The sequence below is a fragment of the Cnephaeus nilssonii genome (assembly GCF_951640355.1).
Source record: "Cnephaeus nilssonii genome assembly, chromosome: 10".
Classification (NCBI taxonomy): domain Eukaryota; kingdom Metazoa; phylum Chordata; class Mammalia; order Chiroptera; family Vespertilionidae; genus Cnephaeus; species Cnephaeus nilssonii.
The window spans coordinates 16,311,450-17,464,882 of record NC_137081.1 but is presented as its reverse complement, the minus strand read 5'-3'; the positions used below and the strand labels follow the sequence as shown (position 1 = coordinate 17,464,882).

Sequence of the window (1,153,433 nt, the reverse complement as noted above, 5' to 3'; positions counted from 1 at the left end):
TTACCTCCAGGAGCCCTATCAGGTTCTCAAGGTGAAGATGAGAGAAAAATCGTCCCATGATTTGGGCAGGGGAAAGGAAAAGTAGCAAAACTGAAGTATGGCAGAACTCTCTGTCCTAAATAGGCTTGCCCTTAAGAAAAACTTTTTTTTTTTTTTTAACCAGAGCCTAGTCGAATGGGATATTTCAGAGCCTAACCAACTTGACAGAAAGGAAATATCCAACTCCAGCCCCTCTAATCATCCTGTCCCACCTAAAGCAGTGTGTGTGTGTGTGTGTGTGTGTGTGTGTGTGTGTGTGTGTAAATGAAAAGTATTTTTGAAGGTCATAGTCCAGGGGCTCAGGTTTACTAAAAGACCGAGACCTAATTATAGAACTAAAGAATGCTTCCTTCCCCAACGCCCACCCTACCCAGATCATGGCTTGTTTATCACAGTTCCTTTACCCGGTGCATTGTGTCTAGCTTTCAATGAAAAATTACAAGGCATATTAAAAGGTAAAAATAATAGTTTAAAGTGACAGAGCATGCACTAGAACCAGACTCAGATATGGTAGGGATGTTGTAATGATCAGACTGAGAATTGAAAATAACTGTGATTATTAATATGCTACAGGCTTTAAAGGAAAAAGCAGACAACATGCAAGAACACATGGGTAATGTAAGCAGAGAGACAGAAATTCTAAGAAAAAATAAGAAAGAACTGTAGAAATGCTGTAACAGAAATAAAGACTGCCTTTGATGGGCTCATTAGTAGACTGACACAGCTGAGAGAAGAATCAGGGCGCTTAAGGGTATGTCAATAGAAATTCCAGAGCTAAAAAGCAAAGAAAATAGAGGCTGAAAAAAATAACAGAATATATAGGAACTGTGGGACAACTACGAAAGGGTTAACATAGGCATAATGGGAATAATAGAGAAGAAAGAGCAGAAGAAACAAACAAAAAATTTGAACCAATAATGACTGATATTTTTCCCAAATTCATTTCAGAAACTAAGCATAGATCCAGGAAATTCAGAGAACATCAAGCAGGATAAATGTAAAAAACAAAATTTCATGTAGGCATATCATATTTAAACTATAGATAAAGAAAAAGAATCTTGCAAAAAGCCAGAGGAAATACCTTTCCTATAGAAGAGCAAGGATAAGAATTACATCACATTTTTCAGAAATCATACAAATAAAAAGAGAGTAAGTGAACTATATAAAGTGTCGAGAGCAAAAATAAACACTTTTAGACTTCTGTACCCTATAAAATTATCCTTCAAAATGAACGAGACATACATTTTCAGGCAAACAAAAATTGAAGGAATTTGTTGCCAGTAGATTTACTTTGCAATAAATGTTAAAGCTTTTCAGAGAAGAAGAAAATGACATGTCAGAATCTCAATCAGTGTAAGGGGAAAAAAGAGCATTAGAGAAGGAATTAGTTAAAGCAAAATGAAAACTTTTATTCATAATTGACATCACTGCAGATCTTGTGTACATCAAAATAATAAGAATAATTAACAATATGAACAACCCTATTGTTCACATATTTATTAATCTAGATGAAATGAACCAATTCCTTGAAAGACACAATACTGGCAAAACTCATACAAGAACACACAATCTGAACAGGCATATAATTATTTAAGAAATTGAATAAATAATGAATAACTTTTCCAAACAGAAAGCATCAGTACCAGATGGGTTCATTGGTGAATTCTACCAAACATTTATGGGAGAAATGATTACAAATTCTCTCCAGTTTCTTCCAAAAGTTAGATCCAGAGGGAATACTTCCATACTCATTCCATGAGGCCAGCATTACCCTAATCCCAAAACCAAAGACTTTACAAGAAAAGAACCCAGTATCTTTCAAGAATATAGATGTTATAATTTTGAAGAATGTTAGTAAGTCAAATCTAAAGATGTATAAAAAAGTATGCACTGTGACCAAATAGGGTTTATTTCAAATATGCAAAGCTGGTTCAACATCCAAAAAACAAATTAATGTAATCCATCACACCAACAAGCTACAGAAGAAAATTCACATGCTCATACCAACCCCCAATTATGATAAAAACAGCCACCAGAAATTAGGGAACATCCTCAACTTAATTAAAAAACATACACAAAAACCTGCAGTTAACATCTTGCTTAATGGTGAAACGATAAGCTTTCTCACTAAGATTAGGTGGAAGGAAAGGATGTCCCTTATCACCACTCCTTTTCAACATTATACTGGAAGACTTAGAGAATGCAATAAGACAAGAAAAGGAACACTATACTTGTTAGCAGATGACATGACTGACTGTCTATGTAGAAAGTCTGAAAGAATTAGTAAAAATATTCCTGGCAGCAATAAGTGATTACATCAAGGACGTCTGATACAAGGTAAATATACAAATATGAATTGTTTTTCTATATACCAGGAATAAACAACTTGAATTAAAAAATAAAACCACACTGCCATTTACATTAGCACCCCCCAAAATGAAATGAGTATAAATCTAAAAAATATGTACAATATCTAAATAAAGATATAAAATCTTGATGAAAAAAAAAATCAAAGAACTAGATAAATGAGGAGATATTTTATGTACACAAGTAGATTCAAAATGGTCAAGATGTCAATTCTCCTGAACTCGATCTGCAGATTCAGTGCAATCCCAATGAAAATCCCAGCAAGCTATTTGTGGATATTCACAAACTCATTCTAAAATTTTTCTGGGGGCAAAAATCCCAGAATATACAATCTAATATTGAAGAAGAACAAAAATTGGAGGACTGACAGTATCCAACTTCAGGCAACAAATGGTACTAGATTAAATGGCCATCCACATGAAAACAAATGAATCCAAACAGACTTTACACCCTTCACAAATATTCACTCAAACTGGATCAGGTACCTACATGTAAAATGCAAAACTAAAAAACCCCGAGAAAATAAAACAGGAGAAAAATCTAGATGATGTTGGGTTTGGGTAACTTTTTAGATACAACACAACAGGCACAATTACTGAATGAAACAACTGATAAGTGGGACTTCATTAAAATAAAAAACTACACAGCTATAGAAAAGAAGGAATTCTTACCTTTTGCAACAGCATGAATGTAAGTGAAATAAGCCAGACAGAGAAAGACAAATACCGTATGATCTCACTTATATGTGAAATCTAATGAACAAAATAGAAACACAGGCATAGATACACAGAACAGACTGACAGAGGTCAGAGGGAAGGGAGATGTGGGTAACCGGATGGAAGAAGGTGAAGAGATTGGCCAAAGAACGTATATGCATAGCCCATGGATAAAGACAACAGTGTGGTGATGACAGGGGCTGGGTGGAGATGGGTAAAAGGGGGTAAAATAGGAGATATATGTAATAGTGTCAACAATAAAAAATTTCTTTCTTAAACCCCAAACTTCTGCTCTGTAAAAAGATGCTGTCAAGAAAATGAGAATACAAGCCACAGACTGGGAGAAAATATTTCTGAGAGACATATCAGAAAAATTACTCAACAGTAAGTAAACAAACAACTAATTAAAAATGGCCAAAAGTTCTGAACAGACATCTCACCAAGATATATAGATGGCAAACATGAATATGAAAAGATGCTCAGTATCCTATGTCATTAGGGAATTGTGGATTGGAACGACAATGAGATACCACCACATACTTATCAGAATGGTGAAAATCCAACACACCGACTACACCAAATTCTGCAAGATGTGCAGCAACAGAGAACTCTCACACATTGCTGTTGGGAACGACAAATTGTCATTTTGGAAGGCAGTCTGGCAGTATCTTATAACACTAAACATACTCTTATCATACAATCTAATAATCATAAAAAACTTATATCCACACAAAAACCTGCACATGAATGTTTAAAACAGCTTTATTCATAATTTCCAAAACTTGGAAGCAACTAAGATGTTTCTCAGGTAAATGGACAAACAGTGGTACACCCAGCAATGGAATACTATTCACTACTAAAAGGAAATGAGCTATTAACCCATGAAAAGACATTGGAGAACATGAAATGCGTATTACTAAGTGAAAAAAAAAAAGCCAACCTGAAAAAGTTACTTACTGTATGATTCCAACTATATAACATTCTAGAAATGACAATATTATGGAGACAGATATGAATAGGCGGTTGCCAGGGATTGGACAGGGGTTGGATGAGAAGCAGAGAGAAATTTTATGGCAGTGAAACAATTCTGTATGACATTACAATATTGGATACATATCATACATATAACCCACAGAATGTACAACAGCAAGACTGAAACTTAAACCTAAAAAATGGACTTTGGGTGATGATTATGCACAATGTAGTTTAACGGAAAATAACACATGTACTGTCTAGGTGTGGGATGTTGACTGGGAAGTACATGGAAACACACTACTTTTCTCTCCATTTTGCTGTGAACCTAAAATTGCATTAAAAAAAGATTTCTGTTCCTAACAGAAAAAAAGAATCGCTCATTAGTGAATAGAATCCTTTTTTTAAGAATGCATGTTCTGGAAGCACACACAGTTTTAATGAAAGAATCTTCAAGACAGCTTACGGTGGAAACTTTGAGGATTCTGTTCTATAAATGTATGTTAACACTAATGGTGATACTGTACTCAATAGAAATGTTTTGGTCATTTTTAAGGATCAAAATTGTATTTTGTTGGTTGTTTTTTTTAGGAAGAATATCTATGGAAAGAATACTTACTATTCAAAGACATATTCAGTTAAGATGTTTGTGTGTGTGTATGTGTGTGTGCGTTCATTTGGACTGCACTTCTGCACAGATGCTAAGATGAGAAAGTGTGGTGGTCTAGTTCTTGCCCCCTCTGGAGGCTCTGACAATTGAAAAAAAAAGAAAAAAGAACGTGTGAGAATGTCTCCTGGTGAGAGTGAGAAGCCTAAGGAAACCTCACCATGGCAGGGATGCTGAAGACTAGGCCTGGGTGAGAGACGCCCGGCAGTCTGTGCAGCCCACTGGCTGCGCTGGGAAGGAGCCTAGTGCTCGGTCTGGCTCTCCAGGCCTGGCCCCTGGACGTGCCTTCGCCGCTGTCTGCGCGGCCTGCTGAGGTGCTGGGGAGGGTAAGGAGGGGACCCCCTGCTCTGGGGCTGGATGGAGACCCTGCGGATGGGGCCCAGATGGTGCTCCAGGCCCATCCTCGAGTGGGTTTCGAAAGTGTATTCCACTTGGAGCGTTGAAAGGCTGTTGTAGAGCTGCCGGGGCTGGAGAGAATGGTGGGAGGGCGCGAAGGTGCTCTGGCCATAGGAAGGGAACAGAGGTCGCGGCTGGGCAATGGCCGAAGGGCGTCGCGGGGTGCGCACGAAGGAGGACCTGGATGAGGCCTGTTGGCCTGCCTCCCCTCTGCTCTCCCGGGGCTGCCTCGCTCCCGCCGGGCCCGCATTCCCGCCGCCGCCGCCGCCGGGCCCGTCCCTGAGCCAGCGGCCCACGGGGCAGCGGCGCGGCAGGTCCACGGCCCAGGCGTCGGCCACGTGCGCCAGCAGCAGCTGCGAGAGGTGGCGGTGCGCGCGCTGGTCCCAGTGCACGCCGTCCCGCTGCCGGTGCTGCCCCGCGTGGCGGAAGTGGAAGTGGAGGTCGAGCACGTCGAAGCCGTGCCTGCCGGCCTCCACGGAGCTGTAGAAGTTGGCCTCCATCACGTCCAGCCGCAGGTGGGCACCGCGGAGCTGCTGCTCCGGCAGCAGGAAGCCGCCCGACACCACCTCGGCCACCGGCATGGCCGTGTTCCACACCAGGAGGCAGGACGCGGGCAGCACCTGGCCCAGGAGCCCGAACAGGCTCTCCAGGTCCTCGCGGTAGCCTCTCCGGAAGTCGGGGCCGTACCTCGAGAGGTCCCACAGGCAGGAGTTGATGACGACCACGTCCGGGGCGTGCGGGCCCTCGCGCAGCTCTTCCAGGACCCCCACGGCGTAGGGCGAGAACACGCGGGTGAGGAAGTAGAAGCGCAGCAGGTGGTGGGCCGAGCGGTACTGGCGCACCTCGCGGTAGTGGGTGCCATTGTGCATGCGGCCCCAGCGGCCGCCCTCCAGCAAGACGTCCCCCTCGAAAGTCAGCTCACCCTTGGCCTTCAGCTGGCTGGTGGACAGCAGGCAGTCCTTCTGCAGCAGGACCACCAGGTCCTTGTACACCGCCCTCTGCACCGAGTCCCCCATGACCACCACGAACTTGTTGTGCAGCAGCTGCCGGACTTCGCAGGAGCGCAGGTGGGCCATGTGGCGGCGGGGCGGGTGGCCGGGCTCCGGCCTTTGTTCCGAGGTAGGGCGGGAGCGCCTTGGAAAGAGGGCCTCGGGCGGGGGTGGGGGTGGGGGGTGGTTGGGGAGTCCTGCCTGGTGTTGGGGGGAGGGAGGAGCCTGCAGGGTCCCTCAGCCAAAGCGGATTTTGGCCCGTAGGTGCGTGACCTCTGAACCGCAGAGGCCCTTGGTGCCGGGCTAAGCTCCACCTGGCGGAGTGGAGGCGCAGGGCCCCGGCGGGAGCCTGGCCCTCTGGACCCAGTGAGCTCTTGTTCAAAGCATATTCAAAGCATCGGCGCGCATGTGCATTCATCCAAGCAGCCCAGGCTTGGACGGCTACTAGTTTATACTTAGTTTATTCAGAGCATCCGCGCGCATGTGCATTCATCCAAGCAGCTCAGGCTTGGAGGGCTACTAGTTTATACTTAGTTTATTCAGAGCATCCGCGCGCATGTGCATTCATCCAAGCAGCTCAGGCTTGGAGGGCTACTAGTTTATACTTAGTGTATACTTCTGGGCGCATCCAGTCTACCGCCCACTTTTGTTTTGTCGCTGTCTCATCTGGGATGTCTCTTTGTCTGGCTTTTGCCTTCTGTATGTGTTCCCACTGTTACTGAAGAATTGCTTCATTCTTTTCACGGCTATCTTGGTTCTCCTGAGCCACCTCCTGTACTTGTGGCATTGGGGGCATGACCCTACTGGGAGAGAGATGCGTTCTTCCCAAGGGAGAAGGCCACACTGGGGACTGATCGATAGCCAGGATTCCAGGCTGTGATTGCTAAAGGACTGTGCAAATACTACGTGATTTAACTCTGTGTTTGTTTGCTTTTTTTCGTGGATTCTCATCCACTTGTAAGAAGTAATAGAGAGATTCCCATACGCCGTTTATACACTTTCCCCCATGGATAACATCATGGAAAACTATGATACAATGTCACAACCAGGGTGCAATATGCATGCCCTTCCCTCACTGCATCACTCCTTCCTGCCCTATTCCCCTATGTCTGGTGACTGCTAGGCTGTTCCCCATTTCAGAATTCTGCTATTTGGGGAATTCTATATAAACGGAATTATACATTATGTACAATTGGGGGATTGACTTTTCTCTCTCAACATCATTCTTTGGAGATTCACCCAGGTTCTCTGGGGATTCATCCAGCATGTCCACTTTATAAACCCTAACTACCTTTTGTCTGCATTAGGAACCGAGTTTCCCAGGGGCACAAATGTGTCAATATTCTCTTCCCTTGTTATTTGCTGAGCACTATTCTATGACATGGACGTACCACAGTCAGTTTAACCATTCGCCCTTTAAAATGTCTTTGTTGGGGTTGTCTCCAGTTTTTGCCTGTTACAGATTTCGTAGCTATGAACATTTCAGTACAGGTTTTGGTGAGAACCTGCAGGTTTTCATTTCTCTGGGATAAGCCTAGAACTGTGATTGCTGGGTTGTATAATGGTTGAAAATGCAGTGCTTTAAGAAATGCCTGGACTGTTTTCCAGGGAGGCTCATTTTATATTCCCACCATCAATGGCCAGTTTACTTCTGTGGGATATAGATATGAATAATCTGGGTATTCATTTCTGGTTACATAAAGCCTTGTCTCCTTCTTCCTTGGATATGGGTATAGCTTCAAGCTGTATCAAGCAGGCCTCCTTCATCTTTAGGCATGGATGTGAGCTTCTAGTCTGTGCCACCTCAGCCTCTTCATCTGTGATTGGGGATGTGGGCTTCCGCCTCCTGCTGAATAAACCCTGATCTCCCTCTCTGTATCCTTGGTCTGAGATGCAAACTTCCTGCACCAATTTTTAATCTCTTTTAAACAATCTCCTTTTAAAGTGCTCATATGATAGTTATATTTATGTCATGAAGATTTTCATATGAAATAACTTATTTTAGAGCCACAGTAATTATTTTTAGTTATGAATATAAATCCACAAAATCATAAAATTCATAAAATATCATGCATAAGTATTATCAAGAACTGTGCTTGTCTATATGTCAATGGAAAATTCATATTCTTTCAACTTTGCTTGCTTTCTGTACACTTTAAAAATGTTTTTACTGATTTCAGAGAGAGGCAGGGAGAGGGACAGAGATAGAAACATCAATGATAAGAGAGAATCAGCGACTGGCTGCCTCCTGCATGCCCCCCATTGGGGATTGAGCCTGTAACCCGGATATGTACCCTGATCTGGAATTGAACTGTGACCTGCTGGCACCTGAGGTGGTGGTACATATTGATGTTTGAAACTTGCCTTTCCATGTTTCCTGTGTCTTACAGATGTAGCTCATTCCTTTGAATGGCTGAATAGTATTTCATTGAATGGATGTATTACAATATATTTAAATAATATCCTAACAATACTAGTTTTGGTGATAATGAGGGGAAAAGGAAATTAGGCAATAAGGTTGAAAAGGGCATAACATGGAATCGAAGTCTTGAGTCAGGCCAGGTTAATGAATTATCTCCAATCAAAACTCCAGCCTTTACTTCCAGCCTCTATCTAATTTCATTCTGGAACTTTCTTTTCCACTGTGATTCTTTAATTATGCTGACATTTTTATATAATCTAGTCTCTTATTTTTTTTAAATCCTCACCAGATGATATTTTCCCATTGATTCTTAGAGAGAGTGGAAGAGAGAGAGAAAGACAGAAAGACATACCATTGTGAGAGAAACACATTGATTAGTTGCCTCTTGCATCTGCCCGGACCAGGGCAACCAAGGTATGTGCTCTTGACTGGAATCAAACCTGGGACCCTTTGGTCTGCAGGCCGATGCTCTATTCACTGAGCAAAACTGGCTAGGCTAGTCTTTCTTTTTCTAATTGTTAATTCTGAGCACGGGGAACCTTTGACTATCCCTTGGAAAACCAGAATTCTTCTCCTTTCTACGGAGGACATTTGAGACCATAGTTTCCTGCTATGATTTCTCTAATAATCAGACCCTGTTTACTTTTTCTCTTCTAGTATTTTTTTAAACTGTCATTAGAATCTTTCTGTTGTTTTCCAGTACTGCCAGTTTTCATTTAAAATAATAATTTCTTATAATTTCAGTGTTATGAGGAGCAAGAGAAAAGTAGAGAATAGTGTTTGTTCTGCTATCTGAATGCCATCAATTTAATTACGATATTGTGGAAATAAGTATGTGATCTTGTGCAATTAATTTTACCTTTCTAAGATTGTTTCTGTAAGACAGTGTTGGCAGCATGGGTAGCAGGAAAAGTAAATGATCTCTGAAGTAATTTTCACCTCATTACTATGTATGACTCTGTGAATCTATGATTAGAAAGTTAAAACAACTTATTAGCACATTATATTAACAGAAAAAATTTTCTTATCCTGGTCATCTTTTCAACACTCCAGTCCTCCACATATTTCCTTGTGCTTCAGCTGCATAAAAATATTACTTAAGCCCTGGCTGAGTTGCTCAATTGTTGGAGCATCATCCCGTACACAAAAGTTGCAGGTTTGATTCCCAGTCAGGTCACATATCTAGGTTGCAGGTTCAATCCTGGTTGAGGCAAATAAGGAAGGCAACTGATCAATATTTCTCTCTTACATGGATGTTTCTCTCTCTTTCTCAAGTCAATGAAATCATATCTTTGGGTGAGGATAAAAAAATTAGTTAAGAAAAGAAAGGATGAAATGAAAGAAGGAAGGAAGGAAGGAAGAAAGGAAGGAAGGAAGGAAGGAAGGCTGGTTATATTGTTTGTGTGAGTTTAATTTGGGTCTGTAGTCCAATTGTTTTGTCCTCTGTCATAAATAAAAATTTCCAATAAAGATCAAGAATTTTTATTTATTCATTAAATAAAGATAATGGCATAGATAAAAGGGAGATAAAAAAATCTTTCTTGAAATGGGCAAGAGGCATAGGTAAATAAGTGTTTGTGTTTCCTCCTGAAAGAAATAGTCTGTGATTAGAAAGACAAGTTTGAGCCCAAATATGATAAAGTATTAGTTGGTGGGGAAAGAGAATCATACTATATACACGACGTATGAAGATATCCACATCATGGCTCTAAATGAAATTACAAGGATTAGACACATTCTGTTTTTAAATTCCACTATGAAAGATTCACTACTAAGTTCTTCTGGTTTTAAAATTTAAGGTTATTCTCGGTTTAGGAGTTAAAGAGTAAACCAGATGAAGAGTCATTAACATAAAGAAGAAAAATGATAACAGCCTTAAAAAGAGTCCAGTATTGAAGGCTTAGAGAAGTTTAGTGTGATCAGGAGATGAGCACATGGTAGGAGAGGCCTTTCCTAACCTCATATCCCTATCTCCTTTCCCTTCCTGCATCACCTAAGCTCCTTTCCCTGTTTTTGCTTCACAACACTTACCACTACTGCCTGGCATTTTATACATTGTTTGTTTATCATTTACCTATCTCATCAGGATTTAAGCTCCACGAGGAAATGGCTTGTTTCTATTTGTTGCTGTATCCTCAGTTCTTAGAACCATGTTGGGTATGTGGCTGGTATTCGAGAAATCCTTACTGAATGAAAGAAACAATGAACAATGGAAGGTCAGCAGTGGAAGTGATCTTAAAAAACGACTTTCAATAGCCATCTAATGCCGGAATTGCCTAAATCACATGTCTGCTGAAGAGTCATCTAGACTGTGTCACTGTGTCATTCATGTTGAGTTATGGGACCCTCTGCTCTCCAAGGCAGTCCATTTTGTCCTCAGAAAATTGGACCATTAAAAACAGCTGGCAGACTTTCTTGTAAATGATCCTGTTTTAATTTTTGAGCAAGTAAAAGACAATGATAATAATTCCTCCATATGGCAGTCTTTAGTATATTTGGATACATTTTGGATACTATTACTCTCCTGAATAATAGTCTCTTATTATGGGCTCACAATCTCTTCAATTATTACCACTAAGAAATAATTTCTGTTCTGTGCCAGTACATGGCTCTGTCTTCAGATAGGCCTAGCAAGCATTTCTGTATGTGGTCATAATGCATTCCTGTGGAAAAGTAACTACCTTCTATTCTAAAAGGCAGTGTGACCTTTTGCTTCTAGAGTCCTGTCTGGGTGCATTCTTAACTCTGCAAATTCTGGGGAAGGCACTAAGAAGATAAGAGTTGCCCCAGTCCCATCACATATAACTTTGATCCCGTCTATGTCCTTTGCTCTTTTGTTTGCTGAAGGAGCAGTGATCTCAAAACTATCAAATTCAAATGGTCGTTTTCATCAGTGTTAAAGCCAGATTACCTTCTGTCATTGGTCCTACTTTTAAGTCCCTTTTCCTATCGTAGATACTCTTCTCAGAGTCCATCCCAAGTCATCTATGACATTCAAACTAAACCCAGTTCTAGGTGTGGTTTGATCCACACAATCCCAGGTTTGGATTATCACCTCCTTTGTTCGGTTAATGCTGCCTAAACCCTAATCTGCTTTTCTGGAGGATCCACCACACTCATGATTCACATTGACTTACCTTCCATTCAACTGCCTGAGTCATTCGTATTGTGTTTCCCGTCCCCAACCTGTGCCACTGGCTTTCTGAACTTGAGAGCAAATCCCAGGATTTACTGCTATTAGACTTACTTGATTGCTCCACTGGCCAAGATCTTTTTTATCCCATTGCAACAGCCTGTCAAGACCTTTCTTTGGATTCTAATTCTTTCATCCTGGTTAGTCACTGTCCCACTCAGCAATCTGTAAACCGTGCTTTGACAGTACCCCTTCAAACCTACACGTCAGTAGTAGTCAAAATGCTGAACTGGATAGGCCTGAGGGAAGGAACTGGGATACACAAACACCTGCAGGCGTACCGCCATCTAGTTTTCAGTAGACTTTGGATATAGTAGTTTAACCTATTATTGATCCACATAGTTATTTTTGCTTCTAGGCCATTTTTCTCCATATTGTCCAAAAGGAGTTCCTGAGACATTGTTTCAAACACCTTCCTGAAGCCCTTATAGATCAGCCTTACCGTGTGTCCCAGATTGAAGAGCAGAGTACTTCACAGAGGTAGGCAGGATTGTCTCCCTGCCTCTCCTCATTCGCTCTCCACCCTCCTCTGTGCCCCTAGATGCTGTCCTCCATGCTCTGTATTAACCGGATTCCATTGTCCTGCGTGGTCAGGATTTGTAGAAGTGCAGGAGAAGAATGAGATTAAGGTCTGTATTTCCCCAGATCCTTCTCTTCACAGCCACAGATAATCAATGGCTTACTTATAAGTGTCTCTGTTCTTTTACCAAAGGCCTCAATGTCTCTCCCATGGACTTTTCTTCAGCTGAAGACATACAGCTCCCTCCAGGTACTTGTACATGAAACCTGAGGGTCAAGGATGGCTGCAATGGCCTTGCAGGTTGTGTAGTCATATCCAGCTCTAGGCTTGACTTAACACTCGGCTGTCCCTGTCTTGAAATTTCTAATAACTTTGGAATAAAGGGTTTTGCATTTTCATTTTCTCTTTAGCCCCTTAGTCCTTTGTTGGGTGCTATTAGATTGAACCTTTGCTGTTGCTCGCTATCCCTGTGGGTTTCCTTTAAGCCTGCTCCCATGCTCTTGTGAGGAGACTCTTTTCTACACATTCTTCAGTGGCCCTCTGGTTGTGTATGCCATCTTTTCAATGCCAGAACCCTAACTAATACAGAAAGAAATGAGAACAGTCTAATTTCTTTCTGTGAGCTTTTATTGGCTCCTAGTGATAATTGCTTTTTAAGGGTTTCCAAACCTATTTCTTTATATAAAAGATTAGATGCCCGGTGCACGAAATTCATGCACAGGGTGTGTGTCCCTCAGCCAAAGCCTGCACCCTCTCCAATCTGGGACCCCTCAAGAGATGTCCAGTAGGGATCGGGCCTAAACGGGCAGTTGGACATCCCTCTCACAATCCAGGACTGCTGGCTCCCAATTGCTTGCCTGCCTGCCTTCCTGATTGCCCCTAACCACTTCTGCCTGCCAGCCTGATCACCCCCTATCCATGCCCCTGACAGCCTGATTGATGCCTAACTGCTCCCCTGCCAGTCCGATTGCCCCTAACTGCCCTCCCCTGCTGGCCTGGTCACCCCTAACTGCCCTCCCCTGCCGGCCTGGTTGCCCCCAACTGCCATCCCCTGCAGGCCTGGTCCCCCACAACTGCCCTCCTCTGCCGACCCAGTCACCCCTAACTGCCCTCCCCTGCCAGCCTCATTTATCCTAACTGCTCTCCCCTGCTGGTCTGGTCCCCCCCCCTCCAACTGCCCTCCCCTGCAGGCCTGGGTCCCCCCAAACTGCCCTCCCCTGCAGGCCTGATCCCCCCAACTGCCCTCCCCTGCAGGCTTGGTCACCCCTAACTGCCCTGTCCTGCAAGCCTGATCCCCCCCCCCCCCCAACTGCCCTCCCCTGCAGGCTTGATCACCCCTAACTGCCCTGTCCTGCAGGCCTGGTCCCCCCCAACTGCCCTCCCCTGCAGGCTTGGTCCCCCCCAACTGCTCTCCCCTGAAGGCCTGGGTCCCCCCCAACTGCCCTTCCCTGCAGGCTTGATCGCCCCCAACTGCCCTCCCTTGCAGGCCTGGACCCTCCTAACTGCCCTCCCCTGCTGGCCATCTTGTGGTAGTCATCTTGTGTCTACATGGGGGCAGCCATCTTTGACCACATGGGGCAGCCATCTTGTGTGTTGGAGTGACAGTCAATTGGCATATTACTCTCTTATTAGATAGGATAGAGGCATGGTGCACGGGTGGGGGCCGGCTGGTTTGCCCTAAAGGGTGTCCCGAATAAGGGTAGGGGTTCCCTTGGGGTGTGGGGCGGCCTGGGCGAGGGGCCTGTGGTGTTTTGCAGGCCGGCCACGCCCCCAGGCAACCCAAGCGTAGGCTGGAAGCAGGTATCTGGGATTTATTTATCTTCTATAATTGAAACTTTGTAGCCTTGAGCAGAGGCCAGGGCAGGCCAGGGCAGGCGGGAAGCTTGGCTTCCTCCATTGCCGGGGGCAACCCAAGCCTCCTGCTTGCTCCAGCTCCGTGGCCGCCGCCATCTTGGTTGGGTTAATTTGCATACTCGCTCCTGATTGGCTGGTGGACGTGGCTTGTGGGTGTAGCAGAGATACGGTCAATTTGCATGTTTCTCTTTTATTAGATAGGATTCCATAATCTTAACTGAAATAAATGTGACTCTTCCTTGTCTCTACTTTAAGTTGGTTGGTATTTGCCTTTCTCCAGTTTTATTTCCTTTATTGTTCTCCATAGCCCTTTAGAGGTCACTGTCGATATTTGGTTTAATGATCTCATTTGCAAGTTCCTTATAGACCTTTAAAGATGATTCAAGCCCAGGAGATGTGGCTTAGTTGTTGAGCATCGACCTATGAACCAGGAGGTCATGGTTCAATTCCTGATCAGGGCACATGCCTGGGTTGGGGCTTGATTCCCAATAGGAGGCGTGCAAAGGCAGCCAATCAATGATTCTCTCTCATCAATGTTTCCTTCTCTCTCTCTCTCTTCCTCTCTGAAATCAATAAAAACATATTTTTAAAAACAAAGATGATTCAAGGTCTGAAGCTTACCTGTCCTTCCCCAGGTAGAGTTCCGATTAATTGCCTCTTATGTTTTGTCTTTTTCAATCCACAGAAAGGTTTGCTTTCTCTTTAGTCATCAGTGAAAGTATTAAATGGCCTCAAACAGAGAACATCCCCTTCCTTGCCTTCTACTTGCTCTGATCAAGGCTTAAAAGACTTTTAATTTTTTAAATGTATTTTTTGGTAAACTGCAGTTTATTTGGTGCCATAGATTTCCTGAAACCACCTATCAATTCTGTGTCACTCTCTGATAGGAATTCTTGCCTATGTTTCTTTTATTTCTTCCTTTGAACATGTTGAGAGGACACATATATTAACATGCAAATTCTGAGATGTGGCCAGCCCCCACTTGCCTCTAGCTCTATGCAGGAAGAATTCTTTATTATTCTTACACCTTTAAGGTTTGGGCTTTTAACATTTTGATTTGGGTCCTTTGAACAGAGAAAGACCAGATTGATTTTCAACAGAAACAGACTTAGAAAAAGAGTGGTTATAGGCATTCCTGTTTGGATTTAAAAAGTGAATTTTAGGTAAGAGTTTTAGAGAAGGATCCAGAAAGATGGTAGGTGTTATGGAAATAACTGCCATGAATGTAGGTAAGGATTAAAGAGAAGATATATGTCATTTTCATATATTGTCTCTTAAGAGACTTCTATAAAGCCCTGAATCACTTTGCCTTGCTTTCTTGGAGGTGGCTGTGTTGCATACAGCATTATGCTCAGACCAACCGTGAGAAGGGCCAGGTATGTTTGGGTTTATATATGTGTATGTCCCTTAAAAATCTGATCTCTGTAACCACATTGATTTCTGTAGACTATATGGTCCTTTTCTTCCTCTGTGGCTTCATTTGCAATTGCACAGCTAGAATTACATTTATGTGAACTCCTGGAGTCATCTCAGTATCTCCTGGAATTGACTCAGTATTTCCTGGCATAAAAACCAAGCCTACCTTTTTTTCTCCTAAGTAAATATTTAATTTATTTTTGAGTTGATATTAAAAAAATTATTTACTCCCTCTGCTGTTTCACCAAAAGTCCACATTTAGTTTTTTGTTTTAAATAATGGATATGCTCATGTCATAAAATAGTAATTGACTCTCTTCACTTTCAAATGAAGGAATGCTATCTTGCAGTGGCATTTACCGATCCCAGACTTAATTAGATGACCTGCTATTTTTTATTGTTAGCTTTTTATTGTTGTGCAATTTTACAGTGTCTCATGATGAAAACTTTTTAAATTCAAACAAAAATTATACATCTGTGGCTATCTGAACCTCAGTTTTCTCATTTGAACAATGGAGATTTTTACAACTGCTCAGTGCTTCAAAGATTGTTGTAGTGATCAGGATATAAAAGTAGTAAGAAAATAGCCCAGCCAGCATGGCTCAGTGGTTTAACGTCAACCTATGAACCAGGAGGTCATGGTTTGATTCCAGGTCAGGGCACACGCCCAGTTGCGGGTTCCATCTCGTGTAGAGCATGCAGGAGGCAGCTAATCAAGAATTCTCTCTCATCACTGATGTTCCTAACTCTCTCTTCCTTTCCCTTCCTCTCTGAAATCAAGAAAAAAAATATATTTTTAAAATGAAGTAAGAATATAAAGCTTTACTTAGATGCAAAGCAATACAAAGATAGTGATAGGTATAGAATAGATGCTACTTCATATTAATGTAGAAGAGGAAAAATGGTGTAGTATTATCCTTGCCACTCTAAGTATTTTCACTATATTTATATGGATTTCAGCAAATTTTAGCTTAAGGTAAGTACTGTCATTTTTGTCTACCAGCTCAGCTTTAATTTCGAATTTAATTCATTCTGAATAGAAAACTACAGCAGTGATCAAAGGCATAATTATAACATATTTATAGCCTATTATTATTATAACATTCTGAGGTAAAGGGCAAAAATTTCACCCAGTGAACTTGTTCTTCCTGTTACTGACACAAGATTGAGACATTTAAATGCTAAGACATAGATCCCTGAGGCAGAACATAAAATATTTATAATGAAGGGAGTATGGACCAATAAATTTCTGTTATGAATGTTTTTAGCTGGAAGAAATAATAAATAACCTTCTACAGACAATATTTCAGTTTGCATTTATTGTACCTCATCTCATCATATTTTCAGGAAACAATAATGATTGCATAGTAGGACATTAAATTACTCTTATGTTTAATGAACAAGTAAACTGTTAAGCTTTGATTAAGATATGAGCCTCACTAATTAGACTGAGATGCAGTTTACTTGGAAAGTCATAGTTTGTGATAGTGCCAATAAAGACATTGTAATTTATATAATTTCTATTAAAGAAAGAATAATTTCAGATATAGGTGATCTTGAAAAAAAAAAAAAAGGAATACCAAACTCTTAGGCTTGGGGAGAGAGGAAAGGAACAGAATTTAAGGAGGTGAATTATATACTTGGGATGTCTTATCTGTAGTCCATTTAAATTATTTTAAAGATTGGTACGGGAAATGGAAATTAAGTTTTATCAGATTATGCATATAGAATTGCTAGGACATATTATGGTACTTGGGAAATAATGCAGGATTGTGTGTCAGAAGATTGAAATTAGAGGTCTGACTTTGTAGCTTACTAGCTGTGTGACTCTGGGCAAGTCATTTATCTTCTCTGGTTCTTCTGTTTCTTTATCTGTGAAGTAAAAATAAAAAGACATATCAGGCATGGTTGTTGTAGAGATGACAAGAGAGAGCTTAGGTGTTTCATCCTGGGTTCTCAAGAAAGCAAGTCTTTTGTTGGCATATGTGATCCTGGGAGCAGAAGGAGTAAGGGACATGGAATCCAGGCTAAGAAAGAGAGAAAGTCAACATCAACATGCCAGAGGTCCATTGTTATAAGTGCCTACCTTTCATATCACAAAATATAGCCTTATCATTAAATGTGATTCAGGACTATCTGTCTAGGGGAAGAAAGAAATAAGAATTTATTCATCACTCTCCTTCCCCCATTGGTCACTCCTGGGCTCTCCCAAAATCAACATGTTGAAGGACTAATCCCAATATTGCTGAACATCACACTGTATTTGGAGATAGGGCTTTAAAGTGTGATTAAGTTAAGACGAGGCCTTTGGGGTGAGCCCTAATTCAATCTGACTGTGCCCTTATACGAAGAGGAAATTCAGACAGACAGAGAGACACCAGGGGTGCGTGTACACAGAGGAAAGACCATGTGAGGCCACAGCAAGAAGAAACTATTTGCAAGCCCAGGAGAGTGGCCTCAGAAGAAAACAAATCCGAGGTCACCTTGAGCTTGACACCTCTAGCGTCTAGAACTGTGAATATACATGTATATTGTTTAAGCTACCCAGGCTATGGTAATTTGTTATGGCTGCCACAGGAAGCTAGCACAGGGTGTTAACTCCCCCACACTGTGGGCCATACATGTGTGAGTGGAGAGTAGGTTCCCTTCCTGTCCTCGGCTCGAAGTGTCAGCAGAGAAACTCTGAGTGGGAAGTAAGACATGGGTTTCTGGGGCAGAGGGCTGTCCAGTGGCACCTATGGGGTGCTGACCAGAGTCCTCACAGGTTAGGTGGTCATTTGGGTGCCTGGAATGGGATAGATGACCCAGGGAACCCAAGGAGACGCACAGGCGTTACTGATCTTGTATGCAAAAGCATTTTAAAGGTTTTCATCAATAATAATCAAGGATAAAACTACTTATTGCTACTTCATGTACTTATGTTGGGTTCATTAGGAATATATATGGTTTATGAGCTCACAATTGTGATATTTTGTTTTAAAACATATTTATGTAGAGCTCTTCTGAGACCAAAGGAAAATAACAATTTTCCTCCAAAAAGCAAGCAAATATTAGTCGTTTAAAAAAAAGTGAACAAGCTGTATACTTGAAAAGATAAAGCATTCAATTCTGGCATTGCTTTCACTGATTTTGTATATGTGCCCGCTTCCCCTGAAATCCATAGCATCAGAATTTAGCCTTCAAGTTCCATGGACCATGGTCTATTGCAAAGAATCCTGAATTGGACATACTAGGGAGATGAGTGATTTTCTTGGTCACACAAGGCGTGCATATGGTTATAAGTTGGGTTACATGAGACCACGAAAGCTTTCTGTTATATTTGTGGAGATGTCGGGAAATATCTCCATATTTCAGGGGTGGTTAAAGGGTTTGCGGATTGGTGAAGTGAGGAATGAAAGGAAATGTGGTTTCTGTGGGTGAAGAAATGGAGTCAGGAGTCCTGAGTGCTCTGACACAGACATGTGTGGAGGGGCCTGAAACATGCTCGTGCAGAAACCAGCAATTGAGAACCTATCACTTTAGCCCATGAACATGGGCAGTGGGGTGGTGAAAACCTAGAAGGGGGGATACTCAGGGGCTGGGAGGAGGGGATGGAAGGAAGAAGAAATGGGAGCTATCTGTAATACTATCAACAACAAAATATTTTTAAAACGTATAGCTTTAATAAAAATATTTTAAGAGACAACAAAAAAGAAAGAAAAAATAAGAAAATGTATCAGTTTTGAATTTTCCATGCCAAAAAATTGGACACCAGACACATTCATGTGTACATTCTGGTCTCAGAAGAAAACAGGTTGAAATCCATCCTCAAAGATAGTATTTAGTAGAAGTCAAACTGGTGTTCATAGCAAAGACTGTCAAAATGTTGCTTACGGAGGAGCCTGATAAATGTGGGTAAGATGAAATGTGAACTCTCAAATTGTAGGCTTTGCATAAGTCATCATTTAATAACTACCTTATTTACCTAATAGCTACCTTATTTACCTAATAGCTGAGAAGGGAAAAACGAGGAGACAGATGCGTTTGCTCACCCACTGCTCAGCTTTGTGTTCGTGTCTGGCTGAATGCCATTTCCAGGTGTTTGGTGTTGAGCCAAATCCTAAAGTTAGACATTTGGTACAGCCCTTGTTGAGACACAGAGGTGATGTAGACAAGCTGGCTCAGTCCTTGGCCCTTGACACTGCTATTAGGGCCTCTGTAAGGGCTGTCAAATTTACCCACCAATTTAAAGGGCAATGAAATAAATAAGGAAGAAATGTCATCAGAAAAAAGATAAACTACTAGACCTAGATGTTAAATCAAGGTCTCCCTCTAACTGTATTGATTACTGACAAATTTTAAGTTCTTAAAAGAACTTAAAACCATGGAATTTGAGGGGTGCTTCTATCCCTTTTAGGGTTTGGTTCAAATCTAATTCTGCATGTGCTCATAGATATAGGACATTGTAAAGATAAAATCTGGACAAGCAAAACCAGAATTTGAGACAGCAAGATTTTTTAAAGTGGGAATATGCCTTTGCAAGCCACACTCTGTGGCAGATGATCAAAGTGGTCCTGCACAATTTGAGCTTGCTATAGCCACAAAGTCTAACCTATTCTCGTGCTCTCTCCTCTATGAGACAGGCCATCATATAGATTTAGACAGAATTAAAAAAAAATAAGTGTATGACTGTATGTGAACGTATCACATTATAGAATCCAATCCTCAATTTTGCAGATTCAGAAACTCTATTTTTTTTTTTTTTGGTAGTCAAGAGGGTACTGCAGAGTGATGCTATAAACGAATTCCACAATAGAATGATATCTAATATATGTTATAATGAATTGTGATTAGTTTGTCACTTACATTGACGCGTCTGCTTGATTCATATCTGCATATAGGATAAAGCGATTTTAACAAGTGCTTATCATCTGGATGGGTATACCTCATTGCTTCGATTATTTGTGCCAGGTGTTGGGGCGGGGAGGAGTAAGAAAGGTGAAGAGATTTGTTGGATAAATGTAAAGAAAAGTAATAATATTTCAAAAGTAAAGGGTCAGAGGATTTCTAATCATGGTTAATGAATCCTTCAGTTTTGTTTTTAGGAAGTGGATAGTAAGACGCCTTTTAGTCAGAGAAGTGAGGCCTCTGGCTGGTGTCTCTCTACCATTACAGAGACCCCAGGTCAGCCCTGACTTGGGTTTTTATGCTCCACCTATCAAAAGGCTGTTTAGGGCTCAGCAGGATCCGTTGGGTGAGTAGGAATGGTCAGAGCAGAGGTTGATTTGGTGTAGTTAACTTGCCTTAAATCTAAACCTGGGCACAGCCCTCTTATTCTCTCCCATCCCCAAAGCTTAAGAAATGCCCAAGTCCGTGGTTGAGGTGAAGATGGAGGGTAGAAGAATCGATGTGTGTATTATTTTGATCTCCGCACCACAACTCGTGGCCCTCTGCTTTAAGATCTGAAAAGGAAAGTTGAAACTAGAATAAGGCTGAGAGATTATTTTGTGTTTCAGGCTTAAAATGGAACCAAAGTTGACCCTTTCCCAGGCTGGAGGTATCTGAGAAGCAGGAATTAGCAATCCTGCAGATTTCCCCAGAAGCAAGAACTTAAAGCAAAGGGAGATGGTCAGCCTTGAGGGATGATTTACCTCAGCCCCTGGAGGCATATAAAATGCCTCTGACCCAGGATACCCTTAAAATGAACAGAATCCCTGTCCTCATATTTATTTCTCAAGCTCAATACAGTAATTTTTAACTTTCTTGATCACCATCTTACTTTTCTACAACCATACCTTCGTTTCTCTCCACACACTCTCCCTCTTCTCCAGCTTTGTTAAAATAATTGGTTAACTCCAGGTAAGCCCTTTCTTTTGATTTTTAGCATGAGCATTGTTGGATCTTTTATCATTGAACAGGGCATCCACAAATGTTTGCAATCATCATTAAACATGTGTTGGTCACATCCTATATAATAAAAGGGTAATATGCAAATTGACCAAATGGCAGAATTACCGGTCACTATGATGTGCACTAACCACAAGGGGGCAGACACTCAATGCAGGAGCTTCCCCATGGTGGTCAGTGCGCTCCCACAGGGGGAGCGCCGCTCAGCCACAAGCCAGGCTGACCACTGGCAAGCGCAGCGGCGGTGGCTGGAGCTTCTCCCACCTCCACGGCAGCGCTAAGCCATCAGTCGGACATCCCCCAGGGCTCCCGGACTGCTAAAGAGCACAGACCTGGCTGAGAGACCCCCCTCCCCAGTGCACGGATGTCGTGCACTGGGCCTCTAGTTTTCAAATAATTGGTTCAATGTGTTTTTCTTCAACCACTAGACACATTTTCAGCTGAAGTATTTTGAAACTCAAAGCAATGGGTTCAAGTGTTAATCTGAAAGTAAAAAACCATACAAACAAGGGAACAAAACTAATATACTACTTTCTCTGTGTTTCCAGACATTTTGGATATTCAAGTGTATATCCAGTGTACTTTTTAGATTAAAAATTAAAACCACTGCTTGAAACTTCGAGGTATTGCACCTCAAAATATTTTAAGCAATTTTTTTTAAAAAAGCAAATAAATGTTTGCCTATATTTCCCAACTTTTCAGATACTGTGTGTTATGGTCCTTTAAGACAAACATGCAGGGTCACAGTGCCTGACGCCTCCATACAGAACAGGCCTACTAGTGTTCACTGTCACTGAAGACTGACCACTGACTGATTCATTACTAAAACTTTGTCTCTTTTCTTTTTTCCATGTCTCTTAATCTGATTTTAAAAAAAGGGATTTTGGTGTTCCATTCCCAGCATAAATAATGAATGCTCACAAAGTATCCCAAATGTTCTGCCCTTGCCCTTGTACAGTTGGGGCCAGAACAATGGCAACAACCAAGCAGCAGGAATTGTCGACTGGAGGTTTGAACTCTGGAAGCAAAGCCGTGGTGTCTCAATTAGCAGAGCTGTCAGGCTCTGTGCCATTCACGTTTATAATAAACTAGAGGCCCGCTGCACGAAATTCGTGCATGGGGGCGGGGGTCCCTCAGCCCGGCCTGCACCCTCTCCAATTTGGGACCCTTCAGGGGATGTCTGACTCCCGGTTTAGGCCTGCAGGGATTGGGCCTAAACCGGCAGTCGGACATACCTCTCACAATCCAGGACTGCTGCCCCTAACCGCTCACCTGCCTGCCTGATCGCCCCTAACCACTCTGCCTGCCTTCCTGATGTCCTTAACTGCTTCCCTGCTGGCCTGATTGCCCCTTACTGCTCTCCCCTGCCAGCCTGATCGCCCCTAACCACCTCTGCCTCAGCTCCCGCCACTGTGGCTTTGTCCGAAAGACATCCGGAGAGACGTCTGGTCTAATTAGCATATTACCCTTTTATTAGTATAGATAAATAATAATAATGCCACAAATCAAATATATGTCTCAAAAAGTAAGAATATAGCCAGTGTTAGTCAAAATATCTTCGTGGTGCAGAGAAAGCCTTATAAAGACTGAAGAAGTAATAAGAATGGGGAACAGGTAGTATGTAGAGTTGACTCTCCCTCCACAAGTGTTTTCACACCTCTGCAGAATCCATGCTTGTAGCTGCTCTCCAGTGTGTTATTAACTTTTAACCAGGGTCTGGTGAGGTCTGCAAGCCTTGAGGGCACGCCCTGGAGCTTTGGTGACTTGAGCAGGTCCAACATGTGGTTGAAAGGAATGGCAGTCCCTGTCTGGGAATCATTGTCTGATAGTGTCCAGAAACTGGCGGGCTGCTTCTGTTTGAAATATCCTCTCTAAATATTCTTGGACCAGTGATGCTTACCTCCTGAAACCCGAATCCAGGGTCTGACAAGTCCCAACATAGCATAGCTCCTGATACCTACAAAGTCTGTACTCAGTCTCACCTATTGATTCCCTGAACTTGGTGCCTGAGGCAGAGAGGGAGCTAATTAAAAGAAAATGGGGCTTTGAAAAGCTCGGAGAATGTCTCTTGAGATGCTGCCACTAACCTGGGGAATTTGAATCACTGCCCAGCACAGCAGCTAACAGCAAATCTCTCCCCATGCTGCTGAACTAGGAGTGAGATGCCTTTAAAATGGGAAAAGAAAAATCATTAATTTCCCTGATCCCATCTTAATTTTCCCCTGAGATTTTGAATGAAGGAAAAATATTGATGGCAACAGTGTGGTGATTGCAGGTGGGGGTGGAGGGGTTGGGGGTGGGGTGGGAAAGAAGGGGTGGAGGTGGAACAGGGTATAGGGGCTATAAGTAGTGATGGGGAAAAACAAAATAAGGAAAAATAATGGAAAAAACACTATTGAAGGCACACATTTTTTTTTTTGTAGTATGTGTGCATGTCTATATGTGCGTGTGTTTGGGATAATTATAGTTTGTATCTCCAGAGTGTTTATAGATATCAATTAGTTTTTAAAATTCTCTTTGTGCAGTAGGAGCAACTTGTTCCAATTTATAGATAGGAAAAATGAGACAGAGAGAAGTTAGGTAATCTTTCTTAAGTAATCGGAGTCGGCCAGAAAGACAGTTGGATGAGATTACAGCCAGAGTTGCTGACACTCAAATACATGTGGAAACCACTCGACCACATCGTTATCTTTCTTTTCTGAATCGACTGTAACAAAACAGCACGTACATGCTTACAAAGTCCCGGCCTGTTCTGTTTTGAAGCAGTTTCTAGGCAGAAAAAAACACAAATACATCACAAAATTGTCATTAAGTACTGACCATGATGGCCTACCCCTCATTTTTTTAAACACATCATGACCACTGAAAGGTGAGGAAAAGATGTAAAATAATATCAAGACCCTACTATTGCATGGTTGCATTTATAGCCACGTTCAGATTGTATCACTTCCAAAAGCTGCAAAGGCATGTTGCCAGGATGGCTCCTTCTTTCCAGGCAAGGGCAGCTCATGAGAATTCGACCACAAGGCTATCATTAGATTCAAGCAATAGACTGGGACTCACTGTCCCAAAATCCTAAACCTGCTTCCCACTTCAGATGGTTTGCTAGTAACCCGTGGGTATTCATCTTGAATAAAATGACAGGTAAATAAAATGGGAAGATTTGTTCTTTAAACGACAAAGACAATAAACTGTCTTTAACCTTTGGCCCTTTCCGATGACCGATAATGATTCACATACAAGACTCAAAACTCTAAGCCCAGGGTACATATTTAGCAGCATAGGTTTAACCAGTAAAAGTTGAAAAGCACTAATCAATCCGGGTTCAGACTTTCATATTCTCATTTTCTCCAGAGATGGAGATGCGAGAAGCATAAACTGTTACTCTTCCATCTAGATACACCAGAAAACCAGAATCAACTGGAGAAAATGGGACGTTCACAAGAGATATTCCAGTTACCTATGTCTGTATACAAACCACTCCCATTTTAGTGGCTTTATTAAAACAAACTGATTTATTATTTCTTAAAATTCTGTGGGTTGGCCAGGCGATTCCTCTGTTGCTTCGCCTTGAGTCACTCAAGTGACTGCGTTCTGCCAGGGGGGTGGCTGGAAGGTCACTGCAGGTCAGTGGGCTGGCTGTCCGCTGGGTCACCGCAGGTCTCCATGTGACTTCTGTTTCTTCAGCAGGTGAGACTGGCTTTCCTACCTGAAAGGTTCAGGGCAGTCTTCTAAGAGGTCAAAGGCAGGAGCCTCAAGACCTCTTAAGGTCTAGACACCTGAACTCACACATCACTTCTGGCACATTCTATCGAAGAAAGTCACAAGGCCAGCCCATATTCTAAGGAGTAGAAAAACACACTCCACCTGCAGATGGGAGAAGCAGCCAAGTCACATTACAAAGATGGATGCCTGCCGGGATGGGAGGAATTTGAGGCCATTAACCATCTACCACATAACATGTACAAGGGAAATGAGATGAAAGGAAGATTATTTATCCTGTAACATTTTCTGGGAAGACAGAGATCATAGAGAAAGGAATCACAGTTGAGCCCAGTACAGTAGACACTTTAGATAACTTATAAATAGGGCAAGTTTTTGATCTTTGAGGTTTGGGCGGGGGGCGGGGGGTGCTGATAGAACTAATCCTCATAGTATATATACTGGACACCAAACTCCTGGGATTCTTCAAACTTGTACTCAGAAAACACAATTTCTAGCAAACACCACATTCTCTGTTTAAAAAAACACAAAACAAAGCATTGAGAAATGGGTTGCCTTCTGAAGCATGCCAATCCTACCACATTTTCAATGCCCGTTTCTCTGGAATATTCAATGGAATACAAGAGGTAATGGCTAATTAGGATAATGAGCTGACAAGATGCTACCATCCACGCCCCAAATGATGTGACTCACCAGGACTCTCCCGCCTCCACAGCAGCACTAAGGACCTCTCAGGGTTCCGGGACTGCTAGAGGGTGCAGGCTGGGCTGAGGGACCTCCCCCCCAGCCCCCTCCTGCAGTGCACGAATGTCGTGCACCAGGCTTCTAGTATTTATTAACAATATGGGGGGCATTTCTATCAGTCACAATTATTCCACCTTTTGTTTATTTGACTCCAAAGAGTTTTGTTTTTTTATCCATAAGAAAGACAAAAAGCAATTGAAAAGCTTACGTGGCAAAGAGAATTGCTGAGTTTTTATATGTCATTGTTCTGGCAATTTAAACCAGTGGGTTTACCTTTTAGAAGACAAGTCCCTCATACTCATAGCCTTTAATATACACACAAATGGCACAAATGATATAATGTAGAGACTGTAAACACAGAAATAAGCTGTTGTATGAATTTGGCCATCTTATAAATAAAACCACTTAAGAGTTCCACCTAGAAATTCCAAGTAGGTGCAGTTACCTTCATAGAGTTGTTCTTTTAGAGCTACAACTTGTCTCCATGCTTTTGGGAGAGAACAATTCTGTGCTAATTGAGGTTTTAGTGTTCTATGCAGTTTGTATTTAAAGAATGGTCAAGAAAAATTCAGTAAGATCTATAAATTTTTAAGAGATCTTATTGTTGAATTCCAGTTCTTGCACTAATATCTGTAGAGAATTTCAAAATGAGCCCCCCGTTTGAGAGATTCCATTCAATCTCTATATCAATTTCTTTTTCTAAATCCTGGATTTATGTAACCCAAAACATTACTGAAAGGAATGAAAAATGGGGGTGAAACAAGGAATACAGTGCGATGTAATGGCTCTGTCAGGAAAAACGGAGGTCTGCTTCTGCAGAGAGCTCCTGTGCACAGTTAGGCACATTATCTGAGGAGGAGAGGGGTGGTGCTGGTGGACTTGGTGCTGGATAATATGGACAGTTGGAAAAGGTAGTGCTTTTTCCAGACCAAACCTCAGGGGTGGGCCTTAGAGAATCGTTGTTTAACGTTTCTTTATGGGGCATGCAGGCTCTGGCAAAGTAAAATGAGAATTTAGAAGTTCCTGATGCTTTCTCATGTTTCCCAGACTTCCCTTTTTCCAGCAACCCCCCCCCCCCACAACTATGTACATGGTAGACTAAATAGCAATATTATGGCTCTCCAGTATGTGAATCCTAGGAAGCGTCTCAGCTAATGAGACAAGGTTGCACTGCTATTAGGAAGCAAAGTTGCTATTTGAACCCAGGCAGCTAGATCCCAAGCCCCTTGCTATTAATAAGTACAGATGCACATCAAACTATTAATGACTGCCAACAGCAGTATTTAGTAATAAATATAAGGAAGTACACACATCAGCAGTTGTAATCAACCTTCCTTCCTTCCTTCCTTCCTTCCTTCCTTCCTTCCTTCCTTCCTTCCTTCCTTCCTTCCTTCCTTCCTTCCTTCCTTCCTTCCTTCCTCCCTCCCTCCCTCCCTCCCTCCCTCCCTCCCTCCCTCCCTCCCTCCCTCCCTCCCTCCTTCCCTCCCCCCTCCCTTCCTTCCTCCCGTTCTTCCTTCCTTTCTTCCTGTTAACATTTGTAGAATCTAATTTTTCAGAGTAAAAAACAGTTAGCTATAATACGGGATGAAAGCGCCTCTGTGGTGATGCTTACTTCTTTCTTTAGATGTTGTGCACTTGAGAACAAATGTCCTGCTTTCCTTATGACTTCTCCACCAATTCTCATCCATAGTTGGTTGAGGGCTGCTCCTGCGTGTGATAATATTCGGCCCTGCCCCAAACACTGACCACACATACTGACATGCATGACATACACATATTACTTTCTCATATAAATGAGCAAATAACCAAGCAGTCACAGGCACCTGCGAACAGAGCTGTCGGCACATGCAGAAATGGTGAGTGCTGCCGGACATGGAAGGAGAACCGACGACTGCTGCAAGCATCAGCTGTCCGTAGGCGCGTGGGGTGAGATGAGACAGAAAATGGATACCTTAATAATTACACCAAAGGCCATTCTAAACCATGGAAACTGACTACATTTAAAAAATAATTTTTTCTCTTCCTGTTTCTGGAGTCAAGCATAATTTATGCATGGCAAAGGAAAGACAGAAACTCTTTTAATATAACCAGAGATAATAAAACTGCTAAGCAATGTGAAAACACTGATGATCTTGCAGATGCCACTCAAGGAGAGCTCACCACTGAGGAGAGCCAACCCTTCTTGTATCTATTCTCCATCCCCACCTAGCAGGAAAGTCAACAAAACTGATGGTCAACTTGCACAAGAAGAAGTAGGACCCTGAGAATGAGCTAGAGAAGGCATAAAAAAATACTCGTTAAAGGGAAAGAGGACCTAAATTTCAGAAGAGCTAAAAGTTCTGAGGCTGGCCATGAGGAAGGTGGGAAGGTTAGCAGAATAATGTGGACGTGTGGCTCCCAAATTTCTACACCGCCCTCATAGACTCTCTAATGTTTACCAGTAACTACAACTTGAGCCTGAAGTAAATGATAGTTTCATACAGGCATCCAGATTCCTTTTGTGTTCTTGACCCAGAAAAATAAGAACATTTGGGAACATTAACTGAACCCCTCCCCCCACAAACACATTTCATTTCACATCAGGGAAGAAGTGCTAAGTTTATCAAGGGATTTTAACAGGGAACGTGAAGAGATTTGCATTTTTGGAAGATGTCTCCTGCTGCCAAGCCATGTGAACCTGTATTAAAACAAAGGCTAGAGAAAGGGGAACCCATCAGAAGGATGTTGCTGTATCAAGCAAGGAAGTACAATTGTTTGATTTAGGATGGTGGCATGAGGATGAAAGAAGGAAGAGGTTTGAGATATATTTAGGAGGTGGTAACTTGATGATTGATTTAACTTAGAGTATGAACAAATAGGAAATAAAGACTCCTTTGGCAACTGGCTAGATAGTGGTACTGTTTTTGAAATATAGTGATATGGAGGAAGAGAAAGGGGTTTGAAGATAGATGCATATAAAGAGTTCAGTTTTGAGTGCATTGAGTTTAGAAGACGTTCAAATAGAGATAGATATCCATTAAGAGTTGGGTATAAATCTGGAGCTCAAGGTGGTCTGAGTCTGGCTGGAGATAGAGTTTCGGTAGGAATGTAATATAGACAATGCTTAGAGCTATGTGACAGGACGAGATTGATCAGAGGGAGGATATATAGAGAGAAGCATAGCAGAGTTAAGTAGGAGGTTACTAGGGATTAGGTCATGAAATGAGCAGCCAAGGTTTAGATGTGTAGTCTGTGTAAACATTGTTGACACCCATAATGATGAAAGTGCTGATGATGTGAAGAAGACTGTACCAGCCCTGGCCGGTATGGCTCAGTTGGTTGGAGCGTTGTCCTATGCACTGAGGGTCCTGTGAGCTATTCCAGGTTAGGGCACATACCCAGGTTGTAAGTTTGATCCCCAGTCTGGGTGTATATGGAAGGTAATTGATCACTGTTTCTCTCACACATAGAGGTTCCTCTCCCTTCCTCTTCCTCTAAAATAAATAGGCCAATCTGCAAAGCTAACCAGTATTTAAAACATAGTTCCTATGGGGGAAAAAGGATTCTGGACTTTTATACAAAGGATTCTGGACTTTTATACAAACTGAAAATTGCCATTAGTGAGTGGTGGAGTCTAATTTCTAGATCTTTCTGAACATTCCTGGGGGAAAAAATAGCTCATTTTATTCAATGTGTTTTGGAATGAGAAAAATAATCATAGATAAGGATGAAGCTTATTATTGATGTAATTTTTTAATAGGCAGTGTTCCAAGTGTTTTTCAGATGTCACAGCTGTCTGGAAGATACTCCACAAAGAATATTGCCAACATTATTTTTTTATTATTTTTAGTAAATATTCAGTAGAGGCTAAATCAATGGCCCATTAAAAACACTTCCAGAATTGGGTCTGAGTCATCTTGGTTTTTCTTCTCTAATCCATTTGTTTTCTAGGCAGAGTGATTGAGTGGTTTCTTGATTGAGTGATTTCCAACCTTGACTCAAACCAGCTATCACATGCTACACCTGTAGTGTGATTCTATCAACCGGAGTGAGCAAAGTGGGGGCAGCTCTATAGATGGGAAACCTTCAAAGATCATCATCATCAAAAGGCTCTGGTTGAATCTGCAACATCCATGGCACTGTGCTGTGTTAGTACCTTGAGGTTTTGGAAAGGCTGCTGATGCTTCAGAATAAGTAATGAATAAATATCCCTGGGGGTGGAGAGGGTGGGTGGGGGGAAGAACTTATGCTACAGAATGCAGAGTCTGAAGTTTTCACCATTTGTTTTTACTGAAATTTTTATTATTTTCTTACAAGTATACTGCACATTTCATTGTATAAAAGTATTCTGCATATACTTTGATTATTAGAATCATCCTGTAAGCAAAAGGCTAAATCACCACCCCTATTTTTAAAAATAAAGAAGCTGAGATTTAGAGGTAGTAAAGGACTTGAACAAAGTTACAGACCTCATAAATAATGGAGAAGGGGCTTGATCCCAGCTACATCTTTTGATTCCAAGTTCAGCGTTCTTTCAACTATGCCACACTGCACAGTTGTCAGCCAGGTATGAGAAAATGCAGTGAAGATTACCATGTTCTGAAATTTTAACTAGATATGCCCTTCTCTCTTCCTCCATGTCACTGTGGTGCAGTGTTCAGTTAACTGGTCATTAATTTCAAATGATCATTATCATAACAGTGATATCAATTCATTGTATTTAGCTTTCTAAAGGTAACTCATAGGGTCATTTTATATTTTGCCCTCTGCTAGTTTTATAATTAGATAAAATTTACCTCTTGATAGAAGGATATCATAAAATTTCCTCTCTGCAGTCTCTCACATTCCTAAAATTTTATGATGCAGTTTTAATAAATGGACTGTGTATTTTGCTGTAGCAGTTTTAATGCAAATAAAGATATATTCTTACCATTTGCAACAGCATGGATGGACCTGGAGAGTATTATGCTAAGGGAAATAAGCCAGTCACAAAAAGACAAGTATCACATGATCTTACAATGAACATAATAAACTGGTGAACAAAATTGATCCAGAGACATAGAACCATGGTACAGACTGATGAATTTTAGAGGGAAGGTAGGAGTTGAGGGTTTGGGCGGGTGGAGAGAATAACCAGGGAACTTATATGCATATATGCATAGCCCTTGGACACAGACAATAGTGTGGCAAAGACTTGGGTGGGGGAACAGTCAATGGGAAAAAGGAACAACAAAAAAAGGGGACATCTGTAGTACTTTCAACAATAAAGATAAAAATAAATAAAATTGCTTCAAAATTTAAAAAAAATAAACATTTTACATATCTAAATTGGTATTGACATTTGCAATACGTTATACAAGTATTACCTAATTCCACGATTTTCAACCTTTTTCATCTCATGGCACACATAAACTAATTACTAAAATTCTGCAGCACACCAAAATATATATATTTTTCTAATCTGACAAAAAATAAATATAATTTTGATTCATTCATACTGGAGGGCTGTTGTTGTGTTAGCTGTTGTCATTTTTTTTTATTTGACCATCTAAAGGAAAAGAGGTTAGTGCCCCTGACTAAATAGTCAGGTATTGCATGTTCTTGTGGCACACCGGTTGAAAAGCACTCATCTAATTTAATGCTTTTAACAATCTTTGGGGTAAGGGCTTTTGTCTTTTGCAGATGATAATAAAATATCTACTACCTGAGGTTTACCCAGCTAACAAATGCACTAGGTTTGACCAGTCTTGTCTTATTTTCAATCTGTGCTCATTGCCCCATGCTCTACTGTTGCACTTTTGTATTCATAAGAAAAAAGTGAAGTCTAGGAAACTGGTGTCATGGAAGTGGAGAAGTGACACTTAATGATGCATATCCGAATTTGGTGTCAGGCTTTAGTGTCTTCCAACTTCAGGGGGGAAATGCGGGCTTCTGAGTGCACCTGTCTTTAAGTGGGGATCATATGTGACCCCCATAAGATTGTTATAAAAATTAAATCAAATAACAGAGGTTTCCTGTGGTATGAATTTACTGAAGTTTAATAATAACTAACTGGCTCTGGAAGGCTTTTATACAGACACCATAAAGAATAATCGTTTTAGCCCTAGCTGGTTTGGCTCAGTGGATAGAGCATCGGCCTGCGGACTGAAGGGTCCCAAGTTCAATTCCAGTTAAGGGCACATGCTGGGTTGCAGGCTTGATCTCTAGTGTGGGGCATGCAGAAGACAGCCGATCAATGATTATCTCTCACCATTGATGTTTTATCTCCCTCTCCCTTCCTCTCTGAACGCAATAAAAATACATTTTAAAAGACAATAATTGTCCAACAGTTCCTTATGTGTACATGTCAGCACTGACATTACAGTTCTGGATGGTGGACAAATGGTGGTAATGCAGGTCCGACTCTCTCTGGTTTGGTCCTGGGCAACCTCAAAAAGAACTGTTGGCCCAGAAAGAAACTCACTACAGACTGATTCATTTGCCTGTCACCATAACCATTATTGCTTGTCTCATTTTCGGTTCTTATAAGTGTATTTCTAATAGCACATGATCTCACTCATCTAGGGGAAATAATGAACAACATAGACTGATGAACAAGAACAGACCCAGAAACAAGGAGGCATGGATCAGACTGTCGGGCCTCAGAGGGAGGGTAGGAAAGGGTGGGGGTAAAGGGGAGAGATCAACCAAAGGACTTGTGTGCAAGCATATGAGCCTAACCAGCGGTTAAGGACAACAGGGAGGTGGGGGCATGTGTGGGGAGGGGTGTGGGATGGGAATGGGGGGATGAGGACAAATATGTGATACCTTAATCAATAAAGAAATTTAAAAACAAAAACAAAAACAAAACAAAACAAAACAAAAAAGACAATAATTGTTTTAGCCTGGCCAGTGTGGCTCAGTGGTTGAGTATTGACCTATGAACCAGGAGGTCACAATTGGATTCCCAGTCGGGGCACATGCCAAGGTTTCTGCTCATCCCCTGTAGGAGGTGTGCAGGAGGCAGCCAATCACTGATTCTCTCTCATCATTGATGTTTCTATCTCTCTCTCCCTCTCCCTTCCTCTCTGAATCAATTTTTAAAATTAAAAAAAAAGAATAATGGTTTCATGCATTCTCTTAATTGTCCTATAGGATAAATATTCTAATAATGTACAAATAAGGTGTTGGTAAATTGTGGTAACAGTGCCTACATTAGAGTGCTGTGGTTAAAATTAAATGAGTTTGTTCATGTAAAAAATTTAGGAAACTTTGGCATATAGTCTATGTTCAGTAAACATTAGCTATTATTTCTGATATTTAAAAAATGAACTCAAATAATACATATACAGATCTGACATGTAGTATGACTTCAGTAAGTCAGCTTTTCTTAGCCTTTATTTCTTCACCATGTCACTTAGAATACTTTTTGTTTAAAGAAACAGAAAGCTCAATAAAGTGTATCTAAGTAAACAAATGATCTCATATGACACGAAGACTGAAGGTAGGCAATTCTGGGGCTGAGCAGCATTCCACTGACCCAGGTTCCTCCCTCTTTTTTTATTATTGATTAAGGTGTTACATATGTGTCCTTTTCCCCCCATCGTCCCCCACCTCCCCAATCATGGCCTCACCCTCACCCCCTGGTGTCTGTGTCCATTGGTTATGCTTATATGCATGCATACAAGTTCTTTGGTTGATCTCTCTCCCTTACCCCTACCCTCCCCTACCTTCCCTCTGAGGTTTGAGCACCTGATAGATGCTTCTCTGTCTCTGGATCTGTTTTTGTTCATCAGTTTATGTTATTCATTATAATCCACAAATGAGTGAGATCATGTGAAATTTATCTTTCTCTGACTGACTTTGCTTAGCATAATGCTCTCCAGCTCCATCCATACTGGTGCAAATGGTAGGAGTTCCTTCCTTTTTACGGCAGCGTAGTATTTTATTGTGGAGATATACCATAGTTTTTTAATGCACTCATCTGCTGTTGGGCACTTAGGCTGTTTCCAAATCTTAGCTATGGTAAATTGTGCTGCTATGAACATAGGGGTGCATATAGCTTTCTGATTGGTGTTTCTAATTTCTTGGGATATATTCCTAGAAGTGGGATCACTGGGTCGAATGGAAGTTCCACTTTTAGTTTTTTGAGGAAACTCCATACTGTTCTCCACAATGGCTGTACCAGTCTGCATTCTTACCAGCAGTGCACGAGGGTTTCTTTTTCTCCGCATCCTCGCCAGCACTTGTCCTTTGTTGATTTGTTGATGATAGCCATTCTGACAGGTGTGAGATGGTACCTCATTGTCGTTCTGATTTGCATCTCTCGGATGATTAGTGACTTTGAGCATGTTTTCATATGTCTTTTGGCCTTCCTTAAGTCTTCTTTTGAAAAGTATCTATTTAGGTCCGTTGCCCATTTTTTGATTGGGTTGTTTATCTTCCTTTTGTTAAGTTGTATGAGTTCCCTGTAAATGCTGGAGGTCAAACTCTTATTGGAGATCCCTCCCTCTTCTTGCCTAGCAGTCCTGTTTTCTGCTTTCATGGTCACTAGACGTGTCCACATCCCGGGCGTTCTGTGGAAGCACAGCCATGTCAAGTAGAAAAAGTTGAAACCCTTCTTCTAAGGCTTCTTCTTTTCTAGAAGACCAGGAGAAGATGAGAATTTTGACATATCCCTTTTGAAGACACATCACTTTCCAGGGCATAGAATTTCCATAACTAGCTATGAGTAAATAAAATTCCCCTTCCTGGGGTGGGAAAGGGCTGAGCCTCCCTTGATACATGGTCACTTGCCACTTGTGCAGAATTAGGGTTATATTTACCAGGAAGAAGGCTGTGCGACAGGCAGTACAAAGCGTATACACCACACCTGAGAAGAAAGTGGAGCATGAGGTGTAAGTCCCATTTTAGAGAGAAGATCAAGGATTCTTGGAGATTAATCAAGGTGGGAACGTGGAATGGGAGAACGATTTGTGTGAATAGGGACTCAAGTTAAGGGCTTGAACCCAAGGATAAAGCCAGAATCCAGGAATTAAGAGCTATAAGAAAGTCAGAAAGTAGCAGAAATCAACAAGGGTGACTTGAGTCTCACATGCTAGCCTAGGGCTTATGGACTTTTCTTTGAACAAAGAATTAGTCCCGGAATCTAGGTGGTAGCTGAACACATCAGGTGGCTTAAAAATGCACCCGGCACTCTGCTTTTTCAACTATGTCTTTAATCTGTTTTCTTCTACCGGCTCCAGCCATTTAGGCAACGAGGCAATGAATATGCCCCTTTCTCCAACCTTAAAAAACAGTTGTTCTTGCCCTTGTTTTACTAGAATTTTTCTCTCTGACTGCCCCCTGTCATTTTCCTGATTGCCCTCAGTCCCATTTTCATCTGAAGTCCAGATCCTCTCTGTTCATTCATCCGCACAGCGCACCTGTCTGCCAAGGTAAAACGGACGGTCCTGTCCTCGCACGTCAGTCCAGCATCTGTCATTTTGTATTGAGTGCTGACTTAAATCAATGGAAACTCATCAGAGTTCTGCGGTAGTGGGGTGATGTAACATGCAGGAGGAGTATGCCAAAAGGCTTCTCTTCACTTAAAAAAAAAATAAAATAAGCAATGATTGTTGGCTGTCAACCTGGTATATTCTGGCACCAAACCAAACCAAGCCTGGGGCCTTTCGAGGATTTCAAGGCTGTGGAAATTGTCTTAATTATAATATGCTGTGCTTTTATAGATATGTTTTTCATACGTTTCTTACCTACAACCTCACAGTTAGCCCTTGTATGGTATGTAGTTCATGAAGAGTCAACATAGGGCCAAGGAGGAAATAAGGCAATCCAACCCACTTGGCAGCAGCAGTGCTGACAAGGATGAGGACAGAAATCTGCATTCTTCACTCTAACTGTGGTGCAGAACTGGATCAACGATTTCTTTTCTCTTATTCTTCTTATCTGCCAATTTCAGAGCCCACCGATAGGTGAGACAATAGACATATGATTTGGCAGATGACAGAAGTTAACATTTTCTTGTATGACAAATTACTTGGGGAAAAAAAGGTAGCCAAAGATTTTTGTTATAGAGTAAATAATTACTATTTAGTTAACAAATTATAACTGATTTCTGAAAGAGCAGAAATTATATACAGAGACGCTCACATATTTTTTGTGGGGGAACTATCAACATAAGGTAATGTGCTATATATTTGGGTACATTTCTTGGCAAGTTATGCCTTCTTTCCTTTAGGCTGCAGAACAACTCTGGCCTTCTCTCTTTCTAACACTCCATTCCCCAAACCAATTCCATCCCCAAGTCTCCTGTCACTTTACTGCTGAGTCACCAGGGAGGTGAGGAAGGCCAGGCCAGAGTATGAAGACTAACCCCGCAGGATCTGAGGGCAAGAGTGGCATCACTTCCCTCAATCATAGGACCTGGCCCTGTATGTAACATATGCCAAGAAATTGTGACTTTTCATTTAATTTTATAATAATAATAATGGCATTCAAAGATGTCTTTGCACGTTGTTTTCTACTCTTTGTGTCTGTTTTTCTTTACCATTTTCCCACCTTTTATTCATTTTTTATATTTTTGTTTAGCAAAAAACTATTTTCTCTTCTCGGATGCTATAGTGTGCCAGTCTAATAGGCAATCATAGAGCCCATTATAATAGGCATTTAGTAAATATTTGTTGAGTAAATGAACAAATAGACATGTGACTAAAGGAGAGATAGCTTAAAATGATGAGCTTTATGAACAGAACTATATAAATGATATAACAAAATAAAATTTAAGAAAATTTAAAATGAAGGTTCTGAAGAAGAGATTAATTTGGTACACATAGTTACTACTTACATAACATTTTATCTTTGCTAGAGATATTTACTAATAAACTAATGATCCTTTTTAATCCATGCAAATTAATACTGCCCAGCAGCTCAATGTAAGAGTAAATTATAGAAGAGTTGAAGATATTGGACAATGAATCTAGAAAACAAGTTAAGGTGTTTGACCCAATAGTGTATGAAATTATGTTAACAGTATCTCATACAAAGAATAACTCACAGTCTAATTTTTATCTTCTTTCAAACCTAAATACATCTTCTCAGTAGTATTAACTGCCTATCGATTTTGAAAGGTGATATGGAGTTACAAAATACATGTGATGAGTTGGAATGAATTAGACTCCAGCTATATATCACTCGTTTGAGATGTGAGAGAAATTCATAAATCATAGAAGTGCCTTGAAATGCAGGTTTTACAAAAAAGATGGGAGCATTTTTTTTCTTTGTTAAATAGGCTTAGGAGACGCTTATGAAATTTAATTCTACTACCCCAAGGACAACATTAGCCTTTGCTAACCCATCCTGTTCTTTTTTGAGGGGATACGCATTTATTATTAAGAACATTTTAAGAGTTTGATATTCACAACTTACTGAAGTTTTGCAACATTTAATTTTAGTGATATTAACTTGATTGTTAGAAGAGAGAAGTAGAACTTGGCTATTAATTATAAAAGGATATAGAGAAAGTAATACTTGAAATAGCAGAATATCAGCCTGAAGAGTAGATATTGAAAAACTCCAAAAGAGATCTATTAATATGGTTAGGATACAAATCCTGCCACTTATTAGCTGTGTGATTCTGGGCAAGATGCTTAACTATTTTTTGTCTCAGTTTCCCCACCTGCAAGTGAAGAATGGTAATAATGGAACCCTGTCAGGGGTATATTGAGAATTCTATATATAAAATCGGTGTCTGGTACTTCTCATGGATGGTTGAGACAGATATTATTACTAGATCACTTTTCATATCACAGACATATTATCTTGACATGTTTAATTACTTTTGGAAATACGCTATGAATCTCAATCTGAAAAATACTTCAGTAGCTTTACCATTTGGTCCTTTTGTTCATTTGTAAAAATTTTGTTTACTAGACCACTTTTTCTCAGGTGCCACGGTGTGCCAGACATCATAATCAAAGTCAAAGTAAGATCTAGGCCCTACCCAGCTTAGGGAGCTGACAGATTAATGACAGCAGTAGAACATGGAAATTCATGATTACTGTGCAACACGAAACTAGAATGAACAAAATGTGGTGGGAACACATTCAGCTACTTCAAAGAAATTCAATAAATAACTTCACAGTGAAGGCCCCGATGAGAACTGTGAGGGACCACAGGTTCCCAGGCAGCTGCAATATTTGACGCGCCCAAGAGCACCGACACCTCCAAAAGCTTTCCTGTCGTTTTGTCTTTTCCAATGTGATCTGCTAATTTCCAAGCTGCTTTAGAAAACAGTTCCATCTGGTAAAGCTCAGGTGGTGTGTGAAGCCAAAGAGTACAACTCAAGAAGAGATCCAAGCCAAGGATTCCTGGCGATGCCTCTCTTCTTCCAATGGCCTAGCAAACACTGACGTGCAGCTTCAGGCTTCAAGTTCTTCAGCAGTGCCCCCTCCTTGCCCATGTGTCAAGTTTCTGCACCCACCATGCAGGGAAGAGCTTGGGAAAGCTCTTTGAGTAGCAGTACTTTGCAATGGGATCCCTATGGGTCTGCTAGCCATCTCTCTAAGGCACTGGGGATAGACCAATGAATGAAATAAATTCCTTGTCTCACTGGGCTAATATTCCATTGAGGTGGGAGATGGTAAATACATAAGCAAATAAATAATGTAAAATAATGTCAATAATGAGGTCCACGTATGTGCTATGAAGGAAAGTAAAGCAGCATTAAAAGGCAGAGAATGCCTAGAGTTGCTGTTTTAGAAAGGGCAGTCAGTGAAGACCTTTGGAAGAAGGTGATATTTGAGTAGGGACTTGGGGAAGTGGAGTGGAGAAGGAAGGCTTGCAAAAGCCAGAAGGAAGAGACGTACTGACAGTTAATGGTAGATAAAAATGCCCCAGGCCGTTGTAAATGAAAATGGCAACGAGGGCAATATGGTCTCATTCGAGTGATTTGAAATAAGAGCGGTTTGAAATGACTTGGGGGGGAGGTAGATGGTACAGTCATAATAGGATTTGCAAGAGAATTTAGGGTATGGGAACTGTATAACCCAGTTTTCATTTCAGTGGCTGTGTGGAGAAAAGTCTCTATGGAGAATCAAATGGAAGCCAAAGGCAGGGAGACCTTCTGGTTCCTTTCCCCCCTGATCTGGAAGATCTGAGACTTTGAAAGATGGTGCTTGGCCGGCTCTTACCTCTATTTCCTGGACACCTCCCTGTCTATAGAGATTTCTCATGTCATCTCCTTGGGCATTTCACACCTCAGTTGTAACCTATTTGTTAGTGTAGTAACAGGCACTTGCACAGACTTCACTATAAATCAGAACCTTTTTTTTTAAAATACCTGTCTCACCTTAAAACTATTTTAATTATTGTTTAAGACTTTGGCTCTCCTATGTCAAATGAAACATGATATCAAAAGTATAATCTACATCTAAGCTGTTAGACACAGAATTTACTGTCCTTTGATGTGAAAGTTCAGTTTGTTGAAAATAATGAACAGCAAAACACATCACTCTAAAACGTTGTCAATATTGTTAACTAATCTATATATATAAAAGTGTAAGCCAGTGGTTCTCAACCTTTCTAATGCCACGACCCTTTAATACAGTTCCTCATGTTGTGGTGACCCCCAACCATAAAATTATTTTCGTTGCTACTTCATAACTGTAATTTTGCTACTGTTATGAATCGTAATGTAAATATCTGTGTTTTCCGATGGTCTTAGGCGACCCTGCTAGCGGTTTTCAACCTGTGGGTCGCGACCCACAGGTTGAGAACCGCTAGCAGGGTCGCCTAAGCGGCTGAACGACTGAAAAACCGGTCGACAAGTCGCTATGATGCCCGCTAAGCACCAAGGGGCAGATGCTCAACTCAGGAGCTGCCCCCTGGTATTCAGTGCACTCCCACAACCAACCTCCCTTGGCTGGCCAACCTCCCATGGCCCCTCCCCCTGCCAGCCAACCTCCCTGGGCCCCTCCCCCTGGCCATCCTCCCATAGCCCCAATCAGCCCGATCGCTGGCCAGGCTGAGGGACTCCACCCGTGCACGAATTTGTGTACCGGGCCTCTAGTATTATATACTCTGCAGTATTTTTCTTCCTCTAGTTTGTTATGTTTATTTTAATCAACAGATATCATTGAACCCATGAGGCACTGTGCTAGTTACTGGACCTGCATGTTACCTGGTGTTGTCACCTGTGGTCAGTGTGATAGCATTTTAAGAAATAGAATTGGGTTAAACATGAATGTTTCCTGAGGTTTAGGTTAAAATTTTTTTTTTCTAAGTTATATATACAGTTGACTCTGAACAATGGATTTGAACTTCTTGGGCCCATGCAGCAGGTTTTTTTCAATAAATACCTGTACTGTTTTTCATCGTGGTTGGGAGTCTGTGGGTGTGGAGGGCTGACTGTGTGCATTGATCCATGTCATTTTATATGGGGAACTTGAAGTTTTGATATCTGTGGGGGTCCTAGAACCAAACCCTACAGACATGGAAGGGCAACTGTAGTTAAGTTTTGGGGTAATCAAAGTTATACATGTATTTTCAACTCTGTGGGAGTTGGCATCCCAACCCCTGCATTGTTCAAGTGTTAAAGGTATATCTCATGTATGCATATATGTGCCTGTATATAAATTTTATGTGTAACATATGTGTGTACATCATGTAATAAAATAGTTACTGTTTCCTTACCTATCTCTTTTTGGTAAGTATTTCCCTAATATATGATTTAAATCCCTCAGTAACCCTGCAATATGTAGGTATTATTCACCTTTTAAAGCAGGCGTCCTCAAACTACGGCCCGCGGGCCACATACGGGTGTTTTTGCCGTTTTGTTTTTTTACTTCAAAATAAGATATGTGCAGTGTGCATAGGAATTTGTTCATAGTTTTTTAAACTATAGTCCGGCCCTCCAATGGTCTGAGGGACAGTGAACTGGCCCCCTGTTTAAAAAGTTTGAGAACCCCTGTTTTAAAGGTTAGGAAACTGTGGCGCTAACTTGCTCAAGATCAAGAGATGAAAAAGTCAAAGAACCAGGACTCAAGACCAGGTCAATGGGAATCTAAAGCCCACACCAATTACTCCAAACAGCCCTAGTATTAACAAAATAGGAAATGCATGTGGGGCCAATAAATTCACTTCTAAGAAAAGCATAACCAGATTTATACATCTTTGCCATCAAAATCACATTTCTGTTAAATCATTTAGCATTTCTCTAGGGATGCCCAGTAAAGAGAGAGTATTTCATTTTAAATGAACACGTGGAGATTTATGTCATTGCCTGCGTTTTTTTGATACTGAGCAACACTGATCTCCATTTTCTTTGTTAGTCTGTTCCTTCCCTATAAATAAAAGATTGCAAAAAGCTGTTATACCACATTCAAGGAAACAGTCCTCAGGCTTTTACAAGCCTTTGTAAAACTGTAGTGATCTTGGTGAAAAACGGCCTGGCTGGTAATATAGTGAACAGATGAGCTCACCCCTGGTATGCAAAGCTGCCGAATTAGCTGGTTAAACAGGCTGCTGAGATAATTACATTGTCTGTTTTGTGACACATTACACCGGTGCACTTGGGATTAACCTGTTCTCTTGTGTCTACTTCTGATCAGTTTTTGAGACAGCCTTTTATCTGATGAAGGAGCACAGACATCAAAAGAGAAAGGGGACGTGGGTGAAAAGAAAGGGCTCACCTAAAGCTGAAGAGTTAAATTTTGTGTTTAAATTACTAAACATGTATACCTTATTTCCATAACTTTAGTTGCTCTCCAGAGACCTCTTCTGGAAATGATTGGTATAGATTTTGCTTTCCAATTCATTGCGTTTTACTGTAGCTACTATAACATAAACTCTGTAACTAATTAAAATTGACATATCAATGTCATGTCATACACATAACACATTAATTATAAAGCTGTTCTCAGTACAGAAAAATTTGCATTGTAAAGGTTTAGAAGGGCACCCTAATGCTAGAAATACACTGTGATAGTCAATCAGCACATATTAAAACAATCAGTTGGCTTTGAAATTAAATGTGCCATGTTATAAAAACAATAGCAACAACACAAAATTATCCCTAAAGATTTTTTATGAGCCTTTAGTTCCATATCATTATCCTGAAGAGGAAAAATTATTTAGACCTTCTGATTATGTGGGAATGTAGTGCACATAGATTTCATCATCGGTGATAATTTAGATAGAGAATAATTAAGAGAGTAAATAGAAAAGCCTACCCATTAATAGCCCCTGGCTACTCAAATTCCATTCAACCAACTATTGAGCCTCTGGCTAAAGGGAGATGCAATTTAAAGCAGGTGTAATAGATTTTAACAACTAATATTAGTTTGTCACAATGTACCAACTAAGAAATCAGTTAAATGGGGCAAGAAATTTCCCTTAATGTAAATGAATATCAAATTTAATTCCTGCAGTCCATTTTTTTTTCTTTCTAAAATACCTGTGCTTGACTGGATAGGCCAGCATTCAAGCAAGGTGAAGAGATTAACCAAAGAACACATATGCATAGTCCATGGACATAGACTATAGAGTGGTCAAGTCCGGGGTTGGGAGGGTGCTGGGGGCTGGGTAGAGGGGGGCAAAGGCAGAAAGTAGGGGGCATCTGTAGTAGTGTCAAAAATAAAAAAAATGCAGTATACATATTTATATAGTTATATAGTTATACTAGAGGCCCAGTGCATGGATTCATGCACAGGTGGGGTCCTTTGGCCTGGCCTGCACCCTCTCACAATCCGGCACCCCTGGGGGATGTTGAACTGCCAGTTTCTGCCTGATCCCTATAGGCCAGGCCAAGGGACCCCACCACTGCAAGAATCAATGCACCGGGCCTCTAATCTATACTAATAAAAGGGTAATATGCAAATTGGTCAGGATGCCCTCACAGTAATGACCGAACAGCAGGCTGCGTGGGATTACAAGACCAGCAGGAGGGTTAGGGAGGGATGACCAAACGACTGAACAGCTGCGTGGGGCGACCAGGCTGGCAGCGGGGGGACAGTGAGGGGTGACCAAACAACCGAACAGCAGGCTGCGTGGGGCAACCAGGCCAGCAAGGGGGGCAATGAAGGGCAACCGAACGACCGAACAGCAGGCTGTGTGGGGCGACCTGGCCGGCAGGGGGAGGCAGTTGGGGGTGACCGGGCTGGTGGGGGGGGCAGTAGGGGTGACCAGGCTGGCAGAGGGGGGCAGTGAGGGGCAACCAGGCCAGCGGGGGGGAATTGGGGGTGACCAGGCCCACAGTGGGGGAAGTGAGGGGCGACCAGGCCAGCAGTGGGGGCAGTTGGGGGTGACCAGGCCAGCAGGGGGGGCAGTTGGGGGTGACCAGGCCAGCAAGGGGTGCAGTTGGGGGTGACCAGGCCTGCAGTGGGGGGGGCAGTAAGGGGTGACCAAATGACCGAACAGCAGGCTGCATGGGGCAATCAGGGTGGCGGGGGGCAGTGAGGGGTGACCAGGCCAGCAGGGGGAGAAGTGAGGGGTGACCAGGCCAGTGGGGGGGGCAGTTGGGGGTGACCGGGCCGGCGGGGGGGGGGGGAGTGAGGGGTGACCAAACGACTGAACAGCAGGCTGTGTGGGGCGACCAGCAGGCTACGTGGGGCGACCAGGCTGGCGGGGGGTCAGTGAGGGGCGGCCAGGCCGGCAGGGGGGCAATTGGGGGTGACCAGGCCAGTGGGGGGGCAATTAGGCGTGACCAGGTGGGGGCGACCAGACTGGCAGGGGGAACAGTTGGGGTTGACCAGGCTAGCAGGAGGGGCAGTTAGAGGTGATTAGGCTATCAGGCAGAGGCGATTGGGAGTTATCAGGCTGGCAGGGGGGGCAGTTAGGGGCGATCAAGCATGCAGGCAGGTCGCCCTGGGATTGGGCCTAAACTGGGAGTTGGACATCCCTCGAGGGGTCCCGGATTGGAGAGGGTGCAGGCTGGGCTGAGGAGACCCCCCTCCGGTGCCTGAATTTCATGCACCGGGCCTCTAGTATGTATATAAGACCTTTGGTTAATCTCTTCCCGCCCTCCCCCCTTCCCTCTGAGATTCATCAGTCTGTTCCATGTTTCCATGCCTGTGCATAGAGCATCTGCCCCCTCAGTGTGCGTCATAGCTACCAGTCGAACGGTCGAACGGTCGAACGGTCCCTTAGGTTTTAAATATATAGATTTCCACCCTATAAATGTGTCCACATACAAAGGCTCTGCTAACTTTAATTGCATACCTCTGTAGAAATATTAGAGCACATATTGACATGGGACCTTATTTAAAAGTAATGTGTTTTCCTGGTGAATTTTAAAAACATTCTCTGCAAGGGAAATGGAGCTGATGTTCACCATGTTTACCTGAGTCAGTTCTATTGTTTCTAGATCTGTCTAACTTTATCTTCATTACTTAAAAATAGACAAAAGTGAGAAAATAAGACAATTTTGTGTTTTTATTATCTTAGCTAATACACAGGATTCTTGAAATGTGTGTGCCTTTATGAGTTGAGTCATAATGTTTCTTACTACTCATCATTATACTAAATTTTGTGATAAAACAAAAACTAGTGACTGAGATAATCTTATGTGATAAACTTATTTTCCAGTCAATTCAGGAAAAGGTGACTTTTTTTTCTTGTATGTTTTCAAAAATATTTTGACTGCACAGCCATGAATTAATACCATAGCCTAATTAGAACTTTTCCCTTGGACTTATTAAATGGCAGGCACAAGACCAAATTAAATTAAATATTTTCCCTTTTCCCCCAATTGTTTTTTATTTCATTAGTTTCTGTGTTTATGCCTAATTATTAGTGTACTATAGCATAAATGCCTATTTTCTATTAATCCAGTGGGTCTGAGTACAAGTGATAGTTTTATGAAGCATTTCCTATGGGCTGAAGAATTTACATATAAAATCTCCTTCACTCCTTTTAATGATGCAGTGACAGTGATTATTAAACTCATTTTACTAAGAGAAATTAAATAACTTGCTGAAATCAGGATGGCTCAAGAATGATCTATAACTGGATTCAAAAACCAGATTTCTTTTTATTCTAAAGCCCAATTTGAGTCCTTTTGTACACTACTTCTGAAAAAAATGTACATTAAATGTGCTATATACAGACGGATTTCATATTTTGGAAGTTCGATATGTTTCGCATGTTAAGTCAAAAAGAGAAGAGACTTGTTCAGAGCAGTGTGGTCAGGACTGGAACCTAGTTTCCAGTCCCTGAGACCCAGGACCTTTCCACGTTAGTGGTGGTGGTTGTGCTGATACCACAGATTCAAAGGCCTCTAGGAACTAGGTACAATTTCTACAACCCCAAAAGCATACTTAGCAGTGTCTGGAGAGATCCTGTGGTGAGTGACTTGGTAATACAATTAGCTTGAGTTTGAATCTGAAGGTGCCACTTAAGTACATGTGTGAACAAGCAAGGCGTACAATATCCGTGGAATTCTATTTTCTCATCTGAAAGCCAGGATAATAGTACATATCTTAGGGAGTAGCTGCAATGATTAAATGTCACACTAAAGTACCTGGTACATGGAAAGTGCAAGATAGGTTCCCATCACATCCTTCTCTGAGAGTAAATTTTAGGAAAACGGTGGGTATGTGATGCAGTTAGACACAAAACAAGGGAAGAATACTGCAACACTGCACTTGATACAGTGTAACCCTAAACTGCAGGGAAAATCCTGCCAATACGGCATGGAGTTTTGAGGAAATGTTCAGGGAGAAAATAGGGCTTGAGATGAACCTTGAAAGACGGGAGAGGAATTTGTCTAATTTGAAAGTAAGGAGTCATTTTTTCAAGGAGGGCAGCACTAACTCAATTGCTTGGGTGCAAAGAAGTCCGAACCAGTTATAGAAATGTCATCCCAATGAGAAGCTTTAATGAGATTTCTGCACCCCAGCAGATGACCCATTTATTTAAATACCACACCGTGTTCAATGCTACAGGATTCCTTGATGACATGACAATGTACTCCATTTCTGGCAATCGGGTGTCATTTAATCAGACTAGGCATTGAGGACACTTTACTTGCAGTCAGCATATTGTCCCTTGAGTTAGCCTTCACCACTGTGCCCAAGACTGGCTGCTGGTCCTTGGCCTTCTTTGAGAGAAGCATGCTTCTCTGCTCTCACTACCCAAGCTCTGAGGCCACTTTTGCAAGCACATTAGTTCATCCTGTTTGCTCTGCCAGCCCTTTAATCTCTGCAGAGTCAGCATTACTTTCATTCTAACTTATCAGTAGTTAATATGATTAAATTTGTTCGCAAAGTCCTTTGTGAGTCATGAGCAGTAAAAGTGGAACGAATAGGAGCATCTGTCATTTATGTTACAATCTGGGCACTTTCAGAAGCTCTAGGTAAGAGTATATGTAGCTGTGGCCTCTTTAGAAGCAAATATGTGAATAACTTGACATTCACACACTCTTGGATTCAACATTGTGTTTCTAGAACGTTAAACTACAGATATACTTAAAGAAGTGTCCACAGAAAAAAAACTGGAAACAAGCTACGCATCAATTAAAATGGGAATGGGTGAGTTGGTTGAGATATATTTACACAATAAACTATTATGTAGCTATTAAAAATGAGTTGGATGTGTAAGTGTATAAAGGAAAGACTGCTAAAATATATTATTAAGGAAGGAAGAAAAGTTCAGAGCAGCATATACTCATTCAGATAATCAGTTGATCCAGCACCTTTTATTGAAATGGCATTCTGTTCCCAGATGCTCAGTTTTTTCATAAATCAAGGTTGAACATACCAATATATGTGACTATTTCCAGATTCACTGTTCTGTTCCATTCATCTAGTTGTCTTTCTTTGTGCCAATGCATTGTCTTAAATAGTTTTAGAATAAGTCTTGGTATATAGTATCAATTTCTCTCTACTTCTTCAAGATTACCTTCGATATTCTTGGCTCTTTGTATTTCCATAAAAATTTTATGACCAGTTGATTTCAGTCTCACACAGAAAACTTACTCATTTTAAAATTTGGACTGCATTGAATCTATGCATAAACTGTGGGGAATTGACACCTTAACAATATTGAGTCTTTGTTATTATGACCATGGTATATCCTTTCATTTATTTTGGTCTTTTAAAATTTCTATCAATAGAGGTTTTTGGTTTTCTCAGAATAAGTTGTATACAGATTTCATTAGATTTATCCCTAGGCATTTTAAGTTTTGGATGTAATTATAAATGGTATTATTTTAATGTAGTCTGATTAACCAGTCATAACCAATTTGTGGAGAATTTTTTTTATCATTAAAAGACATAATTAAAAAGAGACAAGATAAGCCACACAGTGCTTACATATAAGAATAAAATTAAATATATTACAAGATCCTATAGAATAACAAAATTATAGACAGAATAATTTTTAAATAGGCAAAATATATGAACAGATAATTCCCAAGAGGATATCCTAAGGTCCAATAAACATATAAAATAGTCATTAGGGACAAGAACATAAAATCACAGTGATAGCCCTAGCCAGTTTTGTTCAGTGGATAGAGAGTCGGCCTGCTGACAGAAGGGTCCCAGGTTCGATTCCGGTCAAGGGCACAAGCCCCGGTTGTGGACTTGATCCCCAGAAGGGGGTGTGCAAGAGGCAGCCAATCAATGATTCTCTCTCATCATTGATGTTTCTGTTGCTCTCTTCCTCTCCCTTCCTCTCTGAAATAAATAAAAATATATTTTTTAAAAAAATCACAATAATATATATACCTCTATGTACCCACCAAAATGGGCTAAATTTAAAAAAAAATTTTTTAAATTAATACTGTCAGGGAAAATGTAGGGCAACTGGAATTCTCAGTCACAGCTAAGGTTTGTAAGCATTAGGAATCACTGGAGATATCTTCCTTGGGAAAAGGTAGTACTTTTATCATATTTTTTCTTGTCCCTGGAGGATAATTTTTAGTCTTTGAGTAGAAAATGTGACTAAATGTAGAAAATAAACTCCAATTAATTAGCGCCATTTCAAGGGACCAGAAAAAAAGTGGTTTTTTTTCTTCTTTGTAAAATAATTTCTGCAGTTTTTGTAGTAGTATTGTATTCTCATGTGTCTTACATATTAAGATTATTAGATTTAAAATTTTACATTATGGTATTTAATAGAATCATATTTTCATACTTATAATTTTAGTTTTCAAGTGGCACATAAATTTCTGAATGGCTACAGATATGGCTTCATTACATTTTTTTTAAGGATGGAAGGTCATGGGAATATAATCTATTGCCTGTGCCTGGATTCCATCTTCCTTTTCTTTTGGATTGCTCCTACTCATCCTTCAGAACTCAGATGAAAACTTAACTCTTAAGGGAGATCTCCTGATACACCAGACAAGGCTAAGTTCCGTTTTGTATAGTTCCTTGGCACCCTGTACTTTTGCCATAAAAATAACTCATTCATTTAACAATGAATGAATGATCTTAATGATGTACTCTTTCTAAATAGCATCTAAATTATCTGAAGTTTCATTTACTTTATTTATATATAATAGTACATATATACACACACACACATATGTGTGTGTGTGTGTGTATATATGTACTATTATATATAAATAAAGTAAATGAAACTTCACACATACATACACACATACACACTAGTACCCAGTGCATGAAATTTGTGCGGGGGGCGGGGGGTGGCGTGTCCCTCTGCACCCTCTTCAATCTAGGACCCCTGTGGGATCGGGCCTAAACTGGCAGTTGGACATCCCTCTTGCAATCCGGGACCTCTGGCTCCTAACTGCTCACCTGCCTGATCGCTCCTAACCACTCTGCCTGCCAGCCTGCTCACCCCCAACTGCCTCCCTGCCGGCCTGCTCGCTCCCAACTGCACCCCTGCTGGCCTGATTGCCCCCAACTGCACCCCCCCTGCTGGCCTACTCATCCCCAACTGCCCTCCCCACTGGCCTGCTCACCCCCAACTGCCCTCCCCTGCTGGCCTGATCTCCCCTAACTGCCTCTGCCTCGGCCCCGCCACCATTGCTTTGTCCGGAAGGACGTCTGGAAGGTCTCCCAGTTAGCATATTACCCTTTTATTAGTATAGATATATATGGTCACTCAAATCGTGGTTCATTGATGGTCCTATTGAGCTAGGTTCTTCAAATGAAGTTATATGAAATGAAAAAATGTGCATGTAAATATACATTGAACATGAAGAGATATAATAATTTAAATTGCTCGGTCACAACCTCACAGAAATACTTAGACATCATTGTCTTTAGCAAAAACAGAACCCTTTACCCTTCTTACTTTTTTAAAAATGCTGTTTCTCAGGTTCAACATCAAAAGCAACCATCAGTTCACAGAGTTTAAACTGCAAACTCTCACTTGCTTTTGTAGTACTTGTTAAACCTGAAAGACACCATTAATTGCCCGAGATGCATGTAAACAACTATACATTAGTGGGTGATGTTACAACAGTTTAACTGGGCAATGTTCCAAAATATACAGACTTTGCATGTACATTTCCACAGTATAAAAGTACTTTTCTATTCATCGGGGTAATTAGGAGATTGTTCAAAGAACTAGACAAATTATGAGAATTCATTAGAGTACAATACCATAAGGCTATGAATAGAAAGTTTGGTTTACCGTGAAAGCTTGGATCACAGACCTAGTAAAAATTGGCAACACATTGACTTGTGGATGGTGAGGAGGACATAATTATAGACTAAAAACATTTGAAGATTCTCATGCCCGTGAAGAGGAAAAATACTCATGTTTATCCTTTCCTTCTTGTCTTTGGCCTTTTCATTTAGTCTTACAGATATTTAGCGATGATGTTTAAACCTTTGCTCTTCACTTCAGCTGCATATTACCAGTTGTATATCTTATAATTAATGTTTCAAAAATAATGTTATTTAATCCCCTAAAAACTTTCCTTTCACCCTGATTTGCCTGTTTAGTCCCATAGTGCTTTAATCTACTGAGCTTTGGCTGCTTCTATTGCTGACATAGTGCACACAGTAGGAACCCACACAACTCAAGAGTTAGAGTTGACTTTTATTCTCCCTTGTCATCCATGTCCAATCAGTCCTTACATTTTGCCCACTTTTTCTTTATGTTGTTTTTAATTTGTTCCAAGGTCCTTCGATTCTTTGCCCAAGCCAGTGTTTTAGTTCAGGTCACTAGATATCCTATAACCCACTTCAACATCTTCATTCATTCCCTTCTTCAAGTCACATTGCTCACTTAATCGTTACTTGGACATTCTTCATCCCTTGAGGAACAAACATGGGGATCTTAATATAGGAGGCATTCAATAAGTATTTGTAAGTTCAGTGATATAAAATTTTATAGGATATTCAGTAACAAAAGACTGAGGTGAGCAAAATGACTTCCTCTGAGGAAAAGACATTATAAAAATTATGTGTTCGTGTGTTTCTGTGTACACATACATTCTGTCTTATGGAAGTGAATCCCTTGAAAGGGATTTCCTTGTGCTAGCTCCAACAATAAAACACTGAAATACCTAAACAGTAGACTTATTGACATTTTGCCAATTGTGAGGGAGGAACAAAGCTAAGTAATTGTAAGCTTTATGTGTGACAAAAGCATGTGTTAATCTATAACAGTGCTGTTCAATAGAACTTTCCACAGTGATGAAAATGTCCGTACTATAGGCACTAGTTAGCTGTGGTTCCTGAGCACTTGATACATGGCCAGTGCAACGGAGAAACTGGTTTTTTAATTTAATATAATTTCCATTTAAATAGCTACATGTGCCTAAAGGCTGTCATATTGGACAGCAAATATTTATGGTCAGAAGCTTTCCCAAGGATTATGGGTATTCGTTAAGCTTTACTTATGGTTTTTGTTACAATTACCTACAAGTACAGGTGGTTTTGCTTTCAGATAGCAACATACAGAGACCTTCTTCATCTCAGTAACAAGTTCAGCCTAACTCTACATTGTATACTTCCTATATCTATACTATATAACCTCATTTCTCTTGTTCATACATTCTAAAAATTTGTAGTGAACATATATATATGACAGGCACTATTCTTGGTAATAGAAGTATACAAACTTGATATTTTTGTTATTTTGTATTTTCACTATTTATCAATTTATTCATCATTTATAAATTCATTATTTTATTAATGTTTTTGTAATTATTATATTATCCATTGTTTATTTATTATCTTTTCTGCTAGACAAAAACCCCAAGTGAGCAGTCATTTGTTTGTATTTTGCTCTGTCCACACCAGAATGGAAGAATCTTATAGAGATAGGTAAATGCTGGGGTCTCCCCTGTATTCCTAAACCTGGTTGAAGTCTATAGCTGCTTCCTATTTTTTGTCCATCCATGTAATACATTTTGCTTTAGGATTTACATCTATTGGAAAATTATATTCAATTGATGTGTATCACATCATACCAGAAATAAATCAGCACATGGCCTTTTTAAACTCTAATTATTCCTTGACAAAATCAAGAATGAGCCTTATATTTTGGAATTTAAAATAAAAATTGCTTTAACTTTCAAATTATTAAAAGTTCAAGGCATTACCTTTGCTAGCTGCAGTAATAAAGATCACCATGTGGTTACACCTGATCACAGGTGTCGACACATGCATCAGAATTTATTTCATGGAAATGTCTGTCTTGGTATTAGTACATGATGAGCATACCATTTCTGGATAATTGGTAAGTCCTATGATAGACAGTAATGGAGGAGGAAAAGGTGTTTTCTAAACCAAGACAACAGAAAAGGAGCAGAGGGGCATTTCCTTGACTCAACATGGTCAGGTTAGCATTGATGGAAAGTAGCCATTTCAAATGAGATTTAAAAAGAGATCGGCTGCTGAGAATACTACATACAACTAGTTCTCTGTCATCTGGCAGATCTCTTAAACTCTCAGGGTCCCTAACACCTCATTTGTGAATTAAGCATGTTTGTATTGGTTAATATACATTTGGCAGCAATAAGCAGAAAAGTCTGACTCATATGATTTAAACAACATGAAGAATTTATTATCTACCATAACAAGAAGTTAGTGGTTTGTAGACATCATCAGGAGCAGGTGTGAGTGTGTGTTTGTGTAGTTTTCCTTTCCCTACTATTCTTAGGATGTTTGCTAGTTCTTAGCAGCCTTCATAGCCATAAAATGGCATCAATATAACCTGACCTCCTATCATGACACAGTAATAGCAGTGCAATGTGTATAGTTCTTTCCCATATAATTCTCTTATTATTGTTGTTGTTGTTGTTGTTGTTGTTGTTGTTGTTGTTAATCCTCAACGGACGAGATTTTTCCATTGATTTTTACAGAGAGTGGTAGAGACAGAGAAAAACATGGACTTATGACACACGTCAATCGGTTGCTTCCCGCATACACCCCAATCAGGCCTGGGGATTTCACCTGCAACCCAGGTACATGCCCTTGACCAGAATCAAACCTGAGACCCTTCAATCCATGAGCTGATGCTCTATCCACCTAGCCAAACCGGTTAGGGCTAATTCTCATTATTTTTGAGGAAGCATTTTTCAAAATACCCTAGCAGAGTTCTCCTACCTCATAGGATAAAATTTTATCACATGAGCATGTTGAGACCAGTCACTGGCTGGGGGAATCAGTACAGATGATTGCCTTCTAATAATTAGAATTTATTGTTTGGAAGTGGGTCTGAGGCTCACCTCCTTTGAAGTCATTGCTGGAGTTTGGAAGTTGGCTACCTGGGGAGAAAAGGAGAGAAGATTTGAAGGCAATGGCTGTTGATAGACAGCTAGTAGTGTCTCCTGACATACTGTACTATGCCAGGGCCCTTTCAACTTTCCCCTTTTGTGATTCAGTTCTCCCACTTGGCATTCTTGTGAAGTTCTCAACGGTGGACCAGGGCATTTTTATATATGCATCCTTAGTGCTTTGCATTACCGTTAGAAAATCAGCAACTATCATTTGAATTAATAAAAAGTAATAATTCCTTAAATCACTATCACTGTATCTTGTCTTTTTCATTGGGGGTGGGGGTGGTTGTTGATTTTTAAGAATTATCCTGAGGTGTGGCCTTACCTGGTGCAGCCACCTACTCTTCTCTTATATACTAATATTAGGATGATGAATTTATTTTATTTATATATTTCATTTGAATAAAACATGTTGAACTTTTAAGCAATGAAAACTACCTTCCCTGTGAGTGCATTTTGTTGACCATGCCTTGGATTTATCTTCCGCTGGATGTGGTGAGCAAGCCTTGACAAATATAGAGCAAGTATGCACAGCAGTTGTGAGAGTCAATTTGGTTTGGGTGTCTACCAATGTTATCCATCGTCTGATATAGTACTTAGATCAGTGTGGTTAAGCACAGAGATATTATAGTGCAGAAGGGATTAACAAACTCCCTCTCTGTTTTGCACGTAGAAAGCATTGAATGTACTCAAGAACAGCAGTAACTGATTTATAACTCTGGAAGTTAGGGAAAGTCAGTTCTTTAAGGCATTAACTTTTATTTATGTAAGAAGCCTTTTTATTAGCAGCATCAGCTCCCAGGCATAACTAGAATAATTGAGGTTTCTAGTTTGTCTGTTAATTGACAAACTAATGAAAGCTTTAAAGAATGGCATGCAAAGTGCAAAACTTTTAATTATATGAAACTTTAAACTTATTTATATCTACTTAAAAATGATAATGGCCGGACAATGTGATATTAGAAAATGTCCTACAGGAAATTAACAAGACTGTTTGCTTTGCCGGTATGTTTTTTAGAGCCTTGCACATAGGATTCTGCATCAGAATGCCAGAGTCCCTGTTCCAAAGACCATTTCTTGTACATTAAGAAACCTTGGGAAGTTATTAAATGGCTCTATAATTCAGCTTACCTATTTTTAAAGTAGACACTTCTGACAAATTAATCAGTATTAGATTAAAGTTATTGTGATAATAACTACAGAAGTAATTTAGGAAAAAATGTTTCTGTTGTTTCATACTTTTCCAATGCAATATATTTTGAATGGCATCATAAAAATAATAAAAATCCCAGCTTATCTCAAATGTCCATGCATGTGTGATTGCTGTAATTAAATAGGTTCTCCTTCTGAAACCAGTAGAAATATATCTGAGGCACACTATATAGAATATTTAAGACTAGTATCTTCTTGGCCAATGGGGGAGAGTCCTCAGCACTCCCTTACTGCCGTCTGTGGTAACATCTTTACTTGGATTAGATTGAATTTCCTCACAGTGTAGTGGCAGTTTTAAGAAAGAACATTCTCAAAACACACACACACACACACACACACACACACACACACACACAAAACAAACAAAACAAACAAACAAAAAAAAAACCAAGGTAGACATGTATGGCATTTTTATGGCCTCACCTTGGAAATCATAAAGATTTCAGTGCACTCTGGTTTCAACGTACTCTTGTTGGTCGAGGTGCTTACAAATGTCAGCCACGGTTCCAAAGGAGGGGCTTAGACCTCACCACCACATGTCATGTTATACGAAGAGCGTGTGAGGTGACAGGACAGTGGCCGTCTTTGGAAAGCACAGTCTGTTGTCTTAGCATCTACGCACAACATAGCTTTTGTCAAATGGCATTTTACTTTTGTTTAAGCACATTTAAAAAGTGTTTCTAAAGCCTTTACTTAGAATTGTAAAAGAAATAGATACTCATTAAGGTAACTTGAATAAATAAGCAAAAGTAATAAAGTAGAACTAAGTGCCATGATTTATGTGACATTTCTCAACTTCTGAGTTTTTGTCTTGCTGCTTATTTTAGGAAACGCCACTACATACATTTTTCCTCATAAATGGAAAAAATATATAATAAATATCTGAAGATATCTGTGAAAAAATATATAGATATCATTTAAGTAGCAGCTTTAAAGTTCTAAGAAAAAACTTCAAAAAAGATTCTGTACCATTTATAGTTACGGTGCTTTCCTATTGCATTATTTTTCACAATGCTCAAATAATGAGGTTGAAATAGTATTTTTCAAAACAGCTTTTAGTTGTAGTTAGTTCAGAATTGGTTTAATTTGGCCTCATCTTAATTTATATAATATATATTTCTATAAGCTTTAAAATCATTGTATAGAAAAATAGCTCTCAATCATAGTCGATGTATACTTTCATTCATGACTGGATTATTGGCAGTAATATATGTATCTCTTCTTGGATATTCAAGAAAAACAATATTAATATTTGTTTATGTTTATCAAATCTCAGAGTGGTTTTCAAATAATAATATTGAGAGTAGGTATAAATAAAAGCACCTGATTTCTATATAACTAATCATTCCTGTAGACACAAGTGACTGCTACTTGGGAAAACGACTACTGGGTCCAAGGAATAATTAAGTACTAATTTTGAAGCATACTATACCTTAACCCAAAAAGATGGAAATATATTCTGAAACCTCCAAGGATAAAAATATTAGAATATAAAGAAGGTACTTTATACTGTTACTAGAGGCCCGGTGCATGAAATTCGTGCATGGGGGGTGGGTGTCCCTCAGCCCAGCCCCTGCACCCTCTCCAATCTGGGACCCCTCCCTCGCGGGATGTCCAACTGGCCTAAACCGATCAGGCCTAAACTGGCAGTCAGACATCCCTCTCACAATCTGGGACTGCTGGCCCCTAACTGCTTCTGCCTGCCAGCCTAATCGCCCCCTAACCGCTCCCTTGCTGGCCTGATTGACACCTAACTGCTTCCCTGCCAGGCCAATCACCCCCAACTGCCCTTCCCTGTTGGCCTGATCACCCCCAGCTGCCCTCCCCTGCCGGCCTGATCACCCACACCTGCCCTCCCCTGCCAGCCATCTTTGTGGTGGCCATCTTGTGATGACATTGGGTGGCCATCTTGTGACCATCTTGTGATGATGTGGGGGTGGCCATCTTGTGATGATGTGAGGGTGTCGTGCAAGGGCACGAGGGCCATGTAGGCTTTTATTAGTATAGATAGTCACTCTAATGGGATCCACACCAAAATTCATACTCAACGTAGGACATGCTATCCTAATATATAAAAAGCCAGAGGCCATCACGACCAAAACAACCGGATAGATGACCGAACAGCAGCCTGCGTGGGGTGACAAGGCCTGATGGGGGATTAGTGAGGAAAGACCAAATGACTGAACAGCAGGCTGCATCAGGTGACCAGACCGGCGGGGGGGGGGCGGGGCAGTTGGGGGCAACCAGGCCCCAGCGGAGGGGGGGTAGTTGGAGGGCGACCAAGCCGGCAGGGGGGGGAGTTGGGGGCGAACAGGCTGGCAGGGGGGGCAGTTAGGGGTGACCAGGTCGGCAGGGGGGGCAGTTAAGGGTAACCAGGCCAGCAGAGGGGGGCAGTTGGGGGTGACCAGACTGGTGAGGGGGGGCAGTTAGGGGTGACCAGGCCGGTGGGGGGGGGCAGTTAGGGGCAACTAGGCTGGCAGGGGGCAGCAGTTGGGGGTGACCAGGCTGGCAGGGGGGGCAGTGATCAGCCAGCAGGTAGGTGAGCAGTTAGGAGCCTGTGGTCCTGAATTGTGAGAGGGATGTCCGAGGGGTCCCGGATTGGAGAGAGTGCAGGCTGGGCTGAGGGGACACCCTCCCCCCCATGCACAAATTTCATGCACTGGGCCTCTAGTGATAATATAAAAGTCTGCTTTAATCTACCAAATTACATTCCTAGAAACAAGTTATAGAACATAGTGTCTGAAGGTTCTTTGGGAGGTACCTGCACATGCACGCGCACACACTCACACACACACTGATGGAAGCTCCAGATGAGGCACCATAAGATTGGGTTCTCACTATAGTGAGACTTGAGCAGGTCCTTTAACTTCTTTGGATTTTAGTTTCTCAACTGTAATATGAGGAAGTGGACTAGGATCATCTTAACTTTCTAATAGAATTTGTTATCATGGTCTGATTTGTAGTTTAATGGGCAAGCTGAAAACTGCCAACCGAGTTCATGAGTTCATTAGGAAATGTTAATTGTATATGCATAGGAAAAGGCGATTAAACCTTTGATCCACATTCCTCTGTAGCTTTTCTCAGAGGTTCCTACCTGAGAAGTGGTTTATGTAATCTTTTGATCATTTCACCCAATTAGCTATTTATGTGGCACTTAATACTAGTGCCTAGTTTCCTGACAAGGAAAGAAAACAAAATCATATAACTTACATTTAAAAAATATAGGCAGGAAAATTCTAAAGAGACACTTACTGGCAAATAACTTTTGAATTCTTTGCTATGGTGTGCATGCCAACTGCAAACTCACTTCTACAGCAGCAGAACTTGACTCATATTTAGTGGAAAAGTCAAGTATCTTATAACTTCTATCATGTGAGCCTAGGCAAAGTTCTCCAGTTCCCTTGGAAGAACAGATGTTACACATTTTAAATTCTGTGCCTGACTTTAGAGGAAGGGAAAGGAAACAAGTGTAGGATAAGCCTATTTACTTGTAAATATATATATATTTATATATGTTTATATATATAAATATATATATATTTATATATACATATATATTTATATATATACTAAGGCCCAGTGCATGATTAAATCATGCACGTGTAGGGTCCCCTAGGCCTAACCTGCCATCCAGGCCATATCCACTGCCCCCCAAAGCCTAGCACGCTCCGCGGACACTGCTAGCAGCCTGCTCCCTGCTTTTGATGGCTGGAGGTCCGCTGGTGCTGGAGCAGACACACAGCTCCCCGCTTTCGATTGTGGGGGAGCTGGCTGTCTGTCCACTGGTGCCCCAGGCCTTTCAAAAGCCTCCAGCGCGGCGGAGGCTTTCGAAAGGCCTGGTGCCGGAGTGGACAGACAGCCAGCTCCCCCGCTTTCGCTCCCCGCTTTTGATGGTCCGCAGCAGGACGTGGGCTCGCTGCCCCAGAGGCCCCTTCTGTGCCGCAGCACAGCCATGGCGCAGACGCTGAGCTCGCATCGCCACTGGCAACGCGGGCTCAGCGTCCCACCGGCCCAATCGGCCACCCTGGCCACCCCGAGTCCCGCCCCCTGCGCCTCCCGCTGGCCCAATCGTGGGCGTAACGGAGTGATGGTAATTTACATATTACCCTTTTATTATGTAGGATAAATATATATATAAATATACACACACACACATACACACACACATATAAATATATATGTGTGTGTGTATGTGTGTGTATATATATGCACATACATATATGCATATATATTTTTATAAGGATATTTCATCCATTCTTCTTTATGGAACAAGTTGTATCTGGGTTTTAACTTGTAGCACAAAAATGGATGAGGGATATTTTCAAAAGAGTAAATATTTTAGATATATAAATGTCTCTAAATTTTAAAATGACTTATGTATACCAAGTATATTAAGCTTTTAGCTGCTTAGCATTTATCTTGCAATTTTGTAATGAAAATGATTATAGTTAACTTGTGGTAGGTATCTTAAGCTGCTCAGTGTAGGGTTGAAAGTTTGGGGAGAGAAACTTATAAAAGAATGGCTTAGTAACTTAAATTTAATGAAAAATTCCCAGAAATATATTATCAGCTTCCTGACACTAAACTTTGCCTGAAACCAAAAGAGCCTCTTTCTACAGGCACACTAGACGAGACATCGAGACATCGTTGATTTATTGCCTTCCACCCTGTAACTGCTTATGCAACCAGCATCACTGAGACAAATATAAAACTACCCATGTAATTGTATTGCTGTAAAGAATTTAGCTAATTGTTTGTAGCATTTTCCATAGCCTACAGCGAGAGGATCGAGTACTGTACTGAAGAAGTGTTGCAAGGTACCGAGCCATGACTAATTTATTACCTCTAGAAATGCCTTAACACTTAATAAGGTGTTAATTGCATTCAGGTGACACAACTGTAGTTGGAAAGATAATTTGGTGCACCTTATCTGCACTGAGGGAACTGCAGAAAGCATTCGGGTTACACTGACTGGGAAGGGCAATTTTTTGCAGCTCTTCGGGGCTTATAATGGACAGTTAGCAGGCTAACTAGTAAACTCATTTCTCCTATCACCATTAATGAAAAGCATTTCAATTAATAAGAGGAAATGGGAGTTTTGTTTCTTAATGTTTTGACTTGCTCTCTTTTAAAAAGATATCAATGCGACTATCAGGAATATAAACTGTTTATTTAAATGCTTATTATCCCCATCAGCAATAAGTCATTTAGTTTTACTCTGTGCCTACCCTAAATGACACCAACATAATGAGACAGAAAGTGAAAAAAAAAATAGTGAATCATCCACACATCCGCTGGTTTCTGAAAATGGGGCTCTAAGGGCTGTCTGGGGTTCATGTTTGTAGCAGAGAGAACTGAGCACACGGCCATCAGATTTCTGACTTGGCGTGGAATCTGCTGTCCCACCTCAGCTCGATTTGTCACAGGTGTACAGAGACATAGCGTGCTGCAACTTTCTTCGCGGTGCAATTTCAAATGTTTACACACACCCTCTTTTTCAAAATCACCAGTGATTTTCACGGGCTGTAGGTTCATATGTTCTAAACCCAAAAAAAGTAAATACGAAATATGAAATGTTTGCGACCCAGAAAATCACTGCAGCTTTTTAGATCCAGGCTTGCTTATCAGTTGGTTTTCAACAGCTTAGTCTCTGGAACAGAATGTGGAGTTGATATTTTCATTTTCATCCGCTTTATTTTGGTAGTGCATAGACACGGTACTGGCATAAGAGTTGCCACGTGAGCCCTAGCCCTAGCCGGTTTGGTTCAGTGGATAGAGCATCAGCCTTCACACTGAAGGGTCCTGGGTTCGATTCCAGTCAGGCTTGATCTCTGGCTCTGGTCAGGGTACGTGCAGGAGGCAACCAATCCATGTGTCTCTTACATCGCTGTTTCTCTCTCTCTGTCTCTCCCCCTCCCTTCCACTCTCTCTAAAATTCAATGGAAAAATATCCTTCGGTGAGGATTAACAACAACAACAAAAAAGAGTTGCCACGTAGTAATAATAGCTGACATTGATTAAGCACTAAATCTGGCCTGGACAGTTTGAGCTTTATGTGGATTATTTTAATTCTCAGACAAACTCTGTGAGGCTGGTAGTAGTTTTAATCTTCCTTTTCCAGATGAGGAAACCAGAGCACAATATAGTACAACCAATGTCACACACCTGATAATAAGTGGTGCTTAGACAAGAGCGAGTCCAGCTTAGATCAACCCCACTCCATGCCTCAGCATCAAATATCTGATAACATGAATGAGTGACACTCGAATGAACATTATTTTATTCCAGAGCCTATGTCTATGTGATAGATTTTCTTTTTGTGGTATCAGTTTCACTTATTTGATATTTTTGGTCCACTTAAATTATAGAATTGCATTTGCCAAGACTGCAGGGGCCTCACAGAATCCTCACGTGTGCAAATACCGATGGCATGCTTAATAGCACAGTCACACCTGCCTGTTCAAAGACCATGAAGACTGACCTTCCTTAACCTTTTGCACTCGTATGTCGAGTGTGACTCGACACGGTTAGCATCGGTAGCAGCTTGAGAAAAAAGCAATTGAGTGCAAAGGGTTAAAGCTTACTTTTAAGTGACAGCTAACTCAAGTAATTGGTACTGAAAGGAATTTTAGACACAGTGTAATTTGCAACATTGACGTGAAAACATGACTCATTTAGCTTTGACTTTACTCATTTAGTTGATGCTGAGTTACCTGCTTGTGAGTCATTCACGTGGTGTTCATCAAATATTATTCAAGTAACTAGAGGCCCGATGCACGAAGATTTGTGCAAGAATGGGCCTTCCTTCCCCTGGCTGCTGGCACTGCCTTCACTCCGGCCTGGAGCCGCCTTTCTGCCTTTGCTCCGCCCAGAGCCAACCTTCCGCCTTCCCACACTGCCCAGAGGCCTGGAGCGGCCGGGGTGGTGTGGAATGCCTGCGTCCCACCCCCGGCTGCTTGGCCTCTGTGTATGCAAATTAACCTGCCATCTTTGTTGGGTTAATTTGCATAGTCACTCCTGATTGGCTGCAAAGATACAGTCATTGGGCATTGCGAAGATACAGTCAATTTGCATCTTTCTCTTTTATTAGTGTAGATGGACTTAGAAGGGGCATGTAATACTCATTAGATTGAGAAAGGACAGTTAATTGGGACCTGGAATCCTATCTAATAAAAGAGTAATATGCAAATTGACCATACCTCTGCTACATCCACAAGCCACGCCCACCAGCCAATCAGGAGCGAGTATGCAAATTAACCCAACCAAGATGGCTGAGGCCACGGAGAGAGCAGGAGGGATTGGGTTTCCCCAGCAATTGAGGAAGCCAAGCTTTCCGCACACCCTGGCCGGCCCAGGCCTCCACTCAAGGCTACAAAGTTTCGATTATAGAAGATAAATAAATCCCAACAAAAATGGTGGCAGTCACAGAGCTGGAGAGAGCAGGCCAGGGTTGAGTTGACCCCGGTGATGGAGGAAGCCAAGCTTCCGCAGCCCTGGCCTGCCTTGGCCTCCACTTAAGGCTACAAAGTTTCAATTTTAGAAGATAAATAAATACCAACAAAAATGGCTGTGGCCACGGAGCAAGCAGGAGGCTTGGCTCCACTCAAGGCTACAAAGTTTCAATTATAGAAGATAAATACATCCCAGATACCAGGGCCTCTGCTTGGGTCGCCAGGGAGTGTGGCCGGCTTGCAAACCACCACAGGCCCTTCGCCCAGGCCGCTCCACGCCCCAAGGGAACCCCCGCCCTGATCCAGGACACCCTTTAGGGCAAACCAGCCGGCCCCCACCTGTGCACTAGGCCTCTATCCTATCTAATCAAAGAATAATATGCAAATTGACCATCACTCCAACACACAAGATGGCTGCCCCATGTGGTCAAAGATGACTGCCCCCATGTGGACACAAGATGGCCACCACAAGATGGCCAGCAGGGGAGGGCAGTTGGGAGGGACCAGGCCTACAAGGGAGGACGGTTGGGGGCGATCAAGCCTGCAGGGGAGGGCAGTTAGGGGTGACCAGGCCGGGAGAGGAGGGAAGTTGGAGGCGACCAGGCCTGCAAGGAAGGGCAGTTGGGGGGGACCCAGGCCTGCAGGGGAGGGCAGTTGGGGGGGGACCCAGGCCTGCAGGGGAGAGCAGTTGGAGGGTACCAGGCCTGCAGGGGAGGGCAGTTAGGGGTGACCAGGCCTGCAGGGGAGGGCAGTTGTTGGGGACCCATGTCTGCAGGGGAGAGCAGTTGGGGGGGACCAGGCCTGCAGGGGAGGTCAGTTGTGGGGGACCCAGGCCTGCAGGGGAGAGCAGTTTGGGGGGACCAGGCCTGCAGGGGAGGGCAGTTAGGGGTGACCAGGCCTGCAGGGGAGGGCAGTTAGGGGTGACCAGGCCTGCAGGGGAGGGCAGTTAGGGGTGACCAGGCCTGCAGGGGAGGGCATTAGGGGCAAACAGGCTGGCAGGGGAGCAGTTAGACATCAATCAGGCTGGCAGGGGAGTAGTTAGGGGGTGATCAGGCTGGCAGGCAGATGCAGTTAGGAGCAATCAGGAAGGCAGGCAGGCAAGCAGTTGGGATCCAGCAGTCCTGGATTGTGAGAGGGATGTCTGACTGCAGTTGGACATCTCTGGAGGGGTCCCATATTGGAGAGGGTGCAGGCTGGGCTGAGGGACACCTCCCCCCCCCCCAATTTCGTGCACCGAGCCTCTACTATGATTATAACAATAAGAAATGGAGAAAATGAATTGAAAGGAAATTTGAAAGAAGCTTCACTGGATATCTCATGTCCACCACGTGAATGCCACTTTGTTTACAATGGGTCTAGATTTGGATTCTCTGCTTGGAGGTTCCAAAAACGAATAATTGTACCAGTTGAGCCAGGTGTAATATAGTTCAGAGAAACTGGCAACCAAACACACACGAACACACACACACAGGTATACACAAGCCACAGCACTTTTCCTTCCCTAGGGTACAAAACATACTGGTGGGCACAGGTCAGTTTCAGACTATACCTTAACCCAGTGCCCTATGATTCTTCTGCTAAGTCCCGATATTTACATCACTCCTTTACCTGGGGAATTTTCTCCAAATGCCTATCCTTGATCCCTGCAATTTGCCTACTGTTACCTGCCCCAGATCTGTCACTCACCTTTTATCTCAGTGGCAGTATGACCCATTTAGAAATTAACATTAAACACTCATATCTATGTAGCAGGGTGAACCCATTTAGAAATTAACTTGAGTGTATATTGTTTGTTTTCCCTGCTGCAGGGAGAAGACCTCCAATCTGTTTCTGAGATGGGACTGTGTATTATGAAGGAATTAAATTATCCAACATGAGAAGCTAAGCAGAATTTTTTAGGCCTAGGACCTGAGTCCTTTTTGTCCCTAAGGAAGATGTCTAGGCCCTTTCGATTCTCTGAAGTCTAAGATCTTGAGATTCTGATAGGTAGCTAAAGCTATTACCACGGAAAGGGAAGAGGTAGACAAAAAGGAAAGTAGTCTGCCCATGGGATGGAAACACGAACTTGGAAGAGAGATAATTGTCTCAGGTTCCACTAGGGCAGAGGTCTGGACCTACGCTGGATGAGTGCTGGACCGGAGATGAGAAAGGCTGTACATGGGAGTAAAAGAACAGGGTGCCTTGAGCTGTAGTCTGGGGAGCATGGGCATCGAAGCGTGTGGCTAAGCCTGGCCCAAGAGCGTAGAGATGCGGGATAACAGTCTTCTCTTGAAGGACCAGGCTTGCCTGGCACAGCTTTTCTTGGTCTCAGAATGGCAGCTCTGGGCAGATAGTGGAACACTGGCATCCACCCCTGCCCCATGGGGCAGAAGGTGCAATGGCATAGCTGGCAGCTGCAGACTGAGTGATGCCAGGCAACCCACCTTCTTGAAAGTGGAAGTACCAGACTACCTTTTAGCACTGCCTTGGTCACAGGGTCCTTAAAGGATCCAGTGGTAGAGATACGAACTTTAAGGTCTCAAGCTGGTACCGATTAAATGCGAAAGACACGTGGCACTGTTTGCCTTCTGACAATATCAGGCAGCTCTCCAGGCCCCCACAGCAATAGTGGAGTTGGCAAACAGACATGGTGAAGATGTTAGTTGTGGCGAGGTTACAATGCACTGGGTTATGCCACACACCAGACACATCCAACTCTTAGTCTCAACTCACCCAGGGTCCCTGATGAAATGTTCATGATATTCTGCAGTAGATGGCATTATTTCCATTTGTTTTGATGCCTGCCTGGTGTGTCAAGTCTATGTGGAAATAATTATCAGAGGGCCGACTAATTGGAGGAGAAGTTTTGATTATCTAAATGGCTTGTATAATAAAGTCATGATAGATTAATGCATTCCTCTCTATTGTCAGGGGATGTCTGCCAAGATATTTAAAACAAACATTCACTCTCAGTGCACCGTCATCCATCAATAGTATTAGAAAATTTTGGCAAATTCTCATTCTTTAACACTCATGCTTCTTTTTTTAAAAAAAATTGAATTTATTGGAGCGACATTGGTTAATATAACCATACAAGTGTACAGGTTTCAAGTGTACAGCTCGGTAACACATCATCAGCATACTGCATGGTGCGCTCAACACTCAAAGGCAAGTCTCCTTCCATCACCTTTATCCCCCTTTTGCCCTCTTCCACCTCCCCCCACCCCCTTTCCCCTCTGCCATTCACCATAGTGTTGTCTGTGTCTATGTGTTTTTTTAATGTTTCTTTATTCTATCAGCCTTCTGTGAAAATAGCACAGCAATTGACTCAGATATTTAGGAAACTAAAGATTTTTGAGAATTACCTTGAACTTCATAACCAAATGTCGGGCACAGTCTAGTGTGAGCAAAATATTTACATTCTATTCAATTAGGCAGAGTAAAATGTAGAAAGGCTTCTAAGTTTTATGTTAATTTCTGCTACTTCACATTTCATTTGGGGGGCTTTCAAGAAACTTCCACTAAATTAGTTCTCTTTATCCTGTCAAAAGTTATTTAGAAGGCTCATGCCTAAATGGCTCCATATATGGTCCAGCAATTAACAGGGGTATAGGAATCAGGAAAGGAGGCTGGTTTCTTAGAGTAGGTAATTGATTCATATATATATACTAGTAGCCCGTTTGCACGAAGATTCGTGCAATAGACCTTCATTCACCTGGCTGCCTACACCAGTTTTCTGCCGGCACCAGGGACCCAGGCCTTGGCTGTGGCCACCGCCTTCTGCCTTCTTTCAGGGTCGGGGCTTGGCCCCGGGCGGTGGCCTTGGGCTCAGCAGCACCCAACTTCCTTGCTAAGGATCGCAGGAGCCGACCCCCAGTGGTTTCCTGCGATCCGTGCAGGCTGCCCACTGGTGCCCAAGGCCGGGAAAGCCTCCGCCCCAGGCTTTCCTGGCCTTGGGCTCACTGCACCCAGCGTCCCTGCTACCGATCACGGGAGCCGACCCCCAGTGGTTTCCTGCAATCGGTGCAGGCTCCCCGCTTGTGCCCAAGGCCCGGAAAGCCTCGGCCCCTGGGACCCCCAGGAGGGGCGGGAGGGGCCGGGACACGCCCACCAGGTGGCCGATCGCCTCCGGGACCCCGGGGAGCGGCGGCATGGGCCCGGCCACGCCCCCCTGGGGTGCCGATCGCGCCAGGCACCCCCGGGAGCGGCGGCATGGGTCCGGCCACGCCCCCCCGGGGTGCCGATGGGCCCGGCCACGCCCCCCCGGGGTGCCGATCATCCCAGGAACCCCGGGGAGCAGCGGCATGGGTCCGGCCACACCCCCCCCGGGGTGCCGATCGCCCCAGGCACCCCGGGGAGCGGCGGCATGGGCCCGGCCACGCCCCCCCTAGGGTGCCGATGGGCCCGGCCACGCCCCCCCGGGGTGCCGATCGCCCCAGGCACCCCCGGGAGCGGCGGCATGGGCCCGGCCACGCCCCCCGGGGTGCCGATGGGCCTGGCCACGCCCCCCCGGGGTGCCGATGGGCCCAGGCACCCCGGGAGCGGCGGCATGGGTCTGGCCACGCCCCCCCGGGGTGCCGATGGGCCCAGGCACCCCCGGGAGCGGCGGAATGGGCCCGGCCACGCCCCCCCGAGGTGCTGATCGCCCCAGGCACCCCCGGGAGCGGCGGCATGGGCCCGGCCACGCCCCCCCGGGGTGCCGATGGGCCCAGGCACCCCCGGGAGCGGCGGCATGGGCCCGACCACGCCCCCCCCGGGGTGCCGATGGCCCCAGGCACCCCCTGGAGCGGCGGCATGGGTCCGGCCACGCCCCCCCCAGGGTGCTGATGGGCCCGGCCACGCCCCCCCGGGGTGCCGATGGCCCCAGACACCCCCGGGAGCAGCGGCATGGGCCCGGCCACTGGGCACCGCCATCTTGATCTTCTCAAGGGCGGATATGCCACCCGTAGTCCCGCCCCCAGCCTCCTGCCGGCCCAATCGTGGGCATAGCGGAGGTGCGGTCAATTTGCATGTTTCTCTATTATAAGGTAAGATATATATATATATATATATATATATATATATATATATATATATATATATATATTGATTTCAGAGCAGAAGGGAAAGGGAGAGAGAGATAGAAACATCAATGATGAGAGAGAATCATGGATTGGCTGACTCCTGCATGCCCCACACTGGGATCTAGCCCGCATCCCAGGCATGTGCCCTGACCGGGAATCAAATTGTGATCTCCTGGTTCATAGGTCTTTGCTCAACCACTGAACCACTCTGGGGTAGGGCTAAATTTAGATATATTGAGATTGAGATTCTGGTGGGACAGCAGGTAGAATTATCTAATGGGAATCAAGAAATGTTAAGGTAAGTACCTGCGTATTTTGGGGACATTCAAGCAAGACGTTGAAGACTGTAAAGTACAAGACAGCTGAGGAAGGGAGTCAAAGAGAATGATGGGAAGGCAAGGGGCAGAGCATTTTAAGAGGCGTCTTGGGGGCAGGGAGGGGGCGCTCCCGGAGCATTGATTTCTTCTCCCCCTGGGCCTCTTCCCTAACTCAGCAGCCACATTTCTGCAAGTACAGCAGCACCAGGAAAATGAAACTTGACAACCTTCACATAAAACAGTTACTGCTTCTGGTAAATCAGTCCGGCCCATGTAATGGTTTCCTGCCCAGGAGGAGCAATATTCCCAGTTAGAGAACAATTCAGAAGCCTGCCAGGGCAACACGGCCTCCTCATGTTCACACAATTCTGGCTCCATATGACAAAATCCATGACCAAAATCATTTCAGTCTATAAAGTCACCTTATCTCACCCAAACGATCACAGCAGGTCCTACAGAGGATGGAGAAGAAAGTAAAGAGTAGGTTCTATTCTGGGAGAATCCATCAATGCAGCTTTTATTTTATAAAACTATGATATGCTTTTGATAGCACCTTTTGGTAGAACTAAGTTAAAATTCATAGTCAAATTATTAAATTATGCCCCGCCCACTCCCACACACAGATATGAGTTTATCAGCCAGTCTCTGGAATAAATGTCACCAAAGGACCTATCTGTCAATTAAACAGGACTTCCAAAGGATCCCCTATCATGAAATCTCAGGAGAAGTTACTAGTGTTACCGTTTTCCTCAACAAGTTTTTAAAAGATACCCTCTTTGTGGCATCCTTTATGGTTGATAGGGCACATAACTATTTCATGACCTAAATTAAAACCTCAGGGCCCCATGCCAGGATTACTGTGCCGCCAGGTGTTAATATGATAAATATTTGTGTGCCCTTCTTGTTGAAATCATAACCCCATTGTGGTGTATTGGGAGGTGGGGCCTGTGGGGGGGGGGTGAATAGGTCATGATAGTGGATTAATGCCCTTATAAGAGAGACCCCAGAGACCTCTGTCCTTTGTCTGCCATGTGAAGATGTAGCCATCTGTATACCAGGCAGCAGGCCCCCAGTGGACCCTGAGTCTGCCAGTGGCTCAATCCCAGACTCTCCAGCCTTTAGAACTGTGACAAATAAATGTCTGTTGTGTACACCACCAGCATATGGTAATTTGTTGTAGGAGCCCGAACCGACGGAGACACCAACCTTACCAAGACTTCTGATTTAGGGGTTTTTATTTTTTTATTTTTTAGGTACTGTAGCCCAAGTCCCAGGGACGAGTTAAGGGAAGGCACCTGAAGCTCATGCATCCCTTCCTGAGCTATAATGAAAGACTTTGTTTTCCTGGCTCCCTCTACACCGATCATTTCTTCACGTTCTTTCAGATATATCACTTGCTCTGCATTATCTCAAATACATCCATATCCTTTGCTTATCATGGGCATGTCTGCAGTTCTCTCAATCAGATTAATCAGGAGTAACAGATTGAAGAATCTCATTTAGAATAGTCCTTATAATTTCTAGCTAGGTACCAAATATTAGTAAATAAGTCAGTAAAGGTTAGATTAAAATGAATAAAAACAAGCTAATGAGACATAAGCTCAACTTATTTGCATTCAGATGATATATTTTATGGCAATAGTTGCCCTGAAATGTGTTCTCGTTACTTTAAATATAAATATGAGATGGTGTAAGAGTAGGTACTGTATGATTAGAGAGTCAAGCATATGGAGTTATTAACACATTAAGCACTCCTCCGTGTGTGTGTGTGTGTGTGTGTGTGTGTGTGTGTGACACAACTATGAAGCTAACAAAAAGTCAAGATTGCTGTGACTATCATTCATTCGACGTGTAGAAGTAAAAGTGATTACAGAAAGGAAAAATATTATGAGCTACAAGGAAATAAAACGGATTTTGAAAAGGAAAGGAAAGGAAGATTAATTTCTGTAAGTATAGTGTTTGATTTGCATATATGCCAGTTAGGAGTTTTTGTAATTAAGGACCTACCCATACTTTCCTATCTATCTGTAATTCAGGATTTCTTGGCACCTGCCAAATTACTGCATGTTATGCTAACTTAAAACAAAATAACTGATAACTAGGCTTAAATGTAAGTCCAAATTTTGTTATCTGTTAAGAACATCATTAAAAGCTAATATTTTCAGACTTCTGCATTGAACTCTAAGATTCACCCCGAGGTGCTTCCTCAAAATAAATTCTGGCAGATCCGTTCAATATGTGTCTCTCTTGACACTTCCTAATCCATATGACTCTAGGACATGACACCAAGCGTAGACAAGGATGTAAAACCTGTATTTAGGGTCCATATCTAGGACAGACTCATTATTTGGCATTAAAAGCTCTAAGAGAACAGCAACACTAACAAATTACCTATAACTAAGATCCCAGCTTATAATGAAGTATATTTTATAATCTCCACCCTCCCCCCCCCTGCCCCCCACCTTCCCATTCTAAAGAAAAACCACACAGGATTTGTTTTTAATACAAAATGCCTATGCTTGTTTTAAAACCACCTTTTCAGTGTGCAAATAGCCCAGCATTTAGACCTAACTACACCTTACCAGCGACCGGGGAAGTACCTTCCACTTGGAACTTCATCCTTTCTGCATACTCAAGCACCTACTGATGCACAGACAAAGGAAGTGTTTTCTTGATTTAAACAGTAACACATCAGAAGAATTGAAACTACTTTCAAAACGACTTCACTTGGGAAGGTGCTTTGCCCCAAAGGAGTTTTAAGAAAGCCTCAGAGACCAAATGCAGAGAACTTGAGCTACTTGAAAATTTTCTTTGACCTTTTAAAGAGCTCACATTTTCCTTTATCGGCTTTTGCTTGTTAATCATCTAGTTATTTCTGTTACTTTTTTTGATGTCTGATATGTTCACATGGACACTGTATTTATTTAAAAGGAAATTTTGTAAGACTTTTGGTATTGAAAATTGAAACACCCTTATTAATAGAACAATCTATAATTTGTTTCATCATGAAATTGAGATAGTTGCTAAATAAAAAAAGAATTTTTCCTACTTGTTAAAAATAATAAGATATTAGACTCTATACTTACATACATGGGGCTTATTTTACAATTTACTTATTTTACTCTTGAAATGTTCTTTTTACTCTAGCAGAAGTACTTGGCACTGCCAAAACCCAGGAGATATGGGACTTGTAAAGGCTACACATCTCATTGGAAGACAGGGGTTATGCGAACATTGTCTCTCAGGATTGGTATATATCTCTACTCACAATTCAGCTTTTTCTTTCAATAATTATTGTCACATTATTTTCTCTTTTAACTGTAGTAGCAGTGGTAATTCATTTCTCTCAAGAGAATAATTTCTAGAATAAAAAAGGTAAATAGATTCCAAGATGCTAAGAACATTTTAGTTTTATACATTTGTTTGATTCTTGTGCCATTATCGTGCATGAAGTTGAAGAAAGTCTAATACTTTCCCTTTTTTCTTTTACGTTGAGAAAATGTGGGGAATTTTCCTGTCTGACTTAAGGAGGAATCCAGGTAGGTGAGTGTCTCTCTGGTGAGGGCGGTTGGAATTTGTATGGGTCTCAAGCCTCTGAGAATCCACACACTGCCCCAGGCCCTCCTCCTTCACCACAGCTTCCTCCAGGCTCCGTTGTGTCCAGCCCTAGGAAAGAGGATGCCTGCCTTTCTGGCCTTCAGAGGAGCCTTGAATCGTTTGCTTAATCCTTTTCTTATGCACATGACATGCTGTCTGATGGAAACCATTGATGGATGTCTTTTTTATCTATCTATGTTATACTAGAAGCCCGATGCACGAAATATCGTGCAAGGGGATCGGCCATGGTGGCCTGGTTGCTCGTGGCCCTGCCCACTGGTCGTTCTGGAAGGTCGTTTTCCTGTCTGGTCTAATTAGCATATTAGCTCTTTATTATATAGGATAGTTTGACAGAAGCATAAGCACGATTTGATGCTTCAATCTGTCTTAATCATTAAAAAACCTTACCTTTATTATACTTTAAGCAAGTAATGTCCACTCTTTCTTCCAAAGTGTATTCCAATTTGTTCCAAAATAGAATTCTGAATACTTCCTTATCCCAGCCTTCTTCTAAAAGTTGAGAAACATCAATAAACAAAATGGACAGAAAGATATAAAAAGTCAGTGAGTAACAAAAGCCAGAGAAACATTATTGAACACAAACCCCACAAATATATGTATGTATTATATAATCTATTTTGAATCTATCTATTAAATAAGAGTAAGGTGTCATCTCTTTTCTAAGGTAAACATAAGTGTAAGTTCTGATTTTTCTCTCTCTCATTAAAGGGGGTGACCTTGCACATCCTTTGGCCAACTACATCTACTTTGGAGGCCCCTTTAAGTGACTTACAGAGACCTAATGGTCTTGATGGTTGACACTGTCTTGTCTTGAAGTGTGTATGATGCTTTGCGTCCGTCTTTCCACCACTGTCTAACTTTCCCTGTTTCAAAACTGACACTGCCTTTTGGGTCTCTCACTAGATCCTTGTTCCCTCCTGAGGAACTTGCTCTGGGAAGCAGGTCAGAAGTGGTTGAGTGGTTCTGAGCTCTTGAAATAAGGAAACCTTTCCAGCTCAGGTTACTAGTTGGTAACTCTGGTTTATCAGATCAACAGGTAATTTTTTGAGGGAGGGGATTTGTGATTCAGTTCCCACTTCCAGCTTCTCTCTGTCCAATATAATAGTTACCATGAGTCCAATTATTACATTTTATAAAAATAACTTCAATATACAGTGACTATACAAAGAAAACTTAGTGAAAAGGAATACCATTCTTATACACCATGCATATTTCAAAGTGAAATAGGAAATAGATGCATGAAACAAATGAGGATCAAGTTGTTCATTGACAGTCATTTTATGGATCATCATTTAAGTGCAAGCCACTATATAGAAGAATTTTGTGGTCCACAGAGAACTCAGCCAGAATCCCTGGCTTTTCAAGGAACTCTTTTATCCAAGGCTGATCTGTTGGATTTAGTCTGCTCTCTCAAAATAGCAACATTTGTGATTTTCAAACATTGCTTTGGCTACACTCTTTGCTCATTCGGTGACTCTTAAGAGGTGATAACTGCTTTTATTTGTTTATTTTTAATTCATGGTCTATAAATACACCCGGCAACATGACTCACCAACCACTAGACATCCCACACAAAGAGACCGGATTGTTTGGGCCCACAAAAATCTGGTTTTGAAGGGGAGCTGTCTGGTTTCACAGCCTCATCTCCCTTCTGTTTTCACTGGAGTCTTTCAAGGACGCCTCTGAGCGGCTTTGAACAATGCAGCGAGGCCCGAGGTTTTGTGCAGAACTCAGGGTGAGGGGAAAATAGAAAAAGAAAACTTCCCCTAGAGTAAATTGGCAGAGGGACGTCTCTAAAGGTTATGCACCACCCACACATTCCTTTCAATTGATCAAAGACTCAGAAGAGGTCATGGCAGGAGATAAGAAAAGGGGGAGCCTGGAGGAATTTCTTTTTTAAGTCTCTGTATCACAAGTCGTGCTGAATAAGGGACAACTCGGGATTCTCGTTACTCCTTTGGAAGATTTCTAGATGGAAGGGAGCAGACCTTAAATTGAGTTGGTGAACTGTTATCTGGAAAATGAACAATACACCTATCTCCTGTCTCCTTCTGAATTCGCCACCGTTTTCATCCATTCAATCCTTGAATAATTCTTTTCATTATTTTTTTAGGTTTAGTTTTCATGGTCCTCTTTGCTTCCTGGTTTCAGCACAATGCATTTAACTTGTTATCTTAGTATTTCTTGCCCATCCCAAAGCAGGAAGTACTCAACATTTATAACAAATCTGTTTGGGCATGATTTTCTTACCCATTGGTAGCTTCGAAATTCAAATCTAGTCTTTGGATTTGGCCTTGGTTTTGCATAGTATATTGTATCATTTTTTTATTGCTTGGTTCTGGACCTCCACTCATTGTGATCAGTTAGAGTGAAATGCTCCCTCATCTAGGTTTTTAAAGTAATATATACCACCATTACACGTTTATTTGTAATGTAAATTTTACCTCCTGGCTTCTCCCTGACACTGCACTCTCCTCTGTGTGTTTTCTACATCTTTGCATCCCTGCCTCCCAGCAAACTGTCTGATAGGTAATGGATACTCAATAAATATTTGTTGAAAGAATTAATAGATTTTTTTTTGAAACTTGCAAAGCCCCAGGCATAAACCTGTGGTTTTTCTTGACACTCTCTACCAGGTGCAAGTGGCTACAGGCCAGAATTTTTTTTGTGCTGTTGTTTAATCCTTCTTTGCCATTTGGTGCCCTGCCTTCCTTCCCAGCTTCCCTGTTGCCTTGGTCCATACACAAACAGAAGGGTTCTATCACAATACAGAAGGAAAGATATGAGAAAGCCCATAGAAGTTTCTTTAGCTTTTCAACTCAAGGAAATTTTACATCAGGTTTGTACTTGTTTCTGATAAATAGCTCTTTGGTTACATAATCCATATGGTAGCTTGTTCATCTGGAGTGCTGTATTGTCTGAGTGATATTCCAAGCAAGGAACTCTCTGCTCTTGCTCTCAAGTACCAGGCCTGCTCTGCCCTCCTGGCTGCTGCGTCCCTACCTCCATGTACCTTATTTGACATTAACCCAGTGCCCTTTCTTGCCCTTTAGTTCCCAGGTATACCCTTGGTTTTGAAAGATGATTTACAATGCTGACTTGTGGCCTGAATAAGCTCCCGTGGAGGTCAGAAGCTTACTTTCCAGAGCATGGCTGGCCAGAGGCCACCTAGCTGCTGTGAGCAATCCGACCTACCTGGAAGCTCATGAGGGCTTGGGCATGATCTCTTAATGTCTTCTTTCAACACAGCCTTCACTGGATTGACCGAGCCCTCAGTTGTTTTTAAATCCTCAGCTTAGAATTCAATTTGGAATAATATAAAATATCATCTTTTCCAAAATACATTAACGTAGATTTTTAAAATATCTCTTGCTTATTTGTCAAACATATTTTTTTCTCAATTGTTTGCAAAGACAATGGTTGTAACATCACTTCTGTGCCCCAAATTCATATTCTGCCCCTTTGAATGAAATCCTGAATTTTACAGTTCAGTGACTGTACCCAAAGGAAATGCTGTGTATGTGAAAATATTTCTATTGTGTCTTTGAGAATTACTGAGACAGCATTTTGTAACAAAAATATGTTGTGGTGTTTTGTGTGTGTGCATGCATGTGTGTGTGTGAAACAAAAATATTTCACAACCCATTTTGTACTAAATATGTACATTTTTAAAATTTATTTCACAAGTGCAGAAATACAAAGTGTACTTCTTAGAAAAGTATGTAGATTTAAAGAAAAGGAACATATATGGAGTAATCCAGTACAGGGTTAACTATACTAGTAAATACTTTTGGGAGTAAATTTATTGTTTTTTTGCTCCGAAGAAACTCCTGCTCAGTCCTGATCATGTGGTTCTGATGGTGGCTGACGATCAGAGTCACCTCTGCCCCAGCCCCAGGAAGAGCTGTGGTTCTGTTGGTCCCAAACAGGGTGTACCATGGCGATTGGTCCAGTCACAAGTATGTGGCCCATACTGAGTTGCCCAGGGTCCTTCCTGGTATTTTCTAACCAGATTTAGAGGTGAAGGCTTCTTACCTCCTCTGGTTATAAGCTTGTAGGCAGTAAGCTCTGAGCTGCCCACACATGTCCCACACAGACCAGGCTGAGAGACTGGGGCTGACACAGGGAGCCAGCATGCACATGGGAGAGAGGATCCAGAGGGTGCTGTCTTGTCCCCAGTTGTGTCTGTGGTTTCATAAGATAAGCCTGTGTTCACTTTTCTCTTTCTTCTCCTGAAATTTCTGGGTGTTTGTTTTTGTTTGTTTGTTTGTGTTAGTAGTATTATTTTCCTTTTCTTTTGTGCATTTCCTAAAATTTCTACTCTTGCTTGACATCTCTTAATTTAGAATAATGCAGGAAAGGCTTTTAAACGTTTTTTTCCCCTAAGGGAAACACTTGTCTGAGAAAGGAATACATGTTGACTGAAATTAAAATTTAGAAAAAATATACCGTATTTTCCGGCATATAAGATGACTGGACATATAGAAGATTTTCCTGGGTTAAAAAGTCGTCTTATGCGCCGGAAAATACGGTATTTCGTTCTTAATGATACTAAAATATAAGCTCTATCTTCAAAGAAATTGTTGGTGTTTTGTTTTTAAGATCAAGGCCTTGTGTTAGACTGAGGTGTAAGTTGGTTTTTAAAACACCAAGGCCTTTAGATACAAAAGTTTATTTCCATCAGAAAGATTCTATTTCTGTTCTGAAGAGACCTGGTTCATATAAAAACATTATCCTGCTTAGTCTTCAGAGAGCTTTGGGATAACACCCATTTTACATTTACCTTACACATGCCTTTCTCTTACAAGGGTAGTTTCCAAATATCACCTCTGTCTTTGTAGACATCACAACCACTAATCTATATGGGTGCTGATGAAATCCCAGAAACAAACAATTAGCGTGTAGTCTGTGGGTTTGATGACTTGCTGAACTTTTTATGATATTTCAGGTTCAAGCTACCCCTAGACACACTCTATACACCTTTCCAGGGTGACTTGGTTGTTATAGACAGCAGCTGTCTACTAAGTCTGAATTTCTAGATTATGTTTCTTTCGTGTTTGAGGCTGGATTGTCCATGTTTACTCACAAGCCGACGTAACTGTTTCTGACCTCATTACTCAGCTAAGCAGGTGTGGAGGATGGATGCCTTTGGCATTGTCCATTAGTCAGCCACACTTCTGTGCACAGAACTCCCAGTGACTGCCTACAAAATCCCGAGTGTTTCCCAACTGTCCTTTGTATTGTAAGTGTAGCTATTTCAAAATAGGATGCAATGAAAATTGCAGTCTGGTTGGGGACATTCTACTTTATCTGACTGAAGGACAGTGGCCTGGTAGCCAGGGCAGCAAGCTCCGTTCCTGGATAAATTTTTGTGAGCAAGCAGGTGTTTGGGTTTGAGATGGCTCTCATTCATCCAGATGACAGTCAGTTCCATATGTAGTACCATTCTTGGTAAACTTGAGAGCCCCTGGTTTGTGGGCTCTTCTGATTGGATGTGAGCCTTTCTCAATTCCTGCTGGAAGAGAGACTTCCTTTTTCTGACTCTGAGTGTCATCCACAAGTATTTGGGGCCCACAAGACACCTGAGACAGCATGCACGCTGGACTGTGCTGAGCTGCAGTGAGTCTGGCCATTGGAGGCAGAAAGGACTTTACATCATCACGGCAGAAACATCTGACGACCCAACCGACTCCTGAACAAATGTCCAAATGTGTGGTCATGGCCACCGTCTGATGGTTCCCTTTGTTTAGGATGCAGGTTCGCTCTTTGCTTTTCCAGTCCAGTGAAATGAGTTAATAGGGAGCTCTGAGACAACCCTTTATTTGCCCTCACAGGGATAAGATCAGCAGGATGTTGTATTTTCAGATTAACCACCTGGAAAGGTTTGCTCTTCTGTCCAGCTCAGGTTCTTCTCTAAGATTCTGACCTTTCCCCAGCAGACTTTGCTCCAGGGAGTTCCTGGACCTGCTTGTAGAGGGATGACGCTCAGCACAGATACTCTCAGGAATCTGCAGAACAGCTGCACCTACCTATGAGAGCTGCCCCCTGGCGGGGATCTGCATGCTGGGGTCAGCAGCATTTAGTAAACATTCGGGAAACTGCATTGCTACTTGGCAGGACTTCTCAATTGGAAACAGTATGCATGTGCTCTGACATGCTTTGAAATGTTGTATTAGTTAGTATTGGATATTTTACCTCAGTGGACATTGCAAACTTTAAGCAGCATGCAAATGTTTACCATCTCAATGGGAACACTTTTTCATTTGAGAAGCACTGACTCCAGCCAGTGGTACCCATGATAGTCTCCATTTGTCTTCCTCATCGTGGACCTTAACAAACCCCGCTGTATTAACTGAACACGTAGATGGTAGCTTTATTAAGTTCATACCCACTTGACATTATTGTATACTTACCAAACCCTAGGAGGTACAATTTTGCTGCATTTTATAAATGAGGAGACTGGGAAAAAGAGAGCCCAAGTAGTATTGTGGAAAAATGAATCCAGGTGATCTGACTCCAGACCTGGGCATGTGGATACTGCACTACATTAAGCAAGTCACCTTCCAGAATAAATTTTAAAATAGGCATATTAGAGATTGGCTGTTATCAGAGACCCTCTAACCCCCCCCCCCCCCCCCCGAAAGGCCATAAGATAGTTCTCATATTCTAAGAACTCATCTCACTCGACAATATGTAGTTATAGACAAAGTGTACAAAACAGAATGGCATTTTACAGGCTCTGAGGATGAGAGAAGTGATCCCAAGGTTTTGTTCCTGAAATGGTACGGTTTTGACAGGTGCAGGTGAAGAGAGGGTATTCAAGGCAGAGGGGTTGCAAGAGTGAAGATGCGAGCATTTGGAAATGAATGGGGTGTTCAAGAGGGTTAAGTAGCAGAGACAGGAAATGATAGTGGGAGGGTGAGGTTGCTTGGGGCAGGTTTGTAGGACTGTTATGGTGGGGAGTTGGATTAGCATGAATAGGGAAGGAACAAAAACTCTTAAATTAGATTTGTTTTATAGGAAGATAGATATCCTGACACTCTGGGGGATAGATTGAGAAAAGAAAGATTAGTGGAAGTGAGACCAATTAAGAGGTCATTTCGATTGTCTAAATCAGAGGGAATAAAGACTGGAATCAGTGGATAGTAATGTGCCTTTTGTTTGGAGAAGTTAGTTTTTGGTGAAAGAAGCCAAGATTATATTTCATCATTAATAAATTGCTATCAAATGATAATAAAAAAACTTGGTTTCAATTTTGAGATTGAATTGAATAATCAGGTCAAAGACAGGGGACATTGTCACACAGTTGCTTTCTGTGCTCTAAATATGGTCAGTAGGTAAATGCTTCTGGCAAAGCTGCATGCTCGTGACTGCCTTTGTATAAGCCATCGTTTATGTAGATGTTCATAAGTGATTTTTCTTCTGTCCACGGCCCTGGCCACCTACACTAGCACTGGAACCGGTTCTGTAGACATGCCTGACAGGGTTTCCTCAAGTCTGTTAGCTGGGGAGGTAAAAATCGTAAAAGATGAAGCAGTTTGCCTTTTCTTAATACAGGTGGATCTCTTCCCCCAACAGTTGGCTTTTCCAGTTAGATAGATATTTAATGTGTGTTCAAAGGAGATTGGCAGTATTAGTTCCCTGCTAGCGGCTAGGATGTGGGTCCTTTCCAGTGACTTAATGTCATTTTAACCCTGACTTGGTAGATTCTACTGAAAACATTTTTGGCACAAATGGTGGCTGTGATGGTATGTTAGTGGCGGGTGGTATTTTTCAGGGGGCATTTAATTTAATTTTTTACACTTTAAAGAGTCAAAATTATAATTTGGACAGATAGTGAAATGACTGTGACGAAGTCCTGTGGGGATTTCAGTTGTATAACTAAAGGGAGAATAACTAATAATTGGTTATGTCGACAAAGGCAAAGCAAGGGAGGAATCCAGGGAGCGCTCTTGTTCTTGCCAGTGCCCTAGTGTGTTCTTCCTGCTGTGGTGGGGAAAGGAGCTCTGTAAAGTACATGAGATGTGTTTATTGGCAGTATGATTTTTGTGTCTCCTTTAAAAATTTACTATCTATTATATCTAAACTTTTATTTCCTGAATATGAGACTTACCCCCTTTTAAAAGCCAACTTCCAACTAGCTTAGCTCTTGACTTCTCTTTCCCAGTTTTCCTCAGTTGCCATGTTTCCCCGTTTCCCCTTGTTGTTTGTTTCTCTTTCTGGAAAAATAAAACAAACAAGAAAAAAAACCTGATTCTATATCTAGCAGCTGTCCCCCCCCCCCCATTAATTCCAGTCCTATATATGTGCAGACACTGGCTGATAAAGTGCCAGGATGCCTTAGAGGAAGAGATTTTTCTAAGTTTCTGAAAAGCTTTTCTATAATTTATAAATTATTCTAAATCTCTGTGCTTCTTGTTGCTTTCTGGGCAATTCAGTGAAAAGTCAGCTTTACCATCTATAGCTAAACATACCCTAATGATTTTATATTTGCCATCTAGGAATAGCACCCCATTCCCAATCTCACTCACTGTTAATGATGCTTCCTCTCTGCTTTTTCCTGTATCCTTCCTTATGTGGGCCTTTTCAGAAGCAATCCTTCCCTTCTGTTTCTCATTGCAGCAATCGCCTAATACTTTGTTATGCATCACTGTCAACACAGTTTTCCCAAGGTATTCGGTCTATGGGAGATGAAACAGTCCAGAGATAGCACTTATTGGAGTAGGCACAGCGTTATTGATGCCTTTGGTTTAAGAACCTCTTCCAAGCAAGGCTGTCTCCTGATACACTCTTCAGAGAAGAGCAGTGAGCTCACGTTCAAGTACACTGTCCATGCACACTCATCAGCACGCCCTGTGTGCTCCTCCATGCCCACCCCACTCCCATGCCCACGCCAAGGTCCTCTTCCCCCCTTCTGGCCTCCCTTCTCCCTTTCTTCTTCCTCCCCCTCCTCCTCCTATTCCTCCTCTTTTTCTTTTTCTTCTCTCCCTCCCTCTCACCTCCTTCCCATTCTTGACCCTTGGCTTTTAAGCCTTCTTAATGCCAGAGTGAAGTGGAATTCAAATAATCCTTCAGGGCTAACACACTGTTTATATCAAACAGACAAGGACATAACTTAAATGGAAGTCTGCCCCCAGGTTCTTGATTCATCTGGATAATTGTGACACTAAGTCAGTATAATTAAAATCCATCTCTGAGCCCCCATGCTTACCATCACAGAGATGGGTAGATAATAAAGATTTGCTGATTGAATGAATAAAGGAGTGAATGAATGAATGAGTTTGTTGGAAATGAGCCCAGCCCCACCATTTGTTCACATTCCATTTTTTCAATTCCACAGGAAAATGCGTGTCAGAAGTAGACAGTGGATCGAGGGCGTGTCCAGCACTCCTCCATTTGTTTTGTGTTGTTGTTTTTACTTTATTGATTAAGTATTGATTAAGGTATTACATATGTGTCCTTATCGCCCCATTCCCCCCACCCCCACTCATGCCCTCAACCCCCCTGTTGTCTGTGTCCATTGGTTAGGCTTATATGCATGCATACAAGTCCTCATTTGTTTTTGTTTTGATTTTTTGAGTGCACAATGGGGCACAATGTAAACATAAAGGAATCCTGGCTTTTTAATGACCTTGGCTTTTGGTTGCCTGGACAGTGTTATTTTCCTCTGCCTTTAAAAGAAGCCCCGTTGGGTATACAAAGAAGAAATAATCGGGTCTTGTTTTAAGACTTTTAATATCATTCAAATCATTGTAAATTGAAAATATGACAGCAGTTGATGGCAACGAGGAGAGAAATGGTCAACTAGGAAGGGTGGAAGAAGAGGTAAATGTGTGTTCAACTGTTTTCTGGTTTTTTCTCTTTGACCGGCTGATTCTGGTGCGGAGGGCAGGACTCCTGCAACACGGATGACTGTGTGAATTCCCACAGTGGGACAGGGCTTTGTGCTCTGCAAAGCATGTTCGCACACATTTCTCTTTGATTCTTGTAATAACACCATGAGCCTTATCTCCTGCCACTCTCCCCTTCAATGTAACCACAGCAGTTTCTTGCTGTTTTTGGACCATGTCAAGCTCCTCCTTGCCTTGGGGCTTTTGCACATGTTATCCCCTTGTCTTGGAATGTTCTCTCCACCCCCTGCCTTCCCACCCTCTTTGCTTAAATATTATTCCCTAAGGAGATGTTCTCCCAGGTTAAGTTACATCTCCCTGTTGGTTGTTTTTGTTTTCAATGTGTACTCCTTACTTTTTCTTCATGGCAGTTTTTATAAATTTAGTTACATATTGTTTGTATGTTTGGACGCTCGTCTTCCTCTCTAAATTAATGGTAAGTTGCCTGAAAATAGTGACTGTATCCAGCATAGTTAGTGCTCAGCAAACATTGAATAAGTTCTAGTAAAGCAAGCGTTTGACTCCCTGCTTTACCAGTTGGGAAAATGAGACTCATATTGGTTACTTGGTTTGCCCACCCCTTGTCATAGGCAGGATAAGTAGTGGAAATGGAAGTGGAAGCCAGGAATTCTTTTTATAAGTTAATAGCAGGGCACTTTTTAAAAAAAAAACACAACAAAAACAAAAAACGTAAGTCCCTATTACTTCCATGAAATAGTGATTTGGGCCAATATCTAGGGTGAGTGAGCAGGTGGAAATGATCATAAATATTGGAGAAGACCAGCTTGTGGCTGTTTTCGCATTTTCCTATAGGTCTCACTGAGAGATAGATGTCTTTCCACAGACATATTTCAGTTGGCATGATTTCAGTCCCAAAACACCAACCCAAAGAAATTCTGAGTGCTGTTCACTTAGTGTGAAGAAGACAGTCCGGGAATGTTTTTTTAAAAAAAATAAGATTTGGGCTTCCAGAGCTTAGTTGGGCCAAATTTTCAAGGATCCGAAAGGAAGGGTAGCTTGAGTAACACCTGGAGTATCCAACCTGTATTTCTAGATCTATTTTTGTTTGTATACCTGGAATTACTTCAAAATACCAAGTCATAATGTTTTTTGCAATTTCCCAATCCTGATTGGTGGGTTTGTATTTTACTCATTAGTGGTTGCTAAGGGGGTGCATTTTTTCCTAAGTGTGGGCATTCTCCACGGCAGCTCTCAACAAATGCCCTCCAGCTGAAAGTGTATGTGTCTGGCATTGAAATCGCTGGCATTCAGGCTGACTCAGAGCCCTGTGTTTATGGGTAGATCACCTCATCTCTCAAACTGCCCTTAACGACTCACATTCCTGAGAGATGGAGTGAGCCATCTGAGTCAACAGAGCCCCAGCTATTTCAGAACATTAGGGTGGCCCTTTGATGAGTTTCATAAGTTTTTTATTAAATTTAATAACATAATCCTAACATTTATTTAATTTTTAGCCAGAAGATCTAAACCCACCCCCACCCCCCTTTTAACTTTAGGTGCTTTTAGTCTTCTGATATTTATTTGTTTTTAATATGAACCTGAGACTATTTACCCAGATAGCTGCAGCCTTGAATTTTCAAGGGATTGTACATTTTAATTGTGTTTGTGGGGCTAATTATTTTGAGGGTTTGAGGGGGTTTATCTTTTAAATTCAGGACCACCAATTTAAAATTTATTATTACAAGAGATGTTATCAATTTTGATATTCTAGAATTTTCAGATAATTTAGAACTACTAAGGCTTGAGATGAAACTTAAATAAAAGGTAAGCTTTGCAAGGAAAAGAGGAGGTAAGAGAAAATTCCAGGCTGTTGTCATTCGGCCTCAGACATAGGGATGGTTTGACTTGTTCAGGAGCCCAGGAGGAGTTAACCTGGCCTGCAGCAAAGCTAAGATCAATTTAATAGGCAAAGTGGTGGCCAGATTGCAGAAGGACTTTTGTATCAGTGTTATACATTTAAAATATATATATTGGACTATAATATACATAATTATGTTTTACTTTTATGAATTGAGTTTTGCTATTATAATTTGTTTATATATCTCTCACATAAGTTTTTATTCTTCCTTGGATGACAAGTACCTAAAGGCCCCTGTGCCCCATGGAAATGGAGGGAGAGGACAGTCGATGAAGGAGAAATGGGGGTATTTTGCAAAATCTTCAAGCATCACAAGCTCATATAATGAAGGCTTTGTGAATTTCCTACAATAAGTTCTGGCATGATACTTTTATGCTGTAGAAGTGCCCACTCTCAGCAAGGGTAGGTCAGTGGCCTAGGCCTCATTTCTGACCAGAGCCAAAGGGAACCAAGGAAGGTGGCTGGGTCTTTGGACAGTGGGTGCTACACAGTTGGTACCCTCTAATTCAAACCCAGGGACTTTCCACAAATTGGTGCCTCTTTGTCTTTGTGATTCTAGAAACAAATATATTGGCTGTACTGAGTTGGAACTCAGTACATATTTATAGAATGGATAACTAAATGAAGACTTGGTTTGGTAGCACTTCAAATCCACTTTGAATGTCCCTAATCAGCTTTCTTTCCTCTTTGCTTTAGCAATTTTTATTGACCGTTTTCATCCTTTTGAGTCACAGTACTTTGCCATTTAGATGCCCATTCATTTCCCCCTTCACTGAAGAGGTGGGGTTATTTATGGGGAGGCATTTTGACACCTAGAGCATTATTTTTCCTTTTTCTTCACTCATGTCCATGAACTCTTCTGGTGCTCTCACCTCATTCTCTGAGACCTTCCTCCATCTGTCAGTCAATCCATTACAGTCTGTTTTTCCTATACTTTGAAATTCCCAACAATCTTAAATTTAATTTTTCATCCCTAAGGAATATATATATATTCAATTATGCAATTAAAATTGTGATCAATTATATGACCAACTCCCCTCTGCCTACTTTCATGATATTATGGCAGAAAATAGCAGGAGGAGCTTACTTTAGATTGAGTAGTCAGAGACACCTTTTCAGAAGAGATGACCCTTAGCTAAGATCTTCCAAAAGAAGAGTCAATCATCCTGAGAGAGGAAAATGGAAGAAACAGATGGATTAAAGGTGCTGAGGTAGGGAAGAAGCTCAGAGAAGAAAACTGTGGGTGCAGCATAGATTGGGGAGAAGCGAGTGGCAGAAGAGTTAGAAGGTAACCCAATAAGCATTTTGTCAAAGAGGTAAGTTCAGAGTGGAAGGTAAAAGCCATATCGTGCTGGTATTGTAAGGCAAGGTGAAGAGTTTGGATTTTGTTCTATGTCCAAAGCAAGGTCAGGATCCATTTTATGTTGTAAGAAAATTAGTTACTGCATTGTGGAGAGGAGGTAGATGAAGGAGGGCAAGACCAGAAGCAGAAAGACTGCTCTGGAGACCATTGCAGAAAGTCAGGTGAGAGATCCAGTGGTTCTCAACCTTTCTAATGCCGCGACCCTTTAATACAGTTCCTCATGTTGTGGTGACCCCCAACCATAAAATTATTTTCGTTGCTACTTCATAACTGTAATTTTGCTACTGTTATGAATCGTAATGTAAATATCTGTGTTTTCCGATGATCTTAGGTGACCCTGCTAGTGGTTCTCAACCTGTGGATCGCGACCCACAGGTTGAGAACCACTGCTGTAGAGCCTAAGACCATCAGAAAACACATATTTACATTACGATTCATTAACAGTAGCAAAATTACAGTTATGAAGTAGCAACGAAAATAATTTTATGGTTGGGGGTCACCACAACATGAAGAACTGTACTAAAGGGTCGCGGCATTAGAAAGGTTGAGAACCACTGGTCTAGGCTAAGGTGCAGTTGACTACAAGTGAACACATTTGTGGGATAGTTTACATCTGCAATCTCATGAAGCAAAATTCTAAGGAGGACATGCTGGAATTACCTTGTAGGTGATCAAAGCTTGGGCTATAGCACCATTAAGCTGTGGCACCAGACACAACGTGAAAGATAAAGAAGAAAAATAGAGACTGTTAGAAAAATGTACGAAAGAAGCATTTGAGGGTGTAGGTGTAAATGTTGCTTGGTCTGCTGGCTCTGATTCTTCTGGCTCCTCTAAGTGATGTGAAGTCATTGAAACTGCTGCCTCTGAGAGTTGTAGAAAAATGGAATGACATTTAGGGTTACCCCATTTTATTCACAGATGACCTGTGTCAAAACACTTGCTGCCCTTCCCCTGAGGTATTCCAGCAAGCCTGCTTTCTTTAGAACTCTCCAGGGAAGAGTTTTCTATGGAATTGTACACCTCCCAAGTTGGGGAATCTGACAGGCTCTTCCAGAAACTCCCTCCTTACACTCCCGTGCCCTCTGAGAGCATTCTTTTATTCTTATAGGTCCCATTCCCTAAGACCCTACAATGATTCTCTTGGAGGCTCCCACCGCACTTGGCCTCCAGTCATGATCACTGCATTTTGAAGAAGGCTAATAACTCCCACATAGACATCACTCCTCAGTTCCCCTCTTCATTCCTCCTTATGTGTTACTGGTGGGATTGTGGAGGGCAGGGCATACTGATTGTAGTAGGACTGATTCTTAATTTTCATTAAGGCTCCAGTGGAAATGTTTTGGGTACAACAGCCCACTAGTGACTGCTCTCTTTAGAATGTTGGGTATATAGAACCTATTGTTTGTTTATTTTTAATATATTGGAGTGACATTGATTAATAAAAGTATACAGGTTTCAGGTATACAATTCTACAATACGTCATCTGTGTATTGTATTGTGTGTTTACCACCCCGAGTCAAGTCTCTTCCCATCACCTTTTATCCCCCCTTTAACTTCTTCTACCTCCCTCTACCTCTCCTTCCCTCTGGCAGTCACCATACTGTTGTCTGTGTCCATGAGTCTTTCTTTGTTTTTCTTTGTTTAATCCCTTCACCCCTTGTTGGTTATTTGCCAATTCCTGAGCAACAGGAAAATTCCCACCCAACCTCCTCTTAGATTTGTTATGTTTATTTGGTTTCATGATTACCAAAGCTAACATCATGAACTGGACAATAGTTCAAAACTCTCTGGCTATGTTTGTTGTCTTTTGGCTTTCTTGGAGTTTAAAGTTGGACTATTCCTGGGGCTAATATGTTTTATGTGTTTGCTCAGATCCGTCTCCTGGCCATGAGTGATTCTTGGATGGTTCTCTGTTATTTTCTCTTTACCCGTGGATTTCTGATCACTCTAGGATTTCCTATATAGATCTGTCACTTTTAGGTGGTTCTGGGTACCATCACAATTCTATGGAGATATTTCCAGGCAGTGCCTACCTGTTTCGGGAGCAGATACAGTTGTCAACTTCTTTCACTTGTCCCTGCCAAGTCCCTTTGAGATTGCGATGCACAGTTGGAAGAAGATGTAGAGGGCAGAATTAGAGAAGCAGGAAAAAGTGTAGGGGAGAAAGTGACAGGAAATTCACCAGGAATGGGACTTCGGAAAAGATGTTGGAGTTTAAATTGTGAAAGGACCCCAAAACAACTCTGGGGTACAGCAGATTTGAAGAGAAGAAAAATACTGGTTTGGTGAAACTGTGCTGTGGGTTATGTGTTAGCTTCACAGGGATGGCTTTTGAGTGACAGAAATAAAAGCTGTAACACTTCTATAATTACTTTTTGTTGTTGATCTGCAAATCTTGGAACTTGAGTTTGTCCGAGGCTGTGCTCTATCAGCCTCTAATTTTACCATGGTTGTACAAAAGAAGCATAACCCGATAATTTCAAAATGTCTGCTGTTTCCTTATATAAAAAGAGAAGAGGTCTGAATTCAGTGAAAGCAAAAGAAAACCAGCCCAAGAGGAGACCAAAAGCACCCTGACAATCTTTGCAGATTTGGAAGTAGAGTGAAGAGAGCCTGGTTTTCCCACAGAATCGGAGATGGGTGGTCATGCGTTCCATTTAACCCTTTGCACTCGCTTGCTTTTTTCTCGATTCCTTTATTCTACTCGGGATTTAATTTTTTAAATACCCTAGATTTTACAAAGTGCAGCAGTAGAATAAAAAACTGGAGTTTCTTTTCATACAAACTTATTTATTTGGATATTTTTATATTTCAAATTATTGATACATTCAAAGAATAATTTTAATCTCGACATCCGAGTGCAAAAGGTTAATATTGAAGAAAAAGGTAATCCTAGGTGATGGGAGATCCGAGGGACATCCAGGTAGTAGGAACAAGAGGTTCTCAAATCGATGACTTTAATTCAAAGACTAGTCCTTGGCTTTTGATGCTGAAAAACTATGTAGTTAGTTCTAATTAGCCATGTGCAAATATGGATATTTTCTGGCAACCCTCAAAGTACTTTTGCATTGTATAATAATCTGCCATTTTTCAGCACAGTTTAGAAAAAGCAGCAATCTGGGTCTGTGGGCAGAGTTGATGGCCATAAGTAGAAAAAAAATCTGTGTTATTAGGTGGGTATTTCGTGTTTTTTTTTTTTTTTTAAATATGTTTTAGTTGATTTTTAGGGAGAGGGAGAAAAAGATAGAAACATCGGTGATGAGAGAGAATACTTGACCTGCTGCCTTCTGCACGCCCCCCACTGGGGATTGAGCTCACAACCCAGGTATATCCCCTGACCGGGAATCGAACCATTGACCTCTTGGTTCATGGGTGGACGCTCAACCACATAGCCACACCAGCTGGATGGGATTTTGACTTTTATTAAAATTTAGAGTATACAGACATTTCCTCAGGGAGCTGGGCTTGGGTGGTGGCAGAGCATTTTGCCGTCTGGGCTGAGGTCCTACTAGGTCTTGTATAGTCGTTGTGAGACTTAAGAAGTTTCTTGTACCTCAACATTGTCACCCCAAAACTCTAGGAGTTACTTTATATTATTATCACAACTACCTTTAATGCATATGGCACCTGGCCCTAACATCTTGATTTCTAATACAATCTCTTGCACAAGTCAGAGTAAGTGGCAGTCCTGCAACTCTGTAACCACCACTGTAAGGGAGTGACAGTGAGTTAACTTGTGTTATGAGGCTTAACAAGAATTGGGCTCCATCAATTGGTATAGGGCTCCTAATAGTTTGAAACATAGTTATTCTCTTCTGTTCTTACACGTGTCTTCACACAAATTTATAAATAATATAGTACATATACATCCATGTACATATGCATATATATATTTATGCTTTAAAAAGGTAAGGAATATTAATCCAAAATACAAATACATGGATATATATTTATATCTGTAAATATGTATAGGAAGAACACCATAAGCTACCTGTATGCATGGGCACAACCATATCTTACTAAGTTATCACATTAACTTCATTATTGTTTGCTCTTTGGGGAAAATATAATAGCAAATAACAACTATGAATGGGGCAACTTTTTGAGTTATAAGGCTGTTTGTATTTTACAATGACATTGAGGATTAATTTCCCTTATGATCACCTCTTTCTATTTTGCTCAGGTAGAAAAACATAATAAATTAGATTGTATTTAAAGACCTTGATATCAAGTCAACTGAAAATCAATGTATCCTGAGAGAAAGTAATAAATTTGTGAAACAAATTTAGAAAGCACGAGATTTTGTTTCCTCTGCTCAATCTGGAGACCTTAAAGGGATTCACTTGGTCTCTTGACTAATAAGTGTAGTGGGCCAATTTGTGTCTTTGTAGCACTCATCTCACTCAATACTTTTTCTTATCAGATTATGCTACCCTCTTATTGGAACTCAGACCCTATTGTCCCTTCTAGTGTATGTTGCCCTTAAAGAGGTAAAGGGTGTTCCTTTGAAGACTATGCCCATGACAAACGTTTATTGTCAAGGAACTAATGTGGACCTGTTTAAGCTGTACGTGTATCACATAAGATTTACTAAAGAAAGAACTATACAGGATAGGGAACTTCAGTAATGCCATCACTTTGCCAGGATTTTGTGTTGGAATTGAGTGGAGTGAGAATACCTTTTAGGGTAGAATATATAAATTGGAAGAAACCCCAAAGAGCAGGTAGGCAAGGAAGTGGAAATAAGGTGGACCAATGTGCTGTGTGCCTGACTTGTTAGCAGGTATTTACTATATCTGAAAATATATACATAAAAGAGATACTAAGAATTAGAATTTATCATCATGTACCCCAAGGTAGGAGGGCAGAACAATTTTCTGATCATATTTGGAATGCTAATAATGAAAGATAAATAGTTTCACTTTTGATTGTTGGGGTAGAACTCGGAGCCATTTGGATTAAAACCCCACTTTGCTTTATATACAAAGGTGGGCAAAAGTAGGTTAAAATAATAATAATACATAATTAATAAATAGTAATACAAGAATAAATGTTCCTGTACTGACAACTATAAACCTACTTTTGCTGACCCCTGTATTTGCCACAATGAAGAAACATACAGTAGCTTCCCATAATAGAACTTCATAGGTTAGGTGTCAGATCTGTAGAATTCAACTTTTCTCCCAAATTATTTGAATTTTTAAGTGTCTTAAGGGATCTTTTACTTAAAATATCTTTAAGTTCTTATCTTTATCCAGCCTGATTTTTTACCTATGAATTCTTTGATTCTCATCTCTATTAATTGCCAGCTACTGGTAACCAGGCTTCACTTAGACTATCCATCAGGAGGTGTGACACCAGGACACTTGGGAAAACCTGGGGAACTTACCTCCTTTGCTGGACAGAAAGAGGGACGATGTGACAGAAGCCAGTCAAACTTCACAGCTGGAAGGAAGCATCCAGATCTGACCCCCCAGTTAACAAATGAGCAAACTCAATAAAAATAGGCACACAGATAACAAAATGGTTAGACCAATATTTAGAATTATAAAAGCAACACGATTATAGTTACTGAAAAGAAACACATCTAAGCACATTTTTATGGGGGCATCTAAAAAAGTGTCATGCTTGTATGGTGGGCAGACTCAGTCAAGTTCAGATGCCTGAGTTCCAGTCCACTGGCTGTGTGATCTTGTGATGCTCTCTCTGCCTCCAAACCTCATGTTCTTCATCAAGAAAACCAATGTGGACTTCGTATCCTCATCTTAAACATCTAAAAATCAGTGGTTTTATATTCATTTATTCTTTCATTCACTTCTTCCGCAAATATTTGTTGGATATTATGATGTATGAGTGTTTACTGTGTTTCACGGGAAAGAAAAAAATTAAGCAAAACCCTTGCCTTTAAGGACTGTATGGTGTAATCCTATATAATAAAGAGGTAATATGCAAATTGACCATCACTCCAACACACAAGATGGCTGCCACAAGATGGCCGGCAGGGGAGGGCAGTTGTGGGTGATCAGGCAAGCAGGGGAGGGCAGTTGGGAGGAACCAGGCCTGCAGGGGAGGACAGTTTGGGGGACCCAGGCCTGCATGGGAGGGCAGTTGGGGGAAACCAGGCCTGCAGGGGAGGGCGGTTGGGGGGGACCAGGCCAGCAGGGGAGGGCAGTTGGGGGTGACCAGGCCAGCAGGTGATGACAGTTAGGGGTGACCAGGCTGGCAGGGGACGCAATTAGGAGCAATCAGGCTGGCAGGGGAGTGGTTAGGGGATGATCAGGCAGGCAGGCAGGCAAGCGGTTGGGAGCCAGCAGTCCTGGATTGTGAGAGGGATGTCCAACTGCCCATTTAGGCCCAATACCAGTGGGACATCCCTCGAGGGGTCCCATATTGGAGAGGGTGCAGGCTGGGCTGAGGGACACCCCCTTCCCCATGCACAAATTTCATGCACCGGGCCTCTAGTGTAATATATAAATTATTCAGTATTAACATTTGAATTCTATGTGCTTAGTAAATGAAAAGTCCTAAGAAATGTACAAAGAGTTTATAGAAAAAAGGGATTCTTTCTCACAGGCAGACAGAACTTCAAGCAGCTTCATGACGGCACATTTTTTTTTTAAACATTGAAGGATGGATAATATATCATCAGGTAGAAATGACCTGGGTAGGTAAAAGTCAGGAAAGCACCCCATGCAAAGGGAGAAGATCAAGGTTTAAAGATGCAAGGGTGGAGAGAAAAATATAGGTTATGTTCCTAGAACTACAGGAAGTCAAATAGACTTAGTTGGAAATGGTGGCAGATAACCCTGGAAGAATAGATTGGAGTTGTGACACACATGATTTCTGACTTCAGAAGAACTCAAAAGCAAGAATCCCTTGAGCTAGCTGGATACTGAGGATATAGAGATGAGTAAAATATGGTGTTTGCACCCAGGAATTTGGACTTCATTCAGTGGGCAATGGGAGAGCCCTAAGAGTTAGTGAACAGGAGGAATCAACATGGCTGATTATGAGTTTAAGGAAGATGACTTTGGCAGCACCACATGGAAGAGATGAAGACACAAGAAACTGAAGTCAGGAACTACTGGATGGGAGAAATGCTGATACACAAAAGAGAGAGAGCACTGAACCTGGGTTTACTTGGTTGCAGTGAGATTGAACTTCTTGACTGGTAGTCCTTGGGAATCTGATGAAAGCTATAGACATCCCTCAGAAAGGATGTTCATACATGGGTATGCAATTTTGCATGCAATTTCAGTAGGTTTACAGAGATCATAAGTCCATTTGTGGACATCAAGTTAAGAAATCCTGATCTAGAAAGAGATTGTGGCGGTTGAGTCTATAGAATGTGTGTCATGGGGTAGGGAGTTTAAAGTAGCTCTAGGTTATAAGCCTGGATGTTTGGGAGAACTGCAGAAATATGGGTGTCTGCAAGATGAGCTTAATGAGGATGTTTGTGATCATCTCTTGCTCTGAACTTTCCACCCCATGTCTGGGAGCTTTTCCATGATTAGGCTCCTGCCTGCTTCCACTCTTCTGAACCAATATCAATAGGAGACTGGATTAATTTCAGTGAGTAGAGAATAGCTGCTCTAGACTTAATACACTTGAACATATACAGACATATTACTTGTGACATAGGACTCAGGAATCTGCATATTGACTTTTTATCATATTCATACAAGTTCTTGCATATTTTAATAGTTGGAAATTAATTTCTTCCATTGGCATTCCAAACATGATTAATGTATTCAGTATTCATGTGGCTCTGGTATAAAATTATATGAAAATTCCAGTACAATTTCAGTAATTAATGTCTGCCAATTATAAAGGGTTATAATTATAGCACTTACCGGGACTTATGTAGTATATAAAAATATACAAATAATCAGAGAAAGTAATTTCCTATACCCAATTCTTCTAATAATGAAAAAACTAATTACCAGTTAATCATAATGTGAAGAATATTAATAAGCGGTCAAAACAGGAAAATAAACTTTTTTTTTCAGATTTTAAGTTGAAACATTTGTTTATTTATTTTGTTTGTTTTGTGGTAAGAACACTTGACATGAGATCTACCCTGAGAAGAGTACTTTGTTGTCAGATAAAAAGAAATATGAAGGCATTTAGGAGACTAAGAATGAAATGATTTATATTATCAATTCAAAATATAAGCTATGTACTCTTACAGAATTTTTTATGTGATAGACACTGGGTGAACTTTGTAATTCTAAATCATAAATCATAAAAAATTTAGCATTGGAAAAGCCTTCCCTGGAAATCAGCTAATCCAACAACATTTTCCCTTTGCAAATAAAGAACTGAAACACACAATTTTTTTTCAGTGTTTGGTGACTTTCTGGAAGAACAGGTACCCTGATTTTGGAAGGAACCCTTTATTTCACTTGTAAGTCAAATTCTGTGATCCTCACAAATGGCACTCTTGTGAAGAAATCAAGTGGCCAAGGGTGTTGGATGGTTCTTTAGTCTCTCAAACAAGAGCTCTCAGTGAGGCAAAGTGAGTATTTTCCATGTGAATTAACCTTTCTCACTGTAATGAATAACAAATTAGGAGATTGGATTCCATAATTTAAACACATAACTAGAATCTTCTTAATGAAGTACATAGCTGCACTATATGTACCTTGCTAGGGAGACAGTCAAAATACTCCAAAGTAATTTTATAAATACTGCCAACTTCTTTCTGTCTATAGGGTTTCTCCAGATAATAGGAAGGAGGGCATCTACTGTTGCTATACCAAAGAAAGTAACCTCAACCCAAAAATCAAAACATGTCTGACTGAAGAGTCAGATAGAATGGCAAACTTAAAAACTGATGGACCCTGGTCATTTTATTGCTATTAAAAAGATAGATATTATACATGTTTTTACAAATAAGAAATTATGTAATCACAGATACATAAAATGCCACAAAGGATAAGTTTAGGGTGGAAGGTGGTCTGGTAATTGGTTTTTGCCATTAAACAAAGAATCTAGACAGGGCAGCTATGGCATTCATTACCTCTGTGGTGTCTTTTCTGTCCCTAGGATATTTGTCTTAGCCTTCCTGATTTGGCTTATAAAAAAGAATAGTAGTATTTATAGCTAGAAGGGACTCAGGAGGTAGCTTTTACTGCGAGTGTTCTGAGTTCAACCCCATTAGAATTAGCTGCAGTTTCCCCCACCCCAGATCTGTACAGTCAGAAACTATGAGGTGGGGTCACCAACATGTGCCTTAACAAGCCCTGCAGGTGATTCTAAAGCAAGCTAAAATTTGAGAACCACTGATTCTAGACAACCCACCCAATTGACCTAAAAGGAATCAAGGCCGAGGTAGTAATTGGCTGTTCACTTTAAACATGGGTTAATATTATGAGCAACAAAATAAATCAAAGCGGTCCTTTTAGAACACTAATCCTTGATTTATTTAAAACTTGAAGTAATTTTCTGTTTCCCTTATACTTGTAGATTTAACAGTGGTGGTAAGGAAGAAATGCATTTTTTAAAGTTTATTTTAAGATGTTTGCACATTCTGAAAGATCTTTGAAAACTGTGTTCAAGACTGTTTGCAAAATGAAGCTACCTTTAATATGCCTCGAATGCTTTGCATTCACTAGAAGAAAGACTCCATTTAAATCTACAGGATTATTTCTAGCTTTCATCGCATGGCAGAATAAATCACATAGCTTGTTATTAGAAATTAGACTACGAAATGTTCCATATTATTCAAGTTTTGAATAAGAAGTATACTTTGTCAACTATTTTGTGACTGCCAATTTTAGACAGTCATAAAATATAGCTGGAAAAAGAACTCATTCAGTGTGTAAGGCATTGTCTTTGCCCAAAACAGAGGTCGCGATTAAAACAGGGCCTGGTCACCTGCATAGTGAGAGATGAAGCTCTCGTCAAGCACATCGCTGCTGCTCAAGTTGGTGCTTCTACAGCCCCTCCCTCCCCCGTGTAAATACAATTGGCACCTAACCTGCAATCAGCATTGCCAGAGAAGGAGCAGAGGACCATGGAGCGCATCTGCAAATTCTCTGCTTCGTGTACCTGGTTTCTTGTAATACTCTCAAATTTCTGAGTGTCAATGAGAAAGAGGTTCCAGGGGAGAGATGGCCCAGCGTTGAGGCCCATATCCTGTCATTGATTTCTGTACAACACTCTCATCGACTTCAATGGGAGTTCCGCACTTGGATCAATGTCAGGATATGGGCCTTTACATTTAGATGTGAAAGTGTTTTAATAGTGGTTGGCAAACTAGTGATGAATTAGGGTGCAAGACGCACAGAATTGGCTGGAAACTTTTAGACCCATAAGCTACCCTTCGCCATTAGAAGAGTTATTAAAACACACACACACACACACACACACACACACACACACACGGTGTGGGGAATCTGTGTATGTTGTTTTGGGTCCCTACAGGTAACAGTCCACTAATTAAATTACTTGAGTTTATTCTAGGTTCTTTATAAACAGTGTGGAAAGTAAGTCCTTCAGTGACCAGGCCATTTGAGTTAAATTGTCATCTGGACCAACGTGTACCTAAAGCACGTGCTTTCCCCTCTTGACTGGAGGCTCATGGTAAGATTTACCTTCAGGACCTGACAGTTCACATTAGCGTATTCCTAATCATTTAATTAGATACACTGATTCTCCCTCTCTTTGGATCTACATCTATTCAGGCAAATAAGAAACTGAAAAATGAATTCTCACTTCCATTTATGGTAATCCCTTCTACTTAGGGAAATTTTTTTTTAGCATTATATAGAGTATGTATGTACATACAAGGTGGGCCAGAGGTAGGCTCACAGTTGTGAGTAGGTGAAACACAGAGTTTATTCTTGTATCATCATTTTCACATTATTGTATTATTTTCCATATGAACAACTGTGTACCCTGTATGGTACAATATTAGATACATGTAAGTTTCTTATTCATTTCTAGACAGATGAATACGTGCTCACAATCACCGTCTAAGTGAAAATGTTGATTAAAATTTTCAAGCCTTCTTTCTTGTAGGCCAAATACTTAGTGTCAGGTGTACCTTCCTTCACCTGCCTCACTTGCTGATAATTTTGTCTTTGTGATCCCCTCCCTCTTTTCTGTGAGTTATGTTACTATGTGTGTTTAAAATGAAATTTAACTGAAGTGAAGTCCTAGGTTCCCACCAGGAGCACGCCCAGAGCATCCTGTGATAGTAACAGGAAAGCACCTGACAGTGGGGACCAAACATGGATTCTCCCCTGGATTCGATGATTTCATTAAGCCACTGTGCTCCAGGCTTCAGTGTGAAGACGGTTGGTTGTCGATGTTTTCATTTCCTTCAGTCTAAATGAATATCCAGTTATAAACACTTCTTTTCCCCTTTTGACCTTCATTATAATTTTCTATTGCATGAACATCCATTTGAGAGAGGGGCAGAAACGGAAGGGTTTTTATTTCACTTGAGTCACAGTAGTCATTCCCATCATGCTCTCCTTCACAGAGCAGTGTGCAGCTTAAGTTATTGCCAAAGTTACACCAGTCAGCTCTTCAAATCTCCTCTGCATTCTGATGCGTAACTACATGGTTATTTCTAGTACAGGTAGTTATATTTAAAATAAATTTAACGAGTGAAGACTTTTCTAGGAAGGAATGATATATGACTTTAATTCTGTGTCTTAGAGGGAAAGGACCGGCACTTAGGCTTCCATCTTTCTTTTAAATCTCACACTAAACACTTCAGATTCTTACTGCCGGGATTATAGAGATTGGTTACTGGAAGAGGACATATGTGGGCAGAGAGGAGGAAGGAGCCTGTGCCAGGAAAAAGCAGGAAAGAGAACATTTTTGTTAATGGAATGGCTGATGAACTCATAATGACAACACTAACTAAATGTGTGTACAGAACGGAGAAAAAATGCCAGTGTCATTTGAGACATATAAAATGTGGGCATTGTCAGATGAATGCCTCCTTTCTCTCTATATAAATGAATATTTGACTAGTTACTATCAATCTTTATAAAAATTGATTTGATTTTAAAGTAAGACTTTCTGCATAACTCTTTGCACAGATATTGATAGATAGATTCTGACATAAACCTCTTCTGTAGTTTGATATAGCCAGCCTCCTACCCAGCACTATTCGCACACCTCAAATAAAAAACTAATGAGGCATTTGGAATAGGGAAAAGCATGATAAATCCAGTAATTGTCAAGACACCAACTTTAGGCAATCAAGGGCCAAATATCATTCTAGGAAAATGGGAAGTAGTTACCAGAGAGTAAAAAGGCAAATATTATTTAGCTTTTATTTTCAAATCTTTCTTACTCAGTATCTCCACTTTCTTTTTCAATGATTGCATCATATGTATAATTTTACCCATACGTTAAACAGTTATTACATTTATCAATTTGAATAGCTATTGAGAAAACAATTTGTAATGTGTTTGGTACTCTTTCATCAAGAAAAGAATAGACTCAAGTAAAATACTGCTGTGTTATTGCTTTTAAAAATGTAAGCTTCAGAATAAATTAGACCTGTAAGGATTTTTTAAACTTTCCAAAAATGCCAGGAGTACCATATATTTTATATATATTAATATATAATAACATATATAACATATATAACATATATATATATATGCATATAACACATTATATATACTATATATCTATACATATATAGATATAGATATAGATATATCACATTAGTAGCAGCACAGATCTGAACTGAAAGTTCGCTAACTTAAAGCCTAAATAACTCTGTTGAAAACATATAAAAGTGAATCTTGAAGGTATCTTTTCTCAAAGTTACACAGATTGTGCTTTTAAGTTCGCTAACATGAAAAGTATTTTACCAGCCTTCTTTGTAAAGCTCTTTCTCTGCATCAAAAAAAAAAAAAAAATCTAAATCTGTGTTTAAGTGCCGTGCACATTGTAGACACACAGTAATGTGTTGTTGAATAAATGTTGATCCACTAGTTATCCAGAAAAGTTAGTTGTTGCTTAAGAGCTGAGTTAGTGGTTATTATTTATGCAATTTGTGCAATTTTAGTTTGTGCTTTCTTGGCTACATACATGGAAAGATTAAGCTTTCCTTTTTTTTCTTGCCCCCCCCCCCCTTTTTTTTTTTTTTTTGGTTTAGCTGAGCAGGTTGTAAAGCTTCCTTCAGGGTCAATGCAAACTCAAGCCAGTGTCATTTCAAGTTGATAATCCAGAGAGCTTAACTCCACAAAGAAGAAACAAAACAAAATACAGCGTGTGTTTGTGTGTGTGTGTGTGTGTGTGTGTGTGTGTGGTGGGAAAGAGACAAAATGCACTGAATTCTTTAATTCTGAAGCTGAGCAGCAGCTCATAATACAGCTTGGTGGATTTATGCCCTTTGCTCCTAACCTCAAAGATACTATGCTCATTCAGACCAAGTTTCCAGGTCCCATTAGTGTGGGCCTATAGCAGTGGGTGGGATGTGCGAAGTCGAGCCCCGCCCAGCAGTTTCTCTGATGCACAGCTGTGTCTGGAAGCACAGCTGTGTTTCCTGTGAGCAATCCAGCGCTTTACTGTGCAGCTGCCCAGGCTGCTGGCTGTGGCGATCAGCGTGAGCCTGGCCCGAGTCAGGGTTCCGTGGTGAATGGGAGGCTCTTGTCACCTCCATGTGCTGAACACACACAGCTGTGTGCTGTGGCATTTGAAGGAAAAAACTCAGGCCTAGGTTTCTTAGGATAGTTTAGCTACTTTCACTATGAATCTCAAAATTGTAACTTTATTAAATAGCCTGCAGATTGTTAGCCAATTTCCATATGAATAGCTACATAAACAACATGTCTGTGGTTCTCCTTGTATTTGAGGACTGGAGAACTCCCCTTTTATTCCTTATTTCAAACAAAGTACCAGCTCCTCTGTCTTTAAAATTGGATCATATACTTCATGTGCTATACTAAGTCAGGATTTACCCCCTTGAATTATCTTCTAAATACTGATTTATTCTTAGAGGTTAACAGTTTCTATTCCTATTTTATTGTTTTATATGTTAGCTAAGCCCTTTCCCACATTAGCTATGGAGAGCACTACTATATGCTCAGTATCATGACAAAAAAAATTACTTTACTTCAAAGACACCCAAGATACAAGCTTGAAACCTATTACTGCACTTGATTTGGGCCCCGGATTAATGACCGGGATGAGAAATACAGAAGAACCACCACTGTATGTTCAAACTTGAAAAGGGATTCAGGAAGAGAATAGTTCAGGGAAGGGCAAAAGTAGGCTTAGAGTTGTGAGTAGGAGAAACAGAATTTAGTATTGATTTATTATTTGTTAATCGTATTATTTTCCATACAAACAACTGTACACCTACTTTTGCCCAACCCTGTATTTTAAACATTAGCTTAGTTTTAGGGAGAAAAAAGAAAACAATATGAAAGTGTTCTAGTAAGTGAACGGGACTTGCTGAGCAGTGACAAAGGTGGGGAAGAAATCTGACATATGCAGTCGACAGAGCTGGGCTCTGTGAGGCAGAGGGTGCGGGGTGAGGAGTCGGAGGCTCAGATGGGATACATAGGGAAGAGGTAGGTTAGAGAGAGCTTTAAACGCCATCATATTTGCTGCTGTGAAAATTGGAAAATGTGAAGGGTTTTTAACATTTAAACCAAAATCCTTCCCAAGTTAGGAAGGCTAAGTAAAGGGTTAATGAAGTCTCAGTTAATATTGAATAAGATCTTTTTGATGAATCAAATATCAGAGAGTCCTAAACAGAAATCCAATTGTGAATTTAATTAGTATATCTGTCAGGGTTCTAGCAAGAACCAAATACATTCAGTAGAGGCTGATGAAGAAATGTTTTAATGAAGGTACTATTTATAGGAATGCAACCAGATTTAAAAGATCTAGTGGGGGGGGGGGCGGGTTTAAGGCACATTTGGACTAATAACAAAAGGCAGCTGTTACTTCTGTAAGCCCAGATCAGGGGGCATAAACAACAGTTCCTGAGTCCAATTGAGAATTGGGATTATGAAAGAAGAGCTGCTAAACAGAATCGGCAGGGGAAGTAACCAAGCCAGATCTGAGTGAAAACAGGACAGGGGTGAGAGGGCTACCTGCTTCAGTCTTTCTCCTCCTGTATTCTGACCTATTACAACCCTCATTGGCCAAACCCAGCCAGAAGCCAGAGGGCAAGGGAGAGCATGGGATGCATTCTGTAGAGGTCAGCCTCCAAGGGCACAGAGCCGGGCTGAGATGGACAGAGAGTGGACCCCAGGCAGATGGAGGAGAATCAGCACACAGTGTTTTAAGATATATATTTTTAACTTTATTTCCCAAAACATTCAACAGGGCCTAGAGTGGCAGTTCTCAAATGTCTTGGTCTCAGGAACATTCTTCACTGTTTAAAAACTACAGAAGTCCTCAAAACCTTTGTATAAATTTATGAGGAATATGTAGATTTTTGTAGTTTAATGTAGATTAGGTCTACCCATATACACTATATTAGAAATTAAAACCGAGAGCTGTTTAAAGGATGAGAATACACACATTCGTGAGCTATTAGAGTGATGACATTGTCATTTTTCACATGGCTTCTGGAAAATTCTGTCGCAGTACATTCTCTGTCACAGTACATTTGTGACAGAGAAGGAAAAGGGCAAACCATGTCTTAACATTGTTATGAAAATAACTTTCACCTCTTGGACCCCTAAAAGTCTTAGGGACTCCACGGGCCCCTGGGTCATACTTCGAAAACTGCAGATCATCTTTGAGGAATGTGAACGTTTTACTCTCTTGCACTAATTCCCAATCCCGAGCCCTGAGATAACATGTGCAGGCCCCATGTCACTCAGCAGGTTCCGTCTTGGGATTATAATATTGTCACCACCTTAATTGTGTAGTGTCAGCAGTTAAATTCCTTCTACCACGGCTCTTACATATTTTTAAACTACTGGGCAAAAATTAATATAGAAGCGAATGTATTTTCTTATTCAAACATCAGGAGGTTGGACCCCACATAGGTTTATTTCTTCTGTCTATTTCTTAGCTTAATTATGTAAAATATAGAGACATAAAAATAGAATCACTTTCCTTGCTACTTGAACACGTTGCCCTTATTAAAAAAAGAATACCAGTATCAGAAATCCAAGTTTCCAAGCTATTGTAGTTTGGGAGGTTACATTTGGCTTCCCAGTCAGGCTCACCAATGGCTCCTAGTTGGTAAAGCTCACATGACCCAGCAAGATAAAGCTAATACTGAGATGTGGGAATGCAGACTGCCTGCTGGCATTGACCGTGGCCACTGGCCTAGACATATGAAGATTCTGGGAGACAACAAGCCTTCTGAGCTACTGATAGGTGTTGAATAGAGGTCCCTGAGTGGATAGGCTCCATGGGGATATTGGTGAGATTGTGAATTGGGGAGAAGGTCCACAGGAAAGGATGGAGAGAGAGGCTCTTCTTCTGGATGAGTTCAGCCATCTTGTTGAGAAGGTGCAGGTGGGATGAAGAGAAGACTTAGGAAATATCTCCCAATGAAAATCTTAGAGCGGTTCAGCTGAAATGCTGGGAAGCCATAGCAGTGCGTGAACATGCACATGGTCACCACCAAACAAAGCTGCCACACAGGATTTGTGTTAAAATCCTTCGCTGCCCACCTCTCTTCTTCCATAGCCCTAGTCCAAACATGGAACAAGAAAATTCTCGTGAGAAACATGCTGAGGTGTTCATCGTGATCATCACAATAGCTACTGTTGGTGGGGTCGTTGCGGTTGCCAAGTTCTGAGCAAGGTGTTTTATGTGAATTATCTCACCTACATGAATTCTCGGAACAGCTACATGAGGTAGGTTCTATTATTTCCTCCATTTTGCATATGGGGAAATTGAAACAGAGAGTTCAAGTAAATTACCCAATGTCATGCAGCCAGTAAGAGGGGGTGCTAAAGATTTAGTATTACCCAAGCAGAAGGGGTCGCGTTTTCAAAGACTAAGTAAGGAAGGTAAAAGAATAATTCTCTAAAAGTGGGATTTTAAGCACTTTATCCCCCTTGGATAGGACAAAGGTGAATTTTGGGGCAGTGAAGGAAAAGAGCTTCTTCTGGTCACTTCAAATCACCACGCCTCTGAGGACCTATGGTTTGCACTTACTATTAGGAAGCGATTATCTGGGGACACAGGTAAAGGGGGATTTTCTTAACACATTTTGTAAATATGTTTTAAAACTGCAAGTGCAAAAGCCTTTGCTGCACTGGGATTCAGAGAGAATCCAGAACAATAAAGTCAAAGTGGTAACTGGTCTCTCAGAATAGGTTACTGAGTAGGTTTGAAATTTTATTTGCTGAGAACTGTCCTGATTTCATTGTACTTTTGTTTGTAAAATGCATAGCTTGTGTGCCAGCAAGCACTGCCTGAGAAAAAGATAAAACATGGCTCTTTGAAGTGTAAGTCCTTATAACACATAACACTATGACCACAGAATAAAGAGGATTAAATAGCACAACACACTTGGAACCCACACAATAGAGCAACACATGGTATGCTTTCGCCACCTTGTGGAATAATATATACTTGCACTTCTTTTAGGAACCTGAAGCAATTTTTCACATATTTAAATTGTATTTCAAAGAATGGAATGAAAGCAATATAATTTTAAACTACTAGATGCCTACTATCTATTTCCTTAGTTATTATATTATAACTGAGGAATATTTATGATATCCCAAAGCAATATTCAATATTACACAGTATACTTATATATCTTATTCTATTGTGGTGATTTAAATGCTGTTATTTTAAAACTAATAATAAGTTATTTTTCCTGCCCTATTCTTCACTTACACGTACAAACATAAATTATTTCATGCATTACGGTATATTTCACATTCAGTGAATAATGCGTATTGTGATCAGTATCCAGGGTTCCACTTAGTTTTCCATTTTAATATTAATATGCATTTTAAAAATTAATATGTACTTGTATTAGGATTATGTATACCATTTACAATAGAAAATTGTAAAAAGAAAACAAAATGTCAACTGATTGAGGGAACTTTAACTTTAAAATAGCCCAAACCACAGTTACCTGTTAATTTTGTTTCATTTTGGTCAGACTAAAAATCCATAGAATTTGGATTTTTCTGAATTTGAAACATTCATTTTATTTAACCCTAAAGGGATAAAATCAGATTATACTATATCCTAAGTTAAGTGAAGAAAATAACTCTTCTTTTTAAATTTTTTTTGTGTTTTTGTGAGCTATAATGCCTCTATAAACAGTGACTGCTGATGAGTCTGAAAGCCATTATATATTACAATTAGGTATTTTTTTTAAATAGGCATTAGACTTTGGAGATGAAAATGAGGTGATAAAATGTCATTTACTTATAATTAAAGTGCCCCTATTTAAATGACAATAGAGACTTCCTCTTCTATAAGCAGATCACAGGAGGAAAATTTTTAATAAGATGGTACTCTCCTATGTGGTTTGGTTAATAAATAAGCTACAACCTGTTCTGTTTTCTTGTTTGTTTGTTTGTTTGTTTGTTTTTATGATTGTTAGAGTCATAGTCAATCTTTAATTTCAGGGTATGTTAATCCTAATCCTTCTTCCCAATGTCTAGGTAAGGTTCCCTCAGCAAAGCTCAACAACTATTTTAATATTCATCTAAATATAATTAAAGGAACTGTAAAAATATTGAAATGATGCATATAAGGTAAAACTGGTGGGAGTGTGGCATAATTTGCTGTTTTGAATCTCAAATAATTTAAACCATCAGAAGTAACATGGCATTAAAGAAAGAGCAGTTTGGGAATAAACATTCCTGGGTTTGAATGCTAGATCCAACACTTACTAGCTAAGTGATATTTGGCAAAATATTCAGTCTCTTCGAACCTTGGATTTCTCATAAGTAATAGCAATAAAAACACAACAGGATTGCTGAGAGGGAAGAGTGGAATAGCACATACAAAAAGAAGAGGAAGCAAGGAACATATATTAAGCATTTAATTTTCCCTTTCAACAGAATAAAAGGCATTGACAGACGAGGCTGTATAGGCTACGAGCTTGAACTCAAGGCAACCTTTGGATTAAAGCAGAAGTGCAAGTTAATTTATACTCAGACTTAATGGAGTTAGGTAGTAGACTTCAGAGACATTCAATAAATGTAACAAATGCTTTATCTCATTTCTGTTCCTTTCATTTTACAGTACAGATGTAGCAATATATTCTTGCTGGAATCCCTAAATGTTGTTGCTGAACTCTGATTCTTAAGCTAGAAAGCTAGGAGTCTTTCTCGATTCCACACTCTTCTTCATGCTTCAATAGAATCCATCAGCAAATGTGGTCAGTTATATCTCCAAAGCATTTCTTAAACTTAGCTTCTAGTACTTTCAGCTCCACTGGTGTTCCCTGTTCAGGCTAGCATCTTTTCATTCTTTATAGCAATTCCTCAGCAAGGCCTTCTTGATTCCCCTCACCCCCATCTCCCAAATTTAAAATAGTCTTGCCCTGGCCAGGTGCTCAGTTGGTTGGAGCATCGTCATGTACACCAAAAGGTTGCGGGATCAATCCTCATTTAGTGCACATACCTAGGTTGTGGGTTTGATCCCCTGTCCAGGTGTAAACCGATTGAAGCACCAGGTTGAACCAGAAGGCAACCGATTGAAGTTTCTCTCTCACATCCATATTTCTCTCTCCCTCCCTTCCTCTCTCTAAGAAATCAATAAGCACATCCTTGGGTAAGGATTAAAATAAAAGGAAAGAGCATCAATTATGTGCCAGGAACTATTCTAGGTATGGGATAAATCAATTACTATAACAGACAAATTATCTCTAATTTCAAAGCCTACAATCTAGTACAGAAAATAAAATAATTAGATTGTATACTATAATAGAAAGTGGCACGTACTAGGCAAACAAATAAAGCAAGGTATGAAATGGAAAGTCGGGGAGTAAAAACTACAATTTTACGTAATATGGTAAGAAAAATTCTCCCTGAGATGATAACATTGTAACCATGCAGAAACTCCACTTCTTTAACCCTTTCTCCTTTCTGTTCGTCTGCTCCCTCCCTTAGTCTTAAGCCCTTAGGACATCAGATTCTCCTCAGTATCAAAGCCCCAGGTCTGTTGACCACAGAAACAGAGTTTCCATCAAGCTGAAGATAGCATCTTGACTTCACTTGTGTTTCAGCCCCAGGCCCATGACAACTGAAGGACCCCACAGGCCACGTTCTCACAAAACCAGACAGAACAATGCCATGGCTGACATCAGACCCAATGCAATGAACAACTACTAGCTACCTGGCCCCATCCAGTCAGGAGAGCTTATGACCCCAGCTGCTTCAGTCCCCCCTGCGTATCCCGTGCTGTGGAAGCCATTGGGGAGCCAGGTCTTTTAGACTTAGCTTACCTGTGACTCCGGGCTTGGTGCCATTTCCTCAACTAAAACACCTCTACTTTCTTTGCTGTAAACTCCTGTTTGTCTTTGATTGGTCTGTGATGTGCACGGGTGAAGGGACCCCTTCAGTCCGGTAACAACATCTGTGTACCTCTTAAAGGAAACTTCAAGGCAGCACAGGGGTGAGCTATGGAACTAACAGGGAGAACAGTAAATGCGAATGCTCTTGGCATCCCTATGTTCCTAGGGGAAGATGTTTATGTAGAGAAGGAGCTGCTGGCTGGCCATTTCATCAGAAGGTTACTACACTTGAGCAGGTCCTTCCAGAAACAATTACAGGTAAAGTGCTTGGCTAGAGGCCATCAAATAATAATAAAAGAAATTGCATGATCTTGAGAGAGATTACTTCAGGTAATTGTAGGTATAGTGATGAATTACCCCTCCCTACTTCAAAACTATTTCTGTCTATAGGATGGGAATGGATACCTGGAGTCAATGTACATTCCCCCAGGCTTGGGCTAGAGAGAAGCTGGAATTCCCCTGTCCTTTGCTCTTCGTTTTCTAGATCCCACTCCCTGAACTCATCCTTATTTGATTGGGTTAAATCATGACTGGCAATGTGTTTATCTCAGTCAGACTCTTGTTTCTGTAGGTACAAGCTGGTCATGATTTATTTGCAAAGAGACTAGTCTTTTTACTGAATTGTTTTCTAATGTAAAAATCTCAAAAACAATGTCTGTGGTAGGCAGTATCCTATATAATAAAAGCCTAATATGCTATGTGTCCAGTTGTCCAGTTGGCTGTTCAACCAAAGCATAATATGCTAATGATATTCTAAGGCCACTCAACCGCTCGCTATGATGTGCACTGACCACCAGGGGGCAGATGCTCCAACCGGTAGGTTAGCTTGCTGCTGGAGTCCAGCCGATCAGGACTGAGTGAGATGGGCTGGACATGCCCTGGAGCTCTCTAGCACTCCCTCCTCAGCTGACAAACCTCCTGCGTCCCTCCCCAGCCCCGATCATGCACTGGTGGGGTCCCTCAGCCTGGTCTGCACCCTCTCACAATCCAGGACCCCTTGGGTGATGTTGAAGAGCCAGTTTTGGCCCGACTGCAGAAAGACCGGTCGCTATGATGCTCACTGACCACCAAGGAAAAGATGCTCAATGCAGGAGCTGCCCCTTGGTGATCAGTGCGCTCCCACAGGGGGAGTGCCGCTCAGCCAGAAGCAGGGCTCATGGCTGGTGAGCACAACAACAGTGGTAGGAGCCTCTCCTGCCTCTGCAGCAGTGAGTGCTAAGGATGTCCAACTGACGGCTTAGGGCTCCCGGACTGCGAGAGGGCGCAGGCCAGGCTGAGGGACACACCCCCCCCCCTCGAGTGCACGAATTTCATGCACTGGGCCTCTAGTTCTAATATAAGGTCAGAAAACATGGGGTCTGGAAAGAAAAAAAAGTCTAACATTGTAGCTGAGGATGCTGCTGATGGATGTTATGATAACTCAAAGAAACCACCTTTCTTTTACCGTGTAGGTTTTGAGTAGATATGGAGACAGTCCTAACTTTGCATTCAGGATCAGAAACGTTAGCACTTCTCACAATGTCCAGTATCATCCGTCACTAATTCTGGGCATGTTCATCTACAGGCTGCCTTGGTTCCTCTTCCTTTTTCCTCAGCTTCCCAAGCTACCACTCCTGACATTCCCTCTCACTGAAGACTGCACTGATTTGAGTTCATTGGTGCACACCGTTTTAGCTGTCATTTACCTCAAGTCCTCCTAAAAGCGATAGCCACAAGCCCCCCTTTCTTTTTGGAACTCCAGCCCTATATTTCCGATAAGTTGCATGTGGTATATTTTCACCGGCTTCTTGTTTTCAGGTACTTATACCCCAGGTGGTCCCACCAGATTTATCATTTCACTTTTGATCTCTCCTGCCCTCTTCATTTCCCTTTTAAGATACAATTTCAAGCCTAGAAAACATGAAAAGTATGGGGATCCTCCTCCTCCTCCCCTCCTACACATTCAGCAGTCATTTATTTATTCAACAAATATTGAACACCAGTTGTTTTTCAGGGACTTGGATAGGCTCTGCGGGTAACATTGAGCAAAATCGCCTGCTTCCTGTCCTCATAGAGTGTATCCTCTATTCTTGTTCTGGCCGGTGGAAATCGTGTTATTTCATGGGATCTCAAGGAAGGCGTTCTAGGGGCTCACCTATGGGAGGTTGTGGTGTGGTAAGGCTTATTTGTAGCACATTAAAGCACTGCCCCTGGGTTTCCAATGTCCCATCTCTGTTCGTTCTGCCATGGAAAAATTCCGATCTTGCCTTCATCAAGCCTAGAAATAGGGCCAGTGTCAGAGATTCTGTGCCCCTCCAGGACCAGTCCAGTCCAGCCTTTCTACCCTTCTGGGTAGCTTAGTCGGTGTTCCCAGCTGGGCTTCAGCTGGTGCTGTGTCAGGCCTGCACTTGGAGCCCACACGGTGTCCTGAGCTGCAGGCAGCGCTAAGACTACATGGCTGCTACAGAGCGAAGGGGGCGAACCCAAGGGGCCAGCATGTGTTGCTGGAAGAGACAGACTTCTTTGTTGAACTATCTCTAGGAGTCCTTTCAACTTCTCAAGCTTTCTGAGGCTTCCTAACCACTTCATTTCCTTTTCGTAGGCAGAAAGACAGGCCTCTATGGTCACTGCTTTGGCTCTTACTATGCATGTGCTTACCTCCCCTGTTATTGTTCTATCCCCTCCCCCAGTGATCTGCAGGAAGCAGACCAGTGGTTGCGTGGGGAGTGGTTGAAGCTATAAGTTCAGGCCTATGCTCCCTAGTTGATTATGCTTAACAATGTCCGATTTCCTTTGCTCCCTTCCTTTATTAATATCTAGCTACCTAACATTGCTGCTAAGCTCTTTTTATTCTATATAAAGCTATCATTACATCCTCTCCTGTCCATCTTCATAGTCATTGCTGTGGTTTGGGTCTCAGCATTTCCTGCCTTGATAGCGAAGGACCACAAAATTGGTTTCTGTGCCTCCACTGTTTTCCCCTCCAATCGGTGGGCCTGGCAGAGTCCTTTCTCTTGAACACACAGGAGGCTGCATCACTGCTTTGTCCTCACTTCCATACCTTTGTTGGATCTCCTGTGCTGGCAGAATCAGGTGTATAATCCGTAGGAAGACATTGTTCCCCTGATTTAGTGTCCATTTGCATCTCCTTCTTCTTTCCTCCTCTTGACCTGCCTTAAGGTCCAGGTACACGGAGCTTTTCTCCATACTCTGGTCACATGGCTTTCATACTTCCGTTTGGAAAACTATCTGTGCTTTTCAGTATTTGGTGAGCACTGTTTAGAAGACATTTAGTAACCAACTTGAGTATCACTCCTTTGAAATCTCCCCTGGTTTCCCATGCTTCCCTGGGGCTTCATGTTTTGCTTTATTGGGCTCATGACTTTTCCTTCTTATAATATCTACATCCATGATATGTTTATGATCTCCAATTTTAGTTTCTTATAATGAAGCAACAGGTAACATTTTGAAATATTTTAATTGCAGAATCCTTACAGATTTCTGGTTTATTTCTAAGTCTTTTCCCTTTGGACTCTGTCTTCCAGCAGGCAATCTTTGAATCTTTTCAAAGCAGTTAAATTAGTCATTTCTCCCCTAAATACAATGATGTTTAGTTTATTCACAGAGTTGTACAACCATTACCACAGTCAATTTAGATCATATTTATTACTCCAAAAAGAATCCCTATACCCACTAGCAGTCAGTCTTCTTTTGCACCCAAACCCCTAGCCCTAGGCAACAGGCAGTTTACTTTCCGCCTCTATGGATTTGCCTAGACTGGATATTTCCTGTAATAGATTCATACATCATGTCTGTGGCCTTTGTGTTTGGCTTTCCCACTTAGCGTAATATTTTCAAGGCATCCATAGTATAACATGCATCTATATTTATGCATTTTTATGACTGAATAATATTCCATTGTATGGATATACCATATTTTGTTCATTCATTAGTAATGGATTTTTTAAATTGTTTCTACTTCTGACTATCTACACTAATAAAAGAGAAACATGCAAATTAACCATCACTCTGCTACACCCACAAGCCACGTCCACCAGCCAATCAGGAGCGAGTATGCAAATTAACCCAACCAAGATGGTGGCTGGCCACGGAGCTGGAGCAAGCAGGAGGCTTGGGTTGCCCTGGCGATGGAAGAAGCCAAGCTTCCCACCCACCCTGGCCGGCCCTGGCCTCCGCTCAAGGCTACAAAGTTTTAATTATAGAAGATAAATAAATCCTAGATACTTGCTTCCAGCCAGCCCTGGCCTCCACTCAAGGAGGCGCTGAAAAAAATAAAAATAAATAAAAAGAGGGGCTGGGACCTTGGGTTGCCAGGGTGTGATCAGGCCAGGATGGGATGGCAGGGGCTGTTGAGGGTAAGCAGACCAGCAGGGGGGCCAGTTGGGGGTGAGCAGGACAGCAGTGGGGCAGTTTGGAGTTAGCAGGCCAACAGGGGGTTAGTTGGGGGTGAGCAGGCCAGTGGGGAGGGAAGGTAGGGGCAAGCAGGCCAGCAGTGGGGGCAGTTGGGATGAGCAGGCTGGCACGGGGGACAGTTGGGGGTGACCTGGCTGGCAGAGGGGGGGTCATTTGGGGGCGAGCAGGCCGGTGGCAGGGGGCAGTTGGGGGCGAGCAGGCTGGCAGGTAGAGTGGTTAGGGGCAGTCAGGCAGGCAGGCAGGCAGGTGAGTGGCTAGAGCCAGCAGTCCCAGATTGTAAGAGGGATGTCCGACTGACAGTTTAGGCCTGATCCCTATAAACCAGCAGTAGGACATCCTTCAAGCGGTCTCAGATTGGAGAGGGTGCAGGCCAGGCTGAGGAACACCCCCCCCCCACCCAGTGCACGAATTTCGTGCACCGGGCCACTAGTTATGGATAATGTTCTGTGAATATTTTGTAATTAATTTAATTTTTATAGAAGTAACTATCTTTTTGCACTATTATTTGCATAGCAGGTAAGTGTATTCATGGATTCTGGAGTTAAGATTGTTTGCATTTAAATCTGCACCTTACTAGCTGTGTGCCTGGAAAAGTTTTCTACCTTCTTTGGGTCTCAGTTTTCTGTAGGGGGATAATAAGAGTGTCTGTTTTCTCAAGTAATCATATGGAGGTACAGCAGCTATTGACAAACACTATAAAGTTAATAAATAAAAGTTTAAAACTCTTTAATAGAATTTAAATATTTATTTTCGTGTGTGTGTGTTTGGTTGTTGTTATCATTGGCAAGACATATTTAAAGACTTCCCAGTTTCATATAGGTATTTAACTTAGAATATACTTCTTAAGAAGAATTATTTCTGTATCTCTGACCCTTAGCAAAAGAGAATACGATCTGCATGTCAGCATATCACATGATCTCACTTATATGTGAAATCTAATGAACAAAATAAACTGCAGAACAAAATAGGGCCAGAATAATGGAAGCATGGAACAGACTAACAAATCTCAGAGGGAAGCGGGTGTAGTGGTGGGAATAGATTAACCAAAGAATTTATATGCATACTAGAGGCCCGGTGCACAAAATTCGTGCATGGGGGGTGTCCCTCAGCCCAGCCTGCACCCTCTCCAATCTGGGACCCCTAGAGAGATGTCCAACTGCCCATTTAGGCCCGATCCCACTGGGATCATAATCCAAGACTGCTGGCTCCCAACTGCTCACCTGCCTGCCTTCCTGATTGCCCCTAACTGCTTCTGCCTGCCAGCCTGATCACCCCCTAACCACTCCACGGCCAGCCTGATTGATGCCTAATTGCTCCCCTGCCAGCCTGTTTGCCCCTAACTGCCCTCCCCTGCAGGCCTGGTCCCCCCCCCCCAACTGCTCTCCCCTGCAGGACTGGTCCCTCCCAAACTGCCCTCCCCTCCTGGCCATTTTGTGGTGGCCATCTTGTGTCCACATGGGGGCAGGATCTTTGACCACATGGGGGCAGCCATATTGTGTATTGGAGTGATGTTTAATTTGCATATTACTCTTTTATTAGATAGGATAGAGGCCTGGTGCATGGGTGGGGGCCAGCTGGTTTGCCCTGAAGGGTATCCCGGATCAGGGTGGGGGTTCCCTTGGGGTGTGGGGCGGCCTGGGTGAGGGGGCTGTAGTGGTTTGCAGGCCGGCCACGCCCCCTGGTGACCCAAGTGGAGGCCATGGTATGTGGGGTTTATTTTCCTTCTACAATTGAAACTTTTTAACCTGGAGTGGAGCGAAGACTTCTGCTTGCTCTGTGATGGCAGCCATTTCTGTTGGGATTTATGTATCTTCTATAATTGAAACTTTGTAGCCTTACACGGAGGCCTGGGTCAGCCAGGGTGTGTGGAAAGTTTGGCTTCCTCCATTGCTGGGGAAACCCTAGCCTCCTGCTCTTTCCAGCTCTGTGGCTGCTGCCATTTCAGTTTGGATTTATGTATCTTCTGTCATTGAAACTTTGTAGCCTTGAATGGAGGCCTAAGCCAGCAAGGGCAGGCAGAAAGCTTGGCTTCCTCCATTGCCAGGTAAACCCAAGCCTCCCTCCTGTTCTCTGTGGCCATAGCCATCTTGGTTGGGTTTATTTGCATATTTGCTCCTTATTGGCTGGTGGGCATGGCTGGTGGGTATAGCGTAGTGATGGTTAATTTGCATATTACTCTTTTATTAGATAGGATATACAAAGGCTATGGGCACAGACAATAGTGTGGTGAAGGCCTGGGGTGGAGCAGGATCCAGATAGAGGGGGTAAAAAGTGGGGGGGGGGGACATCTGTTAAGAATCTCAACAATAAAAATAAATTAAAACAAAAGAATAGAAACTTTGTACTAGGGATACAATGGTTAATTTAATTCAGAAAGTTTACAGCTAGTTTTCTTATTGTCCTATTTCAAAAGGATTCTGTGGTTTATGAATGAATATATACAAGACTTTTTTAGTGATTTCAGTTTACAATAAGATGAACATTTGATGGAAAATGTGTGATTTTCTGAAGCATAACTCACACACTTTATTTCCAACTGGCAGGTATAAATTATTGTAACAAAAAGCAATAATTTTCTAGGTCTTACATAAAATTGAAGTATCTAAACTTGTCTCTCCTTGGAGTGCAAGAAAATCTATTCACTGTAATGAAAATAGTGCTACTATCTCCTCTCCCAGCTTCATTCTTTGAGCTTTGACATTTGAATTCACAAGTTAGCTGTTATTTTTAACAGTTGTTGAAAATATACTATTTCAATGCCAACAACTCAGAAGTAATTCCCTTTTCCTAGCAATTCACTAGTGGCATTCAGTCACGTGGTTTTGCCTTCCCACTGACCTAACATGATTTGAAAATGTAGTATATTTGGAGGAAAAAGAATGTCACAATTTTTTATGGGTTGGGTCACTAAGTTTTTCAATCTAGACTATGTGTGAGTGTGAGTGTATATATGTGTGTGTGTGGACATAGGTATTTTAATTAAGGAAGGTGATTTGTTGTTCAGTATCAAAGGAAAAAGGTGTAAAAGTGAAAAGCCTTCACTGTGATCTTGCTGAGAATTCAGGTGTCAATTATTGCACATGGCAGAAGTTCATAAAAATATAGATGGTATAGAACAAAGTAAGTCAAGCAAAAAATTGAATTAAATTAAGCACCAGTGGCAGCACATTGGATTGACAAGAGGGTTTGCCTATGGTTTAATAAAGTGCTTTCCAGGTTTCTGTGACCTCCTGGATGTACTTGTGCAATGACTGCAGACAGGCATGGGTGTGAGACAGTCTTTCTTATTTGCATTAATGCCGGAGAATCTTAGAAGTTAATTAGATGGAAATGTTAGAAAAGACCCAAGGTTATTCTCATGTGTTTATGAGAATACTTATGTACAAGGTTATTTATTTAGCATAGGATTATATTGTAACAATCACAAAAGAAGAATACGGATACTCAGGCTTCCATTAGTCTTTCCTTTTATTTGTATTACACCATAGTTTCCATGATTGCAACACCCTCCCCCATAGTTTTAATTTACGTGTGTGTGTCTTTCAATTGGAAGAAATTTGGAGTTCATATTTTTTTCTCTCTGAGTTTGCACAGGATAGATGAAACTTTGGATAATGAGGATTAAAAATGAACAACTCTAATTGTCCTTAAGGAATTTCCCAACTCATGGATGTGTGAATATGTCTGATGTTTGGGTAGTTTCATTCTACTCCTATTTTACTTAAATTTAGGAACCTGCTGTGTTTTGTCAAAGTTCAATATCTAGTGATATATTCATTTGGTTTTGCTTTGTAATTTTCTGATGAAATAAATCACTATTATAGATTTCCTAATAGTGAAATATTCCTACACCCCCAGGAAAACCTCACTTAGTCATAATACATGATTGCATTAATATACCACTGGATCCAAAACACAGTTGGAGTAGCAATTCAGTATTTTTCACTAGTGCCCATGAGTGAAATCAATCTACTAGTACAGCTTCTCTTTTTCTGGTAGTTTCAAATTAAATATAGGTCTTAAGGTTTGCACAGTTAACTGTGGAGATACTTTCAAAATGTTTCTGTGTTGTAGAATATTTTCACAATCATCTGTTTCTTGAAAGATAGGCGGCAATTAAATTCATCTAGATCCAGCATCTATTTTTAATGCTAAATGAAATATTTTTAGGCTCTAATATCTTCTGAGGAACCCCAAACTGCCACTGAAATACCTATGTACACTCTTTAGTTTGGCAAAAATTGACCCCAACTTTGAAATATTTGAGATTTCTTACTAAACAGAGAACAATTTGCCTCTTTTTTCTTTTTGTTAACTTGAATATTTCCATGAGTTGCACTCGTCAGTCCCCAAGAGGAACCAGACTGATCCGAAGAGGAACTCTGGCAGCTGTACACCAGGAGAAGAGGGAAAGAATGTGCACAGGAGCACTGTTGGAAACAGCAAAAACTGGAAATAACCCAAACACCCGTCAGTGGGTAATGAATAAATAGATAGTGGTACTTTTTTTATATCAAAGTGAAAATGAATGAATACACAGCACCTTTGAGCGTCAATCTTAGTAACATCAGGCTCAGTTCTAAAGCAACCAGAATATTCCTTTTGTCAAAAGTTCACAAGACAAATAAAACTAAACAATTCTTAGGCATATCTACTTATGTACCAAATCTATAAATAAAATTTTTAAAAAACCAATTCAGAATGGCAACTATCTCTGTGCAAGAGAAGTGAAAGGAAAGGATGGAGAAGTAGCACATATTAGTAAGTAACTAATTGGTAATAGTCTAGGTCTTGGGTTAGGTCATGAGCAAATCAGTGTTCATTTTATTAGAAACAACAAATAGAGTAATAAATTAAATGAGAAACCCATGCCTGGCAATGATGTTTTTATGAAACAAGGGTGATGATTAATCCAATCTAGTGCTGTACACCCTAGATGTTAACATATATGTGCTTCTGTGTGTGTGAGTACCTGTGTATATGTGTGTATTTCTTATAATAGTTCTACCCCTATGTAAGCCTCTTAGTTTTGTTTTTTCTCTTTCCAGTGATGGTGTCTCCTTAAAATCTCTTTGCTTGTATTTTCAGTCATATAATTATGTCTTCTGAAATAATTTTGTTTCTCTCCAATTTTCATAATTCTCCATTACCACACCCCTTGTTTCTGATTCATGCGAGAGCATTGACTGTCTTGAGCAACTGAACTCAGTCTTTAGAGATCCCATGATAAAAACCAATTCTTTTAGGACACACTTCAGAATCAATTTTTCAGCTACTTCATTAAAGAATTTTTTTTCTAAAATCACATTTACCAAATTTCTACTCTTTATTTAGTGTATGTTGACTAGTACAGTTTAAAACAAGTGAGAAAGCACATTTTCTCTTCAGAACTCATGATATTTAGACCCAATTTTTTTCATTTTCACATGGTCCATTTGAGTTTTATTGGCATTTTGTATTTGTTACCTAAGAACATGAAGGTGTTTCCTTGTAGAAGGAGTGAAGTAGCAAAAAAAAAACAAACTAATTTGTGAATTTCCAAGGTAAATTTTTATTCCAGAAAAAAAAAGAAAGTAAATGGGGGAAAATGTACAATAAATGACATATACATCTTAAAATTACAGGTTACTAAAATCTCTCTTGAATAATAAGAACAAGAATAAAAGTATTTAAAGAAGACTTTTAATTTTTAAGAATGATCAAGCACACACACATGCATGCACACACACACACACACGCTTTGTGCCCAGGTGTCCTTTTTCTGGGTGCAGGTGTGGCTGAAGTGATATGTCAACAGCACTAGCTCTCATTACTGTGTAACTAAATGAACAATCTTTTCGGGACTCCATCTGTTATTGGCAGGGCCTTTCTTTCCCTGAAGGAACATTTGTCTGACATGATTAACCCTGTGTTTGAGCACTGTTTGCCACTGTGATCTAAGGGCCAGCGTAGTTCCCTAGAAGTTCACCATTCTGTCATTTCTGACCTGGCTACGCTACACACATCCACTTACCTGGCACTTTTATGAACTTTGTCTTCGTGTTTATCTTTTTCTTAGACTATAAATACTTCAAAGGCAGTGGCCATGTTAGCTTCATCCTTGTATCCTCTATCAGGCTTGACGCGATATCTTATTGTCTCTGGAACTAATTTTAGGATAGCAAGGACATTGATTTCACCATTACAAAGTGAAGGAGGGCTTTCATTGCTGATGGGCGTTCCCCATTACACTACTGTACTGAATGTTAGTTAACCTCAAACCTGACTGCAAAAACTTACTTCCTCTATTTAGTCGTCATGGATCCTGCCCCACTGCCTTCGGCTCTTATTCCTTGGCCTGTGGTTGCCCTGATTTTTTTCAACCACAGTCCATTTGACCGGCTGTTTATCTTTCTCAGCCCAGGCTAGCTCGGGTGGCCAAGCCTGAGCTGAAACCCTCTGGCACCATTACTGTGGCGTTCTCAGTCTTCGCTTCTTGTCAGGGCTTTCCAGGCTGAGAGCAGATTTCGTCTGACTCAGCCCCTGAGTCAAGTGCCCTGAAAGTGCTGGCTGCCACTAAGTCAATATCCTTGCCCAACTCTGCTTAGTAAATGGTGTTCTCAGTGCTCCGACTTTCCTTCCGTCCCTAACCCCGACTCACATTGGTTTTCGTGAAGCTTTCTGGCAGTTGCTTCTGTCGCCAGCACCTAACATAATGCTATATGTGTAGAAGGCGTTCATTTCATTTTAGAGGCAAGAGTAAATGCTTATAGTAACAGTGTGGAGAGTGTGAGGGAAACCTTCGACTCCAACCACCAAGCTCCAGATAATTTGAGTCATTCATCTGTGTTTGCAGTCCCCACAGGTTTGCAAGGCAGTTAACTGGAATTCAGCTGACTTGAGACAGTTTTCTCCTTCCAAACTCATTTATTTGGGTGGAGTTCTAAGCTGAGTGCTGCATTAATTGCATTCAACAGTAGCTTAATCTTCGAGTAAATAAAATTTTCAGAAGAGTATTTATTTTAGAAGAGTAGTATTTTCTTGACATGTTTTCCTTCTTGATTTATCATTTTCTTGGGCATATTCTTTTTCCCTCTAGCTGATCTATTGCTTCTTTGAAGGTCAAGTTATCCACTGAGACCCCTTTGAGTTTAAGGAATATTTTCACCTCGGTTAGGTATCTCTTAATGCACTGCGGGAACAATTACTTTCAATTGCTTTAGTTTTCTCTACCTAAAACTCATTTTCTGTCTTTACATAAAGAGCAGTTGTTCTTCATTTGTATTGGAGAAGTTGTTCATGTGAAGGGAGACAACACCTAATTTGATTTTGAAATATGTCCTTAGGAAATATGTCCATTGATTTATTGAGAACCAATGCTAATCACACATTGTAGTTATAAAGATGTTTGTTAACCTTTCCCATTTCAAGGAAATTATAACCTAGGGGCAATGACTTAACCAAATATTTATAATATAAACTGTATCAAAGACTTAATTTTTTTCTAGAATATATTTCTTTTATTTTCATATTATTTCTCTTGGATATAATGCAGCCCTTTAAAAAAAACATTTGCCTTGTCAGTTCATAGAGGAATGTTATGTGGAAATTAATTCACAGCAATGACATATTCTAAATTCAGTTACTATTAATGATGTGCCCCTACATTTAGTTTTTAATTTCCTATCATAGACTACACTGTTTTTCAGAATTATCAATCATTAATATATTTTAAAATTTATAGTAAGCTACATAATGCCTATATAGGGTGAGGTAAAAGTAAGTTTACAGTTGTTTGTATGGAAAATAATACAATAATTAATAAATAATAATACGAGAATACTCACAACTGCAAACCTACTTTTGCTCCACTCTGTATATTTTCTCACACATGTTAACCTAGAAGGAAAAACTTGGGGTTTGAAAATCAGCTCTTTAGACTCAAAATCAGTTTTTTCCACCTCAGCATGAATGCTTTGCAATGCCATATTATGACCTAAAGTAGTGATCCTTGATAGTTTTTGGTAATGTCTGCTTTGCTAGTGTGCTGTTAGTTATGGGCTCTTTCCTTAGTAAAAATGCATATGTGAACATAAACTTGAAAGTTGCTATGCAATTTCAGGTGTGCTTTTGGACACTCTGAAACCCATACATGAACTCTCAGAAGTTCTGCTCTAAATTTGTGTGATTGGAATCTGGAGAACCCTGTATGGACATCACTGAATTAGAAAGCCAACTGGGTATTATTTGAATCACAATTCTCCCACATTAATGCCAAAGAAATGATACTAAGGGGTCAGAGATGGGATCAACTGGGAATTTATAAAACAGGAAAAAAAGAAAAGGTATAGTCAAAAGCCACACTAGAGATATTTGTAAAGAGGTGTGACATGTGATAGATTCTAGATATGACAAAGAAAGAAAAGAAGAGATTGTTTTTAAGAAGATTTTCAAAGCAGTCTTTATTCTTTCAGTAATTCAGTATTCAGTGTAGAAATTAGTAATATAGTATTGAACATAGTGAAAAGAGGTTTTTAGATCATAAAAGGGCATATAAACCTTTCTGAATCAATGAATCATTGACATGTTTCAGGAAAGAGAGATAAAATTATCAAAACAGTAATAAAATTTGACTTTTATCAAAGCTTCCTTTGGTTTAACATTTAATATTTATTTGAAGAATTATTGGATTTATCTAAGAAATAAATGCCATAAATTCAGAACTAATTCCACTACTATTTCTATCGATAGTAAGGATCTCATCATTACATATCCAAATTTCAAATATTAATCAGAGAAGTAGACCACAATTACCAGTAACTTTTAAAACATCATTTATAAATAATAACTTCCATTGCTATATATCTTCTGCATCAACCATATTTTTTTCACTAGGATGGCAAAATTCTCATGTTTTATACTGCTATTAAATTTGATTACTTTTAGTCTTGAAGCTTAAAGTGAATCGGTAGTGTGAAAATTTGCAGAAATTTCTAATGTTCCTGATTTTAACCAAAGTATATGCAGATCTTCCATATAGAAATGACATTTAAGCCAACTTTTACGGGTTTTCATGAAAACATGTTTAGTATTCCATGAGGAAGAATTTGAGCTTGATCATATTTGCAGTTGTCCTGGAAAGATAACAATCTAACTTTATGAATGAGGGAGTTACTTGGACATTTAAACTAGTTTTAGGATGATAGGACTTCTGTTGGAATACGATCACTGTTTTGAAAAGAGACACAAAAGAAATAACATAGGCTGAGAAGGGAGATGGATACATATCAAAGTAGAAAAGGAGATATGTGAAAATGAGGTCAGAGCATGAAAGGCAGGGGAGGAGAGAGGGAAAGAAGGAAAACAACCAATAAAATAAATAAGGAAAGGCAGGGTGGCATTAATAAGTTAAAGAGTTTCACTGTACCATCTCTGTGTAGGAAAGGTTGAGCATAGGAGCAGGGAAGAAAGTTACCATGGAAACAGTAGGGCACCTTGACTGAACAAACAGCAGTGTCCTATTGTGTTGTTGTAACTATGTTGTTGTTATTGTTGTTATTATCAGGAGTATCAGGTGGACTATCAATCTAGAATCACATCAGAAGCATTTATGGGTATCTGAATAATGAGTTTGAAGGTAACCCTCAGATAGCGCTGAAGAGATAGAATTTGCATCCATTCATTAGAGGAGTAGCATGTCCCTTTTCATATCACTTGAATTCAATAATGTCATGGAATCAGAACATAGTCCATTTCGGATATAGTGGCATGTAATACATGTTAGAATACATCATTACCTTCTGTTGCATTATCTACTATATTCCAGAAATGTTATGTGCATATATTACTCAACGCTTGCAACACCTATTTATGATATTATCATCATTCCCATTTTGTAAAGGAAACAAACAAATAAACGAGAATTTAGAGGAAAAGTAAATTATCAAGTTATCCCTGGTGACACAGAAAGTTAGAGACAGGCAAGGAATTCAAATACAGACCTGCTGGCTCTAAAGTTGTGAGCATTATGTTTTGGTAGGATACCTGTGAAAACTCTGTAACTTCATCCAGTTATTGAGCTCATTGGTATATTTCTTTCTCAAAATCTAAAACCTCACCTCTTTCCACCACTCTTTGTCCCACCAGGTTCCTATGTAGACAGCAAAAATCCAAGTTGAAACTGAGCTGTTGTCTATGGTAACCAACTATCAATGAAACTGGCTTCAGTTCAGATGTCAAATCACCCCAGAAAGAGCCTGCAGAGACTTTGGAGTTATTCATGATAACCACAAATTGAAAGTGGTGAGAAAACTGGTGCTATTTTCTTATCATTCTTTAGGAAGTAATTATGCTATCTCTTCATTACCAGGTTTTTGTTTTTCTTAAATTCTTACTATGAAAGTTTGTTCCACAAGCTTCAACATTATTTCCCAGTCTGTTTTGCAACATTCCAATACGCCTCCAATTATTTCAAGTACTACAATGGCATTCTTAATTTCCAAACAAAAGTAAATGAGATTAAACTTTGTTTTAACTTTTTATTGTGAAATATTTCAAAGTTATTTATTAGCAATAGAAGAGCAATGAACCTTTATGTACCCATTGATCCAGGTTCAATAGTTATCAAGAAATATCTTATTTAACTTATGTCCTCTCACTCCTCCCTCATGCCCACCACAGGAGTATTTTAGAGTAAATTTCAGATATCATATCATATCATCCTGACTAAACTTCATTTTAAGTTAGAATGTCATATACATAAATGGACAGAGAAAGAAGACAAAGGGAACACAGAAATGATAGAAAACAAAACCCAGCAAAATGCAATGAAAACTCATTTTTATTTTACTCCAAGGAATCAGAAGCCTTATCTCTTTTATTTGTCTTATACAGAAATTAACATTTAATATTTTTGATGGTGATGATTTTCCTAAAATGTGTAGCAAATAATTTCTGAGTGGGCATTACACACTGAGGGAGCTATGATAGATTATAGTAATCCCCAGATGGGTAGGGAATGGGGAATCACCAATGACTTTGTAATATCAAGCACTATTGTGTTTTTAAATTACTGGTCATCAAAGTGGACCTTTTCTATAGTGTACTGAGGGAGATGTTCTTAAGAGAACTCTTTCACATGCTATCACACTAATAAAAGAAGAAAAACATGCTAATTGACTGTACCTTCATGACGCCCACCAGCCAATCAGGAGTGAGTATGCAAATTAACCCAACAAAGATGGCAGGTTAATTTGCATATGCAGGCGCCGAGCGGCCGGGGGCGCTCCGGGCCTCTGGGCAGCATGGGAAGGTGGAAAGGTGGCTCCGGGCCCGAGCGAAAAGGCGGCTCTGGCCAGAGCAAAGGCAGTGCCAGCAGCCAGGGAAAGGAAGGCCCATTCTTGCACGAATCTTCGTGCATTGGGCCTCTAGTATATTATATTCAAGATAATCTCTGTGGTAGCCAAATGATTCCCACATGGAAACTGCTTTATTGAGACTTATAAAAGGAAGTATTTTGGATTTATATATTTTTGTATTTTTCATCAATAATAATCAATAATAGAACTGTACCTTCATTATGGTTTTAAATATCAAGTTTTGTTTTTAATATGCATTTTAATGATAAAAACATCCTATCTAAATTATAGTTTTACTTTTATTTTGTTGAGTGTGTCGAAATATTCAAAAGTGTTTCTGTTCTTAGTCTTGTAATTGGCATTGAAAATTCATATAATTTGGTTAGTAATTTATCATATCTAAAAGTCAAATCATGGAAGAAAATATTCAATATATTCATTTAAGTGTTATAAATTCATTTTAATCTCAATCTAAAATATCATTGTGAAATATCAGCAAATTTCTGTCTCATTAGCACCCAGCATTAATTGCAATGTTGTGATCTAATTTGAACCAACAGCTGTCAGTTCTTAAAAATCCAACAGCAAAATTAAACCGTACATTGGTTTACATATATAAATACTCCTTTTTGCATTTTACAGGAAAATTTGCATACCTTAAATTCAAATCACAATAATTATAATGGATTTGGTTTTAAAATATGTAATTGGTATTTTATTAAATATTTTTATTTTAGAATTTAAAGAAAATGTCCAGTTCTAGAAGTAACATACTCTAAAATGAAAGCTTGTGTGCATCTTGTAGCATTTCTATTTTAAAAGGATAATTTTATAAATCAGATATGCACAGCTAATTTGTGTAAAGGTAAATTTAGTAAGGATATACAGTAGCTCCTTGGATCTGTACCTTTAGTTCTCATAAGAATTAACTGGAGGGTTTTGTAAAACACAGATTGCTCAGCCCCACCCACAGCTTCTAACTCAGCAGGTCCAAGGAAAGCCTCAGTATTTTCAGTTTTAACATGTTTCCAGGTGAAAATACTGAGGCTTTCCAGGGGCCACACTTTGAGAATCAGTGCAGTAGATTAATCTGTTCCAAGAATGGGGGGTTTAAAGTTGTAATGATTATAGAAAGGTCTTTTATAAATTGGGTAGTGCCTAGAGAAAGACATAAAGAAGATAAGAATTGCCACTAATTCTAGTGCTTAGTCACATCTCTTCTCAAATCTCCCCAAACCCCTCAGCTCTCCTCACCCTTAGCAGATGACAGTGCTTTAAGTTTCCCTGAATCAATGAAAGAAATCAGAAGAACCGAATCCTCCTGCTACCCTGGTTGTCAGCTGGCTCACCCTTGGCCTATATAATAAAGAGATGATATGCAAATTGACCCTCACACCCTCACAAGATGACTGCCTACGACCAGACCTGCAGGGGGGTTAGTGAGGGACGACCAAATGACTGAACAGCAGGCTGTATGGGGCGACCAGGTCAGTGGGGGGGGAGGGAGTTGGGGGTGACCAGGCCGGCAGAGAGGGGTCAGTTAGGGGCGACCAGGCAGGCAAGCAGGTGAGCGATTAGGAGCCAGCAGTCCAGGATTTTGAGAGGGATGTCCTACTTCCGGTTTAGGCCTGATCCTAGGGATCAGACAGTCAGACATCCCCCTAGGGGTCCTGGATTGGAGAGGGTGCAGGCTGGGCTAAGGGTACCAACCCTGTACATGAATTTTGTGCACCAGGCGTCTAGTATTCACATAAGTTTCATCTTGATACAATGATTACACTCGCCCTGTGCCAATCTGTAGCTACCCCCTCTACTTCTGTACTGCATCTCACACCCACCCTTAAGAATTTGCTCCCACTCATTTCTTTCCCTCTCCTGGTTTGCTTCTGATCTTACTTGTATCTCCTTCATAGTCTGCTTTGCTGAATTCACCTTCTTTTATCAACCTTAAATATCAGACTGATTCCTGGATCCTTATAAAGTACTAGAGGCCCAGTGCACGAATTCGTGCACCAGTGGGGTCCCTCGGCCTGGCCTGTGGGATCAGGCCGAAACCAGCTCTCCAACATCCCCCAAGGGGTCCTGGATTGCGAAAGGGCACAGTGCACGATCAGAGCCAGCGAGGGACGCGGGAGTTTGGACAGCCGGGGAGGAACCATGGGAGGGCTCCAGGGTGTGTCCGGCACATCTCACTCAGTCCCAATGGCCAGACCCCAGCAACAAGCTAACCTACTGGTCAGAGCGTCTGCCCCCTGGAAATCAGTGCACATCATAGCAAGCGGTTGAGCGGCCTTAGCATACCATCAGCATATTACGCTTTGATTGGTTGAATGGATGAAAGGACACTTAGCATATTAAGCTTTTATTATATAGGATGTATCAGCACAGTTCATCTGGGAGAGAAAGGGAGAAGCATGTATTCTTTGGATCCCATCCCCATTGGTCAAGGGCTGTGAGGCATCAACTCCTAGGCACTCCAGGATGTAAGTGCATGCGTGAGGGGTGGGGTCCTCAGGGGTCCCACAGTGTGGTGTCAGAGAAAGACCTGGATGCACAGGAATCGAGAGGCTCTCATCTGAGCCTGATGTGAGGTGTAGTCAGATTGCACCTGTGTTACAGACCTGGTCTCTGCAGCAGTGGCTGGAATAAGAGTGAAGCTAAGAGAGAAGGAGAGAAAGGGAGAGAGAGAATGATGGGAAGTGGAGGTGCACAAAAGGTAATGTTAATCGGTGGATACCTGAGTGCCTAGTGTATGATTTTCTGTTATTTTTATACATTGTTTTTTTTTCCATAATAAAATATATTTTATAAAAACATAATGCTAGGTTTACTTTTGTAAAAAGAAAAGGCTGTATTCATGCTAGCTGGCTGCTTCATGGCTCTGGAGGTGCAGACACCTTTTATAAAAGGTGAGAGATCATCATTGCAATTGTGTATACAGGTTATTGGTGCCTTGATTCCTTTGTCTTTGTGTTTGTTTCAGTGTTCTCTTTAAAGGTCAGGATACGTTTTCACTATTTTACTAACTGATAGTTGCAAGAGAGGGTGAGAGTCACAGCTGGGGATCTGCTTCCTTTTTCCAAGGGGCTATCTTATACCTCTCTGTTACACAGTCTGTCTTCTGCACTCACATGTTTAGTTAAGTCCCATCCATTATGTGCAGACCACTACCTCAATTTTCAGAAAAGCATCTTATCTCAGCATTACTTTATTTGGGTTGGGGAGGGTGTGTGTGACTAGAGGCATCACTGTCATTCCAATGTAGTTAATGTATATATCTCACCCAACTCGAGAATGTTTACATAAATCTTTATGTCCACAATCGATATTAAAGATAGAAAATGCCTATGTAATTTTTATTCATTAGTTTTAGACTCAGTCCCCTGCCTGCTAAGAAAAATTAGAAGTCAAATTTATCTTTCAAAACCTGATTTGAGAAGAGGCTTAGAATAAGCAAGAAGGAAAAGGAGCGAGATAATGAACTAACACTGTTGGGGCTCAATAATCACAGAAAGAAAAAAAGAAAATTTTTTTCTAGATAATATAAAGCAAATAATGATCTTTTAGTTGGGAGAACGGGTTCCACCTATCAGGATTTTAACAAGCAAGTAATCCACCTAGAACAATTATTTGTATTGAGAATTCAGATAAAGAGAATATTTTACAGTTTGGTTCAGTGTTGAAAGGAATTTACACCCAGGAAATCAATCAAAGTATATAAAATGCTGATTTTAATACCTAGCAGCATCAGGGATTTTTTTTTTCTTACTCACCAACACTGGTCTCTGGGGACAAAAAACAATGATCATGGTTGTCTTTCTTTGGATAAAGCAGTTACTTTTGGTTTTATTTAATTTGTTTGCTTATTTCTCCTGAGAGCTCTACTGGGCACTCAGGAGAAAGACTTTATCGCTATGTTTACTCAGCATTTAGGCTGAGTTTCCAACCTTCTCAAGGCCTTTGCTTAGCTTTCTGGCACAGCTATCTCATTCTCTTCCAGCTCTCTAGGCAATACTCCAAGTTCACTTCAACCACACCAGGATTTCTAATCTGTTGCCCAATCAAACCACTTCCCAGCACCTATCCTGTCATCCTACCCTCATTCATTGCCCCATATTTTATGACCAGTAATTGCAATCACCCTCAGCTTCCTTGTTGCTCTCTCCTGGAATTCTCTCCAGACCAAGCCCCAACCCTGACTAACACCATCTTTCTGCCTCTTCTCCACCTGCACCTGTTGTGGCTCGATGTGACAGGAGAAGAACCCATGGCTACACTGAGTGGTCATAGTTTAGAATGATCACAGATATGAGGCTGTCCCTCAGGGTGGCCCAGCAAACTTTCTGGTTCTCCCAGGTCATTCAGTCCCCAACACAGGGATTTTCACACCTTCTTCTTGATCCTCAAACTTCCAACATTCCCTCTCTCCTGCTCACTCTCAGCTGATCCTGTTGCTTTTTTCCTCTGATAAAATACAGCAATGAAAAAAGAATCTTCCGCCCCTGGAGCCGGGTGAGCCCTGGGCCCCGGGTCGGGGCGAGGCCGCGGGCCCCTGGAGCCGGGTGAGCCCTGGGCCCCGTGTCCGGGCGAGGCCGCGGGCCCCTGGAGCCGGGTGAGCCCTGGGCCCCGGGTCCGGGCGAGGCCGCGGGCCCCTGGAGCCGGGTGAGCCCTGGGCCCCGGGTCCGGGCGAGGCCGCGGGCCCCTGGAGCCGGGTGAGCCCTGGGCCCCGGGTCCGGGCGAGGCCGCGGGCCCCTGGAGCCGGGTGAGCCCTGGGCCCCGGGTCCGGGCGAGGCCGCGGGCCCCTGGAGCCGGGTGAGCCCTGGGCCCCGGGTCCGGGCGAGGCCGCGGGCCCCTGGAGCCGGGTGAGCCCTGGGCCCCGGGTCCGGGCGAGGCCGCGGGCCCCTGGAGCCGGGTGAGCCCTGGGCCCCGGGTCCGGGCGAGGCCGCGGGCCCCTGGATCCGGGTGAAGCAGTGCCCCTGGGTCCGGGCGAGGCCGTGGGCCCCTGGATCCGGGTGAAGCAGTGCCCCTGGGTCCAGCCGAGACCAAACCAGAGGGAGTCGGACCTGCATTACCACCATTTGTCCACCATCCAGAGCTGAGGGGTCAGTGCCGACATGTACTCATAGGGAACCGGTGGACATTGATATTGGGTCTCAAAAGAACTGTTGGTCCAGAAAGAAACTCACTACAGACTGATTCATTTGCCTGTCAGCATAACTATTTTTGCTCGTCGCACATCCAATTCTTATAAGTATATCTATAGTGACACATGATTTCGCTCATCTAGGGGAAATGATGAACAACATAGACTGATGAACAAGAACAGAACCAGAAACAAGGAGGCATCGATCGGACTATCGGGCCTCAGAGGGAGGATAGGGGAGGGTGGGGGGAGGGGGGAGAGATCAACCAAAGGTCTTGTGTGCATGCATATGAGCCTAACCAATGCTTAAGTTCAACAGAGGGTTGGGGCATCCAAGGGGAGGGGGGTGGGATGGGAATGGGGGGATGAGGACAAATATGTGACACCTTAATCAATAAAGAAATTAAAAAAAAAAAAAAAAAAAAAAAAAAAGAATCTTCCTCATATTCCCACTTCCATATCCATCGCACCACCTACACCAGGTCCTTTACATTCAGCTTCCTCTTGTGAGGAGATCTTCCTCAGCAACCGCGTGGGGAAGTCCACCTTCACCCCATCCCTCGATCTCCTGGCTTTATTTTTCTTCATAGTGCTTATCATCAAAGCCGGCGGGTTGTATATTTAGAATGCAGACTCCACGAAGGCATACACTTAGTCTATTTTATTTAGTAGTTTCTGAAATGCACAGGTGTTGGACAATGTTTATTAAATAAAGAAATGAAATGCTCTACTAACTCCTTGGAATATCTACCCTGATTTGATTATTACTGATCCAGGGAGAAGGGTGTAGTGTGAGAATTAGGAAGTTCTCTTTTACAACATGAGTCAGAACTTTGCTGATCCAAGATGTTCCTTCTTAATGAGTTTATTTTCCCCTCACAGGCCATTTGAAATTCACTTCATTCCCACCCCTGCCACAATATTCTGATATGATGGTTGATAGAGTATCTCCTGTTATGTAAGTGCTTCACTCCATACATGCATGCATAATTTCACGATTGCTCAACAAGCTTGACAGCATTTTTGGTGTTGATCTTGTCTTTGATGATTACATAAAGGAAGCACATTATTTAAATGTTAACATAATAAAGGGAACACCCTTGTGTTAAAAGTCATTTCAGGGTAATGATGACTTATGCCTTGTTCATGAGTGAAGTTGGATGAATGTGAACAAAGGGGACTTACATTCATTTTGCTTATAAAGTGGTGTTTCTGAGAATTGAACAAAATATTCCAAGGAGAAAATGAAATATTTCTGCCCAAGGTTATAGCCCTAAAGAGGTGTCTCATTCTTAATACAGCAAAGAGAACAGAAGATAAAATCATTCATGCCACACAGCATTCCAACAGTGTTCTTTTCCCAACTCACTTATTGTCTTTCTTTTCTTCATATATCAATGTGGGGACAAAATTTAGTGCTAACAAAGTCATGGAGCACAGGATGAATGACTTAATCCAGTCAAGTATTCAAGGTCTTGAAAATGACCCTGGGGTATGAAAGCAGAATCTCATCAAACATCTAGGTAGTATATCAAATACTCAAAAGTCAAATGGCAGCCAGATTCCACTATAGGTTACTAAGATATCAAAGGAATATGCATCTCCAAGAAAATGCCCAAGATGGCTCTGATTTCATGTTACTGGTGTATATACATGTGTATATCAATGTATATCTTAATATGCTATATATGTAATTAAAACTCATTTGCACAGGAAAAAAACAAATACAGGGTAGGACAGTTGTTAGTATGGAAAACACAGAATTTATTCTTGTATTATTATTAATTACTAGAGGCCTGGTGCATGAAATTCATGCACGGGTAGGGTCCCTAGGCCTGGCTGGCAATCAGGGCCGATCAGGGCCTTCCTTCCCTCGGCTGCCGACTGCCAGCCGGGGACTTCCTTTGTTCCGCGTCGCCCCCTGGTGGTCAGCGCACATCATAGTCAGCAGTCAAACTCCTGGTCGGTCCAACTCCGGAGGGGATAATTTGCATATTAGCCTTTTATTATATAGGATTGTATTATTTTTCATAGGAACAACTGTAAACCTACTTTTGCTCCATCCTGTATGTAAATGTTAAAATACTATTTAAAAAAAAAAGTATTACAGTGTTTTGGGTTATGTTTTCTTCAGAAAAAAATTAAGAGCTAAGCTTTAGAAGTTTAAACACTTTTGGAAGTGGTGTTATTTTTCTTTCAAGAGAGCTGGGATTGGTATCTTCCAGCGGAGCTCTGCGGCTGAGGTCAGTCATACTGGCTTCCAGCCCCTCCTCTGGCAAAAATGGCTAGAGGTTGGGTAAATTAGTTAATCCCTCCCAGCCCTTTTTCTCATTTATAAAATGAGTGTATGGCATCAGAGAGACACAGATATTTGACAATCTTGGTTTCATTTACAAAATCAGTGGTTAATGAAAGGAATACATAGGTTGTGTGAGATTGAAGAAGTAGCCATGACCCATGTTGGAGGCCCACAGCCATGGCCGCCCGAGAGCCTATCTCAGGCTTTCCATCTGACATGGAGAACTGCTTGGCAGGAGAGGAATGTGGTGCTCCTGCTGGAAGTGATGGAACATCTGCCCTAGTTAATCACTTTTCCTTCCTTTCAGCATGAGTCAGGGTGAAACTGGTTTCCAGCCAACCCACGAAGTGGCCACACTTTTATGCCTTGGCCGATCCTAGTCTGGGCATGTACACAATGGGTTTAGACACTTTTCTCATATATCTTAAACTGCATGAACATTTTTCTAACAATCTCTATTAAAATCCATTCTCTGTTTCCACTGCACCTGCTCAAGGCTACCCTGACTAGCAACATGACACTCGTATGTATTGGTCTTTTACAAATTGTCAGTTGTGCGATTCCTACTTGGCATGCCAAAAATGAGTTATAGATGTGTAAGATATTGATGGCTTCAGGCCTCAAAGCAGTAGGACAAGGCCTAGGCTGGCCAGAGTCTTTGAACCAAGTGACCCTTGGCCACGTGTAGCCTCTTTCATTTACCCAAGAATGCCAACCAAAATGATCTTTTGTCCATGTGTTCTATGATGTGAAAAGGGTTGGAAACACTGGACTACATTGGTTAATGTATTTTTCCATATCTTGCTTTGAATGCCCACTGTGGGAACCAGGGAATCTGTCCTGAATATATAGAGATCGGAATCTCTATATATAAAAGCCTAAGTGACCGGAACGACCAAACAACCGGCCAACCAGCTGACTGGCCGGTCGCTATGATGCACACTGACCACCAGGGTACAGACGCTCAGTGCAGGAGCCGCCCCCTGGTGATCAGAGTGCTCCCGCAGCCAACCTCCCATGGTCCTTCCCCTGGGCCGGCTGGGTGGTCAGTGTGCTCCCACACCCAACCTCCCGCAGCCAGCCAACCTCCTGCAGTCCCTCCCCCTGGCCAGCTGGCCCCAATCAGCTCTGATCGCCAGCCAGGCCGAGGGACCCCACCCCTGCACAAATCCGTGTACTGGCCCTCTAGTGTATATATAAAACTCGTACTTCAATGGTCTTTAAGTGATATGTCATTTCTAAAATTCTATCATGTATTGCCATTACTTCAAAATAGCTAATTTGGAGCAAAGTAATTACATCAAAAGAGACAATACAGATGAATGAGTGTGGAAACTACAAAATACTGAGGCCCTAACAAAATATTGGAGTTCTTACTATAGCTAACTGTAAATTTTTATCTCTTGAGGACACATTTCTGTTTCTGCTCTTCTTTCATTGGCTATCTTTTAAGCTATGTTTCTTCACATTGCTTTCATTAGGGTTTTAAGTAAAAATATTATTTTTATAGGAAGGACAATATGTGATTTTTAACAAAAACAATCATAAATTTATTCATATATAGGAAAGCTCAAAACTGAACCACAGTTTCATAATACCAATATAATTAAGTATGGCAAATTGATTAAACATCACAAAATACTTCTTAAGGCAATAACAAATAAGTGAATGGGATTATAAGCTAAATGACAAATTGATCCTTAACATTTTCATACACAAAACAAAACAAGACACTGTCATACAGTTATATCTTTAAAGCCTCTGTTTGGCTAGCTATTCTTAGCACTATATGATTTTTCCTAAGAGAGAGTCTGTTTATAGATATGATGCTTGGCAATCATAGCAGACACACAAGAATAATAAAATTAGGCAACAGATTGCAAAGCCTTATATGAAAAGGTGGCAGCTCTATGTGAACACATACTATTCCTGATTAAAAGAGCACACATGTTTATATTTTATACACATCCGTCAAACAATATTAAAAGCAATCCTATCTAATAAAAGAGTAATATGCAGATTGACCATCACTCCAACACACAAGATGGCTGCCCCCATGTGGTCAAAGATCCTGCTCCCATGTGGGCACAAGATGGCCGCCGGCAGGGGAGGACAGTTGGGAGGGACCAGGCCTGCAAGGAAGGGTAGTTGTGGGCGATCAAGCCTGCAGGGGACGGCAGTTAGGGGTGACCAGGCTGGCAGAGGAGGGAAGTTGGGGGCAAACAGGCTGGTAGGGGAGCAGTTAGACATCAATCAGACTGGCAGGGGAGTGGTTAGCGGGTGATCAGGCTGGCAGGCAGAAGCGGTTAGGGGAAATCAGGAAGACAGGCAGGCGAGCAGTTGGCAGCCAGCAGTCCTGGGTTGTGAGAGGATGCAGGCTGGGCTGAGGGACACCCCTCCCGCGCATGAATTTCGTACCGGGCCTCTAGTTTAATATAATTTTGACAAAATAACACTTTTTAACAATCAAATGTAGACTGCATGTGCATTCCATTTAAATATAATGGTAGCACAGCTAGCGTTGCTCAATGGTTGAGTGTCGACCCATGCACCAAGAGGTCGCCAGTTAGATTCCTGACCAGAGCACATGCCAGGTGGTGGGCTCAATCCCCAGTGGGGTGCATGCAGGAGGCAGCCTCTTGGTGTTGTTCTCTCATCAATGTTTCTATCTCATCAATGTTTCTATCTCTCTATTCCTCTGCCTATCTCTCTAAAAAAAATCAATAAAAACATATTAAATAAAAAGTGGTATTATAATTCTGAGCATGGACTTGTTTTTTTTTTAATTTTTAAAATTTACATTTTTATATTTTTCCTTTTTATTGAATTTATTGGAGTGATACTGGAACAAAATTATACAGGTTTCAGGTGCACAATTCCACACACATCATCTGTACACTGTAATGTGTGTTCACCATCCCTAGTCAAGTTTCCACCCATCCTTCGACACTTACACACACACCCCGCCCCCATTATCCTCCTCTACTGCCTCCCTTCTCCCTGGCAATCACCACACTGTTATCCAAGTCCATGAGTTTGTTCTCCTTTTTTTTTCTTTTTTGCTCAATCCTTCCAACCCCCACCCCACCTCAACCCTCCCCTGACACCTGTGAGCCTACTCTCTATGATCAGAGACAGAAAACAGCCTTCATCACTATCTATTTTTGAGAATGTTATTGCTAAACATAGTATAATCGAATATTTACCTCCCAGAACTGTTATTAAAAGAGGCCTATTTTGTTGATGGTTTCCTTTGCTGTCAACAAAATGGACCTCTATTAATGGCAGTTCTGGGAGGTAAATACGCTACTATACTATGTTTAGCAACCTCATTCTCAAAAATAGATAGTGATGAAGGACGTTTTCACTCTCTGACTATGACTTGCTATGAGATTGCACACATAGTTCGATCCTCTGCTGAGTGGCAGTTATTTTGGATATAGGCATCACCTGCTGGGTGTCATGAAGTCTGGATGCAATGGACAATAACACTGAATGGTAGACTGCCCATTTCTTTAAGAGTGAAATATTTTCATGTGTAACTTGTCTACCGAAGCCTCCAATCAATTTTCCGAAAGGTAAATAAGGCAAAGTAAATTGTCTATGTGTAACACCCATCATGTTGGAAAGTAAAATAATTGAATTATCACATATTGATTACCAATAAATATATTGGTTCCCATACAAATGTTCATATGTGTGGGGACCTAGTATGTATTCCCTTTGTTGACACCTGGTTTTCAGAAGGTCTACATAGGATTTTGATGGTCTAACAATTGTACTTGGAAGGTAATTCAAGATCCTTCCCACAAATTGTTTCATCAGATATGTAGTGAGTTTTTGGCATGTACACTTTTTCTTTATAAACATTAGCCACATATATTATTTTGATAAATATGTACATTTGGGTACTACAAACAAAAAATAATTTATACAAATAAAGGAGAACAGGAAGATATACTGGAGGATGTGCCCATATCCTCATGCAGTTTTCACAGGTTCCAGCAATTTGTCATTAATTTCCCCTTTCTCAGACAGGAAACTTGAGGTTCAGAGAGCTTAAGTGACTTATAAAAGGTCCCCATAAATGCAAAAGATGCCATAAGTATTTTTATTGAATTTTACTGAAGTTCATTTATTTAGCCATTGTTTGTTATTTTCAAGAATCTAGAGCCCAGCTAAATTACTTCTATTCATAATCTTCTTTCTCCAAAGTCTCTCCTAGCATTTCATTTCTTGTGAATACTGAATAAATAAATACTTGCTAGCTACTATGTGTTCAATCCCTCTGATTCCTTTCAATTCCAAAGAAGAAAAGGGGGGAACACTGGTTTGCCCAGATTAGGAGAAAGAATGGTATCTTTGCCTTCCAAAGTATTGTCTTTCCCTTATCCAAATTACATCTAGTGCATTTAAATCTCTGTAATTTCCATGTATTTCCATTCAGTTTTCTCTCTTTCAAAAGTGTCCATGGTAATGTTTTACATTCTCAACAATATCTTGTACCCCATCTACCTTACTTTTGTTTTATTATCACAAATAATATCACCTCATATTGTGGCAAATTAAGTTTTGTTGTTGCTTTTTCACTTATTTTCTTTGAGAGCAATTCAATAATTTCCATCAAAATAGTCACTTGAAAGGTCATTCCAGTCCCCATGATCTATCTGAACAAAAGGCAGTATTCCTTTACCATTCATTCTATTTTCAGAGAGGCAGTTCCCTAGGTTTGTGTTGCATATCATGATTACATAGTGGAAGGTTAACGTAAGCCTTTCAGTTTGTACTGCTTTTTACCAGAAAACAGGGGAAAATTGTCTTAGATTAGCAATATTATTGAAGACTTTAATTTCATTTCTCTTTTTAAAGACCCGAAACCAGTAAGTGGTTGATAAGTGTTTATTAGAATAGTGTACCTGCATTCTCCAGAAATTCAAGAATTCAATGGCTGGGACATTCTTGGAGGTATTTTTAATATACTAATTTATGGGGCAGTGCAATTTTTCTCTTTGCTAAATGTTTTGGACTTTTTACTTTTCAGATGGCTCTTAAATCTAACCCTATCCTTTCTTAGAGAAGAGTGCTTTTACTGACTCATATTGCACTTCTCATTGTCAAACTTTCAGTAAGAACTGACAGTTTGTTTTTATGTTTAGAAATAATTTCAGTTTAGACATTACATTCCCTCAGGAAACTTTACCAGTGCTTTTATACAAATTTCTAAATGTTCATTATAATTTTTCCCTTTATATTTACTCAAGAAAATGATCATTTGATTCCTTGGATTATGTTCTTTGATTTTTGGTTTTGTGCATGCATCTGATTGTCCTTTCAGTATTAAATATTATCAATGAATATATTAGTTCTGTGGTCTGATGGCCAGAAGAAGTTACTTAGAGTCATTTTCCTTAGGAGTTCTGTGCATAAATCATCTTTACTCTTTTGAATGGAAAATTTCATTAAAATTAATAGGTTTAATTTAAAGAAAATTCTTTAAATTGGTTAGTTAAGAATTATGAGTCACAATGAATCAATGCATATCGACTCTGTATTAATATAATTTCCCCTTTGGCTTTGACCTTTACTTTACTTTATTCAATTGAACAAGTATTTTTGAGTGCTTACATTGTGCTATAGTGTGTAGGAGATAAAAGGTGAAACATAAATTTTGCTTTCTGGGGACTCTTTGCTTACATGGTGATTTTATATATATATATATATATATATATATATATATATATATATATATATATTTATGAAAGTGAAATAATTATACTCTTTTTAAGTGTATGATCTTTCCTTCCAACTTAGTAGTTGTATTAGTTAAATTATTACTAGATGTTATAACAAATAGATGCAGAAATCCCAGTGACTCAACAAAATAAATACTTCTTTCTTACAGACTTCAGTTAGCATAAGGAGGGGGTGGCATTTAGAATTTTGATCTATACATCACTCAGGGTTCCAGGTTTCCTCAGCATGTGGATTTCAAGGTCCATGATTCTTGTATACAAGTAGAAGATGGGGGTAAAAAACATATAATATGGGTGTTCTTATGGCCCAGACCCAGGAGGGGTATACATCACACTAGGTTCTGTTGTCAATGTCATTGGTTGAATCATGACCCCCCAAATCCACATGGTGAATTTTTACCCTCAGTACCTCAGAATGTGACATATTTTGGAAATAGGTTATTGTAGATGTAATCAGTTAAATTGAGGTCATATTGAAGTAGGGTGGGCTTCTAATCCAACATGACTGGTGTTCTTTTAAAAAGGGAATGTTTGGAGACAGACTTGCAAATAGGGGAATGCCATACCAACATGAATTTAAAGGGGTTAGATATCAGAGTGATGCCTCTGCACGTCCAAGGATTCTAAAGATTGCCACAGCCAGCAGAAGCTAGCAAGGAGGCATGGACCGGATTCTCCCTCACAGCCCTCAGAAGAAACCGATCCTGCCAACCTTGATCTCAGGCTTCCAGCCTCTAGAACTGTGAGGTAATGAATTGCTGTTGGTTAAGCTCCCCAGTGGGAGCCGGAACCATCACCGTTCCATGACCACTTCTAAAAGCAAGGAACCTGGAACCTGCAATCTGTTTACCCAGGCGGAAGGGAAGCAAGTTTGGTAAACAACTGAATGGTCATTGCCACAGTGTTCCCTCCTGGCCACCTCATACCCATTTCACCCTTCCTCCCACATACAGAACCCACTCATACCCTCTTCAAGAGAGAGAACAGTAAGTCCCTGACAATCACTGCAGTGGGGCCTCTCAACAATGCAATATTCTTCATTAAGTCTGGGTGAGGCTCTTCATAGGTGAGGACTATCCTATATAATAAAAAGCTGACAAGCAAATCGACCGAATGGCAGAACGACCGGTTGCTATGATGCACATTGACCATCAGGGGGCAGACGCTCAACACAGGAGCTGCCCCCTGGTGGTCAGTGCGCTCCCACAGGGGGAGCACCACTCAGCCAGAAGCCGGGCTCATGGCTGGTGAGCACAGCAGCGATGGCGGGAGCCTCTCCCGCCTCTGCGGCAGCGCTAAGGACCCCTCAGGGGATGTCCACCTGCCTGCTTAGGCCCGCTCTGTGAGAGGGCACAGGCCAGTGCACCGGGCCTCTAGTCAACTATAAAAGTATCACCTTCCTCACCTTTCTGCCCTCTCCCACCAAAAGTAGTCAGGAGTCAGAAATCATATCAGCTATTTTAAAATATAATTTGATGCAAAGTATTAATAACTAGGCTTTGAAGCACTCAGACGTCGAAATAAGGACTCTCAGTGGCTCCCAGAGCAGCTCCCACCACCCACCAGGATCAAAGGAGTAAAGGGATAGGTGTGAATTGTCACATTGAGACTCTTGGAGGAGAGGCTCTGAATTCAAAGCAGAGATGCCTTCAGCTGCTGCTGGTGGAGGGGACCTGGGGTCTGGGGCTCCAATCTCTAAGAGAGGAACATTGCTCAGCTGGCCTTGGTGCCTCTGGGAGCTGCACTGAAGCTGGTTCTGTGAGGTTGGAAAACCTGCAAAGTGGACTCAACTGCTGCTGCTCGAATGGACTGTCGCTTCCCATGTGAAAATGTGAGGCTGAAGCAGCACAGGCAGAAACATGAAGCACACATGAACTATGGCCAGACCCAGGAGGGGTATACATGGCGTGTCATTTTTCTTTTCCAGCCTGTAGCTTAACAGGGAACCAGCTGGCAAAGCAAAAATGTGGTTTTCAGAGTCTCAGGACATCACCAAACAGATATAGGCGGGTGAATTAGAAGCCCATAGACAATACATCCACCCTCAGTTTTCAATGGCAGAGCTGACACAGGATAACTGCAGTAAATCTCCCATTAGAAAGGAGAAGAATGCAAGATACACAGCAGTCACTGGTACCTAACCAATGTGATTATTCAGTCTCAGCTGGGCAAGCTACATGAAGACTGCACCATAGCAGTGAGAGGAATTCCTGAATTGGACCCCTATTCTACAACGTAGGGGGAACTTGATGCCATTTATGTTGGTGATCCCCAAGATCACCACCAGCTAAGGTGATTTACTAGGACAGATGGGACTCAGGATACAGTCATACCTGGCCATAATTTATTACAGTGAAAGGATGCAAAGCAAAATCAGCAGTAAATGAGTTATGAGACGAGCAGATTTAATCCGTTACCTTTCCTCAGCCAACCTGTCCATTCTGGAGATGAGAAAGGATGGGGAGGGAAGAAGATACTGTATTTTATTATTTTAAAATTAACTATACTGTGCCATTTCTACGCCTCCTTCCATGGCCAAGTGTAGCATAAATTGGGGGAAAGAAGAGTTAAATACTCTTTCTGTATGTCTTTTTTACAGTGATCTTCTCCATGTATTTTTAACTCTTCATGATAAATTTATCAGTCTCTTTTATGTGTACACTTAACTGGCTTAACTATGAGGTTCAAGTTTTATTGGGTAATTTTCTATTACTAGTAGGCATAACATTGACTGGTTGAGTTATAAAATGAAAACTTGAAAGGGGGGGTTTTCAGTGGATTTCTACAAGGACTATTTTCATAGGGAATTGCAGGCTAAAAGCCTGGTCCATTTACATCCCTTCCTCCCTGTCTCTACATGCTCTCTGCACTACACTACATTCAGTCACTCATGAAAGTCCTGTAGATATGATCTTCACAATAATACACTCCTTAATCACCAAATGGTTGCTGACTGGTATACTCCCCTAGGTGCTTGGGATACATCCACGAACAAAGCTCAGACCTCTGCTCTCCTAGAACAAATATTCCAGCAAAGAGAGACAATAAATAATGAACATAATTATACTTCATGTTAGCAAGTGGGAAGTTCCATGAAGAATGACTGAGTAGTCCTAGCCAGTTTGGCTCAGTGGATAGAGTGTGGGCCTGCAGACGAAAGGGTCCTGGGTTCGATTCCAGTCAAGGGCATGCACCTCAGTTGCAGGCTATTCCCTGACGTGGGCACTGGTTGGGGCATGTGCAGGAGGCAACCAATCCAGATGTTTCTCTCACATTGATGTTGCTCTCTGTCTTTCCCTCTTTTTCCACTCTCTCTAAAAATCAACGGAAAAATATCCTCTGCTGAGGATTGACAAAAAATAAAAATAAAATGACAAAGTAGCCTGGCTGGTGTGTCTCAGTGGTTGAGCATGGACCCCTGAACCAAGAGGTCATGGTTCAATTCCCAATCAGGGCACTTGCCTGGGTTATGGGCTTGATCTATAGTAGTGGGTGTGCAGGAGGCAGCAGATCAATGACTCTCTCTCATCATTAATATTTCTAACACTCTCTCCCTCTCCCTTCCTCTTTCTGAACACTCTCTCCCTCTCCCTTCCTCTCTCTGAAATCAGTAAAAAGCATCTTTTTTAAAAAGAGTAATAACACAGTAGGTGAGGGAGGATTTCCTGAGGTATTTGAGTGGCCACAGGAGGGCTTAACTAGATGGTGGCATTTGCACACAGATGTGAAGGAGGCAAGGGTGTTGTTAGCCATTTGCTGAAAGTGCATTCAAGTCACATGGACTAGCCTGTAATGGTCCAAAGGCGAGACTATACTTGTCCCATTCAAAGGACAGAAAGAATGGCTAAAGCACGGAAGGGTGGATAAAGTGGAGAGAAGTAACAAGTGAGGTCAGAGAGATAACAAGGAATTCAAGCAATACGATTACATAGGGGCTTGGAGGTCATTTAAAGGATAAAGTGCAGTGCAGAATCATTGAATGGTTTTGAGCAAGGAATGATATGATCTGAATTATGTGTTTTAAAGAAAAATTGGCTGTCATATTGGGAATAGAATGTGGAGGAGTAAAGGTAAAATAAAATACTTGGGAAGCTACTGTGGTAATACCAGCAAAAACACTGAGGGCTTAGGCTCAGGCTAAAGCATTGGAGGTACAGGAAATGGCTGGATTCTGAATATGTTTCAAAGGTATATCTGACAGAATTTACAGATAGGATGGATGTGCAACTTGAGAGCTAAGGATGACTGTAAGGATTTTGCCTGAGCAACTGAATGAATGTGATTTCCATCCCCTGAGATGGGGAGACTGTAGACGGAAGAGGTCTGAAAACCAACTTTTGATGAAAGTTAAATATTGTGATTCTTTCATGTAAATGAAAAATATATATATACCTGTTACTAGAAAGACTGGAAAAAATGAGATTAAATTGTTTTTAAGTTTTCTCACAACACTTCAGTCAGCAACCGAATCTGCAGAAGCATGATTTCACCAAGAGAGAAGAGTTACTTTTGGTCAGCTAATCTAGAAGAAGAGTGACAGTAATCTAATTTTAATTGACACAATGGTCCCATTTGCTTTGCTTATATGACAGAACTATTTTAGGGGCAAAATAAACAATCTTGCAATGAGGTTCCTAGAGGTTGGGAACTTTTGTCCAGTTCAAAAGAAAAATATGTTTGTGCTGCCATTAGCAAAAGTTGTTCTCACAAATGAGTCAAATTGGATTATTTGCTGATTTTGATTTAGTTAAGTTTTTATTTATTTACTAAGGATTACTTGTAGTAAAGGTAAGCATCATTAGGTTTATGGATCACTTGTTATTCTAATTTATGTAAAATGATTTATATAAGATTTTCATATATTAGTGTATGTACCAGTGAATATATTCTAATAATAGTAACTGCAGCCAGCATTTGTTGACAGCTTACTGTGTTCTAGTAACTATTCTAAATGTTTTACTTTTATTTATTTTTATTTTATTTTTTCCATCACCATTTATTCCCTTCATACCCTCTTCTACTTCCACACTCCCTTCTACCCCCTATATGTTTTACTTTTTTAAAAAAATTGATTTCAGAGAGTAAGGGAGAGGGAGAGAGAGATAGAAACATCAATGATGAGAGAGAACCCTTGATTGGCTGCCTCCTGCACGCCCCTTACTGGGGATCTAGCACTTAACCTGGGCATGTGCCCTTGTCCAGAATAGAACCCAGGACCCTTCAGTCCACAGGCTGGTGCTCCATTCACTGAGCCAAAGGAGCTAGGGCCTAAATATTTTACTTTTAATCATGACTCCAGATACATGAGATGGTTGCTAATAATATTCAGGACTCAATGTATGAAGAGCTCAAGTAACTTACCTAAGGTTGCACACTAACTGGTGGGACCAGAGTACTAATTTAGGTAACTCAACTCTAGAGCTTACCATCATATGCCTATAATATTATTTAATTACATTTTTTAAAAGTCTCCAACTCAATATTCATATTTTCTCATAAGATTAAGTCTAAAGAGATAGATTGATAATTTGATGTTTATGTTTTAAACTTTTCATTAATAATAGGGCAAAAAGGTTTTTTAGCCTATCAATCATCTCAAAGTCTCTAACATCCATTTAATTATTTATATGGAAATACATATTACTATACTTTCTTGCTGTCTTATTTTAATTACTTGGCCAAATTAATAGTTTTTATGTATTTTTTGAAAAACAAAATTGTTATTCCTTGATTGTCATATCAGAATGAAAATCTCAGCAGTTAATTAATAGAGCTTTTGTGGTAACAAATATGAGAATGAAAGAAACCAGCTGGGGAAACTACTACCATCTTCATTCAGCCATCATAATGAAATTATAACTTTAATGAGCCTTAAAATTATCCATTTGGCTGTAAAGGAAATAAACCATACCTCATTTGATATTCCTTTATGGCTGATGAACTCAGTATTATGTAGGCAAGAAAGAGTATACCATATGTCTTTGGTATGTAGACCAATGCATGTATCTTTTAAGGAGAATTTCAATCGATTTTTTTACTGTTCAAAAATAGACATAAAACTGAAAAGAGAACCTTTTCTAATATGTGGCTTTTTAAAAATCTTTTGGTGATACTTCTGATCTTCAGTGACACACAGAACACACACAAATACATAAAATGAATGAAAACCAGTCAAGTCAAAAACACAATTTCTGTAGGTCTTTTTCAAAGAAATAGAAAAAAATTTAGCTTTAAAGGGAAAATTTTACTTTAAAAATAATCTGTGTTTCAGAATTAATTCATAAACTATAATGCTTCATCTTATTCTATTGGCTCTCTGTTTGACTTAGGGCAAATCAAAAAATCTTTGTGCTTTAGCTTCCCGAATTGCAAATGAAAGTATTGGATTCCGTGATCTCTAAGATCCTTGCTACTTTGGGATTGATCTATAAAAAAATCTTTATTTATTTATTTATTTATTTAGTTAGTTAGTTAGTTAGTTAGTTTCTACTGGCCCAATTTTATGTGGTGTAGTATAACTGTTACTGGAGAAATTGGGATGTCCTCTCCCCACTGAGTGCTGGGGAGGTGGGGGTCCTTAAAATATCTCGAGAAAAACAGAATCATGTTTCTTATCCTCCATAGAATCCACTGCTCTTTTAATTTTTTTAAAGGATTTGAGTTTTATGCATGGAAGCAATATTTTTTATCTTTTAAACAAATTGATCATAGAAAACATCAAGGGATTTTGGGATCATGGCCAAGAAATTTGATTTTAAGAGATTCTGTGTCTACTAAAACAACAACAAAACTTAAAACAGCTTAAGGTACCTGAGAAAACAGAACCAAGTAGTTGCCTATATTCATCTTTACAAAACACACACAAATACATCCATTGGCAGAACATATAAAAGTCTTCAGCATTATCATATATTTAATTTTAAAAATAAGTATTGGCTTTGTTCTGTCAGGAAAATTTTATAATTTCCTGCTTTGGCTGAGAATCTACATGACCTTGTACCACCCATGTGCTGAGGAACGCCCTAACATTGTTAACATTGATCATTTTTTTCTGCAGTGTTTCATCAGCTTTCCTCCAAGGCTTTATCTTCCTTGTGGGTAGAGTTAGTACAAGCTACTGTACCTGAAAATCAATATTTAGCTTGTTATGTATAGCAATTAATAAATGATTTTCTGTAACAACCTCTAGTTCCTATGTCATTAATTAAAAAAGGTTAGATATTCTATTTGTTCTTCAATATGACATAATCTACCATGAGTTCATAAAAGCAGAAAAGAAGAAAAAATTTCATTTGATGGATGAGAAAAACAGGATAGATTTAATGATCACTTAAAAATGATCCCTGGTAAAAACTGTTTCAACACAGTTTATATGAAATAACATACATATGAGGAAATACAACAAATATCTTGTTAACATTATCCTGTCAGGCACTGTCTAAGAGTTAAGGATATTGGACATTTTATCTCATTTCTCTTTTTAAAAAATTCTTTATTGTTGAAAGCATTACATATGTCCTCTTTTTTCTCCCATTGACCCCCTTATAGCCCACTCCCACTCCTTGCCCAGGCCTTCACCACACTATTGTCCGTGTCCATGGGTTATGCATATATGCATACAAGTTCTTTGGTTGATCTCTTCCCACCCACCCACCCACCCACACTGGCCAGCAGGGAAAATTATAGGTAAATTATCAGATAAGTATTGATCTTCTCTCTTTATGTTTCCTGCCTCTCTTGGGTGTCCTCACTCCAGGACACCTAGTGTTTAATCCACCTTTTCCTTATCATAGGCCCATTTGGCAACATAATTCAACTAGATTTCCTTTGAAGTCCTGGATGCATCTCTTTAACATAAATTTAAAGCTATTATACATTAAGCAACCTGAAAGTCATGCAATTCTAGCATGAAGTTAAGATCAGGGAAGGGTGCATTAATGGGAAGCAACATGAGAAATTTGCCTGCCGATTACTACAAACTGGGTCTTCAGTAAGTGGCTTCATTATTTACTGTAAAATACGCACTTTTCAGCATGTCAGACACATTTCTTAGATAGAAAATATACTCTTTAATGGCAGGAATGGTGCATGTTTTTCCATTGTCTATGCTATTATGCACTGAGGAAAGTAAACTCTCAATAAATATTTTAATTGTATATTCATTAATTGATGCATATTTATAATATGTTAAAATTAATTTCAAAAGTCTTAAAGACATTAATTTTTGGAATATGGTTTCTTGAACTTTTATCTTAATTGCTGAGGATATTGAGTTGAATATTTTCATTATTTTCATTAAACAGCTATTTATTAAGTAGCTGCTTTATTGCAGGCGTGTGCTGGGAATTATAGATACAGTGAGTTATCAGTGTACAAGAAAGACCTGGTTCCTGGTCTCATGGAATATATCCACATTTAAAAAAATTATTATAAGGCAGCACTAAAGAGGAACCCCCTCCAATAATCACATTATTTTAATGCTTAAATTTTAGTATCTTTGACATTTACTCTCTCTTTTTTAAATCTTTGTATATCTAAATCAGTATGTACATAAGATTTAAAATTACTTTGCCTTTCTCAACCTATTAATGTTACTTTACAATAGAGATTTAATACCCTATTTGTACAGCATGGCGAGACATCAGGGCTACATGACATTATAAATTCTGTTTTAATACTTGCGGTCCTTTTTCTGAACATGTAGTATAGTGTATTTTTAAAAAATATATGTTTGTTGCTTTCAGAGAGGAAGGGAGAGGGAGCGAGAGCTAGAAATATCTGATTGGCTGCCTCCTGCACGCCCCACACTGGTGATCGAGCCCGCAATTCAGGCATGTGCCCTGACCAGGAATCGAACCATGACCTCCTGGTTCATAGGTAGATGCTCAAACACTGAGCCATGCTGGATGGGCTAGGAGCATTTTTTATTGTTGAGAAACCAGTTTTTATTGGGGAAGGGCATATAGTGAGCCAACAGTCACATTTTACATTGTGTTAGTATTTTCTTTTCCACAGTGATCCTTTTGGATAGAAAGAACGACTTGTGCTTGTTGATGTAACTCTATCTTTTTCTCTTCTTCTAAATATAATCTGCTGTCCCTCCTTCAAAGACCTAGGGTCCCAAAATATAAATGAAATAATGTACAAGAAAGTATTTTTAAACTGTGAGATGCTGTGGGTTTGCTGGCTATTACTCATTTCAAATGAAGCCTTCGGTAAGTGTGGACTAAGTATGAAAGATTGTGAAACACATGCATTGTGCAATCACATTTTTTGTCAAATATTCATATATCAGAGAGGGAGAGGGTAAAGGAGAGGGAGAGAGGGATGAAGGAAGGGAGAGAGGGAGGGAATGTAAGGCCAAGAGAAAGCAATGATGTAACAGTTATTACCCTAGGTGGTTGAATTAAAAAATAATTTTATTTTCTTCTTTTTATTTCTCTGTGTTTTCTAATGTTTTAAACCAAAACGATATCTAAAAAGAATAGAATTCAACTTCCAGACATTTCTGGCCTTGCAGTCTCTGCAGACTCAAGTAGTTACACCTGTCCAGATAGGTGGACACCAGCATTATGTTATTTCAGTACAGGTAGTAATATCCTGTGCTAAAAAAAAAAAGCCATTAGAATAATATTGTATGTTTATCTCTCTATCAGTATTTTAAAATGCAAAAGCTCTGGATAAGTGTAATTTGCTACAGATACCTTTCAATGGATCCTATTTTCATATCATATTTTTAGCAATGTAAAAAATATTGATTGGAAATTTATGTGAAATGAGACACCTAAGTGCTTCTAGTTATTAATTAGCTATGGCCTTGGGAAAAAAAACACCACAAAAGTCTCTGCATTACTTTCTTCCTCATATGTGTAAATCAATAAGATTCTCTGAAGCTCTGAAAGTTAGTAATTCTACAATTGACCCCAAGTTGTTTAAGGTGTGATTCTGATTTTTGCTCCATTTTCTATGAGCCATCTATTTCTGGGTGTCCACATCTGAAGCCTCCAGACAAGGTTCCTTGGGGTGGTTGGGAATGGGGGGAGACACAGAGAAGAGGAAATGAAATTACATTGCTGGGGTACTCCTTGCAGGGTACTCCACATCTACTTCACAATGACCTGAGAAGCAGCATTTTCCCATCGGAAGGAAGACATCGGAGACTCAGGAATTAGAAAGTTACAAAGTTAGTATGACTAACCAAGAGCTGAGTTGGGAATGGAACCCTGGTATGCCTCTTTCTACGTCCCTGGCCTTTCTATCACACCCAGATACCTCTTAGAAAGAAATCATAGCATCAAAGGTTGGGGCAGGAAACAGCTTCCTAACTAATGTTCTTTCCTTGCTGCTTGGCTATGTCTCGGTTCTGAAATGGCAGCCTGCAGCCCAGCTGGCGTGGCTCAGTGGTTGAGCATCGACCTATGAACCAGGAGGTCATGGTTCGATTCCTGGTCAGGGCATCTGGGTTATGGGCTGAATCCCAGGTGTGGGACATGCAGGAGGCAGCCGATCAATGATTCTCCTCATTGATGTTTGTATCTCTCTCTACCCCTCCTTTTTTCTCTGAAATCAGTAAAATTCTATTTTAAAAAATAATAATAAAATAGCAGCCTGCAGTCCTACAGTTTCTGTGGATGCTTTGATAGCTGACTATATTGCCAGTAATTTTCAAAATACTGGTGCTTTGTCTTTCAGGTCCTTCAGATCTCCCAGGTAAATGCAAGTATGGTGTCCAAAGACTGATGTGCAAAAACTAGAACCTAAGAGGTTAAGGATAAGTGCCTGGACACTTCTAGGAGAAAAGGCTGCTGGAGTTGGGAACTGGGGTTTTTATTGACCAGGAACATAAAAGATTTCTTTCTTGAGAACTTTTTTCTTTATGTTTCTCTAACCCTACAAGTTCAACAAGTATGAACTTGACAAGGCAAAGCTGACAGCTTAATAATGGCTCAGCATTTATATTGCTCTACAACCTGTGGATTTAGATGTTTGTTTTGTTTTGTTTCATTGCAAGCAACAGTGACTGACCGTGTCTACTGTAAGGGGAATGAAATTTGTTGTAAGGCAAGTGTGTGAGTGTGTGTCAGGATTGTGGTGGTATTGGGATGGAAGACTCATGGACTCAGCCAGAAGATTGGAGGGCAAGGCTTGGGGACACCCAGGAATCACAGGGGCTCTAGAGTGATTGGCCATAAGAAGTCCCTTAGCAGGAACAGTCTGGCCAGCATTAGCATAGCGCCCACACTGGTCCTAAAGAAATACCTCCACCTGTTCTCAGATCCTTGTACCTCTCACTCAAGACTCAAAGTCCCTGAGTGTACAATCGATCGAACCTAAATCAGCAGACAGAAAGTTGATTTCCTTAGGGTTTTTTATTTGTTTAGTGTGTGTGTGTGTGTGTGTGTTTGTGTGTGTGTGTGTGTGAGAGAGAGAGAGACCATACCTTCATGATTAGGCCCAATGAGGGATTCTAAAAAGGATCCTGGACAGATAAAAGAAAATTACATAGGGTTCTTTATAGATAGTTCCATAAGATAAATTAAAAACAGACTTATTCTGAAGAAATGATGTTAGTTTTGTTTTCTTTTGTTTGTATAAATATTAGCAAAACCTATATACGTATTGTAGAAATTTTCCTATTTCTTAGTGGTATAACTTCTTAATCCCTCTCTCATTTTTCTGTTGAATTTAAATTTTCTTATTTTATTTGCCTTCTACAAAAAAGACTTTTAGAGTATGTCAGAGAACTTTAGAGCTGTGTCTTTTTCCAGACTGTGCAGATACAAATCCCTAGTGCTTTATTTTGAAATGACCTGAATTACGTAAAGTGGACACAGATCTGCATACAGGTAGATGTAATTAGGTAGATGCAATTGGGACTTCAAAATGACCAGATTTTACTTTGCTTCAGTGGAACAGTGACATCTAGTGCCTGAAAAATTATGTCACTGGATCAAAAGGAAGATAGGGATAGACTTTTCGATGGTTTGAAGATGAATTAAAGATCATTTATTGGTTGCCTTCAGAGATTGGTCCCATATGCTGCCGCCTCCTCATTCCCATGGTACACATTAGTGATCTCCCTCTTAGCTGTTCTTATTTCTGGACTCACCACATGACAATGTATTACTCCTCAATTTACAGATTTTAAGAAATGCCTACATTTTCCTAACACTCTTATTTCCCCCAAAACATGCTCAGTTTTGTCAGGCTTGATTTCTTCACTTTCAAAAAACAAATTGGGTTATTTCTACTTTCACAACTTGGTTTATATTCCCTTTGCCTGAAAGGTTCTTTTTACTGTCTTTTGTCAAATTTATTTGCCTTTCAAGTTTTTATTTTCTGACATATCTTTCGTTTCCCTTGTCTTACTAAACCACTTCTTATCTACATTTCTATAGCATTTAGATTCTCCATTACTTCCTGGTTTTTGGTTATGATCTGTCTTGAATTGATTGCTTTTGTCTCTTATATGATAGTTTGGTCACATCCCTTAGGATTGTAAATTTCTTAAGTTCAGGGAATTTCTATACTTCTAAACAATCTTTTCAAATTGTTTGAGCATGTTTTTGAAATTTTGGTTTTATTTAACTTGGATAGTTTATTTTGGTAAATTTTGAAATTTTTAAAATTTTGATCTTAATATTTTGTAGATTCATTGTAATTTCGATTTATGTATTACAATAAAGAGAGTATTCCATGAAGCAAAAAAAAGCCATATAATTTTGATGTTTACTGAAAATATCATTTAGAAAGATATATTTTAAAATTTACTTAATGTTTCATCTGATATTTATATAAGTGCATCGAATATTCACACAAAATATTAAATTATAGCGCTAGCCAGTTTGGATCAGTGGATAGAGCGATGGCCTGCAGACTGAAGGGTCCCAGGTTTGATTCTGGTCAAGGGCACATGCCTGGGTTGAGGGCTCGATCCCCAGTAGGGGGTATGCAGGAGGCAGCTGAATTGATGATTCTCTCTCATCATTGATGTTTCTATCTCTCTTTCCCTCTCCCTTCCTCTCTGAAATCAATAAAAATATATTTAAAAATTAAATTATAAATTGATTGCCCATGAAAGATACAACTGGAAGAAATTATTGAAGATAATGAATTCAGTGTTTTAAATTTATAGGTAAGGACAAACAGGCCTAGATTAATTGCATTATATATACACATATATGTAAATATTATATCAGATATACATGTACTGAGAGTATATTAAAGGAAAATAAGTAAGGCTACTAAAACACTGTATGGAAAACAAAATACATTTTTCACTCATGAGATAATGAAATACTTTATATATAATTTATATATAATTTACTGATTAAAATTATAGTTCTTATGTGATCTTGATAATCACATGGTAAATAATTTTATTCCAAATATATACATTTATTTTTTAATACATACTTCTTAAAGTCATATGTATCTGCCACTGTGTTAGGTGCTGGGGTAAACGGTGAATGTCACTTGGTTTCCTAGCATTGAGAGTTGTTTTTTTTTAATCTTTATTATTCAGATTATTACAGATGTTCCTATTCCCCTCCCCCCATAGTTCCCCTTCACCCGGTTCCCACCCTACCCCATGCCCTCATCCCCCCTCACTGTCATCATCCATAAGTGTAAGATTTTTGTCCAATCTCTTCCTGCACCCCCACACCCTCTTCCCCCCGAGAATTGTCAGTCTGCTCCCTTTCAATGCCCCTGATTCTATTACATTCACCAGTTTATTCTGTTCATCAGATTTTTTATTCATTTGATTTTTAGATTCACTTATTGATAGATATGTATTTGTTGTCACTTTGTTGTTCATAATTTTTTATCTTTACCTTTTTCTTCTTCTCCCTCTTCTTAAAGAATACCCTTCAGCATTCATATAATACTGATTTGGTGGTGATGAACTCCTTTAGCTTTTTCTTGTCTGTGAAGCTCTTTATCTGACCTTCAATTCTAATAGCTTTGCTGGGTAGAGTAATCTTGGTTTTAGGTTCTTGCTATTCATCACTTTGAATATTTCTTGCCACTCCCTTCTGGCCTGCATAGTTTCTGTTGAGAAATCAGCTGACAGTCCTATGGGTGCTCCCTTGTAGGTAACTAACTGTTTTTCTCTTGCTGCTTTTAAGATTCTCTCTTTGTCTTTTGCCCTTGGCATTTTAATTATGATGTGTCTTGGTGTGGTCCTTTTGGGATTCCTCTTGTTTGGGGTTCTCTGCACTTCCTGGACTTGTAAGTCTGTTTCTTTCACCAGGTGGGGGAAGTTTTCTGTCATTATTTCTTCAAATATGTTTTTTATATCTTTCTCTCTCTCTTCTTCTGGCACCCCCAGAATTTGGATGTTGGTGTGCTTGAAGTTGTCCCAGAGGCTCCTTACACTATCTTCGTATTTTTGGATTATTTTTCTTTTTGCTCTTCCGGTTGGGTGTTTTTTGCTTCCTTGTATTTCAAATCTTTGACTTGATTCTTGGGATCCTCTAGTCTACTGTTGAATCTCTGTATATTATTCTTTATTTCAGTCAGTGTATGCTTAATTTCTGACTGGTCCTTTTCCATTTTATTTTTTATTTTTGCATTCTCACTTAGTTCCTTGAAGGTTTCACTAAGTTCCTCGGAGGTTTTTAGAAGATTCTTGAGTAACCTTATAACTGTGGTTTTGAACTCTATATCCAGTCGTTTGCTTTCCTCCATTTCTTTCATTTGTGACATGTTTGTTTTTTTTTTGTTTCTGCATTTTGGCTGCTTCCCTGTGTTGATAGAGTGGCCTTGTGTGGTAGGTGTCCTACAGGGCCCAGTGGCTCAGCCTCCCCAATCACCTGAGGTGGACACTCTTGGTATACCACTTTGTGGGCTGTGTGCACAGTCTTATTGTAGTTAAGCCTTGATTGCTGTTGGTATCACTGGGAGGAATTGACCTCCAGGCTAATTGGCTGTGAGGACCAGCTGTGTCTACAGTGGAAGGACTGCTGTGCAGGAGACACCCTTATGGGACAGGGCTTGCTTCAGTGGGGCTTTGATGCTCACTAAGTCTGCCCCTTGAGTGTGTCGCTTATGGATGTGAAGAGTTGTAATCTGGTATGGTCTCACACTGACCACTGGGTACACTGGCTCTTGGATCTCCAAGGAGGTGCAAAGTTAGCCACTGCCTGAGGCCACCCAGCAGGAGCTACAGAGAGATTTGCAGATTCCTCCTCTTTGTATGGGGTTTGGAAGTGCCCAGATGAGGCCTAGCTGTGAAGCAAGGCAGGCTGCTGCTGCCAGGCCTTGGGCCTTCTTTTGGAAGCTTTGGGGCTCTTTGACACAGCTGCAGTTTGTCAGGTTTTAAGCAGAGAAAGGACAGGCCATTCACATGCAAAAGCCGCTGCGCACAGCTTGGGTGGGGTTGTAAATTGGATGGGGCTGGGTCTCAGGGAATCATCAGGGCAGAGCAAACAGCAATGGCTGCCAGTCAGCCCTGCACCAGAGAGGTCCCCACATCTCCGCGTCCGGTGCCCCTGCACAGGAACAATGATCGCTGCGAGCACCTGTGAGAGAAAGCTGCCCTTGCGTTCCAACCCAATGCCAGACAGTCCAGTTTCTCCCCTTATGAGTCTGGGTCTCCAGAGTCTCGCCCAGAACTGGAGTTCAGAACAATCGGGGGCTTGTATCTCCCTCCTGATTGAAAAAAACAACAGCGCACCTGGTTGCCAGCCTGTGATGTGTGCACCTCCGCACCTCCACACCTCCTACCAGTCTCAGTGCACATTTTTCTTTTCTTCTAGTTGTAGAACTTCCACTCAGCCAGCTTTCCCACAGTTCTGGATAATAGTGGTTTTGTCTTTTAGTTGTATTTTTGATGTGGTTATGAGAGGCAGCAAGTACAGGTGTTTACCTATGCTACCATCTTTGTTCCCTTGAGAGGTTTCTTAAATTTTTTTTTCCATTTGGTCTAGTATATGAAACTGAAGCTGAAGATTAAGACATGAGCCCCAAATCATACACTAATAGGCAGAGTTACAGCAGTAGAACAGAAATCTTCAGTCTCAGAGTTCAGAATTAGATCCACATTGTATTGCTACCTTTGAAATTATTATGGGAATGAGTTATATAATGACAATACACATAAACTTAAAAAGAACAGCTCTTATTCATCAGAAAATGATTTGACTAATTTGCTGAAACAGAATAGCCACAAAAAGTAACTTAGCTTTATCACTTCTAAATTTAAACTAGTGGCCAGGCTGGTGTGGCTCAGTGGTTGAGGGTTGACCCAGAACCAGGATGTCATGGTTGGATTCCCAGTCAGGATACATGCCCAGACTGCAGGCTTTATCGCCAGTGTGGGGCATGCAGAAGGCAGCTAATCAATGATTCTCTCTCATCATTGATGTTTCTATCTCTTTCTCCGTCTCCTTTCCTCTCTGAAATCAATAAAACTATATTTTAAATTTAAACTAGTATATCAATGTTTATTGGGAAATAAGTTATTGTTTTTCCCAAGAAATGGAACTTGTATTTTAGTCAACACTCTTTCTGGTTGTTAAGTAGAAAAGTTTGTGCTTTATGGGGTAATTCTTTTATTCCTCTGTGCCCATATTACCATTATTACTATTACCATTACTACCCCATATTACCATTTCTCCCTGAGATTATTTGTCTTGTAAACCAAGCAGTTGTTTTGGTATCAGCTAATATTGTTTTTACTTAATTATTTCCTTTCATTCCTCCTTGTAAATACTATACTCTTTTTTTTTGTTTTAATACAAAACATTTTAGGCTCTGAAATTTGCTGGAAGTTTACTTTTTAAAAATATATATTTTATTGATTTTTTTTTGTACAGAGAGGAAGGGAGAGGGAAAGAGAGTTAGAAACATCTATGAGAGAGAAACATCGATCAGCTGCTTCCTGCACACCAACCAGGAATGTGCCTGCAACCAAGGTACATGCCCTTGACCAGAATCGAACCTGGGACCCTCCAGTCCGCAGGCCGATGCTCTATCCACTGAGCCAAACCAATCTGTGCAATATAATACTCTTTTTTAAAATATATATTTTTATTGATTTCAGAAAAGAAGTGAGAAGGAAAGACAGAAACATCGATGAGAGAAAATCATTGATTGGCTGCCTCCTGCATACCCCACACTGGGGATCAAGCCTGCAACCTGGGCATGTGTTCTAACTGGAAATCAAACCATGACCTCCTGGTTCATAAGTCAACACTTAACCATTGAGCAACACTGGCTGGGCTATTATCTATAATAATAAAAGCATAATATGCTAATTAGACCTGGACAGCCAAATACCTTCTGGACGTCATTCCAGACATCCTTCTGGATGAAGCCGCAGTGGTGGGGGCCGAGATAGAGGCTGTAGGGGCTATAAGGCAGGCAGACAGAGGGGTTAGGGGCGATCAGGCAGGCAGGCAGAGGAGTTAGGGGTGATCAGTCAGGCAGGCAGGTGAGCGGTTAGGACCCAGTGTTCCCAGATTGTGAGAGGGATATCCGGCAGTTGGACATTCCCCGAGAGGTCCTGGATTACAAGAGAGTGCCAGCTGGGCCGAGGGACACCCCCCATGCACGAATTTCATGCACCGGGCCTCTAGTCTATATATATAAAAGCCTAAGCGACCATTCGACCGTTTGACCATTTGACCAGTAGCTATGACACACAATGACCACCAGGGGGCAGACACTCAACACACAGTCATGAAAACATGGAACAGACTGATGAATCTCAGAGGGAAGGGCAGAAGAGGGAGGGAGGGAAGAGATTAAACCAAGATCTTATATGCATACTAAAGGCCAGGTGCATGGATCTGTGCACTGGTGGGGATCCTTGGCCTGGCCTGTGCCCTCTCACAATCTGGGACCCCTCGGAGGATGTCAGAGAGTTGATTTTGCCTGATCCTCGCAGGCTAGACTGAGGGACCCCATCAGTGCACGAATCCGTGCACCAGGCCTCTAGTACTCCTTATAATGTGCCACACTGTACCACTCAATGTTTTGTGCTCTGTGTACTTGAAGATACTTAACACATTTCCCATTTTTCTATTGAGAAAAGCAGAGCATGGATGCTGGGAAATAATAGGAAATTACAACATCATGAAGCAGAGAAAAAATTTGCAAAAGTACAGATTCAAAATGAAACTACCTTCTGTAAGGTAATAATTGCAACACATTTGGATCCCTAAATTTTCTTGTACTGTAAATGTTTAAAGCTGCTACTTACTTAAAAGAGATATGATTTCAGAGTTCAAAGGTCCAGTAACTTAAATGAAAAATGAATGGGCTATGCAATCAAAATTCTTTGCTGTAATTAACATTGGTTGATGTTTTTTCTAGACCACTTATTACTGTTAGATTAGAATTGTATAATGTGCATTTTTGAAGACACAACAGCAAATTTAACTAGCAAGTAAATGAAGAAAATTCCTGATTTAGCATAAAACAATCTGTGAAATTGATGTGGCAAGTTAGGAGATAAGATGCAGTCCAGATATTAGTGCCACATTGAGCCAAGTTTCATAAAGGATGCACTGATTTCTTTTAACCAGGAGTGGCTAAGCAACTGAACCTGCTGGTTGTTTTGTTAGTTGGTTCCTGTCCAAGCAACTCTACAATTATGTGAAAGCAAAAGTTGTTTTTTGTTTGTTTTGGCAAGTGTCTTAACTTTCACATGGAAATCAACATGAGTAAAATCTCTGGGTGGAAAGGAAAACCAGTTAATTACCTCACCAACTTTTAGCTACCTCTTGTAGCCATTTTATCCTCTTGACTCAGTCCAATTGACTTTTTGGAACTCAATTCTTTGGCTAAAGTACTAATTGTAACATGTAAAATCTGTCCTTAAATTTTTTTTAGAGTTGTCTTCTTTATGCTATAGTAAAAAAAAAATCGTGTCACTCCTGTGTCTGGCAAGGTACTAGGTTCTCTTGGAAGGAAAGAACACCAGATAGATGCAGATGAAATTAAATGAAAAAGCAAGGATTTCCCTATCCCAAACCAAACCTACTGAGATGCAAGTCCTCACTGATTTGGGGAGGGGGGCCCTTGTTTGCATAGCATACAACCCTGAAGCTTTCTTCTTGGGCTCCAAGTACCAGAGGGAGGAGGAAGTTAGATGCTTCACATTTATAGGGTAATAAAAGGCATTCTGTGTGAGATTCTAGTTTTTTGTCCCACCTACACCCATATTTCTGAATAAAGTCACCTTTATCCAAATACTGTGGTGGGGTAAAGGGGTTACTTAGAATATTAGAAATTACGTTTAATATAACAGATATTTATTAAGTGGTGATTATAAAAATACATTCTACTTGGTTCTATGAAATCAACAAAATGAAAAAAAAGCTCACACTTTAGAGCAGTAGCCATATTTTATCTATAGTATATTTTAGTGTGTGTGTGTGTGTATACATACATATATATACATATACATACATATATATATATATATATATATATATATATATACATACATATACATATTTAAGAGAGAGAGGATATGTGAATATTTTTCTTTACTATATCAGGGCTAAAAGTTAGCTATAAACTAGCAGTTATTAGGGCAGAGAAGAGAAAGTAATTCTGACCAAGGGGTTATTCTACCAAGTTATTGTTCCACCAAAAGGTTGGTGAAAAACCTCTCTTCTCTGAAATTATATCTCTGCTACTGTGTAAACATTTGTCACTATATAACTTGAAGTCATACTTTTTGATGGAGCAGTTCTGAAGAGGGAGGTGAGTAGGATAGTTAAGGAAAGTCTGTGGGGAGATGCTCTATTTGTTTTAAAAAAAAGTGGTATTGTTTTTAAATAGTTGGATGCTTACTGTAATACCTACTATGTGCCCAGGGATATTTTAGTTATATGGCTAGCTTACTTCATGTGAAATTGCATTAGGTTAGAAAGAGTTAGCATAGCAGAGGTAGCATGCTATGTACTCTGCCTGTATTTCTACATTATAACTACCATGCCTATCCTTTTTGTCCATTGCCCCTTCTGTCACCATGGACCACATTCTTGTTGGTCTATTCCAACAGCCTCCTGGTGGATTTTTTTTCTTTCATTTGAGCCTTCCAATTCAATCCATATGCTGCTGCTAAACTCTGCTTTCTTAAGCATAGCTTAAGTCATTTCATTTGTGTCTCCATAACAGTTCTTCAATTGCCCCTATTTCCTGCTCCAGTAAGGATGAAATCTTAAGTGCTACAAAGCTTTGCATGTTGAGATCCCAAATCCCAGGTTGCTTCTTTTAATGGTATTTCCAAATATGCCTCTGCTGTGTTTGAAGGTGGCACATTGCTGGTCAGAGTGCCGAGTTTAGTATGTGACTCACATTTATTTTTAAAAGCAAATTTTCTGTACTTAAAATAATTTGCCATGTCATTTTGAGAACTTAATGTGTAGAAAGTTATATTTAGTTCTAAGTTACAAAAAGGTACCAGGATAGCTTTTTGACCTATCAAAGAAAATTACTTATAAAATTCAATTCCTGCCATCTAACACAGTGTTTCTAGAAATGAAATATGAGCCCATAAATAATAAAACAGCATTTTTCATCAACATAAAAAATCTGCATTTATAATGCTAAATTTAATTTTTACTCTTATTATTGTTAATTATTATTTTTCAATAAATCTGAAATATGACACTTTGGGGATAAAGCAAAGAAGGTCAGACATATTTTGAGTCTATGAGTGCACAAATCAATATTTATTCATTATAATATCTAAATTAGAAGGGATACACGTAAATGAGAATTGAACCCTATACAGGCAGCTCAGGAAAACAAGTAAGAGAAAGATGAAATTTGTTACAAAGGTATCATGAAAGAACAAAAGTACAAATAGAAGTTTTCTACAAACAACTTGCACAAATGATGGAGTGAGTAAGTAGCATCACCAAGGCCATTATCACCAGCGGTTATTAACTGTAGAAGTAAAACTGTACCGAAGGTGATTTCCGCTTCCAAAGTCTTGCAGCCTAATCAGAGTGAACTTATACATAAATAACACAGAAATAATTATTTCTAAGCCCAAGCAAATGATTCTGTAATTTCCCCCCCTAAACTATATATTGCCCCAACCTAAACCATATTTTTCATCTAATAGCAATATGAATATATAAAATGATTTTTTTCTGAAGCCCTGGTTTCCTGAATATTGGTGGCCAATTGAGATTAAATTCTTTCATCTCTCTTAAAAAAATTAGCTTATCTTAAATTTCAGAAAATCAGTTTATTTTTCAAAAGAAGAAATTACAGCCCAAAATACACATACTAAACTGGTTGGATCACAAGACAGGAAATGCAATGTTTTATACATCTGAATTCTTGAGAATTAGCTGAGCTCAGTTTTTCTGAGCAGTTGCCCTACTCTTGACAGAAACTAAGAGAGCAGGAGAGCTATTTGAGATAATTACATAGTACATTCAACTCTAACTCATCACTATTTGTGATGCTATCGTTAAGGAGTTTCTTTCATTTTTCAGGTTCGGTTCTCATTTTGGGGATGGTAATTCAGTTATAAAAATTTTCTCCTAGACTGGAACTTTTGTATACGAAGTCTTTGTCAGAATAAAAACACTATGAGATTTTCATAAATATCACTAAACTTACATTATTAAAAATTATTTATATCACAGTAAAATCATATTTTAGAACATATTTATATGTGAGTTGTAGTTTCATGTTTCTTGTTTCCTTGTTGTTACTTGTATGTATTAATGTGTTCACCTGCTTTTTAAAAAAAAATCAGGCTTTTGATTGTACCATTGAGACTACACTGTAAAATAAATTTTAATATCAAAACATTGACACCTATTTGCAAAGAGGTAAGTATCAAACTATAACATAAGTATAGCATATATAATTCAGTGCAAAGTATATAATCGAATATGTTTTAAAACATGTGTGCATACGCCCTACCTGATTTGGCTCAGTGAATAGAGCATTGGCCTGCAGACTGAGGAGTCCCAGGTTCGATTCCAGCCAAGGGCACATGCCTGGGTTGTGGGCTCAGATCCCCAGTAGGGGATGTGCTCAATGATTCTCTCTCATCATTGATGTATCTCTCTCTCTTTCCCTCTCCCTTCCTCTCTTAAAACAATAAAGAAATATATTTAAAAAAAATAAAGTAAAACACGTGTGCACAAAGATTATCCCTTGCCGCGTCATTGTTATTATCTATATCTGAGAAACTAAAGCATATTTAGCTCAGTATTTGAACTACTCAAGCATTTGTGGCCTACATACTAGTATTTTCACAGAAATATTTAAAAGAAGCATTGTTAGGCCAATATCTATATTAAATGTAAGAAGAGTTTAAGAGAAGAAAAATATGTAAACTGTGCATCTAAAGTATTATTTGGTCTCAGTTGCATTTAATATGTAATTGTGGGTTATATGTTCTGTTTTCTGTCATGAGATGGTCTATGTTTCTACAGGAGCCAAATTCCTCTAAGGACTTTTATGAACGTAGGGTTGGATTGGCTTCCCCTATATTTTAAGCATGACCTATGGAATCCAATAGAGAACCTGACTAACCAATGTCAATCAAGCAATTATAAAACAGACAAAAAATATGGCTGCTCTGTTAATTTATTTGCTAAAATAGAATGGCAAAGGCATCCTACATTTTAAGATTTGCAGCAGTTTACAGTTTTTATAAGTAACAAATAGCCAGGATTTCGTATAATAATTCTGAGTATAATAATTGATAAAACAATATGAATGCAATTAACTTTATAGCTCATCTGATGAATACATTCTTGGCATGGGTTCTGCCCCTTCTCACAGTTTCGTGCCAACCTCTATTCCCCAGTTACCCATGTAGACTAGGCCAATGATTGCAATGCAATTAGACTGATGAGGATCAAGAGAATTACAAAAAAGCTCTACTGATAACTACTTACTTGGTTTTATTTAAATAAGAATAAATAAAGCGATTGCATATCAAATACAATTTTTTCACTTCCAGAATTTCTCAACTAATATGAAAAAAGAAGTAGGTGAAAACGATAAGTACTTCATTTAAAAATGACATCTAATTTTCAAAACATATTTTCTTGCTGTGGAATTGAATGTGTTGAATTTCCCATTGTTGGATGACAGAATACTTATTTATAAAACCAGAGTCACAAAATAAGAGCCAAGATAAAATATGGTCAATTATTTTACTTTCATACTTCAAAGCATTGAGTACAATGTATTCAATGAATAATCTAATCTGCAAAAGAGATCTATTTGAAGAAGCAATAAAATACAAGAAATAAAAAGAATTCTTGAGCTCTATATTTTTTATAAATTATATCATGTTATAGCATACCATCTTACTCCCCCAAGAGAGAAGACCACCTTCTATATTAAGTGGTCATTTGTCAAAGGGACATAAAGATGACAAAATTGAGCTAATCACTGGTCAGATAAATGCTCTCTGTTTCTTTGCAAAGCACAAACACAGAGTTGGAAAGAAAAAATGAACTATTTTTATTGCACATGTATGATGTGATATATGCTACTTTAAAAGCCTTTTTTGAATAGTAATTCATTATCCTCAGCTGGAGGTGAGCCAGCTGGTAGGTGTTAGAGATGGGCTGTGACCCTAGATAGTTGGCACCGGACTCTGGACTCTTAATCCCCACACTATGCTCCCTCTGTGGAATATTAGCCTAAAATGGAATTCAGTGACTTCTAAAGTTAGCAGCAATGTTTATAAGGGCATTAATAATTCTCTAGCATTAAACACCAACTTGTTCAGGATTATTACTTGGGTATGGGACCAGAGTAGGTTATAGAGAGTGTTGAGTTTCCCAGTATTAATGTATGTGTTTTTTCATTCGGTAAAGGATCTTTCAAAAAGCAATATAACATTTGGAGACCTCAGGAAGACCAGTTCTGAATCTAGTTCAACATCCCATATTACATCATCCCAACTGAACCCTGTAATAAGATTTTTTAAAATATTTTTAATTGATTTCAGAGAGGGAGAGGAAGAGCGAAATGGGAACATCAATGATGAGAGAGAAACATTGATTGGCTCCCTCCTGCATGCCCCCTACTGGGGATCAAGCTCACAACCCAGGCATGTGCCTTTGACCAGAATTGAACCTGGGACTCTTCAGTCCACAGGCTGATGCTCTATTCACTGACCCAAAACCAGCTAGGACTATAAGGATATTTTTAAGTCTTTACTAGTAGGTGTTTGAAAAAGGATTTTATTTTGACAAATAGAATTCCCAAATTAAAAAAATTATCACTTATTTTTTGCAGTACTCATTCTTTCTATGAAAGAGCCATAAATACAAATTTGGAGAAATATGAATAATTTTGTACAAGATGCAAACATACATAGTGCAATATTGCTTATTAAGATTAATAATGTTAACTAGAGTACCTCCTTTTGAAGTTTATGCATCTAAATTCTCATCCTTACTAATATTGAGTGCTTTATATAAGAAATCTCTATCAATGAAAATGTACTTTTGAAAAAAAGGGTATTTTCTTTCTAAATTAAAATTTTATCTGAAGTTCTTAGAGAATACTTTTATATCCATTGCTTTTTGAGACAGAAATAAATTTATAAACCATAGAATCTTTGAGCTGAAAGAAAATTCAGAAACCAAAGTCTTGCTATAAATAGTATCTGTTGCTTTTGGCTGCCCAGCATCCATTCTCCTTTGTGCTAACAATACTCTGGTTTTCTTAGGGACTATTCTGCTCTGTGCTCTCAGTGCTTGTGATTGGGTATAACAGATCATGCTTGCAACCCCTTGCCTCAACATAGTTCTGGTTAATCAGAGTAATTCTCCTGGTCTTGACCTATTCTGGTCACATGACACGTATCAGGCAAAGCAGATTTAATTTCAGAGCTGTTATCAGGAAAGTGAAGCTCTATCTTAACTGGAGTAGCTGTGAAGATTAGATGGTAGCTTCGAACTGTCTATCTTGCCAACCTCAGTATGAGAAAGGTTACCCTAATAAAGCCAACAAACACTTTGGAAGCAGAGAAAGATTTGGAAAGAGAGCAATGCTGCGTGAGGCTGTCTGAGTCCCAGAATAAAGCTCTATGAGTTCTACCCATAAAGTCCACTGAAAACAGATGTTCTATGACATTCATCCCTGTGTAATGTCATCTGATACTTGATTAAGTACTTCACACTGTAGTGACATTGAACCTTGTGAGGAAACCAGTGCCATTGTCGGCATCAATGTGTGTTAGAAATGTTATCGTATTGAAAATAGAATTGCTTCTTTTCTAATGTTCCCATTGATCTTATCTCTGCCTTTTGGTGATATCGCTTTTATAGAGAAGCCCATCAAACACAAATACTATCTGTCCTCTAAGTCTTTTATCGGGAAAACAGCTGCAGTTAAGATCATAAATAAATATATATTTATGTTAAATCATTCACACAAAAAACCTGTGAGATTTGTACTTTCTTTTAAGAATAATGAACTTCATCAGTCATCCATTCATAATCCTGTTTTAGAGACAGAGAAAAATGCTGCTAATTAGCTGGGGTTAAAGGTGTGTTTGTTAGATGCTTGGGCTGCAGCCTTACAATTAAGGCTGGTCACCCGGGATTTGAAGGATGAAAAATCCCACCTGCTCAATATTATCTTCTGAAAGTCATATCAGTTAAAGCCAAAGGTTAAGTGAATATTCCCTGAAGGATCTATTAAAATTAAATTATTTAACTTAAGGGAAATATATAATCTCCCTTAATTAATTAACAGTAATTAATTCATTATCAGGAATTAGAGAAAAGGGACTAGAATTCAGGAATATTTTTTAGAGAAGAGGGGTATTCAAAGGGAACTGTAGGTGGGAAGTTGTATAGGGCCCCTTTAAAGTGTAGATACCAGGTTTTGGGCTAGTGGTGATTAAGTTATTGGGAGGATATTCCTGCTCCTCATTTGCTTGCAGAGAAGGGACTTTGGTCTGTCTCCAAATGTGTGTGTGTGTGTGTGTGTGTAATTGTATACATACAATCATTTTACCTGGAATCGTCTGGTTACACTAAAGGAGTGTTGGTATTGAATAAATGGCAGTGTGGGTCTAATTGTTATTTGTTATTCCTGAATCAACCTAAACATATAAAGGGGATTTTGAAATATCTGTCTCCTAGTAAATTAATGAAAGCAATTCTAACTTAAAATGTTCAGATGCATTGTGCTATATTAGGTATTTTATTACTAGTGGCGATAAAACAGCAATTTGAAGATGTGTCTATGTATTAGTTTCCTATTGCTGCTGTAACAAATTACCACAAATGTGGTGGCTTAAACAAGACAACTTTATCACCTTACAGTTCTGTAAGTCAGAAGTCTGACATGGGTGGCTCTTGGCTGAACTCAAGCTTTGTCAGGGCTCTGTTTCTTTAGAATTTAAAGTTTTGAGGCAGTAGGGGAGAATTACTTTCCTTGCCTTTTCCAGCTTTTAGTGGCTGATTGCATCTCTGGGATCATGGGACTCCTCTATCTTTAAAGCCAGCAGTTGTGGATCAAGTTCTTTACTTCCTGATCTGCCTTCTTCTAATTTTTAGGACTTAATAATTAGATTGGACCCATGCAGATAATTCAGAGTAATCTCCCCATCTCAAGGTAATCGTACTTGTATCTGCAACCCAAATTCTCTTTTGCCAATGAAAGAGAATGTATTCACAAGTTCCAGGGATTAGGACATGGATCTCTTTGGGAACCAACATTCTGTTTATGACAGTCTATTCCATAGGATATGTTCATTCCTGAAAAACTTTATGCTCTGTTAAATAACACTCCAAAAATAATAGGGCATGTAGGAAAAATATAGGGTTGCAACAGGAAACTCAAAACCTTTGCAGTTTAGTTGACTAAAACATTAACAGAAATAATAACAGTCCTAAAAATATGTTTAAATGGCATATTGGATTTCTAATAAATATACACTACTTTAAATATAGGATTTTACTTTAAAAAACCAGGGTGGGGAGGGATGTATCCTGATGGAAGCAGGTCTCATAAATGGGTGGAGCTGCCGAGTTATAAAGGCAAAGAAAAATATGCAGAAGACAGGAAGCTATTATAATAAGCACTTCCAATAGTCACATAGTATGTGGGCCAATGGGACAAGAAGAATGGTGGATCAAAGGGCATGCCTGGAATACGTATGTCACCACTGCTTCCTGTATTCAGCTGTGTTGTCTATTTTGTGTTTTGACCTATACCTTTAATGTGCTCTGAAAGTCATTTAAGATTCAAAGGGGTTTCTGTGCTATATCAAAATCTCCTCCCATGTACCAATTGCATTTGAACTAATCCTGTAATTATATTCCCAAGAGCAGATTGTGTTGTAGTGTTCGAACTTAGTGCAAAGCCATCTCAGAGTCATAAGGAAAGTCAAGGTTACCTAAAAGTCCCAAGATATTGTTAATTGACCATCACTGACAATGACTCATGACTGTGAGTCAGTTATTAGAGGCTGAATGTGTTTCATGGAAGGGTCAACTTCTCCATGTCATGCAGAATTTTACGTAATCACGGATACTGAGAAATGACTATGGCAAGGACTTGGGAATGTATCCCCTTGGGAAGAGGTAGACTCTAACTTACAGAATGAAACCACCTGTAACTAGAGGCCTCACCAAGGCTTCAAGGCCTAATAGAGAGAGGGAAAGCAAAAGCTAAATGACACTGTCCTGTAGAAGAACAGGATACTAAGGCAGGGAGAAGCATGTTGAAACCGGGAAGGGCATATCCAGAGAGAACTGAGAGTGTTTGTTGTTTGTGTGCCTCACTGTGAGTTGAATGGCTATAGGAGCACCATATTAAATGGGAAATTAGCATGAAACAGTGAGAATTTAGCTTGATCCCACCTCTATTCTTTTTTTTAAAGATTTTTAAAATTGACATTTAGAGAGAGAAAAGGAGAGAGAGAGAAACGTTGATGTGAAAGCAAACATCCATCAGCTGCCTCCTGCATGCCCCTTACTGGGGACTAAGCCTGAAACCTGGGCTTGTGCCCTAACCAGGAATGGAACTGGCAGTCTTTTGGTGCACAAGATGACACCCCACCAACTGAGCCACACTGGCCAGGGCCCCACCCCTTTTCTTAAGTAAACTACTTCTCTGGCTTATTTATTAATTCATCAGAATATCCGGTGTCACTGCCTTGTGCTAGACACAGAGCTAAGTACTGTGGCTGTAGTGGTGGATATTAAGAGGTCATTTCTGCCCTCACACATTTGGTGTGTGAAACAGGTTTTCAGCAAATTGTCACAGGAATATAATTAAAAATTGTGGAAAGTGCTATGAAGGGAAAGTAACAATGCTGTAAGAATTTATAAGAGGAAGACATAATCCTAACCTGGCAGGGTGTGTGGGATGGGATATGTGCGTTTACTTTTAAATGATTATCACAAAGCAGTATGCCATGGAATCTAAGTGAGCGGCATTCCCCGTGTGCACAGCAATGACAACAGTAACATATATTTTATATCTACTGAAGTTGGAGCAAATCCATCGACCTTTTGATTTCATTTGCTTTAACACATCATGGTTGACTACCAACCTGATGTGCAAACAATTATTATTTGAAAAGTCGATGGCAACCTGACACATCAATACACTACAGCTCCTGCTATTGATTTGTTTTATTTAAAGCTTTATGGTATTTTTCCCTTTTGCACTACTATTTTGGTATGTCATATGTCCACTAGGGGTCAGTGCTGCCCTTTCTTAGGAGCTTTGCAACCCTAGTTTTTTCGACTTAGACGTTGGGGGCAAGGGAGGAAAAAGAAATAGCTTTTCCTGGTTTGGAAATAAATGACCAACAAAATAAAATAAAAAGAGACTTTAAAGATAAAAGAAAATTGGATTTCTTACTTTTTTAAAGGACACATTACAAAAAGACTTAACTTTGTGTGTTTTTTTTACCAGTCAATTGAAAGACTAAACAGAAATATAAATTAAGAATACCTGAACTCTTGACTGTGTCGCACTATAAATTTAATTTACAATCTACATTATTTTTAATCTGTGTCACCAAATATATTTCAAAACCTATTTTGTAGTCAGGAACCCTACATATAGTGTATTTACTGCATTGTATACCATGTAAAATGAATTTTTATGAGGGACTTAATAATTATTTAATTTCTCAATGTTATAGCAAAATACAGAAATATTTAAGAAATGTGAATTTAATCACACAAGCTATTTTAAATGATACTGTAGAAAATCTAGGCTGATTTTTGTTGTTCTTGCTATCAATCCTCCCCCGAGGATATTTCTTCCATGGATTTTTTAAGAAAGAATGGAAGTGAGGGGGAGAGTCAGAGAGAAAAAACAATGTGAGAAAGACACGTCAACTGGTTGCCCACTGAGGTACATGCCCTTGATCAGAATCAAACCTGAGACCCTTCAGTCCATAGATCGACATTCTAACCACTGAGCAAAACCGAATAGGGCTAGGCTAAATTTTAGAGTATAAATAAGAAATAACCAAAAATTCTGGTTTGTGAACAGTTGATAAATATACTAGTAAGACTTGGCTTTTCTGCATGCATCAAGGAAATACGTCATTAGTAAATTTTATAAACATTTTATTTTAATTTTCCTGATGTGTTCTGCTACATATATGTGTGTTTTAGCTGGTCTGGTTAACATAAATTATAAGCGGTATTTCATATAGTAAAAGAGTGAAAATGCACCCTACCTATATTTCTGATCCAAATCTTCTTGTGATATTTGACATACCATTTATTCATGTTACACTTCCTTTACTTATATTATTTTTTACATCTTACTACTAATTGAACATTTGCAAAGGTAAGTTAGACAAAATTATTTTATAGTTGATTTTAGAATGTTTTAGCACAAAAAGGAATTTTCTGGCAGGCAACACATCTGGAAAAAAATGTAGTTAATTTAAGTTAACTTGATTGTTTTAAGAATGCCAATAGCCACATTAACCTATAAAGCTTATGTTCCCTTGTTTCCTTTCTTAGGTAAAATGTGAGCTTTTTCTTTTTCCTTGTGATGGTCACTAGAGCTGACTTTGAAGAAGGCAACAGTATTATTGGTTCAGTTCTGTAGTACTTCCATATGGAAAACTTCTAGTAAAAATGCTTGCATAGATCTTTATGCAATGATGCTTAAAATAAACTAAAATAGGGATGGCTTATAGAAGGTCTTAAATGATTGCGGTCCATGCCTACGTACCTTATGCTGGCAATAGCACGGTTGTTGCTGGCCCTTCACCTGGCTCTGTTTGTATTTTCACACGGGGACCTCCTGATTATAGCCCAGGGAAGGTCAAAACATATAATTTAAAATTACCTTCAGTTGATTTGATCAATAAAACTTATTTAAATGTGTAACATTGAAATACTGTGGAATGTCTGGCAGTTCTCATGGAAAGTTTTCTACTTTCATAAATATGTCTATAATGTGTATTGTGCGTTGTGAAACAGGGCGATGTCTGCACACACACACACACACACACACACACACACACACACACACACCTGCGCACTTTCAATTGTCATGGGTTCTACAGGTATAGAGAACATTCTCTTTTCTTTTCTGAAGTTAAAACATGATCCTGGCTCTGGCTGGTGTGGCTCAGTTGGTTGGAGCATTGTCCTCTACACTGAAGGTTGAGGGTTTGATTCCTGGTTCAGGGCACATACGTAGGTTTTGGGTTTGATCTTTGGTCTGGGCATGTAAGATAGACAACCAATTGATGTTCTCTCTTGCATAAATGTTTCTCTCTCTCAAACCAGTAAGCATATCCTCAGTGAAGATTAAAAATAAATACATCTGCCCTAACTGGTTTGGCTCAGTGGATAGAGCGTCGGCCTGTGGACTGAAAGGTCCCAGGTTCGATTCCGGTCAAGGGCATGTACCTTGGTTGCGGGCACATCCCCAGTAGGGGGTGTGCAGGAGGCAGCTGATCGATGTTTCTCTCTCATCGATGTTTCTAACTCTATCCCTCTCCCTTCCTCTCTGTAAAAAAATCAATAAAATATATTAAATAAAATAAATCCATCATCCTGTTAGTAAAATACTTAATGAATATGCAGTAAAGTTAAGTATATATTAAGCGATTTTGTCCATTATACTTAAACAGTAATAAAAAGGAAGATGGCTGAGACTGGGTTTTCAATTCGTTGTGTTAGAAGCTTAAGAAAAAAACAATAAAGATAGCTTTTAGTCATAAAGCAAGAACTCGAGAATGGTTGGTATAAGAAAAATGAGCTGTCCTGAGGATGTGTGAATTAGAATGAAATTATGAAGCCTTATAAGTTCAGATATGTCAGAAAAGAGAAAGGGTGACAAAGTTTGTTATTTCCCTCTGAATGCTACAAGGGCTTCGCAAGTTGTCAGTCCCTTCAGAAAAATGTAACACTACAAATGCAGAAGTAAATATTTCGGAAAGAGTTTTTCTTTTACTTCTAAAGTTAACAACTATCTTTACTGCTTCTGCAAATCGCACATACCCATATAGACTAATTTGCTTCGTAAACATTGACTGGGTACCTTTTTTCATAGCAGACATTTTGGTAGGGAATCTGTGATCAAGAGTGAGTAAAATCAAGTTCTACCAAAGCCAGGCTTACCTGCCTTTAGTCTGCCTGTCTGAGCCTCTCTGTTTGCATACATAGGGTGAATAATTATAAAGGCAGTGTTTATTAAAATAGATTTCATTTTCAGAATTGAGCTATCAGCTGTTAAAGTGTGTATACATTTTTTTTTGGGGGGGGGCACCCTGTATTTTACTCACATTAACAACCAGTGCCTAAGTTATTTTATGGTGTTTTGTAGGTTTATTACTCAGTTTTGGCATCTTTAGATTATTGCAGGACATTTATTTCTGTCTGCAGAGAGAATATCTCAGGTGTTGTACCTCAATCCAGGATAAACTTGGGCCTTGAGGAAATCCACGGAAAAGAGTTTTTAATTATAATTGACTTGTTCTCCACACAAAAGAGGAGTATAGAATTCTTAAATGAAACTCATTTTTCCCCATGGTAGTTTTTCATGTGTAATCTTTTAAATTATATCCTAAGAAAAGCCATTTAATCTTTAGTCAGGGTTGGATGGATGGCCTGGTCAGTTTTAGCCAGTTACATTTGGGATACATATGCTATTTTAGAATATCTTATTGGTAGTTATTTATATCTGACTGGAGGCCCGGTGCACTAAATTAGTGCACTGGGGGTGGGGGGTGGGGTCCCTCAGCCTGGCCTGCGACCTCTCACAGCCCGGGACTCCTTGGGTGATGTCCGACTGCCTAAACTGTCAATCGGACATCCCCTGAGGGATGTAGCAGTATGCCAAGCATCAGGCGGCCAGGGAGGAGCCCAAACCCGGGACCAGGCACCGCGCTGCTCACTCTTATCCCGGCCCGCTGGGCCTGCTGCCACAGCTCAGTAGTGCTGCAATGGAGTTGGGAGAGGCTCCCGCCCTGGCAGCTGTGCTCGCCAGCCATGAGCCTGGCTTCTGGCTGAGCTCACTACCCCTGTGGGAGTGCACTGACCACCAGGGGGCAGCTCCTGCGCTGAGCATCTGCCCCCTGGTAGTAGTGTGCATTGTAGCAACTGGTTTTTCTGGTCGTTCTGCCACTTAGGCTATTATATATATAGACTAATGGCCAGATGCACGAAGTTTGTGCATGGTGGGGGGGAGGGTTCCCTCAGGCCAGCCTTCACCCTTTCCAATCGGGACCCCTTGGGGGATATCTGACCACCGGTTTAGGCCCAATCCCACAGTGATCAGGCCTAAACCGGCTGTCGGACATCCCTCTCATAATGTGGGACAGCTGGCTCCTAACCACTCACCTGCCTGCCTGCCTGATCACCCCTAATTGCCTCTGCCTACCTGCCTGATTGCCCCTAACCCCTCTGCCTGCCTGCCTGATCACCCCTAACTGCCCTCCCCTGATGACCTAATCTCGCCCCCTATTGCTCTCCCATGCCGACCTGATCTTGCCTCCAACTGCCTCTGCCTGCCTGATCACCCATAACTGCCCTCCCCTGCCAGTCTGATCTCGCCCCTAACTGCCCTCCCCTGCCAGCCTGATCTGGGCCCCCAACTGCCCTCCACTGCTGGCCTGATCTCACCCCCAATAGCCCTCCCCTATCAGCCTGATCTTGCCCCAACTGCCCTCCCCTGCCAGCCTGATCTTGCCCCCAATGGCCCTCCCATACCAGCCTGATCTCACCCCCAACTGCCCTCTCCCACCGGCCTGATCTCACCCCCAACTGCCCTCCCTTGTTGGCATGATCACCCCTAACAGCCTCTACCTTGGCCCCCACCACCATGGCTTTGTCTGGAAGGAAGTCGGACATCTGGAAGATGGCCAGTCGACCTTGTCTAATTAGCATATTACCCTTTTAGTAGTATAGATAGATAATATAGGATAGGATTGCTTAAATGAGGGGAAAAAGCCTTTTTCATCAGGAGGAAATGCTCGTGGCAGACAAAAATACATAATCCCTATATCTGGACTGATAGCCAGCCATATGCACTATACTGCCAAACCAGTCATTAAAAAATTGAACTGCTTTCTTACACCTTACACCAAACAGTTGTTGTCCTTAAAACCCCTCCTCAGCCCCCACCTTAGGTTCTGCCTTCACGGTTCACCCAGATTAGGTTCTGATTGGTCGGTTTCTATGCCAGTAAGCATCAAAAGCTCCACCTCCTAGGCAGCCATTGGCTCCTCACAGCTCACCCAGATTTGGTTCTGATTGGTCGGTTTCTATGCCAGTCAGCGTCTCTGGGCCTATCAATGGGCCTGATCAGAGAGGTGGGGCTGGTCAGCAGCCCCAGCAGAGGCCCGAGAGAAAGAGAGGTGCGGCTGCTGGCCAGGCCCTGAGACAAAGAGGCAAGGGCTGATCAATAGCTGCCATGGAGGCTACGGATCAGACCCTGCTTCTCCCTCCAGGCTTCTCTTCGGGCCTGATCCGCAGCCCTCTCGGCAGTCAGTGCTGGGTGGTAGTGCCCACAGTGGTGGCAGTCAGTGCTCGGTCACCATGGCAACCTGGCACTGATTTCCAGTTGGTCGTTTTGGATGTTACGGACCCTGGGATTGCCTTTATTTGATATGTTCAACTCTTGTCTCCAAGACATTATCTTGCAATGCTCATGGGTTTATCACTCATTTCCTGAGATCTGCTCTTTCTCCTTTATTTGAGGTTGGTGATTGTTCACATAAGAGTATTGCTATTTGATTGATTTTAGGGCATTTCACTCTTTAAATCCCAATTTGTTCTTCCCTTTCTTTAATGTTTTCTACTCTTCTTGATCATAGTTCTAGATTTATTTCTCTTTCAGTGTTTAATAAGCATTCCTTGTAGGTTTCTTAGAATATCTAATTATTGTTCAGCAGTCTTTCTTCTTTTAAAAACTATCAAATCTTTGATTAAGTGCTCAAAAGTAGTTAAAATGATATGATTAGGTAAACTATCAGAAAGGCATAGAATTCTTATGATACTTTTATTTATTATATAAAATATAACGTAAGTGCTGCTGTTTAACATTTCAGGAAGAAATTCTGAAAGCATTTAGAAGTGGGCTAAGTAAAGGCACGTGCAGAAACAATTCATACACACTGTCGCTGTGTTTCTGATGCTCCTCATTGTCAGTATTTATACAGGAACAGTGGTGATTTTCACAGAATCACTGCAATGGCAAGAGTAATTTGTTTCACTGTAAATTTTAAGTGGCTTTTCTATTGAAACCTTCTAGCTGTGCACTGGGAAAAACATTCTTAAGAATTTTTTTACAGAGAAATGATGTTTTCATTTCCCAAGTCACCCATACTTAAAACCTTGATGTCATTATTGACTCTTTGTATCCCATTATTGTCCCCTTCAGTCACTAAATTCTACAAGTTCTTCTTAGAAAAATGACCTTGGCCTCCTTTAATGCCTATAAGTTCCCACTGAAATTAGGCAGTTGTATCCACATTCCTAGATTACTTACCCCTTTCTCCTTAGTTAAGACATTCAAAACACTCCACGATCTGGCTCAGGTCATCTTTCCTAACTAAGTGCACCCATGCCTCTCCTGGAATCATCTGCATCATTTCTCCAGTCCACCTATGATCATATTAACAAGTTACATATGTTTCTACAACTGTATCCTTTCCTGATGAAATCTCTGCCCCATTTACCTCTTTTCAAAGGTCTCCTCACTCCTCACATAGTTCCCCGAACTATGACTTACAAATATCTCATAATTGGCCACCTTGCTGTTATTTAACTTTGCATATGTAAGATCTGTCTCTTCAATTAGATTTCAGGAATGAGTCATATTTATCCCTTCTCTGTATCCCCAATTTCTAGAAGGGCCTTTAGTAAATATTCTTAAAGTAGTTACTTTAAAGCCTCCCTACAAAGTATGCAAATAATAATATTATGTCATCATATCTCAGTGAAAATGTTATTACATTTTCATGACTATTGCTGTTATTATGGCAATATTATTTTCCTCCATGGAACATTGCCATCACGAGGCCCTTTGAGTGTAAGGACAATGATAACACAAATTTAATTAAAAAATGCTATGTACTCCCTAACCAAGTCGATTCCCTTTTCATCAATAAGACAAAAGCTTTATTGAATGTGTTATTGCACTGATAAAGTAATTTCAAAATTAGATTACAATGCAAATTAGTTGGCTAGGTTGCATTTTATTCTTGGTATAAATATGAGAGACAGATGTGATTATGATGGACTTCTAGATAAAATCAACTTTTTCTGACTTGTGGAAGTATGATATAAAAAGGTAATCTGACCATTAGTAACCTTAGCGGGGTCCTTTTCTGTGTGAAGGATTATTAATCCATGTAAAGCCATGAATGAAATAAAAAGGGGAAAAAACAGCCTTTAAATTTACACGTTCGACAAATAATGCAGCATGATTTTCACTGATATTATAAAATTTATAGTTTACTTGTAATTAGAATTTTAATAAGAAGCATACAAAGAAGGAAAGAGTCACTCAGATGGATTGTAAAGACAAGAGTTTAGGCAAATGTGTCTCTCAAAATTATTTTTTAAGAAACATAGTGTATTTGTTTTGTGTCACACTAGAGGCCCTGTGTACAGATTTGTGCACAGGTGGGATCCCTTGGTGTGTCCTGCGGGGATTGGGCCAAAACTGGCAATCTGACACCGCCTGCTGCTCCTACCTGCCACTCCCACTCATCCTGGCCCCGCTGCACCTGCCACACGCTCACACCCAGTCAGTCCTGATCAGGAGAGGCTCGCACCTCCACAGTGGTGCTCACCAGCCATGAACCCTGCATCTGGCACCCATCTCAAGTGGGGGGGGGGGAGAACGTGATCAGCCCTCTGGGCAGGCGGTGGGATACCCTTGCCGCCCTGGGATCCAGATCTGTCCCGCTGACATTTGTGCCGGTTGTCGGGAGCCACCTGGCAGTCGCTTTTATATCATTTCTTCCTTGTGGAGCATCTAGGAATGGGGAAGCGGCCGCAGTGCCTGAGGCTGACTTCAGGAGGCTGGTGGCGCTGTTGGGATTGTCCCAGCAGTGCCAGTCTGTTGGTGCCTGGCCCATTCCCTGGAGATTGGACCTGCAGGACTACTGAGGGACTGAGTGGCTGCCACAGGGCTGGTGGGCCGCCGGACGGGTCAGTCAGCTGAGCAGCACTGCCGCTGTGGGAGCACACTGACCACCAGGGGAAAGCTCCTGCATTGAGCGTTTTCCCCCTGGTGGTCAGTATGCATCATAGCGATCTGTCCACTGGTCTACCAGTTGTTTGGTCATTAAGTTGCTTAGGCATATATATGTATATATAGATTATTTTTGCTATTTTCCTCAAAGGACAAAAATATATCCGTATGTTGAAAATACGAAAGACATTATACTTTTCATAAATTCTCTACAATGATCCCATTGTGAGGGCAAAAAAAAAAAAAAAAAAAGACAGAAAGAAAAAAGAAAAGGAAGAGAGGGAGGGAGGGAGGAAATGAAACAAAAGAATCAAAAGCAAAGAAGGAGAGGCAGAGAGATACTAGGCTGTACCAGTTAATAATGCGGATTTTTTCAATAGATGGAGTTAGACATATGTTGATATATATATGCGATTTGATATGTATGCTATTTTGTTGTATTGACAGCAAGCTTCAAAACTTCATATGTCAAATTTACTGAAGGTGTTAACATCATAGATATTTTTACGCTTGAAAAATGTCAAATTTCATGCCAAAAAAAAAAAAAAAGAGCATTTGTGGGAAGTTTTAATTCATTACTTTATTTTGAAGAAAAAATCATCGTATACTTTGGGAAGCTTATGGTGAACATGCTCTATCTCAAGATACTTGTGAACGCTGCTTTAAATGCTTTAAAAGTGATGATTTCGCTGTGAAAGACAAAGAATGTCCAGGTCAACCGAAAAAGTTTGAAGAGCAAAAATTACAAGCATTATTGGATGAAGATGCTTGTCAAACTCAAAAACAACTTGCAGAAAGATTAAGCGTTGCTCAGCAAACAATTTCCAATCATTTACAAGCAATGGCAAAGATTTTAAAGGAAGGAAAATGGGTGCCACATCAACAGAACAAAAGACAAATGGAAAACTGAAAAGTCATCAGTAAAATGTTGCTTCAATGGCACAAAGGAAAGTCTTTTTTGCATCGAATTGTGACTGGCGATGAAAAGTGGATTTACTCGCTTCTCGGCCTTTTGGCTAAGATCATGTGTGAAAAGTGGATTTATTTTGAGAATCCCAAATGCACAAAATCATGGGTTGATCCAGGTCAACCATCAACATCGACTGCAAGACCAAATCACTTCGGAAAGAAGACAATGCTCTGCGTTGGTGGGATCAGGAAGGTGTGGTGTATTATGAGCTTCTAAAACCAGGTGAAACTGTTAATACTGATTGCTACCGACAACAAATAATCAATTTGAACCATGCTTTGATCGTGAAACGACCAGAATGGGCCAGAAGACACTGCAAAGTAATTTTGCTTCATGATAATGCACCATCACACACTTCAAAACCAGTTAAAGACACGTTAAAAGATCTTGCCTGGGAAGTATTAACCCATCCGCTGTATTCACCAGACCTTTCTCCTTCAGATTACCACTTGTTATAATCAATGGCACACGCACTTTCTGAGCAGCACTTCAAAACATATGAAGAAGTGGAAAATTGGGTCTCTGAATGGTTTGCCTCAAACAAGAAAAGTTCTATTGGGACAGTATCCACAAATTACCTGAAAGATGGGGGAAATGTGTAGCAAGAGATGGACATTATTTTGAATAAAGCATTATTGATGTTTCTCTTGAAATTATCGTGTTTTCTTTGATTACAAAATTCGCCATTATTAACCGGTACACCTAGGAGTTATTGTCAAGCCAAAGTTGTTTCATCACAGAGTCATTTTCAGCAATCTTTCAGGTCAGAGCATCAAAACAGCTTTTGCCTTCTTTGTGTTTTAGATTAAGTTGTTTATTCGAACCTTTGTATATTATTTAAAAAGACAGAAGAAAATCACAGCTTTTCATTTTAAAGATTTTGCCACAATAAAATTTAAGTTACTAAATTTATCAAGTATATGACACAATGCAATAACCTCAGCTATGTTTTTTTAAAATGCAAGATTTTCCTTGGATTTGTTCTTTATAGTCAAAGTAATAGTATGTTTACAACACATAATGATAGGGTGTAACAAATAAAACTTTTAAAATAAAATGTGATTTGTCTAAGCTATTGGTGTAGATGAAAATGCTTATGATTTTTACATGCCATTTTAGTAGAATTGTTTCTGGAAATTATTTCTAAATTGCCATAAATTGGATTAAATTATATAATGACATAGGTATGAGAAAATATCTTATAAATTACATGGAGTAGATATAAATAATGTGCCAGGTTCCAGACTCTGTTTTTTTTAAGATTATGATATCCCATCTCTGAATACATCATACCAATTATCCTTTATACATTTCTATATTACTGAAGTAGGTATACAGTTAAACATAAACTAGTGCGAATTCAAATTTATGAAGAAATTACAATATATTTTAAAGCCCATTTTATCATACTAAATTGATAACAAAAGTCTTCTAAGTTATACACAATCTAGGTATAATTAGAATAAAATTATATAAGAAAAATAGAAAACACAAAAAGAAAAACATACAAAGATTTAATGGTTGTGCATAAATATTTCTTGGTTTATCAGTCTGGCATGTAGTGAAGTATGAATTTGAAACTCAGTTCCCTGAAGGCAAGCTCTTGTCTTATGACAAGGCTTTTATTTATTTTTTTTAGGTTTGTACTGTATATTCCATTCTTTTTTTAAATTTAAATTCTTTATTGTTTAATGTATTACATAGGTCTCCTTTTTCCCCCATTGACCACTCCCCAGCCGCCCCCAATCCCTAGCACATGCCCTCACACCCCCTCCCCTGTCTGTGTCCATTGGTTGTGCTCATATGCATGCATACAAGTCCTTTGGTTGATCCCTTATCCCCCACCCCCCACCTTCCCCTCATAGGTTGGGTAGTCTGTTTGATGCTTCTATGACTCTGGTTCTATTTTTATTTATCAGTTTATGTTGTTCATTGTATTCCACAAATGAGTGAGATCATGTGATTTTATCTTTCTCCAACTGGCTTATTTCGCTTACCATAATGCTCTCCCGTTCCATCCATGCTGTTGCAAATGTTAAGAAGTCCTTCTTGTTTACAGCAGCGTAGTATTCCACAGTTGTGTAGATATACCACAGTTTCTAAACCACTCATCTGCTGATGGGCACGTAGGCTGTTTTCAAATCTTAGCTATTGTAAATTGTGCTGCTATGAACATAGGGGTGCATATAACTTTAGGTTGAACATAACACCTAGCCTATAGCACATTTATTTGATTCAATTGAACCCATAGAAACAGGGTTGTAATAGCTACTGAACGATATGAAAAAGAAATAAATGATTTATTTCTGCATAGAAGGGAGCTAGAAATAGTTTCACTCTTTCTGGAGCCATCTTAGCAAACATGGGATGAACCCGATTAATTATATTAAATCCACCCTGGCCAGTGTTGCTCAGTGGTTGAGTGTCCTCCCACACATCTAGAGGTTGCTGGCTAGATTTCAGGTCAGGGCACAAGCCTGGGTTGTGGGATCAATCCCTGATAGGGGTGTAGGGGTGTGCAGGAGGCAGCCAATCAGTGTTTCAACCATCAATGTCCCTCTCTCTTTCTCTCTCTCTCTTACCCCCTCTCTCCCTCTCCTTTCCTCGCTCTCTAAAATCAATAAAAACATATTTTGAAGAAATTATATTAAATCCATCTGATAGTTCTGTGAATATATTTGCAAAATGTGTTTGGATTTTCATCTAAAATATGGAGTTTGGAGAGCAGGAATTGTCTTTTATTTATTTTAATATCACCTCAAATTGCCTAATAGAGAGAGGTTCATCCATAGCAGTAATTAAATAAATGTCTGTTAAGCTGGAATTAAATCTGATGAATACAAATAAAAACCATTTTCTGAAATATTGTTTTCAGACTTTTATCAAAGAATTATACACGTGCACACATAGAACTGTAACTATAACTATACATAACATATATATATATATATATATATATATATATATATGCATGTATATGTTGTAAATAGACATGAAAACATGTTTCAGAATTAGAATCATTCTAACAATTTTTGGAGTTAACTTTTAGTGTTAAACATTGTTTGAAATTAATTATATATTTTATGTTTTTCATGAAAATTGACACTATAATTTTTATTTATTTGTTTTTATTATTTTCTGTATTTTTTATTGTTGATAGTATTACAGATATCTCCCACTTTCCCCTTTCCCCCCTCCTTCCAGCCCCTATTCCCCCTAGGTCTTCACTACACTATTGCCCATGTCCATGGGCTGTGCATATAAGTATATAAGTTCTTTGGTTTATCTCTTCTTGTCCCCCCAACCCCACATGGAGGTAAATATAATTTTGAAAAGGGAAAGTGGGAATTCAAGTAAAGAAAAATCTACTTCACAATGCAACGTAAGAGTTCTTTCCATCGTGTTTTTCTATATTGAATTGAGGAAGGTGCTTTGAAGAGGTATCTTTTGAAACCTTTTGACATTTAGCAAGCAAACAGTAAGTGCAGATTTTTCAGTTTATCTTGACCCTTGAAGTTGGTCTTGGCATGTTCTATTTGATTCATTTCTTTATTAATTATCTATAGAGAGAGTAGGGAAATGTATATCAAATTTGCAAATTGCTTTAAACTCATTGAATTAGGTTGTATTTTAGGGAGGGAAAGAGGTGGAATTCAATAAATTGCATTTACAAAGTATCTTACAAAAATTGCATCAAGCACAATGAAAAGCACTACAAATACATTATTTATGATGGGAAAAGCTCCTCTACGTCCACATCTTCCATCCCCTTCTAACTCAAGGTGGCTTTCCCACCCAGGACATAAGTGAAGATACTCTCAGCATCAGTCTTTTATTGATTCACTAGAGGCCCGATGCACGAAATGCATGCAACAGCCTTGGCTCCAGCCCTGCCCACCACTGCCATGGCCTCTGCCACCTCTGCTGCGGCCCCCGCCCGTTGTGGCTTTGTCCAGAAGGAATGTTGTCCAGAAGGATGTCCGGTCTAATTAGCACATTACACTTTTATCATTACAGATGGTTTCCAGGTGTATTAGTCAGTGTTCACCAGAGAAACAGAACCAGTGGAATATATAAAGGCATATGTATGATGAGGTTTGTTATCGAAATTGGCTCACAGGATTATTGAGGCTGAGAAGTACAATGATCTGCTGTCTGCAAGCTGGAGAACCAAGAACTCTGGTGATGAAATTTAGTCCTAGTTCAGAGGCCAAAGCAGGAGCACTGATGTCTGAGGGCAGGAGAGGATGGTGTCTTAGCTCAAGGGAGAATGAATTCTCCCTTCCTCTGTGTTTTCATTTTATTCATAATCTAAAGGGATTGGGTGATGCCCACCTGTATTGGGGAGGGTGATGTTTATCAGTCTATTGATTCATATAAAAATCTCTTCAGAGATACCCTCAAAGACAAACCAAGAGGGGGGCGGGTTAGAGAGCAACCAAAGGACTTGTATGCATGCATATTAGCATATCTAGTGGACACAGACACTGGGGCGGTGGGGGCTTGCCCGGGGTGTGAATGGCTGGGGGCAGGGAGGTCGATTGGGGAAAAAGGAGACATATGTAAAACTTTAGACAATAAATAAATAAATAAAAAGACAAACCAGGAAATTATGTTTTACCAGCTATCTGGGCATCACTTAGCCCAGTCAAATTGACACATAAGATCAGTCACCACACTGGCTATGTTAGCTTTGTATTGCTGTTGCAAAGCAGAAAGATCCAGCTACTAACCCCAGGTCAAGATGGAGAAGGACAAGTAGTATCACAATGCCAACCAGTAGAAGTAGGAACCCACAGACCTCAGCCCACTGCATCTTCTATGGATTTGGAGTTACCAAGGAGGCCTCAGCATAAGGGTGGAACAATGCTTTACTCACAGAAAGAAGATATTTAGTAAGATCAGCATCTTTAAACCAGTCTTTCTTGACTAGTGGTTCCCTCCTAACAGCCAACAACAGGGCAATGGGGAGGCAGGTACCCTTATTATGCCGCAAGCTAAGACCTCTTTACCTTGTGGTCAGAGTAGGGAAGATACACTGGTGGGGCTGGCCAGGTGCCCTCTAATACACATGTAAGCAATATAAGGAAGTTCACTGTGTACCTAGAACAATGGAAATATTTCTCCTAAGAAGGAAGAAGAATCTGGGGCCGAGCGACAGCTCCAACACCCACCTTCCATATTTGGGAACGTTCCAGGCTCAGGACACCAATTGTGCAATCCTGGGGAGACACACCAGGTTTTATGACAGCTGCCTTCCCAGCAGCTGTCCTGACAAATTACTGAAAACCTTCTGATTCAAACAACACAATTTATTATCTCACAGTTTTGTGGGTCAGAAGTCCAGGCACAGCATGACTTAGTTGGGTCCTCTGTTGAAATCCAGGAGTCAAGAGTGCTGGCCTTTTGTCTAGAAGTGCTGGGGATGATTCCATTTCCAAGTTCATTCAGGATAATGGAACAATTCAGTTACTTCTTGTTGTAGGACTGTGGTTCTCTATTGTTTGGCAAGTGACCCCTTTCATCATCTCTGCCACCCTTTCTGCTACTGGCTGAAGAAAGATCTCTGCTTTTTAGGGGCATTGTGAGTAGATTAAGGCCCAAACAGATAATCCAAGATAATATCTCATTTTTAAGTTTATTTGGTTAATAACCTTAATTATATTACTCTTATGTAGCCTAATAAATTCACAGGAGTGAGAGCAGGGGTGAAGGTCATGGGGATGGAATTGTGTCCACCACACCTGGTCTAATGAGTACTCTGGCGCTATTTTTCACTGACCTCTCTGCAGCACTTGACACTGAATTACTCACTGAAGCTCTGCTTCCTTGGATTAAAAACTAATTTTATGTGTTTTTTTTCCTCTACATGAGCCAGCTTTACTTTTTTTTACTCTCCTTTACTCTCCTTCCTGAATTCATTCATCATTTCCATATTGGGGTTTCCCCATTCTCACTCAGTATGAGTCTCTTTTTACCTTTCATTTTCTGAAAAGATTTTATGCATGTTCACATGAATACTACTTAGACTTATCGTCCCCAAATCTATTTCATGGAACTGAATGAGCAGTGACTGAGGATCTGCTTTCCTTGTTAGGCTGAATGTACTAGGAGGGCAAGGATCATGTGGTGCTGTTCACTGGGTATCCTCAGCATCTCGCCTGTGTGTAGCATGGGATATATTTTTAAAAATATTTTTATAAATAAAGAAATGATGGGATGAATAAATGAAGGGATATAGGTCTAAACATAAAATTATAGTATAATGTGATAAATGGGACAATTATGTGTGTTGTAGAGTCCTACACAGAAAATCAACATTTAAGTCAATGTGGGATTTCAAGGAGGAACCCTGGAGGTGATGATGCCTGGGCTGGGGTCTTGAACACAAATCCAAAACTAGAATTCTTTTCTAAGTGCAAATGTGTATTCTAGACATCAACCTTAGATAAGTGTCACACTCATTATATTTCAAGAGAGCTGTTGCATTCTCTTCTATTCTGTTTCTTAGGGAAAGATATCTCATCAGCCCAGTCTTTCAAGCCCGACTTGGCTAGTCAACCTTGACTCTTCCCCTCCCTTAATCCCACCCCCAATCTAACCATAGAATTGGCTCTGTAGGTTCTTTTCCTTGATTTCATCCCTGATTATGTATTACACTTAGTAATTATGACAACCAACTGATCTCCAGATCACTATTGTCACCCCCCTCCATCCATTCTCAACCCTGCTGCTCATGTAATATTTCTGAAATGTAAATATTACTATAACACTCCTGCTGTAACTCTTTGAGTCCACTCTCATTCAGTCCACTCTCATCTGATCCCCTCCCTTCCCCACTACCTAGTATTTAATTCTTTTTGAAATCCAGAATTCTTACAAGGCCCTTCATGACCTTTCCATCTTGCTGCTGTCCAGTGTACTCTATAATCCACACGTACCAAAATACCTTCTAAGACACAAATATGCCAAGTATTTCACCCTTAGCTGTGGCACATTCTGGTCTCTCTGCTCAAAATGCTCAAACCCGTCCCCTGGAACTCTCAGCATCCGGAACTCATATTCGTCCTCCGAGTGTCCTGCTAAGCGTGACTTCCCTGTGAACCCTTCAGGGACATTTCCCAGTTTTCCCTCAGCTTATTCTAGTTGGGTAGATCTCTCCTTTGTATTCCCAGAGTACCTTATGCATATCTTGGACTTTGCAATTACCCACTTTCTTGAGATTGTTGAATTATTTAACCTGTCTCTTCCTGAGTAGGCAGTGAGCTCCATGAAGGGCAAGAGGTATCTTTGATTTATCATGATTTTCTCGTATGGGTCACTAATTACCCTCTTAAATATACTATGGCTTCACTGTGCTCACTGCTCTCATCATTTTTCAAATGTTAACTGATTTAATTCTCAGACTCAGCTGGGTACTATTGTTATCCCCATCCTGCAGCGGAGGGAACTCCAGCCCAGAGAAGTTGAACAACTTACTTACTCAGGGTTGCCCACTTGGTAAGTGGCCGTGCTGACCCTGGCCCTAGGCAGTGTAGCTCTCCTGTCTCCGCGCTCACTCTCTGTGCTCTGGGACCTCTTCTGGAAAACTGGATTTGCAAGTTTCTAAAACTATAATGTCAGCACTTTGTAAACAGAGACAGGTTCTTTGTATTATCTGCCTCCCCTCCCTTCCCACCACCTACGCGTACAAACTCACAGCACCTATGGCCAACAACTCATACTCAAAAAACTTGTTAAATGAACATAAATACGAAAAAAACGGATTTATTTTTCAATAGTCTCCTGCATTTAAATGTTTTAAGTCTATTTAGCATTGAATTTCTTTTTGAAGTCTCGTTCAAACTATTTCTCATGCCATATCCAATGTGTAACATTTGTTTTTCATATTTTAGCTGTTTGTTTTTTTTTATATTTCCCACCAATTCCTTACAAAACACACACACACCTACAGAACATGTTTTCTCCCCCTTTATCTGCTGTTTACCACTGATTCAAAAACGGAACCTTAAACCCAGCACATGCTGTTCTTTATTATGAAGGGAAGGAGGGCCAGCGTGGCTCACCTTCCCAGACCAATACCGTGTGTCTGTGGAGGTATTTTTCCAAGAAGATTTAGGGCAGGAAAAGGGTCCCCATGGGTGAGTATTCATTGTATCACTCTGAGGAGGAAACTAGTGGAAAATATTGATTGCCTTTGTTTCCCAGGGGGCGAGGGAGTGGGCGAGAATCCTAGTATGAAGGGGACCTTCCTGTAGCCAGAGGCCGTGACTCGGTGTTTGGACTGACTCTGCAACATTAGCTTCTAGTTAATGGGAACTGTCAGCTACAGTGCACCAAGCTGTCACTTTTAGAGTGTACGTGTTAGAGCCAAAATGATGAAGTTTAATTTCTCCTTGATATGCCACCGTTCCCATCTGTAAAACTATCGGAAATTATGGAGGGATTCAACGTCCAAGGTAACCATTTCAGAGGTAAAATGACCAGAGTCTTGTTATTGTTGCTGGTGATTCTATTACGATACCTCTGTATTCTCTTCAGAGGCATCATGTGGAAACGCCAAATGCTTACATCTTTGGCTGTACAACAAAGGTAAATTTCTTATTTAGATAAAGAAGGAAAGAAGAAAAGGGACAAGACAATGTAATCAAATGTAACATTGTTTGGTTTTTAAGAAAGTGTCTTGGCATTTTTCTGGAAACTAGGAAACATTTCAGTGGCCATTTTAAGAAGTTTTTCTCACAAATGTATTTTGAACAGATACAGTATATGCTCCTGGCAGTGTCAACCTTGTGTAATATTGGGACATATGCAGTGATGGTGTGCACATTTTTAAAAAAATTGTGCTTCAGGTTGGAAGTGAATTTCATTTATTATTTCACTTGTTTTTTGTATGTTTAGCTAGAGTAACCATTAATAATTTACCCACTAAGAATGAGTAAGTATGGCTTGTGCTTTGAATCACAAATTTGCTTGATTTTTAGATTGCTACAAGGTGATTTACTCCATTGATTCAGGTCAGGAGCCATCAGATTTTGATGTGGTGGTTAAATGGAAAAGAATGTCCATTCAAGTAGTCTCTATGTTTGTCATTTTCTTTTTTAAGACTTTCAGTCATGTGTTGAGAATAATATTGGGGGTACTTGAGAAATTAAGCTTGTTAAATAATGCATGCAAATGGTTCTTATGCAGGCACATCGTGTTTTATTGTGCTTTGCTTTATAGATATCATGTGTTTCACAAATTGAAGGGTTGTGACAACCCTGTGTTGAGCAAATCCACAGGCACCATTTTTCAACAGGGTTAGATGATAGCATTTTTCAGCAATAAGGTATTTTTAAATTAAGGTATACACCGTTTTTAGACATAATGTTAATGCAGCCTTAATAGACAACAACTATCATGTAAACATAACTTTTATATGCACTGGGAAGCCAAAAATTTGTGTGACTTGCTTCATTGCAATGTTCACTTTATTGTGGTGTTCTGGAGGTGAACCCTTGGTATACCCGAGCTATGTTTTGTTTTTTCAATATATTTGTATTGATTTCAGAGAGGAAGAGAGAGGGAGAGAGAGATAGAAACATCAATGATGAGAGGGAATCATTGATTGGCTGCCTGCCTCCTGCATGTTGGACCGAGCCCACAACCCAGGCATGTGCCCTAGACCGGAATCGAACCTGGGACCCTTCAGTCCGCAGACCGATACTCTATCCACTGAGCCAAACCAGCCAGGGTCCTGAGCTATGTTTATATATGTTTTTCCTTTATAATCGCTACATTATATATAATATCTTTTTTGCTGAAGCAGGAAGCAAAAATTACAAATGTTAATTTATTCATTCTGAGCCTTTCTGTATCCTACAGATTGTCAAAGCGGATGTACAGGAGATCTTAAAGCTTCACAGCCTTGTTAGGATCAGTAAGAAATCTGATATAGTCAAGATTTCAGATTTCTTCCCAGCCAGTTGATATGGCACATTTCATATTATTTATTTGATGATAGAATCAAAGTAAATCCAGGAAAATCACAGGTCCTAAAAGCACATACTGTGATTTTCATTACTTTTGTTGTTGATTTTCTAATGTTAAGTTTTAAATAGGTTGACTTACTGGTAATTTGTTCTCTCTTGACTCGGTTATTCTTGGGAAGTCATCTAGTTCTTTGTTTGGTTCATTCCACATAGTGTTTTAGTTGCCTTCTGGGCTGGGCAGGGTCGGGGGGAGGGGCAATGTATTGCATTGGTTGGTTGGTTGGTTGGTTGGTGTGGGGACATTTCATGTGTGGTGTGGTGGCTTTGTTTGTTTATGCTGATATTGGGTGGATTGGTTGGTTAGTTTGAATGAAGGTTAGGATAGCTTTGTTTGTGTATAGGATATTGGGTGAGTTGTTTTGTTGTTTGGAGGGCATTTGCTGTGGGTCTGGGTTGCTTTGGAGCTGAGGTGTAAGAAGCAGTGTGGCAAGATCACTTTTAGTGGAACAAGAAAAACCTTTATTTCAGCTTGGTATAACTTCAGGCAAGACATGAACTCTTCTCTATTCTGACTTGGTTATCGACCAGGGCAAACCATACTGTGGTATTTTCCACCAACATACACACTTGTGAGTCAACGTACCACAATACTGGCTATAGAGGAAGTATTTTATCTCTATATCTGAGCACCTAACTTTCTTTTCTTAAGGAATGTATTCAGGATTTCCCAAAACATCCCAGCTCTGTCTCCTGATGATTGTGTCCTGTGTCTGTACAAGAGTTCCTAAAGCTTTTGTAGTTGAATTTGGCAAGAAAAAAAAAATCAGCTCTTCCCTCACCCATATTTTAGGATATTTTTTCTGATTTTCTTACTTAAGGCCTCCTTTAAGGGTATGAGACTCAAAAATGGCTTTAAATTGCCTGGCCAGTGTGGCTCAGTGGTTGAGCATGAACCCATGAACCAGGAGGTCATGGTTTGATTCCTGGTCAGGGCACATGACCAGGTTTCAGGCTTGATCCTCAGTAGGGGGCATGCAGGAGGCAGCAAATCCATGATACTCATTTCTCTCCCTCTCTCTTCCTTTCTCTGAAATCAATTAAAAAGAATAAAAAGTGGCTGTAAAGAGCCACGCCATTTAACTACTAGAGGACAGAAGAGCACAGGTTCCTGTGACATAGTAGAAAGAGCACTGGTTTTATTATTTAAAGAGTTGGGTTCAAGTCAACTCTTACTAGCTCTGCCCGCTCTGACTAGTTACTGAAGCACACCTAATTTTGGTTTCTTCATTTTTTAAAGGGATTTTGCTAAAGTGGTTATGAAGTGTCCAATACATGTTCCAGATGAGACCTTTCCTAGCCTTATAATTCCTAGTGTCAACTGTTGCCCACATAGCCCAAATCCTTCCCCCCTCCCTCCCTTCCTCCCTCCCTCCCTCCCTCTCTCCCTCCCTCCCTCCCTCCCTTCCTTCCTCACTCCCTCCCTCCCTCCATCTCTCCCTTCCTTCCTTCCTTCCTTCCTTCCTTCCTTCCTTCCTTCCTTCCTTCCTTCCTTCCTTCCTTCCTTCCTTCCTTCCTTCCTTTTCCATCCTTCCTTGCCATTTATCAGAAACACACACACACACACAAATACACTTGCTTAATATCTAATATAGAAAGTCAAGTTCAATAACAGGCATATTTCTAGAGAGTGTGGTTTCCAGTTGCTTCAGGATACTGCCTTATATCTCAGACCCCTTTGATTAGGATGTACCACCTCTGGATTATAATTCACTATCCTTTGGCTGAAGACGGCTTCCTCAGTGGCAAATACCACACCACTCGCATTCCGTCAGCATCCTCCTTACTTCTTCTCTATGATCATTACTTTTTTACACCTGTCCTCAGAAATAGCCTCCCAAAGATAGACTGTCAAAGACTATCAGTTTACAACACTCATCTTTCACTGGGTCTACCTTAACATAAGGGCTCTCTCCCCTATTATTTATCAGTTATTTTTTTCAGTCGATCGATAATTTGGCAGTATAAGCGTCCTACATAATACTGTTTCAGCCACACTCATATATCTATATATGACATATAGTAATTTATGATAAGCTAAGAAGCTCACTATTTTGGAAATCTTTCCTACACTAATAAAATAACAAACACACAAGTACATAGACACACAAACACACACCCTTGTTCCTGAAACAGGCAACCCATTGTTCTGTAAACCAAGTGACAATAGGTGCTGTGAGGACAAGCTGACTTCACAGTCCACTTGTTGCTTCATGCGGCCCTGCCACTTGTTCTGACATCATCTCTTAAACCCTGAAAATCAATCTGATATCAACACTGTATCTATTGTAGATCCTCTCTGGTAACCAGAGAATGCAGGGAAACAAATTATACATCAAGGCTTTTCTCTGTGCTGTTTGGAAGAGAACAGAAAAGGAACATCCAGACTCATAATTTGAAGCACAGCCGTTCTCCCCCAGCTCTTTCACAGAACGACAGCAGAATTTGTTCCTGTGTTTCTCATGTTTTGAAAATATTTATGGAGGATTTTTACATCCCAGTTTTTCTTCCAAGACTGCTGAATCATGCTTGTTTTAATCAGCCAGAGCCAGCTGACAGCCCCCGCACAACCTGTTATCAAGATGCTCTGGGAAATATGTTCTATTTCTAAATAGTGAAGAAACTTGTGTGTTTTTTTTTTAAAAAAAAACCACACACACAAAAACACACCAAAAAACAATTTCTTTACCATAAAGCTCTCTTCAATTGAACTGCGCGATTCAATATAGTGCATACTTAATAACAAGCACTTTCCCTTCAAGAGAGACTACAAGGCAAGTGCCTGTTTATTCAGCCAATCACTCGCCTCTTTGTTGCCTGGCATAGGGTTGCATTGTCCTTGGAGGCCCAGAAGCAGCACCCCCATCCTGAATGATTTGTGCAGTGTTTTTAAAAACCTCGTGGCCCTGGAGTGGATTTCTACTTTGAGTTTTTTTGTTTTTAGCCTCTTATAAAATGCCTCAAGCTCATATTACTTCCCGAAACTGAAGTTTAAAAGAAATGCAGAGAAGACAGCGTACATTTTTGAAGGTTTACTTCCATCCCAGGTGAAAAGTAGTCGCTGTGGTGGCTATTTTCCCTACAGGTGACATGAGGAAATTAGAGTTCTTCAGTTGTAACCAAAGGCCATTTTCTCATTGTATTTCTCATGCTGCTCTTTAATGACGGCATTAACAATGCGGAGTCAGCACTTAATAAATGTTTGCATATGTCTGTGCTTATAAGAGGGCTTCTATAAATAAAACTGGAAGAGAAAAAAAAAGTTGGCCAAGAGTTTAACTTGTTCTCAGCCAGTGGCCTGGTGACATGCTTAGTTTGATAGCTTTGGAGACTTCTTTTGAATAAGAAAATTGCATTTGCCTGAAGTGCCTACTAATTCCCTTGTTTCCTGTTTTCTTCAACTCCCACCTATTTTTTTATGTCACTAGTTCCCCCTCTTGATTGCTATATGGAAAGGCTTGAGATGAATTAAATTTGTACTAAAGGATTATTGACTTAATGTTTTCATTTCTATAGGGTATTTACATTTGAATAGATAAGGAATATAGACATGAGTAACACAAAGACTGTCTTAATTACAGTGGTATACTTTGAGATTTAAAAATGGGCTTCCTGGTCCTGGTGGGAAGTCCTTTTTTGGTCTAGGTTCCACCAAATCAGAACATCTGTTTCTACGGAACATGACCACGGTTGTCCCCTTGCTTGATTTCTGAATGGAATGTCTTAGGCAATTGCTACTCTGCTTTCTGTACTGGGTCCCATGGTGCCAATCATTCTTATTAGAATTGGCTTAGCATTTTGGACCCTGTGCCTTGGTTCACCCATCTATGGCCAACTGTTCCTGGACCATTCCCTACTTGGTCATTCTTACACTTTGTTCTAAGAATGAGTGCTCTCCCAGCTTCACTGGTCTCCCCCTTAGCATCTTTTATTGTAGCCAAACATGCCTCTTGTTCAAACTGGGTTGGATTTTGATACTCTCAGTTTTTTTAAATCAAGTATTTTTATCCTATATAATAAAAGCCTAATATGCTAAGTGTTCAGTCATCTGGTTTTCCATTCAACCAATCAAAGTGTAATATGCTAATGATATGCTAAAGCCACTCAACTGCTCGCTATCATGTGCACTGACCACCAAGGGGCAGACAGTCAACTGGTTGACCAGTCACTATGACATGCACTGATTACCAAGGGGCTGCTGCTCTGACCAGTAGGTTAGCTTGCTGCTGGGATCTGGCCGACTGGGACTGAGTGAGACGGGCCAGACACTCCCTGGAGCCCTCCCACAGTCCCTCCTCAGCTAGCCAACCTCCTGCATCCCTCCCCGGCCCCTATCATGCACCAGTGGGGTCCCTCGGCCTGGCCTGTACCCTCTCGCAATCCGGGACCCCTCAGGGGATGTCAGAGAGCGGGTTTTGGCCCAGTCCCACAGGCATAAAAGGCTTATATGCAAATCAACCGAACAACGGAACAACTGGTCACTATGACGCGCACTGACCACCAGGGGGCATATGGTCAACACAGGAGCTGCCCCCTGGTGGTCAGTGCACTCCTACAGGGTGAGCGCTGCTCAGCCAGAAGCCGGGCTCATAGGTGGTGAGGGCAGCGGGGTGGCAGGAGCCTCTCCCACCTCCACGGCAGTGCTAAGGATGTCTGACTGCTGGCTTAGGCCCGTTCCATCAGTTGGACATCCCCCAAGGGTTCCCAGACTGTGAGAGGGTGCAGGCCAGGCAGGGGGACCACCCCCCCCTGAGTGCATGAATTTCATGCACCAGGCCTCTAGTTGAAATATAATTACCTAAGGTAGAATCAAATAATAAGCTTGACTATATGACAACCGGGTATGCTGTGGGAACACATTTCATAATTATTCTAACAGTTATTTTTTTCTAATGTTTGTTTCATTTGTATCCTGGAGGGAAGCAGAGATTAATCTGTCCTGAAGATAGAAGAGGAGGAAGGAGGAGGAAGAGGAGGAGAGTGAAAAAGAGCAGAGGCGACATAAAGGCTCATCCAGGTGGAAGTAAGCAGCTAAAGGTCCAAAGACTCTTCCTTAGGGTGTTTGGAATTTTACATTCAGAATCCCTCCTTCCCGCCCACCCTCCCTTCTTCTGGTGCCTTTTATACATTTCCACCTCTCCTCCCAGGCTATTGCTGTTTCTTTTTAGTGAATGAGAGTCCTCCCCAGTTCTTAAGGTTCTGCTTGGAAGCAATCTATTTGCTTTGATCAAGTTCTATCTCCACACACACACTGCACTTCTCCTCATGGCTTGCCCACTTGAAAAATGTGTGTCATTAATCTTAAAGATGACGTAAACAGTGAACAGTTCAGGGATAAGTATAATCAGAACTAGGGGGAAATTACAGAGCATTTCTTATAGTTGCTCTTAATTAACTATATATATATTTTTGTGTGTAAACAATGCAACTTTGAACAGGGAGTATTTATTAAATGTTTTCTATATGTTAGAAACTATTCTAAAAATTTGAATGGACTATTTCATTTAAATATGTTATAATCCTAGGAGGAAGGTACTAGTATTATCCCCTGTTTTATATATTGGCAAGGAGTCTAGGTTGTGAAAATAGCTTACCTGGATCACACAGCTTGTAGGTGCCAGAGCCAGGATCTGAATGCAGGAAGTCTGGGTGCAGAATATGTATTCCTTGCCTCTTCATTAGTGAGTACCTACTCTGGGTCAATGATTGTGCTGGAAGCATTTTATCACATTTAAGCTTCAGAAACCCCTGGAGGTAGATATAATTGAGGTCAGAGGTTTATAGGACCTGCCAGTAGATAAAAGATTTGGGACCAACACCTTTGAGGTCCAGGACTCCTGATTATACCACTGCAATACTCACTTGAACCCAAATTTCACCCATGGATTGCATGTAAATATTAGGGATCAGATTTAACACATCCGTGCACTTTTGTACAAAATGAACACATTGAGGGCATGTTATCAGCTTTACAGCCTTTGATTTTGTGGGATGTTTGTTATAGAATTGGTGTCTAGTTGATTGCAGGGAAATTTTCTAGTATAGCAAGGTTATAGTTAATGGAGTCATCATGAGCATACACAGTAGACAGTAACGAGGTATCCTAAATTGATGCTATTAAGGGGTGTTGGAGAGAGTGTCAGTATAGTCACTAGAGCTGAATTTCATGACCTAGACCTGATCCAGGGTTGCTCTGGAAACAGAGGCATTGGATTTGCTTTCCTAGTAAATACCTTTGCTTAGGCTAAATACACACGGAGCATTGAGTACCATTCACCTGGACTGTCCAGGAGACTTTAATGGTGGAAACAATTATCTGGCCACTGGATGCCACTGTTGCTCAACCAGAAGTCACAAAATGGGAATTCCTGTGGCAATATAATATTAGCTCGTTAAAGAGCATTATTGCAACTATTGACTGAGGCTTTATGCTTCCCAGTTATTTTTCTTGATGAATTCAACCTCTACAGGAGTTGCACTGGCTGAGGGCAGGTGCATTTGAGAAATATATAAATAAATGGTTAGCCATGAACTTTTGGATATTTTTTTTACTTTTAACCACTTTGCTATAAAATGCTTTTTATATTCTGCTTAGTGTACTGTAGCTGACAGTATCCATTAGTTATCAGCTAATGTTGCAGAGTAAGACCAAACAAGGTATCAGGGCCTTAAGCTATTAGAAGGGCCTCTTTGTCCTAACAAAGACCCTGGGTGAAAATATTTTGCACGAGCAGTCACGGGAATACTATGCAGACTCACTAAGCACTGCATTGCAGATTTGAGGGATTTACACAGCTTCCCCATTTATACCAGGTGCAAATACAGTAAAACAACTCTATTGTGTACCCTTAAAAAGCAGCATTAAAATTGCCTGTGATTAGACAAGGTTTGGGACTAAAAAGCTGAAGTAATAAACATGAGGTCAGTTCAGGAATAACTATAATTGCCGAAACTGGTTTGGCTCAGTGGATAGAGCGTCGGCCTTCGGACTCAAGGGTCCCAGGTTCGATTCCGGTCAGGGGCATGTACCTTGGTTGCGGGCACATCCCCAGTAGGGGGTGTGCAAGAGGCAGCTGATCAATATTTCTCTCTCATCGATGTTTCTAACTCTCTATCCCTCTCTCTTCCTCTCTGTAAAAAATCAATAAAATATATTTATAAAAAAAAGGAATAACTGTAATTGCTTTGTATGACAAGATTTGCATCAGCAAACACTTCTGATTAATGTACATGGAAGGCCGTGGGAGTGGGAACCAACCTCAGTATATTTTCAGGATCTCTGCCTTCTATTCCTTGAATGTGTAGGTTTATTTTTTATTCATTGTCAGAGAGATGGAGGAAGAGGAAGAGGGAAAGAAAGAGAGAAAGAGAGACAGAGACAGAGACAGAGAAAGAGATGTGAGAGAGATACATCCATTGGTTGTTTCCCATAGGCACCCCGACTGGACCAAACCTGAAACATGGGTAGGTGCCCTGATTGAAATGGAACCTGCAACCTTCTGGTGTATAGAAATGGAACTACTCTCCAACCAACTGAGCCACACCAGCAAGGGATGAAATAATTATTTTTATCTTGCCAGCTATGTTGATTTTACTTATGTGGTTAAAAAAAATAAAAGTGCCAATTTTTCATTATTAGTGAATTTAACCCTTTTCAAGTAATAAGTTTGAATGTATAATCTCATTGCATGTATGCATAAAATAGTCCAATCACCTAAATTATGCACTTTTCCTTATTATTTTTAAAGATGATACCTTATTGTCTGTCTTTTGATTGCCTTTGTAATTAACATTTTGCTGTCATTGATATTTGCTGGCCTCACAAATGGTATTGTAATGCAGTGCTCAATGCATTTTTATTTTTTTCATTCCTCATTTACAAGTAAAAGTAGAATTATTTTCTTTAGAAAACAATTGCTCCATGGGGAAAATGTGGGGAAAGGTAAAGGGAAGAGGTAGACCTCGGGAGATTTTACTTTGAAAAAATTATTAAAGCTTATGAATTGTTTATTTCAGGTAGTAAAAGATAGTTGAAAGTAATGTTTTTCATTTTACATATAGCAAAAATTTGGGTGAAATTATCAATATATGCATATACATAAAGATGTATATAATTTTATGTATTAGTGTTTAATATATATTTAGTTCACTTCAAAAGCTGGAAAATTATATTATGCTGAAATGTAATCGTGTTAAGACAAAATAATAATTAGTTTTGAATTTAGTGTAACTAATATCACTGATGGATGATCTTTAAGTAATATTCTCTGAGATTTATTATTCAAAGGACACAATGATAGTATTCAGAATAATATGTTGAAAAGAAATACTGGAAAGACAGAAAACATCTACAATAATCATTAGATTTTCAGTATAATGCATTACATCTTCTCCAGTGTGTTGGGGAGTTCCTAAATGGAGTGATAAGTAGATGCAGTGAGACAAGTAGTAATTCCATTTGTCTAACAGTATTCATTTAACAAAGTCACATTAAGCTGTATGAAGCAGACTATTCCTATCCTTCACACTATCTAATAGACAACAACAAATTATCACAATTGTATACTTTCTTTCAGTATTTGATAGATAAAAACATTTTTCTTTTTCTTTCAATGTTTACTGAAAATGTCTACATAGAAAAAAATGTGGGGTCAGTGTACATGTATTATTAGCTAAAATAAGTATTAATACCTTATATCATAATAACTGTTAATATATTTTTCTTGAAAATATACATAAATACACAAATTTGTCAATAGCAATACTTATGCAATATAAGCAAATATTACAAAGAAGAATCTAGTTGGGTGTTTTTTTTTTTAATATATTTTTATTGACTTCAGAGAGTAAGGGAGAGGGAGAGAGAGATAGAAACATCAATGATGAGAGATAATCATGATCTGCTGCCTCCTGCATGCCTCCTATTGGGGTGAAGCCTCCAACCAGGGCCTGTGCCTTGACCAGAATGGAAACCTTCAGTCTGCAGGCCAATGCTCTACCACTAAGCCAAACCAGCTAGGACTGGTGCAGTGTTTCTTAATTCAATTTATAGAGAATATCAATTGCTTATGACTTAGTTTTATTTTAAAAGTAAGTTAGGCTTATGATAAAAAAATTGGAAATGACAGTATACATTATGGCATTATATATTTTAATACAATTATTTTCAATGGGCTATATATTTAAAAAAACCTGTGTTGTTTACAAATTTTTAAGAAAATGCTCCTAATTAGAGTTAGGTAAAAGTTTTGTTGAACAAAAAATATTTCTCTACCTTTATATAGCTTTAGATTTTTTTCCTTACTAAAATTATTTTTGTAAATATGGAAGTTCTAACCCCAAATTCAAAATATTGCCCAGCCCGACCTTTTCCTATCTTAATAAAATTATATTGGATGCTGTTATTCTTGAGCTCAATATTATCAGCTGTTGGGATATTTGTATTTTTCTTAAGTCATATTGCTTTGATATAATAGTACATTAGTAATATGTTTGTTATATCCGCAGTTTAAACATTCAAATGTGAATAAAAAAATATTCATGTTTTGATTTCTTAAGTGGTAAACTAAAACCTTAAAAGCAAAGATATACCAGCTAGTGTTTGTTTTTTTGTAGCGTCTTTAAGGACCTTTATGGCACATCTAAAGGGAAAACTTTTATAGATCAATATAAATTAATAATGACCCTTCTCTAGAAAAGACATAGATACCACCACACATGCTTTTATTAGTAACTAGAGGCCCATTGCAGGAAGACTCCTGCAAGAATAGGGCTTCTCTGGCCTGAGCGGGCTTAGCTCCCTTCTCTGCTGCCTCGTTCCCTCCCATCTCCACTGCCTTGCTTCCTTCTCCGCTGCTTCACTCCCTTCTGTAGCACTTGGCTTTCTTCTATGCTGTTTTCAGTCTTTGCTCCGTGCCTGCATATGCAAATTAACCTCCATCTTTGTTGGGTTAATTTACATACTCACTCCTGATAGGCTGGTGGGCGCAGTGGAGAGATGGTCAGTTTGCACGTTTCTCTTTTATAGTGTAGATTTCTCCCTAGTCATCAAACATGATGAAAAGTTTAACTTTTGCCATTTCTCTATTAAAACTTTTTTGCTACTACTTTGTGAGATTAAAAAATTCCAGTAGGTTATATGTTGGAACTTCTCTACTGATAAAATATAGTATTAAATATTTTGGAACATGGAATATTCTCTGACATGCATAACCTGGGAAAGTAGAAAACTGTGATTCATTTGGGCCCAGGACCAAGAAGAGAACCCACTGGATGGCTTGGGCCTCACTGACAGATTTTTCAGAGGTGAAGAGAGGCTTGGTAAGGGTGGGCACCAAGAGAATCCAAGAGAATTGGAGAACTGCAATAAAAGAAAAGGAACTAGATTATACTAAGAAGTAATTGATCAGGCAAGAAGGTACCAGGCTATGAAAGTGTTGAAAGAAGAAGACTCAACAAGTTTCGGACCCATTCTGAACCATTAGAAGATGTTTGTTCAAGTGTGAAGGTTCCCCCATGCGCGTACAAACCTAAGAAGAAAAGACGTGGTTTCTAAATGCTTACTTTAGTTGACTGTTTGTCAGGAGTTCAAGAAAAATTCTAAACTCATTGTGACCTTCCTCAGAATAACATCCATTTTTTGTGTGCATTGCAAATGTAACTTCGGATTCTATTGACAAATCTATGTGTTAACCATAACACAATCAAGCTCTTGGATAAGTTATGAATACAGAAGGAAGGAAGTGAAATGTAAGAGGCTACCTGAAAAAGAAACTAGCCAACTTTATTGTGGTTAAGATTTCAGGCCAGGTACAATCATAGCCTCAATAGTAACCTCATTTGTTAACTTACCCATAAATATATAAACACAAAAAAAGTAGAAATGTTTCTTTTCTTCTTAGTTTTTAATTGACAACTGATATTGAAGATTTGCTTTATCTTTAAAATTACAAAGCAGTAGAAGAAATTGCTTTGTGGGATACAAGAACTTAGGTTAAAAAAATATATGAAGCAGATACACAATATGAAAAGGTTTTACTAGGAAAATGATTTTTGCATAGCTTTGGAAAAGAATACTCTGTCCATGGAGCTGAAATTAGTTTGGAGTTTCAATCACAAACCAAACATTTCTGTAAGAACTTGGACAGACACTGAGGAATGGACATAAAAGTGATACAGATTTGATTTATTTATGTTGAATCACTCCTCCTTAGCACTTTAAAAATTAAAGCTTAACCATGCACATAGAAAGAAAACAACATTTACTAGCCAAAATTGAAGTCTACCACTTTGGATATTAAATTAACTAAGATAACAAAACTATCTACCATACTTTCCAGCGTATAAGACGACTGGGCGTATAAGATTTTCCTGGGTTAAAAAGTCGTTTTATACGCCGGAAAATACGGTATATTGGACTATATTGATGGGATTAGATATAATGGATTAGATATATTGGACTACCATATTTTCCGGCATATAAGATGACTTTTTAACCCAGGAAAATCTTATACGCCTGGTCGTCTTATACGCCGGAAAATACGTATATTTAATTAATGTGTATTGATGCATTCTTAAAAATGCTTGAACTTTTGAATTTTTTATTTTTGATACATAGAATAGTACCAAAATATCAGAGAATGTCAGAACTCTGAGGGTTGAGAGCAAAAATGTTATTTCAAGTACTAGTTAATTAATAAAACCAACCAAACAAAAACCACCACATGTCCCTCATTTGAAAGATCATCATAATATTGAACCTGATTTGTATTTGCCAAAATTTCTTCTTGGTTGATGGAATAGTGAAGATCCAAAGTCTTGACACCTTTACAGTATTATAGTAGTGAGCTTATTTTGACATTTCCTTAAGGCATTTTAAGATGTGGCTGTATTGGTGTCCCATAAGAAGAGCTGTATGTGGTCAAATGGGCAAAAAAGAGGAAAAAATATAAGAAACAACTGAAGTATGTGAAAATTATGACTTGTACTTGGTAGGTGATCAATAAATCATAGACTCATGAAGTCTTAAATTTGGGACATAACAGTCTCTTCCTTTCAAGATGAGACAATGGACTCATATATATGAAGTTGCTTGTGAACACAATATAACTTATTAGTAGATGATGCAGAAGATGATGATGAGAGGGGAATTAGAATCCTATATATTTAAATGTTCTGTAGAATATAATTGAATTATCATAGTATCTTGTTTTCTTTCTTAGTGATATTTTGTCCCAAATTTATATTCAAAGCCAATGCAAATGTGTAAAGCAGCAAGCTCTAATCTTACCTTTAGGGGAGTTTTAGAAACTAGCTGAAGATTGGGGTGAACTAAAAGACTGGGACAATATATCTAATGTAACGAACTCAGAGGTCAATGTATTCTTTTCTTCCACCAGCAGCTTTGTCATTCATGAAGTCAAGACTTTCCTGAAATTCTATTACTAATGGAAGAGATGAAGGTAAAAAGGGAATATTGGGAAGGGGCAAAGGTTAAAGATATTTCTATATTGGTGTTATGGCTTCAGCTGTGGGAAATCAAGAAAAACTCAGAAGGGAAACTAAAGAATATGGACATAAAAGTGACATAGATTTGATTACCAAGATATCTTCCACAAGGGGTGTTTTGGCCTTTATGATAGCACTCAAGTTGAAGAAGTTCTTTTATCATTTCATGCTATTTGGGTTTCAGGTAACAAAAACAAAAAATTAAACTAGCATAAGGAAAAAGGGGATTTGAACAACTAAGCCAAAAGAGGATTTTGAGCATTCTCCAGACCAATCTGGACTTTTGCTCCTTTAAAATGGCAGCTTCATTCTTCATCATTGTAGCCTGATCATTCATATATATATATATACTAGAGGCCCGGTGCACGAAATTCGTGCACGGAGGGGGGTTGTCCCTCAGCCCAGCCTGTACCCTCTCCAATCAGTCGGACATCCCTCTCACAATCCAGGACTGCTGGCTCCCAACTGCTTGCCTGCCTGCCTTCCTGATTGCCCCTAACCGCTTCTGCCTGCCAGCCTGATCACCCCCTAACCACTCTGCTGCCAGCCTGTTTGCCCCCAACTTCCCTCCTCTGCCGGCCTGGTTACCCCTAACTGCCCTCTCCTGCAGGGTTGATCACCTCCAACTGCCCTACCTTGCAGGCCTGGTCCTTCTCAACTGCCCTCCCTTGCAAGCCGGGTGCCTCCCAACTGCCCTCTCCTGCTGGCCATCTTGTGGTTGCCATCTTGTGTCCACATGGGGGCAGGATCTTTGACCACATGGGGGCAGCTATATTGTGTGTTGCAGTGATGATCAATCTGCATAGTACTCTTTTATTAGATAGGATGACATTTCTTTCTTTTTTTTTATCCTCACCTGAGGATATGTTTTTATTGACTTTTAGAGAATGTGGAAGAGAAAGGGAAAGACAGAGAGAAACATCAAAGTGAGAGGAATACTTAGATTGCTTGCCTCCTTCCTGAGCCCTGACCTGGGCCCCAGCCAGCGAGGAGCCTGCAACTTAGGTACATGCCCTTGATCAGAATCTAACCTGGACTCTGCGGTTGGCAAACCTAGACATTATCCACTGAGCCAAACCGTGTAGGGCAGGTTATGACATTTCTTAGCCCTCCAGCAGTGGACCTTCGTTTTTTTCTCCAGGAGTGTGGTGGAAAAGCCCTAGATCACCTTTTTGGATTCTTATACCCAAGTTACTAAGAATATTACCAGTGGCATACAGGGAGCTTAGCCAATGAGCGGTCAGAAAAGGTATTTCCTCTGTAGTTCACACCTATCTCCTGTGATCTCCGGCTCCACCCCTGCCAAGGCCTAAAGCCTCCAGCCCTGGGCAGGGACCCCCAGCTGGCTCCGATCGCCCACAGGGGACCCCAGCTTGCTCTGATTGCCAGGCTCCGCCCCAGCGGCCAAGGCCGCAAGCCTCTGGCAGAGGCTTGGGCTCTGGGTAGGGACCCCCAGCTGGCTCGGATCACCTGCAAGGGACCCCAGCTGGCTCCGCTGGAGGGCTCCACCCCAAGCCAAGGCCTAAAGCCTCTGGCTGAGGCTTGGGCCCTGGGCAGGGACCCCCAGCTGGCTCCAATCACCTGCAGGGACCCCCAGCTGGCTCCGCTCGTGGGCTCCACCCCCAGCCAAAGCCTAAAGCCTCTGGCAGAGGCTTGGGCTCTGGGAAGGGACCCCCAGCTGGCTCCGATCGCCCTCAGGGGACCCCAGCTGGCTCTGATCGCCAGGCTCTGATCACCAGGCTCCGCCCCAACGGCCAAGGCTGCAAGCCTCTGGCCAAGGCTTGGGCTCTGGGCAGGACCCCCAGCTGGCTCTGATCTCCCCGCTCCGCCCCCATCCAATGCCGCAAGCCTCTGTTTGAGGCTCAGCCCCTGGGCAGGGACCCCCAGATGGCTCTATCCCCCGCTCCATCCAAGGCCAAGGCCTCAAGCTTCTGTTTGAGGCTTGGGCCCTGGTCAGGGACCCCCAGCTGGCTCCAATCACCGCAGGGGACCCCAGCTGGTTCCAGTGGCCCAGCTCCACCCCCAGCCAATGCCGCAAGCCTCTGGCTGAGGCTCGGGCCCTGGACAGGGACCCCCAGCTGGCTCCGATCGCCTGCAGGGGACCCCAGCTGGCTCTGATCACCTGTGGGGGACCCCTGCTGGCTCTGATATTCCCCTCTGATCTTCGGCTCCAATATCCCAGTTCCAACAACTGCTCTCCGAGGCTGCAGCCATCTTGGTTAGGTGTATTTGCATATTCCCTTTCTGATTGGCCGGTGGGCGTGGCCGGTGGGCATGGCTTGTGAGTGTAGCAGAGTGATGATTTGCATATTACTGTTTTATAGATAGGATATATATATATATATATATATATATATATATATATATATATATATATATAAGTATATATATATATGCCCAGCAATTGGACCAGCAGAATGACCAGAATGACTGGTGGCTATGACACGCACTGTGGCAGCCAACCAGCCTGATCTGGGCCTGATCGGCACCCCCCTGCCGACCTGGCCCCTGATCAGCCCCTAACACCCTGATAAGGGGAGGGGCCGGCAGGCCAATGGCCCACAGCCCCTCCCCCCAGCCGGTCCCAACACCGATTGGTCCCTAACACCCTGATTGGGGGCAGGGATGGCTGGCCAACTGCCCATGACCCCTCCCCGCACCGGCCCAGTCTGATGGGTCCCCATTGGGGCGAGCGGCCAGACTCCACACATGCACAAATTCATGCACCGGGCCTCAAGTCTCTTCATAAAAGGCAACAGACCAGCAGTGGCCATTTTTAAAAAATATATATTTTATTGATTTTTTTACAGAGAGGAAGAGAGAGGGACAGAGAGCCAGAAACTTTGATGAGAGAGAAACATTGATCAGCTGCCTCCTGCACATCCCCCACTGGGGATGTGCCCGCAACCAAGGTACATGCCCTTCGAACCCGGGACCCTTCAGTCCGCAAGCTGACGCTCTATCCACTGAGCCAAACAGGTTTTGGCAGCAGTGGCCATTTATAGCTCAAAAGCTACCAGTGAATGACTGAGTATTAACTCTTTTCTTCCCATGCACAAACTTCCCAGAGAAGAGACTCAGGGGGAGTGACCATTTCTCAACCAATCAACAGTGACCAAGAATTTTGATTGGTCCAACTTAGTATTTTGATTGGCCCAACTTAGAAAAGAAAGTAGAGGTTGTTTTACCATGGAGGCATATCCAAATTAAAAATGTCAAACTGAGGGAAGGGTTGTTCCTAGAAAAGGGGTATTGAACAGATAATTCTTGGTATTCACTTGTGGGTTGTTTTTTTTTTTTTTTTCAAGATTATAAAGAACAACATATTTTAGTTAATTCAACTGGTATAGATGTATTACAAGGATACATGGGAAAGTGAAGAGATTCATCTTAGAAATCCTCTAGCAATCCAGTTAGCATGTCATTTCCACATCAGGTAGCCAATGTCTCCTACTCCTTAGGATGACTCAGTTTGTATGGGAAGCCAGTGAGAGCAGACACATAAAGGATTAAATCTTGACTCTAGCTCATGGCCTCTGCTTTTCCACTCTTCTGGTTTGGCCACGGAGGGTAGCACCTTCTTATTTGGGCTAGACTCTGATTGGGTATTCCCGTCACCTTAGAATGTAGGATATGCTGTTGGGTAGAGCTTCATGCTAATTTACTTTATAGGCTGCTGGTCAGATACCCAATTTTGGCCAGGAATCAATTATTGTTTCAACAGTCAGAACCAGGAAAATGGTGTCAAGGCAGAGCAAATTAACAATTATGGTTGTGCCAAGTAATTTAATTGGTGGATACCTAGTATGGGCCATGTAGCATCCCCCAAAAATAGACTATAACTTTTTTTTAACCACTGAATATTGTTAACATTATTTTGCCAATAATTATTTTATTTTTTAATCTTTTTAAAAAATATTTTTATTGATTTCAGAGAGGAAGGGAGAGAGAGATAGAGATAGAAACATCAATGATGAGAGAGAATCATTGATTGGCTGCCTTCTGCACACCCCCTCGAGCCCACAACCCGAGCATGTGCTCTTGACTGGAATCAAACCTGGGACTCTCCAGTCCACAGGCCAACACTCTATCCACTGAAAGCTACTTATTTTAAAATTTCCATTCTGTCCCCAGAATAACAATTTTCCCAAAGCAAGAAGTTTTTGTTTTGTTTTAATCACTGAACCAAACCAGCTAGGGCACCAATAATTATTTTAGATCTAAGAGTGAGACTAAGGTATATAGGAGAGTTCCTGCCACAGAAGAACAAAAAAATTGATGAGGGAGTAAAAATTATCACAATGGACACAAGTAGGAAAAAACCCCAAATATTAAGTATTTTTATTTTCCCCCTCAATGTAAGCTAAGATACACAATCTATTTCTTCACTCCTTACAATTATTATGAATAAGACTTTAAAAATAAACACACATAGATATTTAAAATTTTCCCAAAGCAAGAAGTTTTTGTTTTGTTTTAATCACTTAAATTGTTTTTCTGGGGACAGAATGGAAATGTAAAAATAAGGAGCTTTCATGGAAAAGAGGTATCTGAGAGTCATCATAGGAAGCCCAAAGGGATTTAAGGAAAGGGGACTGAGAAGAGACTGAAGGAAAGAAAACAAAGGGGGACGGGTGGGTGGAGATAAAAATAGAAAACAAAGATAATCCCAAAGAGCAGCGTGCATAGTTCTGAAATCAGTACCAGCATCACATCACCACTGTGGGCTCTAGGCTTGGTTTCTCCAGGCCTGAGGCTGCTTCTATGTAAAACAGTGTGCTCAGCTGGCTTGGCCTCTTCTCGGTGCCTGCTACTTGATGTGGGCCTAAGGAAGGGAAGACTTCAGGCTTCTGGGTTGAAACTGCTGTTTCCCTCTGTTCTCAGCTCCATGGAAATTCGGTGGGGACAAGGCTATAGATAAAAGATGTGGGGGAGGAGTGGGAAGGTCTCAAATGTTGAGTGAGGAGGCAGGGTGGCTTGATTTTTAAGTTCTCCGGAAACTTTTCATTTATGCATTTGCTGCTCCTGGAGAAACTAAAAAAGAAAAGAAAACAATTCACAGTGTGCCTGTGCAAATAGCAAGTCAATAAAACTACGGCCCGCACGAGATTCCGGCTCCTCAGGGTACAGTTTCTGAGCTGCAATAGGCAAGCGATGTGTACTCTGATAGGACCCAATGCCAGGACGTTTTAGATCAAGAAAAGCCCGGGCACTCGCAGAGCTAGCAATGACCTGGGGATTGGGGTGGGCGAACTTGCAGAGCGAGAACACGGAGGAGCCTAAAGCTGGGTCCATTGGAGAATACAGGTTACCATTTGAGGTTGGTTCTGTCCTGAGAGGGCCATTTCAATTTCTTGCAGACTGAATACCTCAGACCTGGAACCCTTTCTGGCCCTTTATCACCAAATTGGTAGCTTTGGATTAGAATGAACCCCAAACCAAGCTGTCCGAGAGTCCCAGGGAAAAGTGAGCAGACACGTGGACTTAAAAAGCTAAGGATGTATGTTAATTCTGCTGTGGACTTGTAGTTTGACTCAGTGTAGGTCAGTTTGGGAGGGTGGCAACGGGAGTAGAGAGTAAGGGCAGGTGATCATTTCCTTAGGACTACCTCCCCTGCAGAGGCTATGGGATGCACAGAACCAGTTTTTACACTGATTTCTGAGTGTGAAGCATGATGGGGGACCGAAGTGTGGAGGCTTTATGCCTGAGGCAACGTTTTATTTTCTCCTGTTTCTAGGGAAAGTATGGTCTTTAGATGAGCACCGTGAGACCATGGGGGGAAAAGGGTGAAAAAAAAAATATATATATATATATATAAGCATCCCTCCAGTGGTCTGGCACTCCGCGGGCCAGCTGTCGTGGGGCCTCTCTTGCATTCAATCCCTGGCCCCGGGTGAGCCCTTTAAATCCAGGTTCCCCTCCCCACAAGACCCCGCTCCACCGCCCTGACAGGTGTTTTCCCAACTCCCGAGGCCGAGGATTTTGGGGAGCGGCTGAGCCAATAAGATTTCCCTTTGGGGGAGAGGGCGGGGGAAGGGGCGTGGCTGCGGGGCCGAGCGGGGGCGGAGCTAGCGCGGCTCCGGCCAGCCTGCTCCCGTGTGGAGGGTGTTTTATCCGCCGCCCCCCTCCACCTTTTTTTTTTTTTTTCTCTTCCCCCCTCTCCGGGAGTCTTCTTATTAATTTCTCCGTGGGGCTGCAGCTGGAGACTGCGAAGCGTTGGAAATGACGCTTGGAGCTTTCATGACCGCAGCCGCCGGACAAGTGTGAGGAACGCGGACGGGAAAAAGGACTGGCTCCGGGGAGAAGGAGCCCGCCGCTCCCCCCTCCCCACTTTCTTCCCCATTTGGACTGGAGGTGCCGGGGAACTAAAAAGAGAGCCGAGCAGAGCCCGGCTGGGGCGAGAGGCCGGAAACCTACCGCCTCTCTGCAAGCAACTTTTTTTTGGGGAAACCTTTCCCCCCCACCCCCCTTCCTTTTTATTGTCGCCCGAACCGGAGGGGAAGAGAGAAAGTGAGGAGGGGAGGAGAGAGCGGACGATCGCGCGGGGACATCACTGCAGTCCGGCCAGGAGCTCCACGCGCGCACGCACGAGCACCTCTCCCCCGCGCGCGCCCCCCGCCTCCGGTCCCGGGGCCCGGACCCGCGGTCGCGGACTCCCTCGCCCGCCGCGCCCGGAGCCGGTGCACCGCGCGCGCGCGCCGCGCCGGCCCCCTTCGCGCCCCCACGCGCGCCTGGCTGACGGGTCTCCTCCGTGGGCCCGGAAGGGGATATGCCATTTGGACATGTAACTGTCAGCACGGGATCTGAGACTTGCAGAAAATGAAGCTGGCGACCGGACTGTGCGTCTGGCTGAGCCTTCTGGTGGCGGCGGGGACCGTCCAGCGCAGCGCTTCGCAGTCAGGTGGGTCGTGGTTCCTCCTCGCGCTCCAGGGGTGGAACCTGCCGCGGCTGGCGTGGCTGCTGGGGTGGCTCTCTCTCCCCTTCGCCCCGCCGGACACCCTCTGGCTCTCCGGAGAGGAGGGACCACTCCACTGGGTCCTGTTCCTTGGGCTCGTGGTCGCCTCTCCTTCTGTCCCCAAACTTACCATCTGTGTGTGCATGCATTTTTATTTCTCGTGGGGAAAAAAAACCCCACTGTGCACCCCTATCTCCCTCTCCTTAACTTCCTTGTCGTCTTTCTCGCACGTTTTCTGGGAGCCTGAGAGGGATCCCTTCTGGTCACGCCTGGTGTGCGGGACGTGGGCGCCCCAAACCCCCGAGTGAGAGGGGACCCGGAGGGAAGAAGCGTGGGAGAAGCGCGCACCGCCCGGGCCACGGGAGGGTTGGCGTCCCGAGCGGTGCGGGCCGGCCCCTTCTGTGCGGGCGGGCGGCGGGGAGTGGAGCTGGGAGAACGGGCTTTGCACCTGTGCGTGCTGCCGGGGCCACTGCGCCGCCCGCCGCCGGAGCCCGGCTGGGTCAGCCCCAACTGAGCCCGGGCTGGGCAGCTGCGGGCGGGCGGGCGCGCCCTGGCCCGGGGGCCCGGAACTCCCGGCTGCCTCGCGCTCTCTCTGGATTGACGTGAAGGGAGCTTGCCTGCCTGCCTGCCTGCCTGCCTGACATCTTATAAAAATAGAAAGAAAGAAAAAAATAAAGGCTGACATACTGGAGCCCGGACAGCCCGGCCTTCCCGCCAGGGGCTGGGTTGGGCTGCGGGAAGAGTTCTTCCTGAAGTTAAACTTGCAATTGGCCGGAGTCCTCCCAACTTCTCTGGGTACAGCCCAGCGCGGCTGCCGAACCGACTCCTCGTGCGAACGGACTGACCCCGAGGCGGGCGCGTCCGTGCCGGGTGCGCAGCCAGCGCTGGCCGGCCAGCCCGCGCCCCCGCCCCCGGGACGGGCCGAGGCTCAGTGACCTCGACAGGCAGCGCGGTGGGGCTGGCGCGCCGCGGCCCGCGGGCTGCTGACGGCACCTGCGGTGCCAGGGACGCAAAGTTTCTGACCCTGGAGTTTCCCGAGGAGGAAAGTGGGGCAGCAAAGGACTGGAGAGAGTCTGCGTCCGACGCGGCCAGGGGGGGCCCTTGAGGAGGGCCGGAGAGATTTCCGGAACCCTCCGGGGGCTGCGCAACCGAGCGTGGGAGGCAGCCGCGGGAGAGAAAGCCCCCGGGAGCGGCGATGGGGAGAGCTCCAGGCCGGGGGAGGGTGTCCTCCTGACCTCACCGAGAAATCAGCGCGCCGTGGCTTTCCCGCTCCGCCCCCGCCGCCGCCGCCTCCCCCTCCTCGCTTTACCCAGTAAATAACAAGTTACAGTCCCTGAGCCTTTCAAAATGACCTTCGGGTGGCACAGTGTGCGCCGTGGGTGCTGGTCCCAGTTCCTCTGAAATTCCTCCTGCATACCAGGTCCCGCGCACCAGCACGGACTGGAGATTCCAAGGGGCCTCTTAGCTACCTCCCTTTTTATCTCCCTCTCCCTCCGCGCCCCTTCGTATCTCCCCTCAATGGGTTGATTATGCACATTGACCCATTCAGAAGCGGTGGCGACCGACGTGCAGACTTAGCCGAGGGGAATTTCTAGGAGGCGACCTACTGGGTGGGGGCTGTCTGGTTCCGCTTCAGCCGCTGGGGGACCCGGCTCTTGAGTCCGCAGCAATTGGCTATTAACTGTGGGGCTTGGGGTTGAGCTATGCCGAAGAGCCCTTTTCAGAATTTCTGCAAGGAATGTAATCCAAATTAGTTCTGCAGCTGGTCTCCTCTCGCCCCCCCCCCCACACCCCCCCCCCCACCCCGCGAATTGTCAGACCCACAAGTGAGCCCATTTAGAGCGCGAGGATTAGCGTGCCATTGTTGTTCCGTGTGTGACTCTGCACTTGAAATTCTGGGGACACAAAGGCGAGCCTCACTTGTTCCAAACACAAAGTGATCTAGATGAAAGAGCCGCACAAAGAAAAGCTGTCGGGCGCATCCCCGGTATAATTGCGACCACGCAGGCTAAGGTGGATCCACTGGGGACTGGAAATGCCCCCGGGGACGTGTGCTCTTCAGCCGGCCCCACCCTCACCCGGCTGCACCTGCCAGGGGGAGTTCAGCTGGTTTGGCTGCGGCGCTTTTGGAAAACCAAGTGACTGTCTGGGATGTGAGCGAGGACCTGCGTGCTTGTGGCCGTCCGTGTGTGGCGGCTACCCGTCCCCAAGTAAATCCATCCCGCATCTCCCCTCTCGTGGTTAGCAGTCAGGAGCAGTTTGGAGGAGTTTGTTTTGGTCCAAATGAGAAATTAAGTGCGGATAAGTAAACTAAGCTGCCAGAGGGCGACAAGATGTTGAGTGAATTGCTTTTAGATGAAACAAATTAAGGAAACGAGGAAGACAATCTGCTTCTCGCATTATTAGACACACTTGGAGTTCAGGGGAACGCGGCATATTTTTGAAATGCTAATTTCTTAAGGAGCAGAAGGAATGCACCTTATTTACTGCTCTATGTGAACAGAATAAAAATATGGGGGTGGGAGACGATCCTCTTGTATGGATTTAAGATCTTTCTTAAAATAATTGTAACTGATGAGGACCTTTGCTTCTTTGCTTGGAAAAAAAATGTCAGCTTTAGAGAAGGCGATTGTTTTTGCCAGTGATTTATTTTATCGAGAAATATTATAGTCAAGGGCCCTTTCTACGGCTACTATAAAGCCTTTACCACTAAAAGGAATAATTCCCAAATTTCTGTCTTCCTGAAATATAATCAATATTACCTTTGTATTGAAATGAACTATATGGTAGTATTGAATGATAGCCTTACATACCTTCACAGATAAGTGACTAACCAGTCCAGTTCCTATTTCTTATTTGCAAGTATCTTAGTCCTGCTTTTCATTCTATAAAAGAACCTACATTTTCCTACATATTTAAGATTTGTCTCCAATATTAGGGGCTGTTTGTACAGTTAGAAGGAAAAGGTTAATAAAACAGTTAAAAGACGAAAATGATATTTAAAAACACACACATCAATACTTCCTACATGTGTTTGCTGTGAGCACACCCATGTACGCTGTTCCTTTTCTTTTAATTTTGAACTTATATATGTAAAGGGGGTCTTTTAGAAAGTATTATTTATTTCTTCAGAAAGCTTAATAAATGTATGCTTATTAATATAACTGCACATCCCTTGAAAGCACTCTAATATGGACTGTTGTGATAAAACTTGAAAGATTCTTGGTTGTGTCATGATGCCTGTTTTCTGATTTTCTTCTCAAATGAAACTGCTTTTATTTATTTTAATCATGCATGCATCAAAAGTCAGTTTTTCTGAAAATCAAGGCACTTACTGCTGTATATATATTTTTCATTTAGTCACTGGAAATGTGTCTTAATTAAGAAATTACATTAGAATATTTCCCAGGGCATGTGTTTCATGGAAGAGTTGCATTTTTTTTTATTCTAATGTGAACACAGTAAGTTTGCACTGGCAGAATTTTAGAGTTTGCATTCATTTGAGGGAAAATCATATTTCCTCCTTAAAGTGGATTCAAATATTTAATATTCATGAGCTTTCATCCCTTTGGTTCTTAAATAGAAGTACTATTTATCATCTGTCTTATGCATTCACCCTTTCCATCACTATGGATTCTTTTTTTATATCTTATTGTTTATTGAGTTTACACATGTGAGTATGTATTTTCTCCTCTATCACTAAGCATATTCTTTTGTGTGTGTGTGTGTGTTTTTACCAGCAACCTGCCACTCAGCCTCTGTAGGAGTCCTCTGAGCCAGTTTTCTTTCTTTCTTTCTGATAAATCTGATATGGCTGGTTGGCTAGACGATCACAAGCCATTCCATTGCTCAGATTTATTCCTGAAAGAAAATAAAAAGGCATCGATCCAAGATCACTAGCACATCTTAAAAGTCCTGACTACAAGGCCAAATATTTCTACAGAGAAGTCCCTTTTTCTCTCCCTCTTTCTCTTCTTGACCAAGGAAGGAAGGTAGACCACTTCCATTGAACAAAAAAGCTAGGGATGCAAACAATTGGGGATGTTGTTAAATATTCTCTGAAACTTGGTGATTAGAGCCCTCTTAAGATTAATGACTATGTGAGGTGTACTTTTAGAAAATAAATTGAATTAGGGTGCCTTATACTTTGCAATGCTTTAAAGCTGTGTCACTTTTACATTATTTCAAACAAATTATTAAGAAAATTTAACATATATTAAAAATAGCAGCAAGTTTTTGCTTTATTTTGCAGTGTTCTGCTGCTGTTGGATATCCATGTGTAATTTTTAAGTGCCTAAAACATCAACACGACAAATGACCACTATAACACTGTATTTGATCCTTTTTGAGAAATACAGTTTTGTAGAAATGTTAATGCCTACATTAAAATTAGCTTATACATGTTTAAGCCTACAGCTATTCTACAGAAATTAATTATCAATTATATTCTATTGTTATCTTTTATAATGATCTACTGGATCTGTTGTGCAGGCCAGAAATTAATCGAATTATAAACTTTTATCCAGGTTACATCATTTTAGAAATGATCTATGTTACATTTGAGCATTTGGAAACAAATTGCATCTTTTCTCTAATACTCATTTTCTAAATTATTATAACTATTGGGCAGTTGGAGTAAACCCTTACATTTCCTGCTTTCCAATACAGTTATTGATTGGAGTTTACAGTTTATAATGACAAATGATTTCTTAATTTGTCTTTTTTACAATGAAAAGATCCGAAATCAATGTTTCCTGAATTTGTAGCTCTTCTGCATAATTTGAAGATTTCAAGTAATTTTGTGGGTGTGACAGGACATAAGCAGGTGGTTTGGATAAGGATTTCTACATTGGGGGACAGTTCCTCTATTTCTTCTTAATACCTTGAGCAACTCCATGTCTTTGTCACTGGGCCTGTGTGTCCTGGGGGGGCGGGGCAGGGGGTGTGTGGGGAACATGTACTCTATTTCTCCACTGTATAGCAGTTTTTTGAAAAATGTGATATTGAGGTACATTCCAGTAACAAGTTGATTGACATATTGAAAACATGTACACATATGCTAATAAACATACTGTGAAGTTTCTAGCAGACCATCTCTGTTACAAGTGCACCTAAGTGAAATAAAGAGGTTATTAAAATATTTGTCTTTGAGGCCATTTCCCCAAAATACTACTTTTCAGAATCGCTCTATGGTCTCATCAGATTTCATTGTATATGACTTTTTTTTTTTTTCCTGAGTTGTTGATAATTCGGACATGGTTATTAAAGAAATTGACCTATTTTCCAATGCTTTGATTAAAGCTTTAAAGCTACTTCCTTGTTTTTATATTTGACACCTAGACTCGTGCTTTCTACTTGTACTAATTTTTCAGGAGGGAAGAGAACTGCCTCATATTTATGGCATAGAGGTGAAATATATGAATATTTTGAAGCCTAATTCTAAACTGCCTTTTTGAACATGTAGTAATTGTTTTATAATTGTTTTCATTTTGAATGTGATTATTCTGCAAGCATGCTGCTTTGCACAACTCCAGAGGGCAGCAGCCACGTAGGATTTAATGGATACATACAGGCCTGAGCTGTGGGCAGTGCAGTAGCAGCCCTGCTGTTGTGTGAAGCTACAGAATAAAGCACCAGAATAAAAGTTAGGAGAGCTGAATTCTGGCCATACAGCCATTTTCTATGTGATCTCGGGGTTAGACTCCTTGCGGTGTGCCTCAATTTCTTCATCTCCATTAGTGAAACTAAAAGTGATGCCTACACAATTAACATGATTTTAAAAAATGAGTTCATTAGAAAAACGATGTTTAGACTTTGACAAAAAAGAAATCCATTGCATTTCAGTTATTTTTACAAGTGGGTCTCTCTTTTTAAGTGAATTCACGTGTGTAGCCCTGGTATCTCAAACAGGTAAAAGGAAAAGAGAGCTGAGTTTGTTATAGCTGCAGCCGGAAGCCAGCTTGTGGCCTTGGCTGTAGCACTCCCCCAATGTTCTCCCACTTTTTTCTCTAGTCTCTGTGCTGGCTTCCTAGAAATGTGGCACTGTTTAGGAACCACAGATCTAGTCCTCTCATTTTTTGTAAAAAATCTTTATTGTTGCAAGTATTACAAATGTCTCCTCCTCCCTCCATTGTCCTCTTCTAGCCCACCCCCACCCCCTGCCCCAGGCCTTCACCACCCTGTTGTCTGTGTCCATGGTTTATGCATTTATGCATACAAGTTCTTTCATTGATCCCTTCCCACCCACCCACCCACTCCTGCCTGCCTGTCCTCTCATTTTTAACTGAGGAAACTGAGAGCACAGGGAAGTTAGGTGATATAACTTAGTTGTCATATCCTGATACCAATATCATTTTCTTGAACATACATAGAAGCACTTGAAAAGTTGCAGACACTTAAAAAAATAAATACAAGGCTGTATTGCTTTAAAAGAAAATTGTAAAATCGAAATGAAAACACATGGATTGGAACCGTGGGCCTAATGATATAAAGTTCCTTTCAAGTGGAAGACTATGGGATCATCAACATCTGTAATTTATATTGAGGAGGTAATCATTGATTGTACTGGTAATTTACAGCACATGGAGATTAAAAAAACAAAGCACGTTTGTTAAGACGGTTTGTAAGAGGATCAGTTTACTTGGCAGGGTTTTGTTCTGAACATAACTTTTGGACCCTAAAAGTCAGGTAAGAGTTGCCTACACTAGTTTCTTTTATGTGAAACTTATAATGATGACCAATAAGTACAGAATGTTTACTTCTTCCTTCTTTATTAAGCGGTATGGCTGCTTAAACAAAATGGAGTATGAAGGATGAACAGTGGGCTTCTCAGCACCAACTAGTTGATGGGACCCTTAATCAGCAAATCCATGGGAACACTTCAGATTTGTCCACATCCATCCTCAGATCCCAGTTATGTATCTTTTACACTGTCTTTGTTGGGTCCTCTTTTCTTTTTCTTCAGGCACCTGCTAGTATCACAGTTGTGTTCTTTGCAGAAGTGCAGAAGCTAAGTTTTAAGTACTAAGACTTTATGCATTTATTTCTGTTACACATTTGCCTCTCTCTAGTTGGCTCCTGCAAATGCTGCCTCTAGGCTTAGCGAGTTGGCAATGTTGTTGACTTATAACTCTCTCTGGTTGTCGCTGACTTTCTTCAAGCTCCAGACCTTTCTCAGTGACGGTCAGCATTCTCATGGGTCATGGTGACAGAAAGGAGGGTTGGTACTTGTTTGGGCAGGGAGATTCACTTCCTGTTAGGAATGTGAGATGAGAATGGACCCTGTAAAACATTAACATAGATACTATGTGACTTACTGTGCAACATCATTAAAACTTTTCCTTGAGAGATAGAGGTAGGTCAGTATCATTTATTTATCATGTTATTTCCAGTATTGTAGGTATTACTGAAGCATACTAAACATCGATAAGAATATGTAAGATTCAGTGTCTGAATCTAGAGCGTTAAAGTAATAGAAAACAAGGCTGTATGAATGTATATATTTCCTTTGTAACATAGTCTAAAGGTGTTTAAAGAGAAGAAAATGAATGGTGTGATAAACATTAGTTTGTTTTCCAAACAGATCAGACTTGTAAATACTCACTTTCACTTAACCACATCTTTACTAGTCTTCTGACTTTTACTTAGGTCTGGTGCATCTGGTATAGGTGGACATCCAGGTTTAAACCTTAAGGATACCAGTGGGGATTCTAAACCTGCCTTCAAAAGATGCATATGCTGGTCTTCTGAGGATACCTCATGTCTGGTTAAGACTGAAAAGAAAATGGCCCTGGATTCTCTGGTTTCTTTGCCTGTATCTAGCATGGCTGTGGCTTTAGTAATAAGTTGTGCAAAGCTGTATTTCAGGATGGTCCCCTCCACTAGCAGGGCGGTGTGCAGTTGAGGTCATGGACGGCAGGGAATACTTTGCTTTACATGAACTCTCCTTTTACTGAAATTATTGTTGTCATCAGTTTCTATTCTTCCCTTTATGTTTAGGCAATATGAATTTGTTTCTATAAGGACATATGAAAACCAAACAGAAAAAAAAAACAACAAAAAAAAACACAGAATAGTATTTCTTTTAGACATGTATTTTCATTTTTAGAGTTTCCTTTGTCTGACAATTTTGTCTAGAATTAGAGCAGTTAAACAATTATTTGTTTTTTTAAAGGACATTTGATTGCGTGGCTTATTAAAATCCATTCCCTAATATTTTTATTGACCTCCTCCAGTCCTCAAAATCCTCAGAGCAGTTTTATGGCAAGATCCTTTTTACTGGTTCCCTTGCTCAATGACCTCTTGCCTCTAAGTCTTCCCTCTTGTCACTGCCAAGATGACCATTTTGAATTTAATACTTTTATCATCCCGGTTTCTACTTAGAAGCCTTCAAATGGATTCCCCTTGTAAAATTCAAAGCCTCTTAAAATTGTCTTAAGTTTCCCTTTTAATCTAGTGTTAGGAGTTTCTTACTAGGTATTCCAAGAACTGGGCTTATGTAGTCAGTATTCCATGATAGTACCTTGCTTGTTTTTTTTTGCCTTTGCTGACACCTTTCCCTGGAATTTATGGGTCACCTGGTGCCTCTTCCTGTCCTAATTGTTCAGTCTTTTCAGATCGACATGAAGTCACACCTCATCGTTACATCTTCCTTCACTGATGACCCTAGACCCGTGGTTGGCAAACTGCAGCTCATGAGCCACATGCGGCTCTTTGGCCCCTTGAGTGTGGCTCTTCCACAAAATACCACAGCCTGGGCGAGTCTATTTTGAAGAAGTGGTGTTAGAAGAAGTTTAAGTTTAAAAAATTTGGCTCTCAAAAGAAATTTCAGTCGTTGTAATGTTGATATTTGGCTCTGTTGACTAACGAGTTTGCCAACCACTGTCCTCGACTCTACACTGAGTGGCCAGATTATTATGATCTCTGAACGCATAATAATCTGGCCACTCAGTGTGTGTGTGTGTGTGTGTGTGTGTGTGTGTGTGTGTGTGTATAGAGGCCTGGTGCATGAATTCGTGCATGGGTGGGATCCAGCCAGCCTGGCCAGGGGGAGGGGCCATGGGCAGTTGGCCGGCCTGCCTGCTGATCGAACTCCTGGTCGAGAGGACAATTTGCATATTAGCCTTTTATTATATAGGATATACACTGAGTGGCCAGATTATTATGCGTTCAGAGATCATAATAATCTGGCCATTCAGTGTAAATAATCCTTGTCTATACCACTTGCCTGGAATTTAATCTCAAACTATATTATACTTTTAACTTTTTAAAAGCAAGAGTTTTTATTCCCTGCAAAGATTAATGTGGTACCACATACATAGCAAGCTCTTTAAAAATATTTTTTAATGAAAGAATAACATACATTTACCAAAACAATTTTAAGCTCATTCACAGATGGTTATTATTTGTAATTAAACCATATAGTGCACAAAGTAAGCTGTTCTAAAAACATAATTATAGAATTCTTAATAATAGATATTAGACATGTTTACCCTGGGAATTTCTTTAGCTGCTTTCTCAAGCTTCCTAGGGTATTTCTTTCAATGGAGTGTTTCCAAGAGTTTATCATTTGTCCCCATTCCCATTTTTAGAGTCTGCTCATAATATGGTATAAAGTATTTCTGTTGGTTTTATTTTTGGTGAGTTAAATATTTGTGAATATTATTCTTAAACATGTGTTTTGTAGTCCATTATTTTTATGTGGCTATTACATTGTGATTTCTTACATCCTATTTAAAAATTTAAAAAAAATTAAGTTTATTTGGTAACATCAGTTAATAACATCAGATGTGCGTTTTTATAACACATCTCCTATATATTTCTTTATGTGCTCACCATCCAATAAGTGTAAGCAGTAAGCATTTACTAACCCGTCTGTGTATTTCAGGACCATGTTAGGAAGTGAGGAGGACATATAAGAAACTCAAGATGCCAACTTTCCTCTTTCGCTTAAAGATGGTTAGACAAGGCCAATAAAGCACAATACAAAAAATATGTCACTAAGTGATTTTCCAAACTCTTGGGAGGGATATTTGCCTCAAGAGAAATGCTAATAGCATTTTATGAAAAAAAAGGGGGTCCCAACAGAATGTGGCATTTTCTATTCCTAGAAATATCTGATAATACAGCTTTCTTACAACTAAGGCCTCTCAGTGTCTTAAAATAGACAACTACGTAGTCCTATGCCTACTGTTTCAAAAGGATCCTATAAAGGAAGCCCTTGCAACATAACTGAGCTGAGAGGTGACTGGGATTCTCTTCTCTGCTTTTTTATGCGATTCATGCTCACGATGAATTTTGTTTTCATAGAGTCACATTCTACCAGTGAAAATGGTCTTCCAGACATTTCTTCCCAGGTTACTAGATTCTGAGAAACAATCAATCTTTCTAGATCGCCATGGTGCCCTACTTGTATCTTAATTTACAATGGCCTGAAAGAGTTTATATAGTTTTCAAACTCCCCTAATAGTCTGCAGAGCAATCTATTAATTATAGATCTGGGCAATGGAGACATTCAGACCTCTGTCTGAAATTCCTTTAGAACATGCCTGATTGTTTTTTGTTTAAGAACACACCTGAGAAGGACATTTGAGTCAGAGATTCTTGCTCCCTCTTTGTGTAAAGATATAAGGAAGTAGTATGGAAGGGTGAAGCTTGCCTGGTGCACCAGTCTGGTCCAAGCTGCATGTTTGCCTGTCCTGAGAGCCAGCTGGCTCTGCCTCTGCTTCTCAGCTGCTCTGGTGCCTCTCCCGGGACAGGTGTGGCTCCTCCCCTCTACTTGCCCCACTGTGTGAGAAAGGGATGCTTCTCACACCCAGATCCTTCTGCCTTCAGGTCAACAGCTCTTTCTTCCCTGTAGCCAAAGGACCTTGTGCAATATAACTGTCCTTTAAGGAGTCTTCCGTTGGGTTACTATGTATTTCCCCTCCATTATATCCCCCAGAATTATTTCTTTGTGCTGTATATGTTAAGGAAACCATCATATAAGCCTTGTCTTTGTGAAAAACCTCAAAGCAGAGACATATCCAAGTTTGGAGACATGCATTTATACAATTTGGGAAACCCCTTTAAAAGCCATACAGAAATGGAAATGCAAATGAAGTACAGACCTTGGGAGGCCCCTATTTGAGAAAGGGGCTCTAAAGCTGGGCTTAAAAAAACATCATCTAGTCCTAACTGGTTTGGCTCAGCCTGCAGACTGAAGGGTCCCAGGTTTGATTCCGGTCAAGGGCACGTACCTTGGTTGTGGGCACATCCCCAGTAGGGAGTGTGCAGGGGGCAGCTGATTGATGTTTTCTCTCATTGATGTTTCTAGCTCTCTATCCCTCTCCCTTCCTCTCTGTAAAAAAATCAATAAAATACTTATTTTAAAAAATCATCTAAAATCTGCCTGTGTTTGAAAATTATACATTTTAGGAAAGAATATTATCCTTTTCTGTGAATTTCGGGTATAATTATATAGTTGTAATTGTTGTTTTTTTTTCCTACTGGATGTAGTTAAGCCCACTATTCATATAGAACAATGCATTGTTTTGAGGGGAAAAACACACAAAACTTGTCACCTATAGTAAAATCACACAGTAAAGGACTTCAGTATATCCTTGTATAAAATAATGTACTGTATAGAGATAATTTTAAGAATATTTTTCTCTCTAAATATAAATGTGCCTAATACAGGGAGATATATATTTTCTTGACATTATATTTTAAAAATGGGTCATGTGCTATCTCTTATGCAGTTGTATAGTTTATAATGATTGGGTGTGATTTAAAAGATCTTGCCTGTTTGGGTATATAAAAGCTATATTCCTAAGGCTCTACCTCTTTAAAATATAGCACTTTTAATTTTTAATCATTTATTATTTAGCACAGATAAAAATCTACCTTTTACTTTTATCCTCTGGTTAAGTTAAATGTGACCATTTTAACTACAATAAACATTATTACCAGTTGTGAATAAAACAATGCATCTAAATTAGTGTCAGTACTCAGATAGCTCTAATATTCATATTTTAACTAATATATTGCCACATTTAAGTAATAATAAAAGGAGGAGTATTGCAAGTCACAATTTTACTATGTAAAAATATCAACTAAATAGTTAATAATATTTCCCAGTTGTTTTAACTTCAAATTTAGCAGCCCCATTGTCTCTGGTGATATATCGATACCTCTAAAAGTGTACTTGGAATTTATAGAAACTCAAGTGATTGGTATTCAGATATAATTCTTTAGTGGCCTTTTTCTTTTAAGTAAGGGATGAAATTTGAAAGTATAAAAAGCTTTGAGATAAATTGAAATAGACAAAACATTTTATGCAACTGTTGGTGAAAGGGACATTCATTATTTTTTCTGTACTTACTATATTGCTTGTGGCCAGAATTAGCACGCCATGAGCCAGAGAAAGAGATAAGACAAATAGAATGGCACGCAGCTAATTTTGTTGAGCAAATTTAGATCTGATACATGTGATTTCACTCCGACAAACTGACTCAGTCACTCTTTGAAAGGAGCCGATGAAGTTGGTCTTCCACAGTTTAACAGCTTTCACTCAATATTTATAGGCTATATAAAAATAAATTTCTCTAAGTACCATATTTCTCACTGGCAGGATGAGCTCTGTGAAGTTAGATTTATTAATTTGAAAAAAGGAAAAACAAAAACATTTCAATTATTCCAGGCCTGCAGAAAATAAAATATGTCAAAAATTTCAAAATATCTTTCTTTCATGGACATAGACAGTGGGTTTTGGGTATTCGAGGATTTTGATTACTTGTAAGTGAATCAGAAGTCTCATTATTTTATGATAATTTTGTGATTTGAATCTGGTGTATAGTTAGACTTATATTCTGGAACTAGTCATTCATTGGATGTGGAAATCAGGATGAGATCCATCGTAATTATCAGTAAGTGACAGTAAAACAAAACAAAACAAGTAAAAACCCAGACCTTAGTCGTCGTAAAAAAGTGCCATCATCCAAAAGGAATTTTAGAGACATTTCTAAAGGAGGCTAACTTGTGTGAAAAAATGGTCACATTTGATGGAAATGTGATACTAGTAAAAGCCAGGAATTTGTACAAGAATATCCACATTTGGGAATTCCTAAAAGTATTTTGTAGCATAGTGAATTGTAAGGCATCTGAAAAGTTATAATATTATTCATTTATCTGCTAGAGCTCAAGACTACATTCCCCATAATCAAGCTCACTATAGAGAATAATACTCATATTCATGCATTGTTCATCTCATCACATTTCCAGTGGTTATTTCAAGGTTAATTTTTTCCAGACAGCTTCTCTCTTGATTAAAGTTCATAGTAATTGTATATGTGCTGATATAGCACATGAAGGTTTTAAACTAACGACATCTTTGATTTTATACCGAGTCAAGATCAAATGCTTTTCAATGCTTCCTACTCAAATATGTGGAAAAAAACCTTCAATGTTTATTTTTTATTTCTATTAAGAATGTGGGGACTTTTGTTTGTCATTTTAAAAATCCTATAAACCCTTTTGTAAAGGTATGAGCAACAAAGTATATTCTTTTACCAGGACAAATATTCAAGACCTATGTTTCTTGCTATGTTACTGATTGTTAAAATATTGAAATACATTCTAATATGATTGGCTTTCCCAGATCCCTCCCTAGCGCTCTGCTTCCTCAGACGTTTGCCGATCAAACAACTAAAGCATTAATACCCGGCATAATAATGGACCTTCAGATCTCTGCTTAGGCATATGCTGTGATCCATTCTGATGTGTCTTTGCCATTATAGTCACTCAAGACTTTGTTACTCTTACACATAATAAGAATTTTGGTGTCTTTTAAAGTAATAGGAATATGAATAGTAGTATACTAACTTTGCCACAGTGGAGTATTACTTTGAAGGAGGCATGTTTCTAAATTGTGTATTACAGCATAGGTGCTTTTTTATTTAACTTGAGTTGTGAAAAGAAATGGCTTAAAAATGATAGATAGAATGTCTGGTCCACAGATTGGATTAGCCTAGGAGAAAAATCACATGAGGGACCCAGGCCAAAGGACTTCAGTGAGGCAGATGGGATGAATTCTCCTGCAAGTAGGTGTGGATACTGGTGGGTCATATGTCTACTAATTGGGCTGCTGAAGAATCAGAATTTCAATTTGCGATTGCCATAATATGTGAGTAATAACCATGCTGCCTGCTTATATTATTAATCAGAATGAACAGTTATCTGGCAAGGTATCAGCTGTCTCATGTGTGTGTATTAAGTCACTTAAGACAGGGGACTATCCCTGGAGGGCACCACACGTACTCTTTCCATTTATGGTGGATAAAGAGAAGAAAACATCCAATTAAAAGCTTTTTTCTACACACTTAAAATGCAATATTGTAATAGAAATTGAGTTAACATCAGCTTAATTATGATACTCTTGCTAACTTAAATTTGTGATTATTATTACTTTTTTTTTTTTTTTTGCAAACAAAACTGTATTATATCAGAGTAATGGAGTACCACTTCATTTGAAGAATGATTAAGGAGAAGTAGATGCCAAGCATGGAAAAGAGGAGGCTTGGGAAGGGGACATGATAGCTATCTTCAAAAGTTGAAGGGTTGTTACATACAAGAGGGATTAGCACTGTTCTGTGTAGCCTTGGAGAACAGAAACATTAACAGCTGTTTGAAATTGTAAGGCATCAGATTTCGGCTGAACACCATCAAGGAGTTTCTCACAGTCAGAGCTTTCCAAAGTTGGCCTGGTCTGTCTTGGGAGGTGGTGAGTTCCTTCGTGTGAGGGGTGGTGGGCTCTGATCTCACCTCTTCTGTGATGATAAGGAATGAATGAGGCAGCTGAGGGACAACTGGCCAGTGACGTTGGGGCTGGGGATTGGGTTCGTGACTTCCGAGGGCGCTTCCCACCCTGAGAGTCTGTCAAGCACACCATGCACACGCCAAGCACACCATGCCCAAATATCCCTTCCTGGGCTCCAAAAATCAGAGGCATGGAATGCAAACTCCATGTCTCTGTGGGTAGGATTCCTACCCAAATGCTTTTCACCATCATACCTTCTCTTCACAGATCAGAAGGATCTTTTAAAGATTGTTTTTCTTAAATATATAGAATTTTGTTATTATTTCTTTCTCAACAGTCTTGGTTAGACATTTATATCTCTAATGTACTGTCACAGATAAATTATTCTCCATTTTAAAAACCAGACAACATTAAATAAGAATAAATATACAAGCTTAAAAAATATGTATTTCATTGTGCTCCTGTGTTGTCTCAGCAGGTATTTATAAGCTGGGTCTATCGCAGCTAGAGGGAGAAATATATAAGCAGGTGGGGGTATGGAGCAGGAAATTAGAAATCTGGGCCTCCAGTTGTGAGTGTAAGGGTAAATTGTAGAGAAACAGGAAAAGAGGAGTGCTTTCCTAAAGCAACTGAACATCAAAAGGATACAAAAAACACCAAGGCACATATGTACTAGTATGTCTTACTTACAAATATAGTAGCTCGTGATTAGTTAGCTTTGGAAGTATTTTACTTCAAGGCCTTTGATATTTCCATCTCTCTCTTTTTTTAATCCTTACCTGAGGATATGTTTTTATTGATTTTTAGAGAGAGAGAAAAAGGGAGGGAGAGAGAAAAAAACAGTGACGTGTGAAAGAAACATTGGTTGGTTGCCTCCTCTATGTTCCCTGCCCAGTGATTGAGCCTGCACCTTTTGGTGTAGGGGATGATGCTCCAACCAAGTGAGCAACCTGGCCAGGGCCATTTCAGTCTCTTTTAGATATATATACTGTATGATACACTAAATGCAATGTTTAACTTTTTCTTTTGTGGCCATTTGGAAAAAAAAACCCAAAACACATTATATTAGGTTCTCCTGGTATGAAAACCACAGTCCTGTCATATATACACTTCCAGGGGTCTTTTTGATTTACCACCTCTCCCCACTGTATGCAGTCTATATGTATTTTAATGCCTCCTCCACGCCAAGCACTGGAACTTTTATACATTACCTCCACTGTTCCCTAAAATCTGAATGGTAGTTGATATTAACTCCACATTATAGAGTAGGAAACAGGGACACAGAATTATATAATTGGCCAAGATCAACAAAGCCACATCTCAGCAAAGGCATGTGTATGTATGTGTGTGTGTGTATGTATATATATATATATATATATATATATATATATATATATATATATATATATATATATATAAAAGCCTAAGCCACTGTTACAGCAGAACAATCGGAATGACCAGAATGACCGTTGGCTATGACGTGCACTGAGCAGGCAGGCAGGTGAGCAGTTAGTGGGCGAGTGGTCCCAGATTACAAGAGGGATGTCTGACTGCTGGATGTCTGACTGCAGGGAGCGGGCCTAAACTGGCAGTTGGACATCCCCTGAGGGGTCCCAGATTGGGAGAGGGCACAGAACGGGCTGAGGGATTTTTCCCTACCCCCCTTATGAATTTCTTGTACCAGGCCTCTAGTCTTCTAATAATCTACTTGGCTATCCTGGGATATACTTTATACTTAGAGTTTGGTTATCTATCTCTAAAGAGAGAATGAGTGAAGACAAGTCAAACAAAAAATGTCTCTCTCAAGCTTTATGGAGCTTTGGTCCTATGCATGCCCCTTTTGTCTTAGTTTCTGGATACCTTCCTATGTTACTTCTGTGTAGACTGCTCGGAGCTCCTAGCTCTCTCCAGAGCCCCAGCCTCCTTGTCACCACTCTGTCCAAATTTCTTTACTTGGATATACCAGTGTTTTCATTTCAGTCTGTTCATCATTTTACTTTTCTCTTTTCATAATTTAATGTGTTTTTCTTATCTTAATAGGTATAAATTATTATAACAACACAAATGAACTCTGCATTTGGTAACAAAAATAACAAGAAATCATAATATCTAACATTGTGTCAGGAAAGGTGAGAAGCACAGGTGATATGATATCTCACCTAATCTTCACAACATGGACACTGTTGCCCACATTTTACAGGCCAGGACATAGAAGCTTAGAGAGATTAAACAGTTGACCAAATGACACATGCCTGTGCAGGTGGCAGATCAGTGATGCCCCAACTTCTAACTATTAATTTTACATTAATGTCAATATTTTATATATCAAAATAAGCTAAAACATTTAAGAAGTATGTTAATAATATAGATTATGTTGATTAATTATTCTTTGCCATTAACAATTATTTTATGTGATGTCCACAATAATTATTAATAACCAGGTGAATTTATGAATATGCCAAACTTGGAAACAGAATCATGCATATTAACACTATATGCTAATTTTCTATTGTCATTATAATTTAAGTACATTATGATACTTCAAATAGAGGAACCAGATTAGTAACTTTTAAAAACTGCCAATATTAAAGTAAAATATTGCAAAGAATTGAAGTAGAGGTTAAATAGAGGAATTTAAGAATTAAATAGCCAAGGTTTGAATTCTAACCATGTAAAGATGGGTTAATTACTTAATCTTTTTAAGCTTCATTTTTTTTCATTTAAAACTGGGATCTAATATTAATGAGAACTTTATACTTGTGAGGATTAAATGATATAGTATATGTAAAACAATGTCAATCACATAGTAAATGCCCAATAAATGTCAATTACCATATGTATACTATAGTGCTATTATAGCAGTGTGGTAGCTAAGGCAGTTAGCAAAAATGAAGCATCATAAATTTAAAGTTATAAAATGTTAAATGTGATAAGATCATGGACTTTCTCTTTCTCATAATTTGAATTTAAGTTGTGTTTATACACAGGTGATACAATATTGGTTTGTAGAATTATTGTATATATGGACTGGTGTGAGTACTATAAGTAGGCTACTTAGGGAAGAATTTGGCTCTCTCTGAGGGGCAGTTTTCTCAAATCATTTTTCCTTCATATTCTGTTTTTATAGTTTCGGTATTTAAAAAAAAGTGCTTAGAGAGACAGTTTTGTTCCAAAGATTTATGTTTACCTGGCAAACTCAAACTCTGTCCTTTCATCCTTATTGTTTTTTAAAGCACCTTCAAGTGAAAGTGGTTTTTAATCAAATTTATGGGATAACTTTTTTATGTTACCTTTTATAGGCATTTAAACTTTTCAAGATAGGGCACAATGAATATAAAGTATGACTGAATATTTTTGGAAACATTTTTGCATGCTAGGAGCAGAATCTTCAAGATCTGTACACAAATGCTGAACAGATTTTGCCACATGGAAAATAATCTGAAAATGATTGTGATTATTAAATGCTTTTCCTACATCACAGCTTTCACACATTCATTTAGATAATCAAGGCATCAGGTAAGAGCTACTCATGTCCTCATACATTTAATTCCCAGAGCTATGTCACTAGTGCTCACTTATCGATTAACATTGGAATTCCTCAAAACCGTACATGCTTAGAAATAGTATTAATTACGGAAAAGGGCAGTTTTTGCTCTTTAGAAGTTAACTGCTTGCTTTCTTGCAACAAGCTCAAACTTCCCACAGACAGGGAGTTACATAAAAAAATAGTTATTTATCCAATTTGCAAATCTGGAAATTTAAAGGATGCTGTGAATTGCCCATTTTGGGGCTAAATAAATAAATAATTAAAATAAAAAAAAGATTTAGGCTGTTATCTTTAGCCAGAGAGGCAGGTAGAGATTTACTTCACCAGCTCCATCACATGTTATTACCTTATTCAGCTGAAAGGTGGCACTTCAGAATAATATGGGCCGCCATAGGGATATTTGATTAGGCTTCTGTCAAAGTTTCTGGGATGCACTATGAGTTATACCCTTGAAATAAACACCTTGTAGCAGTTGAATTACTGAAAATTTCAGATGTGAGGATAATAACAAAATGATTATCACATGCTAACATTTTAAAAAATACTAAATGTATATTTTTATATGCAGGTGTTGACTTTGGTATCAAGCTTTTATGTGGTTATATCTATACTTTTTTTTTTTTAACTTAAATGCAGACCGACAAATTGGAATATGAAACCATAATCTAAGTGAATACCACTGATTTCCTGCATTGATTTTGTTATTATTTATCATTAATAGGACATTCTCTTTAACCTATGGCTGATCACAAATATAGAGGACAAAGTGTTATCTGCATATTTGAATACAAAGACATTTACAAAGATATCCCATTACAGTGTCCTGATGTGCTTATTTTAAATGAAGATGCCATGAGCAGATGAAACTTCGTGAATGCGTTCTGGGAAAGACAATAGTTGTTACTATGGTAACCTTTACCAGGTACTTGGTGGTGTAATTTGAATTAGTCCTATTCTACAATAAGGGTGGTGAGGTAATGGAAATTAGAGTGATTAACATTCAAGGCTTGAATTTAAAGAAAGATGATATGCTGAGTTTATGAGAAAAGCAGAGATATTGAACAGGGTAAATGAGCAGGCTCGTGATGAAATGACCACCGCGTAACTTCAGCTCGTCTCCCCTGCCTTTATCGCACTCCATGCTGGCTGTTGTGTTAGAGCCAGTTGTCCTCCACCCCTGAGTGGCTCTAATTACATCCATGAATCAGGAACCAACTCATTCTGTTCTTACCAAGCAGTGTTCATCTTTCACTGCCCGTCAATACCCTCCTTAAAAACCAGGGGAGAGAGTGCCTCTCCCGTAAGAAAAGGACAGTCCGTTTCGATCGGCTGGGATACGAATTTTGACTTTAAAGTACTTTGAAATTTGTCAGGTTTCAGGTATTTATGAATTAACACCGTCCGCCAACCCCTGCCACCAAGTAGCAAAGCAGTTTTCCTCTTTTCTGCTTGTCCATTTGAAGGAATCGGGCATGATTCTCAATGTGTCGCTCGTTTCCCTCAATATTGTCTAGCTCTATAGCCATAATCTGTGTGTAGCACTTTGTATTTTTTGCTTTTCTTTTATTTCAAATCATTTTGTACCCTTATTTAGTTTTTGCAAATGTACTAAAGTGAGTTGTCTGTGAAAATATCTGCCTGAAATGAATACAGCTTTAAAGCAGAAACTTATTGATTTTTAAAATGAATTATTTTCCTCAGCCTTTAGTGAGGCCAATTTCCAATAGCCATTTTATTTACCCTTTATCTTTTCATGCAGTTGCTTTAATATCACCAAGGTCGCTATCACCATCAAGACATTCCTGGAAAAGATGATGATGATTTGTAGTTTTTCTAAAAAGAGTGTAAGGAAGTTGTGTGTACTGTTTGATCAAATTTTGGTATATCTGTATTACATAAAACTCCAAATTACAGTTTAAATGATAATTCTTATGTTTTCTCATAATGATAAGATTTAAAATGATTTCCAACTGAGTAGAATTTATTGTACTTTAAAAAAAAAATCAGGGATGAATGATCTACACTACGTTATATTGCTAAGAAGGAGGATAGCAAGCTCCTCTGGATTTATTTGCACTTAAAGAAATAAAGTTGAGAACAGCACTTTGGGTTTTACGGGTTTCTCACTCTTCTTGACTAGAAATCTTGATGAGGAACACCGGTGCATGTGGTTCGGGAACACACAAGAATGGTAGCAATGGGTGTCCCAAATAAATATTTCAGAGGAGGTTGTAAGCAGCTGTCCCTTTCGACTGTGATCCCTATTTGGAATAGTCCCAGGGCTTGTGAAAGAAATCTTCCCCAGGATTATACTCTGACATGCAACTATTCCTGTCCTGAGACCTTACATTCACCCCCCGCCCTCTGCCTCCTCCCCCACCGCTGTTTCTCCAGCCAGAGTCAGATGTGGAGTTGGAGGCTGGGCCCGCAGATAGTACCCCAGCACTGCAGTCATTCCTTTTGGCCCGTTCTCCCTCCCGTGCCTATACTGCAGTTGTGAACAAGTGCTTTTACTTTGAGCTCTGGTTTGTCTAACCTGTTTAGAAAGTATTAAGTGGAAGTGGATTGCCAACATTGCCCTTCACACCAAGGATCAAAATTGGACCTAGCAGGGCCTAACAGAGCCCAAAACGGTTTCGTTGTACACAGATATTTTGATTCTTAGTGGTTTCATGCATCGCTGCAGTTCTCTTAGAGCATCTTGTTATGCTCTGTAGTTTTCACAAGTATGCAAATGTTGAAGAATATTTAATAGCCCCGATACTGTTAAATGTCTAGTCATTTCCCAAGATTTTCAGGTGGGTCTTGGGAAATTCTGAGATAAGATTATATAATTTATCATTGAGAAATAACATTCATTCGTGAATATGCATTGAGTGGCCAGATTATTATGATCTCTGAATGCATAATAATTTGGCCACTCAGTGTATATCCTATATAATAAAAGGCTAATATGCAAATTGTCCCCTTGACCAGGAGTTCGACCAGCAGGCAGGCCACCCAACCGCCCATGTCCCCTCCCCCTGGCCAGGCTGGTCGGACCCCACCCATGCACGAATTCATGCACCGGGCCTCTAATATATATATTACACACTGAGTGGCCAGATTATTATGTGTTCAGAGATCATAATAATCTGGCCACTCAGTGTAGTTTGCAGTGAGGACATTGCAGAGGAAAATCTACTTGGTGTTATATCTGTGGTTGAAATCAGAAGAGAATGATTAGAATTACCTTTTCTAATGCTATTTTTCTAGGGATGGACTCTCTGTCCCTTGAAAAATGCAAACTGAGATGTACTTATCTAGAAAGTCAATTCCTTATCAATTAATTTATTAGTGTATTAGACTGCTTTATGGTCAAAGTAGGTCTGTGACACCAGAAACTATGCATCAAACATATGTAATGTGCATATCTCATAGCTGAGAACAATTAAAACTACATAGAAATTCTCAGTTAGTGATACACTTTGGCGTTTTCTTTTCTAATCCTTATTGGCATAACTTATTTTGCAGGTTGAAAATCAAAAGAGCTCCAAACTGTCAGACAGTGTTATGTTTTCTCTCCTACACTGAGCAGTGCTTTAATTCTTAGAATGACAGGATTGCTCACTTTCCCGGTAGGAGGCCCCTCAAAGCAAGAGGATGCCTCTTGCTTGGCAGATTTCTGTATAAATAAGTAACATTGCACATTTCTCTCAAAAACTCGTGTAAGTGAGATGATGCCAGATAACTTATTTTTATTTAAAAAATAGCTGTATGATGTCAGTGACCTGTAATAAATAGCCCTGCAAGGAGAAGTGACAGCCTCATTCACCTTGCACCCATGCAGAAATAACGGAGCTCTTTCCATGGCTGAGAGAGAAGAAGAAAGAAGAGAATGAAAGAAAAGAACCGACCTTGGATTGCAGTCAGTCTCATGCCAACAAGCAGGAGTTTACACTGACTTTTTATTACCTCGAATTTACCCCTCAACACATGGCAAATAACCCCTTGTAGTCTATGCATTCGGATAGTCATTGATAATAATGGTATGGTGGATATATAATAAACAGTCTATTTCCATTTTCCCCGAGTTCTGTATAATTTTCTGTTAACATTTTATCGACAGGTAAAATATTGTATTGAGACATTTTTATTGGTTGAGCATAATGATGCAGTGATTATAAGTAAATACAGTTTTAGACAAGATGGAAAGGTATGTTTAAAGCTTTTCTAAATGCAAGGCATGACAATATTATCTTCATACTGTCCTGTACTTTCCCTAAAAATTCCGTTAATTATAAACATTGACATGTTTAATAAATAAAAAAGAAACCAAATGCTATGGAACAAACTAAAACTAAGACCTTTACATTCTTTCTCAATGAAAATATTAAAATATTCTTTCATTTTGAATTTTCCATTGTGATTCACAAATATTGTTTTGCTAAGACTTTCAACAGATGTGATACAGAGAATTAAGACACTCTCACAGTGATTGTCAGCCTGAAATTAAAGTCTTTGCTCAGACTGATCTCATTGAAATTTATGGAAGTCATGCAAACATAGTTCAATGGGATTCAGTCCATTGTACTTATTTATACATTCTGCCTGGCCATTCATTTGTCCAGCACCGAACGGGCATTGCACAGCAGTGGGATCAGACAGTCTGATGTACAAAGACAAAGACCAAGGAAATTTGGACCTAGCTCCACAATTAGATTATTTTAATTTATATAAAAAGCCAGGACTATTAGAATTTAATATATTTAAACATAAGTAAACAACAACACTTGAGATGCTCAAAAGTTTTGGTTGATTTTTATAAATAAACATAAATCCAGTTCAGTCTACTGAGGTTACTGCTTATTTTGGTGATTACCATATTAATACATTTTAATGTTTACCCCTTTTCTAACATATATAAGACTTCGAATGGTTTGCAGAAAGAGTTCTTAAAATGAGCATTTTCCCCAGTTATTTTACAGAAAATGATTTAAATACTCAGATAAGTTATTTGCCTAAGTATAGGCAGCCAATTAGTGTGAAATAATGGAACCACATCATCTGACATATTTGTATTACCCCCGCAACTATTTTTTATACAATTGGAGGAGAAATAGAACACTAGACAGTTTTCAGACTGCATTTTATTTTGCACATTTAAAATACAACTTTTATATTATTAAAATAAGATATTTACTCAGCAAAATCAATATATACAAAAGTGAGGAAAATATTATTTGTAATCTTATCACTTAGGAAAACCACTACTGATGCTTTGCACTAATGTATTGTGCATGGTGATAAATGCCTTTTAATATGCAAGTGAGTTCATATATGTGTCTATGTGTACCTATAGTAATTTTTACAAACATTTATTTTCTCTTATATTTCAAAGCAAGTTTTGTATTTATTGTGTATCTTGTACATATTTTTATATCCGGAATTCTTATTTATACCAATATATTTAGTGGTACAATTTTTTTCATGATTTGGAAACAATTTACCTACTAAATTCCCTTATATTGGCCTTTATTTTTTTTTCAATTTTACTTGTTCTCCTTTGTTAAAAAAAAAGAGAGAGCATACTTTAGTCAAATCTGTGTACATAATTGTGATTATTTTTCAGAATAAATTTATGCAAGGTCAAAAATTAAGAAAAATGTAACCTTTATATATTCATTGGTTCATTATGCTGAAGAAAGTTTGTACTAATCTACTCTTGTTAACCGTTTAGAAATTTATTTATTTTACAATATTTTAGATTTGTCTGTAATTAGTAGTTTCCCTAAATATGAATATGGATGTTAGTGAATAGTTTGAATATCAATATACTAATTAAACATTTAGTTTTTATCTTTATCTTTATATTAAGATACGTAAGCTATCTCTATAGTAATGTTCCTAAGAGTATTCTTAAAAGTTATGTATATTGTTAATTAATTATAACTTAATCTCTTAAATTTAAATTTAAAAATTACATTAAATTTGAAACTCTCTGTTCTTTAATATTATTACATATAGCAACCTGAGTTCATGAATATCTATTAAAACATATGTTTATATTTTCTAAATTTTAGTCACTTTTTAGAAATTAAGGTCCATAAAGAAATTAAAACACATATTTTTCTTTTACTCCCAAATTATTTAACCTCAATGTGTAAAAAGTAAATATTTTTAAAAGCCTTTAATCATCTCACATAATAGTGTTAATTTTAATAATTTATTTGACTAGAAATGGAGTACCTAATTTGTATCAGATATTGAGTGGTGATAAATTGATACTGGAAATATTCTTGTATACAGCACTTGGTGTTTTTGCCATAAAAGAAACCTGTGTGTTCAGTGTGTATTCAAAGCTCTGGGCTACATGCACATATACACACATCCAAAAACATTTTGGTTTTCCTTTTCTTCATGCAGGCTTCTATTTTGATACTTCTGATGGTAGTCTTTCTTATTTATCATTTTATATTTTCAAATATATAAATTAGTGAATGTTTACTAATGTATCTTGAAATTAACAATTTATAATCTTTAGGAAATATTTCCACAGTTTTGGTTCCCTGTCTTCCCATATTAAGGAACTATTTGCAGCAATATACAATTAGGTAACTAAACTTACATTTTTTCCCATTGTTCTGTTTTTTCTTTTTGCATCAGTCTACTTTTAATTGCCAAAATAAATTTATCTTTAACAGCTATCACTAAAATTGTTGCATGCATATAATATCTGGGTCTATATGAAAATTATTGCATTTGAATAATGTTGAAAATTATGTGAACACAGGATAATATTTAAACAATAAAATTAAAGTTTTACACATGCTTACTAAATTTCTTTAAAGCAAATGTAATCCTTAACATTCTACTTCAAGAGTGAGGAGGATAGTACTATTATGTAATAGTAAAATTTGGTCATTTTGTTTAAGGAAGTATGTGCCAACCCTTCTTTTAGGAGGTTTACTACAGTGCAGCAAAACATGTTTTAGCAATCTCAGTGCAATATATCAGGACAGGTGCTGTTGATGGTGAATAAACATGGATTTCAGTAAAGGGAGAAAAAAAGTTAATTGGCATAAGATGTTCTGTTGTTTTCTCATGCCTGTAGAAGTGATTATTTGTTTGTTTTCCGATAAAATTTAATTGTCTTGGAGCTTTCTGAGACCCTTTGCAATTAAGAATAGATAACAAATAAGGTAACAAAAGAATGTTCTCTCTTCTGGAGTATAATAGCTAACACATGAGCTTTAGGGTCAGTCAGTCTGAGTTAAATTTCAAGGTTTTGGGACATGCTAGCTGTGTGGTCTTGGAAAACTTCATAACTTCTCTGTGCCTTGGTATACTCATCTTTACAATGGGGGAAATATGTATAAGGCACTTAGCAGGACATGTGGCTCATGGCAAATACTTGAGAAATATTCCTGTATTTTGTATCAAAATATTTTAGGTGATAATTTTTAATGCTCTCTTTAAAATTTTACATGGACTTATATAAGAAACTTTGTCTACACTCTATCTGCCAGGGATTGCATCAGGAAACATCTTATATAATTAACATAAATACTCTGTTGAAGAAGGCAAATGCAAAAATGGCCACATTCAGTATTTAATGATAAATGGTAAGCAAAACGTGCTCTGGAATGAAAAGGAGGTACATCCAATCTGGAGGTTGGAGATATTTGAGCGGAGATGGTTTCTGAAATGAATCATAAAAAGGAACAAGAATTGGTCAAATGTAGAGTGAGTGGTAGAGAGGATATTCCAAACAGAAGAACCTGCAACAAAAGACTTAAAGAAGATGGACATTATCATGGAAAGTATAGTGGGCAATTAATTCAGTGTTAAAACTTAAATATGTCGGAGATGGGCAAAAGGTGGGACTGAAAATGTAGATAGGCGACAAGGGAACTTTGATACCCAACTAGGGGCTTGTTCTGTTTGTTTCTGAAAGCAATAAGAAATTGATGGGTTTTATATGCTGGTTTGACTTGCAGAATTTATTGTCTGTTAGAGAGAGAGAGAGAGAGAGAGAGAGAGAGAGAGAGAGAGAGAGAGAGAGAGAGTGGTAAGCAGGTACATGATCTACAGTTAAAATAAACTAATTTTTGGCACCCCTTATATTTAGCATAGTAGAATATTAAGAAAATATTAAAGTACAAAGTCTAAAAGGCTCTGTAAAAAAGGCTAAAAAGTCTAAGAATTTTTAGACTTGAATATTTTTGAGACATAATTAAATTTATGCCATACTCCTTGGGTACTGGGCTTTTCTTGTGGTAAGGAAGGAATTGAGGAAGGCCTATAGATGAAAGAAAACAGATGAAATAATAATGATTGGCTTTTACCATGTACCAGGCTTTGTGCTAGGCACTTTCACACATATATTTCTATATTTCCTACAACACAGACTATTTTTTTTTTTAGGGCACGAAACTACTTTGTTTATTTTAATTCTTTTTTTTTTTTGAGGCAGAACTAGCAAGAGTTTTTTTTTTTTTTAATGTTTATTGTTTAAAGTATTACAAATAGTAGTACACATATCTCCTTTTTTTCCCCATTGACCTTCTCCCGGCCACCCCTACCCCTTGGCACATGCCCTCACACCGCCCCCCGCCCCCCCTCAGTGTCTTCGGTCCATTGGTTATGCTTATATGCATGCAACACAGACTTATTAAAAATGTATATATATATATTTTTTTCTGTATCTATATATATTCTATATGTACATCTACAGCTTTTAATAGAGGTTAAGAAAGTTGAAAAGTTCCTAAGATACTAAGTGGGAATTTAAGTCCAATTTCCCTTGACTCCAAAGGCATGTGGTGGAGACTATTAGTAGTTATTTCAACAGTGACTTCCTTTACTTCTTGCTGTCAGAATTAAATTTGGTTGAGTTTTCCCCCATTCCGGTGGGGAGAATCATAATTTGTCTAGAGCAATTATTATCACTTTATTTTCCATCCCAGTGCTTGATTCAGTTATGAACATGGATAGAATACTGGGCAGTGACAGGGTAAGTTTGGCAGGCATCAAGAGAAAGTGTTTCCTTCTAGGGCAGTGGTCGGCAAACTCATTAGTCAACAGAGCCAAATATCAACAGTACAACGATTGAAATTTCTTTTGAGAGCCAAATTTTTTAAACTTAAACTTCTTCTAACGCCACTTCTTCAAAATAGACTTGCCCAGGCTGTGGTATTTTGTGGAAGAGCCACACTCAAGGGGCCAAAGAGACGCATGTGGCTCGCGAGCTGCAGTTTGTTGACCACGGCTCTAGGTGATTCCATATATATTTAAAGAATACTTTTACTTCAATTTTATATTAATTAATGGGCATTTAAACTGCTGTCACTAATGACTATTAGCTTCTTCCAGATATAACTTTTCCATATAAACATTTTATTGGTTGAATATGAAGCAAGTGTTTATATAAGCAAATGTCCTGCTTAAAATATTGAAGATTGACATAATGGTTTTAGGCTTTTCAATCAGATAAGTATCCTATATAATAAAGAGGTAATATATAAATTGACCATCACACCCTCACAAGCTGCCTAGGACCAGGCCGGCAGGGGTGTTAGTGAGGGATGACCAAATGACTAAACAAGCAGCCTGCGTGGGGTGACCAGGCTGGCAGGGGGGTTAGTGTGGGACGACCAAATGACTGAACAAGCAGGCTGCGTGGGGCGACCAGTCCGGCAGGGGGGTTAGTGAGGGACAACCAAACGACTGAACAAGCAGGCTGCATGGGGTGACCAGTCCGGCAGGGGGGCTGTGAGGGGTGACCAGGCTGGCAGGGGGGTTAGTGAGTAATGACCAAACAACTGAACAAGCAGGCTGCATGGGGTGACCAGGCTGTCTGGGGGGTTGTGGGGGTGACCAGGCTGGCAGGGGGGCAGTTGGGGGTGACCAAGCCAGCAGGGGGGCAGTTGAGGGTGACTAGGCTGGCAGGGGGTGCAGTTGGGGGCGATTAGGCTGGCGGGGGGGGAAGTTAGGGGCGATCAGGCTGGCACGCAGAGGCAGTGAGGGGCGATCAGGCCGGGGGGAGGGCAATTATGGGCAACCAGGCAGGAAGGCAGGTGAGTGATTAGGAGCCAGCGGTCCAGGATTGTGAGAGGGATGTCCGACTGCCGGTTTAGGCCCAATCCCCAGGATCAGGACTAAACCAGCAGTTGGACATCCCCCAAGGGGTCCCGGAGGGTCGTGGATTGAAGAGGGTGCAGGCTGGGCTGAGGGAACCCTCCCCCCACTGCTCCCCCCGACCCTGTGCACAAATTTCATACACCGGGCCTCTAGTAATGTATAAAATATGAATTGCCCTGCTCTTCTATGTATAGGCATTTATGTAGAAATTACAATTAGTTAAGGAAGTTCATAGTCTAATAATTAATTTCATGTATACTATGCCCTAACGTTGTATTAGTTGGTTTTTCTGTAATATTTTAGATGTCTTAAGAAATAGTGTCATTGATTATGAAAAACCCCTTTACCATATCCTATTTATGTTTTAAAACCATGAGATGTAAGTTTACAAGGTCAGGAAGATGTTAGTCCATAAAATCTTTTAAAATGCTTAAGCTACCTATACAATTTTCTCCTTTCTTCTGTACCTGTCAAACCAGTTTGTTACTTCTTTAGTTTATATAAACGTAGACTTCTGTACACTTCAGTTTTATTTACATTACACAATAGTCATACTGGAAGTTATCCAAAGTTATTATTGAATGAATCAATTAGATGAGAGTAGTTATATAATCATCTTACCTATAGGTAAATGATTATGCTTTTTTGTAATGTCTAGTAGTTAAGTGTTAGGTTAGTAATTACAGTTGACCCTTGAACAATGGAAGGTGTTAGGGGCACCAATCCTGTGCAACCAAAAATCTGTGTATAACTTTTGATTCTCCCAAAACTTAACTATAGTCATCCATTGTTATCCCCAGGAGGATTGGTTCCAGGACCCCCTGCAGATACCAAAATTTGCCCATGCTCAAGTTCCTTATATATAAAACGGGGTAGGTAAATGCATACCATACAGTCATCCCCCTGCATACATGAATCCAAATGACAATTTTTGAGCCACAGTTGGTTGAATTCATGGATGTGAAAACTAGAAATAGGGAGAACTGACTGTATACTTATTGAAAAAAATCAGTGTATAAGTAGATATGTGCAGTTCAAACCCAGGTCTTTAAAGGTTCAGAAGTAAGAAAATACTCAAAATGTAGCAAAGTGAACTGTAACATGGGGCATGTCTTTTCAGATTTATAATGTTTGCAATATTAAATGTTGAGTGTTTATTTAATGTTATGTTTTTACTAGAGGCCCGGTGCACGAAATTTGTGCATGGGGGGGGTGTCCCTCAGCCCAGCCTGTACCCTCTCCAATCTGGGACCCCTCAAGGGATGTCCGACTGCCCGTTTAGGCCCGATCCCACTGGGATCGGGCCTAAACGGGCAGTCGGACATCCCTCTCACAATCCAGGACTGCTGGCTCCCAACTGCTCGCCTGCCTGCCTTCTTGATTGCCCCTAATTGCTTCTGCCTGCCAGCCTGATCACCCCCTAACCACTCCGCTGCTAGCCTGATTGATGCCTAACTGCTCCCCTGCCAGCCTGTTTGCCCCCAACTTCCCTCCTCTGCCGGCCCGGTCACCCCTAACTGCCCTCCCCTGCAAGGTTGATCGCCTCCAACTGCCCTCCCTTGCAGGCCGGGTGCCTCCCAACTGTCCTCCCCTGCTGGCCATCTTGTGGTGGCCATCTTGTGTCCACATGGGGGCAGGATCTTTGACCACATGGGGGAAGCCATATTGTATGTTGGAGTGATGGTCAATCTGCATATTACTCTTTTATTAGATAGGATAGAGGCCTGGTGCAGGAGTGGGGGCCAGCTGGTTTGCCCTGAAGGGTGTCCCGGATCAGGGTGGGGGTTCCCTTGGGGCGTGGGGCGGCTTGAGCAAGGGGCCTGTGGTGGTTTGCAGGCTGGCCATGCCCCCTGGCGACCCAAGCAGAGGCCCTGGTATCTGGAATTTATTTACCTTCTACAATTGAAACTTTGTAGCCTGGAGCGGAGACAAGTCTCCTGCATGCTCCACGGCCGGCAGCCATTTCTGTTTGGGTTAATTCACCTTCTATAATTGAAACTTTGTAGCCTTAAGCGGAGGCCTGGGCCCGGCCAGGGTGTGTGGAAAGCTTTGCTTTCTCTGTTGCCGCGGGCAACCCTGGCCTGCTCTCTCCAGCTCTGTGGCTGCTGCCATTCTGTTTGAATTTGTTTACCTTCTATAATTGAAACTTTGTAGCTTGAGTGGAGGCTTAGGCCTGGCAAGGGCATGCGGCATGCTTGGCTTCCTCTGTTACCTGGGAAACCTTGCTCTCTGTGGCTGTAGCCATCTTGGTTGGGTTTATTTGCATACTCGCCCTGATTGGCTCGTGGGCGTGGCTTGGGCTAGTGGGCGTGGCTTGGGCATAGCGAAGGTGTGGTCAATTTGCATATTACCCTTTTTTTTAGGTAGGATTATGTTACATTTGGAATGTTTCTATAAATGCACACTACATGCTGGTGTCTGCTAACAAATTCTTGGAGTAAAGATACAAAATTTAGTGAACTATTTCATTCAGATACATTCTAATGAAAATAAACTAAATATGCACATTTTAACAATTTATAACTCATTTAATAATCAATATGTAGTATCAGTAACAGTAATTGTTTTTACTGCTATTTCTGGAACACCGACTATGTGCCAGGTTCTGTGATAGATGCCTTACATAAAATATTTCATTAGAATCTGAAAAACATCCTGCAAAGTAGGGATTTTCATCCACATATTACCAATGAAGAAATGAGGACGTTCAGAGGACAGCAATTTTCCTAAGCTTACATAGCTAGTAAATAGTGGCGGCAGTATTTAAATTCATGTTTGTAACTCCAGAGCTAGGTATAGATCTTCCCGTTTAGATATTCTATCATAGATATTTGCAGTGTAAACTTATTTTACATAAGTTATTTACAAGTAATTTTTTTAAAAAATATATTTTATTGATTTTTTTACAGAGAGGAAGAGAGAGGGATAGAGAGTTAGAAACATCGATGAGAGAGAAACATCGATCAGCTGCCTCCTGCACACCCCCTACTGGGGATGTTCCCGCAACCAAGGTACATGCCCTTGACCAGAATCGAACCTGGGACCCTTGAGTCCGCAGGGCGACACTCTATCCACTGAGCCAAACCGGTTTAGGCTACAAGTAATTTTAATAGTGATCATTCATGATGATTGATCACAGAACACTTGTAATAATTTTTATAAAAAAATTTAAAGAAACATGTCAACATTATTAATCTCTTTGATGCTAATCTGACAAAGATACTTTGACTCTATTGCTATTAGTTCAGACATTAGCATTATTTATATAAGAAAGCAACATTAGGAATAGCACATAGCAAATGAATAAGAATCAAAAGAGAAATTGTAGCAACTGTTATGAAATGGTATGATAACCTTCTAAAAGTTCACTCTCCCCTTTACATTTTTATTTTTGAGATTTAAAAAAAAATTGCAGTTATTTCCTTTGTTCTCATCATGATTGGGTAATAGGGTTTTTAGACAATTACTTATTCATCATTCCTAAAGGCACTGACAAAATACCTTGAGCAAAGTTTTATGTAGGCTGTTCCCAGAATCTACTTTTAGGATATTATTCTGGAAAGAGAAACATTAGGAGGAGTTGAACTCGAATTTCAGCATATGTGAAAAGGTATAACAAGAAATGATACAAGGCCAAAGGAAATAAATGTCACATTAATTCAAAGACTTACGGATTTTCAGAGGCTCTTGGCAGGCTTAAAAGTGCAGAAGCAGTTGATTATTGAAATTGGCAGATGATGAAGAAGGAAAACTTGGAGATGCAATAAAAGCAATACTGGAAAAATTTCAGAAATATGCTCATCTTTTAAATCTCAAAAAATGCTTGAGGGAAGACTGCATAATTGCCATTGTGAATATTAAGAGCCTTTTAGAAAAAAACTACTAAAGAAAATGTTCCAGAATGCTAAAATTAGCATCATTACCCACTATGATTGTTACACACACACACATTATATATATACATATACATATATGTATATATATATATTCTGAACATATATATTTAGATGCTCCTGAACTTTATACATCATTTAAGAGATTATATTTATGATGGCCTTGGGTCTCTAATAGCATTCCAGCTGTCTATGTTAACTCTGTGATTATTTGATAAAGTACATGAAGAATCTTATGCTTTTAAATGTGAGTTTAGTTTCTTTTAATTTGTTTTTTCCAGCATTACTAAGATATTACTGACATACCATATTGTATAGGTTTAAGGTATACAATATGATTTGATACATGCATATATTATGGAGTTAACTTCTTTTTAGATATCTTTGGATTTGACTGAGAAATTAGAAATTTAAAATAATTTTCTCTGGAATAATCCTATATAATAGAAGCCTAATATGCAAATTGTTCCCTCAACTGGGATTTCTACCGCTCACTATGACCTGGGCTGACCACCAGAGGGTGATGCAGAACATGGCAGGTGTGGGCACTGTGGCGCTGGTAGCCGGGCAGCAGTGGAGGTATTGTGGCCCCGATGAGTGGGGCCACTGCCTGGCTCCAGGTGCTGAGGGAGAGGGGTGTGTGTGGGAGCCCAGAGGTCCAGGTGCTGCCCAGGGCCCGGAGGTCAGCTGAGACCTGCCCTTGCTCATGCTTTGATCACCGGCCAGACCTAGGGACTGCACCCATGTACAAATTTCGTGCACCAGGCCTCTAGTTGATCTATAAAATGTGATTGCTGAATTATGATATAGTTCATGAGCCCATAAGTGAATTATGTTTAATATTTGGGCCTTATATATAATTGGACAGTTGGATAATAAAGTTAACCAAACCTGATTCCTATATAGTAATCTGTGTTTGAGATTTGATTTTACCCTCTTACATGTTAATAAGTAGTCTGTTACTGTGTCATACGTACATGATTTCAGAAGAAATGAGACTCTTGGGTCCGAAACAAAGGACTTCATTACTCATGTCATATTATTAGTACTGGTTTTTTATATATCTACTCTAAAGGCTTTTCCAGTGTATATTTTTGTATGTAATACTCTAAAGATTAAATTATATATTTTAAGGGAATTCCAATGCATAATATCTATACATTAAAGGTATCAAACTAGAGGGTTGAATTTTCCTCTCTTAATGATTTCTTTGAGTTAAGGAATTAACCTTAGAAGAAGAGGTGCCCAATAAAATTATAGCTCAGCTCCTTGTAAGTGGTAATGCATATCTAAGAATATGACACTACCACCCTAGCTCTTTTGGCTCAGTGATTAGAGCATTGGCCTGCAGGTTTGGTTCGGTCAAGGGCAAGTACTTCAGTTGCAGGCTCGGTCCCCCAGCCCTGGTCTAGGCACATGTGGGAGGCAACCAATTCCTGTGTCTCTCACATGGATGTTTCTCTCTCTCTCCCTCTCCCTCTACTCTCTAAAAATCAATGGAAAATTGTCCTCGGGCAAAGATGAATTAACTATCTAACTAACTAACTGAATGAATAAATAAAAATATGACAGTCTCTACCTGTCACTTATAAGTACCACCTTTGAATCAGTGTGAACCCTGCACTTTACTGAAGTTTGGTGGGACTAGAATTTGGAGCAGTTGCACTAGGAGTCTCTAGTCAGTCAGAAGGAGCATGAAAGTAGTCAATATTTAAAAAAGGAGTTTAAAAAATAAATGGATTAGCATGTAGTCTCCAGATGGTCTAATGCTAACCATGGCATGCATATATATATGTATATATGTATATATATGTATATGTATATGTGTATATGTATATATGTATATATATAGTATATATATATATATACAGTGTCCCCCCAAAAATGAATATATACTTTGACAGCTGATTTCTATTACATTTTTGTAAATGAAATGTATTTTAATGAACACTGCCTTTATGATTATTCTAAGTATGTATGTACATAGCTATCAGTATATCTATATGCACCAATTTTAGAACTAATATTTACTAGATGGAAATTTTCAAGGAGCCTACATACAGATAATTAACAACTAGATTTGTTTTCCACAAGCAGTGAATTTTCCTTCCACTCTTTCCCCTTGCATTTGTTTAATGCATCAGCATTCTTTTCTCTTCATGCCTGAAATCCCTTAGGACACAGCTTTGGCCATACCTGGCAAAAATCAGGACATTTGAAAATTCAAAAATGCCCGTGTTAAACACCACAGAGCAAGCTACTTTTTGACTGTTCCTCTAAAGGTCACATAATCCTTAAGTGTTTTCTACAACATGACACAGCATGACAGAACAAAGTAGTTGTCTTTTGTACTTGTCAGCATTGTTATATCAACTTCAACTGATGAAATGCTTCTGAGTATGCTGTTGCTTTTTTTCCCTTGGGGGAATGTACTGATTTCTTTAAAGCATTATGTGCATCAAATACACGATTCATTTATAATCCCTGACACCTGAATTTGCTTTAAAAAAGTGTCTAGACATCACTTCAAAACTGCATTTAGATGCTATTTGCATTTGAAGTGATAAAAATGCAGTTCATTTGGACTTCCTGTCTTGAAGTTCCCATTTTTACTTAATATCTGTGTTTCCAGTAGAAGAGGTTATTGTGTCACTCAGGGAAAGGTTTTGATGGTCAGGAAAATACATTTTAATTTTAATTGAAATATTTTTATTAAGAACTTGAGTTAAAGTCATATTTTGATTTGGTAACTATAAGATGACATAACTTGCCGAAACCGGTTTGGCTCAGTGGATAGAGCGTCGGCCTGCGGACTGAAGGGTCCCGGGTTCGATTCCGGTCAAGGGCGTGTACCTTGGTTGCGGGCACATCCCCAGTGGGGGGTGAGCAGGAGGCAGCTGATCGATGTTTCTCTCTCATCGATGTCTCTAACTATCTCTCTCCCTTCCTCTCTGTGGAAAATCAATAAAATATATTATAAAAAAAAGATGACATAACTTGTATAAGTTACAGTATTGACAGCTGGTAGAACATAAAAACCCTTATATTATAGCGGCGTGGCCCAATAAGGTTTATTTTCCATTGCATAACAGTTAATGCAGATGTTTCTGATGGAACTGCTGCCAGGGGTTCTACAGTCTTCCCATGGCTCTCCATGGACCCTCGTGGACATCTGCAGTCAGTTGGGGGAGAGAGAATGGAAGGTTGCATGTGGGAAATTTCTGTGAGCTAAGCCTGAAAGTGGCATGCAGTATTTTTGCCTATATTCTCATGGCTAGAATTTAATTCATTGACATATCCAACTCCAAGGGAAATACGTTCAAGCTGTATGTATGCTTACAAGTGGGTGTGGTCAACCGCCAGCAGAATCTCCTCCAGGAAACTTAATGGGGGAGATTCTGTGTTATAGTGGAGAGTGATTTAAATTAGAGGTAAGTCAGCCTTAAGGAAAACAGTGCAGCTCAGCCATTTATAAGCTGTGTAACCCTGGGCAAATTATTCATCTTTAATCTTCTATTTGTCAGAGCACACTAAATTATAGAATGGGAAAACTACACCTACCTCACAGCGTTATTATGAAAAATGATATAATGTGTAGAGAGTGCCTAGCACAATGCAGGAAAAGACATAGCTATCCAGAAAAAAAAAAAGTGCATTTTAGCATCTGTCCAAAGCAGATCAAGACAGAAATATTTATTCTGCCCACCTATATTTGGGGGCAGTTAGAACACAAACTCCACATATACTTGATTTTCTTTTTAGGTAGCAGGTACTGATTTTAAAAGTATTACCTGGAAAACATTGCCTTATGGTTGAATTTGTTAAGGCAATAAATTAGAAACTTTCAGAGTAGTTAAATGAGTAAAAAAAAAATGAGGGGTGGGGAGAGAGACAGAGAGAGAGAGAGAAAGAGAGAGAGAGAGAGGAGATAAAATTGAGGTGCCAGAAGATTTGGTGCCTGGTGAGAGCCCACTTACTAGTTTATAAATAGTCATCTCATTCGGAGCTCTCTGGGGTCTCTTTTATTAAGGTCACTAACCCCATTCATAAGGGCTCCACTCTAATGACCTAATCACCTCCCAGAGGCCCTACCTCCTAATACTATCACATTGGGGTATAGATTTCAGCATTTGAATTTGGGGGTGTGTGTATGTATGTGTCTGTCTGTGTGAGTATATGTGATATATATATGGAGAGAGAGAGAGAGAGAGAGAGAGCGCGCTAAAGAGACTTTCTATCATTTCTCTAATATCTATCTACTGTATGGTAATGTATCTCTTATAATTTTAATATTTTTGTATCTTAGTTATTCAAGTCATTTAAAATCTAATATAATTCTAGTTGTACATTTAAAAAGGAAACAATGTGCTGCATACTTTGTCATGGCACTTAGTATAAATAATCCATGAGAATCCACTTTTAGAAAAAGTACAGCTTTTTATTAACAAGAACGTGATTTAAATGCTTCTCTGCTTTGTACATAAAAAGAATCTAGTTGAGAAAAAGAACATATTACAACTAAGTATAAAAATATAAAACAGCTTTTAATTAATAACAATAAAATTTATATTTTCATTTGACTTTCAGAGACTTCAGATCATTGGCCACATGTTATTCTGGATCATTCATTTACAGTGTTACATTAGATATCTATTGAGCTAGTTTGACTTATCAAGTATCTTGAGCAATTTCTGCCTAATCAGTTGATGAATATTTACATGAATGAGGTTTGACCTTGTCTGGAGCATCATTACTTCACATTCAAATTTAGTTATTCATTTCACAAGGCCTATTTCATGCCAGCAAATAGACAAAACACAAGTGCCCAACATCTTATAAGTCGACATAGAGAATTTGGGGAGGGGCATTCTTTTAGTGCTAGGATTGACTTTGACTAGAAAAGGAGAATCTATTCATGCTGCTTTTGTCTAATTTGTGTCATTAGGTATGTAACTATGCATCTTTGTCCTCTACTTGAAGATCCTGCTACAGGCATGATTTGTTGTTTCTATAAAGACAGTGTTGTAGCAGATTGTCTACACAAAGCACAGAATCAAGTCACCCCTTCATTAAGCCTATTGGTGTTCTTTTCAGGGTGTGTTGACATGTATTAATTTCCCCCCTCTTTTCTCATTCAAAAAGAATTTTCCTTTCAGGAAGGACAGTGTTAGGTTAGTTCCTCAATGTATGCAGGTGTATTCCAGGCATTTTCTACTTCAGTGGACAGTTTCTAAGGTTCCACGTTGCTTCTCTTTTTCTAAACTTACTTCCTTTGCCTCTTTTCCTTCTACTTCGCCTGGAAATAAGTGTGTAAATTAGGATCTATCAGCTCTATCGATGGATTGAATATTTTTATGTAGTTTATTCTAACTTCTGGTTTTAACGTTTATTTGACTCACTGGAGAGCAAATACTTTATATAGCAGAGGTAGTTATAAGTCTTCTAAACATGTCTGTGTTGCATGATAAAAGTTATTGCCCCCACCCCCATCAGCTTAGAATAAATTTCCTTATTATTCCCTAGAAAGAAATCAGTAAGTCAACAAAATGGAGGGAAATAATTAATTAAATGCTGGGACCACTTCAAAATACCTCTATGGTAGTCATTTATATGTTAATATTTCACAATGACTAATTTAATAGACAGATGGTAGTTCACATTACAGTAAGAGAGTGGGGCATTTCCTTGGGCCAATGATTATCTACCCGTTTTCAATTAGAAAAGACTGCCAATTATCTGGAGTGGTTTTTATTTTAATTACTGGGTGATTAGGACAGCTAGGTAACCAGCCTAGAGGAAGGAGAGCTAAGCTGTGGGTGTGAATCCTTATAATGCGAGCCCATAAAATAAATAAATGCCATTCAAAGACACTTCAGTAAAATGGTGAATAATTTACCTGAGGCAGTCCATATTCTTTTACTCATTTGATCAAGAAAGAGTGAGTTAAAAATGCTAAGCTGACTTTTTGTGAATTAGACATTGTTTCTCTAAGAAAAAATAAATCAGAGGAAAGGGATTATACTTTACCAATTGGTGTTCAGCACGTATTATATTTAACACCTTTCGGTAAGTTGTTATCTCATATGAGGAGTCACTTACAGAGTGACCTTTGCCCCTGAAATATGATGTGAGGCAGAAAGATAGCATGAATAAATTCTGGATTTTTCTCTGGTCTATATCCTCAGCTTTTTTTCCAATCAGGCTCCTTTGCTAACTCTCTAGGTATCCTCTGCATGTTTCCAATTAAGTGTCTTCACTTCCCATCCTGTGAACTTCAACAGATATAAACCAATTACATTTTTTTCCCAAAAAATAAGGTTGTTTTTCTCTCTCAAACTTCTGTGTTCTTGTCAATGCCAAAGGAACCACTAATTTAGCATTCCTTCAGACATGAATGGTTACAGGTGTTGATTGCACACTATCATCTTCCTTTTTTTGGGCAATAATCCTTTGAAAATGTCTCCAGTTGCTTCATCTGCATTTGGGCTATCATTTCTGTTCAGACTTCACAGGCTCACAACTGAGGAGCTGCAATAGCCTTTGCTGACCAAACATTCTCATTTCTCTAAATAATCCTTTGAATAGCAAACACCCGGTTTATTCACAATTCCTCTACTTAGAAAAGTATTCTGTTGACCAGTGCATCAAGTATAAAATATCTGAAATATTTTGCATTAGTTTCTAGGCCTTCAGTAATTTCGTATTGCCTTTCTCATAGGAAAGAAAGGACCAGTTAGTACCAAATTACTGAAAAGGGCTGGTGTACTAGGTGTTCAGGTTAATAATAGCAGATTTTGTAATCAAAGAAAACACGATAATTTCAAGAGAAACATCAAAAGTGCTTTATTTAAAGTAATGCCCATCGCTAGCTACCATTTCCCCATCTTTCAGGTAGTTTGTGGATACCATCCCAATAGAACTTTTCTTGTTTTGAGGCAAACCATTCAGAGACCCAATTTTCCACTTCCTATTTTTTGAAGTGCTGCTCAGAAAGTGCGTGTGCCATCGATCATAACAAGTGGTAATCTGAAGGAGCAAGGTCTGGTGACTACAGCAGGTGGGTTAATACTTCCCAGGCAAGATCTTTTAACGTGTCTTTAACTGGTTTTGAAGTGTGTAATGGTGCATTATCATGAAGCAAAATTACTTTGTCCTGTCTTCTGGCCCATTCTGGTCGTTATACAATCAAAGCGTGGTTCAAATTGATTATTTGTTGTTGGTAGTGATCACTATTAATGGTTTCACCTGGTTTTAGAAGCTCATAATACACCACACCTTCCTGATCCCACCAAAGGCAGAGCATTGTCTGATTTCTGAAGCGATTTGGCCTTGCAGTAGATGTTGATGGTTGACCTGGATTAACCCATGATTTTGTGTGTTTGGGATTCTCATAATAAATCCACTTTTCATCTCCAGTCACAATTCCATGCAACAAGACTTTCTTTCGTGCCATTGAAGCAACATTTTACTGTTGACTTTTTGGTTTTCCATTTGTCTTTTGTTCAGTTGATGTGGTACCCATTTTTCTTCCTTTAAAATCTTTCCCATTGCTTGTAAACAATCAGAAATTGTTTGCTGAGCAACGTTTAATCTTTCTGTAAGTTGTTTTTGAGTTTGACACACATCTTTACCCAATAATGCTTGTAATTGTAGGTCTTCAAACTTTTTCGGTTGACCTGGACGTTCTTTGTCTTTCACATCGAAATCATCACTTTTAAAGCATTTACACCAGCGTTCACAAGTATCTTGAGATGGAACATGTTCACCGTAAGCTTCCTGAAGTATTTAGCAGCACTTTTCTCCAAAAAAACCTCCCACAAAAACAAAAACAAAAACGTAATGAATTAAAACTTCCCGCAAATGCTCTTTTTTTTGACACTAAACTCGACATTTTTAAGTGTAAAAATATCTATGATGTTAACACCTTCAGCAAATTTGACATATGAAGTTTTTTGAAGCTTGTTGTCAATACAACAAAATAGCATACATATCAAATCGCATATATATCAACATGTGTAACTCCATCTATTGAAAAAAAATCTGCATTATTAACCGGTACACCTAGTAAATACTTCAAATACTGCCTGTTAAGTCCCCTGACTCTCCAGTTAGATTGTAGACCCCTCATAGGAATCTACTATGGCATTTAACACAGTTTTAACAGAGCCAACTAATAGTTGATTAATTGAACTAAGCACTTTTGTTTTATTAATGCCTTAATAGTCCAGGAGATAATTTTTTTTAATGTTATTGCTTTTACCTATGCCAGTGCTTCTCAACCATATTGAGAAGTATAATCATATAAGGAGCTTTAAATAAAATTCTATTGCCAGAGCCCGGCTCTGAGAGGTTCTGATTTATTGATTTACTGAGATTCACTTGATTAGAGTCTCAATATACATATGGGCCTCAGACTGTATTTTCGCAATTGATTAGGTGATTTTTGAGGCCCAGCTGATTTAGAGACCCATGTCCTTATGTGTTTGATCTTCTACACACCACTATTAATTAACTTTCACTACAAATTAAGGTCTCTGAAAATAAAGACAATGATTTTTTTATAGTGAAATGGGTAGGGTTAAAGGTTAAGAAACTTATTTCTTGTAGAACTCTCCATTATCCTGATGGATTTCCAAAAAGATGAAAATATTAATGCATTATCATAAAAATACTAACTATACTTTGGGTGATTGCATAAATGAAAGAATATAATTAATCTTAATTGCTTAGAATACAGGTATTAATCATGGTGAAACTCCTGGACCTAAAATGGAATACATATATAATGAAAATAATAAAAAGCATCTGAAAATAATTGAACTATTTTTGCAAAAGGAATATATCTGAGTTCCTTGGAGAGTCATGTAGAGATTGAAAATAATTTATTTTTACTTATTTTATATAGGCTATAGAGTATTCTAATAGATTTTAGGATTTAAATAGCTGAAATACAATGTCAAATTAGTCAATTTGGAAATGTAAGTCATTCTCGAAAAATAAAGAAGCAAGTAAATTAATCCCTTGTCTTTTCTTAGTAGAACAGTAGCTCATTTGATTATAGGAGCTCATTTTCATTTGAAAGACTTGGGGTTCAAAAAGGTGTATGCAGGAAGCTTGGGCAGGAGAAGATAAAAGCCTGACATACATCAGAGATTCCACAGAAACACACATACACATGCACACACATCCACACCAAAATGATTCAGCCATTTATTTCCCTGTTGGATGGAAGTGTAAATAGTGATTGGCTGGGTGTAATATATTATGAGATAGTAGGGAGCAGTAGTGACTGGAGAATGCAGTTCCTATCAAAGGGAATGACTACACTATTTTAATTACCTGTTGTGGATTTATTAATTTAAAAAAATAATACGTTTTAAAATTGAATTTGGTGGGTGACATTGGTTATAAAATTACACAAATACTACATTTGGAAATATGAAATTTATGTAAATACCCCCAACTTCAAATATGTGTACAACTTAATTAATTTTTTTATGTAGGAAAATTAGCCCGTTTTCTTGTTGAATTTATTCACTGGCCTCTAATTTTCCATCTGTTATATTATGCCCTTAGATATTTATGGTATTGTGAAAATATCAAGAAGATCTTTTTATTTTGTTTACAGATCTTGTAGTAATTATCTCTCTGTTTTTAACATATTGATACTTTAGCCACATTCTGAATGGCAGAATAATATTTCCTTTATGAAATTGAGCTAGTATGTAGGACTTACACACACCAAAAGCATATTGAAATTAAAAGTGGTTGGCTTTCTAAAACCTTATCCAGATGTTTATATCATTGTCAAAGGTATTTGGTCAAATTTTCCACATTTTGAATCTATTGGTGATATTTATATGCTTATGTGTTGGTTTACTAAAATATTCATACTTTTCATGTATTAATAGTTCATGTCTTGGTTAATGAATGGATTTAAGTCTAAGAATTCTTAGATTGGATTGATTCTTATTGTGATAAAGGAAGAAAACTAGGACTTAAAATAAAAGGTAATATTCAAGCAAATGAACCTAATGTAGTTATTCAATAAAACAAATACAAATTATTTACCCATTATCTGAAAAAAAAGTGGATATGTAGGACATAGAATCTAAGCAAATTGGAAAACATTTTTGTAGAATATTCAAATCATATTTATTTTTATTTAAATAACTTTATAAAGTCTGCATGGAGATAGACTTGATATTTGTGTTTTTTCCCCCCCCCAGTGATTGGGGAAATGAAACTGGAATATAAAGAACTTACTTACCTGCATTTAAAAAGAATGTATCATCAAGTTACATGAGAATAAAACTTTTCTAGCAGTCTCCTATTAAGTATTGTGTGTTGGGAAGACTTGGAAATCTAATTATTGTAAAAAATGGTTCATCAAAATTTTGGGGTTGACAGTTTTCTCCATTTAATATATAGACTAATGAGTTTTTCTCAGGCTCTGGTTTTCTGATATTTTTACAGATATTTGCAAGAAATGGTATGATCCATTTAAGACCCAAGAATTACTCTTAAGTTGGTTGATCGTGTGTGTGTGTGTGTGTGTGTGTGTGTGTGTGTACACATGTGCATGTATATAGAACATAATTTGCACAATACACATTCTTTGGATTGGAGGAACCAAAATCACATATATTTTGTTATTCCCACTTTTAGACATAACCTCTACTTCTATTCAAGAAATTTTCACTCATCCTAAAATGTATAGAGTGAAATAACTTCATCCATTTTGTGCCTATATAACATATTTAAAAATATATTTTTTATTGATTTCAGAGAGTAAAGGAGAGGGAGAGAGAAATAGAAACATCAATGATGAAAAATAATCATCCATCGGCTGCTTCCTACATGCCCCACACTGGAGATCTAGTCCACAACCGAGGCATGTGCCCTTGACTGAAATCGAACCAGGGACCTTTTAGTCTGTAGACTGACGCTCCATCCAAAGCAGCTAGGGGTAACATTTTTTATATCCCTATCATAAGCATTGGAATCTCATGTTCCAAGACACATGTACTTATAGAAACATTAATTTTGTTCAGTTTTTTAACTGAACAAATGTGATTTTAAGTAAAAATTTACAATGTAATTGTAAAAGTCATAACTTAAACCTATGGTTGTTATTTTTGTGAGTGGAATTAGCAAAATAAAACTGAGATATATAAAAATTAATAAACATAATGAATAGTAATAGATATTGTATGGTTACATTTGCAAACCATATGCTTAATAAGTAAAAATGGAATCCAAAATTTCTAGGCATGTACATGTGTGGCACTCATCTATGTGATTTAAGAGATGTTGATTTTGTAGGAAGTTAATATATTCTAGATCTGATCTTTCCTGAAGGCTGTGATTAAGCGACAAGAGTAATTTTAGGCATCAATGGTACTCTCACAAGTGCTGTCAAGTGAGGCAAAGCACGTGATCAGCCAGGTAGCTTTCTCCCATGGCTAGGTATTAACTTAAAAGTTTAACTATATGCAGCAGGAAAACAGATACACTTGTCAACATCTAGTAGACCAGATGGTTAGAGACAGAGACTGTGTTTCTTTAATTAGCTGCTAGTAGGATTGAAAAATGCCCCCTTAATAGGCTAATAAAATAGTAGATTTGCAATTTAATGCAATTTCTTGTTTGCCCTTGAAGAAGAATGGGCCCTAAAACTTACCAAGTTTTAACTACCCTGACACAAGTAGGTAACTCTCTTTCATGGAATCTGTTTATAAACTTTGAAAGGGAGAACAGAGAAAATCACATAGATGAGAAGAAGGGGTTTTTCTAACATAAAAACAATACTTTCTTTTTATTTTATCAAGGTTTTAAAGAAGAAAAACAAATTTGACAAACATAATGATGTTAAATAAGCATTAGAATAAGTGATAGGGCAGCAGGATAATCCTTTATTATGCCCTAGATTTTACTAGAAGATAGCTTTAGGTTATATCTGAAATGCAGTAAGAAATATATCATTTCCTCACAGTCCTTTCCAACTTTAAATTTATTTTTAAAAGTTAACCTTATGTTTAATTAATTAAAACATTCAAAGTAAAACAAAAACAAAACATTAAGATTTGCAAGGAGAAAATAATTTATTAGTCACTAGTACAATTTTCTGCTTGAATAAGATCAACAGAAAAACACATATTATTATAGCTTAATAACCTGAACACATTTCTTACTTAGGTTCTTCTAAAATGTCCTGAGTACATAAAAACAAAGTAAGTAGGAAAAAAAAACTTTAAAAGGCTTGCTAGATTATTATTATTTTTTATTTAGCCTGCACACAGCTTTTTTATTATTTTCTTAAATTTCTTTATTGATTGATTAAGGTATTACATATTTGTCCTTATTCCCCCATTCCCCTCCCCCCCCTGCCCTCATCTCCCTGTTGTCTGTGTCCATTGGTTAGGCTTATATGCATGCAAACAAGTCCTTTGGTTGATATCTCCCCCTTCCCCCACCCTCCCCTACCTTCCCTCTGAGTTTTGATAGATGCTTCTTTGTCTCTGGATCTGTTTTGGTTCATCAGTTTATGTTCATTATAGTCCATAAATGAGTGAGATCATGTGATATTTTTCTTTCTCTGACTGGCTTATTTCACTTAGCATAATGGTCTCCAGTTCCATCCATGCTGTTGCAAATGGTAAGAATTCCTTCTTTTTTACCACAGTGTAGTATTCCCTTGTGTAGATGTACCAGTTTTTTAATCTACTCATCTGCTGATGGGCATTTACGCTGTTTCCAAATCTTAGCTATGGTGAATTGTGCCACTATGAACATAGGGGTGCATATATCCTTTCTGATTGGTGTTTCTAGTTTCTTGGGATATATTCCTAGAAGTGGGATCACTGGGTCAAATGGGAGTTCCATTTTTAGTTTTTTAAGGAAACTCCATACTGTTCTCCACAGTGGCTGCACCAGACTGCATTCCCACCAGCAGTGCACGAGGGTTCCTTTTTCTCCGCATCCTCGCCAGCACTTGTCCTTTGTGGATTTGTTGAGGATAGCCATTCTGACAGGTGTGAGATGGTACTGCGTTGTCGTTTTGATTTGCATCTCTTGGATGATTAGTGACTTTGAGCATGTTTTTATATGTCTCTTGGCCTTCCTTCTGTCTTCTTTCGAAAAGTATCTATTTAGGTACATTGCCGATTTTTTTGTTGGGTTGTATATCTTCCTTTTGTTAAGTTGTATGCGTTCCCTGTTAATGTGGGCGATTAAACCCTTATCAGTGATAACATTGGCAAATATGTTCTCCCATGCAGTGGGCTTTCTTGTTGTTTTGTTGATGGTTTCTTTTCATACGCAAAAGCTTTTAATTTTGATTAAGATACCTAGGAATAAACTTAACTAAGGAGGCAACCGACCTATACGCGGAACACTACAGGACATTGAAAAAAGAGATAGAGGAAGACATAAACAGATGGAAGAACATACTGTGTTCATGGATTGGTAGAATCAACATCATTAAAATGTCCATACTACCCAAAGCAATCTATAGATTCAATGCACTTCCCATTAAAATACCAACGGCATATTTCACAGATCTAGAACGAACTTTCCAAAAATTCATCTGAAATAAAAAAAGACCCCGAATAGCTACAGCAATCCTGAGAAAGAAGAACAAAGTAGGTGGGATTTCAATACCAGATATCAAGCTGTATTACAAAGCCACTGTTCTCAAAACAGACTGGTACTAGTGTAAGAACAGACATATAGATCAATGGAATAGACTAGAAAACCCAGAAATTGACCCAAACCACTATGCTCAATTAATATTTGACAAAGGAAGCATGAACATACAATGGAGTCAAGACAGTCTCCTCAATAAATGGTTCTGGGAAAATTGGACATGCAAAAAAGTGAAACTAGACCACCAACTTACACCATACACAAAAATAAACACAAAATGGATAAAGGACTTAAACGTAAGATGGGAAACCATAAAAATATTAGAGGAATCCACAGGCAGTAAAATCTCAGACATATGCTGAAGCAATTTCTTCACTGATAACATTCCTAGGGCAATGAAAACTAAAGAGAAAATAAACAAATGGGACTACATCAAAGGCTTGCTAGATTATTAAAATTCTGTGTAAATTAAAATAAGTTTTATAGTCATTTTTAAAAGCTAGCTTAAAAAACTCTCCCAAAAGAGCAAATTCGACTACAAATTATTAGTTTCAAGAAACTTGGCTGTTCATTTGGCAAGTTTAGATGAAATATAGCAATTGTAAAAACAAACAAACCCTAACAGCTTAACAATAACCCACAACTTCGGGGACACACACACACACACACACACACACACACAATATGGGATATTATTCAGCTATAAAACATTGAAATCTTGGCATTTGTGACAACATGGGTAGAACTAGAAAGTATTATGCTAAGTGAAATAAGTCAGAGAAAGAAAAATACCATATTATTACCCAAAAATACAAAACTAACAAATGAATAAAAAACCCCAGAAAGAGATTCATGGTTGCCAAAGGGGAGGAAAGTGGGGAATAAAAAAAAATATTGCTGAGACCAATGTCAATGTTTTCCTCCACCCTATGTTTTCTTTTAGGATTTTTATGGTTTCTGGCCTTATATTCAAATCCTTAATCCATTTTTAGTTAATTGTTGTGAATAGTGTAATGTACAGGTTCAGCTTCATTCTTTTGCATGTGGATATTCAGTTTCCCCAACCCCATTTATTGAAGAAGCTGTCTATTCCCCATTATGTGTTCTTGGCACCCTTGTCAAAAATTATTTTACTATATATGCATAGGTTTATGCCTGGGCTCTCTGTACTGTCCCACTGGTCTGTGGCCCTGTTTTTTTATGTCATTACCATACTGTTTTGATTACTGTAGCTTTGTAATATAGATTGAAACCAGTGTGATGCCTCCATATCTCAAGATTGCTTTGGATATTCAGGATCTTTTGTGATTATATACAAATTTTAGGATAACTTTTTCTATTTCTGTGAAAAATGTCTTTTGAATTTTTTGGGAAAATTTGCATTGAATCTTTAGATAGTATGGGCTTTTTCACAATGATAATTCTTCTAACCCAAGAACATGGGATATATTTCTATTTCTTCATGATGCAGTCTTGATAGTCTTATAAGTTTCTAGGAATGTATCCTCTTCTATATTTTCCTGTTTGTTGGCCAATAATTGTTCACAGTAAAGTTGAGCTTAGAACAGAGGTAGCATTTCCTGGCCATGACCCATCAGAGCCCCTATCTGGGAACAAATTGGGGCTCACAGCAATGACAGTGTGGCCCTGTCAGTGAGGGTTCAGAACCAAGACCTGGCACCCAAGGGTGGGGTGCAGAGCAATGGCAACTCTGGTCCCAAATATGGCTAGGGGGTATGGTATTTCTCTCTGGGACATTGGAACATGGAAGCTACTGGGGCCCCAGGAAGCATCCAGGAGCAACCATAGCAATAGCTTTTAATGCCCCAGATTGGTGGGTTTGAAGGGTCTCTGGGCAGCTCCATCAGGTGGGAGCAGCATTGGTGAAGATTGTGGAAGGCCGCTACAGCAAAGACTACAGACATCCACAATAGTAAGGCTGACTGGGATTCGCCTGCTCTCCTTTTCCTCATGCGGTAAAATTCCTCTGAGTCTGTTCCTCCTGGCTTCCAGATTCTTTGGAGAGGAGAATGGGGTCACACAGGAAATAGGCTTCCTGTACTTTTCTAAGTGGTTATCCTCGGTTTTTGAGCTCCACAGAGTTTTTGCTGCTGCTTTGTTGTAGTCCAGAGCTTTCTACACTTATTTCTTCAGTGTGTAGTTGTTTATTGTTGTTGTTGGTGTTTTTATTTTGTGTTTTGTTTTGTTTTTTGGAAGATGAGCTTATGGATCCCCTAGCCCTCCATCTTGCTAATGTCACCTCCCCATTCTTAATTTTTAGTGTAAGTTTCAGAAATCTGAAAGTGGATTTTTGCAAGACTTTTTGAGTTAAAGATTTTTTTTTTTGAAGTTTATAAGTAAAACGCATTCTATCACATCATATCTGCATTAACTGCATTGTAAAGTTAATTAAGCAATAACTGGGCATTTCATAGGGATTAATGACTAACAGGGAGGAGTGGATGGCTCAAGGTACAGCCAAGGACCATTAACATCTGCTGCCGTTAATTTCCAGAAAACGCCGAGCATCATAGTCATTATTGCTATTATGATCTGAAAATGGAAAAGAAATATTGGCATGTGAGTTTTTTTTAAAAGTGTGATGCAGTTTTAATTGATATGTATAAGGCATTCATGGAGAACTTAATTTTTGCATATTAGCCAATCATATTGCTGGTCTCATGGTTCCATTTGGGTTATAATGGAGCAGTAACAATTGTAGACCTGGCTATTTACTGGGGATTAATGAATGACTAGGTGGAGTTAATGGCCTAACCTATAGTTTCAGACCATTAACCTCAGTTGGTCACTAAGCTCTATGAATTTATTTTAACTGAGGTCATTTTTATGTGGTAAGAATAAAAATGCATTAAATTATTTTAATATTAATTCTAGTGCATTTTTGTTTTTCTGAAACATATTCAATAATGGTAGGTATCCATGGAATCTTTCTGTATATCAATTTCAAAGTTACCTCTTTTTTAATATAAACACTCAGTAGGTAGAGATTATACCTATGATTATTAGAATAAAATTCATCATATTAGCTTGTTTTTATTCTATTGAAGGAATTTATTTTTTACCCTGGTTCAACTTGGTAAAAAGATTGCCTTAAAAAAATCAATCAGTCATCTATGAATATTATTCTTAATCAATACATATATATTGGTTTTGTTGACCATTATTTTTTGTGATGTATATATTCTTACTAAATTTTTCCCTTGTGTTTCTCTTAATGGTGTATTATAAGCTCCTAATAATACCAACTTGTTTATTTTTGTTAATGTATTACTAATAACTGCTTTACTGGAAAAGTAAAAAATTAAATTTTTTTTTTCCCAGACTGAAAAGGACAATTGATCAACAAAAATTCAAAGATTACCACTGAAAATCTCATTTTGTAATGAAGACAGTACATAAACTAGAAGGCATAGTTACAGGAATGAGTGTTAATTTAAAGACTGTCAACACATAACTTTCAAGTGTTATGACAGAATGAAGTATGTTGATTAGAATTAAAAAATTGTTTATTTTTATTATAAATTTTTATTGTTGCCATAATTGCATGTGATTAGATTTTAGTGAATTCTAATGCTAATCCTTGACTGTCTCGAACGAAAATAAATTTTAAAATGCTAATGTTAAATTTGCTATGAAATTTGAACTAAGTATCTGAAAAGCAATTGCTAATTAACCTAAATATGAATGATATTGACTGTATTTTTAATTTAATAGAACTAATTAATATATTTATAATTTTTGCATTATTTTTACAATGTTAACAAAATTTACCATCTCATAATAATTAATGTATTTAGAAGTTTCAGATGTTGTAGTTTTAAATAAAAAAATACTTTGTAGCCCAGGCGGTTTGGCTCAGTGGATAGAGTGTCAGCCTGCAGACCAAAGGGTCCCAGGTTTGATTCCGGGCAAGGGCACATACCTTGGTATTAGGCACCTCCCAGGCCCAAGCCCTGGTTTGGGCGAGTGCAGGAGGCAAATAGTCAATGTGTTTCTCTCACGTGCAATGTTTCTCTCTGTCTTTCCCTCTCTCTTCCACTCTCCCTAATATCAATGGGAAAATATCATTGGGTGAGAATTAGCAACAACAACAACAACTTTATAAAATGAAAATTATTTCCAAATAATGTAATACTTTTAAACTTGTCCACTTCTTTGCATTAAATGTTAAAAATAAACATTTGAATATATATATTTAAGTAGCACTTCAAGAATTTGCATGCAAGTGACTTTGTATGCAACATTTATATACAACAAGGAATGTTTGTTATCGCGACAGGGATAGTATTCACAAATGTTGTGAAATGGAGACCAGGGTTAAAAAATTTAAACAATCCAGATTTTATGTGTTATTTGGAATGTCAATAGTTTTGAATGTTCATACTGGTAGGGTGAATAAAGAAATAAAGTATTGCATCTATGTTTCAGAAGGTATCTTAGAAACTAAAGGATGGGTTTGCCAAAAATAATAGACTCGCCATAGTAGGAATAAAAATAACTTTGTAGACTATAATTTTAAAAGAAGAAAATTCTACAAGGTGAATCAGTTAAAGGCAGTCATCTACTTCTGTGTATACTCTTTAGAGTAAATTCCACTGAAATTATTATCTCCGAGATAGTCCTATTCAAAGCTTAATGTTTTCAAAGTTCACCCACTTTAAAGCAGTAAATTTCATTTTTAACCTCTGTGAATAAGTTCCTTTTTATTTTTTATGGTACCAGAAAGAAAACAAACAATAAAACACTTTTAAGTAACATAATACTATAACTTAAAGAAGAACGAACCTGTTACCTTTTTAAAATGAGGGGGATTCTGAATTATAAAGGCCCTAACTTTGTCCTATTCCTAACTTTATTTCTGTAAAGTTAAATATTAATAAAACAAAATGAATCTAGGAAATAGAATGAGTCCTTTTCATTGATTTTTCAGAAAATCTATACCTAATAGATTTTCTATTCATATAGAATAGGTTCTAGATGTACTTGGAAATAAACTGATTTGCAAACTTCACATGCTCCAGGGTTAAAACAATGCAGACATTTGCATCTTTTCTTTTGCTGGTGACTGTTTAGTCCATCTGATTTAATTATAGAGCCAGCCTCAGTTAGATGCTAGAATACTCTGTATCACTACCCTTTAAAATTTGACCATCTTACTTTTATTTTTTTATTTAAAAATATACTTTTATTGATTTCAGGGAGTAAGGGAGAGAAAATTAATGAAGAGAGATAATCATTGATCCTCTGCTTCCTGTATGCCCCACCCTGGGATTGAGCCCACAACCCGGGCATATGCCCTGACCAGGAATAGAGCTGTGACCTCTTGATTCATAGATTGATGCTCAACCATTGAGCCATGCCAGCCAGGCCTGACCGTCTTAATTTTAAAAGGGAAGAAAATAGTACAGCAATAGCTATGGAAAAAAAAAAAAGAGGATCAGAGTAAAACAGGTTTAGACTGACCCTAGGACAAAAAGAAATATCCATTTCAAGACAAAAATAATATTAATTCCAAAGGTACCAACGATTTCTAACATTAAAAAAAAAAACACACAACCCCACCACTTCAATAGAGGGCCATTTTATTTCATGGAGGTCTTAAAATTAGTTACTGAAAACTACAAGAGTCACTTTTTACTTTTTGACTCTTTTTTAACATCAACATGTAAAGGACTATTTGAAACCCAAAATTTATTATAAAAGAAAAGGTTTAATAAAAATTCTGAATACTATTGAACTTCATCATATTTTCAGGTATTTTTTATGTTTTACAGCACTATCAAATGTGCAAATCAAATTTGCTTTTGGAAGATAACTTTTGTATACTATACATATTGTACAGAGTACCGTATTTTTAAAACTTCGTTTTGAATTTGCATTGAAATTACATTTCCAATGTTGTTAAACAGACAGCACTATGTCTAGTACTCTTTACTAATAAGAGACAGAGATGTGAAATTTCAGGTGTAATTTTTTGGGTAGAATAGAAGGCAGAAAGAACTAGATAGTGGGTCCATGCGAACAACAAAGAGAAACAAAAGGAATGAAAAGCAGAAGGAAGCAGAAACAGTAGAAATGCTGTTAAATAGTTAGTTGATCTGTTTGTTGTCATATATTTGATAGTTCACTATGTGCTGGACACTGCTCTTTTTTGGGATATAACTGAATAAAATATAGGTTTTAATTATTATGGCAAATATAGTATATAGACGATAGAAGTATGCATGTGAAATACAGATTGAAGAAAATGATTAGTTATGTTCCTTAGCTAGGGGACAGGTAAGAGAAGACTTCACAAAAATGCTTTTGCAAAATATTTTAAGAGTTAGAAGTTTTTTGTGCCCAAATCATTCCAAGGAGTGGTAAGAGATGGGGGTAGAAATAGTACAATGGTTTTAGGGAACTATAGGGAGTTCAGTATTGTTAGAAGATAATGTTCTTAGAAAGATATTGGAAGAAAAATGAGGAAAGTGATAAAAGAAAAATCTGGATGGTAGACCAGAAGGCCTTTGTGACCATATAAAGGAGCATGACTCTTAAGCAATGGGGAGACTTGGTCTTAAGTTGTAGAGGAAGTTGTGAATTATAGTAGAAGAGTTATCTTAAAGTTCTGTTTTTGATTAGCTAACCTTGGAAAGGTAAATTGAACTATATATATGCAGCAGGGAAGACTATACAAATTCATTACTTTGTGTTTTTCCTCTATTCTGAAATAGGTAAGTCCTATATATACTGATGTTTGAGTTTTAGATAATAATTATTTAAATACATAATAATATGGAGTTATTTTTATTAGCAATCATGATCCAGCAAGATTAATATTTTTATTTCTGATATAGGCATATATTCCCTGTGGGATAAAGTTGATGAGTCAAGAAAGATAAACATCCTGTACCTCATTCCTGACTTAATAGATTTGAGAAAATGTATTCCATAGATGGTTAATCTTTATGACTCTAAATGTGGGAGAGAGGACTATAAAGGGAGCACTATATGGGGTATGAGTCTTGGTCAGTGGGTTTGTTTTGGTGGGTGTCCTGCTAATTTAGTCATATATTGAGCCTTAAATCACCCTTGTCACCTTAGGACAAAAAAACAACTAAAATGTGCTCCCAGGGAAAGATAAGTCATGTTGGGCTGTTAATATGATATTCATTACTAGTTGCATCTACCCTCAGGAAAATATATTTAATAATGAGTGTCAGATTATTGGAGCCAATTCTATCTTTTCTTTTTCTTTTATTCAATCCATTGCACCCAATAATTATTCCTTTAAACTTTTTAATGACTTTTTTATTTAGCTTTAGATAATTTATTTTGTTTGAGACATATGGGGTTGTGACTTGACACTTATCAATTGCCTAGCAGATAAATTCTTCCTTTGGGAGCATCGTGAGAAAGATGGTAGCAAGATGTGGCCATCCCTGGCCTATGTGTGACTATTCAGATACTTCTGCTCAGGACTAAGGTTTTCAGGGAGTAACACAAATGGGAAGGTTCAGTAGAGATTTTTTATGGTATTTGAAATGCATTCAAGAATTTGGATATGAGGTAATGAATGTCTATTTACAAGTTAGGAGTGTCCAGTGGCCATTACAGTGGTGAGGGGAATTGTAAGCAGACTGTTTCTGTGGTAGGAATTTGGGCCTTTCCTTCTTTGCTTCCTATTGGAGTTTCTCTGGACTTATTCTTGATTCAGTGAGTTATCTGGTACATTTCCAGTTCTTGTCTGCTCACGCTAACCAGTCAGTTTCTGTCCTTTGTAACCCAGATCCCGATTGTACAGTTTGGTAGGGTGATTGAAATGTTCTGTCTACACATTATTTCTTTTAGCTCATAAGCTATTCCTGAGCATGAGTGGAGAAGCAACTAGAGTAGATTTGTGATTTAGAAGAATCACTTGGACAACATACGTATGGACGGATGATGGACTGTAAGGGTTAGAGCTATCGGGATGAATATAATAAAAAGACTTCTAATTGTTCTGGTGGGAGAGAATGAGGGCCTAAACTCATAAAAGGAAGTGAGGATAAATAGGAGATTTAGGAATTCATAGCCTTAAGAAGTTATTTCAGAAGGAGTAAGGAAGTGAAAAGAGTTCAGGAGTACTCTCCCGTGTTCTCCTTGGTGGCCTGAAACATACTGGCAAAGAGATCCCAGCGAGGAAATGGAGTAAAAAGTGAAAAGAAATAGCAGGAAAAGCTAGGCAGAGTAGTATTTCAGAAGCCAAGAGATGATAGACTTTCATGTCAAAGGAAGTGACTCAAAGTGTCTAGAAGTCAAGAAGAATTAAAGTTAGAAGATAGCCGCAGGGTGGCTGGGTTCGATGTTACCAGTGAACTGAACGTGTAGGTGAAATGATAGGGTTAGAAGCCACATCTCAGAGGCCTGCTTGGGAGGTGGACAACGTGACACAATGAATGCAGGAGAATTTTCTAATAAACTTGGCTGAGGGTAAGAGGAGAGTATATGTTATCATGCAGTTTGAAAAAGAAGATGATTGCTTAGGGACACAAAGTAGAGAAAACTCAAGAAAGCTAGAAAGTAGGTGGAGCAAAGTCACGATTTGAGATACATTATTTCTTGGAATCCTACATAGTTTTCTCATCAGTAAAACTGGAATAACAGGAACCACATTACATAGTGTCTGTGAAGATAGAGATAATGTCAGCTGAGCTTGGTGCTTAGACAGCACTTTCTAGGTGTCTGTTTTGCTATCATGCCAGTGGACATTTGCTATTTCTCTAGGTCCTCCCCTATACTCTAGTCACTTTGATGTCATGTAATATGGATTATTTTCTAGTTGTATTTCCAGCTCTTGGAGTATTGCTGTATTGCTTCCACATATCAATTCTCAACATACCTTTGTTGAATTAAAAAACAACAACAAATAAATTAATGTTTAACCTGGTAGGAATGTAGTAAATATTAATTCCTCCTTCCCTAAAACATTCCAGTTCTTTACAGACCTCATTTAAAACATTAGTTTTTATTTGTCTCATCACCCATTTTTTGTTTCCTTTCTTTCTTATAGAAGAAAAATTTACCAAAATCAATGATATATTCTGGTAAGTATTCAAAAATGTTTTTTTTTCATGAGATAAACACATAAAAGCATATATATACAGTATATGCTTTGTTACTGAATTATAGCTTTAAACAGAATGTTCAATGCTGTTATAATCTCTTCTCTCTCCCCAAAGCAAATCAAATATGCTACTATCTTTGTCATTGTAGAATTAGAGAATTACAAGATATATCAATATAATTCAGTAATTGCCTCTAGCCTATGACATTTAAAAACAATGCTTAAGAGTAATTTTTTTGTACCTGGCTGGCGTGGTTCAGTGGTTGAGGGTCGACCTATGAACCAGGAGTACATGGTTTCATTCTTGGTCAAGGCACATGCCCTGGTTGCAGGATTGATCTCCAGTGTGGGACGCACAGGAGGCAGCCAATTGATGATTTTCTCTCATCATTTATGTTTCTATTTATCTCTCTCCATTCCTCTCTGAAATAAATAAAAAAATATATTTTTTAAAAGTAATTTTTTTGCAAATATGAGTACCAGTGAAAACTTCCAAGGGAATAAAAGTGTGGAAAGTCAAAGTGGGGAATATTTCTCTTTCTCTAGGTACTGCTGCTTTAAATTCTGGTGTTTTTTAAAAATATATATTTAATATAGTATAACTAAAAAGTGAATTATCTACTCATTGTATTATAGCTTAGTTCCAACCATAAAACTAAAAAAAAAAATGAATTAAAACAAACATAATAAAAAACCAATAAAATTTTAAATGAGCATCGTTACTGTGAAGCAATAGTGCTATTTTAGATATAGTCTATGTGGTCCCACCTCTCAGAGGCACAGTCTTTGTAGTCCCCCATGTTCATGCTTCTGTCTGCCCTAATGACTCCATTCTTCCACCACTTTCAACATCATTCACATATTTCATAACGCTCACCTTCATCGTCATTCAGCTTTCACTTGGTGCTAATTCATTCATGTCTTAAATTTCCCAGCTTTCTTTACTCATTAGCCCACTACAGGAAATCAAGTACCACATGGTGGCAAGGGAATGGCAATACAAATTCATTCCCAGAAGTGTGGGACAAAACTTGATTCAAAGTTGTCATTATAACATTCATATCGATCATTCAGATTGTCCTGGGAACAAAAATGACTACAAAATTATTTTTACTGAAAAATCATGAACTGTCTTATTTAGGAAATATTGATTTTATAATATATTGGGTAACCTGTTTAATATCCATGGAAATTATAAGATTGCACTTGAATTCTAATAAAAATGATAACATCATATTTACCTCCACTTTTGAAGTAGCTTTAAGTGTTTTATGATTATTGTTATCCTTCATTCTCTACTCATTTCTCAAGATATATATCCTGCTTACTTTAATATTCTTACGGTCTTACTTTCATTCCCTTGTTCCTCTCTTATGTTGTTTGCATTTTTTCTTTTTGCATTTATCTTCTGTTTCTCCACCATCCCTGTGAAATTTCTGGACTGCCAGATGGTCTATTGTTCAGTTTTAAGGGCCACTCTTGCTTGAGTACTAGCATGCTACTGGCCTGTTAGTACACACCATGTGCTTTTAAAATAAAACCTATTTTAGCTTTTTATAACATAAAATCTTTTAAAACTTTAAGTTTTTTTGTTTAATGTATTACATAAGTCTCCTTTTTCCCCCATTGACCTCTCCCCAACCATCCCCAACCTCCAGCACGTGCCCTCACCCCCCCCCCATTTGTGTCCATTGGTTATGCTCATATGCATATAATTTTAATACGTCATTATATTACTGACATATTCATATTGGAGTACTTGAAATTCCTTGCTGTTTTCACTTACTCATCCAGTATCTATGTTCTTTTCTGGGTAGTTCATTTTTATAATCTTGAGTAGATGTTGATTTTTTTTCTTGTGTGCTAAGCGTAAAGGGGATATTACACCTGATATAAACTCGTGCCTTCTAAGAGTTTGTAGTTCTAGTTGAGCATGCAGACTAGTAAAACAAATAACTTCAGGTTAGTGTTATTTATTACAAAGGCTTAGCAATACAGAGAAGGCACAGACTAACTTTCCCTCTGTAAGGAACTGGAAAGGGAAGCTTTTAGAGAGAGCTTCACAGAGCCGGTGATGGAGCTGATCGAATTCAATGAAGAACTATAGAAACAAGGGATTTTTTGGGGTACTTCAGTGATTGGAATCAGAGTTCTTAGAATCAAAGCATCAAAACGCTCTCTATCTCATGTCTCTGCTACTTTCTGTCTTCTCCCCATTTTCTCTGGCTTTTTCATTAATAAAATCACATCTTCATTGTTTTCCTATTTACTCCAGATGGAAAATATTGGAGCAGGCCTTCAAATGGCTGCACTTTGCTGATATGTTCATTTCTGGGATAGTCAGTATGGCCAGAGAGAGACGGGACAGCATTGCAGTTTGTCCAAAGTAGTCATGTTTGTTTGTGAACTGTGGGTGTAAGGAGCCCTGGGAAAAGGCAGCAGCCTCCACATCATTCCAGGTAGCAGGGACAGCATGTGAAAGAAATGGATGCTGGGAGGAGTGAAAGTGAAGTTTTAGAAACAAATGGCTGAGTGTAAGCAGAATGCATAAGGTGGGTGGGGTGTGTGAGTGGGAGGGAGGCAGATGAGGATGAGAAAGGTAAGGCAGTCCTCAGCTAGAAGGGCCTTTGAAGCAATGCCAACACTGTTTTCTTTTTCCTCTAGACAGAGACATGGAAGAGTTGTTTTTTATAATTTAAACAATTTTTATTTTCTAAACCTCTTTACTTTTTAAATGATTTTCCCTGAAATCATAAAAAACAACAACAAACAGACCAGAAAGAAGAGGTGGAAAGTGGAATAAAAATCGAAATAGCAACAAAAAATAAGTTCCTCTCATTAAAACTCTTAGTAAATTCAAAATATCAATGCTTTATGATAATTATAAATGTACCTTGCAATGAATAGATAGACAACTCAGAAAGAGATGAGAGAAAACACTAGAAACCTGGATCATGAAGAGGATGTTACTTTGCTCTTCACAAGAAAAATCTTGCTTTGAGTTTAGGACACATGTTTCAATTCTGTTCCTCCTTTATTTGAGTGAAACATTTATTATACAGAAGATTTCAAGTGGCAATGTAGAAGTCACAACTGGTATTTCGGACACTGAGTTTTGTTGTTTTTTTAGATTTTTAAAAATTGAAGTATAGCACACATACAAAAATATACAGAAATCATTAGTGTGAGAAGAATACTTTCTAACAAACTGAATATACCTGTATAACCAGCACCCAGGTCAAGAAATTGAACATTAATACTACTCCAGATGCAACTGAAGTGTTTAAGGAACACAATAATATTAGATTGTGTGCTTTTGAAATTAATAGAAATAGAAAGAGACTAGAGATTTTAGCAGGAGGCTCAGAAGAGGAGATGAGGATCTAAAGTAAGACAGTATCTTTAGCCACGAGAAGAAAAAATATTTAGTGTCTGAACTATAGATAATTTCTATGGAGAAATGTGGAGAATCAGCTAATGGGCCTTAAAGCACTTTGCCTAAGAGCTTATTACTAGGTGCAAGTAGATAAATTTTAAATATGTGTTTAGTACTCATGAGGTTTTAAAAATGTCCAAATAAACACAAAAACTAGCATTAGCAAAACACTATCAGAAGACTCTGCAGTTCAGAAACAGTCTAAGAAAGGAAATTCAGTGAGGATCACATCTGATAGACATGGACTCACCTTTAAGACATAATCAATAATCCTTTGGAATCCCAAATGTTCTTTACTTAATTACTTTTTTAATTTTCTTCCTGCAAAAATTATGAGCACTGAGAACAACATGTCAGTCATCTGTTCTAGTTAATTTCACAGGAAGATGGGATGGAATCTCAGCAGATGGTACAACCTTTGCTCTGAGAGTAGCTTGGGTTAAATAGTCACTCCATGGGTACCTGTCTTTTTGTTTTAAGCTCACTGAGAGCAGTGAAATGATTGGTCCCAGCCATTCACCCTGTCCTGTTTATCTACTAGTGAGGCAGAATGGTATGGTGGCAAGAATATTAGGCTAGGGAATAGAAGGTATTTGTTCCAGTGCTTGTGAGATCCTGACTGTCAGATCTTAATCAAATCTTTAAGTTCTCCAAAAATATCAGCAAGGAAGTTAAGTTAAATGTTTTACTTCCTTATAGTTACAAGTATATCACTGAACTATCTCTAAGGTTTATCTGCCTTTATGTGAACCCCACATTGTTATAAGCTTTTTGGAGTTTCAATTTTTTTTCACCTTTAAAATAATAAAATTTATCTCAGGATGTTAGTAAGGATCACAGTTGATTAAGGATTTTAAAATAATTTAATTCTAATCTGCTACACAGATTACAGAAGTTATCACTAATTTTTACACCACATTCCCAATGACTTCCAACCTTTATTTACATTCATCCACTAGCTGAAAGAGAAGTATTTCTTTTCCTAAGAAAGATCAGTTGTGGAGTTATTTCTGCAGACCTTAGCACATTCATTCAGACTTGGCGAGATTTTTAGTTTGTTTTTAAACTTAAGACCAGGCAATGTGCATCCTTTCTCAAGTGAAATCTATTGTATTCACTAACGTGGTGATTATGTGAAACCCCGTAGTCATCAGTGTCAGCAAGGTTGAAAGTGAACTCTAAATGTTCAAACAGCTATGTCTAACTTGAAGAGTAAATCCACAGAAAATTTATTGAGAAGCGTGATGTGTACTATTACCATATTAACTGAAATTTGTATTTTGGGTTCACAAGTGTGTGTGAATTTATCCTGAATTTTTTTTAAATTTAAAAATTATTGAATTTATTGGGGTGACATTGGTTTACAAAATTAGATACTGTAGATTTCAGGTGTATAATTCTATAATGTGTAAGTTCACAAGTCTTGATGGATGCTTACCATCCCTAGACTTGTTTGGAGAAGACTTACAAACCAAAAACTAAGCACCCAAGTGCAATTTACCACTGCTTAGCACATTAGAAGTTATCTCAATCTGGAAATATTTTGATGACAATGTTATTTTTCCAGCTTTCCTTAAACACTCTTGGCTCTGTAACAGTTCACAGCAGTTGTTTGTGGGTGCTTCATCTTTTGGGAAACATTGCTGTGAATTCATTTTTTCATGGCACACGGCTGGTGTAATTTTCCAAAAGAGATAGGAAGAAAACGGGTATTGAGTTTATTCTTGGTATCAAATATTATCTCTCTTAATCTTGTTGCAGCTTTGGAAAATGTATTGCTAGTTTAGAGTTGAAAGGATTGGGGCTCAAAGGGGTATGTTTCCCAGTGTTAGCATGCTTGATATTGGAGGAAGTGGAATTTGATTCAAGGGTCACTGTCTTCTATTAGTTTCTCTTTTGTCCTCTTTGTTGGAGATAGAAAGGTTTTACCTAGGACCTGTCCAAGCTGCAATTAAAAAGTATTCCACTTTCCTAGTTTTCTGTATTAGAGTTTCTGATTTGTATAGTATAAAATTTGCATATAATTATTTTCATTATAAGATAATGAACAATTTGTATCTTTGGAAAGGTTCTATGTATTGATGCATTAAAATTTGCTTTAAAATAATTTATATGTGTGTGTGTATACATGCACCTATGCATGCATGATATATAACTTACATATTTATACTTTATAAGATATATAAATTACATATGTAACATATCACTTGTAATATATATATATATGTGTGTATATATATATATATATATATATATATATATATATACACTTTATAGGTCTAAATGCATATCATTATATTCAGTTTTGCTCAGAAAATACAAATTTTTAAATCCTTAAGAACTGAGAGTACAATTACGCTAATGTAAATTCAAAGGCTGCTTCAGGAAACTTGGCTCCCAATGCATATTCTTTCGAGCAAACAGCACATTGTCATTAGTTGCTAACAGCATAATCATAAGATTGGTAGTGTGAAGTCATTTCTTTTTTTGAAAGCCTCCAAATAAACTTAAATATATAATCAAATTTAGCAGTAAAACTAGCAACAACATAAATTTAAGATACTCAAGGCATATGCCCAAGCTGTACAGTGTGTCAGCGGTGCCAACTGCACATATGGCTTGTTTCTTGCCTCTCGGTGGTGTCTCCCTGTCATTGGCAAGTGGCACAGCGCACCACAGTTCAGTTCGCAAGCATGGTGTTTACATACATTCTTCATGACACACATGCTTTATATAATAAGGCCCAACCTTTAAATGGTTGCAGTAAAAATAGAAGCTCCTTAGTTCTTATTTGAAGACTCATGGAGAGTATCACCCAGTTATCTTTAAAGATTTCTCATTTCCCTTTTAAAAACTCCAAACTCTCCACCATGGCTGAGCAAGCCCTGCATCACACATTGTTTTCTTCTCGATATTTTTGCTGCACTTCTCTGCGCTCCAGTCGCACTGGCCTTCCTTTGTTTCCTCCTACATACCAACCCTTTTACATACGGTGCCTTCCTTGTAAAGTGCCCTTGATAGTATATTTATATTAATAAGGTCTAATTTCACAAGCATGAGGAGTCTCTGCTTTACATAGATAGTCAATGAAATGTCATGTTTTATTGACTATAGGAAGCACACTATTTTTTCAAAATTATTAGAAAGTATTTCATACGTTTTATCTGCCTTGGATGGTGTCTACTTGCCTAGAGGCAGAGCTGAAAATAGGTCTTTACCTAAGTAATAATTAATCCCCATAAAAGTTAACAGTGGGTATTTACTTTTGCTTTTATTTTATTGGGAAGCAGAAATACCTGTAGAATTTTTCTTTGTTTATAAACAGGACAGAAAAAAATAGAACTATCATCAACGCAGGAATGTCTTTCAATAACATGAAACCTCATGGGAGATGTGCTATGTGAGACCATGACCTTCTATTAGGCAGGAATCATCATAAAGTTGCTCTGTTAAAATGACACTTACTTTCATCAAACCCTCTGTGTTCTGCCTCTTTCTATTCTACTCTTTTAGCAGTTCTAGAGCGTATGGTCGCTATACAACATATCCCAGAGAATGTCCAATGCATTTTCTATCATCAGCACGTCAGCTTTATTGTAGCGTTACATATGGGACATCCAGACAGATGCAGAGTTGCAGTGGTTGTGAGTGGAGGTTCTGGTCCCAGTTCTGATTTTATTATGGGCTCAGTCCTGTACTTCCTAACATTGTGGGCCTTAAGCAAGTTTCCTAGTCACTAAAGTAGGGGTATTAGTGGCATCTTCAACATAATGGAGATATAAGAATTAAAGGAGTTAACGACTTTTAAGCATAGTTCTTGGGACATAGTATATCTCTTGTTTTCATTTAAAAAGTTACTTTTCTTAAATTGCAATATCAGAATTCCTCTCAGGGAGAGAAGGGGTTATCTTTCCGAGAATGGTGTAATTGGCATGTTTAATAGGTAATGGGGATAAGATAGCTAAGGGAATGGGGCAGCTCTAGGAGATTACAAAGGTTTGATTCCAAGAAATCAGGGGAATGAAAGCAAATCTAACCACTTGGCAGGAAGCGGAACTTGAGTAGAGAAGGAGAATAAATTCCTCTGTGATAGAATGGCTGAGGGACTTTGAGAATAGGGATGTCTGGTACTTAAGTCCTTCTGGTTCCAAATCTTGGTAGAGTTGGCCATACAAACCCCTCTGAATGTGTGGTACTTTGGAGAGTACAGGGGTTCGGGTAGTTCCCATTTGGGCTGTCATGATGCAGAAAAAGCACAACAATGCTAAAGGCAGAATCTAGGGTTTAGAGAGACAATATAGTAGCAGTGGGAACCCAAAGCTAGAGCTGAAGAGTAGACCATAAGTCACTGTGGCTGCCCACAATTGGTCTTTGGAGATTTTCAGAGCGATACAGGGTTTCTGATGATAATTGAAATGAATGTACATCAGCCAATTTGTACTTATCTCTTGGAAAACTGGCGACCGAATCCAGTTGGAGTAGTTAGTGGCATTTAGCGTATGACATTATTAATAAGGGAGGTGATGGTCTTGGGGAAAATCCAAGGATAGGACAAGCAGAATGGTCAGGCTCCGTTGGAACTGGTACCTGGCACTAGAAATCAAGGACTTTCAGGGGATGAGGATCTTGGGGCTGTCAGGAATAGAAAGCATCTCTTCCTTTCTTCCTCTCTCTCAGTATTTCTGCTTTCCTCATTACTTTTCTAGATTACTGTCTCTACCATCTAGCCAATCTTGCTCACTCTTATTTTACATTTACTTATAACTTTTGTCTGTGCTTACTCGTGAATCTCTCAATGCATGTTCAGATGTCCAAGAGAGAGAATCTAATTGTACTCGTTCACATTTCTGAGCCAGGCCTGTGAATGGACGCCCTGTGCCTGAATTATATCTCGTGCCAAGTGCCTGAGATCAAACACATGCCTGATACAACTCCAGAATTAATGTTATATTTTCAGGTGCTAATTTCCCCCTACTGAGTCAATTTAGTTAAAGTAGACTTTCTGAAAATAGGGGCACATCTACCTATCTTTGGATTTAATTTTTCTGGCCCATAGACTATTTCAGAATAGTGAACTCAGAGTGGGTTGGTTGGATTTCTGTGTTCTCGATGGAAGTTAGCCTGGGTTGACGCTTTCCAATAAAGAATACTCTTGTAAAGACAAAACAAATGACTCAGCCCAGTAAGATCATTCCTAGGAATAGTGCTAAAAATAAGCAGGTAAACATCAGAACACTTCCCAGTTCTTTCTTTTCATGCATTGCAAGAGAGACACCAGAGAATCACTATCTGTTTCCTGTCCTCAAAACAGAGCCCACTTATTGGAAAACTTAGTGACAAGCAATCTGGCCCATCCATATGACCATATTGTTTTCATCCCCTAATTAGCCTAGTCCTTACTGTGTTGATGAGGAAACAGATGCACGAAGCAGCAAATTACCTTCATCTCGCCTCTGAACAACAACAAAAAAAGACAGCATTTAATTATCTCATTTGAACTTGGGCGATTCAAAAGCAATAAAGTAGAAATATTCAAGGAGGGAACATTGCTTTTAAAAACATGTTTTCTTTTCATTTAAAAGTCACCACAGAATACAGATTTGATTTATAGGAACTTGGCAACTTTAGCTGGAAATGATTACTTCTTATTAAAAGACTTCTGGCCGGTTAGTTCATTAATTGACATGTGGATAAATAGAGATAAATGTAAAGTGTTTGTGGTCCTGAGGGTGTACTGCACGTTTATCTTCCGTGCCTAGTTCTCAGTCAAATTAATTGTAACGGTTGCTTTTGCATTCTTTATCTGATTGAATTGGAGGTGTCCTTTTGCACAGTGGTACCAACATGGCAGGAGCCAGAGAGGAGCTCATGAGAAGTGAACTGCCTAACAGACAGACACACAGTCTTTCAGCTTTAGTTTTTGCTTTTCAGTTTGAACTCTGTAGTGCTTACACTTTTATTCATTTCTCTGTGATTTCCAGAAGTTATTATTTTTAGCTAGGATTTATTATGTAGTCATAAGTTGAGAAACATTATACTGTTTTATGTACATCATCTCATTTAATCTTTACAGGCACCCTATAATGGAGGTACCATTACTATACCATTTTGTAGATGAGGAAACTGAGGCTTAGGGGTTTAGAACACGTAAGAATCAATGTTCTGAAAGTCATTCTGAAAGCACAATGAGAGGCAGAGAAATAGTTAAATAGGATCCTCATAATTAAATATAGGCTTCTAAAGTGGTATTGACTTCAGGTTTTGCTTCACAGAGAAGTCATTCTTGGAGTCATTTTATGCATGTGGCAATGTTAAAAGGATGCATTTAAAATAAGTTTGAAGCCTTATGGGTTTGAATTAGAAACGTATTTTTTAAAATATATATTTTTATTGATCTCAGAGAGGAAGGAAGAGGGAGAGAGAGAGAGAAACATCAATGATGAGAGTGAATCATTGATTGGCTGCCTCCTGCACTCCCTTCACTGGGGATCGAGCCCGCAACCCAGGCAAGTGCCCCCGACCAGAATTGAACCCGGGACCCCTCAGTCCGCAGGCGAACACTCTATCCACCGAGCCAAACCGGCTAGGGCTACAAAAGCATTTTATAGTCCCTAGTTGCATATTTATAAAATGTGCAAACTTGCGTTAATGCATATGTGAGGGAAGTGGTGTTTATTGTTCAGAAAGTTGTGGGCCTTCTGCATCATTTCCCAGGAGTTCTCAGATGTGTAACAGGGTCTTCAGGGAAGGACTCAGATGTATAAACTGAACAAATGCACTCTGGGATGCCTCAACTACCCATCGTATTTTCAGTTTAATGAAGTGCAATATGAAGAACCATGAATCAGGCCAGCCAATACAAATGATTGTATTACAGTGGGCAGAGAAGAAGGAGAATAATATTTACTATCAGGATAGTCTTTGAAGTCCCCATGTTCTTTTTTAAATTATTTTTTAGGCACCTAATATCTGCCATGTTAGGTGGCAGATAGAATGTGGAGCAAAGTAGACATCAACCCTAAATCAAAGTTTTCAATCTAGTGAGAAAGACAAGCTTTATTAACTTATGTAATCAAAAGTTATAAATTATAAACTCAGCTAAGTGCTAAAAAGAAAAAGTATATTAAGAGACATTGTGTGTGTGTGTGTGTGTGTGTGTGTGTGTGTGTGTATAGGGAGTGGCTTGTTTTAATATATGGGGTCAAGTAATTATTCTAGACATCACTAACAAAGTAATATTTGAGCTGAAACTTGGAGGATGTAGGCAAGGAATAATTGTTATGGATACACAGTCTGATTGTTATCTTAAAGATTCTTCTGACTGCATTGCGGAGAATGAATTGAAGGAAGGCACAAGAGCACTTACAATAGTTCAGACTGGAGAAGAAAGCTATCAGACTGATTGGGAGTGAAGAAAAATCTAGGGAGAAGTAGGTAGTTTCCAAATTCATTTGGGATGTAGAATTAATTGAACATATATATATCCTTAAAAAACTGAACTCCAGTAGCTTTTGGTTCTGAAAACACATTCATGAGAGTAAAAAGCACTACTTATACTTTCCTTCATCGTGTCTTGGTTCATAGAACAAAAGTTGATTGTGTGTTTCGTGTAATACTATGTTGGTTGCAAAATAATTACTATTTCCTTCCTTTGTATGAGCTCATGGAACATGAGATACCAAAACAGATAAAAGTACAGTCTTGTAATTGAAATAATAGAGTTATAATAATGGTATTATTTTATGGGAGTACTTAATCTAGCTTAATTATACAGGGAAGGCTTGCTGGGGGAGGTGGTACCTACCGAAATGAGTATTGGAGGATTTGGTCAGGAAATGAGACATTCTCAGTAGAGGGAAAATGAGTTCACAGACATGGACGTGAGAACTTTCATGATATGTTTAGAGGATATAACACAGATTTTCCAGAGGATGAAGGGCATGGGAGGCAGGACTGGCCATACAGTTTGCAGGGCCCAGTGCGGAAATGCAGGGCTCCTTGTTAAAACGTTAGTCACACTTTCAAGATGGTGACAGCAGAACCTTAGAGAAGCATGGGGCCCTCTAAGCAAGCGGCCCTGTGTAACTGCAGGTTGCATGTCCATGATGGGAAGTGCTAGAGGAAAGCTGGGAATCTGGAGAACAAAGCGGAAGCAAGCTTTCAGAAGATTTTCAAGCTTTGTAGTTTGAGTGCTTGGGAGATGTTGACATCGCCAACAGAAATAGGGGCTATGGGAAGAACACTGACCCAGGGGTCAGGGAAAGGTGACTAGTTTATGTTTTTACAAGTTCCATTTAAGGTGTGTAGGGAGTGTTCTATTGGAAATACCTAACTGGCAGGCAACTGAAAAGAAGAACTTGAATTCCTTGGGAGAGGGCAGGGCTGGAGAATTTTGTTGATATGGAAATCACGAGAGTAAATGAGTTAATCAAGAAGACCGAAGAGCGCAGGCCATGGGCAGAACCCTTGGGAACCCCAACATTCTCAGAAAGTTGGTTCATAATCTTTAATACATAGTATGAATCTGCAACACACACGCCCCCCGGAGGCTCCTGGTAAGTTTTTGGTAAGTCCCAGGTCATTTCTTTGTTGTTGTTGTGTGTTTTTTAAACCCTCGCCAGAGGATATTTTTCCATTGATTTTTAGAGAGAGTGGAAGAGAGAAGGCAAGACACAGAGAAATATCAATGTGAGAGAAACACATTGATTGGTTGCCTCCTGCATGTACCCAACCAGGGCCTGGTGCCCTTGACCAGAATGGAACCCAGGACCCTTCAGTCGTCAGGCCGAAGCTCTGTACACTGAGCCAAACTGGCTAGGGCTGTCCCAAGTTATTTCTTTTGCAGCTAAGAGATACTAATACCATACCATGGTGGCCATTCCAGGAATATCAACATTAATGCAAGCTTTTCTCTACCAAGAAAATATGAAGTTAATACCAGTGTGCGACAGGCATGGTCGGTGTCCTTTCAGTAACCAGGGAATTAGCTGCTTTGAACCTTATTACTCGTGCATGCCTCCTATATTAACATGTGTTAATCAAACAATCATTTACTGACCTCCTACTTGAAAATGTACCAGATTTGTGATATCACAGTAATAAATCACTATTTTGCTTGTATTTATAGAGGCATATTGGGCTATTAATTGGCTTTTCCATCACCCAACGCTAACTTATTATCTTCTTCATTTAGGGCAACTAAATGGGAATAGCTCCATCAAAAAAAATAATTGAACAAAATAGGTTTTTTTATTTTATGATTTTCAAGCCGTCTTTTATATTATATTTCACTAAGTGTTAAAGTATAAGTTAAAGACATTTTCTACAACTTACTGACTTGTATTAACTATTATAAAGTACTTATCAAAGCTATCTTTTTTGGTCTGTTCAGAATTAGTGAAAATATTAAAGCATATATACTTCAATTTTATGATATCATGAAATATTTGTTTTTTCATAATAGAAATAGCCATGCTACATTTTAATAGATACTGTTTGGTTAATTCAAAACTTTACCATAAACTGTTATTAGGTGTTCTTTATGCATTCTGGCTAAGAAAATGCTAAATCAATGGAAATTCCAATATTAGTAAGCTGTAGTTTTATTCACATACCAAAATTAATATGACAGTTTTATTCCCAAATAACAAAAATGTTGATAATTATTTAGAGCAATCAGTAAATACTAATCTTATTACCCTAGCCATTGTGTGTAAGTGCACTCTATGGTTAATAACATTGGAAAGAGAAAATTAAAAAATGAAATAACAATGTCATTACATAGTATATATACAGAGGACTTACTATGCTATGGGAAAAAAATCATTTCCTGTTTCTGTTTTTCTAAATTGAATTATCACAATTTTTTGGAATCATCGCCCAGATCTCATGATATAACATAAATTTTCATTTTCCCAAAATGCATTTAGCGCTTTATTATGAACTGATGCCACATTTTGGAAGATGGCAAGTGCAGAAGCCTGCTTTATGTGCCAGATCCCACAGAAAGGATAAACACATTAGTCATCTTCCTTCTCCACTGCCATGATTATCAATACATTCAGCAAGAGCAAAACATATCCCCTGAGCCTGTCAGAAAAGAAGATGAAATAATTTTAACTATAAAATAATAATGATAATATTCAAAATTGACACTGTTGGTATTATTGATGCTTAATAATTTTATGTATATACACAAGCACACACAACAAAATGAATGCTAACTTGGTTGACAGGCCTATGTTTTTTGTCTGTCTGGTCTAGTAAGACAGTATATTTTTTATTGTATTTTCAACTTTCTTAGTCTTATGTAGATATTTATTTTCTTTTTAGTAACCTATCTTGAAAAGCAACTTAATGAGGTAACAAGACTTCACAGTAAATAGTTTGGTGGATAGGGATTTTAAAAAATTAATAAAAGCTAGGTATATTTGGTAATATATAAGCTAACATGTGTTAAACTTACTTTCTTTTTATCACCTGTACTGTATTTTAATTTTGCAAAGTGTGGTTCACTGATTGCTGCTGTTTCTCTATAGGCAAGTACAAAAATTGGGAGTAAGCATTTAGAAATTTTTATAGTAATTTGACACTGCTGGGACATCCAAGTGCATGATCATTTTTATAGTAATTTATTTTTTCTAGTAACTACATATTTTAAAAAAATATTGTTGAGTGGCAGTTGAAACCAAACAACCAACCTATTCCTTTAGCATCGGTAGTTTGAGAAGCATTACTCTCTCCATGTATATACTTTTTACCTCTCAGCTACTATTGCCATTAAAAATTTTTTCAGGTGGGTGATTTTATTTATGGAACTCCAGACTTTTCAAATTAAATTCTTAGTAACTTTATTTTCTGCCCATGTGTTTATAAGGAGTAAAAGAAGTGAAGATGCAACAGTACAATTAGCATAACCAATGAACACAGACACTGGGGCGGTGGGGGCTTGACTGGGGTGGGAATGGCTTTGGGGGGAGGGGGTCAAGCAGGGAAAAAGGATATATATGTAAAACTTTAGACAATAAATAAATTAAGAAAAAAAGAAGCAACAGTACAAAGGAAAAAGAAAGACTGCAGAGCCACATAGATCTGGATAAAAATGGGCTATATACCACTTTCTAGCTGTGCAATTTATTCTCCATTTCTGAGCTCTGTTTTCTTAATTGTGCAATGGAGGTAGTAATATCTACATAAAAGGGTTGTTTGTGCCAATACATATATTTTCAGTTTCAATGCATTTTACCTCCCTCTTTTCCCCTTTCTTTTCCCCTTAATAGATGAGTCAAATTAAAAAAAATAAAACCAAAACATTTATGAATCTACCTTTCATCATGTACTATGCCCATTAATTACACAAACCTACAATTGATAAGCTTTATTGGCATATGTTACATTTCCATTTTAAATATCTAAGAGATAAAACATAGTTATAAATGATAGTTGATATACAAAAGGATTTCCTGATTTTTGCAACAGAAATAGACTTTGCTCACTTACAGTAGTAGAGATCTTCAAGTGCCAGTTACTTTGTCTGTAATTTAAGTCAGAGGAAGCTACAGTCAATGGGGGTTTAAAATCTCTCTTTTAGCTGGGTAATTGAGCAAATGTGATTTAGATTTGCTATTGGCTATCATGAAAATATGAAATAAATACCCTAGCAGTTGATATTAGCATTAATAAATTACCAGTAAAAGAATCTATGTATGCACAATGGAACTTTGAATTTCTTTTATGATTTCTGCCCCAGATAAAATAACAAAAACAGTGATAGGTGGAAAAGGAATAGGCCAATTTGGAATGTGGCTTCATGTTAAATTTATCTTATAATAACAGATTTTATAAACTATCGGGTCCTCATACCCAAAGGAAATGAAAAACAGAATAATGAAGAGAGAACCACACTGTCCTGATTCACTGCAGCATTATTTACAACGGAAACAGCCTAAGTGTCCATCAGTGAATGAAGAAGGTGGTGTGTGTGTGTGTGTGTGTGTGCATGCATGTGTGTGTGTGTGTGTATATATACATATATATATATATATATATTTGAAAAATGGTACCAACTTTCAGCTATAACGTAAATAACTTCCAAGGATCTAATATAAAACATGGTGACTATAATTGTTACACTGTACTATATAATAGAAATTTGTAAGAGAGTAGAACTTAAGTGTTCTCACAAAAATAAAACATAAAAAATGTAAAGAGATGGATGTGTTAATTACCTAGATAGTGGGAATCCTTTTATAATAGGTATGTATATAAAATCACCATGATACTAGGTTCCCCAAATAAGGCAGACCCTATTTCATGCTGGAGCTGATGATGATGGGTTGTGACTGGTTAAAACACAGAGAAGCTGGTCCTATTCCCTGCGTAGGTGTGTTGTCAGAAAAATATCTTTGCTTTCTTTAGAACAGTGTAAGTGTTTACAGCTGGTTATATCTTTTTCTGGAGTGGGTAACAACGAATCATGAAATAATAAACTTCAACTCTCTTGGCAAGAAATTTACATTCTACTTATAGATGTATAATGACCAGATATAAAACAAAAAACAGCCTGTTGTGAACTTATTTGATATTGCAGATTATATTTGCAATTGCATTTCAGAGAATGTCAAGATTAGTATGCGCTACATTCTTAGAAAGATATTGAAAAGTTCACTAATTAATAAGTAGAGCTAAAGAAAGCTGGTGCTCTGTCCATAAGAAGAACATAGGGAATAGATTAAAAACAGGAGTAAGCACTGGATGTCCCAGAGGTCATGACCTGGTCCCTTGTAGGACTGAAAAAGGTTGAGAAAAAAATAAAAAGGTTGAATAGATATGGTGAGACTAGACTATTGAAGGCATTGAGAGTCTGAAATGTGTGTATATTGTTAAAAACACAAATCTATAAATCAATACATTGGTCTCAAATTTGAGGTCTTACTCTCCAAAAACATTAACCTAAAAACACTGACACCATTACTATGTAATGAATAGCTTCAACGATTGTCTTTAGAAAGCAGTAACCCAGAACAGGAAAATCTGAATAGCTTTTTATAGTGCTCAGTACTTTTGGAACCCAAGACACGTTAACATCTTTTAGAACTGCAAGTAACAAGTTATATCACATGGCTCTGAAGTGGCAATGACAGTCCAAGAGTGACGGAAACATATATATATAGATATATGACATTATATCTTTTGGCCAATCATGCTGAAAGGAAGTGTACAATTATTATAAAATATAATTTCATTTAATTCTGTCCCTAGTGTTTCCAAGTGCCTAATCCTTTGAAACTATGTTATCCTAAGAGATACTCAAATGCAGAGATCACAGTTGTTTCATTTTGGGAGAAAACTTAGAGGTATTTTTACCTTAAACATTCAAAACTTTATTTTATGGAACATTTATGAATAATAAGATGATGCTATTTGTAGTAATCAGACTATGTACCGAGGTTTTATTATTTGAAGGCTGCCATCATTGTATTTTATGTTAATTTTTAAAAAGCATTTCCATACTGAGTTAAATGATATAGAGAAAGATACCTATTTGTTGTATGTTTGGTTTCTTTAGATTTATCATTTTTTAGACTACTAAAGCAGTTAAAATTTTTGGAAAAAGTGGATTTGTTTAATCCTTATAATAATTTACAAATCAGCATTGGTAAACTGATATAATAAAGAGAAAAATAATTACTTTCCTAAGAAGAAACCATTGTAACCATTGAGTAATTTTTTTAAATGGTAATATGACAGGTAAGTTATAAAGGAAACCGATAGTTTTCAGTTAGGTCTTAAAAAAAGGCAATTTAATATTTATTGCAGATAAAATGATATACAGTTGCAAAGGCTAAAAAGAAAGATGCTATTTTTGAAATTATAATAATATTTTAAAACTTGCAAAATTGGATGGTAGCTTATTGAATATTGTTATAAAACATATTTTATTTAAAGCAGAATAAAGACTTCTGAGAACTTTTAGGATGCTTTAAATACTTCCAGGATCTGTAGTAATTGGTGACTCTGGTTTTAATTTTACTTACAATTCATGGTTATCATTTTTTTTTTTTGCTCTTGTTAGACATAGCACTGGTTTTTACTTTATTATCTATTGTCAAAAATCCAAAAACAGTAAACCAGTAGGTCATATTTGTTGAGTTTATTGTACATACAAGAATAGCTCACAAATTTAGAGCTCTCAAAAATAAAAACTCGAGGGTGTGAAGTGGCAGGATGGCTTATAAAGTGAAAATGAGGAAGTTGTAAACTTTTACAATTGGTTATTACAGTGGGGGGTTTCCAGATGGTGAGGAGGTTGGTTAAACCTGATTATCTGATACCATTTTTAGGAAGATGGCAAGTTTCTTTTATGATTGTCAGAGGCATTTACAAGAAATAACCTCAGTTTCGCTTGTGTTCATAAAATAAGCTAGATTTAGTTTTGTTTACGTGGCTCACATGGTTTTGTCTGTTCTTGAGGTCATCAAGCCTGGTTTCCATTTTAGATTGATTTTTAACACTATTATATCATTTTTAAGTGAGATATGGAATTTAAAATAGAAAAAAAAACACCTGTATCAAACTTGGCTAGAAAAGAGTGGGAAAAAGAGAGGGGTAAAGGATGTGTATGGATAATTGAAATAGCCAGAGAACACTGATTAAGGTGTAATTGGTGAAGAGCACAAAAGGGGATTGCATAGGGTGGTGCTGAAGCCTGGAGAAGCAGGAAAATAGGAAGGGGAGAAAAAGTCACAGTAACTGATCCATTCAGAGGACTCCAAATGCTTGGCTTTGAAGCATATCTCAAACTGTTATATATGTCTTAGTGAGTCTGAGTAATTTACTAAGTTTTTCAAAGGATTCCTTATAATATGAAATGGGTACATGTATAATTTGTAGGAAGACACTTGGCAAATAATAGATTAAAATGTTACTTATTATAGTCATTCTATTTCTGTTCCTTCCATCCATCCATCCATCCATCCATCCATCCATCCATCCATCCATCCATCCATCCTTTCAACAAACATGTATTCTGTGTCTGTTGCTGTTTGTGTTCGCATTAGTTTATTCATATTTGCCTTCTCCAGCAAATTTCAAATAAAACCAAACTTAGGAAGTTATCAGGGCTTAACCTTAGCAGTTTGGATTATGTGATTACTTATTGTTCCCTTCATCTATAATAATAAAATCATAATATGCTAATTAGACGGGATAGCCGAATGACCTTCCAGATGTCATTCTGGACGTCCTTCCGTAAGAAGCCGAGGTGGCGGGGCCCTGAGGCAGAGGCAGTTAGGGGCGATCAGGCAGGCATGCAGAGTGGTTAGTGGCGTTCGGGCAGGCAGTCAGAGGGGTTTGGGGGGATCAGGTAGGCAGGCAGGCGAGCAGTTAGGAGCCAGCGGTGCACTGGGCCCCTAGTGTAATTATAATGTTCTAGTGATGAAAAGGAACCAGGAGGTCATTTAATTCAACTCTCTCATTTTAAAATGAGGAAACATGTCCAGAAAGGTTCACATAAATGCTGGATTGCAAACCAAGGCATCTTATTTCCTGGCTTCCCTGTGTTCATTCTTCAACATTGTAATATTGTCTGCTTCATGGCAACATTTATTTTAAGCATGTGGCTTTATAATATCACAGAGCTAGATAATGACAGAACTAGATAACAACCTAGTTTGACTGTCATTCTAATATTATATCCAGTAGTCTGCTCAATTCCCATTTGTAATAGTTTAAATGTTCCTCTCTAATTTTTTTTGTAATCACAGTTCCCTTTCTGAATAGATTGTAATACTTTAGTGATTGTTTTATGGGTTAATTTAAACAAATGTTTTGAGTGCCTACTATATGTAACACATTGCTGTTTGTAAACAATTGCTCCCCTGCTGGCCTGCTCACCCCCAAGGGCCCCTGCCGTCCCATCCTGGCCTGATCACCCCCCGGCTACCCAAGGTCCCAACCCCTCCTTTTTTTCTTTTTCTTTTTCTTTTTCTTTTCTTTTTTTTTTTCCTGCACCTCCTTGAGCGGAGGCCAGGGCCGGCTGGAAACAAGTATCTAGGATTTATTTATCTTCTATAATTGAAACGTTGTAGCCTTGAGCGGAGGCCAAGGATGGCCAGGGTGGGCGGGAAGCTTGGCTTCCTCCATTGCCAGGGCAACCCAAGCCTCCTGCTTGCTCCAGCTTGTGGCCGGCTGCCATCTTGGTTGGGTTAACTTGCATACTTGCTCCTGATTGGCTGGTAGGTGTGGCTTGGTGTAGCGGAGTGATGGTTAATTTGCATGTTTCTCTTTTATTAGTGTAGACATTTAGACAAGGTGATTAAGTAAAAAAAAAATTTCCAATGTCTTTGCACATACCATAGGTAGGATGGTAACTCTAATGTACGAAACAGAAGCCAATTATCACCTTTTGAACTGAGTCATGAACTAAATCACTGATTGAACTGAGTCACTAATTGAATGAAACTCTCTGGAGACTCACACAAAATAATTACTTTGTACCTCTCATATGAAAGCATTTGTGGAGAATAATATTTAGATTGTTCTTTTAAATAAATTAAGACTATCCATGTGTAAAGTTTACCATCTGAAAATGAGCCCAGGCGGTGTGGTTGAGTTGGTTGAGTGTCATCCCATGTACCAAGAAGTTGCCAGTTTGATTTCAGGTCAGGGCACATGTCCAAGTTGTGGGCTTGATCCCAGTGGGGGGTGTGCAGGAGACAACCAAATGATGTTTCTCCCTTCCTCTTTCTAAAATCTATAAAAACATATTTAAAAATAAAAATAATTTAGAAATTGTGTAAAATAAAACAAATTGCTGCTCATAATCAGACGTATGTGGTCCAGTTTTACTAGTATATATATCCTATATAACAAAGAGCTAATATGCTAATTAGACTGAATAGCAGAACAACAGTCTGGACAAAGCCGCGGCTGTGATGGCCGAGCCCCATGCACAAATTTCATGCATCAGTCCATATATATATTTATATGTATACACATACACACACACACACACACAGACACACACACACACACACACACACACATATAGTACATATATACCTATTTATAAACACATATATGTGTTTTGTTACCAAAGATTTTCACTCTGACTTCCCTTAAGTAATTTATAGAAACCACCTAGATTTGAGACTATGGAGACATTCTGTGCAAATCTAGTACTGTTCATGAACAACTAACTCAACACAAATTGAAAGTGTCCTAGCATGTAAAGAGCAATGTATTCTGGTATTTGGCCCCAAACTTCATCCTGCACAACTTACCTATGAAACATTCTACTACACTTAAAACACTTTTCTACTTTGGTTGTTAGCAGATTTGTGAGTGAAAATATGGAGATGGTGATAAATGACTGATTGCAAAAATGAATGTTATTTATTCCTTAGTTCACTGCATGTAAATGCCTATAATGCGCCTGTGTTGTACAATGGGTAAAAATGAATGAGATATGTTTCCACTCTTTACGATGCTTGTGAAAATTATTCTCTTGCTTTTCCTACCCCAGTTACCTGTTGTTTATACTGGGAAGTTTTAAGCTGTACTTTATTTTCCATATCTTCCTCATGTTTCCAAGTTTTATTTAGTTGTGTTTTCCAATATTTACAGTATTTTATTAACTTAGTAGAGGCCCGGTGCATGAAAATTCATGCACTGGAGGGGGGCCCTTCAGCCCGGCCTGCCCCCTCTCACAGTCTAGGAGCCCTCAGGAGCAGGAGGCGACCTGGCAATCAGGGGAAGGTGATGCCCCATCACACCTCTGCTGCTGCCACCACTGGCAGTGCAAGCCTCAGCCAACCCTGGTTACCTGAGCCTCAGACAGCCCTGGGCAGCTAGCCAGCTGCCATCCGAGGCTTGCCTGCACCTCGGGCCGGCCATGGGCCGCTGGGGAGCTGAGGGGACTGGGGGACTCCATAGGCAGGTGCATGGAGCGGCTGGGTCTTCCTGGGAGTGGCCCCGGCCTTGCAGCATGCCTGTTTACCTAGCAGGGCTGAGAGGACTGGGCACCTCCATATAGTGGTAGTGGGTGCTGCCATCTTTGAGGGCTTGGCAGTCAATTAGCATATTCCCTCCTTATTGGCTGTGGGTGCTGCCATCTTTGAGGGTGGGCCGGTCAATTACCATATTCCCTCCTTATTGGCTGTGGGCGCTGCCATCTTTGAGGGTGGGCCAGCCAATTAGCATATACCCTCCTTATTGACTGTGGGCACTGCCATCTTTGAGGGCGTGGCGTTCAATTAGCATACTCCCTCCTTATTGGCTGTGGGTGCTGCCATCTTTGAGGGCAGGGTAGTCAATTACCATATTCCCTCCTTATTGACTGTGGGCACTGCCATCTTTGAGGGTGTGACAGTCAATTAGCATATCCCTCCTTATTGGCTGCGGGCGACACCATCTTTGAGGGTGGGACAGTCAATTAGCATATTCCCTCCTTATTGGCTGTGGGCGCCACCATCTTTGCGATGGCGTGATGGTCAATTAGCATATTCCCTCTTTATTAGATAGGATGTTTTCATATATTTTGACATAAATGTAAAATATATTTCTTGTCTTTAAAAACCCTGTCAAAATGTTATCTATTAAGTGTAAATGGCATGCCACTCTTTTTGTTGTTTTAATTGTGAGTTATTTCTGCATTTAAATATTTCTCTCAGAATATTGTTTCTTAACCTTCACAAATAATCAACCCAGTATTCTTTTTTTTTTTTAAGAGACAATGACTAATGAAAGAAACACCATGGTATTTATAAACAGCAGACTCAATCTTTTTATACCTAGGAATAATCAGTTGAGAGTGCAATTCTATAATAATTAATCAGCACTTACATATTTCTATTTCTTCTACCTGTCACTTAATCTCATACCCTATTTATCTCATCAGTATTTGTACTACAAAACTATTACACTTATTTAAGGCATGCCATATTTTCTGACAACTGCAATATAGTTTTGTTGTAGTGATTTAAGACTGAAAATATATCTACATAGGTTGTTGTTAATGTATATTTTATTGCCACTCTTTACACCAATCCATCTTATATTAGGTAGTTAGAAGAATTCTTTTGAAGCTGTTTCTTGCAATTGCATTTTCTTTTTCTCCAAAAGGCTGCTATAGAAAGATTAGATCGAATAAAAACAAAATACTGCTTTAAATAAAGGTGTATGGCAGTTTTCTTTATAAAGGACTGCCTCAGGAGGCAAGTGTTTGTGCTTGTTTTTTCCTGATTCATTTTTCTCCTTCAACTATGAAATACACTTGAATTTTGAAACCCAAAAAGAAAGGCAGCTTGGTAGAGAAGCCACTGTATAGAAGATGTTTGAGGTCATGACTGATGTCTGTTTATTTCCTTGCAGAATGCCCAGTACCTAGAATGGTGCCTTGAGCATAGCAAGTGTTCAGTAAATATTTGTGAAGTCGATAAATGGATGTGTGAAATTTTTAACAACATATTGTTTTAATACTTGTTTTCTTTTTATGGGATAAATTAACATTAGTATTTTCTATCGCTTTGTGACTAATATTTGGAAAACTAACCCCCCTTTCCATTCATTTCTGTATGCAATTCAATACAAAATAAATTGAGGTTGCATCTGAGATTTAGAATTTTCTCATTACTGTGGTTTATGTTCTATCCACAATCTTTCTCCTTATCACCCGTCTTTGGTAATGGAAACCAGCAGGAAGTTAGTACACACCAAAACATGTTTTAATGGTAAAGAAATATGGAATGCCAAAATTCAATAGTCAGTTCATCCTTCAGTCCTCCACTTGCCACATTTCACATGCTCAACAGCCACATGTGGCTACTGGCTATCATCCGGGGCATTGCAGATGCAGGACCTTTTCATCATTGCAGACATTTCTGTTGGGTGCCTCGGGGCTGGACGGTTGCCATCTATCGAGATTGAGAGTATGATTAGAAGGGTGATACACATTTTTTATGCTGAGTTGGAGATACTTGTCAATTCATGTGGATAAGCAGCGAGGTATGTGAGTCTGTAATTTAGGGGAAAAGTCAGAGCCCGAGATAAAGATTTAGGGAGCATCAGGACATGGCTGATATCAAAACCAAGAGAACACATGAAATCACCCAAGGAAAGATGGAGAGAAGCATAATGGTTGCTTGAAGCAACACATTCAGGGAAACACAACTGGGTGTTGGTCAATAATCCCTTGAAACTGGTTAGAGTGTCAGATATTGGGCAAAGATTGAGAAAATAATATGTAAATTAATGTTCTTTTTCATGAATGGAATATTATACTGAGGTCCTTAATGTCAAATACAGCAACAAGATCCATTAAGTTATGATTTAACTGACAAATGAGGATCAATAATTTTTTATAACTTGGATCAGATTTTCCATGCTAATTATCATTATTTCTTAGTGTCTTTTTGTTGTTGTTTTCAATCCTCACTTGAGGATATTTTTTCCATTGATTTTCAGAGAGAGTGGAAGGGAGGAGGAGAGATAGAGAGAGAGAAACATAGATTGGTTGCCTCTGACAGGTGCCCCGCCTGGGGCTGGGGATAGAGCCTGCAGCCCATGGACATTGATGGAACCTGCAACCAACCCTTCAGTCTGAGGACAGATGCTCTATCCACTGAGGCAAACCGGCTCGGGCTCTTAGTGTCTTAATATTGACACTTTGCATTATTTTTTAAAACATATACCACATATTCTCCTCTATAATGAGTTCTGACATGATGGTCATTGTTCCTAATGTTTTATATTACAAACAGAAAAAGAAGAAGAAAAAAAACCTCAGAATTATAGAATCAAAATGGATGTTTTTTATAAAACTAACTTATTTTTAAATATTATTTTATTGTTGAGAATATTACAGATGTCCCCCATTTTCTCCCCTTTGACCTCCTCCCCCTGGTTCTCACCCCACCCCAGTTCTTTACCTGTCTATTGTCTGTGTCAATGGGCTGTGCATATATGCATATAAGTTCTCTAATTAACCTCTTTCCGCCCTCCCTCGTACCTTCCCTCTGAGATCTGTCAGTCTGTTCCATGCTTCCGTGTCTGTGGTCCTATTTTGCTTGTCAATTTTTTTGTTTATTAGATAGAGATTATTATGCTAAGTGAAATGACAGACAGATATCACGTGATCTCACATATATGTGGAATGGAAAGATAAAAATAGATCTTAACATGCTCTCACCCCCCTTGAGTGGGGGGGGGGAGATAGGGGGGTAAGGGGGAATAAGGACACATATGTAACACCTTAATCCAGTGGTCGGCAAACTCATTAGTCAACAGAACCAAATATCAACAGTACAACGATTGAAATTTCTTTTGAGAGCCTAAAACCGACTTCTGCGCATGGGCCACAAAGTTTCAATCGCACTGTATGTGCGCACCCGCACGTGGTATTTTGTGGAAGAGCCACACTCAAGGGGTCAAAGAGCTGCATGTGGCTCATGAGCCGCAGTTTGCTGACCACTGCCTTAATCAATAAAGAAATTAAAAAAAAATAGATCTTAACAAAAAATAGAGTCCAACTGCTTCACTTTGTTGACATGGAGACAAACCCAGAAAGAAAGTCAAAGTGATTTACTAAGTTTGCACCGTTTGTTAGTGTGTTCCTGCAATTACTAATTAGTTGGCTCCTGTTTGCTGATTGGTCCAGAAGCGAGTGCTGGTCAAAATATAAAGTGCTCATTTCTACTGGAAGTTAAAGGTTTTGACTAATGAACAGTTCTCATCATAGGCTCATGGGAATCTTTAAGCTATTTTAGAAACAGTAAATTATTGCTGAAACAATTTTCACCTTTCTACAGGAGCTCATAATTCAAAAGTTTTCATATTCTTATGCAGATTCTAAAAATGTGTGTGGTTTATGCATATATATTTTTATCTGAAATATATCAGTGTCAGGGTACTCTCAGATATTAGCTAGCTTTTTAAATTGGCATTTTCATGCTAAGTTGTCATTGAATCTTCCAGTTTGACAGCATGTTTTGGGTTGTATGAAAGGGAAATCACCCTAAATTAGTCTGTCTTCTCAGTGAATAAGAAGACAAATTGTCATCTTCTAGTGCCTCAGCACAGTAAGTTAGAGAGGCTAAGAAATACAGTATTGTATCTGTTGACATATAAAAGTTTTGCAATTATGTGATGCATCCAATGATTTTGGAGAGACAATACTTGCTCTGCCTCTCTAGATGTCTAAGAGATCAACAAGATTAGGTTTAAATGCCGTAAACATGAATCCAGTCCACTAGACCTTTTACATCCCCATCCCTCAATATCTTTCTGCAACACTTAAGCACATTTTTCTGGTAGACAGGTAAAACCATTAAAAAAATTTAAAATATAAACAATAAAGAATTAAAAATTAAAAAAATAATAGCAACAACAAAGAACCTTGATATAATAGTTATATGGAACACTGAAAAGCATACCTCATTTGTTACACAAAGAAGTAACAAATTCTTTTTCACGAATCTCACAAAAATAGGCTAATAACATGTGGTAGATATCAATGAAATAAATATAAGACAATTATGAACCCCATTTAAAAAACAAAACACACTAATCTTAAGTAGTTCACTAGTTTTATATTATCTGCTTTTGGATGGTGTCTTGCTTGCTGTAATATAAGTACAATTAGTAGGTATTTGCATTTTTAAAATATCTCAATTATTGAAAGCAGAAGGAGTTTAAATTAGTCTTCTGCTATAGTCCTTGGCACATCTCCTTGGACCTCAAATGGGGAATTATCATAGACCCTCTTTTCAAAATAGACTTTTCAGGGTTACAGTCTATATGAGGGCGGGGGTGAGGATGAGATGTAAGTACTAACAGCTGTAGAGTTATATGTTTGATACTTTATATTATCATAGAACATTTTATGCAGTTACATCATCCTCACACAAAAATATAGGTAGGTAAATATCATTCTTGTTTTATAGTTGAAATTACATAGCTCTGACATGTTAAGTGATTCACCCCAATTTGCATAACTAGAAAATGTCAAAGCTAGAACTTGAACAGTGTTACCTCATCCTAGATTCTGAGTTTGTTCCAATAAAGTAAATTAAACAAATGTAGTGGGACATTAAAATTTTCTATTAAAATTATTTAGTGTTGAGAATCAAGTTAGGAATGCTAGCTTTTAAATTTTCTTATATACAAATAGTTGCAATTTGTCTCAAAATATTTAGGTTTAAAAACATTTTTTAATTTTTATATCGATTGTTTTAATATTTCTAGTATGTAGATCAGTCTTACAGAAAGAAATTAATTGCTCAAATGTTTGTAAACTTAGGGTACGTTTATATTCTAAGATGCAGTTGCAAATGTTGATTCTAAAGTTTATTTGTAGACATTGGTATATGTAGACATATTAAAATTTACATGAATGTGTTTAAATGATAACAGATTCTAACTAACCTCTCCAATGAAATATTCATTTCTCAAGTAACATCCTTTGATACATTCCCATAAAGATGCTCTGAGCTATTGGTCAGGAGAGCTAAATAAATTCTCTGTTTCTTGGTCATAGTTGCTTACACATTAGGATATACTAGTATATGTTGGTTTATAAAACGTTTGTGATTTTGAAACCAAAAATTAAAGACACAACTATGTTTCCCCCTCCCCTCTACAAAGGTATCAAAAGACTGTTACATTTCACTTTTACAGGCTTTAAACTTTTGAGTTGCAAAGACATTACACTTTAAACTTTTCAGGAGACTCCGGCATTGTCACAAGTCTTTAAGTCTCCCTGGAGGTTGCAGAGCGTATGTGTGAATAAAATGTGCACGGTCATTAAGCTTGCATGATGTAAAGAACCTTGGTAAATTATTCCCTCCCATCATCCTCCCCCTTCATTCCACACATAACTTTCTCCTCTACTCATGACATCTTTCCCCACCCCTACCCATTTATTTTCTACAACAAAAAGAATGATAGTTAACTGCCCCTGATAAATATCTGAAAAAAGAACCGGACACTCACAATCCATGCAGTGTACGTAAGAGGTGCCTCAGACAATCGTGCTCTTGTTCTGTTCTATTGTGCTCCGTGCTTTCTCTTGTGATACAACCTTCATCTCAACCCGTTCTCCCCTTACATGTAAATCCAGCAGGCTTTGTAGATATGAATAGCCGTGCCCTGTAGCAACTAGACAGAAATGAAAGGAATGTATGCTCAAGTCTGAAGTATAGCATTTTACTGCGTTGTTGGAGTTCAGCTGTACCTAAGTGTGGGGAAATGTTGGGCCATTGCTGCAGATGCTGGAGCTCATGGTTTTTGGTGAGGGTGGTGATGTTTCTTAAGTGTGTATTTTCTAGTTTTGCTTTAACTTCTTTACATAGTACAGTTGGGCTATTAAAATATCACTATTGGGTGTGGGTTAATTTAAATATAAAGTTAAAATTTATTAGCTAATGAACTAATAAAAGAGAAAAAATATCTGCTATACTTTAATTTCTAGTATAGTTATTACTGTGTAACCTTTTTTGTACTGTATCAGAAAATGTGATGATGGGTGGTGTTCAGTGAAGATAAGGAGGCCCTTACGTAGGACTAGGCCATATTTATATCAGTTCAGTCAATTCCAATGAGATATACTTTAAATCTCTTAACTTTATATAAAATCAAATATTCTAAACAAAATGCTTTTTTCAACATTATGAGACACAGAAATCCTTTTTTTAAAAAAATAAAAATCCTTTTGTAAACACAGTGCAAATATCAACTTTTTTGAAATGTTTTCCAACTTCACCACAGAATATGAGTGGCTTACTCCTGTGCCAAATGTTTAGCATAGCCCTTGACAATTGTATTGACATATTTTATTCCTGGCCTTCTCAACAACTGGACTACAAAATAACAAGACTGGCTCCTTATTCTCTTTTATTTAAAACATTCCTCATTTGCAACTTTCTACTGCCTATTAGAGTGCCTAGGATCTAGTAATCACTCCAATGAATATTTGTCGATTGATTCACAAACTTAATGTGTTAGGATGCAATAGTTTTAAAGATACAATGACTGCCTTCTGCTTAACATAATGTAGACATGGGTTTTAGCGACACTACTGTGGACTCATATTCCTCAGTCATATCTTAGATATGAACATCAGGTGTAACACTATGTAACATTAAACACTCAACTCCATCTAGCTTTCTGCTAGCCTGTAGGGAAACAGGCCTCAGGTAGCTCATTCCCTCCGCAGTCGAAAGTGTTTTTATGCCTACTAAGGATTTATCTAGGCTCACGTGGGAAGGATTACTGTTTCAACCTCTGTTGATCAGCCTGAAATATATAGGGACTGGGTAGCTACTACAGTGTTGTTTTTTTTTCCCCCTTGATTCCCTTAACACATAAAAGATATGTTTGTTAATTAAGAAATACCTTGTATGACATGAATGATGTGCAGCCAGTATATTAGTTTTTATGTATAACAACATTTTTTTTCTTTTTAAAATGTGTCTCTTAATTTAAACTTTGTTCATAGAACTATAACAGGAATATAATGTGATACATTTTGAGTGTAAAGGTATGTTATATGTCTTACTAACTGGTTGGAAAAAGAGTGTTTACTTTCCGTGCCATATTGCTTTACATTTCAGCTGCATGATTATAAAGTGAAGAATACATAATTTAGAATAAAAGCACAAAAATCCATACTGTTGAAAATGGAAGAATCGAACGATGAGATTGGTCTTTATCTGAAAATTTGGAAATTTTTCTTTTCATTAAAAATATATGGTTTTCTGTAGAGGTGGTAATCACTGTGGAGAAGAACGTAATTACGTTAAAAGTACTAAATAAAATTAATGTAATTAAGAATGCAATTCGTTTCACTCTTAAAGAAAATAATATCATTTATTTATATCCTTAACTTTTCACTTTCTCTTCTAAACTGCCTAATTTTTTAATGTATTTTCATCCCTTAATGTTATGGAACAGAAGGAGTTCAATCTACCCATCACTAGAGCCAAACACTTAACACTGAGAATTGCAGTGGAGAAATATTGTCTATTTTATTACGAATGACTCCATCCAGGAGAATAGAAAGCTAATGCTCAAAAGCTAGAACTCCCAGTGGCCGGTAGGTTACACATTCTATAGGGCAAAGTCATAAGATACCGTGGGTTAGTGGGTTTGAGTTGTTCTGGGAACTGAGTGGCCCGAGGTGAGCTTAGGGTAATAAGCCACTTCTCCAAGTCCTGAGGACAGTTCTGAGAACTGTTTGTGTTCCTCCGTCCGGTTCCATGGGAAAGGTAATTCCACCTTAGGGCTCAGGAGATGAAACATAACTTAGGTCAGGATGTTATCTTTCGCCTGCCAGCGACCCAGACCTTGTGACCATCAGTCAGGTCCTTGTGACCATTAGTCAGGTCCCGGCTTTTGCCCTCTGTCCTCTCGGGGTTGCTAGGTCTCTGTGGTGGATAGCTAGCTAGCTATCTCGCTAGGTAGATACATAGATAGACATATATATGATTTCTAGATCTAGGATTTAAAGCTAAATGTAATCCAAGTCATAGGACCCTTGAATTTATTAACTGTCCCTTCAGGTGGTAAAGTAGGAAAAACATGAAGAATGAAAGCAGTGGATGGTTCTGATTTGATGAAGGAAGAGGTGTACAAAATAGATGTCCATATCTCCCTGAATCCGTGCTGTCATCGAGTCACTGTCAACTAAACTCTCTTTAGGCAGTGAGTCAGATGCTTCGGGAGACATACTAACTGTACGCTAACATTCTCCACCTCCTGAAGACTTTTGTCATTGCCACCACAAGTGACTACCCTCAGTGACTTAAATCAACACAAGTTTATTATCTCAGTGTGCTGGAAGTGAGGAGTCTAAGATGGGTTTCACTAGGCTAAAACCAAAGGTGTCAACAGCATTACATTCCTTCGGGAGACCCTTGAAAAGAATCCATTTGGTCTTTTCCAGCTTCCTCTCCTGGCTGCCTGCATTCCCCAGTTTTGGTCCTCATCCGGCAGTCTCATCACTCTTGTATCTGCTTCCCTTCTCATATCTTCTCTAACTCTGTGCTTCCTGCCCTCCTTTTTCCCTTATGAATACCCCTTTGATCACTTGGGGCTCACCCAGATAAGCCATTATAATCTCCCATCGCAAGCTTTTTGTTTTTCATCATGCTCCAAAATCCCTTTTGCCATGTATGTTTAACACATTCACAACTCCCAGGGATTAGGGCCTGGGCATCTCTGAAAGTGATTATTCTGCCTGCCACAAAGATGCTCCCATGCAGCACTATTGCAGTTTAGACTATTATTACCATTGCCTCCTGCCTTATGTTGGGTTTGAAATGGAGCCCTAGGTTAGCAGTTGCCAGGCTCATGAGACGTCGTGATCACCTCTGAAGTGTGTCCCAATTAATTTGTGACCAGGATTAGTTACGTGCCAGTTTTTTAAAATTGTTTAGTTCTTTTCAAACAAACTAGAGTATAGGCAAAGCTATTCCCATAACTTTTTCTCTAATGATTTATTGAATGGGAGAAAAATAGGTGGGTGATCTACTTGCAAATAATATACATATCCCAAATCCTCAGTGTCTATTTTGCATATATTATATGTGACTAACTGTAATCATGGATTATAATTACTAAATATGTGATAGTGGGAGAATGTTTTATACCTGTGAATGTCATTTTTTTAATGTTGGTCAGGGATCACTGAACAGGAGTTTGATAGCTTGTGCTCTTGAGGGCAAAAAGTTAATGTAGTGTGAATAGTGTAAAAGTTAATGCACTGTGAATAGTGTCTACCAAAAGCTTAAGTAAATAGTCATAAAAATGTAAATAGTGAAAATTATGGTAACTAAATAAGGGCAATAATAAAAGTAATCTTATGAAATATATTCAACCCAATTTGGAAAATATATAGTAGCAAATATAATTTGGGCTGATATTTGTTATTATCATCTCTTTGGGGAAAGATACATATAATTACATATAGCCTTCTTTCTTTTAAGGCAAATGTACCTTTGACTTACTTTTCCTTTGAAAAATTTTGCTTATTATAGAAATTGTGGTGTTTTGATCACAAATTACTAAAAATGACTTGTGTCCCATATTTTTGCACTACTCCCGCCATAAAACAAATTTCAAAAGTCAGCTGATATTTACCATTGGCAATAAAATAATTTTGCTACTGACACTTCAGTTGGTTAATATGCATCTGACTTCATGGCAAACTAGAAATACGTTTCTAAGACACAACAAAATTGGTGAGTAAATCTCTTTCAAGTTAATACATAATGGTGATGCTTTGTGCTATTCAGTAATAAAGAAGATATAAGCACTAGGAAAATAATTTTGGACATTTTAATGAGTTAAGGAGAAATGGGAGAAGCCACACTTTTTCTTTTAAGAAAAGAAAACGTATACAGAATCAGAACTTAGACTGAATAGAAATATGAAAAGCTAAATGACTTCATATGCATTAGGTGGGAGGAAAAGATTGAGGCAGTGAGGCTAAACATAAAAGTAGAAGACTGAATGCAACCTAAGTGAGAAGAAAATAAAATCTAGAGCAAAGACCTTAACAGCAATTAAAGACAAAATTCTGGGGTGGATAAACAAAGTAGCAGATTGTACAAGGGAAAATGTGCTAGTCATGTAAGAGATTATTTAGCAACTGCTTTCAAATAATTGAACCACAGGCACAGACTTTTTAGGTTTTAAGCTCATTATTTTGGCTCCCTGGTTTCTCCTAGGAAGTAGTATAGAATCTCCATGCCCAGTGTTTATGTACAAACAGAAGCTGCCTTTTCTTTCCTTCATTATTTCTTTTTAAGTGAAAGTTAAAGCCTTTCTTATGTTACATAGAAAAGGCAGAAAAAGTCACACACCCACTGTAGTACAATGCCCTGAAGATCAACTGAGGGAAATTATACACATGGCTGGATACAGTTTATTCATTTGTGCTTTTCCTTTGCAGATAACAAATGGTGGCATTCTGTAACATCGTGAGTGATTAGTAAATGTGAGGTCACTAAATCTCTTAACAGTTTTTCAGAAATGGTTTGATTTTTAAAAATTATATATATATATATATATATATATATATATATATATATATATATATTTGTAATACATTCTGATACTGAGTTTACGTGCTTATTTCTCCCAGTCTTCTTTAGAAGTCAGCTCTGTTGAGTCCACAGAACAGCAGGAACAAACTTTTAGACTTGACAAATGCATTAAAATCATTACTGTTTTTTTGCATGCAAGTGTCCGTTAAAAGTGTAACTGCAAACTGGAACATCATGGTGATATTAGCTTAGGGATCTTCTAATTATATTAGAGATCAATATTTTAATTGAACCTTCTCATAATGAGAAAGTTTTGAAAAATTCAGTTACCGATACCTCTTAAGGCACTGAATTTGAGTCTTGAATTAAGACAGCCTAACACCAGACTCAATGTGCTATTGAATCTACTTCATGACAAATGATAGTGATATTCCATTCAATTTAATTAAGTAACCATTTATGAAGCACTTAATATTTCTGTGAAAGATTTCAGATAAGAATATGAAAATAATTAAGACACAGTGTAAGTTTGGGGCAGTTTGAAAACCAACGTGGAATAAAGCAATGTTTTCGACAAGCATAGTCTTTGTAGAATGCACACACCATGTTGAATAAATCTATACATCTTTTATGAAGTTAGATTTTCAGTGTATTATGTGACAGAAAATGATCTTTTACTCTTCATTGCTAGAATGCTTATTCAATTAGTTATACATTTTCTTACTACTTTTATAACTCTTAAATCTCTATCATAAAACTTAATATGTTTATTTTTTCTTTAAAGTTGAATTAAATACATGCAGATGATATTTTTAAGGAAACCCAAAATAATGTTTATGGAAATAATTTTTCTTGATATATAGTCTAGCAAGTAATAAAAGACAAGGAATTATCTTAAAACTATTTCTAGGGAAATGTAATTATTAGTTTTCCTTAATTAGCCACAATTTTTTACACAGAAAGATTAGGTCAAGAACAACTTAGAGGAATTAGCTAGAAACTTGAGGTGGGATGTATTAGTTTACCTTTTGAAAAATTTGATACCAATGAATTTTTTTTATTGACTCCCTTTCCTGATAAAATAATCTATCAAGCTATTTCCTCCTATTAACTCCCAGTGGACACTTTTCAAATATGTTAGAGACATATGGATTAGACATTATTTATAAGTTTTATTCAAGGTTGATGCTCAACAACTAAGCCATGCTGGCTGGGCAACTTTTATGCTTTAAAATGAAGGATAAGTTGGTTTTTCACCTACCCTGTCTACTTTAGGATTTCGTCTTCTCTTTGGAAAAGTTATGCATGGTGTTATTATTATATTTCTGCTAAACATGGCTCTTGCAGAGCCTTTTTCAGTTTTCTTTGGCTTTTATTTGAGTTGCAAACTTGTTATCATGTCCTACAGGGCACCAAATATGCCAGACCTTGACCACCTCTCTGGTAGTATCATATCTAGTACCACTCCCCACCTCCGATTTACCATGCTATTATACTGGTTTTCTTTTTTTGGCCATCAAATGTGAAATAAGCTCACCCAGGGAAATCCTGGTTTTTTTATACTTGTATTTTTGTGGTTGTTCTAGAACATTCTTTCTTCAACCCTTGATTGGCTGAGTCTCATTAGAATAAACTCTAATGTCTCTTCCTCAAGAAGGCCCTTCCTGATTATTTTTATGAAACCAAAAACTTCCTTCTTCCATTCCCACCGAAGCACTCTATAACATTATTCTGTTTTCTTCATAGTTATACCTGATCAATAGTGTATAAAGTTTATGCCTTCACAAATAATGCAGTTTAACCCTGGGGAACGGTTTTAAATTAAAGATGGAAGCTATTACAGAAAAATTCCATACCTTTAGTGATCTCAATGAGTTATTTTGAAATAGAGGAAGGCACATCTCAGAATCTATGAATTCAGCACCGCACATGCCTTGTAGATATAGATATTAGACACATTTTATCTAGATCACAGCTGAGTATGTGTATTAATAGTTCTCAAAAAACATTAAGTCATTTGAATTAATGGAAACATCTGGGAATTAGAGCTGGAAACCTATTTTATGGGGAATTTAGAAGTGAGGCAGAATATTTCCTTTTGAATGTGGATGAGCTAGGAATTAAGGGGGCAGCTCTATTTCCGCTACCACAGGCAGGGCAACCTGAGGCAGTGTTACCTGTGCAGGAATCATTTTACTCATCTGGAACATTGGGCCTCCTTTCTCATCAAGAGCTCCTGCATGGTTCGGAAGGCCAAGTTTGAGAAATAGTGACCTTCAGAGTTTCAGGTATGTTCTTTAGAGTTCAAGTCTAATGACTACTTACTTTCTAGCTTATGATTTGGATTAGTTACTTGGTCTCTCTGAATATCAAACATACATCCAGTTTTTAAAACACAATTTACTACAAATTCCACCATTTCCCACTGATTTGTAATACCATATATATAATATGTTTAAATCTCATACAGAAACAAATCTGTTTTTGTATTTTCTGTTCTGCTTCTTTATTCTAATTATTTTGGAGCCAGTATAATACTATTTAATGTTTCAATAAAGTAAATGGCTCTACTTGTACAGTTTCTCTGGTTTGATAACGGTATCAATTTTTCAAATTTTATCATCCCACAACCACCACCCCACCGTTATGATTTTGATTGCAATTACATTAAATGCATAGATTAATAGGAGGATTACTGAAATGTTTACAATAGTGTCATTAAAAGTTTTATATTCCATTGATTCAGATTTTCCATTCATTCAACAAAATTTATTGATTTACTTGTAAGTCTTTTGAATCTTTCATTAAGTTCATTGCTGGGAAGTTTATAGCTTTTTATATTAATGTGAATATGCTTTTTTCTTCCTTACTTTGGAAATGAAAACCTATTGATTTTTATATATTTATTTATTTCTGGTAAATATACTGAATAATCATATTAATCCTAGTAGTTTTCCAGTTAATTTCTAAGATGTTTCCTTGTAGATAACTATCATATCTGTAAGTAGTGATTTTTTCTTTATGTCCAATATTTGTTTATTTATATTTATTTGGAGAGAGAATCGAACTTCATGTATGAAAGGGGAGTCACCTACCTTGGTGGACTTTGGTAAACGTTGGTAACAATCAATGTAAAACACCTGACATCTAAATAGGAATTTGGTAACTGTATTCAGTATTTTACAGTACTGTCTATGACTCACAAAATTACTAGTTATAATAAATTTTAAAAAAATCTATTTGAATTTACTTTCACATGTATGTGATTTACAAAAAAGATGTATCATTGCATCCTGTAGAAAATCATAGCATGTTTCCCTCATAATTTTTGTTGTTTAACTATGGTTTAAAACATGACAAAAGTTATAGGGTGGTTAACAAATAATTTTAATGAGTTCAACACTGAATTCTGGTTATGCCGACACTGGTTTTTAAAACAGCAGAGAAGTTTGCAACAAAAGTGCATCATGGGCAAGCAAACCACGGTGTTACTATTGTTATTATTTTTTACCCTTATTTATGATTAACCTTTTAGGTCATTATGGCTGGTAATTTAACCTACTTTTGCCCACCCCTGAGGGAGAGAAAATCTAAGATGTTGAAACTTTAGGTGATTATTGTAAAACCCAGTGCACGGAATTTGTGCACAGGTAGGGTCCGTAGTGGCTGCCAGCTGCTGGCTGCCTGTGGGGGCCTCCCTTCCTCCCGCCACCTGCTGTCGCCGGCTGGGGCGGGGCCAGCTGGGGTTGGGGGAGGGTCCGGCTGGGGCGGGGCCAGCTGGGGGGAGGGGCCGCAGGTGGTTGGCTGGCAGGCCTGGACCCCTGGTCGAACTCCTGGTCAAGGGGACAATTTGCATGTTAGGCTTTTATTATATAGGATTGTTTCATGTATCCATTTTTAATAAACAGGTTCCGGGGGCCTATAGACCTTTTGGTCTGACATGATCATAAATATTATTTGCTGTAACAATTAATGTAGGAGTAGGACTACAGATGCAAGTGATGAGTTTCTGGGAAATCCTGTATAAGCAAGATGTTTAATTTAAGTCATGTGTTTGGGCTTTCTTTCAACCAGAACTGTTTAACATTTTTTTTCTAGTCAAAACTTAATTAGGAAATATTGCTTATTTTAATAGCTTGAGATATAGAAACATACTATACCAATTATGTATTTTTATGTATTTATGTATTTACTTATGGATAATTATTTATTAACTCAATAAGCACTTACAAAGTAACCATATTGTAATGTTGTGTTTTATTTTATTTTATTTTATTTTGTTGCCAGTGTATTCTAGAAACCTTTTCCCGAGATTGCATGTACTAACTTATTTGTCAATTTCTGGTCTTCTCTTTATTATATACTGTGATTGACAAACTTTTATGGCACATCCTATCCCCACATTATGATTACTATTACTCTTGTCTTGGATCTATGTATTGATTTTGTAATTCATTGGTCAAGATTCTCAATAGAGAATCATTTCTATGTCATTGCATATCTGGGAACTTACTGTAACATACCAAAGGACTACCATTTCTTTTCAATCCACTATATTTAAATATAAATTTGTAAGTGCTAAAACAGTGGAACTCAAATTAAAAGTGTTAGGAGCTGGAACTTTGGGATCAGAGAGCCATGGGGTCAAGTCCAAGCTCTGGAGAGTGGGTCAGGTATAATTTTAAGATGATGTTTGTTTTGAAATCTAAATAATATTAATATATATCTCAGGGACAATATAAATAAATTAGGAAATATATGGAGATACTTTGTCTAGAGCATGAAATTTAGTAAGTGCTCAATAGATGTTAGCTTTTCCCATTAGCTTTATGTATATTTTTATTTCTATAAGTATAGATTTTTTTACAATTATGTTCACCATTTACTTATTATATTTTTCCATAATAGAAATATTAATAAGAATTTATGTTAGTTTTCTAGACTCAGTGGAAGGATGTCTTTCAATGTCACCAATTTAGAATTCCAGGGAAAGGCAACATTATATGTTCAAAATAAGCAGGTGCTTACACTTGCAAAATACTCCTTTCCTATGTAAGCGTTGCTCATGATTCAAACAAACAAACAACAATACCAAAAAACATGGAGATCAGGGGTTTCTGGTGTAATGGACCTTTTGGAGGTTTTATGTGGAGACCAGGCAGAATGGTAGGCGATGGTAACGGAGAACATGAGGTCCCTGGGAGGAACCTGAACATAATTCTGTTCATAATTCCGTCTGGTCATGTCTTGATTTTAAATGTTCTCTTCTACAGTCTTAGGTTTTTTTTAAAGCCCCTGATACAGAAACAACAATGCTTGTTTCCTAAAGAAATGCGAATGAATAAAAAGGAATCTATACCAGTTATTTGATGAATATATTTTTAAGTAGAAAAAAGTTTGGGTTCATATTTGGATCAGATAAATCTGAATTTAGTAACTTTTTTCCCCTGAAAGCTTTTTTCCCGCCCCCCAGAAAAAGGATGAAAGATGGAATATCTTGAGTAGTAAAATTCCTAATATTTTACATTTTTTATCTAACAGGCAGGTTTTATCTGCACACATTTTACATCTCTCCTCCCAGCTGCACTGAGGGTGATCTTGATAGAAGAATGTGGACCGTGGTGTTTTTATTCCATGGCGTAAGGATATTACAAAAGAGTTACTGCTGGCAAAATAAGAAGAATGGGGTGTCCTTTGATTGGTGAAAGTAGCCATGACATAAGACAAAGATTCAGGATTATCTTTGAACATGTGCAGTTTACTACGGTGAATATGTTTATGGGTATATGGATACGAGTGAGGTCTTTTGATTCCCTTGATTCCAAGTTGTGATAAAAACAGTGCAATTATTTTTGTCCACATCCTTTCCACCAACACCCCAAGGCTCCTGAGATTCTGTGTCGGGAAATTTTTTGTCTTATATCCCTTATATATAGATGTTCCAAATAGGCAATGTATCAAATATGTAATTTACTAAAAATATGAATTCTAGCATTCTTTCTCAATTGCCAATATTCAGAAGTATAGAAGAGAACCTGTAGTTCCCTTAAGCGTCATGTAGATACTTGAGGGACAGGTATTATCATTTGATTGTAACTTTCTAACACCTCTCCAATTCAAAGACTTGCTGGACACGTGAAATCACATTTCTACTCATGGAGTCGTGAGATTTCAGAATTCATCATAACCACCATGATTTAACTGTCAGTGGTCCCTGGAAATGCAGAGGGCCCAACTCAGATTACAAAACCACGGAATCACACCATGGAATTCCACTGTGGACTGGTTGTTTTCTTGCTGACTACTAAGGAGTAAAATGATTTTTAACATGCCTTTTTAAAGCATGTACAGGAACTGGAACATAAAGCTACGTAATTGAGTCACCTTGCTTAATTTCACTTAGTGAATTACCGGTTTCCTGAGAGGTAGTTTAACAGCTGAATAGAGAAAAATAATTCTCAAGTTTAAAGTCTCTCTTTGGGCATGCTTCTTTCAAGTAATGGCTTTGAGAGTGAGTGACAAAATCATCAGTACAAACAGGCTTTGAATTTAGAAAGCACACTACCATCCCATAGAATTCATTCGTCATACCTAAGTGTGGAGATTTCAGTGTGTTTGATTTGTTATGTTGAATAGTTGCCTCTTCCTAATGACTTACTTTAGAACCAAGAAGTAATAAATGATATTTTCTAACATGTCAAGATATATATGTGTTCTTCACTGCCAATGAATGATATACATAGATCAGAATTCTTCCAAGAAAGACTTCTGTCGAGGACCCATTTTTTCTTAAATCAATTCTTCTTGTTGAGGACCTGGTGTGTGTAGTGAAGAATAAATAAAGAGTGAACCTTGTATTAGGAGGAGATTCAATTTGTAACATTTTATAGTTTGTCTGTTTTTAAATGTGAAGATGTTTCTGTCTATAAAATGGAAGTGGTTGACCATGTTAGCGTTTTCAGAAATCGTATATAATTTCTAGCAGAAGTGAATATTGTTACATTAACCTCAGTGCTTTCTAAAATGAAAAAAAAAAGTACATATTGATCTTTGGAAAAAATGTTCTACGACTAATATAAAAGTAAAAAGAAAGGTGTTTTTTTTATACTTCATATAGCTTCTGCATGAATTGTCACAGTGATAATGGATACAAACTGGAACTTGAATAACAATATCCATTATGAAAATTTGGTTAATGGAATTTTAGAAAATATCAATTATCTTTTGAAGGCTACTCTATAAGTGAAGTAATTTACCTAAATTCAGTATAAAGTTTCTAAAATATTATGCCTTTAAAATATACAATGTGTAACTCTATATTTTAGTATTGAATTTCTACCACATAATTAAGGCTGAATAACATGTGGAAAATGCTGTTTTAGACTTAGAGATGATTCCAGGAGTTTGTAGCTGCCTCCCTCTCTACCCATCTGAATAAATCAAGAAAGAGATGAGGCAATCTAATTATATGAGTGATTCTTCATTGAACAGGCACATTAAAAGAAGGTATCTCAGCGGTCATTCTTTAAAAACAAATGTTGCCCTCTACAGCTTCTGTGGGTCCTTAGTGATGTAAAATATGTTTCTTGAAAATAGAGCTCAGTAATTTGCAATGATGATTTAAAAATCTAATTGTATCCTTATCAACTAATTCTCAATAAGTAATGTAAGTGCTAACTACTGTTGGCGACATTTAGACATGTTGAAGTCTACTTTTACTTTTAAATTTAAAAATCCAAGGCTATAGTTACAGAAGCCAAGTTATTCAACACTTCGTAGGTTCGTCTCTGATAGCATTACATTTAGAGAGAGCCTCCATTAAATTATTAGAGATAGCCTGTGATTCACAGTTGGGTGCAAAAGTTTCACAGCAGCATGATCCTGGTTGCTTACAGTTTAATCATATTAAAAATAATTGAAAGCACATTGCAACCAATAGTTCATTGTACAGACACATAAAGCCATCGGTTCTTTTTTAAGATTACACATTGGGGTAAACGGATTCTAAAATTATAGTCTAAAATGGCTTTGGTAATTATAAAACTCTGTTGATCTTTCTTAATAAACATTACTAACATTTCATTACTACCATTGAGTCATTGATCCCACCTCCTTTCAGGGAAAGACATCCCTCAGAATGATATTCACAGAGAGAGAACAGGCTACGTGAATTACAAAAAGATCCTCTCTTTCCCTGACTTTTTATTCAATTCAACAAATGTTTTAGTCATTGGAAAACAGTCATGGACAGAGCAGTTAAAAATCTTGAAGAAATCCTTGACCTGGTAGAGTTTATACTGTCTTAGAAGGAAACAAGACAAATAAAACATATGGAATGCCAGATGATCAGTGTTACAGAGAGCAATAAACCAAGAAAGAGTGCAGTGAATGTTGGAAATCAAAATTGTAGTTTTCCACAGGGTGGTCAGGGAAAGACCTACTGGAACAGCGGTGTTTGATTAAAGATCAGAGGGAAGTGAAGAAGCTGTTAGAAGAGTAGTGCAGGCTGTTACAACAGCAAGTGCAAAGGCCCTGTGGTGGTTCTTCTGTTCAAGGAAATGGCAAGCCCTACTATGTGTATGGTGGGATAAGAAAACATGAGCATCATTAGAGATGTGGCTATAGAAATAACATGGGAAGAAAGGCCTATAACGTCCTTGGATTTTATTTTCAGACATATGCATATCCACTGAGGAGTTCTGAGAAGTGGAGTGACCTGATTTGACATATATTCTCTGAGGATTACCCTGGTTCTTTGGTTGAGAATACCCTGATGGGGGCCAAGGGCAGTAATCTGCGTGACTGTTCGGAATAGTAGCAGTGGTTGTGGTGAGAGGGAGTGGGATTCTAGATGCATTTTAAATGTAAAGGGAGACTGTAGGAATTACGTAGAAACAGGATGTGGAATTACAAACACAAAGAGGAATAAAACAACAATACTATTGCTAAAGAACACGATTAAATTATGGCAATTGGATTCACACCTCTGTCTGGGTCTGGTTTTAGAGCCTGTTCACTGAATAACCACATACAGGCATACCTGGTACTTTGCTTTATTGTGCTTCACAGGTGGTGCAGTTTTTATTAATTGAAGGAAAGATCCTCCAACAGAAAAAAAGAGTCTGACTTGCTTTATTGAGTTGCTTTATTGTGGTATTCTAAAAGCGAACTTGTAATTTCTCCAAGGGATGCCTATATAATGCTTTCTAATGTTTGACTTAAATATGATGATAAATTTTCAATTGGAGGAAAGTAATTATATAAAAAAACCCAAATATTTAAATTGATTATGTAGAATTACATTTCTGTGCCTCAGTTTCCTGGTCTATAAAGTGAGAATAATAGGGCATATCTCAAAATACTGAAAAAGTCATTTAGGTAAAGTTCTCAGGACAATCCATGTGATGCATTAAGAGCTGAAACATGTTGTCAAATGCCCTATAAAATTTTGAGGGAGGACTATAATTTTTTGGTCCTTGACAGTCGCATCTGGTATGCACAACCTATCTAAACCTATATGACCCCTTGAAGACATAGGCTCCACTTCTGTCTTGGGAATCCTGGCTTTGCTATTCCACTTGGTGGAAGGCTGGTGTGTAGGTGATTGTCAGTGGACTCTGCTTCTGGGTTCTGTTTGGGCTCATCTAGAGGCTGATGAGAGGGAGGAAGTGCACGTTTTTAATCTAGGGGTAGATACATGCCTTGCTAGCTTCTGATGGTTCCTTTCAAATAATCCTGCCTTAGTAACAACATTCTTTGGATTGGTTATACACCACACTGCCTTGTGACTGGTTATCTGCAAGCTGCCTGTCTTGGTAACAGCTATACATTTTAAAGCTCAGTCTTCTGTGCCTGCCCTGCTTTCCCAGCCCAGCTGGGTTGTCTTAGTAACTCTGCCTAGCTGGGTTCCGCTGTTCTACTCCCCTACCTCCTCCACGGTCCCATCTCTGCCTACGTAGCTTCTGTCTTCTCAATAGGACATAGACAGTATCTTCTACACTGCAAAACGCTTACAAGCACTCACACGCATTCGCAATCCCTGTTGTGCAAATTGGAGGAAACTGAAGATACATATGAAGGTGCCATTAGAATATGCTCAAGGCAGAATATGCAATAGAGAAAGGAGGGTGACTTTTAAAACTAGTGCAACTATTTTTGTGTTTTGGTTTTCCTTAAGTCCAACTGCTAGGACTGACAATATGATAAACTATCATCTCTACCTTAAACTCTCACCCTTGCCTTTCATTTGCAAATGAGCATGCAAGTGGCCTGTTTTTAACACACGGACCATTAACTGGCTTCTTCTATTTGCATAGTAATGATAGTGAACCAATGGTGATTTACAGCTCTGACTTGTATCATAAATAACACATCATTTACGCTGCTAATTACACTCATTTCCATATCAATAATGCATTCTGGGTTGGGTTGGACTACTGCATTAGAAATGGAATGGAATGATAAATTGATTCTCTAGGAAAATGGTGTAAAACAGGTACCTCTTACATGCAGATAATATTAAATAATGCAGATAAGTGCACAAGACCATTTTTACACTTCATCCTGTAACTCAAAGCATCAAAAGTGTAGATTTATGAGAAAAATATAGTTCCATGTGTAAGCACAAGGGTGTAACATTTGTTTATGTCTGTAGGAGTCTGTCAGCACTAGCTGGCTGGAGGCCTATGTCTCTTGTTTCCTATGGTGGGCCATTTAGCTTTGAGCTTTATTCTGTGATCCTAGGTTACACTCACAGTCTGCAATAGTTATTTTTAAAATATAGATTTTATTTCAAAGGGGTGATAGTGAAGGAGTGTGGATAGTGGTACAAAGTCATCATTACTGCGCCAAAGTTCACTGTATGCTTTATAGGTAAATGTTGTTAATACACATGCTGGCCCGTGCACTTAAGTGTCTATATACTCATTATTAATATAAACGTTCCCCCAAATTCCTCTGTGTGTGCACTTGTCTGTGTGTGCAGACAGACCAAGATGAGATTTTTTAAAAAAAGACTTCAATTAAAATAACTTCCGTGTGTCATCCACAGAAATAAATTATTAAAACATATTGAAATCTGTGTCTAGAAGAAAATGCACAATGGAAAAGGGCCTAATTTGTATGTTATAACCACAGACTTTTAAAATAATCATTTTAATATACATTTCACAATAAAATGATTTAAGAATTAATAAAGCCATCCGAAATTTTATTTTGAGGTATGATTTAAGCCTCTATGAAGAATATCATAGTAAAACTTAAAAAGAACAATGACAAATAATATACTTCCAAAGTTGTTAGTCTACAATAAATATTTTGCAAAGAAGTTCAGCTTTTTTATAAATGAAAAAGGAGATGAGAAGCTTCAGATTGTAATTTTTGATATAAGAAGACCTTTCTGAAGATAAATGGTTCAAATGTGAATTGATTCAGAAGCAAGCTTTATTATTATAATTGAACTGGGAAGGTAATAATCCACAGTATTAAGTGACTTATCCTGCATATCAGCAATTTGATTACTAAAGCATTTAGTGGACAGGGACAAATAAATGAAAAATATATACCTTTCTGTTCCAAATTATGGTTTAAAAGATGTATACCAGCTAGTAAAAAAGATGCTAGAAGAGAATAGAATGAAACACAGACAATGATTTTTAAAAGTATTATTCATTGATTGATCAATTCATAGATAGTGAAATGATAAAGATACATGGAATGATAACTGCAGCTCGGCAGTAAACCAGATTCAGGGCCTACAGTGCCCCAGCAACAAGTAACCCACGGCCAAAGGTGGAACCGCACGGCCCTGTGAGGAATCGGGCCCCCTCCCCAAGAACCGCCATTGCCAAGTCACCGCAGCTTGGCAGCTCCTGCATTGAGCATCTGCCCCCTGGTGGTCAGTGCGCGTCATATGTACCAGCCAGTTGGATGGTCGGATGGTCACTTAGCCTTTTATATATATAATTTTATAATGACCTTTAAAAAGGCCAAGAGCAATCTGCTTATATCTTTAAAATGCCATGTGTAAAAATAGATTTGGCAATGAGTAGCTATATTTAAATTTCTGGAGAATATTTTTCTTCATGAATACATAGTGAACATCAGATATCACCTATACCATTAGTTTTCTGTATGTCATGAATATAGTGAACATGGGTCACTGTCTCTGGTAGAATAACACAATTGACAAATTGATGAGTTGTTTTTCTAAGTACAATTTTCATCCTAAGGATCAGTGAAAGGCTTTTTTTTTTTTTTTCTCCTTGAAAATGGACATAAGTAAACAAGTGTGGATTTCTATGAATATACATGTATATTGAATTTCCCCGTTCACAACAGCTTCCCTTTAACATCAAAACAATTCATATGCTAACCTATAATCAATGAATTTTATCTAATAACTGTAGATGAGCTACAGCTATTAGACAGCAACTCTTTGGTCTAGTAACAAAGCAACTTATTCTGTGTAGCAGAGTTTTTGAGGATACATATTACTTTCATTAGTTGAAATGTTGGAAATGGCAGGGCACTCTTTTTTAATATAGACTTGAAAAGTTGTCCCCCTCTGACTGGGAAAGAAATAAGTGGGCTTTTATATTCATAGATGCATTATACTCATTTCTTTTGGGGTAAGTGATTTAGCTGAACTGAGGGTAACTAGAAGGGTCAACAGGAATAGCACAACGACTAGTACAGGCTATCACTGATTTTCTAGGCTCCATAGTGGCAGGGCGGGGACCATTGTAGGGTCTAGGCAATGCCAGGTATACAGTAAGTAGGTATTTGATAAATGCTATAACCAATAATTAAATAATCAATCTATAGGCCTGAAAGTAAAACAAAGTTTGTTCTTTGGGTTCCAATAGCTAAGTATGTATTTTAAATATGTTTTTTAATTGATTTTTTTTTTTTTTTGGAAGGGAAGGGAGAGGGACAGAGAGATAAAAACATCAATGAGAGAGGAACATCCTCTTGCACGCCCCCTACTGGAGATCAAGCCCACAACCCAGGCATGTGCTCTGACTGGGACTCGGACCTGTGATCTCTTGGTTCATGGGTCGATGCTCAACCACTAGCCACACTGGCCAGGCACTAAGTATATATTTTAATCATAGGTAGCTTGATGTGTAGCATGGCTGTATTAGCCCCCAGGAGACTCAGGCAAAATAATAATAATAATTTCAAGGTGAGTAAAGAACATCTAAATCTAATAATGATAAAGTTTTTATTAAACCATGATTAACAATAGTTATGATTAAGAATTGTAGATTGGATTTCAAGATTTGTTATTTCCAAAAGCTTGACCTTACATGATAAAACACAGAATTCCAAAATATTATTCAGGTTTTAATATATTTTTGGTGATTTTTGAAAAAACTCATGGCAAAATCAGGACCATAAACAAATCTTCCTATCATGTTGGCTCAGTATTTTAAATCCCATGTTTAGTAACCATCTGTCTTCACTTAGTGAAAGTGTACCTTAACTAAAGGTTCCCTTTGGCCGAGACCGGTTTGGCTCAGTGGATAGAGTGTCGGCCTGTGGACTCAAGGGTCCCAGGTTCGATTCCGGTCAAGGGCATGTACCTTGGTTGTGGGCACATCCCCGGTGGGGGGTGTGCAGGAGGCAGCTGATCGATGTTTCTCTCTCATCGATGTTTCTAACTCTCTATCCCTCTTTCTTCCTCTCTGTAAAAAATCAATAAAATATATTTTAAAAAAAAGGTTCCCTTTGCATTGTGTTACTACCCTCCTTAAATCTGAACACACAAAATGCAAAGCTAACAAGACGCAGCTTCAAATGCACAGACTGTAATTAAATAATGTTAAAAACAGATGTGCATGCAGAATTATAATTATAGTTAGTTTTCCTATGCTGTGTGGGCACAATTAATTATCATTTAATCATTTTCATCTAGGTACTTATACATGAACCCAGAAGCTTTATAAGAGCAGACATCCCATGTATAGACAAAAATAAAGCACACACATGTCATACTAAGTTGCTGCTCCTAATTGCAGTATGAACTGATCCAGATGGCATTTTCCTACTGTAGATGCCTGTAATTTTACCATGGTCACCAACTGTTGACATTGTTAGCTGAACCTCTACCGATGGTATTCTCTCTTTATCTCAAAGATGACACCTTTCTGTGACTCATTCTGTCACTCACAGCTCTTGGAACCTTCTGTGTCATTTTTTAAGATAGTAGCTAAGCTACAAAGCTTTGATTGTTACTGCCTGTGATTACTGTATTATTAGTCACAAGTATGGCTAATAGTTTCTCTAAGCATGCTTATCGTTTTGCCTTCACTTGTAGTTCTATTGTGTTTTATTTGCCCTCCTTATATACTTATTCCTGTGGAGTTAAGTGTCATGAATATTGTCTTTCTAGCCTATTCATAGTTCTTGTTTACTCAAATTATTCTAAATGTTAACATGTTTTTTTATTACTAACCTAGGTACTTGTATTGTTATATTCCAAAAAACATATAGTATGGTATTCTGCATTTTTAAGTTTCAAAAATTCTTTAAAGGTGTTATAGCCTACTAGAGGCCCGGTCCACAGATTCGTGCACTGGTGGGTCCCTCAGCCTGGCCTGCACCCTCTCGCAATCCAGGACCCCTTAAAGGCAAGTGGGACTGCTGGTTTCAGCCTGATCCCCGCAGGCCAGGGGATCCAAACTGGCAGTGCAACATCCCCTGTGGGATGTAGTAGTGAGAGAAGCGGTAGGCGGCCTCCCGCTCATCCCGGCCCTGTTACTCCCGGCCATGCTACTCCTGGCCTTGCTACGCCTGCTGCCACCACTCTGCTGTAATGCTGTCTCAGAGGCCCCTGCAGCTGCAGCTGAGCTTGCCAGCTGTGAGCCCCGCATCTGGCGTCTGTGTAGGTCAGCTGAACAGCACTCCTGCTGTGGGAGCGCACTGACCACCAGGGGGCAGCTCCTGCATTGAGCGTATGTCCCCTGGTGGTCAGTGCATGTCATAGCTACTGGCCAGTTGTCTGGTTGCTTAGGCTTTTACATATAGAAATGGCTTTTAAAGTAGTGTTCATTCTATCAACAATGCCAGATTCTCTGTTGAAATGATGCTAAAGCTGAGAGGATTAATTTTGACAATTTTAACTTAGCTATTTGCATTGGTATTAGTTAATTCTTTTAATATCTTAACTTGTGACCACAGTGTGTCTAACTTGATAACTTCTCTCTTACCAAAATTTTCTGAATAGAATCTAGTACTGTTTTTTGTCATCTGATGGTAGACCACTGGTAAGGTAGACTCCATGAGAAATTTCCTATTACAGCAAAAGTTTTTGGTTGTGCATAGAATACACCTGGTGAAAGTTGGTATCATCTAAGTGACTTAAGACAAATTGTTAATGCATGTGTTTTTTTTTTGTTGTTAACTTTGCAAAGCTGCTGATTTCTCCCCCATGTCTTAACGCATTAATACTTTTATGACAATTTAACAGCATACAGCAAATAATAAGCACATATTACATATTGTCCCATTGAGCTCTGATATTTAACAATCTGTGGTAAGTTTCAATGGTGCATTATCATTGGGAGCATCTTTAACACAGCATGCTTCCATTTATGCCACCATACCATCATGTTTGCCTTCTCTGAGTTGGTCACTCCTTCCTACGTGTTTGTGTCATATCTTCTGAGTTTATACTTTGAATCAAAGTTGTATAGAGAATAGACTTTTATTTTTAAATTTTTCAGACATTTCTGATCGTATCCTGAGTAAATTTATTCTTTTTACTGGTTCCATTTTTAATCTCTTGTGATTACAAAGATATCTCTAATTAATTACTCCACAAATTTATGCAGTCAGGTCCAAATTCTGTGCTCTCAAGCAGAGAACCCTAAAGAAAACCACAATATTTCTCATGTCTGCAAATTTTCCTAGTATGATAACATGGATAGTTTCAACAATCTCTTACTTTCTTCCACTTTATGGTCCTTAAAGGAATTATTGAAAAACATCAGTTTTCACTTTTACAATGCAAGAAACCAAACATGGTGTGAAATTCCACATTCTTGTTTTATGACAGTATCCCCAAATAACAACCCACAAAGAAAGTAGTTTCTCATTTAGAATGAACATTATTTTCTAGTCCTTCTTGGCAAAGTAGATGTAGAAAAGAAGACTAGGTGACACAAGAAAAGTATTGAGGCAATTTATATTTTGGAATTGTTTAAATGCTTGTATGCAACCTACTAGCATAAACAGCCTTTAGTTTGATAACTGGCAGTTGTCAATGTGACCCTGACGAAGTTTTTCAAAACGGAGATTGTGATTACTGACCAGCAAGTATCAATTCCATTTCTTGTCAGTAAGTAGAAGTAGAATCTGCAAAAGAGTGTAGAACTTCTGATTGTACAAATGTAACATGTTCTGAGATAGTTAATATTGATTTTGTAAGTATTCTCTTAATACATAACCCACAACTTCCACTGAAATTTTTGAAATAAATCTTATCTATTAAGATTATTTAATTGGTGGGTTTTGTATAGACTTAAAAAATATTTGACTTTTGCCCTGGCTGGTGTGTTGAGCATTATCCTGTACAGCAAAAGGTTGCTGGTTCGATTCCCAGTCAGGGCACATGTCCAGGGTACTACTTGATTCTTGGTCAGGGTGTGTGTTTCTCTCTCACGTCTCTTTCTCTCTCTCTTCTCTCTCTCCCTCTACCTTCCCTTTTCCTTTCCCTTCCTCTCTCTCTAAAAAAATCAATAAAAAATAGATTTTAAAAATATTTGCCTTTCTGGCTATAGGGTATAAAATCAAACACCATGTATTGGAAACATAACCAATTTTATGAGTCATCTTTACAGCATATTACAATCTTTAAACTTAGTAAATGTGTGCCCAGAGTTAAATCTCCAAGTTTGCACTAACCAATAGCCCTAAAAACAAAACAATACAATAAAAGCATTGTTCTCATCCATTTATCCATTCTTTCAGCATACAGGATCTGTGCTCTGTCTAAGAATAGAACATCTCCTGTCCTCATAATGTGTGTCATCTGCCTGGAAAGAGAGCCATTGTGTAAATAATGTGAAGTGTGAGCCATGCCATGGAAGAGGGCTGTTTGGTACCATGCCATGCTCTTTTCACAATGGAAGGATGATTCAATTAGAAATCTAGAGCAGGACTTTGGGAATGATGACATCGTTCTTCTGAGTGGGAGATAGAAAGGAACCTCATTTATGGAAAATAAAGAAATTATAACCTGATGAACAAAAAGATAGATACAGAGGCAGTAAAGCATCGAACAGACTGTCAAATTACAGCAGGAAGGCTGGGGAGTGTTGCGGAGGGAGGGGAAAGAGATCAACCAAAGGACTTGTATGCATGCATATAAGCACCGCCAATGGACACAAGACACTGGGGCGGGGGGATGAGGGCATGTGACGGGGTAGAGGAGGCTGGGGGAAGGTCAATGGGGGAAAAAGGGAGATATATGCACTACTATTTGTAATACTTTAAACAATAAAATAAAATTAAAAAAAATATATATTTAAAATGAAAAAGCAGAAACCCTGTCTGAAAAGATGGAGGCCTATGTGGATTTGGTCCAACATTTTGACTTGTTGATTGGGAAACCTTGAACAGATCTCATTGTCCTAGAAAGAAATCAAGGACAAAAGTACATATATATGTCAGTGATATTCTGCATTGTTAATAATGATGTAAGGGTTGATCTTGGGGTTTTCACAAAGTTTATATACATAGATCAGTTCATTTATACTTGTCATGGTCTTAAAGGCTTTATTCATATTTCAGGTAAATGTATCATGTGAGTCTGAATCGTTCAAGAACAAGGCAGTTTGAAGTTCAAGAGTTTTAATTCAGATAGTATCGATATTTGTTATCTTTTTGAATGTAGGAAGAAAAGATCCCCAAAGTGAGCAAACGGCTCTAAATCCCTTTCTTCAGAGTTGCAACTTTTTACAAGTTTCCAGTGGTGTGAGCCAGACCTCTCTAGCAAAGGAATGAAAGGATGTTGTAAACAGTACACTATTGTGCTTTTCCATCAAAGGCAGGAAACTGGCGGGCTGGATGTGTGTCTTAATTCCCCTCCTTCTTATCCTTGCTGCCATGTTTTCAACAGCCTGTTCATTTTGATGTGGCAGATAAATAGATATGGGTGGACCCAATGGGAGGGTGACTTTCCATTGATTGAGTTGACAAGGAGTGATGCTTTGGTAACTACCCTCCATGTCTTTTGCAATTCTATTAGCAAGACAAATGCAAGTTTGGGTGGTGGACCCTGTGTGGCTGGCTTCATGAGTCTGCAGCCTGTGCAGTTACACAGGGCCCTGGGCTTGGAAGAACCCATGCTTTGTTATTTCCATCTTGGAAATTGTAATTTGAATAATGGACCCAGCATTTTTATTTTGAACTGGGCCCCACAAATTTTGTAGCTTGCTGTGGTCCCAGGGATGATATCGTAAGTTGAATGGAAAACAGAAATTCTCCAATTGTTGCATGTCTATAAATAAAGAGCCATATCTGTATTTGACATAAACACAGAAAACTAACACCGAGTTTATTATTTCAAAGAGGAAGATAAACACCATTAGAAATGCTATTTAGAAAGTATCATGGTGGTGCTTTATAACCAGGCATTCTTATTTGTATTTAACTATGTATTTTCTCTTGATGTTGTCCTAGAATATCAATGTATATCAATGATATACACAGCATATCAATGTCTTCCTAGTAATTACATCTGATGTTGATTAGACAAGTATACCCCTTTAGTCTTCAAGAAATTTGGAAAGTCTCCAGTTTGGTATAGATATTTACATCCAGGTAACTCTGTTACATCCTTTATTTACTAATATTTTACCCCCTTTTCTAGATGACATTCTATTCAGCTGTATGGCATAAAAAGATCTGGAAATTCAAATATAGAGCTTTCCAAGCAAGATAAATGACACAAAGAGGGGCCCTATATCATTATTCTTACCTATATTGTTATTTTTTTATTAACTTCGTTTTGCTTTTAATGATGCTTTAGTAAGGTGGGCTGGGGCTAATTGCAGTCAAAGATATAATAACTGCACTAAGTTATAAAGTAGGTATAACAAAATAAAGTTTGTGGTTAAACAAGAGCCTTTTTTTCTGAATCAAGTTACACAACTGAAGTATTTCCTTTCCTCGTTCTTCGATCTTTCCTTCCATTTCTAGAAAGCCAAAGTAGGTAAGTGACATTTGACAGAAAAATTAGGTTCTAGACCTGTTGCAGTGGGGATAATGTTTGGTAACAGACTTGTTTCTGAAGTCATCATCAGATTCAGTTTAATAGATTCAAAGGCTCATTTGTTGTGAAACAAAAAAGCACGTTACTCCTAGCTGAATTAACATTAGGCTGGCAGAGTTTAAGGCTACTTTTAGCCCAGTTAATAGTTGGATCCAGTTCTCCGAATGTTTACTTTAAGCCAAATGTCTAACTAGACAGAAATCTGTGTGTTGTCATTTACTGTGACAACAACTACAGCATTAGACAAACCAGTCTGGTTACAGACGACGAGTTAGGCTCGATGTCTTTAGCGAGCTTCCTTCTGCGGGTTCCGATTTAAATCAATTCAAAATGCTATTTCAGATTTCTGTGAAACAGAATGAAAGCTAAGATGGAAAAAAAAAGTGCTGTTCCCATTTCAAATTTCTGCACATTGCAGGACTGGGAAGGGATTGTTCAACTTCCCATTTTTATTAGGATCAGAAATTTCAAACTTCGGTATTAACTTACCAATTTGGTTTAAAATACTCAGATTGGAGCCTTGAAATTTCTTTAAACTTGTCATATTAGAAAGCCCTGCATTTTTGGAATGAAGCAATTCAGTGCCACATAAAGTTTTTATAGCATTTCAGATTTCTAGGAGGAAGATCACCTTCCAAATTGTAGATGAACTTCTGGTATGCAAGACACCTCTACCTACTAAAGACACTCAGCATGTTAAATTGCAAATATTAAATCATTTCGATTTTTTTAAAGTTCTTAGTTAAAAGAATATAGAATGAAAATATAATTTTTATAGCCTTTCCCTAATAGTGCAATGAATCTGCCAAACAAGAAGTTTTACAAAACATTCCTCTACATAAAACACTAAGTGGTGATTTCTAGTGGTAAGGCATGTTACTGTTGAAATGTAAAGAATCCCAAAGAGCAGTCAGGAAATTCAGAAAGTCCCATGAGATACTGCGAGGTTATTTTGGAATTTTTGTGTCTGTGTGTATATGTATGTATGTGAGCTTACTGGATTCCTCTAGATTGTCCTGGTATATACTGTTGTTTTATATTTTTGAAGATTTTTTTTCTAGAACAGAGACACTGTAGATAATGCATCATAAGATAACTGAAATATTGTATAGCTGCCTATGAATGCACACACATGCGTACATGTTCATATAAAAGTAAGTGCTTGTTAAAATAACTTTGGTAATGCCTATAAAATAGTCTAAATAAGAGAAGTGGGAATACAGAGCTGAACTGGATAATGATTTCAAGCACAAGGCCCTTTGAGCTCTACCATGCTTTACCCATATTGTTTGTGTTACTGGCTCTTAAAATTAACCAGATGCTTTCCATTAGCAAGCATAAGACAAACAAGGTATATAAACTATAGGACTGCTTTAGAGTTATATTCCTTCCAACCACCATTAATTACATTCATTCTAATTAGATTAAACTTGGTAAAAATGGCTTATCCAGTTGAGTAAATAGAGTATAATAGTGGAGACTGTTTAATATTCTGAGTTATTTTAATGATATAGCCAGATGTGTATGTGGGTAATTAGCTTTCCCACTCATGTGAAATCATAGGTAAATGCAAGACTAGGTGTGTAAGGACTTTTCTTCCTGTAAAGCCTCATAAAAACACTATTTACTTCACCGTGTATCAACATATCACAAAATAGTGTAAAGGGAATTATCCTATTCATCAGACTTGATGTGGATTAAAAACTTGACAATGCGGGACTGGACATTTTGTGATCTATTATTTAAATGCACCAGGCATGGTACAGAAATGCATTTAAGCTGCTTTGCAAAACAAAAGTTACCTCATTTTAAACCATATATGTACTTGGATACATTGGGATGGATGTTTCAGCTGAGACCTGAAGGCAATGGGAACACCATTCTGAAGTAGGAGACTACCATGATCAACCTGAAGGGAGAAGGCAAGGGGAAAATGCCTATTGGAGTTTTTAAACACTTTAGCAAAACTGAGGCTGAGATTCAAGATTTACGAAGAGAGATTCTGGTGTGCTGATTTCCATTCCCTCATCCTCCGTAGGGGGAGCCCTGTGGGCCTATTTCTCTCCATGCGTTTTGCCTTTAAGAAAACCAAAGAGCAGGTTTATCAGTTTGAAGGATATAGTGGATTGATATATGAGAGATAGTCTGACTAGTTACCTTTACTTTAGAGTGACCAAGACATAATTGTTGGACTCCCGGTGTTGAGTCGAGGAAAAGAATAAATCTTTCCAGTGGGCCAGATGAGGGCTGTAGGAATCAGCTGGTGTAGTGTCATTTTAGTTCCGTCCAAGAGGATGGCATAGGGCAGTGGTCGGCAAACTCATTAGTCAACAGAGCCAAATATAAACAGTACAACGATTGAAATTTCTTTTGAGAGACAAATTTTTTAAACTTAAACTTCTTCTAATGCCACTTCTTCAAAATAGACTCGCCCAGGCCGTGGTATTTTGTGGAAGAGCCACACTCAAGGGGCCAAAGAGCCACATGTGGCTCGTGAGCCGCAGTTTGCCGACCACTGGTATAGGGTCAGGAAAACCTTTAAGGATAGAAGTTGCAGATACTATAAGATATATCGGGACTAACTGTTGTCAGAGGAACTTTAGGTAAGAGAATCTCAACTAAAGGGACAGGTGACAAGAGGGAGTGTGGCTTCCTAGAAGAGCTCTTGAAAGTACCTAAGAGAGAAGAATCACTTCAAACACTTGGCAAGTTCTGAGAGCTCCAATACTAGCTCCTTTACCGATCAAGTAAGAACTTTTCCATTTCTCACTTTATGATCCAAAGCTGGAAGACTTTAGAAATTGGCATTAGCAAGCTGAGTGAGAGGGGGTTGGAGCAAAGGCCAGGGTAAGAGACAAGCCATCACATCCCTGACCTTCACAGCAGTATTTAGTCATCAAAATAGGAATCATAATGAATATGTATCTTTTCCATCATTGATTATTTTGATTCATTTTCTTCTTTGTATATGTCAACGTGTCTTTCTAAGTTTTGTTTTCACAAATATCCATCTTGGTAATTTCTAAAATTTATGGGAATCCTCTGGGGAGAAAAAAAGTTATACTATAAAGATGGATGATATAGTTGAATTTGGTAAGGGGCATCATTTAAAGACTGCTTTTAACTTCTAGCTTAATTGGTTATGCCACTGAAATATATAACTTTGAAACATTTTATTATAACTTTATAATAAAATACTTTATATCATTTTACTTAAATTGCTTTTTTATATTATAACTTTTAGACAGAAATGTCCTAATTTGTCTAAATACAAAAAAAAAAAAGGTAAAACTTTTGCCTAATTTAGAACTTAAAAAGTCAATCATCATAGCACTGGCTGGTGTGGCTCAGCTGGTTGGAGCATTGTGTCATATACCAAAGTGTTACGGGTTCTATTCCCAGTCAGGGCACATATCTAGGTTGTGGATTTGATCCCAGGTTCAGGGTACATATGTAAGGCAACCAATCAATTCTATCTCTCATGTTGATGTTTCTCTCTCTCCCCTCCCCTATCTCTAAAATCAATAAGCATATCCTCAGGTGAGGATTAACAAAGTCAATCATTATAGAGTACTAGAGGCTCAGTGCACAAAATTCATGCACAGGTAGGGTCCCTAGGCCTGGCTGGCGATCACGGCTGATCTGTAGGGCAACCAGCGGGGCGATCGGGGCTCCCACTCGCACCCACCTTGGTCTGGTGATGCCCACTCTCCAGCTACACCATCCCACCATGGTCCCGCTCTCGTCAGGGCCCACTGCCAGCGTGGTGTTACCAATGCCTGCCATGTTCCGCGCTGCCCCCTGGTGGTCAGCGCACATCTAACTCCTGGTCAGTCGAACTCCTGCCCGTGGAGACAATTTGCATATTAGCCTCTTATTATATAGGATAGCTGTATTTTATTATTTTGAGGCTAGAAATTAATCAATATATTATCTTTGAGAAACTATATAAATAGTGTATATAAGTGTAGATATGCATATTTGTTACATATTAGAAACTTACATGATGCATAAGACAATACAAGAACAGTTTAATAACAGTTTCATAATCTTACATGAAATAACTGCTCATAATACATAATTATATTTAAATTCAATTTTTTTTGCTTTTGAGATAATATGTACCACTCTTCTATTTTTCCAAAAAAAATATTCAGCTTGCTTGCCTTAAATAATTCTTAGTCTTAGATGAAGAAAATCAGAGGAGAATATTATTAATGAGACCACACATGTACTTCATGATGTAGATAGGTCTTATACATGATTTAAAACAAACATTAAATTACTTTCAGATTTTCCAAACTAACAAATAAAACATAAGTAAGAAAAGAAAACATAATTTTCTCATACTAAATCCATATATATGTTCCATATTTTCTTAATTTAAATTCACCTTCTCAATTACAGTTTCTTTAAAAAGTGAAACAGCCTCTTTCCCATTTGTGATGAATCGCACAAACTATGAAATTTTACATATATTAATTAGTGCACTAGAATGTATTTACAATTTTTGACTGCCTAACCCTAACCCAGACTCTAAAACTAACCAATGCATCAATAAAAATGTTATATGATTTTCATCATTAATCACAGTGATTCTTACCATATATTTCTTAATAAAAAGTCATAATGATATGATCTTTTGTTGATTATGATATTGTATGGATGTATAAAATGTCTTGATTCTATTTATAGTTATTATACCTATAAGGAAGTTGAAAATCCAGAAAATTAAAATGAAACACAGTTATTTCTTTCAGATTTTGTAACTAACCAGACCATGAGGTTTTGTCAACATCTATCAATTTGAGGCTAATATTTTAGATATGCTGTTTTCTGCAGATGGAGTCTGGATTTATTTGTATGTATGTCTCTGACTGGAACACATGAATTTTAACTTCAGAATGCTGTGATGTTTAGTCTGAAGAATCATTTCACTCTGGAATTTGTGCCTGACGTGATGTCTTGTGAGAGCACAGACTTAGATAAACATTTGTTACTGAAGCGTAATGATCAACATTTTCATTGTATCACTCGGTGATTTTTCCTCATGTTGGAGACTAATGAATGCGAATCATGGTGTCGGCACAGTAGAGCCAACAACTTGTTCTACAAATTTCATAGTGAAAATGCTTAATGAATTCTCAGCATGAACATGTGATGAACAAAACTCTTTGGACATCATGCTTTGCAGACTAGACATTGCTTTTTTTACTTAGGATATATTTTTACCATCATTTCACCTGCAGAAGAGAGGGACATGGCCAGTTCTTACTCCTAACAAGTTCGTTTATGCATATGATGTATATTTTCTGATATAGGTGTATATTTACATACATACTGACATGTAAATATGCAATTTTATTAAGGATAGGCTAGATTACACTACAGTAAAATATAATCCACATATATCAAGAACTTTGAGGCATCAGGATTTATTTCTCACTCATGCTAAAGGTCCAGTGGGGCATGACTGGGTGCCCTTCTCCATGTCGTCATTTTCTTTACTTCTATACCTCAGCGGATTGAGCAGCCACTGTCTAGAACTTTGTCATTTGTTGTGCAGGAAGGAAAAGAGAACATGTCAAAGTTCTACTGACGCTTGAAGGTTCTGCTTTGGCGTGACACATGATACTTATTCTTCCATTTCTTTGATCAAGTCAGGTCTCATGGTCACATGTGAATTCGTTGTTTTGTGGAGTTTTACCATAGGTCCAAAAGAAGAGAAAAAATATTGTGAACAATGTTAATGACTAATAGATATAGAATACTGATATATATGTGATGTAAATGTATTTACATTTAAATAGGTAAAGAGTTGGTGTTTGTAAAACCATATCTTCACATAAACAGGAACATTATTATTGTTCCCTTACCATTATTTAACATGAGATAACATTTGAGATTATAAATAGGGATTAGGATGGACAGGTAGATTGGGGAATGGTGTGTGGTGTGATACAGTCCTATAAATTTGTGTTTCTATGTACTTTCACAATTATTCCAGCTTCTTTTCTTTGAATAACCTGTTACCTGTCCAAACTACATGTTTTTCAATTTTAGGCATATGGAAATTGATACTTCATGAAAACAAATAATTCTGCATACTTAAATTTGGCAATTAGGTAGAAAAACCTAATAATGTCCTTGAAAATATGATTTAGTAAGTAAATTAAAATCTAATAATGTCTTTGAAAATATGATTTAGTAAATAAATTATTTTTATTACCTGTAAAGAGAATTAGCCAGAAGGAAAGAAATTCTATTTGAAGAATGAAATTGTCAGGTAATAAATTTGGTGCCAGAAATTATAAATTGAGTTCTGGCTTTCTTTGGTTGATGATTTTTTAGAATGATTTCATTTGTCAGATTTGCTTTTAAATGAGATATGGTGAAAATTTAAGTAAAATGTTAAATTCAGGTAAAGTTTAGTAGAATTCTTGTTCCCAAACTTAGCTGCATATTGGAATAATCTGTAAGTTCTAAAATAATCCTAATGCTCAGGTATCAAACCTCTTGCTAAGGCAGCTGGACAGTGTTCGTGGTCCAACCATCAGGTTTTTTTTAAGCTCCTTAGGTGATTCTAGTGTGCGGCCATGGTTGGCAACTGCTGGTATATAAAATATTAAATTAAAAGACACTCCTTTGGAATATAAAATAATTGTACTGGATAAAAACAGGTTTTTTTAAAAATTTAAATTATTTATTGTTTAAAGTATTACATATATCTCCTTTTTCCCCCCATTGACATCACACTGGTGACTCCTACCCCCAAAAACATGCCCTCATCCCCTTACTATCTATGCCCATTGGTTTTGCTTATATGCATGTATACAAGTCCGTAGGTTGATCTCTTACCACCCCTTCTGCCTTCCCTCTGAGCTTTGACTGCCTGGTCAGTGCTTCTCTTCTCTGTCTCTGGATCTATTTTTGTTCATCAGTTTATGTTGTTCATTATATTCCACAAATGAGTAGATCATGTGATATTTATATTTCTCCATCTGGCTTATTTCACTTAGCATAATGCTGTCCATGTCCCTCCATGCTGTTGTGAATGGTAAGAGTTTTTTTCTTTTTTACAGCAGCGCAGTATTCCATTGTGTAGATGGACCACGGTTTTCTAATACACTCATCTGCTGATGGGCACTTAGGCTGTTTCAAAAAAACCCATTTCCCCTAAGAACAGGAATAAGACAGGGAAGCCTGCTTTCACCAGTCCTTTGCGACACAGTACTGGAAGTGCTAGCCATAGCGATCAGAAAAGAAGAAGAAGTAAAGGCATCCAAATTGGAAAAGAAGAAATAAAACTGTCATTATTCACAGATGACATGATCTTGTACATAGAAAACCTGAAAGACTCCATCAAAAAACTACTAGACTTAATAAATGAATTTGTCAATATAGCAGGATACAAAATCAACACCCAGAAACCTATGGCTTTTTTACATACAAATGATTAACTCACAGAAAGAGAAACGAATAAAACCCATTTACCATTGTAACAAAAAAAAAATAAGGTACTTAGGAATAAACTTATCTGAGGAGGTTTGAAAAACTTCAGGATGTTGAAAAAACGAGGTAGAGGAAGATATCAACAAATGGAAGAATATAACATGTTCATGGATTGGTAGAATCAAATGCATTAAAATGTTCATACTACCTAATGCAATCTATAGATTCAATGCAATCCCCATTAAAATACCAACAGATTATTTCACAGACCTAGAATGAACTCTCCAAAAATGCATATAGAATAAAAAGACCCCGAATAGCTGCAGCAATCCTAAGAAAGAAGAACAAAGTTGGAGAGATCACAATACCAGATATCAAGCTATCTTACAAAGCCACTGTTCTCAAAACTGCCTGGAATTGGCATAAGAACAGACATATAGACCAATGGAACAGAACAGAGAACCCAGAAATCAACCCAAACCACTATGCTCAATTAATATTTGACAAAGGAGGCAAGAGCATAAAGTCAAGACAATCTCTTCAATAAATGATGTTGGGAAAATTGGACAGATACATGCAAAAAAAAAAAAAAATGAAACTAGACCACCAACTTACACCATACACAAAAATAAACTCAAAATGGATAAAGGACTTAAATGTAATTTGGGAAACCATAAAAATCTTAGAAGAATTCATAGGCAGCAAAATATCAGACATATGTTGTAGCAATATCTTTACTGATACAGCTCCAAGACAATGGAAACTAAGGAGAAAATAAACAAATGGGGCAATCTACACTCTTAAAAGAGAAAGATGCAAATTGACCATACCTCTGTGATGCCCACCAGCCAATCAGAAGTGAGTATGCAAATTAACACAAAAAAGATGGTGGGTTAATTTGCATATGCAGGCACCAAGAGGCTGGGTCCCAGGGACAGGCACCAAGCCCACAGCCTCCCGGGACCATCGCCGGCCCCAGGAGGTGAGGGCGGCCACACAACTTGACAGCAGACAGCAGGGCCTGCTTGGCCGTAGCCACGGTGACCCATGAGCAGGCAAGTGTGCGCACAAGCAGCACTCAGCAGGCCCTGCTTGCCCATTGCCGTGGTATGAATCAGGCAGGGCCACAGAGAGCAGAGAACCATGGGGAGCGGGCCTAAGCCGTCATTAGGACATTCCCTGAGGGCTCCCGGATTGGAGAGGGTGCAGGACGGTCTGAGGGACCGTGGATGAATTTTGTGCAGTGGGCCTCTAGTACCAAAATAAAAAGCTTCTTCACAGAAACCAATAAAACAACAAAATAGCCCACTGCATGGGAGAACATATTTGCCAATGTTATTTCCGATAAGGGTATAATCTCCAACATTTATAGGGAATTCCATACAACTTATTGGAAGATAAACAATCCAATCAAAAAATAGACAAAGGACCTAAATAGACACTTTTCAAAAGAGGACCCACAGAAGGCGAAGAGACATATGAAAACATGCTCAAAGTCACTAAGCATCCGAGGGATGCAAATCAAAACGACAATGAGGTACCATCTCACAATTTTCAGTATGGCTATCATCAACAAATCCACAAACGACAAGTGCTGGCGAGGATGTGGAGAAAAAGGAACCCTCCTGCACTGCTGGTGGGAATGCAGACTGGTGCAGCCACTGTGGAAAACAGTATGGCGTTTCCTCAAAAAATTAGAAATGAAACTCCCATTTGACCCAGTAATCCCACTTCTAGGAATATATCCCAAGAAATCAGAAACACCAATTAGAAAGGATATATGCACCCCTATGTTCATAGCAGCACAATCTATAATAGCTAAGATTTAAAAACAGTTTTTAATATCTTTAGAAGCATATATTTTTTTCTTCAACTAAAAAAATCACCCAGAAATCTATGGCTTTTTTTGTCTGTACGAGAAAAATTATTTTTCAGATATAATCTTGTCCTGAGGACCTTATGCATATATTTTCAAATTATCTCCTAGTGTTAAGTGTGTCACTTATCATGATGATAAATGTCGACCTGATACACAGCTCAATAAAAACCAATCTACATACAGTGGTACAACGTTCTGTAAATTATTAAGTAGGTTACTATGATATATTTGTTGGAAAGAAGTTGATTTTTAGAGTATTAGGTGATCTTTTTTCAAACTTCAAATTCATTGAAGGAACTTACTGTATACTGCTGTTTAGAGTTCGTTCTGAAAGTTTGTTTTGTGTATACATAAGTATATACACATATATACTTGTGAGTAGTATATATTCATATATATGCCTATCTGTTTACTCACTTAAAAACATAAATGTGGCCTACCCAGTGTGTTTCCTAGTGGAGCATTAACTTATGAACCAGGAAGTCACGATTTGATTCCCGGTCAGGGCACATGCCCAGGTTGTGGGCTCTATCCCCTGTGTGTGGCATGTAGGAAGTAGCCAATCAATGATTTTCTCTCATCATTGAAGTTTCTATCTCTCTTTTCCTCTCCCTTCCTCTCTGAGATCAATAAAAATATATTTTACAAATCCCACGTAAATGTTTATGTATACTCAAGAAGTATTTGTAGTATACTAATGAAGAACATGGACTTTAAAGTCACAGTGATTGGGTTCAAATCCTGTCTTTGTCTGTTACTAGCTTTGTTAATTTTGAACAAGTTACTTATATTCTCTGTGCCTGTTTCCTAACCTTGAAAGAGTGTCTAACAATTATTTAGCACTAAATAAATGTTAGTTACTGTTACTTTTGTTTTATATTCAGCTCTGCAGCTCAATATTTTTGCTTTTTCAAACATGAACAAGACAATTTCCTTATCAGCGTTAGTCTAGTGACAGAGACAGGTATATAAATAATCTTTCAAAAACAGTAATAGGATTTAGATGAGGAAGAGATGCTAATTTAGGGGAATGGGTAGTGGGGTTCAGGGAAGGTTTCCAAATGAAGGCAACTATTTTAAGGGAATTTGCTCAATTGGCAGGTGAGGGATGTAGTATTTGTGCAGAGAATGGAATACATGCAAAGCTAATAGAGTTGAAAGCATAGCATGTTCAGAAAACAGCAGAGAGGTGAGAATGGGTGGGTGTAGAATGTGTGTAGAGAGAGAGAAGAGCCAGACCATGAAGAACTTTATCTCATAGGAGTTTGGCCTTTTTCTTGGTAATGGAAAATGGCTGAAGGATTTACAATGCAAGTATTGGTATTTTTAGAACCAATAATCAATGCACTCACAAATACATTATCCAAAATGACAAACCAGAGCCCCTTCCTAGCCTACGACGAGTCTCTGAAAGGTTTTTAACAGTGAGCAACAAAGGTAAATGTTTCGTTAATGTACCTGCCCTGTGCTCTTCATTCAGTCTGGCTTTTCTATAATCTTCAATCATTTAGTCCTTATAATGAAAACTAGATAACTATAATATGTGTAATCTTCTTTTATCTGCAGTTTGTAACAGCACATAAGTAGTAGTAATTTTGTTCTTAATATGGCTTTCAGTCATATATACTGTTTCCATTTGCACCAAGAAATTGGCCATTTCATCCTCCCACACTGAGTGGTCATGCTAGTTCCAGGTCCAAAGTGAACCTACTTTTGTAGTTTCCTTTGACTCTCAGGGAGTTCTTTTATAGTCACTTACTGGGACGCCAGGTATTGCTACAGGCAGGTATTGGAAGGCAAAAACATCTCAGTCTTTAGCCATAAGTTACAGAGTTGGTGGCAACAGTTCTGAGTATAAAATTAGGCATATGGTGGGATACTCTAAGTAAGCTTAAGACCTAGAAAAGTTCAGAATTAGCTTGGATAGAACTGATAAAACGTATTTATTTTGAACTCCATTACGTTATGTTGTGAAAAATGTAGGTTTGGGGGTCCATCAGGCCACACTTTGTCCCTCAACATCTTTAGGATTCAGTTTTCTTCATCTGTCCTTCATTTATGAAATGTTGTCATTTTAAATTTATATAAATGGAATGATAAAATATGGAATCTTTTGGGATTGTTTTCTTTTTTTTCCACTCCTCATAATTCTCTTTGAGTTTCATCCAGGTTATTGCATGCAACCATGCATAATTGTTGATGCTGAGTAGTATTCTGTGGAATAGATGAACTGCAATTTGTATAAGCGTTCACCTGTTTAATGTTTTCTGGGCTGATTTCAGATTTTGGCTATTACAAGTAAAGCTGCTTTGAATTTTAGTGTTCAGGCTTTTGTGTGAAAATAAGTTCTTATAGCTCTGCAATAAATGGCCAACAGTACAATCCTGAATTGTGTAATATATACTTAATTATGTCAGAAACTTCCAAACTATTTCTGGAGTGGTTGTATCACTTTACATTTTATACTTGTAAAATACAAGTGATTCAGACATTCCATATCCTTGCCTATATTTGGTGATGTCACCGTTTTTCACTTTAGCCATTTTGAAAGTATGCAATAATGCCACTGTTTTTAGGCAAATATATGTATGACTTTTAATTTTATTAGTGAAAGAGCCTGACTTCACACTTTAAGCTTCACTAACAGATTGTCAAAGGAGAAACAATTGTATAATAACATGATTTCTGCACAAAAAGATCTCAGCTTTGAATAAACATAAGAGATCTTTCTCTGAGATGAGAAATCAATTACTATGAACGATTCATAATATAAGCTTATATTGCTTACTTATTTTGGCATATGTTCAGTCATTTTTTGGACCGTAATATGTTCAGGTATGTTCAAATGCTAATTACAAAAAAATTTACAAAACATTTGTATTTCAAATTAATATGAACTTTCAAGACAGCTTTCATAGAAAGGGCATATATAATAAAAACACTTATATACCAGCCAATCATGAAGTGAACTAATCACATATTTAAATTGGGTTTCACCTTTTCATATATACTGTTTTGCTTGGTCCTTATAATAACTCTATGAGGAAGGCATGGTATTTTATAAAAATGAGAATTATGACTAAATTGCTGGTTAAGTCTTGTCCAAGATTGCACAGCCAGCCAGCCCTGGTAGGAGCATGACGGGATCCATGTCTAATCCCAAGGTGCTCTATCTAGGAAAAGCAGGAATGAGTATGAAGACATTGGGTGAATAATAAAGTCCATGATTAATTTTTAAGATGAATGCTCATGAGATGAACACTTTTTTAATAAATAGTTTCTAGTTGATGGAAAATGCTGTATCTTGAGGACCAAAACATTGCTTTCTCTAGCTACTCAATTAGCTACTTTAGATTTAGCTAGCATTTATTGAGCTACTGGGAAAGGTGCACTTTTAGGTTGTATTTCACACATCCAAATGTTAATTAATTTTGAAAAGCTTCTGCTAATAATATGAGCATAAAATCGTTACTCCACACCCAAATATATTATAGCCAGCTTATCTTTTAAAAGTTCTATTTTTTGACAATATTTGGTAGAAGTGAATAATTTTTGTTCAAATAACAAGACAATTTAAACTGTCTTGTACATACACAGGTAATGAGGTTACATTAGGATTGTAAAATTGTAGTTATTTTTTTTTTGTTCAATTCTCAGCCCTTTAGTTTGAGCTCCAGAGATTAAATCCTGTGACTTTTTAAAAATAACATAATTGGAACTCAGATATAGCCTTTAATAATTACATTTATTTTTAAAAATTATATTTTATTTCAGAGAGGATGGGAGAGGGAGAGAGATATATGAACATCAATGACAAGAGAGAATCATTAATTGGCTGCCTCCTGCACATCCCCCACTGGGGATCAAGCCCACAAACAACCCCAGGCATGTGCCTGACTATGAGTGGAACTGTGACCTCCTGGTTAACAGGTCGATGCTCAACCACTGAGTCACGCAGGCTGGGCTATATTTAATTAATTATTTTTTAAAGTAAACTATATAAGAAATAGAAACAGTGCATCCATTGTGTTTTATTTTAAGGCATTTTTTTTCTTTATGTAACTTATGACCTGATTAAATATATGGAAAAATCCTCATATGTAATAAAAGGCTAATATGAAAATTGACCAAACAGCTGAACGACCAGTTGCTATGATGTGCACTGACCACCAGGGGGCAGATGCTCAATGCAGGAGCTGCTCTCTAGTGGTCAGTGCGCTCCCACAAGGGGAGCGCCGCTCAGCCAGAAGCCGGGCTCACAGCTGGCGAGCGCAGCAGCAGTGGTGGCAGTCGGACATCCCCTGAGGGGTCCTGGACTGTGAGAGAGCACAGACGGAGCTGAGGGACCTCCCTGAGTGCATGAATTTTGTGCACCGGGCCTCTAGTATATAATAGAAATCAATTCAGTGTGTATTTTGGACAAGAAATTGTTAGCCCTACTGACTAAAAGAAATGCTATAATATTTAATGAAGAGAACTCTTAGGGAATCAGATTGTCTTCAGTGACTATGGAATTGAGCTTACCTATATTTTATGAAAACAAAGATTTGGGGCCACACATCTGGCAGTCTGTCGTTCTTGAAGCCTCCTTGTCTTTCACACTCACATTCAACCCATCACCAAGTCCTGTTGACTTTCTCCCTAAATGTTTGCCCAGTCCAGCTCCCTCTCTAGGTACTGAGCCACCACCTTCTCTGGGCCACCCCACAACTGCAGCTCCTGGTTCCCCTCTCACAGGCTCTTCCCCACAGTAGCAAGCGTGATTTGAAATGCAAATCTAATTATGTCCCTTCCCTACTTCAAATCTTTAGAAGTTTCCTATTTTGCTCTTAGGAGAAAGTCCAAACTCCTGCACAGATGTAAAGTATTTTTTCATCTTTTCAGCAACATGTGTTGTCACCTTTATCTTCAGCCATAACTGACTTTTTCAATGTCCTCTATTGGACACTTCCCTCTGCCTGGGTCCCAGTCCTTTCAGCCTGCCAACGTCCCATGGCCTTCACTCTCAGTGTTTCTTTGCCCCTAGGATTGTGGGCCTTTGAAGCATCCTAAAATCTTCCATCATAACGTTCATCACACTCTGTTATGCTATGTGTTTCTGTCCTTGTCCCACTGTCCCGCTAGTTGCCTTGATAGGAACCAGCTCTGTTTTGTGTTGCCGTCGCTGATTCTAGTGTAAGGAGTGAAGCATAATCAGTGCTCAGTAAATAACTACTAAATTAATGAGAAAATAAAAACTGCATTTCCATAACCTTTTCTGTCACTTTGTCATAAATCAGAAGAGACATGCCTTATTATTAGCAGCTCTTAGATTGAAGGTTAATATATTAACAAAATTTCCAATGGCCACTATTATAAAAAATCATATTGTATCATAAACAAGTGTTAAAGTAAATAACCTCTTTATACATGTATTTGCATATACATATACATTCATTTGACTGTGAGCCAGTTATAATTGAACAATTAAATATTTGCCTCATATCTTTCTATACTTAGAAAGTATACTCATATTTTTTCTTTCTATATTTAGGATTAGTAAATAATGCCAATCTTTATATAGAAAATTTAGGATGAACAAGATGAATACTGTCAGATATAGCTTAAAATAAAAGATGTTTTCAGGGAAAAAAAACCAGCTTTATATTTATACACTAATACCTCAGTGTTCAGTGTGCTTTGGTCTTAGAAACCTTTACAAGTCTTGAATTGGAATGATTGGATTGGTGAATCACTATCTTTGCAATGAGTTTCCTCATTAAATGCTTCCCTTGTACCATTGTCATAGCATGATCAAATTGCTCAGACATGTAAAATTATTTGTTTCAATGAACTCTTTTAAAAATGCTATTTTTAATAAAAAATATGAGTGTAATGGAATTAATTAGTTCTGTCTACAAGCAAACCTTTCAGTAAAACACTTTAGCTCCATAATTAAACCATTTCATCCTGCAGTCTTGCCACTCTTATTGTTATAATAAAATTTAATTAATAATACAATGATCATCATGTCGGCATTTGGGATGGATGTGTTTGCTGGGATTAAGTATGTATCTTGTATAGATGTAGATATTTATTATGTTTACAGATAGGTGCAGAAATCCATAAGTGGCATCAGCTTTTCTTATGTTGGATATTTGGTTCAAACTGTCAGTGATAGAGTTTGGTTTTACTGATATATTTTTCTTTGATTTTAAAAACCACATGGGTGCTCAAGAGAAAAAACATAAAGAACAACAAAAATCACTCACAACCCTTTCAGCCAGAGATAAGAACAGCCAATATTTTTATCTTACTGTCTTAATTCTATATTCTGTTGTTCAACATAGAGGTCATAATATAATGGCATTTTATTATTCATTTCACATATTATTAGCATGAACATTTTTCTTTGTCATGTAGCATACTTCAAAAATGCTTCACTATATGAAGCAATATTATAGTGATCTTTCATATTCAAAATGTTAGTAAGTAAAATTGTACCAGGTTTTTTTTCCATTTCAAAATGAAACGGTAAGCATCATAAACAATAATAAAATAAAAGGGACTGGCTAGAAAATTTAATTGAAACATTTGACAAATGTCTAATACTCTTGGCTGAATAAAACTTTCTAAAACTAATAAGAATAGATACCTTGATAAATGAGCTGTGCTGTTCATAAAAACAATTGAAAAATTTGATAAACATTAATATTTAATCACATACATCCAAATTGAGGCAACACTTTGCTATTTCTTTTGGACTTAAGATGGGCAGAATTAAAAAAGACATTATGTTGACAGGATATAGGAATGGAGACAGGCTCCTATTGGCTAGTATGAGTATGAGTACAACCTAGTAAAATCCAATTAATCTGAAAGACAATGTAACAATATATGTTAAAAAAGTCTTAAGCCATTTTAATTTGTAGAACTTTATTCTAGGAAAATATTTTGACATCTGTTAAAAAACGGCAGTTATTATATTTTGTTTTTAAATAATAGGATAAAACTTGGCAGTAAATAGTTTTTAATCTAAATTATGTGATTAACTGGTTATACAAGTAATTCTATACCAATATAATTAAATGGCATATTTAAATATTAAAATGAAATAAATTACTGTCGGTTGGAAATGGATTACAAAACAACATAATTTTATTTTACAGCATATGCATGAACATATTCTTATTTGGTTAAAATTTAAAAGGAGGTTATTGTGGTAAGAACTTAAAACAATTCCTTAAACTTTCTCTTTTTCTGTGGACTGAGGGAGATAAGTCACAAATTAGGGATGATTAAAAGTTTTTTCCAGGAAGTCATTTTCTAAAAACACTAAAGTCATTAAGCAAAGAATAAAATGCATATGGAGTCGTTAGTTTGGCCCTGCTGTGGCAGGACCATAGCTATTGTCAACGAGGTCCATAAACATACCTGCCACATTACGTATTTGAAAACACCTTTTCACTTCTGTGTAGGCCCTGAAGTTACAATGAAGGTGATAATGTCTAACATTTAGGCATTCTTACTGTGTATGAGGCATTAATCGTATTTCATGGGATTTATATATATTAAGCCTCACAATGACACTATAGAACAGATGTCTTGATTAGGTCTGTTTTTCAGAGGAAGAAACTAAGCCAGAGACAGCCTCGGTACGGTGGCTGCTCCGGCCACAGAATTAGTGTGTGGATGAGCCTGGACTTGCATCCAGGCAATACAGCTTTAAAGTCATTGCCTGGCCACTGTGCCTCAGTGGTGGAGTGTCCACCTATGAACCAGGAGGTCAGGGTTCAATTCCAGGTCGGTCAGGGCACATATCCTGGTTGGGGCTCCATCCCCAGTAGGGGGCATGCAACAGGCAGTGAGCTCTATGTATCTCTATCATCAATGTTTCTACCTCTCTCCCTCTTCCTTCCTCTCTCTCTGAAAAATTAATAAATTTTTTTAAAGTCACTAAACTATACTGTTTCTTAAGTTAAGAATTAAAAACCTTGATCAGTTTAAGTAACTCTAGAGCAGTGGTCGGCAAACTCATTAGTCAACAGAGCCAAATATCAACAGTACAACGATTGAAATTTCTTTTGAGAGCCAAATTTTTTAAACTTAAACTATATAGGTAGGTACATTGTTATTAACTTAATTAGGGTACTACCAAGCTGGCCTTTGCTAAAAACTCAAGGGGCCGAAGAGCCGCATGTGGCTCGCGAGCCGCAGTTTGCCGACCACTGCTCCAGAGAATCATCTCTGGGTTCATTCTGAATTTTAGATTGGGATGAACTTCTAATAGCCTCTAGCAAAATACAAATTTGTCCCACATCTTTTAGGAAGTCTGGAATTCATTACAGCATTTTTAAAGAGTATACTGGAAAACTATTCCTTTCTTTCCAAACTCCTAGACAAGTGCTTTGCCAACTCTTTCTTTTTGAGCATGCTTTTAAATAGTGAAATTTTTGGCAGCCTAATTTAAAGTTATTAAAAGACCCCAGGCCACAAGCCTGCTGTAATTATCACACAATCACCACTACTGTTTAACACGGTCTCATAGCTTCTATAAAAGCTTCAATGTTTATCCACTGGGTTGACCTTCACACTGAGGAAAAGAGTAAGCTCTCTACTTTTGTTCCTTGACTCTCACAAATACTCCCAAGTCATACTAGTAGATGCTCTTGAGTACCAGTAAACAAATGTGTGCGCTTCTGTTGCCAAGCTTTCTTTTGTACAAGCTGCGTTTATGTTTATCTGTTTGATTGGGTTTGTTGCTAAGTATGGATGATGGTAGTAAGGAACTTAGGTGAACAAAATGAATTTATCATCATGATCCATTATCAATATTGGTTCTTTGCATATCTCACCTCTGCCTTTTGTTATTTTTATTTATTTTATAATAGAATGAAGGCCAGTGAATCTGCAGCTAATGCTAAAACATTAGTATAACGTGTACAAAGCTAACGTTTCTGTCTCTCCTTTTCTGTCTTTCTCTCCTGTCCTCCATGAGATGTAACCATAGTTTTGAAGTTTTGTTCATACTTTGTGATATCCAGAGAATAAAACAGTGCAAGAATTGTGTCTTTACTATTTATTAGATTACATATCAATTAATGAGGAATCCAAGGAATCCTATTCTACACTGCATTGGATAACCCAAGAAAGTGCATATAACAGGCATTACAATTTCAAAATGTAGACTCAGTCACAGCAATAAGTAACTTGTACATATTTAAAACCTAGAAGCACATCTGTGAAGGTACTCATGTTACACACATTGATAATCACTATTGGGTTTGGAAGTTGACATTTAAGGACACCTGATCTTAATGTAGATTTGACCCACCCCCTCTTCTACTGGTAAATGGTGGGGGAAATGGAGACTTGTGGTAAATATCCAGTACCAGGAAAGGAATTAAGAAAATGTAATGTTTTTGAGCAATGCTGTAGAGCAAGTGTTCATAAATTCATTTGAAGAAAAATGCATATGTATTAGATATTATATTCTTCCATTTCAGTGAATTACATTCTGTAATCCTTCATTATGTTTTGAAGGACACAGCATAGCTTTCCTTTCTAGCATTTAGGTCAGCAATGGTGTTTGAAAAATATAAACGAAGCAAAGGGAAAAATATAGATGTTATGTACATATCACTTTGGCAGAGTTGCTAGTTTAAAAATATTTTATACATTGATTCTTTTTATTTTCTTTCTGGGATCACAGATTTTCTCAGAGATCACAAGTGGGAAATTACTTTATATTAAAGCACAACAACAAAAACAGAATTAAGTAAAACTTGATATTTAAAAATTTTTAACCTACTTAAAGGAATTCATACCATCCTGCATAACACTTAAGATACTAATAAATGAGGTCTCTGGCCTGAAGAACTACAATGTCAAAATCCTTAATGAACTTTATTCAGTGAAAATTCCTCTTTCCATCTGGATACATTGTAAAGTATGTTTTAAACAAAAATTCCTGGTATCTTATATAACTTACAGATAGATGGATTAGTAATTTAAGATTCTTCATTAATGGGTTTTCCTCATTTAAAGTTACAAATTGCTCTTTCTAGCCTCTTTAACATGGGCATTGCATTACTAAGGAGGAGAATCACTTAATCTTTCTGTACCTATCTATTCTCATTGGTAAGTTGTGCTCTTTCTTTTATTCTAGATATCGGCAAAATAGCAGAGTCAAGAGCATGATTTTCAGAGTAAAGCATACCTGGATTTGACTCATGGCTTTGCATATCAGTAATTGGGACATGTTTAATATGTTTTCTAAAATTTAGTATGTTTTTTTTATCTAAACTTCTTCATTGCATGCTTTTCAAAATTCACAAAGCTCTGAATGGCATTCAGAGTTATATGCACACAAGAAAGATTCATTTTGGTACAATGCCTAGAAAATAATGCATGTCCAGTAAATAGTTACTAACATAATTTTTACTATTATTATTCTACTGTGCACTAGAACATCAGCTCCATGAAGACTTGTCTGTTTTGTTCACTGCTATATTCCCATTGCCCAGGAGAGCGCTTAGCCCATAGAATGTGTTCCACATATATTTACTAAAATATTGAATAAATGAGTTGAGTGAATTATTTTACCGCCTTGGGAGATTAGTGACCAGAGAGCTGAATTTTTTAGAATTTCTTATGATTACTGTTTGTACAACCAGGAAATAAGGAAAATATTAGATGTAGTTTTGCTTTTGAAATTGCAGTTTTAGGCTTTATAAGTGTGTATTTTAAACTTTAAAATCTAAACTTTGTATATTCCCTATTTCTGACAAAACATGCCTATGTTTGTATGTATACAGAATATAATTATATACATGTGTATTTTATTTGTAGTATAATATCTGATTGATTGTACATTTTCAATGTATCTATTTTCTTAATCACACTCTTATGTGTCACTTTTTATCTTGTTGTATAATAATTCTGTAACTACATCACATTTACCAAAATGTAAGAAAGGTTGCTAATACAAACTGTGGCAAAAATAGGCTTCGTACAGAAAAATGATACAATAACAAAAGAATAATGATACAAGAGTAAACTGTGTTTTGTGTACTTAAAACTGTAAACCTACTTTTACCCCATCCTGTATTATGCTCGACTAGAGACCGGGTGCACGGGATTCGTGCACTGGTGGGGGCATGGCCTGCGGGGATCTGCCTGCTGTGGGAGCAGGGCTCATTCCGTCAGCCGAGAGGCTGTGGACCCGCCCTCTGAGCGGCTGCTCCCTGCCGCAGCATCTTCCGTGGAGCTGGAGCACTCGCCTCTCCAGGCCACCCCGTTGGGCCGAGCCCAGGGACGACAGCACTGAGAGGTGGCAGAGTAGGCCTCAGACCCGCGGCGGCCTCCCAGCCTTTGGGGTCAGCTCTGTGAGCCTGGTGACGATGCTGTGTGACCTGTGGTCATCCATTGGAGGTGGCAGGGAGCGAGGAGGAGGAGCCTGGGGCGAGGGGGCGACAATCGTAGCCTGGGTTCCTGCCTGTGGCCCAGGGTTCACAGTGGGAGCAGCCACTCATCCCGGTCAGCCAAGTGGGGCTCCCACAGTGGTAACACATTGACCACCAGAGGGCAGCTCCTGCATTGAGCGTCTGCCCCCTGGTGGTCAGTGAGCATCATAGCGACTGATCGACTGGTCGTTCTGGTCGTTCTACCGTTCAGTCACTGGGCTTTTATTATATTGGATTACCTGATGTAGCTTGTCACACTTTCACCTGAAACTTTTAGACTTTGCCCGTGGTAGTTCTGACCAACCTGCCTAATCTGTGGTCCATACACATACACTTTCAGACTAGTTTTGCTGATTCCTGTAAATCTTCTTTTGTTTTGTAGAACTGGTAGACATTTCAGTTTAGAAGTTAAAGAATATTTAGATATATCTTGTCTAACCATTATATTAGTTCATTTCTAGTTCTGATTATTCTCTGTTATCAGAGCAACCTATTCGCTTTCTCAACTTTTGATTAACAAACGCAAACAACTCTTTCCATCAACACATATCTGCTAAAAATTATGTTGAGGCTCACAAGACTGGTCCCAATACCACTGTAAGGTTTCATAATACCAAAGGCTACAAGTGAAAACATGTCAACAATTGTTTGAAATAGACAAATATTAGTGCATGAACTTTATTCACCTATAGATGGCAGGAACATATTTATTCCATATATTTGTTTATATAACAATATTTGATTACTCACTTTTACATAGTAGATACTGTGATGGATTTGGGGTGGGAAGATCCTGAGGTCTAATTTGCCCAGAACTGACCCAGTTTATACTTACTATGGGTACATAATTATTAATAAAACAGACTTTCACACAAAAGGAATCCTATTTGGACATTAAATTATAGATTCACTTTAGGTAAGGGAAATATAGACTTAATCAAGATGTGAAATATAACATGTTCATAAATAACTATACAGGTAATGATAAAAAATAAGTGGTACCCACTATCAGCTCACTTATACTTTGTGTACACACAATAAAACAGAGTAAAAAGGCATCCTAAAAATTGTCTAATGTGATACTCTGTTTTATGGCTGAGGAAACCAAATATATTCATTCCGTTGTAAGGAAATGGTTCATTGACTCTGAACTTTCACTCTATTTTTTTAAATCAATATATCAAAACACAGGTTTAGATGGTACTGACTCCAAAATGCAAATTAAACATCCTGGCCTCCATTTAGTTGTCACATTTCATGGGATATTTTGATCTCCTTCTTTCGTGAGAAATGATGTCCTATTTCTTATGGCTTTGGGCCCAGCCTGTTTGGATGATGCCTGGCTTTATCCATTCCAGTGCACTGTTGGCTCCATTCTGCAGGGACATTATTATAACCTCTCCCCTTCCTTTTTACCCTCCGAGTTGTGGCTCTTCAAAATCCCTCTGTGCCGAGTTCTGGTTATCTCATCAAGATGAGCTCTGGGATGCATCCTGGAGCCATTTCACCTGTATGCATGTGCTTCTTTCAGCACCCTCACTTGTAGCAGTCACTTTTTAATTTCAAATCTAATTTTTTAAAAGGACCTGCTTTTATCCTATTTGGACCACTTGAAACAAAATGCTTTAGAATTTCCTATCATCCACTTTCTCTGTTTCAAAATGCTCAGCAGCCAATTTGTAGTTCTGTTTAGCCAGTTCCAACTGAATCAGAAAATCATTCATTTATTCCCTGCTTTACTACATTCTTGGTAACTTTTAATAAAATTCTATTTAGTACAATCAGATTAGTCATGTGCTTATTAATTAATCCTCTACTAAGTACTTAAAACCCATTTGATATACCAAGAAATCTAGATAGCATTGTTGTATTTCTTCTAAATGCATTTCCAAGATGGTATTTGCAATATGTTGTAATTTTTGATAATATTCTAATATTGATATTATTTTTAGCTTGTGAGCCTCAAGGGATCAGAAAACATGTTGTGAGCTTGGTTTGCTATAGATACTTAATTATACAGTACCCTTCTTATAGTATGTACACAACCACTGTTTGCTGCTAAGCATCCTATTTGCTGACTTGTTCACTTTAACCAAAACTAGTGTACTCTTGAGAACTCAATCCATATGAACAGATATATTACATTTAATTCTCTTATAGAAATTTTAGAATGAAATGCATTAAAAATGTTAAAGATTAAAGTTTTTCCAACTGTAGGAGGAAGGTTTATTAAATAAAGACTTAAGTTGAGATAGGAAACACTAAAGCCTTAGCTAACATACTTCTATTTTTCAAGGCATTTAGAAAGGCCCCTTCAGTTAATTTTTCTATATTCATTTTATAAGTTTTGTAAATTTTGTCTTATCCCTTTTGCTTTCCAGATTTATCAGTGTTATCATTTAATTACAATGCAAGATTACAAATCAATGAATGTATATATGGCTTACACTCAGATTCTTTACAAAAGTTCTTTAAATAAAGGGTGATTTTCCAAAGTAGTCAGGGCTCATCCAAGGCAGAAAGAATAGAGGCTAGCAAGGCATAAAATTTTATTGTTTCATCGTGTTCTAGACACTGGACCAGAATTCTTCAATATAGCCAATTGTGCGTATCCTTCCTTTCTGCTTGTTGTAGCTTCTGGCAACTTTATTTTAATTTTTAATTAATTTTTTTTTTTGCTTTTGGCAACTTTAAACAATGTTTGATATTAGCTAAAATTCAGAAAAAGGCTAAAGTTTTATTTATTATTGGTTCTGTGTCCATAAAACATTTCCATAAAGAATGATGACAATACTAAAAGAACAAGAAGAGTAGTGAACCTGTCCCAGGTAGAGAGTAATGGTGTGCATTAACAAAACAAGTTAGAGTACATGGTAGAACATAATGTATGGTCGGGCCTAGATATATTCATTTCATGCTCAGCAATTGCCTTTGGAGGGAGGTGATTAAACTTATTAATAGATTTTTCATTAAAAAAGTACATTTGATTTTATCAGGGTGAACTTTCCTGTTGGGGTGGGGAATGAGCAGAGCCTTTCTGCTTATCCATGTAGGGAAAGGGGGGTGAGTTAGAAACCTATGTGGTAGATTTAATTGACAGGCCTGATCTATGTGGTTACTCTCATATCTGCACTGAGGACGTGGATAGATCATTGCAACATACCCCACCTCAAACCTTGAGAAGGGAAGGAAGAAAGATGCTAGGATGTTTGTGGTCAGTTACTATTTGATGTGTGTCTGAGACATCAGAGTAGCTGGGATATAACTACATGTATAACTACACTTGAATTTTAGGAAAGATGTATGGATCAAATATAATATGGAAATAAGTGTTGACCTAGAAGATGAATCCAGTGGAAGTTGATAGAAACACTTAAGTAGAAGATACCAAGGGAGAAGAGATGAGAGACAGAAAGAGGGAAGGACTTGGGGAGAAGAAGATACACAGAGAAGGTGACTAGTTGCCTAACTTATTAACTTCAGTAAATATGGAAAATAGTGGTTTTAAGCAAATGCCATTTTTAAGAAAAAAATTACATAAGTAGCACATTTTTAAAATGCATATAAACAATTGGTCTGTCTATTATATAACATTGTCAAATCTTGGTTGTGGATAAGTTAAACAAAATTTTTAATACATAAATTTTATTTGTAAATTTTATCTGTTATTAATTTTATTTTCCTTATATCTAAGATGCTGAGGTTTTTCTTCCACTCTTTTTACTTGAATGTATGCTAATATTGCAGAGTATTGGAAAAAATAAAATAAAATACTATCTTTTCTCTCATGATTGATTTGTGATTTACTACCCTATGATTTATTTTAAATGTAGAATTAAGCCTAATAGATATAATGCATCAATTCTATATCCTAAAGTATATTTTTGCAAAAAAAACCCCCATCTTTTACTGCCAGTGTGTGCCATTTTTGAAGTTAACTTGTCATCCCCTATATCAATCATAGTCAAATTAGTTTTCTTAAGGCTTTTATTTGCATGAAAGTGTAATCTTTCACTTAGTTTGCAAACATTGTTGAATTTTTCTGTCATAAACATGAAAAGTGCAGCTATACAAACAGTTTTTTCTTTCTCTTTGAAAAATAATATATTACAGGATATCTTGTAGTTTACTAGTATGTACATATGTATATACATTTGTTTTGTTTTAATCTACAAAAATTAATTTAAAAACAATAATTAGATTATTTCTTTGCTTTTACAACATTCCCTCATGTTGAAAGTCACTCCTGAAATTTAACTGCTAGATGTTTTCTTAGGGAAGTCCATACTGGTTTCCAGTACCTTTAGAAAACTGACTTCAGCTGGAAATGAATGGTGAAAATGGATGCTGTAATCATGTCTGTGTACCAGCACAAATTATTGTCATTTTGTACTTAAATATAGTTCATGTGTCCTTACATATATATATATACTGCTCTATTGAAATAGTTCTAAAATTAAAATATAGCTCTTCAATGGCTTCAAGCTGATAAAAGAAAATTAAATGAAGTCTTCGGACGTGACCTTTTCATCCGTCTCTGTGCTAATGTAATGTCAGGGTCGTTTCAGAACAGCAGGGATGTTCCAGCCCTTTGCCTCCCTGTCCTAGACTGGCAGGTCCCCGTTCCCTTACACACTCCCTCAGCCACAACAAGGAGAGAGCGATAACTGGGGTTAACTGAAAAGGGTAATTTTGCGCTCTGGGTAAGTTGCTGGAAGTGATCCCAGCAGTTATAGGCCAATTCACTTGTCTTAAGTCACTGCTCAAATTCTGGACAAGAATGTTGATGAGGTGTTACAATAACATTGTAACTCAATCGGTCCGCAAATCAGTCTCATAAACTTCCACAGATAGGGTCACGATTGCTGTCTCTTACTTTTTATGAGGTTTCGCTTGAGGGAAGGAGCAGCAAAAGCTTCTGTATTCATCAGGAGCCAGGAGCCACCGGGGCCAGAAAGTGGTGCCTCTCATAAATTGGGGGGCAGCTTTCTTCTAAAGTACAACTTGGGGACACTGGTGAAATGAATGGTATTCAGGTGTAGGACATGTTTAAAAAAACTTGCATATAAAATCGAAAGCTATTAATTGAACCAGTATCGATTGAGCAATGACAATAGGCAAAGCCGCTGTGCTGAGTGCTCCGGAGGACATTGAAAATGTCTCCCTATGGTTTTCAGCATTCATCTGTGATTAGTTGGGCGGCATGGCATGCACTTAAGTCATTCCAGTAAACGTAGGAAGAATTTTCTTAGGTGACACGAATAACTAAAGAAGTGCTTTGTATTTGCCGTTACTTTTTATATGTATGATTGTCCGAGGTATACATATTGTATATGTAATTGCATACTTCACATTGTCCTATTGCACAGTTATTATGTTGTAGGAAAAATGCAATTTTTCACATACGGGTTTATGAAAATGCATTTATAGTTTCATTAGGTGTATATACATACATGTATATGCATAGGTAAATGTGTGGCTATGTATGTGTAATCTTATGAACTGCAGATTGTGATTCCGTAGGTCTGGGTTGGGGTCTGAGATTCTAATAAGTTCCTGGGTGATGCTATTGCTTCTGGTTCATGCACCCGTCCGAGGATTGAGGGAATGTGGAATATAACACAGGCCCTAAGTGCTGTGGGGAACGTCATTTTTAATATTAAGTAAAAAAAAACACCCAATAATGTGTAGAACAAAATTAACATAGGTTAGCTCTGGGGAGTAGAATATATTTGTTATTAAAATATCAGAAATTAATAGAAAATTCTGAGCTTTGACCTCATTAAGGGTTGGTTATGAGTATGCAGTACATTTATGGGTGAATGTATTTATCTTTAATTTATTTCTTTCATTTATTTATTATTTTTATTGATATATAAATGACATAAAATTGTATTAGTTCCAGTTGTATGGCAGAATGATTTGATTTTTGTATATTTTGCAAAATGATCACCACAGTAAGTCAAGTTAACATCTATCACCACACAGAATTACATTTTCTTCTTGTGATGAGAACTTTCAAGATCTACTATTTTAGCAATGTTCAAATATACAATACAGTATTATTAATTATTAGAGGCCCGATGCACGAAATTCCTGCAAGAGTAGGCCTTCCTTCCCCTTGCTGCCAGCACCGCCTTCCCTCTGGCACCTGGGACCTGGGCTTCCGTCCGGCCGCCAGCGGGCACCCAGGATTCAGACTTCCCTCCGGTCACCGGCAGGCACCCTGGACCTGGGCTTCTCAGCCTTGACTTCGTCCAGAAGAACATCTGGTCTAACTAGCATATTATGCTTTTATTATTATAGATAGTCACCATGCTGTACATTGCATCCCCAGTACCTATGTATTTTATAACTTTTTTTTGTATCTTTGATCCTTACATACATTTCACCCACCCACTGCCCCTGGCAACCACCAATTTAATGTCTGTATCTATGAGTTTATTTTCTTCACTGAATTTATTTTTATTAGATTTAATTTTAGGCTATGCTTAGACAGCTCTGGATTTTTTTGAGGGTCCGTTTTTTGTGGGTTTTTTTGTGTGTGCGTGATAATGTGATTCTATTATAAGTAGGTCTAACGAGGCAACTGTTTGGCAGAGAGCCCAATTTTACTCCAAGTGGTTGGCTTGGTGGCACATGGAGGCATGCTACAATTACTCCGAGAGCTAAGTAACCCTCCATCCTTTAGGTTGGGAGAGAAATCATGGAACATCACTGTTTTTTTCACATCACATATATATATGTAATAGGATTGTGTGGGTTGTATATGGTTTTCCAAGCACGGAAGCACAATTTGGCACACAAAGTTGTCTGGTAACCTTTATTTTTATTTTATTTATTTATTTATTTATTTATTTTTTCTGGTAACCTTTATATGGATGAGAAAGATTGTGATAACATTGCCTTTTGTGCACTTCTCCAGTGCAGAGTGAAAAGGATCTCCCTACAAGTGGCTCCTTAATCATATAAGGCACAACTGCTTCTTCTGAACTTAACCTTTGACCTTCTATCTACCTTCTGAACTGGCTTACCTTTTATAAGAGTCTGGTTTGCTATTTCAGTTATTTTAGAATAATTTGTATTTCCTTTCTCATGAAATATAGATAATGCTTTCAGCTTGTCAGCATTTTAAAAAGCAAATGAATGAGCAATAATTAATCTGAACTTTTCATTTTATTTGATGTAGGAACACGTGCAATTGTCACTTTTTTATTTGGAATGCTATTGAGATTATTTTTTGAATTATGGAAAAATAATCACTTTTTAACAAAACAATGGCCACAAAAAAGAAACCCTCTATCTCCTGCCCATAATTTGCTTAGAAAATTCATATTCATTTAGTTCTGATCATCCAATATAATACTGTGTGTTATGAAATGGAGCATTGACCTGTTTTAAACTGTGAGAATATTATATATTTAAAATTAAAATTAATAAAAGAAACAAATATGTTCTATTTGATCCCTAATTAAATCCAAGTGTCTTCAATGTCTGTAATATGCAAATGTAATTGTAACAATTATAAAAACATATGTCATGTAACAGTTATACATGGTAAAGATGTATGCATTTCCAAAGGACTGGAAATTTTGGAGAGAAAAGTATTTTAACATTTAAATATTTATAACAAATATATTTAATAAAAATTTAATAACTGTTAGTTTAGGATCTCACTCATTTGTGGAATATAACGAACATCATAAACTGAAGAACAAAAATAGATACGGAGACAAAGAAGCATTGAACAGACTGCCAGACTTCAGTGGGAAGGCACCCCTTCCACCCTGTTCCCACTTCCTCCCCAGGCCTTCCCTGTACTATTGTCTGTCTATGGACTATGGATATCCTATATAATAAAAGCCTAATATGCAAATTGACGGAACGGTGGAACGACTGGTCGGTGGGTGGCAGGGTTGGTGAGCGGGCGGCACCAGGCCAGCCAAGGCAGGTGCCAATAGGCAGAGGGAGGGGACAGTGATCAGGGGCCGGCAGCGACTGGAGGTAGGGCGAGGCGATGGAGGGTGGGGCGGGCCAGTCGCCTCCCGCACAGGGAGGCCAGACCATGGCCCGCACCAGGGGAGTGGGCCTAAGCCATCAGTGAGACATCCCCTGAGGGCTCCGGGACTCCGAGAGGGCACAGGCCGGACTGAGGGAAGTCCCGCCCCCCACCCCGCCCGAGTGCACAAATTTTCATGCACCAGGACTCTAGTATGCATATAAATTCATTGCATAATCTCTTCCTGCCCCTCAACCCACCCTTCTCTCTGAAATACTTCAGTATTTTGCATGCTACAATGTCTCTAGATCTTTTTTGTTCACTAGTTTATTTTGTTCATTAGATTCCAAATATAAGTGAGATCTTATGATACTTGTCTTTCTCTGAAGGGCTTATTTCACTTAACATAATAATCTCCAGGTCCCTCAAGGCTGTCTCAAAGGGTAAGAGATCTTTCTTTTTTTAGAGCTGCATAGTATTCCATTGTGTAAATGCATCACAGAGTCTTTGTTTGTTTGTTTGTTTGTTTGTTTTTAATTGTTTAAAGTATCACAAATAGTAGTACATGTGTCTCCTTTTTCCCCCATTGTCCTCCCCTGGCCTCCGTCCCCCTGGCACATGCCCTTACCCCCCTAGTGTCTTTATATCACAGGTTTTTAATCCACTCATATGCTGATGGACACTTGGGTTGTTTCCAGATCTTACCTATTGTAAATTGTGCTACTATGAACATAGGAGTGCATATATTCTTTCTGATTGGTGTTTCGTATTTCTTAGGATATATGCCTACAAGTGGGATCACTGGGTCAAATGGGAGTTCCATTTTTAATTTTTTGAGGAAACTCACACTGTTTTCCATAGTGGTGTACCAGTCTGCATTCCCACCAGGAGGATGCTAGGGTTGCTTTTTCTCCACATCCTCACCAGCACTTGTTGTTTGTTAATTTGTTGATGGTAGCCATTCTGACAGGTGTGAGGTGGTATCTCATTGTTGTTTCAATTTACATCTGATAATTCATGATGTTGAGCATTTTTACATATTGTCTCTTGGCCATTTGTATGTATTCTTTAGAGAAGTGTCTATTCAGGTCTGCCCATTTTTAAAATGGGTTGTTTGTCTTCCTTTGTTGAATTGTCTGAGTACTTTAATATATTTTGGAAACTAACCCTTATCAGATGTACCATTGGAAAATATGTTCTCCCATACAATGAGTTCCCTTTTCATTTCGATACTGGTTTTTATTGCCCTGTGCAGAAGCTTTTTATTTTGATGTAGTCACATTTGTTTATTTTTTTCATTTGTTTCTCTTGACCTAGATGTTTATCAGTGAAAATTTTGCTAAGTGAGATGTCTGATATTTTGCTGCCTGTTTTCTTCCAGGATTTTTATGGTTTCATGACTTACATTTGAGTCTTTTATCCATTTTGAGTTTATTCTTGTGCGTGGTGTATGTTGGTGGTCTAGTTTCAATTTTTGGCATGTACCTGTTCAATTATCCCAACACCTTTTATTGAAGAGACTGTCTTTACTCCATTGTATGCTCTTGCCTCCTTTGTCAAATACTAATGGAACATTGCCCTGTTTTGTCTTGCACTCCTTTCAATCTGTCACTGGGAAGTATGTAAACAAGCATGTGCATGCATGTGCACACAGAGACACAAACAATGTAAAGAGTTACATGAAAGAAATATAAAGGTAATGATAGGAAAGTTGAACTTTATCTTTGAAAATCTCAGAGCAGAGGGATTAATTTAGATTCTATCTCATTGTGTCATTTTTATCTTGTTATAATAATGGCCATTTGATTCTTTCCATTTTATTTTCTTCCTTTGCTAAAAATAGCTTACTGGAGATAAAAGAGCTGTGGAAATGGCCTTCTTTGCAATATATTGACACAGATTCTTTTTAAAAAATATTTTAGGCTCAAGATAATTCTCAATGATCATTCCTAATCAGATGTTACTAAAGGTAATTCATACAAACATTGATTCTCTTTATATATTGTTTGTTTCTATGGATACATTTTCATTTTTGTGCATTTAGATAGAGTGCATTACACTCATTTCTTAATCCATGTAGATTTGAATAAAGAGGTGTTTTGAGTTTCACCTCGGTGTGTTGTTTCTTATCATTATGTCATTCCTGGCATATTGACGACTACTTTGATTTTGTGTGGAAAGGCAAAATATTTTTAAAACATGAGCAAAAGAGGGTAACATTAATGACTATGAGATTTACTACTACTTTACTACTACTTTACTACCCTTAGTATGTCCCTATTCTTTAGATAATCAAATAAAATATTTTGATAGCGTCAGCTAAGGCTTGAAGCTTTCAGCTGTGAATTCACAAAAATTGAACACTTTAATCTTGATTCTGAGTGGTAAATGCAGACTTTGATTTTAGTCACGATAAATGTTATAAAATATTTTTACTACTTCTTTATTATACTTAATATGTCCCCCTTCTTTAGATAATCAAATAAAATATTTTGATAGGAAACATCAGCTAAGATTAGAAGCTTTCAACTGTGAATTCACAAAAATTGAACACTTCTTTCCTGATTCTGAGTGGTAAATGCAGACTTTGATTTTAGTCATGATAAATGTTATAAAATATTCAAAACTATAAAAGACAATTGGGGTTTTAATAATGAACATATTACAATATTTGAGAATACTAAAATGCATTTTACAATCAGATATAAATATTCACTTCTAAATACTAGTGTCAAAAATATCACAAATGATAATACTTATTATTTTAGTACAAAGCTTTATACATTGTTAATTAATACATTGGTAGTGCATAGGAAATCATCTAATTTTCATCCAGTATAGAATGGATGGTCTAAATGTATAGCGTATTACTGTACTCCATTCAGTTAATATTGTCAAAACTTTGGAGAAGTCTTAATCATGGATCCACAAAGACAATCAAAGAGATAAATATGACTAAAGAGAATGTTCACAGTAGAGAAAATTTGACCAAGGAAAGAAAAAAATGAGTGATTTGAATGATGGTGTTCAAATGAATGAAGGCAAGTCTGTCAAGACTCATTTCCCAAATCCATGTCAAACACAAAGAAGTATCTCTTACAGTTAATATTTCCTAAATAGCTTAATTTTCTGATATGGGTTGTGTCTTCATCTTTGAAGTAGGATTATCAAAGATTTTAATACTCATGCAAGTTTTTTTTCTTCCTTACCATTGACACGGACAAGGAAAATTGTTGGTTCTGTTGAGACTTTTGAAATTTTATATTTTGATAGTGTTATAATATCACCTTCAAAATATATTTTTAATTACCAGGGACATATAAGTACTTCCCAAACTTCAGTCATTCAGTTACCACCTTTATAGTTTGGAAATATCACATAAGACTTATTTATTTTATATACACATACATACACACACACAAATATGTGTGTGTGTGTGTATATATATATATATATATATATATATATATATATATATATACTAGTGGCCCAATGTACGAACTTCGTGCACTTGGGTGGGGGGGGGGCGTCCCTCAGCCCAGCCTGCGCCCTCTCACAGCCTGGGAGCCCTCAGGGGATGTCTGACTGCCGTGGAGGTGGGAAGAGGCTCCGCCGCTGCGCTCACCAGCCTTGAGCCTGGCTTCTGGCTGAGTGGCGCGCCCCCTGTGGGAATGCACTGACCACCAGGGGGCAGCTCCTGCATTGAGCGTCTGCCCCCTGGTGATCAGTGCACATCATAGCGACCAGTCGTTTGGTCGATTTACATATTAGCCTTTTATTATATAGGATATTTCTTTCAAGGACATAGTCAAGTAATAATAATTTGAAGTCTTACATTTGATATGCTAGTTTTTAATATGATACATAAAATAGATACAAAGCCATTAAAACTTTTAAAAATCATCTGTACACATTACACCATGCTGACAACAATGTGAGGTCCAAACTATACAGCAAAATCCAGAAATAATGCAATTAGAAGTGCAAAGACATAAGAAAACTTTTTGTATAAAATTAGAATCAAAAGTCAAGGTAAGTTCCATGACGCTCATTATCTGACACTTTTAATATCTATTAACAGAGCCCCCATACACATTAAGTAATATTTTTGCAGTATGTAAATATTGAAACAACTCTGTTATCAGTTGTACTGCCACATGTCTTTGTGATGGATGGAAGAATTACAGGACGCTTAAGCTCTGACACTGCAATGTCAGCAAAGCAGCACCCATGTGCGATGAGTTAGGCACTGGGGACGATTTAGTAAAGGTTCTTCCATCTCTCCTTCAACAATTGTTTCTGCAGTGCAGAAGCTAGATAAAGACAGATGGGAAGAAGTGGTGTTTTCACCGTGGTTTGCATCCTTCTTTTATATTCTTTGAACATATAAAATAAAAGTATATAAGCTGCTTTCCTTGATATCAAGCATCAGGTAATAATCTACATTTGCTTTCTCAAAGACAGAATTGCCCAGCAATTGGCTATTGATAAAACTGCAAAGTGCAAACCACATATTAATGAGTGGCTTAGTGAGAAAAATGTATACATGGTATAATCTTTGTGCTAGTTCTATTTCTTAAAAGATCAGACAGCATTAGGTATTAAGTGACTATTCTTTATCAGATAAACTTCACATTATTATTTAACCACATGTATAACTGTTTAAGCCTGGGCTGATCCTATATGATAAAGAGCTAATATGCTAATTAGAACCAACAGCCGAATGACCTTCTGGGCATCCTTCCGGACGACCTCCTGGACAGCCTTCAGGATGACATTCTGTACGAAGTGGGGACTGCGAGGGCCTGCTGAGGCTGTGAGGGGCTGCGGGGGTCAGGCCTCTAGTTGTTTATAATCCAACAGTTTAATAATATATATTGCCACACCAATATTAATGTGATAGTACCTTTGCTAACTTTTGAAGAGATTAGTATAATCAAAATGACAGCTTCTGTAATATTTTGCCATATATATATATATAATATTCATCTGGCTTGGTTATGAGGTTTTTGATTTGTTGGAATCTGTTAATAATTGTTCCAAAGAGGATACCTTACCTCCAGTTAGTTTCATGTTTCAGGTCGACATACACTTCTAGCTAGAATGTATTAAATAATCATTAGCAAACATATTTTATCCATGTATTAATTTAGTCTTGGAGAAGAGCATTGCTTCTTTTCTCTCATACTTATATTTAAAGATCTTCTCAGGAAATACCTGAATTAACAGACTTTCTTACTTTCTCCTGTGAATTTGGGCAGTAGCTGCTATGGTTTTGTCACAAAGCAATTCAGTTACTGAAGAAAATTACATTTCCCCAAATCATATACACTTTCCTTTGCTTGTTGGTCTCTGCAAGCAGATTACAAAGACAAATTAGTAGGCACCTCTGGAAATCAACAACAGAACATACAACATCCTTGTCATTGACCCCTCTTATACTGTAGAGCATAGGTCTCTTCCTCTTCACAAATATGTCCATATGCTTTATATTCACACCATTTCCAATAGGTTGACTTCTTAAAAATGGAAGCCTTTTGAAGTCCTGAATGAAATATGAAAATTGGTAACTCTGAGATAAATAAACAGAAGACACACTTACACTACATTATTTGCATTTATACAAGTTCAAACTTGTAAGGTCTTCACAGAGAGATAATAGAAAGTGGTGTCTATACACCCTTTAGAGTGTTGGGTGTTTTGTTTTATTATAGCCATGTTGGCTATACTCTTAATTTTTTGTTCTTCATCGTTTTTATATTTTATGTAGTGATTGTTAATACATATAATACTTACCACAGACTTTCTGCACAGTCAAGAGTCTCTGTCGAGGTCTTAGAATTGGTTTAGCTGGATATTTAATGTAATATAGGGTTATTATTGTTTTTCTAAAAATTAGAAATGAAAAAATATAAGTATCTTATTTCTTGCATAAACATCTGTGTTTGCGTAATTACATAGATTTAAATCAGTTCATGATTATTTTATAAATTGACTAGAGGCCCAGTGCACAACATTTGTGCACTTTCGGGGGGTGGGGGGGGTGGGGGAGGGCCTCAGCCCGGACTGCACTCTTTAGCAGTCTGGGAGCCCTCTGGTGATGTCCCACTGATTGATTAGACCCGCTCCCCCTGTGGGAGTGCACTGACCACCAGAGGGCAGCTACTGCATTGAGCATCTGCCCGCTGGTGGTCAGTGCGCATCATAGCAACCGGTAGTTCCACCATTCGGTCGATTTGCATATTACCCTTTTATTATATAGTATTTTGTCACCTTTAACCATCTCATAGTAAAAATAGAACAATGTCAATTTCTCTTATTTTGTGATATTGTTAGCTTTTAAAATTATTTAAACCTCTATAAAATTATTCTTAGTACTTTTATTTTTTATTATTTTGCAAGCTATAATAAACTCTGTAAAAATCCTGGGATGATCTTTGAGTAAGTAAAATAGCACATAGTGATGAAAAGTATTACTACTACTATTATTATTATTATTATTATTATTATTATTATTATTACTAGAGGCCCGGTGCATGAAAATTCATGCATTAGGGGGCATCCCTCAGCCTGGCCTGCATCCTCTCACAGTCCGGGAGTCCTCAGGATATGTCCCTCTGCAGGAGGCGACCGGGCCAGCCGATCAGGGGACAGCACTTCCCCCATCACCCCACCGCTGCTGCCTGGCCTCCCTCTGTGGGAGGTGACTGGATGGGCTATCAGGGGATGGTGCTGCCCGTCCCCTCCCCCACCATTGCCCTTATGCTGCTGCTGGTCGCCGCTCCCCCATTGCAGTTCCCTCCCTCTGCCCGCTGGCATGCGCCTTGGCTGGACTGGCTCCGCCTGCTCACCGGCCCTGCCCCCCACCAACTGGTGATTCTGCTGCCTGGTCGATTTGCATATTATGCTTTTATTATATAGGACAAGAGGCCTGATGCACAAAATTCATGCAGGGGGCTTGGCCCTCACAGCTGCAGCAGCTTGCTTTGGCCCTCGCAGCCCTGGCTTCATCTGGAAGGTCATCCAGAAGGTCGTTTGGCTGTCCAGTCTAATTAGCATACTATGCTTTTATTATTATAGATTATGGATTTACTACCAGTTTCATTGACTGCAAAATAATTAAAATGTTTTCTTAAAAACGTCATTACCACTCTGGTCGGTTTGGTTCAGTGGTTAATGTGTTGGCCTGCGGACTGAAGGGTCTTGGGTTTGATCCCCAGCCCTGCTCTGAGTGAATTGCATGAGGCAGCCAATCCATGTATCTCTCTCAAAGCAATGTCTCTCTCTTTCTCTGTCTTCTCCCTCTGTCTCTCTTACACCCCCTCCCTTCCACTCCGTCTAAAAAAATTAATGGAAAAAATATCTTCAGGTGAAGATTAATGAAAAAAAGTCATTACCATAATTTCATTAATACTTTAACAAAAGATGTAGTAGTATATTATTTTGGTTGGTGCTCTCTTCAGACTAACACATCAGTTTAGCTGTAACTGTTGCATTCACCAGCTATAATATTAGACAACTTACTTAAACTTAATAAAAATTATTTAGTATTGTTATCAATTATCATTATCTTTTATATCACTTTACTTATCAAGAACAAATATATTGTTTAATAAAATTAACTTTGAAGGTTTTTTTCTGCTATTTTCAATATCAATTACTGATTTATTGTTTTTGTCTTGCTATTTAGTATAGTGTTGAACTTGTCTCGAGAGATGATTGGGTGAAGAAGCTATTCCAGGCAAGGGGTGAGCATTAGAACAGCATGGGGTTAGAAAATGAGATGTCGTGTACAAAGGAGGGCAAATAGCTGGGCATAGCTCTACTGATGGTCAGTGAAGTAGTCAGTTATATCACAGCAGGCCTTTCAAGCCAAGCAAGGAACACAGATTCCTAAAGGACTCAACGTCAACTCGAGGTTCTTTCTTCTATGTCATTAGAGGTCCTACACTTTCAATCAAATCAAAGTGCATATATTTTGTTTTATGATAAAGTCTAACTGTTTAGCTTATCAATTTACATTCAGTTTGAATCGATGAGTCTGTGAGGGCCATGAGGTACTGTTAACAGAAAAAGAGAGAAAATAGCTATTCTTTATATCTGATGTCCCTGTTTTTAACCAAATCTGTTATTTATTAAGCAAAGAGTAAGGACACACTGGTTGGTGGGAGACTCAGTTCAAACGCAGCCTATTGCTATCTGGGTCGCATGTGCTCCCGATCCTCCAACGATGTAAATGAAGGCCCAGGTCTCGTCTGTGCCAGTAATCCACTTTTAAGATTGTAGTGAGAAAATGTAATATAACCTTAAAATGTTTTAATACTATAGCTGTTTTATTTTATAAATTAGAAAAAAGTATAGTAAAACAACCTTACTACTAATCTTCAATTTTCCAGTTGTTTACACAACCCATTTTTCTTGCCTACCTAACACTTTATTGCTTTCATGCATTTTTCTGTTTTTCGTTAAATGGAATGAAAATAATGAGCCTCTTAACTCAAAATTTGACTTTTTATAGTGGAAAGGTCTCACTTGTATGACCTGGGAAACCTGAAGGTATAGCCTGGGACATTTAATTTATTAGTCATCTAAATTTTATTGATGATCTTTTAGTTGTTCAGCACTGTGTTGAGTTACTACAGGGATACAGAGAAATAAGCCATGTTCTCTGTCCTCAAAGCACTTAGAATCTAATTGGGGACACTAAGTAATTGTTACCTATACAAAGCAATCTAGATCTAGTGGTAACTCCTGTGGTTTGGACTAAGTGTTATGAGAGCTCTGAGACTCATTTATGGAATGGGAATTATAATATTTACCTCACAGAGGGGTTGAGAGGAACAAAAGAAATAATGTATGTAAATTGTTTAACTGGCCATGTAGCAACAGCTAGCTGTCCAAATGGGGTAGCTATTGAGATTATCAGTAATGATAGTCACAAATGAGTGAGTGATGGCGTAATTAGGAAAGACGTCATGAACAGTGGAACTTGGGTATTAAAAGAAGGCACACAGTAGTAATAAATACATATTATTTAATTAAAATGAGGTAGAAGGAAATCGGAGTGTAAGTGATGGAAAATGAATATGCAAAGAAGAAAAACGCAGTTTTGAGCATTGGCAAGTATTTGAGATAATAAATTGGGTGGTACAGAGTAGAGAATGTGTTTAGAGAGCTAGAAAGGATATACTCTGATTTTTGAAGACCTTACACTACCAAGAGATTTTACATTTGATTTTTCTAAAAAAAATAATAAGGGACTGGGAGGGCAGGTGCAGGGTGAAGAGGGTCAATGGGAAACAGACAAACAAAGGGGACATTCGTAGTACTTTCAACAATAAAGATAAATAAAAAAAAACAGTAAGGGAACTCTTAGTTGGCAGTGACATGTAAAGATGAATCTGAAGATAGTAGGTGAGAGGATTGGAAGAGGCAGGTCCCAGTAAGACCAATAAAATGGGGAAAAGCAATGATAATCTTTCCCACTGTGATTGGTCAGTGAAATCTAGAGGTTTCATTGAAAGAAGCTGTTATTGAAAAAGTGCTGAGAACTTGGTGACATGTTTTACTCTATATCAAGTTTATATTCAGTTAGTCACCATGTGATTTCTATAGTGCTTGTTACTTACATCAATAGTCAGTTAAGGAAAAAAATGTTTATGTGGGAGAAATAAAATTATGTAATAGATATTTGAGATTGGGGTGACTTAAATTTATTAGGTAGAAATTTTTTGGTGTTTGATAAGAGGTGAAGAATGAGAACTTGGATCAATAGAAGTATTGATAAAGATTTCTTGTTATTGATATTAAGGTTGAAATTATGTGAATACATGCAGTATTTAATGCAATCAGCACCCAAGGGTTGTGTTTTTAAATAGATATATAAATGGCTTTCATGATTCTGAACATTAAAATATTAAATAAGATTTGAGGTTTGAGAGTAGGAGGATAAAATTTCTAATGTAATGGGAAGTGAAAATGAGAATAATATTAATAGTATGTTACCTATTTTCTTAATTTTAATTACTTCCAATTAAAATCATGACCACTGAAAGTTTCAAATTTAAGGTAGGTAAAAATGTATCATCATTTTTTAAATTTCATTGAAATATCTTTGAGGCAGTATATCATGATTATTTCCCTTATATTTCCAAGTAGCTATCCAAGGCAGTTACCATAACTCGATTTTTGGCATTCTCTAAGCTAGTTCCTATATTCTTCTGAATTTAGTTTTTGGTCAACTAAACATTATTTGATCTATTTACTGTTTTTATTTACATCTACATCTTTCTTTAATTCCTCATTTTTACATGTTTCCAGACTCTTAAAAATCCTATATAATAAAAGGTTAATATACAAATTGTCCTCTCATCTGGGAGTTCTACCAGGAGGCAGGGCCAGCCACCCAACCGCCTGTGGCCCCTCCCCCTGGCCGTTCCCCCCGCCCCTCCAGCGCCTACCCCTGATCTGGGGTGGGCTGGCCAGCCAACCTTCCACATCCCCTCCCCCCCGACCGCCTGGCCTGATTTGCCCTGATCGGGGCAGGCCAGCTGGACCCTACCACTGCACGAATTTGTGCACCAGCCTCTAGTATTTCAATATGAGAGATTTTCAAGACATGAAGTAGAAGAGACCATCTAAATTAGTGTATTTCTTCCAAGAAATTATTCCTAGACTACTAGAAATTTAGGTCAGCAATGTATCACTAATTGATTAAAACAATTAAGGGCTGATCATACTACACATATTTTCATTAAAGGAAGTAATGGTAAGGTTTAAATCAAAGCAAATTAATATTGAACATAAATAGAAAACTAGGATATTAATTTTGGACAGATACTTAATATATTTTAAAATCTCTTACTGTTAAATATTTCTCTTTTTTTTTTAATCCTAAAATACATGGAAAAGAACAAAATGTGAAAGCAAGGATTACAAAGTCAAATGCATAACAAGACCAGGTAGATAATATAAATAAATGAAGAGAACTGATGAGCCCTATAACAGGGTAGAGGTGTTTTCCTTTCTAAAAGAGGTGATGTCACTAGATCCAGCTTATGCAGAAATGTTAGCCCAGTTTTACATAAGCTTTCAATTTATTAAAAACTAATATTTTTATATGAACTATCACTATTCTTTTGACAACTAATTTTATGTGTTATCAAAGTAAATTTTTTGACAAGGATTTTAAACAATGTTTAGAGACAAACAAAATATAGAGTGGACCAGATTTTGCTTCCTGCCTGCTGGTTTTTGTATCCTTTCTTTTAGAAACTTCCGAATCCTAGCTTAGTGCTTCTCAAACATTAGCACGCACTGCGCATGTTGTTAAAAGGTAGGTCTAATTCAAAAGGTTGGTGTAAGGTCTGAGATTCTGCATTTCTTATAAGCTTCCAGGTGATACTGATGTTGCTGGTCCATGAGCCACACACGCAGTGAGTAGTAGGGACCTACATTGCTACAGCTATAACATATCTTATCTCCAACTTGGCTAAGGTGAACAGGCCTTATCTCAGACTCCAGGTCCTACTGATTAGTTATGGTTACCTAGACTGGTGTGTCTTTGGACAAGGAAAAAAAAAAGAGTGTCATATTTAGCATCCCTTAGCTAGCCTACCCCTCTCATTTTACAAATAAAGAATCTGATGTTCAGAGAAATTAAATGATTTCCTCAGCTTTACATAGTTAAGTAGTAAGATTACAAACACTGGTACTTACACAGACAGTGTTAGTGTGCTAGGACTACAGTACTAAAATACCACGTGCTGGGTGGCTTAATAATTTGTATATCCTCTGTGATACATATGCAGTCCAATGAAGCTGGGATAATAACTTAATTGTTGTTTTAATTCATTATTTTTTTTTGCAGAAAACAATATTTGCAATCTTATCTTGCACAAACCAGGTCAGAAAATGAAAACTATCAAGATACTTAGTATTATCACAGTGTATATCATCAGATAGGCCATAGTGAGCACCAGAGACAACATTCTAATACTTCATTCTTATTATGTAAATAGTATGTAAATAATCTCTAAGCAGATTTTGCCAATAATTTATGTCTTAGAAGGCTTGCACCTGGACAGGGTGATACCTCTCTACCTTGCATCACTATCACTGAATGACATATGATATATGTTTAGGGCACTTCATTGGATTTGAAGCAGTTTTGTCTGCCATGTGGTTAATTGTCATTGTTGATTTGGCTGATATGATTCAGGGGGCTTTTGCTTTCAAGACACACTTTCTGATACTGAGTAAAGACATTTTTCCTCAATAGGAAGCTATTCTCATCGATATGTATTTATAGTTATTCATGAGTTCTTATACATTTGAACATGTTTTTGTTCTTTGTGTGCTAGTTTGATTATGTTCTCTTGATTTGTAGATGAATACATAGAAAACATATTATAAGATTATTATATATAGAAGAAACAAATTTTACTGACCTATCAAAGACTGTTTATTCCTCCACACAGTTATTTATTTTTTTTAATTCATAAAATTGTAGTGAAGGATATATTTTTGAGATTATGAGATATTTTTCCTGTACTTATGGTTAATTCAATTTAAACAATAATACAGAATTTGCAATAGATTGTAAATATTTTTAATGACATTTGGTTTATGGTCCTTAATTATTTCATCTTCTATAGTTTAATTTAGAATCGTTACGATTTTTTGCATTATTACAATTCATTTGCTTTGTGTTTTCCCTCTAAGTCTTATGATTTATATAGTCTTATTTTGTTCCAAATTGGAATACATTTTCACAAGATAATTTGTCTTTTTATTCTTATATAAGCTTATATATTTTTGAAAATTTTGGTTTGGCTGATTTTGTTACATGTCCTTGCAGAACTTATGTTGTGTTCCTTAAAGAGTGATGTTAGGTGTTTGAGGTGACAGAAAGGCTAATTACTGGTTCAAAAAGTAAATCTTTTTCTTGAAAAGATTTTGACTATTTTATAAAATATGTGATTTATTTAAACTTGAAGCAGCGATTGTAATCATTCATAGTTCCCAGACTGTTATACACACACACACACACACACACACACACACACACACACACACACACACACGAGTAATCTGTTACAGCTTCCTAGTTCAGAAGACTGCCCTCCCTGTCTTCCACTGAAATAAGTGATCCTGAATGGATAGTGGACTGGCATGCATAGAATGCAAGTCAGTCTTAATAGTCAGAATAGTGTATTTCGGGATGAGGGAGAATGGGATTTATTTAGAGTCTGCTCACAGCTTAATCTGCCACCACAAATGTCAGTGGCCTTGGCTCTCATGCCCAGCTTCTTTTGATGAACCACAAAACTTTTTTGCTTTCTCCTGAATAGTGAAGGTACAATTTGTCGTAATAATCAAAAATTTGCATCGTTATAGTCACAGCTGATTTAACATTTTTCATGCTACCTTTTAAAGGGAGAAAAATAAGGATAAGCCTTATGGGAGAGCTTACATTGTTTGTAAGCCTTTTTATTCCCTTTCTTTGGTGTTTTGTTTTGCATGTAAAGGCTGCCCAGTTCCATTATTCCTGGCTTCCCTACTCCGCAAATTGCTGACTGAGAATTCTTTATTAGCAGTGGTAGGAGTCAAGGGGCTTGAGACAGAAATTCATTTTTTAAAGAAAAAAAAAATCAGGTTCTAATTGGGCACAGGTCAACTTGGAAAAGCATAACGTGCACAGTATAAAAATTTTGGCAGGACATGCTCTGAATCCCTCCCCTAATGTTCTCCCATCTCTCTTTCCTCCCATCTCCCTAAACCATCAACTAGCTGTATGCTGGGTTGATTTTTAAAAAATGGCTAATTGCAGAAGAAATTAGAACTACTCAAGTAGCCAAGAAGTTGCAGCTAAGTAATGAGATATGCAATATTCCACAATGGAAGAACATTTGTTTCTATGTGTAGATTCTTAATAAAATGTCCAGCTTCTTAAAGATGGGTGAAATTTTACCATTCCACCAACGGTCAGTAGATTATTTTCATGGTTCCCCTTATACCTTTGGCATGTTAGCATCTGTAAGCACAATTGTTCCTCACCTTGATCTTCTTCCCATTACCTGTTTGGTATCTGTGAGTCATAGTTCAAATCTATAGTGGAAATGATTGGCGATACTAAATTGGTAATTCTTGAAAAAGTTTGTAAATGTATTATGTAGGCATGTATAGAGGTTGGTTGAGTTGTGATATTACTTCACAATATGTTGAAAATACAAATATCAAGAGCTGTGTTTTATAACATTTGATTTGAGAAACCAAATATTTATTTTTAAGTCCTCGAAGTCTGTGTCTGTGTTTACTTGGCACCAACATAGCCATTTAAACAGAAAAATATCAATTATTCTGCAGATAAATGGGTTATATTATTTCATTGAATTTATTGGCTTAGTCAAGTAGATACAAGGTACATTTTCATTTGTTCCCTTGTGTTGTAAAATACAATAAAATTGCAGTATAAATTCATATATAAATTGAATTACCTAACATTATTTTATGTAACTGTTTTCCAAATGAATATGTGCGTTTATTTTTGATAAGAAAGCAACAAATGGGTATTTGTTGTCAATTGTAAGTTATTTTAATTTAGTTTTTACATAGATAGCTGGCTTTGGTTCATTATCATCTAAGTGTATTATAGGAGTGGAAATTGTTTCAGGGTAAATGTGAATATTATATTTTGAAATTTTAACAATTTAGTGAAGTGGTGATTTTATTAACCTATTCCATTATTTTTAGGCATCCAGTATATTTTACTTTTTAATGAAGAACATACAATATATTTCTGTTGTCAATTATAATGAGGTAAGATAAATATCAGTCAAGGGTCATTTTATTATTGAATTCTAATGTTAGTTGTGCAAAATGGTCTTTTCTTTAATAATGTCTTGTGAATAAGATATGATAAAAATAAAATATTTTATATTGCATATTTGCAAAATATTTCTGCATGTGTGCTACTTAATCACCATTTTAAACAATGTATACCTTTAAAAATTGTATTATCCATCAACATTTAAATTAAAAAATTGTGTATCACATTACATAAACATGAATCTGATGCATAACTTCTAGTATTGTAAGTATAATAGGATATGTAACAAAATGTTAAATCTAATATCTGTTGTTAGTAATTTTTTGTCAATGTATCTGTTATGCAGTCAATGAATAGAGATACTTTTTCATGTTTTAAATCATGTGTTTATAGGCAGGTAATGTATCGTTAAAAAATTATTCTTTGTGCCTTATAACTCAGCATCTGTGAGCTTATTTGGAATCAGTGTTAGTAGAAAAAAAGTCATATTAGATAACTGAAGTGAAAAGTTATTTTTTTAAAGAGTTGGACTAAATATTTAGCACATCAAAAAGAACTTGTTGCTATAAAGTGTGGGTATATGTCTAAAATATAAAGCACACAGTAGACGATCTAAAAGTATATACTATAAGCCTTTAATCCTTGTCTTTAAAATTAGCTGCTGATTTGTCTTCTCCTTTAGTTAACTTATTTGTAGTTCATTTCAAGTTATTAAGCCTTTATTTTAGCATATTGTTGGAAGTATTCAGTTAAACATTTGAAAGTCATGATTTTGCCAGATTCTACTAGTAAGGAAAACCAAATAGGTGGTTATTGAATTCAAAACTTTGTAACGGAGTAGAAAAATATTCGTAGCTTGAAATGAGATATTTATTATAACTATTTGAAATGCTCAAATTTTGTCTCAAAATGTTTTATAACCTAGAAAAAGCTTCCCTCATGAAACTGCATTTTTAAATGTTATGTATATAAAAATAATTGCTTTATATGGCTATAATTTATTATAAATATTTAATCTATAAAAATACTTGCTATTAAAATGTTATTACTTAAATAACATTATTAAATACTCACTTTTAAAATATACATTTATATGTAAAATTTTGGTATCATAATTTTGCAACACATAATCAATTTGATGGTCCAAAAAGTATACACCTGAAAAAATAAATTTCACTAATATTATTTTTCCCAATTTTAATTCTATTTAATCTTTTATTAGTATATCAGAAAAAGAATGAATTCTAGCTGCAGTTTGTTGTGATTCAGGCCCCAGAGCCAGTATAATTTAAATTGATCTCTTTGTCTCTGCTTCAATATCTAGGGTTAAAAAGGCTTGTTATCTTGTTCTGTTCTTCCTTTTGAATGTATAGAGAAATGTTCATACTTCTGCCTTTTTTATTATCAAATGAAACATGATTTCCATGTGCCAGACATTGCCGGGTAGATATTATTAGTTACTCCTTTATCATAGATGAACCAGTTGAGGACCTTGACTGTTAAATAATTTGCCTAAGGCAATATATCCAGCAACACCAGAAATGGATTTCAAATTAGTGACCAGCAAGCTACAGATCCCTTGCCTTATTCATTATTCTACATTTATAAGGAAAAGCTCTCATCTAACCATGTACTCGAATGCACTGTGGATTTTATTTTCTAACTATGGAAAGTCTGGCCCAAATTACTATTATTTACTAGTAGATGCCCAATGCATGGCATCTGTGCATGGGTAGGGTCCCTAGGCCTGACCAGCAATCAGGGCCAATCAGGTTCCCCATTTCCCCGCCTCCTCCTTCCCTGGCCACCTGTGCATCACCATGATGTGGTCCCACCTCTAACCCTGCTTCCCCACCTCCCTGCCTCCTCCTTCCCTTGCTCCCTCAGCACCCAGTCTCCGCAGCTGGCTGTGTGCCATGTTCCACGCCAATCCCTGGGGTCAACGCACGTCATAGTGAGCGATCGAACTCCAGTTCGCCGAACGCCCAAGGGGACACTTTGCATATTAGCCATATATATATATGTATATATATGTGTGTATATATATATATATATATATATATATATATATATATATATATATGCCAGCAAAAGAGTTAACTCATGATAGCACTCTGCAGTGCCATCTACTTTTGAAGGCCAAAATCACACAACTGTGATATCATTTACTTTACATTGTGTCCATATTCAAAGCATCTCCTCTGGAATATGCCAACTCTAGAAAGTGCCACTGTCTCTTGGTGTCAGCCTTCAGAGGTATATGAGTGCTCAGTCAGGCTAAACATTCCCTAGTTTATTTGCCTCGTGGTGGCTGGGTAATGGGATGCATATGATTTGACACAAACAGAGGAGAATCTTCCCAAAGACCTAAAATCAAGATAACTAAGGCTCTACTCACTTAAGTCCTACCAGTATGAACCATACTGAGATTTTATTTCAAAGAATTGGTTTATACTGAAACTTTTCCATAGGAAAAAAAATCTTTACAGATTTTGAGGATGGAGTTGGTTGGGGTAATACAGAGACCACACGTTTGTGAAATATAACGATTAAAAAACACACACAAATTTAACCTCTTTAGTAACGTCGTCCCTTTAAGTATCTTTTATTTGCTTAAATATTGAACTCTCTCGTATCGAATCTATGGTCGACTTGGCCATGATTTAAGGGGTTAACAAAAAATTTCCTCTGAGAAACATCTATTAACAAGTAAGACCGTATCAGATGTTGTCAATAGCAAAGTTTGAACTTTAAATAAATAACTAAATGAGATGCATGTGTTTTACCATGACTAATTCACAAGCTATTAGCTAAGTAGACATCAGTGCATACCACCAAATCTTTCATCAAAAATGAAAAGTGACAATTTACATGTTATTAGATAGGTACTGATAAGGCAGCATTACAGGTTAATAATCTTTATGTAGATTTATTAAGATGTAAAACATTTAGCATAGTGCCTGTTGCACAGTAAGTCCTCTATAAATTGTAGTTAATCTTGCCCCTTTAAGAAACCTGCGAATGTTGAAAGGGACCACAGAAAAGAATTGTCTTATCCTCTCTAAAACCCCACTAAATATCCACACAACAATCACGAATAATAACTGACAGTTTTTACTAAGTTCAGTCATTTAGCAACACTTAACGATGGTCAAATATTGGAACAGACATTTCTATGATAAAAAGTTGCTAAAAGACTTCCCAGGAAAAAAGAGATTGCTCTCAATTGCACGAGGGAAACAGGAACAGAGGTGGTTTGTGAAGCAGTCAGAAATGAGACCTGGCGTTTTCAGGGAAGGTGAACCAGTAGGGGCGGGGCTGGAGGATGGGCATCCAATCAGAAGTCGCTTGTGTTAAGGCCAGGGTGTGGGAAAGGGCAAGCGGTGTGTGACGCCAAAACGTTTGTTTTCCTAGCACAGAGTGGCAGAGGGGCTGAGGGAGCGAGGGGAAGTTAACTCTGCGAAGGTATTGGGACACTCCAAGATTCTCTGATTATGGGACTATGAGAAGTCTATTGCATTTAAAGAACAGGAGGTCATTGCGGATGCCTTCATTGTGAAGTGATAGAAAGGTTCTCTGTTAGGGACAGTGAGGTGTCAGATTTCCACAAACAGACCCGTAGACAAACAGAGCATTGCTATGGAAGAACATTGGTTTGCTTCCAGTGCTGTGATAAAATAAGGTTATGTGATATTCTCTGGTTCTGATCCGTGCGTTTAGATACAAAGGTGCAAATTCTTCTTGAGACAACAGTTGCATCTTTGACTTCAGTGGACCCTTTGGATAGCTCTGCAGGCACATATTGAAAAAACCAAACAACAAGGACATTCTCTTTTGGAAAAAAAAAATGAATGAAAAGTAGAACATGCTTTGTTTCTGCAGCAAATGTAATTTTTTAAAGCCTTTTTTTTTTTTTCCTGGTTGGCCTTAGTTTTCTTACCTTTAAGAAAACACAGAGAATCTCCACAATAGAATATCGGTTTCTGTTTCCTTTGATGCAGTAATGCACATACAATATTGCGCTGATGATTAACTGTTGTGCCCCTGAGCTTTCCCCACACAAAACCTCCTTTCAGCAGATTTCTTATCTGCTATCAGGGGAGTGTTTACAGCAGCTAAAACTCTTAAGAGCCCTGTCTCTGAGACTGATGGGGATAATTAAGCCGGTGTTTGCCAGCCCTCTGCTCTTCCCCTTTGTGAGGTTGGAAACTAGGAAAAACGGGATGCATTTGCCAAAAATAAAACCCTGGCAATTTGTGGTTAGCAATTTGGTGTAGGTTTTATTGGTTGACTTTCCTCTAAATGTTTCTTCTGATACATACATATCGGAACCATCCCTAAGGCAGAACAGAGAACTGCTCTCTTAATGCAGATCATCTGATCTATAATAATAAAAGGGTCATGTGCTAAATAGACCGAATGTCCTTCCAGGCGTCATTCCGGACGTCCATCTGGACTGACGAAGCTGGGGCTGGAGTGAAGCCCAGGTCCTGGGTGCCTGCAGGCGGCAGCTAGAGGGAAGCAGCCCGGGTCCCGGGTGCTGCAGGGAAGCCGGTGCTGGCAGCCAGGGGAAGGAAGGCCTACTCTTGCATGAATTTTGATGCATCGGGCCTCTTGTTTTCTATAAAGGAGAAAAATATATATCTATAGTAATATGTTATATATATTAATTGTCTCCAAGTTAACAAAAATAAAATATCTTTGATTTGCGGCCACATATCAAATTTAGAACTAGTTTACTATATACAGTGGTATCAATAAGGGAGGGAGTTATATTCTGAGTTGAAACCAGTCTTGTTGTTCAAGATCTTGTTGTTTTTAGAACTAGAGTTATTGTGAAATTGTGTGGCAAAATATGATGCTGGGCTCTTTATTTCCCCCCCCCCCATCTTCTGGGTCTCCAGAGGAGGAATTCTCATAAGCAATATTAATTACTTTGTACTAGGATGGAGCTGAAATAGAATGACTTATACCAATTACTCATGCCACAAATGAGGATAATATACTATTTGAAATCACTGTATATTCAGTGCAAGTGTTTTCTCTTTGTTCATGTATTGTAAACATATTTTGGCCCCAAGCTTTCAAAGTTGAAGTTAGATTCTGAATCCAATATTTAATACTGGTGAGCTATTCATAAGACATTATTAAACTATGAATATCTCTTCTGTTTAATGCTATTATTATTTTGGTGAATCCTTACCTGGGGATATTGTTTCCGTTCCTTTATCAGAAAGAGTGGAAGAGATGGAGGGAAGGGAAGAAAGAGAGAGGAACATGGATGTATATGTGAGAGAGAAACATATACTGGTTGCCTCCTGCATGTGCCCTTCCCAGGGGTGTGGAGTGAACCTGCAACCCAGGTACATGCCCTTGACTGGGAAGCAAACCTGGGACGCTTCTAGCCATTGAGCAGTACTGGCCAGGGCTCTTCTGTTCTTTAATTGTCATAATAAGTGTCAATAATTGCAGCATTTAGCTTTAGTGATCTTCAGTTCAGTTAAAGACGATGCTGTGCTACCATTTTTCAATATTAAATTAATGATTCAAAATTTAGACAACTAATATAAATATGAAAATCAGGAATTCCTATAATGAAAAAAAATCTTAACAATCAAGATATTCTAATTGAAAACCGAGATTACAATGAGCTAAGATGACACATAAATTATATAATCAAGAAATAAACATATGTTCCCATAGGAACATTTATAATCCTCCACTATTTGAGTGATACAATCTGCACACAAAGTGTTTGTCAGTGTACAACTGCATTTTACTTGTCAATATTTCATAGATAAGCCAGAATTTTGTCAAACACAATCATGCTAAGGATTGACTGTATTCTTTGACAACAAATATTGTTGGCTGACTATCAAATATTGAATCTATATGAAAAGAAATAACCTTAAGGTAAAATATTTAAGCATATAAAGTAGCTAAAAGTACTAATAATATAACATGAATAGCATAGGTCACTTAAGGATTTTATGAATTCTGCTTTTAGAAAGATTTCAATAGTCCTTAGTGGGGGTTTTTAATGAATTCACATTTGAGAAAATAGGACTCCTCTTACTATTTTAGAAATGGAAATAGAAATAATAATTTCTATGTTTGAATAGTATTAGTGTCAAGCAAATTTGTATGCAACACTTATACACATCTGTAGGAAGCCATTTAGAAATGCTCTAAAAGGCATGGTTTGACCTAGAAAATGTACTTTGACAAATAGGAAAGGAATGAGTACACTATGTTTAAGAGTAATCTAATGGAGATTCTGGAGGAGGCCAGAGGAAATCACCTGGATCCATCACCGTGAAATCCATCATTGTGTGTCCACTGCATACCCCCACCGCTCAGAGGACATGCTGTGGTTACCTGCTGTATCCCTGCAGTGTGGTGTAGGAACCAAGTGGCTGTAAGGCTGAACAATTTCAGGTCTCCCACACAGTGCAGGGCAGCACACTGTCCCTTTGATAGAAAGCCACATTTCTGTACTATTCAGTGTTAAACAATTGTAAGGAGGCTGATCAAAGGGAAGTGTTTATGAGACCATTGTCAGTTTCTGGGCTTTATTAAGGGCGGTGAATAGTTCCATGTGATGAAGATGGAAAGAGAAAAGGTGAAGTATTTCAGAGGATTAAGCTTGATGAAACAAAGATCTAAAATATTCATTATAAATTTCTGCTAAATTATCTTTTGCCCATTCTCCACAACTTATCTATAACAGGTTCATATATTTTAATAACTTTTTGCAACTGTGTATACATGGTCTCTATTTTTAAAGTCACATTATCCTAGCATTTTTGCTTCACAGATAGATGGGTAAAAATACCCCTTTGTTTTATACATTGGTCCTACTAATTTTTCTTAATAGTGGGATGACACCATCCAAAGAAACTATAATTTATCATAATAAAGAGGTAACTATATAATATTTAAAGAAATTAATACTTTTTATTTTAAAATTCAGTGTTCAGATGAAATAACATTATCAAGTATCTGTGTTGTAAACAAAGTGTAAATGGGAGGAAAAGAAAAAGCTGAGAGACAAATTATCTTCTGGAATATCAAAGCTCTCCATATAATTTTTGAAAGATAAGACACTGATATAATCTATTATGTGTCATATTTATGAAAAAATTTACTTGCATATATTAAAATTCAAATTATATTTAAAATTGCCTTTTTGTGAGGCCATCAAATTTCTTTAAAACAATAGTATTAGAACAAAACATATTCATGTGTGATTCTTAACACCTAACATTTAACAACATATCTTAATAAGGTATTCCTATGAACAAGTTACAAAAATAGCAAAACAAAGACATTCATTTTCATTTTATTTCCACATAGAAAATGGTATTACGTAGAAATGTTCAAGTAACTTGCCTCAACATGAGCCCTCATACTACTAAGATAGAACTTGGTGACATCAAATTATCATACAAAGGAAAGTTCCTACGTGGGTCCCTCTGTCCACCTGTGAAGCAAGAGTACTGTGAGATCATGATTTAAAACCAGGGAACATGGCTAGGCTATTGTAAAAGGAATTTGTAAAATATATTAAGTTGTTATAGATAAACATGTAAAATGGCAAAAAGTAACACTTTTCTTTCAGATACAATTTAGGTGATACATTGGCATGCTTTGTTTGAAATCAGTTTTTTATGATTACTTTAAATATCATTGCTATTGGAAGGAAGAGAAGTAACTGCAAGAAACGAATTATGCCATCAGTATAGCCTTCAGATGAAAACAAAACAAAACACTTCATTTTCCGTAAACCAAATTAGGAAAACAGAGTTTAGGGTGGGACATCTGGGACAGACCAACTGGCCCTGCCCATGCCCGATGGAAGTGAGTATAACTTGATTACTGAGGGCTTGCGTCTCCCGTGATAACATATGTGTAATTGGTGTAGCTGTGTGGGGATCAGTACAGCAAAATGGCTGCCTGCTCCCTGCAAAGTGCTGGCTGAAACAGTCTGCACCGAGCCCTTCAGAGCAGTAAATGTGTTTTAAAGCTACCGGGCTTGTTAACAGAAATCAGTTTTTCATACAAAAGGTCAAATCGCTTTTATGTTCAAAGCTGAATATAGATGTAAGGATAAACAACCGTTTTACCTTTGGGAATTATTTGAAACATGTGACTGCACCTAAAAGAGAATTCATTTAATGTTATTTGGTGCTTTTTCCCTTAACCCCAGTGGGACTGAAATGCACATGACACATTTCCCTTGTAGTTGACATGATTCACCTCCTCAGGAAAGGTTGGAGGCTGAGGTGGGGACAGAGAACGTGGGTGTAGATTCACAGTGTTTTCACTAGGCTTATTAATATAAAATGTGGACTTCTTGCACTATCTCTAACCCCATAATAGTTAATGTAACATATACCCTATAAAAGCTAGGTTTTATTTAAATGCTACAATAAATCCATACTGGCATGATGACTAACTGTTAGTATAGTACAACGATAGACAAGATTTTAAAATGTGTTTTATTGAGAAGCTAGGAAAATGGACTCATGATTATGAGAATGACTAGTGGCTGTGCCTCAAAGCTTCAACGTGCTGATTTATCTCTCAGGTTTTTCCATAGCTATTGAGCTAAAGCTTGGCAAATGACACCCCACCTTCACTGATTAAATTGTAGGATTTCAATATATTTGTAGATCAGGGCCCTTTTTCTTTCCAAAGGGAGCAAAATTCATAATTAACTACAGACCACTTTTGTGCCAGCCATGGATTCACTCACTTAAAGTTTATTTAATGACTAGAGGCCCAGTGCATGATTGAATCATGCATGTATAGGGTCCCCTACATGCTTTTGCTTTCGATCGCAGGGGAGCTGGGTGCCTATCTGCTGGTGCACCAGGCCTAAGCCTCCGGCTCGGTGGAGGCTTCCGAAAGGCCTGGTGCCGGAGCGGACAGGCACCCAGCTCCCCCGCTTTTGATGGTCCGTGGCGGGACGTGAGCTCGCTGCCCCAGAGGCCCCTTCTGTTCCGCAGCACAGCCATGGCGCAGACGCTGAGCTTGTGCCGCTGCTGGTGACGCGAGCTCAGGGTCCCGTTGGCCCAATCGGCTACCCCAGCCACCCCGAGTCCCGCCCCCTGTGCCTCCCGCTGGCCCAATCGTGGGTGTAGCAGAGTGATGGTATTTACATATTACCATTTTATTAGGTAGGATAGTTTCCTTGGGATCCTACAGTATGGAATTCTAGGATTCATAAAATAAACTGGGATTGTTCTTCACAGTTTTAGCAAAGATGTAATAGTCTTGTTCATAAAATACAGGACTGCCTGAAATGACACATAATACAATGATTAAAATGCAGTGTGATTTATGATATGATAAGTGATTGAACTGGAAAATACTGCTTAGTAACTTTTTTATTGTAAAATTATTCAAGATAATTTTAAATAGACAATAATATTAAGCTCTGCCAGCATGGCTCATTGGTTGAGCATTGACCTATGAACCAAAAGGTCATGGCTCGATTCCCAGTCAGGGCATACTAGTATGCCTGGGTTGCAGGCTCGATTCCCAGTTTGGGGCATGCAGGAGGCAGCTGATCAATGAGTCTCTCTCATTATTGATTTTTCTATCTCTCTCTTCCTCTTCCTTTCTCTCTGAAATCAATAAAAATATAAAAATACTAATATTAAGATACATGATTTAAATTAAATATCAAAGTCGTGTCTTCTTTATTAGACTATTCCCTGAGGACAGAGATTTCTGCCTTATTCCACATGAGAGCAGTCATTAGCCTAGCACACGTCTTTGCACTCAACATAAGGTTAACTAGGTCTTCCCGAAAACAAAACAAAGGAAAAGAAAAGAAATCTGGCATATGTACAAGCCTTCCCAAGCCCAACTCTAATAGGTTAAAATCACTTGGAAATATCAAGGGATTTATACCTACTTACTTTTTCTAATCTACCATCCGTTGCTTATCTTCCTGCAATTGAAAGTTACCATGAAAGAGTCTCTTGGACCCAGAAATAACCCCATAAAGGCACTTCTGGTTTTCAGGGACAATTGCCCATCTTGCTCTCTGTCTATAAACAGATCTGGGAGGTAGGTCTAAAGATAAAAATAGTTTTTACTTGTGATATTGCTGGCATAAAAATGGCAACCCCAGGAATACCCAAACTTGGTGTGTGTGTGTGTGTGTGTATTCATGGATGTGTGTGCATGTATGTGAGTATGTCAATATGGACTTATGTGTACACTTGAGACTATTTTGCGGGACACCTTGATCCGATCTGAAACTTCTGTTAACTCTTCTCTCCTGTGGCCTCTCATGTCCAGGCTCTGGACTTCTTGACATAGGACTTATTTAAGTTGCAAAGCACCTCAGGAATCACTTGGCTCTTCACTATTGAAAAACATCACATGGCCTTGATTTAAACCTTTTGCTAGCTCCTAATGTCAACATTTATATGTGTGAAGCTGCTTAGGGACAACTGCTTTAAACCTCATTTCTATAATAATTATATTCTTTAGATTAGTCCACTGCCTGTGGAAAAAGACTAATCACAAGTATTTCTGTAGGAACAAAAATAAGCCTTTATTGGTTAGGATAAGGCAAGTAATAGATAAATCATTTAGTGATGGATATATTCAGAAAGTAACAAAAGTTTAATAGAGGACACACTTATTACTCTCTCATAGGGAAGGTATGTACTAATAGTCAGCTACACATGTACATCTGTGGCTATTCCATCTAGCACATGTTGCCTCCCAAATCACCATATAAGGAAAAGAGGAATGAAGGATGTACACTAGTCTTTAACTGCATTAGCCTAGAAGTTACAAAAATCCTTCCACTCAGCCCATTGGCTAGTCTTAAGAATGCATTCCTGATATAATAAGGAACGTTTATTGAATCTGTGCCAGAGGCCTTATGATCAGGTTCTTAACTCTCCAGTCTGCTGTTTCAAGATTTCTGCCCCCTACCTCCTATAACACACTGCTCTACTAAATTATGTTTTTAAGTGTGGATTACTTCCCCATTTTTTCCAATATCTATTTGAACTATATTCTAGTGAGCAGTTTCAGAAGTACTATATATATATATATATATTTATTTATTTTCTTTATTGATTAAGGTATTACATATATGACCTTATCCCCCCATTGTCCCCCACATCCCCGCTCATGCCCTCACCACCCCCCTAGTGCAGTGATGGCGAACCTACGACACACGTGTCAGCACTGACACGCTATTGATGACACGCGGCCGCATGCCGAGGATGAAACATTTGCTGCTCCTGAGGATGAAACATTTGCGAAATAATGTTTTTTCCTCAAAGTGACACACTACCCGAGTTATGCTCAGTTTTTTGGCGAAGTTTGACACACCAAGCTCAAAAGGTTGCCCATCACTGCCCTAGTGCCTGTGTCCATTGGTTAGGCTTATATACATGCATAGAAGTCCTTTGGTTGATCTCTCCTCCTTCCCCCCACTCTCCCTACCTTCCCTCTGAGGTTTGACGGTCATATATTTTTAAAGTGTAAATCTTTGGAGGTACACAGGAAAATACCAAAATATTGTTATAGATTGTTTTTGTCTAGAAAATGATCCCTAATAATCGATATCAACCCTTTATTATTAGATAGTGGGCCCCCTATCTAAAGTTTAGGATCATACATTCATTGCCAGACAGTTTAAAAGTGACAAAACAGTTATTCCCCAAGACTGGTCTGAATTTTGCATTTGGCACAGAACATATTAAAGTAGATTTGTGAAGTGGGAGAATGAAAGTTTCCAGAAAGCCAGGCAGCTCATAAAAATAAGATTTTTCAACAGGCATTTTATTAATGAAGTATATTTTTACCTTTATTTCACGGTTTAGAGTAGTTTGATTTGGCACACAAAAATATGTTTTTATACAAGTGAATTTCAGATCATTTTATTTTTATAGTATTACACATATACAGTTATATATTCTACTTATTGCATCTAGGAGAGTAGCAAACTTTTCTTTATGATGTTTTAACTTGGTATTTCAACCAACGACCTACCTTGATTAATATCATCTTATAAATTATTACTTCTCTCCCCTTCCCCCAAGGACGAACCTCTAGTTTATTGGTCAAGACTTTTGTCCTGATTTCTTTCTGTATCCATATTTAGGACATCCATTCCATTACGTTATAATATACATTCTTTGAAAGTTGATAGTGTGCTAATCTATTTATGTGAGGGTAATTTGCTATTGTATGATTTTAGCAACATGATTAGCTCTGTTGGTATAATCTATAGCAGCCGAGCTGTTCATACATGCTCTCGTTGTATGTTCAATTATTGGAACAAATGGGAAAAGATCAGGAAAATGCAATAGCTATTTTGGCCATGGCTGAGGAACTAAATTTTTAATTTTATTCATTTTAATTGATCTAAGTTAAATTTTGGTCACCACAGCTTCAAAAACTTATAGATCATAATTAACCCAAGTTTTATATTATTAAAAATAAAACCCCTGAAGACACACTATGTAGAATAGCTAAAAAAAATCACTCTCTATTCAATCATTTCTATTGTATTAGTTTGCTAAGTCTGGCATAACAAAATATCACAAACTGATGGTCTAACTCTAAGCAATAGAAATTCATGTCTCAGTTCTGATGGCTAGAAGTCCAGAGTCAGTGTCAGCAGGGTGGGTTTCTTCTGAGGACTCTCTCCTTGGCTTGGCATGGCCACCTGCTCTCTTCCTTCTCACATGGTCCTCTTTCCTTTGTGCTCACCCATCCTTGATGTCTCTTTTTGGTTGCAAATGTCTTCTGATAAGGATTCTCCACGTATTGGAAACTTGTATCTGAGAACGGTCTACAATTTTTAAAAACTCATGAAATAGATAAATATTTGAGTCCTGGTGATTATAGAACTCACATGACAGATTTGAACCATTCAATATCTCTTCAACATGTTCTGATATTACCAGGGGCAATAGCTGATTTGAAGAGAATACAATTTTAGTTTATCTTATTGCTTTTTGAAGCATTCAACGTCTTTTTAAGCAACACAGGCTTTTAAATTAAGTTTTTTTGTGTAGTGGTTTCTATAATGTCTGCCATGACTTTCCTCTTTAGGCTAAAAAAACAAAGCATTTGCCTAATTTCCTAGAGTTTATCTTACATAATACTTATTCCTTAGTAAATGTTTAGAATCTTAGCTTTATTTAATTGGACAAGAATAGTTTTGACAAAGGTCTTAGCCCCAATATTTAAAGAAATGGTCATGTTCTCAGTTAGGAAAATTAATTTTTATGTTAAACAATACCATATAAGAAATATATCACAAAAGATTAACCACAAAAATAAGAACATATTAGCAATAATAATCTGCTTTGATTGAATTTCAACACTTTGGGCCCCATCCGGGTAGCTCAGTTGGTTAGAGTGTCATCTAGATACATCAGGGTCTCAGGTTTGATCCCTGGTCAGGGCACATACAAGAAGCAAATCAATGAATGCATGACTAAGTGGGAGAATAATATATACTTCTCTATCTCAAAACAATAAATTAAAAACATGTTTTCAGCACTTTTTGCAATACCTTACACTAATAAATTGGAAGTTGTTGTTTTTTAACTTTACTTTTTCACGTGGCCCAAGAAAAAGGGAGGTTAATTATTCATCATTGATTCAAAAATAGGGTGATAGGAAATAAATACAGAAAACATCTCCTTTCTTTTTGTCATCCTTTAGCACTCAAACTAATGTGAGCAAGTACCTAACCCTGGACTTCTTACTATGAAAAAAAAAAAAAAAAGCAAACTCCTGTTTGACTATGTTAGTTTTCTGTTACTCACATGTATTCTTAACTGTCAGAGACTGTATATCATCTAGAATAGTTATTCTTCAATAAAACGTTTTTGCCATGTGGAAAAGTCCAATATGTGTACTGTCTAATATGGTGATTAATAGTATGGTAGTCACACGGGGCCAATGAACAATTTAAACGGGGCTAGTATGATTGGGAAATGGAATTCTTAATTTTACCTTAGTGAACAAATTCAAATTGAAATAGCCACCTGTGACTAGTGACTAACTATTGGACAATACAGGTCTAAGACTTAGGGAGAATAATTAACTCAATTTTTTGTTATTAAAAAATTCAAATTAATGTCTCCATCCACTGAAGACCATGAAATTTCACCCTGTGGTGATTATATTTGTGTCTTGAAACTCATTGTCTTCCTCTGATAAATTCTGGGCAATCATTGCTTGTGAAAGCATAGGCCCATAAATAGGACCATGCATATTTCTGGCCTTAACATAGAATCTCCTGTTCGTTTTAATGTGAATTTAGCAGATTTTGGGTTAAAAACGTCTTTAATTATTCAAGTTGTAGTCTCTATTTCTTTGCCTACGTCTGGGATTATGATTATGGAAGTTCATTTGCCAGTCGTCAGTGTTACTATGAACAGATTTTGCATCCTTTTTCAAAAGCTGTTTTTGCTCAGAAGAGGCAAGGACTTGGTATTGAGTGGTCAAACTGGCAGACTGAGCAGGCTGAAGGAAAACAGACTCAGTGCCCCCATGGACTCCTGTAATACACGGCCCTGGGCTTTGAACCGTCTCCCGCCAAGCCTTTCCACTGAGTTTTAGGTTTACTTTCTTCTATTTTCACATTTTTATTTTTAGGAATAACTTAGTCACAATCTGTAACAGATACCCTTTGTTTGTTATTATAAGGGATGTATTAAAAACCTGAGTATTACAATGATGTTTATTCTTTTTTGGATAATCAGATTCAGTCCTCCTCCTGGCTTATTAGTTGTAAGTAATAACACTGACCCTTCTTTTCTTCCTAGTCTTCTGTAAGTCAGTGTGTGCTTTTAGCTTCATTCTCAGTTTTCTATGATGATTTGGAGGAATCTTTTCAGCAGTAATATGTGAGACTATGTGGCTCTCTATGCAGGGACCCTAACAAAATAGTGAGGTTTTCTTCAGCATGTTTTTCTGCGTCATAAATATATTGATTTGATGCTAAAACACCCAAGTGTTACATTTCAAGGTATAAATGAACCCAGTTTCAATGGCAGGATTTCACCATTTCTTTCTTTTCCTGTGACCTTTCTGGGTGAGCGTTCTTTGATTGTGAAATAATTATTTCATTTCATTTGTGGGTCCTAAAATGTTTCTTGATGGTAAGTGTTGTAGTTAATTGGTTGATAAGGGAATTGACAAAATACTCTTCCATCCAGAAATAAAACTAATAGGGAATTCTGAATGGGGATTAGACACCATAATGTCTAAAGCTAGCTAAACAGACTGGAAATCACTTTAAACTGTATTTTAACGTATTATATTATACAATGTCATTCTCAAACTTTACCCCCCAAAAGGCCACTAAGACATTTAAATATCATATCCCAAATTACTTATATTTTTAAAATTGGTAAATTACCAGTCCTTTCTTTCATTTACTAGTTCTTCAAGTCTTCCAGGAAAGAGTTATAAAAGGAAAGCTGATCATCACAAAAGAGAACACTGATTCCATTCCATAAAGCTTTCCAATACCTGTTTATTCCCTCAGAATTCAGTTTGGAGACAGTCATGATTTTTCATGCCCTGTTATTTTTTTTTTAAGTCTCCAAATTAAGAATGATTTTAAAGCATCAGTTAAAGTTGTATCCCTTTACCAAAAATTAAACATCAGAGGACAATAATGGAAATCTTTGAAAACATAGACACTCCTCAGTAATCGTCGTCATTGTGTTGGTTGTACTTTGTGTGTTACATTTTTGGGGGGTTTGGTGTTTTTTTTTGTACATTAAATGCAAAGCACTAAATACATTTTCCCCCTTTGTATTTAAATATCATTTGCATATTAAGCTTCTAGAAAATGAAATTTGTTACTATTTCCACGAGGAGATTCAGGGTTCTGGAAAACTTGCCAAAGTGTGTTTCCCAGTGCTGTGACTTACAGTGTTAGCACTCAGGTTTATCCGATAGGACTCTTTCAGATAAGCTCATGCCAGACAAGTTCACATTCCGTCTGCTGCAAAGCCAAGCTAATTTACATGTCAAAACAATCTTCTTTATTTTTATTAATGAGAAGGATGAATCAAAACAGAAAACGGAGTGTTGCACAAGTGCCTGGAAAAAATCCTTGTTTTAATGGCAAGAAAAGTTGAGGTTGGCATTCCTATAAGTAATAATCATTGTGCTGTCTGTTAATTCCCTTCTGCCCTTGATGCTTTCCATTTTTCCCTAAGCCCCTGGGTCCTGATACTTAGAAATAATAGGGTCCTCCCTGTTCTTAACTATGTCAACATGTATTATGGGAGAGAGCCAGAGAGCAGTTAGTTAAGGTGGTGCTGTAACAGAGGCACATAAAAGGTGCTATAAAATAAGCCACAACACAGAGCTGGACAATTTGTTTTCACTTGATGTTTGTTTGTGTTTTGTACCTTTTTCCCCCCTAGTAGGAATTTATATAAACATTCATTCAAATATATGTTTTAGTGCTTGGTATGAAGCAAGATAGCAAAATGTAGTGTGAATTGAAAGTTTAATCACTTTAGACTAGGTTTTGTAAAAACAACAACACATACAAAATCTAAGCATTATGTATTCGGTTTAAAAAAACATTTTGATTTCACATTCTGTGTTACTTTATGGCCTTTTGGGGGAGAGGCATTGAGGAAATACAAAAATAGATGTCAGGTAATTAGGAAATGTAGATACAGTGGATCTGTTAAATGTTCTGCTGGTCTAGGGTGACAACGTAAATGTTGATATGCACCTGACAAAAATAGTGCTCTGGTATTCTTGGCTGTGAGCTTATTTTATCTGCAGTGACAAAGAACTGCCTATCTCTACTCCAAGAGTGTGTGTCTAAAATGGAAGTGCAATTGTCTAGACAACTAATATTAGAGAAAATTTCACTTATCAGCTAAAATAAACTCTCCAAAACATGGACTTCTGAAAGAACACGCAGTTTTAAGTGTAAGTGCAATCTTGAATTTCTTAACGGGCAGAGAGTGGAAAGTATTTATTGTACTTCTTCTGTATCCTTTTCAGACTTAAAGTAAGTTATCCTTCCTTCTGCTTTCTAGTTACATTGCCCTCAGAACTGAACAATTATGTTTCTTAAGCCCGAGTCTACTAGGTTGGTTGAGATACAGTACCACTGGCAAAATAATGACTTAGGATTTACATTTTAAATTTACGTATTGTATTTATATAAGGCGTTATGCTTTGCCCAAAAGCCACACTATCAGAGAGCTATGCATCTGAGCTATATTTTGTTAGCTACCCATCACTTCGCTTTTTACTAAGTCCTTTTTTTTCCAAGATAATATTCGTGAAGAGCCTTATGACATACACCCCGCTGATGTTAAGGTTTGGTGAAGATACAGATCACTACATTAAATCGTTGTTTTTCTACACGGGCTCCAGAGGAGCCCCCCTTTTAGGTGTTAGTATCAGCATTCATTGTGCTTCATTCCAAGCAATTTTTGCCTAATGCCGTGCAATGTTTCCTAAACCGTGTCCCATAAATCACTAATGTATCAGAAGATGTTTGTAAGAGAGCCTGAAAAATACATGGTTTGGGCTCAAACATGTTTGGGAAAATTGTGTTACCTTCTTGCCTCTTGATCATGTACAGGTTGCATTAGTGTGATAAAAGGCACTGAGCAGCTCTGTAGTCGAGCAGCCTCTTTAGTGAAGAGAACATTTTCCCCACATGTGGTTTTTTGGTAGCCCTTTTCTTAAGGCAGTTAACGTCTTGGCGACTCTTTTCTCAGGTAATGCTGATCCAAAGAATCCTGTGAGTTACATAATTGATGGATTTCCCCCCCCCCCCCTTTTGCAGAATCTTCAGAAAGACACTCTGGTGAAAATACATATGCCACTATCATGCAACTAAGGTGTCCCACTCTTCCATCTAAACCAGGGAAGCTCTCATGTAGGTCTTATCAGGAGCTGTATATGAAATTGTTCACTGAAGCAGTTTGTGGTAGTGAGGACCTAGGAGCGGCCAAGGGGACCATCCAGGTGGTATATACCACTGCAATGTGGTGCATGCCTGATACAGCCCACCATGCAACAGTCAGACACAAAGGTGCAATTAGAAAAGCAATCTACATAGATCTTGAAATCATAATCAGAATGAGCGTGTACCATGAACTCTACAAGAGATCAAGTAGAGTATGTACTATATCAGCCTCCTACCTTATGGCTCTTTATATCTACCTATTTTGTTTACTGATTGCATAAAATTTTGCACCAACATTAATGGTTTTCTTTCTTCCTTACAAATAATTCAATGATGTTTCTAAGCCTCCTTGGGGAAACCTATATAAAAATAATTTTATTTTAAAATCAAGAATTACTTATCCTATTAAGTATAGGTGATATTCAGTTCTTTTCCTCTTCTTCCATCTTTTTAAGCCCTAGGCTAAGGCAGGCAGGAAGTAGGATATTTGCATGTACATGTGACAATTTCAAGCTCGGATAATGATCTTTCTCTTGCCAAGATACTCTAGTTTTATTAGTAAATTTATGTACTCATCTGTTTATTGAATGTGGATAAGAAGATAAGAAGAAGAAACCCTAGCCAAAAATAAAACATTTATTGTATTCTATAGAACCTCTTCTTGTGAAGAGGGCAATGTTCTCTCTTTTGTAACAATAAAAATCAGGGATGTGACCTTGGAAATGAGGGATGAGGATGGTATATAAATTCACAATGATTATACGTAGCTTTCAAAGTGACATTCAGTCTTATAGTTCAGCCAAAAGTTATAACTGTAGTTATAGTTTTGAGTTGAAATTATGGTAGCTTGGTTCTGGTCTCAAGAGGAAAGTATACTTCTTATCTACCCATGCAGATAGGACAACTAAGAACTGTTAACACAAGGAGTAACTACAAAAAAAGTGAAGTCGAAGCAATTGCAAGGAGTCCTGACGTTGAAATCTTGCTGATTGTATAATAAAAACATAACTTTATTTTCTATTCTCCCAATGCATCAGGCAATAGAAACCATACTTTATTTGAACTCTAAAAAGTCCTAATTTCATGCTACATAATAATGCAGTTAAGGTTGATGGCATCATTTAATTTACTGTCCCCTGATCAATTAGAGTTAGTATAGTAGAGTAGCTAAGAGCGCTGGCTCTGGATTCAGAAAGATCTAGGAAAGAATCCAGTTTTGACAATCACTAGTTGTAGGATTTAGGGCATGTATTTAAACCCTATTTTTTAAAAAATCCATAGAATGGAATCATGGCAGCAGAAAAATCTCATCAGGTGATTGCAAGAATCGAATGAAGCAATGCTTATAAAAGTCCTCAGCATACTGCGTAGCATATAGTGCGTAATCCAAGTTAGCTATGTGATTATTGCTATTCTGCACTGGGTTATATATTCTTTTATTTCCTTAACCACATGTTTCTCAACTGAGAGCAATTTTACCCCCAGGGATATTTGCCTATGTTAAAGACATTTTTGGTTGACAGCACTCTGGGAGAATAGGGGTGGTATGCGGAGAGATGCTACTGGCATCTAGTGGCTGGAAGCCAGGGATGCTTCTAAGTGTCCTATAGTGCACAGGAGAGACCCCCTGACCAAGATTTATACAGCTCCAACCCGCAACATGCCCACAGTACAGAGGTTCAGAAATTTGCTCTAACTATTTATTTTTGAGCACTCAGCTTAAAGATATTATTTTTGTATATTATTTAATACCTGCTGATATATAATACTCTCTTCTGTGATATAGTTTAATCGGTGACACATCTGTATAGGCACAATTTCTTTCTTCCCTAAGTTTTTCACACGAATACCAAGTTCTATGAAAGGATTTTTAAGATTATTTGTTAATTTTTATCCCCTAAAAAATAGAATTTGTTTTAGGATATGTAATTATGTAAAAATGGAAAATAATTTTGAATTGGAATGATTTTATTACTTATATCCTGCATTCTCAGGAATGGCTGTACATGAATGATATATACAACAGTATGAATGTTTGGTAAATGTAAACATAGGTAGAAATGTAAAGTGTAGACTTAATCATGAAAAATTACTACATAACATTTAAATACCCTAGTGAAATGTATGCAGCTTTTGGCAGAATCAAGCATGGTACTTCTTCTATACTTGTATGAGCAGAAGCACATCGAAGTTACTACAATTTTGAAAGTAGCTATGTGTAATACTGATGGTATGGGCTGCTTTGTAATGAACTTCGTTGCACTGATGTGCTTAGAATAAGATGACAGGATTGCTTTCCCAAGGGCCTTTACTTCCTAGTTAGAGATCTATGCTTTCTTGGACTTCTCCCCTATCCAGTAAAACGCCTTTATACATTTTTGCTATATTCAACGAATTTTATGTGATAGTGCATAGTGATTTATAACATGCTTCTCTCTATAACCAGGAAACCATGTGTTAATCCTCTCACGTTAGGATCAAATGAATGAACAAAGATAACAATTTAATTTTATCTGAATTCCCTGGACTGTGACATAATAACAAGCATAGATAAAGCAATAGATAGTTTTTACTTCTCTCTCTCAGCATGGACTCTATTTCCACATGATGTATTCTTTCTGGTGGTGTGCGTAGAAATATCTTGAGACTTATGTTTACTTGTAGTAAAATCCCAAGAGCATTATTAGTGGTTCAGTGTCAGCCTGAATTTGAGCTGTAGGTCAAGGGCTTTTTGAATGGTGTTTAAAAAATGTAAACAATTATTAAACATGTTCATTGGTGACCTAGCTGATGAAATGAAAAAAGAAATCTATAAAATTTTAATATCACATTTTTAGGTTGGTACTGTGGGGTTTATTGTTGATAATTTGAATTGAGAGTTACTTTACAAATAGAATAAATTAAAACAAGAAATTCATGGGTAAAAGATTAATGGAATAATTCCACTAGTTATAAATAAAAGTGGGCCCATAAATAGAGGATATGAAAGCTTGGGCCTTCTTTATTCATAGACTAGAAGCTAAATATGAATAAGAAGAGGAGTATTTTTAAAATATGTTTATAAAACTCCAGTATTGTATAATGGAAAGTCATTATTTAGGAACTACAATATAATCCATTCATAACTTATAAAAGAGATGGGAAGTTTAATGATCTTGTAAAAAAAATGGAGCATACTTCTTGTTACAGTAATTTTTTTTTTTTTTACAATTAGGCTGGAGTAAGTACTGTTGATGAATGTTTCCCACTCATAATTGAAAATGCAGAGATATGGCTTTGATTTCATAAATGTGAGGCCAAAAAATCCATTACTTCCAGCACCTTTGTCTTGCTTTTATTAAATGTATGTGGCTCATGATTCTAATTATTAGGATAAGCACACTCATTTTTAAATTTTCTGTATAACTCTAATGAAATAATCAGGACAAAATTCAGTAATAACAAGTTTTCAGTCTTTTGTTAAACACAGAAACAGAACCCTTTCTCATAATTACACCTGGATATTGAATATGCAAAACAGATAAAAGGAAGCCATTTGGGTTGAAGAGTGACAGGTGACCTCCCCAAACTTCAGGCATCTCTTTAATGACAAAACCTTTACATTTAAAATACTAAAAATGTATACCTGTTCTCACAGAAAGATGATGATGTTATAGAAATTAAATTGACAACTGTTAGGATTTTCCACAAATTGATAACATGAAATTGTCATTTATGAGCTGCTATATGTAAAGTTCAGGTCAGTATACACAGCGTTTAAAGAATAAAAATTTATAATACAAAAATATTTTAAATTATTGCAGCAGCTGATGCTTATTAATTTCTTAGTGTGATACCTATGAGGCAGCCATGAAAATTCCCTTCTCCAGTTTCCTACCTTGGTCACTGCTAAGCACTATAATGCTGAAGCTACACTTGCCAGGACAGCTTCCAGCAAATGACTGAGCATGGTGTGGATGCTAATCCAAGCATCCTTGAGGGACATGGGGCTCCTATTTCTAGCAGTTTTGGCTTGAGGGCTCACCTTTGGCCTAGTGGAATGTAGAAGGGCAAAAACAGTTTGAGGTTCAGACTCGTCCAACCCAATCATCCTTCTTTGCCTCTTCCTGATGAGGTGGAGACCTGCGCTCAGGTCTGGTGCGGTACTTATTCCCCTCAGAGGCATTTACCATAATAAACCTCTTACATGAGCATCTCAGTTTTACACGAGCATCTCAGGTTTACACGAACATGTTTCTGTAAAGTTTTTTGCAGGTCATCTTTCACACTGACCAAGGTCTACATCCGTGCAGCTGCTTCCTAGTCCTATCCTTTCTGTATTGGTTTGATGCAGAAAGGCCCCGCCCTCATTTTTTCCTTCAATTTTAGTCTATCAGTTGCAGAGGATTCAGAATCTCTATAATTTTCTCCAAGTTTATATTTTAAAGCTTGTATTGCAACTTTATTCATGTAACTCTAGATATCCTACTCTAATGTTGCACAAGCCCATGCCACTGTTGAGTCATACATGTATTTGTTTTACTTGAATGTGCTTCCCTAAACATGCCTGCCAGTTACCTGAGGAGGTGGCTGTTCCTACCCTTTCTCTGGGCACGGGCTCTGAGTGCATTTGAGTGCTGTGGCTGCTCGGTGGAGCAGGGATGCATGGTAGGGACTGCCCTCAAATTGGACAGGAAGGAAAGACTTTCAACTTAAGCTCTGCAGAGTCACTGACAGAGCAGAAGTCATTTGCCCTGTCAGATATTAATCTACCCATTCCTGATCCACAGGCACTTCATACTCTCCCATGAACAATCTCTCTGGACCACAGAATACTCTGGTTTTACTAGTTAACTTTCTCTAGTTTGTTCTATCAAGCTACTTCAGATTTCTGTGTATTTAGTGTATCCACTCTAAAAAGTAAAGTCTCAATTATTTAAGGTAATTCTGTAATTGCTCTTTTAAGAAGATTCCTCTCTGGATTATCCATTTCCTTCTGGTTTTCTTGCTAGGTAGTGCCCTGCTGTCTTTGAAACTCAAACACCAAACTGATGGGAATGAGGATAACCTCTGACCAGTTGGATTTCTCTGTTCTCTATGCTCTGCTGAAATATAATTTGAGTTAACTAGATAAAGGCTAGAGAAATGCCTTATTTTTAATATTTTTATAGAACATATATTGGGTCTTTCTGTTAAACAAAAATGCTTTATAAAACTTGTTAAGACAGTGAGGAATATTTTTTTTTTGAGGGAAAGGAACCACTGCAGCAGGGGCTTTGCAGTTGGGGATAGAAATCAGGCTCAACTCTGAATACTAGGACAAGTGGAAATTTACAGCTAAGGAGTGGGATGGGATCCTGAGGAATGGAAAATTGATAAGAGGAAACATTAAGGCTAGGGGAATCCTTGATAGATCTACCGGACAGGATTCTTGCTGAAGGCAGGACAGAGTGATAAGATAGTAAAAGTGGAGGGCATAGAATTTAGCCAGATATCCAGGGGGATCTGATACAAGGATGGGGGAATCTTTGCTGAACTGACTCAGCAGAATTCTGGACTGAGCTGGCCAAGGACAGGTCAGAGCTTAGAAAAGAGGGGTCAGAAGAGCCTGGCTCCAGTTTGGTCAAAAAGAGAGTCGGTGTCATATAGTAAAATAGAGATGGTCTCTGATTTCTAATACGAGAAGCCCTTATTCTTGAACAGCCAATAGCTCTTATAATCAATAAAGTTCAAGTTGAAGAATTACAAAGGGAGTGAAATTTGATGCTGAAACGACAACTCATCTAAGGACTCTTTTGTAAATAGTAATGAAAGTAAAGTGTAGTTAAAAATTGGACATCTGAACACCTAATGAGTGATATATATGCAAATAAAAATATGTACCAAAAAAATGTAAGACATTTCTGGATTATGTTCAAAATTGTTAGTGACTTAGTTTGTTAAAAGAACTTTGTTTAAAATTAGGTTTACTTCTAAGACAATACTTGTATACTCTCCTATAAAATCAAAGAAATACCTTATATAGTAATCATATATGTTTATGCAATATCTAGTATTTTGCCATGCTCCTTTCAATGTATTTTTGCAAATATTAGCTTTTATTTTATTTTAAAAATCCCAAACATTTCTGTTTCATATCAGCTATTTGTCTTTGTGGAAAAATTTAAAGATTCAAAATGAAATGAAATACTTCATTAGCTATCACATTTGGAAGCTTAATAATGAGGCACTGATTCATCTCTTCAATGAATCAAAGAGCCTCATATATGATTTTTAAGATAAATATTGTGAGTTAAATCAACTGTGATTATCTAAGAATCTTAACTAAGAGAATATATATGGTAAATGCTTACCTACATAAATTTTAGTAGCATCTAATAGATAAAATATATATTTTTAAATCATTGAGTTTAACTATAGAAGAAAGTGACTGAAAATATCCTGACACCAGAAAATATTGGAATATAAATTTAACCTTTTGCACTCGCTTGCTTTTTTCTCGATTCATTTATTCTATTCGGGATTTAATTTTTTAAATACCCCAGATTTTACAAAGCGCAGCAGTAGAATAAAAAACTGGAGTTTCTTTTCATACAAACTTATTTATTTGGATTTTTTATATTTCAAATTATTGATACATTCAATACAATTCGACATACGAGCTGCTACCGATGCTAACCGTGTCGAGTCACACTCGACATCTGAGTGCAAAATTAACCAAGAACCTTAAGGTGTTGATGCATCTTGAAGACCTAAAAGGACCATAATTCTTTCATTTCTACTAGGAGCTCATTTTGTATATTTGAACACAGTTTAAACACATTTTTAAAATTCATATCATAAGCAAGCTATGGGAATTATAGCTATTTTGTCATTAGTAATTTTCTTTTTTCTCCCTACAAATTATGGAATGAGAATTTTCTGGACTAGAATGATATTATAGTATATTCTCTCTCCAACTATCAAACAAGCATATTTATATATGATTTTTAAATGAAAAATCAGAAATTAGCAGCAAAACCTATAGCACCACTTCTAAGTTTTATTTAAGTTTGTTTTCCCCTGATATTTTCTCAAACGCAAATAAGTTAGGTAATCTTTCCCACAGTCTGGCTACATTTGAAGAAACTGAGGTATTTCAGTAAAAGAAGTAGGAAAATCCCTTGACCTTGGCCAGGTACACAATTATTTTGCAAATAAAAGGTGGTGTGTGTGACTTTTTTAATGAAACAAAATTTGCATCCAGTTGTAATCTGATTGCTGGTGTACACCACTTGAACCTGACCCTAGGGTTGAACCAGTTCTAGTTAATTTATAAAAACAATGCATACCTGTGAAGTTAGCCTAGAGTATATGATTTACTAATAGTATACTACATGGTAAAACTTTCTACTTATTTTATTGCTTTCTTTAAAACTAATGTACTAGAAACATTTCTTAAAGGTGATATTTTCTTTTTAATTATCTTAAATTATTCCAATTGGATACAGTAAGCAGGAGGATGAAGTAGTCTTTAGAATTCATAAATCGGTCTTCTTTTATGCTTATGTAATTAATTTTATGTTGCATTGTATGAGACATTCTCAGTTTCTTTATATGGACATGGAACATCCATTTAAATGTACTTTAATCCTTTTAAAATTGAAAAGGATTATTTCTCTGAATGCCCTTCCTTGTGTGGCTAGGTAAATCAATACTTTGAGGAGAGTGACATGAGTCAATATTGATGCAATGCCTAAGCAGTTGCTTGAGTTTATGCCTGTCCTTGAGTTGTTGGGGTATGTGTACACACATAATATGCATCTGAGTGCTCCTCTCTTTCCTCTAAATTACAACAGTTATTTCACATTTGGAAACACTAAGAGAAAGGTGATGAAAGCTATATAAGACATTCACTTGATGAAATGTTACAAATTTTACCTGTTATTTTTTCATCATGAGACTTTAAAGATGTCAGCCTTTCAAATATGGATGACTAAATTAAAACAGCCACTTGAGTTCATGTTGTCTCATACATAAATATAGTCCTTCATGTCCCACTTAATTGCATCCCATGGGATGATTTGGGAATAAATTTGCTGCCACAGTGGCTGGGTCTGAAGAGATAGACTGATCTCTGGGACCGCCATAAAAGTATCATATCTGCTGGAAACCAGAATATCTGAAGGGTGTGCCAACAAAGGTAGTAAAGGAAAGAAGTGACTGCTAGAAGTCGTGTAGGAGTTTTCTGTCTGAGAATAGGATTCTATTGAGAATAGAATCCAGCAGTAGATAGCAATTGGCCATCAGTTTTAAACGTGGTTAAATAATTCTCTATAGTTGGGATTCAAGATCAAGATGACATAAACTCTGCTCTGGACAGTTCCGGTTTATGTCAATTATCCTAGCATAATTATTAGTAACACTTTCTATTATTTTCAAAAGTGGTTTGAAAGATACACTGTCTTCCTTGGGAAGGTTTAGGGTTAAACTCCTCAGTCCAAGAAGAAATGGTGACACCAGGCAGATTATCAAAAGAGTGACTCAAAGAAATGAAACAATTGTGGATGAGGAGCATCTGTGTTTGAAAACACAGCCTTTGAAACAGTGCAAAAACTTACTTTCGGAGCTAATGAACAGTGTCACATGTTAAGTAGCTTGCGGGGATTGATGTTGGAAATTTGGTCAAGATTGCACCTAGGGAAGAGTTTATCCAACTTTCTGATTACACTAACCATGCAAGAGGCATTTGCTAAAATTCAGATTCCCTGGCCTCTCTCCAGACCTGAAGAATGACACTTTCCTAAGGTGGGCATGGAGTTGGCATTTTCAATAATCTTCCTGGTGATACCTGTTCACATTAAAGCATAAGAATTATTAGAGATTAGAGAGAGCCAGCAGTTTTAAAGAAACAGATGCCATCCGAAAATGTTCTGAAGGTGCCTTGGTTGAATATCAGCTACAAATAAATATGTAAACTTAAAGAATCTGAAAGCTGTCTTAATTAGTTCTGGGTGATTTTAATAATCTTTACATTACATTATATAAATTGGGTTCTCATGTCCTGAGTGTAAGTGAAACATTATAATAGGTAAAAGACAGAGTTTATCGGTTGGTCATATACTACTATATAAAAGTTTTCTTTAACAAATGATATAAAAGGGAGAATGTGTAGGGGGAAAATGGCAACGCAAACAGAAAAAAATAGGGTAATGCATGTATAATGCATACTGATTTATTTGGGGAGAAGGGCATGAACATACTCAGTGTTTAAGTTATAATATGCTGGATGTTAGGCAATAACTTTTATAGAAACTGAGGGGATTTGTTTCCAAGTCACCAGTGACATTTTATGCATTTCGACCTTGTAACTCAGAGGTGGTTCACAATCAGCAGTACAGACGTGAGAAATGCAGACTCTCAGGCCCACCCCAGCTCTATTTAATCGGAATCTGTATTTTAGTAAGAGCCTCAAGGCATTCATAGAGGCCTAAAATTTTGACAAGCACTGCTCTGCAAGCAGAAGTGCCTGAAATGATGAAAATGTTGCTTGTATTTGGGAAATCTCTAGGGAAAAGAGGAGAGTTAGTTGTTATTCAAATAACATTTTATTCCATCCCTGCTATGATTCAGAAGTCCTTGCAAGAACATCACTTACAAAAGCAAAAACATCTCACTGGTCGTTCAGGTAGTTCGGAGCAGCGTGGTGCCCTCACAGAAGACTGAAATTTTGCCTGTGATTTGGGGCTATCAAAATAAAAAAGAAATGTAATTCTGTGTCAAAAAAGACTTTTCAGTGTAGTAGGCAAAAGTGTATTATTGACATCAAGTGTCTACACACCAATATTGGTTGAGAGTGCACTTCGTGTCTAAGAGTTTTCAAGAGATCTTTGGCAGAGTTATGTTTTTAAAAGGAAAATATGTAACTCACATAAATGCTGAAAGAAAAGTCAAATAAAAATCCAGATAAATTTCCTTAAATTTGGAGAAAGATGGACATTTATAAGGTTGTTTTCAATTTACACTAATGACCTTATCATATCTAATAAAAGAGTAATATGCAATTGACTGTCATTCCAACACACAAGATGGCTGCCCCCATGTGGACACAAGATGGCCGTCACAAGATGGCCAGCAGGGGAGGACAGTTGGGAGGGACCAGGCCTGCAACAGAGGGCAGTTGGGGGGGGGGGGACCAGGCCTGCAGGGGAGAGCAGTTGGGGGGGGACCAGGCCTGCAGGGGAGGGCAGTTGGAGGCGACCAGGCTGGCAGGGGAGGGCAGTTAGGGGTGGCGAAGCTGGTTGGGGAGGGCAGTTAGGGGTGACCAGGCCTGCATGGAAGGGCAGTTAGGGCCAATCAGGCTGGCAGGGAGCAGTTAGGCATCAATCAGACTGGCAGGGGAGTGGTTAGGGGGAGATCAGGCTGGCAGGCAGAAGCGGTTAGGGGCAATTAGGAAGGCAGGCAGGTGAGCAGTTGGGAGCTAGCGGTCCTGGATTGTGAGCGGGATGTCCCACTGCCCATTTAGGCCCCATCCCGGTAGGATCGGGCCTAAACGGGCAGTCGGACTCCCTCGAGGGATTCCAGATTGGAGAAAGTGCAGGCTGGGCTGAGGGACACACACCCCTGTGCATGAATTTCGTGCACTGGGCCTCTAGTATCATAATGAAAAGAAGGCAGAGACATTATAGAAATATTGTAAATTAAGAATCTAGTTAACTCCCCAATTAAAGGGAAGTTGATGGAAAGAGGTCAGAGATAAGCCAAAATTACAATGAACACAATGGACCAGGGACAGAATCTGCAACCTGGGCATATGCCCTGACCAGGAATTCAACCTACACAGGATGGCATTCAACCAACTTAGCCACACCAGCCAGGTCACTTTAGCAAATCTAAGTAAATATTTCTTTTTTTTTTATTTTTTTATTTTTTGTATTCTCCATATCAACCAATCTAATGGTATTCCTTGTAACTATTATTGATGAAGTCAATCCAAATTTCATCTTCTTATGGGTATTTTAAGAAAAGTTGTGGGTTTTTTGTTTTTGTTTATTTCTATTCACTTTTCTTGAAGAACTTGATACAAATGCCAAAATTTTCAGCCTAATTTTCTTTATAAAATTACAAATCAATAGTTTTCTTATTCTATATTGTATTGGGAGTCATACAACATATTTTTGTTGCTCCAGTTATTCAAAATTTTAATTTTTGTTAAATGGTAAGCATAATGCACTTTTGGTTGACTGTTGAGCAATAAACTTATATGGTATCTAAAGTTTACTTATAGATCCAAATGATAGGCATCTTCTACTATGTGGACATTTTTGCTGATTTGCACAATTTCATTATTGTTTTTATTTTATAAATTATTTTTACAATGATGAATCAGATAATTTCCAATCTACCTGGAATATCATGCCATGATCATTATCATGGGTTATACTAGTAAAGCCATGTTTCACTGATGTACTTATGCCTCCATTTGTTCTTAACCCACTTTCATAAGTAAAATTACTAAGCTATCAAAAAAAATGAATGATTTACAAAAACCGATCAATTCAATATGGTGAAAAATAATCTTGTGTATTACATAATATGGGTTTTAAATTATTCATGCCTTATTTTAAATACGTAATTCCTCTTTATACACTTTCAGAACCTTTACAAATTATACATGCCCTTCCACTCTGTTATTAATAATTTATACATTAAAAAGGTTATAAAGATAGAACTGTAACCATGGGCAGTATTTAGATTCTATGTCTTACTGAATAGGTCTCATTTAAGATTCAGAAATATAATAGTAACACTGGTAAGTAAAAAGGTAAACTAAAAGACAGTGTTTTCTTTAAGATATTGCACAAGAACTTATCCAAATATAAACCTTAATAAAGTGATCTATTCAGGAACTGTTTACTTGCTTGATAGTGAAATCTGAGCACTGAAATATTTATAATGTCCCCTAGGGATTATGTTTTCCCTAACAATAAAGAATATTGTCATGAATTGAAATGAGCACTTAAATTACTCTATTTGAATCATGTCTAAATAATCTAAAGTCATTGGTATCAGATTTGTAACAAGTTAAATATGAATTTTAAGAGGAAGCTTGTTCTATTGGACCATTCACTCAAGGGACCTTTATTGAATGCCTATCATATGCCTTGTCCCGAGTGAGACTGGAACTTACATAAACAAGGCTTAGTTTGAGTCAGTCATGGAACCAAATAATTACCGCACAACATAACCAGTGCTAAAATAAATGTTATATTAACTACCATTAGCCACTGATAAATGACCAAGAACACTTTGGCTAATAATAACTTGCTGTTATTTTTATTTGTTCATTCATTCATTTATTCACTTATCCAACAAGTAATTACTGGACATCTACTTTGTTCCAGGAACTGTCCTTGAACTGAGGATATGTCAGTAAGTAAATTTCAAATATGCCTCTTTACTATCAATTTATTGAGAGAATCTGAAAAAGTTAAATTATCCAGTCTTTTTCTATATGTGGAAATCTGCAGATATCCACATTTTAAGGTTTTTAAGAGCGATGGATAGAAGAAGGTATACATTTAAATGAGTATGATATTAAGCTACTTAAAAAGAAGATTCTCCCCTAAAATAAGCCTCTAACCCAGTGTGCTTGTAATCCTAATAGACACAGCAATGCCACTATCTGAATAGGAATAGCCCTTTTGGAACAGTAACTCTAATGGGTTTATGTAATAGGTGCTTTCACTGAATTAGTTAATAGTTTCCTCTTAGAAATAAGGATTTGGAAGCTAAGATTAGTGGTTCCACAATTCTGATCCACAAAAAAAGCTGCATCAAAATGACTGATTAAAGAAAAGAAAATGACTGATGAGGTTTAAAACACATACCCCCCCACCCCCCCCACACACACATACAACACCCACACACAGGTGCGTGCACAATTTCCCATCCCCCCAAAACTGGGATTCTGGTTCAATAGGTGTATGGGTAGGCCTAGGAAGCAATATATATTTTAAAAGCTACCCAGATTATACTGTTGTCTGATCAGATTTTGGAGCTGTTATTGGAGGATTAGTTATGAATACTCAGGTTCAAGAATTTTTAGATCAAATAAGAAATGAGTAGGACTCTAAAATCTAGCAATCAGAACCCATGTCTTAACCAGGTTTGTTGTTGTTGTTTTAATCCTCACCAGATGAAGGAAGAGAGAGAGGGGGGAGAGAGAAACATCGAAGTGAGAGAGAAACATCTATCAGTTGCCGTTTGCATGTGCCCTAATCAGGACTGAATCCACAACCCATGTATGTGCCCTGACTAGGACTCGAACTGCCAACCCTTTGGTGCACAGGACAATGCTCAACCAACTGAGCACCTCCAGCCAAGCTTAATCATGTTTGTTTTTTTTTCCCCCTCAGGCATATCCTGGTAAATGGTTGGTACTTAATAATTATATGGTAGGCACTTATTACATATTTGCTGAATGAATGAATGTACTTCTATATTTTCCATGGATCTACTAAATTTCAGTGTCTGTATAAGTATACACAATTTCATTTTAACCACCTAACATGAGTTATCTCTGAGAATTGTTAGTATTTCTACATCCAAGGAAGCTAGAGTCATGATCCCACAATGGTCAATATCCCATTTTGTATTCCTTTTTTTCTGGACTCATGTTCTCTTTAGTTGCAGAATCCCTGACAAGGAAAAAAAAATCACCACTTGATTTTCAATAGTTCTTATAACAGCTCCAGTGATTTTTTGGCAGGGAGAACTCAAATTTTCTTTTAGACCTTACCACAAAAAGTCCAAATAGGCATTCTTTTATTGACCTAATTTTTAAACTTTAAATTATTCCACGAAGTGTTAAGGTAAAAAAAGATCACCAATTTCTGGAACTGAGGAGGCCATTTAAGTTCCAAAAATTAAACTCTTTTAATCCCTTTCTGTGTATATCACAGGAACAATACCAGAAATTTTGAAAAGGTTCTAAAAACAATAAAATATAATGAAGGCATTAATGATGTTAACTAATTATAGATAAAAATAGGACAGATAAGTTTAGAATAATCTATATTTGGTTTAAAAGAGCGAAGGCAGAGGGGTGGTATGTATTTTTGCCTTCAGGCTTATAGAGGCATATTTTTAGAATAATAAAAATAGCCTCTTCTAAAGAGACAAATGATGCTTATGTTTATTAGTCAGTTTGTCTGGAAAATGCCATAAGTAGTCTAATCCTAATTTGTGGGTAACCTGAGGCAATAGGATGCATGATGGGGGGGGGGGTCTTCTGGAACTGTTCTCTGGCAGAATATAGACTTATTTATGCTTAAATATTGGATTGGTGTCTGTCATTAAGTAATAAATACTGATTAGCACTAACTAGGGTAAGTCACTATGCAAAAATGCCTAAAATATGTGAAACTTAATACCTGTCAACGGATATATAATGAACAAAAAGAGAGTTATATTTAAAAAGTTTTATTTTCTGGGTGGGTTAGGCTCTCATCAGTCTTACACACTAATTTGGTTTTGTTTCAGATCATTATCTCTAATTACAATATATAATGGGAGGAAGCTCTAGATTGGAATCTGTTATTTACTTTGAAGTACTGCTCCCCCCCCCCATTTCTCTGAGCTCTAGTTTTGTAATCTAAAAAATGTAGGAGTAGGAATAGGCTTCCTGTACGTTTCTTATTACTTTAAAAATTCCTCTTGCAGCATAATCATATTTGTGTGTGTGTAATCTTTTGCCTTCCACGATTCCCTTTACTAGAGAATGTTAGCATGAGGAAGTCTGGGTTCAGCCCATAGACTATTTGACTGTAGCTGAGTCGATGACAATGTTGATCCAGGTGATACATAAGGTCATTTTCTGCTTTCACTAAGTAGTCTCATTGGCTAAAGAGATGGAAGGATAGATCTTTAGCAAAAACATACAAGCAGACACATACAATATTTTGTAAAACTAGACATACAAAGAGGAATGTGTGTGTGTTTACATGTGTGTGTGTGTGTGTGTGTGTGTGTGTGTGTGTGTGTATGCCATTAGTTATAGCTATCAATATCTTATAACCAAAGGCACTCTAAGTGATTAGGTGTAAATATGTAATTTTCCCCAGATATACAGGGTATCACAAAGAAATGTATACATACTTTAATAGCTGATAGTTCAATTTTGAAAATGAAGTGCATTTTAATAAACACTGCCATTTTAATTATTAAAAGTGTGTGAATACATTTTTGGGAAACCCTATACTTTCTACTTATTGAGGTTTTTCATCAAATCCAGAGGAAAAAAGGAAGAAAGAGAGGTGCAGGATGCAAGCTTAGGCTTAACTTTACCTTCCCATCCCTGTTTTCCCCAAATACTCTCCACTGTACCATTTCCTTGGAAACAGGCACTTGATCCTCAGTTTTGACACCATTCCCAGCTAAGAATCAGGCAGTAACCTCAACCCAATCTGCAGGAGAAAGCCCTGATCTACTTGCTCCTAGATGCAACCTCTCACAGAGATGAGAAGCCTACCGATACAATGGGAGCCATTTCAGTAGGATGGGGGGAAAGCACATATTTTGACTTTAAGATCTAAGTTGCTAAACCTTCCCAAACCTATGTTTCCTCCTATGAAGGGAAGGAAACTAGTTTAAGATTGCTTGGAGATGGTAGATGATCTTTAAATGTCATTAGGTAGTCTCTGAGTTAGTAGTAGTTGTTTTTATTATACACCTAAAGTTACAAATTCACATGCAAACTCAACCTCATAGACTCATGTATTGATTAAATGGTATGGGTATATTTATGAATACACATGTATATCTATGATCCTACCCATATGGTTATCACATTTGTTTTATAATAATTTACCCAGTAAGCACTCTTCTAGTTCATAGGAGTATTTGTGCTTCAAGGAGCCTTTAGGGACTATACTCCAGTGGCTTTCAAATTTTATGTCTTAGAGACAGGATTCCATGGTAGGGTTAAGGGGCAGAGGAACTGGTGAATAGGGAAGGTTTTGTGAGTGGATCTCCAGATAACCTCACCCAGAATTGCTCCAATCTTGTTTGTTTAGTTTTAATATATTTTGCTAGCAAGTGTTTTTTACTGTTTAAAAGTCACAGCACCATCAGCACCACAAAAACAAACAAACAAAACCTCCATAGATCCAGCCCTAGTCTTCCTTTCATACATGAGAACTGAACCCAGCAAGCCGTAAGTGTCTTGTGGAAGTTCGCACAATGGTTGTTGGTGGCCAGATCGAAGCTTAAACCCAGTTTTTCTGTCCCCTTTGTTGAAATGTTTTTTGTTTGTTTGGTGGGTTGGTTTGTGTGTGTATGTGTTTGTTTGATTGTTCTTTTCCATCCCTATCTCTTAATTTTCTTGATCTAACTCACTTTTTTGAAAAGGTTTCTTGGTTGGAACAGAGATTGATGTTTAAGGAACTGAAGGGGTTTTAAATTAAACCGATTTTTGTTATAATGGGTTTGTGTCACACACGCTAAACTGTTTACTAAAATAGGGATACAAGTAAGGCATTTGTAATTGTAATTTAAACTTGGTTCTTTTGGGCAAAAGTCATCATATGTCATGTTCAGTCTAGGAAGTGTATGACCATATGATAGTCATAGTCAGCATTATTTTTACAAGGAGACAGTTCACAGTGTGTTCAGCTACCATATTAAATAAGCATAATATTGATGTTTATTATAAAATGTCTTATGTGTGCTTGAGGAAAAAAGAGTTCAAAGTCACCATTTAGCTTTAAAATGCATTATATTTGAGAATGATTAGGTAGAGAAAGGTAACAGTTATCTTAATACAAATACAGGATGATAAATATGTGATGGTAAGAATCATAGTATGTATGTAAACTTTTACTTTTTTGCCTTGGAATGTTCTATGGGCAGATTTCTTCACCAGGATTTATCTTAAAATGTATACAAATGACTATTTTGCGTGCTAAAATATCAAAATTCAGAGACCACAATCCCTGAATTATAGGGTACGGCAAATGTAGGTTTACAGTTGTTCATATGGAAAATAGTACAATAATCCTATATAATATAAGGGTAATATGCAAATTGACCCTAATGACAGAATGACTGGCTGCTATGATGTGCATTGACCACCAGGGGGCAGATGCTCCCACAGGGGGAACTTCACTCAGCCACAAGCCAGACTGATGGCTGCAAGTGTAGCGGTGGTGGCAGGAGCCTCTCCCGCCTCCTCGGCAGTGCTAAGGATGTCCGACTGGTGGGGAGCGAGCCTAAGCCGCAGTCAGACATTCCCCGAGGGCTCCCCTGCTGCCAGAGGGATTTCTGACTGGCAGCTTAGGCCCGATCCCCCAGGGTGTGGGCTTAAGCCGGCAGGTGGACATCCCCCGAGGGTTCCCAGACTGTGAGAGAGTGCAGGCCTGGCTGAGGTACTCCCACCTCCCCTCCACAGTGCATGAATTTTCTTGCACTGGGCCTCTAGTTAATAAATAAAATATAAGAACAAACTCTGTTTTGCATACTCACAGCTATAAACTATTTTTGCTCCCCCTCCCCCATATATTATTATGGATATAATCAGCAAGACATTAATCCTGGCTGTTTGGGTCACTAGTTGCTTTGTTTTCCTCAAGGGTATATCAGACTTCCTCATTCTCATCTTGTGTAAAATATACTCTTCATCTAACATGTCTTGGTAATAGGTGTAGTTTGTTGCCCATATAATTAGGCTGATAAGATCATAGAGAAACAATTTTATTTGGAAAGTAATAGGAAAAAATATTTCTTGTATGTATAAATATTGGTCTAGTCCATTTCACACCTTTATCTCTCTGTGCTGTATTTTAGCTCAGTTTGGGTAATGTGGCTTTGGTAACATGGCTTTTGCTTACAGCTTTTCCTAAGCAGCTAGTTGCAAAACCTTGATGCACAGGAATTATAAATTATAAAGACACATTTGCTGCTAACTTTGGTAAACTTAGCAACAAAGAAGCAGCTGGTATTTTATTGACTACAACTCCCTGTGTATTTCCCAAAAGTTCCAGCTAAACAAGAATACATTTATGTTTTATTTTTTTCTAATTAACTAGACAGAAAAACAGAGGCAGGGATTGATGGGTTTCAGATTTAAAGCATTTCTGTTACAATTGTCAGGCAATCAATCAACCAATTTCTGAAGTATTTCATCTCACTATTTTATTATGGTTCTCATTTTCTCCAGCTTTATTCTTCTAAATGGAAAAACTTTTGTTTTCTTTTATCACTCCTCAGAGAGAGAATTCATTCACTATAGGGATGAGCAAGACAAATTGATCAGTGATAAAATTTGAATATCGTTTATATGAAAATATTTTTCAGATTTAAAGTCTACAAATCTCTTTTTATGGATTACCTTTATATTCATTCACTCTACTCTTAGAAATTGAGGGGGTCTAAGAGATTAGACAAGTTAAAATAAATTTAGAATGATTAACATCTGTTCTTCCACAAATGACTAGAGTTTCTAACAAAGAATACATATTCAGTGATTATTCATTATTTACTTTCAGTAATTTGGAACTACATTATTCTAAGGACTGCATATGCTTTTTATATTATTCTAAAGGTTGGAACAGAAGATGGTCTTTGGGGGTTCTAGTCAAATTTAGCTTCTTGACTTGGACAATGGTTACATGGGTGTGGTCACTTTATGTTTATTAATTAAGCTTTACAATTGTGCACTTTTCTGTATGAATATTATGCCAGATTTTAAGAGGAAAACACATTTCTTGGCCAGGACTCAATGTTAGGGACTGCACCTCTCCTTAAATTATCAAAGATCATCTTCAAAAATTGTATAAAAATGAACTCAGTATTCCTCACCCATTCACATATAAATAACCCATATCCCTTTAGAAAATCTCATACGAACATTCTTTGCTGTTGTGCTTTTATGAAGAATTCTGTCTCCCTCTTATAACAAGGAAATAGAGTTAGTAATAAAATTCTAATTATAGGATTCAGGAAAATGTAAGCAAGATCCACTTATCTTTAAAATTCCTATCTTAGAGTTTGTTGTACTCTTATTGTTCATTAATTTACCAAAAACATGTAGAATTTCTGTTATGTGGCAGGCACTGTTATGTGAATGCGGTACTCTAATGAACCAAACAAATTAAAAAACAAATAAACCTGCCTTACGCTGTTGAAGACCTCGTTGTAATGTTGTTAAACACAATGATTTAGTTCATACATTAGATATTTGGAGAGTGAGGGCCTGATGGACCAGTCCTGCTTGGTTCCGTCTGTGACAGCACCAAGCAAACGCTATCTAAATTGAGACTTCCAAGGATGTGTATAGAAACATTATTATTTGGCATAACAGGAAGTTCAGAGTAATTCAGGTTATTTTTCCACCTGCTTAGTAATGTCATCTACCTTTCACCGTGTTGGCTTCACTTTAGCTCTGGTTAGCCTTGGGGTCCTGAGAAGGCTGCCAAAAGCAACTGTGGCAACATGCTTCCTTTCTCTTGTCCAGCAGGATAAAAAAATGTCACAATTCACTGTGTACAGAGGAGTGTCATGCACTGATTGGCCTGTGCTATTCTGGAGATATACATGGGTTGATGGATACTTAACCACTTCAGAATTTCACCCCGTTGGCCTGGCTCAGTTGTTGAGCATTCTCCTATGAACCAAGAGGTCATGGTTGGATTCCCGGCCAGGGCACATTCCTGGGTTGCAGGCTGGATCCCCAGTGTGGGGCATGCAGGAGGCAGCTGATCTCAATTATTCTCATTATTGATGTTTCTCTCTCTCCCTCTCTCTTCCTCTCTGAAATCAATAAAAATATATTTGGGGGAAAAAAAAAGAAAACACTTGAAGGTAGAAGTAAGGTCTGAGGCATGTGAAGAGATAGATTCTGATAAGCCAACCAATGCCTTTCACAACAATTAAACTCTTAAACAGGGCAGTCCATAAATATGTTTAAACACTCCAGGGCTTCCTCAAATTTATTAACATTTTTTATCTGCGCATATATTTATTTTCTTGTGGAAAGGGACCAAATCTTTCAGCATATTTTCAAGTGGTACATGAATGTAACAGAGAATCAATACTCTTAAAAAAAAAAAAAAGAACTCAGAGTAATCACAGTAATCTCTTGCAACACTTTTACCTTAGCCATATTACCTCCTCTTGTGTTGCTGATGTTTTTAGTTGCCATCTTCACCATCATTGCACTTGGAGTGGTGAGGAGACGTCCCAAGGCCACACTGCTCATGACTGCTGGGTTTATTAGGAATCATTCACTGTTGACTGGGCTTTTCTTTACTGCTTACCTCTGTAGAGAGTAGAAAAGAGCAATAAACATAACAATCTCAACCTATTTCCTAGACCATCTTTCCTAATTCATATGCTTTCTAGAAGATAAGGCTAAGTTATTAAAATAGCCTTTGCTTTAAATCTTAGATTAAAAAAATCAGAATTAGAAATATAGTTTTCATCAAACTGGGCTCGGGATGATGGTTAATTTGGAGAAAATAAAAGTCTGATTTAGAATTACTAAATGAGTGAAAACCTGGAACATGGTCACATGATCACTTAGTTAAAGAGGGCTTTTTGGTGGTGGCATGATTAAAATAAAATGGTCAAAAAGTATTTACGATATTTTCTATATGGAAATGTGTAGAAAGCAATTTTTAAATTTGCATTCCTTGGATATTTCCAGGCTATAAGGATTACGCTATCTCAAGTAGAAAAGTTATAATTATTTATTTTAAATGTGAGTTAGCAATCCAATTTTTATTCAATCAGGCAATCACATCCTTTTTTTTAAAGTACTGATTCCAAGATTGATATTCTTCTTTTCTTAGCTAGGCAGAATAACACTGAACAGAGATACTAGCAAGCAGCTAGTTCTGAGTATCACATGTATACAAACCATTCTGGTGCTAAATGTCCAGTGTTTGTACTGAACATAATGTCAATAATGACCCAGTAGTCAAAATTAGATGTAGCCCCAATTTCTCAAATGCTTTAGTGATCATTTTCTTTAGTAATTGAGTTCGTCATAGAACTCTACTGCTCTGATTACTTGCTCAGTAATCTAGGCATATTAATTTGAAAAGCTGCATAAGCATGTGGCTAGGATAATGGCAGTGAAGTAATTGCAAGGAAATCTTTTACAACAGACTTATTTTCATCTAATAAACTCTGCCCCGATGGTTAACGGGCATGTAATGAATGTGATATGAGTTCTAAAATGTATATGCATTAAAATATCTATTGAGATAGTTGAAGATTAGACATTCTAGAAGATGCTTAGTAATCACTGTAAAAATATGTTTTTAAAATAGTGTGTGTGTGTGTGTTTTCTTTTCAGCTTATTAGGAGATCTGGATTTTTAGAGGAAGACAGTTAATTTGTTGAGTATCTATCAGGTCACTGACATTATGCTATTAATGCCTTTCCCATGTTGTCACAAGTCATCCTCATATCAACATTGTATTCAACATTGACCCTACTATCCTTGTTATGCAGATAAGGAAAAAGCAACTGAGATTAGGGAGGTTATTTGCCCAAAGTCACAACTGTAGAACCTGAATCAGATCTGTCTGATTTTAAACCAGTCCATTCTTTAGTTTCTGCCTCATCACAAGAGGCTATAATTTTAGGACTATATTCCAGCATTTTACATTTATATATACGGATTCAGGTGTTAACGTCCAGCGTTATATTGGATAATAATTCCTAAGGGGAAAGGAGGACCATTGATGTTTTATCTATATTGTGGCATCTATAGACATTTAATGTACCTCCCAAATCACATTATTCTCTATCAGATGGTTCTTCTTAAACTGTCAACCACAAGAAGGTAGAACTCCATATTTATATCTATTTTTAAAAGAAGTGCAGTCAACTGACTATAAGCACTTTGGAGGAATGATGAAGAATGCATTTCTTATTTAGTATTCCATGAATATTACCACCAAGGAATTTTACCACCAAGAAATCAACTTCACTGTGAATAATTCCAGGGTATTTCTAATACTTTGTTGTATTTGAAAGGTTCTGAAATTTAAGCCCAGCTGTTAGCAAGAGCAGAGGTTTTATTGTTGTTTTTCTTTTAAATTATTTTCAATAAACAGTTCAGGATCTCAAATGTCATTGGAATTGGATTGAGCGAGGCCCTTCCCTTGTCAGCTTCTATAGCACAAGATTTAGTTGGAAGGCATTTGCTTGGGTTTATTACTTTAGTGAATCTGTGGTCCCTCAACCAATCTGTTAATTAACTTACTTGCTCTTTACTTCAAATATAAGTGAGGTCTTAATATGTCAGATTATACAATATTAAGGCATTCAGCTGAAAACATTATGATAAAATAGCATAGGTCCGGTATTAATAAAGAGCATATGTTTTAGTAGTCCACAGATGATATGAAACAAAGCTGATCACATCAGTCTATATTGCTCCTTTAATTATCTCATATTAAAATTCTGTATGGGAGTTTTTGATTTAGTTTCTAGAAGCAGAGCAATTGCTGCTTTTCAAATTGGTTTTAATAAATAAAATATAAATATAATAAAAGTAAAATGAGTTCTTCTGACTTTATTTTGTTACTGAGCAAGATTTCAATCCTAATAATAATAATAATAGTAACACATTGTCACTTCACTGTAAAATTTCAAGTCACTTTATGCTAATCATTACATTTGATTCTCAACACCATCGGGCTGATATGTAGGGAAGGCAAACATCACCCATCCATGACTAAGTAGGAACCTGGCGCAGGGCTGGCAGAAGGTTGAAGAGAAATGGAGGAAAGCCTAAGACTCCTCAGCCCTGGTGTTCCGTGTGCCCAGGCCTGTCTCCCTGTAGCACCCTAAAGCGTTCCCCTTACCTTTACTCTTACCCCCAATAATGCTCACCTTTCCCCCCCTCACACTCATGGACTCAGGACATAATAACCCAAATCTGTTTCCTCTGACATGTAGATACACTTTCCTTTAGGCCTTTCAGTGTAAAAGTCCTACTTAACTATTTTATTTTTTTTCTTCACCTGTGGAAGTATAACAACAGATGTGGGGAGGAACCAGAGAATCAGAGTGCACATATTCTTTAAATGCATCATTTCTTATGTATTCACTCTTACTAATGAAAAATAAAAGGTTCAAACTTGAGACAGTAGCTATGGTTAATCCCTGGCATCCACTAGATAGATGATGATAGATAGATAGATAGATAGATAGATAGATAGATAGATAGATAGATAGATAGATAGATAATGTGTGACCAGGAATCTGCCCCACAGATTTACCCACTCGGGAAAGATCAGCCTTCGTCTGTCCCGTCCACCTGAAGCCTCTTCCTTAACTCTGCCCTCACCTCACTATGCAACTTCATCACTTTGACTTGCTCAGGCAGCTCACCTGTGTTGTCTTAGAATTCATTACAGCTGCTTTGGGATCTCATTGGAGAAAAAACCCTACTGCGTCTGTTTGAAGGGGAAACTGACAACCTGGAATTTCTAAACAGATCTTGAAAAGGGGAGAGTTTTCTGTGTTCCTGACTCCCAGCTTTGCAACGCCAAACCAAGTTAATCAGGTAAAGCAGCTCTTCAGAGCTCTTACAGACAAGTATACGGTTGTGCTTTGAGAAAAGGGCTGGTGTTGTTTACCTAAAGAGATAAATTCTAACTTACTGTTCATTGATTTGAACATCGATCTTTGGGAGAACACAGGAGGCGTATTATGTGAGTAATAACTTCTAGGCTTTGAGCTTCAGTCTTCTCAATCATAAACTGAAAGTGTTGGATAAAATGTACTTAGATGCTTCAAATTTAAAATGCACAGCTTCTTAGGACACGTAGTAAGCCACATACTCAAAGTTGTTTCACCACTGGCCAACTTATGTTCACTTATAGCTAGATTTAATTTTTACACAGATTTAAATGCTTGGACTTGCTACAGAGATATCGTTAAGAAAGGCTGCACTTTAAACTTGTTTGGGAATTTTCAGAAAGCTGGGCAAATATTTGTATTTAAAAAACACAGGTTTAATCACAAAGCAAAAAGCAACACACACACACACACCACCTGCCCCCCCTCCCCCCAGTAATAACAGACAAACAAGCCAGAACAAAAAAAACCAAGGTAGGATGCATTGAAGGGCCTGGGATGTTGAAAATGGAGATACCTGAAGAAGGAAGGGATCTTGGTTTGTTACTCTTTTTGTTTTAAATTATATTTTATTGATTTCAGAGAGGAAGGGAGAGGGAAAGAGAGATAGAAACATCAATGATGAGAGAGAATCATTCATCAGCTGCCTCCTACACACCCCCTACTGGGGATCAAGCCCACAATCCTGGCATGTGCCCTGACCAGGAATCTAACCAGCACCTCCTGGTTTATAGGTCAGTGCTAAACCACTGACCCACACCGGCTGGGCTTGGTTTGTTATTCTTAATCCTTTGAAGTCTCTGTTGTATGAAAGGTGAATTAGGTTCATTTTGTTTGGCTAAGCAAAAGTAAAAACAACATGAAAAATTTATTACAAGCTGATACATTTTTGGTCCTAAATGAGGATGAAATTTCTAGCAATTAGACTTGTCCCACAAAATAAACTGCGTGGAATGGTGTTGAGTTCAACACCCAAGGTGTTGGCTGTAACACAGATCACAGTGATATTAGAGCAAGGATCATTGTATTTGGGCCAGAAGTGTGACATAAGTATGATCTCATGACCCTCACACAAAGAGAACATTGAAGAATTACAGAAATTAGTTTCCTTGGCTTTGTTCAGCTGTGGCATGTGGCAAAATGCCATCAACCAGCAAAGCTGTGAGAGTCTTTTACTCCAGCTTTCTCCTTCTCCATTCTATGCTGCTGGGGGTAGGAAGGTCATAAGTCTCAGCTTTTGGAGAGAATATCTTGGTGAGAGTTACATGATAAATAAAAAAGTCTTTTAAGTACAACCTTAGAAAACATGCTTCTCTTCAATAGATTTATTTATTATCCTATATAATCCTATATAATAAAAGCATAGTATGCAAATTTTCCCCTCAACCAGGAGTTCGACCAGGGGTGGGGCCAGCCAGGGGGGAGGGGGGGAGGCCCCAGCAGTGTCAGGCGGCCTGGGGAAGGGAGGGAGTAGCTGGCTGGCAGCCGGCAGCCACTAGGGACCCTACCAGTGCACGAATTTCGTGCATTGATCCTCTAGTAATATAATAAAAATCTACTCAGGTTTAAGACAACTCTTTTTTTGTGTGGAATTTTTAAAAAATATATCTTTATTGATTTCAGAGAGGAAGAGAGAGAGATAGAAACATCAATGATGAGAGAGGATCAGGTCCACAACTCAGGCATGTGCCCTTGACCGGAATTGAACCTGGGACCCTCCAGTCCCCAGGCTTACACTCTATCCATTGAGCCAAACCAGCCAGGGCTTAAGGCAACTTTTTAAAACTTCAATGAAGTAAGTCTGTTTCAGTTTTCCCACAAACCAAAAAAACAATTCTTGTCTTGTTCCCACCTGTCAAAATGTTATAGGTAAAATTAAATTTACAAGAAAGATATCTTATTATGTTTTCTTCTTTTTCCCCTTTCTGAATTTTTTGTTATTTTTCTTTCACTTTCTATAGAGACTAACTCAATTTATTTCTTACAACATTTATTTTGCGAAAAGAAATAACTAGTTCAAAACAATCCCTTTAGGAGAAAGAAATCAAATGCATAAAACTTTAGACTAGGAAGAAGTTTTTTTTCTCATTATGCCATTTGTGTTCCCAATTATGCAAAACAAGCAAATCAAAGAAAGGCCTGATTACCACAGTAATTATATCAGAGAAATTTAAAATATTCTAATTTAAAAACACAGCCTAAACTGAGCAACCCAGCAGGTATGTTGGTGGACTATACTGTATATTGAACCCTTAAGTTCAACGACATTTTTTAGGTAGATATTTTTTTTCATGTAGACCTTATAGTGTGCTGCTTGTACCGTTAATTTGTGAGCAGTTTATGTGATCCTTCTGAGCCTCAGTTTACCAAATTTGTAAACCAGGAATATAAAAATATCTACTTTATGGATTTTATGACAATGAAAATGAAATACAGTCTAGGGCTATCTGAAGAAAGGGTAACTATTCAGTGAAAGTTTGTGATTATTTTAGTTAACTTGAGGGAGGATAAAGCCTATAGTTTTACTCATATCTCTCTTTTGGATAGTTCTTTGTGTGTGGATTTGAAAGATAAGTGGTGAGCATTATTCTGAATGATAACTGTGGTTTATATTTGCTAAAGCTCTTTTTTTCATGAAATACTTTATTCAATGATTTTTTCCCCCTTTTCTTCTAGAGAGGTACAGGGCTTGAAAAGCCTGACTGCCTTATAGATTTTTAAAAATGTCTTTCTGTTTACTGAACATTTTAAAGGAAAATAGGGCAGAATGGGGCAGTGGAAACAGTCATCAGAAAAGGATAGATTCTGTTCACTGCAAAGTAAATATGCGGGTGTTTGGATTAATGGAAGACTGAACCCTTCAGAGGAGCAATGCACATTTAAGAAAAAGTATTCCATTTTGTAAAATTGTGATTCGATCATGATATCAATACAAAATAAGAAAACTTAAAAAAAATAGGATCAATGTTGCTAAGGAAATACAATTCTATGTAACATGGAGAAGCAAAAGGAGTGGATTTACAAGAATGGGGTTTTTTTCTGTCTTACTCTGCTACTTAAAATGAATGAGGAATGTAAAGAAAATAATGCAGTCAAGGAATTTCTAATAGTTTTGTTTTAATGTATGGTTTTGAATATGTATATATATATATGTAAATGACTGAAATACTTTGTTATTTTTATACATTAAAACACGTATAAATGAAAACTTTTCTCACTCTAAATTTAAAAAAAACACAAAAAACACATTTGCTCCAAAATTTTGAAAATATTGAGTAAAGAAGATATTACAATGGATAAGAGAACAAAAGCACTCTGGATTTTAATGTAGTTATCTTCAATATAGTCATTCTCAAATACTCCCTCAATTTGTAGCTGAGTCAAATAGAGAAGATAAAAAAACATTTATTCTCACAAGTACAATACACAAGTAGGTTCTTTTTGAAAAAAGCTTTATTGAGATATTCTCATACCACAAATGCGTCCACTTAAAGTGTACACCTCCTTCAGTTGTTTTCAGTATACAGTAGGTCCCCAGGTTACGTCGGAGCTCCGTTCCTACAGCGTGACTTAATGTGATTTCTGCCCTAAGTCAGAACCCACCTACACAAGCACCTACATCACTCACATGGACACATACACAGCAGTAATGCAGTGACACAGTAAAAAAAAATTAAAAGAAAGATAACAATTCCTGACCTTTACTTGTGGTAAATAAATAATAAAAAAAACATAAAGCACATATGTACATATGTCGAAATGACAGAACTTTTTTTTTATATATATATAAATAAATGGGTGATGGCGACGTAACCACAAAATGATGTACGTCGAGTCCGACGTAACCCGCGGACTGTCTGTATAGACATAGTTGTTCGGCCATCCCAAGCAAGTGTTTGTTAACCACCTACCGGTAGAAGTCTTTCCATTTTTAGGAAGATGCTGGCTCAGCTCCTAGTCTCATAGCTGACACCATACATTCCAGACAAGCCATTTCACTCAGCATTTTATTGACAAACCACTTTTATCAGAATGCCAGGGGCTATCTGGGTGCAATTCTGTGAAAGAGTGATTTTTGAACTTACACTGGATCAGTCGGGATTCCAAAGTAAATTCACCTGAAAGCTTATTTAGTGAGAATGAGTGTTGCCATGCAGCTTGATGAATGCAAAGCTGGAAAAGATTGATGATAGAAAAGGGAGGGGGGGCATTGGGGAGGGTGGATTCAGATGAATTTGCTTCAAGGGCATAGCCATCAAATTTGATTAAATACTACTTTGGGGGGTTAGATGCTCCTTGATGTTGGATTATCAAGAGATTCCCACCTCCACAACAGGAACATAAAGTTCAATATAGTCCATAAGGACATCCTTGGGTGTATGAGAGAGAGAGAGAGAGAGAGAGAGAGAGAGAGAGAGAGAGAGAGAGAAAGTATGTGTTTGTGTGTGTGGTCTAAGTGTGTGTGATCCTGACAGTGCATCATTCTACTCTATGGAACAGAAAAAAAAAAAATCACCAAAACGGTTTTTCTTATTTACGAAGATACCATTAGTAGAAAATAATGAAAGGTACACAGGAAACAAGATGCTTTGTGATAATTTCCTCAAAGGATAATGTCATTTAAAGCCATGACTTGACATTAAAGCCATGTTATTCATGCACATAAAATTTTTTAGAACCTTTTTTAATGTGTACTGTAGAAATCGATATTTGGCTTCTTCCTAATGTAATTAAGATTTGGAGATGTATTTATTAAAAGATTAATTTGAAGCTCATGCTGCAGCTCCTCTGCTAATTCTTTTTGAGGGACTATAAGTCTGTACTTAGCTCCATATTGTAAGTGTGTCCTCTCTAAATGCAATTATTGCTTTTAGAAAACATTTAGCTCAGTGTAGTGTCAGGAATGTTGTCTTATTGTATAACTAGAGGCCCAGTGCGGAAATTAATGCATGGGTAGGGTCCCTAGTGGCTGCCAGCTGCCAGCCAGGGCCTTGCTGGTGCCTCCCTTCCCCCGGCTGCCTGCCCTTGCCTCTGGCCGGGGCTTCCCTTCACATCTGCCTTGGCCTGGCACCGCCCGCTTACCTGCTCCACCATCCGCCACAGCCCCGCTCTTGTCGGGGCCATTGGGGCCGGCAGTACCTCCACTGCCGCCCGTTGCTAGTGCCATGTTGCCAATGCCCATCATGTTCCACGCTGCCCCCTGGTGGTCAGCGCATGTCTAACTCCATGGGGACAATTTGCATGTTAGCCTTTTATTATATAGGATAGGATATGTTTCTTCCTATAGCCTCAAAATTCAAAAAGAAAATCCATATTCAACAAAATGTCTGAATTCTGGCTGTTGTATTTGGTACTAAGGAAAGCTAAGTATCACTTTTTGTTTGACCTGCCAAAGTGGCAAAGACTATCTGGAAAAATCACAACAACTGTGCTTTTTAACCACACATGGGAGGTTGTTTGCATAAGTCTGGAGAAGTTACAGAAGCCATGGCTATGACGCTGTCATATTAGATTCATTGGAGTTCTTGTGAGATAATATTGATGTTGCCAACCTAATATCAGTATCAAATCAAAGCTATGTTGCTGTATAGACATTTTAAAGTACCTTTAAAACCTTTAGTAGAAGTGAAATATAATAATTTCATTTGTGATGTGTGTGTGTGTGTGTGTGTGTGTGTGTGTGTGTGTGTGTGTGTATCTGTGTATACATACCTTTGTGTATATTATCTAGAATTCACTATGGGCCATCTGTTGAATAGCTAGCCTTTCTAAGACTGATATAATTAAGTGAAACCAAATCTGTAACCCAATACTCAAAATGATGTATAACGTGCTTATTGTTATTTCTTGCATTATTTTACCTCACGATTAATGTGAAAGTAGAGACAGAGGGGCATTATAATATCATATACTTTTTAAATTTTTTAAAGTCTTATTTGCAACAGCTATACTGTAGGATCAAATATTAAAAGGAGAACTAAAAAGCTTGTAAATAACAAGCATTTTTTGCAATTCTTGCCCATAGTTCTGAGAGCTTATTATTTTGATGTGTGATTATAATATGTATTGTATAATGCTGAACATTCCTGTTCATGACTTGAATGATTTCAAAGTACATAGAGGTACCTCAAGGTATGACTGGTCTTTTTATTTTAAGAAAAAAAAATTTGCTTAAAGGCTTTCATAAACATAGGGGTGTTAATTAATTCATTCTCACTTCATTATACAATTAGAATTTCAATTCATGTTCTCTAAATCTGTTAACAATTGAAAATAGTGAAAGACATAATGTTGATGATGACTTATAATGACTTGCCCATAGTAAAACAGTAAATGGAAGGAAAAGGCTATTTTTAGCTTAAAAGACCTGGATGGAGATCACAATTAAGGTGTTGGCTCAAATATATTGCATTCTTAATTGACAATTTTCTTTAATTTTTAATGACTTAATAGTAATTGAATTCACATGCTAGTCAACTGTTTATACTAAATAACTCTCAGAAGTGTTAAAAGTTGCTCCTTCTTGAAAGGAGGTCACCAAAATATGGTAATTTTAATATTCCTTTTTCCCTGTCTATACTGTTTGATACAATAGAAAATTGGTTGATTCTATATAAGTAAACATTTTTAAAATATATTTTTATTGATTTCACAGAGGAAGGGAGAGGGAGAGAGATAGAAACATCAATGATGAGAGAGAATCATGGATTGGCTGCCTTCTGCATGACCCTAATGGGGATTGAGCCTGCATCCTGGGATGTGTCCTGATTAGGTGGACACTCAACCACTTAGCTATGTTGGCTGGGCAAGTAAACTTTTAAAATAATACATTTTTCCAATAAATTAATTTGTAAACACACATGTATATGACGATATATATATATATATATATATATATATATATATATATATATATGCTATAATTTTTAACTGATATATACATATATCAGTTAAAAATTATATAATATATTAGAGGCCCAGTGCATGATTAAATCATGCACGTGTAGGGTCCCCTAGGCCTAACCTGCCATCCAGGCCATATCCACTGCCCCGCAAAGCCTAGCACGCTCCGTGGACACTGCTAGCAGCCTGCTCCCCGCTTTTGATGGCAGGGGTCCCGCTGGTGCTGGAGCGGACACACAGCTCCCCGCTTTCGATTGTGGGGGAGCTGGCTGTCTGTGCACTGGTGCATCAGGCCTTTCAAAAGCCTCCGGTGCGGCGGAGGCTTTCGAAAGGCCTGGTGCCAGAGCAGACAGACAGCCAGCTCCCCCGCTTTTGCTCCCCACTTTTGATGGTCCGCAGCAGGACATGGGCTCGCTGCCCCAGGCCCCTTCTGTGCTGCAGCACAGCCATGGTGCAGACACTGAGCTCCCGCCGCCTCCGCTGGCGACAGGAGCTCAGAGTCCCGCCGGCCCAATCGGCCACCCCTGCCACCACGAGTCCCGCCCCCTGTGCCTCCCGCTGGCCCAGTCGCGGAGTGATGGTAATTTACATATTACCCTTTTATTATATACGATATGCTATAATTTTTTTAACTGATATATATATATATATGCTATAATAAATAAATATATGCTATAATTTTTAAACTGATATATATATATATATATATATCAGTTTAAAAAAATATATATATATATATCAGTTAAAAAATTATAGCATATATATTATATCCACCTACCCACAAACTTTGATTTAAACCTCTAAGTATCCACTTTGAGAAGTTGTAAGTCACTATGTGATTGGTTGAAGAGAGTCCTTGAAAATGTATTCAGAAAAAAATATATAATGGAATAAAAAAAGAAAAAAAAACACATAAAAAACAACCCACTGATGCAAGGATAGACAAAGACAACCTGAAAGACTATTTATTCATATGAATCTGAGTACAGTATTTTCAATCCAGTGCTTTTCAATACATCCTTGACGAACCTGATCTCAGTTAAATTTTAAAGTAACTTGATAACAGGGTTTCCTAACTCAGTGTTTTAGTAAATTCAGCATTTTAAAAAATGATCTAATTTAGCCAACTCATCATAAAGTGTAATTTCACATTTTTTTAGGAAAAGGACTCTCTGGGCCTATAATTTATTTAACTACTCCTTTCACTGTTAAGCTAAGTTTAAGGAAGTAGATTTGAAAGTTGTGGATCCTTTAAGTTTGGGTGTGGGGGAAATGGAAGTTGTCATGCTGAAAAATGCCTCAAGAAATTAGAGGTTCAGTCTCATTTACCACCTTGATGTTTTAGTAGAAGAGAGTAAAAAGTAGTCAATGAAATTTATAAATAGGCCCAAATTGGTAAATATTACCCAAGTTTATTAAGAATTAAAGAAATGTTTCAAAATGAGAAGCTATGAACGATAATTAGAAAATCCCCTAAATAAATAATCCCTGAAAAGAAAACTAAATCGTGATGGTGGTTAAAAGTGTCATTTTAAGAGATTTCATGATCTTCATAAAATGACACATTTATTGTTTCTGCACAGGTGGGATGGAATGCAGCATTGAATCAGATTCTCATTTATTATTTTAAATTGAGGCATTTAAATGTATATGTTGCATTGCTACCAGAGGAAAAGCATGCCTGATCTCCCCTGCTTGTTGCTGGGGGTGGAGTCCTTGAGATATCCATAGAAAAGGGATTTTCTGAGATGTGCATGGGAGAATGAGTGATTTTTATTTGCATGGAGTTAAAGCCCTCTATTTCCAGAGTTATAATTCCCTTAGTCCAGTCATAGAAGAACTAGCTGAGGTTTCAGTAGAGCTAAAATCAAAGCCATTGTCCAAAGTTTTCATTCCATGTTGGAGCCGGGTCCAGTCCAACATCAAGCTAGCGGCAGTCCATTAGTCCATTGTGTATGGGGGGTCTGCATGGGCTTGAGCCAACACTTGGGAGAATGCCAGTAAGCCAGGCATGAGCCATGCGTGCCAAGAGGAACCAAGAGAGTGAAAGTCTATGTTCCAGGGATTTTATATCCCAAATGTCCACACACTTGCCGTGGCCACTCCCATTCTGGCCAAACATCTCTGTCCCTAGGTGTGATTGACAAGAAAGTACCTTAGCTTTGACATCCAGCTTTACTGGGCATTTGTCTGTCTTCACTTTGTTGGACCCCTCCCCCCGTGTTTTGCAGGAAACATGCCAGTCATGTCTGGTTTTCCTTTCCTGTTATTGATAACTAGCTAATTACAACAGTATCAGCATGATGTCAATAAAATGGAGTAGTTAACAGTGGTGTGAGAGTATGTTTCTTCACTGAAGTATATAAAATATGCGACAATCACATTATGCAAGAAGAAAGCTAAGTGTCATAAGATGAGCACAGAAGGACAGAATGAATTTATTGACTTCTCAAAAGTTAGTTTTAAGAGCTCTATTTTGATATTGTTTATTTGTCAGTACCAAACTTTTCATTAATGGATGTTTTTGTAATTACAAGACATAAGATTTACTAGCTAATAACTTTTAAAAACTATTAACTTTATGAAATTTCACAATAGTAATGATTTTAATATTTTTTCCTTACAAACTTCATTTCTACTTTGGCTTTTGTCGTGTTGCATTTCAGTTAATTAGAGGGTGGGTTGAAATGTGAAAGAAGCAGTGTTTTTAATTCATTTGTTGGAAAGATTTATATCTAAGCAATTGTCAGATATTTGCTCCTGCATTGAGCTTGGAATGCATAAGAAATTTGTGTTATCTTCTTCCTTAGAAACAATCTGCTACCTAAGATTTAATTAAAAAATCAAAGACAGAGAAGGTGGAAGGTAGAAGGAATGCAGGGAGAAGAAAAGAATAGAGACAAAGAAAATAGAATACTAAGGGAGAAGAAAAGGAAGGAAGAGAAGAAAGCAGTTTGGGATCCTCTACTCACTTTAGAGCTGTTCAGTTTAATAGTCACATACATTTCTGCTGTTTGCAATCTTAATCACTTCAGTAGAACAGACACGAATTATTTCTGTGTATACCCGAGTTTTATCTTAATTTTAAGTGAATTACATTTATGGCTTACATAGTTAAACATTTATTTAGAGCAGGTTTACTCTTTTAATTCATTTAATCTTATATAATTTAGAAGTGGTACCTGCCAACCAAAAAATCAGTGATTTTTCCCAATAAATAGTTATTGAGCACTAAGTCAGTGAATTTATGGATAAAATACACATTCTTATTTTCAATAGAGTGTATAATACAGTTGGGACACAGGTAATAAATACATTTATGTGCAGATAAATGCATACTTTCTTATTCAACAAGTCTTGGAAATTTTACCACCAAATGCTCCCACTAAATATTAAAAGTTATATATTTAAGAGTATATGGCAGCAAAATAAGAATTGCTTCACTTTATAATGCTCATGTTAAGAAGGCAGGCAAGTTATGAACCACAGTTTTACAAATAAATAAGTTCTGTCTTTGACCAGCTCCACTGCAGTGTAGTTCCTTGAAGAGTAAGGGTTAGCCAGGGGGGTGTGGCTCAGTGGTTGAGTGATGACCTATGAACCAAGTGGTCACAGTTCAATTCCTGGTCAGGGCAGAATCCCTGGTGGAGAGTGTGCAGGAGGCAGCAGATCTGACTCTCTTTCATCATTGATTTTTTTCTCTCTCTCCATTCCTCTCTGAAATCAATAATAAAAAAAAAAATACATCTCCAGGAACCAGGAGATCACAATTTGATTCCTGGTCAGGGCACATGCCCTGTTGTAGTTCTATCCCCAGTAGGGGGCGTATGCAGGTTGCAGCCAATCAATGATTCTCTCTCATCATTGATGTTTCTATCTCTCTTTCCCTCTCCCTTCCTCTCTGAAATTAATAAAAATATATTTTTTAAAAAAGAGTAACAGATGAAAAGAGTCTTAATTCACTTTGCTCTCTCCACTCCCCTTACTCTCCAACCACCGCCATCTGCCCTTAAGATCAGAAATAGAAGCTTTTGAGAGAGACTTAGGGACTCTTATACCTGCTTATTCAGGAAGGGTTTTCACTTTTTTCAGGGTCCAAGGAGGTGGTTTTACCTCAAGGCAACAATCTGCTGAAAGATGGGCTAAGAATTGAACTGTTTCCAGTGTTGGACTGAAAGTCTTTAGTGATGTTAACAAATTGCCCCAGGGTGTCCCCTGTCTTTCCTTATTTGTTTACTGGAGCTTAATCTTATGAGCCTTTGGATTTGCTTTTATCTTCCCAAAAGTTTTGGCCTGTGCACATTTTAGGATGTGGATGTAGCTTTCTCTTCATTTGTCAGTTTTGTCCCATCTAATTTCCCCAAGTAAGGAATTCCTCCCTGTTTCTGGCCAATTTATGGAATCCTTTTTGTTTCTAAATTTGATATAGAAACATTCTTTAAAAAGTGTCCTGTTCATAGTTTTTAAAAGGTTTAGAACTTGAGGCAATGTGCATACATATGATGAGTTTACTAATTGGTAATCTTTCCCTTCTTTTCTAAGAAGTTCATACTAGTTTGCACAAACAGACCTGAGAGTTTGTTTGAGATAAGAAAAGGACAAGTGTAACTGCTTGTGATTATAATTTTGGTGCCTATAGTTTTCTTTAATTGATTGTCAAAGGCACTTTGCACTGCTCATGTGAGATAGATGAATTTAGGCCACTCTTGTGGAACAGGAGGCTCTGAAATTGATAATGTGGATAAAACTGTCCTTCGGAAGTTGATGTTTAAAGAAATAAACTTGTTTCTTTAAAGAAAAATGACCAGTGATAGACACAGTGAGATATTGTGATTTATAGCTTTAATGGACATTCAACAGAGAGCCTGTTCTCTAAAATGCAACACTACGATAATAAGTTATTTAAAAATTAAAGATGAGTGCCATTAATAGTTGATAACATTTTGCTTCAACCTTCCATACACCCCACTTGCTTTTGTTTTTATTGTCTCACTAGAGGCCCGATGCACGAAATTTGTGCAAGAGTTGGCCTTTGCAGCCCTGGCTTAGTCCAGAAGGTCGTCCCGAAGGTCTTTCTGCTGTTCTGCTGTTCGGTCGATTTGCATATTACACCTTTATTATTTTTTCTAGTGTTTTTTTTTAAAATCCCCCTAATTATTTAATCTGTAATCTGCCACTAGTACCCAGTTACATTGTTTTAGCCTCTCTGATTGTAACTATAGTGTGATGACCTCACCTTCAAGCTAAATTATTAACTTGAAAATTTAATTTAACAAACATTTTTTGGATTTATACTAAATGTCTGGTAGTATCCTAAGCCCTGTAGATAGGGAAGTATACAAAGTCAAGCGTTAGCCTCAAGGAAGCTTACATTCTCTACACTTGCCATGAAACCATAGCCACCAGCCACATGCAGCTACTGAGCACTTGCAACGTGGCTAGTCCAAAATGAGATGCACGTTAAGTATAAAATGCACACCAGACTTAAAAGACTTAGGGCAAATAAAGTAATATAAAGTATGTCTTTAATAATTTTTACATCGATTACATGTTTTATATAATGTTTTGTGTATATTAAATTTAATAAAATATATGATTTTAAAATGTCACTTGTTTCTTTTTACTTTTTAATTGTGGCTGCAAGAAAATTTAAGTTATACATGTGGCTCATATTGTATTTGTACTGGAAAGGGCTCCTCTGTAATCTCAGTGGCCAATAAGTACTCTCTAGTTGTCATGGTTTTAAGTGAATCATTTAATTTCTTTCTTGGAAATGAATTAATTTTCACTTATTTTTCTCCCAATTTTTAGTTTAGTTTGCAAGAAACTTCTGAACTTTTTTTTTTTTTTTGAGGGAGGAATTCAAACACAGAGACATTAAACCGTTTAGGATTACTTAGGAAAGTGATGTAAGAAACAGTAAATACATTAAAATATCATGGCTTTTAAGCATATACATATATATATATGCCTATGTATAACAATCCAGAAGTAGTAACAATTGCTGACTGTGTAAAAAATAAAAGCAAATATTTATTAAAGATTTCAGAGAAGTAACATAGGTTAATTAGGTGAAAGTTTTAGCTTCCTCCCCCAAACCCTTCCACAAAGACAGGCCGGATATTGCTTATGTCAGTCTCTCTGCTGATGCCACTATTAACTGGCACCCATGTGAAGTCCTGAACAATAGAGTATAATTAAAAGTGTTCAATGTGATGATATTTGAATAAATGAAATGCAAATGGAAAATATATTAAAAATAGTATCAATAGTAATAATTTTGGCTGTAACAGGGAGACTGGTGAGTTTTAATTTTGGATGTGATGAAATGATTATAGTAGTCCCTGTATGAGACTTTAAGACAATGAGCTAACATTTAACAGGGAGGAAGTTTGCTATAGAAACCAGTTTGTCGACATGGAAAAATATATTGATTTCTGTGGAATCGGTCACAATAACTCTTAAAATTTAAAGGGTCAGATCCTTAATTTTTTACTTCAAGTATGGGACTCTAACACTAACCCTTTGCACTCGCTTGCTTTTTTCTCGATTCCTTTATTCTAATGCTAACCGTGTCGAGTCACACTCAACATCCGAGTGCAAAAGGTTAAAAATATTGGCCAAGCCCTAATTGGTTTGGCTCCATGGATAGAGCGTTGGCCTGCGGACTGAAGGGTCCCAGGTTCAATTCCGGCCAAGGGCATGTACCTTGGTTGCAGGCACATCCCCAGTGGGGAATGTGCAGGAGGCAGCTGATTGATGTTTCTCTCTCATCGATGTTTCTAACTCTCTGTCCCTCTTCCTTTCCCTTCCTCTCTGTAAAAAAAAATAAATGAAATATTAAAAAAAAATATTGGCCAACATATTGATGTACAATTTTAGTATTTTAAAAGTGTTTTTTTCTTTTTATTACATAACTAGTGACCCGGTGCACAAAATTTGTGCACATTAAAAGGGGATTAGAGGAAATAATTTAATATTGCTATTTGTCCTTTCTCTATAATAGAAGTGTCAGAGATGAAAGAAAATTAATAAAATGTATATGAAAACCTTCCTCCTATCAGAGTCTGGGGCACACCACAGGACCCAGAGCCAAGTCCCCGCCCACCCACATGCACCTCAAAATCGCGTGAGACACAGACCCGGCTGGCCCCCCACATTGGGCTAGATCCAGACCTGGCCAGTCCCACCCTTGTCAAGCCCTGCTGGGCAGGGTGCGTAGCCTCAGGTCCCCTGGCCTGGTGCCAGGATGGGGGCGTGGCCTGAGGTCCCCAGCCCAGACTGGGGTGGGGGATACACCTTGAGGTCCCCTGTCAAGCCCCACCGGGCGAGGGGTGCGGTCTGAGGTCTTCCGGTCTGGTGCCGGCGTGTGGGACGCAGCATGAAGTCCCCTGTCAAGCCCCACCTGGTGGGGGGCGCAGCCTGAGGTCCCCTGGCCTGGCGGGGGGAGCAGCCAGAGGTCCCCTAGCCCAGCACCAGGACGGAAAGTGCACCTTGAGGTCCCCCGTCAAGCCCCGCCGGGCGGGGGGCATGGCCTCAGGTCCCCTGGCCTGGCACTGGGGCGGGAGGTGCAGCCTGAGGTCCCCCAGCCTGACGCCAGGGTGGGGGGCTCAGCCTGAGGTCCCCTGTCAAGACCCACGGCGGCAGGGGAAGGTGTAGACTCAGGTCCCTGTTGATTACTCCTTAAGGCTCCTTATGGGAACTTGGCCTCTGCTGTGGGTGCAGCCATCTTTGTGATGGAGTGATGGTCAATTAGCATATTTCCTCTTTGTTAGATCGGATAGAGGCCCGGTGCATGAAAATTTGTGCACTCTGGGGTGGGGGGTCCCATAGCCTGGCCTGTGCCCTCTTGTAGTCTGGGACCCCTCGGGGGATGTCCACCTGCTTGCTTAGGCCCGCTCCCCTGGGGAGAGCTGCAGTTGGACATCCTGAGCATTGCGGAGGAGGCGGGAGAGTCTTCCATCACTGCTGGTGCACTCACAGCCCTCAGCCTGGCTTGTGGCTGAGTGGAACGCCCCCTGTGGTAGCACACTGACCACCTGGGGGCAGCTCCTGCATTGAGTATCTGCCCCCTGGTGGTCAGTGCACGTTATAGTGACAGGTTATTTCTGGTTTTTCAGTGTTAGGGTCAATTTGCATATTATCCTTTTATAATATAGGATGGTGATACAATCTTCTGAAATTAAATGTGCTATACAACTTTTTAGAATTCTCACCTTTTATCATTGATAACAATACAAATGTCATAATTTATTCTGAAAAATGAAGAACTAAAGCTTTCTGATTCCTTGACAAAATACTCTCAAAGATTATAAAGGCATTGAAAGTTGTGACATGGATTGCCACTTAATAAAAATGATGAGTTGCAATTATATAAGTAGTAACCTGAAGTGTCTTTCATTGCTCTTTGGTTATTGAATAGTTGCCTCATCTTAAAATTTCTATTTAGAATATTCATTGATTTCCTATACCAGGTAATGATCATACATGTTTATAATGTGCCTGCTATGTACCAGTCATTGTGGTAGATACTTTTGTAAATATCTCATTCTGGTGTTTTACTCTTATGATAATCTCATGAGTAATTGTCATTGTTTTTATTTTAAAGGTGAAAAAGAATTGCAACTGAAACTGTCTTATTCATCTTTGCTAAAGTACCTAGCCAAATATCTATACGAATAAAAGGGTAATATGCTAATTAGACCGGATAGACCGGATGTCTTATGGACATCCTTCCAGACAAAGCCATAGTGGTGGGGGCTGAGGCAGAGGTGGTTAGGGGCGATCAGGCTGGCAGGGGAGAGGGGTTAGGGGCAATTAGGCCTCAGGGGAGAGTGGATAGGGGTAATCAGGTCGGCAGGGGAGAGCAGTTAGGGGCGATCAGGCAGGCAGGCAGAGGTGGTTAGGGGCAATTAGGCAGGCAGGCAGAGAGGTTAGGGGCGATTAGGCAGACAGGGGAGCAATTAGGTGCATCAGGCAGGCAGGCAGAGTGGTTAGGGGCGATCAGGCAGGCAGGCGGGTGAGCTGTTAGGAGCCAGTGGTTCCGGATTGCGAGAGGGGTCCTTGATTGGAGACAGTGCAGGCCAGGCTGAGGGACCGCCCCCCCACCCCCCGTGCATGTTTTTCGTGCACTGGTCCTCTAGTTTATTCATAATAAGCATTCAGTAAATATTTATTGAATAAATATATGAATGTGTGTATAATATAGATTTCTTAAAGATTATATATTTTATGTGTTTACAGTTTGAAATGATTGGAAAGATGAGAACAAACTAAAAATGTTTGTTTGCTATATGTTTCCTTGGCTCATGAAAATAATTAAGTTCTCAAATTAGAGGACGTTAAGTAAGTTACTAGGGAATTTTTAAAAATAGTCACAGTTTTTTTCTCCCCATCTTTCTTTATGAACCATTGCTTTATTTTCAAATTTGAAATTTACCCTGATGGTTAGGTGAGCTCTGTTATTATTTAATATTCTGCGATACTCATTCTAAATTTGATAGACCATCATATCCTCCCTCAGATTTAGTATGTTTTATAATTTCACATATGATAAATTGAAAAGGACCTCATGCATATTATTTTTCTGCTGGAGTGATTTATACTCAGTAATGGACTATAGACCCAAATTCTCAAAAAAAAATATTTCCTCTAATTAACTTCTAATATAACTTTCCCACGATGTCTACAAGTTACAGTTTTCCAGGACTATGAATGGTGATCCTCTAGTATGGCCAAATTACAGAGCTATAAGTCTGTTGGAATTGCTTCAACACAATCAACTATACCCTGACATTCATGACCCAATATCCTGATTAGAAAAATAGCAGGAATTGAGTTCACAATTTTATTTCTACTCATTATTGCTAACCTTTATTTTCTTTAATTGATGCGGGGGGGGGGGGGTTAAAGGTAAAATATTTAATCAGTAAGTATTGATCACCCTTTGATACTTCAGACAGACGATGTCTACGGGTCAAACTATAGAACTTCAAACTACCTTTTGGTCTTTTAATGCTTCTTCAAGCCTTTTATAGAACTATCAGTTGGAGAATGAATGCAGGTAGGAATGAGATGTTTGGCAGAGAAAATGTCAACTCTAAATGTTATTAACAAAGCTGCTTCCTCGGACTCATTCATGTGTAGCTAGTGCCTAAAATATGATGTAGTTTTAGATATTGAAGAGGCTTGCTATCTTCTGCACTGAATGAACGAATAAATGAATGAGGAAAGAAAATTTCTCTGGTATGCTTTGTAACTATTTCATTATTTCTGAAATAATTCATTATATGCTATAATTGGCAAGTAACATCCTGAAAGAGGAGTTTCATATAAATTGATATTCAGTTAAAACTTAATGTGTATTTTTTTAACCAATTATGCTTATGCTTTCTCAACTATTGCAATTTAGATGAAAGTCAACAATCAAGTATTTTTATCAAGCAACTCTCATCTGAACCCATTCATCTCTGTCTCAGTTATTTTACAGGCATTATAGAGGATTTTTGTGGGGAGTGCTGGATAGGATAAAGAGAAAAAAACAGCAACTGCTTTATTAAAAAGACAGTTATGTCTTTCTTGGTTATGACACATGGTTTGGGGACTTCAATGTATTATTTCTTTGAATATTTGAGAAAATGTAAAGCTACTGTTCAAAATCTTAACCAGCTTTCAACTACTTCTTCAGAACACTTTTAATTAAGATGTGGTTGGTGGCCTGTTTTGAGGTCAGAAGTTAAATCAAATCTTATTTTCAAAAGGTTATAATATTATAATAACTTTGCCTCATATCACCTCATTATTTAAAACAACTACATATAATCCTTATATTTTAGACACGAGCCTGTGACATCCATCTCATGTATGTGATAAAAATATCCCAAGGAATTATTATTTGAAAGGGCAATGCTAGAAACATACTAAGTATTTATTGTAAGCATTTATTACTCAGTTCTTTATGCTCTTCTTTAGACAAATGATCAGAAAATTACAAACTTGGTCTGTATTACTTAAACACCTGTTGAAATACCTTTCAGAATAACAGTTTAATATTGTATTCTTAGTGGACATAAGAAAAGGTGGCATGCTTTTTTTTTTTTTTAAATAACCGGTACTGAATAGATTTTATGTAATCCAAACTTCTATTTGTAATATATTTGCAAAGAAGTAGGTTTTTTAAAATCTTTGTTTCTGCCAATAATCAGCATATTTATTTTATTTTATTTTTTTGTTCAGTGAAGTAGTAACATCTTAGTGTTTCTTTTTACACCTGAGGTTCTAAGAGCTGATGTTTGTATTTAATCAAAGAAGCTATTTAGCACACAGTTTAACTATATGCTTTCCCCACCTTCTATTTCTTTGTCACTAAAATAATAGAGACTTTGGAACTCACGGGGACCTGAAAAGTCATCTGATACAACTTTTGTTTAGGAAAAAGGGAAACTGAGGCTTTGGGAGAGGAAGTGACTGAGCCAAAAGACTTCGGTAACAGGGACTGAGCTCAGATTGGAGTGCAGCAATTCTGCCTTCAAGTTTGACCTGACATTTTATTGTCAGGTCTGTTCTTTTACTCATTTTAATACTTATTTGATATTTATGTCTCTCTCTTAAACTATTTCAGTGCTCTTCATGAATGATTAAATATGGAATACAAAATATTGTTCAGTCAATTGAAAATGCCACCCAGAAACCTGTAAAATTAAATCTTATATTCATAGAAGACTTAAAGAATTGTATTTGACTTTTGTTATGTTTAAATTTTTATTATTTCCATGTGTAAAATCATAATTGTTGGATAAGTAAATTTATACGCAACTATTCATAATAGATTTTCCAAAAGCGATATGAACAAATGCATCTAAACTTTAAATATAAAATTAGAACGTTAGTTTAAAAAAATGTGACCACACTGACTATTAGGATATAAATTTATTCAGAAACTGGACTGCTTTTACTTGCCAGGCAAGTTAGGACATGGAGTTTAATAAATATTGAATAAAATGAGGAGGAAATGTGAATTTGATGAAGTTTGCTGACAATTAGAGCAATTTATTTCACTATTAACATGACAAGCTCTAAAAGGACATCAGCTATGGATGAAAATGCAATTTTATTGCCTGGTGTTCTCAGGGCCATGTAATTAAATAAAGAAATGGGTGGAGGAGCAGAGGGGTGTCCATGCCTGACTTTTCCGGCAAAGCAGACATCCATCATGCCCAGGCTCTCTGCCATCACAGGGCTGAGAAGGGGCTCATTTGTGAGTTTGTACACAGAATATGTAGACTCAGGGAGAGTTTTATTTACAGAGTCTTTTTCCTGTTTGAAATATTGTATCTCAAATGGAAGGAAAACAATTATCTTGCTGGATTAAAAATGCCAAGGACAATTAAATGGTGTATTTTGGGGGGGTGTGTGGCAGATATGAAAGAGTTTACTTCTTGACATAAATATCAAAAGCAGAATGCTACTCTATATTAGCTACTATTGCACATATTTAAGAATTTTATGCTATTATCTTGAGTACTGAGTTTGATATTTTGTATGTAGGTGAAAGTATGAAAATATACACTCACCACTTAATTAGATGTTTATATATAAGCAGCCAGGGTAAATATTTCATGTTTGACATATTAACTTGTAAAAATATCAGTAGATTCAGATGATATATATTAGGATGTCAAAAAGAAGATACAGGCTATATACTAAGCATGCATATATATGTTTCTTTCAGAATATCATTTTGATATATTTTCCTTGATATTTAGGGACATAATTAGGTTCGTAATCTATAATTATGCATTTAAGTTGCTTATATTTTATTTTGTTTACTTTAAAGTTTATTTACATCAGATGTTGGAATATAGTTATATTTGGAAGTATTTTAATAAAAAGCATCATATAAGGTTATGATATTTTTCTTTAATTTTCTTCTATATTGAGACACATTAAAATTGTTTTAAAAATATTAAAGTAACATTAGTGTTTTTTTGAAATATGTATTTTATTGATTTTTTACAGAAGAGAAGGGAGAGTGATAGAGAGTTAAAAACATCGATGAAAGAGAAACATCAATCAGCTGTCTCCTGCACACCCCCTATTGGGGGATGTGCCCTCAATCAAGGTACATGCCCTCGACCAGAATCGAACCTGAGACCCTGCAGTCCACAGGCCGACGCTTTATCCACTGAGCCAAACCGGTTAGGGCTGTGTTTTGCTTAGATTTATCTCATCATTAGGTTCCCTTATGAGAGAAAATATACTATCTAATAAAGAGGGAATATGCAAATTGACCATCACATTGTAACAAGATGGCTATGCCCACAGCACAGGCAGGGATCCCATAACACAAGCTGGCTGAGCCCACAGCGGAGGCGGAGTTCCCGTAATGAGCCTTAAGGAGCAATCAGCAGGGACCTGAGGCTGCATAGCACTGGGCTGGGGCAGGGGACCTGAGGCTGTGTGGTGCTGGGTCGGGGGAGGGGACCTCAGGTTGTGCCCCTTGCCCTGGCGCCAGTCTAGGGGACATCAGGCCATGTCCCCCACCTGGCAGGGCTAGACGGGGGTCCTCAGGACATGCCCCCCACCTGGAAGAGCTTGACAGGGAACTTCAGGTCATGCCCCCTGCCCCAGCACCAGGCCGTGGGACCTGAGGCCGCACCCCCCACCTGGTGGAGCTTGACAGGGGAACCTCAGACTGTGCCCCCCTCCCCGGTGCCAGGCGAGGTGACCTGAGGCAGTGCCCTCCACCTGGAGGGGCTTGACGGGGGTGGGACTGGCTGGGTCTGGATCTAGCCCAATGGGGGTGGGGCCGGCTGAATCTGAGTCTCACACAATTTTGAGGCGCATGTGGGTGGGCAGGGACTTGACTCTGGTTCCCGTGGTGCACCCCAGACTCTGACAGGAGGAAGATTTTCATATACGTTTTACTAATTTTCTTGCATCTCTGGCACTTCTATTACAGAGAAAGGGCAAATAGCAATATTAAAATATTTCCTCTAATTAATCCCTTTTTAATGTGCACGAATTTCGTGCACTGGGTCACTAGTATGACTATATTATGAATGTGAGGAATAATGCCAACAAAAATATAGATAGCATAAAATGAGTTAAAACTGTGAAGCACATATATATGTAATCTTGGCCAATTAAAATCTATTTATTTATAAAAGAATATTAATGAAAAGTAGATAAAAACCATGAAATATATTAATTGAAATAATATCTAGAAAGTATTTAACAAAGTATCTTGCTCAGAATAAGCTAAGCACTCACTAAATAGCATATGTTAATATGAATCTAGGTGACTATATATCCTATATAATAAACCCTAATATGCAAATTAACCGAACAATGGAATGACTGGTCGCTATGACATGCACTGACCACCAGGGGGCAGACGTTCAACGCAGTAGCTGCCCCCTAGTGGTCAGTGCGCTCCTACAAGGGGAGTGCCGCTCAGCCAGAAGCCAGACTCATGGCTGGTGAGCACAGTGGTGGTACAGTGGTGGTGGCGGGAGCGAGGGATCCTGGACAGTGAGAGCCCCAGACTGCGAGAGGGATGTCTGCCTGCTCGCTTAGGCCAGATTCCCTGAAAGAAGGCACAGGCCAGGCTGAGGGACCCTCTCCACCCCCACTTCCAGTGCATGAATTTTGTGCACTGGGCCTCTAATATATATATATATATATATATATATATATATATATATATATATATATGTATGTGTGTATATATGTATATATACTATATATTTGTTGTTTTTTGGTACAGGTACACCAAAACTAGTAATACCTTATGAAATAGATTTTTGTCTACTAAGTATACTAAAATGGAAAAACATTAGTTATTACTTCATCTAGTTTCAAAGAAAAAAGAAATGATTTAGTGTTTATAAAAAAATTGAACATGTTAATTGATCATTCCTAAATTGGGGACTCATAAGTTTGAATGTATATTTTCTTTTTTTCATATGAAGAAAACATTTTTAATGACTCAGTAATATTTTAATGTTAGCTTATATTTTTTTCTCTTGATTGCCACAATTATATATATATATATATATATATATATATATATATATATATGTATATATACACACATACGTACTGATATATACACACAACACAAAGATGAAGTCACATAATTTATAATTTGCATAGGTTCTTATCTTTCACTGATTCTATAAAAATCAGTTGTGCATCAGATTGCTTATTTTATATTATGAGCTCCAATGAACCTAATTCATAAGCTATCACAGTACATCCTTACTTAACATTATCCATAGTTCCTTGGAACTGCAGCTTTACGTGAAGTGGCAAATAAAACTGTTTTTACCAAAGGTCAATTGATAATGAACAAGTTAAGTTCTTAAGTCATATTTAAGGTCACAGAAATATCCCTAACTTCTAAATAAAGACCCCAAACACTTCTAATATTAAAAATCGAAATAAATAAGAATTTTACATATATTTAAGATGAATAAAAACAAGTAAAGTAATTATTTTTCAATCCACATTTCCAGCTCAGGGTCAAGGTGGCTGAAACCTCTCCCCGCAGCTCAGGGCAGGTGGGGTTCCGTCCTGAGCAGGATGCCGTTCCATTGCAGGTCACGCTCTCCCACACCCACACTCAGACATGTAATTCATCTCACTTGCAATATGTGAGATGTGGGAGGAAACCAGAGTCCTGAGAGAAAACCCACGTAGACAAAGGGAGAATGTGCAAACTCCATACTTATTTTCCTTCTTATCAATATCATAATAAAACAAAAATGATGCTATTTGTATAGTCATTTATTGTCTGTTGAAGATGTTGTAAACCACTTAAGGTTTTCTCATTTCTAGGAAGGCTCAGATTCTTAAACAGTGAATCTGGAAACCTTACAACATAGGAAACTGGCCATGTAAATTTTGCTTCAATTTTATACTTCTGTGATATTGGTTCAAAGAATAATCCTGGTCTAATTCTGATTTATATTTAGTAGAAAGAACCAAGTTATTGATCAATAATTTGGCACATTTTATTAATTTTCTGCAGTGGAGGCTTACAATACATTTGGACATCTAGATCGATTGGTGGAAATATGTTTCTGGATATAGGGGGGATGTATTCTTTACATCAAACTAAGCACTCTGCTCTCTGACCAGCCTGGACATCAGCCTAACGGTCCAGATGCATAGTGACCTTAGTGTGTGGAAGAAATTTTCTAGGGGATATGACAAAGGAAATTCAAAATATTTTTGTTAGTAGTTTATTAGAAAAAAGTTACCAAATCCAGGTATAGTTTAGAATGGCAGTGAGGGTTGGAAGATAATGAGATTCATTGGCTTTATATGATTGATTCTAAAGTTAAAAAGTAATTTGCAAAACAATCCCCCACCACAATTGTTCAGAAAACTTCTATAATTTCTCCTTCCACATCCTTCCCGTAATTTGAAAGCTTACTGTGCATGTTCTATGTATTGTTATTGTGTTATGTGCTGAGAATATAATAAGACAAATCTCTGCTATCAAAACACTAGGTATCTTATGTGGAAATAAATATATTTGCAATGACATGTAATAGGCATTATGCTAGAAATGTGTTGGAGTCTCAATTGAGGCACAATGAATGGATGGACAGTATTATCTGAGGTTTGGTTTCAAGAGTGGATTGTATAGTTAAAGTGAAACATCAGTAGGTTTAATGCAGGAAGAGTTAATATGACAAGGCCATGGATGTTTGAAATAGCATGGTGAATTTGGTGAAGTGCAAGTAGTTCATTGATGATGGGATAGGCAGGATACTGGGCCTAGGCCTAGTTTCTGAAAAGAAACAGTGCTGAGAATAAGCTTAGGAGATGGATATGCCTCCATCTCACTCATTGAGGGTCAGTTTGATAGAGGTGCTATATATGGAGCTAAGAGATAGAATCAGAAGAACCGGTTTGAGGAGAGAAGATAATTCAGTTCTGGACATGTAGTTTCAGTGGCCTTTGGAACATGTGGAGGAAATACTATATAATCATGTCTAGAGCTCAGGGAAAAGTATTTAGGTAGAAAATACAGCGTTTAGTATCGCCAGCTTATACTTGGAATGATGGAACTCTGAGAATCGGCAGGAATACCCTGGAAGAATGAAAAGGAAGTCAAGCACAGAATTCTGGGACCTCAACGTTGAAGGGTTGGCAGAGGAAAACAGTCTTGAAAGAAGGCCACAGAAGAACAGACTCTTCGTGGAAGAATTCAGGAGAGACAGTGGTTCTGAAGGAAAGGACTGGAGACACATGTGTATTGGTCGGCAGGCAGCTGGTGTCCCTGTGTGAATTTACGAAGAGTAGGGGAGGGCAGCAGAGAGAATGTTAGATTATTCTGTTAAGACTGTCTATGAAAGAAGGATATAGAAACTAAGAGTGTTCACTTTAGAGCAGGGGTCCTCAAACTTTTTAAACAGGGGGCCAGTTCACTGTCCCTCAGACCGTTGGAGGGCCGGACTATAGTTTAAAAAAACTATGAACAAATTCCTATCCACACTGCACATATCTTATTTTGAAGTAAGAAAACGAAACGGCAAAACACCCGCATGTGGCCCGCGGGCCGTAGTTTGAGGACGCCTGCGTTAGAGTGATTCAATAATTAAATTGGTTATGTTTTTAATGGGGAAAAAAGTAGCATGCTTCTAAGGATGTGGGAAATAGAGCTACGAGAGCTGATTTGAGAACTTTGGAGAGTAAAACTATGGTGCAAGCTATTTTAATCCGACAAGGGATAGGAGGGGATGGGTTCAAAGTGTCCTGATATGCAAGTTCGATCCCCAGTCAGGGCACATACAAAATTCAATGAGTGAATACATAAGTAAGTGGAACAACAAATCAGAGTTTATCTTTCTCTCTCTCTCTCTCCCTTCCTCTCTCTAAATCAATAAAAGACCCACATATACAAATTCTACTAAGCTCTATTAAATAAGTACCCACAGCTACTAATGTTTAATTTACACAAACTTTTTATTCATTTTCTCTTACTTTTTGGACACATTTTTAACTTAAGACTACCTGTTTCGGATAACTTGCTCTAGATTTTCTTCTTAGAAACTTCAACTTTTGCCTTCTTCAAATCTGTTCTCTTCCTCTCTTGTACATTGTGACATTTTTCTGTATTGAGTATTTTGTGTTCATACTAGATAGAAGCTTCTTGAATTTCTAAACATCACAAATTCAGGTTCTGCTGGCCAAGGCACATTTCTCAATTACAGTGTAGCCCCTGCCTCTGCTCCCCTTATTCATGAGGAAAACATTCAAAGATGAAAGTCAATGCCGGAAACCACAGATAGTACTGACTCCTATATAGACTATATTTTCTATGCATACTTACCTATGATAAAGTTTAATTTATAAATTAAGCAAGTAAGATATTAATAAGTATAAGAATAATAAAACAATTATAACTATGTACTGTAATAAAAGTTAATATACACTGAGTGGCCAGGTTATTATGATCTCTGAACACATGGGTGGGGTCCGGCCAACCTGGCTGGGGGAGGGAGCATGGGCGGTTGGCTGACCTGCCTGCTGGTTGAACTCCTGGTCGAGGGGACAATTTGCATATTAGCCTTTTATTATATAGGATATACACTGAGTGGCCAGGTTATTATGTGTTCAGAGATCATAATAATCTGGCCACTCAGTGTAGTCTGTCTGTCTCTCAGCAAACTAGCACATATTGCTTAGTTCTTCACAATTTCACAGAGAAGATTCATTCTTAACTGTAGATCTTAGCATTCTCAGCATACCATTTATTTCCTTGTTACATCCAGAATGTTCACTTTTTCACTTAAAGGAAGTACTTTGCGGCTTCTCTTTGGCATATCCAAACTGCCAGCATCACTATTAGTGCACTTTGGAGCCATTATTAAGCAAAATAAGGGTGACTTGTACATAAACACTGCAGTACCATGGCAGTAGGTCTGATACCAAACCTAGATGACTAGGAAGTAACTAAGGGATGGCAGTATACACAGTGTGGAGACCCTGGACAAAGAGATGATTAAAGTCCCTGGCAGGATGAAATGGGGTAGAGATTTCTTCATGCTACTCAGAGCAGCATACAATTGAAACTTTATGAATTGTTCATCTCTGGAAGTTCCCATTAATATTTCGTATCACAGTTGACCACAGGTAACGGAAACCATGGAAAGCAAAACTGTGGAAAAGGGGTCACTACTGCATGGCTGGTACATGCATGATTTGAAATCTCCAGTAGATGGTATTGCTATCAACTCTTTAATCTATTTATTGATTATATCCCCTATATCCAGATCATAATGATAAAAAGAAGGGAAATCATGTATTTTTTTTTCTTTATATTGGGAAATTAGGAAAGTTATCTATTTTAAAATCATTTTGTATACTACTTTTCCTCTATGTGTCTACTTTTACTGTTTCCAAAGAGTATTTTTCCTCAGATAATTCTTTTCCATGCATTTCTACCCTAAATTAACATTTATAAGATGAGCTAGTTGTCTCAAGAAAGCATGGCTGCCTGAAACAAGACCATGGCACTGATTTCAAGCATTCGTCTTTATTTTAAAGTTACTCAGTTGAATTTAAAGTTACTGATCAATATTTTCTTTGAACTCATCAAAACAAATGCCACTTTTGGGAAATGTAGTCATATATTAAAAAGCATGGCCTAACTCTGGAGCCTATTACAAAATTAAACTGGAATTCAAACGTATAGATGCTATTCAAGAAGATTTCTGAGATTAGTTTTCTTCTTTACAACCATCAGGGCTTAAGCAATATTAAACCTGTGCTAGGTAAACAGAACCTGTCCTCATGATTTACAAAAATCAATGTCAGTGGCTCTGAATGTGTGAACTTTAGCCGGGTTAGAAGAAATAAACATCTTAATAGCTGTGGTTAAAGAAACATAACTATACTTACGTGATTAGGCAGAGGGTATAATCAAATATAAATGCATGTCATTGTAGTGTTTTGTCAATAAGGTGAAATAGGGGGACATCCTGACTTTTTCTCCTGTCTGAAGCTTTGTAATCCCTGAAGCACTGGAGATGGAATATGGACAAATGCTCAGTTTTACTGAAAGGCGCTGCTTGTCTGCTCATTCTAGCAGTGCCTGTTAAGGGATAACGGGTTAGATAATCCATTGTGGTCGTCTGCCTCCTTTTGGTCCAAGTACATCTTGGATTTGAAATATAAATCTTCCTCTTGACAGAGAAGGAAAATAAAAATTTGAATGTCTTCCTCCCCTCATTCTCATCCTTCCCCCTTTTCTTCCTCATCTCTCCTTTCTCCTCCTCCCCATTTCTCTGTCCCTTCTCCTTTCTGCCTCCTTTATTCCTCTCTCTCCTCCCTCCCTTCGTTTCTTCATACATTCCTTTGAGGAGTGAATTTCCTTTATTATTCTTTGCATAAACAAAGGAGAGCATAGCTTCAAAAGCAAGGCAAGGTTATTTATTTAAATAGAAATAAAACATTTTCACTTCTGTTTTCTTAAAAAAAAAAGCCATCTTAACCGCCCCCCCCCCCATGCACAAAATCACACTAATTACTTAGACAATGCTAACATATGTATTTACATTTTATATGAGGTCATATTTTATCCTTTTGGAATTTCACAAGAGCCATTTATCTCTTTCCTTAGTTACATAAATTATTTGAATTTTGAGATACCACTTATAGAAATATAGAAGGTGATTGCTTAGAAATCCTGAAACTCGTCTTTTGCTAATTCTTTTTGTACTGCAATTACAGTATATGGAGTAAGAAAATGGAACTTAATTTTTTATTTTTATTGTTCATATATTCAAACATGTGGAGTTGTGGAATCAAAGCTGTTATGTGGCCATGTTGATTCTGTTATACTTAATAGAGCTATAGTCAGTTTTCTGCAGTGGGGGGATTTTGTACACATATAATAGATCTATTTGAAGAAAGTATATTATTAAATATGTGTTTAAGTGTATTATCTTCCCGTCAGCACGTAACTCTAGGGGAAGGTGAAAAGAACTGATAGCTCAATTTTCTGTGTGCCAGGTGATTTATACTAGTATATTATAGCCCAGTGAACAGTCCCTTGAAGTAGGTGGTGATGGCATCCTATGACAAATGGGGAAATTGAGGTTCATCGCATTTAAGTAATTTGTCTACTAAGACCCTATGTCTACTAAGTGGTGGGATCAAGGGGTCTAAATGAAGTCAGGTGCTCAGCTCATGGTAATAATGGAGAGTTTTCAAAAGCAACAAGATACGTTTATGCTCATATATGTCCACAGGATAGCTTTAATATTTTCTTGCAGTTTATATTTTATCTTGAGTTGTATGTGGATTACTAATTGTATGTTTTTATATAAATAAAATAGGATGTGATATCATTTACCAAACCTCAAAGTGGTGACTTCCTGTGATTTCAAATGATTCCTGGCCCACAGTATCTATATTTAAGAAGCAAATAGTTAGGACATCATATAGTATTAGTGTTTTTGAAGGAAGTTGTACAGGGAGAGGCTTTGATATTGATGTTTGTGGGAATGGTAATGCCAGGAAGGGGAAGGAACCACCTCTGAACTCATTCTCATCATCCCTGAGGATATGGTAATTTCAACTTCAAAAGTTACTCTACTGGCAGTAGTGCCAAATTTGTCATGTTTACTGAGTTATGTCAAACACTTACCATGGTGCCTGTTAAAAATGGATGTTTAGTTAATGTAAGTTGTATGAATGAATCATTCCTGAGACACATAATATAGTATAGACTAAGACAAGTTTATAGATGATACAGTACATACCTCACAAACTTATTTTTTAGGATAAGTTTTAAAATATTTTATTCATATTTGTTTAGATGGATAACATTGGTCACTGATTTTGAAAGCAATTTACCTCATTTCAAGCTTTCATACTATACATTATAGGGAATTGGTATGGCATCTAATGAAGATGTGATGTTTAAGCTTGCCTTTATTTAATATTGTAAAAAAATATAGGCTAAATAAAAATAGGAATGGTAGTAAAATATCTGGGGATTTTTTGATATGAGGGTATGGTTTTGCTAGAGGAAGCTATAGTAAGAAAAGGATAAGACAGACAAAGGAAAGAAAAGGTTTATAATATTTTGAGAGTATTATAATAACATACTGGCATAGGCCATATAGTAATATTGATCTAGCCAGAGATTAACTATGCAACTCTCAAAATCTTTAAGCACAATTTATAGGAAACATTTTAATGGTATAATACTCCTGTCTTTAAAAATATCAGAGAGGAAACCTGCTATATTTTCCAGCCTTTGAATCAAAACTGTTATGTTAGAAATTAAGGGGTTTTGTTTTGTAGAGATCTGAATTAAGTACATGTACATTTTTCTTAATTTTATCCTTATAATGTCTCAGTGAAACAGACAAAAATAGTGATATTTGCACATTGGAGGGATATGTTTGCCTATGGGTTAAAAGCATAATTAAGATTAGAATTCGGGTTGTCTGAGTCCATTTGTAAGTGGTTAATCTGAAAAAATATAGGGAATTTTATTGCCTGTATTTTTGTGCTTCTCATAAGATAACAAAGTAGGTCTGTTGCATAACTTTGGCACCTACTTTGAAATTATTAAGTCGTTTCTTTCAGGTACAACCCTTTGACCTATCTCAATTTACATCTAAGTTGTAAGTCACAATTAAAAACAGTTTTCTAAAGTAATACTTTTTTTGGTGGACTGGATCCTTTATAAATCAACTAGAGGCCCGGTGCATGAAAATTCATGCACTGGAGGGGGGGTCCCCAGCCGACCCAGCGATCAGGGGAAGGTGACGCCCCCATCACACCTCTGCTGCTGCCACTGCCAGCAGCACAAGCCTCGGCAGGCCCTGGTTAGCTGAACCTTGGGCGGCCCTGGGCAGCTGGGCAGCTGCCATCGGCGGCTTGCCTGCATCTCGGGCCGGCCCTAGGGGGTTGCGGGGCTGGGAGATTGGGGGACGCTGGAGGCAGGCATACAGAGTGGCCAGACCCCACTGGGGGTGGGCCCGGCTGTGCCATGCACCTGCCACCCCAGCGGGCCTGAGGGGACTGGGCACCACCATCTTGTGGCTGTGTGCGCTGCCATCTTTGAGGGTGTGACAGTAAATTAGCATATTCCCTCCTTATTGGCTGTGGGTGCCACCATCTTTGTAAGGGTGTGATGGTCAATTAGCATATTCCCTCTTTATTAGATAGGAAGCTATGGTCACTCTTGAAAGTAAAATGCAGACATACTAGCAAACTAAACGTTTTCTATCAATTTCATGAAGCTCCTGGTCAAAAAAACAAAACCACACACACAAAAAATAAGCAAACTCTACATAATATCATATGTTTTTATTTAGCATTCCTATTTATATTAGACTAGAGGCCAGGTGCACGGATTCGTGCACTGGTGGGGTCCCTTGGCCTGGCCTGCACCCTCTTGCAATCCAGCACCCCTCAGGGGATGTCGGATAGATGTTTTGGCCCAATCCCCGCAGGCCCAATCTAGACAGGAGGGAGCCCAATCCTGTGTGTTGAGCGTCTGTGTCCTGGTGGTCAGTGTGCGTCATAGCGACTGGTCGACCGGTCATTCAGTCAATCGGTCTTTTGGTCGCTTAGGCTTTTATATATATAGATGCCTTGCAGTGCATTTATGTAATTGTTGAATAAAATTGAGAATGTTTTAAAATGTTAAAGCCAAGAGCATGTGAATATGGGACACACACACACACACACACACACACACACACACACACTGAAGCAAAGCATGATCTACAAGTAGGTATTCTCAGGAGGCCTGCTCAGCAGAAGGGCACAGTGCTAGTTGTAATTTGTTTATTGACAATCTCTGACAATGGTGCAATGAACCAGCAAATACCACAAAAGTAATGAATCCTTTCCTTTTTAAAGTAATTATATTTGAACAGTTCAAATTAACCTATAGTTTGAGGCAACTGCTTGGGTGAACTAATTTGCTGATGTAATGACTTTTCCCACTTCTGCTCCAATAACTTAGGTAAGAAAAGGAGAGAAATTAAAATATGGGGCCATAAGTTTATATCTTACTGTAAAGAATGTTAAACTGCTCTGTTCTGCAAGTCACATTTCAAGACCATCTCCAACTGAACTAATGTAGTTAAAATATCGAACTGAAAACACACAAAATGTCCACCATGCCATGCCACAGTGCTGTGAATAAAACAAACTGAATTGAAAGATCATTTGTAAAAATATTATAAAGATTCACTCATCTTTTCAAACAATGGACTGCTGTTCTGTTGACTATCAATACTCATTAGTGCTTTACTCTTGGCACTCGCTTGCTTTTTTCTTGATTCCTTTATTCTACTCAGGATTTAATTTTTTAAATACCCCAGATTTTACAAAGCGCGGCAGTAGAATAAAAAACTGGAGTTTCTTTTCATACAAACTTATTTATTTGGATTTTTTTATATTTCAAATTATTGATACATTCAAAGAGTAATTTTAATCTCGACATCCGAGTGCAAAAGGTTAAAATCTAAATTTCCAGGGTCCTGCTGCTTATGCTGATGCCTAGGATGGTGATACTATGCTAGCATTACTGGGGCTATTATTTATAGACTATAGGCCTGATGCACAAAATTCGTGCAAGGGGCTCGGCCCTCACAGCCCCGCTGCCTTGGCCCTCACAGCCCTGGCTTTGTCCAGAAGGTTATCCTGATGTTTGTTTTGCTGTTCGGTCAATTTGCATATTATGCTTTATTATCCTATCTAATAAAAGAGTAGTATGCAAATTGACCATCACTCCAACACACAAGATGGCTACCCCCATGTGGACACAAGATGGCCACCACAAGTTGGCCAGCAGGGGAGGGCAGTTGGGAGTGACCAGACCTGCAAGGGAGGGCAGTTGTGGGCAATCAGGCCAGCAGGGGAGGGCAGTTGGGAGGGACCAGGTGTGCAAGGGAGGGTAGTTGTGGGCAATCAGGCCAGGAGGGGAGAGCAGTTGGCGGGGACCAGGCCTGCAAAGGAGGGCAGTTGGGAGCGATCAAACCTGCAGGGGAGGGCACTTAGGGGTGACCAGGCTGGCAGAAGAGGGAAGTTGGGGGCGACCGGGCCTGCAGGGAAGCGCAGTTGGGGGGGAGCCAGGCCTGCAGGGGAGAGCAGTTGGGGGGGGACCAGGCCTGCAGGGGAGGGCAGTTTGTGGGGACCAGGCCTGCAGGGGAGGGCAGTTAGGGGCAATCAGGCTGGCAGTGGAGCAGTTAGGCATCAATCATGCTGGCAGGGGAGTGCTTAGGGGGTGATCAGGCTGGCAGGCAGAAGCGGTTGGGGGCAATCAAGAAGGCCGGAAGGCGAGCAGTTGGGAGCCAGCAGTCCTGGATTGTGAGAGGGATGTCCCAGATTGGAGAGGGTGCAGGCTGGGCTGAGGGTCAAACCCTCCCCCCCACCCACCCCCCGTGCACGAATTTCGTGCACCGGCCTCTAGTTATAGATAATGCTATATAATTACCTTTGTGTCCCTGCCATTGTTATGAGACTCAAAGCAAAATATCAGGGGAAGTTAGTCACGATTTCATAATACCTAGGTCAGTCTCATATTAACTACTGGTACTCAATAAATAGTAGCAGATGGGAAAAGTGCACTTAAAATGTTTGTTTTACATGTTTTCTAAAACAATGAAGACATTTCATAAATTATTTTTATTGTATATTTGTAAACAAAAGACTTTTCCAGTAAATTCCATATCTTAAAATTGAGAAGGTATCCATTACATCCTTCTGTAAAGCATTAGCCATCATTAGTGTCATTATTAGGATTTAGTGGTTCATGAATGTTTCTTGCATTTATGGCAAAAAGTAATTTATGTCATTATGAGTAATCACCTCCCACCTTCTTGGTAATATATGAAAATAGGGTAGCCTCATGGTTTGACTTGTTAGGTGTTTTATTATTATTATTATTAGCTGTGTCTTTTCTGGGATATGTTGTTAATTATGCCTCACTTCCCAGATTGCATAAAATGGGAACAATTGTAATACCTACCTCACAGTTTGTTATGTGGAATCAAAGAGATAATCTATGTAAAGCCTTTAACCCCATAGCTGGCACTTGGAAAACTGAGCTCATAATAAATGCTACCTATTCTTATGATAATCATTACCATGTGTAGAAAAGTATTTCACAATTAAAGGGCGATTTGCTACGGAATACATAGAATCAATATGGTGTTTTCAGGATGAAAAAATAGGCATATATCCATTTGAACAAATCATTTAGGACCTGGCATCCTAATTTCTAGGACTTCATTAAGCATTGGTTGATATGACACCTCTATATCCCTCATGTGCCCTTCACCTAGTTCTCATCCCAACAAAATCATCATTTTGCTGTATATCTGACTTTGCTGTATATTTAGACAGCTCTGCAAAAGAGTATATTCTTTCATTTCTTTTTTGAAGCTCCTAGTAACTGTCTTGAATATGGAAGGGTTTCAGTGAGTATCATGAGCAAGTTTAAAATGATAGTATCCTAGATACAAGAGATAGACCAGGGAGTGTAAAATAGGGCTGGTGAGACAGAGATTAGCAACATTAGTGAATGATTATCACCCTTAGGGTTGACCAGTTAGGGATTCCAATGACAGTTGGAACCATCAAGGATAATCTATCTGAAGGGAGCTGCATTTGTTGAGGGATGCAGACTTGGAAACAAAATCAGGGTGGATTAATGTGGTTAGTACCTGAGAGTGAGCTCCTCCCCTGTCTCACCCTGGCCCCAGCTCCAGTGAATACTTGTAGTCTCTGCCCTCTTACTCTTCAAACACCTGAAATTTCTTCAGATTGTTCACACTTGAGTGGAAGCCAGTGGCACACAGGGGGCACTCTCATCCTCCCGAGGTAGAGTAGGGTAGAGAATGGATTGGGGTGTGCAGATAATTTAGAACAGAGGCAGGGAGAAAGGAGGATGAAGAGAGTATACTAAATTAATTATGTTCTTCTGAGTATACTTATATAGATATTCCTCAGATTCTAATACATGACCTTGAAATATTGTTGTACATTACTAAAGAACCGATAATATGGCATTTCAAATCAAATAGGTCAATGTCTTTTTCTGGATTCGAAGTACATAAAATTCCGTATTGGAAAGCACCGGTCCTCAGCTTTCTCTTTGATCACTTTCCTTGTTCCATCCTATAATTATCCTACATTGTTCCAGGGATATAGTATATTGATGAGTAGAAATTGGTAGAAAGCTGCAAAGAGTCTGTAATATCTGTCTGGCCGTCCCTGATGTTGCAGCCTTGATCAAATATAATCAGAGTCTGAATGCTGACTACCATGGTGATACCCTGGGTTGCTAATATATTATTATAGCTTAAGTTGGAAATAACATTTATAAAGTACCTAATATAGACCCATTCACAAATTGTGAGTGATCAGTGAATGGTAGCTCTTGATTGAGTTCTTTTGTCTATTGATTATCCCAGGAGTTTTAACAACTGGCAGCAGAGCTTGATCAATCCTAGAGTTATCTGCTTGAGATAATCTCAAAAACGAAATTAAAAAAAGAAAACAGTAAGAGTTGAGTACATAAAATCTGGTGATGAATTTGAGGAATGGCTGGCAAAAATTTTAGGGCTAATCAGTTTGAGTCTTATATTCTCTGCTTTCTGACTAAAATTCATGTATTTGCTCTGATTAGAAACAACACACATTTAAATCAAACTGTGCAAATGTATCATTTGCCTACATCACAGTAACACAGCTATCATTACAGCATAACTATTATGTTCCAGTTACTTTATATACACCACTGTTAACCCTTCCATATCACTGCAGCATCTCTGTGATCCATTTGCACAATTCCACAGAACTAGTAAGAAACAAGGCAAGGATTTGAGCTCAGGTTTACCAGATCCCCAAACACATATTCTTTCTACTAGATCATGATATTGTGGTAGACAATAATTTGTTTATATATGAAAAAAATTAGTGCTGGTGTATGTTTTTTCTCATTTGGGGCATAGAAACACATGGAGGTAATGTAGTCAGTGAAAATTATCTCAATTTAAATTTATTTTAAGTTAAAATTGATATATCTTGGATATGCAGAATGCCACCACAGCTATATGAGCAACCAATCTGTCTTACCTTCATTTTTTTAAAGGTTATATATAGGTCACATTTTATAAGGTGCTGATTTGTTCCTTTTGGGTGCTTCTAGTAATTTTTTATTAGGTAGAGATTGATATTTAAAAGGGTTTTATTATGTAAATAATGATATTTAAAAAGCAAGAAGTTACTCATGCACTGAGGACATCAATATGTCAGACTTTTAATTGACAACTTGCAAGACCTGCTTGTGATTTATAGCTCGATTACAAACTCACTATTTCCACTCTGCCAATGAAATTGGCAATATTTTTTCAGCCCAGATGGTGCATTAGCCTTGGCCAGCTGGTTCTCCCCATGCTGCCTCATCACAGGACCAAACAGCAAATATTGCCACGTATGACCCAGTTCAGTAGGTAACACATGAAGGCTTCATGCCTGGATTTGCCCTCAGGGCATATGGACCTGAACCTGAATGAAATTTATCAAGCTCCCTGTAGTCATTCCCTATCCTGACTCCACGATTGAAGCTGTTTAAAGTAGGCAAAGAGAGCTATATTATTTATACATAGAGTTTTAAAGGTTGGTTTCATTGTTCTACCCTTATCCTTATTTCTCACCTTTCAATTATTTTACTAAATTCAAGACAATAATTTAAAAAGCTAGGCAGTAGTAAATATTTTAAAAATTATAAAAGTGTTTTTAAATTGTTTTAAATATTCTAAGTGCAGTTTTGATAGAATCCATATAAATTGTTATAAAAGGAGATGCTTCTGACAAATTTCAAAGTCACAACTTTCAATTAGGTGATTGGGCACAATAAAAATAGCTAATGTGTATTATAATTTACAGGTTGAAGTAAATATACATGCATATATTTTTTGAAGTCAGGATTACTATAATTTTAAGACAGGATTATAAATGATATGAGAGAAAGTGAGATAATGGGGGAAAATCTACTGCAAAACACATCATTCTTGAATATATTTTAGATTTAGTAAGGATAGAGACACACATTTCTCACTTTCACTGTACTTTTAGTTTTCTCTCACGTAATTGTTTTCTATTTCAAATAAAGTGTTTCTTCCAATGCAGAATTTTCACTTTCCATGAGGGGGGAAGGAGACCTTTTTAGAATGCATGATTGGATTATGCTGAAGCTGATTAAAATATATGTAGGTCTATTAATTTATGTTCGTAAGTATTCCTTAGAATCATATGTAATTCTATGCTCTCTTTTATTAATTAGTACAGGCTATAGGACATTGTCATGGGCCATGTAAAAGCTGTTTCAGTATTGCATGTGCTTGGACAGATACACATTATGAGTCTAAATACCCGGGTCTAAATGACTGAAATAAGCTCTTGTTCACAAACCAAGTTTCCTGCTTCTCCTGGCAGTGTGGGGTGGTAGATGTGATATTTGAAGAAGTAGCCACAGAAAACACCCAAAGGTCTGAAAACAGTTGCCTGTTCTCTGGGTACTCTTATACCCTTGGAAGAATCATTTTTGCACACTCATGTACGGTCCGGTCACACTCAATCGCATAATCATTGCTATTGTGATTTCAGTTGTGCTCTATTAAACTGTAAGCTTGTCAATAACAGATAGTTTTTCCTTATTTGTTCTTCTTTGTGCTTACACTGATTGGCACGATACCAACTACAGCGTACATATTGAATATTTGTCACACAGTAGAGAATGTCACTGATGTTTTCACTTTGTCAACTTGGTTAGTACGTTAATTGCCTTCACTCCTCACACACACACACACACACACACACACACACACACACACACACACACACAGAAATACAGCATAGCATGTGATGTGTGACTGTTAACAATTGGTGGCCTATCATTATGCAAAAGCATCTCACTAGAAAGTAAGAGATCTTGCTTCATGGAAACTCGTCCACTAATTAGTTGTGTGCCCTGAGGATCCTCTCTTCCCCTGGGCATGGAATCCATAGTTATTAAATAAAAGAGGTGATTTCTAGGATCCATGCCCACTGAAAACTAAATTTTTTTAATTGACTTTCTGGATTTTAAATTGACATTCCTTCCCCTTATCGATGGGTTAAAACTACTACACTCATATCAAACAAAGCTGTGTTGTTATACGTATATGTGTGTATCTGTACATATCAGAGTAGCTGGAAGGGTACTGGTCAGAATTATAGTGGTGACTTTGGGGATGGGAGAAGAGGGAAGTAAAACTACATGTGGAAGTCAAAAGGACTTCGTTTTATTTGTTTCTTCCCTGCCTTAAATATATATTTAAGATATATATTTATATATCTTACACACACACACACACACACACACACACTAGTGGCCCTGCGCACGAATCCGTGCATGAGTAGCTCACTGCTGCGTTCCTCAGCTGGCCGCCCCGCCCACTGCTGCTCGTAGCTCTCCTCCACACATAGTTCACTGCCCCACCCTCCTGTAGTTCTCCGCTGCTTGTAGCTTGATGCTCAGCCCTCCTGCTGATCGATCGTTACGTGATGGTGTCCTGACCAATTTGCATATTACCATATATATATATATATATGTGATATATATATGTGTGTGTGTATGTATATATGTATATATGTTTGATTTGTGTTATTTTAAATATTAAAAATATGAGGATAAAATGTTGAAACCTATGCTATTATGATGCAGGGGAAATTAGATGTTCTGTTTCTTTTTATAATCTAGACTGCTAATTGAGTTATATGAATTACTAGCTGTTAAACTTATATGTGACATTTTTATAGTTAAGGATTTACGTATATGCTAGTGATAGGGGATATATTTACTGTATTTTTTCATACTGCCTTTTGCAAAACTGACAGGTTTGGTCTCAGTTAAATCTTCTGTGGATGTTGTGTGATACAGAATCCGAATGGTATTCAAGACTCATAGATTGAAACTCATATTGCAGAATATTACAACTTAAAGCCAGTCTCTCTAATTAAGGTTTTTCCTTTATCAGAATAATTCGACTTAGGAAAATTGCAGGAACAAAAAGGCCCCCATAATTGTTGCTTTCTTTCTTCCTGAAAACTTTGTTCTTGTAGTTAAATCCCTTGCTAGGAACTGCCCTTCCAGTAGACGAAATTCTGCCCTCAGATACTCAGGCAGAACTCCCACCGGGCCCAATTCTGTTTCCCCCTTCAGGCTAAACTCTCTTTGAATGTAAGCAGTCTCACTTAGGTACTGTATTAATAGGCACCATAGATACATGAAGAAAGGCAGTAAAGGGGAGTGTTTGTGTAAGCATGGCCGACTCAGGATCTTACCGTATTGCACCAAATAATTCATAAAGAACTTTGGCAATTATAAATTATCCATTGGCTATCTACTGACTCATAGAATTTCTCATGAATTCTTTCTGTTCCGCCAAATGTAACTTCTATTAGTCAAACTAACTGTCAAGTATCCAAGATACTCTAGCTATCACGCTTTCTCAATGCAGTTCTTTATTTAGAAAGAGTACCATCTATCAGATTGTCTTCTGATCATTTACTTTGAAACAATCAGAATGAACAAGGGAAGACAGATTTCAGATGTACTAAGTTTATTTTTAAAACAGTAGGATTTCCAAATTAATAGTGATGGAAAGCAATACTTCAAACCACGCTTATTTCATTCAAAGTGTGTATATGAGCTATATAGCCAGGGCTGGCCTTAGGCAACATTGGGGATTAGGTAGTCTTTGTCTTCAGTTTTGTTTCTTTCCAACATCTGCTCAGCAGTGACAAAGGCTCCTGTTTTCTCACTGGCGTTGGGTTTCCCAAGGCTCTCAGTTTCTTGGCTCACTAAGGCCTCCCCTTTCTTCTTTCCATACCTAAGCCTTCCTCTTTCTTAACTTTATTTAAAAAAAAACCACATATTTTTATTGATTGCAGAGAGGAAGGGAGAGGGAGAGAGAGATTGAAACATCAGTGATGGGAGAGAATCATCGATCCGCTGCCTCCTGCACACCACACATCAGGGATTGAGCCTGCAACCCAGGCATGTACCCTGACTGGGAATCGAACTGTGACCTCCTGGTTTATAGGTCAACACTTAACCACTGAGCAGCACTGGCTGGGCTCTTTCATAACTTTCTGTAAAGCATCTGGATTTAGAAAATGTCCTTTCATTTGATAGCCCGGTAGAATAAATTAATTATAAATTGCAAATGAAAAGGTTGTCTGGAAGCCTCTTCTTAGGTAGGAGTATCATTCCCAGGACCTCGAGTATAGACCTGGAAGAAGCCATAAAGGGTTATAGTTATGGTGACAGTGATAATGCTATTATGTTTGTGGTTCCTCAAGCACACTAGCATCTTCCTTATCTCATACAGAGCCTTCGTGACATGTCTTCGACTTGAAGGACTGGCCTGTCCTCACTTTACCCTACTATGGCCATCTGTAACTTTTCATAATAGGCCATTCACTTGTAGATTATTAAAACTGAGTCTAAATTAGCATAAGCATAGGGATTTTGCTGGCTGACAAAAATGGTAAGACCAGGAATGTTTTGGGCTTTAAGAACACGTAGATCCAGGGGTGATACCATTGTCTCACTTTCCTGGTATCTGAGCTCTAATTTTCTCTCTCTGGGCTTCATTCTTAGTCAGACTTTTCCCAAATTGTGACAAAAAGAGCTCAACACAGTTCTGTTCTCATATTATCTTCATGGTTTTGTTCTTATGGCAAAAGTAAAACATTCCTTTAATGGGAGAAGTGGGACAGGAACGAACATGTTGAAGAACCAAAACTATGTGTTCATGATAGATCTTATTAAAAGTTATAATTATAGCCCAACCAGTGTAGCTCAGTGGTTAAGCATTGACCTATGAACCAGAAGGTCATGGTTCAATTCCAGGTCAGGGAACATGCCTGGGTTGCAGGCTCAATCCCCAGTGGGGGGCATGCAGGAGGCAGCTGATCAGTGATTCTCTCTCATCATTGATGTTTCTATCTCTCTCCCTATCCCTTCCTCTCTGGAATTAATAAAAAAAAAGAAAAAAATATTTTTTAAAAACTTATAATTATATGCAGGTTCTTGGCTGCCCTCACTACAGCTCTGTAGAACTAGGGATTATTCACTCCTTATCCAAAGATACTCTGGTTATCATGTTTGAAGATATTATAGGGTATGATTTGTATTAATAAGTCATAAAATATTTGTTTATTTAATTGTCCCCTTTAATCTTAACAATTTAAATAGTTAGTTTCTCTGTTTTAAAAGAGGAAACTAAGGCTCAGAGAGGTCATGTAGCCCATCTAGACATACAGATTGTTTTGACCTATTATACAACTATTACAGAAAAACTCCTAAAGTTACTCATGTAAATGTTATAGGTTGTACAGAAACCTATAAGGATGTAGAAACTTTCATGTGCTCAGTGACTTTCAACTTTCTTCAATATACTTATTGTGGATCACCTATGTTTTTCCTAGGTCCACTTAAAATATTTTCACAGCTTTAAAAAAATAACTTCTTTTTAAGTTAGTCATATTGGACAATAATAATGTTAATATTTTAGAAAAACGTTAGTAAGCAAGAAGAACCAAGGTAATACTCCTCGTTGCCCCCTTTGGGAACAAGAACCACCAATCCACAATGGATCTTTCTCTTTGAAATTTGGTCTCAGTTAAATTCGGAGTGACCGTGAGGGAGCATCCAAAAGGATCAGCTGGGACCCATTAGTTCCCTCTATCGAAGCTGAATAAAAATATTCTTAATTCTATGTAATGGGCAAGAAGAAGCAGTCATGTCAAACACATATATGTAATATCTAATCAAGCCCAGTCGCCCAAATGTAAACCTATGGAGAGAGAAAGAATGATCCTACCATCCAAGAAAATTGTTTTTACCCACCTTCCTGGCTACTTTGGAACTTGGTTATTCGAGTTTAGATTTATGTAATATCTACTTAAAAGGTTTTGTATCGCAAGTATGGGTGGGTATTGGTGCAAACTTTTAGAGTATAAACCCATTTCTGATAATCATTCTGTAATTGTTTTATGTTCTTAAAATAACATAAGCCATGTAGTTTAAATACTTTACTGATTTTTCTTTATCTGTTCATTGCAGCAAGCTTTAAGTCTGTTAAGAAGGATTCACTTTACATTCAATATATTTGTCAAGATCACTTCTGATTTTTTATTTTTTATTCAGATTGACTCTATAACTAGTATTTGAAACCATACATATTTCATTCCTCCACGAATAGCTGTGGCTTAATGCCTAACCCATCACCTATTCAGTCTTCTCCTGGATTTTTTTCGTCATGGCAAAAAAGCTGTGTGAAGTTATTAACAATTTTGGCTCCAGTCTCTTTTGGAATGTTTGTTGTCCTTAGAGACTCACAGCAGGAAAAAAAAAAATCGCAGTCCCCTTCAGCAACCTGTGCTTTACTGAAATATTGGCTTTGACAAGCCTGCAGGGGTGAGAAATAATTTTGTGTGTGGGGGTTTGCACTTCATGGGTGTCTTTCTGAGTTTATTACCAGGAGGAAATGGAAGGAAAGCCATTCTCACTCTGACCTTAAACCACACAATTACGTGACCATAGTGTTGAAGATTCACTCCGCTTTGGGGAAAGTCTCCACTGAATCCTCACGTAGAGAGATACCAGTCCCTGGCACAGCTCTTACTGAGTGTATTGATATAAATGTGAGTAACCCTAATGGGCTCTTACATCTTGCTTCTTTGGTTTGGGGCTGTCAAATGGCATCCAAGTTATAAGAGGAACCTGTTTGTCTCTGAATCCAATATCTGCTCGCGTTGTCTGGGTTGTATCTCAGGATGCTGCCTTACACCCATCAGCAAACAGAGATGCTTATTGGAATTCTGCGCAGTTACTTAGTATCCCAGAAGTGCACTTTCCACGGGGATCTCTCTGCAAGCCATCCTGATAGTTGTAAACGCCTTAAATGCAATCTTTTGTAAATAATGTGGTCAGGGCACCAAAGCAGGCGGGCAACAAAGGGGGCAGAATCCATATTTAACCTGTGTTTTAGGTATAAGTCAACATTTCCCCCAAAGACAGCAAGCAAATGATGTTTATATATATATATATCATGCTATGGAATATACAGGTTGAAATATCCGCAAATGCTTTGTCAAACACTTTGTTGACAAAGCTGCCTAAGCTTCAAGCAGACAGAATATTTGGAGTAGACCACAAATTGAAACGCCTCAGAAATCTCTTATCAATCGGGCCTCCTGTAATAAAGAGGCTTTTTTGGAGGGTGTATGCCACCGTCTAACAGGTGACTGTTTAATGGGATTTACATTCACTCAAACAGAATTAGCCTGGTAAAAGGCAGTGCAACATGCGGCAATGTAAATGGGGCTGGCGGCAGAATTAAATGTTGGTGGAAACGGGGCAGCGGATCTATCAAGAGCTAATTAGGCAGAGAGTTCAGAGGCAGGCTTGGAAGTAAACAGTGTCACAAAGAAAGAAAGAGAGCAAGAATGGATGGGGAAAAAAGACCTTTTGTGCAGGGAAGAAAAGGAACCATACAAAAGTTATTTAATTAGAAACTCGGATGGAGTTTCTCCCATGAGAAAAAACTTACATTGTTATCTGAACCTGTGGATAATAGTAAGTTGGAAAATAACATTGATAAATGATTGTGTGTCTAAATAGTTCTTTGTTGTAATAGGTCTCTGGATATTTTGATTTACCAGAATTCTCTTCTCATGGTACTGTTCCTAGCTCTGCTCACGTTATCCGGAAAAAGTTGGCTGAAGGTTATCTTTGAAGTCCTTCTAATAGATAGAATCATAATGCTGAGACGAAGTTAAAAGTTCGAGGCTTTAGTAAGGAAGGAAGAAGTGTCAAATTACCTATAAACTATCAAAATAAAGAACAACTTTGGATTTGAGTTTTAATTTGCATGTGGACAAATATAATATTAGTTTAGAAATTCAATTTTTCACAAACAAGCTCTTCATTGTCCTGTCTTATTACAGTCACCATTTTTTTCAGCAGTGTCGTCATATAGGGGAAAACATCTAGCCTTTGGTATAGCCGACAAACTCTTTTTGATGAAATAAACTAGGGTCTATAAGCCTGAGATTTAAAGTAGTAAAGCTTGATTACTTGATGCACTTACTTTTTAAATCTTAAATTCAGCATTTAAATCAGCATTGCATAAATCATTTTTCATTAAAAAAGGAATTTCATGAATAGTTTAGAACTTAAAATTGCTTTCACAGTGTAAGGGGGGATACAGATTTTGTTTTGCACGAAACCCAAAGTAAAGCAGATACACTTCAGAATATTTGCATTCTTCTAAGAATACGTTTTAATTATAATAATCCTTTCAAAGTGTTGAAAATTCCTATCTACTTCACAGCTCTATTGTAAAGATAAAGTAGACTAATGTATGTGCAAGTGCTTTGGAATCGGTTGAGCACTGTTCACGTTATATGATATAACAGAGGATCTCGAAGCATTTGTGAGACACTGTTGCTATGCTATAGGCATATGGAATTTTATGTGGCAAATGTTAGATTGAGTAATTAAACCCAACAGTTAAGTCAGACTGAGTGCTTTTTATTTTGTATCCCCTGCTACCCAATCAAATCATTGTTCTGTGGACACGTTCTAGATTGTTTGTGGTTTGGTTAATCCGTGAAATCTACTGTCAGCAGTTAATGCCCTGAGATTGCTTTATTCTGTAATGAAAAGATCAGTAAGATTAGGATTGTTTTGTCCCTGCCATGGAAAGAGACCAAGTACCACTGCCAAGTCTCTCTTTGGTGGAGTTCCAATCTGTCTCTGACCCAGAAATATAGGTGGTCCTTGGCAGTTTGTCTACCCACTTGTGACAAAGACATCTATCTTGCTTGTTTGTAAAAGAGAGAAACTAGATCGGGACAGTTTTACCATAGGCGTATGTTGTTTTGAAACGTTCTAAACTTACCAGGTAGGACCCTCTTAACCTCCCATGCTATTGCCAGGGTTTCTAAAAGTTGGCTAATTCCCAAAATCACCTAGGGAGCCACTTAAAAATACAAATTCCCAGGCGCCTTCCCCGGAGATTCTGATTCAGTGGGTCTGGGGCAGAGCCAGGAAAATCTCAAGTGACTCTAATGATTAGAGAAGTTAGCCAAGTTGGGAAAACACACTTGGAGAGGCACACAATATATTCCATTACTTTTGTCCATAATGAATAACAAATATGTAATTCCCTCTTACTTGCTTGAAATGTTTTTGAAATAAATGTGATAAACAGATTCCAGGTATGTATGTACCTTCATACCAGTCACAACATCTCCCAGAGCCTGTGTCCTCCCATAATAAGTTAGGGTGATAATGCCACATCACAGGATGTGGTGATGATAAAGAGAGAGATGGGGGAAAAAGTGTTTTCAAGAGTTCAAAGAGCTGTTTTTGCCTGGTTGTGATTAACAACTGTGACTAGTAGTTGGTTTTAGTCCCAGCTCTGCAACTGAGTCACTTTGTTACCAAGTTTACAATCGGCTTAGCTTTCTGGATTTCATTTTCCTTACCTATAAAATGAGGGGGTTGGGAAAAATCGCTGCTAAGGTCCTGCCAGGAAAATCTTTCATATGGACATCATCACATTATGTGACATAGTCCTAATAGTAGAATTGTCCACTTCAGAAGTTATTCATTGACTGTCAGAGAACATTATAATAACCTGAGAGTTTGGGCATTTTCCTAAAAATAATTTCTATATGATCACATTGCAATGTCAGGTATGACGTTAAATGATACTTATGCCCAGGCACACACTGCATTTATTTAGTTTTATAAATTCATCATGTACTTAATGGCATAAGATAAGTAGTCCTAGGGTCGACAATTGATTTTAATATAACACGTTCCAATACATTGAAGTAGAGTTGCTCAAGTTAGACTTGTTACTATTTTGAAAGGTAAGTAGGCCTAAAATTGTACTATGTCACACCTATAGGCACATAATTTAAATGGATGGAAAGATGATGTTTTGGAAATGATGGAAAAATGATATACTAATTTAAGCTCCATTGTATTTAATGAACCACATAATGTGCCACAGAGACTCTAGGACTTTAAGTGCAGAATTTTTTCCAGAAATAATGGACTGCCTTATCAGGAGAGAACTAGCAAAGAACTGAAAAACAAAACAGAACAGAGTGACCCAAATAGCTGAACATGGGAGCTGGAGCAAGTGATACAAATGATATGGGTAAGCCTGACTAATATAAACATATATACAGGGTATCCCCTCAAAATGTATACTTTGGCTGCTTTAATAATTCCACTAGGTTAGATTTGAAAAGAAAGATCAATTGAGCTATCAGCTGTTAAAGTGACATTTTTTTGGAACACCCTGTATATAATTTTTATTTATTTTTATTGTTTTTAGTCTTTATTGTTGAAAATATTACATATATTCCCTCCCCCCCCCCCAGCTCCCCATTAGCCCCTTCTAGCCTGCCCCCGGCCTCCGTGCCAGGCCTTCACCACCCTATTGTCTATGTCCATGGGTTATGGATATATGCATACAAGTTCTTTGGTTGATGTCTTCCCACCCACTCACCCCTGCCTTCCCTCTGAAATTCCACAGACTCTTCCATGCTTCTGTGTCTATGGATCTATTTTGTTCATCAGTTTATTTTGTTCATTAGATGCCATATATGAGTGAGATCATGTGATACTTGTCTTTCTCTGACTGGCTTATTTTGCTTAGCATAATACTGTCTGTTTTTTATTTAAATGCATGCTTATGGTAAAACATATGGTGAGATAGATGATTTCCGTTTCCCAAATATCTATATTTGACTGGAGTAGCATTATTTTAGGAGGAAGTCCTTTAGTCTGACACTATTTTACATATACAGAAATAAAATTTCATGTTTTGGCATGCCTTTTAAACTTTACACTTCTGCATCTCACTATTACATTTTACAAATAAAGAAAGTCACATACTGCTTTCAATATTATAGAAAGAGGGAGGCAAATTCATTGGGATCCTTTAAGGAAAATCAGTTATGTTAATAACTAAAGTATAGAGAAAAGAAAATTGGTATCTATAACCCTTTCAAATGCCTTTCAAAATAGCAGCTATGTATTTTATAAAAAGAAAAAAATGAGTGTTTATTGATTCCACTTAGGAGGAATGGGAAGAACAGTTTTAGTAAATAATTCCTGGAAGTATGTGATTCCCCCCCATCCCATTTTTTTTCTTACCACCCCCCCTTGAATTCCATTGTCTGACTGACAGAAAGAATCCAGACAGCACAGAACAGTGTGTGTCACATGCACTAATCCAGTTCTGATTCTTTGGACTATGAGGAAATGCTTTTAAGATTAAAAGGCGATTGGTTAAACTTTAGCCCAACTTCTTATTGAAAATTTAAGATATTTAACATTAATTTTTTCACATCTCATGAGGAAACCTTATTTATGAATCACTTCAATGTTCATTAGTCTTACAGCACATGTTAAAGTTTTGTGGTTTCTTTCTCTCATATATTTATTGATCATTCCAAGGAGATTCCAGGTACTGTTCAGGTAAGGCCCCTGCCTGCTTTTGACAGAACTGATTTTTATGTCTTATTTTAAAAATGTCTTGGTTGCCATAAGAACAAATTAATGAGCATGCTACTAGTAAAAATTGCCTATTTATCTAACAACTCCTACCTTTGTGAGAGCAAACTGGGTGGCTAAATTTCAAACAAGAAGTGAGGTACCACCTCTCATTATCTATTCAGTCTGTGTTTGCATGAAATTGTGACTTAGGATTTTGTTTTATTTCCAAAGAATTTTTTTTCCAACTTCTGAGTCAGATTTTCAAGTGTTTTTGTATTTTTTAAGGAAAATTTTTTTTATTGTAATTCAGTTACAGAGAGCAAAATTATTCTAAATGTTTGATCTTTGTTAAAAATGAATAGTTCTATTAGGAGATATAATTATTTTCTAAAACTTTAGACTATAGTCATATTTCTCTTTTACAATTAAGCATTTTCAGCTTATTTATGCAATAACTTTTTGTACCCTTTCTTAAAGTCTTATCTTTAAGTACTCTCTTTAGAAAACTAAAGACCTATACATTTAGGAGATTCCAATTTTAATTTTAAAGGGAAAACAGCATTTCAATGCAAGCAATAAAAATAATCAAGTTTCACCAATTTTCAAGTGAAAAATATGCCTCTTAGGTTGGCATGTATTTTGAAGGAGGATGATCCCAAAGGTTCTCTGACTAATTGGGAAAGCAAACAGCTATAATAATAAAAGCATAATATGCTAATTAGACCGGATGTCCTTCTGGACAAAGTGAAAGTTGTGAGGGAAGCCTGGGTCCCAGGTGCGAGAGGGAAGCCGGTGCTGGCAGCCAGGGGAAGGAAGGCCTACTCTTGCACGAATTTTGTGCATTGGGCCTCTAGTTATCTCATAAAATTAATGTAAAGACATAGTTAGAAAACAATGGATAGGATGAGGATGATTAGAAGTAAGATATGCTAGTCAAAGAATTAGCTTCTTATTATGAACACTTATTGTGGTGATGGTGATTATTATGAGATAAGCATACAGGCTAATTTATTTTTAAATAAAATAGGATCAGGTGACTCAATTTTGAATATAAACCATATCTCCCCTTTTACCCTCTCAAAACATTCCCATTGCACGTAGAAATCAGCAACATTCTACTAGTTACTTGAAGTTTCAATATTTTACTATCGAATATTAATAATTCAAATAAGTAAATTTAAATGGAGAGCTGACAGATTTAGATAAGAGCAGTGGCAAACATTAAATCTGATTTTTTTTATAGATCTTTTGGTTATCATGCAGAAATTCCAGAAAGAAAAAGAAATTAATTTCTATTATAGACAGGTATAGTGAAGAGAAATTCCATTATTTTTTCCCATTCTCTTCTACCTTCACAACTTACTTATAAAATACTTATTTAATAATCAATCAAGTTGTGTTGTATTCAAATATACACACATTTAAATTAAATGAGCAATGTTTAATTATTTTGATATACTTAATTTGAAAACCCTTTGCTCACAAAGGTGTGTATTTCATAATCTCCAATGTACATGCAAAGGAAACCATCCACAACTTCATAATCAACTAAGTATCCTTATATCCTGTGCCTCTGACATAGATCACGAGTGGTGCTTCAGATTCCAAACAAATATTATAAGGGATTAATTTTCTGTGTGGGGATGAATGTTAATTGGGTGTTTTAAGTGACCAATTATGTAAGGAAGTGAGGCAAATCAATATATTTGTTCAAATATAGATATGTTGATTGTATTAATTTAGGCATTATTAAAAGTAAAGATTGCTTTTCTAATTTCTTTCTAAAATAACAGATGTTAAAGGTGGCTAAGTTTAATATTGTAGTTTTAAGGTATAGTGAAAGACCAGAAAAATTGTCTTTCGTGATTTGCTGATTTCAGCTCCTCTGAACTTTTACATAGAAGTATCATCAAATATGAAAGGATAGAGAAGAAGAATTAAAATGCACAAAGCCAATGAACCACCAATCAAAACTAATAAAACTAAACAAAATAAAACAAATAAAAATAAACGTATAAAACCATTTGGTGTTAGTGTGGCCTATAACCCAGTCGTGTCTGCTTGAGCCAATGTGGGTTTTCTGTGCGAAATCCCCGGCTGTGCTGTGTTCCTCCTCCCTGGGGGGAGAAGGGGGGGCGAGGGATTTCATTATATAAGGATAGATTTTATCCATTCGTCTCCATTTTAGGAGAAGTATAAATTCAATTATATGTTAGAAAGTAAAAGAGAAATTTCCGATTGTCCATTTCACAAAATAAACATAAAGGACCCTTGTGCTGCCCACTTGGCCCAGGAACAGAAACCAATTGTCACTTACATTATCGCAGTTTCTAAGGATTGCAGCTACCACTGTTTTATGTGGTGCCTTTTATATGGTAGTGGCATAAACAAAATTCCCACAAAAGGACAAACCTGTTTGTTTCCCTCCATATTTCTTGTTGAAATATTGGAAGTACAAAGCAGGGTTGTACAGCCTAAGAAGGTCTGTCATATTTAACAACGCTAGCAGCAACTGCTGTAAGGGTCTGTGATTTTAGGAAATACATAAGCAGTTGAAAATGGATTTCTGTGAGACTAATTCTATCACATAGTCCTTGGTGAAGAATTGCCATTATCAGTTTTATCAGATTGTTACTACTGATAATGCAGTGGTTGAAAAGAAAAATATATATCTTTCAAAATATATTTTGGAGTATAATAATCGTACTTTGCTGTTTATTAATCTCCAAGATTTATTCAATAAGCACCCCTTCTTTCATTCATTTGACATTACACTAATAAAAGAGAAAGATGCAAATTGACCATACCTTCATGACACCCACCAGCCAATCAGGAGTGAGTGTGCAAATTAACCAACAAAGATGGCGGGTTAATTTGCATACACAGGCACTGAGAGGCCGGGGGCGGGATGCTTGTGTCGTTGCCATGCCCCATCTGCTCCGGTCCTCTGGGCAGCGTGGGAAGGCGGAAAGGCAGCTCCGGTGCAAAGGCAGAAAGGCCGCTCCGGCCGGAGCGTAGGCTGTGCTGGCAGCCAGGGTAAGGAAGGCCCATTCTTGCACGAATATCTGTGCATTGGGCTCTAGTATATTTATTAAGCACCTACCATGTCCTGTGCTAGGTATTGCATCTATGTTGGCCTATAAAGGTGAACAGGAAAGACAGGGGACCTTGGGTCTAGGGAGGAAAAGCAAGTGATGAGCATAGAGACAGTACAAAAGATACTTCCATATATTGGTAAGTCTTTTGATGGGATGACTGAGAAAGACCTCTCGGTAGAGGGGATGTGTGAACTGAGAATTGAAGAACAGGAAGCAGCCAGCTGTGATATTTGGTGAGCTATTGTGACCAAAACATTCCAGGTTATACCCAGAAATACAGTGATGAATAAAATGAGATAGTGCCCTTCAGGAACTCACAGTGAATATGTTTTGCTTACTTATTTGGGGAAATAATTGGGAATTCATTGTGGTCACAAAATCCCATTCATCCAATAAACTGGCATCAGTTTAAAACTTGGCATTTACAAGTACCCCTTCCCATATATATTGCTTATTAACATGATGGATGATTTTATGTTTTACTTATCAAGGTTTCTTAAGGTTCATAGTCCTGGAAATATTTCTCTTGATCTTTTCAGTGGAAGTGTATTGCGTCCCACTGCCCTTAAATCTCTCTGCCAACTTATTTCTAATATACCTCATTCCCCCAGCTTGCTGACTATTCTCTCACGTGATAAATAACCCTACCTTATCAAGGTCAGTTGGAAAGGCCCCTTTTACATATCTCATAAATTTTAGCCAGGTGCCACTGATGTGAGATTAATGTAATGGCACCATGGCAAGCACTCAGCCTTGTCTTAATTATGCTAAGGTTGCCAGTTCACCGTTTCTCTTCATCTGTCTCCGGCTTTAGGGAACACTAAACACTCTGTCATTAGACTGTCTGTTCCACAACATTGGCTCTTTGCATTTACAAAGTCATCAGATGGCTTATGACATAGCTTTTCTAAGAAATTAAATTAAACAAATAGTGAAAACAAAAATTAGGGGTAAAATGCCTGAAAAAGAATTCAAATGATAATCAGAGGGGGGTGAAATCCTCTAAGTTTTATAATGATTTTCCTCTGACCAAGGAGTTACTTATCGGATCACAGGGAAAATTTCGGCTCTGGATGATCACAGGTATGAAAAATTATGAGGTCCCTTTACTTTTAAGAATCAAGGCTTCTAATTTATGCGATTGGCCATAATCCACGGGCACGTTCTCAGAGATCTTTCTTCCCTTCGTCCCTTCCCTTGGTGAATGACTAGTTTCCAGAGGGAAGCTATCTCTAGGCCATATGTCCTACATGGGTGTTTAATTACCTCATCTATTTTTGCCTAAAGTCCCCATCTACTTTCCACAGGCATGCCAGCATAGTCCCTTGTTGAATTTGGAAATAAAAACAGTTTACTAAGCTAGATTTCAAATTTGCGATGATTTTTTTTTATTCTGCTTTCTGGATATTAATATGCTTTTTATGAGGAAACATATCTTCAGTATCATCTTTCCTTTCTTAATTCAAATAAAACTTTATTTTTGAATGACTATTATGTTCTAGGGGGCTCTACTTCACCATGGAAAATAGATGGATACAATCAGTCAAGCTCAAGACACTTGGGATAATATTTTGATTGTGATGAGACAGAGAAAATTATGTTTTTATTAATTATATTGACCATGATACCACATTTCTTAGATTTAAATATGCTTCCCCCATTTACTAGGTATATGAGCTCCAGCAAGCTAGTTTCCTTTTTTGTGTTTCATTTCCACATCTTTAAAATATGAATAATAATATTACTGACCTGCTAAAGTTGTTTTAAGAGCACTTGAAGAATGTAAAGGCCCATGGATCACTGGCTGACTCATAGTAAATACTATAAGGTGTTTGCTGTTACTATCTGGACTCTTGTTAAGCCACTAGTTCACAATCCACTGTGTGTATTTGCGTTTCCAAATCTCTTCTTGCATATATCTTGTACTATGTATTAGGAGAAACACAAACGTGAAAAAAGATCCTTTGCTCAAGGAGTTTATCATTTCCTCGGAAAATAAGGTGTTTTTAAATTAATTATAATAAAACAGAGTCTTGATAAGTGTGACAATAATATAGATAAAATATTGCCAGAGTTCTGAAAATGGACAGAATACTTCTCAATGAGGTAATGAGACAAAGCTTTGTGGGAAAGGAAGCATGATATATATCAAATGATGAATATAATGTGACACGAAGAACATTTTTGAATAAAGAAATACTATGGTCAAAGGCTTAAAGGTATCCAGGTATTTCCTTTCTACCAAGAATGGTTACGAATCTTCAGCTTTTTAAAAAATGGGATGTGAGAATCATAGTGATGACAGATATGTATCACAGAAGTTGGCTGTGGTCAATCATGGATATATTTTCTGAATGTCAAACCAAGTTTTATCTACCTGTGTATAAGGCAAATCTCAGAGTATGACAGAGTATGGATCACTGTCATACTCTTGAGATTTGCCTTAGGAACAGGTAGATAAATCAAGGGTATTGGAGAATACTGAGGTTGAATATGATAAAACCTAGGTGAGGTTGTACTTTTCACATTCAAAATTTATGCCTCGGGCATAGGTCTTTAAAAAAAGTTAATGGGGATTTAGTTAATCTCAAAGAACTGGACTTTTTAAGTTTGCTAGATGACCTCAGTTTTACTATATGAAGAATAATGAGAAGATTCACCTGAAAAAGTGTATGGGAAATGACTCATTGATTTCCACTTGCTTATTAGAACAAGAGAGCACTAAAGATAAGAAAGATGTACTGGCAATTTAAAAAATACAGTCTAGAAGGAATGCAGATCTCATAGTGATATTTTTCAGTCACTGCAAGTGTGAGTGTGGTTTATGATTTTGGAAAATTTTAATATGTAAGTAATATTAAAGATATTTTGAGAAATCTTTAAATTTTTAACCATAAAATAAAATTTTGTTAACTTTTGGAATCATTTTCAAAAAGACATTCTGAAAGTTGTAGATTAAATTACTGTATTCAATTTAGAAAAATACCAAATAAAAAAATTAATACTTTATTTCCTACCAACATGAATGTTACTTGTGTATATAAGCATGATAAAAAGAAGCAATGAAAAAGACCAGGTATTGCTAATGATCAGATCACCTCCATCTTTTAGTTCCTTAAACAGGTATTAACTCGTCAGGCATTTTAATAATGCTGAAAGTCTAAGTCCCTCACTGTTTTTATAGTATTGCATGGCTATTTATGTATAAATATGGAGCTGTAATATACCAATGTATGTGGTTACATCACTTAGTAAAACTAATGTCTCAAAAAGCAACGGAGTTTTGCAGGACTTTTATTCCCAATGAGATCTTAATTTTTCTGATATTAAGTTTTATTCAATTTTTCTGAAAATATATATTCTTCATCCTATTAAATCAGAGGGTCAAAAATGGAAGTGGAATCAAAACGTTTTCTTTTATTGCAAATTTCAGGAAACTGCACTGAGAATTACAGTGAAATTCCTTGGCTGAATGATAAACTTAGGTGCACTTTTCTGCTGCCCATAGGCAGAAATGTTAACTCTAAACGTTCATGTGAGATAAAAATTTATGGATCCCATTCTCGTCTAGAGCATGCTAACTGGAAATTGCATTTGACAGTTAGTATGATAGTGATGGTTAAGCCCTCTCTGAGGCAATGATTTGTTTAAATTGGGCATAACACACTGTTGATATTCAGATGATTGTAAATAATGATTGCTCTGTATTTTAACATGGTTATCCTAAAATATATCCCTGATTTACTAACAATTCCATAAAATGACAATTAAATTGCTAGTGGACTATATAATTATTCCCTTGTGCCAGATCTAATGGTGCGAGTTTTAGAAATGAAAATGCTGTGTTTTCTTTGGAGGGAGGAGTGCATTTTTTGGCATTATTACTGAAGACATTCAAATCTACTAAATTTGTCTACTAAGGCAGTCACCTGAAATGTATACATTGAAATAAGCTAAGGTAAACCAGCAACCTACACGTATTCAAATGTGTTACTGAGGTTTTGTTTTTGTTTTAACGTGTATATAAAATCTGAGATCTTTTTTACCTATGAGCTTGCCTCTGTTATTATGCATCCCTATGCAGTAATATTCCCTAAACTTGCACTTGAAAAATTGTAAGTGGGTAATTTTCATGGGGGATTATTTTCTTTTTATTGATATTCTCTGTTTCCATGTTCTGATTTCACAAACATTATGGTTTATTGAAATGCATGTTCACAAAGCAGCTCTTCTTCTTAGCTTTTCCCATTTGATTAAGGCTTGTTGAACAGAGGCAACCGAATTTGGTGGTGCGTAATATTTTGGCTTTTTTATACTCTGTGTGCGTACAGCTATAATTTAGAATAGCTGTGACTAGCATTTAATTATCTACGATGAATATTTAGACATTTGTTTATCTGCTAAATCTAGATTTCAATGCCCCAAATTTCAGGTTAATATTAGGTACAAAATTATATATTAGTGTAGGTTCTTTTCATTATATTTGACAGAAATAATTCAAAATTAACATCCTGGGAATAACATCTGCTACTATGTGAACAAAATTAAATATTCACACTTTTCCATTATGAAAATAGAGATATGTAATGTTTAAAGAAATACAACTTTTGACAATTAAAATTAAATAAACTATTTGGGAATTATTTGGGCCTATTGTTTTATTGTTTTTAATTTAAAGATATTTATTATGCATTTGCTCTGATTAATGGTTTACATCTGATAATTTACATATATCATAACCATCTCGAGATCCATACCCAACCATGGGATGCCTAGATCAATTATTTTTAATATATTTTTTATTAATTTTTTACAGAGAGGAAGGGAGAGGGAGAGAGAGTTAGCAACATCGATGAGAGAGAAACATCAATCAGCTGCCTCCTGCACACCCCCTACTGGGGATGTGCCAGCAACCAAGGTACATGTCCTTGACCGGAATCGAACCTGGGACCCTTGAGTCCGCAGGCCGAGGCTCTATCCACTCAGCCAAACCGGTTAGGGCTCAATTTGTTTTTTAACTTTACTTTTATTGTTGACAGTATTATAGATGTCTCCATCCTCCCCCACTTTGCCCACCTCCACCCAGCCCCAACCCCCTCTTCCCTCTCATGCATTCTTTGTTTGTTTTTACCTTTTTAAATCTAGAAGTCCAGTTTTTACATAGGTTGACTTGAGCTGCAGTTTTAATTTTAAACTTAGTTGGTAGGCATTGTCTTATTTTTAAATACTTTGTTAGCCTGAAGAAATATTCAACTAATAATAATAATCCTGTCACCAGTTTTACTCCTCAGTTGAAATATGAGGGTTTTTTTTTTTTTTTTCTTTTCTTCTCAGCACTTCATTCATTGGTAGGATGATCTCCTTGTGAGGAAGGCCACGCAGTTCACCCGGAAGCACTGTGTTCAGCAGCAGTAGTGAGAGATGGGTAGTCTCCACAGGTGACTTTTGCCTTCAGATCTCACTTTAAGAAATCCGAAGTGAGAGCCCACGAAGAAAGTCCAGGAAAGACCCAGCAAGTTCCCCCTGAAACTGCTGCCAAGGCTCTCTTTGGTGAGAAGGGTTCTGGTTTGGTTTTTGGTGGAGACTTTCCTCGTAGATTTAGTTTCCATTTAAAAGGAAAGCATTTCTTCCTCAAGACAGAACTCTGATGGAAAGTCATCCACTTTGGATGGCTATCTCTGAGTCTTAAAGAAAAGGTAATTGACCAAACATATTCTCTAAGGTCTCCTATAACAATACTGTTCTTCCTAGTATTCATTTTAGGGAGAGAGAGAAAGAAAAAGGAAGGAAGGAAGGAAGGAAGGGAGGAAGGAAGGAAGGAAGGAAGGAAGGAAGGAAGGAAGGAAGGAAGGAAGGAAGGAAGGAAGGAAGGAAGGAAGGAAGAAATTCCATGTGAGGCCTCAGGCTAAGGGCGAAGAAAGGAGGAAAGAGAGAGTAGAACAAGGGCTGTGTGCAATAGCAGAGGCTCTCAGTCTCTCACACCCCGCTCTGATTATTTGTGAAGCACTGGCATTCTCTTAAAGGCGATTGGAGTTCACGATGAAAATTGCTTTTGCAGCAGAGGGCAAGACCAGGCCTGTGGGGACCCTTTAGCAGAGCGGCTTTCTGTGTCCTCTATGCTAGATGTCGCTTCAGTGGTTACAGTAACGCATAGGACACGGAGAAGTGAAAACTTTGATTCATGAAAGAACCCCATGTGACTCTCGGCCGGCTTTATGTTTAACGTGTGTTTGATCATTTACCACCTCCTTTTAAACTAATTCACAGAGACAAAGTAATTGACGGATTAGATACAGTCTGTTGGTTTTGAAGTTTCGGCAGAGAAGCGTTTTCCTGCATCATGGGGTATATTTTGCAAATTCATTTTCCAGTCTCCCTTTCCTGTTTTTTATTAAATTATATGAATAAGCTTTGGGATCTACGCATTACAATTTTTGTGCTGAATGAGACTCAGAGGATGGTGTTATCTTTGAGCAGTGAAGAGAGGAACTGAAATTCATACGTAGACATTAAAGAAGCATCAGAGGCCCTACAGCCTACCGGGTAGACTGCACGTCTCCATTCCTGTGCCTGGCGGGTATGCTGCTTAGGACAGGACCCACAGATATGTATCTTCGGACACCCATGCTCTGCTTTACTATTATCAAATTTAAACATTAAGAGTTGATATGCTGCTACCAACTCAGATTACTTTCTTTAGAATTTCTACGGTTATTGTTGATTTATATTATCACTGGGCACTAGTCTTCCTAGCAGAAAAGTGACTACTCTTATAGATCTGAATTCACACCTGATATGGAGTAGGATTTTAAATTGAGAATAAGGAAACAAATTATTAAACTGTTTTGAAAGCTAAAGCATCTGTCATAGTCTTTTAAAAATATATATAAAACCTGTATGAGGGGGGACTGTTTCAATTGGCTAACTCTTGTGATGGGATCCTCTGCTTGGAACATCAACAGCGTTTTCATTATACAAGAACACTGGGTTGAGCTTTCAGCACATAGATCTTTTGGCGTTAATAGGTAGTGGGAAATCCCGTGCTTGGTCATCCAAGCTAACTTGAGAGATCGTGAAGCCAGCTTTACTGCTTGAGTTTCCTTCCTAACAATGAACGTGCTGAAACCAACTCTTTATGTCTTACTGTATTCTGGTGCTTAAAATGTGAAAGCAAGGGAAAGCCATGCTTCACTGCATATACTCTGAACTATAATAAAAGTGTTTCTTTTGTTTGTTTGTTTGTTTTTTTGTTTTTTCTGGTGCAAAATGGAAGAGTTTTATGCAGGTGCTGAGCGCTGCGAGAATGGTGGACTTGTCTCAAAGTCCATCCCCACTTCCTACTCAAGTCCGTGGTTCTTACAGGGATAGGGAGGGAAGGGCTTCATTCACCTTTCTAGCTTTGGAGTGCTCAGTGGAAGAACCTCCCACTCCGCGATCTGGGCAATGGGGAGACTCCCCGGAGCTCCTTGACCTTCTATGACAACAGTTTCTCTTTAAAACTCTGGGCCCTGTAACCTTACAAGAGTAAATTAATGTGAATATGCTATAGTACGAGGTCACAGAGCTTTTCTAGTTACATTTCCTCAAAAAGTGATGTTGTCAACAGGTTTGTACCTATTAGTTTGAATATTATTGCAGAAAGCAATATTTTAAAAGTGAGCATTGCAGTTAGACAAGAAGAAGAAATAAAAGGTATCAAAATTGGAAAAGAAGACGTAAAACTGTCATTATTCGCAGATGACATGATACTGTACATAGAAAACCCTAAAGACTCCATCAAAAAATTATCAGACTTAATAAATGAATCCGGCAATGTAGCAGGATACAAAATCAACACCAGGAAATCTATGGCATTTCTATACACCAATAGAGAACTTACAGAAAGAGAGACTAAAATCTAGAAGACTTTAGGTGTTTTAGAGCAGTAAAAATATTCTGAATTATGCAGTATGGTGGGTACATGTCATTGTACATTTATCAAAATGCACTGAATGTACAAACCCAGAGTAAACCGTAATTCAAACTATGACCCTGGTGAGTATGTGTCATTGTAGGTTCAGCAATTGTAACAAATACACCTATCTGTGTGGCAAGTTGATTGTGGGAAAGGTGTCCATGTGTGCGGGCAGGACATGTGTGGGAACTCTCTGGACTGTCTGCTCAATTTGCTATAAACCTAAAAGTGCTCTAAAATATAAAGTTTATTAAAAATGTATGTGCCCCTCAAAATTAAAAAACAAAAAAATAAAAAATGAGCATTGGATATATCATATCAGATAGCTAGCCATATAATAAAAGGGTAAAATGCAAATTGACCCTAATGCTGAATAACCAGGAACAACCAGTCGCTATGATGTGCACTGACCACCAGGGGGCAGACACTCAGAGCAGAAGCTGCCTCCTGGTGGTCAGTGGGCTCCCACAGGGGAGCTCCACTCAGCCATAAGCCTGGCTGACAGCTGCGAGCATAGCTGTGGTGGTGGGAGGCTCTCCTGCCTCAGCAGCGCTAAGGATGTCCAACTGACCACTTAGGCCTGCTCTCCCTGAGGGCTCCAGGGCTGCCAGAGGGATGTCTGACTGCTAGCTTAGGCCTGATCCCCTGTGGAGCGGGCCTAAGCCAGCAGGTGGACATCCCCCGAGGGGTCCCGGACTGTGAGAGGGGCACAGGCTGAGCTGAGGGACCCTCCCTCCCCCGAGTGCATGAATTTTCATGCACCAGGCCTCTAGTATATAATAGTATTTTTAACCTGAAACTGAGAATTTGCATATGCCCAGGGCCTACTTAAGTTATGTGCAGACTTTTGACTTTGTGGATGGTCCCTGTCTCTCCCACTCTTTGCTGAAAAGCCAGCTGTAGTTCCCCTCCCATATGACAGTGATCTTTCCAATGGTGTAAATGATTGTTTTTTGTTTGTTTGTTTGTTTATTCATCTCTGCCATGTTTCCGTGATGCATGCATATACATGTATGGCACTGAGGTCCACAGAAACTATTTGTAATATATATCAGGTCTTATCCATTAAAGTGTGAGTGTTTGAAGGACAGTGGTCTGGTCCTATTGATTTGTTTTCCCGGCTTAAATTGACTGTGCTGAGCACTGACTATGTGTTGACAGAATGAACAAGTGAGAACACCTATTTCCCCTGTGCCTGTTGTACTTCATGCTAGAATCAGACTTTGTGGACCCTCCCAGTGGGGGCTACTCAGGGAAAGCGAGGCCAGCAGGGGACAGCCAACCATAGTCCAGTCCCACTTGTCTCACTGAGTGGAAACAGGATGAAGGGACCATACCACCAGGAGCCACCCGGACTTGGTTTATTTGAGGCAAAAAAGTTTATCAGGAGCCTGTAGACACCTTTTTATTGTTCAATCACAAGGTGATTTACTGTGGCTGCTTTTCTGTTACGTATTATTTTTATTTAATAAAGATTTGAGTGAAAAGTTTTATACATAATATTCAGTTCTTTTATTTACCTCATTCATGCATAAAATGTAGCATGAAAGAGAGCTGGTTCCTTTTTTTAAGGATATTTATGGGTATAATAACTTAAACACATTCTTCTGTTACAATGACGTTATTAACGTGATCATGATATTTTAAGGGGAATGACAGTGCATAGTGGTAAACCTGTCTTGGTCATTTTGACAAGGGGCTCTGAAAATTGTCCGTGGGAGAGTTGCTAAGGTACATAGACTCCTTGTCTATAAAGCAAATGTGTGGCTCTCCTTCCAGGAATATACAGGGCATGTGCTTGGGTCAGTTCCACTTGGCCCAATCCCATTTTCCAGGCCAGTGAGCATAATGGCAGGGTAGAAATGAGATGTGTCTATGTGCCTTTGGTAATTACTGAGTATATGTTAATGAAGAGCTATTTCTTGGCCTTCCACCAGCACCGTTAAATATGACCAACTAGAGCTTTTTCTCGCTGAACAGAAAGCCACCAGCACAGTTATAGAACCCTATATAAACAAACTGCATTTGAGTTGAATTTTAAACTAACATAAATGCACATGTTCTCAAATAGATTGCTCTGTAGATATTTACAGTAGAAGGGATTCTGAAACCGAATGCCTTTCTGTGGTGAGATCAACATCGTTGGTAACAAATACACCTCAAGATAATAAGCATCTGACATAATCTAAGACATAGCAAGCACTGCGCCAGGCATTGTGAGCAAAGAAAACGTTGCACAAAATAGGCATGTTGCATTGTAGGACCTTGACATTTAGCAGTGTGGACAAGCCATAGCTATTTATTAACCTATAAAAAGATTTAACAATTACAGGGCCATCTCAGAAGTGATTATCAAGATACAGTTCACATAGTGAAACACAAAATAAACACAGAGAATGTGAGGAAATACAATCATTTATATATATATATATATATATATATATATATATATATATACACACACACACACACACACACACACACACACACATAACTGTATCTTGATAATCACTTCTGAGATGGCCCTGTAATTGTTAAATCTTTTTATACATATGTATATATATATATATATGTGTGTGTGTGTGTGTGTGTGTGTGTGTGTGTGTGTGTGTATATATGTATAAAAAGATTTTACATATATATATATGTAAAAGAAAGATGAAGAGATGATTCAGGAAGTCAAGTACTACATTTATTGGTTTCTCTCTCCAGGATGGGGACATTAAAATATTTTGAAAATTAGAGAATATATCAAATCAGGCATAACATTTTGTTATAATGTTTTTATAGTATTGCTCACAGAAAAGGAACTTACTGTGTAGAATTATTAGCTTTTCCCAGAAATAACACATCATTTATTTTCCCTGTTGATATCTCAGTCGCTTGAACATTTAACATACTCTAGGCTTTAGTGTGACGGCAGAAACTCAATCTGGGGCATGGCAGTCCTCTGTGAAAATGTTTTTGCAGTAATTGGATAGGATCCCCATTAAGGCATGGGTCTTTAGGTGTACATAAAAACATACAAATCACAAATCCTATGTCATGGTAACCATTTTGGGTATGTTTCCATGTAGAGATACTATATTAGTTTCCTGGTGCTGCCATAATAAATCACCACAAACTAGGTGGCTTAACACAACAGAAATGCATTCTCTCACAATTCTGGGGGCCAGAAGTCCCACATTTGGGTGTTAGAAGGATTGGCTCCTCTGGTGACTATTAGGTATAAATTGCCTCATGCTTTTCTTCTTTCTGTTGGTTGCTTGCCATCATTGGCATAACTGGCTTGTAGACAATTCACTCCAATCTCTGATGACATCTTCACATCATCTTATTCTCTATGTCTGTGTGTCTACTTTTTTCTTTTTTCTTATAAGGACACACTCATTGGATTGAGGGTCCACCCTTATCCACCATGGTCTTATCTTGAGCCTTGCCTTAATAAAAACACAAAAATCCTTATTCCATAAGGTCACTTTATTTATTTTTAATATGTTATTGACTTTTTACAGAGAGGAAGGTAGCGGGATAGAGATTTAGAAATATCGATGAGAGAGAAACATCGATCAGCTGCCTCCTGCACACCAGAGAGGAAGGTAGTGGGATAGAGATTTAGAAATATCGATGAGAGAGAAACATCGATCAGCTGCCTCCTGCACACCCCCTACTGGGGATGTGCCCGAAACCAAGGTACATGCCCTTGACCGGAATCGAACCCAGGACCCTTCAGTCCGCAGGCTGACGCTCTATCCACTGAGCCAAACCGGTTAGGGCCGTAAGGTCACTTTAATGGGGGTTGGGGTTCTGTGCAGCCCACTATAGATAGTAATTGCAAATAGGCATGATAAACCCAGAGATTCTTGGAGTATTCATTTTTTCTTGTTTGATGAGAATATACAGTTCCAAATATACTTTATTTTTCAGAGAAGGGAGAGGGAGAAAAAGATGGAAACACCAGTGATGACAGAGAATCATTGACTGGCTGCCTTCTGCACACCCTGCACTAGGATTGAGCCCGCAACCTGGACATGTACCCTGACCAGGAATTGAACCATGATCTCCTGGTTCGTAGGTCAATGCTCAATCACTGAACCATGCCAGCTGGTCCCAAATATACCTTTAAATATAAGTAATGCTTAACTTATTTTCCCTTTTGTTATTTGTATTCCTTAGAGTTACAGAAAGAAAATAGAATGCCAAAATATATAATATGGATCCAGCTGAGCAAAACCATTGCCCTTCAGATTTACCTTTCTCTGGCTCTAATTAGTTTTTTATTCTTTCTACTTTTTTTTTTTTACCTACCTAAAGCCACTAGTCTCAAGAGGCAGGCTGATTTTGAGACTAAAATGTAGAGACTACTTTATTTCAAATACTTGGGAGGAACCCAAGCAATGGATTCACTTAACCTTATAATTTTGTAAAATTTGCGATAGGAAGACATTTTAACCACAATTAGTTAACACTGGCCTCACTTTCCATTCTGATTTCCCCTCCAGATCATTTCCCTTCATAATACAAAAGTTCAGGGCCAAAGGTGGTAGAGGGTTATTCATATGCACAGTGGTGCCTGGCTATGAATATATGTGGGTAGTAGAGGAGAAACAGGGATTGAAATGTGTGGAGCCAGAGCTACTCTGTGGAAAATGCATCTGAATAATAACAGCTCCTCTAGAATAAAAGCTTGAGAGCTGTTTTCCCAAGTTTGACAGCAATCCTAACAATTTACATGGCATTACTACTTACAGGTTGTGGAGTTGAAAGAAACTTGCAATAACTATTTCCACGAGAAAGGAAAATCAATTATCTCTCTATACTGAGCCAAAAAATAAAAATAAAGGAAAGAATATAACTCAATAAATATATTATGCTATTTTTGGCACAATATATGATGTTTTGGTATTTGTCAGAGTTATACAATATTAGTGATGTGTTGTAATTTACATTCTGATTAAAAATAAATATTTGTATTTGTAACTAATTTTGCACATTTAATATTATATTCTTTTTCTTAATAAAGTGTACCCAGACATTTATAAGCTTTCAATTTCATGAAAACAGAATCCATTTATATTTTCTTCAATAAAGAAATAAAAGTTCTACTTACATAATACAAGTTTTAATAACTTTGTCTATTGCAAAATAAGGTTAAAACACAGTTCTTATGAAGCTGTGCTTTTATCACTACCCTTTTAACTTCTCTAAGTCATTAAAACATCTGAACATTGAATAACCTTTTACTCACAAATTCAGTCCTCACATGTGATTGTATTTGTCTCTTTTTTATGTCTTCTTTTTGTTGGAGAGTCTTTGAGTAGAATTATTGGAGAGTATTTTAATTTCTTTTATAAAAAAGAAAACATTAGTATAGATTCTATTTGGGGATATTTTTTGTCAAAGGCAATACCTACTTACTTCCTGAATCCTCATACTTTTATAGACTGATTTAAAAAATATATAACGATGACACAGATGTTAACTTTTTTGGTTCTTTTATTTCTGTTTATATTTCCTTTACTTAAAACTACCCAAGAATGATTTTTATTAATAGCTCATTGTCACCTGGATTTTAACATATCAGGAATATCCCATTTTCCCTCCATGTGATTCCTGTCCTTTATTTTTCCTATTATCAACTCTATCCCTTTATATACTTTCTGTGTATAATTAAGAAGCATCTTGGTCATACATTGTAAGTGCCCCAGGTATTTTGGTACCATAGAAACCTGCAATTTTATATGCAGAAATACTTTTTGAGAACATTCAGACAGAATGACTTCATTTTGCAAAAAGTAGAAGTAGCTACAAAGAGGAGATGTACTTTGTCCAAGTCAAAGCCAGAATTAGAACCCAGGTTTTCTCATTCTAGGTTCAAATTGAGTCCACTTTACTTTTCATAACATATTCTTGGAGTTTACTCATCTCCATATCTAGTACTTAATTCACAAATTTATTTTTCAAAAAATAATAATTTCTTATTTCTCTGAAAAGAGCCTGTTTCTTAATACCACCACCATTCTGTACCAAACTGTTGATGGCATTATGAATATCTAAACCAAACTAGTGCTACTGACTAAGTTTTTGTCCTCTATAAATTGGTAGAAAACTCTGATTCAAACTTTGATCACAATTTATTTCTTACCCCAGTAATCTATAGTCTTTCAGGTGTAAAATCTTACTAATTTCAAATAGCAGGGTCAAGTTAAGCCTATCTTTTATTTTCTCTACTTCTCTGCTCTTTTGTTTCTTGTTTCCAGCTTTACAAGTATCTTTTTGGACTCTTAATATTCTAGTATTCCCTAACATGCAGTATCCCCACAGGACATCCATGAGACATTTTCACTTAAAAAACAAGTAAAAGTTTAATTTTCTCTTATCTCTTTTAAGGTGGATATTCTATAAGGCACCGTTTTTTATATATCTGTATAAGAAATAGATTTCTTAACCTATTCTGTTAGTCTTCCCATTATTCAAGCACGACATTTAAAAATAACTACTTAAAATTAGGAAAAGTACTATTAACTTTGCACAATTCAACAAAAGGTGCTTAGATTAAAAAAATTATGGCATATCATCTTCCTTTTCTTGCAATTTCTAAAAATTGGAACTCACTAAATATTTAGATTGTTAATCAATGAAAACAGTTTTATGTGAATGTCTTTTAGTTTAGGGATAGACTATATAGTGTATTTTCAAAAGTAACATTACTGTATTTTTCCAGTAAACGTATTCACATGGTTGGCTCATTAATTTTCAGCAATAGAAACAGAGTCATTGTTTAAACAAGTTTTGCTTTTTTAGATTTGGGTCAGAGCATTTAATGGGCTATACCTGGAATGTCTCAACCTAAAGTGTGTGTGTGTGTGTGTGTGTGTGTGTGTGTGTGTGTGTGTGTGTGTGTTTTCCAAGTACTTGTCTCAGAATAGATTTTTAAGTATAATTTATGAGGTAGAAAGAGGACGTGTTGGTTGAAAGATTTTCTTCGTTTATTATTTTAACATCTCATATTTAAAAAAAGTGAGAAACACTAAAGGTAATATTGATATCCTTATATTATATAAAGTTAAATGATCTGATAAAGTTCATTAACTCGTTTCTTTTGTTTTCAACATTTTATTATGAAAATTTTAATGTAAATAAAAGTTGAAATAATTTTACAGTAAATACACAACTACCCACTTCCTAAATGCTACAACTACATTTTACTATTCATCCACAAATAATTTTCGAGGCATTTTTCAGTTAGGTGAAGTTATCAGTAGGCTTGAGTCTTATTTTGCTCCTCGATTTCGTTGGTGACTTTTTGTTTGACTTTCCTCTCAGATAATCTTTGTTTGAGACATAGGCAAGGTATATAACAAATTAAATGGGAGTTATAAAAGCTTTTAGTATTACCCAAAATTGTATATGCCAATTTATAAGTTTTATATGCAATGAAGAAAAGGGTGGGAGAAATACAGGTTGTAGCATTATGTACCAGATAATAATTTCCAGAAACCCATTTCTTGAACATTTTATTACTTAGGCAGTTTTAAGTAGATAGCCCCAATGTTATATTCAAATCTAATTACTTTTGCATAGAAAATGGTGAGTATTTTCCCTGGAATAATTTTTAAAAGTTAACGTTTACACACATACGCGTGCACACGCAAACACACACACACACACACACAGTATTTCTGCATAGCTATTTTTGGGCTCGCAATTTAATTTTATGTATTGTTTGGATTATATTTATAAATTTCTTTTGTTTCAGAATTTTAGAAAAAGTAGCATGATTCAAGGGTAAAAATAAAAGATATTCAGGGAATTGTGGACTATGTTTTTTCAGTTATTAAATAATCTACAAACATATGCAATACGGAGATCTTCAGGAATTGTAACTTAGATGACAAATTATTATTTATTTTTACCCTAAGCAATTTGTCATTTGATGTGTAATTGTTCCTAAGACTGTGAGTGGTATTTTTGTTGTTGTTGTTGTTGTTGTTAAGAGTGTATGATATAGTTTTGTTTAGGTAAAGAAATTTGAGATTTTAATGGATCTTTATGAACTCAGATTATTTTCCCCATACAACAAAAGATTTCAGGTTTGATTCCCAGTCAGGGCACATACCTAGGTTGTGGGTTCAGTAGGTCTGAGTGTGTACAGGAGGCAATGGATTGATACTTCTCTCTCACATCGATGTCTTTTTCCCTCTCTCTTTCCCTCTTTCTCTCCCTCTCCCTCTCTTTCTATCTAAAAATCAGTAAACATATTCTTGAGGGAGGATTAAAAAAAGAAAAGAAAAAATATTGATTCAGATCTTTAGCTAACTAGAAATAAAATACTGTTTTAGTCTTTCTGGAATCTACAAGTTTTGGGCATAAGTTTTGGGCACTGGTTACTACAGATAACCTTTGTTCTACTCACAAATATTTTAATATTTTGCGATATTTGTTTAGGCTATGACAAAATTTTATCTGGGAAATTTGATAACTTTATTAGATTGTTCATTTCATCCGTTGTGGGAAATGCTTAAGTTTTGGAGTCATGAGGATCCAGGTTTGAGTTCTGATTCTGCCACTTACTAGCCCAGAGATATTAGGCGGCTGACTTACTCTCTGTCTCTTTTTACCTTCAATGTGAGGCTTACAATATTTACCTAAGGGCATGATTAAGTAAACCAAGTGAAATATATAGCATCGTGCTAATGCATGTAGGTCCTCAATAAATGTTCAATAAAAACTCACTTCTCTTTCATCTCTGGAAAGATTCCCAAAGGAATGCACCCAACATTCTGCTCTTTCTGAGCCCATTGTTGACATCCTCACCTACAATCTGACCATCAAAATATTTTTCCCGTGACCTAACTCACTACGGCCCAAGAAGCAACTGATATCATCCCTTAATAAAATAATGATGATGATGATGATGATGATGAAGATGACAAGGCAAAATATTTGAGTCAGCAAGCCAAAGTTAATGATGCTTTATATCTTAAAAAATTGCTAGTTAACAAAGTAATTTTTGTTTATTTTATGAAGGTTGTATTGAGAATCAAATGAGATAATGTGTGGGAGAAAATTCAATGCTCTCTTTAGCAAGTAAACACTATTTTAAATGGCACAAAATATACTAAATATACATATATGGTGACTTGGAATAATTAATATGCTCTTAAATAATTCATGCAACCAAGAGCTGGTAGGGTATTTTGACGTAACAGTACAAAAGTATTTTATTCACATGTTTGCCCTAAGTTTCTTATTTGTACAATAAAATAATTGGCAGATTAAGTGAACTTTGACCTTTGTAGCATAATATTTTTTGGGAAAACTGGAGATGTATTAGTTAAAAATGAAAATTTGTTGAATAAGGTACTTAAATAAGAAACGACTGGCTCTTTCCATCACAGCCAGCAGAATGATCGACTTTTATGTATATATATTTTTAATCTTCTGGAAAGTGGCCATTTTTGTTCATTGTAGTAAAATATACTTATATCTTCTCATCTTAATGATTTTATTTAAGGATATAATTATTTTCATGGGTAGTATCTGTAATAATAAAAGCATAATATGCAAATTGACCAAACGGCCAAACAGCGGAATGACTGTCTGGAGGACCATGCTATGACACCCACTGGTGCCAGGCCAGCCAAGGCGGGTGCGATGTGATTGGTCAAGGGCCTAGCCATTGCCCTATGATAGCCCGGCAGAGAGAGGCCCAGGCCACTGGCTGGTGGGGTGATCAATGGGGGGGGGGGGCTCCACGATCGCCACAAAAAAGGGAGGCCCAGGCCACTGACTGGTGGGCTGAGGCAGGTGGGTGGGGCCTTCCTCTGCAGGGTGATCGATCGTGGGAGGGTGGGGGCTCTCTGGAATCAGGGAACCGGGGGTGTGTGGTGGTAGATGCGGGCTACGCCAGGCCAAGGCCAGTGTGGGTGGGGAGCGGGGCTGCGAGGCAGCCTGGGGCCGGGAGGCAGCTGGGGCTGTGAGGGCCCCAGCATCTGGGCTGTGAATGCCTACCCTTGCACTAAGTTAGTGTATTGGGCCTCTAGTAAAACAATAAGAATGTATTGATATAAAGTATTGTTATCAAATGGTGAAGTCTTTACCCCATTTCATGCTATAATATATATATATGTATACATGGATAGGTGGATATATGTATGTGTGTGTGTAAAGGTAGATTAAGGTATAGCGCTTTAATCATTAAATAATCTAAGGATGAATTACTCTTTGTATCGTCTTAAATAGATATGGATTGTGCTAATAAAATTATATTTTATCAGAGAGTACCTCTCTTAGTATGACAAAATATTTCCTGTACAATGTATTATTTGAGTCTTAAACTGTGAGGGTGGTTTGTAGGAATCAGCCTTCTTGAATGACGCTTTCTCCGAAACTGGACCTTTATGGCCTGCCCTTTATCCTCCTTCAATACACAAGCAATGTGAGTCCTTCATTTTTGCAATATTTCAGAGAGAGCTTATTGCTTTATGGAAGCAGGTTAGAAAGTTTTCCCCTCAGTAGTATGCTGTATTTTTCCTGTGACACGCTTTTACTGTACGTAAACACAATTAGGAATTCATGGGGAATTGTGTCAGGAGCTCTTCTGAAACAGGGCTAGCTGCCTGGTTAGTGCTGCCCTGAGGGGGTTTGTTCAAATGCTTGTGATCCCCTAGTAGAGAGGATTGAGCCAGTCTAACCTGGCAAGTGGGAGCCCGTGTGAGAAACACAGCACAGCAGAGTCATCGCAGAACCTTTATTGCCACTTACAGGACTGCAATTCCAAATAATGCTATTTGTTCTGTGTGTTCCCTCTGCAGTGTGATCGGTGCGTCAGATCCAGCCTAGATGTCTGCATTTTAACTTCATCTCTATTCCTTTGGTTTTGTTATTTAATGACAGTTATCATGTAAATAAAATAAATAACTGCTTCAGACAGTTATCATGTAAATAAAATAAGGAATGAATCCTTTTGCATTGAGGACTTGTGAATTTTACTTGTTTTGCTTTTTTAATTAGAGGCTAAATTGTATTTATATATTTATATACTCTTCCAAGAATATACATATTTGTGATCAACTAAAATCTTTAACTAAAATACTTAGCTCTAATATTATAAAAGGGCACCCAAGTAATTAGACATGAAATAACTAATTTATTAACTTCTGTGCAAATGCCAAAGTCATAGTGGTTTAGATTAGAAGACCCTTGCCACTTCACACGTGCTCTGCTAACCTGCAGCATGGCCATGACCTGAGACCTTGTTAGGAAATGAGGAATTATAAAAGTCCCACTCCAGACCTACTGTTTCAGAATCTGGATTTTCACAAGATCCCAGATAATTTCTGTGTACTTGAAAATCTGAAAAGCATTGGTTTTACTTATTCTGTTTTTTGTAAATGGAAGAACTGAGATAAAAAAAATAAAATAGAATCCACAATCACATATGTCACAGCTACCTGAGCAGAATTTGAAGATTTTCATTTAATTTTTATTTACTTTAGCATTGTTAAATATTTAAATTTGGGAGATTATAACTTCTGTCTTGCCTCACTTTTATTGTTTTCTTGGATCAAGACACAAAATAAGAGGATTTACAGGAAGATGGTACATAGTTTTAATTTAACATTTTAGTTCATGAGCCCTGGAACTGTGCTAGATTATTTTGTATCACCCACACTACATGATGTTTATTCAAATTAAATAGAGTTAATGAACAGATATTTAGATTCTGAGATGTGTAAGCTAATGAAGTTTGTAATATATAATTGAAGAATTTTTCCAATGAAAACATAGAATATAGATGTCAACCTGTCATCTATAATAATAAAGGAGTAATATGCTAATTAGGCCAGGTGTCCTTCCAGGACAAAGCCAGGGTTGCAGCCGTGGGATCGAGGCAGGTGCCCACAGTTGCAAGGGAGGATCGAGGCAGCTGCTGCGGCTGCAAAGGCCTACTCTTGCACGAATTTCGTGCATCGGGCCTCTAGTATAGTATAAGAAATGTAGATGATCTTATACAAATTTTGTCATAAGATACTCACTTTTATTAATGTGTTTTTGATTATGTATCTGAGATCCTAGTCTCTTTAAATGACACGCTAAGGAAATGTGGCATTTTCAACTTTTTAGTTTTTACAATACATATGTCTATATTGGAATAGACATTTTCACCATCACACCTACACAGTTACTGCCATCCATGTCCCTGCATGCTGTCTTGTCTCCTGTTATTATAGATAAAATGTCTGTGCTTTTAAGTCTCGCCCTCTAGCAGTCTAATACCATCTACCATCACTTTCTCAAAGACACTGGCCTACAAATTTTCTCCTCTCTGACGTATCATCAATGTGCAAGGATACTATTATTTCTCCTGTCCTTAAAAAGCTTTCCTTGCACCCTACTTTATCCTTTGACTACCCCCCGTGGTTTCTCTTTCCTTTATAAGAAAAAAAAAAGCTTCTTAGAACTATGACTAAGTTTTTCTATCTTCACATTTTCTCCTTTATCTTTTCTTAAAACTACTCCAGTCAGACATTTGACTTTACTGTCTTACCAGGCAGCTCTTATCAAGATAAAAAACGACCTCCATATTGCAAACTCAAACTTTAGTTTCCATCTTACTTAGTCTATCAGCAGCATTTTTCATAACGAGTAATTCTCTTCGTGAAACCATTTTATACTTGGCTTTTAGGATACCAATATTATTTCTACCTTTTTGGTCTTCTCAGTCTCTTTTGTTCATCTGTTTTCGTCTTCTCTACTTCAAAATCTTCAAGTGCACCATAAGTTTTAGGACATTTTTTTCTATGATCATAATTAGCCTCATTTATTTAATGCTTATGTTGCTACCTCACAGATTTATACCTTTTTCTAAATAGATGCTAAATTCTCACGGTTGCTCAAAACAAAACATCTGGGAGTTATTCTTAACTTGTTTCTGTCACAGTCCACATTCAAATGTCACACATTTTGAAGTTCTATCTTCAAAATATGTCTAGAATCCAACCATATCCCAACACCTCCACTGTTGCTACCCAAGTAAGAATCACCCTTCTCTCTTCCTTGGATTATTGCAATGGCGTTCAATCTGTTCTCCTTTTTTTAAACTCTTGCCCTTCGTAGGCTGATTACCATACTTTCCAACCTCACTTCTTACCATTGTTCCTGCTGCTTCTCTCCTGTAGCACTGACCTTCTTTTTATACCTAGAACATATCAGGCATATTCCCGCCTCAGGACTGCTGCATTTGCTATTCCTTCTGCTGTATAGGATTTTCCTGTTCATCTCAACAGCTCCATGTCTCACTTTCTTCATATAGTTTCTCCAGACAAGTGCTTATTTTGACTATCCAGTCAAAATTGCAACTTTCCTGACACAACCTATCCTTTTTGTATTTTGTTTTTCTGTATTCCTTACTACTGTCAAACATACTACATATTTTACTTGCTTATCTTTTCTCTTTTCTCTCCCCACTACACTATGAGGTATTTGAGTGCAGGAATTTTATTTTGGCTATTCCCTGCTGTTTTCAAGTGCTTGGAAAAATGCATATCAAGTACACAGTAAACATTTATAAATGAATGAGTGGATGAGCGAATAAAGCTTTTAGCTTCATTGGTTAGCATGTTAGCTTTCAATAAACTTCTACTGAAAGAACTTTTTTTCTTTATTAATTAAGCTATAACATATGTGTCCTTAACTCCCCATTGCCCCCCAATCCCCACTCAACAAACTATATGTAATTCTTTTAAAATATGAATTGAGTTCTTATTGGAATTTAAAATACAAAGAAATTTAAAATTCAGTCACATATACGCTCTACAGTATAACAACACTGGAACTTAGAAAATTTGGAAGAACTTCATACCCACCAAGTTGGAGCTGAGCAGCTATTTCCAGTCATAGATTATATTTGATAAATAAACTAACTCCATAATTGTGGACCAATGATTTAAAAACTTCTTCATGTTTCAAAATATATGAGTTAATATCTGAGAGTTATGCAATTTGTCAACATCTTTTAAGAAATGTTTGTGCTAACTATAATTAATCTTGAGCAATGGAAATGAGAGAGCAGGGGTATAGGACTTTTCCTGTTTTGCTTTAAACTCTTCTGAGTTAATAGGTTTTTTAAAACTCTATAAGGTTATTATTCTTTTGAATAAAAAATCTAAACAAAACAACAGGGTTGCTTTTGTGAGCTTTGACTAGAACATGAAAGGAAAATCATTTACTTCATTCATTCAGATACTGCTTATCTTTTAATGAAGAATCAAGAAATGCATGAGTTTAGATTGAATGTTATTTGAATATTATCAATTCAGATTTATGATTTTACATTTGTCGCATGTTTTCTGAAACTAATCTTTATTATTGTCTTTCCTCAAATTATTGATAATTTTATTTCCAGGAATTTATTAATATATAAAATTCTTAAAATAAATATTTGCTAGACAATTCAGTGAGAGTGATTTTGAAATGGCTTAGATTTTCAGAGTTTTGAGCCATAAGAAAAGTTAAATCCATCTAATCTAATCCTATAGATTCAGTTGAGGAAACCGAGGCTTACGAAAATTAGACTGTAAATCCTGTGAGGATCTACTGAGCTCCAGCAGAAATCTGGTCACATAGAAAGTCAATTAAACTGGGCTGCTGTCGACATTTACGCTGAAGATTTCCTTCCCTAGTGCTTTTCCTTCCGTAATTTTCTCTGGAGTCATTTTCTCTTCTCCACAGTTCTAATTCCATTCAAGACCCAGCTCAAATATACATCAAAGAATGCCCTTTCTGATTGCAGAGGTGTCAGTTATTTCTCACTCTCTGCTGCCATTTCTTACTCTCTGCATACACTAACTTTTTTAGCTACATCTCTTATGGCATCTTTGTATTTTGTATTTTATCTATATTCTCTATGGTCTCACACGAACCTCAACTACTTGAAGGCAGTGATTATATCTCATTTATCGTTTTATCTCCTACAAGTTCAACGGAGTCTTTCGTTTAAATGCATTCAGTACATATTTGTTGGATAAGTGACTGGAATGCAATATAGATTTGTTGTTACAGTGCAGATAACATCCCTGTTATTTCCCCACCCCCCCTAAGGATAAATAGTCCACTCAGTGAAAACATTTTACCTCACACACATTTATTTATTATGTAGCCACATTTAAGCTGCTTAAAACGAGATATTAATTCACTTAATTTGAGCATTTAAAACAAAACAATTTGCAGCTTTCTTCTTTGCTTAAATGGTCTTATTAGCATGAATTAGTTCTTGTATGTTCTACTACTTGGAATAGTATATTGCAGACACATATGAACTGTCATATCTTTATTCGGAGCATGGGATTTAGAGAAGGACCCAGAGGTCAGTTAATCTATACTTACAGACTCTTTGGGACAGCACATACCCCAGCCAGCTCTGATAGAGGATTATCTATCCAATCTTCAAGGCTCTCCTGAGGTTTGCAAAGGGCCACTGACAGATGCAAAGCTGCTGGCTCAGGATGCCTACTATATATTATCAAACTTACAGCCATACAACAATTAGCTCAGCCATGGAAAATGTTTAATATATTATCTACCCCTGAATTTTTCTCCCTCCTCCCTGTTGTAGCTGGTCAGGAAAAAAAAAAGGAGAAAGCATCTCAGAGAGTATAAGAAGAATAGGAGAAGGATTTCTGAGCCTCTCTCTTTCCCTGAAAAGCTGGTGTTATGAGGTTGAAGTGGGGGTAGAAGGTGAGGGCCGAGTTATAAGATTGGCAGTACTACCCAGATTTGGCTCTGGATAGGAGCAGTGATGGTTGTTTCCATAAATGCTTGGAAACAACAACCGATGTCAGGCTTCCTGCCATCCTCAGGAAGTTTTCGCATAATAGGAAACTTACTTGCATTTCTATAATTTCATGTTTAACAGTGGAATTAAATCTAAGGTAAAAATTATAAGACAAGAGGTGGAAATAATACTACCAGGTATAGTTATTTGAAAGTTTCTTTTTTAAATCTCAGGCAAGAGAGAGTTCTTTCTAATTGCTGTTTTCATATATTGTAAATTATAAGAAGTTATGCCAGATATGAACTTTATTATTACTGATATTGGTAGTGAAGTATACCAATATTTTTCAGTCATACTGGGATGAAATTGTAGAGATTTTTGATTATTTATTTACCATCATCGTAGGTTAACTTCATGCAATTATTTAAAATATTTTCTTAAATGATTCAAAAGCAAGGAATGAGATAATATTGATAGGAAATGCCGGATAGTAATTTATGTATTCAATACAATCAACATTAAAAAAACTTTGGCACATACAAATACATACAAAGGAAAATACTGGTATAATACTAGTGGAATGGTTTATAAACGATATCTATTCAAAATTTTTATGTAGACAACATTTTTTATAAGCATGTATGTATTTTATAACAGGAAAGTGTTATTTTAAACAATAGTAAGGTGACTGTTTTCAAGTCACACTTTTACTGAAATAACTTACAAATTTCTGAAGGCAGAGGATGTTTTGTATATCATGAGGGTGGCAATACTCACTGAGCAATTTGAGCCATTATAGTATATTTAATACTAGCATACACAAATATGCATAGATAGAATGCCTTACAACTTAATGTCTTTTACTTTTTATCCTTACAAGACTAACATCAGGCAGTAAGAAAGGGACAGGGAGTAAGCAACTGAGTTTCAGAGAAGTTAGGGCACTTGACAAATTCTCTATTCAAAGTAAATTAGTCAACTCAAGTCAGTCTAGATTCTGTCTTTCCTGCTCAGCAATACGTTTTCCTCTTTCTGGTCACAAAACCCGGGCTTGTAGTTACATATAAACTTTGATTCCTCAAGATCTAATAAGTATTTTTAAATCTCTAATTTAAGATTTTTCTGTTTTTCAGGAATTTATTCATGTTCTTTCAATTTTCTTTTGTCCCTTCTCTATTGAATTTAAGTAGAGTGACTATTTGGCTAAGGCTGTCGTTTTAGCCACCCTAATAATGTTCATCTGTATCTTTCTATGTAAACTTTAGATTTTCAAGTCTCATGCTATTTTATCAAAATAGAAAACAGTATTGTTCAAATAGTTGAACCATCTCTGTATAGAAAAACATGTTTAACTCCCCAAGCTGAACTGTTAACAGGTAGGCCGCAACTTCCTATGAGAGTTCCAAATGTTGGTTTGCCCACTAAGGTAGGGAAATACAATATTGGAGTATGAAAGTGGTAGGGATGTTAATGTCCAAGATACAAAAGTTGTATGAAAGTTGAGCATATGAAAGTCAAGAAGTTCCTTTGTACCAGGGTTGTGAATTTTCTTTAATAAAGTAAAACATTTTTACTCATGTAGCTTAAGTTCCTTGAATTATCAAGTCCTGGAGACTGACTTGAATAGAAGCTGCCCCAGTTTTTTAAACTCCAGGCTAAGATTTGCAATGGAATTCCAAAGAACTTTGCTGAGCTCCTTCCTTGTTTTTGTATTTTTAAGGCCATTTTTAAGATGCAGATGTTTTGGTGGGACATTTTGCACCCCTTTGCAGTGTAGGATAAGCTTTGTGATGGCTCAGGAGTCAAATGACCTCAGTTCAGTTTCTGTCTTCAGCACTCGTATAACCTTGGGCAAATACCTGAACATCTATAAAGGAAGGTAATAACAACCCAACTATATTGCGTTGTTGTGAGGTTGAAATGAAGAAAAATATGTAAATCACTTGTAGGAGTGAGTGCCTGATACATAGCAGGTGCTTAATTAATGTTATCTAGCACATATTAATTATTGTATTATAGAGGAGAGAGACAGGGTACAGATAACTGAAGCACTCATATAGCAATGCAAGCTTACAAATGATGAAACAGTACCAATAAGCAGTGGTGGGGGGATAGGAGTTCAGGTCATTGAGATCCTCGGAGAAGATTTTAGGAGAGTTAACACTTGATCCAGATTGTAAAAGATAGATAACATTTGAAAGGTATTTTCTCTGACTTTGAAGATGATAGGAGTGGTAAAACCTCAGGGAAAGGAAAATCACCAGGGTTAAATAAAAGACATTAGGGTGAAAAATAACACTGCCAGAGACATATCTTTTTTCCTATAGTTCTTTCATTTTTCAGAGCTTGAAAGTGGAAACAGGTTTGGGTGAGTGTGGTTGCTGTAAAGCAGAATTAATAAAAATTAATTTCTCATTGACCCTTCTACCACTTTTCATCTTTTTAGTAAATTTTGATCTTAAATTCTGCCTTGTGGAGTTTTCAAAGGCAAGATCACTGTTGTAGGTCTTGTTAGAATGCTCCAGACATAACCTCTGGGTTTTATTTTATGTAGTACCCACAGTCTTTTCGTTGAACTTATTCTATGTTGCCTTTGGACACTATTGAAAAAATTATTTTTGTGTGTGATGTTAATATACAATGGGAAAAAGGGTATAGTTTGATTTAGCTATTTTCTTTCACATGCCTCATAAACTTTTTCTGTGTAGTGCAAAATTATTTTTATTAATGTGCTAAGCATTCATGAGTTGCACTACACCATTCTCCTTTCTCCCTTTTATATTTTTTATTATGCTGTTAGAACCATAAGAATTTTTCCCTGTGAACACCTCCCTGCAGATTGTGTACACAGTCAATATTACATACACAGTGCAAAAGACTGTTTTTTGAGCACTTACACTAAATTAACTTGAATTACACAGTCCATTCTAATATTCTCAAAGCACACCTCTCATTACACATACATGGCTTTACTAACTATGAGTACAAGGAGGTTGATTAAAAAAAAAGCTACTTGAAGGAACTAGAGAACATTAAGTCCATTGCTATAATCCCTTATTGAATCCCAATTACTAATGAGAAATCTTATTTTCTCCCCCTATTTTTTCTTTTTCTTGCTTATACGTAGGCTTTCTGGTTCTATAGCTATAATTTCATTCCAGAGGTAGGGGCATCGTTCAATAGCTAGAGGATATTTGCCTCAATTCAGAGCTCAGAAGTAATCCATTTGGGTATGACTACTTACTCGCCAGAACTGAAAGTCATAGAATGACTAGCATAGTTGTCCATGGTTGCCTGAAAACTATCATACTATGCACCAGAAACATAATAATTTTAGAAATATTTTTATTATGGTGGGTCTTGAAGAGACATGAAATACCTCTAGTTCATTCTATGAACTGAGTCTGGTGGATACAATTTAATCTATTTCAGGTTTTTAGCTTGCATCTAACCATCACTTCATTTTTCTTTTTAAAAACAAAATTTGAAAATATGATACTTATTTATGAGTATTTGTTGTCAATATCATGACTTGCTACTTTACCATGCAAGTCTGTTCTACAGTATATTTACTCTAAAACAAGTCATCCGATTATAAACTATAACTGTAGTAGATTTGGTTCCTTTCATATATCTTTTGTATGACATTGGTGCCCTTAAGACTAACAGAAAGCTAAAAATTCACAAATGTGGTAGGGTTTTTTTCTTCCTTATATGAGATATGAAGCCATGAAGGCAGAGGTGACTGTGCTATGACAAAAATATTAATTTCCCTCTTATCTCATAGAATTATCCTCACTCTGCAGCTGGAGATCATACCATTCAAATATGGTTGCTGGTCATTATTTGAAAACACTTTCACTTTTACATCAGTCGAATGCCTCCTAAGAGGCCACAGTCTGCCAGATACATGGCTTGCCAATCTGGTCACTGCTCTTTAAAATTTTTTTTTTAATATAAAAAAAAAGAAACTACATTAGCTGTTAAGGAAGAACCTGTTCTGTGCCATTGATTAATTGGCATTGATAAATAAGCCACATTAGTATTACAAGAAAATGGCATAACAGATTGATGTCGACTAGAGCTCTCTAGGAATAAAGCTGAAGAGAACTCAGCACACCATCTGGGAAGACAATGAGAGGTGGCAAATTTCATGCAACTGGGAAGAGGAGGGGGTGCTTTTCAGATGCCACATATCTGAACTGACACTTTGATGTGTTCAAGTGCAATCTCCCCTGTCAAAATATTTCTTTCTTTCACCGTGTTTGGTCTAATGCAATCAGACTGCAGTGTGGAACGCTGCCATATCCTCTTAGGTGAGATTTGTCTTAGAGTAACAAGCCGCACAGCCTCCAAATTGTAGTGCCACAATGTAAGTGATAAAAAACAAATAAAATAAAATAAAACAAAATAAAATAAAATAATAAAATAAAATCATTCAATAACAACTTCTGTTAAAATTTATAACTTGCTATGCCACCTTTAATAATAATTTTAAAGTTCAGTGTAAAACACTCAATTTGAAAAGTTATACTTTATAACTGAATGAGAATTACCTATTGTTTTAAATTTACAAAACTTATAAATACAAGTTTATTTATTTTACTCTGCTAAAATTTATCTCTCACTGAAAATTTCTACCAGGCTAATTGTCTTTATTGATTCATGGGGAAACTACCTCTAAGATGAGATGATAGATCATGCATTATCATCATCACTATCATCATTAATATCATCATAATTTTTGTGACTCCGAAGTTCCTTTCATAAGGATTAAATAACTATTTATTTAACCATCACCATTATTATTACTTTGTGATAAGAGCACTTCGCATAAGCTCTTTTCTCTTAGCAAATATTTAAGTGTACAATAGAATTATTAACAGTAGGTTGAATGCTATACAGTAGATCTCTAGGAATTTTTATCTTGTATAACTGAAATGTTATACCTTTGACTAACACCTCCCTCTATCTACCTACCCCTGGCAACCGCTGTTCTACTCTCTGCTTCTATGAGTTTGACTCATTTAGATTCCTCATTTAAGTAATATTATGTGGTATTTGCCCGTCTGTGTCTAGCTGATTTCACTTAGGAAATTGACCTCCGGATTTAACCATTTTGTTTCAAATGCCAAGATTCTATTATTTTCTAAGGCTGAAAAATATTCCATGTTATGTACTTAGCACATTTTCTTTAGCCATTTATCTATTAATGGTCACCTAGGTTGCTTCTGTGTCTTGCCTCCCATGAATAATACTGCTGTAACCATGTGAGTGCTGATCTCCCTCTGTGACCCTGATTTCAGGTCCTTTGGATATAGACCTAGAAGTGGAATTCCTGACTCCTGTGGTAGTTCTATTTTTAATTTATTGAGGAACCTTCATACTGTTTCCCATAGTGACTGTACCAATTAATGTTCCCCCCAAAAGTGTACAAGGGTTCCCTTTTCTCCACATCCTTCTAAAGAATCCTTGTTCTGAGAGGGGAGGGGGCTTGGAGGGCTGGGTGATAAAGGTGAGGGATTAAGCCAAAATAAAAAACACAAACATGTAGACACAGATAACAGTGTGGTGATTATCAGAGGGAAAGGGGGTGGGGATGGTAAAGCAGGGTAAAGGAAACTTGACTTTGGGTTATAAACACACAACGCAATATACAAATGAGGTATTATAAAATTGTGCACTTGAAACCTATATAATTAATTAGCCAATGTCACCCCAATAAATTCAATAAAAAAGTATCCTTGTTATCTTTTGTTATTTTGATAATAGCCATCCTAGCAGGTGTGAGGTGACATTCCATTTTGGTTTTGGATTTGCATTTTCCTGATAATTAATAATATGAGTGGTATTTTCATATATACATGTTCATTTCTTTGTCTTCTTTGTAGAAATACCTGTTTGGTTATTTTGCTCATTTTAAATTGGACTATTTGGTTTTGTTGCTGTTGTTGTCAAGTTGTATGAGTTCCTTTTATATTTCAGAGAGTAATTTCTTATCAGACATATGGCTTACAGATATTTTCTCCAGTTTCTTTTGCTGGGCAGAAGCTTTTTAATCTGATGTAGTTCCACTTGTTGATTTTTGATTTTGGTGCCTATGCTTTTGGTATCATATACAATAAATTATCGCCAAGGCCAATATCAAGAAGTACGTTTTTTCCCCTAGGAGTCTTATGGTTTCTGATCTTAAGTTCTTGATGTGTTCTAACCTCTGGACATTGTGTCTTAAGAGATGGTTTGAAACTGGAGGTTTCATGCCCGGGTTTCTGGCTCAATCCCCAGTGTGGGATATGTAGAAGGCAGCTGATCAATGATTCTCTCTTATCATTGACTAGTGGCCCAGTGCACGGATTCATGCACATTTTTTTTAGCATATTAGACTTTTATTATATAAGGTATACCATCTTAAGTTAAGGAAAGAGATAAGGGTCTCGATTTTAAAGGGAAGAAAGGCAATTGAAAGGAAAATAATTAGAAGAAATATTTGAATATTGCTATTTGCCCTTTCTCCATAATGGAAGTGTCAGAGCCGCCACTGGTTGGCATCTGCAGGGTGATCTGCGGGGTAATCGGGCCCCCACTTGCACCCACCTTGGCCTGGTGTTACCCGCTCACCTGCTCTACTGGTCCCGCTTTCATCTGGGCCCATCCGGGCCAGCAGCGCCACATCTCTGATGCCTGCCATGTTCCGCGCTGCCCCCTGGTGGTCAGTGCAATCATAGCGAGCTGTCTAACTTCCGGTTGAACAATTTGCATATTAGACTTTTATTATATAGGATGTTTCAATCTCTCTCTCCCTCTTCTTCCTCTATGAAATAAAAAATATATTAAATATATATAAAGGCTATCACATGCAGGAGGGAAGGGAAAGTTCTATGAAAATTTAAGGGGTGTAATGGTGGACGTTGCAGGGGAAAATATATTTTCTAGTAATAGGGAGGATTCAATATTAATTACAGGTGACAAAATAAAATGGCCTCTCTTGAGGAGTGGTGAATTTCTCATCATTGAAGGTGGTTGTGCAAAGGTGGGCTGACCTCTTGTTAGGCCATTTGTAGGTGACATAGATGACTCCCCCTAGCAATCCTGGAATCAGTGTTGTGGTTTTTTACCTTCTAAAAATGTTACATCAATCTATGTATTTGTCATTAACAGTGAAAAATATAAATGTTTATATTTTTTTCAAATATATTGCTACTCTTTGATAGCATTATGAAATTGCTAGGTTTTCTGTCCCCTACTTAAATACTTCCATTTTATTAATTATCTGGAAATAAATTTAATAGCTAGTCATTTCCTGGAAGTAAAATTACATTTTCATATATGATTTTAAGAAAGCATTCAAATCCCTATGCCAATTTTCTTAATGAGTAACTCACAGTTTAAAGAAAACATTTATGTCTTGTTCTTTTTTTTTTTAAATTTTAAAATATATTTTATTGACTTTTTACAGAGAGGAAGGGAGAAGGATAGAGAGTTAGAAACATTGATGAGAGAGAAACATTTATTAGCTGCCTCTTGCACACCTCCCACTGGGGATGTGCCCGCAACCAAGGCACATGCCCCCAACCAGAATCGAACCTGGGACCCTTCAGTCCGCAGGCCGATGCTCTATCCACTGAGCCAAACCGGCCAGGGCTATGCCTTGTTCTTATTTATTCTTACCCCATGTCCATGAGAGATCAAGTAAGATGTTCCATTTGCCAACGGCATCAATTCAAGATTTCATAATAAGCACTTCAGAAAGATGAAGGTTTCCTACCTTGGCTACAAAGCCAACAAGGTGGCCATTTTAATCTAAACTTTGGATTTTACAAACTCTCGGTAGGTGATTTTGCTGCTTTTCCATTTCACTTCTTTGTGTGTTACTTTTCTCATGAATGTGCAACAATATTTTCCATTTAACTTGATTTCCCTCCTCTGAAAAGCTTCTTATCCAAAGCCTGTAGTATTCAAGTTCTGGCAAATGCAATTTTTTTTTTTGTCTTTCACTTGTGTTCTTATAGCAAAAGTTTTCATTTTCATACCTCTTGATGCTTGAATTGTGTTTCAAACGGAGGAAAAAACCCAGGTTATGAGTAAAAGCAAGCCTCCTCAGCAAGGAAATACTTTGAATGGGGTGTAACTCAGCCATATTGCCTGAAAATAACAAGCAGCAGAGGGGCAGGACAGGCATTTGCGACATCTGACTACTTAAGGGGGAGATGATGAAAATTACCTTTGGAAGTAGTTTCAGGACCCCAATGGAGGTTGGAAATAACTATCTTGATAATATTTTGGAAGGTGATTTACTCCCCACAGAGCACTCTGACGTAAGTTGTAGCATGTAGCCCTCACATAATGTTGTCAGAAATACATTTGTGTGTTATTCCTATTTACCTGTGAATAAATTTTAAATCTCAGTGAGATTAAGTGATTTAATAAAGACCATTCATGAGAGAATACCATAACTGATAAAGCACTTTGAAGCCCCTGCCCCAAATTCAGTTTTCTTTCCATTGTTCTTATTATGAATATTTTGGAGAGTGATGGTATGTGGCACTCCTATATCTACAGGAGATTGTAATATTACATTTGGCTTCTTGCTTTTCACATGAGTTTTAGGAAGACTAGAATCTTCCTATAAATCTAAACAAAAACAAAAACAAAAACAAAAAAAACCCTACTGGAAATATAACATTGTTGCTGATAGTTGCATGATTTAACATTAAGATTAGTAAATCCTTATTTAAGACTCTCTTAAAAAGGAGAATAAAGAAGGAACTAAATTTTAAATAAATAATGAAGAGAAAATTAAATAGAAAAATGAACCAACATATTTTTTATCCTAGGTGATTGCAAGATTTCCTTCAAATACATAAATGCATGCAAGGGTTACCTGTGTTAGTACTGGAGGACAAAAACTATAAGGAGAATAAATAGTATACACACTGCTGAATTGTTGCTACTTGTTTTTTATCATATGCTTCCAGGAAAAGTAATATGTGGAAACTGGAATAAATGTAAGGGAAAGACCCACACTATGGGCTACTTCCTTTCTCCAGAGTGAACCTTGGCAGGCCATATTACCCATGTAATTGCTATTTCCTGATGGAAACAGAGGTTTCTTCGAAGGCATTTAACAAGAGCCAAATTTTTAATGCTGTTTCTGGCACTTACCTGTGGTATCCAGGCGCTTTGCCATTTCAATCTGAAATGATGAAAGATGGAAGGAAAAGATGCTCTTTTTTAAGCTCCAAGCCTCTCTAGGTATAAGCCCATCAGGAGTTCAGGCAAATGACTCGTTGAAGGCCAGAGCGAAAGGCTTTAAAAGTTGTTCTCTGGGACACCCTGAGGTTTTGTCTGTGAGTAATGCCCGCATATTTTTTCTTCATTCTTACCATGAAATCATTCCTTCAGAAACCTGTTTATAATAATGCTCACTTATTTCTGGTTTTCTGTAAAACTGTATGAAAAAATTGCAGAAACAGAAAGGTAGTTTTGGAAGACCAAATCGCCAAAGAAGGTATCTTGGTAAACTCTGTCCTGGCATCATAGTCTTCCTCTCTCTCTTATAATCTTTATTTCCTTCTTTACATATCATATTCTTTTAAGGGGATACCATCAAACCAATGACTTGAACCAGGCCTATGGTCGTTATTTTCAACTCTTTTTCTTTCACCCCCCACATGGAAACAAAGCCTAAATCCCATTAATTTACTATCTATCTATCTATCTATCTATCTATCTATCTATCTATCTACACACACACACACACACACACACACACACACACACACACACACACACTAGAGGCCCGGTGCACGAAATTCGTGCATGGGGGAGGGGTGTCCCTCAGCCCAGCCTGCACCCTCTCCTATCTGGGACCCCTCGAGGGATGTCGGACATCCCTCACACAATCTAGGACTGCTGGCTCCCAACTGCTCACCTGCCTGCCTTCCTGATTGCCCCTAACCACTTCTGCCTGCCAGCTTGATCACCCCCTAACCACTCCTCTGCCAGCCTGATTGATGTCTAACTGCTCTCCTGCCAGCCTGTTTGCCCCCAACTTCCCTCCTCTGCCGGCCTGGTCACCCCTAACTGCCCTCCCCTGCAGGCTTGATCGCTCCCAACTGCCCTCCCTTGCAGGCCTGGTCCCTCCCAACTGCCCTCCCCTGCAGGCCTGGTCCCTCCCAACTGCCCTCCCTTGCTGGCCATCTTGTGGTGGCCATCTTGTGTCCATATGGGGGCAGGATCTTTGACCACATGGTGGCAGCTATCTTGATCTTGTGTTTTGGAGTGATGGTCAATCTGCATATTACTCTTTTATTAGATAGGATAGAGGCCTGGTGCATGGGTGGGAGCCAGCTTGTTTGCCCTGAAGGGTGTCCCGGATCAGGGTGCGGGTTCCCTTGGGGAATGTGTTGGCCTGGGTGAGGGCCGGTGGTGGTTTGCAGGCCGGCCATGTTCCCCGGCGACCCAAGCAGAAGCCCTGGTATCTTGGATATATTTATCTTTTACAATTGAAACTTTGTAGCCTGGAGCACAGCCAAGCCTTCTGCTCGCTCCGTGGTGGCAGCCATTTCTGTTGGGGTTAATTCACCTTCTATAATTGAAACTTTATAGCCTGGAATGGAGGCCTAGGCCGGCCAGGGCAGGTGAAAAGCTTGGCTTTCTCCATCACCGGGGACAACCCTAGCCTGTTCTCTACAGGTCTGTGGCTGCCGCCATTTTTCTTGGGATTTATCTTCTATAATTGAAACTTTGTAGCCTTAAGTGGAGGCCTGGGCCAGCCAGGGTGTGTGGAAAGCTTGGCTTCCTCCATCACAGGGGAAACCCAAGCCTTACTCCTCCTCTCTCCGTGGCCTCAGCAATCTTGGTTGGGTTAATTTGCATAATCGCTCCTGATCGACCGGTGGGCGTGCCTTGTGGGTGTGGCAGAGTGATGGTTAATTTGCATATTACTACTTTATTAGATAGGATATATATATATATATATATATATATATATATATATATATATATATATATATATATATTAGGCTTCTCCTCTCCTCTCTATTCCAGGACCACTATTTTCTTAGACCCTCATTATTTATCACCTGGATAACTGTAACAACCCTAAAATATACCTTCTTGCTCTTAATATTAACTCCTTCTAAAACAAAGAGAGCTCTCTAAAATGAACTTGACTGTGACAGTCCCCTGGTACAGTATTCTCATGACCTCCTTTGCCTTCACTGTAAAATCCAAATACTGAGCTTGATTTACTGGCCCCTGGAAATCTCTCTGTTCTTGGTTCTTGTGACACCTGGACCCCATTCTACAGCGTTCCAAATGGAACAGGCCATGGTTTCACTTCACCATGTGCTTTTGCATATGTGATTCCTTGTACTGGGGCAGCTTGCTCATCACTAGCACTCTATCTCCAACCTTTCTCAGCTCTGCATTTAATCCACCCAGACTCCACCAATGCATTTATTTTTTAATTTGAAGATATTCCTGAGCCCCTCTTACACCTTTTTCTGGGTTAGTTGCTCTGATATGTTTACATAGAACTTTTTTCTTTCTGCTCTCCTAATTTTATTACCCTGTATTATTATTAGCTAGTTTTTCTCATATATTTTCTGCTTAGACTATGTTTTTCCCCCTATAATTGCAACACTGTACATTATTCATTTTTGTTTTGTATACTTATAACCCCCCCCATTCTCTTTGTCTCCCATTCTCACTCTCTCTCTCTGCACCTCTCCACCTCTCCATGAATTCATACTAATATTTTCAGTTGTCGTTATATCATTTCTTCCTTGAGCATTTGTTCAATTCTAGAGATCCTAAGTCTTTTAAGACAAGCATTACAAACTTGCCAGCATACCTCACATGTACATAAATTTTCACCTAGTTGATACAATTAGTTGACATTTATTGTCTAGATTCTAAACTTTACATAAAAATGAGCTATTTGAAAGGTTTAGTACATGTGGCAATTTGCTGTTGCATATATCACCATCTGGTTGGTTGTCTGAATTTTTATTTATTTTTCCAGGTGTCAGACTCTTATCCCCCAGTTACTTGCCACTGTACTGTAGCACCTAGGGCACCATCTTTGCTTTTCTTTATCTACCATCTCACATAACGATAGGCTCTGAAGAGAAAATTCTGTTCTCTGCTTCTTCCTTCCTTCAGTATTATATTTCTAGGCATCAGTAGGAGTACAATAGCCCCATAAAAATGTTCTTGCTGAATGGATATGTGAATTAAAGTATACAGTGAAGATCTTAAGGCTCATTTAGTCTACTGGAAATATGTGCTTTTAATGAGAAATTATTTCCCCTCCTCTATTGCATTGTACTCTAACATATATCATAAGTAAATGTGCAAATACAGAAGCGTTTCTGAGGAGGCCTCCCCACCGGATGCTGCTCAGATCCTCCAAATACAGCTTCGTGTTTGAAATCCTCCACAGATGTGTATACACCGTTTTTGTTGTCTTATTCCAACATTGCACATCACTAGTTTTTAGATGATGGTCTGTGCTTCTTGCTTTTTAAGTAAATGGGATTATTTACCAAAGCTGATTATTTTAAAATCCTCGTGGGGATTTCTGAGCTTATAACAAGGAAACCCTCAGAAGGGGCCTCACATAAATCAGTGAGGTGGGCGTGAAAGGGAATGTTTTCTGTTGTTTGACAGAATCTTAAAGCAAGTGAGGGATATGGGTTTCTCTCTGGTGTAATCTTTTCATTTGTGTAACATGATCTGAACATGGCGACATGCCCTTTAAGCTCATTTTGATTGGCAGAAAGCCACGGATTCGCCCGGTCTCTGACAGCGAGATGCCAAAGCACACCGTCTCATCACTCGAAATCTCATTATTATTTATGCTATGTGAATGTGCATTGATTTTCATTCAGGGCAAGTTCCCATAAGACTTGGTTTTTGTTGTTGTTGTTGTTTGTCTTTTGTGGGTGTTTTTTTAATACTGGACAGTAATGCATTGGGTTTCACTTAAACTCTCCCTCTAAAACCATAGGCTTTCCTCATATAAGAATCCAAGTTGATATAAAGCAATTTATTGTTGTTTTTTACAACTAAAGGTAAGGAAAGAGCACCATTCAAAGACTTAATTACTTATAATGTGTTTCTTTAATTTATGGGGCTCTGCCACCTCTGAATGCTCAATAAAATGGACATTGATTATGAGGAGAAAAAATGACTAAGATAAAGCTGCTATTTTGAAGGAGTTGGTTCTCAGTATATCAAGCAACTATTCAAATTAATCACTGTCTGTGAGCTGAGAGAAATACTGAGATGGATATGTATTTAGCAAAGCTTCATTCAGGGGAGATTAACCTCACATGCACAGAAGGCATCATCACATACACTTTTTTCTCAACAACAGAAACAATGTCGAAATCACTGTTTTGATGGTCCTGAGCCAGCTTTCCATTTACTTGTATTACTTCTTCTACAGCTACGTCAGAGTTCATATTGCTGCTAGTAATTTCCATTTTTCTATGTGGACATATTTTCTTGGAAGCTATTTCCAGTTTCCAATGTGGTAACCGGTTTCCCTCATATGAATGGAGATTCCAGTGTGACTTAAAGGAGGTAAGTTAGGTTCCTGTCATTGCTGCATGTGTCTGAATCCTGATAGGAATTCCAACCTCTTTGGCCTTACAAGCTGGACATTTTTTCAAGTAAACTGTTTTTGGTATGTCATTCATTGTTTTAAGTATGACAGTACTCTGATACCACCTGTGACCTAAAGTAAACAATAAAAATAACTTTATGTTCTGCAGAACATAGACTAATGGGGTACATTGCTGAAGGAGTTTGGATGGACTGATATAAAGCAGTAGTGTGTAGTTATAGCATGTCATTCAGCAAATAAGGTTATCAGTGATTATGTTTTACATTGCTTTGAGATAGGTTAAATTTATTAAATTTTCCCAAAACCGTACAGTATCATTTTCTTTATTGAAGAAGAAGACTCCTTTGACTCAAATAAAGCACTAAGACTTTGTTTTCTATTGCTATGTAAAAATTATGAGCCACTTACTAGTAATTGCTCAAAACATCATACATTTAATTATGTCAATTTCGTGGGGTAGAAATACAGGCTCAGCATGGCTGGGCTTCTTGCTCAGAGCCTTAAAAGGCTGAAATCAACATGTCACTCAGTGCTGATTTCTCATGTGAAGATGGAGGTCCTCTTCCAAGAGCATTAAGGTTGTTGGAAGAACTTAGCTCTTTGTAGCTCAGGACTAGGGTTGTTGTTTTCTTATGGCCATCAGCCTAGGGTTCCTCTCAGACCCTCCAGGCCACTCTCGGGTCCTAACCATATGACTTCGTCCATACTCAGTTTGCAATAGGACCCTTTGCTTTGTTCCAGGCCAGCAGAAAAGCATGCTCGCTGTGTTGAATCGCTCTGACTTTTATAGGGCTCACCTAATTAGGTCAGGCCCACCCATGATAATCTCCCTTTTTATTAACTCAAAGGCAACTGACTGATGTTGTTAATTACAAAAGCAAAATTTCTTTACAATCAGCAAAAAATATCCACACAATTATGAGAGTGAAATTATATCATATTCATTTGACTCAGGCAAATTTAAGGTTACACTATGGGGCAGGATTCTTGAGGGCCATCTTAGAATTCTGCCTACCAAAAAGACCATGTGACTTTGGGAATAGTTTGAAGCCATAGAGAAAGAAATAGGAGGGAGGGTAAGAGAGAAGGAGAGGAATAGAGAAAGAAAAGTATCCTAGAGGAAAAAACTGAATGTAAAATTTCCATTATTATATAATGCAGATGGATTAATTCAGACTTTTTTATGGGACTATACATTAAATACATTGTTTTAAGTAAGTCCTAATCACTTATATAGGATTGAAACTTTATATAGCATGTGACAAAATATTACAGTGACTTTGCTTTGCTTGTTCCATATTTTAACAGATCATGCATAGTGACGATAGATTGATCTTTTCAGATTATAGCCCAGTGATCTATTTCAAGCTCATGTAAATGTTAGCAATGAGAAATTACCTCTCCACATTCTGGGAAGCTGTTATTTTTTAAAATTTATCATATACTTAGTTTTGTATTCTCAGAGAATTAACACATTCTTAACTAATAAAAACTATTTCAATTCAATTTGTAACTTGATACTAGTAATAGTTTACTATAATATTAATAATGGAGCTATTACAATTTTTTCAATATAAAAGCTGTGAAAATTGTTTGAAGATAAAAGTTTTTACACAGTAAAATATCTTAAAATTCTATGAAGAAAAAGGGCTACAAAAGTTTTCACATGATTTCTAAGACAGACCTAAAATATGAAGGGATTGGCATATAATAAATTCAGAATTTAATATAGTAAAATGGCTTAGAAAAATATGAATTTTGACTGAGATTGATTAGTTAGAATTATTTCAACATTACAAAGAACACGGGCATTGTAACATATTTTCTTAAAATTAAAATGCAAATTCAGAACATATTTTCCAATATTAAAAGACTTGTTTCCTTTTAGGAAACTTTCAGTTGCAACATTTTGCTACCCCATTATTTTGCAATCTTACCTAAATTCCCATTAAAATGGTGTAGTGACACTAGATGCATTAATTCTTCATTACTTAGTTTATGCATTTTACCCTGCATGTTGCCTCTGCCTGCCATGGTGCTTGGTTCTTCCACTCAGTAGGAGAGTTAATTGTTTACTTAGAGCGATGGTCAAACTATTGGTATGTCAGAGACACTTCAGAGCCCTCACTGTTTTGTTGTTCTTTTTTGTTTGTGTGTGTATTTTAATTTGTGAAGGATAAATGGATAAGCAGAAGAGTAATATACATGTGTCCCTTTCTTTCCTATTTTTTCTTTGCTGGAATACAAGTTAACCGGGTTTTATTTTTATTTATACTGGAAAACTTGACTTCGTTATCTCTACCTTCCTTCTGAAACAAATATAGCATAGCTCTGTTGATCACCCCCCAAGTTATTTCTAAGTGTCAAGCTCAGGAGCCACATGAAAATCTATTAGATAACTGCAGAATAGCATACATGAAGTCACAGAACACTGACTTTGCTTGACTTGTGACCTTTATTTTCAATTTCATACATCTTTGAACAATGAAGTTCATGTAGATTGAGAACAGGAGAAGGGTTGAATATGATTCTTGAATTGACTTTTTAAATTTGCTGTAAATATGTGGTTAAATAGCAAAAATTATAGCATTAATGTACATAATTTTAGAGAATAAAAGTATTGCTTCTACTACTAAACATGTTTGATAATAATATCAAATAATGTTAATATGCATATAAATAAATATAATATTTTTAATATTTATGGATGAGTTCAAAACAAATTTGACAGCTCCCTATAGATGTTTTAGGTTACTAATAGTCTAATATCTGTTATATTGGTTGGAAAGCAATTAACACAAAAAGTTCATTGAAAGTGTGCAGGATTCATTTTCCTGGCATTAATTTGAGTAAGTTCAAGCACTAATGATTCAATGGAAGAATTAAAAGTGTGATATTGTTTCATTGGATGCTAAAAGCTTGGACATCAAATAATAGTGATTTACTAATGCGATAGTAATTTAAAAATAATTTTCTAAGAAGAGACTAAATCAATAACAAAAAATTATAGTACTGAGTTACTTTAAAGGCAAAAACTAGAAAAAAATTAACATTGAGACAAATTTGAAGTGATTATGGCACTTAAAATCATGTCTTCTTAATTATATACTGGACCATTTCCTCAATATGTTGAGGATCTGATTATTGGTAAATTTTAACCAAAGATACCCTTGTTAGAAAATGAATGCCTTGCATATCAATTGAAGTTACATGTTCATTTACTGTGTAATAATTTCCTGAATCTCATATGCATGTGCTCTTTTGAATCGATTTCAGCAGCTGACATCCAAATTGCTGTTACTGATGTCATTAACTCAAAGAAGTTTCATTTTTATACTCAATTGTATGTATATTTACAGACTAGAGACCGCCACTCAAATATGGCTTCTGTTTTCAGATACATGTTTCAATCATAGCATGAGATACAATGGTGACTTCCTTTATTAACAAGTAGGGAGGTAATGTTGAAGTCTACCAGAAAACAGAAAGTTCTTGAATTGGATCATTAATATTTTTTCAAGACAAATATATGGAAAACTATCAAATTCTTTGCTAGAAACCAGAGACACATAATTGTCAGAAATAAGCATGATCTTTGTCCTCAGCTCATATTGCAGTGATGGTGTCTTGAAATATTAATTGATCAACCATGCCAGTAATAATAGGATAAGCATAGAAGTACAGACAATATATATTTGGGGGATCTAGCCTGGAAAGACAAGCCAGAAAACACCCCTCCAAATATATTATTTGTCTAAAAAATGAAGAATACAAAATCATTAATTGGATTAGATTGGGAGGGAAGGACCTTCCAGCCAGAGAGAAAAGTACATGCAAAGACCTTTTGGCATCATGGGTTGATCATTATCAACATGGTCTTTGTTGTCATCTCAAACAAGATGGGAACTAAAGATACACTAGGTGATTCAGAGGGCACTTGGTGTGTATTATTCCAGAATCAAGAGGTCCTAGGGAACAGTATACCCTATTTATTACCTTCTGCTATCATTCCTCTCAACAGACTCTTATGCTGGGAAACAAAGCCAAATTTCTGGTTTTATAACTAGGGCAATGCAATGCTGAGTATTCAGAATAGTGAGTAAAAACTGTGTGTGTGTGTGTGTGTGTGTGTGTGTGTGTGTTTATGGCTACTTCATAGTGTATTTGCGTGTCAGATTTAATTTAGGTCTTCTAGTCTCCTGTGACATTGAAGAATTTATAGCAAATATGAAATATAGTAGGTGAAAGAGACTCAATGAATACATATATTTATATACTCAAAAATATTGATCCAGTTATAGAAGAAGAAAGATGTTGTGCAGTCCTCATTGCCTGAGGACTTTACATTGTGATAACAAAATTCTGTTGTGATAAGCAAGTTTCTTGATCTTTGAAATGCTGCAAACGTGATTTATTATCCAAAATTAAAACTATTTTCTTTATCCCGAAGGTACTGCAGTGGTTGAAATAGGTTTTCACCCTAGAAGGTTCCTTCACCTCTGGCAATACTGATGAAAAATCCTTTTTTTTTTTTTTCAAATTGATTAAAAAAACAACATGTTTCATTTCTGAATTAAAGTTTCTTCAAAAATGAAAGCTCATTTAGGAAGTTATGAAACTGTTACTTGATATTAAAAGACTATTTTCATTTAAAAAATGGAGGGTTTGGGCAGGCTTCTATTTTGGGTCTAAGAGTGTTTCATATTAAAAGTTTGGTTACACTCACAATTTATATCACTGTTTATAAGGGTTAGGAGTAAACCATGCATAATTTCAGGGGTGGGAGATATGTGATATAGGTCAGGACACGGGAGATACATGATATAGTTGCCCATTGGCTCTTTTTAGCATCTAGGGAGGCTCGGTAAGCAGTGGAGGGATGCTGCAGGTGGAGCTCCTGTGAATAATGCATTTATATTTTTACTCTTTCCCTCAAGGATAGCTATTCTGAATTTAACCAACACAAGTGGAAGAAGGCTATCAAAGTGGACTATTTGGAATCACAATATATCTTGTCCGTCTCAAGCTGAGGGAATTGCTTAAATATTCTTGTTGTTGTTGTTGTTGAAGAATATCTATTGAAGAATTTTGAGTAATGTTATAATTTGGGGACTTTCTACATGCTTGTTTAACAGTTATAAAGTATCATCTGAGAATTACAGTATAAAGGTAGAATAATACCTCTTTATTGATTACTATGAAAACAACTTTGTGGAAACACTACTTTACCACTTACTTTATATGTCTATGCTTTACAGAAATATAATGTTTAGAGGGCAAATAAGGAAATGGGCATAGCTCATCATTTACTGGTTAAAGTCATAATTTATTTAAATCTCATTTATTTAGTTTCTAAATTTAGGGGGTTGGACCCTAATCTTAAAATCTGCCACTTCATGATGTTGTGATTGTACAGTCTCCCTTCTTTTCTTAAAACCAGAAAATAATGCAATTATATATGGTTTTCAGTATCACAAAAAGAAAGGATTCTAGCAGGAATCACACTTTGTTCCACGTACTCCACAGTGTGTGTGTGTGTGTGTGTGTGTGTGTGTGTGCGCGCGCGCGCGCGCGCGCGCGCGCGTCTTTGTTTTAAATAAGTACATTTGAGTGGTTAACAAAGCAGCATATATTGCAAAATAAATGTTCTAGAAAATATGAAATTATAAAAAATATGTTGAGATTTAAAAAATAGTAAACATGATTATATTTGGAACTTTGATGATCTCATTCTATATAATTAGTGTAAATTGAGGATTTGTGTGGATCTCCCATCTCTTCCAAACGCAGGAACCTAGATTGCTAGGGTAAATACCACAATGCAAGCATGAGCCATTGGCTTACTATGAAAGAAGCAGTCAACCTTGAGCAAGATATGCGTACTGTAGACTCTCTTGCCAGTGTGAGATTCCTTATTTAACTAAAATGAAATGGCAATTTCTGGATTAATGATGACCAGTCTTGAAAGCAATTAGCTGGTTGACTAGTTCCAGGTTCAGATGTTATTAATTCTGGATGTTCTCTCATAGGGGTAAGTCTCATGAGAACATGGCCTGACTCTGCCCTCTATTTTCTTATTGTCTTACCATCTCAGGATTCTTATAAATGAATAAGCAAACAAACAGACGAAACAAAAGGATGGTTGCCATAGCCTGAATAATAATGTTTTAGTCTTTGAAGAATAGAGTTAAGGTTTTGAAAAAACAATTTTTTTCTACCATATATTATGGGAGGATTAAATTGGCTATAATTTTTTAAATAAGACTTCCTTAGAAAAATTTAATTTGTACAACAAAAGTTAGTAAATAAAGCCACACGGGACTGAAATTCTTACCAAATGAAACTCAAAATAGGTCCTGTAATTATGTGCAACCCAAAAAAGATTATATGCCAATGTTTCTAACGCAGTTCTCTTCACCAAAACAGCTCTGTCATTTCTCTAATGTTCATTTTGAAGATCATTATGTTGCATGATGTCATAGAGCCATGCTGATGGTATTGGCATTCAGTAAAAAAGATATTTTTAAATGTTTTTAGCTTATTTACAAATCTATATATATAAAAAGCCAGCAACTGGAACACTGTAAGGAGCAGAGCGACTGGTCGCTATGATGCACACTGTGGCCAGCGAACCGGCCCGATCGTGGGTGGGGCTGCTGGCCAACCTCTTGCAGCCCCTCCCCTTGGCTGGCCCCACTCCTGATGGGCCCCCACCACCCTGATCAGCCCGCGGCACCTCCCCCCAGCCAGCTCCACCCCCAATTGGCTCCCCACTCTGATCAGGGACAAGGAAGGTGGCTTCCGCCCATGGCCCCTCCCCGCAGCTGGCCCAGGCCCCAGTCCCCCCCACACACACCAGTTGGCTGCAGGGCTGGCTGGCCCACTGCCTACAGCCCCTCTCCACGGCTGGCCCCACCCCCAAACAGCCACCCCCCCCCCCCATAATAGGAAGCAGGGCCCACTGGCCAATCACCCACGGTCCCTTCCCCCTGGCCAGCCCAGCCCTGATTGGGCCCCGATCAGGGCAGGCCAGCTGGCCAACCTCCCACCATCTCCTCCTCCCATCAAGCCCGTCTCTGATCTGCTCCGATCAGGGCCGGGCCAGCCGGACCCCACCTGTGCATGAATTCATGCACTGGACCTCTAATAAATAATAATTTTGATTGTGGTCATTCTGCCCATTGGTTCAAAAAAATTGTCGTAAGTTATAGATGGCACAGGTGAAACCTGCACTTTATTGATCATGTGTTATGTTCTAGAACATAGGAGTTTTACACAAATTATTTCATTCAACCTTCACAAAAATTCTAGTGGTCTCATTTTATAGGTTAAGTATGTTTAGCATAAATATAAGAAAAGTATCTAGACTCTGCAGCATGGCTAGTGTCTTAAATTGAATTTGAAACAGTTCTTTATGATTCTGAAACCTCTGTTTGAATGGCTCTGTTAAACTACCTCCAAATGTATTTGATGTGTTCTGATGGCAGCCTGGCTGTCACTGCGAGAAATGGGATAGTTTCCTTCTTTTTTCATTGGGAATTTATGCTCCGATGTCTATTGTCTGCTTAACTTATCCTGGCCACCCCCCTATCTACATGTTTTGGTATACTGACAAGTGATTCCATGTCTGATTCACTTAGAATATCTGACCTTTTATTTGAGGAGGAAATTCTCTGTCTTATATTTCCCCCTATGTTCTTAATATAGAATGCCTCACTAAAAAATATTTGGTGAGTGAGTGAACACATTTTAAGTGAATTTCAAAAGTTAGATAACATTTGAACTTGCAAAGACATCAAGATGTTTTGATAAGAGGTGATGGAAATATATTGGAGATGTATAGTTTGAATTTTTGCTCTGGTCAACTTCATAGAGGGCTATTTTATTCCAGATAAATTAATAAATATAGATCTGATCTTTTTTAAGCTGATGCATAATGGAGCATGTATCTATTGCCTTTCTGTCAAAATCAAGAGTCAGTGAAAATATATTGTCATCCAAGCTAATAATATAATTATCCTTAAATGTTCTTCAAACCATTGATTGCTAATTGTCTGATGCTACTTTTCTCTTTAGTGTGTGATTATTATATTATGATGTTTAAAAATAAAGCAAATTAATTTGTTAATAATTTGCTTTAAAAAATAAAGTGGATTTTAGGTTATAATAGTGTGAACTTTTGCTCTCATGCATTGTTTAGTTTCCTTGTGTAAAAAACTAAAGGCCAAGAAATATTGATAGAGCTGGGAATTTTATAAATGCTGTGGACTATATTTGACTGAACCCAGGGAATCATGAATTACATGTAATGTGTTATATTGCAGTGGTGGAAAAAGAGAATTACTGTTATAGACACAGTTTTGCAGGAAGAATAGCAGTAAATAGAAGTTTAACATCCTTACTTGAGTTCATATACAACCTAGCATTTTTAACCTTTTCATATGCATTTAATTACTTAATTCTGGATGAAGAAACAAATTCTCCTGCTAGAATAGACCCTTCATAGAGTCTTTGATTCATAATGTTTAAAACAAGTTAGATTAATTTTTAAGTCTAGTTTAGTGAACAAAATACAAAATCAGAAAGCCACCACTTTTCATGTAGGACTTTTAATCCCATGTTAAAAAAAAAAAGTAGCAATCTAAAGAAAATGATCACATAAATAGCAAAAACAATTAAAATGCTCTCATAAAATGTATAGACTACATCATTTAAACAGCTTATTTGTGTTTGATAAATACTGAATTTTTACATTTTAACCCCCCCACCATCACCACCCACACACACAGATACACATAAACTGGAGGCAATTATGTCCTAGTAAATTTTCACTCATGGAATTATTGAATCCTATCATGATAAGGATGAATTGAAGAATTCACATCAAGAAAAGGGGAGGAAATATACATAAAAATTATCACAAAATAATATTCTCATTGCTCTATTTCTTCAAGATCCATATATGATACAAGTGTAACAGTCTTCCACAAATGAAGTGGAAACTTAGAACACAAGAATTTTGTCCATAACACCAGAGGAAATCTTTTTTTATTAACTGAGTTGAACTTTAAAATTATGTTATGACCAAAAATCAATAAAGAGAAACTGATTTAAGTTCATCCAAGTGTGAAGGGGTTTATTACTAGTGCTACATCACTCTAATGATGTTCTCTTAAAAATTTGTTTTTGTGATATATTGCATCTATTATTGCTAAAAGGATAAAACTGCAAAGCAACCTTGGACATTAATAAATCAACTTAAGAAAGTGGGCATATAGCCAAACGAAAAGTAAAAACTCACTCTAGAGGTTTTATATTGGGTAATTATAATGTATGCAAACTACCCATATTAAATTGCTAATGAAGGTTTGCTTCACAGGATTTTTTTTTTAACTAACCAAGTATTGTCCTTGTTGGTGACTTACCAGAATGAAGATAAGTAATATTTTGAGGCTTGATTTTTCCTTTTAACCTTCAAGGTAAAAAACTCCTAGACAAACATAAAAGCTAATGTTTCTTGAATTGAATTTTGGAAATTATTATTTCTCATGCTCTTATTTCTATTCCATAATATATAGGATAGATCAGACTTATGTTTAAAATGTTAAGAAATCATAACTCACTTTACACAATAAAATCTCTAAAATATGCACTATGCACAAATGACAGTGAGTTTATATGATGAAAAAATCTCAATATTAGCACTTGATGAAAAAATTCCTTTGGTTTTTTTGACCTTTATGACTTATCACTATTTTTTAAATCTATGCATTTATTTATTTATTTTCTCCTAAGACTATTTGGACTGTGACACACACATATTTGTGATGTAATATAATTTTAAGGTAAATTTGATTATTTATTTCATGTATCACAAACAGGCAAAAAAAATTGTTCAAATCCTAAGCGTACATCTCTATGAATTTTCAGCAATCAGCCACACTATCTAGTCACCTCCCAAATCAACAAAATCTACAAGCACTTCAGAAGTTTATTCTCTTGCTCATCCCCAATCACTACTCCTCATTTCCCCAAAAGCAACCAACACCTGACTTTAACACCAAAGGTTAACTTTGCCTGTTTTGAACTTCATATAAATGGAATGATAAAATATGTTTACCTTTGTTTCTGGTTTTATTCACTCCACAGTATGTTTGTGAGATTAGTATCATTATTTCAATATTTCCTTGCTGTGTAGCATAATTTGTATGACTATACCATAATTTATTTATAAACTAGAGGCCCGGTGCATGAAATTCATGCACGGGGTGGGGGGCTCCCCTCAGCCCAGCCTGCACCCTCTCCAATCCAGGACCCCTCGGGGGATGTCTGACTGCCAGTTTAGGCCCAAACCGGCAGTCAAACATCCCTCTCACAATCCCGGACCACTGGGTCCTAACTGCTCACCTGCCTGCCTGCTGATTGCCCCTAATTGCCCCCCTGCTAGCCTGGTCTCCTCCAACTGCCCCCACCGCTGACCTGGTCACCCCTAACTTGCCCCCCCGCCAACCTTCTTGCCCCTTACTGCCGCCCCCTGCCGACCTGGTCACTCCCAACTGCCCCCACTGTGGGCCTTGTCACCCATGCAGCCTGCTGTTCGGTTGTTTGGTCGCCCCTCACTAACCCCCTTGTCAGCCAGGTTGCCCCACACAGCCTGCTGCTCAGTCATTTGGTTGCCCCTCACCCCCTTGCTGGCCTGGTCGCCCCACGCAGCCTGCTGTTCTGTCATTTGGTCATCCCTCACTAACCCCCCTGCCAGCCTGGTCACCCCTTGCAGCCTGTTCGGTCGTCCGTTCGGTTGCAATGGTTGCTTAGGCTTTTATTATTATAGATTCTTCTGTTGCTGACCTTGGAGTGGTTACTGCTTGGCAGCTGTTACAAATAGAGCAATGAACACCTTGTCCATGCCTTTCAGTGCACATAGGTAGCAAAATTTGGTATACATATTTATACTTCTACTGGAAGTATATGGAAATTTCAGTTGTTCCTGTTTACATTTTGACCAACTCTTGATATCACCATTTTTTATTTATTTTTTATTGGGGGGTATGTTTATTTATTATTCACCATTCTTGTAGAAGTATAGTGGTAGCTCATTATGGCTTTAAAATATATATTTTCAATTACTGAAATTTAGAACTCTCTATGTACTTATTGGCCACTTTATATTTTAGTAAAGCATATAAAATATATGTATCTATCCATATTGAAATAAAATAGGATTTGTAAAAGGAGAAATAAGCCTGGTGAATAAAAGGAATAGGAAACCTCATTCAAAACAGTAAATTTAGTAAATTTATTATTTAGAAATATGTTACCAATGGCTACTCAATTTTAAGATGGGATGCACATTTGGATTACGTTTCCTAGCATGAAGAAAAAAAGAGAGATGTAAAATAAATTATTAATTTCATGACTTTTCCTGGTACAAAGTCCTATGAGAGATTTATTCCTTGGATTTTCATACAGGTGATACTAAGCAGCATTCTCAACAATATTCTTGAAACAAATAGCAAGTTTATTTAACTAATTTCCTTAGTATTCTCTCATCCAAGTTGAGATATGAGCAAATGGACTTATAAAAATATAAATACTTTATTCATTAATATTATCTTAGTGTACATCTCAATTAGCAATGTTATAATAATGTCGTGAAACATAACAACTATTCAAGGTAATTTAATGCATACTTCTAATTTTGTTTAAAGACTGTGCTGTTCAATATAGTAGCCAAAACTGGAGGGTTTGTGCAGGCAAATCCCACCCTTCTGACGAGGAAACTGAGGCCTGCAGGGGTTATGTGACTTGCCAAAGTCACATAGCTAATCCTTGATAGAGCCAGGATTCGAACCCAGATCTGTCTGACTCTGGAGTCTGTCTTACAGTTTCCTCATTTGGCGGGGGTCAGAGTGTGGTAAGCTGGGGTAGGGCAGGCAACTCAAGTTTACTTGAGTTAAATTAAATTAAAAGTTAAGTTTCTTAGTTGCATTAGACATAGTGCATGTGCTCAATAAACATGTGGATTTTGGTTACTATATTGGCAGCACATATATAAAACTAGTGACCCACGACATGGATTGGTACACATTGAAAGGAAATTAATTAGAAGAAGTATTTTAATATTGCTATTTGCCCTTTCTCTATAATAGAAGTGTCAGAGATGAAATAAAATTAGTAAAAATGTATATGAAAATAATATATAAGTTGATTAATAAATAAAAATAACATGATATAAGAACAACAAAGACATGATATAAAACAACAAAAACATGATGTAAAAACAAAATTGATAAAAACAATGACTGATAAATTGATTAAACTTATTCTAATGTCTCCCTGTATACCACATTAAGAGTAAAAACACTTTCAGAGTGCTTGACTAATTTCCCTTGTGATGAAGTATTTACAACTTTAACTTTAATGTCACATGCTCTTCAAACTTGAGAGAAAGCAACATATAACTGACCATGTCCGAAAACGGGTTCAGGTAGGAATATTCCTACTCTGTCTAAAGTTTGTGCTTGTGATTTATTAATAGTCATCACAAATGCTGGCATCACGGGAAACTGTCTTTGAATTAATTTAAATGGGAGGCCAGTGTCAGACGGGGACAAATCAATTCTTGAAATCCGAACAACCTCACCTTCTGCAGATCCCGTTAATATTTCAGCTTTGATTATGTTAGGTTGCAATCTTGTGATAATAAATGTAGTACCATTACAAAGACCCCATTTACTATTAAGATTTCTCAGTAGCATGATGATGGCACCTACTTTCAACTTTAATCTATAACACGGCATTCCCGAAGGAGTAATACTATTAAGAAATTTGATGGGAAAATTTTCCTTTTCGGCATCATCCCTTGAATGGATGAAATCATCACTCAAATAGGTGTGAAAATCTCCACTTTCCTTTAGCTTCAGAATGTCAACAAAAACAACTAAATTCACAATCGACAATGACAGATTGAAAGACATGTGTGCGATTGCCCCAAGCGAGAGCTTTATATGTATCATGCATGTGCAAGTCAGTGTTTATTTTTTTAAATTGCCAGTGCATGTCATATGTACCAGCTGGTTGGTTGGATGGTCAGAAGGACATAGAGTCAGTCACTTAGCCTTATATATATAGATATATACTTTTGTTATCACAGAGATATATATTCATTAAAACTATTCTAAAGCTTAAATATTGTTGCCTATAACATAAAATTATGTGTTATTGGAATATTTCATTTATAACAGCCTGCTATCTATTGGAACTAGATATAATTTATCCTGTATTTAAGTATAAGAATTAAGAATTAAAGCTCAGTGTGATTGTAAGATTGTTCTTGGATCAGAAAACCTCAGTTCTCATCTTAGACCTATCTTTACATGGGATCTGTGATTTAAGGAGATCCTCACTGTCAATCAACTTTAGTCTTACCTTTCATACAACAAATAGGTTAAACTAAAAACACTAAAATAAATCTGATTTTTAAAATCATAGCCTCATAACTAATTTGGTGACAGCAAGAAGATAATTTAAGGGACTCTTATGCATTTAATAGAAAATACTATGAGATTAAGGACAGAATTCATCAAGTCTTAAAGATAGCACAGCAGGGTTTTTAGGAAGAAAGAAGCATTCCTCTTCAAATTAAAACAACACTGTTGAATTATAAGTTGCTTCTTTCAGATATTTCATTTTTACTCCTTTAAAAAATGCCCAATAAAGGTATTAAAAGCATGAAATAATTTATTTTGACATAAATCCATACTTTAAACTATTGGTGATCTCAACTTTGCACATTTCAACAAAAATATTGTCTCTCCAGCGTGGCCGGTGTAGCTCAACGGTTGAGCATAGACCTGTGAACCAGAAGATCCTGGATTGATTAGGTCAAGGCCAGATTCACTTATATACATTTTAAAGATATTACTTCTTAATTAAAAAATAATGAAATCAGTGGTTTTGGTATAGCTCAGATCTTTATTGAACTGAGGCCTTTCAATGATGTAAATTATTTTTTTGCTGACTTACACCATTGCCCTAAATAATATGGAAATAAAAGTGATTTACTAATGAGATTATATCATTCCATCATATTCAGCATCTCTTTTTTTTTATGTTTCTTTTTAAATTTCAGCTTTATTGAGGTGAAAGTGGGGTAAAATTCTAAGATGTAAAGTTGACATCATGGTGACTTAATACATGTATGCATTGTGAAAAAATACCCCTCATCTAGTTAACACAACCATCACCATCACCTCACATATTTATTGTTTCTCTGTGTATGTTTTCTTCAAGAAATGCTTTGACCAAAAATACTTGAGGCGACAGTGGGAGTTCAATAAAAATGAGTGGCCTAGATACTCGTGGAAGCTAAAGTGGTGCAAGCATTAGTGGATCATGGCCTGGAGTGACATTGTGACGGAGGAATAAAGAAGTGGATACAATGATATTTAAAGTGTAGAATTTACAGTACATAGTGAATAATTAGATTTGGGGAACAGAGGGGAGTCAGGGATGACGGTTGGATTCTTAGGTTGCAAAACTGAATGGATGTAGATGAAAAAAAGGAAAACATGCGAAGAAAAATAGGTTCAAAGATAAAGAGGGTGGGTGATGTTTGTTTGGACATGATGAAATAGAGGTGCCGTGTGCAAACATCCTATAGCCTGGGAGATAGGAGTTTTGAGTTCATCAATGTGACCTAGTTTGGAGTTATGGATTAGGGAGTTTTCAGCACAGAAAATAATTGAAAACATGAGATCACTCAGGGACTGTTTACAGGATAAATAGAAAATGGGACTTAGAGTAAGATATTGAGGAGTAGGTGACAGAAAAAAGCTTTTTATCTGAGTATCCATTACCTGACTCTCAGTTCTATTGTTTCCTAGAAAAGCAAGCATTATAAAGACATGAAAATTCTACTAATTAATAATAACTTATAATAATTTTTCTACTTTAAATTCCACTCCACTTAACCCTGTTGTCTGCCTCTATCCAGTGAATCAACTTTTGTGTAACTGTCTCTCTGATTAATAATTTTGTACATTTACTAGTAATTGAGAAATTATGAGATAGCGAGGTTAAGTTCTTTTTTTCTTTTTCCTTTAGTTGAGTAGTAATTTTTTAATGCCAGAAGTGTTACAGGAATTTTAAATGTGATGCCGTGTTATTGGCATATTTTGACAGTTTCTCTTTTCAAGTGTCTACCTCATCTCCTGATAGTAAATTCAGTAACCAGTAAAACTTGTGTTCTTAGTGTTTTGATTTCTCACTACCACCAAACATCCATTAACATCCTCAAGATCTTCCTATTAAATCATAATTCTTATGTTGCATTTCAAGACTGGTGAATTTTCTTATCATAATTCTCTTTCTGTAGTTCTAAATATCAATTGTATCCTATTTCAATATAAGCACTTGCCTTATTCATTTTTATATAATTCAAAATGTGTCTCTCCTTTATCAAGGTCTCTTTTTTTCTATGAAATCTTCCTCTAAGATAAATGAACATATTATGTAGTATATTAGGGTAGTATGTATTAAGAGGAAAAAAAACAATGAGAGAAGGACATGGGTTAAAATTTTAGATGCATTAGCATGTGGAAACTTCACTGGGAAAGTGGTTTTTGAATAAAAATTGAAAGTAGGAGAAGAAATTAGTCTTGCCAGTGTGAAAGGGCAGCACAAGCCAGGCAGATGGGACAGTGAATGGACTGTGAGACAGCAAATGTACAAGAGACTGATAATTACTCAGTTCTTTTTCTTGTTTTCAAGCTTCATAAATATTTCTTAAATAAAGGGGATATAAATCCCCAAATAAAGAGATCACATATGAATAAAATATGCAAGTATTTAAATTCTTTGTGCAATCAGCTGCTTACTATGTAATATTGTTTGTAATAATATGCATTGACCTCTAAAAGTAAATTTTAAAGAAGCATAGGACTTTAGAATAGTCCAATTTAGTCTTTTGTCTAATTGTTTACTTACCATAATAAAGAAAAACTACTCATAAACTCATATGCCTTTTAGAATAGAAGAACGGGATGAAAGAAAGGAAATTACACTTCATTATATGAGATAAATTTAGTTCCTAAACACTTTAAGAAGATGACCTCCTGTAGTAGGTAAAATTCAATCCAATTTATAGAGGAGATTTGATGTAGAGAGTTCAAGTACCTTGTCCCAAATCAGAAGAGAAATAAACCTCAAACCTACGTCTGACATATTACAAAGTCTGTGCTGTTTCCTAACTATGTAATTTATTTATGGCATTATGTATAAGCAATCTTATCCCAACTAATCCCTAAAAAATGTTTCAGTTCTTATTCTTCTTATTAATAGCCTTTATTTAATGCAGCATTGGATCACATTAATAATCTTAGATCTGATTTCACTTCATTTGGAATAATGTTTCATTATTCTTTGAGTTCACAATTAATACGTTTCATAGCACATGGTGAAAGACAAATTAATTCCCCTTCTATCATATATTATATAAGAACAGATGCTACTGTTGCTGAGTGCATAGCATCATTCACTAGAAAACAAACAGATAATTCCATTAGCTGAAAAATCTTTTTAACATAAATATGATCTGCTGCCGTTGTTCACATTGACTCCACTTTCTTTTCTTTCTTTAATGTGACTGGACCAGCAACATTTCTCTTTTTCCAGCTCTTATCAGAAGGAGGTTTTTTTTGTTGTTTTTTGGTTGTTTTTTACATGACAGTCTTTTATTCTTGTCAAAAAGTTTGATCATAGCATCACTGATCATTTCAATAGGAACAAAATAAAGGAATTTAAGGAGATAATTTTTCTGAATATGTTTATATCTAATTCCAGTTTAGAGATGACTGTAGAATAGGCATTTGTAAACATTGCTTTACTTTATTGTATTTATGAAAACTTACGAAAATGATTTTTTTCAATACTCATCAGAATTCATTATCACACTGCTTATGGTTCCTTAAACAAGATAAAAGAGAACATTTAATGATTATAAAATATTACCAACATTATCGTGGGCACTGTAAGGACTGACAAGAGGAAAGTCCTTCCTATACGTTAGGACATTTGAAGAAACCTGATTAGTGTTTTTTCTTGGGCTTCAGGAGTATTACTCAGGAAGCTCTGCAATGAAGTTCTGACATCAGATTAAAATGCTAAATCACCAAGTCAGTTTCTGAAACTTCTAACCACATGTGATGTTTTAAAAAGTGAATAATGATGTCTTGTGAGTTACTGGCTATTCCTAGTTTATCTCTCTGATATCTGTTGCTATTGATTGATCTCCTTCTGAGACCCTATCAGAGAGAGAAGACACTGTATTATTGACCTGTAACAATGCTTATGGCAAATAAGGATATGTTATTTAATATTGAATGGAGTTAGTTTTCAGGAATTAACTTAAATTTCAATATGTGTGGGTGTTTTTGAATTCAGAAGGTAAATGACACAATTTAACAGAATAAAATGTTATTATTTTGTTTTTTAATTTTTACAAATTTATCTTTATTTTTTAAATATATTTTTATTTACTTCAGAGAGGAAAGGAGAGGAAGAGATAGACAGAAACATCAATGATGAGAGGGGATCATTGATTGGCTTCCTCCTGCACGTTGGACTGAGCCCGCAACCCAGGCATGTGCCCTTGACCAGAATTGAGCCTAGGACCTTTGGGTCCACAGGCCAATGCTCTCTCCACAGAGCCAAACCAGCTAGGGCCAAATTTATCTTTATTGTTGAAAATATTATAGATGTCCCCTCTTAACCGCCTGCATTGACCCCCCCTCCCCTCTCCTGTCCCTTCCCCAGGCCTTCACCACACTATTGACTGTCCATGGCCTATACATATATGCATGTAAGTTCTCTCTCCCCATCCATGGCCTATACATATATGCATGTAAGTTCTCTCTCCCCATCCATGGGCTATACATATATGCATGTAAGTTCTCTCTCCCCATCCATGGCCTATACATATATGCATGTAAGTTCTCTCTCCCCACCCAGTTCCCTCTAAAATACACCAGTCTGTTGCATGCTTCAAAGTTTCTGGATCTCTTTTGTCCATCAGTTTATTTTGTTCATTAGATTCCACATATAAGCGAGATCCTTGATACTTGTCTTTCTCTGACTGGCTTATTTCACTTACTAGTAGCATAATACTCTCCAGGTCCCTCCAGGCTGTTTCAAATGGTAAGATATAATTTCTTTTTTACAGCTGCATAATATTCCATTGTGTAAATGTCCAACAGCTTTTTGTTAGTATTTTATTTATTTTTTTATTGTCTAACGTTTTACATATGTCTCCTTTTTCCCCAATTGACCTTCTCCCCTCCCCCAGCCATTCCCACCCCGGGCAAGCCCCCACTGCCCCAGTGTCTGTGTCCATTGGTTATGCTAATATGCATGCATACAAGTCCTTTGATTGCTCTCTAACACCCCCTCCCCTACCATTTGTCTCTGGATCTATTCTTATTCATCAAATTATGTTGATCATTATATCTTACATATGAGTGAGATCATGACCCACAGCTTTTTTTATCCATTAGTGTACTGATGGGCACTTGGGCTGTTTCCAGATCTTAGCTATTGTAAATAATGCCGCTATGAACCTAGGGGTGCATATGTTCTTCCTGATTGGTGTTTCTTGCTTCTTGGGTTGTATTCCTAGAAATGGCAGTTCCATTTTTTATTTTTTGAGGAAACGCCACACTATTTTCAATAGTGGTACCATTCTGCATTTCCACCAACAGTGTACCAGTATTCCTTTTTCTGCACATCATTGCCAGCACTTGTTTATTGATTTATTAATGGTAGCCATTCTGGCAGGTGTGAGGTGGTACCTCATTGTCATTTCAATTTGCATCTATCTGATAATTAGTGATGTTGAGCATTTTTTCATATGTCTGTTGGCCATTTGTATGTCCTCTTTGGAGAATGTATTCAGGTCCCCTGCAAAAGGCCAATTTCCAATTATTAATATGAGAAATAATTTGCTGTAGCATTAATATAATTCTTAATAATTAGAGGGCAAAATGCTCCAAAGATGAGATATAATTTTTGTAAAATCAGCTACTAATCCTATAAAGATTGAAAAAAATAGATCTGACTAGATTTTATAGATTGCTTCTATTAAAATTAAATGATTTGATGCTTTATGCTAATAATTATTATAATTTTAGAGATTATGTTTGACTAACTTGATAAATCAGGAAGGGTAAACGAAGAAAGGATAAAATGAATAATTCCTTTAGTTGAACTTTAAAAAAGGAGAGTATGATTCAGTAATTCTAATGTACTTTTTAATGAAGGAAATATTTTGATAAAGTTATCTTCTCAATGAAGCAATATTTTGTAAGAACATTAGAGATAAAAATCTAAGTTTAGCCAGTAAGAGTCTAATATTTTTGGTACCACTTCTGAAAGTGCTTGTTGATTAAATCAAGAGTGGAAATAATTAAAGCCATCCTGGATGCACCTTATTATAACAGTCCAGCATACCATGCAGAGAACCACAGGCACCACTCAACAGGTGCACTCAGCCCGAGCTGGGTTAGAATCAGAGCTAAAATAAAAACTCCCTTAACCTTTTAAAATATTCTAATATGTTTAGAGCCGATTTCATGTACTGTGAAAAGGAAAACAGCATGCTCCACTGATTTTTATGTGTTTTTAAAGATAATTTAACATAGTTATGGTTGCTTGCTAGTATGTTCACAGGAAAGATGGAAAATAATAAACAAATATAGGGTAATTAAATATCGGGATAAGTTATAAAAGAAGGAAAACTTGGAGAGTTAAATTTTAAATGACCTTCCTCAATATCGAATTGACTAATTCTGAGGGGGGAAAAAAAGTAATGCTTATGCATCTGAATTGTTCTTGGTTTTCTTCTAACTTGAGCTCAGTGGAGTTGACATTCTTGCAAATTTTTCCTGGAAACACATTTGACAACTGCTATTTTCAAACTCAAAAACAAATACTACCCTACTGACTGATTGATTCCTCAGTCCAGGATTATAAAATCACTCTGGTGCAGGCCATATTAAACACTTTCCAATTATAGGTATGTGGAATGCTAATTAATTAGTCATGTGATACTAATTAGTTACCACCCCTCAGTTTTCTTTAGTGAAAATATTTTTGCTTGCATTTGCCTACAGAGGAAATGTGGAGAAAATACTCTATTTTAGGAAGAGAATGTCAGTAATTCATAATCAGTTTTGAATCTGAGTTGCTTCTAACTCCAACATATTTTTGACAAATTAGTATTGCAAAGTTGTTAGCTAATTGGCCTTATTAGCACTGTTAATATATTTCTTTGGCAGAACATTTTTAAGCCAATGTCCCCAAATCTTTTCAAATATTAGTGTCTAAGCCTTATAATAATTCTGATATAGGTACTATAATTAACTTTACTTAATAAAACTTTCTAATTAAGTAGCACTGAAATATATTCATATTGTATACAAAATAACCAGTTATCTTCATAGTTTTCCCATTTTAACTTTCTGAAAATATTCACAGAAACTTTAAGTTTAAAAACTTGAAACTCTTCTCTAAATATATATTTAGCTCCAAATGATAGGAAACCCTTTCATGCAGTCTATTATTGGGATAACAGTCTACATATGTGATTTTTTTCTATTTGTCTACAGATTTCTTTTCCCTTATGTCCCTTAATGTGGTTGGTTGGTTTACCACTAAGTATATATAAGTAGGTTAATCTCCCCAAGGTGGAATGAAATTGAATAGGTCTTTCCTATTTTATGTTATCTGGAAGAGGAGATTTTCATCAAACTGAGACCATCACCAATTTCTGAGGTGAAATTAATGTTCTGTAATTACCAGCTGCCATGGCCTTTTATAGTCTTTTAAATAAGGAGATTCCCGAGTGCCAAGGATCTTAAATAAACTTATTGTTTTACTAAAAATGCTTCAGTTCCTGTTACCTACTGCCTCTGCACGTCTGCAAATAGTTTAACTGTATGAATTACAATTTAGCTATGTTATGTCAACACATCCTTTCTTACTTCACTGGACTGTCTCCATGCTAGGCATGCAGGTCAGACTGGCATTCAGTGAATTCTCATTGGTTTGTTGTCTGTCCCCAGAGTCTCTCAGACCAGAAGACCAGTAAAGATTTCATGTTTTAAGGTTTAAGAAAATACATGTGGGATGGTGCTCATTCTTCATCTCTAATCATTTAAAATTTTAAAGTTTCTGGCTAGCATTTTGAAGAATAGTGTTTGAGGAAGCCTAGAAGTCTGAAGTGTAATTGTTTATTGGAATGGCACTAGTCTCAAGAAGGTAAACCAAGCTTTCAATAATGCTTTGTGACCTTAAAAGTTATCTGTGCATGTACTAGCAGGTAGCTTAGAAAGCAATTCAGCCTGAATAAGTTTGCTTTGTATGTTCTTTCCTTCTCTGTGACCATAGGGTGAGGCTCATGAGCACTAGTCTCCAAAGTTTGTTATGTACCCAATTCAAATCCCATTAAATAATTATGGGAGTCTGGGTAAATTACTTAGATTTATCCAAATAATATATATAGTCACATCTGAGGTGCATGCATTCATTCAAATTTAAGGAGCTGCTACCATTGCCTTAATGTAATAGACACTGCAGTACATTAGAAGTTAAAGAAGTGGTGACTGGAAAAATATGTAAGAAAGGAAACAGAAAATTAAAGTACTTACCTGTGATTAGTAATGAGTTAATAGCTGTAATTATTTTGGGTTTTCTGGATAATGTGAAATTATAAAAATCAAATATTTCTAACACATATTGGTGAGGATATGGAGAAATTGGAAAACTTGTGTTTTATATAGGAATGTAAAGTAGTTCCTCAAAAAATCAAACATAGAATCACCATATGATCTACCAATTCCACTTTTGGGTAGGTACCCAAAGGAACTGAAAGCAAGGATATGAACAGGTATTTGTGCATTAATGTTCATACCAGCATTATTATAAAGATAATGTTTGTTGAAACATTAACAAACCTATAAATTTTGCTTATGTCACATCAAAAATTATGCCCCAGAAAAGTTTTATCATCTATTATAACCACAGCTATATAAGATCTTTAATTTTTTATTTGGATTTTACTGCAACTTAGCACGCTATGCCCTGGGCTTCCTATATTACATTTTAATTCATTTTTATTGTAATATATCCCAAATAAATATGACTTATGTGGGTGAAAAGTAAACAATTGTGGTTTTTTTTATCTTAATTTAACATTTTTATTTTCCAAGAAACCTAAAATTTTTCTTCTCCATATGGCTAAGTAGACGGAAGTATGTCATTTTGATGTTCTTTTTGAGAACCATAACTTTTATTTTAAAATATGAATATGAAGTCTTTAGAATACCTCTGATATTAATTATTATATTAATTTTGAAATAGAACTGACTGTCTCCAAGGATCAACGTTTAAATTTCCCAGCTGCATGTAATAATTAGATCTGTGTAATTATGGCTAAAAAAATGGACATTCTGAATAGGTGATGTATTACAAAGCCACAGCTAACGGGTTGTATGATCCTAATAAACTAGACTGGTTGTATTGTCAATCCATACATTGTTGTGTTAGGGAAATAGTAACATGTTACAGTGTTGCCCGTCGAACAGAATCTCCTAGCCTAAAGCTCCAGTCATTTAAAGGATAGAAAATATTTTATTTTTCAATATATTTTTATTGATTTCAGAGAGGAAGGAAGAGGGAGAGAGAGATGGAAACATCAATGATGAGAGAGAATCATTGATTGGCTGCCCTGGGCATATGCCCTGACTGGGAATTGAACCATGACCTCCTGGTTCATAGGTTGATGCTCAATCATTGGGACACGCTGCCTGGAAGGATGGAAAATCTTTTATTGGCATTTATCATCATAATAGATCAATTGTAGGTTGCCTCACAGACCAAAATAACACTGATTACTTTTTAAAGAAAACAATGTGTGTGCATCTGTGTGTAACTTCTCTTTTCCTCTCCCCTAAAAATGTCTCCTTCTTCTCAAACAGCTTTGTTTCACAACCTAACTTTCTTCTATTCTGTCCATTTTAAAGATATGTGCTGATAAATCTTCAAGATTTTTTAGCTATTATGACTTTGCATGGCTATAAAAAGTTAATAACAGATTTATATTTTTATTAGCATTTATGCTGCAAATGCAGGAGACATCTTAAATTCTAATTTAGTGCACTTAAAGCCCTTTTTATTAGACTGTGAATTCCCAACCATCCTGTTTTATTGAAATGTGCTGAAATGTGCCCTAGTCAAAACAGCAGTGTAGATCTCAAGTTGTACGGGGAAAATAACTCTAGCATTTGGATAAACTACACACTCAACCTTCTTGAAAGTCTACTAAAGTCTACTAGAAACATTACTGGCCCAATGAAGCTATAATAGTAATGACATAACTTTTAACACTACAAATAAAGAATTATGCATATGTGTACCTCCATAGGTAGGAGATTGTATTGGTAGGTAAAATAAGACATCTATTATTGATGATGGTTCTTAAATTCCATTTTAAATATGAATTTTAATTATGTAATTTCAGAAATGTATCTGTTTATAAATCTAGATTCACATATGAACAATTGGATTACTTTCTTGAGACCTTGAATTGTACTATTCTAAGAATTCTTATGCGTTTATGAAGACTTTTGTCTTTGCTCCGTTGTAATTGTGAAATATGTGTTTGTTATTCACCAACCTGGTTTTAGTATTTCTTCCACCAGAGCTCATGAGTCCTTTTTTTGCATTCTTTTTTGTATTCAGGGTGTGACCCAGCAGGTGTCAGGTTAGAGAGGATTGGGGAAACAGACAGTCCACCTCTAATTAAATGCCAACACATCCCTTACTATTTTTATGTACATTTCCCCAAATGGAAAAGCAGATGGCATCACTTGAGCCTATCTAGTGACAACCTCCTTTTTAAATTTCTGCTGAAATGGAAAAGTGGGGACAATGCCAATTCAGCCGTTACTGCTCATTCTCATAATGGACAAGATGGCAAGTTATTTGGGAGGGAGTTAAAGCCCCCTGGAGGTATAATATAAGCCATCTTCATTATCACTGCATTAGGCCAGCCATATCCAAACCCAGGGGGAAGAACATGTGGGTCTTGCTTTATTTTATACATAGCAGGAGCTGGCAGTAAAGTTATGTGGTAAAATAGATTTCCAACATTTTCCCGCCCTTAATTATGATTTTCTAAGGTTTCCTCTGTGACGGATTTTACAAAAGGGAGTTTAGTCACACTATCATTAGCTCCACGGATCAATATGGTTTAGGGAATACAAAACAACTTCAGTTGTTTAAAAATAGGAAGTATCAGAGGGGGTCCCCCTCCCCCCCCCATGGATATCAAATCACATTATTGATTGGTCTATAGTGCAACTGTGAAAAATTTTCAGGTATCAGGTGGAGTAGCTGGGAACCCAATTAAAGGCACTCTATTAGTGAACATAGTATGTGGCTCCAGAGAGGCCACCTGTGTCTCTCAGTATGAATCATTCTGTAAAAGACATGCCCTGTGTCTGTGATAAGATCATGAAAGACAAGAAAAGGCTGAAGACCAAAAGCATCATTTTACTTGTTCTCTTTTTCAGTATTTTTTACAATTTGTCCAATGGCTTTTATCAAGTAATTTGGAAAAAAAATAAAGAAAACCTGGAAAAATATACATGGGAAAAACACATAAAATAAATACAGAGTGAAATATAACCTCCACATGCCTGGAATGATAGTACGATTACAATATTTAGAAAAAAAAATTGAAATAAATAATTATGAATATCAAGGAGTTCTAGCTCCTAGTGCTCAAATCAGTATGAAGGATTAACCAAGCTTTATTTCAATTCGGAATAGTGTCTCATACAGCTACTCTGTCTTAGTTTTAAAGACTTAGTTAGGGGGACAGAATTATAGAAAGAAATTAAAAAGAATGCATATATCAATAAGTAAGTTGTAAAATTTTCTATTTCTCCATGTAGTGTATATTTAAAAAATAAAGGCAAAACTCATTTGCAGTGACAGAAACACTGGATGATTCCTTAAATTAAACCAGTGGTTCTCAAAGTGTGGTCCCCAGCCCAGACGCATCAGCATGATTGTGCAATTGTTACAAGTGCAAATACTACAAATCCCAGGGTGTATCAGCAATTTGTACTACAAGTCCTCTCTGTGATTCTAATGTAGTCCAATGTTTGAGAATTACTTCCTTGGACCTTTGTTTTGAGGCGCTTTATTTAGTAGTGAAATTATATACTTATTAGTAAAATTGGTAGTTATAGAGGGGTATATTTTAACTCAATTTTTAAAAAAATGTCCTCAGTCCTATTCTAATCAGTATTCTGATCTTTAAGGACGGGCAATTAAATTTAGGGAAACTTGTAGCTGGACAAATAAACCTAATTCAGATGTGCTTGTCTGGAGAGATTAACCAAAGAATTTATATGCACATATGCATACTCCATGGATACCAACAGTAGTGCCTTGAAGGCGGGGAGGGGGGAGGTAGTGGAGTGGAAAGGGAAAAGGGGGACATGTGTAATACTTTTAACAATAAAGATAAACTTTAAAAAGAAAATAAATAAATGAACTAAATAAAGAAATAAAATCCACTGAGCAAGGAAAGGAGTGGCACTAGATGAAACTGAGGAGGTAGGAGGAGGCCAAATTGTCTTTGTGATCAAGGCCAATGTTGCTAAAACAATGGGAAGCCCTTGATGAAGTTTATCTAGGTGAGTGCCACTATTAGCTTTTTAATCTGCAGAAAGCAGTGAAAAGAACAAACTGTTATAGAATAAGGAGGTAGTGGGGGAGGTGTTCATGCTGATCATTTAGTCATTTAGGAGGGTTTTATAGTCCAGGTAGGCTAAAGATAATAGCTTAGAATAGAGTGGAGTGGAAACAATAGGGAGGGGAAGAGGAAGGGAGAGAGAGAGAGAGAGAGAGAGAGAGAGAGAGAGAGAGAGAGAGAGAGAGAAGGGAAATAGAGGGAGAGAGAGAGAGAACTGAGTGATATTTGCATTTGCAAGGGAGAATTTACAAGGTATGGGGTTGACATGGAGAGCTACTCATCTCTGACCAACCTGAACATTTGAGTTGCTTATGGCTCTATTCGGGAAGATACAGATACCACTATAGAGCTGGAAGGGGGACGGTAAATTCAGATTTGAATATTTTTCTTTGTAGTGTATGTGAGCAGTTGCAAGGGTATCTCACCAAAGTGTATTCTAAGATGGAAATTGGATGTCTTATTTCTTGAGGTTGTAAACTGTCAATGCACTAAAATTAGACTTTAATGAGTGAGAACATATTGCCATATATCAGAGCATTAGGAGCTCTCAGTCCAATTATTTGTATTCCATAACGTCACTTCTAATATCTCACCTTGAAGATCACTCAGGCCTCTGAGAGTAATTTGTATCTGCCTTTGCATTATTATTTGCTCGCCTTCACAACACGAGCTACAGCCTTTGAAAGGAGCTCATTATGTTATCTCAAGTTAGAGTCACTTAAATGTGTCTTCTCCTTTGGAATGATATGCCATTAATTTCACAAAATAGTAACCGATTGAACATTGTATAGTTTAAGATCCAATCTGTTAAATTTTTAACAGGGTTTGGACTGATATTCTGGCTGTCAAATTTATTTGGATATTTTTGAACATAAGCTACATCAATGATTTCATATTGTGGAGTATTTATTGCTAACACATATTACAAAGAAAGAATAATGATTTATTGTGGAAATCTTTAATTGAAGTATTGCCATCTCACATGCCATTAATTGTTGTACAATATCTTAAATAACAGCTTCAATAGTATCACTAATTATCAGATGTTCCATACACTATTAAAGCTCAGCACTGTTGTGATTCTGTGTTTGTTCTTTAGATGATATCATCATAGACGATGTTCCTCTGCTTCCCCTTTAAATAGTAGTGTGAAGTAAACTCCAAATATGTTTGGTCTTAGGGTTTAGTCTCTGAGCAATACCTAAAATCCTATCTCTGGCTAAAGAAAAGAAAATTACGCAAGTCTTATGATTATATATTTAAATGTGACTTTAAGGTAGAAATGCTATTTAAAAAAAGAATAGACACATTTAAAACATTTTTCACGGCTTTCCCAGAAATTTGAAAAGGGAATAAAGGCAAAAACAAGTCTGAAATGTTTATTTCTTGAAAGCACCACTGTAATGAAAAGATGTAGCGAAATTTTGAGGTGTGTTGTTTAGTTGCAAACCCCCATTGTTCCGTATTGTTCATTACAATATCATTGTGTTGATTTAGAAAAAATCTGTAACAAATTTCTTCTTGGATTTTCTTATAAATTTTTGTTCGATCATTATGATCCCTGCTTTATTCTTTGACTCTTAAGTTTACTTTACTTAAAGAAATAGCAGGGCCCGGCTGGTATGGCTCAGTGGTTGAGGACTTACCTATGAACCAGGAGGTTGTGGTTCGATTCCTGGTCAGGGCACATGCCTGGATTGCGGGCTTGATTCCCAGTGTGGGGCGTGCAGGAGGCAGCCAATCAATGATTCTCTCTCATCATTGATGTTTCTATCTCTCTCTCCTTCTCTTGTCCTCTCTGAAATCAATAAAAACATTTTAAAAAAAGAAATAGCTGGGAAAAAGGAGACTTATTCAAGACCTTTCAGAATAGAAAGATAATTAGACAGTCTCTTACTCCAGGATGGGAAGGTTGAGTAAAATTTGATTAAAATGGGGTCGGGAACAATACAGTGATATTAAGGACGACCCTGACTTATAGTTTCTTCACATCCACACTTGTTTGAATGTTTTAATTGCCTTGACCAATGAAGTAAAACCAAAAATGAGCTAAGTCAGATGAACACATATGCAGTTTGACTGATCTGAGTCGATGGATTAACTGACACCCTTGACTAGCTAAATTAGACAGTGTGTTTCCACCGGTTTGTACACAGACACACCATTACTGCAGGCACCCAACAAAGGATTGCTTAACAGACATGGCCCAAGTAGTTAGCCATCTATTGGAAGTGATTAAGTGAAACTTGCCAGAAGCAGAAATGGACTAAATGACCTCAGGAGCCATTCTCCAGTGCTGTGTTTCTATTTGAATCTAACTTATATATATATGGAGAATACAAACCTATTTTATTTCAAAATGCTTTGGCTTTAGTGAGGTGAAGACCATGAAGAGGAATGTATTTCTTGTAAGTAAACATTTGAATTCAATGGTAACATAACTGTTTTGATCAAACACTAATTACTTTAACTTGTAAATTAACTTTACCGTTTAAACATGCATTAGACAACTGCCTGAGAAATCTTAATGTATTTATTTGCATTTTAGAACAATGAAACATATTTATAAAGTATTAAAATATGTACTTTATATTCATAGAGAGAAATAAAACTTTCCCAAAATATGCGTATAATTTGCAAACTCTTTTCTTCCCCTCTCTGTCGCCTGCACCTACTTACTTTACAGCTGAGAAAACCTTTGCCAGATTTTCAGGTTGTCTTCTATCCTCTTTTAGCCAGATCGCTCCCTAATTCTGTCATTGCTTGTTTTCCTCCATTCACTCAGGTATCAGACTGGTCCTGTTTCCCCAGCAATTTAGACTGTGGATCCTATTTAATATCCTTTCTCCTCCCTAAGCATCCTACCCTCATGATGACCAGGGTTATTATTAGATTCAGAACTGGCTGTCACTCTGGGACAGATCTGAAGTAATTACAATGTGTTAGCAGATAAATATGTATAAATATATATGTATTTGTCTTTATCTTTGAGGTATATACATCCTTCAATTGAAGATGAGTTCCAAATAGCCAAAAAATTGAAAACCTCAGTTAACATTATATTCTTTAAGTGATTTCAAGTTGGTGAGGCAATCTTTTTATCTGAGTCTTAACAAGCACCCACCTAAACAACAAGTAACTGTGATTTGCAGTGTGTGTCTATTGTTAAAAAAAACAAAACAGCCTACCTATTGCCCTAACCGGTTTGGCTCAGTGGATAGAGTGTCAGCCTGCGGACTGAAGGGTCCCAGGTTTGATTCCGGTCAAGGGCATGTACTTGGTTGTGGACACATCCCTAGTAAGGGGTGTGCAGGAGGCAGCTGAATTGATGTTTCTAACTCTCAATCCCTCTCCCTTCCTATCTGCAAAAAAAAAAAAAAAATCAATTAAATATATAAAAACAAACAAACAAAAGCAGCCTACTGTGGGTTGTCCTTGTAAATCCATACATTTTGTTAGCTTGTAAAGATAGCCAACTAGTTACTAAGAAAATTGCCAATTAACCTGAACTGTCCTTAAGGAAGCCAGAAAAATGGATGGTTGGGACTGATGTTGAATTAAGATAGAACTAATTTGGAGGCCCATCTGAAACTGTTTTGGACTTGGAATATCACTTCTTAAAATTTCAATGCTATGTTTTTTCCTGTTACTTCCAAACTTATGTGAAATTGTTAAAAAAATCATTTCAGTAAGATTATGTAAAATAGATAAAAACAAGCAAGCAAGCAAACAAAAATCTGGTTTACTTGTATGCAATCTATTAAACTGTGAGCATTTACTAGGTGCTCTGAACTGTGATAGGACAGATGTGAAGTCTTGGACTATACTTGCAAGTGCCAGGCAGATTGTCAGGAGTAGGGAATTCAAAACATTGTAAGACATCAATTTTCAACCTTTTTCATCTCATGGCACTGATAAACAAATCACTAAATTGTACAGCACACCAAAAATATACACTGACTGGCCAGATTATTATGATCTCTGAACGCATAATAATCTGGCCACTCAGTGTATATCCTATATAATAAAAGGCTAATATGCAAATTGTCCCCTTGACCAGGAGTTCGACCAGCAGGCAGGCAGGCCAACCGCCCATGTCCCCTCCCCCTGGCCAGGCTGGCCGGACCCTACCCATGCACGAATTCATGTACCGGGTCTGAAAAAATTACACATAATTTTGATTTATTCACACAGGATGTCTATTGTTGTGTTGGTTGTTGTCATCTTTATATTTGACCATCTAAGGGAAAAGAGGTCAGTGCCCCTGACTAGTCAGGCATTGCATCTCTTAAAAATTCTTGCGGCACACCAGTGTGTGTGCCACACCAGTTGAAAATCGCTGTTATAAGGCATAATCCTTGCCTATTGGAATTGATAACTTCTTAGTTAAATTACATTAATATAATTCAAACAACATTAACCAATTCAAAACCTCATATGAATTGATATGATAGTGTGTGGTATAATAGCTCTGAGTGTTTGCAGTCAAGGGGGGAAGAGGGTGATTCATGATGGTTGTTGAAATAATCAAGAAGATCAAATGTTTAGCCGGGCCTTAGAAAGTGGTGAAGTTCAGATTTGGTGGAGAAAGCAGACCAGTTCATTTCAGGAAAGGATCAAGTTTTAAGCAAAGTTCTAGAAATGAGAATTAGCCCTAGGCAATAGCAGAGAACACCAAGTACCATGCCCCTTGCTTCAGTCCATTTCTCCCTCTGTGACGCATAAAATGTTTCATTTCATTTTAAAATGTTCAGTGCACTAATGATCTAAGGCAGGAGAAAAGCAGTTATCAAAATTACTAGTGATATGTGTGGTCACTTCATAAATATGATTTAATGATTTTGAAAACAGACTGAGTAGAAACAGCATGCTGAAAGCAGTAATAAGGCATTTTTTGAAAGGGTCAGGTTCTTACATCATAAATCAAATATGAAAAAGAATAGACTTTTCTTCTATGGTTAATCTGTAAAAATACCTTTGGAAGAATAAGGATATTCTGATTGTTCTTTACCAGTAGTAGTAAAATTATGTGTAAATGAATTTCATGGTCAATTGGTTTGGGGATTTTCGTATTGAAAGAACTTTAATTTCTTTGTCCTGAAAGAATGGTCTTCTATTTTGGTATAATGGAGTGGTAGAATCTTGTATGGTCTACTTTTATAAAGTAACTGAAAATCTAGCAAAAATTTTTGCTTCATAGTACAGAATTTCAATGAATTTGAATAGAAAGTACAAAGTTATATGAAAAATGATGGTAGCAATTAAATTTATTTAAAAACTCCAAGGAAGTTTTGTTTGAAGAATGAAGTTCAAATCTAGTATGTGTATGTTTTATGTCAGATAATATAGTCATATCTTATCTTTGATACTATAACTGAAAGGCTTTGCTAGATATATGTATCTTCCAGAATATTCTTCTCTTTGAAAACCAGTATGATGTCACCTGCTCCTTCAAAGTTATGTGGCTTGTTCTCCAGGCTACCCATAACTCATACTTGCTTTTAATACTGCAACATTAGCCTTAAGATATAAAAGCTACCACCATGGCCCCATCATGCATACACCAAAAGAGTGCAGGTTGGATTCCTGGTCAGGACGTATACCTAGGTTGCAGGTTTGATCACCTTTGATACTATAGCATTTCTAAAAGGTATATATTGTGCTCATGCTTTTATTATAAAACAACTTAAATAAAGTATAAAATATTAGTTTCACATAGATATGTCTAATAATTCATTTAAATTTTGTAGTAGATTCTAAATTGAAACTGATAATATTTTCCACTTTAGATTTTTTCTGTGTAATTTTTGAACAAATGGATAAGTTCTGTGGTCAAGTTTACAAATAACATTTACTAGAGTTAACACAAATCCTTTTCTCCCCTTAAAATTTACTAGACAAAAACATTTATCTTGCAGATCCATAAGAATCAAAGCAGAACTTTTTACTCGGACAAATAATAATAGTAGTCTATTCAAAACAGGAACACAAATGGTCGTTATACATGGAGGTGGGCTTTAAGAGACTCTCCGAAAACAAACAAACCTGGTTCATAGCATTTGCTGATCGCCAAGGTGTGAACATGCTTACCCATGCTTAATTTTAAGCTAACAACTTGATGTCACCGAAGGTGGAATTGGAAAGAGTTACTCAAAACCTGTATAAGCTGGCACACCACTGAGCCAACATATGCTTATCCTCTGCCTAGCTGATGTGGCTCAGAGGGTGAGCATCAACCTAGGAACCAGGACGTCATGGTTTGATTCCCAGTCAGGGCACATGCCCGGGGTTATGGGCTAGATCTCCAGTGGGGGGCCCTGCAGGAGGCAGCAGATCAATGATTCTCTCTCATCATTGATACTTCTATCTCTCTCTCCCTCTCCCTTCCTCTCTGAAATAAATAAAAATATATTTTAAAAAATGAAGCATGCTTATCCTCATGAATAAAAAATGCAAAATAAAACATAATTTTTCACCTGCAAGCCTAACAAAGATGAATGTGCTTGCCCTTTACCCCTCCTGCATTTACACCTCTACAAAGTTTATCTTAAGAAAATAACAGCACAAGCTTGAAAACATGTGGGTACTGGCCTGCTCTCATATTATAACCTTATTTGTAATCCTACAAAATTGGAAGTATACTAAAGGTTTATAAAAAGGGGATGAATCTAAAAGCAGTCTAGAAGCATGGTCAAGGATAAAAGCTCTGGAGACACATCACTGGGGTTCACCTGTGACCCTGGCAATTCCTATATGACTACAGACAAGTTATTTAACTTCTCCGTGCATACTTCCTCATCATTAAAGTGGGATAATGTTACTGCTGATGTCATTGTGTTATAATAATTAAATTAGTTACTAGTTGATAGGGATTTAGAATATTTCTGGCTTGTAGAGATTATTTGGGGAATGCTAATTATTATGAATTCTAACTATTATTATGATCAGTTATATCTATTCATTTAAGTATTATTTAAGTTATTAAGATAAGTTTACACATATATCTATAATTATAAACCAGATACCAAAATGTTGTAAGCACGCCACATAAATAATTTCCGATCTTACATCACCATAGTGTTTTTCATAGTATATTGGTTATCTCAAAAAAATATTTCTATCCCAGGTAGATGGAAGTTTTAACCATGATTTTCTTTGAAAGGAAATGTCCCTTCCAGGTGGAAAGAAATGTGAAGAAGGAAGAGCTCAATAGATTTCTCTTTACCCATAAGAGACTGAATATTCATGAATTTTGATTCTAATTGGAAATCGAGTGCCTTCCTTTTATAGGTCTTTTCATAAAACTCTCCTAGTTCATTAAATCATTAAATGAATGTAGCAGGTTGAGTTTTGATTTTTATTAATTGTGACTTGTTTTTCATTATGAGATAATTGTCAGCCATGAAACATAACTGCTGTACATTGGAGCAAAACCAAATTTCTGCTGAATGAATGTAGAACTGGGTAGTATAAGTTGAAATTCTGGGTGGTAATCATATGTGCATTTTTATTAGTAGTAACAGTATGATATTATTCAGTCCAATGATTTTAATAAAATACATTATTTGTAGTTTACCCAAGTAAACAATAGAGGGTTGTGTTTTCTATCATACTGTATGTTATATAATTTTGTGTCAGATACATAGATTTTTATATATCTCATATCTAACATCTACCAGCCGCCTGACAGAAAAGAATAAATTTGTGGCAGCTATTTGATATGGGCAGAGCTAAACACTTGAAAAATAAAAAGGAAAATGCATATAAAATTAAGGTTTAAACTTTACCATTAATCCTGCCAAGTTATAGGAGAACAGTACAGAAGTTTGATCAGAGACAGGTGATCTGGAGAAAGACTCCCTGGATTCCAATTCTGGCTGTACTGTAGTGGATGCATGGCCTTGGGCAAGTTGTCTGACCACTGGATTTCACTGTAATCACCTGTAGAATTTAAATGGTAGTTCTGACCTCATAGGGTTGTTGTGAGTATTAAATGATTTATTACATGTGAAGCACCTAGAACAGAGTCTAGTTCATAAAATAAACACACTCAATAAATATTAGTGGTGACTATAATGAAGTTATTGATGGGGTGCAATCATTGAGGGCATACTTACTCTGTTGGCCACAGACACATGTCAGTAAACATGCACTAACTGCTTCCGGGAGTACCGTGAAAGAATCGGAGGCAATGTGCGGTTGAAGGTAGAAATGAGGCAGAAGAGGGTGTGATTAGAAATACGCATTTCTAAGTGGGTAATGTGCTATTAGGAAATGATAAATGGGAAATGTGTTCATCATGAGTGAAACAATTGGTAACATCAGAGAGAATATTCTAGAAGTGAGGAGTTGATCCTGTCTTTTAAGATGAATGTCCCATTCCGTTGGTCACCTTCTTGTTTTGCTGGCAGTTTCTTTTGCTTGGTGGTTGCCAGAGGGAAGAGGGTTAGTAAAGGGTAAAAGGGGTTCTGACATATGGTGATGGAAGATGATTTGACTTTGGGTGGTGGGCACACAATACAATATATGTGTCATGTGTCATAGAAATGTACACTTGAAAACCTATGTAATCTTATTAACCAGTGTCACCCCAAAATTTTAATTAGAAATGAATGTCCCATTGCAAATATCATAGACAACATAATGTTTTGTTTCTGATTAGTAAGTTTCAAGATAGGGAGTAAGAAATCTGTGAAATGGAAATCTATGAATATAATTTTTCACATGGAATATAATGGTTTTAAAGGCAAATGAGGTGCTAGTTAGCTTACTGCTGAGCTGGAAAAGGGGGGAGGGTTATTGCCCATTCAGATTCTTGAAGAAAATGTTTTCGGTATACGTGGACGTGTTTCTGAGATCATGTATCCAGTATGATTATAATTTGTGGCCCTGGGATGATCCAGGTGTTTCACCCGCCAGCCATCTGTCCAAGGAAAAATGTGCTTCTCCTGCATTGACAGGAAATCACATGTATTTAGTGAAGTTTACCTTCACAGTTGGGCAAGAATAAATAAAACAGCAGTGCAGACCCCGTGAGGATATAAGATATACTTCAATTATTGTTACGTTATATCAGAGGCAGATGTTACATTTTAGAACCTAACAGGAACATATTTGATCAGCAAAACCAATTCTTTTGGTGTGCACTGGTGATTTTCAACACCATTCTCTTTCAAAGGGAGCTGCATGGATTTATATAACCATTTTTAGGTATAAATTTTTATAGGAGTGTACATAAAATCATATTTACTCCAATGGGCCAATTTTCTAGGTGTCATTCAATGAGATTTATTTCTTATATTCTAACATTTGCTTTCTCATCACAGTTATACCTTTCACATCACTTTATAAAGGGTTTTCTCAACATCATGAAAAATAAATGTTTTGAGAAATGTATATAGATTTAAGAGACCATTCTCCTTAATACAAATGGATCAACCTAATGAAATATGCCATCAGAATGTTGTTTATAATTGGTGCATTTTCCATGGAGAGGAGCTTTCTAGCTCAAATATCTAACATATTTGATTTATAGCAACTTGACTTAAAATAATTCACACTTACATCCATATTAGCACTTGTAAATGGCATCTCGCAAATTAACATAAGTCATCATTCACTTTTGAGGAAATGAATCCAGGCACAAATGCAGCCCAAGGGCCAGCAACTTGATCTCTAATTCCCAATCCCATCAGCCCGAGGTAATCTTTTCCACTTATGTGTTAATATATTTCTTTGCTATTCCTTTCTCATAGAATTTGCTTACCCTGCCCTTTTAGTCTATCCTTGTTTATTCTCTCTTAGTGATTTTAGAATATAATGTTCTTAAACCTGAACTATAGTCCACTCCTTTTATTTTTTATTTGGGGGGCACCCTAAATGCTTAGCAAATTGCATGCAAAAAACCCCAAAAAAACCCAAACAAAAAACCAACTCTCCTAATGTTTGTTGGGTTGGGCTGTATATGCAACAGGGATTTTAAAATGAGAAAAATATAATAACACCAATTTACTCCTCAAATGTCATCAAGATTCAGCTGCATCGTAAGGATCTTTGGTATTGTATATATTACGCAACTAAAGGGGTCCATTTGCCTTCACAAATCAAAGCCCAATAAGATTGGAACAGGAGCTTGAAGCAAAGAAAGGTAGGGATTATTAGTTAAGGAAGTGGTTCATGCCAGAGTCACAGGTGAGCTAATGCACAAAATCTAGATCCCCAATGGCTTTTAGGTTATACAGGGGGAGATCATTAATCACAGTGAGGAGGGGAGTTAGGGTCATGATATGTGCTGATTGGCCAGTAGTAGGGGTAGGGGTCAGCTGACCTAGCATCTGGTCTTGATGTCAGCATGGCCTTGCTCCATCTAGTTTCACAAGGGTGTGGTCCGCGGAGTGGTTGTGCTTTTCTGGGTCTGGAGCCGAAACACAACTGAGGCCTGATGTTATCTCTCGTTTGACTGAAGCTCTGTCTCTGTGGTCAACAGACCAGAAGCTTTGTTCCTAAGAGTATTTGGTGACAATGAGAACCTCATTGTTCTGAGGGCTTAATGATTAAGGGAACGGACATGGAAGGGAGGAGTAGGAGGTGGGTCAGGGTGCTGGAACCGGGAGAGCATTTTCTCTGTGAAAAAGAAAGTAGATTTCCAGGACAGAATTGATCAGCAGTAGAACGGGAAAGGCAGCTGATGTTTTTATAGTAAAACCACCTGTGATGTCACACCTCCCAAGCCAGTGCTGCCTGTGACCAAAGTATTTTCAGGGCAGTATTTGAAAAGGACTCAGGACAACTCAGCTTAACCTAGTCCCTGTGCCAGGATGAACTGGTTCAAGCAGGAGTAGGCCCATAAATGTGATCTTTTAGTCCTACTTTCATCAGATAGAATGGCCAGCATGGATCTTTTAAGAGAAATAACTTAGAACAGATAAGAGTTTCCAAAGTATCATTAGGCTTTTGAGAGTGTCATACTTTTGTTTTGTCAGCAGAAAGTAAGTGCAAGTGAGTGCTGGTTTCATGGAAAGCAGATGCCATTTTATATAAAGTTGGTCCCTGGAAGCTTGATCCTGTTTTGAAATCTTTATTTATTTTAATTTGTATGCATCATTCCTCATGCCTATTAATTATAAGAGGAATTGAAGGAACGTTCACAAAAACACATTGGGTATATTATAGAAAGGAGAGACTGCACACACTTAATAATGAACATCTTTCATAACTGATGAAAGCCAGGGATATGGCATTAAATGGCAACGTAGTAAGTGTGGACAGTATGGAAATCCAAAAATGTCAGATTTTACGATAGCCCTATCGTATACCTCCTTTTCCTCCTTTGCTCTGAAAAATTTCTCATGAGTGTGCTTGACATATGTCTCCCTCTAATTTTTCTCTGTGCCTGCAGTTTTCTATCAGTTCAGCTGCAGCAGGAACCTGTTTAATGGCAGACCTTTACTGAGACAGACAGTTAATGGGAACAGTAGCAGCCCTGAGGTGTGTTTATACAGTCAGACTCACTTCCTCCACTCCTGTGATATATGAACTCCTTCGGAAGTTTCCCAGCTGTTTCAGTGGATAAATCATGGCAGTAGGAGCTCATATTTAACCTTCACGGTACTGGCTTAGTACTTTGTAGTCCTTGTCTTTTATCTCTTTGACTACCTGGAAGAGCTTTCAAAAGAACTTGTCCATGTGCAACCGGCATTATTCTCTCCCTCCACCCCTTCCAGCCTCCTTTCAGCTGGCCCCAGGAGACTCTGAATCTCTTCTTAGGATTTGCCTTACGTGACTCAACATAAAGCCAACAGTCTACTAGAGTTCAGGTTGTTTGTAGATTAATTTCCTGGCAATATGGAAAGATAACTTTTGTGTGTGTGCATTCAATGGAAGCCCCTGTTAACACAGTAGCCAAGGATACATACAAGAAATGTTCTGTTGTTTTAGGCAGCTATCGCCACAATCCGGATACATGTTTTTGTCAATATGCTACTGTGATTTCCTATCACCTTTCCCCGGCTTTACTGTTCCTTCACCAGGACCTTATCTTTGTTCCTCCATAGTGATGCAGGGCCTTTGCCCTCACTATTCCCTCAGTTTGGGTACTCTACCCTGAGCTGTTCTCTACACATACAGTTCTACAAGTGACCTCTCGAGTTACCTCATTCTGGTCTCTGCTAAGAGCTACCATTTCAGAATAGCCTACCTGTACACCTTATTTAGCTTAGGGCTGATTAGCTCCCTTTCCTATTCTCTTTGTCATTATGGTGAATTCTAGTTTGCTATAATCTAGTTATTTATGTAATTTTCTTTTGTCTGCAATATTAATTTCAGGAATGCAGGTTGCCTTTCCTACGCACCCTGACTGGGGATTGAACCCACAACCTGGGTATATGCCCTGACCAGAAATTGAACCCTTGACCTTTCAGTGCATGTGACAGTGCTCCAAACAACTGAGCCACACTGGCCAGGGCAACTTTGTTTTACTTATTTATTTTTTAATTTCCACAAATGGATCAATACTACACATACAATTCTACAGCTGACCTTTTCTACATATTAACCAGGACATAGTGTATTAGCAATAATAGGCCTATTTTAAAAATATCTGAATATTATTATAGAGACATATCATCATTTGTGAATTGAATTCTCTATTGAGTTAGGAAACAGAAAATGTACACATATATATAATAAATGTTGATAAATATGAAATAAGGAACTTATGTGAGTCATGTTTCACCACATCATATTCCTCCATTTTTCCTTTTACAGTATTTCAAAATCAAGAAATTGCCTTCTCATATTTAAATATAAAATTATTTATGTCATGGGTCAAATCTCTACCTCAGCAATTCCATTAAAAATGTGTTAGCCACACATAAAATTTTAAATTCCTTTTTCACAAAGCTAGGGTTCTAGTAAGAAAGAGGCAGGGGTTCATGGAAAGCAGATAATTGGAGAGTAGAACAAAAGGCAGAGCTTTGTTTGCTTTTTTTAAAAACTGAATTGGGATGACATTGGTTGATAAAATTATATAGGTTTCAGGTGAATAATTATATACATCATCTTTCTTGTGTTTTGACCACCCCAAGGCAAGTCTCCTTCCATCATCATTTATCCCTTTACCCTCTTCTACCTCCCCCCCCACCCTCTTCCCCTTTTGTAATCACCATACTGTTGTCTGTGTCTATGAGGTTTGTTTTTGCTTAGTCCCTTCACCATTTTTACTCCATCTCCCAACCCCCTTCCCCTCTGACAGCTGTCAGTCTTTTCTTTATGAGTCTATTTCTATTTTGTTTTTTTAGTTTATTTTGTTCATTAGATTCCACATATAAGTGAAATCATATGGTACTTGTCTTTATCTAACTGGCTTACATAACTTAGCATAATATTCTCCAGGTATATAATTTTAATTTTTTTAATGTAGCCAAATTAAAAAAATAATACTCAGGTTAAGCTCATTTAATAATATATTTTATTTAATTAAATATAGCCAAATATTACCATTTCAGCATCCAATCAAAGTGAAGTTACTAATGAGATATTTTATACATTTTTTACGTACTACAGCTTCAAAATCTGGTATGACTTTTACACTTAACAGTATATATGAACTGAGACGAGCCTTATGCCAAAAGCTCAGTAGTCACATGTGGATAGTGGCTACTGTATTGGACAGTGTAGCTCTATATTCATCCAGCTTTTGCCCTTGGGGAATATGTAATATTAGTCTATTTGATAACAAAAAGTTGTTTAGTTTGTCATGTACGAAAGGTCTTCTCTTCAAACATGGCATTAATCCTGAGCTGGAAAGCCTCAAGTTATACAAAAGCCCAATCATATCAATTGTGTGACTGATTTTTAATGGTAGAAATTCAGTGCCAAAATAGGTACAATGCTAAATTACGGTTTCTTTGTGTGTTTTTTCCTCTGATCCACCTCCAATTATAATTCACTTGAAACTATTATTCTTTGGGTCATCATCAGTTTATTGTAGACTGATTAGTAGTCACATGTAAAATTCTAATTATCACTTAGTTTAAGATTAAAAATAAAAGTCAATCTTTATATATATGTATATATATATGTTATATATATATACATATATATATCTATATATGTATTAATTATTGATTTCAGAGAGGATGGGAGAGGGAGAAATAGAAACATCAATGATGAGAGACAATCATTGATTGGCTGCCTGCACACCCCCTACTGCTGGGGATAAAGCCTACAATGCCAGCATGTGCCCTGACCTGGAATCGAGCCATGACCACCTAGTTCATAGGTCGACACTCAACTACTGAGCCACTCTGGGCAAAAAGTCTATCTTTTATACATATTTTAGATCAAGAGTTGAATTCCAGATTTATTTAAAACCAGGAAAATCTATAGGTGTTGCAGCAGTTACCAAATTAATTTAACCATGTTTTGTTTAGCTTTCCTCCTTTATGATGAATAGTGCTTTTATATCACTCATCCTGTTTTGATTGTCATGGTCTATAAAAAGTAAAATCTGAAAAACAGTTATGGAATCGTGGAGTAACTAAGAGAAAAGGAAAATTAAATGAAAATATTGTTATATTACAGCATTTAAGGTTAAATTTATTTCTCAGCATGTTGATGTTAAATTTGCAGGAAAAGAGAAAACAAAACAGAAAATGTTCCATAAAATTGCTTTTGGTTATTTCTCATAGAAAAGAGATTCTCATTGTGAAATTCCAAAAGATGGAGATAAACTGAATTATTGCCTATTTTGCAAATTGTTTACCAAAGGATGCTGATGTCAGTAAAATGATATGATATCCCTGTCCTCAAATGCTAAGGAAAGGAAACAAAACAGAAATATATTTTTTTAAAGCAACGTTGTTTGTTTTTTAAAAAATATATATTTTCATTGATTTCAGAGAGGGAGAAGGAGAGAGACATAGAAACATCAATGATGAGAGAGGATCATTGATTGGCTGTCTCCTGCATGCCCCACACTGGGTATCTAGCCAGCAACATGGGCAGGAATCAAATGGTGACCTCCTGGTTCATAGATCAACCCTCAACCACTGGGCTACACATGCTGGGACAAAACAGAGGTCTTTTGAGAAACCCAAGCGGATTACCAAAGAGTTTTAGTGCTGTTACGATAAAATTGCTTTTAAAGTATCAATTCCTTAATTTGTATGTTCAGAAGATAAATGCATTGTTATTTTCCCTAACATATTATTATGAAGATTATAACAGAGTAAATTTGAAAGAGTATACCCACCACATAGATTTTATCACTAACATTTTAGTATACTTCCATTATCACATTTCTAACTATTGCATTCCAAAATGAATTTCAGAATCAATACACTGCCACCTAAACACATCAGTGTTTATTCTCTTGATGTAGAACATATATTCAGTGAACTGTACAAATCTTAAATGTGCATTCATTGTGTTTTATCAAATGCATGCGATTTTGTAATGCAAACCCATATAAAAATATAGACATTACCATCACTCTAAAAAGTCCCCTCATGCCCCTTGCCAAAGAATCCCAACCCCATCTCCAAAGGTAAACACTGTTTCTATTTCTTTGCACAACAGATTAGTTTTGCTCCTTCTGGAATTTAATTTGTATTCAAATCATACACTATATACTCTCGTGTAAGGCTTTTGTTCAGGTGATTTTTTAAACGTTCATTCATGTTGCTGCATGTAAGAGTCATTTCATGTTTTCATTGCTGAGTAGTATTCCATTATATGAGTATTCTATAATTCATTTCTCTTTTCCCTTTCATGAACAGCTGGGTTATTATAAATAGGCTGCTATAAATATTACTTAGAGTCTTCTTATGTATTAGGTTTTTATTACTTTGGTAAACACCTAGCAGTAGAATTGATGGCCAATCGATTAGATTTAATGTTTGGTTTTATATGAAAATTGTAGGCTTTTTATTTTCTCAGAGTGATTGCATTATTTCATATTTCCACAAACAATATGTAAGCATTCTAGTTGCTTTTTAGTTTCACTAACATTTGGAATTATTTATGCAATGATGGAAAGTGGAAGCATAAACTGAAGAGAAATGTATAGGTCACATATCAGTTACTATAGGAACTAGGACATATTTATAGCAGAATGTTTTTACTACTAATTGCACTGTTTATTGAATGTGAAGGTTTTGTGGTGATTCAGTTCTTGTATTTTGCATTTTAAAACCATTTATGGTCATATAACTCAAAGGATGAGAGCACTAGGACTAGATTAATAATAAGCATTTTCCTTATCTTTTCATTCAAAATTTATTTTGAGTGCATACAATTTTTCCTTCTTATCTAAAAGGCAGTTGAAAACAAATATTAGGAAGATGGTAAGAACTATAGATTTTTAACAACATGAAACCTTAGAGGAAGAAATACTCAAGACACAAACCCCTAATACGAAAGAGTTGAGAATTTGGCAGAACACTTTTTCTAGTCTTAATTTTTAATCACTAATGACTTTATCAAACTGTGGTAGAAACAGAGGCATTATGGATATAGGAGAATTATCCTGATAGTATTTCACAAGATGGCTACTTCTGTCTGGAGGCAAAGATAATTGAAAATTCAGGCAAATTGGTGTGGTGGTAATTTCTAGAAAAGTTAATTATGTTAGTCTGAAGATCATTCATGGGAAAGTATTAATAAAGAAAATATCATCAAACCGTCTTTTTATACTCAGTGAATATTAAATATAAAGATAGATGAATGAAGGAGAAGCTACAGATATATTTTGATATGATTTTAATTGTGTTGCATATGAAGATTTGCATATAAGACATTTTGAGTTAGCATTATTATTTTGGTTCTTATTTTAAGCAGCCCTCAGTCTTTTAATGCTAAAATTTTATTACAGTCTCCTGGTTGCACCATATGTATGAATAATTTTGCAATATTAAACATACTGCTTTCTGTAATATATGTTTTTTTCTCTTTCTAATTTTATTTCACCCTTGGCTTTGTTAGCATTTGCAGTGCCTCTTTTGAGTTTGTACTTTTAGGAGTAATTGCTGTTGAAATCAAGTGCTTCCCCCTCTTCGGCCTACTCCCAGCCAGGGCTAAGTTTGTGTGGCTACCCCACAAAGGTCGAGGTATCAATTAAGAAGAGGTCATCAGGGTGTCAGATGTCCTAGGTCTCAGTGGGAAAATAGCTGAGTAGCTTGATTAAGGACATCCATGAATGCTCTCTCCAAGTCTCTGAAGAAAGAACACCCCTTATGCCTAGAACTATGAATTTCTAAGGGCACTTAGGATGTGACATATCTCTCTTCCCTTAAGAGGAAAATGTAGGATGCTGAAGTGTAACCACACCATGATTATAATGGAACTAAAATGTGGACTTGGACACTATGGGGCTATAGAAAAGTTATTTTATTTTTTAGTTTTTCACTAACATTTATATACATTTATAAGACTTCTGGGTATGTGATAAATACAGATTTTTTAAAAAATATTTTATTTCATAGAGGACTCATGTGGGTGAAGGTTGTACCCACTTTACTAGGGGATATGAAAAGTGAATGGAAGAGAAGTTCAGTTATGTGAGCCCCTTGATTATAAACATTTTTATATGATTAATTTTGAATAGCGGTTGTCCACCTCCATCTTCCTTGTGGCTCCCTCTCTGTGTGTATTGCTATCATGGCTCCTGAAACCATGGGTATGAGTCTGAAACTGCCAGCCCAGAATTGCTTGGTTTGGCATGACACTAACTGGTTCCTGTCTCATTTGAATTATTTGAAGCCAAAGTGTATAAGAAGTAGCTTCCCTGCTGAAAAAAGGGTGATGCTAAAATCGGGTGTAGGGATTTAGCTAGAGAAAAGGATGTTTGATGAAAGCAGGGGGTGGAGAAATATGAAGACAATGCATTTGGGCCTAACATGGATTTATGTTGGGGAAGCCTGTTGTGAAAGCCAGGGTGTGAGTTAAGCCTTTAACATAGAGTAAACCTGAAAATCATGTTTTTCATCCATTATTATTTTGTAAATTCTCAGGTTGCCAGTTTAAATAGAGTAATTAAGAAAAGTATATTAGCCAATCATTGCATTTTCAATGGATATGCAGAGCATTTCAGAGTAGTCTCAACAATTACCGGATTGGAAAATACTAGTAGTGCTAATGAAATCATTTTAATTTCATCTACTTGTTTAAACTGGTTGCCTTGCCTTCTTCCAAAGCAGTGTGATCTTTTCTTTAATTGTGCAGCCTTTCATTAATGCACCGGTGAGAATGATAGAAAACAATTCATTGCTGTAATTGCAACTAGCCTGTCATGCACAACTTGGGAAAGAAGCAAGTCCCACAGCATGGGGTCCACATTATGCAACTCATCTGGCATTTAGATGAGGTCCTTTCCATTGAAAACATATTAACTCTAATCTTTTAAGAATATAAGTAATACATGTGTAAATCTGCATCGTACAAATGTAAAATCTGTTTTCTAACCTCAGTAATTGTAGTTAAGAAGGAAATCTACAGTCGCGGTAGTTTTGCCATCTTAGACATTAGGAAAAGTGTAGGGATTAAGAAAATGGAAATACTTGAAAGATAATGATATCCTAGAATTACATATAGATAGGATTCTGGCCTATATTATCTATTTCTGAATAAGAAAATTACCCTAGGTTAAGGCACCTTAAAACAGCAAACACCTGTTACCTCACAGATCTGAGGGTCAAATTAGGAGAGTGGCTTAGCAGCCATTCTCAGTGACTCTGGGGAAGTTACAGTCAAGCTAGGGGCTAGGGCTGTAGTCACTCCCAGGCTTGTCTAGGGCCAGAGAATGCGCTTCTGAGCTCCTTCCATTCTTGGCAGACCTCAGTTTTCTGCCAGCTATTGGCTGCAGACCTGCACCATTTGGGCATCTCCAGAGGTCGCCTTAGTATCTTCATGGCCTGGCAGCTTGCTCCCCAGAGTAAGTGGTCTGAAAGAGTCAGAGAGAGAGAGAGAGAAAGAGAGAGCAAGCATGTACCCCTTATGGGAACCTGATGTCTCTGTCTTTTTTACATTCTAACCATAGGAGTGACATATTATCATTTCTACCATATTCCATTTGTTAGAACATAATCATTAAGTCCAGCCCACACTCAAATGGAGGGGAATTGAGCTACAGCTCCTAATGGCAGAAGTATGAAAGATTATGTGGAAATATCATTTAAATTACCATGTGGGCTTGGGATTTTATAGACAGACATGCATTTCTTCCATGTATTTCACAGGCAAGACAATCAAGACCTAGTGAAATGTGACTTGTGCAAAGACAAAGAGACATGTGAGAGAGAGCCAGTCTCCTGACCACCAGCTCTTTGAAAGGTGTGTGTTATGAGCATGTTTGTAGACAGGCTTCTGCTATGCAAAAATGTTAAATAACTGACCATCTAAACGACAAATGGGTCCTGACCATATGAGAAGTAAAAATTCCCAAGATGCATTCTTCTTCTTGGCCTCATAAACAAACTAACAAAAACTAGTGACCACAATTCACCGATGATTGACTTGTCCTGTCATATAGGGTCATCATTAGGAACAGAACTTGTATTATCATATGAGCAAACAGTGATATAGTCCTGGTGTGTTGCTTTCCTATGTGTTACTGTGCCAAATGTATGGCTGCACATGGAAGCCTGGGACCAGATCATGAAGCACCTGCCATGCCACACTGAGTAGTATGGCATATGCCCCGAGAGCAGTGGGATTCCATGTGTGTTGTTGCAGGAGAAGGATGTCAAGACTTGCATTTAAAAACATCATTGTAATGTACATGTGGAGGAAAGATTGAAGACAAGCAGAACAATGATGGTCTGAACTAACCTAGTGACAGAGGGCCTAAAGGAAGTGTATTCTTTTCAGGAATATTAGGGAGATAAAATTAATAGGTAGGACTTAAGTGATCACTTTCATGTAAGAGGAAAAGGATGTCTTCAGGTTTCTGTCTTGGACAACTGCTTGGAAGACCGATCGCTCATTAAGCTAAGGAATTAGAAAAGAGGCATATTTAAAGGAAATATTCTACGAGTGAACGTGATAAAACATAAAGCTTGTTTACTTACTTTTACCAAAGAAGACAATGAAAAATAAACAAATGGTGTTTTCGCAATGAGCTAAGCTGCACAATCAACGTTGATTTTCCTTTGGTTTTACGTTGAAAATAATATTCTACAGTTTGAAATATTTGAGTGCTGAATACAATTACAGGCTTGGTTGGGTATGTGTGCTTTCCCCTCCTTGGGCTGACGATTTTGATGTCTGCACTAAGACAATCTAGAGGGATGGACTGAATTATTTTCCTATCCACCATTTCTGTTTATACAGAAATTACACTTGACTGTAGTGACACTAATCACGGCAGAACTGATCAAATCCAGCTCCCCTGCTGATGAACTCAGCCAATACGCCAGTCGTGACTGACAGGTGTTCCCGCTTCCCTTTGCTGTTTTTCCCACCTCTCTTACACACACTGGAATTTCATGTCACCTTCCTTTGTGCTCCCACGTCTATGTCCGCTCAGAGGAAATGCCAGGGAGGGTTTGTTTGAATCAGAGACATGGTTTGCATTTAGCTCTCTCTACACTTTCCTCCTCCCTCTGCATCAATATAAGGCCCAGGAGAAACAGGGCACGGTTCTTGACCTTCCTGTATGTCATGGAGGCTTGTGCTAGTCGTGCGAAGCCTGCGCACTCTGTTCAGAAATACAATGTCACATACATCAAATAAAACACATAGAATGACAAAATAAGCCAGTCATACTGAAATGCAGGTATCACAATATTATTAATTTTTTTAATATTATAATATATGTGCTCAGAATTCATTACATTAGGAACTCTTATAACTAACATGATTTCAAAGTAGCAATGTCAATAAAATTTGGAGATATCATTAAAAACTATAATATAATGGGATAATTTCTCTTGTCTCAGACACTTTAACACCACTATGATTTGATGACTACATTCATAATTGAAGGGGGTGCTACATTTCAGTTAGAGTCCAATGGAAATTAAGGACCATTTTTTTTTTCCCATCCCAAGTTCATAGATCCTGAATTCTGTGGCCACCCGCTTAAGAACCTCTGGTAAAGAACAATGTTTCTCGAGTGTTAGTGTACATGAGAATTATCTGGGGAGATTGTTAAAACACAGACTTATGGGCTCTTTCCCGGGTGATACTGACTCCAAACGTCTGGGGGCGGGGCCCAAGAATATGTATTTTAAACATGTACTAAATGTGATTCTCACATATTAGGTTCCAGAATTATCCTTTGTGAAATAAACACTTAGGAACCCTGGCTGCTGTGGCTCAGTTGGTTGGGCATTGTCCTGTGCACTGAGAGGTCACCAGTTCGATTCTTGGCAAGGGCACATGCTTGGGTGGCAGGCTCGATCCCCTGTAGGGGGCTGTGCAGGCGGTAGCCAAATGATGATTCTTTCCCATCTCCGTTTCCCTTCCTCTCTCTCTAAAAATCAATCAAAACACATTTTTTTTTAAAAAGAAATAAACGTTTAGGATGTAGAACAAGATTGGCAGACATTGGGGCCTGGTGTGGCTACTAGGAGGTCCCTATCTTTTGTCAACATTCCAGGTTTTGCATCTTTTCTATAATAATTATTGTTACTTAGTATAGAAATGTTTATATGCAGAAATCACATATACAGAGAATATTTAGGGGATGTGTATAATATGTTTTATATAGAAATTATTATAGAAGTAATGATTTATTATTTATTAGATTATCCTTTTTCTCTGAAAGATACATTTTTTTTCAAAGACAAACTTTTAGATATCTAACAAAATATCTCTAAAGCACAGCAAGAGGTAATAATCATAAATGCAACGCAGTGTGGTCCTGTGACATTGAAATCATTTCAGTAATTTTACAGTACATTTGAATTGCGGCACCACTCATCCGCTGAGTTTCCATTAACTTTGCTTAAAATCTCTCTGTCCACAAAGAAGCAGGAGTGTCAAGTTTCTCCTTCATGCTCGGAGACCTGGCTGGAATCACAATGCAGCAGAAGATAATTGTTATTAATTAAAACATTCCGATCAGGCTGTGTTTTGTTCTAATGCATATTGAACATGTTCATAACCTCTGCTGTCTCCATTATTGGAAAAAGGAAAATAAGAGAGTACTGTTCTATTACTCTCCCCGGGTCTCCTGGGGTTTTCCTAGTGTCATTGAACAGCCTTTTTGATTGGGTGATATCTTTAAAAAAAAAAAGGAGAGGCACAATATTGTAACACATTGCAGAGCAGACTCATTATTGTCAAATTAGATTCACTGACCTTCACTTCCATTTACCAGGCAGAGACAGGCAACATATCAAGGACGGCTTGCAGTGAGTAAATCCACACTAAGTGCCACTCAACTGGAACTAGCCTACTCATACCTTTGAGCTATGTTAATATGTGGGCTTTTAAACTTGTAGCATATTCAGTACTATGCTGCATAGGTTTAAGTGGGCAATGTATATAGAAATCTATCCACATAATTATTTATTTTTGAAATAAATTGTAATCCACGGGACACTCACAGAATACATGCACACACACACACACACACACAAAATGAGCATTTCTATGCGAAATCCACAGCTTCCTTAATTTATAGAAGAAATCAATGGCTTCTGTACACATTCACGTAGGGCTGGCATGGTCAGAGTTTGTGGGTCAGTTAAAAAAATATGTAAGTCATGGAGATCACTTTCTTCCCACTCTATTTCCAAGTTATATCCTTTTTATCTCAGTGTTGGGACAGAAGATAAGTATCCCTGGTAGAATGGCTATTGCTGAGCAATTCATCCATTCATTTAGTCACTCATTAATCGAGCAAATATTTTTCTGGGGCTAAAATGCCTGGGACAGTGTTCTAGAAATATGTTCTAAAATGACCCCTTTCTGACTATTGTGTAGGGGAGAGGTTACATAGTAGGTATTATGCTAGATGTTCAAAGCATCAAGTCATTAATAGTTCATGAGTATTAAATTTTATATTTTAAAATGAATCATTCTATACATATTCTTACATTCTTAAATTAAGGTGAATAGTTACAGTTCTGCAATCTACCTAACTTTACTGAGATAGAATCACATGTTCTACGCTAGCTTTCCTCCATTTAATAATCCCTTTTCTATACCCACCCAGAGGAGAGATCATCTCTGATACTCTCTCTGTTCTAATGCATTTATTATTTTTTCTCTGCAAGTCATTTTATTGTTTGTTCTTATGGTGATTCTACACATTTCAGGTTAAGACAATGTAACCCAACCCCAACTGCCCCTATAGAAGACTATTGGAGGGTATAGAAAATGAGCCCCCTGTATTTGAATGACAGTTATTATCTATTAAAGAATGGTATACTGAAAGAAGCCCTAAACCAAAAATTCTAAGTTTTAGGAGTTTCTTTGACCAAACTCTTCACCCCTATGATGTATAACTAACATAAGGTCACTTGCATTGTCTTCTGCAAAATTATATATTAACACACACCCACATACAAACATATATGGCTTTATGAAAAGCTAATTGTATTGTCTTTCTTTTTCTTTTTCCCAGCATCATCAGGGGTACATTTTGGGGTCATTGTGATCTCAATTGGCTACATCCATCCAAATAAATTTGAGGCTGCTAAAAACACAAGCCCCTTTAAGATCTAATGAATCATTGACTTTTCAATACACATTTTAAGTGATACTTTTGTATACCAGTTTTGAGAACCACTTTGGAAGTTACACAGAAATCTCAGCTTTATAATTAGTATGATTTTGCTGTTAAGAGTCTAGGTTTTGGATCTCACTACTTTTCATGTTGTAAAGATTTATTAAATATTTATTGCATAAATGTATACAAAAGTCTGAGCTGCACAATACCTGCCTACAACACTTAGTAGTAATGTGGCCTCTGCTAGTTTCTTAGTTATATTTCCTCATCTAAAAAAGGGGGATAATAATAGTACTTTTCCATTTAGTAATGATTAAATGAAACAGTTTCTGTAAAGTGCTTGACATTGAGTTGGGCACCCATAAGAACACAATGAATGTTACCTATTGTTGCTACTTTAAGAGTTATTTGGCATTTACTTTCTTTATCAGGAAAATGAATAGATTATTTCATATACAACAATGGAGTGACAATACTTTGTGCACTGGAATGTGCCACAAAAACATATGATTAAAAATAGGAGATGGGAGCTCTGTGTGATATGGTTGTATCATATTTATGTGCATACATTATAATAGTGTGATTTAAAAGGAATAAAAATAAACATAATATGAGGTTGGTCATAGCACATTGTATTTTCCTTTTCATAGGTCTTCATAGATTCTTTGCTTTTCAAAGAGCATGGCTTTTATTGAAGGTCAGTGAGTAGCCTCTGAAGGATGTTTCAGGGTCTCTGTTTGTCAAGGTGGAAGGAGGCCTTTGTCTCTTTGGCAGCCGTGTGTTCCCTCTCATTTGGGGAAGCAGGTGCCTTTAACATTGGACAGAGGGATTTGGGGCTATGGAAAGTTGACATGGGATTAATGTATAGGGAACCCAGAAGAAAAACAAATTGGGGTTTTGGTAAGATATATTTTTAGGAAATAGGCAAATAAAGTTTAAGATTTTTGGTAGAATATAAGTTAACACTTTACATAGTAGTAGCAAAGAGTCTCAAATCTCAGTGGATTGAAACAATTCTTTTATTCTTAATAATACGTGCATGGCTTAGCTGATCTAATCTGGGCTTGTTCCAGTGTCTTGGGAACTGTTATTCTCGTGGGATTGATAGAAGCAAAATATGGGGACAGCCCGGCTGGTGTAGCTCAGTGGTTGGGCATCAAACTATGAATTAGGAGATCATGGTTCAATTCTCAGTCAGGGCACATGCCCGGGTTGTAGGCTCAATCCCCAGTGTGGGGTATGCAGGAGGCAGCTAATCAGTGATTCTATTTCATCATTGATTTTTCTGTCTTTCTCTCCCTCTCTCTTCTTCCCTGAAATCAATAAAAATATATATTACAAAAATATATCAAGGGACAGGGAACATGCAATAACTCTTAGTTCCCTGGCCTAGAATTAGCACTCTCACTTCTGCACACATTCTGTTGGCCAAATCATGTCAGTCACAAGACCACATCCAGCATCAATTTGGTGTGGAAATACAGCCTGCCTTCGTGAGGGGAAGTGCAAAGTCAAGTGGCAAAGGAAATCAACAACTCCCACCCCTGATTTGGTGGGAGGGGCAAGAAGCAGTTTGGGGTCAGAATGGAGGAATTGGGAACAAAATCCAATACCCCTCAGCTAAGAGCCAGGACTGGAGGAATCAGGAATCTGGGAGTGGGAAGCAGAGGACATAGTGGTTGAGCTGTGCTTTATTTCCAATCTGCTGTCCTCGAGTGCAAAAGCAGAGTGTGACTGTCATTCCACAGGGTCAGGTGCAGGAAGGTTAGAGTATATAAAGACTGCATTTGTTATAGGATTACTTTGGCCCCAAAACCTAAAGAAAAGAGGTTTAACCTCATTGTTAGAATGTTGAAATCTCCCTTTTAATGTTCACTTCTTGAGAGTAGACTTTCAAGTGTATTTAAACAAAAATAAATTTGCTAATGATCTATATATTTCGTATCCCTGGCAGGAAATGCAGTTGCTGAATATAGCATACTAGAAACCCGTTGCACGAAGTTTCGTGCAATAGACTTTCACCTGGCTGCCGGCAGCAGTTTTCCGCCAGCACCAGTTTTCCTCTGGCCACCCTACCATCAGAGCGCCTCCCGCCAGCGCGATCGGCTACCCCGAGAGGAACTCCGATCCAGGAGGCGCTCCGATCGGCGGTGGCCAGAGGAAAACTGGTGCTGGCGGAAAACTGCTGCCAGCAGCCACGCAATCGGCCACCACCAGCGTCTTCCGCCGGTCCCATGGGTCCTTCCGCAGCATTGGCCTAACGGCCGGTGGGAGGAGCGGGAGTCGGGGACTCGCGAGTCCCCGCCCCCCACTCCTACCGCCAGCCAATCGGCCACCCTGAGTCCCGCCCCCCGCGCCTCCAGCCGGCCCAATCGTGGGCGTAGCGGAGTGATGCAATTTGCATATTGCCTTTTTATTATGTAGGATGTTAAGATGTTCTAGGGGTGGAGAAAATACTGTAAAATTCTTCTTAGTTTTGGGGGAATACAAATTAAGAACCTACTCGATGTTAGCTGGAAACTCAAGCCTTAGGGGTTTCCCCCTAATACATATACCTGTTGTAGAGATGGCTGTTTTCTGTAGTTCTCACTGTGGTGGAGACTAAGAATGTTCATCAGCTTATGCCTGATTTAATTTTACAAAGCGGCGGAATGTGTTGAAACATGGTATGATGTGTCTCCTTCTTGAAACTAACGTGTGCATTTTCGCACCTGATATTACTTCCTTCTATAGACTCTAACTTGCCAGGTAAGTCTGAATTTGATTATATATAATCATAGATATATTTATTTCATGTGGAATTTGGATAATGTAGATCATTCATTCCATTGAATTTCAATATATAATAATTATTAAAAACATTTTATGTACAACTAATCATTACTGTGGCTGTTAGTGTGCTCACTGGAACCCAGGAACTATAGCAATAGATTTTTGCCTTTTAAAAATATTTTGTCCATCTGCTGAGACCTGAAGATTGATTGAGAAGTTAGATTAATAAAGAAAGAGTAGAAATAATAGTGTTCCTTGCAGTAAGAAGTGTGTAAACACCTGAAATTGAGAGAAGTTCAGGATGGTTCTGTGAAGAGTGCTAATTGTGTAAGGATGGATTTGGGGTAGGTGAACTGTAAGGATGGACAGGTAAAGGAGAGATCACATGATGCATGACTTTAAAGTGTTTCATCATAGAAGCTCAAGCAACTATTGAGATATTTTAAGTAGGGTCTGCTGCATTACCAGATTTCATTGTTTTTTAATTCATGTTTTAAAAAATTCTCACGGATTTATGCAAAAGGGCTTGGATGAATCCTGTTTAGATCGGTGCTAAAGCAATCTAGGTGCAGAATAGGAAGAGACAGTCGGGTTGCAGAGAAATAAACGTAATTAATGCTATTTTAGTTATAAAATCACAGTGACTTGGTGATGCCTTTGCTGTGGGGTGAAGGAAAGTGCTGAGTTGATAATAAGCATTCAGCCGGGACTAGCTGCGTGCTACTGGTGGTCATTCACTGAATGAGAAAGCACGAAGGAGGAGAGGCTCATTTTGACCCAAGGATGAGTTTTGGACCTGTTGGTTTTGAAGCACTTTCAGACTTTGGAGTGGAAATGTGCAATTAGACATACAGGCTAAAGTTCAGAAAGAGCGATGTGGCCTGGAGATAGAAATACCGGCACCATCAGTATACAGATGAGAGTAATGAGATTGTCCAGGGAGTGAAGGGAGAGAATGTAGAAGAGGGCCTAGGCTCTACAGAAAAACATTTAAGTTGAAAGGCAAAGGGAGAGTCAGTTACAAAGAAGGGAAAGTCCAGAGAGAAAGAAGAAAACCATGAGAGTCAACAAATGGGTGCAATAGAAAGAAACACATTCTGTAAACGTGATTATTGACAAGGTCATTTATTTGAGCCCTTGGATGCACTAGGTACTACGTATGCCGAATATTTTATGTAGATTGTTTTATTTCATCATCACAACAACTCTAGAAGATATTCTTAACTACCTTTAATAGAGGAAACTGAGCCAAGGGAAAAAATTAAGAAATTAGCTCAAGGTCAGAAAAGTAGTAGATAATGGAACAGAATTGACCACAGGAAAACTGATCTAGAGGCAGACCTCTTAACTATGCTTTGCAAAAATTGAGAATTCCAAATAGACTTAAATTTTAAATTTTCAAAAACCAAATACAGCCATATGACCTATTAATTGCTTATTTTTATGAATAAATGTTTGTGATACACTTTAAATTAAAGCCATGTTACATATTTTTTGTAAATTAGGATCCTCATTTGGATAAATTGGAATAAAATGACCAAGATTGCCTGGAATATGAGTGGAACTAGGGACTTTCAAGTTTAGTAGCATTAATATTCAGAAATGTTAAAAGTAGCTAGTTTGGGATGGTGTGATTATGGATCATTTTTATTTGTACTGCTTTATATTTCTAAGTATTCTAAAATTATTATTTTTATAATTTAAAGAAATATATATAATTTTAAATGCCCACCTAATTATATTCCTGGGGGGATTAAAATGAGTTGGTGTATATGAAATGAATGCCAAGATACTTACTAGATGTTGAATACAGTGACATCACTGCTTTTATATCACATTGCTACATCATATGATTTAAAAATAAAAAATGTAACTTCAAAAATGTGTGAAAACAGAACATAGAGCACTTATGCATTGTTATATGGCAGCATTTAAAAAAATTCTACAGCTAGAAAGTTTAATGAGTAGATTAGAATATATTTGTTCAACCACAATATCATATGCTTTAATACTGTGAAACTATGTATCTTTCCAGTCAGAAAAAACAAATGCAAATTAGAAAGCTTGAGAATGTTGAATAAAATAGAACATTTTCATTCATACTTAATGGGTAAAATATTGATTTTATTTAATACACAACTGATTGCAGTAACCTTTCCCAAGGTGGGCACCACGCTATGGAAGCAATATTTCTGTTGGAGGCAAGGGTTATGGCCAATATTACTGTCATTATTTTTAAGTGGCAGAGACAGTCATTCTTCCTGAGCAACCCACTATGAAGTTCAAGCATGCATGAACGGAGCTTAGTGCTATAATCAAATAAAACTTACACTGAAGGTTATCTCACATGAATTTAACGATATGCATAATTGTTATTCTACTGCATGATAATTAGGCATGAATGTAAGCAGTTCTTGCAAATGACGCTAATTTGTATGACTAGCACAGCCACACCGAGCACAAGCAGAATGAGTCTAGCGGGTCTAGCAAAATCCTGGCTCATCTCAGGGGGTGAGAGGGATGAGGGGAGTCTGTGTTCCACAGCAGAGTCTCAAAAGGATATCAACGTAGAGGGAGCAAGGTAGGCAAAGGCGGGCTGAGGGAAACATGAAAGTGCAGAAGAGGAGAAAGTCACTGTCACTAGTTGTGGTCTGTCTTGTGTCCCCTAGAAAGGTATGTTGAGGTCCTGAGTCCCAACGCTTCAGAGCGACCTTCTTTGGAACTTGGTTATTGCAAATGTAGTTCGCTAAAACGAGTTCATACTGAAGTGAGTAGACCCTGCTCCTATATGACTGGTGTCCTTAGAAGAAGGCAGTGGTGTGAAGATGGCGACACAGGGAGAACAGCTTGTGGGAACGGGGGCGGAGGTAGACTTGTGTTGCCACAGCCAAGATGACAGGGGCCACCAGAGCTGGAATAGTCAAGGAAGGATCCTGCCTGAAGTATTTGAAGGGGGTGTGGCCCTGCCAGCACCTTGATTTCAAAATTCTAGCTCCTGGAACTGAAAGGCTACCTTTATTTTTCTAAGCCACTCATTTTGTGGGACTTTATAATGGCAGCCCGAGGGAAGTAATACTCCCGTTTTAAAAGCTGCATCTCCAGCTCTGATTCCGAGTGATCTGGGGTATTTCATACATGAACAAATACTTGCTGCATGCCTTCTGCTAGAGTAGTATTGTTTTAGTGCTTTCTGCTTGCCAGCATTTCTTTAGTATCAAAAAATAATGCTTCTGAATAAAACAGAATGAATGAATTCTACTTGGGGGTGAAAGAAGAAAGCCATTTTATTGTTTACTGAAGAAGCAGGGACATAGGGTGTGTATGTGTTTGTATTTTTTTAAAATATAAGAACATTTCGATGTCTCTTGTAAATGAGTAAGAACATGGGAAACATTTTCAACTGCATATACTATTGTGCTTCTGTTTCTATCTTGCTGTGTAGGTGAGCAAAATATATTTTTTCTCCTTTGGTGATATTGTAGGCTTTGTTGCCTTCAGATGTGATTGGATTTTATAAGTTGTTTATTTTCATGTGAAACTTATAATGCCTTTTAGCTTTGTATTATTTCATTTTATGAATCCATAAAGACAATAACTAATTTAGAAAAAAGTAAAAAGAATTCAAGAAATGAACCTGATGGTTTAAAAGTTGTGTGTGGCCCGGCTGGTGTGGATCAGTAGTTGAGCATCGACCCTATGAACCATGAGTTCACTGGTTTGATTCCCCATCAGGTCACATGCCTGGGTTGTGGGCTTGATCCCCAGTAGGGGGCATGTAGGAGGAAGCCAATCAATGTTTCTCATTGCTGTTTCTAGTTCTCTATCCCTCTTGCTTCCTCTCTAAAATTAAAAATTAAAAAAAATTAACATAAATAAAAGTGTGTGTGAATGTATGTAAACTTTTAAAGATGATACTTCAGGCAGCAGTTAGGTTTTGAAAATATGTAAGGCTTGAAAAACAAACTAATGGTAAACCACCCTTTCTATATGTCATTCATATAAATTTAGCAAATCAAAATTAAAGATAAAATACAACAGTTTATTGACTTGACCAAATTGTGGTATGTTTGGTCTATAAATTCTTTAAGGATATCAAGCATTTTTTTAAATCTTGGAGGTCTCCCTTTTTCTTTGCCTCTCCACCCCTCCTTCATCCCAGTACTTTGTAAAGCACCCGGTGCACTTGTATTTCTCATGTTTCTTTCCCTTGGTATCAGGGAAAAATTATGCCATTTGGTATGCTTTGCTGTCACATTTATTTTCAAACTGAAATGGAATCCTGAAAATGATAATAATTTCATTCTTCTTGTACTTCACAGTGATAATACACAACCCCCCCCCCCCCCACACACACACACACACACACTGAATGATACTTCCTCCGCTTCTGAATTATGCTAGGTGTCGCTGGAGGGACCTGCTAACATGCATACTGCTCTTTGTAGATATGATTCCCTGAATCCAGCTAGTGTTTAGTCTGCAGGAGAAAAATGGAATAATTCCGTGTATGCCTAAAACTGCTCCGGTGTTTTGTACCAGTTTTTCCATGGTAACTTTTCTCTGAGTCCGAAGAATGTTCTTTGGGAATTGTGCTGCCCCCTGGTGATAAGTGTAGTAATAGAGCAGAACCTTTAAGTTTGGTAATCGGTATTATTCATGAATAGTGAATGCAAATTCCAACACAGACTCTGCAGAAAGGCAATAAAATAAACAGTGTGAATGCCACAACTTAGTTGTATGACATCACAGCAATTATTGGTCATATCTTAGAAGGATCAAGAAATCCAGATCACAGGAGAGGCGGTTGGTCTGAGAAGATTAAGGCCTGTGCCTTCACACTATTGCAAATGTGAAGAAACTCAATGTTACTGTGCTTCAGGAAATCGTTTTCTCAATCCAAGGTCACCATTAAGCTTCAAACAGAAAATGATAGCAAAACAAATATTTACAAAGTTTCTCAGATGAACAGGATTTTGTTATAGTAGATATAATTTTCTTTCTGAGAAGTCAGACCCTGAAGGAGATTTTCAACATATACACCCCCGATTTATTCAATTTTGCTTGAGTAGATGTTTCTTTTCTTTCTTTTTCATATGTTTACACAGAGATCTTAAGACTTGGGCATTAGAGTAGTTAGCATTTGTGGATGCTTCATTTGTATCTCAGTTGCATTCTTTGAGTTTTATCCTGTGTGCTTTGGAATAATAATCCTCAGTTGATGTCCCATTAGGGAATGCAACCTAGAGGCTCCCCAGATAGAATTTTAGAACTGGAAGTGACCTTAGAGATCATCTTATCTAATGTTTAAGGGACTCTAGGTTAGGTCCACATATTGTATTATGGAAAAATCCAAGTATTACGAAACTATTATAACTCTTACTTTAAAAGTGTGCAAATACTAACAAGCAAAGGCTTTTTTTCTGTTAAAAAAAAATAAAACCCAGATATTCCTTTCCTTTACCTAGTCCCCATGTCAGTTTTATCCTATTTTAACCAGTGTCTTTTTGAACTGCAATCCTCGGGTGTTGAGGGAGAACTGGGGTGGGGAGGGGAAGTCTGGCACACCATTCTGGCACACACATTTCCACGTCTATTGAGAAAGCAAATGCAGGGCGGACAAAGACTTCAGTGCACACACAGAATCGGTGTTTGTGCAGTGTTAATTAAGAAGCATTAACTAGAGTGAATGCTTGCAGTAGTTAGGGGCCTCCCTGCAGAAAGCCCCCTGGCTGTTCAGAGATAAATAATGGAGGAGTGAGTCCTGGAGAAGTTTAAGTGTTGCTCCTGTTGCTATGGAATTTCACTGCTTCTGAGCCAACACAATGCGTTCTGCAAGTGAAAGTCCCCAGGCGACGCTTGGCCCTTGAGTGGGCTGACTTTTCAAAGGAGAGAGAGAAGCAATTGTACATATTTTCAGATGAAGACTATTACTTAGCTAAGGATTGTTTTTTCTACGAACTTAGTACCATATGCTTCTAGATTTCTGTTGTCAACCATTTTTGGCATTGGCCTATTTTTTTAAATTTTGAGGTTGAAAACAGGGTGATATCAACAGAAGGCAGGAAACTGAATAAAAACTGGCAAAGCAGTTCCCAGTCAGTGACTATTCAGGATAACAGACAAGGTGTGCACTTCGCTATTGAGGAGCCCAGTCTAAAAATAGAGCTGGCACTAGAATGAATAATTAATTGCTTGCTTCAGCTAAATTTTTAGGTCCAAAGCTGGAGATACTGGCCAGAGCTAAGTCAAGCCATGCTATCTATATGTCAGGATAAGGTGAAGCTAAATGAAACTTCAGGTTTCCGTCAGACCTCCTCGGTGAGAAAGGAAGCAGTAACCTGGCCCCCCAGTAGAGACTCACTGGGAAGCATATGTGGGCTCTCCCCTCGGGGTCCCCATGGGTGTAGGTTAGGAGCAGGCTCATTGGGCCTGAATTAGGGTAGAGCCAATTCGAGCAGAGGTTTCCGGAGCAGTGCTGAGAAGGGGAACTGGATTAATACGGGGAGTGGGGGCAGTTTTAAAGGAGGCAAGGGAAGAGGAGAGATCATCAGGAGGCTGAGAGTTCTAAAACAGGTCAGCAAAGTGAAGATGTAAGAACATAGGAATTAGAAGGTACCAGAGACAGAGTCCAGGCAATTGTGCTTATTGTGTGCTGGCTGCAGGGCTCAAGGCTGCGTGGGCAGAGCCAAGCCTGTACACTTGGCTGTTGAGTTGGCTGCATTAGGTAGCAAGTTATTGAGTAAGTGGACTGGGCATCTCTAAGTTAGCTTTCTGTTTTGTTTTGTTTTGTCACAGGAAGACTGGATAACAATGTGTAGCAAAACCCTCAGAGGCGTTTATAAGCAACTAGAGGCCTAGTGCACAAAATTCGTGCACTCTGGGGTGGGGTGTCCCTCAGCCCTGCCTGTGCCCTCTCATAGTCTGGGAGCCCTGTGATCGATTGCCCCAAAGAGGTAGGCCCTGCCCACCCGACTGGGGCTCCTCAATGGATCACCCCAAAGAGGTAGGCCCTGTCCACATGGCCGGGGCTCCGTGATGGATCACCCCCGTACAGGGAGGCCCAGGCTACCTGCCACAGCGCCACCGGCCGGGTAGCCTGGGCCTTCCTCTGTAGGGCAATCATGGGGCGATGGCCGGGCCCCTGACCAATCGAAATCGCACCTGCCTTGGCTGACCTGGCACCAGTGGTGTCATAACTTGGTAGTCCGGAAGGTCGTCCTGATGGTCTTTCTGTTGTTTGGTCGTTCAGTCTATTTGCATATTACACTTTTATTATTATAGATAGTCTTCCCCCCTTATCCTTAGTTCCTATAAAGGTGAAGCAAATTTAGGATGGCATAAGAAATACTTTTGATACTGAAAGAAAGTTAATTTTATACTAAAGAATCCTGAAATTTAATGTAATTGGTACCAAATACTATTTACTGAGGAATATGATGGTATATTCATGAGGTACAAGGAGGCTCTAGTAGCAGATGAATGAATAGTAATTTTACAATCACTAGTGTATCTATCTCTGGGAAATGAAAATACCATTCAAACTTTACGAGTCAGAGGCCTGCAGCTTGAGAAACCTGCTAGAATTTTTCTGCTGTTACTAACACAGTTTTTAAATAATGATATACATGGACAATGAAAATGCATTTATGTATGCACTCATACTTTTTACTCAGAAAATGTTGACATATGCTTACAAAAAAACAACAACACAAGTATTCTTAAATTTATAGAAGGTTGCTGAGGTAAACATTCAATTAAAAGACTTTCTTTTGAATTCCACAGAAGTGGTGTATAAAGGTGAGACATCCACTGTTAAATAAGATAAACACTAAGACTAGAATTAAAAAAAAAAACATATTTAGATTTAAGCAATATTAAGTCCAGTGTCTTACTTTGTATTCTTGCACCTGTTAATTTTGGTATTATTATTTGCTCTGTTCGGGTTGCAGTAAACTCGTTTAGGTTAAAACCTACAAACCTTTGTACTGTATCTGGTCTCCCTAACTAGTAATAATAGAACATAGAAAATATAAAAATAAAATAAATTTGGTATATAAATTTTAGGGAAATGTAAATTGAGTGAATAGTTCAGACCTTTTCTTTAAAAGACATAAAATTATTTAGGCCGGTGTTGGAGATAGTGATGGATATGAATTTTATTAATGACTTTGGGAGTATTCACGGTGAGGTGAAAGGAGCAAATTGAAAAGTAAAGGAGCAGTTGTGTCTGAGTTGAGTGATGGATGACAATTAAAGCATCTTTTGATTATTTTGAAGAGTTGTTTTGAAAAATAACTTTGGATTAGGTTGAATGGATATTGTAGCAGAATCTCAATTCAAGGAAAATCTTGAATAACAAAGGTGACTAGGATTTCATTCCATAGGTAATGAAGAATTAGTAATCCTATCTAATAAAAGAGTAATATGCAGATTGACCATCACTCCAACACACAAGATGGCTGCCCCATGTGGTCAAAGATGGCTGCCCCCATGGGGACACAGATGGCCGCCACAAGATGGCCAGCAGGGGAGGGCAATTGGGAGGGACCAGGCCTGCAAGGGAAGGCAGTTGGGGGCAACCGGGCCTGCAGGGAAGGGCAGTTGAAGGGGACCCAGGCCTGCAGAGGAGAGCAGTTGGGAGGGACTAGACCTGCAGGGGAGGGCAGTTGGGGAGGACTAGGCCTGCAGGGGAGGGCAGTTATGGGTGACCAGGCCTGCAGGGGAGGGCAGTTAGGGGTGACCAGGCCTGCAGGAGAGGACAGTTAGGGGCAATCAGGCTGGCAGGGGAATAGTTAGGCATCAATCAGGCTGGCAGAGGAGTGGTTAGGGGGTGATCAGGCTGGCAGGCAGAAGTGGTTAGGGGCAATCAGGAATGCAGGCAGGTGAGCAGTTGGGAGCCGACAGTCCTGGATTGTGAGAGGGATCCCAGAATGGAGAGGGTGCAGGCTGGGCTGAGGGACACAAACACCCACCCCTGTGTATGAGTTTCGTGCACCGGGCCTCTAGTATTAAACATAATATCCAAAGACGATGAACTCATGTGTATAAATGGTAGTGAAACATGCATTTGAGAATTCATGCTGAAGTAAAGTTATGATTTTAGAAAAAATAAAATTGGTCCCTTTGGTCCATATCCAACAGAAGCCCCTGATGACCAGAGTTGCAATGGTGCTCAAAGCTGTTTTCTATCCTTGATTGATTTCTAGTTAATTTTCCTGTTTCTAATTAACTTTTGTTTGAACAATGTGCAAAGAAGAGGAAAACAGGCTTGTAATTCAATCAGTTGATCTTATTGTCCCCTCTCACTTTTTCCATGAGTTTAGAAAAGTTTTATCAACCGATTTTTACTTAATGCCATTTGTGCTATTTCTTCTCAGTAATTCATTTATAATATCAAGGTAATGATATTGGTGGAAATGTTTATCATTTCTAGATTTAAAAAAGTTCAGAACATCTTTCCCAGAAGTTAATGTTTTCCAGGATACCCAAAGTTTAAATTGCTGGCACTTAATCTAATAATTTTGGCTCTTACAAAATCATCTCTTAAATATATTTAGGCTCAAAAAAGTCAATATGAATAAAACTGCCTTATAAATTATAAAACACTTTATAAATGCTATTAATTATAATAATAGCCAGAAGAAAAATTTGATAATCAAATCCACTGACATTAAACTGTCATATAATTGTTAAGTGCCACTGCAGGTGTGCATATATTTAAGTAAACATGATCTTTGAAATTGGAATTTACTAAACAGTCAAATTAAAAGGGGATTATTTGCATTACAGAAAGACTCCTTGTTTACAAAATAATCTTCACAAGTTTCTTTAAATTTCAGTAGTATATTAAAAATACGATTGAAGTATTCTATTAGAATTTTTACAACATTATGTTAATTATGTAATATTAGTTTCTGTATACATGTAATGCATGCTTTTATTAAGCAGACTCTTTATAAAAACAAAGTTTCCTTTTTAAAAGCTACATTTAACTTTATTTAACCAGGAATTGAAATAAAAAGATGTTGCTAAGGACCCATTTTCTAATTATATAATCGACTAGTGCTATTTAGACAAATGTTCTGAAGCACCCTTGCCAAATTTCATGGCATTGTTTTTCTACCAGCTGCACAATAGTGTGCTTGGGAACCCTTTTCATGCAGCAGGACAGTTTCAGGAAGCCCTCAGTGTGACACGAGGCACTCTGCATGTTCACTCAACCCAGAATGAAGGGTCTATTCGCTTTCTGCCCCTGACTAGCTTTGTAACCTTTGTTGAGTACTTTAACATGTCTTATCTCTGCTGTCTCATCTCTATGTATAAACCGGACTCGATGATCTTTAAAGATTGTTTAATGTGTAACATTCTGATAAATAACATTTAGTTTACATATGAGCTAGGAATTCTAACACTTCAATAGCCATCCATCCATTTATCCATCCATTTATCCAATCATTAAATATTTAACTACTTGCCTATTATGGGACAAGTAGTTAGAAGTTATATGTATACTAGTAGCCCTGCGCACAAATCCATGCGCCAGTAGCTCTCTGCGGGGCCTGGCCGCTCTGAGCCCGCTGCCCAGAGGATCTCCGCGGCCCACAGGCCCATCCACACCCTGGCCTGGCCAGAGGCCCATCGGCAGCCAGGCGCGGACCGCTTGCCTCATCGCTGCGGCGACGAAGCAAGCATTCCGCCAGGCCACTCATGCTGCCCACTCTCAGTGGCTGCCCCCCCCAACCCCCACCCCAGTCCAGGGACTCTGGCAGGGCTGAGAGGACTGGGTGTCGCCATCTTGTGGCTATGGACGCCGCCACATTTGTTAATTTGCATTAGATAGGACTAGAGGCCTGATGCACAAAATTTGTGCAAGAGTAGGCCTTCCTTCTCCCGGCTGCTGGAGCCAGCTTCCCTCTGGCATCCGGGATCCGGGCTGGCTTCCCTCTGGCTGTTGGCAGACACCCGGGACTTGGGCTTCCCTCGCAGCCCCGGCTTTGTCCAGAAGGATGTCTGGTCTAATTAGCATATTATGCTTTTATTATTATAGATATAAGTAAACAAAATGGATTTCCTATCCTCATAGAGCTTATCCTATCTAATAATAGAGTAACATGTAAATTACCATCACTCCGCTACGCCCACGATTGGGCGGCGGGAGGCTGGGGGGCGGGACTTGGGGTGGCCTATCCGGCCATTGAGAGGCACGGATCCGCTGCCACTGAGGGGGGCTACCCTGCTGTTGAGAGGCGCAGGGGGCGGAACTCCCGCCCCCTGTGCCTCTCAACGACCAGATCCGCGGCCAGGGGGCCTGCCGCGGACACCCAGCTGCGCCTCTCAAAGGCAGGGTAGCCAGGTGTCCGCGGCAGCCCCCCTCAGCGGCCATTGAGAGTCGCAGGGGGCGGGAGTCCCGCCCCCTGCGCCTCTCAACAGCAGGGTAGCCCCCCTCAGCGGCCGCGGACCATCAAAAGTGGGGGAGCTGGGTGCCTGTCTGCTCTGGCACCAGGCCGGATGCTTCTGAAAGGCCTGGTGCACCAGCGGACAGGCACCCAGCTCCACCACGAAAAGCGAAAGCGTGTAGGGGACCCTACACGTGCATGATTCAATCATGCACTGGGCCTCTAGTATTCTAAATAAAGATATAATATGGCCAGTAGTGATAAGTATAAAGTATAATGTTTTAGAAAAGCGCTATTCAGAGTACTATATACAGACCAACGCCAGTCTGTTTACTCTTCCAGGAGACAAATTCATTATTGATAATAAATATTTGGAAACTTACAGAGATGTTCAATAATAAGCAACATCATCCTGTGGTCAGACATCATGGGAAATGACATCAGGAAAGGAGCAGGGCTTCAGATTGCATGAGGTTCTTACAGATCAACATAAAGACTTTTACATTCTGATTAACATGAGAAACCATTGGGGCATATTTGGGCAAAGGAGATAAATGATTTGGTTTAAGGGTTAAAACATATAAAATATATTTGATAAACAATAGACTAAGAAGACAAGAAGGCAGGCAGGAATATCAGATGGAAGCATATTGCAATATCATATAGAAGCTGTGGCGACTTGAAGGACAGATGTATTAGTCAGATGTGGCTGACAGAATGCCCGGCATGTCCCCTAGACATTCTGAAGATAGTGCTTATGGGAATTGTGTGTGACTTAGATTGGTGGTTTTAGAAAAGAGAGGAGTAGGCTGACTAGACTTTTATCTGAGTAACTGGCTATCTTTGCACCTCTTTTCTTTATTCAATATTGAATAGAAAATGAGAGGGGGAGAGTCCAAATTAAGTGACTGTCTAAGTATTATCAGATGCCCCATTAACTAACCCTTAAGATTGTGGAATGAGTAGGGAAGTTGTTGGCCAGATTAGTAGTGGCATGTCTTGGCAATATCTCAAAACTATAATATCTTATATCTGAATTAAATAAAATGAAAGAAATAAATCCAAAAAGAAAAACTCACATGTTGTATCATACAGTTAAGTATACAATGGAGCCCTAGCCAGTTTGGCTCAGTAGATAGAGCATTGGCCTGTGGACTGAAGGGTCCCAGGTTCGATTCTGGTAAAGGGCACATGCTTGGGTTGTGGGCTTGATCCCCAGTAGGGGGCTTGCAGGAGGCAGCCAATCAATGATCCTCTCTCATCATTGATGTTTCTGTCTCTCTCTACCTCTTCCTCTCTGAAATCAATAAAGAAATATATTTTAAAAAGTATGCAATAGAATATGTGGTTATGAAAAATAAGTCTGTCTGTCTGTATCAGACAAATTTCCTTTTGTCTTCTTTGACAAGTAAATGAGAACCTAGTCAAAGATAAGAATGAACCTGGCTAACTGAACAAAGCATTTGTAAGATGTGGTATTTCTTCAGACATAGATGATGCTGGATATATTTGCAACATCATTTACTACTGTTATAGAGAAAGGCCTCCTGGAAAATTGCTTCTCACAGTGATGTCCACCTTGTATTACACAAAACAACTTAAATCTTTTCTGATTCATTTTTTATTGCAGATAAGATGAATTTAGACATTGTGAATCTTGTTTATTGACAGTGAATCAAAGTCAGGAAAAGTTATCTTTACTAGCAGCTTAACTAAATGTGTATACTATTATTATTTATAAGATTTTTATCAGAAATTGTTATAAATTTGAGACATGGATCTTATTTATTGTTTCTTTCACACCTAGCCTGAAGCCACACGTATTGTGGTTACCCAATTAATGTTAGTTGAATAAATGCATGACAGAAAGAATGAATGAGTGACAGAGATTAACCTAGAGATTTCTGTCTCCTATCAAATACCTATTACAAATTACAAATGATAATATTGTGAAAATAAATACCCACAGCTCTAGCTCATCTAAAACTTTTTAAAGGGACCAAACTACTGGAGATTATAGAATCTGATCTCCAGAATAACAGACTTTGCATTATGAGAAAACCATTTAAAATAAATTACAACTTGACATATTTTAGTATGTAGTCTATACCACTATTAGATGAGTGTTTTTTGTTGTTGTTATCCAAGAAGATTATGTGACAAAGAATTCCAAATAAAAACCTCCAAAAATCTTAGAGGGTGGTCTCAGATTAGGATTTACGTGAGCTTTAACTGAAGATACAGTAAAGGATCTTCAGTCAACACGTTGCCCCCTGCACCCCTTCCTTGTAGCCCAAGTCTAGCAATAGCACACATTGTTGTTCTTTTTTGGTTTGTTTTTTAATTTTAAGGGTTTTTTTTTAGTTATTGAGACACAACTTTACCTTGAATGAGCCAGTTTGGATGACTGGTCCTGGACAGTGGACCAAGGCCTCTACTTACGGTTTCATAGGTTAATCACTGCAAAAGGGCTAAGAACCAGGGTGCATATGGGAAAAAATGCAGCCTACATTGAGATGGCCAAACCATGTGCCCCACCTTGCGTGACATTTGTCTCACCCAGAAGACTGGCATCTTACTGCGTCTGCGCCAGGGCACCAGTCTCCCCAGAGCAGCCGTAGGTTGGAGAATGCCTTAAGGAAAGAGGACCCATGAGAAAGAGCATGTGGGTGACAACAGGCCCACTCCACTTGCTGTTTCCAGTTGTGATATAGTTTGTTTGAATGTCCCTAGAAAGCACTCATTATATTGCATGTTATCAGCCAAATGAACATTTGCTGATGGGAAGAATCACAAAGAATGCTTCATCCTCAAACCAAGGCAGGAGAAAGGCCCTGGTCCTTTTCTTAAGTTACATATTTATCATTGTTTAAGAAACCAGCCTTGAGTTGTAAGAGCCAGCATCACATTAAGAACATCTAGTCTAATTTCTTCCTTTAAATACTTCTGACAGGGGGGAAATATCCCACAAACTGCCACCTGGGTTGCAGTGCGTGGCCAAGGTCTCGCAGTGGTAAGGCATCACCGGCAGGCTGGTTTTTATCACGCACAAGGGGATGGTTGAAGGCATGATAATCCAGCGAAGAAAGATGGTTGCTCACGTTTACACACTCAGCTCCCAGTGGCATTTCACCGGTTTGGAGGTTTGCACGGTCCCTCTTAATCTGAGTGAGTGCGTCCAGATTCACAGCAAGACTTCAAGGAGGGCCAGATGATGGGGCAGATGGCCGATGACTAATTTGGCAGCCTTGATGAGTGGAAATTGTTTGCTTTAATTGCTTGTCAAGTCCAGTACCTACATTAAAGTTAAGGACCTAGCACATTCACAGTAAACAAAATACTACAAAGTAAATAAGAAGTGCTCTTTGGGTTTGGGAGGGAAAGGGGGTGCGAAAGATGATGAAAAAAGAAAACAAAACCGGCTGGGAGGGAATTGTGGCGATAGTGGGTAAGGGGGATGTATTATTTCTTCCGAGGGCAGATGACAGAAATATAATTTCTAAGTCTGTGAAGTGTTTCTATTATGTTTTGAAGCTTTCATCATAGGGATTTTAGGAGACATAATTTAAGAAATAAATCCAATAAAATATGTAAAAGCAGGAAACTAGTGAGTAACAGGAATGAAAATTTATATGCGAGTAGTTACAAGTCACTTTTGATGGCCTTTTAAATTTATTTGCAGTTATTTTAATTTTACTAAGCTAATCTTTGAAATACAAAATGAAAAAATAATTACAAGAATAACCTATTATATGGGAAAGCTAGATTAGAGGAGACTACTCACAAAGCATATCATTTGTAAATTAAGATAATCATGTATAATTTTTAAATCTATCATATTTTTTATAATCTCCAACGATGAGCTTGCTCTCCCTTGCAATATGCTTTAGTAGTTTAAGCAACTTTGAGGACATCTAGAGACTAGCATAAATAAACAAAAGAGGTAAAATAGAGATCAATTGGATTTTAAATGGATCAGCACATAGCAGTATATAGTCTATACACTAGTTTTCATCAGTCTGTGGTATAGAATGCCAGTGTCTTCTGTAGCTACAGATCTATTAGTGAAGATCTGTGATGCCAAATGCCCTTTTCCTTTGGCTCAAGAATCATTTAGAAAGTTTTTTACTTAATATCCTGTGTTCTTACTTTGGGGGTCAATAAAAACAGTGGTAAAATATAAAGATTCAAAGAATATACTATAGGGTCATTTTTTTTTAAAAGGATACTTATTTTTAGCATTGAAAACTATTTTGTATCCAGTTTTATGTAATGTAAATTAGAAAAAAAATACTATTTTGGTGCAATTTTTTTCTTTAATACTTTTCAAGTTAATTATATAAAATGCAAAATTTCTGAAATACCAGGTGGGGCAAAAATAGCTTTATAGCTGTTTATATGGAAAATAATATAATAATTAGTAAATAATACTAGTGTTTTGCATACTCACAACTATAAACCTACTTTTGCCCCTGTTTAAATCAATTTTCATTATTTATCTTTTCATGTGTAATGTCATCTAATACAAATATTTTAAAATCATTATTAGATATTTTTAATATTTAAAAAAGTCAAATTAAATAAAAGCAATAAACTTAGAGGCATATTAATGGAATAATGAGTGAGTACTAAGCATAGTTCATTCCAGGAATATAAGAATGGTTCAGTATTTGGAATACATTAATAATTCACTCTAATGAATTAAAACGTGTTTTTTTTTTCAAAAGTAGCTAAAAGTACATGATAAACTTCAACATTCAAATCTGAAATAAAAACCTAGTAAAGGCAGATTTAGAATATCTAAATTGATAAAATAAATTCTGGGCCAAGGAAAGCATTTCATGAAGGTTAGGAAAGAGAGGCATGACTGCTATGCCTATTAATTAAAAGCAATTATCCTAGAAAGACTGACTAGTATCAGCCAAGAAAGCAAAATAAAATGATATGATTGAAGACTGAATAAATTAAGGAAATCAAATAAGAACTAATTATAAATTACAAGGATTTAGCAATGAAGCCAGGTTTGGGAGAAAAATCATACAAATATCATTATGATTTAAAATATATATATACCAGTATAACAATATTATCCAACTCAAAATGGAACAAAAATTATTCCTAAGGGGACAAAAGCATACACTACCCAGAAACAAATAGATTGAGAATGTTTTGTGATTTACAAAAAGGGACATATTTAACTTGGTTACACATACATACAAGCCAATGTGAATGTGTGTTTTAATTTACATACAGTGAAATTGACATTTTGGTGTATAGTTCTCTGAGTTTTTTGTTTTATTTTAATATATTTTATTGATTTTTTACAGAGAGGAAGAGAGAGGGATAGAGAGTTAGAAACATCGATGAGAGAGAAACATCGATCAGCTGCCTCTTGCACAGCCCCTACTGGGGATGTGCCCGCAACCAAGGTACATGCCCTTGACCGGAATCGAACCTGAGACCCTTGAGTCCGCAGGCCGAAGCTCTATCCACTGAGCCAAACCGGTTTTGGCAAGTTCTCTGAGTTTTAACCCATGTATGGACTTAAGTAATCACTATCATGATTTGTATACAGAAAAGTTCAGCCATCTCCCAAATTTCCCTCATTGTCTTTCAATCAAACCCTCACTCACTCCACCCAGCTCCTAGAAACCTCTGATCTGTTCTCCATCCTTGTAGTTTGGTCTGCAAAACTCCGTATCAGTGGAATCATGTAGGATGCAGCCTTTTGAACCTGGATTATTTCAGTCAGCATAATGCCTTTGGGAATTTTCCATGTTGACATGTCACTCTTCTGTTCCTTTTTATAGATATTCATGGAATGGATATATCATAGCTTGTTTATCATTCATCCATCAAAGGACATTTATTGCCCCTCGCACCCCTGCAAATATTTGGCTAATTTGAGTAGAGCTGCTATAAAATTCATGTCGATGTTTGTATGTGAACATAACTTTCATTTTCTAAGAATATATGTATAAATGGGATTACTGGGTCATTTGATACATGTATGTTTAACGTTATGACTATACTAGAAGCCCGGTACCTGGGATTTGTGCACTGGTGGGGGCATGGCCTGCGGGGATCAGCCCACTGTGGGAGCACCACTCATCCCAGTCAGCAGAGTGACGCTCCCACTGTGGGAGTGCACTGACCACCAGGGGGCATCTCCTGAGTTGAGTGTCTGTCCCCTGGTTGTCAATGCATGTCATAGTGACTGGTCAACAGGTCGTTCTGGTCATTCTGCCGTTCGGTTGCTAGGCTTTTATTATATAGGATGATATTGTCACAGTGTAAGCTCCTCAAGAACATCCATTGCATGCAGCCTATTACATATGGTAGAGTATCCACAAAATAAAAGAGAAACATGCAAATGGACTGTCACTTCACTACACCCACCAGCCAATCGGGAGTGAGTATGCACATTAACCCAACAAAGATGGCGGTGGCCCTGTCCCCCAGCTGCTCCAGGCCTCTGGGTAGCACGCATGCAGGCACAGAGTGGCCGGGCAGGGCGGGATGCCTGCTATGAGGGGGAGGGCCAGGGGCAGAGGGAGGGGGTTGGAGGGAGCTACAGGAGCAGCGCTCCACCTGGAGCAAAGACTGAAGGCGGCAGCCAGAGGGAAGGCCTGGGTCCTGGGTGCTGGAGGAAAACCGGTGCCAGCAGGCAGGGGAAGGAAGGCCTATTGCATGAATCTCTTCATGCAATGGGCCTCTAGTGTTTTAAATAAGTATTTTAGAAATAAATGCAATCTCAGAACTTATAAGATGGAAAGAAAAGAGAAAATTGGACCTAAGAAGAAGAAAATAATTTCCAAGTTTACACAGCTAGAAAGTGTTGGAGCTAAGGGGTCCTGCCATCTAGTGTCCTTGCTGAGTGCCCATTCCTTGTTGTCGACTGATTTCAAGCATTGTACTTTAATTTGACTTAAAATATTGCATAATGTACACACCATGCACTATACATTTAAATGAGTTACAATAGTTAACTCTATCAGTGATTCAGACATTATGCAAAGCAAATTACAAGCATTGAGTTATTTAATTGTTACAACAGCCTTATGAGGTGGTTTTGTTATTATGTCCCTGTACAGATGAGGAAATAGAATGATGGAGAGTCTAGGTAACTTGCCCAATATCACATTGTAGGTCAGCGATTGAGCAAGATTTTAATGCTAGACATTGAGCTTTAGCCCCTGTGTTTTTATCCTCTATAGCTGGGTTCTAGTGATAAGAGCACTCATCACAAAATTCCGCTTTGTAGATACAGACACAGAGACTCCAGGTGGTGAAGTGAGTTGTTCAAGTTCAATCAGCTTTTGAAAATGGAGGAATCAGCCTAGCCAGTGTTGCTCAGTGGTTGAGCGTGGACCCATGAGCCAGGAGGTCATGGTTTGATCTCGGTGGTCAGGGCACATGCCTGGGTTGTGGGCTCGTTTCCCAGTGGGGAGCATACAGGAGGCAGCCAATCAGTGATTTACTCTCATCATTGATGTTTCTCTCTCTCTCTCTCTCTCTCTCTCTCTCTCTCTCTCTCTCTCTCTCTCTTTCTTTCTCTCTGAAATCAATTATATATAATGAAAATGGAAGAATCAGCATTTGATTCTGGTTAATTTATGGTCCTCAATGACTCCAAAGTCCTTTTATTTATTCAAGAAATATTGACTGAGAGTCTACTATGTGTCAGCTCTTCTAGGTGTTAAAAAGAGAAAGGACCTGTTAACTGTGGAGCTTCAATCCTAATATAGAGACATATAATAAACAAGCACATGTATAATGTAATTTCATAAAGCAGTAAAAACCAAAATAAGGGCAAAGAAGACAGAGCATGGTGTATGGGCACCTCCTACCTATTTAGATAATGTGGTCAGAGAAGGCTTTTTTGAAAGAGTGAGCAAAGATCTGAATATACATTTTTATAGGCTATGGTGCAAAGTTTGGACCATAAGGAAGGAAGTAATATGAATGATTTATGTTTTTTAAAAGATCATTCTGATTTCTGTGTGGGGAACTCATTAGCAGGGAGAAGTAGGAATTCCAGGAAGTCCGTTAGGAGGACACCATTGAAGTCCATTGGAGAGATAGCTGGTGGTAGTTTGGATTAAATAACTGTTGTAGTGGAGGTGGCAAGTTTGGCCCCATTTCAGATGCATTTTGAGCACAAAGTTGCCAAATCTTGCCATGTCCATCCTATCTAATAAAAGGGTAATATGCAAATTAACTGTTACTCCATTACAAAGATGGTGGCACCCATAGCCACAAGATGGCAGCGCCTAGTCCTCTCAGCCCTGCTGGAGTCCCCCAGTCCCAGGGGGGCGGCAACTGAGAGAAGGCAGTATGAGTGGCCTGGCAGAGTGCTTGCTTCGTTGCCGCGGTGATGAGGCAAGCATTCTGCGCCTCCTGCAGATGGGCCTCTGGGCCACGTAGAGCCTCTGGGCAGCAGGCGCAGAGCAGCCAGGCCCCACAGAGAGCTACTGGTGCACAGATTCGTGCACAGGGCTACTAGTGTAACTATAATAGCACTCAATAATAGTCATTGAAAATATTTGCTATTTCTCACATTCTCTTTAAATATTTTATATTTTGAGGTTTACTAGAGCTCCAGCTTTCTAAATGCTCAACACAGTGCATTAAATGAAAGCATACTTTTTATGCTAACATTTATTTAAGAGTAAGTACTTATTAGTGTCAAATCACATAGAAAATTTAGATAATTTTTAGCAGGTTACTGCATTTTTTGTTGTTGTTATCCTCACTGAAGATATTTTTTCCATTAATTTTTAGAGAGAGTGGATGGGAAAGGGAGTGATGAGGAGAGAGAGAGAGAGAGAGAGAGAGAGAGAGAGAGAGAGAGAAAGCTCAATGGTAGAGAGACACACCAATTGGTTGCCTGCTCTGCACACCTAGACCAGGCCTGGATTGGAACCTGCAACTCAGGGATGTGCCCTTGTCTGGGAAACAAACCCACCACCCTTCAGTGCATGGGCTGATGCTGTATGCATTCAGCCACACCATCCAGGGTGGTTACTAAATATTTTTATGCAGGCAGTCTATGAATGATGTACACACAATATGCACATAGTTTATGCATAGTTTCCTTCTTATGTGCCTTTTAAAACTGCCTTAGCTCTTACAAAAGACCATGGCATTTTTATCAATATACATTTGGTCACGATACTAGTTCAATAGTAGATGCTAGATAATTATTCATTTCTTAATACATAGCTCATGTAAGCATTCATTTGGAAAGTTAGGCAAAAATTTGATTTAATTATATATATTATTTCTCTTCTTGTGTTTCTTGTGTTAGTGAATGGAATACTGGTTTCCATAGTCATAACAAGCCTGGAAGCAATAATGATTTTTATTATTAATATAGGTATAGTTAATGTTTTTTTTTTTCATTTTGTTTCTAATATATTTTCCCCATGAACCAAGAGAATCATTTTGTTAATCAACCTTTTTATATTGCTTCAAAATCCCAATTATAGTCTTATTTTATTTTTTTTTTACTGAATGAAGATTATGTAATTCACTCACTGTTGGATGTAAATTGTAAGTCAAGAAGAATAAAAAGCCATGTTTGCAACTATAGCTACATTTACAATGGAATCAGACCAAATTCAATAATTGGAAATTTTATCAAGGCCACATATATAGCTTTACTCCTGGAGTTACAGTTGGAATGAAAACTCTAAGGAGCATATGCAAATTCAGGGCATTTGAAGCTTGAACTATTGTAAGCTTATAGTTTAAGGACTTTATAATAGTGTTGGCAAAGGGGGCTGAATTTTGTTAAACTTGTTTTGGCTGGTGAAATGAATTTTCAATTCTGTTTGATAAACAGCTGTGTGAAATCAATGAAACTTGATGGCTTTAGCATTGTCTTGTATACATTGCTTGATTGTAAAATCGATTGACAAATGGAAGTTGTGAGGCATTCAGTGGTGGTATTGTGAAGACACATACAACCAATTTTTACGCATCTACCCAAACTAGTTCTTTTAAAATCAAGTCTGTCTTTCAAGATAAAAGTTTAGAGGAATATATAACTGATTATGTAGCTTCAGTCAAACAAATACAAAGGAGATTCTCACTAAGACAAAAATATTTCCAAAATGGAACTGTGTGTAGTGAAAGTTCCAAAGACCATAATGTTTGGAAAATAGAATATTCTGATAAATCAGATTTTCTGTTTATTGGAGGATTACTTTGTTGTTGAAAAATATTTATTATATTGTATATACAAAACACAACTGATCATTGGTTGAACAATGGACACTGTTCTGAATTGAGGTTTATTATATGAATATGAGTTATAATTGTTTTTATAGCAATTAAATTGATATTATGAAAAGGTAATTTTTTGCAAAGCTCAACACATTCAAAATAATGATTAAAATATTACGCCTGTCTTAAAAGAGTTTACACATTTTGAAGATTTCTTATATAAGCATATTTTTGTAATACAAATTAATAATAATTTATTAAGTACCTCATATATGCAGGATGAGACACATGCAAAAATACATTATTATTATATTAATAGATCTTTCTCTCAAAATTTGTTTAGGATTTCATAGAAAGGAATACACTATTTTAGAAATTTTTTCATTTAGATGTTTACATATTGATTTTTTAATATGTTAATATTAAAATAAGGGCTTTATTTCCAATTGAAAGAAACTTGTAGAACACAGGTTGTACATAAATTGCAATGTGTCATTGTATACAGTTTAGAAATGGCACAGCAAGTTAATTAAGTGATGCTTAATTACTCCCATCAGTAATTGCATTTAAATATAAGCTTGTCTTCAGATGCATTTGAAATAATTAAAATCTATATTTCATGAACTATATAATAGTAGCTTTTTTTCAACAGCCATTTAACAAGTTTACAAACATTTTGTTATAAATTTGCTGAAAGTAATAAAATGAAAATCATGGATTATTATGTTTCTTAGTCTCTAGAATGAATTAGGGGAAAAAAGCTGGACTTTGATCTTGATCACAAAGATCATGTACCCAATCAGTTGTTGTTTTGTTCTCCGCCTTGTATTGAATATTATTGTAGTTATCAATAGAAATTCATTTTTTTGTGTTTGTTGGCTTTAGTAACAATGAAAACTTTCACAATGATTTTTGTTTCATTATGATTTGAATAAATTCAGTCAAACAACCAGACAGAATTGCTAACATTTCTTAAGGTCTAAACAATAGAATGTAACTAGACTTTAATCATTTCTTTGTATGCTATTGCAGTAGCTAGGACCAAAATTCACCATTATCCTGATGTTAATGATAATAAAACAATGTAAAATCTCCATTTTATGAAAACCCTGATTATTTTTGGCTCATTTCTCAGTCTCTCTAAGGCAGCGGTGGGGAATGTCTGGCCCAAATGCCATAAAAAGCCCAAGAAGTCATTTGGTGTGACCATGCCAAGGTATTGCAGGTGGACTCGAAATTCAATAAATCTACGAGCTTTTTTCATAACAACATACATTTATATTAATTGACTGATGTTATAAGTATCAAAATGGCTCTTGGCAGAAGAAAGGTTCCCATCCATGCTCTAAGGCATATCTCTCATCCTTGTGGTCCAAGATGATGGTTCATGTTTAAGCTTCCGCATTTCTATTTCAGCCAGCAGGTTGGAGAAAGATGTGAAGAAGAAAGGAGGCAGTGTCAGGCTCCAACCAAGTTTTAAATAAAGTTCTAGGAAGGTATCATAGAATATGTCCTAACTTAGTCCCTTGCTAATCTTACCTTGAAGATGAGCAGAGAAATGTAATCTTTATTTGGGGTGGCAACATGCGTGGCTAATATTGTTCAGTCTGTTACTGTGAAGGAAGAGGAGAATGGATGTTGAGGATTCTAGATGTCTTTGCATCCATTCTTGTCACTCTACAAAAACTACATTCTCAGAAACAACAAATGAATCCCATCATGCTGTATGAGGGACTTGGCATTCAGAAGGGAGAAAGGGAGAATGGCTAGGAGGTGATAAGCTATAGGACCCTGGAAAGAGGAGGTGATCTTTACAATTTCTTTAAATGTGAGATTTCACTGAGAAATAGTCTAAAGATTATGTATTGGTTTTCTAGGGCTATTATAACAAAGTGCTGAGAGTAATAAAATGAAAATCATGGATTATAATTTAAGTGGCTTAAAACAAGTCCTTTATTCTTTCACCGTTCCAGAGGCCAGTAGTAGCCCAATAGCAAGGACGCAGGAGGATCTTGCTGCCTCTGAGAGTCAGGGTGGAATCTGTTTTTGCCTTTTCCTTGATTCTGGTGATGACCATTCATTCTTGGCATTCTTAGATTGTAGCTGCATCACCCCCATCTCTGCTTCTGTGGCCTCATTGCTTTCTCCCTACTTATTCACATTGTGTTTTGCTCTTCTTAGGATGACATGAATCATATTGGATTAGGGTGCGCCCTAATATCATCATTTTAACTTGATTACATCGGCAAAGGCCCTATTTCAAAATAAGGTCACATTCACAAGTGCCAGGGGTTAAGACTTCAATAAATCTTTTAGAGGGACCCAATTCCACTATTAAAAGAGTATTTCTAGAAAATGTACTGTTTGGTGAGCTTTAGAAATCGAAACAAGAAAGGTTGTGTTTTGTTTTTATAATGTGCTTATTATGTGCTTAAAGGTCTGCATTACTTTTCGAATTTTGGGTCTAACTTTTGTTATTTTAAATGTGTCAGTAGGCAAAAGCAGGCTTTAAGGTGGCCCTAATTATTAAAATATTCCCACCTAGAATTTTTTTCTTTCTGTACTAAATCCCATTCCATTGAACACCACATGGGATCATGACTCTTTTGTCATTTCTGAGTACATGACACACAAATGTGTGTATGACATGATTACCAGGTTCTGTTTCCATTGTCTTCAAAGTTTACTCTTTATATCTTGCCTTAAATTCTCTCTCTCTCTCTCTCTCTCTCTCTCTCTATATATATATATATATATATATATATATATATATATATATATGCCTAAGTTACTGAACGACTGTTCGACCAGTCGCTATGATGTGCACTGACCACCGGGGGGCAGATGCTCAGCTCAGGAGCTGCCCCCTGGTGGTCAGTGTGCTCCCACAGTGGGAGCTCCACTCAGCTGACCAAAGTGTGCCAGATGCAGGGCTCATGGCTGGAGAGTGCCGCCGCGGCGGCTCGAGCCTCTCCCAATCAGGACTGACTGGGTGCAAGCCCACAGCAGGTGCAGGGCGGGTCAGGATGAGCGGGAGCGACAGGCAGGAGCAGCAGGCAGCATTGGACTGCTGGTTTCAGGCCAGTCCCCACAGGTCGCGCTGAGAGACACCCCCCCCCCCACCCGGTGCAAGAATCTGTGCACCAGGCCTCTTGTATTATGTAACTTATTCAAAGAAGATTTATTCACTCTATTTTTTAAACTTTACATATTATTATTATAAGATCCATAATAGAGTTTTTCAGTTCATTAAAGATTCAAATTGGCACATTCAATGGTATAGATTTTGTTCAGGCAAGTATATAAGCCATGAGAAGTCATCACTAAAACTCTGACTTCTAGAGGACAGAAAAGATATCAACACACACACACAACCAAAAACACGTTTCTACACTCATGTGCTCACATTTGAACAGATTCAATAACCGTGCCCCCAAATATGGCAAACAAAGTTCATTTATTAGCAGTCCATTATATCTCAGCACATTGATGAATATATGTAGTAATGACCCTGCTTTATATATAAAAAAGGTTAAATTTTATTATACAATATTTTTTGTAGTATATGTTTATAAATGTTTCAATCCAAGCTGTTTATTATTTGTATTTTAAAAAGTAGTATTTGAGGATTTAAAAACCCAAGTGTTAATTAGGTAAAAATTGTATTCAGCTTATTTTGCAATAGGGAATATCATAACCCATGGTCACATAATAGTGTGATGAAGGCCTGGGAGGGGTGGGTTGGGGTTGGAGTGGGTCAACGGGGGAAAAAAAAGGAGACATATGTAATACTTTCAACAATAAAGATAAATTAAAATTGAAAAAATGTTATTTTCATCATCTTTTCATTTTCATTTATAGAATGTACCCTGTTAGAAAATAGGGTGAATTATAAGTCCAAAAGAAATTATTGTTTAAATGAAATTAAATGTATTTACATGCTTTATGTGCTCATTAAAAGTGTGATTATTTAAATTTATCTCCTTGCTACGTGTTTCTGTGGAACCTATGGCTTCTTAATCTCTGTCATTAACCCATGCAATTTATGAATGAACATATGTAATATATTACTGATATGTGGAATGAAAGAAAGCCGATTCATAAAAACAGAAAGAAAAATGGTGGTTACCAGGGGCTTTGGGGGTAGGGGAAGTGGGGGATATGTTAGAGTATACACTTCCAGTTATAAGATGAATCTGTTCTGGGCATCTAATGTGCAGCATGGTGATTATAAATAACAATATCATATTATCTACTTGAAAGTTGCTAAGAGTAAATTTTAAGTCTTCTCACCACAAGAAAGACATAGTAACTGTGCGAGGTGATGGAGGTGTTAGCTAGCTATGGATAATAAATTCGCAAGGTATCTATAAATATATCAAATCAACATGCTGTACACCTTATGCTTACACAATGTTGTATCTCCATAAAGCTGGCAAAATAAAAGTACAGATATCAGTGTGTGGGTTATGGGTCTTAATGACATTTTAATATTTTAATTGGGGGCATTGTAGTGGTGTGTGGAATACAGAGTTGAGGGCGATGGTACTGTACACGTCACATGAAGGTTATATAACTCCCCGTGTATCTTCTTGTCTTGGCAGTGTGTGCAGGAACAGAGAATAAGCTGAGCTCTCTCTCGGACCTGGAGCAGCAGTATCGAGCCTTGCGCAAGTACTATGAGAACTGTGAGGTAGTCATGGGCAACCTGGAGATAACCAGCATCGAGCACAACCGGGACCTCTCCTTTATGCGGGTACAGTTATCTCCTTCTGTCTCTTCTTTGCGAGTGATCAGTGGTGTCCCAATGCATACTAGTAAAGATAGATCAGCTTGCTTGTATCTGATGGCAATGCTCTTCTGGCCAGCAGGGACCATGGCTGTAGGCAGAGATAAGAGATACCAAGACACATGCAGAGAGAGAACAAGAGTAGCACTGCCATGGTGACTGGCACTCTGAGTTCGGAGCAGTTACTGTTGCCCTAAGACTGATCAAGATTCTGCCAGGGTGTAGGGCAGGCCATCTCGCAAGTCTGTCTTTGTTCCGAATTGCAGGAGAGAGGAAAACTAGGAGAGTCACGGGACTAATCAGATATTACTTTGGTAACTTTAGCTAGTAATAGCCTTTCCCGCCCCTTTCTCTTTCATGTTGGAAATTTTAGATTATTTTATATTACTGTAATGAGACGATGCTGCTTTTCAATCATTCTCCATAAGACATGGAATGTGCATTGCTTTTCCAGTGCTGGTAATAGACAGACACTATTTTATACTCACGCATAGTTTCTCTTCTAAGGATAGATATTTCAAAGAAAGCAGATAAAGCTGTGACTCAGAGACTATAAGATGCTGATTGGCTCACTGTCACCTAAGACCTTGGCTTCATTAGCATGGTTTTCTTACAGTCAAATCAGGGATGGTACATGGCAATAATGAGTTTCAAGTTGCAACAAGTAAGCCTGCTTTTGCCTATCCCTTAGCTGTTTTCAGTAAGGATGAGCAGCCAGTCAGCTTTAATATAAAATTCTGAAAAATTTCCATTTCAGCCTACATCAAAGCATCTGACTAGAATTAAATCCAGCAGCACAGGGGGTGGTTTTATATTTGTGTGTTTGTTTGCCTTATCCTCCTTGCTCACATTTATATCTATGCCTGGGCTAAGCTTTATGCTGCATAGCATGATTTAGCAAAACCCTATCTTGAAGAATTTGTATTTAAAAGAAAATAGGTAATTTACAAAATACTTCATTCCTTTGGGTTGGAAAATGATGTATTGAATAGTTTGTGTAAACACCAGCTACCACGGCCTATCTGTGACTGTTTTTAGCTCATTAAATACCAGAGGGAATGACTGGTGTGGGAGAGATTTTGTTGGAGAGATGGATGGAAAGCAGGATGAGAAAGGTTGTCATATTTTAGAGTCATTAAAAATCGGAGAGGAAAACACCATTTAAATGAAAGATCTGTGGCATAATAAGGTGGGTCCACAAGTATTATATTCTCACACTTAACCTAAAAGATAATATAGATAATGTAAGTGCAACATTTTCTAATACAGCATGTCTCTTTCAGCTGTGCACACATTTTCATTGGGAAAGCAAGCCTGAATTTAAATTTTTTCCTGAATAGCTTTGTGAGATAAATAAGTGGTATATTCATAACTCTGTTAAATGGCTGGCAAGGAAATAAGATTCCTATTTCAAGTATTTGTATTCTCTTACTAATTACTCATTGAGCACAATAGTCACCAATTGGAACAGATGTTAAGAAAGGACTATGAAGATTAACATTCAAAATCCTTAGAACTAATCTTCATTATGTTCAAAGAAACTTCACCTAAAAGAAATACATCAGTCAGGTAAACAGCATGAGAGTAAATAGGGTATTCCAATTTATATGTAATTCCTCTTTTTTTTTTCGGTTGAAATTTCATGTAAACTACATTTGTGCTGAAGTAGAACATATTTGCTGTATTTAGATGACAAAATTTTAGCTAGGTGCGATGGAGAATATTAAAAAAAAGAAGTAGAGAGGATACTATTTAAATATGTCTGTTGAGCCAAAGCAGACATTCTGAGTTAAATGGAATTTGCAAATCTTTGATAGTTTCTGAAAGTTGTTCCTAAGACTGTTAGACAAATACATATGCAATTTTGTATGTATGTATTTACAGCCTGTTTTTAAATTGAAACTTGTGTTTTTTTTGTACTAAATCTAATCATAGAACTTGTGTTACATTTGTAAAAGCTATGCAATTTACACTTATTCTAGGGAAATATATTTTTCCTCAGAGGTTAAATACCATTTCATCTGAAAATACACATTGATTAAAAATTCTGATGCTCTTCAGCAATCCTACATGATAAACCAAAGGATGAAAATGTTGCCCAGCTGGTGTGCATCAGTGGTTTAGCTTAAACCAGGAGGTCATAGTTGGATTCCTGGTCAGGGCACATACCAGGGTTGGGGGCTCAATCCCCAGTGTGGGGCGTGCAAGAGGTAGCCGATCAATGACTCTCATCTATGTTCCCTCTCTTTAATCAATAAAAACATTAAACAAGTCTATATTCTGCCCAGCCAGTGGTGCTCAGTGGTTGAGCATTAACCTATGAACCAGGAGATCTAGGTTCATTCCAAGTCTATGTTCCAGATGCAGGCTCAGTCCCCAATGTGTGATCTGCTGGAGGCAGCTGATCAATGATTCTCTCAGCATTGATGTTTCTGTCTCTCTCTCCCTCTCCCTGTCTCTGAAATCGATAACAATAAAAAAAATTTAAAAGTCTATATTATTGATCTGGTAGTAATATAAACATATTTCAAAAGGACTTTATTCTTAACCATTGAAATGAAATATTAAAGTGTATTCAATTTCTCTCATTGTTAAAAATATTAAATATATAGCAAATTCAGTAGTACCTACAAAAATATGTACATTTATTAGAAAATAAATATTTGAGGAAGCATTGGAAAGGATAGTTATAAGAAATATATCAATATAATTTATAATTTTAACATATATAAATATGCATGCATGTAATCCTACATAATAAAAGGGTAATATGTAAATTACCATCACTCCGCTACACCCACGATTGGGCCAGCAGGAGGTGCAGGGGGCGGGACTTGGGGTGGCCAGGGTGGCCGATTGGGCCGGTGGAACACTGAGCTCGCATTGCCAGCGGCAGTGCGAGCTCAGCGTCTGCGCCATGGCGGTGCTGTGGCACAGAAGGGGCCTCTGGGGCAGCGAGCCCACGTCCTGCTGCGGACCATCAAAAGCGGGGAGCGAAAGCGGGGGAGCTGGCTGTCTGTCCGCTCCGGCACCAGCGGACAGATAGCCAGCTCCCCCATGATCGAAAGCGGGGAGCTGTGTGTCCGCTCCGGCACCAGCGGACCCCCTGCCATCAAAAGCGGGGAGCAGGCTGCTAGCAGTGTCCGCGGAGCGTGCTAGGCTTTGCGGGGCAGTGGATATGGCCTGGATGGCAGGTTAGGCCTAGGGGACCCTACACGTGCATGATTTAATCATGCACTGGGCCTCTAGTATAAATATAAATTAGTGACCACATATACTTATATATGTAAATATTAATTAGTTACATTTTTCTAGGATTGAGTCAAATTATTATAAACATATATAATGTTTCTAAGAGAATATTAATAAAAGTAAAATTGCTTAATAGAAGTTTTTTAAGTCCCTAAATTGTAATGTACTTCTCAGACAATGCCCTTGTTGCAAATGTACTTAAATTAGAAATGAATTTATTAGGATGCTGAACAGATGCAAAGTGTTCCTTTATACCTCTGGGGGTTGTATTATTTAAATTTGGCTTAAATGTTGAGTGTAATGATTTTATAGGCTTTCATTAACCTTAATTAGAGAAAAATGCAGGTAACAAGCCCACTTCACTCCATGATTCTTAGATACTCTGATCTGGGGAATTGGGTATATAATGGTTATTTCTTCACCTCTTTTATATGTAAGTAGCAAAGACTTTGGTTCAAAGAGAGAGAACAAATGATAAGAGACTTTCAAGACTAAATAGAAGCATTTGGACAATGGGATACCATTTACTTCTAAAATCCACATACTGGAATATAATTAAATAAAACCTTTCATAAAAATCACAATTATGTACATTTTTATTAGCTCCATTTTTCTGTCTTAAATGAAACATTTTATTTTCTTTTAAAAAAAGACAGACAAACTTGATGAACAGTTTTATATGAGATCAAATCAGTTTTAAAGGTCTCTCTTCAATCTCTCTCTTCAATCACAAAGAGTATAATTTAAAGTTCAAGTGTGGAAAAATAAAATGTGAAAACTGTTGCATTTAGAAACACTGCAATTATTTATCCTGGTCCCTAATTTGAACCCACTTAACTATAAAATATTTTATTTAAGTATATAATGAGAGTGATAAAAATTAAGTTATTTGTTTTAGTAAATATAAACCCTCTTTGAAATCATTTCTTTTAAATCTCCCCATAGAAATCAAAATATCTACTTGAATGTTGAAGTAAATCCTCTTAAACAATTCAGTGCCACACTTGTTTCCGAACATGAAAGTTTTTATCAGGGTTCCTGGCACTTCGTGGTACCGTAGTAAAATCTGGCTTTATAAACGCCTTTGGTTTTTTCCTTCTTTGACTCCCAAGGCAGTCACTATTGAGCAAGGGTCTGACGACTTGACAATACATTTTTACAAAGCTTTTTAGAGGTTCAGCTTTTGGGTGGTACTGATTTTGTATTTTCAGAGAGGTGAAATTGCAAGGCAAATACTTGGTTGTTTATTAAGAGGCGATCAATAGCTAAAAAAAAAAAAAAAAAAAATACAGATGCTCTACCTAATGAGTGAGGGTTGTTTCAATAATCTAAAAGACATCACCACATGGAAGCATTCATCCTAGAAATCAATGAGAGATGAGTGAAGCATTGGAAAGAGTCCCTTTAAGAAAAACAGGAAAGTACAAGCAAATATGAACTACATGCTAGACTATATTTCTTTCTTAAAACTTTTCCTCAGAGGACAATGGCCAAAATTCTTACTGTGCCTCACCGAGTTCCTCCCATGATTACTTTCGTAGCACCCTGTGTTGGACTGTGAGATGTACTTTGCATCTTCATCAGTTTATATAAACAATGTGTAAAGTAAATGAGAATAACGGTTCAGTCAACTTTGGTTCTTTGAGCAGATGAGCTGGGTTAAGTGGGTTTCTCCCAGTGAATATTGTTATACAGAAACTGTATTCCCTGTAATAAGAAACACAGTATTTACAGGCATTCTTGGAGTTACACCTTTTGGGTTCTCATGGACTAACACATGAAACATACTATTTTTTTAAAATATATTTTTATTGATTTTTTTTTATAGAGATGAAGGGAGAGGGATAGAGAGTTAGAAACATCGATGAGAGAGAAACATGGATCAGCTGCCTCCTGCACACCCGCTACTGGGGATGTGCCCACAACCAAGGTACATGCCCTTGACTGGAATCGAACCTGGGACCCTTCAGTCTGCAGGCCGACGCTCAATCCACTGAGCCAAACTGGTCATGGCTTTAAACATACTATTTGTTTAGATAGGTGCAAGGCACTGTGCTGGATTTATGCTTAATTCAGTCTATATCTAAAGAAATTGAATCAGAAATTAATAATCTTCCAAAAAAAATGCACCTGGCTCAGGTGGATTCCTTGATGAATCCTATCAAACATTTAAGGAAGAAATTACACCAATTTTCTACAATATCCTTCAAAGTATGAAAGCAGAGGGAATACTTCCCAACTCATTCTATATTACTCTAATACCAAAACCAGACAAAGCTATTATAAGAAAACTGCAGACCATTTTCTCATGAACATAGATTTCAACAATTCTCAACAATATATTAGCAAGTCAAAAACAAAAATAGTATGAAAAGATTTATACATCATAACCAAGTAGGATTTATCACGTGTATGGAAGGCTGGTTCTACATCTGAAATTCAATTAATGTAATCTGTCATGTTAACAGACTAAAAAAAGACAATAAAAATGATTGTATCAATAGATTCAGAAAAAGCATTTGAGAAAATGTAACACCCATTCATGGCAAAATCTATTAGTAAATTAGGAATACAGAGGAACTCCCTCAACCTGTTACTCCCCATGAAGGAGGTTGTGGGGAAGGTGTTAGCATTCATTGGGTCAGCAATCCAATATCCTTCCTGAGGAAGTGGAGCCACACATTAACTAACATGATGCAAATAAAGAGGAATACGGTAAAAGGAAAGAAACTGAGTCCTTTACAAAGGGATAGGCCAGGTTAATGATGAGAAGAAAAGAAAGACAGGCAATAAAAGTCTGAGGCCTGGGTGGATTTTGGTTACCTGAGAGGAAGCCTAGCGTGTCGGGAAGTGCTAATAAAGAAAGCATGTGTCAAATGAACTCCATGGTGCTCCCCGAATGGCTCAGGTTTTTAATCTTTTGAGTGGGATAACTTCACCTCAAAAAACCATTGACTTCAAAATTCATGATTTATAAGGCACCTTCTGCCTCAGTGTCTTCAATTTGTCTTTTGATGCACAATTTGTCTTTTTAATTAAGCGATTCTCACCAATTCTCACCGTCCCTGTGAAATTATGGGATGATTTCACGTTTCTGATGAGGGCACTGAGGCCCAGAGAGGTTAACAGACTTGGCCAGGGTCATGCATCAGTGGCTGGCAGAACTTTAACTCAGAACATTCTGAAAAGACTCACTGAAGAACTGATCATAAAGTGTAAGTTTACAGCTAATTAAGCCAATTAATGTCCTCTATATCTTCATTACAGGATTCTTATTGTATCTGTGGCTAACTAACTGAAAGGGAAACCTTCCAACAAATTGCGGCAATATGTTTTCAAACAGAAACAAATCTGGTCTGTATTGATGTTGAGTTGTTGAATCATGTCTTGTGTAACAGCCTTCCCTCACCCCCACATATATGTGTAAAATAATCATGTGTCCTGCTAGCATGAATGCAGCTACACTGATAGTCTAATTCAGTGATTTTCAGCTGGTGTGCTACAAGAATTTTTAAATCATGCAATACCTAACTGTTTAGTCAGGGCACTGACCTCTCTTTCCTTAGATTGTCAAATAAAAAAAATGACAACAGCCAACACAACAATAGCCATGTGGTGTGAATGGATCAAAATTATACCTTTTTTTGGCATATGGGGAAATATATGTGTTGGTGTGCCACAGAATTTTAGTGATTAGTTTCTGTATGCCATGAGATGAAAAAGGTTGAAAATCACTGGTCTAATTCGTTGGTTAGTAAAACCACTCAGCACGTATTCAACATTTCAACATCTTTTCTCCGACTACATTTGGCCTATTATGTTCGGATAAAGACCCTATAGTTAAGGACTGGCTTAGACTGTGTCTCTAATAGGCAATTGGGACAACATGTTTCCAGAAAGGTCTGTCTCCAAAGGAACTGTTGAAAGAAGTGGGTGTGTTGACCCTGGAGAGGAGAGTACTAAAGTGAGCACAGTAATTGTTTTCAGATATTTGAAGGGCTCTCATAGAAAAGGGAGTGGACGAGTTTTGAGTTGTTCCAGAAGACAGAATTAGGCAGAAGTTAAAAAGAGTCAGAGTATGGCTTAAAATAAAAATTTTACTTACAATTAGAGCATTCTACCAATATAATGGGGTGCCTTGTTATATGGGAAAAGGGACAGGAACTCTTAATTGAACACCTTTTATTTTCTAGGCTCTGGCCATTGACATCATAAAACACAAGAAAGAAAAGATGAATTTAAAGATCCTGGCACATTATAGGCACCCAGTTAATATTAGTTAGTTAGTTAGTTAGTTAGTTAGTTAGTTAGTTCTCTTGACTTCCCTATGTGTTTCCTGTGTATATTCAAAATGATCCAATGACATTGTCATGATTATCAACATTTTGCAGAGGAAGACAATGTCTGTCAAAGTCAAACAGCAAGAAAGGGGGTGTAGCTAGGTCTTGAATCCAGATCTTTGTACCTCCGAACCTCACATCCATTGTCAATATCACTGCCTTTTCTGCCATACAATTCAACTCTCTTTCCACTGCAGATGCTTAATCAAGGGTGATCAGCAAAGGAGGGACAGCATTTTGTACATTTGGTAGAAAATTGGTAGAAAACTGCTAAAGTCTTTTTTATTCTTTTGGACTCTTCCATTTCCCAGGAGAATGTCCCTACTACCCCAGCAGATACTCTTTGCTATTCAGTTATATTTGCACTTCTCAAAAGGCAGATAGTAATATTTCTAACCTCCCAATGATGGATTTAGCAAGGTATCTGGTCTTAGCTGATACACTTCTAGAATCACAGTTTTATCCAAAAAATCCCCCTGATTTTTCATTATAACTTTTTTCATGTATGACATTTCTTACCCAGGTTGCATCAAACAGGGATTTGGAGAGTATTGAGTTATGGTATAGACAACAGTAGCATGGCTTCTGAACACAATGCTTATCTTTTATTCTTTAAAACTTCATTCCTTGGGTCTTGAGTGCTTTTTACTTCTCAGAGTATTTTATTAGAATTTTAATATGCTTGGGTGGTTTGCCTTGGGAGGGTTAAAATTTAGTAGCCACCATCTCAGCTATTAGATTTTATTTTGACTGAAGCTACTTGACATTTCACTGATCTTTCTCGACTAACAGTTTTGCTTATTGAATGATGTCACAGAAAGAATCTCAATCTACTCCCTGAGCTGCTTTTTGGGTCCCCTTCATATGAGTCTCATGTTACTCTTGCCCTTGCTTTGTCTTTATTCTTTCCTGCCTAAAACATGCACATTCATGATTCATTCCTGCACAGTGCTTATTTCAAATAGTTCATGGAAAAATAGAAAACCTAGATTCTAAACTCTTCAACTAGTGGTGTGATAAAGCGTAAATTATTTAACTCTCTGAGTTTTCAGTTCTTCTTTTGTAAAATGAAAATATTAGATTAGGACGGAATTTTACAGCTTTAGTCATTATTAAACTCCCTTTATAATTTTTCTTTGCTACCGATATGAAACTGTACTCCTTTTTTAATTTTTTATTGTCACATACATAAATAAATATATTTTGAAGTTCATGATTACTACCAAAAATGAAACTCCAATATCTGCAACATAAATATGAAATAATAAAACATTAATGCGAAGAAAAAGCATGGCTGCCAAAGACTGAGCCTCAGGCTTTCTTTCTCTCTTCTTTAGAAAAGGAGAATGGCTTGAGTTAGAGAGTTGTTAAAGATATACTGAGACTTTCTCTTTGATGTCATCAGAAGTAAAAACATCCATACAATGTGATTCGGTACTCCTTCATGTACTCTATATGCCTGGAATTGTCTTGTTTCTACCCTTTGGGAAACACTGGACTCATTTGTCTGCAGTAGTCTTAAATCCCAGAGACCATGACCTGGCAAACTAATTTATCATATGATTCTAACAGTTAGACATGATAGATTTTTCTTATGAATTTTAAGTTTTATGGAATTCTGAAGGAGATATTTGGGGGCCAGTGGAATTTACAGAAGTCTTCTAATTCTTAGAAAGTTCCCCAATGCATTGCTCCAGTTCCCATTTATTTTGAGAAATGATACCTTTCAGAGAAAAAGGATTCCAGTGTCTGATAAATTCTATTGATTTGACCTTGAAGAAATTTGAAAGTTTTATTAGAAAAGGAGATCCCTGCAATTAAAACATGCAAACTTCCAAGATTTTTGTCAGCAGCTCCAAGTTGGTGGGCTTTGTTGGCTGGACATTTGGGTCATGGTGGTGAAACGCTTATCCAACAATTCACTGCCGCATCCCCCATAGTCAACGGGGATGTATCTACACAAGTCTCAGTCATGGACTTCAGTGCACAGTTTAAACTTGGGGACGCTCTCAACCCACATTGGTCTTTAGCAACCAGTGTTAGAAGAATGTGTGAAAACTATGTTTGGTTGAAAACTCCAGGGGCTACAGAACAAATTGCCACATATCAAGCTATTTCGAATCTTTCCTCCATGGATAAGAGCTTGAGGAAGGGAAAGAAGAGAAAGAGACTGGGCACCAGCATCTTAAATTCCATGAACTAATCAGGATTACATAATTTTGTAGGATGATGGTCAGATTCAAGCTCTGGGAATCAGTCAGTCCCTTCGATTAGGATTAATAGCTTGATAATTTCATACTGCAATACCTCCAAACTCTGACAATATCTCACTTTAAATGTGCTTTCCAAATTCAACAACATCATAGAATAATAAAGAAACATGCATATTTATCATTCATGATCTCTAATTTAGACACATTTAATAAACTAAAAATTTCAACCCCCATGGCAGAGATATATGTCATCCAGTCTATGAGTCTGTCAGCTTTTAGGGAAGAAAATGTAATTTAAAGTTTACATGAAACAAAAGCAAAATAAACAAAGGAAAATGAGGAGACTCTCTATTCTTTACTGTTTTCTCAGTTTATTAAATAAAATGGAAATTTAAAAAATTTTTAATTGTGTCCCAAACATAGATCAGTATAATTCTATAGGGCTAAACAATTATTATGTATCCATATGCATGTACTGTATTATATTTTTATAACAAACAGATATGATGAATTTCAGGTGAAACTGCTAAATTTTAGGTTTTATTTTCAAAATCATAAAATATATCCCATGGAAACATACTCCAAATTAGGTTAACTTTGAACAATATATCCTGTTATGGGCCAGATACTGTGTGAGATGCTAGGGACACCAGGATGAACAGGATCAATTCTTTGAACTTGAGAGCTCAAAACGCAAGGGGAGAAACAAAAATCAAATTCTCACAATGTGAAACACTATTGATCATATAGAGGTGAGAACGAAATGACTGGGCAGCGTGAAATAGCGATAGGAACGATCCACAAATCTGAACTGATGTAATAAATGATGGTATAGTTCACGCGTGGTTTTCTAGTTCAATAGAATCACTCTTTTAAAACTGTTTTGATCAACTAATTCCTTCCCAGTTCTTAAGAACCACTCAGTGCTGAAAAATGAACCATGAATTGCCTTTAAGAATGATTACATGGTTCTGTGTGGTGTTATACAAGAAAGCAACATGTATTTAACCACTGTACTATTTCAAACTATAAAACATATTCACAAATGACACCAAATTTAGAACACATCATAGGTCTTTAACTTTTGGAAAGTTTCCCTTTTAAATCATGTATAGTTATTATGCCAAAATGGTAATGTCTTTTTCATGTAAGAAATAGAAGAGCTACATTGTAAGAACAAAGTCAAACAACAAATTGTGCTTGATAGGAAGGGCAGCCTTACCTCTCTCTATCTAATAAGCACTCTCCTTCCTTATGCAACTTAAAAATAATTTTAAATTTGGTATATACTCACTCAGAAGTATTATGTTTTTATCACAAAAGAGAAAAGTCAAAATAGTTATGCTATAACTGTTAAATATGCACAGATATTTGTGGACTTAATAAATAAAAAAGAATATAAAATATTTCATTTATAACTTATCAATTGCAAAATTAAGAGATACTTTTAATATATGATTTTGAAATCACACATTATTAAAATTAATTCTACCTGTTTCTTTTTACTTAGCTATATATATAAAAGCCTAAGCGACCTTTCAACTGGTAGCTGTGACATGCACTGACCACCAGGGGGCAGACACTCAACGTACAGGCATGGAAACATGAAACAGACTGATGACTCTCAGAGGGAAGGGGGATGGTGGGAAGAGATTAACCAAAGATCTTATATGTGTACCAGAGGCGTGGTGCACGGATTCGTGCACCGATGGTGTACCTCGCCTTGGCCTGTAGGGATTGGGCCGAAACCAGCAGTCCAACATCCCCTGAGGGGTCCCAGATTGATTGTGAGAGGGTGCAGGCCAGGCCGAGGGACCCCACCAGTGCACAAATCCGTGCATCGGGCCTCTAGTTTAAATATAGGCATGAAAAAGCTTTAAGTTACATATGCAGCTGGTAGTATTGATTTACATTACATTCATTGCTGAGTGCTGGCCTAGAAGGTGCAGAAAGAATTCTCAAAATCAGTGCCCTTAAGCTTACCTGAAAGTGAAGAGTAGTGGACACAACACATCCAAGGCAGAAGTAGCAGAATATGTAATGCCTCGAGGCTAGAAAAAGCAATTGTAAATAACTGAAAGGAATTGAATATTCAGTGTTGATGAATTTCTGGAAGAAAAAAGAGCCTAGCACCCTCTACCTATAATGTACAGATGGATGGATGGATGGATGGATGGATGGATGGATGGATGGATGGATGGAGAGGCAGGCATAACAGCGCTGTGCATTCACAGAGTATAAAAGTAGAGAGGAACAAAAGCTGAAGTGGAAATACTGGTTCTTTCATTGCAGAAGTCTAAGTACAGGAAAATAGTGGCTTGCATAATGTAAGTCATTGTCATTTGAAAGGAGTGGACAGATTTGAAACATAATTAGTGGATAGAATTAATAGTAATTGCTATCAAGTATGGATTTCTATGGTTGAGAATGAAGAATAAAATAGAAGGGCAATTTGGTGGATGAGGTTCCACTGATACTGAGTTAGAGTACATGGCAAAGAACTGTAGGTCAACTTAGGAAATGCTATATTTGAGAAATAGGAAATGCTATACTTTCATAGTAAGATTACAAAAAGTAGGTTTTTGGTATCATCCCTTAGGATGTTCATATCATGCCTAATGGTATGCCCTTCTGCACAGGGTTATCAGTAAATGTTTATTAATTGCCTAAACAACCTCATGATGTTTTAGAAAAATGTGTAAACATAAGAGAAACAAGAGGAAAACCCTTCCTTTGAAAAAAGACTATTTTTGTAATAGACTAAATTATCCCTAAATATAAAAACAATAAGAGAAATTACACCAAAATTGTTTTTTAAAGTTATCAACACCTTAGAGTAAAAAATATGAATGAAATAAAATGGTTAAATTTTTATTCAATTTATTAAAATCTATAACAATTTCATTTTAGAAGCAAATTGATTGGATTTTCATTAGTATAAATGAAAACCTTTAAAAAATAAATGAGTTTCCAAAAAGGAAAAAGATTCAGATACCAAAAATAGATGAAATAAAATTATGATAATGGCCCTAGCCAGTTTGGATCAGTGGATAGAGCATCGACCTGTGGGTCCCTGGTTCCATTCGGGTCAAGGGCACATGCCCAGATTGTGGGCTCGATCCCCAGTAGGGGACGTGCAGGAGGCAGCCAAATGATGATTCTCTCTCATCATTGATGTTTCTATCTCTCTCTCCCTCTCCCCTGCTCTCTGAAATTAAAAATTATATATATATATTTTTAAAAAAGTCACTCCTTTTAAAAAAATTATGAAAATGATCCATAGTAAAGAGTCGGAGATACATTTTTGGATAAAGCCAGAATTAATAAAACAAGTTCATATGACCTGATCTTTTTCTATTTCCAAAATCTATTTTCTCCAAGAAGGCAAGAAATAGGGAGGGGCAAGTTCAAAGTTCAGTGTCCTATATAATTAATTTGAGCAGGATATTATCATATACTGGAAAAACTAATCTGGAACAAATATTGAAAGAAACAAAGAACTGTGTGATAAAAAACTAAAAATGGGTAGTAATGGGAACCATAGGAGTGTGGTGAGCATAGAACAAAGCAAAGCCACAAAATAAGCTACTAGGAGAGGAAGCTATTTACACAGGAAGATATTTTTTGTAATTGACACAGTCTTATTTATGAAAGACCACCTAGTAATATTTTATGGGGATAAAGTAAATTAGAAATATGGGCAATGCATAGTGTTTAGGGGTCTGTTGTAACAAATTTCTAACAATTTTCATTGCCATATAACATTTTCAGTTCCAGTGGAGACAAGCCTTTTCAAATTTCTATGTTTTTAACTTTAACTCTTATAGCTCTGAGCTAATTAGGATATGGTTCCTCTAGATAGAGCCTGATTATTTCTGTGGTATGAATATTGCATCACTAATTTTTCATAGCCTAATACTTTGTCCCTCAAGAAGGTAGAAATGTTTAACCTAAAAGAGTGGAAGAGAAATACTTTAAAGAAAAGTTTTGTCTTTTCTAAATTAAAAGTAAATTAACATAAAATATGTTTTTATCTTGACACAAATGAATAGCACATTTCAGAGTTGCCATTTGTAATCTTATTCCTAAATTCATTCCTTCAATCATTGTATTTGGAGTGCTTACTAGGTACCACAGACTGTGATACTCTTATTTTTTTTTGTACATTGCATATCTGTTTATTAATGCCATTAATGAAAACTCATAAGTTAGCACTCCATATTTAAATTTCATATGTGGAAAAATGCTTATTCCCTAACAGATTCACCAATCAAGGGCTGGTCCCTTGGCTCGACCCAAGTCTAGATAAACAGTCATTAAAAATTGACTAACCTACACAGCTCATACACAACACTAAAATGTCAGCAGATTTTGCAATAAGATGATTAGCAATGCAAATGTAACTACTTACCTATGGCTTACAATAAGCAGAACAAACAAAAACCCGTGTCTTTGGAGAATAGCAGCCCTCCAGAACTTTGCTTTAATAATGCTAAAGGGTTCAAGACCCAGTTATCTAAGTGCTTAAGAGGTTCTTTACATTTGATCAGGATTTTTCTTTTCCGTACAGCCTTCCCCACACCCACTCAAACAAAATGATTCTTCTTCCTTTCACTCCCACTGCTCCCAGTATCCACACCAGTTATTGCATTTATGACACCATATTGTAGCTATATGTTTACTTGGCTGTTCCCTTGAGGTTATGGGTTGTGAACTGTGACTTACATATGTTTGTATCCTGCAACCTAGCATCTTGCCTAGCACATAGTGAGCATTTGTGGTTTGTGAAACTGACTTACTCTAATTGTGTAAAAAGAGCACTCCTATAAATATTTATATGAGCACATTTGTAGGAAGGTAACTATCAATGAGAATGGACAAAATTAAGGTGGTATCACCCCAACAATTTACAAGACCAATGGAAAATAATATTTGTTTTCTGTATCAAGTACAGTGAAAAGGGAGAGAAGTTTGGCTTCAAAACTTACAGCAGCATCTTTGGCTCAGTACTAGGGATGGAGACCTACTTAGCTTTTTGTCCCCCACCCACTCTTCATCACCTTACCCTCCACATTAGATGCAGCTTTCTTTTGCAGTATATGCTGGTGTCTATAATTGAGGTCAGGATAAGGTCCATCGATGTAACAAATCATTAGCTGCAAACAGTCACCCTGTCAATTAGATCTATTGCAGGCTGTCGATTTATCCTAGGGTTCAAAAACAACACACACACACACACACACACACACACACACACACACACACACACACACACACTGAACAGGATCCTGATGTTCAGCAAGGACTGTAAGACTCTTGATAAACAATCCCTTGCCAGCGGTTCACTTCAATATGGAAATAATCACCCTATCTCAATGGAGCAGCTGTTTTAAATCTAGAGCATATCTATCATTTATCTTCTCACCTGCATGCATAGATTTGTGATCAGTGTTATCTTTAAAATAGAATTAGCAGGCTTCAGATAACTCACTAACTGTAGATAGCCCTTTCTAATCCCCACATTCCCCAATGCTGATAACTTCATGGCAGGGGAAAAATAGGAAGAGGGGAATTTAAAGAATGCAATTAGATAAAGTCATCCTGGGGAAAAATTTTCCTAAGTAAAGGTATATAGAGCGGACTTCTGAAATAGACTAATAGAATTATAAATTGGCATTATCCTAGAGCTAAACTAAAGCTTTCAGATAAGGTAGAGCTTGTAAGAAAGGACAATGTATTTTTGTACCTCAAGAGAAATCACCATTTCATAGCCATGCCTGTTACATATGGATTGGAGATGTGCCATTAATTGTGCCTTGCTACCAAGGCCATCAAATTAAAACTATAGCAAGGCATACCTGGACTGTATGAAGGCCCACTTATCACAGTGCACTGTAGCTATTGTAAATAGAGAAGGGTAGCTGTTCTTTTACTGCTGGAGAGAAGGTCTTGATGAATACCTTTTTATTCTTATAATTTTTCGTGTAACTAGATAGCATATGACTTGCTCTTTAATACCATAAACTATAAATTATATTATTATACATCAGAGGAATTTTGTGACTCAGAAATTCTTTGAGCAGTGGCCTCTTAATATGCATATTCAAATGCCTAAGTATGTGCAGGCAGTTACATGAGTAGCACAGATGTTAGAAAGTGATTTCCTGCCCCTCCCCGGGTTTGTCTGTTATTCCACACATCATTTCTGGATAAACCTAGGAGTCATTAATTGTGCATTCGAAAACTCATAGGATATAAATCTTGTAAGAGTGAATTTATTCAAATTCTAAGACTAGTTTTTATATAAATATTAACATTCATTCCATTGTATTGAATATATTTTGGGTATATATGCACATCACATTATAAAACAATATTTTATAATATCCCTAAGACACTGGAAAACAAAATAAAAATCTATTTTTTTTCAAAACATCTCCCAAGGGTCTGACAGTTCTTTAAAAACAAATACCCCATGTTCAATTGCCTATTAAATAATCCACTCTCATCAAAGAGGAGGTTTCCTTTTTTATTGAATATATTGGGGTTACATTGGTTAATAAAAATCATATAGGTTTATGTATACAATTCCACAATACATCATCTGTATATTGTAGTATGTGCTTTACACCCCATGTCAAGTCTCCTTCCATCATCACTTATGCCCCTTTTACCCTCTCCTACCCCCCCCTCACCACCTTTCCCTCTGGCAATCACCATGCTATTGTGTGTGGAGATTTTCTTTCATCAAAGCCTGTCAAAGACTTGACTACCTACTTTTACATTGCAGCACATTGATAAGCCTTAGATACACATCTCCTTTTCTCCCATTGGTGTTTCTTAAATTTAGTGAATCACAGGAGGCAGCATTTTTCTTGGGTCTGGCCTACATTGCCTTTCCCCCACAAATCGTCTCTATCCCGGATCTTTCTTTCGGAGCTGGAAGAAAAGTCTCCCTTTAGATCCACAGTAAGTGACTCAACTCCAGTGTCTCCAACTCAGAGATACCCCTTGTCTTCTTAAATTTAAGTGACATACTTTTCCTCTTTCTCTTCGGTAGCATCCTGGGTGCACTATCATCACAATAAGCAAATTATGACTGTTGATTCTTCTGTTTGTCTCTATACCCCACCTCCAGTCTCTGAACTGTGATTTTCTTGTGGAGACATTTGTCTTTCATCCCTGTATCCCCAGTGCTTAATGCAGGGGCCTTGTCAGTAGGCATTAAATAAACATTTGTTGAATTACTGCATAAAGCTGTGTCTCAATGGGTTGTTACTGCCCAAACCTCAAGCACAACTTGTTGTATATTGGTTTACATATTTTTTCCTTAAACATCAACTTAATGGCTAAAGGAGCACGTAGGTATTAGATGTAACAACAATGGAGAAATGGGAGTTGGAAGGATCCATGTAGGAGAGGCAGACACAACAGTAGGTTGCTTTTGGATAGCAAAGTATTCAAGAATCCTGCTGAATAGAATCCTGCCAATGCCCATTGTCTGACTGTCCAATTTATCTAAGCATCTTCAGCCTACATCACTTGACCTTCTCTGGCCTTTTTGTTGCCCTGCTTTTCTAAGGGCTAAGCAGATAATTCAAGGCAGATATGTACTTTGCATAATGCTCAAATTATGAGCTGGCAAATAGCAACAATAAAATGTTTAATGTGAAAAGGTCAGTGTGTTTAGAGAATGAATGAAATGTGTACTGTGTGAATATCAACGGTTTACTGAACCAAACTTCCAGAAATCTGAAACCTAGAGTAATCCACCACTTTTCCTTCACTTTGAAGAACAAAATGAGCCTTTCGCTTTGTTTTCATCACTCGGAGGAGAACAACAGATGCTTTCTAATAAATAACATATGAGTTATGTAACTTAACGTTTTCACAAATTCTCTGAGGATGTTCTGTGGTTACTATGGCATTTGTTTTCTTCCCTTTCCTATTTTATTCTTAAACTTGTAGCTTGACTCGCATAAAGGCTACACTGCTATCAGTCTGCTCAAGTTTTAAATCTAGGGTTTTCTTACCACTGGTGTCTCAGATTTTGCCTTCTCTATACTAATTGGTTATCTGACCTCTTTAAACCCTTTCTCTTCAATTCATGCCCAAACATGAACTTCTCCCTCTGAAGCACAATTCTCATTTTCTTTTTTAAAATTAAAAAAGAAAGCAAATCAAAGATCATTTGCAGTTGGAGTAGTCTCTTTTCTTTCTCCTTGCATAGTTCCAGATTTGTCAAAATATTAGGACATGTAGGAAATAGCTCTTGCGTCTCGTTGTGCAAGTCTGCCCATTGTGTATCAAGAATACTTCCTTTGAGAAATTTAGTTGTAAATCCTCTGTATTCTGACACAGTGATTCAAATGAAAACTCCCTAATTGACTCACAAGACTCTCCTTTCTTGGATTTGTATCACAAAACAATTAATATTCTGTTGCTTTTTATGTCTCCCTAACACTTCATTCCAAAACATTTATACCACTTGGATGTTTTCCCTAGGGTTTCATGCAAACTTTGGGGATTTTATTAGAATGTGAGGACTTGCTGAGATGTACCCATCCAAAATGATCACGTCCATTGTGATTTTTCTTTAGAAATGGATCCCAGAAGAAAGTGTGGCAGGCATATAGCAAATCAGCCAGGAACGAGTTTAATAAAATCAATTTAATAAGGAGAGGGGACATAGCACAAGAGTTGTTTTAATAAAGGCATGCCTCTGGTGCCTGGAGTACCACAAAGCCAAACACCAATTTCTTCAGCACCTTAAAAAATGTCTCAAATCAGAATTCAGAGAATGCCTCACCACTGTGTTTTTTCAGACTAATTCTTATAAATGTGGCCATCGGGCAACATATGCAGCGAGGTGTGGGGACTGCTCTGGGGCAAAGGCAGTCCTGCCCAGCAGTGCAGCTGCTCATGCTGATGTAGGAAAGAAACAGATCTCTTTCAGAATCTTAGCAATTGTGCTGAAGATTTTCTAGAGAGCTTTACGCCCTCTGTTGTGATTTCTTTTCATGAAAGTAAAATACACACAATGCATTCAATTCATAAAAATTTGAATTAAATGATTAGTTTTGGTGACATATATGCCTCTAATTTCATAAACATAGAAGTTTTATGTATGGATGAAAGTCTTATTTTTAAGCTGCTAATTTGTAATCGGACCATGTTATTTCACGACTTTGTTGCAGTGCTATAACTTGCATAGTCTCTTTCTCTGGAAATACATATACATTTTTTTCTGATGTATTAAGGAATTAAAGTGTCTATTTTTTTTTCTCTCAGTGATCACTAATAGCTACACATTTCTTACCTAAAAGAAATAAAATGGCATTGTAATAAGAACCAATACTTTAATATTTATAATGCTACTAGAGGCCCGGTACTTGAATTCGTGCATGGGTGGGGTCCGGCCAGCCTACCCCAATCGGGGCTGATGGGGCTGGCTGGCCAGGGGGAAGGGGCTGTGGGCTGTTGGCGGGCCAGCCCCGCCCCCTGTTCGAACTCCTGGTCGAGGGGACAGTTTGCATATTAGCCTTTTATTATATAGGATACTCACTGCTGGATTCGCCACAGTTCTAAACACTCTATATTAATTACACTACACGGTGAGAATTAGGAATTTCTCCTTTTTGCACAGGAGAAGACTGAAAAGGGTGTGTAACTTGACTGAGTTTTTTTAGCTTTTCAATGGAAGAGTCAATAGTCAAACCCAGGCAAAATGACTTTATTGTCTTCATTCTTTAGATGCCGGATAAGACCCAGGAATTGGGTTAGGATGTTCTGAGTTTTCTTTCTTGTTACCTTTCACCACAAGTTTGAAGAACAGTTATTCTCTCATTATTGTCATCTATTATCAATAATAATAACAATAATAATAATAATACTATGTACCTCATAAGACTTTCATGAAGTTTTAATGACTTGCTATATTTAAAAGCCCTAAGTATAGTGGTAAGAACTTGATAAGTGAAATCCAAAGTATTATCTTTTTATTTCATTATTACAAAAGACCTTCTCTAGACATACTTTTCCATTGGGTATCACTCTCTTATATACTTACCCTTTGAAAAGGTCTGTTCTTAAGTTGTGCCTGCTCATGCCTGGGTTATGGGCTCGATCCCCAGTAGCGGGCGTGCAGGAGGCAGCCAATCAATTATTCTCTCTTATCATTGATGTTTCCCTCTCTCGGTCTCCATTCCTTTCTCTGAAATCAATAAAAAAACACACATTTAAATAAAGTAAAATAGAATGAAGTTGAGCCTGCTTTCTGGAACAGAATAAGGATGGAGGGATTTTCCATACAGAAGAAGAGCGGGGAAGGAATACCTAACTCCTTATTCGCTAGTTCAGAGTACAGCACTGACGCCAACCAAACACGTTAAGTAAGGTAGAATTTGTCTTAATATAGTTTACCAGCGTTCCTCTAATGGCCAACTTTATTGTACAATGATATCTTAAAGTTATTTTCACTAATGAGGGAGTGTAATTCAGCTTTTATAATCTATTATGTTAGCCATAGAAGGACCCAATAGTAAGCAGACAAGATTGATGTTAAATCTCTACATATTTAAATATATTTTAAAGTTATCCTCCTGGAAACAACCTCGTTTCAGTCTCATGTATCTCTACTTCCTGATCTATTAAGAGATATGCACTGCTCAGCTAGTGTAGTTCAGTGGTTGAGCATTGACCCATGAACCAGGAGGTCATGTTTCTATTCCCAGTCAGGGCACTACCTAGGTTCTAGGCTCGATCCCCAGTGGGGGGCATGCAGGAGGCAGCTGATGGATGATTCTCCCTCATCATTGATGTTTCTATCTCTCTCTTCCTCTCCCTTCCTCTCTCTGAAATCAATAAAAACATATTAAGAACATTTTTTTAAAAGAAAAAGGAGATACATACATCAGGAAAATTATAATGGTGCTTACCTATCCCACTCCTTGCCTGGCCTGCTTTTGCTAACGTGAACTTGATTGTAACATAATAGAGATATAAACGCTAGCACAATTTCAATCTCCAGGGAACAGAAAGCGTTTCTTTTTTAAGTCTCTAAATTTTACTTTCTGAGTACTGAGCAAAAGCGGTATTAAACCAATGCAATGCAATAGCTCATGTAGAAATAAAACTTTAATTTTATGTGAAAAGTCTCTCCATCCTTGTTCTACAACTCTAATCACTGTGTATAATTCTCTAATGGCATTTAAATTGAACCATTGAACATGTTTTTCACAAAATATGTGAAAATTACATACACACAATGATCATAATCAGACAGATTTAGGAAAGAAATTTGTTTCCCATTAGACATCATTAATAACTCTCCACCTGTGACCTAGAGTTGTAATAATTTTTCCAAGGTCACAGAGGTTCCTTAAGTGAAGTGGAACTGTGAAGAATGTCACTTGGGGGAATCAGCCTTTGCTTGCCAATATGCTCTTACTAATCGAAAGGGGGACCGCTGTCCTGCATGCTGAATTAATCATTCAATAAGTTTTGCTTCGCTTCGTTAACTTTTAAAATATGCCTTGAAAATTGGTTTCTTATTTTAAAGTAAATCAAGTTTATTTAACAAATATGGGCAAGCAAGATGACAAAAATAATTTTAAAAAACACACATAATCTGCCAATCTAAAATTAGCCGCTGTTAACATTTTGTTTTATATTTTTATTGGTCATTGCTAACATTTTGTTTTATATTTTTTATTCTTTTTTTCTGTACATATACTAAAAGATAGGATAATACTTTTGAAATTTTAACCATTTTCTTGCCTATTCTCTTTCAGCTAGTCTAATGGTTCTTAATCTGGGATAGTCTTTCACTCTACAGGGGGCATGCAAAAATGTAGGGGAGTATTTGGTGCTGGTGGTTGGAGCGGCATGGTTACAGTATTGCAAGTAAATTTAACCCACCTACCTGAATTAATGATAGTTCCTTTAAGCTGAATGGAAATTAGATGAATCTCTAAGGAGAAGTCCATGAAGTGTGGGTGTGGGTAATTGCCTAATCAAATGAGATTTTAGTTATCCTGCCTGGTGGGAAAAGGGCCCAAAATGGAACTTAAATTTAGGCTAAGATGACTGCAAAAAAATGAAGTTGTATGTCTTCATACTTGAGTATTGGAAAGAATCTGTACCTGTCACATCAATCAACATTAATCACCTTCTATCTACACCTTCATGTCCTCTCGCTTGCTCTTCCACTTCATCTTTCCTCTCTCTTACCCCAAAAGAAATGCAATTATTGTTTATATTCTGTTTATCCTTGTTTTAGAAACATATAACATTTTGGATACAAATGTTTTTGTCGATTTGGGGGGAAGTGTTAGTTATGACCTCATGCTGGGAACCCAGGAGCTGCTTGGAGAGTCAGGTGAAGTAATCATATCAAAAGACAACATAAAATAGACATCAGATTTATTTGGGGTGGGGGGATTGTGAAATAAAATAAGCATTGCATGTGCCCATACAGCTAGAGAAAGTCATCAAAGACGTAGAAAGAAGGAACAGAAGAAACAAGCAGAACCCCTTCAGTCAGTGTTGCCTGCTAGTAAAGCATTGTTTTCACTACCAGTTCCTTGAGGTGCTGGTGAAGATGTTGCAACTTCATGGGACACTTTTTGTAAAACACATGGATTGTACAGACACGAGAAGAATTAAATCAGAACCTGGAGTTATGGCCTGTGCATTAGTATTTTGTCTTGTTTTTAAGCTCTGAACCTGATTATAATCTACATCTAAGGTTGAGAAGCACAGGGAACACATCTCAGTGAGCAGCCAGTTACCAACTCTCAATGAGGGATAAAGAGAGTCCGTTTTCAGGTGTCCGGACCCTGGGACCAGTTTCCAAGATTAGAGGCGTCTGTAGTTAGACCAGCTTGAGGTCTCTGTCACTGGAGCTCCAGGGTGTGACAGGCATTTTTTACGCTAAAATACTAGGGTTAAATAGAGCAGAAGCTTCTAACTTGGGTGTAAGGGGGGGATTACTAAAATTGTTAGGAGTCAAAGAGGTTTCAAGAAATATAATATGGACATTAATAACTGATGGGACAGCAGTGATTATAAATAATGAGCTTAATTAATATTTTAAAATATTCTTTTAAGATGCATCTCATTTTGTTGATGTTTCTTAAGGGTGTGATCTTGGATACTCTTTAGTGAAGACTTCATAGAGTTTATTTGCAGAGGGGTCGATGAAGATGCTACAAATTCTGGATTGAGAGGCTGTTGACCAGCCCTGTGTTCTCATGGCATTATTCATCTGGTGCAGGTTTCTGAAAGCCTGGCAGTTGAAATAGAGCCAACACATCTGAGCAGGAAGGGTATGGGCCCAGTGATCACACTAGACAGTATCAGAAACCTTTAATAGTAACGGCCTTGATAAGTTCTATATTGATAAGCTGACCTCATACCAGATTGCTCTAAGAAATGTGTCCCCAAGGAAAGACATTTTAAAAAATTTAAATACTTAATAAGCACAAGTTATGTAAGATTCACATCTTAGGTAATATGTAACAACGGTTGTGATTGCTCATAGAATAAAAGTCAGAAAAAAAGCATCCAACTTAAATACACAATATGTTATGTTATCAGAGCATTGCCTATTACATGTTTATCAGTGCAGTATTGACAAGAACATGCACCAATACTATGCAGTTATTTGCATTAAAGTGGGTAGTGGCAGTAAACAAATTTACATGAAAAATTGAGTAATGCTTTATTCTATAGTTTACATAAAAATGAGTTAATCTGATATGATAAATGTACTGGCATCTTGTTATTTAATATATTTGATATACAATTCATTATTTCTATTTTTAACCCCAGATATGTATAATATGTAAAAATGAATATGGTTTATCCATTGGTTCATGCAACAGTTATTTGTTAAGTACTTACTATCTATAAGGTATGCTATTATTTTTAAAAAATATGTTTTTATTGACTTCAGAGAGGAAGGGAGAGGGAGAGAAAGCTAGAAACATTGGTGATGAGAGAGAATTATTGATTGGCTGCCTTCTACACTCCCCACACTGGGGATGGAGCCCACAACCCAGGCATGTTCCCTAATCAGGAATTGAACCATAGCCTTCATAGGTCTAAGCTCAAACAGCTAGCCACACCAGCTGGGCTACAAGGCATGCTATTAGACAATCAAGTTACAGAAGTGGTAAAAAATGCTCAGATCCTGCTTATGGGAAACTCAAAATCTAGGATAAGGAGATGGAGGTTAGAAAATACAGAAACAAAAGCACATATTTAAACAGGAAAAAGTTTTATAGCCACAATTACTATGCAAAGAATTAAAATGTAACTGATAGGGGTTTAATGGGTCTAGCTAATTAGTTTGAGGGGTCAGGGGAGTGCTCTGGGAGAAGGTGGCATTTAAGAAGCAACCTGAATGACAAGAAGGAGTAAGCTATTTGAAAACCAGAACATTCACACAAAGGAATGTTACTTAACTAATAGCTCAGGTCATAGCCCTGGACCAGGACCTAGCCTGGCTTGGGCTGAAGAGGTAGGGAGGAAAGGACAGAATTGATTTGAGTGTAGAATTTATAACCCAAATGACAGAACACCCTAGAATTGGATTTATGCTTTAACAAGATAATTCTGGCTGCTGATAATGTACTGAAGAGGGTAGGAGTGGAACATGGAGCCATTATAACAGTTGTGGAGAAAGATGGCAGGAGATTCATGGCAGGGGATTCATATGCATGAAATTATAATTATTTAAGAAATCTGGTTAAGCAGGTATGGAACCATAGAAGCATAATTCTAAAATGTTCCAGGAAACACTCCTACTACTTTGTTGACATTGTAGTCATTTTTGCCATGTTCTCTCTTACATTTCTAGAACTTTGTAGCAAATGAATGACATAATAATGTATAAATAGAAAAAAATACTGGGGAATATTAGTTACCTCAGTCTCCTCATGTGTAAACGTAAAATCTTACATTATTAGATGACCTCCAAGATTATCTCCTGTTCTGTAAACCAGACAACTGCAATAAAAATTCAAATACAAAAAAAAGAGAAAAATCTGTGTGGTCTGGGGGAATCAGAGAAGACTTTCTGAAAAACTGAGACTTATTTGAGCTTTGAAATGTTTGTAAGAAATTGGAAATTATTTTTTGTTTGTGAAACAAATCCTTCGTCCCGACTCCCTCTTACCCTTTTCTGACCAACCCTATCAGAAAAAAAGAAAAGATCTATTATTGTGTCCATAGGAAAGAAGGAAGCTCTAAAGGAGAGGGGTGGATGTACAATAGCAGAGTGTGGTAATCTTGTGTGATTGGTCAAGTTCTTGTGGTGGTTACTACCAGAATTCTCATGATAGGATATAGATGACTATACCCTTTGCGATCTGGCCCTCCGTCCACAGTAGTGCTAGTACTGCTGTTGAATCTTTAAAATCCATTCCTTTCTTTGATAAACATAATCATCCCAGGCCTCCTTTAATGTGATTTAGAATTTCATTTGTGCCCTGCTATATAAAATAAGATGATGCCTGTAATAGAAAGCTTCTATTTATTAAAGTGTTCAAAGACCACACAGTTCAATAACTCTTTGATGTTGTTACTTGATTTGTTCTTTATATATTAAAGCTGCAGGGTTTAGTCTCCTTGATGGCTTTTCCCAGAAGATTCTAATTAGATGAAGAAATCTCTACTTGTTCCTGGCTCGGGGAAAAGAGCGTGTATGTAACAACAACAAGAACAAACAAAGACTACTAGTAAGAACAATAGTACCAAATAATGATTTCTGAGCTCTTAGTACTAGGCACTGTACTTAGAGCTTTACATACATTATTTCACTTGACTCTGGTAACAGTTCTATGAAGTATTATTATTTCTATTTCACAAAAGAAGAAACAGAAGTTTAGAAAGCTTAAATAAATTGCCCAAGGTCACTAGTAAATGGTAAAGCTAGTATTTTAACCCTTTTCTGATTTTGAAATGTATCCATGGTATCTTCCTTGTCCTTGAAAAAGGAAGACTGTTGTTAGAATTAGCTCTTAGAAATATTTTGGGCAGCAGCATGACTTAAAATGAGGAAAGCCAATGCAAGTGTCTAGACAGGGCTCAGGCTAAGAGCCTCACCCCCTGGCCCCCATTTAGCACTCCACTGGATGGCAAATTTCCACCTCTAAAGCCCTGTGCACTGTGTGGAGCGTTAGGCTGCTGGAAGGTTCACAGAGAAACCCACAGGGTGAGGATTGTTAATAAATTTTATTAATTCACCAAACATTTGTTAAGCATTTACTATGTGCCAGAGACTGTGATGATGTGGTTTGGAAACAAGACGGATGACAAGAGTATAGCTATAGAAGGCAGTTTAGAAATTGGTGACGTTAGTACTGTTATAAAATTGTTTTTCATTGGCTTCCATAAATTTATAGATACAGTCTACTCATGGCAGTAAAATTATTTGTATTTCTGGGTTAATTTGCTTTGTTCGTGAAAATGGTTTTCAGTCTCTAAGCAGCATAGGACAAAAATGTTGCACATTTATTATTGAGTGAAGTGTATTTCAGGGATGCCCTTTACAGGAGGTTTTTGTGAATGTGTTAACATCCTAAGATATTGGTATTTTATTTTGACACACATTTCCTATATAGAGGCCTATGGTCTTAACAATTGACAGATGATCTTTTTAGGGAACCATTGCTCTGTATCACTGATGCACGTTCACTGGTATTTGCACATCTTTCCTGGGAGTGTACAAGTTGATAAGATTGGGCAAGACAGATGATAGGGGTAGGGTCGTGTCTCTGTCAGGCTATATTTGAGAATATTGGAAGCCTACAAGTAGTCTTCCCTAGATTGTAAACAATTTGTTTGGCTCTTGGAATCCAAAAGTTTTATCTCTGGAAAAGGTATCTCCTACCCATGATCTTTCTTCTCAACATTTCTGGGTTTGGGAGAGAAGGACTAGTTGTTGCTTGAATTTTTTAGCCTTGTCCCCCTTTTCCCTACCTGGTGTGATACAGAGGACAGCGACTGTAGTAGAAATCCTATAAAATTAAGACGTGGTTATATACTCAAACTAATGTTATTTTTTTTCAATTCCACATCAGCCACTTGAAAGTTGTATGATGCTGGGCAAATAATTGAGCTATTATGGACCTCTGTTACCTCATCCATAGCTTCAAGTGGTAATGCTCCAGTGCACACCTGCCTCACTACACTTATTACATGTTGTTACAATCTCTTCTGCATCTCCCCCCCCCCCTTTTTTTTCTCTCACTAGGTTAAAATATTCGGAAAGGTAAGAACCACGCTTTGGTTTTCTTCATATTCCCAGTATTTGGAGTAGTTCACTGGAACATAATAGGTGCTCAGTAATTGTTTTCAATTAAGAAATATTCCTGAAATATAGAGGAGGTTCCTCTTCCTCCCTCTGAGAAGTTCCTAGTGGTGGAAAACTCTTGGGAACCGATCCATCCTTACCCAAAGCAGACTCTCTTCCTCAAGGTGCATTCTGTTCTTTCAACAATATGGCTCGCTTACTCCTGGAGTTGGAAAACCATTCTACCATTGCCCACCTGTATTCATTTGGAAAACCCTAGGTTTTGGGAGATGGGGAGAGAGGTATCTTTCTATCATGAAGGACAATGAAGAAATGTGAAGGCATGATGTAGTTTAAAAAAAAGCAAACAAACCCACACACATTAAAATAAATTTCCTGCAAAGAGGGAATCTCAGCTCTTCAAGTTCCCAGTTTTATTTTAATATATTTATGTTACTTAATAGTTTTGTGTGTTTTTTCTATGAAGATGACCTACAACTGTCAAAAGTAAAGAGGCAAAGAAGGTGACCTAAGCCCAGCTGCCAGTCACATGTCAGGCTCCAGCGCCGAGTGCCAAGTGGAAAGGGTCAGGAGAGCAGAAAGAGGTTCAGTATAGGCCTGATTGTCATCATTATCAAAAAGCCTACGTTTGTATTTATCACCCATTTGTATTCACTGCTGAACAGAATGAGCTCTATAAATATAGCCTTTTATCTCTAAGATTTCACAAAGCAAAGATAGCGCATGTAGGCATGCTTAAGCTAATAATATATAATCTTTCATTAATGTAACACTCTGACCTTAAGTAATTTCAAATATATTATCTTATTTGATAATTTTTAAACTGTTAGAATGTGGAAAAACAAACATACTCAGGATGCTCTCCCTACCCCAGATTTGGTTCGGATGCCAAGACTGATATATGTACCAAGAAGATGTGTATATAACCGAAACCGGTTTGGCTCAGTGGATAGAGCCTCGGCCTTCGGACTCAAGGGTCCCAGGTTCGATTCCGGTCAAGGGCATGTACCTTGGTTGCGGGCACATCCCCAGTAGGGGGTGTGCAAGAGGCAGCTGATCGATGTTTCTCTCTCATCGATGTTTCTAACTCTCTATCCCTCTCTCTTCCTCTCTATAAAAAATCAATAAAATATATTTAAAAAAAAAAGAAGATGTGTATATAAAAGAAAAGAAAACAAACAAGTAGTAAAAGTATCTATTGTAAGTAGGCTAAGATAGAGATGGGGGTTAAGAAATTAAAATGCTTATTCCATATCCATTCTATGCCCATCCCACTGCCTGATAATCTACTGGCCTGGACAGCGTTTTTTAGCTTTATAAATGAGAAATATGAAATTCAGATTTTAAATGAATTACCCAGGCCATATAATTTGTAAATGGGGAAGAAACAGTCACAGTTAAGACTTCAGGATCTTAGATATCATGATCTTTCTATCATCTTTTCTCCCAATTAGAGATGGTAGTTATAAAAAATCAGATTTGTAAAAAAAATATGTAAAATATGTAAAATGGATATATATCTATACCAATAAAAGGGTAGTATGCTAATTAGACTGGGTGACCAGACATCTTCCGGACATCTGACTTCCTTCCGGAGAGTTAGGGGGAGACCAGGCTGGCAGGGGGGCAGTTAGGGGGCAACCGGGTCAGCAGGGGGCCAGTGGGGGGTGACCAGTCCAGCAGGGGGGCAGTTGGGGGGTGACCAGGCAGGCTGGCCGGAGGGCAGTTGGGGGGGTGACCAGGTCAGCAGGGTGGTTAGTGAGGGACGACCAAACGACTGAATAGCAGGCTGCGTGGGGTGACCAGGCCAGCAGGGGGGTTAGTGAGAGACGACCAAAGGACTGAACAGCAGGCTGCGTGGGGCGACCAGGCCAGCAGGGGGGTTAGTGAGAGACGACCAAACGACTGAACAGCAGGCTGCGTGGGGCAACTAGGCTGGCAGGGGGGTCAGTTGGGGGCGACCAGGCTGGCAGGGGGGCCAGTTAGGGGCAACCAGGCCAGCAGGGGGGCAAGTTGGATGTGATCAGGCCGGCAGGGGTGGCAGTGAGGGGTGACCAGTCTGGCAGGGGTGGCAGTGAGGGGTGACCAGTCTTGCAGGGGTGGCAGTTAGGAGTGACCAGGCCGGCAGAGGGGGGCAGTTGGGGGTGACCAGGCTGGTAGGGTGGGGCAATTAGGGGCGACCAGGCCAGTGGGGGGGCAGTTGGGGGAAACCAGGCCAGCAGAAGGGGGCAGTTGGGGGTGACCAGGCTGGTAGGGGGGCATTTAGGGGTGATCAGGCTGGCAGGGGGGCCAGTTAGGGGCGATCAGGCAGGCAGGCAGGCAGGTGAGTAGTTAGGAGCCAGCCATCCCGGATTGTGAGAGGGATGTCTGACTGCCGGTTTAGGACATCCCCTGAGGGGTCCCAAATTGGAGAGAATGCAGGCTGGGCTGAGGGGAGCCCCCCCTCCCGTGCACGAATTTCGTGCACCGGGCCTCTAGTATATATATATATATTTGTATATATTTATATATATTTCAAAATGAAATGTGACGTTTTCCACTATTTAATATTTGACATTCTGTGGGTGCCTATTTTCTCATTTAACACATTTGTAAATTTATAGATTTACTATCTCAAATTTCAGATAAAGATATTTGACCACACCCATATACATAATATGTGGCAGAGCCACAATTCAAACCTTTGTTCTATCTAACTTCAAAATTGCTGTGATTTTTACCAGTATCTTCTAACTTTTAATGTCTTTACTCATGGGTAATCAAGAGTTGATTCTTTAGTTCTTGAAAAATATTTCTGCTGTAAAAGTCTAAATCAAATTGTTTGACAATAATTTAGGCAACAGAATTTTCTCTCAATTGTAATTTTCTCTTTCTGTGAATCTGAGCAACAGGGAAATTGCCCTTATCCCGTGAAAAGAACGTCTTTCCTCTTGCGGATTTTCAGCCCGTAGTTCGGTGTTGCCCATTATAGCTTGCTCGTGGCTGTCAGATGCACTCTATGGGTTAGCTCATCTAATTCATTATCATAAGTGGATAACTTCACTGCCTCTATCATTTTTGTCTCAGTGCTCTCAATTCCCTCTAATTTGTCGAGTTGTCCGATAGAAGGGGATAAAGTGGCGTAAAATAATAATCTTCTCATGGAAGTCATTTGTCTTCCTATTTATCTCTCCTTATATGTGTGTACAATCGACTCTCAATTATTTGCACAGATGAAGAGGGAGCATTGTGCCATGGATAATCCGAAAGTCATTTACTGAAGTTTTACCTTCATGATTACCTTTTGTGTAGGTGATATCTCCTACATACACTTGAACTGCACTCATGAGGCAAGAAAGGCCTGTACGTGTGCTCAATGTCAAAGGACAGCCAAGTTGTTCAATTTTTTTTTTCTGTGAATAATCCATAAAGAGCAAAATAGAGAATTGAATGTATAAAGTCAGCTCATATATAAGGATATGGATTAGCCTATCTCAAATACCATATGAAAAGTTAGAAGTTGAATTAAACTGTAATCCTTAGACTCGTTTGCATTTATAGATCTGCCAGTATTGAGACATGAATAAAAATCTGTGCATACTTATTTAAAGGGGTTTCTGTAATACATTATGTGGGGGAGGGGGGTCGCACTGGCCTGTTTTGTTAACCTGTTTGGCCAGGTTTGTTTGGCTTTGCTGCTTTGTAATGAATCCAAACTGCTTTTTAACATAGTCACCTTTGTAGTGTGGGCAGCCTTTTGTGTAGTGCCCTTTATGTTCCAGCTGACATCTACTTGGTTATTTTACTGCTCCTATGTTTGAGATGCCTTCCAATTTGGTGTCATTTCTGAATTTTGTTTGTGTGTTGTTTATTCCGTTTTGCACGTTAGCAATTAAGACACTAAAACTCAAGACCCAGATCAACCTCAGTGGCACCTCACACCCCGCCCCCCAGCTCTGCCTGTTGCCATTTACCATTACCTCTTGTTTATAGCTCTTTAAGTGGCTTTCAAACCATCAGAGAATAATCATCTTCAAGCCAATTTGAATTAATTTTGCAAGTCAGAGCTTATGAAACATCGAATTAAGTACTTCATGAAAACCCAAATATATTCCTTGTACTGCACTACCTTCACCCATTAATGTTGTAATTCTATTAGAAGTCGCAATCAGGTTTGTCTGTCATGTTTTGCTCTCTGTATGTCCATACTGGTCATTTATTACTCATGGGACTTCCCTTATCATGTCTATGTACAATGCTTAATCTTAGTGGCTTCTTTTAGTAAAAAACAGATTAGGTTAGTTCTTACACAATCAATCATAGAAATATTAGACTCGTTAATTTGTTCATCAGTAGATGTTGAGGACCCTACTGTAAATCTTCATGTGACAGATGAGCACATAAACTTACTGATGCAGGTTTAGTTGGTCAAGACCAGAGCAGGGGATTTCTGACATGCAGTCTCCTGTTCCTGCTACATGACACTAATGCCAATAGATATTTATTACTGCCTCTATTTATTTAGTCATATTTTTTCACTTTTTTGTTATGTTATTTCTTTTTCCTGGGACACTATTTCATATATAGTTCCCTATATATGAATGAGGGACACCAACATTTTTTTATACTCTTCCTAAAATCACTGTCAAGAAAGTTGTCACAGGTTCTTAAGACTGAATGGCATATGAATATATTTTGTTAAAAAATAGTTATTTTTATAGAAAGTCAAAAATACCTTGAAAAACTGCAACTATTTTCTTTCATACCAATAGTCTTCAATAAAAAAGCCCTGTTCTAATAACTACATATGCCATTTAAATATGCCAGAATATACAAGTTCTCTCATAAAATAGTTTATAGCTTTCTTTTTTCAATTTCTTTGCTTGAAATCTGTATTTATGGGTTTAATTTTGGCATCATTTAACAATATTGCCACATTTCACAAGCAAATAGAAATCTCCTTGAATTTTCTCCTTCTTCCTTAAAAATTAAACATAGCTCAGTTGGCCTGACTCAGTGGTTCAGCATCAACCTATGAACCAAAAGGACTAGGATCAATTCCCAGTCCGAGCATATGCCTGAGTTGCAGGCTCAATCTCTAATGTGGGGCATGCAGGAGGCAACTGATCAATGATTCTCTTTCATCATTGATGGTTCTCTCTCTCCCTCTCCCTTCCTCTCTGAAATCAATAAAAAATTTTTTTAAAGAAAATTAAACCTAAGAGATGTTAAGAGGAGGTATTTTATACAAATGTTTATAACTAAGTGCATTAATTGCTACATATATAATCTAAGTCTGGTGCCAAAAGTTAAAAACTTGTGCTTTTCTACATGAAAGTTAACATGGCCTCCGTACACGGTAGAATTTTCCTTCAGTGGTCATTTAGAATGTCACCAACTGAAAAAGTTATTTCATTAATATACAAAATCACCTTGCTTTTTATCTTCTAGATATTAATTCTTTAATATTATAATTGTTTTTGGAACTTTGGCAGGATGGTTATTATACAATTTTTGGCCATAGTTTAAGTCTCATAAATAAATGACAAGTTATCTTTTTAAGTCTAATGAAGGCTGAAGTTTGCCATTTGAACTGCTTCATAATTGTCTGATGGTTGCTGCCTGTAAGAATTAATTTCACTTATGGAAAACTCAGAACTGACAACCTCAGATTCATACATATATCCTTAAATTTCCACTGGAAATGAAATGTTGTGTTCAGCTTCAAGCATACAAGGAATACAGATGATTACAGATTCCTCGGAGGCAGTCATGACTGTTTAGAAAGAATTATCCAAAGAGCTACATCCTTTGTGTTTAAAAGCAGGAGGATATGGAGAAGTATGTGACTTTTGGAAGCACCTCTTTGTAAGGATTTTTATCATTTTAATCAATAAAATTGCTCAGGCACAAGCACAGCAGTTCTCATTGGCATGCTTAACATTAACACTGATCTCAAGCAAAAAGGAATATTGTGATTTTTCTGGACATAATATGATTTGGATCTTTAATATAGTGTGATGACATTTTATGATTAGTCATACAGTGTCATCCAGAAAAAAACCTTTTAAAAAATTTTTTGTGTTTGTTTTTCTTTAATGACTCAATGTGTTAACACACTTTCTCCTTTTTTTCTGGTGGGCAAACAATACTGCAGATTCTAAAACATCTCAGAAAAGCATTGCATCCCAAGATGTTCAATTGCATTTCATCTCCTATAACCTGCAGGCTGAGTGCAGTTTAGTTGATCACTGACAACAAACTTCTACCTTCCTTATCACATCCCTTTATTATTTGTTTCAGCAGCCAATTTATAGAAAATGCTTCTGCTAATCAAAATAACCTTTTTCAGTTCTTTGAAACTCTTACTCTGAAAGCCAAAAATGTCAGAAACATTTTACACCTTTGAGTGAGTTCTTTCATCCTATTGCAAGAAAAGAAATGAAAAGTTAGTATAGACAAAAATGTCCAACACTGACATTAGACTGTTAGTTTATACATTTGATCTAAACTCAGAAGGACAGACTATAAAGAATGTTTCAAAGAATATATTTAGAAACACCTTTAAATGCCCTATCAAATGATGATAAAACTCTTGCAGGATATTGGTTCCTGTTCAAAATATTTATGGAGACATTTGGTCCATGCCAACCAATCTACCTCACCCCATGTGCCATGACTAGTTAGGCTACTGAGACAAGAAGTGTTATTATTGGTAATACAGCCCCAGCACATTTATTATACCAAGAAATTATTGTAGAATATTTTATGTATTTATGTAAATCAAACATAGAAATAAATGTTATAGGCTATTTGAACCAGGGATGATTTCTAAGTGTAGATGCTTTTTGTAAGACCAAATATCATGGAATATTTGGCGTGAACCAAATATGCTCATGGGTGTTTTGAACATGACAAATTTTTAAAGACCTTGGTGTGGACCAAATGTATCTGTGGATAATTTGAACAAGACCAAATGTCCACTAATCAATAAAGGACCTAGAAATAATATTCCATTTAAGAGGATGCTTCAAAACCTGTTAGATGAGGTATATTCCATACAGTGCATTTCAACATTTTGTCATTTTAGAGGTGATAGGGAGAAGGCCAGTGGAGAGGCTCCGATAGTTTCACAATTCTTTAAAAATGTTGAAAGCAATGTATACAAACTTGCAATGCAATGTTTCAGAAAAGTTTTGAACGCAAAGAATGGCTTTTCACTGTTTATCATATATCATAAAATGAGACAAAACCATATTGATGTCTCATTTCCTAAATTTTGACATGTGCAGAATTTCTAGAATGTCTTAAAAATTCAATGAACGCAGGCTGTGATGCTTTTTAAAACACATTTATAATGTCCAACAAACATAAGATTGAGTAACCATTACTTGAGAACCAATTTTATTATAGACCTTAATCTTAAAAGATTTATTAAGCAACCTCATCAAATGTGTTATCCTTGCCTGCCTCTTTTCTTTAAATTGAAAGAGACCAGATCTCTGTTAATTTCCTATTATGTGAGAAGCTGGTATGCTATGATTGATGAGCTGACTAGAAAGTAATTATAGTTTTACAAATATACATGATTTAAAACAATAGTTAATGAAAAGTCCATTATATAATCCTCAGATTCATATCCATTGAACTGGAACTAGCGTGTGTGTGTGTGTGTGTGTGTGTGTATCTATGTATCTATATCTATGTATCTATATCTATGTATCTATAGCTATATATCTATATCTATCTATCTATCTATCTATCTATCTATCTATCTATCTATCTATCATCTATCTGTCTATCTATCTATCTATAGATATATATTGCACTATTAAAGAAAGAAGACTCAGGAAATATGAAGCCAGTTATGATAGTGTAGCAAAATGTTTTATTACTGTGTGTATACCTCTTGCTCTTATTTATATACTTTGCACAAAGGCACTTAGCAAATACAAAAGATGTGCTGCCTAACCTGAAGTGATCAGGTGTTTATTGCTTGATAATATATAATAGCTCCATATAGGTTTGTTCATAATCTTCTTATAATTAACTTTTTGTAATGGAGGTTATTAAAAGACTATGGGGTTGTTATACAGAAAAAATAAAATACAGGCTTAGTCATTTAGCAAATTCTGTACAGAACAGACCTCAGTTATTAAAGAGATGAACACCTCCAGTTGCTTTCTGAGGAAACAATTGACAGTGTTGGCTGGATGCATCTTTGTTCTTTTGTCTCTGCAAGTTAATTCATTAGGTTTGCTAATTGTATTAGTGAGGACACAGCCTTTAAAAAATATAGAGGGGTTCAGTGGTTGAGCATCAGTCTATAAACCAGGAGGTCATGGTTCAATTCCCGGTCAGGGCACATGCCCGGGTTATAGGCTTAATCCCCAGTAGGGATGTGCAGGAGGCAGCAGATCAATTATTCTCTCTCATCATTGATATTTCTATCCCTCCCTCCCTCTCCCTTTCTCTCTGAAATCAATAAATCAATATATATATATATATATATATATATATATATATATATATATGGAGAGAGAGAGAGTTACACATAATTATGGCTACTGAAGGCAAGCGTAAGGGAATAAAAATATATATAATTGGGTGGGTGGAATTTGGCAATATCTCTTAATAATTTGATCTTTCCAGAAAGTTATATTTGTATGTGTAGTATATAAATGTGTGTATATATATATATATATACACATTTTTATTATAACATTACATTTAATATTAAAAAGGACACAACGGTTGTTCAATCATAGATGGTTAAATAAATTATGCTTTGCATATATAGGGGAAAATGAAATAATGAAAAGGAATATAGTAGATCTATAAAAGCCTACACAGATAGATAACTGTAGGGTGATTATCTTTAGAGAGAGTGATCTGAGTGAAATTTTATGTTCTGATTTTTTATATGATTGAAATGTATACAATGAACTCATAGTACCCTTCTAAAAAATAAAAGGCCACCACATAAATTTTATATATACACATATATGTTTGTGTGTACTTGTGTTTAACATGCTTTCTGACTTTCCTTCCTTGCAATGACAAATTTTAGTGCAATAGATCTTTTCTTTTATTACCACTGTTATGACTAATCTAGTGTAAAATATACATTTAAATTTATTTTTCCAAAAATGGAAAATAATCTGCACTGTTACTTTGAAGATACTTATGTAGTTGTCATCATTTTGAAAGATAATACAGAACACCAAAAAAATCTGAGCAGGACTAGAAGTATAGTTTGGCAGTAGAACCAAGGTCCAGTTTACTTTTTCCTTCCCCCCTCCCTCCCTCCCTTCCCTCCCCTTCCTCCCTTCACGCCCCCCTCCATCCCTCCCTTCCCTCTCCCTCCCTCCCTGCCTTCCTCCCTTTCTTTCTTTTTTTCCTTCTTTCTTCTGCATTGTTTATTTGTTTAGCTATGAAGTTCAGCTGCTAGTTTGTCAGATTGGGTGCAAAGTATGGCATCTAACTTTAATTATTAGAGGACTTTTTCCTCTGCGTTGAATAGTCAGGAAGCCTACCCTTTTCTAATTATAGAATTTCCTTAGGATATATGAATCGTTTAGATTTACCATTAAAAATGACAGAAGTTGGTACCTAAGCACTTTAGGTTTGGTGTCAACCAATAGAGATTTGAAACTTAGCCTGGTAGCCAGCCTACAAGCCGTGAGTTTTTACAAATTACTTAACATCTCTAGGCCTTGGGCTCCTCACCTGAAAAAATGAGAAGAATTAGTATTCATGTCATTGAGATTATACAGATACAAAGGCCTGGTGCACAAAATTCGTGCATGGAGGAGGGGTTCCCTAAGCTCAGCCTGCACCCACTCCAATCAGGGACCCCTCGGGGGATGTCCGACCGCTGGTTTGTGGGATTGGGCCTAAACTGGCGGTCGGACACCCCTCTCCCAATCTGGGACCACTGGCTCCTAACCACTCACCTGCCTGCCTGCCTGATTACTCCTAACCTCTCTGTCTACCTGCCTGATCACCCTTAACTGCCTCTGCCTGCCTGCACAATTGCCCCTAACCTCTCTGCCTGCCTGCCTGATTGCCCCTAGATCGCCCCTAACTGCAGTCCCCTGCCAGCCTGACCTCGCCCCCAACTGCCCTCCTCTGCCAGCCAATTTGGTTCTGATTGGTCAGTTTCTATTCCAGTCAGCATCAAAAGCTCCGCCTTCTAGGCAGCCATTGGCTCCTTACATTCACCCAGATTTGGTTCTGATTCGTCAGTTTCTATGTCAGTCAGCATATCTGGCCTATCAATTGGGCCTGATCAGAAAGGTGGGGCTTATCAGCAGCCCTGGTGGAGGCCTGGAGAGAAATGGAGGCGCGGCTGTTGGCCAGGCCTGGAGAGAAAGAGAGGCAAGTTCTGGTCAACCGCTACCACAGAGGCTACGGATCAGACCCTGCCTCTCTCTCTGCAGGCCTCTCTCCAGGCCTGATCTGCAGCCCCCTAGGCAGTCAGTGCTGGGTCACCACGGCAACCCAGCACTGACTTCCAGTCTGGACAAGCCTTCTGTCATAAGGGTCATTAGGACCCTGGCTCTTTATTATATAGATTAAGATATTAATACATGTAAAATACTTAGAATATCAGGTGGCACATGAAAACATTTATTAATATTAATTGTTACGGTTACATAAAAGTATCTATTTAAATATATATTTGCATAGCTGCCCAAAATAGAATAGTACCTAATTTAAAACACTCTCTAAATATCAATATTATTTTATTGTTGCAATATTATTGTTGTTATTAACCCTTTGCACTCGCTTGCTTTTTTCTTGATTCCTTTATTCGATTCTAACCGTGTCGAGTCACACTCGACATCCGAGTGCAAAAGGTTAATATTTTATTAATGATGTTATTACTCATTAAGAGATGCAAAAAAACTATTACATAATACATAGGAAAAAGACCACTATCAACAAACAAGCCAGTAAGCTGAATATAAATCCAGAAGAGAGGAAAATATCTATTTTTGTAAAATCTTGAAATTCTCTTGAAACCCAAATAGCAACAAGGAGAATAAACATTCAAAGAAATGAAACAGTTTAGTAAAAGAGATCAAAGGAGATAGCTGGAAAAATCTAGGAGAACAGAGAAGAGGGACTTCAGAATGGTTAGAGGGAACAACTGAAATACAAACCCAGGCCCTTATGGCTTGTGAAATACTGTAGACTTCTCATGTTCATAAATATCTACAAGAACATCATATTCTTATAAGTTGCCTTACAGTGCAGCAATAATAATGAACAAATGTGGAATTGCCAGTAGGTTTAAAAACTATATTTAAAATCGATAACTTAGTCATATTGAAATATATGTCACATTATTCTCAAGCAAATAATATATAAAATTGAAGGAAACTAAATTCAGGGTTGATTTTGCCAATCATGTGTCACTAAACTCTCAGGTTCAAGTAACATTTTTGAAACTAAAAGAAAATAAAAAGCAAGGTTAAAGAGTTTATGAGATGAACAGAAATGAAATTTAGTTTATCAAAAGGAGGTAGCCCAGGGCCATGCCTGAGATGAAAAGTACAGTATCTATATATATAAAGAGCCAGGGTCCATAACGTCCAAAACGGCTTGACTGAAAGGAAGGCTGCAAGCACAGCAGGCTCGGGTGGGTGGGGACTTGTGGCAGTGGGTATGGGGCCTGGGGAGGCGGGCAATCAGGCAGGCAGGCAGGTGAAGGAGCCAGTGGTCCCAGATTGTGAGAGGGATGTCCAACTGCCAGCACTCACACTCACAATTACACATGCACAGACACACACACAGTGCCCACCAGCTCACAGCCTTTTCTCCCTATCTTTCTCTCCCTCCCAGCTCACTCTTGGAGCCTCTATCAGAATGAGGCCCCAGGGCAGGCAGAGGGTGGAGCTGATCCCACTGGCCCCGCCCCCTCCCAGCTGGGGAAGAGGAAGAGGGAGGGAGGGAGGGAGAGAGAGGGAGGCCTGGAGGACTGCTGAGAAAAACAGAGAGTCAGAGACTGGGAGAGACTGGGATGGAGAGATGAAAACAAAACAGACCGGGCCTGAAGAGGCCTGGATGGAAGGGAGGCCTATGGGGGCCAGGAACTGAAATGTGGGCCCCAGTTGGCTGGGGTGTGGTGGAGAGATCAGGCCAGCAGGGGAGGGTAGTTGGGGGTGACCAGGCTGGCAGGGAAGGGCAGTTGGGGGCCAGATCAGGCCTGTGGGGGAGGGCAGTTGGCAGCGAGATCAGGCCAGCAGGGGAGAGCAGTTAGGGGTGAGATCAGGCTGTCAGGCAGTTGGGAGTAAGATCAGGTAGGCAGGGGAGGGCAGTTAGGGGATATCAGGCAGGCAGGCAGAGAGGTTAGGGGCAATCAGGCAGGTAGGCAGAGGCAGTTAGGGGCAATCAGGCAGGCAGGCAAGTGAACGGTTAGGAGCCAGCAGTCCCAGATTGTGAGAGGGATGTCGGACAGGCAGTCAGACATCCCCCAAGGGGTCCCTGATTGGAGAGGGTGCAGGCTGGGCTGAGGGAATCCCTCCCCCCGTGCTCGAATTTTGTGCACCAGGCCTCTAGTATTTGTAATAAATTTGTATATAATAAACATTAAATATTTGATAATGGTATTTCCTATAAAATTATTTTATGTAACTATCAAGAGAATCGGTAACTTCTTTTGGAATTACTTTAGTTCTCTTTTTTAATTTTATATTTTTAATTGAACTTATTAGGGTGACACTGGTTAACAAAATTTTACAAATGTCAAGTACAGGATTCTACAACACATCATCTGTATACTGTATTGTGTGTTCATCTCTCTATCACCATTTATCCCCCCTAAAATCTTCTCCCCTCCCCACTGGCAATTACCATATCTTTGTCCATGTCCAAGAGCTTTTTCTCTTTTTTCCCCCCTTTTTGTTCAATTCCTCCACCCCACACCCAGCCTCTACCCCCACCATCCACAGCTGTCAGCCTTCTCTATAGAAATCTATGAGTCTGTCACTATTTTTCTTGTTAGTTTATTTTGTTCATTGGATTCCACATATCAGTGAAATCATATGGTACTTTTTCTTTCTCTGACTGGCTCACTATAATTCTTGACAGACTATTTCTTATGTTATCTTTAGTCAAGAGCACAATGATGGAATTATTGCCATTTTAATTTTTTTAATTTGGTAACTGCTGAGACTCAACAGAATAATAGGTTTATTCCAAATCAAAAAGCATAGAATGCCCAGAATTTTAATATTTTCTGAAATAATAAAACAGTATCATTATTGAAAGATGAGGACTTGGGTGGGGAAGACAGGTCCCATTGTGATACTTGGGACCTGTCTTCCCCACCCAAGTCCTCATCTTTCAATAATGATACTGTTTAAAATAATGATACTTTCAGTAATGATACTGTTTGAAAATAACTCTGAAATATAGGCAATATAATGAAATGTGCACAAAGTATAAGTGTACAATTCAGGAATTACAAAAAACAGATACCGTCTTGGCACCTACACATGTTAAGAAAGTTAGTATTGCTAACTTTCTATGTCCCATGCAAGCCATTCCCGATTATTGTCCTAATCCCACTTCAAAAGTAACCACTACCCTGACTTCCTTTTGCTCAATATTTTTTTTTAAATTTTAATTCATATTGCTTTATGTAAACTAAGTTAATTAGTTTTAGTGCTATCTAGTATTTTATTATACTTATATATTACTATTTATTATTTCTACTGTTGATGAACATTTAATTTGTTTCCAAATGTTGTCTATTATGACTAACACTGTCCTAACTATATTTGTATGTGTCTTGTGATGTGTATGTATTGTTAGGTAAACTGGGTCATAGGGTATGCATAAGTTAAAATTTATAGACAATGATCATTTTCCCCCTAATTGGTTGTACTAATATTTATATACTGTAAAAGCCTACGTTTGCTAATTTGCTTTTGTAGATAATTTCAATTTAAGACAGTATAGTAGGTATGTAGTGGTAACTAATTGTGGTTTAATTTTGGGTTTCTCAGATTTCTAATCTGATTGCACACTTTTTCATTTATTCAATGACAATATGGATATCCTATTTTTTGACAAGTTCATTTATATCTCTTGCCCATTTTTTATTGGCTTGGTCCTCACTTCCTTATTGAACTATAAAACTAATTTAAATAATTTAAGTAAAAGCTCCTTGCACATTACATGTGTTTCAAATACACATCTCCTTTCTGTGACTTGCATTTTCACTCTTAAACTGCCTTTTGATAAATGGACATACGGGAAGTGTGTCTATTCATCCTATTCCTGAGAACAAGAGTGCTTTTCCACAAGCCACTCCTCGATAAGCAATGTGGTTTCTGTGACTGTGCACATTGTGGTCCCTTTTTCCAAGAGTAAACTGCTTTTTTAGTCACTCGACCAAGCTGACAAATATCATAATGCTCTCAGTGTCTCCTTCCACTTTATTTTAAAAATATCTTATATGTCGACTAGAGCAGTTATCATATTATGTCCTAATTATTTGTTTACTTTTCTGTTTCCCTCACTATACCGCAAAGTAACTTGTGGTCAAGAAATACGAATTTATTCATTTTCTGCTATCTAGTTCAGTTTAGTTAATACTTAAAATGGACTCTTAAAGAATGCTATGGATCACATTGATTTGATTCAATCTCCTTTATCATATGGTAATATCAAATAAGGCAAAGCATCTGTTATATTCACTTCCATCTCTTTTATGATCTAACACATTACTTTTTATATGGAAGATTCTTGCAAATAAATAATTAATGAATTATCTAAAAGTTAAAGTAATTAAAAGTCTGGAATACAGAATATTTTAAAATAATTAGTTTTGTTAATTTCAAAAGTAAACTGTGATTTGAATTAGGTTAATATGGACTAATTAGTATAGCTCTTCAGAAATATTTTAACTTTAATTAAACTAGAAAACATATTCATCATTTATATACCAACTAGAGGCCCGGTGCATGAAGTTCGTGCACGGGGGCAGTGTGTCCCTCAGCCCAGCCTGCACCCTCTCCAATCTGGGACCCCTCGAGGGATGTCTGACTGCCCATTTAGGCCCGATCCCTGTTTGCCCCTAACTGCCCTCCCCTGTAGGCCTGGTCACCCCTAACTGCCCTCCCCTGCAGGCCTGGTCCCCCCCAACTGCCCTTCCCTGTAGGCCCGATCGCCCCCAACTTTCCTCCTCTGCCAGCCTGGTCCCTCCAAACTGCCCTCCCCTGCTGGCCATCTTGTGTCCACATGGGGGCAGGATCTTTGACCACATAGGATCAGCCATCTTGTGTGTTGGAGTGATGGTCAATTTGCATATTACTCTTTTATTAGATAGGATAGAGGTCTGGTGCACGGATGGGGGCCAGCTGGTTAGCCCTGAAGGGTGTCCCGGATCAGGATAGGGGTTCCCTTGGGGTGTGGGACGGCCTGGGCGAGGGGCCTGTGATGGTTTGCAGGCCGGCCATGCCCCCAGGCGACCCAAGTGGAGGCCCTGGGATCTGGGATTTATTTATCTTCTATAATTGAAACTTTGTAGCCTTGAGCAGAGCCAAGTCTCCTGCTTGCTCTGTGGCCGCAGCCATTTTTGTTGAGATTTATTTATCTTCTTTAACTGAAACTTTGTAGCCTTAAGCAGAGACCAAGGCAGGCCAGGGCTGGGGAAGCTTGGCTTCCTCCATCGCCGGGGGCAACTCAAGCCTCCTGCTCTCTCCAGCTCTGTGGCTGCCACCATTTTTGTTGGGATTTATTTATCTTCTAGAATCCAAACTTTGTAGCCTTGAGTGGATGCCTGGGCTCGGCAGGGTGTGCAGAAAGCTTGGCTTCCTCCATTGCCGGAGAAACCCAAGCTTCCTGCTCGCTCCATGGCCGCAGCCATTTTGGTTGGGTTAATTTGCATACTCACTCCTGATTGGTTGGTGGGTGTGGCTTGTGGGTGTAGTGGAGGTATGGTCAATTTGTATATTACTCTTTTATTAGATGGGATATGCATAACCCATGGATATAGACAATAGGGTGGTGAAGGCCTGGGCTGGGGGTGGGATCAGGCTAAAAGCAGTCAATGGGGGTAAAAGAGACATAGGTAGTACTTCCAACAATAAAGATGAAAAAAAACACATATTGTGTTTTTTTGTTTTCATATTGATCGTATTCTCTATTAGACCATAAACTCTTTGATTGTATATAAAATATGTTCATTCCTTTGGCTTTGTTTTCTTAGATGTTTAGTCATTCATTCCAAATTCTGATTTTGCTTAAATATTTTAATAGGATAAATTTAAAACTTTTTAGTCAGAATTATAAACAAATTATGACCTTTACCTAGCTACTATCTTCTAACTTGATAAGTAATGATAAATGTAACAGTAGAAGAAATAAAAATATGTTAAACATTAATTTTTAGCTATCACAGATTTATTTGTGCTGTTTTTCATTTTGAAATGAAGAGAACTTTTCATAAATAAAAATCTTTGCAATAAAATTCAAAAGTATATCACATTGGAAATGTCTTATTGAGTACCATGATTGCTACATCAATATTTTGTCCTTCAATTCAGTTAGCTCTTATAAGCAATATATAACTGCATAAAATAAGACAAAGAGTTTAGCCAAAGAAAATAAATATGTAACCCATGGAACCCAGGCAGTATTGTGGTAAAGGCCAGGGAAAGGGTGGTGAGTGTTGGGTTGAGCTGGGCAAAGGGGGAGCTGGGCAAAATGGGTGACATCTGTATATCAAGGAAATAAATAAATTATAATTGTTTAAAAAGTAGAGAACTCAGATTTTATAGTGATCCCTCAAATTATATAGTATTAATTGCTTTGAATTTTTTCTGACCTGTTGGCTTTAAGGTAAACCACCCAAAATGAGATATACTCCCACAGAGTGAAGTCCAATATGGTTGCCTTCATGTGACCCAGGCATTCTGAGAAACGTTTAAGCCTTTTTAACAAAAATAGCTAACGTATAATTAATTCAATGATTGCATAATTTTTTTCTGGTTTTCATCCAAGTTATACTGTGCCCTAGAATACGTATATTAAATATTATATTTCAGTGTCCCCAGGCAGTTACTGCATGAGGTTTTCAACAGCCTATCCACTAAAGCATTCTTACAAAATAAATATAGCTTGTCTTGTGCATGAGATTGGATTAACCAAAGCCATTAATTAGTACTTCTTAAAAAAAAAAAAGTATAGTTCTAAAGCATAGAACTTTAACATTTAAAGTGCTTTAATTTCAATAAAATTTCTTAACTTGTTTTATGCTCATTTTTATTATGTGTAGAAGAGAAAAATAGGTACATTATGGTGAAAAGAGCCCCTTTAATTGAAATTAAGGCTTGGGTTTGAATCATAGGTAAGTATTTAACTAGAAACTTCAATGAGTTAGCATGGTCCTAAGATGTGGTGGAATGCCTCTAGAAATCGCCAGTACCCATTGACCAGTACATTTCAAACAAGGTTTAGAGGATGATTTGATGAAAAGAGAAGAAATTAAGCACTAGATAAATGGGGGGCTGGGTCCAGAATTCCCAAACCAAGCAATCCTTTAGAATTAATTATGTATGGGCTGCTTAAAAATGTAAATTCCTCCCAGAACCACAAATCAGTGTTTTGTTTTGTTTTTAGAGAATATGAATTTGAGAAACCTAACACCAAATGAATCATATCCCTCCCAAATATAATGTCCTTAATTCTGTGAGTATTAATCATCTTGTAAAACGGATGCAATTGTTACCTCCCCAGGTTCTTGGGAACAGTCACTAAGGTGATATTTTACAAAGTATCTAGTAACCTATTAAATGTTATATCGATGCAGGTATACATCTTAGAATTAATGCAACTTCTAAATATATACTTGCGTACTTACTAATGTGGTTAAGCCCGCTTTATCCTAAATAAACTCAAGCTCCATGAAAATAAGGGCTTTCTTTTTCTTCACCTTTGTGTCTTCCGTGCCTAGCCAAAGATTGGCACCCAGTAGGCGCTTTTTTCCATATCTCTTCTCTTAAGTGGCTGAATACATGAATCAGGCGAGGTAGCAAAAGCTCAGAATGGGGGCAAAAACTAAGTAGCAGTGAGCATTCATGAAAAGCTCTGCAGTTTATTATAATGAGATTTGACCAGCAGATCTAAAATAATTCTGCAGTATGTGAATGAGTTCTCACTGCCAAGCCCTCTTGCTTGCTTTGGCAAGGAACCATCCTTCTCCAGGGAACCCATTCCAGAACTGTCGCCTCTGACCCTTTAACACTGAGCCCTGTTTGATGCTGCAACAGATGGAACTGTCAGAGAGAGAATGCATTGTGGATTCAGAAAGATTACATTTTGAGAATCTGTACATTTAGACATTTGGACAGGGAGACGCACCATCACCTGTCCTACCACTTGTCTTGCCACCATGACATCTAGAGCAGGGTGACTTGGACTGTTTCAATGAATTAACACAAGATTTCCCTTAAAACAAGCATCGTAAAAGTAGAAGTAGTAATATCCTCTGAATCCCAGGTGAGGATGATGGTATTCATCAAGGTTAGCAGAATTAGGCTGGAGTTTCAAATTCTATACTCATTCACTCAGAGTCTTTTGGGGCTGAATGCAAACATTGGGAAGTTAATATATTGGAAAACACTATGAATAGAACAAAATTTGGAGTCAAAACTAATTTGTATCTAAGCCTTGTTGTTCTGCTATCTGTGTGACTTGGGCAGGGTATTTCATTTCCTTGCACCTCAGTTCCCCCTTTTGTAAAACTGAAATACCAGGACTGACTTTATAATATTGTTGGGAGGATAAAGCTTAACAATTGGCAAAAACAACTGGCATGGATGGAACATAGTAAGCATTCAATAGATGTCTGTTGCCTTTATTAACACTCCGGACTAAAAACTTAGATGTGCCTTTCCCCACTAATGAATCATTTTGGAAAAGAATGTTTAGCAAATGTCACATTTACTTCAAATGTCATATGTTTCATCATAATAACCTTGTAACAACAGCAAATTGCTTTCATAACAAAAGCAAAAAAGATAAATGACATACTTTGTCGATCTGTGGTTAAAGTATTCTTCCTCATGAATACATTTTGATTGAACATTATCTCAGACTACACACTGTAATGCAGTAGTTTATGGCTTTTAATGATTTCAACAGTGATGGAAGATTATTGTCTTTTGTACTCAAAAATTGCATTCATGAAGCTGCTATCACCTGATTATGCAAATGTCTTTGAAGAACTTGAGACTGCATTACCTTGTAAATGTAATATCTCTTTGATTAGTGTGTATGACCACTACTTTTAAGATCTGCCTGTGCTTATTGCTCATTGAATATAGTGCCCCAGGAATCAATGAATATTGATTTAAACTGTGTTTTGGACTTTTTTTTTTCAGTTCTTCTGTCTGCTTTAATTGAAGTTGTTTCTCATCCAAACAAAGGCCAGCAGTAGCTTAGAAATATAGGTATAGATCACTTTATGGAAATCGTTATTCAACAAATATTTTTATAGCAATTTTGTCTGTATGTGCTAAGAAATGGTCAACATGATAGACAAAGTTACAGATTCCTGAAGAAACTATATTGAATGGGTCTTCTTGTTTCAACATCTTTTCAATGGTGTACAGAGAAGTTGAGGTAAATGATATACCGAAGCTGCTTATTTTATTAATGTCACAGTTGAATTGTCATACTCAATTCTTATTGCTATTACTTTGTCTATCATCTAAGCCAAAGTAGAACTAAATGTAATTTTGAGAGAAAAAATTTTAAAAATAATATTAATGAAAATAATTTGTATACAGCTTAATTACTGTAGCTTTTTGGCAAATGGTAAAATCTAGAAGTATGAGTCTTTCAACTTAGTTCTTTTTAAAGATTATTCTGGGTCCCTTGAATTTCTATATCAATTTTAATATCAGTTTTTCAGTTTCTACAACAAGACTGTCATCTGGGATTTTGGTAAGGATTGTATTAAGTCTATAGATCAATTTGAGAAAGTATTGAAACCTTAACAATATTAAGACTTTCTATTCAAGAACATAAGATCTCTCAATTTATTTAGATCTTTAATTTTTTTCAACACTGCATTATAATTTTTAGTGTAGAAGTGTTGAGTTTCCTTTTAAAAATTTATTCCTAGTATTTTTATACTATTACAAATAAATCGTTTTAACTATTTTTTTTATATATTTTCATTGCTTGTGAAGGAAATACAATTTATCCTATATAATAAAAGCCTAATATGCTAAGTATCCTGTCATCCGGTCCTCGGTCTTCCCTGCAATCAATCAAAGCATAATATGCTAATGATATGCTAAGGCCACTCAAACACTCACTATGACATGCACTGACCACCAGGGGGCAGATGCTCTGAATGATAGGTTAGCTTGCTGCTGGGGTCCAGCTGATTGGGACTGAATAAGACAGGCTAGACACACCCTTGGGCCCTCCCATGGTCCCTCCCCAGGTGGCCAATCTCTTGTTTCCCTTCCTGGCCCCAATTGTGCACCAGTGGGGTCCCTCAGCCTGGCTTGCAACCTTTTGCAATCCAGGACCCCTCAGGGGATGTCGGAGAGCAGGTTTCAGCCCGATCCTGCAGGCCAGGCCAAGGGACCCCACTGGTGCATGAATTCATGCACCAGGCCACTAGTTTTGTTATATTCTTGTATCTTACAATTTTGCTAAGCATATGTATTTGTTCCAATAGTTGAGTGTTTTTGCATGTCTGCATATTGCTTGGGATTCTCTATATGCATGATTGTATTATGTATAAATAGAGATAGTTTTTTTTTAATTCCATTATCAATGACTTTTAAAAAAAGTCTAATTGTCCTGACTTGAACCTCTTGTAAAATATGTAATGGGAGTGGCAAGAGTGGACAATTTTGACTAATTCCTGTCTGTAGAGGGAAACCATTCAGATTATTAAGTATGATATTTGCTGTGGGTTTTTTCATAGATCCTCTAAGTTGTTAGCTCTATTATAACTAATTTATTTAGCATTGTTATCATAACAGGATGTTGGATTTTGTCAAATGCTTTTTCTGCATCAATTGAGTCTTTTTATCCTTAATTCTAGTAATATGTGTATTAGATTAATTTAATTTTGGATGTTAAACCAACCTTGTATTGCTGAGATTAATTACATTTCATGTTGCTGGTTTGGCTTGTTACTAATATATATTGGGCTATAGTTATTTTTGTTTGTCTCGTGTATGTGGCTGTGTGTGTGTATAATATCTCATCTGATTAATACTGGTCTCAAAGAATAGCCAAGAAGTGTTATATTCTTGTTTATATTTTGTAAGGGTTTATGAAGAGTTGTTATTAATTATTTGGTCAATATTTAATAGAATTTATCAGTGAAAGCAGCTGAGTCTGGAAATTTTTTGTGGAAGTTTTTAAGTTACTTAATCCTTTGCTATTTGTTTATTCATATTTTTAAATTTCTTCACTAGTAGTTAGTATTTTTGAGTGTTTGAATGACTTTGTCATTTTCATTTAAATTATCTAATTATGAACATTTAGTTAGTTATTTATATAATTCCCTTATATTATTTTTTATGTTGGTAGAGATCCACTCTTTCATTCTGGATTAGTAATTTGAATCTTCTCTTTATCTTGGTTAGTCTAACTAAAGGTTTGAAAATTTTATTGATCTTATCAAAGACCTAAGTTTTGGTTTTGTTGATTTTCTCTATTTTCTATTTTCTTTATTTCTAATCTTTATTGTTTCTTTCCTTCTGCTTGATGTGAGTTTAGTTTAGTGTTTTGTCTTGTTTTTCTAGTTTCTTAAGGTGCAAGGTTATGTTATTGATTTGAAATCTTTCATTTTCACTATAGGTGTTCACAGCTATAAATTTCTCTGAGCACTGCTCCAGTTTTGATATTTAGTGTGTTGTGTGTTTTTTTAAAAAAATTCATCTCAAGATACTTTCTAATTTCTCTTGTGATTTCTTCTTCTTTGACCCATATGTTTTTAAAGATTGTGTTATTGATTTACACAGATATGTGAATTCCCTAAATTTCCTTCTATTATTGTTTTTTAATGACATTCAATCATGGTCAGAAACATATTTTGTATTATTTTAATCCTATTATATTTATTGAGAATTGTGCATCGTCTATCCTGGAAAATGTTTCATTTGTACTTGAGAAGAGGGTGTATTTGCTGTTGTGTGAAATGTTTTCCAGATGTCTAAGTCTAGTTGTGTTTATTGCTGTTCAAGTTTCATTTCCTTGTTATTCTACTTAGTTGTTTAATCTGTCATTGAAAGTGGAGTAAAATGTTTCTTACTACTATTGATTTTTATTTTTTCCTTTCTTTTATTTATCTTTATTGTTGAAAGTATTACAGATGTCCCATTTTTCTTTTCTTTTCTCTTCCTATTGACTCCCTCCAGACCACAGCCGCCCCCTCCTAGGTCTTCACCACTCTATTGTTTTTGTATCCATGGGCTGTGCATACATCATATAAATTCCCCAGATAATTCTCACCACCCCTCCCCCATCTATGCGTTCTTTCTGAGATTCTCAGTCTTGTGTTTTTCTCTCTGTGACTCTAGGAGGGCTCTTCTTGGCTGTATCTTCCTCTCCGTCAGTTTTCTGAACTTCTGGATGTTCCACTGTATTGCTTATATCATAGCTGCCAGTCAACATTTCAGTGCTCTCTATAAAAGGTTTCTCTTGTTTTCTACAATGGCCTTAGGCATGGAGTTCTCAATTCTCCTTCCAAACACAGAGCTATGGGGTACCTTATTCTAAAAGTCTGTCTTTCTTCCTTGCAGAATCCCTGTGCCATTGCGCAGGAGCTGGGAGTGGGAACCTACTTTTCCAGGAGTGACAGACGCACGACCCTATGTGTGGGCAATGGAGGGAACTGCTGGGCCCTAGTCTCACTTGCCCTTCCTCCCATGGAACCTCTACCCTGGGGGAGAGGGCAATCTAGACCCTAGTATTCTTGGCCTACTACACCTGGAGTAGAACTTCTGCCCTATTGGTGAAGGCTGGCTGGAAGAGAGACTTGGTCCTCTTGGCTGTGGCTGCCTGAAACAGAGGCTCTGAAGCACTGAATGGGGTGAAGTGGGAGGATGAGAATGCCCCCAGTCTGTCAGCTGAAAATGATTTAAGTAGAGCTGCCAGAACAGAGAGCTTGGGTGCAGGTATTGAAGCCAACATAGCATACATTCTGTAGACCCTCTGTGTTCTTGTACATATTTGGTACATTTTTAAATAATATATTTTTATTGATTTCATGGAAGAGGGAGATAGATAGATAGATAGATAGATAGATAGATAGATAGATAGATAGATGATAGAAATATCAATGATGAGAGAGAATGATCAGCTGCCTCCTGCACGGCCCCTATTGGGGATGGAGCAGCTACCCTGGCATATGCCTGGACTGGGCATCTAACTGGTGACTTCTTGGTTCCTGGGCCAATGCTTAACTGTTGAGCCACACTGGCTGGCTTCAGTATTTTTTTTGAATGACTGTTTCTCCATTTGTTCTATGCCCTTAGGATAGTAAGCCAGATAGTTTAAAGGATTGTGTGTATCTGTGTTTTAATGATTTTCACAGTTATACTGCTTTTTGCTGGGGGAAAGTATCTGTGAGGTTCTTGACTGCATCATTCTAGAAGTCCCACCCCATAGAGGATTGTATACTAATGCATGCAATATTAAATGAAAAACCTTTGTTTTAACCTGGTTTAAATGCAATGCAATGCAATTCACTAATTTTAGTGAAGAATTACATACTTAATAATAGTTCATGTTGGAAAGTTAAATATTCCATATCCAGGTTGCAGTATCTTAGAACTCTAAGGCTTATTTCAAGATTATAGAAAACTTTCAGAAAATAATGTAAGTAATTAAACTTTAACTCTACTACAATTGCCCATCTCACCACCACCCCCCCTTCCTAATTACCTATTATGATGTAATGGTATGAATGTTTGATTGGGATTAGGAAATTAATTCCAGCTCTATCTCTCATGAACTTTTGACCTTGGAGAAGTCAATTCTTCTTGTTGGCTTTACTTTCTTTAACTATAAAACTAGAGGCCTGATGCACGAAGATTCATGCACCACCTTTGCTCCCACCAGAGCTGCCTTCTGCCTCTCACCTTGTCATGTCAACTTGCATATTCCCTCCTTATTGGCTGTGGGCGCCACCATCTTCGTCATGGAGTTATGGTCAATTTGCCTATTCCGTTTTTTATTAGATAGGATTCAGTAACACAACTAGATTATTCTAAGGATCTATTTGGTTCTGTACTAATTCTAAGATTCAAGTGGTTATCTTTGAAAGTTCTAGTTCTTCATTGCTTACATCTATACAATTGGACATCATTACTAGTTACCCTCTTCCTGCTAATCTCTCCAATGTGATTACACAGTACAAAAAAATTTATGGTTTCTTGGGTCTCATTTTCCTTGGCATTTCTGTAGCTTTTGATAATACCAATCTATCGTAATGCTTAAAACTGAGTTATGGAGAGTTTCAATGATCTTTCAGTGATCCCAGAAAAATTCACAGAAATAAAACTGTGACATAGTTTCAGAATACAAACCATTGCCTTTTTTATTGAGACAAAATACCTAAGGCAAAATGACACTTTGCTGTATTTCACCTGGGCACCATCTTGGAAATGAAGCTGAATGTAAGTGAAAGCCAGTAACACTAAGAGTAGATAAGATTTGCTTCTTTCAAAAAAAAAATGTTTGAGGCATCTGTTTATTCACATGTTCAGAATTTTTCTCAATGGCTCCTTTAACCAGAGAAGGTGTTGTAATCAGAATCAGAAAATATTAAGGGAAGTTGTTTCTTCTTTGGAATAACTTTCTTCCTGGATAACTCTCAAGGGCACTAGGTTTTTCCGACTGTGTATGTTAAGGTCGTCAGACTTGTACTTTAAGGGTATATCACATTGCTGATGTTATGATTTTTTTTTTTTGGCTGGAAATTTTAAATCCACTTAGGTGTTATCCAAATTCCATACATTCATGCTTAATTTCCTAGACAACGACACATGGCTACCATTCCCCTTCATTTAACAACTGTTCTTCCTCTTAAACCAAGACCATTTTTGTTTTTCCTAGGTAAGGCCATTAAGGCTCAAGCTAGTTGTGTAGTTGTGGCTTTCTGGCGAGGTCACTCTACTTTCCTGATAAAACCATCTTGATCTTTATATTCTTAAGCAGGAGTTTAGGGTACAAGTCAGAGCCAACCACAGGGCTTCAAATGTGCTCTTGTTGCTCTACATCCAGAAAGAGAGTATTTTAAGACCTAATTAAATAAGTAAGAGCAGCTACTTTTATCTCAAATATTCTTTTTAAAAAGTCAGTTCAGCAGTCACTCTGTGGCCAGTCATTAAAGTTCTTTTTCTGGCATGACGTCTAACTCAAATTGAGGGAAAATTGCCTAACATTCCCTGGAGACCAATTGCTTCCAGCCAGACTACTTATTAAATAATTCCAGTTCAGACCTATGATTGTTACATGCACCTTTATCCTCGACTCACTGAGAACAAGCACATTTTTTATTTCAACTAAGTGTTAAATTCTGTAAATTAATCCTGGTTCTATGGGGTTGGGTAATAGTTCTTACAAAGTGACTGTGCTCTGTTCTCAGACTTTCACTGATGAGCAGTGAATACCTTCACTTATTTTGACCTTTACATCCCCAAGGGAGCATACCAATTCATAATCTGTTTAAGTCATTATAGACATTTTTCACACCATTTTCACTTCCTTTCCCTCTCTCACATCTTTCCAAATCTTTTGAGTTGCCTTTTTAAGAACAAATTTCACACTGAATTAGAGAATTATATAAAAACTAAAACAGCAATCTGTCTTTGAAGAGTAATCTGGCCATTACTGTAGATGTTTATAAATTTGCTTAATTAATGCATGGGAATATGCCCTAACAAATATGTTAGATAACTGACAATTTGATTATATACAATTGTGAAAAATAAAATCACTTTCATTTCTATTATATTTAAACAAGGGAATTGCTCTTTTTGCAGGCAGTTTTATGTGGTTCTCGCTAATATATTAAAAAATTTAGACACGCAAATTGAAATTTCTCAGCTTAGAAAGGAAAATAGTAGTAAAATGAAATTAACCCTTAAAACTCAGACACTAGCTCTTTAAAATATTGATTCATTCATCAAATGTACATAATTTTACATGCATCATAGTGGCAAAGTCTTAAATATATATTTGAATAAACTCAGCAAACAGATACTTATATTTAAGGTCATAACGAGGAACCACTTTTTAGTGCTTTGTCTAGAATTAGTAAAAACGTCGATAATTGAGTGAACTATCTTCTATTCAGTGAAAGAAAACAAATTGAAAGAAAAAAAATATTATGTGGGTGGAATATATCATTTAAATAATACTTAATTTGACATATCAGCCAATCACAATGTTTATATAGCTTCTTTGGATCGGATTCAAGCAAACAAACAAATTGCTAACAACAACCACAGAAACAACAAACATCGGGGATATTTTAATGTTAACAAGATATTGTAATTTTAAACATTAGCTCCCTTCTTCCCTTCATCCTTTCTCAATGCCTTTGCTTATGCTCTTCCTTCTTCTCTTTTCCCTTTTTCTATCAACTCACTTTGTGCTCAAATCCTGCCTGTGTGTCAAGGCCTATTTCAAATCGCAACTTCTCTACAGAGTGTTCTTTTGATCTCCAGTTTGTGGAAATAAACACTCCACTCTCACTCATTTGTCTGCCTGCATGTCTTTTTTTTATACTATAGTTACATACGTGTATATAGTACACATATATAGTCTGAGACTACAGGTGCTTATTTACATTCTGGATTTTACATATATTAACTTCACTGGCAGAGAATAAGGGTGTTCTTCCTTTTTGAAACCCATAGAGAACCCAACCTTATGAGTTGCTTGAATGAATGTCTTAATGCTGGCTATATGGAGAGTTATATTTTTTGTAGGAAGGGTTTGAAAGAAACATATCCCTTCTTGGGAATCTCATGTTAGTCTCATATGTCTACATAGTAAGTGCATAAAAAATAAAACCTACACAAAGTGCGAAGAGTAAATAGGGAAGGACTACTCATCCACCAACATAGAACCCAGAAGACCCCATGGAATATTTCATCAGGATCTTGAAGGAGAGGTAGGCATTTTTAAATCCCTAAATTCTTTCCTCTGATCTGCTACACAAACAGCCACCAAAGTTGTTGTTTTCTAAAATGCCAACCTCATGATGGTTCTGAGTTTGCCATCAGGTATAGGACTGGGTTGAAATCATTTAACATGACACACATATTTAGCACATAGCCCATATTTTAAACTTTATTTATCATTAATATCCTATATAATGCAGTTATACCTAATGGCTTACAATGTGCTGGACTTACATTCTGTGTTGTGCCTTTGTATATGTTTTCCTTTTTGTTGTTTTAGTTTGGTTGGGTATTTTAGCCTGGAATCTTCTTGCCCTAAAGGGGATTATTTTCTCAACCGTATAAATTCAGCTGCAATGCCACTTCCTCAGCAAAGATTTCTTTGACTCTTTGACCTCGTTGTTCTCCAAGTAGGGAGGATGTATGTTTTTTTCCTGTTCTTACTGCATTTTGTTCATAAATCTATTATATTCACTTCATCAAGTCTTAGTTATCTTGTCTGTAAAAATGCAGAGGGTAAACCAGAATAATCTCTAAAGTCACCTCCAGCTTTAATGTTCTTTCATAGCTGCTACTCTTAAGGAAGGCCATTCAAATGCCATTCAAAGTAGTGGTACCTGGTAGATGGCAAATCATAATTAATTCAGAAGTGGAACGACTCTGAATTAATGTCAAGCTCCTGTGATTATGCAAGGGTAATGTATGTATATTTTTTCTATTTGGGGTTCTATCTTTAACCTATTTGTGGCTTTTTCATTTAGTTGGCTGATTTTTATTAGATATTGTTTTGCAATCTATGAATTTTTAATTATTATGTTCTCAATTATGTAATTTTCCCCCTATAGTTACTGGGTTTAATATCATATCATACTTTAAGTGGTAAGAAAATCTCAGGTCTATAAAAATGTACATTTACATTTTTTAGTACTTAAATGTTTTCTCTTTTTATGTGCTACATTTTAACATATGAAATGTGTTTATGCTTAACTACTGGAGTAGTAATCATGACTTTCTCCAAAATGGCTATCCAGTCATCCAGTTATCCAGTTATTTATTGAATATCTCACTGGTTCCTCAAATATTTTCGATAACATATTTATAATGTTTTTTATATATGCAAACACTTTTTAAATTAATAGACCTAATTATTATTGTGTTAGTAGTAATACCTTTACATTTTTGTTGTTAATGTTCTAAATCATCTATTTAAGTTCTGGTGGAACACATCAATCATATTGATTTTTTTTCTACTCTTTTTATAGTTAAACTAGAGGCCCAGTGCATGAAATTCGTGCACGGAGGGGTTGTCCCTCAGCCCGGCCTGTACCCTCTCCTATCTGGGAACCCTCAGACTGCAGGCCTGGTCACCCCCAACTGCCCTCCCCTGCAGGCCTGGTCCCCCCCAACTGCCCTCCCCTGCAGGCCTGGTCCCCCACAACTGCCCTCCCCTGCAGGCCTGGTCCCCTCCAACTGCCCTCCTGCAGGCCTGGTTGTCCGCAACTGCCCTCCCCTGCCAGCCTGGTCCCCCCCAACTTCCCTCCCCTGCAGGCCTGGCCGCCCCCAACTGCCCGCCCCTGCCAGCCATCTTGTGGTGGCCATCTGTGGCAGCCATCTTGTGACAATGTGAGTTTGGCCATCTTGTGGTGGCCATCTTGTGATGACGTTGCGTGAGGGCGTCGCGCCACCTAGGCTTTTATTATATAGGAATAGGATGTGAATAAATTATTATGCTTTATAGTAAGCTTCCTGACTTGGATGGAAAAAGAAACACAATTTTATTTTAACCTTAAATAATGTATCAAGGCTATGTTATTAATTTAATTCTACTATTAAATAGGTCTCATGTGAAGGCATGTGACAGCTTCCATTATGTTAGGCAATGTGCTAAACTTTTTTTTAAATTCTTTATTGTTTAAAGTATTACATATGTCTCCTTTTTCTCCCATTGACTTCCCCCAGTTGTTCCCATCCCCCAGCACATGCCCTCACACCACAAGTGTCTGTATCCATGGGTTATGCTTATATGCATGCATACAAGTCCTTTGGTTGCTCTGTTAAACACCCCCGCCCTCGCCTTCCCTCTGAGGTTGGATGGTGGGTTTGATGCTTCTATGTCACTGGATCTATTTTTGTTCATCAGTTTATGTTGTTCATTATATTTCACAAATGAGTGAGATCATGTAATATTTATCTTTCTCTGACTGGCTTATTTCTCTTAGCATAATGCTCTCCAGTTCCAGTCATGCTATTGCAAATGGTAAGAGTTCCTTCTTTTATACAGCATCATAGTATTCCATTGTGTAGATGTACCACAGTTTTCTAATCTACTCCATCTTCTGATGGGCACTTAGGCTGTTTCAGAATCTTAGCAATTGTAAATTGTGCTGCTATGAACATAGGGGTGCACATATCTTTTCTGATCAGTTTTTCTGGTTTCTTGGGATATATTCCTAGAAGTGGGATCACTGGGTCTGTTCTTGTGCCAGTACCAGGCAGTTTTGAGAACAGTGGCTTTATAATATAGTTTGATATATGGTATTGTGGTCCCTCCAACTTTGTTCCTTCTCAGGATTGCTGTGGCTATTTGGGGTCTTTTTTTATTCCATATGAATTTTTGGAGAGTTCGTTCTAGGTCTGTGAAATATGCTGTTGGTATTTTAATGGGGATTGCATTGAATCTATAGGTTGCTTTGGATAGTATGGACATTTTAATTAAGTTGATTCTACCAATCCATGAACACTGTATATTGTTCCATTTGTTTATGTGTTCCTCTATCTCTTTTCAACGTCCTGTAGTTTTCCGAGTAAAGGTCTTTTACCTCCTTAATTAAGTTTATTCCTAGGTATCTTAATTTTTTTCTTGCAATAGTAAATGGGATTTTTTTTTGTTTTGTTTCTCTTTCTGTGAGTTCATTATTCGTGTATAAAAAAGTCATAGATTGGTGCGTAAAAAAGCCAAAGGTTAATTTTGTATCCTGCTACATTGCCAAATTTATTTATTAAGTCTAGTAGCTTTTTTGATGGATTCTTTAGGGTTTTCTATGTACAATATCAAGTCATCTTCAAATAATGAGTTTTATTTCTTTTTTTTCCAATTTGGATGCCTTTTATTTCTTATTCTTGTCCTTTCGCTATGGCTAGCACTTTCAGTACTATGTCAAACAGGAGTGGTGAAAGTGGGCAGCCCTGTATTGTTCCTGTTCTTAGGGGACATGGTTTTAGTTTTTGTCCATTGAGTATGATGTTGGCTGTAGGTTTGTCATATAATGCTTTTATTATGTTGAGGTATGATCCCTTTATTCCCACTTTGCTGAGAGATTTTTATCAGGAATGGGTGTTGGATTTTGTCAAATGCTTTTTCTGCATCAATTGATTTGATTATGTGATTTTTGTCTCTCAATTTGTTTATGTGATGTATCACATTTATTTATTTGCAGATATTGTACCAGCCTTTCATCCCCAGAATAAATCCCACTTGGTCATGGTGTATTATCTTTCTAATGTAATGCAGAATCCATTTTGCTAGAATTTTGTTGAGGATTTTAGCATCTACATACATCAGGGATATTGGACTGTAATTCTCTTTCTTTGTAGTGTCTTTATGTGATTTTGGGATTAAGGTAATATTATAAAATAATACATAGGCAAAATAATAACAATGATTTAGGCCATTTTTGCTGTTCATTTGTGGTTGTTTCTATGTATTAGATCAAACTTCCATGTCACCCAGATTTTTTTGAGTTTGTCTTATATAGTAGACAAACCCAGTGTTGCAATTTCTCAGGTCTTCTGGGCTGGGTATTCTAGGGATGCCCCCTACTTGGGATATTTGGGTTCTCTTGGTGTAGTTGGGTTTTGAGTGTTATTGTCCCATTTGTGGATGGAGTCTCCTCTCAGGGTGTCTGTTTATGTGGCTCACTCTCTACCATGTTTACTGAACAGCACAAAATACAACTTGCCAAGACACGACAAAAAGGGAACAAAACAGGAATGTACTCATGACCCCAATAATCCCAATATACCAGTAAGTGAGCACCAGAGAAAAGAGAATTAGAAGAGAGAAAAGAGAGCAGAAATGTTATTGAGAAAAGGAAAAAAGGTAAGAGAGAAACGAAAAAAAGAAGAAGAAAAAAATAAATATGGGGAGAAAACACGACAAAACAAACAAAGCAAAAATGCAAATAACAAACTCCTAGAAAAAGGGGGGATTAGAATCTGTAGAGGTAGAGCTTATATACAGAACGTCTTAGTTAAGGAGTTGAATGAATAGGGAAGGACCACAGTTCAGTGTAGAGGAGGTAGAAAGAGAATGAGTAGATAAGAAGAAAAGAAAAACACACAATATAATACATAAAAAATTAAAAAGATAAAATATTTTAAATTTATCTGTCTATTTACTCATCTAGTTTTAGAAAAGGAGAGGAGAGGAGAGAACAGATAGGCTTGAGTTTAGTGAGTGAAACTAATTAAACAATTTGGAAAAGAAGAGAGCAAGGGAGGAGAGGAAAAACAAAAGCATAAAAAAAAATTGGCTAGCAAAGAAAGAGAAAAGAGAAGGGTGCGTGGACTCCAAGTAGGGGAGAGGAAATTAGATATATTGGTAATCCAACAGAGACTACAATAATAATAACACATCAATAAAGCAGATAAAGATCAATTTTTAACAAGGGGTAAAAGAAAGGAGAGAGAAAAACTAAAGTGGGGACAGGAGAAGAGAAACAGGATGAAAAAGGGAGAAGTGAGAAAGAAAAGGGTGGAAAAAAATAAGATAAAATAAAATAATGATTATAAAATAGAATGAAGGAAAATACAAAAAAAGGAAAAAAATTCAAAACAAAAAAATAAAGAAAAAAATATATTTTTAAAATAAAAGATAAAAAAGGAAAAGGTGAAGTGTCATTAGCTTCAGTAGAGTTTTAATGCCTCGTGGGGGGTGGTTTAAGACCCCACTCTGCTGTTCTATCTGTCACTTCTCAATTTCCTGTTAGGTAGTCAGCACCGTGTTGAAGTTCCAAGCAATCTACTGCTCCTCTGTGTCTGTCTCCACAGCCTTGGTTGCAAGCAGGCTGGACCAATCTGCCCACTTTGCCTGCCTGACTGTTGTCAGTATTAATTACCCAAGCCTCTGTTTCTGACAATGGCTTTAGGTTGAGGTCTTGCTGTATTTGTTTCCAGGACCAAATGGGCCCTCAACCCAGTCCCCAAGGGCTCCCTGGGGCTGTTCGGAGTCTTATTTCTTCTGCAAAGCTCAAGGCTGGGTTGGGCTGTACCAACTGCCCTGAGGCTGCTGGGAGGGGCTGGTTCTTCAGGAGAAAAATAGCTGCTTAGTTTTAGGGGGTCTGGAATGTATCAGTTCTGGATTCCTGGTCACCTCTCCCTGCCCTGTTCCCCTCCGCAGCCTCTCTCCAGCCTCCACAAAACTGCACCTCCACCTGAACTTCAGCCTTGGTGAGCGTTTGTAATTCAAAGGTCCTATGAACTGGGTTTAGGAAATAAAGACAAAATAGAGGCAAAACAGCCACACCACTGCAAGTTTGTCTCCCCCTGGTACCTTGCAGCTGGGGCAGCTCTTCAGGCTGCCTTTCTGGGCATAGCCTCTCATGCCTTTGGACTTAGATCTAGATTCCCTGGCCGCCAGCAGCCCTGTGGACCTCCTTTCCACAATCAGGTGTTACACGTGTCCCCAAGGGACGCAGACTTGGTGCAGCACAAGTTCCTTCTGACCCTCTCCAGCCCAGATCCCCGACCCTTCCATTCTCCAGGCACCCTGTGCCCTTTCCAGCTGGGATTGTTTCACCAGCTGTATCTAATTCTCCAATTCCAGGTGGATGTTATAAGATTTAGTTGTCCCTTCTATCTGCTCCATGAGAAGGCGCAGGACAAGTCTGCCTATCAGCTGCCATTTTTCTCTCTGTGCTAAACATTTTATATACTTTGTCTGATTTAATCTTCACTGTAACTCTGTGAGGTAGCTTCTGTAGTCCTGTGTTTTACATATCAGGACAGAGACACTTTGGATAGTTACCTAACTTGTTTATGAAGCTGTTAATTGGTGGAGACCACACCATGCACAGGCTAGTCTGGTTCCAATGCAAGTGACCCCTCAAAACATTTACTCATCATGGATTTTTACATAAATTTTAATTAAGCATTGCATTAAATGCTTATTTATGTTATTTTTGTTTTCTTGTGTTTTTTATTTTTTTTTTTATCCCCATTCAAGGATATTTTTTCTAAGGATTTTTATGTATTTTTTTTATTAAATTGATTGGGGTGACAGTGGTCAACATGAACATATAGGTTTCAGGTGTGGGTTTCTGTGTTACAAGATCTGTACATTGCACCATGTGCTCACCACCGAAAGTCGTATCTTCTCCTATCACCAGCCCCTTTTTAAAATTACTCATTTTGGAGAAGTAACAGATGTGGAAAGAGAAATGATGTGTATTGTTTTTAAAAAGCTAAGATTGCAGTAATTTTTAGACATGCACCACAATCCTGTTAAGTATTATTCTGATTTTACATATAAAATTCTGAAGCAACCAATTAGTAAGTGTTAAGGTCAGAATATGAAACTAAGTCTGACTCTCTGGCCTAAATCATTGTTATTATTTTGTCTATGTATTATTTTATAGTAGTCCATCATCATGGTAATTATTAAACATATAAAACAAGAAGGATAGCCTGGCTGTGTGGGTCAGTGGTTGAATTCCCAGTCAGGGCACATGCCTGGGTTGCGGGCTCGATCCCCATTGTGGAGCATGCAGGAAGCAACTGATCAATGGTTCTCTCTCATCATTGATGTTTCTGTCTCTCTCTCCTTCTCCCTTCAGCTCTGAAATAAATATATATATATTACAAAACCAAGAAGAATAGTCCTATATAATAAAAGCCTAATATGCAAATCGACTGAACAGTGGAACAGTTGCTATGGGGTGGGGCTGGCCAGCAGGCAGAGCCAGGCCAGCCAAGGCGGGTGCTAGTGGACAGAGGGAGAGGATGGCAATTAGGGGGCAGCGGCAGTGGTGGGGCAATGGGGGGTGGGGACAGAGCTGCCCCCTGGTGGTCAGTGCTCTCCCACAGGGGGAGTGCCACTCAGCCACAAGCCAGGCTGAAGGCTGGCGAGTGTAGCGCTAGGATGTCCGACTGCAGTTTAGGCCCTCTCCCCAGGGCCTAAATCCCAGTCGAACATCCCCCAAGGGCTCCCAGACTGCGAGAGGGTGCAGGCCAGGCTGAGGGAAGACCCCCCCCACCGAGTGAATGAATTTGCAAGCACCGGGCCTCTAGTCCTATCTAATAAAAGAATAATATGCAAATTAACCATTCACTCTGCCACACCCACAAGCCACACCCACCAGCCAATAATTAGTGAGTATGCAAATTAACCCAACCAAAATGGCTGCGGCCACAAAGTGAGCAGGAGGCTTGGTTTTCCCCGGCAATGGAGGAAGCCAAGCTTTCCACACACCCTGGCAGGCCCAGGCCTCCACTCAAGGCTACAAAGTTTCAATTATAGAAGATAAATAAATCCCAACAAACTTGGCTGTGGCCACAGAGCAAGTAGGAGGCTTGACTCTACTCCAGGCTACAAAGTTTCAATTATAGAAGATAAATAAATCCCAGATAACAGGGCCTCGCCTTGGGTTGCCAGGGGGCATGGCCGGCCTGCAAACCACCACAGGCCCCTTGCCCAGGCCACCCCACGCCACAAGAAAACCCCCACCCTGATCCAGGACACCCTTCAAGGCAAACCAGCTGGCCCCCACCCATGCACCAGGCCTCTATTCTATCTAATAAAATAGTAACATGCAAATTGACCATCATTCCAACACAAAAAGATGGCTGCCCCCTTGTGGTCAGAGATGGCTGCCCCATGTGGACACAAGATGGCCACCACAAGATGGCCAGCAGGGGAGGGCAGTTGGGAGAGACCAGGCCTGCAAGGGAGGGCAGTTGTAGGCGATAAGGCCAGCAGGAGAGGGCAGTTGTAGGCGATCAAGCCTTCAAGGGAGGGCAGTTAGGGGTGACCAGGATGGCAGAGGAGGGAAGTTGGGGGTGACCGGGCCTGCAGGGGAAGGGCAGTGGGGGGGACCCAGGCCTGTAGGGGAGAGCAGTTGGGGGGACCAGGCCTGCAGGGGAGGGCAGTTAGGGTTGACCAGGCCTGCATGGGAGGGCAGTTAGGGGCAAACAGGCTGGCAGGGAGCAGTTAGGCATCAATCAGGCTGGCAGGGGAGTGATTAGGGGGTGATCAGGCTGGCAGGGAGCAGTTAGACATCAATCAGGCTGGCAGGGGAGTGATTAGGGGGTGATCAGGCTGGCAAGCAGAAGCAGTTAGGGGCAATCAGGAAGGCAGGCAGGCGAGCAGTTTGGAGCCAGAAGTCCTGGATTGTGTTGGGAGCCAGCAGTCCTGGTAGTATTGGTCCAAAACGGGCAGTTGGACATTCCTTGAGGGGTACCAGAATGAAGAGGGTGCAGGCTGGGCTGAGGGACACACACCCCGCCCCCGTGCTTGAATTTTGTGCACCGGGCCTCTAGTATAATTATAATAACCATGATAGGTAACGAAAGTAAAATGTAGACTACTGTAAAACTTAACCTTAAAAATAAAGAGGCAATGGGAAGTGAAAGATAATAAAAGTTCATGGGAGAAAAGATAGGGAAAAAGTGAGGGAAAGGTGACCACATTATAGTTTAAGATAGGGTTGTTTTATGTTCATATGCTCTTTCAACCAAATGTAATAGTTCTCTAAATCCTCGTGTTTCCATGATTATGGAGGGAAAGCACTTTCTCAGTATAGAAATTTGATAGTTTTCTTATTTGAGAAATGATATCACTTAGAAGGCAGAGTCATGTCAGTTTTAAATACATTATGAAAATACTCTTTAAATGTATTTGGAGACCTTACAAAATAAAAAGCTCTAGTGAATAGTATGTGACATCATGCTATTTAAATAAAAACTCTCATTTGATTGCAATTTTCTCTCGTCTCACTTTTAATCTTTATAGCTAAAGCTATTTTATACATTTAATATTTAGAGCACTTAAAGAAATTACTTAAAGAGTAATTTAAAGAAATTGCTTTAAAATACTTAAAGAAGTGAAATGATCTGTATGTCAATATGAACTCTGAAGCAGAACAAAGAAATAAAACACTAGGCTCTGACACAACCCAAATATTACCTTTCAAGGCTTAGAAGGTCTCCCTTTGAATTGCTGAGTAGGAGGTGTAGGCATTCTTTCTAAACATGTCTGCAGATCTGGGGGAATGTTGGCATAGAGCAAACACTTGGACTCCTTATGGCACTGCCTTTGTTCTCTGGGGGAAAGATTGCTATTCTAGTTACAGTGTTGCTTTGCTACAGAATGCCGGCTCTTTTACATTTTCTGGTTGTCTATTATGGAAGCTTGCAAATGTACCTTTTCTTGTTAGTAAAGCAGAAATATGGAGGTGGTTTGGGAGTGGCTATAGTGATTTTTTCCTGCGTTATTTAAGGATCTTAAGTTTAGAGCAACAGAAAGCAACTATGGAGTTCTTAGTTATCAGGAAGCAAAAATTAAAAAAATAAAAAGGCCAAAAATGAGAAAGGTGCAGTATTTCTAATCACTCTAATAATAATTGCGGTCCACGTATTTTCCATACTAGCTCACTTAGTCCAGACAAGATTTTTGATTTTACAGTGAAACGTGGTGGGGTTAGTTTCTACTTAATTCTTTACTCCAGAAGGGATATCAACAGCACAGCATTAAGTGCCATTTTAAATATTTCACCTTTATTGTATTTTTTAAAATGATAGACTACCTAAGTACCCCATTTCCCCCCCATGTACTTGAAATAAGGCCAAATTCTGTACTTCTTTGTGAAATAATGAAATCCTTCTGCCCATCTTTCTGATACTACCTCATTTTCCTTAACCGTGTTGCTCCAGCTATGTGGCACTCTTTCTGTTCCTGCCCTAAGGACTTTGTAAAGCTGTTTTATTTTCCTGAAGTTTTCTTTTCTGATTTTGCATGTGTGGTTTCTCTTGTCATTTTGGGGCTCCGGTTGCCATATCATCTCGCAGAGAGGCCTCTCAGGAGCACCCAATAAAACGCAATCCTCACTCCACATTGTGTGACATTGTTTTAATTCTCTGCACAGAACCTATTGCAGTTTGCTTTTTATTTCTTTGTTTGCAATCAGATCACAAAGTCTAAGCTCCATGAAAATAGGGACAATGTCTAAGGATCATCACATGCCAAGCATTCTATAAATATTTGTTTAAAAAATTAATGTTGTGGAGAATCATTAAGCATGGTCAGATGGCAGAATGAGAACATTAAGGTACTTTCTATTCTTGAAAAATCCTATAATTATTACAAACTATATTTTATACTTTTGTCCTATACAAATTCATTTTAGATGAACCATTGTGACTAGAGAATATTTTGGAACTTTAGGTTTGATTAACCAGTTGATACTCATATGTTATTCAAAATAAACATTTTTTAACATTGCTGAATAATTTGCAAAGTATAGGTGTCTTTTGTTTAGGTGTAAAGGATGATGGAGATAGCCAATTAGAATGTATTTTATATTTTACCTTAGGAAAACAGTATGACCTATGCAGTTAAAATTCAATATAAATTTTCTCTTCCGTTAAATTATGTTCCTTTTTGGTGAAAAATTGCTGTTACATGGATAAGAGAATGATAAAAAGCACATTTTTATTATATTTGCACTCAGTTCTTTGTGCTTATTATTATAGTAGACTTCCAAATAGGAAAAGGAAAATAGCTTATTTTCCCAAGAAAACAAGTAAATACAAAATGCTACTGACTCTTTTAAGATAAAATATCACTCTTTGAATAAATTTCTCTATTAGTGATCCCCCAATCCCCAGGCTATGTAATTTTCCTCTCCTGCTCATTGACAAATAGGCAATTTGGTGAAAATTAAGAATTACTGGCCTGTGATACAAAGTCCTTTTTTATTTCATATTAATTGATGAATATGAAGATAAATAATAACTTGGCAACATTGCTAGGTATTATTAAATGCATAAAATAAATTTTATTTAGGAGTGGTATTGGATCTTAACCATCTTACATTTTTCTTAATTTCCCCCCCAAATTGCACACATTTAAATTATAAACAGTACAAACTCCCTCACCAGTTTTGTTATTGCAGCAGCTTTAGGGTCAGAAAACAAGTCCCAGCTGTCCTACCATTTACATGCGGCAAACTTGCTTAATGGCATTCACCTGTGTGGGCCTCAGTTCCCTCATCTGTAAAGGTGAGAGGTGAGTTTGTTCTCTTAGGTCTCCTGCAGCTCTGACCTGCTGTGATTCTGTTTCTTTTGGCTTTTTCAGCACGTCTCATCAAAAGTAAGTTTCTCCATTTTTTTTTTATTTTTTTTTTTAGTTTATGGGAGGACACTCCAACCAACTGAGCCAGCCAGCCAGGGCCCAAGTTTCTCCATTTTTAAACTTTCTGTATCTCTATTCAAAACTACACTTCTCAGATTTCCTCCTCTATTTCACGTGTCTGGAAAATGTTCATGGGGATTGAGTGTCCCATCTTTATTCATTTATTCAAATTATCTTCTTCACTGGCAGACTGTAGATGATGACAATTATGATAGCTGGGGTCAGAGAATCCCTGAGTACCACTGCCTACAATGATCCATTCTATAGACTATATGGATGATATAGAATAGAAGAGCTTGATATCTCTGTCCTTGCGGTTAGTAATTGGCTACAAATACTCATCTCTGCCAGAGATACACCGCTGGTCATTTGTAGAGGAAACATTGGGGAATGTAAAGTTGCCTTTTGAAGTTAAGAACTGATTGTCACTCTGGGTTATGTCAGCTGACTACTGTATTGTAAAAGCTATTCTTGGACACAGTTGTGGCTCATTGGTAAGAACTGGGAAAGCAGCCGTTTCATGTTTATCTATCAGCCTTAACTCTTACTGACCTTCATGTTGGCTACTAAGTCTTATTTCCAGATACTATCAACTCTTACTTAACTTTGTCTGAGACCCCAACTTCAATTGTAGCTTGGATCTTCTTAAAGTGCTTTTATGGGAATAGGATCTGAAAACTGAATTAGAGTCATACTACCCTACAGTACGATAATAGAGTGCCAGTTTCATTTTCATACAGTATGTTTAAACATCAAGTGGGAATCCAAGTCCCTGAGGAGAGCTGAGAAAACATAATTAATTATCACTAATTTTATGTGAGACTCACATCACATAATTAATTTAAAATTTACAGTGAGAATGGAGCATTTAAAGCTTTGATAGCTATTAGGTTATTATTATTACTCACCTGGTAAGAGAGTGAGGAAGGCCTATTATTAGAATCAGGTTCACCCCATTGCTGTCAAATACTGATGATACTGAATTCTTATCTCTATTTGAGAATCTTGTTATTCTTCATAGCTTCCCACCAAAGCAGCAGGTAACAGTTGGTACTGAAAAAAAAAAAAAAAGAGAAAAATAAAAAGCAAAAGTTTTCCCAGATTCAATCAAGGTCATCTTGGTCCTTTTTTTCTACTATTAGGATTTTGGGATCTATGAGGTTCCCTCAATCATAAAGGTATCAGTTTTATGGGATATCAATCAGGATAAGATTTGCTAAGGTAGCATTAACAAATCATAAATATTTTATTCCTCTAAAGTACTGAATACAGCCATCAAAAATTTTATGATTAGCTATTGAAATTTATGTAGTCTTCAAGAGAATGTGGGAGAGAATTTCCAAAAGCCAGTAGATGTTAAAATTAATTGTGACATAAGAAAAGCAATACTGTATATAGAAGGAAGATTTTTGAGAAACCATTAGATATAATAATTTATTGTGAAAGAAATATAGTAATTCTGGTACTGTTGTTTAAAAGTAGAATGGTTAAATAAACTAGCAGAAACTCAATATTTTTAAAATATATTTTTATAGATTTCAGAGAGGAAGGAAAGGGAGAGAGAGATAGAAACATCAATGATGAGAGAGAATCATTGATTGACTGCCTCTTGCATGCCCCCCACTGGGGATCAAGCCGCAGCCCAGGCATGTGCCCTTGACTGAAACCTAACCTGCGACCCTTCAGTACACAGTCATATGCTCTATCCATTGAGCCAAACTGGCTAGGGCAGAAACTCAATATTTCAACTTAAAGTTGGCAAGATATCAGCATTGAAAGTAGCAATTTTGTTTTCTTATATAAAACTAGAGGCCCGGTGCACAAAATTCATGCACCGGAAGGGGGTGTCCCTCAGCCCAGCCTGCACCCTCTCCAATCTGGGACCCCTCGAGGGATGTCTGACTGCCCGTTTAGGCCTGATTCCACTGGGATCGGGGGGATCAGGCCTAAAAGGGAGTAGGACATCACTCTCACAATCCAGGACTGCTGGCTCTCAACTGCTTGCCTGCCTGCCTTCCTGATTACCCCTAACCATTTCTGGCTGCCAGCCTGATCACCCCCTAACCACTCCCCTGCCAGCCTGATTGATGCCTAACTGTTCCCCTGCCAGCCTGATTGCCCATAACTGCCTTCCCCTAGAGGCTTGGTCACCCCTAACTGCCCTCCCCTGCAGGCCTGGTCCCTTCCCCCAACTGCTCTCCCCTGCAGGCCTGGTCCCCCCCACAATTGCCCGTCCCTGCAGGCCTGGTCTCCCCCAACTTTCCTCCTCTGCTGTCCTGGTCACCCCTAACTGCCCTCTCCTGCAGGCTTGATTGCCCCCAACTGCCCTCCCTTGCAGGCCTGGTTCCTCCCAACTGCCCTCCCCTGCAGGCCTGGTTCCCCCCCACCAAGTGTTCTCCCCTGCAAGCCTGGGTCCCCCCCAACTGCCCTTCCCTGCAGGCCCCGTCACCCCCAACTTCCCTCCTCTGCCGGCCTGGTCACCTCTAACTGCCCTCCCCTGCAGGCTTGATTGGCCCCAACTGCCATCCCTCGCAGGCCTGGTGCCTCCCAACTACACACCCCTGCTGGCCTGATCGCCCACAACTGCCCTCCCTTGCAGGCCTGGTACCTCCCAACTGCTCTCCATTGCTGGCCATCTTGTGGTGTCCATCTTGTGTCCACATGGGGGCAGGATCTTTGACCACATGGGGGCAGCCATCTTGTGTGTTGGAATGATGGTCAATCTGCATATTATTCTTTTATTAGATAATATAGAGGCCTGGTGCATGGGTGGCGGCCAGCTGGTTTGCCCTGAAGTGTGTCCCAGATCAGGGTGGGGGTTCCCTTGGGTGTGGGGCGGCCTGGATGAGGGGCCTGTGGTGTTTTGCAGGCTGGCCACGCCCCCCAGTGACCCAAGTGGAGGCCCTGGTATCTGGGATTTATTTATCTTCTACTATTGAAACTTTGTAGCCTGGAGCAGAGCCAAGCCTTCTGCTCCCTCAGTGGTGGCAGCCATTTCTGTTGGGATTTATTTATCTTCTATCATTGAAACTTGGTAGCATTGAGTGGAGGCCTACGCCGGCAAGGGCAGGTGGAAATCTTGGCTTCCTCTATTGCTGGGGAAACCCAAGTCTCCCTCCTGTTCTCCATAGCTGCAGCCATCTTGGTTGGGTTTATTTGCATATTTGTTCCTGATTGGCTTGTGGGTGTGGCTTGTAGGTGTAGCGGATGTACAGTCAATTTGCATATTACTCCTTTGTTAGATAGGATAAAATAAAGTGCTTGCTTTTATATCTTGAGTAATGACAAGATGCAAATGAGCTACAGGTGATTATATATTCAGATTTTGTTTTCATGCTATATTCTGTTTATATGATTAAAATTTTATATTATATATATATAGGTTTTAGGTGGTATCTCTTTGTAGAAACTGATTAAGCAATATCACTGCAATAACTAATTTAAAAGAGATCACATTAGTTTTCCTTTCAATATATATATATATATATATATATATATATATATATATATATATAATTTATAAAACTATAATTCAAATAGGTACATTTTAAAACTATAAAAATACTATAATGGAAAAACATACTGCTGGGAATTGAGGCATTACCATGTACCACTGACTTGGACACTAATTAATTTATCTCCTTAGGAAATGTAAATAAAGCACTTGGATTAGGAAAAATTTAAAATATTTCCCAGATCAAATGTTTCATGAAAAATTATAGCACCTGATGATTATGAACTTTGTATAATGTGTTTTTCAAAGAAAAGAAAGAAAAATAATCTTTAAGCTGATGATAATACTACTTAGTATTTATTGATTGATCACATTATTCTAGACACTGTGCTAAGTGCTTTACATTAAAGTTCTCATTTTATCCTTCTAGTAACCTTATAAGATAAATACTGCCGTTATTTTATAGCTGCAAAATAGGCTTAAGAAGATGAAATAACTTGTTCAAGGTCACACAGGTAATAAGTGTTGAAGCAGGACCTGATTCTAGTTTCAGGCTCTTATTCTCTACACTCTTTTGCTTATAACATTTATATAGATTATAGCCTACTTGAGAGAGCTGAAAATAGTAGTCATTTTAACTGTGTATAAATAATTAAAACCAATATATTATTCTTTTCTACAATGTATTAATAATTTGGAGTGAGCATCTTAAGTTATTCCAGCTAACATTCTACCTAAAATCCTGCCATGTGAATCTTGATTGGATTCTGATACCTTTTGAACTTTAATATCCATCAGTAGACCAAGTTATATTTGACATAGAGTACATGTTCTACATAAAGATTCTCATTCATTAATGGGTAGATAAACTTTTTTAATAATAAATTAAAAAACAAATGGCAGTGCTAACAAAGTTTTTCAGAGGTTCAGATATTATCTTTGACCTGAGGCCAATACACAACAGTACTCCTATGAATGAATGTCTGAGTCTTTTTCAGTGTAGAAGTATCAAATTATGGTTAAGGACTTCAAAAGTCACAGGATTATAGCTGAAGTAATTGTCACTTAAGCAAGGACTTAATTTTCATATCTCAAATCAGAGCTACTTGTTTGTCATTACTTCCCAAGTATATTGATACTAATAATCCTAAATGATTTTTTGAAGTTGGAGGGCACATCTAGCTTTTCTCAGCAAAGAAGCAAGTTTCTGCATATGAAACCATTGTATTCAATGGATATTCCTCTATCTCATAGCTAAGAAAACTCAGCTAAAACAAACAAAAAAATATCTTATTGATATAGTCCCATTTGTTGATTTTTTAATTTTGTTTTCCTTGTCCGAGAAGACATAAGAGAAAAAAATATTGCTACAAGAAATGTCCAAGATTTTACTGCCAATATTTTCTTCTAGGATTAAAAAAAAATTTTTTTTTAAATTTATTTCAGAGAAGAAAGGAGAAGGAGAGAGTGATAGAAACATCAATGATGAGAGAGAATCATTGATTGTCTGCTACCTGCATGCCCCTGACTGGGGATCCAGTCCACAACCTGGACATGTGCCCTTGACCAGAATGGAACCCAGGACCTTTAAGTCCACAGGCTGACACTCTAGCCACTGAACCAAACCAGCTAGGGCCTAGGATTCTTATGGTTTAGAGTCTGACATTTAAGTCTTTAATCCAGTTTGAGTTTATTTTTGTGTATAATGTAAGAATGTGCTCTAATTTCATTTTTTGCATAGTATCTGTCCAATTTTACCAATATCATTTATTGATTAGATATATTTGTCCCAGTGTATGTTCTTGTCTCCTTTGTCTAACATCAATTAATCATAAAGATGTGGGTTTATTTCTGGGCTCTCTATTCTGTCCCATTGATCTATATGTCTATTTTTATGCCATTACCATGCAGTTTTGATTACTATGGCATTGTAGTATAGTTTTACATGTAGTCTGATTCCTCCAACTTTGTTCTTCTTTCTCAAGATTGTTGTGGCTATTCAGGATCTTTTGTGGTTCCATATACATTTTTGGAATATTTGTTCTAGTTCTGTGAAATATGTCATTGGTATCTTGATAGGAATTATGTTGAAAATATAGATTGCTTTGGGTAGTTTGGACATTTAAATAATATTAATTCTTCCTATCCATGAACATGATATATGCCTCCATTTATTTGTATTTTCTTCAGTGTCTTGTAATTTTCTGAGTACGGGTATTTTACATTCTTGGTTAAATATATTTGGGAGAAAGTATTCACCAATGATACATATAATAAAGGGTTAATATCCAAAATCTATAAAGAACTTATAAAACTCAATACAAAAAACCCACAAAAATCCAATTTAAAAATGGGAAATGTACCTGAATAGAAATTTCTCCAAAGAGGATAAGTTTGTACCAACAGACATATGAAAGGATGTTCAACATCACTAATCATCAGAGAAAAGCAAATTAAAACCACAATGAGATATCACCTCACACCTGTCAGAATGGATATCATTAATAAGTCAACATATAACAAGTGTTGGTGAGAATGTAGAGAAAAGAGAACCTTCGTGTATTACTGGTTGGGATGCTGGTTGGTGCAGCCACTATAAAAAAACAGTATGGAGTTTCCTCAAAAAAAAAATAAAAATGAAACTACTTTATGACCTAGTGATTCCACTTCTGGGCATTTATCTAAAGAAACCTGAAACACTGATTAGAAAGAATGTATGCAGCCCTATGTTCATTGCAGCATTATTTACAAAAGCCAAGATTTGGAAGCAGCCCAAGTGCCCATCAGTAGATGAGTGGATAAAAAGCCAGGTACATTTACACAGTGGAATACTAGTTGGCCATAAGAAAGAAGGAAATTTTACCTTCTGTGACAGCATGGATGGACCTGGAAAGTATGCTAAGTGAAATAAGCCAGTCAGAGAAAGAAAAATACCATATGATTTCACTTATATGTGGTATCTAGTGAGCAAAATAAACAAAGTAGAAACAGACTCATAGATACAGAAAACAGACTGACTGATGTTAGAAGGGGGAGTTTGAGGACTGGTTGAAAAGATGAAGGGATTAAGCAAAAAACAAACAACAAAAAAACTCAGACACAGGTAGAAGAGGATAAAGGGAGCATAAATGGTGATGGAAGGAGACTTGACTTGGGGTGGTGAACATGTTAGGTAGGAAGTTAGACTTGAACAGCTGTGGTGGGGCCTGCCCTGGGGTCCTGAGCTGGGGTGGACCAACATTGCCTCCAGACCGCCTCTCTATGGGCAGGACAGCAAACTGCCAGCGGGCAGGTTCAGAGCCAGCTGGTTCTTGGCACAAGCTCGGAGGAAAAACCATGACCTCAATGCCAATGCAACCTTATGAGGGCCCTGGACTAATCATAATAACATTTGCATTTTGGTTTTGACCTCACCCCCTGTGGATTTTTCTGTATGCATTATGACATTATGGGAAAGGGCATACCCAGAAGATATATAGTTTCTGTCACTCATCCCTGAATGCAAATGAAAGGCTCCACTCAGAAAATCCCTCTTTAAACCCAGGATTTCTGGGGCTCTCTCTGTCTCTGTCTCTGTCTCTGTCTCTCTGTCTCTCTCCTGGCCCACTCCTTGTTTGGAATGTATCTTCAGTAAACCCCATTTTGCTTTACTTTCATTTTTGTTGACCTAAAAATATTTTCTGTGTTGATGAAAAGAATCAAGGTCCCAAGCGGTAACTCCAATGGGCAACAAACACACAAAACCAGAAGATGTATTATAGAATTGTACACCTGAAAACTATATAATTTTATTAACTAACTAGAGGCCCAGTGCATGAATTCGTGCATGGGGCGGGGGGGGGGGGGTGTTTCCAGCTGGCCTGGTCCCAATGTGGCGAATTGAGTCTGGGCCTGTTGGGAGGAGGAGACGGCAGGAGGTTGGCTGGCCCTCCTAGATCAGGGCCGAATCAGGGCTGGGCCGGCTGAGGGGGAAGGGCAGAGGGTGATTGGATGGTGGTCCCTGCCCCTGATTGGAGTGGGGGGGCCGATTGGGGGGGTGCTGACTGTGGGGAGGGGCCGCGGGCCAATCAGGGTCGTGGGGGCCGATCGGGGGTGGGCCAGCCAGGGGGAGGTGCCATAGGTGGCTGGCCGACCAGTCCTGCCCCTGATAGGGGTGGCGGGGGGGGCTGATCTGGGGTGGGACTGGGCAGGAGGAGGGGCTGCAGGAGGTTGGCTGGCCATCCCCGACCCCTATTGGGGTGTGGGGGGGGGGCATTCAGGGGCAGGGCCAGCTGGGCTGGAGGGTCTGAGGGAGGTTGGCCGGCTGGCCCCACCCCTGATCAGGCCAGATCACTGGCTACAGTGCTTGTCATAGCACCTGGTCGGGCATTCCGGCGTTCCGGTTGCTGGATTTTTATATATATCGATGTCACCCCTGCAAATGCAATAAAATATATTTAAAGTTATCTTATTAAAATAAGCCTTGCTTGTAAATGACTTCTGCTTTTTTTCATAGCTCATAGTGTAAGATGTCTAAGAAAGATTTAGTTCTCATAAAATATTAACTGAGCAACAACTGTGCTAGTTTGCAATATAGATGCAACAGATGATAATGCTGATGAACCTTATGGAGACCAAGTATTTTGCAGTCATTAAAAATGTATTTCAATTAGTTCTAAAGTTTATTTGGGCTAAAGTAAGTCTTTATCCCAGGAGAGAGATCCATTTTCTTAGAGAAAGCTTCCTAAAAGCAGAGACTAAAATTACAAAGGAAGAGCAGGGGCACTTAAAGAAAGCTTATTTCATGCCAGCTGGACAATCAGATACAAGGATATATTTTTTGATATATAACAAATAAAATAATATCTTGAAGACATTGGGCAGCATACTATCTTAGTTAATTATACCATCAGTACATCATTTTTAAAAATTATATGTTTTTATTGATTTCAGAGAGGAAGGGAGAGGGAGATATAGAAACATAAATGATGAGAGAGAAGCATTGATTGGCTGCCTCCTGTGCACCCCCTCCTGGGAATAGAGCCTGCACTTCTGTCATATGTCCTGACCAGGAATCAAACCAGTGACCACTCGGTTCCTGGGTTGATGCTCAACTGCTGAGCCACACCCAGCTGGGCAATCAGTATATAATTTTATTTTATGTTCACAATCTTCAAATCTTTGACGTTTCTGGAACAGCTTAATTTGAAGTACTTGTAAAATAATTCATGAGGGCTATATTTCAGACATAATCTAATGTAGTTTAAACAATTTTACTTTATGGAAAATTTTAATTTCTAAAAGAAAAAAAGTCAGGATTTAGAAAGAATGATTCTACAATGTTTTATTGTTCCAGAGATTTGCATTTTTCTTTATCATAGAAAAAAAATGAGAATAATTTTAAACATGACTATAGTGCCAGTTTATTTCTTCCACCAACACCAACTTTAGCACTTACCTATTCTGAATTTGAAATCAAAATGCTTTGAATACAGCTTATGAGCCTCTTTGTTTTGGGGGGAAAGAACCACTAAAGCAAAGTGAAGAGAAAGAGGAGATAATAGAGCTTGGAAGCAACCTCTTGGCAAAGAGGAACAAGAGCAGTGGAATAATTTAATTGCTCATCAGCTAATTATACGGTATTATAATGTTAATGTGTCTTCATCATGACAATGTAATAGGTATAGATTGAAGCATATGAAAAAGAAAGTGTTGATGCAGTAATTATAAGTAAGAGTGGAGCTGTTAGAGTAATTATAATGCTTCATCAGGTAATTAAGGTATTGTTCAACTTGAGATCAGGAACAAAGAGTGAAAAAGTTAAATATTGAAGGACATGCCTTTGACATTCCAGATGAGCCTTTGCAGAGAATAGCTTATTCTATGCTGATATAGTTATTTCCTGGTTCCCTTTTCCATAATTTATTATCTTTCTGTTGCATATGCTATGAAAGAGCCCAGTAATTTGAGAGTGACATGCTAGTGATGGTTAAATTTTTTATATAGCATGATCCATGTTGCTGCTATTTCTTTTTCAGTGTTGACTCATTTTGTATTCCCCAGGTCATTAAATAAACTAAAAACTAAAAGTTAAACAAGCTCAAAGTGAAATAATTTATGTGAACAATTCTATAAGCTGAAGGTGGTCATATTTATTTTTTAATATACCTGAGCTGTTCCTTCTGAGAAATATTTGGCAGTTACCCCTTTATTTTTATATCAATGGGTAGCGTGATTTTTTTTCAAAATTTGTTAGCTGAGAAATATCTACTTACTGTAAAGACCTTTGAATGGGTTAAAAAGAAAAACAGCAACAAGTAAACAGGGCAACATGTGGTAGGCAGCTACAATTTCATATCCATTTGCCAATAGTACTAGCTGAGTGGCCATGTATATGCCACACTGTTCTGAAGATTTTATGTATATTAATTATTTCTACTTCAATTCTATTGCTATCCATACATATTATACCAGAGCAGAAATTAAATATGTTGGCTAAGATAACATATCTCCTAATGGTAGAACTGGGATTTGAACCCAAGTGTCATACTCTGCTAAATCTACACTTCTCCCAGCTGTCTATCCAGAAGTTTGTTGGAAGAATTCCTGAGAGGTTTTTATATTCCACTGCAACAGAGTAGTTAAGCAAGATTTAATGAACTGGTAGTGAAAGATAAAATAGCCCATGAAGGTAGAGGAGAAGAAAGCTGCAATTAAATATTCGAACATTGAAGATGGCAAAGAGAGATCAATTTGGTTGCACTGGAAAGTCTATAAAGAGACCCCCCAGGAGGCAAGATTACAGACTTAGTTTAGAGTCCAATCACAAACAGCCTGAAGGCCCAAATGAGAAATTCACAGAGAAGCTCATTAACTTGTACTACCCGGTATATATGGATTTCCCAAATGCTTATGATGAACACACATAGGAGCAAGGATGCTAGATATGGGGGTTAATGTAGGACACTTAGCAGAGGATTCAGAAATAGTAATGCCCTCCTGTAATAGCCTGGTTATCATTTAACAGAAAAGGAGTGAAAGGGAAAATTAAATGCAATATAGGCATGACATTACTACAGCTTTGTGAAAAGGCTGCATTTAACATTCTCCAAGTCTATTCCCCACTGATTGATGGGGAAAGGGACTAGATGCTTGTCCAATAAGGTCTAAGTGACAGTCACACCTGGTAACAGGAAATGGGCCAGGGTGGGTGTGGCCACTACAAGCCCACAAAATCTAAATATATAAACTTCCAAACAAGGGAAGTTTGGCCCTTCTTCTCTCTCGTGGCTCTTGGATCCAGGCACCCAGCCCTCTTGGGACTCCTGCTGTAGGGGCACGGTCCCCTGCATCCACTTGGCTCTTGGCCGTATGGAGCTCCACGCATGGCCTAGTGGACTTTAATCTGGCCTGAATACTGAGCCACACTCAGTGCAGCACGGAACAGAAACTCCAGACACTGGCCCTCTTTCTGGCTCTACTGGACTCCCAGCTAACCTTCTTTCAGGATTGGTTTAAGGGGCAGGGGGTTTTGGAACCCAAGAAATGTAACTCCATGCCAATAAAGCCGCCTTCCACATCCCATCCTCTCATGGGGGCTTCTGAAAGTGCTTCTCTCAGTGGTGCCCCAAGGACCTCACTCCCCCAAACGATAGTGGAGTTTCAAACTACTACGTTAAGTTGTTTTCAAACTAACAAAAAGGGACTATAATTCTGAGACTCTAATTCCCGCTGAAATTGTATTGTGTTGTTTTATAAAATCATCAATATTAATAATTTCATACATTCGGTATAAGGAACTATACTTTTTACCTCTCTTTGTAGGAATGTTCACATCAGATTATGTTACTGGGAAGATAAGCCACATAATTGAGAAACATAAATAAGCATTTTCTTTTTAAATCAACAGGGAAAAATAACAGCACTGCTACATTCTTTTCATTGATCAAATAATGGTATATTATTTTCCATCATTAAACTTTAACATAAACTATTATAAAAGCAGCACACATTTTAAAGGAAGAAGAATTATTGAAAAATACTTATGATCTAGGATAGTTCAAAATTAAAAAATAACATTTAAACATTAGATTCTCAAATTAAGACATATATTCCTAAAACTTGCAGGTGCTTTGAAGATGTCTACTTTCTTATCTCTGTGTTCTATTGAGCTACTTAAAACTTAGAAGAAAAATACCCTAACCATGAACAAAGTAGCTACCTTAATTTTGGGGAAATGCATAGTTAAGCCACATAATTCTATCAGAGGGAGAAGGTGGATGAGCATGTTTTGTAGTGAGGCGTGCAGCTGAAAACACCATCAGGAAGCTGTGGCTGGGATGACACGAACTCTTTTAGGGGATTTGTGAGGTGTCACCTCTATAGTAGAAGGAACAAAGGCTTTAGAGCCAGAATGTTCCCAGGAACTGACTCAATTAACCTCTCTGAACCTTATTTTCTCTTGTGATAGAGGTAATAATAAATTCTGTCTTGCAGGCTTGTTGGGAAATTAAAAATCCATATTAAAATGGTTCTCACAGAAGCTGGCACATGTAATTTCTCAGTTAAAACTGGCTACGATTGTTGCTATTCAGCCTCAGAGTTACTGAACAATGCTTAGCACTATTTAATAAGATGTTATTAAAAGTGTATAACAAATCCATGAAATTAAGACTTTCTTTTAATATGTTAATTATAGTTGTCTCAATCTGTAATGTAAAAAGGTGCCCTAGCCTGTTTGGCTCAGTGGACAGTGCGTCGGCCTGTGGACTGAAGGGTCCTGGTTCCATTCAGGCCAAGGGCACATGCCCAGGTTGCAGGCTCGATCCCCAGTAGGGGGCGTGCAGAAGGCAGCCAGCCAATGATTCTCTCTCATCATTGATGTTTCTATCTCCCTCTAGCTTCCTCTCTGAAATCAATAAAGAAAATGTTTTTAAAAAAGGTATTAAGCATTAAAAAAACTAAGTGTAGTCATGTAAAGTACTCTCCTCACTTCAAGATGCTTCACAAAAGGTGAAGAATTACAATTGTCAGAGGTGAGCTTAACAAAATAAGGAAACTAATGCTATTTCTAACTGGATGACAAAAGGTTTTGTTGGTAATGATTCCAAGATAATGAACATATCTTGGAATCATTATAAGGCATATAATCAGTATTATTTACAGCACAGTTACAATCCTTAGAAAACACACACACACATACACACACACACACACACACACACACACACACACTCTAACAGGGCTTACAGAGCATATCACATTATAATTACACATTTTTTTGTTAGGAGTTTCCTCTGTTAGACTCTGGGCATCATAAAAATAGAAGTTGTTTCTTTCATTTTTATGCCCTCCAAAAACTAGATTAGCACTTGCCATATATACTTAATAAGTAATAAGCAGATGAGTAAACTTTTATCAGGTTTGGAGACAGAGCCAGGGTTAAGAAGGATGTTGATCCTATAAATTCATTATAATTCATGAACTACCAATTTTCCAGAAGGTATGTTTCATTCTCCAAACAAAATATGTATGTAACACAATGATAATAAACACACATATTTATATTATATTTCATTTTACTTTTCCTCCCTTGCCTTGCCATTCCCTAGAGGCAATGTTTATATCCAGGGAACAATGAGGAACACAATTTAAAAAGAGTGTATTTGATCACTTTTTTAAGTAACTGAAAACAATGTATTTTCAATAACTATCATTTTTTATCTCAGTACAGCATTTAACTGAGCAGTATTAACCATAAATATTATAAAATGCACCTTTCTCTCTATAAATTTAACATCATAATTTCTTGATATGTTAAAGTGGAAGGAACTTTACCAATCCAATTGCTCCCTTAATTAGAGAGGAAGAAAAAGGGCTAGAAAGTCTTCCTTCTTTTTCTTATGGAGGAGGGAAAAATGGGGGGGGGGGAATGAATGAGCAACCTATACAGCTTTGAGAGTTGGAACGTTCAAAGTGGATAAATAAGACATATCTCAGGAACATGTGTTTTAGACAGACATATTTGTGAACCCTAATTATTTTTGTTGCAGTCACAAGCTTTGCTGGCCACCCTAGGGACCTGGTAAAGGTAGGGCTGAGCTGGATCCCAGAGATAGTAAAAAGCCTAGGGGGAGCCTAAATGCAAGGCCATATTTCACTAAACTTACAGAATTTCTAAAGCCCGGCCAGTGATGCTCAGTGGTTGAGCATTGATCTATGAACCAGGAGGTCACAGTTTGATTTCCATTTAGGGTACATGCCCAGGTTACAGCTTGATCCCCAGTGTGGGATGTGCAGAAGATAGCTGATCAATGATTCTCTCTCATAATTGATGTTTCTTTTGGAGAATTCTAACTTTCAATCAAGGGGTGGTAGGTCATATTTTTGAAATATGGGGTCTAACTTGATGTGCTTTATAAGGATAATATCAGAACATTTATTTTTTCATGATTTGTATTTATCTAATATCCTACATGGTCTGGTTGAATGCTGTGTGTATAAGGTTTGCTAATATATGCTTCCAAAATAAAGCCGGGTTAAAAAATGCACTCTGGCCCTAACCGGTTTGGCTCGGTGGATAGAGCGTCGGCCTGCGGACTGAAAGGTCCCAGGTTCGATTCCAGTCAAGAGCATGTGCCTTGGTTTCGGGCACATCCCCAGTAGGGGGTGTGCAGGAGGCAGCTGATTAATGTTTCTCTCTCATCGATGTTTCTAACTCTCTATCCCTCTCCCTTCCTCTCTGTAAAAAAATCAATAAAATATATTTTAAAAAATGCACTCTGTATTGCCTCATCAGAGACAACTAAAACTTTCATGTAGCTATAACTTGACAAGAAATTGAACTAGGATTTAGTATTTTTGTTTAAATCAAATTGTGACTGGTTACATACATTGGGGTCTTTAGGCTTTCTTTTCTACCTGTACCTCAAGTAGATAGTGATGAGTTTGATACAGGGAACTTATATTACTTTTGTCTGGTTTGTGACTGATATTATTTAGCATATTAATTATTGATATGTAATATATAGAAATTTTATTTAAGTAATAACTGAGGAATTGGGACTACATCCATAAAATGTTTATGCATATGTGGCCCAGATCATTAAGAAACCAAATAATCAGCCTGGCCAGTGTGGCTCAGTGGTTGAGCATCAACCTATGAATGAGGAGGTCGCAGTTTGATTCCTGGTCAGGACACATGCCCAGATTACGGGCTCGATTCTCAGTGTGGGGCATGCAGGAGGCAGCCAATCAATGATTCTCTCCCATCATTGATGTTTCTAATCTCTCTTTCCCTCTCCTTTGCTCTCTGAAATCAATAAAAATATACTAAAAAAATAACAATCAAACTTCTTTTTAAAACCATTTCAACTTAGGAACTTTTTTTTTTTTTTTTTACTTTATGCCTGTTTGGGTGGGGTAGTCTACTAGAAAATGGGAATAAGCTGAACTCATTTATTTACTTATGCAGTGAAGTACTTATTCTATTTATTGAGCACATACTATATTACAAGAACTATTAGATTCCTAAGAGACAGCAATCAAAAACCTGCTTTCAAAGAGTTTATGGTCTAATAGAGAATAATCTCAATATGCAAACAGAAACAACACAATGTGTGTTTTTTTTCATCTTTATTGTGGAAAGTACTACCTATGTCTCTTTCCTCCCATTGACCTCTTTTAGCCTGACCCCACCCCCAGCCCAGGACTTCACCACCCTATTATCTATATCCATGGGTTATGCATATCCTATCTAATAAAAGAATAGTATACAAATTGACCATACTTCCGCTACACCCACAAGCCATGCCCACCAGCCAATCAGGAGTGAGTATGCAAATTAACCCAACCAAGATGGCTGCAGCCACAAAGTGAGCAGGAGGCTTGGGTTTCCCTGGCAATTGAGGAAGCCAAGCTTCCCGCACATCCTGGCCATCCCTGGACTCCACTAAAGGCTACAAAGTTTGGATTCTAGAAGATAAATAAATCCCAACAAAAATGGCTGTGGCCACGGAGCGAGCAGGAGGCTTGGGTTGCCCCTAGCAATGGAGGAAGCCAAGCTTCCTGGCCTGCCCTGGCCTCCACTCGGCTACAAAGTTTCAATTATAGAAGATAAATAAATCCCAAATACCAGGGCCTCCGCTTGGGTCACCAGGGGGCATGGCCGGCGTGCAAACCATCACAGGCCCCTCGCCCAGGTCACCCCATGCCCCAAGGGAACCCCCACCCTGATCCGGGACACCCTTCAGGGCAAACCAGCTGGCCCCCACCCGTGCACTAGGCCTCTATCCTATCTAATAAACGAGTAATATGCAAATTGACCATCACTCCAACACACAAGATGGCTGCCCCCATGTGGACACAAGATGACCAGCAGGGGAGGGCAGTTGGGAGGGACCAGGCCTGCAAGAGAGGGCAGTTGGGGGAGACCAGGCTGGCAGAGGAGGGAAGTTGAGGGCAACTGGGCCTGCAGTTGTAGGGGCCAGGCCTGCAGGGGAGGACAGTTAGGGATGACCAGGCTTGCAGGGGAGGGCAGTTAGGGGCAAACAGCCTGGCAGGGGAGCAGTTAGGCATCAATCAGGCTGGCAGGGGAGTGGTTAGGGGGTGATCAGGTTGGCAGGCAGAAGCAGTTAGGGACAATCAGGAAGGCAGGCAGGCAAGCAGTTGTGAGCCAGCAGTCCTGGATTGTGAGAGGGATCCCAGATTGGAGAGGGTGCAGGCTGGGCTAAGGGACACACCCCTCCCCCCATGCACAAATTTCATGCAACGGGCCTTTAGTATGCATATAAGTTCTTTGGTTGATCTCTTCCCACCTACCCACCTCCTCCTTCCCTATGCAATTCGACAGACTGTACCATGCTTCTATGTCTCTGGATCTATTTTGTTTGATATGGGCAGTGAGTGGAATGTATTTATGTTAGGACATTATAACAGGGTGGGGAGAGAAGGTTGATCCTGTCTGATGACATCAGTAAAGGCTTTGTAAGGTCATGGATGATCCTTGAACTGGGTCTTAAAAAAATAGGACATTTTTTAAATGGATGAGGCTCCTTGTGAGGAGACATCTCAGATAGAAGGACTAACAGATGCAAAGTCATGGCCTTGTAAGGCAGCATAGTATGTTCAAGCAACTACAAACTATTTGACATTAATGCCCATTAAAAGGGGAGTGAGTGGGGAGAGATAAAAACCTTTACATAGGTAGAATCCAATTATGCTAAGAAGTAGGGACTGGGAAGCCATTTATAGTTTTAAATGAAAGATTAATGTGGCTGGGTTTGAATTATAGAAAGATCACTTTTTACCAGTGTTTCTCAAAGAGGAGGATTGATCTAATTTATATTCTGTTATTAAAGTAGTAGCATATGAATTACCTTTTAGATAATGTCTTTAAGCTATTATCTAAGATATTTTTCTATTGTTTTTCAGTGGGAAGTTATTAGATGGGAAAAATATGAAATAACCTAGTTTTTAAGGAGTTAGGTCCTAAAAATATAAGCACAAAATGGAATTTTGAAAAAGGTGGAAATTCACTTTGTTCAAATAAAATTGTCTTTTGGCCTGAGCATTTTTTTTTTCATTTGCTTCATGTCTATTTCTTAGAGTCACATGCATGGAGGAAAAATGATTAGATCTTTCCAAGTTATTTATGTTCATATAACTTCAATTATGATTGTGAAATAAGAGAAAAAGTTTATAACATCTTGATTATGTTGATAAAAAGTTAGCATTTGATAAATTTTTCCCCAAAATGCTTTCATTTATTAATCTCTATACTTAATTTAGCTTGATATACTTTCAAATTTATACATGCCCATTAACTACTCCTCTAAATAAATATTTGCTTATTATTTTACTCAGTAGCTTAGTGCCTTTTTCTGAAGGATAAGTAAATTACATTATACTATCACTTAGGTTTAATTTTCCCATCAATCATTATCTCTAAAGGATAGCTTTCCTTTGTCAGTTAAAGAGTAATACATTAAATACTAAAAAAATATTAAAAATAAATTTTATTTTAAACAAATCAAAACAAAACAAAGCAAAACAAAAAAGGAATCATAACCATCAACTCTTTCTTATCATTTGTAGGATAAGAAACTAGAGAAAATTTCTATCAAAATGTCAGCTAAGGAAGCCATTTTACTTACTAGATATTTATTTATTTGTATATTATGTAAGAACTAGTAGCCCGTTTGCACGAAGATTCGTGCAATAGACCTTCATTCACCTGGCTGCCTGCACCAATTTTCTGCCGGCACCGGGGACCCAGGCCTTGGCTGTGGCCACTGCCTTCTGCCTTTTTCAGGGTCGGGGCTTGGCCCCAGGCGGTGGCCTTGGGCTTGGCCGCACCCAGCGTCCCTGCTACCAATCGCAGGAGCCGACCCCCAGTGGTTTCCTGCGATCAGTACAGGCTTCCCTCTGGTGCCCAAGGCCGGGAAAGCCTCCACACCCCAACGTCCCTGCAATGTTTTCCTGATGGGCGTGGTTAGTGGGTGTGGCTTGGTTAGTGGGCGTGGCTTGTGCGTAGCAAAGGTGTGGTCAATTTGCATATTTGTCTATTATAAGGTAAGATAGCCTAATAGTCAAAAGCCAAGTTAATTGTCTGCCTGCCTCCTTAGCTATCATAAAGTAGAAAACAGAGAAAAGCAAATATTGGTAAACGTAGGGAAAATGCATATTGATATTTTCTACAGAGAAGTCTCTCTGGAGAGGCATGTAAAAGTGAGAAGAGAGATTAGTAGCTTATCATAATAGCTTCTTTAATGTGTGAATAATTATCTTTATTATGTGTACACCCAGTGGGAAGCATGCCATCTTCAGACTAGGGCAGTAGCTTATTTCCTCATAACCCCTACTGAACTTACTAGTAAGAGGCAAGAAATAAGAGTTTTATTTTTTTACATTTCATTAAATCTACAGTTGTTTAAAGGTTTTTGCTTTCTTCTGTAGTTAAATGGGGGCATATAATGATTCATTATTGCTTATGACTTATTCAGATTTATTTTTACAAGTTTGGTGACAGAGTGCTTTTCTTATATCGTTTCATTTTAGAATCTTCACAACCTCATTTGGTATTAATATCCCCATTTTACACATGAGTAAACTCAAGCTCAGAGATGTTAAATAATTTACCAGAAATCAAGTAGCTAATAAGTCTCAGAGATTATATTAAAATCTCATGACCTTAGAGCCTGTATTTTTAACTACCACCTAATACAGCTTTCATGTTTCTTTCTTCTTATTATAGCTGCTAATTCCCATATTGTAAATGTTATCCCTTTGCATGTAATCTTTTACCCTTTATGGACCTAAATTAATATGACATAATTTATTTTTAAAATATTTAGTTATAAATTTTAAGAACCATATTGTGAAGGTTACATGATTTTCTTGTGTGTTTAAATATAGATCTTAGAGAAGGCATACACTTTTAATATGTAGGCTCTTTGAAAAGTGATTAAAAATTAGACCTTAATTGTTTGTCATTGATTTTAATACTCTGACATGATATTGTTTTGGATGCCTTGAGCTGAATCACTAAATTTAATGAAAAAGTATTTAATAATCCAAATGGTTGGCTACATACCCAGCTTCTCCCAGATCCCAGGGGTCCTCCAGCACCCTCATTAGACAAGTGGTTATGATATCACTAATTTATTTTTTGATGACCTATCTAAATGCACAAATAATAAATAGAAGATTTGGGAATAGAAACCAGTCCCCAGTATTATCATATGTTTTAAAATAGACTGAAATGGAACATTTTTATATTTGTAATGAGCACCATTTCCCCCTTCCATTTATTTAGTTTTAAACTGCTATAGGTAGGGCAGTAAGTGAACAGACTCAAGGTTACTCAACCCTCAATGTCCTTCCCCATCTCCTATCAGTTCTCACTGGAAATTAAGTATTTCATTCTTGCTTTGAGGGTTTTATTTGTTTGTTTTGTCACTAGTCGCTCCTTCATTTCTTCTTTGTTACTCCTTTCCTTTCCTAAGAAAAATATAAAGCAAACTGAACTCGCTTCTCTCTTATTATATTCTGAGTCACATATACATATTTCTTCCTGGCATTTCTTATTCCAGGAACCATTTTATTGCCCATCCACTTCCTTATCTCTAAACTCAAGAATCAGTGCCTATAGAAATCTGTAGGATAGTAATAATACCCCCTCCTCCCCCAAAATAATATGCTACTAAACAAGTATTTTCTCTGCTATCCTTATTTATTTTGAATAAAGAAAAATATGCTTTTCTGTACAGGCTGTTTTATGAAAATTATGTCTATGTCTAAAATATCCCATGTGGTAGAAAAATGATGTTTAAACATATACTTATAAAAAGTAGTGAAGGTACTATAGTAAACAGGTCTCCATCAGTTAATATTTGCTTTGAATATGAAGCTATTCATCTTTTTGTAGCTGATTGCAAACATATGTTGGTGTATTTTCAACTACTAGTAAAATAGCCTGCTAAACTGTTCCTTTAAAGGTATACCTCTACTGAATATACTTTTTTTTTATTTCCAGTTTTTACAATAGTATATCAAAGTAAACAATCTCAGTCTTGAAGTTAGAAAAAAAATTACTGCCTTGCAATATCTCCTCCTTTCAAACCTTCAGTAGTTATAGAATAAAGTAATTGTTGTACATCAACAAATTGTGCAAAGAGCTTGTATTTTCAAAATCATAATCAGCAGAATCCATATATGGCATTTCCATATTGCTTTCTAACATCTTGAGTTTATTAGTGGGAAATTTAATCAGCCGGAGGCAAAAGGAGTGTGAAATTAACTTGACATACATATCTGATGTTTTTTAGTATTTCTCAGTTTTGCACTATAACCACCACATGGCAATTTGGAATAAACACACAGACCTACAGTGTCACTTCCAATTACCATATCACTGTAAATAGCTGTAGCTCACTGCAGAACCAGCCGTGACTCATTATCTTCTTGGATTTATCTGAGAAGGCATGCATCAACACTGCATATGAAATGGCATGTTTGAACATTCCAAACTCTCATTAATGGTATGAATCTTGATTTACAGATTAATGGTCTATTTTCTAGAATGACAGTTAGCAATATTAATATACTTAGCAGTGTTGTTTGTGTTCAGGCTCAAAGGAGGCACCAAAGACAACAAAGTTCCTTTCCCTTCCACTCTAATACCTACTCTGCACTCAGCAGGGATGTAGCAGGAGACAGGTGAGTGAACAGGGAAAGTGCCATAATAATCTCCATCATCACTTCTGTTCCCTTCTTGGAGTCTTCTCTGCTATGGGATTTAATGTAAAGTGTCAGACAGTAATGTCTCTGAAAATGTGAGATATGCAACTAGCCATTGTCTTTTCTATTGCACAGTGATATCAGAATATGGTCCATAAATAGGATAACCATGCATTTTTTCAAATTGTGGAACTTTTGAAAGTAAAAAGAGTTACTGTTAATAATTACACCATGAAAAAAGTATAAATGGAGACAGCCCCAGCATGCCCAGAGATCTGGTCATGTCACCTTACCATAGACTGCCCATAGAGAATCATTTGGTGTGATTCACAAATCTGTATTCTTAGAGTTCAACTACTGAATTAGAATATCTGGGTATAGTCTGGGATTTGCAATTTTTTTGCATGCTTTCTGTGTGATTTTTAAATATACTAAAATAATAGTATACATATATAATGATTACCATGTACCAGGTACTCTTCTAATGTCTCATATGTTGTTCCTTTAATCCTCGCAGCCACAGCTGTAGAATGATAGAATGATATATGAATCATTCAAGTAGGGAAGGCTCATTCCTCAGAAATGGGGCTATTTGGATGATTGATTTATAAAAAAATCTACATTTTACCAAGCATTTTGGCACCACGAAGGACACACAATACCTTGATAGTCTGCAAATTTGAATAACAATTAAAAACTTGAGAAGAAAGGCCTTAATGAAAAAGCAAAACTTCAGCAGCTTCTTGATATCAAAGACTTTGGGGGGCCAAGAATGAGGCCAGAAGGAATAGGGTGGGCATAATCATCCTATATCAACAAAAGCCTGTGGTCGTCATGCCATCACGCCATAAGGACCAATCACCAGGAGGCTGCTTGCACAGCAGGCACGTGTAGGTAGGCCTTATGTGGCAAGGCACATGTGGGTGGGCGGGGACTTGACGCTGTGTCCCCACGGGCGCTGGCGGGGACTTGACCAAGCGGTGTATTGGGGGAGTCCCGTGGCACTGGCCATGGGGATGGACTCTGGGGAGTCCTGCACGGCACTGGCGGGGGCTTGATGCTGCTTCCCCGTGGGTGCCGGTGGGGGCTTGGCTTGACGCTGCGAGAGAAAGGGCAAATAGTGATATTAAAATATTTCTTCTAATCAATTCCCTTTCAATGTGCACGAATTCGTGCATGGGGCCCCTAGTGCAATAATAAAAAATATCATGTCTGAGAAAAGAAGGCAGCTTTATGTGTCAGGAGCTGGGTGGCTGGTCAGAGCATAAGTGATTGGTTCGAAATGGTGGCCTGGTGTGAAAAGTTAAAGACTTATAGGTGCTGCTGGGTATGTCCTCCTGATCACACTCTCATATCTTCTTAGTACTTACAATTGTGTGACTGCTGGCCAGATTTCAAACTTCCTTCTCCTGTAATTCTTGCCTATTGCTTTGTCCCCTGGGACCTGCTCTGCCTATAGTGGGGGCAGCCAGAAATGCTGTAGAGTTGGCCTCCCTTAAGGAATAGTTCATACCAGTTGCCAAATTTGGTGAATTCAAAACCAGTCCCCTCACCTACTATGCTAAATAACTGTGAGGTATGTATTCTTTTTAAGCCCCCAGAAAGTCCCAGCAGGATTCAACAAAAGTAACTCCATTGATAAAATACCTTCGGTTAAGGTTTTTTCATCCCTGTTTTATTTCCCCTTCCTCTTCTTTCCTGGAGTAACTTCATCAAAAAAATTGTTTGTGCTTGAATCTTTGATTCAAGTTGGTTTCTAGAAGAACCCAAACTAAGAAAATACTGTCTCCTGAGAAAATAATTTGGATGTTATTAGTTGTTTATTAAAGAAGGCCACTAAAGATATGTTTAACCTGAAGAGGGAGACCTCTTTTATTCCAGCAAGAGAACTAGCAGCAGTAAGAAGGGGAGATTAGATAGGGATTAGAGTGGTGGGAAATTGACAAACTGGTTCAAAGATAGTTGCAAAATTGCGTTGGAAGAGACCTAGGACAAGCATAGAGAACTAATAAATAGATAAATAGGAAGTTGCATTTCCAGTAGGTTTGATAGGGTTAAATGATTGATTGGATGTGGGGTGAAGAGAGAAATTATTTTTATGAAATAATTAACAAAAAGTTTTGTTTGCCTTAGCTGGTTTTGCTCAGTGGATAGAGCACTGGCCTGCAGATTGAAGGGTCCCAGCTTTGATTCTGGTCAAGGGCACGGAACTTGGTTGCAGGCTTTAACCAAGGAACCTGGTCTGGGCACCTGTGGGGAGGTAACTGATCTATGTGTCTCTCTCACATCCATGTGTCTCTCTCTCTCCCTTCCAATCTCTCCAAAAATCAATGAAAAAATATCCTCAGGTGAGGACTAACAACAACAACAACAAATTTTGAGTTTGGCAATCAGGGAATATAACATCCAGTGCTACTTACTACCTATAGCCATGACACGGGTTCTCTGTACAAGCCCAACAAATGCTATTTAAATCCATAATTGGCATTGCTTGAAAGCACAGAGCACAGCCTGCAAAATGCTATGTGCCAGAGAAATTCAGATTAAGGTAGGGATTACAGGGGGCAAATGAGAAGGGTTGGACGGGGAGCTGTAGAATTTGATTTAAAATGTTGTTACATCATTTCAGACATTATATAGAGTCAACACTATATTACCCTGAGCATTAAATACATAGGCAAACTTGAGAAAATGTTTAGACACATTAATGGAACTTCAGAAATACGAATACAAATAAAATAAAAGATTAGAAGTGGTATTTTGAAGACTCTGTCAGAGATAAATGCATCTAAATGAAGCCAGCATTCTTATCTTTTAAGGTCTATAACCTAGATTTGCAAATTGTAGAAAGCATGATATCATGAATATTCAGAATCCATCTCTTTGTATATGCTGATTGCCTTAGAAAGTTAAGTCCTAAATACAATCTTGAATCAATTTTTAAATGTGACGCTTTGAAACCTTACACAGATAGCAAGCCCTTTGTAATTTAAACAGGGCCTGCTTAGTTATGTTTGGGTGTGATTCAAAACGGCTATTAAATCTGAGTGTAGAAATCTGCCAGGATGATTCCATTCTAGAATGGCCCTCTCCAGCCCACTTACTGTTTGCAATCACATTTTACGTTTAGACATAAATTTCTTTGGGTTAAGTCTGCTTGGCACCACATAAAAGCGAATGCTCTTAGGAGTTGTCACTTCCATAAAGGAAACACAGCATTGAAAAAAGAGTGTACAGAATTTAAGTGTGTTGTGATTTTGAAGGTAGAACAGGGCGGAAAGGGCACAAATGAAGAGACTGAAGGGAAACTCTCACAATTTTGCTCACACCATCCCTGTTGGTGGCCTTTCAGCGTAATACACAGTAGCTCTTCATATAGTGGAGTCCAACCTTTTGAACCAGCTGCGTTCCCCTGCTTACAATGGCAAACAAAACAAAAATTGTTGTTGTAATTTATTAAAATCAACAGAGAAGGCTTTTGTCCAGTTTCCATTGCATCATCCTTTATGAGAAAGTTTGTTTTTGAAATTTAAATGTCAGGCATCTTTTCCTCAAACTAGAGGAGAAAGAAATCATAATTGTATGTGTGACACCAAGCATTGCCAATCAGAGATAGTTTCAAGAAGGTGAAGCCCAGTATGGCAACTTCATCTTCTTTAATATAGGGAGTGGTTAAATTATGGACGCATTTGGGAAGGGTTTGGTTAAGACACTTTCTCAGATCAGGGGTTTGGGGAGTAAGGAATTCAGAGGGACCAAACTTGTCAGACCCCTGGTGTGTCACAAGACTGTTCTTTTCTTACTGACCTGACAGGGCATCACAGGACACACAGCACTTGAAGCTGAAAAATAAGGGCATTGCTGATTAGTTGAAGGAAGGCTGGTATTCACAGACAGATTCTGGAATCGCTGCCTGCTCCAGTTGTGAGACAGGAACTTGCAATGTCCTCATTTTCTTGGGCTGAACTTCCCTGAGCTCCATACAATCACAGAGTTTGATGTTCAGTGCTTTTCTATATTCCAAGGGCTCTGGGTCCTGCACCCAGTCCCTATGCCTGCCCTTAGAGTACAATATTCAGGGTGCTCCACAGTTATGGATGTCTGGGCTCAATCCACATGACTCAGATGCAAGAAAATTAAAATGAGAGAGAGTGAGGGGGAAAGGAGGAGAGACAAACAGACAAAGGTAGAAAGACAGAGCAGAAAAGTGGACTATGTGCAGCAAACAACAACAAAAAGCTCAAAACAAAAACAAAAAAACACCAGAAAATGACAGCAAACTATAGGACAATTATGCAAATCTCAGTTCTATCCAAATTTTTGCCCAAATTTCTGGACAGTGTCTGTAACTATCACCATGGAAGTGTGGTCTATTTTCAGATAATTAATAAATGGAAACGAGTGGCTGAGAATGACGGAAACTAAAGCCAAAGAGTTAGAATGAAGGTGTCTAAAGTATGCATCTATCTCCAGTGTTGTGCCTAATTAACCTCAATTTACAGATGAATAAACTGAGGCTCAGAATATTAAATAGTGCAGAATCTATTGTTATTATTTGATATTGTGATATTTTCATTCAGATGTTTTATGCTGATTCATGTACTCACATCCATTAATTCTTTTATTTAATACATATTTATTAAGCATGTGTTAAGTGACTATTTTTTAAGGCCTATTTCTTGCTTGTCCTTAATTTTTTTTTATCATTACAGAAGAGGCCCGGTGCACGAAATTCAGCACTGGGGGTTGGAGGGTCCTTCAGCCCAGCCTGTGCCATCTCATAGTCTGGGAGCTCTCGAGGGATGTCGGACTGATGGCTGCGCTCCCCAGCTGTGAGCCTGGCTCAGGGCTTCTGGATGAGTGGCACTTCCCATGTGGGAGTGCACTGACCACCAGGGGGCAGCTCCTGCATTGAGTGTCTGCCCCCTGGTGGTCAGTGCACGTCATAGCGACCAGTCGTTCAACTGTTCAGTAGATTTGTTAATGCCTTTTATTATGTAGGATTTTACCTTAGGACTATTACTTGCCGTGGCTTCCATACCATTTTATATCATTCCCAATAATAGTATTAATATAGTGCTATGTAGATTTCAAAACATTTACACATTTGCTATTCATTTTCATCCCTATTGAAACTTTATGGGCGATAAAGTTTCAATGGGGATGAAACTTTATAAATAACTCTTGTTCATAACAGTTATTTGTATTCCATTCTTATGAACAAGAGAATGGATTAAGGTTCAGAGAGGTTCAGAGATTTGCCCTCAATCACACAAAAGGGAGCTAATTGAACATACTTTATTTTCTAGGGGCATTTCAGAATAAAATAGATCTAATTATGTTTTGACTAAAAGAAGAGTTTCTATAAATTTTGACTCATCGGCTTACCTTAAGGATTCTTTTATGTATTACCCATGATCAATGCTAGAAAATAGAGAGTAATATTAGTCTATTTACTAGTTGTCAGCTTGAATGTTTTTAATGGAAACTTTGTCTAAATGGAGAAGTTCTTGATAAGCTAATATATTAAGGCATACATTATAATTAAGGCAACAGATTTAAGAATATAATTGAATGATATTGTGTTAGTGAGAAAAGAAAACTATCTTATAGGCTCAAATGAACTATTCATTTTTTTCTATTGACATAATGGGCAAGAAAAATTATCTGCATTTATCAGGAGTGTACTTTGAGGATCAGCATTTAAAAAAAAATAATTCCTCTTTGGATAAGATTTTTCTACATCTCTTATTCTCTACAAATGCAGACACACACAATGTGACTAAATGCATTTTCTAAGTTTATTTCTAGGCTGTTAAGTAAGGGATAATACTTTGAAATATATTTTGGTGATACTCTCTGATAGTGGTCTGTAAATTGAATGTCAATCATAGGACTTATCAAATGCCTTCTCTTAATTGGCTGATATTAGAAATGGATGATTATAATTTCTTCTGTGTACCAATTGATAGTAAATGCCCTCTTTATTTTTCTCTATAAATCCTATTCGACCTCCCCTTTCTTTAAATTATTACCTTTAATACAGATAATATAAGATGCCATGTGTTAGGTATCTACTATATAATTAATGTTATATTAATGGATAACTCCTTAAAGAATGTATCAATAGCTCTTTATTGTAGTGAGGACAACTCAACAGTTTTATTTAACATCACAGGGGATTTTAACTTACATTGTCTTGAATTCAAGGTCTTTGGTGGCTACTATAGTTTGATAGTTCTGTACCTTTCACTATTCATATTACATTGGACTACAACTAGATTTTTGCTCTTTAGAGTGAAGATCTTAGGACTGGTGTTAGGCCAGATGACCAGTAGATCCTGTCTGAATGCTTTACTTTTTTTTTTTCTTTTTATGCAGGTGATTGTCACTTGATTTTTCCACAAGTGTGGGGTCCAACTCACAAAACCTGTATGGTTTTGTGTACCAATGTCACCCCAGTAAATTCAATAAAATAATCTAGGAATAAAAAAGAGTTAGAGGTGAGTAGGAACTAATACATGGTGTTGGACTGTTGGTAAAAGAAAAATAAAAAGTGATTTTGGAAACAGAAACAGAACTTTTTTGATCTGGTTCCTTTTAAATGTCAAAATGACTTACAAGGAATTTGGCAAGGGATTCTTAGAAGTATGAAGATCTAAGGAGCAACTAGAGCCCATTTCTATCTTAGAATGTGTGTGTGAACATAAGTCATGATTAAACAAAGTATTTCTTTTGGTGTTCATTGAATATTATGATTGTTTTTCTGGGAGGTCTCATTAATGAGGGAGATGTTATTACTGGCAATAATGTTAAATGTAAAGTTAAACAAAATTCTTTTTGCTTTTAGTATACTTTGCAAAATTATTTTGAATAACCACAATCTATTTTGTAAATAAAAACATAACCAGAAGAAGAAAAAGGATGTAGAAAAAAAGAGCTACAAATATAATCTATAGATATTTTGTTTGCAGTTATTTGATTTGAGACAACATATTCATAAAAATAATGGGACATTCTATGTGCATTTATTCTTAATAGTGCAGTTTTAAATACAAAGAGTTAAATGGCTCACATCTAAAGTATCTTGAGTAGAGTATGTGTATGTGTTCAGAGATAAGAGCAGAGGAGATAGGAAGAGAAAGAATGGAACCCTATCTAATTAGAATTTTAGGAATGAAAGAAAAGTGAAAGCTAATCTTACAGTACAAGGAGTCAATTATTATATTTTATTTGATAACTTTCCAGATATTATAATAGATGTGGTTTACAAAAAAAAAAAAAAAAATCCAGAATTTTTATGTGTCTGGTTTTGCTGTATATTTTATATTTTTCCCTAAAAATCATTACAAACACATCTTTATTCCCTTCACATTTTTAAGAAGCTATATTTCTTTCCCAATTTAGGTGTCACTGCTATTTGGACACCTATGGAGTGATTTGACTTAATTGACTCTCCTTACCAGAGCAATAAAGTATATTTTTTTCTTTCATTAAATAAGAAACTTGGAGTTAGCAAAAACTTTATATTGATCTTCTCCACTTCAGAAAATTTTTGCATACTTATTTAGTTTATGTTTGCATATATTTAATTTATGAATAAGGAATGATAGATCAATTACATTGCTTTTTATCATTTTAGAGCTTTTTATTTATTTATGTATATATTAATTTTGAGTTAACACTTATAAATACTTTTATTGAACTGATCTTCAACAGAATTTTTTCTATACTTGAGAAATCCTCACTTGTCTTTTGAAGATTCTTGGCTAATGCCTTTTTAAGAGATAAATGTCTGGAAACAGTGTCTCATGCATGTATGAGAAAGAGAAGAAAAAGAATAACAATCTAAGAAGGTCATAAATCACAGAATTTCAGAACAAGCAAAACATTGGTAATCAAATTTTAAATTGAGCTACAATGGACTAAAAAACTTAATTAGTAAAATAATTTCAAAGTTTAGAACCTAAGCTGTGATGTGAATATTGAGCTGTCCGATGACCCATTTCCAGACTGGAAGGCTCCAGATTAGACTCTCTCTTTAGTATTTTTAACTTTTTACTGCGCTTTCTAGGCATATATTCCATGTCAGAGATATTTCTTGTGAAATTTCCTCAGCACTAAATTATGTGTGAATGAAAACATGTAAAAATATGTAAAAAATATCTCTGTACTTCCATTAAAACAGCCTTATTACTATCTAACAAGGAATTATTAAGATTCTCATCTAATTGTATACCTTTACACTAAAGTAATAATATGTTAGCAGAGGCAGAGACTTTATCTTTCAAAAGACTGCTGTTAATCTGGGGAATTTAATTATTTACTACATAACCATTTGTCATATAACAAAATCTTGATATAATATGATATAACAATAGAAAACAAACAAAGCACACATTTAACATGTCTTTTTTGAATGCCATTAGAATGATCTATTAAGGCCTAGGCATCATTCAGGCAATTATACACACAAGTACGAGACATCAATGTAAATTTTTCTTCATGAGGACATATGTAAAAATCATCTTCTCTTAGAAATCATGCTTTCTTGAGCAAGGAGATGATTACAGTTTTTAAATTATTTTCTGAGTTATAAATGTGATTAAGTACATTGTTTCTTCTGATTGCTAGAACACGTAGCATTAAATATGGGCTCCAGGTCTCGCTTATTTTGGACCTCAGAATAAGAGATTTATACCTGGCCTCATATTATCTTTCTATTCTTACATTCCTTTGACTTTTTTTTTTTCTATTTGCCATTTCATATTATCTTCCTGTATGTATGCTTGCATTTTTGTGAATAGCCCTAAAAGCTTTCTGGGAAAAGGCAGATTATGAATAAACAAACATGGGAAAAATAAAGCTCATTTCCCACTAGGATTTAGAAGTTTTGTTGTTGCTTTTATTTAAAGACGGCTGTATAAAACACACCGGCATCATACATACATTCATCGAAGGCCCAGCATTTCTCTAAACACTTTGTATAGGGATTGCATAAATTTTGTGAAGGAATCTTCTGTGCTGGATATTCTCCTTGTCCCTCCAGAACAATTCTCCCTGCTCCTTCATGTTCTGGGCCTCTGGAGGCTGACCCCTATGGGCTGCCTCGCCTGGGCTTCTTGCCCCCTGGCTGCTGTTTGGTGTACTAGTGAGCCAATAGCTGGGGATAGCAGGGCAGTAACAAAGTGAGGTCAGGCCCCTTTGGACGCCCCGGACTACTGCTTCACATAGATACGAACCATTGGGTTCTGAATTATTTCTTGTTGCTTCCGCTAAACCCTAGATATGCCTTTGTAAATAATCCTTTTATTAAACTACCCTTAAATTGCCCAGTTTTAGTATGCTACCTGTCTCTTTTAAGTATTGCCTAAGAATGTTGTGAAATAACTGAAAATCTCATGGTTGCTACCAGGTGCTAAGAATCTTGGCTGATACGTAAAACTTCATAAATGTTTCCCTAAAATGCCTGAGACACAGAAGAAGATATAGATAAAAAGAAATTTACATATGTGACAAAATTGTTTTCTGAAAAGAGCATAGCTTTTGCATCAGAAGTGAGTTGGAATTTATCTTAATTTGTATACCATCTCTGAATAAGGTGAATTTTTTGAGCCTTTTCTTACTTACAAAATCTACCTTATGGCATGTTTTTAAGGGTTTTGGAAGGACAGATATGAAGCAGTGGGTCAAAGTTCTCATTCTTATCACTATTATAAAGCTCCAGAAGCATGGGGATCTTCCACGAGGAGTGATCATCATCTACAATTTAAAAATATCCACTAATGTCTCTAAAATAATTAAATACCCAGCATATCTGAAATTTGATTTACTTTAGGAAAAAAGAGCACACACAAGAGTAATTTTTTTTTCAGTATTATAAAGAACATAGTAAGTGTGGTTTTGCAGTTACTATGCAGGTAATGAAATGCATCTCCTTTTAGTATATGTTATCCTTAAATAATTTATTGGGAAAATATATTTTTTATGCTTAAAAATAAGTGGTATGGAGCATAGTAAAAAAGGTACACAAATATTACTTTTAAAGCATAAAGCTGCACATTTTTTGTAAGCTACTTTAGGTCTCACACACAGACACCATTCCAGTGTAACTCAGACTGCTCCATTGGTCCTCAAAGATACTAGAATGAAAACCATTGAGGTGACTACCATGAAATAAAATACAATTAAGCAACTTTTCTATGAAAATATTTCTAACGCTGTCCTAGCCAGTTTGACTCAGTGGATAGAGTGTCGGCATGTGGACTAAAGGGTACCGGGTTTGATTCCCGTCAAGGGCATATTATCTTGGTTGCAGGCTTGATCCCTGGCCCTGGTCGGGGAGAGTGGAGGAGGCACCAATTGATGTGTCTCTCTTACATTGATGTTTCTTTCTCTCTGTCTTTCCCCTTCCTTCCCTCCTTATACTCTCTCTAACAATACTCTCTAATCCTTGGGTGAGGATTACCAAAAAATATATACACTGAGTGGCCAGATTATTATGATCTCTGAATGCATAATAATCTGGCCACTCATGAATTCGTGCATGAATTCGTGCATGAATTCGTGCATGGGTGGGGTCTGGCCAGGGGGAGGGGACATGAGTGGTTGGCCAGCTTGCCTGCTGGTCGAACTCCTGGTCGAGGGGACAATTTGCATATTAGCCTTTTATTATATAGGATATACACTGAGTGGCCAGATTATTATGTGCTCAGAGATCATAATAATCTGGCCACTCAGTGTATATTTCTAATCCTTATTTATTTGTAAATAAGAATGTGTGGATTATACTGCTATATAGATACCTTATTAGTTGAAAATATAAATCACATTCCCTATTTTTCTAGAAGATTTTATTGTGCATATTAAATAAAGACTTTTTCACTCACCTCTAATTTTGAAATCAGAAAAAACCTATGGAGATATTAAATCTGATTTTGAGGAAAAATACTAACTTGTTAACTAATATTTGATACTAGATTTTTAAATGGGTGGAATATGCTATTGGATTATTCTTCGTAAATTTAACTAAAACTAAAGCACTGCATGTGAATATTTTTCACAATAATTGAATGTAAGTTTTTAGTGTGAATTTACTGGTCTGTACTTAAAAGTGATTATCTTTCATTGTTTTCCAGTTCTTCTCTTTTTTACTCTTTTAAATACTTTAGAGTTGATTTATTTTGATTTGAGTCAGCTTTTCATTGGTCATTAAAGATTTGCGTCTGCTTCCCACTGGCTATTGAGCTGTTCCTCTGCTGAACCTGTTTCTATCTGATTATCCCATGGTTCCCCTGATGTGAAGTTGATGAAAACCAAGTAAGGGGTATACAAATTGATAAAAAAAAAAAAAAGTTAAAAAACACCCTCAAACCATTGTTGAAAGGGAAGAACTATTTTGCAACTGTGGAAATTAGAGTTGTGTTTTTTCTGTACATCCATTCCTGGCAGGCAATACATTTGAGAGTTTTGTATATTTGGGGTTTGTGTTAGAAGATGAATCACGAGTTTGGTGGTTCTAGGATTTATAAATCTAAACATAGATATTTATCTTTATTTAGGGAATGCTCTGTATTTTTATGGGACATATAGAAATAGTCAACCATTTACCAATGGGTTGTGTTGACGTTAGATGTGTGGAATTCAGAAGGATTTGTTAGACACTGGAGTGGAGATAAGGAGAGAGCTGGAATGAGTGTTATATTGATGGCTGTAGGCACTCCCCTCATTTGATTAGGTGAATTGAGAGATATTCTGGGAGATTTAAATTATGTGGGGAAGAAAGACACAAATAATTACCAAAAATGTTGAAAAGTATGGCCATCATTTGTCAAATGATAAATGGAGGAACTCTTGAGTAGGAACTTTGGGAAAGGAATAGAGCCAAGATCAATTCATGACAAGGGGCCCTACGCACAAAATTTTGAGTATATTTGTATGGGACTTAGTCATTCATCTGATTTTGTAAGACTTTTCTTGTTTACCTTGAAATCCCTGATATGGGTTCAGACTGTATCCCTAAGGTAATGAACAATCATTCAAGGCAGATGATAAGAAACACTTGCATTTTAGAAAAATATCTCTCTTGGTAGTGGAGTGAAGAGGAAGAAAAATATTTAAAGGGAAGAAAAAGTTACAAGGTACAAGCTTGATATCAATAAAGGCTATAAAAGAACAATGCTGTGGACATTTATTTACTCAACTTTCAGTCATGACTTATTAAAAGTAAGCTACATGTTTAAGAACTAAGTCCATTTCAATTATGTATTTAAGAATTAAATTTATTATTGATAATGTATTTTAAATCAGGAAGAATAGTTGGAAGGCATGGATTTATTTAGTGAGACAAAACACAATGTCTTCATGTTCAAATGGAAGATGGGTATGGAAGCAGTAGGAAATGGTGGTAGAGATAGGCACTCTAGTGCTGGGCTGTGTTTTGATCTTGACTTTGCCTTTTACCAGTTGTATGTCCTCAGACAAATTACTTGTCTTTCCTGTGCCTTAGTTTCTACCTTAGATGGTGATAATAATGCTACCTATCTCAAAGCTCTTTTAAAAATTAAGTTAATACATTTTGAATGCTCAAACTGTACAAGAGCCATAGTAATCCTATCTAATAAAGGAGTAATATGCAAATTGACCATCACTCCAACACACAAGATGGCCACCCTCATGTGGTCAAAAATGGCTGCCCCCATGTGGACACAAGATGGCCACCACAAGATGGCCCCAGGGGAGGGCAGTTGTGGGAGATCATGCCAGAAAGGGAGGACAGTTAGGAAGGACCAGGCCGGCAGGGGCAGGCAGTTGGGGGGGACCAGGCCTGCAGGGGAGGACAGTAAAGGATTACCAGGCCTGCAGGGGAGGGCAGTTAGGGGTGACCAGGCTGGCAGGGGAGGGCAGTTAGAGGCAATCGGGCTGGCAGGGGAGCAGTTAGGCATCAATCAGGCTGGCAGGGGAGTGGTTAGGGGGTGATCAGGCTGGCAGGCAGAAACGGTTAGGGACAATCAGGCAGGCAGGTGAGTGAGCTGTTGGGAGTCAGCAGTCCTGGATTGTGAGAGGGATCCCAGATTGGAGAGGGTGCAGGATGGGCTGAGGGACACCTCCCCCTTCCCATGCACAATTTTCATGCAATGGGCCTCTAGTTGGTTTATAAAAATGTTAGTCATTACTGAGCAGGCAACAAAGAAGTTTTCTTCAAAAGTATCATTCATATTTATCACATATTGCCAGAAATAAAGGATTAGTTTTGAACATGGATAACTGTGCTTGTTTGGTTTATCATGAAATGTTAAGTATCATATTTGTCCTTAGAACCCTAATATACTGAGAACATGTTATAAGCTTCTGAGGTGATGGAAAGATTATCACACTTAGTAGTAGATGTCATTTAATTATATTCTATAATCTCAACAAAGGAAAGTAAATAATAATACATGCTCATTTGTGTGAGGAACATGAAAACATTTGATATTTAAAATCTTAAAAGATCAAGAAATACTCTCAGTTAAATTGACTTTTCTAAAAGATATACGTTCTCATTTTTCATTTATAAAATGTATATTATTTAACAGACATCTACTGAGAGCCTACCAGGGTTTTAGAAAGATTGAGATACAATCTCTAACTTCTGAGAGTCCACAATTTCATGAAGGGGATAAATACAGAAATACATTCTTGTAAGCTGTGTGTCTTTAAGTACATTACTTAAATGCTGAGATCCATTTTCAAATTTGATTAAAAGAAATTATATATATATGATATGTATACATTTATATAAAATCCATTATATATAAAGATTATATTGTGCCTATGTGGATGTTGAATAAATAATAACATTTTTATACATTAAATATTAGTAATACTGTAATTACTAGAGAACATATATTTAAAGATTTATTGCTAACATAAATACAAGTATGATGAAAGTATTTAAAGGGATATATGGAATGTAAATGTTAATGGAAGCAAGGAGGTTTTGAGTATAGTCTGGAAGTATAAGTGGATGAGAGTAAGTTATCAGGTGAAGAAGAGAAGGTGGGGTTCTATTTATATGCCCTAAGGGAATATAAAATGCAAGGTATGGAAAGAAAAAAAAGGCATGCTAAGTTTGAGAGATAAAATAACTTATTTTCACATTTATGATTAGGAAAATATATATAATCTTTACATCTATCTGCTTTCTTTGTAATTTTTACAAACATGAGTTAATTTTAATAAAAAATATAAAAAGCAAATAGAGATGTGTTTTCTGTGACCTTCAAGCTGAGTGTTAGATTTCCTCAGGTAATTTTTGTTACATTTGAATTGTCTGAACTGCACACACCATAAGTACGTGTACTCTTTAGATTCTTTGAAGTGGGAGAGCAGGGGTGAGGGGTGGAAAAAGCTTCCAGTTCAAAGCTTCTCATTCACTGGGACCCAGTACTTTTCAAAAACAATGCCCAGATTTGATCAAGGCAGTCATGCTCTAAAGATAGTATATGTCTAAATATTTGTCATTGACCCTGTTTACAATATCATAAAGCATATTTTCTCTCCTGTTTTCTCTGGCATCTGTATGCGGATCTCTGTGTTGTGCTTGAACAATACAGATTTAATTGTCCAATTTCACTTTAAGTCGTTTTTACAGAGCCTATCTCTATTTGAAGATGGGCATTTGCACAAATAGTTTTATTTGAAAGCAAGATGTTTTGAACTGCATTCCAAGCAGGTACGAGTTGAATTTGCAATGGATTTGTACTGAAAACTTGAGCAGCAGTAGCAGGAGCCAATATAATAATAGTTTTAGGTTTGTTACAAGATAACCCAAGCTCATTAAAATCAGTTCAGCAGGAATGGCTGGCTGCATTTTCAGTATTTTGCTGTAAGGAACCATTCTGATGGTTTAAAGCCCATCCTTGGCATTATAGCTTGCTTGTGAGAGATGATGAAAACCTAGTTTCTCAAAAGGAGCTTTTACATGGGAGATAGTTTCAAAAAGAATAATGTTTCATATAAAAGCAAGTTTTCCTATTCAGTTTCTAAATGCCCTTTGCTACTGTTGAATGTTGTTGTTGTTTTTTATTTTTGAAAAGGTTTCTTTGCCCTCTATCATCAGTTATGCTTCGTTGCTCATGAAAGCAAAACCGCTTTTACTACTTAGAGTATATAACATACATAAATATGTTGTTTAAAAAGTAAAACATCTACACTTGGCTTGATCTAGTAGGGTAAAATCTTCAGAATTTGAGCCATGAATTCTGTCTATTCTAGTATTGTCTTTAACTAAGGATTGAAATTAGACTTTAAAACAAATTTCCTAGTGAATTCTAAGTTAAAAATTTAGCAGTCTGTTTACAGAGAGAATCATTTATTGGGATTGAGTTAAGTAGGTGGCTGATGACACAATGTTAACATTTTTCCTTGTATATTTTTTTCTTTTCACAAAATCAGGACAGTGAGCCTGTTGAAAACCCATATGAAATAATGACTCCTCCAGGAAGCCTTCCTGATTCTTCCAATCTAAATACTCATTTTATTCCTAAGCTACTTAGTGACCAAGTCATGAATTATGAATGAAGATGGACCAGTTGCTCCATTTTCCTTCCCAGAGTTAAGCCTTGGGCTCAGAAGTCTTAACCAGTATTGACATCACTTACCTCAGGACCTCCATCTTTAATGTAAACAGCTGGCTCTGCAGCTGGGTGTTCAATGAAGCTTATACAGTTCTGAGAGATGTAAACATGAAAAATCAAGCTTTCACTGTTTTGTTTTTTTTTGACTCACTTTTATAAGAGAGGTACTTCATCCAAGATATCACACATTAGTTTCCACACCCATAATATTCAACTAAATCTGTTTGGTGTTTTCACTTAGAATTTAGAAGGGGCAATGGTTGAGAAAGGACTGCAGATCCATGTATACATATAATTATTTGTTACATAGAAGAAACATTTTCAATTATGAAATGAGGAACAAATGACTTTAATTAAGCCATTAACTTTTTTGCCTTGATATAGTGAAACTAGAGGCCCAGGGCATGAAATTCGTGCACTGGGGGGGGCGGGGGGGGCGAGGGGGGAGAGATGGTTCCTCAGCCCAGCCTTTGCCCTCTCGCAATCCAGGACCCCTTGGAGTATGTCTACCTGCCAACTCAGGCCCCATCTCTAGGAAGGATCAGGCCTGAGCTCCTTACAACCCACATGCAGTGGAGGCAGGAGAGGCTCTCGCCACTGCCACTGCCCACACCAGCTGTGAGCCCGGCTTCTGGCTGAGCAGTGCTCCCCCTGTGGGAGCGCACTGACCACCAGGGGGCAGCTCCTGCATTGAGCATCTGCCCCCTGGTGGTCAGTGAGCTTCATAGCGACCAGTTATTCTGCTGTTCAGTCAATTTGCATATTAGGGTTTTATTATATAGGAAAATCTTGCAATTTCTCTCTGCCTTTCATCCAACCTCTCACACATACTTCTTTCACTAGCCCTTAGGCTTAGTACCGTAAAAATTATGTAACATTTCCTGCATGTGCCATGGTTTCTCATACTTCTAGAGTCTAGACCATGGCAAACTCTGTCATGCTCTAGTCATAGAAAATTCATACATCCTGAATTTTCAGAAAGCTCCTCCCACATCAGCTCTGAGAAGTCTTCCTTAACAGAGATAGACTGTCTCCTCTATTTCCAAAGTGCTTAGTGTATATCTCTTAATCAAATTTCATCATCATTTGCTTTCATGTCTGCTTATCCAACTAGACAAGGAACACTCTGGCAATGGAACACATTTTCTTTCTTTCAGTACCTTACAGCTTCTCCCCTTCTCCCATAATTGTAGCATGAGTGAATTCTCATAAAATATTTGAATTAACTAATAGCATTCTTATCATAAGAATTTTTCTTTAAAAATAGTCTCTTCCTTTTTCATTGGCAACTATTTCCTATTGTCTTCCATCCTGTAAAGGATGAAACAAATAATTCAGACATTTATTGGAGGCCAGAAATGTACTAAACCTGACTTTTACTAGACTAAGAGTATTAATATAATGCTGTTGACAGTGATGAACTCTGGTTCTTACCATGGTCTGCTTAATAAGGATGTATAGCTTTTCTCAAAAGTCTAGTCTACTTATATCTGGGAGGCCCCAGAGATGTGTCACATAGGCTGCGTATGTTAACGTTATTCCATAATCTTTCACTTTGACCTTTCCTTGTTAATGTTGGCTGTACTTAAAGCCACTTGAGAATGGCATCTCACAAGAGCTATTCTGGCCAGCATCCACAGTGACAATGCTAAGTCTGGGTCAAGAGAGTTTTTTTTTTTCTCCAATGTTTCCAAAGTTATAAATTCCAAAGCCAGTGAGCATTAAATCCAAGTTGTGTTCCACATAGAAATTGGAAAAATGCTCTTCCCCACATTGGGTATCATGTTCAGTTACTGTGTTCATTTCCCAGGACGACTGTAACAAAGTACACTATGCGGAATGGCTCAAAGCAAGACAACTTTTTTCTCTGGTGGTTCTGGAGGCTAAAAGTATGAAATTGATGTGTTGGCGGCCCTGGTCCCTTCACAGGCTCTAGAGGAGAATCCTTCCTTTCTTCTCCTAGCGTTTGGTGGTTGCTGGTAATCTTGGACATTCTTTGGCTTATAGATGTATCACTTCAATCTCTGCTCCCATCTTTACACGGTCTTTTTCTCTGTGTAGTTGTGTCTTTGTCCAAATTACCCTCTTTTTATGAGGAGGCAGTCATGTTGGGTTCAGGGCTTGCTCTAATCTACTGACCTCATTTTAACTTCATTACGTCTACAAAAATTCTATTTTCAAATAGAATTCCTCTGATCATGAATTTGGAGGGGGGGGGGGCAACTATTCAAACCCCAATATACTTTCCCAGGTCCTCACATTAGAGTGGCTTATGATAAATCCTTCTACTTCATCTATGGAGCTCTCTTTTAATATTATATGCCTAGTTTGGAGTAATCAATACTGCTTTCCTTAGCCATTCTCAAAGATACACAATCTTCCCTCTGGAAAGTTAAAGTAATAGAAATAACAACAACAAAAATAATTACCCATCTTTTCCTACAAATGAACACATCTACCGAGTGTTGTCAGAACAATGGAATCCCAATTGGAGTTGAGACTCCTGCCACAGTACTAGTTTCTGAGGATTAAAGGCAAATAACACCTAATCCCTGGCTTCAAGGGAGACATAGCTAGTAGAGAAGCCAGAGGGTATATAGCAATGAGGAAAGTGGTGTAACAAAGTCTCAGGTACTCAGTGAGCCACAAGGGAGGTGTTTAACCATGCCCAGGTTAATTCTGTGTTGGTATGATCCAAAAAGAGGCCAGACAGAAATAACAGGACTACATCTTGAAGAGACTCCAATGCAGGTAAAATACATCGTTAGGCAAGGATAATGGGATAAGGATTTTAAAAAGGGAGTAAATAGATACAATAGAATTCTGCTGTCTGAGTTACAGGGGAATTACCATGACCACAAGAAGGAAAGGAATATGCAACACGAGATATTATATATCTAGTAGGAATAAAGGAGGATGGGAGGAGGATGGTTTCAAAAACATTTAGGAGCAACAGGATGTCAAAGAGATGGAGGAAGGAAGGTGTCTCAGCAAAACTCCCACATTTCAGCTTTGGAATATTACTTACATGATGAAGCCGCTCACTGGGATAGTAAATAAAAGGGGGGTGGCGGGTAGATTGGAAAGAATGGTGAGCTCAATTTATTGTCACATCTTCAGGTTTAATTCTACTCCTAAACACAACCTACTAATCCCATGGAAGTAATACTGTTACTACCAGCCTTTAACTCCCCTGTGCCAATGAAAATAACTGTTTTGAAAACGGTTTTACTTTGGCAACTGTATTAGTTTCCTGTTGCTGTTGTAACAAAGAACCAAAACTTGGATGGCTTAAAACAACGTAAATTAATGCTTTCACATTTCTGGGTGCCAGAGGCCAAAATCAAGGTGATGTGCCTTCTAGAAGGAAAGCTTTTCTTGCTCCTTCAGCATCCAGTACCCAAGCTATTCCTGGGTTTATGGCTGCATAACTCCAGTGTCTGCCTTTATCTCCAGATGGCTTTCTCCTCTACATGGTTCAAATCTCTTTCATTTTCTCTCACAGAGACACTTGTCTTCAATTTAGGATCTTCCAGAATGAATTTAGGATATTCCAGGATGATCTAACCTTTAAATTCTTTTTATTTTTAATTAAACTTATTGGGATGGCGTTGGTTAATAAGGTTATGTAGGTTTCAAGTACGCATTTCTATGATAAACAATCTGTATATTGTATTGTATGCCCACCACCCAAAGTCAAATCATCTTTCGTCACCATATATTCGATCCCCTTTACTCTTCACTACCCCCCATCCCTGCCTTCCCTCTGGGAACCCCCATATTACTATTTGTATCTGTGAGGGTTTGTTTTGTTTGTTGTTGTTGTTTCTTGTATATCTGTTGCTTTCACTGTTATAACCACATATGAGTGAACTCATATGGTTCTTAACTTTTTCTGTCTGACTTATTTTGCTTAGCACAATATTCTCAAGTTCCATCCAAGTTGTTGCAAATATCAGTATTTCATTTTTTCTTATGGTTGATATTTTTAATTTAATTACATCTGCAATAAACCTTTCCAAATGATGCTACATTCTTTGGAAATATCTTTTTAGAGAGTCAACATTCAACACATTATGTTAGCTGTAATAGAGTATTATAATTCTTTTTATTTTGATGAATATGTCACTACAATTTCTATTGAGAAACTTTTTTTTCTATTCAGAAAAACTTCTAAGTTTTTTGTTTTATAGATGCCCCCTTCCAAATCTCTAAAAAGAGCTGTTGCCAGTATAGATTTAATCATGTGAGCTCTGTCTGCAAGGGCTAAGACAGATGTCATGTCAAGTGTGGATCTTGTCCTCTGAGTGAGTGGGAGCAGCTGCTGACTTACGTATCGCTGAATAGGTGCATTCTAGGGGCAAATACAGATCTTAAAATGCTGTCAGTTTCTTAACTTTCTCTTGGGAAATGATTCTACTCAAGTTCTTGACAACTTGGAAGTAATGTTCACCCCCTATGAAAGTTCTAGTATTGTAGATGCCACTAAATGTACTCCTATGAAATTAATCCAATTTAGAAAGCAGATTCTAAGAACCTGACAGTCATTTTAAGATATATGGTTTCATGAATAGAGGACAGTGTTATGAACTGTTAAAAATTAATGTAGTCACTGCCTTTTCACTTCTGTGTATTTGTGCATACAGTGATTGAATGTGCAGTGCTTTCAATTGTTCATATTCATTCATTCAGTCATTCAACAGACAAATGTTAAACAGTTACTATGAATGAAGAAAAGAATGAAGAAAACACACATTTTATTCATCTTTATATCCTCAGAGCCTAACATAATGGAAATCAGAACACAATTGACCAATGAGTGATTGCTTCAATCACAACACATTCAAGTAATATTCTCTATGGGCCATTGGTTAAGTAATTCTTTTTGATCATTTATTTTCCAACTTGAATCAGTTTATAATACTTGCATTAGTTTAAATGAACTTGGCATTTTTCTTTAATTTTTTTTCAGAGTCAGGTCATAATTTTACAGCAACACATGTCCCCCCCGCCCCCATCCTAATATGTAAGTTTAGGTTATTGTTAATATATGGCAAAATATATAAAAACAAAGTTGGCCCAATATTGGAAAAATATTATCTTATGCTTATTTTCAGAGCTATTTTTATACATTTTACCAGGTAAATCCATCAGGTATTGGCTCTACCCTGTAAGGGGGTCCTCTGAACTTCATATGGTATTCCTACAAAATCTCTCTTCTCCAGCCGTCTGTATTTTCTGCTCTCATGGTTTGGAACACTGTCCCTAAGTTCCTTGTCGGACCCATTTATGTTCAGCTTAGGTGAGAACCTCCTCAAGGAAGCCTCCCTTGATATTCCAAGACATCTGTAATGTATCCTCTGTACCCAAATGCTATAGCAGCGCATTGTATTATGTGTAATTTCCTGTTTATAATTACTGGTTATACAGAATCTTTCGTATTATTTCTGACTAGAACCTTGTAGATGTCCAGTAAACATGTATTTGAATGCAGAAGTAAATGGTTACAGCCCCCAGGTCTCCATTACTGTGCTCTAAAAGGTGGTCATTTAGATGTTCCAGGTCCGCCCTCTGGAGGTCATGGTTACAAGGTTTTAAATTCTGCTTTAGAGCTAACTCCAGTTAGCGGGGCATGGCTTTGACTCTTTATCTTAATGTTGACCCAAAAGAACTAAATATGTTGGTGTTTGCTGTGTTTTATGTACAGAGTTGAAAGCAATAGATTTTTCTGTAGTTGATAATTTAATATATACTTATTGAAGTTAATTCAACTATATAATCAAGATTGAGATAGCATATATTAGAGAAACAACAATTTGGCAATATGCAAATGAAACATTAAATAAGGTCAGATGAGACATAGGGAAAAATAAAATTAGTGAAAAGATGTTCCAGACTTTTACCTTACTAAAATAATTAAATATGTTTTTTAAAATAATTCAGTCTTGAAATGAAAGATAAATATAGGGTGTCCCCAAAAATATATACACACTTTGAATAATTATAAAGGAAATCTTTATTAAACTACATTTCATTTTTATTTAACAACTCTCAGCTGTTAAAGTGTGTATATATATTTTGAGAACACCCTGTATATGTGGAATATCTGGTGGCCTCCAAAGGTAATGGTCTTAGAATACACGTTACATTTTATTACCTATTTTGAGGTCTATAATATCTTAAATATAAATTAAATTAATTAACACTTCTCTGTAGTGTGATTGAAATGGGTCTTTCTGTAGCTAATCTCTCATGGCTTATTTGGTTTTGCAGGTGTTAGGAATTTACCTCAAAGGTTTCGTGTTGTTTTCTGTTTTTATCCTTCTAATTTTTAAAAGAGAGAGACAGGCAGATTTTGTTTTCCACTTATTGATGCATTCATTGTTGGCTTCTCATATGTGCCCTGACTGGAAATTGAACTCACAATTTGGCATATTGGGATGCTAACCAACTGAGATACCTAGACAGGACTCATGTTAGTTGCCTTTTAATCCAGTGCCAGGTAATATCAAAGTTTTCGGATTAATCAATCAAGTTTAAAATCAGTAAATTTGGAAGACTGGCTTAGCAATAGTCCCCTAGACATGGATTGGCAGACACTGAAAACCTGATTGACAGGAATAGGAAATAATTTCAAGATCAGAGAGAATATTATGGCTCATGACTTAAAGGACTATAAGTGTCAACAAGAGTTGGGATGCATATGGTATTTAGGTCAAGCTAACATGTTTACTCACTTCCAGAGAGGCAAAAATGAAATTTCTTTCTAGAATTTTAGGTGTGTCTTATTTGATGATGGATGGTATGTTTCTAAAAGTAGGGTCACAGTTTGCAGAAAAGGGGATTTAGTTCAGTAACTAAAAATACTGCCTAAAAGGCAAATATTCAAAGTCTGTTTTATTCATATGTGGGAAACTTTTTGAATTGTTCCCTCTGAGTCTTTTGCTTTTTTTGCTCTACAAATATCTCTCTCATATAATTTTCCATTTTCAAAAGTTTACCTTACTATGATAATAATACCAAATACCACTACAGATCATTTATATGTAGATTATTAAGCAATACTATGAATAATTTTGCCACTAGTAGTCATAGCAGTAGTTAACATTTATCTAGCAATTATGGAAGGCCTACAGTGCAGTTTCCACCTGCTTTACAAAGATTATCTGTTTTACAACAACCTCAGATGTACAGACTTGTATTGTCATCCCTATTGCAGGAACTGAGGCTTAGAAAGTGTGTGTACACTCTATCCAAGTTACTTGGCCATTCAGTGATAGTTGGAATAGGAATCCTAGTCTTTTTGGGTTTGAACCCTGAATATTGGACCATTCTGTCCTATTATGAGAGCACTCTGGGTTGAGATGTGGACAAGGAAAATGAATAACCCGGTCTTTAACATGCAGTTCTTTGAATGTGTAAAAGTAAATTACTGATCTTTATAATTTACTACTGCTCTTTCTATGTTTGTGGTTAAGTTATAATGATGCTAATTGACTTGATGTGTTAAAGATTGACTTAGATGTAGCAAAGGATCTCATCCCTCTTTGTCTTTGTCTTTGTCTTCATTTAGCGCCTCCGACTAAGATAGGAAACCTAGATACAAAGTGAGGGGAGGAAATTATCATAAATCTGCCAAGCATTATGGTTCATTGATTCTAATGTCCTTATTCATCACAAATTATGCCAGAATTAAAAATAGAAAGGCAATAAAGTACTTCCAGTCACTGTTCACCGATGAACCAAGAATTTAAGTATCTGATTGCGGAGATTTAAGCAATTTGATAGAAACAAGATATGGATTTAGTCATTACTGGTTGTAACAGAATAATGGTAATTAAAGACACTTGTTGGGATTGGATTTCAACTTGAAAAAAAAATTACAATGTCAATGGTACCTTGAGTTTTTCATGTCTAAGATTTTGAATCACTTCTACTAAATTTCTTTGGATTCCTTGAACAATTTATCTAACACATTTTGGAATTCTTTGATTCATGCTTCTAATTTCTCTCTGTCAGTCACTTTTTATGGTATTACCATTCTCCTAGTTAATCAACATAGAAACATTATTTATTTTTTGTGCCTTTTCACTATTCCTCTACTTCACTTCTAATTATTTACTTTCAAAACATCTCATCTCTCAATATTCCCCTTCCTCCGCTTCTTGATCTCATTTTCTTTTGTTGAGTCTGTCTGCTTCATTACTGAATTCCTGTATTGGTTAGAAAATATTTTTATTGATTTTAGAGAGGAAGAGTGAGGCAGAGAGACATAGAAACATCAATGACAAGAGAGAATCATTGATCGGCTGCCTCCTACATGTCCCCCATTAGGGATGGAGCCCGCAACCCAGGCATGTGCCCTAACTAGGAATCAAATCCATGACCTCCTGTTTCATAGGTCAGTGCTCAACCACTGAGCCACACTGGCTGGGTTGAATTCCTGTTTTGATTTGTAAACTGTCTGTCTTCTCCTGAAAAGATAGTCTACAAACTTTAAGATCATTGTTACTAAAATAATTGTTCCAGTCATGTCACTCTGTTCCTCAAACCCCTGCACTGAATTGTTGTGAACAGCTTGATGATATAGCCCAAGGTTCTTTAAGATGACATTCAATGACCACCACAATCCACCTCAAACCCATTTTCCAACTCTATGTTATGCTAATACTTTATGGTTGAATTTCATAACTTCTGTTTTTTTAATTTAAAAAATTCCTCAGACTTATTTTAATATTTTACCATTGGTGGTTTGTCAAATTATATACTACTAGAGGCCTGATGCACGAAATTTGTGCAAGGGGCTCTACTCTCACAGCCCTGGCTTCATCTGGAAGGTCATCCAGATGGTCGTCCAGACGGTTGTTCTGCTGTTCGGTCTAATTAGCATATTAGCTCTTTATTGTATAGGATTGGCAGTAATCAATGTATATGAGAAATGAAATAAATATACAACATTTTTATTCTCTCCCCAGCCCTTCATATTGTTTCTTCTTTATAGTCTTTATTTGTCTTTAAATTATTGATTGATTTTTAGAGAGAGAGTAAGTGAGAATGAGAAACATCAATTTGTTTTCCACTTATTTATGCATTCATTGGTTTATTCTTGTATGTGCCCTGACCAGGCATTGAACCTGCAACCTTGCATTATTGAGATGATGCTCAAACCCACTGATTTTTAATGGCAATATTTTTATTTGTTTGTTTTGAAGGAAGAATTACATTTAAGTAGTAGTTAAGGTTTTTGATGAGTATGAATTTCACTTCTTTCAATTAAAACAAGGTATTACAGTGTTTTTCTAACATTGTGATTTATTTATTCTAAAGCTTGGTATTATTTATGGAATATCACATTTTAAAAAATGTTTGCTGCCCAGCCGGTGTGGCTCAGTGGTTGAGCATCAACTTATGACCCAGGAGGTCACAGTTCAATTTCTGGTCAGGGCACATGCCCTGGTTGCAGGCTAGAACCCCACAACCTGGGGGCGTGCATCATTGATGTTTCTCTCTCTCCCCCCTTCCTCTCTGAAATCAATAAAAATATATTTTAAAATGTTGCTTCAGTGATATATTCTCTTAAGCAATTTTTAAATTAGTTCAATTTTGATAATAAAATGCATTTAAATAAACACTGCCTTTATAATTATTTAAAGTGTGTGTATACATTTTGGGGGACAACCTATATTTTAAGATAGAGGAAAAGGTGAACATTTCCTTTCCCAATCTTCTTAACCCCATCCACCTTCCCTTTAGGACTTTAATTTTAGATTTTGTTTAATATTTGCATTGGTACTTATTTGACCTAAACAAATGTTTAATTTTTTCCTTCATTTATGGGGGGATGCTTTGGCTCAGTCTTCCGAATCTCTACTTGCCTTATCATTACACCTTATTTTTGCCATTTAACTGGTCAACTGAGATTTTTGTTTTGACAATCTTTTTTCAAATCTCCAAGACTTCTGTTTTTTTCTTCATAACACACTGCTATTGCTTTATGGAAATCTCTTCACTCCCCTGAAATGTTCACTATGTTTATTTTCAACTTTTTCTTTTTTTCTTTGATGTTAATTCTGTGCATAGGTTGCCTGTGTTATAAAGGCTACTTTTTTTTCTCAAATATCTGCCTTGTTGTATGATCATCTTATCTTTATACTTTATTTTTGTTATGATTTGCCATTGGGTTTCAGTTTACCTCAGAACAAGACTGGCTGTTGTCCTCTGCTTATCACAAACATAGGGTTAGGGATGGAGTGATAATAGTGAAGCTCTAACTGGCTTCAAATAGAGTACTACATGTCATCCCTCTGGAGAAACTTCTTGTACTGACCTCTGTACTTTGTATCAGCTGGTCCATCCTGTAGTGACCTTGAACCACTGTGACACCTGGAACCCGCTCCTGCATGAATTTTAGGTTCTTGCTTCTTTAGGTCTATCACTAGAGTTGATTCTGTCTGCTTTCTAGTTTCTAGAACCTTTTGATATATTTTGCTTTAATATCAGCCATATCTTGGACTTGTTTATTTACCTTAGCATCATCTTTTGGTCATATAACTAAAGCTGTCAGTGGGGCGAGAGGAGACCATTTGCCCAGCCTACCTTGTTGATACAGAATTATTCTTGATGATGCTTTTTTGTTTGTTTGTTCCTTTAATAGTACCCATATAATAACAGTAAAAAAATCTTTATTTCTTTAGGAACTGATCTATAAATGCTTACCAAAATTACAAGGTGTAAATTCCAAGATACTACTAAGTATGCCCTTTTTAATGTTCACACTGCTTAACATGAGGCTAAATTTTTCTTTTTTTTTCAATTTTTTTATTAAGGTATTACATAAGAGACTACATTTTTCTTATTTGCTTCTTTACTGGAACTTTTTTATGTACATTTCTATCTGAGCCTGGATATGGACAGTCTGTTGCCTCACACGATATTGATAATTTTGGATGAAGCAATTTGTACATATTAGTTTGAATGCTTCATAACACTTCTTAACAAGAAAGAGATGCTATTTCATCTTGTCAGAGTCTTTTTTTTTCTCTTGTTGTCATGTTGGAAGTTTATTCTGCTGGCTGAGCTCTGTCAGGGAAGGATAAACAAATAACTGTTTTTCTTCTTTAAATGTGGTTCCCATTTAAGCCACGCTGTACATGCACATATCCCTGTGGTAATGAGCTGTTAAGGATTGTACTAATAGCAGTTTAGTAGCTGTAGCTGAAAATTTCCCTACCAATAAATTCAGTTTCCTTGGTCGTTAGGCAGAAATCCCTGCATAGCCTCTTAGCACAAGTGACACTGATTAATGGCCATGGGAAATAAATAATGTTCCCAGGGAACAAACATAACATCCTATGAAACCATTCAAATTGAAGGCAGAAAATATAGAATTATCACATATTTGGGAAAGATACAGTAATCTCAGGACATATGAGCAATAAAAAGAAATAACTGAACTTAAAATAAATAAAAAAGTTTAGTTATGTCTTATTGGTATGAAGTGAAACAGTGATCCTTTTCTTAAATAACCACTGTCCATATCTGGAAATTCACATGATAGCCTGAAACAACCAGGGTTTAAATATAATTAATTGATAGAAAGATTTAAATTAATATTCATACAGCAAAATTTAAAAGAATCTAATAGCATAGGGATTATTTAAATAACATTTACGTTTGAAACATCATCCTTTAAAAATCCATCTTTAAAAGTTTGTGTTTGAAAAAATACTTATGTTCCACTGAAATATACCATGTAAAAATGGGAAATGCCAAAATATTCTCTCTACCTAAAATATGAATTGGTGCTCATTGTTGGATATAATTTACCTTTTTCCTTAGATTTAGTACAAACATAACTTTTATGACCTTTTTGAATGTTCAGAGTCCATATTGCATAATGCTTACCTCCTTGTAGTTTTATATAACTAAGTGTATGTTATGAAATATAATTGTATATGTAATTTTATTTATATATAGATTTTGGTAGATAGTTTTTTTCTGACCTCATTAACTATATTGTCATGGCTTTGAATTATTGTCAACTTTTGAATTTAAGTCAATTCAGAATTCAACTTTAGAAAGATTGACCATGCTCCTATGCTGTATTGCAACATTCACTCTATTTTGCTCGCATGTTCTTGCTTGAGAACTAGTCGTGATGCTGAATGTTATTTGCTACAGTGTGGAGAGTAAATGATTACTGAAGAAGGGAAAGTATAACTTCCACTTCTTCCTTCTCTCCCTCACCCGGCCTTTATGCATAGTGTCAACCACAAGATCTCCCTTGATTATCAATAACAGAAATCTGCTGAAGAGGCAGCCAATTAATATTGTAAAACCATTTTTGGACTTTGTGAATAGCCATCCAGTGCAAGAAAATGTATTGTTTCTCTCCCCTCATTTCTCTAAGATCAATGTTATATCATTGGCCATTTAAACTTAATGTAGTAACTGCTGGGCCATATGATATGAGGATGTCAAAAACATTGACAGATATCAACGTAAAGTCTATCTGATGCATTTTTCCTTTTTTATTGACATGAGACACATGAAGGATAAATGCTAGCATTAATTTTTTATTAATTTTTACAAGTGAGGTTATGAAGTCTTCCTTTTCAGACAAACAAGTCATAAGATTAGAAACTGTATGTAACATGTATTTTAGAATGGAATTATAAAAGTCCCTCAAATGTTCTATTAGTACTGTAGCTAGAGACAACATATGACATTTAATTTCCATAGGGTCATGTTATGTGGTCTAATATAAAGAGAGATTTTTTAAAGAACAAAATTGAAGCAATGATTGACGTGTTACTGACCATCAAACTAAACTTCCTAGAGTCAGAGTCTACAGTAAAATATACGAGTAAGATGGTTCTAACCCCAAAATATTAGCAAATTTAAAAACAGAGAAATCCATTTCAAATGAAAATATAGTTTGTAAGTAGTAGCAAAAGAAATTAAAGGGAAGTGATCCATTTGTAGTGACATTTATTTCAGTGTGTAAATGAACATGATTATTCACAAAGCAGTAAAAGTTTGGGGGGTCTCTATGCATATGCTATTTTGCAGGGATTTTCTCCTTTTCTCCTGATTCTTCTATATTCAGTTGTTTTACTTCACATTGCTCTTAGTTCAAGGCACCTGCAGCTATTTGACATTAAGTAGAGTAAAGGAGTCTGAACTATTGAGAAGTGTTCAAGACTTAGCAAGAGACCACTGCTGACTTTTAAAAAAATAGGGGAAAAAGGGATATTTTGTATCGTCATCTGTCCAAGGGAAGTTGAATCACTGTTTTATATATCATGATCCAAGTGTATGAATTCTAAAAATACAAAAAGGAAAGCTAGTAGAAAATTGATTTATGCTAATAATTTAAAAACTAATTAATTACAATTACTTACTTATCACAAAATCAATTACTAATATATTTTGTCACTTTAATTAAGGCAGTCAATAAAATCAGATAAATGAGGAGCATAGAGTTATATGAGAAAACTAATTTTCCTATGTAATAAAGTCTGCTGTAGTTCAGAAAAGAATATACTATCAGTTATTAAATACTCATAAAATCTAATTATGTCTCTATGGAAAGATTTTTGCTAGTTTAATTAAAAATAAAATACCCTAAGAAATGAAAAACATAGAGCCTGGGATATGGCCAAACATTTTCATTATAAAAGATTTTTGTTAAATGCTTAAATATCAACATGAATAATACTTTAAATTTTTATTACTTCACTCCCCAGTAAAGACAAATTGATATTAGTGTAATCACAGTAGTGACTTATACTGTTTTCTTATTAATAAAAATAGATAACACAAAAATGATAAATATTTAATTTATTTATCTCTTCATTACCACCTAAAAATACATTGTGTCCATCTTGAGATTATTCTACACACACACACTACATAACAATAGGTTATATAGTATATCACATTATAAAAGGTAATATACTTATATCTCATTTAATCCTCACAACAACTCCAAAATATTATGGTGATGAAATTATTTTTTTAAGAAATCACAAAGTTAGACTTCTAATTTGTTTATGAACACAGAGACATTAGATTGACCATTGACATTAGTTAGAGAGATCTTCCTTCAACGGACGAGTGCCATTTTGTACCCTAAGCAAGAATACAAAAGCTTCTCTTACAATTTTTTTAAAAAGTGATTATTTATCTAACAAAGTCTGTAGTGATTTTTCAGTCATTAGTGATTTCTAATAGAAAGCATGTTTGCAATGCTTAGGTATATTTGAACTTAATACATAATGTATTCTATCTAAACTCAGGCAATTTGTGTGTGTGTGTGTGTGAGTGTGTGTGTGTGTGTGTGTGTAGAATAATCTCAAGATGGACACAATGTATGAAAACGGTCCATAATGTATACATTTTTAGGTGGTAATGGAGAGATAAATAGATTAAATATGTGTCAATTTTATGTTATACCGAGCATTAAATGAGATAATGTAGGCAAAGATTGCCAACGTGGTGTTTCTGGTACTTAATAAATTCATTTGCTTATACTTAGTATTTAGTAGGAGAAAGGGAGGAAGGCATAGGGAGAGAGAGAGGAAGAAAGAACAAGAAAGAGAGAGAATGGATACCTACTTTACTTATGACAAATGAAGAAAGTTAACATTGCACCAATGGTATAGCCTTTTTAAGGAATGTTTGATAATAATGTTTATAAACATGTATTATATGTAGAATTTATCATTTAATAAGTTACATAGATATATGTATTGTGTCTACAACATCAAAAAATTTATATAGTATTTGACATTAAAACTATATATGAATTCAACTATAATGTTACTTATTAGAAGTAATTGGCTTACTTTAGATATTACATTGGTATAAACCTATGCCCACTAATTGTTTTATATGTAAATATTCCTCCTGCATGAAATCCTTTCAAAATGATTTAGCATACACACAAATATGTTCATATGCATTGGGTGCACACACATACATTACTACAACAGCAACACCAAAACCAGCACCACCACCACACATTTGGATGTGATGGAACTCAGGAAGTTATAAAATGTCAATTACATTATTTATTTGAATGTTTACTAATACATCTAAATTTCAATAAATCTTCTTTCTATAATACATTGACCTGAATATTTGAAAAGATAAATTTGGGGACAATCCAATGGGATATATTAGTTTACTTTTTTCACACAGGGTTTAATCCATGATAGTGTATTATTTCATCAAGAAATTTGCCAAGTTTTATACCAAAAAATAAATATAAGCATACCTTATTTTGGCCAATTTATAAAGAAATAATTTCCAAATAGAAGTGATTCTGACAAATCTTAAAGAACAAATCCTTATTAGTGCATGTTTGTTTGCCAATGGGTTGAAGACTTCTCACCAATATACAAGTAGTTCACTTTGATTTTAATATTTAGCAGTATTGCCAAGTATTTATTAAGATGTGTATTTCTCCTTTTGTAAATTTTTACAGATGGTTTCAATTTCAATACTTTTCATTGTTTGATTTTTTTTTTTGAGAAATCAAAAGTTAGAATTTGGGTAGGTTACTTGCTACAGTAAATGCTATATAGAGGGTGTCCCAAAAAATTTATTCACACTTTGATTATAAAGTCAGTGTTTATTAACTTATATTTCATTTTCAAAATTTAAACTCATCGATAGAAATGAATTTTTTTTTGTCAATACCTGTTTTCAAACCAATGTCTGTTCTGGTCCAGAAACGGCTGATATTCTGAAGCAGTGGAATTACAAACACGGAGAATCATTTCATTCAGTATCTGTGCCTCCTCAATTTGTCAACTGTTGATGGTTTTGTACCATAAAGTTTACCTTTTATGTATCCCCATAAAAAGTCTAGTGGATAAATTTTCTTTGTTCAATGCTTAGTCTGGCTTCACCCATTATTTCATATCAGTTAAACCTGAAAAGGAGTGAAAGTTAAGTGAGTTATCAGCTGTTAAAAGTGTGTATTCAATTTTTGGGATATCCTATATAGTGTATGTAGCACAAGCTACCAGAGGGCCTGGAGAATTTTAAAAAAGGTAACAGTAGTAGATTGAATAAATTTGTCTGTTACAGAGTGGATCAGTGTTCCTGATGCTGCCTTGAATTTAAGAATGCTTGTTTGGTCCATCACTTCTTTGATAGATTAGAGGACAAAGACCTCATCTAAATTGGCAGTCAGGGCAGCTAGACACTTGGCCCATACTCTCTTCCCCTTCTTTCTTCAGTTGGTCGGCTGTACATTGCAGGTTTTCTCTTTCTATTTCTTCCAACCTCTGTTTCATGGCTAAACAAAGGCTAGGGATGGGTGCAAGCCTCATAGTGATGTTTGGCCTTATCCAAGAGAGACCGTCCATGTTACAAATCCAGTGGAAACCTCCTTTTGGGTGTTTTTTTTTTTTTTTTTTGCATTCAGAGTCCATCTTAGTTTCAGCAAGACATTTATGTTTTTTATGGTGATTGATTAAATTGAACATGATGACTATCTAGGGGGCCAGGTCCAGGAAGACCCTTCTCATATGCATTGACACATACAGGGAAACTATGAGTGAACTGACCATGTGCAAGCTCCTTTTGCTATGCAAACAACTCTTACTGCAAACTAAGGGAACAAACCAAAGGTCTGAATAATCAGGATTTGCACATAAAAGATTGTGCAAATTATCTAGAAAATATTTTTTAAAAACGTGCAGTCTTAAACAAATATTTTTTAACGCTTTTTTCTTACTGAGCAAGTCAATGTACAGCTTGGGGAAAAACCTTAATTAGATTTTAACAGTGGGTGCTTTCAATTTCTAATGGGGTTCCTCTGGTTAAATACATGCGATAATCACTCCCTATAGGCATAAGTAGCAAAAATAGGCAATGACTTGTTATAAATACTCTACCAGCTTTCATTCTTTTTAAAAAGTATATTTTTATTGATTTCACAGAGGAAGCGAGAGGGAGAGAGAGATAGACACATGAATGATGAGAGAGAATCATTGATCTGCTGCCTCCTGCATACTCCACACTGGAGATCGAGTCCACAACCTGGGCCCAACTGGAAAATGAACTGTGACCTCTTGGTTCATAGACCCAGGCTCAACCACTGAGCCACACTACTGAGCACCATTGGCCAGGCGGACTTCATTCTCAAATTAGGAAAAGGGAGGCTCCAAAAATGTTGCTCAGGTTTGCTCAGGTTTGAATAATGCCCAATACAGGAATATATCCTATTATCAATAGTTATCAGAGGCCGATAAATAATAAAACTAAGTATAACATCTAAACTTAATTTGATGTTTTTGCCACATAAAAATATAATGATAAACAACAATTTTATCTTTATAAAAATATATGAAGTCTTACATATAAATAACCAAAAAAAAGATAAGGCCTACCTGGTAAAATTATTTTAAATTATTTTTAGAATATTAGAAAGAAATAATGATACTAATTAGTGTGTACCTTCCTGGTCTCCGAAGCAAAAATGGATGTTTTCTGCAGAACCAATCCTTCTGTTAGGGTGGCAAGGCAAAGAACATATTGAATCAGGTGTACACTCAAGAATACAATGTACCAAAGAAGAATACTGTTTGGTGCTGTTCTCCTAGGGCCTATTAAATTGACCACTATGGATATCAAATGCCTTTTTAGCTGCCTTCATTGCTAACTGATTCAAAGGTATTCTCTGAATCCTGGGTGCATATATGCACTGTGATGGAAAGGATATGGGAGTACACAATACAAAGAAGTTTCTCTTAGTCCAGTCTTGGCAGCTGGGAAGACGTGGGTGAAGTAACATTGCACCGAGACCTGAAGGAAATGCAGTATAAATGGGTTTAGAGGCTGCAGAGAGGCCATGTGTAATAGGTGCAGTGTCTGAGACATGGGCAGTGATGTGCAAGGGCTCTGGGAAAGCACAGCACATGAAATAACCACGAGGAATTAAGTTTTTCTGCATAATTTTGAGGAGTAAAATTTTTAGAAGCTTGGATAAAATGGCAAGGGCCTAAAAAAACAATGTTGAACTGGGATTTTAGTCTTAGAGGCAATGGGAAGCTCCTGAGATTTCAACCAAATTTATACTTAAGAATTATTATTAATCATTGATCAGAGTTCACCTGGATAGATATATTTTAAAAGGATTGGATATCTATTTTAAAAGTTTCTAAACGAGTTCTTTAACTCAAAAATTTTAGACCAGAAAATTTGATAAATCAAAGAATGGAACAAAAATTGCATTTGATTGACAAACATCTATATATATAAAAGCCTAATATGCTAAGTGTCCGACCATTCGACCGTGTCACTAGTCGCTATGATGTGCACTGACCACCAGGGGACAGACAACCAGTAGTTTAGCTTGCTGCTGGGGTCTGTCAGATCGGGACTGGGCAAGACGGGCTGGACTTGCCCTGGAGCCAACCTCCCACAGTCCCTTCCTTGCCTCTAAAATATTTCTTCTAATTAATTTCCTTTCATTGTGCACAAATCCATGCACCAGGCCTCTAGTTATTAAATACAGCTGATTACAAAGCATTCTCATTCTGGTCTGACATAAAGTGTCTAGAAAATAACAAAAAGTTAGTGAATCCCTTTTATAGGCGTGTCTAAAGGGAATGGCTAAATTCTCCTCAGAATTTCTGTTCTGTGTCCCATGTTGTCCACTGTTCGCTGTTGGAATGATGGCTGTGGTCATTGAGAGCTTTTAATATCCACATCAGCAGATTCTCAGAAAGTCAAAGGCCTTAATGGATTGGTATGTAGTCATCTTAGACTCTGCAGTTTTGGATAGTCATACTGTGCACAACTTCATGAATCATTAGGAATTCAGTGTATTCTTTGCAAAATGACTTCTATCTGTTTTCTAGGAGTGCCTTCTCTGTTAATTACATTGTTTTTGCTGTTGCTCACTTTGGCTAAATTCTATTCCTTCTGTCAGTGTGCTATCCAAGACTCTTTGAACTGTGCTTTGAATTAAAGAGGGTTTTATAAGTGTAATTCTTGTGTCTAAAAGAAAGTAGTTTCTAGACTGACAAGTTACACATATCTGTATAGATAAATTGTTTTTGTTTGTTTTTTTGTTTTTTTTTTTTGGGGGGGGGAAACCACCAAACAATTATTTGATGAAAGATTGTAAACATCTATGTATTCCCAATGATATTTAGAAGTTAAATATAAAAATAACACCCTATATATACTAGAAGAAAATATACTTGAAGATAGTAAGAAGCATTTTCGTAGTGAATTCTTAAAACCATTTAAAAATCTATATGTGAGACTTTACATTTCAAATAAATTTTCTCATTTTAAGTCTTTATATAATTAAAATAATATCACCATTTAACGTATTTTTGTATAATGTTAAAATGTTCCAGTCCCATAAAAAAAATCTGGATTTACTAACTTCTTTCCTGATACTCATATTGAATTATACCTTATTCTCATTAGTGGCTTCTTATATTTTTATCTTTTAAACTTTGTAGCATCTGACATCCTTAAGAGAGGCTTGTCCAAGACTCCATTTGCATGTTCAGGCTGGATTTTTCACTTGAGTACCCAAGAAGCAGACTGAGTGATACTGATTCTAAATTTATTTGTGAACGTCCTGCTTGCTTCAAATAACATGGCTGTAACAGGCTGGGTATTTTATATTTGACAAATTGTTAGACATTGAATTATTCTAAATTGGGAATTGTCTGAATAGTACTTTTATATTATCATTATTTTTGTTACTGCCTTCGCAGCTCGGTGCAATGCTATCTATGCCCATAGTAAGCACTCAGAAAAATCTTATTGAATCTTGTAGAAAATACAGTCATTTCAAAGTAGTGTGAATATTAAGATAACCTTCTAGAAACATTTATAGTTTTTTGTAAAAAAAAAAGAAGTAGGATGCCTACAGCATACACAAATATATTGAAGTTGCTGGAAGTTCTACAGCCCTGTGTTAAACCCAAAGACATTTTTATGGCTTTTCATTATAATAATGCAATATAAATTTCTAAAGCATTATACAATTCACTGCCCACACAATAATCCACTTTCACATTTCCTGACTAGACATTTGTTCAAATGCCCACTAAGAATTGTTTACTGCCTGGCATATTCATGATTGGAAATGGTATGATAAATTCTTTCTTTTATTTTATAAAGAACTTTAAGGGGATTTAATAAGCAATAATATGAATATTGTATGTATTTTCCTCTAAATTAATTAAACTGATTTTCTTTACTTATTGATATCATTTTTATTGATGTTGCTAATTTGTACAATAAATATGGTAGTAAATACAAGCCGAGAGATAAATGATTCTATTGTACCCTAATTTCATATACCAAATTCATACTACTAAAATGAATGAAAGCTCTGTTTCTGAGGAAAACATTCACATAAAACATGGGTGGAGTTATAAAAGTGAATGCAGTACTACTTTAATATATTATTAACCACATTCACCAAAGACATTTGTTTTGTGCATAAAGTAATTAGGGAATGCCATTAAAATGCTCCTCTGCCAGAATTATCAATATGCTTTATAGCATAGCCAATCACCCACTGGCTAATCCCAATTATTGGTCCCTACTAACAGCTGAAAAGTAGAAAAAAATATAAGATGGTGGTCTTGATGGAGGAATTTCAATGCTTAGCATAATTGAGGGAGAGGATAAGAAAACTACATTTTTCTCTTACTATTTTAAATTGAATCAAGAAGAAATATTGTACAACCATAAACTATATTTTAGGGATACTATAAAGGAACAAATAGAAACATGGGAACATAGGATCAATATAAAGAATGACATTAGGCAACAGTTGTCTAAATCAATTACAGTTGTAAAATTCAAATGACCAATTCATTTGGTATTGGGAATGCTTTTCAATCAAATAAGTGGCTAAAGTTAGAAAAGAAAAAAAAAATAAATCCTTTGCTGGGGGAACATACTGCATATAGTAATTGGTAAAATTTAAGACTTTGCTCGATCTTTCTTGCAAGAAGACCTAGAGAAGGCTTACAGGGACTCCACCCATCTACATATATATATAACAGGCTAATATGCAAAGTGTCCCCTTGGAAGTTCGACCAGGAGACTGGGAGTTTGATTGCTCACTATGTGCACTGACCACCAGGAGACGGCGCGGAATGAAGGAAGGCCATGGCTGGCAGCTGGAAGGCCCTGATGGGCCCTGATCGCCAGCCAAGCCTAGGGACCCTACCCATGCTGAATTTCGTGCACCGGGCCTCTAGTGTGAACATATTTCTAAAGACCCATTCTAATTAATGCGAGCCATCTGGTAAACAAGTGTCTTATCTTCCTGTGATTTTATTGTTCCCAAGCAGAAAAATGACCTTTAAGGATCTCTACTATGGTTATGGTTCTACTTAAACAAGAAATAAATGGGGATATTGAATAAAAAAGAAACTTGGAAAAATGGCAATGCCATCTTAGAGTTTATATTAACGAAAGAAGAAAATAATGTTTCAATTTATGCATGGTTTTTTATTTTAGAAAAGTAAATTTTAAGTAGGCCAGGTCAATTGTCTGCATGGTCAATGTGATATGGAATTGTAAGTTCCACTTTGCTGTAACTAGGATTTGTATCCCTATTTTACAGATGAGGAGAATGAGGCTTGGAGAGAAACCAAGTTGCTCAAGATTAGAAAACTAGTGAATTGTATGAATCAGAAATTAAGTAGTGATAGTTTGAACTCACACTTAACCACTATCCTAATATGTAAAAACCCTGGATCTGTCACATCTGCAATGACTGGGAGGCTCAACTAAGCAGTCGTTGCAGCAGTCAGCCCTGGGTTGCCATGGCGACCCAGCACTGACTGCTATGGCTGCAGGCACAGTGACCCAGCACTGACTGCTGAGTGAGCTGCTAATCAGACACAGAGAGAGGCCTGAAGAGAGAAGCAGGGTCTGATCTGTAGCCTCTGTGGTAGCTATTGATCAGCACTTGCCTCTCTCTTTCTTTCCCAGCCTGGTCAGCAGCCTCGCCTCCATTTCTTTCTAGGCCTCCACCAGGGCTGCTGATCAGCCCCATCTTTCTGATCAGGCCCTGTTGATAGGTCCAGAGATGCTGACTGGCATAGAAACCAACCAATCAAAACCAAATCTGGGTCAGCTGTGAGGAGCCAATGGCTGCCTAGGAGGTGGAGCTTTTGATGTTGACTGGCATAGAAACTGACCAATCAGAACCAATTGGCCGGCAGAGGAGGGCAGTTGGGGGAGACCAGGCAGGCAGGCAGGGGAGGGCAATTGGGGGTGAGATCAGGCCAGCAGGGGAGGGCAGTTGGGGGCGAGATCAGGCTGGCAGGGGAGCGGTTGGCAGGCAGAAGCGGTTAGGGGCAATCAGGCGGGCAGGCATGTGAGCGGTTAGGAGCCATAAGTCCCAGATTTTGAGAGGGATGTCCCACAGGGATAAGGTCTAAACCAGCAGTGAGACATTCCCTGAGGAGTCCCAGATTGGAGAGGGTGCAGCCTGGGCTGAGGGACAACCCCCCTCAGTGCACAAATTTCATGCACCAGGCCTCTAGTACATTAATCATAACAACTGTGAAAATTAATTTAGCATAAGTAAGCTCATAGGTATGAATTAATAGTATACATATTTGTACTCTAGAAAATCTCTTCTATCTAGTAAATTATCTTTTTTTAATTAAGCTTCATTTTATCATCAAAAAGACCTAATTAAAATTTGCGAAGAATATTACAAATAATTACACTATTATTTTCATATCAAGAACAATTTTAAAGTTATGAAAAACAGAAATCTATAATGTTACTAAGAATACTCCCTTTGAGAAACATGAAGTCACAGAAGGTATGGTTCCTTAAAAATCTAAACTTTAATGGTAGCTTATAACCTGGTTCATTACTTTAAGTAAAATTTATTTAAAAATGCCCAAGATGTTTTTATTATTTTTTAAATTATTTTTCAAACTTTAAAGTTTAGTTTTGGTTGAATGTAATATAAATCATTTAAGACTTTAAAATGTCTAAGGTATTGACTATGTACTTTGGAATTATAAATTATGAGTTATTGGAAATGAAACACAGTTGTGTGTTTTTTCCATCCTAATCTCATCCTCTGTAGCCTAATGAGATAAAGATGTATAAGAAGAATTAGGTAAGATATAAGAAAATGAGAAAGCCTTCATCTAAATCGGTTTTTGATTATGTTAATAAACTAGGTTCAATTTAGTCCTTCTGAATCTAGTTGTAATTATTATTTGTTAACAAAAAATATCATCTTACCTACTAAAGCATTTAGCGACATAATCCCTTGATAAATAGGAGAAAATAATCATGAGTGACAGAACTATTTACATTTTTGGCTGTAACTAGTATCTTGCATTTGTATTTATACTGTTATGTTTTATATTTCAAATACTATTGATGTTGTATGTCTTTTTGGTTAAAAAAATCTTGTGACATATAAAATATCATTTGCTTTTAATACCACCAGGGTCTGCGTGATGACTAAGTAAGTTTTGCTCCTGTTGTCCCCTGTGAACCCTGTTCCTGCTGGGTGATTTGGTCAGTGAGGTAGACTTTGAAGTTGTTTTCCTGGAGTTGTTCTAGAAAGTAATTTAGACATATTCCTTTGTTTATGATTGAATTCGCTGTACTTATTAGACAGTATGAAAACACTGACAACCTATAGATCAAGCAGTGAAATGAGAGTAAAAAAAAATCCTTTTACAATGGATTTAATTCCTTTCCTTCCTTGTCTTCCCTCACTCAGCCCTCTTCTTTTCCTTTTCCTTCCTTCTTCCCCCCCCCCTTCTCTCCTCCTTCCCTTCCTTCCTCCTTTTCATTTTCTATATTTCTGTCTTCACTCTATAACATTCAGACAACTATTAATCTATCACTGTCAGCAGACAAATATGGATAATTTTTAAAACATACATATTCTGGTTTAACATTATAAATTAGTTTCTGAAAATTGCTAGACCCTTCTTGGCCAAAACTAAAAAGTGTATCAGTAAGTATATTAGTATGCTTGGGTGTATTGCAAAAGTGTTCAAACGGGAAAATTGCAAGAAGTGACTTGAGTGTTTCAAGCACAATGGAATGTCAAGGAGGCCATTCCACGTGGAGGAAACAGCAAGAACGAACCATGGTATCACCAAGTGTTTAGGAAAATGGCATTGCAGCAAAGCTTGCATTTAAGGTAGAAGCCAGAGGGGATCAGAAAGGCTCGAATACCATAAAAAAAAAAAATTTAGACAAAACAGTTGTCAAATGCAAGCCACTAGAGTTTGAAGTAGGTTTGGCTTTTAGAAATTCCCTCTTTTAGAATGTAGGGGAACAGTTTTCAACCTGTTCTTCATGGCAAGATCATATATTGGGATTTTGATCTTTATATATCTTTTTATTTTAAAACTAGAGGCCCAGTGCACAAAATTCGTGCACAGGGGTGTGTGTCCCTCAGCCCAGCCTGCATCCTCTCCAATCTGGGATCCCTATCACAATCCAGGACTGCTAGCTCCCAACTTCTCACCTGCCTGCCTTCCTGATTGCCCCTAACCGCTTCTGCCTGCCAGCCTGATCACCCCCTAACCACTCCTCTGCCAGCCTGATTGATGCCTAACTGCTTCCCTGCCAGCCTGATTGCCACTAACTGCCCTCCCCTGCAGGACTGGTCATCTCTAACTGCCCTCCCCTGCAGGCTTGATCGCCCCCAACTGCCCTCCCTTGCAGGCCTGGTCCCTCCCAACTGCCCTCCCCTGCTGGCCTGATCGCCCACAACTGTCCTCCCTTGCAGGCTTGGTCCCTCCCAACTGCCCTCCCCTGCTGGCCATCTTGTGTCCACATGGGGGCAGCCATATTTGACCACGTGGGGGCAGCCATCTTGTGTGTTAGAGTGATGGTTAATTTGCATATTACTCTTTTATTAGATAGTATAGAAGCCTGGTGCACAGGTGGGAGCCAGCTGGTTTGTCCTGAAGGGTGTCCATATCAGGGTGGGGGTTCCCTTGGGGCATAGGGCAGCCTGGGCGAGGGGCCTGTGGTAGTTTGCAGGCCAGCTATGCCCCCTGGCGACCCAAGAGGAGGCCCTCGTATCTGGGATTTATTTATCTTCTATAATTGAAACTTTGTAGCCTTGAGCTGAGGCCAGGGCAGGCCAGGGTGGCGGGAAGCTTGGCTTCCTCCATCACTGGTGATAACCCAAGCCTCCTGCTTGCTCCAGCTCTGTGGCCGCCGCCATATTTCTTGGTTTAATTTGCATACTTTCTCCTCATTGGCTGGTGGGCATGGCTTGTGGGCATAGCAGAGGTATGGTCAATTTGCATGCTTCTCTTTTATTAGATAGGATAATAAGAAAATTTAGTAAGCTTTCCTAATATGTGATTGGCACTGGTGTCCTGGTTTTATGTGCCTGTTAGAGGTCCCATACAAGGCGCTTACAGGAATTGCTCTTAGTAAAGAGTGGGGTCCCATCATGCAAAGGGGTACACAGTGGTGCCCTCTCTCAGCTGTAACTTTGCTTTCAGCATATTTTTGTGTATTGTAGATTGTGTTCCTGATTAAGTGGGTTTTCTGGAAAATATTATTGATTTTTAATGAAACTGACACTTCACAAAATATAAAGTTCTTTCAAAAAGGTTTGGGCCGAAACCGGTTTGGCTCAGTGGGTAGAGCGTCGGTCTGCGGACTGAGGTGTCCCAGGTTCGATTCCGGTCAAGGGCATGTACCTCGGTTGCGGGCACATCCCTGGTGGGGGGTGTGCAGGAGGCAGCTGGTCGATGTTTCACTCTCATCGATGTTTCTAGCTCTCTATCCCTCTCCCTTCCTCTCTGTAAAAAATCAATAAAATATATTAAAAAAAAAAAGGTTTGGGTTGAAGAGAAATGATGATATAAATACGAGTGGGATGGGGAAGAAGTAGTGCCAACAGGACATTTCTAAGCTGTTCTTCAGCTGCCCTACCAGCTTACATCATTACAATGAGCGATGATCTAATAACATCTGACAAAGAAGAAGCAAGAAATTTCAATGATTAAGAAGACTGGCCATAGCTGCTTTGGCTCAATGGATAGAGCATCGGCCTTCAGTCTTAAGGTCCCGGGTTCGATTCCAGCCAAGGGCACATGCCCAGGTTGCAGGCTCGATCCCCAGTGGGAGGCATGCAGGAGACAGCCGATCAGTGATTCTCATCATTGATGTTTCTATCTCTTTCTCCCTCTCCCTTCCTCTCCGAAATCAATAAAATATGTTTTTTAAAAAAAAAGACTGTATGAAATATGGATTTCCATATACTATCTTTAATGAAGAATTTTGACCTAGTGCATAATATATATTGAGATATGAGCTAGTGTCAGTATATGGCTTTCAACATTTGCTTGACACTTTTATGCAAAACATCAATAATATGAAGACAAATGTCTATATTTCTGGTAATGTTTAAAGTTTTATATACTAGACTTATTGTTTTACTAATGGCCCTTAATAGTGACTGTCTATAATTTTCTTTTGAGGTTTCTTATTATGTCAATAAAGTAGCATATCATAAAATGTGTAAATAGCATATACACATATTAAGGAGGCATGTTTGAAAATCTTTAATGTGAAAGAAATGTGTAATTTTCAGGTAGTTGAACTTTGTTTAGTAAATGGATCAATGGGACAGGTACAAAGAGAAGGAATCTCATTAGAATATTTTTTGTTAAGTGATTGAGAGCACATTTTATCTTTTGGTCTATTTGTATAGCAATATATTTGGCTATGAAATATATAAAAGTAGCTTGACTGAAAGCACTCTTAATAAATAGCTGAAATAGAGAAAAGATCCAAACCACACATTTTATAGCAAGGCTTTCATTTATTAGGAGATAAATTGGTGTAGTCACATGTAGTGGGTGGTTGATGAACAACTGTTGTTTTATCAGGCTATTTCAAGACTCAAGTTTTCTCTGCTGATATATTCATATAGGAGAAACTTATACAGGCTTGCCAAGTTAAATAAGTCCACTAGCATAAGGAAAAAATATGAACTCAAAGTATGACAGTCCTATTATAAGTTAGCATTTGCTAATGAAAGAGTGAATTGAATAACTTGTAAGAAATGATCATCTGATTAAATTCTGTAAAGATAAGGCAGTTCTAAACTAGGGAATATAAAATTTATGATGTACTACTGAGTGATTTTTTTTTAGTAGTTAACTATTGCTTTTTTTTTTCACAACCTTTATTCATATCTGTCCCAGTCAATCTTAACTGGAAAAAAATTATCTTCCTCTAGGTTCCCACAAAACTCACCTCTCTACATTTATTGTATTTATCATTGTTACTGTTTTATCTCATTTATTAGGAAGTAAACTTTCTTGAAGATAAGAGTTTACATTATTTTTATATTTTAGCCTCCAAAGAGGCTAATGTTTTACATCATAGGTAGTTAATGGAAGTACTTTGAATTGAGTAAAATGGTTTGTTGATAAATTACTGACCTATTAACAGTAGAAATCAAGTATCAAGAATACTACAGGAGTTATTAAAACTACTAGAGACCTGGTGCATGAAAATGAAAATTCATGCACTGGAGGGGGGGTCCCGCAGCCCGGCCTCCCCCCTCACACAGTCTGGGAGCCCTCAGGGGTAGGAGGCAACCCGGCGATCAGGGGAAGGCGATGCCCTGTCACACCTCTGCTGCTGCCACTGCCTGCAGCGCAAGCCTATGCCAGCCCTGATTACCTGAGTCTTTGGTGGCCCTGGGCAGCTGGGCAGCCACCATCCAAGGCTTGCCTGTGTCTCAGGGTGGCCGGGCAGCCACCATCCGAGGCTTGCCTACACCTTGGGCCGGCCCTGGGCAGCTGACATCTGAGGCTTGCCTGTGCCGCGGGCTGGCCCTGTGTGACTGGCGGGGCTGAGGCGAATGGGCACCACCATCTCGTGGCTGTAGACGCCGCCATCTTTGAGGGAGTGGTAGTCATTTAGCATATTCCCTCCTTATTGGCTATGGGCACCGCCATCTTTGAGGGCGGGGCAGTCAATTAGCATATTCCCTCCTTATTGGCTGTGGGTGCCACCATCTTTGCGATGGTGCTACTCTGAACTTAATTCAGTGTTACTATGGAGAACCTGAATCTAAATATAATTCACTTTGATACTCAGAATTTTCTATATGCTTCCATACACTTTTGGAATTTGCAATTATCTACTGCATTTGTTACCAAAGGAGAGAGATCAAACTATTACAGTATAAAAATATATATTGGTTCAAAAGACTTTGCATATTGTTCTTTTGTTGAATATAAACAAAGTTAATTTGAAATAACAATTAAAAAGGAAAGTTAGCCCTGGCTGGTGTGTCTCTGTGGTTAGAGTGTTGGCCCAGGTGCCAAAGGGTTGTGGGTTCAATTCCTGATCCAATGGCCTGTACCTGGGTTGTGGGTTTGCTCCATGTCTCTGATTAGGGCAAGAGTGGTAGGCAGCCAGTTGATGTCTCCCTCTCTCTTTCCCTCTACCTTTCTTTCTCCCTCTCCCTCTCCCTACCCCTGCTTTCCACTCTCTCTGAAAAGCAATGGAAAAAATATCCTCAGGTGTGGATTAACAATGACAGAAAAGGAGAGTTGTATTAAAATAATTAAATAACCAGATCTTCTGGATATTAAAACCTCATGCTAAGATATAATAATATCGAATAAATAATTGCAGGAGTACATTTTGTGGCTTAGCAGAAATTCAAATATTTTCATATGAAATATTTATAACCATTATTTGTTGAAGAAATGCCATTTCACACTATTGGTATGGATACACAAATACAAGCAGTTAAACTAGCAAGTTCTTTTTGGATTAGACAGAATATGTGAAATTTACTCTTTCTTCTTTGCACTGAAATGCTGTCACCCCAGTTCATCCCTGTCAACAAAAGCTACAAAGGGAACAGCAATTTACTACTTGGAACACTGAGGAAGACCAGTTTCCATGCTGTTCTAATTTGAATAATTTTCCATTCGTATAAATTAGTTTATTAAGAAGGGAGATTTGTGATGTTAGTGCTTTCATTTTCCCACCAGATAAACAGCCCCTTATCTACTAACATTGTTTAAAACAAATACACAAATAAAGACACAAACAAAAGCCTCTAGGACAGAATTAGTATCTTTCCTGGGCCTGTAAGTAAATACATGTGGTAATGTAAATGGTGCTGATTAATGGTCATATTTTGAGAAGAAATGGTTCAATGGAGCATAAAGTGCAGAAAATTTTTCAACCACTTACATAATCATTACTTCTATCAACTGAGCTGTTTATGTAAATCAAGTTTTGAAAGCCTCTCAATAGTTCTTAGTCATTATTAGAATGTTAATTCTAAATTTGAAATATACTTTTATTGTAAAAATTTGTATTGTAATACTTCACACTCCACTAATTCTTGTAATCAAATAACCAACTTCTACTTTTCACTTCTTGGCTATCTCACTCTGATAAAGTGAACTAAGAGACAGTCAGAAAGGAAAATGAGAGCTATCTTTTAAAATAAATGTTCTTTTAAAATTAAAATAATCTTGAATAATTTTCAAAATTGCCAAAGTATAATTTTGTCCCAAGTAATCTAAAGTCTGCAGTTGCCCAGCAAATAAAATTGAAGAATCAGACATTTTAGTGCAGTTTCAAGAGCTTTTGAACTGATATTACTCTTCAAGTAATAAGGTGGGTAAAAACAGACAAAATATATCAACATGATGTACAAATTGTTATAGGCAGTTTGTTTATTTTAGCTGAAGTAAATTTTACAATTTCTTTTCAATTAAATAATTACTTATTATTGTTAATCTTACTGTGCCTAAGTTATAACTTAAACTTTACCATAGGTATGTATGTGTAGGGAAAACACAGTGTGTAGGGTTTGGCACTATCCTCAGTTTCAGGCACTTGGGGGCCTTGAACATAAGGGAGTACGAATGTACTAGCCATCTTGATTCACCTTCTATTCCCTGTGGTGGAAACTGTCCAAGATAGCCTGCAGTTTATAAATAAACAAATAAATAGATAGATAAATAAATCAGCTTTTCACCTATGATAAAGGATATAAAATATTTTCAATTATATTAATGACGGAGGAAGGAAGCTAATTAATTAAAACTGTCTGGAATTCCTTTGAAGAAGTATGTGATTAAACCCAGGGCTTTATCCTGAAACAATTAAGTAAATTTGGCCTCAGGTATCCTTGCTCATTCCCCAGGCAATGAGGGATGCTTAAATTTGGTTTAGAGTTAAACTTTATTAGAGATTTATCTATTTTAATTGATTTAGCTTTGATTATAAAACTTCAATGGAATAGCTGATGCAAATGATATATTATGTTAATATGTAAACCTCCCAGGTGTTATCTTCGATTTCAACTAAAGATGAGTACATAGCTTGTCTGACTGTTCTGCACAAGTTAATGCAATATAATACAAATGAAATGGACTACAATAATTTATATTATCAAAACTTTTCTTATGCTAGATGAATCCTAAATATTCTTAGAGACTCACAGGTAGGCAGAGAAGAGGTTTGCAGAGTAAAATTTAAATAGAATACTATTAGTGAAGAATTGGTTGGAAGGGACTATTTTTCTTAACACTTGCTTTTTGAGAGGATGTTTTGGTTGCAAATAAAATAGTGTTTATTTCATAGATAGCAAACATTGACTTTATGCAGGGGCTAGCATGGTTACTGATAGTAAATTCATTGGCATTTACAAGATCATCCATCCTGTGAATTCTGTTACTAATGATATATTGAAAATTTTTGTATAAGAGGTAAGTGAAATGAAGGTAAATCAGGAACACATTTGAGTAAGACCTCTTAATATTGACAGATGATGGAAGAATATTATCCTTAGGGACAAATGAGCTTATCCTTCAAAAGGCATAATTTGAAGCAAACAATACAAACTAAGTAAGTAGAGGGGAAACTTGTAGGTTACTTGTAAACAGTTTTTATGATAGAGTTGCTACTAATTCTTCCTTTGGCCATTTGTCCTTTCCAAGTGAGATTGTTCTGTTAAGAGCAAAATGGAGCTCCAAAATTCAGTCCCTGAGGCAATGAGTGTTAGCAGTGTGGCTAGGCTTCCCTTTCAACCTTTAACAGATTCTTTAGAGTGCTCTATAATTTATTTTAATATATTGGAATCAGTGAATTCAGGATCCATTGGACAAAATTGGAAAATATTTTAATGGTCTAATTTTTTCCTCTTGGGCTCAGTTATTTAAGAGTGGGGTTATATTTCTTTATTTAAGTTTTATGAACATTATGAAGATTATGTAAGAGCTTAAAATCATTGATTATACTAGTTCCTAATGGGGATCCCATGAATGTATGCATTTCAACATCATGCTTGAATAGTTATATTCTGCTGAGTGAACATATTTAGAGGAATATACATTAAATTGCTGAAGTAATATTTCTATAATGAGAAAAAGTATATAAGTAAAATATAAGCTGGAAGGAATCTTGGAGATCCTTTAATAGACATTCTTTATTTTAGAGATGAAAGAATAGGGTTAGGTAATTTACTTAAGGTTATATTGCTAGTTGGCAAAATTTGGACAACAGTCAAGAGCTTTTTGCCATGTTATTTTCTTTTATCATTCTATTTCCCCTCTTTCCCTACTTTGTTGCTTTTTTCTTATTTCCTCCTTTCCATATTCATTGAGGTTTTACTATGAGCTATGGTGGGCATTGGTGTTACCAAGATAAAGAGACTGGTCTGGTTGTAGCCACTGATAGTGAAAGTGCAAGAGAGATTGAAACTCAGACAGTAGCCTCGTTCACAAATGCTCTCTAGGAGCCCCCTTACAGTCACTCTGTGCAATAGGATAAGAATTGCCTTGGTAGCCAATTCAGATCTTCCCTCAACCACACCTAGAGGCTTCCGCAACTCTCAACTTTATGAATACGATAAAACGTGAATTATACTGGGAAAGACCTAATCTGTGCCTAGGAGAAAACATGTATATATAGTTTAATATTCAATTAGCATCAATATACTTACATACAATAACCACAAATTATATGCAGTAGTTCAGGCTTCTCATGAAAGAACTTGAATTTTTTTAGGTAAAAAGATACTTTTTTTTTCAGACTGAATTTGAAAAAAATTTCAAAAAAATATTATATTATCTAACATAATGTTCAAACTCCACTGTGCATCCAGCTCTACATGTAAAAGGGTATCTCTTATAAAGGATTTTATTGCAGCTATTAGTATCATTTTCACTTGTCTTAATTTTTGTCACTGTCTTGCTGAAGAAGACTTGCTCACAGAGACAGATGCTTCCTGGACTTAGTGTGGCGATCACGTCATAAGATCCATAAATGTCAAATTGCTCTGCTGTGTACCTGAAACTAATATAATAGTGTGTGCCAACTATATTTTAATTCATAAAAAAGGCATGCGTTAATTCACTTTTGAAATTAATTGTGTTGTTTTACTTCCTGTCTTAGCATGGCTAAGTGATGTAAAATTTATCTGCATCTCTGTTTTGATTTGAGGATTTTATGAGGACGGTGAGAAAAAAAAAAGCATCTGTTTTCATGCTGCTGCTTCATTTGTTATATTCTCTCAGTGGCATAACAAGAGGGAAAAAAAGAGGCTTTAAACTCTTGTTGTGCAGTAAATGCATATTACTAATTTGGGTTTGGCTTTAATTTGAATGGATTCTCAGTGGGTAGAAATGAAATTTATTTTGTGAATTGGAGAGAGCAAGTTGAAGGGATGAGAGATAGAAAATAAAAAGAAATCATTACTAAATCATTGGGTAACTGTTTATGTTACATGTAAGTATAACCACTTGGACCATAAAATAAAAAAATAAAAAAATTGAAGAAACAAAAAAGAAATCCTATATAATAAAAGTGTAGTATGCAAATTGTCCCCTCAACAAGGAGTTCTTCCCTGAGTTAAACCAGGGGCGGAGCTGGCCCGGGAAAGGAAGGGAGTACCCGTTTGGCAGGTGGCAGCCGGCAGCCACTAGGGACCCTACCAGTGCACGAATTTTGTGCACTGGGCCTCTAGTAAATATATAACTTAATAAGAAGTTACTAATTTTATATACTCTTATTGGTATTGTGATCTGGAAATTTAGACACCCTCTATGGCTTTATTACTTTATCCAATCCAACAGTCATTTTCAGCTTATGATTTGAAAATGTTCAACCCATTTAGACGGCTGACAAAAGTATATCACAACAATAAATGAAACATCTACAACACTGATTAAAGAATAGTGTAGGCCCGGCTGGTGCAGTTTAGTGGTTGAGGGCTAACTCATGAACCAGGAGGTCATGGTTCGATTCCTGGTCAGGGCACTTGCCTGGATTGCTAGCTCAATCCCCAGTAGAGGCATTCGGGAGGCAGCTGATGGATGATTCTCGCTCGTCATTGATGTTTCTATCTCTCCTTCTCCCTTCCTCTCTCTGAAATCAATAAAAAACAGATTCCACTCTAATTCATAAAAAATGCCCTCGTCTTTTTTTTTTTTTAATATATTTTATTGATTTTTCACAGGGAGAAAGGGAGAGGGATAGAGAGTTAGAAACATCGATGGGAGAGAAACATCGATCAGCTGCCTCCTGCACACCTCCCACAGGGGATGTGCCTGCAACCAAGGTACATGCCCTTGACTGGAATCGAACCAGGGACCTTTCAGTCCGCAGGCCGACACTCTATCCACTGAGCCAAACCAGTCAGGGCGCCCTCGTCTTAATCATAGACATTTTGGACCTAACGAAAACATGCATTAACACTTATGTTCTTAATGTTTTTCATTGTAAAACTGTGGGTAACTGGCAGAGCGATGCTTGAAGTGATGCTCCATTTGTTTTACTATCAAGCACTGGAGAAACTATTTTCATGAACTGTGTCCACAAACCATTCAGTTAAACTTGAGGGTGTTTTCACTGAAGCTTGTGCTGTACATCTGAAAAACCAATGATGCCTAAAGGAGTTTGAAATCACAAGTTTATGAGATGAAAAAAAAAAAAAAAAGAAAGAATATTCAGTTTGAAGGAAAAAGTAGGAGAAAATGACTGCAAAAACAGTTTGACATTTTTATTACATTACTTTAGTATGAAAATAAATATGCATATCCCTCATAGATTATGGGAAATTTGACAAGTATAATTAATATAATTTAATGTAATAACTGTGTAGCCTAAATTCAATTTCAATAAAAATTGATACTTTGTCATACTCTAGCTTTTTTAAAAAATGTATTTTTATTGATTTCAGTGAGGGAGAGAGAGATAGAAACATCAGAGTGACCTCTTGTTGCATGGGTTGATGCTCAACCACTGAGCCACATTAGTCAGGCTCATTTTACTGTTTGTTTTTTTAATTTGATTTTGAAAGATTTTTTAAAATCGAGGTAATTTTTTAAAATGTGATGCTAAAGATAAATATTTGCCCTTCTTTAAATATGACTAATTTTTTTTATATAGTGATAAAAGTAAGTGCATCTATTTAACTAAGTTTAGACAAATATGTGTAGAAACCAATGACTTTCTTAATTATGTTTTGTGGAAGGGATTATCTTTTCAGGTTTTAATATTAGCACAATTATTCAGAATCTCAAATTCTGGAGTTTCCATTTCCTCTTAAAATAATATTGACTTTTATTTTTTGCTGTGTATTACCTTATTACTTAAAAAAGTACGTATCTGGCAACTTGTTTGATTTTTGCTGTCTTGTACTACAGTCTCTGAAGTAAAATAAAAGTGTAGAACTGTTACTAAGGAAATGCCTTTCAACACCAGAGCATTCATCTGGTTATTTCAGACAAATATTTTTGAAGAAGGCATATTTATATCTTTAATGGTAATTAAAAACCAACGAGAAAACATTATATTGATCCTTTATATCTAATATTTAAATACATTTTAAAAATATTTTTTTCTTTATCAAATAAGATATTTACTTTTTGTTACTATTATAGTGGGAATAGTAACAATTCTAACATCTGTAGTAGGTTTTTTTTTTTTTTTTGGTAAAATACTGTTATGTCAGAAAACGTAATTTTCTCAACAGATTCCACGATGCACAAAATGTTTTTATATATTGTCCCTATTGTCTTTTTCTCTTTTGTGGCATGTCAATGTCAATAAATTGTTTTCTAGTAATGGGGACCAATTAATTATAAAATTTGGGTAATCAGCCATGGCTTTATGTTGATGCAGGATAGATGACAGTTTATTCTGTGGATTATAATAGAAGAATTGTGGTATAATTGGACATATCAAACTAGGCATGTCTTTAAGAGAAATGTAAGATGGGGATAATGATAATTAAATTCCATATTTTATTTATTTATTTTTAAATATTTATTGATTGACTTTAGAGAGAGGAAGGGAGAGAGAGACAGACAGAATTGATCTGTTGTTCCACTTATTTATGCATCCATTGTTGTTTCTTGTATATGCCCTGACCAGGGAGGGATTGAACCCTCAACCTTAGGAAGATGCTCTAACCAACCAAACTACCCAGCCAGTAGTAGCCTTTATGTTTTATATAAAAGCCCCGAGCACAGTAACTGTTACAGAGTAGGTGGGCATAAAAGTAGTCAGTTATAAAAGGGGAAGGAACGGTAGTAAGAGTAATAATGGTAGTCGCAGTGTTGTGAACAGCAGCACAGGAATTGGAGCTGAGCAGTAGGAAACATCTATCTACAGAAACTTAATGCCCATCACCTAATTTGTTTCATCTATCTTTTTGTATATGAACTCTTTCTACAAGGGCTTTGAGATAACTGTGTCAGCTAAACAGAACATAGTCTGAATTATTTTATAAATTTTATATCAGTGTGCCAACCAGTAGAGATGGCATCAGATCCTAGGATTGGGGACTGCTTCAGGAGATTAATATAGGATTAAAAGGGCAAGTTCTAGGAAAGGTAGGTGAAATGTCTTCCAGTAGTGTAATTCAAGAGTGTTAAAACAAATGTTACCTTTATCATAATTTTATTAATATCAGTTCCTTTCTAAGATTATTGTAAATTCATTAACGTAAAGGTGTGGTGTATTTTATAGTTGAACATATTCTGAATAATCTATTGAAATGCATTGAATTATTAAGTTGTGATTGGAAGTTAAATGTGTTATTTATGTGGAAGGCTTTATAAATTGTGATGTACAGATAAGACACTAGAGCTGTGATAATGTTGATGAAGATGATGAAGATAGTGATTGGAATTAGAATAAGTCAGTACCCTCATTCATTGTCTAGGACAGTGGTCGGCAAACTCATTAGTCAACAGAGCCAAATATCAACAGTACAACGATTGAAATTTCTTTTGAGAGCCGAAAACCGACTTCTGCGCATGGGCCACGAAGTTTCAATCGCACTGTACGTGTGCGCCCGCACGTGGTATTTTGTGGAAGAGCCACACTCAAGGAGACAAAGAGCCGCATATGGCTTGTGAGCCGCAGTTTGCCGACAACGGGTCTAGGATGTTAATGTCTCTGGTCTTAATGAACACATAATGAACCAAGTAGCCACTGTTAGGAATGCAATCCTGTGTTGTCTACCACACTGAAGCCTGGTGTGATTAATAAATCCATCCCCAATAGGAAGGTATTGACTCAGGAGAGAGAAGCAATCAGATATCTTTGTTGGTTGGCTTAAAGGGAATTCAGTAAAAGAGAATAACTAAAAAGTTCATCATAAGCAAGTGTGAAAAGTTAAGAGGAGACTGTTCATTTTATCATTTGTTCCTATCCAGGAGATATTGACTCTTTTATATATATATTTAACCAAGTTTAGTTACTGAGTATAGCTTGGAGACTATAAAATATCATATTTCTAGTATAAAAAACCTCAGGAAGAAAAGAGAATTATGTCAATTAAGTCTGACTTCATCTATGTGCTGTTTATAAATGTAACATGTTAGTTTTAATGTCCCTGCATTACATTAGGCAAGCTTTTTAACAGTGAATGAAAAGTCAATGTATAATGTTTTGCTACTGCAAAAATAGCTTACAAAGTGAAAAAAGAGAAAAGGAAGAGAGAGCTTATTTTTCTATAATTTACATATATGAAATTATTTATCCATTCACCATTCATACAGCCATCTCTGTCAGTCTGTCTGTATAATTATCTATTTCTCTACCTACTTGTGTTTTTGGATATGTATAATGATAAATTTAGTTTATAGAAATTGTCATTAATATAAGAATGTTAATTTAAATTATATATATATATATATATATATATATTTATATATATATAAACATACATATATGTATGGATTGTGTTAAAAATACATGAGTAGACACCATTAATTTTCACTACATCTCTACAAGCATCTCTACAAGCAATAAAATTACACAGTTGCCCCAAATTGAAAAGTCTATACCAGGGTTTCTCAACTCTTTTACTATTGGCACTTTGGACCTGAAAATTCTTTATTGGGGGTGAGCAATGTCTGTATGCACATGTATAATGTTTACTAGTATACCAGTTCTCTATCCACAAGATGCTAGCCATCTCCAAAGGTGACCACTGTAGTAGATATCTCCAGACATTGCCAAATGTCCCCTTACAAGCAAAAGACACCCCAGTTGAGAAACACTGTTTTATTATATGTAAAGGATAATGTAAATGGGCAGCTATAAGTAGATATAAAATAACAATTTAAGATAAAAACAGGCCCAGCACACTGAAAAATATATCCAGATACATGTGCTTGTTACTCACATTTAACATACATATATATAATGTCATTAAAAAGTATTTACAAAGAAGAAAATGTTAGTTTAGCTTCAGATGACCCAAAGTTCATGTAGTATTTGGGAAAATTCTCTCAACAAATTGTTCTTTATCCCAGTCAATGACATTTCTGTCTCAAAAGCTAAAGACTGTAGTCATTTACAACTTTTTTTCTTCTTCCTTAATTACCATATCCAGTAAGTCACAAAAGTATTTGTTATTCCACCTATGATAGGTGGCTTGAATATCAGCCTGGCTATTCTGTACTCACATCTTCTCTTACCTGGCAAAATTTTCCTAACTTTTCTCTTTCTCTACCAGCTTTTTGCCACCCTACTTCATTTTTACACTGCAACCAGGCAGATAATTCTACAAAACAAACCACAGCCTAATTTTCCTGTATAGAGCACCATTAAATCCCCATTTCCTGAAAGATAAAAATCTGAATTTCCACTCTTTTTTCATATTGGGTCTGCTGTCCTCTAGACTCATTTTTTATTCGGGACTTTTAGACCTGTGAATACATCAGGCTATCTCAAGCCAGTCTGCCAATAGACATGTCATTGGCTCAGCCTAGATTGCACAAATATGCCCTTCTAACAAATTCATTTCCTGAGTTTGAATAGAGAAGATTTTAGAAAGAGGAATACCATGTAATCTGAAGTTGATTGAGTCCAAAATTTCAGATATCAAATGGTAAGGTGTGACACCTTTATGTGTTTGCTTGTTTTCCCCACCTAATAACTATTTTTATAACTTTTATATTGAAAATATAAGACAAATACTGGAAACTTCATAAAACAAATACATAGCTTAAGGAGTATATAAATGACACACACTCTTTTAAAAAATATATATTTTATTGATTTTTTACAGAGAGAGAGGAAGGGAAAGGGATAGAGAGCTAGAAACATTGATGAGAAACATCGATCAGCTGCCTCCCGCACACCCCCCACTGGGGATGTGCCTGCAACCAAGGTACATGCCCTTGACCGGAATTGAACCCAGGACCCTTCAGTCCACAGGCTGACGCTCTATCCACTGAGCCAAACCAGTTTCAGCAAAACATACACTCTTATAACTATCAATGTACCTCAAGAATTAGCACTATTTGTACTTTCACAGAAGTTGCTTTCTTGGGTTTGTTTATAATTTTATAATAACTAAATAATGCTTCCTCAGATACCATAGTTTGGTTTTTGTAAATATATATATATATATATATATATATATATATATATATATATATATATATATATATACACTAGAGGCCTGGTGCACGAATTCATGCACCGGTGGGTTCTGGCTGGCCCGCTCTGATGGGGGCCTATCGGGAGCCAGGCCAGTGGAGGGGAGGGAATGCAGGAGGTTGGCCAGCTGGGGGCGGCAATTGGGGACAGCCAGCGGGGGGAGGGACCACAGGCTGTTGGCCACCAGCCGCGCCCCCAATTGGGGTGGGGTGGCCAATGGGGCCGGATCAGCTGGTTGGCCACAGCATTGCACATCATAACGACCAGTAGTTCTGCCAATTGGTTGCTGGGATTTTATATATATAGATTTAATTTAAGACTTTTAATTACAAGTTCCTTATAATGTTATCCCTTCAAGCCTAGGACATTTTTCTGTAGCGTTTTCCTAAGCTTGTGCTTTGTTTATTGCTTACACATGATGGAGGTTAGCATGTTCCTCTGTCTTCTGGAGTTCCTCTGAATTGGTGGTTGGATCCAGAACCTTTATCATATTCATGCTCAGTTCCTTTGGTAAAAGTGAGGGTGGTGGTGAGGTGAGCCAGTAGCACATAGCGGCTAGTTGTTGTTGAGAATTGCCTAAGGTCTGAGAATTTTAGCCTGATTGCAAGCTAATAACATAGCCTGGCACTTGGGTTGGCAGAAGACATGAGATTCTCTGGCACAACAATCAGCCTGAGCTTCGTGTTTATGTTGTATCCCCTGGGCCATTTCCGTGGGGTGATTGGAAAGCAGGCACAAGTGGATCCTAAAAAAAAAAAAATAAAAAAATAAGAATACTTTCTGTCAAGTTGAAAAACTCTGAGTTTAGGAAATCCCTGTCTTCTAAAGAGGACTGACAGAAAATTTACCCTCTGCTCTGCAGGGAGAAACTATTATTATATTCCAGTGTTGTTTGCTATACACACATCCTTGAAAACATAGTCCAGAACAAAAGCTGTCATAAGCAATGCAGAAATGCCATACAGAATTGTCTCCCATCAATTTTTCTTATTATGATACTAGAGGCCCAGTGCATGGGATTCTTGCATGGGGTGGGTGGTGTCCCTCAGCCAGGCCTGTGCCCTCTTGCAATCCTGGACCCCTTGGGTAGGGTCCCTAGGCCTGGCTGGCGATCAGGGCCTATGAGGACTTTCCTTCCTCTGGCTCCTGGCAGCTGGCTTTGCCCCTGCCACTGCCACAGCTTGCCATCTGTCCAGCGATCCTCCCCTCCCCCACCACTGTCACCTCCCTCTGCAGGCAACAGGAATAGGGTATGATTGCTTGGATGGCCTAGGCCCCCCTCTGCAGGGTGATGGCTGGCCAACCCTGCACACCTGCCACAGCATTGCTGGCTGGTGGCCTGGGCCTCCCTCTGTGGGGCAATTGATCGCAGGGCCCCCAGATCGATTTCCCCACCCACCTACCGCAGTGCAACCGACCAGGTGGCCTGAGCCTCCCTCTGCGGGGCGATCATGGGGCAATGGTCGGGCCCCCAACCAACGCATCACACCTGCCTTAGCTGGCCGGGCACCAGTGCATGTCATAGCGTGGTCATCCCGATGGTCGTTCTGTTGTTCGGTGGTTTGGTCAATTTGCATATTATACTTTTATTATTATAGACTAGGAGCCCGTTGCACGAAGTTTCGTGCAATAGACTTTTCCTTTACCTGGCTGCCTGCACCAGTTTTCCGCCAGCAGCAGTTTTCCTCTGGCCACCCGCCGATCAGAGCGCCTCCCGCCAGCACGATGGGCCACCCCGAGAGGAACTCCGATCGGGAGGCGCTCCGATCGAGAGGAACTCCGATCAGGAGGCGCTTTGATCGGGCAGGTGGCCAGAGGAAAACTGCTGCTGGTGGAAAACTGGTGCCAGCAGCCACGCAATCGGCCACCCCGAGTTCCGCCACCAGCGGCTTCCGCAGCGCCGGCCTAAGCAGCGCCAGCCCTTTAAGCCAGCGGGAGGAGCGGGGGTCGGAGACTCGCGAGTCCCCGCCCCCCGCTCCTACCGCCAGCCAATCAGCCACCCTGAGTACCGCCCCCGCGCCTCCAGCCGGCCCTATCGTGGGCGTAGCGGAGTGATGGTAATTAGCATATTGCCATTTTATTAGGTATGATGATTTGTAATGATCAGTCATTGATGTTGAATACCTAGAACTATTCATTCAGAAGAAATTTTAGAAGGATATAGCTCTAATTTTTAAAATAAACTTTATTATTAGAAAAGCTTTAGGTAAATAGGGAAATTGTGAAGTACAGACTGTTCCCATATAGCTCACATTCAGTTTTCTTTATTATTCATATTAATTTGTTCCAATTAAAAACTGGTATTGATTAACACTCATTTTAACTTTTTCCTTGTTTATTAGTTAGAATACTCTATAAAGACATGCTGTATTTAACCTATGATTTGCTTACCCAATGTTTTAGCTCATTTAGAAAAAATAAATAAATGCTTATTTTCTTTTATTTACTAGTTATTAAGAAAACAAATTCGTTCTCTATTATTGTCCTAGTTTGACTATTTAAATTCATTTAATATTATTATAAATAAACTCATAGATTAAAATATATGTTGTAGGACTCCATAATTGTGATTGTCATCATTTCTGTAATTCAAACTGCCCCATCATTGACCCGGAAGGGTCTCTTCCAGCTGGCTTTAGGGCTTTTTTGACATGACCATAGTCATTTGTGATAGTGTCCTCACTATCTGGTAGTAGGAGATGTTTTAGGCCTATCTTGTACATTTACTGCCCCAGACTCAGGCTCTGAGATTTCTCCAACAACAACAAAAAGTGTATTTCAAAGTGTATTTCATGAAAGCACAAGCAAGATGCTAGGTCCCTGGGTATTTAATAACCTAAAGCAAAGCATAACTTCTAACACACTATACAGTTTGTTGAATGAATGAAACCAAAATAGGCAAAAGAAAGCCTTGACATTTAGAAAATATTTTAAAATCAATATACCTGTACCTTGTAAATAATATATTAGCTATCTTAGAAGACACTGTGTGATTTCCGCACTTTAGAACCCTGTAAAGGGGAAACAGGCTGGAAAACATTTGAGGGTGAATTTGTTTATTTGAGGCTGCTGAAAACACACACACACACACACACACACACACACACACACACACACACACACACACACAGGCATACAGACACATACACAAGTACATCTTGGTAAGATATCATATAAAAAGAAAAATGCAAATTTTTTCTCAGAAATGGAAGGCGGTGATGTGTGACAGAATGTGGGATAACTTTATACAAGATGAAGAGCTGTTTAATGCATGAAATTCTAAAATAAAACTTTATGCTTAAAGAAACAAAGATACGATAGAAAGCTTTCAAGACACTGTTTATCTTTCTTGGCTGAGCTTTTATCTTCTTGAGATTGGAAGTGACGAAGGGTAGTAAGCACCATGAGAGGAAGAACCAGGTCTATTTTGTGTGTCACTGTGCCTCCAGCATCTAGAACAGTGCTTTTTACAAAGTAGGGGGACAATAAGTAATTTGTGGAGTAAGTGATTGGATGGATGGATGGATGGATGGATGGATGGATGGATGGATGGATGGATGGATAAGGTGGAAAGCATAGAGACTTAACGAATTTTATGAGGAATGGAAGTCAAGTGAATTTTATTAAATAACTAGTATGTGCCAATTGCTTTTAGATATAAATCTAGTTTCTAAATTTAAAAAAGCATAATTCTTTCATTTTCTAATTCAAAAATTTGATTAAGAAAGCACAGCTTCACTATGTATGGTGGGAACAGGATATATGAGGGGAACATATTGTAAAGTAAATGATTGCCTAACCACTATTACTACTGCTACTAATAATAAAGCACAGTTTTAGCCAAGTACTATGACATATTGACATAGGTCATACAGTTAAAAACTAGTTCTCCAAATTTAAATAACTTGCTTTTACCACCAAATTGACTTGCACAAAGTTACTTACATATGAAAAGCATTTTAATATCTAACCTCCAAAACCCTGATCTCAATTTATGTTATGTCTGCAGTGTTGACTGTGTCCATAGATATCTATAGAATATCTGCTGCATTTGTTTGACTTGAAAAATAAGAACATCATAACATAAGACCTCATCACTGGAAAAGATGACTCAAGTATTTATTCTTTAAAAAAATAATGAAGACGTTTGTTTTCTGTTTTGACAAACACATATTTACACAGATATTAAAGGGTTTCCTGGCAGACTTGTCACATCCAGTCCTGATGCTTTGGCTCTGCTCTTTCTGGAACTGCTCACCCTTTTCATTTAAAAATAACAGCAGCCTAGTCACAAAAGCAGTCACCTCTACCTCCTGAATGCTCAAAGGCCCTTTCCCATAGCCTTTTCAAAAGAGGCAGCTGTTGTCACACATCATTTCATGAAGGACCATTTTCCTCCTTTAAATTTTCAGAGGACAAAAAAATCACATTTATAAAATACCTCAGACTTGAAACTGTCACTCTCAATTGAAATTGAAGTGGTATCAAGCAGTTTTCTCACATAAATTTGGCGATGTGTAGTTATTCACTTAGAAAGAGAGAAATACAGTTTTATAGATGCTAGGCTACAGAGGCAGCATGTTGAACAAGAGTCAAAATTCAGGATTCACATGCAAAAATATCATCTAATACTGAGAGCCAGTAATAAGTTAGCCCCCCCCCCTTTTTTTAAAAAACCAAATTACAGGGATTTACCTATTTATTTATTTTAATTGAATTTATTGGGATGACATTGGTTAATAAAATTATATAGATTTCAACTATACAGTTCTAGTATATATCATCTTTATATTGTAGTAGAGGCCCGGTACACGAAATTCGTGCATGGGGGCGTGTCCCCTTAGCCCAGCCCGTACCCTCTCCAATCCAGGACCCCTCAGGGGATGTCCGACTGCCAGTCTAGACTGGCAGTCGGACATCACTCTCACAATCCTGAACCGCTGGCTCCTAATCGCTCACCTGCCTGCCTGCCTGGTCACCCCTAACTCCCCCCGCCGCCGGCCTGATCTCCCCTCACTGCCTCTGTGTGCTGGCCTGATTGCCCCTAACTGCCCCCCTGCTGGCCTGGTCACCCCCAACTGTCCCCTCCCTGATGGCCTGGTCCCTCTAACTGCCCCCCCCCACTGGCATGGTCACCCCTAACTGCCCCCCCACCGCCAGCCTGGTTTCCCCCAACTACCTGCATCTGCCAGCCTGGTCACCCCTAACTGACCCCTTGCTGGTCTGGTTGCCCATAATTGCAATCCCCCACCAGCCTGGTCTCCTCTTACTGCCCACCTCTGCTGGCCTGGTCACCCTCAACTGCCTCCCTGCTGGCCTGGTTACCCCCAGCAGCCCCCTTTCTGGCCTGGTCACCCCCAACTGCTCCCCCTGCCAGCCTGGTTGCCCCTCATGGCCTCCCCCCACCCCCCACTGCCAGCCTGGTCACCCCATACAGCCTGATTGTTCAGTTGTTTGGTCGTCCATCACTAACCCCCCTGCCTGCCTGGTCGCCCCACGCAGCCTGGTTGTTCAGTCATTTGGTCGTCCCTCGGGCCAGCCCTGGATGGCTGGGCAGCTACCATCTGAGGCTTGCCTGTGCCTCAGGCTGGCCCTGGGCGGCTGGGGGGCTGAGGGGACTGGGGGACTCTGGAGGCAGGTGCGTGGGGAAGGCCCATCCATGCCGCATGCCTTTGGTTCCAGCAGGGCTGAGGGGACTGCGCGCCTCTATCTTTGAGGGCGTGGCAGTCAATTAGCATATTCCTTCCTTATTGGCTGTGGGCCCTGCCATCTTTGTGAGGCGTGATGGTCAATTAGCGTATTCCATCTTTATTAGATAGGATTGTGTGCTCACCACCCAAGTCAAGTCTCCTTCTATCACCATTTACCCCCCTTTTATCCTCTTGTACTTCCCCCACCCACGTCCCTCTGGCAATCACCATACTGTTGTCTGTGCCCATGAATCCTCATTTTTTTCTTTGCTTAATCCCTTTACCCTTCTCACCCAGCCCCCAAACCCTTTCTTCTGGTAACTTTTCGTCTCTTCTCTCTATCCATGAATCTGTCTCCTCTTTGTTTGTTAGTTTGTTTTTTTCATAGATTCCACATATAAATGAAATCATATGGTATTTGTCTTTCGCTGACTGGCTTATTTCACTTAGATAGCATAATACTCTCCAGTCCATTCATGCTGTCACAAAATGTAAGATTTCCTTCTTTTTTATGGCTGAGTAGTATTCCTTTGGAAGCCACCCAAGTGCCCATCAGTAGATGAGTGGATAAAAATGTTGTGCATGTAAACAATTTACAGGGATTTACTTCTCACAACAATCCTAGGAATCTGGGACCTTAGTATCTTCATTTTGCAGATGAAGAAACTCGGATACAAAAAGATAAATAATATACCCATTATAATGTAGCTAAATGCTAGACTTTGAACTTAGGCAGTGCATTAGTTTGTTAGGACTGACACATTGATCATTTGATCAGTAGCTTCTAGTTTCAGAATTGAAAGAAAGTAAATTTCTGTTTAAATCACTCAGTGTGTGGTACTTTGTTAACATAGGTTTAAAAATTTAATTGTACCTATATAAACACATGTACGTAAACACATATGTCTATACATATACATTTTTAGAGATGTTGGAGTTTTTGCAGTTTAGATTTTTGGTAATACAGACACATGAAATTGAGATTTGTGTATGATTATATAAATGGATCTACCAAAGCTCCCAATTTAATTTGTGTAACCTAACTCTAGTGTTGCAAGTCTAGATACAGGGATATTCCTGAGATGAGGTCAGGAGATGAACAACCATTTGGGAATGTAGACCTGATGCACGACTATTAAGAACTCTCAGGCTACCTAAGAAAGATATAAGAGGACAATGAAAAAGATGATTACTTTGAGAGAGGAGAGTTAAGTCCTCTTTTCAGTGGAACTAAGGTATACCCTGCCAGGAAGTTATGGTTGAGAGCTGTCTGAGTGGCCAGTGATGAATGAATGGCGTGTACATTCTAGGAAAGCAGGGATGGTAGCAGCAGTAGCCCCCGAGAGCCTGGCTCATAGTCGCTGAGTGCTAGCCATTTTGCGGGGAAGAATTGGATGTGATTCTCTGTCCATATACAGTATTGCTTCATGCTGTGTAAAATGAGTGTTGATTCAACCCTGCCACAGGGTACATGACATCTCACATTACTCCATGTTTCCAAATCTAATTAGAACAGACGTTGAGTCCCTGCTCGCCAGTGTGGTGAAATCATGGGAGCTTTAAGGAAAGTGAGAAAACTGACAGCAAGATGCCAAAGCCAAATGCACCATCACATGCAGAGGTTTTGCATGGGAATGAGGTATAGAGTCAGTCACTTTCTCTCTCCACATGCAGCAGGAATATGTAACGTTTGCGATATCCTTACTAATATTTTTCCTGGTAAATTTCTAAATACTATGCCACAGTTATGAATGTTCTCTGCTTTAGACATTCCCGGACTTGCTCTAAGGGGCAGAGACAGAAATTAATTGCCTAGGGAAACTTAATGGAAAGCCGTACTGATAGAGAGGTTACAATTTGCTGTAACATTTGTCACTGTCAGAGAACACATACATTCTACAGTCATTGCCAGGAGAGGGGCTTTCTCCCCCACCTCCCACCCCCATAGTTCTCCACTCCTTACTCTTTTCTGGGATACTGCAGATCATTGAGTTTCAAGTCTAGGGATCATAGTAGTCACTATTATATTTGTACTAGAGGCCGCCCAGTGCATGAAAATTCATGTACTGGAGCGGGGGTCCCTCAGCCCTGCCTGCCCCATCTCACAGTCTGGGAGCCCTCAGGGGCAGGAGGTGACCTGGCGATCAGGGGAAGGCGACGCCCCCATCACACCTCTGCTGCTGCCACTGCTGGCAGCGCAAGCCTTGGCTGGCCCTGGTTACCTGAGCCTCGGATGGCCCTGGGCGGCTGGGCAGCCGACGCCCGAGGCTTGTCTGTGCCTTGGGCATTGGCTGGGAAGCCACATCTGAGGCTTGCCTGCACCTCCGGCCAGCCCTAGGTGGCTGGGCAGCTGACATCCAAGGATTGCCTGCACCTTGGGTCAGCCCTGCGTGTCTAGGGGGCTGAGGGGACTGGGTGACTCTGGAGGCAGGCGCGCGGAGCTGCCAGGCCATGTGCCTGCTGTCCTGGCAGGACTGAGGGGACTGGGTGCCACCATCTTGTGGCTGTGGGTGCTGCCATCTTTGAGGGTGTGGCAGTCAATTAGCATATTCCCTCCTTATTGGCTGTGGGTGCTGCCATCTTTGTGAGGGTGTGACAGTCAATTAGCATATTTCCTCTTTCTTAGATAAGATTATTTTTGAATGATATATAATTGGATACGAGTACACAAGAAACTGGAGTAGAATTTAAGAATTCAGAAGTAGTTCAACTCACTGCAGGAGGTCTCTAACAAAAGTAAAGAGGTACATTTTCAAATGATGCTTATATTAAAGAAAAATAACCAACGAAAGTAGATTTGCTGCATAATTCGAGTAGGAGAAAATCTAGGAAAGTTTTACACACTTAGTAAAAAATGTATAATTGCTTTCAATGTACATAAATTTGTCCTAAACACTGATTAAATTTTCAGGAATCCTGAGGTTCTGAAATCACTTAAATCTTAAGGTAGATAAAGAATCATTGAAGGATCTATTTACTACTCCCACTAAGGACAAAGACAGGGGAAAATGCTAAAACGAAAGAATAAAAGCCTGGCGGGTGTGGCTCCAGGGTTGAGCACTGACCCAACCAAGAGGTCACAGTTTGATTGAGATCAGGGCACAGGCCTGGGTTGCTGGCTCAATTCCCAGTAGGGGGCATGCAGGAGGCAGCCAGCTGATCAATGATTCTCTCTCATCATTGATGTTTCTATCTCTCTATCCCTATCCCTTCCTCTCTCTCTGAAATTCAATAAAAACATTTATAAAAGAAGAAAGGAATTGTGCCATATACAAAAAAAAAAAAAAATTACAGTTAGTTGTGAAATGAAATAGAGTTTTAAAAATAATGCTGATTTTTTTTTTCCTGGAATGATTTGCAGGTAAATGGAAAGCCCACTGAAGCAATGAAATCTTGCTAATCTTTGATTAGACTCGTATCCACTGGGAATCTTAGGAAGTTTATAACTGCAGATGTCACATTAAAAATATTTTATGAGAAGAATACTTATGAATTTTTGTCCTTTAGAAGAAACCATGTATTTTTTAAGATTGGTCATTAGTATCGTATGGAAAGTTGGTAAAATTTATTTTGTTTTGCCATTTATTTTGGTTTTCATCATCAAATGCCATGAGCAAAACAAATTTGCCCCTTGGCTTAGAAGAGTTTTGAAGCATTTAAAGCTTTAATGATCTTCAGCTGTATTCACTCCTTGACCAAAGCAGATGTAGAAGCTTTGACAATGGAAATTAATCAGTTATAGTCAGCAGAAGCTTACACCACAAGGAGAGAGATATCGGCAGGTGAGTATTCACTCTTTGGTTGACAAAATAGGCAATTTCCTGAGACTAAAACTTACTGAGCCAGAACCAGAGTCAGGGTTTTCTCTTCGTTGAGGCATTCTGGCGAGGTCTTCTCACCACTGTGGTTCTTGGGCACAAATCATGATTGTGTTGTTCCAACAACGATTTTGTTAGCAGAACGTTTATGAAACATTTTCCATGGAAAACGGTATTTCAAAAGACCTTAAGCATAACTTCTTACTTTCCAATTCCATTCCATTCAGCAGCCATTAGTGAACGTTTGCTCAGTGCCAGAGTCTGTACTAAGGGCTGTAACATACACAGAAGAAAAGTATAAGGAACCAGGCCTTTCATTTAGGAATACATTGCAACTGGAAGAGGCAGGACATAAACATACCAAAGTTACATAACAAAGGAATTAAAAGCAACAGTTCTTATGCAATGATGTTATACTCAGTTTTGTTTCACATCCAGTTCTTCACAGAGAGCTAATTTGGCTATTATTTGAGATAATATTTGTAATAGTTAGCATCTATGAACACTTATTATTTGTCAGACACTTTTATTATATCTTTTAATCTTTTTAAAACTTTTATAATAATGAAGAAGCTGAGGTTTATTAGAATAAACAATTTGATGAAGATCATGAAGCCAGGGAGCACAAAGGCTGGATTTGAGCCTAGCTTTGCTTGGCAGTTGAACCTTCATTTCTTACTATTATAATTTCCTTAGATAAGTCCTTTGTTTAAGAGTTGTTTTATTTTCATAAAAAGTTCTTAGGTAGTTAAATTGTGCTACTAAGATCCTGATGCCTGAAAAGGAAAGAACAATGGGTAACTGGCATGATTGTGTGACCTTATCAGGCATTGTAAAAGTTAATTGTCACTTTCAGATAACTCTTGACTTTTACCAGGATTGCTTAGTGAGCTGCCAAAATTAACATATAACCATGTTATTGACTCTTTTTTTAAGGAGGGTATGAAATCGTTTGTTGATTACTCATGGTAAGAGATGCTAGACAAGCTTCTTCCCTTCTATAATTTTATCTGGTACCATAATTCAATTTAGATATATTTATTGCATAGAACGTGCCCACAATCATTAATAACGACATAAACTTTAAATGGTGTACTCCAGGTCACCACACAGTGACTGTCAAGCCAACTACAACAAGGTTTTGGAAGACAACGGCTTCTGCACCCAGGCCAGTTGTAAATAACTTTCAAATGGAACTTGGCATCACTCGGAGGAATTCTAATTCTGGCTTTGGAGTAGACTAACTTTACACAGCACCTTTTTAAAAAGACATATTTATCGGAGTGATGATCAGACTGTTACATCTTTCTCAGCATTAAGCTGAAAGTAATCCGACCATTGCTAAGTTGTTGCCTGTGATTTTATTTGCAATCAGTATGCTTTGTAGCTCATGTTATCTGCAGTGGAGCTTCTTACTGAGATATTTCAAGATATTTGTTCACAGACAGGTCTTAAGAGTACCTGAAAGGATGTGACTATGAATAGCAGAAAAATAGAAGAAGTAGGTGATGGAAATTAAGGCATAATTGATTGCATTACAATAAAAGAATTTTAAATTTATCCTCCAAAATTTGTTAAAAAGCTATTGGTTCTGTGAGCCCCTCCAGACATAAAATGTTACAGCAATAAATCTTGGGTTGAGAGATTTGTGTTATCGTTTTCCCCCTATTGTTTACATTGTCTGGATAGGAGAAGGGGGTATGTGGAATAAGGTGAATAGGGCCTTCACCATCATTATCATCAAATAATTCACTCTCGGTGAATTACATATTACCTACTTTTGGTGGCTTTGTACAAAGTGGGTTAAACAGATGCATCCTCGGCATTGACATATAATGATGTCCAGAGTTCACATAGCAAAAGGATATAGGTCAAGCCGATGTTTAAATTGCACACACTATTTTGCAAGACAAGAGAATAACAAGCAGAATGTACAATAAAAGAGACTCATTTTCAACACCAGAATCTCAGTTATAATAAACAATTATTCCAGTCCCTGAATCTCAACAAAGGAGTAGCTGTTGGTTTAACCTGGACTTCTATGAAGAAAACAGAATTGTTTCAAAGAATAATTTAATGACTACCCTAGAATTAGAAATTCATACATTTTACAATGTAAATAATTCAAATATAAAACCATTAAATAACATGCAGATGCAGATAAGTTCAGCGTTATGATGTACTTTCTCTTATAACTGAAGGCACTTGGAGCTTCCTCTTCTATGTTGATTTGATCCTTCTCTATGTGTTCAGCATTGTTTTTGGCTCATACCTAGAACACTTCTTATATCAGAGCCCTTATTATTTGCTCGTTATTTGTAGCTTCTGCTAATGTGTGTTTTAAAAGCCATGCTGAATAGCACATCTTTATTAATTAACTAGAGGCCTGATGCATGAATTTGTGCACCAGTGGGGTCCCTCGGGTTGGCCTGCGGGATTGGGCTGAAATCGGCTCTCTGACATTCCTCGAGAGGTCCTGTATTGAGAGAGGGGGCAGGCCAGGCCAAGGGACCCCACCAGTGCACTATCGGGGCCTGGGAGGGATGCGGGAGGTTGGCCAGCCAGAAAGTGACTGTGGGAGGGCTCCAAGGCATGTCCCGCCTGTTTTGCTCAGTCCCGATTGGCTGGACCCCAGCAGCAAGCTAACCTACCAGTCAGAGCATCTGCCCCCTGGTAGTCAGTGTATGTCATAGTGAGCGGATGAACAGCCTTAGTATATCATTAGCATATTATGCTTTGATTGATTGAAAGGATGACCAAATGACTGGATACTTAGCATATTAGGCTTTTGTTATATAGGATAGCTAAAAATAGTTCATCTCCCTAATAAACACTATAAAATTGCTGCTGACTTCACTTCTTCACTCCTAAGTTTCTTTTTTAAATATATATTTTTATTGATTTCAGTGATGAAGGAAGAGGGAGGGAGAGAGAGATAGAAACATCAATGATGAGAGAGAGAATCATAGATCGGCTGCCTCCTGCAAGCCCTACATGCTAGGCATGTGCCCTGACATGGAATGGAAACGTGACCTCCCAGTTCACATTGACTCTCAACCATTGAGCACAAGTGTACACAATTGAATGGACACTGTAGCCCACACATCCAAAATCCATGCCCTCACCACTCAGACATTTGTGCCTGGTCTACCCATTCTCCCAAGGTGCATGGACATTGGTGGCAGAGTCTACTGTGTGGGGTCCGAGCTGGGAAAGATGGTATCACAGGCCCTGAATGACGACTCAGGGATATCTGGAAATGGAATTCTGGAATCAAAGTCGCTTGGAGCATGGTCAAGAAAAAATGAGTGCTGACTCCAGATGGGCACTTCTCTTGACTCCACAGACTTTGCTTAGTGGTGAAGGTGTGGCCAGAGAACAGCCGGAGTGCTCAACAAATACTTGTTGGCTTCTTACTATGTACCATCACTGTTCTGGTCACATGGGACACATGATTGGATGAATCAATGTTCTGTCCTTGTAGAGCTTATATTCTTGGAATAGGAGAGATGGATTGTTATTGCTAAATTTAATAAATATATAAACTCTATAGTGCATCAGAAAGTGAGAAGTAATGTAGAAACAATGAAAGTTAGAGCAGGGAATGTGGCAGGGTTGACCTCTACTGAGAAGTTGAGATTTGTGTAGAAACTTGAAGGCAGTGAGGAAATTAGCCAAGAAGATAACAAGACGGAGAGAAACTCAAGCCTTTGTGAGTGGTGTGAGCACCTAGGGATAGGACCACAGTTGTCATGTGGGAACAACAAAGGGAATGAACAAGGTGGAGAGTTTAAAAAAAAGAGAGAAGTCAGAATAAAAACACTGATGGCCAGATTGCATAGTGCAGAATTATAATGATACCTATAAAATGTAATTTAAATTTTTGTGTAGCCACAATAAAAAGTTAAATAGAGCCAGGTCAACTTAACTTTAATAATCCAGTTTATATAACGCAATATATCTAAAATGTAATTTTAATGCTTAATCTCTGAAGTCCAGAGTGTATTTTGCACTTACAACACATCTCTCAATCTTTATTAGCTACATTTCAAGTGCTTAATAGCCAAATATGGCTAGTGCTTACTGCACCAGGCTGACCAGATAGAGGTTTTGACTCATCATTGGAAAAATTTTGCATTACGCTGAGTGACTTGGGAGAAGATTCAGCATTTTAAGAATTTAAGTGTCATGATATGATTTTTGTTTAAAGATCAGGGGTAGCCTTAACCAAGAAAACACCATAAGCAATCAAGAGTAGAAACAGAGAGATTTATTGCAGTAATCTTGATGAGGAGTGATGGTGGCTCAGATGACAGCAGTGGCTGACATAGTACGAAGTGTTTGGATCCCTGATCATTTTAAATATGGGACATATAGGAAGGTGTGTGAGAGGAGAGTCAAGAATGATCTCAGGACTTTGGCCTGAACAATAGGAAGGATAGATTGACTTCAGCTGAGATAGGGAAGACTATTGGTGGGATGGGGGAAGGAAGATGCTGGGTCAGTTTTAGAGTTGTATGTCTAAAGAAGTGTATTAGATATTCAAGTGACGATGTAGAGAAGGGAGTTGGACATGAGTGTGGAGTTTAGGGGTGAGTTTGGAGGTAAAAGTTTGGAGATTGGCAAACTTGAACCCGGATAAGATCGCCAAGGGAGTAAAAGTGGAAGGAGAGGAGAATACCAAAGACTGAGCACTGGGACATCTGAAATTAAGAGGTCTAAAATAACATAAAATTGACATTAAAAATATAAAACATTTTAGTACTTTTGCAGTGTATTTAATTTTTTACAAAAATATCACACATGTTCATAACTGTCATTATGATCTTGTTCTTTATACTGGAAAACTATACCTTTATTTTTTAAATTGAATTTATTGGGATGATATTGGTTCACTAAACCATATAGGGTTTCAAGTGTACAACTCAATAAAACATCATCTGCCCACTGCTTCCTGCACCCATTGCTCCAAGCGAAGTCTCTTTAAATGAAACCTAAAGCCTTTTTTGGTGACTTTTTTTTGCCTTAAAATGTCTCACAAACCTTGAATTAATTAATTTATATTATATATAACTATATTAAAAAGTAGAGAGTAAAAATAAAAATTGTGTTCATAATCAAATTATTGACCATAGTGTCTTTAATGCATATTTTTATATATGTGTTCCCCAGAGACAGATGAGGCCACTGTTCTTTGATAGTATAGCATTCAACACCAAATTAGCAGTTTGCAATCTGTCCCACAATTTACAAACTGATACAGCTTTGTTTTATTTGTAATAAGCTTACCAATTGCATTTTTATATGAAATTTGATTGATGGTTATGTATTCTTACTCATTTCAGTCTGTCAATAAACAGGATTTTGCCCTCGCTGGTTTGGCTCATTGTATAGAACATTGGCCTGTGGACTGAAAGGTCCCAAGTTCGATTCTGGTCAAGAGCACATGCCTGGGTTGTGAGTTAGATCCCCAGGGGGGGCTTGCAAGAGGCAGCCAATCAATGATTCTCTCTCATGATTGATGTTTCTATCTCTCTCCCTCTCCCTTCCTCTCTAAAATTAATAAAAATATATTAAAAAAATAAATTAGATCTCCATGCCTTGAATTATATTCAACTCTCAAGTATAAAGAATGCTTCCTAAAATAAAATCCATTATTTTACTGTAGGCACATACATGACTTTAAAAAAATACAACTCATATTTCAAATGAGATTTTAACTCTTTGCGATCTTGTATTATCAAGGCAATTGTTTACAACATGGTGTGGAAATGGGTATATTATTAATACTGAAAAAATAGACTTAACTGACTTATTTTTATGTAAATGACTACATAAATATACCGATAAATAATCTTTAATATTTTAACACAGGCATTTATTTGTATCTTTTCAGTCTATTCGAGAAGTCACAGGCTACGTGTTAGTGGCTCTTAACCAGTTTCGTTACCTGCCTCTGGAGAATTTACGCATTATTCGTGGGACAAAACTATATGAGGATCGATATGCCTTGGCAATATTTTTAAACTACAGAAAAGATGGCAACTTTGGGCTTCAAGAACTTGGATTGAAGAACTTGACAGGTAAGGAAAATATATAAAATAGTAAATATACTCTCATCAATATAAGGTTATAGACACACACCTGTGTGTGTGCGGTTACTGCAGTATGTGTTACATTGAGGAACACTACTTATATCTACTACTTATTCATTTTATGAGAAAGTATTCCCTATGATTCCCTTGTTTTATGTACAGATATTGTGAGTGCAGTCTGAGGGAGACCTTAATACTGTTATCTCAGCTGAACAGAAGTACACTGTTCAGGAAATGTTCAGTGACTGAAAACTGAGATAGGAAGCAGGTTTAAGAATGCTGTGTTTGGGGGTCTCAGGTGAATGGCCGACCATATCATCAAAGCTGCAGTGAAGCAACTGTCTCGTTAAAGCTCAGTAAATACACAAGCCCTTGTATCTAGAATTTTGTACAATTCCATATTTTTGGAAAACATATCTAATTAATTAATTCAGTTTTGATTTCTCTTATGTAGTAACTCGCTAAATGCCCCTGTGATTTTTTTCTCAGAGCGCTTTAATTTCATATCATCAGTGATTTCCCCCCCTAATCAAGGAGACAGTCTGCTAACAACCTAATGTTATCATCTTGCTACAAAAAAACACACTTGGTAGGAATTTGTTTTTAAACTGATCTTTGCAACCCACTGGTATCTTCTTAGTGCAGACCCTTCATAGTTCACACAGTTCATAGTTCATAAAGGCTGCGGTGGAAGGCTTTTCATGGCAGGGTTTCTAATAATAAATTTTGCCATGTGTGCCTGTAATCAAAATGTGCTAATTAGTAATTAATTATCATCCCACAGTGGGATAAAGAAGTCTAAGCTATTAATTTAATCTAAATTAATATCTGTATATTTTGCATCAAAATATATAGTGCCTTTCTATGTATTTGAGTTCATTCACTGTTAATGTTTCTTGATATTAAAAAATGAAATACTTGAGAAATATTACTTTAAAATATTAAGAAATATATAAGATTATTATTAACAGGATATTTAAATTACTAGTTTATTTTATTTATACTGAATGTAAAATATATCATTTTAAGTTAGAAGTAGCTTCATAATTAGCCAGACATGAGAGCTAAAATTGGAATATTTTGGATGAAGAAAGGAATACTGATTATGTTATTGACTTTGGACATGATTGCCATAGAATTGAATGCATGATGATAAATGCAAAATTTTTGGAATTTATAGATTACTTCATCAACATTTTTATTTTTATTTTGTTTCAAAGATAGTTATCTTACAAAAAAAGCAAGTTTTTTTTGGTGTGTTTTTTTTTTTTACTAAATTACTACTTGCATGGAAATAATGATAGGAGGAAGAACTTGGAAATGGAATGGATAGAGCAAATTGCATGATTGAAATTAGGACTCTAAAAATAATATGGTTCAGTTAAAAGTTGCATAGGAAACATTGTGTTTTCTTCACATTTTTTCTATGATTAAATCAAAGAAGAAATGAATAATGGTTTTGAAATTTATATAATTCTTGAATTATATTATTATTTTATAATATGTGATACTTATAGACTTTTTCCATACATAGGTACAAATTTAATACATAAATATGTACATTTTTCTCACCATACTTTACATTAAATATTTGAATTTGTATTTTATGAATTATAAGGTATCTATTTGAGTATGTGAAATTTGGGATCTACAAATATATAATTTATGTTTTTCAAAAGTTGGCTAAATACTCTCCTTTTTTAAAACCAACGTATTTATGTACTAGTGCCTTTATTTAATACTAGTAGCCCTGCGCACAAATCTGTGCGCCAGTAGCTCACCAGTAGCTCGCTGCTGCCCTCCAGTAGCTCTCTGCCTGCTGCCCCACCCTCCTGTAGCTCCCCCTGCCTCCCCCTCATAGCTTGCTGCCCTGCCTCCTCCTATAGCTCTCTGCCGCCCGCTTGTAGCTCGCTGCCTCACCCTCCTGCTGATCCATGATCTGGTTGTTACGTGATCAGTCATTACGCTTCATGGCGTAACGACCATTTGCATATTACATCTTTATTATATAGGATTTTATAAATATTCTAATTGGTTAACTGCATGTTAGGTCATCCTGATTAGATTATTTTTGAGATGTGGACAAAAACACATTTTAAACAAAAAGTGAAATGCCAAAATATTTTGGGGAGGCCTCAATAAAAAAGTAAAAAATATATTAAGTTTACTGAATTCTGGTCAACCAAAAATAAAATAAAATGTTTAGACCAGGAGATGCATCTGAATGATGTTGCATTTGAAGAATGTAACTTCTGACCATTACATTTGAATGTCTGTCTTCAAATAAACATAAGCTATTAATTAAAATAGAACAAGTAACACAGTACCTTTTAAAGTTTAAGTTTCTCAACCCCCTTCACATTATTCAGTATTGTTCAAATAAATAACCTGATACGGAAATGGACAGGCCATTTGTAATTGACTCAGTGTATTTTTAATAAGTATGGATGTGGAATGAGAAAATTCTCTATTCAAAAGTGAGATCCCTACTTACAGTCTGTCTCCCTTTTCTTCTTTAAAATTGAAAATTCCACCTCACGGTGTTGTTTTAGGCATTCATGAAATAAGGCAGGGAACTTGTCAACCACGGCCCTTTCACACAGAGGATGCTTAGGGAACCTCAGTTTTCCTTCTCTGTATTGTGTTGTTTTTAGCTTTTTGGCTTTCCTTTGTGTCAGCACACTGATGAAACAACCTTACATGTTCTGTATATTCAAATCCTTCCTGTTGCTTCATTGAGGTTTTGAAAGGTGACTTGTTTAGACAAAAAGTGGCACCGAATTTCATAGCCTATTCTGATACCACTTTGAAACTGCTTTAAGTATAAGATCATTTCTCTGGAAGTGAAAAGCCTGAGGCTTTTTATTTATTTATTTTTTGTCTACTCTCAGTACTACTGCTGTCTTCCGTACTCCCCAGTACCGCTCTCCTGTTCTTCAGTGGCTCGGGTCAAGCACCTGTTGCCCCAGCCCTTCATTTCAAATCTCCATCATCATGTTTCATCTTTCATTGACCCTGACATTTGTCTTGACCTAAACAACAGACATATTCATTCTGAGTTCTTTTTCTGACGTTAGAGTTGCTAAGCATTCTTCAGTTGCTCCGTGTAAGGTCTGACTAATGTTTGAGTGGGTTCAACTAGCCTAGTTCAGATTGCTGTCAGATACAATGTTTGACAAAGATACTGCTAATATTTACCTTAAGAGAGCTACACAGCATGTTCTGAAATCTGAAGAAAATAATTGATTCCAAGAATACTCCTAACTTAAGGATAAATTATTTGGAAACATTAAATTAATCAAAACTGACATACTGAAAATCCTCTGAGTCAGATGGAATCCGTGAAGAGTGGTACACTCTTATGAAGGTGCCAATTTTAAGAGCAGGTCTACAATTTCTAAAAAAAAATGATATTCTAATCAATGTGTTTAAAGACCATGGTTTGCTTGTCATGCCAGATGATGTATAGTGACTAAAAGAAGGAAAACCATAAGCAATGTGTTTTTGTGTACAGGTAAAACAGAAACATATGTTTGAAAGGAAATGTTATAAATATGGGATCAGATAGAGTGATCATTTCCGCAAATTTCTAGAATGTGCTCCTAGATTTAGAGAACCAATTCGTTGTTCCTAAGATACACTAAGATCTGTACGTACCCTTCCCTAAGAGAGAAAGCATATTAAGGTAAAAATCCTCCGTTATGAAAGCTCATTTGTTGAGAAAGCATGCTTGCTTGCTTATGGCATTCAGAAAATGGAAGAGAGTCTTGGCTCTGCAGGGTCCCAAATGCAATAATAGAAACTGATTAGATATCACCATGAATCTATTATTTCATTCTGAGGAAAGCAGTAAAAATATCAGAATATCTGCTTCCTTGCCTGTAGAGCAGGACATTAGCTTTGTTGGGCCTGCAGACATCAACGATGATGGAAGGAGACTTGACTTGGGGTGGTGAACACATAACACAGTGTAGAGACGCTGTGTGTGAAATTGTGCTCCTGAAACCAGCATAATTTTGTTAACTAGTGTCACCCTAACAAATTTAGTAAAAAGCGGGGGAAAAGAGTTGGCAAACTTTCTGCATCCATTCCCAGTCACCAAGCAGTGCAGGGGCCAGAGTCATTAGCTCTTTGCACCTTCTGAATTGCTAGAATCAAACCAGAGCTCTGGAGGCAGTGTGAGTCATGTTTGGGAATAACATGAATTTGTATTTTAGAAGGAATAAAGAATGTATGCAATCTTTGACAAGTCTCTAATGCAATTTAAAATATATGTAAATGTATCATCTAGTAAACTTTCTCTGTCTTAGATAAGAAGTGAGGCTTCATGTTGCTGTCTTCCAATGTTTATCGAAGGCACAATTATTATAATTCTTACATTGTTATAGATTTATTCCTTTTTAAAAATGCTTTCATGTTCCTTTTTAAAATGTTCTCACACACACAGTCCAAGAATGCTGACTGGGAAAGTATTTTTATTGTTATTTTGCATATAAGGACACCAGACCCAAGGTCTTGTGGCTAATAGGGCTAACTTGTGTGAAATCTAGATAAGTTCCCATCTCTTCATATTGTGCCATTGATAACAATGCTTAGGACAATTTCTCAGGATAGGACCACAGTCAGCAAAATAATAAATTTCCTTTAAGCATAAACATTTCAAAATTAAGCAGAAGAACTTAAGTTTATATTTTAGAAAGAACTTGGACTTTAATTGTGGCATGATACTTGAATACATCATGGGTATATGTACAGAAAATGGCAGTAAGTTGACAAAAAATACATAAATAAATACACAAAATGATACTGTTGTAAACACTAGATTTGATTTAAAAGATCAATTAACTCATTTTATAACCACTGCCATTCAACAGTGGCTTTCGAAAATCAAGGTTACTATACTCTTAGCCATTAACTGACAAATATTTGTTAATAGTTAGTTTTAATGGAAAACGTTTAGGATTCTTTGGAATGTGATGCCAGTTCAAATATTTGTTGGCTTTGTTTTGTTCTACTTGTATATTCAAGACACACTGAGATACGAGCCCTTCCAAATTATCTCTGCACATCTGTCTCCTCTCAGTAAATATTAAATTTCTCACAAATATTTACCCACCAGCCACTCTGTGAACGCATTGAAAGTATTTTCCCCACTACTATTATTATTACTTAAGAGTCAAGCACCACTATTTTCCTGTTTTACCTTCTAAAGCCCTACTGCCCAATAGAACTGTCTGTGATGATGGAGACAGTCTCTGCCACACACTTGAGTAGCCAGTAGCCAAGATGTAGCTGCTTAAAACCTGAAATATGGCTAGTGAGATGAAGGGCATTACATTTTAATTTTATCTAATGTTAATTCAGTTAAATTTAAATAGCCTCATGTGCAAAAAAAATAAAAATAAAAATAAATAAATAAATAGCCTCGTGTGCTAGTGGTGATCATGTTAGTGCAGCACTGAATGGACACCATGTTTTACGGAACCCAATCAGGAGGTGAGGGCTTCATTACCAAGCATGGCTAATCGGAGCGCAGGCTCTGGATCATGACTCCCTCTGTTCACATTCTCTTCTGAGGCAAGAAACTCACCTTTCTAAGCCTCCGTATTCTCATCTTCAAAGGAGTATAATGAGAATCGACAGTTGGTAAGATGGTTGTGAAAGTGGAATTATAAATTTCACATACAGCATTAAATGTAGTTCCTGCAATAAATGTTATGCCTTATTTGAGAAAAAAAAGTCTGCTTTTGGTAAAAGGTAATAGAAACAGTCTATTTTTATAATAATTGAAAGCATGTTAGGCTGATGTAATTAAATTATAAAATATAAAATGTGTCATTTATGATTTAGGATCTAACTGCATTTTATATTTGAGTCAGCTGGGCTCAGGAGTCCAGGTATTGCTTCTTAAAGTGCTTTAAGCTGCTAGATGTTGAACTTAGGTTTTCTTGTTTGTCAGAAATGTGACTTTTTAAAAATTAGTTGTTTTTTTTTTTTTTTACTCTCACATTCAGTTTCCACAATATAAGTATACTAGAGCAGTGGTCGGCAAACTCATTAGTCAACAGAGCCAAATATCAACAGTACAATGATTGAAATTTCTTTTGAGAGCCAAATTTTTTAAACTTCATCTAACGCCACTTCTTCAAAATAGACTTGCCCAGGCCGTGGTATTTTGTGGAAGAGCCACACTCAAGGGGCCAAAGAGCCTCATGTGGCTCACAAGCTGTGGTTTGCCGACCACTGTACTAGAGGCATGGTGCATGAAAATTCGTGCACTGGATGGGGGGTCCCTCAGCCCAGCCTGCCCCCTCTCACAGTCCGGGAGCCCTCAGGGGCGGGTGGCAACCAGGTGATCAGGGGAAGGTGACGCCCCATCACACCTCTGCTGCTGCCACTGCAGGCAGCACAAGACTCGGCTGGCCCTAGTTACCTGAGCCTTGGGTGGCCCTAGGCAGCTGGGAAGACACCATCCGAGGCTTACCTGTGCCTCAGGCCGGTCCTGGGTGGCTGAGGGGCTGAGGGACTGGGGGACTCCAGAGGCAGGTGCGTCGAGTTGACAGGCCTACCTGGAGGCGGGCCCGGCCTTGCCATGTGCCTGCCGCCCCAGCTGGGCTGAGGGGACTGGGCGCCACCATCTTTGTGGGTGCCATCATCTTTGAGGGTGGGACAGTCAATTAGCATATTCCCTCTTTATTGGCTGTGGGTGCTGCCATCTTTGCGACGGCATGAGGGTCAATTAGCATATTCCCTCTTTATTAGATTGGATAGTTATAAATAGTTCCCATATTCTGTATCTTAATGACTAAATAGAGACAAGTAAGGGCGAGAAGATTATAATTATTTTATTGCAGAGAAACTGTGTTGAAAAGTGTTGAGAATTATTTCTGGCATAGTCATTGCCTATATCTTTAGGAGTCCCAAGTCCATATTCAAAGTTTATCATCATAATATAACATTTATTTAACAACAAATAAAGCACAAAAGAAACTCCTCCATAAAATATTTTCTGAAATAGTTATCTACTATATATCATTAAATCTAAATATAGTAATATGTAAAAAAAAAAAAAAGAGGTACAACAAACCTCATTACTTTCCTAGAATTATAGCAAGATAACTGCTATTATAATGGTGAAACTGTTCACTGTAGAAGTATATAAAACAAGTTGCAAATGAAGTGGCCAATATTTCATAAATGATGAATTGAATTTTCCATTTATCTGTATCTATCAGGGAATAGATAAATGAGAATTTGCATGGCTCAACACCTTTTGATGTAATAAACATTATTAGCCAGGAAATTTGAATTATTGTGGTTGTTTTTTCCTGAGATATAGCTGATTTATTGATAATACTGGTGAAAGAGATGAAACTATTGTTCAAAGGAGAAAAGTCATTTACACTAGGAAGTTTCTTAAACTTTGCCCTCTTAGTGATACATATGAGCTAGAATTCATGATAGAATATCAGAGAGAAAAGAGGATCTTTTCACTTGTAATTTCTTAACCCATGTAATACCAGTCTACCCAGAAATTCAATACATGGCTTTTCTATGTTGCTCTACAGTAGTTCCCATAATATTTTCCCTTCCCCCACCCTTAATATTTTATGACCCATTCTGTGCAATACATTTTATACCTCCTAGCTAAAATCGTATTGTTTTGAATTGTAATAATCATTATAATTTTCAAAAATATTTACAAGGAAAAGTAAGAAAGATGGTGAGCCTCTCTCTTCCTTCTAAGATAATTTAATTTATTCAATGTCATTTGCTCTGTGATACAAATTAGAAGTTTGATTTTATAGTATCAGTAATATCGAGAAAAGCTAATATCAGAAAGGTCATTTTTTAATTTTCTATCTACTATGAAATAAAAGGCCTCAAACTTTAATTAAAGGTTTTTAGTGACATATAATGAGCATATTCTGCCAACTATTAACAAAGTAAATAATATCTTTAATCATAACTGTTCCCTCAATTCTCAAAACTTTCTACTTTAATATTTAGCAGGATGGCTCTATATTATGTATAATTCTACATCTGCTGATATCCCATCAAGAATCCTATTATAAATTCTGCTAGTTTTTATAAAAATATATTTTTATTGATTTCAGAGAGAAATGGAGAGAGAGAGAGAGAGAGAGAGAGAGAGAGAGAGAGAGAGAGAGAGAGAGAGAAGAAGAGAGAAAGAAAGAAACATCAATGATGAGAGAGAATCATTGATTGGCTATCTCCTGCAGGGCCCCCACTGGGGATTGAGCCAGCAACCTGGGCATGTACACTGACTACAAATCCAACCATGACTTCCTGGTTCATAAATCTAGGCTCAACCACTTAGCCACTGCACCCAGACTGCTAGTTTTTAAAATGTTCATATTACCAGAATTTTATTAGTTGTTGTACCTTCATTTGTTTTTTTAACTTCTTAATTCTTGACACTATTATAATTGTCCCCATTTCCCCCCCTTTTCCTGCCTCCATCTGGCTCCCATCCTCCCTTCCCTCTGGCCATCACCACACTATAGTCTATGTCTGTGGGTCATACATACATGTTCTTTGGCTAATCCCTTCACCTTCTTTCAGCCAGTTCCCATCTCCCCTTCCCCTGGGACATGACCTAATTGTAATCCAAATGCATCATCCTATCTAATAAAAGAGAAACATGCAAATTGACCGTACCTCCCCTATGCCCAGAAGGCATGCCCACAAGCCAATCAGGAGCGAGTACTCAAATTAACCCAACCAAGATGGTGGCGGCCACAAGCTGGAGCATGCAGGAGGTTTGAGTTGCTCTCAGCGATGGAGGAAGCCAAGCTTCCCACCTGTCTTGGGCTGCCCTGGCCTCCGCTCAAGGCTACAAAGTTTCAATTATAGAAGATAAATAAATCCCAACAAAGTTGGCCGCAGCCACAGAGCTGGAGCCAGCCAGAGGCTTGGGTTGCCCCCGATGATGGAGGAAGCCAAGCTTTCCGCTGCCCTGGCCTGCCCTGGCCTCCACTCAAGGCTACAAAGTTTCAATTATAGAAGATAAATAAATCCCAGATACCTGCTTCCAGCCTATTTTTGGGTCATTGGGGGGGGGGGGGCATGGACAGCCTGCAAACCACCACAGGCCCCTTTTCCCAGGCCACCCCATGTCCCAAGGGAACCCCCATCATGATCCGGGACACCCTTCAGGGCAAACCAGCTGGCCCCCACCCATGCACCAGGCCTCTATCATATCTAATAAAAGCGTAATATGCAAATTGACTGTCACTCCAACACAAAATGGCCGCCCCCATGTGGACACAAGATGGCTGCCACAAGATGGCCAGCAGGCGAGGGCAGTTGGGAGGGACCAGGCCTGCAAGGGAGGGCAGTTGGGGGTGATCAAGCCTGCAGGGAAGGGCAGTTGGGGGGTACCCAGGCCTGCAGGGGAGGGCAGTTGGGGGGGGACCAGACCAGCATGGGAGAGCAGTTAGGGGTGATGAGGCTGGCAGGAGAGGGCAGTTAGGGGTGCCTGGGTTGGCAGGGGAGGGCCGTTGTGGTGGACCAGGCCTGCAGGGGAGGGCAGTTGGGGGCGATCAGGCCAGTAGGGGAGGGCACTTAGGGGTGACCAGGCCAACAGGGAAGGGCAGTTAGGGGCAATCAGGCTGGCAGGGGAGCAGTTAGGCATCAATCAGGCTGGCAGGCGAGTGGTTAAGGAGTGATCAGGATGGCAGGCAGAAGTGGTTAGGGGCAATCAGGAAGGCAGGCAGGCAAGCTGTTGGGAGCCAGCAGTCCTGGATTGTGAGAGGGATGTCCGCCTGCCCGTTTAGGCCCAATCCCAGGCCTAAACAGGCAGTCGGACATCCCTTGAAGGGTTCCAGATTAGAGAGGGTGCAGGCTGGGCTGAGGGACACACACCCCCATGCACAAATTTCATGCACTGGGCCTCTGGTCTACCTAATAAAAGAGCAACATGCTAATTGGCTGTAACTTTGCGATACCCACCAGCCAATCAGGAGTGAGTATGCAAATTAACCCAACAAAGATGGTGGGTTAATTTGCATATGCTGACACTGAGCGCCTGGGGGTGGGGTGTGATGCTTGCATCGTTGCCATAGCAATGACGCAGGCATTCTGCACCACCCCAGCTGCTCCGGGCCTTTGGGCAGTGTGGGAAAGTGGAGAGGTGGCTCCGGGCCCTAGTGGAAAAGTGGCTCCAGGACAGAGTGAAGGCGGTGCCAACAGCCAGGGGAAGGAAGGCCCATTCTTGCACGAATCTTTGTGCATTGGGCCTCTAGTTTATCTACAAAACACTGTGAAATTTGACACGAGCTTTATAGTATCACTCAAAGAATACCATTTAGCATGTATTGCAAGGCAAAGATAGAGAAGATAATGAAGGCAGTATTTGCCATATGTACAGATATATATTTTCTATAGTAAAGGCAGAAAAATGAAATGAAGCAGAGAAGCAGCCCACATCATTGCTATTACTTTTCACATTGTGAATATGAGGCTGAATTTCACACATATGCATTACATTGTCATATCATGTAGTTAGAAATTACATGTCATAATGATAAATCTTTGCAATTAAAATTGTATCATGCTTCAAATGCCGGCCTATGGTGCTCAGGGAAAAGGGGTGAATCAACAATTAGTGTCTTGGCTCAAGTGCCTCTTAAAAATTAAGAAAAATCCTACTATCTTTTGTGTAACATGAATATATCAGAGATCACCTCCTTTGTGACATTAGTGAGGATTATCTGCATAATTTAGGTAGCTATTCAATTATTTTATGTATTTAATATGTATTACCAGGTCAGTGACTTCTCATGTTACATTTGGTTGATTATTAAATATAAAACATTGAAGAATATTTAAAACTCAGTAGTACTTATTGAACCATTTTATGTCAATATGGTGCCTGATTTATATTTAAATTAGTGAGAGATTTAATGTAGCTTTTTACTTCATTTATATTTTAATCCATTAAAATGTGACTTAGAGATATTCAGTATCAGAGAAGATTTTGAAACGTTTTCCTTCTGTATCACAAAATCTTACATTTAAAAGAAGGAATAAACGATAATGTATAAAACTTAAATTAATAGAAGTTAAAGCTTCAAACTACATAACTAAATTTTGCATGTGCAAATAAACATAAAATGGTATTCCACAAGATGGTTTCTCTTTGAAAAACATTTCTCATTATAATTGCCAAAGACTACTTAAACCAAGTAGTTTGGAAAGTAGAAAAAGTCCTTTGAAATAAATGCAATAAAATTAGTAAGGTGTAAAGGACAGTTGAAAATCCACAGGTGTCTATAATCTTTGTACATATAACTAAGAGCCAGCACTGATTGTTGCCATTTATAGTTCTCTGATTGTTCCTTCATTCATGAAAAAAATGTAAAACAGTCACAGAGAATGATATAGCTTTTATTGTGTGAAAGATAGACTCTATGACTTGGGCATAAAGTCAGGGGTAGTTTGGAGAAGGAGAAAATGATCAAAATTGAGCTCAGAGGTAAAATGATTGAAGGATTCTTGACATAGGAATATAAATTTTGCCTTGGAATGTTGATTTATAACCCACAGTTCAAAACTAGTTTATTTGTTCTAGATGAAAAGGTAGGTTTCTAGATTATGAAAGCAATAATTTCAACATACTCTATTCTAATCTCAGCAGCATGGACTAGGAAAAAGAACTTGGGTTTTGAAACCTGATCAATTTGAAAGTTTATACCAGCACTGCAACTGACAAGGGAAATGTCAAAACTGTTTAAGTGCTGTGTCTCAGTTTTCTCACCTGAAAATGAGAATTGAATGAAAGGTGTTTGCACCCGCCCAGTACGGCTCAGTGGTTGAGTGTCAACCTATGAATCACAAGGACAGGGTTCCATTCCTGGTCATGCATGGCACATGCCCAGATTGAGAGCTCTATTGCCACTAGGGGGTATGCAGGAGGAGCCAATTAATGATTCCTTCTCCCTTCCTCTCTGAAATCAATTAAAATCTATATTTTTAAAAAGATGTATACATCTTTATTGCTTAACTTCTTTTTTTAGGACAACTGAGGACATGATATTAACCATTTCAAATAATACTAAATTTATTATGATACCAAATTTTTGCTCTCTGAACTCTTGGCAACTTAAGTTCAAGCCTTTAATGAAAAAAATGCAACTCCATGTGGGTAGGAACTTCTATTAGGGTGTAATTGTTCAGTGTGCATTTATTTCCTAACATAGAGATAACAATGTGCCACAGTAATAATATCCACATGTGTGTACATTTATTTTCCTGGTAAGATTGTGAAACCTCAGGGGAAAAGCACACCATTGGATGACATTTAGGGAGAAAGCAAAGAGGAACATAAGCTGAGCAACAAAAACATTTCAGTTGGTTTTAAATACCGAGTTTAAGCCAAATTTTCCCAGTGGTGCCAAGCAAATCCTATTCATTGTTTCTCATTTCTTAATTTCTTAGTTCCTCTCCGGTATTCAAATGCCCCTGCTGTGTAAAGCTACCAATTCTGCTGAGAATTCGTTTCCCCAGAGATTACTTTTATACAGTATCTGAAACTCATTAATCATTGCTTCCTTTTAAATCCTCATTACACAGGAAAGAATGCGATTTGAATGCCTAGGTACTTCATACCTGGTTCTAAATAAGCAGAAGTAATGCAAAGTCTATTTTCAGCTCTCCCCACTTGCTGAATTTACAATAAGGATATTTTGATGACTTATTTTAAACTAGAGTCCTGGGGCTCAACATTCGTGCACTCAGAGGGGGCGGGAGGTCCCTCAGCCTGGCCTGTGCCCTTTCACAGCACGGGAACCCTCAGGGGATATCCAACTGATGGCTTAGGCTTGCTCCACATGGCAGCCCCCTGGTGGTCAGTGCGCACCATAATGACCAGTCATTCTGCCGTTCAGTCGATTTGCATATTACCCTTTTAGTATATAGAACTAGAGGCCCAGTGCACAAAATTCCTACAAGAGTAGGCCTTCCTTTCCCCAGCTGCCAGCACCAGCTTCCCTCTGGCACCCAGGACGCAGGCTTCCCTCTGGCCGCCTGCAGGAACCCGGGACCGGGGCTTCCCTAGTAGCCGCGGCTTTGTCCAGAAGGTTGTTTGGAAGGACGTCCCGTCTAATTAGCATATGACGCTTTTATTATTATAGATAGCTAAATCTATTTGAAAAGTATCCTCTGAGGCATTTAGAAATGATTAAAATATTATTTGTTTCTCAACTTGAACTTCTAAGAAAGGGCAGGACACTGCTGCTAGTGTTTTGGTAGCTACTTGCTATAGCATGGCTGGGACTCTGTCAGTGTGTGAACGAGAGGTGAACCGTGTGCTGTCAAAACAGTGGAGACGCGAGGCACCTGCAGAATCAGCTTGGTTTCCAGACTCCGGACTGCCTGAAGCTTCGGGGTTGCATTCTAAAATTAGCTGCGTTACTCCGAAGATAAAGACTCAGGGAAACCTTCTTAGTGGCATTTCTCATATGTTCACAGACCTACTTCATATGTTTGAATATATTACCTTACCCTATAATATGGTAATCAAAAGTTTAGATCATACAGAACCACTATAGAGTACTAATATCATTTTTAAAATGTATAGGCACAACAAAAAAGCTTTTGTAATGTAAGCAAATAATCACCATGGCTTTATTGTTTGCATGGCATAAAAGCATATTTAACAACAATTTCTATATCTTTGTTTAAACTTTTTAATAATGAAACTTAAGAGAAAAATTGTAAATAAAACATTACTATTTATGTTAGATTATAGAATCATTTTTTATGAAATAATTGTAATAATAAATCCATACTGGTGAACAAATCATATGTATTTCAAAGTTTAAAAAAAGTACCAACACATAACTAAAATTAAGCAAAAGACATATAAGAAGACCAAAGAGAGACATAGAAAAAATGGGCTTATACATAGATAATAGAAAAAGAGGTTATATGTGGGTGTGTATATAGAAATATTATATACATATATGTATATATACACATACACAGAGATATAATATATATGTATATATGATATTTCTTCATGGAAATGTAATATGCATATATGTAAATATACACACATGCCAAGATGTATGCATATGTTGATGTGTTTATATAGTTTCTGACTATGATGCATAGCTATGCAAATTGCCTTTGACACATATCTGAAAATCAGCATAACCAACTAGGTATAAGCCTACTTTTCTAATCACATGTGAAATGTTATGGGCTTCCAAGGACTCGTTTTCATATAAAATTATTTTTATAGAAAGCAGTATGGAACTTACCAGACAGCATGGGAAATGAGTAATCCATATGTGTCTATATCTATCCACATGGCACAGAAACCTTTGGAGTGTCAGGGGAAATGTGCCCGTGGGCTGAAAAGAATGTACAAAGGGATCACATGGGAAGAACATGCTGGAGGGGTTTTATTTGATGTTGTCAGACTGCTCTAGGGTCTGTCTTGCAAGAACCCTTTTGGTTTTCTTTTCTTTTTTATGTTTTAAAACGCATGGGTTTCTTTTGAAACATACTGCCAAGAAGAAGAGTAAATTACAAATGAACTGTGTGTTCATATTCTCTCTCTCTCTCTCTCTCTCTCTCTCTCTCTCTCTCTCTCTCTCTCTCACACACACACACACACACACACACACACACACACACTACCAAGATAAGCATTCAACCTGTGTGGGTGTCTCTACAGAGATAGCTGCCACAGTCAGGATTTGTGAAATAGCATTCCCAGAACTTGAGATCACAAACAGTATTAACTGAGGACAGAATCAAAAAAGATGGCAATGAAGGGAATACCTATTACAGGCACCTAAGTTTTCTTTCTGTTTGCTTATTGGTTTGTGTATTTATTTATTTAAATGTATTTTTAAAATATATTTTATTGATTTTTTTTTACAGAGAGGAAGGGAGAGGGATAGAGAGTTAGAAACATCGATGATAGAGAAACAACGATCAGCTGCCTCCTGCACACCCCCTACTGGGGATGTGCCCTCAACCAAGTTACATGCTCTTGACCAGAATCGAACCTGGGATCCTTCAGTCCGCAGGCTGACACTCTATCCACTGAGCCAAACCAGTTAGGGCTGTATATTTATTTGTTTAAAACTATTTGCTTTACACTTCTCCCACTAAAGGGGACAATTAAAAACATATTTTAATGTACTCTTAACCTAAGTGATCTCAGGTTGAAACCACGCTTCTAGTCACCTTAAACTTACACATAGGACATTGTTTAGGAAGCTATAAATTAGAAGAAAGTATCCTGGTAAATGTCTTTTTAAATATGCCATATGAAACTAATTTTTATTTTAAAAACATGACCCAAAATTCAAAATTTTTATGAGTTTTTCAAGTAGTTACATTTTTGGAAGACAAACATTAGCTTGGTGATATACTAATATCAATTTCTGATCCTGAGTCCTTTACTTTTATCTCTTACGTAAAGCTTGACAATCATTGGGAAGCTTAATATAACTTTACTTATACTCAGTACAAGACTGAGGTGACACAGAATGAATGTATCTTCAAGGCTTGATGGTAAGAGGCATGTTCTTTTCCTCCCAGGAAGAAAGCATGCTTCTAAACTTCTGTTTGCACACATGATATTTTTTTGAGAAGAGTTTATGTTGCTCTGTGGTTTTGAAGTCAGAGCTCTCTTCCCAGGGGTGGCCCCTGGGCTGGCATTTGATAACAGTGAACTAACAGGTGCCATCCTCCCATTTTTCACATTGCTGGCTTCTCCACAGGACAATGGTAGTTTTGTTCTCTGGAGTGGGTGGTGGAGGGGCCGGCTGTGCTGAGAACAAGCCCACTCTTGATGAAAGGTTGCAATTATTATTCTTAGGAAGAAGTCCAAAATATAATTCTACATACAGATGAAACTCAAGACGTGACATTTGACAAGACCTTTTCACTCCCACAAAGGTCTCACTGAGATTGAACAAATCATCGGGGCCTGCCTCTGTCCTTAGGGAACAGTTCTTGTTGCTAAGGGGATCCTGTGAATACCTAGGTGTTAAATGGTGTTGTTTGGGGGCAGAACTGTTCCTGAATTTCAGAAGGAGAGAAAATGCTTAAATATTCCCTTCTCCTTCTGAGTGTCTTTGAATTATATGATAGGTAGTTATCAGAGATTTACTAACATATGCATCATAAAAGAAGATGGAACTACTTTAATAGAAAATATTACATAGTAAATATTAAAAATAGTAATACTGCTAGAAAATGCATATTTACTGTGTAAATACTTATGAATGCACAATAAAATACTATTGTATTTTGCCAACAGTTATGCTGGTTAAATAGTATTTATACTCCTTGTAAGTATAATATTCTAGTGATGAAAGGGACTAACTCCCATAATTTACAAATTAGTAACCAGTCAAACAAACAATAAAATGAGACATAGAGAGGGAAAATGACTTTCCAGAGGACACCGACTTAGCTAGTGTCATGTGTAGAACCCACTTATTTTGAACTTTGTGTAATGGTTTTATTTTCCTCATTCTACGTTGGTGTTTCCCAGAATCTAAAACCTATATGGTCATCATGCTCTTTTGCTTGAAGGGCTTCTGTTGGTGTGGAGCCTGATAATTATCTCTGTTTATTTGAAGATCTCCCTATTTACATAAATAGAACAGTAAATGAATCATTCTCATTATTTCAAAAGCCATAAGTAAAAACAAATGTCCTTTCCATTGCTTTGATCATGGTATTAGAGCTTGATGTTCCAAAAAGTTTAGAGCCTATTTAATGAAAAAAATATATATTTGTAGATATATAGGTAGATAGATAGATAGATAGTATAGATATATCCATATCCTTGCCAACACTTGTTTGTTGACGTATTGATGATAGCCATTCTGACAGGTGTGAGGTGATATCTTCTTGCAGTTTAAAAACCTTAATTTAATGATATATATTTGAATTATTAGGATTATTTAAGATAATGATAGGTAAAAAAACCAAGAACTTACCATATACAAAGCAATATAATGTTCAGTGAAGCAAAAATGGTTTTCTAGTCTGTATGTCAGTCATTTGAAATTCAAACTCTAGTATGTTTCTCTGTAAATATTTATGCTTTGTGAAAATGAGTCTTATTTTATAGGTACTTAGTTTCAGCTGATACAATATTTTAAATAATGTCCAGAAGCTAATGGTAGAACTTAATGAAGAATTGAGTAGGTATCTAATGCATAGCAAGATAGAGAAAGAAACAAGGTGTGTGTGTGTGTGTGTGTGTGTGTGTGTGTGTGTGTGTGTGTGTGTGTAGTTGTATGTCCTGCTGACTATACAGCCATGATATTGGTCTTGTCAAGGCAGGCACTTACGCGGCCTTCAGCCATTCCTCGTCATAGCTGAATGACTTTTAACCGCCTCCCTTCAGCAATCCTTTGTCTTTCTCTCCACAATAGATCACAGTTTTCTTTGGCCTTTGCCTTCTCAGCTGGCTGCGAAGCTTGAAATTCCTTAGTGCTTATTTCAATTTTATCTAGTTCTACTTCACTGAGGGGAGGAGTGGAGTTTAAGGTTAAATGCAGAATATTGCAAGGTCACCTCCTCCAATTAAAAATAAGGTTATTATGTTCTACACTCAAAAGAGTGCAAAAGAAAAAGAGAAAAAGATGTATGAATAGAAATGCCTTCCTACTTCACCCTTCTCTATTTGTTAGGATATGTATAAAGATTATACATATTACTAAAATAAAAATATTATAATCTTACATAATACTAAATATCACTATGGACTTATAATTTTTAGAAGCAGCCTTACTTTGATTCCAAAGTGGTCTTATTCCATCTTTCAAAAATGATAGGAATGGAGATAAATTGGTAGTATTTGCATCTCTGATGTTATATATGACTATGTTTGTTATTTTTATAATAAATTAATCTTCTGAAAGTTTATGTGTTGATAAAATCTCATGAAACTCAGTACCATTTTAGTATGGAAGTTTCTATGAAATATTCTACCAACTAGATGGCTCTTAACTGCAGTCAGCATTTTCTCACTGTGTGCAGAGCAAATTGTCTCCAACTAGACGTGAATTTTGAAGCTTTTTACTGCCTCTGGCTTGGAGACTCATTGATTAGATGATGAAAAGAAACTTTTCACAAAGTTCTGTCTCTAAGCTATTATTACTTATCAGTTTCCTTTAACCACCCTCTATTGCCATGAAAGAAAAGACTTAGAAGTAATGGCAGTTTGGAGAGGGAGATGGATGAATGGGGGATAGTAAGGTGACCAGATCGTCCCGCTTTTGGCGGGACAAAATCGATTTTTAACAATTTGTCCCGCGTCCCACGGCGTTTTAAAAAAGTCCCTATTTGAATCTTTCCAAAAATAGGGACTTTTTAAAAATGCCGTGGGACGCGGGACAAATTGTTAAAAATCGGTTTTGTCCCGCCAAAAGCGGGACGATCTGGTCACCTTAGGGTGAGTCCTAATCTTGGCTCTTTTACCACCTTTGTTAAGATCACGTTTGTTTTACTTTCTTTACATTAAAAGAGCTAGATATCAGTTATGTTATTTTTATTACTATAGATATGTCACTCTTCTCTATATGATCATGACCGAAGAGATACCACCAACATATTCCTGCTTGTATCTCTCACTACTGTCCACATGGTTTTTTTCTACTTCTCTCTTCCCCCAACTCTTCCCATGGCTGGTTCCTTCTCATCATTCAATTTTCATTTCAAAAGTTATTACCCCACAGGAGCTTTCCCTGACAGTCATTTTTTTTTAATTTCTTTATTAAGGTATTACATATGTGTCCTTATCACCCCATTGCCCCCCAACCCCCACTCATGCCCTCACCCCCCTATTGTCTGTGTCCATTGGTTAGGCTTATATGCATGCATACAAGTCCTTTGGTTGATCTCTCCCCCTTACCCCCACCCTCCCCTCCCTTCCCTCTGAGGTTTGACGGTCTGATCGATGCTTCTCTGTCTCTGGATCTGTTTTTGTTCATCAGTTTATGTTGTTCATTAAATTCCATAAATGAGTGAGATCATGTGATATTTATCTTTCTCTGACTGACTTATTTCACTAAGCATAATGCTCTCCAGTTCCATCCATGTTGTTGCAAATGGTAAGAATTCCTTCTTTTTTACTGCAACGTAGTATTCCATTGTGTAGATGTACCACAGTTTTTTAATCCACTCATCTGCTGATGGGCACTTAGGCTGTTTCCAAATCTTAGCTATGGTGAATTGTGCTGCTGTGAACATAGGGGTGCATATATCCTTTCTGATTGGTGTTTCTAGTTTCTTGGGATATATATCTAGAAGTGGGATCATTGGGTCAAATGGGAGTTCCATTTTTAGTTTTTTGAGGAAACTCCATACTGTTCTCCACAGTGGCTGCACCAGTCTGCATTTCCACCAGCAGTGCACGAGGGTTCCTTTTTCTCTGCATCCTCATCAGCACTTGTCATTTGTTGATTTGTTGGTGATAGCCATTCTGACAGGTTGTGAGATGGTACCACATTGTCGTTTTGATTTGCATCTCTCTGATGATTAGTGACATTTGAGCATGTTTTTATACGTTTCTTGGCCTTCCTTCTGTCTTCTTTCAAAAAGTTTCTATTTAGGTCCATTGCCCATTTTTGGATTGGGTTGTTTATCTTCCTTTTGTTAAGTTGTATGAGTTCCCTGTAAATGTTGGAGATTAAACCCTTATCAGTGATAACATTGACAAATATGTTCTCCCATGCAGTGGGCTTTCTTGTTGTTTTGTTGATGGTTTCTTTTGCTGTGCAGAAGCTTTTTATTTTGATGTAGTCCCACTTGTTTATTTTCTCTTTAGTTTCCATTGCCCACAGTCTTATCCAGTGTAATCCAGTACCTCTTCCCCTGCCCTATACCAGTCACTCTATAAAATTATTTGTTTGATTTTTCTTCATTGCCCTTAACTTCATCTTATGCTTTCTTATATGTTTATTTATGGATTTATTTATTTTTAAATTAAGGAGTAACATTTATTGTTTTAACCTATTGTCTCTTCCTTCTAGAATATTTTTTTGAAGAGAACAGGAATCTCTTCCCTCTCATTCACTGATATAATATAACTTTGTTGAATAGTGGGATGGAGGGTTTTCTAATTTGATTTTTAGATTCACACAACAATTGGGCAGTCTGTTTGCTTTTGTTCTTTTTTAGTTTGATCCTTTTTGTTTATTTTCTATCTCAAAAACAAATCTTACGCTATCTTTACACTCAGCTCATATTCTTTGTGTACCTGTGGTCCAGTGTACAAGCTGTTACTTTCATGGAATGTGGGGATCATACTAGCTGGTAAGAGAGGCTATTTTTTCAGATATATTATGAGGATTAATTACAAGAAAGGGAGGGAAAAAAGAAATCTCTGAATAAAAGGAATTTGAGGTATAACTGAAATTCAATCTAAAGATGTGCTTGTTATGATAGAAGGAAAAGAACCAATTCTAGTAAGGTGTATGAGAAATGATAATATTTATCAGGAAATTGAATATGACAACAGATGCAGTGAGGTGATTTAACAAGTTTAATACCAAGTTTTACTTATTTCTCATATAGGCAAAAATATTGGTTACCTTAAAAACGTATTTGTATTTGAATGTCTTATTCATTTGTGCTTAAAATATACATTTGGGTTGAATGTAATGTGTCATTTAAAATGATTTCAATATTAAGAAACTAGTTAAAATAGGTGTGCTTCAGTAACTCTGCACTGTATCATACTCTGTTATTGAAAGGGATCCCTAAAAGAAGTGATAAATAAGACTCTTTAATTACTGATCACCCTGTAAGTAGGAATGAAAACACAATCTTGTAGGCATATAAAAGCTCATAGTCTTGAGACAGTTCAAAATTATAGCCAGAGCACTCTAAAGGAAGTCATAGCTCCAAGAATATCAACAGCTTGCTAATAGCAGCTACTGGAGTTTTTGTTTTCCAGGTAATTTAAAAGTGTTTACCATGTACAGATGAGGGATTTTGTGTTGGATATTGGCACCCTCATCTTGCAGTGTTGTGGTCAAGGTTGAAATGTGTCAAGCTAAAGCATTCATGTTGGAGTTAGACATTTTTAAATTCTGTGATTACAATAAATACTTGAGTGTATGCTGAGAGTAATAAACAGCTCAGAGTGAAATGTACCACCTTTTATCATTTCTCTGCATGAGTAGATACTCTTGTTAAGACTCATAAGATCTATCATGTATGGTAGGAAGAAGGATGATGCACATTGGTTCAATTTTAGGAATGAAAATAAAAATATTCAATAAAGATAAGCTTGACTTGCATATCTATTAAAGGTGAAAGCTATAGTATAATGTAAGAGTTTAGTGACAAATCCCTTACACTTTCTGATATGCAATAAGAATAAAGGGCTGTTTTGAAACTGGACATGTTTGACTCCATTCTTCATTTTATAATTGCCTATACATTAAATAAAATGATGTGTTTATGTCCGTGTTTATGTCAGTTGCATTTTTTACTTTATTTTTAAAATATGTTTTTATTGATTTTTTTGAGGGGAGAGAGGAAGAGAGAGGGATAGAGAAAGAGAGAGAGAAAAACACTGATTATTTTCCTCCCACACATGCCCCACCCAGAGATGAAACCTGCAACCTAGGTATGGGCCTTGACTAGGAATCAAATCAGCCCCCTTTCGGGGCACAGGTTGACATTCCAACCAACTGAGTCACACCGGCCAGGGCAGTCAATTGCATTCTTAAAATCATAGTAATTTTCACCAGATTTTTTATCATTTTAAATTAATTCACTTTGAATTAATTTAGAATTAAGTTTAAGACAAAGTTATGATTTATTACACACACACACACACACACACACACACACACACACACACACACACACATCCTTAGGTGAAATGGAATCGTTCTCTGTACAATACAAAAAGACTAGTGGTTGTTCATAATGCTATATATTTGATATGACGATTTTGCAGAATAGAGAGTATTTTCCATCATTTTGATCAATAGATTTGGCAGAGTTCATGGAATGGAACTTTTCTTTGCATCATATGAAGGAATGTCTGCATACTGAATTGCCTGCCTTGGTACTATTTCAGCAATTCTCTGGGATCTGTTTATCACAGACCATGCATGGAAATGGAACTATAAACAACTTCTCACTTCTAAGGACTAGACCACTTTTAACACTATATAATCACTTTTATATCAATGCCTGATAACATCTGAACATTAAATGTTGTGAATTAAAGACATTAAAAAGTGCTAACCCTTCCAGTGGTCAGTGACCATTTTAAACTGTCCCATTTCAAAACCTCCAAAGAATAAATACCAGGAGACCTTATGAGATTAAATAAGGTCTTGTTTATGCAGTTTATTGTTATTTTCTATTTGCTCTACCCGTTCTTTATTACATTTAATTTTTATTTACATGACTATGATGCCATCAAATGACATAAATGTCCATTTTCCTGGCCAATTTTGGGTTTATCCCCATAAGGATAGCATGTAACTCTGTAATTTTCAGAGATACTCTTCATATTGAATATTATATGTAGTTTATGAAGCTTTATAAAATAACATGACTCCATTTAAATGGCTAATGGTCTTAGAAGTGTGTTTATTTATTTTTTTGGTTAACCCTCACCCGAGGATATTTTTCCATTGATTTTTACAGGAAGTGGAAGAGAGAGGGAAATACAGAGAGAAACCTCCATGGCAGAGAAACACATCGACTGGTTGCCTCCTGCGCACGCCTGGACCAGGGCTTAGGCCAGGGAGGACCCTGCAACTACGATACATGCTCTTAACCAGAATCGAACCTCGGACCCTTTGGTCCGCAGGCTGATGCTCTATCCACTGAGCCGAACCGGCTAGGGCAGAAGTTTCTTTTTAAGACTTATTTAGTAAATCTAAATAGCCAGCCATTGGGCCAAGAATATTAGAAAGTTTATTCCATTTAAATAAAACGCATAAAGCCCAAGCCAGTTTGGCTCAGTGGATAAAGCATCGGCCTAAGGATTGAAGGGTCCCAGGTTCAATTCTAGTCAAGGGCATGTACCTAGATTGCAGGCCCAATCCCCAGCCCTGGTTGGGGCTTCTGTGGAAGGCAACCGATCGATGTGTCTCTCTCACATCCATGTTTCTCTCTCTCTGTTTCTCCCCCTCCCTTCCACTCTCTCTAAAAATCAATGAAAAAAATATCCTCAGGGGAGGATTAAATAACACTGATAAAAACATTAGGGCATTTCAAGCAGTCACAGTCTATGCACAGAGGTTAAGTGGCATGCCCACCATGCTCGTAGTGGTTCATTCAGATTTCACACCCCCGAGTCTGGCTCCAGAGTGAGTAGACGCTTAGGCTCCTAGTGTAAGAGTATCTGAATAAAAAATGTTTGTAAGCAATTAGTTTTTTACCTTAGTATTTCATGTCTAGTGGTTGTTCAACAGGAGAGTGAGAATGGAAGATGAATGGCATGGGCAAGTGGACACGGGAGGATTTTCTTTTATTTTTTTCTCTCTTCCTTCAAAGCGTGGGAGGTGATTTTTAGATAGCGGATCAGCTGGATTCTCAGCTTGGGTGATCCCATTAGCCACTTGCTCCCAAGTTTAACCTTTACCTCAGTTGGAAGGAGCTTGGAAATCTTCAGGGGGGATTTATAAGTCTCTATTGTTGATAGACAGGTAAACATTTTTATTACGTTGGAAATTGCCATATGGAAAACCAATTCTTAAAATATAGTAATTCACAGAACCAGCCAGAGCTCTTCCTACTTGGGGGTTCATGGTTGGGGAAAGGACAGCTTTGGGAGGAACTAGGGAATAAGATGGCTCTCCATGGGAAGGTGGGGGGGGAGCATAAAAATTACATTCAGAAAAATATGTAAAAATGTAGGGCCAGTCTAAGGAGATGAGCCATCCATAAGCACCAAACCCTCTGAGAACATTTCAGCTCAGTTTATTTTTCTTATATCCTGATCTGTCCCCAGTGGGCTTACAGAGGGTGTTGGCTTTAGGATCCTCACGCCAACCTTGACTACCCCTCACCCAACCACAAGGTATCATCCATTATCAATATCTGTATGGTTTTCTTTTTCATTTTCACAAATAAGTCTCAAGAACCCTTAACTCTTAACGCATATAGATCTACTGTACCTGGTTCTAGTCTATATTTCATAGTATTTATACGCCGGGGTATAAGTACATTATTAATATTCTCATCAACAAAATATTTCTTTTCAATGTCTTTTCTTAAACATTATTAAACATGCTCCTTATGCACATATGTGGATATTTCTCTGTAATACCAGTAAAAATTGGTATGTAGGCATTTTAAATTTTAATAGCTATTTTCAAACTGTCTTGCAAAATGGGTAAACAAATTTACATACATACACAAAATGAATGAGATAACACATTTCCACATCATATAATTTTCTGTTTCTTTTTATTCCAAGGTCTTTTATATCCATTCATTTACTTACTTTTCTAATATTTAATTTAGATCAAACCTCAACACTTTTATCCAATTTGTTGAATGAAAATACAACATCTTGTTTTTGTTTTGTTTTTGGCTTTTTTTTAAAAAAAAGTATTTGTATTGGTTTGAGAGAGGAATGTAGAGGGAGAGAAAGATAGAAATGTCAATATGAGAGACAATCATTGATTGGCTGCCTCCTGCACACCCCCAAACTGGGGATCAGGCCTGCAACCCTGGCATGGGGCTCTGACCGGGAATTGAACTGTGACCACCTGTTTCATAGGTAGACACTCAACCACTGAGCCACACCAGCCGGGCTTGTTTTTGTTTTTAAATCCATGATTATAATTTTATATAACATAGTACAACACTTTTGCATTATTTTATCTGCTTATATAAAACCTGTAGATTAATACGTATTTTCATGAACCTCACTATTTAAAAAGAATTTCATCTGATGGCATAAATTTCCTTATTTTCACTAATTGAATTGCCTAGCACCTTAGGCATTTTAATTTAGTATAAATTATATAAAATAATATTTAAATTTGATTACATTTGAATATGTTAATACAGAAAATTTTAAAAGCAAATAAGCCCTGCCCAGTGTGGCCCAGTGGGTGAGAGTGTTGTCCCGCACACCAAAATGTGGCAGGTTTTATTCCCCGTCAGGGCGCATACCCAGATTGCGTTCCCATCCCCAGTGAGGGTGCATGATGGAGGCAACTGATGGATATTCACTGTCACAATGATGTTTCTCTCGCTTTCTCAATGTCAAGTCAATAAAAGAATATAAAATAAATAAAAGCAAGTCATACAGTATAAATTTAGTTTGCTACTCAATATCCTATATAATAAAAGGCCAGGAACCATAAGCGTAACGACCAGAACGACCGCCCGACCAGTCGCCATGAGGTGCATTGACCACCTCTCGGTCTCTCTGCTCCAGCCTATAGGCTCTGTTCACAGCATGGCGAAAGGGGAACCATGGCGAAAGGGGAACCATGGCGGACCGAGCCTCTTGGTCCCTTCCATGGCCCACAGGCTCTGGGGACCCAGAGCCATGCTGCCATCAGACTGGCCTCTTGGGCCCTCCCCCCTGGCCTGCAGGCTCTGGGGAACTGGAGCCATGCTGCGATTGGAACCACAGCAAACTGGGGGGTGGAGGCAGGGTGGGACTGGGGACTGGCGAGCGGGCAGAAGATGGCCCTGATCACAGGCTAGGCCTAGGTACCCTACCCACGTACAATTTCATGCGCCGGGCCTCTAGTCTTGTATATAATTTGTTCAGGCTCTTGATTTAAAAACAAACAAACAAACATGCACAAAAACACCTTCTAAACATTCAAGAATCTCATTATTCCTGGAGAGCATTATGTTAAGTTAAATAAGACAAGCAATGAAAGAAAAATACCACATGATTTCACTCATTTATGGAAAATAAAGAACATTATAACCTGATAAATAAAAAGATAGATACAGAGGCAGTAAAGCACCCAACAGACTGTCAAATTACAGCGGGAAGGCTGGGGAGTGTTGGGGAGGGAGGGAAAGAGATCAACCAAAGGGCTTTTATGCATGCATATAAGCACACCAATGGACACAAGACATTGGGGGCGGGGGGATGAGGGCATGCGACGGGGTAGGAGAGGCTGGGGGAAGGTCAATGGGGAAAAAATTTGAGATATATGTACTAATATATGTAATACTTTAAATAATAAAAAAATATTTAAAAAAATATATTTGAAAAAATAAAAAAGTAATCAGCACACATCCAGAGACTAAATAAGAGAAAAGGTCCATTTGTGATAGACACTTTACCAAATAGCTAGTTGAAATGGGTAACAAGTAGTTACCCATTTTTATTCCACTTTTATTATACCATGCAATATTTTATTGCATTTAGATATTTTTTAAAAGCATCTATTACTTACAGACGGTCCCATCCTAAGTTTTATATTTAACATAGATTTCCTTCTTTATTCCTCATGACAGCCTTATGAGATCATATTGTATCTCGATTTTGTGAATGCAAAAGGGAGAGTTGGAGTCAGTGGATGAAACAATATTACAAAGTGATTTCTAGTTTCTTTTTTTGTTTGTTTGTTTTTACTTCAAACGTTTAGGTCCACTTTATTTTCCACATTATTTCTTGTTTTGATTTTACATAGGCTTTTGCAATCTATTTAAGCAGATAGTGACATTAAAATAGTTAATAAAATGCTGGCATGCTAAATTTATGAATAATGGCTAAACGAAGATGTCCATTCTTTTATCAGGGAAATTAACTACCTTAAGCAATGACTATGAGTTGTTGTTGTTTTTTGTTGTTAAGTTTTGTAAGTTCTTTATGTATTTTGTATATTAATGCCTTGTAAGAGTTGTTTTTTGCAAATATCTTCTCCCATTTGATTGGTTGCCTTTTTGTTTCGTTGCTGGTTTCTTTTGCTGGGCAGAGCTTTTTAGTTTAATATTGACCCATTCATTTATTTTTGCTTTTACTTCTCTTGCCTTCGGGGTCAAATTCATAAAATCCTGTCTAAGACCAACGTCCATGAGTTTAGCACCTATGTTTTCTTCTATGTAATTTATTGTTTCAGGTCTTATGTTTAGGTGACGAAAGGAAAAAATAAATATCTGTGGGGTTCTTCACATTGACGTTTATTTTCAGCTTATACACATGTTTCCAAAATGCATGCAGCAAGCTGCAAATATTTCTTATTTACATAAATTGTGGAGTCATTTTCTAGTGAAAATAGTGGGAAGTCTGTAACAAATTAAGTGTATTTTGTTCTCATAAATACTGGTGCTGCAGGCCATGATGTTCCCAAGCAGGGATATTGGTTATTACTTAGAAATGGTTCAATTTGGTGGGCACTTGTACTTGGTTTTGTCTAGTATGACTAAAATAACATAGTCTTTTAATTCTTAGTAAAAGAGTTTTCTTTCAGAAGGACACGAGATGTGATCATCTAGACCTATGGTTACCTTATAATTTTAAATGCAGGTTATTTGGGTCCAATGCTGTTACCATATGGACAACGGGAAATAAGCTTGAACAGAATAATGCAAATCAATATAATGTTTTGTGGCATGGCAAAGGGATAAAAATGTTATCACTGAATGGAAAATCATGTTGAAAATATAAGCCAATATTCAATATGACCATTTACATTTATTAAAGGTAATTTGTATAAAGTTAATTTGTAAAGTTAATTTGTAATACACTTTGGGAAGTGTATTAATTAAGTTAAATTAAGACTTTCTTGTTAGTTTAGATTGGTTATCTTGTTCTCATATCTGGTATTAAATGGAAAAGTAATCAACACAGACACAGAGTTATATATGGATATATAATCATAACCTTATGACAATCATGGAAAAATAAAGATATTAAAGGAATTGAACACATAAATCAAATCTACACTGTTGCACTTGCTCATTCCCAGGAGATATTTGTCAAAAAGAATAGTGGGAAAATGTATGGTTTTCAAATAGCTTGTGGATGTTTATTGCAGCAAATATTCCTCCACTATAAAAGACTGAATAGTATTGTAACAAATAGACTATAAGCATTTAGAGTGAATTGCTTTATTTGTTTACAATATTCTAATAAGTTCCATGGATATAAACATATATTTGTAGTTAATATTTTACATTTTGGGTCAGTCTTTAAGTTACAGATAAAATAGTTAAGCCTATTCATTGTTTTTCTTTTTATTGGCTTAGAAATATACTTTTATCTCTCTGGTAAAGTATATGAATTCTCTATCTGTGACACAATTATTTCAAGATGGGCTAAATAAAGAGGCCAGATACATGCTGTTCATGTACTTCTGGACACACTATGCAAAAAGGTTAATAGATGTCTTCACAGTGTACTATAACCGCCTCTGTATTTTTATCACTTATTGGTGAGAACAATTTGCTACAAAGCAATAATAAAACAGAGCGTAATCAAATGTCACTATGCTCTATTATTCTGTGGTAATGTCAGATAAGAATAATAGGTTTCATAAAATGCTGGCTGAATCCGGAGACAACCTGACTCACTTCATGTTCAGATTCGTGCCCCAATTAAATTTATTCATATACAATTGTTGTGCACACATTGATATATAATCAGTTATGTCTGTGATTTTATTTAGTTATATAGATTTTTTCCCATTGAAGAACTTTATTAAGTAAGATTTTGTGAGACAAAATTGCTCAATAGATTGGAAATCAAGAGTATAATAATAAGAAAATCTATTTAATGGTTCTTATTTCCAGAGTTCATTACTATAGGAGAAAAAGGAACAAGTGTTATGCTCTGTTTGCAATCCCAATTTAAAATAAGTTTGTTTGAAAGTACATTAATGTCAGGAATATTTAGCTTATTGCATAACACAAATTTGAAGACAAAAGTGAGGCTATAACTGTGATATTCTGAAATGTTTACGCCTATCGTCATTAAAGCCTACATCGTCCTTAACCCTTCTTGGTCCATTGAGACTTTCAGAGCTCAAGTCCTGGCTCCCAGTCTGATGAAACTCTAATCTCTTCCCTGTCTTGTGCTGTCTGTATAAAGCAATATGCTATGAATGTGAAGGAGATACCTGAGTATGTTTTCCCAGCTCTTCAGTAAAATTGCTATGAGAGAGAATGGAAGATATATGGATTTAGGCTATAATGTTTCACTATGATGTTTCAGTAGCTGATGTGTACAAGGTAAAGAAATCTGCAAGATAAAACATGTATTACTTTTGCATAAGGGTTCAATCCTTCAAGAAGAATGAGTTTTAGCTTGCACTCCCAAACTTACATCCTTAGCAGTGACAATTTGATTGTATTCTTGTGTGGGTCAGATAATGAGTACCATAGACAGTTGTGGGGTTTGATGGGTTCTAGAAAGATAAAATTTTACCTAAGGAACTTAGATTTAATTTTAAAAGTAGGTATTGCTTGATCAAACAGGACATCTCTGCCCTCTGGATTCTTCAGTATATGACCTCTGATAGGAAGAAACCCATATTATTTAGGACCCAAGAACATAATCTTAAATATCCAAGTAGAAGATATAAAAAGTCTTGAGTCTGTATAGTAAAATAATGAATAATAAGATGATGTATTTTTTTTCCAAGACAAAATGCCACTTTTCTACTATGGGCTTGATGGATGTATGTCTAGTCTTTAGTACTATGAGTCGGCGGAGTGGTAATCAAAGTGGGGGGGGAGGAGTCAAGTCAAAAGCCATACTGTTTCATCCCAGTAGATTGGATCCATGAATGTGGATAATATTGATTTTTTTATCTAAAGAAAATGCTGGACATATGCAGTTTGTCCAATCCCCAGCTTCAGATATCATCTGGATGTTAAAGAGTCCCACTTGCATTTCTCTGTCCTTGAACTGTCCCCTGAACAGGGAAGTCATATAGTGCAGGAGTGAGCATCCTAATCAGTATCTTTACTTATATGTTATATTTAATCAAGCACTAGCTAAGCTGCTGTAAAACACTCCAAAATATATTGACTTCAGCAATGCGTCTCTCGTGTAGAAGACCAAGTTTGGTAGGACAACTCTGTGATTTTCCAACATTTAGTAGCAGGAATGGAGAAAGTCAGGGAAATATACATAGAATTCTTTTACAGGCACAGCCCAGAGTTGGCACACATCACTTGCTCTTACATGCTAGTAAAAAGTAGGTATTGCTTGATCAAACAGGACATCATTATTAAGTCACATAGCCACAGCAAGCTGGAAGAGAGTCTAAGAAATGTGCCTGGCTTCATCTCCGGAGTTCTGTTATTAAAGAGGCAAGGATGAATATTGATGGATTACTATTAGTATCCGACAGCAGAATCCCTTTGGTATCTATGAGCTTAATGTGTCCAAACAGAGCTCTTGCTTGCTCTTTCTAAACATGCTTTCCCTATAGTTTGTCCCAATTCTATAAATTACCTATAGTCTTCCATTGGCTCAGGATAGAAATTTGGGGGCTGTACAGGATACGTTTTTTTTTGAAACTTTCTGTTCACCATTAAAATGTGTCACCCCTTCATTCTAACTATATCCAAATACTACATGTTTCTTTACCTTCTTGGCTTTCACCCTGGTCCAAGATACTGTTATTTCTCACCTGGATTATTAGAAAAGCCTGCAAGCTGGTCTTTCTGCCTCCAACCATGCCTTGCGACAGTCTATTTACACACCGCAACCATGATGCTGTTAATATAATTTGGATATTCTCTTAACTAAGGCAAGGTATTTGCTTAAGGTGGCGATTTTTTACATCTATGAGGATACTTTTGTTTGCTTCTGATAATAAACAAAAACAGGAAACCAAAAATATTGCCTCCTTTCCTTTCTGTCTAACCTATAATAGTACCCATGTTTTCAGAAATGATAATTGTGTATTTGTGAGGGAATGTAATTGTTTTAAGTTTGTCAGTGACTACCACGTCTCTTTTTAGTCTAACAGGAAAAGTACGACTGAGAGCCACCGTTCCTTTACAAATTAATAACCATTGTATTTAGTGTTATTTAAAAGTCTAGTAAAACACATATATTGAATAACTGGAAAATTAGTAGAAAAGTATGCTTTTATGAATTCAAGTAACATGGTCTGATAATAAAACAGATAATTTTGTTTATTACTTCACCCAACTATTAATTGGCTATTGAATAATATTAATAAAGTAATAATTAATACTTATTTAGCACTATGAACCAGGCATTGCACTACTTTATATGTAGATATTATGCCTATACATGATCCTATAAATGAGACTTTGTTATAAATTCAACTGTTAAGGTATTTTATAGAAGGAGAAAACTGGGGTAAAGGAAAATTAGATGAATGGCTCTGGGCCCACCAGCAAGTAAGTATTTTGGAGAAAGAATTTTCTCCTAAGTATGTGTCCATTGTATGCTTTAAAATCTTGGACTGGCAGGGGCCATGTATCAGTTGATTAGAGCATCATCCTGATACACCAATGCTGTAGGTTTAATCCCAGGTCAGGGCATATAAAAGTATCAATCAATGAATGCATAAATAAGTGGAACAGCAGATCTCTCTCTCAAAATAAACAATTAAAAATAAAATAATTTTTAAAAAAGCTAGTACAATCTTGGACTGTTATGGGTTAAACTATCAAAAGGAGATGGAGAGCTAGTGTTTATGCATTTATATGAGCTCATTACTTTTTGAGGTTTCTCTGTTTACAGTTTTCTTGTCTGCATTTCAAGAGAGCCTGTTTATATTATGCTCTGTTTGCATGTGTGCGTGTGTGTGTGTGTGTGTGTGTGTGTGTGTATGTGTGTTGCCTCTGCAGCTGCTAATCATGCACCTGCCACAGCCTGAATCCAGCTAAAACCCACTATTAGTGCATATTATCTGGGATACTTTGAATGATATTTGCTTGCCTTTGACATTAATGGCTGACCCTAATGTTCCTTTATCTTTAAACAGCCAATATTCCTTTCAGAATATTCTTTCTATAGCACTATATTTAGTTAATAATTTGATGTGTTATTATTTTCTTCTTTAACTAGTTTTGAGTTTTAGCAATTTAAGATCTGTTTGATATAATGGGGGAAACATGTAAGGACATGTTTCTAGCATATATTTAGCAGTGTTTCTTTTCTTGTGAAACTTGGCCGTTCATCCTACAAGCAAGAAGATGAGCTTGAAGTATAGATGGCATTTCCTTCTTTTCATTTTGTGCAATCAATACTGCAGAGCAAAAGAACATTAAGGTGTACCTTCATTCTACATGGTGTTTATTTTTATTCTAAAACTAGAGGCCCAGTGCATGATTGAATCATGTACGTGTAGGGTCCCCTACAGCTTTTGCTTTTTGCAGTGGAGCTGGGTGCCTGTCTGCTCCGGCACCAGACCTTTCAGAAGCCTCCGGAGCAGACAGGCACCCAGCTCCCACGCTTTTGATGGTCCGCAGCTGCTGAGGGGGGCTACCCTGCTGTTGAGAGGCGCAGCCGGGTATCCTGGCAGGACCCCTCAGCGGCCGCGGATGTGGCCGTTGAGAGGCGCAGGGGGCGGGACTCCCGCCCCCTGCGCCTCTCAACAGCAGGGTAGCCCCTCTCAGTGGCAGCGGATCCGTGCCTCTCAATGGCCGGATAGGTCACCCCAAGTCCCGCCCCCCAGCCTCCCGCCGCCCAATCGTGGGCATAGCGGAGTGATGGTAATTTACATGTTACTCTATTATTAGATAGGATAAAGGTGTAAATACAAAGGTTTTTTTTTAATTAATCACATAATTATTGATTATGAAGAGTATTTTTAAACAATACTTGTGGAACTGTGAGTGATAACATTTATATTGTTCTCAAGTTCTGATTGATTAATGTGAGAGAAAGGGAAATTGTGGGGGATTTGGAAGGAAACATACTTGTAAATTATTATAATAAATAATTATTTATTTATAATGAATAGGAGAGAAGAAAAATGCAATATCAGGGCTATATATGAGATATTCTGGAGAAAAGTGCAACAGAATTAATTTTTAATATATTTCAATGAAATACAGTACACTGATTGAGGTTATAGAGATAATTAGTCTCACTGAATGAATTCTCTTAGTTTTCTAAAATATAGTAGTTTAAAAAAACATTACTTAAGGTATCTATATATATATATAAAAGCCGATTCGACCATTCGCCCAATAGCTTTGATGCACAATAACCACCAGGGGGCAGACGCTCTGACCAGTAGAGGAGGGAGCCTGATTCCTTGCGGAATCAGCTGTGGGTTAGGTTGCTGCTGGGGCACTGTTGACCCCAAATCTGCTTCACCCACACCCTGGACCCAGAGAGGAGGGAGGAGGGAGCCGGTGGGCATCCAGGTCCTGGGAGCTGGGCCTGCAGGAGGGGTCTCGTAATTCTGGGCCCCTCATGGGATATCAGAGAGCCGGTTTTGGCCCGATCCCTGAAGGACAGGCCGAGGGACCCCACGAGTGCACGAATCCGTGCACCGGGCCTTTAGTATTTTAAATAATTTTAAATAATAAAAAATAATTGGTTTTAAACAAAGTTTAAAATCAATTAAACTTTCTGAATTGTTTTTAGAGTTATTTCTCTTTCTTGTTCTTTTTGTCATTGTAATATCATTGATTAAACTAACTCAGTAATGTATGATTGTAATAGTCTACAATAGTTTAATAATACATAGAAGGAAAATTATTAAATTTTGAGACTTTATTAGTTCACTAAATCTGCTTTGCAACAAGTTTTCAAAAATATTAGCTGAAACAAAGAGAAAGAAGAACTCAAACTCTTTCTAGAAATTTGATTAGTTTTGAATAGCTTTTGTCTCTCTTATGTATATACTAGAGGCCCGTGCACTGGTGGGGTCTCTCAGCCTAGCCTGTGGGGATCGGGCTGAAATCAGCTCTCCGACATCCTTCGAGGGGTCCCAAATTGCAAGAGGGCACAGGCCAGGCTAAGGGATCCCACTGGTGCACGATCGATCCAGGAAGGGACCACGGGAGGGCTCCAGGGCATATCCAGCCCAACTCACTCAGTCTCGATTGGCTGGACCACAGCAGCAAGCTAACCTACCAGTTGGAGTGTCTGACCCCTGGTGGTCAGTGCGCATCATAGCTACTGGTCTAATGGTTGAACAGTCGCTTAGGCTTTTATAAATATAGATAGAACAGCTGTTTTAGTTTTATTTTAGTCACTTTATTATATGTCAGCTCTTAGATGTCAATAAATACTCTGTGCATATTATCTGGTGTGAAGTAGGACTAAAAATCTTCCACCATTACATGTTACAGATGTTAGAAATGTTTGTTGTTTTGTTTAAATGTTTAGTGTTAGAAAAAAAAAAATCTCCTCTTAAAATGTCATTAGACCTCTTCATTACAAATAATTTCTACTTCTTTATAATGTAATACAAATTTCATTGACTACTTTTAACCTTGAGAATATTATGCTAAGTGAAATAAGTCAGTCAGAAAAAGCTAAGAACCATATGATTTCACTCATGTGTAGGAACACAAACAGCAGTGTGGTGGTTGCCAGAGGGAAGCGGGTTGGGGGTGAAGGGTGCCCTAATATATGGTGACTGAAGATTTGTCTTTGGGTGGTGGGCACGCAATGCAATATACAGATCTTGTAACATAGAAATCCTGTATGATCATGTCGACCAATGTCACCCCAATAAATTTGATTTTAGAAAAGGAAAAAAAATATTCCTCTTAAAATGTTATTAGACTTCTTCATTACAAACAATTTCTACTTCTTTATAATCTACTAAAATTTTAATTGACTCCTTTTTTGCAAAATAAGGGAGAAGTCACTGTGGGAGCGCAGAGATGAATGCATAGTGATCTCTGCCCTCATAAAAGCATATATCATCCCACAAGGAAATCACAGATTTAAACAAATCCCATAAATGAGTAAAACAATACTGGAAAGGAGTGAGGGAGTTGAGTGCATATGAACTGGTAGAGTTATGAAGCTTTATAACTAAAAAAATATATTTTGTAAATCTAAAAATCTGACAAAAGTCATAATAAAAATAAATCAAACAAAAGTGGGGCATGATTTCTAGCAGAGCCACCCAATATTCTGTACCTATACATGCATATCTGAAGAGTTGCATTTCTATAAAGAAAGAAAGCATTACAAATTAAGTACTCATACTATCATAATTAAGTAAAAACCAAATTTCCCATTCTCTTTGCTTTTTCAAATTATCCTTGCGGATACAGCATCCTTTATCCAGCTCACAAGTGAGGACATCAACTGAGAGTTTTAATATCAAGGATGATGAAATGTAGAAAAAAGTTATTAGGCTAGAGGATCTGTCAGTTTTCTTTGACAATTCCAAAAGTGCCAGATGTGTTCATAGTAATAATAATCCCAGTTATGCGTGATACCTTCATCCTCTGGGATGATGATGTGGGAGAACACCACAGATGTCATCTTCAAACAGGGTAGACATTGTATAAGTGGCGAGGAGGCCACAGCGAAAAGCACAGCTATGACAGAGCTATCTCACAGCAGTCATTGGATGAGGAATTTCCCCAGGTAGATAATGCTTTTAGAAGGACATTTGGAACAGTCCTTCTAATTACCTCCATGGGCTCGGACAGCAGGTCATTCACTGTTCCTGCCAGGATCAGTGCCCGCACACAGAGTAGCGCCATGTACCTGTCACACTCCCAGAAGGGATCGGATGTATCTATTACCAGACAATCTTTTCTCTATCACAGAAAAATTCCCATTTGCTGCTTTAATCTCTATAAAGTAAGAGAGCAAAAACTAGTAGATGTGAAGAAGATGAGTTAAGAGAGCAAACACTAATAGATGTGAAGAAGATGGGTTTCAGAGTAGCTAAGTGACTTACCCAAGATCAAGGGGCAGGAAGGAGAAGAGCTAAGGCACATACTCTGGGTTTTGTCATAAAAAAATATGATGCTTCTATTTTGTTGGAGCAATTAATGTATCGTCCATGTTACCACCCATTTGTTTGACCTAATGAAATAAAAATAGGAAATAAATTCAAATGTATTTCAAGATAAAAAATACTATATAGTATATATCTATAAAACCAAACAGTCAGGTAATTGATTTTAATCTCATGTACAGTGGAAAAGTTCAATATGATTACATTAAACATAAAAACTTGAAAATTTATTGTTTAGCCATTCTGATTCAGATTTGAGATGTTGGCTTAGGAGATGTTCTTAAATTTAATATATAACTTTAAAATGGAAAAAAATAAGTAGGCCTATAAATATTCCTAAGGAAAATAGAAAATGGAAATACATTTAGGGCAATCCTGCTGACTAAAAGTCAGTAACGGGAATCTAGGTTGCTAGGAGGAGGCATTGACAGTATCTAATAAATAAACTAGGTTACTTATAAACAGTGAACATGTGACAAATCTTGGGCAGACACGGTTTCTTCTAAGTGCCCTGAGAGTTCATGTCCTCTATAAAGCCTTAGTAAGTTGCTAAATATAACACCAGGATTAGAAAATATAATTACCCGTCATCATGAATAATCTAAAGAGTCACCCAATCCTTCAGTTAAAGGGTAATTACTTAAAATAGAGTTATTCTGAAGGACGAACGTTTTAATAGAAAATTTGTGTGACATCATTTTTTTAAATTCTTGCAAATAACTGTTTCTAATTTCCAACTTTTAAAGATCAGTGAGTTTGTCTTACTTCCATCTATGCCCTAGCCCATTATGAGAAATGCAAAATGGAAATTGTGTGTGTATGTTTTTAAACATAAAATAGTAATTAGACCCTGACTGGACAACAGAAAGGTTAAATGTTCAGTCTGTGCTATTTTAAGATGTGGGAACAACTGCTTGCTCTGTGTTGATGTACTCTGAAATCCCAGTTAGTATGAGGAGAATTTCTAATTGAGCAGCCCAGAGCCACTCACGTTTTTGAAGTTCTCCTTGTTAAACAAGCCTTGTGTGTAGGGATCGTGTTATAGCTCAGGAAGTTGCTGGGTGTATATATTTGGAGTGCGGCCTGCAATGGGAAGCTGAGACCGCGGGTTAGCGTGGGCAGAGCAGCCCCTTCTGTAAGATTGGGCGTAGGACACCTGGGCTGCTGATTGAAAGAGGTATTAACATTATACTGTTTGCAACAGGAGGAGCTATTAAATTTATTTGAGGATTACAGTATAAGTCTATAAGTTTGGTTAAGTTCACATTTCTCTGCCTAATTCTAGAGAGTATTTTTTTTGCCAATAATACAGCAAAAATTGATTGCCAAAACAAGGAAAAGATACCAGACTGACAATGTTATATATCATACCATTTTCATTGTATGATACTATTATCCCTAGGGTTATAGCAATCCATAATTAAGAAAATATAAGATTATTAGTGCTAAACTCATGTTACCAGAGATATGGCCTTGTTCCATTGAGGAATCCTATAGGAATTCTATAGAGTTTTAATATAAGACCCTAACAAAAACAGATCCAGAGACAGAGAAACATCGATCAGACCGTCAAACCTCAGAGGGACGGTAGGGGAGGGTGAGGGTAAGGGGGAGAGATCAACCAAAGGACTTGTATGCATGCATATAAGCCTAACCAATGGACACAGACAACAGGGGGGTGAGGGCATGAGTGGGGGGGGATAGGGGGTAATGGGGGAATAAGGACACATATGTAACACCTTAATCAATAAAGAAATTAAAAAAAAAAAAAAAATAAAAATGTATTTTAAGACATTTAAATTACAACAACTCATACCAGTGGAGATACAATGTTTAAATTACATTTATTGTTTTGGCAAGGGTATATCATTTCAAAAATTCTGTAAAATGTTTTATTGTTGGTTTCATAATTTTTATTTAACAGTGACAACCTATTAACTTGCCCTTCATTTTAATTTAAAAAAAATATATCAAATGCTACTGATGGATGCACTGTCTGAATATAAAATAGGTTTTAGAACTGAAATAAAATATGACCTGTTAGATCACTTATGCTGTCAAGGAAATAGGTGGACAAAGTGAAGGTAGCTTCAAAAATTTCAAAACAGAGATTCTATAATCATTTTAGTAAGGACAGCAGGTGAAATGCAAAAGGAATTAATTCCTTGTGTGCTTATAAGTTATTCTATGAAGTAAGTAAAACTTGAAGTTTTGATGGATAATCATTATAACTTCCGTGAATTTTATGATATTTGAATGAAAGTCTTGAATATACAATTTTTGCCTTGCTTTTTATCTTTTTTAAAAAAATATACATGTTTTTATTGATTTTAGAGAGGGTCAGGGAGAGAGAGAGACCTCAATGAGAGAGAAGCATTGATCAGCTACCTCATGCACGGCCCCTACTGGGGATTGAGCCAGCACCAGGCATATGTCCTGATCAGAATTGAACCTGTGACCTGCCAGTACATTAGACAACACTCAACCAACTGAGCAACAGTTGGGCAGGGCAACTTCTCATTTTTTTTTCTAAATGCCCAACTGACCCACACATTAATTTAGTAAATATTTAATCAGTGTTACAATAAGTAAGATACTGGGCCAAGCATGATTAAAGTTTATAAAAAATAAAAAAGTTAATGCATTATAGGAAAAGGAAATTTTAGTTTAACAGATGAGATGCATAAGCTTGAAGATTCCATTTCACTTATTTTGATACTGGTCTGTAAATACAACTGTGAGCTTTTGAAATTGAAGGTCACTAGGTCCCATACCTTGAATGATAGGCATATGATGTCGACACAAGTGACTGACTATAGGAAGTTTCATCAGCAAAAGTAATTACTAATTCTGTTCCCATTAGAAGAGAAATACAAATTAGGTAATGATTTTCTCTCCTTATCATTTTTAATTTAATGACCCTGAAAATGTTAGATAGCTATTTGCTCTTAGAATTACAAAGGAGTCAAGTAGTACATTTCTTAAACATTTAATGGATTTTTAAATCACTGTGTCCTAAAAGGTTAGCAAATTTCTGTAGTCATTCTAATTTAAGTGCAGAAGATGCTTTATAAATACATGTAATATAGTTTAGAAACACCCTCTTACAAATTACTTTTGTCAGATACATAGTAACTTACATTTATAATGGATAGGCACTTGAAGAAAATCTATTACGCCTCCATAATATCACTTGTGGCAGTGAACTCCAGGTAATGTTCTAATTCTTCTGTGCTAGAGGCACAAATTAAGTTTAAAAGAAATGCCAATGAAATAACATGTTTAATCCAGTCATGAGACATCCTCTTTATATAGTGTTCATGTCAAAATGATTAAAACAACTAGATCAAAACAAAATGTTCTTCCAGAATCTTGGGATAATGCACACTGGCAATATTACATTTAAAATATAAAGAAATAATTTAGTTTAAAGGAAAATATATATTAACTTTACAATATTATTGTTTTCTCTTTTGAAAGATATTATATATTCAAAGGTGTTATTATGACCTCTCCATTTTAAAGTTTACTATTGTTTGAAAGAAAACTCATAGATAAAAGTTCTTTTTAAGGAACAGAGTTGGATCAGACAAGTAAAAAGGATTCCTTAGCATTGATTATCTTCAGGTTGGGGGGAGGCAAGGAAAGGAATTCTTCTGAGTCTAATTCAGAAGAGCTAGTGCAGCGGTGGCGGGGGGAGGATTTATGAGCCAAATTGTAAAGGTCTGATTGCATATTCTTGATTTTTCAATTTGTGTGGAGGACTGCAATTATAAATTTAAAACAAATTATGCTTTGCGGTATTATACCAGATGAAAACAGCCCTTCCTATGCATCATTATAAAGGTAAAGTGCTATTGCTTAATTTATTTATATTCCTACTTAGCTAAATATCTATAAACCTCTAGTAGCAACTAGCAAAAATTCATTTCAGACCTGTTTAACATGAGATAATATGCACATACTTTCATAAAATTATGTCTATACTTGATTAAAAAGTTATGTTATGTATCTATGTAAGACTATAGTAAAATAAGGCGTACAGTTTAGAATATGTGCTTATGTAATTTTTCCCTTAGATTTTTTCTTCATTTTATTAATACAGTCTTACTGATATTTATCAGCATAATCAAGAGCTTCAAACTTAGATAATGTTTGTATAATTTCAAGTATATTTTGTACGTATATATTATATAAATATTAATATATAGAATATTAAGGAATATAATTACAGTGCATGTAATACATATTACTGAAGAATGATGACTATTTAAATTAATGCTAAATCCCCCAAGTAGTGCTCTAGCAGGTTGGCAGATTAAGTTAAGCAAATTAATTCTATATATTTTGTTCACAAGGCCAAATAAGTAGGATTGTAAACATATGTTTGAAGTTCAGAAAAGTGATATGATCCAATTGTCATTTTCAAAGGATCATTCTGGCCACGCCAGCATGGCTCAGTGGTTGAACGTCGACCTATGAACCAGAAGGTCACGGTTTGATTCCCAGTCAGGGCACATGCCCAGGTTGCAGGCTCAATCCTCAATAGTGGGTATGCAGGAGGCGGCCAATCAAAGGTTCTCTTTCATCATTGATTTTCTATCTCTCTCCCTGACCTTTCCTTTCTGAAATCAATAAAAATATTTTTAAAAATAAGTAAATAAAAGGATCATCCTGGATATTGTTGTTATACCAATATTCTTAAGACTATAAATTTTTTAAATAGATCACCCAGCCTTCTGTATGGATGAGTCGACTTTAAGTTGAAAAAGGGTAGAAATAAGGACACAAGTTAGAAAAATATTGTAATAACAAGATATGGGAGATGAGGACAACTTGGACCAGGATAGTAGCAGTGGGAACACTGATGAAAATTGTTCTGCTTGTGCTAGATTTTAAAGGGAAAGGATTTACTGATGGAATGAGTGTGGAGTATAGAAGACAGTACTCAAGAATGATTTTGAGGCTTTTTTTTTGCTTAAAGATAGAAGAATGGATTTATTAATTACCAAATAAAGAAGATTGGTGAAGTCTAGGTTTGGAGAGGAGTTTAGTTTTGGACTTGTTAACTCTGAAATGCTTATTAGATAAATTTTCTCAGAAAGCAGTTGGATATGAAGGTCTAATGTTCAATTAAAAGGTCTGAGCTACAGTGGATAGAGCATCGGCCTGCGGACTGAAAGGTCCCAGGTTCGATTCCGGTCAAGGGCTTGTACCTTGGTTGCAGGCACATCCCCAGTAGGAGGTGTGCAAGAGGTGGCTGAGCGATCTTTCTCTCTCATCGATGCTTCTAGCTCTCTATCCTTCTCCCTTCCTCGCTGTAAAAAAAAAAAATCAATAAGGAAAGGTCTGAGCTAGACATATATTTTGTCAGTCATCTGTGTGTAATTGGTATTTAAAGGCATGAAACTTAGTGAAAGCTTCTCTTAGTAAATGAGTTTAGGCAGAGAGAAGGAATTTAATGACTGATCTTGGACATGCCAAGAGTGGAGAAATGAGGTGGGAACATTAAAGGAATCAAAATTATTGACTAGTAGGATAGGTGTGAGGGGAATGAGAAAGGAAGTGTTGCCATAACATGGAAGAGGGTTCCACCTGAGAGCAGTGTGTATCACTCCCAGCTCACAATCAGTTGGCCAAAACTCAGTCAATGGTTCCTTCTAACTTAAGGGAGACTGGGAAATGAAGTCTAGTTGTACATACAGTTGAAGAAGGAAACAGGAATAGTGACCATTCCATGTTATCTCTATCATAGTAATGAAAGGAACCTTTATTATGTTATGTTTTTGAAAATTAAACTACCTTTATTTAATATACTAGCATAGCAACTAGGCAGCTGAGTTTAGTCTGATTAATTTTTACAGAAGTTATGTTGGGCACTAGTGATTACAAATTCTTTTTCTTTATGTTCTCAAATGGTTCTTAAATTATCCATCTTAGACTATTACCACTGATGTAGTTTATGAACTATGACTTTTCCCTGTTCTTTTTGAAAATTGAAGTAGCATTTACTCACTCAGTATTACAGATCAATGCAATTTTCTATGACTGTTGCAGAATCAGCAACAGAAGCTCTGTTTTATTGAATAATGCTTTCTGTAACCTAGGCTATAATTCAGCCATGTGAAAAGATTCAAACTCCTTTAGCAGATTTGTCTGTCTTCATATTGTGCATCACAGCTCAGTAGTGATTTATAAAATTATTTTAGTGAATTGTACCTGCAAAAATTGAACATCCTATATAATAAAAGCCTAATATGTAAATTATCCCCTCAACCAGGAGTTCAACCAGGGGGTAGGGCTGGCCGACCCATCGCCTGTGGCCCCTCCCCCCGACAGACCCTGCCCTGGCCAGAGGAGGTGGCAGGAAGCCAGGGGAAGGGAGGCACTGGCCAGCAGCCACTAGGGACACTACCAGTGCACAAATTTCGTGCATTGGGCCTCTAGTAATAGGATAAAAAGAAAAATAGGGATTGCATTTAGTAATGACAAATATCCCATTGAACTTGGTAATACATATATAAATTTAGATATACACATACTTTATTATGTAGTATATACCTAAGAGGCAAAGTAATGGTGAATAAACTAGTTTGAAAGTCATTGTTTGAGAGGGCTTTATGTTCTGTCACCATCTTTTGCCATATTTTCACTAACCTTGAGTTTCCATTATTTCTTATAAAACCTCACTGGTCTGTGTTTTGTGCTTATAAAAAAAAACCTATTTTCTTCAGTAGAGTTACTCAAAGAGAAGTTGTCTGGTTGTGGAATGGCCGTTGAAGAAATTGAATAAGTAGACTTAGGTAAGACTATAAAACAAAGTTTCTTACAAATGACTAATCTTTAAGAGAAAAATTATCTGATCAGATTTTTGTTTTAGTAGACATTTCTGAGGAGAGGATTCATTGGCCTGGAGAAATATTGGGAATGCATTTAGCTAGAAGAGTTATAATTTTCCTGGAAAGTGTTCATGAGAGCATAATTTAAATCAGACATACAAAGAGGAAACAATGATTCAGGGTCATTTTGGAAATAGAACATATTTTAAAATAATTTATAGAGCAATATTCCAAGTGCTTGGGATATATCAGTGAGCAAAATAGACCGGCATTGATGGATCAACAAATTTGTGTGATAATTAATAAATAATTAAAAAGAAAAACAACATTGGAGGAATATGATAAAATTATTAAATATCAGACTATGAACAATTTGAGAGGGTAAGTGTAGGCATCTGAAGAGACATGATTAGGTAGATTTGTTTACCAAGTAATGTTAGGAAAAATATTGAAAGGGTGAATTAGAATAATATCAAAAAGGACTATGAATCGCCGAAACTGGTTTGGCTCAATGGATAGAGTGTCAGCCTGAGGACTCAAGGGTCCCAGGTTTGATTCCGGTCAAGGGCATGTACCTTGGCTGCGGGCACATACCCAGTAGGGTGTGTGCAAGAGGCAGCTGATCGATGTTTCTCTCTCATCGATGTTTCTAACTCTCTATCCCTCTCTCTTCCTCTCTGTAAAAAATCAATAAAATGTATTTTAAAAAAAAAAGGACTATGAATCACATTATCTTTTTGAGGTAATTAGAATCCTTCTGCATTTTAATTATATAAATAAAATGATAAATCTGGCATTTGAGAGATACAGGTGCTGAACAGCAGAGAGTAGGTTAAGTCCATGAAATCTTGATTCCAACACATAATACAGCCTTTCTGTGTGATTATCTAGGTTTAAAGGAATCATTCAGTAAACCTACTTTCTTTCTTTCCTTTGTTTTCCATTTGTGTGTGGGTGTGTATGGAAGAACCCCCTATAATTTTCCAGTTACAGTGTTCACTAATTCTAGAGTAGAATGCTGTACATTATCTCTTTTCTTTTTTACTCTTATCTTTTTTTGTTTACTATACATATTTTTATTGATTTCAGAGAGAAAGAAGTGAGAGGGAGAGAGGGATAGAAAGATCAATGATGAGAGAGAATCATTGTTGGCTACCTCCTTCGTGCCCTCTACTGGGGATCAAGCCCACAACCCTGGGAATGTGCCCTGACTGGGCATTGAACTGTGATCTCCTGGTTCATGGGTTGGTGCTCAAGCACTGAGCCACACCGGCCAAGCTGTACATTATATCTTCATTGCCACTGCAGTAGAGTTCTAACTGGTACACAGATCTTGACTTAGGAGAGTGGTCCCATTACAAGGAAGAAGAAAATGATACATTATGTCTGAACCTATTAAGAAATATTGTTGTTTGAAACCAAAAAACTATGTCCAAAGAATAACTTAAAGAATAAAAGCCAAGAATTCAGCGTGTAAAGATGCACAATGATGGTAATGAAGTTGGAAATTGTATGGAACAAATGAAAATCTTCAGCAATTGTGTCTGAACACCTATGGTGAATCTCCATTTCAAGTATGTCAGTTGTAACTGAACGACAGTTCAATGGCCTTTCTTGTGCGGAGGCTAGGCAGGCTAAGCATAGGTGTTGGCAGTGTGGTGAGCCCATAAAAATAATGAGATGGTCTGACTGAATAGCTGATAGGAGATTAAGGAAGAATATGGGTTAAATTGAGACTTCTTAATTTAACATCAAAGTGCTTATTTTATTTGTATACATGCTCTGATAAAATTAAATTACAGTAGAGCCCTCCCCAAAATGCTGTGTTAAACATGAAAGGTGCTTACTGTTGTTTTCTATTTCTATGACTTCTGTTTTTTTCTGCCTTACACATTTCTTTTAGCCCTTTAAGTCAATGCTTATATGTTTATTTTTTCTTCTGAACTTTTTTGAATTTCTAGTTAAAAATTAATAGGCTTACTATATGAGTATTTTCTAGGTTCCCTTCCTCATTCATTTTTATTTCAACCAATGCCTATTGTTGGCCTTCCATGTGCTGCACATTATGCTTGTTGTTGAGAATATATTAATAAATTTTTAATAAATATTAATAATATATTAATAAACGTCTAAAAAATTTCTGCTCTTGTGAAGCATTTTAGTGGGAAGGTATATATCAGAGCTCAGAAAAATGCCAAGGGAAGGATAGGGACTGGTTGGGTGGGATTTACAATTTTGGATAGGATGGACACTGAAAGTGTGATTAAAAGGATGTATTTGAATTAATACCTAAAACAGCAAAAGAGAGGACATACAGATACATGTGAGCAGCAAGATCCAGGCTGAGGGAACAGAAAGTACAAAGGCCCAATAATACACAATAAAAAAAAAATCGTCACCTTTTGCAATAAAATTAGAAATATGTTTTCACCTGTTTGTCTTCCATGCTCTATGTAATTAGAACTAATAAAAAATGAAAGAAATTTTATTAATCATATTTCATTTTCACCATTATTTGATTCTTCAAACTGGCACATGATTTGTTCTCTAATTTACCTTTCTCTGAAATACTGAAAGATAAATTTCAACATTAAAATAATGACATTAACCTTAAAGATATATTTCATCAAGAACCATTTTGAGCCTAACTAGCATGGCTGAGTGGTTGAGCGACACGCTATGAACAAGAAGGTCACAGTTCAATTCCTAGTCAGGGCATATGCTTGGGTTTTGAGCTGGATCCCCAGTGTGGGGCGTGCAGGAGGCAGCCATTCAGTGATTCTCTCTCATCATTGATGTTTCTCTATCTCCCTCTCCCTTCCTTTCTGAAATCAATAAAAATCTATTTAAAAAAAAAAAAAAGATCCATTTGAACTAATGTTGAATCCTGTGAAAGGTTGACTGAAGATGATGACACTCACTTGAACTTTTCAAAGACCGTAGCAACTGTTCCTTTATTTTCTCTAGAGAACTTCTTTTATTCTTTGTTCCATCTCTTTTCTCTAAAAGGTACAATTTCTGAGTAGATTTTCTTCACTATCACTCAAGGTGCAGCTTTTCTGGTAAAAGCTTCAGAGATGCATGTATTGATTTTCTTTCAGGCCTGGGAGAGAAAAGGTTAACCGTTTGGCCTCTCTCTGGTATAATACGTGCTTATTGTTTTTCTTTGATTTGTCATAACAAATTGTAATTTGTGGTAAGGCTTCATTGGAAGGTTTCAGCCAGATTGAAATTGAAGAGATGGTGAAGGCGTCATTACCTTTGAAAGCATTTTAACTTTAAATATCTCTTTGATAAAAAAGCTATACATACAGTCATCATAATAAAATGGTTAATTAAAGAGAAGTAAATACATATATATATATTCAACCCATTATCTGAATTGATACATATATCTTAAGTAGAATTAATCTATTTTTCTTATTTATTTTGTTTCTAGAAATAAGATATTTTTATTTATCAGAATAAAAGGATAAATAAGATGGCACTGTTATTGTTTTATTATTCAAAATAAAATGGGTAATAGGATAGCATTATTTTTCTTATTCTAATTTTATTACAATTTTGTATAATTTTTTTTTCTCAGAGTTGGCTCTACATAGCAGAAAAAAGTGAGATATAGTGCTATGGTCAAATTTTTTTTTCAGCTTAATCTAATTGGAAAATTACATCCTTCACTATAAGATATGTAGGTATTAATTGTTGGTTGCAAGTCTGTGTTGATGGACTTAGATTAAAGGTAGGAGCTATTATGCCAGGCCAGCATGGTTCAGTGGTTGAGCATAGATCTATGAACCAGAAGGTCACGGTTTGATTTCGGTTAGGGCACATACAGGGTTTGCAGGCTCATTACCTGGTGTGGGGTGTGCAAGAGGCAGCCGATCAATGATTTTCTCTCATCATTGATGTTTCTATCTCTCTGTCCTTCTCCCTTCCTCTCTGAAATCATTAAAATATATATTTTTAAAAAAGAATAGGAGCTATTATCTCAATAAATTATGAATTTGGCATGGTAAAACTCTATGATCTGCAGGTGTGACTGGTAGAAGAATATCAAATTCCTTTAGAAATCATGAACATGGACACATTTTACTAATATCTGGGGTTCCATCGGTGCAAGATGACCCTTCTGTATATACACTCTAGATTCAGCTTTCAGAAATAGATTGGACAAAGAATAAAAAATAGGAAATTCACATATGATGACAGAGTAAAAGTAGAAAATAGATTCTCAGGACAGACTTTCACAGGGTTTCAGGAAAGGTAGGCAGGAGTACTAGTGTTTGGAGGGACAACTCAACATGCCAAGTTTCAGAGTTCAGGGTAGCTTACTAGTACAATATTAAAGCCTGAGAGAAAATGAAGGGACTTGAAAAATAGGGACAATAAGACTGTCTTAGTGTCTTGGACAGAGGGTAAAATAGGAAGAATGTGAGAGCACAGGAAATGAAAAGCAAGGTTACTGGGATCAAGTATCCAGAGTTGCCGCTATTGGGTATGAGTGCTTAGTATAAAGATAGAGTGGAAGGGAACTGAGATACTTGAAACAGACTCAGGTTGAATACTGAAAAGCAACCATGTTTATTTTATATTTTGCTGTTTCAAAGGCAGAATATAGAACCAATAGGTAGAAATTATAAGGAGACATATTTTCATTTTAATTTCAAACTGATTTCCTTTAATACTAAGACAATTTAAATTAGAGACTTTACTATAGAGTACCGTAAATCCCCCATCCCTAGAATTATGTGAATTGTCTGAAATATCATTGCTAGGTGATAGCAGCATTTGAGATTTTCTGTACTGTATAGAAGGTACAAGGCAATTATATCTCAAAAACTTCCAAGTTGTAAAAAAATCTGTAGTGTTTTGTTGTTTGTTTGTTTGTTTTTTTGCGGGGGGGGGGGCAAGGGGGCTAAGACGGAACAAGGTGAGAAAACAGCAGCTATTAGAACCCATCACAGAGAAAAGGTAGAAGGTAATAGATGTGATTTAAGTGAAATGAAGATAAATTGCACAAGGATTGATTTAATGCTGATTCACAGTTTTCTGCCCGTCCCTTCAATTGTTAGAACCGGTACCTTAGTGTAGGAATTACAGGCCCTTACCTGGAGTCAGAGGACTTCACTTGAAGAGTTTTAAGAACTTCAGATTGTCAACCTTGTTAGCATGACAAGAATTTTACTTATACTACAATTTTAATAAAGACCATTATGCTCCTGCATTAACACTGAAAAAGTTTCCCCCGGGCATCATTTATCTTAAAATTCCTCACGTATTAAGAACATTGCTGCGCCTCTTGTTATGTGAGTAATTTTAATATCCATTTTCTCAAGGCAGTGAAAGCCAGCCTCACTCTAGATAAATCATTTGTTTCAGTAATTGACAAAACAATCACATTATCATTTTAAAGTTCTCTATATGTAATTAAATACATATTTAATTAAGCAATTCAGTGGACATTTAGGGGCATCTACATGCTTGAGGGCTAGGCATGGTAGAAGGCCAAAATATATAGAAGGCACTGGCACTGAGCAGCTTACAGGTTCCTAGAGAAGAGAAACATATACAGGTTATACAATGAATACCATATTGTGGTAAGTCCTCTAAGAATTTTTATTTCTGTTGTTTTTAATGAAAAACAGGAGAGAAGATATAACAGAAAGTTCCAAGGTGCAAGTAGCATTTTGAGAAGTACCTACTACTAAAGAGTTATTGACAGGTAGAATTGGAAAGAGGAGAACATTCTAGGAAGAGAAGAAAACAAGCATTGTCTTGGGTATGAGAATAAAGTCTTAATCCAAAAACAAGGGCACTCATTCTGGTGAGAACCTTCTTAAGAATCAGATTTAGCTGCTGAGTGTAATGATTGGCAGGCAGAAGGCAGATAGAGTATTATAGAATGCAAAGGATTTTGTTTTAAGATGTAAATATCCTTTACTGTCTTTTGTAAAATATTTAAATAATTATGTTAATATAAAACCATATAGTCATTAGTAAGCAGAAATATAACTCTTCTCTGGAATCTTTCTTCCCACTCTCATACCCATCCCCTCCCATTCTAACCCACTCTAAGCCAATCAGTGATAAGATTTTTTTGTAAAGTCTTCCTGGCTTTAAAAAGTACATGTAAAATATATTTATTAGCATAAATAGTGCCCTTCAATCCATTGCATTGTGTAACAATTTTTTGTTTTATTTAATAGTTTACCAGGGACATCTTCACATATTAGGATTATTTGTTTATATATTCACTTTTATATTATTGGATGATATTCAATTGTGGAAATGTACTATAATTTGATTAACCAATCTCTAATAGATACACATTTTACTAGTTTCTAATTCTTTACTTTTACAGATATGACTATGTCAACTACATTTCCTTTTTATTTAATTAGGCTAAATTATTAAATGGGTGGTCTCACCACAAAAGGGTTATTGCACATTCTCAACATGGGTACATATCTTACATTTTAAAAACTTTTATAAATAAGTTCTTCTAACACAGTACATGAGTATGCCTGTGTTGCCACACCCTGGCCAAAATGGCAATAACAACCATTTGAACACTAACCAATATAATAGATGAAAAGTAGCATAACTTAATATGCTCAACCTTGGGAATATTTGATTATCCGTTAAGTTAAACATGATTTTATTTGGTTATTGTTCATTTATTTATTTTTTAAATATATTTTATTGATTTCATAGAGAAAGGGAGAGGGAGAGAGTGATAGAAACGTCAATGATGAGAGAGATACATTGATCAGCTACCTCGTGCATACCCCTTAATGGGGATCTAGCCTGCAACCGGGGCATGTGCCCTTGACCAGAATCAAAGCTGGGGGCCTTCAGTCTGCAGGCCGATGCTCTATCCACTGAGCCAAACCAGCTAGGGCTGGTTGTTGTTCATTTAGATTGCTTTCATTGAGAACTGCTTTTTTATGTTTTTGCCTGTTCTAAAGGGTATTTACTGTTAATTATTTTTCATGGAATTATAAGAGCTTCTTAAGATTAATCTATCATATATGTTGCAAATATTTTTTTCTTGGTGGAATTTAACTTTTTATTCTGTCCCATTTCAATACAAAAATTTGTGATTTTAAGTAATCATTTTTGTCACTCATTTCACTTAGAATCAGCAAATTTGGTATCCTTAGAGTTAGTACAAGATTAAAGCAATTCTGGAAATTTGAATATTTTGGTGATTTTAATGCAATTAATTTGTTGAGCATATTCCTTGATTAAAAATTTTATGAATCACTTTGGAAACTGAGGAGAAAAAGACTGATATTGTAAATGTTAACTGCTTGCATATTTGTCAATTCTCCATTTTGTTTCAGAAATATATGTACTCATCTATTGCCCTTAAAATTTACTCATGATTACTTTAAAATGGCAACTAAAAGAATGCATCTAGGTGGGGAAAATATGAGAAATAATATAGTTACCAACCAAAGAGAGAAAGCTAAAGCTCTTTGTAATCATAAGAGCATAGGATTATTCAATTCTTTCAATTAAAACAAGAGCTCAGCACTCTTAAAATTTCTAGGTAATTAAATGGGCTCTATAGTTTAGCTACTTTAACTCTAATCTTACTGATTCAGATGTATTTTTTAATTATATATCAGTGGGAGTTTGCAATAGCTTGAAAATTAATGAAATATTAATAACCAACAACCAAATAAATGCAGATCTGTCTGCTTTGGAAGAGACAACCTGCATGCTCCTTACATTAAAAATATTTTATTTACTTTTCATTTGTATTTGTATTTTAAGCATGAGAATACATGCTATCATTAAAAAAAATTGTATACTTCATCTTGTAAACTAATCAAGAAATATTTTCTACATTGTAGGTCCATGACCACAATGGATCTAATTTCCCTTTACAATAGAAGTTTATCAGGAAAATCAGTAAAGTCTAGTGAATCAACACACACATGATAAAATTTATACATTTATTTGTATATAAGTACATTTATTATGTGGAAACTATAAAAATAAATTCACAACAATTATTTCTAAGTGGGTTTGGATAATTTTTTTTGGTGGGCAATTACTATAGCATATTAACCTTTAAATATGTTGACCTGCTGTTTAATTATACATTTTCCAGCATGACTACTTCTATTATTTTCTAAGTAAAAACAGAAAAAGAAAGAACTTTTTCCATCATTTCAAAATCTATTTTCTCTACAGACTGGGGGATTTTTATAATCCTAATGCAAAACATGTTAACAAAGCCCTAGATTTTCAAATAATTAATATTCTGAAGAGATATTGAAAATAAAAGTCTTAAAAATGTTTTATCTGACCTTTGCAGAGACTACCATGCAGAGTCATATATTAGTACACACAAAATTTTATTATAACCTCACTGAATATTAATTCATTGACAATATTTTTCCATGTATACTATAACCATATATGAAACTGAATATTGTAATTTCTCATATGGAAATGTTCTAACAAACCAAACACTAATTATAACAAGATCAAACACTAAGACTTTACAAAAGTACTAATGATGTAAAAGGTTTTAGCCCTTTCATATATAGTTTTTCATTTGAGGGAATGTTATTTAGCAAGTATGCAATGTTATTTTTAGTTCAGATAATTAATTAATTTATGACTAATCATTAAAGGAAATTATTAACATGTATGTCTGACTTCACAGGCATAATATTAAAATACATGCTTATTTAATCTGCTGCTTTTCATTTGCAGTCCTGCTCCTTGTACCCTCTGCCTTTCTTAGTACATTCCTTCAGCTTTGGATATCTCTTTTCTCATTCTCTCTCCATTCATTTGTATTACAATGATCACAGATAGTCTTATGAATCTGCGTTAACTAGGTTTAGTATTCTTTAGTATTAGAAGTATTTAATATTAATGATTTGTAAAAAATTATTATAGTAACTAGAGGCCCGGTGCACAAAATTGGTGCGCACTGGTGTGTGTGTGTGTGTGTGTGTGTGTGTGTGTGTGTGTCCCTCAAGCCCAGCCTGCACCCTCTCCAATATGGGACCCCTTGAGGGATGTTCGACTGTCCTGTGGGATCGGGCCTAAACTGGCAGTCGGATATTCCTCTCACAATCCAGGACTGTTGGCTCCCAACCACTCACCTGCCTGCCTGTCTGATTGCCCCTAACTGCTTCTGCCTGCCAGCTGACCACCCCCTAACACTCCCCTGCCAGCCTGATCAACACCTAACTGCTCCCCTGCCAGCCTGATTGCCCCCAACTGCCCTCCCCTGCTGGCCTGGTCGCCCCCAACTGCCCTCCCCTATAGGCCCGGTTGCCCCCAACTGCCCTCCCCTGCTGGCCTGGTCACCCCTAACTGCCCTCCCCTATGGCCCAGTTGCCCCCAAATATCCTCCCCTGCAGACCTGGTCTCCCCCAACTTCCCTCCCTCCCCTGCTGGCCTGATCGCCCACAATTACCCTTCCCTGCCAGCCATCTTGTGGCGGCCATCTTTTGACCACATGGGGGCGGCCATCTTGTGTGAGGGCGTGAGAATCAATTTGCATATTACATCTATTATATAGGATTATATTAGTATTTTATTAGTCTTTAGTATTCTTTTTGTTTAGTGTTATTTAATATTATTTTATTGATTTCATAGAGAAAGGGCGAGGGAGAGGGAGATAAAACATCAATGAGAGAGAACCATTCATTGGCTGCCTCCTATATGCCCCTGCTGGGGATTGAGCTCACAAACCAGGCATGTGCTCTGATTGGGAATCTAACAGTGACCTCCTAGTTCATAGGTAGATGCTCAACCACTGAGACATACTGGCAGGGCTATTTAGTATTCTTTAGTGTTGTGCAATTAGTAAGAAGCATAATAGCCATAGCTGCTAATTGACATTATCATCACCATAGTGAAACTTTTTAGAAAAAATTGTAAAAGTTATTTGTAGACATTTTTATCTTTTGTTTATGAATGAAAACACAGGTTAGACATATTTTGCTGAAGTTAAATTTCCTTTATTCGTTTTTGAAATAAGGTTTAAAGTGTATTCTTATACTTATTGCTCAGAAATATATAGATGTACTGTGGGGAAGCACAGAACTTGGTTGGAAAGTTTGTAAAGAGGAAATTCTGAAAGGTTGGAACCTCCAGGGGGACTTGGCTGAAGGCAGCCATCCCTGCCTTGACTTTTCCAAACAAGTGTGAGCCCCTGGGTCTTTACTAGAATCTTTATGCTTAGTCTTCAGACATCCTTGATTAAAGGACACTGCAGACGCATGTGTCTTCTCAAAGATGTTTACCCTGCTGATAGTATCTAATAGTTAATTTTAGTTCAAGCTGTTGTTATAATAAAAAACCTAAGGAAATAGGTGAACGGGCTGTTTGGTTTCTCTAGCCAGGCAGTCCCTTAGCCTTCTCTTTCGTAGAAACATGTGTCAGAGTAATCATTCATCCATGGCTCAGGGTCTGGTCAACCCCAGCAATGTACTACTGTGCTAGTATATATATGGCTCTGTGCTCTGCAATTTGTCCACAATAGAGTCTGAATGACCCATTATTAAAGTTTATCCTTGCTGTCAATATACTGCCTTTAATAAAGGCCTTTTATAGGCACATAGTTAAGTATTATATCATCAATTAATCTATTGGCACAGATCAAATCATTTGATTAGTTACCAGAAAACATGGTCCTAGTGAATAGGAGTTAATGTGAATATCTTTTAATAGGTTAAAGAATTTTGAACTGACACCTTCTACCTCCCCATTCAGTGTGTTTTTTTTTGTTTGTTTGTTTTGTTTTTCTCTTTCCAGACTTTATGCTTGTTGGTAGTCTGCCTTTTCACCACTTTTTCAGGAGAAGTTATTCACTTCCTGACAATGCTATTAAAATATTATGCAACATTGAATACAGCACTAATCACACTATGGCATGATATTTAGAATTATATTCCCACACTAAACTGTGAATTCTTAAAAGTCAGTTCAGGTCTTAAGTACATTTATGTCAGGAATGAGCACCATGTCTGTTAGGTGACAGAAATGTAATAGCTGCTTATTGAGTGGATAATTTAAATCCCTAATACTGCCCCAGATAATAAGAAATCAACATAAGAAAAACATGTATCAAAATCCAATATTCTTTATTTCATAAACCACAGAAGTGGGGATTCTCATTGATGGCTCTAAGTTCACAAAAGTGGGCACTGAGAATATGTTTCATTTGTTTTGGTTTATCTGGATACAGCAGTACTGTTTGTAATAAAACTTAGTGACCCATTTTGAAGTACCCCTTTGTAAATGGAAGTTGTATATATCTCATAATTCTATTTTCAAAATAATATAAATAACTCTATAAAAGGCATCTGCCTAAGCTTCAAAATATAGGCCGTGACATTTGCAAAATCTCTATAATATTTCAGTATGAAAATCCATTATTAACAAATATCTGTAATATGAATTACTGGAACAAAGTGTTTCAATATAATGCCACAATTATATAAAAAAGAAAACCTAAGAGTGTTTATAAATTTGATGTAACTCTAGGGAAAAATGGTATTTTTATGGTCATTGGTACTTGGGAAGTAAAAACAGCAACAATGTTTTATAGATGATTGGCAGGAACAATGAAATATATTAAGTTGCATTCCCCAATCTATGGAATGCTAAGTGATATATTTTTAAGTTAAAATTTTAGAAATCTTATTAGAATTGTATATGTAACTATAAAGAGTAATGTTAGAAACAGGAAGAAGAAGGAAAAAAGCTGGAGGAAGAAAAGCAAGATGACAGGTACCAAGAGGAATGCTAGAAAAGTTAGACCTCTAAGAGGACCCTGGAGGACAGCGGAGGGTAGTGGACTCTCACTGAATACAACTCACTCTGAGTCAGGATACTGTTAGAAATCATACCACTTCTTAAGAGAATTATAACAAACAGCCCATCTAGATAAGTCATTTGCCTCCATGGACATTTAAAGGTCAATAAAGCAAGTTTTTGTGAAAAATACTAAATTTATTAATATAATGGACATATTGATAATACTCTGCTAGAAAAAATGCAATAAGTATACTCCAACAGAATATGAAAATACCCCTTCGATACATGTTGGAGCTGAGTATTTGTCCAATGTTGTATTTTTAAGCAATGTGATTTAATTTTTGCATTATTTTACTTAACTTAGTATAAACAAACATTTATTGAAAATTCTCCTATGGGCCAAGTAATATGCTAAGCACTAGGATTACTAAAATAACAAATTGGCCTCCATAGTCTAATAAATCAAATATGCAGTGGTAGAGAAAGAATGTAAATAGACCAAAGTGCTCCTAGGTGATAAAATGGTATATAATAAAGATGCAGTAATTATTATAGGATTCAAATGGGAAGTAGGAGAAGGCATGCTAGATAGGCTTAGATTTATGCTAACTTTGACAGGGATGAGAAGGCATGGCATACAGCAGGAGAAAAGCAGGTTAAGCAGACATTGGGAGGAGAGAGTGAATCTATACAGGAGTAGCTTTCATATTAGTATAACAGACAACCATGTGCCAGCTATTCTTGTAAGATTATATATGTGTAACATCAGGCATCTGGCTTCAATGTTTATACTCTTAACCACTGTGCTAAACTGTGTTTCATTATAATATAGTGGTTTCTGGCAGAATTGAAGCCATTCTGTTGGATTGGATCAAAGGTTTCATGTCTTGGAATGATTAAAAATCAAATGAAACATTGTAGAGAGTAGATTATAAGGGGCTTATCTGCTGTGCTGATGATATTTAAATTATCTTAGAGGAAATGGTAAGGCACCACACATTTTCATGTAGGGAGAAACATAATGATATTTATATTTTAGGAAAGAAAAACAAGACAAGGATCTTATAAAGAGGCTGTTACAATAGACTTTATTAGAGGTGAGGAAATTTGGAATTTAAACATGGTGAAGGTTATGAACTTGAGGCATTATTTCAGGAATTAGAAAACATTGAGAGATGTGGAAAGTCATCAACCATGACACTAAATAGTAATTTAAAAAGTATTCATTTATTCAATACATTCTATAATGTTTAACCTAGATTATCAAGCACCAACATAACCACAGTTAATGAAAATAAAAAGAATAAATTAGAGCTTTTTTAACCAAAGAACAATCAAATAGCTGAGCTACAGGACATACAAATTCAATTAAAAAGTATCACTTATGAATGCTACAATTGGTTTTCAAAGATAATCCTGTACTCTTCATTCATACTCACCATGTTCAACATGTTTATCTCCACTCTGCCATATAGTCAAAAAGATTCGCATGAACCATTTATGTTTCATTTCAGAGGATCAGACATTAGGGAAATCCTGTAGACTAACCATACAACTATATTTAGCAATCTCCACTTAGGGGAACAAGAATGATTTGAGTTCACAAAACCGAAAGAGACAAACATTGTTAGAAGTTAGCAGAGCTTCATTAATTTTCTAATTCTTATTACTTATAATGTCATAGTAAGGTCTGATAACTTGAAGGAGTTATATGCATTTTGTCTCATTCCTGAGCAGATGCCATGATTGTAAATAATACTTCTCTTAGAAAAAGAGTGCTAGTGATTTTGAGAGCTGAGCTGTGAAATTCCTCAGTCACAGGGATGAATTATTATGGGATAGAATGGGCACACGTTCAAAAGCTGGAAAGCATAATTCTAACCTGAACATTTATTATACAAAACAACGAACATAGGGGTTCATTTGTTTCACAAAGATTTAATTTAACAGTTGATTTGATAAAAAGGGAGTGCTTTATAAGAATTCTATATTCATAATAAATGGCATTCCATGTGATTTTTAAAGCTATGTTGAAAGTCTTACTGTTTCTGTTATCATGCCTCTTTTATATGTTTTTAAACTTTAATTTTTAAAACTTATTTTACCATTTTTTCTGTATTAATGTTATCCTTATTTTTATCACTTAAGTCCTCGATGATGCATGTATTTATATAATTTTAAATTATTCCCTATGCAGTTCTGTGTATTTACAGAAATTTTCAATTCTTGCAAATGATTATAAGATGGTTTACTAGAGAAAATAATTTCAGGCCCATTTGCCAATGTTGTGCCTTGATGGTTGTTTTTGCATAGGTAAATCAAAATCCTTAAAGAATATATTAAAAGCAGATATAATAACATTAACTATACTATGTCATTCTTTATCCACAGAGGACAGAATTAACAAGAATCTGAAAAAAATGTGTAGACTTAGTTGTCATTTTACACATTTTATACTTTGTGACAGTTCAGGCTACTTGTATTCTTCAGATCACATTAGAATTTCAAAACACTTGAAAAGCAAAATAAAAAACCTTAGGTAATCTAGGTCAGTGTGTTTGTTGTCATAGTTCTGCTGATATATTTTTAAATTTATATTTGCTTTTATTACCAAGTGATTGAAGGAATTTCCAGGACGACAAGCTTATATAATACTTTTAAATCAACGTACATATTAGTCACAGAGTCAACTAATACTATTTTCCTGGCTTACTTTTTAAATATCTATGAAAGTCTATTCATGTGCCCTTCATTATATAATTCACACTTGACTTATAGGATTGAAAATCATTTACAGTCTGTAAGTGTCAAATCTGATCAGAGCAGTGTTCACCTTGTGAAGGGATGTTTGCTTTGATTGTCAAACCCTAGCAATCTCTCTGAAGGCCTGTGCTTATACTTCTACAATAATACAATATTATAGAGCTTCGACGAAACAATTTAGAAATCCTCAGGCATGACCTCTTGGGTTTGTGATACTAGATTCTAGAAAGTGTTTATTGAGGCCCCCATTGCTTAGGTGTGCTTAGACAGAAATATCTATTGTATTTATTATCATAGTTGAAGCCATTGAAGTATAAATACAGAAACATGGCACTGGTTTTCTACCTGGTTATTTTGATTTTACTATTTCTCCTCTTTAATTTAAAACTATTTTATAATATGTATCTCCCTAAAATACTTACCATATTTTTTCTTTAACAAATGTATACTGAGCATTTCTATGTTTCAGGACTATTCTGATTACTTAAAGAGCCAAACAAAAACCCATGCTTTATTTAAAACACATGAGAGAAAACTTTTTTTTGACACTCTGTTTTTCTGTCTGCTTCTCCCTCTCTCCCTCTCTACCTTCTTTGTCCTTCAGATTCTCTCTCTTCCAACTTTAAACTCTCCATCTTTTAACTTCTTTACTATAGATATTTAGTCAATCATAACTTAACGCTATGACATAGAGTTGAGAGCAAAGAACTACTGACAATATAATGATTTCAAGAATAAAAATAAGAAAATTAAAAATATAGGGTTAGAGAGATTAAAATAATGTCAGTATGTTAAAAATAAGTGAATTGTTGAATAAATGTAATTAAATACTTGTGAAGACAAAGGAAAATTACTTACCTAGTCTCAGATGGATACTCTGTGGTACAGATCTTAATATTTTGATTCGATATATTCCTGTTTAGACATTTCAACTTAAGTTCTGGGTCATTCATTATCTATTGCCCCAGAAGTTCAAAGTTCTCTCTTAAAATGAACACTTTCTACATCTAATGATTGTTCTATATGCCATGTAACCAGAATCTTGAATAAAATTTTCCTGTGAGACATAGCTCTTCTTTTTTTTTTTTTTACACATTTATTTTTTTTTAAATACATTTTTGTTTTTAATTTTAGTGAGGAAAGGAGAGGGAGAGAGAGATTGAAACACGAATGATAAGAGAGAGAATCATTGATCAGCTGCCTCCTGATACCCCCTACTGGGAATCAAGCCAGCACCCCAGGCACGTGACCTAACCAAGAGTCAAACTCTGGCCTTCTTGTCATAAGTGGACACTCGACCAGTGAGCCACACCTGCCAGGCCAGCTCTTCTTTTTATCAGTGCCTTTGAATATTTGAGGAGCACCAAGGACAATTAAAATTTTACTGGCTATTCATGTTTTATACTGACTAAAATACAAATAACATGTAATGTAAAATGTTAAAGGTAGAAATAGAAAAAGAATTGCTCTTTTTAATCAAATGACATTATCTATTTATGCTTTAAATTTTTAAAAAATATTTGTGTTGACTTTGAGAGCAGTAAAAATTTAATATGATAGTTTTATTACCCCATTAGTCAGCATTACAGATACCCTGCTCTAGTTTATTAGTTTTCTTATTGTTTATTGATCACAAACACTTATCCCACCTACTGAGTTGTTTGTTTTAGTTTTTTCCTTGTGTCTCCAATCCTCATAACCCATCTCTTCTAGAATAATATGATTTCTTTCATTGTTTTTTTATAACTATTTCAATCTAAAAGATAACCTACTTTCTCTCAATTAACTTACTTCTCAGAACTCAAATTATTTTGACTGACTGATTATGACCCTAGTCAAATAATAGCAAGTCCTAGAGAGTTGCATCACATGGATACACTATGATATCAGTGAGGTAAAATGAACCCTACATCAAACAGGTTTATAGAGAATTAATTTATATCTTCTGCAGAACCTATCATAAAGATAACCATTTAAATGTGCCATACATATCTGGATTTAATATGAATGGCTTAGTGTATTTCTAAAGATACCTCCTTCTCAATGTATATTTTGATTGCATATAATTTCCTTCTTCAATATTTAGAATATAAAATATGGTGCATATATACACACAGGAGTGTGTATGTATGTGTGTGTATAGCACATATATTACCTGTGATAGATGAGGAAAATTATAAAAACATTTCATTGTCAGTCTCTAGCTAATATAGGTAAGATTGTTTTAAATATATAATGTTGTCTTTGGATTTTTCCTAATTCTTTTTGAATTTTTTTCCTTTATTTCCAAAACAATATATTTAAGGAATAATTTATTTGTATACCAAAGTATTTTTAGTGGTTATTTATTTATGCCCTGACCAGGAATCGAACCTCAACCTCCTGAGTCATAGGTTGGCGCTCAGCCACTGAGCCACACCAGCCAGACAGTGGTTATTTAAGGAACCTAACTTCATGGTAGTGTTTGTGTAGCCGTGAGTATTATTCTTTTTTGATTTTTAAATATAATTTTGAAAGATATCTATATCAGTTACATAGCAGCGAGTAAGTCTATGGAAAATATAGACATTTATAATATTTACTCTCAATAAACTTTATGTGCCAGCAAGAGGACAGAAATGCAGAAAATTGCAGACTTTTTTAAAATGTGTGAATTGCTTGCAAGTTAGAAAGCCTAGGTAATTCTTTATCTAGATGGGTAGTGCACAATAAAACCCAGGGACACTGATAATTGAGGTGACTTCATCTTGCTTCAAATCTGTTATCACATAAAAGGAGCAATCTCTTTTTAATCTAAAAGTTGACACGCATAAACTTGTTTTGTGAGTGTCTTGATGCTTGCCGAAACAAAGAAAGCAGCAATTTAAGAGTGGTGGGTTTATAACAATCTTTCGAAGACCCTGTAGATGGAAATTAATCAGAATAATGTTGAACAACGAAGAAGTAATTTGAGTAATTAAAAAGCACAACTTGAGTCAAATAATAAAGAGTGAAAGGCAATATCTTTTTTTTTATTGTGTCCAACATCATTCAACCACAGTATACTCTCCTTATCGTTCATTACTGAGCTCTTTAGACTTCGTGACTTACTCTAGCAATGGGCTTGTGGTTCTGCTTACAAAGGCTTCTAGAAACAAATTGCTTTTTGACAAATAATTAGGATGAATGCCAAGAGATTTATGTTTTTATGCAATTTTAGGAATGTGTGAGAGTTTAGTCATCATGTCAGCAGCTTTATTTTGTTTTACCATTGCCACTATAAGTTTTAAAGAAATTGCTAATTTTGTGATATGTCTACTACAGATAGGACAAAAAGGTGGTAGAAAAAAATATTGCATTCCTCATTGTTGTTAACTATTTCTGCATATTGTACAGTGAAGAAGTGAGTTTTACAGAATTGATCACTTCTGAGTGTAAAAACTAATAATTGCATGTGTCTGCCATTCTTACCTTCAGCTTTTACATCCCATGTGAGCAATTCAATTCACAAAATGAGCCATCAATGCAATGTAGTTCTATAATAAAACAAAGGGAATATTCCCATATAAAGTTAGATATATAATTGTTTATATAACCAGAAGACATTGCTCTATAACTATAAAGTGAATCTAAAATTAATTTTGGGAATTTTTAATATTAAACTTCATTACACATAGCATGATGTTATAAAAAGGCATTTACCTGAATCATACAAAAATATTTTTATAATTTGACAAGTGTCAGATAATGTATGTGAACCAGACAGTATAGTGACCGAGTTATCTCTTAAAAATAATGGTTGCTATATATTTGTGAACTGCATCTATCAAAAGATTTATTTTTCTAGAGCAAAAGATTTCAAGGGATGGAATGAGGAATAGGTAACAACAAAGACTGTTCATTTTTATTTCATTTCTTGCCGAATAACTCAACGTCTTTACAGTTTTTATGATTAAAATGGAATGATTTTTAACAATACATCTCTGAGAGAGGTGGTGGGTAGCATGATCACATTGAAACATACATTGTCTATTTGGAATGAGAAAATCATAATATACCAGGTTATAATAGAAAGTCTGTTTCTATGGTCTATCTAACATCTATCTCAGAATTTTATTTCTTATATACAGCTAGGCTTTTGTTATAGCTAACAGTGAAAATGCTAGCAAAGGTTCTTGTGGCCAGTAGGAAAAAAAATCTCCTTTGTGAAGTATGATTATGTTATCCCTTCACTCTCAGTTTTGTTTTTAATGATACTCATTTAACATGGGGTAGAACCTTACTAAGCTCACACAAAATGATCTAAACCACATTCTATTAAGGACTTTTCTTTACTAGTCTCTAAAAATTTGTTTTGACTTTTAATTTCATAAACTCTGAATATCACATTTAGGAAAGTAGGTTTATTGGACATACTTTCATATGATAACAGCCTTGGATAATCAAAGCAGATAACCTTAGTTATGCAATTAGTCATGATACCAGAAGGGGGGGAGGGGTTACTCCCCTGACCCTTGGAATGACTTCCTTGCTTTTCCTCTCTGTGTACATCAGCCAACTCATCTTAATTGACCATCCCTCAGTCTGTGTCTCTATATGACTGTGTGTTTTGTTTCTTTTTCTCTTTCCTCTTCTCTTCTCACTTTCACCTACCCTCTCAGTCTTTTTTTCCCTAATAGCAAGGCATATGTACGCAAACCTAATTGCAGTTATGTGTGTGTGTGTGCGTGTGTGTGTGTGTGTGTGTGTGTGTGTGTGTGTTACATTGAGAAACACATGCACGCCTTCAAACTACAGAACTATCATCACACTTAGGTTGGCCATGCCCTTCACTAACTGCATCTTTGCAGATCCTCCAGGTACTCACCTTTTTCCATAGGCAGGTGGCAGATTCCTTACCCATGCACTTTAATCCTACAGTAATGAATACATGCATTTTCTCTTAGAGGAGTGTTCAGAAGCTTCAAATTCCCTCTTTTTAGATAATAAATTTGCCACTTGAGCTACCTATAATGTGTAAAACGTGCCTTTGTAAAAGATTTTACCCAAGTAAAACAGTTTCAGGTAGATTGATTGTATTACTATTTGGTAAGTCATATTTGAAAATATGATTTTATCTAATTTCTCAGAATATGCTGAGGCTTAAAAATTGTCCTTTGTTTTTATCCCAAGTTAGATTTTCTGTTTTTCTTTTTGTTCTTTTTTTATGTTTTTATTAAAATTCAGAAACTATGTGAAAGAAAAGCTAGAGGAGAGGAGGGGCGAAAAAGTAAGTTTCATGTTATTCTCTCAGGAGGTTATGCCTATAAAATGCATTCCAGTGCTGCCACTTTTAGTCTGCTGTGAGGAGATTGTAGGTGAGAAAGTTTTTAGGAGCTGGAACATAGGCTATATACACAGATTAAAAGGGTTCTTTAGCCCAGCCGGTGGGGCTCAGTGGTTGAGCATTGACCTAGGAATCAGGAAGTCACTGGCATGCCCTAGATCAGTGGTTGGCAAACTGAGGCTCGCGAGCCACATGCGGCTCTTTGGCCCCTTGAGTGTGGCTCTTCCACAAAATACCACGTGCGGGCGCGAACGTACAGTGCGATTGAAACTTCGTGGCCTATGCGCAGAAGTCGGTTTTCGGCTCTCAAAAGAAATTTCAATCGTTGTACCGTTGATATTTGGCTCTATTGACTAATAAGTTTGCCGACCACTGCCCTAGATTATGGGCTCTCCAGTGGGGAACATGCAAGAGGCAGCCAATCGATGATTCTCTCTCATCATTGAGGATTCTATATCTCTCTCTCCCTCTCCCTTCCTCTCTGAAATCAATAAAAATATATTTTAAAAAATAAAATAGCCCTACCCAGTAGATAGAACATTGGCCCAAGAACTGAAGAATCCTGGGTTCGATTCTGGTCATGGGCACATACCTCAGTTACAGGCTCAATCCTTGTCCCTGGTCAGGGCATGTGCAGGAAGCAACCAATAATAAATGTGTCTCTCTCACATCAATGTTTCTCTCTCTGTGTCTCTCCTCCTCCCTTCCACTCTCTCTAAAAATCAGTGGAAAAATATCCTCGGACAATGATTAACAACAACAACAAAAAATCATAAACATAAAAGGGTTCTTTATAGAAACACATCCCAGAATCCAGAACTTTCTAATATGTATATAGTAGAATTATATGACTGAAGTTGTCACTGTAGAATAAAGCCCTTGTCCTAAAAAGATAGATAATAGATTCCTAATTTAAAAAGAAGGCAATGTAAACTTCTTACTCTGAACCTATCAACTTATTGCAAGATTACAGATAAATAAAGGGGGGAAAAGAGCAAAATGTGTTGGTGATTCCGTCTTTTTTCAAACAACTATGATAAGATCTAGTTTGCATTTTCAGCCCCAAACTATATACATATTAGAAAGTTCTGGAGTCTCAGAGGCTGGTCTACTTAAATTGAGGACCAGTAGTTTTATTGCCAACTTTACCCAGTGGCCAGGTAAGTTTCTATTGAACAGGTACAAAAAACGTTTTACATGAAAGTTAAAGACACACTTTAAAACTAAATACCCATTGCATTTTGAAGTTATTTATTACATGTTCTTACAAGCTAATATCTTTTTAAAGTATGATACTTCATAAAACACTGTGTAATAACAGGAAACACGAGAATTCTCGTGATCCGTCCGCAATGTGTTAATACCACCCTTTGTATCGCTGTCTCCCCAAGAAGAGGAAAACGTGTCAGTAGAAGGGGAGCAGAAAGTGGCATTACTGGACCCACAGTGAGTGTGGTGACAGGACTGTGAGGCCAGCCGCAGTGACATTAAGAATTTGGGAAGTTAACATGGTATGCCAGTGGGGTGGTCTCTTTTTTTTATTTTAGTTTATTTATTTTTTTATGGGGCATGTCTCTAAATTCTAGTCATCATTAGCAGCACCAGGGAGGGAACCATACAACTCACTTCTCCTTAGATAGCACTGAGCTAAGAAAAGCATGACCTCTTGCAGGAAATAGTAGGATCTTAAAAAAAGGGTAAAATACATTTTTTCCCCATTTATTTAGACAAACGAATGCCCATTGAAGTGTAGCTAGAGCACTTAGTGATGGCAATGACAAAAAGGTTGGCTACTGCACTATGTGCTGGTGTGGGCTAGAGATCATTGTTACTGCACTCTCCCCATCAGACGTGATGTTAAAGATTTTATGTAGGTCATTGTCAGGATGGATTTAGGATAATAGCTATCATCTTCTCTCTGTTAAAATATATAATACTGTCCCTTGGTCATTAAGAGAAAGTTTAAATATATTTCTCATTTACTGTCCTTTGACTAAAGTCAGATTTTTTTCCCCGTGGCTTGAGCATGAGGTGATATATGGAAATTAAGGTTTTGGATGATTAATCTGCTAGTAATGGATGAAAATCTGAGATATTGGAAGCATTCAAGACCCATAAGAAACTGACATGGAATGATGGGGGCCGAGACTAGAGTGGAAGCAGTGGAAACTGAATGGAAGTTATAAATAACGAGAGGGATAAAATAATGCATGCCGAGGCTTATTAATGTTTTCAATTCTTTTGTGTGACTATTTGGCAAAATATCCGTATAGCAGAGAATATCAACACAGACCTTACTGAGCTTAACACAAGCATCTACCAAGGTAGATATATTTCAGTGTTTCATAACAGTAAAATGTAGAATGCTTAGCCTTTGGTCATCTCATTTTTGCTTTTGATAAAAAATAAAAGTTTTTGAGAAATGATTTTTTTAAGAAACTGGTCTTGAAATTGCTGTATTTTAATCATTTTGTATCTCATGTTTACTTTTTCACCCATCCTGTTATCACAATAAGATCAAAAACATCTTGAAAGCAAGGACCATTTCATGCCCTTTTTATTCCCAGGTTATACTATGTGATTCTGATAAATATGATCATACACATGGTTCAGTTTTACAGTAACCATGTTATTCAACTCATATACATTTGTTATTTATCATATTTTAGAAGATGTGGTAAATCTTTTTAATATAAACATGAAAAAAGCAAGAGCTTCTAGTTTAGCAAAGGAGAAAGCTATAATGGATTCCAAATAATTGTACCATATTTTTTTTGACCCAGTAGATGTTTTGCTCCTTCTATTTTGACCTAGTACAGCTTTTTAAATTATTTTCTCATTTTAACTACATGAAGGCAATTTAATTTCTGAACATGCTTTTGACATACATATTTTTTCATTTTTTAACCAAATTTATTTTTATTGGCTAAATAATTTCTTTATAGATCTTAAAGTAATGATTTGCTCCATTAGATAATATTATCAGATGCATTTCCTCATTTGTGAATTTTTTTTTACAGCCTTTATTTTTTACTGAGTTACATTTTCTCAGGTCAAATTCCATATATTCTCTGTCAATTTATTTTTAAATTTTTATTTATTATTTGAGTGAGAAAGGCAGGGGGAGAGAGAAAGAAAGAGAGATTGATTTGTTGTCTTGTGCATTCATTGGTTGATTCTTGTATATGCCCTGACCGGGGATCTAACCAGCAACTTTGGTGTATCGGGATGATGCTCTAACCAGCTGAGCTATGTGGCCAGGGCCATGTTCTGTTAATTTTTATTCAAAACAAAACTTTTGTATTCCATTTTATGTGTTATTAGTTTTGCTTTAGGCATGTTAATTCTAAAAGAAATAATTTATTTTAAATATTGAGTCTCTGAAACAATTTAAGATGAGCTGCAGTTCTGTAACTGTAGTGAATAATAGGCAAAGCAGGGTCAAATCAACCTTTGAGTCAGATGGCAAGGTCCAAATGTCTTGCCTTAAACATAACAGACATAATTGTGAACAAATCGGAATCCTTCCAAATCTTAGCAATTGCTTATTGTTATTTATTTTTAGATATCCTGCAGTTCTAAGAAAAAGAAAAATAATTTTAGGTAGTGTTGTCTTTTCTATCTGTGAAGAATATTGAATTCTTGATGAAAGAGCTATGAACTGGCCCATATAAATATTAAGTTATGTCATTCTTCCAACACTGTATCCTTTCTACCACTCATCCATGGCAACTCTGTAATCTAAAATCACCATTGCTGGTAACAATGAACTCATTGATAAGTCTTCTCTAGTTACTCCAACCAGATATCCTTTCTGATTTCTGAATGCCTGTAGAAAGTGCTACTTCTTTCATATATTATTTAATTTCTGTGGTTATCTTTAATAATTTTTCTCTTCTGCTTGCTTATATGTTCATTGAAAGTACAACTCAACCTTATTCATGATGGTGTTCTCTGTAACCCTTGGTGCAATTTCTCACCTTTTTTGAATAAATATTTTGATTACTGCTTAGTTGGAGAATAGGTGAACATGAATTTACACTGGAAGAGCTAAAAAACACAGCCTCGATATGTAACAAAATCTCAGCACACAGGGTTAAACAAAGCATTTTCAGAATTCCCATAGGATAGTTGCTAATATAACAAGTTGCTGCTTACCATTGTAGCTTAAATGGAAGGAAAGTCACTTAAAACTGGAAACTATTGGTAAATAAATACACAATTCTACGAGAATGTGATGGAAGCTTGAAGCTTAGATGAAAGATAGAAATGTTAGTAACATGAATATCATGACTGCAGGCAAGATCTGTGAGACAATTTGGTCAACTCTGGATATATTATGGAACAACATAATAAGAGCTTAATGAATAGGCTGAGATCCATGGAGAAACTTTTATTAGAATGTTTTATGGCTTTGCCTGGCAGTCATTCTTAAAAACAATATGTGCTATTTGTACATAAACTGCTATTCTTACCTTCTTTATAATTGTACTTTGCTATGCCATAGGATAGTATATTTGGGGTTCTCTTCTTTGGAATGCCAACGTAGAATGATGACCTTAATAAAAATGTCATTTCAGACTATGTGTGTTTTTGTATTTGTTAAAAACAATCTTAGTAACTTTGCATATTGACAATAAAAAGTAAAATGGAATGTTGTTGTTTTTTAAAGGGAACATAAAAATAATGACTTGGCTGCTGCACACTTTTAAAACAATAAGTAACTTTAAATATGTCTATAAAGGAATATTTAAACGATTGAAGAGCTAGCTAGCACCATATGCCTATTTTAAAGGAATATTGCTCAAGATCTATGTCAAATTTGATTATTACACATTGGATAAAAATGTAATTATTCTTTATTATAACTATAATAATTCAATACTTGCATTATTTCATTGAAATTGTCTTCATCCATTGTAATATAAAAGTGGAAATTTTATTTCAAACTTTGAATTATACACAATAATAGTGCAAATTCCTCTGCAGTACGTTATAAATATGGTGACCATATGTTCCAGTTTGCCTGGACTACTCCCATCTGTTTTCCCAAAGTTAGTAATTAATGTGTACTTTCACTATCAAAATTGTCCTGGATTGGGTAATAAAAATATGTATATACATTTATAAAGCATAAATAACTAGTCACAAATGTTCCATGCTGAAATGTATAGGGGGAAATATGTTGACCATATTCTTCAGAGAAAAGGATAACTATGCTAATTGCTTGCAGAGTTTTCCAGCCTACCTAATAATAGACAATATGCAAATTGACCATACCTCCGCTACACCCAAGCCGCGCCTACCAGCTTAAGCCACGCCCACCAGCCAATCAGGGCGAGTATGCAAATAAACCGAACCAAGATGGCTACAGCACCGAAAGCAAGGTTTCCCAGGCAACAGAGGGAAACAACCTTTCCACCTGCCCTTGACAGGCCTAAGCCTCCACTCAAGCTACAAAGTTTCAATTATAGAAGGTAAACAAATTCAAACAGAATGGCGGCAGCCACGGAGCTGGAGAGACCAGGCCAGGGTTGCCCGCGGTAACGGAGAAAGCAAAGCTTTCCACACACCCTGGCCAGGCTCAGGCCTCTCCTTAAGGCTACAAAGTTTCAATTATAGAAGGTGAATTAACTCAAACAGAAATGGCTGCCGGTGGAGCATGCAGGAGGCTTGGCTCCACTCCAGGCTACAAAGTTTCAATTGTAGAAGGTAAATAAATTCCAGATACCAGTGCCTCCACTTGGGTTGACAGGGGGCGTGGCTGGCCTGCAAACCACCACAGGCCCCTTGCTTAGGCTGCCCCATGCCCCAAGGGAACCCCCTCCCTTATCTGGGACACCCTTCAGGGCAAACCAGCTGGTCCCCACTCCTGCACCAGGCCTCTATCCTATCTAATAAAAGAGTAATATGCAGATTTACCACCACTCCAACACACAATATGTCTGCCCCCATGTGGTCAAAGATCCTGCCCCCATGTGGACACAAGATAGCCACCACAAGATGGCCAGCAGGGGAGGGCAGTTGGGAGGCACCCAGCCTGCAAGGGAGGGAAGTTGGAGGCGATCAACCCTGCAGGGGAGGGCAGTTAGGGGTGACCAGGCCGGCAGAGGAGGGAAGTTGGGGGCAAACAGGCTGGCAGGAGAGCAATTAGGCATCAATCAGGCTGGCAGTGGAGTGGTTAGGGGGTGATCAGGCTGGCAGGCAGAAGCGGTTAGGGGCAATCAGGAAGGCAGGCAGGCAAACAGTTGGGAGCCAGCAGTCCTGGATTGTGAGAGGGATAACCAACTGCCCATTTAGGCCCGATCCCAGTGGGATCGGGCCTAAATGGGCAGTTGGACATCCCTCGATGGGTCCCAGATTGGAGAGGGTTCAGGCTGGGCTGAGGGACACTCCCCCCCTCCGTGCATGAATTTCATGCACCGGGCCTCTAGTAGTCTAATAAGAATGATCAGGAATGTTTAGAAATAGATGAATGTGAGAATTATTAGGTTAAGCAGAAAATTGGAACCATTAACTTCTGAGAAAAATCATTTTGTATGTGGTTTGCTCAATACCGTACCAATCACTTCTTTGTAAGTCAATCTAAGTGCTATAAAGACTAAAGGTTGACATTGTCAAGTTCAGCTGAGCATCTCCTTGTAGCATTCCAGCTGATACATTACTGGTTTACTTTAACACATTTCTATTTGTTACTTATGTCATAGTCTTTACTGCCTCTCATATTTGGAATCTCTAGAAACAGTTTAGAGATTATACTACATTCTTCTGGATAACATGGATTCTTGCTTGCAAACTTTTATTTGCCAGGATGACCACAAAGACCAATGCATGTTCATATTATTGCAAGACTTACAACTTTGACCATCTTCAAGACTGCTCTCTTTTCATTCACCTCTGGACCAACCTAGAAGCAGAGGAATGATAAGCAAGGACACAGACTAATAGATATCGCCCCCTAAATGCTTTCCAGTTCCTAAAGAGACATGGTCAGGTGGTGCATGTAGCCTGCAGAGACTTGAGAATCCTATGAGGTGGGAAAGCAGTGGACTTGTGGCATGCTACACCCGCGGCTAGATTAAAGACTATGTCAAGATTCACAGTTCAATTTAAATCTCCATATACAGTAGAATTCTTGTCCCACCATGCTACTTGCAGACTATTTCATTCTATTTCTTCCTGTTAACCTTGGCTACACCATGCCAGGCCTTGGCCCATCTTGCACATGAAACAGAGGGATACACCCTCTACAAACAGAAATGGATCCACTTTAGCCAGAATCAGGTTTTTAAATGTTTTGCGTGTTGTTCCTATTATTAGGGAGACACCATCCCAATCTTTATGGTTCAAAATGCCTCATGACAGATAGGTCCAGACAGAGAATGAAGTTCAGGGTACAGGCTGACATTGGAAGGTAGCGTTCATCTGAAAAATAAGAGCATGGCCTCTTAAGTCAATCGGCCTGGGTTTGAAACCCAGCTCTGTCCCTTACGTGCCAAGTGACCTGGATCAAGGTACATAACCTCTCTAGTTCTTAGTTTTCTCACCTGTAACTCGAGTATTGTAATAACCATGTATATATAAGTTAGACTGATGGGACCTAGGTGAGGCAAGTTTATAATACACGCTGAACAAAATCATCATGCTATTATGAAGACTTAATAAGAAATACGTGCCAAGCCTGGCACATGGGCTGGCCTCAGAAATCGAAAGCTCTCACTAGCTCCTAGCTTGTAGAGAATGTACAGGCAGTTGGGCATTGAGCCCATTGAGACGTCAGATCTCCTTGGTGGTCCATGTAGTGTCTTCATATGGGCTCAGTTGGGAGCATGATAAATGGAAACTGAATTAATGATATGTAATAGATGTTAGCATTATTACACTAAGTGCTTGATTACTATGTAAAGGATTGTGATAATAACATCAAACCAATTGTTTCTGTTTTCATCTAATGGGGGGAAATTGGAATTGAAAAAGGTTTTGGTTTGTTTTTTCATCGCAGAAGCTCATTTTGGGAAGAAAAATAGGGCAAAGTGGCTTAATACATAATTGGGAGATTTAAAAAAAAAAGTGCAACCAATCCATTAAATATTAACCGAAGCTTAAGGTGTTAGAGCATCTGCATCTTTGAGTACATTTCCCTTACTCCAAGGATGGCATTTGTCAGGGGAAATCTCTGAACTCTCTCACTGCTTCACTTAGCTTCCATATGTCTTACAAAACTCCAACCACCGTGGTGTTACAGCTAGGGTATAGGCTGAACAGAAGCACCCAGCTGTTTCAAAGCATGCTGTCTGGACAGCTCTTTATTTCAAAGCTATTGTTACAGTTGAATGCCATTAGATGTGAAATAGAGAATAGGAGAAATATAACCAAGATGGATGTTTTAAAAAGAAAACTTGTAGGGCTATTCTGATTGCATGAAGAAGCCAGCGTTTCCTTTTCACTTTGAAAATACTGAATTCGGAATAGGCTATTATTTTCACATTTAAATTGTCGCCATGTTTAACTCCATTGAGGAGGTGTGGAGGAGGATATACACTAGACATGTAAAACAGGATAGCGGATCCAGTCCCTACTGTTTGAAAGTGTAACTTTAGAATTCCAGGTGATCAAATTATCTGGTCAATTGTACAACAGGATTTCAGGAAGAGTCTGGTTTGAACTTTTTTCATTGAAATAAGAGTAATATTTCCTCAGCTCATTTTTCATAGCACTCTCTATTTTTAATATTTAGCGGAGAGGACATTAGCCTAGGGATCAGATGGTTTACAGAGTGGAAAAATATTGCTTTATAATAAAAGGAGGATATTGAATAAAGCCCAGATTTAATACCCAGCCTAACAGAACACCCTGATGAATGTAATTGCATTTTAAGCACTCTGATTAAATTTTTTGATCCATATTGCATTTGTTTTGCTTGTGAATCTTTTATGAAAAAAAAAAGTGTCTGGAGATTAAAGGATTAGTGAGTTTTTTAAGAAGCAGGGCAGCTGCTAAAGCATCTGAATATTCTTACTTAAAGATGGTCGGAAAGCTGCACTAATCTCAGCCGTTACAGTGAGTGATATGGCTAAAACTAGTGCAGCTAGAGGGAAATGCCCTAGGGATAAGTCATTTATGTAGTGGACAGCATGAATGATATTCACTATAAATGTGGGTGGGGGAACTAAACAGTGTTTTAATTGAAAAAGCGTTTATTGCCTGTGCTGATTTGTTAGGAATATTTTACCTCCCTTTTCATCTCTTAGGCTAATTGACAATTCAGGAAACGCATAAAGATTAAGAAATAATTTGCATGCTCTCAAATTCTAAGTGTCATTCATGTCCTTTGATAACCAGACAACAAAAGGGATAACAAAGCATCACAGCTATCTTACCTCGGAAGAGGAGAGGCTTATGTTACTTTGACAAAACACAGGTAAAATAAGACAAGTTTGCAATAGATCAGCATGTTCGGTACAGTATTCAACGTTTTAAACAAATGGCCCAACACAAAATATAGGGAGTCTTCTTTTTTTGTTCAGAAAAGTATTTCTCAATCTTTTACAAAAGTTGAACAAGCTAAAGTCAAATGGGGTTTCCCCTCACAAAGACTAAGAATGATATATGTTTCTTTTTTTAAAATATATTTTATTGATTTTTTTACAGAGAGGAAGGGAGAGGGATAGAGAGCTAGAAACATCGATGAGAGGGAAATTTAGATCAGCCGCCTCCTGCACACCCCCTACTGGGGATGTGCCCGCAACCAAGGTACATGTTCTTGACTGGAATCGAACCTGGAACCCTTCAGTCCGCAGGCCGATGCTCTACCCACTGAGCCAAAATGGTTAGGGCAATTTGTTTCTTAAATCCCTAATAATGGTCCACACAGGCCCCGCAACCTATGATCAAGGTAATCTAGTGAAATGATGAGAGCTTTACAGATTCCCTGAGAGGGATGAGGCCTCTGGTAGCCAGGTGAGCTGGCTGCTGGCACCCACAACAGAGATGGGGGAGACAAAGGCTTTGTAAATTTCCCTTTTGGGAATGATACTCAGCCAGTTCTCTCTCTGTGGTAATGACCTCCTGTGGGGTTTTACTCCCCGAAGAAGGCTTTACTGAACAGAGAAGCGCTACACCTGTGGTTCTTCACCTTGGCTCCTCATTAAAATAATCTAGGGAAGAGTTGCACAGATCCTGATGGGAGTGATTTTTTGCGGGGGAAGATAATGGGGTCAGGGAGAAAAAGAAACAGGGGAGGATTCTGATTTAATTTGTCTGGGATGTTGGTATTTTTGAGAACAAATGCTTTAGCTTCCTCGGGAGCTGGTGTGCAGCATAAGCTTTGGGGAAAATTTTCACTTGATGCTCAGAAGGAGGGAATGGGCTGGACAGGAGAACAGAGCCCACTGTCAGTGAGGAGGACCTGATGGCCTTTCATTCAGTTCAGAGCAGAGTGCCTAGGTCACCTGGAGTGTTTCTCAAGAACAGCATCGTTGCCTCTAGAATAGCACTCCTTTCTCCCAGTGCAGTGCCCTTCCCTTGCCCATACCGTGCCTCAGATCGCATTGCTGGAGGACCCCGACAGTAATTGCACTCTGTGAAAGTGAGCGGGGTGTTTATTATATCCATGGTTCATTAGTGTTCTATGTAGGCTTATGACTTCAATAGATTGTATTTGGAGTTCAGTGTCTTTTAGGGATACTTAAGTATTAAAATACTATAGTAACATACCCCTCATTATTGTGAATGTAAACAAACTGAACAATCAACAATAGAAATATGGAAAATTACTTGTTATTTTGTGAAAGAGCCATCAGGTTCTTAAGAGTTTTGAAGTATCTAGCCTATTGAGATTTTGTAGAGTGATAATGCCTCTCCCTCAGCAATACACCCAGAATTATACACACAATTTTAGACTCTTAGATTAAGACTTACTTCTTCAATGGGAGAGAAATAAAGCTCTAGATCAAGAGATGAAGCTCTGATACTTATTAGATTTGGAGTATTTAGGAAATCACTTAACTGCCCTTAAAATTAATTTATTCATTTAATATTATTTAAAATGAACAATATATTTGAATGGTTATTAAGATAAATGAGAAAAAATATGTACTACTATGTAAATACTATCCAAATACTATTTAGTAATAAAAACATTAGTGTTTCCATGTATCAGGCTAATATAGGATTTGAAACTACCAGGGCTATGTTCAGGGATTTTACTTGACAAAATACAACACTCAGTGTGAGGCACTGTAGTTTAAATAAACAAAACATTGGCTTTGGTGACAGACTGGATTCAATCCCACTACAGACTTCTTTTCTCTGTGGAAAGTTAGCAATTCATGAGTCTCATTTTCTTCATTTGTGAAACCATCATCATTAATTTAAATACTATTATTAAGACATTTACATGTTTCCTTAGAAATGTTGTCAGCCCTGCTTAGATTTTACATGTCCCACATTTATCAAGTATGAGGGAAATGCACTATAGAGTTACAGATGGGGCATGTTCAATTGCGATATTTATACAGAACAAATAGCCTTTTTATTAGTAGGTAAAAAAATTGAAGCATATTAAAGATAATATGTATGCTAGTCAAGACTTCACATAGCATTAAAATAAAAGTAGAATAAAACTAAACTAAATAACAAGCATCAAATTAGCACAGAGAAAAACATTTTTAAAAAAATGTTATTTGCTGCCATCTGATAACATTTAGAAGCATAGCCATCTTTTAATTTTTTTCCTTTAAAGTTTCATAAGGCAATATTTTTAAAACTATGTTTTCATTGAGTTTTTTAGAGAGAGAGGAAGGGCAAGGGATAGAGAGATAGAAAAACTGATGAGAAAGAAACATTGATCAGGGACAGAGCCTTCAACCCAGGCATGTGCCTTGACCAGGAATGGAACTGGTGACAGCCTGGTTCATGGCTCGATGCTCAATCACCGAGCCACACAAGCCAGGTAAGACGATAATTTAAAAAAATAAATAAATACTGATCTCTATTGCTGGTATAGGATTGCCTATGGAGTCATTACGCAAAACTGTCATACTTTGAAGCTGGTTGTGTGTGTGTGTGTGTGTGTGTGTGTGTGTGTGTGTTTATATACTTACTAGAAGCCTGGTGCACAAAATTCGAGCATGGGAGGGGGGTGTCCCTCAGCCCAGCCTGCACCCTCTCCAATCTGGGACCCCTCGAGGGATGTCTGACTGCCCATTTAGGCCCAATCCTAAAGGGGCAGTCGGACATCCCTCTCACAATCCAGGACTGCTGGTTCCCAAATGCTCACCTGCCTGCCTTCCTGATTGCCCCTAACCACTCCCCTGCCAGCCTGATTGATGCCTAACTGCTCCCCTTCCAGCCTGATTGCCTCTAACTGCCCTCCCTTGCAGGCCTGGTTCCTCCCAACTGCCCTCCCCTGCTGGCCATTTTGTGGCGGCCATCTTGTGTCTACATGTGGGCAGCCATCTTGACCACATGGGGGCAGCCATCTTATGTGCTGGAGTAACAGTCAATTTTCATATTACTCTTTTATTAGATAGGATAGAATATAGCTAAGGAGAGTTATAGTACTAATCTATTTATTTAGACTAATATATTTAGGAATGCATCTAAAATTTCTAGGGGAAGAAAGATAGTAAAGGTCAGGAAGAAAATATGAAAATAGAGTTAAATCATTAAAAACATATTCAAAATTGCATCATAGAGAAGAGTAATGTTGCCTACTCCATGATAGTGTTTTCATGTATATGAATCCTTATTATAATCATAATATATCCCATTGTTATTGTTGTAAACGTCATTTTGATTATGATAACTGATAATGTTGTAATAACCCAATAGTCATGAAAGTCACTCAGAGAAGTGCCTCCTTCTGTAAACAAAAGGCTGGTGCCCTCGAAACCCGTACAAGTGTCATTTTGCTTAAACATAGTAACAACTTATTTAGTTTGCCTGTTTTGAATCTTATTTCTTTTTGAGAATAGAATTTTCTGAAGTTTTTCACATAAAGTAAATTATGTCATATTATTTCAATTTCTTAATGCTCATATTTGTATCAAATTTGGCCATGTGTATTTGAATCATATTTTTCATTATAATGGAATTGACCAATCTAAGCAAATATTGGGGTATGCCAGTATAGAAAGTAGAAAAAATAAAATGTATTACTTAACATTGTTAAAATGTCTAACTTAGTCAAAGGCAGTTGGCCAGTTGCTCACTTGAATAACGATCTTCACACTTTAAATAGGATTCGCCATTGTTAAAAAGTTAAGGTCTTCTTCTTTTTCTTCTTCTTCTTCTTCTTCTCCTTCTTCTTCTTCTTCTTCTTCTTCTTCTTCTTCTTCTTCTTCTTCTTCTTCTTTTTTTTTTTGTAAATTGCATAAAAGTGCACGTCTATTATTCATTAAAATTCCAAGCACAACACCTTGCTGAGACAAAGTTTGTCATTAATGATAGTGGACATAAATCCATATTGCATAGTTTGCTTCATATTGTTGTATTTTTTGCCTACTACATGTCAGATCTAATTAGATCATCATGGTTTCTACTGCATAATGTGGTTAAGAACTTGCATAAGGGAAGTACCAGCTCAGCCACTCTTACGGTCTTTCTTTCCTTGCCTTATTAATGTTTTCCTCTGTAGTTTTGAAGAAACTTTGAAAAGTCATTGTACTTTTCATGAGGGTTAGTGTAATTAAACCTAGGTAATATAATTTGTGAACTTCCTTAGGCAGGCTCATGCATGAAAACTACAGAAAGTAGAAATATGCTGAGAGCAAACATGTCAAATGAGGGTGAGGCAGAGCCTCATTGCCATCGTCTGCTCTCTGCAGCTTCAACTTTCCCCTTGGGATTCCTTTGCAAACTGTAGACTCAGGACTTTGTCACAGCTAATGAGTAGGGGCCCAGCATCAGTCCACACATTATGTATTATTAGCAAACCTTGGGTTTATTTCTGCTTATTTTTGCTGAAATAATAAATAAAAGTAGAACTTCTAATACTTTATTTCTTTAACTCAATGGATACCGTGTGCACACTCAGGAGTGCATACAATCCCCCTCTTTTTTTTTGAGACCATTACTCTAGAGACCTACATAGACTATGGACTTAAAACATTAGCATTCGGTCCAGTAATACTTAGATCAAGACAGGTTTTTAATTCACACTAGTGTTTTAAGCATTTTACTTTTTGTACCAATGCATAGAAATGTCTCAATATATTTAGAGAGAGATTTGAATTATCAAAACTTTATATCAATGATTCTGTTGCAGAATAAAGTCAGAGACATACAGTTATTATTTTTATTGTTATGAGGATGGTGATGATGAATGATGACCCATGACTTTCATTTTGTGATATGCATGTACATTCTACTATGAAAATAGAAGCATCTGGAAAAACCTAGTTAAGAATTGTTTTGGGAAGCAGCTAGAATATATTTTGAATCTGGTTACCTTAATGCTTACAATACAGTTAGTTCTGTATTCATCATATAAGTGCTATATACCCCCTAAAGGTTGAGTTTTATTTCTTATAAAACCTTCCTTATCTGTTCTCTACGATAAGCTACTTTTTAAGTAAACTACCTGAAGGCATAGAGAAGATATATGAGAGTAAAGGGTAACAATTAAAATTTCTTTTTAAAAAAATCTTTCCATATCTTGCCTTTGGTTGTGGCGATACATTATGAAAAAAGCCATCTTATACTCCAGTACAAAGAGGTGGTCCATAGATGTATTAAGCACTAAGAATGTACACACAGTAAATTTGCCTTGGCTTATTCAGTTGGTAAATCATTTTTGCTTTTCTTTTTCCTTGCTGTAAGCAAATTTCACAGTAGAATGCTTAGAAAATAGCTTTTCCTTGGGCGAAAAATCAGAGTTCACTAGTTTCAGTTCTATCAACATCTCTGAAGGTGATACAGTTTACACTGTACCTTAAAACAGGAAATCATCTTCAGTGCAGTTATCTCCAAATCACAGACTCACTGGTGTATTTCTGGAACTACTGTTTTATTTCTAGTATATTTTCAAACAATACATTTTTAATTAAGGAATTTTATAACATTATTAAATATTATTTACATGTGATTCAATGCTAATTGTGTACCTATTAAAAATATTTGGGTATGGTTTTTATTCATTTTTTAAAGAAATAATGACAGAAAACTTCCCTTACCTGGTAAAAGAAATAGACTTACAAGTCCCTGAAACTCAGAGAACCCCAAACAAAAGGAATCCAAAGAGGACCACACCAAGACACATCATAATTAAAATGCCAAGAGCAAAAGACAAAGAGACATGTAAATATTATTTACATGTGATTCAATGCTAATTGTGTACCTATTAAAAAATACTTGGGTATGGTTTTTATTCATTTTTTAAAGAAATAATTACAGAAAACTTCCAAATGTCCCATTTTTACCCCCATATCTCCCCTCCACCCAGTTCTCACCCCACCCCAGGCCCTCACCACCCTATTGTTTGTGTCCTTAGGTAATGCATACATGCATATAAGATATTTGTCTAATCTCTTCCCGCACCCCCCCAATCCCCCTTCCCTCTGAGAATCATGAGTCTGTTCCATTTCTGTGCCCCTGATTCTATTCCATTCACCACTTTATTCTGTTCATCAGATTTTTTATTCATTTGAATTTTAGATTCAATTGTTCCTAGATATGTATTTGTTGCCACTTTGTTGTTCATATATTTTATCTTTACCTTTTTCTTCTTCTTCCTCTTCTTAAAGAACACCCTTCAGCATTTCATATAATACTGGCTTGATGGTGATGAACTCCTTTAGCTTTTTCTTATCTGTGAAGCTCTTCATCTGACCTTCAATTCTAAATGATAGCTTTGCAGGGTAGAGTAATCTTGGTTGTAGGTTCTTGCTATTCATCACTTTGAATATTTCTTGCCACTCCCTTCTGGCCTGCATAGTTTCTGTTGAGAAATCTGCTGACAGTCGTATGGGCATTCCCTTTAGGTAACGAACTATTTTTCTATTGCTGCTTTTAAGATTCTCTCTTTGTCTTTTGCTCTTGGCATTTTAATTATGATGTGTCTTGGTGTGGTCCTCTTTGGATTCCTTTTGTTTGGGGTTCTCTGAGTTTCAGGGACTTGTAAGTCTATTTCTTTTACCAGGTAAGGGAAGTTTTCTGTCATTATTTCTTTAAATAGGTTTTCAATATCTTGTTCTCTCTCTTCCTCTGGCACCCCCATAATTCAGATGTTGGTATACTTGAAGTTGTCCCAGAGGCTCCTTACACTATCTTCATATTTTTGGATTCTTTTTCTTTTTGCTCTTCTGGTTGGGTGTTTTTTGCTTCCTCATATTTCAAATATTATTCTTTATTTTACTCAGTGTATGCTGAATTTCTGACTGGTCCTTTTCCATTTTTTTGGCATTCTCACTAAGATCCTTGAAAGTCTCACTAAGTTCCTTGGAGGTTTCTAGAAGATTCTTGAGTAACCTTATAAATGTGGTTTTGAACTCTATGTCCAGTAGTTTGCTTTCTGCCATTTCTTTCATTTGTGATATGTTTCTTTGTCTCCACATTTTGGCTGCTTCCCTGTGTTTGTTTCTATGTATTGAGTATAGTTGCTAAATCTCCTTGAGTTGATAGAGTGGCCTTGTGTAGTAGGTGTCCTATAGGGCCCAGTGGCTCAGCCTCCCCAATCACCTGAGGTGGACACTTTTGGTGCACCCCTTTGTGGGCTGTGGGCACAGTCTTGTTGTAGTTGAGACTTGATTGCTGTTGGTGTCACTGGGAGGAATTGACCTCCAGGACACTTGGCTCTGGGGACCAGCTGCGACTATAGTGGGAGAGCTGCTGTGCAGAAGACACCTTTATGGATCAGGAGTTGCTTCAGTGGGTTTCAGGGCTCACTGAGTCTGCCCCTTGAGTGTGTTGCTTATGGATGTGAAGAGTTGTAATCTGGTATGGTCTCACACTGACCACTGGGTATACTGGCTCTTGGGTCTCCAGGGAGTGCAAAGTCAGCCACTGACTGGGGCCATCCAGCAGGAGCTACAGGGAGATCTGCAGATTCCTCCTCTTTATATTGGCTTTGGAAATGCCCAGACGATCCAAGCTGTGAAGCAAGGCAGGCTGGTGCTGGTGCTGGTGCCTGGTCTTGGGCCTTTTATTGATAGGTTTGGGGCTCCATGACCCAGGTGCAGTTTGTTTGACAGGTTTTTAGCCTGAGAAAGGACAGGCCATTCATATGCAAAAGCCACTGCACACAACTTTGGTGGGGTTGTAAATTAGGTGGGGCAGGGTCTCAAGGAATCACTAGGCAGAGCAAACAGAGTTGCTGCCAGTCAGCCCTGTGACCGGGGAGGTCCCAACATGGGAACAATGATCCCTGCAAGCACCTCCATCTGGGGAAAGCCACCCCCAAGTTCCTGCCTCAATGCCAGACAGTCCAGTTTCTGCTCATATGTGTCTGGTCCCCCAGAACCTCGCCCTGGTGCTGGAGCTCAAAGGAAGTGGGAGCTTGTAAATTCAGTTCATGGTGCCGGCCTTTTAAGAAGAGCAGCTGGGTCTCCAGTAGCCTGTGTGTCAGTCAGCCCCAATCCGCACTGGTTTTTACAGCCCGTTCTTGCTGCCCATAGGGACTTCTTATCCCAGCTCTGGGATCCTGGGCTGGGCATCAGGTGTGGGGCTGGGACCCCTTGCTCCTCCAGGTGGCTTCCGCGGAGGAAATCTCCCTCCCAATTAAAAAAGTGGCACACGTGGGTGCTGGACCAGCCCATTCCGGGCCTCTGCACCTCCTACCAGTCTCAGTGTGCTTTCTTCTTTACTTGTCCAGTTGTAGGACCTCCATTCAGCCAGCTTTCCGGTGGTTCTGGATGATGGTGGTTCTGTGTTTTAGATGTAATTTTGATGTGGTTGTGGGAGGTAAGGACAGGCATTTACCTATGCTGCCATTTTGGTTCCCCTTTATTCATTGTTGAGGGTCGAAATGGGAAGGGCAATGAAAAAAGAACAATTTTACACATCACTCCTTACTAAAACTTTTTTATAATGTTTTATTATTTACTATTTTATTAATTTAGTAGAGGCCCGGTGCACGAAATCATGCATGGGTGGAGTCCCTTGGCCTGGCTGGCGATCAGGGCCCGAGAGGCCTGGCTGGCCAGGGGGAGGGACCGCGGAAGGTTGGCTGGCAGTGGGATGTTGGCTGTGGGAGTGCACTGACCACCGGGGGCAGCTCCTGTGTTGAGCATCTGCCCCCTGGTGGTCAGTGTGCATCATAGCTACTGGCTGGTCATCCGGTTGTCCAGTTGTAACAGTCTCTTAGACCTTTATCTATATCTATAAGTATATCTATATCTATATCTATATCTATATCTATATCTATATCTATATCTATATCTATATCTAGATAGATCAGATAATAAGGAAAACACAGGCAGAATCTAGAAGAATCCAGGTGCAGGCTTCTACACAGATAGCATTCTTCCTCCAGCAATATATTCTGAATAATAGCAGTTACACAATAGCTTGCCATATACTATTATGTTATGCTAACCTATCTCTATCTCTATAGATATAGATATAGATAGATTATGTTATGCTAATCTATATCTATATCCTTATTGATCACATAGTAGGTACCCTCTGCCTAGCATTTATTAGTACCTACTATGTGATCAATAAGGATATAGAGATAGAGATAGAGATAGAGATAGAGATAGAGATAGAGATAGAGATAGAAATAGATTAGCATAACATAATAGTATACGACAAGCTATTGTGTAACTGCTATTATTCAGAAAAGAGTAAGCCTAACAGCCATGAAAATGATGTTCCTAGAGAGTCCTACTTGCTAGGTTGGCCCTTGAGAACTAGGATTTTTGGAGTGTTCCAACCATTTCCCAATTTGTAAGAATGCTTTACTCTTCCTACATTGTTTGTACAAACAATGTGGTTTATGCTGCATACCTGAGTTGGGAAGTTTAATAAATGCTAGGCAGAGTGATCAACCTCCAATAAAAGCTTTGGTACCAAATCTCTAATGGGATTCCTTTGAAGAAACATTGCACACATGTTGTTGCATGTTTATTGCTGGAGGAAGAATGCTATCTGTGTAGAAGCCTGCACCTGGATTCTTCCAGATTCTGCCTGTGTTTTCCTTATTATCTGGCCATATATCCTTACTATGGTTCCTGTAATCAATTTTAATAATAAATACAACTATATATGGGTTTCATGAGTTCCTCCAGTAGGGAATCTTTGGTATCTCCCACACAGCCATCATTTACAAAGTATATTTGCATGAACTCACTTGCTTCTTCCAAATTCTTCATAAATCCCCATGAAGAAAGCTAAATATATATTAACAACCAACTTTTTAATTTTTTTTAAATCCTCGCCTAAGAATATTTTCCCCACTGATTTTTTTTTAAGAGATAATGGAGAGGAGAGAGAAGGGAAGCAGAGACAGAGAAATATCTATGTGAGAGAGACACAATTGGTTGCCTCTGGTCAACCAGGGATCGAGCCTGCAACCAAGGGACATGCCCTTGACCAGGAATCAAACCCTAGACCCTTTTTTCTGAGGGCCAACACTCTAACCACTGAGCAAAACCATCCAGGGCAAACAACCAACTTTTTATATGAATAAATAGGCATAAAGATCATCCATGGAAGTGTTGACCTTATTCTATTTGCATTTAACATTTCTTTGTTCTTTTAAGCAGGACTAGACATAAGCAATATTACAATTTTTTTCTTATCTTGTGTGTTCTTCCCAATTTCAGTTCTAGAGAGCTTCCTCACCAACTCCAAGGAACTCAGTGCTGTCTGTCCCTCAGACACACACTTTCACCTTCCTTGCAGGTCAAGTTTCCAGTGTCTTTGTACCTTTATTGTTGCCTGACTTAATATGTGCTTGGATTCTCTTTTAATATGATCAAGACCGGCTCCAAGATGCTGAATATTTCTTAAAATGCATCTTAGTCAAAATTTTACCTTTAGCAGGACCTTCTAAAAAGTACAAGTTCAAAATCATACCTCTGGAGATAGGAATTAGAAGAAATGAGCAGTGTTAACTTGAGGGCCATCTGCTTCCAGTGTTAACTTTAGGGTAAACTTACAATAGTTTTGTTGTGGATTTTTGTTTTGTTTTGTTTTGATTTTTGGTTTAGGTTTGCTTTTCATTTTCCTTGCAATGAACCTATTTCAATTATGTTATATGGTAATTTGATATCTTTGTGTCATCCATTGTCCTATCATAAATATGTGCAGCTCAGCAAAGACATCTTGGAGCAAACTGATGTGCTAGCAAATTGCTGCAGGAAGATATATTGACAAATCCGTAGCAAAAGTTGAAGGGCTAGAAGAAACTCTAAGGTCTATACACTGGTTTTCATAGTAAATGTTCTGAGTAGGTGACTAAGGTGGCATAGGGTCTCAGAGTAATGCCTGTTTTCTAAATTTCAGTTCCTAGTTCTCATTCTACATAATATTGTTATTAAGCAAAGTCAGGCTTATCCATTCATCTAACAAATATTTACCGAATGGCAGACACTGCTCTGAATGCTTTGCCCGCACCATGGAATAAAACAGACAGATTCATGTCCTTGTTTAGCTGATATGTTCTCAAGGGAGACAAAACCTTAGTAATAAACATAATAAGTAAATACTATGAGAGGTTGATAACAGCTATGAAAAAACAGGGACTTTTTTCCACAAAACTCATTGTTAACATTTTGAAAATCTTTTTGTATGTTATATTCCATGAAGGCAGGAGAAATATATGTGTGTGCTTATAATTATAACCCTAATCCATAGCACAGTGCTGAAATGCAGTAGATATTCATTCATATGTGTTGGGTAAAAAAACATAAATGAATGAGGGAATATTATGTACTTCATGATTCTTAATTATAAAATTATTTATGAAATTCTCATATTAAACTAGCACATTATAAAATATATTTGAAATATTAAAGTTCAGAGTGTGTTTATGTTGAATATATTTTATTACATTTTCTTAGTGTTCTATGAAAGCCCAAAAGCTTACCACAAATTATCGCCATGTTATCTTTGGAATAAGTACATTTTAGGAAACTCATATGTAGGCAGTTACTATTCGTAACATTAGTCTGACTTGAGAATTCTGATAAGAAAGATCTTAGGGATCTTTCCTTAAGCCAAAGCTCCTAAATTAACAGGAATATTTCATAAATATTAAATGAATTATGATGCATGAATATAAATATATGTAACAAATATATTCTATTTCTACCTGGATTGCTTTAAACATTCAGCTTTATTTTAGAGAATATTTTTTAAAATGTTCTTTTCCCAACATATTACAGCACCTGGAGGTCAGGGACTGACTCCCATTAATCTCTGCGTCTTCAAAGCATACAACACATTGCAGGATTTAATGAAGTTGCCTGAATTTCTAAATGCTCAGAACAATTAGATCAGAAGCTGGGGACTAGAATCCATTTTGTTAAGTAGAAAATTTCATAATAGTGTTACAGAGAATCAGGATATAATATTTAATCTGTTGTTGCAAAGTTACAGAAGACAGGAGAGACAAAACAAAAGATCAAAGTCATTTTGCTATTTATACAATGTCATCTGTGGATCTTTTCATGGAGCCTGTTCAGAGTGGCTCCATTAAGGAAATAATAAGGGCTCATAAGTATGTGCTCTCAATTGTGTAGCCTCATAAAAGCTTTGGATTAAATACAAGTATGTTCATCACTGTTATCTACTTAGTATCATTACAATGATGATGATGGTGATAAATCTACATGTTTTAATTTTATTCAAACTATTCAGTAAACTTTACAGTTTAAAACATGCTTGACTTTTCTGCTAAATAAAACATACAGTGATCTGTGATATGAAAGTATAGCCTGTCCTTTCCTTCCTTGCCAACATTTATTTCTGCTCTGTCATGCTGCCATAGGTTTGTTCCTCTTTTTTGATTTATTAACTTTATTTAAATCAGTCATTTATAATGCAATCATAATAAGCTTTAAAACAGTATTACTACATAGAAGGTAATATATGAAAGTATTACAATACACTGATGTAGAATATAGCGATATTAACGAAGGTGAAGTCAAATACATGTCTTGCAAATGAATTAACTATTACAGAAATCTTTGGAAGTAGGAAAAATAATACATATTAATAGTTTGTAATAATGTGCACTCCATGTTCCTTCTTTTCTATTCTTAGATCTTAATTTTAATCATCGACTAATTATTTTAAAATTTTTATTTCTTTTCTATAGAAACATATATTTCAAAGTCAGGTATTTCTGGCCCTGGCCAGTGTGACTCAGTTGGTTGAGCATGCACCAAAAGGTCACCGGTTCAACTCCCTGGTCAGGGAATATGCCCCGGTTTTGAGCATGTGGGAGGTAGCCAACTGATGCTCCTCCCTCTATTTCCAAAAAGTCAATAAAAACACTTAAAAAAAAAAACCAACACAGGTTTTTCTGGTACAATTTATTTAAAGAACTTCTGAATTCTACTTATAAATATATGAGCATTTATTTGAAGAAGCATTTAATCTTTTCAAGGAAATCAGCATTATGGGTTAAACTTAATTTAACAAGAGGTAATTTGACCCCAGAGCAGATCATGTATAAATGAAACAGATAGTTGTAAAAAATGTTACAATCTGAAACATACTACAAAGCTTTTATTTACCTAAATTATTCCCTTGCCTGGCCTTCCATACTGTCAGAGTGTCTCAACAACACAATTGCATTCACTCGTGCAGCCTGAGCTGGTACGCTTTGCTAAATAATAAATATTCCTGGACCAGATATCACATAAAGTAGTCTAGTCCTTTGAGGGGACTTAGTGTAGCAGATGCTGCTTTTCTAAATCAATTAGCTGAAAGGGAGCGAGAATCAAGGTAGCTTAAACTTTAAAAGGAGGAGTGGAAGAAACCATCAAGTAGAAAATATTTTTTTAGCAACCATTTTAACATGCTTCAGTGGAGGGTTCTTGGCAGCTGGAGAACAACATGAAGACCCTGGCCAACTGAAGTAAAATGCGGTTCTTACCATGTGATTTCACAGAACTACTTTAGCAGTTACTAGTTATTACCACTTTTTTACATCTCTGTTTCCTACAGATATCGGGCATCTTCCTAGAATACTCACTTTCCAGCAATCCCTATGCCAAATTCCTGTTAATTCGACAAGCTTCAGAGTAAAGTCTTTCCTAACTCTCTCTGGCAGATTCCACGATTCTTCCCCTCCTTTGCACTCTGCTTATCAAAAGATCATATGCAACTTAACCGTCACTCCATGACAAAATGGCAGCACCCATAGCCACAAGATGGTGGCGCCCAGTCCTCTAAGCCCCGCCGGAGTCCCCGAGTCTCAGGGAGGGCTGCCGCTGAGAGCCTTCAGAGTAAGCAGCCTGGCGGAATGCTGCCCAGAGGCCCTCCTGACTCTATAAAAAACAAAAACAAATTCACTCCCCATGGCGTGATCCCCTGCCAGCGGCTGCAGCCTGGGCTGGGGTCTCAGCCTGGCAGGGACGCGTACCCCCATGGCACAATCCCCTCCCAGCGGCGGCAGCCTAGGTGCTCAACCACTGAGTCACACCAGCCAGGCAGATATGGAGGAATCTTAAATGTTTCCTTTTTAAAAAAATATATTTTACTGATTTTTTACAGAGAGGAAGGGAAGGGGATAGAGAGCTAGAAACATCTATGAGAGAGAAACATCGATCAGCTGTCCCCTGCACACTCCCCACTGGGTATGTGCCCCCAACCAAGGTACATGCCCTTGACTGGAATAAAAACTGGGACCCTTGAGTCTGCAGGCTGATTCTCCATCCACCTAGCCAAACCAGTTAGGGCTGTCCAAAAAAAATATGTTAAAGAAAAAACCCTATCTAAAAAAGAGGGAATATGCAGGGGAGGTCATTTGGGGGTGACTGGGTTGTCAGGGGAGGGCAGTTGGGTACGATCAGGCTGGCAGGGGAGCAGTTAGGTGTCGATCAGGCTGGCAGGGAGTGGTTAGGGGGTGATCAGGCTGGCAGGCAGAAGTTAGGGGCAATCAGGCAGGCAGGCGAGCAATTGGGAGCCAGCAGTCCTGGATTGTTAAAGGGATGTCCGACTGTGGGATCAGGCCTAAACAGGCAGTTGGACATCCCCCGAGGGGTCCCAGATTGGAGAGGGTGCAGGTTGGGCTGAGGGACACCCCCCCACCAGTGCACGAATTTCGTGCACCGGGCCTCTAGTCTTATCTAATAAAAGAGAAACATGCAAATTGACCGTACCTTGACTATGCCCACCAGCCAATCAGGAGTGAGTATGCAAATTAACCTAACCAAGATGGCGGCGGCCACGGAGCTGGAGCAAGAAGGAGGCTTGGGTTGCTCCTGGCATATCCTTAAAACAGTATCTATTTATCAAGATCTCAGTTTTCATTTGATTGTGGCATAAAGAATTTCCCACAGCAAAGAAGCCTTTATAAAACATTCTTTAATGGAAGAGATAGGAAGAGGGAGATATCGTGTAATGTTCTTCATTTGTCAAGATACAGGCTCAACTAAGAAATAATGAACCACATTAAGAATGGTAACTTAGACAAGATACAAGTTTTTTTTTCTCTCTCTCTCCTACAGCAACCTAAATACATTAATTCTATGAGTCTAAAGCTCATATGTTGTTTCCACGTTGTTGAGGACTCAGATCCTTGCTATCTATCTCATGGCACCACCATCCGTTAGATGTTGCTCTCGTGTGTACAGTTAAACAATGGTTCTCAAGTATGTGTTGTTGGAGAAGGGAGCAGAAGTGCTCACACCTTAACTTTAAAGGCTAGATCCAAAAGTGGCACACCTCACTACTGCCCACGTCACTGCATTGGTCAGGACTTCATCATATGGCCACACTTAGCTGCCAGGAACACAGGGGAAGATAGTCTTTAGTTTGGGGAATATGACCAGCAAATCTCTTAATACTATGGAGGAAAGGAAAGGAAAGAATTTGGGGTGACAATAGTAATCTCTGCTACTACATCAGAGGTAAAGAGTAATTTGATGATAGTGTCCAATGTTTGCTCTGGAAAATAAAAGCTGTGTGTTTTTTGCATGGTTCATATATACAGGGTGTCTCCAAAAATGTATATACACTTGGAATGATTATAAAATCAGTGTTTACTAACATACAGTTCATTTTCAAAATTTAAAAGAATCTATAGGAATGAATAACTTCTTTCAATGCCTATTGTCAAACTGATGACCGGTCTGGTCCAGGCACAGCTGATAACATGAAACAATGGAATCACAAACATCAAGAATCATTTCATTCAGTATTTGTGTGCCCTCCATCAATCTACTGTTGCCGATTTTGTGCCATGAACTTTATTTTTTATGTATCCCCATAAAAAAGGATAGTGGCACTTTAGCTTCTGTGTTCAAAGCTTAATCTGGCTTCACCCATTATTTCAAATCAGTTAAACTAGAAAAGGAGTGAAAATTAAGTGAGTTATCAGCTGTTAAAGTGTGTGTATATTTTTTGGGAAACCCTATATGTATATATTTGCTATTTGTAATTGGGAGGAGTAATAATCAGATATATCACAATTATTCCTAAGAGAGATTCAGTGAATGCATTAGAACTGCTCACCTCTGCCAAATTCACCCCACCTCCTTTGATAAGTAGGTACTCTGCTCTCTTAAGGCTACAAATTGGAGAGGTTCTCCATGCTTTCCTTCTATCGAAATCTATATATATAGGCATATTCAAATTTCAGTATTGATTAAATTTCAGGACTATGATTATTTGAAGCCTTTGAGATTGGTGCTAAGCAGGCTTAGGTTTTCATTTTTGTTTAAAAGAAATGATCAAGCCCAGCTGGCATGACTCAGTGGTTGAGTGAATAAATGATCAAGCTTGGGGTGGGGTAGGGGGTGGGCTAGAAGTGGGGAAAAAGAGGGACATATGTAATTATTTCAACAATAAAGATTTTTAAAATAAAATAAATGCAAATAAAAGAATGATCAGCTATAAGAAATCCCCCTCTATCTTTGTGAGAAGCATTTTTCAGAGGAAGACCCGGGCACCAAAACCAAATAAGGAAACAACAACATTCTCACATAAAACAATCTACAATAATCCAGGTGGGCTGGTTGTAAATAATTGAAATCAAGCCAGTACATTGAGTCAAACACTTCCACTTTCCCTGAAAGGTCCCTTGAGAGTTTTAATGGCCACTTATGTTCAAGCCTGGAATTTTCCATCTTGTCTAGAAAATTGTACCTCTGGTCCATGAGCACAGAATATCTTTCCATTTATTTGTATCTCCTTCAGTTTATTTCATCAGTGTCTTAGAGTTTTTAATGTGCAGACCTTTCATCTCCTTGATTAAATTTACTCCGAGGAATTTTATTCTTTTTCATGCAATTGTAAGTAGCATTGTTTTCCTAATTTCTTTTTCTGATAGTTTGTTGTTAGTGTCTAAAAATGCAACCAATTTTAATATATTGATTTTGTACCTTGCAACTTGACTGAATTCATTTTTTAGTTCTAATAGGTTTTTTTTGGTGGAGTCTTGAGGGTTTACTGTCAATAAAATTTTAGCATTATTATTTTTACAAAGTTCATATTACTCAAAATGACCTATAGGTCACTGTAATTGGTATCAAATTTCCAGTGGCAAACTGCCACTCTTAAAATAAATAACTCATGGATATGTAATGTACAGCATAGGTACTATAGTCGATGATATTGTGTCGCATATGTTAAAGTTGATAAAAGAGTAAATCTTAAAAGTTCTCATCACAAAGACAATGTAGCTTTATATATCAACAGATAGTAATTTACTGTAGTGATCATTTGGCAGTGTATACTAATATTGAATCATTATGTTTTACATGTAAAAATAATATAATGATACTAGAGGCCCAGTGCACGGATTCATGCACTGGTGGGGTCCCTGGGCCTGGCCAGCAGGGATCAGGCTGAAACCGGCTCTCTGAGGGGTTCTGGATTGTGAGACAACACAGGCCAGGCCAAGGGACCCCACTGGTACATGAGCAGGGCCGGGAGGGACTGCAGGAGGGCTCCAGGGTGAGTCTGGCTCATCTCACCCTGGCCTGATCAGCCGGAACCCAGCAGCAAACTAACCTACCAGTTGGAGTGTCGGCCCCCTGGTGGTCAGTGTACGTTATAGCAACTGGTCGAAAGGTGGAAGGAATAGTGGAACACTTAGCATATTAGGCTTTTATTATATAGGACTAGAGGCCCGGTGAATGAAATTCATGCACTGGCTGGGATGTCCCTCAGTGCAGCCTGCACCCTCTCCAATCTGGGACCCCTTGGGGGTTGTTCGACTGCCAGTTTAGGCCCGACACCACATCGGGCCTAAACCGGCAGTCGGACATCCCTTTCAAAATCCGGAACTGCTGGCTCCCAATCACTTGCCTGCTTACCTGCCTGATTGCCCCTAACTGCTTTTGCCTGCCAGCCTGATCACCACCTAACTGCTCCCCTGCCAGCCTAACTGATGCCTAACTGCTCATCTGCTGGCCTGGTCGCCCACAACTGCCCTCCCCTGCCCTGGTCACCCCCAACTGCCCTCCCCTATGGGCCTGGTCGCCCCCTACTGCCCTCCCCTGCAGGCCTGATTGCCCACAACTGCCCTCCCCTGCTGGCCATCTTGTGGCAGCCATCTTGTGATGACGTTGGGGCGGCCATCTTGTGGCAGCCTTCTTGTGACGACGTGGGGGTGGCCATCTTGTGACGACGTGAGGGTGCAAGGGCCACCTAGGCTTTTATTAGTATAGATATGACAGCTACACCTCAATAGCATCGCATTTCAAGTTCTATTGCTTGGTAACTACTGACAATGCTTCTATAAATAGAAGAAGTAAATATTAAGTACTGATCACAATATTTTTTTTCTGTGAATTCATGTATTGATTATTTGTTCAGAGAGTTTGTGCATTTTAAGGGTGGTGGTGCTTGTTGGTGATGGTTGTTTAGTGTAACTTAACTATTTTATTTAAAACTTGCTGAGGTATGTGACTGTTTTTTTCTATCACAAATGTTCAACTTTTTTGTTTTAAAAAAGTTTATCAATGTTTCTTCATAAATAATACATAATAACATATATTATGTATTAACTAATATTTTATGGAATTAAATAGAATTTTTACATTTTTATTAGCATTACACACCATAAACAAAAATATAAAAATTTAGATGTGTGCTATGTGCAGTGAATCAAATATTTGTATAGGATTTGTCACAAAAGTGGAGTCTTAAAAATAGTATTTGAAATTCCTGAAGGAAATACTTCTCTTATTTTGTTATTATTTCTTAACATTTTTGACAATCTCTAGAAATGTGATAGATTGCTTCCTTACCTCATTCCTTTGAGAAAAAGCAAATTGCTGATTTTTTTCCCCAAAACAGGAAAATATAACACCTGAGGAAAGGCAAACACTTTTCTTTCTATAATAAAGTTATTTTATGAAAAATATATTTGGTGTTGTAAAAATAATTTAATAATTATAGCACTTTATGTTTTTAAACTTATACGTTAAATCAAATTTATGGAGATTGCTATTACTCTAATTTTCAAAGAAAAGTTGCTTTTCATTGCCAAAAATTTTCATTGACATTTGGCAAGTTTCTAATAGTTTCATTTATATATAATACAAATATTAATTTATTATGATTTTTTATCTAATTCTCTGATTAGAAGGAAATTATTAACTTAAGATTTTTCTTTCATGCTTATCAATAAACTAGAGGCCCGATGCGCAAAATTCATGCAAGGGGCTCGGCCCCTGCTGCCGCAGCTTTGTCCGGAAGGTTGTCTGGAAGGACGTCCGGTCTAATTAGCATATTACACTTTTATTATTATAGATTAATTTTGAGAGTAGTTTTAACATTAACATTAAGATTTTTAGAAATAGGAGACTCAAGTTGCAAGTTTTGTTGAAGGAATTCAGGAGATCTAGTATACTGTCCTTTCTCATAGAGCTAAGTCAATAAGCATCTACCTGTTTTGGAAGTGACAGTTTTAGGACAAAGTGGAAATATCCCAAAAATATTTTTGAAAATTTTGCTGTTACTAAAAACAATCACTGGATGCAAAGATAAGTAGAATACATAGGGAAGAACACAGAATTCCTGTAAAGAAAGGCAATATATGAAATAGAAAGAACATTGGATAACTTCTGTTACAAACTATGCCATAGGCATGGAATGTACAATGAAAATGATCCCTGTAGGAATTTTTCTTTTTCTTTCAAGATTCAGTGCTTCATGGGTTTCAAAACAACACAATATTGCAACTCAAGACACTTGACAGCGTGTAACCCTGGCCTCAGAGATCTATCTCCAGTATGCACAGCCATTACTGAATTGTGACAGCTTGTTATTTCTCTATTTACTAAACAAATAATAATAATACATTAACATAGTGAAAATCAGCGACCTCCTGTTTTGCTTATACTCTGGCTCATTAAGCTGTTTGGTTATCAGGATATTATATCTATGTCTTGAATATGAATATTTATTGTTTTGTCTGTTTTAGACATTAAAACATTTTTAAATATTTTTTGTAGATTTCAGAAAGGAAGGGAGAGGGAGGAAGAGAGAGGAACATCAAATATGAGAGAAAATCATTGATTGGCTGTGTCCTGCAGGTCCCCTACTAGGAACTAAACCTGCAACCAGGGTATGTGCCCTGACCAGGAATCGAACCTCAACCTCCTGGTTCATAGGTCGATGCTCAACCACTGAGCCATTAGTAGCCAGGCTGCTCAGAGATTTTCATAGTTAAAGCTATATATTTAAAGTATTCAAAAGAAAAATGACATTAAATATCTATACTCATTACATTATTTTTAATGAATCATTATATTCTATCGTTCCTAGCACTACCAATCACATTTTCTCTATTAAAAATTATTTTTTATATTGTAAAATTTGATGTCATAATGGAATACACTCACTATGCAATGGTATAGCTCTGTAACCTCTGTTATCATGTCTTCAATATAAAAATACCCTTTTATCTTAGAATGATCCCACTTTCCCAGGTTTAGTAAGTATGTTTTAAAAATAATTTGAGATATTTGGCTGCTCTTTGAGGCTAGACATGAAGAAATTACCCCAAAAATCCAATGCCTGCCAATATCAGAGGGTTCAGTCAACTCAAGATATCAATATTCAAGAAGCAGAAACTGTAGGAATGTAAATAACTTCACATGCTACGAGGTCAGACTGGGTAACCATGACTCCACTATAGAGACAGCCACATTCGTTATCTTCTCCAAGCCTCAGTTTCTTTATCTATAAAATGGGATACAGATACTATGAATGCCTCTTTCCTCGGGCAATTGTAAGGAGAAAATGAGTTTGATATATGTTTATGCTCACCAGAGTCTGCCATACAGCAGATGTTCAGCTGATGTACTCTTGTTATTCTTCTTAAAGGAAAGATGCTACAAGTTCTCTGGTAAGCAGATTTCATCTATCTTGCTTAACAATTTTCTCTGCTCCTTCTCATAAATACACCTTTGAGAGAGCTGAACCTGGGGCAACATTATTAGGCCAAGTTAGAATATGTGGGTTTATGTTTGCTCATTAAAAAAAAAAAAGTGTTTTCAACTTACATATATGAGTTTCAGATACCCTTTTAGGAGTACATTATGGTTTCTGGATGCCCTTAAAATTATTTAAGATCTTTAAATTCAGAATTGTCTTTCTTTGGGTGGAATTCCTGTGCCTCAAAGGCATAACAAATGGGACACAGAATGATGAAGTAAGGTGCCAAATGCCTCACACATACACAGGGGTCAAGCTAGGAGTCAAAAGCCTGCTTATCGGGCTCCAGAGTCCATGTTGACTGGCTCATGCCAGTCACGCTGGCTCTTGGTCACACTGCCACCATTTGAACATATTTATCTACACTAATAAAAGAGTAAGATGCAAATTGACTGCACCTTCGTAACACCCACCAGCCAATCAGGAGTGAGTATGCAAATTAACCCAACAAAGATGGCAGGTTAATTTTCATACACAGGTACCTAGCAGCCGGGGTCGGAGCGGGATGCAGGTGTTCTGCACCGCCCCAGCCGCTCCAGGCCTCTGGGCAGCATGGGAAGGCAGAAAGGTGGCTCCGGGCCAGAGCGATGGTGGTGCCAGCAGCCAGGGGAAGGAAGGTCCATTCTTGCACGAATCTTCGTGCATCGGGCCTCTAGTAATGCAATATTTCTCTTAATTCTTACTGAAGTCCTGGGTGATAAGCATTACTGGTCCTATTTTACAGTTGAGAAAACAAGTTTAGAGAGGTAAATAGCTGGTAAGAGTTCTAGAGAACTATGATTCCAACTCATTGTAACTGCTGAATTGAAATCCTGCTTTTAAGCTTTTTAATTCTATACTACTTTCCTAATAGAAGGAAAGACTGGGAAATTTAAAGGATGACGAAACTTTAAGCAGAACTGAGGCACCATTCTATTTTATGTAATCTATTTCTAAGTATAATTAATAACTCACATAATTTCCCTGAAGCACTTTTTGAAAATATTTTATTGATTTGAAAGGTAAAATTATGCTTTTAAGGTAAATTTTCTGCATGAAAAGCTGTACATTGAAACAACAATCTTGGCTCCATTAGATGTCTGGACTGTATCCCAACCTCCTCATTGGAGGTGTATTCCTTCTGCCTCTGTCGAAAGTCGACACAGAGGAAAATGAAGCACAATGAATCTTCAAAAATTCAGCCTAATTACAAAAATGCCCTTCAATTAAGTAAAATGACTAAATTAAAAAAAAAAAAAGAAAAGTGCAATTTTATATTCAAGTACTGTGGGAACTCTGTGCTTAGTCCGTGGGAGCTCGTTTGAATGAGTAGGGTAAACTGATTTGTAATTACCTTATCCCAAATCATAGCCTAAGTAGAATCTGCCTCTATGTTCTTTGCAACTGTGTTTTTAAAAACACGAAGATGGGCAGTTTAAATGTGCAGGGTATTTGGTTCTGATCCTGGTCAAGTCGCCATTCTCCTTATAATGTGTTTTTTTTTCCTATTAATTACTGTTGAGCAGTTAATTCAAAGAGATCAAAAGAGCAAAGCATTCAAATTGGTGAAATCAAATTAATAAAAGTTTATTCTAATATGAAGCTTAATATTCCAACCATTTTAAAGTCAAATGAGGTAAAGCTCATATGATAGAAGGAAAAAGAATTCAAAATTGAAACACACGGTTAAATATAGCTTTACCAGAGCATCTTCTCTGCGGGTAAACTTATTGGATTGGATAGCACAGCACTCAATATTGTTAGAAGACAGAAGTGCCTTCTTGGGGCATAAATCTTTAAAATGATCCTCCTACCTTTGGTTGATATAATTAAATATATTCATCTTTAGACATGCCTGTCAGATAACTTTTATTTAAAAGAGTGGTAAATGAGGGAAGTGATTTTATATGAGAGGTAAGGATACTTCATTAATTTTATTTATATTAACTTCATAAATGTACTGAGAACACAGATAAGTATATAATATATTATATGGAGAAGAATGTTTATTCTACTAACAAAACGATAGGATAGACTTCATTGTTTTTTCACATATAAAGTAGAATTGGGAAATATACCAGTATTTTTAGAAATTTTATGAAATTAAATGTTTAGTTATAAATTCAAAAAGATTTCAACTAGATATTTAATGTGACCTTACTAAAGATAATATTACATAGATTATCTTGAATGCATTTATAGTCTAAGTCTAATTTACTTTTGTAGGACATGTGTTTATATAGCTATGTCATATTTAAATTATTCACTCAGAAAATTAAGCTCCAGTGATAATATCTAAGAAGAAGGAGGGGGAGAGGGAGAAGGAAAGGGAGAGGAGGAGGCAGAGGGAGAACCAGATTAGCATAAAATTCTACAATACAAGTGGTAGTGTTAGCAGACCTACGTTCACCATTGTGACACTTACACCTTTCCCATAGCTAAAAACAAACAAAAATAAAAAATACCACAATAACAGTATTTACTAAAAAGCTATAATGTTTTGAAAATTGTTAACATTTTTCTAAGTGGCCCTGGTCCTACATTCTCAACTTCAGAGCTCAAAGCAATTAAATGGCGAATTCTGGCAAGGATTGTTCCAAGCTAGGTGCTAAATAAGATTATTTTAAAAGAACGTGCTAAGATCAGAATAAAGGAATGTCATTTTATAACTTAAAATACATTTTTGAAATAAAAATTATTTTAAGATGTTGTTTTCTTTGTAATCATTTACTATTTTATTTTTGTCCAGAGCTTCAAGAGTTATAATCTAAATCGCAACTGAAGAAAGCTCCAGCTAGCTGATCTGCACCTAGCTATTTTCTTGCTTCAAAGCCTACAGACCCATCTGCTTGCCAGCAGGTGTAATTAATTAGCTCATGGAAAAGAAGCTCCTTTTTAGAGTGAATGGGAGGAGAGGAGGGAGAAGTCTGAAAACCCAATTTTAGGCAGACCCATCGGTTGGATGCCTCTGGGTAAATTTCTGATGTTGAAAATTCATTGAATTTAATGGTTCTTAATTTCACAAGATTCTTGATTACAGCTGGGATAGTAAGATGTGATCCAAAAGTTGACAAAAAGTTGGCACGTTTTCAAGGAAACTCCTTCCACACAGTTCCATCCTAAAGCAATAAAGTGCAGAAGTTCATTTATTTATACATTTTTCCATTTATTCGCTCAACTTTGTTAAGTAGTTTTGAATCTAGTTGGCTGACAGGTAGCAAAAGCATATTAATTATAGGGCAATATATCAAGTTAAATTTTTTATCTAAACCTACATTTATTTTCAGAGGTAATTAAAGAGAAGTCAATCCAAGGTACATCATTACTTGAATGGCTTTTTTAAAAAAAGGACTGCATTCTAAGAAAATAAATGGGTTTAGATAACATAAAGACAAAATTCATAAACTTTCTATAATGTTATCTATATAGTGCATATTAAGTTATTATGAAAGAGGTAATATTATAATGAATTCTATAACACCTCCTCTTTTAAATGCTTTCATACACAAAAAGAAAATCCTTTTTTAAATTCAAACATCTCTTGGAGCTTGGCCTTAATGGTAAGACAAGGGATATTTAAGGAAGTGGGTGAACTGTTACAAACTGGAGAGCACATGTTGCAATTAAAAAAGTGTAGTGACTGCCCAGATCTGGAAAAGTGTTACCAAAAGGCAGTGCGGACCCAGGGTTGTCAGAACTCAGTTTTGTTCACGGGGGCCAGAAACCCATAATTTATTGGTAAATAACTCAATTTTTCTACACTGCCTGTGAAAAGCATGTCTAAGGTCCAGTTATGATCTTTGACTAGCACATCTGTTTTATAAATCACTAAATATCCTCAATAATTAACCAGTCTTTACATCAATAACAACATTGAAATGGGATCTTATTGGTTAAGTCTTATCAGCTCCTCTATGTACTGATAGAGAATGGTAAGGGAAGCTGAGGCAGTATTATAATTAACTAGAGGCCTGGTGCATGAAATTCGTGCACTGGGGGAGGGGATGTCTCTCAGCCCAGCCTGCACCCTCTCCAATCTGGGACCCCTCGAGGGATGTCATACTGCTGGTTCAGGCCTGATCCCACCTGGCCTAAACTGGCAGTCGGACATCCCCCTCACAATCCGGGACTGCTGGCTCCCAACCACTCGCCTGCCTGCCTGCCTTATTACCTCCCCTGCCAGCCCAATTACCCCCAACTGCCCTCCCCTGCAGGCCTGGTCGCCCCCAACTGCCCTCCCCTGTATGCCATCTTGTGGTGGCCATCTTGTGACCACATGTGGGTGGCCATCTTGTGCAAGGGTGTGATGGTCAATTTGCATATTGCCTCTTTATTATATAGGATGAGAGAGAAAAGAATAGCGCAGAAGTTCCTACAGTTACATGAAGAACACATTCTAGAAGGCCATGGCTTCTGTACTTCGGCTTCATTCTTCTGATCCCCATTAGTGGTCAGGGAGGTGGCATAAGCCTCTGGTAATATAATGAGGTTTGGAATGTGTGCTGCTGAAATATCCCTACAGTATATCACATTCCCACCACTGAAGTCACATGTGAATTTTAAATAGGTGAAAGTTTACATGCCATCTAGTTAAAAAGAAACTTTAACTTTCTGGAAATCACACAAGAAAAAAATAGCCAAGATGTGCTTCAACTATGAGCTAATCAGTATACTAATTGTATCACATTCATATAATAGAATTTTACACAATAAAAGTGAACAAATTACTAATGCAGGCAACAGCATAAATAAATCTCAAACACATTATTTTGAGTAAGAAAAATCAAGAAAAGAGAATACATGCTGTATCATCCCATTTCTATAAACTTAATACACAAGCAAAACTTTAAAAAAAATATGTTTGAAAATGTACTGTAATCATCTTACAAGATTAAATCATTTCTCTTTCGTTTTCTTTATCTTTTATTTGCAAGTCTTAGCTTGCCAGCCACAGACATACATAGCAGTATTATTTATTATTAATGTCATCAGGAAAAATCATACTTTTCTGAACTATCTACTCTAAGGAAGAAGTAGTAAAGAAATCACACTATGAGAAGAGTTAGTTATTAAACTATAAAAACTAATATCATAGGTGAGATATTTGAAAGTGACCTTGCAGTATATCCCAGGCTTATTGTAGTAAAGCCTGTAAATTAAAGGGACAAATCATTTCTGGATATATGTATGACATCCCCCTTATTGGTAATGAAAACATTATACTCTACTGATTTGTTCTACTGAAGCAATTACATTTTTCTGGAAAGTTGGAGCAGTTATCTAAGAGGATTGTTGTCTGTAATGAGGGCTTTCTGGTAGATGGGGGAATAAAACATATTTGATCCTAATGTAAAGGAGTGTTCTACTTTAATAGCAAGAACATATTGAATTTCTCATTCTTTTCTTTTAATATACCTTTAATTGTGTTCATCTTTCTTATTAGAGACATATTTACTTAATATGCATTTCTCATTTATCTTCCAGAATTAATTCTTTGCTCTTTATTTTTATAATTGTTGAAATAGTTTAAATGTATTTCAGCATTTTAAAATGTCACTTTCAAAATATTGACTTAGTGTCTCACACAAAAAAAATTAAAAATTAGGAGTGTGATACCTGGCACATTAATCTATTAAGTTGTTTACTAGTAGCCTGAAATAGTGATGAGGTGTTCCACAGTGTTTTGTTTCACATATAGGGAGACTCTTCCTCCAGTAAACAGAAATAAACCCCTTGACTTTATAAATTATACTTGAAAAATAGTATTTAAGAGGCTCAACTTTATTAATCATTGGGTAAGTGCAAAATAAAATGATACAACGTCACACCAACCATAGTGGCTACAATTAAATATATAGAGAGAAAAAAACAGGGGTTAACAAGGCTAAGAAGCAAGTATGTTTTTCATACAACACAAATGGGAGTATAAATTGGTAAAGGCACTGTGGAAAACTGATTACGCTAAGGACCAGAAATTCTACTTCTAGGTATGTAAGCAACATAAACCTATATATCTGTCTGGTCACTTAAAGACATATTCAAGTTGTCTTGTAGTAGCACTATTGGTAATAACACATATATGAAAGTACCCAAATGCCCATCAATGTAGAATGGGCAAACAAAACAAGAATGCCATACAACAATGAAAATGAACCCTATGAATGAACTCCCAAACATAGTGTTGGGCAAAAGGAAGCCAAACAAGAAAGAAAGCATACGGTAATATTTCAATTTATGTAAGATATAAATATAGATAAAAGTGATCTTGTTCAAAATCAGGAGAAAGGTTCTGATAGGGAGATGAAGGCTTCTATGGTAATGGAGTATTCTATTTCTTGGTCAGGGTGCTGGTTACATCAGCATGTTTAGTTTGCAAAAATACATTGCATATGATATATGCACATCTATATATGGATATTATACTTCAATGAAAAAGTTTGAAAAATTTGCATTTGTTTAAGTCATAAGATTTATGTTTTATAAATATCTAGGAGATGCAAGATTTCTTTAGAGTTAGTGTGGCAGAGATAACTTGTTGTCTCCCAATATCCATTACTACTGTGCAACTTTTAAATGGTATATAAAGTTTAGCTAATCATATGGCCACCCAAAGCAAAGGCCATGATTCCCTCTGTTCTCTGTATCTAGCTGTGGCTCCTCGACTGAATTCAGACCAATGAGATGTAAGTATAATTTCCTGTGGCTGTTTTCAGGGACCTTCATTAAGAGACAACCTGCACTCCTCCTCTGTTCTTCCTGCTTTCCTCTATCTTTTGCGCTGATGTTACTAGATAAAATCTCCTCTTGTATTGAAGAGGGTGGAGAAACAAGATGAAATGGAATCCTGACTCCTGATGACTGTGAATTTTCCATAATAACTTTAAATCACCTAACCAAACTTTTATATGAAACAAAAATAAAAATCTATATTTTAAATGGCAATCTAATCTAAGTATTACAAAATTAAATGAATATGTAAAATAATTACTCTTGTTTATACCAATTAGTACACAGCTACTTAAGTAATTAGTGAGTATGAAATGTAATATCAACATCTGTGTGACAAATACTGCGAGCACAATACTCTCATAGAGGTTAACCAATTGAATTCCATAAAGGTATACAAAGTCACACATCTAGGAAGTGGAAAATTAGATTTCCAACTTAGTTTTTTCCAGTAGACTAGATTCAGTATTATAGTCTTCACACTCAAAGCAGAAGATCTGTCTGTCTGTCTATCTATCTATCTATCTATCTATCTATCATCATCTATCAAAAAGCAGAGTTGAATCTGGTATGATACAACAGAACCTGAATTAAGGAATAGTAATGTATATAAAAAGAGTGGGATAAATTAAAATAGACATTATGAGAAATTTTATTTAGGTTGTTGTGATTGATTAGAGGTGGAGGAATTCATGATAAATCTCGAGTTTTGATTCTACAGTGTACCCTTAAACAACATGAAGGTTAGGGGTGCTGACACCTCTGCACAGTCAAAAATTTGCATATAACTTTTGACGCCCCCCAAACTTATATATCTACTATTGACTTAAAGCCTTACCAATAACATGGTAAATTAAGACATGTTTTGTATGTTTATGTATTATATACTATATTTTATAATAATGTAAGATACAGAAGGAACATGTAAACATAATCATAGGAAAAAATATTCACAGTATTTATTGAAAAAAAAAACCACAAACACCTGTATAATTTGACCCACACAGTTCAAACCTGTGTTTGTTTAAGGTTCAACTATAATTGACTTTTTCAGCATATTGTTCTGATTTTACCTGAAATAGAAAATATAGGGAGAGTACAAGTTTGGGGTAAAGCATTACAGGAAAAATAGTAAACATGTTGACACACACACATAGAATTATAAATGAGGTTAGAGAACAATTTGAGGAGAAAATCCTGTCTTTATCATTTAAAGACAGTTATAAGATGCAACTTATTTTTAAAGTTTTCCAGAGAATATCAATGAATTTAAGTGGATTACTACTCCCCTAATCTATAGAAATAATTAATACATTAACATCACACTAATTTTAATCAATATGTATGTGATTTATAATGTAAACATTATCTAGTGCATAAGAAGAACACAACATTGTGTTGTCAATTAAGCCACTAACAACTTCTTTACAAATGTTAGTCATGTGCTGAAGATATTATTACCATAGTTATCACTCAAAAATTTGAATTTCTATTATATGCTTGACTCTTTCTTTGTCAATAGGGCCACACAAAGATGTATGTCATGGTTTTTATCCTCTAGAGACCTACAATATTATAGGGGAGACAATTACACAAAAGAATAAAGAAGGTGATGTAGCATTTGCTCTGTTAGATGAGTGCCTCAGATAATCTGTGTTGTATGAGTTAGAGTCAGTTAACCTCTAAAAAGTAGGTGGTCATGGTAGACTTCTCAGAGGAGCTGGGACTCAAGTTGAAAACATAATGAAAGCTAAAGAATTATAGAGGACCTTAAAGTATATATTAATGCTTTGGAAACATTATGGAGAACATTATTGAGGTCCATTAGTTCAAACCAAGATAGTTTTGCTATTATTTTCCATTTTAAACTTATTTTTATCCAATACATCTAATAATTTCTCTAGAAATTGCCTTGCTCTGATCAAAAAACTGTCTACTCTTATTTCCTAACATTTGGTATCGGCATCCATGAGCTTTTGACTCTGACCATTGAGCTGAAATGCAGACGGTACATCACTCATTTACATTATCACCCTCTCCCCACTCGCAATACAAATGTGACATTTCAATTTTGCACACTTCAACTCTCCTTAAATCATCTGTATAAAAACTTCAAAGCTTGATTGATGATGAATGAGCCATTGTCTCCTCAAGCACCCGGTTCTCATTAGCCTTTAGAGTCTCAGCTTATTAATAATGAACCTTGAGGGCTGACCCAGTGGGGTAGCAACTATTCATTGTGCTCCCGGCTGAAAGGTCTGGGTTTGGGGAGATGCAGGAATCTCTGGACCAAGTCCATTCCAGAGATGATGTATTAAGTATCACAGGTAGGTGATGTCAGCTATATTATTTTTTGTATCCCTATCAGACAACAGACTTGTGTGGCTTTCGCTGATGACAGGGAGAAAAATGAATTGCTTTATGTCTGAGAAGAATCTAGTAACTGCTTCCTCCTGCAGCTTCATCTTGAAAATGGGCTGCCACTTTGGATTTTGACTTCTTGACCTTTGGTTTGGATAGGCAATGTAACTGTGAGATATGCACTATTGAAACATTCCCACTGTAATTAGACAAAGGCAATATTTCTAATCTTTATTTTTATTATCATTATAATTGTGAGGTTGACCTGTAGATACACCCATGCAAAACAAGACATTTAGATACACTATCAGGAATTGAGGTGAAGTATTTAATTCTTGCTTCTTAGGTCTTTCTTATATAATTGTGGTTGGTAGCTTTGTGAGTAGAAATAAAATGTTTACTCTTGATGCCAGTCATAGAGACTGAAGTGGAATATGGCTAACTGCTTTTAACATTATAATATTTATTTTCTAAAAAAAAGAAAGGACATTCCATCTTCTTTATGAAATGGTTACCAATTGTGCATGGGATCAAAGCAATTTTGTCGACTTCCGAAGTGTGGTAAGGAGGTCAGATTAATCTGTATTTTCAGCAGGGATCTACATCACAATTAGGCAATTTCATACAGGGCAGGAGAAAAAGCCATGATTCAGTGTTTTATCACATTTTCTTTTCAGAGAATATATTTGCAAAATGTCAATGATTCTCTTAATGGTCACTCATCCCCAAATTCACTATAATAACCCTGCATTTGCAAAGAAATAAAGAGCACAAAAGAACTTCTTTAAATAACGCAAACATTTCTTTCTTCATTAGACTTATGCAAATTTGAATCAATGGGGGAAAATGGTCAAATTGACAACCTTTTTGAAGTAGGAGGCTATGACACTAGTATAATATATCCTCTTTAAAATGTCATATTGGCACTTTGGAACTTTCTAAAAAATAATCTAAGGAACGATATATGGTAGATTTATGGTTCAATATAAAAACATGATTTTAGACGTCTGTGTAGCATATGCTAAATAATTTGCACAGAAATGGGGAAATTTGGTATGTCTGGGGTAGCACAAAGTCATTATTATTCACTTGATAAATAATTGAATTTGGTTCACAAAATAGGTTTAGGGATACCAAAGAACGTGTCTAAATGTGCATTGTAAATATCAAACACCCTGCCTGCAATAATTTTGTACATTATCAATTAAAAGAATTTTCTATAACAATGATATTTCTCTTTCAGCTTATAAAAGTTCTAACCTCAAAATTATATGTATATTTTTAATTTTTTCTATACTCAATATATTAGATTTTCTTTAATGAAGCAGTAGTTATTGTGTATCTTACTTATGCCTTGCATATTAGACACAGTTTTGAATAAAACAGACTTAATTAAATGTAGAACCAGATGAGATGAGCTATTGAGTGTTTATGAAAAAAGACAACTTTAATTCTTATTCTATTTTCACCAGACTATAATTTAAAATTAGAAAAACAATGGAAGTTAACTGATCAATGTTCATGGCAATTTCCATGGTACTTTTATTTTTCAGCTCAATTTAAAAAATATTCATTGTTCTAGGTTTGATGCTGTAGATGCAGCACTGAAAAATATCCCCTGACTTCATGCAGTTTAATCTAATATTTCAGTTAATATTGTGATATACAGTATATATATATGTATATATATATTAAATTCAACATATTAAAAATAGTGTGGTTTACAATTTACTGAAAATACAAAATGATTCATAATATTTTTACTTGACTTGTATTAATCTAGTAGAAAATGTTTGAGACAAACATATTTAAGTGTTTACTGGAATTTTTCAGTAATGAAATGCTTTTTTCACAAAATGTCATATTTAATATATCTTACTATATTGAACCATGACATTTATTAAGAAGACACAGTACTGTTTTCTGAACTTGCTGGAAATATTTTTATATAATAAAAGAAAATTCATAGTAGCTTTTTTCTACCAATTATTCCAATATGCCAAGAATTTAATTTTTGTGTCCCTCTTAATTTACTCCAATATATTAGCTACAATGGAAGTGACTTGCAATGGGATGAGATGGCCTTGAGTTTATTTACTTATTCAACATTTTTTGAGACTTTTAACTCTTCTAGACTGCATGTATCTTTGTTTGAATATCCATTAAATTTATACCTCATTTGCTTATCCTGCTAAGAATTAGAATTTGTCTTTTTTTGTCATGGTTTTAAAATTTAATTATCATTTTATTTCATGATAGCGGGAAGGAAACTCTTGGTGTAACAGAGATGGTACCTTCCAATAAATCTTTAATAATACTGATGGAAAGTTCTGCTGTTCTTGTGTTAGCAAAGATAGATCTAAAGTATAGCCAGACTTTTTTTTTATATCTTCTTAGGCAAATATCTTATCTAGCTGTTCTCTTTTTCTAGTTCTTATCCCTCTTTCTAGTAAAAAAAATGTAATCTTGTCTCTATAGTTAACCAAGGCAGAAACATTAGTTATCCTTTTTGTCCAGTTAATAATCAGTACCTTAACAACTTTCTTATAGGTCAATACCTTTCCCAGAATTTTCTTATTCCAGAAATAAATCTAACTAAATATTCCCCATAAAACATATTTAATTAATATTTAAAAATCATATAACATTATAAAATCATTGTAAACTATACAAATAAATGCAATTTTTAAATTATATCCTGACATAACTAGGTAATCAAGTTGATAAAAAGAAAATGTAAGATATAATATACATTAAAATTATCCTGTAATTATCAATAAAATACACACTTTCTGGTTGTGGGGTTTGACATTCAACAAAGAATAGTTCTAAGCCAAACATAAAGGAAAAAAACTATTTTCAGAGAAAATGCACACATACATGAATAAACTATCTATCATTAAATACAAAAAAATTATAAATCCTCCTGATCAAAACTGCTAGGAGATGCTGGGTTTTGAATTTAGGATGACAAAAGTATTCAGATTTATGATTGTAGTCTTAATTTGAAATTTTAACATTTAAGATTATACTGGCATTATTATTGCCTCCTTTCTAAATCCTTTCCAAAGTATAAACCAAGCTCTCCATCAGAATATTCCTAAGAAATAAATGTAAACATTGGTAGCAGATTAATATTGTTGAAGAAAGGGATTTGATGAGATTATTATTCAATATAATGTAATCTGATTCTATTTGAATATTTCTAGATAGGAAGTTAGAGATGGATACTGTGTTCCTTCAGTATAAACTATTTGAATTAAAATGTGACTCCTGAAAAATGCAGGCTCTTTCTACAATGTGTGAGCTATTACTTTTCTCTTCACTTTTTTTTTTTTAAGTAGAACTTTCCAAATGTAGACTGAAAAATAACTTTTATTTCTTGGATAGCAGTCAAAATCTCCTTTCTTTGTCACCTAATGAAGAATTATTTCTGTAGAAGAAGAGCATTCCCTAATGTCTCATGAGAAAGCTATTAGTATGAGATTGTCACATTTCTTAGATAGAAACGTAATGCCAAACATTAATGTAGACATTCATTTTCACAATCATTCTTGCATCTTACATCTCCCTTCTGCTTTGATGAAGGTTATATGGGTAGGTTGTGAAAAATAATGAGCTGAGTTTTAGAAGTAGAAAAATTATCTAATTCCTTATTGTTTCTTTATTTTTTCTCACTTGAGAAAATGGAGCCCATCGTCAGTGAAAGGATTGATGATGGAAATACAAGTGATTTTAAATGTGGAAAGCCATGCAGTATTAAAATAAATCTGGAGGATTTTATACATGCAACACAGTATGGCAATTTAGGTGTGCCCAGCAGTCTCACTTTCACAAATACCCCTTTTCTGGTGTCACCTATTCCTTTTGTATTTTATCTCCCTCATTTTTTTTTTAGCTCACTCACAAAAATTTAGCGTGGGATACTGTACAGGAGAGATGATTCTCTCAAGGCTACCATGGGAGAGAGAGTCACTTGCCTTCCCAATATCCTCTTCTTCCTCATTAACACTAGTGCTTGTTTAGATTTTGTTCAAGTAGCAATAGGTCCACCTAAATACTTGCTTCCTCAGCCTCTCTTGCAGAACAGTGGCCACGGGAGATCGTACTGGCCAATGATTACATATTTAATCCCTGAAGAGAGCATCTCTTCCCAAAGAGATAGTTGGAGCCTTACTAGGAGGAAGTATCTTGCTTGTTCTCCTTTCCTCACATGCCTTGACTTTAGACTAACACCTTGAGATGCAGAAGCCCTCTTGTGCCTGGAGAGAATAAAGCCAACACACAGAACAGGTTGTGTGTACAGTAGAGCACCAAACTAAGATCTGCAACTGCCTTCTACGGTTTTCTTATTATTACGTGAGAAAAACCATCCCTTAGCTACTACTAGTTCAGTTTTTGTACTTGTAACTGAATGCTTTATAGACTAATATATGACTTTATCAAGTTGTTATTTTTATTAAGAGGAGAAAATGTGGTAGATATTGAGCAGGAAGATGCTATGTATATTTCTAACCAACTTCTTCAGAAAGTAACAATAGTATTTGCAGAATAATATTAACTTTATTTCTGGATAACTGAAAGAGAATCAATGTATATGATCAACCATTGTTCAGGGAGACAAGTTACCTGATCAAGGCAAGTGTTGTGAAAAAGAGAAACAAGTAAAAATTGGCATTAGTGTATTTTATCCCATGATCATACCATTGTTCCAATGAACCATAGTGTTTTAATTCCATCTTGCATTGTGTTGTTCTCAAGGAATGATTGGCAGTTCTATTGATTCCATCCAAGACAAAGAACATTTTTTTTTAAGATTGGAGCCTTAATTAGTTTTAGCTTCCATTCGGGACTAATTATTTACCCAGTGACTCTAGTCAATGTCACATTGCTTGAAACAATTTTTTGTAAGGGAAATTTGACAACTTGTACCAAAAGTCTTAAAAATGTATGCTTTTATAATGTCATTTGTGGAAATTTATTTTAAAGAACTAATTTGAGATAAACAAGTTAAATGACCAAAAAGAGGGGATTCGTCAAATAAGTATTATTTAATTTATTCTTTGGCATATTGTATTCTCACTAGAAATAATGTAGAATGTTATTTGATTACCAATAACTACTCACCATTTACTATTAAAATTAGCAGTCTATGCAATATTATATGTAATATTACCCCAATTTTAGAAAAAAAAAAAGAACAAGAAAAGAGATAAGTAGCGTCTATGCCAAAATGTTAAGAATGTTTTCTCTCTGAGCATTTGGGTTATGAGTGTTTGTTTGTTTGTTTTTTGTATTTTTTACCTTTTCAATTTCTGCCATTTAATTTATATGACTCAGAAAAAATATGTTTAAAGATATACTGGCTATTAATGAAGTAATTCTAACATTGAAAATATTTTAAGGGTAACTCATTTTTATTGACTACCTTTTCATCAACAAAAGGTTTGACAACAAATTCTGTTTGTTTGTTTTAATACAGAAATCCTAAATGGTGGAGTCTATGTAGACCAGAACAAATTTCTTTGTTACGCAAACACAATTCATTGGCAAGATATTGTTCGGAATCCATGGCCTTCCAACTTGACTCTGGTGTCAACAAATGGTAGCTCAGGATGTGAGTAGCATTACCCTTTTTAATGTCTGAAAATGTTCTTCTGCTTCTTGTGAAAATGAACAGATTCTGTTTATCATGCCATTGATAATATTTTGAATTTTGATTGCATCCATTGAACTGTGCTGTTTTATACAACAGTTCTGTTTTATACATCTTTTACTTGTAATGTACTCTATTTTTTTGGAATGATACTTCCCCTTTACAAATTACTGTTTTCTTAACATGAAGTTTTTCAATAAATCAAAATTATGTTACCATATTTTCAACTTATAAATATGTGCCCCATTGTCCATAAACTGAAGGCTGATGTCTAACGACTGCTTCACCACTGAGATTAAGGTAATGAACAACAATGTGCTTTCCTATTTATTATAAATTTAAAAAATTAAAAACCATTGAACATTTTAAAATTCCTAAGCCTTCATTTACCCCTAAAACCCTCATGACAATCCCAAACACAATAAGTAGAGTGTAAAAATATATGCTTTATATATAAGAAATATATGTCATATTCTGGTTTTAGTCTGCAAACAAACAACCCAATTTACCAATCTTAAAAATGTATTATTTCTACCATAGAGGATTTATCAAATCTGAAGTGTTCAATATAATTAAATTATAAGCAAGTAATATTCAGTCACTGAAACCTTTGAAAATTTTTCTGTCAAGATTCGGTGTCATTTTCATAAAGGAGGCTATGTTGTCCCCGTATTTATTACTGATGTTTGTATGAGAATAGAATCTTTATTAAGTGTTAACCTGGGTTTTATATTTCTCATCTATTATATATTTCCCACCTGAAATCATAACTATCGTCACACAGTTCAACAATTATTTGAAATTGTACTGATTGTGTTATGATGCTTTATAGGAAATCAAACTTCAAGGGACAAGTATTAAGTTTCATTACAGTTCTAAGAATTTAATGGGAAAATATGAATATATTTGATTCAAACTGACAGCTGTGTTTCAATAAATGGCTGGAACTTTTTTTTTAAGTAGAGTAACATAATTTTCTTCTCGCTTTTGAGCAGAAATTTGTATGTAATTTCATCTTTACAGTGTTCAAGTTGCCTACCTCATAAAATTATATGAGAATAAAAGATTGAATCTGTTCACACTAACAAGGCAAATGATGTGTTTCAGAAATGGCTTCCATTTTCAGTCTGCTCAGACTATGGTACATTATGTATAGAAAATGCATAATGGCTTGATAAGAGGAATGGCCCACTGACTGTCTGTCAGCTTGTTAGAGGGACTAGCCTGTAATGCATGAACAAGATCAGACAAGAATAAAGCCCAGGGCAGAAGGCAAAAGGAAGTGTGTCCACCAGCCATATAGAATATGGAAGAAAAAAGGTCTGAGGGGCTTGCTGCACGTTCACAGATGGTATCTCTTTGTGCTGTTCTTTTCAGAGTGAATTTGGATGGTTGTGCCTATAATTAGGCAACTAGAGCTGCATTTTGTTTTGCCTAAAGTAATTGCAAGCACAAAAATTATAAATGCAAAATAGAGTCATAATGAATGGTACTTTGCAAATTAACCACCAATTGCTTATCAAAGTTTTATTCTTTATATACTAGTTCTATTTCCTGACTCATTGTATATAGTGCATTTCACCATAATTGATGATAATGAATTGGTTGATCTTTGAATATTGATCACCTATGTTCTTATCCTTCGTTTCTTCCTTGACTTTCTTCCCATGGGTGATCACAGATACTCCCGTGGTTTTAAATGCAACTTTTACACTGCTGACTCCCAGAGCCACACACCACCAACCACTCAGTCACCTAAGTTTAAAACAGGATAGTCATCATTGACTTCACCTTTTCTTTGGTCTTGGCATCTATTTAATCATTAAATCATGGTAAATTTGCTTATTTCTTTATTTTGCATAGCTCTTATTTCCATTACTCTAGCTCAAGACTTCATCTGTTGCCAGAGTTACTGAAAAACAAGTTCTCTGAATTCTTAATATTTTTGAGACCACGGACCCTGTGGCAGTATAGTGAAACCCATAGTCCCCTTGTCATAATATTTTTTAAATAAATAAAAAAGCACAAAAATAAAGATGTTATATTTTAAATTCATAAAAATTAATACATTTATGAAATATACTACAAAGGATTGCAATAAAATTATATTAAATACATGTATCATCATACTTAAAAAGTAAATATAAGATATAGTAAATGCTTCTTTAGTTGTACATTAAATAAAAAATTCTAATAGTATAATTAATATGTAGTGGAGTTTTGAAGCGGTGATAGGCATAAATACTATTTTTAAAGGACAGTTTCTTTAACAAATAGTGTTGAGAAAACTAGATAGCCACAAGTTCAATGTTAGACTTTTATCTTACATTATATATAAAGATAATTCAAAATAAATTAAAGACCTAAATATAAGACCCCAAACTATAAGACTTCCAGAAGAAAACATGGATGAAAAGCTCATGACATTGGATTTGCCAATGATTACAGTAGATGACATTAAAAGCCTAGGCAACAAAAGCAAAAATAGAAAAATGGGTCTACATGCAACTTAAAACTATGTTCATCAAGGGATACAATCAAAGAGTAAAAATACAACTTACAAAATGGGAGGGAGATATTTATAAATCATATATCTGATAAGGACTTAATATCCTACAACTCAACAATAACAACAAAATAACCTGATGCAAGAACTGGCAATAGATCACAATAGACATTTATCCAAAGATGATATACAAATAGCAATAAGCATACAAAAAGATAGTCAACATCACTAGTTATTAGAGAAATGCAATGAACATCATGAAATATTACTTCACACCTATTAGAATGACTGTTATCAAAATACTAGGAAAATAGTAAGTTTTGGTGAAGATGTGGAGAAATTTACACATCTGTGCAGTTTTGATGAAATTGCTAAATAGTGCAATTGCTATGGAAAATGGTATGGTGGTTCTTCAAAATTTTAAAATAGAACTACCATATCATCCACCAATCCCATTTCTTATTATATATCCAAAAAATTTGAAAGCGGGGCCTCAAAGAGATATTTACACATCTATATGCATAGTAGCTTTATTCACAACTAGAGGCCCATTGCACGAATTCATACACCAGTGGGGTCCCTCAGCCTGGCCTGTGGGATCTGACCTAAACCAGCTCTCTGACATCCCTTGAGGAGTCCTGGATTGTGAGAGGGCACAGGCCAGGCTGAGATGCACCACTAATTCTGAATTGCTTTCTAAAACCCAAACCAGCTAATGATAGACATGAAGTGTATGGGAATTGGCAAATACATAAAAGAGCATTAAGTTCACAAATATAATTCTAGGAGTAATTATTTGTTTAAACCAGATGGTCTGTCTGAGTTAAATCAATTAGGAAAACTTGAAACTACATTTTTCTTTTAATGACTCATATATCTTAATAATTGCTCACTCTTTACTAATATTGCATATTGTATCCCACATAGATAACTTTCTTGAACTAGAAAATAATAGAGTAGAATTAAAACTGATATTTTTACCAACATTGTTACTTCTTCAACATTAAAATCCTATATAATAAAGAGGTAATATGCAAATTGACCCTAACAAGATGGCCACCCCCACATTGTCATAAGATGGCTGCCCCCACATTGTCACAATATGGCTGGCAGGGAAGGGCAGTTGGAAGTGACCAGGCCTGCAGGGGAGGGCAGTTGGGGGCGATCGGGCTGGCAGAGGAGCAGTTAGGTGTCAATCAGGCCAGCAGGGGAGCAGTTAGGGGGTGAACAGGCTGGCAGGCAGAGTGGGTAGGGGCAATCAGGCAGGCAGGCAGGTGAGTGGTTAGGAGCCAGCAGTCCCAATTGTCTGCTGTAGGATTGGGTCTAAACTAACAGCTGGTCATCCCTCGAGGGGTCTCAGATTGGAGAGGGTTCAGGCTGGGCTGAGGGACATCAACCCTCCCCCCAGTGCACAAATTTTGTGCACCTGGCCTCTAGTATTTACATAAAATAGAAGCACTCTTCTAAGTTAGAACTTTTGTAGAAGAGTTAAAAAAAAAGTAGCAGGAAAATTTGCCCACAATGCATTTCAATACAGCTTCAATTTATGTGTATTATACACTGATTAGACAGATTATTATGATCTCTGAATGCATAATAATCTGGCCACTCAGTGTATATCCTGTATAATAAAAGTCTAATATGCAAATTGTACCCTCAACCAGCAGGCAGGCTGGCCAACTGCCCATGTACCCTCCCACTGGCCAGGCTGGCCAGACCCCACCCATGCATGAATTCATGCACCGGGCCTTTAATACACACACACACACACACACACACACACACACACACTAGAGGCCCGGTGCACAAAATTCGTGCAGGGGGTGTGTGTCCCTCAGCCCAGCCTGCACCCTCTCCAATCTGGGACCTCTTGAGAGATATCCGACTGCCCGTTCAGGCCCGATCCCAGTAGGATCGGGCCTAAACGGGCAGTCGGACATCCCTCTCACAATTCAGGACTGCTGGCTCCCAACTGCTCGCCTGCCTGCCTTCCTGATTGCCCCTAACCGCTTCTGCCTGCCAGCCTGATCACCCCCTAACTACTTCCCTGCCAGCCTGATTGATGCCTAACTGCTCCCCTGCCAGCCTGATTGCCCCCAACTGCCCTTCCCTGAAGGCCCGGTCACCCCTAACTTCCCTCCTCTGCTGGCCTGGTCACCCCTAACTCCCCTCCCCTGCAGGCTTGATTGCCCACAACTGCCCTCCCTTGCCGGCCTGGTCCCTCCCAACTGCCCTCCCCTTCTGGCCTGATCGCTCACAACTGCCCTACCCTGCTGGCCTGATCCCTCCCAACTGCCCTCCCCTGCTGGCCATCTTGTGTCCACATGGGGGCAGCCATCTTGTGTGTTTGAGTGATGGTCAATTTGCATATTACTCTTTTATTAGATAGGTTAGAGGCCTGGTGCATGGGTGGGGGCCAGCTGGTTTGCCCTGAAGGGTATCCTGGATCAAGGTGGGGGTTCCCTTAGGGCGTGGGGCAGCCTAGGCAAGGGGCCTGTGGTGGTTTGCAGGCCAGCCACACCCCCCGGCGACCCAAGAGGAGGCTCAGGTATCTGGGATTTATTTATCTTCTATAATTGAAACTTTGTAGCCTGGAGCGGAGGCCCGGGCAGGCCAGGAACTTGGCTTCCTCGATTGCCAGGGAAACCCAAGCCTTCTGCTCCCTCCATGGCCACAAATATTTTTGTTGGGATTTATTTATCTTCTATAATTGAAACTTTGTAGCCTTGAGTTGAGTCCAGGGCCCACCAGAGTGTGCAGGGAAGCTTGGCTTCCTCCATTGCTGGGGAAACCCAAGCCTCTTGCTCGCTCCATGGCCACAGCCATCTTGGTTGGGTTAATTTGCATACTCACTCCTACTTGGCTGGTGCGCGTGGCTTGTGGGTGTAGCAGAGGTACAGTCAATTTGCATATTACTCTTTTATTAGATAGGCTATATTGAGTGGCCAGATTATTATGCGTTCAGAGATCATAATCTGGCCACTCAGTGTATATGCAGATATCCAGTCCCACATAAATTGAGAACATAGTCAAATCATGCATATTCTTCTCTAAAGATTTTTACATGAGAGCTTAAATCAAATCAAAAGAAAAAAATCTATATTAGAAGAATAAATGAATTCTTATCAATTCAAAGAATAGCTCTTAGAACAGACCTATTAAATTGAAGTAGATTCTTTATGAACCTCAATAATAAAACAAAAACAAATGAACTAAAGATCACATAGGGCCCGGCCAACGTGACCTCCTATGAACCAGGAGGTCGCGGTTCAATTTCCAGTCAGGGCACATGCGCAGGTTTTGGGCTCAATCCCCAGTGTGCGGCTGCAAGAGTCATCCAATTTATGATTCTCTCTTATCATTGATGTTTCTATCTCTCTCTTTCTCTCCGTTCCTCTCTGAAATCAATAAAAAAATATATATTTTTTAAAAGATCATGTGGGAATTCAGTTATAATTATTCTAAACAAAATATCCTATATAATAAAGAGGTAATATGCTAATTAGACCAGACAGCAGAATGACCTTCCAGAAAGACCTTCTGGAACGACCAGTGGGTGGCGGGGGGTGGTGGGAAGGGCCAGTGCTAAGGAGCAGCAAGCTTGGCTTCTGGTTAAGCTGCACTCCCCTCTCCCCCGATGCTCAGCCAGAAGCCAGGCTCACAGCTGGCGAGTGCAGTTGCAGTGGTGGGAGCCTCTTCCACCTCCACGGCAGGTGGGTGGTAAGGAGCAAAGGGTCCTGGACTGCAAGAGCCCCGGACTGCGAGAGGGATTTCTGAGTGCCGGCTTAGGCCTGATCCGTTGGCAGGTAGACATCCCTTGAGGGCTTCCAGACTGTGAGAGGGCGCAGGCCGGTCTAAGGGACACCTTTCCAGTGCACAAATTTTGTGCACCTGGTCTCTAGTTAGCAAATAAAACTAATAGAATCTAGGATGTATTTCAAGTGTAGCTCTGCTGTCTTTTTTTTTTTTTTAAATTCTCACCTGAGGGAGGAGGCAGAGAGAGAGAGAGAGAGAGAGAAAATAGATTAACTTGGATGTGAGAGAGACACAACTATTGATTGCTTCCCACAGTAATCACCACCAACAGGAGCCAGGGGTTGAACCTGCAACGGAGGTACATGCCCTTGACCAATAATGGAACCTACGACCCTTCAGTCCACAGGCTGACACTCTAACCAGAGTCAAATGGGCCACAGCTCTGCTGTCGTTTTAATGTTCTTAATGAGAGAGTAAGAACTCAACCTGACTGATATATGAGAGTCTGTGAGACGGAATCATAAGAAGAGGATTTCCATAAAATTCAGGCGAGGATATCCCTCTGCTCATTTCCAAACTTTGGAGCACCAACTCCTTTATTGTTCCTGGGCTCTTTACCTCTTCTCCAGGTAAAGGCTCATTTCATCTTCTGTTTCTGAATTAGTGGAATCAATTTGTTTCCTAAGGAAGTGCCCCTTGCAGGCATGGCATATATTGTGACCTCCTTAGAGAAGTTTTAATAGTGCTTTTCCCAAAGCACGGTTTCTTCAGTCTCAAATGATACCTCATGTCAGCGGTGTGCTGGTATAATAGCACTCTTCAAAACTAGGGGTAAACACCCTAATTTGTAGAGCTTTCTTATTTCCATGGTTTAACCATTCCTATCATTGTCCCTTTTTAGAAACTAATGTGGATTTTGGAAGATATGCCTGGTTTGCTTGCCATTATATAGTATTTCCACCATACAGATTCAAGAGATGTAAATATACTCAGTTGTAGAGATAATATAGTAAAAGAATCAGAAAATGATGAATTTTAAGTATATATTTGCTTTGTTTAAATAAAATGTAATTAGTTATTATATAATTTAATATTTTATAACAGCTGTACTTAACAACCAGCTCTCAAAATTTAGAATATCTGATGGTAGTCTGTGTACTCTGCTGTCATGGGGAGGTAATGCAGGGCTAAGCCCTGTCCAGTGTTTATCATTTACCTCTGTAATGATGCAAAGACAAAATTAAGCCTACCCATCATGCATGATATGAACAGACCGTGGACCTTAGTCTCCTGTGGAGCAAATGTTGAATAAGACACAACACACACACACACACACACACACACACACACACACACACACGGGCAAACAACTTAGGAAAAAATAACCTCTTTAGGAACAGGGAAGCTTAACTAAAAATTTACAGCCATAAAATATCTGACTCTACAGTCATATTCTGTTAACATTTTTCATTTGAAATATTAAACAGTATACTGAGCTTCTGCATTCATGTGACTTCTTGCACACACGATTTCTGCAAGAATAATGGCTAGACATTACTTCTATTTGAATAAAAATCTTACAGAAATGTTCCCTCTCCGAGTAAACTGAGTTTCTGCCCCAAATATATAAACTCCTCTGTACCCCACATGCATGCTGCTCTAGCTCTTAAAATTTTCTACCTTCAAATAAATCACCATGACCATGGCCTGTTAGAAGGAAAATTATTTTTATGTAAAGTGACAGCAGAGGTGTTGTGTATTATGGTCTAACATTATGAAAGGACAAGGTTATTTATGTCCAGAGATAAGTAGATTGATGGTTTCCAAACTTAGACATGCATTAGAATCTCCTCCTCAAGTTTCTCCCTGAGTGATTTTGGCTTAAGGATGGGAATCTACTTATCACCAAGTTTTCCAATTGATTCTAATGACAGGTATAAGTAGCATTGACCTGGTGTAGGATTTCTATGCTCTTAAAATGATTAGCAAAGCTTATTATGGTGAATATATTTCAGACCTGCTCCTGACTCAAAACGGCATAGAAAATATGGGCTTGCTGCAAATGAGCCAAATACCAACTACATGAATCCCCTCTTAGAGAGGATTGTTGTATGAAACTTCTGTTACTGTTGTTATATGAAACTTCTGTTACGACTTTCAGCATAGCAATAACAGTGCTTTAAGTGCCCGTGACCTTCTGGGCCTGGTGTATCACATGCATTTAAAGAACCCCACTTCCAAATCTTATAGAAGTTCTGTAAGATAGGTATTCAGAATCCCTTTTGTGGTGGCTGAGACCCTTGACAACTTTCAATTTTTAGTAATAAGGACTTGCTGTCTTCCAGTGAATGGTTGAAAAGATGAAAAGTTCCTGAAATTGAAGATCTCTGAGATTCAAATTATCCAGTGGGGGGCAGCCTTCAGATTTTATTGTCTCCTGGAAATTTTTAATTAAAAGTAAATTTTAGCCTTTCACTATTGATTGAAAAAGAATATCATTACTTAACTAAAAGTCACTGTTATTATGAAAAAGGCTTTTACATTGTTCAGACAGGATGAATAAAGGTGAAGCAATCAGAATTAACAAGTTTTGTTTTTGTTTTGTTTTTTAACTAGTAACTGCTAACATTTCTTGATATAGTGGGTTTTATAAATTGGAGTTTTTTGGAATTGAATGACATTTATCTTATTGGAAGGAAAAAGTATTAAGAACTACACACTCTGTTTAAATTTTATGACAACCAAGAAAAATCTAATCAAAGTAATTTAATAAAGGATAAATCATTCCAAAGTTTATGGAGTGATGGATGAATAAGCAAAATGTGGTTATTTACATACAATGGGATATTATTTTGCCTTAAAAAAGCAAATTCTGTCATATGCTACAACATGAGTGAACCTTGAGGACATTATGCCAAGTGAAGTTAGCCAGTTATAAAAATGACTAGAGGCCCAGTGCATGAAATTCGTGCATGGGCGGGGGGGGGGGGGGTTCCCTCAGCCCAGCCTGCACCCTCTCCAATCTGGGACCCCTGGAAGGATGTCCGACTGCCCGTTTAGGCCTGATCCAGATAGGCAGTCGGACATCCCTCTTACAATTCAGGACTGCTGACTCCCAACTGCTCACCTGCCTGCCTTCCTGATTGCCCCTAACCGCTTCTGCCTGCCAGCATGGTAACCCCCTGCCAGCCTGATTGATGCCTAACTGCTCCCCTGCCAGCCTGATTGCCCCTAACTGCCCTCCCCTATAGGCCTGGTCACCCCTAACTGCCCTCCCCTGAAGGCCTGGTCCACTGCAACTGCTCTCCCCTGCAGGCCTGGGTTTCCCCCAACTGCCCTTCCCTGCAGTCCCAGTCGCCTTCAACTTCCCTCCTCTGCCGGCCTAGTCACCCCTAACTGCTCTCCTCTGCAGGCTTGATCATCCCCAACTGCCCTCCCTTGCAGGCCTGCTCCCTCCCAACTGCCCTCCCCTGCTGGCCATCTTGTGGCAGCCATCTTATGTCCACATGGGGGCAGCCATCTTTGACCACATGGGGGCAGCCATCTTGTGTGTTGGAGTAATGGTCAATTTGCATATTACTCTTTTATTAGATAGGATGAATACTGTCTGATTTCACTTACATACAATACTAAGACTAGCCCAAATTATAAAGACAGAAAATATTCTGTTGCTTGTGAGGGACTGGGGCAGATAATGATGGGAATGATTCAGTGTATTATTTCATTTATGTAAGGTGAAAAGACTCATGGCCATATATGTTGCACAACAATGTGAATGCATTTAATGCCACTGAAATGGTTGAGATGGTGAATTTTATGTGTATTTATTCACAATAATTTTAAAAAAATATAAATCAAGGATTATTAGTAGGACACATCTGGTAATCTGGTACATTTTAATTCCTTTTTTATAATTGAAAAATGTACCCCTATATAACGTTTTAAAACATCCTGCTATATGAGAATTTGCAAATAATTCTAAGCCTGAAGGAATTAGGTATAGGGGTTGAAATGCTACATTGATAAAAAAACTGACTTAAATTTTTAGAAAGATACTCATCAGAACAACAAAAAAATTATATTGATCAGTAACAAATGCCTTAAACAAAGAGTTTCACAAAGATTTTCATAGTTGATTTTTAAAAACATAAAACCCTAATTGTGTAGTTGGCATTTAAAGCAACTGTAAAATTGAATGAAAATTACACTGAATCCATTCAGCATTACCCAGCTTCTATTTCTCTCTGATCTGTTTACTCTGTAATGGGTTCAGAGTGATTATGTCTGTGCCTGGATCCTGTTTTGCAACCATCATTCAGTCATTTCATTACTGCTCATATATCTATTCCCATTCACTAATGAAAGTGGTTTCATGGAACTCAGTTGCACAATTCAGTAGAATTTAAAGAGCTTACTATTTTCCTTTTCTTCTCTAATTTCTCATCACTTAGAGAAAGCTTTGAAGTAAAAGGAAGATGTTTACAAGTAACTGAAAATTGTGCATTTAAGTTCCTCTTTTCATAACATTTACCAAGATGAAGTTATACATGTGCTGTCCGTCTTCTATTGGTATCCTCTCACTAAGCCACTTTTATTTCAAAGTTTGGAGCAGAAGTAGAGGAGAGATTGCTAGTTACACTGGAGGGTTGGGGCAGGAGGGGCTGGCATCTCTCCAGGGAGCTGGAGAAAAATGAATAAGGAGATCAAGCTGCTAACCCACTTAACAATCTTTCAAGCCTAGATTGTTGCAAGCAGCCCTATGCAACTTTTATTTAATTCTTTGCTGCCTGGCAAGAACAAATTATGTTCTATTTAGAGGTGATTCTTTTGGCAATTGTAGGTGCTCTTTCTAAGCAGGGAAGAAAAAAATGGGATGGAAATTATGCAGTGACATTTCTTTTAAAGTTCTCCTTTAAGAATAAGTACGAGAAATATATAAAAGGAGGGAGGGAGCCTGATTTGAAAATGTGCAAAGGCAAAGTCATCTCAAAATTAGGTGTCTTGATCAGCCACTTTTGTTCTCCTACTTCCTCACGCTTTATTAAACAAAGATTTTGATCTGGGTAGTTTCTTTAAAAAATATTTTCCATAGAATCAATTCAAACTCTGTACTCAAGAAGTAGAATACAAAATTAAACTAGTTAACTGTATGCCACAGTTGCTACTTTGTTAATAGTTAGCTCTTGCTAATTACCATATGCCAGTGTGTTTTTCAAAGTAAAACAATTTGCTTTATAGGAAAACTACAATGATAAAACTATAAAACTTTTTTAAAGCAATGGAATGTTGGGTAACCATCACGTCTTCATTTCTAAATTGCATTATGTTTTATAATTTCATACATCAAATATTTTAATGAAAATATTTGCTGTGTATTTATAGCGGAATAAGTAAGTGTCCGGGGCTTCTTGTATAGTTGACAGATACCTGCCTGGTTTGAGTTTGTAGGAAATGTAAATAAATATTGTACAGTTTCATAAGACTCCCTATGAAATCATACATGATTTCTGTTAATCCATACTGTGGGCACAGGCATTTTATCTGAGGGGGGAAAAACCCAAAATATTGTTTCATCAATAGTAAATTCATTTAGAGTAAGCATGTAATACATGGTACTTTAAAACTATTTAAATGGATAATCATAAAGAAAGAAAAATTACATCATTGTTCTTCTCTCCTCTTCTTTTGCTCCCTACTAACACCTTTTACCTAGCCCTGTTCTAGGGTATCCCATCTCCCCCACCGAATCTCCATCCTTTTGGTACAATTATTCTTCTACCACTTGGCCTTAAAGAGTAGCCTAAAGACTGAGCTCAAGCTCTAGGCTTCTATAAGAATTTCAATCTTGACTCCAGGAATTTCTAACTTAATTATTTAGCCCCTTTATTCTTCATTTTCTCACACTGAACTGAAATGGGATAATGAATGAAAAGTCTTAAAACAGTGTCTTCCACATTAAGTGTACATAAATATTAGGTGTCATTTCTAGTGGTTGTAGTTGGAGATCTGCTCCTCCTAGAGAGACACCTGGTATCTTACAACCTATGCTAAAGCTGGATTGTAATCAGCCTTCTCTTAGTGTCCCATCATAATATTTTTTGTTGTTAATTCTTGCCCGATAATATTTTTAAATATATTTTTATTGATTTCAGAGAGAAAGGGAGGGGGATAGAAACATCAATGAGAGAAAATCATCAATTGGCTGCCTCCTGCATGCTTGCCACTATGAATCTAGCCTGAAACCCAAGCATGTGCACTGACGGGTAATGGAACCGTGACCTTCTTGGTTTATAGGTCAACACTCAACCACTGAGAGATCAACCAAAGGACTTGTATGCATGCATATAAGCACAACCAATGGACACAAGACACTGAGGGGGTGGTATGAAGGGCATGTGACAGGGGGTAGGGGAGGCTGGGGAAGGTCATGGGGAAAAAAAGGAGATATATGTAATACTTTAAACAACAAAATAAAATTAAAACAAACAAACAAAAAAACCACTGAGCCAGGCTGGAAGGGCTGGAGGATATTTTTCCACCGATTTTTAGAAGGGAGTGAGGGAAAGGGAGAGAGGGAGAGAAACATCTATGTGAGAGAGAAACATCAATTGGTTGCCTCCCTGCCAGAGATTGAACCTACAACCCAGGTATGTGCCCTTGACTGGGAATCGAACCTGCGGCACTTCAGTGCACAGGTGGATGTTCTCACCACTAAGTCACAGTGACCAGGGCCATCCCATCATAATTTAAACCTAATGCACCTATAATTTTGTGGGAATGGGAAGTTGGGTGGGGAAGAGCATTTTTAAAGCTCTTGACATACACATATGGAGGCCTCCACTGTGCCCTTTGAAGTCATCTTCTAAACGTTGTATATTCATCACATACAAATCAAAGATCTTGGCAAGTGACCTAAAATCATATTTTTAACTCCATGACAGTCATTCCTTAGGTGACTTTGAATGTGTCTGGATCATTGATCTCATGCAACATTCTTGCCTAATGGTTTTTTTTGAACTCTTAAAATCATTGCACTTGCTCAGTATTTATACTTATCCTATGAGAACCAGGCCAATTGTGATATAGTTAAAGTTTGTCTCTCTAGTGATGTTAATAATCTGTTTTCTGTGCTCTGCCCTCCTTTGTCCCACATGACTTTCTATATTCTTATATATATTAATGTAAATTCGATACTTGCTTATGTATTGATTAAGAGTATTGAGTAAGGAACCAATATTTCTGGACTCCAATTTCCACACTACCTCAGATCTATCACTTACTGTGAGAGCTTGGACATATTATTAAACTTCCCTGGCCTCAGTTTTCTCATCTGTAGTATTATTTTTCTCCTAAGGTTGTCACAGGAAATAAATCACCTAGAACAATGCATGCTGTGTGATAAAATAACATTACATATAAGCTATGGCTAAATATTTAATGTGCTAGTTGATAGGGACTTTGATTCTATCTGGAGGATTTGCATTTCAGATGGTTACAATACCAATATTTTTTTTTCAGAAATCAGTTCCCTAAGGCAGAATGATAGGTAATAGGGTTGATATTTAGGCCTAAATCATATTGTGATGGAATACAACCAGTGTATATGCAGTGGTTTGCAAGTAATTTATATATATACTAGTGGCTCGGTGCACGAAATTCGTGCACATTAAAAGGGAATTAATTAGAGGAAACATTTTAATATTGCTATTTGCCCTTTCTCTATAATAGAAGTGTCAGAGATTAAAGAAAATTAGTAAAATATATATGAAATTCTTCCTCCTGTCAGAGTCTGGGGTGCGCTGTGGGACCCAAAGTCAAGTCCCCACCCACCAGGGCGCACCTCAAAATCGCGTGAGACCCAGACCCGGCCAGCCCCGGCCCGCCCCCAGGGGGCACAGATTCAGGTCCCCTGGCCTGGTGCTGGGTCAGGGGTGCAGCCTCAGGTCCCCCGTCAAGCATTGCCAGGCAGGGGGTGCGGCCTGAGGTCCCCTATTAAGCCCTGCTGGGTGGGCGGGGGGTGCAGCCTCATGTCCCCCACCTCGGCCTGGCACCATGCAGCCTCAGGTCCCTGCTGATCGCTTGTTATGGGAACCCTGCCTCCCCTGTGGGCGCAGCCATCTAGTGTTACAGGAACCCAGCCTCCACTGTGTGCACCGCCATCTTGTGACAGTGTTATGGCGCGAGGGTCAATTTGCATATTACCTCTTTATTATATAGGATTTTTTGTAAATAACTCAGTTTCCACATCTGTCTACTAGTACATCAACAAGAAACTCCATTGAAATGCCTGTTGATGGAATCCTATTTTTAAAATAAATTATAAATCCATTATTCTTGAATTTTCATTTTTGTGTATGAACTTCAAAGGCAAATTAATGAAAACATTTTACACCAAGACATTTTAGGCTCATTACTACCTGTAATGCCTTTTGGGTCACTTTCTTATAACCTCCATCAATTTTAAAATCACATTTCATTCTTTAGGCTTACGGTGGCTTTTAGAAATGTGCCTGTTTGCTAATGTGGCAGTTTTTATTTTAAGTGTGAGGACTCAGAGGGGTGAATATATATCTACCCATATAGTTAAGTCCCTTTGACAGCTGAAAGAATTGTAGGAACACAAGTTGAGACTTCTGGCTGCTATACCTCAGAGGAGTTTGTTTAATATAGTGCCATGCAGCTACATGATCTTTTCCAATTTGTTTCCCATTTTTCTTTGTTATCTGTCTCAGTGATGTCTCTTCTTCCTAACTGACTGCTACAGGCTAGCAATCTATAACAGAAAAAGCATTCTCAATCTCAGATAAAATTTAAAAAAAGAGGCTGCAAGAATAATGGTTCCAGCTATAATTATAAAGTCCCAAACTACAGACATGATAAGACCCTTCATTATTTACTCATGGTGGAAGAAGCTGGGTTAGCACTCTAGCGTGAAGATATTGGCCTCTTACTAAAGGAAATGTTGAGTTAGTCAATCTGTGAAGCCTGCTGTGCTTTGAGTACTGCTAGAATCTTTCCTTAAGGAGCTTGTCATAATTTCACCCATTTCCGTTTTCCCATGACAATACCCACTTCTTATTAATTCCTAGAGGAGATAGATCTATTCTTAGAGCTGTCAAGTAGAAGACAGATGAAAACAGAGACTGCTCATGGAGGCTATGCCACACCCAGATGATGGGAACTTCTTTATGGTGAAAGAGTCCAGGACGTTGCTTCTCAAGTAGTATCTACTCTGACAGGATAAAAAGGACAAATATGGGAATGTTCACGGTTTTCCTTTCCCTCCTGCTCAAACATTCTGTGTCTGCAAGCCTGATCTTTCCAGCCCACTAGACCAAAATGTTTCTCACTCCTCCACACACCACACCACACCACACACCACACACACACACACACACACACACACACACACACACACACACACAGTCTTCCTAGAGTATCACGTTGCACACTCAGGATATATAATAAAACATGGACAGAGAATTATTTGACCATAAAGCTGTATGGAATAAAGTATTTAAGGAGGATGGCTAAGTTGACCAATGACCTAATGATTCAGTGGGGGAGGATGGAAGAGTGAAAGCTTTGTGAATGGAGAAGACACAAAAAGAGAGAGATCTTGGGGGTGGGGTTGTGGGGAATGAAAGACTCAGAAAGTGAGAGTCATGTGAGAAAAGTGAGAAATGACTTAGAACTCTGGCCAATGCTTTGGATCCAATGAATGGTATTTGAGAGGAGTAAGTTTTCATGGTTTTTGTTTTTGTTTTTAGTAAAGTTCTTTTGGTTGAATTTTGGTTGTTGAACCATGCTTCCTGAGTATGACACCACTCACAAACTGAACATGTGGGTGGTTGCAGTTCCTCAGGGATCCATTTGCACCTCTAATTATCAAGCCCACAGATGAGGATCATGGAGCAGGAGAGATCCCAGCATCAATGACATCTAATCCTCTGCAGTTATCCAAAGATTAGTTCCACCCTTGGGTTCTTCTCTCTGTTTCTGACACATACTTTGAAATATTATCTGCACCCGTTCCCTCCTCCCATGACCACTAGCCTGAAATATACAAGAGTGTGGTATCCTAGGAGCAGAGTGAGATGTCACTGTGCTTGGATTGTTAGTAACATTTCTGCTGAGGCTATGGCGTCTCAAACGTTGCCAAGGCATGCAGAGACCTCTGAAACCCACTTGTCCCTGTCTGCCAAGCCTGTCAAAGTGCCTACGGTGTCAAACACACCCCTTTCCTATTGCCTGATGGTGGTACCTACTGAAAATGTCAACTCTATTTGCATAAACACTTCTGTCTCAGATTACTTGATTTGTCTGCCACATCTCTTTCTCTGACTCTTTGTCCCTCTTTGTTGTTCTCTAGTATTTTTATATACAATGTTATGAGGGAGGGAGAAGGGAATTAACAGTAATTGAGGCTTATTACATGCCAGGCACTTTACTACACATGCTATTTCACTTAGTTACTTCTGACACATACAGGAAGCATTATCATGTATATTTTAATAATGAGGAAAGTCAGCTCTAAGGTAAAGTTCCTTGCCTAAGCTCCCACCAACTAAAATAGTGGAAACTGAATACAGATTAAAATGATTTCAAAGGTTGTGTTTTCTGAATTTTACCAGCACTTTAATGAATACTTAGACCAATAAATGGCAATATTATAAATTGCTTACATACTCAATAGTATTTTCAAATATTTCATTTTCCCTAAACTAGGGCTGTAATTTCCTACAATAATTAAAAATGCCAATTTACTAAAATGTGTTTCTATTGAATTGACATTTATTTTAGCCCCATTACTGCTGAACCTTAATAAGCAAGTAATAGAATCAAAGTAAATGCCACTTAGAAACAAACAAAAAAGGACAAAAAATGTTGACAAGCAAATATGCTATGTAAAAAAGAGCTACTATGATACAATGGAACAAGTCTCTAGTTCCACTTTAAGGATGTTTCTGTTTTCTTACCTATAAAATGAGACAAATAATAGTATTTATGCTGTGATTTATTATGTAAATTAAATGAGATACTATGTGTAAGACACTTGGTCTACTAGTTAGAATGTAGAAAGCACTCAATAAACTATAGATGATGTAGTGAGGCCAACGATGTTGATGATTCCTAGAGTGGATTATGGAGCATTGTGTGAACTTCCATGTATGAGACAAACACTGAAATACAAAACAAAAAACAGAATCAGCCATTACCAGAGTAAGCATTGAAATTCTGATTCATCTCCTGCAAAACAGACTCTGTGTATTTGTGTGTGTGCGTGTTGAGATGCACATGAAATACTGATTTAAAATCACAATTGCAGAAACTTACATTGATCCTATTAAATTTCATAGGATTACTTTTGGCTCATTACTTCATCTACCAATTGCTTTTTAATTCTGAATAGTTATTCAAGTATGAGCAATTGCTACCCCTTCTAGATCTGTGTCTTTTGCAAATCTTGTACCCGTATTTCAATGTTTTTGATCCAACTTAGTAATTCAAAGGCCAAATATGATAGATAGGGATGGGGGCCTTTGGCACACTGCTAGATCCAGAGCACCAGACTAGGCCAGAACTGACATCAGTTCTTCTATCAATGTTCTGATACATGTGCCTGTCACCTAGCAATCCACACGCCTGTTCCAGATCCCATTATTGTTTAGCAGAAGGGTATAAAAAGGACATGATGAACTTATTTCTGCTATCCAAATCATTTCTCCAAGAGCTACAAATCTTCAGAAAAATAGGATGTAAAATTAGTGATATTTATTTAATATGTATTTCCATTTAAAAATATGTATTTATTTCCTACATGTACCAGCAAAATATTCCATAACACAAAGTGGTTAAATGAAATATTGTATGTCTGTATGATGGAAGGTAAATCCTCCAAGAAATAAAAACTCACCACAAACTCATATTTATTTAAAACGGACCAAGGAGACATTCAAGCCCCGTTGAAATGTATACCCCTTTTCAAATCTTTCCTGTCCATTTTATCCATACAGATAGCAAATATAATTATTATCAAAACTATTTGCCATTTTTTTTCTGTCTGTTTGATGCATCTTAAAGGCTCCTGGAAGACAGAGAACTAACTTTTCACCTTTTTAGCCTCTGGCCAAGATAGGGACTGGTGTTGTGTAGACTTTCCATAAATGTTGGTCTTCCCTCTTTTGAATTATACCGTCATAATAAAGTATTATTCTCTCATTCATTCCCCAGTAAAGGTAGTTTTAAGAGGTCAAGCTTGCCATAATTTAAAAGGACTGAAGGAAGAATCCAGAGATGTGACTGCATTGTCTTTAGCTAGAGGCAGTTGGAGGCTATAATCTTTTATGGTGGCCAGTGACTTCATGTTTTGTAACTCTTCAACTGTCCTGGCATATTACTTGCAGAAAGCAATCCAGAGGTACAATTAAATCCCATCTCTGCTGTCAGTTCCACAAACAAGCCAAACTTCTAGCGTGGATTTATGACTCTTATAAATATCAAAGTGGCTCAGGGACTCCAGTCCCTAAAAAAAGAATGCAAAGGCTACATTTTTAGTAACATCTGCTGGACAAGCATAAAAGATGACTTTAGTCATATTGCTAACTTCTACGATGAATAATGCACTGTCAAAGCAGAGCTGATTGGCTGTGAATTAAAATAATGCTGCTGTGCAATAAACAGCACTTATTTTAAAAGATTTCAATGGTTGCTAAAGTTGCAGAAATATTTGTTTATAACTTTTATTTTATATTTTACCTCTCTGATTGAGCCAGAATGACAGGAGATGGAAATGTTAATTAATTTAAATGTTTGCTATCACTAACAACTGTATTGAACAGTCAGATTCTTATTTTTAATCGGCATATTTTCTCACATAGTTTTAAAATAATTATTGCAATAAACAATAGAAAATAATTTGATTTGGACTTGGAAGTAGGCAGATTTGTATAGCACTGGCAAAGTGTTAGTGCCCCAAAGCATCTCTCCTATTTACAGAGGCTAATCCCTCTTTTTGCTGTCCTCAAATTAAACATGCACTACTGGAGTCTGGCCAGTGCGGCTCAGTGGTTGAGCATGGACCTATGAACCAGGAGGTCATGATTCAACTCCCGGTCAGGGCACTGGAGGCACCTGATCAATGATTCTCTCCTATCATTGATGTTTCTCTCTCTCCCTCTCCCTTTCTCTCTGAAATCAATAAAAAATATTTTTTTAAAAAATATACTACTGGAGAGTAGTTTATAAAAATGATTCACATTAAAATGTTAGTGGTGTATGTGATTTATTTCTCTCATGAAATCAGGCCTCCTGAAGCACTGTGTATCTGAGAATAGAGGACAAGTTCTCCATAAGATATCCAGCAATAGTGAAAGTATTTCTCTTTTTGTTAGGAGACCCACAAGGGATGCTCCAGAGGTTGTACTTTCCTCTCCACTGAAATGCTCTGAGCTGATGTCACTGTAGATGTCAGTGGATAAATCATTGAGTAAGGAATGTAGCAGACTTCTGAGCCACCAGGCATTACATTGGAAATGCCCCGGCTCCCCTGGCGTTGTCCTTCTCTTCTTTCCAGAGCTAGGGGTCTGTGAAGCATTCAGGTTTACTGGCTTCTTTCCTTAAACCCATAGATAGTGAATTTTGGATATAGAACAGTCAAAAATTTTTCCCTTCAAAATAATGCTGAATTAATTCTAAACTCTATTAGTGGAGTAACCATGCCCGTTTCAGCCTATGTTAAGTATTTCAATTCATAACATAGTTCTTAATATATAAGGGTGGAAGGTACTCAAGAAATACTTATGGAAGGAAGGTAAGAAAAAAGTTTATAGGTGTTTTTTCCTAATGTTAGATAATTACTAAGGAAATGCTTTTTTTTAACCTCTCATTTTTTGACACTTTCGTGTAGCAGAAATGTTTGGAACTAAAAGCTACAAACAGAATTTAAAACAGAGTAAACTTAATAGTCCATAAAACTACACTACCCAATTGTATACAAGAATCAAACCAAGGTTGCAGGCATGAAAGTGTGGCAAATGCATTAATTCAAAAATATTTCCAGTTGGAGATTTTGATAAAATATTTTGACATTTACTTAATTGCAAAAGCTCAGTGAAAATAGTATTAGCACAAGTGTCGTGTATCACACAGTTTGGAAGACGAATGCTGAACTGAATGCCTGGGCAGATTCTACAGGGTCAAAGCTCTAGAGATAATGACATGAAGGACAGGGCAGAATGAGCAACCATTTATAGAAGCACATTCAATTCATGGTTCCGCAGCACATTTGGGGAAATAGAATGCTGAGATGTGATCACCTCCTTTGGGTTTGCCAAAGGGGTGGAGAGAATACAAATAAGATAGAGTAAAATCACAGAAGAGAAACAATTGTTGGCTTCCTTTTATAGCAGTAAAAGGTATTTATGTTTAAATATGAGTGAAAAATGAAAACTGCCCAACAAAATCTTGTAGTGGCACGTAGGCAGTCAAGGTTACACTATTTAAACTTTGTGTGTGGATGGTGGGGTGGGGGTGGGGGGTAGGGCAGGGGAAGGACACTGTATTACTTCTTCCCAATTAGGTAGATATTGCATGATATTTTCTGAAGGATCATAAGCAAATTCAAAATGTATAGTCATAGTCCTTTTCTTCTTACATCTAGGAGTAGGTCTTGGGGTAGTAATTAAAAAAAAATGTAATCCTGCCCAGCCAGCATGGCTCAAGGATTGAGCATCAACCTATGAACCAGGAGGTCATCGTTTGATTCTCAGTCAGGGCACATGCCCTGGTTGCAGACTCCATCCCCAGTGTGGGGTGTGCAGGAGGCAGCTGATCAATGATTCTCTCTCATCATTGATATTTCTATGTTTCTCTTCCTCTCCCTTTCTCTCCAAAATCAATAAAAAATATTTAAAAATATATGTAATTTAATAAAAGAGGAACACTGAAAGTATTAAAATGTCTAATATTACTAAGCTTTTTTCCCCCCAGCTACAGAGAGTACTCTGGGTAAAATGAATGAAGTTATATATTTTATTAGCCCCAAATACAATTCGTCAAGTAACAGAGTAAATGGGAGATCATCCTCTGCTTAAGATAGTTTGGGTTAACAGACCACTTAATGGGTCGATTTAAAGGATTTTAACACATCTGAAGAAATACATTAACATTAGCTGCTTTCTCATAAAAGAAGTTTATACTTTAAAAAAAGTTTTTACTGCTTCCCATTTTATTTCACAGAACTTTCTAATTTCCGCTGGTATAAATCTATTTGGATTTATTAGCTTTGTACAAAAGAACTCCAGTAGGTTTTTAATAATAATTATCGTTATCACTGATTAAAGTTATATTGTTCAGGCCAGATGGAGTGCTTTTCCTGTCAGCTAGAATGAGCTTGATTATGTAGTTATAATGTGTTTAGATCTAAATAAACAGATGGCCCAGTGACAGGATATTATACGCTGGTGATGTCAGCAGCAGCAGTGCTTCACAAACAGAATTGCTTTAAATAAACTCTGGATCCTGACACTTTTAAGAAGGTGACTGGAGTTGAGCCTACGTGTTGTATTAACTTGATTAGTACTGTTTACTTGCAGAAGGGTCAACCATGAGGCTGGTCTGAGGTTCAGTCTAAAAAGTGTGTCTGCTGAACCTGTTCCTTACCTGTGAAAACATTTAACTTAATAAACATACTCAGTACCATAAGGAGAGAGAGAGAGAGAAGCTGCCCAAGTGTAAGTTGAAGAGTTAAAAACTGTGGATCAAGAAAAGATGGAAACATTTGATAGAACCCTATTCCATAATTTTTGCAACATCCTATATAATAAAAGCCTAATATGCTAAGTGTCTGTCTGTTCAACCAATCAAAGTGTAATATGCTAAAGTCACTCAACTGCTCGCTATGACATGCACTGACCACCAGGGGGCAGACATTCCACCAGTTGACCAGTCGCTATGATGTGCACTGACCACCAGGGGGCAGACGCTCTGACCGGTGAGTTAGCTTGCTGCTGGGGTCCAGCTGACTGGGACTGAGCAAGACAGGCCGGACACGCCCTGGAGCCCTCCCACGGCTGGCCAACCTCCCATGTCCCTCCCCGGCCCCAATCGTACACCGGTGGGGTCCCTCAGCCTGGCCTGCACCCTTTTGCAATCTGGAACCCCTCGGGGGATGTCAGAGATCCAGTTTCAGCCCGATTCCGCAGGCCAGGCCAAGGGACCCCACTGGTGCACGAATTCATGCACCGGGCCTCTAGTGTTATAATAAACATCTTGACTAGTCATATACCCACTTGCAGTCAATATTAGAAAATTAACAGAGCTTAAGCTTTCATCTTTAATCATTTTTCATGTCTACTATTTATTCTAAAAATAAGCCCATTCCATACCCTTGTACCAACAAAAATGTAGAGTGAGCTTATAAAATTCAGAAACAAACTTCAAAGAAAGTTATTATGTACAATTGCTTTAGCTAATGTTTTTTTGTTGAGTCCTTATGGGACTTTCTCTGTGAGACAACTGTATTTGCTGAGGCAAATATCCATGCTAGCATAGTCTTTAAGAGGAAGATGCTACTGCAGGAGATAAAGGCTGCTATTTGAGTAACAATAACAATTTTAGAGGAGGATATCAAATAATGAAATTAAGATTTCCAAAAAAAAAAAAAAATTTAGCTGTTTAAATGCTTAAAATTTTTATATTAAGCCCAGCCAGAACCAAGAGGTCACCAGTTCAATTCCCAGTCAGGGAATGTACCCAGGTCACAGGCTTGATCCCCAGTAGGGGGCATGCAGGAAACAGCCGATCAATGATTCTCTCTCATCATTGATGTTTCTATCTCTCTTTCCCTCTCCCTTCCTCTCTGAAATCAATAAAAATATATTTTTAAAAATTTATATTAAGATATTGGTTCACACATTGGACCTGTACACTGAGGGCAAGGAGAGATGGAAGAAAGAGGCAGGCAACTCCAGATTGGTAGATGGCAGGTTTAATCATAGTAAGCCGGGGAATTTATATATGAAGCTTGTCTTTGATGGCCACAAGATGAGTAGACTTCCACACACTCCCATTAGAATCTTAAAAGTTTATATAGAGGCCTTAATGGGTTCAGTCATGTATTCAGTCCAGATGGTCTCAACAACACCTACTCTCTCTAGGTTACACCCTTGAAACAGCGCTGGTTTGGGGACATCAGCTAGGATATACATTCCAAGGACAGGGGCGAGGTGAGGGTCTTCCAATTGCCCAGGTCCAGCTCAAGGTTCAAGTGATGGTCAAGTCCTCTTGATGATTTCCTACAATTAACATTAATCTAAATGATGTATGCAGCCTTTTATTCTGATGGTTTGTTATGTACTTATAAGAACATATTCTTGTTTTCATAGACTTGAACTTAAGTGTTGACTTAACCCTTAATAACTGTTGGTATCAGTAAGCCATGCACTTTAGAAATTATATCAAATACAATAGTTCATAAGCATAAAACTGTTCAGCAATCAAAGTGAAATGTATTTATTGTAAATATTTGCTTCTTACTAGCTAGTAAAATGCACAAACTCGTTGATTTCCTTTTTTATATATAAAACGATGAGAAGATTCTGAATATGAAGAGATTGTTTTCCACGTCACATGCATTTGACATTCAGGTTTTGTTACTTAAGCAAGCATTTTATGAGCTATGCTTCAACTCTAGCATGACTTAAACATCCTCATAAAGGAGCAAGAATATTTCATTAGAGGAGATAAAGTCAAAGAGTGAAAGATTATAATGTGAATGTGTTTTTGCCTCTTCTGCAGGTGGACGTTGCCATAAGTCCTGTACTGGCCGATGCTGGGGACCCACAGAAAATCATTGCCAGACTTGTAAGTGCTCAACTCTTAGAGAGCAGAGGCTTGAAATGGTCAAGTCATTTTAATAATTGATGATTTTCAGATTTCTGGGGATAAGAAACATGGAAATGAGTTTGTGCTTCCTTGTGGTGTACTAGTTAGTATCTGTCCCATCTTTCACTCAAAGGTTAGTAGGCTTTGCAGTGCCCCTTGATTTTTTCACTTCATGCATATGTGCATGAATTTATTTGTGGTGATAATTCTTAGAAGTGGTCATTGCAGGGTCAAGGATATGTGTATAAGAAATTTGATAGAAATCACCAACATGGAGATGTTGTTCTCTGTAAAGTTTATAGCAATTTCCTCTGCCAAGAGCAATGCATGTACATGCTTGTTTCCCTATTCCCTGGACAAAACAGTGTATTATCAAATCTGGGTCTTTGAAAAAAGGTTAGAAGAAGCATAGTATATCAGAGTAGACTTAAATTAACTTATTTCATAAAAATCAATGTTCTAGGGCAAAGTATTGACAATAATTTTAAGCGGGACTTTGATTAAATTACTGTTTGAAATAGGTATACTTGCTATAATATTTTAGGCAGTGTTTTAATAGCATCCTACCAAGTTGCAGGAGAGTTCCACTCTCACAGAACGAAGAGTAATGATTCAGAACAAAATGTTAATAGAACTGAAGGTTAAGAGATTCTGTAATAAGAGTAGATATTGACCCAAGCTAGACCAATAGGATTCTCTCCCTAGAGAATTTGGACTTGGGATCCAGATACTGGTAGCACAATCATAGAAACTTGAACTTGAAGAGATAGTAAACCTAGTAGAGGTTTCCATTTTAAACCGTGTGTTATGAGAAACAGAAACAGCCAGTCCTCAGTGACTCAGAAGAATAAATCAGCCATACAGGGGCTAACAGGAATCAGAAAGAGAGAGAGAGAGAGAGAGAGAGAGAGAGAGAGAGAGAGAGAGAGAGAGAGAGAGAAAGAGAGAGAGAGAGAGAGAGAGAGAGAGAGAGAGAGAGAGAGAGAGAGAGAGTTTGACAGTTCCTACTTCCTACCTACTTCTCTGGCCTTCATGTGATTTAGCTCTACTCTGTTCTTGATGCCTTAAGAAACAGTGTTTTTCTAGTACATTTAAATGAGTTTTGTTACTTGCCACAAAGTGGGGATGAGAATGAGTCTTGTATGAAAAGCATCACACCATAGCTCATGTATTAAATCATCAGCCAAAAAGTCATTTAATTCACCTAATTTTTCAGCATAGACATTAATTTTACTTTATAACCTAAAATTTGTTTAATGGTCACTGTGCCTACTCCAAAGAATCAATAAAAAATTTTTAAATGTATTTTTATTGATTTCATACAGAGAGAGGGACAGAGAGATAGAAACATCAATGATGAGAGAGAATCATTGATTGGCTGCCTCCTGCTGCCCCACACTTGGGATGGAGCCTGCAACCTGGGCATGTGCCCAGACTGGGAATAAAACCGTGACCTCCTGGTTCATAGGTCAACACTCAACCACAGAGCCACACCAGCTAGGCAGAATTGATAAAATTTAAATTCAATAGACATTTACATGTATTTGATATGTACAAGTCTAAAATTTAGATTTGTTTTTATTCACATAAATCTGTAGAGCTTATAACATATTTTCATTTTAAGATTTGTTTTCACAATATTCTTATGAGTTAAAAAGGCTTAGTTATCACTAACCTCTTTTTAACAATTGGGGAAATATAAGCTGAGAAAATTATTCAAGGAGATGTTAAATTTACAACACTGTTTCCTGTATATCATATTGCATAGCACAACTTAGTGGGAGAAGACATTAGATTTCAAGTCAAACAGTTGAAACAAACCCCAGTTGTTTCCACTTACTAGAATGAAAAAGTGACTTAATCTTTTTATATCTCAGTTACCAAATCTATAAAATAGAAATAATTACACTTTTCTCAGAAGAAGTTTGCTCTATTGGAATAAAATCCAATCCAGTAATGTAGTTGAAATGCTTAAATATTTTTGGCATATACTAAGGACCTAATAAAGAATAGCTAATATTTTCATAAACTAAAGGAGATGCTCTTAGAAAACAATCTTTCTTAAATGTGAATGAATTAAAAAGATAGGGTAGCCCAGTTCCCCCTTGTGAAGGCTCCTGACCATCGTGGCTGGGAAAAGCCCTGGGGTGAAGAGGAGGCTCCTGAAGTGGAGGCTGGTTGCCCTTGACATTCACTCCTGCTCTCTCTCTCCTAGTTTGAGTTACTAGAAAGGGAAATTGCTCATCCATATTTAAAGAGCCCAACATCCTGAGGCAAAATGTATTTTGGAACTACTCAAAGATATACATACTTATTGTAGAACCTGAATTTTAGAAATATGGTCATATTTTTTTGAGAATTAGATCTCATGAGAGATTCCATAGAGACGTGAGACCTCCAGAGTTCCATAGAGATGTAACATAACATGAGCAAAAAAAAAAAAAAAAAAAAAAAAAAAAAAAAAAAAATTAATGTAAAATTATCCAGGCTTATTTTAGATTTTTTATGATCCTTCTGTTAGTTAAACTGTTTCTTCTCCTTAGGCCTACTTGAGCTGCACTTATCTCTGAATCCTGATTGACCGTTAAGAAATTAGAAAGCATACATTGTGCAAGTTTTTGAAAATATTGAGCTCTTCTTGATTGACCACACAAAAGTACATTGTAAGATCTGAAAGACATAGTCTTATATTATTCAGAAATGACTTTTCTTCTTTTTTTTAATCCTCACCCAAGGATATATATATATATTTTTTCCATTGATTTTCAGAGAGAGGGAAAGACAGAGAGAAACACCAATGTGAGAGAAACACATCAATTGGTTGCCTCCTGCACGAGCCCTGACCAGGGCCCGGGCCAGGGAGGAGCCTGCAGCCTAGGTACGTGCCCTTATCCAGAATCGAACCCGGGACCCTTCAGTCCTCAGGCTGAGCCTCTATACACCAAGCCAAATCAGCTAGGGCATGATTTCTTTTCTTAATGACCAAAATACATTCAGGGGCTTCTCTGGGATATTCAACTTTATGATTTGCCAAGTATTTTCTTATTTTTTAATGGATAATTATTCTTTGAAACTCTTCATACATTAGGAAAGAACAATAAAAATAGTTAAAATCCCACATTTCCACTAAGGAATCCAATGTTAAGAATTGTGTTCATTCACCACATCTTATCAATGGTGACATTTCCCACAGGTGTCTCCTAAAACAGCAAATGTGCCAGGAATTATCCTCTATAAGACTAAATAGTGAGAAATGGAAGGAAAGAGAAATGATTCAGGCTCTGGAAGAACAAATCCGTGATAATGAATGACTTGTAAGGGTGAAATAAAGCAAAGAGAGGTGATCAGAAAGAGATATCTCTGAATAGAGATATGAGAAAATAAAAATGTGGGTAACATTTTGTTTAAATGTTAGTTTGTAATTACAGTTTACATTCCATACTACTTTGTATTAGTTTAAAGTGTATAGCATAGTGTATGTTACAAAGTTCCTCCTCTTCCATATCTCAAGTACCGACTGGCACCCCATATAGCCATTACAATACCATTGACTATATTTCCCATGACTATTTTTTGACTTCCAATTTATACTTTTTAATCCATTCACCCTTTTCGGCAAGTCTTCCAAACCTCACCCCTCAGACAACCATCAGTCTGCTCTTTGTGTCTGTAAATTTGTTTGTTTGTTTGTTTATACTCTTTAGATTTCACATATAAGTAAAATTATATGGATGGATCTAGAGGGTATTATGTCAAGTGAAATAGTGAAAGGTCCAGAAGTTTTAAAAGAAGGAATGAAAAAGAATAGATTTAGTGAAATGGAAGGAGGGTATAAATAAATTGACAACTTACTATGGACAAAAACTTATACATGCCTATAGAAATTTTAATAAAGTTTTGTAAGTTTTTGTTAAATTTAGTAACATTATGAGACTTATTTTGTATACTGGCTTGTGTGCTATATTTAGATTTCATTGAATGTTGAATAATTTAAGTCTGTTATTGTTCTTCTATAGCTTTATATAATGTTCAGCCTACTAACTGCAGCACCAGCACCTATTTTTAAACATTTCTCTAAAATATGTTATTTTTATAAATAAATTTCTAAAGGAAAAACTTTAGGCAACCAAAAGAATTTTATAAATATTAAAGTAAGAAAACCGTGCTTATAGAATCTAGCCAAGCATTGTTACTGTTTTACTTTATGATTTTCTAAAGTGACTAAAATTTATTCTCCTTAAATTCTTTCTGATGTTACAGCATCATGACTCTAAAAACCTAACAAGATTGTTTCTTACATAGTTGCAATAGGTCAACATAGAGCTCGTGATTCAGTACTGAGAGCTGCATTACATGTGGAGAAGTGACTCAGATTTGAAAGTTCTTGTAAGCTTAGTTAAATCGTGGCCGCATTACTCCACAACACAGCTTAACCTTAAGTAAATTGATTTGGTGGATTAATATAGTCATGTCAGGGGAGACAAACTTATCTGCTCTGTCAATTCTGAAGCTTATAGAATTGTATTTAGCAGGCTTACTGGTCAGAATGACAACTCTCTAGTCATAAGAACTGAGTCCTGAGCTACATAGGTTTAGGTGTGAGAGAGACTAAGCTTTAAGAAGTAAATAATAACGATTAAAAGAACAATGTTATCTCTGTGCCTGCAAGATGTCTAAGGCACACTTATCTCATTTAAAGTAGATATCACAAGCCCATTTTTCTCTTTGAACACAGTATCAGGTCAGTTCTCTCCAGTGACCTATTAGGCAGTGTGGATTTTCATTTAGACATTCCTTTTGTCCTCTGAGACCCAGTGTCACCTCTTTAAGACACTGCATTTTATTTTTGGTTTTAGAAGGAGGAGAATATATCAAAACATTAGAGTTTGATTCCCCTCATCTTTGCATACATTTTGCATTAATGTAGTTGTAATTGTCTTCAACTGAAGGTTATTTAACTAAAATATTCTCTGCTGATTACCACTTGCTATACACTTCAGTCTTCTAAGTTGTTTTACATATGATATTTCTTGCCTTGAAACTAATTGAAAAATGTAAGTGCATTTGACAATAGCATGTTTCAACTACTGGAGTGAATAGATATACTCTGATCATTGAAATGTCTATGAAATTGATTAAAGCCTATTCATCATTTTAACCAAAGGAATACTACATTGTGAAATTCACCCATTACTTCTACAATATTGTTTCTAGCTAGATTATCTCAAAATATTTTTAAATTAAAAATAGAACAGCATTAAAATTAATAAAAGCAGTGTATTTGTTCTGTTGTAGATAACGGTGAATGGAGCACTTCACTGTATTGGCAAAATAGAAACAAGTGCCAAACAACACTTCATGTTATTTATTGTTTCTATGCAGATATTATAGAACTTACTAGGAAAAATTTAGAAAAGTATTGAGCATTTTCCTCAATAATTAATTATATTTATGTATAAACAAATTTACTTTCAGTAGTTGTAATATATGAAAACTTTTAGTTTAATAATAGGAACAAAACAAAAACAAAACCACCATGACCTGGCTTGTGGAGTCTATTTACTACCAGGGCAAGCTTTAGAGGAAGGATACATATATACTTTTACTTGTTCTAAATATGTCTGGAATTTCTTTGAAGAGAATGTTACAAATCTGAGAAGATAATTATATATTTCGGGTCCTCAAATTTTCAGCAAGCAAGAAAATGTAGCAATTCAAAATGGAAATGTACTTTTCTTCATGAAATTTCCAAAAGTAATCGTAAAACCAAAATGAGAAATTATAAATATAGTAATAAACGAATGACACCCACATAAATGCATACACATACAATTTAATTAAAATGTAATTGTTTTTAGTGGGACAAATGCTGTTTAAAAAGAAGGTGCGGTGTGGTAAATATCCAATCCGAGCAGAGAAAGGCCAAGTGGGAGCCAATGGGGAAAAAGGAAAGAGCTGAGCCAGCAGGCTCAATCAATCAGGATAACAGCTAGCCTTTGTGAAAAGTCAACAGCTTTAATTAAAACTCTTGTATTTTACTAATAACTTTAAATGTCCATAAGCCTTCTTATTGATTTTTTATTTCCATTTTTTGTGTTTGTAGTTTCTGGAGATATTGTAAAAATTAATGGAAACATTATAATTGTCGGATGACTTGCATACATTTCTAAAATTATGCCCATCTAAAACATTTCCAAAAGATATCCAATAATTTGCTTGAAGAAAATAAGAGAAATATTTTTTCTACTATACTGTTGATATTGCTATGAGTTGATTGTATTTGTTGTAATTTGGTGACCTTTTTTAAAGATTTAAAAGACTGGGATGTTTTTCATTTTAACTACAGAAGATATAGTTATATTAAAAGTTCTATAAAACACATTTGAATTCAAGAGAGATTGCTTAATGCCATGTTAAAGGCTCAAGTGATATAAAGCAAATATATAAAGTTGTGCCTGTTCTCTGGAAATGTCTTAAGGTATAAGACAAAGATGAGGAATGTTTGAAAAGGTCAAAAATAAAAATACTGGACTAAGGGCATCAGGAGACTAGAGATGTAGTTCTAACTCTAAACTTAATTTCAAGGCCCTCAGTTTCCTCAAGTTCTCTTATCAACACAATAAAAATATTGAAAACAATGATACCTGTTCTTGCTTCTTACATGGTTAGGATATTTGCATGTGTGTGCCTGTACGCGTACGCACTGATGAGCTATAGATCATATACACATAGACGAGACACTGACATAGATACAGGTAGTTTGGGGGATCGATTTATGTCCCCTTTAGCCTACGGATGGTGATACAGTCCCTGGGAATGCCTGAGCCACTCCCCTCAGCCTGTTCTACTGGGGGCCACCCTCACAGACTTCTTTGAACCAGAGCCAACATTGTGGCTGGACCAGACTTTGTGGTTCTTATTATGATTGCAAGACATGCCTCAGCAACAACCATCAGGGAACTTCAATAAAACAATGATAATGCTTATTATCCCCAGGTCCCGGAGGGGATGGCCCAATGGCCACACGAAAAGGTCATGGGGAGGGGAAGAGAGAGAGAGAGAGAGAGAGAGAGAGAGAGAGAGAGAGAGACAATGGATGTGAACATGGGACTCTGCTTTATTGGAATCCAGGTTTGGATGCCTAGAGTTTCATGGGTTCACTCTTTCTTGGCCAATTTAAAACGTAAGAGCAGGAATTGGTGTGTGGAAAGGAAAAAGTGGGGTCACTTAAATTGTCAGTCACCTAGGTTACCAGGGCTTTCTAAAAAGGGAATTGTATGGGTGGGGATGGCGGCCTAGCTTCTTATCTAGGTATTTTAATAGTAGTGTGTCATATAGCTGACCATATGTTTATTTGTGATAGATGTCTTCAAACACAACTCCTTGGTTGGCTTTATCAAAAGCTTAGTATCAGGCACTTAACTACAGAAATGCAAGCTGTGGTTTGGTGCAGGGAGATAATCTTACCTGATCAGCAAGATTGGAGAGTGAATGAAGCACATTGGAAAGATTACTGACAGGACATTGAGCAGAATAGTCAGAAATATTGGAATTGTTCTGGGAGAAGAAAAGTCATAGTTTGAAATCATTCTTCCTCATATACTTGAAGTGCATGTTTGTGGTGGTTCCACTTTAAGATAATTATTACTGAGATTGTGGACTTGAATGTTGGCCCCATCTGGGTCTCAGTGTCCTCCTCTAAAATCAATAAGTTAAACTCAGTCATATATGAGGTTTGATAAAGTGCTAAGTATACTATAATCTTATTTTTGTAGCTTTCACCATTTGAAGTGTGTTTGAGTAATATCTTAGTTTTCATTACTCATCACTCATAATTGTGTTGTTACATAAAATTACTCCAGAACAAATTATGTTTCAAGAATGTAAAGCAGAGATGTGTAGATCATTTTAGTTTTTCCATATTACATTTAAAATAGCTTCTGAAACTATCTTCCTCCCACCCCACCCCATTTGGTCTTTAAATTGAGGTACCTATTATTTGTGGCTCTTAATGTAAACATATTAGTGAAGATATATAGGAGTCTGGAAATGATAAGTTATGCAACCCAGTATAACCTAGTTAAATATTTTTTAAATGTTAACTTCCTTCATCTGTAACACTGGGATAATTAATTTGCTCTGTCAAGTATATAGCTTATTTCATATTATAGATTTTTAAGGCCATATAACTCAAGTATATAGACTTGAAGTATAATAATGTATTCCCATCAATGAACACCTTTGCCCCACCCTATATTTTTCCACAAAGTGATTACTATATGGTAACAAGTTTGGCATATATGTGTGTGTTTATGGGTATATTTATTCACATAAATATTCCTTATTAATGGACATTTAGATTATATTGTATTAGTTTTAGTTACAACCAATGAACATTTTAAATATACTAGTGACCTGGTGCACTGATTTGTGCACATTGAAAGGAAATTAATTAGAAGGTAGCTAGTGGGGCGGGACTGGGTGGGCAAGAAGGGCTGGATATGCCTTGAAGCCAACCTCCTGCAGTCCCTCCCTGGCAGAACGCACCTGGGGTGGCACCATGGCTCCAAGGGCATCTGCGGGGTCCCTCCAGCAGGTGGGGTCCCTCGGCCTGGCCTGTGGGAATCTCTGACATCCCCTGAGGGGTCCCAGAGTGTGAGTGGGCACTTTGCAAAGCTGCTGTCTTACAGGGTGTGGAACGCAAACACAAGTGTGGAGTAAACCAGATTTAGGGCCAACAGTGTCCCAGCAACAGCATAACCCACGGCCAAAGGTGGAATCACACGGCCCCACAAAGAATCAGGCTCCCTCCTCTCTGGTTTCGGGGTGCGTCACCCGAGAACCACCTCTGCTGAGTCATTGCAGCTCAGCAGCTCCTGCATTGAACGTCTGGTGGTCAGTGCGCATCATAGCTACCAATTGGATGGTAGGAGGGACACTTAGCAGGACACTTTTATATATAGAGATATTTGTCCATATGCGCCCATTTTTTATGTCAGGTTCTTAGAAATAGAAGTATTTGATCAACATGAATTTACATACATGAATTTGATAGAGACAAATTACTCTTCAAAAATCTTGTATCTATTTAGACACACACCAGTAGTTTTCCCAATGTTTTATCCACATCAAAATTAGATATCATTTCTTTTGTATTTAGGAATTATATACACAGTACCCTTATTTCCCTGTTTTAATTCATAGTTCCTGGATTATAACTGAGGCCCAACTAGTTTTTTTACATAATCATTAACCTTTTCTAAATATCTTTCTTAAATTTTCTATTCATATTCTTGGCTCAATTGTTCTACTGCATTTTGCTATATAAGACTTTTTTTATACATAATCATTGTAAATATTTATCTATAATAACAAAAGCATAATATGCAAATCGACTGGACAGCCGAATAGTGGAACGACCATCTGGATGACCATGCTATAACACCCACTGGTGCTAGGCCAGCCAAGGCAGATGCGATGCGATTGGTTGGGGGCCCCGCCATTGCCCCATGATTGCCCCACAGAGGGAGGCCCAGGCCACCAACCAGCGGGATGCAGCAGGCTCCCTCTGCAGGGGCAATCCATTGCAGAGCCCCAGCCGGGTGGGCAGGGCCTCCCTCTGTGGGGGCTATCCATCGCGGGTCCCTCAGCCCGGCCTGCACCCTCTCGCAGTTCAAGAACCTCTCAGGGGATGTCCGTCTAACGCCTTAGGCCTGATCATCCTGGGGATTGGGCCTAAGCCGGCAGTTAGACATCCCTCTAGCAGTCCGGGGCTCTCAAAGTCTGGAATCCCTTGCTTGGTACCACCTGCCTGCAGCCGAGGCAGGAGAGGCTTCCACCACCGCCACTGCGCTCACTGTGCTCACTGCACTCATCAGCCATGAGCTCAGCTTCTGGCTAAGTGGCATTCCCCCTGGGGATGAGCACTGACCACCAGGGGCAACTCCTGCGTGGGGCCAGGGAGGGATGCAGGAGATTGGCCAGCCTGCGAGGGACTGCGAGAGGGCTCCAGGGTGTGTCTGGCCCGTCTCTTTATAATAAATGTAATAGAAAAATATTTAGCTCTAAATGTGCTGTTTTACATCTTTCTGATGATATATTGGCTTAGTGAAGATGGCAGAAAAGTTAATGGTGGGTTTAGTTACTTTTCTCACAATAGCTGATTTTTAAAGTTTTTGAAAAAGAATAAATATTTGTGTCCCACCATAAAAAAAAAAAAAAAGAAGGAGGCCGATTTAGAAGAGAGAATATAAATAGTTTATAATTCAAAAAATTGTACTTGAAAATTAGGGGGTTGGGGAAATGTAGAGCTCAGGAGAAACCTAAAGCAGAAAAAAGAACATCCCTTTTATCCTGAGATAGAAACAAAGTGAATGAGTTTAGATTTTGATGAGGAAGAAAAACATTTGATGTCAGAACGGAGCACAATAATGTAGTTGAGTATAACTTTCAGTTTTCTAGTGCTTATAAATGAAGTATTTTTTTTCTTGCATTTCATTATCATTTCTTATTTTAATTCCCAAACTGATTATAAAAACACTAGTGGCCCAGAGAACAAAATTCGTGCATGGGGGGGGAGTTGTCCCTCAGCCTGGCCTGCACCCTCTCCAATATGCGACCCCTCGGGGGATGTCTGACTGCTGGGAAATGTCCCTGTGGGATCAGGCCTAAACTGGCAGTCAGACATCCCTCTCGCAATCCAGGATCGCTGGCTCCTAACTGCTCACCTGCCTGCCTTCCCGATCACCCCAACCACTCTGCCTGCCAGCCTGCTCACCCCCAACTGCCCCCCCGCCAACCTACTTGCCCCTAACTGCCCCCCCGCCAGCCTGCTTGCCCCCAACTGCCCCCCCCGCTGGCCTGATCGCCCCTAGATACCCTCCCCTGCTGGGCTCATGGCCCCCAATTGCCCTCCCCTGCCAGCCTCATGGCCCCCAACAGCCCTCCCTTGCTGGCCTCATGCCCCACAACTGCCCTCCCCAGCCAGCTTGATGGCCCCCAACTGCCCTCCCTGGCTGGCCTCATGGCCCTCAACTGCCCTCCCCAGCTGGCCTGATGGCCCCCAACTGCCCTCCCCAGCTGGCCTGATGACCCCCAACTGCCTTCCCTGGCCAGAGGCCCCCCATGGCCAGGCGTAGAATGCTTGCCTAGTTGCCAGGGCGACGACGCAAGCTTTCCATGCCCGGCCAAGCAAGTGTGCCCCCCGGCCCCAGCTATTCTGTGCCCGCTGCCCAGAGGCCCTCCGCGGCTGGGGTGGAACGCTTGTCTTTTAGCTGTGGCGATGAAGCAAGCATTCCGCCAGGTCACTCATGCTGCCCGCTCTCAGTGGCCACCCCCTGCCCCCTAGGACTGGGGGACTCCGGTGGGGCTGAGAGAACTGGGTGCCACCATCTTTGTGGTGGAGTGATGGTCAGTTTGCATATTCCCTGTTTATTAGATAGGCTATGCTTTGCTGTTATGTTAATAAACTGCTTGGAAAACCCTGAAGTGGTTATGAGATCTCTTAGAGATGTATGGACATTATTTTGGATTTTCCCATAGTTTGTTTCACTTTCATTTTCCTCATCAATAAATTGATATATTTAGAATAGATAACATTCATTAGTTCAAATATTTATCCATTGCTTACCTGATGTGAGGCTGTGTATTTTCCATATTAATAGTTTGTGATTATTTTAATCACTGAATAAAACAGATTTCCTACTGAGAAAGAGAGATTATCTTTATTCCCATCTATGAATATTTTGGATAGGGAACTAGGATAAGAAATTTTGTGTGTGTGTGTGTGTGTGTGTGTGTGTGTGTTTTCCACCAAGTCTGGATGCAGAGATGTGTGGTCTACTATAATGAGAGGTGATTTTGAAAAGTTGAATGCAATGTTTTCTCATTTCTTGGTTTGTGAGGGGTCCATAATATGATGATTCCATTTTTTTTATTACTTTATCTCCAGCATATCACTTATATTTGTACTGTAAGGTATAGTCTTCAATTCACATGTAAAAAACATTTTAAAAACACCCTATTTTCTTATTCAGATTTATGCACTTCTTTTATTATCCTGAAACCTGCATATACGGTCCTATGAGAGACGTAAAAAATTTATACTCACATTCAAGAATAGTTTTAAAGTTATTGTAAAAGGCAATATTTTTTTAAAATCCTGACTCACATGTCTTTAAAAATATATTAAATAAAACTTCATTAAATAGATGAATAAGGCAGCTGGTGATAAAGAATAGATGAGGCAAGATTCCTTTCCTATTTGACACAACTAACAATATTATCATGTCATAGCCCATAGATCATCAGGGATTTATCTAGGACAAATAATTTACCTGATTATTAACTGCTAAATTTTGGGCACATTTTTATTAACTGACTCTGAATGTCAATTTCAATAAGGGCTTTGCAGGTGTTTGCCACATTTTTTCAGTTGAACTATAGTGGTTAATGCTCTTGAGTGGTTTATGTTACCTGTGGAAGTGTATACCTCCTGGTATGCCTTAGCCAATTTCTTTAAGGTCGCTTTCACCGACTGATTAGCAATGAGGTGTAGAAGATAAGCAGCTACATTTTCTTCTGTGATGTGAAACTGGGTATGATTGTGGTAGTTTGGAAGGCCCAATTACTTTTTTATAATTCTGCTTGGCTAAATTCAATATTTTGAATTAAATAAATTCTCTGAGAGCCTCCCCTCCCACCCCCAATATGTTAGACCTTATGTTGCTGGTTAAAATAATTGATAAATCCTTACAGTAAAAATTTATTTTCTTATCCAAATCAGGAGATAGCCTTATATATCCTGAGACCTTACTGTGTGTGGCAACAATTATTGGTTTAGTTAGTCTGCAGTCTAATTGAGATAGGAAGCAGCCATGCAGTTCAAGACCCATTTCCATCTAAACCAATATTTTACCCTTCATGGATGTCTTCCCATGAATCAGAAGAAAGAGTCTAGAATAAAGATTTTGAAATGTTGGTTTATAAAGTCTACTTCTGAAAACATGGGCTCCCAATAAAAACAATGAATTTTCTGGCCCCTTCCTCAGACTGGCTGAATCAGAATGTAGGAGGAGGGCATGCATCTTTACTTTAAATCTTCCTAGTGTCTCCTTGGCACTAATTACACAGGGGTGCCCGGTTATTCTCCTTGGGACTACAAGTAGCAGTAACAGTTTGAGATGATAGTCTCTCAATAGTACCCCCTAACTGTGGGATATTTGGTATTTAAACATTACACATCTGATTCTCATGGATATTTCGAATGAATCCCCATTCCCAATTTCAAGTTTACTCACCCTAATATAATAAACATTTAACTTCCCAGGTTTTATCCTTCGTATTAAACAATCACAGTTAGTGATGTATCACCAATGACTAAGCTCATTAATATTTGACCAAAATGTTTTAATGCACCCAATGAAGCAATTTATAAATGTTAGTAAATACAGGGAAAACGCTAATGAATTAATATTCAAGCAAGGATAGAAATTAATATAACCAAAGCAATTATAAGTTAATGTTCCCATGGAGGCTAAGTGAGTTATCTCATTGATTTCAGGAACTATTTTTGTTTTGTTTCTGTCATAATAAAATATGAGTATAGTTTGATGTGTTTAATTCATAGTAAGTAATGTTTATTAATCAACTAATGCCCTTAAATGGATTTTACAGAGAGAATGTTTTCTTTCTAAAAACAAATCTCACATAATGCGAAGAAATGTTTCTTAACTATGTCACATCACTGTTTAGAGATTAAACGTATTTTGTCCTTTTTGCTTAATATTTATAAATATTATCTACACTATATTATTATATGTCAAGCAAACACTTCCAAAATATGTTTCATATTTATTGAACTTCCTTTTTTTAAAAAAATATTTTTTATTGATTTCAGAGAGGCAGGAAGAGGGAGAGAGAGATAAAAACAACAATGATGAAAGATACTCAAATATCAGCTGCCTCCTGCACATCCCACACTGGGGATCAAGCCCCCAAATTGGGCATGTCCCTGACCTGGAATCGAATAGTGACCTCCTTCCTGGTTCATAGATCTACGCTCAATCATTGAGCAACACCAGCCAGGCTGAATTTTCAGTTGGTATTAAGGCATGTGAAAACCATGATGCCCAAAAGTGCTATTTTTAGTGTTAAATGTATCTCACTTTTTATTTTTAAAATCAATGCTAGATTGGTTTTGAAGCAAATCCTGTAATTTAGTTATCTTTTAATAGCTTAAATTAAAACATTTAAAGGTAATGACTTAGATATTCCTTTGCATGTCCCTCAAATGGAATGGCATATCTAAGATCAAAGTGTCCTAAAAATATGAGATATATGACCACTATATAAAATAAATAGCTGTTTTGAAAATTTTAAAGGTGACTCAACAACACATATGGTGTAATTATTTAAAACACATATTTTAAAAGTTCCACAATATAATATTATTATAGAAAATAAGATTGTACTCTTAGATTATAATCATAGCATATTATTTTCATATTTAAATAGTGTACTCAATGTAATAATCTTAATATAAACATTTAATAAATAATTTTAAAATAAATTTATGGTTAGTTATCTTTATAAATATTATCTACACTAATTTCCTCATTTTGTGGGAGAGACCAAGCAAAGCATATAAATAAAGAGAAAGTCATTTTGTAAAGTTACCTTTAATCACTATAGAGTTAAAAATAAAGATTAACACTTCAATGTACATGACTTGGATTAAAATATAGGATATGATTGCTGACTCACTTCATGTTATTTTCCAGCTGAGCAATTCCTTTTTACTAAAAGCAAATTAATAGACAACCCTGTGATAAAACTTATTTCAAATCTAGTAATTTGGTTACTTAACATTTATCTGCTGTTTTAATTAGCAGCTCTTGGTACATCAAAAAAGCCTTTTTAAATAAGAAAGAGGAATTATATTTAAACTTGTTATTTAAATATAATATGAAATATAAGTGTTTTCTTTATATGGTATGGTTTACAAATTAGGACATCTAAATAAATATACCACTTGGGTAAAATGTAGGAACATTAATGTATGTATAATGTAATTTATTTGGGTATATTTCATATACTGTATAATGTAGAAGTAATATATGTGTATAACATATATAAAATATAAATAAAAAGTACATGAATGCCAAGTAGACATTAGAATACACTAGCAAACAAATGAGTTGTAAAATATATGAGATGGTGATTGATGCTATAACAAAAATGCTGGAAAGAAGGAAGGGACAGAAGGGAGGGATGGAGAGAGGAAGAGAAATAAAAGAGAGAGATGCATGCTGTAGCTCAATAGAGAATTTAGATCTGAATCTGAAAGTAATCTCCCTATAGGTAGTATGCAAAGTAAAATATGACTGATTTCATTCAGGCATGACCCCATAGCCCAAGAAAATTGCCAAGATCAACCACAACCAATTCTGAGGAATACTAATGCTTTGCTATCAAAGCAGTGAAGGAAGCTTTGAATAACTAGTCAAAGAGGTAGGAAGACACAAGGCTGAAATGGAAATACAGAAATCAAGAAGTGACATGCTACACATCCTATATAATAAAAAGGTAATATGCAAATTGACCATCACTCCAACACACAAGATGGCCGCCCCCATGTGGTCAAAGATGGCTATCCCTATGTAGACACAAGATGGCCGCCACAAGATGGCCAACAGGGGAGGGCAGTTAGGGAAAATCGACTGGCAGGGGAGCAGTTAGGCATCGATCAGGCTGGCAGGGGAGTGGTTAGGGGGTGATCGGGCTGGCAGGCAGAAGCGGTTAGGGGCAATCAGGCAGGCAGGCAGGCAAGCTGTTGGGAGCCAGCAGTCTTGGCTTGTGAGAGGGATGTCTGACTTCCAGTGGGATCGGGCCTATATGGGCAGTTGGACATCCCTCAAGGGGTCCCAGATTGGAGAGGGTGCAGGCTGGGCTGAGGGATGCTCCAACCCACACCCCCGTGCACAAATGTCATGCACCAGGCCTCTAGTATCCTATAAAATTTAGTTCTCCAAAATACTTTAATATATCTCTTTAATAAGTGAGATAAGCAGAACTATTTTACTCAATACCGTAATGTTGAAGCCCAGTCTATAGCATTGATTCTACTAAAGTGTACCTATAGGATTCTGCCAGCTTGTATTAAAGGGTGTTATAAGAAAAAACCAGTGAAAGTTTTTGTTGTGTTTAGTGTGAATGTGTCTTCTTCCTCATGTACTCCCTCACTCCCATTTTTCTTTCTTTCCTTCTTCTTTCTTTCTCTCCATCCCTTCCTTTGAGAATATTGCTCTGTTCCTTACATGGGTTCCTCTTTTTGAAGACTCTCAGTAGAAATTTTACTGATATTTCAGGAATAGAAAGAGTTGTGCTACTATTGCTTAATTCTCTCTCTCTTTTTCTCTCTCTCTCTCATTTCATCTGTATATCCATTTGTCTATCTGATATGAATCATGTAAGATATAATTTGAATCATGTAAAGATTTATATTTTTCTTTTTTCACCGACTGATAAAATCCTCAGGTTTATTTCTGGGGACACCTGCTATAGGACCTCACTGTGCCCAGTGGGAATTGATTCCATCTTTCGTAACCTACTAGAGTGCCTCATTCAGTTATTTCAAACTCGATTCTCTCCTGTTAAATTGTATGGTTTTAGTAAATCACAATAGTATTTGTTTGCACAAGAAATAATCTATAAATTAATTTATGTGTTAATTTTGAAGATTTTTGTGCAGTAATTTTGATCTGTTGCAGACTTCTTTCAGCACGTGTTGGCTGAATAGAGTCAATGGTGGGTCAATTGATATTCTAGAGGCCAGCTTTTCCCAGCTACTTACTCCAAGTCCCCTTAGATGCTTCCCTTGGTGGCTGATTTGACCAGGCTTCATATCTGTCTTCTGCAGTGACAAGGACGGTGTGTGCAGAACAATGTGACGGCAGATGCTACGGACCCTATGTCAGTGACTGCTGTCATCGAGAGTGTGCTGGAGGCTGCTCAGGTCCGAAGGACACCGACTGCTTTGTAAGTCTGGGTGCTCTTTTCCCCTCTCTTCTTGGTTTGACTCAGGCACATCGAATCCTTAACACCTTATTGAAAAAGATCTCATTTAACCACTTTAGGATTAAGAAAGATTACCTACCTTCCTACAAGTCATGCATTCACTGGGTGGCAGTTGATGAACTAGGATTGTCCGTTATGTTTTTCTGTTGCAATTTATATTACCAGTGAGATTTATTAGAGAATTGAAGAGAGCATATTGAAACATCTTTTAAAAACTAATAGCATTTTCCCAAAATTGATAGTGATTACCTCTTTATGTTGTTGTATCATTGAGTTTCTGAGTGGAGGCACTTGGATTTTATTTCTTAAGTATGAGTTTAAGATATGTTTATAAATTTAAGCATTTTTAGTTTATGTTGTTTACAAATGGACATTATTCAAAATTTATGAGTTTTACAAATACACACTTGAAGCGTTTTACATGCTAATCTGTGTGATTTTTATTTTAGAAGAGGATACTTTTACATTCTTAAAATTAACATGTACCACTTGTTGGGGACACTTTTAATTATATTTTGATAGCTCAGATACAGTTCTTTCTGTTCTTTTGAATACATACAAGAAATTCTGTGAGCTATAGTTAATGCAATTTCATACACACACAGAACACTTTAAGCTGACTCATAAGTTGTTTTTGTTGGTAAAAATAAACCCAGGAATTTCTTTTCTTGTTACCCCTTCTCAAATATTCAGAGAACACACATATATATTTATAATTGAGTAATTTTTTTTTTCAAATTGGCACTTAATTCTGAAAAATAAGCAGAATAGAAACTGCAGCTCTTATGCTATGGTCACTTGTGAATTTTTTTTTAATGTCACAAAAAAATTTAACTTGTCTACCCTGATTCTACAGTGAACCAAAGTCTGTATTGCAGAGGAAGTGAGTCACGAGGAAGAAGAGAATATTAAAATATTAAAAATTTAGAGCAGCTCCTCAGCAGGTCTTGGATTGAGTCCCCTTTCATTTGCTTGTCTCCAGACATGGGCTGGAAACAGGATCTGGAGGACGCTAAACAAGCATTGGGTTCACAATTCCAAAACAGTAACGACAATAAAACACCAATAGTCATCGCTTTCACTCTGTTTTTGTTCATGGTCCCATTGCCATGATAAGCAGAGTGCCAAGAGAGCTTCGGAATTTTTATTGCATTTTTTATGGAATGGCCCCGTGATTCCACTTTGGCATTGGCTACAGGATGCTCAGGAATGCCAGATCAAGGCCTGAGTGTAAGCCATGTTGTTGTGTTTGTCGGGTTCCTCTGGCGTATGTTCCTTTGTTGCTAAGCAATCTGTGCACAACATCTCATAAAGTATGTTAGTAAAGCAATTATGAGGACACATGAAGTTTTATAGCCATAAATTAAAACTTACTGAGTTTTCTAGATTGGTTTTTAATAGATTCTTCCTGGAAAGTGTCAGCTCAGTGAATAATGTATCATCACTGATTCTTGTTCTGATTATGCATCTAGTAGACCATCATCAGGGAATTGTCATGTTGGTGATAAAGTGCTTGCTAAAACAACAATTGATGAAGAAAATGTTTTGAGGAAACAGAATAAATTAGTGCTTATTAATAATCATACATACAATTTATGATGACTGTAAAATACTATTTGAGTTCACATTAGCCTGCTTTGCAAGGCCTAAATTATTCCTAAGGAGGTTTAATGTATTTTAATTAAGAGATTTAGTTCATCCACTCTTTGTTAATCACATGTTTTTGTGTCATTATATTCCATTTTTGTAATAAATACCTCACTTTTGGGTAGTAAATTTATTTTTAATTATTCTTAAAGGCATTTGAACAATTTAACAAATTGAGATTTTAATGCAAATATATGCCAGTGGAAATTAATTGTTTTACTTGAATTGGTAGCTTGTACCAAGTTGTGTGGCATTGTGAAAAAGATCATGCAGGAAATAGCATCATATTATTTAATTTGGCATTAAATACCCCTCCATTTACTCTTTGACCAGTTACCTGGGAGAGCCTTTCTTTGAGTTCAGTGTAATGAGCTACCATGTGTTTTCTCACTACACAGTGAACATGAATGTCACTTAAGGCACTGAACTCTCCAAACACTAGCTTTACGAATAGTCTAACCTGGCCCTAACTGGTATGGCTCAGTGGATAGAGAGTCAGACTGCGGACTGAAGGGTCTCAGGCCAAGAGCACATGCCTGGGTTGCGGGCTCAATCCCCAGTAGGGGAAGTGCAGGAGGCAGCCAATTAATGATTCTCTCTCATCATTGATGTTTCTGTCTCGCTCTTCCTCTCTGAAAACAATAAAAATCTTTTTAAAAAAGAGTCTAGCACTTAGTCTAGCACTAATAACGAAATCCCCTGTAAAACTGGGGATTTAGTTATTAGTACTAGACTCTAAGACTTAACATAAACCCTTTGAATCAGTGCGAGCTTAATAATTTTTCACTATTAGCTAATTTTAATAATTTAAAGTAAAAGACAATTTATAAATTAGTGGATAGATGCCAAACAATTTGAACATCAATAAACTATAGATGGTATATTTACCAACATTGGAAAAACAGTTTTGTAGAAAAAGTCCTAAGCAAATTTGAAATTAAAATTAAGCACTAATGACTATGAAATTATCAAAATTTACAGTTTTTATGAAATTGATATATTCTTAGTAAAGTACACAAACTTCTCTAAAAACTGTTCCTTTAATAAGTATTATTAGGATTAGGATTATTTTTAAATGAAATAAATACTTGCTATGTTGCAGGCCTGCATGAATTTCAATGACAGTGGAGCGTGTGTGACTCAGTGTCCCCAAACTTTTGTCTACAATCCAACCACCTTTCAACTGGAGCATAACTTCAATGCAAAGTACACATATGGAGCATTTTGTGTCAAGAAATGCCCACGTAAGTAGAGGATAAGAATAGCCAAATCAATTACATCATTATTTAAAAACAAAATAATTTCATGTAAATTTATTATAACTTAAAATTTGTCATATCATGAATTACTTGGGTATGGGGACTATTACTACCATTTCAAAGATAAAGAAATTTAAATTAAGGTGATCGGTCCAAAGTCTCAGAACAGAAGTGGTATGTTTGAGGTAAGAGTGCGGTCTCATTGACTTCCAAACTCATTATTTTCACTGTACAGCATTGCTCTTACACATGATGCTGTTTCTCAGAGGAGTGATTATTTTTAGGGCAGCAAGCTATGTAATGAAGGGAGGATGCTTCTAATACCAATGAATTTTTACCTAAAATTATTTCTGATTACTTATTTGTAATAGAATATATAGCATTATAGTTTTAATACCAAATCATAGTAAACAATAACAGTAGATAAGAAGGGTGCACTAAGAGATCTTCACCAAATTGATAATTCATTCTGGGGATGTAAGGTGACCAACTTAACTTTCATCAATAATTAACTAAAACGTGTCCTGATATCTGCTTGAGTATGTTTCTTTGCTTAGAGTGACCAAATGGGATATTTCTTGAATATTTTATTTGATGGAAAAGTTGAAAAATCACCACATTTGTTCACATATTCATTTAGAAGAAGCAGGCTTTACAGTCCACACCGTTGAGACATTGTGGTTTTCTTGGCTTTGTGCATGCGATGGTACAGGGGGTGTGACATGGGCTCAGAGGGGCTATGGCTTCTGGCTTTGCCCACTTTTCGCCATGTGATTCTAAGTGAACTTAGGTTTTTGTTTGTTTTTTTTGTTTTTGTCTTAGTTCTTCCTCTCTAAGATGCTGATGGTAATAATCATATCTTCCCTCTTGTTCTCAGAGTCATTATAAATATCAAAAGGAGAGGGAATAAGGATCAGAGAGATAGTATATAAAAACAAGTTTTGAATACAATGACAATTCTAGTTATTATTAAATATTTTATATTAATTAAATGAATCATTATGCATATATACATATATATGTATATGTACATATATACATATATATGTATGTGTATATATATATATATACATATATATATGTATATATATATATATATATATATATATATATATACATATATATTTAGTATGCCTCTGAATTAGGATTTTAAAGTAACAGACACACTAACTCTAGGACAGTAGAGATTTTTCCATTTTAAGTACTTTAATATTCAAACTTACATTCTTGATCTAATAACCTCTTATTTAACGTTACTCAGTATCTCACCAATAGTATCCCTGCAAAATAGGGGTCTTGAAAGTATTATAAGATGGGGCTTGATGATGAACTTTTTCCTTTTCTTAGACAAATGTTTTCCTACCCTACTACCTTCAAATGATGATGCCTCTGCCCAAAGACAGTCAAAACTATGCTTTTGGGGTGATTTTTGATACATTACCTTTTACTCAAGTCCTGAGTTTGAGGCCCAGGGGGTGGGCTGGTGTGGAAGAATTACCATGAAAATCTGGACTCTGGAATTCCCTTTCTTTACTATATCCTTTACAGGGGCTCATCTGAAGGCTCTTAACTTGTAAATTTTGGCAAGTGGCTAAATGCTGAGAACTATTTGGTGGAATTACATGCCCAGCTACCTTAGATACGGTATCTCATACACTTCCTTTTTCAGATTAGCTTAGATCTACCAATTACAGACTAATTTAACACTTCAGCCGGAGCTGGTTTGACTCAGTGGATAGAGTGTGGGCCCGCAGACTGAAGGGTCCTGGGTTTGATTCTGGTCAAGGGCACATGCCTGGGGTTGCAGGCTCAATCCCCAGTAGAGGGCATGCAGGAGGCAGCCAGTCAAACATTCTCTCTCTCCCTCTTCCTTCCTCTCTGAAGTCAATAAAAATATATTTTAAAAAAACCACACACTTCAACATTTATTTAAAATTCAAATCTTTGGTGGACTTTGCTCATAAGGCATGGTTGCTAAACTGGAGGAGGGGGGGTGGGGGAAGGGAGCGATGTTTAGCTTCTAAATACTGCTCTGCAATCCCTAATCCAGAGTTCTGAAACCCGAAAATTCCAAATAACAAACCCATTTGGCTGAAGAACCTGAACCTGAATTTGAAACCAAGCTATTTATAATCTTTATTTATTCTTTGTGGCATAAATTGCTGCAAAAATGTGGAATAAGGAATATTCCTAAAGGCCTTGCAGAAAGGATGGGTGCATATTATACAGGACATGCACCTGCAGCAGGTCGAGTTACCCTGAGACAGAGTTTAGATTGTTAAGGAGTGTTCTCAGAATCAAGTCCTGTGGGGAAGGAAGGCAAGTGTCATCAGGCTGTGATGCAGCCACCTGAGTGCCTCCTTTTGTGATGGATGCCCTCTAGTGGGTGGTAACTTGGAATACAAGTGTCTTCAGGCATTCTGCCCGCTCTCATGGATTCATATATATTTATATCCATCTACCCCAGACTCCCTTCACTTCCAGAATTTCCAGGATTTCTTTTCCCAGGGCAAGCCACTACTCATGAGTTCATGTTATAAGCTTAGGTCACTTCCACCCAAAGAAAGTGATCATTTGACTACCTTTCAAGTCCACTCCTTAGTGAGGCCACAGGGCAGCTGCCACCAATTTCACCTGCTTGCACACGCACACGCATACCAAGCTTAGTGTTTGTCCTCCTCCATCAACTTGTCATAAGAGCCCTGTCTTCTTCCTCACTCAGCTGTAGGTGTGAGCGGAGTGGGCAGTGCCAGCACAATGGGGGACAATGTGGAGGTCTGGACCAACTGCTTACGTACTTTACTTGTGTGTCTGCTGGAGGTCACATCCAATCCCAAATCTACTGACTCCATCTTCCCGTGGATTTCTCTGGGGCCTGTCAAACATGATGACGTCATGATTATAACAAAACTCTGTTTATTAAGGGAAAGTCTGGCTACCAGGTCAATTAGTGACCCATGGTTAGGTACTCTGTCTCTACCCTGACCCAGGTCCTGTTTGTTAAGTGGCATATAATTTTATGCTGTAGATGGTGTGGCTGAGTTCTAGAATCCTAGAGGTCTCTTGTGATTTCCCAATTATAAATTGCCTTAACTCCACATGGCATCTATAGATACTTCTAATATCATACTTCCTCTTGGATTTTACCCAAGTAGCAGTGCTACTTACTCCCAGCCTGGACCTGCACCATATGCCTTCTGTGCTCTGGGTCCCCTTGAAGGCCAGAAACCTCCCATATCACTGACCACTGAGCCAGCAGCTGTATTCACAGACATGGAAGGATGCTGCCTTTAAAACCCAAACTCAAGCCCTAGCTGGTTTGGCTCACTGGATAGAGCATCAGCTTGTGGACTGAAGGGTCCCAGGTTCAATTCCAGTCAAGGGCACGTGACCAGGTTGCGGGCTCAATCCCCACGGGGTGCGTGCAGGAGGCAGCCAATCAATAATTCTCTCTCATCATTGATGTTTCTATCTCTCTATCCCTCTCCCTCTCCCTTCCTCTCTTAAATCAATAAAAATATATTTAAAAACAAAACAAAACAAAAAAACAAACAAACAAAAAACACCCCAAACTCAAAATGCAATACTGTGACCTTTCCTTGAGGGAGAATGTCCTGGCATATTCCATATCCCTGGACCCCTAAACAGTTTACCCATGTTTCAGGCCATTAGGTCTTCTTGGTCTATTTTGTATACCTTTCTTAAGTCATGCCCTTTAAGCTTTCATTTTGTTTCATCATGTCCAGCTACGGGACAGTTTCTGTGGCTCTCCACTGAAAGATCGAACACTTTTTAAACATTTCTTCCTGGATCTGAAGTGCACTCTCTTGATCCAAGGCAGTTTAACTCCAGCTTTATTTGTGCTTCCTGTGACTTGAAGTATTTTAGACTTCAGACTGGCATCATGACCTGAAATGAAGTGGAACTATTGAAAAACACAAACTAAATGTCATGTAGTTTCCTAAGTCTATAAAGGAAATGTGCTCTATCTTAGGGGCAGTTCGGGCTGTGGAGCTCAGTCAAGCAAGTCCTAGGTGTTGCTAATACACGCGGGCCTCAGATTCGAATGTGGATGGTCCTGGATGCTATTTCAGGTTGAGATATTTAAACAGGTGTTTTAAGGAAACAGACATTTATACTATCAAAAATGCTTAATTATTTTCACACCCGAAAATAGCTCCTTGTAAACTTGTTTGCAGAACATGCACATTATTGCTAATTTTACCTTTTTTATCAGATAACTTTGTGGTCGATTCCAGTTCTTGTGTGCGTGCCTGCCCAAGTTCCAAGATGGAAGTGGAGGAAAATGGGATTAAAATGTGCAAACCTTGCACTGATATTTGCCCAAAAGGTGAGTGATAGCTGAGGGGACTACAACAAAGTCCCTATCTCTCTCTCCCTCTCCCGCTCCCTTCCTCTCTGAAATCAATAAAAATATATTTAAAAACAAAACAAAACAAAAAACAAACAAACAAAAAACACCCTTAAATATAAAATACAATTCTTAAAATACAGGTGTGTTTTAGGGGGGCCTCGCACAACACACCACTCCCACAACCAAACCTACCCACACACACCTGTCCATAACTTTGAACAGTTCCCCAAAGTATCTATTATTGTAACAGTGTCTATTACTGATTTTGAATGATATAAGCCAGAATGGTCCAGATAAAACTCAGAGTTAAGTTTGATAGGAACTCAGAAAAAATGTTGCATTTTCTTCTATATGCAGCAAGTCTTAGAAATTAGGAGCAAAACAAGTGTTTACACAATTATTTTAGCATCATGAACACATATTCGTTGCTTGCCAATGTATGCAAAATGATCTGCTATGCATAAAATGGGGCACAAAGAGAAATGCAATGTGACATTTATTCTCCAGGTCTTAAAAAATATTTTGAAAGATAAAATATATAAAATGACAAAGAGGTTTACCATAAGTGTTACATAAACACATAATTTATGTTCTATAATTTTAGTGGAGAAAGAAATACCTTCCAGCTATGATGCTCAAATTCCCCACCAGAATGAAACTTAAGTAAAGCAGGACAAACGTGCAGTTCAAAATTTTCTTATATTTTTAAGTTTTTCAAAGTAGCAGGAATGCCTTAAAGTCTTAAAAGGACAAACTTAAGACTTACTATTAGACTACATTCTCTCTCTCTCTCTCTCTCTCTCTCTCTCTCTCTCTCTCTCTCTCTATTTCTATCTCTATCTCTTTCTCTCTCTATCTATCTCTCTCTCTCTCCCTCTCTCTCTCTTTCTCTCTTTCTTTCTCTCTCTTCCCCACACACAAACACACAAGTGTTTTGTGTTGGTTTTTTTTTTCTTCTTCTTTTTAAGTACAGCCTTCAGAAGGCACAGGTAATACTTAATTTAACTCAACTCACATCATTAGTATTCTGTTTAATATATATTCTTAACTGGGCCAGTGTTTTTAAAACTGCAGATTGTAGACTATCATTAGGCTATGAAATTATTTAAGTGGCCAGCATTTAAAAAGTATTTTAAAGAAATATTTTAGGATGGATTAGAAATGAGGTGATTTTATGTAGTAAGAGGAAGTACTTATTGGGGAAAGTTTTGTTTGAGTTTTGTATCTGTTATGCGTATATACGAGGTCTTGATATAAAATACAATTCTTATAAGTCATGGTCACTAGACAATAATACTAGGATAATATTTATAAGCAGGCCAAGTAGTAAATGTTGCATGAATGTATTATTATTTTATTTGTTAGAAAGCAATGTGTTTCTTATGGTAAATATTTTTATTTTATAATGAAAACATACTGTTATTTTTATAATGAAAATGCAATGATTTATTGACTGAAAAGAGTCTCTCAATTTCCCGACTGGGACTCTTGTTTCTCCAGCTTGTGATGGCATCGGCACGGGATCACTGATGTCAGCGCAGACCGTGGATTCCAGCAACATCGACAAATTCATAAACTGCACCAAAATCAATGGGAATTTGATCTTCCTTGTCACTGGTATTCATGGGTTAGTATTAAATGTTTGCAGAAAATTATTTTATAAGTGTAGACAAAGCTTAAAACAGTCTTTTGCTTTCTCTGTTTGATCTTTTGACCCAGAAGAGTTCTACCTGTGTTAATGCTCTTCTCCAACAAAATCGGATGCCAGGCGTCACCAGCAGTGATAGTAAACCAAAGTTTGGGATGCATCAGATCATGAGATTAGTGACTGGTTAGGTTTAAAAATATAAATTTATATACAAGCTAAAATGTATTTGCAGGACATTTTCATTAAATCCTTAGATTTCAGCAAGTTTGGCATATCTCCAGATATGATTAGAGAAACAATATCAATGGGTGAAGTGGGGAATGTCATTCAAATTTCTAAAAAATTAGTTTAAAGCAATATAAGTTAATATTTCTTTTTTAAAAAGTATCTCACAAAAAGCAAATCAGGAAATTAAAATTGTCCTGAGCTTTTAGAACGTCTCTTTGTCCTTACGTGTATTTTTCTTTTTTCTAAGACTGGAAAGTTAGTACTGCTCTAAGAGATCTATAAAATGAATTTCATTTTAGCAGTAAAAATCGTAACATTTTCTGGGCTCCTTCATTACAGAACCACCTGCTGGTTTTAACTAGGAAAACAACCCAGTTTGTAGTCTTTCAATTGCAATAAAAATGTCAATATTTTTACTCTATATTTTATCTATTTGTCTACATTACTACCTAACCCCTATATATTAGTGCTACAGGCTACAGATAAAAAATATCACTCCCATATTTCAGTTCAAAATCTTACTCTAAACATGTATCACATCATTTCTAGAAGGAACATGATTTAACACATTTAGAATAAATATGTCCTAACAGAAACAACAAGAGAAATAGAACAGAGTAGTTTGTTTTTTCTATTTAAATAAATTACTCTTGGTCTTATTACATAAGCATTTCTTTACTTTAGAACGTAACTTTGAATATGGGTCTATGCCAGATACTCTAATAATATGTATATACTTTCTACCCCAGGTATGATATATTGGCCCCTGTAGTATTTTCTTTAAAGGTCAAGATTTCTAAGTTCTTTTAAAAAATGTACGCACTTGGCTCTTAGCCCACATTTTTACATAGCAACAATCTCTTCAAGCGAGGTAGTACTAGCCGTTTTAGATGGGATACATTCAATCAAATTCACTATAGACCCCACTGGCTCTTTGTATCCATTTTTCATTGCCTCCTTGGCCTTTGGGTAGAAGACCTGTGTTGATATTTAGATGCTTCCATATAATTTAATGCATATGTGACACTTAGTAAAGCAACATATTCATATTTTAGCTATACTGAATACCAAATATCACCATGAATGACAGATCATATCATGTTAACAGTATCTTCTGAGAAATAAGACCTAAGCCACTTGATTCATAGTGCCTGATTTCACCTGGATATAATAAATGAATTGGCCTGAAGTCCATCAATGTGGAAAACAGACACATTAATTGCATTACACAAGTGGTTTTCATCCCAATCAGACCAATATCCATCTCTTATTATGTATTATTATTTTATTTGTTAGAAAGCAATGTGTTTCTTATGGTAAATATTTTTATTTTATAATGAAAACATACTGTTATTTTTATAATGAAAATGCAATGATTTATTGACTGAAAAGAGTCTCTCAATTTCCCATCTCTTATATAGTCAGCATTTTAATACTTCCTTTTCAATTCTGAAATAAGTCATAGATAAGAAAGCTTCCATATATATATATATATATACACACACACACATATATATATATATATATATATATATATATATAATTTTATAAAGTGATTTTAATTCTTCAGTTGTAATTTATTTTTATAAATTTATCTTTATTGTTATAAGTATTACAGATAATCCCTTTTCTTCCCCATTGACCCCTTCTAGGCCACACCCATCCCCCTACCCCAGGCCTTCACCACTCTATTGTCTGTGTCCAGGCGTTATGCATTTATGCATATAAATTCTTTGGTTAATCGTTTTCCACCCACCACCTCTACCTTTTCTCTGAGATTAGACACTCTGTTCCATGCTTCTGTGTCTCTGAATCTATTTAAAGAAGAAATAAGAGAAAATGTTTAGTTTCTAGAACAATAGTGCCATTGCCAGAAATAGACTAGGTACTCTTGTTTCCTTATTTAGAATGGGAACCACAGGCCAAACTCAGTGTTTAGGGTTATCCATGGGAAGGATCCCGCTTTAATCTTGTCATGTTTGACATGGTTTATGCACATGTGCTTGAAGCAACAAAATGCTCACCAGATAAACATGTCCATGCTGTGGCACAATGAGACACTGACAAGAAAGTATTCAGATGACAGACTGCAACGATGAAAGACAATGGGCATGTGATAATAGGTTGAATGAAGAAATATATTGTGATGCAATTGTGAAAATATGTTGCTCTGTCTTTATCCTGAGCTTTACATTGGATCACCAACAACAGTGACAGAGTGGATGTAATGTTCTTACTCACGGTTCTGAATTTAGCTAGTAAATTTCTCAATTTTATAGTTCTATGGATTTCAAGTGGCTGTAGAATGAAACTCCCTACAGGTACTCTGAAGTTGGTAAGTGGGATTCTGTCAACTTATTTTATGAGAGTCCCGAATCTCTAAAATTAAATATATAAAATTTCTGTGGTCCATTGGGCTTCATGTGAACAGTCCAGAATTCACTTAATTCCCCACAACCTGGACACGTTCTCAATATAGGACTGAAGTGACCCCATTATTGTGGGCTTGCCCTGGGTTTTGAGTGTTTCTCAATAAAGTCAGAATATTTTATTGTATGACCAGAGCTGTTCTGGACACTGCTTTTCATCAAAAATCAAATGTTGAAAGTTCATTCTGCTACTGTAGTGCTGACATTTCTTCTGCATACAAAAGTCTGCCCATAAAATAGGATAAAAACAAGAATTTTACCACATAGTGAACTTATTTTTTTTGCTTTCTATTCATACAAAGCATAGTCATTCATTCTGTGCATCTTCAGTTATAAATAGAGCAAGTTTGCCAGAACATTTAATTTAGACTTGAAACCTTTGAGGGCTCTTCATATCACATTTAGGAAAATATTCATTGTTTATGTGTGAATTATAGGGAAACTCATTTATAGTGTTTCTCCAAGCTCTCCAAAACTCTCCATGTTAAACTAGTTGTACAGTAAATGGACCGCACTTCTTAGTTTGAAACAGTCATTTAATCAAGCAATTTTTTTTTTCACTTTGACAATATGGGATATTCACAGTGTAGAAGAATATGCCAATGAATCACGTGGAGAGAGCTACACTAAAGGTAGTTCCATATATCATGGTTGCTGGAACTAATCTATACTAATAAAAGGGTAATATGCTAATTAGACCAGATAGACCAGATGTCTTCCGGATGTCCTTCCAGATAACGCTGCAGCAGCTGTGAGGGCCAAGGAGGGCCGGCAGCCATGGTGTTCAGCAGTGGCAGCAGCAGCGGGGTTATCAGGGCAGCACCTTCCCATGATCAGCCTGGTCACCTCCCGCAGAGGGAGGCCAGACTGTGGCTTAGTGGGAAGCCAGCCTAAGCCATCAGTAGGACATCCTCTCAGGGCTCCTGGACTGTGAGAGGGGGCAGGCCGGCTGAGGGACCCCCACCAGTGAACGAATTTTCGTGCACTGCGCCTCTAGTAGAGTCTATAAGAGGCTCTAAGATAAATAAATGCCAGTAGATTCACACTCAGATTCTCCCCAAACAGGCCATATGCCATTTTGTCAGGGGACTATGGAGCGCCTGGATTGATACCCCTGTTAAACTTACACCCAGTGGACCACCGTATCTTAGTGTTTATTCCCTGGACACAAAAGAAGGTTCCTAAAGATTGGTAGAACAACAGATGTATTAAATTAGACACAGACAACAGTATGGTGGTTACCAGAGGGAAGAGAGGTGGTGGGAGTAGTAAAAGGTAAAGGGGGTCAAATATATGGTGACAGAAGAAGATTTGACTTCGGGTGGTGGGCAACACAGTGCAATATACAGGTGATATAGCATAGAATTGTACATTTGCACCTATATAATTTTATTAACCAATGTCATCCCAATATATTTAATTAAAAATAAAAAAGAAGCAATATAAAAAAATAAAGATTGTATGTATGTATAAGGTGCAAAAAATTGGCAGATGTTCACATCAAGAATAAAACTCAATTTATTGCTACAGGTGAATATGCTTCTATAAAAGTCTAAGTTCATTGTTCTTAGAAGGTTTGATCTCTCTTGGAGAAGTGACCAATGAAGAGAATTCAATTTTTGTCTGAAGAGTACATATTAATATTGGGTCTCTACTTGCTCAGGATAACACAGAATAATTTTAAAGTAACCAAACATTTTAAAAAATACTATGTATTCCTTAAATATTGAAAATATTCCTTGAATTATGGAGAAATATTTGGTATTATTATGTTTATGTTTTGTTTAATATTCAAGTGTGCAATTATTTTATGTGATCAGTATATTATACCTAAAAAATGTTCTTAAGATGAAAACCTCTGAAAAAAACCTTATTAAACATTTAATTTTAAAAGATATTTATGTTCATTTTTGAAAAGACAGGACACCTCTCTCTGTATATATATCAAAAACATTTTTAACAAAAATATGTGTATGCATTAGATCTTCAAATTTATAACACCTCTTGAATGTTATTAAATTTGTTGTAAATTGTATTTTTCAATGTTAGTATGATTTATATAAATGGAGGCAAATAGGTCTGTTATAAAAATGAATATAAATACCAGTTAGGAACAGAATTCCTCTGAATAATTCATATGAAGAGTAACTTTTATATAATGTTATAAATATTATGAAAAATCACTAATAGATAAATGTGGAGATACAGCAGAAAAGGTGACTTCATGTGTTTGCTTTTATGCTTCTTAAAAAATTACAAGTGTTATTCACAATTTTGAGTGCTTCGAGGAGCCTGGAAGGCAGTGTCCTTACTATAACATAATTTGTTTGCAGGTTTTATTTTCTCAGTTAAGAATAAACATTTAAAGCAAAATATAAAGCATGGTTAATAAATGGACTTGCTATATTTGGAGGATCCTTCAGTATAATCAAACTGAATCATTTCTCTAAATCTAGACTTGCTTTGATGAACTCAGATTCTCTGTCATCAAAATGGTCCTCAACGCAACTTTAAATTTTCCTCCACATCCAAGACAGGAAAATTTGGACAGACATTATTAAACTTCCTCTTGATAATGACCATTCAACTTAAATAAAATAATGTCATATATTTATATTTTTATTCCTTTATTTAATTTTGAATCTGACTGCTTCTCTCCTGGGTTTTCTAGGGACCCTTACAATGCAATTGAAGCTATAGACCCAGAGAAACTGAATGTATTTCGGACAGTTCGAGAGATAACAGGTAATTTTTCAAGTACAATTGTTGTGTTATTAACCATGTGAATTTTAACGATTTCTTGAAAATATTACATAATATTAGAACCAGAAACTCAATTTCAAAGTAAATTCAAGTCTCTACTCCTTAGCATGTGTGCACATTTTGAAAGCCCATGGAATTTAAAGAGTAAAATATCCTTGAAATTTTGATGTTACTGTTTTGCAAGTGTCAATTGATCTTTCAAAGCATGTTTTGTTTTGTTTTTACCTTTTCACAAGAAGTACTATTTAGTGTGGGTAATGCATATCATTCATTTAGCACATGTTTATAGAGCATGTAATACATTTGGTGCTGTTATAGTAGATGATATGGGTTTATAGACATGAATTAAACATGATTTGTTATTAAAGAGTATAAAGTCAAATGAGGAGGGATAAGTATATATATCTATGTCTTAGAATAAAGATGGGCAAATGGGGTCAAGTATATAGACACAGTGGTAAAAGATTTCAGAGTAATTGAAATTTTCTCATTATCTAGTTAGATTAAATATTTTTTCTTTTAGAAGAATACATTAAATTAAGACTTATGTAGTTTAACATCTACAATTATATAATTCCATATGTCTGATAAATATAGATTTTGGTGCTCATTGTCATTATTATCATTGTTGTTATTGACAATATTACAGATGTCCCCATTCCTCCCTCTTTGTCCCCCTACTTTGATATTCTTTGGAGTGTTGGAGCCATGAAACTTTGGCTAAGACACTCCAATTTGGAAGAAGAAATATGAGATAGAATGGTTCAAAAGTAGGAATATTCACTTCCCTTTTCTTATCTTTCAATACATTTTCATCATATTTCAAGAAAAATCAGTGTTAAACACTATTGCTCAGACAATGATGTAATGAATTTTTCTACTGTCCTCTTCTTTTATAGGTTTCTTGAACATACAGTCATGGCCCCCAAACATGACTGACTTCAGTGTTTTTTCTAACCTGGTGACCATTGGTGGAAGAGTACTCTACAGGTAGGTTTATATGTTCAAAGATGCAGGTCTCTCAGATTTCAAGAGTAGTATCATGTGTATACTATATCAAAACTATTAGCCTCATGAATTTACTGATTCTATAAATATTGGGTTTCTTCTTTTAATTCCAATGTATGCTTAACAAAAAATACCCCAGTTGTGCGTAAAGTATACAGAATACACAGCTGTATTTTCTGACCACCTATCATTAAAGTAATAGTAATGTTTTGCAGGTATGGAATTCATGATATGAAGCATAAAATTAAGCCCTCTTTTTATCATATCCTGTCTAATAAAAGGGTAATATGCAAATTGACCATACTTCCACTACACCCTCAAGCCGCGCCCACCAGCCAATCAGGAGCAAGTATGCAAATTAACCCAACCAAGATGGCTATGGCCACTGAGATAGCAGGAGGCTTGGGTTTACCTGGAAATGGAGGAAGCCAAGCTTTCCACCTGCCCTGGCAGGCCCAGGCCTCCACTCAAGGCTACAAAGTTTCAATTATAGAAGATAAATAAATCCCAACAAAAATGGCAGCAGCCACAGAAAGCAAGAGGCTTGAGTTGCCCCTGGCGATGGAAGAAGCCAAGCTCCTGCAGCACTGGCCTGCCTTGGCCTCACTCAAGGCTACAAAGTTTCAATTATAGAAGATAAATTGCAGATACCAGGGCCTCCACTTGGGTCACCAGGGGGCGTGGCTAGCCTGCAAACCACCACAGGCCCCTCACCCAGGCCACCCCATGCCCCAAGGGAACCTCCACCCTGATCCAGGACACCCTTCAGGGCAAACCAGCTGGCCCCCTCCCGTGCACCAAGCCTCTATCCTATCTAATCCTATCTAATAAAAGAGTAATATGCAAATTGACCATCACTCCAACATACAAGATGGCTGCCCCCATGTGGTCAAAGATGACTGCCCCCATGTGGACACAAGATGGCCACCACAAGATGGCCAGCAGGGGAGGGAAGTTGGGAGGGACCAGGCCTGCAAAGGAGGGCAGTTGTGGGCAATCAGGCCAGCAGGGGAGGGCAGCTGGGAGGGACTAGGCCTGCAAGGGAGGGCAGTTGGGGGCGATCAAGCTTGGAGGGGAGGGCTTTTAGGGGTGACCAGGCTGGCAGAGGAGGGAAGTTGGGGGTGACTGGGCCTGCAGGGAAGGGCAGTTAGGGGTGACTAGGCCTGCAGGGGAGGGAAGTTAGGCATCAATCAGGCTGGCAGGGGAGTGGTTAGGGGGTGATCAGGCTGGCAGGCAGAAGTGGTTGGGGGCAATCAGGAAGGCAGGCAGGCAAGCAGTTGGAAGCCAGCAGTCCTGGATTGTGAGAGGAATGTCCGACTGCCTGTTTAGGTCCGATCCTACCGAGATCGGGCCTAAACAGGCAGTCGGACATCCCTCAAGGGGTCCCAGATTGGAGAGGGTGCAGGTTGGGCTTAGGGACACCCCCCCCATGCACGAATTTTGTGCACTGGGCCTCTAGTTTTATATAATCAAAAGAGATAGTTGGATGGCTTAGAAATGGCTCAGACTTAGGGGATACAGTGCCATACCAGAAGTTCTTGTTTTGCCTCTGGTGCTTTCATTTGAACCAAGCATCATAGAGCTGATGTTTCAGGAATTAGTCCCCCTCCCTGTGTGCAGTGTTAGTTGTAATAAACAGAACGATCAGGGCTCAAAAGGATGCTGTTCCAATGTCAATAGTTTTATTCATGTAAAAAAAGTAGAGTTAATATTTATTAAGCCACTGCTTTTATTTTATTTCAGATTTTTATCTTTATGAAAATCTTGTTTATGAAGAGTTAAAAACTGATGTACATAAGGATATTTTAATGTTTATTGCTTAAATCTAAATGCTTCCTGAAATCAATATTGTCGTCAAATATTATATGATGGTATTTCACAGAAAATTCATTGAATTTTTCTATTAAAACAGGTATATATCTATAAGAGGTTTTAAAAGGTAAATGGGAAAGTATTAATATAAAAGGATAGTTCAGAGATACAACTTAGTCAAGTGTTATATGCAATGAATTTTACTATATACTGAATAAAATAAATATATCAAGGCATCATTATACTCATATTATAATCTACAAATCAAAGTATTTATAATGGGAGCCAGGGTTTGAGAAAATGAATTACAGCTCAGTTGAGTACACACATACACATGCATATTTTGCTGATATATATGTCAGCAAACTATTTTTAGATTTAGAAGTAAAATAAAAGGCGACAGTTTAGATCTCCAAAATGTAAAAGCATGTCGATTAGTTGAAATGTGAGAAACACAGTTATTTTTCAGAGAATGCAAAAGGAACTTAATTACAAATGTGGACTATTTTGAAATAAAAACAATTTCCTTGAAATGATCGTTTCTACCTTGTAGTTGTTACTTAACATTTAACGATTCTTTCCCCAGTTGTCCAAGCCTTCTGAGTATTTTGTAAAATTGAAGTTTAATTTCATTCATCTCTGTAAATTTTTATATCCCCTACCTTTACTTATACATTCTTCAGCTATTACAATTATTCTTTTGTTCCTAAATAAATTAAAGCCTAATATCAAAGACATTCTTTGCAATATTTATCCTTGGAAAGCATTCTGCATCTATTAAATAGAATATAATTACTATCTTACTTAGGGTATATGCAAGCCATTCTACATACATTTATTTAATTATTTAGTCTTTACACAGGATTTCATCCTTGAGGAACTGGAGATGTGAGGGAAGGAGAGAAGGCAGTGAGTAGATACGTCAGTGGTAAATAAGTACACAGAGACATTAATATTCATACTTCTAAAAATGAACATGTTTCTTTTGGGTATTACTTTTAAAACCTCCAGTATATAGCATGTGAAGATTAATATTCTGAGCTCAGATTTATTGACTCAATCTCTCTCTGTGGTCTGTTTATCTTCTTTTGGAGTAAGATGTGACACCTGGTATTTTACTTCAGAAATGAATGTCCTGGCCAAAAAATATTTATTATTGTTCCATGTTCCCTCTCCCCTTTCTTTAGTGGCCTCTCCTTGCTTATCCTCAAGCAACAAGGTATCACTTCCCTGCAGTTCCAGTCCCTGAAGGAAATCAGTGCAGGAAACATCTATATTACTGACAACAGCAACCTGTGCTACTATCACACCATCAACTGGACGACACTCTTCAGCACCATCAACCAAAGAATAGTGATTCGGGACAATAGGAAGGCTGAAAACTGTAGTAAGTACATTACTCAGACATTAAAACATAGAAGTTTTAGCCCAGCCAGTGTGGCTCAGTGGTTGAGCATTAACCTATGAACCAGGAGGTCACAATTTGATTCCCAGTCAGGGCACATACCTGAGTTGGGGAGCATGCAGGAGGTAGCCGATCAATGATTTTCTCTCATCCATAGTGTGCAGGAGGTAGCCAATCAATGATTCTCTCTCATTACTGATGTTTCTATCTCTCTCTCTCTTCCTCTCTAAAGTCAATAAAAAAAATATTTTTTTAAAACAATGGAAGCTTTAAACATTTTCTCCCATTCTATATTTGACCCAAACAGTTAAAATTACAGTGGGTCTGAATTCTTGCCTTCTTTTTTTTTCTCAACCCTTAAGAATGGTTGGTATAAATAATAATCAGAGTAAGTGACTTGTTTTATAGTATACTAGAGGCCCAGCACATGAAATTTGTGCACGAGTAGGGTCCCTAGGCCTGGCCTGTGATCAGAGCCGATCTTCCAGGCTGCTGGCAGCCAGCCCCACCCCGCGCCGCTGCTGAGGGTCGCCCTCTGTGTGTTGGGTGACAGGCAGGGCAATCAGGGCCCCGGTGCCACCTGCATTCATCGCCACCCACCCCCGGTTCCCAGTTCCCCATCGGGGTCAGTGGTCAGTGTGCGTCATAGCCGACCGGTCATTCCACCGTCCGGTCAATTTGCATATTATGCTTTTATATATAGAGATTGTGTATGTGCAAATCTTAATTATAAGCATCCACCTGTGGAGATTTAGATTCAATAGGTGTAAGTGGGACTTGAAACCTAAATGTTTAATAAGCATCTGGGTAATTCTTTGGATCCAATCAGTTTGTGGAAATTCACCCCATTGAATTTTCTGTTCGCTTTCAGTGAATTTGATAACATAGGATAACAGAGTATTTCCCATTTGGGAGTGGTGGAAAAAATGAAGCTGTTTTCTTCTGAAAAGTGTGAAATGCTATTCGAGAAAAAAAGTTCATTTCATAAGTGCATTTCTCGTTCACTATCTCTTTTCTCACTTATTTTGATACTTATTGATCCACTCCATCATTTCTTTGTTATACAGAAGTTGATGATGTTTTCATGGGTACATAACTAGACCATTTCTGTCTTATACTTCCCTGATTTTCTACTGAGTATTACTATCTTTTACATCCTACGAGTTCCACTACTATGCATTTGTCTGACTTGCTTATGATAAATATCAAATAAAATACTTAGAATTTAAATGATTTGTTCATAAAAACATGTTCTAATTGTGGTTATGATGAATTAGTCTTGTTAAAAAGTCACAGCCCCTGAGAAATATTTTGCTATCAGGATGCCTTCTTATTTATTTAATCCATTGGAACAATTACAAGGGTATAAACACATATGTTTAAATTTATTTTTTATATATGTGAATTGATAATATAGGACATTTTAAAAAATATATTTTATTGATTTTTTTTTATAGAGATGAAGGGAGAGAGATAGAAAGTTAGAAACATCGATGAGAGAGAAACATTGATCAGCTGCCCCCTGCACACCTCCTACTGGGGATGTGCCTGCAACCAAGGTACATACCCTTGCCCGGAATTGAACCCGGGACCCTTTGGTCTGCAGGCCGATGCTCTATCCACTGAGCCAAACCGGTTAGGGTTAGATCATTTTTAAGAAAATATAAACTCTTAAGAAAGCAATATAATTTAAGCTTACTAAGTAAAGTAGTCAGTAAAATAATTTATTTACTAATACTCCACCTTGTTTTATAAAGGGTTTAAGGCATCTCAGGCTACCAATTTTCATAAACTATAATTATAATTTGTGAGGAACTCACATTTTAGCTGTTTTGGATCCTGAAAAATATTTTCCAGAGAAAAGAGATCTATTGCAACATGAGATTTCTATTGTGAGTGAAATTAAGTTCTTACACATTCTTCTATTCCACATAGACTCAAGAAGTACAAAATTTTATTATATACCAAAATATGTATGTTTACATTGGATGAGATGTGTCCTTTAATTTAGCCTAGATTATATCCTTAGTTTTATACATTTCTGATTCTTGACAGAAAGTTTGCTTTTCTTTTTTTCTAATTCTTAATCTTTTTACCCCACATTTACTCAACCAGTGGTAGACATGGAAGGAATAAGAGTAATGAATAGGAGCCTAGATATTAAGGAATTTTAAAATGATCTCCTAAGAGCTTAAACGATGAATAGGTATATGCTTGATTTCCTCTAAAATGTTTTTCCTTTTCTCTTGTAATTTAAACATTTTAAGATTGGCTTTATTAAGTAACAGACTTAGTGATTTATTAAAAATCTACACAATATGAATTTAGTGTACTGGTTCAGTATACAAGTATTTGCTGATGTATAATATACTTTTTGCACAAAGATTATCAAAGAAATATACAGTTCTATATTTATCTCTGATTTTTATATTCCTGAAGTTTGATAGTAGAAAAAATCTACCTCACTTAACATGCAATTAGTAAAAAGGAATTGTAAAACTATAGTTAATTACTAATAACTGAACATTCTGCATTTGCCACACCTTTAGGTAAACCATAGCTCAGTATGAATCATAAAGTGCATAACTTGGGATATAGTAAAGTCACTATTCCTCTAAGTAATCAGAAGATAGAAAATCTTAACTGTATTTTTAAGATTTTTTATTACCAAAGTAATACATTAATATACTGTTCTTTGTAAAAAACAACAACAACAACAAAAAAAAAACCACCTCAAATAAGATTTTCTTACTGTATTTGAAACAGCACAATGTTTAATTACAATGCTGCAAAATGGTCTCTGTGTTCTTATCAAAAGGTTAATAAGCAGTTACAAATTCAGAAATGGCATCCCTTCCATTTGTAATCTGGAAACTCTAAAAGAATGAAAGGCCTCTCAACAATAATAGCCAGGATTACTGCAGGCTTCAGTTTTTATTACAAAGGGCAACATTTTAATAACTTGCCTGTAGGTCACTATTTGAGATATTTTAAAGCAAAAACTTTTAAGTCTGGTCTCCAATTTTCAATGATTGTAGTTTAGATAGTATTGTGTTGCCAACCCAATACACACACACACACACACACACACACACACACACACACACACACAAATGTGTTGAGCTCTAGCCAGTTTGGCTCAGTGGATAGAGTGTCGGCCTGAGGACCAAAGGGTCCTGGGTTAGATTCTGGTCAAGGGCTTGCACCTCGATTGCAGGCTCCTCCCCTGCAGGGTCCTGATCAGAGCTCATGTAGGAGGCAACCAATCGATGTGTTTCTCTCACATCAATAGTTCTTTCTGTCTTTCCCTCTCACTTCCACTCTCTCTAAAAATCAATGGAAAAATATCATCAGGTGAGGATTAAAAAAAATACATATATATATATATATATATATGTGTGTGTGTGTGTGTGTGTGTGTTAAAGTTATAACTACTGGCACCATGAATTTGATCTTATGTAGAGAGAGATTCTTTGTAAATGTAATTAAAATGTAGATGAATTGCCGAAACCGGTTTGGCTCAGTGGATAGAGCGTCAGTCTGCGGACTGAAGGGTCCCAGGTTCGATTCCGGTCAAGGGCATGTACATTGGTTGCGGGCACATCCCCGGTGGGGGGTGTGCAGGAGGCAGCTGGTCGATGTATCTTTCTCATCGATGTTTCTAGCTCTCTATCTCTCTCCCTTTCTCTCTGTGAAAAATCAATAAAATATATTAAAAAAAAATAAAATAAAATAAAATGTAGATGAATTTATACCAGATTAGGATGGGCCCTTAATCCACTATAACTTGTGAGAATAGGAGAAGAGATACAGAGACAGACAGGCACACAGAAGAGAACACCATGTAAAGATATCTTATCTAATAAAAGAGTAATATGCAAATGACCGTCACTCCAAAAAGATGGCTGCCCCATGTGGTCAAAGATCCTGCCCCCATGTGGACACAAGATGGCCACCACAAGATTGCCAGCATGGGAGGGCAGTTGTGGGTGATCAAGCCTGCAGGGGAGGGTAGTTAGGGTTTACCAGGCCAGCAGAGGAGGGAAGTTGGGGGCCACAGGGCCTGCAGGGAAGGGCAGTTGGGGGCGGGGGGAACCCAGGCCTGCATGGGAGAGCAGTTGGGGGGGACCAGGCCTGCAGGGGAGGGCAGTTGGGGGGACCAGGCCTGCAGGGGAGGGCAGTTAGGGGGGACCAGGCCTGCAGGGGAGGGCAGTTAGGGGCAATCAGGCTGGCAGGGGAGCAGTTAGGCATCAATCAGGCTAACAGGGGAGTTGTTAGGGGGTGATCAGGCTGGCAGGCAGAAGTGGTTAGGGGCAATCAGGAAGGCAGGCAGGCGAGCAGTTGGGAGCCAGCAGTCCTGGATTGTGAGAGGGATGTCCTAAATGGGCAGTTGGACATCCCTCGAGGGGTCCCAGATTGGAGAGGGTGTAGTCTGGAGAGGGTGTAGACACACCCCCTTGCACAAATTTCCTGCACTGGGCCTCTAGTACACACATAAAGGGAAGACAACCAATGAAGAATCGAGTTACACAGCCATAAGTCAGGAAAACCAAGTATTGCCAGCAACCACCAGAAGCTAGGAGGGAGCCCCCAGGAAAGATCCAGCCAGCCAATACCTTGATTTAGAAATACAGAACTGTGATAAAATAAATGTCTGTCATTTTATGCTATCATTTTGTGGCATTTTGTTATACCAGACCTGATAAACTAATATAGACAGTGGTATAACAGTGAAAACTAATATAGATCGCAAGGACCCAGGATTCTGCATTTTTAATACCAGATCATTCTGAGGCAGGTGTCTGAGGAAAATCCTTTTAGAAACTCTATTGTACTTTATAACACCCCCCATTATTCTCCCTTTTTTTAAAAAAAAATACATTTTATTGATTTTTTACAGAGAGGAAGAGAGAGGGATAGAGAGTTAGAAACATCGATCAGCTGCCTCTTGCACACCCCCCACTGGGTATGTGCCCGCAACCAAGGCACAGGCCCTTGACCGGAATCGAACCTGGGACCCTTGAGTCTGCAGGCCGACGCTCTATCCACTGAGCCAAACCGGTTTCGGCTATTCTCCCTTTTATTCTGTAGTCAGAAATATATTTTAAAAACACGTTGTCCTGGTAATTCATTTCATCTTTTGAGTATTTGTTCTCTCAAAAAGGACCTGTTGTAGAAAATTTTCTCTTGGGCAACTTAACACTGTATATTTAATAACAGTTTTGGGAGACAAAGAGAAAGAATTGACCAAAAAAGCATTTTATCAATAGTGTTCTGTTTTATCCTTTTACTAATCTAACACACTCAAGACAATAAAGGGGATATTTAATGCTTATTTACACATTGACTAATTATAGTACAATATATATTTTACTATTATATTTTGCTTACTTCAGAACTTCAACAACACACTTATGAACTTATTTTACTTTTTTAAAGTTAACGTGCCTTCTGAGAAGTACTTTATAATGTGCTCAGTGTTCTAAGAATATGCAAGGACTTTTCAATATTTTATCACTGCTGTCACAGCTGCCTGTCATATATCCCTCTACCAGAATTTTCTCCCCAGGTCCCACTCAAGTCAGAGATATAGTACCTAGAGCACTTAAGAATGAACAAACTTTCAGTATCATCTGTTTCCCCTATTCAGTATGGTGAATGGGTATGTCTTATTCTTCCACTCCTACCTTTTCCTAAATTTTATGGCTTTAACTTATTCTAACATTTTCCAAAGACCCATAATGTCATTCCCACTTATATATGTCTAACCTTCCCTACATAAAGAGCTTATTGCAGTAGAGTTTTATAATCCCCACCACAAGGATGCCCACATCCTAATCCTCAGAATCTGTGAATGCTACTTTATATGGCAAAAGGGACTTTGCATATGTAATCAAGCTGTGTATTTTAAGATGGAAAGATGAATCTGGATTATCTGGGTGGGCCCTAAATGTAATCACATGTGACCTTATAGGAAGCAGAAAAAGGGAGATTTCATTTTAATAAAGGAGAAGGTGATGTGACCATGGAAACGGAGGTTGGAATGATGTATTTACAAGCAGAGGAATGCCAAAGTGGCTTCTGAAAGCTGGAAAAATTAACTCAAAATGGATTAAGGACTTAAATGTAAGACATAAACCATAATACTCCTAAAATAAAACATAGGAGATAAACCTCTTGATATTGGTTTTGGCAATGATTTTATGGATACAATACCAAAAACAGAAGCAACAAAGCAAAAATAAACAAGTGGAACTAAATCAAACTAAAACATTTTTCAAAGCAAAAGAAGCCATCAACAAAGTGAATAGGGAACCTACAGAATGGGCTAAAATATTTGCAAATTATGTATCTGATAAGGTGTTAATATCCAAACGAATAAAGAACTCATACAACTCAATAACCAAAAAAACCAAAAAACAAAAAACAAAAAAACCCACAAAAACAAAACAAATCTGAATAAATATGGGCAGAGGATTTGAATGAACATTTCTCCAAAGAAGACATACAAATGATTAACAAATATATGAAAATGTGCTCAACATCACCAATCACCAGGGAAATTCAAATTGAAACCACAGTGAGATATCACTTCACACCTGTTAGAATGGCTATTTTCAAAAGAGAAGAGAAAAGTGCTGGTGAGATGTGGGGAAAAGGAGTGTAATTTGGTACAGCCACTATGGAAAACAGTATGGAGGATCCTCAAAAATTTTTAAAAATACTACCATATGACAAAACAGTTCTACTTGTTATAGAGTAGCTGATAGCAGCTTTGGGAGGGTGAAGGGACAAGAGTGAGAGGTTTTCAAACTACAAAATAATAATAATAATTAATATATATATATATATAGTGTTCTTTGTTTAGTTTTTGTTTTGTAATAAGTCTCTATATTATTGTTATTATAAAAGGAATACTTGTTTATTACCAAAAGTGTTACAAAATATAGATAAATTAAAAGAAGAACATGAAAAATAACCAGGCTTCACATTAAGTTGACTATTTGCAGATTCCAAAACCCAATATTATACTATCCTACCTCCTTTCAAAAATAGTCATTTGTCCATTTCCCCCAAAAAAATAATATGTAGAAATAAGTAGATCAGGAGTTGATGGATTGTCAGGAAATGGGCAGTAACAAAGAGGTACTGATACCTTTACCAACAGCCTGAAGGCAGAATCTTAAAATGTATTTTTTGGCCTTAGACAAGTAGGTAAACTAAGAATTTGAGGCATTGATTATGTTTTCTATACCAATATGAAGGTGATTAATACGAAGAGCCAGAGATTCATAACACTGAGCAACATGATTTTGAATATATTCTACTTGTCTTTACAAGTTGCATTTGTAATGTAACTTATGGTGTGTTTTTCCCCCCTCTTCAAGGGTTCCTCTGATGATCATGTTTATTCCATAAGCAAGTATATATGAGAATTATATGTAAATTCATATATGTTTCAGACTATGAAATAGTTCATAAAAAATCTTAAAATGGCTGAATGTTTATAAAAATGGGTATTAAAGCTTTGTATCCATTAATATAATTTATCTTTGCTCCTTTTTAACTCTTAAGCTATTATATAGATTTTGTTCTTAAACATTTATATTCCATCAGCTTGATTGAACTGTCTTATTTCTTACATCTTCATAAATCAGTGGGAAGTCACTTATACTCCTAGGGAATCAGTGATATGAGACCTATATTAAGATTCCATTTCTACTGACATTTCTTTTGCATGGTGAGAGAACTGAATGAGTCAGAAGGAAAGAACTCTTGCAATTAGTTTAAAATAAATATAGGAGATAAACTGTCAGAATTTCCCAAGTAGAACAACAAATCATTCAACTTTTGAAAAGAAATGTCTCCACATAAGAAGTGAAAAATAGTTATAATATATGCTATTTTAATTTAATACATCTTTAAAAATGGAGAGTACCACTTTGGTCTGCAAAACTGATGAGTTAACTAAAAAATGAAAATCTATTTGAGAAGAGGGATAATCCTATGTACACAGGAAAACACTCTATTTGATCTCTGTTCTTTCGGGTTATTTTTTAAATTCACCTTTATGTTATTTATAATAATGTTAAAAATTAAATAAGTTGAAATAGAGTAGAAGGAACTATAATTTTCAATAAAGTTTATGGATGTTTAGAAGCTATGGGCATTTTGGAGAAATTCTATATAAAAATTGTGTTTATTCACAAGAAGCAAGAAACAGCAAGTAATCTTACTTTGGATTTTTAGAAATAAATATCAGATTCTACTTCTACCAGGATAGAATAAAAGGGATTATATTTACCGTTCCTCAGGAAACAAACAAAAGATGGACAAAATATATGAAATGACAGTTGGCAAGGGAGTAGATATCAGATAATGAAGCAGAGAGAGGAAACAAATGAGGCGAGCCTTGTGATTGCTCTGGCTGACTACCTTGAGAATTTTTGAGCCATAGTGCAGTCTGGAGAGACCCAGGTAGAATCCCAAAGACTCTTTGAGTTGAGGAGGCAGAGCTGATAGCCCAAAGAGGCTCAGTCTGCAGACAGTGCCAGAGAGAAGAGAGCAGCGCAGGGAGGAAAACCACACTCCTAGAAATAGTAAAGGAAGGTTGTTAGTCAGGAGGAAACAATGCCAGACGAATATATGATTCTATACATGGGATTAAGAGCACTCCATGGATTAAATATATAAAACTAGAGGCCTGGTGCACTAAATTCGTGCATGGGGGGTCCCCTCAGCTTAGCCTGCACCCTCTCCAATCCGGGACCCCTCGGGGGATGTACGACTGTTAGGATCAGGCCTAAACCGGCAGTCAGACATCCCTCTCACAATCCAGGACCACTGGCTCCTAACTGCTCACCTGCCTACCTGCCTGGTCACCCCTAACTGCACCCCCCCTGCTGGTTTGGTCACCACCAACTGCCCCCCCCCTGCCATCCTGGTCGCCCCCAACTGCCCCCCTCACCCCAGCCAGCCTGGTTGCCCATAACTGCCCCCGCCCGCTGGCCTGGTTGCCCCTTACTGCCCCCATGCAGACCTGGTCGCCACACACAGCCTGCTGCTCAGTCATTTGGTCATCCCTTAGTAACCTCCCTGCCAGCCTAGTCACCCCGCGCAGCCTGTTCGGTCATCCATTCGGTTGCGATGGTCGCTTAGGCTTTTATTATTATAGATTATCTTATTATTTAAATCATGTCCAAAGACAAGCTAATGTTTAAAATTATGAGTGTGCAGTGAATAGCATATGGAAAAGTAAAGTGTATGACAATAGCTCAAAGGTTAGGAATGGAGAAATGGAAGTATCCTGTTTTCAGGTCCTTAGAGTTTGTATGAAGTAGTAAAATATAACTTCAAAATAGACTGTAGTCACTTAAAGAGATATACTACATTTATGCTCCTGAGAAGATGAAGTAGATATACTTTTCTCTAGTCCTTTTGCTGAGTACAACTAGAAACAATGAGTATTATATATATAACAGAAACATAAAAATTTTTGGAAGGGAGAGAGAAGAAGGAAGACAGATTTGGCACCCCGAAATCCAAGAAACACACAGATGTGAGTTCCCTAGATTTTATCTTTATCTCGTATATCCCAGATTTGGAGGTGAAGAAATTGGCAACTCAGAAACATGAACAGGTGCAGACCAAAAAAGCCCCCAACAAAAGTCTGTTTTCTCTTCCAAAGGGCCTGAAAAGGTGCAGAGGAACAAGACAAAAACCTTTTAGACAATAACTGTTCAGCCCCAGCCAAATGTCACAGAAAAAATCTGTAGCCCCAACTTCACCTGTGCATCAAAAGAATAGGAGTGTAGGCTTCCCACCTTCGTCAGGCTGTAGAGAAATGCCCCAACCCCCACAAGGTGGTGTCAGAGAAGGCAGAGAAGGGAGCTGAGCCTTTCATCCCCACTGGGCAGAAAAGAGCCCAGGCAGGACTGGGTTTAAACCCCTAATCTGACACCTGTGGCCTTGAGCAGTTTAGCCTCTCTGAACCTCTGCCCATTTGTCAAATGAATAAGCATTCCTACTTTGCATGATAGAGTTGAAGATTAGCACCCATGTATGAACAAAAAGTGCCCTACACCCATGAAAAAATTTAAAGTATGAACCATTATATCTCTCAAAAATATGGAAGCAAAAATCCTTAACAAAGTAGTAGCAAGTAGCACTCAACAGTATGTAAAATTAATATTCAGCATAATCAAATGGGGTTTATTCCAGGGATACAAAGCTGATTCAGTATTTTAGAATCATGTTCTGTTTCTCTTAGAACCCTGACTAATACAATACCATATACACAAACTGACTCAAAATGGATGTATACATAAATGTAACACCAAAACTCATAAAGCTTCTAAAAGAAAACATCAGAGCAAATCTTTGTTACTTTCGGTTAGACAAAGACTTCTTAGATATGATACCCAGAGCACAGTTCACAAAAGAACAAATTGATAAATTGGATTTACCAAAGTTAAAAGTTCTTTTTAAAAAACAATATTAAAGCAGGAAAAGTCAAGGCTATGACTTGGGAGAAAATACTTATGGAATTGAATAACAAACTCTCAATATCCATAGTAAGAAAACAACCATTCCAATATAAAATGGACATAAGGCTGTTGACACTTCACCAAACAAGATATATGGATATCAAATAAGCACATTAAAAGAGTCTCAACATCTTTAATCATTTGGGAAATGCAAATCCAAACACTGAGACTACAGCAGACATCTTTAAACTTGTATCTTATTTCTATTCCTTTCTCCCCTTATCTTTCATATATTCTTTTTTCTTTCATTTGCTCTTTAAATATATATATATATATATTGATTGATTTCAGAGAGGAAGGGAGAGGGAGAGAGACAAATATCAATGTTGAGAGAGAATCATTGATTGGCTACCTCCTGCACGCCCCCTTATGGCGGTAGAGCCTGAAATCCTAACTGGGAATCAAACTGCAACCTCCTGGTTCATGGGTCAACTCTCAACCACTGAGCAACACCAGCCATGCTCATTTGCTCCTTTAATATTATTTTTGTTTTATAACAAGTATCATTTGTTATCTTAATGATGCTGTCCTATGGAATTGAAGCCAAAAGTTTGGTGTAATTGTGGAACAAAGGGTTGACTTGAGAAAGATGTGTTTTTTTTTTCCTTACCTTAACTGGAAGGTCAATTTCTATCACACCTTCTCCCTAGAGTTAGGATATAAACAATTGGCATTTGTTCATTTTTATTAAAAACACAATGTTGCTACACAACCACAGTGACTGAGCTCTGCAATATGGAAGAAGTTGGGGTTTGTGTGAATAATGGTGACTAGAGAGGCCACCAAAGTGGTCTGCCATAGATCTCTTTCAAACAAACTCCTACAGAAATAGCTTTACTTGGATTTATATTAAAACTAGTGGCCCAGTGCACAAAATTTGTGCACTGGGGGTGGGGGGTGGGGATGTCCCTCAGCCCAGCCTGCACCCTCTCCAATCTGGGACCCCGCGGGGGATGTCCCTCTCACAATCTGGGACTGCTGGCTCCCAACTTCTTGCCTGCCTGCCAGCCTGATCACCCCCTAACCACTCCCCTGCCAGCCTGATCAGTGCCTAACTGCTCCCCTGCCGGCCCAATTGCCCATAACTTCCCTCCCCTGCAGGCCTGGTCCCCCCCAACTGCCCTCCCCTGCAGGCCCTGTCGCACCCAACTGCCCTTTCTGCCAGCCTGGCCGCCCCTAACTGCCCTCCCCTGCTGGCCTGATTGCCCACAACTACCTTCTCCTGCCGGCCATCTTGTGGCAGCCATCTTTGACCACATGAGGGCAGCCATCTTGTGTGAAGGCATGAGGGTCAATTTGCATATTACCTCTTTATTATATAGGATTGTAAGTTGTGACACAAGCTTCTGTTTATTTCCTTTTGATTTTGGTGTGTTTTCAGCTGCTGAAGGAATGGTGTGTAACCATCTGTGCTCAAGCGATGGCTGTTGGGGACCCGGGCCAGACCAGTGCCTGTCCTGCCGTCGCTTCAGCAGGGGCAGGACCTGCATAGACTCTTGTAACCTCTACGATGGGTAAGGCATCTTACATGTCACCTTTACCTCTTGACTTTTGAGGTACTGGTTGATTCAGATTTAAAAATGATAAGAATATTATAAAATTTCAGTATGGGTATACAAGCCAAGATTTTTATACTAAGGAGAGCTTTAGTTGCATAAAGTAGACAACTTATACATTAATTATTTAAAGAGTAAATAATATTACTGGAAATATCAAGTCCAAATATATATTGACTATTATTCACATTTTAAAAACATGTAACATAATAGATAATTATTAACAAATTATTGAAATTTACTTTAAATAAAATTGAAAAATATATTTCTCCTCTCCTTATAAAAAGGATTGTTATAAGCAATCTTTCCTTTTATATGTCCCAATAGTCTTTTTTTCTCATACTTTCTACTAATGTTCACCTTTAATTATACATAACTTTTATTTATGTTTTCCATTTAGGTTGCATGTCTATTTTATTTTATTTTAGGAATGACACACATTTCTATGCCTCTGACAATTGCTTAGCCTTATAGAAAAACTACCTTCATAATTTGTAGTTGAATAGGTTTTTCTAAGTGTTCTGCCACTTTCTAAAGATAACCTAAGCAATAATTTAAATAAAATGTTTTACATTTCTTCTATTACTATAATAAAACCTAGTATATGCCTTGCTGCATGACATCTCACATGCTCATAAAATCACTTTATCATAACATGCCATTTCATGCATCATAGTTGTCCTTCATTAGTGTTATAACACAGTTTTTAGTACTGTCCCTGAGTCAAAATTTTTTATATTGCTCACAGTGAGTACTTTCAACAGTCTTGTAAAATTGCAGTTTTGAATTTCTTTATTTCATTTCTTCTTCTGCCTTATGAATTGTCCAATTTTTAGCAACTGTTTTCATGATCCCAGAAAACATTATAATTTTGTATTTTATAAAAGAAAAATTAAAATGTCTGAATCCTAGTAATATAATTTTTAATTTATCTTATTTTTGGAAGTATTACAGAGGTTTCCCTTTCCCCCCCCCCCCATTGATCCCCTCTACCCTAAACCCCTCCCAAGTCTACTATTTTGAATAATAGTAATAATGATATGTCTCTTCTTTGAAAGATGACCAAATTTAATTCTGTCCATGCAATTTAGAGGAAAAACATTAAAATTAGAAAATTAAGTATAAAAATTTTAAATTAGAATTTAATAGTTTTTCAGGAAAATTTCAGCTTGTTATTTTTGCAAGGTACAATCAGCTCATACATTTGATAATGAATAACAAATTATGTGCTCTTTGTCTCAGTGAAATGTATTCATGGTTGTTTATTTTTATGAAAGTAATATATTTTCTGTACATAAAGTAGCTTAGATTAAAATATGCTTGTTTGTGGGTGGCAATTGATACCCCTAAAGTGAAACTAATAGACTTTAATTCCATTAAGTGAATGTTATAGTAAAAGTTTATTGAATATACACTGAGTGGCCAGATTATTATGATCTCTGAATGCATAATAATAATCTGGCCAGGGGGAGGGGACATGGGCGGTTGGCCGGCCTGCCTGCTGGTCAAACTCCTGGTCGAGGGGACAATTTGCATATTAGCCTTTTATTATATAGGATATACACTGAGTGGCCAGATTATTATGCATTCAGAGATCATAATAATCTGGCCACTCAGTGTATATGTGCAGTTCTAAAGAAGTAATGAATTCTAGGATTCATGTTATTATAGCAGCTTCTTATAATCACTGAGAACTGGTAGAATTAGTACTGGCCAAGGTCATAACACTGTAAGGGGCCCAAGCCATTACTACAGTCCAGGGCATCATGTTCATTCTCTTTCCTTTTCAGATGCCATAGCTTTTTAAAAAATATTTTATTTTAAACTTATCAGAAATATGAAATTGATAAATATGTGGATGTATACATCATCCTCTCTCTCAATTGTGCAAAACAATGAAAACTAAGTAAAGGAAAATTACCAGTTTCCTAAGTAAACAATGATTACCATATTGTTTTTGAAAACTTACCATTTTCCATGTTATTAAATGAAATGAATTAAAGAAATGTAAAACTTTTTATGTATTTTGAAAAAGTGATAGGGCCCTAGAAAATCATACTCACAGGGTTAATTTGAAAAATAAACAACAGTATCTTATAAGAATCTGATGTAATTCTTGTCTACCCAAGCAAGTATATATTTCCTCATCTCCAGTTTTGTGGGAGTGGATAATTTCTCCCAACATTGCCTCATAGTTAAAACAGCAGGTGAGGGAAAATGAATTCAAAGCTAACCATCACTATCTAGTTGGAACGTCCAACCTTGGACAAATAACCTAACCATTGTAAGCTCCGTTTTCTTTTATGGCAGTGGGAATAGTTACGGTGCCAACTTCATAAAATAGTTGTGATTATTAAATGAGAAATAGATAATAAAATTTTATTAGCGTTCTGCCCATTAAAACTCATTATTTTCTTTCTGTGTCTATTAATATGAGCTGATCAAATGGTTAGGTAGAAAAGTTACCTTAGAAACTGCTAAAAATAAATACAAACACAGTATGACATTTACCAAAATCTTATTCATATTTATAAAAGAGGTTTATTATCATAAGAGAAGAAATCCTAAATAGAGGACTTTTGAAAAGGGTTAGAAGAAAATCAGCCAACTTCTAGCTATTAACATTCAAAATTCAAATCATTTGAGTCACTATATTTGGGCAACCCTTAACTACAATGCACAAGCTATCAAAATGAAAGAGAAAGCTAATTGCAATGGAATCTTACATTTTTCTTATCTGGCACTGTGATTAAACACTTCTGAAACTTTAAGAATACAGAAACATCAAAAAGAGTGCCTATCTAAGCTCTTTGTAGGCATTTTTACATTAATAATCACAACCTCTCATTGAAACATTTTTTTTTTCCCTTTTATAGAGGATACTTAAAAACTGAAGCTTTGAGCCGAAACCGGTTTGGCTCAGTGGATAGAGCATCGGCTTGGGGACTGAAGGGTCCCAGGTTCGATTCCGGGCAAGGGCATGTACCTTGGTTGCAGGCACATCCCCAGTGGGGGGTGTGCAGGAGGCAGCTGGTCGATGTTTCTAGCTCTCTATCCCTCTCCCTTCCTCTCTGTAAAAAATCAATAAAATATATTAAAAAAAAAAAAACTGAAGCTTTGAGAAGTTGAAGGATTTAAAGCCTAGAAATATTAGCCTGGATCCTGGGATTTAAATTTGAGGAGGGCGTGACTTCAAAGTATTTGTTATTGATCATAGGATTGGCTAAGGTAGCAGACACACAACAAACTGAAAAAATGTAGAGCATCAGAAACAAGGAATAAAGCACTCTGGATGCAATGCACATGCTCAGTAGACTGATTTCCCAGGTCGGATTCCAGTGAAAGGGAATCTCTGGCAAGGTGGACCAGGAAGAAAAAGAACACTGATGGAGGCAGTAACAATATAGAGCAGGAGTCATAGAAACTGTAAGAAGTATCTGTTCTGAGAGCAGAAGGGAAGAAAGCCAGGAGCCCTACAAATGGAAATGTAGTCCATAGAAGAAAAGGCAGCTAGATTGTCTCTAGTAATTTTTTTTTTAAATCCTCACTCAAGGATATTTTTCCATTGGAATGAGAGAGTGGAAGAGAGAGGGAAAGACAGAAATAGCAATGTGAGAGAAACGCATCGATCGGGTGCCTCCTGACCAGGGCTCAGGCCAAGAGGAGCCTGCAACTGAGGTACATGCCCTTGACCAGAATCAAACCCGCAACCCTTTGGTCCTCAGGCTGACACTCTATCCACTGAGTCAAACTGGCTAGGGCTGTAGTAATTTTTAATCATATATTAACTTTATATCAACTCTGCGTGCCAGAAAGGAGATTTTAGAGAAGAGAGAGATAAGCATGACCTATGTTCTAGTATCACAAAAATTATGACCTTCATTTAGTACCATAACCCTTTAGTCACCCCAGAAACCTGTTTGCAAAATAAATAATTTGCTGATGATACAATCTTTGTTGTAATGGTCATGCACTATCATTAAATAGATAATGCTTCTGATTCTCTTTACAATTTAGGTATTCCTCCCAATAGGAGGCCATGTTTCCCTTTATATTTTGCAGATTTCCTAGTTAAGTATTTTATATCACTCATGTTGATGAAACATGCAAGAAAAAATCTGTTTTGATTCATTGCAATTTTAAACATAAGAAAAATCATAAAACAATCAATAGCAAACTAGCACTTTGAAAATGTTAAATCCAGGCAATTAAATATTTGCATTTACACATAACTAAACCATCAGTTTATGCTATTCATTTTGAAAACCAAATGTAATTATTTTGCCTTGGAGTAGGTGTCGTCTTAATCTATCCAATAGAAAATAGAACCCATGCTTTGGACTTCTGTCATTTATTAAGGCTTTATCGTAACCAAATGAGATAGTTTACTATGGAAAAAAAAGGAAATATTTCACTCAAAGGAAAAATAAACTTGAATTTATCACCTAATTAATCCATAATTGCTATATTTGCAATGCTATTAGGTTGGAATGGTAGCTCATAGTACAAAGGCACAAAACAATACAGTAGCTATAAATATTTAGTCAAGTTTTTTTTGTAGTCATTTTTTAACATATATTTTATTGATTTTTTTACAGAGAGGAAGGGAGAGAGTTAGAAACATCGTTGAGAGAGAAACATCAATCAGCTGCCTCCTGCACACCCCCTACTGGGGATGTGCCCGCAACCAAGGTACATGCCCTTGACCGGAATCGAACCTGGGACCCTTGAGTCCACAGGCCGACGCTCTATCCACTGAGCAAAACCGGCTAGGGCTCAAGTTTTGCTAATGACATCTTAAGTTACCTTTGCCCTATACCACACCCACTCACACAGTAGTGGGAATGGAATCATTTAAACATATTGGACATGACTGATAACCAATTATTAAAATGAAAATTTTAGAGTAGATATGGATTATCAAACTTATATGGATAACATTTAATATTCAAATAGTCACAATATGTAATGGTGTGAGGAGGTATGATCATCATTCCAGATTTTAATTATCAAGTTTAGAATGTTACCATTAAACTATTTTTTATTGTATGCCATATAAAATTACTTCAAAAGGAATTTAAACTGAAAAAAATGTTATTAGATCAATAATCTGAGAAAATAAAACCTACCATAAAAAGGTCTTTTCTCTAATTCTCTAAGGCAGATATTTTAAAAGAAGAAAAGAAATCAAAGCATTTTTTGAAGTTTCACCAAAAATAAATGAAAGAGTCTTGGGATTTGAAGGACAAGGATGGAGAACATTCATGCAACTTCGCAACAAGAAAAATACAATAGTCCTTTCAGAGTTTAAAATAACAAAGCTTCCACCAAGAGTAAAATTTTATAGAGATAGCCTTACTTCAAAAGTTAAAACGGTTTTGCTGTGTCATCAGAAGAGTTATACTTTTTTTTTTTTTTTTTTTTTGAGATGGCTACAGTATCTCTCACAAGTGAGAGGTTTTCTGAATGAGTCTATCGTTGAACCAAGTGGAGGGCAAGGAGAGCCATCTGGCTGCAGTTTATCTTCCCTCCTAATGGAGAACTTACTCCTTAATGTACAGGGAAATGATTCTGATGCTCCTGGCAGAGAGAGAAACAAACTCTAGAATTTACTCTGCCAATAGGACTTTCAGCAGATGTTACTTCATTTGTTAAGTTGACAGCTTGTTTGCTTACACCACCTCATGCAGCTGATGTTTTCACAGAGAATTTCGGGAGTTTGCGAACAGCTCCATCTGTGTGGAGTGTGACCCCCAGTGTGAGAAGATGGAAGATGGCATCCTCACGTGCCATGGACCGGTAAGCCTGAGGACATCTGTGCTTGCGTTGCCTTATTGAGTTTCATGTATGAGTGTTTGTGTCATTGCTGTATTGCTTATCCATTCATTCTATAGGTATTTATAGGATGTAAGGGGGGGATCATGTTTGATATTTCACCCTCAAGAGACTTTTAAGTTTGGTAATGGCGGTAAAATATGTAAAAATTCAATTTCTTAAATATTTAAGTACCAGATTATGTATTCAAAAAGGAGATATGGATTTGACCCTGAAGATTGCACAGTGTTGAAAAGAAAACAGAGATGAACAAGTAATTAACTTGAAACAAAATAATTGATAAACTAAAATATGTATAAATTAGAGGCCCGGTGCACGAATTTGTGCACCAGTGGGGTCCCTCAGCCTGGCCTGCGGGATTGGGCTGAAACTGGCTCTCTGACATCCCTGAGAGGTCCTGGATTGCGAGAGGGCACAGGCCAGGTCAAGGGACCCCACCAATGCACAATCGGGGCTGGGGAGAGACAAAGGTGGTTGGACTGCTGGGGAGGGACCACGGGAGGGCTCCAGGGTGTGTCTGGCCCATCTCACTCAGTCCCAATTGGCCAGACCCCACAGCAAGCTAACCTACTGGTTGGAGTGTCTGCCCCCTGGTGGTCAGTGTACATTATAGCAACTGGTCAACTGGTCTACTGTCTGGCCCCTGATTGTCAGTGCACATCATAGTGAGTGGTTGAGTGGCCTTAGCATATCAATAGCATATTATGCTTTGATTGGTTGAACAGCTAACCAGTCGACTGGACACTTAGCATATTAGGCTTTTATTATATAGGATTGTTATAGGAACATAGTTGAGGGAGGAACTAAATCTGTCTTTGGGATGGAAAGTAGGCCATCAAAGCAGGCCATAGAGAAGTGATGTTTGAGCTATGCTTTGAATAAGAATCTGGAATGTAAAAATATGCAAATATATGAAAATGTGAAAGTTGGTGTTGTTTTGAGGTAAACTATAACATTCTGTGTTTAATTATTTAACTATTATGTCATTGTTAACATAATAGTTATGAAGGTCCATTGAAAGAAGGAGGAAGGCAAATACAAACTAAAGTCTTAAGCAGTGTGATAAGTACTATGGCAAAGAGGAAAATTGAGCTATGGAAATTTTAGGAGAAGGTGCAGTAGAGGGTGTGGGATCAGGAAGTTCTTTATGGATAAGTTGACATTTATAGAGTTTGAAGTTAGCCTTACAGAGAAAATGATCATTACTTTTCAGTCTTCCCTTTGAGTCCCATCATTCAGGCTTTTTCTTAATAATGAAATTGGTATGTGTTTGTCATTCCAAAGTGTCATATTCATCCTTTTTAAAAAATTTCCAGTTCATTTGTGTATTGAGTCATCTCTCAGTAGATGACTTAGGAACCAACATTTGGGTGTAGCCAAGGCCTCAACATTTCTTGGTAATAATTTATTTTAAAATTAAATTTTAATTTTTCTGCCACAGTGCTCATTCAGCACTTAATTAACTTAGAAAAAAAATCATTGAGCCCTCCAAACTTCCACTATGCCCCAGTGAGCCGTACTGGAACGTCATCTGAAGAAGGATGTGGAAAATTTGGAAAATCAGATCTCTGAGAAAAAGAAGTGGTGTGATTTGGCCTGAAGAACCAGTCTAAAAGACAGTTTAATATGTAATGATCTCCATGTATGCAAAGGGCATATGCAGCCATTTTCTTTTGCCACTAAGGATAGTAATGGAAAATACAATTTACCCACAGCATGAGAAATAGAGATTTTGTAAAGAATGTCATGAAACAACATAGGGAAATAAAGTTTCATAATGGGTTATTAAAGAGATATTGATATAAGACTTCTTTTAAAACTAACATATTTAGAGACCTTCTTGACCATAAGTCATAGAATAATAAAATCTCTTTTAGAGAGATTGACACTTTGGAAATGTATATTTAGTGTAATCAAGAATTTGCCATCTCCTCTGACCATGTCAGACTGCTAGAGAAATCCATGCTCTTTATATTCCTCATGCTGGCTCCTGTGGCATAAATTATTCTAGTAAATAATTAGTTTATGAGTTTCTTTTAAATCATTCTTTTATTACATGGTGTTCCTGCATCACAGAAGCAGGAAAAGAGAAGGTTGAAGAGTTTAGCATTGGCAGTTCTATAAATGCCTGCTATTTAATTTCATTGTCCAAAGCAAGATATACCTCACCTCTGGTGAGAAGAGAATTTCAAGATTCCATGTAATTGGAAGTGGAAGAGAATTGGTTACTGGTGAAAAGCAGTTTTGTCTCTTACAATTGCTGCTTGGGAAAAACATTGTCACTGAGAAAAAAAATGCATTGTTTCCATCAGGATGTGGTCTATCTTATAGTTGTCTGTCTAATTTATTGAGTCCAAGGATAGCTTAAAATCAGAGATAAGGAAGAATATTGCCTTCACCTATGTTTTCTATTATTGAATTTATTAGTTCATTCACTGAACCTAGGTTCTTAAAAGCTTTGGGAATATAATGATAAAAGAATAAGCATTAGACACACATATATCTCTTTATTATTGAAACGAGGTGGAGAAACAGTACATTTCATTTCTTTTGAGATTTGCCATGACATTTTTTAGTTATTTCAGCTTAGGATATCAGGTTTTGTATAATGATAACCCAATGAAATAGTTGAGATACTTGAAAAAAAATAAGCAAACAAAAACAATTTATCTTATTATAGTGTACTTAAATTTAAATGTGAATTTAATTTTAGCTTCATAATTTTTATATCTTCTGATTTACCTGGACATTATTTTGCATTACAATTTTATAGAAAAATGTCTAGTTGCCACTTGTAGCTGCCTAATTTACTCATAGTAAGTTATATTCTTGTGTTCTGCAAGCAGACATCAGCATGTCTCTTGTCTTGTACAATAAGTCATGCCACTGAGCATACTTGCACAGTAAATGATTTTGTATAATAGAAGGCATTACGTGCCTAAGTACCCATGAGCAGGTGTTAAAATTGGAAGCATGTGAAGTATTTTTTTCTGGAAGGAAATAAGAAGTTTCCAATAGCAAACTCTTCAGGTTGAATAGGGATTAGGTGTCATAGGATAATTTATTTTTTTCAAAGCTCTAAGTCTCACATCAAAATAGAGATATAAACAGGTGTTTGATTGAACCTCAGCAGTCATGATTTCCTGAAAAGTCTTCCAGATCAGTTTTGACTTCTTGGCACTACTATTCTTCATCAGCAGCCTCTCTCTTTAAATTTTAAAGCTTCATATTTCTTGATTTCTGGATTCCTATGTTACCAGTTTTCAAAGCCTAACTGCTTTTGGGTTAACATTTACATGAAATAACTCTCGTGAATGGACTGATTCCCACACTCCCTTACATAACACATAGCTCTGTATAAAGTCTGCTTGCTCTTGGCTCCCAAATTCACACTGTCAGTAATTATAAACCTAATAAAATGATTATTGTATATTATAAACATAAATGTGTAACATTAGTTTTATTTAAATTTATCATGCTCATATTTATATTAATTTCACTCTTAGATAAGTTTCTCCATTAATTTTTTATATGTATTTATTTTATTATTATGAAGCTTTGGATATTTGACCATAAGAGTACTAGAGGCCCAGTGCATGAAGTTCATGCACTGGGGGGCGGGGGATCCTTCAGCCCAGCCTGTGCCCTCTCGCAGTACGGGAGCCCTTGGGAGATGTCTAGTGGGGAGCAGGCCTAAGCCAGCAGTCGGATGTCCGTAGCGCTGCTGCAGAGGCAGAAGAGGCTCCTGCCACCTCCGCTGCACTTGCCAGCCATATGAGAGCGCATTGACCACCAGGGGGCAGCTCCTGCGTTGAACGTCTGCCTCCTGGTGGTCAGTGTGTGTCATAGCAACCGGTCATTCTGCTGTTTAGTCAATTTGCATATTAGCCTTTTATTATATAGGATGTCTTTCTGTGGCTCTTAGTACTGTTGTGTGATTTAGTAAAATCCCTAAAAATCATTATGATATGGTTTTTAGCATTATCACAGACTGGTTTAACTTGGAAATAGTTAAACTGGTTTAACTATTATTGACTTACACTGCCTAATTTCTGATAATTCAGCCATATTGATTTTTAATATTTAGTGTTCAAATTGTCACTGGACAACCAAAGGAGAGTTAACATCTTACTTTTATATGAAATTCAGTGTTGTGTAATTCCTACCATTTTCTTTTCCAAATTAACTATTTAGTGAGAAATCTCTCATATTTCTGGGGGAAAAGTGTTGTTATCAAATGTGGTTGATCTTTAATATCACTATTAATAAATTACAGAAATAAAATACTGGTGTTCTGGAAAGTCCTTGGAAAATATTGCTGATCAAAAAGCTACAAGAGCTACATCCCCATTTTTATTACTGAAAATGTTCCCCAATTTCATAGAGGCGTATTGACAACCCACTCAAGTCTCGGTATCTAAGCCAACCAAATACATTTCAGGGTAAATGGCATCTATGTTTCTTTGTTTAATTTACTTTGTTTTTCACATTTCAGGGACCTGACAACTGTACAAAGTGCTCCCATTTTAAGGATGGCCCAAACTGTGTGGAAAAATGTCCAGATGGCTTACAGGGGGCAAACAGTTTCATTTTCAAGTATGCTGATCAGGATCGGGAATGCCACCCATGCCACCCAAACTGCACGCAAGGGTAAGCATCGGCTGACAGGGACTCCGGCTTGTGTGCATTGCTAATCCCAAGGTCCACGCCCATGCCTGCATCCCTGACACAGGCTACAAAATGTACAGTGTTCTCATACAAAATTCTATTCATCTTTATATTTAACATGTGGACTTTAAGAAAAGTCCTTTCTAAGAGAATGGTTTAAGGAAGCAAATGTATACCCTTTGAAATATTTCCATTTAACCAGAACTGTTTTATTGCCGTCTTTCTGAAGCTGGTGTCAGGTATACTTGGTATGGAGTGTGAAAATTCTTTCAAACTTACGGGAGATTGAAGTTATCAGAAAAGACAGGATAGTAATCATACTTTTAAGATGTGTGCTTAGTAAAACTTTAGCAGAGGTTTTCTGTTTCTGAGTCTTTGTTGTTACAACCAGTTTAAAGTAAGGTTAGCTCTCTTTGGAAATACTGCCTTGGATTACTCCATCAACAAAATATAAGCAAAAGTGGTAGTGGCAGAAAAGAGGGGACCCTAGTAATGTGTGTTTTAATAGAATTATGGGTGCTTTTTTAAAAAAATAATTTTGTTACAGGTTAACCTATAACTGAGAAATCATTTTTTGTTTGATGTAGGACAGTTCAAAGATGGACACACATTTTTCTGTTTTTCAAAATGATGTCATAAAATAAATAAAAAGTAGATTTATCTTCGATACTGATAACAGTTTAATAACAAAGACATTTTACAGAAAGAAGAAAAGTACTGCACTATAGTGGAAATTACGTCAGTTACCTAACAAATCCCAACAGCTATTGTTTTTTCAACAAATCTATGCTAGAAGGGATTTTCTTTTCTTTTTCTTTCCTCCAGAATGTGGATAATTTTAGAATCGAGGGCAGTTTCACATGCTCTCTCTCCTTTCTGTCCATAAAACCTCATCTCCCTTGTGAGTGCCCATACCCACGTCCACACACATGTACAAACGCATCCACTTGTTGAGAATCATCTTGGTTACTTTATTTCTGGCAGGAAAGCGTGAGATTCTGTAAAGAGATTTTTCTGCCAAATTAAGGGCTAGCTGTTGGGGGATATTGGAGAAGTGAAGCAAGCAACCTTATCTTCTGCCAAGAGGGCATCAATGTGCAGATGCTGCTACAGTTTCCTGCAGGTCAAGCAGTCAGTTTAAGTCGCCCTGTGGAATGGCAGGCCCTCAAAGGTAAAGCCATGTTGTGCCATTCAGATTCAGCGAGGGAGAGCTAATGCCACTCACTGGTTTAGATATAAGCACACAGGTTGAGGGCACTGAAGTAGTCACACCGATACTGTACTTCCGGGAAACTAGAAGGAATAAACAGCTCGCCTTGTGAGTTTTGGGCACGCTTGGGTTAAGAGTATTTCACGAAGAAACTACCGGTACCGCTGGAGCAGAAGCACCAGCAACTGAAAGCGAACACTTTGCCGCTGAAATCATCATCCACAAGAGGGTTTTATTGTTTTGCGGCTAAAATTAAACCAGTAAATTATTTAATATAATGTTGACGTCAACAGCTGTTGCCATTCAAAAGGAGGCCTTTTGCTGTTTCTGCGAATCTAATTACAAGGAAGCCATTAGGGAAATGAAAGTGAGATCACAGAGCCCCAGTCTGCGTGTGTCACTGGTGTGTCTTGCCCTCAGCCCTTTTAAATCGTGATTATACGATAAAAAGAAAACGTTTATCATGGGGGGAAGTAGAAGGAGAGACAATGAAGATATCAATTTACGACAACAACAACAGGTGGATGTCAGCCAAAAGGGAGGAGTAGGCAGGTGTAATAGGGAACACACCTGACCAGATCATTGGGGACCGCCCAGTAAATAGAAACATGTTTTTACATTCACTGCTACAGAATGGAGGGGAGACAGAATTTGAAGAGTATACTCCCTGGCATCTTCCAAGGTACATGGATTCAGTAATGAGCGACGGAAGGATTTCTGATTCTGCTTTTATTTAGTTTAGGGCCCTTTTGGGTGTTTTCCTAATAGCCTCCATACGGTCCGGGTTCACGCACTTCATGCAAGTTCTGTGGCCCCAGCCACCCAACAGAATTTAGATTTGTCCGTGTTTCCTGCATCCCCTCCGCACAGCACTGCTGGGAAGCACTGTGCTCTGAGATCTGTCCTGAAGCAGTGGAGTGCTCTGCGCAGCCCGGATAGATCGCCAGGGCAGGGTGGCATGATGGGATGAGTGACTATTCTTATTTCAAAACACATGTAATTACTACCCTGTTAGGAGGTGTGAGCTCACCAGGCCAGCTCCACTTTAGAAAACAGCTTTTCTTTTATCTGCCGATATTATGTCAGCTGGATCATTCAAGAACGAAGTAAATGGACGTCGTCTTTCAAATCACTTATTTTTTTTAAGAAGGAAACTTCTGACTTTGAATACTGTTTAATGATTTTCTGAAAATGAAATTATCTGTTTAATACCTTGAAAGCACATTTACTACTCTAAAAGTGCATTAGATAAATTGGCTCTAATAAGTTCTTTAGATACTTTTTGAAAAGTGGGTTATCCATTTAGCACCTGTCAGGAGATTCTCACTAATATTCCCAGAGAAAAGAAAATAATAATGTTGTCTCTTTTTGTTTTGACTAAAGGACTGTAGTTTAGCAGTCTTTTCTCATTAAACACCTGCTGGGCATCAGAAATAGTGAGTGATAGCCAACTTCAGAAATAGGCAAGACAGCTCTGGACCACTAGGAAGTCACTGCGCAGTGAATTTTTATTCTCAACAGTTTAAATCTGTCTTTTAGAGACCCTTGCCCACATTTTGAAATGATGAGCAAGAATTTAAATGTTAGGGACGATTTTCATATTTGAAATCAGCCAGACAGAAATCTTTAAAGATGACTTGTAAGTTTACTATGTAATTAAATGACCATAAGGACAGGGATTATAGTTTACTCACTAGTGCCACTAGTCCAGGATAAATGTCAATTTAATTTGGTTTTTAGACATGGACTGGGATATTTATTTTTCATAAGGGCATTTTTTAAAAACTTTATTAAATGTCTGTTAATATCAGAAGCATGATTTTATAATATTAAATTGCTTCTATGTCTTACTCTTTATTGTCTATTCTTTTTTATATTTTTAAATTTATTTAGTGAAATAATTTCTCTTGATAGAGAGGAAGAAAGACGGGCTGTTGTGGAATTATTGTCTACACTATTTTAATTTTAATTTTTAAATATTCCTCCATTTTCATTTAAGAATTTGGAGATTTTGTGAAAATATATATAAACTGAAGTTTTAAAAAAATCTCAACTATGTTACTGACAAATATTAAACAGCTTAATATTTGCAATTCCAGATATTTTGTAATGTTACACTGATATATCATAATTTCTCTTTCTGATATTTCCATAAATGTTCTACGTTAGAACACTAATTTTGTTGAAAGTCGTATTATTCCATATCCTTATTCAGCCTCTTACTTGAGATTTTTGACTCTTCAAAAGCTTTTTTCATTATTATGTGATCTTGCTGAATCAATATAAATTGTATGGGCTAAATAATTGTTTATATAAAGTACAGAGTTGAAATAGAATATACATCTTTAAATACACATTGACTTGTATTGAGAAAGGATAGTACCACTTCAGTCATACCCTCATTCTTCTTTGTCTTCCATTGTTTCTTGTACCCTCAGCTTATAAATATGTTTAAATCTCAAATATCCTACACAAGTCTCTCAACAAATTTTCTTTAGCACATGTCCTGTCCCCTCTTTCTCTCTCTTTCCTTTTACCTTGCCTCTATCCTCAATTAGCTTCTCAATTCACAACAACCTAAATTCTAGTGAACTCAACAATGACAACTGAAATACTCTCAGTAGTTCTTATTTTACTAGACCTCTCCTTGCATTTGACACTGATGATCACCCTTTTTCCTGAAGTTCACTTCTGATTGGGCTTCAAGGATGCTATAATTAATTCATTATACTTTATTATTTTCCCCCATGCTTCTGACATGAGCTCATCGCATGTCATTGACTCACTAGTTACTAGAGTTCCTTGGGTTTCAGTCTCAATCTATACTTTTTTCACTTTATAGGTTCTTCTTTGGCCATCTCACTCACTTACATGATTTCAATTTTCTCCTGTGTGCTATTTCAAAATTGGTTATTACACTGTGCCGTCTGCCTTTACCCCCACCCTCCAGCGGCAGATTCATTTTCTAGCTGCTCAGGAACATTTCCTGCTGGATTATAGAAGAGCCACACTAAGCTCTTACACAAAACTGAAATTAGCAACTTCTTCTGCCCCAACACGCCCAAGAAAGCGTGACCCTCTTCTTGCATTCTCTCACTAACGGTAGCACTAGTCTCAAAATTAGAATATAAGTCATTCTTAACTCTTTATTCCCCTCTCATCATCAAATCAGCCATTAACTTCTCTTTTCCCCCCCACCCCATACCTTCTGAGATTTTTTTTTTAATCTGTCCCTTTGCCTCTATCCTAGGTACCATTTTCCTAGTGTAGTCCATCATCTTTTGAATAGACTAAAAGAGTCTCTGTAACAAACATGTCTTCCTGGCTCCCAACTGACCAGTCTCCACAAAGAGATCTATGTATAACACAAGCCAGCCATTTCGCTACTTCTTGGAAACCCTCTGGTGGTTTTTTATTATGTTTCAAATTCTGGTTCCTGTCTCATGCTCTAGGTTCTACTTTTCCCTGTCCCTATTGCCTCATCTGTCTCCTTCATTAAATTGTGAGCTCATTAAAAATAGGCAAATGTCTAACTCGTCTTTTCTTTTTTCACCTCCAGGTCCTAAAATGGTAGGAATGCTGAGTAGGCATGCTACACAAATTTTGTTTTGTTTTTAATGAGTGAATGATTTTTCATTATTCACACTTTCTCCTCAAGTTTAATTTCACTTGGAAATATTTTCCAAAGATTATTATAAAGATGCAGATTACAGCCCTAGCTGGTTTGGCTCAGTGGATAGAACACTGGCCTGTGGATCAAAGGGTCCTGGGTTCGATTCCAGTCAAGGACACCTACCTCTGTTGCAGGCTCCTCCCAGGCCTGGGCCCTGGCCAGGGCACATGCAGGAGACAACCAATCAATGTGTTTCTCTCACATTTATATTTTTCTCTGCCTTTCCCTCTCTCTCCCACTCTCTCTAAAAAATTCGATGAAAAATATCCTCGGATGAGGATTAAAAAAAAAAGACATAGATTACAAACTAACCATAGTTTTCAAATTTTCACTTGGAAGTAAGTAGGCTATTAGTTTCTCAAAATGGCAATAGTGTATATTTAAAAATAACATTTTGAAGAAAATATAATAGGAACCTAGAAAAAATAAGTTCTTCAGAATTGAATAAAAAGAAACCATAATAAGACAATTTGGAAACTTTTAAAGCAGTTAATTTTCCATTTTCAGAAAAAGTTTAATTACAGATTATGGTATCAATTAAAAACTATGTGCTCTAGTTATTTATTTGCATATTAAAAAAACTTTTTATAGTGTATTTCCCATATGTTAAAAAATGTCTGACCTCTCAAAAACAATCCTCAAAACAAAAACAAACCAATTCCAATTTTTACCTAGTCTGAATGTTATAGCTTAGTTTTGAAACAGGAACATAGTGACATAATTATTTTTGGGCATAGTGATAATGGTTCAACAATGTTTAGTTGTTTAAAAACATAATGGATAGTCTGGCCTTATGCATGATACATTTTTATTCATTATATAGTGATTTTAACATAACTTCTTTTTATGTTTAAGAAATTTTAGTTTGGAAAAAGTCATTTTCATTACCACTGAATTAAACAGTTCTATAAATTATAGCTGCATGAGGAATCTTGATGCACTGGAGCTATATGTCTTCGATGTGGAAAAACAGAAAGAAAAGCAATTCAAGTACATTGGAAGTTGGAAAAAGACTATTTCTAGAATACATCAAAATGAAATTATAGGGACTCTACATCTGAATTTTGTGTAATTTATATTATTTCACTTACTAGTAAATGTTAATCTCAGTGGACTTTTAGTTACCTGAATCTAAACGTATCCGTTTCCTTGGAGAGGATTAATTTATTTGTTATTGTTTACGTTAAATATTTTGGCAGTTTAAAACCAGTTTTTGTTTGCCTGTTATGGCACTGCTCTTTTAAAAAAGAGTGTCAAGATAAACTGCAGTATGGTGAAACCAGTTAATTTGCTTTTTAAATGAATTCATGTTTAAAGATAAGTATGTTATAAAGACAGTCACAGCCAAGGAATGGAATAATGTGATTATGTAAAGTATCCATGAGACTAGCATTAAAGAATGTTAACTCACTTTCTGCCAAAATCAATCTTTAATGGGTATTAAGCATCAAGTTATTATATTATATTCAATAGTATATGTTTCCTTTTTTATTGATTTTGTGTTTACTTAAATTGAAGAGCTTTTAAAAGAAACCGTATGCATAAAACCAATTATAGCCATGGAAATATCAAGTTATTCATCAAGACATATAATCATGAATGATGCAAATGAATAGAAAGTATTAGAAATGAGCAATATGTGTTTGGAAACTACCCACAAAATACAGCAAAATGTCCTTTTCTGTGAATATATTTCTGTGCATTCCACTTGGGTGGTATTTGCAATTTATTCCTGTGTATCCATGCAGCAATAATCTCCTCATTGCCTTTAAATTTATGGTGTTCCAAAATTGTCTAATAACTATAATTAAGAATTTCACACAATTGGTATTTATCTTATTGATTTTTTTAAATGACTAATTTTTTCCTTGTATTTTTAAAATTTGGATCTTCTGCAGGTGCATAGGCTCAAGTATTGAAGACTGCATCGGCCTGATGGATAGGTACTTGGTGTGCTTACTTCCCATGTTCTTCCTGGAGGCTCCATGTGTGAGCACTGGTGCATGTGTGTGCATGTCACTGTGAATGGAGAATGATGTTTTCTGTTCTGTAATTGCCTGCAGGTGTAGCGGTCCCACTAGTCATGACTGCATTTACTACCCTTGGACGGGCCATTCCACTTTACCACAACATGCTAGGTAACATCTACCATGTTTCCATTTTGTCACTCAAATTATCCCAATTATCATGGATGAAAAGTACTAACCAGTTGGGTAAAATTTATAATATGTTAAATTAGGGAATTAGGAAGACATATTACACTTGACTTTTCAAGCCACATTTCTTACCTCTTCTCACTTCATTGATTATGACTTCAAATCCAAATTAGTAATATAATTATTCTAAATTTTATACAATTAAACAAAATTAACTAATTTTGAATTAAGCTAGCACTTTTATAAAATAATTCATTCTTAATTCTGTAGATTATTTAAAAAAGAAATATTTTAAGGGAGGAATTTGCAAAAGTTGATATATTTTTATAAGTTGTTTGCTATTTGATTCAGTTTCTGATTTTATATTATTTTGAACTGGTTGGTATATGCTCTAGGTATCAGAATTACCATAGATTAAAGGCAATAAAGAAAATATTTTGTGAAGGTAAAAGTACAAGTTGGAATTTAAAAACGAAATGTGTCACTCACGCACATACAAAAACCTAAGTATGAATGTAGTTGCTTAATTCAGAATCACCCCAAACTGGAAATTACTCACATGTTCTTCAGTTATGGTATATCCATACATTGTAAGTATACTCAGCAATAGAAAGGATGTAACTGCTGACATACACCAAACATGGATGGATCTCAGAAACATTACTCTAAGTGAAAGAAGCTATACTTAAAGGAATGCATACTGTATGATTCTATTTATATGGCATTCTGAAAAAGGCAAATTGTAGGACAGAAAATCGGCCGGTGTTACCAAAGGCCGGGGCAAGGAGGCATAAGGTTGACTACAAAAGGGCATGAGGAAATCTAGGGGGATAATGAAACTGTTCCGCATCGTGATAGTAGTGATGGTTGCACGAATATATGTGCTTGTCAAAAGAAGTCATAATCCAGTACATTAAAAAGGATGAATTTTACTGTATATAAATGATAACTTGATAAATTTGACATTTAAAACTCATATACAGGAAAATAGTAATTTTACAACATTATGTAGAAATATTGTTCGCTTTCTTTATGAAGCATTTATTGTATTTTTTGGAAGAGAAAAAGTAGTGCTAAATTATAATTAGCAAAATGAGAGTTTTGGATGACTTAATGATTTTTAATGCAAACCATTGTGTTGAAATATAGCATATGTAGTGTAAAAGTACATCAAGATAAGTGTAAATCTCAGTGAATTTCTTCAAATGCAACATTGGTGTAACTGTCAGGCAGATCAAGACGAAACACAATAGTATCAGAACCAGAAACCCTTTTGTGCCCCATTGCAAGGGTAACTGCTGTCCTGAACATTAGCACTGTAGGTCAGTTTCCCTGTTTCTGTACTTTCTATAACTTATATAAATTGAATCATTGCTTGTACCCTTTACATCTGGCTTCTTTTTCTACATATTATATTTATGAGATTCACTTATGTCATTACATTTAGTCATAGTGTTTAGATTTATATGATATTTACCTTAAAGTATTTTTAAAGCAATCATATAAGTGATATGTCAGTAGTGTTATTTTTTAATGAAATAAATAGACAATTAAGTTCTAAAAAGAATGTATATGGTAGACTTTGGCGATTTATACAATAGTGGCACTTTGGCACTTGGGCACAATCAAGACTAGTTTGTAACACTTGTTTAGAGCAAGGCCAAAATTATGAAGAAACAAAAGTCAACACACATGAGAGAGAGAAAGGGAGAAGGAGGGAGAGGGACAGGGAGAGAGAGAGAGAGAGAGAGAGAGAGAGAGAGAGAGAGAGCCTTCCACCCCCAGGTCCAAATTAAAGTTTTATAAGTCAAGGTTTGTTTTAGATTGGAATGGACCTATATTCATGAAATAATTTTTCCACCTAGAGTCTTTGAGTCTCTTTACTATAACTTTAAAGGGTGATTTCTTATTTGTTTTAATTATTTTTTAAGTCATGATTTCAACCATCTAGTGAGAGGCAGTGTAGTATGGTGATTGAGTGTGCTGTCTTTGGGATCAGACTTTCGGAGGTCAAAGCCAGGCTCTACCATTTTTTAGATGTATGACCTTGGGTAAGTTCCTTAATTTATCTGAGCCTCACTTTCTTCATATATAAATTAGTAATATTAATATAGTTCATAAATTAGTTGTGAAGACTGAATGAGTCCATAGAACAGTGCCTGGCTCAGATAAATCACTCAATATGTGTTATTTATTATTTCTCTATAGATCAAGGATTTTTAATGTTGGGGATGGGGAAAACACCTCCCAGGGAGAGGAGGGAAGTCACTCAAAATAACCCAGGTAGCTTTCCTATGTACCTCCACTGCTCTGATGGTCCTTTGAAGGACGGGAAGTGATTTCTTTCTCACTGACATGAGAGCTACAGGTACCAATGGCAGTAGGTCACAGGCAGAGGCATCAACAGAGACTGAGAAGTTTAAAACCATAGTGATTGATCACTCGTGGCTTTCAATGCCATATGAGGTTGTATATCTCAAAATCATAGTGTATTGTCAACATACAAAACATAAAAACTTTAGAGAATATTTATAAAAGTGTATTTGGGTTTATTTATGCCAAACTGGTGACATGTCAGGAAGCAAAACCTCAAAAGCTCTGGAGAATGACAGTTTTACAGTGCCTTTATTTTCTTTATTGATTATCGTATTATATATGTGTCCTTATCCCCACCAATTCCCCTCCCAACCACTCCCCCTCTCATGCCCTCTTATACATCTGGATTTAAGGAGGGAACATAAGGAAGATTACATGAAGATGGGAGAAAGCAAGTTACAGGATAGTTAACAAGATTGTTTGTTCCCCTAAGGGTGGTTAAGCCTCCCAGGGGTCTGAAAGAGAGGTTTACTCTGGCATTTCAGTGGTGGGTTACCCTACATGCACAAGCACAATGGACAGGGCTTGCTTAAGGCTAAGATAAAACTTGTATAGGCTTGGGGCACGACCACCCAGGACCTGCCCCATTAAGAATTTATGATCAGATCAACCTGTGAGGTTACTTTTGGTCAGAGTTATTACAGAGCCACATTTTTGTTCAAAATATCTTATTATTGACTTAGTATTTCCAACATTCAAACAAAAGGGGTTTGGTAATTTTTAATCCTATTACCTGCCTGGATTCCCAAGCCATTCCCTATAGTCTCAGATTAATGCACTTAATTCAGATTAGCTTTGACAAAAATTGATAATGGAGGCCAGCAACAGAGACTAGATAGTACAGTTCATCTATCATTCCTGTGAAAAATTACAGGATAAAGAGCAGATAAAGAGAAGAGGTTCTTGAACATGAAATCCTGGGTCCCAGTATTGGCTCTGCCATGTTTGGTATCTGTAAAATTAGATGATAATGGTAATTTTTAAAATTGGGAATTGTTAAACCTAGTAAGATTGGTGTGAAGATTACTTGAGATGATGCACAGGATCCATTAGCTAGTATATGGACCCTCATGATAGTTAAGTCTCCTATTGAAATACTGAAAAAATAAATCTTTTTGAAAATTTTATGAGGTTGTGTTCTATTAATTTATATATATACTAGAGGCCCGGTGCACAACAGTCGTGCACTGGTGTGTGGGGGGGGAGACTGGTGGGAGGAGTGTCCTTGAGCCCGGCCTGTACCCTCTCACAGTCCAGGACCCCTCAGGGGATGTCCCCTTGTTGGCAGGCAGATATCCCTCTTCCAGTCTGGGGCTCTCGCAGTCTGGGACCCCTTGCTTTTTACCGCCCGCCTGCAGTGGAGGCAGGAGATGCTCCCGCCACCGCCGCTAAACTCGCCAGCCATGAGCCTGGCTTCTGGCTGAGACATGCTTCCCCTGTGGGAGCACACTGATATATTTGGGGGGGGCCTCCTGCATTGAGCGTCTGCCCCCTGGTGGTCAGTGCGCATCATAGCGACCGATCGTTCCACTGTTCAGTTGATTTGCATATTAGGGTTTATTATATAGGATATCAGTACGGCATTAATTCAATAGTTTAGTAGCTACAGAATTGATATGTTAAATTTCTCGGATTTTAAGCATTTCAATTTTGTATGAGACTTTAAATATAATGATTTCAAAGAATTCATAATAGGGGGCCAACTGTTCCTTTTAGAAAACTCTGGATATATTTAATTAATACCTGTCTTAAAATGTAATACCTGGTTTAGACTTAAATTTAAAGTAATGTGACTCTGTTCTTTGATTCCATTGACTTGTCAGCATTGACTTGTCAGAGGCTATTTATAAGGCAGTTTGGAATTTATAGGAAAGATTTGGATTGTGCACTTTGGAAGAGTGTTTATGACCGCGGGGAATTTTGGCGCAGGTTGAATGAAAAGTGAAAGTAACAACCATTGCCTTTTCAGTTCTTTAATATTGCAGTAAATGTTTACTGCTCTGAAATGGGGTAGATATACATTTAATTGAAAGCAGGGGACTAATCAAGTAATGTTTCAGGTAATTTACCTTTTTATAAATTCCATGATGGTTTTTTAAAAAGCTTTTGTCTTAATTAATTAAAGTGGATCTTACATATAGGGAGGACAAAAAGCATGATAGAAAATAATAGCTTTAAGTTTCATAAACAATGTTGTGACTGGGAGATTATCCAAATGCCTGGTTGTCTTCTTAGTCAAATAAAAATTTTAGTCACAGGAAATTTCCTTGAGCATGTCATTGTGGCTGTTTTGAAATACTGAGTTCATACTCCCTCCTGCCCCTCTATGCTGGATGCTGTTTCTTAAACCAGCAGGAAAAAAAAGATTGAAGATTTAAATGAAAACAGGTGAAATGTTTCCAATCTTGATTGACTTTCATTTTCTAAGCAGTGTTATTCTTTTCCAAGCTTGCAATTTGTGAATTGGTTTTCCACACTCCATTTACTTTCCAGGCTGCTGCTGGAATTTCTTCCGGAAAGATTGGATAGTATAGAATAGAATGTGGTTGTTTCTTTGCATGTAGCCTCCTAGAATATACTACTTGCAGTGAAAATAATACTTGATATTTTAGGACTTCTCCATGCTTTCCTTATCTGAATTATATGCCTGAGAAATAGAATTTATATTTGATGTGCTTCTTTGATGTGCTTCCTTTTCCATCAAGAATCTTATGAAGAAATATGTTCAACAAGTTCTTTTTATTATTTTTAGGTGCTATCTATTTTAGCTTGTACAATGCTCTTTTTATATAGATTCTAATAGAACAAAGCATTTAGACAAAAACAAAACATTAGATTCTATTCTAATTTAGTTTCTTTGGCAAATATACACTGAGTGGCCAGATTATTATGATCTCTGAATGCATAATAATCTGGCCACTCAGTGTGTATATATATATTAAAGGCCTGGTGCATGAATTCGTGCATGGGTGGGGTCCGGCCAGCCTGGCCAGGGGGAGGGGACATGAGTGGTTGGCCAGCCTGCCTGCTGGTCAAACTCCTGGTCGAGGGGACAATTCGCATATTAGCCTTTTATTATATAGAATATACACTGAGTGGCTAGATAATTATGCACTCAGAGATCATAAAAATCTGGCCACTCAGTGTATAGCCAAAGAATTTTATAATCTTCATCTCTTATTTCATTAGGGCCTAAATTTATTCATCTCAATATGCAAAGGCTCTATTGGGAAACTATTCTTTGTTAGCAATCCAAAATATAAACTAATAATATTTTTGAATCCATGACAGAAATTATGAAAACTACTAGGTATATGTTCAAGTATTTTTATCTGGCTTATCAGCTCCAAGTCAATTAATCTAGATGTTTCGCAATATGAAAGAGGTCACTGAATTCAGTTTAACTCTCTAAATCTCACATGGGCAGATATTTGAAACGTTTTATATTCCTGTCGCATTTTAATGCCTTTGTCACATTTTTACTTTATGGTAGAGTGGTTATTACCTAAGAGGTCATATAACAGTTTATCTTTTAGCAGTGTGACCCTTGTGTGATATATGAGACAAGTGGCATAATCTGTTTCCGTTGTTTGTTTTGGCCTCATCACTTATGTCCAAATCAAATGGCCAAAATGGCCTAGAGATGGTTAGCCTAGATGAGCGGCAGTTGTGTTATGACCCCTAACTCCAATAAATAAAAGCGCACAGGCTTTTTATTATAAGTCTATCCTCATCCCACCGCATTCTGTATATTACATTCACTTTTGAATTGGAGTTTGAAGAGGTAAAGGAAGGTGTGAGTTTCTTCTTTTCAGCTGTTTTGTGTTCCACACTTTCAGTATTCATAAAATAGAAAATTATCAAAGAAATATAAGGCAAGAGTAAAATATCTCAGCTCAGTTGTTACTCTTCATAGAGTTAAAGGAGTTACTTTAAACAAAAGTATTCAGTGGCACAGAGTTGTGTACGTGGTCCTTATGGTGATATCAATGATGAGAGAGAATCATTGATCCGCTATCTCCCACATGCCCCCCACTGGAGATGGAGACTGCAACCCAGGTACATGCGCTTGCATGGAATCAATCCCAGGACCCTTCAGTTTGTGGGCCAATGCTCTATCCACTGAGCAAACCAGACAGACAGGAGTCCGTTGTTTTATATAACTATTTAAGGAAAGGTCGCAATATACACATTGACTTAAGGTGTTCAGTAAGCAGTTACTTTTGAGCAGTAAGCTATAAATAGACAAGTACGATAAAACTGCCCTAATGTTAACACCAAACTTATGGCCTTTCTATGTATTTATCAGTATAGTGAGTCTTCCCCAAGAGTGCTCCAAACCTGCTCTGTTCAATGTGGTGACCATTAGCCACATGTGATCATTGAGCCCTTTATCTTGGTTAAAGAAAATTGACATGTGCTGTAATTGTAAAAGATACTCTGGAATTTGAAGACATACAGTAGTATGAAAAAGGGAATACAAAATATCTCATTAAACTTTCGTTGTATTGAATACATGTCAAAATTGTGGAAATATTGGGTTAAATAACATTTTATATTCATAATTTTATCTTTTTAAAATATATCTACTAGAATATCTTAAATAACATACTGGTTTGCATCATGTCTCTGTTAAACAGCATTGCTCTAGAGTAGTCATCATGGAACTTTGAATACTCACTCTTTCTAGTGAAAATCTTTTCATCACCCACATCTATGCACTTACATAAATAGAATTGATGGTAGATATTTAAAAGTATGAGATACAAATTTAATGTAAATATAAATTACAAAACTTTTTTTTTTTTTGCTTCCCCATCTAGGAGGTCTCAGATTTTGATTCTAGAATGCCATATCTGGATGGAGAGGTAGTAGGCCTTTTCCCTATGAATGATATTTTGGCAACAGTTTTATACACAAGAATGGTGGAGGAAATGCTTTTGCATATTCACAGAAGGTTGTTAATTTTGCATCTTCAATAGGTGACAGATGGAATGAGTCAGACCCAGCCAAGGAAAAACATCTGTTTGACTAAACTCATTGTCTATACCTGTGCATTTATATGTCCACACGGATTTTTCACAAGAGAATACTAAAATATGATAATTTAAGTCTGCATTTAGAATTGATGGCTTTGTCTACAGTTTAAATTAAAAATTACTTAAAGATTTGGAATTACATTGTACAGACTCTCTTAAAATTACATTTTGTAGGCAATATTTCTATTAAAATATTGTTTCAGTTTTTATATGTCATAAAAAACACTATACAGCAATATTTCTTAAATATAGGTCAAAGTTTCTTTTGTTAGTTTTCTAAATATATATAGTCATAAAAGAATCCAAATTATTTCCCCATATATTTTAAGCATACATTGTAGTAGACCCTAAGTACCTTTTTTTTCGTATTTCCTGTATATCTAAAGGAATCTAATTAACTGGAGCCCCTTCTGTGATGTTGTTACACAAAATGATGTGTACATATTAACTCAGATTGCTCTCTTCATGCTTTTTTCTTATTACCACAGCACATTTCCTAAGTAATCATTCTTCCATAAACATACAATTATTTTTACATACTATGCATGTAGGCAGGAGCTAATTAACGGAGAGCACTTTGATTTACCAACGAAATTCCTCTCAGTGATTTCATTCTCTGCTACCATCCACCTTCAAACCCAAAGTGATATAATTTCATTGTAATTTTACAATAACTCAGTAGTAAAGAATGAATAATAAGGGAAGCAAAATACACCTCTAATAAACTCCAAATGCTTGTAGCCATTGCAATTTTTATGGCATTCTGCTACTTTGCCCAGAGTAAAGAATTCCATATGCTTAAGTCATTTATAGAATAATTATAGTTACTTTTAGTAGAGTAAAAATAAACAATAACACAAAAATATCTTGCCATAAAAAGTTTACTTGTAGAGGGGAAAATAAATTCTGTTTTTTAAATGAACAAAGCAAAATCTACACCCAAAGCTACTTTTTTCCCTTGAACCTCTAGATCCCAAATCCTAGAGTTCAGATCCCAAGTTCAAATTCCAGAATGGATAGCTAAATTATTCTACAACCAAGAAATAAAGGACCAGTGGGAAAATCTCAACATTTTTCCAAAACGTTCTGATTTAGAGGCTTGTTTTCACCATTCTTTAAAAAATATCCTAATATATCTCAGTTGCATTAAATTATTATACTTAATTTTTATGAAAATAGTCATCACCATTATCATTTTACTAATGGGGAAAGAGGTTCAGAGAATTAAGCAATCTATAATAATAAGAGGGTAACATGCTAATTAGACCAGACATCTTCCAGGTGTCATTCCGGATGTCCTTCCTGACAAAGCAAGGGCTGTAAGGAAGCCAGCCTGGGTCCCAGGTGCCTGTGGGTGGCCCAGAGTATGGAAGCCTGGGTCCTGGGTGCCTGCTGGCAGCAGAAGGAGGGAAGCTGGGTCCTGGGTGCTGGAGGGAAACCAGTGCTGGAAGCCGGGAGAAGGAAGGCCTCTTGCACAAATTTTCGTGCATTGGGCCTCTAGCTTATAATAATCACTTAGCTAGTATGTGGCAGAACAAAGATCTTTGTTCCAGTGTGTCTGATTCTAAAGACCACATTGTATTTTTTTTTCTAACAGACTGGTTCCCAACTAGAAGAACAGTTAAGAGCTATTTCTATGATGAGGATGACTGAATATGTTATAGTCTACTTAAACAATGTCACCCTTTCTCTTTCTCTTAGCCCTAAACTTATTTTACCTATTGAGCCTTCCTCCAATGTCTAGTATTTTGCTTGTTTCCACTCAACATCTTTTAGTCTAATAATACATCTGGCAATACTTCCCATGATCTAAGCATATACTCCTGTATATTGGAACATAATGTAAATATATATATATATATATATATATATATATATATATATATATATATATATATATATATATAATTAGAGGCCCGGTGCACGAAATTCATGCACTCAGAGGGGGGGTGGTCCCTCAGCCCGGCCTGCACCCTCTCACAGTCCAGAAGCCCTTGGGGGATGTCTGACTGCTAGTGTAGGCCTGCTCCCTAAGCCATCAGTCGGATGTCCTTAGCACTGTCTTAGAAGTGGGAGAGGTTCCCGCCACCGCCACTGTGCTCACCAGTCGTGAGCCCAGCTCAGGGCTTCTGGCTGAGCAGTGCTCCCTCTGTGGGAGCGCACTAACCACCAGGGGAAGCTCCATCATTGAGCGTCTTCCCCCTGGTGGTCAGTGCACATCATAGCAACCAGCCATTTAGTCGATTTGCACATTAGCCTTTTATTATATAGGATATATATATATATATATATATATATATATATATATATATATTTATATTCTTAATACATCTGTGACTAATCTAAAATATTTATGAGTAAATAGGCTCAGTTTTTTATCTTTTCTAAAATGTCACTTATTTATAAATTCTGGAAAAATATGGTAAAATTACTATGTATGTATGAGAACCACTTCCATAAGACCTGATACTCACTGATTGTTGATGATTTTTCTCCCCTGTTCTTACTATAGGATTTATGAGATGGGGCGAAGTTGACTGAGAGTAGTAATGGGTTCAGGTGGTATAGTATAAATCCTAGATTATGCATCATTTTGTTCTTTGTGTTTGGTAAGGTGAAAACTTATTTATGCTAAGAAATATTCTCCCCATGATTGATCAATTAAACATACCATATTCTCTTTTAAAGGAGATACTACAGCAGGTGAACTCAAAAGAACGAACTGCTGGTCTTAGAGTAGGGTACTTGAACTAAAGATTCTGAAGGAGGTAGAGTTACTGGGAATATAAATATAGGCTGTCCCAAAAATGTATACACACACTTTGAATAATTATAAAGGCAGTGTTTATTAAAATACATTTCATTTTCAAAATTGAGCTATCAGCTGTTACAGTGTGTATACATTTTTGGGGACACCCTGTATTTGGGATAATGAATTGAAGTGGGTGGCTGAAACTATTGGAAATGAATAAGGAGGGAATTGGGAAACCAGAAAGTTGAATGGAGATGGAGAGACGTGGGAAGATGTAACAAATATTTAGAATTTAATATTCATTCCTGAGCTTGACGACTAGCTGTATATGACATAATTAAGAAAAGAAATGGTTAATAATTACTCCTGGGCTTCTAGCTTTCAAAATTGGATGGATATTGTTAATATTAACTGAGATTTGGCACAATAGAGGGGTACTAAACTCATTATGAATTGATGTGTTGAATTTGTGATGTTTTTAACAAATCCAAGTAATGTTAAATGGAAATTTTAATATACAGATATGAAAGTCTTTCTATATGTAGACATGAATTAAAGATGAGTAGGAAATATGGAAAACAGAGAGTCAAGTGTTGATGTATTTTGAGAAATTTGCATATGAAGGAAAGGAGACAGGGAAATAGTAAATTATATCAAAAGAAAGACATTTGAAAGATGTATGAAATTTGAGTCTCATTTGGAAAATCTTTAGAGAGTGAAAGGTTGGAGATACAGGGGAGAAAAGAGGTCATCAATCATGGTAGTCTCCTGAAAAAACAAACAAACCTAGATTAGGAGCCAAAGGAAATGTGAAAAGATTAGATTTGGAGATTTAAAACAAAACAAAAACCATCACCTGGTCATCTGGAGAGAATAAGTAGAGGATACAGAAAGGTGTAGATAGATGAATTGACAAAGGCTGAGGGAGTTTCTGTTGAATGTTCTACATTCTCTCTGAAGTTGTAGATGAAGTTATCTTGCCAAAAGGAAGGAGGGTTTTGGTGTCTCTGCATGTTAAAGAGGTGACAGTCTTGAATATTAAGTTCCAATAGAAACTGTGCAAATTTTTGCATTTAAAATATTCTGTCACTTATTCATAAATCATCAATAATTCTCAATGCATTACTTTACATGTATCGAACCAAATGTTAACATATTTTATTCTTGCATAGAAAATGACAGGTTATGATTTGCTATCAGTGATTCTGGACTCATTAAATTAGAAGATCATTAAATATTTAATCAGTATCTAACAGCATCCTGTATGCATTATGAGAAATTAACAGATTTCAATACCTGTAATGATAATTGCAAATGCTGATATATAAGAATGATTCCAAATTACACCATTACTACAAACATCAACAATTGTGTGATTGTGTAGGAACAGAGCATTAGTATATCAGGAAATCATAATGAAATATTTTTTCAGTATGATTTTTGGAAATACTCTTAAGTAAGGAAATATGATGAAGAATACCTCACAAATGAAATATCTTTGGCTTTTTGATTGTACTGATGTAACAAATTTATCCTCAAGCAATGATTACTGTCTTAGCAATTAGTGCTATACACTTCCTTTTTAAATCTAGAGCAAGTAAATGTAGAATTCATTACCCTGACAGGTACAGCTCACCAGCCATAATTTAGGTATTTTTTCTTCCTTTTTAAAAGATTAATTGTTTTCTTTACTATATTTTAAAATAAAATTTAAAATTATAAAAGTAATACATACTTAGTGTTTTAAATATAGATGTATGTGTTTATATGTTTGTTTTTCCTTCCACACATATATCTGTATACTAAGATATATACAATAATAAAGAATTTTGTTTATGGAAAATATATGGAAACATATTCCACACATTATCAGCAACTTTCTTTACTCACTGAATAGTACATTATGGACAGCCTTCTGGATCACTATAACTTTTTTTATAGTTGCATTTATTTTCTATTGATTTACTACCAATCCCCTATTAAGAGATTCCTTACTACTTTTAGATTATCTACTGAATAATCCTGTACAAAACAAAGAGATTTTAAAATATTATCTCTTGGATGTCCAAAGCAATTCATACCATCAAATGTGGCCTAATATAAATAGTATAACTAACTCCAATAATAGAAAAATAATAGGCAAAGAACATATTGAAAAATTAATATTACAGCTAGGAAGAGAATCTGGTTCATGTAGATGTTTTTTGTTTTATTTTGTTATGTTTTTACTGTAGTAGTAATGATTTCTTTTGCATGCAAATGAAATGGTTTCAGGCAAAGTATAAAGTTGTCTTGACACTTTGTCTGAAACCATTTATATTATTTCAATGTTTGAATTGACATAGATTCCATTTTTTTCTTTGTTTACATTATCTGGTAGCTCTAAGTCTGTATTCAGAACATCTTTAGAATCCTAATGTCTTTTAAGCAATCATTTTAGTAAAAAATGTGTTTCCCCATAATTAGAAATGTGTTTTAATCAGCGATTGGATATTTATTTAAGTTTAAAAAAGATTTATATTGCTAACCATTATTATTAAATTACTAGAGGCCTGGTGCATGAAATTCATGCACTCAGGGGTTGGGGGGTCCCTCAGCCCGGACTGCAAGAGGGTGCAGGCCAGGTCAAGGGACCCCATCAGTGCACAATCGGAGCCGGGGAGGGACACAGGAGGTTGGTCTGTTGGGGAGGGACCTTGGGAGGGCTCCAGCCCATCTCACTTGGTCCCGATCGGCCAGACCCCAGAAGCAAGCTAACCTACTGGTCAGAGTGTCTGCCCCCTGGTCGTCAGTGCACGTCATAGTGACTGGTCGACCGGTTCACTGTCTGTGCCTGGTGGTCAGTGCACATCATAGCAAGCAGTTGAGCGGCCTTAGTATATCATTAGCATATTACTCATTGAACGGTTGAATGGCCAACCGGATGACTGGACACTTAGCATATTAGGCTTTTATTATATAGGATTTTAAATGTGTTTTTGTGAGTTTTGTCACAGTCGACCTCCCCTTAGTATATAAAGCAATCTATTCTATGTTCAAATCATTAATTAAAGCAAGATGCAGTGACCAAAAGTCTTTGCAAAAATGGTTTGTTTGTCTTTTCCCCGAGTCCTCTGTGGAATATTTTAAAAGAGATAGACAGAAACAGCCTCACCCTCTCATTTTTTTCCTTCAGTTACTTCCAACCTACTATGGAACCAGAAATTAGAAAAATTGGATATCATGTTAGCCAAGTTAAATGCTAATTAAGAAATCTTTTGTTGTTGTTGTTTGTTTGTTTTTATTGATCTGCTAGTATAATATTGCCTTGAGGTTCATAAGTTAGGAAAGCATATTTTGAATTTTATCACAACTTGAAAACAGATGACAATGAACATGCTGTCCATTACAACATATTTGAATTCCAAAATACAGAAACTACATCCTGGAAGAAGCTTTAGAAGCTTCTATTTAGTGGTACTTGTAAAAGTATAGGGCACCCTCTCCCACCCCGAAAAAAAACACAAAAAACTGTTCAGTCAAGAATGATGTAGGTAAAGCCTAATGAATGACCAGGATGGTGTGAAAATTAAGCAAACATAATAGATACACCAGGGTTATTAACTGTTATCTGGAAAGGAATGACCATTGGTTTCATGTTTTAGTTTTATAAATCTGATAATCTTGAGATAATTCATCTGGCAGTTTAAATACAAGGAAAGAAGAAAACGGTGGAAAATCTGGACTTAGTTCTTTTTTCAGCTAGGATCTTACTTGGCTAAAAGTAAAATAAAGCCAGATATTAGTTGGCTTCAATAAACAGTTTTCTGTGTTGTTCTTTTAATATAATAAAAGGCTAGAAGTAAGGGAATTGCTGCCATTGATTCCTGGATCACTAACATCTGTGCCAGAATTTATGTAATTTTCTTACCTTTCTGTTTTGGTAGAAGAAGGCTGCTGTAGCTGTAAGGACAGAATGGAGGGACAAGTTCCATCAGCTGCACCTGTCCTTTCCCAGAATTCTTTTCTCCAACTTTTGCTTTCCTCTCATTGGTCAGAAATGTGTTCACACCAAGATGCAGAGAGACTGGGAAAGTTACTTAACTTTTTAAAAATTACTAAATTAGAAGGTGTTAGGGAGCAGGCGAATAGGAAAGACTGTTGGTTTAGTCAACCAGGGACTTGGACACAGTGTGGTGGTGTGAGAGATCAACTAAACTACAACAGGCAAACTGCCAGGGGTCTTGTCCAGCATCTAGAAGGGTTCATGAATCTGGAGAATGGGGGTGCTGTAAATGATTAAAGAGTCCAGAGATGAAACATAATTTTGGAAGGCATTTTGGGGGGCCAGAGGAGCTTGGCTGTAGGAACCAAGTTCTGCTTGTCTCAGGACCCCTTGCTTTTTATTAACACAAATTGTCCTAAGGCAAAGTAGATATACAGATAAAAGGCAAGGTTTAGTATACAGAATCAATTGTCAGATTGGGGGAACTGCCAATGGCTGTTCAAGTATTTGGCCAGTAGGAGGCAATAACATGTAGATTCAAATGCCCTCAGCTGTCTGGCAGCAAGCAATCATTTATACATTCTTTTCAGGTTTGGGGAAATGCCCTTAGCCATTTCCAATGGGCAATAATATGTATTTTCCAGCCCTTGCTGAAGGCTCAAGGTACACCAACCTTTTGATGAACTTCTTGCATTTATGACCTGCTGGAATTAGCTTCCGGCAGCAAACAAAATAATAACTGGTTTCAGGATTATGTCCAGTGCTTTTATAATAATATATCACTTTACCAAGCAGCATGAAATCAGGAATAAGCAAATATTAAACATGTTCAGAGAAGTATTAAATAGATAACTCTTACCATTGTCTTTTCATTACAGATATTTAAAATTGTGCTTTTAAGTTTAAAAATAGATAGGAAATTCTGAAACTGTTGAAGTAAATATGTGCTTTTAAGGGTTTATTTAAGATAAATAGTATGTAAATAATTATTGAAGAAAACTATTCTTTTGGTTATTTATTATGTGACAACTAGAGGCCCAATGCATGAAATTTATGCAAAGGGCTCGGCCCCCACCGCCTGTGGCAACTGCCTTGGCCCTTGCCACCACGACTTCATCCGGAAGGACATCTGGTCTAATTAGTATATTATGCTTTTATTATTATAGATTATTTAATAATAACATTAATTTTTATGAAATAGTTATTGTCTCTTTTCATGAGACAATAACTTTGCCTTCAAAGAAATATAAAGATATCTGTGACAACTCCACCACTTTAAAGGACTTACATTTGTACTTTAAAAAATAGAAACACCATTATTTTACCCTTTAGCACTGAATATGTAAATATAGTTATTTCTCTCTCTAAAGTTATTTGAAATTTAAACATAATTCATGAAAATAAAACCCTTAAATGGCAACTTTATTCTAGAACTTCTAGTTGAGCTAAATTAAACTAGAAATCAGCAGGTGCCATGAGATATGTTAGAGGTAAATGATATAGATTTGAAAGAATCTTTCCCTCAAAGGGATAGATTGTACCTAAATAAAAAGAGGAAAGGATTAATAAGAGCCAAGCATTTGATTATATGTTTATAAATTTTGGGCTAGCTTTAATAGATGTGGCATGTGGAAGAAAACAGAAAGATAAAATTGCCCTTTACCAGAATAGGAGAGATTTAGAGAGGAACAGGCAATACTTTTGGGGAAGAGAGGGAGTGTTGGAATTAAAGATTATTTTAGAATTAATAAGGATGGTATATAAATATCTGAGTAGAGACATCAAGAAGGCAACTGAATATGAATTCAGAAGACAGGTCTGGACAGAAGCTACATATTTGCTTATCATTGCATAGATAAAGAGTTGGGTGATGTCATATCTAGAGAGAAAATGTAAGTAGAGAAGAGAAATGCAATGATCAAGTCCTGGCAACTCCTACCTTTAAAGGTCAGGGAGATTAGGAGAAAGCTGCAAAAAGTACTACAAAGGACTGACCAGGTAGAGGAGAAACTTGCAGGAAGTTTCTGATGGAACTTCTAAGGAAGACACTGTTTTTAGAAAGGAAAGTAGTCACTCTTATGAAATGTTACTACCTGATTGGTTAAGGTTATGTCTAAGATGCCCTGGCTGGGTGGCTCAAGTTGGTTGGAGCGTCGACCTGTGCACCAAAAGATTGCAGGTTCCATTCCTGGTTAGGGCACATACCTGGGTTTCCCATTTGATCCATGGTTGGGGGATGTAGGCAACTAATAGATGTTTCTCTCTCTCTAAAAAAAAAAATCAATGAAAGCATATCCCCTGGTGAAGATTAAAAAACAAAACATTATGTCTAAGAAACGACTGTTAAATTGACAGACAATAAGGAAACCACTGGTGACTTTGATAAGAGTTGATGTGGTGGAGAGACAGAGATGAAAAATGTGATAGGAGTTAATTCAAGAATCAAGAGAGTGGAAGTGAAGTGAGCAATTACAGACAACTATTAAGAAGATAAATGCAAAGAACATATTTTGCTATTTTCACAGTTGTTCCAAATACCAAAATATCTCATCAAATAGAGTAATTTCTTAAACAAATTATTACCCAAAATATCCAATTTGCTATTTGATTTATTTAGTGGTAATTATTGAGAATCTTAGAGAATGTTATTAAGAGGTATAGAGCAATAAAAAGTTGGAAATAATGGTCACTAACCTCATGGCGTTTATAATTTACCTGGAAATAAAGAATCCACGGAGAATAATTGCAAATAACTAAATCAATGTTAGTCTGAGAGTATATAAGAGAGACCCAGAGTGCTAGGGAGAGATATTCATGTAATATGACAGCAAAATGTAATGAATTGGGTCCCAGGAATGGCTATAAAATTGAGGCTGTTTATTAGCCTTTAGTAGTTTATGTCTTGAACATACGGTTGGTCCTATGAAAACTACCAAATTAAAATAAAATAAAATAAAAAGTGAAGCAGCCTTTTATAGAATAGATATGTTTAGCTATCTTTTTCAATTAAAGAACTTTCTTTATAAATTTTAGTATTTAATGCCAAACTTTACATCCTCCAAAAAGGGGCTGCCATGAGGGCTGAAAATGAACAGAAATCTATGTAGGTTCACTGAGGCATCTGGCTCCAGCATGGGCTACCTGAGGTGAAGAGCAGCTCCATGGACAACAGTATGAACAGGATTTTGAATGTATTAAATATGTATTTTTAGCAGTGTGTTCTGCTTGCCAGTGATGGCTCTCAAAAGGTCAGTAAGAGATAAGAACAAAAACAGATTGAAACAGCAGAATGCACCTTAATGAGAGAAATCAAACCACATACAATAACAGTGTATGCAGAAAACAAAAGGAAAAGCTGGGGAAGGAAATAAGTAAGAAAAAAACAAAACAAAAAAACACACCCTTGAACCATGCTTTCCTCTCTTTTGCATTTTTAGCATTGGGGGTGGGGAGTGGGGTAAAGAAGGGGGGAAATTCAAAGGGAATGACATTGTTATCTGTAGCTCTCTTTAATTAAAAAATGTGGTGCTACTAATAAAATAAACACAGAAGTTTCAAAATTACAGGAGAAACAAGTGGACACAGACATTTAAAAGCAGATAAAAACAATAATGATACAGCCATATATGCCTCAGTGCCTCTAAATTACATATTCAAAATAACTAAAAACCTCTCCCTTCAAAATGTTGTCTTCCTTCTGATTTTCCCGTGTCCATTGTTGCCCTTAAAACAAAAAACAAAAACAAACCAGGCATTTTACCAGCAAAATGGGTGTATTTGGGCATAGTAGAGGAATAGCAATTTGGGACAAAAAAAGTATGGCAAATCATAGGCAAGTCTGGAGAACAGAGGAAAAAGGCTTGCTTTTACAGAGGAAAGGAGGAAGCTGGGAGATTTGGAAAAGTGAGGGTGGTAACGGTTTCTCATTGGCTGAGTGTGGCAGTTTCTCATTGGCTGGGCTGTACATCCCACCACAAACCTGAGGCATCCAAATAAAGAGGCTCAGGTAGGTGTTTTGCCTGGCAAGGGGAAATTCTGCTGTGTAAGTCTTCCGGTTTGGGATTTGGATGGCAGTGTTTGAGAGCGCCCTCTTCAGGGCTTCCCTCCTCCAGTTTAAATGAAGTTTCATTTATTTGTAACAGAGTGAATGAATGGCCTCATTAGCCTTCCACTCACCCAGGCATAGGGAGGGGTTCAGCCATCTTTGATGACTCTTATATGTCCTCACCTTGAGTTTATGCTTAAAAAAACAAATCTTTTCTGTTACTGTAATGCTTTTCTGCCTCATCCCCTATACTTCCCGAGTCTGTCCCTCATTGCCACTGATGAGGACTATTAAAATAGCTAACTAGTCTTCTTAAAAATATCTTGGTTCCCTGGCTTCTCTTTGTGACTTGCTACCAGAATAATATATCTCATATAAGCTTATAATCATATTTTAATGGAAGCAGAAGGCTTTGGAGCTAAAGCTGCCAAGATTCAAGTCTTGCCCATTCAAGTCTTGCTTGTGACCTTGGGCAAGTTGTATGTAACCCACCACAGATTCATCATACATAATTAATTATGTTGGAAGAATTATTTGGCATCACATATATAAAACACCTAGTAAAAGTAGCTTCATCCTTTAATCTTGCAAGAAATGTCAGTGAGCCTGCATGGATATCTAAACTCCTGGCATTTGCTCCCACAATTGTACCTGCCTCTGAAACTCTTCTCCCATCATACTTCCTCCAAATCTTAAGAATTCTTAAAGGCTATCAACTCCTCAGGGACCACTCGGAGGTCCTCTCAGAAGGAAAGGAGGCTACCAGCAGGCAAAATAAGTAGAAAACTTATCTGAGTGAAAAGAATGATACTTCTAAAGGATGACACGTCCTTAGTACTTTTGTGAAAGCATTTTATTTAAAAATGTTTTTATTCTAAGGCGAAGATTGGGATGTATAAAAAGTATACTAAACTATTCAAAGATGTTTATATACAGAATTGCATTTAAAGAGAAGTGGAACTATTACTTTAAAAATTAGGTTGTAAATTCTCAGAAAATGAGACTGCTTACTTCTGTAATTTATTGTGCGCAGTAAACATTGCACAAATGTGTGGCTTAATGCTTTGATAGATATAGAGAGATGCATTTTACAATAGGATATAATCTCAGTTGATAACACAGGTATCTGAAATTACAGTCCTTACAATGAATGACAATTTTGAGGTTAAAGAAAATTTAGCATATGAGAACAAAGAATGATGCCTGTAATGATTTAACCTCCTCCACTTTTTTCATAAAACAGAGTTTATGAAAAAATATTTATTGCCTTATGTGAAACTAATAAACTCCATAACATGTTGAACCATTTTGGTAGGTAATATGACTGAAGTTAAGAGCTTTATCCTCAATTTTTTAATCTTTTGGCATATTGCTTCAGATTACCATGTCTATGTAATAAGTACATAATAGGATGGAGTAGTACTTAGTAGATAATATATTTTTAATTAAAAGTTGACAATGTTTTGTTTGTGGCATTAAACATATTTATATATTTGAACTATTTGTACAATGATAAACCTGCTCTACCAAAATTGATCTGAGCTCATACAAAGACCTTTTATTTTATTTTATGTTTTTACCATATAAAATTATGTTTATTTTGTTGGTAAAAATAGTTGAATTTCACTAGGTCAAATTCCCATTCACTGTTTTATTTATACAAATTCAGTTATTTGTAAATTATGCCTCAATTAATCTGGAAGAAATTCAGAGGTGTACAATTCATAGGTGAGTTATAGATAGTCTCAGGATGGTGTCTTTAATCATAGAATGATTGCTTCAAAAATCATATGTACAAGTTGTATACTTTCCTATGACTTGTAAATAAACAAAAAAAATCATGGATATGTGTAAACATTGCCTATAAAAATAAGGAAAGAATTACTGTGAAATTGTTAGACATTTTTTCTGTTATTAATCCTAGAAATAAAGAATCTAGATGATATTACATATTGATGATATTTCCACTGGAATGCTTTGAAACTCTGTATTAAATAATATGTAACATTTACATATTGAAATATTATTGAAAAAATTTTTATTTTAACACATGAAGAAAAATCACGAAACATTCAAATCTGCTTAGGAAGAGGGAGAATATGCTGAAAGTCGCTTGTTTAAGCACTTAATGTATATCCTGGTCATATCCTATCTAATAAAAGAGTAATATGCAAATTGACCATCACTCCAACACACAAGATGGCTGCCCCCATGTGGTCAAAGATGGCTGCCTCCATGTGGACACAAGATGGCCAGCAGGGGAGGGCAGTAGAGAGGGACCAGGCCTGCAAGTGAGGGCTGTTGAGGGCGATCAAGCCTGCAGGGGAGGGTAGTTAGGGGTGACCAGGCTGGCAGAGGAGGGAAGTTGGGGGCGATTAGGCCTGCAGGGAAGGGCAGTTGGGGGGGACCAAGGCCTGAAGAGGAGAGCAGTTGGGGGGACCAGACCTGCAGGGGAGGGCAGTTAGGGGTGACCAGGCCTGCAGGGGAGGGCAGTTAGGGGTGACCAGGCCTGCAGGGGAGGGCAGTTAGGGGCAAACAGGCTGGCAGGGGAGCAGTTAGGCATCAATCAGGCTGGCAGGGGAGTAGTTAGGGGGTGATCAGGCTGGCAGGCAGAAGAGGTTAGGGGCAATCAGGAAGGCAGGCAGGCAAGCAGTTGGGAGCCAGAAGTCCTGGATTGTGAGATGGATGTCCAACTGCCCGTTTAGGCCCGATCCCAGTAGGATCCCAGATTGGAGAGGGTGCAGGCTGGGCTGAGGGACACACACCCTGTGCATGAATTTCGTGCACTGGGCCTCTAATTTAAGACATAACAGAGGAATCTCAAATTGTAATCAAAGCATAGAGACATACAAATACTGTAACTGTCAACTGTGGCTTTCATCAGATTCTGACCCAGATCACATTCATTTCTTCAAAAGGAAAATATGTGTCATATTTATAGAGCAGGTAGAATTCTGGGTCAGAATAAGCACAATTTGCAGGAGGAAAAAAAATCGTGTTAATGCGGCTCTCCTTGCCCTAGGCAGTAACCCTTAAAATGTCTTCTGTGGAATTTCAGTGTTTCCTAGTGCTTCAAGGTCTCCTGTTTCAAATCCGAGCTACTTTGGGGAAGGCTGATCAGAGTAGCAATGCAGAGGCACTGTCAGGAGGGTAATAGACACTGCTTGTCGCTGCCTTCCTTAAAGGAAATGCAGTTTTTAAAGCCTCCCTCCTCTTAACTGAGAAAACAAATGAAATGAATATAAGTAAAGAATAATGTCACTTACCAACTCCAATAAAGGCATAAAGTATTTATTAAATTTAAACCACAATGAACATAGCAATGCTGATGAAACAAAAATCTGATGAGAATCACAGTAGTAAGATGTAAGTAAATGTAAAATCAAAGAGTTTATTAGAACCCCTAAATAAACACATGTGCATTTTTATTCTCTACTATCAAATATAGATATTGAAGAAAAATCTGATGAATCATATTTAGTTACTTTAAAAAACAATTCTATTGAATCATGTAGAAAGAAAGACAACATGACATAGCTAAAAAAATTAATGGACTTGCGATTCTAAGATGTAAAATGTTAGCATTATTTATGTTTGAACTTATCTAGGTGTATTAACTATGTGAGAGTCTATTTCTTATTAAGTGTGGAGGTAATATGATCTACATTACATATTATTGTAAAAGTAGACAATGCTTATAAAAGGAAATATTCATGAAAAATACACAAGTATTATTAGACTGGAAAGTTTATATTTAATGTATTTAAATTATTTGAATTTAAGGGTAGTGTATAGGACAAAATAAATCTCAGGTTTACCTCTATGGAAGTGAATATTTTCTATATCTGGATAGAAAGTCTTTGACATTTTCATTTCCTTTAGATTATTTCCCATTGAAAATGAAGTGAATTGTTAGTGACACTACATGTTTTATAAAACCCATCAGTACCTTGACTTTGATGTCAATCAAATCTTACATTTCTCTTATATAAACTTGCTATTTTAAAACTGCTTACATAGTTAATACAATAGTGAAAATGTTATTTTCAGAGTTGTGTTTTCTATATCAGTTGGCAAGTGATTGTAAGAATTTTCTTTAAATAAATAAGCAACATATTTTTGATCAACTATATGTTTTCTGATAGCAAGAGCAAATTAAGAAACATGGAATACATTGCTGAAAATACATTTAACCTCTGGTTTATGCTAGACTCATGCTTTTGTCTGATGGCCACTATAAATTTGTCAGAAGGAAGCTAAAGTATAGAATGATAGCAATGTTACCTAATTATATCATATATATATATATATATATATATATATATATATATATATATATATATATATATGATTACAGAGAATCATCTCATCTGACCTTAATTTATGAACCATTCATTCACACACACACTGTATAAAGACTTGTTAGTTTGAGGTCTCTTTAATTCTCTAAATTGGACTAACAATTAGATGGATAAACATTTATTGCTCACATATATAAGAGAAAACACTTTCAGAAATATGGACTAGTTGGCAGTAGCCAGCATTAGTTCTAGGGGAATGTCCAGGTTGCAGGCTCAGTCCCCAGTAGGGGGCATGTGGGAGACAGCCAATCAATGATTCTCTCTCATCATTGATGTTCCTCTCTCCTCTCTTCCTCTCTGAAATCAATAAAAATATATTTAAAAAATAAAATAACCAAGTAAACATTCAAGAAAAAAAAGAAAAAAAAAAGTCAGTATTATAAAAATAGACTTTTAGACCAAGCTTGTCAGACTCAAAGGCTAACACGGGCCAAATAAACGAGGCATGTGGCGCGTGGGCCACGAGTTTGACATGCTTGTTTTAGACAATGATTTTTAGAATAGTGGCTTTTCAAGGATATGTTAGGCACTTGAACTAAAAATTATACCTTGAGTTGAAAATTTGAAATGTTTTCTGAAATACATATATACTACTAGATACTACTGTACTCTAGAACAAGAAGTTAAAACCACAAATATTACTTTTAAATAAATATTTTAAAATTATTTTTTAATATTTTATCTTAAAAAACAATAAAAATCCAATTTAAAACTACATCTTGCTGGCCAGCGTGGCTCAGTTTTGAGCATTGACCTGTGAACCAGGAGGTCATGGTTCAATTCCCAGTCAGGGCATATGCCCAGGTTGCGGGCTCCATACCCAGTGTGGGGCATATTGGAGGAGACTAATCAATAATTTTCTTTTATTTTTATTTTTTATTTTTTTTAAAATATATTTTATTGATTTTTTACAGAGAGGAAGAGAGAGGAATAGAGAGTTAGAAACATCGATGAGAGAGAAACATCGATCAGCTGCCTCTTGCACACCCCCCACTGGGGATGTGCCCACAACCAAGGTACATGCCCTTGACCGGAATCGAACCCGGGACCCTTGAGTTCGCAGGCCGACGCTCTATCCACTGAGCCAAACCGGTTTCGGCAATAATTTTCTTTTATCATTGACATTTCTATCTCTCTCCCTCTCTGAAATCAATGAAAATATATTTCAAAACAAAACTGTATCTTAGCTAACAATTTCTAGAGTAAAAATCTCTTCTCAGTCTCTTTCTATGCCCTTTTTGGTTCTATTAACACCTTTTTATGTAATACCTAATTTGTAAACCTGTTTTATGGCCAAATGATGCTTAGGCACACTTTTGATAATAATATGTACTCCTGTCATCATAACTCTGTCTGATCCAATTTTTATCTTTCTCCTGTCAACAGAGTTGCCTTTGCCAGAGTTTGAAATAGCACTTCTGCCAATACATCTCTCTAATTGGTACCCTCATATTTCAGAGGAGTGGGGTTCAACAAGGGGTGATTTGTGTAGACATTTGAAAAAGTCTAGAGATAGCATCATGACCGGAAGACAGAGGTGCTACTGACATCTAGTGGGTGGAGGCCAAGGATGCTCCTAACCATCCTAACAAGCACAAGCCAGCTCCCCACAACAAATATAACATCAAGCCCAAAATGCCAAATGTGCCACTGTTGAGAAAGCCTATTTTAGAGAAAATGTTGAAAATAATATTACACAATACCACAGTCTAATTAAGATGTATTTTCCATTCACTTATAGGTAAAAGTTACATTAAAATAATTTGGAATGCTCCTATATTAACATTTTGGCCTGAGTTCTTCATTGTTACCACGTTTTATATATATTTTTTTAATGAAATTGCATGGGGTGGCTGCTCATGTCCCAAGATTAGTTGTATGTGCATGAATTGTTATTTGAAAAAAACAACTACCTATTTTACCATAAAAGTTTTGTTATAGCTCTAAAGCATTTTTATTTTTATTACATCTAACTGACTAGATTTGTGATATGTGGATATGTACAACTGCTCTTTGCTCTTCCTCTGTCTTTTCTCTCTTCATACTTTTTTTTTTCTCTTCTCCATTCTGGTTTGCAGAACTCCTCTAATTGCAGCCGGAGTCATTGGAGGGCTCTTTATCCTGGTCATCGTGGCTCTAACGTTTGCAGTTTATGCGAGAAGAAAGAGCATCAAGAAGAAAAGAGCCTTGAGAAGATTCCTGGAAACAGAGGTGACCTGTTTATTTCTTCTCTTCATGTGTTTAGGGATTTTCATTAGGTTTGGAGGCTTTATAAAATACTCAGTTTTTAATCCAAGTGAAAATCTTGCTCAGAGGGTTTATATTTTATAGTATGTTATATAAAATTGATGAAAAAAATCGGAGTATATAGTAAAAGTAGTCAAGGCATGTTCATGGCTTAAAGAGGATAAAAAGCAGAGGTCAAGGAAATGACCTTATTGAGGAAAAGGCAGCTGTTTCTTTGGGGGCGGGGTGCCATTACCAAGCTCTAGTATATCTAGAAATTATCTGGATAGAGGATATCTTAGTAGCAGATCTAGAAAAACGTTAGGGATAGAATTTTTCTGGTTCAAAATAAAGCCAGATAGGCAAGCAGTTTATGCTTTAATTGGGGTCGTTATTCCAGCAGTGAAAGGCTGAGCTTACAGGAGAAAGCTTAGTGTTGTAATCACACAGACCTTACCGCACAATTTATGAGATGCATTTAATATTGTGCATGTCAGTCATTGTGAATATGTAAATTACCATATATTATTATAATTTCTTTTCTATTGCTACACTGAGTTCCCTAGCATGAAAGCTGATAGCTTTCACTGTACTGGTTATAGGGAAAAAACAATTACAGAGGAATATGTATTACCAGATTCGTCCTAACTGGCATACTGTGGCTTCCTCCTGATACACACTCCCCTGCCAGGCGGAGCTATTCAGAGCTAATCTGTTCTGAGACACAGCCTTCCTTGGGTTTTGTGTTGTTTTTTTCTAATTGTGTGTGCCAGTCTTGATTTTTCCTCTTAACAATAACAGAAATTGAAATATTCACTCATTCATAAATTTTGCACACTGATAATGAATTAAATTTTAGCTTTTTTCTCAAGAAATCGTAATTAGATAGAAGAAGCTACTTTATAGTTACATATATTAAAATGCTTCCTAAGGATTAGAGTTATCTAAAATTAGAACGGGCTGTCCCATCAATAGACATGTGTAAATGTTAAAAAGGTAGTTAGTTGCATACATGGGACAACATAGTAGTGATTTCTAGTTGAGTTGGATGTTTACAGAGCAACTTGGTTTCACGCTCACACATGTGAATAAGTTTGAGCACAGTGCATGTGCTGTGTGTATTTTCAGCTTAGGTAGGATGCCGGAGGCAGATAGAATTTCCCTCGTGTTTAGCTTGGGGCAGTCAGTGAGAGAATTCTGGAAAGCGAATAAATAAGATTTGGAGAGGAATTGAAGGCGTGGGCCAGCAGTAGACATTTAGGTGATTGAATATATAGGAGAGAAATTATGTCTCTTAACCAGGTGCAGAAAAACTCATTGTTATGAAGAGTTGTTTTGTTTTGTTAATATGGTGCCTTCAAATTGGCATTTTATTATTAAATAAACTCATACTGATTGGTTCCAAAAGCAAATTCTATTTATGTAGAAAGTTATCTATAAATTCTATTTATGTAGAAAGTTATGTAGAACTAAATTAGATAATTGTTGAATTCATTCCTATCTTTCTCTCAGTAAAAGTAAATACCTATGATTTTTACCATCTAAATATAAGAGGGATTTTGAAAAATATATATTTTTATTACTTTAGAGAGGGAGAGAGAGAGAAACATCAATGATGAAAGAGAATCATTGATCGGCTGCTCCTACACACCCCACATTAGGGATCAAGCCTGCAACCTGGACATGTGCCCTGATTGGGAATTGAACCATGGCCTCCTGGTTCATAGGATGATGCTCAACCACTGAGCCATGCTGGCTGGGCAATAGAAGAGGAATTTTTAAGAGGATTGACTTAAATCCTTAATATTCAAGTTGAAAATTTGACTCACCAGTGAACAGTTTGTTAAAGCATGGTATATTAGAATGTATTTCAAGTTGACATACTTTTCCAAAACTTTTGCTTCAGATTTTGTCTTTCTTCCGTTACAAAATAAAAGTAGGAAATGTATATTTTTTCAACACATACTTACTGAGATGCACTGTAAGCTTGACGCTTTGATAGATGCTGTAATGTATTAATGACAGCTGATCCTACCCCTGGAAGAATGACAGTTTCAGTGCCTACATATGACAGGCAATGTTCCAAAGTTTTCACTCTATATTGTAAACCATTGCCTTCTTTAGCAATCTCCTAAGGTAATTATTGGTATACCTGTTTCACTGATGTGGAATGAAGGGGCATGAAGGGTAACTTGCTTTCTAAGCCTGTGAATGGTAGCCCTGGTATACAAACCTATGACTGTAAACTTAATTCTCTTTCTACCATTTTGGCTCACAAAATGAAACTATGCTTTAGTTAAAGGTATAATACTCAAATTCCTGGGGGGGGGGGGGGAGACAACATGTTCTAAGACAATTTTAAATGATACCCCAGGAAATTGTAAGAGACTAAACATCTCAGGTAGAATTGTGAAGCTTTCAAAATATGAAATTATCGCATTGTATATGCCAAAGCATGAATACAATATATATTACAATTGTAATTATTACTTAAGAATAATTAGGAATAATATGGTGTAGAATATTCCTTTAAAAATATACATTTAAATAAAGCTAGCCTAAAGTAGGAAATCTAGCCTCTAATCTTGCAGATGATTTTATTTGACTTTTGTACAGGGTTTTTAAAAATAATTCATAAAACTTACTCATTGTGTGTTTATCAAAATGTACCAACCAAATGCTACACAACAGAGTTGAATTCAAATCAAGGGGAATCTCTTCAGGAGACCCTTTTTCAGATTTAACAAAGAATTTTGTGATAGTTTCTAAGATTTCTTTTATGTGACTTAAATGCAGTTATGTGTTTTAACAATGTAAATTTGAAGATGAAATAAAAGTGTATTAGTTGTCAGACTGTTAGAAAACAATGTAAGTTTATTGCTAATTTTTATCATCTTCTTCCCAAAATTCTTGCCATGGCTAAGCTTTCCTACATCCAACACTCTGTGCAGTCAGTTCACTGAACCATGATGTTCACAGAAGCTTAATAATAACCACGCTGGAGGGCCACGGTGCACTTACCCCTATAAACAGACAGCTTGAAATATTGTGCTGGTTTTCAAGATAATTTGAGTAGGTGTAGCCCTTAATTACTCCCTTATGCTGATAAAGAACAAGCTATTTGTCTGTGTTTGAAATTTAGCTCCTTTATTTAACTTAAAAAAAAAAGCAACTTCCATTTCACTTGCCTTTTCCTTAAGCATAATTAAACACCTAAAATTTGAACATAGGATATAGACGTTGTGGTGCCAGGGTCTCTTCATTGTCTACATTTTTTTTTTCTCACATAAGCAAGACATTGGCACACATTCACATCCATATCCCCTTCTTATTTCACCCTCTCTGACTGAATGGCATCTAAGCTATGACATCTAACAGTACTAGCCTAATGTTACCTCCTTCGGCCACACCCAGTCCACATCATGTTCTGGCGGTCCCCACCCTTCAGACCTGTTCCACTCCCTGTGGTATCTTCTTTCTCCTTGATGCTGTGTCTAAACTGTTCATGGTGGCAGTGTCATCTTTCATGACAACCTGTCTTTTATCATCTCAAGAACAGTTTTAGTGTTCTTCCTTCAGGAAACCAATCCTCATGAATCTCACTTCTTGGTGTAGTTTTATTCCTTTGCATTTCCTAGCATTCACTCATGATCTAGAATCCATTCACAGAATTTTTTATCTAGAAGATATCTGGGTCCTGCTACTTAAAATATGTTTAGGGACCATCATCATACAGAGGAATCACTTGGGAGTTCTGTAAAATGCAAATTTCAACCCCCAACTGCAGATCTACTGAACCAGAATCTGCCATTTAGCAAGGGCTTCAAGTAATTGATATGTACATGGAAGTTTTAGAAGCACTGTCCAGGAGTATTGGCATTGTGCTAACTCTTTTTTCTTTTCCTCTTCTGACATGTTTACTCTGGCTATTAAGTGCCAAGAAGGCACCATTTTGTGTTTTTATGTGCCAAACCATCTTAAATGAGAAAGAAAACTTCACTAGAGTATGCAGGCAACAAGTCTTAGCTGAAAATGCCAAAAAGAAAGGGGCTGAAAAAGTAGAATGAAGAGCCTCTCATTAGTCTCTAAGTTTTTCTAAAAATGGGGGGATGGGAATCTCCTAGCCCAGTATAACTCCAGGTAGACACACATTTGTTACTTGAGCTCACCAAGTCAAAGAGAATGAGAAGAGAAAGGATAGGGTCTGAAGGGATGGTGACATCTATATTACAAAAATATTGTTTTTCAAGAAAAAGTGTGCTTGTGTGTTTTTGTATGTGTGAGAATGGGAACCAGCGAGGGATAGAGAAAGAAAGAGAAGCACTGATTGTTGGATTGGAAGTTGTAACCTGTCTTATTTATTTATTTTTTAGTTGGTAGAACCCTTAACTCCAAGTGGCACAGCGCCCAATCAAGCTCAACTTCGCATTTTGAAAGAAACTGAACTCAAAAGAGTAAAAGTACTTGGTTCAGGTGCTTTTGGAACCGTGTATAAAGTAAGTAAAAAATTAGTATGTACCATCAGTTATTTTAAGTTTTTCCCATGCGTGTTTTAATTAATAGCCAGGGTTATGGCTCTAATCAACTTAATTCCCTTTTAGTATCCAGAGAGGAGAACCTTTATAGTATGGAGATGTTGATGCACAAATGAATTCATTAGTTTTTATTAATCAAGTTGGGAACGGGTACAAATGTGAGAGAACAGAAACATTGGTACAAAGCCTAAGTTTAGTTCTTTTTCTCAACACCCGTTGGATCCCCTTTTGATATCATCTCCCCTCTGACAAATGTTATCCTCATCCAAAATATCCAGCTCCCAACCCACTTTTCTTTCCCCTACACAGAGCTCTACAAAATCCCAGACAGGCCAGGTTGTATTGCAATCACTCCCTCTTTTCTTCTCTTTCATTCAAACTTCTCCCCATTTAGCTAATCTCTTTAGAATCACAAAACGTGCTGGCTCCTTAGTAGGATAGGACTGGTACCTAAAACACTTTTTGTCTTTCTGGTAACTAGTATGATTTAATAGGAAAATGTCCAGTTTTGATGTCCTCACCATTGTATGCAAACTAAAAAAGTGAGTATATTTGTGAAATTCAGGTCAGACAGAAGGAGAGGGTGATGTCATGCGTTTTCAATATGAGAAGCATTTCTGGAAAGGGAGAGTTCAAATGGTGGCATTTGCATATTTACTTATTTAGCTTAATCACAAAACCAATTCAGAGTCTAGGTCCACGATTAACAGTGGTTAAATTTATTTTTATTGGTAATTAACAAGAAGAAGAAATTCTCCTTGGTCAGTGCTAAATTGTTCTTGTAATAGTCATTCTTCCAATTTCCAAATTTACTTTGCCAGTTTTATATATTTCTTAAAGCTACATGCAAGCCTACATTTTTGTAAATCTAACTGTTAAAGTAGATGGGATCTTAAGAATTTTGCATTTTTAAATGTTTATTTTTTTGTATTTAAGACAAAATTTTTAAACAGAACATTTTAACAATTAAAATATAGATTTTAATTTTCCATACTTAAAGTTTCAACAGCAATAGAATTTCTTTAAAATAAAATGATTTTATTCTAAGGTTAAGTTTCTTAATATTTTAGTATACATGTTTTATTCAATTAAATTCAAAATTACTATTATTATCATTATTTTCATTTCCTTGAATTTTTATTGAATTATTGGGGTAACTGGTTAATGAAATTATTAACTAAACATGTAATTGAATAGAAATGACTCTAGGCTTACTTGATGCTTTATTCATATAATTTCTTTGTATGTTCAAAGAAACACAATGTATCCTGTTTCTCTATTTTTATTATGGTAGAAAAAAATGAACTTCCATTTTAAAGTCAACTCAATCATTAATTGTTTCCAGCAGACTATCACCCTTATATTTTTTTCAAAAATGATATGATTTGGAAATTGAATATTATTTTAAATCATGAGTACCATATGACTCAATACTATATATGATCTTGTGATCTCAACAGGGAAAATATTACCCATTTAGGGATTTTTAAAAAGCTTTATTAATATTTTCACTAAGAACAAATATTTGTCTATTGACCATAATATTGTACCTCTATGAAAATTACTTGCATTGAAAGGTTATTGAACGTTCCATAAGTATGTTTGAGTCATAACTGTAGTGTGTCTATAATTAACCCTATGTCTTAAATAATATGTTAATTCTTACAAGGACATACTATTTAAACTATAAAGAATTATTTTTGACTACACAAATGCAAATTGACTTAGGCAATTATTTGGTTAATTATTGGATATATTCTCTGTTTAAACATAAAAGATTTGAACCAATATTATGGGTATCTTCGTCTGGTGGGACCTAGAAATTAATGACTATACTTATTTAAAAAGCATTGCAGATTAATTAAGACTGAATTCAGATTTTTACTTCAAAAGTATGCTTTCAGAATATTTTAATATTGATGCAATAGCTTTATAGGTTAATCTCTCTGATGTTACCTTATTGAAAAATGGTAAGTCTGTTCTCTACCTTAGGTACCATCAGTGAGAGAAATGTAGCCTATGGGTAATGGGCTTTTGTTCCTCCCCCGCCCCCCCCCCCCCCCCCCGCCATTTAAGCATTAATAATTTTTGAAAATTGTTATACAACAGGGAACTTGTTTTTTTGCACTTGACATACAGATTTCCCTTTTCATTCGAAAAAGAATATAACCTTTATATTCACCTTCTAAAGGTTAATGTCCATTTTTTTCTTTATTATTTTGACTCTTTAATAATTCTTGTTTAGACCTCCCCTTACCTTATTACAACTTTGGGTATCACAAATACATATTTTGCATAGAAGTACAAGGTGGAAAAAAGTTTAATCTCTTCTTTATGACTATAACCAGCTAACTTTAAGAAAGACATTAAGTAGAGATGTTCTGTTCAGGAATCACAGACTGTTGTGTTTTTTTTTTTCTTTCATTTAATGTTAAAACTGACCTAAGAAGATTCTTTCAATTTCAGGGCTAACAAATAAAAAAATTAAGATTTTAAAAATATAACCTCATATTTGCTTATGTGTTCATTTGAGACAATATACTTCATAAATATTCTTGTATATTGTGTAAATATACATATACACAATTGAATACTATGCAGCTGTAAAAAGAAGCATATCTTACTCTTGAGACAGATGTAGGGACCTGGAAAGTATTATGCTAAGCGAAAGAAGCCAGTCAGAGAAAGACAAGTATCACATGATCTCACTCATATGTGGAATCTAATGAACAACATAAATTGACAAACAAAATAGATCCAGAGCATGGACTAATCTCAGAGGGAAGGGGAGAAGGGAGTGGGAAGAAGCTATCCAAAGAACTTAGATACATAACCCATGGAGACATACTATAGTGTAGGCCAGGGGGGAGTGGTGCAGGGTGGAGCGGGTCAATGGGGGAAGCAAGGGACATCTGTAATACTTTAAACAATAAAAATAATTTTTTAAAAATGCACCTACCTCAGGGTATTATGATAAATCAAATAAATTGTGTGGTACACAAAAGATCTCAATTAATATTAATTATTATAATCCTTGTCACCTGTTAAAGGATGATCAATTTTTCCTCAGCCAGCATTCTGACACCTGATAGTTGAATATTCTTTCAATATAATTTGAGAATGAAAAAAAAAATTCTTGTGTTATACATGCATCCAACTAAGCCTTACCAAAATCATGGTCCTTATTCAAATGAGTTAGTTGTTTATGTAGAAATGCTGTTATTTAGTTTAATGTTGTACTTTACTTAAACTCTTTATACTTTCCCAATATACAGATCCTACTCAGATATTATAATTACATTTCCATAAGAAGAAAGAACTGGCAATGGCCAAACTAAATATTTTATATTACTTTGGAGATAAAAATCCTTGATACACAACACTATTTAATAATAGACAAATTAATATGTGCTTAATACTCCCTAGTATTTGCCTTTGAAAACTAATTCTTAAATAATCACCTTAGAAAATTAATTTGTAAATCAAACTTCAGGAACATGAGAACATTTTTTTTCTTTTTCTGGTTTCAGAATTAATTAGATAATATTAAAGCTGCAAAGAACCTCCAATATTACTTAGTCCAACCTTCTAAATTACAAATGAGACCATTGAAGTTCAAAAATTGGAACAGCCTTCTCAAAGTCTTGGAAAGTTGAGGATATAATTCAAATCAAATATATTATTATATCTTGTTTCAATGATTTTTCACTATTCACCGCCTTTTTATGCACACAAATGGAATTTTATAATAGTGTAAACACCCTGAAAGCAGAACACATGCACAATTCATCTTCAGATAACAAAAGCAGACAAACAAATCGCGAGTAACTTGTAACATATAACAGGTGCTTGATAAATATTTTTTGATTACATGAAAGAATATAGAACTTGCAAATTATGTTCAAGAAATTAATAGGTTGAGTGTTAAATCAAAATTTGTTCCTAGATTGAATATTGTATATGTCTCAATAAAGATTTAATGTGAAAATTTTTCCCCTCAAAGGGTATCTGGGTACCTGAAGGAGAAACAGTGAAGATTCCTGTGGCTATTAAGATTCTTAATGAAACAACTGGTCCCAAAGCCAATGTGGAATTCATGGATGTAAGTACAGACATAGGCAATCTCATTTTGGTCTCTTCTTAAGATACTGCTTTTAGAATTTAAAAAAAAAGACTCCAAAATTGTTATAATCTTATTAAAATTAAAGGCTTGAGCTGGCGTCACAAACTTTTCTTAAAAGACCACAGAGAATAAATAGGCGTTTGTGCAATGTGGTCTCTGCGACAGCTACTCAACTCTGTCTTTTTAGTAAGTATGCAGCCATAGAGAGGAAACACAGAAGTGGATATGACTGTTTTCCAGTAAAACTTGATTTACACAAACAATCTGAAGGACACACTTGGCCTGCAGGCCAAACCCTGGCCACAAGGGCCATGTGTTTAATATGACAAACTGCATTTGGGAGTAGTGATGATGATTTGAAAAATTATTCAGACTGCTGGATATTATTGTTGTTATGACCTGTTTAGTTGAAAACATCAATAGAGAGTAATTAATGTAGTAACTTAGTTTGTATTGAATTTAAATTAGGAATCTAGCTAAATCAGATAATTACCCAATTGAAATTTACTTTTATTTAATTCAAGTTCAGAAGACAAGATCTTAAAGGTAAAAACTGTAACTATAAAAATAAGAGAGTTCTGAATAATAAAAGTACTTTATAAGGTCAATCAGAACTTTAAGATTTCCCCTGGCAAAAATTGTGGATTGAGCTGTTCAGCAAATTTCTGTAGGTAGATGAGATGAAGCTATACACATAGCATGATGTTATTTCTACCCAGTTTCTGTTATAAACTGTTTTTTAAATTTTATAGGAGCTCAGTTTGTGACCTTAGAAATTTTATCTGGGTACGATGCTAACTATCTTATGTAGAACTACTTTTAGTTTAAATTATTGTTGGTAGTAACGTGGCTGATAATGAGCTAATACAAACCTGCTGCTCTGATCAGTTGGTGCTGTGCCTTATCAATTACTAAGTAAGTTAAATATCACCCCAGTTACATATCTATCAATGTTATCAGTGGAAGTGGAATTCTTGGGGTGCCGTGAGGAAAATAATTTCTAGAAGCCCCAATGGGAGGATAGGGTTTCATAGAAAGATTGATGATCCTATCTAATAAAAGAGTAATATGCAAATTGACCATCACTCCAACACACAAGATGGCTGCCCCCATGTGGTCAAAGATGGCTGTCCCCATGTGGACACAAGATGGCCACCACAAGATGGCCAGCAGGGGAGGGCAGTTGGGAGGGACCAGGCCTGCAAGGGAGGGCAGTTGGGGTGATCAAGCCTGCACGGGAGGGCAGTTGGGGGCAAACAGGCTGGCAGGGGAGCAGTTAGGCATCAATCAGGCTGGTAGGGGAATGGTTAGGGGGTGATCAGGCTGGCAGGCAGAAGCGGTTAGGGGCAATTAGGAAGGCAGGCAGGCGAGCAGTTGGGAGCCAGCAGTCTTGGATTGTGAGAGGGATGCCCGACTGCCCGTTTAGGCCCAATTCTACCGGGATGGGGCATAAACGGGCAGTTGGACATCCCTCGAGGGGTCCCAGATTGGAGAAGGTGCAGGCTGGGCTGAGGGACACCACCCCCTTGCACGAATTTCGTGCACTAGGCCTCTAGTGTAAAATAAAGGAGGTTCCCCTCCAAAATCCCATCTTGCTATTGAAAAAGCTCAATCTTGTCTTCAGGAGGGCCAGGATTAAGGCCACTATCCAGAATATCTGTTCCAAATTAAAATACAGTCCAGTCTAGTCCGCCTCTGGCTAGCTTAGCTTGTGTTTCCAGCTGCAATCCATTGTGTGCGGGGTCCTCATGGCCATGGGCCGTGCAGCTGCCTCAGGCCACATGGCTATGGAGAGAGGACAGGTGAGCACATGGTGAGTGCGGGTCACAGAGCAAGAGGGCGAGAGGGAAAAAGGAGTAAGAAGACTCTTTATCTGAGCATTTTTTTCCTTCCAAGGTTTTCCACCTTGTTGTGGCTCCCACCCTCCTAGCCAATGATCTTTTTCTCCAGGCTAGACTGACAGGCAAGCACCTCCCCTTTGTCACTCTGACTTCACTGGGCATGTCCATTCCTTTCTTCAATCAGATCCCTTCCCCATTGATCTGCAGGGAATGGATTGGTGGTTTCCTGGGGAGTGTGAAGCTGTAGCTTCCTAGTGAAGCTGCCCAGGTGGTCATGCTTACAATGTCTGGCCTCCCCTTTGCTTTCTTCCTATTATTAACATTAACTAGTTAATTGTGATAATAACACCAAACCTATCTATCAGACTTTGAGTCTAGTAACTGAATAATGTTTCCTTCTATAGGTCTCTAAAAGTTCTGACCCTCTGCGGCTACATGTCCTGGTTCATGTATTAAAATGTAAAACTGAAGCCTTTCTCAGTGATATCACTAATCAATTTGATCTTGCTACAAATTTGTGAGGAGAATTTTCAAAGAAAGTAGAAATTAGAAAGGAAATGCCAAAGTGTAGAAACAGTGTAGGTTAATATGTAAAACTGATAGAAAAAAGATCTTGCCCAGCCTAGACTGCAGCGGAAGCTGAAATTCACAAGAACACTAATGGTCTCTGCAGGAAGCTTGTACAGCCATTTTTGTCATATTTCCATGGAAACAGACCGGCAAAAAGGGGTTAAGAGGCTACAAAATCATCACCTAAGAAAGACGCTCTAAAACCCTCATCATGATTTTGAATGATTATTTGAGAGCTCCTAACCCCATCTATTTCTTTTTCCCTGATCTGAGGTCTATTCCCATGGAAACATGAGTGAGGTGGCAGCTTTAAGTCTTAGGTTTCTGCTGAATTTGAAATGAAGCTGTGATGGAGTCGTGAAAGGAGTCATTTTCCTAGATGGTTGATGGATGGCGATCTTTTTTTTTTTTTTAAGTTTTTTAAAAGTTAAGGAAAATATTTTGACTGTTCCTTGTGGATAAATGCTATAAGATTAACAGATTGATCAATTGCTATTGGCAGAATATCAATAAATAACAAGCAGAAACACTTCTTACTATTTTTATGACATTTAAAAACATATATGTACTACTATGTGTAGTACTTTAAACAATAAAATAAAATAAAATAAAATAAATAAAAAATAAAAATAAATAAAAACATTATAAGGCAACACAATGATTAAAACACAGTTTAGCCCAAGCCAGTTTGGTTCAGTGGATAGAGCGTTAGCCTGCAGACTGAAGGATCCTGGGTTCGATTCCAGTCAAGGGCACATACCTTAGTTGCAGGCTGGAATCCCTGTCTCTGGCCTAGTCGGGGCACGTGGAAGACAACCAATGGATGTATCTCTCTCACATCAAAGTTTCTCTCTCTGTCTTTCCCCGTCCCTTCCACTCTCTCTAAAAATCTTGGGGGAAAATATATCCTCAGATGAGGATTAGTAAAACATAGCTGAACTGGCAAAATTAATGGTAAATTTAGTAGTATTTTAAATTGCCTGGTATAATTTTAAGGCAAACATATGCCTACATCTCATACCTACATTTTTAGCTCATCTATTATGGGTTTTGATCATTATAAAAACTTGAACAACACATTAAATCATGATAAAAAGGTTTGTGTAAGAAAAATTATTTGTAATTTGTACCTAAGTATTAAGTAGAAATTTCAAATATTCCCAGGGTTATTAAATTAAAAGTCATATGGTTGGCATATGTCTTAGTCTAGATTCTTCTAGAAGTAGAAGCTGAAGTTAAGACAAGGATTTGAGTGAAAGTAGTTTATTTGGGAGGTAAAGGACTATCAGTAGCAGACTATGGAAAAGAGACAGGGGAGTCACTAACACCAGCTGCCATGGTGAGTGACTGGACTTTTTTTTTTTTTTTTTCATTGGAGAGACTCTGGCAGCAAGTATAGGACACATAGTTCAGGGTTATCCTACTCAAGGGTTAAGGAAGCTGATGTAAAGACTCCAGCTGCCAGTCACTGGTTGAAGGCTCTTGCATGTCCTACCTGCCAAGGGTGGTAAAACAGGCTTAGTAGAAAGAGCCATTGGACACAGAAAGGCAGGTAGAAGTCAGCTAGTACAGAACTAGACTAGAGTGTTTAAGTATAACTTTCAAACTCAGATAAGGTCTACTGCAACCATGCTACCTGTCTCTTTCACAAACAAATGCATGTGTGTATTTGTATTATCTGTACATGTGTGCATGTGTTTTATACCATTTTTTATAGAAGGGGAATAAAGATTCCAAAAACAATGGAAACTGCATACTCCTATTAAGCATTAGACATCTCCCCCCACCACTCCCCAAACTTTACACTTAAGATCGAGTATTCTAGATTCAATAACCTCTACTACTAGTTTTTATCAGCTATAACTATGCTTTATTGGTTATTATAATAAACAATACAAAGGCAGCAACTTAACACTGAAACTTCACTACATTTAACATTTCTTTGATATCCAAGGGCAAAGGCGAGGACTTTTACATTTTCTTAGAATAATTAATACAGGAAAAAATAAATAAGAAGCAATTTGTGTTCTATTAAATGCTACATTAAAAGCTAGAGAAGGAGAATTTGGTCACAAGGCTGTTACTTAGCTCACCTGAATATGTCTAATGGATTCATAATGACAGTAATAACATACTGCTAGTGAATAGCCAGCACATTCTTCATTCCCATAAAGGAAGATCACATTGAGCAACATTTGGAATATTATTCTAAAAGTCCACCTTATAAGAAGAATGCTTACATCTATTCCTTGTTATTTCAAATAATACTGTTTCATTGGGGAAATGCTTCGTTTTGTTTTGTCTTTTATTTTATGTGGTGTAGAACACATACCTAAAAATGAGGCTATTGAACAGGATTCTTGGAATTGGAGTCCATGGTCCATTTAAATCAAGCAGGTTCTAAAGTTTTCCTAAGTTTCCACCATTATTGTGTGTTTTTTTCCCCCTGATATTTAAAACCACTATCACTTGACATAATTATATTTGCCTAGGAAGGGCATATGTTTTTAATTATTTTAAATTAATTTGTTTTCTTAAAAATTAATATTTGGATAAAAGAAGCTCTATAATTATCCTAAATCCTAGTACCTTGTCAATAATAGTTAAATTTAGCTGAGTCTCCTTGGCTTCAGTTTCACCACCAAATCAACTACAGAGTTCATAGTCAGGTGCCGCAAGGAAATGCATTTCAAATCACCCAGCCTTATTGTTTAAATGATGATTTTCTTTTTTTTAAATTTCTTTATTGATTAAGGTATCACATATTTGTCCTCATCCCCCTATTCCCATCCCACACCCCTCCCCACACATGCCCCCACCCCCCTGTTGTCCTTAACCATTGGTTAGGCTCATATGCTTGCACACAAGTCCTTTGGTTGATCTCTCCCCTTTACCCCCACCCTTCCCTACCCTCCCTCTGAGGCCTGACAGTCTGATCCATGCCTCCTTGTTTCTGGGTCTGTTCTTGTTCATCAGTCTATGTTGTTCATTATTTCCCGTAGATGAGTAAGATCATGTGCTATTAGAAATACACTTATAAGCACCGAAAATGAGACAAGCAATAACGGTTATGGTGACAGGCAAATGAATCAGTCTGTAGTGAGTTTCTTTATGTCTTTCCCTTACCCTATACAATAGGACATTCTGTTTATATTATGCTATTGTCATGTTGCTATTTTTTGGAAGAAATTTTCATGTGAATTTTGTTTATATGTTTCTCTTTTATATATCGTCTTTGTAACAGTCAATGTCTTGACGGGAATTGTTTCAACACTAATTGATGTCATATTAGTGGGTTGAACAAATCTAATTTGTTGCCAGAATTTGTATATTCTCTCAGATTATAGCAGACCTATCTCAAAATGATTTGAAAAGATATTTTGTTCTACAACCCTATTTCTACATGCATATAGCTTCATGCATTTAACACTAATCCTTAGCTAGATTTTATGTCATAGTAATAGTGGATTCTAAAAAATTCATATAATTTAATCCAATCATATTTTTAGACCTGATAGATTTTTCTGATTTACATACATGAATATAATTCATCAATTTTAGAGGTAAAAAGAAATGCACAATTCTTTTTTTAAGGCCCATTACTTAGATGTCACAGGATTCTATATTGCTTGTATGATCATGAAAGTTAGCTAAATCCTTTTTTTTCTTTAAAAAAATAAGGTAAAGTAGTTAAAAGTTTTAGATAGTTACTTCACTCATAAAAATATCTTCAGAAGAGAATCTATAAACTCCATTAGAGACAGAATTTAAAGTCAAAGCTCTACTAAAATGAAAAGAAAAAGTTCCTAGTGACTCAAGTAAATTATTTCTGTTATAGTTTATTTCATTGTCCTTTGTACCCAACCTGTTAGTGTATAGAACTTGGCTGGAAATGATATCACAGCTGAAATCACTATTTCAAACACCCCCTTCTCTGACCACATTGTCCAGCTCCTCTAGTTATTCCTCTAGTTATTTTCTACAGTACTTAGGTGAGGGATGCTTTATCCTCTTAGATATCTCCCCGTCATTGACTCTCTCCTGTTTCTCACTGACCCTCAGCTGCCACCTACTCTCACATCCCTCCTCAGCCAACTTATGTTCATGGCCCAGCATTATAATGACATTCTTACAAAAATCTCCAACTCTCTCACTTTTCAGTATTAAGCTGGCAGTATGCAATCCCAGAAATATTATTTCTCAATGCCTCGTTCTTTATCTCCTTTCAATCTATACATTTTCCCTAGATCATCTCACAAGATTATCGAATTCCACCTCTAGCGTATTTTATAAAACTGACCTCATCTCTGTCCTTGATATGGCCATGTTGATATCTCAGGGGCATCTCAAGTATAACACGTTCAGAATGCACCCCTTCATCTTCTCTTCTAAATCTCTCCTGCATTCAGTTTTACCTATTTATATAATTTGTATGTCCATCCACACTGTTTGTCTCTTTTAGAAATTTAGGATTTATTCTTGAATGTGACAACCTCTCAAACTTTCAATATCCACTTCCAATTCAAAAGCAAAAACTTTGATTCTGTGCCAAAAACACATTGGGAGAGCAGCTTCTTTTTATATATATATATATTCCATTGGCACCACCTTAATCAAAGCCACCAGTGTCTTCAGTTTGAATTATGAGAATAGCTTCCAGTTGTCAATACTAAGCATGAATAAAACCTCTTAGTGTCTTTATGAAGTAAAATAAAATACTAGATCTTTGGCTCCTAAAGCTCCTACTTACTTTCCACGTCTTCTTTCTCTTCACTGACTTTCTTCCCACGCCTCTTCCAAGCCAACCAAGCCAAGCAGTGCTTTTGCCTGGAGTGTCCTTCCCCCAATGCCACATAATGAACTCTTAGCTATCCTTATTTTCTCAGCCTAACTATACTTCCTCAAAGATCCCTTTGCTGACCACTTTAATCTAAATTGTATCCTACTAACAGCGCTCAGAAATTTTCCTTAGTGCATCTATCATGATAGGTTATGATATGTTTATGTGTCCTAGTTTTTATGGTAGAGTCCCACTCTCCGCCACTAGATTACAGGATCCCTAATAACAGGGATTGTCTCTTAACTCCACCACTGCAACAATGATGTATGTATATTCACTGCACTGTGGTGTAGGGATAAATAGCAAACATACTCTCCACCATACTTTAATGTGCCTTTGCAAATATAATTTCACCACTGGGTAATCATCTATTATAACTAGCAAATAGTTGGTCTTGCTAAAAATGATAATACAAAAGGGACTACTTCACATGAATGTCTCAAACTTTTTCTTACAATAGTTTCCTCAAAATGATCAAATGTATTTCACATTTGAACCTCACACCAATGCTATGTTAGTAATAGATTTGTGTCTACAATTTGCAAAGCATAGACTGTCCAGAACGAAACAAATTGACAGAGTCTGGTTGCATCAAAATATTTGCAAATAGAAACTCTGTGAGCATTGCCTCCATGCTATCATCATCCTTAAGTTATAGTACAAGGATGTTCTGACATGGACATGGACAGAAATTCACCTAAGATTGCTGGAGATCTTCATGTTTAGTTTAAGCCCACATTTAGAAAAAGGAGTCAGTAATCGTGGATCACACGTGGAGTGATTTCCATCTAGATTAAGATACTGTGTAAGCAAGGATGAATCCGGGTACTGTTTTGTTTGCACTCAATTCTTCCTCCCTTTATTAAGCTGCAAAAGCTGATCTGTGCAATATGCTATGGTGGATTTGGACAAAAACTGCAACTTGATGAAGCAAAATCCAAATGAGAAGACATCTATCTAGTGTGTCCTTGATCATGTTTACCACGAATTACCTATAAATAGCAGCGGTTTTTAACTATATTTTCTAGAACCTAATATGTAAAATCGAGATCAAAATTACAGATTAGAAAGTGAGAAAAGAAATTATTATAATTATTATTTTTTTGCATCTGGACTGAGCAAAAGCTAAGTCTGAAGATGGGTATTAATATGTCTCTTTTGTGAGGAGAATAAATAGCATTTAAATCATTTTTCTCATTCCAAAGCCAGTAAAGGAAGACAGAACCTGGATTTCAACAGAAATCTCTCCAGCTCCAAAGTCTATTGGTTTCTCATACATTACTCTGTCTTCTCCAAAAATCACAGTATCTAAGTGAGAGACAGTTGACACAGGGATAAAACAAGTAGCAGTTCCTTTATACTTTTATTTTTTCTGAGTTTTTTCTTCTGAGTTTCTGAGGTGACCCGTCGCATTCATTGAATTCAAGGTTGCCTCAAGGGGTATTCTTGCTCTTTAAAGCCCTGTCGATGACCTCATCATTTTCTTCTTATTTATTATTGCTTCATATGACATTTTATGTCACTCATTCTTGCCCTCAGACTCGGATATCAAACTGATTATGTCTGACTTCCTACCAGACAAAATTCCAGACAAATCCTCTGATTTATACAAACAAAAAGAATTCTAATGCATTGTATTGTATAAACATGTTAAGCTCATAATTACCAGTTTGCATAATGGGATTACCATATCCATACTTCTTTTAGCCTGTTAAGACAATAAGTTGTAATATGCATGCTATACAAACAGCTCAATTGTTGGTTTGTTTGTTTTTCCACAAAAATATCAAGACAGTCTTTGGAACAGTTGTAACTGCTGCTGTAGCTCCTAAGAAGCCCTGTTTTTGTTGCTCAGAGCTTAAACTTTACCCATAGCTCGGCACAGTGTGATTAGACATAAGAATGAGCACCTCTGAGGTAGTCAATTTATGGGACCAGTTTGTCACAGAAAATAGGCAATCAGCAAGGGCTCTTTATCTCAAAACTAAAAAGCTTAGGGTTTTCTACAGTGATACTTGATACTGCAATTTTATCTAGGGTTTTGATCCACTTACAAATTTAATCTAACCTCTAAATGCACCATTATCTCTTAGAAAATAATTAGGAGCTGTAAGCAGAAGTCTGCATACAGGGGTTTCCTTGGGAGTCCCTAAGCTCATTGAAGCGAGGGGGTGGATGGCTGCTGTTCAGTGATATTGGACCAGCAGCTAATAATAGCAGGAAATGCTGCTTAGCTAGGTGAGAAAGTTAACTTGGGGAAAATGAAAATGAAACATTTGGGATTTGGGGTCAGAAATAAATTTCCCTTTTTCATTTGTTTCCTGGTAAGAAAATAGCCAAGGGAGCCAGTTATTATTATTATATTTTGACAATTTATAATTAAGATCCAAGGCCCACTTGATGTCAGTCATAGTCACTGTAATTTCCTTGTTTCTCCACAATGAAATTTTAGTGAATCAGGATTATATTTTGTATAATGCCTATAAACAATACACCTATTAATTAAAAATTAATTAAAAATTGTCAGCTCTAGCAAGCATGTGGTGAATGAACCATAGGAAACGTGAGCTTTTTGGGAGGATTCCAAGCACAATCGCTTTGATTATAAAGCCAGAATATCTTTATTTTCTTTAAAGCAATGAGTTAAGTTCCCTTAAAATTAAAAATATATTAATTTCAAGATCTGGAACAATAATTCACTTAAGGAAAGTGTTACTATACTCTCATTAAAGGAAAGCATTTCATTCTTTTGCAGAGATATTTTAAAATACAAATTGACTAGTTTTTCACCTAATGTTGGTTTTGAAAGAGTGACTTTCATCCTACATTACTCCCTTTCCTCTAATATTTTATAAATATATTAGGTAAGTGCTAAAGAACAACGCCTAAAACCTGTGTGTTGTTTTTTCCAACAAGGTCGTCAGTGTCTTTGCTTAATAGCTACTTCACACATTGTAGCTCCCACAATTTCCATATCCTGAATAGTAAGTGTTCAGTACATATTTATTTTTAGTTTGGAAGGATGGGTAAGATATATTTGCTTTATTTATTTTTCATTAGACTTTTATGGAGTGCTTACTATGTGCAAAGACCCATGCTATCTATGTACTCTAAAGATTGTAAAGATGGAGTATGCATAGGCTTAACTTTAATGAAATTTGTCTAGTATCATATTAAATTGATAACAAAAGAGAATATTTCATCAGGTTGGTACAGAGAAAGTAAGATTGGAGATTAGTAGAAGAGAACAGTATCATTAATGTTGGCTTTAGAGATCTTTTAAACTCTTCAGCAGTGCAGGAATGCCAACATTTTTTGGCCTTCCAATTTATTTGGAGGCATTTATCTAAAATGCATGCATTTATGAAATAAACAGAAACTTGTTTTAGTTTATTTGTTTATCCTGATTTTATTTTTGCCATATATATGTGTGTATATATACACATACACTGTATGGATTTTCTAACCATCTTATGTGTGTGTGGTTTTCATTGGTTTATTTTTTGGAAACCACTTTAAGTAAGGAGAGGATAAATGAATATGCAAATATTTTCATGCAACTCATTTAACACTAATATCCTCATATGATATTAAAGTTTAATACAGTTCTAAGATATAGGTGCTGATTTCTTAATTTAAACACTGAAACTTATTGTTTCTAACATGTTTATTTTAAAATTTTAATACATATTCTATTTTACTTAAAAGCAAAAACTAGTTGGTTTCCATGTAAATGTAATTATTACTTATTAAAAATTGCTGGCCATAAATGCTCACCCAAAGGAGTGACATATTATTGGGTTGTAGGTATGAACATATTTTGAAAAGGTAAAGAACAACCTTTTATGCACTGTAAACACAAAATTCTCAAATACTGTTTGTGACAGTATTTTTTGTTTATCTTTTAATTTTTGAGAGCTATGAATAATATCAACTGGTTCATTAAGATAAATCAACTTTTCTGCTTGGAAATCTAATTGTCATTGAAAGTAGCTGCCTAGCCCTTGCCGGTTTAGCTTGGTGGATAGAGTGTCAATCTATGGACTGAAGGGTCCTGGGTGTGATTCCAGTCAAGGGCACGTACCTTGGTTGCTAGTTTCCCAGACCTGGTTGGGGTGCATGAAGCAGGCAATTAATCGATGTGTATCTCTCACATCCATGTTTCTCTCTGTCTCTCCCCCTTCCTTCTACTCTCCAAAGATCAATGGAAAAATATCCTCGGGTGACGATTAACAAAACAAAACAAAACAAAACAAAAAAAGGAGAAAGAAAGTAGCTGCCTATAGAAAAAAATAGTGCCATTTCATAAGACTTTTGTTTTTCCTCAACTGGGTTATATTGTCTTATAGTATCTACATATCTCTTTAGTAATCTTTTTTTTGTGTGCAAATGTAGATGCAAAATCTATACTTCAATACTTCATATACATTTGTAGCTCTTAAAGAAATAACATTCCTATTTACAATGGAGATTAAGATATTTAAAAATAGTTTGTATGTAATTATGCTAGCAGTTTTCTAACTGAAAATAAATTAAAGCCCTTTCCTAATAAGGCATAAAGTCTCTCCACTGCTCCTGAAGTAAACAGAACTGTCAAATCCTATCTAATAAAAGAGTAATATGCAAATTAACCATCACTCCCCTACACCCACAAACCACTCCCACCAGCCAATCAGGAGCAAGTATGCAAATTAACTACAACCAAGATGGCTACGGCCATGGAGCGAGCAGGAGGCTTGGGTTTCCCTGGCAATGGAGGAAGCCAAGCTTTCCGCACACCCTGGCAGGCCCAGGCCTCCACTCAAGGCTACAAAGTTTCCATTATAGAAGATAAATAAATCCCAACAAAAATGGCAGCAGCCATGGAGCTGGAGAAAGCAGGAGGCTTGAGTTGTCCCCGGCATTGGAGGAAGCCAAGCTTTCCGCACACCCTGGTAGGCCCAGGCCTCCACTCAAGGCTACAAAGTTTTAATTATAGAAGATAAGTAAATCCCAACAAAAATGACGGCAGCCAGAGAGTTGGCAGGAGGCTTGGCTCCGCTCCAGGCTACAAAGTTTCAATTATAGAAGATAAATAAATCCAGATACCAGGGCCTCTGCTTGGGTCACCAGGGGGCGTGGCTGGCCTGCAAACCACCACAGGCCCCTCGCCCAGACATCCCCATGCCCCAAGGGAACCCCCACCCTGATCCGGGACACACTTCAGGGCAAACCAGCTGGCCCCCACCCGTGCACAAGGCCTCTATCCTCTCTAATAAAAGAGTAATATGTAAATTGACTGTCACTCCAACACACAAGATGGCTGCCCCTATGTGGTCAAAGATCCTGCCCCCATGTGGATACAAGATGGCCTCCACAAGATGGCCAGCAGGAGAGGGCAGTTGGGAGGGACCAGGCCTGCAAGCGAGGGCAGTTGTGGGCAATCAGACCAGCAGGGGAGGGCAGTTGGGGGGGACCAGGCCTGCAAGAGAGGGCATTTGGGGGCAATCAAGCCTGCAAGGGAGGGCAGTTAGGGGTGACCAGGCCGGCAGAGGAGGGAAGTTGCGGGTGACCGGGCCTGCAGGGAAGGGCAATTGGGGGGTACCAGGCCTGCAGAGAAAGGCAGTTGGGGGGGTACCAGGCCTGCAGGGGAGGGCAGTTAGGGGCAAACAGGCTGGCAGGAGAGCAGTTAGGCATCAATCAGGCTGGCAGGGGAGTGGTTAGGTGGTGATCAGGCTGGCAGGCAGAAGCGGTTAGAGGCAATCAGAAAGGCAGGCAGGAGAGCAGTTGGGAGCCAGCAGTCCTGGATTGTGAGAGGGATGTCTGACTGCCCGTTTAGGGTTACATAATTTAGACTCTTGCTTTAGAAGATCTTTGTCTAAATTCTAGTTCTAATTCCTATAAGGTAGAAGCTTAATAGGCAACTCAGATATATCTTTTAGTTTGTAAAGCAAACTAATGAAAGATGATCAAGTGTTGTTGAATATGTTAAAATTATTTTACCATCTATAAAGTATGATATAAATATGAAATAGTGTTTTTCTTTATGGGAAAGTAGCATCCATTCATTTCCAATCTTTTGAGTGGTATTCCCTTCAGATGGCACACTTTAGAACTGAGAATAAGCTGGGAATTACTAAATCAATTCCAATGACACTTAGCTCTCTTAAAAGGAAATCAATTCTAGGTCATGTTCCATGACTTAGGTTGACTTCAGGAAGTTAGAAATACAACAGGGCATATGTAATAGTGAGATGGGCAGTGGCTGAGAATGCTTATATTTCCCTAATGTGGTCCAGCATATATTGCTGTTAATTCTGAAAGGAACCCCATCTCCAGGTATTTTTTCCAAAGTCCTTTTTCCCTAGGAAAAACAATATGTCATTTCCTAGTCTGAATGAAGGTGATGTAAATTTAATATTTATCTCATCACAAGGCCCATGCCATTGCCCATTTGAATCAATAAATTATCTTCTCCCTTTTAGATTTAGGCACTGACTACTTTGAACTTCTTAAAACAATATCAAAAAGCAAAAAAGAAACAATTTGTTTAAAATCTGTTAACTGTGATCATGTGTGTTGACCAAGTTTTCTCCCATTTAAAATGGTAATAAAGCATCAAAGATGAGTCGGCTTTAAAGTATACTTTAGCACAGAGACCTGAATTATTAATGCCAACTTTTCACAATAAGAAAATGAAAGCCTATGCTTAAGAACTTCCTATTACTTAAGAATTTTCTCTGCATGTCTCCTTTTTCCCATTAGCAATTCAAATAGATACAGTGATGTTTCAGTTTCTAAAGGGTAATGTAGGTTCCAGATTGTTATTATGTGGATAGTAAATGAAGGTTTTAAGGAATCTCTGTTAATAATACAAGATATTATTTTCAATGCCTTAAATGAAATGTATTCCAAACAGGCCACTGTTAGTTCAAGGTTAACAGTCCAGCCAATCAAGACTTGATGAAAGACAGTTCTGATATGCAAGTCAACCACGCAGTCTGCTGAAGAATATGTACTTGCCAGCTAAGCCATTGTTGAAGCATGATCCTGTGTTATCTCACTGTCCTTTTGGTGAGGAGATATTACGCTACAAGGTCTCTTTGTGCTAGGAGTTTGATAAGGCTGAATGGGAACACTGGCATCCACCTCAACGCGTTGACTTACAAATCAGCATTAGAGAATAAAATATTCAGGGACAAGGGGCCTTGGAGGATTACAAAGTGATATTTATCATTTGGATTTCTCATTCTCAAAAGTGCTTAAATTTGGGAACATGTCAGTGTTTGATAGGCAATAGTGGCTTAATTCCAAGGTGAAATGATTGTAAGTAAGAATAAAATTAGCCTCACCATTTAAAAAGTCATATGAAACAAAAGAATAGGTAGAAGCTCAAATAAGATTTAGAAAGAGACCATGACCCGCAGGAGCATATATGTTGACTCTTCAAATCATATTTCTTTCTCTCAGGGTGTTGATTACTATATAACACTTTCCTGAGAATCATAATATATCTCCATTTTATCCCTGATGACTGGCATTTTCAATTTGCCATTGCAACATCTGTTGACCTATGTGTTGGACTATGAGACTCAGTCCGTAGTTTGTCACGGAGAAAACATAAAATGTTATAAACTAATGGATAGTTTGAGAGAGTGGAAAGAGTTTCTCTATAAATACGGGGCTTTATGATCAGAAAAGTAAATTAAATACATCCACTTGAACAATAATAGTGATCTGGTGGAACACAGAAATACTGCTGTGGCTCAGGAATGATCTGGACGTTGAAAAAGAAAGGCTTCGAGTAGCCACAGATAATTCTCTCATCTCAGCTTCTAGGAAGCTTGTGTAAAGTGCCCAACTAGCTCCGAGTTTAGAGAGGAGGATAGCATATGTACCCTCTAATTTCCTCCATATAATAATCTAGGAAAAAAATTCTCATCAGCCTCTCTTAGGAGCATACTTATTCCTAGATCCAATGAGAGGGAGGTTTAAGTGGTTAATATATGTACTTAGACTGCCCAAGAAACTATTCTAAGTTATTGGTGTTTCAACAATGACAGCATATTAGGAAAATTGCCAGGGCCTTTGTGTATCTAACCTTGTTTAATCTCACAACAATCTGGAAAATACATTTCTACTATGAAGAAACTGAAATTCTGAGAGGGGTGGATAATTGGCCCAAATATTCACTAGTAAGTGAGGAGACTGTATTCAAATTCATGACTTGGATCAAAAAATGTCTCCTTAAGCCAGGTTATCATGTCACACTGTTGAATACCTTTTGTGAGAAATAATAAATTTGGACCTTATAATATATTATACGTGTTACCATAAAATATTTGGATAGTGGGAATATCATTCAGCCTTGGAGAAACCTAAAAAAAAAAATAGTAGTAACACCAACTGGGTGGAAAAGAATGTCCAAATTCTCTTTTTACTAGTACATGATGTATTTTTCTATTTATATAAGTGTGAACTTTCCCTGGACTAGGAGATTTTTTTAAAATAAATGAAAAAAATAGGTAAAATAAATGTAGAGGTTACACAAGGAAAATAAATTAGATATTTAAGTGGTAAAAATATTTTAGACTAAGATGAAGAATAGATTTCCCAGATGTTTGCCCCAGACTTTACTTCTGAAATATAGATTTGAACATGTAGCTGCTTACTCGTTAAAACAACACGGAGGATTCATAGGCCCTCATTTCAATGTGCCCCAAACTGACCTATTCTTCACTCCTAGACCTGACTTTTCTTGTTCCTATGCCTCCTGCCCTAGTGAATGAGAACACCATACACCATGAGCCAAGCACCTCCAGCTTTCTTGTATTTCTCATTCCAACACCAAATTGTAAAGAAACTTCCAGTGTGAACTCTCCCTGATCTTCATGGTTCCAGGCTTAATCTTTTCTAGTCCAAGCTTTGCAAGCTTGCCACAAAGGTCCTTGAAGCAAAACGCCAGTGATTTAACTGCAGAGTATTTGTTTAGAATTTTTGTATGAGGCAGCTTAGAAACATTAATCCTAGTGTCAGAGACAGGGGTGGGGACAAGGGGGGTTGGAAGTGGTGGCAGGAGAGGAACATTGAGAGATGGCATGACCCAGAACTCTCTAGTCTTTCTCAGCAGTTGGTATTCATAACGTAAAGGCTCACAGAGAGTATACCAGCAGCTCTAATGCCTTATACCAACAAATGGGAGAGGCTGCCAAGAGCCATCAGGGCACCTAGCTAATGTTTCCTCTGATTCCCCACAGGCATCCAACTGCTGCTTTAGTTGAATTATCCTTTCCCATGTTTTCACAACATTCTGATTACAATCTAATATTAATGAAATACAAGATCTTCTTATCAAACAATACCATTATAAGAACACATAAATTTTCTATTATTTGGATAAATTCCATTTCATGCTAAAAAGTTGGACTCTGAATTGTAAAATCCATTGATGAAGTTCATTTAGCAACTGATCATTTTAAGTGATAGTTTTATATGACTCAAAAGTTCAAAAAATAAAAATTTCAATGATGATTTGCAAAGTTATGACCATTTTGATGCTTTAATTCTTAATTAAGTACAGCTCTAATGAAAATGAATATGTAAAAGATACATTTAAATTGTGAATTTATTCTAAAATGTTGTATAATACAGTCAATTTGCCTTGAAAATGAGAATTTAAATGAGAATTTAACCATACTCTATAATTATTTTACTTTGAAATCATTTTACTATATTACAAAAATTATTTAACCCTTAAAATTTACTTGATACAGGAATGGGTAGCTGAGTTACAATGAAGGGAAACATTACTCATCAAATAGTTGTATGTATGGGGATTGAAAAAGAAAATTAACATATTCCATACAAATAAATCATTTATTTTACTATATTCTGACTACAAATGAATAAGTATTCAAAAATGCATTCTCTAGTTACTGCATGTATAGGAGAAAGGGCTTTCAAGAGGTGATAGCTTAGAGACAAACAAACAAATATCAGAAGAACAAGAATGCAAAACTAGAAGTAGAGAAAGTTATTCACAGGTAGGCAAGAGACTCCAGGGGCTCCAGGGGCTAGAACAGAGAAGAGAAGATGGAAATTGATTAGGAGTTTCTACACATTACCTATTGGCACCATTTGAAACTTTGAGACAAGTCAGAGTTAATATAAATATTTCTATTTTTTTTTCTTAGAAGGAAAAAAAAATTTAGATCCAAGCCACCCGTATAAATTACCAGAAAATATTTATCTTTCTTTTAGTATATTTTTATTGATTTCAGAGAGGAAAGGAGAGGGAGAGAGAGATAGAAACATCAATGATGAGAGACAATCATTGATCAGCTGCCTCCGGCCCACCCCACACTGGGGATAGAGCCCACAACCTGGGAACGTGCCCTGACCAGGAATCAAACCCTGACCTCCTGGTTCATAGGTCGATGCCCAACCACTGAGCCATGCTGGCTGGACCAGAAAATATTTATCTTATTTTGAAACCCTGTTCTGTTGACTTGTCTATTCCTATTTCATAAAATGAAATAAAACACCATTTGTTTTACTTTTTCTTTATTGAGATATTTGAAACAGTAAGCATACTGTCTTTGCTGTCATTACTAGTGAAAGCATCAAGACAATTTTCCCTTCTCTGATAAAATTTGTAATTGATGCATTAATATCTCTTTCTTTCCCCAGTGGTATCTTACTTAATATTGAATTAAATATGTAGTTTAATTTTAGGGAAGTTGAATCTGTACAATATTAAAATTTTTCTTTCAGGTGTATTTTATAATTTTCTTAAATGATGATTTTATTTTTCTTGCTGAGATTACTTTTAGGTATTATGTAGTTTTAGGTCTCATTATAATATTATTTCTCATTTATATTTTTAATTGGATATTGTTGACACAAAAGAATATTTCTGATTTTGCATATTTATATTATATCAAAGTCTGGAGCCTTTAGAGAAATAAATGTTAAACAATAGTAGTATTTTCCTACTATTGCAAATCCTTCTAGTAACTATGTTTTTATCTTGTTTTTATGTCCCCTACAGTTTTATCATTTTCCTTATTCTTAATGTTTTAGGTTTGTATTTTCCATTCCTTATTAGGGCTTCCAACTTTATTATTGTGATATCTTAACTATAGTTTAAGTTTTTTTTCTATCTTCATTTAACACTTCTTAAATTAATTTTCCATTTCTACAAATTTAGTGACTTTTTTCTTTCTAATAGGCCTTTGTTTGTTTCTCTACTTATTTTAGACTTATAGGCCTTCCAGTAATCTTATCTTTTACAATTTACCATGGTTTTACTGAATAATCTTTAGCAGTCATCAAGTCTCTCAGTGCAGATTCTCCAAGTGGTTCCATTAATTGTCTTTTCTAGGCACGCCATTGCCTACAACGTTTAGGCAGTTTTTTACCTTATTTTATGAAAAGTTCCACCAGAAAATATATTATGCTTTTTCAATACCTACTTTATTTGAATTATTCTTATTCTCAGACAAATTTATGATAAACTAGATTTCCTCAGGCTATAACCTAAACTACTTTCTAGGTACATATAAAGAAAAGGAAATCCTCCTCAAAAAAAAAACAGTAAGAGAAACTGCAAATTGTTTGGCAATAAATTATTCTTAAACTGGATAAGTTTAAGCAGATAGATGACTGCCACATTTGTTATAATACCTATTGTATTTCAGTCTTGGATTGTATTGTTTTTGCTTCCACTCACTTCATGAAGCTTGAGATTATGCGAGAGTGAAACCCCTAAGTAATTTGCCCATTAAAAAGTAACAAAACCCTTTACCTACATTATCATTATTTTTATATTTTACATGGTTTTAGCTATTTCTATAAATACAATAGATTTCTTATGTAAGGTTTCATGTCTGTTTTGGTCATGACTTTAGTTCCTGGCATATCGGAGGAGACTGTAATAAAGATAAATAAACAAAATTTCTTAGCTCAATTGGTAGACATTCTATATATGATACACTAGTAGCTATTTCTAAAATGTCTACAAATTTTTGCTAAAACTATTGTTTAGTTCACTTTTAAATGATTTGTTTCAGGTTGTATTCCCCAGGAAAGATAGAATTTAATATGCAAAACGTTCTTTGGAAGTGCCCTTGGGCTCAATAGCTAGGGAGCTGGGATGGGGGATGTAGGATTGGACACATAAATCAAGCTTGACAGCAGTCTCACCTGATCCCATTGGTAGCTCTGAGCTAAAATGAGCCACCTAAGTTGTCCAGTAGCTATTAGGTGTGGGTCACCCTGGGAAGGAGTATAGACTTGTATGAAGTGGCTTTATGCAGAGTATGTCTGTAGAAGGCAGTTGGCCAGTGGCAGTCTCGGATGCTGGGTAAACCAGTTCTTTCTTGAAGGGGGATCAGGACAGTGGCCCTCTTGCACCACCACATATTAACAAATAAATCTATTTCTGGGCAACATACATGTTGCAAACAGGGGTCAAGTACTGGATTATCTCTGTATGACATAAGACACAAATCTGACTTAACATGACCATAGAACTCTATGAGTATATGTGATGGGGGATTTTAATGTGCTTGGAAGAATGCAAGATGAAATGCTATAACGCATTATATTTTGTGCTTCAGTGAACAGAAAGTTTAATAAATTTTTCAATGTTAGGGAGAAACAGAAAGGCTAAGATTTGAGTTCATTTGGATTTGGTTTGGCTAGGCTTAGGGACGGTGAACACGCTGCACTATCCTTAGGTAAGATAGATTTGTCTTGTATTTCATAAAAACGGTTCTACCTCTGAGAAATCAAACTCTTAGACTTGCAGCTTTTGACCACAATGACCTTCTCCAGCATTTATCTTGCTCCCGCACTTCATTAAATATTTTCTTGGCCCTACTCAGAGCCCCTGTGCGTCCTCTCTCGTTTAAGTCTGTTAGCTGCCAAAGCCTGCCTTGTATTCACGGCCCATCATCCATCACTTCAACTTCTTCACCTACTTTCTTATCCCCACTCTACGGTCTGTTACAGCTTTGATTTTTACCACCACCCTTCTTGACTTTCTGTTAAAATCGCCTTGCCAGCTTCCATCCAGGCTCCCCACAAGGGGGATTCTCCCCTCTTCTAGTGTCAGCATGGAGAAAGCCCTCGTTATTGTGCCAAAACCCTTTTTTCCACTCTTAGGATCCCTGCGTTTCTTCTGGCCCTGGAACTCCTCTGCACCTCCTCCTGTGCTTCTCCCAGTGAGGTGCCCTTTCTCATCATCTACTGTGACCTCTTTGAATCCTTTATAAGTTTCAGAAGCTTTCAGTCATCCTCATCTCTCACTTCCAATCTCCATGCATCCTTTACAGCAGCAATTCCCTGGGTGCTTGCAACATGTCAGGCATTATGCTTCAGGTTACAAAGAACTCACATCCTACAGAACCTCAACAAGGTCGGTATTATAATGCCCATCTTCAAAGTGAGCCAATGGTGCCTTAGCCAATTTGGCTCAGTGGATAGAGCATCGGCCCATGGACTGAAGGTTCTTGGGTTCAATTCCAGCCAAGGTCATATACCCCAGTTGCAGGCTCGACCCCTGGCCCCCGTCGGGGGACGTGCAGAAGGTAATCAATCAATGTGTCTCTCTGACATCCATGTTTCACTCTCTCTGTCTTTCTCCTTCCCTTCTACTCTCTCTAGAAATCAATGGAAAAATATCCTCAGGTGAGGATTAACAAAAAAGAAAAAAAAAAGTGGGGCAGTGATGTTTCAGTTATCAGTGGTCGGCAAACCGCGGCTCGCGAGCCACAGGCGGCTTACGAACCAAGGTTTGCCGCTCTGTTGACTAATGAGTTTGCCAACCACTGAGTTAAATCATCAACTCAGCTGAAGTTACACAGCTTATGTATTTCCAGCAGGATTCACACTATGGTCTAAAGTATTTGATTCTTACTTCTAGGAGTTTTCAACTCATCAAAAAATAAGTGACAAGCACTGTATTTGGTGACTTTTAAATTGTTTGGAATGCATCATTAAAGGAAACTGAGGGACAAAGGCAAAGAATAATTTCTCATTTCCAGTAGACATTTTTAGAACCTACAAAAAGAAAATACTGTCAATTAGTATGATTGACAAAAAATAACCTCTGTGGCCCTTCTGTATTCTCTCTGCTCACCAATTGCAGTGCTTGTATTAATTAACATGTCATATCTACAGAAATATTTTTCTAAATTTCATCCCTCTTTCTTTTTTTATTTAAAAGATATAAAATACAATAATACAAGTATTTATTTATTACAGGTAATCACTATATCCTAATTTTTTAAATGTATACATTGTTTAATATAGTTTATTTTGAATTTGTTTTAGAAAATATAACTCTTAAAATATAAAAACATAATTTACCCAGGGAAGATAATTCATTGTACTCAACTTCCAAAATCTTGAAAACATAAATAGTTTATAAATAGTTCCCAAAGAATATTTCAGTTAATGTTTATTATTTTTTATGTTTTTAGCTCATTTTTACTCACCAATGCTTATTCTGAAATTTTAAAAAAAGATCAAAATTCATTTTTCTCAACTCTTCCACCACCCACTAGTATTATTTAAAAATATTTGTAACATCATAATCACTAAATAACAAATTTTAAATCTGTGTTGAGACTAAAAACATGAAAATTATAACATGAAACTGTTTATTAATATCAAGTGATATGCAATTTATTCTTGTTTTTAGAATAAGGCTGGATATATATTAAATGTAAGTAAATCTTTATGTTTATTGATCAAATTAATTCTATTGTTTATGTTTTTATCTAAAAAGTACACTATTCCATTATAAACTCTTAGTTCAGAAACAGAATATATGTAGATATTTATTTTCAAAGCTATCTAATATCATGTTACAACTACTAAATGAAATATTCATCACATTTTCAAAAGAAATACATTAGAGGTGCAAAAATGCCTTAATGTTAAAGAGCACCATAACTCTACTGATAATTCAAATATTCTCAAGTTCATTGCTTCTTTAATCACACTTAACATTTAATTGCATAGTTTTCACTTAAAAATCACTGAAATTGGTTTAGAAGAACCTTCAAATGCTTGCTTTCTCTATACTATGATTTTAAAAATCGAAATAAATTTTAGGTTATGATGTTCCAGTACATGTTTTAACACATCCGTGAATATTAACTTATATAAATTACAATTAAAATGCCTAAAAAGTGAAGAATTTATTTCTTATGAGTGGATTTTGCATACCGTTAGAAGATTTGATGAATAATTACTCTGAATATATGAATTCTTTTACTTTTAATCTAAGTAAATTATGTGTTATCATAAATAATACTTTTCTGGTTCCTTTGATGAAACAAAATGAAGCAAAATATCTTGAGAGTTGAAGTGCCACAGAAACATTTCCTAATAGTCCGAAATTTTCATAATCATAAATACTAACTTTACAATTTTTATTTTTAACTCTCAAAATGATCTTATACTAGTATTTAGGCTTCTAGAACCATTCCATCTCAGTTCAGTTTGTTTTACTTTTATTTTTTTTACTTTATTTCTATTGTTTATACTAGTGGTCGGCAAACTCATTAGTCAACAGAGCCAAATATCAACAGTACAACGATTGAAATTTCTTTTGAGAGCCAAATTTTTTAAACTTAAACTTCTTCTAACGCCACTTCTTCAAATTAGACTTGCCCAGGCCGTGGTATTTTGTGGAAGAGCCACACTCAAGGGGCCAAAGAGCCTCATGTGGCTCGCGAGCCGCAGTTTGCCGACCACGGGTTTATACTATTACAGATGTCCCCATCCTCCCCCTCTTTTCCCACCCCTCTTCCCCCACCCTTGCACCCGCTTCCGTTTGGACATCACCACACTGTTGTTGTCATGGCCATCATCAGAACCTTAACATTATATGGTATTTACTCAGGGAATTCAGAAATTCTGGAAGGTATAATACTGTAAAATATGCACAGTAAAAAAAAAGATTAATGGGGTAGCTTCAGAGTTTGGTTTATCCTCACTTGTAGGGATAGAACAATAACAGCAACAATGAATAGAGATCACAGACAAAGGTCTCTGTACTGCATTGGAATAGCTGTCTCTGACTATACGTATGAAGAACCAAGACATTATTAGATGTTACATGGGCTTGGATACTGTAACTTCTTTAGCCTTTTTCAGAATTGTTTAGCAGAATGGTCAAGGAATAATGTGTATGCCCATATTAACAGAGGATATGTGTGAACAAGGCAATGGGTCTGACTAACCAGCATATACATGAAATTTGATGGAGGGGGTAAATGCACCCATTAGTCTTAAGAAAGCTCAACCATTTGTAAGAATGATGGGAAGAAAGATTCTGAGAAGCAAAATTCTACTTATATTACATGCACATCATTTCCCTCTGCAGGGAAGAAGGATTCAAAGAGGGCATCTCTGTCCAGAAAGAACAGGAAAAAGTTTTATCTTGACTTGTAGTGTCATCACCCACAAGAGAAATTTCTCAAAAGTATCTGTTCTATATTGAAGGATTTTTAAAAAGGAGTCAAAGTAGGTAACCCCAGACATAGCACAAGGCCCTTTAAAAATGTATCTGCCTTTAGCAAGCCAGACATACATTTCAGATTCTTCAGAATATACTGTCTGTGCTGGAATCCCATTACCTCATTCATGGACAGCACCTCCTCAAACAACCTCTTGGCATACAGCCCCTTTTCCTATGATTTACACCAGGCCAGTGCTGCCAAATTAGGTGAGTTTTTTGGTCAAGAACATTCAGTTGATCCCCAGTTTGCTTAGAATAAAATTCAAATATCAGCCTATTGTTTACACTCCTCCAAGCACCAGTCTCAACCTATCTTCCCTTACTGTGCTCTGTCATATAGTGGGTGCTGCATATACGTTAGTTGATCTATTCATATTCCCCAAGCATGTGACACTTTTCCAATTTCTTAATTTTAGGAGAAAAGGAAACTAATTATATTGGATAATTGTTATATAGAATCTCTGTCCTAGATCCTTCATATGTATTTTGTGAAATTGTTATTTCACAGGACGGGCATTATTGATCCTCTGCTGTACACAAGGAACCTGAGGGTTTGACAGTGAGAATGACTTGCTTCTTATGACATTGCTGGTAAAAGACAGAGCAGACTCCGGAGAGAACTGGTGTGAATTAGTGTCCATATCTCTTTCTCCTCATCACACCACCCAACCTTGTCAGTTATTCTTTTGTAAAATGTTCTTTCCACATCCTAGTATCTGCACTCAGATTTTTCTGCTCAACAAAGTCCTCCTTCTCCCCCACCCCCAGTATTCAATTATTCTTTTATTCAGTTAGACGGTAATCTCTATCTTCGTTGAATTATTATGGAAAACGGGCATCATAAATATTTGTCACAACCATTATTAATATTTATAATCTACTTTTAGTACATTTAAAAGACTTCTACTAGAATATTAGCTATATAAGAGTAAATATATGTCTTTTTAATTCTTGGGCTCTCAGGAAATATATAGAGCAATCTTCCAGTCAATACTGAGCTTGAATGAATGAAAAAAAATGACTAGGTATTCCTAATAAATACTCCTTAACTTTATACAGTTATTAATAAATATATCACACAAAAACCACTATAGTGCCCTGCAGTATGTTTGAAATTGCTGGTGATGAATAAACCATTCCTAGGTTAATTAAATCTAAGATACCATTTCATTTCTAAAATATTAGTTAAGCCCTAGCTGGCCTTGCTCCATTATGGGCTTCTCCCCGGCCTGGGCCCTAGTCAGGGCGTGTGCAGGAGGCAACCAATCGATGTGTTTCTTTCACATTGATGTTTCTCTCTGTCTTTCCCTCTCTCTTTCCACTCTCGAAAATCAATGGAAAAATATCCTCAGGTAGGATTAGAAATATACATATATATAAATAAATAAAAATATTAGTTATTTTTTAATGGCTCGTTTCAAATGCCAGATCAGGATTCAATGTCTTCTCGCAGAGATTTTTTTTATGAGGTACTCTTTGTTTCACTGTCACTTTCTAACCCTCTCATTGTGTGTGTCTAGCCACAAATCCACACACTCCTCTGACTCATACCTGCCTGAAATAAAGATTTTAGCAGTAGGGGTCTTTGTCACATCATACAATTTTTGTTAAGGGTTTGTCATAACTTAGTTGGCTTGTGTGGGTGGTAATCATATTTACTACTCCTATATTAAAAACATAAAAGCATAAATAACATTAATGTAGATTTTCACTAGTTATTGCCTCTAACAGCATGCCCTTGACATCAGGGTAGGTGTAGAATATTAAAATAACATTGGCATGAATATTTAATATAAGAACTTGCATATGAATCATGGTTTCAAATTTAATATATCTGATGGCAATAATTAAATTCATTATAAAAAGTAGAGGAGATAAGAATAAAATAAATGATAGGACAAATTATTTCTTTATATGAATTATCCCATGTGAGCATGCGACTGGTAAGTAATTAATGTCACTCACTATTTAATCTTGAATGAATCATAAAAAAACACCATCCAGCCTGCTCCTTTGCCAGCAGTGTATGTGGGATATTTTATTGGATGTTAAGGGAGGATTTCTCTAATTTTATTTAGTTGTTTGTCATTTCATGCCTTTGATCTAATTGTCATTAATTAACAGATTTTTCTTGCCAACTAGAAACACAGTAAATTGTCTTCCTTTAAAGAAGATGTAGTATCTAGCAAAACAGAATTATTATTTCCATAAAATATACAAAACAGCAAATCAGAAAGTTCTAAGTGATTAAATAAGAGCTATTACCAAAATTGTTAGATTCTTATCTACCTTAAGACAAATTGAATTTTTAAAATTATTGATTAAATACTCCTAGAATCAAGTTCTCCTATGCAGAAATGAGAATAAAGACACAAATTAGTCTTAGTCCCCTTACACAAGGCAATTTAGCAATTTTTTTATTGGAGGATTAATTTTAAGCAGTTGAGGAACTCCTGAGAAGGCAGCATGGTAGAAAGCCTTGGCCAGAGACACAATGAGAACCAGGTTCAAATCCCAGGTTGGCAACTTACTAACTTTATGGTATTGGTAAATTGCTATCCTTCTCAAACTTGTCTCCTTATCATTTAATTGATAGAATAATATCTGTTAGACAAGACAAGATTGCCTGAAAACTGAGTTTTAGTATGTAAAACGAGTAGTGTTGTGCCAGGCATAATTCAACAAAATGTATTATGATCTGGAGAAATTATTTAATAGGTGATTGTAAAGGGACCATAAATAGGCTTACTAAGAACTGGTAAACTATATAGATGAACTAAATACAGGAATTACCCAACAGATTAAATAACCCTTAAAGAAATTGACTTTTATGGAGAGAGAACAAAATGAAAGAAAGACATTATTTGGAAGATAATAATTATTTCTTCCTCCTTGGTGGTAGAATATATCTCAGAGGAATTATTCTAGTTCAGGTGTGTTTGAGTCTTTATTCTTTATGGCACACTGTAGTGTCCTATGGAAAAGACTCATGTTGGACCTTGCAGAGTTTGTTCTTCTGTTTCAGTCCTGAAATGTTCATAGCAGACACCTCTGTGTTTCTCTTTCAAGAGCTTTGCTATGATTACTCAGTAAGCTATAAACATAGTTACAATAGTCCTCTCTAGTCCCCCCTTATCTATAGAAGATACTTTCCAAGGACCCCATTGGATACCTAAAACTGCAGATAGTACAGAACCATATGTATACACTAGAGCCTTTTGCACAAAATGCGTGCAAGGGGCTCAGCCCTCGCAGCCCTCACAGCCCTGGCTTCATCTAGAAGGACATCCAGAAGGTCGTTTGGCTGTCCAGTCTAATTAGCATATTACACTTTTATTATTACAGATATATGTGTGTACTTATCTACGATTTTGTCCTATGCATACATACACTTTATGGCTTCTCTTTGGCATACCTGAATTACCAGCATCGCTACTCTTACACTTTGGGGCCATTATTAAGTAAAATAAGGGTGACTTGAACATAAGCACTATGATACCCCAAGAGTCAATCTGATAACCGAGATGGCTACTGAGTAGGTAGTATCTGGGTGGGACAGGAGAGATGACCTGAGATTTCATCACACTGCTCAAAATGCCACGCACTGTGGTTAGGCGTGGGTAACAGAAAGCAAAGCCACAGGTAAGGGGGAGTATTGTACACACATTCACCAGTACCCTTTGGTGTCTACTATCTACTTTAACCCAGATTGCTATGCAGTGTTATTACTATTGTTACTTATGTAGCCCTTGAAGTTCTCTTGCAATCCCATAATCTCCTAACTCTTCATGACTATTTTATATCGAAGGTGGGAGGAGAGAGTTGCACCTCTCCTTGGGCTGAAATAGAAAAAGAATAGCTTCTAAAATGCTGACAAAAAAAACAAAAACAAAAAACAAAAACCTATTTGCTTGTTTTTCTTGGTAAGGTTTCCTGCCTCGCATCCCAGATATCCCCACTGGATTGTAAAAGCTCAAATTGACCACTTACCCTGCAGTTGCAGCTTTTTTTCTGGACTCTTGGCCATGCCTTTGGTATTCAACAATGTCATTCCCTTTAGATATAATCGGTTTAATACAAACGTAGTAATAACTACCATTTTAAGAGTGTACTAGGCTCTGTGATAAGCTCATTGCCTCTACTATATCATGTAGCTGTTAGATATATATGTTAATATTTTAATGAATTAAATAGTACCTGGGTCATTTAGGTTAGACTCATATAGTACATCCAAACTAAATAAGGTATGGTAGCAATATTAATTTTTAAAGTATGCATAAAATCAGGGAAACAATGTTTAACCTCACCTTTACCTCCTAGTAAATTGGTTTTTGTTACCTAAAGCATTGAGTTGAGAAAGATTTTGAGCCCTCATCCAGTCCAGGCAGGAAAGAATACAGTGATGGTATTAGTTTCCTGAGGTTGTTGTAAAAAATTACCACAAACTTGGTGACTTAAAACAACAGAAATATATCACATTTCTGGGGGACAGATTTCTGAAATCAAGGTGTTGATATGGCCCCCTGCCTTCCAGAAGCTCTAAGGGAAAATCTGTTTCTTGCCACCTCCAGCATCCGGTGTTCTTGGCTTGTGGCTGCATCACTCCCATCTCTGCCTCCTCCTTCACACCGCCTTTCCTGTGTGTCTGTGCTAATCTCCCTCTGCTCCCTGTTACCAGTCATTTTGGGGGATTAATTATCGACCTACTGCAGCGATTGCTTAGCAATATTCACCATGGAGTAGTTGAGGGGGTGTTGGTATATTATGCATGCTATGTTTTGCCATCAGTGACCTACTGTGTCATTTTACAAAAAAATGTTAGGTTAAATGACTTGTCCAAGATTAGTGTATCAGGAAAATCCCTGCAGGAAATACATGGTGTACAAAGTTAGAGTAACGGAAGAGAGTTTAGCAAAAGAGGTTTTATAAAGGTATGGGCAGGGTTGAGGAGCAGCCACTGAGATTGTTGAAGTAACTCAAGACGCGTCACAGAATTACCAGGCCTGACTGAGCAAGGGGGAGTTTACCCTGACCTGACAGCAGCTGTGGTCTGCAGGAAAGTGGAGGCTCAGGGGTAAAACCAAATTCACTCGTCTATCTTATCTTCTGCTGTTGCTTTTCATTGGCTGAACCCAGTGAAAGCCAGGGGACAGCTAGCCTCTGATCATGCATTTGGGTCAGTTTCACTGGGCACGTGGCAGAGTAGAGGAGGATGGAGAATGAACCTGGCAGGGCAAGGACAAATATGCAGGTCAATCCCACAGATCGTTAGAGTCATAGCTGGAGCACAGTCTAAGCTTCTTCATGACAAAATGTATTGCAGTTTTCAACATATCCAGTTTAATACAACAAATGTTTATTGAGCTTATGCAATGTTAAGGATCCCTGTGTAATACTCCAAAAAATTCCAGACACTTTTGTAGGTTATAGCAAAAACAGACTAGAGTTAATGACAAAATCAGCATTCTATTTACCGTACTCATGCGAGTCTGAACTTAAGTAGGAATCAGAATCAAAATACATGGAAGGATACATGTTTGAGCCACATTGGAATAAGCATTTATTAGGACTTGGCAAAATATTGGATATGGGATGGAATGGAAAACAATAAAAATGAGAGTGCCAAATATGAATCTAAGATTTTAAATCTAAGATTTTAAAACTAAATTAGAAAATGTTTCTGAAACTTAAAAAATTAATAGAGTTAGCAGACGATCTCTTAGGGAGGATTTTATTTTGAATCTTAAATTTGAAGTTCAGTAGGATAGCTATGTCAATATGAGGCATTTGAAATAAGGATGAGGTGGAATGGGAAGTAGGGTATATAATAAAGATATTATTCATTTATTAATAAAATAATATTGATTTTGTTTACTATGAGCCATATACTCAACAAGAATTTTGTCATAGACTAATGAGCAACTAATACTACTTCTTTCAGAAAAATCATTAGAGATGGCAGACACTTAAGTTAACAGTCTAATAAGACTCTGATAGGTAGTACAATATGGAAGATATACATAAATAAAGACCTGTTAGTTCCTGCTCAGAAATGACAGTTGAAATCAAACAAGTGGCCCCTCAAAAATGCTTTGAATAAAGGCACAGCATAATTCTCATATTGGGGATATTTCGGACAGATATTTTGGATGTAATGCTAATGGATTTTGTTTTCTGACTTTGTAAATAGGAATGTTACTTAAATAGCTTCAAATGAAATCAAATTCTGAAAAACTACAATTTTTTTTTCAGTTGATTCCAGGTGTTTGCTAATTATATTTTCTAAAAGCCATTGTAGCATTTCCACATTTAAGGTATGAGAGGGAAAAGCAGGTGTCAATGATTATAATAAGAATACCCAGAAAGACTGAAAAACTTAGGTTAGAATAAAAGAGTAACATCAGACAGAGAGGGAGTTTCAAAATGAAGGGTGTTCAGTGAATTAAAACAGTGCAGAATGCCAGGAAAATGTATGAATCAGAGAATAAACCTGCTTACCAGTGAAAAGGAGGTTTTGGTGACTATTTCAAGACTAATTTGAATAGTAAAAGTGCAGCAAAGTTGCCGAAAACGAGAGCTATAAGGAGTGAAAGACTATAAAATAAACAAATAGCCAAAGTAAGAATAGCAAATATTCCCAAAGTAGAGAAATGACAAAATTAAAGGAACTTTCATTTTTAGAATATGGAGCATCTAAATATACCTTAAATGTGACAATAGAGTGAGCTTGAACTTGTACTAGAAGGAAACACTGGTAAAATGATTAAAGAAAACAAAATGGAATGTCAGGAGTACATTTTACAGAGTAAATATTGTGAAAAGTAGAAAGGTAGAAAGGTAGAAAGGTTTTTTTATTTTTATTTTTCTGTTCATTGATACAGATAATAATGTGATAAAGAGTCAATAAGAAATTAAAATTGGAAACAGAGGGCTATTTTAGGAGGAACAGATCAGAAGATTTAGGACAAATCCTCATGAATCTATACCTTTCTCTAACAACATTTGAAAGTTTGAATATTCAGGTAGTGGCAATACCCTTTGGCCAAGGACTGGGAAAATCAATGGGAAAAGATCATACGATGATGGTAAATGCTTTCATTGAAATCATTAATAATGAAGAGAAAAGAAGCATAACAGAAAGTGAGCATTTAACAATTATGAATAATTTCAGCCTTCTTCCCATGACTGCAAGGCCTTTCATGATCGGGCCCCCACAAGGCACATTAGCTTTCTCAGACTCCAAAATTTGCCAAGTTCTTAGGCTCATTCCTTGCATCTGTCTATCTGGCTTCTTCTCATAATTCAGATCTCAGAACACATTTCCTGACTTACCCTATCTGAAGTAGCTCTTCAATACCATTTTATTACTTTATTACAATGACCTCTTTATTCTCTCCATAATACTTAATATAATGTATAATTATTTATACATCTATTTTATATTTATTCGGTTTCTCTGTTTATTTGTGGGCTCTTTTGGTAGAAGGAAAGCTTCATGAGGATAGAGATGATATTTTAGACCCAATTTTCATCAGTGCCAGGTCTTCAATAAATGTTTTAAGTGAATTACTATGTAACAGAAGGATAAGAAAATAAAATGAGACTGAAGGGAAATTCAGTCTAATGAGGAGTAAGGGAAATATAGAAAACATAGTGAGAAAGTAGAATTATACCTTGTGTGAAATTATTCTCAGTGTTCTTCATCATGTAGCATGTCTAAGAATTATCTAAATCTAAGTTTCAACCTCCCAATGGGTGAGTGATGAGGAATAGAAATGGAAGAAAAGGATGGTTCTAAAAGTTTGGGAAGATCCTAATCTGGATTGTTTGAGCCACAAAAAATGTACCAAAGATTGGAAGGAATGCTAAGACCACTGAGCAAGGTGGACAAACTTAAACTGATGACATTGATTCAGCCTAATTGCTGCTCACTACTTGCACAAGTAAATTATTATTTATTCTAGACATGAGGGAAGAAATGGAGATACCATTTATTTTATTATCTGGGTAGCATCTGTAGCAGAACAGGTTTGTAAAACATTATTATGGACCAATGATTTTATTTCATTTTCATCAGTGCCATCACCATTATCTTCTTTGTTTTCTTCATCACCATCACTGTCTTTAGGAACATTCCTTTGGAGAATTCATAAGTGCTGACTCTTGCATTAAGCACAGTTTTATATGTCTACATTAATTGTGTGTCTTTTCTTCTTTATCTCCCTTTTTATCTTCCTTATCCCTGCTACAATGATATTTTTTCTCCGTTTTCGGCTGGAGGGTATTGAATTAATGGCCCATAGATATAATGAAACAGTAAAAGTTTGGCTGAATTTAACATTTAAAAAAACACACACAGAATAGTCCATAAGTTTTCACTGGCCATATGTGTGTGTTTATTTTCTTTTTGTGAAACCGTTAACCAACATGAGTGAGAAAACAAGTTTAAGTGGCAAGGTATAAACATCTGAAGGCTGGGCAAAATGATGCCTTAATGTGACAAATGGCATTGCTCAGTTTTATTATTGTAGAGAAACGTCTTCCCTTCAGACCAAAATAGAGAAACAAATAGCATCGGCTAGAGAAAAATGGTATACACGCTTCAGAGATTTTGGTCGTCCCTTGGTGGTTTTTTTAAAAAAATGTCCTTATACAAACCAGACCTCATTATAAAGAAAAATGTTCATGCTTTAGTTTTCAGTGTAGTACCTGTTACATCTTCCCCCCTTTCCAATGAGAAAATCCTTTAATTCACCTCCAAGAAGAAAATGTATGAAAGGGAAAACAAAGACACTTAATAATTTTATTTCTGGAAAAATTGATAATGCGCCTGTCAAATTGTACTTATTCCAGTGGCCTTGGTGATATTTTTTTTAGTGACAGCAGCAAAGATTCCAAAATTCTTTCCATGGGCCACACGAAATATGGAGCAGCACACATTATTAGTTTTAACACAGAGTGATTTATTGAAACCCAACACTCTATTATTAAAATACTGGATTTTTTTTTCCTTTTCATCACACTCGTCACTCTAAATGAATCCATATTCTCATTTCTTTATCTATTTCCCTATCCCTCAAAAAAGCCATCTGCTATTTTCTTTATGAAAAAATAAAACCTACAATTAGTGTCTTGTTCATCTTTTCTTTCTCAAAAAAAAAAGAGAGAGAACTATTATGCAAATACTCTGCAATTTTGTTTCAAATACTCTTTGTAGTGTAATGAGCAATTTTCCTTAATACAACCCAGCATTTTTGCCAGGACTTACTAATAGATTTTTTAAGAGAGAACTTCCAAGTGATTTTTTCACATTCTGCTGATGTAAACTTTTCAAATGCATATTTAGAATAGAATTATCATTACTCCTTGAGTTGGAAAGAAAAAAAACACACACACCTATTGTTTATATATTTCATGCTAAAAAGAAGCTTGAAATAAACTCAAAATCTCTCTTTTATCTGGAATTTTATTATTTTCTTTATCTTAAGAAATGGTCTGTACCAGATAACACTCTTAGGAAATCAGAGAGATTTTTTTTTCTTTTTCTGAAAGCATATTATAAGTGATAGCAGTTTACCTGTAAGCACAAATTTGTTGTTTGACTTTAGTTGCTTCTCAGGAACTAAAGTAGAAGTAAACCCCATTTATAGAGGTCTGGCTAATTCAGGCATCTGAGGCTGTCTTCTTGGTAACAAGACAAGCATCTACAGTGCGGAGTGCTGACGGAACCGAAGTAAAAGTAATTATATTTTCACCATCATAATAAATATCACTGCGCTAAGAATCAGGAAGCTGGAGTCTTAAAACTGATCCTGCCTTGGGAGCTGACCTGAGGCAGTAATCCTACTCACCATGGTTCCTCATTTTACAGTGGAGAATTACTACCTCTTTTGACTGCTTTATAGGGTTATAATAAGGATCAAAACACTGCTGCATGTTATTGTTTTTGAAATAGATTACAGGGACACAGATTTCATGGAGGTGTTCTAGAAGTTCTCAGAGTTCCCTATTTCCTACAGTGGCTTCATCCAGGGAGCTTGTTACAAGTGCAGACCTCTGATCCATCTCTACACCTGACTTTCTGGGAGTGGGATCAAGAAGGCTGCACTTGGAATAAACTTCGATGACCCTTAAGCACCTGAAAGACTGAGAGCTACCAGGGAAGAAAAATAGAGAGACTACAATCAGAATACATTTAAGTTAACGAGATAGCTGATATTTAATGGCTAATGAAATATTTAATTCGGTACTTGACTAAGTTCGATATTCATTTGATGGCATGTTTTGCTTATTTGTTGGTGCGTGTGCATATTTCTATGTGTGCGTATCACAGTTCAGCACAGGAACCCTCTGACTTACACTTTTAATATTAATTAATGTTGAATTAATCAACTAATCTTATTACTGATTGCATAACAGGTCATTTAACTTGGCTGTCATTCTTCTTTGTACTCTCCTATAACCGTAGTCGTTTGCTTTACGTCACATGTTTACTGAAATATACAGTAATTAAAACCAAAATGTTGATCTAGATGGGGCCATATCAATAGTAATAACTCAAGTTTCTGGATTTGCTGATTCTGCAGAAACTCCAGTCTCCAGTGAGCCTTTCCCAAAGAGTTTGGGAAGTTCCTGGGGGTCTCATACACACTCATAAACCAGTCTCCCAGTTCAGTCACTCTGTGGTATCTACAGAGTCCTTGTCCTTTGTTACCAGTTCTTTCCCCCAGGTGGAGCCGCTGAGAGGTCCTGCCCCTGGTACTGTTCACTGGCACCACCTGAGAATGCCAGTGCCCTTGCCAGAGGTGATGCCTCTCTGGGCTTCCCATCTTCAAGGTGTTGTGGTGGTGGTGGTCTCAGCCAGGAAGCATAGGAGCTGGTGCTCTCCCTGTGTTCTCCCCGGTGTTCTATGACTCACCTGGTTCCTGGGGTGTCTCAGGAAAGGGGAACTGGAGGACCTAATGTACTTGGAAGCATCTGGGAAATGACAATTTCAGCTTCTGCAAAACTGGCTCTAAAACAAAGTTCTTTGAGTAAAGCTGATGCCATCCTATCAGCTTATTTCTTCTGTGTGGACCTGAATCACTCCTTTCTCCCGGCATGTGCCCATACTGTCCCACCCTTACTTACTCAAAATCTGTAAAATGTTACACCTCACCTAAGATTCTGGCTAGATTCTGTAAATTTATATATGCTCCACCAGACAGACCCCATAACTGTGAATAACCTTTAAACTCAACTGAACTCAACAACACTAAAATAGTAGTGGAGGTTAAAAGTGAATAATAGCCTCAGAAATAGCTTTAAGATAATAACAGTAAAAGCCAAGTACTTCTTCAAGGCTAAAGATGAAAAACAGCAGTCTCTAGCTACCTACCTCTCCCTTCTCCGACCCCGTTTTCCATAGATCAAAGCAATCACTTTCAACTTTTTGGCAATTTCTCCTGTAGCATAACTCCATATATCTAAATAATATGTTTATACTGTCAACTCTTGTTTTTTTCGGTTTTATGCATCATCTAGTATTAACTTTTCACTAAAACAATAGAAATATACCTTTTACACGCTTTCCATCACCACCTTGCTATAGTGTACCTCTCTGCTCCTCATATTCCAATCTAGTCATATGATGTTTGCTTATTTCAGCATTTTGTGTTTACGTTATGATTATATAACTATTTCCAGCTGTGTTCTGTAGTAAATAAAATTATTTTCTTGTGGAATTCTGGTTTCACATCAAATTAATTTTTTTTTTTACTTTTGCTTATTTTTCTGTATATCTATCACTAATTTGAGTTTGATTTTCCCCTTTGCTAGAAAAGTGGATATGCTTTTAATGTACTTTCAGATTTCAGAGAGGAAGGGAGAGGGAAAAATATATAGAAACATCAATGATGAATCATTGATAGACTGCCTTCCATGCCCACATTGGAGATTGAGCTACAACCCAGGCATGTGCCCTGACTGGGAATTGAACCATGACCTTCTGGTTCAGAGATCTATGCTCAATCACTGGGCTACACCAGCTGGGCACTCTTAATGTACTTTAATCTCATTAGGTATTCTATCAATTCCATCTTCTAGGATCACCTTTCCAGAGTGACATGTTCTACTCCAGACTGAACGTTGTTATCTCATTCTGCTGCACATCCTTTATTCTGAAATATTCCATCACTGCCATTTCCTTGTTTCCTCAATTTAATGTACTCTTTATTTAATACACACATCTAACAGAGAAAGGAAGCACTTGAGATAATATTTTTTGAGAACAGATATGTCTGAACATGTCTGTATATCTATCTACTCACCTCGTTAACATTTTCCTGGGTATAGAATGCAAGTTTTAAACAAACCTCAGGATTTTGAAGCCACGGCTCCATCTGGAAGAAGGAACTAGAGAGTGCTCCCGATTTTCAACATGTGTTAATTTACATAAGTCTAGCATTTTTGTCAGAGTCCTTCTCTTTCTATTGTGCCTAATAGTACACTTCACAATCCTTTTTGTTAGTCTCTCCTAAGGATGGAGGGAAGAAATAGATCTGTAGTCCAAGTTGTTCCTGAATGTACTTGGATGCAATCTTTCGGAAGTCATGCATGCCCTCCTGCTCAGCTTACAGAGGTTTATGGTGCTAACACTCCTTGAGCCTTTGATGGTGTTCGCCTGTGTATACCTGTGATGTAAATCGGATTTCTTCTCAGTGTTCCCCTTGCCAAGTTAGGCTTCGGATTTCTTATGTTTGCCACGCCAGTTCCTACTTCTAGTATTCTTTCCTTATTGCTTCATCTGTGTGATATTTGGTTTCTGGCTTTTTATTAATTCCTTTATTGATACTAAATTGGAATTGAGGGCAAATGGAAGTAAATGAGTGTATTCAGTATGCTATTCCATCTTAAAAAGAAGTCCACTATAGCTTTCTGTCCTCAATTTTTTGGTTTGAAAAAAATTTTAAGCTACAGAAATTGTTCAAGTACAATGAACAAACCTTCATATAGGTAAACTGATGATAATAATTGTCATATATGTATCACACCCCTGTGTGTGTGTGGGGGGGGTATGTGTGTGTAATGTCATATCTGTTTCAAATTCATGTAAAGATATTTTCAATAACTTTTCATTGGAAACTCATTTAGTTTGCTCTAAAATCTATATCCATTAAGCAAAAGTGCCCTGATAATTATGATAAAAAATAGAAATGTTTCCTATTCAATGAATTTGGAATAGACAATATTTTTAGTCTCAAGCTAGCTCTCAAATTTTATAATTCTATGAATAAGATGTCACTTATAATTTTGAAAATAAATTTGAGTTAAGGCAAACTTAGGAGAAAGTGTTTATTAAAATGTTTATTCTTTCACATAAATACACAATAGGTATATTGCTTATGAATAATGGGTGACTTAAGTTTGGATCACTTTACTATACATGTAAATAACTGTATTTGTATAAATTACTGTACTCTAGAACCAAAGACCAAAGGTGAAAAACCATAGTATAAGGCAGGATTCCATTTCAACTTATTTGGCAGTAAATAACAATTAATATACTCTGTATTACAAAAGAGAAAATACTGCTATTCAATTCATATTCACTTATTCTAAAATATTTTCTACTTTGATACATGTGTAGTGTTTATTTTTTATTTAATTTTACTTGAATTAAATCACTAAGAATATAATAGCAACATTTTTAATTGACCTCTTAAGTGAGAATGCATTTCAAAATCCTTATCAGCACCACTAGTGCAGTGCAACTAACTGTATTTGTAAAGAACTTTGAATTGAAATGATGGTGTTACATTTTCTCTTACAGGAAGCTCTGATCATGGCAAGTATGGACCATCCACATTTAGTCCGGTTATTGGGGGTGTGTCTGAGCCCCACTATTCAGCTGGTGACACAGCTTATGCCCCATGGCTGCCTGTTGGATTATGTCCATGAACACAAGGATAACATTGGTTCACAGCTACTGCTTAACTGGTGTGTCCAGATAGCTAAGGTACGTGCCCATCCCTTCCTGTGAAAATGATCTTTCTAGCTTTATATTTCCTGACCTAGAACTGTTTCGATATTGAAAACATGTCAGATTTTTTATCTATTTAAATATATTATGCTTGCAATTAAAAGATATAGTATAGGGAAGTATTTATATTCAAACCACTGATCAAAGGCATGATATATTTATATATTTTTGGATTGTTATAGTGACCAGATGACAAAAGGAATAGCTCACCAGCCAGGGGGAAAATGCATATACCTGTGTTTGATAAGGAAAAGGAAAAGGAAATCACGTTTCACCCTCACCTCCACTGCCAGAGAAATATGTGAATTTCTCAAACAAAACCTAAGTGAGGCTTGTGCCTTGGAATTGCAATTTCAGGTCCTACTGCACAAAAGCCCTTAAAAACCCTTTCAAAGAGAGCTCAGACAGAAACACACAGATTTTTCAATTTATTCTGAAGAGGCAAGCATAAAAATACAAATTGATATCTTAATAAAACATTTTGCTGTGCATATAAAAGAAAAGGAAAGCAATATAAAAATGACATGGAAAGGACCCAGTCCAGAAAAGTTTGTTTGTGGAGTGGTGAATCTTTTTTAAAAAATGAGTATAGCAACTTGTTAACATTTTTGGTGCATTAAAAAGCTCCAGAACATTATCTAGTTCCATGATTTAAAAATAAAAATATAATGTTCTGGAGCTTTTTAATGCATTTTTGGTACATTATTTAGTTCCATGATTTAAAAATTTCACTTAATTGTGTGAAGTGAAATTTTTCTTGAAAATCTGAAAAAATACAACCAAGTCATAGGTTCAGCTGCAGGAGGGTGTTAAGAGGGATTCATGGTCCCTATGTCCTCACAGAGATCGGCTTTAAGATATATCCTGTGTTGAAGATATATCCTGAACTTGTTTGGCTTTTTATTTGTTTTGGTGCTATTTAGTGAAAAAACAAAACCCAAAGAAGAAGAGATTAAATGTCTTAATAGTCCCATCTTTAGATGATTTTTGAAAATAGTATGTACATGTTATTATCAGTATTACAAAATGTGAAAATTTTAATACATTCCTAGACATTTTGATAATGCTAATTGGTCTTTAATGGTTGGGGGTTTTATTGGTCTGGCACAAGGTTTCAGGTATGTAACATACATGAGGGAAGTGGTCTGGATTTCAGAACCTGGGCTGATGGGGTAGGTGATTCTGATGAACTTAAGAGCAACTACTCCCCTGTAGGAGACTGGTTTTACCACCAGTATTCTCAGTTTTCAATTTTTTAAAGAGGCACTAGAACTGGATGGTTTATGTGACTTCTCCAAATTTAAATCTTGACTCAAACTTTGAACTGCTCTGAGAGTCAAATAAAGCATTCATGTCCTGCAGTCCACCAGTATTCAATTTCTGGTATACATTTTTTTTATGTTTAGGAAACCATTTATGGTTATCTATACCAAGAATATTTCTTGAGAAATTTCTCCTTCTAGATATATACCCCTGAGTTGAGTTTTAATTCACTGTTTCAACTCTTACATTAAAATATGACTCAATTTCCCATATGGCTCAGTGGTTGAACATCTACCTATGAACCAGGAGGTCATGGTTTGATTCCTTGTCAGGGCACATGCCGGGTTTGCAGGCTCCATCCCCAGTGTGGGGCATGCAGGAGACAGCAATCAATGATTTTCTCTCATTATTGATGTTTCTATCCCTCTCTACTTTCCTTTCCTCTCTGAAATCAATAAAAATATATTTTTTAAATATGACCTGATATTTTATAAATTATACAGTTATAGTCATCTTTGCAGTTGTCTAATGTAAATGTGAAAGTGTTAATTTAGTAGTCTTAGCCTGTTTTTTTGCAATCAAAGAATGAATAGGAATACATATCTCAAAGAAGAAATTTGAGGTAACTCTTAAAATGAAAACTAAAAGAATTATTTGAAGGAAAATCCCAGTTTAGTTTTATATACCATAAATCTCAATATAGCTTCTTATGGATTATGTATTATAATTTTGTGAATATTGCATGACAAACTCACTACTGGGAGGATTCTTTATGGTAATGAAGTTTCAAATATAACTCTTCAAAAAGTGATTTGCTTATCTAAGAATGTCTATAATTCATAAGGTGAGCTAAATATGCAATAAGAATTCTCAAAGCATCCTAGCACTATACATGAAAACAAAGCTAAGTTTCAAATTTCTTAGTGCTTCTCTATATTTCCTGCAGTGTTTTCCATAATTTAGGTTTTGTCCTTAGGGATACATGGCATTAATATATCATTTATGCAAGACTGTATACTCTAATAAAAGAAACTGCTTTGAGTTCCCTGAATAATCACTGTTTTAAACCTTTTTGCCTTTGCAAATGCCATCTCTTCTACTTGGAAATCTTTTCTCATCGTTTCTTTTTCATTCATCAGCACCGATTGGGCTTCCGCCCCTTATGGTGCCTTCCCTAGTCAACCTCTCTTTAAACAGAAGTAATTCTTCCTCTTCTGTATTAGTTTTGGTCATTGGTGTCTTGAACACATTTTTATTATTTAAATGGCATACTGTGTGTTTACATAACTCCCTGACTATATGGCAAGTTTACTTAGCCATTAATCCTTCAATATCCATATTTTGTGGATACCCACCATGTGCCAGGTTCTATGCTGATTGAAGTGTCTATGGGTAAACAACATCAGCATGGGTCTGCTTCTCTCCGTATACCCTAATAGCATGAACAGACATTCAACAAACAAAACAATTAAGTATAGGATTAAACACTGTGGCTCAGCTTTTGAAGAAAAGTAATTATGGGGGAGACTCCAGGGCAGGCCCCAATGAGTCCTAAGGGAAAAAGGCTTTGGCTCTGGGAAGAAATTGTAAGCAGAGAAAAGATTACACAAAGCCCTAATATATGGTGGCTATGTAAATTATTATCTAAATGGAAGAATGTTAGAAGTGAATGGAGGCTCTATTACTAGTTACTCCAGGACAACAGGCACACAAATGTCCTAAACAGAACAAAGTATGCCTGAGATGTCATAGGTAGTTGTTGAAGTATTTTACCGTGGAATTGACATAATCCAATTTATGTTCAGAGGAGTTTATGTATGGAAAATAGATTGAGGCAATATAAGAATGGAAATGAAGATACCAGATAGAAGTGTGGGGGTAATGAAAATAATGAGAGATAAATAGAATCAGGATATATTTTTGAGACAAATTTCAGGCATTTGATTATTTTTTAGCTGTGGGCTATGAGGGAGAGAAGCAGGGCGATGCTTTCCTGAAGTGGAGAAGGCTGAGAGATTAAACTTATTTGCAGGGAACGGATTCCAAAGTTCAGTTCCAGACATGGCAAATTGAAAAACTATATAAACCACAAAACTGGAGTTGTCAGTTAGATAGTTGAATTTGTCCAGGACTGTAGATGTAGAATTAGGAGTTATAGGCATTGAAATATGTGGCTAAAATAGGGGATTACTAGGGCTGACTAGGTCTGATTCATATATCCTCTCGGCATCTAAAATTGAGTCTTTTTTAATAGTATATAGTAGCCATTCAATAAAAAATTTAACAAATATTTTAACCAATAAAACATTTTAAAATATACTCAAAGAAGGAACCTTTCCTTCATCTTTTTTTTTTTTTTCTACTTTGGGGGCAGAATTGTGTAGTAGAAACAGCATTAGGGTCAGAAGGACCTACATTAGTATGTCAATGACCACTTTTAGTTTGGTGAGTTTGGGTATCAGTCTCTTTGAATTGTATTTCTCAAATGGAGTTAACAATTATTATATTTTTTCTCATCTGCAAAATAAGTAGAATAGTGTCTATCTTCAGTAGACTGAAAATCAACCCCTTATCTCCAAAGATGTTATGTACTATCCCCAGAATCTATTAATGTTTCTTGACAGGTTAAAAGGGACTGCAGAGATGTGATTAAAATTGGGATTTTAAAATGGGGAGATTATCCTGGATTCCCCAGGTGGGCCCAGTGTAACCCAGGGAACCTTATATGTGCATGGGAGGTAGAAGGGCCAGAGTAAGAGAGAGGAGATACCAAGTTGGAAACAGTTTTGGATGATGAGTTTGAAGAGGAAGGACAGGGCAACAAACTGAAGAATTTATTCTATTTCTAGAAACCAAAAAAGGCAGGAAACCAATTCACCCCTAGACCCTCCAGAAGAAGCCCAGGCCTACCAACGCGTTGTGTTCAGTCCAGTGAAACTGATTTTGGACTTCTGATGTCCAGGGCTGTAAGAAAATAAATTTGTCTTGTTTCAAGCCCCTAAAATTGTGGTTATTATTTACAGCAATAAAAAACAAATACGCTTCCTCATAATGATTTCCACAGATTAAATAAAATAGCCTACTGAAGGTCCCTGGCTCAGCTCCTAGAACATAGAGTGTTTAAAAACAATCCCCTTTATTAGTTATAGCCTGAAAACCATGAAACAGAGAGCTGTTTTAGAAATGTCTGTAAAATATGAGTAGCATAGTCTGAGTAAAGATGAGTATTTTATAAATAGCTATTTCAATAACTTAGTGGCTTCTTTTTCTTTGCTTTCAATTCTCACCCAAAGAGACTATGAAAGTAAGAGAAATATCAACCTATTTACTCCAATACCCACTTCCATTTGGGCTGCATCCTCCCCCCCCCCCTTTTTTTTTTTTGGTTGACAAAGCTGGGAGGAGGGGAGATGGTGCTGTGAAATAACCATTGATATTTGTGTTATAATCTCCCAGTGGAAAGTTTAACTGTTTGTGGAAGAAATACGAATTATAGCTAATATTAAGCACTTACTCTCTGTGAAGACAGCTGTATATGTTATTAATTAATTAGTCTCATCTCAGATCTATCAGGTTAGGGATCATTATGTCTATTTCACAGATAGAGTCACAGGGAATTTAAGTAACTTGATTAAATTCACACTAATAAATGAACAGTAGAATCACGAATCTGTTTTTACATTTAAGAAAGTATTTAAAATATTTCGGCCATATTTCAAGGCTTTTTTCCATTCTTCCCTTGGTTCATTATTCTACCAAAGGTTATGCAATGGCCTGGCTGGTGTGGCTCAGTGGTTGAGCATTGACCTATGAACCAGGAGGTCATGGTTCAATTCCCAATCAGGGCACATGCCCGGGTTACAGGCTCAATCTCCAGTGTGGAGTGTGCAGGAGGCAGCCGATCAATGATTCTCTCTTTGATGTTTCTGTCTCTCCCTCTCCCTTCCTCTCTGAAATCAATAGAAAATAAATTTTTTAAAAAGGTTATGCAATAGAAATCACAAATTTAAACACCAACATTTTGTGCTTGCTTCTTATATGCAGCTATATTTCCTCTGCACATGGTTCATTTGAAACTTGCTTTAACTTGGTAAGCAGAGCAGAACATGTTATTATTTAACAATGCCTTCCAAGTGCTTTATGAAGCCAGACATATAATAGTGACAATTTCTTCTTTCACAGTTGTTACTAACAAGTTGTGCAAACAGCTTTTTACAAGACAATTTCACAGATTCTGAAAAGTGTATTTGAGTTAACAGTGGAAAAGCTTCATGGTGAATAACACTGATATTTATTGAATTCATGTAGATAAAGCATGTCTTTCATTCATAGCATCTGCTCAGTGCTGTCTGTATTCCCTGTTATAGTTAATAATGCCATATTCTCCCACTTGATAGATGAGGAAAATGGGTGAAGGTAAGTCCTAATAAAAACAATAGATTGAGATGCTTGGATTCTATACCAGGTAACTGATGCCTGAGCCAGGCCTGTAAAACAATCTGCACTTTCCTCTCCAAACACACACACACACACACACACACACACACACACACACACACACACACCACGTACGCGCACACACATCACTGCAGCTTGAAGGCACTCACTCTCCTCCAATAGGACTTGTGAATTTGAGGAGTTGTGAGGAGCCTGACATTTTATCTGTAGTTGTGACAGCATTAATCCCATAATAGAAAAGATTCTATCATAAATAATACTTGTCTTCATGAAAATTTTTACTGCCTTATCATTAGCATCTGTGTCACATTTTAAAGAAAACATACTGGATATTCATTCATATGGGAATTTTTTCAACCTGTGATTTTTTAATACAATATTATAATAAAGGAAGCTCAAAGGTGTTCTGTGAATTATTTTGTAGTATAAATATGATAACAAGTGACACTCTACATTAAGAATTTAAAATTTGTAGTTTGGCACTAGTTTCTGTTAAGCATACAGACTCACGAACCAGACTTAATAGGTTCAAATTCCACCTTCACCACTTATCAGCTGTGTAGTCTTAGACAAGTAAGTTAATCTCTCTGTGCCCTCTAAAATTTGATACAGTAATAATACTTTATAGAGTAATTATGAGAATAAGATAATATTTGTAACCTACTAAAATACTGCTTAGCAAAAAGTAGGCATGTACACTATGTGTTATTTTGGATAATATCTAAGATGAAAACAATAAGAAAGATACGCATTTATAGTTGCAACACCCTAATGATGTCATTGAAAAAATACTCAATTTTTAAATCTCAAATATAAAAGATCAAGCATTTGTTCTTAGACCATACTTGAGGTAGGAGGACATAATCTTCTGTTTAATATTTAGTATTTCTGATTTTTAGAAGAAAGGACTTGAGCCTTCCATCCTCATGTGATCTCCTACACATTTATCTAAGATGCTATTATACACGTTCCATTATCATGACCTCTAATTTTCTTGTTGGATTATTTGTAATATTAAAAACATGTGGAACCATCAGTGACCTGGCAAAGATCTGAGGTCAGTTGTAATTCTTTGACTAATATAGTCTATTACTGAGGAGACCAAAGAGTAAATTCTAGCTTTTCAATCTCAGGCTAGAAAAAGTTAATATCGGGTTGACTTCCTATTACTGTACTATAAGCTCCTGACTCCTTTCTAAGGAAAATATTACTTGCAGCTTTTCTTTTTTTTCTGTTTTTACTGTATTTGTAAAGTCTGAATATAAGCTACTATTTTTCAAAATCTTGCAGCCTTCCTGAGGGCTTTGCTGGCCTATTTTACTTTACTGTCAGATTTCTTCGGGAGCTCTAATTGATTTGCAGTTTAATTCAGATGTAGGGTCCCAATGGCTTTCTTTCTCAGTAGTTTACCATTGAAACTAGTTAAAGAGATAATTCTAAAAACATATGTCAGTGGTCCATGGTATACTTCAAGATGATTCATTGCCTGATTAAGTCATAAATTGACCCAATCTTAAAATCCTTCCAAAAGGAAATGAAAATAAAAACCATTCCATATTTTAAAGAATAAAAACTAGTCTAATATGTTTAACTAGAATAATTTAGATTCTGCCTATAAATAAAAGTCTCACAGTCATAATTTTACTAATAGATTGATTCTAGCATTTATGGTTTCTAAAAAAAGTATTACTCAAAGGTCAGTGTGACTTTTAGGCCAGTTTAATAGATTTCCTCCAACTTTTTTTTTTTTTAATTTTACATTCTACTATGTTTGTTCCCAAATTACTTTTCGCACTAATGAGAATTCTGTTGTGAAACCTGACATTTTGTGGCCATTGGGAGGTGTCTATGAAACTTGTTTTATTTTAACTATTGGCAGCAGTGGGAGTTAGTGGAGGGGTGAAGAGAGAAGAATATTTCTCAGTTCAACACTGTAGTTCTCGATGATTGGAAGAAGAGCAGATTCCTGTGTCAAAAAATGCATTCTTCTATGCACAGATGCAGCGTTTTCCTTAAGGCCTGAATGTGTAACATGAGCAGAGACTTCATTTACCTTCTTTCTTCTTTTCCATTTTTCTCTAGCAGCAGCTATGCAGTGACAGGAAAATGTAATTTCCCATTTAATCTAGCCATTCTTTTCTGCACAAATAATATTAAGTTAAAATCTGAGTATCTTATGCCAATTAAACTCATGAACTGAGCACTGAATTTTTGTCTATGGTCAAGACCAGACTCTATATGTAGATGTCACCTCAGTTATATTCACAAAAGTCTATAATATATATAAAATTAATGTATCCAATTTTAAAATAATAAATAGTCTAGAGAAAAGGGAGAATAGTACTAACATTCCTAAAAAGAAAAAATCGGCCCTTATCACATTTAATAATATAGTAATTGATATTTAATATGTTTAGGAGTTTATGAATACCAATACTAGTATACTGAATACATTCTTTGGGTATGTTTTGACACAGAAATTATTATAATTTATAAAGGTAAAATAGAAGAGGAATATTGGAATTGCAAGCCATAGTATTAGTGACATAGCTAAACTCCATTTAATGACATTTCACTAATTTAAATTAAAATAAAGAGATTAATTTTTTTATCATATAACTACTTTTTGGGAGAGATAAGGACATAAGGTTGCTTAATATTTACATTTTCACTTCTATTACTTAACTTTGAATGCATTATATATTCTTGTGAATTGCTATTATATCTTTAGGAAAATTCAGTGCCATAAATCTGACTCAGTAGTAAAATTATATTCAGAATAATATCTTCAGTGACTTTCCCAGGGCCATGATGTGAACTCATCCAAGGATGAAGAACTGAACTCAGAATCATGGACAGGTCATTGATTACTCCATGAAGATACTATTTTTTTTTTTCTTTCTAAAGAGGCAATTTGGTGGGTGAATTTTTCATAATCTCTGTCTAGTCTTACACCCATGTCTTAATTCAATAATTGAGATTTGAAAAAGAAAGAGAATATCTGCGGTCTGTTTTTAACCAGGAGCAGTTTGTTTATTAACTTAAAAAATATTAAGTTATGATGTAACAGTTACGATCCCAAGATCTGAGAATTCAAGAACAACAAGTCTCTTTATCAGTTTTATGTCACACTGGGGAAGATAGACACACACACACCAAAGAAAAAAACAAGTGAAAAGAAATATTGCCTCATGTGGTGAAGATGAAATGGTACCGTTCAACAGTTTTTAGAGCAGGATTGAGATGGAAGCACTACAGTGTCCCAGTTTCAGCTGTACCACTTATCATCTGTATGACTTAGGGAAATTACTTACTGTCTCCGAACCCATTTCCTTACCTATAAAATGGCCAGTAGCCTCCACTGGTCCATCTGTGGTGATGGTTAAATACATCATGCATCAGCTCTGCACATTTACTACCAAAGCTGCAGTGCCTAATAGATTGTAATATAATATTAAGTAAAATGATAATATGCGATCTAATATTTATTATCATCAAAATTAATTCAGATAAGAATTCTATAGAAAGACAGCATAGTGTAGCAGAAGAAATATGAACGACAGGGAAATACAATCTTGGTTTGAATTCTGAATCATAATTTTGAGACCTTGAAGAGCCATTTTCTCTTTCACCAAATGAGAATACTTATGCTTGAATAACCTCTGTTTATCAAATTGGAATTAATAAATAAATAGGAGCAACTGGTATCAATCTTAAAAGTAAAACAAAGGTTTCTACAAAGCAGGAATATACGTATTTCTTTATTGATCTGTACTAACTTTTGTATTCCTTCATGGTCTGATATACTAGATTAGAGAAATATCACAGCACTTTTTTTTCTAAATTAGAAGTATTCCAGCTTCGGGCTAACCTGTGAAAGTCAAAAACTCTATTTTCATCATTTATTGGAAGGTTCCCACAAGGTTTCTTCTAGGGATGTGAAGAGTCTAACGAGGAATACTTGGGGCTTAGCGAACAGGGGCAGGATCACCAGCTTGCTGACCTTTAGAATTGACACATAAAGGCGCTTCTGTTCAGCTCCATGGAAGCAGAGCTGTGCAATCTGTCAGGTACGGGCAATCATTACAGCTTCCATATCATCACCCCTCTCTCTCTTTTTGTAGTTGGCATATAACATAGCAGTTTATTGCTCATGAGTGAGTGGCTCTGGGACCCTGGCTATGCTCATTCACACGTCAGGAGACCACGGGCTGTCAGCTGATCTAGGCTGAGCTGACTGGGATGACTGGGGGATTGGGCTCTGAGTCACATAACTCTCCTCCTCCTGCAAGCCAGCCTGAGACTGTTCCCACGCACTCTGCCTCATGGTGTGCAGTCCCTCAGGGCTTGCACATCGATCCACACACCACACCATGGGAGGCTCGGACCTTTGCGGGTACAGAATGAGAGTAGGACCAGAGGTCCGCCCACCACACCCCCTGCCAGCCCCCTGTGGGACCAGTGACCCCCTTCCTTCTTTAATCTTGGAGAACTTAGCCTTTTTTCTTCAGGTCGTTGAGTTCAGCCTATTTCATATCCCACCCTCACCTCTACTTCTAGATAAAAATAAGGCAATTTATCAAACAAAACCCAAGTGAGGCTTGTGCCTTGGAATTACAATTTTAGGTCTTACAAGCACAAAAACCCTTCAAAACCCTTTCAAGATAGAGAGCTGGGACAGAAACACACAGATTATCCTATTTACTCTGAAGAGGCAAGCACAAAACGCAAATTGATATCTTAAAAAAAAATATGTTGCTGTGTATATAAAAAGAAAGGAAAGCAATAAAAAATTCACATGGAAAGAACCGAGTCCAGAGCAGTTTTTTGTTTTTGTTTTTTGTGTTTTTTTTTGGAGGTGGGGAATCTTTGGGGGAAAAAAAAAAAGAATATCATGCTTGTTAAAATTGTTTCAAAGCAAAGAGCCCAAAAAGATTATCTAGTTCTGTGATTTAAAAAAAAAAAAATGAAGGCATGAAATTGTTTTGTCAAGTGAAATATTACTTGAAAACCTAAATTAAAAAAGCTGAGCCAGTGTGCGGCAGCAAAGGGCGTTGAGAGGCCTTCATGGAACCTGAGAGTTCCCTAGGTTCTGCCAGAGACCGGCTTTACAACTTGGTGTACCAGAGTCGGAGACCAGAAACTGATGACAGCTTAATGGGTGACAGAGTCCACGTAGACCACATTGCTTCTCAGTGACAAAGCCAGGGTCTGAATTCATAGAGGACCCTGGCAACCCAGGTGCTCAGCCTAGATCAACTGACTGACAGTCAACATCTCCTACCTCAACTCCACAAGATTTGAGGGTCCCTCATCTGTAATTTAGAGGAAATGACTACTGTAGTACAAGAGAGAATCAGTCTATACTTCTTGTGATAATGTTTAAATAATCTAATGAACTTTTCCAGTTATAGAATATTAAGTGAAAGGCAGCTAGCTTATGTTAATACTTTAGTGTTTTTGTTTTAGCTTCCAAGGTGTTTTATTTTTGAACTAAAGGCCCGGTGCACGGAATTCGTGCACTTGCACGTGGGGGGTGGGGGGTGATCTCTGCCTGGCCTGCACCCTCTCCCATTCTGGGAGCCCTCAGGGGATGTCCGACTGCCGGCTTAGGCCCGCTGCCCTTGGGGAGCGGGCCTAAGCTGGCAGGTGGACATTGTTAGCACTGCTGCGGAGGCAGGAGAAGCTCCCACCACTGCTGCTGTGCTCACCATCTGTGAGTCCCGCTTCTGGCTGAGAAGCACTCCCCCTGTGGGAGTGCACTAACCACCAGGGAGCAGCTCCTGCATTGAGCGAGATCAGGCCAAAACTGGCTCTCCAACATCCCCCAAGGGGTCCCGGATTGTAAGAGGGTGCAGGCCAGGCCAAGGGACCCCACTGGTGCACGATCGGGGCTCCAGGGCATGTCCTGTCCATCTCGCTCAGTCCCAATCAGCCAGACCCCAGCAGCAAGCTAACCTACCAGTCAGAGCATCTGCCCCCTGGTGGTCAGTGCACGTCATAGCAACTGGTTGAGCAGCCTTAGCATATCATTAGCATATTATGCTTTGATTGGTTGAATGGACTACCAGATGATCGGACCCTTAGCATATTCTGCTTTTATGATATAGGATATCGCATTTCCACCAATAGTTTTCCCTCTCCATCTTTATATCATAATGTCTAATAACATCGCGTCCTCCCAAATTGGTGCTAAAGCAACTGGCTGAATTTGAATCGTGTTTATCCCATCCCTGAAACAACCGCATGCTTTTTTATTCATGTGCCGAGTTCTCATTGCCTTAAAGGAGAACAGTATATAAGGGGTAGTGAGGGATAAAAGAGAATCTCAATTGCACCAGATGAGAATAAAGTCTATTGTGGCAGTTTCTGGAGCACAGGTCCCAGAATTGCACTGAAACCTTAATTATTTCCTGGGGTTTGCATGAAATACAAAGGTCTCTCTCTCAGAGAAGAAGTCATTTAGTTGGTTTCTCAATAGCAAGCTTCCGTCTTGCTTTGCTTTGCCTGTGACTTTGGCATGCTGAGCAGCTCTAATTCAGTCAGGAAGTTACTTTACAAATGGCAAAGGTTTTCATTCACCTACCACACACATTCAAAAAATAAAAAGCTTAATTTCTTTCCTGTAAATTCATACTTTAGTACTTTTAATGTACTTTTTTGACAGAAAACTGAGAGCCATCCAACCTAAATGGACTAAATTGTACTTCAGGTGTGTAAAGTGTTCACAATGACATCTATTAGTCCTGACGATGTGAAGCTTGGTATTGTAGCAGATTTTAGGAACACAGTGATTTACTGCAATGCAGAATCAAAGTCTTGAGACTGGCACATCTAGTTTATGGCTCCCTTATGGCTTTTGTTTCTAAAACTGTAGAGGCATGTGGGTGTTACAGGATTGCTCTCAGGCACTTGTGGTATATAGTCATGATCTTTCAGATGTATGCGTGCAATGTCATTTTCCCACAGATTTAAAATGTTTACAGTAACTCAGAGAGATAGGACTTGCATTTTGCTACACATAGGAGAAAAAAAAAAGGATAAGGAGATCAAGAGATTTGACTGGATATAGGAAGTGGAACTGAAGGCAAAACAGATTTTACATCCTCCCAATTCTTTCTCCAGATAGCTCTTTTTAAAACCTTTTGGTTTTGAAATAATTGTAGATTCACAGGAAGTTACAAAAATTTTAGAGAGAGGTGCCCTTGTTCTTCACCCAATTTTTCCACTGGTAACATCTTGAATAATTGTAGTACAATACTGCAGACATGGGCATTGATATAGGTGTAACTGCAAAAAGAAACATCTCTTTGTTTTTGTTAAATCGCAATACACTTCAGATGAACTAGTGATTTTCAAATACTTTAGGGTTATTTCTTGGCATATTTTTGTTTGTTTATAATTCATAGATACATATATCGAGCATTTTTAAAATATATTTTTATTGATTTCAAAGAGGGAGAGAGAGATTGAAACATCAATGATGAGAGAGAATCATTGATTAACTGCCTCCTGTACACCCCCTACTGGGGATTGAGTTCACAACCCCAGCAAGTGCCCTGACCGGGAATTAAACTGTGATCTCCTGGTTCCTAGGTCAACACTCAGTCACTGAGCCACACCAGTCAGGCTAAAACATTTGAGATTATAGATGTTCAATGCATTGGATAAATAATTGTACATTTGAAGACAAATATGTGCATCAAGAACATAAACTCAAGTGTATGTGTGTGTGTGTATGTGTGTGGTTCTATGCAATTTTATCACATGTTGATTCATATAACTATCACCACAATCAAGATATAGAACTATTTTATGAGCTCATAGCATCCCTTTATAATCACATGCACACACCTCCTAGTTTTTTATTGTTAATTGTACTTGGGTCCTACCATGATCAATATTTGTAATAATGACCTATTTTGTAATAACTTCTGAACTTAATTTGTTTCAAACATTACAATGGACATGTACTATTCTGAACACTGTTTTATTCTAGCATTGGTTAATTTGACATTGTCTTATTTCAAGGGACATCCTCTATAGATTTGCACAAACATGTTTTAGAACAGTGGCTATGAAAAAGGAGACCTTGCTTGTGCACAGTTACGTGACATAGGAGGGATGCGACATCCAAATGTAGTACCAGGTCCTCTTGCAATTACTTAGTGGGAACATCTACACTCCTACTTCTGCACCTTCTAATTACCATAGAGAAGTGGTTTAGAAGGTCACTGCTGCAGAAGAGAGATAGCCCAACCAAACCCAGGAGGGCATGGAGCCAGGAGGGAGGAAAATTAGGTTAATAATGAAGACAAGCTGAAAATGAATGAGAGAAAGCAGCAGTTAAGGCTGTATACCAATCTCCTATCTTCTCAGCAAGTTCAAACTTTTAGAATACTTTTATTTAGTATCATGCACGGTGAAATAAAATAAACACGGCTTACATGATATGCATGTATGCATGTGCATACAGACATCCATATATGCATTAACACATATGTATCTGTATCAGTGCTTTTATATATCTTTCATATAATTATTAAGGAAAATTTATGTCTTAAATATATAATAGTCTATGCAGCCAAAATTACACATCGAGTAAGTTAGGAAATATTTATGAACAGGAGTGTAGGGTGGGGAGAGCCATTGTTGTTGTGATTAGAAGTCCTCGGCTAGACAATATCTGTATAAAATTTCACTTCTAATCATTTGATTTTGATTGATTATGAAGAGCTTTTGGCAGATGTTATTTTTCATCAGGCTAAGGTGAGAGATGAACAGGATATAGGTGTAGCTGTGGAAAGGATGGAGAGCTGAGTGGTGATGAGCCCATGAACAAGAGTGGCTATGGGTCAGAGATTTTATCCTTCATTACGAATCCTGTTCCTAAGCTGTGTCTATTCCATCACAGAGTGAACCAAGGATGAGCTTAATGACAGTCATCTATCAGGTAGCCACATTTAAAGCTGCAGGATCCTTCTATTCCCAATGCCCCATGCCCTGACAAGGCTAATTATATAATTACAACACTACATCACCCACTCCTAGTGCACTTTCACTGGCAAGGACTAGAATGAAGGACTCTGATGATCATTGCCCCAAGCTAGCACATTAGCATGAATCCAGTTTACTAATGGGGCTGCTCAGTTAGAATCTGTAGTATATAAGGTTTAAGCCAAGGGTTTTGTTATAAAGTCTCTTGTAGGTTAGATGTCAGACTGAGCTGAACTTTAAAATTTAAATTATTTTATTTTTAAAATAAAATTATTATATTTTCATATTCTTTCTGCTATGTATTAAGAATTGCCAAAGTTACTGCGCCAATGTGAACTAGAATTAATAAAGATTTCACCAAGAATGCATTCAATGCTTAATAAAATCATATTCTTAAGCTAATTTCTATACAAGATTAAAGAATTCCATAAAATGTAGCTAATAAGAGTTAGAGTAGCTTCCGTGATATCAGTACTGTTCTTAATCTGGGTGCTGGTGCTCAGCTTGTGAAAAAAAATGTATTGTTTTAAAAAGTTTGAGTCTAGTTGTATGTAGTATACTTTACATTTTTAAATGGTTATTTCTTTAAACTTGGGCACATCAAGTCAGAACATCAGCCTGAAATGACTCAGTTCCTCCTGTAGAGTAGAAGAATGTATGGTAATCCTTAAACCAAGTGTGTATACCAATGGTTCTTCATAATGGCTCGATAAAATTTTGTGAATTCCTCCCAGTCCCTGGTATGCAGCTAATCTTGACTGGTGTTGATCAAAGATTTTTGTGGAATAAGTTGTTGTGTCATAGTTTGGTTTTATACAGCCCGACACTGACAGTTTATGCCAGTAACAATGACGGAACGTAATGACCCTTATGTCTCTTTACCCTAAGTGTTCATGAAACGAGATCAATCCTATAGTAACAAAAGCAGCTAACACTTGCCTTGAGGTTATGCTTGTCACTGGGCTAAGGGCTTTACGTGGGATACCTCTTTTAATTCTTACAACAAACTATAAGATATATACTATTATATCTACACTAATAAAAGAGAAACATGCAAATTGACCATCACGCCGCTACACCAATAGCCAATCAGGAGTGAGTATGCAAATTAACCCAACAAAGATGTCGGCGGCCACAGAGCTGGAGCAGTGAGCAGTAGGCTTGGGTTGCCCCTGGTGATGAAGGAAGCCAAACTTCCCGCCCGCCCTGCCCTGGCCGGCCCTGGCCTCCCCTCAAGGCTACAAAGTTTCAATTATAAAAGATAAATAAATCCCAGATACCTGCTTCCAGCCAACCCTGGCCTCCGCTCAAGGAGGTACTGAAAAAAAAAAAAAAAAGAAAGAAAAAAAGGAGGGGCTGGGAGCTTGGGTCACCAGCGGGTGTGGCCAGCCTGCAAACAGCCATCAGCCCCTCACCTAGGCTGGCTAGGCACCCCAGTCGGGACCCCACCCTGAAGAGGGTGTGGCCAGCCTGAAAACAGCCCTCAGCCCCTCACCCAGGCTGGCCACACCCCCATGGCCTGATCCCTGTAAATGGGCAGTCGAACATCCCTCAAGGGGTCCCAGATTGGAGAGGGTGCAGGCTGGGCTGAGGGACACCGTCCCCCCACCCCCCCCGTGCACGAATTTCATGCACTGGGTCTCTAGTGTTTAAATGAGTACCTTGCACAATGCCTGGTAGATACCAACCCTTAATAGCATTAGCTATTCTTAATATCCCTCTTATTATTGTTCATATTATTCCTATTTCAGAGAAGAACACTGAGACTTAGAGAGATTCTGTAACCTGTCCAAAGGCACATAGCTAATAAGCATGGTGGTGTGATTCAGTCTCAGATGATCTGCTCCTTAGCTTAGCCTAAGCTTTTTCACACATTGCCTCTCTCAAGGCCTTATATTGTACAAGTCTATGGACACGGCAAGGCAGCAATCTCAAGTTAATAGTACCCATGCCTAACTAGTTAGCTTTCCCTCTTAATTAAATAACTGAAGAAAATATATCTTATATTTCTTATCATAATCAGAAAAATTTAAAGTATAAAAGTTTACCCAGGTAGCTTGTACCATAATTTTGAGAAGAATGTGGGAAAGTGTGTGTGTGTATGTGTGTGTGTGTGTGTGTGTGTGTGTTTATTAACTTGATTACTTCTAGAATCACCTAGTCCCAGCTACTTTTATTATCCTCACATAATTCTTTATTAAAACATAGCTACCAGTGCCCCTAGCCAGTTTGGCTCAGTGGATAAAGCGGACTGAAGGGTCCCAGGTTCAATTCCGGTCAAGGGCATATGCCCGGGTTGCAGGCTCCATCCCTAGTGGGGAGCATACAGGAGGCAGCCAATCAATGATTCTCTCTCATCGTTGATGTTTCTATCTCTCTCTTCCTCTCTAAAATCAATAACAATATATTTTTTAAAAAAACATAGCTAAGTGGACTCATAGTTATTCCATTACTACCTTTATCTGAGGACATACCAGTGTCATCCATAGAGCAATTATGAGCAAACATTATGTCAAAATGTCCCTGTTCGGTGAAACTTTAAATGGGTGACTTTAACTTCAACCTGGAGGACAGTAGCTCTCCATGCTTACGCTCTTGTTACAAGTGCCCATGATCTTATTCGCAGGTGTCCTGAGGTGTCTGGCCCCAAATTCCTCACATTTTCATCAATCATTGAGGTAGTGGAAAACTGTTTTTCTTTAAACTTGCATTCCCCAAAAGACTGGCTTGGAAAAATATTATTGAAAACTTCTTCTAAATCAGATTCAAGATATTACAGCAGTGTCTGCTAGAGTCTGTCAACATTTTCATTATAAACCCATATTTTCCAGGCTTATTTCTTAGCTGTAAAATTTTCCTGTGGTCTGTGATGAAGAATACAGAATTGCAGCCCAAAGCAATTTTTATTATCATCGCTCAAATATTGAGATTTTCCAAGTTATGGTTGTTGTTTTTTGTGTGTTTTTTTAAAAATGCCACTAAAGTCAAATACTTTGGGAGACAGAGACGTATTTTAAGTCCTTTTTAAAATGCAACATTAAAAACAATTCGTTCCTCATAAGAAACAAAGAAACAAATAACTAGAATCCCAAGGCCTGAGGGGAAATTTTGTGAGCCCACATGGATTTATTTCCTTATGATTTGGGGGCTAATTTGATATTGAGATTGAGATTTTTAATATTCCTACAATAAGCTTTCAAGAAATTGGCACCATATGGGTCTAAAGTCTAAAAGAAATTGGATTATAGACATGGGAGAATAACAAATGAAGACTGGAAATGCAACCCACAGAAATAGTATCCTCAAAGCTAGTGATGTTGGTGCAATCCAAAATAGTGTATCCCGCCCCCCTCCTTACTGGTAACCCTAAGAAATACTGATAGAAAATTTATGAATGGTTACAACATTGAATGGACTACTAGAATCAGGAGTTTTATCAGCAAAACAACTGCTGTTACAACTTAATTGAATTTCTTGTCAACAGACATTGCTACGTGGGAAGTTCTCAGTTTTTCTATCCCCAAAACACATACTATGCAGACAGTGAAAATAGGTTTCCTTATTCTGACAGCTTACTCTTGTATTTCTCTAAATAAAAAGAATTAACAGGAAAACACTACCTGGGTATTGAATGAATTTAAAAACCTCTATATTGGGTCAGATGAGGCATAAGCTACATTTATGTTCTCAAAGAATTGTGATTTCAGGACTTAAGAGTAATCACTCCTGATAGAGTTCTGGTCATTAGTAATTTTAAAAACTTGAAAACACATTCTTGTATAAGGAAAGGGGAATCTGTATGTAAGTACTATAATGAGGGGGGAAATTGGAAAAAAGTAAAACTTCTACCTTAGCTAGTCTTAGTCAAAGCCATCAACTAATATTCCTAATTCCCTAAAGTGGGTGGGATAAAATTTAAAACACAAATTTTTAAAACAATCTCTGACTTGCCTCCTCTCTTCACAAATATAGGGTGTCCCAAAAATATGTTCGCACATTTTGAATAACTATGAAGGCAGTGTTTATGAAAATACATTTCATTTTCAAAACTGAGCTATCAGCTGTTAAAATGTGTATACATTTTTGGGGACACCCAGTATATAAAAGCAGCAGTGGTATTTTATTAAAGTTATACAATAAGGCCTCACTTAACATCGCCAATTGGTTCTGAGACTTAAAGTGAACCGACACTTAAATAAAATCAATTTTACCATAGAGTAATTGCTGTAAACAAGAGTTAAGTTCCTAAGGCATCTTTTCAATGTTTTAACAAAGGCATGTCGAATGAAACAAGGTTACTTAGGACCTGCTATATATATATCTTAGCATGAACATGGCCTGGAGGGTAGGGAAGAAAGGTGTAGAATGGTAAAGACTTCTTACACTGGTCCTGATAAAGTGAATTTACATATGCATCAATGGTAGTCCTAAAACCTGATTTCAAATTACTTAACAAATTTTGATATTATGAAAGCAGATGAAAGGTGTTAGTCAAAATACACACAGATATCAGAGGACACTTACCCATGAGATATTGGCATCTAATATCTTTTACTAGTTTCTTTTTGACCAGTTTCCCAAACTGCAAACATCTAAATACAGGGAGCAGGAAGATCCCTTAGGATGCTATCGAGCAGTTTGCATGAGAGATAAATGATGATCTCACGAAGGGCGTGAAGAGCGGGAGGAAAAGGGGCTCCTACAGTTACTTGGTCGTGGATGAATGCTTATGTTTAGTAAAATGCTTTGTACACTACTACCCCTAAAATAAATGGCAAATAGGCTCACCTACCTCTCCTTCTCAGAGTTTAGCAGATTCCCAAATTAAAAGGCTCTGACAAAATTTATTTGGCCTTTCTTTCCCATACAGTTTTGATTTGGTCTTTTTGGGAAACTATATCCCTTGGTATAATAATCCCTCTCCCTCTCCCTCTCCCTCTCCCTCTCCCTCTCCCTCTCCCTCTCCCTCTCCCTCTCCCTCTCCCTCTCCCTCTCCCTCTCCCTCTCCCTCTCCCTCTCCCTCTCCCTCTCCCTCTCCCTCTCCCTCTCCCTCTCCCTCTCCCTCTCCCTCTCCCTCTCCCTCTCCCTCTCCCTCTCCCTCTCCCTCTCCCTCTCCCTCTCCCTCTCCCTCTCCCTCATTAGAGGCATCCAGTTCAGAGTTTATCCAGTCCTCCTACTTTGGCTCACTTATCATGTTGAATACTTACAGGTATTATCACACAAATGAGCACAAAGCTTCTAGCTACTCTTTGTCCCCAAAGGCCCAGAAGTATGACAGAACCATAGAAAAGAGCTCCATAAGTCCTACGAGCCACAGTTACATGGGATGCGATCAGACTAACAGGGAAGGAGTGGGGAATGGAAAGGTTGGGGTGAAGTCAGGATCCCGGTTCCTTTTCCTTCTCTTTTATTCTATAGTGTTACAGCCAGGAGCCCACAACAAAAATATATTTTTTCTTCACTGTTTTAGAGGAAGAATGTCCAGGGGAAGCCACAAAAGACTGCTTCATTCTGATGCCCAAGCAGTGTGGGACTGAGGGAGGTATTCTAGCACCTGCAGGCCATGGGCTACGTTTGTCTTTCTGCCTGAGGCACTCCTCAGTTCCGTGTGCCCGAAATGTAAGCTGGTCATCATTCCAGAGATGCAAGGAAAGGACTTGCGGAATGCTTTCTAGGCTCCAGGTTATTAAAGAGGATGAAGATTTCCTCGGTACAAAGAAAGTAATAATCCAATAAGAAACCTAGAAAATCAAAAGAACCTAAGTAATAGTATCAGTATAAATATTAAACATATGGGCCTTCCCTCCACCATGAATCACTTCTTTGGCTTTGGTCTGGTTAATCTTCCTAAAACTCAGGATCCTCCTTTGGAAAATGGTAATAATGGAAGTACTTACCTGCTGTAGTTGTGAGTGGTAACATAACTCACATGTCAGTGAACATATGTAAGTAACTAAGTATTATCATTTAGCACAGTGCCTGCTGGATAGTACGAGTTTAATGATGCCTCATGCAAAGTGAAAACTTGATGAGCTTCATAAGTGATAATAGTGATGAAAATGATCTATTTAACAATTAAAATAAACTAGTACCCTAAAGAAAAAAGAAGAAAATACCCATCATTGGAAATTATAACAGATGTAAGCATCTATACTTATTCCATTGGCTAAAGGCCTGATGAAGACCTTCTATGACATAGAGAAATAAAACAACTCACATAACCAATTTCAAAGACTTCTTACCCAAGATTGAGATTTGGTAATGACCTAACCCTTTCTAGAGAAAAGGGAGGCAGTGACATGATCTGACAAGAATATTCAGAGGCAGGCTGTCTTTCTGGCAATCTAAGAGATCGCCAAACCAACCAAATTTAGCTGCACATCCTGGTGAAGCAAACAATGCTATTAATATAGCAGAATTATAGCCCAAGACTTGGACAGCTGCGAATAGGGAAGAAAAGATAGTCTATAGAAACACAAGAGGCAGTTTGATTTCTTCGTCGTTTACTTTGAAAAGAAAGGAGGCCTTTGGAAGTGGACAAACAACTAACAATGTAGATAGTATTTGAGAGTAGGATTTTTTTTTTTCTCTCATGGCTTAACAAAATTTTGGGGTCATGCTGAGGAAACAGCATACATCTCTTGCAAATCAAGAAAAATATATTTGACTGGAGAATCCTATCAAAGAGCCTTTAGAGAAATAGAGCAATAGCATATTATACCCACCCATTGCCCCCCAAAAAGGGAAATGCAGGTGAAACGTTTCTTATACATAATCACAAAGTAAAAGACAGAGAAAATTGACCTCTTCTTTCAGAAACTAATAAATATATATATCAGAATTTATATATGTACATATAATTTTATAAGATAAAATTATAATTTATATAAAATGTTATATAGAAATACTTTGATGAAATAGATTCAGGATTCAAGGCTAACTATATTATAACACTAGTAGTATTAGCCTATATAATAAAGAGGTAATATGCAAATTGACCCTCACACCCTTGCACAAGATGGCCTCCCCCATGTGGTCAAAGATGGCCATCCCCATGTGGTCAAAGATGGCCACCACAAGATGGCTGGCAGGGGAAGGCAGTTGTAGGCGATCAGGCCTGCAAGGGAAGGCAGTTGGGGGCGACCAGGCTGGCAGGGAAGGGCAATTGGGGGGGAACCAGGCCTGCAGAGGAGGGCAGTTATGGGCATCCAGGTTGGCAGGGGAGGGCAGTTGGGGGAGACCAGGCCTGCAGGGGAGGGAAGTTGGGGGCAACCAGGCTGGCAGGGGAATGCAGTTGGGGGAGACCAGGCCGGCTAGGGAGGGCAGTTGGGGGCAACCAGGCTGGCAGGGGCATGCAGGAGGAAACCAATTAATGTGTTTCTCTCACATTGATGCTTCTGTCTTTCCCTCTCTCTTCCACTCTCTCTAAAAATCAATGGAAAATATCCTCGTGTGAAGGTTAAAAAAAATAACAATAATAAATTTTTAAAGGAGATTTTAAGAAAATTGTTCTTAAGATGATTGGAGAAAAAGAAAATTAGATAAATTTACATAGCCTTTGTATCATAACTCATTACAAATTGATAAAATACAAAATGAACTTCAATTTTGACTTTTGTTTCATTACTTTTACTATGAACTTGAAGTCAATTCAGCTTGGATTTTATGTGACACAAGTATAAATTTTAAATTCACTAAAGTATTTTTAATGTTGAATTGGACATAATGTTATATTTGGAAGCTATATTTATCGTGATATAAAAGAATGTACTTTAACAAAACATACTTTCTTCAGCCACCATCTCTTTTCCCTGACAAGCAGTCACAGTAACATAAAAGCACCCAGAAATATAAAGCTTTCCTTTAAAAGGAAAATGTCTTTTAACATGAGGGGCCTGACTTAAGAAAGGGTACAATTTAACATTTTATACCTCTGAGAAATGCTTTCCAAATTATCTTGTATTCCTGCTTCACTCATTGCAAAACTATACACTTCTTTACATTTTTTTTTAAAAGAAAAGCCTTTTCACTCTTTTGAGAAATTTCAAATAATTAAAGAACTTTCTGAAAAATTGAATTGGCATTTTACTGAAATTACATATCATACGCTTTGTTCTGTTTATAAATATCATTATAAACCATTGTATTCGTTGGAAAAGTAGATATAATCTATACCATTGGGCTCATTGATAAAATGGTGAAGCCTTGATTGAGAACATCAGCCTCCTGATGAACAGTGGCGGGTACAAACATGAGGAAAGTGGATATCTCCTTAATTTTAATGTTTCACTATTTTTCAGTGTCACTTTATAAAATAACTGTAAAACATTTTACTCTTACTTTAAGTATTTTACTCTTACCTTTTACAGTATTTCATCTTTAGAACTTATGAAATTAGCATTGCTAGAACCAAAGAATAAAGAAAAACAGTGCCTTTTTAAAAGTTTTAATTACAGTTGAAATTCAATATTATTTTATATTAGCTTCAAGTGTGTAGCATAGTGGTTAGACATTTATGTAATTTACAAAGTGATACTTGGCACCATACAAAGTTACTACAATATTATTGACTGTATTCCCAATGCTGTACTTCACATCCCCATGACTATTCTGTAACTACCAACCTGTACTTCTTAATCCCTTTACCTCTTTCACCCTGCCTCCAACCCTCCTACCATCTTGCAACCATCAGTTTGTTCTATAACCATCTTCACTGATCATATGTTTTTTCTCTCTTTTCTTCTGGATCCTCATTCTGGCTGCCCCTGGGTCTTCCCATCTTCCCACACTTCCCAACCATTTCCTCAAGCATCTCTGGGCTCCAGGGCCCAGAGAGTGAGTCTTTGCCAAGGCTTACCTTCCAGGTCATGTTCCACATGTCTGAGGACCTTCCTCTTTCTCAGTTGCCAGCACATGAAATGTTCGCTGCCTGATTATATGGCACCTCAGTTGCCCCAGTCTAGACTTTATTTGCTTCCATACCCAGTGGCCTCTATCCATCAGTTAAGATGAAATAACATATTAAACTTAGAGTCCATTTTAGATGCAGGAATAGGAAATGATAGGGCTGTGGAAAGGGAAATAATTTCATTATCATGTTGAACTGATTGGTACCTAAAATTTTCCATTCAACTTGAAAGTTATAAAATTATACAATGCAGTTCATTTTTTTTTTCTTGATGTTCAAATGTAATCCCTTTTTCAAGTCAGAAGAGGGTAGGTGAGCAGAATGCCTTTTCAAATTACAATAGTAATGATCATTTAACAGGGTGTAGTTTAGAAATATTAAATATGGCCTAGGCCTCAGTCTGTATTCCTAGTTTATCTTTCATGTTTAACTTTGCTATTCCTTAAAGATAAAAAAAATGAAGGATGATTTGTCTTCAAGAATATGTGTAACTCTTTTAAAATCCACAAATGCTGCTTATAAATGCATATAATAGCATAATTACTATCTTTATTCTAAGGCTTCTTAGCTAATATAGAAGAATTTCAGTCTTTGTATTAATTTTTTAGTCAGCTATGAAGTTCTATATTTTCAAAGGAAATAAATTCTAGACAGATCTAGTAAACATAATAATCTAGATTTTCCACTTTATATATACACACATATTTTTTTCTCATTATGGTTTTCACAATAGCACTAGAGAAAATATGTTATTCTCTTTTGGATATAGGAAAACTTAAGCACAAGAATGCCAAATTAAGTTTTAGCTCACTTAGTTAGTTTGTAGTATAACATGTACTGTTACCTAAAATTCTTAATCCAAGCCCAGGGTGCATTTCAGTATACATCCAAGAACATTAATTTGGTAGTTTCAAAGAGATTGAGAGTCAAAAGTGAAAAAGAGAATAGGAAACGGGTAGGAGTCTCTAATGTATAGTTTTAGGAACTCCTCACTTGTCAGAATGAAAGGTATTTTACCATGAACAATGTCTTTAATAATATAGTCATGTTCTCAGAATAAATAATTACTTCTTTTTCACCACAGCTCTTATTAAGCCACAAAAAGGGGCACATACTCTATTGGTTTACAAAAGAGGCTCTTAAAAGAACAAATATATTGTATTTTCCCTGTTGGAAACAAAGGCTGTGATAACAATAAACTCCTTAACAGTTCAGTAACACACAGCTTCTGAAAGAAGAGAGAGCCCAGCTAGAAAGTATATTTTCTGGATCGTGATTAGAGGCTGTATAAATTTCCCTGGCCACGGAAACAATAGAAAGACCAAGGTGAGCCTGTTAAATGAAATGTGAGTGAGCCCTGGGCAGTTCCAAGTGGCTGCTGGCATGGTTTTAGGTGTCCTGCCAGCATTCCAACCCACAGGGTCATTTGGCAGTCAGGTGTCATTAGTCAACTCTCTCCCCCTCTCCCTCTTCCCATCTGTTTTCGTCTAGCCTGTTTGTGTAAATTACCTCTCAGTATGCAGCAGGACTCAGACTAGCCACATATTCCTCCTACTCCTTTGTCCTTTTCATCCCCGACTGCTCATTTAGACATATACCAATCACTTGACCCAAAAGTTAGCATGAGAGGCAAGATAATGGTAGCAATTAATATTATGACGGTTACAAAGCAGCATCCCTTATGAGTATGGTAAAAAGCCCATGGAAGATAGTATAATAAATGTCAAAGTCATAGTTGCTATGACCATTTCAAATCACGATTATCATCAGAGGCCAAAATGTAATGATGCCCTGTAAGAGGATGGAGAGTTTATGCAATTTCCAAAGTTAATAACCAAAAGATATTCTTGACAAGAGTGCTATTACTAGTTTTAAAATAGCAAGACCTTTTAGCAAAAATAAAAGTGGCTTTCTACTGAGTTGACCCTGCCATGTATTAATATGCAGAATGCCCACTTCTCTATTATTTGAAGTCATAAGTATATGTATGAATTATGTCTCTATGCTATGAGGAAGGGTAAGAGGCTCAGCCTACATTACTCCACCAGCACCTATACTGCACAAAAGGATTAAGGGTAAATAATTATTTATTTGACAGCAACTAATAGCAAGGAATTCCCACTTTGAGAAGGACTGAAAACTAAAAGAATTATTTGCTAAGGACAGATAAGAATAAAGCATAGTGAATAATTCTGCAGCTGCATCAATAATGATGAATAATCAGTCATGTTGGGGCAATAGTTATGGGAGTATACTATTGATATCTCATTTCAATTTACCTGACATCATAGAAAAGTAAATCTGAGAAATTTTTGCTTTTTACTAATCATGAGCACCAAGTTGTTTAGCCAGATTTTACTGCATTTGTCAAATTAGTGCATATTTGACCAAATATTTCAACCCATGTTTCTTACTTAGCCCATTGTTATTTTATCACATATGAATGAATTTAAAATGAGGTTCAAAGTCATGTGCTACAAATAATTAACCCCAAATTTTGTTGTTAATTCTCACCTGAGGATATTTTTTCCATTGGTGTTTTTTGTTTGTTTGTTTGTTTTTAGAGAGAGTGGAAGGGATGGGGGGGTGGGGAGAGACAGAGGAAAAAAACATCAATGTGAAAGAAACACATTCATTGGTTGCCTCCTATATATGCCCTGACCAGGGCCTGCAACAGAGGTACGTGTCCTTGACTGGAATCGAACCCAGGACCCATCAGTCCTCAAACTGACACTCTATCCATTGAGCCAAACTAGCCAGGGCTAGCCCCAACTTCTTTACCAATTTTTTAATGTCTCAAGGTTGGAAAGTTTATAAAAGTAATCCAGACTTACCACTCATGGAGTACTTTATCCTCTGAAATTACTCTGAAAGTAGGTTATCTGGTCCGTATTTAGATATTTCCAATGATCTCATCATTTTCTTTGGCAGAAGATCATGTACTTGGATAATTCTGGATCTTTGTTTATCAATACCCATATCTATATTTAAACAGATTACTCAATACTTGCCAAATGTTTTTTTTTCCTTTCCAAAGTTCAACTTTAAAATAATGTAAGGATTATGATAATAATTTTTTAAAAAGAGATAAGAGCTCTTTTAGAAAAAGTGCTTAAGAATAATGATAAAATTATATATGCAAACAGGCATTTGAAAGTGACAGCTGAGCCTGAGTAAAATGAAAGGAAAATTTTAAAGTATAGAAGACATGGTCAAAAGAGTGTACATTGTTCATAATACCAAAGTAGTGAACTATCTATATGTTCAAAAGAGAGGTGATATCTAAAAGAGAAGAAATTAATTATGGTACATGCCTAGGGAAATTTATAAAGCAATTAGAAATAATGCAGTATACCTATATATTCCCCATCTGTAAGAACTTGGAACAATATAACATACAAAATGAAAAAAGTAAGTTACTAATAAAAGATCTACATAACATATTCCCATTTGTATAAAATAAATAGCAACCAATGTTATAGACATGTATATGTGTATTAATATGCATAGAAAATGCAAATTCAATGACAGACTTAATGAATCAATTTTATCTCTGGTGTAGATTAATAACTAGCTAACAATTATTGAACTCTCACTGAATACATCACTTCCTATGGACTATTTTATTTAATGAATTCTTCTATCAGCCCTGTGAGGAAGGTAGAATTTTATGCCCATTTTTTAGATGAGTAAAACTGGGACACCTAGAATTTTTTTAAAATTTCATTCTAGACCTTGCCCTTAGCCCAGATTCAAATACTATGCAATAAAAGAAGTCTTAAGAGAAGCACACAAATCATAGAAAATCACAGGCAATACAAGTAGATACATTCATTGTATAATTACTAGTGAGGGCAAATAATTAGATAGGTACAACCAAACCAGGCAGAAATGAAGAAATGTGTGGCAGTGAAATGATGAATAGCTAATATAATACTACTTGGAGAAGGCAGATTTATGAGGCTGCTTAATATGAAAGAAAGCTCTAATTTCTTATTTTTATGATTATCAACAGAGAGGACATCAAAATTAAAATTCACCTCCTCTATTTTGTATCATTATTTATCTTGGTGGGCCTGGGAATTAATTTTCTGCATGTCAAAAGTACAGACAACTCGCAAATGCTCTATAATGCATGTCTTGGCTTTTTATTTAATTTATGTAAGTACTAGAGGCCTGGTGCATGAAATTCATGCACTGGGGGGGGGGGGGTCTCTCAGCTCGGATTGTGAGAGGGCACAGGCCAGACCGAGGGACCCCACTGGTGCACAATGGGGGCCGGGGAGGGATGCAGGAGGTTGGCCAGCCAGGGAGGATTGCGGGAGGCTCTAGGGTGTGTCCGGCCCATCTCGCTCAGTCCTGATTGGCCAGACCCCAGCAGCAAGCTAACATACCGATCAGAGCATCTGCCCCCTGGTGGTCAGTGCATGTCATAGCGAGCGGTTGAGTGTCCTTAGCATATCATTAGCATATTACTCTTTGATTGGTTGAATGAATGACTGGACGACCAGACACTTAGCATTTTAGGCTTTTATTATATAGGATAGTGATTTGCTTTCTTGTAATTTATACAAATTTAATGTTTTCCTAGGCAGGAAATGACATAAATGTCATAGGCAGAGCTCTCTTTATTTAAGCAAGGTGTGCTTACATTTTACCAGGACCAAAGGCAATGGGACAAAATGTAAAAAAAAAAAAAAAAAAAAAGCTATCTAACCATCAGCAATCACCCATAAAATGGTCTCTTTCCAGTTTGTAACATTGAAGAATGCCAAATTTTGAAAAGATATAAGAATCTTGAAAAAAAAAAAACACCTTTGTTTTTAGATGGCAATATGGGAACCCTAAGTAGCCAAATTTCTATCTCACTATAGTCACTTCCTTAAGGTACAAAATTAAAAGATAGTCCTTATGCCCAGTAGGCATGGCTCAGTGGTTGAGCATTGACTGATGAATCAGGGTGTCATGTTTAGATTCCCGGTCAGGGTATATGCCCGGATTTCAGGCTCAATCCCCAGTATGGGGCGTGCTAGAGGCAGTCAGTAGATAATTCTCTCTCATCATTGATGTTTCTCTCTCTCTCTCCCTCTCCTTTCCTCTCTGAAATCAATAAAAATATATATTTTTTAAAAAGGTAGCCCTTATTATTTCATGAATAATTTTATAAAAATTGGCTGAGAAGATTTTATTATCCCTATTTCACAGATAAGAATATTTACTCTCATTTTTGATAGGAAAGTATAGATTTCTTGCTAGAACCCAAGTTTTTTGGCTACTTGTACAACAGGCTTTCATTCTAATGCATTGTATCTTCAATAAATTATAGAAAAATGTAAACAGAATTTTAAAAGCGTAAAGCAGAGAAATTCTGATTCATTTGCTGCTTTCTTATTTGTAAGTTATTGGCTTTTCCCAGTATAGGAGCATCATCCTAAAATGTTTGTCCACAAAAGCACAGTGACGAAAGTGGTGTGATCTACAACTAAATGATGGAAGAGAGTTGGCTTCATTGAATGAGCAAATCCAGTCTTACTACCTGCGCCTGAGAGGGAAAAATTCAAACAGGAAGTAAATGTTAGCTGAATGAGTAAATAAACAACTGGATTAGTAAGCATGTAGTGATGGTTTCCATAAGCCATTGATTGAGTTATTTGGGAAATTTTCAACTTTTTTTTCCCTCATTTTTTTTCCTATTATGTGCTTATATAGAAATGTTGGAAATGGTGAAAGGCATGAAACACTAATCATTCATTGCACGGTGGCTTTAGGCAGAATTAGAGGTGACCAGCTCTGCTCAGCTGACCACACTTCGAGCTTTTCCATTGTAATGAGACCTGTCTGTTTCAGGACCCTAAGGAGCTGAGATAGGTTTCATGTTTAGAGGCACTGCCCAAGCAACACTCAGCCATTAGCATCATCACTTGTTTCAATGGTCTTGAGCCCTGAGCCTATTTTGTAGTACTCAGTCCTTTTGGGGTGAAAAAGCTAAGATGAAGAGGGAAGGAGCTGCCAAAGATCTATTGCTTAGCAACTGAAAGGGCTTTCAAGATTTCTTTTCCTAGGGTTTAAAAGAAAAATTTTGATTAAAAAAAAAAAAGATTTTCCCATTCTCCTTCCCATCTTCAATCTAAATGCTTTTAGACTTTATAGGGCAGAGATCTCCCCAGGCAATCTTAATACACTGAATCATAAGTACCTGACTCACAAATATAAATAACTAAGCATTTTTATAGAGAAAAGGAGAAAAACCCCTAAATAAAATATCTGGGATCGAATTTACAAAAACTTCACATGAAAAAAGAAATAGTGACCCTATAGTTAATATCTTCTTAGGAACAGTATTATATTAAGACACTAAATAGTCTTTCATTTCATGAAAAGAAAATACTACATAATTGGTGTCCAGGAAATTCAAAATACCTGAGAGGAAATTTCTAAGAAACTTCTATAAGATCCACAACCTGTCTTGATATAAAGCAAGAATATTCTTAAATAGATATTATATCATAAAATATTACATATATTTCTGCTTTTTAACTAAATATTATAATTATCATAATTTTACATAATTTTAACATTCCACATTTGGACATGGCATAATTACTTATGTGTAACATACTAAGGAACCATCCTTTTAATTTTTTTACTAGCATGAATAATGCTGGGACAAGCATCTCATTTCCTTGGGAAATATTCTTTGTAATGAAATTATTGGGTCAACATATTTTAATATTTCAGTTTTTGATGACATCATAAAATTGTTTAACAGAAGGTCTGTACCATTTTGCATTCCTGCCAGGTATACAGGGGAATGCCTATCCCTTTGCACACTCCATGGGATTTAAGCTATGCCTATTCTTCTCTGAGGTTTTCTTCTTCTCCTTGGATAGCTTTGAGTTTGCTCCTCCTGTTCCTGATTTTTCCCAATATTAAGTTTCACAGCTTGAGTCATTGTCATCTCCACAAAAATATTCCAAATTCCTTTATTCATGAAAGAGCCTTGCAAAGGGGCGGCCCATCACTAGAGAATCTAGACCAGTCATTTGTTCCCATGAGACCCGTCCTTGTTTTGATCTTTTCACTGCACTCCCACTACAGATTTGCTGTCAGAGCTCCCCATGCCAAGGGGAGTGGTCGAAAGTTTCATTATAGGACTTGAGAGAATAACTGCATAAAGCAGCCATCCCTGACCACTCCAGTAGGCCAGTGTTTTGTGTGGGACCCTAAGAACCAGATCTCCAACCAGAGGCAATCAGTTCTGCTCAAGTCAGAATTCTGTCTAATGGTTTCAGTCTGACCCAGAAACAAAAGCCTGACCTCGTCATGAAAACTTATTTTCTAGTCAATGATTAATCTCTACCCCAGTGCCTACGACTTCCTTTATTTAAGCGTATTTTCAGAAACTTGTGAGGTAACTATGGCAATGGACACCTAGAAGGAAGAAAGGTCTTTGTTATTAATTTCTACATGCAGAGATGGGTCAGGTATTTAGTTGTGTTATTATGCAAATCTCCAAACATGGCAGTGGGTGACCCGCTGAGAATGTTCCTACCCAAACAAAATGCCTTTTTAAAGAATTGCACTTTGAGGTTAACTGTTTTTGTTATCATGTAAAGGCATAATATTCTTTGGAAACGAACAGCAAATGTGTTTTTCTTACTGTTAAGAAAATGGAAAATTTTTGTTGATTAGAAGGAAAAATTATATATATGTTTAGGGGTAATTCTGAAAGTAAAAACCACTTTTTAAAAATATCATTAGGTTTGTTCACTTCTCAGAGGCAGTAGTGACTTCTAATAGGTCTACAAATGTCTGAATGTTGCCATCAAATTTCCTCCTATTGAAAAGTATTGAACATTTTTTATATAGAATAAACCAAGAGAACTCTTCAGATCAGAAATTAATGCTCTATTGAAAGGATCTTACCTTTGAAATTTATTCATATTACAAAGATCTCCAAGTATTATAAAACAAGATTTAAGATGACATTAATGTTGGAAGGAAGAACTGTATGTCTACAATTTCCAAATGGGACATGTGACATTTAATTCATACTCAAAGTTCCAAAATTTATACCTTAAAATAGAAGACACATTTGTATACTCTGGTGCCTGGGGTTGTAGACCACAGAGCCAGCCAACATTCCAAATTAGATGTTTCTAGTTTTTCCCCCAAAGGATATCTTTGAATTTTGCATTTAAAGTTGATAATATGCTTTATCATTAAAATGCTTTCATACAGTAATTTTAAATTTAAACCAATACTTTAAAAAAAAATCTGTTCACATCCACCCAATAGTTTAGGTTAGGGTACCCTCTGACATGCTATGTCTCCTTGATTTTTTTCTCCTAGAAGCATGGGAATATGATCTTATTGTTCCATATGTCTCATATTCTGCCTTTCAAATGACACCATTTAAAAGGATTATGGTTCCATGAGCTGTAATCAACTAACCAGCCCCTAGAAAAACAATAGCATAAGGGGGAAAAATACTTTTCTGAATATTTTAATTTCAAAGTTACCATGGTAACAAGATAAATTGCTTTATTAACATAATCTTTTTCCATTTTTTATTGCTTTTGCTCTCTAGAAAGGATTTTTCTTTGATATGATCACAATTTAACAATGGATTCTGAAATTGAACTGGCATTTATAGAAGTTGGTAACAATGTAAAACAGTTTTGCTTATCTGAAAAGCATGCTGCTTTCAAGAAAATGTATAGATAGCTTTTCAAGGTTTGTCATTTCTTATTATGGTCGATATAGCTCAAGTTTGGCTTTTTCAGGGTATAACATCACAGGAATTTTCCATTAAATTATTCTCTTTCAGTAATACTCATGGTCCATTTTCATTTTAGTGTCACTTCTCATAATATCACTGTTGCTATTTTGTAATATTTCTTTCTGTATGCAAGTACATGCACATTCCCATGCTCTAAAACACAATAAAAATAACTAAAAACTCTGACATTGCTAGCAGATCCCATCACCTATAATTAGCTTAATATATTTTTTCAAGGTCCTAGCATGTGCAAAAAACAATGCTAGACAATGTTGAGAATATAATAAGGATTATATACATGCTCAGCATTTCAGATATTTTTAAATGTCTTATGTAAATTATGATGTATTTTATTTTGGCATGTTTTAGTCTAATAAAACTAGACTAGGCATTTTTAGTCTAATAAAACATTGATTTCATAATTATCTTTGACTTAATTAAATTCGTGGAAATTAATCCAATCAGAATTCTTATACCTCTGTTTTGTTTATAATGACTTATTGCTGTAACAGAAGGTTTAAAGTTTAAAGTATAAATTTTATTTATTGTTTTAATAGTTTATTCTGAGTTACCTTATAATTAAAATAATTCTTTTTTAAAAAATATGTTTTGATTGATTTCAGAGAGGAAGGGAGAGGGAGAGAGAAACATCAATGATGAAATATTTAAATACCTATCTACATTAGGATTAGAAGTGTTATAGAATATTATTATTCACATTGAAATAAAAATAAATTTTATTTCAAAATTAAATATAAGTATATAATCTATAGCTACAATTGTAGGCATATATCTACATATTGTGTGTGTGTGTTCACACATAATTACATAACTATTGTTTGGAATTGACTTTATTATTATTGTCATTCTCCCAATCTCTTTGCCATGTGAACTTATATTTTGTCCCTTTGTTGAGCACAGATAATTCATTTGATAGAGTTTGACCATGTAGAAGTAGTTTGTACTTATGATCCCTAAATATTTCTGTAAAGATATTAAAGGTAGTTGTACTGAAAAATAATAGCTTCAGGTAACGGGAGAATCTGGAAGAACAAGAAATGAAAACAAATAGTTAATGAATGCTCAGAGACATTCAATGTGGCCCTACACCACTCAAGCTTCTGAAGGCATTGCTCTGCAGCAGTGGAAAGTAATTGATGTCCATAAGATGCCCCTGAATTAGCAACATAGGATGTTTAGGTTACATTTTGTATATTCTATTTAATAATTAAAGGAGTGCAACACATTTTAGAAAAATGTTAGTAGCATGATTAAAATGAAAGCAAGTGAAATGAATGACTCTTTTTAGGAGAACTATGGTTATATGAATTACATCATGGCAGTTATCATTAGATGAATATAATATTGCTATATATATATATATATATATATATATATATATATATATATACATATATACTCAAGTATGTCTGTATATACACTCAGAAAGTAAAGGGAGAATTATAAAATAATATCTTATTATGTTTTTTAAAAAGCAAAAGAAACAAGTCAAATGTCTTGACATGCTATTTAATAAGTATTACTTTGAGGACATATTTTTTAATAAACTATATTTCAAATGAGATACATAAATGCTTCCCTTCTAGCTTCTATTGGATGCTTATCTTTTTATTTATTTTTTACAGGTGGCCTCGTATAAATTAACTAGGTAGTGTTCTTAATGGAATTGCAAATTATGAACAGATAATGGTCTTCCAGTGCAATATATGTTTCAAACCTTAGCTAAAGTAATGAGAGAAAATAAACTTGGAGACAAAAGAAAAATGTTTACTTTTGAATTGTTAGACCATTAAAGTTGTTTAGTCTCAACCTTTCATTTCATTAATGCCAAACCTATTATACCAGGAGTCAGTCTCTAAAAAATGAAATAATTAGAGTGACTTAGCAAACCAGTGTTCACAGTGGGAGATGTGTACAAACACCATTTCCAAACGTTAGCTTTCAAAAAACTGTGGAAAAAGCACTAACCCACAAAAAGCTAATTTAGAAGTGTTAACCATAATATGCTTACAGAATATCAAAACAAAAAAGATTCTTCTCTTTTATTATTCCTGGCAACTGTGACTCTTTGGATGTTTATTTCCATTTCTTTAATATGACCTACAAGGAGCAAATTCTCAATCTATAATAATAAAAAGCATAATATGCTAATTAGACCAAATGACCTTCTGGATGAAGCTGGGGCTGGGAGGCCCGGGGCAGCCACTGTGGTGGGCGGGGGCCGAGTCAGAGGCAGCCGCCGGGGTGGCACGGGGCCAAGCCTGTTGCACAAATTTCATGCATTGGGCCTCTAGTAATTTAATGATAAGCTACTAATAGTGAGGAAGCACTTTGGTCCTCTGGCTGGAATGAAAAGGGAATTGAGGTACTTTTAATGAACTGGATTCATATTTTTACAGAATCAGACCTATTAATGGATTAGAATTTAAATAAACTGCCTTTATTGTGCTAAATAACTCAGTTTTCAATCAAATACTTTATTTTTAAAGTTTTGGGGTTTTTTTTTTAGTAAATAAGCTTCAGACTATTATCTAGAGTTCTGGTAAGTTTCTATTCTAGGTATAAAGCAGTGAGAATTTTAAAAATATCTGTTACTCTTCATATACCTGTGGAAATATTGTGTCAAATATTTGACTGAGTAATGTGCTTTAAATTCTCCCCTTTTAAATGGCTGTATGTAAGAGAGAAACTATGAATGGAATTATGAATCTGTCATTATCTATACTAATAAAAGAGTAATATGCTAATTAGACTGGTTCAACTGGACATCATCTGGTCATCCAGTCCTCCTTGTGGACAAAACCATGGTGGCGGAGGCCGAGGCAGAGGCAGTTAGGGGTGATCATGCTGGCAGGGGAGGGCAGTTAGGGGCAATCAGGCCAGCAGGGGAGGGAGGTTAGGGGTGATCAGGCAGGCAGGCAGAGGTGGTTAGGGGCTATCAGGCAGGCAGGCAGAGGGGTTAGGGGTGATCAGGCAGGCAGGCAGGTGAGCGGTTAGGAGCCAGCGGTCCCAGATTGCGAGAGGGATGTCCTGGATTGGAGAGGGTGCAAGCTGGGCTGAGGGACCCCCCCCCCTCCCATGCACAAATTTCGTGCACCGGGCCTCTAGTAGAACTTATAAAAGGTCAGGGTAGACTGTACCATGAGCAGATAGAGAAAATAAATGCTAAATATTTTCAGAGTCTCACTTCACTTCCATCAATCTCACTTTACCTTTTCATATGTTTCCTAGTTCCATGTGTTGAAGATGCCATTGTCCAGCTACAGTAGGTAGAAGTTAACACCACTGTAGAGGGGCATCCCTTTTCCACGTCCAGCACGGATAGAAGGCGATCCTGTTCCTGAGTAGGGGTGACGGGGGATTGAGGAAATTAAAGAAAGAGACAGACACAGATACAGTAGGGAAAGCTGGGACCGGGTGGAACCACTATCCTCTGATGGAGAGACAGGGACCCAGAGCCAATACAGGGTGTTTATTTTATACCCCAAATACCAGGAAATTTTACTAAAAGTAAAGACAAAGGAGATCATTCTAGGGTGGGCCCTGGTGGTATTCATTCCTGGTGCTTGGCTGGATTTACATAATAAAGCCCAGGTACTGAAGGTCAAGCTGAGAACACTTTTGCCTTTTGGCAAAGCATGTTTCCAGGGCGTGGCTTTGCTGACAGCCCTGGATTCAGCTGACAATTTAAAGAAATGCCCATGTGCCTTCCCAGGCGCTCTCTACACACCACTTACTTGTAGGGTATAGCATTATACATGATTTCAGTGTCCCCTTGTCATCCAGGCGCCTATGCTTTAGAAATATCACCTGTTTCTACAGTAGTCCTTGAGATAAGATACTGAGTTTGAAACCAATAAAACATTTCTCCACGGCAAATTTATGATTGCCCTGCCTCAATTTGAGAGAGTTTATGCACCATCTCAAAACCAGAACTTATTTTTTATGTGTTTACATAAAAAGAACAAAGAAAAGTACCCTGAAATCAGTCAGAAAATCTTCGTGATTCCCCTTCTATATTTACACATGCAGGTGACCCCCAGGCCCCAGAGACATTGTTCCCATCCATGGAATAACCAACGCACGCAGCTCTGCTGCTCAGTGATTGTGCACATTAATTATGCTCTCTGAGTCACAGTTTCCTCATCTCTGAAATGGGTATTACATTCATAAAAAAAAAAAAATTCTAAATGAGTTCAAGTACATAAGCAACTGGCCCAGAGCCTAATACATAATAGGGAATGAAGAAATGGAAGAAATGATGAGGATACAGGCAGAAGTGTTTGCTTATTCATTCCTCAATTGAGCAAACTGATTGTATGCTTGCTCATGCTCTGTGCCAGTGCTGGAGTTACAAGGGAGAATCCCACAGACAAAGCCTCTGTCCTTAGGGAGTGTGCACATGGCAGAGCTGCTTCATACCCCATTGCTAGTCAATCCCGCCGGGTTTCCTCATCTGTGTCCCCGATGGAGGCATCAGCAGCTATGCCGTGTCACTTGTTGCATTCTTACTTAGTGTCTGTCTGCTAATAATGCTCTCTGGTCATATTTCCAGTGGAGGTGGCACCTGTGCTCATCTTACACAACTTTCTAACTTCCGTCTCTCAGAACTCATAAACAGCTTAGGACCAGCTTCTTTCCAGGCTGTCCTGTGCATAAGGCCTCTCTGTCAAGTGTCCTTTTAATATGACGGCATCTGAAGGATTGCTGCAGGAAAGATCACTTTTTCAGTCTCCTGCTGAGAAAGTTAGAAAATAAGTGAATAGCCATTTGATGAAACATTTGAAATGTCTTCTATGGAGTCAACCAGATACCATTTATGATGCTTGAGATAATGGTTTATTAGGAAAACATTTAAGTAACATAATGTGTATTTAATAATGTCTTAGGATTTTAGTGATTGTGAGATGTGCACAATATACTAGCAGTGGTAGTATTTAGAAATAATTACAATCAAACTGTTCAAATGATAATATATATTCATATGTATTCATATTATATGTATATCTTAACATTATACACACACATATATGTTGGTATTAATGTACCAGATTTGAATGAACTAAGAATTAGTCTTATGACAGAGAAAGAAAGTAAACAAGGATGTCTTTGAGTATAATACTTCCAACCCGATGTCCTTCAGGATACTTAAGTACCAAGAATGGGTTGCAAATTCCACGTGATGAAAAGGCATGCTGAAGACTTTGCCACCAATGAGAGCACACATCACTGTGAAGAGTGTCCAGGTTGCCAGGAGGCAACAGACCATATTGTGAGGGACGTGGTGGACTTGGCAAACTGTGGGGAGGAACCAGACACACACACACACATTGCTCACTAAGGGGAAGAGAGGGCTTCACATGGTACTCAACATGGGGTACCAACATGATCTTCGTTAAAGTATGCAGGCGTCATGGTGATGGGACACAGTGCAGCCACCCATGGGTGAGCTCCTGGCAAAACCTTGCCCATAACATGTCTTTCATCATGGTTGTATCACCTGCTGCTGAACAACTTGGACATATTGGCATGTGAAGTTTCTTCCTGCCTGCCTCTTGGTGGGTAGGCAAAAAATAGATGTCATGTGAAAAATTAAGCACCTTTACACTCTTCTGCCTTTCAGAATCAGACTATTTGTACAGCGTAGGTAGCAGGGTATAGTTTACTTACTTTTTCCAATATATGGACTTGCCATGAAATAAGTAATCTCTCTCAGAAGAGCTTCATCCCTCCTTTAAGTAAGCTATTTTTCATCCCTTTATTTCCTATCTTCTATTCAATCACTTAACACAAGTCCTGTCTTTCCTTCAACTAAATATATGTCCCTCTTTCCTTCGTATGGTGGTGTTCTCTTAGAAAACTTTTCCATAATGGGCTTCATTCCTGTGGGTGTCCCTGTTGAAATAGGTTCTGACCTCACTTCTTCTCACAATCTCATTTCCTGTCAGTGATGTTTTCATGGGATGCCAGTATGAGTAGATACATAATTCAACAAATTTTGAATATCTACCATTTGTCAGAAGCAGTCTGAGACATTGAGACCATACTGTTCATACTGCTCTCTCGAAAGTACTTAGAATATCAAGGGAGAGACTGCAAAAGCAAATACCAGAAAAAGATTGCCCTTTATGACTTGTGCTCATCTCTAACATTTTTTTTTAAAAATCAGGCCTGCATTTTTTTCTCATCCAAAATGTTTCTGTGTTATGAAAGAATTACTAAACTATAAAGGTACATTATTAGAACACTGTATGCCAATAAATTGGTCAATTATATTACATCATAGCTGATTTTGGCACTTTTGAAACAACATATACATTATGTAAACAACTCTAATTCTGCTCATGTATGCGATCAATAAATATTTGTTAAGTACCTACTATGTACTAGGACTATTCTAGGTGCTAGGGACATATTAGAGTAAATACTGCCTTTAAGGAGTTTGCGTTCAAGGGCAGAAGGTCAAAACATAAACAATAGGAGAAAGGAATATGACATGTCAGGGGTATGTGTATGTGTGTGCCTAATTTTTGATGGAATGGAACCCTCAAGTGAATACTTGAGAGAAAACATGAAGGAAGTGACAGAGCTAACCATGTGATTGGAGGATAACATAGGACAAGAGAACAACAAATACCACCAAAGGTCCTGAGGCAGAAATGTTCCTGGCAGATGGGAGGAAAGCGAAAGAATCCTGTGTGGCAGGTGCTGAATGATGAGGCACTGAGTAGCAAGAGATAAAGTCAGAAGGTAAAAGGGACCTGTTCATCTAGGACTTTCTAGGTATTAGCGAGAACTTCGGATTTTACTCTGAGATAGAGGAGCAGCTATTGTAGTGTCTGATACAGAGAAGGGAAATGAGATAGTCCATCATCTCAATAGGATTTGTCTGGCATCTATGTTGAGTTCAGACTACAGAGGAAGATGATAAGACTAAAATAGAGACACTGATAATCAAATAATCTAGGTGAGATGTGACATGATACCTTGGATCATGGTGGGAGTAAGAGAGGCATGGAAAAGTAATCATAATTTGATTATTTGTTGAAGACAAATTCAACAAGAGGATGCACAGTGTTAGAGAAAGACAGTTTTCAAGTGTGATACCAACGATTATGACCGAGCAACTGGAAGAAGGGTATTGCTGCGACAGATGGAAAAGACTGGTCCATAACCTGGTTTGAGGGAAATCATGAGGAGTCCCGATTTGGACATATATCATTTGATACATTTATACATTTCAAAGTAAGAAATGTCAAGTAGGGTGTTAGATATAGGGGTAAAGAGTTAATGGGAGTGATCCCAGCAGGGGCTACACATTTGGAGATCATCAGTATTTAGGTGGCATTTAAAACCATGAAACAGTCTAAAATCACCTAGGGAGTGACAGTAGGTAGAAAAGAGAAAAAAAAAATCCAAATTCTCACCACCAGAGAACTCCAAATTAGGAGGTTGGAGAGATACGGAAGAACCAGCCGAAGAGACAAAGAAGGCGCCATCTGAAAGGTAGGAAGAAAACAGAGCTAATTACACTTTTCAGGAGGAAAAGAATGATCAACTCTCTGAGTGCTGTTGATGAGTCAAGTAAAATGAGAATTAAGAAGTGACCAATAAATGTATCAGTATGGAGATTATAAGGCTATATCTTTAGCATGTTATATAGGTTTCCCTTTAAGATATAAATGAAGGGCAGGCCAGCGTGGCTCAGTGGCTGAGCATTAACCTATGAACCAGGAGGTCATGGTTCGATTCCAGGAGGTCATGGTTCGATTCCTGGTCAGGGCACATGCCCAGGTTGTAGGCTCGATCCCCAGTGTGGATCATGCAGGAGGCAGACGATCAATGATTCTCTCTCATCATTGATGTTTTTATCTCTCTCTCCCTCTCCCTCCCTCTCTGAAATTGATAAAAATATATTTTTTAAACAGAGATATAAATGAAGCATGTGAATATAATTTTGTCAATTGTAGGGTGCTATACAAATTTGTCATTGTTACAGTGTATTATTTAAAATCTGTTCTGGCTGAGATTATTTGCTAGCTAGTTCATTTTTCTCTGATTATTTTTTGAACTCTTTAATGCATTTTAATTGAAAGAATTTCTAATGTTAATGTCTATCTCCATGTGATACTTTGTTTTTGTTGGCTTCTAGAATGGACTGACTTGTTCCTAATAGACAGGACAATATATTTTGTTCCTAGCTTATATTAGAGAGATTCAAATATCAGACAAAGCGTAACAATGATATTATGAGGTTACGGGAAGGTTAATGCTATTTAGGCAGATGGTGAATTGCAAATTCAACCTGTTGTCACAATAATGAGTATGTGAAGGAACATTGGTGTTGCAAATAGAAAAATGAAATGGTTTTCTTCCATGTACATATATACACACAAATTTATTTTTCAAAGCTCTTTCATAGTAGAAGTAGTTATTCTTCACAAGACTGATTATTACATTATCATATATAAGTAATTATAGGAAACAATATTTTAGATTATATTTAGTATATTTTTAACAAATTATTTTTATATATTTTCCAAGCAACAATGCCTTAAAATTTAATCTAAAGAAAATTTGCTGTTCTAGGTAATATTTCAGCCCAGCCAGTGTTGCTCAGTGTTTGAGCTTCGACCTATGAACAAGAAGGTCACAGTTTGATTCCTGGTCAGGGGACATGCCCAGGTTGCAGGCTGGATCCCCAGTAGTGGGTGTGCAGGAGGCAGCCAATCAATGATTCTCTCTCATCATTGATGTTTCTCTCTCTCTCATCCTCTCCCTTCCTCTCTGAAATTAATAAAATATATTTTTTAAAAAGATTTACAAATGAGGATCCATTTCATAGATGAGCATTCCTTAGTAAGTGCAGGCTCAGGCTCCTAAAATCAGGAGGGGCCTGGCCAGACAGTCTGGATCAGAAAAGGAACCAGCCACATGTAAATAAAAACAATTTTAAGAACAGTTTCTCTTTATTTTGAAGTCAGATAATGTTTGTTTGTTTTTCATTTCGTTACTCATTTTGTTTTAGGTACCCAGTATTCCAAATTACTTTCTATTATTTTATGCTGTGGGAAAATTATTTCTTCAGAGTTTGAATAATGAGATTTTCAGTTAAACAAGGGAATATGATGATGGAAAGAATGTATTTTATTATTGTGTTCATTCAATATATTAAACTGAGAAAATTATTTGCTTTCAATCAGCTATCTAAAAGAGAAAATAAATTTAGCATTTGCTTTAATGATGTTGGAGGTATAAACATATGAAAAATGTATTATAAATAATTGAAAGAGAAATTCTGATTACTGTGGAAATTGGAGGGGGGGGGGGAACATGTTTAAAGTGACCAAAAGGGAAAGTTGATTGATAAACTCTCAATTGACCTCATGTTTTGACATTTATTACTCAGAATCTAGCCCATAGCTCCACCTCTCTGGGAAGACTTAAATTAACCAAAGCCATTAATGATATATAAAGCTTGAATGCCAGTTATTAATTTATAAAATATAATATCAAGCAGCCTTTAGCACTAGTGTCTCATGATTAGCATTTCTCTTACTGGAGATACATTATTTGGAAAGTTAAATTTTAGTCACTAAATCATCTTTGGTGAGCAAGAGCCAGAACCAAGTAATCCAGTTAGATGTGTTGAATAAATAGTTGATCCAATTAAAATAGTTTGTATTTTTTTAAACATAACATCATCATTATTATGAGTACTTAGTTACTAGTTATTAAATGTTACCCATATGTCACTTACTGTGACTTAAGCTATAAGTAGGCAGTATGAATAGAGATTAAGAGAGTGAGTTCTGCCCTGGCTGTTTTGGCTCAGTGGATAGAGCTGCAGCCTGATTCCGGTCAAGGGCACATGCCCCAGTTGTGGGCTGGATCCCCAATTGGGGGCGTGCAGGAGGCAGCTGATCAATGATTCTCTCTCATCATTGATGTTTCCATTTCTTTCTCCCTCTCCTTTCTCTCTGAAATTAATTATATATATTATATATATATATATATATATATATATATATATATATATATATATATATTTTTTTTTTTTTTTAAGAGAGTGGGCTCTGAGGTCTGATAATCTGTTTTTCAATGTTTTTTTTGTTTATTTGTTTGTTTGCTACTTCTTAGATTAGCAAGGTAGGAAATTATTGAACACCATTTTTTTTTTTTTTTTGCCCTACTTCAGTAGAATATTCCTCATTTGGGTTTTAATAGGGATTAAATGAGAATATACATGTAAAGTGTTTAGAATAGTGCCAGGCACACAATAAATCCCCAGTGATAAGTAGGTTATTATTATTATTGTATTATCCCATTTAATGTTCCCAGTAAGTTGTATTATTATAGCAATTATTAGCTCAATTTTAGGAAATAAAACGCATAAATGCGGTACTTTGTCGAAGGTTTTATTGGAAGTTGTGGAGTCAGGATTTGAACTTTGCTCTATATAACTCTGAAATTGAGTGGCCCCAGTAGCGTCAACTGAATGTGTTAGCTAAGACTTCTTTTCTTAGATGGACACTGTCAATATTTTATTGGAACTCTCTTTCTAGGTTCTCAAAGTAGTTCAACCTTCTGAATGACACACTCTTTAGCTATTACAATATATTGTCTTCAGTTACAAACAAGTTTTTCTTCTTTCTTATGACACATTTCCCATCCTTGCTAAGATTTCTTATGCCCTAAGTTAGCCACTGAATGATGGACATCCTCATATTCTTGATTGGAAACATGATGGAGGACCCTAAGTGCCCACAGCAATAACAATGTATTAGTACAAATAGTCTGCTATTCTCCCTGCCTCAGACCCTGACTCCTCAGGCTTTCATATTATCATTATCATTAAATATTTATCAAGTTCCTACTGTGTACATGACCTAAATGAGGCATTGCTAAAAGATTTAGAAATAATGTGGCAGAATAAAAACAAAACAAAACAAAACAGATGTTTCTGCAACCAATTAACATTTTAAATGTTTTCATTGATCTCCTTCATGATTTATTTTTAAAACTCCAATTTGAAAACACACTTTATTTTCTAAATATTCTAATTCTATTATTAATTTACAGTATAATCACCATTCCCAGGACCTTTATGATTTATTATTTATAATCTGATGTAATTACCAAACCTAGCACAATTTTTTAAGAATAGTAGGTGTTCAATAAATATTTGATGGTGTATATATTTATAATTAGAGCGGGGTTCTAAGACATACTAAATTAATACCCTAGATACTTATTAAAATTATTAACCACTTATGAGCATTTTCAAGGAATATTGGTTTTATTTAAATAAATGGTGGTGATGCCCTTTTGGCATCTTTTATACAGTTGAACAATTATCAGTTTTAGGCAGGAGATATTGATTCACATCCTGATTCTGCCAATTTTTCTCTCTGGATCTCGTTTCTTTTTCTATAAAATAAAAGAATCAAATTAAATCCTCTTTGAGGCTTGGTCTAGTTCTAAAATTTGGCTTTATTCTGAAAGATTTAAAAGAAAAAAAAATATCCTCCACCGCAAATTGCTACTATACCGTTACAGTCATTTCTGCTAAATCAGTCTTTGATAAATGTTCCCTTTCCTGTGAACACTTTATGCCCTAGAAGTATAAACATCATTACCTGATGATTTCAGAGACTTCACAAATTCCACAGGAGATCCCGAGATCGTCAGCATCACATTAGAATCCAAGCAGGGTGCATGGGGAATATGGATTTAACAATGAGGAGTTGGGTCTTCCTGATCGCACACATTAAATGAACAATAACTGAAACACCCTACAGTGTCTTATTTTTAAATCTACACACAACTGCAGCAGAAAATAAATGCGGGTTATGTAATGGCTTTCTGGAGAGCAAACAACTGACATCAAAAATCCCTTTCTTCCCCTGTGTTTTATAAAGCTGTATTGTAAGTGAGGGGTAAAACGGGAAGGCAATAGGGGTAAAAGCAAGAAAAAGCACATTACCTTCAATACGCATCCCTGTTCCGTTTTCCCATACACCCTCATCTCACCAGCCACAGGCACCTAACTTATTCACCTCTTTGAGTTGGTGTCAGTTCTCCAACCTAGGCCCACCTTTTCACTCCTTTGTACCTCCTGAAGGTCTTTCTCTGGAGGTTAGTTAGATAGTTAGTTACCAATTTACTTTTCACTCAACCACTAATTTATTAAGCATTCATTTACCGAGTTCTATTATAAGTGAAATGCCTTCATTGGTGCTGGGTTCAGCAAGAAAAAAATAACCACCCTGCCTTCATGGAACTCATAGTCTGGTGGCAGAGACAGGTTATGAAGGAATAAATGGGTACATATGTAGTTGTTATTTATGTTAAAAGCTCTGAAGGAAGAAATAATAAGTTTCATGAGAGAGTGTCATACAAAGACCTAAATATATGGTTCAGAATGCTTTCTCTGATGGATGGGTCTGAAGGACAAGTAGCAGTTAGAAAAAAATGTGAGGAAAATATCAATTCCAGAAATGGGCACATTTGAGGAAGAGATGAAAACCCAGCATGAGTGGAACTTAGTGAGCAATTAAAAAGTGGGCAGAAGGCAAGGAAGAAGGAGCCAGCTCATTTCTTTTTCTTTTTTTTTAAATATATTTTATTGATTTTTTTACAGAGAGGAAGGGAGAGGGGATAGAGAGTTAGAAACATCGATGAGAGAGAAACATCGATCAGCTGCCTCCTGCACACCCACCACTGGGGATGTGCCCGCAACCAAGATACATGCCCTTGACTGGAATCGAACCCGGGACCTTTCAGTCAGCAGGCTGATGCTCTATCCACTGAGCCAAACCGGTTTCGGCCAGCTCATTTCTTGAACTGAAGGACCAAACTTAAATCCTGTGGGATTTAATTAATGTCACCCTTTTAAAATAAGGGTTATTCTGATAACTCTATGGAGAATGGTTTAGAAGGAGTAAAAATTCCACACGAGATGAGGGCAGCTTAGACTAAATTGGTGGCAAGGGGAAATAGATAGGAGTAAAGGGATCTAGGAACTATATTACAGAGTTAAAATTGACAAAATTAGATGTGAGGATAATGGAAAAGGAGGAATGAAGAATAAATTTCCTGTTTCTGACATGACAGAGAATGTATCATATTTCTGACATGGCTGGATAGAGTTGTCATTTGTAGAAATTAGAAAAAAAACTAGTTGAGTGGATTTGGGAAGATAAAAAAGTCACTAGTGGACACATTAAATTTGAGATGACTGTGAAGCCTCCATGTAGATGTCAAACTGGCAGTTAGATTTATATATATATATATCTTATAGCACCATTCCAAGCTCCAGACATATTCATCGAAGATCTGTCACCATAGAGGCGGCATCTGTGGGACTAGATGAGCTCACATAGAGCCGGTGTATAAAGTGGGCTAATACTGACGTACAGTGACTCTAGTAAGAAATCAAGGACAGGCGCTAAAGTCTACAAAGAAAACGGAATGAAAAAGCCAGAGGTAAGCCAGGAAAGTAAAAGAAAGTGTTCAAGGAAGCTGTGGTCATTTATATTATATGATATTGACCATTCAAGTAAGAGAAAGCAGTTCTCTAGAGCAGTGGTCGGCAAACTCATTAGTCAACAGAGCCAAATATCAACAGTACAATGATTGAAATTTCTTTTGAGAGACAAATTTTTTAAACTTAAACTTCTGCTAATGCCACTTCTTCAAAATAGACTTGCCCAGGCCATGGTATTTTGTGGACGAGCCACACTCAAGGGCCCAAAGAGCCGCATGTGGCTCGCGAGCCACAGTTTGCCAACCACTGCTCTAGAGAATAGAAACTTTGCCCCAATTGAAATAAAAAGAAAAATACATTTAAGTGATGTTAAGAATATCCTATTTCATTGAAGTAGTCAATGAAAATTATTTTTCATTTGCATGGGTGTCTTGGCATTCCTTAGGTGATATTGTAAGTGCATAACAATTTCACTTTTAGTGAAAAGCATATCCTATCTAATAATAGAGTAATATGCAAATTAGCCATCACTCCGCGACAAAAATGGCGGCCCCCATAGCCACAAGATGGCTGCCCCCAGTCACCTCAGAGCGGGGAGAGCAGGGCATGGCGGCTTCCCGATCGCGGCAGCCGGGAAGCCCCAGGCCCTGCAGACAGAGCGGGGAGAGCAGGGCATGGCGGCTTCCGGATCGCGGCAGCCGGGAAGCCCCAGGCCCTGCAGACAGAGCGGGGAAATGGCGGCTTCCGGATCGCGGCAGCCGGGAAGCCCCAGGCCCTGCAGACAGAGTGGGGAGAGCAGGGCATGGCGGCTTCGGGATCGCGGCAGCCGGGAAGCCCCAGGCCCTGCAGACAGAGCGGGGAGAGCAGGGCATGGCGGCTTCCCGATCGCGGCAGCCGGGAAGCCCCAGGCCCTGCAGACAGAGCGGGGAGAGCAGGGCATGGCGGCTTCCCGATGGAGGCAGCCGGGAAGCCCCAGGCCCTGCAGACAGAGCGGGGAAATGGCGGCTTCCGGAACGCGGCAGCCGGGAAGCCCCAGGCCCTGCAGACAGAGCGGGGAGAGCAGGGCATGGCGGCTTCCGGATCGCGGCAGCCGGGAAGCCCCAGGCCCTGCAGACATAGCGGGGAGAGCAGGGCATGGCGGCTTCCCGATGGAGGCAGCCGGGAAGCCCCACGCCCTGCAGACAGAGCGGGGAGAGCAGGGCATGGCGGCTTCCGGATCGCGGCAGCCAGGAAGCCCCAGGCCCTGCAGACAGAGCAGGGAGAGCAGGGCATGGCGGCTTCCCGATCGCGGCAGCCGGGAAGCCCCAGGCCCTGCAGACAGAGCGGGGAAATGGCGGCTTCCTGATCGCGGCAGCCGGGAAGCCCCAGGCCCTGCAGACAGAGCGGGGAGAGCAGGGCATGGCGGCTTCCCGATCGCGGCAGCCGGGAAGCCCCAGGCCCTGCAGACAGAGCGGGGAGAGCAGGGCATGGCGGCTTCCGGATCGCAGCAGCCGGGAAGCCCCAGGCCCTGCAGACAGAGTGGGGAGAGCAGGGCATGGCGGCTTCCCGATCGCGGCAGCCGGGAAGCCCCAGGCCCTGCAGACAGAGCCGGGAGAGCAGGGCATGGCGGCTTCCCGATCGCGGCAGCCGGGAAGCCCCAGGCCCTGCAGACAGAGCGGGGAGACCGGCATGACAGCTTCCTGATGGCGGCCTCAGGCTCTGCAGACAGAGCCCCGAGAGGAGGGCATGGGGGCTTCCCAATCCCGGCAGCCGGGAAGCCCCAGGCCCTGCAGACAGAGCGGGGGAATAGCAGGGCATGGCGGCTTCCGGATCGCGGCAGCCGGGAAGCCCCAGGCCCTGCAGACAGAGCGGGGAGAGCAGGGCATGGCGGCTTCCCGATCGCGGCAGCCGGGAAGCCCCAGGCCCTGCAGACAGAGCGGGGAGAGCAGGGCATGACAGATTCCTGATCGCTGCCTCAGGCCCTGCAGACAGAGCCCCGAGAGGAGGGCATGGCGGCTTCCTTAGCACTGAAGCAGAGGGGAAGCCCTAGGCCTGCAGACAGAGCCCATAGAGCAGGGCATGGTGGCTTTCTTAGAGCAGAGGTGGCAGGAACACCCCAGGTCCAGCAGACAGAGCCCAGAAAACAGGGCTTGGGGGCTTCCTTAGCAAGATGACAGTGGGAACACCCCCAGGCCCTGCAGACAGAGCCCGGACAACAGGGCATTGGGGCTTCCTTAGTGTGTCCGTGTTGGCGAAGCCCCCAGGCCTGGCAGACAGAGCACACTGCAGGGCATTGGGGCTTCCTTTGCATGGCGCATGGCAGCAGCAGGCAGAGAGTAGACAGTAGGGCATGGGGACTTCATCTCCATGGCTGCAGGGAAACCTCCAGGCCCTGCAGAGAGCAGAGAACCATGGGGAGTGGGCCTAAGCCATCAGTAGGACAACCCTGAGAGCTCCTGGATTGTAGAGGGTGCAGGTTGGGCTGAGGGACCTCCGTGCACGAATTTCGTGCACCGGGCCTCTAGTTTGAAAATAAGATAATTAATGTGAACTTCTTTTAGTGGAAATTTCTAGGAACTAGAATATTTGGAGGGAAAAAAAGTCACAATGGTGTATCCTTTAGTGATCCAAGATTGACTTTTATAATGATAACTAGAGGCCCGATGCACAAAATTCATGCAAGAGTAGGCCTTCTTCCCCCCGGGCTGCCAGCACCAGCTTCTCTCTGGCACCCTGGACCCGGGCTTCTCTCGAAGCCCAGGCTTCATCAGGAAGGTGGTCCGGAAGGATGTCTGATCTAATTAGCATATTGTGTTTTTATTATTATAGATAATTATATCAAATAATTTGCATTATAACAACTACCATTTCTATTACTAAATTTTGGCTACCTGCTCTGGGTCTGCCACTGTCTTAAGTCATCAGGTGACTTCAACATTTTTTCACTGAGAACTGATAGTCTCTACAGCTTTAAAAACTATTAGCCTAGGACAGTGGTCAGCAAACCGCGGCTCGCGAGCCACATGTGGCTCTTTGGCCCCTTGAGTGTGGCTCTTCCACAAAATACCACGGCCTGGGCAAGTCTATTTTGAAGAAGTGGCATTAGAAGAAGTTTAAGTTTAAAAAATTTGGCTCTCAAAAGAAATTTCAATCGTTGTACTGTTGATATTTGGCTCTGTTGACTAATGAGTTTGCCGACCACTGGCCTAGGAGCTTATTCCAGTAATTAAAGATTTATACAAAAAATAACAATGCTGGTTTTCCGGGTTATAAAACAGAAATTATATACAATACCACACCAAATTTGAATTTTTGAAGACACTCGAAGAAAGTGTACCAAATGACCTCTATGTTCTCAGTAGTATTCATTAGTACCTGGTATTTCCATTCACAATTCTTTAAAACCTAGACCTTATATATCATGATCGCTATTTGTATCTTCTCAATGTGACATATAGTTGGTCCTTAAAATATTTTTGCTGAATAAGAATGAGTAGATGAATAAATTAGTACCGTGTAGCTTTCTTTCCTATGCTATTTGTCATTGAGTATGTGTGCATATGTATTTTTAAATTCTTATGCCTAGCCAGTATGTTCCACAAACCCTGGGGCTGCTTCTATTCGGTTCATTGTATCTCCAGTGACCAGCACAGATTCAATACTCTGAATACATGTTAAAATATAAATCAATAATTATTCATATGCACATTTCTCTTCATTTTTACAGTTAATGAGTATTTTTATAATAGTATCAATAATAGCCATCATGTAGTGTTATTGTTCACATAACGATCCATGTTTAATCATTATAATCCTCTTTGCAATGCCTTGAAGTTGTATTATTTTATTATTCCAAATTTGTATTTGAGGAAGCTGAGTCACAGGGTTTTAAAGCCCAGAGTCATGTAGCTATTAAGTACTAGTAAAAGAGCTAGGAATCAAATTTAGACATTCTGGCTTCCCCCATTGAGTTCATTACCACCACATTATACTGTGTTATGGTAGTGATAATGAACTGTAGCCGCTAGAAAACATTTCTATTATCTATTTATTTATTTCAGAATTAAGAAAACAGTAAACAGTCAGCTTTGATGAAAATTTAGGAATTATGATCAATTCTGTTTTCAGCTAAAGTTCTTTCAAATTAATGTACCATTTTGTTCATTCTTGGAGTTCAACTTATTTTCTTCCTGAATTAAAATGTGGTCTTACCTGGAAAATGCAAAACATTAACTTTTGTTTCTTAACTACCATAAAGTCTACTACTTTGGGGAGATAAATATTTACCTCTAATGCAATCTGATTAAAGAGCAAATTGGAGAATCAAAGCTACAATTAGCAATATAGACACAAATGCTTAATTCAGAGTGCAGAGTAAATAAGTTGGAATGGAATAGAACACTGTTTGACTTGATTAGCCTTGTTAGTGCAGGATTAGTGCTCTCATCTTTCTGCTCTGCAGTGTTGGTTTCATTTCCTTAATCTGCTTATGTACAAAAAATTACTGACATCTCATCATTTGCCAGATGAGGATGGACTTTTGTTTGGTAGATATTTTGAATTATTTAGATAAACTGACTTAGCAATAACTATCAAATAAGTTTTATACCTTAAATTTAGCCTATTAAATAAAAAGGCAAAAAAAGCCGGGCCAGTGTGCTCAGTGGTTGAGTGTCAGCCGATGAACCAGGAGGTCATGGTTCCATCCCCCATCAGGGCATATGCCAGGGTTGCAGGCTCGATCCCCTGTGTAGGGGCATGCAGGAGGCAGCTGATCAATGACTCTTTCTTATTATTGATGTTTCTAGCTCTCTCTCCCTCTCCCTCTCCCTTCCTCCCTGAAATCGATAAAAATATGTTTGTTTTTTTAAAGGCAAAAAAAAAAATTGTGATTTGTGTAGGACTTCTTCATGTGTTGCTTATCCTGGGAGTTTTTATTTTTAAGTAAAAATGGTTGCTTTTAATGGAGGACTTGGCCTCCTAAGGCATGGGTCATACTCCATAATAGACTCTCCTGAACAATATGCTGTTATTGAATTAATTTAATAAATACTTACTCAGCATTCACTACTACCACATAATCTTTCAGGCACTGGAAATTCAATGGTGAACAAGAAAGGCAATGTCTCTATTCTCGGGGCACTTAAAATTAAATGAAGTAATAAATTCATAAATGACTAATAAAGACAATTTCCAATAGTGATGAGTGCCATGGCAAACATAGCCTAGGGCGATGTGACATAGAGCAGCTGAGAGGCTGGAAGATGTGGGATATTTGGGATACAAAGCTCCGAATAGTTTCCATCCAGTTCATATGTGCCCAGCCTTTTCTTTGAGTCTGGGAGGTAGGCATGGAGGTAGGGAGGGAACAATTGCATTGTTGGTTTTTTGTTTTTGTTTTTAGCTATTCATAGCTCACTCTTTTGAAGTGCATAATTATTTTTAGAATGAGAGAGAGAGAGAGAGAGAGAGAGAGAGAGAGAGAGAGAGAGAATATTGGCATTCTTCCAGGGAAAACACTCTGTGTGGTATGAGTGCTAATTTTTTTTCCAGAGACACACTGACATTTCTTAATTACTCTCTTCATGAGTAGTCATGTATAACAATTACTGGCGGCTCAGCAGAGCATTGTTCTTCCAAAGCCTTGGAGAACAATAATGCTGACAGGACAGGGCTTGAGTGTCCAACACACTTTTCCTCTCTCTTCATTACCCCAGTTAATTACTCCAGCCACTGGTTATTGTGTAGCTCCTCTCCCTTTCGTTAACCCCACGGCCCTCTGCTGTCAGTGTAATTTACAGGAAGAACATAATATTCTGTAGTTACTGTGCTTTCCTCCTGGTTATGTAAAGGCACAGCCTCCTTTTATCATATTTAACTTCTGAATTGCCTAACCCAGTGGTCGGCAAACTGCGGCTCGCGAGCCACATGCGGCTCGCGAGCCGTGGTTTGACGCTCTGCTGACTAATGAGTTTGCCGACCACTGGCCTAATCAATGGGTGATATCCAAGCTCTAGATTAGTGGACACATTACAATGCCACTTGTTCCTGTGGTCCCAGGAATTCTGACCTTTGTAATGACATAGAAAAGAATTGTTTTTTAAATGTCATATTGCTATGCTGACATTTTGAGTATATGTCCATATAATGCCAAAGTATATAGTCAACTCAGTTACAAGAAAGAAAGAAGAAAGAAAGAAAGAAAGAAAGAAAGAAAGAAAGAAAGAAAGAAAGAAAGAGAAAGTTAGTCCAAAGAGGTTGGAATTGCGGTTATAAAACAATGATGTAGTGATTATATTTGTTTTTATTTATAAATTAGAGGCCTGGTGCATGAATTTGTGCATGGGTGGGGTCTGGCCGGCCTGCCCCGATCAGGGCCAATCAGGCCAGGCCAGCGGGGGGAGGGGACGTGAGAGGTTGGCCAGCTGGCCCTGCACCTGATGGGGTTGGGGGGGGAATCGAGGGTGGGGCCAGCTGGGGGGAGGGGCCTGGACAATTTGCATATTAGACTTTTATTATATAGGATTTTATGACCAGTTATGCTAACATAGTATATAAGCAGTCTCAAAGTTGGATAACATAAAACTTCACCTTTTTTAAAATAAAAAATAAGGTTTCTCCATATATATTTTCAACATAAATTATTTTTCAAAAGCATTCTTTAATAAAGCTAGTATATACTATATAAAGATAATCTATACTAAATCTACACATCAATTCAAATAAAATACAACTGTTACCTTTTTTGCAAATATTTAAATCTAAAGTTCATTAAGCAATTACCATATGGTGGGCACTTAACCTATTTTAAACTTAATCTGTGATTTGGTACTAACATCATCCACAATTTTCATAGGAGGAAAATTGAGGTTTGAAGAAATTGTGGTACTTACACAGGGTCAGGTAGGGTGACAGCAGAGATGGGATTTGATCACAAATTCATTTAAAATCAAACCCTGAGCTCCTAACCTACACACAGCTTACATATTGAATGTAAGGTGGCTTAAATATGTTTAGACTCATTTCCACATTTTTAACAGAAAACTATCTTAGGTACTTTGCAACTATCATTTGTTTCTGTTTGAGATGAACTCTGGCTGAGGTTGCTCAAAAACTAAGGATATTTATAATGACTTTTTAAGTTAAAGAATCCATTTCCAACAGGGTCACTAAAAGGAATGCTTTAGGGAAATCCTTCTCTGCTGTTGAGATGAAAAAATGGGAAATTAATATTTAATATTGTTCCCCATTTATTAATAGCATTCATTAACTGTCTTTTTTTGCACCTGGGAATGAAGCAGCATTAAGCAACCTTAATTAAGAGGGGAAAAAAGCAAGGTATTCTCTTTCCTTGAATCTACAGTTATCAGCAGATACAAAGTTTCAAGAAAGATGAATTAATTTTTGCTAATAGCTGTAAACTTTTTAGCAATTACAGGATGTGCCTAGTTATGATAACTTATTATAAATAAAACTATAGAGTCAAGTTTCTAATGTATAAATAAATTTACAAATTAATACAGAAAACACATGTAAGAATGAATTGAGTTGTGAACATTGATAAAACCAGTTGGAAATCAGAATAAATTTTCTCATAAAACAATAAATTACAAACTGATTCTCGGTCCCAATAGCAACCTAGAAATCCCTGATAATTTATTTTCATTGGACTAGTTATGCAATACCTGTTATTTAAAGCACTTTCCTGAGATTGGCGAAAAGGATGTTTTGTCTTAATATTCAAGACAAAGCCCAATCGCCTTACTAAATCTACAGCCTGAATTGGGGGACAAGACATTTACATAAGATGTTGTATAACAGTAAGAGAAAATTGGCTAAGTATCGTAATAGTGACAAAGACAACATGGTCTAGGAATTTAGAGAGCGGGAGGGACATGATCCCTGAAATTAATTTCGTCTAGGAAGTCATGTTTGAAGAGATAGAATTTGAACTGGGTCAGAAAGAGGAAGTAGAAAAAACAGAAGTCTATTCCAAGTAGGATGAAGTATGAGAGTAAAAATAGTCTCTGCTGGTCTACAGTTTTCATTTTGATGAGGAGTGAGTGGGCAAGAATAATAACAGGGAAGCAGGGCAGGATCTTCAATACCAGACAAATAAATTCAGATTTTGTGTTCCCATTATGTGTGCCTTTTTGTGTTGCTCTTAGATCCTGAGGCAGAAATAGGTTCTGCAATATCTCACAACATCAATTAAGAGTTGAAAAAGTCAGACATACACAGCAAAGGAGATGCAGTCAGGTAACAGGAAGAGAACCAGCAACGAGAGTACCATGGAGCATCACGTCAGTCTCTTCTCTCTCCTTGTTGGTTTATCTCTTCATAATGCCTCCCCCTCATACTCTGGTCTTGGTAGAAAAGATGAGGGCTGACTGCTCATGACTTTAATGTTTTAGCTTCAGCCATGAAAGAGCCTGTTCTCTCTCAGTCAGGATTTCAAAATATTTGAAAATTCTCATTTTATCACTTAGAGCAAGGTATGGCACCCACTACTGAACTGATCACTTGTCCAATTAGTGTTAATACGGGCTAACTTTTCTTTTACTTGTTCTATAACAAGTATTGAAATAGGGATATTGAAATCTCCAAGTATACTTGCAGATTTTTTTGTCCTTGTAGTCTATTGGTTTTTACTTTAAATATTTTAGAACTCTGTTATTAAATATTTAGGATTGTTATGTTTTCTTGAAGAATTGACCCATTTGTCATTATTAAATGATACTATTTATCCATAGTCATATTCTTTACTCAGAAATTTACTCTGTCTCATATTGATGTTTTCATTCCATGCTTCTAAAGTTATTATTAGCAAGGTATAACATTTATCATCCTTTCACTTCTAATTATTTGTGGCTTAATGTTTAAATTGAGTTTTCTATAGGCAAGATATAGAGGTGTTATTAAATCTGACAAAAATGCCTATATATTAGGGTGTTTAGACAATGTAATGTAATCATTGGTATGACTGAGTTTAGACCTACTATCTTGCTATTTTAATTCTATTTGCCCCATTTGTTCTTTATTCTTTTTTGTCCCTATATTCTCTTTTTAAAATTAACTGAATATTTTTATAACTCTACTTATCTCCTTTTTTTAATCATTAACTATAATTCTTTGTTGCCTTAATTTAGTGGTATCTTTAGGGTTTGCAGTATATATCTTTTATCATATTTAGCTTCAGTATTCATTGACTACTTCACATGCAGTATGAGAACCCTATAAGAATATACATTCTTTCTCCTAACAATCATTTGTGCTATTGTTATTTTTAATTCCACATAAAATGCACAATACACCTATTATTTTTGCTTTAAATACTTGATTTTCTTTGAAAGAGATATTAATAATAAGCAAAACAAGCATGTGTTTTATTTACTATTATTATTCATAGTTTGTCTGCTGTAATTTTCTATCTGTTCAAAGGACTTCCTTTAACATTTATTGAAGTGTAGGCCTGCTGGATTAAAATTATTTTAGCTTTGATTTGTTTAAAAAGTCTGCCTCATCTTTATTTTTGAAAGATTTACTCTGGGTAAAGAATTCTAGGTTGACATATTTTTCTTTCTTTCAGTAATTTAGAGATATTGTCCTATGTCTTCACACTTGCATTGTTAACAACAAGAATTGTGCTGTTATACATATATAACATTTTGTTTTTACTCTGGCTGTTTTTATGATTTTTTTCTTTAAGATTTATTTAAAGCAATTTAGTTATTATTGGAATAGTTTAATTCATGTTTTGGGGGGCTAGGAACTCATTATAATCATGAGCCCAATGGGCTTATAGTTTTCCTCAAATTTAAAAAATTTTGGCCATTATTTCTTTAAAAGGTTTCAGTTACCCCCTCCCCCTTTTACTTTCCTTCAAGGACTCCAATTAAACATCATTTAACTGCTTCAATTTGTTCATCATACTGGCACTCTGTTAATTCTTCTTTCAGTCTTCATTTTAGTAGTTTTTATTTCTGTGGCTTTAAGTCATTAATTTCTTTCTTCTGCAATTGTAATCTGCTTTTAGTTTCATACAATAGATGTTCTAACCCTGATCTTTTGGCTTTCCCTCTAGGAGTCAGTTTGTTTATTTTTTATATCTGTGTCTCTTGCTTCTTAAATGTATGGAATACAGCCATAGTATCATTTGTATTATATCTGGGTGAGTTTTGATTATTTTTCCCCTCAGCCTAAATGTATCTTTCCAGCTTTTTTATGTCTACAATGTGATGTTTGAACAGAAACTAGAATAGAAACTTTAAGATATTTCTAGAGCTAGATTATTTTTATTCACATAAATATTCTTGGGCTTTGTTCTGGAATGGTGCTGAATTATTGGACAACCTTTGGTCCATTCAGATTTGCTTTAAGCTTTGTTATGTCAGACTAGAACTACATTTAGTCTCAGTTAATTTTTCCCATTTACTGAGGTATGATCCTTCATAGTTCTTTAGTGTTTCCCAAATTGAAAAGTTTTCTACTCCAGTTATAAGGAACAAGAACTATTGAGGGTTGATGTGAAATTCAAACACTGTCCTCTGTTATCATTTTGGAAATTCTTAACCTGGCCTTGAGTAGTTTCTCCCCCCGCTGACCTGATCAAGAATTCAGTGAATCCTCAAGGAGGAACATTGCAGTTCTACGGGATTCTCTGCATGCAGCTCTGTCCTCTCTGCCTATGCTGCCTGTGAACTCTTGCTTCCTTGTCATCCTGGAGCTCCCAGCATCATCTCCACGACGCAGTGAGAATAATAGTCTGGATCTGGGTTTCCTCCCCCTGCACCATGACCTGGAAACTTACTCTAAACAGTAGGCTGGAGCAATCTGAGGGCTCAATTCCTTTGTTACCCATCTCTTGGGGATCATTTTTCTTCAATGCCTGGTACTCAGTGTCCTAAGTAACATTGTTTAATATATTTTGTTTGATTTTTTTATTTGTTTCAAGTGAGAGGGAAAATTTTGTCCCTATTTGTCCATCTTGACCATAAACATAAAACTGAGGTGAGCCCTAGCCGGTTTGGCTCAGTGGAAAGAGTGTTGGCCTGAGGACTGAAGGCTTCCTGGTTCAATTCCGGTCAAGGACACATGCCAGGGTTGCGGGCTTGGTTCCCAGTAGGGTGCATGCAGGAGGCAGCCAATCAATGATCCCCTGTCATCATTGATATTTCTATCTGTCTCTTCCTCTCTGAAATCAATAAAAATATATTTTAAAAAACTGAGAATTTTATTTATTAATAATACCTCGGTTTCACCACTATGCTAGAAGGCCATCACCAATCACGTGACAATTTTTCAGAACAAATGAAACCCTGAAGTAACATTTATTCAACATATTTATCCTAAATATATTATGATAGGTGCTATATTGAAGATTGTGAGAGACACAAAATTACTTAATAAACATCTTTCCTCATGAAATATGTATCTATGAATATATATATATATATATATATATATATATATATATATATATTAGTTTTTAAGAAAAAAAAATGATTTCCAGCCCCGGTTCTGTCACCTTATGAGTGATGTTAAACAAAGTGTTCCACATTTCTGAACTTTAGTCTCATCGTTTAAGAATATTTTAAGCACAAATGCTATATTAACTCTGTCCTACCCTCAGAAGGCTGTAAAAGATTAAGACATGAATGCAGGATAGCAGGAGGATATACTGAAGTTTCAATTAGAAGTTGAAACTAATAGAATAGCATTGCTGTCTTACCATTCACACATGTATATGCACTATGTAGCTTTTTTCCACTTTGTAGTTTCATTACTTCATACCAATTCTCTTTTTCTTATTACTTCAGTAGTACTTTTGAAATATGCCACTGTGCTTTGATCTAAGTTCAAAGTGTTATTCAATTACATTTCACCCGGGTTCCTATAACCCCTTAATGGAATCCTGACAAAGAAAGCAATGCTATTTAGAATAAAAGAGATGTAGATGTAGATGTAGGTGTGTAATTGGCAAGTCAATTGACTGGAGGTTGTGAGTCCCACTTAACGATATTGAGCAGTTATGTCATGCTGATATATGGAATTGATTGAATAATAGAACTGGCAGTTTATGAACTAAATATACTAAGTTATAATGTAAATAATGAGCATGCTATTCCCAACTCAAATAAAAACTAGTTCCAAAGGCTTCATTAAAGCTTTCAAGACAATGATATATTACCTTATAGTACCATAGAGGTTTCTCCTCTCAAGAGAGAAATAGATTTATGAAATGCCAGACGTAAACAGAACATATCCTTCCCTATCCTTTGACAGATAGATTGTGAAGCCTAATGAGATAAAGTATTTCACCAGCTACATAGGGGCAGCAGCAAAACTAGAACACAGGATTCCTCATTCCTGGACTCGTCTAGGACACCCTGTCACCTCCCTAAAGACAGCAAAAAGAAAAACAGGAAGACTAAAAATGCTATGTTGAGTATGACTTAAAAAAGGAAGGAAAAAGAAATAAAGGACTAAATCAGCTCCAATGATGGCAGACGATCAGATAGCTGTTCAAGTGATTTTTGGCAGAGACACCTTATGCCACACGTCAGCATGCCATTGCCTCCCACCTTGTTCCCGTGAGGCCATGAGACTTTTGATTCATGATCACTGAGCTCTGAAACTTACCCTGTCTCTGAAGGAAAGGAGAAAACAGAGTGTGTTAAATATATGATATTTGAGTGGCAAATACTGCCTTCTCTTTTTCTTGTCTTCAGATGACAAAATACTTGAATTGAACTGCTTCAATATTTCCCCCCAATATTTTGCCCCAAAACATTGTAATTGGTTCCAACAGATGGGAGCACAGCAGGAATCCCAGATTTATTGGACACATGTGAAGTGAAAAGGAAGCTTTCCACCAAAAGACAGCTTTACTAGTATATTACCTTAGCCAGTTTACCCGCCAGGCGATGTTCGTGGCAGCCTCATTATATCCTCTTTCAAATGTGTTCTTACCACTCGGAAAACATTTCTTTTATGCCTCACTGATACGACATTGTACTGTGTGCTGTGGATCTGTGATTTAGTCTTTTCAAACATAGATACTAGCCTCAAAAAGTTTACAGTCTATAAGGAAAATTAAATTCTTCCGTGAGGCTGTATGAAAAATGGGTCATCTTAAGTGTTGTAAGAAAGATAGAAATATGACACTAGAGGCTTTCAGAGAATGTGTCCATGCCTTTGGACTAGGGGCATTTGCCCAGATATAGGAGGAGATGATAACGAATGAAGACTTAAGTGATAGGTTTCTTGCAGAAATAGAGAGAACATATTTCGTTCAGCTGTGGTTCTAAAAATGTGATCCACAGACCAATAGCAGTAGCACGCCCGGGAAAAGTATTAGAAAGGTGCATTTCCCGACCCCACCCCAGACCCCCTGAATCAGAAACTAAGGCTGGTGCCTAGCCATCATGCTTCCATGGGTCCCCCAAGTGAGTGTGATGCAGGCTCAAGTTTGAGAAGCACTGAGTTAGAGGAGGCAATTGGAACAAAAGGACAAGATAACAAATATGGGCTACATACAGAAGGAAGCCCAAGTGAGTAACTGAACAATAGGGAAAGGAAATTAGGCAAAACCAGACATGCAGTTGGGGAAGCATGAGAAAGTCTTAAATTCACAAACTGAGGAATTTTAACATTATGCTATACATAATGTACATATGAAGTTTTTCTCCCTCTTGGTTTTGGTTTTATTTGTGAAAAACAGATGTTATCATTAGTACGTATGAAAAATATTAATGTAATACTTTACATGAGGAATTTAAAAAGGTAAAATTGTGTTGTAAAGTGTTAGGAAACTCATAGTAGTTCATACAAGAAGTGTAAGAGCTTGAATTATGATGTTGAAAGCAAAAAATGAATAGCAGTGAATAGAGTCAAGTGGTATTTTCTCTGTTAAATGAAACGATGCAAGAGGTATTTCAAGTTCTTCAGAAACAAAAGTATTTGGCCTCTGGTTGGAGATGAAGAGAGAGAAGGGAAGAAGATAAATTTGTTTCCAGAAATTCAGATGAGATTGTACCAAGAATAAAAATAGGGATGTTAGGAAGAGGTGTTTTTGGAGGAATCTTAGATGCCTTTAAACATACACACTTTACCTAATAGGTGCTCATGATCATTCAAGTAGAGATAGCCAACATACATCTGGAAATTCACCTCTTTTCTTTAATATTAGAACATCAAGATATATGATTAATCTTTGCTTGATACCAACCCCCCAGCTATTCAAATATTAAGTTAGGTATCCTTAGAGTTTCAGTAAGTTATTTCTCTTCATTGTAAGCTGTTAGCCAATGCTGGTATAGATAATGTAATTTTCCCAATGTCATCTCCAGTTTTTAGCCTGTATCCTTTGTATACTGTTTTCTAATGACCCCATGAATGGAATTGGCATCTATTTATTTGGCTGAGTATGCTCCTTCAGAAACTGGACAGCAGATCTGGCTTCCTGTTGGCCATAAGTGCTAAGAATACATGAGCCAAGGGGTGTTGTAGGTCTTGCAGCATGAACTGCTCAGAGGGACCTCTTCTTAGCTGATTTACTTCTTCTAACTCACAAAAAGTGAGCTGCTTTCTCATACTTCCAAATAGTCTTTTGAATTTATTCATTTACAACTACTATGCAAAATATTATTTGGCTGTTATAGTATCATTCTTTTATTCTAGTAAATAATAGGTCAGCTGTTCCACAGAGGCAAAGAGAAATGTTATGCAATAAATATTGCTTTAGAACAGCAGTTTTCAACCTGGGTGCCACAAGAATTTTTAAAACATGTAATACCTGACCTGGTCAGGGGCACTGACCTCTTTTTCCTTAGATTGTCAAATTTTTAAAAAAATGACAACAGCCAACACAACAATAGCCATCCAGTGTGAATGAATCAAAATCATACTTTTTTTTTTGTCACATCGACCAAAAATATAATATATTTTTGTGTGTGCTGCAGAATCTTAGTAATTAGTTTATGTGTACCATGAGATGAAAAAGATTGAAAATCTCTTCTTTAGAATGTTAATACTTAACATTAATACTCAACATTAATACTTAAAAGCCATAGTAAATTTATAGTGTTATCCTTTTCCTATAGTTTCTTTTGCTTTTTTAGATAAAATCTAAAACAAATATAGAAAAATAGTGTAAAACCTATATATACATTAATATGTTTTTATAGGATAAATACCCTTGTTATCCTCAGCCAGATCAGGAAACAAAATTTTTCCACACACCCTGGAAGCCCTTTTTGGTTGCCCTGTCTCAATCATAGCTGGGTCCTTCATCCCATATTTAACCAACCACTCACCGGACTTTTATGACCATCACCTTGTTTTCCTTTATAGTTTTATAGCACAAGTGAATATTCCTAAAAATTATAATTTATGTTTTTGGGTTTGCTTTTTTCATTTGGTATATATTTTAAATCTCTTTTTATCAAATCTATATATAAGAGTAGGCCTTCCTTCCCCCAGCTGCCTGGCACTGACTTCCCTCCAGCACCCGGGACCTGGGCTTCCCTCTGTCCACTGTCCTGGGCCTCCCTCTTTGGGGCAATCGTGGAGCCCCCTGATTGGTCACCCCACCGGCTGGTGGCCTGGGCCTCCCTCTGCGGGGCGATCATGGGGCAATGGCTGGGCCCCCGACCAATCGTATCACACTCGTCTTGGCTGGCCTGGCACCAGTGGGTGTATAAGGTGGTTCCAGATGGTCATCCTGCTGTTCGGCCATTCAGTCAATTTGCATATCATGCTTTTATTATATAGGAGAGAGAGAGAGAGACAGAGAGAGAGAGAGAGAGAGAGAGAGAGAGAGAGAGAGAGAGAGAGAATTGGCTCACTTGGCTCACAATTGTGGCAGCTTGGTATATTCTAAATCTGCGGGGTGAGCCAATGTGGTGGAGATGCAGATAAAAGTTGCAATTCAAGTCCAAACATAGTCTGCTGGCAGAATTCCTTCTTGCTTGGAGGAGGTCAGTCTTTGTTCTATTAAGGCCTTCTACTGATTGAATTAGGCCCACCAACATAATGGAGGGTAATCTGCTTAATCAAAGTCCAACAATCTAAATGTTAATCTCATTCTAAAAACACATGTACAAAGACATCAAGAATAATGTTTAACCAATATCTGTCCACCATGGCCCAGGAAAATTGACATATAAAATTAACTATTACATATAGGTTTACCTCTTCCAATGCTTTCTTCCTTTGTAATTTATTTGTTGAAGAAACTGGATTGTTTAATTTATAGATTGTTTAACTCATTATTGAGCAGTTCAACATGTTTTGCTTTATGTAGTTCTTCTAAGGTAGTGTTAGTCTCAAAACTCAATCAGATTTAGTTTCCTTTTTTTTTTTTTGCAAGCCAAGTTGATAAATGATATTGTATTCTTTCATTGCTCAATAAAGTAGCTTATTGCTTATCTTTTAGTAATATTAGCAAACATTGGTGATCAAATCAATTGATTCCTTAAGGGTTGAAAATAGAGATATTCTAATTCATTCATTTCTTCTTTAGTTATTACCTGATGTGCTTATGAAGAAAAACTACCCCCTCTACTTTGTAATATTGTCCAAATTGATACTATAATGTGTAGGGAGTCAGAGACAGAAGAGTGTCCAGTCTGGACCCAGCCCAGAGTGCTAGTGCCACCTTCTCTCCTTCATTGCCCCTTAAGAATGTCTCATTCCTCGTAAAATTGGCAATGTTAATTAGGAACACAATTTTCAAATTTCATCTCTACTACCATTTACATTAGTGGGATAAGTACTTCTTTCCATTTGAATATGAACTTTTTGATTGCTTCAGGATACCACAACGAGTGAAGTGGTTGGTTGTTTTTTTTTAAAGAAATCACGAAGTGCTTTCAGGAGGGATTAATTGTTAATTATAAATGTTTTTTTTAAATTTTAAATAAAAGGAGGGAAAGTACTGTGCTTTGTTCCTCATGTTTCCAAGTATAAGATTATTGCTAGAACTCCCCAGTTCCTCAGGTGTCTGACTTCAAAAAATTACATGATTTAACACTTGAGCCTCCCTCCCAAGCCCACTTAAATATACTTAAGGTTGACAGTTTCCCACTGGGAAGCTGCTAGAGCAACATCTTTGTTCTGCTAAACATTTTTCTATTCTTAAAAAGAAAGGAGTAGGTGAGCTTTACACTCCCACCCCAGGTACATACTAGGTGCCTTAGTTATAATTGTATGATAAAAACTTATATATGACAAAGATGTGGTTTAGATATGACAAATATTCTAATTAACACCTAGTCAAATCAAATTTTACAACTTTTTAATTTAAAAAATACTTCAGTTCTTAACCATTCGAATACACAAAATCAAAATCCTTCCATTCGTTTTTGTTTTTTTTTGAGATTTAAGGATAAAGAATCTTAGTAAAGATATGTTTCTTTATTAGTAAAGATATGTTTCTTTAATTGAATAGGTTATTGTTTGCATTGACATACTTGTGGAAAGAGGTTTTTGCTGGCTTGAAATGTACATGCATATCTGATGTACACGGGCATGTGTTTACATCTCCACTTCCCCCACCACTAGCCCTCTCTACTTTGTGATATTGTAAATATGAAGGTTCCCTAGTAGAGAACATACCTCATTTATCACTGCATCCCAAACACTTTGCCAGCACCAGGCATATGGAAAGCTTTTGATAAATGTTGGATAAGTGGATAAATAAATGAATATGTTTACACTGTGTCCCACATGGCTATTGACCGAACTGTAAGATATTGCAGCCTTTTGATGTTGTCCAGAGGATTGGAAAAAAAAAAAAAAAAGGCCACTGAAGAGGAAGGTGAAGCATGACAGGCAGGCAGCTGGCTGCTTGATCCTTTGTCTGAGGAGGTTTGCAAGCAGAGTTTCCCTCCCGGCTCTGTTTGGTCTCATTACATGCAGAATGGGGTCTCTGCTCTCTCAGCCTTCTGCACGCAGCCCCGGCTCGAGCTCTCCAGAGGGCTGTCAGCTTTCTCATTTCTGCCCGATGAGCTGACAACACTATACATGGAACACAGGACTCACCACCTTTAAGGGTCTTTGTTGTCATTGTTGTTCTTTACAGAAGAAAATGTGCATATACTGTATTTTTAAAAGTGTATGCTGTGTTTTTGTTGTTGTTTTGCTGTTGTTTTTGTACAGGAGCTGAATTACCCAGGGACAGTTCTGTCCTGAGGCTAATAATAAAAACACTGCTGTGTTATTCTTCTGCTATTTTACATTTGGGGCATATAAAATATTAATGCCACTTTAATATTTTTCTGTTTATAAATCCTTCTTCTTAAACATCAAATAGGACTGCCCTTCTTCATCACCCTCATGTGCTTGAAGTTCGAAGACTGATGAGCTTATCTGAGTTGGTTTGTGGCCATTTCTCCCACCCCCTACGTCATAAGAAGTACACTTTCCTGGCAACCAGACTCCTCCATGGCTGTAACTTCAAGAGTTTCATATAGGTCTTCTACAAGCACAGTGCCATTCTCTGTCAACTGCCCTCATCCTTGGAACATGCTCTTGTCTGTCCTGCATATCTAACCCCAATCCCCCACATGCCTTAGCATGGGCAGCCACTTTGCTGTGCACCTCACTTTCACAAAGGTGAGCATTGGATCTGATCGTCCCTTAGCAGAATACACCCTGGCAGGGTTGCGTTTCCCTTCCCTTTGTTCTCTCTGCCATCGCATTCTGGTTTCTGTGTGTTAGCACATCGTGGCCTATAGGTAGTTTTTCATTACTGGAACTTTGCTCTTTCTTTTCTTCTCTTCTTCCTCTTCTTCCTTCCTCTTTAGGATCCCCAAATGATGTTTGCATAAAGACGATAGATAATAATTATATATATGTCCAAAAAATCCTCTTGCCTATAAATACATGCCTTGTGTTGACTCTAATCCATCCATTTAGAGCTGCATTCTTTACCCACCTCTATTCTTCAGGGACTCTGTTAGCAGCTGCTTCAAATTTGGGTGTCAAAGTGCCCTTAGACTGCCCCTCAGGTTTCCCAAAAAAGGTACAGTAGAGTTTATGACTTTCCTACTCAAGCTAAGAGCCCAATTAGCACAGTGTCAGGGGTATTTTGGGAATCGCTGTACCTCCTGACTGCTGATCGAGGGTTAAAATCACTTGTTTTATCTAGCAATCACCTTTTAGGGTATTCAGGGTGAAGGAGGAGTGAGTGTCCGGGTTCCATGGGAATTTAGCCTCTCTCCTCCAATATGGCCAAGCCTCCACCTGCTGTGTTTAGTCCTGTAAGCCAGGAGGACTTTAAGGGTGATTGCAAGCACCCTTCCAGGCTAGCCGCTTCCACTGCCTCCAAGGAGTCTCTATCAGGTAGGCATTCAGAGCGCTTTTTGTTGATTTACATTTTTCCATAGAAGTCTCCCCACGGATAAAGGTTACTACCTGAACAGGTAGAGGCATCCTGAGTATGCAGACAAGAAGATATTATTTAAGATTGAGAATAAAAAGAATTAGATTGATTCTTCCTAAAAACAACACATCTATCGTAAGCCTGTATGTTACTCTACTCTTGCAAATTGCGTTAATAAACATCATCTAACTTAAGCCTCACAACAACCCAGTTACTCTAAAGGAAGGATTCTTAGAATAATTGCTGACATGGACAGGAGTCCAGTCAGTGGCACATGTGAAATCCCAGTAAAACATATCGTATATCATGCCTGAAAAATATTTTTAAATCAAGAAAGAAGTACTTTACAACACTGCCACTTATTACATATTACATAAGGGAAATCAATCTATATATTGTTAAATGCTGTTGAGAGAGAGGGGGGGGTGTCGGGGAGAAAGAGAGATGGGGAAGGGGGTATTCAGGCTGGGGCATAAGTAGGTTTATAATTGTGAATATATGAAAGAGTTTCTTCTTGTATTATTATTTATAAATTATTATAATATTTCCCATATGAACAACTGTAAACCAACATTTGCTCCAGCCTGTATTCTCATTTATAAGTGAGAGATTCCCCAATACAGCAAGGTACTTACATTGGAGCATTTTAATATGGAGGCTCCAGGATTTCAGATCATTGGCATATCTTCTTTCAATGACTTTGTGTGGAATAAGTCTGTAATGGAGGAAATATAATGTGTCTCTACCCTTCTGAGTTATTAGCTGAGACCCCTGAAATAAAAGACAGATTGACAACAACAATAACAAAACAGCAGCTTATTCACATGTAAACCTCATGGATATGTGAGAGAGACCCAGGGGAAAATGAGCCTGAGGTGGCTTAGAATTCAGGACTAAATACCACCTTAGAAAGAAAAAGGGAAGGGAGGTATAGGGCTCTTAGGGGAGAATAAATGACTTTTAGGAAAGATAACAGGGTCCTTGGAAGAATAAATGTGATGTAGGGCAATGTGTGACATATGTCTGGGTGTGGTTTTGGCTTCTCTCTTCTCCTGTGAAAAGAGTTCACCTTCCCTGGTTTTGATGAAACTCTTGGGGAGAGGATTTATGACAATTGAGTTCCTTTTTAGAGGCAGATAAGGGGAATTCAGAGAAAGCTTCTACCCATTTGCTTTTCTACAAGTGCCTACAGCTCAAAATAACCAATATGCCAAAATGGCATGAATTGAGATGGCATATTCTGCTGCTCTTCAAATTACTGCAAAAAACCTCTAAGACCTAGCATGTTGCTGTCATTTTTTTCTTCTATTTGTTTAATTCATTGTGCTTATATAAGAAATTAAAAGTACTAGTTAGTCATAGGTATGCCTTTTTTTGTAACCACTAAATGTTTCAGGATTAGCACATTCCGTTTTCTGTTACATTTGAAATTTTGCTGAATATCAGTGCTGTTACATATAAGTAAGAACCAAAGAATCCAGTTTGGCAGCCTGTCCTAGATTCAACAAAAATTTACTCCTCTGAGTCTTGAGTTTCTCGACAATAACAAGGATGTTAACCACAAATTTGAGAAAGGAAATTCATCCATATTTCACTGCATCATGAATGCGTTTCTTGGTTAAAAAAGAAAGCTACAAAAGAGATGAAAACATGTTACTTGTAGTAGGAAGACACCTTTTACCTCACATTGAAAAGTTCCCCAACCTTGGTGCTTAGAAAGTAAAAGCTATTGTGCGGAACAATAATGCCAACACAGAGGGCACAGGTTTCAAGTAAAGGCTTAGCAGTGTCTCTTTTAAAATGTCAGGGCTCTTTCTGAGTTAATAATACTTTTTGCAAAATGATAATAAAATGCCCTGTGACTGCCTGCACTTTCACAACAACTTCACTTCCTGGCTTCTACCCTTTTGCCAATTGCTCGACAAAATGCTTCGAAACAGGACCTTACTTACAAAAGCAAGAATCACAGCCAAAAAGGGTTGACCAGTGATTACCTGAATTTAGCTTCAGAGCCGATTAAGACCCAGGTTGAAAATTCCAGCAATGTGCCTTATTCATCAAGGTGCAGATTCCCACTGGTAAATCTGGAGTGGCTGAGATTTTGCTCCCTTTGAGAAGTGCTAATCATTGACAATAGACTCCCTCCAAAGGGTGGACTACTCTTAAGTTACAGTAGAAAAATTCAACATTGCCCAGGTAGTGGCTTGGCTACTCTCAATTGACAAGTCTTGGAAAAATCAGATAGGACGTTTTTATGTTCTATATTTTATTGTTTTGTTTTGCTCAATATCGATTTTAATTCATAGGGATTTGCATAAATGACTCCATTTTCTGTTTTTATAGGAATAAGTGATATCTTATGTACTAGCTGTCATTTAGACTTCAAACATAGTCTAAAATAGGTCAATGTCTGATTCCTCCCATGGTCTGTTTCCTACTTCACACAGTGTACATAACGCCGGTGGTCTTGATCTGGCATCTAGAAGGGTTCAGCAATCTGGAGAAGGGGCTGTGCATAAATTAAATAAGAGTCCAGGGATGAAACATAATTTTGAAAGGCATTTGAGGGTGGAGGTGGGGGGTGGGGAGAGGGATTGGCTTGAAGAAACCAAGTTCTTCTTGTCTCAGGACCCCTTGCTTTTTATTAACACAATTTTTCCTAAGGCAAGGTAGATATACACTCAAAGGGTAGGGTTTCATACAGAATCCATTGTCAGAACAGGGAATTGCCTTTGGCTGTTCAGGTGTTTGGCCAACAGGAGTCAATAACATGTAGATTGAGATGCCCTAAGCTGTTTGGCAGCAAACAATCAATTTAATGCATCCTACTCAGGTTTGGGGAAATGCCTTTAGCCATTCCCAACAGGTGATAACATATGTGACTCAGCCCTTGTTGAGTCCTCAAGTTCTATCAACCTTTAGATGAAACTCTTGCAATTATGACATGCTGGAATAGGCTTCTGGCATGTATAGAATTTCTACCATTGAAGTTACTCTTTTGGGCTATTGTGTCTTTCTCAAAAAAACCTAGGGATTTCAATGATATGTTGCTGCATTATAACCCATCCCAAACTTAATGGAGTCAAACAATAGTTTATCATTTTTCTTGACTCCTTGGTTGAATGGACTCAGTTGGGAAGTCCCTCTGCTCCCGTGGAGGGTCTGAGGCCCCTCATACTTTCAACTGGGAATTCATTTGAGGCCAAAATATCTAAGATAGCCTCTCACCAGCAGTATATCCTCCATGCAGTTTATCCTTGTTGGAGAGACTAACACAAACCTCTTTACAGCATGGCAGCTGTATAGGTCCTGATCATGTCTCTTTGCATCCTGCTTCCTAATGCTAATCTCTCATTGGTTTGAATGAGTCAGTGTGGGACTTCATGGATAGTGAGGCATGGTTCATTAAGAGCCACCACTGTCACATCAATTGCATAAAATATGCAAGCAATGTAACACATTATTTCATAAAAAATGCCTTTCTCACATTAGTTTGCAAGATTCTGTAGGGTAAGAGAAGCATTTGTTATTGTTGTCTTTTTATAGATAAGAGAATATGCAGCAGTGACCTTAGTAATATACTATTAAATTGAACCTTTAAGTAATTTGACCAAGACCAAATAGATAATAAATGATGGTGCTGGGACTTGAACCAAGCCTTTCTGACTTTAACAATGGTTTTGTTTCTACTCTGATGGAGTAATCACAATATATATATCCTCCAGCACAAACTGGCAAAGTATCAGTCTCCCCTGATCTAACTGTCCTCTAAAATGCATATTGACATTTAGTTACTGCCTTGTGAGCTTTTGATTTGGTTCTGTTGAGCTGGCCAAAAATTAAGAACACCATTATACCTGCAAAGATCTTTTCTTTCTTTCTTTTTTTTTTTTAAGGCTTATGTAGATATCCTCCAGTTGCTTGTAAGGCCACAATATTGCATGACCCCATGCAGTGTCTCCTTCTTAATCCATATGCTCAATCAGTACTAAGTAAGTGCCTATTATATATGTTCCAGGCACTATCTTGGATGCTGGGATTACAGACATGAACAAAAAAGACCAATAAGTCCTGCTTTTGAGGATCTTATCTTCTATTAGTGAAATCAGAATATAACAACATATATGCCCAAGAAAAAAATTAAGCAAAGAAAGGGGAAAGAAGTGTGGAAGGGGTTACAATTTTAGATTGTGTCTTATCTCACATGTCACTGAGAAAGTGACATGTGAGATAAGACAAAGGAAATGAGGAGCCCACACATGCAGATATTTGGGAAAAAATACTAAAAACTGAAGGAAGTAGGGGACATGCCCGGTGTGTTGGGGGAACAGCAGGGAGGTCAGTGTGACTAGAGCAAAGTGAGTGATGGAGAAACATGGAGACAGAGAGGGGGTCAGAGTGCTAAAGAGGCCTAGATCAGGTAGGGTTCTGAAGGTCATTGGGGGGCTCTCCCTCTATTGCTATGAATGAGATGGGAAGCCACTATTTGAGGAGCCATTTGATCTACTCTTCAACTTCCACAAAAGGCCTGCCAGAATAGATTGGAGGATACTTGATAAAAATGCTGATTCTAACTCGGATCTGGGGAGTGAGAATGTTGGGCGTAGGGTTATATAATCTGTATTTTAAATTGCTCTCAGCTGCATCCTATGTCCACTAAACTTTCTGAAGTACTGCCTGACCCATTATCCCATTTCAGCTTCCAGAGAGCAGATAATCAACCTCCATGTTGCCATCTGGGTAATGCTAAATGAGGCTCACTTCCAGTTAGGTTAATGAAGCTACAAAGAGACTACATGCTTCTGCAAATGAGAGCTGATCTAGCACCTTAGAAACTCCCTGTGAGTCCCCAGGAAGGGATATTTGCAAAATCTCTGAGGTGCATGTGTAGAATCCACGCAACAGCATTAAATTAGCCTTTCTTAAATGAGTGGCTTTGCAATTTGTACATGAACAACTCCTGCTGGAATTTGAGCCAGGAACCTTGGAACTAAAAACTATAGCTGTGCTTTTTGTAGATGAAGGAGAATTACCAATTACACAGATAAGCGCAGAGCTTCCGAGTTCCTTCCTCGGGTCTGGAATCATTATGAAGCAGAGGTATCGCAGCAGGCAGCGGAAGAGCATGTTCCATCGGAGCCCTTGAGTCCCCAGAAGCTCCTTGATCCAGGATAATTTTAGGCAAATTACTCCTAAACCAGCCATGCAGTCGCAAGATACTTCTATGGTAGTTTATCCCTAAGGAGCAACAAATTGTTTTCTATCAGATGTAACTCTGGTGTGCTCTTAGATTTTTTTTCTATGTAAATAGAAAAGGGAAACTAGAAAATATAGTTTGGAATTGGATTGAAGAAAAACAAAAATCATTATTGGTTTTGAACTTTAGAAGCATAATTTCAGGTTAGAAATTCAAACTTTTTAAAAATAGACTAAAATGAATTGTATGGAAATTTGATAAAATATTTTCCCCTTCAATTAATAGTTTGTTCCAAAGTGTTGACTTTTAGAAAGGGATATCAGTTGTATGCTTTGGGAAAGCTATTTTTTCCAAGAATACTAAGAAGCCTAACATCCCAATACAAATTGGAGCAAGCCAGCCCTAATCATTTTGGCTCAGTGGATAGAGCGTTGGCCCAAGACTAAAGGGTCCTAGGTTTGATTCTGGTCAAAGGCATGTACCGTGGTTGCAGGCTTGATCCCCAGTAAGGGCGGGGGTGGGGGGTGGTGGTACAGGAGGCAGCTGATCATGATCATGTTTCTAACTTTTTATCCCTCTCCCTTCCTCTCTGTAAAATCAACAATATATATATATATATATATATATATATATATATATATATATATATATATATTTAAATTGGAGCAAGCCAGATTAAACAATAGACTCTATTTTTTGGGGTCTCAATGCATCAATCATTTTCTTAAAAAATAAAAATAAAAACAACCCTTTTTTTCTTCCACCTTCTAGACCACATGAAACTTGCTTTCTGTGAACTGATACTTTCTGGGTTTTCCTAGTGAATATCATAGGTAGCTCTTGCTCACTTATTATACCTTACCTCCAGTTGCTTTGTATCTACACTTGTATTTCCACTTGCATGTTAGAAATAATATGTAATCATTTGGAAAATGGCTGTCCCAGAGTATCTTAAAAGTACATTACCATTTTCCTTTTCCTCTTTAAGGTTTTATTATTATTTTATTTTTAATACATTCTTCTAGATAACCTCTGCTCAGTTGGTGTCTTTATTTTTCAGCCTGGCTGCCCACATTTTCACACTGTACATCTCTCTCTCTGTCTATGCTTTCATGTCTGTGGTTATTATTGCTTGCACCTTTCCCCATTCCCCAACCATAAACACATTTTCCCAGGCCAAATATAAGCAGTGGTTTATTTGATCAGTATCTGTGTCTTTATGCTCATTTTAAAGTCATTAGGAAAAATATTTTCCTACAGACCAGATATTGAGAAGATTGGATACTACAAAAAAGAAAAAATGAAGAAAAAGAAATTACCCTAATGAGTTCCTCTGATCGCTCTGATAATTTTTCTTGTCTCTGCTTCTTTAACCAGTAAAAATGACACGGAAGTGTATTTGTGTTTTCTTATTTCTACTACACTGTGATCATCTTTGATTTTATTCATCTAATAAATTTTTCTATTTTTAGAAACAAGTGACTTATTTTGTCTTAAATTGATTTTAAAAAATAGAACAATACAATTTTTTTCACTTGAAATGACACATATGAGCAGCCAAATACCTTTTAAATTAACCGTGAAGCAAGATGATCTAATCAAGAGCAAGATGTCCTGCAATCTCTAGGAATTATACAAGGAAACCACATGAATACCAGCAGCTCTCTAATATAAGCCGTATTATCAGATCAGAGCCTTCCTGTGCTTCATTTTCTACTTTCTGTGGTGGCGTAGAGAAGAGAAGGAGTTAGCAAGGAGAATGACAGGGCCCCTGGTCAAAGAAGTCAGTGCAGAACTTCAATAACATAAATTCAGAATCATGTTTTCTTTAGTTTTTGAAAGAAAGTTTTACAGTTCTTAAATTGGGACTAGACTAGACTAGACTAGACTAGACAGCCTCTAATGTGATCTAGGTACAAATTTTTATACCAAAAATTTGTAAAGATTCACATAATATTAAAATAAAAAAGAGCAGGAAATATAAAAATAAAAGGCAGAAATAATTCCCTTGAATCTGGATTACATCAATTACATAGGAACCCAGGTCTTGGCAGTAATCTTCAATAATATAATGAATTATTGATAATACATAATACAAGTGCATGGCTAGAATTTGGTTTATCAGATTTTTGCCAGGAAGAAGATTCTATTGACAAATTATGCAGATTTGGAAACTGAATTGACCTGGTTTTTAAACAATGATTATTCTTAAAATTTGCAAGGTCTACTTCCAGTTGTTTTATAGAGAATATATTATGGAGATATGCAACTTTGAGTTAACAATGGTCATTAACTATAAGAAATGAATGTTCTAGTAATGCATAAACTGGTTAAGGTTCAACAAAAATGCATCCATTTACTCAGGAAATAGTTATTGATCTCTTATATGCAAGGGACTATGTGGAACACTAAAGTTTTACAAACATAAATCTGTTAGACAAGTCTTTTGAGGTAATTGCAGTTCTATGGAAATTAGAAGATAATTATCAGCAATAGAGAAAGTATTTGACTTAAGAGGGGTACAGACTGATGAAAAAGACAGTGGGGCTTACACTACAATTTTTATTGATAACAAAATTAATGCAAATTTTTGAAAAACGATTATTTATAATAGTTGTGTTGACATTTTCTAGCAGTCCTAGAATTCTGATCTGGAGTTGGGTGAGGAGGTAATGAAAGAGTTAGCTATTACGTGGGTTTTTGAAACTACAGGACTTCTGGGAAAAAAAAGGTGGAGATCTTTACTTTATATTCATTTTCTTTCCCTCAGCTTCCATTCTGACCCTAATTAAACTTTACATTTCTTTTGTTCCTCTCTTCCAACCTTAGTGACCTGATATTGCCTATTAACTATTTACCAAGAGTCTGTGCATATGTATACAATAAAGATGTTAATACTGAGGGTACACAGGGAGGTTCAAAAGTTGGCTGACTTGTGGTGATTCAAGTCAGTGTTCATTCTAAAGATGAACAACTATGAAGTAATCTAAAATTATAAAGTTTTCCTTCTCAGGGACAAATGTGTGTGGGTTATTTTTTCCTGGATGTTGTCCCATTTTCCCAGAAGGAGCATGGTTGGATTACCATCTTGGATGGAAAAAAATATTAAGGAAAGCAGACTGTTCAAATAAAAAGAGTATCCCCACTCCAAAGAAATAGTTCATTGACCACAATGTCATGTTCCTGTTCCACAATTTCAGTTGTCCTCATTTTTTTCTTAAAACAATTTGTGCTACAAGTTACTAAAGAAATGAATGGCTTTTATTTCAAGATTTTCTGAACACTGACAAGCTGGCTTGGAATGTAAGATATAACCAATTATTTGGGATGATGTGAGGCAAATAACCTTAGTATTAAAAAAAAACCACACGATTTAGGTGTTTCTTTAAAGTCTAGTTTGTGCTTTTATGAATAAGACTTATGGCAAGTGAAATCAAATTCTCAATTGAATTCAGAAGATTCTAATTTTGATCATTTTATCATTATGTAGGCAAAAAGAATAAAGAAAACTGTCAGATTCCAGAACATTTGGTTGAGTCAATAACACCTCTGTGCACCTTTCTTAGAGCAGTAGAAAACTGTGACTTTCCTCATTTCAATGTTTGCAGGAGATTCTGCGAGCACCGGTAATGGTTGAGGGATTTCATTTGTGTGTTTGATTTGGATTTTCTATTTTGTTCGCAGTGTGTATTCTAGCCTGGGTTCTCCTTAAAGCAAAGCTTGAAGCAAAAGCTTATGTGCTATTTCCTTTTTCAGGAGCACAGTCTCAGAAAAGATGGAGTCAGGCAAATCTCTGCTCACTTCCTGGGGCAATCTGTCATGGGAATGGTTCCATCTCAGGAAAAATCCTCTGAAGGGAAGTTTATTTACTAGTACAGTGTCCTGCCTCCTATTGGCCACAGGCTCACCCTCCAGTAGGCTAGCTCCTCTACTCTCCTGGCTGTGCATGTGTGGTAGCTGATCAAGTCTCGCAGCCTCACTGTCAACAGGCAATCACGGGGTGGGTGACGAGTAAGGGCATGGTATTTTGAGTGAGAATGAAACAAAGCACCTGCTAATGATTGTCCCACATTATCCTGACTTGAATCCACATAGAATTAGTGACTCAGTGGCAGCCAGAATCAAAAAATGCCAAAGGGCCAGGAGACAAGGCAAAAGGATCCGAAATAGCATATAAGTGGTATGAAATTAAGTAGATGAGCAGGAGACCTACCCTGGACCAGCGGCCACTCTCACCAGTGATTTGGTATCCAAGCAATGGCAGGAAAGGCTGTGATGGTAGTTGCTGTAATCTCTGTTTAAGAAGGTTAGGAGTTAAGTCCAAGTTAGTTTTTTTTTTACATTACAAACTCAATCATTTATTGATACAAAATACATTTATTTTTTATGTGCCTAAAGCATGTATAGTGCTGTGTTAAGTCCTGATAATACAAAATCACATTTGATATTCTTACATAGTTTGACTAGATTATTGCCTAGTGAGAAGACAGGCATAAAATGATTTTTAAAACAGAGTAATTCTAATTACAGAATGTTTTATATACTGTATGTCATTCTGTTCTCTCATCAAACCCGTGAGGTAGCTGTTGCTATCACCCACTTAACAAATGGAAAAATATTAAATTTGAAAGAAGTGTCTTACCTCAAATTCCTCAGTTATCATAGGTGGCTTCCCAAGTGCCTAATCCTCATGAATTTATAAACAATAAGTTTGTACACTTGGAATTGTACATGTTTAAGTGTGTTCATATGTGGATGTGTGATACTGAGTAAAACAAACTAGCAAATCACCCACCATATGTTTAAATGCTTGAACCTTCAAAAAATTGAAACTTTATTCTGTGAACTGGCTGAAACTTATGGCTACTCTTTTAAAAGTCACTCAAAGGCAAATCATTACTATTGGAATTGGTAACATTAGGCGTGTGTGAATTGTGAAGAATCTGAGGCAACACAAAAGATAAATCTGTCTTGAAACTGGCAAAAATGAAAGCTTACAGAAGCACTAATTTCAGAGCACTGCACTTGGGGACAGATTTCACTATTGTCATTTTTTTTTTTTTACTCCAAATAGTAAAATAGGGCAGAATAAAAAAGGAATCAATCACATATGAACAAGCTAAGAAAAAAGTACGATAATATGAACGTGTGTGTGTGTGTGTGTGTGTGTGTGTGTGTGTGTGTGTGTGTGTGTGATTTTGATCTTTAGGTAATCATTTTAACTTGTACTCCCAAGTTATGAGAAATCTATATGGGCTTTATATGTACACATAGACATTTGAATCTTCCACACCCCCCCTTTTTTTATGTTCTGATGGTAAATAAACAGATTTCATTTGGCAAAAGATCAAACCAACCAACTTACCAAAGAAATCAATCAACAAACAAAAACATACACGCAAAAGACAGCTGAACAGTGCTGCCACCTGCTTACTGCTCAGAGAGCTGTCAAGCACTCCTGTGAATCCATTGTCCCCTGCAGTGCCTAGAATATGATGGCATTCAAATGACAAGTCCATTGAGTTGCCTTCAGAAATAATTTCTCAAATCATCTGGTAGGAAATCATTATTATAATCCTTTTTAAAAATTTCAGCTTGCAGTCAATAGTAGATTATGTAACACTGAATTATGTTTCACACACTCAAAAAAATGTAAGCTGTCTATGTGTATAAGAGTATTTTCTATTGAAACAGATGGTCATATTAGACAGGGTAATTTCTGTTTCATTGCATTAAGGAAGTTTATTGGAGGCAGAAATAAAAAGGACACTGAAGGAGCATCGTTAAGGATAAAACGCATTTCTAAGAACCAAAGACTGATACGTTAGCAAAAGAATGGTTCATAGAATATTAGAGTTTTATTTAGGAAACTAGAGTGCATGAAATTCCTGCACGGGGTGGTGGTGGGGGTGTATGTCACTCAGCCCAGCCTGCACCCTCTCCAATCTGGGACCCCTCGAGGGCAGTTGGACATCCCTCTCACAATCCAGGACTGCTGGATCCCAACTGCTTGCCTGCCTGCCTTTCTAATTGCCCCAAACCGCTTCTGCCTGCCAGCCTGATCACTGTCTAACCACTCCCCTGCCAGTCTGATTTATGCTTAACTACTCCCCTGCCAGCCTGTTTGCCCCTAACTGCCCTCCCCTGTAGGCCTGGTCACACCTAACTGCCCTCCCCTGCAGTCCTGGTCCCCCCCAACAGCTCTCCTCTGCTGGCCTGGTCTCCCCTAACTGCCCTCCCCTGCAGGGTTGATTGCCTCCAACTTACCTCTCTTACAGGCCGGGTGCCTCCCAACTGCCTTCCTCTGCTGGCCATCTTGTGGTGGCCATCTTGTGTCCACATGGAAGGAGCCAACTTTAACCAAATAGGAGAAGCCATCTTGTGTGTTGGAGTGGTGGTCAATCTGCATATTACTCTTTTATTGGATAGCGTAGAGGCCTGCTGCACGGGTGGCGGCCAGCTGGTTTGCCCTGAAGTGTGTCCAGGATCAGGGTGGGGGTTCCCTTGGGGCGTGAGGCAAGGGGCCTGTGGTGGTTTGCAGGCTGGCCACGCCCCCGGCCACCCAAATGGAGGCCCTGTTATCTGGGATTTATTTATCTTCTATAATTAAAACTTTGTAGCCTTGAATGGAGCCAAGCCTCCTGCTTGCTCCATGGCTGTAGCCATTTTTGTTAGGATTTATTTATCTTCTATAATTGAAACTTTGTAGCCTTGAGTGGAGGCCTGGGCAGGCCAGGGTGTGCAGAAAGCTTGGCTTCCTCCATTGCCTGGGAAACCCAAGCCTCCTGCTCGCTCTGTGGCCGCAGCCATTTTGGCTGGGTTAATTTGCATACTTGCTCCTGATTGGCTGGTGGGCGTGGCTTGTGGGTATAGTGGGATTGATGGTTGATTTGCATATTACTCTCTTATTAGATAGGCTAGATAGGATTGTTTCAAAACTTACCAGGTGATATGGAGAGCACATCCACCTCCTTACAAAAGGGATGGGGCAGAACCATCCTGGCAGGAAGGCTCCCTGACAATCCGAGTAATAGTTGGTAATGGTCTTTGTTTGCTTAAAATGAAAAGTTATTACCTGTGCTTGTTATCTAATGGAGCTATCATGGGTGTCTCTTTCCAAACACTGAGTAACATCAATTACAATGATCCCAATTAAAACAGGGAGTAGATGTGAGGTTCAAAATTAATACAATATTCCCTTGACTGACATCCTCTGTAAGTTTCTCTTGTCACATGTACTCTAAAAATCTGGTTTCCTGCATTAACTGACACCACCTTAAAAATCTTTAAATTGCTAAAATAAGTCAGGGTACAAATGCATCTGCTCTAGGAATCTTAATGTTCTAGGTCTTCTAGCATCAATGGATTGGGTACCTGATTTTCAAAATATGTACCACCACATCTACTACATGCAAAATATGTCCTAAGCATGTGAAACATGAAGTGAGCAAATACATGGATTTCCAATAAACTGGATTTTCAACTTAGTAATGTCTTAGATATAACTAAAATATTCTACTGTTTGATGCCTTCTAAGCTTTTATTCATAAGCTCTTAATGCTTAATAGGTCATAATTTATATTCTCTGCATAAGTATTTTCAGGTTACAATATGCTTAAAGGAGGATATTTCACATATGTAATCAATACATAATTTTAAGCAAAATATATTAATGCAACAATAAAAGGCTAGATTTACTCCAATATTAATCCATGGTATTAACCCTATTTAAAAAAGTGCTGATGAGTATATTTTACTAGATAAAAATTGTGGGGAAAACTACACAGTACAATTGTAGATAAATGTTTAGAGATTTACTTGTCTTTTCTTAAAGGTATTTAGTATGTTTACAGTTGATTATTGGACTTTCTCCGTTTGTGAGGATATGTGGAGTTTTCATATATTTACTGTTCCTACAACTAATATTGAACTTTAGTAGGTTAGGAGTTTCTTTCCTAGACAGTTCTCTGAAGTAGTGCTAGTGCATTTTGTAAAATGGGATGTACAGGTACATTAAAGCAGATAAACAACTCTCTACCAAATAGCAAGCAGACAGATGGTTTAGTTGCCATAGATACATTTTTAATGTTAGTTAGTCTGATGCCACACAAAGCAGTTTTTGTACCAGGATCCATGTCTGTTTTTCTGCTATTTACTTGTGGATGAGATAATAGTTTGATTTATAACATGTCTATGAAGTTAAGACCCAAAGTACACTAATGCAATGTGTGCTTCAATTTTCATGAATTTAAGAAAACATTATAGCTTTTCATTTGAAAATACGTCTAGTAGATGTAGTAAAAAACACCTTGTACACTATTAATTCTCTTGTGCTTTTCCATTTTGCTTGTTTTCTTCTTTTTGTTAAATGATAATTAATTAGTGATGGTACTAAAGAGTACCAGACTATGAAACAGGGAACATGAGGGAAATTTCAAGAGAAAGAATAAACGTGGTAAAATGAAATAAACCAAAATCTGGTACGTGAGTAGTCCTTTTTAGAGTTGTAATGTGCCGTGGCCCCGAGAATTAGCTACTGTTTGGTACCTTTAACACACTTTTAAAATGAGCTCAGGACTTTAGAGACCTTAAACTTTAAAGATATGAATTTAATTATATTCCTACAAAATGAGATGAGTATAATTATTTTATTTAATCAAATGTTAATTTGCCCATTTCTTGAAGTGTTACCATCTCATTGTTGAAACCATTATCTAGCACCTCAAGTAAAAAGACACATATGACAATTAATAAAGCAATAGCAAATCACTGGGAAGCTAGGCTAAATTTTTTCTCTTCAAAGTTTAGTATTGGGGAAAGAAATTAAAGATGTATTGCATGAATTTAATGTACTATAAAAGCTTAAAAGAAAATGATTTAAATTAAATTTTCAATGTCTTGTCATTCAAACATAGTGACAGACATATTTAATTATTTGTTATTTTTTCAGCTAGTATTGTACACATTTTGCTGTACAATATAATTTTATGTCTATATAGGTTGTGCTTTATTTATAAACTATTAGGAATATCAAATTATTTAATGTGAATACTGATAACATTATTTTAGATAAAGCTCAGTGATGTCAATATTTTCTACCATTTTGATGTCATAGAGATATAATTAGGGTCTTATACTATGAAATACATAGTGCATGAAGATGGTTTTGAAGGAAGTATCTGGTAATATTTACCTACATGACTTAATTTGGCCAATGCCATATTCATATAGATAATCTGCTGTAAATTGAGGTAGTTGGTTACAGAACTACTTCATTGTTTTTATTTTTCATGGGTATTAATATTTAGTTGATCCATTAAAATCATATGGGACAATACTTATTTTCCCATACATAAAAAATTGGAATACAAAAATCTATTCATATATTTTTATTAAAAATGTAATTACCTGAAACACAAACCAAAAATTTAATTCCTTCTTAAGCAAAAATATGTGTGTTCATCTTTAACTCAAATATAATTATATGTGCTTGAGTTCTGAATAGATGGCAAATATTAGAGCTGTTTCTTGGGATGAATGTCACTTAAAAGAAGTACAAATAAAAAATAAATTTCCCAAGAGTACTACTTCTAGTGAAATATAATGACTATAATATGAGAAAACAAGCCAAGTTTACAGATAATAGAAGTTTACTTCCAATATCTAATAACTTTTGAGTCCACACTCTATGTCCAGCACTTAAGTTAGGCACTAACAACTACTACTTGAAACTATTAAAAAATAGTTCTTTCTAAATCTTGTTTTGAGACGGGATACTTTTATATAGCCTTAAGTTGTGTAGCATGAGTCTAGAATATATTATTTAAGTTAGCTATATATATTATTTAAGTTAGCAATAATTTTGCTGACCTAGAATCTTTGCAAGAGTTGGAATTTAGTTTGATTTTGTTGCTTAAACCAGCTTAGTATAGCTTAGTCCATATGCTAGGTTCTATATGCCCCTCTACCTACCTTTGCTCTTCTCTTACTACCCTCTTCCCTAGCTAAGAATAGTTATGCTTTGGCTATGCTTTTGATCAAATTCTCTTGACCACCATTCTCTGAGGCTTGCATCAATTTCTATATACTTTATATACTTACTATTCCTTCTTGCATCATCCCTTCTCTCTTCACCCCTCACTAGTGCCCTGCCTCCCTTCATTTTCTCATAGTCACATCTCTTGAAAGAATAGATTAAACTTGCTATCTTCCCATTTTCTTCTCCAGTTCCCTCTTCAAACCATTAGTCTGTCTTCTGTTCCTAACACTTAAGCAAAACTTTCTTCAATAACACTACTAATGCCCGGCCAGCTTGGCTCAGTGGTTGAGCTTTGACCTATGAACCAGGAGGTCACAGTTCGATTTTCAGTCAGGGCACATGCCTGGGTGGCAGGCTTGATCCCCAGTGTGGGGTGTAGGAGGCAGCTGATGAATGATTCTCTCTCATCATTGATGTTTCTATCTCTCTCTCCCTCTCCCTTCCTCTCTGAAATAAATAAAAATATAATTTTAAAAAACAACACTACAAATAACTTCCTAAGTGCCTATTTCAATTCCAATAGCATTTCTTCACTCCTCTTATATTGACATTCTGGATTTGACATTGTCAATTATTTCATTTTTAAAAATTTATTTATTGTTGACAGTATTACAGATGTCACCCATCTTTCCCCCCTACCGCCCCCCCCCCACCCCCGCCACCCGGGCCTTTCCCACACTATTATCTGTGTCCAGGGTTGTGCATATATGCATATATATTCTTTGGTTAATTTCTTCTGGACCCTTCCATCCCCATCCCCACTGAGATCTGTCATTCTGTTCCATACATCTATGCCTCTGGATCTATTTTGCTCATCAATTTATTTTGTTCGTCAGATTTCTCAGCATTACTCTTTGTTGGCTCCTCTCCCATCCCCCGATTTATCATCTCAGTATTCTTCCCCAGTGTTTCTTCTTTTTGCCTACTGCTCATATATGTTTCCTCCCTTAGGAGGATCTCATCCATATCCACAGCTTTAATCATTCTACATATTCTGGCGACTCTTCCTTTCATTCATGTGTTTATTCAATAAAAATTGATTGCCCACCTGTGATATGCAAGGCACTGTTCTAAAGGGTAGAGAGTAAAACTTACATACGAGTGACATCATGGTACTTTTATTACAGTTGGTGGAACAGACAGTAAACAGGTAAATAAATAATATGCTTATCTATTGTCAGGTAATCATAAGGGCTATGAAGAAAAATAAAGAGGATAAGGATTTAGAGACTTACAGAGGGGAGTGTGATATTTTAGCTCAAATCGTTTGAGAAGGCTTCTTGAGGAAATTTAAGCAGAAACCTGAATAATGTCAAAGCTAGTCCTGCATATATCATCATCTAGCCAGTAGCACTAACTCAAAATATGAAGTTATCTTTGGCACTTCCTCTCTCTCATGTTCCTATTCTATGTGATATTAACTATTGTTGATATCAGCTCTTAAATTATCTTACAAATCAAACCACTTCTCTTCATCTCTACCACCATTACGACCACCGCCCCAGTGCAGACTATCATCAACTCTCATTTGAACTATAAAATAGCCTCTTAGTTCTCATTTTCATTTTTATCTTCTCTCTTTAATCAGTCCTAATACACACTGTAGCCAATGATATTTTCTCAAAATAAAATTTAGTAGTTTTGCTTCCCTGACTTCCCAATTAAAATACCCCAATGACTTTCATTGCTCTTAAGATAAAAGTCAAAATCCCTAAAGTGGATTACTGAGCTGCATATAGGCCTTATCACACACCAAGATCCCATCTCATTATTTCTGCCCAGCCACATTGGATTTTTTATAGACTTGCCAAATTTCATAATTCCTCTGACCTCAGTTTTGCACATGCTATTCCCTAGACCTAAAGCCAAATTGCCTTGTTAAAATTCCAACTATATTGTTTACTGTGTGTCTTTTGCAAAGTCACTTAATATTGCCATGCCTCAGCTTTATTATCTATAAGATGGAAATAATAGTAGTATGTATCAAATGAATTTGTTGTATAAAGTGTGTACCACAGGGAGTGTACCATTATGGAAATTCTTGCTAATATGTCACAGTGCTTAGAATATAGTAGAGTCTCTGTAAACACTTCTAGAATGATAAACGATTCCCTAGTCAGCTTCTAGAGGTTCCTTCCTATCTTCGTTTGAGCACAAATACATCGAGACTTCCAACTTGCATGGGAATCAAGTTATCCTTCTTTAGCCCAAGGATATTGTAGCCAATGTGTACAATATTCCTGTAGGTAATTTCTCATTTCCATTAAATGAGTTTTATTTTATTAAACCCAATATTGTCTTTAGTAATGCAATGGGTTGTAATACCTGATACACATTAATGAGGGATGAAGCTATTTCTTCACAGATGGTATTTGAGCTTTCTGTTTCATGCTTAGATTTACTCTAGATTGCACATGAATCATTTGTTTATTTTAAAAAGTGGGTATAAGCAAAATAAATACATGAATAAATAAATAAATAGAAATACAAGGGGATATAAACTCCTGTCCTCAACAGAAAAAAACAATGAACACATTCATGAGTAGTAGCTCAATTTATGTTTACATTATAATGAATAACCACTTGATAATTTAATAAACTATGCTTCAACTGCAAATGTTAATAGGTGAAAATAGTAGTTGAACTTTGGGCTATCAAATTTAAAATATTAGATTTTATAAAATAGTTAAACCCCTGAGGAAACATCTTATTTTCATACAATTTTCAATATTCTGCTAGTAATACTATACCATCTAAAGCATTTTAGGAAAATACTGTAATAACATGAAAATGCAGCTTCTTTGTAAGTTAAATTCTGTCTAGTTCTGCCAGATGATTCTGATAGAAATTCAGAAATGCTATCACCAATAATTTATTTAAACATTCTTTATCAAACTCTATGTGTTGGATGCCCTATAAGGTATTAGTGGATATAATTATCTAGACTTAAATAATTTTAGTTCATATGGGTAACTAAATTTGATGCTAGAAGTGTAAATAGAAGAGTGGTTAATAAATTTAGTGATTGGTCTTTTTAATTGAGAACACTGAAAGACATTAAATATGTATCCTTGAATATTTTAGCTTTCCCAAAGATATTTTGAATATTATAAGAATAGGAAAGGTGCCTTTAATTATTTTAATCTCTCACAGTTCTTAGTTCTGCCTATCTTTTAGTGAAGCTCTCAGAAGGAGATATCCTATATAATAAAAGTGTAGTGTGCAAATTGTGCCCTCGACCGGGAGTTCGTCAGGGAGTTTGACCAGGGGCAGGGCCGGCCAGGGGAAGGGAGGGAGACCCTGGCTAGCAGTTGGCAGCCTCTAAGGACCCTACCAGTGCAGAATTTCGTGCACTGGGCTTCTACTATGATATATGACCCCCGTGCTAGCAGACATCTACCGGAGATCTACATACATATTTTATTTTTTACAGTTTTATTTTTGTATTTTCATTCTACATATTTTAAACATTTTATCAAAAAATATTTTACCTATTCTTGTGTTTAATCTTCGATGAGTAATAAGTATATTTTTTTAATGCAGTATATCTCTACTAAAATTTTCCTAAACTTTACTGGTCTTTCAAAATGTATCTTAAGTCTCACTTTTGTTAGCAAACATTGCTAAATGCTCCATTCAGATTTAATTTTTCACCCCCAGGTATGCATATAATCTTTGTACCTCCATTATAGTATTTATCACAATCTTCCATGCATTCTATCTCTGTATGTGTTGTTGCATAGATTTGAGAGGATGTGCACATGTACAGTTGCCCATTGGCTCTAGAATATTCTATGTGTCTGCTAGAGTATTTTGCCCATTATTTATCCTCCAAGAGTACTTGGATTAAAACTCAACTTCTCTGGGATGTAAAATTCAGAGGAATCTCCCTCAGTGATATATTCTGATTTAAGTTCAACATAATAATGATAATTAAAAGGCTAAACAAATATATACTATGGAGTTTCTCCTCACTTGTCAAAACCTCAGTCATAGTCCTTGAAACATATATTCTAAATGAAGTACTCAGTTTTGTAAAAACTCTTATTTAAATATTCTACTATCACAGATGTCAAAAATTGGATTTTGTTTCTTGGTAAAGCTAAGATGGCACTTTATTTTAAGGTTTGTATAGCTTGACTCTCCTGATACTGAAGTCATTTACATTCAGTCACAATATACAGAGCAGAAATTAAGTTTAGTTGGAGTACAGTAAGAAAAATAATCTGTCTAATCCTAATGGATGCAGAGTTGTTTTATAAAAATATTGGTATTGAATGTAGCTTTTATGGGTTTACAAATAGTCAAAATTGACATATAGTTTCAAAGAGCCCTTTGGTGACTTAATTCAAAGAAAGTACCATTGTATTTTAACAGATTTGGGAGGCAAAAATATGGTATTGCTACCAGAATACTGATGTAGAAAAAAAAATACTATTTCACTTTATTTTCATTTCCTTGCATAAGATTGTGTTTACAGTGTCATTATCCACAAAAACCTTCCATGGAGTATTTTTTTTCTTGTAATTAAAACAGTAGGAATTAATGACAGGCTGGGGAAGCTTGCTGTTTTGTAATAATGAATTGGACTATTTGAATGGGTAAAAAATGTTAATACAGCGATTATTGCAGACTGAGCTAAGTCTTCTCATAAAAGACAAAAGTACTAAATTTGCATTAGGTGTTTTTAAAATGAAACTGAATACTGTGAAGCCATATAAAGGTAGTCCAACTTTGCCAAATATTATTACAATTGTAAAGAAATATAGAAGTTATGATTCAAATAAATTCTCCCTGACAGCAAAATAAACCCCCTGATTTTTATAACCCAAGGTCACCAGTTTCATTAAATCCATATATTTAGTTTCTTGGCTTGTGTGTGTTACTTCATTGTACTACTCTTTTAGTGGTTGATAAAGGGTCTATAGTTTCTTAAAGTTAGTGTTACTGGATTGAGGGGTTCATTTGCCTGCATGCATCAGGGCTTAATAAGACACAAAGAGGAGTTTGCAGCAAAGAAAGTAAGGATTTATTAAGGAGATAGCACCATGACCAGAGTCACAAGTAGCTCATGCTCAGAGACCTGGCTCCCTGATGGCTTCTAGGGGATGAGTTATACAGAGGAAAAGTCATTAATCATGGTGACTAAGGGAGCTAGGGTCATTGTCAGGGTCATGATCTCTACTGATTGGTCAGCACTAGGGTAGGGGATAGATTCAGAGAAAGCAGTAACTATTTATTCACTTACATTAAAAAAGAGCACAGCCCTAGCCAGTTTGTCTCAGTGGATAGAGCATCTGTTTAAAGCATGGTAGGAGGAGTGTAGTAATGTATGGTGAGAGGGTGTTTCAAGTAAAGGGAATAGTAATTTCAAAGACAAGAAAGCCAAGATAATTTTCATGTTAGCTTGGGCCATAGAGTTCTAGCTGAGGAGTTTCAAGAAAAGAAGCTAGGGTGATAAGCAGAGTCAAGTTGCTTAAGGATTTTCTTTGGCTACAGGAGAGAAGAGGTGATTCAGTGCTTGTGCATGTGCATGTGTGTGTGCATGTGTATACACATGTGTTAGAGGGGGGTGGGAGATGATGAAATGACAGAAAGTACATGGGGACAAAGATACCAGCATTTTCACAGGAGTTCAACCTGAGGGTTTAATGACTACGGATGTCAGTCAAGAGTCCTGAGATAAAGAACCAATAAAGTATTTATGAACATCTGTGAGGCTCCCTGGGGAACCCCAGAAATACCTAGAAAATATTTCTAAGGGGCAAGCAGGTTGAGCCTAGAAAAAGTGAAATCTGTGTTATTCCTATGACACTGTGTATCCTGAAGCCTATAAATACAACAGAAACTCAGAAGACAACTTCTTACTAGTTAAAGTAGGAATAGGACATCCTCCTTTCATAATTATGTAATATCTGATTCTCCCGTGATGATGTTGAGCTAGAAAATGAGTGAAAATATAAAGCAAGAATCTTTTTACCTTATGTCCCTTTGCAGGGGTTAGAGAGAAAGCCCTAGGATTCTGTCAGAGGGAGCGTGCCAAGATTAAAACAAAGGAAATGCATCACACTGGGCTTCCAAATCAACTGTACGGGATTGGGAGGAAAGCGGAAAGCTCGGGTTCAGATCCTTGTGAGGACTTTGCAGCGGAGCATGGGTCAGAGCAGATGATCGGGAAGTAGCTAGTTGACTTCCAGGGGGAAGTGTGTGGGTACCACCCTGTGAGTTTCGCATGTGCTGGGTAAGCATTGGCACAGTCGGCCCAGGAGAGCACTTAGTGTTCGAGGAATTCCACTTTCTCTTCTTGAGAACATACTTATTTAAAAATATTCAGTGCTTATAATGAAATTCAACTGCCTGAACTCATAAGTGAGTAAACTACACTCAAGAAAACACTCACTGAAACTCTTTAATTTTGCATGATGGCAGAAGTTTTGCTTTGTAACAAGAATATTTCAGAAGAATTGATACCATTATCGTAAGGAAGTCGTATAGACATATTCCCACTTATTGAACTGCATGGCTTTCAACCCGCAGCATGCAATTCTGTGGAAGTGCAGAATATTAGGAATGATCTGTTTCTGCTCAATTATAGCTAAGGTGTCAGATACTCCACCTCTCCCCTATAGCGTTTGAATGTATTTGCACAATATGTATGCTCAGAGAAAGGCTCGGCTTCTATCTCTTAATCTAGAGGTTGCTGCATTAATAGGTTGCACACTTCATTGATTTCTAATTAATTTCTTAAGAGACGCAGAGGGTAACTACTGCATCCCACAGATACCTTTGTTCTCAATGCAACCCATGTCTTTATTGATCAGCTGCCTAAGGAGCAGAAGTAATCCATTTTAAGTATACTTCTCTGAGAGTGTGGACACTCTACAATTCACTCCTCCCATTGTAATTATATTGGCAAGAGGTCAGGGAGAGGGAAAAACTGTGCTGTGTTTATATTCCCTTGATCCAGGCCAATAAGCTTTTTCCTGCAATTTATTTAGTAGGAAAGCAGTGGCTTCTCACCTATGCTTTTTAATCTTCCTTTGTTTACTTGTTTATTTTATTATTGTTATTTTCTTGTTCTTTAAGAGAAGTTTGAGTTCCAAGGTGTATGACTTGCAAATTTTTCCAATGAAAATGTTCAGAAGTTTGGGTAGGGTAGCAAATTCAATTTTAGAGGAATATTTGGAGAAATGTCGGAACAAGAAGAAAGAAAATACTATTATCACTGCCAGCTTCAGAAATCTGTAAATTACGTCCACACACACTCCTGCTGATATTCTAATGTCACCTTCTGGGGTTTTGGCCTGAGTGCTGCAGGGTTTACTTTTTTTCCATCCCATCACCAATACTGTAAACTTTTAAATTGCTCTACCTGCACTAAAAGAAAAAAAAAATTGCTACTGCTTGGACAACCTTACAAATTTTGGTTTTATCATTCATTTAATCCAACTACAAACATGTAGTTAAATGGCAGGCAACCTAAAAATTGTCAAAAATACATAGTTCAATTCACAAACAGTTTGTAAAGTTCCTCCAGAGGCACCATACTAGGGGAACCCAGCGAAACTCAACAGGTCTGTTTATAAGCCTCAAATGTTTATTATGCACAAGGGTTTTTATTTCATTGAATTCTCAGAGCACCCCGTCTGTACAATAATCATTCCGTTACATAAGCTGTCTTTTAATAGTTTCATATATGATTTCATAGTCTATTGGCTATAGTAGTGAAAGTACTGCCTCTGGAGTCAAACTGCCTACAGTCAAGTCTCATTTGTTCTAAGCTTTGTCCTCCACTAGCTATGACCCTTGGTCAAGTATCTTAGTTCCCTGGTCCTCAGTTTCCTTATCTTAAAATGGGAATAACAGTAGTACAGACCTCTTTGGGTTCTTCTGAGTTCTTATATACAAAGCACTTAAAAGAGAGCCGTGGCACAAAGTGCTTAAATAATTATTAATTTTTATATATACAAACATTCCTAATAATAAACTACATAATTATATTGTCCTCCCCATGTGATTTCAGTGTTCACAAATAATAAACATCTCCATGTTGTATTTTCCATTGTAACCATTGCTATTATTATGTGTCCAGATTCTCCTATGCTAAAATTAGTACAAAATAGGACATTATTTATATTGTTAAGCAAATTTATAGGATTGCACAAATAGTGTTAGTGCTCAATTCGGTTTGTTTAGTGTCAAAGACATGGACATAAGCTTGGTGCCCATCAGTAGGGAAATAGACAATAAATTGACAGTGCATGCCTGTGTGATATATGTGTATATGTCTGAGTTTGTGTGTAAAATTTAATGCAACAATGATAAGCAATAAACTGGATTGCATATAGCAACATATTTGAATCTAAAGAAAGCATAATGAGCAAAACATGAACCTATCCTATATAATAAAAGGCTAATATGCAAATAGACAGAATGGCGGAACAACCAAACAACTGGTTGCTATGACATGTGCTGACCTCCAGGGGGCATGTGCGGAACATGGCGGGCGTTGGCCGTGGTGGTATGGTGGAGCAGGTGAGAGGGGTGCCAGACCAAGGCAGGGCGCCGGTTGCTGTCATCGGAGCGAGCCTCTGGTCGTTTCTGAAAATTCTTTGCTCTGGCATGCCCCAGTTCCGCCCAGTGCTCACACTTGCTGCCGGTACCAGCCCCACTTGCACCCACTGCCGGTGCTGGCCCCGCTCACACCCACAGGTGGCACCGGAGCCGCCGCTCACACCTGCTGCCGGTCCCTGGCACCAATCCCTATCACTCAACGCCATAAGCAGATGCTAGCAGTGGCTGCTGGTCCTGATTGCTCCCTGAGGGCTTCTCCACCTCCCCATACTCCTGAGGGGAAATCAGGGCAGCAGCCGCTGCTCGCACCCACTAATGGCACTGGCCCCAATCGCTCTGCTCCATCAGCATGTGGGAGCGGTGGCGGGAGTAGAGCTGCCAGCAGACAGGGGACCAGAGGCCACGGTGGGAGGGGCAGGGCAGGGGTGCGGAGGATGGGCTGAGACCCACCCCTCTGCCTACCACAGCCTCATGGCCCACAGTTCCTTTTAAGGTGCATGAATTTGTGCACTGGGCCCCTAGTTTAAGACATAATACTATTTATGTATTAGAAATAGCAAATACACTTTTTAAAAATGTATAGATAAAATAAATAAATTATGGATGATGGATTGGAAGAGGATGATGCCGTGGATGTTTATAATGGATAGAAAAATGATATTTGGGTGGAGAATGGAAGGGAACCGCAATAATAACACACATAAATTATAGAGTAGGGTTAGCTCAAAATGATGTGTACCTGAGATTACAAAAGAAAACAAAGAAGAAATTCACACACATTGCCTTAGGTTGGCTCCCAGAAAACAGTCTCTGAGACTGACTTGCATGCAGGATGTCATCTGGCAAGTGTTCTCCGGAACATCATCTACAAGGCAGTGAAAAGCAGTATTACATAGAGGGAAATTCGGGGCTATCATTAAATTGCAACTGAGGTCTCATCCGACCCTATGTAGTACCCTGGAACATATTAGCCTGTCCTAATTGTCCAAGGGGGCATGGCCTTTGTAAGTCTCTATCAACTGATTGCTGAATGTAGCTGTCTCCTGTGAAAGGGTGAAACCCCCGCATTGTGGCTGCCTTTACAGTTGGGTTGGGGTTTCAATATCTCAAAACTGATGCAACTTTAATGAGAGCCATCAGCAGCCAACACATTGGAGAGCTGAGCTTATCAATACTTTGGTACCGCAGAGGTTTCTGGGTGGGATACCACAGCATCTACTATATGCATATGAACACACTCAAAAAATATTATTGGGACTCTGTGAAAAACATGTTTCAAATAGCAACAAATAATATTTTCATTGCACATTATTCAAATGACAGAAATTCGGTTGGCTTCAATATTTCAAAATCTCAAGAACTATATATAACCTGGCCAAGTCTCTTGAAGATCATAGGTGCAATTGGAAGATGTGAGAATTAAGCATTGTTAACTCCAAGCCAGTTTAGGACAGTCATGTGAATCTGCATTCTTCCTCTGTGAGAAGAATGATAGGAAGAACATTCAGGGACAAAGATAATGAGAAACAGAACAAATCCAAGTGTTTAGTTTAGTTCAGTTTAGTTTAGTTTAGTTTAGTTTAGTTTAGTTTAGTTTAGTTTAGTTCAGTGTACCTACTGAGTAACCAGTAGATGTTTTAGTTGGCTGACTGTTCTTTTGCTTTATAGTGGTCAAATAGTATTTTTAATAAGAGGGATTAAATGTGGAGGTTATTTGTTTATTTAGAAAACCATGGTATCTTAGAATATCGAGGTTTTTCACAAACATGATGGCATTGACTCCATAAGGAAATCCTCAGGGTAGATGCTATCATTATCCCCATTTCATGGATAAGGAATGTGAACCACAAATAAATTGACCAAGGTCATATAGCTAGTAGGTAGCCAGGTTTATTTCTAGTCTGTTACCTTAAACATTGGATGCACTGAACTGTCTTCTACTAAAACATATTCATGGCTCTCACTAAACATTGAAAGGGGGAGGCATCTGGTCTACCCCATTCTTTACTACTCTCTGTGTCTATTATTGGACCACAATTTAATATTTTAGATAGATATATTTTACAGTCCCTTCTATCATGGAATAAAAATTTAAAGCTAGAGATCATTTAGGCCAATCTGTCACTTTTATAGGAGAGGTAAAATGAGTACCTGTGGTCGTAAAGCTAGTGAGTGACATGGCCAGGACTTCTATCTTGCAACATTCAGGCCTGTGTTCTTTCTACGCTTCCATGAGCCAGCTTTTGCTTACTGAAAAGACTTCTCCATTGATTCAATTACAGAGCCCCCTTAGTTTCCCTCATTCACTATTTGCATAAAGTCGGTTACTTCATTAAAGGATGTCCCTTTCTTCCCTGGAACATGCTCATATCTTCAGCTCTAACAGTAGAGAGAATTATAGTTGGATTTTTTTTTCCTCAGGGATAGAATTGCTTTCAGAAGGAAAGGTAAAAAAGAGGGGTTATTTTCATTTGAAGCTACCTTTCCTGAAGCTTCCTTTTATTAAGAAAACTTCAGGTTATTAGAATGAAAAAAAAAAAAGCACTCTTGCTAACTCCAGAGATTAATGCCTGTGAGAGCTGACTGCAGCTTGAAATTTTTAGCTCCACACGTTTCATGAAATTGTCGCATGGCCTATATATGGGAAGCAAATATTTATTGTCAGAAATAGTCTGGTCTCTCTTGACTTCCATTAGCTTCCTGCAGCTGGGCAGAATTCATTTTCACATTGAATTAAAACAATAATAATGCAGTTTTGCTAGACAGCTCTGACTCAAATATCATAAGATTAAAAAGAAGGTCATTGGTAGGTGCTCTTCAAAACTGATATTTTAAAATTAAGTCACTGATTTTTTTTTTAATAGAACAGTTTATATGAGTTGATTCTTACCAGAGATGAAAACTTTAAATTCAGTTGTAATAAAAGTATCTTTGGATTTTGTATTAAAGTGTGTTTCTGAAAGTCAAGAGTAAAATTTGTCTTTCCTTAGGTAGTTCGTATTTATTGATACGCATTTTAAGCTGTATGAGCAAAAAAGAAAACAAGCATTCTTTGAAAACTTATAGCGTAAAAAGCAAGTATGAAAAATGGTAAAATTATTAATGGCTTGGGTAATGATAAATTATGAATAGTTTGTATAAAATCAGACTTTTAGCACCTAGACCAAGAAATAGACAAAATACCCCTAAACCCCTGGCTGATAAGGCTCAGTTGGTTGAGCATCATCCCATGTACCAAAAGGTCACTGGTTTGATTTTTGAACAGGGCACATGCCCAGTTTGCCAGCTTGATTCCCATTAGGGGGCATGCAAAAGGCGATCCATGTTTCTCTCAGCTCTCTGTCTCTCTTGCTCTTTCTTCTCTCTCTCTCTCTCTCTCTTTCTCTCTCTCTCTTTATTCTCTCTCTCTCTCCCCCTCTCTTTCCCCCTCTCCCTGCCCCTGTCTCTCGCTCTCCCTCTCTCTGTTTCTCTCCCTCTCCCTGTCTCTCTCTCTCTCTCTCTCTCTCTCTCTCTCTCTCTCTCTCTCCCTCTCCCTCTCCCTCTCCCTCTCTCCCTCTCTTTCTCCGTCTTCCTTCATCTCTCTCTGAAATCAATAAAAACATATTTTTAAATGCCCCTAAAACAGGTCTACAAAAAACTCCCCTCAGTGCTGAATGATAGAAAGCAGAGACTTTGGTATTGCCATTTACTCATGGACAATATTTTCCAGTATTGAAAATTTCAACCTATCTTGTTCTGAACTTTATCTTCACTAAATTCCTGAATTTGTGATGTATTTATGGAGGGCACCAAATCTTTTAATAGATTCCCTAATTTTTTGTTCTCCTTAGGTGACAGCATCTTCAGGTGAATTATATTAAAATAATACTGTGAACAATAATGGTTCTCAAATTTCTATCTACACATTAATAACAAGTAGGTTATGGGTATATGTATCGTCATTTGCAAACATGTATTGAATACCTACTGTGACATATATTAGTTGAGGTTTACAGATTTTCTGCAATAGGCAATTCAAGTTAATGGGGGTAGGTGATTCTTATGCACACTAGAACTGTTCATATCTAAATATGGAACAATAATGGAAACATGCTTGTTCTGTACTTACTACATGCCAGTTATTATTTAAGTGCTTTACATATATTAATCTATCTAATCTTTACCACAACCTGTGAGATAGGTGCTATTATGGCTGTTTCCAGAGGAGGAAGGTGAGTGACAGAGATTTTAATTAACTGGCCAGGGTCACACAGCTGGAACATGGCAGCACTCGAGTTTGATTCAGGCAATTGACTCCAGAATCTGCACTCACTCCCACCACACATCCTGCATACCCTGGGGCCAAAGCAAGAACTGAGTTTCCAATTTACACAATTCAAAGCCCAGCTATATTATAAAAGGTTCTATTATTTAGTTGTATTTGAAATATAAATGCAAATAACTCAATCGCCTGCATAATGCCCTGAAATTCACAGAAATATCTAATTTTTTTTTCTCCAAAGTGCTAGAATACTTTATAGTTATATGACTGCACTGTGTACATAGATTTTTGTATGCCCACATGACCCTGTGACCTATGGAGAGAGGGTGTAGGCTTAAACGTGCAGATTTAGGGGCCACAGCAAGGGATCAAATCCAAGTGCCTTGACCTCTCTTAGCATCAGTTTTCTCATATTTAAATTGGGATGAAATCAGTATGCATCTCATAGGGATAAGTTAACCTACGGATGTAGAACTGTTTGGTTTAATGTGTGCCATGTTCTAGGTACTCAGTCAGTGTTAACTGTGATTGTCAGTGTCACTGTTCCCATAATGTACTCCACCTGAGCTGGCATGGTAAGGACATGAGAGTTGCTACAGGGCAGAGTAAAGGGTTTCTTTACAACCAATACTGCATCCCTCTATCACAATGAGTGATTGTTCTTTAACCATCTTTGAACTTTAAGGGACATCAGTTTAGTTTTGTCTGTTTCTGATAGCTACTTACCTCCATAATTGCAATACGTTCTGATTTAAGGAGTGATTTCATTTTGAAGGAGTCTAGCAGAGAATATGACTCTAATGAGAACTTCAAGTAAAGAAATCCTATCTTCATGACTGTGATGTGCAGAAACCTGTTGTTAGCAATCCATAGACGATTCAGCACTCTACTTCAGGGTGTGAAGGTAGAACTAAGGTGGCATTCAAAATTAAGGATTTAAAGTGTGCATTTGTACAATGATGTTTCAAGTCACAAAGCAACCATACAAATGTATTTTGATGGCTTGGTAATAACATAGATGCTTCTGTTATTATTTCTTTTAATGATGGTCAGGTGGGTACTGAAAATCGTATACAGGTTGTCATCTGGTTTCCTGAGTTGACTTTTCATTATTTTGAAGAAAATACATTTTCTGGATAAATATTATTGAGGTTCAAGATACTGTGTCACCTGCTGAGGCTTTGTGTATGGAGTTTCAAAGAACTTTAGAGTTTTTGAAATTTTGCTTGTAACGTAGAATATGTCATTAGTGTCTTGGTGAATGTTAGTTCCCCATCGGTATAGCATATATCATTATTCCTGCACATGTTTAAGAAATATATACATGACATTTCCATTAGGATGATATTTACTTAAAGGAATCATTATCTACCCAAATTATAGAACACACACACACACACACACACACACACACACACACAACCAAAATTATTCTCAAGTTATTATCTTTTATTATTCAGTCAGTTAACAAGGATAATTGTTTTATTTTAAAATGTACCTTGAAATCTATTTCCTAATATTCTTTCTGGCCTAGTTTAGTTGAAGATTCACCCACTCATGTATGTAGAAGCTGGATGAGTATCATAAAGGATACTAGCAAAATAGTGGGATCCTGAAACAGAAGGCCAGATGCTCTCAATGGGGTACATCTAATAATTAGCTAAAGAGAATGTTTGAAACTTGCCTGGTATGGGAACTGAAAATATATATGAAAAATGGGTGTAGCACATAGACTGCCAGTATGCAACCTTTATTTTACACTCTCATCTCTTTTCTTCTGGGCTGTGGCAGTGGCTCCTGACTTCAGCTATATTTGTGTCCAATCTATCCTCAGGACACGGATAATTGCCTCACTCTCCTTTTTCAAACAACTTCAGCATCACTACATTGAAGGCTGCACAAAATGCAAGGCCAAATTCTCTACCATGACAGGGAAGGGACCCTTCTTGGGTCTAGTTTCTCCTCAATTTTTCTGTTTCATCACTCACCGTTCCCTTTCCCTTATATATTATTCTTCAGAAATACAGAATGACATGCCTTTGTCCTAGTATGCATTGTTATTGATGCCCCTGTACTTGTTCTCTCTATCTGCAGTTTTGCCTTCATCTTGTCCAACTGGTGGCTATTATTCAAGTCTTACTTATCACTCAGTATCTCTTTAAAGCCTCTCTCTCATATAGGCTTGCTAGGCTGTACTACAAACAGTCCTTAAGATACAGCTCTGCTTATATGCCTTACATGCATCACGCCGATCCACTGGAGTTTGTATTCCACATCTGCCCACTTTATTAACTTAGCTCTGTCCTCCTTTAATGCAAAGACTTTGACTCCTTGTCTCTCTGGTGTCTAGCACAGTGCTAGGCACATAGTATTTGTGTCCTGTAGTTGTGTGTGGATCTGAATAGTAAGTTGCCTACACGCTTTCCATATTCTGATATGAGTGTGGTAAGAAAGAAAATAATGAATATTATTGTAGACATTTCTTAGAATGACAAAGATTAATGATGATTATCTCTTAGGCAATATGATGTTGTTGTTTTTTGATCTTTCAAGTCTCCTAAGGGCTATATGTTTTCAGATTCACTTTATTCTAGGAATGTCCAATTTGGCATAATCAAATAGAAAGCACTATTTAAAAAAGAGGGCAAACCCCCCATAAATCCCAGTCATGGGCTGATTTCAGAAAACAGTAATACATGTGGTGTCACCAACTGCTGACTGATTGGACCATCTCAGGCACTATCTCCACTGGTTGTGTTTAATGGACATTTATATAGAGTTTGGCTCATGATGTTGTTTGAAGCAATCTTCTCTTTACACTACACTGGGCATACAGTTCATAATTTTCTGACCTGTGTGATTTATGTGTCTGTTTTCCACAGCTTTTGTTTTGATATCAGAAACCATTAATCCTTCGAAGTCCTGAAGTTGTAATGTGAACTGCCAACAGCATTGATTTGCAATTGGCATGAGAGTATGCTTTAACCATTTACAAAAATTCTGATTTGCTTTGGAATGACAACCTTTTCTTTTTACCACGGAAATATTCCAATAAAGAATACCCTCTAACTCTTTAATAAAAATATATTTACTTAAACAAAATATATTCACTCTAGGCCTCTGAATTCATTTCCTTGGCTTTATATCAACCTTTTCATTAAAGCTAGTGTATAATGACTCTTAGTTCCCCTGCTGCTGAGGTAACCATTAGTAATTATTGCTTCTATGAAATTTTAACAATCTCTGTAAATACTAATATATGTTATCTATCATAAGTGATGTAGATATAACATATATACATATCTGTATGCATATGTATATATACACATATATACATGTTATATTGTAGGGTGAGCCAGCTATATCTCTTGATGACAATCAGCAATACATTTTATTTTTAATTACCCTATATGTTTCATGAAGACAACATATTAAAAGCTAATTTGAAGATCATTTAAGCTATGTAATTTCATTCATGTGTTCTTATAAACACTACAAATGTCATTGAAGCCTCTTTTAAATTACAGGCTTTTAATGACTGCAGGGTATTCTTCACTTTTTGCATAATTAATAAGAATAATCTAATTCTGCAAACTTGATAGAATCTATGATGGTGATTTTGGCACCATCAAATCTTTATATGAAATACCTTTCAAAATTATGGATAGTTGTATTTGTTTGGAGCAGGCATGTATGGGGAAGATGACATGACACAGGAGTTATTGAGAAGAAAACAATTAGGAATATGTGGATCATTCCAAATATATGTTAGCTTATCTACGAAGACACCTGCACACCTCAGTAATGAGAGTGTTTGCAAAAGAACATCAAGTCTCTAGGGAAAAAATGAACTAACATTTAGCTTGTGTGCCCGTAGTTTATTCTTCTTTATAGGAATTCAGGGAGAAAATGCAAAAAGCTATTTGTTGTTCACTTTTTTATCCCAGATTTTCCCTAATATTGAAAATATTCCAGGAATCTGCTTCACTTAGAACAGTTAAGCATTTTAAACTAATTGGTAAAAATGCCCTTTTAGTCAACAGAAAAGACGAGGCATTAACTGACTGTCATTGGGGAACTTGGTGTTTTTCAGGGAATGATGTATCTGGAAGAAAGACGGCTTGTTCATCGCGATTTGGCGGCCCGTAATGTCTTAGTGAAATCTCCAAACCATGTGAAAATCACAGATTTTGGACTAGCCAGACTCTTGGAAGGAGATGAAAAGGAGTATAATGCTGATGGAGGAAAGGTGAGTATCTTTTTGAGAGCAATGTTGCTTGTAAGCATATTATGGTATCCTTTAATCTACTTATATTTTAGAGGAAGAAGCCAATAAACCTGAGAAATAAGAGATTACATAATCCCAATTCTACCATTTACATTTTCTCCTGCCAGGGTGAAAATATACAGAGAGAACATATTGCCAACTTCTCTTTCTCAAAAGTAGCTCAAATAAAACAATGCATGCCTGGACCCAGGCAGTCCTTATGTCAGGTCCAGTGTGGGAAAGTGGGTGGGTCCTTAGGGACTCCAGAAATTAAACTTTAATCCAGGGCTGTAAAAATTGTTGCATTGGTCCTAAAAGCATAGAACTGACTCTTACATGGGATACAATTTCTCTCTCATAGGCTGGCGAGAAGCTTGGCTGCTTACCTAGAACCATAGGAAGATTGACCATCCTATTTAACTTCTAATCCTCTTATAACAGATAAAACAGATTCCTCTTATCTGACTTATTTGTTTTTAGCTTTTATCATAGTGTAGGCGTTATCAATTTACTTTATTTATTACCTGACTCTTTCCTCTAAAATGTAACTTCCCATATCCCAAGGGGTCTGAATAGCTACAGTTTCTCCTAACTTTTCTGACCCTCCAGCCCCAGGCTCTGCCTGACACCTGTGGTCCTGCCTCTCTAATCCACCAGATGTTCATGGTTTAGGTTTTGTCTTTTTCCATTCTTGGCTAACCAACCAGTATAGTTTTCTTGTGGAGGTCCTTCTAGCTGGAATTGGGGAAACTTAGATAAGGAGAAGCCATATGAAAAAAACAAAAATGCAGTCTTAACTTCTGGTGACCCAAAGCTATTACTAACAAAAAATTGTCATTCATACATCATATAAATAATATGTTTATTATATGTTTTATTCAACATGCACCATCCAAATATATTTTATAAATATTTTGAAGTGATAGGCTTCTAAAGGTTTATCATTGATTTTTTATATTCAGTTCTTACATAACCATATGTATTCAAATATTATCAAGAATACAAAATTTATTTTTAAAAATACAACTGCAGTTTTGTAGTATTATCTGGCTTTTTCCTTGATTTTATTAGCCTATTTTGCCTGTTTATTACCCTATCACAGCAATTTGAGACCACAGCTTTGAAATTCACTGCAAGATTGCACAGGAGCAAAAGTCTATAAATCACATGACTTCACTTGTCTTGAGAACATACAGCTGTAAGATTCGTCTAAAGCAAGATTCATTATAGCTTTAAATGCCTAGTAACCATTAAGTCTTTATCAAGCCACCTGTGATTTAAACTTACTTCTTCAACACAATGTCCGCAATCCATAAAGTCAGCTAACTCCTTGCCCATAGGGAAATTATTTTCAATGTGTCTTCTGTTCCCTTTCACTGAATGCCATGATTCTGTCATGGAGTTACCTTGGAATCACCTTGGTGAGCAGCCAACCTCATGCTTTCAAAGGCCTATTTAGTTTTAAGCTTTCAACTGCCAAGTAGCAGTGTTTATCTTTATTCCATAGAATCTAGTCATATTTTCAGCTATATAATGCTGCTCTTCATAGTGAAACTCATCCTGCTGACCCATCAGCAGCATGGTATGTGAGTTGAGTTGTTTTGCTTGTAGTGATGGTGGGTTTGTACTGATTCCCTCACATTCTTTAATATAATGTCTGTACTGAAAATGGTACAAATTTTCAATACTAGCTAATCAAGATGAGGGAGATCATTTGGGGTTGAGGACCAGAGCAAGACTAACTTTGGGTTTCATTTTATTAGGTGTTTTAGTGACAAAATTATATGAAAGGAGAGGGAAGGGGGCAAGTGTAGAGAGTCTATTTTACTGGTGGGCTGGCATTTGTCTGAGGGTGAGAAGGGATAAGTGAGAATTCAAGGAATCTGATTTGGGGGGGGTTTAATATGATCCCATTTTATAGAAGTACATGTGTTGGTGTTGAGAATTGTAAAACAATATTAGCTAAATTTAATTACTACATAAATTAAGAATTATAAAAAGTGATGCTTATTTTGTTATTTTAGTTTTCTCTGTTTATGAAGATTTTAAAAAAATAAATGTATCTTTAAGTAAACTCATTTTAAGAATTTATAAATGTCAATTTATTTGTTCCCTGTATTGAAAAACAACATATTTACATTTGCAATACACACAGTCAAAAATATAATTGAAGCAAGACTCACATTTAAGAAATCAATATAGAAAATATTTTATATAACTATAAAACTTTTACATTTTTATTTCTCTATAGATGCCAATTAAATGGATGGCTCTGGAGTGTATCCACTATAGGAAATTCACCCATCAGAGTGATGTTTGGAGCTATGGTAAATAAATGATACTAAAAAGTTATATGCCTAAGATATGACTACCCACCATGAGCAGCCCAATTAGAAATTTATGATCAGATCGCCCTGTGAGGTTACTTTCCATAGAACACCTTTTTTCATTCATAAAAGTGTTATGAGCTTTAAAAAGACTTCAATTTGAATAAATAATTTATTACAGATGGCAGTGGAAAAGAAAACATAGCCTTAATTAATAGGTTTTACATGAAAAGATACTGAATATATGCATCAGTGACACTTCTCTTGGTAATACTATTGTGCCCGGATACCTATTTCTGAATTTAGAGTCTTTATCCTCAGGAAAACTATATATTTTAATTATACATCATAATGAAGAAGAGATCTCTAATATATGTATTATTGCTCAAATCAAAATAATTATTATTATTAAAGCTGGCTATCTGCATGCTAATATTTTAGGTGTTTGCTTTTACCAAGAAAATCAATGTTCTGGTGATTCAAGAATGTGATTTTATTATCTAAAGAAAAAATGATTATTAATTTCTTTCAATTTTGTAATCCCCACTTCACATGTATAATATCTTACATATGAATTATTCCTCACTCAGGTTCTCATATGTCCTAAAGAAATGAACCTGTTTTTATTCCACTTGTTATCTTTGTTTTAGTTAAAAAGGGGAGCCATAATTATTTACCCTAACAAAAGCTAATCATTCAGGAACACCAGCTTAGCCTTTAGAACTTTTAATAGCAAATATGTTAATCTTGAATTTAATCAATATCAGATTTTACCTGCAATCATATTTACTCGGTGCTGAATACACATGTATATAGTAAATAGATTGTTTTATCTGCTCTAATGTGGTATAGTGAAACTTAACTTGGGTCAGCAAACATTAGCATTACTTATAAGTAATAAATGGGGAACAGACTTTTTATTCTGATATCCATCCTGAATTGTCTTTGCCACCCATTGAAAATTTCAAGATAATAATAATTAAATTTCTTACAAAGATTTTGTCATTGGGTGTCTAAAAATGAGTAGAGGAATCAGAAGAGCCTTTTTAAAATCTATTTTTGATTGCCCTCTGGGGAGTATTCCTTTGCCACTTGTGTATTGCTCAATTGTTCAAAATACGTTGTTAATATGCTTACATAAGAATTTGATCTCCAATTTAGGAGTCACCATATGGGAACTGATGACATTTGGAGGAAAACCCTACGATGGAATTCCAACCCGAGAAATCCCTGATTTATTAGAGAAAGGAGAACGTTTGCCCCAGCCTCCTATCTGCACTATTGACGTTTACATGGTCATGGTCAAATGTAAGACAGCAAAATAATTTCATCACCACCATCATCATTCTTAGTAAAGTGATAGCACAGATTAATCTACCTGCATAATGTTTTTGTATATTGATAAATATAAAAGTTCAAAAATAATTATGGAAGCAACATGTAAACACCTGTGTTTTTTGTGATCATTATTAAAATGAAGCTGTATCATGCTTCTGTGGTATGAAGTCAAATTATATGATTTTTATCATTTCCATGACAAATTGTCTTACATAAAGAGATGTAACTAGTCACAATATTAGTAATTTTATAGGAAAACTAGAGGCCCGATGCACGAAATTCTGAAAGGGCCTTGGCCCGGGCCCCCGCCGGCTGCAGCTTTGTCTGGAAGGAAGGACGCCCGGAAGGACATCAGTCTAATTAGCATATTATGCTTTTATTGTTATAGGAACCAGGCTAAATAAATGATCCTATCTAATAAAGAGGTAATATGCAAATTGACCATAACTCCAACACACAAGGTGGCCGCCCCCATGTGGACACAAGATGGTGGCCACAAGATGGCCGGCAGGGAAGGGCAGTTGTGGGCAATCAGGCCAGCAGGGGAGGACAGTTGGGAGGGACCAGGCCTGAAAAGGAAGGCAGTTGGGGTTGATCAGGCCTGCAGGGGAGGGCAGTTGGGAGGGACCAGGCCTGAAAGGGAAGGCAGTTGGAGTCGATCAGGCCTGCAGGGGAGGGCAGTTGGGTGGGACTCAGGCCTGCAGGGGAGGGCAGTTGGGGGGGACCAGCCCTGCAGGGGAGGGCAGTTGGGGGGGACCAGGCCTGCATGGGGGGGGGCAGTTGGGGGGAACCAGGCCTGCAGGGGAGGGCAGTTAGGATTGACCAGGCCTGTAGGGGAGGGCAGTTAGGGGCAATCGGGTCAGCAGGGGAGCAATTAGGCATCGATCAGGCTGGCAAGAGAGTGTTTAGGGGTTCATTAGGCTGGCAGGCAGAAGTGGTTAGGGGCAATCAGGCAGGCAGTTAGGCATCAATCAGGCTGGCAAGGGAGTGTTTAGGGGTTCATCAGGCTGGCAGGCAGAAGTGGTTAGAGGCAATCAGGCAGGCAGGCAGGTGAGCAGTTGGGAGCCAGCAGTCCTGGATTGTGAGAGGGATGTCCCAGATTGGAGAGAGTGCAGGCTGGGCTGAGGGACACCCTCCCTCCACCCCCCCATGCACAAATTTCATGCACCGGGCCTCTAGTCTAAATACAAAGAAAGAAAGCTTGAAATTGATAGCTTAAAAATGAATGGCATGGAAATGGGTTTTTGGCCACAGGAAATGAGCCAGGCAGAGGGGAAGTGGGTAGACATGAATCTATATTGAACTAAAAAGATTACGCATGTTTACTTATTTCAATTTGATCATTTGTTTATGTCTAACTCTTACTTTTCTTTCTCCTTTCTATGCCTAGGCACGTGTTTTAGAAGCCGAGGCTCTTAATTTAAATAGAATTAGAAAAGTCTCTGGAGTTTTTGACTTAATTTAAGTGAGATTAACATTCAGCAATCTTTCTTGTGTAATCTGGGGTTTTCCCCTTTTGATTTGCACAGGATTAGCAAAGAAACAAACTGGTGAAGGTGAATAAGCATCTTATTAATAAGAGACTTTGGACCCAGGTCTACCCTATTTATATTCATGACATGTGTGATACATTCTGACAGTGAGGGAAGAAATAAAAAATGTGCTTCCCAGTGCAGGTCAGCATGCCCTTTTCTCTAAGCATAGTTCTATTTACTCAATATTTAGTTAGAAAGAAATTGAAACCTCGCTGTGAAGTTAACCTTTTTTTGTTCCAATGTGTTCCAGAAACACTATCTTCTTATTAGCATCTTGGCATCAAAAGTATTACTGTTTCCCCCCAATGGATGCATGTAGAATACAGAGCATTTCAACTTTGTTAGAAGAAATAAAATTTACGTGTAATTAATAATACACAAAATGACACCCAAAGACTTTCCAGAAAAAGAATAAAAATTGAACTCCTAGACAAAAGAGAAAGGAGCTATATGGCTCTATTGGATCAATCAATGACCAGAAGTCGTCTATGGAAGAATGTTTAAAAACATGCACTCATTATATAATTTGATCCCATACCTAGCATACAGGATGATTTAGATACTTCATTTAGATACTCTAATGAAATAATGAAAAATTAAGAAAACTTTTCCCAATAGGGAGTTTTACCTTGCTTTTAGGAGTTTTAATACCTAAGAAAAGGGTCATTTGGCAAGAAAATCCAGGAAAGCTTGGTACTTTTATTTTTGTCATCGCATCAGCTACACAGAGCCTGGGGAGATGAGACCCACTTTAGCTAGACTCACAGCTAGGCATACCTTGAAAATTGCTAAGAGAATTTTTATTCTGAAAAGGCTAGTACTAAAATAAGCTAATGGTGATGGCTGAACAAACGTTACCAATCACTGTACAGTAGTTTGTTGTGGTTTTTATTTCCCCCAACCAGGAAAAAGGTACCATTAAAAAGTTGCTTTCTGCTCTTTCTTTTTTTTTTTTTAACCCTTTGTGCTATTGTACCACATTATAACCAAAGTTTTTATTCCATGACTCTCCTGATACAGAATAATAAATTATATTCCAATCACCTCTTCTATAACCACCAAAGGCAAGTTTTAAAAGAGAATTCTCTCTATATCTAAGAAAAAATGATCTGAAACTCTGTAAGTTAGTATAGTTAAACTAGGTTCTATATATTTGTAGGAAGAAAACAATTTTAATTTAGATCATGAAAATAAAAATTTATGTTATTCTACAATACATTACGTTTAGTTGTGTCAACAAACTGATTGAAGTAGAACCCTCGCCTTTTGGGTTGTTTCTTTCATTAACTTTCTTTGTTTTTCAAAACATTATTGTAAAAACAACATTTTTAGCCTATATTTTCATAAATTCCATGTCCCATTTCTTCCTGATTATGACTTTTATTGCATGTGAATTTCTAGGTTGGATGATTGATGCTGACAGTAGACCTAAATTTAAGGAACTGGCTGCTGAATTTTCGAGGATGGCTCGGGACCCTCAAAGATATTTAGTTATTCAGGTTAGTACATATGTCTTAGATTTTTAAGAATCTCCCAATGGCAAACTCACTCCAAATATGAGTGATATCTGGGCTTTGAAACTGTGGAAAGCACCCTCACAAATAGATTAACTAAGCAGAATATCATGTGAAATGACTTATGGAAAAGAGCTTTTACTTGATGTCAGAATTCTTCTAAGCACCTTCCCTTAGTATTCAAGTGCCTCTGCTATTGAACAGCCAGATAATTATGATTATCCATCTACACAAAAAGCCTTAATCCTCAGACTAGCCTTCCAGCACTCTGCTTTTTGTTAGCATTATGTGTGTCATGTTCATTATTATAATCTTCTCTTTTCAGATCAAAAAAGGGTCGATTTTTATCTTAATCTTGTTCATGATTGAAGACAATGAATTAAAGCTTCAATATATTGATATTTCATTTCATAGAAAACTATTTTTAAATTTGTTTGGGGAGATATGTAGTATCTAAGCATAACTCAGATTCAAATGAATTGATATACAAATCCTATCTAATGAAAGAGTAATTTGCAAATTGACTGTCACTCCAACACACAAGATGGCTGCCCCCATGTGGACACAAATGGCTTCCACAAGATGGCCAGCAGGGGAGGGCAGTTGGGGGCCATCAAGCCTTCAGGAGAGGGCAGTTAGGGGTAACCAGGCTGGCAGAGGAGGGAAGTCGGGGGTGACGGGGCCTGCAGGGGAGGGCAGTTGGGGGGGACCAGGCCTGCAGGGGAGGGCAGTTAGGGGTGACCAGGCCTGCAGGGGAGGGCAGTTGTGGGGAACCAGGCCTGCAAGGGAGGGCAGTTAGGGGTGACCAGGCCTGCAGGGGAGGGCAGTTGGGAAGGACCAGGTCTGCAGGGGAGGGCAGTTTCGGGGGACCCAGGCCTGCTGCAGGGGAGGGCAGTTGGGGGGACCAGGCCTGTAGGGGAGAGCAGTTAGGGGTGACAAGGCTGGCAGGTGAGGGCAGTTAGGGGCAATCGGGCTGGCAGGGAAGCAGTTAGGCATCAATCAGGCTGGCAGAAGAGTGGTTAGGGGGTGATCAGGCTGGCAGGCAGAAGCGGTTAGGGGCAATCAAGAAGGCAGGCAGGCAAGCAGTTGGGACCCAGCAGTCCTGGATTCTGAGAGGAATGTCCAATTGGGCCTAAACAGGCAGTCAGACATCCCTTGAGGGGTCCCAGATTGGAGAAGGTGCAGGCTGGGCTGAGGGACACCCCCCCCGCATGCATGAATTTCGTGCACCAGGACTCTAGTAAATTAAATAACAGGCCAAAAGATTTCATGTTTAACACTAGAAAAAAAAAAAAAAGGATTGGGAGCCTTAGCTAGTTTGGCTCAGTGGATAGAGCATTGGACTATGGGCTGAAAGGTCTGGGTTTGATTCCAGACAAGGGCACATGCCTGGGTTGTGGGCTCAATCCCCAAGATGGGGTGTGCAGGAGGCAGCCAATCAATGATTCTCATCATTGATGTTTCTGTCTTTCCCTCTCCCTTCCTCTCTAAATTCAATAAAATATATTTTAAAAAATGGATTGGGAAATTTTAAAAAGTATAAAATATTTTTCTGTGATGATTTTTACCTAAACCATATACAAATAGACCTTGGCTTATGTGGAGAGCAGCTACAGTGTATGGACAGGTTCAAGCCTCCGACTAATGAGCGGGCACAGTCTTCTCACAGCCACGTGCAAGTCCCAGCTTGGAGGGCAGAGCCTTCCCAGCACAATTATAGCCAACAGCTGTAGTTGTAAGCTTGAACCTATTGTCCGAACACATGGCCCCATGTGCCTAAGTGATATAAGCTCCAAGTAAACAAAGCTTGATCAGGTGCATGTAATTGAGTAGGATCGAAACCCATGAGAATGTTGTAAACATCTTGACCACGACCTTACTTTGCCTCGTGGCATCTGGCTATAAAATAAAGACACGGCTTGTAGTCCGTGGCGCTGTCTCTCCATCAGAGAAGCAGCATCCCACCCAGACCCAGCTTTCATTCTCTTGTCTGTCTTTTCTCAGTCCTTCACCGCCCCCTCTCAGGGTCACTGAACCTGGCTGAGCTGGTGTGGCACATAAGGCGCCTTGGGGCTGAGTGTGCCATGGCCGTGCCGGCTGGTGACAGGCTTACATTCAATAAAACAAGGTAGTGATTATCTTCATATATATAGTCTGACATGAAGATAAAAGCTAGGTATTACAAGATAATGATCTCCAACTATCTATCTCAAATTAACTTTTATAAGAAAACTACTTACCAAAAGAAAAATCACATAACTTTGAATATATAAATGAAATAGATGAAGTAAGAAAGAGTATAACAAGGGTTTGGGTGACTCTCCCACTCCTATTTATGTTACATGCCATGTGGGCTGTGATTTTGAATGCTATCACATCAACTATGTTGTGTGCTGTAGGACAAATATAGAGCCTATGCATCCTGATAACTCTACACTATTAAATAAACCACCCTAAAAACAAAGATTGATAAATCAATTGCCCTTTATTATTTACTAGAGGCCCGGTACACGAAATTTGTGCACGGAGGGGGGGTGTACCTCAGCCCAGCCTGCACCCTCTCCAATCTGGGACCCCTCTAGGGGGGGTGTACCTCAGCCCAGCCTGCACCCTCTCCAATCTGGGATCCCACCCACCGGGATCTGGCCTAAACGGGCAGTCGGACATCCCTCTAACAATCCAGGACTGCTGGCTCCCAACTGCTCACCTGCCTGCCTTCCTGATTGTCCCTAACCACTTCTGCCTGCCAGCCTGATCACCCCTAACCACTCTGCTGCCAGCCTGATTGATGCCTAACTGCTTCCCTACCAGCCTGTTTACCCCCAACTTCCCTCCTCTGCTGGCCTGGTCACCCCTAACTGCCCTCCCCTGCAGGGTTGATCGCCTCCAGCTGCCCTCCCTTGCAGGCCTGGTCCCTCTCAGCTGCCCTCCCTTGCAGGCCTGGTGCCTCCCAACTGCCCTCCCCTGCTGGCCATCTTGTGGTGGCCATCTTCTGTCCACATGGGGGCAGGATCTTTTACCACATGGGGGCAGCCATATTGTGTGTTGGAGTGATGGTCAATCTGCATATTACTCTTTTATTAGATAGGATAGAGGCCTGGTGCAGGGGTGGGGGCCAGCTGGTTTGCCCTGAAGCGTGTCCCGGATCAGGATGGGGGTTCCCTTGGTGCATGGGGCGGCCTGAGCAAGGGGCCTGTGGTGGTTTGCAGGCCGGCCACCCCTCCTGGCGAACCAAGCAGAGGCCCTGGTATCTGGAATTCATTTACCTTCTACAATTGAAACTTTGTAGCCTGGAGTGGAGCCAAGCCTCTTGCTCACTCCATGGCTGGCAGCCATTTCTGTTGGGGTTAATTCACCTTCTACAATTGAAACTTTGTAGCCTGGAGTGGAGCCAAGCCTCCTACTCACTCCGTGGCCAGCAGCCATTTCTGTTGGGGTTAATTCACCTTCTATAATTGAAACTTTGTAGCCTGGAGTGGAGGCCTAGCCCAGCCAGGGCAGGTGAAAGCTTGGCTTCCTCCATTGCCGGGGGCAACCCTGGCCTGCTCTCTCCAGCTCCATGGCTGACGCCATTTCTGTTTGGATTTGCTTACCTTCTATAATTGAAACTTTGTAGCTTGAGTGAGGCTTAGGCCTGCAAGGGCAGGCGGAAAGCTTGACTTCCTCCATTGCCTGGGAAACCTTGCTCTCTGTGGCTGTAGCCATCTTGGTTGGGTTTATTTGCATATCTGCTCCTGATTGGCTGGTGGGCGTGGTTGGTGGGCGTGGCTGGTGGGTGTAGTGGAGTTAGGGTCAATTTGCATATTACTCTTTTATTAGGTAGGATTCTTAAAGTCAAACCCCAGACACCATGTTGGCAGTAAAGCCGACCACTACTCTCATATCTGAAATGTGTTTTGCCTTCCTCAAAACATAGCATTTTGCTTTATTTATCTCTAATGGCATTTAGTGTATTCTTTTTGTATTAAATGTGTTTTCCTTGTCATATCTGAGCATATTACAGGCTCCTTTATGGCTGGCAGTTATGCTAAAGAACTATTTTTTACATGAGTACATGAATTTTCAAACGTTGGTTTTGATGTTACATAAATTTACTGCAAAGGCCACGTATTTAAGATAAAAGGAAGAATCAATTTTTGTGTTTCTCATGGACAATCCTTTAGGGTGATGATCGTATGAAGCTTCCCAGTCCAAACGACAGTAAGTTCTTTCAGAATCTCTTGGATGAAGAAGATTTAGAAGATATGATGGATGCTGAGGAATACTTGGTCCCTCAGGCTTTCAACATCCCACCTCCCATCTATACGTCCAGAGCAAGAATTGACTCAAATAGGGTAAGAAGTAATTATATATCAAGTATCATATTATTACTGAGAAATGAAATTATATTTAAAGGCTAAAATTACAAAACAATTTTATACCCCAAGTCAGTGTGGTTGCTAGCTTAAAAACATACCATATACCATACCAAAAATAGCTACAATAAACTTGTCATACATAGTTAATTTTGGAAGAAAAGTATAGCAATACAATATGCACTTTGAAATATCTTCAAGATTTCAGAAAGAGAAATGTTTTCTTTCTCTTAAGTAAGTTAAAACAAATATTATTTTTAAAATCCTAAAACCAATTCAAATAAATAAAACTGCACATGTATAAATAAATGAAATCTTTTATCAAGATGGGCTTTCTACTTTTCTTTCTTAATAAGATGATATAACTTATTAGTCAAGAGGTAATACCAATACAATTCTCTTTCACTCAGAGACATTAAATATTTTGTCAGTAGAAGCAGAAGGAGAAAATTGTTCAATCCTTTGAATGAAATTAATAATATTAGGAAGACTGCTTAATCATTTTCAAGATGTAGATTTAAGTTTTGAAAGAAACTTCTGAAAAGAATTTGCATTTCACTGATCATATTAAGCCCATTCTCTATGAATACCATTCTTTTTCTGAAAACTGTCTATGTATTCATTTATATGTTTATTTTAAAATGTTATTCATAATTCATTCAGCATGTATTGAGTATCTCTGCATGTGAGGCATTATTAGACACTAGAGATTTAAAGGATTTTGACATACCTCCTGCCTTCAACAGTGCCCAGTAAATGAAAGAGACACACAACTATAGAGACAGAGTACAACAGTATACGTGTTGTTACCAAGAACTGGCCATTGTATAGCAAGGAGAAGCAGTAAAATAATGCCTGTAATCTTTTTTTTTTCCATTGAAAAGGCATAAATATGATGCTAAGTTTTTTTGTTTTGTTTTTTTCCTAAAGAGCAATTCTTTTCTCTATGTCTCCTCCTCCATCTAAGAACATTAGAACTCGCAGAACAAGGAGCATTCTATTTGTCTTGACCATGGGCATAACAAAACGTTCACCTTGCCGCTCATTCTCTAAAATAAAGTTGAAAGCAATAATAAAGTAATACCTAGTATTTCTTATGTGTCAACACACATATAGTGTCTCCTAATTCTTCCAGCAGTCCCATGAGATCCTATTATTATTGTTCCCATCTTTAAAATTGTCACAAAGTGATGTTATTTGACTAGTGTCACACAGATAGCAAATGGAAGAGCAGGTTTCTAATGAATGCAGTCGGTCTCTACTACACAAGCTATTGCTTCAGAGTTAATAGAATGTATTATTTTCATGATATGGTTGTTCTTATTGACATCAACCTCAACATGTTATTTGGGGAATTCCCAGGTGATTTTCTTATAAAATGCATCCCCAACCTGCCCCACACCTTTTGCCCAGCCTAGAAGGTCTGATATAGAAAGAGTCAGTGGTGGAGACCTCAATTAACTTTTCTTTTCTATGAAAAATATGTCTTGCATCCCAGTGGGGAGGGGATATAACTAAAAGATTTAAAAATTAAATCAACTAATAGATATTGACAATCAGTCTCTAATGGGAAGGAACAGTTGTTAGATGTATGAAAGAGGCACCTTTCTTTTCCTCTGTACATTTAGCAAAATGGCCAAATTATGCCTTCGGTACTTATAATTCTATATGACAACTTTATAGCTTTTTATTAAAACAGGGAAATTTAAAGGAAATTGTTTTCCTTCCTTAACATGAAATTCTACAAAGTCCAAAAGCTTGAATCTTTCTCTTCTCATAAGAATTCTCAAATTCCAAATTTCTGTTCATTTTAATTTATGCTCAATGCAAGGAATGTTTAATAAAGATTTAAGGTAACTAAATGGAATTAATGAGAAAAAAGTAGAACCCACAGGAGGAATTACTCGGTCTTCAGCCCATCATTTCTTATTCTACATTATTATTTAAACAGTATTATCTGAAGTATTCTTTTTACTTTTTCTGGTCATTGTTAAAGGAATTATGCTTAAATATCACTTTCATTTTCAGGCATTAAAAAGCTTTACTACTCATCTCTGTTATTCTATTTTTTTCCAATCGGGCTTTATGTAAATTTATGGTAATTTCTAACATGTGAAAATTCTCCCACCCCCTTCTTTTCTATAAAGCTAAGTTATGTTATACTTAGAAAATAGGTTACTTCAATTTTAAGATCTGTGGACCACTTATGTGGTAAAGAAACATCTTAAAGTGAATTTTAATCTGATGTTTCTTAAGAATATTCTTTGGACTTTGAAATCATAAGATAATTCAGTTTTCTTGGCTAGTGACTGCTCACTAGCCAAGCAGCTTTAGGTAATGTTCTGAATAACTTTATGACCTTTTTTTCCTCATTTGTAAAATAAACACATTCGTATTTATCTAAGATGGTTATTAGGCATATGACTTTGAAAAATTGCAGAGTATCTGAAGTGCCCAGCAAGTAAACACTTATTACCTTCTTTTTAGAATCACCCAAAGGTATCTGGTTGAAGACCAACCAACTAAATAAGAAAAGCAAAGTCTATGTATTCAGAGAGTGCTATAGCAAAGGCATCAGCCACCATCGCTAATATTTTGGCAGAGACTCTAAGGCAGACAGAGGAGAGAGAAAACTTTACAGGGAGACAAGGAACGGCTTTGGGTATGTTCTGCTTGGAGGCTGTTGTCCTGAGGAAGCAGAATGTGGGCGGAGTAGAAGTGGGGCATCTTATGTTATTCATTAGGGGTACATATTTTGCTTTTTCTGAAAGTTCCTAATTTGAAAGTGGGGACAAAGATGAAGGAAGCTGTTAGTTATTAAACAAGTCTTGGTGCCTGGCCAGTGGTTGAGTGTTGACCCATGAACCAGGAGGTCACAGTTTGATTCCAGTCAGGGCACATGCCCGGGTTGTGGGCTCAATCCCCAGTCAGGGGAGTGCAGGAGGCAGACAATCAATGTTTCTCTGTCATTGATGTTTCTGTCTCTCTCTCCCTCTCCCTTCTTATTTTCTGAAATCAATAAAAACATATTTTTTAAAAAAATTTTTAAGTCTTGGTAATTTTGAACCAACTGTTACACAAGTTATCATTTAGCTTCCTGAACTGCTCTTAGAGATAGTAACCTGGCTTCTTATAAATCTGACATAGCCAACTGGCTTTCTGGGCCATGTATGGCACATACGGTTTCCTGGGAAGGTTGCTGTCAGTTGTGGGTTAGATCTCTGTGTTTTTTTTTATATGATCTGGTCATTGTCTGTTTGTATAACCAATCTATCAATAGGTTTTAGGTTCTATTGCTACCTTTTTTGCTCTCTTGATATATTTACTTAAATACATTTTGCCCAACATTTCAATGAAATGTTCAATACAGTTTTGAAATTTCTGCGTACATTTATTTTCTGTTAATGCAGATTTTTTTTTCTTTCAAGTTACCTAGATTTGTGTTTGAACTGTACATTAAATGCAACAGCAACGGATGAGTAATAAATGAATGTGGCTAAATAGATTTTAGTTTTAATAATAGTAGAAAGTTTAATGTAAAAGATTCAGTGCATTTTTTATAGAGGATGACATGATTTCAATTGTTACAGAAACATTCAGTCATTTGTGATGAGTAGCTTTAGAGATTAAGTGCCCCACCTCTTTGAAAACATATCAGCTGATTCCAAATTACCCAGACAGGGGAGGCGTAGCTGCTGCATACCATGGAGCCAGAGACCCACCGTAGATTTATCGTTACAGTTTAAACATTCTCCACTTTTTTTTGATTTGTTAAGGAATAACGGTATTAACAGATTTGTACTTTATTGTTCCTGTTTGCCCTCACTCTCCCAAGGATGGGTATATAAATGAGTTGAAATATGGCTAAATGTAGTCAGAAGAAGTAAAGGATGAGTAAAATAAGAGTTTTGTACCTCAAATTTTTATCAGTTTTTCAATAATTGAGTATAGGCTAAATATCTGACATCTCAAAGTATGTGACTTCTCTGTATACTTTATTTTGTACCACTATCACATTGCCTTCAGATAAGATTTCATAACTTCGATAAACATATTTTAGTAAGGTTGCCACACACATTATAGTTATCTTTGATGTTCTTACCAATTCATCACTTAAAAAAATAGAAATAAAACATTGGTCTCCCTGTAAGATTTATAATATTGTGCTATGTTTCTAGTAATGCATAAACTAGTGGAAATTCAAGCAAAATGATGTTGCAAAAACAATGATGTTATTCTTAATAATGACATTTGAAAATATGAGAATTTCATTTGCGTTTGTCTTTGCAGTCCAGTAAATCAAAACCATGAACTTTATTTTATGAAATAATGAAAGTAATGGTAATAATATCAGCTAAAACTTAACTGAGTATTTACTATAACCCAGGTACTATGCTAGGTGCTTAATGTTAACTATTTCACAAAGCTCTATGAAGTAGGTGCTAATATTTGTCTGATTTTAAGAGTTAAGAAAATTGAGCTGTGAAAAGTTTAGGTAACTTACAAATGATAAAAAGCAGAGCTAGAACATCCAGCTTTCAATAGTCCCACATGGAGTCCTATTCTTGACATAGCAACTTACTATTAAATTTCTTGCTATTTATGGAACAAACACTTTTGTTTCATTCAGTGGTAACTGGCTAACAGTAACAAAGTTAAATGTCAAGGATTTCACATTCTAGAACCAATGCTTTGATCCTTCAGCCTCGGTCGCATCATTTAATCAGACTCAGTTTTTTCCTGTCAATGATGAGAAGATGGAAATAGATCACCTGTAAGTTTTTGGTTTTTTTTCTGATTTTAAAAAATACCTTACTATAGAATGACTTTTCAAAATGAAGATTATATTTATGCGTTGATTTACTTGTGAAGAGTATTATTTGGAGAATGACCGAAAGCACGTTGGGCTGCTCCTCTACACAACACTATTTCTTATGTGGTTAAATATAGAAGAGAAAAACCGCATCGTTAAGGAAGCATCTGGTAGCTAAATGATGTAGTGGGAGAACTTTGTGATGATGTTACAAGGTTACTCTGGTTGAAATTTACCGAGGATCAATATCAATTCTAACCTCAGATGCTACTTGATGATAAATGATTGTAGACTCAGGATATTGGTTTTACATTTCTTCCAAAATATGTCAAGGATTCCTGCAAAATATCCTTAGTCTGATGCTTGGGATTTTTTTGTTTGTTTGTTTGTTTTACACCTTATCTATTAAGCCAGAAGAAGAAGCTCTTCCTATTAAGACATTCTATATCACTGGGTAATTTTTGTCACAATATGTTTCTTATTTAAGTGGTAATGCCTTAAACTGTCCAATTTATTATGATGAAGAATCAAATTAGTTAATATGTTGAATGTTTATCATGGTCTAGGCACTATGTTGGACTTAAGGGTGCCGAGTTGCAACACAAAGGTTTGTGCCTGCAAAGAATTTATATTCTAGCTGAGGAAATTATATTCTAAGAGCAGTATGCCAGGTATTACAAGAAAAAATACAAAGGGAATCAAATCAACTAAAGAGGCTATAGAAAGTTGTTTTAGCTGTGTTGTTTTTGGAGGATGAATCGAAACATGTAGCTTGAAACCAAGGTAGAGTTTTGAGAGAGCAGGTATGAAATTTGTCAGAAGGCAAACAAACAAACAACAATAAAAATCCAAGAGGAACAAAGGCAAAAAAAATGCATTTTTAAGTTTACATTTAATACCCTAGTATTTTGTTTTGTTTTGGGTGTCTTTAATTCAAAGCCTTAAAGCTATGCTAATACTGGCTATTACCTATTTGAAAACCTAGTATTAAAATGAAAATATTTCTATACTGTACATGCTTGAAAATTCTTGTAAGTTACCTAAGGATGTAGGATGGGCCTTCTTCCAGTTTTCTGATTTTTGGTCAGTGTTATGAAGGTTTGGAATCTCTCGCTTCTCATTAAAATCACCCAATTAAAAACAAAATGCATTTTGGCCTTCTTTGAAAAAAAAACTCTGAAATTCCTAACTTCTCTTTCTCCTACCGTGACTCTAATTCAGGCCCTCACCACTTCACAGGAATTACTACAATATCCCCCTGACATCCAGTTTTTTTAAATAATGTACTCAATTTCTAAATATAGTGTTTACATTTTACCAGATGAAGAACAATATGAGTGACTATTTCAAGCACCTGATCATTTATCAGCACTGCTTCCTTTTATATTTTGGAATAATAAAATATTATTTTGAATACACCTACTAGTATCATTTTCATCACTGGGATACATTTGAGTGATATATATTTTATTCGATCTCTCTTTATATGATATATAATCCTATTGTCGCAAACAGTTGAAGGACTTTTGAACATTTATCCCAGGAAATGCCTGGGTCATTCCAGTTGACCAGTCCCCTGCAATTTATTTTTTACTACTCTCTAGCTCACACCACACAAATACCCAGAGCTGTAAGCATTATTCCAACATTGATCGCTTTCAAAATATAGATCATCTGGTGCTTTCTGTTTTAGATTGAAGGTGTGGGTGGGTAGCTGATTTATTTTAACAAAGAGTTGTCTATGCTTTTGCATTATGAATTTGTCTTTTTATTTCCTGAATAAGAACATAGTGTCAAATAGCATTTGTTTATTATTCCAAGTCCTTGGAAAATTACAAAGATATTTTTTAAAAAGTACTGATCTCTCTAATTTTCTACTAATTTGAGAGTATCCCTTACCCTCTTGAATCATTACTTTATATATAACAAAATATCAGTATCTTTTTGCATAATGTCCTCTCTACCAGTGACTATCTTAAAATCTGCCTGTATTGCTTTAGTTATACTCCTCTTCCTAAGCTTTTTTTTTTTCTTTAACGAAGTATTTTTTACCCAGTACTTATCTTTCATTTTACTCTGACTCTATAAGGATTTTCATTAAGTTTTGGCCATAACATCTTGTTAAAGATAATGATAAACCCTCTATAATACAAGTGGATTCTTCACTTAACCCTGTGTTTAGAATTACAAACAAAATTAAACTTTTCTTTAATTTCTTAAGTAATAGAGAGACCATTTTTAGACTTCTTTTTTAAATTGTATCTCCAGGTATCATAAAAATCACTTCTAATAGATTTGGACTTTGGGAAGCACCTCCTCATTATAGGATATTATGCTTTCCTCTATAGTTATTTTATTCTTTAGAGACTCTGCCTTTTCTGTTGGAAAATGATTGCCTACATTCCTTTTAACATTTTTCCTTACAATAAGTATTACTTATGCTGTCTCTCTTCTGTCTATAAACGAATTCTAGCCCTCCATATGTTTAAAACTAAATATTAATACCTATAAATACATGCTTGTGCATGTAATAGAGGTGGGATATTTCTTACAGCATGGTAAATCAGTGACCCCCTTCCACCCACCTGCCCCCAGGCTAAAGTGCAACAAGATATTTAGAACTTCCCAGCTTCAAAGTTGAGGAAGCAGGAGAGGTTGGCAGGAAATATACACCCCCAAAAAAGTTATTTCCTGTACATAAATTTCCACACTCCCATTTATACACAGACACTGGGCACTCCTTACCATATTAACAACATAACCTTTTCCCTCTCATCTGTTGCTTCCTTTTTCTTCCTTTCCCCTAGTCTCTATGTCCTCTGGACACTGTTCCAACTAGATTTTCCCTGAATGGCATGTGGTTTGTCCTTGGCCTAACTATATAGGTCAACTCTAAATATAGTAATGGGACTGAGGTGTCCCATTGTAGTATGAAGTGGGTGTGTAAGTAATTATAGGGCTAACGTGCATCCTAAAGACCTTCTAGTACAAATGCTCTCATTTTACAGATGTGTAAACTAATGCTTCAGAAGATAAAACTCAGTGTCCTTTGCTAGAAAAAAAGGTGGGAAGCCATGCTCCAATCTTTCATAAGTTTGGCATTCATAGGTCTAGCATCAATCCAATTCTCTATTGGTACTGTCTGTTTTTTGTTTGTTTGTTTGTTTGTTTTTCTGGTCAAAACTATGGAAATCTCAACTTTGACTTTAAGTCTAATGAGGTTTAGCGTCCATTGGTTTAAAAGGCTCCTGCTGGGAGTGCAAGGAGAAGCCACAGACCTTGCTCCTGTTTTGCCTCCTCTGCTTATTCTTCTATGAGATCCCCTGTAGCCAAGAGTTAATGGTGTAGAAGGATCAAATGGAACTGACAGAGCCAAAAAAATCAAGACAAAAACACAGAGAGAAGAATCTCTGCTTTGGGACTCAGGAACAACATGCTTGAAAATAAAATGATCATTATAAGTTCCACAAATGTCTCAAAGTTTTCAAACATGAACTTAAATATAGCTGCCATGTATTGATCACATATTTATGTATTAGGTTCTGCTCTGAGCTTTTACATTTATTCGGGTAAATGGAAAGCATCACAGTTTTCATTTTACAGATAGAAACTGAAACATTGACAGTCAACGTCTTTTGTTGAAACTTCCAGCTTGTGTGAGATTTGAACTCAGATCTGTCTGGTCTGCAATTTATGCTTTTAAATTCCAATCTTCATTTGGTTAAAGAACATGCAAAATCAATATATCATCTTTAATAAATAACAAACAAAATACAAATACAAACCTATATAATTATTCAAATGAAGTTCATTAAAATAGGTGGTACAGATTTCTAATTTCTTTAATTTCTTTTTAAAGTATTTGGGACAATCTTTATGAAATTTTCTTTGATTCTTGCCTACAAAGCAATATTTTGAAAATTACCTTCACTCTCCCTTGAATCCTTTGAGGATTCAAAGTCCACTACAAGCAATATAATCTATATATAAAAGGCTGATATTTTAAGTGTCCGTCCGACTGGTCACTATGATGTGCACTGACCACTAGGGGGCAGATGCTCAACACAGGAGCTGCCCTGATGCAAACTGGACATTTAAAAAGAAATAGCACCGTGGACCTGGCACCAACAAAGCAACACTAGGCTTCTCCCAAGTGGGATACACACCCCGCCACCACCCCTGAGCGACAGCCCACCAAATCGCAGACAACACTGCTGAGACCCCATGGTGCAAAATGCAGCCCAGTCCAAAAACGGTTGCTGCAGGCACCAGGTAATGAAGTCACATAGCAACACCTGGCTTCCTCTTCCTAGTGACTAGCCTCCTTTGAGTTTCCTTAGCCCAGGAACACAGCTTGCTTTGTAGCCAGGTGCAATCATTTTACACTTTAACCAAATGTCTGTGAAGTGTTTTCCCATGCCTCATCTCATTTGATCCTCACAGAAGTCCTGGAATAGGTAGATAGGAGACTCGATGAAATCCTATTTTCTTCTCATTTGCCAGAAAATGGAGATTGAGAAAGCTTAGAAACTTGACCCAACTGAAAAGAAGTAAGAAATGGTGGACCTTGAAAATGATTTTGGGTTTTCTCACTGCGCAGAATATAGTCAAACACTGCTGCAGTTAAATATTTTACCCTTTGTTCTCCCTACATGATCTACACTAATAATCTGCTTCGTGTTGATATTTACTGCTGTGTTGCTGACAATTACCTGAAAGAGAAGTTGGGGTGCTTCACTGGGCTGGAAAAAGTTTAGCTAAATCAGAAAGCAGGTCTAATTAAGCAAGTTTATTCTATATCTATAAAAGGGTAAGTTGACTCGTGCATGCACGACATATATAAAGCTCTCACTGGCACCAATTGCACGCGTGTGTTTCAATCTGTCATTGTCGATCATGAATTTGGTTGACACTTCTATTATAGAGAAAGGATGAATAGCAATATTAAAATATTTCTTCTAATTAATTTCCTTTCAATGTGCATGAATCCGTGCACCGGGCCACTAATTATAAAATAAGAGAGAAACTTTTATTCTTGGACCATTTGCAAAAATAAGTGAGAGCTAAATAATGCTTCAAAGTTTACAAAGAACTCTGACACATGTGGCATTTTATTTTCACACCAGAATCCCAATAACACAGTAATCAAAATCCCTGACCTATTAAATGACTGGTAACTTGGTTAATAGGTTGGTAACTCAAGAACCAAACCAGGGTCAGGTCTTCTAACTGCAAACTGAGTGGCCCACTAATAATGATTCATCTTAAAGGACACCCGGCAGGCATCACTGTGGATTCTTATCAGTACTGGAGTTAGACACTGCAAACAGGTTCCCACAAACACTGAGACAGCATGGACCATAGAAATGCTGCTTGTTTAAGGAAAGTCTTTCAGTGATCTTTATGAAATTATTTTACTCTTGAGCAATTGTCAGCTAACATAAGAAGCTTTTTTGAACAATCAACAGAGGCTTTTATTCCCTTCAAAAGTGGAAATGAAAAAAAATCAGATCTAGGGAAGGAAACAAAGAGGAGGAAGGGGCAACTAGATTTCGAATGTTAATGAACGTTTTATCTAAGTCATTGAGATGGTTATTTTTTAGTATTATTGACACAAGACTCCCAGCTCTGACTGTACGTTATTGGAAGCAATCTCATCAGGAAGCCTATTCTTTACTGCACTAGACCTGGAGAGGATAATTGTGAGTTTCTTTAGCCTTTACACAATAGAAGTGGGAGATTATCATCAACTTCCCATTCATAGTGTGGGGAAGTTAATTTATGTATTTATTTATGTATTTATTTATTTATTTATTTGTACAAATCCATCTTTGTCTGCCAGAGCTCCCTGTTCAGGCCAGCTTGCGACCACGATTATTTCTGCAAAGATGTGAGGGAGAGATGCTCTATTTCATTCTCAATAAGGACTGATGGCATTTTGAGAGGTTCAGAATATCCTGTGATTACTCCGTGAAACAGAATGGAGGAGATCTTTGTGCATAGTGGGGGCAGGGCTTGCTCATCAGCTTTCCTTTGTGCACTTCCCGCTGTTGAACATCGCCTCATCACAAGCATCTTGCGTCTTGGTCTCTTTCCTCCCTCACCTGCCCAAATGAAAAGTGCCTCTTTTTGTTTGGAATTCTGGCACACCAGCATGTTCTAAAGGGAGGCTAAATTGTGCTCTGTGGACCAGCCTGTCATTACACTTGAGCAAAAGCTGAATTAAGGGGTAGGTAGACCACCATGAGAAGATTTCCATATGTATTTGCTGTAAAATGTTTTCTACATTGTGATGAAAAAAGTCCTGTAAATCAGAGAGGGAAAGAATTTGGATGTTTAATTCACAACAAATTTGGTTGCCTTTTTCAACAATAACCATATGCATTGTTTAGTAACATCCATACTTAATAGTTTTCTGCCTCTGAAAGAAAACAATAATGTTTAAAATTCTTTAGCATAGTAGAGATATTGAGACATACATAATTCAGATTTTTTTTTTTGGAGTCTGGTATAATCTCATTTTAATTGGAGCTAGATTCTGTAGTTAGAGTGAGCAGGCCATTGGATACTCACTGCGTGGAAATGCCTAAATCATTCCTTTACTTTTAGTAATTACACAGATGTATAAGATGTGTTTCAAAGAATAAATAATATTAGGTGATGCCTATTTATCACTTATTTTGTGCCAGATATAAATTATTTATTCCTTTAAACTCATGAAAACTTTACTAGATAGTTACTATTAATATTGTCTATGTTTATGTAAGAAAAATGAGGCACAGCCCTGACCGTTTTGGCTCAGTGGATGGAATGTCGGCCTGTGGACTGAAGGGTCCCAGGTTTGATTCCAGTCAGGGGCATGTACCTTGGTTGCAAGCACATCCCCAGTGCGGGGTGTGCAGGAAGCAGCTGATTGATGTTTCTCTCTCATTGATGTTTCTAACTCTCTCTCTCTTTCGTCCTCTCTGTAAGAAATCAATAAAATATATATTTTTTTAAAAAAAAGAAAAAACTGAAGCAAAGCTATTGAGTGACAGAACCAGGCAGCCTGGTGCTAGTGTCCCAAGAGGCTGCACACTTTACCACAATGATATGGGGACCCACATTTTATTTTCTTTTTCTTATAGTATAATTTTTCCTTCCATCAGACACTCACCTCATGGTTGATTTGCCTTCTACACCAAACACTTCATCAACATTTTTTGGTAATTGTTAACAAACTCAGGTAGATGTCTCCCATGAGATATTCAGACCAGTTGTAGTAACAAGTCATAACAAGTAATAACTTTTCCATTTTGTTATAAATTAGAGATTAAACTGAGGGGCACCAAACATTGCAATGTTTAGATTATATTCTACTATACAGAGAGCAAGGTTGTTTTCAGAGAGGGAGAAGAACAGAGATGTGTTTAGAAGCTTAAAAAAATTGGTGAAGGCTTGCGGAAAAAAAAATGCAGTGGTAATCCAAGCCAACGTGGCTCAGTGGTTGAGCATCGACCTATGAACCAAGAGGTCATAGTTCGATTCCAGGTCAGGGCACATGCCCGAATTGCGGGCTGGATCCCCAGTGTGGGCTGTCGGGAAGCAGCTGATCAATGATTCTCTCTCATCATTGATATTTCTCTCTCTCTCTCCCTCTTCCTTCCTCTCTGAAATCAAGAAAAATATATAGTTTTTGAAAATGCAGTGGTAAGGCATATGAACAAAGACTAATTAGGGGCCAGTAAATCTTTAGACTCACCAAAGGTAGAAATGTAGCTTTTTAGAGGCACCTCTCTGCTTGGATGCATCATTGTTCATTGTACCAAGGGAAATATGAGCAAGGGAGAAAAAAAGTATTTGACATATCAAGAGTTGAGAGCTGGTAAGACAGCTGTACCAAACAATATAGAAATTGAAGGAACCAATTGAAGGTTGTATTGAGGATCAATGAAGTACTTAACCATATAGCATAGGTAAGTTCTTTTTTTTTTTTTTATCTATCTCTCATCTGTCCACCCTTCTAATTATCTTCTTATCTACATACTTATATGTAATCATGTCCCTAATATGAACTGAGTGTTAAATAGGTTTCCCTTTATATACATCCTTTTGTTGTTGTTGTTAATCCTCAATTGATATTTTTCCATTGATTTTTTAGAGAGAGTGGAAGGGAGAGGGAGAGGCAGAGAGAGAAACATTGATGTAAAAGTGACACATCGACTGGTTGCCTCCCACACGTGCCAGCCAGGGCGGGGGATTTTGCCAGCTACCGAGGTACACCTCAGGTGCATGCCCTTGTCAAGAAGCAAACCAGGACCCTTCAGTCCATGGGCTGCCTCTCTATCCTCTGAACTAAACCAGCTAGGAGTATACACATTCTTATAAAGTATAACATTAACAAAAATATGAGGATTCAGACCCATCTTTAGCTTACTACAAAGCTCATGCTGGTACATAAAATAAAAGTGTCAAGGAATTAATTGAGGAGCCCTCAAGGGGGTGGGGTGGGGGGAGGCAGAAATGATTGAATTGGAAAAAGAAAATCAACTAAGTGAGTGAATAGGTGGTTATGACCAGAGAAAAAGCTATTTTTAAAAACTCTAAAAACAGGATGTTTTTCCTGGAGATGTCAAGATATGGCTATCTGGTAGATAAACTGAAGTAGAGATAAGATTATAGACCAAAAGGAAACTATGGTGCTTAGATATCCGGTGTCATTCATGGCGAAATGAATCAGATATCGCTGAGCAACCTGAGAGATACCAATGAACAATCTGAGTGTGGGAAAGCGCCTGTAATAATAACCACAAGGATAAGGGCCTATGGAGTAATTATCCAGCATGAGCCTCAAGAAGAGGAGGGGTTTGAATGAATTTCGAAGAGGTATTTGAAGCTGTGGAAGCTTACAGCCTATTAACCCTGGCTCCGACGCCTAAACTGAGTCATGGAATGAACATTCCTCACGAGAAAGGACATTAAGCCTCTGGATGGGCAGGATGGCTGTTGGTGAGTGCCAGGTTTCTGGTCAAGAGTAAACTGTAGGAAACATTCCCTAAAATGGGGGGATAGAGTATGGATAGAATCAGGTTTTTGTGGAGTCAGATACATCATTGGGAGTAGGGGTGGAGCCTCTAAGAAAACGAATATGAAAATAAAAATCGCAAATGTACCAAATCACGTGAACCTATGAACTGAGCTCTTTCCAGGCTATGCAATTGAGGGTGTAAAGTTTTAAGCTTCGTGCTTTCAGGTAAATTCCCCCTTGGTAGAGGTGAGAAAACGTGTAGATGAAATGGCTGAGGGGAATGAACTTGTTCTTGGTTTCAAATAGCATGCTAGTGAAAAGCTTCCTTTGGGCCTTCTCTATTTAGAAACTCAAGATGATGGTGTAGGCCAAAATTTAATATAACGAAGAACCCTTTATTTATTGTGCTTCCTTCCTCCCTTGTGAAGGAGGACAATCGAGCATTTTTTAAAATTTCATCTGTGGGCTGGTAAACATTTCATGAATGTCCACCTGACCATATGCTTAGGATGAGCTTGCCGCTTGTTTTTGCTCTTCTCTTGACCAGAATTTTCCAGCAGGAGAATGTGAAGGTATTTCAAAGCAAAGAATTCACAACCTGGGCTTGAATCAAGCTGTGTTGGAAATACCTTCTCCTCCTGCATAATGCACATGCAATATGCATTTGTATGGCAACCGACTGGATGAAAATCCTGTAAGTGCTGTCCGTGTACAAATATTACTTCTAATTATGCAACTGGACAGTCCGTGGGTCTGTGCTGCTTGTCACTACTTGAGGCAATTAAGCAGAGACAGGGTTGAATCATATATGAGCATTTATTCCAATACTGCAGACAGTACAGGAGAGCACCAGGTCAACTATAAACATCTGCTCTGCCCTCCACCATTAGCCAGCTGCTTATATTGGGTAGAAGGACAAGATTACGTGGGAAGTAGGCAAAAAGGGCAAATGGACAGTATACAGATGTGCAAAAGGACTGGGGTCTTCAACGGGCTTAGTGATATGCAAAAGCTGGGGTCTTCAAACGGAAACAAGATTGTTCATCTTCCCATGATAATAGGCAGCTCCAAATGGGGAGGAAGAGCTGCATTTCCAGGAGAGCTCCCAGGTCCCAGAGGCAACTGCCAGCCAGGTTAGAATGTGCCTTTTTTAGTCAGAATAAAACAATAACAGTTAACAGAGCTGATTAATTTTTCTTACAATTCTAGCTGGTTCCCAGTATTCTATTTCTGCCCCTATCAGTGGTTCTTACCTGAACTTTGGTGAGTGTCAGACCTTTCAATCAGATTTTAAGAGATCAAGCCTAGGACTTACCAAAATGTCCACTTCTTGCTGTTTTTTTTTTTTTTTGCGAAACTGGACTAACTAGATTATCTTTTAAATACTTAGATAAGAAAATTTGAGAGAAATAAGAGACAAGACACTAATACAACTGGTTGGTTATATATTTCAGGAGCTTGTTGTCCTAAAAGATGTTTCAGATGAATTAGAAGCAGTTTCTATAACTCGTGGATATATGTATAAATGATAAAAAACAGTAAAGGTTCCTAAGAAAGCCTGGGGAACCTAACATTAAAGACATATGGCAAAAAAAGACAGCCATTATTTTCGTTGTGATTGTATTCATTAGATCAAGTATTAATATTTTCTGTTGTCAGAACATAGCTTCACCTTGGCTTAAAACCTTCCTTTAAAATAATAAGTCATAATCTGTGCTAGTGTGTAATAAAGGACAAGGTGGCCTGGGAAATATACCAGAGGCCTGTCTTACCCATCTAGTACATTTTTTGTTTGTTTGGTAAGGTAGTCCTTGGAAGAAAGCCTGGGATTTATAATATGTAGGAAAGTCTAATCTATTTTATTTTTCCCAACTCCAAATCATTTATCAAGGTGTTGTTTTTTTCAGGTTGCAAATCTAAGCACTTTATTATAACTTAGCTACTTTCTTTTGGAGGCATGTTTTTCTTATAAGTCTTTAATATGCTCATAAAATCTATAAAATGCTTCCAATATTAATTTATTAAAGAGGTGACAGAGAAATTTTCTTTCCACCAAACAGGGTAAGAGAGTTCAAACATTTCCTGCATTACTATGTTGTCTCTCTTAATGTGCCGGTTTTCCCTGAAAAAAAAAAAAATCAGCCATCCCAGAGAAGAAAAAATTTCATCTAAGCACATGTTCAGCACTGAGGATTTCTCCTTGGCCTGTTGACAATGCCTCAGCATGAATTCTGAGACATTTCTTATTAGGAGTCTGTCTGGATGCATTCAAGTGTTCAGTAGAAGTGATTCAAGAAAATCAAGGCCAACACATACTCTGCAGAAATATGAATTTCTAATGTTTGTGTTTCATTGACTCACCATCATCTTCTAAAGAAAACAAAAGTCATGAAGATTTCATTTCAGTTTATCATAATCTCTACTGTTAGGTTGTTCAGTTAATTTATTTTAGTAGGTTAAGGATTTTATCATTGGACATGTAATATGTACCTTTCTGAGACTAAGTGGAAAAAGAGTTCTAAAGGGTCTTGCTTTGATTTACTGATGCACAAAGAAAAGCATATCATTATTTTTAATTTTCAAAGGAATGTTTTACAATGTCTTTTTATGTAGTAATTAATACACGTTCAAATAAAACTTGTAAATTATTTCCCATTATTTTATTTACTTCCATAATACCAAACACTTCTGACATTTGTTTCATATGAAATGCGATTCTAAATTTTTAAAAAGCTCTATCTATCATTACACATAAATATGTAGCTGAATGAACACTTTTATTCTGGTATATAAGAAAAAGTAATGTTATTCTGGTGTTCAAGAAATGTGTGCTTATTTGGTTTGCAGTATTTAGTATGGTTTGTATGAATGTTGGACAAGTTAGCATCCACCTGTATTTTCTTTAACTGACTAGAAATAGTACCATGTTGCACATGCATATAATACATTATTTTATGTTATTTAACAAGAACATGAACCTATGAAACTCATAAAGGAGGCAGGACAGACATTATGCCCATTTTGCAGATGAGAACACTACGCTTTGAGGAAAACTTACCTACAGCAGCAGAGCTGTTGGGAGGCAATGCTCTTCCCACAAGTGCAGCTTCTTCTCTTTCTAGAGACCTGCACTCTATAATTTTGATTTAGAATTTCAATTACTTATAACTATACTTTTCAGCCACGATTATCTTAAAAAATGCTTTTTGAAAAATTTTAAGTGATTCTTCCCTATAGGTGTCTGTGTAATTCTCCTTGGTGTAGAAATATAGATGGGTGGTATGTACCACTTTAAAAAGATACTTGTAGGGATTTGTGTTTAATTTTATGAGCCCAAACTACATTTTCCATCTGCCTACAGGCAATTTATCCTCAAGGTCTGTCTTTCCTTTTGTCCGTAGTTAACAATTTATGTTCTTCAGGCTGAAGCCTGAGCTTTCTAGACCTCCAAAGCAGTAGAAAACACACAGATGTCTCAAGGGAGTACTGTCATGCTCGTGATAGAATCCTGAAGTTTTATAACTGGATATGAAGTGTCCGTTGTATTTGGAAACATTCACTGTTTGTAGGAATACTTTATTTTTATTTTTATTTATTTTTTGCTATTAAATTAATATTTCAAACAGTGCCTAGATACCAGTTGATAGGAAGAGTGAATATACTAGATGAGATGTAATATTCAGATCATTGTTTTGGGGTTCAATTTTAACTTAGGACTCCCCTGAATTATCTGAAGAGTAAGACCTGTGTAATATATAATTTGAGGAGTGCTAAAATACTGTATTCTTTAAAACATATCTGAATGGCTCAATTGAGTCCCCGAGATTCACATCAATAGAGACACGCTTGCTTGGGTTTAATGTATCTTCCTATGTGTCCACCCTTTGATTCAGAGACCTTTACTGAACATTCACCATGCCCATTTCTCTGGCCTGTGCTAAGAATCAAGGAAGGATATGATGACGAATTAGAGAAAGTCCTCTTCTAAGAAGGTTTAGAGTCTAAGGAAAAAAAGACATACTAATGAAGTAAATGAACAATTCAAATATAGTTGATAAATTATTTATATGGGGCACATAAGTTCTTGATAAAATATTTTTGATTACAATTACAAAAATGTAATCACTGCAATGATAATTTTCCATGGCATAAACCTATAATGAAGGCAGACAAGCTAGAAGAAGCATTGGGGAAACCATCTTGGGCAGAGACCTGGAGGTGAAAGAGGTAATGGACCATAGAGGGAATTGAGGGAGCCCAAGGTGAGGCTGGAGAAACTGACGAAGACACTAGCTACTAAATGCCTTCAATGCCGTAAGAAATTGAGACTTGATTTAGCCGGAGGCAATAAAGGATTACAGTTTTTAAAGCAGGAGAATGAAGTGTGAATATTAGAGTGGGGTGAAGAGAAAGAGCAAGGTTGAGGAGACCCGTTGAGCAGCTATTAAGATACTCTAGTTAAGAAATTATGTCATAATTAAGTTTATCACATACTAGAGAGTCATGGTTTGCTCCTATTATCCTGGTTTAATCATTAATAGCACTTTTTTACACTCAAAGTATTACTGTTAGAATAAAAATTGAATAACACTTTAGCCATAACTGAGATAGTGTGAATGTAGATGGAGAGAATTGCTGGGTTCTCAAGGTGTTAAGACATTCGAAGGGGTAGACCTTGGATGCTTAGAAAGGAAAAGTGAAACAGAGGAGTCAAAGATGAAACTAAGATATTTGACTAGTACAAGTAGATAAGTGGTTGATACCATTCACCAAGCCAAGAAAGATAAGATAATTTGATTTGGTGTAGGGAAAAGAGATGTTCATTTTAGTTTTGGAAATGTGACACTAGAAATGCTATGGAACATTCCAATTGAGAAGTCAGGCCAACAGCTAATTATATGGGTAAAAATTGATATTCATTTGTTCAGTGTTACCTGATGCAGGGTCATTATGATCTAACACCAATATGAGAAATATTTCCCAAATTAATCAGAATAAATGGATGTGCTGTGTCCAGCTAGAGGCAAATCCCTGAAGGATAAGAGTGTAGTAAGCGAGGACCATTTTGAAGTGAGTTACTGACTCAAAATGTTCCATCTTTGGTAGGAAGACAATAATAGATATAGTCACATTTCCTATAGAACTAGGGCAGCAATCAGTGGGCTCTGGAGTCTGTTAGGGATAAGTCAAGACTCATGGGCCTGCAACTGAGAAGTCAACCCTGGAGAGGAAATGTTGAGATCAGACTTCACCTGCTTTAGAGTTTCACCTGGGTTGCCCTTAACTCAGTTAGGCAAACTTAATCTAGTTATATCAAGTAGATTTTTTTCCTAGCCATAGTAAACCATAAAATGTTTTTCTAATTAAGCCTATTGATTTCTGTGTGAGCTTGAGAAAAAAAAAACAAAACCACTTGTCATCTCTATTACCTTAGCTGAAAATAGAATGTGATTCAGTGATTTCTGGCATCCATGTTAGATTTAAACTGGATTCTCTTGTTTCAGGTCTATTTTATAGCTTGCCTCCTTTATATTTCTTTATTAAAGTTTTAGCCATTTTAGAACTTAAAGGGAAATTATTATGACCGTGGTCTTGGCTAATCTAGAATATAAATAGAAAACTAAGAAAGTATTGGTCATTTTTTTATTTTAGGAAATTCCAAAGTGTTTTACAAATAGATGAAGGAGTTCTTTGTGTCTTTTCTTTTTCCTTTTTATATGCAGCAAAATGATATTTGGGGGCTTTGGGAAGAGCTTTTTTCTCTTGGGCTGCTTCCTTCAATCCGATATTCATTTTGGCTCAAATCAGTTGTAAATACCAGCCTGTTTCTGTGAAATGTAACTGGTGTTTGCTCTGGGATGATGGGACAGCCATGTGCTGTTTGCTCTGTCAGTAGCTGTACCCAAGTATCCACAGTATATTATTCAGATCAGCTCACCCCAACCAGCTGTCCTAATTCCAGGTGGACTGTTGGAAGTCTTGCTACTTACATCAACAGCTGTGCCACCTGGTAGCTTAAAGAGCAGTAGTTAGATGAATCAGCCATTGTTACAAATTAACTTTTCATATGGTAAACAATTTGCATAAAACTATCATAACTGAAGATATTTCCAGTCTGGTCCATACTGAAATGACATGAACACTGAAAACCTTATCTGTATTATGTTAAATTGTTTGTTTGTTGCCAACACCTATCATATAAGACACGGAATCAATTTAAATGCCAAATTTTGTTTTATAAAATTTGCAATTCTATTTTCTATATTATTTGTTTTCTATCTCTCACTACACAAACTATGCTCCTCATAATTTTTACATTCTCTTAATTTAGGTTAGTCTAAAAACTGTCATTGTTATTTTGAAAATACAATAAAACTTCTCGAGCTTAGATTATTGCTAAGGGGGAGGTTAAAATATGGAATATTTTACTATTGCCTTATTACTTGCAAGTAAATAAAATGACTACAAATAACCACTAAAGAAATACTTCTAAGTTGAACACTCTCATACATAGTGTTTTAGTGAGCAAGAGTCATTCACTGATAAATAATATCCACATGTGAAGAATGGAAAAACAAAGCAAATACAAGCTCACAAATGAGCTAACATCCTATAAAAGAAAATGTTTTAGTTTGAGTAGGGTAAATATACCTTTGCTATCTGGTTTTAAGCTGTTAATTTTCTTAGTGTGTGTATGAATACCTACACATATGTGTACACACACACATGTGCACACACACAAAGCCTAAAATTGTGATTTAAATGTTTTTTTAAAAATATATTTTTATTGATTTCAGAGAGGAAGCGAAAGGGAGAGAGAGAAAGAAACATCAATGATGAGAGAGAATCATTGATTGGCTGCCTCCTGCACTTGAGCCACACCCAGATATGTGCCCTGACCTAGAATCAAACGTGATTCCTTGTTCATAGGTTGATCCTCAACCACTGAGCCATGCTAAATAAGTCTTTACCAGTAGTACAAAAGAAAACATACATGCTGGGGCAAAAGTAGATTTAGCTTTATAGTTGTGAGTACATGAAGCATAAAGTTTATTCTTGTATTATTATTTATTAATCATTGTATTATTTTCCATATGAACAACTATAAATCTATTTTTGCCCACCCTGTATTATACTCAAGTCAAGGCATAGCATTGTAAATTCTAAAGTAATGTCATTCAAATTCAGAATGTTTTTGTTTTTTTGTTTTTCTTTTTAAACCTGCCCTATAAATTCTTTAATTTTTAAAACTATTTCTGTAATCCCCATACCTTCTCTCATTTTATAGTTTTAGACAGACATAAACACCATTCACCATTAAGGTAAAAATGTATATATCTTTTTTTTTTTTAATAACTGGCTTTTATAGGTAGAACTAGAGGCCCACTGCACAAAATTCGTGCACGGGGGGTGGGGGTGGGTGGGGGGGGGTGGTCCTTCAGCCTCAGCCTGGCTTATGCGCCCCTGCAATCTGGGACCCCCCAGGGGATGTCCGACTGCCGGTTTAGGCCCCATCCCTGCAGTCAGACATCCGACAGTTGGACATCCCTCTTGCAATCGGGACTGCTCACTCCTACCCGCTCACCTGCCTGCCTGCTCAGTGTGGGTCATAGTGACCGGTTGTTCCGGTCATTCCATCGAAACGGTCTCTTAGGCTTTATATATATATATATATATATTTAAATAACATATTCCCTCTCTATGGAAGGCAATCTGTTTTGTAAATAAAGTATTTTAATAAATTCTGCTTTTAATTAATCTGTGTATAGACAGCTTTAATGTATAGTATTTAGTATTATTAAGGTATTACTTTCATTTAATAAACTTATAACATATTGAATACGAAAAAGTGATATCTGTCTTAAAAAGAAGCTCCATCGAATTCACTATAAAAGCATATCAATGTGTTTTTCAATTAAAAACAGATACCATAGTGGTTAAGGCCAATCCTATCAGGTATAGTAAAAAATTTTTTTTTCTTAAAAACATAAAAAATGTGCCTCAGAAACTCCAAAACTGACTTTTTATCATTTATTAAATGCCAGTTGGAGGCTGTAAAGTATAATGGGATGCACACAAGGTGGGGACTCAGGGAATCCTGTCTCTAGTACGGTCATTCCTGTGCCTTGAAAATTAACCTGCCTTCTTAGCATCGGTATCTCCATCTCTCAAATTAAAACTTTAAATTCAATCATTTTATTTAAAAATTATATTTTTACAAGTCACCAGCCGAACATAATCTTGCCTTCCAAAACATACAACTATATGTTGCACGTAGGCTAAGATACTTTATAGATATTCCATTTAGAAAAAGAGGCGGGGGAGTGATTACTGTACTTTGGAAAGTACATTAATGCAAAAAAAATTTGTAGATGTCTTTGCTTTAATCCTAATAGCATTTTATAGTATTTAATAATCAGTTTTGTGGGCTTAAGGAAAAATATTCATTTTACATACAAACAATTTGATAGTTGGAAGTGAATTTTCTCATTACCTTTTCTATTGCCCCATTCCTCTTTTCAGAGTTAAATAAACCGAGGGCCCAAGAGATTAAGGAATTTGTTAATGGCCACTTGTTTCGTGGCAAAAGTTTCAGAATACAATTCTAGAGATAGAAGGACCTCATGTGATCACTTGTTCCAGGTCTATGGAATTTTTGTCTTCAAAAGTTTCCCAACCTCAATGTATTGTTCATGTACTAAGAAATCTGCAAAAATAATGTTCATGATGTTGGATAAAAGAAAGCACTCAAGCAGAATGACAGACAACCTCAATCTTCACTGAAGCCGTAACCAACCTACCCAAGAATTTGGACACAGTAAAGGCTAAATAATTTTATTTTGACTTTTAAAAAAGATATTGCAATTGAACTAGACATTCTTAAGAATAAGTTTAAATTTTAGGGGGGAAAAGCCATTTCATCTTTAATTGAAAAGAACTCCTGGGAGGTCTTTAAGAAAACCTTCCAGAAGTGCTTATAATTCCTTCTTAAAGTTCTAGCTGAATGTGTTAATTAGCAGGTAAGAGATGATTAAGAAAAGGTTCAAATATCACAACAGGCTGTGAAAAGAAATGTAACAGGCAAAAGAAAGTTGCCAGAAACCAGCAAACAAAAATGTTTCAAACTCACACCAGGGTTAAGAGATATAAATTCCATGTGATTACTAATCTCAAGAATGGTGACAAAATTCTTATTGCTTATCTTGAATGAGGCTAAGGAATGTTGGCACTAATATGAAATCATATTTTTATACCTTTTCTATTTTGACTATGTTTTTTTTTACTTCATCAAATAATATGAGCACAGATTTAAAGCAGAAAAATATAGTGATGAATTTTCACCTTCATTTTGTTGACTCATTTAGCCATGAATGTTTTAAAAGGGAATATGCTCTTGTTCTATGATATTTGAAAAGGGTATAGGAATGGCTGTCTGGGGACACAATAGCTTACTTATTTTTGGTGAAGCAGGAAAAGGAATTTATTGACTAAGCCCTGGACTAGGAACTATAAATTCATAAGCAAGAATGCTGCCATAGAAAATACTTGTGCTCTCCAGTTATTTCAAACCATTTCCCACTCTGGGTGGGTGGCTTAATAGGTTGGAGCATTGTCCTTACACCAAAAGGTTGCGGGTTCAATTCCTGGTCAGAGCACATACGTAGGTTTCAGGTTGGATCCCCAGTTGGGACACATACAGGAGGCAACCTGTCACAATGTTTCTCTTAAACAGCAATTTCTCTCTCTCTCTCTCACTCTCTCTCTCTCTCTCTCTCTCTCTCTCTCTCTCTCTCTCTTTGTCCTACTCTCCCTTCCTCTCTCTAAAATCAATAAACATATCCTTGGGTGAGGATAAAAAAAAAATTTCCACCTGCTTCAGGGTTGGTTTTGCTCTGGCAAGGTAGGTAAATTGTGTGTGTGTGTGTGTGTGTGTGTGTGTACACACATATATACAGAGTGTCCAAAAAATGCATACACATTTTAATAGCTGATAGCTGACTTTTGTAAATAAAATGTATTTTAATAAACACTGCATTTGTAATTATTCAAAGTGTGTGTGTACATTTTTTGGGAATATATATATATATATATATATATATATATATATATATATACTAAAGGCCCGTTGCAGGAAGATTCCTGCAAGAATAGGGCTTCCTGCGTCTCTGCTGCCTCGCTCCCTCCTGTCTCCACTGCCTCGCTCCCTCCCTTCTCCACTGCCTCGCTCCCTTCTGTAGCTCTTGGCTTCCTTCTACACTGTCTTCAGTCTGCTCCCCGCCTGCATATGCAAATTAACTGCCATCTTTGTTGAGTTAATTTGCATACTCATTCCTGATTGGCTGGAAGGTGTAGTGGTAGGACAGTCAATTTGCATATTTCTCTTTTATTAGTGTAGATATCACTATGATTTTAGATCAATAAGAAAAAACTATTAGGAAAGAATATTTTTCATATATATATATATATATATATATATATATATATATATATATATCTCCTATTAGCGTTTAACATTCTACTTATCATTTCCTTTTCAGCCTAAATCCTATAGTTAGTTAAAATGAAAATAAGCTCAAGGGGCCAGGCTGTAAAGCATTATCAGTATTTTATAGCTAAGGCTAGTGAGTTTTTTAAATTTTTCCTTGAGATTATTTTTTCCCCAAAAGAAAAACCATGACAACTTACCTGACAGAAGAATTCAGGTACTATTCAGGGACAAAGGGAGGAGGGCAAGAAGAAAATAGAAAAGTCAAAATCTACATGTGGCATAATGAAAGGGTAATAGATTCACATAGCCACCTGTAGCTGTGTGTACATGGGAAGAACTTTTAACTTTCCTGATCCTCAGTCTTCTCATCTGTAAAAAGGGAGTCATATGTTTTCATCATGATAGTTACCTTAAAACTTTATAAACATTAATAAAACCTAAAATTGTCTGTTGCATATGGTAGGTACATGATATGTGTTAGTTTCCCTTCCCGCTTGTCAGTTTTCTTAAAAGAAGTCATATATTCATCTATGAAACAGAATAGACATTATAACTCAGGAAACTTCAAGAACAGACTTAAAGTGGAATTATTAATGTTTATAAAAGGCACCATGTCGACATAACTTGTAAAATCCATTGACTCCCATTTATATTTACTGATGCCTTGCATACCTTTCCTTTATTAAAAATAATTTTCAGGAATAGAGTGGATGAGACATCTGAGAAAAATTAAATATTTTAGGGTTAGTGAAAAGTGAAAAAAGATAAGAGCCCAAGTTAATATTTCTTCAGCTGGATCATTAGGTCATTATTATCTTCTTGTTTATTTTTTATAATATATCATTATTATATTTTATATATCATTAATATTAATTTACTTATTTTTGTCTATAGAGTAAAAACCTAGTTTCTGTAAAAAAAAATCAGTGTTCTGCATAATTAAACCAAATAGATAAATAAATACATTAATAAATAAGCATAAGTAGATAAAAGACATTTGTGAAATATATACGTTTGTATAGTATATATGTGTGTGTGTGTGTGTGTGTGTGTGTGTGTGTGTGTGTGCGTAAGCCAGATGCCTAGATTCAATAAGCTTACCCCAGTCCTTACTGGTGTTTTGTATATGGCCACATTTTGGTTTTTTTCTTCTGATTGTTCTATGAAAAATGAAGATTCTAAATCTAGATGTCTCAAACACTCATATGTTGAACTCAGTAGGGAAAAAGATAGAGCCATGAATCAGGAATCCTGTATAATAAAAGCCTAATATGCTAAGTGTCCCATCGGCCATTCAACCAATCAAAGTGTAATCCTATCTAATAAAAGAGTAATATGCAAATTGACCATCACGCCAATACACAAGATGGTTGCCCCAAAGTAATCAAAGATGGCCGCCCCCATGTGGACACAAGATGGCCACCACAAGATGGCTAACAGGGGAGGGCAGTTGTGGGCAATCAGGCCAGCAGGGGAGGGCAGTTGGGAGGAACCAGGCCTGCAGGGGAGGACAATTGACGGAAGCAGGCCTGAAGGGGAGGGAAGTTGGGGGTGACCAGACTGGCAAGGGAGGGCAGTTAGGGGTTACTGGGCCAGCAGGGGAGAGGAGTTGGAGGGCAACCAGGCCTGCAGAGGAGGACAGTTAGGGGCGACCAGGCTGGCAGGGGAGGGCAGTTAGGGGTGACCAGGTGGGCAGGGGAGTATTTAGGCATTGATCAAGCTGGCAGGGGAGTGGTTAGGGGATGATCATGCTGGCAGACAGAGCGGTTAGGGGCAATCAGGCAGGCAGGCGAGCGGTTGGGAGCCAGCAGTCCTGGATCGGAGAGGGTGAAGGCTGGGCTGAGGGACACCCTCCCCCCCCCATGCACGAATTTCGTGCACCGGGCCTCTAGTTGTATATAATGCAAAAAAACATTAAATCCATCAGCTACCTGGCCTGAGAAAATGTAAAAAAAAAAAATGCCCACCAAAGTGTTAAGAATATATGTCGGAGAGGATAAAATAGAGAACCCTTATAAGTTGCTATATGGGAAGTGTCTATGTAATAAGTTAGTAGTGATGTGTTAGCAACATCTTACAGAGACACATTTTATTTTAGTTAAAAGGATTGGAGTGTTTCTTGGCCCTGGAAACTTTAATCCTATGGTTAATATTGATAGAAATAATTATCTGAAGATTTAAAAAAACTGGCTCTCATTAAGAACATGTTTAATTTAGATGGAAGACAGGCATTAAGCTTGTGTTTTTGTTTGTTCCGTAAGTAGATAGATTTGTATGATTTTTTTTTTAAAAAAATCATAAGACACAGTTCATCTGGTTAACAATTCAAAATTTCCCAAGAACAATATTAAACAAGACAACATTTTAATTAAAACAATAAATATGAGAAACACAGTGCATGTAATAAGACAGGTTCAAATCTTGATCATTCAACTAAAAAGTAAATTTTAGGACATGATGTATGTAAAAGTGCTTTTCACACTGGATTTGATATATGCTGACATTTGCCTTCTCTATACCCTCTGGCATTTGAGTCCAAGTTCATCATACAATGTCCCAGTGATATGGCAACAAAATTAAATTTAACTCTCTCCATCACCCTTACAAATGCCCCGCCAGGAAAACAATTCTCCCTATCACCTGCCAGCGTATAACCCACCTCCACTCTCTCCACGCTGCTGACCGCAGCTCCCCTCACCAGCTGATTGAACAGATGCACCCAGGCTGCTTCCGGAAGGTCTGCAAGGCTGGGCTTTGACGGACAGCGGAAAGCAGCACAAGGGAAAAACAAAAGCCTTTCACGGAGGGCCCTGCTTTGTTCTGGGTAGAACGTTAAGGTCACTCCAGCTCATTCTGACTGTGGGGATCTTAATTTCTACTCAACCAATTTACTTGCAGCTGTCATTCTTTCCACTATTAAAGTTCAGCTCTTCAAGTGTGGGGAATTGGGGGGCGGGAGATGGCAGGCAATGAGAAGAACTTGCTGCAAAAACTAAAAACAGCAACAACAACAAAAAAAAAACCAAGTAAAATCTGGCTTGGCTCTCAAGTACAAGAAGTTATTTTCAAAGCCCATAAATTATGACATAGCGATTAACATGTAATTTAAATATATTTAAACAACAATTATATCACATTCCCAGCCCAGCTAATTGGCCTCACAGATGTTCCCTTGTAGCTGCACTGCCCTTCCAGGGGGAAATGAATGAGGTGCTTTTCATCATGGTAAAGAGAAAAAAGGGAAAAAAATGGAAGCACAAACATAAAAAGCAGCCAATAATCCTAATAAACAATGAATGCTAAAGGGGCTTTGCTTAGCATTTTTTCTATTTTAGTGTAACAAAAAGCATTTAAAAGTAGCAAAAGCATGAAGATGCTCCTATTCCTGTGATGGTATCTGGCAGTCTATCCAGATATCGAGTTGGCAAGTTGCTCACAGAAAGACTTGTCAGGGCAGGGACAGTGGGTGCATTCCAACAGGACAGCACCTCACTTCCTGTGTCTGAACAGACTATGCATGAGGGCTACTTACCTACACTAATAAAAGAGAAATATGCAACTTGACCGTACCTCTATGCTACCCACCAGCCAATCAGGAGTGAGTATGCAAATTAACCCAACAAAGATGGTGGGTTAATTTGCATACACAGGCGCGGAGCGGCCTGACAGGGTGGGATGCCTGCTATGAGGGGGAGGGCGGGCGGCGGAGGGAGCTACAGGAGCGGCGCTCTGGCTGGAGCAGAGAAGACTGAAGGCTCTGGCCGGAGCAAACACTGAAGGCTCTGGCTGGAGCAAAGATAGAAGACGGCGGCCAGAGTGAAGGGGGTCCTGGGTGCCTGAGGAAAACCGGTGCCGGCAGCCAGGGGAACGAAGGCCAATTGCATGAATCTTCATGCAACACGCCTCTAGTTGTTAATATGATGCCTTTACAACTGAAGATGGTCAGGCCCAGATCATGAATATAGATATTAAAGTATTTCCTGATGAAGAATCAAGGCTGTTTCCTCAGTGTGATTCTAATCAGACATTGCCTAGTACAGAAACTCTTGCAAAGTAAGAGGTGAAAGGGACACTGGTAATTACTAATATTTTGTTATACCTTATCTTCCAATATGTAATCATGTAATTGAAATAAATCCACTGCTGCCTCATTTCCTTCTCGCCTTTTCTTCTAATAATCTCAGGTAATGTTTGATAGTACAGTGTAAATTGCAAAAGGCCAGTGACCATGTGTTTCTTAGTGCATCGTGACACCTCCAGCATCTCCCACCATTCCTGTGCTTTTATTTTAGAGAATTAATAAATCTTTGTTAAATGCTTGCTAAATGATGAGGGTTTCATGATAGGGTAAAACCAAGGCAAGGGTTGTAATACAATAAAGTTCCACCAGGCAATTGTTGTATTTCTCATACCATCTATATGTTTTGTGTATCACTGGACTACATACAAAATTCCTTTCTCAAATTATATGAACAATATATTTTATTTCATGTCTTTCTAAAAGTTAGCAAAAAATACCTATATTTAAAGTAATGTAGAACAGGTAAGCATTTTTTAAATGCCTTTTTGATGAATAGCTTTGTCATTTTAATTGCTTGACTTTAAAAACCCGATTTAGCAGATGTGAATATTTAAATTTTATATATTCTCTACATATGTGCAGAGCTTTCAAAGTTCAGGTGTAAACATTAACTTACTTTGTCTGCACTAAGAATGAGGTAGAGAGGCCAAGAATGAAAATGAGGATCTGAAGGGTTTCATGACTGGCCACATCACCTGTAATTGGGACTGGAATTCAGAGCTTCTAGCAAATCATAAGGCAATCTGTCTATTTAATGTGGAATACCACCTTCTAGGCATTACATTTTAATTATATCTCTAACTTTCCATGTCTCAATCTTTAATGTGTCCTTAAGTTTTGTTATCAGAGAAGGGAAGAAGTAAATATTTTCTATGCCATCATGTAAGTGACTCAGTTGTGGGGAAGTTCAAATGTAAACTCACTGTTCCCTTTAGTCCAGTGGACTAAGTTAAAGGAATTATATTATTCAGTAGTTACTAATTTACATTAAACAGTTCACCTCCATGAGACCATATTCTTTTTAGATTGTTTTATGAATCTCTAAATGGTACCAAAAAAAATGACCTGGAATAATAGTTAGCTATATTTCATTGATGTTTCAAGATGTTTTTGTCCTTGAGGTTTAGTTTAGTTGTCTCTATTCATTCAAAGACAAATTGTAGAGAATACAAGTTTTATCAAATCAACTGTTTTATTTTCTCGGTTAAGTCCACTGCCTAGAAACGTGCCTGGCCATGTAGACAGTAGGTTCTCAACAATGTGTTTGATGAATACATTTCTATATGTAATTTTTTGTTAAGAAACAGAGTTGGTGTTTATACAACCCCTTCTACTTATGCTAAGGAACATTGTCTTTAATGTTTTATTTTATTTTTATATCTACTTTTACTTAGCCCATAGTCTGGATGGTGTATTGAACTATAAGAAAATATATATTTTTGCTATTCCTTTTAAAATGTTTTTTATTGATTTTAGAGAGAGAGGAGGGGAAAGAGAGATAGAAACATCAATGAGAGAGAAACATTGGTTGGTTGCCTCCTGCATACCCTTACTGGGGATGGAGCCCACAACCCAGCCTTGTGCTCTGACCAGGAATCAAACCAGCAATCTCCTGGGTCATGCATGGGAGGATGCTTAAGCAACTGAGCCACACCAGCCAGGGCTTGTTTTATGCTGTTGTTGTTTTTTAATTGCAATGTGATTTTACTGATTCTAAATAAATGAAATAAATTAATTTTCTAAAATTTCCTGCTGTTCCTTAGCTTTAAAAATAGTAAGACTGAGCCCTAGACGGTTTGGCTCAGTGAATAGAGCATCGGCCTGTGGACTAAAGGGTCCCAGGTTCGATTCCAGCTAAGGGCACATGCCCAAGTTGCAGGCTCAATCCCCCTCCCCATAGGGAGTGTGCAGGAGGCAGCCAATCAATGATTCTCTCTCATCATTGATGTTTCTATCTCTCTCCCTTCCTTGCTGAACTCAATGAAAACATAAAAAATAAAATAAAACGAAGTCTCACATTAAAACAAAAATAAGACTGAAGAGAAAGATCATGTACCTTTTTATAAGGAGAGGTTAAGAAATTAACTCTTTGCCCTAGCCGGTTTGGCTCAGTGGATAGAGCATCGACCTGTGGACTGAAGGGTCCCAGGTTCAATTCCAGTCAAGGGCACATGCCCTGGTTGTGGGCTCAATCCCCAGTAGGGGGCGTGCAGGGGGCAGCAGATCAATGATTTCTCTCATCATTGATGTTCCTATCTCTCTCTCCCTCTCCCTTCCTCTCTGAAATCAATGAAAATATATTTTAAAAGTAAATAAATAAATAAAATAAAAGTTAAACAGTAACTTAAAAAAAAAAAAGAAAAAGAAATTGACCCGTTGCCAAAATGGTGAAAAATATATGTAAGTTGTTAGAAAAAAACAATATTCCTGGCAAATCGAAATCGATTTCTATCTTCTTTGAGAGAATTGTCTTTTTATAAGAGAAAAGTTAATGCAATGCTATGAGGCCATTTCAGTTATTTAACATTAATGAAGAAAATCTTCCTTGTTTAAAATTACAGTTAATCATTTACTGTTTTTTCCTTTCTCCTAGGGCTAATCAGAGGAGTAATCATTGTCCACTTAATTTTTAATCCATTTAAAAATTTTACTTTTTCTACATAATTTTCCTATTTAAGGACTGAGTTAAAATATTTAATCTCCTCAAAACACATCAATAAACTTGCTTTGTAGTTCAAAGTGCGTAGAATTTTATCCTTTAGCAAACTTCACTGTTGGGCCTGGTTTCCTCTCTGGTTCATACGACTCGTGTGGCTTTTCTTTTTCTTTCTTTTTTTTTTTTCATTCATATCACCTCTTATTATATCCATCATTCCATTTTTCTTTCCTATTAGAGTGAAATTGGACACAGCCCTCCTCCCGCCTACACCCCCATGTCAGGAGTAAGTATCTCACAATCAACCTTCATCTTTTAGGATTTTTGGTCTTTGCTTACCATGTTTCCTCTCTCTTGTCTCCCCATAATTTCCTCATTTTGCCTTTGCCAACAGTAAGTTAAGAATTTGCTATAGGTTGTGAAGCAACCTTTTTAGATATCTATTATTTCAGCAGATAATCCAAAATGGGATATGCATCAACAGTAGCTTTTGATTTTTACCTGGGCTCCTAAGTTATATCTCTAGTGAGGAGTTTATCTTGACTACCGCGATGTTAGGTTGTGTACTTTGTGCTACAAAGTCAGACTCTCAGTGCTGATTCTCCATTTGGGTACTGGAGACTCACAGTCACAGCAACTACAGAGTAGAATGCAGTAAGGAAACACCATTCGAATGGCCCCAATGTGCTTCTGTTCTTAATGGCAACTGTCTATAACTAACCATGTTGCTATATGTCATGAAAATCCACTTCGGATTTTCTATCAAAAACGGGCAACTGTGGGGGGGGGAATGTGAAATATGTTTTATTAGATCATGTGGTGGTAGGTGCTTAGTAATATCAAAAGACTGTATGTAGTTCCAAATTGTTTTCCATGACTTAAGTTTTAAGAAAAATTGGAATTTTAGGTGTGATTAGTCTGTAACTCAAAGCCATTAGCCACTAGGGAAAAATAAGGTAAATTCAAACAAACAAACAAAAACCTGACATTTTTCTGAAAGACGGGCTTCCATATCCTTTAGCTTTTAACATTCATTTTTTACGACCATTCCTAACAATGACCGTTGTCCGAATGTGTCTCTACTATTGACAGAACCAATTTGTGTACCGAGATGGGGGTTTCGCTGCAGAACAGGGCGTGCCCGTGCCCTACAGAGCCACGACCAGCACCATCCCAGAAGCTCCCGTGGCTCAGGGGGCCACAGCCGAGATTTTTGATGACGCCTGCTGCAACGGCACCCTACGCAAGCCAGTGGCACCCCATGTCCAAGAAGATAGCAGCACCCAGAGGTACAGTGCCGACCCCACAGTGTTTGCCCCGGAACGGAGCCCACGAGGGGAGCTGGATGAAGAAGGCTACATGACCCCTATGCGAGACAAACCCAAACAAGGTACATACAGGGTGTTCAGAAATGATTGCCGTTCTACACTCACATCCATCAAAATAAGCAAAGTATAGAAGGGGTATGGCCAAAGCACTGGACTATGCATCGTTTGTGACCCAGAAACAGACCTGGGCTGCTGCCATCCAGGCTGTACTGTCTGAACCAGCAGCATCCGAGGCAGTGATGGCTTTTTAGAAATCAGAGTCTCAGGCCCTGCCTGGATAAGAGCCTGAATTTTAACAAGATCCCGAGGTATTTTTTAACATGGTCAAGTCTGAGAAATACTAACTGAAACCTATCGTTATTGAAATATTTGAATGAGTTAGTAGTGATGTGTTAGCATATCACAAGATTTCAGAACCATTGTTTTATTGGACTTATTGTGGAGATCGTAAAGATTGGGATTGTTGGCAAAAGTGTCCAAAGATTTTAATGGCACTAGTAAAAAGATTTGGTGGATTCTTTAAAGTGGTGTCATTTAAATGACCCAGTTTATTACAAAAAAATATGATTTCTTCTGACACATTTCAAAAATTAAAGTCCTAGCCCTGTATATACTTACATGTATACCGTTCCATCTTAAAAATATCCATACTTTGTGGTTTCATAAAGCACCGTAGTGGTTCCCTCTTATCTACTGTTTTGTTTTCCATGTTTTTAGTTACCCATGGTGAACCACAGTCTGAAAAGATCAAATGGAGAATGACGGAAATAAACAGTTTATGTTTTAAAGTGTGTGCTGTTCTGAGCAGTGTGATGAAGTCTCAGGCCACCCTGCTCTGTCCCACCCAGGATGTGTGTCCATATTGAGTACACTTTCGGCTCATTGGTCACTTAGTAGCCATCTAGGTTTTCAGATGGATCGACTGTATCACAGTGATGGTGCTCAAGTAATCCCTTATTTACTTAATAATTTCTACAAAGTGCAAGAGTAGAAAGGCTGGCAATTTGGATGCCAACGAAAAGCTATAAAATTCTTTCTGTAAGTGAGAAGTTATGTATCTATAGGTAAAAATCAGTAATATATATAGGGTTTCGTACTATGCACACTTTCATCTATACTATCCACACTTTCAGGCATCCACTGGGGGTCTTGGGACGTATCTCCCATGGATGAGGGGGGACTAGTATACAGTGTTAGTGGTGGAAATGTTAAACACCCAAATCAAGCAACATTTCCATTTTGCAAAAGCTTATTTCCTTCTACCTTAAATGCATCACAAAAAGAAAATAGATGATTGTTATTCAAAACTGATGATCCTGTCTCAGCATCTTCAGTGTCAACAGTAAACTGTATTTTAAGACTCTGTATGAGGGCCCATTATGTCCTGAAATATTCACTTTTATAAAATGTGAAATACACATTATAAATAGCCTATTAAAATATACATATACACTGAGTGGCCAGTGTGTTAGACTCACTGTAGAGCATCCTCAGATTTTGCCTCTGAATACTAAGAGACCAGGTTTCTGTAGAAGGAATGCTTACTAGTAGTTCTCAAAGACTAGAGCATTTTAGTATAGACATTCCTTTACTTTTAAGGAAGAAGTTCAGAAATCTGGGGGGGAAAACAATTTCTGCTCCCTTTTAAGTTTATTCATATATTTTTTCTTAAAATGACAGTAGCTTTGAGCCCCTTTCAAATTAAAACAGTTTATCAAAGGTAAAGTTCACCCCACTCCTATAGGGGCAATAATGAAAACAGTGCAGAAGAACAAGATGATTACTCAGGAGGAGTTAGAAGACCTGAAGTCTAGTTCATTGCTAATTGTATCCTTCATACATTATTGAATCTCTGTTTTCTGCCTATAAAGCTGGAAAAATACAGCTTGTACCTCCTTTTTCGCAGGATTGATGCAGGATGAAATGAGAGTACCTTGTACATTATTGAACCGTAATTCATGTAGTATATGATGATGAGATATTCATTACCATCTTTTAACTTGCACATGATGCTAAATACTTAAGTACATCCAGTAGGCCTATATCCAGGGGAAAATAACCCTGAGTTGATGAGATTTTTTTCTCTACATGTCAAACTAAGTATGGGGGATTGAAAGTTTATTTCAGAATGTTGGCATCTCAGCAAAGTAAGAATAGCTAAGTGTCATTTTTATGTATATACTAAAAGACAAGACAAAAATATGGTCTATATATTTGGATACTATGTCTATATATATAGTCATAATATACAGGAATTAAACTTGAGGAGAACAACATTAATTAGCATTTTTAAAAAATTCTGAGCCAGTACCTATTTTAGATCAATTTATTCGATTAAATCAGAAAAAAAAAATCCACTAATGGATCATAGAGACATTTTATATGATTCAAACTAATAGTTTGGTATTTTGTGATTATCAGTAGCCACTGGAAATTGTTATACTTTATTGTTAAGCATAGGTATTGGCAAGCAAGTCACTTTAGAAGCATGTTAGATGTCTACCAGATTTGTTTTAGGAGTTGAGTTTTGTTTTCTTAGATGTTACTCTTCCTATGAATAAAGCTTTCTGGAGAACATCTATAATCAAATCCTTGTTACTATACAGGCACCACAGTAAACCTCACTTGCTAAAAATGCTATTCTTTCACTTTATCTATTGATCTTGGAGTAGAATTCAGCTATAGATATTTAGATTTTTCACTATCCTTTAAAAAATTCTGATTTCTCCATATTTAAAGGCTATTTAACGCTTATAGGTTGTCTTATCTTCCAACATAAGTTTGGATAACTGGCCCCCTATGTGGGAGAGACAAATGCAATTAGACAGAAAAAGAACAATCTAGGCGACAGAAACACTGATACCAGCCCTGCAGGTGTCTTGTTTTGTCCTTATCATTTATTTTAACCCATTTACTCTCTCTCTTTTTTTTTTTAATGACAGTAGTAATCAACAAAATAGTTTTGTGAGAACTCATGGCTTTACTGTTCTGAACAAAGCAGCTAGCCGTTCTGTTTAACCTTGCTCTGATGAACATTTTCCAGGCAGTAGACGTTAACTGATACTTTCGTATTCCGTCAGAATATCTGAACCCTGTAGAGGAGAACCCGTTTGTTTCCCGGAGAAAAAACGGAGACCTTCAAGCTTTGGATAATCCCGAATATCACAATGCTTCCACTGGCCCACCCAAGGCAGAGGATGAGTATGTGAATGAGCCCCTGTACCTCAACACCTTTGCCAACACGTTGGGGAATGCCGAGCACCTGAGGAACACCGTACTGGCGGTGCCAGAGAAGGCCAAGAAGGCGTTCGACAACCCTGACTACTGGAACCACAGCCTGCCCCCTCGGAGCACCCTCCAGCACCCAGACTACCTGCAGGAGTACAGCACAACCTATTTTTATAAACAAAATGGACGGATCCGGCCGATCGTGGCAGAGAATCCCGAATACCTCTCTGAGTTCTCGTTGAAGCCAGGCACTGTGCTGCCTCCTCCACCCTACAGACACCGGAATACTGTGGTGTAGACGCAACAGGGGTTTTAAGGTGGAAAGACATGCCCACTCCAATTTCCCTGCCACCACTCTTTCTCTTACGGTCCCCCTTCTGCTCCCAAGGCCAGTAGTTTTGAAACTTCCCAGGGGAAGCTCTAGAGATGCAACGATAGTTATGTGCTTATCTAACTTGAACATTAGAAGGAAGGACTTGAAAGAGAAAGACAGGAAAAACCACACTGTTTCTTCATTTCTCTGCATGGGTTGGTCAGGAGACAGAACCAGCAAATGTAAGGCAATACTGCCGGCTGTCAAACTAGTTTTCCAATTTTTTTCTTTTTTCGAATTTCTTTCTATTTTTTTTTTTTAAATGCAGAGTCTTGAAAGACCCATGCTATCTGTTCCTGTCTACAGGAACTGATGTGTACAGTTTCAGCATCCCTGAAAGCCCTAATAACCTTTCCATTAGAATAAGAAAAAAGATAACCTTTTCTATAACATGTAATATAACAGATGGAGAATCCAAATTTCTTTCTCCCACTGTTTCTATCCTGACAAGCAAGAGTGGCTAACTCAGCTTTCATTTCTGAATCTACATCAGAGTTATAACGTAATTATGTGTGGAGGGCTTTCTTGTGTTTTTATTTGTTATTTTCCTTTTTGTTTTTGCTTGGCTCTAGTCCTTCATATTATTACTTTCTCCCCTATTTTTGGCTTTAATTTCTAATGGCTAAGACTTTTTTATGCATTGCTATAAATTGGCAGAAATTAAAAAAAGGAAGTGGAATGGCCACTATTTAAAATATATTGTCTTTAAAATTAGAAAGGGAGGCCAAGATGTTAGTCAAATATAGCATCAAATCTCACTTTTGAGTTTTACACTATTGAACATGTACCACCACCCCCATTCATTTTCATCCTTCAATGTTTTCTTCTCCATAAATGACAGTACTTGATAGGCAGTTGGTAATTGTTAAAAAAGAAGGGAAACTAAGAGACAGTTCTGTGTGGTTCATGAAAACTACTGATATTTTCAGGGGTTATCCAATGGGGAATCCATTGAACTGGAAGAAACACACTGGATTGGGTATGTCTACCTGGCAGATACTCGGAAATGTAGTTTGCACTTAAACTATAATTTTATTTGTTCTCTTTCTGAACTCCATTTTGGATTTTGAATGAAGCAATATGGAAGCAACCAGCAAAATAGCTAATTTAAGTACATTTTTTTTAAAAAGTGCTTAAAGAAAGAAAGACTGTGGAAATACCAAACCAAGCAAATTAGGACTTTGGAACAGTATCCAGGGATTATGATGACAGGGGCAGCACGTTATGTACATGTGATATCACATTTGCTACGCAAGGAAAGTTGTCCAGTTTGTATATTGAAAATTAAGAAATGCAAGCAAGGATGGGCTTGAATTCCATGGAATTTCTAGTATGAGACTCTATTTATAATAAGGGGAAGGTAACTCTTTGCACATAAATTGGTATAACAAAAAAGAAAGATAAGCATTCACAGCTTATAGATAGGTCCTTGGGTCAAAACTTGTAAATAAACCTGAAAAATATTCTCATGTAATTATTTTAATATCCCACATACTAATCTTTTGATACTTTATATAATAACTCCTTTCTTCAAACACAGCATCCTAGTCTAGGACCATCTTTATTATGTATTGTTTCAAGAGAATACCTGCTGAGTTAAGATGAGTAATGGGAACAATTGGTAGGTATGAGTCTCCAGAAAAAGGGAACCTCAGGTCAGTTATCAGGAGAATTGGATATGTCTCTCTTTTCTAGGAAAATCCATCCCAAGTCATTTGGATTTAAATTTTTTTTCTAATGTTGACAGTGTGGGATCAAATTTGACTTTATTATAAGGAGCAATTAGACTAAAAATCTCCAAATGGTAAAACAGAGAGTTTGGAGTGGGGGTGTGGGGGATGCAAAAGAAAAAAAAATCTAGGTTTCTGCTTATTTTGAAAATGTAAATCCATTAATACCTTCAACTTATTTTTTTCAATTAATATTTATTTAGAGTCTATTAAAAGCACTGTGTTATGTGGGAAATACTGAGATAAATGTAATATTATTCCTAACTTAAACATTTTAGTCTAGTTTATTTGGGATGACACTTGAATTTCTTCATAAATTTAAAGAATAAGATTGCATGAACTTTTTGTGAGTAGTCATTATAAAATCTAGTGAACTCATTTGAGACACAAATGAAAGACCCTACAAGTTATTGAAATATACAAATAGGATAGTTTCAATGCTATCCTCTAAGCACAAACGGGTCTAGAAGGATGTTGCATCACTGGCCTATTGGCCTGCCTGGATTCGAACTTGACCATTAATCAGCAGTCGATGTTGGTCTTTGGCCAAGAACCTTGGAGGCATTGGGATCAGTTTTGTTCTAGGTTTTGAAAAGAGAGGTAAGCTAAAAGAGTGAGGAAAAGCAATGAAATGATTTCTGAGATCCTTTCTAGTAAAGTTCAACCATAAATTTCCCAAGAATAATTCAGGTGCCACAGCCTGACAGCTGAGAGCACTCTCACCCATTCAGAGGAGTCTCCAGGAAAAGGGGACCTCACTTCAGTACTTATCAAAATTTAAATATCAGCCTCCAACTTCTGGATAAATCTGTACCAACTCAGCATTGACAGCACGCTGGTTGAATACTAGAGCTTGATTTTTTTTCTTTTGATTTACAGTATTCATATGTGTTGTTTTTTTTGTGATATGGAAAGCACAATCATTTATTTTGTAGGATAGAACAATAATTTGTTTTACTCTTAAGGTGATAGAAATGTATCCAGTGAATGTAATCTCCTTCATCCTAAGAACATGAGACCCTTGGACATCAGGTAATCTTCCACTAATAACTGGAGATAGATGTGAGTATAATCTAAAATGACCCAAAATGTTTCATGAGAGCTCCACGTCCTTGTTCCTTTTGAGTGCTTTTTGTAGTACATACTTGATTTCAGTTGTTTTAGGGTTTCCCTTTTGTTAGATATTTGTTCCCCTTGGAAAACATATTTCAGAGTGGATGAGAAGGAGAAGAAAAATTCCATTTGTTCCAAAGAATAACTTGGTCAGCCCAGTGGAGCGTAATGTTCCAATGCCAATCAAAGCCTGAAAGGTGCATTGGAATATCATGTTCCTGAGGCTAGATGTATCCGTGCTAATATGCAGAATCAATTCAGTAAATTTGAAGAAAATTACTATTAAAGTTGCACAAACTATATTTTTTAAATCACCCAATTTTGTAGTTTATATCTACTTTAGGGAATCCTATTTTCAAGTATGAAAAACGGTATAATGGAAAGGTTGTTTAAAGAAGTACTTCTTAGACAGGTGAGGAAAGATGTTCTGTAAACCAGGGTAGACCCAGAACCACAAAGCATCCTGCACCATGCTGAGGTGCTTGGGCTGCTGAGCAGCGGTTGGTTTTCCAAATGTTAGTGGCACAGGTTAGGATGAGAGCTCTTTTTCTAGTAATAATTTTGAAATAGCATAAAAAAATGAAATATTCAAATTATATTAAAAGATGCAAAGTAAAAATATGGGACTCTTTCTTAGTATATCAAGAAGGATGATCATCTGTAGCTTCGGAGAAGAGAGTATTCTTCTAAGACGTGTTATAATGTGTGCTAATAGCTTCTAAAGGCAGGACATGGCATGAAGATCAGGAATATCCCCAATGCCAAGGACAGACCCTAAGAGGACTGTGAGGGTCTGCTGCTATATGAAGTGAGAGGGACTATTGGTGTGCTTCTTGAAGTGTCGAAAGTGAAAAGAAAAATTTAATTCTTTAAGCCCGACAGGGAAGGATGTAAATACAAGTTTTTTCCCAGCTATCTAACCTTTATTTCAAAACTTGAATTACCCATCCATCTATAAATGTTGATTATTTAACTAGTGTATGTAGTTCATAAGGTACTAGGAAGGATGATCACGAAAGCATGTATATAACTGGGCAGACCATGAAAATGCTGTAAGATGTAGATTTAGTTAGGTCATCAGCCATTAAATGGTTTTAATATTATTAAATAAATTAAGATAGATAACTAACCACGGAATATAATGTAAAAAAATACAACGCAGGATATGAGAGTGTAGGATGGATTTTGCAAAGTGAAACATAAGTTTACCCTTTAAAGTCGCTGTTTGTTGGGTGTAACTGAAAGTAGGCATGGAGAGGGCTGGTTCCACTTGTGAAACTGCTTTAAAGAACGACAATTAATTCTTTTCTCACACTCTCACTCCTTTACCTTTATAAAAATGTACTAAGTGTAAAGAGACATTTTTAAAATTTGTTTTGCAAGCACTACCTTGAAGAGTTTTACAGGCAAATATGTTGATTATGACTTGAAGTGAGAGGTCTCCAAATGAAGTCCGGGAAATGTAAATGTTCTATTACCTTAGGCAGAGTCAAAGAATGAGTGGTGCCATGTACTAAGCAAACAAAACATTTAATTTGTGACATGTCCTTTCTTTTTCCTTGATACCTCCGGTTTCCCAAAACAAACAGGAATTAGTGAACAATATTCTAATAAAGAAATGCTAACACCAGCATTTCAAACTGCTGTATCTCCATTATTTTGGACTCCAGTTATTAGACTGATGATTTGTAATGCAGCAAATAAGAAATCCAGGTGTGTAATACAGCAAATAAGAAATCCAGGTGTGTAAGCTGCTAGTTGTTAAAAAAAAATCAGATAAATTCACTCCTGTATATGCTATGGACGGAGAATTCTGCTGTGCCTCTCGTGTATATGGAATTTTGAAGGATCGCTTTGAACCCATGTCGATACATAAAGGCAGACTCATGTCTTCTAATTGCCATTTGCTTAAGAAAGAATAGCATTAGAGGGATAGAGTGGGTATAATTTAAAATACTGAGATCAGTGGAGACCTTAATATTACAGCTATTGCAGTGAGGCCAGGTTTTATATTTCTGGGTAGAATTAATACAATATTCTAATCCCAGGCATGCCTTTGCAGAGCAGTTGTCTCTCCAGTTACCACCATGAAGCTGTGGTGGGCACCTTGTTGGGTCAGGAAAACCGTGTCTTTGTGTGGACACGTGGCTTTTAACACCATGGGCTGCTTTATTATGTTCATTCACAGAAAAGTCCCCATAAAAAAATAAGTAGAAAATTTAGACACTCTGTTCAAATTCCCCTGATTTTGCAAAAATGTAGGATGTGCTACGTTTGCGGACCCCTGCCTCACCTCTTCCCAGCCAGGTGAAATTTTGGGCAGAAGAAAATGCTTCTCTGATCATGAGCTGAAAAGACTCTAAGCCCCCATTTCATGGGTGTTCTCATGCTTTCCCTGGAAAATACCCTTTGACCCTCAGTTTTAGAAGTGATTGCCTTGGTAGGTATCACAGAAATGCTCATTTCTCTCTGGACCTTAGAGGAAAAGACCATCCTCTTTCCTTTCCCACTGGCACAACCACCTCCGTTGTCTTCACTTCTCCCCCACTCTAGTTTGGAGTGGTCCTCTCGATGCTGTTCCTCTCTTAAGCCATAGTGGATCTCTGAGGTCCCACACCCTGCTTTGTGAAATAATGACTTAGCCTCTGCTCTCACATGCCTGACTTTTTCATAAAAGATCCCAGCAATTTGGACATGATTTGAACTATGTACAAATAAATTACTGCACATAGTATACTTTGTGATATTAATTTTTGCTTCATGTTTTTCCATGAAGATTGATTCCTTTACTATGTCCTTCTCTGTAGGATTTGAGATGAGTCAGCCCCGTGATGAATCTTGAAACTCACATAGGGGCACATGCCCTTGGTAGGGTCTTAGATTTATTCTTTTCATGAAAACCTTACATATCACTGAGAAGTTAGTTTTGCCAGCACATTAACTTTTTTACTTTATCTTATTTTATTCCTGATGGCAAATATTGTATAGCTGCTGTATTTTTCCCCCTCAAATGAAGAGTCTTAGTATCCTAAAAGGTAAAGGCTATTCAGCTTTGAGAATCTCCTGTGATCTTTTGTTAGTTCATTCATGCATCTAAGAAATATGTAATGAGTGCAGTTTCACTGTAATGGAAATTCATGTTGTCTGCGAGGTTGCCATTCTTTCTCCGCTTATGCTCTCCAAGGACATTTTTCTTCCAAGACTCTAACGAGTTTGACCCATATCATGAGACATGGTTATATTTGTACAAATATACAAATATAAGAAAACTAAGTTTCATACCTGTAGGCAATAGTCTAACTGGTCCAAGCCACTTTGCCTTGACTGCTATTTTTATCCCTGGTGTGTAAAGTTTGCCCCAGCCTGTAGCCTTTTGAAGGAAAGCAAATCATACATCCTATATATTGACATAACCTGATTTTTGGATCTCATTTCCAGATTTTTCAGTTAAGGAAGGGTTGTGCGTTTCCCCTCGTGTGGAAGTCATTTTCCTGTATATTTCTGGATCTCTCAGGGGCTGGGAGGAGGGAGTGAAGGGGACTGCACCATAGCACTCCACTGTAGTAATTACTGTAGTAATCCACTTTTGGGGTTACTACAGTAATCAGCTACGGAAGTTATTTTCTAAATGTAGATATGTGAGCTGTTCTTTTAAAGTAAGGTACTTTGAAATATGTAGCATAAACTGGTACTGCTGTTAAATGGGTCGATTACTAAACTGAGCAGCTGTGCAAGGGCAGCTAACTTTGAATGCACATCTCACTGGCTGTTGCGTCTACATCTCATGTTGTGAGCTCCAGGGACTTGCACTGCCGCATGTCGCAACTGCATTGTCTCGTGGTATGACTGGTTGTTCATGTCTTTCTTGAGCACCATTGTAACAAGATCAAATGAAAATGAGACCAATCTGTAAGACAGTTCATAGCACAAAAAAATGTCATGTTGAATCTTCTCTCAGACACTCATCTCATACACACATCAACATAGTGACTAAGATCAGTTCAGGTGTTAAAGGGAGACACTACCAAAAAGACAGAGGCTTAAGGTATTTTATACGTTTGTATTCATTTCCTTGTCTTCTTAACGTGTAAAGAGAAAACAAGCCCTCTCTCTTATGAAGTACCTTCAAAGGACAGGGGTGCAAAATTACCTAGTTGGTAAGCCATCAGTGTTTCATTTAAACCCCAGTGTTCGAAGTTAGCTGCCTTTTGAAATAAACAAAAAATACTACTGTATGTTTGAAAATGTGAATAGTATTTTTATAGCTTGTTAAAGACATGGCTAGTTGCATTTGTAAATAAGGATAATGTTGCTTTGATTTTCTTTTGTGGACATCTTTATTTGGAACATAATTGTCTTTAGGGTTGATTTGTATATAAGTAATTGGCTTGTGATTGTTTCTTTTTGGTTGGAAGTTATAATTTTGACATTACTTGTGATTCTGTGTTCAGCACTATTGTGACATGTTCAACCTCTGCACTCGCTTACACAATAGGATATGACAATTGTGTGTTGTAAAATGTTATTTTGATTTTTTTTCTATTTTATCTATGAAGGATTATGCACTTAACTCATACTAACTTTTTTAATGTTAGGTATATTTTTAGTATAATTTCCCTTAATCTTTTTTCTTCTGTAACCCTTCACCCCCTTTGTTTTCCCTTCCCCCTACTTCTGTTGTTATTTGAAAATGAGAGACACACTGTCTTTTAAATTTCTGTAATTAGGCTTCTCAGTTAGTTCTCAAGGATCCTCTCTTGGCTCTTGGGAAAGAATTGTACCTGTACAAGGCAATTATAGAATGCGACCTGCTTTGCCTCATTCCGTACTGATCATCCCAGCTGAACAATTTGAAAACTGTTCTGCTTTTTTGTTACATGAATCTGTCAGAAATATATTTTTAATTTAATATAAATGAAATTCAATAAAATATGAAACAAATTTTCTCTTCTGTGTCAGAAATTTGTTCTAAGAAAAACCAATTGGGGAGAGGAAGATTTGTTCTTGGTTTAATAATCTGAAGATGTGTGATGAGCTTATTTTTGTTCATAGTTATGCATCTCATTAATTATTCCTAGGAACCCTTTGGTTGTTTGAAATGTGATACATTCCATATGTTTTTACCACCTAGCACAAATGCCTACTGATGTGTATAGACTACTCATCTGTACAGACTATGCTTAATTAACTGTGGTTGGTTTGTTTCTTTAGAAATTAAAAAAAAACAAATATTGGGTAGGTTGTATCCAAAAACCATTAATATTTTTTTTCAGGGTGAAACCTCTATTTTATTTTTATTAAATATGAAAAAATTAATTTATTTTTATCACCATTTATCTCCCTTATACCCTCCTCTACCCACCCACACCTCTCCACTCCCACAAGTACCACACTGTTGTCCCTGTCCATGACTTATTTATTTTTTCTTTTTGCTTAATCCCTCCACCTCCCAGCCCTCCCCCACACCCTCTTGAGCTGTCAACCTGCTCTCTATCTATGAGTCTGTCACTATTTGGTAACTGGTGACTGGTGACTTGAGACAAGCCCACAGACATGTGTGGGAGTGATTTCAGAGACATTGATGACATGAACAAGATCTCTCAACTCTCTCTTACTCCAATTCTCTTATTTTTAATATTGTTTCTCACCCCTTCATATTTCCACACTGTAAGAACTTTAAGATTTCAATAACTTCTCATTTAGGATTATATTACTGTTCAAAATGGTTATTTGATTATATATTATGTCAACTGAGTCAGTGGATAGGAATATGTGTAAATATTTTGTATTTGGTATTAAAGATCAGGCATTGGTATTAAAGAGCCTGTTGATCACACTGCCTGCTATTTGCAAGGACATGCACACATTCTCTCCCTTAGATGTTTAGGCCTGTTTATTTGAGATCATTCCATAGTATTCACAGTAACATATGTCAAGGCGCTCTGTATTTTAAGCCACTGATAAACTGAGGAAGAGGAAGAAACAACTTGTGTTTCTAATGCTTTAAGGTACAGTTGACATTTCCAATAGCACCATGTTAGTTCATAATAGTTGTAGGACTCACTAATTAATACTGCTTTATCATGTATAAACTTATTCTGCATATGTTGGTTCATTTGACTTAATATACAATTTTTGTTGGAATAATCCTAGTCATCCAGATAAGAAAAATAAGACAAATCTAGAATTATGTGACCATTACTAAAAGGTGGTACTCACCCTTAAAGTTTTATCTTCTGATGGAAATATATATTTCTTCCTCTAATTAGTTAACACTTCTCTTTATCCCTCTGCTAAAAAAAGAACTTTACTCTGATAGAAGCATACTTTATGCTAACACACTGACTTATTTTAAAAGTACCAGTGGTCTTCATTAGACCCTTGACAAATATTCTTCTGATACTACTGAAAACTTCACTTCGGCTCCTCGAACTACCCAAAAGCAACTCATTTATGATGGATAATCAGTTTTATTTCATTCAAGAAAGAAAAAATTTAACATAATCACAAGTAAAAATATTTTTAAATAATTATGTAGAGCCCTAGCTGGTGAAACTCAGTGGTTAGAGCATTAGCCCTCACACCAAAGAGTTTTTGGGTTAGATTCCCAGTCAAGGGCACTACCTGGGTGTTTCAGGGTTGCAGGTTCGATCCCATCCCCAGTCAGGTGTGTGAGGGAGGAAACTAATCAATGTGTCTCTCTCATGTCAGTCTCTCTCTCTCTCTCTCTCTCTCTCTCTCTCTCTCGCTCCCTCTCTCTTTCTCCTTTCCACTTTTTCCCTCCCTCCTCTCTATAAAATTACTATATGGTCTACTGGTTGTGTTCTTTTCTCAAGGTCTGATAAATCTGTTCTGTAAAGGAACCACTTGGCCCCTACATATATCAGAGACTATGGCATACCAATATGCTTATCTCTAGCAATATTTTAAATACATTACTGATAACAGAAGTCAAACCTCTCATAAAGTACTTAAATTATAAACAAGTTGATACATTTTCTAGAGTTTATTACATGATACATGACTACAGGATACAACTTTGGAAATACTTAAATAAAATAATATGATCCCAAAACAATATCCAAAATTCAATTGAAATGATGATGATAAGAGGGAAAAGATTTTGAAGAAACTGTGAGGTATACAATAGAATAGACAGTTAAAAACTAAAATGAATGTAAAAATTCAAACTATTCTCTTCTAAGATTTCTGAATTCACAATTCACAATTGTTTAACTTTTTTAAGCTCTTTGGGGAAGTTTATATATTATAAAGAGAGAGAATATAGTACACAAAATATTTACATATATTTATGTTTCAGAATTTCATACAGAATTTCTATTTTAAATGATTACAAGCCCCAAGATGTCAATCATATTACAAGTTACACTCATAAAATTCTAAACTGAGCAGGTGCATGGTTAGCTAATTGTATTTCCCTTCACAGTGTTATCAGGCTGCATGATGAGCCATGGGGATCAAAGCCACGAGACAACCATCTTAAGATTAGAAACAGAAGACTGTCACCCAGATAGCAATTTTAGAGCCATAAACAGAACAATTCACTACAAGATAGCAATCAGGAGGTTGTAAACCAAATGGTACACATGAGACATGTGAATATTGAAATACCTGCTCTTGCAGGTTACCCATAGATTTTTAAAAGAAAAATACCCATCTTGCAAACCTGTTTCTACTTACTTAAAATTACAAGATGAGTAGAATGTTCTACAAAATAATATAATCCATGTTTTCTGCCTCTTTTAGAAACAGTAAAATAAAGATTCCAAACTTTAAAGACATATTCTTTTAGCTGCCCACCAGTTCCTATTACAAGTGGCATAAACATAGCCTACAATAACTTGAAGATAAATCCTTAATTTTTCATTCCACTTACTTTAAATACCTTCTTATATCATTGTCTTCCATGTATTACAGGGATTTATGCAATCATCTTGACTTTACTCTATGCAAAGTTATTATATTTGTGTGGATTTCCAGCCATTATAATAATAACCATATTAAAATAATAATAGGTGTTGATTAAAAACTCCATCTATGTCTGATCCTCTTTTAAGAACTTTATGCTCATTGTCTGTATTTAATGTTCACTACAACCTTATAAGTTACATTAGTTTTCTCTTTTCATAAATGAAAAAGTAAAATATTAGAAAGATTTTTTAAAAAGCTTATCCAAAGCCATCCAAAAAATGACATCACTGGGACATAAAGCCATGTTATATCAAAGTACTTTTACACTAATTTGTTTTCCAATAAATAACTTTACTGTTTAACACATACAGTTGGGAGTTTGAGGATGTTGAGAATCAGCTATGTGTATTGATCTAGATATTTGTATACAGGGGACTCAAGCATTGTAGATTTTGGTATCCTCAAGAGGTCCTGAACCAGTCCCCCATGGATATCAAGAGACAAGTTAAGATTTTTTTCTGTTTTTTTTTGGGGGGGTGGTCAAACTTTATACACAAATTTTTTATCTCATGGGGGTTCACCATTCCTAAGCCCCTATTTTTCCAAGGGTCAACTGTATATGTGTATAATATTAATAATGGTATAGCAGGTGTGGTTTTCCCTTATTCATTTAAACCCAGTTATGTAATAAATTTAATTTCCTTAGTGTCTTTCACAAATTTCCATTTTATCTAGAAGTAGAAAACATAAAGTGATCAATTAAAAAATTTTCAGAATTAATTCAAAATATATTAAGCCAATTTAAAGATTTTTCCATCATTTTCTATCGGGGGTTATTTTTTATTCTGGAGGCCTATATTGGTAAACATTTACAAGATTCTGTAGCCATGATAAATAACTGGTAAATATCATTGGCTTATCATTCAAAAGCTAATTTCTGTGGTGTGTCAAACTGCTTTATCTCAAATGATGCCTTAGGAGACCAAACTACCTTTATCTTGTGTCTCATCTATCTCAACATGTTACCTCTATGATTGCCAAAACAGAGAAGCAAGTGTTAGGGGGTTCAAACAAGGACTTTTTACTGCCACAGCCCATAAAAGACATATCTCTTCTGCTCATAGTTCAATGGTTAAATCTAGTCACTTGGTCCTGCCCAGGTTCAAGGGAGCTGTGGAGCACATAGATATTGAGTGAATATAATTTTTCTGACACATTTCTGATGTAGCATTATGACAATGAATGGTACTGTCTAGCCCTTAGCCAAATCTATGATGGTATATGTTAGGATATTCACTATAGATCTAATTGTTTGTAATGGTGATTCTTTTACTCTGTCTTCCACTGAGATGTCTACATTCCCACCTAGTATTCTGTCATTTGATTTAATGCAAATTCCACTGTCATATGCCCTTAATGTGACCAGCATCTTCAGACTCTCTTGCAAATCCCAGACCTTTCTAGAGGAAACATTAAAATATGCTTCCTCACGCTACTGTGAGGCTTGGTCCTGCTACCTGAGACTCCCCATGCTGACCCATCTACCCTGTTACATCCAATCCAAGGGCAAGTAAAATTTTGTGTGGTTCCTTCTCTGCGTTCATGTGAGTAATTGTTTGCATTTCTAAATTTAACCTGAGGGAAGGTGCAGAACAAAATTACATTTCTATGAATAGAATCAGATTTTAATCATGGAAATCCACCAGAATATGTCATTTTCTTCTTTATCTTAGTTCTTCCTTCCTAACATCTAAGGATTTTTAAAGATTGGAAAGTGGAATTGGTGGGGAAAGATGAGCATTGTGAAGCATTGTTTCTATCTAATCAATATTTTTTCTAAATAGTGAATTGAAAGGCCAAGATTTTTGTTTTCCTAGTTCTGTTCCCTATAGTACCACGAAGGTCTCCTATCTTATATCCTGAAGAAGTGTTCCTCAAAGGGTAAAAAAAAAAATTGTGGGGGTAGGGGGAACTCAACCTCCATGATAGGTATTGTGCTAAGGAAATCATATGCATTATCTCCCTTCATCTTTATAAATTATAAGGTAAGAGCTGTATTTTAACAGTTGTTGATTTCTGATGATGGTGGGACATAATAAATTACCCCTACAGAAATGAAAAGCAGAATTGTTTATTGATTACAGCTCTGTCAGAGGGTGAAAGGCTGCCAGGCAAGACCACACAGGCAGTTGTACCTGGGTAAAGGGTAATGGCCTGTTGGAAACGCAGGAGACAGCTTATGAATGGCATACTGGGTAAAGTTAGGTATGTTTCCTAGGTTTCATGTTGATTTATTATTTTTGTTAACTGTGGAAGGGGGATTCTTGGGGTACACCTGGAATAAGAATTTTCAGAGGCCCCCACGGGAGGATGAGGTATTGTAGAAAGCTTTATTTCTGTGGAATTAAATCCCTGAGTTTCCAAGTTCTCATTTCCCATTGAACAAGTATAGCAGTGGCTTCAACAGAGGTAGAATCAAAGCCAGTGTCCAGAAATGTTGCTCCATATTGGAGCAGTGTTCAGTCCAGCACCAGGCTCTCTTAGTTTTTGTTCCCAGTTGCAATCCATCAGTCTATTACATGTGGGTGCACATGGCTATGGAGGAAACAGGCAAAGGCAAGGAAGCGAAGAAAGTCAAGAGAGCCAAAGCCAGGCGCACCAAGAAAGCGAGCGCCTTTGTTTAGGGGATTATGTATTCCTAAATTTTCGAGGGCTTGCACTGTCGCTGTCCATGGTGGCCAATGATCTCTGTTCCTTGTGCATGTATCTATTCATACCCCTTTGTTGGACCCCTTTTTCCAGTGATCTATGGGGAGTGGTTGCTATAATATGTGGCTTCCCCCTTGCTCCTTTCCTATTATTAATAAGTAGCTAATTACAATAGTATCATTTTGAATAGTTCTGCTGACCTAAGAAGAGGCCATCCTAGATTTTTGGCATCTGGGGCCTCTTGCAGTTAGTTACATGTGTGCATTGTGACCCAGGAGTGTTGAGCCTGTTAAGGGGGAAGGTGTTGGAGTGTAGACTTGGCAAACTTCCCACAATGAGCATTGAGTTTTTAACCATGCTTTCAAAACTGGGTCAATACAGCATTTGTGAAATATTATATTAAATGCTTTCATGGTTCCTGCTTTTCAGTTAAAGTAATTGAAATGTAAATGTAGAATGTGTAAGTTACTTAATAAAAATCACACAGCTAGAAGATCAAGGCCCACCTAGATCGAAGCTATACTGCTCTCTAAGTGGATCTGATCTCTTCTACATCTGCTTTAGCAGGGCTTCCTTAGGCTTTCTTTTCACTCTTCAGTTTGGACCTTTTCTCTCTTCTGTCTTGCACACTGTGTATTTTGCATGGCTGTTAGGAACTACGATGTGTTGAGTTACTGTGTAGTCACCTCTCTAGGGCCTGTCAGCCCACACCTACTTTATCTTGGCTCATTCTGCTTTCCAAACTCTCAGTGCTTGGTACCCACTTGTCTCCTGGAGTTTCCAGAGTGAGGAAGAAGGTGTCTGGAGGGAAGGAGAGAAACTGTACTTACATTACTTCAAAAATAAATTTGAAATTTTACATTAATAATAAAATTACTGTGCTTATTGACATTGTAATTCTGGTAAAAGAGCATTTTGGTATCCAATGTGTTATATATAATGTACTGTTTTATAGGAGAATTTCAAAAACACTTTACTGTTGGAAGTAGGAATATAATTGCTTAACACTCTACAAAAACGATTGGCCTCTCTCTTGTTATGTGCTAGGTTCCTTCTTTCAGTAAAGGACAGAACAAGTAGTGATCATCCCAAAGGCACTCAAACTTCAATTATCAGATGAGTTGACTTTACTATTATGTAAAAAAATATAAATTTTTGTTTCAGTGTTAACTAATTGCATTAGCTAATTCAAAGATTGTATAGGTTGAAGAGTTATAAGATAAAAATATGTTGACATCTTTCTTTCATAATAGAAAGGAAAATGCACAACATATTATAACATTGCTTTGGGTTGAATTGGAATTCTAACTGAATTTGGTAACACTTCTGTCATTGTTGTAAAAAGAATAGATAACAAAGTCCTAATCAGATGCTCTGCTGTTTCCTGCCTAGTCAAAGGTTAGCTTGACTTTTAAGGTGAAGGGAGAAGATAAAATATTGGAAGATAAGTCTAACAGTGTCAACCAGAGGAATAAGTTGAAGAGAATTTAGAGTGTTTTGGAATAAAGATGGTGGGCCTTCTGAAAATTTTGAAATCCATTAAAATAAAGTAGTTCCAAAGGAACTAATGTGCATGAAGATATTCTTTTTTCAAACATGTTAGATTATTTGCTTTTATTTTTTTAACTAGAGGCCTGGTGCACGGATTCGTACACTGGTGGGGTCCCTCAGAGTAGCCTGCGGGGATCAGTGGACTTCCGTGCTGCCACAGCCAGGCCTTACTGGCCAGCTTGTCAGGCTCCAGCCTGCTGTCCACGTCAATCCCACACAGCATGAAGTAGTGCGCAAAGCAGCAGGCAGCCGGGGAGGAGCCCAAGCCCGGGCTGGGTGTTGTGCCACTGCTCCCACTCATTCTGGTCCCCCGCTATGCCTGCCACCAGCTCGGGCATACAGGGGGAGTGTCCATGGGAGAGGCTTGTACCACTGCAGCTGCACTGGCCAGTTGTGAGCCCAGCATCTGGCACATGTCTGTCAGCTGAGTGGTGCTCCCGCTGTGAGAGTGCACTGACCATCAGGTGGCAGCTCCTGCGTTGAGCGTCTGCCCCCTGGTGGTCAGTGCACATCATAGCTACTGTCTGGTTGTCTGGTCGTCAGGTCGCTTAGGCTTTTATATATATATAGATGTAGTTGCCTGAACAAGTATTAAATTTATTTAAGAATAATGCCAGGCCGAGGGACCCCACTGGTGCACAAATCCGTGCACCGGGCCTCTGCTAGTCAATAAAATTGTAATACCTATGTATAGTTCCAGGTAGGTTCTGAAATATTGGGGGGATACTTTAAAATATATATGATTGTCTAACAGCTATGCTATAAACCTGAAACTAATACAAAATAATATTGAATGCAAACTGTAATAAAAAATAAAATTGAAAGAAAAAAAAAAAGAATAATGATTATAAATCAAATTAATCGTGTTTATAGTGAAAGTCCATTATTATAATCTGATTCATAGATTTTAAAATCCAAGTGACCAATAAACAAAACTGTACTGTGCATCCACCCACCCACCCCCAGATTACCTCATTATAGGAAACTCTAAGAAATATAAGTACTTGAAAAAATGTGTATATTCTCTCAACTATATTAATGGATCTAGATAGGGGACATGGGAATGTTCTGTGTGCAAAGGAGAAACATATATAAATGGTAGTTGTTGATTTTCTAGTAGATAGATCTATAGCGATAGCTAAAATTTACCAATGAAGCTTTATGTCTGAAACATAGTATACAAAATTTTAAAACATATCAGAGATGTTCAACAAATAATTAATGATCTTAAATTATTTCCTAGGAAAAAAACCTGACGGAACAGAGTTCACACAGCCAGAGACAAAAGGTTTAAGAGGAAATTAATAACACTTCAGGCATAAGAATCCATGGGGTGAGTGACAGTAAACATCAGTGACTACATCACCTAAATAATTGCTCAAAATCAATTGACACCAAAGAATCAAAAGAATCAAGGCAGCTGCTAGGAATCTAGGCACTCTGACTTCTTTCTGTTGGTTTTCTCTGCAGCCACCACCTTTACAGACCCCTGCCTGGACACTTCTGGCATTCTCTTTTATCTTCAGGATAGAAATCTCGCCACTGGTTATATTGCTCTCTAGTTCACTGTTTTGTTCTTCTTATGCTTCACACGTGTCTTAGGAAGGCTCTCAGCTCTGGGTGTAGGGGTTCAACTCCTCACACAAGACAAAAAGAGGTGTCCATTGAGATGCGCTCCTTAGATTCAGTTGCGCAGAAAGATTGTTAAATAGATGCACTCCAGACATATATCAAATGCCATCTTGGTAGGACACAGAAATGGCAACACAGGCTATACAGCGTGCACGTTGTGTGTGGAATCGAGAGCTTATATTGTGGGGGTCTGACTACCAACCTGGAGTGTTCTGATTCACTTGAAGGACTTACTAGATGTATTCACCACTACGGTTTATTATAGCAAAAGGAGCCAGAGCTACAGGAAAAGGGTATGCTCTGGAAAGAGTCCAGAGAAGTCAGGAGCAGGCTTCTGAATCCTTCCCCTTTATTAATCACACTAGAAGCCCGATGCAGGAAGATTCATGCTAGAATGGGCTTTCCTTTCCCTGGCTGCTGGCACCGCCTTTCCACTCAGGCTCAGCCCCTTTCTGCTCAGTCCCTGGAGCTACCTCTTTCTGCTCTGGGAGCCACTTCTTTCTGTTCCAGAAGCTGCCTCTTTCCACTCCAGCCAGCCTTCCCACACTGGCCAGAGGCCCTGAGAGACTGGGGGTGGGGCAGAACGCCTACGTCGTCGCCATGGCGACGATGCAAGCATCCTGCCCAGTCACTCAGCGCCTGTGTATGCAAATTAACCTCCATCTTTGTTGGATTAATTTGCATATCACTCCTGATTGGATGGTGGCATAGTGGAGGTACAGTCAATTTACATGTTTGCCTATTATTAGGTAAGAAAAGATGCACTATTCTCTTTAGCTGGGAAATGCGGAGATGCATGGCAAAGTGTCTCTGCCCAGGGAAGCCTGCTCAATTCTCAGGATCCAAAGATTTTATGGAGGATTGACCAGGTAGGCATATTCTGCTATGCAACCAAGCATGGTAACGGAAATTTGAACCATGGTAGTAAAACCAGGCACGTCACCATCTTCATGCTTGTATTAATCAATCCTGACAAGTCCTGACAAGCTGGTACAGCATGCCCCTTTGCTCCAGGTGCACATAACAGCACCATCAATTAAGTGACATAAAAAGCATGCTGAGGGCCATATTCCCAGGAGTTAGCCAAGGATCAATCATGGTTTCAAGGCTTCCCTGGAAACATGCAAGGATTGAGCAATCAGAACTGATATGGCAACTTGTTCCGCACATCTTTGTTGACATGTTTTGGAGGTAGGATGGGAAAAGCAACCCAATGATTTCATTCCCTGCTCTCCCCTCCCCCGTCCCATCCCAAGTCTTAAGGAAGAAGGTGATTAGTATTACCCTTTGATGGTCTAAAGCTGCTTTGTCTTTTTCCCTGTAAATGGATGAAGCCAGAAGGGCAGCTTTGTGTTGAAATCCCTAAGCCAGGAGAAGCCAGCCAGGTTGCTCTTTCCAGGCACGATGAGAATGCCTGGAAAAGTCAGTAGGTATAGCGCAAACTCAATACTTCATCTTGGGCAGGTTGCTTTTTAAATTAATTTAGATTTTACTTCACAAATTTTACACATTTATTGGTAAAAACCAGAGAACACAGAAGCAAATAATAAAAATTTTAAAATAATCCACACAGAATATTTTGCAAATATGGGATTATTTGCTATATATGTTTTATTAACTTCTTTTCCTCCTTTAAAACATATCACTATCATTCCCCAAATTCATAAACATTCTTTGAAAAGTTTGTTGATAATATTTGCATATTCCATTGTCTGGATATATTAAATTTTTAACCACATTTTTTATTGATGACATCTACATTTCTCTGGTCTCTCACGTATATCATACAGTATTTTCTTCAGACAAATTCTTAAAGTAGAATTCTGTAGTCAGTCAATGCGCACATTTTTTTCACAAACTATGAAATAATGTTTTAATTTGCTGTGATTTGCATGTCTGGCTTTGGGGGATCTTTCTGGACAAATGTACAGTCATTTAAATCCAAATAACCCACAGGGTACCACTTTTGCCTATTCAAGTCTCAGAACGCTGTGCATAAGTGTGGGTAAGGGTATTGACTTTGAGCTTCCTCTCACAATGACTTGTTGTGTGTGTGTGTGTGTGTGTGTGTGTGTTTAATATTTATTTATTTATTTATTTATTTATTTATTTATTTATTCATTTATTTATTTATTTGACATAAAATAGGACCTGGAGGATTTCTCTATTTAGGAAGCTTCCTCATCCTCTCTGGCAACATTTTACCCAAGTGACAATAAGTTTGATTATATTCTAGTACCGTGGTCGGCAAACTGCGGCTCGCGAGCCACATGCAGCTCTTTGGCCCCTTGAGTGTGGCTCTTCCACAAAATACCACAGCCTGGGCGAGTCTATTTTGAAGAAGTGGCATTAGAAGAAGTTTAAGTTTAAAAAATTTGGCTCTCAAAATAAATTTCAATTGTTGTACTGTTGATATTTGACTCTGCTGACTAATGAGTTTTCCGACCACTGTTCTAGTACTAGAGAAGTGAGCAGGGATGGATTGCCAGGCAAGAGAAAATTGATCTGAGATCAGAGGCCAAATTGTCCTTCCATATAAAATCGTCTTTAACACAGGAGTCCATTGAGCAGGACACTGATTATGAAGCCACAGAAATGTCTTTTCCTAATTTGAATTACTTCCTACTCAACCACGAAGAGTTGCATTAGTTTTGTGATATAACCTTGTGATTCTCGCTTGTGGGATTTGAAGCAGATTCCTTCAGCATTCATTTGGTAGCTCTTAGATAAGCCAACTGGCATTGCTGCTACTTTGTGCCGGGATCTATTCTTTTTTTCCATTCTTCCTCCATTAAGGATGCCATGGCTGCTGCAGCAAGTCAAAAACGATAACAGATTATACTTAATTTTCTGCTTTAAAAAGCATGGGGATTTAATAGCTGCACTTTAAAGACCAGGTTCTTACACTTACTTACACATTTTTAAAATAAAACTGCACATATTATGCAAATACCATCACTTTTCTTCTAACAGTCTTAGTGGCTTAGAACTCTTGGAGAAGTAATATCAATTATTTTCAACAAAAAACCAAGTTCACATAAAAAGTTATAATGTAGACTTGAAATACCAATGAGACCCTGCTACCCTTTTGAAGGGATTTGAGGTCAAACTCGCCCCCTTTTAAGCTACCACTAAAACTGCTTCCATTCCATTACCTACCTTTTTCCAATAGTAGCCACTGCTACTATTTTTATATCTATTTTTCATGTTGATAACCTTGCTTTGAATTCAATAAAATTAGCATCCGTTGAAGAATTTAAGATGAGAAATTTCCAAATGATCTAAATCATGTGGGTATTTCCACTAACGGTCTGTACCAAAAGGGCTTTAAAACAAAACCCAAGAGAAAGCAAGACCCTGGATAAAGGGTAGCTTCTCAAGCTCTATAGAGATCCTTTCCCAAGAAGGCAAAGGGAAATAAGGTATTTATAATAATTTTTAAAGTTTTAACTTTTTCATAAAATATATTTTTATTGGTTTCAGAGAGGAAGGGAGAGGGAGCAAGAGATAGAAACATCAGTGATGAGAGAGAATCATTGATTGGCTGCCTCCGGCACAGCCCCCACACTGGGGATCCAGCCCGCAACCCAGGCATGTGCCCTGACTGAGAATGGAACCGTGACCTCCTGGTTCATAGGTCAATGCTCAACCACATAGCTATGCCGGCCAGGCTAACTTTTCTTTCTAGTTATTGAGCAGGCATTATTTATTTTAGCATAGAAATGAGGAATGATAATTTTATGGCATTGGAGATTAAATGCTTATTAAACAGTCTACTACCCTAGAAGAGAAGTACTAGAGAAGCGCCTCTAATTACCTGATTGTTAGAATATGCTGTTAAGAAGATAGAAACACCACAATAGCTGTTAAGCCTGATAGAACCCCCTAATTCCCTGGCCAAATTAGAGAAAAGGGGAAACTAAAGCTTTTAACTGCAAAGCTGTTTTGCAAGTGAAGGTGGTGGTTGCTTTGTGTTTTAGCTCCAAGTACTATATCACAGTGAATTTCCATTTATGTTTCTCCTGGGACATTAGCTATACAGATAAAAATCTTCTCAGGAAAACTCCCTTTTATTTTAATGCTATGAGTTTCGGCAAGTCAAATGCCCTAAGTCTAAATGCTTGACTACCTCAAATCAAACTCTCTCAATAGATAAATGTGTAATCTGGACGCAGGTGAGCATTTTATATTTAGTTCGAAAAAGTAAAGGTCATTTAGCTCTTCGAGGCGTATTTTTAAATATTCCAATTTCCCTAGGTGCCAACTATTTGTTTTTTTAATATCTTCGATATTTTACACTCACTAGCCTGGAAAGGTCATTTAATCCTCTTTACTGGAAATGTCCATGTTTCTCATTGTTTATTTGGAATATAAGATTATGTTAACTTGCATATAACAAGTCAGAAATAGATGTGTGTACTAACTTACACAAAGTTCACAGCCCTGGGTTGTATGTTGGATGACATTTTCCCCTGCTTTCCATGTCTTTATAGTTCTCTCCTGGCAAACACTGGTTTTCAAATTTTGTTTCATTAGTCATTGAAATGTTGACACACATGAAAAAAACAAACAAACCTGCATTAAATCCACATCCCAACATGTTTTGGATTTTCATGAACAAAAATACCAATCAGCACAAGATTTCACTGATTTAATGCACTTACTGGTACACTATGTTTTTTAAAATGTGTTTTTAAAAGTAGGATGAGAGTCACCCTTTTTAAAAATTGTATTTCTATAGCTTTAAAAATTTGTACTTACAAAGTAAGTGGTAAAAATATTCTTCTAGATCAGTGGTTCTCAACCTTTCTAATGCCGCGACCCTTTAATACAGTTCCTCATGTTGTGGTGACCCCCAACCATAAAATTATTTTCTTTGCTACTTCATAACTATAATTTTGCTACTGTTAATGAATCATAATGTAAATATCTGTGTTTTCCAATGGTCTTAGGCGACCCTGCTAACAGTTCTCAACCTGTGGGTCGTGACTATCAGAAAACACAGATATTTACATTACGATTCACAACAGTAGCAAAATTACAGTTATGAAGTAGCAACAAAAATAATTTTATGGCTGGGGGTCACCACAACATGAGGAACTGTATTAAAGGGTCGCGGCATTAGAAAGGTTGAGAACCACTGTTCTAGATTGTACGTGAGGGAGGTATAGGCAGCACAGATAACACAAGTACTGTGGGAGTCAGATGTGGCTTCCTTCCCTCCTGTTTCATCCGAGGCTGGTTTCTGTCCTTGCAGGCCCTTCTCATTGGGTTTCCTGGCTAGTACTGCCTCTTTTCTTTATGCTCCCTCATTCTGTTGGAGAGTGGGAATGTTTGAGCATGCTTCCAGAGAGGCCATGGACTATGCCCCAGATGGAGTCGTCAGTGCTGACACTAGGCCAGGCCCTAGGGCTTCTTTCATAGAACACTGTCAGCTTTCTGAAGAACAGGATGACCCTGTGAATAACATGATCGTCAATGGCATGATCCTGACACAGCTTAGGAAAAACTGTTTTGTCTTAGATTACTTGTTCTGCAAAAACAGGATGTGGTTAATGGGCTTAAAAGCGGTGCTACACAAAGGGTCGCTGCTGCTCTCTGGTCTCCCTGCATGGAGAAAGGCAGAAGAGTCGCCGGTCGGCTGGCTGGCCAGCCGGCCAGCTAATAAAGGCTCCCTAAATTTTAATTTGGTCTGGGCTCCAGGGATTCTTCATTCGGGTCCACTTCACAACAATTCCTGTTAGTTTGCACTTCATTTGTCTGAAGATTTATGTTTTCCTGCTGGTATTTTGGCCCATCTCTCCTTGGGCTCTCCCTTTACTGCCCCTCCTGCTCACTTGCCTTTCCTCTTGGATGCGTTGGCAATGGTTATTAAAGGGCAAAGCATGGACCAAGCTCTGAGGATCTGGGCTGCCTGGGGCATTGCCACTGATCTTGTTCATTTGTTTGTTGATTTATTTATTTATTTCTGTTGTAGTTAATCCTCACCTGAGGATATTTTTCCATTGATTTTGTTAGAGAGAGTGGAAGGAAGGGGGAGAAACATCAATGTGAAAGAGAGATGTCGATTGGTTGCCTCCCACACACACCCTGACCAGGGCAGGGGATCCAGCCTGTAACCAAGGTACATACACTTGCCTGGAACTGAACCCAAGACCCTTCAGTCCACAGGCCAATGCGCTATCCACTGAGCAAAATCAGCTAGAGCTGCTCTTGTGTTGGTTTGTGTTTTTTTTGGGAAGAACCACTTTCTGCCTCACCATTTTCAGATAAAAAATTTATTTGGCATCAGTCATTAATAGTTATTCTCTTCAATTTGTAGAAGAAATAGATCCCCTGTAATCCATATCGAGATCTTCAATTTTGGAGTGTAATTTATATCAAGGTGATCTTAGTCTATTCAATTATTTTTTCTCTTCCCAATAGCAATAATGTTATTTGGGTGGAGGGTTGTTCTAGGAAAATTCTTAAATATAAAATTTTAATTCATTTCTCATCTGGGAGGCTTATGGCGAGTTGTCTTCTTAGAAAAAATTCTATAAATCCTAAGTCATTCCCCATCCCTCCTTCCCAATCCTATTTCCATCATTCTCAGTGACTCTGACCTGAAGAGTTGACCTGTAATGATACAGCCTGCAAAGTTGTTTCCCTGACTTCAATGTTACAGCAGTCTTGGTTCTAATTCCTGCTTAGACTCTGATATTTAGAAAGTCGTTTACCTTGTTAAGTCTCAGTTTCCTGAAGAAGAGTAGCAGAGTATGCACCCCAAAATATGACTGCAGGAGTTCAGGGCACACAAACCCCAACATATGCCTAGTTGGTATATTGACTATTTTGATATGTAGGCACTTGAAAACAAAAATTGAGGGAGACACTCTTTGAACTCCCCTTGTTTGCTGAAAGACATGAACTCAGCTGTTATAAATGTACTCCCCAGAAGTTTCATCTACCAGAGGAGATTGACTAAAAACAGGAAAGGAGAGAATAGATACCATACACGGACAAACTTTGTCACAAACTTGCCGTATATTCTTCCAAGGGTCCACTTGTCTTTCCTAAAAATCATTTCTTCTCCCCTAAGAGGCCTACATCTCCCTCCCCCTTCCCTATTAAGATGGCCTGAATTCTAAGCCACCTTGGAGAATTACTCACTTTTTCCTAAATATCTCCCATGTATACATGAGGTTAATATATATATATATATATATATATTTATATATTAACATATATATATATATTTTTTTTATTGATTTCAGAGAGGAAGGTAGAGGGAGAGAGATAGAAACATCAATGATGAGAAAGAATCATTCATTGATTGGCTGCCTCCTGCACGCCCCCCCCTACTGGGGATCGAGCCCGAAACCCCAGGCATGTGCTCTTGATCGGAATCGAACCAAGCCCCTTCAGTCCACAGGCCAGGGCTCTATCCACTGAGCAGAACTGACTAGGGCAGTGGTTGGCAAACCGCGGCTCGCGAGCCACATGCGGCTCTTTGGCTCCTTTAGTGTTCTAACGCCACTTCTTCAAAATAGACTCGCCCAGGCCGAAAACCGACTTCTGCGCATGGGCCACGAAGTTTCAATCGCACTGTACATGCGCGCCCACACTTGGTATTTTGTGGAAGAGCCACACTCAAGGGGCCAAAGAGCCGCATGTGGCTCGAGAGCCACGGTTTGCCAACCACTGGACTAGGGCAAGGTTAATATATTAATGAACTTGTGTGTGTTTTTTTCTTTTTCTTTTTTCACTCTGTTGTATGCTGCAGTAACTGGTGGGGTCACATGGCACCTGAGTTCAGCAACCTTGGTACTTAGGTTCTGGCTAGGAAAGAATTCAGAGCCAAGACCCAAACTATAGGAGAACATTTAATGGTAAATTGCAGAGGTAGAAAAAGTAGTAAAGGAAGGACCCTTGGAGCTTCAAAGAGAGGAAGCTAATGGTGATGTGCTTGCAGGTGATGGGGAAGTGGGGGATGGGGAAGGGGGAGGGAAAGAGAAAAGTGCAGGGGTGCTCTGGGGAGGGAGAGTAAGCTGGGTCCTCAGTCTTAAGAGTTTTAAGGGTGGAGATTTTAGGGGAAGTCCCAATGGAAGATCTCAATAGAATATTCAGCAGCTTTTTTTATTTTTAAAATATTTTTATTAATTGCAGAGAGAAAGGGAGAAGGAGAGATAGAAACATCAATGAGACAGGCACATCAATCATCTGCCTGCTGCACACCCTCTACTAGGGATCTAGCCTGCAACCCGGGCATGTGCCCTGACTGGTAATCGAACCCAGGACTTGTTGATTCATGGGATGATACTCAATCCACTGAGTTACATCAGCAAGGCGATGCAGCGGTTTTCCTTTCAGGGTCTAAGCCTCCACAGATTGACTGTCCAGCACCAGGGCAGGGGGTAATTATTCGATGCAGCTGGTCCTGATGGTCAGCTGTGGCTGATTTTGTTGCTTATCTGGAACTGGAGCTGACATACAAGGTTGCCTAGATGCTCTCTCTAAGGAGGAAAGGTCAGGGGGTCCAAACCACATGCCCAGCAGTATGCTAGGGAGGAAAGGCCACCCTGGGGGCAAGGTCCCACCCTACTATTGTCTGTTGCTAGGCACCTGGGGCTTTCCGTCCTGATGACCTTTTGTACCTGGCCTATAGTCCTTGCTCTGCTCCTGTCTATGTAACTGCCTACCACAACTTTTGTTAGCCTGTCTTTTAATACATGGGTCTCAGCTAAGAATTTAGAAGAGTATAGAGAAAATTATTTTTTCTTCCCTATACTCATATTAAAACCATGGCCTCACAGGAATGGCTCAGTGGTTAAGGGTCAACTTATGAACCAGGAAGTCATGGTTTGATTCCATTGAATCCCCAGGTATGGGGCATGCAGGAGGCAGCCAATCAATGATTCTCTCTCATCATTGGTATTTTTTTCTCTCTCTCCCTCTCCCTTCCTCTCTGAAATCAATGAAAATATACTTAACCCATTGTACGTCATAAGTGTCTGTAGATGCAAGCGGCGGACCTTCCCCACACGCCATGTGCGTCTATAAAAAAATAATAATAATGTTTTCCCTAGGTGGCAGCCCTGACCAACTTTAAAATCCTTTTTCGTGAGAATCTTCAGCTGGAAATATTCAACAACACCTGAATTGTGAGTAATATATTTATTTTTATAATATTCATTGCAAATTGATTTTTTGAATTAAATTCAAAATATTGTGGCTTGTGGGGATTGTTTCCGTTTTGGACACATGACAGTTAACTTGTTAAAAAAAATCCTTGGAGACTTACTAGGTCACTAGATTCACTAGGTCTTCCCTGATCACTTTCTTTGTTATTCAAATACACATCCAACTTTCTTATATTGAACCTTAATACATAAAGTCCCCGGATTGGTTGCCTCCTGCGGTGCCATAACGTGGGCCCACCA

At 37.5% G+C, this 1,153,433-nt stretch overlaps 2 protein-coding genes across 4 annotated transcripts; one reads left to right on the top strand and one right to left on the bottom strand.

Annotated features, from left to right (window-relative positions):
* Positions 1 to 5,003: 5,003 nt before the first annotated feature.
* LOC307106540 (PC-esterase domain-containing protein 1B-like) lies at positions 5,004 to 6,233 on the bottom strand (the record flags this gene model as incomplete). Its single annotated transcript, XM_079783102.1, has 1 exon — positions 5,004 to 6,233. One exon carries the CDS (start codon positions 6,231 to 6,233, stop codon positions 5,004 to 5,006), a length of 1,230 nt encoding a protein of 409 aa, XP_079639228.1.
* Positions 6,234 to 198,975: 192,742 nt separating this feature from the next.
* Positions 198,976 to 1,131,222, top strand: ERBB4 (erb-b2 receptor tyrosine kinase 4). 3 transcript variants are annotated; one of them, XM_079783179.1, is made up of 28 exons: positions 198,976 to 199,790; positions 557,385 to 557,536; positions 713,931 to 714,117; positions 821,836 to 821,970; positions 846,071 to 846,136; positions 863,076 to 863,194; positions 865,983 to 866,124; positions 870,377 to 870,490; positions 872,015 to 872,141; positions 877,491 to 877,564; positions 878,482 to 878,572; positions 881,590 to 881,789; positions 893,736 to 893,868; positions 899,616 to 899,709; positions 904,241 to 904,395; positions 911,360 to 911,434; positions 936,089 to 936,221; positions 940,610 to 940,732; positions 944,775 to 944,873; positions 982,469 to 982,654; positions 1,080,127 to 1,080,282; positions 1,082,552 to 1,082,627; positions 1,083,789 to 1,083,935; positions 1,086,902 to 1,086,999; positions 1,091,178 to 1,091,348; positions 1,122,654 to 1,122,701; positions 1,123,508 to 1,123,805; positions 1,126,824 to 1,131,222. In XM_079783179.1, the coding sequence occupies exons 1-28, from the start codon at positions 199,709 to 199,711 to the stop codon at positions 1,127,267 to 1,127,269; spliced, it is 3,927 nt and encodes a 1,308-aa protein (XP_079639305.1). In that variant the 5' UTR covers positions 198,976 to 199,708; the 3' UTR covers positions 1,127,270 to 1,131,222. The 3 variants fall into 3 exon arrangements, with proteins under 3 accessions (XP_079639305.1, XP_079639306.1, XP_079639307.1); XM_079783180.1 differs by lacking the exon at positions 1,122,654 to 1,122,701; XM_079783181.1 differs by lacking the exons at positions 1,122,654 to 1,122,701; positions 1,123,508 to 1,123,805; positions 1,126,824 to 1,131,222 and adding an exon at positions 1,092,300 to 1,092,377.
* The last annotated feature ends 22,211 nt before the right edge of the window (positions 1,131,223 to 1,153,433 follow it).

Coding starts and splice junctions, on each gene's coding strand:
- ERBB4 (XM_079783179.1), top strand. CDS start 199,709: ATGAAGCTGGCGACCGGACTGTGCGTCTGGCTGAGCCTTCTGGTGGCG. Junction 940,733..944,774: donor CTTTTGGAACCGTGTATAAA/GTAAGTAAAAAA, acceptor TTCCCCTCAAAG/GGTATCTGGGTACCTGAAGG. Junction 1,083,936..1,086,901: donor TTACATGGTCATGGTCAAAT/GTAAGACAGCAA, acceptor GTGAATTTCTAG/GTTGGATGATTGATGCTGAC.